Raw genomic sequence first — 1,006,524 nt, forward strand, 5'->3', positions numbered from 1 at the left:
TGTTTTTATTTCTCAAGATTGCTTTGGCTATTCAAGGTTTTTTGTGGTTCCATTCAAATTTTAGAATTGATTTTTCTATATATGTGAAGAATGCCATTGGCATTTTTTTGGAGACTGCATTGAGTCTGTAGATTGGGTTGTATGGACATTTTAAGGATGTTAATTCTTCCAATACATGAGCATGGAATATTTTTCCATGTATTTGTATTGTCTTCAATTTCTTTTCTTCATGTCTTAGAGTTTTCAACATGCAGGTCTTTCACCTCCTTAGTTAAACTTATTTCTAGGTATTTTATTCCTTTTGATGCAATTATAAATAGGAATTTTTTCTTAATTTCTCTTTCTGATAGTTCATTATTAGTATATAAAAAGACAACAGATTTTTGTGTATTGATTTTGTATTCTGCAACTTTCCTGAATTCATTTATTAATTCTAACAGTTTTTTGATGGAGTGTTCAGGGTTTTCTTTTCTTTTTTTTTTTAAGATTTTATTTATTTGTGAGAGAATGAGAGACAGAGAACATGAGAGGGAGGAGGGTCAGAGGGAGAAGCAGACTCCCTGCTGAGCAGGGAGCCTGATGTGGGACTCGACTCCGGGACTCCAGGATCATAACCTGAGCCGAAGGCAGTCGCTTAACCAACTGAGCCACCCAGGTGCCTGTGTTCAGGGTTTTCTGTATATAATATCATGCCATCTGCAAAAAGTGACAGTTTTGCTTCTTTCCAGTTTGGATGATTTTTATTTTTTTCTTACTTAATTGCTCTGGCTAGGACTTCCAATATGATGTTGAACAAAACTGGTGAGTGGACATCCTTGTCTTGTTCCTGATCTTAAAGTATGAGTATGATGTTACCTGTGAGCTCATCAGAGATTGCCTTTATTACAATGAGGTATGTTTCCTCTACACATGATCTTTTGAGAGTTTTTTTTTTTTAAAGATTTTATTTATCTGAGAGAGAGAGAGCACAAGCAGGGGAGCAGCAGAGGAAGAGGGAGAAGCAGACTTCCTGCTGAGCAGGGAGCCAGATGTGGGACTCAGTCCCAGGACCCTGGGATCATGACCTGAGCTGAAGACAGATGCTTAACTGACTGACCCACCCAGTCACCCCCTTTTGAGAGTTTTTATCTAAACGTTAAACGGATATTGAATTTTGTCATGCTTTTTTCTGCATCTATTAAGATGATCATATGATTTTTACACTTCATTTTGTTAATGTGGTGTATCACACTGATTGATTTGCAGATGTTGAACCATCCTTGCATCCCTAGAATAAGTCCCATTTGATCTTGGTGTATGATCCTTTTAATGTGTTGTTGAATTTCGTTTGCTAATATTTTGTTGAGAAATTTTGCTTCTATGTTCATCAGGGATATTGACCTGCAATAATATTTTCTTGTGGCATCCTTGTTTGTTTGATATCAGGGTGATGCTGGCCTCATAAAATGAGTTGGGGAGAATTCCCTCCTCTTCTGTTTTTTGGAAGAGTTTGAGGATTGGTATTAAGTCTCTGATGTGTGCTAGAATTCACCAATGAAGCTATCTGGGTCTGGACTTTTGTCCATTGGGTAGTGTTGGCTGCTGATTCAATCTCCTTACTAGTAACCCATCTGTTCATATTTCTATTTCTTCATGATTCAGGGTTGGTAGGTCGCATGTTTTTAGCAATTTGTCTATTTCCTCTAGGTTTTTCAGTCTGTTAGTGTATAAATATTCATAGTCATCTCCTTATGATCCTTTGTATTTCTGTGGTACCAGTTGTAACATCTCATCTTTAAGATCTAATTTTATTTATTTGAGCCATCTCCCTTTTTTTCTTGGTGAGTCTAGCTGAGGTTTTTCAATTTTGTTTATTTAAAAAAAAACTTATAGAGACTAGGAGCTGGTTCTTTGAAAGAATTAACAATATTGATAAGCCCCTGGCCAGACTTATCAAAAAGAAAAGAGAAATGACCCAAATAAATAAAATCATGAATGAAAGAGGAGAGATCACAACCAACACCAAGGAAATACAAACAATTGTAAGAACATATTATGAGCAACTCTATGCCAGCAAATTAGATAATCTGGAAGAAATGGATGCATTCCTAGAGATGTATCAACTACCAAAACTGAACCAGGAAGAAATAGAAAACCTGAGCAGACCTATAACCACTAAAGAAATTGAAGCAATCATCAAAAATCTCCCAACAAACAAGGGCCCAGGGCCAGATGGCTTCCCAGGGGAATTCTACCAAACATTTAAAGAAGAATTAATACCTATTCTTCCGAAACTGTTCCAAAAATAGAAATGGAAGGAAAACTTCCAAACTTGTTTTATGAGGCCACCATTACCTTGATCCCCAAACCAGACAAAGACCCCATCAAAAAGGAGAATTACAGACCAATATCCTTGATGAACATGGGTGCAAAAATTCTCACCAAAATACTAGCCAATAGGATCCAACAGTACATTAAAAGGATTATTCACCATGACCAAGTGGGATTTATCCCTGGGCTGCAAGGTTGGTTCAACATCTGCAAATCAATCAACGTGATACAATACATTAATAAAAGAAAGAACAAGAACCATATGATCCTCTCAATAGATGCAGAAAAAGCATTTGACAAAGTACAGCATCCTTTCTTGATCAAAACTCTTCAGAGTATAGGGATAGAGGGTACATACCTCAATATCATAAAAGCCATCTATGAAAAACCCACAGCGAATATCATTCTCAATGGGGAAAAACTGAGAGCTTTCCCCCTAAGGTCAGGAACACGGCAGAGATGTCCACTATCACCACTGCTATTCAACATAGTACTAGAAGTCCTAGCCTCAGCAGTCAGACAACAAAAAGAAATAAAAGGCATCCAAATCGGCAAAGAAGAAGTCAAACTCTCACTTTTTGCAGATGATATGATACTTTATGTGGAAAACCCAAAAGACTCCACCCCAAAACTGCTAGAACTCATACAGGAATTCAAAAAAGTGGCAGGATATAAAATCAATGCACAGAAATCAGTGGAACTCCCATACACCAACAAGACAGAAGAAAGAGAAATTAAGGAGTCAATCCCATTTACAATTGCACCCAAAACCATAAGATACCTAGGAATAAATCTAACCAAAGAGGCAAAGAATCTGTACTCAGAAAACTATAAAATACTCATGAAAGAAATTGAGGAAGACACAAAGAAATGGAAAAATATTCCATGCTCATGGATTGGAAGAACAAATATTGTGAAGATGTCAATGCTACCTAGAGCAATCTACACATTCAATGCAATCCCCATCAAAATACCATCCACTTTTTTCAAAGAAATGGAACAAATAATCCTAAAATTTGTATGGAACCAGAAAAGACCCGAATAGCCAGAGGAATGTTGAAAAAGAAAAGCAAAGCTGGCGGCATCACAATTCTGGACTTCAAGCTCTATTACAAAGCTGTCATCATCAAGACAGTATGGTACTGGCGCAAAAACAGACACATAGATCAATGGAACAGAATAGAGAGCCCAGAAATGGACCCTCAACTCTATGGTCAACTAATCTTCAACAAAGCAGGAAAGAATGTCCAATGGAAAAAAGACAGTCTCTTCAACAAATGGTGTTGGGAAAATTGGACAGCCACATGCAGAAGAATGAAACTGGACCATTTTCTTACATCACACACAAAAATAGACTCCAAATGGTTGAAAGACCTAAATGTGAGACAGGAGTCCATCAACATCCTAAAGGAGAACACAGGCAGCGACCTCTTTGACCTCAGCCTCAGCAACTTCTTCCTAGACACATCGCCAAAGGCAAGGGGAGCAAGGGCAAAAGTGAACTATTGGGACCTCATCAAGATAAAAAGCTTTTGCACAGCAAAAGAAACAGTCAACAAAACCAAAAGAGAACCAACAGAATGGGAGAAGATATTTCCAAATGACATATCAGATAAAGGGCTAGTATCCAAAATCTATAAAGAACTTAATCAAACTCAACACCCAAAGAACAAATGATCCAATGAAGAAATGGGCAGAAGACATGAACAGACATTTTTCCAAAGAAGACATCCAGATGGCCAACAGACACATGAAAAAGTGCTCAGCATCACTCAGCATCAGGGAAATCCAAATCAAAACCTCAATGAGATATCACCTCACACCAGTCAGAATGGCTAAAATTAACAAGTCAGGAAATGACAGATGTTGGCAGGGATGCGGAGAAAGGGGAACCCTCCTACACTGTTGGTGGGAATGCAAGCTGATGCAGCCACTCTGGAAAACAGTATGGAGGTTCCTCAAAAAGTTGAAAATAGAGCTACCAAATGACCCAGCAATTGCACTACTGGGTATTTACCCCAAAGATACAAATGTAGGGATCCGAAGGGGTATGTGCACCCCGATGTTTATAGCAACAATGTCCACAATAGCCAAACTGTGGAAAGAGCCAGGATGTCCATCGACAGATGAATGGATAAAGAAGAAGTGGTATATATATACAATGGAATATTATGCAGCCATCAAAAGGAATAAAATCTTGCCATTTGCAATGATGTGGATGGAACTGGAGGGTGTTATGCTGAGTGAAATAACTCAATCAGAGAAAGACATATATCATATGACCTCACTTATATGAGGAATTCTTAATCTCAGGAAACAAACTGAGGGTTGCTGGAGTGGTGGGGGGTGGGAGGGATGGGGCGGCTGGGTGATAGACATTGGGGAGGGTATGTGCTGTGGTGAGTGCTGTGAATTGTGCATGACTGTTGAATCACAGATCTGTACCTCTGAAACAAATAATACATTATATGTTAAAAAAAGAAGAAGAAGAAGATAGCAGGAGGGGAAGAATGAAGGGGGGGAAATCGGAGGGGAAGTTGAACCATGAGAGATGATGGACTCTGAGAAACAAACTGAGGGTTCTAGAGGGGAGGGGGGTGGGAGGATGGGTTAGTCTGGTGATGGGTATTAAAGAGGGCACGTTCTGCATGGAGCAATGGGTGTTACACACAAATAATGAATCATGGAACACTACATCAAAAACTAATGATGTAATGTATGGTGAGTAACATAACATAATAAAAAAAAAGAAAAAAGAAAAAAAAAACCCTTCTAGCTTCATTGATCTTTTCTATTGTGTTTTTAGTTTCTCTTTCATTTATTTCTGCTCTAATCTTTGTTATTTACTTCCTTCTACTAACTTTGGACTTTTCTTGTTCTTCTTTTTCTAGTTCCTGAGATGTAAGGTCAGGTTGTTTATTTGAGCCTTTTCCCATTTCTTGGTGTGGGCCTGTGTCACCATGAACTTCTCTCTTAGAACTTCTTTTGCTACATTCCATTTCAGTATGTTATAGTCCCATTTTTGTGTGTCTCCACATATTCTTCATTTCTCTTTCAATTTCTTCTTTGATTCATTGGTTGTTCAGTAGCATGTTGTACAATCTCCACATATTTGTGAATTTTCTAGTTTTCTTTGCGTAATTGATTTCTAGTATCATATCATTTTAATTGGGAATGATGCTTGTACTATTTCATTCCTGTTGGGGCACCTGAGTGGTTCAGTGGGTTAAGTGGCCGGCTCTTGATTTCAATTCAGGTATGATCTCAGGGTCCTGCGATCAAGCCCTGTGTTAGGTCCCATGTTCAGTGGGGAGTCTGCTTGGGGATTTTCTCTCTCCCTCTTCTTCTTCCCCTCCCCCTGCTCATGCTGTCTTTCTCTCTCAAATAAGTAAATTTTAAAACAACAACAACAATTTCATTCCTGCTAATTTTATTAAGAGTTGTTTTGTGGCCCAACATATGATCTATCCTGGAGAGTGTTCCATATACACTTGAGAAGAAAGTTAATCTATTGCTTTTGGATGGAATGTTTGATATATATTTGTTAAGTATATCTGGTCCAATGTGTCATTTAAGGCTGATGTTTCCTTACTGATTTTCTGTCTGGATGATCTATCCATTGACGTAAGTGAGGTATTAGAGTCCTGTACTATTACTCTATTGTTATCTATTTCTCCCTTTAGGTTTGTTAATATTTGCTTTATATATTTAGATGCTTCTATGTTGTGTGCATATATACTTACAAATGTTATATCCTTATGTTCAATTAACCCCTTAATCATTATGTAATTCCCTTCTTTGTCTTTTAGGACAGTTTTGTTTTAAAGTCTATTTTGTCTGATATAGGGGGTAGCTACTCAAGCTTTCTTTTGTTTTCAGTTTGAATGGAGTATCTTTTCTCATCCCTTCATTTTCAGTGTGTGTGTGTCCTTACATCTAAAGTGAATCTCTTATAGACAACACATAAATGGGTCAAGTTTTTTTAAATTTTGTTTTGTTTTGTTTTGTTTTATCCATTCAGCCACTCTATGTATTTTGTTTGGAGAAGTTAGTTTCTTTACATTTAAAGTAATTGTTGATAGGTATAGGTATAAATTTATTGCCATTTTGTTAATTGTTTCTTGGCTTTGGTTGTAGTTCCTCTCTGTGCCTTCTTCTCTTTCTCTTTATTTGTGGTTTGAGGACTTTCTTTAGTGGTATGCATACTTTTCTTTTTAACTTTTGTGTATTTATATTATTTTTTTGCTTTTTAGTTACTATGAGGCCTACATATAACAACTTGTATCTGTAACAGTTTAAGTTGATAACAACTTATGTCTGCATTCTAAAGCTCATTTTCACTCTATCCTTCAGGCTTTATGTTTTTGATGTCACATTGCATGTCTTCTTATCTTGTGTATCCCTTACCTAATTGTTGTAATCATGGTTATTTTTACTATTAGTGTTTTAACTTTCATACTAACTTTATAAGTGATTACCACCTTTACTATATATTTCCAGTGAGATTTATTCTTTCATATGGTTTCTGTTGCTAATATGTGTCCTTTCTTTCCAGCTTAAAGAAGTCCCTTCAACATTTCTTGAAAAGCCAGTTTAGTGGTGATGAACTCCTTTAGCCTTTGCTTGTCTTAGGAACTCTTTATCTCTCCTTTAATTCTGAATGTTAACTATGCAGATAGAGTATTCTTGATTGCAAGTTTTTTTTTTCTTTCATCACTTTGAATATATCATGCCATTTTCATCTGGCCTGAAAAATTTCTACTGAAAAGTCTGCTGATAATCTTATGGTAGTTCCCGTGTATATAACACATTACTTTACTTTTGTGCTTTTAAGCTTCTTTCCTTATCTCTGACTTTTGAGATTTTAACTATAATGTGTCTTGGTGTGGGTGTTTTGGGTTCCTCTCATTTGGAACTCTCTGAGGCTCCTAGATCTAGATATCTGTCTTTTTCCCCAGGTTGGGGGGTGGAGGGGATGCCTACAAGGGTACCCAGAAGAAGAGGAAGAGAAAGGGACAGAAAACTTATTTGAAGAAATAATGGTGAAAAACTTCTACCTTATGGTGGATTGTTTCAGGACCTTTCTAAACTTATGACTTGGTAGGTCTGAAAGAACCCAGCTCATGATGGGCAGTTCTGTCTGCATGGTCATTTGATGTTCCATGATTAGGTTCTCTGTCTTTGCCAGCATTTAGTTGCATGCCAGGAGAAGCTTTTTTAATGGTGAATAGTTTTCTGCTTCAAATGATATGGCCTTTCTCTACAACCGTGTAGTGTTGATGATGTGATTCTTCTTTGAAGTGTATCATAAATGGGTCAAGTTACACTATACATTATCTTCCCACTTAAATATCTTTAAAACCTAAAGATTGATAACATATATGGCCCATAAGTCAGGGCTGTTTGCACTATGTCATGGACCTGCTAAAGAAACCTTTACTGCTCTGAGCCCACTCAATGGAGGCAGCCTTCCTTTCAGCTGATAAATTGTTCAAAGCAACATTCTTAAGTGTTACAGCTATCATGTTATTGTGTTTTGGCTCCAAATCTACTTTTCATCACCCTGCTTGTGATACTAAAGCTATATTTTGTAACTGTTTTTCTTTTGCTAGTTCACATGTAGTAAAGCTTTGCCAGTGAACGGTGCTGGAAAGTGTTTTGGTTTTGTTTGTTTGTCTTCCTTTTGTCTAGTTCTGGTGTGCTTACCTTGCTTCTTGCCCCTCTGGCTCTTAGCTAGCATGTATGGCATCCAAGACATTCCTTGATTTCAGTAAGGATGATGGTATTATGGAGTAGCAGAGGCCAAGTGGCAACACTTCTAAATACAAGCTGGCCACACCTTGCAACCATAAGGAGCAGCAGGGACATACTGGTAATTAGAATGCCTTGGCCTACAAAGCCCTTTGGAAGTATTTAACTGATTGTGTTGTCCCAGTAACAAAATTTATGGACAACTTGCTAGCATATTGCTTGATCCTTATAACTAAAGAAACCTCTAGCTCTGATAACAGAAATCTCGAAGGACTGTGGACTATCATAAATTTAATCAGGTTTTGATTCCAATTGCAATTGACACCTCAGATATAGGGTTTTTACTAGGACAAAATGACATGGCCCTTGCATTTGGTATGCAGCTATTGACCTGGGTTATGATGTTTTCTCCATACCAATTTCCAGGGACCATCAAGAGCAGTATGTTTCTCTCTGCAGAGCCAACAGTATATCTTTACATCTTGCCTCAGGGTAACATCAATTCGCTCTCTGCCATAATATGTCTGCAATGGTCTTGATATTTTGACCTCTACAAAATACCACAATGGCCTCCTACCTTGGTTATATTATGCTATTTTTATCTAATAAGCAAGAACTAGCAAGTAATTTGATGCCTTGGAAAAAATATATGAATGAGAGAGTGGGAAAAAAAGCCCATAAAATTTCAGGGCCCCACCACTTCAATGAAGTTTTTTGGGGGTTCATTCAATTGGAATATGTCAAGATATATCTGCCAAGGTAGAATACAGTTTGCTCAATCTTGTATCACACACCATAAAAAGAGGCACAAGCCTTGGCAGACCTTTTTGGACTTGGGAGTCAATATATACCACATCTGAGTGTGCTACTTCAACCTATCTACAAAGTCACCTTGTACAGTTGCCAATTTCAAATGGAGGACAGAGCAAAAATAAAAGCCTCTGTAACAATTCTAGGCTGCATTACAAGCTGCTTTATCACTTGGGCCTTATGATCCTACTGATTCAATTATACTTGAATTATCTGTGGCCACTAGGAATGCTGTATAGAGTCTCTGACAAGCACCAATAGATCACAGCATAGATATCTATAATGTTGAAGCAAACCTCTGCCCTCTTTTTCAGACCACTATTATCATTTTGAGAAACAGCTTCTTGTTTGTTGCTGGCCCTCTGTGGAGACTATATGCCTAATGATTGGTACATCAGATGACCATGTGACCTGAGCTTCTTGTCATCGACTGACTGTGTCTGACAAACCTTGCCATAGGTTGGGTATGCATACAATCAACCTGTCAAGTGGAATGGTAAATGAGCGGCTGAGCTCAGACAGGTACAGAAGGTACAAGTAGTCATGACCAGAGAGCAAGAGTAATGGCAGTAATGACCCCTGTTGCATTGTCTCCTCTCCCAAAATCCATGTTTGTGCCCGTTGGGGGAGTTAGTAAGAGTCTTCTCTGCAGTGGATGCACTTTGGGGGGCACTCACATGAGACACAAATATCTTTGAAGTCCTTACCCATTTAGGATTCGAACTCTTAGAAATAAAGGTTTGTTCACTCCACCAGGTGAAAGCTGACCAGCTTAGGTTCTGGCTGAGGGCCAGGAAAATATGGAATGAACAGTGGAAGAGGGAAGTCACAGACATCAATTCCAGCCTCTGTGACCACTTACAGAAACAAGGACTATTTTCAATTTGCTTGTTATATTTGTATATGCTAATCATTTTTCTTCTTTTTTCCCCCATTACTAATGTTTATATAACTTTCTGAGGTAAATTTACAGTTAACAGAATATTCATCATGACTCCAAGTTTGAGGAGTAATTAATATAGTCTGACATGGATACAAAGATTGTGGGATATTGTGTCTCTCTTTCATGGGGGAAAGAGTGAGAACTTCTTCACTTGTACAAAGGATTGCTATATCTTATAAAGTAGAATGTATTTGGTTCATCGTACCTAAGTTCAAATGTCTGTAGGACAATGTGTAGAGAAGCTGGATCTTCAGAGGGGTGGACTGTGCCTGATATCAGTTTAAAGCCTGTCAGCTCCAAATCTATTTATCATTGCCCTGTTTCTAATACTGGAGTTGCATGTTGCAGACATTTCTCCTTTGCCAGCCAGCATGATGTTAAACTTTGCCAGTAAAGTGCCTAGAGGGTCACTGCACCAGAAAGGGGCTTCTTTTTCTGGTTCTGGTGTATGTTCCTTGTTACTAGCTTCTAGGTGGCTGAACTGGTATGTGGGGCACCTAGTAGAGCTCCCTCCCAGTGAGTGTCATATTCTGCAGAATGTCCAAATAGTTTAGATCAAACAGTGGTCAGAAGACTTAGTGTGACTCTGAGGCAAGACTATAAATTTCTACCGTTGTCATTTTACCCCGATGTGAACTTCCCCTGATCTTCCTTCCTGATAGGGATGGAAAAGAATGCACTCACCATACCACTGGCTACGTAACATATACCTGGGTCTGTCTTAATCTCTTCCATCAAGGTTTCCACTTTTGGCACATCAGGTACAATGTGGCTAGTTCACTTTTGTTCTCTAGAATCCACATAGTTTTCATAGCGGCCAAACTTGAACTTATGAATTAAGTAGGAAAAATAATGAGTGCATTATCTCTGCATAATTTAGATTTTAAATTTGGCATCTTTGCTACGGGACCCCACTGCTCCACCCTTTTAATAGAATTTTTGATTTATTGTCTTAGCCAATTTCAGAAGTTTTCACTTGGCTTTTCTTACCATGACAGGACAAGGAACCAATATGGGGGCCTCTCAACTACCAAGTATACCTATCCTAATTATACAGTCACAGACTTAAGACATATCCACTGGTTGGGTCCATTGGCCAAGTAGATTTATTAGTAACCAGATCTGGGCCAATACTCCATTCATTGCCTGGTTCTCCCAATATGCCCCCACTCAAAAAGGGGGTGGGTCATGATGACACTTAAATTCCCCAGATATGAGTGCCAACTCAGATCCTGTGTCTGACAATTCTTGAAATATATGAGTATTCCTCTTTTTTTGTTTACTGGATTAAATAACAGTAGATCTTCGGGGGAAAGGACTGTATATACTTGCTGAAGTATTGTTCTGTCCTTCCTCCCAGGGACCTGGCACTATTCAATAATTAATTCCTTTCTCAACACTAGTTTGGACCTGAAAACTAGGAAAGGAACATTAGTTTTTATTTGGACAGTGGGCCTCAGTCTTTTTGATATTTTTTTGATTGCATATTATAAGCCAGGAGTTGGCAAAATTATTCTATAAAGGGCTCGATAGCACATATTTTAGGCTTTATGGGCAATAAGGTGACTATCACAACTAGTAAGATCTTCCATTGTAGGACAAAAGTAGCCATAGATAATATATAAATGAATAAGCAGAGCTGTGCTCCAATAAAACTTTGTTTATGGATATTGAATTTGAATCATATAATTTTCACATCTTATGAAATAGTCTTGGGATTTTTTCAGCCATTAAAAGGTGTGAAAAACATACTTGGCTCATGAACTATACAAAAACAGGTGGTAGGCTGGATTTGACCTGGAGGCCTTAGTTTACTGACCTATGGTTTAAGAACTGCCATTGTTGGCTGCCCATTGTTCCTAGGGCTGCTGTGTTCTTTTGATTGTTTCTGCATGCCGGACCTCCTTGGCTGCCTCTATGACTAGAATCGCAATATGATAATTGTGCCTTGATTCTGATAGTCAAACACCACCACTTGTATTTACTATCATCCTCAGTGCTATTAGGGAGTCCAATTTGTAAAATAATTTCCTGTTAATTCTGGTCTAGAAAAGGACAGTCACCAGTGAGCTTCTTAACTCACTAGTATTGCCAAGTGCATTATAAAACACGATATCCTCCGTGTTCTCTACCTCCTCACACAGAACACAGTTGGCTGTTGGTTTTTAGCCTTATATAATAAGTATACTCTAGGCATGCACACATTTTTTTTAGCCTTTTGATCTCTCTTTTGATCATCTGCCATGATAGTTCTGGCATTTTTATTTCACTTAGTTTAGGCCAAACTGCTAAGAGCCATCCTAACTCTGTGTTATTACTGTCTCCTTGGGTCTTTGCCAGCATATTCAATCCTCTGTCGTGGGAGAGGATTTCTATGACAGAAACTCCCCTTTATCCAACTTAATGTTCTATCCCCCTTATCAGCAACCCCAGGATTCGTCACCACATGTATTCTCTCAACTCCTACTGATGTGTGTTGGCTATGATTCCTTAATTCATGCCTATTTTACCCAGTTAACTATCAAATCATCAGATATTATAAACCATAATCTCTACAAGTTTCAACTTTCCATCTATAAAATAATGTATATCCTCCATAACATTTATTTAAGAATAACAGAACTCCTGTTTTAACTCATTTTGGCAGAAAAGGATTTGCTAAAAGATAGAATCTTTATGGAGGGAAGAGATCCAGCCTTGGAGACTACACATCTGAGAAAAATGCCCAAATTACTCTATGCCTCCTAGTAGAGACTCTTGCTGCCACAGTCGCTGGAAACAGATATGTAGTCTAGCATCACAGATAATGTGTGCAGTGCTACCCATGAACCACTGTCTCTGCCTTCAGCACCTGTTTATTCTTCATGCTCACCAGAAAGTAGATTCCACATGCCTATGCCCACACATTGTTCCCTTCTGAACAGAAGCCCAAGGGAGCATGACTGACTGAAGAAGCCTGGATGAAATGACTGTGTCCTAGTTGTCAGGAAGTCTGGGGGAAAAAAAAATGGTTCTAGGTTCTACTCTGGGAAAGCAAGATTCATAATGTGGGAAAACCCACAAACAAAGGAAGGCTTTAAATGGTGCTGAGTGGCCACACATACGACAAGAGTGTACCAGAAAAGGAGAGCTATAAACAGTAGAAACCTAGTACTCAAATTAAGCAATCAATATCATCTCTAACCTCCTCCAGCTCTCACATTCATTGCTTCTATGATCCTAACAAGAGCATGTCTTTGCATTTAGAGAACATGGACACATAACATAAAATTATGATATTTATAAAACTCTTCGATATGATTTTATAAATTTGGCTGTCTAATTCCTTTTAGTACCAAATGCATGTACACACACACACAAACACACACATTCATGCACGCATTTATATAACTAACCTGGTTTATCTGATTTTAAAGCTAATGAATAAACTCACTCTCCTGTTCATAAGGAGAAAATTTAGGTTACAGGTTAGATTATTTAAATATTTTAATTTATAAGGTGAAACAATTCTAGTCTCAGTTATTTTTCTAGGCATTTTCTCAAAACCTCCTTGGCTACCTAGTCAATTAAAAGATTTGGAGATTATTCAAGGAATTTAAGTTTTAGGTTACTTTTTCATAAATCAAGGTCACTCAAATTTCAGTTCAAATATCTGATCAGTTATCTTTCATCTCTCCACCAAAACACCTAAAGATTACAATTTACTCCTTTAAACAACAAACCTTCACTAAGAATACAATTCTTAACTGGGGAGAGGGGCATGCTCACTAATTGAAAATCGTTATTTTAGCCCATCCTACTTCTTCATCCTTTAGCAGCTTGGCAGAATGAAAATGGCATGCAGTGTGCATCTAGGGCAGTCTACATAATATCCATTCTTCCTTTCTTCCTCCTGTTAGATTCTGGAAGCCAAGTGCCCAGATTCCTTTGTAGCTGGAGGTAGATAAATTAAGTGAAAGTTTATAAGTGGAGCTTCTGAGAAGATACCTTAAAAGGAACTGACTCACCTGGGAGGTTTATCCTTTTTGTACCTTGCTGTTCTCCTTTTTATCTCCCTGGAATTTGGAGGTGATGGCTAAAATTCTTGCATCCATCTGTCCTTGAAGATAAAAGCAGTGCCGTGGATAGCTAAACAGAAAGATAGAAAGATCCTGGGTCCATGAGGGCTTCATGGAACTGCTATACCAGCACTGTGTAGCTTACCTCTAGACTTTTCTTTTTCCCATGAGAGTAAACTGCTACTCTTAAAAACAAAACAAAAAAACACCTTTTTAAAGCTGCTGTCTGTATTAGTATCAGCCAAACACATTTCTGAACCAACAAAAATCAGATTCAACCTGGTTAAAATCTCTTGGTTCTATGCCTCTCTAGCTGTGAAGTTCTGAGTCCATTATTTACATCCCTGAGATTCATTTTTATTATGTATAAAATTGGAGTGCCTATTTTATTGGGTTGCTCTGAGATGTCAGTGAACAAATATATAAGCAGAATGCTGTCCAGTTCCTTGTACAAAATTGATTCCCAGTGAGTGTTAATTCTTTCTGACTTTCTCTTTGTAGTTTCTCTTTGAGTGGAAACTTTGGGAGCAATAAAATCTTCCTAAGGGGCTACTGAATCACAGGACATAAATGAAATTTTATATTGTAAAGTTTTGTGAGAAGCATACTTTGTTTAATTTATTTGAAAATTAGTTGACTTTATATAGGTTATATTTAAACTTTCTATTAATAAGAACATATTTGACTAAACAGGCTACCTTTTTAGTTAAGAAACATGACACTGCTAAAAGAAAAATAAATTCTCTGAAACTGGAGGGCCTCAAAGGAAGGCGGCTGACCAGGGACCTAATTTCAAGCTTGTAGGAGGAATTAAAATTTCAGATCTGGGTTGTACTACACTAATGTTTCTTAGTCTTTCAAAATTCATGGACCCTAGTGGTTTTCTTCATTTTATACTGTGTATATTTTTTACCAGTCAAGAAGACTTTGCTGACCTTTATTGACCATGAACTTTACTAAATGTTATAAAAATAATAGGTATATATGCTCCCCTTCATGTGCCTTTTCCCTCTTCCTCCCATGGAGACTTTTTTTGAGTACAGTACAAGGATTAAGAACACAGACTTGGTGTTAATGGATCTGGATTAGTTAGAGATTACTAGATACACACATCTTAAACCACACTCATACATTGCTAACAGTGAACTATTCGGCAAGGTGGTAGGTCAGTTATGGAACTATTTTATATGGAGACGACCCCTCACATTATACCTTTATATGGCAAGGGGCTATGTTCTAGTCTCCTTGTAAGGACTGAGGTCTGGAGTCTACTGGAGTCTAACCCAGGAGAAGCCTCCGATTTCTCATCCTTCATTTAGGGAAAGAACAAATTTAGTGGTAGTAACAGCAGCAACGGTATCACGAGGAAGAATAATAGCCATAATAATAACGTCCTTTATCATTTTCAAAATATATGCACTGTGGCTGCTAGGGAGGCATGCCACGCAGATCCCCTTTCAGGGGAGAACCTTCTGTGAGGAGTCTAATAAACCGAAAGCTTCCAGCTGCATAGCTTTTGGGATCTGCACACAGCTGTAGAGCCAGGCCATTCCTGCCCAATCGGGCACCTTCTCTAACAGGCAGTCTGTGCTCCCAGCTCTCCCCTGGCCTGCCTGAGATTTTCTCAGAACTGCACTTCAGCATGAGCCTCTTTCTACCCAAGTGGCCATTCTTCTCTCTTCCCTTCTAGAGGTGTCCAACTTGCACTGGGGCCTGAAGGCTCTTCTTGGTCACTCATGTTCTCTTTCTGCTTTATCCTTCTGTATCAGTTTGCAGGACGGCCCTAACAAAGTATTACAGACTGGGTGGCTTACACAGCAGAAGTTTGTTCTTTCACATTTGTAGAGGCTACAAGTCTAAGACCAAGGTATTGGCAGGATTGGTTTCTTCTCAAGTGTCTCTCCTTGGCTTGTAGATAGCAGCCTTGTCACTGTGTCCTCATATGGTCTTTCTTCTGTGTGTGTGTGTTTGAGTCCTAATCCAGCTTGGATTAGGGCCCACCCTAATGACCTTAATTATTTCTTTAAAGAGCCTATATCCAGGGACCCAGGGATGCCTGGGTGGCTCAGTCAGTTAAGCTCAGGTCATGATCTCAGGGTCCTGGGATGCAGGGGTCCTGGGATTGAGCCCTTCTTTGGGCTCCCTGCTCAGCAGGGAGTCTGCTTCTCCCTCTCCCTCTGCCCCTCCCCCTGTTCCTCCCTCTCCACCTTCTTGCACTTTCCCTCTTAAATCAATCAAACATCAATCAATCTTAAAAAAAAAAAAAAAAGAGCCTATATCAAATTCCATTATGTTCTGGGGTACTGGGATTAGGATTTCAGCATACGAATTTGAGAAGAGCACAGTTCATCCCATAGCACCTTCATAGGAATTTCCTCCATTAAATCTCTTCTGTGCTTTTCATTTTGTCATGCATTTGCTTCCCAGGACCTAAGTGACAAACTAACAAAGATGATTTCCCCCAATCTCCTGATCAACCCTGTTTTAGAAGTGAAAGGTGAAATAACTTCGACAAGCTATCATTACTATTACAGATTGTGCCCCAAATCTACATCTTCTCTCAGTCTAATGCATTTTTTCCTACATTTTCCTGGAGTAAACTATTTGTCTCACATAATTGAGCAAAGATGCAAAATTTTCCCTCCAGGCCTTCTTACACTGAATTGGCAATAACATTATATAGTTTGGTGCATCTTTAACAAACTCACATTTATTTATCATTTTCTGTACTTTAATTACTAATAGCCTTTCCTTTTTTCTTTTAAATGAATACCATCTCTAGACTTCTGGTTTGAAGGCTGGGATTTTGTCTTTCCCCCCTCTGTTCTCCTACAATGTCTGGGAGAGTGACTCACACGGTAGATGCTCAGTGAATACAGCTGACTTCAACAACCACTGATTGTGTGCTTGCTTTAACCTGCATTCCTAATACCTAACCCAGCACCTAACATATTGTATTTCTCAATATATATGTATTAAATGGAAAACTTGTTAATATTTACTGAGCAATTACTGGATGCTAGACATAGCATTTTCTCACTTCAAACCTGTGACAGGACGTACCACTATGATCTCCATCATTCGGACATGGTTTGAGGAGATTCTACTGCTTGTTAATGCCACATAGTTCGTGATGGAGTTAGAATGTAAACCAAGGCTGTTTGATTTAACAACTACTTTATACTGTAGAGCATCTTCAGTTGCTCAACGGCTTTACCAACATAAAGACTGTAGAAGAAAACTAATTATAGGTAACGAATTATCTTTAAAAACTTGGAAACAACTCCTTGGCCTATATTTTCCAGTCATACAAAGTAGCATGACTCATTAACAGCAGGATTCCCATTGTTGTGTTTGCAGGATTAGTTATAGTGTTATAAGGTACCCTTGAGAGAAACTAAAAATAGTTCTTCAAGACTTTCAGTGAAGAAAAACTTTGGGGAAGGATTTATAGGAAACAAAGTTGACCTTTAATTCTTACTTTGGTCATGGACCATTTGATTTGACAGCTGATGGAAAATTAAAACTATAGTCAGATTTTAAGTTTTTCATTAGAAAGGTTACCTTCTAGTGGGCATTGTGAAATAAGACTCTACCGTGGTCAAAAGTAAGAGAGGCAACAACATGTTTCATTCAAAATTTTTTTTTTTTTTTTTTTGAGGATCTAATTATGAAAGGGTACAGGGTGGGAGCTAGCAAGAGTCCAAAAAGGAATCACTTCCAGTCACTGTCTTCCAGCAGTTTGAGGTCTTGTGGAAAAGACTGACATGTAAATTAAATATCCGAGCTATTTTCTGAGTGGCCTCTGTTTTTCAGACACTGTGTGCTAAGGAGGGCCAGGACCAGAGTGATGGAAGTTAGGCGCTCATCATGTGTGTAAAGTTTACAAGGATGCCCCAAAGTCAGTATTCAAGAGAAATAATATTTTATGTAATGTTTTAAAAATCAAAATAAATGCAAGCAAATCCATGGTGGAAAAATACCAAATTTTAAATAAAGACAGGATCAGTATTACTGATTTTTCCTTTTGCCTCAGGCTCAGCATGGCACTGGAGCTGAGCACTTGACATATACATCAAATGCATATGTTTCTGCCATCCAAACCACTTGCCTCCGATTAATTTCTCAGGCAGACAACTGGAAATTCAGAGGAAAAAGGTTTTTCTTTAATGTAGTGGTTAAAAGCACAGGTTTCTGGCTCAGCCACACCTGAGTTTGAAGATCATCTCTGATGTTGATCCACTGTGCTCTTGGGTGAGGGGCGTCATCATTCTGAGCCTCTGTTTCCTTTTTTTCTAAAATGGTGCTAATAGTACTTAGCTCCTAGAGTTATTATTTGAAATGAGCTAATAATACATGTAAAATGCCCAACTAATGTATTTGATAAATGTTATCTACTATTATCATAAATGACAGGATGTATTAAGCTATAGCAAGATATATATATATATATATATATATATATATATATATACACACACATACATATAATGCATTGGGATTGCAACACTGTGAGTCATTTATACCAGATTGTGGGGTGTGGGGTATTATTAAAGGTTTAACAGAGGCAGTTATCTTGAGTCTTAAGGAATGAGTAAAAACTTGACAAGTGAGAGAAGGCATTTGAGACCAAGTCTCTATTACAAGAAAGGCATGAAATCATGAATGTAAATGGCAAATTGTGAGTAGAGCATATAGTCTATAGAGGATGCTAGGAGGGAATGGAGATTAGGACTCAGAGTTCTGACTATTCTCTATTTAATGGGAAGTGCTAGAAGGTTTTTGAGGAGGGAAGTGCCATATACTGACCTGACTTTTAAAAAGATAACTGGCCCCAGGATGAACCACTGATGGCCGAGTTGACTTTTTCAGGAGTAATAAAACAATGTACATGGATATGGAGAATATTTCATAGATTATATGGAAGAAGAAACTGGTTTGAAGTTACATTTACTGCAAGTGATATTTCTGAATGTTCCACTAAGGAGAATAGTAGATCATATTTTCAAAATTTTAATCATAACTGGAGGATTCAGGAAGACTCAAAATTCCTGTTTCATAGAGCTCTGCTGTATCTTGAGGAAAATGTGGTACCAGAGACATCATGTAATTATCTTGTATCTACAACCCAGGGCTCAAGCAATGATTCCACCTAAAGCAGTCAGTTTGTGGGCACATTTTAACTTGTTTTACTATACTTGGATTTTTTAAAGTCTTAGTTATTCTTAAAATAACACTATAGCAAAATTAAGCAAAATGTTAAAAAAAATTATCCTTAGTCTCACCATTCTTATACAACTCTTTTACCCTCCAGACTTCCTGCTGGTTCGTTTGTATGTATGTGCGTTTTCACACAGTCGTAATCAAAGCACATGTATCATTTTGCATTCTTTTTTTTTAAGCCTAATGTTCAATTACAATTTTCATTTTTTTTCCCAAAAAGTACATAATCCAATAATAATCCACTCCCTCACCCTCCTACACTGTTGGTGGGAATGCAAGCTGGTGCAGCCACCCTGGAAAACAGTATGGAGGTTCCTCAAAAAGTTGAAAATAGAACTACCCTACGATCCAGCAACTGCACTACTGGGTATTTACCCCAAAGATACAAATGTAGTAATCCAAAGGGGTACGTGCACCCCAATGTTTATAGCAGCAATGTCCACAATAGCCAAACTGTTGAAAGAGCCTAGATGTCCATCAACAGATGAATGGATAAAGAAGATGTGATATATATATACAATGGAATATTATGCAGCCATCAAAAAAATGAAATCTTGCCATTTGCAACGACATGGATGGAACTAGAGGGTATTATGCTAAGCAAAATAAGTCCATCAGAGAAAGACAATTATCATATGATCTCACTGATATGAGGAATTTGAGAGACAAGACAGAGGATCATAGGGGAAGGGAGGGAAAAATGAAAGAAGATGAAACCAGAGAGGGAGAGAAACCACAAGAGACTCTTAATCTCAGGAAACAAACAGAGGGTTGCTGGAGTGGAGCGGGGTGGGAGGGATGGGGGGGCTAGGTGATGGACGTTGGGGAAGGTATGTGCTATGGTGAGCACTGTGAATTGTGTAAGACTGATGAATCACAGACCTATATGCCTGAAACAAATAATACATTATATGTTAATGAAAAAATAATAATCCACTCCCTCCTCACTAAAGGATGGGTAATCTATTAGAGAAAATAGAAGCGGTGAAAACATCTGCATTTGGAGTCATAGAAATTAGGTTTTGAAACCCAGATCACTTTTTACTAGACAGTTGAATTTGGCAAAGTTATTTATGCCTCAGCTTCTTTGTCTATAATATGCAGTAACAGTATGTTTCTCATGTGCTAGGAGGTGGACATGAGACATAAGTATCATAAAGTGCACATTTCTAAGCCTAAGTTAAATGCTCAGTAAAGGTACCAAGATTATTATTCCCATCAGTCACTCTGTCAGCAATACAGTTTTATTTATTAAAAAAAAAATGTTTATTAAAGGCTTACTGTATACTAGATACTGTGCTCATCACTGTAGTTTCTGCCTTCCGGGGGCTCTCTGTGGAGGAGGGGCAACAGTTGTGTAACGGATGATTGCAATGAAGCATGTTAAGTCTATTTTTGGTATCTCTCTCCTGCTTCACACGTCCTCACATCCTGGTTTTTGTGCTGTCTTCACTGGTGAGCTGAAGGTCTTTCAAAATCCCTTTGCAAATTTCTCGAGTCAGATAATTATAGGTGCAGGACCCCCTAGCTTTACCCTGACCACTTTCTGTGAGGAGGGCAGCCACGGAAAAGAGCAGGTGCTGCTGTCAGACTCCCGGCTTTCAAACACTAGCTTGGCCACTAGCTCCGTGTGAGATCTTAAGAGAATTTCCTGACCTCTCTGAGCGGCAGTTTCAAGTCCCCATTGAATGGGACAATTCCTGCCCTACAGGGTAATTGTGAGCATTAAATAGGACAACCCTTGTGATGCTCTTCGCTCAGGCCCAGCCCATAGTCAGCATATTGCAAATGGAAGTTGCTCTTATAATCAGTATTTATCTTGTAACTCTGAGCTATCACTGGCTTCACCTCATCTGTGCATTGCTCTGACTCATGAAATGCTAGCACCTTGAGAGGTAACAAGAGAGGTCTTACCACACCCAAAAAAGAAACTTGACACCCAATGTATTTGGCAAATGTTACTTTGACTTGACTTCCTTCATGATTTCCTGTTTATATCCTGTATCCTTCTCAAGTTTATGCTTCTTCACTGATCAGCTGTCCCTTCATCCTCTCCACCTGTCTCATGTCCCTCCAGACAAGATCTGATATCTGACGGGTCTGCTAAGCAACTCCATCTACAATCTGGCCAGATCTGCCATTGGCTTCGCAGACCACACTGGATACTCTGGATGCACTTCTCAGATGTCATACATGGTCCATGTACCCACCACAGCCTCTTCTTGGCCCGACAGACCATCTCAATTCCATCTGCTCTTCTGCCTGATGGGAGGTTGCTTTTTTATTTCTACTTTGATGTTTTCGGTGGCAAAGAACAGCTGAGGGGCAGAGTGTCAATAGGGAGTTGATTGTCCTGGGGAAAAAAAATCAGCTCTTTTTCTTGGTATTCCTTTGCCTGTATGGTGTCTACACTTTGCTAATTCCTGCTACTTTCCACATACACGCTGTCTGTAGTTATAATTACGCAAGCCTGGTGGTTCAGTGTGCAGGTGCTCCACAGCCTGTGTCCTCATGCCATACACATGTACATGGAAACTTTTTCAAAGATTTTATTTATTTATTTATTTGTTTATTTATTTATATATTTATTTTAGAGAGCACAAGTGGGGAGAGGAGCAGAGGGGGAGGGAAAGGAGGAAAGAATGTCAAGCTGACTGCTCCAAGCTCAGAGCCTGACGCGGGACTCGATCTCAGGACTCTGAGATCAAGACCTGAGATGAAACCAAGAGTCAGTCGCTCAACTGACTGAACCACCCAGGTGCCCCGAACTTTTTTATTGACATAAAATTCACATAACATACTATTCATCATTTTAACCATTTTAAAATACACAATTCAGTGACTTAGTTCATTCACGGTGTTTTGCAACCATCACCACTGTATAGTTCTAGAACATATTTTCCTCCCACCGGAAGAAATCATGTCCCATTTCCCACTTGCTCCAGTCCCTTGAAACCACTATCTGCTTTGCGTCTCCATGAATTTGCCTATTCTGGACATTTCATATAAATGGAATAATAAAATATATGACCTTTTGTGTCTGACTTCTTGCATTTAGTGTTATGGTTTCAAGTTTCCTCCATGCTGTAGCATGTATCACTCCTTTTATGGCTGAATAACATTCCGTTGTATAGATATACCAGATTTTGTTTATCCACTCATTAACTGACAAACATTTGAGCTCGTCCCACCTTCTGACTATTGGGAATAGTGCTGCTGTGAACATTCCTGTACATATTTTTTTTCAAATACCAGTTTTGGGGTGTACAGCTAGGAATGGAATTGCTGGAATGAGATTGCACATTTGCTAAACTCACAAAATCCATCTCTTCCATATGAAATTTAATCTCATGAGATTCCAGGGTGCTAAAGTAAATATTTGGTTCCATTGGTAGGCTGGGTCTCAAATTTTCATTCTGGAAACATTTTCTAGGAGAACAAATATCTTGCATTGAGGTAATATTTGTGTGACTCAAAATGACAACAACAAAAAGAACTCACATAAAACATGTTTTCCAAAGAAAATACTGTACGGAGAAAGCACTGTGAAAAAATTATAAAGATTTTGAAGTCCAAAAGAATAGTTCTGTTCTGCCTGGTTCACCATAGCCAGTGAATAATGGAATGCAGAATCTTTTCTTTCAGCAATTTGGAACTGGCTGGCAATCTTCATTTCGCTGCTCTCTCCTCCAACAAGCCAATGAATAGATGAGGAAAATGGATGGAAATGAGTATTTGAATCACCTCCTAATTGTTTTACTCAGTTCAAATGGCCACAGTTACCATACACACATTTTTCTCTACGAATGAAACCCTAGATGATTTAGAAAACAGTCATCTTTTTGGCGGATTCCCTCATTCCCTCTGTTTCTGTCCCATAAATAAATGGGTCCCATAAATAGTCCTCTACATCCACAGTTGTATTTTGTTATTGGTTTCTAAACCTAAATCAAACTCTCCTCATGAAGTCTGATTTTATCTGCTTAGCAGAAATCGAATCTAATAGCCACTGAATACATGCTGTTGACAAAATAACATTAATGTGCACTCAGGCAAATGCCTATGCAATGAAGGGACATTTTAATAGTGGCACGATGAATAACCAATTCCACTTTAAGACACAGATCAATATTATCTTGGAGATGTCTAAATAGCCATTAAATATGAACAGAACAGGTCTAGCAAGCAGAAAAATGAGAAAGAAGATTGTTTTTGACAACAACATGAGGTTTCTAATGATTTTGAATGGAACATTGACCTGTCTGGAAAATTAACTGTTATTTTTTTCTCATTGATGAGTCTAAATTAATTAAGTTTTATTTTCATTTTTGTTTTGTTATGGATTTTTTTCTGCTTTAAATATTTTGTTTTTCGAGGGGTGCCTGGGTGGCTCAGTCAGTTGGATGTCCGTTTCTTGATCTCAGTTCAGGCCGTGATCTCGGCTCAGGTCGTGATCTCAGAGTCGTGGGATCGAGCCCGCACCGAGCTCTGTGCTCTGAAGGGAGTCTGCTTGGGATTCTCTCTCTCCCTCTGCCCCTCCCCCTACTCTCTTTCAAATAAATAAATAAATCTTAAAAAAATAAATATTTTATTATTTGAGTAAAGAATACTATGTATTTCCTATAGCCTATTGCCTGGGGCTTTATGGTTGTTTTGGGCTTTTGTTTGTTTAATTTTTTAAAAAAGCTTTTTACTTTAGAATGGTTTTAGATTTATAGAAAAATTACCAAACTAGTAAGAGAGTCCCCATACACCCATGTACATCACACCTACTTCCCGCTTCTATTAGCATCTTAAATTACTGTGGTAGATATGTCACAATTAATGAACCAATAATACATTATGGTTAACTAAAGTCTGTTTTACTCAGACATCTTAGTTTTTAATCTAATGTCCTTTTTCTGTTCCAAGATTCCATTAAGATACCACATTGCATTTAGTTGTCATGTTTCCTTAGATGCATCTTGGCTGTGAGCTTCTCAAACTTTCTGTTTTTGATCATTTTTGACAGTTTTAGGTGCACTGCTCAGGTATTTTGTAGACTATCCCTCAAATAGGATTTGTTCGATGTTTTCCTCATGATTAGACTGTGGTTATGGGTCCTTGGGAGGAAGATCACAGATGTAAAATGCTGTTCTCATCACATCATATCAAGAGTACATACTCTCAACCTGATATCACTGCTGATCTTAACCTTGATCACTTGGCTGAGGCAGGGTTTTTCAGCTTTCTCCATTATAAAGTTCCTCTTTTATCCCTCTTTACATACTGTGCTCTTGGAAGGAAGTGACAATGCCCTGCCCACACTTATGGGATGAAGAGTTATGCTTCATCTCCTTGAGGGGGGAGTATGTACATAAAATGTTTGGAATTCTTCTATATGGGAGATTTGTCTCTACTTATTTACTTATTAAGTCAATCATTTATTTATATCAGTGTGGGCACATTAATATTTATTTTAGACTTTGGGTTATAACTTAATATTACTTTATTTAATTTGTTGTTCCAATTGTTCTATGTTTGGCCATGGGGAGCTCTTTTAGTTGGCTCCTTTGTCCATTTGACATACCCCCAATACTGTGTGTGTGTGTGTGTGTGTGTGTGTGTGTTTTGAGCACTTCCTTACTTTCTGGCACTACAAGATGCTCCAGGCTCACTTTGTACATTTCTTGCCCTAATTCTAGAATCAGCCATTTCTCTAAGATGTTCTTTTTTTTTTTTTTAATTGGAAAATGGTATTAGAAACTAGGATCTGGGTGCTAGGCGTACTCATTGTTACTGCGTGTCATTGCTTTTAGGCCTTCTCAGATGACAGAGCAAGGAAATAGGTGTGTGTATACTAATCTATGTTCACCTATCTATGATGATTTCTATATGTATCCATCTGTATTCTGTATGAGTTCATACTGATCTCTCCAACTCCAGTCCATTATCACATGGATCATTCTAACCTTTTCTCATGGCTTATCCGAAACCTCGCACTCTAAGAGTGAGAAGCCAGACTCCCACTATCAGTCCTTTATGTAATTGTTCAATTCCAGTAGACATTTATAGTGGTTTCATAATTGTTAACATGTACCCACACAAGAAACAATTTTATCAGCTATAGAACAGTGCTTATGTACTGTTCCTTTTGCTTTTAGTCTTACAGACTCCACTCATTTGTAGTTATTTAAGTCAGTACCTTCTTCTTCCACTTCTTTCAGTGAGAGTGTTTCACACATTTGTAATTCAGTTAAGAGTCTCTTGTCCAGTCTCCATTCCTTCCTGGGATAACCTGGTCTCCTAAATGATTCTTTAAATTTGCATACGTTAAGGTTTACTTTTTGTGCTGTAATTTCTATGCATTTTGACAAATGCCCAGTGTCATTTATCTACCGTTATTGTATCCTACACAACAGTTTCATCAACCTAAAAAAAAATCCTCTGTGCTTCACTCTTCAATCCTTCTCCTCCCACCAAAGCCCCTGGCAAACACTGATCTGTTTACCATCTCTGTAGTTTTGCCTTCACCAGAATGTTACATAAATGGAATCATCTAGTATGTAGCCCTTTCAAACTATCTTCTTTCACTTATCAGTATGCATTTAAGGTTCTTCTGTGTCCTTGAATAAACTGATAGCTCATTCCTTTTGATTGATGCATACCATTGTATTGTGTATATTGTATGGATATACTACAGTTTGTTTGTCCATTTCCCTATGAAGGACATCTTGGTTGCTTCCAGTTTTTGGTGATGCATAAAGCTGTGATAAACATATGCCTACAGGTAGGTTTTTGTGTGGACATATCTTCAAATTAATTGGGTAAATACCTAAGAGTGCAATTTCTCAATTGCATGGTGACACTATGTTTAGCTTTTAAGGAATTGCCAAACAGTTTTCCAAGTGGCTATACCATTTTGCATTTCCATTAGCAATGAATGGGAATTCTTGTTACTTAACATCTTTGCCAAAAATTGGTTTTTCATTTAAAAATCCATTTTGCCCCTTCTTTTCACTATGCTGTATCTTTGGGGTAAATACCAAGTAGTGCAATTGCTGGGTCATAGGGTAGCTCTATTTTTAACTTTTTGAGGAACCTCCATATTGTTTTCCAAAATGGCTGTACCAGCTTGCATTCCCACCACCTGTATAAGAGGGTTCCCCTTTCTCCACATCCTCGCCAACATTTGTTGTTTCCTGCCTTGTTTTTTTTTTTTTTTTTGCCATTTTAACTGGTGTAAGGTGGTATCTCAATGTGGTTTTGATTTGAATTTCCCTGGTGGCTAATGATGTTGAGCATTTTTTCATGTGTCTGTTAGTCATTTGTATGTCTTCTTTGGAAAAGTGTCTGTTCATGTCTTCTGCCCATTTTTTGACTGGATTATTTGTTTTTTGGGTGTTGAGTTTGAGAAGTTCTTTATAGATCTTGGATACCAGCCCTTTATCTGTAATGTCATTGCAAATGACATTTGCAAATGACCCCATTCTGTGGGTTGCCTCTTAGTTTTGTTGACTGACCCCAGTGTTCATAGCAGCAATGTCCACAATAGCCAAACTGTAGAAGGAGCCGAGATGCCCTTCAACAGATGAATGGATAAAGAAGATGTGGTCCATATATACAATGGAATATTACTCAGCCATCAGAAGGGATGAATACCCACCATTTGCATCAACATGGATGGGGAACTGGAGGGGATTATGCTAAATGAAATAAGTCAAGCAGAGACAGACAATTATCATATGGTTTCACTCATATGAGGAACATAAGGAATAACATGGAGGACAATAAGGGAAGGAAGGGAAAAACTGAAGGGGGGTAGTCAGAGGGGGAGATGAACCATGAGAGACTATGGACTACAGGAAACAATCTGAGGGTTTCAGAGGGGAGGGGGGTGGGGGGATGGGTTAGCCTGGTGATGGGTATTAAGGAGAGCACGTGTTGTAATGAGCACTGGATGTTACACACAAATAATGAATCATGGAACACTACATCAAAAACTAATGATGGGGGCACCTGGGTGGCTCAGTCGTTAAGCGTCTGCCTTTGGCTCGGGTCATGATCCCAGGGTCCTGGGATCGAGCCCCGCATCAGGCTCCCTGCTCAGCAGGAAGCCTGCTTCTCCCTCTCCCACTCCCCCTGCTTGTGTTCTTGCTCTTGCTCTCTCTCTCTCTCTCTGTCAAATAAATAAAATCTTTAAAAAAAAAAGAGTCACTTATGGTTTCCCTCCTTCTCTGTTTAAAAAAACAAAAAACAAAAAACAACTAATGATGTACTGTATGGTGACTAACATAACATAATAATAAAAATAAAAAATAAAAAAAATTCATTTTGGGAGCACCTGGGTAGCTCAGTCAGTTAGGTGCCCAACTATTGGACTGTTGATCATGATCTCAGGGTCATGAGATCAATCCCTGAGTCGGGCTCCACACTGAGCATGGAGCCTGCTTGGGATTCTCTCTCTCCTTCTCCCTCTGCCTCTCCCCGCTCATGCTCTCTCTCTTTAAAAAATCCATTTTAATAGGTGTGTAGTCATTAAATTAAATTTCATTTAGTGACCATCCATATTCAGTGGAAAAATACACACATCCAAAACATATCTGGGTTTATGACTGAATCATTTTGATTTTTAGAGGCTTTCCTTTTTACAATACTTTTTGCATCACCAAAATTTTGCATTTATCTCATATTTTTCCCTAAGGATATAAAATGCAGACTAGTGTATTGGCTACTTACCTTAATTTTGGAATGAAGTAAACAGAGTTTAATCTGGACGCTACCACTTACCATTTTTGAGACTGTGGATAAGTTATGAATTTATCCTGCTTCGGTTTCCTCATCTTTAAAATAGGGACAGAAATGGAACTCAACTAAGAAGATTATATGAATTTAACGAGTGAGTTGGTGGAAAGCATTTAGCACAGAGCCTGGAAGGTGGCGACCATAGGGTTATTATTGTTATCAGTGTTTTGCTGCTATTGTTTTTCCTAGTACTACTATTCCTACTACTGCTACTGAAGGCTCTAGTTATTTCTTAAAAAACCGTACACTTTGTCCTTCGCTTTTGAGCTGCACTGATCATTTTCACCCAACCATGCCTCATAAAAATAGAATAAACACACCTCACATTCATTACATTTCTTGCAGCATGACTTTTTTTCTACTCCAAAGAGCATGGTGGAATAGATATTTGCAAAGGTAACCTAAGTGTTACAACTCATTGGCTTCCTGTTATTTCTTGTATTGCTAATAATTTCTTAACATTTGCTCAGTGGTTTAGATTTTACATAGTGCTAGCTTCACAGATATTATCTCATTTGCTTCTTGAAACAGCTTTCTGAGGTAGGCAGGGCATGCTATTAACCCCCAATTTGGGGGAGGGGAGATAACTTGAAAGGTAAGGGCAGAGCCTGGGTTTGAATCCAGGTTCTCCGGATCCTGATTCTTTGTTCTCCGCGGTAAACCTGAATGAATCAGAATGAATTGAAACAGAATGGATATCCAGATCAAATGGATATCCAGATCAATGTGCCTGGGATAATCATTGGTTCCCGTTAATTCTGGCCTGCCTGTACAGGTTCATGGTTCATGCGCAGGGACCTATAAATAGTCTCCGTTGCATTTGAGGGCTTTAATTAGCTGTAACATCACCAATTCTCACGTCACGCTAGCGATCTCCTACATGCGACCTAGTGTGTGCAGACTGAGATCCCCCACACAGCTTCTAAAGCGTTCGATTGCTCACATTAAGGAGTGTAGCAGCCACATTTCTGCACTCTGTCTGCGATTTACACCAACCTTCCTTTTCCACTTAATATCTAAGTTACAGGGCTAAGCTCCCAGTAGCTTTGCTAGTACCGTGACTACATCCTTCTGGTTCTGTCTGATCGTCCACAGGTGGACATTTGACCAATGAGATACCCTCTCCTGATAAAAAGACTTGAGGCCCAGAGACAACAAGTTAAGAAATGCATGGGATAGATATTATTTTCTACAGGAGCAGAGAAGCAGGGAGCTCTTTTGCAGCAAGAGAGGAAAGAAGTAGAAGCATAGCAAGACAATGAGATGAAAAAGATACAAAGATGGAGAGAGAAAGAATATATGAGATCTAGCAGGATTCCATTTCCACCTTCCAGTGCCTTCCGGAGGTCTGGCCTCATTACTTTCCATGTATGTCTTGAATCTCTTGATTCTTCAAACCCAGTCTCCTGCCCCACTCCTCAAACTAGCTTAGGTTGGTGTCTGTTACTCTGAAAAAGCGAAGAACACTAATTTACATTGGGAGTGGAATTCTCCAGATGCAAAAACTTCCTTTTGAGCTGCAGCCAAAGCAGCTTTCAAGAGCAGCATTAACTTTCAAGTGTAATGGACCACCACTGAGTCAGTTTGTGGATTCTGCACAGCAGGGGGTACTCAAAGTACTTAATAGTATTGCCACCTCAGTGTGAACAACCCTTCACAGCCTCCCAGAGTCTCAGCACAAGGGGGTACTTACCAAGTCAGCTATTCAATCCTTTGCCCCAATCAGAATTCTGTCCTTCCATCTTCCAGCCAATTTTTGCTCTAACTCTTCCATGGCTGGGAAGCAAAGCATAAGAAAAGAGGGAGTATGGATTTAGGAGGAACACAGACTTTTGTTCAAAACCTGCTCTGGAACTTTGTAGCCTTAAAATCTTAGGCAAATTATTTACCCTCTTTGATCCTGCCTTTCCTCACTGGGAAAATGATGCTTAAATCCCCCTACTTCAAGGAGTTTTTTAAAAAGAGGATTCTATGAAATGAAAGCATGCAAAATACCTTCTACAGTGCCTAGTCCATAGTAGATACTCAATAAATATATCCACTGCTAGCCTTTTCCCAGTAACTCATTGATCATCTTCACAATGAATGAGAGATTCCTACTATGTTGTCTGCAGCATTCCTATTTAAAATATATATGCCTGAGTTTGAAAGTCTGAGATGAAATCCTTGATCTATAGCTTTCTTATATATCTCATGATAAGGGAATCTGTGATAATTTCCACAGATTCCTTTCAACTGAGGAGTTGAACGAGAATGGACATTTGAGATGACTTTAGAGCATGAGATACTGTAAGTCTAATGTTCACACTTTAGGTTATGATTTTATTTATATTAAATCAATCAATGCTCTCCCCTTGTTCTGTTGGTTGGTGAACAGTAAGTACGTCTTCATTGTTTGTGGTCTCTTTCCTGTGGCAGGGAAATTGTTGCCTCCAAAAGATGCTATTTTGAGTTTTGGAAAGATACAATTGCCAAGCATCTCTGTGCAGTCAGACAAAATCTGCTTCCAACCGAGTATTTAGTCCCAGCTCTTCTCTCCTTTTGGTCAGTGGCGCTGGTCCCAGAATGACAAGAAGACGCACGAGAATCTTCCCTCTTTTCATGTCAGATTTGTGTGGCCATGTCCTTGTCATTTCTCCATTTCTTTTCCTTGTCTAAGAAACTATGTTAGCTATTCAGCTGTTTTCCTTCCTCCTTAAGTCCCCAAAGTTTGGAATTTTGAGCAATAAAGGTGAACTCTATTGGAAAAAAAGATTCTGGCCAACAATGGAGCATTTGGAATGCATGACTGTTCTAGAAACGACCTTTTCTGCTCATAGTCCATTGATACTGCTTCAGGGACCTGGAGTTTTGGGTAAATATTTTCCTGGCTTGGGCTTCTCCTATACTCCAAGCTTCACTCTCTTCTTCCTCTAGCTTGCCCCCAATCCCTGGGCTTCCATCCACTTATGCATTCATGGATTGATTTACTCATTGAATAGTTACTGAGTTGCTACTACATACAAAACCCGCCATTAACTCTGGTCTATATTTCAATGATAAAAAATATCTGAACCTTGCCCTCAAGGAACTCACAGTCTCATAAGGGAGGTAAGATACACACACATGCAAACAAGACCCAAGATAAAATAATTAATAGCATGGTTCCATATTTCTCAAACCCCAAATTGCAGCCTATTAGCCGGTCATGGAATCAATTAGTAGGTCATGACCAGCATTTTTTTTAAATGAAATAAATTGAATAGAAAATATTGAAGTGAATCACACATTTTTTTAAAATTTTTTTTGAAGTGAATCACACTTTAAAGATATGTGTTGTTTTATGAAACTTTAAATTATAAGGAAGTTGTGTGTGTGTATAGGTATGGTGTAATATATGGCTTTTTTTAAAAAAAATAAAAGCTATGCAACATACTCAAAAGTTTGAAGAACACTAGCTTCAGATGGGAACAGATAGAGAAATGCGTCTCTAACTTAATGTGCATATGAATCAGCTAGGAATCTTCTTCAGACAGAGATTCTGACTCAATTGGTAGAGGGCGAGGCCTCACATTCTGAGTCTGGCAGGCCTATGATGCTGCTGGTGCTGGTCTGTGTAAAGAGATGGAGTGCTCATAGAGAAAAACTATTTCCATTGGAAAAACCTGAGAAAGCCCTTGAAGCCATTCATTTTCTTTTTAAAGATTTTATTTATTTGACAGAGACACAGTGAAAGAGGGAACACAAGCAGGGGGAGTGGGAGAGGGAGAAGCAGGCTTCCGACAGAGCAGGGAGCCTGATGCGGGGCTCGATCCCAGGACCCTGGGATCATGACCTGAGGTGAAGGCAGACGCTTAACGACTGAGCCACCCAGGCGCCCGAAGCCATTCATTTGTGACTTCGAGAGCCTCCAAGGAATGAAAGGAAACAGGATTTCTCCTTCCCTTTCTGGTTTTTGGTTTTGGTTGATTGATAGAAATCCTAATTGAACCCATTCTTCTCCAAAGGCTGTTGCTGTCAAGCTCCCAGGTGTTGAATGTTGACACCAAGGGATCAGATTAACTTCAGGTCAGTTACCGTGAAAACTCCACAGCAGTCCTAATTTTCCACTGTATCTCAAACACACGTGCCTTTCCATACAGTGTCCCCTGCAGTTAACAGCAGAGTACTTCCTATAAGGTGGGCTTAAAAGAACAGGGTTGGGAAGAGTTTCATTGATTTCAGCTTTACCTGCCACCACATTTCATCAGGGCTCCATCACTTGCATCTGGATAGCTGCCTTGACCTCCTAATGGTTTTCTCTGCCTGCAATTCCTTCCCTCTCTTCCCTCCCCCTCCCTCATCTCATCCCCTTTTAATCCATTCTGTATAGGGACGTATTGATCATCCTAAAACGAAGCTTTCACTATTTTCTTTTACTGCTTAAAACCCTTCAGTGGCTCCCCATCACCCAAGCAAGCACTCTGCTCCTGCCAAACTTGTTTGCTGCTCTTGTAACATGTCCTTCTTCATCTCTCTTCGTGACCTCTCTCCCTCCCTGTGCATGATCTCGCTTTTCCAGATATCTGAATCCTGCTTACTCCTTAGGATTTTGCTTAAGTCCCATCTCTTTCATGAAGCCTTTTTTTTTTTTTTTTTTTTTTTTGGAAACCCCAGAGGAAAGGAATGTCTCTCCTTTTGCTGATGTCTCATCACAATACTGCTGAGTAGAATTTGTGTCCTGGTGTGTGGCAGAGAAAGTACAGGTTTGGCAGAAGACCAGGGCTAACCAAAATGGATGTCCCTAACCAAATTGGATATGTGTGACCTTGGACAAGCCATTTGTCTTTTCTGAGCTTCAATGCTTCCTTTAAAATAATGAGAAGATTGGAGACAAAGATCTCTAAGTGACTGCACACAAACCCAGTAATAGGTACATTTTGCTAGTTTGTGTTTCCCTAGAGATCTCAGTTCCTATTCTGTAACTTTTTTTAAAAAAGTAATGTTTCTTGTTAATATCGAATTATTTATTACCCATCTTTTGAAGTGTCTTCTAATTTAAAAATTCTCACATGTATTTATTTGTTTTGTCTTCCTTACTCCTATCAGGAAGGAGCCTCATTTTCTGGTTGGAGCCAGGAGGCCGGGAGAGGGCCTGCCTAAGGGCGCACAGAGCAGAGAACACAACTTGCAACCAGGGAGGGCCCTATGATTCAGGACACTGCCGGGCATCGCTCAAAGTGAGTGCTCAGTAATTATTTGTCACTTGATTGGAGGTTGTCAGGCCCATCTTGCAAGACAACTCCTTTCTCCCTGGAAGGAGGAGCCCCTCAGAGTCTGTTGGTTAACGGGAAAAGTGCTTACTCTGGGAGGAAGGCGGGGCAAGCCGGAACAAGCTCTCGCTGGGAACCCGCATATTCCCCCACTCGGTGTTTCCGAACCCCATTCTTCGCCCGGGAGAGGTGAGGGGGTTCAAGGATACTTGGAACCTATCGCTTTGGTGGAGACACGTAGCAGCCTCCGGCCGCGGCTCCAGGCTGATCCTGCGGAGTGGAGCGCCCCCCACCCCCTCGCCCCGGGTTTCGCTCAGGCTCCCTCCGTTCTGCAACGGGAGGGGGGAGCTGGCGGAGCCTTGCACACCAGTCTTCCCGGAGCTGCAGACGAGGAGCCCTGCGCCCTAGGGAGCCTCTCGGCGGCTTCCCCTCCTCCGCTGCGCGGGTGTGCCGGTTCTCCCCGCCACCCCCACCCGCGGCTCGCCCTAGCTCCCTCCCTCCAGCCCCGCCGGCCGGAGCGCGCACACCGGGGCTCCGGCACGTGGGCGCGCGGGAGGCGGCGGCCGCTGCTGCCACTGCCGGAGCCCAAGCCCGAGCCCGAGCCCAAGCCCGAGCCGGCGAGATCGCCCTCCATGCTGCGGGCTCTGCGGTCGCCTTCCGCTAAGCCTCTGGCCCAAGCCCAGCCCCGCGAGCCCTGCGACCGGGTGAAACAGCAGAGGGGAGGAGGACTCGGACAGGAGGAGGGGCGCGGCGGGCTGGGGCGAGCCGGGCTCTGAGCAAGGGGCGCCCGCAGCCGGGAGGAGGCAGCCCGGCTCTCTTGCTCGCTCTCTGCTCCAGCCGCTGCTGGGGGTTCCAGGCAGCGCGATGCCGCTGTGCTCCTTCTAGGCGGCGGCCAGCGGAGGCTTCCTGCAGCCTTTCGGCCCACGCCGGCCCCCATTCCACCGGCGAGTCCCCTGTCTGTCCCAGAGGACGCGCCCGGCCGCTCGAGCCGAAGCGAGCGCGAAGTCCGAAGTCCACCCCCAGCTCCGCCAACTTCCCCGGGAGCCCCTCTCCCCACTGCAGCCTGCGCCAGCCCTGGGAGCGATGCGCCCCCAGCCGGGCGGCGCGCCCTCTGCCAACTCGCCACCCATGGGATCGACTGCCCTCGGCTGCCCCGCTTGGAGCGCGTAGCCTTAGCCGCGTGGCCCAGGAGACGAGCGAGACACCCAGGCGTTTCACGGATTCCACGCGCGCCGGTCTGCTGGGGTCCCCTCCGGGGGCAGCGTTCATACCCAGGGGTGAGTAGCCCGTTCGTGGCGGCGAACCTTTTCCCCTAGCTAGTTGCTTGCGGGGATGGCAGGGAGACATGAGAAAGTTGAGCCCCTTTGCACCTATCCTGGGATTTGGCAGCGAAACATTGGTTCCCCCAATCCGATTGCCTTCGGGGTTTCCCCGACTGCCTACACGTGAACCAAGGACGGAGACCCCTTCCGCTTCCATAGGAGAAAAGGGGCTCCCTAGAGCAGGCCACTGACTGTTCCCCACCAGTGTGCCATTTGGGGCTTTTCTGCCGCCCGCGCATTAAGCAGACACCCAGCTAAGCGCTTGGAGATCACTGCCACCTGGGCGCGCTCGGAGATCGTGGGCAGCCCCGGCCCCTAGGGGAGGCTAAGCGCACTTCATTAAAGAGTAGTGACTGCTGGGATATTAAGGAAGTGTGTATGTGTGTGACTGGGAGCAGGAAAGGTAGCAAGCCATAGGAGGAGGCGCAAGTGAAATGTTTCTGTTGCTGATGAATTGGGTACCCTGGATGCCCCGCGCCTCAGTGAGGGTTTGTGGGCGCAAGATCTAGGGTGGCCGGACAGAGTCCAACAGGTGGCCTGCACGGGCTTCCCGTGCCCAGGCACACGGGAAGGGAACCGCAACTGAGCCGCATCTAGGGGCGCATCCCAACATGGGTAAGGAAATGCGCTCTGCTCTCAGGCCCGATTTGGGCTGAGTGTGTGAGGCATCCAAATGCCTCCTGTCGGAAAACAGCGGCCTCATTGTGTGCCTGACTGAGGTTTCAACTTGCAGGCAACTGAGGGGCCATTCAGCCAGGGCGACGTAGACTTGGCTGGTCCTCGGACGCGAGCCCCTGCCTTCTTCGGTCCCTGGTGGCGGGTATTCCAGCTCCCTCGGCTGGGCAGCGAGCCAAACCCCAGCATTTTGCTCCTCTCTACTCCACTAAGGGGAGGGGGAGTTGCGGGAGCATTAGGAGCGGCGGCCTGAGTTTATTCTTTACCTGCCTCCTGCACTTTCATCCTAAGACTCGGAGAGAGAGCTCCAGGTGGGGGGAAAGGGCGTGTGTAGGTGGTGTGCCGCGATGAGTGTGCGGACAGGTCGAGTTTGAGAGCTGCCCTGAAAGAAGCTAGAGAGACAAAGTTCTGCACCTGCCCACGGAGATTCGAATTGGGAGAGGCTGTGTGGCTCAGCTTTGAAAAAGTTTCTTCTGAACTCGCCATCCTTTGGTGTTGTGGAGTGTGCAAAATCCTCTGGGTCCTGATAGCCGTGGCACTCCAAAGTAACATCTTCCAGAGCCTACTGTGGAACCTCTCTATCCCTCAGTTTGCCTAACTGTAGGTCTGGAAAGTTATCCCTGCTCATGGCCGAAGCTCGGGTATGTCTATAAAGGAGGTACCTAGAGATGGGTTGCCGTTGGTAGTTGGAGGAGCAGCTTGGGGGAGGGGTGTAAGGGGAGAGAGAGTTGTCTGGATGCTACATGCAAAGCGGGTGCTCAATTTTTACTTAGATTTTGTCTTTTGAGGAGGTTCATGGGCTTTGAGAAGACTGGTGGACATTTTAAGATGTTGAAGCTGTCCCAACAGCCCCTTGGCGCCGCCACTCCCCTGCCTGCTCTGGGTGTATGGAGCCGCTCCTTTCTTGGAAATGAAGTGATAGACATTCCCAAAATGCAAAAGAACCCTCGGCTGCTAGCTAGGCTTGGCCCGGTGGCTTCAGGTCCAGGGGAAGCTCTGGGTACTAGAGCTGTTTGGCCTTACTGGATCTACTCCGTAATCCTGCTGCATCTTCCCAGGGGGGATTTCGTTACCCTTACCATGAGGGACCCTCCTCGCTGGGGCTCTCTGGCAGATTTCCAAGAACTTGTAAGTAGACTGAGCCTCTTGTAGAGGGCGCTGGCTGATTTCGCATGGCGCACAGGCTTTCTAGCTGGAAGTGTGCCCCCTGGAGGCTCCTTGTTGAGAGGGGAGCCAGGAGCTGGGCATCAAGAGAAGGAATGGGCAGTGAGGTATGGTGTTTGATAGAAAGACAGAGAGAGACACACAGATAGAGGCAGAACAAGAGGGGAATCCAAGAGAGACACACATATACACAGAGGCAAAAGGAGAGAGAAAGAGACAAAAGAAAGAGAGCCATAGGGTAGAGGGGGCAAATATAGGAGAGAGGAGTGGAAAGAAGGAAGAAAGAGAAAATAAATCTGAAGAAAAGAACATAAGCAGGGAAAGCATCAGGGGAAAGGAATAGGAACCAGGGTAGCAGGAAAGAAAGGGCGGGAGAACAGAGCGGGTAGAGGAAGTGGGGAAGCACTTGCTTGTTGTATTTAATTTTTACAAACCACGCTGCCATTCTAAGGAAGTTGACATAATCCACATCCGTAAGTAGCCCTTTGCTAGCATTTGTTTCTCTGGGGAGTCATGAATTATGCAGAAATTGGACACTGGCTTGGAACCCAGCTGCACTGGAGATGACAAGAATGTAAGAAGTTTAGATTCTTGGTAAACGCACAGACGCACGAGTTTATTTGCCTTTCCTGTTTTTGTTTTTGTTTTCTTTTTTTCTTTTCTTTCCTGGGTAAACACAGGACTGGAGAATTGGGGGGAGGGTTCTTTCATTAATTGTATCTGCCAGTGATTCTCTAACCCCTGTTTATGGAAGAATCTCCTGCATAGCTTCTGAGAAAAACCAATTACTGGGCCCACTCCCTTGGGAGTCTGATCCAGCAGGGACAAGAAGGTGCTACTTTAATGACCACCCAGTCCGTCCTACAGCAGGTCACCCCTGAATGGCGCTTCGATAAACATGGCGTCGATTGTATAATGCCCTTCTCTCATTTGTTCCTGTATTTCCTCCTAAGAGCCTTAGCTTCCTGCCTCCCTCCAGTAGCCCACCCTTTCCAAAACAAGCTCATTTCTTGTGAATTTCTCTTGCTAAAAGGACAAGCCCAAGGATTGCTCAGCCAGGGTTACCTTTCCACGAACCTCATTAATCACAGTAGCTCCAGGGGACAGCAGAAAGCTTTTCTGGTTGACCTTGTCGGGGCTATCCACAACTAACAGGTAGTGAGCACTCAGCAGGGCACTGTCCTGGGCACACTTTAGACGCTGCCTCTTTAACACAAAAACTATTTCATCACAAAAAGCTCTGTCATAGGCACTGTTTTTATCATCAGGATTTTATAGTTGAGGAAACAGAGACTTAAACATGATAGATCTATTCGTTATAAGAATTAGAATACTTGTTATATTCATTATAATATTATAAATATATATTCTTGTCCCAGGGAAAGTATATTAGTTGTCGGGGTTCCAGCAACTGGAAAGCACCAGTGCTGAAAATGGAACCCAGGTTTGGGGACTCGAGTCTAAGGTCCTACATATGCACCGTGGTGGTTCCTGACCCCAACACTCTGTTCAAGATCGATGGAGCCAAAGATCCTTGGAGATCTTCCCTGAGGACTCTCTCCCGCTTTATCAATGGAGGATAAGGAGAGGTGGCTGAAAAAACAAAGAAGTGACTTGGCAGAGATCCCACACCCAGTAGGTGCCAGAACTGGGACCAGCACCCCAATAGCTTGAATCTCAGTCCAGCCTTGTCCCCATCAGACCAGTGCAGATTGCATCTGGCCCATCATCAAGGTCACATGAGCATCTCAGTTGGAACACTAGTTCCTGGACCCCACTCGAGGCTTCCTGAATCCAAGCCTTGGGGGCAAAGAGCCCATTTTCGTCCATGCCCCAAGTCTGCATCTGCACATTACTCTTCACCCCAATCATAGCTCCTGGGTTCTGATGTGAGTCCCTTTCAAACAGCTTCCAGAGCACTCCAAGTCCTTCCTGCTTCCAGCCAAACACACACACAAAAAGTCGTATCCTGTATGTGCTCTGTAGCTCTTGCTAATGTTCCACAGGTAAGGAAACAAGCTGGTCAACCCAGAGGCAACTTTGAAAGCTGTTTGAGAGGTATAGCAATCACACTGATGTTTGTGATACTCGGTTTTTTCCTGTGCCAAGTTGGAAGCCATTTAAGAAACATCAAATGCACCTTGAGTGCATCAGTGATGGTATTTGTACTAATACTTGACACAGAACGACACCATGAGCCAGGCCAATGTGCTGCTGTCAGAAGTGTCAGGCTCCGTCTCCCAATTTAGTGCATCTAGCTGTGGTATAAGAAAAACCCCTTTCCTCCTCTTCCTTATTACACTTTTGACTCCCTCAGACTATGGTAGTGTCGCCTGCAGGTAGAAAGGAGCCATCACACACCCTCTGTCTCTTTCTGGCCCACTTAAATTGTTTTCTCGGTGACCTCAACATCTTTTCCCTTCTATTTCATTGAAAAGTGGCCAAAGGTGCCAGACATCTTGTCCAGCAAACTGTTTTGTCATCTTTCCCTTTTCAGATCCAGATTTATTTTCTGAATCTGATGCTTTTAACCCTGACCTCTTGATTCAAGGATGGTAATTGAGCTTCAGGTAGCTTTGATAAGCAATTGTCCAATAACATGTGTTTTAAATAATGACAGCCATTTGAATAGCACACAAACCAAGGAATAACTCCATTTACGATGTCTGCATCTTTAATACACTGGGAATGTTTTGCCATTTCCGTGGTGAAAAGCTCCTTTTCTGGCGTAGCTGGAAGTGGAGAAGTAGAAGGTAGAAAGGAACACTGTTAGTAGTTAAGACTCTGGCTTCAGATTGCCGACAACTAGGGGATCAAGGCTTTACCTTCACCTTGTTAGCTACCCCTACCCCTAGCTGTTGTAACCTGGGTCTGCTTATTGAACTTCTCCAAGCCTTCATCTCTTCACCTGGACGTTGAAGACAATAACAGGTTGCCCCTTCTGTGGATGCTGCCAGGACTACCTTTATCAGTGACTGAAATGCTGAGCACAGTATCTGGCATGTGGTAAGGACTCATCTATTAGCTAGTATTTGTTCAACATTTGTCCTGTGCCAGGCTCCATTTAACTGAGGATGAAACTGACAACACAGAGGTTAAGTGACCTGCCCATTTCACCCAGATCCTAAGGAACAGAGTGAGACTTGAAATCCACATCTGTCCTTTTAAACTTCCACACACTGTTACTGTGGCATTGGTTTGAGTCCCTGTTCCTTTCTTACACCTTAAGAAACAGTGTTGCATATGTGACATATTCTGGTTTGTATTTTAATTAAACCCACTTCATAGAACATTAAGTAGAACACTTCTAGGTGGGGATCTTTTGAATTTGGGGAGATAATTTTTAGGTTGTTATGTCAGTCACCTCCAACAATTTGCTTTTGCTTTTCGAGCAATTGGAGAGAGTTTCAGGGGTTGGTAAGCGTTCTCAGCTGCAGGCGCCTGGCTGGCTCGGTTGGTTAAGCATCTGCCATCCGCTCAGGTCTTGATCCCAGGGTCCTGGGATTGAGCCCCGCATGGGGCTCCCTTCTCAGTGGGGAGTCTGCTGCTCCCACTCCCTGTACCCTCCCCCCTACTCCTTCTCTTTCTCTCTCTCAAATAAATAAATAAAATCTTAAAAAGAAAAAAAAGAGTTCCCAGCTGCTTTTGCTTGGTTAAACTTCTCCTTGTTTTTAAGATCTCAGCATAGATATTGCTTCTTTGGGAAAATCTCCTTAGACTCCTCAAGGGCTGGGTTAGAAGTCTTTATAATGTGTTCCTCTACTTAAACTGTGGTATACATGTCTATTTACTTCTCTCTATATGCTACTTAGTCTATATATAAACTTCTTGAGATCAGGAATCTGGTCTTAATTGAAGTTGTCTCTACAGTGGCAGGACAATGCATGACATATAGAAAACTCACAAAATACTTTTGAATGACCAATTGAAACTTTGAGCTAATTCTTGGTGTCCCAGAAAAAGTGGTCATTGTCCTTAAATTCTAAAAGACAAGCATCCAGCCATTGGAATTGAAAACCAGGAGGTATAATGTGTCCCCAGAGGCACCAGTCCTTCAGATGGAAGGAGGAGTGTTGTAATGGTATCTGGAGTTGTTGATTAACTATGTTGGTAGCTTTGGGCAAGTTCCATTGTGATGTTGCTTAAGATGTAATTAGAAGGGACATTCTGATTTATAAGCTAATGTGATTTTATCTATATATTTAATTAGTTGCTCTGAAAGACACTTTTGTTTCTCAGCCCAAAAGTTTTAAAAATTAATAGACTTCTGGAGTTAGAACCAAAGTTAGAGATAATCTAGTTCTACCAGTTTGTCAGAGAGAAGGGAAGACTGAGGCCCAGGGAAGGAAAGGGACTTTTCTGAGGTCATCCAGCAAATAAGTGCCAGAGCCATGGTGAGAGCTGGAGGTTTCTAGTTGCTAAGCCCAGGAGTCTTCATGCACAGGTGAGAGTGGTTAACACACCTGTGGTAAGCTACTTGTTTGCTCTGAAGGTATGCTTGCCAGCCTTCCTGCATGGACACAGCCAGGCCTTTGCAAAATTCCAAGATAAAGCCCATGCTGAAAAGGAAGGAAGCAGGACTGACGTGGTGTGCTGGTAGGGCAAACCCCACGTTTCAGAGAAGCTTGTGAGCAAGCATGTTAGCAGGTCCTATGTTGGCAAGGTCGTATGGGCTTCTGGGGTTCCCAGTCTCCTTTTCAAACAAGGAAACATGGCTTGCCAGGGATCTTCCTTGGATGTTCAAGTGTGATATTTCAAGGAGATTTAAGGATGTATGGAAATACATTGCCAAGCCCCTGGCAGAGGATTGTTGGCAAAGTAGTGGTTCAGATCAGGATCCCCTTTCTTCTTGACACTTTTTTTTTTTTTTCTTTTTTTACATGGGACACAGTCACCTTGGACCCTTCTCTTTCCCTCTGGGGTGCTTTGGTGTCTGACTAAATGGACCAGCCTGAATACATCCTCGGGAACGAACGTGTGCAGTGTACTCTGACATTGTTAACACACAGATCTTTATCACATGGTGTCAATGTTATGGAGACATTAAGACACAGATCATCGGTGCGCTATATTGTGGATGGTCTTTTGGAAACATTACAGTCAGTGCTGACAAGGCAGCAGAACTATCTCAGCATAGCACGTTCCCTGCATCCCCAGATGCTTCCCAAACCAACCCAAAGTAACAAAATTGTGAATTCTCTTTCCTCTCAACCATCATCAGTCTGAGATGACTGGTGCTATTTCTGATTTGGTCTCCAAGGGCTGAGTGCAAGGGAGAGTCCCCTTTCTTTGTACCCCTACCCCTAGAACGAATTGCTTCCTTTCCTACCTCATCTGGGTTCCTAAAATCCCTCCATTAAAGAGTAATTTGGGCTTCAGATAATTTGGAATTTTCTGTGGTCCTCTATTAAACTGTGAAACTTTCTGAGTAGGATATCATTTCGCTCTGGTAGCTGTTTAGACCTATTATCTCCTCCCTGTGTCTGACCTTACCAGAGGCATTTTGATAGGCATTGAGGCTAAATACTACGATCACCACCACCACCACTGCCCGTTACTAGGACCTCTATTTCCACTGGTACCGTTGCCATGTATTTGAGGTCCTATTATTTACTGACATGGTTGTAGGTTCCTTCCATGTTTTTTCTCATTTCTATGCCCAGTAGCCCAGTGGCTGTAGTTATGGGTACAGGAATCATGATATCACCATAGAAATGACAAATATGCCAGAAAGTTGGGGCAGGATACAACGAGAATAGTAAGAAAAAAAAAAGTGGTAGCCTGAGCAGGAAAATATTGGGGAACAGCAGTGCAAAAGGGGCAGGAGGGAAAGTGATCTCCTTCCTTTTCCCTTTTCCCAGACACCCAAGTCTCCAGGTAGGATCTTGGGAGAGCTAAGGAAGCTGAGGGTTGAAAGGTTAATGTGTACCAGATCTTCACCGCTGACAGTGCAGAGCAAGGCTTTGAACCCAGACTTTTCTTATTTTCAAACTTCACTAGGGAAGACTGTCTCCAGTTGACTTAGAAAATCTCCTGCTTGAAAGGAGCTTAGAGAATATCTCTCTTGTCCTGTGGCTTTCAAATGACTGTAATGTACATGAAGAAACATTTTACATGCTTATCTAGTATGTATCCACACACATTGACACAGAGGTTTAAAATAACACCTTTACTATGTTTATTTTCTTTTTTAAAATTTAATTTAATTTAATTATTTATTTTATTACATTATTTATTATGTTATATTATGTTAGTCACCATTAGTTTTTGATGTAGTGATCCACGACTCATTGTTTTCGGAAAACACCCAGTGCTCCATGCAATACATGCCCTCCTTAATACCATCACCAGGCTAACCCATACCCCCACCTCCCTCCCCTCTAAAACCCTCCATTTGTTTCTCAGAGCCCATAGTCTCTCATGGTTCGTCTCCCCCTCCGATTCCCCCCTTCATTTTTCCCTTCCTTCTCCTAATGTCCTCCATGCTATTCCTTATGTTCCACAAATAAGTGAAACCATATAATTGTCTTTCTCTGCTTGACTTATCTCACTTAGCATAATCTCCTCCAGTCCCATCCATATTGATGTAAAAGTTGGGTATTCATCCTTTCTGATGGCTGAGTAATATTCCATTGTATATATGGACCACATCTTCTTTATCCATTCATCTGTTGAAGGGCATCTTGGCTCTTTCCACAGTTTGGCTATTGCAGACATTGCCGCTATGAACATTGGGGTGCATGTGGCCCTTCTTTTCACTACATCTGTGTCTTTGGGGTAGATACCCAGTAGTGCAATTGCTGGGTCATAGGGTAGCTCTATTTTTAATTTTTTGAGGAACCTCCACACTGTTTTCCCCAACTTGCATTCCCACCAACGGTGTAAGAGGGTTCCCCATTCTCCACAACCTCTCCAACATTTGATGTTTCTTGCCTTGTCAATTTTTGCCCACCCTACCTTTTTTTTTTTTTTTTTAAGATTTATTTATTTATTTATTTGACAGAGAGAGAGAGAGAGAGAACAAGCAGGGGGAGCGGCAGGTAGAGCAGGCAGAGGGAGAAACAGACTCCTGGCTGAGCAGGGAGCCTGATGTGGGGCTCCATCCCAGGACCCTGGGATCATGACCTGAGCTGAAGACAGTTGCTTAACCTACTGAGCCACCCAGGCACCCGCCCACCCTACCTTAATAAACCTTTTGGTGTGCTTGTCCCCACCAGCTCAGAGAGATAAGGCGGACTGTATCAAAATGCTTGAAATGTATTAATAGCTTTTTATTGAATGATACATAGTTTTAACAGCCAAAGTATCTCTTAACTCTTAGCAGGGTCTTTATTTTTATACATTGTAGTGAAGAGTGTTGCAGAACCATGCAGAGTAGGACTACTTGCTTTTGAGAAAATATTTATATTGTATGTTTTCTGTGCATTTATTTCTAAGAAAATAAAATAACGGTGAAAAACACTATCAGTCCGCTGGTTCTTTTTCAGATGCAAAATCCCTCAGACTGAAATCCTTTTTGTATGTGAATTGGACCTGCCAGCTTGAAAAGAGGGCAGTTGGGATAATATGATAAACTGGCCCACGCGTTCAATCTTCGCTCATCAAGGCTGCGCCAGAATTGACATTTTCGTACAGTACGGCTTAATGCTCTGATTACAAATTGGTCCTCAGTAGCTAGACTCTTTGTAATTTTATTTACTAAGGGATGGTGCTTGTATCATGAGGTCTATTTTGGTTTTGAAATCTGGAGGAGGAACTATATTTCTGGTTCCCATCTCTTGTTTAAGAATGTGGTAGAGAAGGAGATTCGTACAGAAACAAATGCAATTTATTGTATGCAAAATTAAGAGTTTCATTTTCCCTCAAGGCAGCCGTGATAGCATTTCCCCTCTCACTTCAGGAAGTTTTGCTGTGAACAGCTTAAATTGTAGTTTTAAGAAGGATGTTGGGTATTTCTAGTTCTCATCATTGATTTCACTTGTAATAAATGGATGAATTATTTTGGAAAAGAGAGGATCTGTAATTGTATCTCTCTTGTGCTTGTTTTCAAGAATTCTGTTTTTAATTCAATCGTATGAACTTTTTTTACACAGTGAAATTACCAACAATTACTTTTGGGCCATGGACCTCTCGTGCTTGGGGTCCTGGGAGTATATAAGACTTACAAGTAAAGACAATGCTTTCTGTCTTTGGAGAACCTAGAGAAAGCACATACTTACTCAGAGCAGACTGAGGAGTGATAAACTATTGTGTGTAATTAAGATTTAAACTGGATGCTGTAGACAGTGAATCCCCTAAGATCCAGAGAAGGAAGTGATTCGGTAGGAACAACATAATCGGATGGCATTTCCAACATGTCATCAGAAAACCTTCATATAAGGGAGAGTGAACAGTTTTATATGACTCTGATTACATCAACTGAACTCTTACAACAAGAAATTAAAAATAATTATCTTCTGCTTTCATTTGGCAGACTATCTCAGAGGGTCCATGTGCTTTAAAATACCTAGATCATGGTTCAACCTAGGGGTCAAGGCACTACTAGAGTTGGAGTAAGGAAATCGCTAACCTTCCAAGTACCTGTCCACCACCCCCAGAGAAAACAAAAAACAAACCTTGAGCAGAAACTCCGGTAGGAAGTACTGAGCAAGGAACAAGTGAGAAAGACCAGAATTGTTCTGAGGCAAATACCCATATAGCTGTGTACCTGAGGATCAATCAGCCTAGAGTATGCCAGTTGGAAACCAGAAGGCAAGGAAACTGAACTTGACTCCTGCATGAAATCAGGACCTGGAATGGGACCAAGTGATCCTAGGTTGGTAGCCTCTCATGGTTTCCAGCAAAAGCAACCACAGATCCTCTATAGAGGAAAGCATAGCCTATATGAGATATAGGAATCCCACAGGTAAAGATAAAAAAATGATCCCACAATCAAAGATAATAAAAATACATAAGAAAACCAGCCATTACCAGTCAGAGATATCATAAAGAAAACAAAACAGAAAAACAGACTTAATCCCCTGAGATTTTTACTTATTAGAATTATCACATCTGGATTATAAGATAAAGAGTTATGAATCCTTAAAGAAATAAAGGTGGTTATTTAAAATGTTAGCTGCAACAACAGATTAAGTTTGTTACATGTTTAATCAGAGCGCCAGAAAGGGAGCAAAATGGAGAAGACACAACATATGAAGAGATAATGTCTGGGAATTTTCTAAAACTGATGGATGATGTCAATCCACAGATACAGGAAGTACAAGCAAGATAAATAAAAAAATGAATCCATACCTAGATTTGTTGTAGTGAAATTGCAAAACATAACAAAACATAAACGTATAGAACATAAAGAGAAGGTCTTAGAAGCATCTAGAGAGCAAAGAGAGATCAGCTACAAAAGACCCACAATTAACATTGACAGTAGGCTGTTCACTGACAGCAGAGCTGAAATAGTATCTTCAAAGATTTGAGAGAAAATAACTGTCAAGCTAGACTTGTTTCCTTTTTAATAATAACAAAATAAACACATTTCCAGACAAATGGAGCTTCCCTGTGGAAACTACAGAAGAAAAGTCATCCTAGAAAGAAGGTCTGATACAGAAGGAGGAATGGAGAGTAAAATAAATAGGTAAAATATAAACAAGGTTAAATATTATCTGCATAATAGGATATTTTTCTAACCTGTGTATTTTTTGAAGAAAATAAACAAAATACCAGATAATAAAGCATGTGTCTAATCAAACACAGAATCATAAACTCCCAAACAACTTCACAATCTGTCTTCCATCTTCCTCTCTCTTGCCCTCTCTTTCTCTTTTTCTCATCAATCTCATTAGAGCCTGGTCAATTTTATTAGACATTGCAAAAAACAAAAACAAAAACAACAACATTGACTTTATAGATCCTTTATTTTATATATTGTTCTTCAAAAGATACATAAAGTGAAGAGATAAGTCACAAACTAGAGAGCTTTTTTTTTTTTTAACACATGTAAGTGATGAAGAAGTAGTGAGGAGAATATGTAAAAAGCTCCTACAAAAGAACAAGAATAAGATAATCTAATGGAAAAATGGTCAAAGGGCTTCAATAGGAGTTACTCTGAAAAGGAAGAGCATATGTATGATAAAAAAATGTATGTAAAGTTGCAAAATCTCATTAGTGATTGGGGGAATGAAAAATGAGTCATCAGTGAAATATTGTTTATACTTGCTAGATTAGAACAGATGAAGATATCTGAAAATATGAAGCATTGGAGAGAACTTTAACATATTGCTTTCAGAGTGTAGATTGGCCATCATTTAGAAATTTGGCGTTTTCTTGTGAAGTTAGACATTGATGTAGTCTATGACTCAGCAATTCCACTACTCTGTAGCTGTCTTCCAGATACTTTTGTACATGTGCTGCAGTTGACACATACCAGAATATTCATTCAAGTGTTGTTGATAATAGTAAGAAAATGGAAATAACCAAAATGCTCATTATTAGGAGGATGAATAAATAAGTTGTAGGAAATTTATGCAGCGGATGATATGGCAGGGAAAACAAGTGAGTTATGTCTATATACATTAACCTAGTGATGAGTATTAGGCTCAAAACATTGAATAATAATTACATTATTTATGAGATGGTATTATTTATAAGAACATTTTTGCATTTTGCTCAAAAATAAGCGACACTAAACTTGTTGTTTATACCTGTATAATATATTTTATAGATATATTTGAGAAGAAGGAAATATAAATGAAGGTCAAAGTAGGGTATGACAGTGGTCTTCTTGAGGGGGCAGCAGGATGATGCAAGAGGAAGGGTGCATGGCAAGAGGAGTCCAGAGACTGCCTGACTTTCAGAAGCAGAGGGTTTAGGGATTTGGCTGCCCTTTGCCTGAGGAAATGTGGTTATTGGAATTGATTGACTTTGGGAAGGAGAGTCTCTCCCTTGATTAGCTGGCTTTTAGATTTGCTTGCTCAGTTTGTTATCAGTTTAAAACCAGTTCCTTGTGATGATGGATGCAAAATAACCAGTCTTTTCCTGGGAGGGTAGTGATCTTTTATTCTCACTTGTAAAATAAGTCTTATGATTTCCATTTTAAAGGTGTCATGGTTAACTACTTGCTCAAAAGTTAACAGCTACTTAGTAGGAGAGCTGGCATTTGAACGTCAGCGCTCTAGCTTCATAGTCCGCCATAACATAAGGTAGTTATATCTGAGTTATAGCACGTGTCATCTTCCATCTTATAAGGTTATAATAAGCTTATTCTGATTGGAAGTCTTAGGATTCTTCCCTAACTCACTGAAGCTACTCTCCACTAATCTAGCTTGGTAAAGTGGCTCCAGTTATGCAAACCAAAGACCCAGGCTTCTCCCTGACATTTCTCAGTATTTCTCTCTACCTCTCATCAACCAGAGTCTTACCCTTCCTACTGTACAACTTGACCATTTACCTCGGTCTTTAAGAAAGGCAGTTCTGATCCTGTCACTTCTGGCTGCCTTAGAATTATTTTGTTCTTTTCATTTTGTCTTAGGGTAAGAATCAAATCCTTCCCCCACTTCTCCAACTTAACTCACACCTGTCTCCCCCTCTTGCTGGTTGTGCTGACCTTTGGTTTTTTTCAGTCTTTTGTTCTTTCTGGGCACAGGGCCTTTCTATGTGCTGTTTGATGTAAAATTTGAACGCTTGACTATATTAGCAGCTACCCTCCCTGGTTACGGTAGTCCACAAACCCCCAGGTCATGCCTCCTAAATTCTTGAAGATTTTAGCTCCTGATTGGCTCTCTCTCTTTACTTAAAATAACTCTAATCATAATTCTTGATAATTGCAGTTTCTATGCAGATAATTTCCCCAAATTCCGGGTCAGTTCATTAAATTCTCCTCCTTCAGTGATCTTATTCTCTACCTTACCTAGTCTGACTGCTACCCTGGACCTATCCTAGGTTTCTAGTTCTCAAATTTTGGCATGGATCAGAATCACCTGGAGGACTTTTAAAATTTTAGCTTGCTGGGCCCCACCCTTAGACTTAGTAAATCTGGAGTGGGGCTGGAGAATTTACATTTCTAACAACTTCAGAGTGATGCTGATACTGCTGATCTGGGGACCACACTTCGAGAACCACTGTGTTACATCTTGTTCTTGCAACAACTGCACTATTTCCATTATCTGAATTTCAGCACCTTCCTCTCTGCCACATTCTAACTCTGTAGCTCACTTCCTTCTTCTAGTAGCTTCACTCCAATGATTCTTTGAGAATCCCTATCATTAATCAGATGTAAGAAAATGGAGAGTTTTGTAACAATCCAATGCATGTGATTTATGCGGCAATTAGGATGAGTCATTCAGGAGTGGTATTATTTTCTCTGTGTCAAGTTTGTTTGAAATTTCTGGAAATCGCCACAGTGTTCTACCTTATTTTCTCCATATATATTAGTCTAACTTAAAAAAAGTGGAGTTGTTAAGCTCCTATAGGCAAAGTGTTACAAAGCAGATGTAAAATTATTCATAACTTTGGTTCGACTTAGGGATAAAGGTGTTAAACACATACATACCCATACATACACACAATTAACTGTTGGATTTTTATTGTTTTCATCAAGCCTTATATGATTTCATCTATGTTCTTTCAAAATATAGGTATTTCAGATATTTATCACATCTGTTTTTATTTTAAGAAAATATCGGAAGCCATATTATTCTCTTCCTGAAATTAAGGAAACCATCTGCGTGTTTGATGATAGTATCTTACATTTACACGTGTTGTGGTGTTGCTTGCACAAATGATTTCATATCATTCTTTTTTATTTTAAAGATTATTTATTTGAGAGAGAGTGAGAGTGAGAGAGAGAGTTCACAGAGGGAGAGGGAAAAGCAGACTCCCCACTGAGCAGGGAGTCCACATAGGGCTCGATACTAGGACCCTGAGATCATGACCCGAGCTGAAGGCAGACGCTCAACTGACTGAGCCACCCAGGTGCCCTGATTTCACATCACTCTTAACTACAACCCTGTGAGATGGTTAGAAAACACATTTGTTCCTCTCTTAGAAAAACGAGGACTAGAAAACTCAAGCAGCTTGTTCAAGGACACAAACTCAGTCAAGTTGGACCATATATGGACCTTCTGCTTCAAAACCCAGAGTTCTTCCCGTATTGGATTAGAGAATCATGATGGTTGAAGAAACTCCAGAGATCATTTAATTTAGGAGTCACAAGCAGATATGAAAACAAATGGTATCAGCCACAGAGTATGATGAAGACCATCAAAATCATACTCCAGCTGATAGTCATTGTATGGCTATGGGGATTCCCTTATTTTCTGATTTTCAAAGGAAGCCGCAAATATGGAGTTTTGTTATATATTTTAAATTTGAAAATGTTTATACAACTCACATTAGAAAGAAAATACTGTGGAAGGCCAAATTTAACATGTCTGATTTGTCTGTGGGGGTGTTAGTTTGAAACCTGAGATCTAAAATTATATTGCAGGTGGGAGGTATTCCTTCTACAACAGTCTTAGCATCCGGTAGTTTGGCCTTTGCTCAGATATTTCTAATGATGTAGAATTTTCTTTTTTAAAAAAAGATTTATTTATTTGAGAGAGAGGGAGAGAGCACAAGTTGGGGGAGGGGCAAAGTGAGAGAAGCAGACTCCCCACTGAGCGTGGAGCCTAATGCAGGGATTAATCTCATGACCCTGACATCATGACCTGAGCTGAAATCAAGAGTCAGATGCTTAGCTGAATGAGCCACCCAGGCGCCCCATGATGTAGAACTTTCTATAACTTCATGTGCTTGGGTTCACTGTTGGTCATCTCACTGTTCTAAGGTTACTTATCCTGAGCTCCTTGGTCCTACTTGTACCTGTATCTAGTCATGATTTCACAGGGAATCCTTTTAGACATTTTGAGAGGGCACCTTTTTTTCCCCTCAACTTTTTCCCCACCCCTCCACCAATCTTCACAAGCTGAACATTCATAGTCTTTCAACTATTCATCCTAAGGCATGGTGTTTAGAGTCTTTATAATCCCAGCTACTTTCTTCTGGATGTTCTCTAAATCTGTTAAAATTTCTCCTAATCAGAGTAGCCCGTAGTGTTCCATAATAATATCTCTTATCCAACAAATAAAATTAAATTTTGATTTACTGTTACAACATCACTAAAAAACATATAGATTTTTGACATATTTTTTTTAAAGATTTTTTAAATTTATTTGACAGAGAGATACATAGCGAGAGGGGAACACAAGCAGGGGAGTGGGAGAGGGAGAAGCAGGCTTCCCGCCGAGCAGGGAGCCCGATGTGAGGCTCGATCCCAGGACCCTGGGATCAGGACCTGAGCCGAAGGCAGACGCTTAACGACTGAGCCACCCAGGCGCCCCTTTGACATATTTTTGAGGTTATGTTTGGAGCAATGTGACCAAAAATGTGGTCTATGGCACAATATTAAATTCAGTCTTCCAAGTGACCCAAGCTGATGAAGGTTAAGAGGCACGTGTGATCATCCACTGAGAAAGACTTGCCACACTTCTTGAGACATGATGAGCAGAGAAAACAAATAGTTCTAAAGAAGGGCCCTCCTTTAAAAGGTTCACAGATTCTAGACATGACTTGTGGTGGAGCTGGTCCTCACAAGGGCAAGGGTCTCTCTGGCTTGCTGCAAAGACTGGACTCTTGAGTCTAGAGTCAGGAACTGTGGGGATGTTTTAATTACATGCTTGTGAGTGATTCTCCTCGATAATGTTGTAAGCCCAACTAGTTCATAATGAGAGACTTAGTTTATTAGAAACCTGCTATGTGCCAAACACTATAATAGAAGACAGATGAATGTGATAGTGCCTGTGGTTAATGATTCAAATAAGTGATAGATGTTATTATCAATATCATTAGTATGTTCGATGTGTTATTTAGTCATTATTATTCCTTAGGAGGTATTTATTATTGCCATTTTATAGAGAAGGAAACAGACTTAGGTGAAGTCCTGGACCACACAGCTTGTGAGCATCAGAGCCTGGGGACTTAAACACTATACCACATGCTCCTTCTTCTCCCTCATGCTGCTTCTCCCTTGCAACCGAAGACAGACTTGGAATCGAGGTATAACCCTTTGTTCCTTCTGAATAATTATCACATTATTTCTCTGTGTGGTGATTTGGCAATGGATTTAATTTTGAACTCAGATGTAGAAATACGTGTTCATCCTTGTCAAGCATTTATTTGTGGTATTGGTCCTGTATTCTAGTCTATTTGGATCACGTTGAAACTCCCAAATTTTATTCATTGTGTTAAACTTGTGCCATTCACACATTTGACAGGCAGTATTGGACTTCTAGGACTTTTTTCTAGTTTTTGATGAACAGATTTGTAAAGGGGATACGAAAAAGGGGGAGGCAACAAAACAGACAGAGCCTTGGGGCTCACTCTGAGAGATGCTTCCATTCTTGTAAGTTCCCATCTTTCTATCAGTTGTGAATTGAAGTTATTTGTATATGGTGGGCTGACCTGATCTACATTTACCATCTAAATCTTATCCTAATCTAGCTTACATTTATTTCCTTCTCGTTCATAAATTTATCAAGAAATATTTTGGCAGCTTATTTACCAAAACCTATAGATCCCACAATTACAGAATTCTGTTACTCTGCAAGACTAGTAAACTTATATAAAATTCAGGTGACTTTGCCATGAATTGTTTTTGTTGAACTTATAATATCTTTAGTTATCACTGCTTTCTGATATTGATTCGTTCTTATTTGGCTTGAGAGAAGTAATATTTCTTTCACTTAAAGATTCGAAAATGATTCAACTTTTAAACTGACTTCAGGGAGAAGACAAGGACTAGGAACCTGCAAAGTTTTGAAGCAAACCATAGTTGTTACAATTAGAATCTGGGCACTTGTAACAATTTTGTATAATCAAATGCCATCAAAATGAACGTACAGATGTACTGCAAATAGAAAAGATATTTTTACACAATTTAGATAAATAATAGTTTTGGCGTGGGAGGGTTGTTCTAAGAATGTACAGGAAGTAGATGCATTACTCATTCCTTTGCCTCTTGTCCCATCATAGGGCAGAAAGTTTATTTAAACATAGATCGGAGCTGGCTTTTTCCACATATAATTTTCCTATATCTCCTGGGTGGTAAAAGGAAACCACCCTGGAGAGATGCATTAAAGACTGCATTTCATCTGGGAGGAAAAAAATAACCTGTATTTGTCCCTTTTAATGAGTGTATGAAGAACAATATTCCTGTAAAGATTCTGTTTCTAGTCTGTATTTATAGAACAGCCTCTTAAAATGACAGTTTTCTTGAGAATGCGAACTTTAAAAAAAAGCTTCCTACTTTACATTATGAAGTAGATTTTAAAAGATATTGAACTTAATAATTTGTGAACAGGGATCTTTCTCTATTTAATAGCAAACTCTGAAGTGTCTATGGGCGACTTCTGGCCCTTGGCCAAAGTTATATGTGAGTCCCAGAATCTGTTGGGTGTAGGTGTTTTTCAGTGAAACCCGATTTCCGATTGCCGTTGAGGTGGGGCATGCTCCCTGGTTTATAACAGCCCTCCCTCCTCCAGACTGTTGTATACATTTGCTGTTCCTGACGGGCCTCTGTAAGCATTTCGGTTTGTAACCTCTGGGGTAGAAGGAGGGAGGGTGGTCTTGTGGATGTAATTGAGATGAGCTGCTAACCCTTCTGCGGAGTAACTGCAACCCCCTTAGTTCCCGTATTTTGAATTCGCTGTGTTTTTGAATTTTTTCAGACCAGATGTGGTTCTTTGATAATTTTAGAGCTGATTAGCACCTAACTATGTAAATACAAGTACAAAGTGTGTTGATTAAATATATACACAGAATTAAATAATGGATACATTTCTTTGCAATGATGATGATAAGAGACCATTGTGTGGAATGGTTTTAGGGAAGTTCATGGTAAAAATACTTGCCAATAGGAGTTCTCCATTTTTGAGTTTGACAAATTATCCGTGGATAGGAGTGCACATTTTTTTTTTTATATGCTCTTTGATCTGTGTACATGAACACCCTGACCACTTCAGTCTCAAAGTTGCTATGTAACTTTGAAATGACTGTATTTGTTTGTGGTAAAGATTTGATATCCAGGCTCTAAAATTTAAAAAAAAAAAGGAAAACATTCTTTTGTTCAAACAAAACCCAAAGTTCAACCCTTTTTGTGTTACCTTTTCGACTCAGTTGATGCCATCTTTTAAGGCATTGCTCTCTTTGTTTTGTAGCCTGACTATCCGCAGGCAATCGGGGATCGTGCAAAGAACTTTGAAGTCAAGCCTCTGGCCAACCATTTGACCCTGCGCAAACCACATGATGTCTTCCAGGCCTTGTTTTCTCTTTACTTAATGAGACTAGTGGCCTTCCCTACTGAGATTTTATGAGGATTAAATGAGACAGTACACGTAATGTCTGTCAATAATAATAATAATGATAATAATAATAATAATAAGTTATTTAAGTAACACTAAGCACATTCTCCCACTTTCCTTCATCTCATTGCCAAAACTGGTCTAAAGGACCATTTGGTCTTATCTGGCGGAACATAATAGCCAATTAACTTCCCCCTGCATTGCCTTATTCTCCACATGCCAGACAGCTAGAGTGATAGATTTCAAAAGTAAATATGATCTGACCAGTTCAAAGGCTCTCCATTGCTTTTAGAAACAGTCTACAGGTTTCTGCATGGTGTGGTCCCTGCTGCCACCTCAGCCTTATCAGTTATGCTCCCCATGGCTCTCATCACTCAAGGCATCCTACCTGTGTTATCATTTCTTTTATGTGTCCTGTTCTGCCTCGCTGTCTCCATCCCCAGGGGACCCTCACTCGGGCTAGTCTTTCTGCTCAGAGGCTTTTCTCCTGTTCCCAGCTGGTTAATACCTACTCGTTTTCCAGGTCTCTCCTCCTCTCCAGCTACTTCCCTTTTTTCCCTGACCCCTAGCCTCCCCAGTCAGGTCTGGTTCCCCTACCCCTGATCTCCTAGTGCTATAAATGTCCCCTTCAAAATACTTAGCACAGTTATAATTTTATGTTGATTTGTGTGATTATTTAATCAATCTCCATCTTATTTGCTAGAATGAAAACTCCATGAGGTCAAGGACTAGGTCTGTATTCCCTGCACCTAATAGATGCCTTATGATAGCAGACCCTTCATCAGTATTTGTTGGATGAATTAAATTGGGAATAACAGGGAATACTTATTCTCTTTACTGTAAAGCCTTATAATGGCACTATGAGGTGGACATCATTATTCCTTTCTAATGGAGGAGGAAAATGAGGTTCAGAGCATTTTTAAAGTCTTTGCTTAATACAACACAGCACATTGGTAGTGGTGCTGTAATTTGCATTCAGGTTACCTTGCATCTAATCCTGTGCTCTTAACCTCTAGCCTTTGCTGCCACTTGAAGGGCCAAGTGTAAGTGCTCGGTGTGGTTGCTCTTGTTATAGTTAGAAACTGTCTCATTTCAACTACCTGTATTTGTTTTATTTGTTTGCCTTCAGAATACATGAGTTTTATCGAAACCTCCTGTAATTCAGGGTCAAACAATTGAGTGCTAGGAAGGATCAGGCTTTATACTATGTAACTTTAGAAGCAGAATCGCTACACAATTTCTCACAATTGCACACAAAATTCTTTCTCATTGCAATATATACAAAGGACTATGAGAATTTATGAGAAAGCCTGTGGAACTCTGGGAACAGGAGTTGATGAGAGGCTTCACTGAGGGAATGATGTTTTGATGGGAATGTCTGTCATTTCCCAGTAGACTGTGAGGTCCTCAAGACCATGGACAAGTTTCCTTTTGTGAATTCATTTCTCAGTCGTTGGAGGAGTATGGCTCCCAGGTGTGCCCCTGTGTGTATGGGTGCTTTTATTCCTTAGGTCCAAATATGTACAAATATGATTAATGCAGGAATCACCCCTGCCTACCCAAGGTCCAGATTTACTGCCTCTCCCACCCATCCCTAAGTGTGTATCTTTTGGCCCGCATCATATTTAAAGTGGTTCTGAATTGACGTGTTTTCAGGCAGAGTTCCCCCAAAACGCCTACCACTTTGCCATAGTCCCCACCATGCCCTGCTGTCTTGCACTGATGTGATTCACTCATTGGTATTAATTACTTGGTCCCTTTTGAGTTTGCAGACCATGTATGAAGTACCAGGGTAGAATCTTTCTTGAATCAGGAAGCAAGCAACATATTTGGGAAAAAGAACTGAACTAGCCTTTGCAATCCCAAGCTTGCTCTTGACCTTCCATGGCCTTGATTGCTTCTCTGATCCTCTGTTTCCTTCTCTCTAAACTGAGAATAGTAACCCCTGCTCTGTCTTTTTCATGGAGATGTTGTGAAAACCAAATGAGATAATGGACAGGAGAACATTGATTAAATGGAGAAATGTTCAAGTGTAAGGGGCTATAATTAAGAGTGAATGCAGCTTTAGACAGAGCAAGCTGGCCATGGACAGCCTGCCCTATAATTTTTGGCACCCACCACTGAAAGAGGACTAATTAAAAGGGTAAGGGTTACAGAGTGATGACACACAGGCACGAAGGAGACTATCCCCTGCTTCCAATCACCAGCATGAGGGAGTAGGAGAGAGGAAGTAATATTAGTTTGAATGGAGTCCCAGAGAACTATACAATTATGCAAATAATCACACTGCATTGTATTGTGTTGTTCTGGAGCACTATGTTATGGCATCAGTTATAAAGTGACCATTAAACATTCTGTTTTTTTTTTAAATCACTTTAAATAGTGTTAAAAAATTTTTATTCAAAAGTGAGCTTCATTTATTTTTTTTTTTCAACAGACGAGCGAGGAAATGCAGTTTTTCTAGCCTTAATTTATAACTGAAAGTTTATCGGTAATGCATTTCATTTCATAAGGCTTAATTTCATGCTTAGTAGTAGTCGCAGAGTTGTCTGCTGACGATTTATGCACTTGTAATTATTTCTAACCTTCTACTTCTAATTCTCCCTCGACTGTGCACTTGATGTCTTTCTAGATACAATTTTTGGCTTATTGTCAGCCTAATTTTGCAGCCATGAAAGCTGGCTAGAATCCAGAGAAGTGGGTGACATACAGCCACATACCTCCGAACTGTGATGGGTACACACATTAACCCCTGTCTCTTCAAGGCGAGAGACTGCTGGGGTGCACGAGGCCCCCGTTGTACCTTTCCATACAACTTGGTGTATTTTCTTTGTGATTCACTAGAGATGTTATCCTGGCTCATGGAGAAACGTTATTAACTTTAATTTCCAAAATTGAGTGTCCTATGAGACATTGAATCAAGCTGCATTCTCCTAGCTGGTAAACACATTTATTAAAACAAAAAGATTAGTAACTTACTGTGCCCTACCTGGGCGGATTCACATAAACCATGAAAATAACATTCTCATAACCTGGGACTCGATATTTTATTTTGTTTGTACTGTTTCAAGACCAATTCTGTGAGACTAATAGAACTATCAGACCTCTCAAATCTAACATCATAAAACATTTTATCGTGGAGGCACTTAATTTGTAGGGGAAACATATAGTTGGCCCTTCCCTGTAAATCAGGGGATCATGGAGCATGTTGTCATAGCTGAGCATGTTCTAGCTAATGCATAGTGATTGGTAAATTAAAAAGGGCTCTCAGAGTTCTTTCTTTTATGGCAAGAATTGCACTGTGCCTTTCTTTTCCTCATGTGTTCATGGGCATGTGCATGTGCTAGGCCAGGTCCTTCTGTGTTCTGGTAACCCTGACAATATTTCTGAGAACACACTGGTTCCCTTTTATGTAAGTCCTTTTTTTTTTTTTTTACAGCCATCTCCCCACCTCCAGACTGTGAATTAGTCAGGAGCTGGCTCTCAATTTGTTAATGTTTATGGTCCTAATAGGAGCAGAGTGCTGGGTAGATAGCTGGTATGCAGTTGATGGTGGTTAAATACATCAATGTATTTTTCCTTTTCATAGTCACAGTGGAGAAAAAAAAAAAAAAACAATTAGAATACTACAGTTTGGTGATTTAAACTTAGGAATAATTTTCATCACCTGGCTGGAATTCACATCTTGCCATTCATCAGATTATAAAGTGTGTATATAATGATTAAGGGTGTGGGCTCTGGAGCCAACCACACCTGGGTTCAGGCGTTCCTTCTGGTGCCTACCAGCTGTGTGACCTTGTGAACTCCACTGCCTCAGTTTTCTCATCTCTAAAATGGGGACAGCAGTAATAAAGAATGCTGATCTCCTTATGTAAAACAACCCTGACCAGTCTCAGATCAGCATGCAGAAGTGTGAGTGGATGGAGAGGCCCTTTCCTGAGAAATGGAGTGCGCTGTTTCAGACACATGAGAGTTACTTGGAGGTCCAGAAAGGGGGAGGGGAGTTCAGGCTGTACTTGGAATAAGACTTATTTTTATTAGAAAAAGTCCTTGCCTTGTTGCTTGCTGATAGTTTTTTATTGCACAGGTTGGTCTTTTCTTCTCTTCCCATGTACCCCTGGGTAGATTCCCCCCCCTCCCATGGGTGGAAGTACCTCACACACACCCCCCAAATTGTTGATATGGGTGGAAGTACCTCACACCCACCCCCCAAATTGTTGATATGTTGGCCAACGAAAGAGATATATTGCGAATGTCACATGAAGCCTGGTCAACTTCAGCAGGTGCCCCTGGAGTTGCTATAGGGATTGAGTGGGATTATGTCTACGCTAAAGTTCCCAGCACATAGTTAACCATTCAGTAAGCGTCCGCCATTGTATTTATCACTGTGTCCCATCTACAGCTGCAGTTGTAGGTGACTAGAATTGGTATAAAAACATCACTGGTTTACGAGAAATGCAGGGCATTTTTTAGGTTTGGTCATTAATATTAACCAGTTCCTTGCAAGCTGTCCAAGGAATGGCATTTACCTCTCACCTCGAATGGCAACTCTGAAAGCTTAGCCAAGTTAGGCATGAGTTCTACACACAGGTGAGGGGAAGATGTCCACCTCAGAAACGACACAGGTTTAGAATCAAACCGACCCTTCCTCGAAACACCTCAGACCTCAATTACATCTCAGGTCTCTGGGGCAAATACCAGAGCTGGATGTGCGTGTCTGTCAGTCCTTTTCCACAGGATGTAGTGCCTGACCCCAGGGCTGTCTGTCAGCTGTGGACCGACGGCTGAGGTGCAAGGCCCTGTGGAACGGATGGCGCTCGGCTCCTCCCTGGGGCTTCTGATGTGGCTTTGTGTCTTCTGACTCAGTTTCTAAGCAGCGTAGTAGCCAACATTCTGGGCTGGGAGACAGGAAACCCAGGTCGAAGTTTAAATAACAAGGAAAATGTTATATAATCACGGAAGGCTTAGAGCTAGAGGGCACGTCAAGGGCTTATGATGTCTGTAGTAATGACGAGCTAGGATTTATTGAGTATCTACTATAGGGTAGGCGCTGCACTAAATGATTTTCATATATTACAACTTATTTAATTCTTGTAATAGCCATGCAAATTAAACGATATTTTACCCCTCTTCCTATGTGCCAGATCCATGCTGAAGGTTTTGTATATATTATCCCATTTAATCTTTATAACTGTCAATGGGGCTGGTGATATTGAACTTGGAAAGATTGAACCTCAGAGCACTCGGGTGACTCAATCAGTCACAAATAGTTACTAAATGGCAGAGCCAGGTGATGGAAATCAAATGTCTCTGAGAGCAAAACACAAACACTGCTGTCTCCTGTCTCATGTTTTGCTTACTCCGGGGGGACACCAACAGCGGTAAGGAACATGCCCCAAGTTGTACTGGATGTTGGGGGGTTCTTCTTCAGGATCTGAGTTCTTTCCATGTTCTTAAACTCTCCATGTAGACTTGCCTGATCTCCAGAGCCCATCCAGCTCTGGGCTGGTGTGTGTCTGTTCCGAACTCAGCTGTTTTAGTCTTCTAAGTGAACACACTGAATTGAAGTTCCCCATAATGGTTAGTTTCGTTCTGAGTTATGCGTAGAGCCAGGATAAAACATCCATGGTAAAATGACTTTCCTGATTGCTAATCACCTCTCCAGATGTGTGCTTACCCCTAACTTTACTATTTCCTTACACTGTTGCCAGGGGAAGGACAGTCTCTGTATTCAAGTTGATCCAAGTCATGGAGAATTTTATCGTTACAGGAGTGAGATTTGCAAAAAGATAATTTGCAGGTGCAGTTTCTCATTTCATGTGGTCTGGAGTGATTGTGGCTTTTTTTCTCTCTCCTTATGGATATGATCAATTCTGGAAGGCTAATAGCCTTCTGTTTTATGCTTTCATTGTCTTCAGGGAAGTTGGTGGTCACTCTACTGTGGTATTTGGTCATGGGGTTGTGGTTGAGAAACTTTTCAAGATGTGATAAAGTCCCCAGTTTGTCCAAAACTTTCTTGAACTGAATTTGCATTGTACTATTTAGACATTAACCTTGGAGGGGAAAATATTTTCAGTATCCTAGCCAAGGGGCTGAAATTAATATTTTAGTTACGTGTAATACAGAACATGACTGTGTTATAAGTGATTCATATCACCTCTCTGTCCTGTCAACTGCCTCTTTTTCTCTCTGGTGCTTATTTATTTTACTTTTCTCTTCTTCCTTTCATAATGTAACACAGTAGTCACAGGTTATCATGATGCAAAATAATGATGCTTGTATTTATTAATTATGTAGGAGTTTCTGGAAATCCATAGTATTGGTGGTAAGGCTTTGTGTACAAGAGTGCATGTGGACAAGGGTGCCATATTCTTTGAATCATAAGTCAGCAGTGTGTGTATTTCACTGACAAGAATAATTATGGTGAGATCACCATTAGGAAGTGAATGACTAAATGTGTTATTAATTAGTAAAGTGCTGTATTTTAATACACTCTTGCCTTTCTTACCTTCTGAACCCAGTGGAGAGGTCATGTGGTTTCAGCTCCCAGCTCTTTGTTGCCCTCAAGTTATTCCTCATCTGTTATCAAATTCATTGGGTCACACAGCTTCTAAGCCATTGGCTGTGCTGCCAGGACCCAAGGAAACTTCTGTGAGGTAACTCCTGTCATGTCTCTGTACATAAATTTCATCAATCTGCTTTAAGGCAAAGCACCTTCTGGGAACTGACCCATGAGCAGTTCCCATCATGCTCTTCAGCACCCTCTCCATCAGCCTGTCCATCACCACCACCACCACCACCACCACCACCACCACCACCACCAGCATCATGATCTTCATGCCTGCTGATTATTGAGCCCTTATTATGTACCACACGTGGTGCTAAGTACCTTTCCTAGCTATGTCATTCTGCAGGACACATATTAATCTCCCCACTCTACAGATGAGACACCTGAGTCTCAGGAAAGTGAAATTACTTAAGCAAGTCCAAACAGTCACTAAATGGCTGGGCTGGGATGGGACATCCCTTGTGTTTGGTTCTGAAGCCTATGCCAAGGTGTCACTGTATAATTATACTATTCATCTTCCTCCTGACTGTCCCTTTCCCTTTTCTGGGCACACCCGGGCTTGTTGAGGAGGGACAAAATAAATCCAAGTCCTGACAACTGAAAGAATACCGTCTAGCTCACGCACTTCCCAGCCAGTGGGGATGTGCAAGTCATATCTGGACTATAGGTTCCCCACCTGAAAAAAAAAAAAACAAAGATATTTGAATGAAATGATGCTTACTGTCCCTTCCCATAAAAATTTCGGTGATTTTTCTGATCTCTCTGCTAACCCACTAAAAAAACAGCAGTATCATCTTTGATTTTCCTAAAATCAATAATAACATTAATAAATAAATAACATTATTTATAATGTTATAACGTTATAATGTTATAATGTTTATAACATTAATAAAATAATAATAACATTATCAGCTATGGCACTTTACAGTTGGCAGTGCACCTTTGCTTATTTTAATAATAATAATAGTAGTAAGCATAGTAACAGGTATCACCTATGTAGCACTTACCATGTGCCAAGGACTCATTTCAAGTTAAAACAACAATATGAAGGGCCCACGGCTGCAGAGACGGAGCCCAGGCGCGGGCTCTCAGCTCGGGGCTGCTATAAACCGTGATCCGCGGCACAGTCGGGCCACAGCTCCTCCAGCAGGGACCCAACAAGCGGCAGATCCGGGGAGACTCACCTTCTTCCCCCGGGAGGAGAGGTGCGGGAGCGCACCGCGGGGATCTGCTGGGTTTGGAGACTCCACCCGGGGTCGGGTGCCAGATAGAAAGGCGCGGTCACAGGCCAGGTGAGCGCGGAGTGCGGCCGGAGACCGGGGAGACGGGAGTGACTGACTGCTTTTCTCTGGGGGCTCGCTGAGGAGCGGGACCCCGAGTTCTCGGCTCCGCCGGGGCGGAGACTGGGAGGCTGCCATTTTCACTCTCCGCCTCCAAAGCTGTACGGAAAGCTTGCAGGGAACAAAAGCTCCGGAGAGCAAACCCGAGCAGATTACTTAGCCCGGACCGGCAAGGGCGGGGCAATTTTGCCTCCGGCAAAGACATTTGGGAACCACGGCAACAGGCCCCTCCCCCAGAAGATCAGCAAGAACAGCCAGCCAAGACCAAGTTTACCGATCAATGAGAACGGCAGAACTCCAGCGCTAGGGGAACACTGCACATAGAATTCATGGCTTTTTTACCATGATTCTTTAGTCTTTCAAAGTAATTATTTTTTTAACTGTCTTTTTTTCTTTTTTCCTTTTTTCTTTTTTTTTTGAATTTTTCTTTTTCCCTTTTTCAACCAACATCTTATCAATCCCTTTTTTAAAAAAAAACATTTTTATTTTTCATTTTTAAAGTCATATTCTATCCCTTCATAGTAGTTACCCGTATTTTTGGCATATATATATAAGTTGTTCTCTCTTTAAAATCTTGAGATAGTTTCTTCTAACAGATCAAAATATACTCTAAATCTCTAGTGTATGGTTTTTTTCTACTCCCCTGCCTGATCACATTCTCTCCCTTTTTTCTTTCTTTCTTTTTTTTTAATCCTCTTCTTTCTTTTTTCAAACAACTTATCAAATCCTTTTTTAAAATTTTTTATAATTTCCATCTTTACAGTCATATTCCATCCCTTCATCATATCAACCCTTATTTTTGTACATATATAAGTTTTTCTTTCTTTAAAATTTTGGGAGGGACTTTCTTTTAACAGATCAAAATACACCCAAAATCTAGTGTGTGGCACTGATCTATAATCCAGCCTGATCATATTTGATCACATTCTGTTTTTGTTTTGTTTTGTTTTGTTCTGCTTTTGTTTGTTTTTATCTTTATCTTTTTCTTTTTTCTTTTTTTCTTTCCTTTTCTTTTTTCTCTCTTTCCCTTTCTTTTCCCACTGCTTCAGGTCTTTTCTGATTTGTTTAGAGTATATTTTCTGGGGACGTTGTTACCCTGCTAGCATTTTGTTCTCTCATTAATCTATTCTCCTCTGCACAAAATGACAAGACGGAAAAAATCACCTCAACAAAAAGAACAAGAGGTAGTACCGACTGCCAGGGACCTACTCAATACGGACATTAGTACGAGGTCAGATCTAGAGTTCAGAATCATCACTTTAAAGATACTAGCTGGGCTTGAAAAAAACATGGAAGTTATTAGAGAAACCCTTTCTGAGTATATTAATATAATATTAATGAGGTGCAATCAAATATGGGGGCGCTAACTGCTAGGATAAATGAGGCAGAAGAAAGAATCAGTGAGATAGAAGACCAAATGATGGAAAATAAAGAAGCTGAGAAAAAGAGAGAGAAACAACTACTGGATCACGAGGGCAGAATTCGAGAGATAAACGATACCATAAGACGAAACAACATTAGAATAATTGGGATCCCAGAAGAAGAAGAAAGAGAGAGAGGTGCAGAAGGTATAATGGAGCAAATTATAGCAGAGAACTTCCCTAATTTGGGGAAGGAAACAGGCATCAAAATCCAGGAGGCACAGAGAACCCCTCTCAAAATCAATAAAAATAGGTCAACACCCCGACATCTAATAGTAAAACTTACGAGTCTCAGAGACAAAGAGAAAATCCTGAAAGCAGCTCGGGAGAAGAGATCTGTAACCTACAATGGTAGAAACATTAGATTGGCAACAGACTTATCCACAGAGACCTGGCAGGCCAGAAAGGACTGGCAGGACATATTCAGAGCACTAAATGAGAAAAATATGCAGCCAAGAATACTATATCCAGCTAGGCTGTCATTGAAAATTGAAGGAGAGATAAAAAGCTTCCAGGACAAACAAAAACTAAAGGAATTTGCAAACACGAAACCAGCCCTACAAGAAATCTTGAAAGGGGTCCTCTAAGCAAAGAGAGAGCCTAAAAGCAACATAGACCAGAAAGGAACACAAACAATATACAGTAACAGTCACTTTACAGGCAATACAATGGCACTGAACTCCTATCTTTCAATAGTTACCCTGAATGTAAATGGGCTAAATGCCCCAATCAAAAGACACAGGCTATCAGATTGGATTAAAAAACAAGACCCATCGATATGCTGTCTGCAAGAGACTCATTTTAGACCCAAAGACACCCCCAGATTGAAAGTGAGGGGGTGGAAAACCATTTACCATGCTAATGGACACCAAAAGAAAGCTGGGGTGGCAATCCTTATATCAGACAAATTAGATTTTAAACCAAAGACTGTAATAAGAGATGAGGAAGGACACTATATCATACTTAAGGGGTCTATCCAACAAGAAGATCTAACAATTGTAAATATCTATGCCCCTAACATGGGAGCAGCCAATTATATAAGGCAATTAATAACAAAAGCAAAGAAACACATCGACAACAGTACAATAATAGTGGGGGACTTTAACACCCCCCTCACTGAAATGGACAGATCATCTAAGCAAAAGATCAACAAGGAAATAAAGACTTTAAATGACACACTGGACCAAATGGACTTCACAGACATATTCAGAACATTCCATCCCAAAGCAACAGAATACACATTCTTCTCTAGTGCCCATGGAACATTCTCCAGAATAGATCACATCCTAGGTCATAAATCAGGTCTCAACCGGTACCAGAAGATTGGGATCATCCCCTGCCTATTTTCAGACCACAATGCTTTGAAACTAGAACTCAATCACAAGAGGAAAGTCGGAAAGAACTCAAATACATGGAGGCTAAAGAGCATCCTACTGAAGAATGAATGGGTCAACCAGGAAATTAAAGAAGAATTAAAAAAATTCATGGAAACCAATGAAAATGAAAACACAACTATTCAAAATCTTTGGGATACAGCAAAGGCAGTCCTAAGAGGAAAGTATATAGCAATACAAGCCTTTCTCAAGAAACAAGAAAGGTCTCAAGTACACAACCTAACCCTACACCTAAAGGAGCTGGAGAAAGAACAGCAAATAAAGCCTAAACCAAGCAGGAGAAGAGAAATAATAAAGATCAGAGCAGAAATCAATGAAATAGAAACCAAAAGAACAGTAGAACAGATCAACGAAACTAGGAGCTGGTTCTTTGAAAGAATTAACAAGATTGATAAGCCCCTGGCCAGACTTATCAAAAAGAAAAGAGAAATGACCCAAATCAACAAAATCATGAATGAAAGAGGAGAAATCACAACCAACACCAAGGAAATACAAACAATTATAAGAACATATTATGAGCAACTCTATGCCAACAAATTAGATAACCTGGAAGTAATGGATGCATTCCTAGAGATGTATCAACTACCAAAACTGAACCAGGAAGAAATAGAACACCTGAACAGACCTATAACCACTAAGGAAATAGAAGCAGTCATCAAAAATCTCCCAAAACACAAAAGCCCAGGGCCAGATGGCTTCCCAGGGGAATTCTACCAAACATTTCAAGAAGAATTAATACCTATCCTTCTGAAACTGTTCCAAAAAATAGAAATGGAAGGAAAACTTCCAAACTCATTTTATGAGGCCAGCATTACCTTGATCCCAAAACCAGACAAAGACCCCATTAAAAAGGAGAATTACAGACCAATATCCCTGATGAACATGGATGCAAAAATTCTCACCAAAATACTAGCCAATAGGATCCAACAGTACATTAAAAGGATTATTCACCACGACCAAGTCGGATTTATCCCTGGGCTGCAAGGTTGGTTCAACATCCGCAAATCAATCAACGTGATACAATACATTAACAAAAGAAAAAACAAGAATCACATGATCCTCTCAATAGATGCAGAAAAAGCATTTGACAAAGTACAGCATCCTTTCTTGATCAAAACTCTTCAGAGTATAGGGATAGAGGGTACATACCTCAATATCATAAAAGCCATCTATGAAAAACCTACAGCGAATATCATTCTCAATGGGGAAAAACTGAGAGCTTTCCCCCTAAGGTCAGGAACGCGGCAGGGATGTCCACTATCACCACTGCTACTCAACATAGTATTGGAAGTCCTAGCCACAGCAATCAGACAACAAAAAGAAATCAAAGGCATCCAAATTGGCAAAGAAGAAGTCAAACTCTCACTCTTTGCAGATGATATGATACTTTATGTGGAAAATCCCAAAGACTCCACCCCAAAACTGCTAGAACTCATACAGGAATTCAGTCAAGTGGCAGGATATAAAATCAATGCACAGAAGTCAGTGGCATTCCTATACACCAACAACAAGTCAGAAGAAAGAGAAATTAAGGAGTCGATCCCATTTACAATTGCACCCAAAACCATAAGATACCTAGGAATAAATCTAACCAAAGAGGCAAAGGATCTGTACTCAGAAAACTATAAAATACTCGTGAAAGAAATTGAGGAAGACACAAAGAAATGGAAAAACGTTCCATGCTCATGGATTGGAAGAACAAATATTGTGAAGATGTCAATCCTACCTAGAGCAATCTACACATTCAATGCAATCCCCATCAAAATACCATCCACTTTCTTCAAAGAAATGGAACAAATAATCCTAAAATTTGTATGGAACCAGAAAAGACCCCGCATAGCCAGAGGAATGTTGAAAAAGAAAAGCAAAGCTGGCGGCAGCACAATTCCAGACTTCCAGCTCTACTACAAAGCTGTCATCATCAAGACAGTATGGTACTGGCACAAAAACAGGCACATAGATCAATGGAACAGAATAGAGAGCCCAGAAATGGACCCTCAACTCTACGGTCAACTAATCTTCGACAAAGCAGGAAAGAATGTCCAATGGAAAAAAGACAGTCTCTTCAACAAATGGTGTTGGGAAAATTGGACAGCCACATGCAGAAGAATGAAACTGGACCATTTCCTTACACCACACACAAAAATAGACTCCAAATGGTTGAAAGACCTCAATGTGAGACAGGAGTCCATCAAAATCCTAAAGGAGAACACAGGCAGCAACCTCTTCGACCTCAGCCGCAGCAACTTCTTCCTAGAAACATCGCCAAAGGCAAGGGAAGCAAGGGCAAAAATGAACTATTGGGACTTCATCAAGATAAAAAGCTTTTGCAAAGCAAAGGAAACAGTCAACAAAACCAAAAGACAACTGACAGAATGGGAGAAGATATTTGCAAATGACATATCAGATAAAGGGCTAGTATCCAAAATCTATAAAGAACTCATCAAACTCAACACCAAAAGAACAAAGAATCCAATCAAGAAATGGGCAGAAGACATGAACAGACATTTCTCCAAAGAAGACATCCAAATGGCCAACAGACACATGAAAAAGTGTTCAATATCGCTCGGCATCAGGGAAATCCAAATCAAAACCTCAATGAGATACCACCTCACACCAGTCAGAATGGCTAAAATTAACAAGTCAGGAAATGACAGATGTTGGCGGGGATGCGGAGAAAGGGGAACCCTCCTACACTGTTGGTGGGAATGCAAGCTGGTGCAGCCACTCTGGAAAACAGTATGGAGGTTCCTCAAAAAGTTGAAAATAGAGCTACCATATGATCCAGCAATTGCACTACTGGGTATTTACCCCAAAGATACAAAAGTAGGGACCTGAAAGGCTACGTGCACCCCGATGTTTATAGCAGCAATGTCCACAATAGCCAAACTGTGGAAAGAGCCAAGATGTCCATCAACAGATGAATGGATAAAGAAGATGTGGTATATATATACAATGGAATATTATGCAGCCATCAAAAGGAATAAGATCTTGCCATTTGCAACGACGTGGATGGAACTGGAGGGTATTATGCTGAGCGAAATAAGTCAAACAGAGAAAGACATGTATCATATGACCTCACTGATATGAGGAATTCTTAATCTCAGGAAACAAACTGAGGGTTGCTGGAGTGGGGGGTGGGGTGGGAGGGATGGGGTGACTGGGTGATGGACACTGGGGAGGGTATGTGTTCTGGTAAGCGCTGTGAATTGTGCAGGACTGTTGAATCTCAGATCTGTACCTCTGAAACAAATAATGCAATATATGTTAAGAAAGAAAAAAAGAAGAAGAAGAATGTAGCAGGAGGGGAAGAATGAAGGGGGGGAAATCGGAGGGGGAGAAGAACCATGAGAGACGATGGACTCTGAAAAACAAACTGAGGGTTCTAGAGGGGAGGGGGTTGGGAGGATGGGTTAGCCTGGTGATGGGTATTGAGGAGGGCACGTTCTGCATGGAGCACTGGGTGTTATGCACAAACAATGAATCATGGAACACTATATCTAAAACTAATGATGTAATGTATGGGGATTAACATAACAATAAAAAAAAATTAAAAAAAAAAAAAAAAAAACAATATGAAGGGCCCAGTGAATAGTGTTAAAAAGAAAACCGTAGTTCCCACATGGTGTCACTTTAAGGCCTCAAGTCAGTAAACCAATTAATGCCTACCCCGACTGCAGTTTCAGCCCATTTAAGAAGTCAACCTGGGAATTTTCTGGTCAGCACTAGGAAATTTACTGATATGCCCTTTTGTTCCCCTTAGGAGGGTGACCTTGACTAAAACAATGGATTCTTTGCTAATTTCTTTTTTTTTCCCACACCCTCTCTACCTTTAAAAGCCTTTCCTTTTCTCTAGCCCTTTGGACCTCTCCTCCACTTGATAGACAGGCTTGCTGCCCGATTCATGAATCGATTAATAAAGCCAATTAGAGCTTTAAAATTCACTCAGTTGGATTTTTGTTATTTAACAATAATATGATCCTATTAGTATAAAAACCGCCCTCAAACCTTACAAAAACAATACACATCTCCCCCTCTCGCTCTTTCTCTCTCTCAATTATTAACCCTCTCTCCCTTGTGCCACACATGGGCATAGACTTTGCTCTTCTCGTGGGAGGATACATAAGAATTAGGCTAGAAAGGTTACCTTTGGGGAGAGAGACCACAAGAAGAGGAACTTAAAAATTTTCCACTTAGTATTTTTTGCTTTTTAAAATTGCCTAATCAATCATCCAGTCATTTATTCAACAAATATTTGTTGAAAAGTTACTGTTCCAGGCAATGTAATGTTCTCTACAACAATGGCAAGATCCCAACTTGCAGAAAGCTAGGTCTACTGAAGAAACAGAGAGTAATAAAAAAACAGAGAAAAGCATTCCAGAGAGTCCTAAGAGCTAAGAAGAATAAAAAAATTAAAGATTAATAGGGGAAAGGACCATTTTAGATAGCATAGCCATCAGCTATTGTCCTTTAAATGCTCCATAAAATAAAACAAAACAAATAAAACACCCTGTGTGATGCCTCACCACAAGCATTTATCTTGTTGCTCAATTCTGCTAGTCAACTGGGCATGGCTGGGAAACTGTGGGTCAGTCATCTGGGTTTGTGTGTTGCAGGTTGAGCTCAGGTCCACTCTATATTTGTCCACTGTGAGTCCCAGGCCAAAAGCACAACAGCTACTCTGGGAGGCTCTTTTTGTGTTAGATCACTAGAGTACAAAAGAGCCAAGCCAAACTGTGCAAGCCCATTAAAAGCCTTTGTTTGCATCATTGCCTGCTAAGGTCCCACTGCCAAAGCAAGTCATATGGCCAAGCCTAGTGCTAGTGGGGTGGAGAATGGAGAATTATACTCCATTCAGGCGGACAGTGCATGGAAGTATTTGTTGCGAAATAACTGACACTATAAGGCAAGACCACTGTGATAGTTGAGCTGGAAACAACATCACTAAACATGCTAAGATCTAGGAGTGAGGGTGAAGGGATCTTTCTAGGGAGAGAAAATAATAAGTGCATAGAATTATCATCTGTCAACTGGAATTGACGGATCAGATCATAGGCCGTTTTTTTCCTTTAAACTTTTCCATAAAAGTAAATGCAAATAAATGTTCATTTAAGAAAAAAAGGAGTAGTAGGAGTTGAAAAAACTTGAAGAAAGACTGAATCTGGAGCCCTTTAGGCTATCTAATTTTCTACACAGGAGAACATTCATGATCATTAATGTAGCAGGGCATGAAATTCAACAATTCGGAGTCACCAGGATGCAACTGGGGCCATATGCAGGATTCCAAAGTGGATAACCAAAAATCAGTTGGATGACCATTAAACCCCCCACTCACAAGAAGTGTTAATTTAAAAAACAATAAAAAGATGGTTTTGTGAGGGTTTCCTTCAAAATGTGCTGAGATTCTCATCTCTGCCTACCACCAAGTGGGAGTGGTAGAGAATGTCTCCCTCTCACCTCAAATCCAATAGGAAGGTCATCATTGGTACCACCTGGGGCAGAAGTTGAGGGATCTGGTTGTCTGGAGCCAGACCCACACCTTTGAAAAAAGCAGCCTGTGGAGGAGGGGCTGCTCCTGGGTGTGACTACACTCCCTTCTTACGGGGTCAAAGGGGTACAAAATCCTGGAGCCACATATAGATCTTACAGTATGCCCATTGGCCAGGGGTCATTTAAAAGGATTCCTGACCAAGAGGGCAGTATACCAGGGTGAGGGGACCCCTACTGGAAGAGGCTGGGATGTTTCCCCAGGGGCAGAAGCTATGAGACGAATGCTCAGCCAGCCAAAGGAAGTCCAGTGGAGGCACCCAGCACCCATGGAGAAGGGAGGAGGCACCCATGGAGAACCCATGATTGTGCCCATGGGAGAGAGAGTCTGCTTTAAAAATCTGCCAGGTGCAGGAAACAGGAAGCCATCAAAGGACAGTACGATCCATGGAAGAATTTTCATCCCACTTAACTCTCCCAGTTCCTCTCATTGGACTTTAAACAGGTCATATGCGGCAGCTACTGGAAGGGAAGCAGGTAAGCAAGAGGGGAGACACACAACCCATTCTCAAAGGCAGGTGGCCCATCCACAGCAGGCTGTGGCTGGTGGGGGAAGGGAGAGAGGCCCTACCTTTGAAAGAAGAATGAAGTGTGTGTTTGTCTGCTACACCATAGTTGCTAATTTCTCAGTCAAGACTAGTATTGAGTTAGAGTGATAAAGCTTTTTAAGAATGGTCAGAAAATGTCACTGGACTGCTTATATTTTTATCCAGGGTAGCACTTCAGCTAAACCACAGAGCAGATTTTAGGGGCAGTGACAGTCTAAAATAATTTGCTTTTTTGATTACATCCTTTGAATCTTGTCCAACCTACTGGTTGCATTCATGTTTATTAAAAGATAGAGATTGAAGCCTTGTGTTAAGAGTTTTATAGATATTATCCCATTCCCAAGAACTCTGTAAGGTAATTGCATAGCAATTGCCCCTTTACACAGACCTCCAGTTCCTTGAATTTTATGAGATGCAGTGAGAATTTCATAGTGGCAGAGCCATTAAAACAACAACAGCAGCAGCTCTCTTTCCCAAAAAACTTTCTACTGGAGATAGTTTTACTGTGTGTCCTCTCATGCATCCACTCGCTTACACATTTGTCCGAGCATTCATTCATACAGTGGACCTGGTGGAGAGTCTACTCTGCATTAGACACTGAGATACAGTCATGGATAAGGGGAGTTCCCTGCTGGGGAGCTCAGAATCTAGCCTGGCAAGCAGGTAAGTAAGTCAGTTGTCTGCTGTGGTGGAAAAAGTTCTAAATTGAGGTGTGAACCAAACGCTGAGAGAGCACCCAGGAGCAGGTAACTGGGAGTGTTCGGGAGCGTCAGACTGTGTTAGTCATGGTGTTGGACCTAAATTAGAAAACCAAAAAAGAAAAAGAAAAAAGAAACAGAAAAATTGTGAGGGGCCCTCCTTTCAAGTTCTGCCTTTATTTTACAGAAAACTGTTTATCTCCTAAAGGGCTGGGGTGATGATTGCTATATCTTTTGTACAGAAAGACCTATTTGACCTTGAAGTGAATCACTCCAGAAATTCCTCTTGATTTGCATGGTGTCCTTTCATAAAGGAAGGCTTGAATTGCTGGGCCCGAGGCTGTGTCCCTGAGGTCCTTCTTAGCTCTGCTGACTCTCCTATAGTGCTTTCCAGAAAGATGGACCCGTTTACGACTTCTGTCATGTGCTTGCAGAAATAAGTCAAATAGCTGCAGGAAGACATGTATTCGAGGGTGTTCACTGAGGTATTGCTTATAATAATAACAAATGGGGTTGCCTGGGTGGCTCACTCAGTTAAGCATCTGTCTTTGGCTCGGGTCATGGTCCCAGGGTCCTGGGATCGAGCCCCGAATCGGGCTCCCTGCTCAACAGGGAGCCTGCTTCTCCCTCTCTTCTACCCCCCCTTGTGCTTGCTCTCTCTTTCTCTCATATAAGTAGATGAAAAACTCTTTAAAAATAATAATTACAAATGAAAATATTATAAATATCCAGCAATAAGAGATTGACTAAATACATTAAAGACCACACCACAATGAAATACCATACTGTCCTTTTAAAAAGATGAGTAGGATCTGTATATATTAACCAGGAAGAGTGTTCACAATACATAAAGTTAAAAAAAAAAGAGGTATAGAGCAGCTTATAGAACTGCATGTAAAATTATGTTTTTTTTTTTTTTTTTAAATGAATTAATACAGGCACAAAAAGTCTACTGGGATGGATTCCAAGCTGTGAACAGAGGCTATTGTGGAGGAGGTGGTGTATGAGGTGCCTGGAAGGGGATTCACTTTCTCTTTTAAGCACATCTGTATTTCATGCATTTTTAATTATTTTTATAAAGAACCAAAAAACTAAAGGCATATTCAATTGTAGAAAGAAAAAAAAAGGTGAAATTTAGAAGAGAGACTTGTATAGCAGAAGGAGAACACAGCTGCGGGTGACATGGTTCTTCTATATGGCTTTAAATGGTAGCCAGTGTTGAACCCATGATCTCCTGCCTCTAACCCGAAACCTTCACTCTTCACACCCAGATTCTCCAGTTTTCAGCCTTAGTGTAGCCCTGGAAGAATCTGCTTCTCCTTATTCTCTTGCTTTCTCAGACCAACTGCAGAAGGTCTTTTGTGCATTCTCACTTTTTCCTTTGACTCTTCCTCTTTTGTGATACTTTGGCCTGGCCAGTTGGTGTGACTTTCTTCTGATCTCCATCCTTTATACATTTGTACTGATAGCAGACTGATTCTTCTTCTTCTTTTTTTAAAGTTTCATTTTTTTTACTTAGAGACAGAGAGAGATAATGAGCAGGGGGAGAGACAGAGGGAGAGAATCTTTCAGACTCCAGGTGGAGCGCGGATCCCAATGTGGGGCTCAATCCCATGACCCATGAGATCATGACCTGACCTGAGTTGAAACCAAGAGTTGGATGCTCAACCAACTGAGCCATCCAGGTGCCGTCAGACTGATTCTTCTAAAACACAGAGATAACAATTTACTCTCCTTATTAGAAACTTTAAACAAATCACCATTGCTCATGGAATAAATACAAATTCCCTTGTTTAGCCCTCAAGACCCTACATGATGTGGTCTCACCAGTCATGTCCTCTCATATACCTGACAGAAGACCATGCTTTGCACTCTTCTCTTTCATGTTTTTGTTTGTAACACTTGCTTCTCCTTTTTATCCTACCATGTAAACACTTAATGTATAGTATCCTGTGTTATAGCTATTGTAGTTATACGAATCTCCTTTTTTCATTCATTCATTCATTCATTCATTCATTCATTCAGTAATTCTTCATAGCATGACTTCTGTGTACTTGGTATTGTGCTGGGGACTGAAGACAGAGCAGTGAATAAAACAGGCCACCATACCCTTGTCCCTTCCCCAGACCCAGGCAGAGCTAAAGGTTACAAGCAAATACAACTAGCACTTGGGAGAAGCCCTGGGAAGAGAAGGAACATGGGTCTGAGAAGTGGTGATGGTGGGGTGGGAGGAGAGAGGGTGTGATTCGGAGAAAGTTGCATTTAAGTCCCACCTCAAGAATAGGAAGGAGCCAGCCAGCCATGGAGTGAGTGGGAGTAGAGCATTCCAGGCAGATGGAATATCAAGTAGGAGTATATTCAAAGTTCCTGAAGCAAGAAAATGCTTGGCTGCACCAGGATCTGAAATAGGACTTCAGAGGAAGGAGGTTGAGGGAGAGTGGCAGAAGATACTGGGAAGGTGGGAGTCTTCAAAGTCAGGCCTTAAAGGTTACGTAATGTATTTGGATTTCGGTCCAAGTGCAATGCTGTTGGAAGGTTTTAAGCAGGGAGGTGAGATGATAAATCCTTTTTATCCCTTCCTGCATTCCCCTCAGCACCTGTCACAATGTCCTGCATATAATTGTTGCTCAGTGAGTACTTGTTGCCATATTGAGTGATGTGCCCGTGATTGATTATAGAATTAGTCGCACCTCATCAGGGGATGAATTTAGCTCTCTTTATCAGTTTTTATCCAGCAAGCTAGATAAGTTCATAAAAAGGTAACTTTCCTGATAATCTCCTATTTTTGGTTCATTAATCATATACTGAATGATGGCTCTGGCTTTGCTTTAAAAAACTGCCAAATGATCTCTTAAGTATTCTGGATATTCGAACTTTCATTTAAATCCCATGGAGAAGTTCTTTGGTTTTTCTTTGGTAAAAGACATTTAAATTTTTGACATAGAAAATCAGGGGAGTGCTGCTGTGTTCTGAACCACACAATATATGTTTGCTGGTGGTTTAGCACATAGGTGGATCCTGGCAACTTGTGGATGAAGAAATGAGGGCCAGAGGGTCAAAGTCCCTGTCCAAAGGCATCCAGTTAGTTAACATTCAGATTTCCTGGATCCCTACCATGCTCTGCCATGTTGCTACTCTTATATGGAGGTGTTCATCTTGCTCGAAATTCATCTGTAATGCAGTATAATGTTGATAAGCACAATGCCTGGTAAATATTTGTATTATGCTCCTTAAAAAATAGCTTGAAATAGCTGTTCATTTGATTTTTATTAAGAAATAATTTGAGAAATTTGCTCCTCTTTATTTTGTGGTTAAGGACATGCATGAGTCAGGAATCTCTTTGTTCCAAGAGATAGAAACCAAATCCAAAACCAGGACTATATTGGTGTACATAGGGAAGCCATGGGAGGTAGAGCTGGCCTCGGGTACTGCAGGGTCCCCAGTACTTCAGGACCTGCCCTCTCTGGCTCTTGCTTCAGCCTGGAAAGAGGCAGCACCTCCTGTTTGTTTGGACCAATGAATAGAGAGGGAAAGGGGAGCGATTCACTGCCACGGAAGAGGAAAGTGCTGCTTCTGGGGAAACAGACACAACCTAAGTGTTGGCGACTCCATATTGTAAAGACTAGCTATTTGGACTAGCAGTCAGGATAGTAAATGTCTGTGTAACACTTTGATATTTCCAAATACTTTTGTGTATAATGTCTCATTGTATCTTCATGAAAACCCAGTAGGTTTCCAGGAGGGACAGCAATTTGGCTGGAGACAAGTAAATGAGGGGGGAGATGTAGTCAGAAGGATGTAAGTGTAGGAGTAGGAGATGAAGTCAAAAGGATGTAAGAAGAGTCAGATCATGTAGGCTGTGGCAGAAGTGCGTTGGAGTGTAGGTCTAAGTCCGGAATCCATGCTTTTCCCCCCATATTGTCTTGTAGACCCTCCACTGTAGCAACTTTTTTTCACGTGTACGTTTGATTTTTAGAAACAGGTGTTTTTTGGAGTCAAGTCTTCAAGATACGGTAGATAACTGAGATGGGTAACAAGTTATTGACACTGGTTTTCTGAAGTTGCCGCATTTATGCATTGATTTCTTTCACAAACGTTTTTAATGCCTATTATGTTCCAGGCACAGTAGTAAGCATTTAGGATTCAAAGGTGCATAGGGCATAGTTATTGCCCAGGAGAGACCTCCAGGTAGTTGGGGAAACAGATGCATAAACAAGTGATTATAACAGTGGCATAACTGCTAATGATACTCTGTTCCAAGATGGCACATGGTACAAAAAAGCAGGGAGCTTGTCTAGGGGTAGTCAAAGAAAACCTACGGAAGACAACATTTGGATTGCGTCTTGAAGAAGATGTAAGATTTAATGCCTTTTTCTAGGTCTTGGGGTTAGTAAATGGAAGAGGGATACTATAAGCCGGGAACAGCATGTGCAAAGGCGGGCAGCAGGAAACGTGATCATGTGACCAAAGCATGGGATGTGGGTGGAGAGGTGATGGTGGTACAAAAATAGAATGAGTGTGATCCTGACTCCTCACTCCAGAGTCAGCTTTAAAGATTACAACATGCACATGGATGATGGATTTCTAGAATGCTTGATAAAAATTGGACTCCTCTATAATTATGCTTTAATTCTCAAGTTTTCAGCTTCTGTTTTGAATGCATTTTGCCATAAAGTTAACATGTAAGGATGGAGACAATGAGTAGCTTTTCTTCAAACTCCAGGATGTCAGTTTTTCACTTTGCTCAAAATCCTGGGTCACTTCCAAGATATTTTTGTGCTTTTGGAAGTTAGCCTTTTAGCTTTTTTAGAGGATTGCTGTGATAGAAAGCTCTTCTCACAATTTTCACACAATTGCTACCCATCTGTAAATGAACTCGCTCAATTAGGGGTCATCAGGGTGCTTTATAACATTCTGATTAAAAATAAGAGCAGAAATCAAATAACAGGGGCCATTTTTTTCTCTGTCTCTGTTGTCTTTTCCTGTGGCTGTCCTAAGGAATCACCACAAACTTAGGGGGTTAAACAACACAAACGGACTCTCTTACAGTTTCAGAGGTCAGAAGTCCAAATTCATTTTCACTGAGCTAAAGTTAAGGTGTCAGGAGGGCTGGTTTCTTCCAGATACTCCGGGGGGGGGGGGGGGGATGGAATTTGATTACTTGTGAATCTAGTCAGCACCTGTATTCCTTGGCTTATGTTCTCTTCCTCCATTTAGGACACATCACTGTAACCTTTGCTTCCATTGCCACATGGCCTTCTCATTTGACTCCTGTGTTTATCTTATAAGGGCCCTATGATTTTATCAGACCCACCCAGATGATCCATGATAATCTCCCCATCTCTAGATCCTTAACTTGATCACATCTGCAAAATCCCTTTTGCTGTGTGAGGTAATAGTCACAGGTTTCAGGGATTAGATAAAGGACATTTTTGGAGGCTATCATTTCAGCCTGCCAAGGTCCCCTACCAGCTTATGAATCTTTTGATGGTAGCAGTTCTCCTGTTACCTTCTTGACCATATGGAAGCCATGCATATGTCTGTAGTTGAAAGTTTGTGTGTAATTTTTTTTTCTAGTTTGCATCTAAGTGCTTTTGGATTTATTAAGGCAATGCAAATAGAGTCAATGATTGAAGCTTAATATCATTGTAAGAGTTTCTTTTTTTTTTTAAGATTTTATTTATTTCTTTATTTTGGAGAGGGGGAGAGAAAGACAGAGGGTACACGCACACAAGTGGAAGGGGGCAGAGGGAAAGGTAAAGAATCTCAGGCAAATTCCACGCTGAGTGTAGAGCCTGACATGGGGCTTGATCTCATGACCCTGATATCATGACCTGAGCTGAAACCAAGAGTTGGGTGCTTAACCAACTGAGCCACCCAGGTGCTCCTGATTGTTAAGAGTTTCTTAAGATATGCTTGAAAATGAAGATATTACTTAGTATGGGGATACTTTAGTGACTTTAGATAGAGAAAAATGGTTACTTTTAAAGAACTAGAGTGACCCACCATGATTACTACCCAACGGAAATGAAAACAGTAATTCAAAAAAATAAATGTACTTCTATGTTTATTGTAATATTATTTACAATAATCAAAATATGGAAGCAACCCAGATTTCCACTGATAGAGGAATGGATAAAGAAGATGTGGTAGATATACATACAATGGAATGTTACTGAGCCCTAAAAAAGAATGAGAGCTTGCCACTTGTGACAATGTGGATGGACCAGAGGGTATTTTGCTAAGTGAAGTAAGTCAAACAGATAGACAAACACCATATCATTTCACTTGTATGTGGAATCTAAAACAAACAAGCAAATGAACAGCAGCAACAGAAAAAGAGAAACTCATAAATAAAGTGAACAAACTGGTGGTTGGCAGAGGGGAGTGGGGGATGGGTGGAATAGTGGGGGGAGAATAGGTGAAATAGGTGGATGGGTGAAATAGGTGATAGGAATTAAAAAGTATAAACTTCCAGTTTTAAATAAATAAGTCATGAGGATAAAAAGTACAGCATAGGAAACATAGTCCATAATATTGTAATAACATTGCACGGTAACAGATGGTAACTATACTTATCCTAGTGAGCATTGTATAATGTATAAAATTGTTGAATCCCTATGTCATACACCTGAAACTCATATAGGCATGCCAACTATACTTCAATAATAAACTAAAAAATAAAGAACTAGAGTGATTGATTTTTCATGATTCTCCATGATGTCTTATAGCACTTCATATCTGTTTTAGAGTACCCACTCTGTCTTATGTTAAAGTTGTTTATATACATGATTTATCTTCTTACTAAACTGTAAGCTTCTTGGAGACAGAGCCCTTTTTTGATTTATCAGTGTATCTCATAGAGCACATAGCCTATCTAAAATATAATTAGGTGCTTTGCATGTATTAACTTTTTTAATGCTCACAAAAACCTGAGACAGAGGCTCAGAGAAGATACATAACTTGTCCCAGATTAGGCAGTTAATAAGATACAGTGCTAATATTCCGACCCACTCTGACTCTTGCACTCATGCTTTTATCAACTCCATTATGTTCCTCTTTATATTGCACTAAAGTATATGCTGAACGAATAATAATTATTGCTTTATAGCTAGCACAGCACTTACATGTACATTAGATTATTAGATCCCCATTTAAAAAAAAAAAGGCAGGCAACAATCACCTGCTTCTTTATTTCAGAGATGAGCAAACAGGCTCGGAGTGGTCAAGTATGTTCACTCATTTGATCTTCATTCATTAAACAGACATTCACAGTACCTCCATGAGGTGCTAATGTTGGTTGGGCAAGGCCTTGGGAAACAGTGGTAAACAGAGAGAAAAGGAATTTATGGGAATCCAGTATCACCTGTGCCAAAAATAGGGAATCCAGTATTACCTGTGCCATGACTCTTTCACAGGAGAATTAGTGTTTTGTAGAATAGTTAATAGGGGACCATCAAATCTGTGGCATCACAAAAAGCTTCTCCGAGCAGGGTATCTTAATCAATGAACTTTTGCTTTTCCAGTAACAGAAACTCTATTTAAAATAGCTAAAACTCTCAGGTATATATTGGCTCATATTGCTGAAAAAAATCTATGCATATAAATTAGCTTCTAGATTAGATCTGGAAGTTTATATGATGCTATTAAAACTCTGTGTTGGATTTATTCTTCATCCCTGGTTACAAAGATGGCTACTAGGCAGTGAGATGTTTTTATTTTTCTTACTGTTAGAAACCCAGAAGTAAAGAGGACAATTCTTTTCTGATAGCTCCAGGAAATATAGTTCTTTAGGAGGACTCAGTGTGGCTCTATTTGGACCATATGTTTAAATATGATGGCCCAGGGTTCAAGGTACTCTGATTGGCTGGATGGGGTCATGTGGCTATTTCTCCTCTGTGGAGAAATCAAGTTTCATGCTTGATATTGGGGGAGGGACAGTTCTCTGAAGGGCAAATTTATTAAGTAGATCAAATTAACAGCTATACCCTACAGGGTCACATAGTTAGTACAGGCATTTATGCAATAACATGAACTACATGTTTCTCAAAATCACCACACTATGCAAAGTCAAGTAATGAAAACCACAGGGCTTAAGGGAAAGATGGGGTTAGGGACACCACAAACAAACTTTGTTGGTGACACATAAAAGAACCTAATAAAAATGGTAGCACAACCGTGTCCATAAATACTTCAGTAAATATGGCACTTTACCTTGAAAAAGACCTAGAGTTTGCTTTTGGAGGTGGACAAAGGATGGGTTGCTCCTTATGAGTTATTGTGAAGTGGTAGAAGGAGGGTAATATAAATTTGCTGTCTTTTGTAGCCTTAAATTCTGGAGCATGTTTTTTTCTGCTTTTGAGAACAGGTCCTTAGAGGCATACATTTGTAATTGATACTTGTTTCATCAAATTGAAAATTTGATCCAATGTATAGCTTTCTTCCTTAATTAGTTTTGGTAGCATTGCTACAAATTCTTTTATAGCTCTCTCATTTTTACCTGTGGCTTCACCCAAAAGTTGAAGGTTTTGGAAATTTGCAGAGATGTTTGAAACCACTGAACCACTACTAGCAAAAGGGGCCATTTATGTAGAATTTGGCAATTTCTGTGTAAGGTCTTCTTGTATAGATGGTGCTTTCTCTTTGATCATGAAAAGGGTTGTTTGTTTGTTTGTTTGTTTGCTGTAATTCATTCTATATGCTCAATAATCTCTTCAATTCTTCTATTTCTTTAGGCTGTTACTGAATTGAATTCACAACAGTTGAATTGTTCTAGCCATAAACCTTTTTTTTTTTTAACTTTGTCTCTGATGGTCTGCAATCTTGATTTCTTTATGCCCATTGCTCAGGGGAGAAACATTTTCTCTTGCTTTCAAATTCTTATTTAAAGTTTTTACTCAATATTTAAAACTCTCCTTTTGCATGTACTTCATGGTATTTTTGAATTTGGATACTTTGCATAAATAGAATGTTGAAAGAGTGTTTTTTCATATAGGCAAGTTCATGAGTGTGAAAGAAGAGTGAAATACAACACTGTAGGATAATACACACAGTGAACTGGTTGCTGTTAGATATTTGAGATGTGTGTCTTTTGTGTCTTCTTGCATAACTGGGTTCACCTGGATGGAGTTTCTGTGTTCACCTAGTGTAGTGTTTTTGGTGGACATAATTGTGCATATGCAAATACCAAACTTGTGTTATACTCAAATTGTTTTTCAATATTATTTTTTGAATATTGAATTGAATATTATTGAATATTATATTTCAATAATATTTCAATTATATTACAACACCTGCCTTTTCAAAACAAGCATTATAGAAGAACTGACTATAATTGGAAGAGGAGAGAATAAAACCTAGACCTTCTAACTCTGCCACTTTTTGCTCTACACAGCAGTGTTATTAGGGCTAGCAGTTGTGTGAACACTCGGTTTCAAATATGAAATTAACACAGAAATGCCGGAGCCTAAGTGTCTAATCTTGTTACCCTGGGAGCTTATAAGGCTTTAGATTTATTTTTGGGCTGTTGCAGCCATTGTTTAAAATGCATTTGGAACAGTTTTGCCTTTGCCTATAGAGCCATTTCATGGCATATTAAAAAATCATTTTCACTATTTTATTACCAAGTCTCTAACAAGCATCCCTACTTGATCATTATTTTTTTCCTCTGATTGCAAAACGCATTGCCAAAAGAGAGTTTATGGGAATACTCCTAAACTCTAAAGAATTACACTAATAGAAGTTGTTACTTTATGACTCGGCAATAGTTACTAAAACATGAACCATATCTTTCAAATATAAGCTTTGCCACCATTGGGGATTTCCAAAATAAAGTGGCAGAGACTCTGAAGGTAGTTCCAAAGAAGAGCTCTTAAAATGAGCTCTTGAACTTTGTTGGGAGAAGTTGTATTGCAAGCTTAGTTTGGATAAACTCCCTGAATCTCTACTGTAATGTATTTTTACTTTTACCATTTTATAATTGCCATATATATTTCTAAGATTTTATACCTTCCCAGTAATACCAAAGTGACAAAACTTGAGCAGTGGGTCCATATTTTAATCCTTTGTACATTTAACAATGTCCAGTCTGGTATCTCGTACAGAGTAAGTTCACAACTGATGATTACCTGCTTGGCTGGTTTGTTGGTTCCTTTCTAGGGGTGTCCTATGTGCAGAAGTTACTCGGTGAACATTTGATGCTGTGAATCTTTTATTGTTGAAAATAGTATTTTGTTGTTTTTTTTTTAAATATAGTATTTTGTAAGTAGGTAGGATTATATTTAAGTGAGGCAATCAGTGGGTTAAAAGAAATTTTTCATTTTGTTTTTTGTTTCCATCCTTTGAATCTTGGTTGTAGAAATGTGAACTTGTAACACACCTCAGCACATTAGCAAATTTCCATTTTGGGGCCCAGTAACTCCTGTCTCTTGTTTCAGTATATTATTTCCTTTTTAGCTCCAAACGCCAGGCTTATTTCACTCCCTCTGAGGATACTCACTCTAAAATGCCTTCTATGTGTCCCTACATTTGCACATATTCTGATGAAATACATAGTACTAATTTGGAGGCTGTAGGGTTTAATTCACATAAAAATCATGTGCTATTATTTATCTTGTTTTTGCTCTTTTTTTTTTAAATCTACAATGTTTTTGTGATCTGTCCAAGTTATTGTAAACCTAGTGTGTTATTTCTGAATTATATTCCATAATAAGTTTTTCACAGCTTAAATTATCCACTTTCTTACTGATAGACCTCTAGCTTATCTCAAACCACTCTTGCCAAAGAAATGCTGTCTTTGTTGAATATCCTTTTACGTATCCCCTTATAAGCCTCTTAGAAACCAGTGTGAGAGATTCTGTGGGCCAGATATTTAAATGTGAGACTTCTGACCCATAGTGCATATTCGTACTTAATTTATCTAAAAACGACGAGATTGACTTTTGATATAGCTGTTCTAATTCACACTCTCCAAATCAGTGCTTGTCCTCTCACATCCTTGCCAACGCCTGGTATGATTTGATTTTCCATATTTGCCTTTACAGTGGGTAAGAAGGGATATTGTATTATTATTTTAATTTGCACTTTTCTGATTAAGGGTAAGTCTGAGTCCTTTCTCATATTTAGTGGACACTCAGGTTTTCCCTTTTGTGAATTTTCTATTCATGTACTTTTGGGCAGTTTTTAAACATTCTTCGAGGACATATGTTAATTCACTGAAAAAAAATGCTTCCTTTAGACTTGTGGGGATTAAGACACTGAAATAAAATGTAGATAATCTCTTAGTAGATTTGGGTCATTATGTCCAATTTTTTCTCTATCTGTACAGCAACAGTATAGACAAATTCTGGATTCCCTCTTTCTCCATATGATTACAGCATGGAGGATTATCTCATGGCATGACACTGAGTTCTTCCCCTAAACAACTTGACACTGTCACTTTTTGAAAAGACACTTGGGAAGCCTTGTGGCATTCAGAGTCATATTGTGTTGTCTGCATAACTGAGTAAATTTTATGTGTTCTGGCAGGGTTTGATTTCAAATGGTTAGAAAATGCTCTTTGTGGAGCCAATTAAAATAGTGACATGGATAGTGCATTATTTTTCTTCCTCTGGAGTGGAACTTCTGTCAGAGTTCCTGTATCTTAATTGGCTCTGTTTGAAAAGAAATTTTGAAATCCCCCCCTGCACTATAAATGTACTTATTTACCCCATGAATTTCCATCTGGTGCCTTTCCAATGATTGTTGAAAATTACTTGTCTTGCTACTCGTTGGAAAATGAGGTGCAGTGTCATCTGAATTGATGAGAGCTGTACCACCTCAGATGAGGTAGCATTCCACAGTGATGGGGGCTGAAATGCAGCTCCAGTAGGTGCAAAGGGAAAAACATGATTTTTAGAAATGCAGAGTACAGTATGAACTAATAGTAAATCATTAACACTGATTTATAGCAGTGATTCTCAAACTTTCTGTGTTCACAAGGCACTTTAGAATATTTATTCTGACCCCTCATTGGAAGAGAATAAAAGACCCCAAATGACTCTGAGCAAGATAACACTATATGAAATAGTCAGTTTGACTGATCAAAATGTCTCACAGACTTTCTAAAGTACCCAGAATTATCACCCAACTGACTTGGCCATTCTTTAGCTCAATGCTATGGTTTGAATATTAAGGTTCACATGCTTCTGGCTTATCTAACTGCCTGTATATTTAAAATAAAATCATGGAATTACTTTAGCTTTTATTATGTATTCAGCTTCCTTGAGGGATAAAGTCTAACTTTCAATTCAATGAAATGATAGACTGTTAGTTTTAGAAATGGGACTATACATCATCTAGCTAGATTGTGTTAGAGATGAGGAATCTGAGGCTTTGAGAAACCAGGTTTCCTGAAAGTGAAGAATCATTGTTGATCAGTTTCTTAAGTTTTAGGAAACTTTCAAAAGAGAAATATTTCTTTCCTCCAATTTTGTTGGAGACCTCCCTGATAAATAGGCCATGGACTCATATGCGTCTTCTTATCTCAGGTTCTTTGGTAATTTCAATCCATCATAAAGCCTGACAAACCCTCAAATGAAAGGACATGGAAATAATGGTTCTTTGGTGTGATTTTTAGCTTGTCTATGTCCAGATATTTTATAAACTGAATGATAAACTAATAGATATTTTCAATTAATTATTCTAAATGTTTGTATTCCTTAGACTACTTGATCATTAGAGTCAGTCCAGCACATCTGCCTAGATGAAGAAAGACTAAAAGAGTAATAGTAGTTAGGGGCGCTTTGGTGGCTCAGTCGGTTAAGCATCCACTCCTGATTTCAGCTCAGGTCATGATCTCAGGGTCATGAGATTGAGCCCCACGTGGGGCTGGGCATGGAGGCTGCTTAAGATTCTCTTTCTCGCTCTCCCTCTGCCTCTCCCCACCCCCTGCTCACATGAGTTCTCTCTCTCTCTCAAAAGGAAAAAAAGAAAAAGAAAAGAGTATAAATAGTTGTTGTTAGTGGCTTATAGCTGCATACCATGAAGCCCAGGGATTCCTTATGAGTTACTTGTAATGGAGGTCCCATGGAGAGGAAGAGCTAAGTAGATGGAGAAAGAGGGGTCAAAGAGAATAACTCCAGATTCTTCACATTTGTTTCAGTCAGAGCCATACCATTTTTTTTTAAGAGAGAGAGAGAGTGCATGAGTGGAGCAGGGTGGGGTTTGGAGGAGGGTTTGAGGGGGAGGGGTAGAGGGAAAGGGAGAGAGAGAATCCCAACCAGTGTCCACACCAAGCGTGGAACCCCACATAGGGCTCATCTCAGGACCCTGAGATCATGACCTAAGCCGAAATCAAGAGTCCGTTCGTTGCTCAACCAACTGAGCCACTCAGGTGCCCCCCCTTTTTTTTCTTAATGTGCATTTGGATTTTATTTTACAAAGAGTTTGATTGCCATAAAAAAATTGAAAAACTGCTAAAGTTCATTTAGGGAGAAGGTAAGTTGAACAAGCAGAGACTAGTTCATTATTAGTAGTAGTTTTAGCAACTGCTCAGGTTAGTGAGTATGGATCTGTTATATGGCAAGAGCTCTTCTACGGAAGAGGATATTGCCCCTGAATGTTCTAAGGAATAAAATAAGACCTTAAGCCTCATTTTTTTGGAAAAACAATGCATAGGGCAGCTCCATGCAAGTAAGAATTATCTAAAATCAGAGGATTCATCCCAGAGCTAGAAGGAGTAGATAGAAAGGAAGAGATGGAGGGAGGGGAGAAAGACGGGGGGTGGAAAGGGAGAGATCTTGTGACCTGTCTGAGCCTCAGGTCTGTCATCTGAAAATTCGTAGATGAGTCCCTGTTATTGTGAGGCGTTCTGAAGATGAAATGATACAGTGTATGAAAATAGTGTGTGGAAGTGCGGGTATGTATGGAAGGGAACTCTACCAGTGGAAGTGCCCTTGGTGGGAAATTAAAAGTACCACTCCCCATCCTATTAAAGCTTGAAGAGGCAAAGAAGGACAAGTGTAAGAAATTTCAAGAGAATTTAAAGAAATTTAAAATTTTTAAAGTGATATGGACTTAAAATATAAATATGTTGAAGGGCAGTTTATATGAATTCATATTTGGCTGTTAAGTGGTACTAGAGACATATTCCTAATTCCAGTGACCTTTGGGGTTGCTCTTGAGGACAGGAAATCTAGCTGCTTAGTGACTGAACTTGGTACAGAACTCCTATATTCTTAAAATTTAGGATCTAGAAAGGACTTTTTTCATAGGCTCTAAAAGCATAGTCACTTAAGGTATTCTGTATTTGTCACAGTGGGAACTAATAGAACATGATGAAACTAAGCAACCCGGAAAGAATAAGACAGACTAATTGTCCCAGATTAATAACAATAACACACTTGTTCATTCTAGAATTAATTCATGCTGAAAATAATATTGCAACGATGTCAAACATCTCCCTCTCCAGACCTCAAATACCGGGAAAGCTGGGCTAAAACATTCTGTCCCCTGTGTGGAAATGAAGAGCATCAATTGTTTGGAATACAATGTGTGGTAGTAACAAAGCTACAGGAATAATCTGCAGCCATATATATATATATATGAATGAATATGACAAACAGAAGAAACAAGAAAAGTAGAACACAAAAGAGAGAGACTCAAGTTAGCATCATCTTTTGGTCTTGCCTCCTCATGATGTCCTCTCTATGGCTCCAGGCTATGCTATTACATACTTTGGGTCACAGAGGTATTTGCCAGTCATGAGTATGAGACACTGTAGTGAGGAATCCAGGCTCGGGTCCTGCTCTGGAGGGGCTCCAGTCCAGCGGGGAGACATAAATACAGATGAGGCAACGTGCTGTACAGGGCCCAGGTGCCATGCTTGCTGAAGCAGAGTGCTCTGTGTGCCTTTGACTCCCCCCAGATTTTGAGAGGTTGCAGTAGGTTTCCTGGAGGGAGTCATATCTAAGCTGTTACCTCCAAAAGGAATAGAAGTTAACCTGGAGCTCGTGGAAAGTGGGGGGGCAGTTGGAAGTGGACAGGGAGAGATTTCCAGGCAAGCCTGAAGACCTGGGGTAGAAAAAGAGAGCAGAACTAATAGCTATTGAATAATGTTGGAGCATGGAGAGTTTCAGGGTCGAGGCAAGAGGTGATGCTAGAAAGGTAAATGTGATGGGCAGACAGTACCAGCAACGCTGACAGGATTTGGAATGAAGGGGTAGATTGTAAGGTGTGGGAAGCAGGGGAGAGTCATGATCCAGCTGGAATAGGACCACTGGTTGCAGCTGGGAGACACCAGTTAGAAGGTGGTTGTGGTGAGCTGGGCTGGAAGTGTGATGTGGCGCTGTTTTTGTGGGGCAGTGTTGGTCCTGGTTACAAAATTAGATGCCAGGGCCCATTTTTTTATTCAAGTTTGTCGTCTTTTTTTCTGATCCCTTACGTCCAGTATCTACAAAAAGTTATATGTTAAAAGTGGTTTGAAAATGATAAAGATAGACGCAAGTATCAGCTATTAATAAAAAAGCAGGATGCAATGGGTCAGGTTACACATAGTACTTTTAAGTCAGGTGTTCCTAGCTCTTTCACTGTTGTGAGATTCTTCGCATGCATTTATTTTTTATTTAGTAATAGAGGATTCTGTTTTTTTCAATAGTCAAGATATTCAAATTGCTGGTGGGAATATAAATGGGTCTTTCCACTTTGGAGACCAGTTTATTAGGACATAGTGAGTTTGAAATTGTATATATCCCATGGCCCTTAAGTCCACTTCTGGCTGTATGCCTCAGAGAAATTCTCACACAGTTTGTATAAGAGATGTGTGCAATAACTGGCATAGTCATCATACTACTGTTTGTGGTAATGCATGATTGAGGAAGCCACCTAATAGACCACTATAGAGAAACTGGTAAATAAATTGAGATTTATTCACACAATAAAATGCTGAAGAAATCTTGACATGAAATAGATATATATATATCTGTGTACATGGACAAATTTTTAAAAAACACCAATTCAGGCCAAAAAAAGGGAAGTCTTAAAAGAATATACTATGATACCATGAATTTAAATTTTAAAACTCATAAACCAATATACTTTTATTACTTATGCATGTGTACGTATGTGGTAAAATGTACATAAAGGCATGAGAAAACTCAGACCAACTTCTTCACCAGTCTCTTTAAAGATATCCCATAGTCTTTAGTATATTTATCTATAAACAGCAAGATAAGTTCCACCAGAAGATCGATAGAGCTGTAAATTAAGCCTTTCTCAGTATAAGTAACCTGAGTGTTCCAGATATTGCTATGATTGCTGCTAGTTTCCATGTATTTAGTGCTTCCCATATACTTTTCCATATTTGTGCTGGACTGGCCCTTTGGGAGTTAGCTAATGTTACCTTGGGGAATGTGAAAGCAAAGCAATATTTGTCATTGATGACAACATCTGTTTGGAATATGTGATCATATTTTCTCTCTTTCTCTAGAAATGTGCTATTAGGAAATGTTCAATAAAGAAAAAGGAGTGTGAATAGTGTAGCTTTTTGGAACAAAATGCATTGTTCCATTTGCAAAAATGTCTCTTTTTTAGTCTGGATTCATTCTGTCGCAAATGTCAGGAACTGAAGTCCCCCTAGTTTAAGACAAAATGAGGATTATCAGCTTGACTCCTGGAAACCTGGATGATGTTTTATTAGGCATGGCTAGACCCAGACACTTACACGTTATTGTAAGATCCGTCTCTCTGTTGGGCATCATTCCCAAGCCGACAGCCCCAGACCCCCATACTCCCAGCTCAGCCACCTAAGCGGCCAGAGACCATCTCTCCTGCAGGGAAGTCATGAGGAGGCTTTGGATCGGTTTGCTTTGGGTCACAAGCCCCTTTCTGAAACAATCACTGTGGTAGAGAAATTAGCTGTGGTATCTGGTCAGGCAAAGGCAGTTTGAGGCACCAATTAGAAGGAATAAGGAAGGAGTATTTCATTAAACGGACCATGGGGTGATGTGGTCCGGGGCCAGGTCAGGGGGCCATGCTAACACTGTAGATGCCATAGAACAGCTTCAATTCTCTTTTTTTCATTTTCTCCTTCACACACCTACAGAAAGTGCATAATAAATAGGCAACGCATGTTTCAAGCGGTCTTGAGTTTTGCTGAAGCATAATTGACTCCTAGGAATGAATGGCCTTTCCCTAGGTGAGCCTCTCCTTTCCCACACTAATATTCATCATCAGTAGCATTTGGCTGAATGAGAATTAGGGAAGCTCCTCAAAGAGATGTACCAGAAATTGCCTTGTTCAATGATGGGCTTAAAGATGAAACCCATGCTTTCCCACTTTGAGAACATTAGCGATCGGAGCTAGTTCATTAGCTGCCTTCATTTGCGCAGATACTGATGGAAGACAGGGGGACTCATCTTCATCAGAATGCTGCCAGAGTGTGATCTGAGTGCAAGTGAGCTCTGCTATTAAAAGCCCAATAATGACTTGTGTCGGTTCATGCAGATTTGCTCTGCTGGGTAACTCTGTGCCCGGCACTTGGCAATGCCCAGATAACATTTAAATCAGGCACTAAGTGTAATTAAGTACTACCCTCAGCATAGCTCTCCTTTTAAGACGTTTTTATTCACCATGATTTATTTATTTATTTATTTATTTATTTATTTATTTATTTATTTATTTTTTAAAGATTTTATTTTATTTATTTGACAGAGAGAGAGAGAGACAGCTAGAGAGGGAACACAAGCAGGCGGAGTGGGAGAGAGAGAAGCAGGCTCCTGGCCGAGCAGGGAGCCCGATGCGGGGCTCGATCCCAGGACCCTGGGATCATGACCTGAGCCGAAGGCAGACGCTTAACGACTGAGCCACCCAGGCGCCCCGTTTATTCACCATGATTTAGAACATGACAATTGGGTGAGATTAAGGCAGCAAATTGTGCCTATAAAACAAACCCCTGAAAATAGCAAGAGACTATAAAATTTTATAAAGGGAATACTGCGCATGCCTCCAATCCGATAAAACTTGTGAGCTGGGAGATTAACTGTGAAATAAAAGTAAGCCAATACAGTATGTGCCACATCCAGACTATAAATTGCATATTATTGTTAGGTATAAATTTTATGTTCCCTCCCCAAATGACTCCTTAGCATCTTGAGAATACCCCAGACAGCATACAATTAATTTAACCTTCAAGGGAATCAGCTCAAGAGACAGTGGGCCATTCTGTGAGTGTAAGGAATCTGTGAGTGTATCGTAATGCGATAGTATTGGGTCTTTTGGGGAATTTCTGTGGTTCTTGTAGTTGCCACTTTGGTTTCCTTATTTACTTGGTTCATGTTTATATCCTGCCTGTTGTAAAGGATGGAACTGATTTCTGAGACTCTTGAAAGCAATCTGCTTTTTGCTGAGGGTTCCGGGGTTTTATGACTACATCACACTTTAATGCTCATCTACCCCAGCACCTCCTTTTAAAAATAAAGAAGCTGAGTTTGCAAGCATTAAGTGGCTTACTTAGGTTCACATAGTAAGGTAAGGGGACACTGGATTCTCCTTCAGGGATAATCATGCCCCATGCTGTCCTTCTGCCTAAAACTTTGAAGGTTTTCCTCTGTTAAAATGGAAATAATGTATAGGTATTTTTTCCTGATTATAATAACAAAAGATTCTTTTTTAGAACATCTAGAAATTCCAAGAAAATATTTTGAAGTAAATTTTAAAAAATTCATCTACAATCTCATTGATCAGAGATAACTACTTTTAACATTATATTATGTATCCTTCCAGCCTTTTACCTATGTACGTGAAGAAACATAGGTAAAACTATTTACTCAAAAAGTAAGAAATGTTCTGTTTTATTCATTTAATACATCTCTTGGGAAGATTTTTCAAAAGCACGATTTTTAGTAATTTTATGTTACATCAAAATAATATGGCTCTTTAATAAGTTGTTTAATTATTCTACTATTGTTTTATTGCCGGTCCCTTTTCCCCTGGGTCCAGATACGAAAGACTTTTAAAAGTAAAAAATGACCTAGAGACACATGAAAAATGACAGATGATTGATGGAACATAAATCTTTTTAATGTTTCATATGGAGTAGTTTTATGTGAACAACTGAATCAAGTTTTATGTGATAATATCCAAGATTTTCACACCGGATAAGATTGGATAATATTATTTCTACATCAGGATAGATTTATAAGTTAAGTAGATTTTTTATAATTTGAATTTGCTCTCTTGCCAAGAGAGTATGCTGGCTTATAGGTATCAGTCTGTATAACTTTAAAATACTATGTCTATCACTTGGCCTTCCATAGTGGCCATTCATTCATTCATTCATTCATCTGTTTTTTTCTTTCACATCCTTGCCTTCTAAGCATATACCAAGTACCAGGGTGCTGTGGGTACATGAAAGATGAATATGGCATTGTCTTTGCCTTCCACAGTTGATACTTTAGCTGAAGAGGCAGGTAAGTGAACAATTCACCGTTACAAGGCAGAACATCCTGTGGAATAATGAGAAGGCATGGCTTCACAGCCTGATGATAAAGGTGGATTTTGGTGGACACTGGATAGTCCAGGCCAAGAGAACAGCAAAGACACAGAAGAGTCAAGATACCTAAAGTGCTTGAGGAATGCTGTTGCATTTGGGGAAAGGAGATCGTGGAAGGAGAGAAACAAGAGATGTCAGACCATAAAGATATGCTGCTTTTATTTTCCATCTTTAAATTCAAGGAGATAAATACCTTTTTACCTGATTCTGCTCATATCCATCATTCAGGTGGGCAATGAGGGATTATCAAGACTGTAAAATGAGCTGGAGACCAGGGATTTGTTAGTACTAGTCTGTTCGTGTTACTTATATGGTAATGTCTCTTGATCTTAACTTTCTTTTTTTATTTATTCTTATTTATTTTTTAAAGATTTTATTTATTTATTTGAGAGAGAGAGAGAGAAATAGTGAGAGAGAGCACGAGCAGGGAGGAGAGGGAGAAGCAGGTTCCCTGTGAGCAGGGGCCCAACGCAGGGCTCAATCCCAGGACCCTGAGATCATGACCTGAGCTGAAGGCAGACGTTTAACCAACTGAGCCACCCAGGTGCCCCTTAACTTTCTTTTTTTAATATAGGTTTTGTTTCTCAAGGGTGAAATGGAAATAGCAGAATACAACATAAAGCATGTCTATAATATTTAGATATTGTCACCAAAGAGAGTGTCAGTAACTGTTGGAGTTTGCACTGAACCTATTTTGCAAATTTAGGCTTTTCTCCCTCACAATCAGAAAGCATAAAATTTAGAGTAATACTTCAGTTAGTTGGATTAATGGGGACTCTTTGAAATTATTATTGAAAGAGAAATGCAGCTTTATTACTTTCATATACATAATTTGAATTAAGCTAATAAAGAATTGCTTAATAGATGCCCTGATGAATCTGCTTTAATGAATACATGAAAATAATTTGTAATTAGAATAATAATTTTATGCAAATGAAAGTTGACGAGGTTTTCAAGTGCCTGAAGATAGTTTGTTTTTTGAAATAGGATAAAAATACCTCTTACAGTTACACAAATACTGATTCTTGCATTTGCATGGTGCTCTCTCATTTTTCAAGTACAATACTTTAAAAAACATCTTCTCATTTGGTTCTCACAACAATTATGATCCCCATAAAGTATGTTAGGATTTTTTAGCCTCATTTTATAGATAAGAAGTCATAGAGACACGAAGTTAAATGATTTGTCATAGGTCACAAAATTAGTAATTGATGGAACCAGGCCTAGAGGGTAGGGCCTTTGATTATTAGTATATGGTTCTGTATCTCAGTTTATACTATTAATTTTCTTAGTATTTCCTCTTTTTCCTGCTAAAGTACCATGTGTTTTGGATTTTGCATAAATTCAGGAAGCAAAAAGGATCAAAGAGCCTTAATTGTATTTCTAAAAACAACATGTATGGTATCGTGTTCCCTTATGACTGCCTCAGTAATTTGAATCAAACCCATAAAATCCAAATTCTAAAAACAAAGCTTTACTCCTTTGTTTTTAGGATTAAGTTGGCATTTTCGAGATTTAGAGGGTATCATCATAGGTCTTAATTATTAGCAAGATGGAAACTCTTGGGTGCCTGGGTGGCTCAGTTGGGTAAGCATCTGCCTTCCGCTTAGGTCATGATCCCAGGGTGTTGGGATCGAGCCCTGCATCCAGCTCCCTGCTCCGTGGGAAGCCTGCTTCTACCTCACCCTCTCCCTCTGCCTGCCACTCCCCTTGCTTGTGCTCTTTCTCTCTGTCAAATGAATAAATAAAATCTTTAAAAAAAATATGGGAGCTCTTTAATTACATCATAAAGACTGTGTTTTTTGAAAAGTTGGAAAGTCACCCCAAATATCATGTTTGTTAAGAAAGAAAGAGATAACTTTATATTCTTACTCTTCATTGGTTGCTTTCATGAATGAATATGGAGTAGTGAAACTTTCAGAGGATTGCAATAATTTTTGGGCTTTCATTTAGATACTAGTTTGCAGACTGATGAGATCCATCATTGCAAGGTTAAGTAATAAGATGTAAGGATAGGCACTTCAAAATGATATGTTTTTAAAGAATTTCATAAATATAATGACCATCATATCAAAGTGATTTTTACATGTTTTAGTAAAAAATATTGCTGTTTTCTTCTAAATATATAGATCTAAAGAAAAAAAAGCAAATCCATACCCTAAAAACATGAGCAACATGGAATATCACTGTGTCACTTCCTTGTTATATTAGAGAATTGGTATAAGACACCTCTTCCTTCAGGTCTATGCATCAAGATTTGCTGCTTGAAATAATAGCATATTGCTTGTTCTTCTATGTCTTTTATATAAAAGCTGGTGACATGCATACTCATTGCAGCGTTATGCTTAGGCTGCAATACAGTGATTTTACAGTATTCTAAGTAGCATTTTAAATTCCTTTGCACTGCACAAAGCTCTTCTCAGCTACTAATATAATACTTTCCCATCTGTCTGTCTTCCATGACAACTTTTGAAGGGACAAGTGGAATTTATTTTACAATGAACAAAAATATGATTAGGGTTCTGGATAGGATGGAGTGGCTTGTGGTAGAATAATGCCCTTGCTGAGAACAACCAGAAAATATGGATAACCATTTAAAAAATTATGCTTAAATACATCAGAGAATTTTTGAGTTAATGAGAACTAGAATGGCTAAAATTTCAGAGATGGTAACACCATGAAAAGGTAAGCTGATGATTGATATCTACTTTTTCTCTGGGGAGATGCCCTACTTCTGGCCATGGGTAGGAAGTAGAGGATAGGGCCTCTGCCCAGACAGAGGGCTGCTAATAATGGAAAAGGAAACTTACAGGACTTTTGGTGGTCTCATGGAGTGGAATAAAAAAGAAAAAATTGGTGACTCAAAACATAGCCTGCTTTTTCCTCATTACCTTTGCTGAATTCTGAAAATGAATGGAGTTGGGGGCAAGAAACAAAACAAAAAACAAAGTCAAAAACTTCTAAAAAAAAAAAAACAACACAAAAATTCTGGGAAGTATCATTGAAACATCAAAGATTAGTGTTCAAGAACTGTTGGGATAATGATCCTGGTGATCATACTTACTATTCAGTTGGAAGTGTACAAGACTGCACCCTAGGGGGAGCAGACTTCAGAGGTTGATTGAGCCTTAGTAAAACAACAGCCCAGCCTCAGATTATTCTTTGGTTGGATAAAGGTGATCAACTCTGACTCTTTCTGCCTAGCAGAAAAAAGGGTAAATTTTCTCCAGAGGAAAACAATGTGTTCTGGAACCTCTACAATTTTTAACAGCGCCTGACATTCATTTAACTATAACTGACAAAAAGTATCAAGACAAAAAAACCATCAATAGAATATATTCACAGGTGATCTGGAAATTGGTGTTATAAGACAAAGTTTTAAAAGTGGCTGTGATTAATGTGTTCAAGAAGATAGAGAAACTGAGTAGCAATGGATAAAAACATGGATACTTTCACCACAGAGGGACCATCTATAAAAAGAGTCAAATGGAAATTGTAGAACCAAACAATATGATATTGTAAGTTAATTACTCAGTAAATGTATTTTACGGTAAACTACAGGAGCAGTAATCTGGTAGACAGCTCAATAAAACCTGTCCAACTAAAGCACAGAGAGGAAATAAAAGAATGTATAATAAGTGAAGGATAAGAATTGTAGAATACAATGTCAATGTCTAACATACAAGTAATTGGAGTACCAGAAGTAAAACAGAAGGGTTCAAGATGGTGGTATAGAAGGATCCTGAACTCACCTCCTCCCATGAACACAACAGACCCACGGCTACATGTGGAACAGTTCCTTCTGAAAATGACCTGAAGTCCAGGTGAACAGCACATCTACAACAAAGTATAAAAGGGCCACATTGAGACAGGTAGGAAAAGCAGACACATTGTCTTGCAAGAAACCTCACACCTGCTGTAGTGACCCACATTTGGGAGGGATCTCATAATATGAAGCTTCCCCCCGAGGAATGAGGGGTTTGTGCCCCATACCAGGTACCCCAGTCCTTGGGAACTGCATTGGAGAGATGAGCCCCCAAAGCCTCTGACCATGAAAAAAAAAATGGTACTTACTTCTGGGAGAACCATAGGACTATAGGGAATGGAAAAATCTACTCTTAAAGACCTTCCACATAGACGCATGACCTAACACAAAAGCAACAATTTGAAAAGCACCTAGACCATAGGAGAAGGAGACTTATTTGTTAAAGTGTCTGCCTGAAAGTCAGGAACCTGTTGGGACTTTTACCAGGGATAGGGGTGCTGGTGGGTGTCATTTTTGCGTTCTTCTTTTACCTAGTTAGTGCTGGCACTATTGAGGCCATTTTCACACCCAACCCTCTTGCCTCCTAGCTCTGGTGGGAGCCCCCTGCCCTGCATGCCATAGCCACAGCCTGCCCCACCACAGCTAGTGGATATGCACACTCCTTGAGTGCCCACCTCTGGCGGCCAGGGGTAATTGTGTTTCTGGGGCCCATGGGTTTGCAAGAATTGAAGAAATAGTTCTTGGCAGGCTACCACTTCCAGGCACTGCACAAATAGTGGGCTGAAACATACCCCCATTCTTCATTTCTTCATTATTTTCTTGTCCTGGAGCTTTAGCCTGAGGGACAGGATTCAGGTTTGCCACATATCCCAGAGGCTTCAGAGGTGCCCCTGGGAAACATGGGCAGGGACACACCACATTAGCACCCTCCCTTGGCCTTTCCGTTAGCTATTGATACTTCCAAGAAAGAAGCTCACATCTAAAGCCATGAGTTTTGCAACTGTTACTCAGGAGATACCTTCAGACTTGCTGGTCTAAGGCCAGCAGGGTTTATGATTGTAGACTCACAGGGCTCTACATATTTACATACCTTAAAAGCTGCTGCCTGCAGATCTAGCTTACAGTTAGCCTGGAATTAAGCTGTGTCTGAGAGCCTTCTCTTTGGAACACTGATTCATCTTAGCATACCCTCAATAACTGGGAACTATCAAGAACAAATCAGGCTATTTAAAATGACAATCACAAAGGTTTGAGAAACAACCAGACTAGGGCAATGTTGAAAGATAAGGTTCATCTCTACACAAGTCTAGTCCTTCAAGACTGGGAGAAATAGCTGTTTTGCCTAATTCATAGAAACCAACACAGAGAGTCAAGCAAAATGAGGAGACAGGAATATGTTCCAAATGAAGAGTAAGACAAGAGCTCAGAAAAGAACCTGATGATATGGAGATAAGTAATCTACCTGATAAAGAGTTCAAAGTAATGGTCATAAAGATGCTCACTGAACTTGGGAGAAGAAAGGATGAACACAGGGAGAACTTCAACAGAGATAGAAAATATGAGAAAGTACCAAATGGTACTTGAAGTTGAAGAATGGATTAGCAACCTAGAAGAGAGGGCAGTGGAAATCACCCCATCAGAGCGGCCAAAAATTGTTTTAAAAAGTGAAGATAGCTTAAGGGACCTGTAGGACAATGTCAAGCAGAATAACATTTGTATTATCAGGGTGCCAGAAGAAGAAGAATAGAGAGGAAGATGTAGAAAACTTGTTTGAAGAAGTAATGGCTGGAAACTTTCTAACCTGGGGAAGAAAACAGACATCCAGATTCAGGAAGCAGAGAGAGTTCTAAATAAGATGAACCCAAAGAGATCCATACCAAGACATATTATACTTAAAATGTTAAAAGTAAAACCAAGAATATTAAAAGCAAAAGGAGAAAAACAACTTATTATACACAAGGGCTATCAGGTGATTTTTCAGCAGGAACTGTGCAGGCCAGAAGGGAGGAGTATGATATGTTGAAAGTGCTGAAAGGAAAAATCCTCCAAGAAATAATACTATACTCAGCAAGGTTATAATTCAGAATTGAAGAAGAGATAAGAAGTTTTCCAGACAAACAAAAACTGAAGGAGTTCATCACCACTAAACCAGGCTTCAAGAAATGTTAAAGTGAATGTTAAAGTGACTTCATTAAGCTGAAAAGAAATGGTACTAACTAGTTACAAGAAAATATGTGAAAGTAAAAATCTCACTGTAAATGCAAATATAAAGTAAAGGTAATATATTACTCACTTATAAAGCTAATATGAAAGTTAAAACAAAAGTAGTAAGGTTAATAATAACATAATAATTAAGGGATACACAAAATAAAAAGTTGTAAAATATGACGTAAAAGCACAGCATGTTCAGGGGGAATAAAAATGTAGAGTTTTAGAATGTGCTCAAACTTAAGTTATTATCAATATAAAATAGATTTATATGTATATACGATGTTATATGTGAATCTCATGATAACCACAAGCAAAATCTATAGAATAATGTGAACATAACACTAAAGAAAATCATCAAGCCACAAGGGAAGAGAGCAAGGGAAGAAGAAAGGAACAGAGAGGAACTATTAAAAACAGGCAGAAAACAATCAAGAAAATGGCAATAAATACATATCTATCCGTAATTAAATGTAAATGGACTAAATTCTCCAATCAAAAGACAGAGTGAGTGGATTAAAAAATGAGACTCATTTCTATGTTGTTTTTAAGAGATTCACTTCAGAACTGAGGACACATTAAGAGTGAAAGTAAAGGGATGGAAAAAGATACTCGATGCAAATAGAAGCAAAAAGAAAGCTGGTGTAGCTATGCTTATATTAGACAAAGTAGACTTTAAAGCAAAAACTCTAATAAAAGACAAAGAAGAACATTACATAATGATAAAGGGACTATAACAAAAGGATGTAATAAGAGAATATATCAATTGTATATATTTATGCCCCCAACATAGAAGCACCTAAATATATAAAGCAAATATTAACAGACCTAAAGGAAGAAATTGAGAGCAATACAGTAGTAGTAGGGGAACTTAATACCCCACTTACATCAATGGATAAATCATCTAGATGGAAAATCAATAAGGAAACATTGGTCTTAAATTGCACAGTAGACCAAATGGACTTAATAGATATATACAGAACATTTCATCCAAAAGCAGCAGAAAATACACATTCTTCTCCAGTGCACATGGAACATTCTCTAGGATAGATCATATGTTAGGCCATAAAACAAGTCAGTAAATTTAAGAATATTGAAATTATATCTAGCATCTTTTCCAATATCAATGGTATGAAACTAGAAATCAATTATGGGAATAAAACTGGAAAAATAAAAAATATGTAGAGATTAAACAACATGCTACTGAACAACCAATGGGTCAATGAAGAAATCAAAAGAGAAATTAAAAAAACAATAAAAAACCCCTTGGTGGCAGGCATTAAGGAGGGCATGTGATATGATGAGCACTGGGTTTTATACGCAACTGATGAATTACTGAACTCTACATCTGAAACTGTACTATAATGTTGGCTAATTGAATTTAAATAATAAAACCCCTAGATACAAGAAAGACATGAAATTGGAAATACAAAAGTCAAAAATCTATGGGATGCAGCAAAAGCATTTTTTTCAGTATAGTTTCAAGATACAAAATCAGTTTACAGAACTCTCTTGTATTCTGTACACTAATAATGAACTATCAGAGAAATTAAGAAAACAATCCAACTTACAGTTGCATCAACAAGAATACCTAGGAATAAATTTAATGAATGAGGTGAAAGATCTGTACATTGAAAACTACGGACACTGATAAAGAAGACACAAATAAATTGAATGATATTCCATTCTCATGGGTTAGAAGAATTAACATTAAAATGTTCATACTATTCAAAGCAATCTACAGATTCATTGCAATCCCTATTAAAATCCCAAAGGCATTTTTCACAGAACTAGAAAAAATAATTCTAATAATTGTATGGAACCACAAAAGACTCTGGATAGCCAAAGTGATCTTGAGAAAGAACAAAACTGGAGACATCACACTTTCTAATTTCAAAAAAAAAAAAACTACAGAGATCTAGTAATCAAAACAGTGTGGTATTAGATTAAAACAGACACAAATCAATGGGACAGAATCGAGTGTCCAGAAATGAACCCAAACATATGACAAAAGAGCCTGTATACATTGGGGAAGGAACAGTCTCTTCAACAAATGGTGTTGGGAAAACTGGACAGCTACATGTAAAAGAATAAAACTAGACCACTTTCTTATACCATTTACAAAACTAACTCAAAACAAATTAAAAAACTGGCATGTAAGACCTGAAATCATAACACTCCTAGAAGAAAACATAGTAAATTTCTTGACATCAATCTTAGTTATATATTTTTGGATCTTCAAAGGTAAGGGAAACAAAAATGAACAAGGGACTACGCCAAACTAAAAAGCCTCTGCATAGTGAAGGAAACCATAAACACACAAAAAGGCAGTCCTACTGAATGGGAGGTTTGTGCAAATCATATATTTGATAAGGGGTTAATATCCAAAATATATAAAGAAATCCGACAACTCAACAACAACAGAAAACAATCCAATTAAATAGGTAGAAGACTTGAGTAGACATTTTTCCAAAGAAGACATAGTTCAATAGGCACAGGAAATGATTATCAGGAAGATGCAAATCAAAACCACAATGAGATATCACTTCACACGTGTTAGAAGACAAACCATAAGAGACTCTTAGCAATAATTGTGCCTCAGATAAACCTCATTGACTACAATACTGCCACTGTGCAAAGCTCATAAGAGACTCTTAACTGTAGGAAACAAACTGAGGGTTGCTGGAGGGGAGGGTGTTGGGGGATGGCGTAACTGGGTGATGGACATTGGGGAGAGTAGGTGTTAAAATGAGCACTGGGTACTATATAAGACTGATGACTCACAGACCTGTACCCCTGAAACAAATAATACATTATATGTTAATTAAAAAAAAAAAGAATGGTTATTCTCAAAGAGACAACAAATGTTGGTGAGGATGTGGAGAAAAGAGAACCCTTGTACACTGTTGGTGGGAATGTAAATTAGTGTAAATTATGAAATAATTTTAAAAATTGCTATTCCACTGCTGAGAATTTATCCAAAGAATGTGAAAACACTAATTCAAAAAGATATATGCACTTCTGTGTTCATAGCAGCATTGTTTATAATAGCCAACATATATGAAAAGAAGCTAAATGTTAATTGATGGATGAATGGATAAAGTTGTGATATATACATATATATACATGTAAAAGTAATACATGTATTACTTTTTCATTTCACTTAGCATAATACCACCAAGGTCCATCCATCTTGCTGTTTGCAACAACATGGATGGACCTTGGTGGTATTATGCTAAGTGAAATAACTCAGATGGAAAAAAATTCTTTGTGATTTCACTTTTATGTGGAATCTAAAAAGAAACCAACAACAAATGAACAAACAAAACAAACTGATGAATATTCATAATCTTTTCTAGATAAAAGGAAAGGAGGGAATATCCTTATTTCATGATTCTTTAATGCAAAAACTATAAGAACTTTAATAAAGTTAGGAACCTAGGTATTCTCCTATGTTATAAAATAATTCAAAAGAAGTTTTAACTTACATAACAATCTTTGTTAGGATAATGAAAATTGTTTCCTTATACATATTTGAAATACATAATCATATTATTCAAGACTGATTTGTGTCTATCATCTTAAAGAAAAAAAGGCCAATATAATTTTTATTGGATTTTAGTAAATTTTTGTATAAGTGGTCAGAAGTACAGAGAGCTATATACTTCCATTGAGTTAAAGATCTTTTTTTATATTATTTTATTTTATTTTTTATTGTATTTTATCTTATTTTATTATGTTGTTAGTCACCATACATCACCATTTTCCGATGCAGTGATTCATGATTCATTGTTTTCGTTCAACACCCGGTGCTCCATGCAGTACATGCCCACCTTAATACTCGTCACTGGGCTAACCCATCCGCCCACCCCCTTCCCCTCTAAAACCCTTAGTTTGTTTCTCAGAGTCCATAGTCTCTCAAGGTTCATCTCTCCTTCCGATTTTCCCCCCTTTATTTTTCTGTTCCTTCTCCTAATGTCCTCCATGCTATTCCTTATGTTCCACAAATAAGTGAAACCATATGATAGTTGACTTTCTCTTGCTTGACTTATTTCACTTAGCATAATCTCTTCCAATCCCATCCATGCTGGTATAAAAGTTGGGTATTCATCCTTTCTGATGGCTGAGTAATATTCCATTGTATATATGGACCACATCTTCTTTATGCATTTGTCTGTTGAAGGGCATCTCGGCTCTTTCCACAGTTTGGCTATTGCAGACTTGCTGCTATGAACATTGGGGTGTATATGGCCCTTCTTTTCACTACATCTGTGTCTTTAGGGTAAATACCCAGTAGTGCAATTGCTGGGTCATAGGGTAGCTCTATTTTTAATTTTTTGAGGAATTTCCACACTGTTTTCCAAAGTGACTCTACCACCTTGCATTCTCACCAACAGTGTAAGAGGGTTCCCCTTTCTCCACAACCTCTCCAACATTTGTTGTTTCTTGCCTTGTCAATTTTTGCCATTCTAACTGGTGTAAGGTGGTATCTCAGTGTGGTTTTGATTTGAATTTCCCTGATGGCTAATGATGATGAACATTTTTTCATGTGTCTGTTAGCCATTTGTATGTCTTCTTCAGAGAAGTGCCTGTTCATGTCTTCTGCCCATTTTTTGACTTGATTATTTGTTTTTTGGGTGTTGAGTTTGAGAAGTTCTTTATAGATCATGGATACCAGCCCTTTATCTGTAGTGTCATTTGCAAATATCTTCTCCCATTCTGTGGGTTGCCTCTTTGTTTTGTTGACTGTTTCCTTTGCTGTGCAGAAGCTTTCTATCTTGATGAAGTCCCAAAAGTTTATTTTTGCTTTTGTTTCACTAGCCTTTGGAGATGTATCTTGAAAGAAGTTGCTGTGGCCTATGTCAAAGAGGTTACTGCCTATGTTCTCCTCTAGGATTTTGATGGATTCCTGTTATCCCTGGGATACAAGTGTGGTTCAACATTCACAAATCAATCGGTGTGATAGAATACATTAATAAGAGGAGAGAGAAGAACCATAGGGTCCTCTCAATTGATGCAGAAAAAGCATTTGACAAAATACAGCATCCTTTCCTGATTAAAACTCTTCAGAGTATAGGGATAGAGGGAACATTCCTCAAGTTCATAAAATCCATCTATGAAAAACCCACAGCGAGTATCATCCTCAATGGAGGAAAGCTGAGAGCCTTTCCCTTGAGATCAGGAACACGTCAAGGATGCCCACTCTTGCCACTGTTGTTCAACACAGTACTAGAAGTCCTAGCAACAGCAATCAGACAACAAAAAGAAATAAAAGGTATTCAAATTGGCAAAGAAGAAGTCAAACTCTCTCTTTTCGCAGATGACATGATACTTTATTTTTGGGAAAACCCAAAAGACTCCATCCCCAAATTACTAGAACTCATACAGCAATTCAGTAATATGGCAGGATACAAAATCAATGCACAGAAATCAGTTGCTTTCTTATGCACTAACAATGCAACTGTAGAAAGAGAAATTAGAGAATCAGTTCCATTTATAGTAGCACCAAAAACCATAAGATACCTTGGAATAAGCCTAACCAAAGAGGTAAAGGATCTATACTCTAGGAACTACAGAACACTCGTGAAAGAAATTGAAGAAGACACAAAAAGATGGAAATACATTCCATGCTCATGGATTGGAAGAATAAACATTGTTAAAATGTCTGTGCTACCCAGAGCAATCTATACCTTCAACGCCATCCTGATCTAAATTCCAATGACATTTTTCAAAGTGCTGGAACAAACAATCCTAAAATTTGTATGGAATCAGAAAAGACCCCAAATCACCAAGGAAATATTGAAAGAGAAAAACAAAGCTGGGGGCATCACGTTGCCCGATTTCAAGCTATATTACAAAGCAGTGATCACCAAGACAGGATGGTACTGGCACAAAAACAGACATATAGACCAATGGAACAGAATAGAGAGCCCGGATATGGACCCTCAACTCTATGGTCAAATAATCTTTGACAAAGCAGGAAAAAACATGCAATGGAAAAAAGACAGTCTCTTCAATAAATGGTGCTGGGAAAATTGGACAGCTATATACAGAAGAATGAAACTCGACCATTCTCTAATACCATTCACAAAGATAAACTCAAAATGGATGAAAGACCTCAATGTGAGGGTTAAAGATCTTTTGATGATAAATATCTAACAGTGCAAAGTACACTGGTTTGGGATTTAAGAACCAGGTAAAAATTTTGGTGCAAACTACCTGTGACCTTAGACAAATAAGCTAATTTCTTAGAGCCAGTGTTTCTTCATCTGTCCAGTGAGGGCATTGGGCTTAAAAATCTTTAAGACTCCTGGAAAATATGATGAAGTTCAAGTTGTCTTCCCATTCTACCTTATTGAGAGAGGCAAGTGGCAAGATGTAGAGAGATTTTTCTAGGCATTGAGTTGCCACAATTATTAACACCCCATGAAAGCTATCCTATAAATGATATTACTGATTTCCTTTGTACAGCGATGCTGACAAGTGGGCCTTGAGAGACAGTATGAGTTCACAAACTCGTGGTTTATTAACCCAGTTGTTACTCAGCTGGTGGGAAAACAGGCAGGCACTGAAGGCAACACATTCTCTAGGTGACAATCTCAAGGCACCTACTTAGACTTAAACCCTTCTCTGGATGTTCTAAGACATTTTTCTCTGCCCATGATCCTCCCATACTTCCATACACAGTTATTTTTCTTTTGTTGTCAGAAGATGTCAAAACTATGGAGTCTCTTCATTTTTATTATGCCAGCGTCTTCAGGTAACTTGCTGACACCCACCTGTTATAACTGACTAACGTTCACTGATTTCAGATATTTTATTTTGAACTAAGTGACGCAGAGTATTTCCAAACATATCAGGACCATGTGGTTATACATTTTCCTTAATGATACCTCTAACCAAAAATATTTGATCGACTCTTTAACTTAATCCTTTTTCCAACTTCAGTACAGTAGATTTACCTCCAACCAATACCATGTATCACACTCTTTCTCTGGAAGAAATTGCAAAAACCTTAATATCAGTCTTTTTAAGTAGTAGTAGTAGTAATTGTATGGTGTGTATTTTAACTCATTTTACCAGCTTACACTAGAGACTCTTCCGTAATCAGAATACACATGACTAAATTGCCTTCCTCAGACAAATTTTCTTTTCTAATGACATGCCATGTTCGCACTGTTTTCATCAAAGATCTCAGCCTCTGTCTGTGGGAGGCGATAGACATGGGGATACCAAAAACAGCTGTGTGAGGGATGCTTTCAGAGGAGTACATTTAAAGCTAAGGAAATGAGATGATTTTGGCTATGCTCTTTTCCTGCATCCTGCAGCCTTGCCTCGGGGATTTCTAGGGGAAAACAGTTTCACCATGGTTCATAAACCATTGTGATGAGACGCGTGTGATACCTATGTTCATTCCAGATGCCTATTAAATGATCCGTAGAGGAAACCTAGGGTGGAAATTCATGCATGTATGTAAACATTAGATTGTTGTCTTCTTTGTTTTCTAGGTAATTTCTGAGTGATTTTTAGATGTTGTTACTTTACCCACAATAATTAAGGTACTTCTTACATTCATTTGATGGCCAAGTCATCATGGTAGTCTGTACCTCATCACTGTTCAAGGGACAAAGGCCTCTCTCTCTGGCCAGACATCTGTCAGTGTACCTTTTAAAAACATATTTAATAAGCAGTCCACAGTTCACATATCTGATATACATTTTATACTAAAAGGATTAAAACTGAAGTCTAAACAATTGTCTTATTGACATGGAGGTTCTGCTTTCATCCCAGGAATAATTACTAATGCCCTTTCTGCTATTTCAAATATAGATGACTGCTGTTCTATGGTAGCAAAGTACAATCCCAACCAAAATGCATTCTTTTCTTCATTATAACCATACCATTGCTCCCTTTCTACCTCCCTGTTGCTTCCCACAAAGGGCAATAACTTTTATTTCCCCATCTTCTTCTGCCTTCCATACCTGCAACATAACTCCTTCCAGATGCTTTTATCTTCCCCTTATTTCTACCTCCTACTTCTTTTAATTTTTTTTCTGGAATAGTTGAAGAAATGGGTCCCTGTTGTGTTTCCTAAGTCCCTACTTAGCACTCATATTACACGTGGCCTGAGAGCCTTTGCATTACATTTCAGTGCTCAGTGCTGCATCCTCTTTAGTTCATCTTCCCTTCTATATTTTTTTTAAAACTCAGCTTGGGCTCCTTTGTTGTTTGTTTAGAGTATTTTTTTTCAGGTATTCCAGATTAGGTATGCATAGGATACACTTTTTCAGTTTACTGCAAGTCCTAGATGTTCTTTCTTCCCCTTTGATTGGTGAATTATACCTTGGCGGGTAGAAAGTTCTTGAGTTGCAGACCTTTTATGAATGTAGTCTGTTGATGCTGTGACTTCCAGTAATGCAGATGAAAAGTCTGATGCCTGAGTTTTGTTTTGTTTTTAGGTGAACACATTTTTTTTTTGCCTGACAGTTTATAACATTTATTTATTTATTTATTTATTTTTTATTTTTTATTATTTTTTTTAATTTTTTATTTTTTTTTAAGATTTTACTTATTTATTTATGAGAGACAGAGAGAGAGAGAGGCAGAGGCAGAGGGAGAAGCAGGGTCCCCGTGGAGCGGGAAGCCCGATGCGGGACTCGATCCCAGTACCCTGGGATCATGACCTGAGCCGAAGGCAGATGCCCAACCGACTGAGCCACCCAGGCGTCCCTATAACATTTTTTTAAATCTTAAAACTTCATACATTTTACCAGAATAAGCCTGGGACTGTGTGTGTGTGTGTGTGTGTGTGTGTGTGTGTGTGTGTGTTTCATCAGTGCTGCCTGGAACTCACAAGCACTTTCAATTTCAGATTCAGATCTTCACCCAGTTCAGGAAAGTATTTTTGTTTTTGTCTGTTTTGTTTTCCCTAGTATTGGTTCCTAGGCATTAACCACTATTATAACCTTACTGTCTTCTGTTCTTTTTTTTCCCCATTTTTATTACGTTGCATCTGTAATCTTAGTTTCTTGGTATTTTCCTTTGTGATTTTCACATTTTATTCTTTTTTTGTTTTGTTTTGTGCCTTGAGGTATCTCCTGTATTCCATCTCCGGGGCCACTAATTACTATCGCAGTAATCAACTTAATTTTCTTTTTTTTTTTTTTTTAAAGATTTTATTTATTTATTTGAGAGAGAGAGAATGAGAGACAGAGAGCATGAGAGGGAGGAGGGTCAGAGGGAGAAGCAGACTCCCTGCTGAGCAGGAAGCCCGATGCGGGACTCGATCCTGGGACTCCAGGATCATGACCTGAGCTGAAGGCAGTCGCTTAACCAACTGAGCCACCCAGGCGCCCGTCAACTTAATTTTCATTTTTAATTCTTTTACTGAATTTCATAGTTTAAAATTGTGTTTTTAAGTTCCAGGAAATCTTTTGATATTTGCACTCAAATCTCTCTAGAAACTTTATTATTTTGCATTGAGGTACACTCCTCTATTCTAGGGGGGCACGTTTACCTGGCCCACTGCTCTTGTTTTGCTTGGCCTCCCAAGAAGGGAAGGTATTTTTCTCTCTTGACTCATTGGGACTCAAATTTAGTTGTGAGAATATTTTTAATTGTACCTAACCTGTATTTGGTGGGTGGGTGGGTGGGGAGAGTTTTCTTGCCTTGTGGATAAGGGGCTTAGGACTGTTAAACTCCTTTTACTACAATAGTAGGAAGCCACTTTACAAATCTGATCTCCCTCCACACTCCAAACCATGAGAGTAGGGAAGATGTATTATGTCCATTTAGTCCCTCCTGGACATTGAGTGCTCAGGGAGACTTAGCATTCTCAAAATGGATAAAGTTGAACTTCCCTCACCCTACTCTGCTGAGCTCTTAAGATCTGGAATCACCATGCTTTATATAGGGCTCTGAAACTCTCTGGCATTTGCACCGAATTTGTTTCAAGTTCTCTCTAGGGATTTCCCTAGATTCTGAGTCCTACTAAACATCTGATAGCAGCTGCTGACTTTAGAGAGGCAGATGGCTGAGCTGATGGTGGTGGACAAATAAGATAGGTCATGTTTTTAGAACACTTGCTCAGTTCTTTTATAATAAGAAAAGTTTCTAAATTTATAATTTTATTAAAATTAAAAAAATACCTAGTATTCAAAATAATAGTAAGTACTAGTAGTAGTAGGCTACAAGTTTCCATATTCTGCCTGCCACAGATTCCATTATATAGATGTTAACTTAGAATTGAGGAGAAAGAATTCTGGAGACTTGGATTCAAGTAGTGCCTCTGACATTAATCAACTGTGAGTTATTCGACAGGTGATTTAACCCCTCTGTGCCTGTTTCTTGTCTGAAAAATTAGAATAATTATAATAATGCCCTTTTGAAGTTGATCTACTTCAAGGGTAGCTCCCTAGCCCATTACTCTCTTCTTCCCTCAACCTTGTGTCTTAGAATTACTTTGTCAACAGGGCTAGTCTAGCAGTTCTGCTTGTACTATAGGATCTTGTTTCCCCAGAAACAGCTGGTGGGGTCAAGAGTAGACAACTGACCCACGCTGGGTTAGATGAAAGTAATTTGCCCAGAATTGGGGATTTAGAGATTCTATTAGTCCCAGCAGGCCACCTGAACCAAGGACAGGCTAACATAGATGCTAAGGATACTATTGTAGGGTGGCCAGCCATTTCACCCCTATGTAAAGAGAAGCCAGGGAGTCCACTGGCACACAGATGAGAACAGATAAATCCCAGATTGAGAGAGAATGACATAGGAAGAATATTTCCTTGGTTCTTGAAGGTTTTCTAGTTCTTGGCTTAATTCTTCCTCGATTGGCTTGACTGAATTTTCTGTTCTTGGAATTCATGAGTTTGCTTCTAGATTAGATTTACTTCTACTGATTTTCTGTAGCATTAAGTTAGTTTGGATGAGTTTCTGTTGCTAAGAACTAGAGGATTCCGAAGACACTCATTATAATTGGCCAAGTGAGTACACATAGAAAGTGGTAATGAAAAAATGTGTTGGAAAATAATCAAAATCATAAAGACAAAACTTCCCCTTGCTCTCCTGGCCAAATACATATGCTTATCTATCTGTAATTTAGATAATTTGTGTGTATTTTTGTTCATTTATTTTCATTTGTGTGTATTTTGGCAGCATCTCCACTTTAAATTGGGGCTGTTCATCTCGTATCGAAGGTATTCCAGTCAGAAGTTGGAGCATTTTTTAGCAACTAATTGAGATGAACTTTGGTCACATTTTGGAATCGTCTCCTTTTTCTTTCTCCAGTATTTCCAGAGTTACAGTGAAAGTGGGTGAAAGAAATAAGCCAAAATGCTGTCTCTCTGAAGTCCAGCCTTCATCTACTACTCACAGATATTTCCTGTCTGAGGAATCAGTCTCCTTTGGGGGAAATGGTATATTTTTCCATAAAGGAAAAGCATGTCCATGGAGACAAAAGTAGTTTCAACTTTGACAGTTTCTCCTAAATTTATATCCCTAGGAAAGAAAACATCACAAAATACATGTTTCCTTAAGAGTCACTACATTAGTGCTACACAAGCCATGAAAAAAAAAAATCCGGAAATAATACCTTCCTCTCTCTTTTCAGTCATTCATCCAAGATGGAAACAGGAAGAAACATCATCCCTAACTTCATGTATGTCAGTGTCCAATCAGGAAAACAGAAATTGCTCAGTGTATTTCAACAGAAGGGATTTAATGGGGCATAAAATTCATTACGTAGGTGATAGAAAAGTTGAAAGAGCAATCAGGGGCACGAGGCCATCCAGGGATTAGTAGGAAGCTTGAAGAGACAAGAGGAAGGAGTATTATCAAAGCCCTGAGGCTAGAGTCCATAGGAGCAGGAACACGGGCAAGGCTACCCTTGTAGGAGTTTGGACTATGGAGAGAGGGCTCTTGGGTCCAGAAAGGACAGGTGCCTTCCAGAGAAGAGACACTACACAACACAGAGTAAGAGAGAAATAAATACTCTGACTTCTCTACTTTTCTCACACTCCAGTACCTCTCAATGGATGAACCTAACCACAAGGCATTTGGCCAAAGAGCCCCTGAGTTGTAATTCCTTGAGATGCAGAGCAGGGGAAGGACAGGAAATGGATCTGAGAGCTAGCAGGCAAAGTCTACCGTATAGTTCATGGCATGACTGAAATATCAGTCATCTCTGACTCTTCCTATTTACATTTCTTTCAAGCTTAAATCCAGGAGGGAGATTTTAGCTTTGGAAATAGTTTTTAGCAGGTGATGGTACTACCTTTATAGGGAACATGGGAAATATATAAGGACATTTGTTGTTATTGTTTCTACAGTGATTGTGTGTATGTGTGTGTGTGTTTGTGTGTGTTTGTGTGTGTGTGTGTGTGTGTGTGTGTGTGCAGGCTACTGGTATCTAGAGGGCTATAATGCATGGGACAGGCCAATGCCATATAAAAATTGTGACATCCACAGGCCAGTAGTGCACCATGGAGAAACGTGGTGATTTTGTGTTCCAGTCATCTGAAATAGAAAGAGCTGCCTCAAGAAGCAGTAAGTGCATGGTCATTAAAGGATGTCAATTAAAGGCTGAATAACCCTTGGCAAGAATATTATAAGGAGGATAAAGAGCTCAGATAGTGACGATAGAAGACGGGGTTGGAGTTGGACTTGACCTCTAGGTTTCTCCTGTCTTTAGAGATTACTTTTGATAATTACAAAAAATAGCAATATTATCCATTGCCTGTTGTGTGTCAGCCTTTGTGTTGAATGCATCATACATTCTCATAATCCCTTCAATAAAACAGTGAGGAAGAGAAATAATACTGTGACTCACATTTTATAGATAAGGAAAGTGAAATTCAAAGGAGTCAACTGACTTGCCCAAATTGCCCTATTAGAAAGTGACAGAGGAGGAACAGGGACCCAGATCTGAGTCTAAAATCTGGTGTCCTTAGCCAGTCAGTATGCTCTGAGGCTTCCCTGTTCTAGTTCCTGTGTCACTCTTCTCTCTCTAGGTTTTGATTTTTCCCCTTGGGATTTGTGTTCTGCATTATAATTGTATCATCTGTGTGCCTTTTCTAGCTGTGCTTCCTGGTGCTCAGGGCTTTGCTGTTCAGGAAGCCATTCAGGAGAGACTCTGGTCAACTATCATTTGGCTTCTGGAATGTTAATTTCCTGACCTATTACCCTGCTGTTTTACCTGATGCCCTGGAGTTTATTCATTACTCACCCGGACCATATTTTGCCACTCATGACTGAGAGCCCTCTGTGCTGACCACTAGCAAACTGGAATTTTCAGAAAGTTTCTGTCTTGGCTGTGCTTTTATTCTTCATGCAAATAGAGCAAATGGAAATTAGCACACCCAGGATCCCTGTACCTTCATTCACTCATGTAAATATTTATGGAATACCAACTGTGTACCAGGCATGTGTATGAACACAGATATAGCCCCTCACTCTCCTGAAGTTAATGGTCTAGATGCTGTGCTGCCCAGTCAAACCTTCTACACTGTCCAGTGCATTAGCCACATGTGTCTATTGAGCTATTGCAATGTGGCTAGTGGAACTGAAGAACAGAATTTTCATTTTTGTTACATTTAAGATTTAAATTTAAATACTGTGTTTGGACAGTGCAGGTCTAGAGGGGAAAATAGAATATTATGAAAAAGGATATACATGCTCATTTAATGTTTATGGAATATCCGCAATAGGCAAATCAAGGGGTGGAAAGAAGAAGACTTGGCAGATTGGAGTCCACAGATGGGGAGGATACAAACACTTAAATAGCTATCTATCATATATGTAGGTTGAAACATAGTTTAAAGCAAATGGGGTCCAGAGAAAGGGAGTGTCTGGCAGCCTGGAAAACCAGGGGCTGTTTCAAGGACAAGGGGAATTCTGAGTTGGATCTTGAGAAATGGAGGAGTTGGCTGGATGGAGGGACAACATTTCTGGTAAGGGAGGGCTTCTCAATCTGGGTACTACTTTGGGCTAGGTGATATTTTAGTGGTCGATATTTTGGGCTGGGTAATTCTTTCCATGGGTGGCTGTGCTATGCGTTGTAGAATATATCGCAGCAACCCTGACCTCTACTCATTAGATGCCAAGAGCACCAAGACCCTCATTTGTGACACCCCAGAATGTCTCTAGTCCTTGTGAAATAGTCTCTTGAAGGACAGAATAAGCTGTGGTTGAGAACCTCTAGTGTAGAGGAAATGCTCTGTGAAAACCACAGGTGTTACATAGAGGAGTGTGAGTCATGTAAGATGGGAGCATGGGTGGAGAGGAGGGTGCTAATGAGAGTGAGCACATTGCTGGGTGTGGGGCCAAATATGAAAGAGCCTCAGACAACATCCATGGAGTGCAAGCTATGTTGTAAGCAACATAGTTGCTTGGAGCAGTGGAAACTTTTGCAGGAGGATGGATTTCATTGTTTTGGAAGGCAAACCTGAAGTGGGATGTTCTCCAGCACATTCTGCCAGGTGGGAAACAAGCTAGGCTGGGGAGCAAATGGAAGCAGGCTGTATCAGGGCTGACGTCATGGGTTGTGCCAGGCACGTAGTGAGGGCTTGACCAAAGGCTATGATAGCTGAAACAGGGAGGAGGCTGGCGTAGCTGCTCAACAACATTTAAATAAATCAAGTCTTTCAGTGGTGTCTTGATTACATCCCAACTGACAAATACATCCTTGGAATCACAGACTTTGAAGACATTTATGTGATTTTTTTAAACTCTGTGTTCTGCAGTTTATATTTTCATTAGAAATGGAACTCTTTTCCAGGGTGATTTTATGTGTAGATTTGTTGAATTAAGTGTCAGAAAATATTATTTTTCCTACTTTCCTGTTTATTGCTATATTGAGACAGGGAAGGTAAGAGTATGATTTTTCATCTTCATTTATAAGAAATTCTGAGGAATTTGAATATATACTTAATATATATGTATATATTGTGATATGTGGGTCTAGTAAGATAAATGTTAGCTATTTTCATGAACAGGTTGATTATTGGGGAGTAATGCTTATAATTACTTGATATAAATGTCTTAAGTCAGAGAAGACAGCAATGAGAATAGGAATCCTGCGGTTTTAAGGTCACTGCTGCTTTTAGAAAACATTTTGCTATTGTGTTAATTTCACTTGTAAGTCATGGGATTAGTTCATTTAAACAATCTACTGTAATTTAGAACATAGAGTAATTAGCACAGAAGGGCTTATAAGTTAAGGTTCTGAATAGTCAGGGCTAGAATGATCTCTAGGGAACATACTATGTGTCAGCATTGAGACTGTAGCAGCGAATGAGCAAGTGAATGGATAAATAACAACATGTGCACAGTATATAGATATGTGTGTTATATATACAAACAAAAATGTCTGCTTGATTTTCTTTGGTGGAGTGCAGGAAAGAATTGTCTCCAGAGATGTTTCTCGTTTCCGAGATTTAAATGCTTAATGGCATGAAGTGCAGCCTTCCCTGACTGGATTCCCATTCCTTTCCCATTAGTTCAGTGGTTTAGCTCTTAATTTATTCTATCTTGTACATTTAAATCCTTGTGAAGTTAAACCATGAACTGTATATATTAGCATACAAGAAACTGTGTTTGGGATCATTCTTTCCTTTAGTTGGATTTTGGTTCTACAGTAAGAGAGTAAAAGCTCCTCGAAGGCAGAGACCATCTCCAGTATGTTCTTATGTGAATCTTCGAGAAAACAAATTTGGATTCATTTGTGTTATAATTCCTCTAAGGCTGCAGCTTGTGGTTAATATACTTCAGCATTGGTCCAGCCAGTAGGTTGTGTGTATAGAAATTAAAACAAAGCCAAATGCCAAACTGTCAGTGAATTGTGTTTCTTATGGTAGAACTATGATCCATTGCTTAAGATAAGTCCATAAATCCCATGAAGCATTCCAGGTTTTCTTAGATTATTTTTTTAAGTGCAGCCCATAAAATATTTCTTGGTCATTTCAAGTATTTTTGTTCAAAAGAAAGTTTTCCTTGCTTTATAATATAAAGCATTTGGTGTATTCTTATGGGAAACTGGTATCTGTATGTTTGTTTGTTTGTAGTGGAAAATGTTGTTTCAGAACCTTTGGAATACAAGATGCTACTCCAAAAAGATGCCTTTTATTGAGAGAGGATAGTTTTCTTTTTTACCTCTTAGGCTTATCTAGGGGTTGGGTGGGTAGGGTCTCATTGGGCCAAAGATAGATAATTGGGAAAGAAAGATGGATTTATTATGAGAGACAGAAATAGCACCTTGTGTTAGTAGTATGTTGGCTCTTTGGATGTATTTAATTGAAATTGCTATGTCATAAAAATTTGGATGAATAAAAATTCAGATTTGGATGAATGAACCTGCCACTGGCACTTGAAGACCCCTCTAGAAGTTCTGAGGGTTCTGTCCTGCTTTTATAATTTCATCTCCCAGACTTGTTTACAGTTAGGCCACATACTCCCCTGGGCTTCATTCTTTTTACTCACAGTGAGAACTTACAGTTGATATCTTGCCACGTTGTGGTTTATCTTTTTTTTTTTTTTGGCCTTGTTTTTGGCATTTTAAAATTTTTCATTTATTTCCAGATCTTCTTTCTGGCCACCAAATAGCAACACCCACCAGAGTGCTATTTTAAAAGGTGCGTGTGTAGCATAAACAGTTGCTGGATAGTAAATCAGTCTGGTTGCATTTTGTTTTCGTTAAACCTTTACACTCACCCCTGTTGGTAGGTAGAGTGGGGAAGGCTCAAGTGAGGCAGACAGAAGCACTGACACTCTGCTGTCATGAAAAATGTGTTCTCTTCATGCAGTAGCTACCGAATAACTTTTCTATCCCGTATTTTCTTCCCGCTCAGGAAAGTTCAATGGAGATTGGACCCTGGGCAATCTGTCTCATCTATGAGAACTAGATAAAACACAGAGCCATTTACTTGAAAGTGAAAGAAGCATCAAGATTATTTAGCTCATGGGTTATCATTTTGATTACAGTAGGACTCTTGAGCAGGTAAAATCTTTCATAAAATAGTGATGTTTGAGACAATAATGATAATGATAGAAAAATTTACTGAGTGCTGTCCAGTGCCATAGTTGTTTCCGTAAGAAACTGGGGGGTATGAAAAATAATGGATGTGCTGAAGTCACATAGTTACTGAGGGCCAGATCTGGGTCCTTGCTGTCATAGAGCTGCCTTCACCAACCCTGAAACTCTCCACCTGTAGACTTCTTTACTTTATCACTAGGTTGATTACACATTTTTACTGCATTAGCTGTTGCCACTCAGGTATCTTAAGTGTATTTTAAGAGAACTTGACTATCCAGTTGTGGACTCATAAGTGTAGAGCTGATAATTGGCCAGTTACCTGCAAGTCTCTGAGAGCCAGCCAGGCACAGTGCTAAGAGCTGAGGTATTTCTCTGCCAATCTCAGGAAACTCACAGACTGGTGCCAGGGATGATGTGATATGTTTTGATTAGAGTGGTTATACTAGGAAGTAAGACAGAGAATATGTAGAAGAATGTTTGTCCATATCATTGTGTTTTAGGCTGCAATATCAAAGTATCACAGATGGGTAGCTTGTAAACAACAAACATTCATTTCTCAATTCTGGACGTTGGGAAGTTCAAGATCAAGGTGCCCGCAGAGTTGGTGTCAGGTGAGAGCCTGCTTCCTGGTTCGTAGATGGCTGTCTTCTCCCTGTGTATTCACATGGGGAAAGGAACAGGGGAGCTCTCTGGTGTCCCTTTTATAAGGGCACTACCCTCATGACCAAATTACCTTCTGAAGGACGCACCTCCTAATACTGTTACACTGGGCATTAGGTTTCAACATAAGAATTGTGGGGGGACATGAACATTCAGTCTGTAGTACACTGTTAACTGTAAAGGGCAAGAAAATAACTTATTCTGGTGGTGTGTTTAAAATTATTGAGAAGAACCAAGAGATGATGAATGTGGTAGGTTGATAAGGACACTAATGTGTTCAGAGATATTGTCGGCTAAACTTTGAGGTTAATATCACCACCCTTTTTCTACAAGGGTCTTCGTATCACTGATTCCTTTAGTAGGTGAACAATCTTGCTGACTTGCTTCCATTCCCTAATGCCTGAGTGTAGGATTGTGCATTCTCAACTGACGGACAGAAAGATTGAGGAGTGGGAGGGAACAGTGGAATAGAGGCAGGGAGAAGAAAAGTAAAAGAGAGGAAGGAGGAGGGTGGAAAAAAGGGCCCAACATCTTCAGGAAAGACAAGCTTCTTGTGGAGAATACACATGTGATAAAAGAAATGAGTGAACATCTTGGGCCCTGAATGAACATCAAGTATGCATAAACATGGCAACAGATTATTTATGATTACTTCAAGAAAGCATTATCTTTCTTTCCCAAAGACTTCATAAATGAAAACATAACTCTGTAATGTCATTTGATGGAAAACTTTCTGGAGTGTGTGATCCTGGCAAGTGAATAGTTGTCTTTGGGCCTCAGTTGTCTCTTGTGTAAAATGAAAGGGTACATAAACCTCCCTTTTCAGTGCTAATATTCTCTTCTCTCTTTCTTTCCTGTTGGCTTAAAGGTTGGTCATTTATTGCCATAACAGTTAATTTATCCAGGCTTATTACTTTCATTAGATGTAATTAACAAAGAATGCAGATCTTTGATATTTTTATTTTCACTAAAGATAATGGGGATATTAATTTAAGATTGTACAATCTCCAATAAAATAAGCCATTATAAATTTTAATGTCAATGCTTTAAACTAACTAAACCATGTGTTCCTGTACTTAATTTTTTTTTCTTGTCAGATGCTCTTTCCTTATGCTCTTATTTCTATACAGAATCAACACACCTTTTAATAATTTGGGCTTTTGTCTTGCTCTTTAAAAATAAAACAGAAGCTTTGCAAGGTATCTTGCTTTTAGAAGGTTGTATGTGTTATTTCAGTGTTGTTTTTCCTATTTTCCCAAATGGCAAGCCAATTTTTGAGAGCATTTTAAAGGGTTATAGATGCCTCTCTCTTTCTCTCTCTTTCTACCTATCTCTCTCCCAATAGCATAGGTATCTTCCTTTGATTGGTTGAATCAGTTATTTTAGTTTACTTTCATACAATTACAATTAACCTTCCTAACTTCAGTAAAGATAAAATGAAGAATTAAATGTTGATAAAATCCATAAAAAATCTTGAGAATGGGAAAACAATAGCTCCATGAAAATTAAATATATGAAAACTTTTTCAGTAAAGCATGGATAAAAGGATTAGCCTTAACAATATCAATCATGTGATTTTGTGGGGCAAAGAGGTTTTTCTCTGAGTAATTTCCCATTAAAGTCTGCTTTTTCCTGATAAATTCCATTCAATGCTAGATTGCAGGTCCCAAGGAACTACCAATAAATCATTATGTTTTCCAAAAATGCTCTTTTCTATTTGTCATTTAGCAAATGCTAGATATAATAATCATCTGTGAAAGTATGGCATACGATGTCTATTTCACAGAACCAGAAATGATGTCAGGATTTTAAAACTAGCACCCGGTCCCATGCCTGGAAATTGGCAGACACTTGAAAGGTATTTGTGGAATAAACCTGGATTCTTACGAAGAGACATGTTCCTTACAGAATAAATTGGGCCAAGAAAGAAGTACTAATCCATGGTCTATTGTTCAGAAAGCTGCTCCAATGTCAGTCTGACCTCACCATGATAATTTCTTATTGAAGGCAGTAAGCTGGGGACGAACATCCTCAGACCATGAAAAACCAAATAAGCCACCATATATTTATACTCTAAAGTTATTTTCAGTTCTTAATTTTCTTAAAAAATTTCCATCACCAAAAACAGGTATTCTGCTGAATTCTGCCTTTAGCATGTCAGTAGAGAAATATAATTAAGTAGAAGAGCAGTCTGTTTGAAGCATAGGAAGTCCACTTCAGTGCTGTAGAAACACTGAAGTATTTCTCAAAGTATCACCTTTGGACCATTGAAATCGGAACCAGGTATGATGCTAATTATAAGATGGATTCTTAGGATCCACCAGACTATGTCAACATAGTATTTGGAAGCACATTGAGAAATCTGCATATTTAACTGGTTCTCCCAGGACATCTTCAATTGCTTAAATTAAATAATCATCCCCAAGGAGTACCATTACTGTGGCTTTAGTTGTGCAGCCAACTGGGAACAAACTAGACATCATCACAACTATACTTTGTATAAGGAAGTCATGTTTTCAAATGGGAGAACCGGAAAGTTTGTTTTAGACTCCCATGACTCCTGTGTCTTTAGTAAAATCCTGTGATTTTAGTTGTAGAGGTAACTGCTGGTGGGATTATAAAGAATGAAAGGGAAAAAACAAAGGAAGGACATTGGGATGCTTGAGACTGGTTGTCTTTGTCATTGCATCTAATAAGCAAAACAATGGCTTGATCACAGTGAATATGTGGAAGGCAAGTAAGAAGGGGTTAGAGAAACATGTTTGGCAGGTAGAAGGTATGGGATGTTATATGGCAAGCTTAGAAGTTTTTATTTTATTCTTCAGGCCATGGTGAGCCACTGAAGGTGGAGCAGGGGAGTGAGATGATCAAAGCTTGTCTTCAAAAAGCAAAGAAAGAAAGGCAAACTATCAAGTGGACTACCAGGGAGAGGACGATACCTTTGAAACTGCAAGAGATTTTTGTTTGCATGCTTGAAAAGAAAAGGCCTGTGCATGCCTGGATTCAACTGAGAGCAAAGGGCTAGCTGGAGAATAAAAACAAAACATCCCCAGGTCAGAAGAACACCCTGCGAGCAGGTCCTAATCAAAGCCTTCAATTTCATCACTTCTCATCACACTCCCAGGTTACTGTTGGAGGACAGCAGTTTTCCTCTAGACATTTTCTGTGTTGTTGAGTTGGCGTCCTCTTTGGGATTTTTCTGAAGGCTTGTTGGTTGACTCTGTAACCTCAGAACATTTGCTTGTGATTTGATAGTTTTCCAGGGAGACTTTGTTGGGATCCTGCCCTGGCCAGACTTTTGCTTTGATTATGGAGCAGTTCACTTGTCTGGTAACCTCTTATCACATTGCTTTGGATATCAGTTGCAATGAATGTATTTTTAAATGCCACTGGCAAAGGATAGGTAGTGAAACAGTAGTGGCTGGAATCTTCCCTCTCCTATCCCCATTAGATCAGTCCTCAGGAACTCAGAATCTCGTAATTCTTTGATGAGAGACAAAGGATAATTCATTCATTCTTTCGGTCATCCAGCAAACCTTGAACACCCACTGTGTGTCAGGTGCTCCCCGAGATGTTGGGACTATGGGATTATGAAATAAGAGCATTTGCTGTCAAATGTGCAGGGACAGGCATTTACCTGGCTAGTTATTAGTTACTAGTTATTAGTTCTTAGGGTAACATCACACATTTTTCATCTGGCCTCTTGGGCCCCAAGGCTTCTGTCCCCTCTGTAGTTTCCAGCTTCATCTTGCTCTACTCTCTTCATGTTAGATATGCCAGCCACACTGCTCCTGTTTCCACCAGCCCCTCATCCATGCCAAGATCCTCTCCACTTCGGAGCTTTCCTCTTTGCCCATTCTGCTTCCAGGAGTGTCCTTCCCTCTCCCATTTGTCTGGCCAGACTCCGCTCATCCTTCAGTATTCACCTTAAACTGTTACTTCTCCAAGATTCCCTTCCTTTTCCTCCAAGACTAGATGTTTACCTCTTGCTATATTCTCATCACTCCCTGTGTTTTCTTTTCGTAGCACATATCAGCAATATAATAATTATTTTCGTGATTGTTGCTAAATTTCTATTTCTTATTCTAGGCTCTAAGCTTCATGCGAGAAGGAATGGAGGCTGTCATTCATTGCAGTAACCTCAACATACTGCCCGGTCCATAAATGGCACTCAGTAAGCATTGTTTTGATAATTGAATGAATTAATGAATATAAGGTGGTAAGGGCAGTCACTACATATGCATGGAACATAGAAGGAGCATACCAAACTCAATTTTGGAAATCATTATCACGAAGATAATGGGTAAATGATTCTGTGAGAAATCACTAAGGAAAGCTTCCTAGAGATGAGTTTTGAGCAAAATGTTGAAAATGTAAGAGCTTACAGATTATGTAAGCGCTTATAGGGACAAGGCAGGGACATGACTTACTTGAACTTGCCTTTCATGGGATGAGTAATTCATATACAGGTCTCAGTAAGCATGTTAGCTTAGCTAATAAGTTAACAGTGGAAAAACACTGAGAGATTATGTGGGTTGGCTGAGCAAATGGCTGATGTAAAAGTAGGTTGGATAATAAAAATTACTAATTTTTAAGAAGTTTTGAGGGTTTATACATGTAAAAAGTAAGTCTCTCGGTCATTTGATGCCTGAACACAACTATTGTGTACCTGCTTCCATTTTTATGTATTGCCCTCCAAATTTCCATTAGGTATGTATATTTTACGTTGTTGCTATCGTAGGGTATGTAGCATTTTGTAGTTTGCGTTTCTCATTTAACTGTACCTCATAAACATTTTCTACATTTCCTTATAGTTACAATAATTTAACAGTATAAAATTTCATCATGTTGATCTATTGCAATTTACTAAATCATTGCCTTATTGTTGCATATTTAGATCGCTTCCTGGTTTCATTTTATTTTTCATAATGCTGCAATAAATACTGCTGTACATATACTATTTTTCCTTCCATTCAATTATTTTTAGAGTACATACTCACAAAAATAGATTTATTGGATCTGAAGGTTAGAACATTTTTATAGTACTTGCTGCTTGCTTCTGATTTTGGAAGGATTCTGCCAGTTTTACTGTGCTGCTAACAGTGTATATAGGAGATGATTATTCTCCTGTGTCAACAGTAGGTTTAATCACTAGAAATGTTTTTGTTAATTTTATAGGCTTAAAATTACACTTTAAGTTTGATTTAATTATGGTTTCTTTCTTCCTTGTGAAGATGGTAATTTTCTTAATTTGTTTGCTTATTATTTGTTTTCTCATTCATGTAAATTATGTATTCCTATCATTTGGCTTTTTGGCTAATGAACTCTTTTCTTTCCCAGATATGAGAATTATTTAAAGGCCAGAAGACTTTGTGTAGGGCCAAGGGAAATTATTAGCTCAAGGTCAGAACAGGAAAACTTTTTTGTTCTTCCCATATGAAGCCTGAGCCTATCTTAATACATAATAAATAAATAGACAAGCAAGCAAACAAACAAGCAAACAAATAAGCTAATGCCATGTCTGGTTGAAATGGCTGGTAGTGGGTCTACTTTTTTGGACTTCTCACTTTCTTGGCTGCAGAAGCACCTCAGAAGAATGAGCATTAACATTATTTTATAGTAGGAGCTGCATGTACTTGAAAAAATAGCCTACAACTGACATTCAGATCATAATTTAAAGATGTTTTAGAATAGACTATAAAGAAAGTTTCACTGTAGATTTTCTGAAGAATCAGGCATGCAGAATATATTTTTCTTTATTCAGTTCAGTGAGCACTTTATAAAGAGAACATGTTGATTGCTGGGAAGGATACAAAAATGAACCAGGTTATGATTAAACCCTGAGCAAGCTTTCTGTATGGTGGTGGAGATAAGATATGTACACAGCAACATATGGGATTATGAGAAAATTCTCTAACTAGAGAGCAAGTACATTTTATTTACATATACAAGAGCAAGATAATTACTTTATTGAGGTTGTGGGGCGGGGTGGGGGGGAGCTGAGGTTATCTCAAAGTGTTAACAAGATTTCGGTAGGCAGGATTCAGAGTTGGGAGGAGGGTGTTCCAAGAAGAAAGGAAGAAGCAAGATGCAGGTTGTGGCAATGGGTGTGAGCAGGGGAGATGGAAGGGATGGACAGAGTTCAAATTACGCTGGACATCCCTTGGGAGAGGGATGAGGCAGTAACAGTCATAAGAAGGCAGAGGGAGAGGTGTAGTTTAGGAATGTTAATTTTCATTCCTTGCTCTGGAAATGAAGATTTTGAGGAGGAGGGTAGAAAGATCAGTGCTATCTTTATACCACTTCAAGCATATTTTTTTGGAGATAGTGGATTTTCCTTTTGCAGCTTCCATATTTACAGTTTTTTAAGAATGTTCTGTGAATTGTTAGAGACATGAGAAAGAATAACATGACATAGTATAAAGAGAATCAGACTGAGCGTCATAAAGCTGGATTATAATCACAACACACTAGGTCTTTGGGGGTCAGTAACTCCGTCTCTCTGGAGTTCAGCTTTTCCACATGTATTGTACATTTTGTTTATTTGTTTAAAGTAGGCTCCACGCCCAAAGTGGGGCTTGAACTCACGATCCAGAGATCAAGAGTTGCATGCTCTATCGACTGAGCCAGCAAGGTGCCCCCAGCTTTTCCACATGTAAAAGGGAAGAATGGACTGTATATTTTTCAAAGTTCCTTGTCACTTGAATGTTCTAAAATCCCAAATGTGCTTTGAGAAACCTTAAAATACCTTTCTGTCTATCACATGTATCTTCATTTATATGTATACACACCTGAAATTTTATCTCGAGAGATTAATTTCATTGTATTTCAGCTTTTCAATATTTGTGAGTTTTCTCTGCATATAAAAACAACTCAGGGGTGATATGCCAAAGCATTTGGCTATTATGAGTTGAGAAGGATTTAATTCCGTTAACCACTCTCTCAACTGACAGCCGGAGGAGTAGGGATGAGTCATGTGAGAAGGAACTCTTGACAGGAGGGAATAATAAACAACGAAACACTTGCATGGCACTTATTATGTGCATTCCCATGTATTAAATTGCTTAATCACCACAATCCTACAACATCTGTACTATTATAATCCTCATTTTAAGATGAGGATGCTGGGGCGCCTGGGTGGCTCAGTTGTTAAGCGTCTGCCTTCGGCTCAGGTCGTGATCCAGAGTCCTGGGATCGAGCCCCGCATCGGGCTCCCTGCTCAGCGGGAAGCCTGCTTCTCCCTCTCCCACTCACCCTGCTTGTGTTCCCCTCTCTCGCTGTGTCTCTCTCTGTCAAATAAATAAATAAAATCTTAAAAAAAAAAAAAAAAGATGAGGATGCTAAGGCATAGAGACCTAATTATTTCCTTAAAGGCACACAGCTCATCAGGGGCAGGATTTGAACCCAGGAATCCTGATTGAGAGTCCCCATTTTTATCCCCACACGGTACTTCTTGAGGGTCTGTGGAGAGAAACATCTGTGGAACTGGCTTCTGTCCATGGAAAGCACAGAGATTGCAGTCTCCGCGGGAAATGGGGAAAAGAGTTTCGAAAGGGCAGAAACAGATGTGCAAGGGATACTCTTGTGACTTCAGCATTTTGCTCAGGAATGTCGCTGTCAGGAGTATAATTACAACTGATCAAGACAACATCAGCTTTTCCCTTACCTGAACTGTATTTTACAATGTGGAATCATAGTTTTACAACTGTAGCCTGCATTGATTTCACTTCGATCTGCAATGGCCTGGATTTGGTTGGTATTTTGAACAAGGCCAGAATGGCCAAGCATTTCGGCTGTGGGAATGAGCATCATGGGTTGTTGTTTTTGCAGTTTCTGGGTCCTAGTCAGGGGCCACGGCTCCTTCCTGCATCTCCCAGCACTGCTCTTTGAAAGGTCAAGCTGTAATCAAAGTCCTAGTCTTTTGCCAGTTCCCTCCGGGTAACAGTTTTGGCCTAGAATCTCTGGGAAATACTACTTTGCTTTTGTTTTCTCTGCGTTTGGCTCTTCAGCCTATCACAGATAGGCAAGAATGGAAAGAAAGGTCTAGTCTTCAACATAGAGAGGTGAATTTGGTCATCAGTTAAAATAATTTCCTGTGGATGTGATTTGTGTCCTATAAACTGCCATAAAGATAAAAGGGTTATAATTATAGCTGCCTTAGTAGTTATACTTCAAGTGACCATTACTTGTGAATTTCCTCTTTTAAAAGGTTGAGTGGTCAAGATCACAGCTTTGACAACAAACAGACCAAAGCTTCAGTTCCTAGCTTTATTCTTAACATTTGTACGTCATGGACAAAATGGGATTAACATCCACACTGGCCCCAGAGGCTTGTAAGGCTTAAATAGGATAGTGCATGCAAATTGCTGAGCCCAGCCCCACGTGAGGACTCCATAAATCTTAGCTTTTCATGGTAGTGGTGGCGATAGTAATAGAAATACCCGTCTAAAGCAAAAGCCAGAAAAAGCAATAAAACAATTGAGTATATGACCTGGCACATACCTGAAACTAAATCTATCACTTTTAAGCAGAAAACACATACAACGTAAATTTTAAGAAAACAAAGGTGTGTCCTGAGTCTTTAGAAACTCATTCTCCTTGACCCAGTTCTTTTTTCACCAACCCCCCACCCCATATCGAGGACTCTGTTCTAAGTTAATAATCAGGGATTAAGGCAAAGGCTTATATACTAAAATAGTCATTGAAAGTTATTTTTAACAGTGACAATTAGATAGAGTCAAAATGTCCAGCCATAGGAGAATGCTTTAATGCATTAGAATACAACTCTGATGTGATAGGATATTTATTTTGTAGAATAATAAAAAAGTTATAAATCAAAAGGCTATGTAATGACAAGGAACAGTATTTATTAAATATTTCAGGAAAAAAAGCAAGATCGTACTATAATTTTAATACTGTTAAATATATTAATATTGTTAAATATGTAAAATAAACACATTTAAATATATTTTTGTTCTTCAGCTAGAAATGGGGTTAAAATAGTAATGATAATGCCTATGTTATAGGGTTTCTGTGAGGACTGTATGATGATTACCACATGCCTGACATATAACACATATTAGTTCTATCATTGGATGCTGGCTAAGTTTAAATTATTTTCCCTCAATGATTATTTAAGGAAATAATAATTAAGTTAATTTTATTTAAATGTCTCATATATTAACCATTCTTTAGGAAGAATCTGTTATGTTCCAGACACTGAATAAGATGCTAGGAATACAGAAATGATTAAATAGGGCCCCTGGGCCATGAAGCTCACATTCCAGTGAGGGGGGAGAGGTATAAAAATAAAGGAGCAGTGAGATATTAAAATAAAATAAAATCAAATCTAAAAATATAAAATAAAAATAAAAATAAAGGAGCAGTGGACTTAGATCTAACTATTTAAATTTATAAAGTTAGCTTCAAAGTGGCCCCTGAACACCTGAATTGCAAAAAAAGTACCTCTTGCTCCCAGCTGAATCAGTAGGAAACAGGCTGGGCTTCAGCCCCCCTTACCTTGCCCTCACAGGCGGGTATGTTCGTGCTGGTTTCAACCTGCTGAAGTTTATGCAGAGGCCCTGAAAATAACCTTGAAATGTCCTGAAATTGACCATGAAGCACAGTAAATAAGATTTGGTGTCTATAACCCTGGACAATGATTATTTTGCACACTGAGGTTTGAGAAATACTGAACTAGATTAAATAATGGAACAAAGAAAAAAATCTATAGGCAGTTGTCTGGATAATCCCTAGCACTGAGCGAGAGACGGATGCAGAATTCTAAAGTGTTTCTGCTCAACTGCAGGATTTGATCCATTATGTTTTAATATTCAGTCTCTGTAACTTGAATGCACATTGATATTTTTATTGGTTCTTCTGGGCATCGCATAAAATAATACATAGGAAAGCATCTAGCTCAGGGACTGGCACATAGTAGATGTTTACTAAATATTAATTGATCTAAATATCAAACTTGCTTGATCACATCCAAAAACACACTGTCCTTTGAAAACTTACAGAGGAGAGATTGCCCTCTGCTTCCTGTCTCTCCTCGTTGACGTCCTGCTAAATAACTCTGAGTAGCAGTCACGCCCAAGGGCTTGGCCATCTGTCTCCTCTTTCTCCAAAGTTAGGGAATCAACCCATGAGCTAAATTGCATATGATGTGGCTCCCCTGGGATACAATGGATGTTAGCAGAGGGTTCTGGACAAAAGTAAGGTGCCCAGCGGAGAGGCAGGATCTTTTCTGGTAGCGAGCTGCACATTCACTCCTTTGCTCTAAATTAACAAATGTAAGCAGTGGCTGGAAACACTGGCCTCGTCCACTAGAGAAAGCATTACCTGGTCCTCGTTCCTTAGGGCATCATTATTACCAGTTTGTCTGTATCTGACCCTTTCCACCTGGGAGTTCGGAACTCTTCAGCTGCGAATTCATAGTTGATGTTCCTGTTCTAATCCCAGGTTACCACACCAGGACAGGTGGAACGGACTGAAAGAGAGAAACTCTCCCGGGGGGAGGAAATCATTAGCCTGTCGTGAGTCACCAGGACTGATGAAAAGTCTGATTAGGAAGGGTTTAAGCTGCCAAGGGAAGCCGGTGATAGGCCGTCAAAGTATTAATCTTGAATATTTCCATTCTCGCTAAACTTGCCTGGAAGTATTTTAACAGTCACCAGAGACACTGGTGTGATGTCTCCTGTTCAAGAATTGATACCTTTCTGTAAAAAAAAAAAAAAAAAAAAAAAAGAAAAGAAAAGAAAAAAACCAAAACCAAAAAACTACCCAGATTTTTTGAAGATGGATTTTCAGTGTGCACTGTAGTCCTGCATTGTATCTAAATGTGGCCAGGGGAGCGAGGCTGTCTGGATTCACAACCTAACGTTTCACTGGACCAGTTACTTCACGTCTCTGTGCCCCTGTTTGCTTCTCTATAAATGGGAACTATAGAAACAGAGATTTTGGAGAATTAATGAGCTAACACTTAGAATCTTGCAAAGGCCAAGCACTCAATAAATGTGACATTATTATTATTATCTTTATTAAGATAGGTTGAAAGCTTTCCAATACCGGTGGATTTAATCAGTATCAAATCTCCCATTAGTAAAATTTTTATATTAAATACTTGGAAAAATACTTAATTTTTTTTTTTTAAAGATTTTATTTATTTGACAGAGAGAGACACAGCAAGAGAGCGAACACAAGCAGGGGGAGTGGGAGAGGGAGAAGCAGGCTTCCCGACGAGCAGGGAGCCCGATGGGGGGCTTGATCCCAGGGTCCTGGGATCACGACCTGAGCCCAAGGCAGACGCTTAACGACTGAGCCACCCAGGTGCCCCATGGGAAAATACTTATTCTTAAGAGACAAGTTGCTTGTAGGGAAAATAAGTTCAGTGTATTTTATATGCACCATCCTTTGCTTGTTTGACTTTTATTTTGTTTTCAAGATTTATAATGATTTGTCATAAAATTCACAGTTTATAAAATACCTTCACATGCATTACTCTCTTTCTCTAAGCCCCATAAAGACACTGAAGCTGAGGCCCTGGGAAATTGGGTTATTTAATTGACAGTCTTAAGTGGTGAGCTGTTAAGACTTGCACCCACATCTTCACACCCACGTTCTCTGTTATGTTGAGTGGAGGGGAGCCTGAGAGAGCGAAAGTGCGTAGGCTTTGGAGTTGTTAGAATCTTGCTTTGAGTTGTAGGGCTGCTACTTACTAATATAGGTTGTGGTCAACAAATTGCCTGGTGTCACTGAGCCTCAGTTTCCTTATCTGTAAAAGTTAGAGGACCATACCTACTGTAGATTTGCTGTGTAGATTAAAAACCAATCACATGTAGGAAAGGTGGTAGGGCAGCTCCAGGCCCATGGCCCATGGCCATTAAGGGTTAAAGACAGTTTCTGGAAAAAAAAAAAAAAAAAAGATAATTTCTGCCTTCATTTCTTTAGCACTGATAATGTACTAGGCCTAGTGCTGAACTCTTTTTCCTTCTTTCTTTCCCCCTTCCTCCCTCCTTCCCTCCCTCTTCTCTCTCTCTCTCTCTCTTTCTTTCTTTCCCAAATGAGTATTTCATCAATGAGAGCCTATGTCAGAGTTTTAATCCAGTTGCACCATGACATCCTATGATCCCTATGATTCCATTCCCAGCCACTCGTGATGATTAATGAACTTCTGTGAAGGAGGAGAAGAGACAGAAGGGGAAGGAAGGTAAGAAGGCACAGAGAAAGAAAAACCAACATCCTCTAGTCTTAGGGAACTTGTAAAATGCATTAGCAGCTAAGCAGCAAGGGGAGTTTCCTAAACAGGGACTTCATCTCTTTGCTCCTGTGAACTAGTTGTTCCAGACCTAAAAATAGAGGGAAGGCGAGAACATGTGCTCAGTGGGTAAATGGCACACTGCGCTACACTAACCTGGTGCTGTTTTCTAATTTATTCAGAATTAACATTTGATTGTGAAACAACTGCTTGGTCTAAGGGGTCTTTGGATTAGATGGTGTGCTCCTGGTTCTTCATTAACATAGGGTGCTAGGATTTTAAGGTGAAATGATAGAAAAAGCAGGAGAATGTTCAAGTTGCTAGAAACATGTCAGGGAGGTGCAAGGTGTTGGCTGTTCATACAGTGGATATTATTTTGTACATTGATTTTTTTGGGGGGGTCTTACTGGATCAAGGAAAGCAAGTAAATTATTGCTCAGACACTTGATTTTTTAAAATAACAGTAAATGTTGAAGGTAGCTCCAGTGAACAGATCTATAAATACAGAGAACAAACTGGTGGTTACCAGAGGGGAGGGGGGGCAGGGAGATGGGCAGAATGGGGGAAGGAGAGTGGGAGGTACAGGCTTCCAGTTACAGAATGAAAAAGGCACAGAGCTGAGAGGTACAGTATAGGGAATGTAGTCGGTGATACTGTAATAACATTGTAGGGTGACAGATCGTAGGTACACTTGTGGTGAGACAGCATCACATATAGAGTAGTTGAATCAGTATGTTGTACACCTGATACTAATGTAGTGTTATGTGTCAACTATATTTCAAAAAAAAAAAAAGGGATAAAGGAAGCTCCACTGAAAAGGTGAATCTTGCTGCTCCTGTAAAATGCCATCCATTAGCCAGTCAAGTGACTCTAGCTCTAAAATGTACCCCAGACCTGCCTGTCGCTCTCCAGGCTGGGTGCTGCCCCACCATGCCCACCATCTTTGTTTCTCCACTGGATTACGGCATTGGACTGCCAACTGGATGGACTCCCCAGGACTACTCTTTCAGGCCTCATTATTCATTTTCCACCCAGTGGTTGGAGTGATCTTTTATTAGCATAAATCTTCTCCTCTTTAGAATCTTCCAATGACTTGCTATTTTTCTTATTGCACTTACAATAAAATCTAAATCTGCTGTCATGGTCTACAAGGTCTGACAGAATCCAACCCTTCTATCTCTCTGACTTCTCTCTTACTATGCTCAGCCTTGCTCCATACATTGCTCCCTCCTTTGGCTTTCTTTCTGATCCTAATCAGCCAGATTTTCCTCTGGCTCACGTCTTTACATTTGCTGTACTCCGTTTGAATGACTGCGTCTTTCTTGGCATGTAGCTCTCAGTCTACCTATCACCTGTTCAGATAGATCTCCCTTTCTGCTCAATGTCAGGAGCTTTATCTGAAGACCCCTAAGTGAAGTTCTGTTGTTCATTTATTTACTTGTTTATTATCTCTCTCCTTCAACCACAATGCAGATTCCACGAGAGTGAGAATGATGTTTATGTCTTGCTGTTGGCCATGCTTGGTATTTAGTAGGCCTTCTTAAATATCTATGCTCACTGGCTGAATGAATGAATGAATGAATGAATACAAGTAGACCACAGGGACCCATGAGTGAATGAATGATCATAATCAGACTGTAGGAGCCTCAGTGCAAGACCTGGTCCTTGTCTGTTTCCCCTGTACTATTTTGCATACAGGTGCTCAGATAGTATCTGTTGATTTGGACTCAACCAAGAAATTTATTTTCCTGTTCAGTGAGAAAAAGTGTAAGACGAAATTTCAGAATATGTTTTGATATGCTCTTCGGGGGGGAAACATGCTTTTCAGGTAACTAACCATCCCTGTTTGCCTGCAGTTGATTTCCAAGATGCAGGGTTAGCAGGTTACCCTACATGCTTTCCCTGGCTTTTGAGTCAGAGGGACCTAATATATATCATTTAGGAATTGTATTTAGCTGCTAATAACAGAAGACAGAAATAACATTATTTTAAACACTAAGAGATTATTCTTTCACATAAAATGCGTTCAAATGAACATTATATCAAGAACTAATGATGTACTATACCTTGGCTAATTGAATTTAAATAAAAAAATGCATTCAAATGTGGGCACACCAAGGCTGCATGGCATCTTCAGGGTCATCAGTGACCCAGAGTCCTGTATCTGGGAACTTCACCATCCCTGGTACATGACGTTCATTCTCTGAGCAACCTCCTGTTCTATCGTGCCTGCTTGGAGCCTTCAGCCATCATGTCTACAGTCCAGACAGGTACTGTGCCAACTATCTGTTCTCTTAAGGAGATTTCCTGTGTCTAAAATCTCGTGTTTGCATTTCACTGGCTCTCTGTAGCTAAAAGAGAGGCTGGATAATATGAGATGATCTTTTAGTTGGGCAGATTGCCTCTCTGAATAATCTTAGTAACATGTTACTGAGAGAGAGAGACTGGTTAAGGAGTAATAGACACTTAGGCAGCCTCTGCCATATCTGGATTCATCACTTTATTGATGTTGCAACATCATGAAGTTTCCTTCGTTTCTCTGTGCCTATTTCTAGGCACTGTGGTCATGAAAACAACAGTAATAGCAAGGTCTAGCTTCCTATATATTGGGTTCCATTACTTGTCGGGCATATTACATGCAGTAATTTTGCAAGGGGTGTGTTATTATCCTCATTTAGATGAGTAGAAGGAGGTTAGCAGGTGGAGGTAAATCTGAAATTTAGACCCAGAGTGGTTTGACTCAACACCCGTTCTTTCTGTTACCCTTCACATTCTACCTCATTGGCTATAGAGATGAAATGAGAAACTGAATGTGAACTGAACTACTTGACATGTATGTTTCTGAAATAAACCAAAGCAATATCTGTGTAAAGAAGATACTTTTGAGTTTTCTACAAGAAAATGTCCATGGTATGGGGCGTCTGGGTGGCTCAGTCAGTTGAGCATCTGACTCTTGGTTTCAGCTCAGGTCATGATTTCAGGGTTGTGAGATTGAGCCCCCCGTGGGCTCTGTGCTAAGTGCTGAGTCTGCTTGAGACTCTCTCTCTTCCTCTCCTTCCCCTTCTGCTCTTCTCCCCCTCTAAAATAAATACATAAAATCTTTAAAAAAATGTCCATGGTAGATGCATATAGAAAATGTTTTGATGTCATCTCTCAACTAAATGAGCCTGATGAACAACCCTCCTTTCCCCACCCCAGCCTCTCTGGTGTAAAAGAACTCTCCCTACCAGGAAGTGAGTTGATACGAACTGTTTTTTTAATTTTTTTTTTTTTTTTTTATATGTTTTAGTTCTGTCCACAGTGGAAAGCTGGAAGACCTGGACACTATTTTTGAAGTGCCACTTGAAGGGAATGATCAAGTCATTTCTCATTCTCCACTTTCAAAGTAATTTGGAGGTGAAGGAAGTCTCTGAACTGTTCAAAGGAGATGAAAATCCCCTGGTCCTGGGGGTGGATGAACCATATCCTTCCCTTAGCGCTGGCAATAAATATTTAGGTAATGCAATGGATTCCTTTGGCATTCATGGACCTTTGAGCCTGTAGCCTAGCAAACGCCGCCCCCCCCGCACCCCGTTGCTCTATGTTCAAGGAGGTTGAGTTTTTGAAAATGCATGAACTTTTAAAAGAGCTTTTTTTTTTTTTTTTCTGAAACCTGCTATAGGTATTATTCTCCCTAATAATGTTTTGTAAGTACCTGATGTTTGATTCCCCTAAATTGCACCAGACTTTTCTCATCCCAAAGCCTTTACAAGGGATTCCCCCAGACACATTGAAGTCCTTTTCAGAGAGTGATGGCTGTAGGTATTTCCAGGGAATAATAAATAAGAAGAAAGCAGTGAGAATATACACCTTCTCGGGCCTCAAAGGAGGCTGCTAACAGGTGAATTAAAGACACCTGGTTTTGGTAAGCTGACTCGTAACCTGTTCAGGAGTCCACTTTGGAGGAAATTGAATGGAAGATTTAGAAGCCAAAGTAGCAATTTCTCTACCTTGTCATTTATCATCATCTTCCTTTAAAAAAAAAATTTCTTGGTTTAGGAAAAAACTGTGGGTGACACATAACCCTAGGGGTAAAATTTCATACAAAAGTATTAGATGCTTGAGTGAGAAAAGCCCTGGAATGGAATCTTAAGTTGTGTTAGTGATTCAGAATCATGAAAATCATCATTAAAGTTAATACTTATCAGGGGCTTCCTACAAGCCTGACATCGTGCTAAGATCTTTAAATGCAGCCTCTCCCTTAATAGCCAAAATAATGATGTGTAGTAGACAGTGACATCATCTCTTATTCATCAATGAGGGGATGGAGGCCCAAAGTGGCTTCATACTTTGCCCTGAGTCACTCTGTTAGCAAGTGGTTGAGACTGGATTTAGACCCACTTTTGTCTGCCAGGGAATTGTAGTGTATTAGCTTGCCAAGGCTGCATTAACACACAATACCATAGAGTGGGTCACTGAAACAACAGAGATTTATTTTCTTACATTTCTGGAGGAACCAGGATCAAGGTGCAAGGGTGCATTTCTCCCATGGCCTCTGTGCTTGATTTGTAGATGACCACCTTCTCACTATGTCCTCACGTGGCCTTCTCTGTGTGTGTGCAATCTTCCTCTTCCCATAAGAGCTGGTGTCCACAGTTATAACCTCATTTAATCTTAATTCCCTTCTTAAGGGCCCGATTTCCAAATACAGTCACAATAGGGATTAGGGCTTCAATGGATGAATTTGGCGGGGGGGGGTGTGTGTGTGGACCCAATTCAGTCTATAACTGGAGTCAATGAACTTAACCAGTGTCCCCAGCTATTCTGATAATAGGACTTTGATCAAAATCATTATAGCTTCTCTGGCCCCAAGTCTGTCATGTCCTGTTTTGTTTTGTTTTTTAAATAACTTTATTGAGGTATTATTGATATACTATAAAACTGCACTGATTTTTCAGTTTTTAAAGACTTCTCCTACTCTAAAAAACTTATGATTAAAAAAGAAATACTGTATAATTCATCAACAAATTCAGACATTAGTGTTATAAAATTAAAATAGGGCTATTCTGTGGGGTTCCCTGGGTGGCTCAGTCAGTTAAGCATCTGACTCTTGATCTCAACTCAGGTCTTGATCTCAGGGTCATGAGTTTGAGCCCCACACTGGGCTCCATGCTGGGCGTGGGGCTTACTTAAAAAAAATAAGTAAAATAAGATGGGTCCATTGTAATGGTCACTCTTATGAAGGTGGGGAATTCTGTGACCTCCTTTAGGGCCATGTCATAACTTCACTCTGTAATTACCAACAACCCATGGTGTTATTGGCCACTCTGTTTTTCAAACACAAAAGAATTCAATTTTTCTTCTTGCTTCTTTATGACTTAACCCAGCAAACAATTAGTGCTTATTTGATGTATGCCAGGCATTCTTTCTTCAAGCTTAAACTCACTGAATGCTTGTTATGTGTGAGACACTCTTTGAAGGCCATACGTTCACTGTATCTGATTTGGTCTTTTTAATAAGCCTATACCATTGTGCATGTGGGGAAATTGAACCTTTTGGTGCTTAAATAATTGGCCTCAGATCAGTCAGCTCAAAAGGGTAGAGCTAGTATTTGACTTCAGGTCTGATTCGCAAGCCTGGGTCTTTAGCTCTTAAGCCCCTGAGATGAACTGCCTCTTGTGCTCTTGTAAAGACTCTCATGCCTTCGCCTGCTCTTTGGTTTTTGTTCCTACTGACTGCTGCTTCTGCATGTCCATATCTCTTCTTTTCCCCCTTACTTCCCCCTCCTAGTTCATTTCATCTCGTACAATGTACACAATATGAAAGAGGGAGTTCTGCCTCTGTTTCACTCCCAGGTTTAATTGCATTGCCTGCTTTAACCTCTTGCCGATTAAATAGTGGCAAATGTAGAAACTATTGTCAGATTTATAGGAGAAAGCAGGTTGAGAAGTGTAGTTGCTTTTTGAAGGATGCTTTCTTTTTTTTCACTGACATTACCTGGACTTTTTTATGCAATTGCTTTGTGCCTTCCATTATTTTTGATTTCAGCTTACAATTAAAGCTTGCAAATTAAATTGCTTTCTCTGAGGAGCTCCAATTTCTCTGTTTGGCAAGTACCACAGCTCCTCCCCCCCTTGCTCAGCTGAAATTAACATGGTTGATTTTGTTTCCTTGTACTGCAAACTATCCTGATCAGTAGAATCATGACCGCACTTAGTAATTGCTTCCACAGAGTCTGTAGGGAGAGTAGATATCAGCAGTGCTCCGCCTGATGAGAATGGAGGTTCTCCAGGGAGGTACACAAGGAGCTTTAGGCAATGATCTTGGGGATTAAAGAGAGCTGTTCCTTTTCACTTGCACTCAGAAGTCTTGTGGCGTTTACAAAAGCCATGAAGGGCCCTGCTGTTGGAAGTGTCTTCTTTAGAGTCAGGATAAATTCAGAGACTTGGTTATTTATTATGGCTCACAGATGCTACAAAGGGACCATCTTAACCCTGGGTATTCTCACTCAACCTGAGCTTAGTGCTGATTATATTTATTGGTGAAAACATAGTATTTAGTCAATTCTTCAGTACTTCATGTTTCATCCCAAAAAGAGTTGAATTGATTTTAGTTCCACAAATGAGGGGGATTACTCTTATACTGAGAGACCACAGGGTGCAAAATGAGAGCCAATGTAGCCATACAGGGGGGTCGGTGTTAGGTTACTGGAAGTGTTCTGGAATCTAAACCTAGATGACCTGTAATATCCTTTCAGTTCCTGTGATTCAGGGTCATCCCCCACTCCCAGCCTTACCTCTCAGCATTCCCTGTATGGTAGCACCCTGCACCTCTGTAATATATATGAACCTGGTGGTCCCTTAAGACCCTAGTCTCTTTTATGTCTCTATGCCTTCGTACCTCCTCTTAGGTATTTCTGGGAAACTGTTTTCTCTGGTCTTCTGCGTGGTTGATTCCTAGTTAGTCTTAAGGATATAACACAAGCATTACCACCTTTCTGTGTATGAACACCTATCTTTTTTTTTTTTTTTAATTTTTTATTGTTATGTTAATCCCCATACATTACATCATTAGTTTTAGATATAGTGTTCCATGATTCATTGTTTGTGCATAACACCCAGTGCTCCATGCAGAACGTGCCCTCCTCAATACCCATCACCAGGCTAACCCATCCTCCCACCCCCCTCCCCTCTAGAACCCTCAGTTTGTTTTTCAGAGTCCATCGTCTCTCATGGTTCTTCTCCCCCTCCGATTTCCCCCCCTTCATTCTTCCCCTCCTGCTACATTCTTCTTCTTCTTTTTTTCTTTCTTAACATATATTGCATTATTTGTTTCAGAGGTACAGATCTGAGATTCAACAGTCTTGCACAATTCACAGCGCTTACCAGAGCACATACCCTCCCCAGTGTCCATCACCCAGTCACCCCATCCCTCCCACCCCACCCCCCACTCCAGCAACCCTCAGTTTGTTTCCTGAGATTAAGAATTCCTCATATCAGTGAGGTCATATGATACATGTATGAACACCTATCTTGAGGACTGAGTTAGGAGCTCTACTTTTTTACCGTGCACACCTTTACTGCAGTACCTGTCACATTGTTTCGTAAGTGTTGGCTGGCTTATTCTTTTCCCCTTGTGTGAGATCCATGACAATGTCCTATTTATTTTGTAAATCATGTGTCGAGGACAAAATAGACTTGTGAAAAATGTTGTTGAACAGGTGAATGAAACAAAGTAGCAACTAATTTTTTTGTGTATATAGAACTATAGAGTTTTAAAAGACATTATTTTGATGAGCTTTGAAAATTTCAGTAAGACAATTTTTTATGCTTTACAGCACCTAGTTTTCTCTTTTATGTACTTTGAGGAATCCTACGTACATCTCATGGAGTATTGTCAATGATCATGTATATTAGCTTTTAAGAAAGTCAGAAGGCATGGAGCACTGGGTGTTATACGCAAACAATGAATCATGGAACACTACATCAAAAACTAATGATGTATGGTGATTAACATAACATAATAAATTAAAAAAAGAAAAAAGAAAGTCAGAAGGTAATGAACTAAAATTTAATAGTTAATACAAAGAAATAACCATTATGCAATACTTATTTCTGTAGAAAAAAACAGACTTTGTATTTATAATACCAGATACTGTGGGTAAGAAAATCTCACTGGTGAATGGTTGGATGAATCATAGAGAGCGGCTACCCCTTTTATTTGCAAATTGGAAAGGTTTTCCTAGTAGTCATGGGCATTCAAGAGACCTCCTTTCCAATAGAGGGCGCTGCTACTCCACAAGCTATGATGGACCACACCAGATGAAGACATCAAAAGAATTGGTCTAAATGCATCACAGCTGGCTTCTTGAAATTATGATTTATGTTCAGCTGGAGCCCAATTTGAAGAATTTTTAAGCAAAGGGGAAAATGTCTACCTGCTCACTTTGCAAGCTCCAGTCTTGTTACATGCTCTGTTGTAGCATTTTTAAGGTGAACTGGGGAAACCACAGTCAGTCTCACAAAGTCTTGTGTAAGAGCCTCCCACGTTGCCCCTGCATGATGTATGAGTACCTCTCCCTTTCAAGGAACCCACATTTGCTGAGCGCGTTTCTCCTTTGCTTTCTCTTTCTAATAATTTTAGGCTAGGTCTGTCTACTTGGCCTCTGGCTATAGGAGGAAAGTGAATATGGAATGTACATGATTAATAGTCTCAGTGGATAGTTTAGTGAATGCTTTTTCTTAGAGATCTGGCGCTGAGATGTGGAAGGACCTCAGCCTTCCTTTCATGCTTCCTCACTTTTGTTCATGCTGTTCTCTTAGCCTTGACTGCCCTTGCCCCTTCTCTACCTGCTCCATCCTCACTGGTCTCTGACGGCCAGCCCGAACACCCATGTAGAATTAAATGCTCAATCCCATGTACTCCCCCAGCCACTTTCTTGTAATTATTAGTGGCCCTTGCTTTATCTTGCCTTATATCATTATTAGCTGTTTACTTATCTGTCTCTCCTCTAAGACTGTAAATACCCCATGACAGGAGCTGGGTCTTATTCATCTCTGCACCTCTGGCACCAAGACTGGACCTCACAGGTGCCCCATGAACATTTGCCGATTTGAGATGCATGTTTCTGAGGACTGTGCCATAGGCAAACGTTGAATTCAGAGTAATGAAATCGCCCCAGCTCTATGGAATTTTTAGAAACATAGTTGTCTACACGTATTGATAAATATAAAAAGGATAAAAAAGCATATGGTGGTTGAAATAGGACTAATTTTTGGTGGGGATAGAGGTGGAACTCGAATTTAGGAGAAGGTCTTTGTAGACTTCGCCATACGGTGGTACTCTGCGGCTGTACTTATTAGTATGTTTTTTGTTTTCATGAAAAAGTTGTCTTTGGAGGGTGGCAGAAAAGGCAGTGCCGTGACGTGTTTTACACCCGGTATAGCTCTTGCCAGCTACTTTTGACAATTCTTTAATGTTTTGTTGCAGTTACACCTTTTATCCTTTGTGATATGATAAGTCATCCGGGCCTCCCTGTTACTCTTCCCTGACACCATGTCTACAATGAAGCCATAGTGTCCCACGGTAAATGCACGATGGCAGATGCCCCACCGGTCGTCCCTGGAAGTGTTTGGGAGAAACTTTGGCTTTTATCGTTATTTCCTACAAGCCAAAAACCTTTACCACAAAAGTAACACGGGCTCAATATGAAAAACAGGAACAATTTATAGAAGTACAAATGGGGTGAAAAGTGAGATTCTTTTCTTTCACGTGTTCTCCAAATCCTACTCTGACCCCCAGAGAACCACCGTTTCTAGTCATTTAGCAATGTTTATACACACACACACACATCTCCCATTTTATTTAATGACAGAAAACATGATCATAGTCAATCCTAGCAAAACTCTTCTTCCAAGTTTAAGTCCTGATAGTTCAAGTTCCCTATGTCTAAATGCTGGGAATTGAAGGAGAGTCATGGTTTCTGGAGTGAAAAAACAGCTGGACTCCATGGCGTATGTTTACCCTAGAATTTTCTAGGGCATGCATGGATCATCCTCCCTGGTTCCTGGCTCCCTGGGCATGCAGTAAGGTGCTGGCAGTTCCATTTGGTCCTTGGCTATATTGTTTATGTCACTATCTGCTGGTCTATACAAGAGCCCTTCAGATATATAGACTTTCTTCCTTCTGTGCTGATGAGGAACAGTTCTTCAAGATATGGGGAACTAGGTGGGACTGCATTTCCCTCTCACACCCCCCCTCCCCATACAGTCATCCCTCTTCAAGCTCCCTCTTTCCTTGACCGAGTGAGAACCTCCTTTGGAAGTGCTCGCCCCAGTACAGAGGAAAAGCAGGAAGCAGGCATTTCTGTTCTCAAACCCTGTACCTATCAGAGGGTTCGATTTCTTCCATACCCTTGAAGTTAACTTTGGGGGAGAGAGCCGAGTACAGGGCCCTCGGAGGGTGACTGGTTTGTCGTACTCTTGTTTTCCTTCCTTGTTCTTCTACCCAGGGAGAGGTGTCCTGCCCACCCACATTTTCTGGGACCGAAAACCAACAAAAAATGGTTTTGCAAGTGTTGTAGACATGGATCTCAACTTTAAAAGAACTGTAATGTCAGGAATCGATGTCTTTTTCTATCTGCAGTTCTGTAGTGATAGCTTTACTTTTATAGCAATGGAGTACCCGAAGTGGGGTGATGGCGCAAAAAGGAGTTTGGGGGAAAGTGTACTCATTGCTCACAGAATCATCCAGATCCATGTAAGGTACATATGCACACATATATAGTATTTTTATTGTTTAATTTCTGTTGGCTCTTTACATATATGGGATCATACTTAGCATATTGTCTGTGAGGTGTTTTTTTTCTTTAGTGATATGTCATGAACATATTTTAATTGCTGCATAGTATTTCTTAGTGTATTAGCCTATTCAGACGGCCATACAAAATCCTGTATTTCCTGTGGTTCAAACCACAGGAATATACCTCTCACAGTCCTGGAGGCGGGAAGCCCAGACTGAGGCACAGGAGGGTTTGATTTCTGGTGAGAGCCCTCTTCCTGGCTTGCACACTGTCACTTAGCCTTTCTTGAGTGCACACAGAGAGGGAGCTCTTTGGTGTCTCTTCTTATAAGGACACTTAGTCTACTGGATCAGGACCCCATCTTTACGACCTCATATAACTTTCATTACCTCCTTATAGGCCCTATCTCCAAATACAGTCACATTGTGTATTAGGCCTTCAATATATGAATTTTGGGAGACACAGTTCAGTCCATAGCACTTAATGTGGACCATGATAAATACCTTCTATAGGTTGAACATTAACCATTTGTTACACATGTTTTAATACTGTTTTCAAGTCTGTCACTTGAGTAAAAGATTGTGGTAGTTTTCATCATATAAAATTTTTAAATCCATAATTTTTGATTTGGCAGGGGCATCACAAAATGTTCTGATAATCCAGTGCTTCCCAGAATTTACACAAGGAGAGACCTCGTCATGGCATTCATAGCGCTACTTCTCTCCATGCACCTACATTCACATGGCCCCACACAGGTCCCACCTCCTGCACTGTAGCACAGAACAGAAATGCTTAGAGTGCCTATTGTCATAAACACAATCTGAAAAAAAGCTCATTGAACATCATTCAGCCTGTTTTCCGTATGCAGAAATTGGCAAAAGCTCTCTTACGTCTCCTTGAATTGTTATTTCTGAGTTAGTGGCTGTTTTGTGGGCTGTTGAACTGCCTCAGCTCTCATGTAGAATTGCATTTGGAGACTTCAGAAAAGCATCTGGCCCCCTGAGCACCACGTTCCAGTGGGCATATCTGGAGACATCATCTTGTTTCTTTCTTTTTTTATTATGAAAAAAATTTAAACATAGAAAATTAGGGAAAATAGTGCAGTGAGATTTGTGACCTCATGACCCAACCTTGGCTCCCCCTCCCCTTCTCTCCTCCATTGCACTGGATTATTTTGAAGCAGCTCCTGAGTGTTGCATCATTTTATCCATAACTGTTTTGTCCTGTAGGTGCCCATATTTTGTACTTTGCTGACACTTTCTCTGTGGTGTCATTTAATATGTTCCTCTGTATATCTTGTAAATTGATAGTTCTAGAGCAACAGTTCTCAAAGTGTGGTCTGGGGACACATGGCAGGGTGTCTCTGAGACACTTTCAAGGGACACATAGGATCTAGACTGTTTTTACAATAATACGAAGATGTAAGTTGCCTTTTAAATTCTCATGCCCTCACAAGTGGACAGTGGAGTTTTCCAGAATCTGTTTGACAGGGGGTATCACAACAGATTGGATGCAGAAACAGGTATGAGAATCAAGTTATTTTCTATAGAGCCAGATATTAAGGAGACTTGCAAAAATGTAAAACAGTCCAATCTTCTCAATTGTTTTTGTTTTTGAAAAATAGTTATTTTTCATAAAAATGTGCTAGTTATGTTAACATGTGATGGAGTCATTGTTATTTTAAAATTAGAAAATAAATATTTTAACATATTTGTCTCTTCTCCCCCATTTACTAATTTTTCAGTTAATTTTTTTATATCTGTATAGATTCATGAATATTTATTTTATACTTAGGATTACAATCCAATACTATTATTTTATATATTTTCTTGCTCGAATTTTTCTAGCTTTGGCTATTGGGAGTTATTTCAGTTGGCTCCTATGTCCCTTTGACACACCTCCATCAAGTTTTTATTTTTTTTTAGCACTTCCTTACTACACGATTCTTTAGGCTCATGTATTTCCTGTCCCAGTTCTGGGGTCGGCCATTTCTCCAAAGAGTTCTGGTTCCTTTTATTGGAGAGGGGTATTAAAAACCACAGTCTGGGTGCTAGGTGTGCTCATTGCTACTCTGGTAATGTTTCTTCTAGATCTAGATATATATAAATATATATATATATATTTGCTGTATATATACATGTAACTGAATATTTCTTCATGTAACCGTCTGCATCTATATTAATCTAAACATGAATTTATACTGGTGTCTCCAATTATGTTTTCATGGATAATTTAGTCCTCACCCCTTGCTTATCTCACTCTAACAGTGAGCAACTTGCCTCCTAACATCCACCATCCACTTACCTAATTGTTCTGTTCAGTATACATGTGTAGCTGTATCAGAATTAACCCACAGTCTCTTGGGAAGCAACTTTATCAACTAGAGTATAGTCCTTTATGTGCAGTTCCTTTGATGCTTAGTCTTATAGACAACACTTTCCCCCCAGTTCCCTTTAGTGAGGTTTCATATATTTGTAATACAATTAGATTCTCTTGTCACAGAATGTATTGTTTCCTGGGATCCCCCAACTTCCCAAATGATGTTTGGAAATTTATATACATTAAGGTTCACTCTCTATGCTATAAAGTTCTGTGGATTTTGATAAATAGATGGCATCTATCCACCATCACAGTGTCATTCAAAATAGTTTCACCACTGTAAAAATCACCTGTGCTTCAACTCTTCGACCTTTGCCACATTTGGTTTATCACATAGATAGTTTGGCAAATATTTTCTCCAAGCTTGTGGACTGTCTTTTGATTTTTTTTTTAAACAATGTCTTTCACAGAGTAGAAATTTTAACTGTAATAAAGTATAAGTTATCAGTCTTTTCTTTCATGGATTATGCTTTTGGTGTTGTATCTAAAAACTCATTGCCAAACCTAAGATCACATTGAATTTCTCTTGTTTCTTCCAAAAGTTTTATGATACTGCATTTTATATTTAGGTCTGTGATCCATTTTGAGTTAACTTTTTGTTAAAGGTGGAAGGGCTGAATGTAGATTCAGATTTTTGTATATGCACATCCAGTTCTAGCATCTTTTGTTGAAAAGACTATCTTTGTCCTTTGCTCTTTTGTCAAATATCAGTTGGCTATATTTGTGTGTGTCTATTTCTGGGCTTTCTATTATGTTCCATTGATCTGTGTGTCAATACTGTGCTGTCTTGATTATGATAGCTTAGTAGTAAGTCTTGAAATTGGGTGTTGTCAGTCTTCCAACTTTGTTCTTCTTCAGTATTGTGTTAGATATTCTGGCTCTTTTGCCTTTCCATGAAACTTTAGAATCAAAATAACTTTCTATTTCAAGATTATGTTTTATAATTTAAAAAACTAAAACATTCATGTGATTCAAAAGTCAAATCTAGAAAACACCCATTTTTGTCCCCTCCGTTCTTTTTGCTCCTTGCCCTAGTAGATGTATGTAAATATACACACACACACGTGTGTATGTACATATATTTCATATATACGTGTGTGTGTGTGTGTGTGTACATACCAGTGTCTGTTTCCTCATTACTTTGCCAATACCCTTTTCAAACTTACGGATTTTTTTCCAATTTGATAGGTGAGAAACAGCATTTCAGTGTAGTTGTAATTCACATCTCTCTTATGAGCAAGATTGAACATCTTTTCAAATGTTTAAAAGCCATTTGCATTTTATTTTTTTGAATTCTATGTTCATATCTCTGTTTATTTTTCTATGTTGATGGTCTTCTTCTTTTTTATTTTAGAAGCTCTTTATTTATTAGGGATGTCAACCATTTGTCAGTCAGGAGTATTGCAAATATTTTTCCACAGCGTGTCACTTCTGAAAGTTTATCTTGAAGCTTATAGCAAGCACAATTCTTTTTTTCATTCCATAAATCCTGTGGGAGAACTATGCCTTTGTCATTTTATAATAGTCATGTTTAGTCTATGTGGTTTAGTATGTGACTACCCTTTTTTTCCACAAAGGTCAGGGGGAAGAAAGGAAACCCAGAGGTGGTGACATGATTTCTGTCCTACTCCTTCACTCAGAGCTGGCCAATCAGGTAGCACATCCTTCTAGACACAATGGTTTTTCTGGCAGTGGAGTGGGGCATGGTCCCACTGAGACCATTAGGAATCCTTTTGGGGTAAGTGAAATGCTGTTGAAGGGCCTCCCTGACTTTTATTATCATGAGCCTGGGCTGCTGGGAGAAATGTCTTCTGTCTCTTTGAAAGAGTCAGCTTCAAAATGAAGCCAAAATAGAGGAAAGAAGAGAAGAGAGACAGATGAAGAGAGAAAAATGCCTAAAGATAATTTTTGAACCTTTGGATCTAGCTGTACCTCCATTTTGACCAGTTCACCATATGAGCCAGAGAATTACTTATTTTTGTTTAAACTAGTTTGAGTTTGTTTTTTTTCTTACTAACCAAAATATGGGCAACTAAGACAAAGTTGCTTGTTTTAGAAGGATGCTTTTTGCTGTCTTGTGGTGCTGGGTAATACCAGTTCAGATAAGCAACTGTATAATCATGGAAACTAACTGACATGTAGAATTTTAATAAAATTAGCACAGCATCACAAAAAGTCTTCCAATTAATGGGTAAAAGTGTCTAATTATGTCTGTCATTAATTCAGCTTTTTGGTAACTATGAAAGTAAAACAAAAACAAAATAGAAATCTCCAAACCACTCGCCTGTTCTTCTGTAAAAATGATTAATTATGAATATCAGGGCATCATTTATCTTCTACTTCTGCTAACACTTTGATTGTAATGATGTCTTATCAATTTTTATATGAATCTTTTCTCCAAACTGATTCCAAATTTATAAACTCCCTGTAAAAGCTTCCAGTTTCCCAGAGTCCATATTCTTTGTAGTTACCTTGAAAGCTGTGTCTTTATCACTTGTTCCAATTTTCAAATAATCAGCTTCTATCCTTGAGAACAGGTCTGGTTAAAGAGAGATGTTTGTACAAAGATAGTATGTCTTATGTGAGGATTATGTTAGGAAGTCTACACATAAGGTAAAAACACTTACGCTCATAATTGACCTTGAAAAACAAATAACCCCTCAATGAGTTGGGCACAGCCAATTTTTCCTTCAGTTTTACACCAGGTGGCTATTTCTCTGATTAGATAAAATACTTGGCACTGCCCTAAGGGTATGTTTTAGGAAAAGTTCGTATCTTTAAATACTAGACTAGCACTTACACAGCAAGATGCTCACACTGAGGTAACAGCAGATTTGTGTTTTCCAAATCATGCATACACTGGGGGTATATGCTCATTGAGTCAGTCAGCAGGCAGAATCTTCCATTTTAAAATTGTCATCTTTCTCTCTCTCAAGTGTGTGCATTTGAAGTCTCAAATTTATATGTATAAGTCTTATGGATTAAATGGTTGTGAGTCCCCCCACACCCCAAATCATAAAGCCCTAATCCCCATTGTTGAAGCCCTAATCCCCAATGCCATGATATTTGGAGGTGGGCCCTTTTTTAAAAGTAATTGGAGTTTGATGAGTTCATGAGGGTGGGGGCCTCATGATGGGATTAGTGGCTTTAGAAGAAGAGAGTGAGATCCCTATACATACACTGAGGAAAGGCCATGTGAGCACACAATGAGAAGGTCACTGCCTGCAAGGCAGGAAGAAAGCTCTTGCCAGAACCCAACGATGTTTCCACCCTGATCTCAGACTTCCGTGCCCCAGAACTGTGAAAAATATATTACTGTTGTTTAAGCCCCCCGGTCTATAGTATTTTTTTCTGACAGTCCAAGCTAAGACAGTGATATGAGTTAGTTGAACTATGTGACTCTTTCCTTCTACCCAGGGCAAGACCAAAATCGAACAGAAGAGGTGACTTCTGATGCAAGGCAAGACAGTCTGATTTTCTTGCCTATAAATGTAGATCTGGGAATTTAGAAGGTGGGCACTGACCAGGGGTGCTACAGCTAGGACGTGATGTGGCCCCAAGGTTCGCCTGTACCTTTGACTGTCAGTGGCTTCCTAGTCCTTTGTCCCAGTCTCTCACAAAACACAAAAACATTTCTTCCCTTGACTTAGTTCCCCTGGACACCTATATATCCTTCTAATAAATCTTGCACCCTCATCTCTCCTCCCACATACATATATTGGCTCAAGCTAACTTGAAGTGAGTTTCTGTTGTGTCCAAAAGTCCTTGATTTATGGAGTGCCACACTTGGAATAAACACAACTGATTATTCTTGGAGCGGTACAAGTACCTTCTAGTAGGACTGATATTTTGAAACTTAACATTAATTTCCTCTGCAATTTTGAATAAATGGCAATATTATGAATCAAAAACCACAGTCAGCTCATAAAGGCCTTATGTGTTGATCTTGAGTTTGTATTTCCCTTGACTTTACATTCCTTCTTTGTACATAGCCCTGCCCCTTCAATTGACTATGGCAGCTTCCCACTTTTCTGGATTTCTAAAATCTTGTATTTTTTTAAACAAAAATTGTGTTAGCCTATATTTCCCTTCTTCGTTGTAAATTCTCCATTTTCCTTAATTAGGTTCTTCCTACACTTAGTGCATAAAAGCTGATCTTAAGCAAATTCGTTAATTGCCAGAGGGTGTTGCTAAGACTTAGTGTGTAGTTTTATTTTTATAAACAAGGCTGTTTATAACATATTAGAAGAAAGTTGTGACTCAGGAATCCTGGAAAGAGGCATAATTCATTAATAGAAGCCTTCTTACAATGATGCAGGGAAAGAGTAGATGATACAGTAGGTGTAAATAAAAAAAAGCAATAACCTCATAGCACTGTCATCTAGTCACTTCTTAATTGCTTCTTACCAAAGCTTAATCAGGAAAGCTTGGTGCTGCCATCCTCACATTAACAGAACATAAGGAGGTAAAGGGCAGTGACTTACCTAAGTTCACCTGCCCAGTTGAAAACAGCATTATAAGGAGCAGGTTTTTGTATCATAAGAGTATTTTAAGAATGGTTAAAGCTGGGTCATCCAATCCATGATACTTGATGGCTGGGTGACATTAGTTATTTCAGACACAGAATGTTTCCATCATCTTATCTTTAAAATGTACTAACTCTCCTTGACTTCAATGTGATAATATATATGAAGCACTTGGCATGGTCATTTTTCAGTCTTACAGCTGTTACCAAATTTTAATCCATAAACTACACATCCCTGCTGCCTTCCACATTGTCTTGGTGACTGAGTAGTTTGATGATTATAGCAGAAAGGTGTGGGATATGTGCCTTCTTCTCAATGGATTTTGAAGAAAAATTAAAGGGTCAAGTTGTAAGGCCCATACCTGGTTTTACACATTACCTTTCCTTCCATTTCATTTTGCCCAAATGAGGCTATAACAATAGTTTTGGCTATTGTTGATAGCCTAGTTTTACACATTACCTTTCCTTCCATTTCATTTGCCCAAATGAGGCTATAACAATATTATAACCCCTTTCTCCATAAATATGTAACCTTTCCACCCCACTTAACTTGCCACTGAAAAACAGTTCAGAAATAATTTATGGATGTAATCATTGTAGTGATGAGATGAGAGACTTCTAGGAAGACATCAAATAGCTTTTTGTGTTTCATACACTCCCAAGCAGTGGAGGCCCAGAGTCCCTGGCAAAGCTCATGCATTATCTGGAAACCCATTTTTTGTGCAAACCCCGGGTTCGTAGAGGACCAGGGAAGACTCCTATAGGAATTATGCTGACTCTTCAGGGCATTGCTGTCTCTTTCTTATCTTTGATGTTCTATCTGGAGTCCTCACTTTTCTTTTTTCTTTCTTTCCTTTTTTTTGGTGATATTTTATCTTACTTTCATTCCAGTATAGCTAACATACAGTATATATTAGTTTCAGGTGTACAGTATAGTGATTTCAACAATTCTATACAGTATTCAGTGCTCAACATGATAAGTGTATTCTTAATCCCCTCTACCTATTTCACCCATCCTCCCACCCCTCCCCACCTCCCGTCTGGTAACCATCAGTTTGTTCTCTATAGTTAAGAGTCTGTTTTTTGGTTTCTCTCTCTTTTTCTTTGTTCATTTGTTTTACTTCTTAAATTACACATATAAGTGAAATCATATGGTATTTGTCTTTCTCTGACTTATTTTACTCAGCATTATATTCTTTAGCTCTATCCATGTTGTTGCAAATGGCAAGATTTCGTTCTTTTTTATGGCTGAGTAGTATTCCATTGCATATATATACACACCACTTCTTCTTTATCCATTCATCTATAGAATTACTGGATCATATGGTAATTGTGTTTTTAATGTTTTGAGGAAACTCCATACTGTTTTCCACAGTGGCTTCACCAAGATTTCATTCTTTTTGATGGCTTAGTAATATTCCATTGTACATATACACCACATCTTCTTTATCCATTCATCAGTCGATGGGCATTTGGGCTCTCTCCATAGTTTGGCTCTTGTTGATAGTGCTGCTGTAAACATCTGGGTGCATGTATCCCTTTGGATTAGTATTTTTTATCCTTTGGGTAAATACCTAGTAGTGCTGGAGCGTAGGGTAGGTCTATTTTTAACTTTTGAGGAACTTCCATACTGTTCTCCACAGTGGCTGCACCAGTTTGCATCCTCACCAGCAGTGCACAAGGGTTCCTTTTTCTTCACATCCTTGCCAACACTTGTTTCTGTTTTTGATTTTAGCCATTCTGACAGGTGTGAGGTGATATCTCACTGTAGTTTTGATTTTCATTTCCCTGGTGATGAGTGATGTTGAGCATCTTTTCATGTGTCTGTTGGCCATCTATATGTCTCCTTTGGAGAAGTGTCTATTTATGTCTTCTGCCTATTTTTAAATTGGATTATTTGGTTTTCTGCGTGTTGAGTTGTATGTTCTTTGTATATTTTGGATACTAACCCTTTATCAGATTTGTCATTTGCAAATATCTTCTCCATTCAGTAGGCTGTCTTTGAGTTTTGTTGTTGTTGTTTTTTTTTCTGTGCAGAAACTTTTTATTTTGATGTAGTCCCAATAGTTTATTTTTGCTTTTGTTTCCCTTGTCTCAGGAGACCTATCTAGAAAAATGTTGGTATGGCGATTGTCAGAGAAATTACTGCCCATGCTCCTTTCTAGGATTTTTATGGTTTTAGGTCTCACATTTAGGTCCTTCATCCATCTTGAGTTTATTTTTGTATATCATGTAAGAAAGTGGTCCAGTTTCATTCTTTGCATGTAGCTGTCCAGTTTTCCCAACACCATTTGTTGAAAAGACTTTTTCCTATTGCATAGTCTTTCCTCCTTTCTTGAAGATTAATTGACCATATAATCATGGGTTTATTTCTGGGCTTTCTGTTCTGTTGCATTGATTTATGTGTCGATTTTTGTGCCAGTATCATACTGTTTAGATGACTACGGCTTTTTAGTATATCTTGAAATCTGAGATTGTGATGTCTCCAGTTTTATCTTTCTTTTTCAAGATTGCTTTGGCTATTTGGGATCTTTTGTGGCTCCATACGTATTTTAGGATTATTTGTTCTAGTTCTGTGAAAAGTGCTATTGGTATTTTGATAGGAATTACATTAAATCTGTAGATTGCTTTCGATAGTATGGACATTTTAACAATATTTATTCTTCCAATCCATGAGCATGGATATCATTCCATTTGTTTGTGTGGTCTTTAATTTTTTCATCAGTGTTTTATAGTTTTCAGAGTGTAAGTCTTTCACCTCTTTGGTTAGATTTATTCCTAGGTATCTTATTATTTTTGGTGTAGTTGGAAATGGGATTGTTTTCTTGGTTTCTCTTTCTCTGACTTCATTATTGGTGTATAGAAATGCAAGAGATTTCTGTACATTGATTATTGTATCTTGCAACCTTACTGAATTCATTTATCAATTCTAGTAGTTTTTTGGTGGAGTTTTTAGTATTTTATATATGTAGTATCACATCATTTGCAAATAGTGCAAATTTTACTTCTTTGTTACTAATATGGATGTCTTTTATTTTTTTACTTCTTTGTTACTAATATGGATGTCTGATTGCTGTGGCAAGAACTTCCAGTACTAAGCTGAATAAAAGTGGTGAGAATGGACATCTTTGTCTTATTTCTGACCTTAGGGGAAAAGCTCTCAGTTTTTCCCCATCAAGTTTGATATTAGCTGTGGGTTTTTAATATCTGAAATTTATTATGTTGTGGTACATTCCCTCTAAACCTACTTTGCTGATTGCTATCATGAATGGATGTTGTACTTCATCAAATGCTTTTTCCGCATCTACTGAAATGATCATATGGGTTTTAATCTTTTCTCTTGTTGATGTGATGTATCATAATTGATTGATTTGCGAATATTGAACTACCCTTGCATCCTGGGAATAAATTATACTTGATCATGGTAAATGATTTTTTAAATGTATTGTTGGATTTGGTTTGCTAATATTTTTATTTATTTATTTATTTATTTATTTATTTATTTATTCATTTATTTATTTGAGAGAGAGAGAGAGGGAGTTCAAGCTGGGGAGAGGGACAGAGGGAGAAGGAGAGAGACAATCTCAAGCAGACTCTGTGCTGAGCATGGAGCCCAACACAGGGCTCCATCCCATGACCCTGAGATCATGACCTGGGTTGAAATCGAGAGTCAGACACTTAACTGACTGAGCCCAGCCACCCCAGTTTGCCAATATTTTGTTGAGGATTTTGCATCTATGTTCATCAGAGATATTAGTGTGTAGTTCTCTTTTTTTGTAGTGTCTTTATCTGGTTTTGGTATCAGGGCAATGCTGGTGTCATAGAATGAATTTGGAAGCTTTCCCTCCTCTTCTATTTTTTGGAATAGTTTGAGAAGAATAGGTATTAACTCTTCGTTCAGTGTTGGTAGAATTCACCTGTGAAGCCATCTGGTCCTAGACTTTTGTTTCTTGGGAGTTATTTTATTACTGATTCAATTTCATTGCTGGTAATTGGTCTGTTCAAATTTTCTATTTCTTCCTGATTCAGTTTTGGGAGGTTATATGTTTCTAGGAATTTATCCATTTCTTTGGATTCCTCACTTTTCTTGGCCTCTTGCCCACATGCTTTGGTCTGTATAGGTTAGCTTTTTTTTTTTTTTTTTTTTTTTTTTTTTTTTATTTCACATATAAACCTGAGAAGAATGGAACAAGTGTTCTGGTTGGCAAAGCAATTAGCTCTGTGGCCTCCCGTGGAAGATAATGCCTGTGCATATAACAAGCATTCTGAGTGTCATCTCCAGCAGGAAGTAATAACTAGAACTTTGCAACCTCTCTTAAGAATTTTACTGATGATAACTTTTAGTGACTTGAGGAAATCAGAGTATTTTTCATGAAGATAAGAATTTGGTGATGTTAATTTTATTATTATTTCAAACACAATTAGAGTATATAGATCATTGATCTATTTGCCCAGCTACACCATTCAGTCTAAAAATCTGAAATCAGCCACTTTGTAGTGGTTGTCTTTAGATTTTTGATGATATAGATTTTTTTTTAAAGTGAGTAAAATTCTAAAATGAAGGGCATACACTTGAACACCCTTTGAGTCCCTTATGTGTTTGTTGTGCTAACAGATATACTTAGAAATTGGGTGGAGCCTTTTCCAGCTACTTCTTCTCTGTGTTTCACCCATTGTCATCACTTGTGGTTAGTGAAGGACTTCTATCCATGTTGTTATGTTCTGATTCCCTGTAAAACTTGAAGGTGATTTTTAAAAGTCATTTGTCTGATTCACCAAAGAGATTTCTCTCTGGTTCTAAGATTTTATACTCACTTTGGCCACAAACCCACAAGTGCCATCTCATTGTGCCATTTTTTTTTTTAAATCTCTGAGAAAATTGGCTCAGAATCTCTGCACAATACAGAGTAAAGAGATATGAGAAATAATATTTTGCTTATAATGCTACTCCATTTTATTTCTTCTAGGACCCCACTATGTGGACTAATAATTATTTTCTTGCCTCTTCTGGGTTTTTTTTGTTTGTTTGTTTTCTTTTCTGTTTAACATTCAACCTCTCCTTCTTGAGCTGCTGGTAACTAAGTTTGATTTTTTGTTCAAAAAGAACATCCATTGTTTTCAATCATCTTTGTAGATGTGATTGCTTCAAAAGCACATATTTGAAAATATGAAGTATAAAATTATGGAGCCATGAAATATTTACTCTATTTGAACCATTGTTAATGAGAACAGCAACTAACCTTTCTTGAGTGTTTGCCGTGTCCCAGTGTCTGAGCCAGCTGTGTGCTCTCTGTGCATGCTCAGCCCTCTGTGGGTGTGTATGCATGTGTCTGCAAGTGCATGTGTGTCTGTGTATGTGTGTGGGAATGATGTGGGAATGAAATCTCATTTAATTCTTAGGAAAGATCTATGAAGCTGGGTGTAATTATTATCCCTTTTTGACAGAAGAGGAAACAACATTCAGAGTGGTTAAGTAGTTTATCCAGTGTCGCATACCTAATACACAGTGGAATCAGGACTCAGAATCATGTTTGTCAGACAACGAGGTCTTACTTTTGATGACAGCACGCTGCCTGATTGATGCTTTGTATTTTGCCTCATGGCCCAGTAATTCGGGAATAGACTTGGTTCACTGTAATGGTTTAAAGATGCTGTCAATTCTTTGACACTCTTCCTATTGAGGGATGGGTCTCTTTCCCCTTTCCTCCAACTTGGACTTACCTGTAATATCATTGACAAGTGTGATGGAAGTGATGCTGGGTAGTTCTGGCCTCATCTTTAAAAGCATTGGCAGGTTCTACTTTGACTTCCAGGAGCCCTGGGCCAGCATTAGAGATCCAAGTACCCTGAGGCATCCTTGCTGTAAGGAAACACAAGCTATGTCAATGGAAAGGCCATATGGTCAGAGAAGCTGCACAGTCAGTCCTCCCTTGTTCCTGACCCTGGCTCAGATTTTAGCTCAGATCCCAGACTTGATGGAGCAGAAATGAGCTTATTCCTGCTATCCTCCATCCGAATTCTTGACTAGTAGAATCATGAAATATAGTAATAATAATTTGTATCAAGCCATTAAGTTTTGGAGTAGATTTTAATAGAAGAATAGACAATCAAACACCCCCTTTATGAATTATACAGTCTTTAAAAGCAGGGATGCTGTCTCATTCATCTTTTTACTTCCAGTTCCTAGTACAGTATCATTCGTGTAGTTGCAGCTCAATTAATTTTAGTTGATTAAAGGAGCAAATGAATGGAAGGAATGAAGCTACAGGGAAGACAAGTACACCAGTCTCATGGAGCTTGTGTCTGGGGGGAGATGGTCAATAAGCAAAGAAATACTCTGAGGTGGAGTGAGTGCTATGAAGGGTCAGAGGACAGTTCTGCAGAGACTGAATGAGTCATACAGTACCTGTGTGTCACCTGGATGGTGGTTTTAGTGCTGAAAACCAAGAATTTGGCATCTCTGTTCTCTGTTTCCATACATCCCTTGATTGCTGCCAGTATCACATCTCAGGGCCTGAAAAGGGGATGGTGCCAGAGCACAGAGGAAGTCTGGGTGGGAAAAGCATGAGTTAGGACATTGCTCAACAAAATCGCTCCCTGAACACATGCAACCTCACACTTCCACGCCCTTGCAAATGTAGTCCTTTGCATGGAATGTTCTTAGCTACTGAAAGCCCTCTCATCTTTTTCTGGTCAAGTTCAGTGTTCCATTCTCAGACGCATAAATCTCTTCCTCCACTGCCTTACAGGTCTTTGCTTTGACAGCACCTTTCTCTAATGCTTGCTCATCCCTTCTAATATAAAAGCTGTTTATGTAGCATTTTCCCCAGCTGTTTGAGAAATCAGTGAGAGTAAGGGTTGTGTGTCTTACCATGATATCCACGGTAGCACTTACTGCAGTGTTTTGCCATAGAAGATGCTTAATAAATGCTTTTCAAAGCAAGAAACAGAGGAAAGAAACAAGGAGGGAAAAGGCCATGCCTCCTTAACTTTATTTATGTAAGATCTGGTCATTGAATGTATTCAATAAATAATTGAAGAATGAATGAATGAGTGTGTGAAAGAATAAATTAGTGCATGGCTAACATAGCACCATTTTCAGTATTTTTAATCATGAACAAGTTCATTTTTGCCATAAGATCTCCCCTATTAAATTCCTAATGGCAAACATATTACTGCAAGTAATATTTTTGTAATGGATGAAAAAGACCAGATCACCCAGTGATGTAAAAGATGGTCATCGGATCATGTCCTCAAGTTTTGTACATTTAATTTAATTAATGTGGTATTGGAAATCAGATCTTCCCAGTGTGAAAGCTGCTCCTGGGAAGTGACACGGATTTTGAGGAGCTCATGTCTGTTCCCCCCTACCCGTCCTCCTATCCACCATCAGGGCATAACCTATAACTGTGTAAGCCCACTAACTAAAATATTACTGAACAGAAAAGGCTAATTTTTAATACTGAAAGTGCCCAGTTTATATCTAGGAAACACCTGATGGAGTGAGAGGCCTTATGTGAGAGATCTTATCTATTGATCGTATTGAGATACAATGCAAAGAAAGAATTTCAAAAATACATTTTCATCACACGTGCCTGTGGTCTCTTTACAGGTAATGGCTGTACTTAAAACTTTGCTTTCTCCCATAAGTTTCTAGAAAGTTTTTGATTAATCAGGAGAACATAATGGCATTAACTGTGTAATTCTTATTTGAGTAGCTATTTGGATTACACAGCATGAGGGGTAGAGCATGGTATGTTTTTGTGTGAAAGTGGACATGGATTTTGTTTGTATCATTGTGTCCATTATGTCCTCCAGCACAGACTAGTTTAGATATATTAATAGATACCCCAAGTGTCACATCTCCCTTTTAAGTACCGTAACTGGCCGAAGTACAAATTCAGTGAAGGTACAAAGCTAATGTCTGATTCAGTGGAAAAAAATGACCTTGAATGGGTTGACAGAGTTAAAAAAAAATTAATGATTCTGATTGAATACATTTGAAGAATTCAGCCAGAAACTTTAAACTGGGACATTAGAATGAATGACCGTATCATTTGCTATATAAATATCAGGAATTGAATGCTTGTTATTTGCTGTTTGTTTAATTGGCTGGTTTCTGCCTATAAAGAGTATATTGGGCTCACTCTAATTGATTAAGTACCTTGTTTCCCCATATTCCTTAATTTTGGATTGAAGGCTTGTATGTAATCCATTTGATGGTTTTATTTGCTTTTTTCTGTAGCGCAACTTTGCTGACTAGGAGTTGGTCTACTCTTTCATGTCTGAAGGCTCTGATAAACTGAGGAGCTTGGGCAGACAGCTCTTTTATCCAAGCGCCCTTACTGGGCTGGTGATATTGCTGAAACCTGCCTTGACTTAAGAGCCTGCAGGGAAGAAGAAATAAGGAAAATTTTTTTTTGCAATGACCTCAAGGAAAAAAACAAACCAGAATTCAGTCATGCAGCAACGTGTGCCAAAATAAGAGCATGAGGGTAGTCCTGTTCTGCTTTGGCTGATGAAAGGATGGTGAAGTGATAAAATGATCAAAAGTGACATTGCAGGCCAACTAAGAAATATCAGAGGAGACTGTACTGCCGATCAGTCATGGGACCCAAGTCCACTGGGGAGCAGCTCCACAAACGTTTGCTGAGTGATTACGGAGAAGCCATAGTGGGTGGTGTGGCAGGCCCAGCGATAACACGTGCTGGGTCTATCTTTCCCTTGCTGTTCTTGCCTTTTCTCTTAACTTTGCCCTTGACCTTGTCCTTCTCCTTCCCTTTGCATGGATGTCACCACATTCTGGGGGATACAAAGATGCATGAGACACAATTCCTGCCTTCAAGGAAGTCCTGATCTGTTGGAAGAGATGGAAGTAGAACTGGAAATATTTATCTGTATTTTTTGTTTTGCTTGAAAGCAGATTCTGATAAAATCGCAGGTAATCAATGGGGTGTGGAGGCCTTGTTACATTAATAAATGAACTGTGATTTTTATTATTGTCAGAAGATATATATTGTATCTGATTTCTTCTATTTTTAGAGTGCCAGTTAATTAGAAGCTTTACTAATTACAGTTCCAAGCAGCTGGTATCTTTCTCTTTCTGAGAAATTCGTTTTCCATCCCGTCTTTTGCCTGTGTTAGTCACACTTATCAACTTACGGCTTTGACTTACAAATCTGACATGAATATGGCAAAACACAGTGTGTTCTTTGGGACTAATCTGTAATATTTTCAAGATCCACATCAGTTGAATAATCTGAGCTTATGAAAAGACTGTATCTTCTAGCTTTCCAGAGGAACACAGGAGTACCTGGGGAGTTGATTGTGTTCTTGGATGAGAGAAAAAGGAGTTTGTTGTGGGGATAAAAGCAAAGGTAGTTTCAACTGTGAGCTGGTATTTTTTTTTTCTTTTTTTTTCTTTTTTTCCTGGCTGCTTTGAGCAATTCATCATTAGAGGGTCCAGCAGTGCTTTTGGTCTTTCATGTGACAGAAACCTCAGCCAGTGGAGGACTACAATGTTAATGACTAATGCTAATGGTCAGCGGTGACTTCTGCTAGTTTTGAGGTTCTGGCGCTGGCAGCCTACCTGCGTGTCGGTGAAAAGTGGCCCCAATGCTATTGTTCATTATAAAGTGTTATCCCTTTGCCTAGAAGGTTCTTTCCTACGTATTCTACATGAATAAATCATTCTGGCTACATGGACCTCTGCTGGTTTTGCCTGCCTAGAATCTAGCCCCCCTTCTGGTAGCACCATTTTGATTTTCCTTTGGAGAGCCACTTCTTCCTTCCTCAGCATGAATCTATGGGAAATAGGGTCACATTGAACTGGATGGTGTCTGGAGGCAGACTTCTTGGGTTTGTATCCTAGCTCCATCAACACTACCCCTTCACATGCCCATCATCCATCGTGACCACGTTCATGTGTTCTTATTGATCTGCCTGTATTGACTCTCAATTGTCTGAGAATCTTGGGTGCTCTTTGAGTTGTCATTTTCATTTGGGCAACCTCAGCTGCTCCCTGAGAGCTGGGGTCATGACGGGAGCTCAGAGGACTAAATGAAAGAGCTCCTGTCCTGGATAATGACATGACTTGCAGCAGAGCAGGTCCATAGCATCATTCATGCTCTGTCTAGACTCTTCAGAGTTGAGTGAAAAAATATTTTCATAGTTTGATGTTTAAAGAACCATGTCTGGGGCGCCTGGGTGGCTCAGTTGGTTAAGCGACTGCCTTCGGCTCAGGTCATGATCCTGGAGTCCCGGGATCGAGTCCCGCATCGGGCTCCCTGCTCGGCAGGGAGTCTGCTTCTCCCTCTGACCCTCCCCCCTCTCATGTGCTCTCTCTCATTCTCTCTCTCAAATAAATAAATAAAATCTTTAAAAAAAAAAAAAAAAAAAAAAAAAAAAAATAAAGAACCATGTCTGCTTCCACCTAAAAATAATCCCATTATTTCTCAGGCTGCTTTTTCCTGGTAATATGTTTTCCCCAAACATGCTATAACTTGGCATTCAGATCCTTGAACGAATGCAGACTGTTTCAGGTCGTCCAACCCTTTGGAGATTGTTAATGGGCTTGAATCTGTGCTGATGGTTGCCTTATTATTAATTTAATGTTTTTGTTTGGTGTAGATAGGTCTTTTTGACAAGTTGAAGACTTGTGAACTCATACACTTCATGTTTTTCGCCTACGTATTTGTGATGGGGGCTTCTTGAAGGTATTAGCAGAACTTTTATCACGATTACTCTATTGTAAATAAGATTTTTTTAAAGAAGCATTTTCTCCTCCCCCAGGTAAAGATAGATGTCAAAGACAAAGGAGAATGGACCAAACTTGGATGTGAATTTTTCCTGTTAAAATATAGTTCACCGAAAGCTGTCCTAGTCAAACGCATGAATGTTGTCTTTGGGGAAGAAGAAAAGTGAAGGAGAGAGGAATTTAGAAAAATTATAATTCATCCCTTCACTGTGGTAGGATAATAAACTTTCTGCACACTTCTTTTAATTGTTGTTCATAGGCCTTAATGTGCTGATGTCTTCTATCGCAGATGCTAAATCCCACCTCAGTGCATTTTTAAGTGCTTGAGGCAGAGTTGTCTGGGTGATAGGGGAAAAGTCCCATTTCATAGGGTCTGAGTCTTGATTTCACAATGACAGTTTTCTTCTCACAAGTATTTATGTTTTATATGAATTGACAGATGCTTTTAGTAATTCGTCTCTGACTTGAGTCAGTTGATTTCATTTTGGGTTTTGGTATGCTAAACGTCCAAACCTTAAGATTGGAAGAATTCTGGTTATAGTGTAATGGATAGAAACATCAGGGAAATGAAAACAGTTTTAGTAGTGTTATTTAAGAGTTTATTATTAGCACGCATTATCATATATTTAGTAAATTGAAAACTCAGTGTGCTTACATGCTTGGATCTCATCTTATTTAGCTTGTTTAGAGAAGAAAATGTGTTTTGAGCTCTTTAGTCTTACTACAACTGTGCTGTAACAAAGCAATTTTAGTAGAAAAAATGGATTTGGATCAGTTTCTTGTTGAGTTTGGTGGAATTTGTCAGTTAGAAAAAAAATTGTCTTGCTGAAAATGTGTTTGCTTCTCTGCTTACACGTTCTAATCTCGGTTCTGATGTTATTTGAACAATTGTCGACAGGCCTCTTTACCTTCCAATAGTTGGGAATAAAAACATTCATTCTCAATTTTTATTTTGTTCTTGTACCTTTAAAACTTGATTAAAAGTCAGCAGGTTGCTCAGAGTTCTAAGTGAATAGACATTGTCATTAGCTCTTTGATAATGTTCTCTGTGTTCTATAAACCAAGTAATCAGGTTTAGCTTGTTCTTGTTGTGTTAAAGTTCCCAGAGGCTTTACTAAATGAAAACAAAAAGGCAATATATGTTGTTGCAATAAACCATCATTTCGCTTAAAATAATTTGAAAATGAAAATTTTAGCCCCATGTGCCGTAGCTTTGACCTTAGAATCTCTGGGTTCCTTTCTGTCATCATTTTAGCTATTACAAGTCAGGGTGAATTAACCAAGGTCATGTCTGTACCAACATTTTAATTACCTGGCTTTGTTGATGGCTTGTTGAAATTGCTTTCATCTGGCACGTGGAAACACAACAAATTTATGGTAGGGAGAGCTACTCAGGATTCAAGGTTTCTTGATGTGCGCTTCTTGTCATAGGAAGCCCTCCTTTTTTTAACGTTTAAAAAGTATAGTATATTTTATGATTTAAAAAAAACACTTGCATATCAGGAGTATTTATTGTTTAAAGACTCCAGTGATTTATGGCAGTATAATATAAACTATAAATTAGGATTCCTCAATTTAGGCACAGCCTCAGTAGTGGGGGGCTGCTTGTATTGTAGGATGTTTGGCAGCATCTCTGGTCTTCAGTCACTAGATGCTGGTGGCATACTCCCCCACACCACTTCTGACAGTAAAATATGTCACCAGACATGGCCAAATGTCCTTTGGGGAGGTAGGAAAAGAATCACCCTAGATTGAGAACCACAGCTCAAAATTATAATTTTATCCAGATTTTATTTTATTATTTCATCCTATTTTTGTTACCCTTTTGGTATGTTTCTATATAGAGAGTTAAGATTTTTATAGTTTTCCCCTAAGAAGCGATTCTCTTTCTTAGGTAAAAAAAAAAAAAAAAAAATTAGTTTTAATCTCTGTGGATAGTTCACCTTGGGGTACAGCTCTTATATTTTATTTAAGCTGTTTTGATTACAGGTAGATTAAACATATTCAAGTTTTTAGAATGAATGTTTTAGCTGTTAAGAACAAAACAATACATTATTCCTATATGGTGAAAACTTCTGTGTAGTACATTTGGTAATATTCAAATCGAAACCCAGAGTAAAGATGCTCTAGTGAGGACCTTCCCATATTGATGTACCCTTATCTCTGAATGTGAATATCATGCTTCATTCAAAATTCATGATTTTAAATATAGTAATAATAGAAATTATTATAATGGTGGCTGGTATTCATCAAGCATTGATTGTGCCGGGCACAGTAACAGAGCTTTACTTACATTGAGTCATTTAAGACTTGTGAGTACTCGGAGGCCAGTATTACTGTTGTCTGTCATTATTTTATGTAGAGAGAATAAAGAAACTTTAGAAAAGTTTAGTCACTTACCCAAGGTCAACTGTTGGTCACGGTTGGCACTAGGACTCAAACCAACGGTTTCTGATTCTCAAAGATCCTGCTCTGAATGTCTGTGCTGTTCTGCCCACCCTTTTTTTCCCTGTAGCATCTCTTCAGGCTAACCGTTGTAAAACACTCTGGACCCCCACTGACTGCCACTATCTGTATCTTCGCTTGAGGGTCTGCCTTGCTCCTTCTGGGACTGCCATACCCACACTTGAAGCAAGAAGTTTCAGAGAATTAACACCCATGCTCCTTCAGCAACTCTCAATTAATGACTCGTGGGAGTGGTAGTATACATACCCTAGGTCCCTCAACCCTAAGATGAGTGCTGGATTCCAGAGTTTCCCAGGAGCAGTAAGCCCATGATGATAGTGTATTTGCTGGCTAATGTACCCTTTCTTAGCTGCCTTCCCTTTCCTATATTGCTCCCCTCACTTCCCAAGTAAACTACTTGCCCTGGGATCCTTTATCTCAAGGTCGATTTCTGGGGAAACCCAAACTAAGTTATCTTTCCAAAAATTTGCTTTGCTGGAGAAGATGATATATGATTAATTTTGAACCCACACTAGAATTCAACATTAATGGAATAAAAACTTTTACATTTATATAGTGATAGAGCAGCAGTTGAGATATTTTCAGCTAATGTATCACAATGTGTTCCTTATGTTGTAATATATTTGTATATTACATTGAAATTTAATCTCCCAAAATGTATAGCCATATGTTTCGCCTAAATAAAATGCCATATGGAGACTGGGTCTCATTAACAATCAGTTTCTTAACTTCCATAAGGTCTTTGGTGACTTTGACATTTTTTCATGAGCTTTATTTGTATCCTATTTCAAGCCATAGTATCTGGATACATACTATGTTTTCAACTAATTCATTCAAGGACTATGCTGTGTGGTGTGGGCTTCTTACTCTTAAGAAGGTCGCAACCAGGGGCATCTGGGTGGCTCGGTCATTTAAGCATCTGCTTTCGGCTCAGGTCATGATCCCAGGGTCCTGGGATTGAGCCCCAAGTTGGACTCCCTGCTCAGCCTGCTTCTCCCTCTCCTCCGCGCTCATGCTATCTCTGTCACTGTCTCTGTCTCTTTCTCTCAAATACATAAAATCTAAAAAAAAAAAAAAAAAAGCTTACAACCAATTAGAGGAAACAAAACTTGTACTCTTGAAGCAAATTGAAAAACAATATAAATAATAACATAAATTTTCAAAGTTTTACAATTTATAAAGCACATATAGTGTGAGAAAAGCCAACTGTGTAATGGAAAGACTCTTAGGCAGCAACCTGGCCTATTAGTTTCCTAGGGATGCCATAACAAAATAGTACAAATTGGGTGGTTTAAAACACAATAATTTATTGTCTCACAGTTTTGGAGTCTAGAGGTCCAAACTCACAGTACTGGCAGGGCTCTGCTGTCTCTGGAGGCTCTAGGGGAGGATCCTTTCTTGTTTCTTCCTAGCTCCTGGTGGTTTGCCAGCATTCTTGGCTTGTAGATGCACCCTCCAATCCTTTATTGTCACATGGCATTCTCTTTGTGTTCTTGTGTTCACATGGCCCTCTTTTAAGGACACTCACTATATTGTATCAGGGGCTCACTGTACTCCATAAACTTCATCTTAACTCATTACATCTGCAACACTTTGTTGAACAAGGGCACATTTTGAAGTAGTGAAGGTTAGGACTTCAACATATCTTTTTTGGGGCACGTAGTTCAACCCATAGCACTTGGGTTGTGGTTCTACTCCTGTTTTTAACTAGCCATGATGGCCATTAACCTCTCTGGCCTCAATATTCTCATCTATAAAAAAAGAGGTATAATTAGAAGTCTCAGCTCTGAGATTTTTTTTCTTATTTCTCCTAACCATCTTGAGCTGTAAGCAGAAAAATTATTATTATTATTTTGCTATCGGACACACTCAGACCCAAGAATGTCAAGTGATTTGGCTGATACCATAATACTTATTGATTGCGGATGGTGGATTAGAGCCCACCATTACTCTTGCCCAATAACAAGTAATTTCTCTACATAACAATCTACTTTCCAGTGTAAATGATATCAGTATGAATAACTCTCATTCACTGAGCACTTACTAAGATCTAGGCATATAAATCTCAACTCTCAAAGTGTGTCCAAATCACCGGGGACCTTTAAAAAGCACAGATGCTAGGGCTAGCCATCAGAGATTTTAATTCAAATGGTTTGAGGTAGGGCTTAGGCATTGCAACTTCTTTTTAAGGTTCTCCAGGGGATGCTAATGTGCAAACACAGCTGCGAACTACTGATCTAGTCACTGTGCTAGACTTTTGTATAGGAATTAGATATAATCTTTGCAAAATATCTTAATATATGTTTAAAATCTTTCATCTGACATAATCAACAACAGTTGGTGAAATAAATAATAAAATGTGCTATATTGATACATTAAATATTTTAATTTAACTTAAAGCCTATAAATGTATGTATACTTACCATTCTTTAGATACACAACCAAAATCGCTTCTCGGCCTTTTGGCTAAGATCAAGTGTAGATACACAACCAAGGCCTTTTCTTTGAGGATATGTCTGTTTATCAGGGCACAGGGGCTTTTTGTTCTTGCATACACCATATCCATAATGAATCATCTGTGATGTTAAGCTTTAGTGTCTTAAAGTGCAGCAAAAATTAAGACATTTACAAAGACTTCCAATACCAGCCGGGATGGAGTAACAGGAATGAGATTTATTCTCCCACTTGAGACAACTAAGGGAACATATGAAATATATGAAACAGGGCTTTTCAAGACCTTGGACAGTAGGCAGTGAGTCATCATGATGCCTGAGAAACAGGAAACAAGTAGGCAAGCCCTACATTTGTCCCAGCTTACTACCTGGAGTGAGTTTCTGGGCTGAACTTCAGGGAGGGAAAAACTAGGCAGAGTGAGCAGTGAGGAGATAGAACCAGGAGCCCAGTGAGGCCAAGGCAGCTCAAATTTGCAAGGTAGAGCACAGGACAGGAGAGAGCTGCACAGAATCGGAAAAACTCCAGGGATTTTCAGTAGACAAGTACATTAAAACAATTATAACTATACTCCATACCTTCAAGAAGCAAGAGAAAAGATTGATCATGTTAGGATATGGAAGAGATTTTGTAAATCTATAATATCTATAATATATTAATATAACATATATTGTATATTATTTAAATTATGTTTTATATTATATAATTAATAATATAATACATAATTATAACATTATATTATGTGATGTATTTCATATAGCCAAAACTTGGAGACAAAGAGATTAAAATGTTAGAGATGACAAATGTAATGGGTGGGATTAGCAATAGATTAAATATGGTAGAAAAAATATTAATGAACTTAAAAAAGATTGCAATTAAAACAAAAACAAAAACTATAATGAAACAGAAAATACACCAAGAAAGAAATCAAAACACCACCCACATACATACACATATATATATACACATATATATACTCTATACATTTTATTTTATTTATTTTATTTTATTATGTTACATTAGTCACCATACAATACATCATTAGTTTTTGATGTAGTGATCCACGATTCACTGTTTTCGTATAACACCCAGTGCTCCATGCAGTATGTGCCCTCCTTAATACTCTATACATTTTAAAGAAATAACTAAAATATCACAAGTTACAGTTAAGAAGGCAACACAAGAGATAAAAATAGAATCATCAAAAACATTTATCCAAAAAAAAGCCAGAAAAAGAGGGAAAGAATAACAAAGAAGGGCTGGCACAAATAATAGGATGGTATATTTAAACTCAACCATATTAATAATCATATTAAATGTAAGTTGTCTAAAAACTCCAATTCAAAGAGGTATTGTAACTTTGAGTTTAAAAAGTAACATCCAGCTGCATGCTGCCTACAGGAAAACCACTTTAAATAAAAAGCCCCAAAGGAAGAAAACCCAAAAAAGGAAGAAAAAAAATAGACTTTCTCAAAATTAAGAACTTTTCCTGTTTGAAAGACACTGTTAAGAAAGTGTAAAGACAAGCTGGCATGGGAGAAAATATTTGTAAATTGCATATGTGATAAAAGACCTGTATCCAGAATATATGAAAAAAATATCTTAAATCTTAATAATAAGAAAATGAAACAATTAAGAAAATGGGCAAAAGATTTGAACAGATATTTCACCAAAAAACATATAAGGGAGGCAAATAAGGATATGAAAGATTATTAGTTTAGTCCTTAGAGAAATGCAAATTAAAGCCATGAGATACCTCTACACACATATTAGAGTGGCAAAAATTTACAAAAGAATGACTGTCCCAATTCTCGTCAAGGACATGTACCAACAGAACTTTCATACACTGTCAGTAAGATGTAAAATGGTGCAACCACTTTGAAAAACAGTTTGGCAGTTTTGGAAGTTAAACATGTATCCATTCTATGACTCAGTCATGCAATTCCTCAGTGTTTACTCAGAGGGAATCAAAATATATGTTAATGGAAATGGTTGTACAGAAATGTTCATGGCAGCTTATTTGTTACGGAAAAAAATGGGAAACAACTCAGTGTCTATCAGCAGGTGAAGAGATAAAGTGTGGTATATCCATAAGATGGAATACAAATTGGCAAGAAAAGGAACAAAACGGTATACCGGAAAACACACATGAATCTCAACATAATTATGTGAAAGAAGCCAGCGGAAAAAAAAAGAATATATATTTTATGATTCCATTTATTAAAAAAAGAACACAACAACACTAGAAAATGTGATCTATAGTGACTGAAAGCAACCCACTAGATTTTGCTAGGAAATGGAAGAGATGGGGAGGGTCCTAGGAGGTGGGGGCAGGAGGAGATCACGAGGGGACACAAGGAAACACTGGTGTATGATATGAATTGGTTCATTAGGTTTGTGTAATGGTTTCATGCATATCTGCACATGCCAAACTCATCAAATTGTTTAAATATCTGCACTTTATTTGATATCAGTTACACTTCTAAATTTATATAATCATGTACAGTTGTCCACACTTGATTCAAGAGTACTAGTGTTATAAACTCACCTTTATCGAGTCTTTCCAGAACATGCAGTTTTTGGCAAATCAGCTCTTTTTCACACTGTTTCATATAATATTTAATTGTCATCTAATTAAGATGGCAAGCAAAATGACATGGATGGAACTAGAGGGTATTATGCTAAGCGAAATGAGTCAATCAGAGAAAGACAATTATCACATGATCTCACTGATATGTGGAATTTAAGACACAAGGCAGAGGATCATAGGGGAAGAGAGGAAAAAATGAAACAAGACAAAACCAGAGAGGGAGACAAACCATAAGAGACTCTTAATCTTAGGAAACAGACTGACGGTTGCTGGAGGGGATGGGGGTTGGGGGATGGGGTAATTGGGTGATGGGCATTGGGGAGGGCATGTGATGTAATGAGCACTGGGTATTATGTAAGACTGATAAATCACAGACCTGTACCCCTGAAACAAAAAATACATTATATGTTAACTTAAAAAAAAGATGGCAAGCAAAATTTAAGATATGCTAGCAAAATTAGCATACACTGTGCTAGGAACAAACAGAATGCCTGGTAAGCAGTTTCTGGTAGCAGGAGAAGCTGTGGGGTTTTCAGAGCCTTGTTCAGGGCGTCTGCTTGTGGACCAGCACCATCAGCATCCCCTGGGAACTTTTTAGAAATGCAGAATCTCAGGCCCTAGTCCTAATTGCATAGGTGATTCCTATGCACATGAAAAGTTGAGAAGCATTGCATTTGAGAATAACCTACTAGCTTTGAGAATTCAACATGTTCTGACCATCAGGTCATACATTTTTTTTCTTATGGAAATGGAGGGCTTTATTTCCCAGTATTAGTTAAATAAGGAGTGATCCACTTTCTGAGGTTATAATTTTTATTATTTTCAGATCAGGCCTTAATGAGGAATATTTTACATTCATTAATGGTCACCAACTTTATGTGTACAAGTCGGTGAGTTTTGAAAAGTATATATAGTCCACAATTTCCACAATCAGGTTATAGAATATTTTCATTTCCTCACAAAGTCTCCTTGTTCCCCTTTGAAGTCAATCCCCTCCCCTTAATCGCTGGCCTTTGCAATCACTGATCTGCTTTTCTCCCACTAAAGTTTTGCATTTTCTAGAATTTCATGCACATGGAATTACCTGGTCTAGAGTGTTTTGTGTTTTTTTCACTTGCATATGCTTTTGAGATTCATCCCTGCTGTTGGATCAGTAGTTGGTACCTTTTATTGCTGAGTAGTATCCCATTGTATGGATGTACCTTAGAATTGGAGGTAGGAGGCAGGCCTGAGCCTAGTATTCGGGGAACCCAGTTAGAGCCATGGGACCCTGTGTGGCTGCAGAGGCTACCATGGTGCTGACCTTAAAAATGGGCCCAAAAGTTGGAAACATGGATTCTTGTGGTGGGTGTATACATTTGTCTCTAACCCAAAAAGTCCAGGTGATATTCACATTGCAGAACAAGGAGTTGGTCAAGCCATCTGTTCATCACAGGACTCTGAGAATCCAGAAGTTTCTCTGAAAATTTCAAAATTCTCGTCTCTGGCCATTGAGAGATCACTCCAGGTACATCCCTTCTCTCCATATATATAATGCCCTTTGGAGATGAACATCAGGAGAGAGGGACAGAACAGTTTACTTGAAGTGCTGAATATTTACCTAAAGGTCTTTTAGTATTACATATTATGTAGTATTATGTGTGTAGAGCTATGTGAGGAAGACCAGACTAATCAGTAGGAAAACAAAGATGTGACGTTTTTCTAAGGAGCCTTGTCACACAATGTAAATTTTGGGACCAATTTTCTTCTAAGTGCTTCTAATAGAAGTTATTTGAGAACATGACCCTGGGAACTCAAATGGTTATTTCCTGATTTTAACTGACAATCCTGACATTTAAACATTTTTGTCCTGTTGGTACATTTCATCATTTTAGAAAAGTTGCATCTTGGTTTCATCATGATTTTCAGCTGAGAAACTGAGTCAAACCTCAATTCAGGTTCATTGAAGTCTTTTTTTTTTTTACATTTTTTTTATTATGTTATGTTAATCACCATACATTACATCATTAATTTTTGATGTAGTGTTCCATGATTCATTGTTTGCACCCACTGCTCCATGCAGAACATGCCCTCTTTAATACGCATCACAAGGCTAACCCATCCTCCTACCCCCCTCCCCTCTAGAACCCTCAGTTTCTTTTTCAGAGTCCATCGTCTCTCATGGTTCGTCTCCCCCTCCGATTTCCCCACCTTCATTCTTCCCCTCCTGCTATCTTCTTCTTCGTTTTTTTTTTTTTTAATATATAATGTATTATTTGCTTCAGAGGTACCCATCTATGATTCAACAGTCTTGCACACTTCACAGCACTCACCATAGCACATACCCTCCCCAGTGTCTATCACCCAGCCACCCCATCCCTCCTATCCCTCACCACTCCAGCAACCCTCAGTTTGTTTCTGAGATTAAGAATTCCTCATATCAGTGAGGTCGTATGATACATGTCTTTCTCTGATTGACTTATTTCGCTCAGCATAATACCCTCCAGTTCCATCCATGTCATTGCAAATGGCAAGATTTCATTCTTTTTGATGGCTGCATAATATTCCATTGTATATATATATACCACATCTTCTTTATCCATTCATCTGTCGATGGACATCTTGGCTCTTTTCCGCAGTTTGGCTATTGTGGACATTGCTGCTATAAACATCGGGGTGCACGTACCCCTTCAGATGCCTACATTTGTATCTTTGGGGTAAATACCCAGTAGTGCAATTGTTGGGTCATATGGTAGCTCTATTTTCAACTTTTTGAGGAACCTCCATACTGTTTTCCAGAGTGGCTGCACCAGCTTGCAGTCCCACCAAGGTGTAGGAGGCTTCCCCTTTCTCTGCATCCCCGCCAACATCTGTCATTTCCTGACTTGTTCATTTTAGCCATTCTGACTGGTGTGAGGTGATATGTCATTGAGGTTTTGATTTGGATTTCCCTGATGCCGAGCTATGTTGAGCACTTTTTCATGTGTCTGTTGGCCATTTGGATGTCTTCTTTGGAAAAATGTCTGTTCATGGGGTGCCTGGGTGGCGCCAGGGTCCTGGGATTGAGCCCCACATCAGGCTCCCTGCTCCGCGGGAAGCCTGCTTCTCCCTCTCCCACTCCCCCTGCTTGTGTTCTTTCTCTCGCTGTGTCTCTCTCTCTGTCAAATAAATAAATAAAATCTTAAAAAAAAAAAAATGTCTGTTCATGTCTTCTGCCCATTTCTTGATTGGATCATTTGTTCTTTGGGTGTTGAGTTTAAGAAGTTCTTTATAGATTTTGGATACTAGCCCTTTATCTGATATGTATTTGCAAATATCTTCTCCCATTCTGTCGGTTGTCTTTCGGTTTTGTTGACTGTTTCTTTTGCTGTGCAAAAGCTTTTTATCTTGATGAAGTCCCAATAGTTCATTTTTGCCCTTGCTTCCCTTGCCTTTGGCGACGTTTCTAGGAAGAAGTTGCTGCGGCTGAGGTCGTAGAGGTTGCTGCCTGTGTTCTCCTCTAGGATTTTGATGGACTCCTGTCTCACATTGAGGTCTTTCAACCATTTGGCGTCTATTTTTGTGTGTGGTGTAAGGAAATGGTCCAGTTTCATTCTTCTGCATGTGGCTGTCCGATTTTCCCAACACCATTTGTTGAAGAGACTGTCTTTTTTCCATTGGACATTCTTTCCTGCTTTGTCGAAGATTAGTTGACCATAGAGTTGAGGGTCCATTTCTGGGCTCTCTATTCTGTTCCATTGATCTATGTGTCTGATTTTGTGCCAGTACCATACTGTCTTGATGATGACAGCTTTGTAATAGAGCTTGAAGTCCGGAATTGTGATGCCGCCAGCTTTGCTTTTCTTTTTCAACATTCCTCTGGCTATTCGGGCTCTTTTCTGGTTCCATACAAATTTTAGGATGATTTGTTCCATTTCTTTGAAAAAAGTGGATGGTGTTTTGATGGGGATTGCATTGAATGTGTAGATTGCTCTAGGTAGCATTGACATCTTCACAATATTTGTTCTTCCAATCCATGAGCATGGAATGTTTTTCCATTTCTTTGTGTCTTCCTCAATTTCTTTCATGAGTATTTTATAGTTTTCTGAGTACAGATTCTTTGCCTCTTTGGTTAGATTTATTCCTAGGTATCTTATGGTTTTGGGTGCAATTGTAAATGGGATCAACTCCTTAATTTCTCTTCCTTCTGTCTTGTTGTTGGTGTATAGGAATGCCACTGATTTCTGTGCATTGATTTTATATCCTGCCACTTTACTGAATTCCTGTATGATCTAGCAGTTTTGGGGTGGAGTCTTTTGGGTTTTCCACATAAAGTATCATATCATCTGCAAAGACTGAGAGTTTGACTTCTTCTTTGCTGATTTGGATGCCTTTTATTTCTTTTTGTTGTCTGATTGCTGTGGTTAGGACTTCTAATACTATGTTGAGTAGCAGTGGTGATAGTGGACATCCCTGCCGTGTTCCTGACCTGAGGGGGAAAGCTCTGTCTTTCCCCATTGAGAATGATATTTGCTGTGGGTTTTTCATAGATGGCTTTTATGATATTGAGGTATGTACCCTCTATGCCTATATCCTGAAGTGTTTTGATCAAGAAAGGATGCTATACTTTGTCAAATGCTTTTTCTGCATCTATTGAGAGGATCATATGGTTCTTGTTCTTTCTTTTATTAATGTATTGTATCACATTGATTGATTTGCGGATGTTGAACCAACCTTGCAGCCCAGGGATAAATCCCACTTGGTCGTGGTGAATAATCCTTTTAATGTACTGTTGGATCCTATTGGCTGGTATTTTGGTGAGAATTTTTGCATCCGTGTTCATCAAGGATATTGGTCTGTAATTCTCCTTTTTGATGGGGTCTTTGTCTGGTTTGGGGATCAAGGTAATGGTGGCCTCATAAAACAAGTTTGGAAGTTTTCCTTCCATTTCTAGTTTTTGGAACAGTTTCAGAAGAATAGGTATAATTCTTCTTTAAATGTTTGGTAGAATTCCCCTGGGAAGCCATCTGGCCCTGAGCCCTTGTTTGTTGGGAGATTTTTGATGACTGCTTCAATTTCCTTCGTGGTTATAGGTCTGTTCAAGTTTTCTATTTCTTTCTGGTTCAGTTTTGGTAGTTGATACATCTCTAGGAATGCATCCATTTCTTCCAGGTTATCTAATTTGCTGGCATATAGTTGGCCATAATATGTTCTTATAATTGTTTGTATTTATTTGGTGTTGGTTGTGATCTCTCCTCTTTCATTCATGATTTTGTTGATTTGGGTCATTTTTCTTTTTGATAAGTCTGGCCAGGGGTTTATCAATCTTGTTAATTCTTTCAAAGAACCAGCTCCTTGTTTCGTTGATCTGTTCTACTGTTCATTTGGTTTCTATTTCATTGATTTCTGTTCTGATCTTTATTATTTCTCTTCTTCTGCTGGGCTTAGGCTTTATTTGCTGTTCTTTCTCCAGCTCCTTTAAGTGTAGGGTTAGGTTGTGTATTTGAGACCTTTCTTGTTTCTTGAGAAAGGCTTCTATTGCTATATACTTTCCTCTCAGGACTGCCTTTGCTGTATCCCAAAGATTTTGAATAGTTGTGTTTTCATTTTCATTGGTTTCCATGAATTTTTTTTTAATTCTTCTTTAATTTCCTGGTTGACCCATTCATTCTTTAGTAGGATGCTCTTTAGCCTCCATGTATTTGAGTTCTTTCCGACTTTCCTCTTGTGATTGAGTTCTAGTTTCAAAGCATTGTGGTCTGAAAATATGCAGGGAATGATCCCAGTCTTTTGGTCCTGGTTAAGACCTCATTTGTGACCTAGGATGGCATCTGTTCTGGAGAATGTTCCATGGGCACTGGAGAAGAATGTGTATTCTGTTGCTTTGGGATGGAATGTTCCAGTGTGTCATTTAAAGTCTTTATTTCCTTGTTGATCTTTTGCTTAGATGATCTGTCCATTTCAGTGAGGGGGGTGTTAAAGTCCCCCACTATTATTGTATTGTTGTCGATGTGTTTCTTTGCTTTTGTTATTAATTGCCTCATATAATTGGCTGCTCCCACGTTAGGGGCATAGATATTTACAATTGTTAGATCTTCTTGTTGGATAGACCCTTTAAGTAAGATATAGTGTCCTTCCTCATCTCTTATTACAGTCTTTGGTTTAAAATCTAATTTGTCTGATAAAAGGATTGCCACCCCAGCTTTCTTTTGGTGTCCATGAGCATGGTAAATGGTTTTCTACCCCTTTGCTTTCAATCTGGGGGTGTCTTTGGGTCTAAAATGAGTCTCTTGCAGACAGCATATCGATGGGTCTTGTTTTTTAATCCAATCTGATAGCCTGTGTCTTTTGATTGGGGCATTTAGCCCATTTACATTCAGGGGAACTATTGAAAGATATGAATTTAGTGCCATTGTATTGCCTATAAGGTGACTTTTACTGTATATTGTCTGTGTTCCTTTCTGGTCTATGTTGCTTTTAGGCTCCCTCTTTGCTTAGAGGACCCCTTTCAATATTTCTTGTAGGGCTGGTTTTGTGTTTGCAAATTCCTTTAGTTTTTGTTTGTTCTGGAAGCTTTTTGTCTCTCCTTCTATTTTCAATGACAGCCTAGCTGGATATGGTATTCTTGGCTGCATATTTTTCTCATTTAGTGCTCTGAATATATCATGCCAGTCCTTTCTGGCCTGCCAGGTCTCTGTGGATAGGTCTGTTGTCAATCTAAAGGTTCATTGAAGTCTTAAAGTTACTTTCTCTAAGCACTCTCTTGTAGTGATAATGACTAGCCATTGGACGACCAGAGCAGAAGTGCGAGATCTGTACTGAAATGAGAAAGATGGAAATAATCAGAAGATTTGCAAACAATTAAGATACTGAATTTGAGGTCTGTCTTTGAAAGATTCATTTTCTTTTGCAAGCTGTTGAAATCTCACTTCCCTAGATACCTTGCAAAGTATTCTTGATGAAAAGCAATACTTCGTGGGCATCATTTTTTCCCCTGTATTTGGGAATACCTACTTGGTATTTTGGAATGCCCTGTATTTGAGAGCCTACTTAGAGCCTCTCAAGAGATGCACTTAAGGTTTTCAAGATTTCTGCATTAGGTATTTTTAAAGAGTAAAATAAAATCCAGGGAATATAGCTTTTGAAGTGGAAAGTCTGAAACAAAAACAACTTGATGACTGTCACAGACAAAGCAGCTAAAGCCCTAAAGTATAATTCAAGTTGTGAACTTATAAACTCCAAGTTGTAGGTTACTCTTGGAAAATAAATAATGTGTTCTGAGTCTAGAAATGGTTTAATTTGAAAACTTAAGTTGAGGAAAAGAGCAGAGAATCTGCACATATGGGATAGCTAAAATACACATTTTTCAGTATTTGCATACACACACATAGAGCGATCATTTATCATTTATCCAGCAAATGTTTTTCACATACCTTTAATGTGCCAAACCTAGCCCTTGCTCTTATTGAACTTACAGTGTAGTGGGAAAGACTTCCAATAAACATTACGTGTCATTGAAACGAGTCTGGTAAGTATTATAACCGGGGTGGTGCTTCCCAGCATGGGAACATATATCAGGAGGAAAGAGCTTAGTTTAGGAGTCAAAGAAGACCCCCTTGAAGAAACAGTGTTTAAATGTGTTGTTCCTGCATAATATCTTCCTCTTATTTAACTTTCAACCCCTTGGGGAGTGGGGGGGTGGGGGTCGTTCAGGGCTCCACTTCCTGTTCCTGTGGGACCTGTGGGCCATGTAGAACACAGCCCGCCTCTCTACATCTGGGTCTTTCCAGCTTATTTTAAATTCCATGGGAAGAAGATCTGAGAGCTAGAAGATTTTACCAGCAGGTGGAGGTATCCTCTTTAAGTTCCCTGATGGAATCCATAGTTTCCTCCTCTCTACCGGATGTCTCTCCCTCATTATTTTCCCCCTAGAAGAGTTGCTTCCTGAGTCGCACAGATGCCATGCGTCCTTCTGTGGCAACCCCTCCCCCAGCCTTATGTTAAGTGTTAAATAATCAGAAACAATAGTTAATAACAATGGCTGACCTATGGAGGGTTTGCTTTATACCAGCCACTAAGCAGTGCACGTTACGGAAGTGTCCTGTGGTATATGCCTTTAATTGTATGTACCTGCTGTTCTTCCCCTCTCCTCCCAAGAAAAGGAGACAGCAAGAAATAAAAATGTAAGTAACATGGCTGATGCTGCTAGCGATTCCTCTCAGTGACCATTGGTCCAAAGAGACATGTCTTAAGCGACTTGGCACCTGTAGAGTTTGGGCATCTTGCTGAGAGCTGTGTGTGATTTCTAGAGTGCCGATGGTATTTTGACCTAGGCAGATTTTCACTTTATTAACATTTGAACACAGCCCTTGTTGCTCACATCCCACTTCCTGCCTTATTTCAGTTAATTCTTCCAGCAATTCTGTAAGATAGAGACACGGATGATCTCTATTTTGAGGGGCAGTGGAAAGATGGCAGAGAAGTTAAGTAACTAGTCCGTCAACCTAGTAAGTGGCAGAGGCAAGATTTACACCCCACAGATCCCCAAGGTGTACTCTGTGTGATACTACCTTCTTACTGTCCGCAATTTGTTAAAAAACCTGGAGACTTTTGTCTGGAACCCTAATTAATAGTGCTTTCCACACCTGTGGAGAGAGAAATTCCAGAGGGGAGGCTCCCTTTGGTACCATTTTAGGAAATGTTACCAGGGAAGCAACGAGCTCCACTGAGCTCTGCTGAACTGGGAAGTTTCGAAAGAACCATGGAGAGATCCGAATGTATTTTGGAGTAGACAGTTGGTGTACTCTGGCTTGACGGAAGGAGAGGGGGGTGGGAGTTGCCAGCTGAAGCCAGCAGTCGGACAAATTTTAACAATATTGAGCCTGAGTGACCCCCCCAGGGCACGGAGGCTCCATCCAGATGCAGAGCTGTTGTCACGGTCGCTCCTTGCAGCCTGGCTCCCACCTGGCTGCAGTTTGAGGCAGCAGGTTCTCATTAGGCTTTAATTTTTTTTAAATGTGTTCTTGAAATTGAATTAAATTTGCCTCCTCCATGGTGTGTGTTGATTTTGAAATGACTTCCTGGTGGGTTTTCTTCAAGATCTTCAGCCACACTGCAAAGGTTCTCAGGGTAAAATGAGGGATCCAACCCGATGAGAAAACAATGTATTATTTTCTTACCTTTAAGTTTAACTCAAAGATGCTGTATTTTGACCAATCACAGTTTTTATTTGCTCAAGTGATTTTGCTTTCCCTGCTGGGATGGCCTAAGTCAATTACCCTTCTCTCCCTGAGGCGTTGTTAGTCCCCATTCGCAGAACAAAAAAATTCCTACTCTCCTCCAACAAAATTGCCCATCTTCTTGAAACGATTGCATTTTCCATGGATACTGAAATGCACTCTCCTTGGGGGAGTTGGAGATGAGGGTCAAGGTCCCCTGTCAATGTATCCCAGTGATCGTGTTCATAAAAATGCCTTCTTCCCTTACATTCTCGAGAAGGGATCAGAATCGGTAAGCTCTTAATAGTTGTCATTTGTTTATTCATTCAAGTTATCTCTTCAGCAAATAGAGGTTGAGCGACTACTGTGTGTCAGGCACTTAAGAGAAAAAAGAGACAACAATCCTACCCTCAATGAAATTGTACTTCAGTGGGGGAGAAGACACCAAACAAATAATTGAACGAGTATGTGAGCCAGAGGTAACTGCCAAAGAGAATACATGTGCAGAGGGAATGGGGGATGGAGGTGGTCAGGTGGCATGTGGATGTGTGGGAAAGGAGGCTGCTGGCTAATGGGAATTTTAGGTAGGTCTCTAGGGAGAGTTTCCCTGAAGAAATTGACGGCTCCCTGGAGGAACATTTTCCAGAAATGATGATAGTGAGTGCAAGAGGTCTGGTGTGTCAGGAGAAGAGCAGGAAGACCAGGGAGGCCAGAGCGGAGGGACCCAATCAGGAGGGAGAACAGTAGGAGGTGAGTTCAGAGAGGTGATGAGAGCAAGATGTAGCCTTCATGGCAGGGACGGACCCTGACTGTGCTGGGAGCTGGATGGGTGTGCTATGCAGCAGGCGCTCTTCACTCATGGCTGTGGTACAAAGCCATAGGAAAATTTTGTGCAAAGTAGAGGCATGATCTCAGTTATGTTTTAACGGGATGGCTGTGGCCGCTGTGTTGGGGATGCCAAAGGGCAGCGAGGGTGAAGGCAGGTAGGTTGTTTAGGAGATGGTTGAGGTAATTCCGGTAAGAGACTGGGTTTGGCCTGGATTGATAAAATGGAAAAGTGATTTCCAGGGCTGGGTTATTGGAGTGATTGGAAATATTATCTTTAAAGTCAAATAAAAATGTTTCAAACACAGAGGCATTTGAAATTTACTGTTGCAATCTTGACAAATGATGTTTTTTAGAATGGAATTTGTATACAGATTTAACTACATCAAATGTTAATGAAGCACCTATAAACACCCAGCTAAATGGCGGGATTCCAGGACGTCTTCTCCTGAACAAGTTACTTTCATCTCACTGGATAATCTACAAAGACATATGAACGTATGTTCTGGTTTAAATTATGCTTAAATGTTTGTGAAAAACCTAATGTTATTGAATGCCTACCAGCCAGCAGAGTTGGTGCTGGGCATTTTCCATAAGCAAGAACATTTATCCTTCAAAACAACTCTGTGACAGCAGTTTTCAAAATTCGTGGTTCTGGGACCCCTGAGACTTTTAAAAATCATTGAGACCCCGAAAGAGCTTTTGTTTATGTGGGTTATATACACTGATGTTTACTATATTAAGATTTAAAACTAAAAATTTAACAATGATTAATGAATTTAAAATAACCCATCATATATTAAATAACATATTTTATGAAAATGCTGCCATTTACAAAATTTTAAAATGTGGTAAGAACCGCATTGATACACATTTTTGCATGTCTCGTTAATGTCTGGCTTAATAGAAGACATCTGGGTTGTCACATTTGCTTCTTTGTTCGATCTGTTGTCACATTTGCTTCTTCGTTTGATCTGTTGTGATGTATTGTTGTGGTTGAAGGGAATGAAGAAAATCTGACCTCATACAAATAAACAATGGAAAAGGAAGGAGTGCCTTAATATTGTTTTTAGATAATTGAGGATAGTGTCCTTTGATACTAAACTAAAACTCAACAAGTTGAGGCTTCTAGAAAGTTAGTCGTAATGTGGAATCTGAGTTAATACTAACTTTTTTATTCTATTAATTTAAAATCCATTGATCACCTTGCATGTTACCCATGCATGATGTTGTAACATCATACACTTGTCACTTGGAAAATACTGACTCACTGAATTATGCAGATATCCAATTGTTGACACATTTCCTTATATATATATATATTTTTTTTCATTATATATTTTTTAAATGTCACATGTGTTAGTCTCACCACCAGTCTCATCAGAGAAGTCTTTATGTTTTATGAAGCTCTCAAGCCATTATGGTATCAAATGCAGGTTTTTCAAAATTGGTAATGAATGTTGTCATTTGTTTTCCTTGAAGTGACAGGCTTGCTTCTTTCATTTTCAAGAAAATTTCTACCACATATCCAAGTCCCAATAGCCATAGTATATGCCAGTCGCTATTTCAAGTGAAAATGAGAATCTGTGGAAAAGACTGCTGGTTTACCTCACCCCTCAGACAGTTGCCTGGAAGCTTCTCCTTGAGACGTTTTTTAAACTGCGCTTCAGTGGGCAGAGGAAGTGCTTTCTGTACCACCTATTTTGTCACAGAGAATATTAAAAAGATGAGCATCCAAGGGTCCAGATTTACTATTATTAATCCTATTTTCTGCTTCAAGGCATTCATCTGGGAAACAAAGCTTTCCTCCTCTCTCTCTCAGTCAGCACTGAGTGGTGAGAATACAGTGATTACTGTGATAGTTTGATGTCACTGCCTAGATTGGGGCTGAAGCGCCAGCAGTTTTACCTTCCAGTGCTTTTGCACCTTCAGGGCAAATGTCAACACAATGACAAAGGCAGACAACATCTTAGTGTTATTATACAGTAGTTTTGTCATTGCAGACTCTTTGATAGGATCCGGGGATACTGTGCCCATCCCCCGAACCCCCAGCCTAATGGGTCTGGGGCCACACTTTGAGAAGTGCTCTGTGCAGTATGTGTTTTATAAATGAAGAAACCGAGCTTTAGAGAAGTGAGGCAACTTGTTTCAGATCACATGGCTTGTCAGAGGCAGAATGAAGACTCTAACTGAGGCCTGTCAGACCCAAAGTTAGTCAGGAAAGTTGGTCTCCCCTGTTCCCCTCCATCTCCTTACACACACAAGAATAGGATTTATGTAGAACTTTGAAGGAAGTTTGAACCTGATTGTTCAAAAGGACACAGGGATCTGGATGAGAAGAATAAGAAAAGTGCAGCAGTGAGGACCAAAATGGGCATGGTTTATGTGGCAGACAAAGAGAAGACCGAGACGGAAGTGGAGCACCCATTGGCCATTTCTAAAGCCAGTGTTGGATGGGAGGATTGGATGAATTGGTTGAGGACCTGAATGTCAGAGTAAGGAGTCCGACCTTAACTCAAAAAGAAGCTTTTTTTTGAAAAAAAGATTTTATTTGACAGAGAGAGAGAGAGAGAGACAGGTGGGCAGAGAAGAGGGAGAAGCAGACTCCCCACTGAGCAGAGAGCCCAGTGTGGGGCTTGATCCCAGGGCCCTGGGATCATGACCTGAGCCAAAGGCAGATGCTTAACTGACTGAGCCACCCAGGAGCCCCTCAAAAAGAAGCTTTTAACGTCTTAAACAGAGTACAGGTGATGACAGTAGCATTAAATTGGCATTGATGGTAGATGTTACACTAAGGCAAAGAGAACAGGGTCAGAGAAAGCCTTGAAGGTCATTGCGGTTAATCATTACATGGTAATGGCTTGAACCACAGTCAAAGGGAAAGACGAATCAGAAAAATAAAGCAGAGATAAAGCACCCAGAGTGTAGTAATTGGTGACAGGGAAATGCCGAGGAAAATGATCTCATTGGATTCCCAACTTTCAACTGTGAGGCTTCAAGGGAGATGTGGCGTTTCTCAGAGATTGGTGGTGAGTATGCCAACGGTTATGGTGAAATCATGGTGGTGATGTCAATGTAGCCAGCTGAAGATGTCCCCAAAACAGGTTTTTTTTTTTTTTTTTTTGTGGCGTTGTATTGAGGTTATGGTAGGTGTCTGGATGGATTCCCTGAGAGTGGGTGGCCGAGGGCTTTATAATGGAAGATGCCTACTGTTAGGATAGGATGAAGAAGAAGAGCCAATTTAGGAGAAGGGGGCTGTGACTTGAAGGTGGATGCACATTATGAGCAGCAGCCGCTGGAGCTGGAGCTGTCGTCATTGTCATTGCCACCATATGTTAGTGATGGTAATAATGGTCGTGGCCGAGATCTCATTATGTGCCACGCTTGACACGCAGTGGGTCATTGGATTCTCAGAACACTTCAGTGACAGGATAGGATTTAGTCCCAGTTTTTGAGACGAAGAAAACAGGGTTTAGAAACATTAAAGATTTCAATGAGATACCACCTCACACCAGTCAGAATGGCTAAAATTAACAAGTCAGGAAATGACAGATGTTGGCGGGGATGCGGAGAAAGGGGAACCCTCCTACACTGTTGGTGGGAATGCAAACTGGTGCAGCCACTCTGGAAAACAGTATGGAGGTTCCTCAAAAAGTTGAAAATAGAGCTACCATACAATCCAGCAATTGCACTACTGGGTATTTACCCCAGTCTGACTCCAAAGATACAAATGTAGTGATCCAAAGGGGCACATGCACCCCAATGTTTATAGCAGCAATGTCCACAATAGCCAAATTATAGAAAGAGCCTAGATGTCCATCAACAGATGAATGGATAAAGAAGATGTGGTATATATATACAATGGAATATTATGCAGCCATCAAAAAATGAAATCTTGCCATTTGCAATGACATGGATGGAACTAGAGGGTATTATGCTGAGCGAAATAAGTCAATCAGAGAAAGACAATTATCATATGATCTCACTGATATGTGAAATTTGAGAAACAAGGCAGAGGATCATAGAAGAGAGGAAAAAATGAAACAAGATGAAACCAGAGAGGGAGACAAACCATAAGAGACTCTTAATCTCAGGAAACAAACTGATGGTTGCTGGAGTGGAGGGGGGTGGGAGGGATGGGGTGTCTGGGTGATAGACACTGGGGAGGGTATGTGCTATGGTGAGCACTGTGTATTGTGTAAGACTGATGAATCACAGACCTGTACCCCTGAAACAAATAATACATTATATGTTAATATAAAAAAAAAGAATGTTCATAGCAATGTCTGCAATAGCCAAACTGTGGAAAGAGCCGAGATGCCCTTCAACAGATGAATGGATAAAGAAGATGTGGTCCATATATACAATGGAATATTACTCAGCCATCAGAAAAGATGAATACCCAACTTTTACATCAACATGGATGGGACTGGAGGAGATTATGCTAAGTGAAATAAGTCAAGCAGAGAAAGTCAATTATCATATGGTTTCACTTATTTGTGGAACATAAGGAATAACATGGAGGACATTAGGAGAAGGAAGGGAAAAATGGGTGGGCGGAATTGGAGGGAGAGATGAACCATGAGAGACTATGGACTCTGAGAAACAAACAGGGTTTTAGAGGGGAGGTGGGAGGGGGGATTGGTTAGCCCGGTGATGGGTATTAAGGAGGGCACGTACTGCATGGAGCACTGGGTGTTATACGAAAACAATGGGTCGTGGATCACCACATCAAAAACCAATGATGTATTGTATGGTGACTAACATAACATAATCAAATTAAAAAAAAATAAACCGAATATAATCTTAAAAAATGACCTTGTAACTCCTGTTGAGAGTTGTCAAACTACAATTGAACTCTGCCCCTCTGAGATTTCATTTGGCCTAGTCCATAAATTCAAAGCAGGGGCCCAAATTGGCTTATCCAATCGTACCATTGTTTTTGGTGGTTTATACACAAGGAAACCCCCGTTTGAAGAAAGTCTCAGAGGCAGGGCTCATTCAAGGTCTTGACTCACCAAAAAAAAAAAACAAAAAAAAACATTAAAGATTTGTCCAGGATCAGACAGCTAGGGAGCTGGTCCAGCTAGTCTTGGACCCCCAATCTGTCTGACTCCAGCACCTCTCCTCCATCCTAATGCAATCTTAGGGAAAGCCAGGAGTGGGATGTGTTCAAAAAGGTCTGTGTAAAACTTACAAGCAAAGTTGGAGATATGAGAACTGAGGAAGACCGTCTTCATAGGACTTTATGTGAGGTGTCAGCGGAGTGATGATGTTGGAAGCAAATGGCAGGAAGTGGGGACTGTGCCTAAGGAAATAGAGCAAAATGGACTGCTTGTGGGAGAGGTTTATGCATAAAAGAAAAAAAAAACTCCTAAAATAACTTAACATTGGCGTGGATTATTAACTGAGGTGGCTGGAGATTTATATGAGAGGAGGCTGAGGTTAGTCGAAGGGGGAAGGGAATGATGTTCATATAACGAAAAAGAAGGAATTTACAGGTTGGTGTGAGAGGAGATGGGTGCAGGAGAAGCAGGTGGGGGGAAGAGCATGCAGGGTGCAGGTACAGGGGCAACTCTGGCATAAAGGAGGGGCCCTTCTCCAGAAACAACAAGAAGAGTGAAGAGTAATTATTTTTTTAAAGATTTTATGTATTTATTTGAGAGAGAGAGAGAGTGAATGAGAGAGAGCATGAATGGGCAGAGGGAGAGAATGAGGGAGAAGCAGGCTCCCCACGGAGAAGGGAGCCCGATGTGGGGCTCGATCCCAGGACCCTGGGATCATGACCCGAGCTGAAGGCAGACACTTAACCGACTGAGCTACCCAGGTGCCCCAACTAAAGAGTAATTATTACAGAAACTAGAATTGGCTAAAATGGGTAAAAAATATCTGGTAATCCTAGGCTGGTGGTGTCAGGGACTTAAGGAAAGATAAAGATTATCTCTTGTGATGAGGGTAAAAACTGAGTTTTAAGTCTCAGGGTCAAAGGGGACTGTGGATGTCAGCACTTTAGATTATCCCTCTACATTGTAATTAATTATTTCATCATACACTTAAAGGATCTACTAGTTCATAAACCTGACTTTCATATCCCTTTCTATCTTGTCTTTGTTGGCCAGAAGGAGCCCTACTGGAAGGCAAAGACCCTACTGATTATTTCTGGGTACCCTTGGGTGCCTATCACCCAGACTACAGCCTGATATTTTGTAGGGATTCAAAAATAGTTGTCACATGAATGAATGGATGTAGTCTAACTTAGTCATCTGCTGCTTCCTTTCCCTTTATTCCTCTATTCTTTCCTTACATTTGGGTAGAGCTCTGAAATTTGTAAAATGATTATAATATTTTCAGTCATAGTAATGATGCTGTGACTTAGGAACACTGTTATCATACCTGTCTGAGAGATGTGGATCCTGACTGTCTTGTCTTAAGTTACAGCACAATGTGGTTGTTTAGAGCCTGGACTCTGGAGTCAGCCCCAGTCTGAGCACCAGCTCTGCCATTGATAAGCTGCATTCCTTTTGCAAGTTTCTTTACCTCTCCTATTGTTAGTGTTCTCATCTATAAAGAGGAGACCTAGAACCATCTCGTACAGTGATTAAATATCATAGTGCCTATAAACTATGTAACACAAAACTGGGTCCAACATATGAATTCAGGGGTAGTGTATATAGTGGCTGGAGCATGGACCATGAAGCCAGACGGCCTGGGTTTGGACCTTGGCTCTTCAGCTTGCTGCTGTGTGACCTTGGGAAGTTACCTAACCATTCAGTGTCTCACTCTTCTCACCCGCAAAATGGGGGTCATGATAACACCACCTAACTCGTGGTTGTAATGAAGAGTAAGTGAGTTAATATCTATAAGATGCTTAGAATAGTGCCTGGCATATGTAAGTACTTGAAGTGTTTGTTAATACAAGGTATGTATTATGATCATTAGGGTCACAGCATTAGTGAATTGTTCCCTAATTTCTTCTTGACCATTACTGCTGAATCATAATTAACTCCCCAGATCTTATTTACCATATTTGCTTTTGCCTCATCCCTCCCCAGATACTTTAAAATGATCTGTTATTTAGTAAACATGCCTTTCCTGTCCCTTTTTGTCTTTTTTGACTTTGTTTGCCAGAAGGAGCCCCAAAATGTCTAGTGATGGGCAGAACAGGAAACGCTTCCAGGATTTTAATATTCTGATGATTATGTCATCTGCCCCATCCTTGCTTAAAATCATTATTTACCCTAAATCACACTTTATCAGACTACTTCTCCACCTGCCCTGAATTCTTAATATTGAGGAACCTACCACACAGGTGTCCTACTCCCATGTCAAAAACCAAATGAAGAAACCACCAAAAGTGGTTTCAGAGTAGACATGTGAAAACATCCTGTTGAAATGCTCTCAAGACAATGCCTTTTTTGTAGGTGACCCTTGTTCCATCTCCGCTGGTTCAATCCAGAGGTTGCTGCACCCGATTATTATTTTAGCTTATCACTATCAACAGAATGAATAGAGTCCATTTTCACAATTGTTGCTTTCAAAATAATTACTCGGGATGAAAATCTTTGCAGGGTCAGAGAAAAAGATAAATATTCTCAGCAGGATGTAAAGGTGGGGATGGAGTACACTGTACTGTGGATTTAGCTTTGTAACTTCTGCAGAGGCACTTGGAGGGAAGATGTCTGGAGTCAGAGAGGGGACCCAACCCAGACACTTGTTGTAGACTCCTGCTGTATTGTATGAGGAGCTGTTCATGCCAATGGAGGTGACAATCCCCCTTGATATTTGGAGCCCTAGTTAACAGAATGATAACAGTTTGGTACAAAAATCTTTTAACGGAATGATTGTCCCCTGTATAAATGAGATGTCCATTGTCACCATTGCTGAAACCGCACGGCTCACATACCTCCAGAATGTGGTCCGGGAAACCCAGGGCCTGGCTTTGCGTCTTTAGGATGTACTACCTGTCTGCCAAAGTCCTTATTTATTCAGAAAACCTTTGCTAGGGACTGCGATATGCTAGACCTTATGCCAGGCAGTGAGATGGTAAGAAATGCCTGCTGGGGATCTCTGTCTGCCTGGGGAGGCAGGTAAGTGAACAACTGTGATTTAAGGTGTGTCAGGTCACAAACAAAATGCTGTGGGAACACAAGAAAGAAGGTATGAAGAAGAGAAATTGCTGTTTTGAGCATTTGCCGTGAGCCAGGAGTGGTGCTGTTGAGCGGGGGACCAAGAGGAAAGCAGGGCGTTGGGCGTTCGGTGGGAAGATAGGCTGTGATGGAAATTTCACCTGGAGGTGAACGTGTTGAAGAACGGCAGGCCAGAGCATGGGTTTCTGAGGGAGGGCTGGCAGTGAAGGGCTGGAGGTGAAGCTGAGAAGACTTGGGGCATAATTCTGCCCATGAGTGGGAACCCCCCATGACAGAAGTACATCATTAGGTTTGTGATATTCAAGCTCTGAGGGTAGCATGGAGGAGGAGGTAGAGAGGGGAAGTGCCAGAGGTAGAAATTCTCCTCAGTAGAAAATGACAGGTGCCAAGGCAAGAAATAATGAGAGCAGGACAGTTGTGTTAGGAGAGAGAAAAGGTGAGGACAGTGGATTGAAGCAGCGGGGCGTGGAACAGACTCATGACAGCCCTTGAAGAAGGGCGAGGGCCATCTGCCCTTTCTAGCACCCCTAACGTCATTTATGTGATGATGTGGTGACTTAAGAAAGATGAGGCTGGGGAAGGAGAAGGGGAAGTTAGTAAGTCACCGTGTCCTGGGGGAGTGGGTGCCTATCGTGTTAGCTTCCATACAAGGAGTATGAGAATGTCTACCATCAGGATGGTTGTGATGATTAAATGAGATAATTTATGTGAAATCTTCAGCATGATGCCTAGGACATAATACCTCATAGTAAGTATTGTCTTCTCTTCAAATTCACACACACACACACACACACACACTCAAAAAACTATAGCTTGTTGACATCTTGAAAATCCTGCTCCATATTTAATCATATTTTTAATGCTTACAACATAATTTTTAAAGACCCAAAACATTGCTGTTAAAATAGAGAGCCAACATACAAGTGACTTTGAATAGAATTCTTTCCCAGAATATTGGAAGAACACTAAAGGTTGCTCTGTGTTTGTAAGAAAATGGTAATGTACATCGTGTACATTTCTTTTGCCAACTATTGAGTAGTTTGTCCTAAATTTTTTATTAAGTACTTCACTAAGTACCATGTAATGCCAGATGTTTTTCCAAGAGAATTAACTGCCATAGCTATGAAATACTTTTCCTGGTTTTTAGTGGATGGCCATTAACATTGAAAACATGGCTGGTCTGGTGTGGGCAATCTTTAGGTTTTAATGCAGTCCAGGAAAATGATGAGATCCAGCATTTGTTGTTATTTGAAATGTTCTTATAATTAGAGCAACAAATCCATATCCAAGCTCTAGGGGCAGAAAATGAAACCTGTTATGAAAAAAGCTTGGGCATCTTTTGCAAAACTTAGTAGATATCCCCTTCCCAGAAGCCCGTCTCTGGGTAGATCTCTATCCTGGTCGAGGGAACAGTGTCCTGGATACTCCCTTGCGTGCCTGAGCAAAGGTGACATGCCTCTAGGACATCTCCTTTGGTTTCAGCCATCCATGGCTGGGCCTTCCCTCCCCAGGAGAATTCTAAGCCTCACTTGGTAGATGTCCAAGTCAGTTACCACCATTCCAACATGCTTTAGTTTAGCCAAGATTTCCATTAGCAGTCTTGCTTCTCCACTCAGGAATGTTAATGCCTACCTGCTCTTCCTCTGGGACTTCTCCCTTAGCACCCAATATTGCCTGTGTAATCAGGATCTCATGGAAATGAAAATTGGAGCAGTGTGATGGTAAGGCATTCCTTAAGAGTCATAAAAGCTGAATTCTAATGAGACTTATTAGCTGTGTGACCTTGGGCAAGGCAGACCCCTCCGAGTCCCAGTTTCATTACCTCTAAAATGTGGATAATGATGCCTAGTGCTCAAGGTTGTAGGGAAATTTAAATGAGATACAGTATATATGAGCTGCTGGAATGATGCCTGGCACATACAGTTGCTCAAAAAATGTTGACTCACAAAGAGTTAAAAAAAAATCCCTATCTAAGGATTTGTGTGTTAGAAGATCAAGGTGAAAATTCTGAGCTTCCTATGTTACGAATTCAGATTTCTTTGGAAAGAAGCCTGAATTCAGAGTTAACAGATCAATTGAGTTGGAGACTTCTAAATACTCATTCACAGTTGTCCTTTGGGCTTCAAGAATTTTAGCTTTGCAAAATGCCATGCTAGTGAGGCAAAATGCCTTATTATGGCAACAAATTCAGTAGCGGAAATACCTTGCTGATTTTTGGCAGTTTATCCATCAATAAATGTTTTTAAAAATAACATGCATGAGAATTACAGCAACTGCCATTTTTGAGAGCCTTTTCTGCTCTAGGCATGGTGCTAAACTCTTTACATACAACTTCCCACTTATTCTTTGCAGCATCACTGTGGGGGTTCCTCTCCCAATTTTACAGATAAGGAACCCTAGGCTCAGAGAGGCTGAGGAAATGACTTCAAGTCACACAGATAACAAAAGTAAGGCTTGAATGACAAAATGTGTGATCCTTTCTTACCTACTGAACCTCTCCCTTGTACCCAGAGCTGCAGAGAGAGGTACCCAAGGACAGGGGATACTCTGTATGGGATTTCAGCCTAGGTTAGGTTGTAGATGCGATTGGGGTCTGGGTAGTGGTTGAGCTGAATGGAGCCAGATGCTATAGGAGGCTTGGGAAGGGTGGCTAAATGGAAGACAGATGTGGGTGGTGATCACTCCCAAGGCCTTTGTGAAGGTGTACATATGTTCTACCCTGGGACACCTGCGTGAGGGGGTGATAGGTGTGGAGTCCTGCTCTCACTCTGCTCACGAGGCTGGGCACCTGCAGGGCTGTGGCTACCCTGGGGATGGGTGCCATTTTCTCATTTGCAACAGAGGAACCAAATGGGTAGCATCCCAGCATCAGCTCATTGCCCGTCCACGCTGGCCAGTGCTCTGTCAGCACCAAGAACCTGCAATCATAAGAGGCAGGAGGGAAGAAGGTGGGAGAAGGAGCAGAGACCCATTCTTTAGCAAGTGGAGTTCAAAGGAAGGTCACAATAAAACAAAATATTTTGAAGGAAGAATCAAAGACAATTAGATGTCTTCAAGGACTATAAACTGAGTAGAATCTTGATCTACTGTTTGAGAGGCCCGTGACAAAGCTAGGGGGAAATTGCCCCTTACAGTAGAAACATGCTCAGATACCCAGTAGGTAGCCACCAGCATACGAGAAACTATAAATATTAATGAAGTGACGGGCAAGCATTTTTAAAGGAGCTTTTTTTCTCTGAGTATCTTTTGTAGAGGGGAAAAAAATCTTTATACTTGAAAGGGATGTATTTTCTCTCCTGTATACTGGAGTTTTATAAAGCACTGCCTCCTGTCAGACTCTACAATGGACTTTATATTCTTTTGGAGAGAGGCCTTTGAGAACCTATAAAGGCAGGTCAAGCCTAAGGTATTATGAATTTATAGTAACAAAGGAAGGAAAAAAAGAGACAAGCCGAGACAATGCAAGATGAGTTAAGGCTACCTTATTTTGTGATATGATGGAATTATCAGGGAAAAATGAAAGAGTAGTGGGCCGATGGGGCTGATGTTTGGGGACTCTCCCTGTAAGGCAGGGGCTTGTAAATGAAGACATGCTCATAAGGAGAAGGTTGAATTCATGTTTTAGTTTCTAATGCTAGTGAAAAAAAATCATCTGTTCAAGAGTGATGTTGTACTTTTTAAAATCAATTCCTAAGAAAACATTCTAGATCATTAACAAAATCAATCTTCATTTCTGTCTTTATTTCCATATATCTTTGAAAAATTATTTATATATCTTGATCTTCGTTCTGGCCTGTAAATTAGTGTTAACCCTAAGATTGTCTGCAAGTCAACTTGCAGTATCGATGATTTCCTTATATTTACTAAGTACGCATCCAAGTGTTTGAGCTCCAGGTTTATCAATTGGTAAATGACAACAATCATATAATAATATAAACCTGCTTTCTCTTTGGGGTTGTCATGAGATTAAATGGCATCAGGAACTCATAAAATGTTAGAGCTGGAAGACACCTTTTGTATTATTCGGTCCATGTTCTATGTTGGAAGCACGGTACAGGTGTGAGGTACTCTTATTTATCCTCATTCCTATGACATGGCCATATTTTTACATATTATCAAATCAGAATGGTTAATTAGCGATTTCCTGCTAGGGCTCACTAGTTTCTGAGCTGCACTCTTTAGACATTTCCCAGTAGTGGTTCTTGTGCAAAATGTGTCACTGGGAGATGATTGAAAACACCTAATAATATAGGTCCCATGAGGGGAATAAAAAACCAAACACTTCCTGCTAAGCATGTTTATGTATTTTTTAATATAGCAGATTAAGATTTAATTCACATACCATATACACTTCCCTCGTTTAAAAAGTGTAGAGTTCAGCCATGTATAGTAATTCATAGTTGTACAACCATTGCCACAATCACTTGTAGAAAGTTTTCATTACCCCAAAAAGACACCCCGGACCCATTAGCCATCACTCCCCATTTCCCTCTCCCCTCTAAGCCCCTGGCAACCACTAATCTCTTTCATGTCTCTGTAGATTTGCCTGGACATTTTGTATAAATGGAATGATATAATATGTAATCTTTTACAACTAGCTTCTTTTACTTAGTATGATATTCTCAAGGTTCATATATGTTTTAACAGGTATCAGTACTTCTTTCCTTGTCATGACCAAATAATATTCCATCATATGGCTATACCATGTTTCATTTATCCATTTATGAGTTGATTGACATTTGGGTTGTTTCCACTTGTGCCTATTATGAATAATGCTCTTATGAACAATTGTATACAGGCTTTTATGTGGACATGTTTTCATTTCTCTTGGGTGTCTACCTGGGATTACAATTGCAGGGTCATATGATAACTCTGTTCAACTTTTTAAGGAATCGATCGACTTTTTTTCCAACGTGGTTGCACCATTGTCTGCTTCCTGCTTTCTTAATTTTTGCCCTCTTAAAATTTATTTTCTTACTATTTTCTTTCTTCTCTTTGCTTTGGGTATTATTTGCTCTTCTTTTTTACTTTATAATGATGGAAGTTGTGGTCACTGATTTGAGACCTTTGTTTTCTAATGTAGTTGTTTTGTGCTATAGATTTCCCTCTCAGTATTGTTATAGATGCATCTCACAGATTTTTGACACATGGGTTTTCCTTTTCATCCAGTTAAAACTGCTTTTTAAATTTCTTTTTTGATTTCTTTTTTTTAACCAAGAGTTATTTAGAAGTATATAATTTAGTTTCCAAATATTTGGGGAACTTTCAGTTACCTTTCTGTTATTAATTGAATTCTTAGTCAGAAAATATACTTCGTGTGACTTGAATCCCTTTAAATTTATTGAGACTTTTAAATGGCCCATATATAGTCTATCTTGGTACATGTTTTGTGCGCACTTGAGAAGAAAGTGAATTCTCCTATTGTTGGGTGGAATATTCTATAAATATTAATTAGATCAGGTTGGTTGATAGTGTTTTTGTTCGTGTCTTCTATAGCATTACTGATTTCTACCTATTCTGTCATTTATTGAAAGGGGAGTGTTGAACTCTGTGTCTATAATGGTGGATTGAAGAGTAGTGCTTTTAAGGTACAGATAATATTCATTTATTCTTTACTTCATAGTGCTAACTGTTGGAGATGCAAAGATGAGTAAGGAAAACGTGGCTCCTATAATCATGGAACATACAGTAAAGAACAGAGTGCACCCTTAAAATAGCTCTGAGTTACCTGTTTGTTTTTTCCTATTCCTACTGGTCCTCCCCAGCCTGGTCTCTCTTCATTTCATACTCAAGTTTCTGCAAATATTCCTTTGCTTTATTCCTTCCTTTTTCTGAGCCATTTTTTCCTACTACTGTCTGGCTAATCTTCTAAGGATAATTGTTACTGCATTCGTCCTTCCTTGTTGACCCGGGCTCTAGCACAATGGCTCATGGAGTGCATCATGCTTAGTTGTCACTGACTCCTTGCCTCTAATAGAAGAACTCTTTATTTGGTCCCCTTGTCTTTTTCTAGTACTTCATGTCCAAGCTTCTCCTAGTTACTTTTGAGGTAATCCTTAAACTAGCCATGCCCTACTAATCCTAACTTCCTAACACCTCTTGATATAAAATATTTGGTGCCTCCAGGTAAAGATCATTTCTCCATATCCTGATCTTTGTATTAGATGCAGTCGTTTACATGAGGTTAAATATCTTTCCAACTAATAGGATGCCTGTAAGAAGTTAATATTTTTAAGGGCAGAGTTCATTCATCATTCAGCTTTCTATCTCCTCATGGCCACCATTGGTGTTTTGCATATCATTTGGGTGTGACCATAGTAGGAAACCAGTAACATTTTCGTTGAGTTTAATTGAAATACTATTCTTTCCTCTTTTTTTAGAGAGAGAGACTGCGCATGTGCTTGCATGAGGTGGGAGAGGGGCAGAGGGAGAGGGAGAGAGAGAATCTTAAGCAGGCCCCTCACCCAGCAAGGGCCCTGATGGAGCCCTCCATGTCATGACCCTGAAATCATGATCTGAGATCATGAGTCCTATGCTTAACTGACTGAGCCACCCAGGTGCCCCTATTCTCTCCTTGTTTTAAATCATGTACTACCATTTCTCTTGGAAAAGTCGTTACCAAAAGAATATACACATAATATTTATATTTCTGTTAAGAGCATACCTCTTAAAAAGTTAAAAAAGCACACCACTTTGCAGTTTTAATTTTATGACTCACCAAGGGAAAAAGTACTTCTAAAAGAAAGAGAGAAAGCAACTCATCCAAAGTTTTAAATTATTTAGTCTTCAGTTTTAAATACCATTTCAGAAATTTAATGTGGCACCTATTTGTAATCTTTAAAGTTGTTCTCTTCAGCCAGGATCAATTTTTATATCATCCTAACACACTACAAGGAAACAATTCACTATACCATAGACTTCTTTGAACATTTACACCATTGCTCATATCAGCAGGAGGCTTCTTGGAATTCAACAGCAATTTTTGTGACCATATATGTTTTATACAATGTTGCACATTTTTTTTTTCTTCTTATTCTGCCTTAGGTTTTCAAAAGAAGGGGAGAGGAGCCCTCCTCATCTTATAAAAAATGAGCATCACCCTCTGGCCTAACTCAATTGTAGGGAACATGTTTTCATGATGATATGAAGAAAAAAGAACATTTTTTACAATTTACCACAGTGTGAGTACGAATATATATTAAAAATAAAAGCAACAACAAAAACTATTGGATTTCTAGAAACTTCTTGAAATAGGAGAAGAAGCTTAGTGACTTTGGGTTTGTCAAAGATTTTTAATATGACACAAAAAAGTAAAAAAGTATAAAAGAAAAAAATCATTTTTGCTCTTCTGAAAAAGCATGGTTAAGAACATGAAGACTCAGGGTACAAACAGACTGAGAGAAAATATGCTTACCAGATGTCAAACAAAGGACTTGTATCTAGACTACATAAAGAACTTTTATGGGATGCTGGTGTCTCAGTTGGTTAAGTGGCTGCCTTTGGCTCAGGTCACGATCTCAGGGTCTTGGGAAAGAGCCCCACATCGGGCTCCTTGCTCAGCAGGGATCCTGCTTCTCCCTCTGCCTGCTGCTCCCCCAGCTTGTGCTCTTTCTCTCTCTCTCTGGCAAATAAATAAATAAAATCTTTAAAAAAAGAACTTTTACAATTCAATAATAATAAGGAAAGCAAACCAATGAATATGGGACAAAGATCTAAACAGGGTTCATCAAAGAACATACACAAATGGAAAATAAGCATGTGAAAAAGTGCTCAACATCATCAGTCATTGGGAAAATGCACTTTCAAACCACAAGGAACAGTCATTACACATCCCTAGAAAGGCTAAAGTTAAAAACAAAACAAACAAACAAAAAACCTGAAAATACCAAGTGTTCTTGAATATGTGAACAACTGGAAGTCTCCTTCATAACTGGTGGGAATGCAAAATGGTACTGCTGCTTTGGCAAAGAGTTCAACAGTTTCCTAAGAAGTTAAACATGTATTCACTTAGCATATGGCCCAGCCATTGTACTGCTAGGTATTTACCCAAGAGTAAAGAAAGCGTATGTCCACACAAAACAACGATACATGAATAGTCACTGGAGCTTTATTTGTAGTAGCCCAAACCTGCAAACAACAGAAATGCCCAGCAAGAGATGCATGGATAAACAAATGTGATACATCCATACAGTGGAGAACTTCTGGGCAATAGAACAAACCACTGGTGCATGCAATGCCATGGATGAAAATCAAAATGATTGTGGTGACTGAAAGAAGCCAGACAAATAAATGAGTACATACTGTGGGATTCCCTTTTTAGGAAATACCAGAAAATGCAAGCTAACCTATAGCAATGTATAATTCATGTCAGTGGTTACCTGGTTTGGAAGCCGACGATCGGAGAGGGGTAGGAAAGGGAGATGACAGAGGGAAACAAGGAAATTATTGGATCTGATGAACGTGTTCATCATCCTCATTGTGGAAGTAGTTCCATAGGTGTGAACATATGTCAAAAATCACCAAACTGTACCCTTGGAATATATGTGGTTTAGTTTATGTCAATTATAACTCAACAGATCTTTTAAAAAACCAAAATAATATAAATAAGAATGCTAGAAATGAGCACTTTGCAGAGCATTTTACTTGGAAAATTTCTATCAAACTTAACAACCTGGTACATTTGCTCTTAAGGACTCTTGCAAAACTTGTGCTATTTCTCTAGATCTCCATCTGCCTTCCACCAACCTGTGGCAATTTAAAGATGTTTCTATATTCTCAGAAACCAATGTATTATTTTTGGGCGCCTGGGTGGCTCAGTTGGTTAGGCGACTGCCTTCGGCTCAGGTCATGATCCTGGAGTCCCAGGATCGAGTCCCGCATCGGGCTCCCTGCTCAGCAGGGAGCCTGCTTCTCCCTCTGACTCTCCCCCCTCTCATGTGCTCTCTCTCTCTCATTCTCTCTGTCTCAAATAAATAAATAAAAATCTTTAAAAAAAAAAAAAAAAAAAGAAACCAATGTATTATTTTTAACCAGAATTTAGAATTGAGTCAAGATGGCTTGACTTTTTTTTTTAAGTCGCTAATGGCTTTTTTACCTTCCCTTCAAAGCCATGATGGCAATTTCCCAGGCCAGAGGCAGGGATGTCTGACGGCCCTGTCACAGTTCTGTCACAGCCTTCTGAGGAGTGGGCAGAATCTCCTAACACCCACTGCCGTCTGTTACAAATTGATGACACTTTGGGTGGCCCCATAGGGTTGGAAAGACGTGACTAATAAGGAATGCACATCATTGCAGCATTCCAAGGATTGATGAGTGAATAAAAATCGAAAGCCTATTAAACATCATCTGCGAAGTGGGTCTTATCATCTCCACTCCTTCCCTAGCCTCCAGCTTGATTTCCAAAGATGTTTTGAGGCTGACATGGATAAAAACACTTCCATCTCTCTCTCTCTCTGGAATGACATCAGTATAAGAACATCTATACATCTTCCCATTTTAGGAACAGTATCACACTTTTTAAAAATAAAAAAAAATGCAGAACACACTGAAAAGCACCACATGAATGGAGGTGGTGGTGTTATATTTATGTAAAATGTACCTTCCTTCTGGAGTGCCTTCATAACTACACTTCATGTGAAAGAAACTTTTAGAATTTGAAAAGTAATACCCTTAAGCCAAACCTTTTGGCCTTAGAAGAAAATTTACATTTTACTAAGAGTTATAAGTTATACATTTTTTCACATACAACTTAGCTGTCTTTCTTCATGTCTTCTGTTTGTGATAATATGAGTACTTGGGTGGATACCCCTCTCCACAGTGTTTGGCCATGGGGGCTTACTTTGGAATATTAAAATGACATTTTGTCACTTGATTGCTTGTCAAATGACAAGAGGCCATTAAAAAAAATTTTAAGGCATTTTAAGGACACAGATATTCTACCTTCGTATGAACTTCACTGTACTTAAGTAAGAAGATGTATGTCTACATAACAATTATGTGAAAATACTAGGTAAAGGATTTACTAGTTGGAACAATTTTAATAAAAACAGGTAACAGGAAACTAAGACAAATTTTAATTTTTATGACCACCATATACTCAGCATTTTGGAATACTTTCACTGTCTTCAAGAAATTTTTGTTGTGCTGAGATGCTCAGAAAACCTTCTCAACTTCAATAGTCTTTTATTTGTGAACGATCTGCCAAGGTCTTATGGGCTTAAAAAAAAAAAGCCTAAAGAATCCCAAAGGATTTCTGCAAATGCAAATGTTGTTAAGAGGAAGGCTGTGGCTGTTGGTGCCAGGATTAAATCAAATCCAACTGTGTCTTTAATTAGAAGTGTCCCCAGATCATATCAACACTACCACATCCTGAAGCCATCAGCCTAGGTTTTAAGATGCTAGCTGACACTGAATTCCCACATAGCTTTCTGATGGGGTTTGCCAAGTTACTCATGGCCAGTTTCAGTCAGTGTAAGGAACGCATGTCTAGCAATAGGATTTGGCTAGTAGTTTTAAGTGTAAGATAAAGTTCTTTTCAGGAACTGTGAAGAGTGTGAGTGATGTAAATCAGAGCATAACAGGGCCTATGGCTTTCCTGTGGCTCACTTTTCTCATTTGGAAAGTGAGGTTTATAACAGTATCTGCAGTTGATGAGTTAAAGTGTTCCTGACGGTGCCCAGTCCACAGTAAGCATTCAATGATTGTGAGTTACTCTCACTTAAAAACATTTTTTTACTACAAATAGGCAAGCTTAAACGGTGAGGTTTCTTCAATACCTTTTGTTCCCATGTACTTGTATAAAAATTCTTGGGGGTAAGTTAATGCTTCTCAAAGTATGTTTTGAGCAGCATTCATCCTGCTTGATCAATTAATGTTTCATGTGGTCATAAGGGCTCTGTGATTAAATAAGGTTGGGAAACAAACCTCTGATTAAGCCCAATAAACCTAATTAGGTTTTATTGCTGCAAGACTTCTCAGAGCCTTGACTATGATAGTAAGCAGCAGGACTGTTCAAAAGGGTTGTTATGGGGGCGCCTGGGTGGCTCAGTCGTTAAGCGTCTGCCTTCAGCTCAGGTCATGATCCCAGCGTCCTGGGATCCAGCCCCGCATCGGGCTCCCTGCTCAGCGGGAAGCCTGCTTCTCCCGCTCCCGCTCCCCCTGCTTGTGTTCCCTCTCCCGCTGTGTCTCTCTCTGTCAAATAAATAAATAAAATCTTAAAAAAAAAGGGTTGTTATGTAGAACTTATGTGTTAAGGTCAAAACTCTTTGTAATACTGTTTGTCTTTCCTGGGACCTTAGTAAAGTAAGAATCACATTTTGTTTAGCAGACAAGGGACAGTTACTAAAACACCATATCTTCAGTTACCCCACATTTTCCCCTCTCCTGTAATATTGAGGAAGCCATTAATGTGGGTGACTCTGAATTAATTTGAGACCACGTATGTTCAGCAGTGGGCTTATGGCAGAAGTGGAATATTTATGTATTTATGTATTTATTTATTTATGTATTTATTTATTTATTTATTTAGAAGTGGAATTTTTAGTGTGGGTGTGGAAGTTGGGAGCAGTTCAATTTCTTTTGGATGCAAGTAACTGAAACAAATACTCAAAAATGACAAATTGCAAGAATATTTATTATCTCATTTTATAAGAAGTCTAGAGATAGGTTCCAAAGTTGGTTAGTCTAGCAGTAAAGTGATTTACCATGGACCCAGGTTTTTTTCTATTTTTCCACTTTACCATCCTTAGCATGTTGGCATGTCCTCTTATGTGGGCTGCAAGTTCAAAGCAGTTCAAAACATGCAAAAACAAAACATAAATAAACAGTGGTCAGTTCAAAAACTGGAGCATCTAGTATTTTTTCTTTATTCAAAATGAAAAGATATTTCCAGAAATCCTCAAACAGATGTTGCTTTATATTTTATTGGTCAAAATTGGGTCACAGGTCCATGCCTAAAGCGGTTTCTTTGCTAGGAGAATAAAAGTACCCTGACTGGCTTAGAATAATTAAGATTTCCTCCTGCAGCTAGGGAAGAGTTCAGCCTCCCTGAAGGATGTCACCATCTAGAGGAGGGTAAACAGAAGTGAGAAATGACTTAAACTTGCCAGCTAATGTTACAATGTTGCATAGGACTCTGATTTTGTTAACCCATATGACATTGTGGGTGCTATTTTCAGATCCAGTAGAATTAAAATAGTCATGTGAGGGTATATAAAAATGGGCTCTGTTACATTTGAGGAGGTTAAGAAGCAAGTTCAAAACTGAGCCTCATTTTATACTTTAAGCCGAAGAACATGTTCTTAATTTTTGCGACTTCTAGCAAGTTTGATGGTTATTAGTTACTGTTAACATATAAAACTGAGTTTGCGATTTTGTAATTAAGTTGAAGGTGTGTAAGCTTTGCATTTCACACCACAGAGCTAAACCCACTCAATACTCAAAAGGAAATAGCTATGATCATCAGGCGCTACATCAGCAAAATTTAGAAAAAAGTATTTGGGGCTGGAGGCTAGACAGATTGACTTCTTCTATCCCCTGCGATAAAAATTACCTGGCTTTTAGCCAAAACCTATATACTTGTCATTCTAAGCATCAAATGCCCTGGTATGTGTAAACTTCAACGTTAGAACTCATGGATGTGGCATGTATTTAATTAAATACACAAAACAGAAAACTATGTTTCTGAAACTGTAAACTGCTCCTTTTGTACACCAGAGTGGTTTCTCTTTCTGTGCAGTGGATTTTTCATGCTTCCGATCTGTGAAGTGGGTACAAATGCTCACTGCTTTGTGAATTAGGCATTGCTAGTTGTATCACTGTCAGGGTCAAAATGATGCTGATTGGAACTGTTTTTGACACCTACTGCTGACAGTTGTTGTCCCCTCCAAGTTTACCCCTCAGAGATGGGGGGATTGAGACATTGAATAATCACAGAGTTTCTTTGGATGCAAATGTTCTTTCTTGCAAAACAAAACAAAACAAACACACTTTCTGGCTTCTAAAGTTCCTTATCATACTAAGTACAGTTTTGAGAGAAGATGTTTTTTATTTTATTTTTTTAAGATTTATTTATTTATTTAAGAGAGGAAGAGAGAGAGAGAGCACACTAGTGTAATTGTGGGGAGGAACAGAGGGGGGAGGAGAGGGAGCGGGAAAGAATCCCTAGCAGACCCAGTGCTGAGTGCAGAGCCCCATGCGGGGCTTGAGCTCATGACTCCGAGATCATGACCTGGGCTGAAACCAAGAGTTGGACGCTTAACCAACTGAGCTACCCAGTCACCCTGAAGTAAGATATTTTTTAAATAAAATATAGGAGTAAAGGAATTTTTCCTTTTCCAACCACTACATTTTATCTTATTATGTTCAAATGATGATGAAAATAATGAAAGCAAATTATTTATAGGTTTTCGTTTTTCCAAAGAATTTTCACATTAAAAAAATGTCATCCTCATCACAACTCTGTAAAATAAGGCAGTATTTTAACAAATTGATAGATTAGAAAACCCAGGCATGAACATAGAAATAGGCTTGCCTCTACTCTCAGAGGCATTGCATAGTTTGGTTTAATTTAAATTTGTGTATCTTATGTTGTCCTTTATAGTAAGAAAGACAAAGAGGTTTTATTGTCATTTTGTTTGGTACCCATTCTCCGCCTGGAAAAGCTGAATTGGGGAGTTGGGCAGTAACTCTCCCAGATTTGTACAACAACTAAGTAACAGCAATGTAGGAACTCTAAGAGGACAGCAACCGTGTGGTATTTAAGACCGCTGAAGTTAGCCTCACCTCAGGTCAAAAGCCAGCCCTGCTGCCGAATACGTGTGTGTCCTGGGGCAAAGAACTGAATGACTCTGGGGTTCGGTTTTCTTACCTTTAAAATGGGAAGAAGTACATACCAACCCTCTAGACAATTGTGAGGATTTAATGAGAACATGCCTAGATGTGCTTAGTTGTGCGGTCCGTGGAAATCTCCCTACGTGCTCGGTACCTCTGAAGTTTCCAGCGATACCATTGCTGTAAAAATGCTTAGAGATGCCGTTCTTGAAATTAGAAATTGAAATTGTTGTAGCAGTAGCTGGTATTCTGACTTAACTATCGAATGGGGAGTTTCCCACAGATGTGGAGAGCGTGGCATGTGCAGAAATCTTGGAATTTTGCTACTTAATAGGCAGTTTGAAAATTCACTTTGATACTGGAACACATATCTCTCTGGGTGTCTGTCACAGAGCACTGCCAAAAGCTGTCTGTCAGAGATACCTGGGCATGCTTTAAATACACACACACACAGGGCACCTGGGTGGTTCAGTCGTTAAGCGTCTGCCTTCGGCTCAGGTCATGATCCCAGGGTCCTGGGATCGAGCCCCGCATCAGGCTCCCTGCTTCGCGGGAAGCCTCTTCTCCCTCCCCCCCCCCCCTCCCCCGCTTGTGTTCCCTCTCTGGCTGTCTTTCTCTCTGTCAAATAAATAAAACCTTTAAAAAAAATACACACACACACACACACACACACACACACACACACACTGGTGGGCACACGTGCGTGCAGTTATAGGCGAGGAGACGGTGGGATTAACAAGTGTTTACAAGTGTCATTATGCCTGAGTTCACACCCATGCGGTTCTTCCAGCCGCTCTGACCTTGTGACTCGACACAGCTGAACTCCAGCCAGCAAACCTGCATTTGTATTCTCACCAGGAAAGTTTTGGAAATGTTTTTTTCTGTTTCTGTCCTTAAAAATCCGGCCTGTACATTTCCCTCGTGGATAAGGACATAGGTTTGTTAGTATTGTCACAACCTGATCTATCCTTCTGCTGTTTTTATTTCAGAATTTTACTTTTACTTGACTTCTGGGTAAGCAGAAAAGATTCCTTCTTCTTATTCTTAGAGGTAAAATGATCACCCATGGTATTTCCAAAATTTAATATTCTGAGATTAAGAAGTAGAGAGTCGAGGAGCGCCTGGGTGGCTCACTGGGTTAAGCTTCTCCCTTCGGCTAAGGTCAGGATCCCAGGGTCCTGGGATTGAGCCCCACATCAGACTCCTTGCTCAGTGGGGACTCTGCTTCTCCCTCTCCCTCTGCTGCTCCCCCTGCTTGTGTGCTCTCTCTCTCTATCAAAAAAATAAAAAATAAAATAAAATCTCTAAAAAAATAAATTAATTTTAAAAAAAGAAATAGTGTCTAAGTCCTCTGTAGCTAAAAGAGGCTTTGGAGACCATCTAATGAGATGTCTCTGTTTTAGAGATGGGGAAACTGAGGCTCAGGTGTGTGTGTGATGAGGAGATTTCTCAATTAGGTAGTCGGAGTAGAACCCAGGTGTCCTGATTTTCAATCTACCAGGATTTCCATAAATGACAGCCTTCCACCTGTAGTCAATACCCATTAAAAATTAAGAATTAAAGGGTTCATCAGCCAACCACTTATTTGCTAAATGGAGAAATGAAGGCTCAGAGCATTTCAGCAGAATCCTACAGGATAGTTAATGGCAGAATTGGGGGTTGAATCCAGATATTTAGACTCCCGTCTCAGTGCTCTCTCCAATCACATGGTTTATGCAAATGTGCCCATAATGGGAATTCACTCTCACCAGTAGTTTTCGAATGCTCGTATTGCCCTATTCTTCTTGGCTTTCTGTATCTCTGATATAAGCCATCCTGCACACAACTAAAGACCTCTGTTATGACCCAGGTGACACCTAAAGATGATGAATCCTTTACCAAGGTGATTCATAGCCCTTTTGTGCAGGATGAGGGAGCTTGAGAGACTCTGCTTTCGTTTACTTTCAAGCCACTTGTTTGTCTTTCTGTGGGTCTGGAAGAGTCAACAGTAATCACTCTGCTAATGCATGATCTGATTAGTGGTGCTGGAACTGCTGCTCTCCTCGGAAACAATAAATCCCACACGAGGCCTGCCCCATTCTGTGCTGGGATGCCTGGGAGCCTTCCAGTGTAACCTTTGGCGGTAAATTCGGCTCATCATCAAGCTTTCAACTAGTGTCGAAACTGTTTTGGACCCTTACTTAAGGGCTTTTTCTTAAGAAAAATTACTTAGAACTGTTATAATCTTATAATATGTGTATATATCTTATGTCTAAGTAAGAATTCTCAGGTTGAAATACTCTGAGATATAGCAAGAGTTTTCTTCATTGAGCCTCATTGCTCTTTCCCTTCTCTATACAATTAGTATCTTTAGAGTTGGCATTGTTCTCTCTGGCATCTAGTTGGTATGAACTGTAGAGATAGGCAGACCTGAGTTCACAATTCTGTTCTGCCTCTTGTTTGCCAGGTGATCTGCAGCAAATGACTCAAAACGTTGTGGACCCCAGCTTCTCAATCTGTGAAGTGGGAATAGTAAGAGCACCTATCTGGTAGAAGCTTGTGATCATGAAATGAAATAATACCTGTAAAGAACTTAAGGCCATACCTGATGTATAAGAAGTGATTGATAAATAGGCTTTTGCTGCTGACAATAGTTCTGGCACGTTTCAAAGGATACAGACCTTCAGTTATGAGATGAGTAGTTCTGGAGACCTAATGTACGGCATGGTGACTATCCTGAGTAGTAATGTATTATATACTCGGAATTTGCGAAGAGTATAGATTTCAAGTGTTCTCACCATACACCCATGTGCAAGAACAGCTATGTGAGGTGATGGGTTGTAGTAATCATTTCACAGTGTATACCTTAAATATATACAATTTTTCTTTGCCAGGTGTATCTCAGGAATGCTGGAAAAATAGTCATGACATGTTTTATATAAGTACTTTCTAACCTTCATCAAAGTAAGAATAAATAATGTCTTGTGCTTTTTTTCCATCCTTCTCTCCTACCCCAGTGCTTAGCATAAGATGCATGTCATGAATGAAAGAGCATGTACTTAGTTAATAAACATGAATTTACTTCCACAGAGCCCAAGTGACATGCTTCTGGGATACTTAGAGTTTATTTGGGTGGATAAAATACCTTATGTCTAAGTAAGGATTCTCAGGTTGAAATACTCTGAGATATAGCAAGAGTTTTCTTCATTGGGCCTCATTTCATTTCATGATCACAAGCTTCTACCACTTTTTACCATACAGCAAACAGTTAATAATCGCTTATGTACTAGACATTGTGCTAGGTGTTGAGAATACAGACAAATTTCCTGCCCTCAGTAAGTTCCCTACGTAGTATAGCTAAGCACATGTTAATGCAATATAATATCTGTTGACATAGAAGCAAGCATAAAATAATCAGGTGTTATGGAAGCCCAGACAAGTGAGGTAGGAGGTGGGGAGTGAAGGGCATTTGGTAGGTGGAGAGAAACCACTTGAAAACATAACAGGTGATTGAGCTAGGAGATACAGCATTATGTCTAGGTATGATCAGAGTAAAAATAATAGTGATAATCGGGTGCGTACTTTCTGACACTCTTGCAAATGTTATGAACAAAATGCTTATTTTTTGTACTTTGAATTTTGTGCAGCCAGTAATCTTGCATATTAAATGCCAGCTCTGGTGTTTGACGACATGAACACCCACTCTCTGAATAGGGAACTTGAATGGGTGTCATCTGTGCTGTAAGCAGGTCCAGAGGAATTTAACTTTCTATGTTACTTTCAGAAAAAGGAAAGAGTGATGATTAGCCTTTCATAATCAATGATCCGTCCATCTCAAAAATACTATACATCTTCAAATCCACTTATTCCAAACATGGATACGTAGGAGATCCAGGAATGCAGACAAGTTGGGACAGAGGAGGGTGTTTTCTCGTGCTTCAGTCTCACCATCTGTCCACAGGGTCGGAAATGCTACACCAACAGTCCCAAGTCAATAACATCAACTGTTTGTAGGCGTACTTTGAAACAACAACAACAACAACAACAACAACAACAAAACCTCTGTTTATCATCATTATTTTTTTTCCTACAAATTTATTACAGAGAGAAAGTCCTCACTTCTGCCTTATCTTGAGCTTCTGGAGAGTACAATTTCCAGCAATATTTGCATTGATATAAAATTTCTTTGCTGCGTGTCTTAGTGGAGGCTCTTTAGGTTATGAGTAACAGATACTGATTCTAACTAACTTAGTCCCAGAAGAGGTAATTCATTGGAAAAATACAGGGGTATTTCATTCAATTTAGAAGCAGGACGTTCAGTGAGGCCTTGGAAGGGGCTGGATGAGGATCTGTAGCTCCTGTGTGTATTTGCTTCCTGCATCTTTCTTTCTAGAGCTGAAAGGGGCTCCCCAAAATGGTGCCCTTAGCACATACCATCCAGAGATTGCAGATTCCCAGATGAGGGAATCTGCTTGATAGATCTTGCGTCATGTGTCTGTCCTTGGTTCAGTGAGAACCAGAGAGATGGGTTCATTTGGCGCAAACATGATGGCAGAGGCGTGTGTGTGTGTGTGCGCGTGCGTGCACGTGCACGCAGGCATACCTCCGTGTGCACAGACTTAGTGTGAGTAGGTCATGGGCCGGGCAGATTACCCAGAGGTAAACATTTCCTCCAGAGGAAAACATTCCAGATACCAGGTGTAGTTACGGAAGGATGTTCCTGCACTAAGGATGGAAGGAAAATACATGGGCATTACAGAATAAAGACAGGTTTAGGGTGGGGAGGGATTTATTAGGCAAGCTTCCAGGACTAGCGGCTGAGACTCCAACTTCCTTGCAGCCTTCTGTGAGTGCTTTGTCAGGGAGTGTGCCCAGGGGCCAAATTACCCAGTAGGAAGGCTCACTGATTCAGGATGTTCTCCTCAGAAGCAGCTGCCGTGTTAGCTCTGTCATTCAGAACCAGAGAGAACATGCTGGTTGCAGATTTCCCAGAAGCCTCTGGTGAAGCCCTTGGCAGGGAAGACACATTCTTCCTTTCTCCACCATCTGAAATCTCCTGATGGGCAGTCCCAGCAGGAAAATTCCTGGTTTCCCTTTTATTTCACTGAGACAGTGCCGCTCAAGGAACAACACCAGGGCTCCGACTGCATATCACGGTTGACATTGGGGACGCAAGTGTTGGGAGAATGGAATCATAAAGATACTTTTCTCCTTCACACCTGGATTGCTTCCTGAGAAGCTGCACAGAAATCAAACTTATATTATTCCAGTTGTATTTTCTCTCTGCCTTGCAAAGTAATTTTTGAGACACTTCTGCATTTCTGATTAATCTTCTGCTAGCAATAGCTCTTCATGCTTTACTGTCTCAGGTTCTCTGTTCCTTGGTCTTTCTTTTGAGTAGAAAAATGATTTATGAACACCCTGCATATCCAAGCTCACTACTGCTTTACTCCATGTTAGTGTCTCTGAGCGTCTTAAACTAATGATACCTCTCTCCCCTCACCAAGGTCCCTTTACCCCATCCCAGAACTTCTCTGGCCTTCTGTGAGTGCTGGTGTTCAGGCTCTGTGTTCCTTTACCTAGTAGCTGTCTCACTCAAGCTACTTCTATATGCTTCAGTTTTTACTTTTGTGAATAATGATATCTGGGTTCCTTATGAGTATTAAATGAGATCATGTGTGTGAACCTCCTAGAACACCGCCTGGCATATGGTAAACTCTCAATAAATGTTAGTTTTTTCAATTAATATCATATTTCAATTAATGGCATCATCATTTGTCAGACTTCCAAGCTAGGCTGTTCTTTCTGATTCTCTTCCCTGCCATCCCTCCATCAGTGATTCATTACAATCTTTGTAATTATAATGATAGTAATAATGTTAGTAGTCAGTGAATATTGAGCATTTAGTATGTGCTTTAATTTACACTGAGCACTTTATACCATTAGCTTATTTGATCCTCTCGATAACACTGTCTTTATTTTATTTTATTTTTTTAAAGATTTTATTTATTTGACAGAGAGGGAGAGAGAGAGAGCATGAGCAGGGGGGAGGAGCAAGGGGAGAGGGAGAAGCAGGCTCCCCACTGAGCAGGGAGCCCGACTCGGGACTCGATCCCAGGACCCTGGGATCATGACCTGAGCTGAACGTAGACTCTTAAACTAACTGGGTCACCCAGGCGCCCAACACTGTGTTTAAAGATGAGAAAGTGGAAGCTTGGAGAGACAAGGTAATTGTGTGACATTATATAGCCAGTGAGTGGCAGAGCTACAGCTTATATTTAGGGCCATCTGATTCCAAAACTCATGCTATTAGCAACTATGAGTCTCTTTAACCAAATACAGCCCATTTTGGTTTGGCATTATCTCTGAAATAGTTCCCTCCTCTCCACCACAGCTTCTACAGATCTCTCTTCTGATCTTAGGGCAGTTTTCGGTATGCTTTCCCTGTCCCCAGCTTTTGTTTCTTCAAACCATCCTCCAACTTCAAAGTTATTTTTCTAAAACATTTAGTAGATTACAAGCCATCAATGGTTCTCCATTTATGAAACATGTTGGTCCTTCACAACCATTATTCCCAGTTTCACCTTTGTCATTCAGTCTTACCAGATTGTCATTGATTCTTCTAACGTCTGTGCTGTCCTTCTGTTCTTTTGCACAGACTGCTGGGTCTGTCTTAACTGGCCTCCACTCTCCTCACTGGATTCACTTGCTGGTCTGATCAGACCTTGTTCTTGTGTCCTAGGCTCCCATAAGCGTTGCATGGAGAAGGAAGCCAGGAAATGAACTCACCTATGTAGAGACTGATTAAGTCAACTCCCAAGGTAGGTCTCTATATATTTTTGTAGAGTAATTTTTAAAAATAAGTTTTCCTTTCTCATTTGTAATCTTTGTAAGTTTGGGTACTTTTGGTCATATGTTTCCTTCAAAATGGGACCTAGTCTAGTAACCTAAGACCTAATGTTTCTAAAAAGAAGTTTGGGGCTCTCTGTGAAAGTATTATCATTCTCTGAGAGGTAGGGTTTTTGTGTTTTTGCTTCATAGAAGATCCAGGAGGCGGTAATTAAAGTGATTAACAAGAGAATATGGGTGTTTAAGTATTCAGCCTACCAATTATTCATTAGAAGTCTGTACCTCCTAGATAGGAGAATTGTTAATTTAAACACATTTCATTATATCTTGGATCTTATTTTCTAAAGATGAATTATGTTGGAGAGGCCTTGTAAATGGAGGGTGGTCAGAGGGAAAAGTACTGGAAAGGTAGTCAGGAACCTGTTTTCTTATTCGGGCATCTTGCAACATCAAATATGTTGTCCGCCACTCATAACCTCTTGTAAGTAAAACCATACCACAGATCCTACATCAGGGATGGCTCCATGTGGACCTTGTGACCCTGTCCCACTCCTGCCCCCATCTCATGGCCCATTGGACAGAGAGTAGTCACCTGAACTATTCCATAGACTGGTTAAATCAGGCATGGGAAGAAGATTGGGGTCAAACAGACTTTTTTCTCTCAGAGACATGACTTAAGAAATACTGAGACAAGACAGACAGCCTAGTAGGAGCAAATGCTGAGTTTATGATATAGAGCAGTGTATTTTAGATACTGCCTGCATCAGAATCAACTGGAACTCATACTAAAATGCAGATTCTCAGGTCCCATCTCCAGATTTCAGATTCATGGTTGACACAGATGGAAAGGGATATTTAAGAAAACACTCTCTCCTACTTATATTAAGGTTTACTAATCAAGGCTATATAGGGAGGCTTGGAAAACCATGAGGAGATACAGACAAGCTAAAGTTGGCAGGGAACAAGCAGCAGGAATAGGCAGAAGCTCTGTGGAGCTAGACAAATATCCTCTACAATTTATTGCTGTAGTTTCTTTGAATACAGGAAACCATTATGGCCAAGCTTAAAGAGACAACTAATTCATTGGAAGGATATAAAACCATTCGCAAAGTATGAGGGAAAGGTGGAACATGAGGCTCAGAAAAGGAAGGGCCACAGGGAAGCTATGAAATAGCTGTGGGATAGGAGCAAAAACTAATTATCTTACCAAGGCTCTCTTCACTGTTGATAGGAATGAGCCCCAACCTATGTTTTGCCATCTTTGTGCCACTCAGCTCAAGATTCATAATCTGGAGAGATGGGGAATGGTAGAGCGAGAGTTTCTGTTGGTCAAGCTTAGGTCATATGCCCATCCCACTGTCAAGAGAGGGCAGAACAACCTGATTATCAGCCTCATTATGTCTACCCACCATGCAGGATAGGCATTCCCCAAAAAAGATCGGGATATCCCCAAAGCATTAGAAAATGGTTGCTAAATATCTCCTAAAACAACAAATATCCCATGGAGGATCAAAACTCATATTGGAAAAGAGAAAGGCCAATATATGGAGATTGATATTAATGACCAAAAGTCTTCAAACTCCTACTGCTGATGTTCCTAGATAGATTTGGGGTATAGAACCAAACCCCAGGGCCTACTATTCTAGAGGCCCAGTGTTCAGCTTTTCCTTAGTTCTCAGATATGTGTTTCATTCTGGTCACCACTCATTCAGCCCAAGCGTGTGTGTGTCTCTTCAGTTTGTTGTGGCTAAAAGTGAAAAAAAACTTTTGAGCTGTATCTTAAATTGCTGAGTGGTCATGGGCAGTAAATGTCTGTCTGCTTGGGCCTCAGCTTTTTCCATTTGTAAAATGAGGAGGGGGGTTATTAAGCCCCCCCACTCTAATCTTTGCAAGAATAGTACTTATCTCCCCGTTTATTTCTCCATCCTGCTGTTCACGATGACTATAAATTCAGTAAAGGAGTTGCCAAATTCAAGAGGAAAATAATTTTAAGAGTTTCTAGTTTTGTTTTGAATATGCATTTGATAAGCTTGTCTGCTATTACCTGGTCACACTCTCAGTTTGTCCTTCAAAACAGAAATGAAAACAATATGGCAGGGCTCCAAGCTGACCTTAAGTACTTTGGCATACATGCTCCGTGTCTGGCAGATAAATGACGTTCACATTGGATGTCAGTGCCTACAGAATTCCCATCTTGGAGAAGTCTTGGGAACTAAAACCCCCGCTAGTCACCCCAGTGCTAAGGCACAATCTACTTACGCTTACTTGTATTTTTCCAGCTAACAAGAAAAATCCTTATGTTTGTTTTCCCCTGCTTTTACTGGCAACAGAATTGAGACCTATATCTGCTTCTTGAGTTTCTCTTGAGAATTCTAAAAGTAATCTATGAAATGATGTGTATTATTCTGACTACAGAAAGTACACTTGCTTAGGGGACTGAAAGATTACTTAGCTCACTTATATTTTTGAACACAGGTTATTGCTTTTTTTTTTTTTGAGCTGTATTTTGAGCTCTTTGGAGGAATGAAGTAGTCATGGAATCTGTCTTGTGTCTAAGGCAGGAATTATAAACTTTGATGCTTATAGGGGCTCTGCAGGGCATGAAAGAATATATTAGTTGGTGTTATGGGCAGTGGACAGGACTGTGGAGGACACATACCCTTTTAAAGGAATGCCCGAGATTCAGAAGTAGTCAATTCTTTTTTTTTTTTTTTTTTAAGATTTATTTACTTATTTTAGAGAAAGAGCATGAGTGGGAGAAGCAGAGGGAGAGGGAGAGAGAATCTCAAGCAGACTGTGCAGAGCATGACAAGGGACTCCATCTCATGACCCTGAGATCACGACCTGAGCTGAAACCAAGAGTCAGATGCTTAACCAATTGCACCACTAGGCGCCCCTAGCACTAGTCAATTCTTGCCCTTTGAAAATGCAAGTTTTGTATTGCCCCATCTTCTTATTTTTCAAAATGACTTAGAATTTGGGATATTTGTATAAATTCTTGTGATTTTTAAATGTTGGCATCTATTTTACCTAAAAAGGGAAAATATTTAGGTCAAATAATACACATCCATAGTCTGGATGTCACCAGTTGTAAACTCTGCTCTGAAGGATCCCTAATATGTGGAGTAGAAGAATGAAAAAAAAATTCAGTCTTCCAAATGTTGAGATAAATGGTGTTAAAACTTGACTCATGGGAATTAATAGTACACTTACTGGGTTGAGCACTGAGTAATGTATAGAATTGTTGAATCATTATGTTATATACCTGAAATTAATACAACACTGTAGGTTAATTATACTTGGATTAAAAAAAAAACTGAACTATTTCTAATTATCTGGATGTTCAGCATGATTCAGTTGAATTATATGAATGGTTGACTAATTTTTTTGCATTTGATTATTGAGATCGGTTGTCAGAGAAATGCATAATGGAAGAGAAGCATAGATTGGCCTTTATAGTCCCAAGGCCTGGATCTGAGTCCCAGGAGACTGTAACTTAGCCAAATGAACAAGGGTAACTTATATGACTTCGTTCATTTTTTTTCATTTGTAAAATGTGACAATAGTTCAAACATTATAGATATAGGTAAATATTAAATGAGATAATGTGTGTACAACTTCTATACCTTGTGAGCCTTTTCACCTTTGGCCTGACTCCATTTCTAAAGCGTGGGCCAACTCAAAGTGCACCCCAACTCACCCCAATTTGGGATTGTCAAACCCTTCTTGTTGTCCCCATGGCCTTCTCCCTCTTAGACTGGCATTGTGCCCAGAAACAGAACCTTATTCTTCCGTATTTTCCTTAAAAACCCAACCACATTTAACATTCTGTAGACTGGTAACTCTGATATAGATACCTAGGGGTTGTAGGCCAGGGCTCACGTATGCTTCCCTGTTCCTCTGTCTCTGTCTTATGCTCCATCTCCTCTCCCTCCTTGAGTTCTTGCACCTTACCCTTGACTCACCCCACCATGTACAGACCCTGGGAAGTATAATCATCCCTCCTCTTCTGTTTTTTTTTTTTTTTAACACAGAAAGTGGCCTTACTTGGCTAGTCTGACTTCCCCATCCCCTCTGGAACTCTGATGATTAAAATATTTTTCCACCTGACCCTCAGTTGATTTCCCAAAGTTCTCACCATTCCTACAAGGCTTTATACATTCTCCCTTTTCCCTACCTCTCTGTATTTCTTTGAACTGCTAATTACTGGGATCTCTGATTATTCCCCTTTTCCCTGACACACACTTGGCAGCTTACTTGGGGGGTTCACTCCCTGACTGATCTCCAGACTGGTTAATCCCCAGAATCGATCTCCAGCCTGGACCCCAGCCCTGAACTGCACACTGTTTACTTAACATCTCCCTTTAGATATCTAATAATATCCGTCTGAAATTTTACATGTCCAAAGCTGAACTGAACTTCAGAACGTTCCCACAAAAACCTTTCAGAGCTTGCAGTAAGACAGGATGTCACTTAGTGTCAAATGCTGATAATGCGTTAAGTTATATGATGAGAACGGACTTTCTCGTATTTACCAATGTGGGAGGCATGAACCAATGGGGAAAGAACCAAAAGCCTGATTGGGTTTAAGAGAAAATGGGAGGAGGAGGACTGGAGAGAACAGCAGTGACAGCTCTGGAGTTTTGCAATAAAGGGAGGTCGATGCTTAGGAAGAGAAGTGGGCTCAAGCATTAAAAAAAAAAAAAAAAAGTGTGTTCATTTTCTCCTGACCACTGCCATTGGTGGTAAACAGGGGCTACAGGCCTTTGAAGCGTCACAGGAAAATAGTCAATCTTCCTACCCCTAAAAATAAGGTGCAAGAACACCACATCCACACAAGCGTGTAGTCTCCACAAGTAGGACTGACACTTTGGGTTCAGTTCTTAGGTAGCCAACACTCTGGGAAAATTTTGAGATCCAATTAATTAAGTGCTGCCTGATTGGGTCCTTTGTCTTCAAATACATTTCAAAACCTGTTCATAACAAAAATTTTTCTTTCATTCTTTAATGTGATTGCTAAGTGAATTAAATTGAGTTCTTTGAATGATGGGAAGGAAAGACAGTAGTTGAAAGTTCTCTTTAATGGGTTCATTGTTTGAATTTAAAATATTTGAGCGTGATGATCCATGGTCAGGGGTTCCTGAAATAACAATAGGGCAGACATCACACTCTGCTGTCATCTTTCAGTCCTCATGAATGTCCTGGTGGTAAGTGAGACCTTGCATTTCAATAAATACACTTGGACCTAATTTCTGCCTTTCATGCTGTGAAAGAACTGTCAAATTTGAAGTGTAATGACTGTATGATTTCTTGTAATGGCACCAAAAAAAAAAAAAAAACCCCTGAAAAACAGATTTGAATGTCATCTAAGTAAATTCTCTGTGGGTTGCAGACCCATTTAGAGATTACTTTCCTTTTGGCTTTTATACAACAAAGCAGGGATACGAGTATAAAGTGGTGTCTCAGGGAGAATAGACAGAGGGAAGCCTTACAGAACCCAGAAAATTAATATCGTTGATATTATTTTAGTTGAACTACCCCATTTCCTTGACAGAACTGACCTGCAGCATTGTCTGAGATGTATGGCCTTTGGCTTTAACACATTCTCTTACACTTCAATTTGTCTGGTGAAACAACCATAAATCCTCAATTTTCCCAAACTGATTTGGTTTTCCTATGTTCTACTCCATTTTCCCTGTGAAAAATTAATATGTTCCAGAAATTCTAATGTTTTAACATCCACACCAGATCCTCAGTCCTTCATCAGATCTCTCTTGATTTTCATATTGGATAAGTCAATTGGTCACGGAATAGAAGAGAACGTGCTTGGAATGGAGAGGCAAAGGATCTGAGTTCTAATTCTAGCTCTCACCAGTTAGGGGTGTTAAGTTAAACATCTTATACTTTGGACTTTATTTTCCTCCTTTTGCAAATGAAGGAGTTGGTGTAAATTGGAGATTTGCAAACCGTGCTCCCTTGAGCCCAGGGTTTTTCTGAGATGGCCCAGCGGTCACCGTGGGGTTTGCCAGCCTAATAGGCAGGGTCTTTCCCCCAGCTGTCACTTAAGTTTGTGTTTGGACAAAAGCCCTCTAAAACTTAAACTTTGAAAATCAGAATCTTGGATAATCTATGAGAGTTTCTTCTAAGTTCAACATCGTGTATGTATGGCACATTGTTTTTTCATAAAAACAATTTTCAGTGAAACCACATGTTGTTAGTCAGGTGTGTATTTGTGCAAAGTGTTTTTTTTTTTTTTTTATTCAATTAGCCAACAGAGTACGTCATTAATTTTTGATGTAGTGTTCAATGATTCACTAGTTGCGTATAATAGCCAGTGCTCATCAGATCACATGCCCTCCTTAGTGCGAAGTGTTGATGATGCTGTATGGTGCATCTCCTAGGAGGTGTGACATACTTGTAATGGCTTATACCTTCTACTCTGAAAGGTCCGTGAGGGCAAGGATCATGTCTATCTGAATCATGCTGAATTGCTGGCATCTAGTCCATAACATAATATATAGCAGATGCTCAGTAAATTCTGGATGGATGAATGAATAGGTAGATGCATGAACACATGAACCCCTTTCTGGTATTTTTGGTTTGAATTCTTCAACTCTGAAGCCTCTTCCATTGACACTGTGTATCAGTCCTCTTTCCTTCTGCTCGCTTATCAGTTGGTAACTTCCAAGAATTATGCCAGGAATACCTTGGAGCAGGTGCCTGTGGGTGAACTGTCCCTGATGTCCCAGGTGAGTATCAGAAGGCTTTGGAACCAATGGAAGCTACAATGTAGGGAACAGTTTTCTTTAATAGCAGATATGAACAAGTTTAATAGAGAAGTAAACATGGTAAGAACAGCACCTAGTACTTTTCCTACATCTCTGTTTATGTTTATTAATCTATTCATTTATTCGTTCATTTACTCATTTAATAGACTTTCATTTTCTTCTCTGTGCTTGATCCTATGCTAGAGAATGGGGAGTTCACAGTCTTTGTTTTTATTTATTTTATTGTTTTAAATTTTCTTTCTTTTTTTAAAAAGATCTGTTTGTTTATTTTGGGGGGGGAGGGAGAGAGAGCACAAGCAGGGGGAGGGGGAAGAGAGAGAGAGAGAGAATCCTGAAGCAGACTCCCAGCTGAGCATGGAGACCGACTCGGGGCTCGATTCAATGACCCTGAGATCATGATCTGGGCCCAAACCAAGAGTCAGATGCTTAACTGACTGTACTACCCAGGCACCCCAACAGCCTTTGTTTTTAAATTTATTTCTATTGAGATATAATTACCATGTAACAGTGCATAATTTTAAGGTATAAAATGTATTGATTTGATACATTTATATATTACAATATAATTATCACTGTAGTGTAGCTAACACCTCTATCACATCCCATAGTTATTATTTCTTTTTTGTGGTGTGAACAATTAAGATCTAGTCTCTTAGTAACTTTAAAGTTTATAATACAGTATTGTTGTCTATAATCACTATGCTGTGCATTGGATCTCCAGGACTTACTTATTTATGACTTCCAAGTTTGTACCCTTAAACATTATATCCATTTCTCCCATCCCCTACCACTATTCTACTCTTTATTTCTAGGAGTTCAGCTTTTTAAGGTTCCGTGTCAAGTGATATACAGTATTTGTTTTTCTCTAACTTATTTCTCTTAGCATAATGCCCCCAAGGCCCATCCATGTGGTCACAAAAGGCAAGATTTCCTTCTTTCTCATGGCTGGATAATACTCCATTGTGTGTGTGTGTGTGTGTGTGTGTGTGTGTAAAACAATGTCTTTATCCATTCATCCAATGATGCACACTTAGGTTGTTTCCGTATCTTGGCAGCTGTGAATAATGCTGTAGTGAAAATGGGAGTGCAAATATCTCCTCAATATCCTGCTTTCATTTCCTCTGGATGTATACCCAGAAGTGGTGTTGCTGGATTATAGGATAGTTCTAGTTTTAATTTTTTGAGGACCCACCATCATGTTTCCCACACTGCCTGCACCGATTTTTGTCCCCACCAGCAGTGTGCAAGGGCTCCCTTATCTTCACAGCCTAGCCAGCATTTGTTTTCTCTTCACAGTCTTTTAAAGGAGGCACACATTTGCAAAGATACTGTACCAATGTGAACAGATGTCTTCAGAGAGATAGTGTAAGAATGCGTTGGGAGCCACGGGTGAGTATTTCTCCCTGGCTAGGAATATCCGTTAGGTGCTCTCAAAAGTAGAATAATGCTTAAACAATTCCAACCTTTTTGGTAGGCAAGCCAGGGTGGGTACAGTATCCAACATGATATCATAAGCATACATTTTCCCCGTTTTCCCCCTCTGCTATCCTCCCCATTTCAGCAGTCTCTTCTCAAGGTTGCAGAATGGCTCCTGGAGCTCAGGAATACCAGGCTTTGGAAAGTTGCTTTGGAAGAAGACAAAGCAGCCAGGGTGGTGAACAGAGGAAGTTCTCTTGACATGCTTCTTAATTAGTAGGCACGGTTAGTCCTCATGCCGCTGAGCAGTTAGCCCTCGTATCTCAGTGGCTAGAACTGGGTCACATGACGACAGCAAGCTGCCGTGGAAACTGGGAAGTTGAGTATCTAATGTTTAGTTTCTTAAATGGAAGGCCGGCAAGGAAGAAAGAGATTGGGAATGGCTGTTGAGCAGATCAGTGCTCGGATCTGCCACATTTGAAGAGCCGGGAAAGATATTACCAGAAAAGGTGATATTTCGTCTGTTTTGAAGGACTTGCTAGGGCTTGCCTGGAGGAAAATAGGGGAACCTTCTGAGCAGAGAAATGGAGAGACTTATAAGGATATGAGGTTATAGAAAGTCTCCATGTGTTAGAGAACCAGAAGAAAGTTAAGTATGGCTATGGGAAGTTGCCATGGGGAGGATGGCATGAAACAACACTGAAAAAAAAAAGAGATACATAGACTTATATACTGTGCTAATGACTTTATAGGCCATTTTGGTTATAACTCCGAAGTGAAATCGGTTCCTGTTGATAACCCTAGGAAAACATTGGGGGAAATTATGTGGAAGAAAAACCATCACAGCTTGCCCCTAGAAATCAATTTTGATGAGAAATAAATGATTGAATTGCTTGAAATGGGAATACAGGTAAAGAATATCTGTGTAACAGATGATTTTATTTTAACCAATCAATGTATTTTAGCTCTAATCCTAGGGCTTTGAGAAAGTTAACTAACATGAAAGAGCATTGTTTCAAAAATCCTCTATTTTTAGAAATGCTATTAGCGAAACCATCAGCTCTAACCTTTTCCTTATTCTCTCTCTGTCATGCACATTAATTAACACTTCCAACCCTAAAAGAATGTGTTTCTTCCCATGCACTGGGAATGATATTTTAGAAGCATGCTTTAGGTTAGAAACCTCAAGAAAAATAAATAAGGATCATTTAAAAATGTTCTTTGCTGCACATAATTTCCTGTTTAGACTTTTTTTTTTTCATATCGTGACTAGTTAGAATTTATGATCTGCCTTATGTAGGGCAATGAGGTTGAAACTTAACTTTTGCGAGATCTTTGAAAAATAATTCCATAAGCAATTAAATGGTACACAGAAAATGCAGGAGAACTATCATAAATACTAAGAATAAAATTTTAAACATTTTGGAAATTCACTTTTGCAGGCAGTTCACATGGAATATAGAGATAATTCTTAACTATTATAAAATTAGGATTATCAGAAAAACCCTAACAAGGCAAAATATAGCATGGTTAAACTTTTGTTCATACTTGAATCAATGAATCTTCTTTGTAAGATTTATGATTTACTTTTTACTACTTTAGTTTGGTTTTTTCTAACAGTCAAAAAATGGTATCTGTTTCCTTGTTACCCACGCATATTATACTAAAAGTAAATTTGCTTTGTTCATTTGGCGTCTTCCATGATATTGGAGATTTTCATTGGCTATTCACATTGCAGAATAATCAGAATAATCAAACTACTATAAATTTTCCCCAGTCTTTGAAAGCCTATAATTAAATTTTTCTAGAAGATTCTTGCAGTTGAGACCAGGTAGATGCCTCCTCTTCATATCAATTAATAAAGGCCTCATAAAAAAACAATACAGAGAAAGCTGATTAAAATAATAGCAGCAAGAAGATAACCATTGCTTTTCCACCAATGACCCCACACACAATTTCTTTCTTTCTTTTTTTTTTTTTTGGCCTTTTTATAGGTGTTAGGACCTGTTCTAGTAATAATTCCAGTTCAAAATGTAGAAATAAGATTTTTAATAGAGTGTTTTATTAGAGTATATTAAACCCTTTGAAAATATGGATAGTAACTAAATTATGTTTTCACTTTTCAATAAAGGGCTTAAGGAACTATTTAGAACTGTATTTTATCACCAAATGCTAGAATTTGGGGCTATATCCCTTGTTTCAAAAGTCGATATAAAATACAAACGATACACAGAAATTGAGTTAGTTTTAAATGGCTAGATGGATATGCCAATCAAAAAGTGACAATATAAATGAAATTACTAGGGTTTCTGGGACTTCTGAAAATGAAATTCAGAAATTGAATCTGAAACTCTGGGCTGGAAGGAGACTAGATGCTCAGCTCGGATCTGGGAAAATGGAGTCTGGAGAAGCTCAGTGATTTGCCACAGTTCATTGCATCCTAAGTGGCAGATCTGGATCATGTGTGGAGCACTTCTGAATATGGTAAGAAAGTTAACTAAGTTCATTGCTCTTTGTATAAAGCCACCTGGTGAGGGAATAAATTCACATTTAGTTTTTAAAATGGGCCTGACCTCACATATCTGAAAGCTTCAGGAGTCTTTTATTTGGCATCTAGCCTAGAGGATGAACCTTTTAGAACCTTGAAAAAGAAACCTTTGCATTTGTATTGAACTCTGACTCTCAAATGGCTCCCATATCCTTTAACATTTAACCTTCTTACTTGTGAACTTTATTACGTACTTGTAGCTGGTAGTTCATCCCTGCTTTATGGATCCAGGAACAGAAATGAGATGGTAATGGTTTAGTGGGATTTTACCCCAAATAACAGATGTCTTATTTACAACTATGTGTAGATTTCCCAGAATCTTTCCTGCCTCTCTCTTTGTTCCTAGACTGGTATAAAAAATTAACCCGAAACTAAAGATTTAACCAACTTGAAATTGTAGACTCCCAGTTATCTTCTCTGTCAAGGTCCGGTGTTTTGATTTGAGACTTGTCGCCTTAAAGTTACTTCTGTCACTTACTGTGTGCCTTTTAAGCAAGTCACTTTTTCCTAGGGATTAATTCCTGCATTTATAAAAGGAACTAGTAGCAGAAACTGTCTTAGGGGTGTGAGGATCAAATAAGATAATGTATTTAATAAGGCTAGTATATTTTTTTATTAATTCAGCTGATACTTATTGGACACCTACTACCTGTCAAACTGTGCTCATAATGAGGGCTTATGTAAATGTTAGTTGGTATTGGTAATAATATTCCCTTTCTAAACTCAAAAGTTATTTATTTGAACAATACCATTTTCAAGCCAGAGGCAATGTTGGTCATTATCTATGCCAATACTCTCATTTTACAGTTGAGGAAGCACAGGGTGGTTAATTGGTTTCTCAGGGTCATACCGTACATAATTGGCAGATGAGTATAACCAGTAAAATATGGTCCTTATAGACATGCAAACCAGGTCAGGATCCCCAGCTTGGCCCCTTAGTTGTTCTGTGACCTGGGCTGCTGACTTCACTTCTTGACCCTCAGTATTCTAATTTGCAATTTGGAGACGATAATGGTCCTCATGGAATTATTATCAAGATTAAATTTGATAATTTAGTATAATGCTCAGTAAACATTAACTATTACTCTGCCGTTCCTTCATTTTCTTGAAATTAGGGATGTTACAGTTATTTATTTATAAGCATTTGCGGCCGAAGAATTCTCCAGATAGGTGCCCAGATTTGTTTTGTTCTCCATACCCAATGCATGAGAAAGCTCCATTCAGTGTCAAGCTATTTGATAGCATTTTGTAGAAAAGAGTTATTTACAGGCAATCTCTTTTCTCCTGAGCCCTGTCTGCACTTCCAAATATTTTCAGCCAAGTCTTTGGACTATGATTATGTCTGTAGTTGAACTAGTTAAGCATTACTGGAACATGAAAAATGAAGATTAGAATTTTTCTCACAATCAGATTTTGTTAATTGTATGAATTCATGTGTTCTGTGTTACAAGAAACAGAGAAGGGCTTTCTAGATGTCATGCCAGCCCCACCCAAGTATGCTGCAATCTGTGTTTCTCTGTGTTTCCTTCCCGTGGGCTTTTCTGGGTTCTCCGTCAGTCTCTTCATTTCTCTTTCTCTCCTGCAATTTCTTCAGTTTCTCCTTTATCCTTTTATTAACAACTGGCTGGTTCCTTCCATATATTCTTCTACAAACTCCAAAGGAGGAAATCTTTTTGGACCAGCTAATTACCACTGTTTTCATGGGAGAGAGTTTTTTGTTGTTGTTTTGTTGTGTTTCCCACAAGTCCTCTTCCTAGGTCTCTAAACAACATTGTCTTTTGGTTGACCTTGAATGGGTTAAAGCCCATTGGTTCAAATAGGGCCTGCCCATTGTTCAGGGAGAAGCCTGTGTTCTTCTTTAATAAGCAGGAGCCTTTGGGCGAAGCAGCTTCCCACCCTTGGGACAATGAGCTCTGATGGGCATGAATTACATACTTGAAAAATTAAAACAAAACAAAACTTTTTTGAACTAGCCAATTGATTATGAGCTAATTTCTAATCACTAATAATGGTAGAATAAAATCTAAAAAATAGTTATTAAAAGACCTCCTATGTATGAGTTCAGGGTTACAAGGAAGTTGTAGAGAAATATAAATCCTGGGCACAATGCATTTGCTTCTCTTACTTAATTCAACTTCGGTTAAATATGTAGTTTCTCCTTGGCTTGAGTAGAAAACAACTCTCAACTCACCGTGGATGTCTCTTAGAATCAAAGGACTTTGGGAGCTTTGGCAGCACAAAGACCTCAGCAGGGCTTTGGAGCTTTAGCTTTGTGTCAGAAGGACTTTTGCCGCTGACTTCATTCCAGCCTTGACTCACCAGCTATCAGAGAGGCGATGCCCTGATTACTCCCACTGAATTTCTCACCTTGACGCATGTGAGTGCTAATGTGGGACCATGCATGTGTGTGAGAACGTGTGAAAATCTGTAGATGTGAGTGCCTTTGGAAAGAATGTCTTTCTTTGTTTCCCATGACCTGGCTTAAATGAAAAGGAGAAAGGGTTTGGGGAAACATTCATGATATATTTCTGCAGCTGTTGGATATCTTCTTCCAATGAGGAGCCTGTTTCCTTGGCAACCATGTTGTAAGTCACTCCTTATGGTCTTGCCCAATCTTGATAGAATAGAACTTAGCACTAAGAAGTGTAATAGGCTTCTTTGAAGAATTTCAACCATCTTTTTTTTATTGTGGTAAAATTCATATAACATAAAATTAACCATTTTAACCATTTAAAAGTGTACAATTTAGTGACATTTAGTATATTCACTATATTACACAACCGTCATTACTATACCCTTTTTTTAATGGTTAAAGAAACCATACTTTATTTACCTATCTTTTTTGTTTATTTATATGTTTTATTTTTAGGTATTATTATTTATAATTATGTATTGTGGAATATTTTTTCAAACAGACTAATACCTCCTAAGTGTTTATATAGAATATAGGTGAAGGAATTTTATAGACAATTTTTTACTGTAAAGTTTGTACTTATGATCTACCAAGCTGAGAGAGAGGGGGAGAAAAGAGAGAGAGAGAGAAGAGAGCATTGAATGTGGCCTTGTTTTTTGACTTGTGACTTTTTTTAATTATAGTTTTGTTAATAAAACCATACTCTCAAAGAAATTGCATGAAGTAGCTTCTTATCTTTTGACCTAATATGCCTCACTTATGTGTTGAACACCACCCTCCGTTTTAATGAACTGTCATACCATGTTTAATCTTCTTGTGCAAAGAGCACCCACATAGAAGTTAGGAAACTCTGTCACTTACTGATTGGACAACTTTGAGTATGACAGTTTCCTTCTCTGAGTCTCAGTTTCCTCCTTTATTAAATGAATGAGATTTAGCCACTCAACCAAGATCCAACTGTGTCCCTGGCTCTATGTCATACATTGGAGATGCTGAGAAAATAGCAATATCTATGCTGTCTTTCTTGAAGGGTTGTGGAGAAAACTGTGATATAGTGAAGGAATTTCTTCATAATATACCATTGTGCTGACACAAAGTATACTACTGATCATTATTATTATTATTCCCTCTGTAAGTTCTAGGTGAAAAAGAAAAAAAAAAGACAACAAAAACTTCGCCCCAAGGCAATAGAGATGATACTCTTCACCTAGAATCCTTGTATAAGGATAAACAGAATTCCTAGATGACCTTCACATTCACTAGGACAGCTATCATCAAAAACACAGATAACTGGAGCACCTGGGTGGCTCAGTCAGTTAGGCATCCAACTCTTGATTTCGGCTCAGGTCATGGTCTCAGGGTGGTGAGATCAAGCCCCACTTCAGGCTCCGGGTTGAGTGTGGAACCTATTTAAGATTCTCTCTCTTCTCTCCTCTGCCCCTCGCTCCTGCTCACGTGCTCTCTCTAAAAAAACAAACAAATGAACAAACAACAACAAAAACCCAAGACAGATAATAGCAAGTGTTGGTGAAGATGTGAACATACTAGAACCCTTGGGTTGGCAATTCTTCCATGTGTTAAGTGTAGAGTTACCATTAGACCCAGCAATTTCACTCCTTAATTTATACACTCAAGAGAATTGAAGACATATGCTCACATAAGCACTTTTTCATGAATGTTCATAGCAGCATTATTCATAATAGACAAAAATGGGATATAATCCAAATGTCCATCTGATGCTGGATGGATAAATAAAATAGGCTATATCCATTCAATGGAATGTTATTCAATAATGAAAAGAAATGAAGTACTGATACATGCTATAACATGGATGAACTTTGAAAACATTATGCTCAAGGAAAGGAACCAGACACAGAAAGCCATAAACTGTATTATTTCCTGTATATGTAATATCCAGGATAGGCAAATTTGTAGAGACAGAAAGCAGGTTGATGGTAGCTATGGGTTGAAGGGAGGGAGAAATGGGGAGTGACTGCCAGTGAGTACAGGGATTTTTTGAGGGGGGGATGGAAATTTCCTGGAGTTAGATATGCTGATGGTTTCACAACTTTGTGAACATATGAAAAACCATGGAATTGTTTAAAAGGGAGCTTTTATGGTATGTAAGTTGTGTCTTAATTAAAAAAATTCTAAAAACAAAGAAAGGATAGAGATTCCTCACAGTGGTTTTACCTTCATCCATCTTTGCAGGAGCTTTGAAAGGAGGGCACTACCCTTAGAGAAATGTTTTGAAATTAACACTGTATCAATCAGAATTCAATCAGAGCAGCAGAAACCTTAGATGATATGAGGAGATTCCACTTTCACAATTGTGGAGAGTTGGTTACATGGGAAGCTGTCACTTTGGTATCTTATATTGGAGTCTGAGTCGGCCAATCAGGGAGTCAGGAAGGAAAGATAGATGCGACATGGGGGAAGCAAAGATAAACTGGAACCTGCAGGATAGGCCAGTGTCCATGAGAACAGATGGACCCACATCGGTTTCTCGCTGCTTCCAACTCTCCAGGTGAGATGTCTCATGTAGCCAGTGCTGCAGGGATGGGGATTCTAGGTAGCATAATTCTGGTTTAGTTAACTTGGTGCACAAACAAATATACCACAGTATTAATTGGATTAAAGAAGACAGATGGAAAAATTGTTAGGGAGAGGACCACATCCCCAGTCAGAGTGAAGTCATTTTATCCAACACACGGTATATGCTTAGTAAGTATTCGCTTTTTGGATATGCATGTTGCATGTAGCCATCAATCGGAAGGGACATTGGACAACAAAAAAGTTTAGAAAATGAATCATAGAGGGAACCTTGGCAGGACCCAACCTGCTTACCTGACAGATAACCACTCTGACTACACCTGTCTCTGCAAAGCATGCAGCTAACCCCCACTTACTAACGGACTCCAGCTTTCTCTTTATTTCACTCCATTTGTCTCCAAAAGCCCATGGAGGCATTTGGTTCATTCACTGCTATGTCCCTACTGATTTTTTGTTGTTGTTGTTTGTTTGTTTTAGATTTTATTTATTTATTTATTTGACAGAGAGAGAGGGTAAGTAAGTACAGGCAGGGGGAGCAGCAGAGCGAGAGGGAGAAGCAGACTCTCCACCAAGCAGAGAGCCCGATGCGGGGCTCAATCCCAGGACCCCGGGATCACAACCCGAGCTGAAGGCAGATGCCTAACCAACTGAGCCACCCAGGTGCCCCATCCCTACTGTTCAGTATGATATCTGGTACATAGTGCATGCTCAGTAAATATTTATTGAATTAATAAGTGATAAACACTGTGTAAGGGTTATTGCACTTAACAGCAACAATTTTATGGAGTAATTTTTGATTGATTGAGGATCTAAGAGTTTGCTGAACTTGCACAAAGACAGAGGTTTTGAAGCTTTTTTCACATAATTCTGAAGAAGACCTTGGTTGGGATATACTTTACAAATCTTTGGTCCACTTTGCAATTATTTTTCTTACTGGCTTATACATCAGTTTCTTGTGAGCTTTGCTTCTGTAACTCAGCATCAGCAAGTACAGATAAATCTAGGAATTAGGCAGCATCATTTCTGAACTTCTTTGGGCTTCCAGTCTGAACTCAGACTGTGGCAAATGCACCAGATTAATCACCTTGTGGGCGTGTCTGTCTGCCTTGTCAGGTGGCCCCTCTCTGTTTTTAAACTTCAGAAGATGCAGTTGATCTTGTACCATAGTAGGTATTCAGTAAATACCTTGTGAAATGAAGGAAGGAATGGATAGATAATGTATTTTCCAAATGTGTTATGATAGAACACATGTCCTACTGCTGATAAATCATTAGTGGCTTCTTCATTCATGAAGGACACAGGAAGCATGATTTCATTTTTTAAATCATTGATTAGCTTGAGGCTAATCATCTGGTGACTATTAGGTTCTGAGAAGGTGAGTGATAATCTTCCTGCAATTGTGTGCAATTCTCCTCCAGATGCTCCAAACAGGTCCCCTGCTGAACTCTTTTAAGGAACAAAGTGTATCTTCTCTCGTCTCTAAAAGGAAGTCTAGTTTCAGCCTGTGAATCATTAAGTGCCCTTTATACCATAGCTGTCTTATTCCAATAAACCTTAAAAACAGTTGGTTTGCTTAGTAAATATTCAGAAGATAGAAAGTGTGCATTTTCCAAAGGGATCTTTTTTTTTCCTTGGTGATAAGTGGGGTCCTGATGGAACAGTGCTGTAAATATCTCTATAAATAACCACCGTTTTCTCCTTTATTCACCACTATTGCATAATGCCTTTATGCGGAGAAAATGCTTATGTTATTGAAGAAGAGCTTTATCTGGTAGTTAAGAATCTGTCTGCAGATCACCAGAATACCACTTTGAGGATGGCATGCATTTGAAAAATAAGATTATAAGAACTAAAGCTGGGATTATAGAGTCTTTTCGACTGGGATGAATGAATAATAGCAAATGCTTTCAAGGGCATCAAAAAGCACCTCTCTTTTCAGAGACATCGCACACTCTTCAGCTTCCAAGAATCGCTGTGCACTTCCTTCAGGTTTCCCCAGACCCTTAACAAAGTGAGAGGCACTTGAACTTTGTCTTAAATCTTTTGTAGTAGACCTTAGGCAAAAATATTAAAATTCTTACCAGCATTGAGTGCATTGAGTTTCTTCAACAGCTCAGCAGATGAAGGCAACATTTTTCCAAATTTTAGGATTTCTTTTTCCAGGGAATTTTAGATAAAAATCTTACCATTTACTGTTTGTTTCTAGAGAATGAGTATTGTTGGGATTAAATTGCAATATGAAGCTTCAGTAGCCTAGGCACAAAAGGTAATCAATAGCCATATTTAGAGCAGGTTGATGATGTCACGTGTACTCATTTTTTTTTCAGATGGAATATATTCAACTCTTTTCAACTTAAATATTCTTTAAAACAGGAAGTTGTACAGTGTTATGAGTTAGTTGTTTTCAAGTTTTTTGCTCTGAGAGATACAGAAGGTGATAGTCAGCTGAGGAGGGGAAATATCTTGTGGATGGTGGTCTAGACGCATTATCATCACCTTCTCAGCCCCTTCTCCAATATTCTTGGCTAGCATAATATCTCTTTGTACCATTTTATAGTTTGGGGTTCCTCCCAGTATGCCATTAAGAATAAAAAGTTTCCTCCACTCAGTAGGGAAGTTTAAAAATCAGTGATTAAGAGAAAATGCAAGAGACATAAATTGTCCTTTCTCCTTTTTCAGTACTAGGGTTGCAGGATTCTAGTGACAGATTTCAGGAAAAGAAGCAGTGTAAGAAATCCAGCAGTGAGAAGTTAGATGACAGACAAGTGGAATTAGGGAAGAAAGCCAGTCTTGGGCTCTGGTCCCAAGAAGGTCATTAGATGCCCCAGCGCAGGGACTTTTAGCCAAGACAGTAGCTTAGTGGTTACATATCATGTCAGTCCTGATAGTAAAAAATATCCACAAAGAACCATGAAGAAGCACAACACTAGGATGACAAACTTATGTGAATCTGTGCAAAAGAACTCATGAAAAGACTGGCTATTACTTATTGCATGTGAATTTCCAGATCTTTTCTGACAGCTTCATTCAGATTTTATTTTTTTAATCTATAGAAAATAATCTTACTTATATGAGTATATCACATATATTCCCCCAGAGGAATTCTTTACCAGGGCCTACCTAATATTACCAAATCATAAGCAAAGAAAAATGGAATGATATCGAAACATCTTCTTGACTTCAGTAGCCTCTGGGTACAAGTAAGTTCACAATGGCATTTGTATTTCAGACATGCTGATTCCTGTTCATTCCTGTTATTGGCCAGCATCCTGTCCACTGGAAAGTCTTTTCTGGAGAGTTCTGAAAGTGTTCCAGTGGCTTTTCAGCCAGCTACATTCATGATGTGGTAGTGCCATGTTCTTCTTTTCTTGTGCTTCCTCTGGTGCTGGTGTCCTCTACTGGTAAATTCATCTGTTGGTGCCCCTCTCCTCCACCGCTGCTAGCATCCACCGTGAGAACACTAAATGTTACAAAGTGGTGTGTCCTGAAACTCTGGAAGTATCTTGTCAAGGGATTAGATCAGAGCTATGTGGCATGAAAAAAAAATAAATAGAGAGAATGGCCCTCTCCTCCAAGCAGCGTCACTTCTGTCCCCTGGGCTACACCTGCTTTGTTGTGCCCTGTGTCTCCCAGGGTCTCCTGTGAGAACAGCCTCCTCTGCTACTGCCCACAGCTTTCTCTCTAATTTGGGGAGTTGGACAGGCTTCACCACACTGCCCACTCAATCTCTGGCCCAAGGATTTTGTGCATAAGAACTTCCTCTTTCTGAGTGCCTTTCCTGCCAATGGATTAGAGGTAGATGGAAAGTGTAGACAGGGACTTCACTTAGTCGTTCTCAGCTTTGATGGAACTGACACCGCCCTTGTCTCTGGAATCTCACAGTTAATATGTGATAGGAGGGCTCTTGAGGTCACCAGAGGAGAGTGCTGGGGAGACGCCATACCCCGGGGGACCCCAGGTGCGCTCCCGCCCCTCATCTCCTCAGAGTGAGTTGTGGAGGGATGCAGGAAACCGGGGCACGGGGGAGGGGTGGGAGCAGGTGCTCCAAGGGGTTTATGGCTCTGCTTCGTTAGCTTCGGTTCACCATTAAAGCATTTCTCATGCTGGCAGTAACACTGAGAAATCACACACCAACATGGCAACCGCCTTCTACATTTTTCTTGTAACGATTTGTGCTTCTTATTGGGGCATGAACACCTTGGGTTCTGTCCAAATGGTGTTCGGAACAAGTTTCTCCAAACAGTGCCAGGATGGAGCAGTACAGCCTGCTCGGTGCACAGTAACCACATAGGGAGTCATTTTGTTCCAGGTCATGTGGCCTTTGTGGCTGTATTGTAAACACAACTTGGAAGCCAGGTTGTTGTATCGACTGTATTTTTCCCTTATTATGTGGTCTTTATTTGTTCACACTAATTTTCTTTGGAAGCCGGTGCGATAGCCAATGCATCTTCATCTTGATTGGCATGCTTTCCTTCCTCCCTCCTTGCCCTCTCCCCACTGTCTTTCTTTCCAATGATGTCCTTCTCTCCTAGTTTCTTTCCATCCCGTTTCTTTTCCTAACATCTTTATTGCAAACATCCTCAATTCCTTAAATAATGCTTCCCAAATTCCTTGCTTTCCTGATTTTATTCCTTCCACCCTCCCTTTGTTCTTGACACTTGATTTTAGAAAAATAATTTCTAAGAATTTTCCTTTTAAGGACCCTTTCATATCTGAATCTATATGCTAAGTCATGGATTTTTTTCATATTATTGTATTGTGAGATTTTCTACAGTGGTGATATGGTAAATGTCTTTCCAAACTTCTCTTTTTAGCAAGATCCCTGACAGTCTTTCCTACTCCTGAGGTCTTCAACTTTGGGTTCATCCTATCAAAGAGACTTAGGAAAGAGGGCTGCCTTTTGAACAGGGGAAAGGATGAGGAGTGGGGGTGGGATGGGTATAGACTAGACAAAGTCATGTGAGAGAATTGGTAGAAGGAACTGGGAATGATCACCCAGGTGAAGAAAGAAGTTGGGGTGAGCCCCTCCTATGAGTGACTTAAGAGATTTCATTTGGAAGAGGATACTACTTAATCTGTGGGACTCCAGAGAGTAGAATATGGAACAGAAGAGTAAAAGAAAAGACAGCTTTAGGTCAGCATAAGGCCAACTGTGTAATAAGAAGGGTTGAATGAGAAAGAAATGTACTGTCTAATGGACTGTTGACTTCTCCATCAGTAGCAGCATGTATCTGGATAATGCAGCTAGATAGTAGTGCAGCTGGATGGTATAGCTGTTGAAATGCTATAGGGATAATGGTTTAACTTACTTCTGAGACCCCTTACAGTCCAGGATGCTATCGTTCCAAGGCGCTGCCTCCTTCGCTGAACCTCTCAGGAATTCCATTAACATTGACTTCTTTCCATTCTGACCATGCTTAGCACAAGTTATCTGCACATTACATCTTTGCTCCTGAGCACATTCAATGAAAATGTTGAATACCTATTATCCCCTCTTGTTATTTAACTGTTTTATATGCCTACTTTTTGTTTCTTCGATTATTATAAGCACCTTGAGAGTCAGGAAATTCTCATTCTTTTCTTTTTTTTTTTTTACATTTTTAAAATTTTATTATGTTATGTTAATCACCATACATTACATCATTCGTTTTTGATGTAGTGTTCCATGATTCATTGTTTGCGTATAACACCCAGTGCTCCATGCAGAACGTGCCCTCTTTAATACCCATCACCAGGCTAACCCATCCCCCCACCCCCTCCCCTCTAGAACCCTCAGTTTGTTACTCTTTTCTTTAGGCAAAACTTAGACTTGTTACATTGAATTACATTTGAAGTAGGATTTCTCTTTTTTTTTTTTTTTTTTTTTTAATAGATCAAAGGCCATAGTACTTGGAAATGTGGTTGAATTTAGCAGGCACGCCCTGATGAGTGGAAGCCTCTTGCACAGGCTGTGCTCACAGTGCAAAATTCAGAAACAGAGATATTAAGACTGATGAAACAGTTTCCTTGATACTAACCTTTTTGGGCACAGGAATATAGACTTGAAATTTCAAAACCAGAATGGGCTCTAAGAAACTGCTGGTGAGCTTTTATTGAGCATGAAACTCATACAATTTTACAGGTAAAATGTTGGCTCTTTGGTGTCACTTATCCAGTGCCTTCATTTTATTAAGGGGAAATCAAGGTATAGGGACATAAGCAACTCCCCCAAAGTGTCAATCTTAGTGAATGGAGGAAAACTCTGAACTTGGATCTTCTCATTACTTTCCCATTGTTATACCTTATATTACAGTTGTGGTTTTCATGGTGTACTGGGAGCCCTTCACAGGTTTGCCATCAAATTTTAATGAAGTTGTAAATGTATGTCTGTAATAAAAGGGGATGTATACTGTCATCACAATGGGTATTTGGTTGTCTTTCAGCATGACCAAGATCTTACGTCCAGTTAACAAATAATTCATTTTCATTTCTGTGTGCCACATACTAGGTCAGGTGCTGAGAGCCTGGTGTTCCAGATGACATTAAGGTATGCCTCTTGGCTCTTCTGCTATTGTTTCCAGTGCTAGATGTATCATAAAATCTATTTAGATCAGTATTCCAAGTGACAGCCCAGCCACAGTGATATCCATTTCGTTGATCACAGACAATAAAGAGAAATGATAATGAAAATATAATGACCAAAATCTACCCTGCTGGTTGACTTTATGTATGACAGTAAAACAGATTTTTTCAAACATCTCCAAACTCACTTCATGTGTGTATGTATACACACACACACACACACACACACATATTCCACAACAGTTGTATATACATATATGTATATGTATGAATGTATATATGTACATATGTATGTATATATATAGTTGTGTATTATGTATATAATTATATATACACATACAGTGGTTGTATATTAGGTTTTTACAAGTATGCTTCAACAGATTCTAGTATATTAATTCATTTTATTGCAGAGAAGTGTTTCTACAGACTTCACATAATTTGTTCCCTACAAAAGATGGAGGGGATTTCCATGCCTACAATGCTACCACCTGGCAGTAAACACAATTAACAATTCACTTGCCTTGCCAGCTTTGAAATCAGGCAATTCTTGGCAAATTTTTAATTTGGAAAAATTTGCATTATTTCACATTTTGAACCCTGGGTATTTATTATGACATTCTTTCAAATTTGCATAATTCAGAGTTGCATAAAATTAGACCACAGTGCTTTCCCAGGAGGGTGAAAAACAAAAAAAATGTTGGGAACTTTGAGCAGCTGGTGTAAACATTCAGAAGTAGAAGATATAATCCTTGTTCTCCAATAGCTTCAACTCTTGTTAGGAAAACCAAACAGATACATATAAAGCATATGAAAACAATCCAAAGCAACGTTTCTCAGTCTTTATGCAATTATCACCCCTTGTAAAGAGGCTTTTCAGACATTTTTTTCCTAATTGCCCTTCTACCAAAATGTGTATCACAGATCTACAGTACATCTGGTCAGGTACTGTGTGCCTATATCTGCTTCACCCACAAATTAGAGTAAGATTTTTCATTCCCCACGAACCAATTTTCATCCTCACAGGAGCATTATTCCCCCATTGAGAATGTATGATTTAACATAATCCAAGCTTAAATATATGATAATAAAATAAAAGACAGATTAATTATGTACAAGATCCTGAAGGATCAGAGCAAAGGCACAAGGCCTGAAAGAAAAAAATCATAAATCAATGCCTATGGAATGCAAGATGAAATCTGTGAGGTCAAAGTTAATCAATATTTAATTAAATATCTATAAAACATTGTATCAATTTCATTTCAATTTTGAGCTTTTGAAAATTGGGTTACATTTGAAAACAATTTGTAGGTTAGGTTTTTTTCACTTCTTAATAATCCCTGAGCCTGAATCAGATTCTCAAGCCTATCAGATGAGGTACTCATAACCGAAGAAGTTCAGAAGCTGAATTATTTAAACATTTCAAAAACTTTATAGCAAAAAAATATATTTAAAGCGGTATATGGGTTCATTTAATATGTGTGAGATAATGTTGGGTGGTGCTTCTAAAAATAGGCTCAGGAAGGTTATTTGATAAAGGTGAAATTGGAATCACATCTGGACTGTGCATGTGCCAGAAATGGTACAAAGATGACGGGGGTGGGGGGGGTGGGGGGGTGGTTAGAAAGCAAAAAGGTGGCAGCTCTGTTTTGTGCTTAAGTGGTTGTTATCTTTATATATATGTAAGAGAAAAACACTTGACAGAATTTATTATCTTCAGTTAAGCAGCTCTTTTTTACAAACCTCCAAAGGCCATATGTTCATTGCACAAACTGAGTTTTTAGCAAGTGTGAAACATACGAGGATGTACACACAGACCTACCATGTCAGCAAAGAAAATAAGTTAAGTCTTGTTGATGTTTCCCAACAGAATCCTGTTACTTCCCACAAGCCCTGTTAAAGGATGTTTTTCATTAAGGAGAGTTTTGTGGATAAGTGAAAATCTTATGACTTATAACAGAAGATAAAACAAAAGTTGGATGTAATATAATTTCTTTCAGAAATAACTCTTGGCTTTATTCTACTTATATTTTAGTGGATTCGTTTAGTGTTTGTTTTAAAGTTCCTAAAAATTATAAGTTATGATTTTTAGTGCAATTTGACATGAGGTCTCTCATCTTGAGCTTTTACCAGAGATTGCCCCAGTGTCCTGGTCATCATAGCCTGCGATAATCCTGTTTTTGACAGGTGGGGTGTGGGAATTGTCCCAAATTGAACTTGGCTTAAGTAGGAACATTGGGTCTGTATTGATCTTATTTTTCCAACCCATTTCTGTTTTTTTTGGAAGTTGCTTCTGGGAGGACTATTATTTTATGGCTAAGGTACAAAGGATGCATTGTGTTTGAGAAAAGTTTCCTGTGATTATTATTGAAGTTTACTATCATAGAATTTCAGGTAAATGGAGTTGAACTAAATTAGAGTGATGGTAACAATAACAGCTTGCAGTTTGGGTCATTCTGACTTTTCTGAAATTGTTTCAGTGTTGTTATCTGATATGCATCTTGCAAATGTTCCCAGGAGCGGAAAAGGCAAGGGGTAATATGTGAATTCTAGATCCAATAAAAAGTAAGCATGGCAGTGAAGTAACTTGCTTAAAATTATTTAGCTGGCTTGTTGCTTGAATTCATTCTCTTTGCTTTTGCTTAAACTATGACTTTCTTGCTCTCCTATATTTCTCTTTGTCCTTTAAGAGGACATTTATATTGAGTATTTCCAAGGGTGATAAAATGAAAGTAAAATCAATCATTATACCTAAAAGGCACCTTGCATTTGAATTTGACATTTGGCCCTCACTTTCTCTTCCGACCCCTAGACATGCACCCCTCTTAAATTTCCAGTGATCTTTTGTTGCCCTTCTCACCTCTAACTCCATTTGATCAGGGCCAAGTAGAGAGTTTTTTTACATACTACTACCCTGGAGTGATAACCTTGACTCCCTACAGGCAAATGGTGGAACATTCGTGAGCATCTGCATAGGTTGCCCCTGTGTTAAATGAGGTTGACTGTAATATATACCGACCTCCTAGGACTGCAGTGAGGAGTGAAAAGAAAGTTGTTGCATGTGAAACATCTAACATGGGGTCTGGCCCATAGTAAGTAAGCAATTTAATGCTAGCCATTCTTATTAGACATTATTGGAACTTAGAATAGCATGACCAAGCAAAATTGAGAATTAAATAATGAGTTTTTGGTGGAATTATCACCTGTGGCCTAGTCTTTTGGAAAGTAAACTTTCCTAGATAGCAAACAGAATGTCCCCAGGAACTTGGCTCCCAGAATGCCGACGTGCCAGGCTCAACAAAGACGACTCATCCTGCTCTTGTAACAGAGAGCCTACACGGTGGAAAGATGGCCAAGAGTGTGCATCTCTATAGATGTTGGCTGTGAGGTGCATCTGTTCCCAAAGAAGGAACCTAAAGGGTTAGGACTGTTCTAATGTGACCACTGGTAAGACTTTTTCAAAGAGCCCTTGGCCTTATTTTAGTGGATCTGGTCACAGAGGAGAATTGCCTTGAAGTAGGAATTAAGGGTTTCATTTACTTTGTTAAGAATAGCATATGCTTGTGTTATATGTTTTGGTTCCATTTCTCTTGATCTCTAACTCATACTATGCTTTTTTGATCTCTAACACCTTGGGGCATTTGCTAAATGGCCAAATACTACAAATGGTCTGATTTTTTATTCAGGTAATTTTCTTTCATATTCTACTCGCCTCAAAAGAATGGAAAATGTATCAGCCCATCAGATAAAATTCTGACATGAATGTTCCTCTCCTTTAAACAAGAGAAAAAGAAAATAGTAATAATGAGATCCTGAAAACTAACCAATAAATGAAGATCACCAGAATAGAGTTTAAAAGTGGGTAAAGTGATATAATACATCCAGGACATTGTGGCACCACATATTTCTAGAACACCAAACTTGGCTTCATACCTCATCATAGATTTTTTGTTCTCTGATTTAAGCAAGGTGGTAGGAGAGAGGTTAATTATTGGATAGATCCAATTAATGTCTGCCAGTAGTCATTGGATTGCCATTTCTGATTCAGTTTCTCTCTCAGACTATTCTATGCATCCCTGGTAAGTCAACAGTTGCCTACATTTCCATGTTCTGTCTTCTCCCTCCTCCTCCGTAGGTCAGCTTGGTAAATAAGTATGTATGTTTGCTCATTATCTCTTTACTACTTAAAGCACATACTTTAAGAGGTGAGGAAGAACATGGCTGAAAATGTTCCCATAGAAAGCTTTCAGCTCGCTGATACGCATTGTTTTCACAGAGTAGTTTCCTGGTTTCTGTTTTAAAGATTATTTTTGGCTAACTCTAATAAAACAGTAGCCACTTTGAATTCATTTTCCAGTTTGCAGAAAACACTAGATTGACAGACATTGAGAGAGTTAAAAATAACATAGGACAGAATGGAATAGAATTTTAGAGCTAAAAGTGAACATGAGCATCATCAAGTTCACTCCTTTCTTCCTATAGACAAAGAAGTGCAGGTTCACAGGAGTTAAGTGCCTCTCCCAAGGTCACACCCCTAGTGTGTGATTGAGCCTCTTTTTCCACTAGTTGACTCTGTTTTTCCACTATTGAAAAGAATTAGAATGCAACAGGCAGGACCACTGGTATAAAATTTCCATTCCAGGGAAAGATTTGCTTATTTAGCCATTCTAGTTCTATCCTCCACCTACTTACTCCTCCTTAATTCTTATCATCAATTAGTATTTATTGATCCCTCTCTGTTGAGTAAACTATTTCACTGCACAAACTGATATTATTAGCCCTCTTGGAGATTACAAACTAAAAGGGACAAAATGAGAAAATGTAGCTATAATTTAAAACCTTCTTCTTCAGAAGTTTACCAACATTCCTCTTATCTTCTAGCATAGAGCATTTATCATGACATTCAATTCAACATCAGGGACGAGACTCCTGGAAGAATGAAAAACTGGTTTCTTGTCCTTTCCCTTTCTTCTTTTCATTATTGTCTCCTTTCCTTTCCCTTTCATTCATTACTTCTTATGAAGGACTGATTGACGGGTTTATTGATTTCGTCAACAAATATATGATGAGTGTCAACTATATGTTAGTCTTAGGCTAAACACTGGGAAACAGAAAAACAGGAAATATAGAGTTCCCATCTTCAGGGGTTTACTACCTACCATAGGAGAGGAGAGACAGTTGGCAGGGTGACCAATTAGGACCTTATGGCAATAGCAGAGTTTTCTGTGTTTTTCACAGCATTGACATACACAATAATAATATTGGATGAGAAATTGCAGGGCCCTGTGGTAATTTGGAATCCTGGATGAGGTTATTTCTTTTTTTTTAAAAAAATATTTATTTATTTTAGAAAGAGAAAGAGCAGGGGAAGGTGGGGAGGGAGGGAATCCTCAAGCAGACTCCCTGCTGGGCACAGAGCGTGACACAGGACTTGATCCCAGGACCCTGAGATCATGACCTGAGCCAAAATCAAGAGTCGGCCACTTAACCGACTGAGCCACCCAAGTGCCCCTGGATAAGGTAATTCTTGGATAGAGGCAAATGAGTGGTCTGTCCTGGTTGTCTTGGCTCTGTACGGCCACCCCAGGGATGACATAATCAGCTGGTTGGGCTGCACTGCAATAGTTAGAGAGAGGAGATGTTTTCCTGAACTGGGGAAATTATAGTAGAAGTGGAGAAAAGATTAACCTGGAAGATATTTGGGAAGAAAAATTGATATGACTTGGTGAATGACTGATAATGTGGGGGAAAAGTATGTGGATGATGGTGCCATTAACTGAGATGGCAAATATTGGAGGAGGTGTGAAGTGAGGAGGAAGAAGCCATGACCACCCTTGAACCAGGCCCTTGGGTGAAGTGCAGCCACTATGCAATCAACTCCACTGGAACCAGAATGTGCGTAGAGTAGGGTGTGACCCGAGCTTGAGTGGGTCTGGATTGGTTTAAACTCTCCTTAAGTCTGACAAGTTAAGGAAAATCCAGCTCTTCTGGGATTTCTGCCTTTGCCTCTGAGTCCTGATGCAACTATTTATTATATGGTTGATAATTAAAGAATAAAGTTTTGAATAAGTAAAAAAACCAAGGTTTATAGTTTATAGGGGAGTGTGATGAATTTTCTTTTGATGTGGACTGTGGTTCCCTGAGATGGAAAGTTGAATGCCGAAGATGTACTAGGGAGTTCTCATAGGAGATAACCCTACAGGGAAGCAATGAATGGAGGAACGAGCAAAGAGACAAGGTGAGAAATGCAGTTGCAACTGAAATGTCAGCCAGTTCTACCCAGAGCTCTGAATGGCACTTCATAGTCCTGCACATTGCAGCAAGAGGGCCCAGCCTTTTTATCCCCACTAACCGGTCATTTACTATGGGCTTCCTGCTGGGAGAGAATGTGACCTTGATGATGCAGGGTCCAGTGAGGGCCACAACTGTGAGCAGTTAACAGCTAATAGGTAGGGGAGAGTGGGATCATGGGCAGCTGTGAAGAAGGGATCTAGGTAGAGCCCTGGAGTATCCTCCACTCTGCTAAGCTATCCAGGAGGCAGTTTACACATGGGTCTGGAGGTCAGAAGAGAAGCCTGGATCGGAGAAGTAAACTTGTCATTCATTACAGTGTAGAAGATACTTGCAGTCATGGATAACAGTGAAGAAAGAAGGACTAGAACAAACCTTGGGCAGTACCAAAACTCAGTGGGTGACAAAAAGGAGCCCTAGACATGACGAAAAAGTGTCTACAGAAGTTGCAAACTCAAGGGAGATTGGTTCCAGAGCCAGGAAGAAAGGCTCACCTCCAGGGTCCAGTGTTTCAGGAAGGGCTTGAAAATGTCCGCTGGATTTAGCAACCGAGAGATCCGTTGGGTTTGAGGGAGAGCAGCTTCCGTAGAACTCTGGAGGCACAAGCCAGACTGTGGGAGAGAAGAAAGAGAAGAAGAAAAGAGAAAATGAGAATGTGTGATGCAATGTGTGCAGATAACCCTCTTCAGGAGTTTAGATCTTGAAGGAAGGAGATGGGGGTAAAGTAGAGGGAGTGCACAGGATGGAAGGTTCTGCCTTGTTTTATTTTAAGAAGGGAAAGATTAGTGTGTGTGAGCTTGGTGATAGGGAGTAGCCATAGCAGGGTAGTGGGCTGAGAATCTGAGAAGAGATGGGGTGAGATGAGGAGGCTGAAGAGGGTGGGGGGTCAGAGTTAAAGCACAAGTGGAGTGTGAAGCCTCTGAGGATTGTAGCTGCTTAAAACTGGGACGAAAACTGAACTCACGTAGCGAGCAGGGAGTTCTCTTTTGAGAACAACATGATAGACATTGGGTATGTTGGTAGAGGGAGTTTGATTCAAATCTCTATAATCAGAGGCAGAGCTGAAAAATACCCCCCCCCCCCCCCCCACGCAAACCTTTCTGAAGCCGTCGGAAAATACTTAGAAAGTGTTTTAAGCTTAAAGAAGCAGTACTAAAGGGCGCCTGGGTGGCTCAGTCGGTTGAGCATCTACCTTCGGCTCAGGTCATGATCCTGGGGTCCTGGGATGGAGCCCCGCATCGGGCTCCCTGCTGAGCAGGGAGTCTGCTTCTCCTTCTCCTCTCCCCCGCCCCCCCCCCGCTCATACTCTCTCTCATTCTCTCATGCTCTCTCTCAAATAAATAAATAAAATCTTTTTTAAAAATGTAAAAAAACAGAGGCAGTACTAAGAATGCTACCTGTAGTGGCGTCCAAAAGTCATTCCCTAGCTAGAATAATTCAGTTTATTTTAACAAGCAAGCTTTATGTACCAACTGTGTGTGAGGACAAGAGACATATACCTCAGAAAGGGTGGTGGGTTGTACTTGGGATGCCAGGTTCAGTTCCTAATATATTGAGGACTCTCAGGGAAAATTCTTTTCTTTTGTGAGGCAGTTTTTTCTCCTTGAATCAAAATCATTTCTGGTGTTTAAAAATATTAGCTCTATGAGTTAAGCAAGTCAACCTTTCTGACCCTCTATTTCTTTATCTTCAAAATGTTCTTTGATGATCTATAGACCTCCTTTTTTTAATCTTTTTTTTTTTAAGTTGAAGTATTGTTGACACACAATGTTGAATTAGTTTCAGGTGTTCAACAGGAACAGATTCAACTCTACACATTATGCTAAGCTCATGACAAGTGTAGCTCCCATCTGTCACCGTGCAATCCTATTACAGTACCATTCACTCTATATCCCTATGCTGGACCTTCCATCCCCATGACTTACTTATTCGGTAACTGGAAGCCTGTACCTCCCACTCTCCTTTTCTAGGCCTTCTTTGAGTTTTCATGCTCTGGATTTACAGGATGAGATCTTTTGAGTGTAACTGAGAAGGAAGAGTTTTGGCACATATAAATTGTCCCCAGTTTTTCCCATGGGAATTAATACCCTTAGATGAGGTTTAGAGAAGTTAAGTGACTTGCCAAAGTCCCATAGGTAGACAGTGAGCAACATCGTGGGGCCAGGTAGAGGCCCCACACTTTACTTTTGAGTTGCTCTAGCTGGGCGAGCAGAATCCTGAGCAAATACCCACAGCAACAGGGTAAACATGGACTATCTCCTGGAAGGCATCCATCTATGTGGTGTTCATGATTTTAAAACACTATTTTTGTATTAAAATTAAAAATGGCTTAATAAAGAAAAAATAGACAATTCAGGTAAAAATGAAACTTAAGAAATTTTGCCATTTACAAAATTACAGTTTTCTGATGGCTTCAGAGAAAGTGTAGACATGCGTGGGTGTTTTTCAGTGCTGCCTTTCAGGTTACAATTCCAGGCTGTGGGGACACTTATTTCCTCTGTACTGCTAGTGCAGATATTTCAGAACTAAAGCTTGCAAGTACTTTCAATAAAACTGCAATATTTTCAGCCCCCAAAGAAAAGTAAGTTGTAGAAGAAGAGGGCATGTGAGGTTGACTATTCCATCTGGGAAGTCCAATAAATCACCAGAGGCTCCAGCCCAATCAATGCCTATTGAAAAATTTGGACATCAGACAATGCCCCAAGTGCTCCAGTGGGTAATGAACAAATGTGTGCAATGGTGAATGGATCGATTTCTAGATGAGCCCTATTAACATAGCCATACAGTATGAAACAGTTATTATTTGGCACAGGACAGGGCACAAGCAGATAATGCTCACCACAGTCTATCTCCTTGATATGATAGAACTATAGTCTCCAAAGTGGGGTTCTCACACTGGATGAAAGTCAGCAAGACTATTCAGATGCTGGAGGCAAACATTAAAAGTTTTGTATTTATATATTTTGACTTCATCCTTTTAACTTTTTGTGCGTGTTCTGAAATGTATACTATGTCAATATAATGGAATGTGTGGATTTACCAAAAAGTACATGTATTAGGAATATATCTCAAATTTACTTTATGAGTGGCTGCATTATCAAAAAGCTTTAGGGACATATCTCTGGAATAACTTTCTGTGCTTTGACAGTCAATTAGTAGAACCCCATCTTTTGTACAGAACTAATGGTTAAAATCAAAAGTTGTTAGACCCGGAACCATGAGTCCTCATTTATTACTTCAGCAAAGAGAACTAAAATACGGCAAAGATGGACATTGATAATTATCTGTTTTGTGCCCTTTATATAATAGGCTTCTTGTGAACGGACATTTCCATACCAGGCCCTTGGAAAAACCATCACTTGATCGCTATGTTAATGTGACAGGCCCTGCCAACTGAAGAATATTGTTGCATTTTCAATTAGAGTTACAGAGAAGAAAGAAAAGGAGTCAAGGAAATTGGACAAATAGATTTGGCTAATGCAAACAATATTTCTTTACCAGGAGCACTTAGTATTTGTTTTGTGCTTTCTATTTTAGGGTTTTTTGTTTGTTTGTTTTGTTTTTCTCGGTAGGAGTTACCTGTTTTAACTAGTAAAATGATAATTACTTTTTTTCATGTAACACCTTATCGTTTATAGAACATTTTTATGGTATTTCATCCTGACAAACATACTGCTAGGTAAATAGGCTCAATTTGAAATTCCCACATGGTGAATGTACAGACTGAGTCGTAGAAAAATTAAGAACCTTATTCAAACTTAAACAGAGGCCCTTAGAGCTCCTGACTGGGGTGTTTTCTGATGTATTGTACTGCAGGGAAAGAGCAGTACAAAGTAGATGATTAAGAAAGTGCTCTCTGGTGAGACAAAAAATAAGTACCTCCATTCTCTTCCCTCGCCTGTCCTATCACTTACCTTTGCCTTTTTGTTATTGTCTTCCTTTTGCTATAGAAAGACAGCATTATAATCTTAAAAAGTCCAGAAAACTTGGGGCACCTGGGTGGCTCAGTCGTTAAACGTCTGCCTTCGGCTCAGGTCATGATCCCAGGTCCTGGGATCGAGCCCCACATCAGGCTCCCTGCTCCGCGGGAATCCTGCTTCTGCCTCTCACACACTCCCCTTGCTTGTGTTCCCTCTCTTGCTGTGTCTCTCTCTGTCAAATAAATAAATAAATCTTAAAAAAAAAAATTAAAAAAAAAAAACAGTCCAGAAAACTTTACAATTTTAATCCAACCAAACATATCTAGCCACAGCAAATGTGGGAGGAAATACTAATCACTAAAGCACAAGGGAAGATAAAACAAGAGAGAGACTGCCAACAGAGGGGAGCATGGGGGGGGAGGGGTCTGCTTCAGTTAAGGAATTTACTGGAAGGATGAAGGAGGCCACTTCCTACCTGCAGCAGCAGAGTTTCATCACAGCTGAAAATAAGCCTCTGCCTGTTTCGTCCCTTCCACGCCTGTTAAACAGACGCACCGAGTGCTCAGCCAGAAAGAGAACCATGGAAGGATACCCAAGAAATGGTCTTTGACCTTTAAGAGCTTAGCCTTGAGTTGAGGAGGTAAAATGCAAAAAGTGAAGCTGGGAGAAAACCAACCAAAGCAAAGAATAGCAGAGGAAAGACCAGTAAATTTGAAGTTAACGCATATGCTTTCATTTTTTTTTAAATTATTTATTTATTTATTTGAGACAGAGAGGGAGAGAGAGAGAGCAGGAGTGGTGGGGAGGGGGAGTGGGAGAGGGAGAAGCAGACTACCTACTGAGCAAGGAACCCAATGTGGGACTCGATCCCAGGACCCTGAGATCATGACCTGAGCCGAACCGACTGAGCCATCCCGGCACCCCAATGTATATGGTTTCAGACAGTCCTAGCTTTGCTGTAGACTGGTTGAGTAGTCAGCTCTAAGTCTTTCTGCTTTCTGGGTCTGAGCATGTCTTTAGGTTCCAGGAACAGCTGGACTTGGCATCTCCAGAATTTCTTTCAGTCTCAAATTTCTATGACTTATTCTTTAATAAACCTCAATCAGTCGTGCACATGACAATATTGAGGAAATGCAAGAGAGTACGTTTGATTTCTAGAGAAGGTTTGCAAAATGCGGGTGTGGCTCATGTGTCCCTTCCTGTGTCCATGGTGATGCCTCCCTACAGGGAAGATTTCCAGGGTGGTTACGCTTGCCGGTAGGCTAGAATCAGCAAGGGTTTAATGAACCGCAGGGGGAATTGTGCTGATCCCTGACTGAATTTTTACCAGTCCTTGGCAAAATGAGGACATTCAGAAATTACAAACATTATATTTAAATTTTGATAATATCCTGAGATTATTGTCAACCTACATTGGTATTAAGATCCTCTTGCTTTATAAAATGATGGTGAAAGTAATAACCACACACATACACACACACACACGTAACCATTCTTTACTAGAAAATTAAAAAGACACATCTTCTTTCTCCTCCTCCCCCACCTGTGGATTACTGAGCCCTCTTTTCTTAGGACACTGACAACTTCCTACTGAATTTCCTTTAGAGGCTTTTACTTGACAGAGTAAAGGCCAAGCCTTTATCCTGGGGTATAAGCTTCCTCAAGCTACTGCAACAGAGTAGCACAAACTAGATGGCTTAAAACAGCACAGATTGGGATGTCTGGGTGGCTCAGTCATTAAGCATCTGCCTTTGGCTCAGGTCATGATCCCAGGTGGGATCGAGCCCCGCATTGAGCCCCGCATCGGGCTCCCTGCTCAGCGGGAAGCCTGCTTCTCCCTCTCCCACTCTCCCTGCTTGTGTTCCCTCTCTCTCTGTGTCTTTCTCTGTCAAATAAATAAATAAAATCTTAAAAAAAAAAAAAAAAACAGCATGGATTTGATTCGCTCACAGTCTGGAGGCCCAAAGTCTGCAAGCTCTCTGCAGGGCCATGCTCCCTCTACAAGTCTCTAGGGCAGGACCCCTTCCTTCCCACATCCTAACGGCTGGTGGTTGCTGGCAACGCTTGGCAAAGCTTGGCTCGTGACAGTGTCTCTGCCTGTGCTCTCACATGGCCTTCTCCCTGTGTGTGTGTGTGTGTGTCTGCACTGCCATTTTCCCCATGTGTCCACCTTGCCCTCTTATAAGGACACTTGTCATTGGATTATGCCCCCTCCTCCAATCCAGTATGACCTCATCATAACTTAATTACATCTGCAGAGATCCTCTTTCTAAATAAGTTCACATTCTGAAGTTCTGAGTAGACATGAATTTGGGGGGACTCTGTTCAACAGAGTACACCTCGCATAGAAGATTCTTCACAAGTTTGTTATTCACAGTCTCATGCTCCAACCACTTCATCCCATTCATCCTGTATTTTTTGTATCTGTGGCTGCTTAAGTATGGATGCTGGATTTCTGGCTCCAAATATGGTGCTCTCTGAATGTGGCAAAGACTGAGCTCTATATATTTCAGCAACAGAATAGAAATGAAATTTAGGTTGTTCAGAGAGTTTGAAGAGAAACATATATCTTGTTTAATTATATTAGTGGAACCAATTGGTGAATAAAAAGAAAGTAAGGATATGCCCTTTTTTGGGGGGGAGGGGAAGTAATGAAAAGAAAAATAAAGATACCCTGTGGTCCAAACATTCCTTTTCCTAATAATTGAGTCTAAGGAGAAAAGTTAGAGGAATAGAGGGCGCCTGGGTGGCTCAGTTGGTTAAGCGACTGCCTTCGGCTCAGGTCATGATCCTGGAGTCCCTGGATCGAGTCCCGCATCGGGCTCCCTGCTCGGCAGGGAGCCTGCTTCACCCTCTGACCCTCCCCCCTCTCATGTGCTCTCTCTCTCTCTCTCATTCTCTCTGTCTTAAATAAATAGATAAAATCTTTTAAAAAAAAAAAAAAAAAAAAAAGAAAATAATTTGTGTGTAAAGATATTCCTTAGGGAATTATTTTCAACAGCAAAAAAAAAAAATAAATAAATAAATGAAATAATCCATGGTAGGGAATCTGTAAATATATTGGGATATATACATTCTGTAAGTATATTGGGATATATACATATAAAAAATTTATGATTTTGGAATTTAAAAAAATATGTTAACAGTGGGAAAACACAATAAAATCTCAAATAAAAAAACTGGAAATGAAATGATGTACAGTATCATCCCAATCATTTAAAGCAGTGGTTCTCAATTGGGGGTGATTTTGTCTCCAGGGCACATCTGTGATGTCCGGAGACACTTTTGATTGTTATTGCTCAGGGAGAGGGGGACATGACCCTGGCATCTAGTGACTGGAGGTCAAGGATGCTGCTGAACATCCTGTAATGCACATGACCACTCCCCAGAACCAAAACTTATTTCCCGCCCCAAATATGCCATGGGTGAGAATGCTTGATTTAACATCACTGCTTCATCTTTCCATTTCTGTCTGCCATCTTTAAAGTAGAAATAATCATATGCACTTCATAGGGTTATGGTGACAGTTGTTGGATAATATAGGGAAAGCACTAGAACAGTGACTGGCACACAGTTCATCATTCAGTACGTACTCGTTGTTCACTATTATCTGTCACGGTGCAAAGGAAGAGGAGATACAGCTGAATATGCAGTGATAACTCTATAGGTCTTGTCAATGCCTTCCAGCCAAAGATCTTTGGGAACATTTTGATAGTTGAGCAAGTTACAGCCAGGGAAGACACAAAGCCATGGAAAGTCATGGGTGTCTTGTCGTGAGAAAGGACCTATGATTGGGTTTGGGCTTCGGTTGAGTGACTTGTGGGAAGTTCTAAGGAAGCAAGGGGTTCATGCTAGATGGGGCGCTATCATAAAGTGGGGGTGGTTCTGTGATTGGGGATCTTAATCGATCTTACCTCTAGGGAGAGCAGACTAGGGTGAGTATAGAGCTGTAATTGGTAAAGAAGTAGCTGTCATCCACTTGAGCTGAGAGAGGGAGTGCTTGATTTTCTGTGGGAGGCACAGTGACCTTGTAATAGTCTGTGCCCACACAAAACTAAGAAGTGTCTGCTTTGTGTCATTTTGTCAGGGTCGCAGTATAATCGTGTCTGAGGCTGCTATTCTGTAAGGTGGTTTATCTCAACAGGAGAATAGCGTGGCCAGCTATGAGTGTCAGAGGCTACCCTTTCTTTTTTTCTCAGTCCTTTTAATCTCCTTATCACTTTTAAATTTTTGAATCTTTCTACTTTGAACTTATATAACTTTTGTAATAAGAACAAATACATGTTAATTAAAAAATAATAAAAGGCATACTCATAGTAAAAGGAGTCAGGTCTACAATATTGTAGAATGAAATCTCAGATCTGTAAAATAGGCATAAGGAGACAATTGTAAATAATTTGCACTCTTCCCAATAATATTTCATGAACTTTGCTATGAAGGAGCTTGGAAAAAAAAAAAAGAAATATAGCTATTTTTGATTCCCACTCCTTAGGTGGTTCTCTTTATGTAATACAGAAGGTGTAGGAAAGGTTCTTTGTGGTAATGGCTTTTTAAATGAATTACACATACAGAAATTGACTTGCTTCTTCAAACGGGGATATCAAGTTTGGATGGCATTATGTATCAATCAGTTGAATCTTGATATATAGAAAACAAAATGTGCTTTGTCTTTATTCTTTTTAAGAAGAGAGAAAAGAACCAGACGGTGCATGTGAAAGAATATATGAATGTCTTCAGGGTCTCACATTCAATAACAAGTAAAGAAAAAAAATTGGATTTTCCCTCTTTCACATTTTTCAGTAAAATTTAGGGCAAGTAAATTAAATTAATTTATAATACAAGAATAGGAGGGGAATGACAAGAGCATAGGGAAGATGTATGTATCCCATACCTTCGAAACAGAGGGAGAACAAAATACTATCTGCACAAAGGAAAATAGGCATAAGGAGACAACTGTATTAAGCATATTTCTGCAACAACCCATAGCAAGAATCTTAAAGGACATCTTTAAAATATACATGAATTCTCTTTATATTCTGAATCCTTTTGAAAGTCGGTTTGGGGGTCTATTGAATTTTGTAGTTTTAGTTAGTTTGTAATCTTTATTGGATTTTTAAATGTTAGAAATAGTATTTTCCCATTATAGTAATTTCCAATGGTCCAAAGGTCATAAAGGAAATGGTAAAACCTTTTGTCTAATTTTAATCTCCATAGTCATTCCAGTTCTAATCTAATTTGTTATAGGTTTTGTTGATTTGTTTCTGGTTTTAATTGGTGTGAATACATTTACTTCCACACTTGAAATATTGGTCTTCAGTGTGATGTGAGAAGGTGGTTATGTTACATGAGGCCAGGATCATGCCTGCTTTTTCTCCCCACTGCATCATCCCCACTACGTCCCTAGCACACTGTGTGTACTTGCTCAGCAGTTTGAATGAGAGGACTCCTCCAATGGAACCGCGGGGATTTTTTATCTCAGTGAATGCTTTTGTGTGAACCCAGTGATTCAGAAAAGAAACATTTTGTATTCTCCCTTATCCTTTCATGGAGACTTTGCAATTTAACCTCATCTTCTCTTCCAAATACTTTTTTTTTTTTTTTTTTTAACCTTTTACCACTATCTCTTTCACTCACTTGTCACATTTGGTCTCAATTTTTAAGTAGCTTAGCTCTTGAGATAGTTTCCCTCCCTCATTTCTTATCCTCCAACCAGTCCCCCATTTTTTCCCTAAGTTATTTTTTAAACGTGATCTGGATCCTTACCGTCTCCAAAACTTCAGATGACTCTCACTGCTCCCAAGATGTGGTCTTGACTTTGTAGCACAGACTTGAAGGCTCTTCTACACTCACTCTCAACCCCTTTCCCTGGTTTTATTCACCCTCCCTCGCTCTTCTGCAGCCTTTGCCCTGATAATGGGTCATTCAACCAGTCGTATTTGTGTGCCTGATTGTGTGTCATTTCCACCCCATTTCCCACATTCACTGTATGCTTGTGGTCACTTATTTTGTTCCCTCTTCTGAATGTCATTCTTGCTGTTTTCCATTAGGAAAAATCTACGTGCTCTTTAAAGCCCAAGGGTCCCGGGACATCTGTGGGGCTCAGTCGGTGAAGCATCTGCCTTTGGTTCAGGTCGTGATCTCAGGGTCCTGGGATCGAGCCCTGCTTCAGGCTCCCTGCTCAGCTGGGGAGCCTGCTTCTCCCTCTCCCTCTGCTGCTCCCCCTGCTTGTGCTCTCTCTCTCTCTTTCAAATAAATAAATAAAATATAAAGAAAATAAAACCCAAAGGTCCTCTTTATGCAAAACTTCCAGGGTTCCCCAGATTGACCTCCTTGCTCTGTTTCCTTTGTGCTGATAGTATTTTGCTCTCCCTCTGTTTTGAAGGTATGGGATACATACATCTTCCCTATGCTCTTGTCATTCCCTTCCTTTTCTTGCCAATGAAAAGTTCTTGGATGTAAGAGATTCTTTCATTCCTCTGTTTGTCTGAATATTTCTCATGACACGTAGCAAGGGCCAGATCCCTGGAAAGTCCCTCTGTACGACTTGAGGAGACTTTTGCACAGGAACATGATCATGCATTGTTCCGAGTCAGTGGGTGTGCTTACAGTGTGCAGGAGATGGTGAAGATCTGAGAGAAGTAAGTTGAACAAGTTCAGGAGCTGAGGCAAAGGGACTTTGCTAATCTGTTGGGCATACTGTAGAGGCAAAATGTGTTTCCTATGTCCAGATGATAGAGAGAGGGCAGGAGAGAGTATTAGCAAAGCATACACTAGGTTCTGTGATATTGTTGGAGTTCTGTGGTCAATGTAAATGGTCTTTTGAATATCACTTCCCATGGGTCATTGTGCCATGTGTCATATTCGAAGAGTGGGATAGAAGCAGGTGTGGAGGCATCTATGGATGGCCAGAGGGAGTGTGGTCTCACTCTAGCTCATGGGCTTTTCATAATGAACAAGTTTTGTTCTACATGTATTCTGATGGTCTGAAAATAACACTGGCAAAATATCATTAATTAGGACATAGGAAGAGATGACCCAAAGGGTCCCTTCTAATTCAGAAATTCTGCAATCAGATACTGTTGAGAGTTATTGAAAATGTTTGGGTTAAGAAACTCTTGCCCTCATTACTTGGAATGCTTTTGAGGTGAAAGGTCACATTTGAATGAAAACCAGCATAATAAACATAATCCCTGACATCGCATCAGATTTTATGTTAAGCTTCATATAATCTTGTTTTGAAATTATGAGTCTAAGGTTACTTGTTTTATGTTCCTCCTTTCTTCTTAATAATGATGTCAAAGTACTCTGATTTTCCGTGATGGTTAGAACAGCTTAACATTTGCAAATGGTTGCATGTGGATTTGTGTGTGTGTGTGTGTGTGTGTGTGTGCTGCTGGAATATGTTACTAAACTGAATAATCATATGGCATTTGAGAAAAAGTCACATGAAAGATAAAATTACTAAGCACCAAGGTAAAGCTCTTCTCATTCTTTTTAGTTTTCTTGAAGCTTTTAAAGATTTTATTTATTTTATTTTATTTTATTTTATTTTATTTTATTTTATTTTATTTTATTTTATTTTATTTTATTTTTGAGAGAAAGAGAGGGAGAGAGAAGGGCAGAGGAAGGGGGAGAGAATCCCAAGCGGGCTCGATGCAGAGCTTGATCTCAAGACCCTGAGATCATGACCTGAGCCAAAACTGAGAGTCGGATGCTTAACTGACTGAGCCACCCAGATGCCCCAGTTTTCTTGAAGCTTTTAAAATCAAAAGGCTTTTTTGGTTCTTTTTAGTGGATGAAATGTATTATATGCATCTGTATTCTGAGTTGTGTGGGGGTTATAAGAAATTAGAAAGAAGTAAGAACCATTCAGATAACTATTTTGTTCAAAATTGCTTCAACACCTTCATAGATTATTTTTTTCTATTTATATTCTATTATAAACACTTGTCTGTGAATATATTCCATCTTAAACAGATTCAGTTATACATACACTGGAAATATTCCAAATTCTTTGCAGTTATCTTCATTTAATGTCATTTATATAATTATTTCTATCTGAGGCATAAAAGTTGTGGGGTTTTTGCTTTTTAATTGCTTAGGAGCTATAAAAGAAATAAGCAAGATTATCCAGTTGTGTCGAGCAGGTGTTTCCGGTATCCCACTAAATAATACATTTTCTTAATTAACATAAACAGGTATTGTTAGCATTTTGGCACTGAGTAAATTCCAGGTTAATGTTAAGTCTGGAAATAGGTTAGCTATTCTTAGCGTTTCATTTGGCAAGATGGTATCTAACTTCAAAACCGGAAAACCTGGATTCAGATTTGCTTTCAACCACTTACTGTCTGTCATTGTGCAGTTCACTTCCTTTCCATGTTGAGTCAAAAATGTGATAGCTTCGTCAGCCTATCATGGACTTCCATGATGCTATTCTATTTTATTGTAGCATTTTCCACACTTTTGACTTATATACTTGAGTAATTACTTCCTGACTATAGGTTTTCTCTAGAATATAAGTTTCTTTAAAAAATGAATAGATTTTCTGGAACTTGGACACACTGGGTAACAAGCTTGACTCCAGATATTATCTGTGTTTTTACTTATCAGATTGTTGTTATACAAAGGTATTCTTCTATGCATATTTTGTATCACTAGGGATAATCATGAGAAATGTGTTTAGGTTAGCTTTATATTCTGTATGTGACTGAATTGCATGAATTATTTTGACTTGTTTTAGTTCAAAGATGATTTGACCCACTCACCTCCCAAATAGCTGGTTCTAGGAGCTATTTTTCTAGAAAAATTCAGTAAAGTAGAAGTGTCCAAGAGATATCTCACACAGGACCTCCATCAGATTAAAATGTTTCATCAGAGTGGTGGGACATTTCACTGATATCCAAAATGTTTCTAATTTCCTTGATTTAAATGTCAGGGGCATTTGGCTTATCTCCTTGTATTTAATGAATGATGAAACAAACATGTTATCAGATGGGCCTACAGTATTTGGAAAGAGTAGTTTTATCTATAAACCCTCACACACAAGAAGATGGAGACGTTCAAGGTGACCAACGGGTGAGCTGGATTCATTATTCAGTTTTTGCCTTTTCCTGTCATCCATTGTGTTCTCTAGCTCACTGTGGAATGTCAGGACGAGCAAAGACCTTTCAGGTCCCTTCCTCCTACTTCTACATTCTCTTTTTGCAAATAAGGAAACAAACCAGGCAGGGTTAGTGAGTTTCCTGAGGACAAACCACTGTTAGAGACAGGACCACAATTGTGCCTCGCACACCTTAGGCTCACTCGTGCCTCAAGGGTGATAGCACTTGTATTGTCTTGGATGCTCTGTGCAGGATGTTTGCCAGGCTCCTACTTGTTTTACCACATATTCACATATCCACTCTGTTCCCTTAGCCTCTAGTCTCCTGCTTTGTCCTTATTATTAGAACCTATAAGGTTGTTTCATTTCTTATTTACTTACTATTGTTTGTCTCCACTATTGGAATGTTTTTCTTTCACCCTCATATGTAGAACAGAATCCAGCAAAATGTAAATGTCCAGTCGATAATTATTAAATGAGTGAATGAGTGAATGAATGAATCCCATTTTTACCGTCCCGTGCAGAGGGGGCAAGTGCCTGGGCTTTGGCTAAAGACGGAACTGGTAGCTTAGCCACTTCCACGAGTGCATCCTTGGCTAGGCAGTTAACCAGTCTACGTTGCAACTTTCTCAGCTGCAAAATGGACACAAAATCAGTATCTCCCTTGAAGGTTTTGTGAAGGCTAAAATGGTATGATGTTTATAAAGCATTTTCCCCAAAACCTGTGACGTAATAGGTTCTTAATTAAGCTTTAATCACTAATATTATTCTATGAGTCATCATCAGGTTATCTCCAGAGGATACTATATAATTTAAAGCTGACTGTGAGCTGACATCAGCAAAATGGCAGAAAGGGAGTTTTCTGTTGTCTTCCTCCTCATAGAGCACCAATTTGGACAATCACCCAAAGGATGAGAATTACTTTGGAGAGAAGTCTAAGCGCTCACTAGAGAAGTTCCAGTGCACTGTTGGAACAAAAACAATCCAAGATTAAACACATTGAAGAGGAATGAGGAACCATTTTACTTTACCTCTGTCACTTCTCCCTCGAGGTGGCACAGCTTATTGCCAAGAGAGAACCTTCTTGGCCCACAGTTTCTCCCATGGGCAAAACTTAGTGAGTGCCTGGCTTCCCCAGCTGTGTGAGATGCTGCCAAGGAGGCTCATTTTGGTTTTGCCTCATCCAGAATACTGAGATGTGCTGTACAACTGGGAGGTGGGGGTGGGAGGAGCTGGGAGAACAGCTGCCAGGGCTCTGGGGGTGCATTAGAGGGACACAGAGCCTACTAACCAGTTTGCAGACTCCATCTGGAAGCCCGTCCATGAGCCTCTGGGGATACCTCATCTGTAGATCACCTTAGTTGGCATAGAGGCTCCTTACCCCTCACCCCTATAGCTCTCTACCCTTGGCCAGCTCCCTCTGTGTGCTCCCAAGGCTGGCTGTGCCAGCCATTGCTGGCAACTTACTGGTCAGTATGCACAGAAAAATCCCCCTACGCGGTGGAATTGGGTGAAAACACACTCATTTGAGTGTTCAGCATCGTCCTAAGGGAAAGCAAATAAGAGGCTGTCAGCACCTAGCCTGTCTCTGCAGGATAGAGAGATGGCAAAAGATCTTAAGAATTCCCACCTAAGAGGGAACAAGAAGTATGGAAAAGACATATCCATAGACGGGGTCTAAGAAGACCCCAGAGTCCCTAACAGGGCTGACAGAAGATATTTCTATCCTGAAGCCTACATTAAGAAAAAAGAGAGCTCTGAAATAAACTACCTAACTTTATGCCTTAAGGAACTAGAAAAAGAACAACCTAGGCCCAAAGTTAGTGGAAGGAAGGAGACAACGAATATTACGTTAGAAATAAATGAGAACAGGAATGCAATAGAAAAGATCAGTGAAAGTAAGAGTTGTTTTTTTGAAAATATAAACAAAATTGATAAATGTTTAACGAATCTTAGCAAGAGAAATAGAGATCAGATAAATAAAATTATAAACAAACGGGGAGATGTTACAAGTGATACCACAAAAATACAGAAGCTCTTAAGAGACCACCGTGAACAATTATACACCAACAGACTGGATAACTAGAAGAAATGGATAAATTCCTAATCATACAACCCAATAAGACTGAACCATGGAGAAATAGAAAATCTTCCCACACCAATAATGAGTGAAGAGATTGAATGTGTAGTAGAAAATCTCCCAACACAGAATAGCCCAGGAACAGATGGCATCACTGGTGAGTTTTACCAAACATTAAAGAAGAATTAATTCTAATCATTCTCAAACTCTTTCAAAAAACTGAAGAGGAGAGAATACTCCCAAGTTCATTTTATGAGGCCAGCATTACCCTGATACCAAAGCCAGGTGAGGACACTATAAGAAAAGAAAACTGTGAGTCAAGGGATGCCTGGGTGGCTCAGTCAGTTAAGCATCTGCCTTTAACTCAGGTCATGATCCCAGGGTCCTGGGATCGAGTGTCGCATTGGGCTCCTTGCTCAGTGGGGAATCTGCTTCTCCATCTGCCTCGGCCCCTCCCCTTGCTTGTGTTCTCTCTCTCTGACAGATAAATAAAATCTTAAAAAGAAAAAAAAAACTGTGAGTCAATATCCCTGGTGAATATGGATGCAGAAATTCTCAACAAAATATTCATAAATTGAATTAAACAGTGAATTAAAAGGATTATACACCATCATAAAATGGGACTTATCCCCAAGGATGGTTCAGCATCCACAAATCAATAAATATGATACACCATATTAATGGAATGAAACAAAAACCATATGGCCATCCCAATAGATGCAGAAAAAGTATTTGAAAATATTCAATACCTTTTCATGATAAAAACTCAACAAATTGTATACAGAAGAAATGCACCTCAACATAATAAAGACCATATATGACAATCCCACAGCTAGCATCATACTCAAAAGTGAAAGGTTGAAAGCATTTCCTCTAGGTTCAGGAAGAAGGCAAGGATGCCTGTCACCACTCCTATTCAACATAGTAGTGGATATCCTAGTAAAGGTGGAAATTCAATAAAAGTAGAGGGTATAGAATCAACATACACAAATCAGTTGCATTTTTACCCACTAACAATGAATTATTCAAAAAAAAAGAAATAAAGGAAATAATCCCATTTACATCAAATAGCATCAAAAACAAATAAAAACAAAACCAATAAACAACCAGAATAAATTTAACCAAGGAGGTAAAAGATCCATACACTGAAATCTGTAAGACATTGAAGAAAGAAAATGAAAAAGACACAAATAAATGGAAAGATATCCTGTGTTCATAGATTGGAATAATTAATCCTGTTTAAATGTCCGTAATTCCCAATGCTATCTATAGATCCATTGCAATCAAAATTCTAATAGCATTTTTCACAGAAATAGAAAAAACAGTCCTAAAATTTGTATGGAACCACACAAGCACCTTCATAGCCAAGGCAATCCTGAGAAATAAAAAGAAAGCTAGAGGCATCACACTTTCTGATTTCAAACTATATTGCAAAGCTATATTCATCAAAAACAGTATGGTACTGGCATTAAAGTGAACACAGAATGGAACAGAATTAAAAGCCCAGAAAGAAACCCATGCATATATGACCAACTAATCTTTGACAAGGAACCATCAATATTTAATGGAGAAAAGACAGTCTGTTGAATAAATGGTGTTGAGAAGATTAGACATTCATATATGAAAGGATAAAATTGGGCCCCTATCTTACACCATTCATAAAAAATAACTAGAACTGGAATAAAGACTTCAATGTAAGACTGGAAACCATAAAACTCCTGGAAGTAAGCATAGGGAAAAACCTCCTTGACATTGGAATAGGCAATTATTTTTTAGATATGACACCAAAAACAAGCCACAAATGCAAAAATGAACAAATGGAACTATGTCAACTTAAAAAGCTTCTGCACAACAAAAGAAACTATCAACAAAGTGAAGAGGCACCTTACAGAATGGAAGAAAATATTTGTAAGCCATATATCTGATAAGGGGTTAATATCCAAAATATATTAAAGAACTCATATAACTCAATAGCAGAAAAACAGTCAGATTAAAAAATGACTAAAGGACCTGAATAGACTACAAGTAGCCAACAGTTCCGTGAAAAGGCATGCAATGTCACTAATCATCCCCCAGGAAAATGCCAATCAAAATCAAAATGAAAAAAACACCTCACACCTGTTAAAATGGCTGTCATCAAAAAGACGAGATAATTAGTGCTGGTGAAGATGTGGAGAAAGGAGAAGCCTGGTGTGCTGTTGGTAGGAATGTGAACTGGTCTAACTCTTATGGCAAACAGTATGGAGGTTTGTCAAAAATTAAAAATAGAACTGTCAGATGGTCCAGCAGTTCCATCTTCTTGTTATATCTTCAAAGGAAATAAAATCACTCTATCAAACAGATATCTACCGCTCCCCACTCACGTTCACATGATACACACATGGGCACATACATGCACATTCTCAATGGAATATTATTCAGCCATAAAAAATGAGATTCTGCCATTTATAACAACGTGGATGAAACTCAAAAGCATTATGCTAAGTGAAATATGTCAGATGGAGAAAGACAAATACTGTATGATCTCACTTATGTGTGGAATCCAAAAAAGCTGAATTCATAGAAACAGAGTAGAATGGTGGTTGCCAGGGACTGGGGGTGGGGGAATTGGAGAGATGATGATTAAGAGTACAAACTCAGAGTTACAAGATAAGTAAATCTGGGGGATACTACTGCACAGCATTAACTGTAGTTAATGATATTGTATACTTGAAAGTTGCTAAGAGAGTAGATCCAGATGTTTCACATACATACACAAAGAGGAGTTTATTGTTTAAAGCAACAGAATTTGTTGCTATCTATGTGAAAAATTCACAGAATTAAGGAAAAGCTAAGAACCACATTCAAAAAAGAATGGGATTTGAATGAAACCATGATCTAGGTACCAGGAACTTGAGGGAATACCATGTCCCATTGTGTTGTTGTTTTTCTAGGGCATGTGTCAAGATTAAAATTCCAGGGAGAGTGACTCAGATTGATCAAGTTTTGTTAGGAGTAGAATGGGCCTCCTGCTGCATAGTTGCGTCAAGTCTGTGTCAGAGAGGACTGGGCATCCCCAAACTAAATCACCACTCATGTTGGAGAATGTTGCCAAGTTCAGAGCCCCATTAAGTCAGCAGTGGCCTCAGTCAAAAGTCTTTGACATCTGCATTTTTGGAAAGCAGTTGAAGGTTTCTTTTCCTTGGTGAGCAGCAAGCCATGAAAATGGCCGGGATGATTTGTCAACAAGCTCACATCCCCAGAGCTATGTCGGTGAGAAACCTCTCTAACGATCTTCTCTCTCTCTCTCTCTCTCTCTCTCTCTCTCTCTCTCTCTCTGTGTGTGTGTGTGTGTGTGTGTGTGTGTAGCACTGAACTATGCAGGACAAGAGTTGCCTCAAATCAAACTCAACTGAATAACTCATGAAAAAGTTGTCAAATGTGTTTTTCCACTTTGGTACAGCTTGAGAGGATTAAGCAGGAGGTTTTTTCTGTGTCTTCCCTTTTCAAAAAATTGACTGTCAGGCTCTTTGCAAAAGGGGAGCTCTTGGTAATTGGATTGTTTTGCGGCTAATATTTATTGAGCATTGTAGTGGAAATTTGTCATTATTTTTGACTGTTCAGCGTCTGAACCTTATACCCATGTTTGGAAAACTCACTTTATGATTCCAGGTCGGAGTGACAACCTTTCTTCCGTTGCAGCAGCTGAAGCTGTTGGCTTCTTGCTTTCTCCACACCCTTAGAATGGGGTGGGCATCTGGCTTCCAGTCTGCCTGCTGGCTGTGCCTGCCACAGACCTGGACCATGAGCTGATGATGTGATGCAGCGGGGGCCCGGGGACTGCTGTGGGGGCAGGGTTCCTGTTGTGTGGATCGGATTCCCAGAGCAATGGTGTCAGCACCACTGTTCACTGCTGCCCCGGCCCCCAACCGTGAGACATGCTTGTGACTCAAGCTGCCTTGTCTAGTTCTGGGGGACAGGAGTAGCAGTGATGTTCTTACCACATCATCCTGTGACTGGATTTGGGCTGTAAATACTCGGTCTTCAGCCCATAGCCGATTTTGAATCCTCCCAGGAAGTCTTTGACTTAACTAACACCCTCCCATCAAAATCCTTTTGTGCTTCGATCAGCTGCACTTGGGGTTTGTTGTTTGCAAGTAAGAACCCTGGCTGGCACCATACTCTAGCGACTTTTGTTCATTCATTCATTTACTTATGGACTCCTTTGTTGCTTAATTCATTTATTCAAAATATATATAGTTCTTGCCAGGCACCATCCTCGGGGCTGGGCTCCTGTGGTTAACAAGGTGCAGGTTACTGTCCTCACGGAACTTCACTGTTGCAGGGGGAGACATGCGAAACAATGAAACAGATGAGATCCTATGACCCAGCAGTAAGTGCCATGGAAGTAACTGAAAAGGATAAAGGGACAGCGAGCGTTGGGTGTGGGCTCAGGGACAGGCTTTCTGGGAAGTTGTGTGTGACCTGAACCTGAGACAGCCAGGAAAAGATTCAGGTGAGGAGCGTTGCAGGCCTGGGAACAGCAAGTGCACACTAGCTGACCATGAAGGTGAGAGAGTGGGCCAGTGTGTCCAATACCTTGCCCAAGGTCATACATCTTGGAAGTGCTGGAGCCCAGGTTTGAATCCAGGTAATCTCCTACCAAGGTTTATTTTCTCAAGAACTGTAATTCGGAAAATAGAGAAACAGAACCAGGCCAGCCAAAAGGTTAAACTAATTTACACTAAAAAGGGCAGGGGGTTGGATATGGTAGAGAAAAGCCTGGATCTGTGAAAGAAGAGGAGGGAGGAAGGAAAAACCCAGAAAGCGTTGAGTTTTGGAGAAAGGTCTTTAGGGAGTCTGGAGCGCATGAAATGAGATATTTGGGGATGAGCAGACTTAGGGAAGATGAATGTGCAGGGCAGATTGGCTTTGACAGGAAAGATGTAGTCTCAGCTCTCATGGAGTTTACAATTTAGTGGGAAGATAGACGTTGAATTAATAAGTAATCAGCACTTACCTAATTACAAGTACAATGCGAACACCATGCAATGTATTATTCAATTATATTGTAAGGGGATTGGACCTTGTCTGGGAGTGGGGGTGATCAGGGAAGGATTCTCTGAGGAAGTGGCATTTAACTGCTCAGAATATAGAAAGGAGATGAGAAGATTGCAAGCTGAGGTTCACAAGATTAATGACTTAGCCTTGGCCCCATAGCTCGTTAATGGCCAAGTCAGAATTGGAACACAGCCTTCCTGTACTCCAGGTCGAGTGCTCTTTCTTTGAGCCACGGTGATGGGAACTATCTGCACTCACACAGAGACACACACACACACCTGCAATATGGACACACAAGGGCTACATTCTCTGTTGCCTCCTTGGCCTGTGGGGTGCTTTCTACAGGGGAAGCAATGATTGCTAATGACATTCTGGGTGCCTGTGATACTTAGATCACTTTATCAATCAAATGTGGCATTTGGTGGCAGCCCTGCCACCTGTCTCTTTTCATCAGTGTCAGAGACGATTTCACTGCAGGCCACAGGTGCCAGCTGTCAGCCTGAAATAAAGTGGGGTCTGCCCCAGGATAAGTGTGCCTGGGGAATCGCTTCAGATTGAATTTCTCATCTGACAGCCCTTTCTGAGTTTGGGACTCAAAAAGGAAAAATAAACAAATTATGGGTGAGTAAACAAACATGTGGTTGTTTATGAGGCATCAGTCTGGCTGTTACTGGAGCTTCATTAATCACTGGGCCTTTTTCTCTCCTCTGTTGGTCCTGGTATCATGTATGGTCTATTGAAATATACGTGAATTTAACAGGCATTAGCGTTATTGGGCCACTAACCAAAGTGCTGATACTCTGGCAATGATTTTTCTCATAAGGCAGTAGCTGTTCCCTGTAGGGATGTTTTGATTTGAGAGTTGGAGAAAGAAGGAACAGGGGAAGGAAATTGAACAGTTTTGTTCCCTCATAATGCTGGGTACTCTCTTAGGTGTATTATATATCCATGTACTATCTCACTTAATCCTACCAGGAAACCAGTGAAGTAGACATTACTATTCCCATTTCACAGGTAGGACAACTGCCCCCCTAAGAGTTTAAATAGTTTATCTAAGGACCCAACTAATAAGTGTCAGAATTAGGATTTAAACATGAAGTCCTATTATTGTCTCCCTTTATCATCATACCTCATGGTTCTCGTTATCAGTTTTATAGTCCGTGTCACCATCATCACCCAGCTGAAGCTGCAGTGTTTGAGAGTCAAACACTGTCAGTGTGGTATCACATTTAGCAGAGACAAAAATATCTCATGCCCCCAAACCAAAAAGAATTTAAAAGCAACTTAAATCTTTATCTTGGGTCTTGAAACACTCCGAAGAAGGAAAAGAAAGCATGTTGCATAGTAACGTATCTAAACAGAAACATTCCATCCATCTTCCCCAAATCTTTTCATCCCCAAAGTTCTCATTTGAGTGCCCCAGATTCCCCAGAGATCTCACTCCAAAATTCATCCCATTCTGGACTTTTCTTTTTCCCTCCTCTCTCTTCCACATTTTTCTCTATCAGGGAGTCCCTTGCTTCTTTTAGGGCAAATTATTTTAACCTTTTTACTTTTCCCAGTTTTGTTTCTTTACTTCCCTAATTACGGTTGTTGAGAAAGCAGATCTTGGTAACACATTCCCTGGATTCAAGCCTTGGTCCAGCCCTTTCTAGCTGTACAATCTTGGGCAAGATATTTGACCAATCTGAGTCTCAGTTTCCTTTTTGGTAAAGAACAGATAATAATACCAGCATCATGGGACTAATTTGAGGAATAAACAAGGTTATATGTGTAAAGTGCTTAGAACAGTACCTGATATAGCAAACCACTAGAAAATTAGCTAGTGTTGAAAAATTGGCTATCATTCTTACTGCTTTTATCTTGATCAGTTCATTAGGAGCCAAGTACAGGAACCCAGTAGCAGGCACATTTTCCTTACAAGGTGGAGGAGGGGAAGCTATGACTAGTCTCGTGTAATTTGGGGTGGGGCACTCCTATCATAGTTATAGTACCATTAATAACCACTGATATTATTTAAGTCACTGAAGTTATAGTTACATTGGCATTAATAGTTATTAATAATTTAAAAGTCAACAATATTAGTATCATACCAAGGTTTTTCTGAATGCCTCTGTATTCATTGTCTCACACATTACCCCCCATTACCTACATTATCTTATTTAATTTTTTAGAAGATTTTATTTATTTATTTATTTATTTATTTATTTATTTATTTATTTTGGGAGGGGAGGGAGAGCGCACGAGCAGGGAGGGGCAGAGGGGAAGGTGAGGGAGAAAGAATCTGCAGCAGATTTCACACTGAGAGGGGAGTGTGACATGGGGCTCGATCTCATGAAGGTGAGATCGGGACCTGAGCCGAAACCAAGAGTCGGATGCTTAAACGACTGAGCCGCCAAGGTGCCCTATCTTATTGAATTCTTACAATAACTCTTTAAGGTAGATCTCATTATTATCCCTATTTGACTGATGGAAAAAAGTCAGGCTGTAAAGAGGTAAGAGTAGCTTTGTTGAAGACAGTGTTTTTTAATCTTTTTCATGTTGTGGCATACTTAGAAAATGAAAATATATTGGGCTAAATTTGGTGGAGATAAGTGGCCTTAAGAGTTGAGGGTCATGCGACTGCCTTCGGCTCAGGTCATGATCCTGGAGTCCCAGGATGGAGTCCCGCATCGGGCTCCCTGCTCGGCAGGGAGTCTGCTTCTCCCTCTCCCACTCCCCCCTCTTGTGCTCTCTCTCTCTCTCACTCTCTCTCTCAAATAAAAAAAAAAAAAAAAAAAAAAAAAGAGTTGAGGGTCACTTGTAACCCATTATCAGCATGATGGCTAGAATGCTCTGTTCTAAAGAGTGGCAGGGTAATGACTCAAGTCTACCAGACCTCAAAGTCTGTGCTCTTGGTGGAGTAGCTTCAATCAGACCAACCCCGCCACAGATCACTACAAATGATAGGATAGGGGTGTGTGTGTGTGTGTGTGTGTGTGTGTGTGTGTGTGTAGTATGTATGTACGTATGTATAAACTATGTGAACACAATGGAGAGAGACCTAAAGAAGATAGAAATTGGCATGGAGTTGATACTTGGAAGAAGGGCATGGCACTGGGGGAATTTCTGGTTTTTATGATTTTACTTACATTTTTTTACTGCTGTGTGAGCTAAAACCTGCAATCTTATTGGCATGAGGGATTGAAAAAAAGAATTTGGGGCAACTTAAGAAGCTGCAAAGTGGAAGAGAAAATCTAGAAAGGAGAGTACCATAAGGGGAAGCTTTGTAATAAGCTCTGCCCAAATCGCTGGGTGACCCCTGAGCTATGGCAAATGCAAAAGCTAAAAAATCAAACAGGTTTCAGCTGATGCTGCAGTAGAGGCAGAATTTGGAGTTTAAGTCAAGTTGAATGTCTGCTAAAATAAGCAAATGGCAACAACAGCAAACACACCTATTCAGAGGAACATAATAGAACCAGCACATATTATCATGCGCAATATCTAGGATACTATCCAAACTTACTAGATACAGATGTGAGGAAATAGGAAAATGTAGACATACCCAAGGCACTAAACAGAGATAAACCCAAGGTGACCCAAATGTTAGCACTGGCAGACAAGGATTTTAAACCAAGTATTATAATTATGTGTATAGAGTGTAATGTGCTCATAATGAATAAACACAGTCCATGCTCTTCATCATCATGCTTGCTGCTTCCCAGATTTTTCTTAGTATACTGTTTTCCACATAACAGGTTTGAAAAATAAAGGATAAAGAAGTGCCTTGCCTAAATTCTTTGCACAGCTCTGACAGAATTGACACCAAAGCCCAGGTATTACTATTATACTCTTAGTAGAATTTTCTATTGAAGTGAAGAGCTCACATGCTGTAGTTGATCTGCCTTGATTTGAATCACTTCCTAGCTATATAACCTTGATAAGTCATTTAATTCATCTAAGCCTCATTTTCCTTAAATAGTTGCTGTGAGAATTATTCATGCTATTACAAATAAAATGCTTAATGAAGTGCTTGACACATAGTACGTGCCTAATAACATTTTAGTTATCATCACCATTCATCATTATCATTGCACACTGACTCCTATATGGAATCCTGCCTTACTGAAATAATTACTACATCAAGCAGTCAAAAGGGAAAATTCTGTCATAAAAATCTGCTCCTGGATTGCTTCCTGTATTTATTCAACATTTACGAAGCACCTACTTTGTACAAGAAACTGTGCTTGATATAGAGGAAATATAGCCCCATATAAGACATCGTCCTTGCTCTCAATAAACTGTAATAAGTAATTCTGAACATTACATAATTTGTGTAGAAGGAGAACTAAGAAACTCTAGAACTGCATTTTTTTCTGATTTTTAATATTTGGTATAGATGGGATGATGAAGATTTCAAGAGTGCATGAATCCCCTTGATGTCAGTAATGAGAAGTAGTTAGTGCTCCTTTATTTGGGGGCCATTGAATCCTACAGGAAGTTGAAGCAAGTTATGGAACCACTCCACTGAAAAATGTAAATACCGACGCAGTTTTAGAACCTATTGTGAGGGGCTCACTGACCGCTGAAGTCTATTCACAGACTCTCTGTTGCAGAGATCTCGATTTCTCTGATGTAAAACTGGCTACCTCAAAGCAGCCCATTTTACTGTAGAATAGCTCAAAGGTGGGAAAGAAATTTTCCTCACTGAGATTTGCATCCTGGAGCTTTCTGCTCATTCAGTGGTCCTCCTTCTTCCTGAAGAAGGCAGTCTGCTGCCTTCTGTGGGCCAACAGCCCTCCAAGAATTTGAAGACCATTATTGTGTTCTGCCTTGGCCTTCTCCAGGCTGAATGTTTCCATTTCTCTGGGTGGTTAGTCCTTTCCCATGGGATCCAGACCCTTTATCAGCCTGATCGCTTCACAAAAGTAATATACATTTATTATAAATTAAGGTAAAACCAACTCAAAACCCAAACAAACCAAAAACAATACAGTTTTGTATGAAATGCAAAGTAAATGTATTTGTGAGCCCACTTAGGCAAATTACATTCCTACAAACAACTGTTAAGGGTTTGTGGATGCCAGACGATGTCTAGGCATATGCTGTACCTTTATCTGTATATATGTACATGTTTTTTTTTTTTCATTCTCAAATGGAATCACTCTAGGTATACTTTTTATAACTTTAAAAAGCATAACCTATTATAGACATTGTTCTGTCTCAGGCTTTTGATTACCTCATTCTCCCAAATGGCATCAGAAGTTAGAGTCCAGAATAAAACAGTTTTCATTATTCAACTTAGAATCAAGGCTCTTGTAATAGTGATCATTGTTGCATTTATTCAACAAATATGTATTGAGGGCGTACTGTACTAAGTGTTAGGATGAAGACATATAATATGAAGATTTGAACTTGCCCTCAAGAAACTCATGGTTTAGTGGCAAAGATGGATATTCTAACCAAAAATTACAAGAGTATGATGAATCTATGATTGCACTAAATTTGTCCCTAAATTTTAGTTATATTTGCCTCTCCTTTTTGTCTGTCTCTGTAAACTGATGTTTAACATATATGTATGAAGTTAGGCACATTTTTAAATAGATTACCTTTTATCTACCTTTGGACATGCTATTGAAGATGCAGGAACCACGCAAATGGAGTATGAATCTCACCATATAGGTGGTAGCCCGAGGTAACAAACACATACAAGAGTTTTGTAAATACCAATGGTTTTATTCCAATTTTGAGTGTGAAACATAAGCCACATGTACAGATGAATAGAAGTTGCATAGAGATATATTTTATAAAGTTCTTTTTTAAAAAGAACTGTCAGAACTGCCTACAAATGAAGATTTTGGGAAGTAATGAGGTCCATGTTACTGGAGATGTTCAGAGCTTGGAAAAGAATGTTAAGAGTACCAAATGGAGGGACGCCTGGGTGACTCAGTGAGTTAAGCGTCTGCCTTCGGCTCAGTTTATGATCCTGGGGTCCTGGAGTCGAGCCCCACATCGGGCTCCCTGCTCTGCGGGGAGCCTGCTCCTCCCTCTCGCACTCCCCCTGCTTGTGTTCTCTCTCTCTGTCAAATAAATAAATAAATAAATAAATAAATAAATAAATAAAATCTTAAAAAAAAAAAAGGACCAAATGGAGTAACTGGCATATAGCAAACATTCAGTAAATATTTGTGGAAGGTTGAGAGGGAAGGAGACAAGGAGAGGAAGAAAAGAAAGGGAGAGAATCTTCATTTATTCAAAACTACTTATTGAACACCTACTCTGGGCCTGGCTCTGTGCCAGTTACCAAGAAAATGAGAGTAGGAACTGAAATGATCCCACTGACCTACTGAATTTCCAGACTGGAGCAAGGGTCATCTACAAGCAAAGAATTACACACATGTTTAACTACAAGTGATCGGAGGTTCTAAAGGAAAAGCCTGGAAAGTTCTGAAAGCATGTGCAGAGGGCAGACCTGGCCGGAGGTGTGAGGAACGACTTCTCTTAAGAATAGAAGTGTACGTGGGAGCTGGAAAGGGGAGTGTTCAAGCATCAGTGCAGATTCTGGAGAGCACCAGAAACTCTCAAGGTGTACAAGAAAGACCAGTGTCACCGAAACCCAGAGAACGAGGTGGATGGTGAGTTAAGATGGAGCTGGAGAAGTGGCCAGTGGCCAGCTAAGGCAGAGCCTTGAAGGCCACAGTGAGAAATTTGGTCTCATCTTAGGAGTATGAATGGCAAGGGAGGGACATGCGGAGATAGCTTTTAACAAGATCCTTTTGGCTGCATTGTGGGGGAGTTGGAGGCAGATGTGAAGAGGCCAGTGTAGGTGGGATAGCACAGTTGAGACATGATGGGGTGGGAGCATGAAGAGGGATAGTGGAGATGGATCGAAGGGGCTGCATTTGAGAAATTTAAGAGGTAAGATAGGCAGGGCATCGTGACGAAGCAGATGAGAAGGGGACGTTTTCAGCAGTAGGAGAGTGACTGGGAGAACTCTAAGGTTTCTGGTTGGTGCATCTAAGGGACTGACGATGTCCGCTGAGGCAGGAAACACTGGATTGCAAACTGCAGGCTTGGGGAAGAAAAAAAATCCTGATTTCTATTTAGGGTATGTTGACTTTAAGGTACTCTGAGTCATAGACACTCTTAGATGTTTTGCATATTTTATTTAATTCATTCTCATAATCATCTTATAAGTTAGATATTATTTTGCCCATGTTCTAAGTGAGGATATCAAGGCCCTGAAGATTAGATTAGTAACCCAAAGTTGTTCAGTGACTTACAGCAGAGCTGGGATGTGAAGCTAGGTCTAGCCAACTTCCAAGGCTCTGATATTTCTACTCTGTTTTTCTTGCTGAGAGTTTAATCAGATGTTTGCCAAGTAGTTATATTGTTGATAAATATGAAGGTTCTTTTTCTAATGGTATTTGAAACCTTAAAAAAAAACATTATTTTAATACTAATAGGGTTATGCCCTCCCTGATTTCTTCTTTCTCAATCTTTCTAGAGACTTAAATAGTGAGAGATTGATACTCCTAGCTTAATCAGAGCAGGTTTTCATGCCGAAACAACACAGCCTCAGTGACTTGAAAGTTACTGTTTATATAATCACAATGAAATCATCTTGTGAAATACATCAGCCACTGCCCAGACTAGTTATAGCTTTCTACAAAATGCGTGGCCAGCCAAACCAGCTGAATCATTAGGACAGAACTGTATATGATTTCGTTCTTTAGCCTCCACTGATCTGGGAAACTCATGTAGTTATCCCCTAGGGTGGTGGAGTACTATAATGATGATGGGCTTGTATGGACTCTGAGAATATTGGGCATTTTAGAGGTAATCCAGCAAAACCTTTCCTTTTATCGATGGGAGCCACACAACCTGGCAGAGAAAATGCCTAGAACAGTAGATCTGGTAATGGAGTTAGGCCAGGAAACCATCTGTCCATACCCCATTGCCTTTTTATTCTGTCAGCAAACATATGCTATGGGTAGATAGCAAGAGGGAGAGGTAGATGTGTGGGGGACGGATGAACACAGATGGAAGGATAGACGGGCTTCTTTTTAATGGCTATCAGAGCATTGATGCTTTGCTTGTATTTTCTTATTTAATTCTTCTGACAATCTAGTGGTATTGGTATTATTCGCCCCATTTAACAGATGAAGAAACTGAGCCTCAAATTATTAGCTTAGTATTAGCATAAATACCTAAATGATATATGTAATTTATATATGCATACATTTTTAAGGATCTTGGAAACGACTTATAATTTGTGTTTATTTTTATATGGTTGTTTCCTAAAAAGATGGACCTTTCTATATAAGAATGGGAATGTAGAGGGAACCTTTATGACTTTCCTCAAAGTCTTAGAATCTTAGAAATACTGTGATCTTTGAACCCAGATCTAGATAAGAATCAGGCTCATCCATCCACTAGTTTTGGACTTTGAGAAAGTTACTTTACCTCCCCCAGGCTTAGTTTCTTCATATGTAAAATGTGTATAAAAGAAGTTAGTAGGAAGGAAAAAATGAAGGGGGGGAAATTGGAGGGGGAGACGAACCATGAGAGACTATGGACTCTGAGAAACAAACTGAGGGTTCTAGAGGGGAGGAGGGTGGGGGGATGGGTTAGCCTGGTGATGGGTATTAAAGAGGGCACGTATTGAATGGAGCACTGGGTGTTATATGCAAACAATGAATCATGGAATACTACATAAAAAACTAATGTAATGATGTAATGTATGGTGATTAGCATAACATAATAAAATAAAATTTAAAAAAATGTGTATAAAAGCGTTCAGCTCCTGGGGCACCTGGGTGGCTCAGTTGGTTAAGTGACCAACTCTTGATTTCTGCTCAGGTCATGATCTCAGGGTCATGAGATCCAGGCCCCGCATAAAGCTCCTTGCTGGGTGTGGAGCCTGCTTAAGATTCCCTCTCTCCCTCTGCCTCCCCCCACCCCCCTCCCCCCAGGAAGGTTGCTCTCTCCCTCAAAAAAAAAAAAAGTATTCAGCTCACAGAGGGAGAGAGACCTCTTGAAGAGGTACTTTTGAAAATTAAAGCAATCAAGATTAAGTTAAAGAATAGCATGCCAAAGATGGAGGTGGAAAAGAGCAGAAGGATGCATTTTCAACTCTCTGCCTACTACCCCCTGCAGGCACATGTTGGTTTTGAGCATGGTGCTTTGTTGTTTGCTGGGACCCCGAAAGCCAGCAAAGAGAGACACTGGAGAGAGAGAGAGAGAAGGAAGGCTGAGAGGACAGGCTCACCAGCTCTAGGAACTTGGGCGAGAGCATCATCTCTGAGCCTGACCTTTCTCGCCTCTAAAACTGGGAAAATGGAACCTGCTTCATAGGGTAATTGTAAAGATGTTGTAAGGTGATACATTTAAAGTTCTAGTGCAGTGCCTGACATACATACTGAATAAAGACATGTTGCTTATTGGGGCAGGAGCTAGAGAAAAATACCTTCTATTGCATGTTTATTGCTATTGGTGTCGATCCCAATCTCTTGCCTTAACAAATTTATTCAACCAAATTATACTGTTTTTTGTTTGCATCATTCAAGCAAGAGCAAATTCTGATTGGTTTTCCTGTAGTGTGGACCAGAGAAATCAAACTGGCTTCGTGCCCTCTTATACAATGAGCTGCAAACCCTCTCTAAGTCTTCTCATTATCTCCCCTGTGATATTTATGAAGACTGGGATTTGCTAATGATCTTAAATGGGGTTAGGATCTTTAGTGTGTGCTGGAGAGAATCAGAGGACCTTAAGAGACCTTAAATGCAAATCTTTACTGAACCGTTTTTTGGTTATCAGTTACCCGGTGGGGTGTCTGAGAAGTACAGTATGGGGTCTTATTCCCCATCATCTGTGTGATGGGGTACCATCTGGGCTCATAGAAAGAGACATAGTCTCTAAGATTTGGCTGAACTAATTAGTCAATTAATAAATTATCAAAACCAACAAATGCAGTTCAAACCAGAAGTGACCGTGGGTTTTTAAATTTTTATTAGTTCAGCTGGGTCTCTGTGAAAGAATTTTTTTTTCTAAAGAAATGCATTACATGGGACTGGAAGCATGGACCCTCCTCTCAAAAAAAAAAAAAAAATCCTGACTTAAAAAAAAACAAAACACTGAATGTTACACTGAAATGAAAAGTAAGATGCTAATAAACATCTGAGTTCCCTAAACTAGAAATGATCCACACTAGGTTACTTTAAATAGGTACTCATTTTCTAATCTGTCCTCCTGACAGATTCCTTTATAAACTTCCAAAGTTTACATGTATAAACTTTGTGTAAATTTTCTGCTCAGAAAACACTGATGGCATTTTTTTTTTAAGATTTTATTTATTTATTTGTCAGAGAGAGAGAGAGAAGGAGAGCACAAGCTGGGGAGGGGCAGAGGGAGAAGCAGGCTCTGTGCTGAGCGGGGAGGCCTGTGTGGGACTCGATCCCAGGACCTTGGGATCATGACCTGAGCCAAAGGCAGATGCTTAACCGACTGAGCCACCCAGGTGTTCCCACTGATGGCTTTCTATTATTAAGGTACATAACCTATTATCAGAGGACCTTTATAATCAATCATAAGAAAGATGGCTAGTTTTTATTGGATGCTGTGTATCAGACACTTTGCTAAGTATTTCTGTATAGATTAGAGTATTTAATTCTTGGAACAAAATTATGAGTTATGCTTTATAATGATCCCTTTTGTATCAATGAAATTATAGGTTTAGAGAGAAAAAGTAATTCATCAAGTGTTAGCTAGGTAGCTAGCATATGGTGGAAGAAGAATACGAACATAGAAATTTTGTGTGTTCGCTCTACCTCAGAGATCAGCAAATCATGGCCCATGAGCTAAGAATGACCTATACTTTTAAATGATTGAGAAAATCAAAATGAGGACAGTATTTTGTGGTATGTGGCAATTAACGTGAGATTCAAGTCTAGTGCCCATAAATGAAGCTTTACTGGAACATGCTCATTTGTCTATGTATTGACTATGGCTCATCTCTTATTACAGTGGCAGAGCTGAATAGTTGTGACATAAATCATCTGGCCTGCAAAACCAAAAATATTCACAAATACCAAAAATTTTGCTAACCTCTGATCTTTCTTAACCCAGTGCATAACACAACCTCCCACTGTGCTGACTTGGGTTTGCCCGTAGATCTTCCTTTACATCCTTCATTCCTACTGTGCTTGCTGCTGGAACAAAACTTAACGCCAACTCTACCTGTTGAAAACCTCTTAGCCTTTCCAGGTCCAGATCAGAAAGCACTTATTTCGCCTGTGGAAGTTTAGGTTTCAGGCAAACAGAAAACCAAACTCAGATTGGATTTTTACAAAGAGAGTCTGTTAACTTGTGTAAGACACATCCAGAAATTCATCTCACATCACATGCACTTCCATCTAAGACAAAAATGATATTATCAGAACATGATTCATGTCCCTCCTGCCATATCCAGCTTTTCTCTCCAAAGCTTCTATTTCACACCACTTAGTCCAGAATGGACCAGTAAAGAGAGTCTGTGTTTTAACCTTCACCAGAAAGAATGGTGTCATAATGATTGATTGAATTGTCTAGGTCACCGTGTCCTACTGTCCTCAGGCTAAGGTCTGTGACCAAGAGAAGGATTTATGCTGATTGGAGGTAGATTAAACCCATCCCTGAATCAGGCTAAAAAGATGAGGTAGCCTGGTTGGATTAAGTCAGTTGGTGTCCACCCTCAAGCCAAGGGTTAGGTCAGCACCACTGCAATCACGTAGATGAGAAATTTGGGATGTGATTAAGAAAGAATGGGAGACTGCTCAGCGGGAAGCCTGCTTCTCCCTCTCCCACTACCCCTGCTTGTGTTCCCTCTCTCGCTGTCTCTCTCTCTGTTGAAAAATAAATAAAATCTTTAAAAAAAAAAAAAAGAAAGAATGGGAGAATCATTGCCAGGAAGGCCCACAGGTGCCCACTGCATCTCCCTGCCCCAAAGCCTTCCACATTTCTGCTACCTGAGCTGGCTCGTGGCAGGCAGACTTTATCTTTCTTTCCTCTCTATTTCTATAGCCTTTCCCATCTGAAAGCTTGAATTATAGTGAGTTGTATATATTCTCTCTTTCAACAACTGCTAGCACATGATACTCTTCAAATTGTCAGAGTCTGTTATAATTATTGATTCTTGTGCCAGAGGCAGGAAACCCACTTACCTAAACTTCTCTTTTAAGGAATCCTTATATGGTTTTAAAAGCATATTTTGTTGTCTCTTTTAGGTGGGTGATTAATATTGCATGTGATCTGCCAGGCTTCTTTTGTGTTCATTTCTGTGTATCTCTCCCCAGTCTCAGCCTCTTGAACTAGACAGGATGGTGAGGGACGGGGACAGAGTTGAAGATTGTGGGAGAGTCAGAGACAGAATGTACATCAGAACGCCCTCTTCATGCATTACTTTAACAGGGCAAATTTGACATAACCGTGTTAAAATGCCACACCACCATTTTTTTCCACATCAAAGTGGCAAAATCAAAATCTGCCATGCTCACCAGAAGGCATGGTAGCACTATTTCTGGTAGCCCGAAGCAGGAAATAACACAAGCCACCGTCAGTAGTAGACTAGGATGAATAAATTGTGGTATATTTACATAATGGACATCTATACAGCAATGAGGAAGAACAAGCTAAAACTAGACTTAATGATACGGGTAAATCTCACAAATTTAATTTGGGCCCAAAGAATCAAGACATACTATATGATTCCATTTCTATAAGAACGCAAACCATGCAAAACCACCTTATGTTGCTAGAAGTCAGGACAGTGGTTATCCTAAAAGAGGGTATGAGGATAATTTCTGGGTGCTAGTGATGTTTTTATTTATTTATTTATTTATTTATTTATTTATTTTCGCCTAATTGTTTGCTATACAGTTGTGTTCAAGATGATCATGATGGGTGTATTTTTCTGTGTGTGTATTATAGTTCAATATAATTGAAATTAAAATGAAAAAAAACAAAACAAAACAGTGTCAGGCTATGTCAAAACATCTTCCTGTGCTCTGGTTTTTCTCCTTGTCTCCGAGGTGGGGTGGTACTCTGAGCTGAATGCCGCATTTGGGGTAGGGCTCGATCGGCCTGGGTCTGCAGGCAGCCTGTCTAGGAATAGGCATCCTTCCTGTATGAGGAATAGAATGAGGACTTTAGCTTACTCCAGACCGAGGCCTTTGCCGAGCTAACCAGCTCTGGTTCAAGTACTCGTGAACATCCCTGGTCAGAAGTTCTTGTTTGAAATATCCACATGTACTCTGGCCACCAATCAAAACTGTCTGTGACCTTGAACTTTGTTGAATCGATAAACCTCCCCATGTTGTTGCTGGTTCTTTCACAGGGTGAAATGATTTATCTGACATCCTGAAGTTAAGCTTTTCTTCTCTCCTTGGTGGTTAAGGAATGAGAAATTAACAGGTGTTCATTATGTACCACCCTCTCCCCTTTGGGCTATTGCTTCTCACTTTGGGGTCTTCAGATTCATAAAATGTGTGCTGTGCCTTCATCTTCCAAGGCGAAAGATCTAGGTCATTGGGATGCAGTGCTTCTGAGAGTTTCCATGAACCGAACCAAGGAGGAGGATGCTGATTTATAATTAAGGTCACTTTCATTGTCTTATTGTGAATACCCCCCACATACATACATTATACTGCATCAAAGTGGATGTTTTCTGATTCCTGAGAATTTTTTTTTGACATACTGTACTGTAATTTGCCTATGAATGCTTTATGTTAATTGGCCTTTAGGTGTTCCTGTTTCTGTCTTTGAACAGGTCAGTCCCTCCTAGCTTTTCATCATCTTCCTGGCCACACTGTAAATGTCCTCCATTTATCAATGCCTGCCTTGGTCTTGCTGGTCCAGAGGATGCATCCTGTTTCAAAATGTGGTTTCAGTGATGCTGAAAGGAGACAGGGGATGGCTGTTTGCTTTCTGCTATTTGGTATTTCACTTCCGTTTGCATCCTGGTGCTGTAATGAAGTATCATGTAGAGTTCCTATAGGGCTGATAAGCCACCCTCAGCCCCTAAAGATAGCTCTGTCTGTGCATCACTGCTTTCCAAGAAAATCCCTGTCATTATGCAGAGTGTTATGCATTTCCTTTCAAACCTAGTCATTTGCATTTTTCGCCTTTGAAAAGGCAAATTTGCTTTGAAAAGTGTAATGAAATGTGCCCAAATGAAAAATGGGCCCTGAGGATGGCTGGTGCCAGCACGGGGCTTTAATTAAATGATTAGATGGCAATTTGATATGACCAGCTTTTGAACTGCATCATGTTATCATTTAGCTTTGGGAGGGGAAATGCAGCTCGACCTTTAGAAATAGTGAAAGATAATATGAACTTTGCTTCCAACCACCACAGAGCTATGTACAGAAAGACTTTTCTCTAAATCTGTTCATTTTTCTCTGACCCCATTCTCCTGGTTCTCATGGTACCTCACTCTTCCGGAACAAGCCTCGTCCTTTAACGCTTCTGTGACTCTGCCCTCTCATTCCTGCTGCCCAGAGCTACCTTTTCTCTTTTCCCTTCTGGCTTTTGAGGGGGCCCATTGTTTCTTCAAAGCACAGCTCCCTTAGCAACCCCTCCGTTTATTGAAGCTCTTCTTAATTCCCCAAGACTGTGAGTTAGTTGCTTTTTTCACTGTCCGGAGATCTTCAAACTACAGCCTGCCTGTTTCCTGTTTTCACAAGTAAAGTTTTATTGGAACACGGCCATGCTCATTTCTTTACATATTGTCTAGGGCTGCCTTGTGTTATGGTGGCAAAGTAGAATAGTTGCATCAGAGGCCACTGCCTCCAAAGCCTAAAATATTTACTACCCGGCTCTTTCCAGGAGAAGCTTGCCCAGATAAGCATTTCCTTTACTTAGTCATTACCCACTAGTTCGTGACTGTAAGTTCTATGAGGCCAGGAACTCCTAATTTTGCTCACTCTGACTCCCTGGCACCAAGCGGGGGCCTGGATCACAGAAGCTACTCAGGCAAATATCAGCTGCACTTTGCAGCGGTGAGAAGTGGGTGTGCTGATGGAGCTGTGCTGTCCACGAAGGGCCTGGTCCGGACCAGGCACTTAGGAAATGCTCATTTGCTGAATATCTATGCTCCCACCCTGACACCTGGGCAACCAGGTCTACTTGTACGGGATTTGCACCCACAAATTGATGTTTTTCTTGTCTGCCAAGTTTAATATTAATTTTGCCCATATGCATTAAAATGTTGAATTGATGCTTAAGTTTAACCTCATTATCTCTGTTCATTATTTTTACCTATACCAAGTGAGGGCTTCATCTGGTCTAGGCACTGTGCCCAGAACTTTATATCTGTTGCCTCATCAAATTGCTGATGCCTTTGGAGGCAAATATTCTTATTATCCCCACTTTGTAGGTCAGAAATGGAGGGACTGTTGGGGTAAGCAAATAGGCCAGTTTCATAAGTCTGGTCAAACTGAGACCTAAGACCGTGACTATTGGCTGCTAAACCTCACACTTCTCTACCGCATGGACTGCAGACATCCTGCCCCTCTCTTCTGTTGGTGAAAAAAAACAAAGCATTATTTCAAAGAGTGTTTGAAAGTATCTCTGGCTCATCAGTAATTTCAGACTGTTTCTTGGTAGTTTATTGCTTCTTGAGCTTTGCCTCCTGAAGAACAGGCCCACTTTTGCTTCCCACCTCATAAATCGGCATTTGACTGAACTTGCAGAAGGATGTTATGCGTGCGCGCGCACACACAAACACACACACACAGCATGGAGTAGCTAAACTGATGAGATATGAATCAATGAAATCAAAGATAAAATGGACCCTGCTAAGATATACTGGGTCAATGCAATAGCAACTGGAATCCAGTTGGTTAGTGACCCAGGTCTGGGGTTAAAGCAATTCTTAGTGCCCTATCTGTAAAACAGGGATAAAAGACTATTACTGGGGTACATTATGGTTTTCTTTTCAGATTAAATGATAGATTGTAAAGCCTCCGAGACATGGATTTTGTTTGACTAAATGTCTGAGCTTCCCTTGGCTCAGTTAAGTTGACATAAAATTAACCATCATGTACTCTATAAGTATTTGATGACTTAGTGAGTTCAATGAGCATAAAGTATTTAGAACAGTGGCTGGACCAGAATAACTGCTCAATTAATGTTATTATTACTAATTTTCTCAAAAGTTATTTGAAGTATTCTTGAACCATGGTTGGCTTATAGCTAATTATATACAGTGCGACATGTAATATTTCAGATTGGGACATTTGGGGCATCATTTCGGTTCTAATATTATTTCTGCAAACACCCTATTGTCAGTTATACTGAAGACATTTTCATCTTTCTGCTCCTCCTGGGTGAAAAATAATTGCCTCAGATATTATTAAAACTCGCAGATATGATGCCAGTTGTTACCAGAATTGATTTCGGTCAAATATTTCTGCTGCATGTTAGCATGCGGGGGGCGGGGGGCGGGGGTGGAGGGCATTGTGTAGACACACATATAAACATGCTGCCTCTGTCTTGTTTGCGATCTACTCATGCACTGATAATAGCAACGCTTCAACATTAATGAGTCAAAGTAGTTATAATGTTAGGATGGAAGCTTCTGGACGGGAAAATAAAGATAAAAATAAAGATAAAAATCAATTAGTAGTTATCTCTTAATTATCTCTTCTTTACTCATCCCTGAAAAGAAACTGGGGGTGTAAGGAAAAAAAAATATGAGATGGTCCCTAGCCTAGAACAGCTTACTGGATTAACTATAAAGGCAGTTACGTGACAATTAACTGGCAGTGTAAAACTATAGGGAATTAAGTATAAAATGTACAACACTGATGGTGAGCACCAATATCATTCAAAAGAGAAGGAATCAGTATTACTTGTAATACTGGAGGAGGCAAACGTTGAAATAATTGCATTTCCACTTTAAAAATTTATAATGCTGTTTTCAGTATCCCACTGAACTTGCCTCCTTGCTATTCTTTTCTCAGCGTTTTGCAACACCTTCCATGGCCTGAGCCTTCCCTCTGGTTCATCTGGGGTGGGCGTGCCATAGGCTGAAGTATTTGTGTTCATGATTTAGATTCCTCTCCCTGTTTCTTGTAAATCTATCACAGATGTTATTTGCTTGCAGGAGGTGATTTTATTGACTTGGCATCTGGCTTGTTTAAGACTAGGTTATTTTTGAAGTTACGAACCACTATGACCCATGGGATATTGAGTTAAAAAAAATCAAGACTGGATTTAATCAACTCTGAGGAAAAGAAATCAAAACTCTACATGCATGGAGATTTCTTCTCTGACGGGTGATGGCTGCTCATATCTTGAGCTTGCATAGAGGATAAGGAAGGCACTGGTGTTTATTTTTTCTCATCCCCGGAATACTTACTATATTAGTCTCCTAAGGCTGCCATAATAAATCATGGCAAACTTGATTAGTTAGAACAATAGAAGTTTATTCTCCCGTAGTTCTGGAGGCCGGAAGTCCAGAAGTAAAGTGTCTGCAGGGCCATGCTCCATTTCAAGGCTCTGAAGGAGAATCCTCCCTTGCCTCCTTCAGCTCAGATGGCTTCAGGCATCCCTTGTCTGTGGCAGCCTACCCCCGTCTCTGCCCTTGTCTTCAGTTGGCTTTCTCTGTGTGTCTCTGTGTTTCTCCTCACTGAGGCCTCACCCTCAGAAGATACTCTGTGTCTTCTCTTCTTTTTATAAAAAGAGTTTTTCATTGGAGTCAGGGTCCATCTGGTTAATCCAGGATGATCTCTTCTTGAGATCCTTCACTTAATTACATCTGTAAAGACCCTTCTTACAAATAAAGTCACATTCACAGGTACCAAGGATTAGAATTTGGACAGATCTTTGGGGAGCTACAGTTGAATCCTATTCACTGATTCTCCCTGCTTTTTAGTCCATGCAGGCTGTGGAGAGGAGCTGCCTGTTGCTAGCATAGCCTTGCTGAGACCCAGATGTGAAATGGCATACGTTGGATGACGGGAGAGGGGCTTGGCTAAGTAGTTTGCAGAATATCTTTTAAAAAATTTATATTAGTTGCTCGTCTGTTGCTGGGGAAGGTCTGTGTAAAGGCCACATTGAACATGAAAAGCAAAAACATTTTCCAGTCTTTATAATTCAGATCACTTCTGTTAAATTAACATTTTATCAAGATATTCAGTGACTTTTTACTTTTGCCAAAATCCTAGTTCTCTTCATTACTTGAGATACCATCTAGAACATGAGCTGTGAAATCTGTGTTTTTTTCCTCCATTAGATATCAAATCTTAAGAGGAAGTTTGATTTCTAATGAGTAGCATTTTTCCATCTGATTCACGTATTATCTTACTGCCTAAATGTATACTATAGGATGAGGCTGTCAGAAAGGCCAGGGGATCACAGACATGTCTGCTTGTTTCACAAACTGTAGCCCCAGAGCCCAGTACAGTGTCTGACATAAACTGATACTCAGTACTTTTGTTGGATGAATAATGTTCTATGAAGATCGGATTTTCAAATGGATTAAATGGTGTGTTTTGAGTCAAAATATGGCTACTCATTATTGATTATACTCCAGTATTGTCTCCCCCCGCCCACCTATTTCACTCTTCACATGGAGATCTGCAGAACCATTCTGATCAATTCTACATATTTGATTTTGTTCTTTAGTACGATATACGAAGAGAGATCAGGGAGGATACCTCGGTTGTTCAGTGAAATTTTAAAGCACTAGGCGTGGAGTCCAAAAACTTTGATTTCTGTCCAGAATCTTGCTAGTTTTTCACACTTGTTTGTGACCTTGGGCAAGTACTCAGTGTCTCTCATCCTCTGCTGGCCCATATCTCTCATTCATTCATTCAACAAATACTTACTGCATTTCTGCTAGAGGCCAGGTGCTGTTCTGAGGGCTGGGCCTAAAGCAGTGAATGATACAGACAAGAGGCCTTGCCCTCAGCGATTTCAACCTAGTGTAAGGAAGGAGACTATAAATACAAAAATAATAAAATACTAAAGCGTATCAGATGAGTGCTATGGGGAAAATAGATCAGGAAGGGGATAGAGAACCCTTGGAGTGGAGAGGTGATGCCATTTTGAGTAAGGTGGTCAAGGAAGGCATCACTGACAGCAGTGTCTGGTAAAGGTCTGAAGGAGTTGAAAAGAGGGGCTTGCCTGTATCTGGGGGGCAGTGTTGCAGTTGGAGGAAAGGCTGGTGGGAGGCGCCCGTAGTGGGTACTGTGCTGTGCTGTGCAGAGTCTCCCTTCACTACCAAGGCACTCACTCCCAAAGCTTCTGGGAACTCCTCTGAGTCCTCTGGGAAATGCTCTTGACCCAAAGAGAGGGAGAGAGCTCCCTCCTCCCAGGTCACGCTCCCTCCCCGGGGCAGCCTGCATGTTAGCACTAGTTCATACCGGGGGTGTAAAGCAGGGTTCCCTTGCCTCAAGGCAGGATAACGTTTCTGGAGTTCACATGTCTGAAATGGGATTCCCTGGCCAGAATGGAGGTGTCAGCAGGGCCACGTTCTTCTCTGGGGGCTTCCGGGGAGAATCCAGTTCCTTGCGTTTTCCAGCTTTGATGACTGCCCTCCTTCCTTTGCTCTCCTCCTTCATCTTCAAGGACAACGAGAATAGGGCCAGTCCTTCTGCCATCAGATTGCTCTGACCTGGCTCTTCTGCCTCCCTCCTTCCCATTTGAAGGAACCTTGTGATTAAGTTGGCCCTACCCAGGTAACCAAGAATGATCTCCCTATTTTCAGATCAGCTGAGTGATAACCTTAACTCCATCTGCTTCCCTAGCTCCCCTTTGCCACATAATATAACATATTCTCAGGGTTTTGGGTGGGACAAAGACATCTTTGGGAGGCCAATATTCTGCCTAGCACAGTTGAGAATATGAACACTTCATCTGTGCTAACATGGAAGGCAAGAATGGGCATGGATGCGGAGAGGTAGGTCAACTGGATATTAAGAACTTCTAGAAGTTCTTTTCTGATGACTTCACTTTCCTTAATAAAGTAAGAAGGAGAGTCAATAGCTGAGAGGGACCAAGGGCTTGAGAAGAGAGAAGTGATGAAAGTCCTCTAAGAGCAGGAAATGAGTTTGCCAGGACAGTAGCATTGCTAGGCAGTCCTGCAGACTCTGATCTCTCCTCCCTGCCTCTTAGGATTGTTGTGAGGGCTGCAATGAACAATGTGTAGAGAAGCAGTCTTTAAACTCTGAAGCACTGTGTTAATAAAAGCTAACATCCATTGAGTGCTTATCGTGGGCTAGTTCCTGTTCTTGTATTTTACATGTAGGAACTAAAGTAAGCCTCACAAAAGGCAAGGAGCTACATATTATTATTATCATCATCCCCATTTTACAGATGAAATAACTGAGGCCTTAAAGGGATGCCATGCCCAAGGTCCCACAGCTGGGGAAGGGCAGAGACAGGGAATAAACCCGGGCAGAAACTCAGTCATTCCTCTCCTCACCATTATTCACTTCTCCCATCCACTTCTCGCATCCAGTCCTCAGCCAGACTTTGTGCACCTTGAGGAGTCAGACCAGTGTCTTCTACTTACAAGGAAGTGATGTTGCTGCGATTAACATAGGCAGACAGTGAATATCTCTGAGTATGTATAAGCATGGCGACAATAATAAAAATGGTTGAAAACATCCATCTTGGGAGCACCATTTGAGTCCTACTTCAACCATTTACTAGAAAGACTGTGCCTTTAGTAAGTCGAAGCCTCGCTGTCTTCATCTGTAAGATGGAGATCTTTATATCTGCCTCCAAGGCTTGCTGTGAGGTTGAAAGGAAATCATGCACAGAGGAATCCTGTGCCTGGCACTTAAGAAAGACACGTAAGCATGAGGGGCTATTTTGGTAAATAAATGCTGTCTGGAGAAGGAGGAGATTTCTCATCCTAACACCAAGCAAAGCTCTCCGCACAATCCCACACCAGGATCTGGCTTGTCCCCCAGTACCCCCACAGTGTGAGAGTTTATTCTCCAAAACCATATCCTTCACCCTTTCTTCTCTTTGTACTTCATTTGCCAAAACAGAACTCTAGTGAATGTAATTCGAGGTCAGCCAAAATGCAAGTTTGCTGCAAACTGTGGACCACGAATTGTGCCTCTTAGCTATGGTGAGGTCATTTATGGGTCCCTGGCCTCATTCCTCAGTTTAATGTGGCATAGTTTAGCACATCCATCAGCCTCTCTCAGTCACCTCTAGTTTTTCTTCCTATTCCTTCGTTCATTTGTTTATATCCTTTATATTCATGAGCCAGGCCTTTTGCCAGGTGCCCTGAGCAAGCCCCGCGCTGTGCATCCCCATCTTCAGCTCCCGCCCTGGGGTTTCTCCAAGCTTTAATCCCGAGTTCAGGCTGGAGAGCATGACAGTGGCCTTTCTGAGTATGTCCCAGATTTCATACAGCTTATATAGGGGGCGCCGGGGACTGACTTCTCTTGGTGGAATCCTTCTCTTCAGATAGTCTTTGTTGTCCCAAGACGGTCCAACTTTATGGTGTGGAAAGAGATATTTTTTAAAAATATGATTTGAAAATGTTAGTAGTATACTTCTAATAGAGATATTTTCTATTAGCACCATGTGCTATGTATCAGAAAGTACACTAAGCATGATATATATTCACTTGTTTAACTCTCATAACAGCTTCAAGTAAAACGGATTTATTATCTTTTTTTTTTTTTTCATTTGAGGAAACCGAAACTCAGATTAACTGATCATATCAAGGGCATACAGTCGTCGCGTTCAGAAGGCTTTCGTCTGGACTCTCAGACCGTGACATTCCACTCCAAAGTCCTTGCCCTAACCCCAGGACTGGAGAGAGAGAAGACAGACAGAAGTCAGCAGTTGTGGATCAGAGACAATGATGTTGTGGCAGAGTTTCCCAGGGCATAATATAGGATCTGACTTTCTCTTCCCCTCCACTCCTAGCCCCTCCTTCCCCTCTTTCTCCCTTTGCTCCTCTTCCTTCTCCTTCTTCCTTCTTCTCTCCGTCCCTCTCTCCTATTCTCTTTGTCCCTCCATCTCTCCCCGCTTTTGTTTCCGCCTCCCCTTTGTTGCTCCACATCTGACAGTGCTAACATCCATTTCCTTCTGGGGAACCCTGTCACTCTCCTGACCTGGCCTGCTAAGGCCCAGGGGAGGCCCTTGCAGGAGCTGACAGAACATCCACTCACCTCTGAGTTCTCCCTCACGTAGGGGTAGGACGTCAGTAGTCTTGGCCCCGGCCCGGCACCAAGGGCCAGGCTCTGACAGTCTTGTGACCTTTTCCCAGCGTGAGGTGAAGAGAGTTCAGGCCTGTGTCTGTCCCCTGTCAGGCTCCAGCTTCATGATCTTCCCGGAGCAAGTCCTCTGATGAAAATAGTAAAAACCTATACACATCCCCCTACTCACCCCAAACAATAATTTTCAGTATAGTCTAGTTAGAATTCATTGTCAGGAAAAAATTATATGTGGCCAAAAGGAGGGAGTCCTGATCAAGATGAACCCATTTTAGCTCACTAAGCTGAAAGCCTGACATCTTCTGGGCACCTGCATTTGGGTTGCTTCACAGACTTAAGGCTTCCACAAGAATGGTAAGTAGGTACTTTCTTTATATCTGCATATCTAAATGCTTTCACACAAGAGGTTCCCGATAGAACAGAGTTACGATCTACCTAAGGAAGCTCTAGCTTCTCTCCCGAAATGCTGAAACTGACACACATAATGAGTAGTAGTTTTCAGCTTCCATACTGGGTCCGGGGGGCCCCTTATTCCCTTTACTATCACCTGGAATTCCACATCTTGCTTAGGAGAACTCAACCATTTTGAGTATGTGTTGATGGCAAAATAATGATGGGGGCTAAGAATGGTTTTGGAGAAAAGCTAAGTAAGAAATCAATAATTAGAACTTTCAGGAACACAGTTCTTACTTACAAACTTTTTTTCTATCAGTTTCCCTATCTGAAATTTCTGATGTTATATTCATGTATCAGGATTATCAGATAGCAACCCAGCTTTCCTTTTGCTTGCTGTAGCTTCCTCCCTCTAGTGTCTGTTGTTAAATAGCTACTATTTGGGGGAAGTATGCCTTGCTTAAAGACACAAATAAATATGCTCCCCTTTATTGGCTTTAAAATTTATGTTCTTTTTCTATTTTATTATTCCGTATATTTTATTTTAATTTTTGAGCAATTACATCTCAATTAGTCTTTAAAAATGATCTTCCATGGCTGATGAGTATTTACATTTCTTATTTTAATTCAACAGCAGCTTTAATTTGTATACTTTCGATGGGAAATAATTTAAAGTGTTTCCTTGAAAACAAAGTATGAATCTCACTATAAATATTCAGGTAACCACTCGCTCCCTTTGGTATTTAATTGGCTGGCAATTTGACATGGTGGCCCACAAATAAACATTGCTGGATATTTGTTGCTAAAGACTAGTGAAGATTAAAAATCCAATTAGCCGTCCTATATGTTGCTCACCTACTATCACCTGACAAGCCTTAATCTCCGTTGAGCAGAAATGAAGACCAAGAGTTATCAGTTACTTCATAAAGTAGGCAAGTAAGGCATTTATTAAACCAAATGTGGGTGTTTTGTCTTTTTTGGGTGTTTTTAGGTCTGTTGCAGAATCATTTTTTAAATCCTTCCTTGAATCCAAGCCTTTTTGGGAAAGTATAGGTTTTCAATGAAAAGAGTATTTTTTTAAACACATGAAAACAATGTTATATGATATGGTAGAGGCTTTATGCACATATATTTGGTAAGTACATATTTCTTATGAAGAAAAATTCATGCAAGAGTTTAACTGCTTGATAGAGAAGGGGATAAGCAAATATGGTCTGAACGCTTTTTTTTTTTTTTTTTTTGGTCTGAACACTTTCTAATCAATAACAATGGTGATTACTACAACTACTGTTAAGTGCTTACTGTATGTCAGATGCTTAATTGCATTTAATGATTGAGATATCTAATGGGTTAGGGACTATTAGAATCCCTATGTTACAGAAAAGAAAAGTGAGACCTCCAGAGGTATATGATCCGTGCCTGGTCACATAGCAATCAGAGGGTCGAGTCAGAGTTTAAACCCAAATCTGCCTAAGAGCTGATTTTTTTTTAATCACCATATTTTACTGGCTGTAAACCCATGATGCCTATGGAGCTTAGGTAAATCATTCTGTCAGGTGTTTCTGAGACCCTGGAAAGTGTATTTACCTTCAGAGATGGTTCTGAGTCCTTCCCTCCAGTGTCCTCACCTTATGAGTAGGCTAGGGTATATCTGGGCTTTGGCATTCAAATGGCACAGACACGACTCTTCCTGTCCTTCCACTAAACTGAATCCTGGTGAGGACGCCCAGTGCCCTCCACTAGATCCTGTTCCAGTGGTTTCTTCACAGCTACTGTACCTCGAAGGAGTCCTGCCAGCCTGCATTGTAGGAAGCCTTTGGAGGTAGTATCGGGAATAGCAGGAAATATAATTTTAGCAGAAAGCAATGGGATATGCTTCAGTTGAGTGTGGCAAGGCTGAAATGAGAAAGTGTCCTGAACCATCCAGAGAAATTAGGGGGGCAAAGGCATGGGTCACCACCTGGGAGCATCTTTTACAGTTCATAGACTAGGTGCTTGATTGAGCTTGCACTGTGTGTGCAAAACTGTACTAAGTGACACAGGAAGACACAAAGGGGCAGGAAATCTTGGCTCTGCTGCAGGGAGTGTTTTAAGAGACTGATTTCTGACAAAACCACCGGGTCTTACATATTGAAATCATAATGCTGTCTTTTTCAAAGTAGTCACCTTATTGATCCATGCGCTCGTTTCAGCAATGCTGCCAATGCTCTGTTGCAAAAGCCCTTTGAAAATTACTTTCAGAATTATGTGGAGGCATACAAGGAAATCTGCCTCCATTCAGAGCAGGCCTCAGTTTTATTCCCCGGCTTAATCACCTGCCTGGATTTGGCCCGGAACTAATTGGAGCCGTTTCCAATAATCAATGCTCACATTCAAGGACAAAGGCTTTCTAGCATCGTGGGGATGGACAAGAGTGCCTTATGCACCAGTAAGACAATACAGAAGCTCGTCTTGGTATCCTTTGTAGCGACAAGCCCATCAGCCAGCTTATCATACATATTCAACAAAAGTTTATTGACTTGAAAAAAAAAAGTTTATTGACTTGAATTGAAAAATAAAAGAAACCCAAATGTTTTTTTTTTCTTAAGCTGGTATTATCTCTGGAATAACCTAGTATCTTAAGGCAAATACTTTTTATCAGGAAGCTTTGAAATTTATGTTTATAATTTTATTATATCAATTATTTGATATCTTCCTGAAGCAATTATCTAGTTATAACCATACCTGATTAAAATTAGACAAAAAGTCTTTACCTCCCCTATACTCTGGATGTCTCCCTGAGTCTTTTTGTTTGGCTCGAGAATTGCCCTTGTTGCCTCCCAAGATGATCTAGAACAGTAACTGTGGTGATAATGATGACATTTTTTTGAGCACTCACTCCATACTAGGCGTTGTTCTAATTATATGTCGTGTATTATCTCATTTAATCTTCACAACTACTATATGATGAAAAAAGATCATTCATTATTCTTAACTTCTCATTCTGGGGCTAAGGACACAGAGACTCGGGGAGTGGCCTGTACAGAATTCGATGACTGATAAAGGTGATCTGTTACCCAGGGAGATCCTCGGCTTTCCTTATTCTCCTCTTAGCTATTTTAGTGATGTATTCAGTAGGCGCTCTGTTAAAAAAAAAATCCCTAAAAGTTTAGTGTTTTATTCTATTTTATATAAATAATTCATCATCCTCATATTAAAAAATCACCTGAAATTGAAGCACCAAAAAGTTGATGCTTTGGTGCATGTCACCGCAGATAGTGAGTTTTTGTTCATATTTCCTACCCCACAACATTCATCATGCCTGACCTCATTTCCACAGGAGCTGTTTGTGAAGATATCCGCAAAAGCTACTCTCTGAGAGTTCCTCATTACTATGGTCTGAGAAAACCATCTGCATGTATTCTAGATCTGTTTTTGCTTTGCTGTGATTTTATAACCAGGGTGGCGTTTCCCCTTGAGACAGTTGGGCATTTCTTTCTGGCTTAAACATACTTCATCATCTTCTTTTTCACCATGAAAAGGGGGAAGTAGGGGGAGGAAAGAAGAGAAACACACTTTTCTTGGTGTCTGTGATGGGCTGACTTTTATGTTCAGCAATAGAGATTTGTCAGTCTAATCCATAAACACTCTATTATGGCTCCTCATTGCCTAGATCAGAGTGCTGAGCCTCCAAGAAGGGAACTAGGAATGCACAGTGAGTCTGTGACAGAACTAGGGTGGCACGCTGAACTTAAGATTCCAAACCCCGATTCCCCTATGTTGCATGGCCAGAACACCTGCATTTCTGCTGATGAGCCAAGAGCTGGGATATTGGCCCAGCTCTGCTAAAGAAAGGCCATTCAACCCCTGCCTGTATGTTCAACGTACCCCAGCTACTCACACAGGTGAATATCAGTGCAGATTTCACATTCCTCTCGGGCTCCAAGATACCCAGCCCTACCACACTGTAGCTGACTTCTCTGGGCAGAAAGTGAGGTCTGGAATTGTTCATAGCTGCCTGAATGCAAGAGGTGAAAACTTTGAGAGTAGCTTTCAGGAAATGGGCCCAGAGTCCCTACTCTCCACTCTCACAATGCTCAGACACTCAACCTGGTGCATATCTGTCCTGTATAACAGGAGAAGTTGAGTGTGGTGGTTCTCAATTCTTTCTGATATCTGCTAACCTGAATTTAGACCTTGCTTCAGAATCCTTAGACTTCCATGGTACATACGGCTCACAGCTCCTTCTTCTAATGCATCTTAGTCCTTAGCCTACTTCATCAATATCAGAAGGGTTTGGTCCATCCATGACCCTGGTCCACCCCCAGCAGAAGAGGAAGCTCCCCTGCTAAGGATGGTCTTCGCCTCTACGACTGTCACAGTTCAGATCCTGCCTGTGGCTAATGCTGCCCAATTGATAACATCCCCAGCCATCAAAATAGGGAAGTTCTTCCTTGTGTCTCACTCTAATTCTCTTTCTATATCTCTTGGCTGATTTTAATAAATATGAATAGAAGGACTTGAGAAAAAGGGAATTTCTCTGCCTGGTGCTCTCTTTTCATGAGATGATAGATTCGCTTCTTTGAATAAAAGCACTTTTTAAAAAATCATCATTAAATGCTTGCAAATCTTGGGGTGCCTGGGTGGCTCAGTCGGTTAAGTGGCTGCCTTCAGCTCAGGTCATGATCCCAGGGTCCTGGGATCGAGTCCCGCATCGGGCTCCCTGCTCAGCGGGGAGCCTGCTTCTCCCTCTCCCTCTGCCTGCCACTCTGCCTACTTGTGCTCTACCTCTGTTAAGTAAATAAATAAAAATCTTAAAAAAAATTAAAATAAATAAATAAGTGCTTGCAAATCTTATAAACATCTTAAAACAGCAGGTACTCACCTAAAACACAAACCTCAAGAAATTTCTTGATGCCAAGAGAAGCATCTGGGAGTCCCGCAATCCATATATTCTTGTCAAATGCAAATAGAATCACCACCCTGTTAATAAATGCTCACCAAGTCCAGTGAATCCCACTTGACGTCAGCCTCCTGAATGTCAACATGCATTGCAGTCTGAGCTACAGAGAAGGCAAATTTTGATGTCCAGCTCCCGGTTCAACTTTTGTATCTTCCCTTGCCAGTTGTGAAATTTGGGGCAAGTCTCTAGACTTATTTGGGTCTCAGTGTCCTCATCTACAAAGTGAGGCTTATACCCTTACTTACTAATGGGTTTGAAACAATAAACTAAAGAAGGCGACATGTGGGATGGTACTTTATAAACGTAAGGCAGCAGCCAAAAGTTTTCATGACAGCACCTTGAAAACAGCCTTCTGAGCCACATCAGCAAGTGGCAGGAGACTGTGAGATGCGCAGACTCCGGATCACTCTGCCGCGGTTTGATTTGCCTGCTCAACCTCGGACCAGCTGTGTGACTTTGTGTGCTTTGAAACCTCTCTGAACCTCATTTCTCACATTTCTAAAACGGAAGTGACAGTAATGGTTCTCAACTCTTGGCGTTGGGAGAATTCGCTGAAGTTGGTTAGCACAAGGGTAAGTGCTCACTCAGAGCTGCCTCAAATAAATATTATATCAATCTTAACACTAGTTTGCATCAGATTGCACGAGGCTACAGCAGACGGTCACCAAAAGTTAACTTCCTGTGATTCTGTCTACCGAGCACATTTTAACTGGTGGTTGCTTTTGGCAGTCTTGTGTTTTCTTTTCAGTTCCTTCATAAGGGAAGGTTTAGGTTTTCTAATTATCTATCTACATCTATATCTGTAATATATTTTGTGCAGCTCTGCCTTTATCATCTTACATATTGGAGATTGGCTGTGATCATTGGTGGGCACTTTTTCTCGGAGCACTTCTTTCTTCTAGAATACTTGCTCGCTTCACACACACAGAGTTGAGAGAGTAAGAATTCACTGCTCGCCTGAGCACCCAGTGGATGTCGAGCTGCCCCCGGGAACCGAGGCTGAGTTACACCTCGCCTGTGATGAGCGTCTCTGTCCGTGGAAGGTCCACTTCTCGTCTTGAGCCCTGGACTTAGCCGGGGAAGACTTGCTGCACTTGGAGGGAAGTGTCCTATATCATACGCGGAGGGAGAGGAGCATGTTGTGAAACCAGCTGCCATGAAATTGAATTACAGGTGTTGTATTCTTCCCACCTTAAATTGCTCCATTTTACCATGGGTTTTTCTGTTTGTTTGGAACAAATAACTGCAATTTACTAGGATGCTAAGAGATGAGGGTGGAAGCAGGCAGAGGTTGTTTAAGGTTTCTATAATGATGGAAAATTACTCCTATCCATTTCAAGTATGGTTTCTCTCCGAAGCCACCGCATTAAATGTGAAGTGAGGAAATGCCTCACTTTTTAATTCTCCTCTCAGCACAACGCTCTTTAAAGGCGCTCCAGGTTTCTCTAATGTTCTTAACCACACACCCAATCAGTTTTATTTATTATCCTGTGGAATATGTTCAGTAATGACTTCTGAGGCGTCCGGGAGGGAATGGACAATTTGCTTTCACTACCTCCATCTCCTCAACCCATTTCCTCTTAATTTGGTGGAGATGGTGTGGAGCTTCTGGAAATAGGAGTCACATAGACACTTTAAGGAGGAAAGCTCTAAGACACCTTTCTTCTTCCTCATAACTGAACATTGTCAGAAGTGATTTCTGTGTTTTGCCTTCTTCCTTCAGTGCATTTTAGCTTTCCAAGGAGCGTTGTTGTTTTCTTTTCAAGCAGGAATGTAAATAATTATAATTTGTTTGCCTGGGACTGTTCACAAATGGGTAACTGCCTCAGCGTTATGGGGTGGTGGGATGAGGTGATGCTGGTGCCGGTGATCATTTTTATGTGATACAGTCACGCAAGTGATCATCACGTTCTCGAAGCCGAGCCAAGGCAGCTGGGAGGCTGATCAAAATGTGTATTTTTTGTGGCAGTTCTAAATTTAAAAATAAATGGTTGAGTTTTGTAAATGATAACAGTCTATCAGTAAAATTTGAGACATCTCTCGTGAAAAGACAATTGGTGGGGGATTTGCTTCAGTTGTACTCGGTGTGTTGATGCTTTCCAAATCTATTCTTGAGATGCTAATGGTTTTAGTCATTTCTTTTGCTATACCAATGGAAATGAACCCATTCTTTTTGTAAAATTCTCATAATAAAGAACAGAGGAATTTTACACTTGCATCCCTACCCTTCAACCTATTCCTTGCCCCATTAATACTGGTTAAGTGTGTGTGTGTGTGTGTGTGTGTGTATGTGTCTTCTAGATGTTTTTGCATGAATGCACATATACAAATTGGTGCAGAGAGTAATATATAGTTTTGATTTGTGATTATTTAAGTAAATGGGATCATATTTTATTATTTTTTTCTGTAGCTTGTTTTTTTTTTTTCCCCACTTAATGCTATATCTTGTAGCTCTGTCCACATCAGTACATATAGATCTAGGTCATTCTTTCTGAGAGGTGATTATTATTCCATGTTATGGATGTACTGCAGTTTATTTACCCTATCGATGGACATTTGAATTGCATTATTTTCCTTTTACAAAAAAAGATGTTGCTGTGGACATCTGTGTATATGTCTTTTTATGCATATACATGTGCTAAATCTCTAGTGTAGACATGCAGTGTTTATTGCAACATTACATTGTTGGAACCTGCTGGTTGGTCATCCTAATGATGGACTAACAATGGCTTATGTAGACAGTGCTAACAGATATAAATTTGCAAAAACATGTGAATTTTGGCTCATGGGGTTGTGTTGGGCAAAGGTGTTACATTAGAACAAAAACACAATGGTGATTTGCAAGTGTTTGTTTGCCTGTAAGAAATCCTGCAGAGCTAAACATGCACACTTCAAATGTGAGAGAACTGTGAAAATTTATTAAAAAAAAAAAGTAAATAAAAATCTGTGGTAATCAAACTTTGGATCATTTTCTGTAAGAGTGAAAATGAGTATGTGTTTAAGAATGGTCAAGGGACATTGAGTTTGAATTGTTTTTGTAAATTAGGCAGAGAAAATGTGGTGTGAGAATCACATGCTAGATGTATGAGAATGAGATGTGGAGCCAAATGGTTCGAATGCTTGGCCCAGATATAGGAGGCTTTGAGGTCTCTGGTCGCTCACGATTTCTAAGCTTCTTTAAAATGGGGTTAACCATAACCTGCCTCTTGGAGTAGCCATGAGTATGAGAAGAGCTAGTGCATATAAAATGTCTAGCACAGACCCTGCAACCAGGTGGGCCATTAACATGATATTATTTGGAAAGTATTATTACGCTAAGCATTGTCATTAGGATGTTGTCATTATGATGTTGGCCAAGTTACTTTAATCTCACAATGTTTGCTATTTGCATAATAATAACTAGGAATATAATAATATTATAAATTTATTCCATAATAAAAAAGAAGCCAGATTGGATCATCTCAAAGATCCATGGCAGTTTTCCTGTTTTCTGTCAAAAGGAAGTAGTTCTTCCTTTTGAAAAAATGAAAGTTTAGTCATTGTTTTTGTAAGCCTCTTAGTTAACAGGACACACACACACAATATATAGATTAGGTTGACAACACCATAAGTCTCAGCCCTTCCAAGACAGAGCCTCAAAACAGTCAAGGAGTGACAGTCTCAATCTAGAGCAGTCTGGGTGTGAGAGATTCCCTTTACCTAAGACAAAAGGTGATCCATTAAAAGAGCCTCCCCCTCTTGTCTCCAAACCCTTACCCCTTTCCACCCTTCAGCTCTCTCATCCTCTGTCAGAATGACCATGCTAATTCATGATATGGGTGGACCACAGTTTATTAAGCATATTGATGAACATTTGAGTTGCATTATTTTGCTGTTACAAAAAAGTGTTGCTGTGAATGTTTGAGTATATGTCTTGATATGCATGTGTGTGCTCGATCTCAGGGTGGACATAGTGACCTATGCCCTAAAGCTCTCTCTTCCAGTGAGTGTTGCTTGTGTAATAACCATGATTCTCTATTTTACAGCAACAAAGAAACCACTATCATTTATTAGCACATTTATATTCCAAACATTTTACATACAGTAATTTGTTCATTCGTTAGTTGACAGTTTTTCATCGGATGTGACTTATGTGCTAAACACAGTTCTAAGTGCTGGAGTTGTAGCAATAAACAAAACACAGTTTCTGGCCTCATGAAAGATCCATTTTCGTGGAGAGTCCCAGAAAACAAATAGATAAATAATTGATACTAAATTTTTCTTAATATGAATTGGTATGAGGAAAAATAAAGCAGATAGTGATGACTGATGCTAGTTATAGAGGGTTGTCAGGGAGGACTTCTCTGAGCCCTGTGACTTGAACAATAATTTGAGTGATGTGAATATATCATAGATTATACACACACACTGATGCTTAGGGAGGTTAAGTATGTATTAGACATGGTTTTTCAGTACCAAGTAATGGAGCATCCATCGAACAGTGACCTAAACAAGGAGCAGTTGATTTTTCTAACATGACAAGAACTCTGGGGAAGGAGGCAGCTCCTGGCTCTGATTAAGCAGCTCAGTGACAGCAAGGCTGGGGGCTCTGTGGTTTTCTCAGCTTTCTCCTGGTGGTCTCAGTGAGGCTTTCCCAGGCAGAAACAAGGGAGGAGGAGAGGCACCTGTTCATCTGTCCCCTTTATCAGGAAAGAAAGAAGAACTGGACAGATTCCCCCTGTAGTTGGGAAGATCAGTGTCCCCTGGCTGCCCTTGGCTATGAGGAAGACTGAGGAAGTGAGTGTTTCATTCTTATACTTTCTCTAGTAGAAGAAAGAAAGTGGAAGTGAGTGCCGGCTTCATGTTTACTTTGCCATGAGTTCCATTCCCCGCGGCCCGCCTCTCGTCAGCCAGGTCTGTGTGGCAGCAAAGTTCTACTCTTCTAATCTATCTTTGTCCTATTCCTCTGGAATGGTCATTGTCTCTTACAGGACCTAAAGGAGGTGACTGATATCAGTGACAGCTCCTTCCCAAAATACTAACGGTAGCAGCACCGTTTGCTGTGTGGCTAATATTGGTGACACCACTCTCTGTTCTTTTAGGTATAATTTCCAGGCATTGGAATGTGTCTGGCCCAACTTTTCCTCTGATCAGCCTTCTGTTCCATGAGAGCTTGCCCACAATTGATGCACAGTTTGTTGCAAATCCAGAGACCAGCAACATGCTTGCAGATGCAATTTAGATACTGGGTCGCAGGGAAAATACTGAAATAACTAATTTATCTCCTGAGGAAATACTGATATGCTATTACTTAGGAGTTGTCCAAAGTCACAGAATCCTTCATACCTGTTGAGTGTCCTCCAGTTTACAAATTTTTACCTGCATTGACTCCCCTGCTTTGCACAGCTTTCCTGGGAAATAATGCAGGAGTCCTTACTGCCATTCTTCTTACATGGGTTAAAGTGATACCTGGAAAAATCTAAGTGACTTAAAATAATAAAACAAGCTTAATATTTCCTAATCATGTGTTCCTCACTCTTATAAACAAACAAACAGACAGACAGACAGACAGACAAAAACACTCTACTAAAGCTGATTCAGTTACCCCCTTCAAACAGATGACTGCCCCAAATCCCGTCCTGTGTAGAAATTCTGAACTTGCATTGGTTTGGTGGAGAATCATCATTGTTGCAATATACATGTAATCATTTGCACTAGCCTATTCTTAAAGTCCTCTGGGGTGGATGATTAGATCATTGAGTCTTTTAAAAATACTTTCTGACATTTTCTAGTTGGAGGAAAGAATAATACATGCTAATTGTCCAAGATATAAACAATACAGAAATGTTTACACGACACAGTGAAATGTCTCTGTAGTCATAACTCCAAAAGATAACTACCACTAGAGATTAGTTTATATACTTTCAAACATTTTTGAATAACTATTTGCAACAGTTATTATTTTTGTAATTATTTTGGTTATCATTATTAATGGAATATAATAGCACGCTACAACTTTTGTTGCCTAACACTGTATTATGAACAATATGTTGTCATCTTTCCATACCAGTATATCTACATGTACCTAGTATTATTTAAGAATGAATTACAATTCTTGTAGCCAACCCCCTAATAATGGCCATTTCATTTTTTCCCAAAATGTTTAATATCATAATAGGCATTCTGGAACATTGTATCTTTAAGCAGATATTTAGTATTTCCATAGAATAACACCCAGACGTGGTATTAATTAGAATGTAGGTGCATTTAAGGTTCTGTAGATATTACAAGATCACCCTCCATCAGCAGTGTGTAAGAGTGCCTATTTCTTTACATTCTTACCAGCACTAGGTAGCCTGCATTTTTAGTTCTTGTTAATCTGAAAGACAAAACAATTAAATGTTTATTTTAATTTGCATTTATTGGATAAACAGTGATTTCAGGGATCTTTCGTATGGTTGTTGGTCACTATTTCTTGTGTCATATTTATGCTTCTTAACCACTTTTCAACTAGGTTATTTTATTTTTTGATGAACATTTTTAGATATTATAGCTGTAGGCCCTACATGGGGCTCCTATGTTGTCAATCTCTTCCTCTCTGTCCTTTGTCTTTTAACTGTGTTTATGGTCTCTTTTGCCATCCCAATTTAAAAATTGTTTCTATAGTCAAATATGTCATCTTTTTCTTTCTTAGTTTCTGGCCTTATTGCAGTGAAAAGTCAGAAACAGTCTGAATATACAGTATTTCAAGTTGGAAATCTACTCAGCATGGTGCTTTGACAGTGTGGGGCCTTGTCAGACTTGAGTAATTATCATTATGTGGCTGATATTTACCCACACCCATTTGCAGTGTAGTCCAAACCAGGATTTAATAACCCATAGCATATTTGCACAGACTTTCTCATTTTCTAACCATTTAAAATTAGTTCTGAGAAATGAATGACTTAGTTTTTAATATAGTCCCCTTTGAATCCAGCTATACCCTGAGAAGGTTTTTAAGGGAGAGTCAGTGGCTCGGTTACAACAGCATAGGTGTAACTGAATGTCTTAGAAAGTTTCTGGCTTGCGTTTTGCCCAGATGTTCTCTCTAATGAATGAAATTGTAGGCTCAGCCCAAACTTGTCAATGGTGATGGGTTTTCTAAGTGAAGGGGATTGGAATAAAAATGATTAGGCAAGAGGGAAACCTGGGTGGCTCAGTCGGTTAAGCGTCTGCCTTCGGCTCAGGTCATGATCTCGGGGTCCTGAGATCGAGGCCCACATTGAGCTCCCTGCTCAGTGGGGATTCTTCCTCTCCCTTTGCCCCTCCCCCTGCTTGTGCTCTCTCTTGCTCTCACTCTCTCTCTCAAATAAATAAATCAAAAACTTAAAAAAAATGATTAGGCGAGAAGAAAAAAGGAAGGCCTTGGTATTTGGCCATTCAACTACATCTGCAAGTTACGGAGACAATATGAATATAAATGACACATGGAAGAAAATGGATAGAGTCTGTCTCTGGGTATTCTTTGATTATGAATGTGGTCTTTGAAATCCTGCAGGTCCAGCCCTGAATTCTGGCTTCTCCACTTACTATTTATGTGGGACAAGTTGCTTGGCTTCTCAAAGCCTCAGTTTCTGTATCCAGGAAACAGGGATCATGTCTGCAACTGCCATTACCTAAAGAGAACTTAGGGCACCTGGGTGGCTCAGTCGTTAAGCATCTGCCTTCGGCTCAGGTCATGGTCCCAGGGTCCTGGGATCAAGTCCCACATCGGGCTCCCTGCTCAGCAGGAGGCCTGCTTCTCCCTCTCCCACTCCCCCTGCTTGTGTTCCCTGTCTCGCTGTGTCTCTCTCTCTCAAATAAATAAATAAAATCTTTAAAAAAAAAAAATAAAAAAATAAAGAGCACTTATTCTATCACTTCTGACGTTCGTTTCACTGTCGATTGTAAAAATCTGGGTGATCTGTTTTAACATCAGTGTTCTCTGGCCTCAGGTTTAGGCACTATTTAAAACTCATAGCAGAAGAGAGAGAGGTGATAAAAACGGAGTAAAACTGCCATGAATTTGGCATTTTATAAGCAAGTTTTCTGTGGTGCTCGATTCCTGCTGTCTGCTAAAGTAGCCCAACTTTTCATTTTTATTTTATTTTTTACATCTCAATCTTTCGTGACTTAAAACTGATGACATCTGAATATTTCTCAAGCAGTTACTACATATTTATGAAGAACAGTTAATCTGTGCAAAAGTAGAGAGATAGGAGTCATAAAATTTTAGAACTGAGTGATTTCAGGCTCATGTACAGTAGAGGAAGTTGAGACTCAGGCGAGTTACATTACTTGCCTGGCATCACATATGAGTAATAATGATAAAAAGTAACTTCTACAACATTGTAATGCAACATGGGACTCTTGGGTTGGTTCTGTCGTATCCCATCTAAAGGTGAGGTGCAGGTGCAAGGTGACTTTCTCTTCCACATACGCTCTTTCTCCAGGGCGTCAAGGGCCATCCAGGTGTCCAGGAAGGGTGTTTCCACAGGTCACAATTCATGTGTTATCCAACAGTGTCCAGGTTACAGATTTGTGCAGCTCCCACGGGCCCACCAGCAGCGGTGAGAGCATGGTGTGCTAGCGGTCAAGATGGCATTCCCTGCTGGACACAGTCTGGGAGCCCAGCTCCTGGAAGCTTCAGCAAGATGATAAGCACTGTTTATGGTAACAGAGTAGATAGGATGTGGGAGTTTGCCTGTTCCCGTGGGGGTTGGGGGACGGACAATGGACCCCTGATGGGATGCCCCACAGAAGACAGGAGGCCTCTGGAGGTGGCTCCTACCCCTTTGGTATGGCCCTTCCAGGTCTGATCCTCCTATTTAGGACCTCTCTGGCTTCCTTTCTTCCTAGGAACACTCATTCTGTCCTTTTCAGCCCAGGATGTCAGTTTTAGACCACAGTGCAGAATTTTTCTCTAATTGAGCACAACCTCTCCTAAATCTATTTTCCATGTCCATGAGACACCACCCGTTCCCTGCGGCTGGCAGTTGACTCCTCTTCGTGGTCTCTGGGCATTTCTGCTGTGTCATCCCTCCTGGAGAAAATGACTGTGGAAGGCCTCAGTGAGGAATGAAGAGGGCCCCAGAGAAAGAGGAGAATCCTGAGAACAAAAACACATTTGTGTGTATTTTAACAATACCCCTCTGCCCTCATCAACATTGACATCCTCACCATCACCACAACCACCGTCAAGCAAGTACATGTCTTGAGAGCTTACTGTGAAATTGCCAGCAAATATGATAAATACATTATATCATGTTATTGCAGATTCCCTGTAGTGTTGGTCCTATTGTTTTCTCCATTTTGTAAGTGAGAAACCGGAATCTTATAGGGATTAATAACTTGCCTAACACAGTGGTTCTCAATCAAGGAATATTTTGTTCGTTGGGGACATTTGGCAATGTCTAGGGACGTTTTTGATTGTAAGGAATGGGAGGGTGCTATAGGGTAGACATTCTGCAGTATACACATAGCCCCTCCAACGAGGAATCTTCCAGCCCAGAATGTCAGTAATGCCCAGGTTAAGAAACCCTGGCCTAATATGATACATTTGCAAGTTGAAGAGACTTTTATTATGAATGGGTGGTAAATATTTATCAAATCCTTGCACTATATCCAGATAATCATGTGTTATTTCCTTATTAGTCTGTTTATGTAATAAATTCCAGCAATAGAATTTTAAATGTTAAAACCATTCTTTCATTCCTGGGATAAATTCTACTTAGTCCAGTTTGATGCCATTTATATGAAAATTTTAAGCATGCAAAAAAAATACTATGTATATTTTATGGACATTTGCATATGTAGTAAAAGTATTTAAAAAACCTGTAGGAGAGAGATCTGTGCCGATTTCAGAATAATGGTCACTTCTGTGAAAGAAGGAAATGGAAATTAATGGACAGAGTTCTTTAACAGGATCTTACACCATTTTATTTCTTTAAAAATACATCTGAAGCACCATGTAAACAGTTGTTAAATCTGGAAGTGAGCACGGGATGCTTGAAACATTATTTTCTGTATCTTTGGATGTTAGCAATATTTTATATTTGGAAAAAGAAATAAAAAACAAACCTAGAGCTAAATTTTTTTTTTTCAAAAAGTAGAACTAAAATGATATAAATGGCTAAATAGTAAATAGTAACTAAATACCAGATCGGATTCAGATTCAGAGTTAGATAGAAGTGTCTCTAGAGCTCATGCTTGGGATTACTGTATCATGCTGCTTCTACCATGGGAGCCAAGGCAGGACGAGGTCAAAGGAACAGGAGCTCGTGGTCTGCTGGACACTGTTCTCAGTAGCTGATGTATTAACTCATTTCATTCCCCCTCCCCCAAATCCCACACTGTAAGTACAGACTGTCCCCAACTTCTGATGTTTCAACCTAGGATTTTTCAACTTTATGACAGTGGGAAAAGTGTATGCATTCCGTAGATACCATACTTCAAATTGTGAATTTTTTTAAAGATTTTATTTATTTATTTATCAGAGAGAGAGAGAGAGGGAACACAAGCAGGGGGAGTAGCAGGGAGAGGGAGAAGCAGACTCCCCGCTGAGCAAGGAGCCTGATGCCAGACTCGACTTTAGGCCCCTGGGATCACGACCTGAGCCAAAGGCAGATGCTTAACTGAGCCACCCAGGCGCCTGACATCCAACACTTTATTATAAAATAAGCTTTGTGTTAGATGATGTTGTGCACCTGTGGGCTCATCTAACTTCATACATGTCCTGCGCATGTGTAAGGTGGGCTGGACTCAGCTCTGATGTTCAGTAGGTGATGTGTATTAAGTGCATTTTTGACTTACAATATTTTCACCGTGTGATGGGCTTATTGGGACATCACCCCCTCTAAGTCCCGGAAGATCTGTACTCTTGTTTTCTTCTTGTTGTCGATGAAGGCATGGAGACACAGGCAGAGCCTATGCCATTTGAAATATGTGCACTTAGTGTCATTGTCTCCTCCTCTTCTGCAGAGGAGAGACCATGAATCAGGATTCACGAGGCCCCAGGGAAGAGTACTACGTCCATTCTGTGGGTGTCATGCTCAGCACTGCCTCCACCCTCCTCTAGTATTTTCATCAACCACCACATCTCCCCGAGGCCTCCGTCCACCTCCACCTGTCTCAGTTACTGTTGTCCCTCACTTGCTTTTTGCCGGCTCTCCCCGTGGCCCCTCCTGCTCGCCTCTGACATCCAAGCAGGGTGGTTTGAAAGGTGGGTTGGATTTCCTAGCTGCCCTACTCAGGGCTTCACGTGGCTCGCAGAGTAAGCAGACAGTCTCTTGTGAACTTAAAGATCAAGCATGATCCTGGGCTCTCAGCCCCTTTCTTGCCTTTCTTCCCTGAGCTTTGCAGCCTCAGGGCTGAGCACCTTCTCACCTCAGGAGCTTAACACATACTGCTTCCTCTGCAGCGAACCACCTTGACGCGGCCTCTGGCCCCACGCTGTTCACATCTCCTGCCCTTGCCCAAGTTGTTGATTCCTGCCCACTGTTGAGTGTTCAGGTCAAGTGTTATTTCCTTAGGGACTTTGCTGTCTCTTCCAAATCTAGGCAGATCCACTGCTGTATGCCCCCATAGGACGTCATAATCATTCAGCGCACTCACAGCTTTAAATAAACAACTCAGTACATAATCACTTTAAAGTTTGCTCAAATATAACACCATACCACGAGTCCCAAGCCTTTTTTTTTTTTTTTTTTAATTGCTGTATCCTCAGGGCCTAGCTCAGTTCCTGGTGTGTAGTTGGTGTTCAATTAATATATTTTGAATAAGTGAAGGAGTAAATGAATAAGTGAGTTAGTGACTGCATTTTTCTCTATTGATGTGGTGACGGGGCTGGAACAGGACTCAGCTCTTCCATTATCTGTGGCCTGAGTTTGTCTCTTACCGGTGCCATGGTGTGTGGATCTGAGGGATGAGAAGCTAGTCCAGAATGGCTACCAGGAAAGGGAGTGTCAGGTTGCTATTGAGGAGTCAAGATGTGGAGCCCGGCGGGCCAGGAAACCAAGGAAGTAAACAGGGAAGAGTTACAGGTGAAGGTGGATGTCTTCATGGGTGGGGCCGCCCCATATAAAGGGGTCAGAATGCACACATCTCTGAGAAGACCTGAAGGTGGTATAGTGCAATTGCATCTGGGGGTTCCAACTGTGGTTTCACTTGTCAGAACAATTAGTTCCAAATATTGTTGTGCATAACAATCACGCTGTGCTTGCTAAAAATGCAGGTTCTTGAGCATCTCTAGCAAACCCTTCTGAATCAGAAGGCTCAGACCAGATCCCAAGTGTCTGTAGTGTCATGGTGAACTGGAGAGTCGGGTTGGTAGGGTGAGGGTGGGAGGGTGGAGAAAAGGATAGACAGTTTAAAAATCCTTGGCCAATTACAATTGTTTGAACTAATGAAAACATCATGGTGAACGTCTCAGTGATGTGGTGGCAGTTGTGTTGGTGGCCTGCCTTTAAGCAGGAAGGATGATGCGCAGTTACTATACCAGTGACATGCGGTAGCCTGTCGTGCGTGGTGGCTCCTGCTTTTAACTCACACACGGCGAGGATTACTGTTGGTTTTACTCCCCTGGTCTGACTCCGCCCTCACGTGGTCTCCACAGCACCCCTGGCCCCGCATTGCTGACTCCTTAATGAAGCTCTCAAACAAGAGTTACTGTTAATCCGCAAGCCTGTAGAAATGTAAGCATTTTATGTTATTTTTCCAAGTTAATCTTCAGGAGCAGAACTGTTTCTTTGGGGATAATAGGAGGGGAAAAAAGATGGAGTTAGAAATACAGTTAAGGTAAAAAATGATAGAGCTCCACAGCTGCCTTAAAAAAGACAGTGTATTTACAGCAAGAAAATCACTAAAGACCCAGTTTAAAAACAAACAAACAAACAAACAAAAAACCCAGCCTCTCAGATGACCAATTAGATCATAAAGCTGGCCTCTCCCTGATTTCATTAGCATGTTGCACAGGGTGTCTCCTTGGGCACTTGTATTTTCTTAGGCAGGCAGTGCTTCACAGCTGGGCTGAAAATGCTGCCACGTTATTTTTGAAGGCAAGAAACTTGTGATTCCCGACTCTCCCAGGATTTTAATTCTCTTGCCTGAACAGATTGACACAACAACAGATGGTCCACGTTGAATCATTGCAACTACCTTGGATATTAAAGATCAAACTCTTTGGAATAACAACTAGCGCATTAGGCTTTGTAGACCAATGTCTAATGGATGTACACCTGTGAAAAAAACTCTGCGTCCCAGAGTGGAGCTGTACGCTTCTTAAGGCGACACAAGGCTCGGCACACAGCGGTGCTCACTAAATGCCCGAGATGTGTGATGAATTCAGTGGGAGGGTTAGGGTTAGGGTGTCCACGTTACTGTTCCAACGGTCTCTGGTTAGGACAGCTTTGGTTTTCTAGGAAGCAGACTCTGAGGCGGGAAATTAGCATGTGGGGATTTTCCTAAGTAGGGCTGCAGAATCAATACCTGTAGAAGAGGGAAGAAAGTGTTCAACACGGAAAGGATTGCAAGGAGCAGGTGGGATGCAGTACAGTTTTCAAGAAGCCTCTGCTGACCCCATGGGGAGCTGCAAAGCTGGGATGCTTCTCTATAGTTATCCCTAGTTGAGATGTGGAAACTGAGCCTTTATCCCCCTGCCTGGACCAGCCATTGGATGGAGGCTGGCTCACAAGGACAATTCTTAGAGAGGGTTTACAGCTGAGGGCTGTCTGCTGGCATCACTCCTGGCAGCTTAAGGAATAAATCCTTCCTTCCTAAAAGGGGATATGGTAGACCCATCGCGGTATGCTCTGTGCTGGTGCTGGGATCCCCCGGGGCTGGCTCAGCTGAGAGTGATTATGACCAGGACATGTACTGCTGGTGATCATGACTGATTTGGATCTCTCAAGATTCTTATCAACTGCACAGACACCTCTCAAGGGCATGGGCTTAGTGCATGGACTGCAAGTGCAGTCATTGTTTCCATAATTCCTTTTGGCCTATATAAAACTTACTCAGATTTGAAAAAAAAAAAAAAAACTTTATTATATTTGGTTGGAGGATGCAAAAATAATTCTCCAAAGAAACACAGAAACAGATAAAATTATTTTCCCAGAATATATTAGTACCACGTGTTGGGTACCCTGGGATACAGATGGTCTCTAAGCTGAGAACGAAGAATGGTCAGCTGCAGGGAACCAGACGTTAAGGATGGCACCGTACAGGGAAACCAGCGGTCCAACTCACAAAATCCAAAGGGGCAGAGCAAACTCAAACTCTGTTTGGATCCTTGTCCATCTCTAGAGGATTCTGTCTGGTTCACGAGGGAGGTGTGGCAAGAGGAGGAGGGATCCCCATAGCCCAGCAGATGGAGGAGAGGCAGTCCAGCTGGAGAAAGCTCCAGCCCACTGGGGAGAGGGTTGGACCTGAGTAAGGAGATTGGTCAGAGCCGGAGAGGCCAAGTGGAGCGAGCTGGAGGCTGGGCCCATCGTCAGTGGAAACCTGCTTCTTGGTTTGCTGTGCTGTCGTATACTCTTCAGCACTACTTATCATTTATTTCACATGCTCATAGGCTTTGCTGCCCACTGAGATTTAAAAAACAATTTTTATTAGAAGGCAAGGACAAGGTTTCACTTCCTTTACATCCTCTTGGTACTTAGAAGAGATCATGGGTTATTCTCAACCAATACTGGACTGCCTGGCTGGCTGGCTGGAATGAAGGAAAGACAGAAAAAAAGGGAACTAAAGGAAATGGGGGACCCTGAAACCCTTCATTCTCCTGGAATGCTCCTCCACTCTTTCTTAATATACTGAACGTCTATTTTGCTTTAGTCTGAAACTTAAATATCACCTCCTTTCACTTTCTCTCCCAGTCCAAATGATGTCCTCTGCCCCAGACCTATTTGTCTCTCACAGTGCCTTGTCCTTTTCCTTTAAGGCACCTATCACAATTTACAATGACCATTTGTTTTGTGTGTTTCTCTCTTGGTTTTGTTTTTCTTCAGACTCTCAGTGGCATGAAGGCAGGGCTTATTCTGTTTCTCCATGCCAGGTTTTGTGTCTGATGCATGTCCTTTTTCAGTAAATGTTTAAAAGAATGAATGAAATGAAAGTGGACTGTAAAGAACTTCTTGCCTCGATGAGTAAGTAAGTCAAACCTTAGAAAGTTCTCAGTTGCTGGTTTTGTAGTATATTTCAGCTTTCTCTGAGTGAACCCAACCTACATCTACTTGGACACTGAAAACACCCTTTTCTCACCCCACCAGACTCGTTTGCACTTGTGGGCTCGTAGGGTTTGGGTTGCATAGAGACCAGCTCTGGACGTGGCTTCTCGCTGCCCTTCCTCTGGCCATCTCTCTCCAGGTTACCGCTTGTCTCACCGTGTGTCTGCGCTGTCGTTTTGTGTGTAATTAACACGGCCCATGATAAGAATTTCTTTGACAGGTTTCCCAGTCATTTGAGTAAATTTAGAGACCTAATTACCACATGCCTGAACTCTGGGCTTTGCTTTGAGGCCACATCTATGATACTGCAGATGAATGACTTGGTTCGCTCTGCTTTCTCAGGGTAAGTCTTTTTTGAAATTATGATGACTCCGATCTCCACAGTATTTCAAATGCCAGCAATTGAGATGGACTCTCAAGTAAGGATGCTCTGCTTTCCATACTTAGCACAACCCTGAGTTTTACTGTTTCCTTTCTGCCTTGAACAGACACCCCATGTGACCTCCCAGTGAAGACTGATAGGTCAGTTAGGAAATCTGTAGGCAGATTTCAGTTCATTTTGTTTTTCCTTTGGTAGTAGTAGGGAGAAAAGAAATAGGCTGCTGAACAATTAGTGAGATTCTGCTTGTGTTTCTAAAACATTGTTCCTTTTTTGTCTTAAAGTGATTCAAACTTTCAGATTCTCACAGGAAATATGGATCAACAGGGATAAGAGTATGTGCCAAATATTTTAATACACTGGGAACTGCACAAAGGCCAAGCATGGGTGTAAGGTCATCTTACCGTTCCTATTTTGCTGATGAGAAAACTGAGTCTTTGTGGGTAAGCAACTTCCCTACTATCAGCCAGGGCTGTGACTCAAACACAGTTCTGTTGGACTTCAAAGCTCATGCTTTCAGCACTGTGATGTTCTCTCTGTGATATGGAATGACATAGGCTCTCATTCTCGGCCAGAATTAGGATCTCAGAAAGAGAGCCCCCATAGAAACAAAATTTTCTCAGATTTCCAAGGAAGGAATGGTTCTGGCAGACATAAAAACATTATGTTTTAAAAGAATGTCAAATTTGTGCTGATTGCAATTTTTGGCAGATTTGACTCTAATTATAACCACATGTTGCATTAATAGCCCCCAGAGTCACTGGGCCCTTATACTGTTCTAGTTAGAGCAGCTTTCCATAGAAACCTAGGGCTCAGGATTCCTCGTCTGGTCTAATTCGTGTTCCCTCTGCTGACATCCCCCTAATCTGTCGATGGACAGTGACTGCTATTCCAGGTATAAGTAGGTGAAATTTGCATGACCTTCTTCGCTGACCTGTCCGTTTGTCAGTATCATTAGCACTACTCTTATTTCTCTTTAGAAACATAAGCCATCTCTCCTTGTCTGAAGATGCTGTTGGTTTAATAGTAACAGTAATTGTTCACATTTGTAAAACATACTCCGTTTTACAGAGCACATTCACGTACTTGGTTTTCATTTGATCCTGAGTCAAGCAGGGCAGGAATTTATTTACCTATTTACTCAGCAAGTATTTACTGTATGTCTCCTATTTGCATTAAAGTATCATTTCCATTCTGCAGGTGAGTAAATTGAGTCTCAGAGAGAATAAACCACTTTCTATAGGTCTCTCAGTCTTATAATGCCAAGTTTAGGGCTTTTTCTAAACCTGTTAGTGATCTGAAGTTTGAAAGGCGTGCCCTGAACTCAATTTCCTAAGCTATGGATTACAGTCTTAAAAGCCTGCAGCTCACAGGGACAGCCTGAGCATCATTTCATGTATGTAGCAGTTTCTATAATCATTAATCATCAAGCAATTCTATTGCATTAAACAACAGTTCTTTTTTTTAAAGCATTATGCATGTTTTTATTTTCTTTATGGCAAATCCTTAGAATGAGTCACAAAGCAATCTAGCCATTGCTTGCCTCTTCAGCCCAACACTGCTACCCCAGCATTTCCACTGTCTCACACTCATTGTGTTCCCTCTTGCTTCAGCGCCTTTGCTGGTCTTTCTGCCCCCAAATCCCTGCACCTTCACATCCTTTCTGCCTATACCGCAAATCTCAGTTTCATTGTCAAGACGGCGGGGAAGTCTCCATTAGCACACGCCCACCACAATCTCTGATGTAGACTCTCCTGGCACCAGGCACCTCCTCTCCACTTTATTGATCGTAGTCTAATATTACATATGTATTTATGTGAATAGTATTGTCTAATATTTAAGTCCCCAGTTGGCATGAAAACCCTGGAGGAGATGCCTGTTTTTGCTCATCACTGTGAGCTTAGCTCTTGTAAAGGTTACCACCATGTATCTGACCAGAGTAGGTGAGTTGCTTCAGAAACAGATATTTGGGTGGTTGAATCAAAATAATGCTCAGCAATGTTGGAACTTCAATGTAGACTTTAATGTAAAATGAGGTTAAGTGAACAAATCCTGTATTATTTTTCTAATGCTGCAGTAACAAATTAGCATAAAATTTCACGGCCTCAAACATCACCCATTTACTGTCCCACTGTTTCTATGGGTCAAGAAGCCCAGGCACAGGGTAACTCAGTTGGGTTCTCTGCTTAGGGTCTCAAGGTGTTGGCAGGCCTGGGCTATTATCTGGGGGAGGTTCTGCTTCCAGGCTTGTTCAGGTTGTTGGTAGAATTCAGTTCTGTGTGGCTGCCAGCTGTTGGCCAGAGGCCACTCTCACCTCCGCGGGCCTCGGCCCATGATGAGATTTTTCTTTGTGCTTGTTATCTCTTGCCTTCCCCTGCTGCCTCATCTCTCTGACTTCCTCTTCTTTCCTCCTTTTCTGCTTCTCAGAGCTCATGTGACTACAGTGGACCTACCAGGACACTCTAGGATAATCTCATCACATTGATCTATCCTAGGAATTAGGACATAGACATATTTGGGGAACCATTTTTCTGCCTACCACAAATCCCAAGTGCCTATAAATTTGTATGATTAATCATAATGAAGAGAAAGGCATTTGAGGTAGAAAGGCATTTGTGTGGATTTCCCCCCACGTCTGTGGACGCCATAGAAATTTGGTAGATAGGTTTCCCAGAAATGGAGCTAATGAAATTGGGGACTTCATGGCTTCAAACAATTTAAAATAATGGTATGCTCACTCCATTACGTTTGAGTGGTAGCAGTTCACATTAACGCACTCATTCCTTGTGGAGCAGGAGTGCTGATTGAATCGGATTCATGAAATGGACAAAGGAGAAAAGTGTGTTTCATGGCCAACAGCTGCCAGCCTCAGTAGACAGTAGTCCCTCTGGAGTTGTCCCTTACTTATTTGTAAATGGTTTCCCTCTTTCACGTGAATACTTCCTCGGATGTTTGCCCGAGGCAATACTCTTTCTCTTAAAAAGGAATCTCCTTACTTTGGACACTTGAGAATTTCTTCCTTGTGTTCTCAAACCTCTGATGTTCTTCCTCTTTTCTTGCAGTCAGGAGTAGAGTATGAAGGCACCATAGGGAGGTAATTATTTCAGAGAAAACATATAGGTAATTTGTTCGTTCCATTGATTTTGTTAATTTCATTCATTTGTTCATTCATTCATTCATTCATTCCCTGTATGAAATCTGATGATCAAAGATTGGAAAATACTCTTTTTTTTACTCTTTTGTTTATCCACTCTGGAGATGGTGCATTCACTTAAAATATCCATTATAAGGTCAGTGTGGGAAATATTATAAAGGTTCTTCTGTTTCTGATTATTTTCAGTGTATGTTAGTGTATTAAAGGGACTGACTATATACTAAACTTATTTCACTATGACCACATTCCGCTATATGACACTAATTAACATGCATGGAACCAGGGTTCTAGGGAGCCTATGGAACATGGTGGGTGAGAACACAGAACAGGTGGGGTTAAGGATGCCAAAAAGTATGGGAGGATTCCTGGAGGCCTGGGATGAGCACGGCATCAAACCTGCTAGGATTGCCCTAGGACAACATGCAATACTAATGCACCATTTTGAGGGATGGCAAGGATACAAATTGTGAAGAGCAAGCAGAGCTGGGTCAAACGTTGAGAACTGACCATGGGTAGAGAGACATTGAAAAAGTATGGGGCTCAGGCTACAGAATGCCATATTTTATCTCTATGACGGAGTAGCCAAATCACCAAGAGCCTAGATTTATGCAAGTAACTCCATGCCCTTGCCTTCTGAGACTCCTTCCACAGAGGTGTCTTTGGAGCTTCCACACTGATCATCAAAGACTTTAAAGTTGACCCTTAAGAAGTATGATTTCACATCAAATCAAAGGAACAACCATTTTTTGAGCACTTACATTTGCAAGGCCCTACACGGAGCATGGCGGCAGTGGGTGGGTGGGGTGGATAATAGTAAGATTGAACCATGTATCCTGACTGCAAAATCTTAATGGAATTGTTGGTAAAGAGTCTGGAAGTCCTATTTCTCGGAAAGGTGCATTTGTGGCTGTTTATAATGACTTGTTAAGAACAGAACACGGCTGCTCCTTATTCCTACGCACTGCTGTCACAACAAGAGAAAGGCTTGAGTGCACTGAAGGGGAATTAGGTGAGACTTCAGTAAGGACTTGACAGAAACAGCTGACTTCCAGAAAGACCACATTCTTATAATTTGAACTTTCATTTATTAACACACTTCCTGAATGTTCCTATCTCTGGTAATAGCATTTAATAGGCCCTCAGCCCCACAATCAAAACAATTCACAGTCCATTTTGAGTCTTCAATTTTCTTACCCTTCCAAAGCTCACTGGTCCTTTTTCTCCCTCCACAATGTCCCTAAAAACTGCCCTCCTCCATGTGCTCTGGCATCACTGTCCTGGTTTGGTTCCTCATTATCCAGTGGCTGGTTTATAGAAATAACCTCTAATGGTTTTTGCTACTTACACTTCCTACCAGCTCCAGCCCCTCTCGCATTCTGCTGCCAGTTATCCATCTGAAACGGAGACCTGCTTCTGTCACTTCCTGGCTTACAACCCTTTGGAGACTTCTTGCTTGTGGGATCAAGCACCAGACCCAGCCTGGTATTTATGAGGCCCTTCATGATCTGGCTCCAGCCGGGTGTCATTTCCATTGCCTGCCAGAGCTCACGGCTCACCCCAGTCTCTACTCCATCTGCCATCTCTGCCAAACACTCCCCCTAAGGCAGTTATCTATGCTCAAAATGTTCCATTCTCCCTCTCATTTCTTCTCCAGCCAACTTCTAATCATCTTCCCAGACGGTCTTCTCTGGTTCATGTCTGCCTTCCCCCGGCACGCCTCCTTCCCTCATCAATATTTAAATATATGTTGTTAGTATCCTGGTGGGATGATGGCAATAAAAATAATGGCAACTTCTGTTAATTGCCCTGTGTCCAGCTGGACTGGACACCACAGTGCTGCTGTCTCCAGCGGCCTTCCACAATGGATGAGAGCAGAAATGATCCCGGGCAATTAGACTTTCTGGTGCAAATGCCTCTCTCCCTCTCTGAGGCTGACACTTTCCTTTCCTCAAGCTTCTATCACAGTGCCTGGTCCATAGTAATAGATTCTCAAGGGGCTGGAGTTGGTAGAAAGTGTAAGTAACAAGAACCATTAGAGGTTATTTCTATAAACCAGCCGCTGGATAATGAGGAACCAAACCAGGACAGTGATGCCAGAGCACGTGGAGGAGGGCAGTTTTTAGGGACATTGTGGAGGGAGAAAAAGGACCAGTGAGCTTTGGAAGGGTAAGAAAATTGAAAACTCAAAATGGACTCTGAATTGTTTTGATTGTGGGGCTGAGGGCCTATTAAATGCTATTACCAGAGATAGGAACATTCAGGAAGTGTGTTAATAAATGAAAGTTCAAATTATAAGAATCTTAAGTAATAGATTCTTAAATAGATTCTTGAGAGAATGAAAGAACAAATGCATGACTGTTAGAATTTAATAAAAGCTTGGTTGGGTTAAGTATAGAGTTTATATATGTATTGTTATAGAATATCATATGAGTTTGAATTTTTTTATGCTGGAAACAATCCATCCAGGAAACAGGAAGGACTGAATGCAGAGATGAGCTCAATTTATATTGCTTTTTTGTGTATCTCTATCAATTAGGAATGGCTACAAGTAACAACTACATGGAGAAATGTGGAGATGGCAGTTGCTGTCCTTGGTTCAGGAACAGCATCTCTACAGTTCTTTGTTTTGCCACTGTGCATGTTGCCTCATGATCACAAGATGGCCGCTATTACTCCAGACATCACATTCCACCTTTAAAGCACGGAGAAGGAGGAAACAAGAGTGGTTCCAATTATATCTTTGCCTTTTATTTGAAAAAAGTGTTTTATAAGAGTCCCCATCAAACCCTAGCCACATTTCATTGGTCAGAATCATGTCCTGGAGTCACCCTGGCTGTCAGAGAGATCTGGAAAATGTATCTCACCAGGGACTAGGTACAGATCCACCTTGAATGAGGTCAAGTTCTATAAACAGAAAATGAGAGGAGCTACATAATAAGTAGACTACTAATTGTGCCAGCTATAGGATGTCTACTGCTTTTCTCAAGTGGTCACACTGATTTCATGCCTCAGTTGCCATCCTGTTGTACTTCTAAATTTTCTGTTGTCCAAGAAAGGAGATATTCAAAATCATAAGAGATGGAGTGAGCAATATTTTGAAGATTCCATAATGGCTGTGGGGGTAAGAATGAGCCCTAATCATTAAGCAGGCAGGTTATATAAATTTTTCAAGCTCCAGTTTCCTCCTCCATAAAATGGGAATGATAATGATAACATCACAAGGTTAATGTCAGGATTCAGAGAAATAATGCACATTCACTCAGAACACCAGAAGCATTCAATGATCTTAGCTGTCGATGTTATTGTAATTTTTATAGTTTTTGAAGAGTGCATTTTTTTCTCCAATTGACAGTAGAGGTTTACTAGTGAAGGATGGAACCAGTAGACCTATCCCTTTCTTCCCAGTGTTAAATATGTAAGAATGTTGAGTATTTACTTATTGCCTGTCTGCCAAGATGCTCCTTTCTTTCTTCTAGTGGGATTTTGAGACTTTGTCAGTTTTGTTGATTCACTAATCCTAAACAAAATATCCATCTAGGGACTTCTAGTAAGAGTCAAGCCAATGAAGTCAGTTGCTATTCATTTAACTCAGGGTTGGCAAACTTTTTCTATAAAGAGCCAAATAGTGAATATTCTAGGTTTTGTAGGCTGTACTGTCTCTGTCATTATAACATCAAAGTAGCCATAGACAATATGTATACATTCTGATAAAACTTTATGGACAATGAAATGTGAATTTCATGTCATTTTCCTGAGCTATGAAATATTATTCTTAGATTTTTTTTTAACCATTTAAAAACGTGAAAACCACTCTTAGCTCATGGGCCATCTGAAAATCCTTGGCTGGCTCCATTTGGGCTATGAGCCATTTTTCACCAAGCCCTGGTTTTACTTAATGTCATTGCCATATTTTCTATCATACTAAGTTAAAGTTATCATTCACTCTGTCACCTTGAAACCTACTTCCTAATGAAATACTGTGGATTTTAATATTGCCAAGTGGAATTTTAATGCACAAATTACTAACTCCTATTATTGGAATGATAGCACAGGATTCAAAAGCAATGAAATTTGTTTTCACATTCTGTAACTAGATGATGCAGCTTTAAATAAACATAACAATATAATTAGAATGTTCTCAGTTTATGAGGAAGCAAGAAATACTATCACACCCTCAACAGGTGGTGAGCGAGATTTGTCTGATTAGCCACCCCTAGGTGTCCACCTCATCTCTTGTGTGGTTAGGCTGGGCCTATATAATGCAGGACTAAAGTACCCTTGCATATTTTGCAACATGAAGAATCGTGGTTTGACCTGGAGAATTCCACCGGGAGTAAATAAATGCCAGACTGATAGCTCGAGAATAAAAATGAGACCATGTTTGTTCCTTCCTTTTGTTCAATTTCTCCACTCTTCCAAACCAATTACTCAGGCCCCGCCATCCCTTCTGGGCAATAGCCTTGAAGTCTTGAAACTCATTATGTCAGGTTGAAAATGAGAGACAATAGCACTGTCAAAGCCAGCATTTGATGCCTTTGACTTGTTTCCATGTAGCAAAAAAAAAAAAAAGGCGTGCTTGCAAGGTGTACAATTGAGAGGATTCACCATTTCTTCAACTAAGGGTTCTAAGCAGCTCCGAGATAGTATTGCTTTCCCCTAAGCTGTTTTGCTCAAAAACATACCTGGTTTATTATTTTCCTGCAGCTACGACAGTGTGTTTAATATGAATAGTGGTGCTGAAACAAGGCAGCCACAGAATTTCTGAATTTGACATGAAAAGATTTGAAAAATAGCAGTGCTTTTGTAAAGATATATCAATTTTTGCTTATTCGTCCATCTGTATTAGGGAAGGAAAGTACACGTATGTCTTACGTGGTATTATAATAGGCAATTTGATGTTTCTGGGGTAGAGTCGGATTTCCGCATGAATCAAGTATGAAAATAAGACTTATGGCAATGAATGCATGCATTATCATTTTACTTATTTTGTTGACTTCTATCCTTTTTTAGTCATAGGTAGTTTTAGACATTTTCTACGCTCTTAGCCATGAGGCCTTACCCAATTTCCAGCCTCCGTGTTTAATGGACTTGCTAACATTTATTGAATGCTATACCAAACACTTGGTGCATCTTATCAGTTAATTCTTGCAACAACCCTTTGTGATAATTATTATTATTTTACTATTATTCTCATTTTTAACATGGGGGAACTGAGATGATGTCAGTGAATAATGTGCTGGAGTAAATAAAGGAGCCAGGTTTCAGTCCCAGAACTTAGTGACCCTTTTTTGTGCTCTTAACCACCACTGCACTAAATCTTCTGTGCTTCTGTCTAAGACAGCAGTTCTCAAACTTGAGAATGTCTCAGAATCACATGGAGGACTTGTAAAACCCATCTCCAAAGGTTGTGATTTAGTAGTTTGGGCCTAGAACCCAGGGATCTGCATTTCTAGTAAGTTCCCTGGTGATGCTGATGTTTCTGCTTCTAGGCCCACACATTGAGAACCACAGTATAAGTCACCTCTCAGGCCGATGATGTTATTCTCTTTGTCTTTGTTTAGTATCTGTGCAAAGGCTAAGGTATAACATGCTACCCAAATGTAAAAAAAGCACTATGTTCTTTAGAGCATTATCTGAGCCAAGAAGGTGCCATTTCATGGGAATGCACTCTATAGAGAGAGAGACACACACACACATACACATACACAGCCACGTATAAATGGTTTGATACTTCAGAGTTCCATTCAAGGCTTTCACTGCTTTGTACAGCTTACCTGTGCCAAGGGAGTATGAGGCATCTTCCTGGAACTGGCAGGTTCATCTCTTAAGGACCAAGCTGTTTTTTTGGAAACAGCACACGGAGGCGCATGGCCCTGAGTGTGAATTCAGACTCAAAGGGATCACACTGAACGGGGTTCACAGCCAGCAGCGGGGGGCTGCCAGGGAAGATTGCTGTCTCACAGGTGGAACCCTGAGCTCAGGAGGGAGCGGGAAGTGTGATCAAGATGCTTAAAAAAGATTACCTGATTTGCTAAAGGGGAAAAAAAAAACAGTGCCTGGGTAGAAACTCTTTTGAATAAAGATTATTTTTCATAGGTGATGCCCAACGTGTGATGATAAGCATTCTTTTAGACTCTCTGTTCATGTATAAACCATTCCCTACCTTTCCTTCAGAAACTTTTCTTTATATTCAGTTATAGAATACTGGAAATACCTCTGAAGTGGTAAAAAAAAAAAAAAAGATGATTATATACTTCATTGCTTTTCATTCTTGCTGCATACACTGAAAATGTTAAGTGTCAGCCAAGACAAATATTTTGATTTTTAAATTTATTTTCATTTATTTATTTATTTATTTATTTATTTGGTATTGACATACAGTATTGTATCAGTTTCGGTTATACAACACAGTGACTCCACAGTTCTGTGCATTATGTAGTGTTTACCACGATAAGTATAGTTGCCATCTGTCAGCATACAAAGTTATTGTAGTATTATTGACAATATTCCCTGTGCTGTACATTACATCCCCATGACTTATTTTTATAACTGCAAGTTTATACCTCTTCATCCCCTTCCACTATTTCTCCCATTCTCCAATCCCCTCCCCTCTGGAAAACACCAGTTCTCTGTATTTAAGAGTTGATTTCTGTTTTTTGTTTATTTGTTTTGTTTTTTTGGATTCCACATGTAAGTGAAATGATATGGTTTGGTCTTTGTCTGACTTATTTCATTTAGCATAATTCCTTCTAGGTCCATCCATGTTGTTACAAATAACAAGATCTCATTCTTTTTTATGGCTGAATAATATTCTAGTGTGTGTGTGTGTGTGTGTGTTTGTGTGTGTGTGCGTGCGCACACCATATCTTCTTTATCGATCATCTGTTGTTGGACCCTTAGGTTGCACCCATGTTCTGGCTGTTCTAAATAATGCTGCGACAAACAGGGGTGCATATATCTCTTCGAGTTAGTGTTTTTGTTTTCCCTGGGTAAATACCCAATAGTGGAGTTACTGAATCTTACGGTAGTTCTATTTTTAATTTTTTGAGGAATCTCCATACTCTTTTCGACAGGGGCTGTACCATTTTATATTCCCACCAGCCGTATAAGAAGATTCCTTTTTTTCTTTTCACATACTTGCCAATACTTGTTATTTCTTAATTTTTTTTTAATACTAGCCGTTCTAACAGTTGTGAGGTGATATCTGATTGCAGTTCTGATTTGCATTTCCCTGATGATGAGTGATGTTGAGTCTTTTCTTCTTTTTTTTTATAAAGATGATTTTATTTATTTTTTTATTAACATATAACATATTATTTGTTTCAGAGGTACAGGTCTGTGATTCAACAGTCTTACACAATTCACAGTGCTCACCATAGCACATACCCTCCCCAATGTCTATCACCCACCCACCCCACCCCTCCCACCCCCCACCACTCCAGCAACCCTCAGTTTGTTTCCTGAGATTAAGAGTCTCTTACGGTTTGTCTCCCTCTCTGGTTGATTTTGAATCTTTTCATGTGTCTGTTGTCCATCTGTATGTCTTCTTTGGAAAAATGCCTATTGAGTCCTCATCTCATTTTTAAATCAGATATTTGGGAGGTTTTTGGTAGTGAGTTGTGTGAGTTCTTTATATATTTTGGATATTAACCCCTTACTGGATATGTCATTTGCAAATATCTTCTCCCATTTTGTAGGTTGCCTTTTCATTTTGTTGATTGTTTCCTTTGCTGTGCAAAAGCTTTTTAGTTTGATGATTTTGACTATTGACACTTCATATGTCTATGTTAAAACATCAGCCTTCGTCCCTCATTGTCTACAGCATAGAGAATATAGTTAATAATATTGTAACAACTTTGTGTGGTGACAGATGGCACCTATATTATTGTGGTGAGCATTTCATAATGTACATAAATATTGAATCACTGTGTTGTACACCTGAAACTAATAAAATATTGTATGTCAATTATTCTTCAATTGAAAACATCTAAACTATGGTCTTTTTTTTTTAGCTTTTTTAAAATTATTATTATGTTATGTTAATCACCATACATTACATCATTAGTTTTTGATGGAGTGTTCCATGATTCATTGTTTGTGTATAACACCCAGTGCTCCATGCAGAATGTGCCCTCTTTAATACCCATCACAAGGCTAACCCATCCTCCCACCCCCCTCCCATCTAGAACCCTCAGTTTGTTTTTCAGAGTCCATCGTCTCTCATGGTTCGTCTCCCCCTCTGATTTTCCCTCCTGCTATCTTCTTCTTTTTTTTTCTTAACATATAATGTATTATTTGTTTCAGAGGTACAGCTCTGTGATTCAACAGTCTTATACAATTCACAGCGCTCACCATAGCACATACCCTCCCCAATGTCTATCACCCAGCCACCCCATCCCTCCCAACCCCCACCACTCCAGCAACCCTCAGTTTGTTTCCTGAGATTAAGAATTCCTCCTATCAGTGAGGTCATATGATACATGTCTTTCTCTGTTTGACTTATTTCACTCAGCATAACACCCTCCAGTTCCATCCATGTTGTTGCAAATGGCAAGATTTCATTCCTTTTGATGGCTGCATAATATTCCATTGTATGTATATACCATATCTTCTTTGTCCATCCGTCGATGGACATCTTGGCTCTTTCCACAGTTTGGCTATTGCTGCTATAAACATCGGGGTGCACGTACCCCTTCGGATCCCTTCATTTGTATCTTTGGGGTAAATACCCAGTAGTGCAATTGCTGGATTGTATGGTAGCTCTATTTTCAACTTTTTGAGGAACCTCCATACTGTTTTCTAGAGTGGCTGCATCAGCTTGCATTCCCACCGACAGTCTAAGAGGGTTCCTCTTTCTCTGCATCCCCGCCAACATCTGTCATTTCCTGACTTGTTAATTTTAGCCATTCTGACTGGTGTGAGGTGGTATCTCACTGAGGTTTTGATTTGGATTTCCCTGATGCCAAACGATGTTGAGCACTTTTTCATGTGTCTGTTGGCCATTTGGATGTCTTCTTTGGAAAAATATCTGTTCATGTCTTCTGCCCATTTCTTGATTGGATTCTTTGTTCTTTGGGTGTTGAGTTTGATAAGTTCTTTATAGATTTTGGATACTAGCCCTTTATCTGATATGTCATTTGGAAATATCTTCTCCCATTCTGTCAGTTGTCTTTTGGTTTTGTTGACTGTTTCTTTTGCTGTGCAAAAGCTTTTTATCTTGATGAAGTCCCGATAGTTCATTTTTGCCCTTGCTTCCCTTGCCTTTGGTGACGTTTCTAGGAAGAAGTTGCTGCGGCTGAGGTCGAAGAGGTTGCTGCCTGTGTTCTCCTCTAGGATGTTGATGGACTCCTGTCTCACATTTAGGTCTTTCCCCATTTTGAGTCTATATTTGTATGTGGTGTAAGGAAGTGGTCCAGTTTCATTCTTCTGCATGTGGCTGTCCGATTTTCCCAACACCATTTGTTGAAGAGACTGTCTTTTTTCCATTGGACATTCTTTCCTGCTTAGTCAAAGATTTGTTGACCATATAGTTGAGGGTCCATTTCTGGGCTCTCTATTCTGTTCCATTGATCTATGTGTCTGTTTCTGTGCCAGTATCATACTGTCTTGATGATGACAGCTTTGTAATAGAGCTTGAAGTCCAGAATTGTGATGCCGCCAGCTTTGCTTTTCTTTTTCAACATTCCTCTGGCTATTCAGGGTCTTTTCTGGTTCCATACAAATTTTAGGATGATTTGTTCTATTTCTTTGAAAAAAGTGGATGGTGTTTTGATGGGGATTGCATTGAATGTGTAGATTGCTCTAGGTAGCATTGACATCTTCACAATATTTGTTCTTCCAATCCATGAGCATGGAACGTTTTTCCATTTCTTTGCATCTTCCTCAATTTCTTTCATGAGTATTTTATAGTTTTCTGAGTACAGATCCTTTGCCTCTTTGGTTAGATTTATTCCTAGGTATCTTATGGTTTTGGATGCAATTGTAAATGGGATCGACTCCTTAATTTCTCTTCCTTCTGTCTTGTTGTTGGTGTATAGGAATGCCACTGATTTCTGTGCATTGATTTTATATCCTGCCACTTTACTGAATTCCTGTATGAGTTCTAGCAGTTTTGGGGTAGAGTCTTTTGGGTTCCACATAAAGTATCTCACTGCAAACAGTGAGAGTATGACTTCTTCTTTGCCGATTTGGATGCCTTTGATTTTTTTTGTTGTCTGATTGCTGTGGCTAGGACTTCTAATACTATGTTGAATAGCAGTGGTGATAGTGGACATCCCTGCCGTGTTCCTGACCTTAGGGGGAAAGCTCTGTCTTTCCCCATTGAGAATGATATTCTCTGTGGGTTTTTCATAGATGGCTTTTATGATATTGAGGTATGTACCCTCTATGCCTATATTCTGAAGTGTTTTGATCAAGAAAGGTTGCTATACTTTGTCAAATGCTTTTTCTGCATCTATTGAGAGGATCATATGGTTCTTGTTCTTTCTTTTATTAATGTATTGTATCACATTGATTGATTTGCAGATGTTGAACCAACCTTGCATCCCAGGGATAAATCTGACTTGGTCGTGGTGAATAATCCTTTTAATGTACTGTTGGATCCTATTGGCTAGTATTTTGGTGAGAACTTTTGCATCCATGTTCATAAAGGATATTGGTCTGTAATTCTCCTTTTTGATGGGGTCTTTGTCTGGTTTGGGGATCAAGGTAATGGTGGCCTCATAAAACGAGTTTGGAAGTTTTCTTTCCATTTCTATTTTTTGGAACAGCTTCAGAAGAATAGGTATTAATTCTTCTTTAAATGTTTGGTAGAATTCCCCTGGGAAGCCATCTGGCCCTGGGCTTTTGTTTGTTGGGAGATTTTTGATGACTGCTTCAATTTCCTTCGTGGTTATAGGTCTGTTCAGGTTTTCTATTTCTTCCTGGTTCAGTTTTGGTAGTTGATACATCTCTAGGAATGCATCCATTTCTTCCAGATTATCTAATTTGCTGGCATAGAGTTGGCCATAATATGTTCTTATAATTGTTTGTATTTCTTTGGTGTTGGTTGTGATCTCTCCTCTTTCATTCATGATTTTATTTATTTGGGTCATTTCTCTTTTCTTTTTGATAAGTCTGGCCAGGGGTTTATCAGTCTTGTTAATTCTTTCAAAGAGCCAGCTCCTAGTTTCGTTGATCTGTTCAACGAAACAGATCAACGTTGAACTGTTCTTTTGGTTTCTATTTCATTGATTTCTGCTCTGATCTTTATTATTTCTCTTCTCCTGCTGGGCTTAGGCTTTATTTGCTGTTCTTTCTCCAGCTCCTTTAGGTTGTAGGGTTAGGTTGTGTACTTGAGACCTTTCTTGTTTCTTGAGAAAGGCTTGTATTGCTATATACTTTCCTCTTAGGACTGCTTTTGCTGTATCCCAAAGATTTTGTACAGTTGTGTTTTCATTTTCATTGGTTTCCATGAATTTTTTTAATTCTTCTTTAATTTCCTGGTTGACCCATTCATTCTTTAGTAGGATGCTCTTTAGCCTCCATGTATTTGAGTTCTTTCCAACTTTCCTCTTGTGACTGAGTTCTAGTTTCAAAGCATTGTGGTCTGAAAATATGTAGGGAATGATCTGAATCTTTTGGTCCCAGTTGAGACCTGATTTGTGACCTAGGATGTGATCTATTCTGGAGAATGTCCCATGGGCACTAGAGAAGAATGTGTATTCTGTTGCTTTGGGATGGAATGTTCTGAATGTATCTGTGAAGTCCATTTGGTCCAGTGTGTCATTTAAAGTCTTTATTTCCTTGTTGATCTTTTGCTTAGAAGATCTGTCCATTTCAGTGAGGTGGGTATTAAAGTCCCCCACTATTATTGCATTGTTGTCGATGTGTTTCTTTGCTTTTGTTATTAATTGGCTTATATAATTGGCTGCTCCCACATTAGGGGCATAGATATTTACAGTTGTTAGATCTTCTTGTTGGATGGACCCTTTAAGTAGGACATAGTGTCCTTTCTCATCTCTTATTACAGTCTTGGTTTAAAATCTAATTTGTCTGATACAAGGATTGCCACCCCAGCTTTCTTTTGGTGTCCATTTGCATGGTAAACGGTTTTCCACCCCCTCACTTTCAATCTGGGGGTGTCTTTGGGTCTATAATGAGTCTCTTGCAGACAGCATATCGATGGGTCTCATTTTTTTATCCAATCTGATAGCCTGTGTCTTTTGATTGGGGCATTTAGCCCATTTACATTCAGGGTAACTATTGAAATATATGAATTTAGTGCCATTGTATTGCCTGTAAGGTGACTTTTACTGTACATTGTCTGTGTTCCTTTCTGGTCTATGTTGCTTTTAGGCTCTCTCTTTTCTTATAGGACCCCTTTCAGTATTTCTTGTAGGGCTGGTTTTGTGTTTGCAAATTCCTTTAGTTTTTGTTTGTCCTGGAAGCTTTTTATCTCTCCTTCTATTTTCAATGATAGCCTAACTGGATATAGTATTCCTGGATGCATATTTTTCTCATTTAGTGCTCTGAATATATCATGCCAGTACTTTCTGGCCTGCCAGGTCTCTGTGGATAGGTCTGTTGCCAATCTAATGTTTCTACTATTGTAGGTTACAAATCTCTTCTCCCGAGCTGCTTTCAGGATTTTCTCTTTGTCTCTGAGACTCGTAAGTTTTACTATTAGATGTCGGGGTGTTGACCTATTTTTATTGATTTTGAGAGGGGTTCTCTGTGCTTCCTGGATTTTGATGCCTGTTTCCTTCTCCAAATTAGGGAAGTTCTCTGCTTTAATTTGCCCCAGTATACCTTCTGCCCTTCTCTCTCTCTCTTCTTCTTCTGGGATCCCAATTATTCTAGTGTTGTTTCATCTTATGGTATCACTTATCTCTCGAATTCTGCCCTCATGATCCAGTAGTTGTTTATCTCTCTTTTTCTCAGCTTCTTGATTTTCCATCATTTGGTCTTCTATATCACTGATTCTTTCTTCTGCCTCATTTATCCTAGCGGTTAGAGCCTCCATTTTTGATTGCACCTCATTAATAGCCTTTTTGATTTCGACTTGGTAGATTTTAGTTCTTTTATTTCTCCAGAAAGGGTTTCTCTAATAACTTCCATGCTTTTTTCAAGCCCAGCTAGTATCTTTAAAATCATCATTCTGAACTCTGGTTCCGACATCTTACTAATGTCCATATTGATTAGGTCCCTGGCAGTCAGTACTGCCTCTTGTTCTTTTTGTTGAGGTGATTTTTTCCATCTTGTCATTTTGTCCAGAGGAGAATAGATGAATGAGAGAACAAAATGCTAACAGGGTAACAACGTCCCCAGAAAATATACACTAAACAAATCAGAAAAGACCTGAAACTGGGGGAAAAGAAAGGGGAAGAAAGAAAAAAGAAAAAAAAAAAAAAAGAAAAAGATAAAAACAAAAACAAAACAAAACAAAAAAAAACAGAATATGATTAAATATGATCAAGCTGGTGCATAGATCAGTGCCACACACTAGATTTTGGGTGTATTTTGGTCTGTTAGAAGAAAGTGTCTCCCAAAATTTTAAAGAAAGAAAAACTTATATATGTACAAAAATAAGGGTTAGTATGATGAAGGGATGGAATATGACTGTAAAGATGAAAATTATAAAAGATTTTATAAAAGGAATTGGTAAGTTGGTTAAAAAAAGAAAGAAGAGGATTTAAAAAAAAGGGGGGGAGAGAATGTGATCAGGCAGGAGACTAGAACAAAGCCATACACTAGAGATTTAGGGTATAATTTGATCTGTTAGGCAAAACTTTATCTCAAAATTTTAAAGATAGATTAACTTATATATATATATATATATATATATATATATATATACCAAAAATAAGGGTAACTAGTATGAAGCGATAGAATATGACTCTAAAAATGAAAAATAAAAAATATTTTTTAAAAAAGGGATTGATAAGATTTGGTTGAAAAAGGGAAAAAGAAAAATTCAAAAAAAAAAGACAGTTAAAAAAAATTAACTACAAAAGACTAAAGAATCATGGTAAAAAAGCCTGAATTCTATGTGCTGTATTCCCCTAGCGCTGGAGTTCTGCCTTTCTCATTGATGGGTAAACTTGGTCTTGGCTGGCTGTTCTCGCTGATCTTCTGGGGGAGGGGCCTGTTGCCGGGGTTCTCAGATGTCTTTGCCGGGGTTCTCAGATGTCTTTGCCGGAGTTGGAATTGCCCCGCCCTTGCCGGTCCGGGCTAAATAATCTGCTCAGGTTTGCTCTTGGGAGCTTTTGTTCCCTGCAAGCTTTCCGTACAGCTTTGGAGGACTAGAGTGAAAATGGCGGCCTCCCAGTCTCTGCCCCGGGGGAGCCGAGAATTCGGGGCCCCATTCCTCAGTGAGCCCCTAGAGAAAAGCAGTCAGTCACTCCCGTCTCCCCCGTCTCCGGCCGCACTCCGTGCTCACCCAGCCTGTGACCGTGCGTTTCTATCTCTGGCACCCGACCCCATGTGGAGTCTCCAAACCCAGCAGATCCCTGTGGTGCACTCCTGCGCCACTCCTCCCAGGGGAGGAAGGGGAGTCTCCCCGGATCTGCCGCTTGTTGGGTCCCTGCTGGAGGAGCAGTGGCCCGACTGTGCTGCGGATCACGGTTTATGGCAACCCCGAACTGAGAGCCCGCTCCTTGGCTCCGTCTCTGTAGCCGGCTTCCCCGCTCCGATACCTGGGAGCTCTGCCGCACTCAGGCACCTCCGGTCTTCCTGTGACCCCAAGGGTCCTGAGACCACACTGTTCCACGAGGGTTCCACCCCTCGCTTAGCCACTGGAGCGATGTCCCTCAGCGGAACAGACTCCTAAAAGTTCCAATTTTGTGGTCCGCAGCTCTATCACTTGCCAGAAGCGGCCGACGGAGGCCCCCTCCCCCGCCATCCATCCTCCCGAATATCGCCTCGGATTCACTTTTTCACACGTCCTACCTTCCAGAAAGTGGTCACTTTTCTGTTCAGAGAGTTGCTGCTATTCTTTTCTTCGATCTCCTGTTGAGTTCATAGGTGTTCAGAATGGTTTGATCCCTATCCAGCTGAATTCCTGGGACCAGACGAAATCCAGGTCTCCTACTCCTCTGCCATCTTGCTCCTCTCCCCCATCTAAACTATTGTCTTAAGTGTATCAAACATTTATTGAGCTCTTACCAAAATGTCAGGGATTGTGGCAGGCACTGCCCTTAAATAGATATTTTAGATTCTTTTCCTGTACTCAGGGTCCCACCCTAGAGGACTTGAGGTTTTATATAGAGGATTGTTAATAAAAGCATTCCAGAGAAGACAGAATTTGAACTGAGTCTGGAAAATAAGTGAAAGTTGATGAGGCACAAGAAGAAGGGTTTTTGGTGTTTGTTTTCCATCCATTCAGGAGGTATTTATTGAGCGTCTAATAGGAGGCTAGGTGCTATTTCCACTTCTGGTTTAAGTAGGTTATAAGGTGTGGTATCTGCCATTTTTGAGTTCAGAGTTTGTTGGAGGAGACAGCCATCAGACAAAAAATTCCACAAATAGGGGCACCTGGGTGATTCAGTCAATTAAGCACCTGACTCTTTATTTTGGCTCATGATCCCAGGATCATGAGATCGAGTCCCATGTTGGGCTCTGTGCAGAGCATGGAGACTGCTTGGGATTCTCTCTCTCCCTCCTCTGTCCCTCCCTGCTAGTGCTCTCTTGCTCTCTTTCAAAAACAAACAAACAAACAAACAAACAAAACTCCACAAGTAATTACTCTATTCCCATCGTAATACAAGATAGACAAAAGTATAAAGGAAATACAGGGCCCCATGACAACATAGCACAGTAAGAGGATGACCTAATCTCTGGGGTCAGAAAGATTCTGGCTCAAGCTGAGACCTAAGGAGAGGGGGGGCAGTTGGCTGGATCACGGGTGAGAGAAAAGGTTCTAGAATGAACAAAGCCTTAAGACTTGAGGAGTTTAGTGCTTCAGAGGAAGTAGAAGGAGGCCTGTGTTGCTAGAGGAAGAGGGGAATGAGGCTGAAAGGCAGGCAGGGCCCAATTGGGCATGGGAGCCAAATAAAGTGAGATGCAGATTTTAAGGAGGATAAAGAGTAAATGTGGTCAGCAGTCCTCAGGGGCCTTTTAGGTATGGGATAATCTAAAAGTTCTTTTTTGTATGTATTTATTTATTTTTCAGCTTTATTGAGATATAATGGACATATAGCATTGTGCAGGTTTAAGGTGTACCACATGTTGATTTTATATATATATAAAATATTTATGGCAGAACGATTACCACTGTATCACTAGCTAACACCTCCATCTCATCACATAATTACCGTTTCTTTTTTGTAGTGAGAACATTCGAGATCTACACTCTTAGCAACATTCCAGTGTATAATGCAGTATTATTAGCTATAATCACCATGCTAAGAAGTTCTATTTTTTAATATAGACTTTGCTACTACTACTGTTATTATTATTAATAATAATAATTTGGTTTCCTCTTGATGTAGAAGAACATTGTTCTGAAAATTATAGCTTGTCTCATCTATACTAAGGGGGAACCAATATCTTTTTATAGATCCCTTTCAATAAGATTTCCTGATGATCCAGATGACCCATCAACATTTGAGAATCGCTGAACCTGAACAGTTTTGGCACATAACAGAGTCACAGTTCAAGTTTATGAATGAACAAACTGATGGATTGTTTTTGGATGGATCAGTCCTCACTTTAGTTCCCAGGAGCAGCATATTCTCTGGGAAGATTGCCTGTGAGTGAAGTGCCCATCATATCACAGTGTCCCGTACATACTAGGTGCTCAATAAAAATTCATTGAGTGACTATCGTAAATATGAATAAAGTCACAGACACCTTGCAGTCATCTTTGACTCATACTTCTTTGTTCTAAACCCCAAAATAGTGTATGGATTTCATGATCAAAAATACTGCTAAACGTAAACTAACATATTGTTGAAATAAAATAGAAGTTGCCCATTTGTATATACCTGTCATTGCTTTCTGGCTGGGGCCTGGATACCCTGTGGCTGTTGTCACTTACAGTCACTCCAGAAGGAGGTTTTCTTCCTATCATGTTAAGTTGCTCTTTCATAAGGGGTAGTATTCTGATCTCTCCAGAGACATGCTTTGGGGGATAAGAATTCCACTTTCTCTCTTACTCTTCTGCCTTGCCTCATTTCTGTCTCTGTGTGAACATGGACACTATTGTGTCACCTTTCCACCTCCCTTGTGGTTGAATCTTCAGAGCCCTCAGAGTCTCATTTTAAATTGGCATATGGCTCTGAATTTTAATTTTCGTCATCTTCCCACAAAATACATGATTTTCCCCCCCCCTCTTCTGGGTTGGATGCTACTTTCAAATTAAGACCAGAGTTCTGTCATTATAAAAAGCAAACTGAATCAGGTACAAATAGAGCTCTTGAAATCCTGCTCATCTCTTTATTACTGTTCTGTGGTCACTCTGAAGAATTGATCCTCCTGATTGGGTACAAGTTACTGCACAAATGACAGCAACTCTGTCCTTTTTGCCAAGGAAGGGCAGGATGCATGCTTTCCACGAGGGCAGCTTCGGGTGGTGCAGATTTAGGAATGCGGCTTGGCTCTTAATAAGGGAAAATTCCATGAGAACATTGAAAAATTAGCATCACTAATCTCTGCAAATCCTTCCTTTAGACAGAGGGAAAAATAACCTAAACACATTTTCATATCATTCCTAAGCACTCATTGGTGCCAATGTAATGCCAAGAGACAAAGAATAATCAGGAATTCCCCCTTTTACAAGGTAAAATGAACTAGAGTTGATTGGAATTATCACACAAGCCAATGCTTTGTGATAAGCATTATTATTATTATTAATAATAATAATTTGGTTTCCTCTTGATGTAGAAGAACACTGTTCTGAAAATTATAGCTTGTCTCATCTATACTAAGGGGGAACCAATATCTTTTTATAGATCCCTTTCAATAAGATTTCCTGATGATCCAGATGATCATCACCTTCTTAGCATGGTGATTATAGCTAATAATACTGCATTATACACTGGTCACCTACTGCTGCATAACCAACCACTCTAAAACATAGTGGCATAAAACCACCAGTTGACTATACTTGGGGTTCTGAATTCAGACAGAGCAAAGCAAGGATTCGTTTTCTCTGGAGCATCACCTGGAAGGATTGTAAGCTGGGGGTTGAACTGATGGCTGGGGCTGGAATACAGGTGGAATCATGCCTTTTTACCTTCTATAGTTGTGAAGCTTTGGCATCTTAGGCCTTGCTGATACTGAGCTCAGTACCAGAGATCGCAGACACTTGCCCCACCCAAGAGTGCTCCTTTCATATGCAAACTAACCAATCCAGAGGCCACACCCCAACCACCGGGTTTATCAAGCTCTCACCTTAGGCAAGGGTATCTGACAGTTAGAGGCAATCCTTGTACCCCTGAGCCCACTGAAATTGTTCAGACTGGCCAATATCCTGCTTAGCCTGTCTTGCCTGTTCCTTCTGCAGCAACCACAATAGAAGTTCTTGCTCACTGCTTCTGCCGCCTGAGCAACGCTGGTGCTTCCCCAAGTGGCCCTCCAGCATGGTGTGACTGTACCCCCTGTTTCTACCGATTTATGAGTGTTAGCTTCTTCCTTGGTGACAGTCATTTCCCTGTCTGTGTGTCTTAACATAGTTGGTTAAAACAAATCCTCATACAGTTTAAAGCAATCTGAGTGTGGCTTCGCTTTTCAAGTCTAGTGGTTGATGTTGGCTGTGGGTCAGAATATCTTGCTCGTGGACCCTCCGTGGTTGTAATGCATGTGCTGGTTTGGATTTTCTCGCGGCATGGTGGCTGAGTACCTAGAGCAAGCTTCTTCAGAGAACAAGGCAGAAGCACAGGCATTTGATGATCTAGCCATTGAAGTAACGCAGCGTCACCCCTGTCGTGCTGCCCCTACTGGTTAAACGAGACCCAAGGTCCACCCAGGTGGAGTGGTTCGATGCAGGGAACATAGGTTCCACCACGAAATGAGAAAAGTTATCAGGTCATAGTGAAAAAGGAAAATGTGGCAAGAGAGACAGGAGAGTGATCCATCTTTGGAAAATACAATCTGCCCCAAGGTTTTCACTCCATGTATTTTTCCTGAGAAGTAATGGAGACCATACTAGTGGGAGAATAGAAAGGACCACCATAAACTAGAGGCATGCGAGACCTAGTATATTTTGGTTAAGAACTCTGGAGTCCAGAAAGACTTGGATTTAAATTCTGGCTCTTCTGAATGTTTGCCACTGGGGAACTCATTAGCCTCTCTGAGCCTTAGTGTTCTCATCTAGAAAATGGGCCAATTAGCACCTCACTGGGATGTTGTAAAGATGAAATGAGGCAGCCTATGTAGAGCACTGAGTAACACCTAATATATGCAAGTGAACACTATTTTTTTTTAAGATTTTATTTATTCATTTGACAGAGAGAGAGAGAGAGAGCACAAGCAGGGGGAGAGGCAGAAGGAGAGGGAGAAGCAGGCTCCCTGCTGAGCAGGGAGCCCGACCTGGGGCTCGATCCCAAGACCCTGGGATCATGACCAGAGCTGAAGGCAGACGCTTAACGACTGAGCCACCCAGACACCCCCTGAACACTATTCTTATTGTGCTGGTTGATACTGCATCTGTATTTTACGTCTTCTAGGACTTGAGCTTTGAAAAACAATGAGACACCACTCTCACCACCAATGGCAGGAAGCAAGGTCATATTTGGTGATGATATGATAAGTTATAGGTTTTATTTTGAGTGAAAAAAGTTCTGCTCACAATGCTTGGAATCAAGTTCTAGCCCCACTATTAACCAGCCAACCACCTGGTGTCTTTATTTGTAAGACATAATCAATAATCACTTCCCTGTCCTTCTATCCTCAAATTAACTTTGAATCTGGGTATAATTCATAAATGGTTCTATAACTTTTATAATTATGCTAATGCAGCCCGTCATGGGAATCTTGGTACAACAGTGTAAGTAAGGCTAAAGGAGTACAGGGGAGACCCCAGAACTTCTCTCAACACTGACTTGGTACCAGGAGCTGTGATGAACACTTCACTGGATTCAGGTTGACTGTGGGTGCCATTCTCATTCACAGTCATATTTTAGATGGAAGAGTTGGGGCATGGAGAGTAACTTATTGAAGGCCACACAGCCATTGGGGGAATAGAGCCTGGATTTGAATTCAAGCCCACTGACCCTACAGCCCAAACTTCATCCTCTGCACCAGAGCCTCTGGTCCTGAAAAGCCACACTGACCCTGAGCCTCAGCCAGTCTTCTTACAGGAGCACGCGTTGGGGAGAGTTAGGCACCGTGGATGTAGTCCATCCCCGTTACCTAAAAGCAATCTGGCTGCACCTGAAGAGTGAGAATGCCTCCTTCATAAAGAAAAAACTTGAGAAAGCCCCCTGTGCTTTACCGGAGGAAGTCAGCAGCACATTCTTTTACTGCAGCCTGACAAGGGTGTGGGGTCTGCTGAGTTCTTAAGGAGCTTTATGTGAGTGATAGCAAGCCATGGTCTGTCCCTCTCTATTAGCATTCAATGATAAAATGTGTCCTGTCCTCTTATTTAATGGATGGGTTTGTTTTAATCTTATTTATTGGGCATTGGAAAAATAAGGGCTGCCAAAATGTAAATCTGAGGTATAGATATATGTACAAATTTGCCTTAGTGTTATGTTTCCATATTTTTAATAGCAAGTAAAGTTATTTTGTCCATGATTTTAGAAGGAGTTAAAATTTATGATTTGCCAGTCTTTATGGTTGAGAGATTGTTAGGAGAGTGATTATATGGGGAAATAATCCTACTAAATATAATAACTGTCGAGCCATTATTGAATGTTGACTGTGTGCTGGGTACTACACTAAGCACAAAGCAAGTAACAACTAATTTACTTCTTGCAACAACCCAAGGAGATGAATACTGTTATTAATCCCACTTCACAGCAAGACAGCAGAAGGTCACACAGCTAATAAGAGGTGGAGCCTAGAGTCTCTGTTCATTTTCACTATTCTGTGCCGACTCCCAGTATAGTGAAAGAGCCAAGGTATTTTATCCATTGTACTCTGAGAGTTGGAGATATTACTCATTGGGTTGCTAAGTTTGGGAGACTTGCATGAGTGACTTCAGTATCCCTCAGATTTTTATCATCAGCCTGTTTGGGGATACAGGAGTTAGAACAATGTTCCTGGAAGTGAATTTTTCATCATGGAGTGCACCATTCAACATGGAGTACACTTCAACAACAACAGAAAGTAGACTGTATGGGAATTTGTTCCTGTCTTCATTTTAAATGGGCCCTCTCAGCTCTTAGCAGAGAATTTATTCTTTCTGCCAGAAAAGCCATTGTATATACTTCATGAAGAAGTCTTAATGTTACTGGAGCTTGTCTTCAGCCTACATACAAATGCACAGTGTTCCAAAATATATGTCACTTGTTTGAATCTTAGAAGACATTTCCTCACGGGGAGAATATTATAATTTCTAATTAGGGATACCGAGAATGCATCTACCTCCCCTAGTAGCATCTGGAGACACAATGGAGGAGTGGTCTTCAAACATCCAACTTGTTGACTCTTTACAGTTCCATTACAGAGAGCCCTCCCCCCATTACATCAATCATTGCAGGGCATTACATTGAATTTGAACTTTCCTGTTATCCATGCACAGTATAGACCACTTAAAAATGCAAAATCTGAGGATATATGGTTCGGAAGGAAACTTAAAAGCACTGATTGTGCATGTGTCAGGGGCTGCCTCTAGGTAGGACTAGATTGTCTTATGTGTTAACGATGACAGTCATTGCCTCGGGCATTGAAGATGCTGGGTGCTTTTCATAAATACGAAGATCTGTGTAGCATAATAATTTTACAAAGTGACAAAATTATTGCAGTTTTACATAATAAGCAAATTTCATGAAAATAATTTCCTCCATTTTAAAAAATCAACAAGGGTTGGCCAAATGTAGATTCTAATATCAGCTAATCAGCTACGTCCTCTGGTGTGACAAATCTGGTCGTTGTTACCTACACATAGTCTGATTTTAAAAATAATTTTTAAAATGTCTTTTTTTGTCAGCAAGGAAATAACTTAGGAAAAGGCAATTTTTCATTGAATTCAAAGCTTATTTAAAATTCCATGTGGGTGTTTCCTGAGAAAATTGCTGACTAGTACAATTTCCCTCTGTGTGCTGGGGTCTTCTAGTGGCTTACGTTATAATCAGAAAAATGTGAAGGATTTTCATTGATGGCATCGCCACGAAATATGATCCACTTATTTCATTACCTCTTGGTAGCACATCTTCCTCTGTGGTGTTGATCCATCTTATGGACCTTAAATTGCAGGTCTGGCCTTTCAGATGACTGCACCTTGAAGGGCTTCATGCTGGAAAGCACCTGTGGTGTACAAGCCCGTGTATATAACATGCCTTTCTACCCTATCAGTCTTGTGAAGTCCTGGAATTTTGCAGAAAGCCTAGTAAAAACACCAGCTCACACCGTTAACAACTTACTTGCTGGGATCCCCTAATGACAGGGGGTACAATGGAAGATGGCTGCACAGTGGACAAAGTGCAGACATTCTTTGTTAGTTTTTCTTTGATGATCTCATTAGAAGTAAAATCTGAGCAGTGACCATGTCTTATGTTCAGCTGTAGGCTCACACTTCTGAAGTAAAGTAAGTGTATAATGTGAAATAAGTCTTACGCATAGAAATGTGTCTCTGTGTTCATGATACCTTCCCCTGCAACTAACGCTCTCATCCCATACCCCAAATGAGCAAATGAACTGAGATTTCTGCTGGATAAAGAGAAACCATAGTGGCTGTGACTAGTTTGCCAACATTTCCGGGCCCTGCCCACTTAGTCCCTTTGGAAATGTTACCCTGGGGTTTTCAGTAAATTTTAAATACAAAAATTCTGATAAGCAGTTGCCTTGGAAAGACGAGATAAACAGCTATGCCTTCACCAGCTCCTGTGGAAATGATCATTTTGTGTGTTTGTCCCCCCCAAACTGTAAATTCTTCAAGGATGGGCTTGGTGCCCTCTCTATCTGGGTGTCTCCTGCCCAGCATACAGCAGGGGGTCAATAAATGATTGTTAAGGTGACTTAATGTAATTTGGGAAATCTGATTTTTTTTAAACTGGTTCCTTCAATGATTTGTTTTTCTTTCATTTATTCAACAAACATTTATTGAGAACATAACTAATGATCAGGGAAATGCAAATCAAAATGACAATGAGCTATCATTTCACACCTGTTAGGTGACTATTATAAAAAAGAAAGAAACCCAAACGAGATAACAAGTGTTGGCAAGGATGTGGAGAAAAGGAAATGCTGTGCGCTGCTGGTAGGAATGTAAATTGATACAGCCATTATGAAAAACAGCATGGAGGGTCCTCAAAAAATTAAAAATAGAACTACTATATGAGGGATGCCTGAGTGGCTCGCTCAGTCGGTTAAGAGTCTGCCTTTGGCTCAGGTCATGATCCCAGCATCCTAGGTTCGAGCCCTGCATTGGGCTCCCTGCTCAGCAGGGTATCTGCTTCTCCCTCTGCCTGCCACTCCCCCTACTTGTGCTCACTCTGTCTCTCTCACAAATAAATAAAATCTTTAAAAAAAAAAAAAGAACTACTATATGATTCAGCAATGCCACTTTTGGACATATATCCAAAGGAATTGCAGTCAGGATCTCAAAGAGATACCTGCAATATTATTCACAGTAGTCAAGATACGAAAACAACCTAGGTGTCCATCAGTGGATGAATAGATAAAGAAACTATAGTATATACATATACTGGAATATTATTCAGCCTTAAAAAAGAAGGAAGCCCTGCCATTTGCAGCAATATGCATGGACCTGAAGAACGCTATGCTACGTGAAATAAGCCAGACACAGAAAAACAAAATACTGTATCATCTCACTAATGTGTGGAATCCAAAATAATCAAAGTCATAGAAACAGAGAATAGAATGGTGGTTGCCAGGGCCTGGGGGGGAGGAATCAAATGGGAAGGTGATGGCCAGAGGATATAGATTTTCAGTTATACAAGATAAATAAGTTCTGGAGATCCACTAGACAGCATAGTGCCTAGGGAACAGTACTGTATTGTAACCTTAAAATCTGCAAAGACAGCAGATCTTATGCTAAATGTTCTTACCACATACACATAAATAATGATCATCTAAGGAGGTGGGAGGAAACTTTTGGAGGTGATAGGTTTGTGGTGTTGATGGTGGTGATAGTTTTGTGTGTGTAGGGTATATACATATTCACAAGCTCATGAGTTGTATACATACAGGTCTTTACATGTCAATTCTATCTCAAAAGTGATTTTTAAAAATAATAATAATGGATTAGGAGGGGAAAGAAAAAGAACTTATTCTGTGCTAGGCTCTTAGCTAGTTGCTGAGGATATAGTGATAAACAAGACAGAATCCCTGCCCCAGTAATAGAATTCACGGGTCCTCTGAAGAACTGATTAACTCATTAGAACTTGACTTTAAATCCTTGACAACACAAAAGTATTTTTACTCTTCCATAGAAGTAAAATGGCACAGGTGGAAATCAGAAATGTTTTAATTTCTTCTAGCTATTCACTCTTCCTCAAGATGGATGGGAGGGGCGCCTGGGTGGCTCAGTCGTTAAGCGTCTGCCTTCGGCTCAGGTCCTGATCCCAGGGTCCTGGGATCGAGCCCCGCATCGGGCTCCTTGCTCCATCGGAAGCCTGCTTCTCCTTCTCCCACTCCCCCTGCTTGTGTTCCCTCTCTCACTGTGTCTCTCTCTGTCAAATAAATAAATAAAATCTTTAAAAAAAAAAAAAAGATGGATGGGAAAACTTTTCTGCTACTGCATAAAATGAAATAAAATAAATAAAATAAAATGGCATCATGAGCAACCAACCAAAACACATTGACTTTTCCTACCCTGTAACCAGGGCTCTCTCCTAACTTTTGGGTACTTGAGCAAAGGACAAATGGAGGCTTACCCGCTAAGTGTATAAAGATTCAAAGTTATAAGTCAAGTGAACAAACTGTTCATTAAAGTTGGTTTTATCTTTCCACCGTGACAAATACATCTTCATTATGACTTGAGGGACCAGGTCTAAATTTAGGGTTCTTGGACTCTTTGGAGTTTTTGAGCCTGGACCATGGAGGTGCATGTTGCTTCAGCCCAGGGCCACAGGCTGCTCTTTCCAGCTTGGGCACATCCCCACACTATGAGGGACTTTGTATGCCCATGTGTGAGCACCCCAGTCCATCATGCTTCTAGGTTCTGCTAGTGCTGCCCCCCTCTTCCCTCTACACAGCTGCTCTTTGGTGCCCTGTTTTAAGAATGCACATGTTGGCTATTGTAAGGTAGAGTTGGTGGGGCCACAGGAGAATATGAGAATGAGGCTTGCAAGATTTATTATGTTCTCAGAGCCCAGAGAGGGAGTCACCGCATGCTCTGCGGGGCCACAGGGGAATACACCAGGGTGGTCAGGAAGCAGAATACAGGAGTGAGAGGGAGAGCTGAGACTAACCATGGCCTTTATTGGAGTTTTCTCAGGAAAGGCAAGGCAGGACTGGGTAAACAGCTTGGAATTGGTAGTTTGAATAATTTCCGAGGGCTCTAAGCTATAGATAGAAATAATTGCTAATTGAAATAGTCTCTAGTCACCTGGCACCCGGCCCTGGGATGATTTAGGGCATAGTGTGTAAGAGTTGGATAAGGAGGCATTTGGAGTATGGACTCAGGATTGGTTGGTTTGCATGTCAAAGGCATGCTCCTGGCTGGGACCTTTGTTATCTCTAGGAACTGGCTAGCCTCAGGAGAGATAGTCTCTCTCCAGCAGAAAGTATTTTTTAAGATGTCAAAATATCCATAATGTACAGAATATTTAAAAATTAAAAAATAAAAAATAAATGACTTACAACACATGTTGTCTTGGGCCTAAAGTGCACATGGGTGGCACGGTCCTCCTTCCAGAAGATGGTCCTGGACAAGAGACCAGCAGCACAGGCCTGGGCAAGGGATTTGGGCATATTTGGGCAGGCAGTTCTGGGACCCCAAAGGTAGAGCAGAGTCTGGAAGGTCTTGGGCCTCTGGTGGGCACCTTCATTTGTCCTTGTAAAAGGAATGTCCTTGAAGGAGGGCTCAGCAGAGGACCTCTGAAGCATCAAGCACCTCCTTCTCTGTTCTAAGGGAAGTCTGCCTATAACAGTGGTTTTTAAATTTAAAAATTAGCAGAAACTGATATTTTCAACAAAACCATATACGAGGTTCTAATATATGAAACAGATAAGAGAAAGGTACTCCTACTGATATCAGTACCAGAAGCTTAAAATGAGCCCTGATTGGTTTTCTTCACTGGGTCCACATTCTGCCTTCCCTCTAACCTTTCTGGGTCTTTCCCCACTCTCCTTACTCAAACCGAATCCCCCTACTCAATGCCAGGTGTATCTTTGCGGAACATTAGGGCTCTGACTTTGGACTAGACCAGTGGTTCTGCAACTTGAGCAGGGATGAGAATCTACTGGAGGGCTTATTAAAACACAGATGGCTGCCCTCCCCACCCCTTGAGTTTCCATTTCAGAAAGTCTGGATGGAGCCTGAGAATTTGCATTTCTAATAAATTCCCAAGCAAGGATGGAGCTGCTGATCCAGAGACCTGACTTTGAGGACCACTGGGTCAGAGATGATGTCTCAGAATCCAGCTAGTGCTAATTCTCATGTGAACTTTCAGAGCTTGTCGTCTTTCACCGGACCCATCCAAATCATGCCTGTCATTTAAATGCCATGTGGAAAGGAAACAGCTCTGTTAGGCAAACTGCAGCGTCTGTTATATAGTTGGCATTTGACATGATGTTCTTCTCATCACCTTGTTTTTGGACGCCCTTGACAGAGAGTAGGAGCTGATGTATAAACGGTTCCATGTGGCATTTGGGGAAGGCTACTACAGTCACCATTTAGAATAAAACATCTGAAACAGCTGTTTAAGTAAATTATTTTGAGATTGAAAAAAAAAAAAAAACCTTCAAAATGAAATGCACTTGAAGAGGGAAAGAAGTTTTTGTCACTACTTTTTAAGTCAAGAAATAGAGACTAATTTGTTTTATGGGGAACTGGCTGAATTTCAAAATCTTGTCAATGATTCAGGAAAATTTTATTTTTAGTTAGAAAAATGTGTTTTATATTCCATCAATTCATTGAAAAATGTTATAATTATATTTTACTTTCATATGGTTGAGAACAACTTAGGGTCCGAATAGTGTGTCCCTAGCTCATAGTCTCAATTTTGAACTGTTAATGTTTCCCATTTAAACAATATTTTTGTTAATTAACAACCCAATTTCCAAATACGTTCTGTAGGAGGTATTACTGAACATTTAATTTGCTTCAATTGAATATTATTTTTCTATCAGATAAATGTATTGTTTTGGCCAGCAATTACATTTTTTAAGTGCAATATATCGAGTTGAGGAATAGATGATTATTAGTAAAGAAAGAGCAGAAGCAACTGATTTATGTGAATAAAAATAAAAACACATAAATATCATGTGCTAGGACAAAGGCAAAGCTGCATCCTCACGGCTGACCCAGAAGGCCCATTGAGGATGAAGGTACTGGTCAAAAAACACCCCCAGGCAGCCTGTCAGGCCCTCTACAGTTCTGTGCTTCTGAGGAGCCTAAGTTAAATGAGAAGAAATGACTGGTTTCCCTGACATTAAGACCCCAAACTGAAAGAGGAAGATTCTCTTGCTGGACAGGGTCTAAACTTGGAATAAAGGGAAAGAGGCGGAGTCAGATGGTGTTGTGGGCAAAATTATGCCCCACTGACCCCACCCCACATTCCTCTGTTGAAGTCCTAACCCAGTCCTTCAGAGCGTGACTGCATTTGGAGACAGCGTCTTTAAAGAGGTAATGGAATTAAAATGAGGTGAATTAGGTTGGGTTCTAACCCAGTAGCAGTGGTGCCTTTATTAGAAGAAGAGATTAGGACACAGACACACACAGAGGGAAGACCACGTGAAGACGCAGGGAGAAGGTGGCATCAACAAGCCAAAGAGAAAGCCCTCAGGAGAAACCAACCCTGCGAACACCTTTGGGGATTTCTAGTCTCCAAAGCTGCGAGAAAGTAATTTTCTGGTGTTCAAGCCAGCCAGTCGTACAGCACTTGGTTATGGCAGCCCCAGCAAACTCAGAGAGATGGGTAGCCTAGAGGTTGTGTATGGGGATGAAATGTCCTCTGCTCCTTCCTTGCTCACTGAGGAGAGAGGCACGTCTACAGTAGACTGTAGACAGGGTTTTCTTGTGTGTGGGTTCATCGTTGCCATCCAGCACCTTGTAGTGTGCCTGGCACGAGAGAGAAGCTACATGAGTGTCTGCTGAATGGAAACAGGAAGGAGTATGTGTTGAAAACTCCAGGGAGCATGAGCAAGGGTTTTGGAGGTCTTTGCATCGCTTGGGAGGAAATGTGACTCCCACCCCCACCCCACCCCCATCTTGAAAGGTCCTTCTCATCAGTTCTGATGATGTGTCTTTTCAAATTCCTTTTCCCTCCTCCTCTGAGCTGTCTGACCTGGGCAGAAGCTGGCCGAAGGGCTTACGGGAAGTCAGTTACCGGGTGGAAATGGGAACTGAAAGTAGCCTTGTCCAGTGTTTGATACATCTGGGCACATTGCCGAGATTTTTGACAAGATAAATGACTTAATGATTTCCGCGATTCTCATTCCAAGTCAGTGGGATTGACACAGAGATGGTCAAAGCAGCTTTTGTTGAAATCAATACTGTTTAATATCTAAATTTCATTTTGAAATGTGACTAAGGATAAGCTAGTGGATTTTTGTTAGAGGTAGAATTATTTTTAAAATAAGGATCCTCAGGGCCCCATAGATTTTCCAATTACTATTATAAGGGGGGAAAAAAACCTGCTGAGGATGACCCCACAAGCTCCTGCCTTGATTTGCATATTAAAGATGTTTTGATATTTTTCAAGTGGAAGATCAAAGCGTTAGGGCTCCATTAGTCACTATATTAGGAACAAAGATAGAAACATAGATTTTGTTTTAATTTGAAAGCAAGTGGCCTTATCTTATATTTCATGTTATTAGGGTCTCAGGGAAGTCCATTTATGTTTTGCATGCTTAAATAGATTAAGAAAGAGGAAGATTAAGCAATTCTCTTGAATTAGTATCTTCAAAGAATAAATAAATGGAAAGCATCTTAATTAGTTATGCCAGTCCTTATTTCAGGGTAAGATGCTATTTGATATTCATAGCTAGAGGCAAAGCATATTTTAAAAATATACAAATATGTGTAGTTCTTAAACATAATATTTATGTTTTGAGGGGGTAACTCTTGTTCAAAATGTATCCAACCCTTGTAACTTGCTCCTTTCTATAAGAGCACTGCTGTTACTCTGTTAATACTTCTGTTACTACTAGTACTACCACCACTGCTTCTACTACTAGTAATCCTGGTGCTATTACTATTATTAATGATCATTAGAATGATCCTGCATTTGCTTGTGAACTACAGTGTTCCTAGTCTTACCTGAGGTGTTTGTACAGTCACAACAACCCATAAGCTCAGTACTATCACTGTCCCTGCTGCAGACTAAGAAAGTGGCAGAAAGAAGTAGTAATTTGCCCCAGGTCACCCAGCCAGTGAGTGGTGGAACCCCAACTCATGCCCACATCAGCTTCAGTAGAAAGCTCGAGCTCCTTCAAGTCCTGCGTGCCGTCTTTAAAAGGAAAGACAGAAACAACACTTACATAAAGCAAAGTTTGATGTTTGGTCTTTTTTTATCCTTTTCTGTCATATATACCACATATACCTTTTCAAAGGATTTTGGACCATTTTATGCTCTATAAGCTGGGTGAATGAACCCACCTCTGAAGCTAAAATACATACATTCTTGGCTCCAGCCGAATTGAATTAATCCCGGTCCCCAGATTGTGCTCATTCCCACTCCTGGTTCTGGGAGCACTCATGGCACACACCTAAACAGAGATAAAAGAGAGGCCATTGCTTGCAGTTGGGGGGTAACGAGCATTAGGGGGACCAGAGCCTAGTTAGCAGGCGTTCCATTCAGAGGTGAGCCGTCCCCGCAGGTGGGAGCAGCAGTTCTGAAGTCGGCTGCGGAGACATCGGAGTCACTTTAGGCATAAAGCTTCAAAGACCTCAGGCTACATCTGCAGAGTGGGGAATTCACAGGTGGATAATAGGAAATTGACTCCAGAGTTACAGCATTTCAGGAAGCAGCTGACACTGAAGACATCTGAGACACTTGAGAAGGATCCCGATACTCTTGGCATTGGCTGCGTTCTGCCATTTGCCCTTCATCCTTCTTCTAAGGCCTTCTGATTGATCTTGCTTTCCAGCTTGCATTAGGACAGTTCGGCCTAGTCTCTATTTCACTGAGGGTATTCTAACAGAATTAAGAAAGCTCTCCAGAAAGGAAATCAAATCACACTAAAATAAAAATTAGATAGCTTTCAAGAATAGTCTTGTTCTTTCTTGTTGCTATTTTTTGGGGGGGGGGTAGGTTGTTGGGTTTTGTTTTGTTTTTAATGCCCAGGGGCAGCTTCTCTGGTTCACAAAGTCTCTTGGACTCAGAGTCCAGGATACATTATTGGGTGCCCCTCCCCCCACTTTTTTTCTGGGCTATTAAGTGATATATGATGGCACTTAATGACTATTAAGTGATGATGGGTATTAAGTGATATGATAGTGTTTCAGGTCATGGGCTCTGGTGTCAGGTGGGCCTGGGTTTGAATTCCAGCTTCTTCATTTATTGATGGCAAGTTACGTAACCTCTTACAGTTGCATTTTCCTCCTCTGTAAACCAGGGTAGGAATGATAAGTATTCCGGGTGGCTGTTGGGAAGATCATTTGAGAGAGTGCAGATTTATCCCTTAGCACATCTCTAGCACAGACCGAACAGTCAATCAATGTGAGCTGCTATTATTATTATTATGTTGTTGTTGTTGGAATGAAGGATTGCTATTGATTGTGTAGAGGACCCACGTTCAACGGTGACTGCTAATATTTCACCCCATTTTCTAAAGAAGGTCACTGGCAGCATTTCTATGCATTATGGCATTTTCTATCTTGGCATTGATTTTGAATTCGGAACCAAAATCAAAGTGACAAATCCCTTTAATTTTTTTTCATTGGAGGTCAAAAGCCTTTCTTTCATTCACTAACTTGTTCAAGCAGGGTGGATAGTTACTGCATTCTGAGGGGCACTTGCAAGCTTGTTACAAATGAGTTGTCTGGTGGATTTAAACCTCTCTTCCTTTCAGGAAATGAAACTGCACCACTTTACTGAGCCAGGCTATGTATCTAATCATTTACCATAGCTGAGAGCCAGGAAAAATTTGGTTCTGTTCACTTGATGCTAGAAAGGGGAAATCATTCTCCCTAATTTCTGCCACCCCGAGATAAAATATAAAGTGGTATTCCTAGATTTTCACCCTTTGATGTGAGTTGCATCGCCTGGTGAGGGGGGAGGGGGAAGACGAATGGATTCTATTTTATTTTAAGCTTTAAAATGGAAATCTGTACTATTAGGGTGTCATTTAACCTTCTTCTAGCCTAGGGGTTCTCCAACTCACACTGTTCAACCACCAGAAATACATGGATGGGGGGCAGAGGGGGAGTTCTGATAGCCTCCCCGCAAAAGTCAAGGGTTCTAAGACCTTCTCTTGGATTCTTGGTTGTCCTGGGGAAATCCAGGAAGGCTGGCCTGTTTTCTTCTTAGTTACACCAAATCATTTTTTTTTTTTTCCTATTTCTGCTTAAGCTTTGTCTCTTTCAGGGCTGATACTTTGCAGGTACATGCTGATCCAGCTATGCATTTTTAGATCTATTGTAATAGTTTCACAGTGGTTAATCAATAGCCTCTCTACTAAGAACCCACCCCCTTCAAGTGCCCCTCCACTACCTGCCCTGATCTCTTTCCCAGAAGCCCCTGCCCTCCCCCCACCAATCCTTTAACTAAAATGTTGACCCTGGGATGGCAGGAGACCTCCAGTCCCTGCTTCTGTTCTGCAGCAGCAGCTCCATTCTTGGTAAGTTCTCTCGCCACACTGGGTGGCACATAGGTGGATGATACCCCACCCCAGTTTATTCTTCTTTCACGAAGACCATTCTGGCCTATTAAGCCTTGAGTCCAAATTCTTAGCAAGATAGGATCTCTGTCTCTTTTCTTGGAAAGCAGGGTGGGCTTAATCTTCAAACCCTCCCAGGAGGTGAGGGAAAATATTTCATTTTTCCTTTCTAGTGCATCAAAGAACAAAGCAGTTAACTTTTCAGATTAAAGTTGTCTGAACCTCCTTCAAGATTCTGTCAGACGAACTTGTTTGTTTTCTACAAAAGTGAGCTGCATCTCACTAAGCCTCCAGGCTGCTGGAGTAGTGGAACAGAATCATTAAAGCACTGGTGTATGAAAATGGGAGGAGCTTGATTATTGTCAGAACTGGGACAAGAATAGAGTTCTAGAGGTGGTGGACAGGATGACAAACTTCATGTGCAAACGGTCAGCAAGTAGGTGGGGTGTGGCCAGGGGAGCACGCTAGTAAACCGCAAATTCAAGTGGGCAGGCATGTGAGGAAGGGACTTGTCAAAAAAAAAAAAAATGTTACAAATCTTGGGGATCATGCAAAAGGGAAAAGAGTGGAGAATAAGCCCTTTTAATATGTCCTGTTGGAACATTATTTAATGGGCCACCCATGGGTTTTTGAATTATCTAAGGGAATGGTCCTTTTGTTTGACTTGCCATGCACATTTGATTAAAAGCTCAGGTTTGGTGAAGTTATGTGATAATTTGTAGACATTTGTCCAGGAGAGATGGTTTCTCTCCCCCAAGGTGATGATCTAACTGCTCTCTAGGACATAAACCTGTTTTGTACCTTTTCTTAAATTAATTAATTTATGAGAGAGAGAGAGAGGAAATGAACATGTGCTCACAAGCAGGGGGAGGGACAGAGGGAGAGAGAGAGAGAATCTCAAGCAGACTCCCCACTGAGTGCAGAGCCCGATGCTGGGCTTGATCCCAGGACCCTGAGATCATGACCTGAGCTGAAATCAAGAATCGTACACTTAAATGACTGAGCCACCCAGGTGCCCTCCAATTTTGTATCTTTAATAATGTTATTCCAAGATTTTTTTTTTCAAAATGATGGTAAATACCCAATTTCTCTAATGGTCTTTGAGCCAGCTTACCCAGTAGATCATTTCCTAGGGCTGCCATGACAAATTACCCAAACTTGGGTGGCTTAACACAACAGAACTTTATTGTGTCATGGTCTGGAGTCCAAAATCATGTTCTCATTGTCTCAAATCAATGTGTCGGCAGAGTTATGCTCCTTCTGGAACCTGTCGGGAAGGCGTCCTTGCCTCCTGCTGGCTTCTGGTGGGTGCACAGCAGCCCTTGGTGTACCTTGGCTTGAGCTGTATCACTCCAGTCTTTGCCTCTGTTGTCACTTGGCATTCTGCCGGTGCCTTCAGATTGTCTTCTTATAAGGACATTAGTCACAGTGGATGAAGGGCTCCCCCTACTCCAGTATGGTCTCACTTTAACTAATTACACCTGCAATGACCCTGTTCCCCAGGAAGATCACAGCCTGAGGTACTCAGGGTTTGGACTTCAATATATCATTTTAGGGGAAACAAGCCATAGCAACCATCTTGCTTGTCCTCTCATTAATGAGTTAAATGATGTCTTTAGTATATGTTAATTCTACGTTTATATGAGAATCGTATCTTTAACATTTTGGAAACTATACTTGACCATCTTTGGAGGTTAATAAGAATGTTGGAATGAAGGGCAGGTGTGAGATCAGCCTGGAACTCTTGTGGATATTGGATCTTGACCAGTGACTGAAGAGAAGGAAGAGATGTCTCCAACCCCCCTGTCAGGTCTGCTCAGCAAGAAGTAGAAGATGTATCTCCCCAATACCACATATACCTCCCCCCCCATAAAACCCTTATAAAAACAGGGAAGGTTCGTTAACACCATCACTAGATTACTACATGAGTTTTATCGTGGGCTATTTATGTTTGTGGACTTTGCACAGGGAAAATGACCTTGTGGGTTCCAAACCAATCAAGTTCACAAAATGTGATGCCTTACCATATTGCCCTGCCTCTCAAGCCTCCAGTCTCCATGGCTGGGGATGCTGACTTAGCTCGATCTCTACTGTTGAACACACCCGCACATATGCAGGACCTTAGCCGGGTGCCCCACGCTATTTCCCTGCTGCTCCACTACACTTCTCATGACTGAGTTTAGTCCTTGGCCTCCTAGCTCAGATCTTTGGGGAGGTTCATCCTTGTATTCTTTGGCTTCTATGGCTTGGTCTCATATTCCCTGTTCCCAGACCTGCTGGATATTCATTGCTAGTAAAGTGTTCAGCACACATTAGAGACACAATAACTATTAAAATAAAGGAACAAGCAGGTTATGGTTGACCCAGATGCTGCCAATAATCCACTTGCTTCTTCAGACTCTTATCTTTGACATAGATCTTTAAGAATTGCCAGTTTCTCCTTGGCAGGCTTTTATTGCTCTCTTGAACTGAACTGGCCCAATCTATCCTCTGAGTTATAGCTCTGACACCTCTTTGAACTTTGGAATCACAGTCTATTCATAGGCTAACAACTGTCTAAATTGTTAATCCACTACCTTTGAAATGAATATCCTCATGATTCTCTAACTAGGAATGCATATTTGCAGAAAGCCAAGAATCAGCATAGACTAAAAGGCCAGTTTTCCTTATAGATTCAAACTTCAGCAAATTTTCCTCTTTAATGATTTTGCTTTGCTTAAGTTCAAATATTTTACTCTTTGGTCCACTTAGAAGCTTGATGAATTAGTTAATTAGAACCACATATATTATTATAGACTCTGAGAGATTTAATTAGAATGTGCTAATGTGTAAAATCAAATGTGTGCCAGTGGTTTCTTAATTTTTCCCAAGTTTAGATGGAATGAATTACTGGTACTTACCATAACTTTGGGGGTGTTGTAGAAATTCTACATAAAGTAGCAATTAGATTCTCTGTTTATTACATACTATATTAATCTTCAGGTTAAGATATAACAGTTGGAAATCTAATACAGTAATTATTTTGTGGCTTTTGACAAACTAAATATTTACAGAATTATAATTTAGTGTGAGAATATAGCCTGTAGTTGTTAGCACATCAAAACATGTTAGGCAGCTCTTACAACCTGTTTGTTAGTGTTAAAACCCAATTAGTGTATAAATTAAATATATTTTTGTTGAGTGTATAATCAAATGTGGAACTGAAAGAATTTTTCAGACTGTTGATGTCTAATGAATCTAGGTGATTTAGTATCTAGTCAACTGTAGCTCTAATCTATAATAATTGCTTCAATTGTTAAGTTTTTACTATTACCATGTAGGGATTTGACAAGCATTGTGCTAAGTGCTGTACATACATCATATCGTTTAATCTTTGGCACAAACTTGGGATGTAGGTACAAATTTAATACCTATTTTATAGTTTAGAAAACTGAGGCTCTGTTAAGTTAATTTAATCATCTAAGTAGCTTGCAGCTCTCATGCAGATGGTCCGAAACAAAGTCTGGACTTGAACCCAGAGTTGCCTGATGCCAGATCTCATGTTCTTAGCTATTACTCATTACTGCCCTTTCCAGAAAATGCTGTTCGTGATATATATTGTTATGGCTGATTTATGTTTATAGCTCATTCACATGGTTTCATTTTGCTGTGTTTCATTTCTTTACCAAACAGAATCATGATTACCCTGCATATCTTACGAGAAAGACATTAAAAGTATAATGATTAAAAATATCCATCTTTATGCATATTTACCATGGTGGCTTTTTTTTTCTTTCTTTTTTAAGTAAGAGATTTGGGATGAAGAAGGAGAGAGAAGGAAATTAGTTTATCTGGGGCATCTATTGTGTTCCAGACATTGGACTAGATACTTCACATATTAAATGCCTATAATGGCTTGCAAGCTTCGATCTCTTATCCAAACCCTTCATGTGTTTCAAAATGTAGAATTTGTTGTTGTTGTTTTTGTTTAGAAAGGTAAGACAATATACATATCCTAGTGGGATCTTGGGCAGCACCCTGTCATCCCAACATGTACTTTTTTGATGTCAACAGAACACGGGAAACATATCCTAAATGGAATAAATAAAGACTATCCTTGGTGCCAGTGTTGGTCCAGGTCAATTTTACAGCGAGACGAGTTCATGTCAGGTCAGGTTTGCCACCAAATACATTCTGAAAACCTTTTCTTTTTAGAACTTTTGATTTCAGAATTGTGGACTATGGAATGTGGGTTTGTATTCTCCACACATAGGTCAGGCAACTCTGGCTTCAGTGACTTATGCTTCAGCCACGTGGCTCATCAACAGTGGAACAAGAATTTGAACCTAGATCTTGTTCAAATGAGAATCTCCATTTGATTGCCATGGTCTCTTTTTTAAAAGTCCTTCAGGATGCAGAAGGGAGAATTAATAGTTTGCTCCAATGCCATCCCCCTGTGGCCCTGAGATGCTAAGCCAGTCCAGCCCTCAGTCTGGGTTTTCCAGGGGATTCAGTGATATGAGCACAGGATCAGTATTGTGCAAGGTCTTGCTCATCTCCTCTGATTCTGCTGATGACCTGACCTGTGTGTGCCCCACCATACTCTGTGCCTTTCTTGCTGACATACCGACCCTGGAAGAACACACAGATATATGGGCATGAATAGATTCTTTCAATTATGGCCTAGGCTTTAAGTTAAATTCGACATTTAGTTAATAATTTTTCCAGCTAACCAGTAATGGCTCTGATCTCTCCTGGGTTATAGTGTTCTGTATCTTATCACCTTGTCCCACATTTCTCTTTCTCAGAGAGTGCTGGGTGGTAGGAGTTTGGGGTGTGGCCTCTTTCAGTACTCAAATTTTAAGATGCTTACAAATCACCTGGGATCCTGTGAAAATGCATTAAATAGATCAGTAGGTGTGAGACATGCTTGAGATGTTGCATTTCTCATAATCCCCCAGGTGATGCTACAGGTCGGTGGACCACACATTGAGTAGCAATGACTTAGGTTGACTGAATGCAAGTTAGGTCAAGTAGAGGTCCTCTGTCCCCTTGGTCTCCAAGGCAGAATTCCTCATTTACTAGTTTGCTGTGATGGGCATGGTGTTAGAGTCACTTACCTGGGCTTGGCATTAGAGTGTTTGGTTAGTGTAATTTGTATCCTGGTCTACCTTGCCTTGGTAAAGATTTCGTGAAGCTTTATGGCTGGATGGGCCCATGTTGGCTCTTATTTGCTAAAGACACCCAGGTCTCCATGCTGCCTCCTATGAACTCACTCTTGCCTTAAAGAGCAGGCATTTTGCCCTATCACTGACTCTCAACTTAGAGTTCATGCCACTGGAGACCTGAAGGTGCTTTAAGTTGGTAAACTAAACCTGTCATCTGAGCACAGTGAGCCACATGTTTAATTTGATGTAACTACATTTCAGGATTTTAGAGAGAAATTACAAAGAATCTCTTTCAAGTGTATCATATTGGGTGGAGTGTCAGAACCCCCGTCCCCACCACCCTGCACAGATCTCACCTTAGCTAAAATACCTCCACATCTCAAGGTGCAGAATCGAATAGTTACAGCAGAGGCTGCGTCCCATAAACCAAAATATTCACTGCATGGACCTTTAAAGAAACAGTGTTTACCCTGGTTCATACCATGAGGGGCATGCTTAGGCTGAGTTCTCTAGATGTAGTGTTTGATACACTAAATGAGAACTCATCTCCATAGTTCTATTTTTAAATGTAAAATCTGAATAATATTTAGATCCTTCTCTGTATTCTTTTTTTTTTTTCCCTATAAATCTGGATTTCTCACCAGGCAGTTGCTTTGGACTGACTAGTACAAAGGTCACATACATGGGAAGGCAGAAGACAAAAGCACATTAATGACTTTTAAAATATTGCCCCCATTTATAATAAACTCTAGCTCCACCCCTGGGTAGGTTCCATTCTTATTGTAGATACAAAAACATATCCCTCTGAAATATATTTAACCTCACAAGGAGGTGGAGCTTAATTATTTAGTGTTTACTGAATACCACATTAGGAACTGGAGGGAGGAGAGAGATGTCACTGTCAACCGTATATGTTATAAAAACCATATCTATTTCATACTTTTATTTATACCTGTGTGTCTGATTTCTATTTGCTCCTTTTACCATGGTTCTCCAGGTGTTATATACTCTTTTAGCAGATAATCATTTTTAAATCAAATAACATAGTAAAAATTATATCTATTATCTATAGAGAAAGAGTTTTAGACTTAGAGTTGACAAGAGATTATGAGCATTTTCTTTTTCTTTTTTTCCTCATGACTGGAGTAGATGGTTTACTCTCTGGAGTGCTTTTCCATTGCCCAATAGCTGGACATTTCTGCGTTTTTCACATGTTGCTGTCTTCCTTCATGTTTGATTTAAAATCAAAGTGAGATTTGAAAATTTTAAGGCTGTTAACATATATGAAATTTTATTCAAGAGACTTTGTGTCAACTAACTCTTATGTTAGTGTGTTTAAAAGTGGAACACTATCTGTTTGCCTTTTAAATTTTTGCCAATTTAGGGCACCTGGGTAGCTCAGTCAATTAAGCATCTGCCTTGGCTCAGGTCATGATCCCAGAGTCCTGGGAGTGAGCCCTGAAGTGGGTTCCTTGCTCAGTGGAGAGCTTGCTTCTCCCTCTCCTTCTGCTGTTCCCTCTGCTTGTGATCTCTCTCTCTCTCTTTCTATCAAATAAATAACATCTTGATTTTTTTTATTTTTGCCAATCTAATGATGAGAAATTGTATCACTATTGGTTAAACTTTTATCAGCCATAACTGATAGGTTTTTTTCAGTTTTTTTTGTCCTTATTTTTATTTATGGTATTTCTTTTACAGACAGCTATCTCTTGTTTCTATGTCAGATGAATATTTTCCTTAATAGTTTTATCATCTATCCTTATTCTTTAAAAGACATTGTTCATTCTTAAGTTAGATAGTTGTTCTTTAGTATTTTTCTTCCATTTTATGTGTGTGTTTGTTGTCATTTGTTTCTGCTTACTTGTTTGTACCTGATACATGTTTTGGTTATTTTATGAGATAAAGATCCACTTTGATTTTTTTCTCAAATTGTTTTTCCAAATGCTGGAACAATTTTAGAAAATTGTTTGGAAAATTGTTCCAGCATTACTTATCAGAAGTATGACTCCTTTGCCAAGAGATAGAAATTCCAACTTCAACATATGTGTTTATAGCGTCTTTTGGGGGGCCTTTAGGTCTCTTTCTTTGATCTGTTCCTCAATCCTTGGAGTGGTACAAGACTAATATTTTAGAACTTTAGGATGAAATTCAATATAGGTAGAGCATAACTCACCTTGTTACTCTATTCTTTCAAAGCTTCCCTGGCTTGTCTTACTATTTATTTCTTCCAGTGAAATATGTAATCTTTTTTTTTCTTTTATTTGAAATCACTTTAAATCTCTAGAGAGTTACAAGAATAGGACAAAGAAGTGTATGCTCTTTACCCAGATTCGGTTTTCTTTAGCACTTCCCCATTTGCTTTATTACCCATATGCACGTGTTATTATTTCTTTTTTCATTTGAGAAAATAATGTGATTTTTTTATTATTTATATTTTTCACTTAAGGTAGATTGTATATGTCACACCCCTTAATATTTCAATGTTTACTTTCTAAGAACAAGGATATTCTCTTTTATAATCATAGTATATAATTTATCAACTTCAGGAAATTTCATACACAATCTTTTTATCTAATCTGCACTCCATCTTTCAGATTTGTCCCAATTTGTCCAATATTGCCCCAATAATCTCTTTTATAGCATTTTTTCCTCCAGTAGAGAATCTAGTCTGGATTGTTACATTTGTCCTGTCTGCTTAGTCTCCTTCAGTCTGGAACAGTTCCTCAGTCTTTCTTTGGCTTTCATGAGATTGACATTCTTTGATGAACACATGTCAGTTATTTTCTATTTGCGTTTGGGGTTTGAAGGTGGTCCCTTATAAGAAAGATTCATGTGAATTGTGCAAGACTGTTGAATCACAGATCTGTACCTTTGAAACAAATAATACATTATATGTTAAAAAAAAAAAAAAAGAAGAAGAAGATAGCAGGAGGGGAAGAATGAAGGGGGGGAAATCGGAGGGGGAGATGAACCATGAGAGACGATGGACTCTGAAAAACAAACTGAGGGTTCTAGAGAGGAGGGGGGTGGGAGGATGGGTTAGCCTGGTGATGGGTATTAAAGAGGGCACGTATTGAATGGAGCACTGGGTGTTATACGCAAACAATGAATCATGGAACACTACATCAAAAACTAATGATGTAATGTATGGTGATTAACATAACATAATAATAAAAAATTAAAAAAAAAAGAAAGATTCATGTTACACATTTCTAGTGAGAATACTACGTAAGTAATGTGTTCTTTCAGCATATCACATTGGGGTCACATGATGTGTACCTGCCCTTCATGGATAATATTTATTGTGGCATGAGTCAGAGTATCGTCCATTTCTCCACTACATATTCAGTGCTTTTCCCTTTGCACCCAGGAAGCATTCTTCAAGGGGACACTTCAAGACCTTTATCTTTGATGATTCTGGTCTGAAGCAACGTTCACATGGTTGCAAACAGTGATTTTCTAAACCCCACTCCCTCCATTATTTATTAGCTGGTACTGGAGCTGAAGGATGAGCCCTCACTTTTATTTGTTTGTTAATTTACCCATTTGTTTTCAATGTGGACCCATGGATTCTTGTTTAATAAGAATAATCAGGAGGTTAAAATATCTTAGTGATCTTAATCATTTTGATGCTAAATTTGTCCCAGACTCAACCAGTTGGAACCAGTTGAAGGTGATTCTTGTGTTCTTTTGTTATGTCTCTATCATTCTTTGAGCACGTATTGTTTCTTAATGAGGTGGACATGTATATGGTGATCATGAAAAGGCTTCATGATATATTGCTAAGTGAAAGAAAGCAAGGTACTATATATATATATATTACTTATATTACATATATTATATACATATATATACACATTACTTACATAGTATTCTCACTAGAAATGTGTAACATGAATATATATATATATAGTATTCTACCATTATGAAGAAAAGGGGAAAAATAATATATATATATTGGCTTATTTCTTCACAAGGAAATTCTGTAAAGATAGCCCTCAAGAATATAGAAAGTGGTTACCCACAGTTGACAGATAAATAACCAATTAGAGACAAAGGTGGTGGTGAAATTTTTATACCAATATCTTTTTTACAAAATTATTTTGAATCATATGAATGTCTTAACCTTTGGAAAAAATATAAATTACAATGGTTAAAGCATTTATCTTCTCTTCTGTAATAACTGTTCAATCAAATACTTTATAATAAAGTTCCTTACTATAGGCTGATCCCAGAAATTGGAAAAAATATAAAATATACCTTATTAAAAGTGTCTGGGGACACATATAAGTTACGAGGTTAAAGGGTACAGCTTAAGGAATACATTCAATGGTATTATAATAACATTGTGTGGTGTTAGATGGTAGCTACACTTGTAAGAAAAATAAGTATGGGTAATATTCACTGCAACAGAAGTAGTTAATGATATTGGTACTCTAGAAAGAGATATATAATCCTACCTAGTTAATTATTATTCCCCCAAATAAGTGTGTGATAACAAAGGTGATTAAGTTGTATTTCTTTATTTCCATGAATTTTTTTCAAATCAGAGCATATATTTTTCTACATTCTGGCACCAGATTTTCTAGCTCTGGAGTCAGATATTTCTTCAAAGAGTCCTGGTTTGGGGAACGTTATTTGACAAACAAAATCTGGCTTCTGGGTGGCTCATTAATACTAGGGCACGATTGCTTTCAAGCCCATTCAAAACCAGTTCTGTTCCAGAGGTTTCTTACTTTGACAAATCACTGATGTCTTCCAGTACAATAAACTGATTTTTGAAACAAAAGAGGGTCCTTAGAACACTTTCATATTTCACATATTTTAATCTCCCTTCTTTCACAGTGAGAACCCTGATCCCATCATTAACACATTGACTAATTTGCTCAGTTCTATAATCCGTGTAAAGTAGTTTCGGAACCATACCTCTATAAAAACCAAATCTTCTAAAAAGAGTTCAGTATTTGATAGCAGTTATTTTTTTTTCTTTTCACTAGATTGAAGATGTATGTCAAAGTACTGTGTTGAAAAGTTACCTAGATTTGTTTTCTTTGCTCTCTTCAGTGTTATTATTCATTTAAAATGCAGTTGGGGTTCATTTATTTCTGTTTGTGTTTAGTGTTAGTGTTTTATTTCCATTCTTGCTGATTTAATTTTATTCTTTTTGCATATGTAGATTATTAACATGATTCTAAAAGTCAAAAGTCTACCAGAAAAGGAATAGTTTTGAAGGGTCTCTCCATCCCTTATCCTTTCTTATCTGTAGCCCATCCCACCCCCAGCCCTTGATAGGTAACCAGTTTGATTGGCTTCTGATTTGTTCTTCCTCTATTTTTTTTGGAAAAATAAGCAGATGCATCACATTTTCTTATTTTCCTTTGTTTCTTACACAAAGGTATCATATTATTTATAATCTCTTTTACTTTGCTCTGTTTACTGAAATGTATCTCGATAATTATTCTCCATGCAGTTCATAGAAACCTTCCTTCATCTTCCTTATGGATACTGTGTTCCCCATTTGTGTATGTATGATAGTTTATTCAACTAATCACCTGTATGGGCACTTAAGATAATTGTCAATATTTTGCAATTACACATAATGCTGTAGTGAATGACCTTGTACATATATGCTTTTGTATTGTTGGAGATATTTGTTCAGGTGTATTTTCAGATATGTGATTTGAATCAAATAACAAAAGCAAATAGAGTTTTATAATACATGTGTATATTCTCGTCTGTTGGGGTGGTAACTCTGAATTTCCACCATCAGTATATGAGAGTAACTCTTTTCCCATGGCCTTACCAATAAACTATACTGTCACACTGAATTTTTGCCACTCTTATGGTTGAGAAATTTGCATTTCTCTTATTAAAAGTGAAATTGAACATCTTCTTATGTTTAAAAATCATTTTGAAATCTTCTTGTAAAATATCTTTTGTGTTCTCTACAAAATTTGTTTTCATTTCCTCAATTTTTTTCTTCTATAAGAAGTTTATTTGGTAAATAATCTAATTTTAGAAGTAAAAAAAAATTCTCTGATTTTTTCCCCCAAATTAACATTGACACCGTAAATAAAGTTATTAATATTTCCTCAATGTTTAAAAATTATAAATGTTGAAAACAATAGTAATGGGGTATTATTGCAAATACTTCTAATTTTTCATTTGTGTTCTGACTTTGCTTAGAATGGTTTTTTTTCTGCATGAGAAAAATTTTCCACAGTTTTATTGAGATATAATTGACACATGAAAACTTTATTTTATGTACTCAAATGCACCAATCTCTCTCTTTTTTTATTTATTTTTATTTTTTATTTTTTTTAAGATTTTATTTATTTATTTGACAGAGAGAGACACAGCGAGAGAGGGAACATAAGCAGGGGGAGTGGGAGAGGGAGAAGCAGGCTTCCCGCTGAGCAGAGAGACCGATGTGGGGCTCGATCCCAGGACCCTGGGATCATGACCTGAGCCGAAGGCAGACGCTTAATGACTGAGCCACCCAGGCGCCCCATCTCTTTTTTTTTTTATTGAAGTATAATTGACACACAGTGTTACATTAGTTCAGGTGTACAACCAGTTCTCTGGTTTATGGGTCTGTTTCTACCTTTTGTTTGTTTGTTCATTTGTTTCATTTTTTTAGATTCCACATGTAAGTGAAATCATATGGTATTTGTCTTTCTCTGCCTGACTTATTTCACTTAGCATTATACCCTCTAGGTCCATCCATGTTGTCACAAATGGCAAGATCTCATCATTTTTTTATGGTTGAGTAATATTCCAGTGTGTGTGTGTGTGTGTGTGTGTGTGTGTGTGTACATGTAGGTTGTTTCCATATCTTGGCTATTGTAAATAATGCTGCAATAAACATAGGGGTGCAGATATCTTTCCAAACTAATGTTTTTGTTTCCTTCAGGTAAATACCCACTAGTGGAATTCTTGGATCTTATGGTATTCCTATTTTTGATTTTTTGAGGAACCTCCATATTGTTTTCCATAGGGGCTGCACCAATTCACATTCCCACCAACAGTGCATGAGGGTTACTTTTCCTCCACATCCTCTCCAACACTTGTTACTTCTTATCTTTTTGATACTAGCCATTCTGACAGGTGTAAGGTGGTATTTCATTGTGGTTTTATTTTGCGTTCACCTAGTAAATGTTGGACACAAAGCTAACATTTAAATATTTTAAAACTCTTTAACCTCAGGAAGACTGGAATATGTATAATTTTGCATCTCATAGCAAATTTCCTTTATATGGATCTACTTCAGCATTCATATGTAGACATTTGCTTTTTTTTTTTTTGTCACCAAAGCACTGATGGCAGATAAATAGAAAACTTAAATCTTAGCAGTTGATGCTGCATAATATTTCTAAGAGTTTCATCGAGTTGTAACCATGTAATTTCATTTACCTATAATTCAAAGGTTCATTGTCTTTTTTATGGGAAAAAAAATCTGTCAGACAGGGAAATACATAATGCCCACAGAGAGACATTAAAATTTTCACTGTAAAGACAAAATACTGCATATTAATCCATCACCTATTTCCCTAGCTCATCCTCATTTGACATATTTAATGAAAATCACTGATGGCTCCTGGTATCATAAACTAATCTCTAAAACAAAACATAGAAGTTATAATACTTGCATATTTCACATTGAAAGAGTGATGAAAACTTCACTTGAGACATTTATTTTGTGATTTCAATAAGCATATTTAAAATTTTAGCTTGGGAGCAGTAAATCACCATATGCTCTGTTACTTCCAGGCTTGGACTCAGAGCCTTGGATGTTGACAGAATTAACATATTAATTTGAGCTTTTCTTGGATGTTTTGGTTTAACTTTTGATATTTTTTTCCCCAAAGACTTAAAAAAAGCCTTTCATTTAAAATGCATTACTTAGGGAACTCTTTTAATGATCTCACTTCCTTTCATTAAACAGGCAAAAATCATATTTCTTTGAAAAATGATATCTGCCCAGAATTTGATTATTGAATGGAGATCAGTAATTTTGGGATGTATGGAACATCTGTCGGGAATTTGGGAAAGGAATCGCCAACTCCGTTCACGTGACTGATTTCTTATGAAAGCAACAAAAACATTCTATCAGGGAGTAAAGCTGAAGCTGTACCCCCAGGGCAGTTGTAAAATGCAGGGGAAAGCCTGGGCAACTTGGAGCATCCTAATTGCCCGACTTCATGCTTCGTGCCCTCCACGCCCCTCACCACATACCCCTCCACATGACCATCCCTAATGTGCATCTCTGATCCTCTCATTCCTTTCTTCCCAAATCTTTATTACATCCCAATACCTACTAGACAAAATCCAGATGCCTAGATCTGCCACTTAAAATCCTACACAATTAGCCTGTTTCTTGTCTGCAATCTCATATCCTGCCACCCGTGCATCTTCTCTGACTTTTTGCCTCTGGGACCTGCAAACTCTTAACCTCTCTTGCCAGTCCGCCTCCATGCCCATGTGCCTGCTTTCTCCTTAGCCCCCAGTTCATTCCCTTCTCAAGTTTTCCATCTCCAATCCCCCAAGTCCCCTGCAAAATAGTCCCCGGTTTTTCCGACTAGATGGGACCTACTCTATGTGCTTATTTTTATATTATTTCATTGACATGAGGATTTATGTTGTACATAATACTTTATTCTTTACTCTTTCCATTTAATAGTATTTAAATATCAACTGAGCATGTAAATCTCTTTCTCATTTTTTAATATGCATATCTTTATTCAATGATTTTCAAGAATAAATGAGGAATGCTATTCCTTTTTTCTCCTTAATTAAAGATGAAACTAAAGCCTTAGAGAAAATCGAGGGAGTTGAGAAGAGGGCTGCACTGTTCCTTAGTTTTTAAAGGGCTTGCTTCATATTTTTAACAGCCACATTCTAACAGATCACATGGGCATGCCATAATTTAATTAACCAATCCAATCATAATGGATATGTTAGTTGTTCCTAGTTGTGATCTTTTCAAAAAATTCATTAAAAATAGCATCTATTGTAAATACTCTTAAATGTGTATATTGGAGAACTTTTGCAAGGGTTATCAGTAGGATTAGTTCCTAGTAGTGAGATTGTTTTCTATCTTGAATTAATGATTTATGGTCGTGTCTCTTCACCACCATCCCCTGTCCCAGAGGCCTGTTGGTTTCTTGACTGTAGCGTGAATTATTAGCATCGTCATCATCATACATTTATCGATCAGGCTTTAGGCAGAGTGCTTTATAGATGTATGTCATTCAGTCCTCAGAACAACCCGATGGTGTTGGCGATTGTTATTTTCATTCCACGGATGAGGAGACTGAAGCTTCAAGAAGTGAAGTTACTTGCAAAAGGAAGTTGTATTTGGACTGGGTTCAGGAGGCTGCCGATGAACTCACTCACTCACTCGTAACCACAGTGCACTCCTCACTGTGACATGTTTGCTCAGTGATTATGCCTAGAACAGAACAAAAGGCAGACTTGCACAGAAAAGAAAATAAACATTGTTCATATAAGGAAAAAGCATTTCTGCCTTCAGCCACAAACTGTTCTAGCAATTCTATTGGTTATTTTCCTTGAGGGCATTTATCTTCTGGAAGAAATCACTTAAAAAAATCTGTTTCGTGTTTGGTTAATACCTGTGGTTGCATGAGTACATCCCTGTATAAACAGTTTATTTGCAAGTTTTTAAGAGTAATTCTAACTATATTTTTTGATAGAAAAACAGAGAGAGGGAAGGCTTTTATGATTAAAAAGAAAAGTTTGACTAAGCCATTCCTTCATTTCTAAAATATTTGCCAAGCTTCTGTTATATGCGAGTGTTGTGCTACCAGCGGGAGGAACAAGCAGGAGTAGAAACATCTGGAACAAAAAGTAAAAGTTTAAATACACGTGTGGATGCACAAGGTGATCATGAGTGCTTTTCAGAGAGCATTCTGGAGCATCAGCGGACGCTTCCTCTGGTCACACAAGAGTGGCAGTCTGATGTTCAAGGGTGAGAGTGACCCGGGTCTGGCTGATGTGAGTGTGGTGGGTTAGAGGTGGCAGCGGAAGGTGGGAGGGGGAGGCTAGACATTGGGAACAACAGGAACAGTATGTACAAAGGCCTGGCGTGGGGTCTGGGCACATCTCAGGAGCCAGAGGAAGGCGTGCCATCTCAGTACTAAGGATGAGAAGAGTGATATAAGGAGAGGGTGCCTTTGGGCACTGCAGACAATGATTTTTAATATAGTAGCTTTATTGACATGTAATTCATATATCATATAGTTTTGCCCATTTGTAACATACAATTCAATGGTTTATAGAGTTGTGCAGCCATCAGCTCGGTCAATGCCAGAGTGTTTTCATTACCTCAGAAGGAAACCCGGTACTCGTTGCTTGTCATTCCCCATTCCCACCTACTCACTCCCCCATCCCCTTGCCACCACTAATATACTTTCTTTCTCTATGGATTTGCCTACTTAGGACATTTCATATAAATGGGATCATGCAGGATGTGACCTTTGTGTCTGGCTTCTTTCACACAGCATCATGTTTTCAAGATCCACCCGTGTTACAGCTTGTATCAGTCCTCCTTCCCTTTTTATTTCTGCCAAATAATTACTGAATTTTATTGCCGAGTAAATGTTCGTGATGTTTTATCTTTGTTGTTGTATAGTGATTTCAGCAGCTTCTAAAATGCCTCAGAGACCTGAAGTCCTAAAACAAACTCACCTTGAAGACAGTCAAAACGTGAAATTATATCCTGGTTATTAATTGTTATTCTTAAAACATTTAAATACCATGCAATAGAATTATTGCAAATTGCCAACTGTGACCTCTAAAATAGGATAATACATTTTTTCTCCTTTGAAGAAGTAATAACTCAAGCATTTTCAGTGCTTAATTATTTGCAGTCTTATCAGAGAATGTAAACATGACACATTTTATAACTTCAATTAAAGAACAAGGGTTTACGTAGTATCGGTATACTTTCTCAATAATGGATAGAAATTTGTTTTAGGGACAGTATGTAGGGAATTTTTTGTGGGCAACATTTGAAACTTATTCCTATTGGAAGAAATAAGTGGAATAAAGTTACCTTCTAGTGAATGTTTTTAATTGTTTTAGAACATAGTACTATAATCTTGCCAGGTTTTTTAAATTTCCTCCATTTTTTAGGGGGGTTGGTCATGCCAAAATAAAATGATAGAGGTAGAATCAGACAGTAATTACTTTTCTTTCCTTGCTATATGAAAAACTCACTCTGGAAAATAATCTTCTGCTGTCAGATTGCTATGAATTGCACAGTGAAAATAATAGTACAACAGTATACTTTGCCACCTCAGCTGTCATTTCTTTGTTCCGTGGCTAAATAGCTCATCGTTTTTCCCTAAGTGCAGCCTAGTGGGAAGAGCACAAACCTTTCTTAGAAAGAGCCAGGGAAAAATAGAATTTGAATTATGACTCTTTGCCCACACACTGTGAGGCTTTGGGCAAGCGGCTTAAGCTCTCTGAGCCTCTACTTCCTCACCTGTGAATTAGGCATGATGACGTCTCTATCATGGGATTCTTGGAAGAACTAAATTAGATAGCATCTGGAAGCAAGCAGTAGTGTGCCTAGCACACAATAGGATTTCACAAAAGGGCTATTATTAAATAAGGAAGATTTTGGCTCCACGGGACACAAATGGTTCTTTAGTTGTTTTAGGTCTTGTCTTCCCTGTTAAAATAGTGTCCCTGTGTTGCCAAGCATTATGCTTAATATTCCTATTAACCCAACCAATCAAGTATTAACATTAAAGTTAAAATTAAAGTATTACCATTAAAATTAGAATATGAGCTCCAAGAGGCCAAAAACTTTTCTGCCTTGTTAAATGCTGCCTACAGTTGAGATTTGAGTAGGTATCTCAGTAAATACCAAGAAATCAATGAGTTGTGCATCTACTGTGTATCAGGCTCTGTGGTTAGCACTATGGATGATGTAATAAAATGGCCTAGTACCCGGTCACTGTTCTCAAGCAACTTGGAATTAGCTAGGCTCTTTTAGGAATTGAGATGGACTCAAGTTACCCAGAGGAAGTGTGAGAACATTCAGGCAGCTGTCTGAGAGCAAGGGGCCATGGAGACCTGGACCGTCATTCAGGATGCACAGTGTATCTTTAACTGTCTAACAAGGTGGACTTTTTAAGAGGCTTTGCCATACTCACGTCTTCTGTCTTCATCTCAGCTTCCACTCTGATTGCAATTGCTTCTTTTGTTGATAGCACTTACCTGGCTATCTTTCTGATTTTGAAGCCTCTCAAAAGAGAAGGTCTAGCTGGCTGTTGGGTTAGAATCCCATGTAGAACATCCCTGTAGGAAGGGTTCTCAGGACAGGTCCCCTGTGGTTTGATGCTGCTGACTTTGGCTTCCCCAGTGATCATGATTCAATTAGCTGTGGCTGAGGTGGGAGGCTCTGGGTTCCAAGCATGGCAACCTGAGTATTGGGAGGTACAGGAAGCCTAGACATTTCCAGGCTTTTCTCTGCAGACGTGAATGGATAGTTATCAATACAGCGTAGCTTGAGCTAAATGTCAAGAGACTGAGACAGGCGGTGCATGCCTTGTAGGGAAAATAGCCCACCAGGGTGAGCAATCAGGGAAGAAGGGGGTAGAGTGTAAATCACAAACTGCATCTCATGCCATGTGGTGCCCTCAGGATGCATTTAATAAATATTTGCTAAGTGAATTGTTGAAGGAAGAGACATTTGGGCTATGGTATTAAGAGAGTTAGTAGAGGAGAAAGAAGCAAAGAGACTTGAGATTTGAGGTTTCCAACCTACTTGGCTGATTTTTAGTACCGCTCTTCCACTTTTGAATTGGCTGTCTGGATTCTCCCTTTAATCTCTCTTGCAGATTGAAGTATATTTGTTGTTTAAAGAATCTCAAAATGCTACAACTGTGGTTCCTGGGAAAACTATTTTAGATGGCATAGTGATTCCCAAAGTGTTTCCCTGTAAGAAGTTTTCTGTGTGAAATTCATTATTTTTATAAGAATAAGGAACTCTGTGTTCAAATGAATTTGGAAAAAAATGCTAGGATAGACTATGCAGTGGTAACAAGTTAATCCCCACATATCAGTGGCTAAACTTGGAAAATGTTTCTTCCTTATGGAAAGTCTGATGTACCTGGAGGGCTTTCTGGGGAAGCTAACTTCTATGTGCTGACTTAGAGGTCCATGGCACTCCCATCTCATGGTTCTGACATTGTAATAGCATGGTATTCATGATCTCCTCATAGGAAATAGGAGAGCTGGAATGTGACACCAGAGCTTTCCCCTGCCTTAGCTTGGACGGCACGCCCAGGCACATTTCACTGGTTGGAACCAGTTCGAGGACTTTGCCTCACGGCAAGGGGCTGAGAATCTTTCTTTGTCCAGGAAAGGTAGGAAAACCCACATGTGAATGAGTGCTATCAATCTCTACTCTTCTGAGTCAAATTGTATCATATTTTCATAACTGCAGGGAGGTTTGTTTCATTTTTGGAGCTTTGAAATGGTAACCTACCTTATCCATCTTCAAGATGGGTTCATTCTTTGCAGTTTTTCCCAAATTCATTTGCACGTAGAACTCTTCCTTCATGGAACACCTTGCAACACTGCTCTTCCATGGAACATACTTTGATCAACATCGCAATAGTTAATTTATACAGGTCCTTTGTCACTGCTGCTGTGAGCATCATTCTCCTCATCTCCCTTGTGGTCTTATTTGTAAACCTTTATTATCATGGAAATTACTCTAAGTGTGCTACTTGCTACTAAAATTCTTAGCCTGATCTCAATGTCTGCCAAAAGCACGTTCGGAAAGGCAAAGCAAACTGTTGAAACACAGCAGAAGTGATTACTGGGTGGGTGACAAGGAAAGAATTGCCGTCTGCTGGTAGTTTTGTTCATGTCGTTTTAACAGCCCACTGGCCCTTTATTCTAGAAGGATAGGAGATGAAAATATTATCACTCATGTGAAATAACAGCTGTCACCAAGTCTCTTTGAACTGCTAAGTGACATCATTATCTATAAAGTAAATAGTGGAGAGGGTGGCTCAAATTTGGCTGGGCTTTCAATTCATCCAAGAACAGTTGAATTCCTGATAAATCGAAGTTCCATAGCTGGGCTCTGAGGAGGGCACAAAGACATATATAACTTAATGTTGTGTGTGGTAAGCAGCAGTGAATACTTATTGCTAGATGGAGAGTAAGTATCAGTCAACAGCTGTTTACTGAGGATCTACTATGTGCCCCAAACTGTAGTCAACTCTAGGAATATGTTAGGGAGCAAGAAATAGACATGGTGGTAATTCTCATAAAGGTTACAATTTCTTAGAGACACATATTAGTCAAATAATCACGAGTGTATAAAAATAACTTGAGATAAATGTTCTGGGCGAAAGGAAGGTCTGAAATTCCCAAACAGCCTGATGGAGTCTAAAGTGCAATATTTAGTCTGTGCTCCAAGGATAAGGAGGAGCCAGAAATCTCAGAGGTGGCAAGGCCACAATTTAAACTTATTACTTTGTGAAACTATACACTCTAAATTATGCAAATCTGTCCTTTTATATGAAAGAGTTTTGAGCCTAAGCTATTCAAGGACTTTGTCCTTAGAAAGACCTAAATGAAATCAGTTAAGTTCACTCATGGGCCTCTTGGTGGTATCAAGCCCAAATCACAACTAATTCTGAGAATAATGCTACCATGTCCTCCCTAATACCTGGGTTCTATTAGAGTTCCCATGGTAACCTACCTGAAGGGGCAGTTGCAAGAGGGTCCATGCACAGTGGAATATGGCTCTTTGGGAAGAATCTGACTGATGGTTTAGAACAGAGTTTGGCAAACTTTTTTTTTTTTTTTAAGGCCAGATAATAAACATTTTCGACTTTGCCTGTCACATGGCCATGACTCAGCTCTGCCACTGTAGTACAAAAACAGTGATAGACAGTACATAAATGAATTGGTGTGGCTGCCAATAAAACTTTATTTATAAAATCAAGTGGCAGGCAGGATTTGGCTCATGGGTCATAGTTTGCAGACCAGTAGCTTAATCCACAATCCATGTATACAAGATTCTATCTGCTATCAACCAGCAGGGATTTTTCCTGAAATGAAGAAAGGTATTTTGGTGACATCCCTTTGGTATTTCAAGCAGGTCAGCAAATGCAGTGCAATTTTAGGAACATCAGAAAAGATTTTGGTGCTTTCCATCAAGAGTAATCTTTATTCATTCTCATGCGATGTTTCCAACTCTCCTTCCAGTGCATTATCTATTTTTAAGTATTCAAATCCAAGTTGGACACCAAGTTTTCTGAAAGGGAGGTATACTTTAAGATAGTTTAGCTTTAACACCATGATATGAAGAAAGGCTTTAAGAATGAGTCTTGAATGAATGGAAAGGCTCTCTGAAGACCTGTCCACTCTGGGTGAGATGAAATGGAATGTTGCCAGTAGGAGTATGGCTCCTACCCCACAGCTTTTATGGGTCTGACACTGATTCCTATTTTACTAGAATACGATGACAGTTAAATAGCAAATATCATGATTATAGTTATTTCAGCTTCTTCTTAGATGGGGGGAATCACATTTCAAATTGCTCTGCATTCCCCATAAAGCCTCACTCATGGTAGGTACTCAATATGCTGAATATATATTTTAAAAATTAATAAATGAATGAATGAACAGATAAGGGCAAAGGCTGTGCTACTTTTTTTTTTTTTTGTCAATATCAGTCACTATTCAAAATTCAGGTGAAAAGGAATAGTTGTACTTGCTGACTCATCTGTATATATAAGTATATACACATATAAGTATGTATTTGATAACAGATAAACTTGGCTGTCTAGAAAGACAGTGTGTTTTTACTTCAGTTTCTTCTGGATCTGCTGTAACTTCTGGGTTCAGTGACTGTTGTTGATGGCCGTGACGGCAGTAGGAAAGATGGTGTGGAATGTGCACTCAGCTCAGAAATAGCCCGTGAACATTGCTCTGTGATTGTTTTTTTTTTTTCCAAAATCAGCTGATTTTTTATGGTTTACCTTGTTCTGTTAAAAAAAATGAATACAAAATAACTTAGTAAATAGCACATGCATTCTAGAGTCAGCCACAATTGAATTAAAATCTGATTCTTCAAATTGCTGGCTGTGTGACCTTGGGCAAGTTATTTTTCCTCGAACATCTCTGGTTTTTTCATGTGTGAAATGATAGTAATCAGAATTTTTAGCTCATAGCATTATTATGATGTTTAAATTAGAGAACTTGATGCTTTGCCTTAATGAGTGCTAAGAATGTAGTAATTCTGCCTAGAATGTAGTAATTGCTCAACAAATATTTGCTATGATGATAATGATGGTGAGTTCTATCAATCAGAATATTATTTTTTACTTTCTTAAGCTTCTGTACATAATGAAGGCACTGGTACTAGATGAGTCATTAAAATGTACATACTACATATTATAAGATCTGAGAAAGTTATGGAGATATTTTTTTCCTTGAAAGAGATTTAATATTTCATCTGAATCACGGGATAAAAATTTAATAATCCTCCTTCACAAGGAAGAGAATAAAGCATGATGCTGTCCCAAACCTACTTTTGCTTGTCAAAGAAAGACTGTCCGTGTTAATGCCACCCATCAGAAGGACACACCACTCAGCACAAAAGCACAAGCTGCGTGTTTGATTGACAAGTGTACACTGTACGGAATTTGGAGGGAAGCTATGAAAAAAATCACACATTTTCCACATAGCTTTTAGGCTGTTCTGATGTTTATTTATACCAAAATTTAAGAATGAATTTATTAAGGCCACCATTTTCAACCTCATCATCTGCTGTGAATTTGAACACAAGCAGATTCATATTGTCTGGTATATTCTGTGTTGGTTAAGTAAAGTACTGTGCTAAAATGAATATGAAACAGAAATAAGCACAAATCCTCTAATGAACTAATATAAACAAGATGGGGACGATGCAGGAAAAAGTCGAGTTAAGTAAGCAATGAACACTATTTAGGAACCCAGTCGAATGGTTATTTTCCAGTGATCAGGAAGCTCTAGTTGATGGAATGGAATAACCACTGATAAATACATGCATATACACATACATGCATGCATACATACAGACAGACATACATTCTTATAGTTGTCCTTTGTCATGTGTTCGTCCATTTAAGATGTATTCACTGGGCCTATTCTGCATGGCGAGTATTGGAGATACTATAGTAACCAAAGCAGATGTGGTCTTTATCCTACTCTCTAGCTTGCCCTCAAGCACAGGAAGATGATTAGTGTCAGGAGAATGAAGTCCAGGGTTCTATGGGCACATTTAGCTGCCAACTCAATTATCTTCTCCGAAAAATGAATTTAGAAGCCAGCTAGGGAATAACAAACAAGTGGGAAAAATAGAAAAGAGAACAAACAATGATCATTGAACTAACAAGAAGAACAAGGGATGGATTGTTACCCATTTCTGTCCACTATCCACCTTCCATTCCAGATCCATTTGCTAGGGCTCTGTTTCTACTAACACAGAATTTTTTTTTTTAATTACATTTTACACAGATGTACACACACACACACACACACATTTTTCACAATCTTTTGTTCATACTGTTTCCCTACCTGGAATGTTACGCTTTATTTTCTCTCTGTCCCAAATCCTGTCCATTCATTAAAAAGCTCCTCTGCCCCCATGAAGCCATAGCTAAGCACTCCCACCCTCATAGACCTCTCTTTTGACCTCCCAATCCCCCAAATTGAATAGAACATATCACACAATTTAGTGTTTAGTTATTAGTTAATGTAGCTAGTGCTTAATTACATTCTGCCATATATTTTTAGTTTTCCATTCATTAAACTAGAATATGCTAAAAGAGTTCTTTTTCTTAACTAGGTCCTCTGGGGAGATTGGGTGGGCAGTTAGGAGAGATGCACAGAGAAAGGAAAATAGAAATGAGCTAGAGTACCTGTCTACAAGGAGCTTGCTATTGATTAGGGGCCATATGTCATATATGTAAATTACTATGGGTTGAATTGTGTTCCCCCAAAAGATAGGTTGAAGTTCCAACCTTTAGTGTAAAAGAATGTGACCTTATTTTTAAATAGGGCCTTTGCAGATGTAAACAATTTGAGATAAGGTGTATTGGATTAGAGTGGGCCCAATCATATATGACTGGTGTTCTTAGAAAAGGAGAATTGGTTGCAGAAACATTAAGGACATGCCATGTAAATATGGAGACAAAGATTGGAGTGATGTGGTGGAATGCCAAGAATTGCTGGCAACACCAGATACTAAGAGAAAAAACATGGCCCTGACAACACCTTGATTTCAGACATCTTGTCTACAGAACTGTGAGGGACTAAAGGTGTGTGGTTTTAAGCCACTCAGTTTGTGGTAGTTTGTTATGGCAGCCTTAGGAAACTAATATACACTAATATACACTATGATGATACCAAGGAAGGACATGAGGGAAAAATGGGCTAATTTAATGCTTTGGATGTTTGGAGGAGAAAGCAATCATCTCTGTAGGAGGTTGATGGTATATTGGGTGACGTTTCATGGGTGGGCCCTGGATCTTGAGGTTCAGTAGGGTGTGAACATCTAAGATAGGAAAAAAGTTGAAATTATATTACACTTTTAGGAATTAGTAGGAGTAAAGGCATAGAAACATATTAATAGAATCATAACATGGATTGCTTACAGAGAGAATTAGGTGCTTTTAGTTTTGTTAGAGCATTTTGTGAGTAGTGGAAGTAGTGGCTGATGAACCTGGCAAAGGAGACTGAGCTTAGACCACAGAGGGAAGAGCATTAGGGGCAGCATATGAAGATGTATCACTATTTATTTAGTAGCTAGAGAGAATTATAGAGCAGAGAGTGACAGACGTATGTATGCTTTGGGAAGACAGATCTGACAGTAAAGGTTCTCAAGCTTGAGTGTGCATCACGACCCCTGGAGGACTTGTTGTAACACAGATTATAGGGCTCTATCCTTAGAGTTTCTGATCCAGTAGCTCTGGGCTGGGCCCAAACATTTGCCTTTCTAACAAGTTCTCAGGTAATCCTGATACTACCAGTCCAGGAATCACCCTTTGAAGACCACTGGTGTAGAGAAATGGGAATTTGAAGAGACATGAGGCCAAGAAACCCTTTGGACCTCAGTGTAATGAGAGACAAAAGATAAACATGACCTGGAGGAGTGTCAGTAGGCATGAAGACGAGGCAAGAGATTTCTAGCAGGTGGGTCTCAGGCATCTCATTGAATGTAAAGGTTTAGGGAGACAGAAGGCAATCGTTGTTCTAAATCCTTGACTCTGGGAAGTTATTGTAATGCTCACTTTTTGTTTCTTGTGTGTTAGTTTTATTATTCTCACCAAATTAAAAGCTTCCTGAGGATAACGACTATGTCATTTTGGCAGGCTTATAAAACACACACACACACACACACACACACAAAAGCACCTCTTAATATTTGGTATAATAATAACTAACATTTATCAAATATAAAATGTATGTCAGACACTTTGCATAGATTACCTATTTTAAACTTTACCACCAATCAGTTGGGAATTGCTCTTTGTTTTATATAGGAGGAAACTGAAGCTAAGAGAAGTTGAGTAACTTACCTGAGGTCACAGAAGAACTAAGGGGCTCAACCAGGATTTGAACCAGGCTATCTGATTCCAGAGTCCATGTGCTAACCCCTACATTATGGCACCTCATTAGTGAAGAGCTAGGTGCCTAATAGATGCTGGGTCATTATATCTATTTATATTATATGATAATACGTTGTCATAGAGGAAAATTAGATGATATTATAATTAGTAGTAGTAGTAATACTACTACTACTAATAATAAATTCATCCATAAATCCACTACCCAGTAATAGGCCCTGCTAACATGTTAGTGTATATCTTTTCAGGTCTCTCTCTAAGCCTGCATATTTATACATGTATGGATGACACTGTACTGTGTATGCTGTTCTGTAACTCTTAAAAATTAGCAGCACCCTGAGCAATTTCCTTGTCAATAAACATACTCCTTTAATGTCAATGTTAATGATGATTTATTTTTTATGCCATAATTTATTTAGCTGTTTTCACTAGATAGGCATCTAGAAATACGTTCTGACACTGAGACTCATTCTGTCTATGAATGGATTCTTAGCCTGAAGTGTACACCTTGGAACAAAGAACTCTGAATTTTGTTGGAAGGGATAAAAGTCATGCATTTGAATTCTCCCATTTAATAGATGAGAAAGCTAAGGCCCAGGGAGGTTAAGTAGCTTTCCTACATTCACAAGTTAGAACAAGAACTGTTATCTTGCCTGCCATCTATCCATCCGTCTATCCATCCATCCATCCATCCATCCATCCATCCATCCACCACCCAGTAAATAGTAATGACTGTCTAGTATGTGCAAGGCACTATCCTGTGTAAGGGGAATACAGCAGTGACCAAAACAGACCAAAGACCCTTCCAGCATTGGAGCTGATATGATGAGGGACGGGGGGGTGGGGGGAGGAGGGGTATTGCTAACCCAGTCTCTTTTTTATTGGCAAATATTGCCAGTTTTCAAGACAGCTTGGTTTCCTATCTCGTATCAAGGATGCCAGCTAAATAAAGCTGCTCAATGCTAGATGTGATCTTTTCTTCACTGAATTTCCACCAAGGGAAAGCTGCATCTTTCTCACCAAAACGAGCTGGTGTTGTCTGCTGAAACACCCCCTTCTGGGGCATTTTTCATCCACCGCCCAGAGGTATTTAGGTATGCCCTACCAATTTTTAACAGTCCTTCTCTCCTACCCAACTCCTCACACTTGAAGAAACAAAATTTGTTTCTCACAAAAGACTGCAGTCAGGCTGAAAAATGCTTTCTTTTGTTTGTCCATGAGCGACCCACAGCTGAAAGATGGGAATGGCAGAGAATATGCAGGTGTTTCTTTTTTCACGCATTTCCAGCAGGGATAGAATTGCATGCAGAATCCAGACCCAAGGGGTTTGCTCTAAACTCTTTCTTTCCTTATTCTTTTTTTTTTTTTTTAAAGGTTTTATTTATTTGACAGAGAGAAAGACAGCCAGAGAGGGAACACAAGCAGGGGGAGTGGGAGAGGGAGAAGCAGGCTTCCCGCGGAGCAGGGAGCCTGATGCGGGGCTCAATCCCAGGACCCTGGGATCATGACCTGAGCCGAAGGCAGACGCTTAATGACTGAGCCACCCAGGCACCCCTCTTTCCTTATTCTGATGAACATTCCCTCCCCCAAAACTTTTGGAAGTATTTCATCAATTAGTACAAGTCTAGACTGGTACCCTTAAGTATAAACTACCAAAAAAAATTGTGTTGTCTCTTACATGGCATCAGGCCATGTAATTTGAAGTCAGAACATCTGGGTTTCAGATCGCTACTTTACCAAATACAGACATGGGCATGTTAACTTTTTTAAAGCTTGGTTTCTTCATCTGTCAAAGAGGGCTAATCATACATAGTTCGTATGACTCTGAACGGTTTTTTTTTTTAACTCTGAACTTTTTAATAATAGTGCTTACTATATTTAGTTACATCCTGTGTCACTTTGCTAGGTGACCAACTGTTCCCTTTTGCCCAGATCTGAGGGAGTATTTGGGGGATGCAAAAATTTCAGTGTTAAAAACAGCCAAGTCCTGGGCAAACCAGGATGTGTTGGTCACCCTAAGTTAGGCAGTAAACATTACGAAACTCTTTAATGTGTTAAGGGTCAAGGTCATGAGAGATAAGGAAAGATGGAGAAACCCTCTTTGATTGGGGGAGACTGAGATATGACAACTAAATGCAATGACATGACCTGCATTGGGTCCTGGAACACAAAAGAGGTGTTAGTGGAAAACGAATGAGATCTGCATCAAGTTTGTAGTGTAGTGAAAAGTATGCCAGTGTTGATTTCTCGGTTTTCATGCGGATACCATGGTTATGGAAGATGTCCGTATTAGGGGAAGCAGGGTAGGGTATATATGGGAATTCCATCCTCTATCTGCAGGTTTTTTTCCCCCTGCTGGACTGCATGCTTTGTGTGGGCAGGGATTAGGTCTTTCTTGCTCTAAGTACAGTGCCTGATGCATTGTAAGCACTTGATAAATATTAGTTGAATAAATGTAATGAAAACTAAATTAGTTAGAATGTCTAGTTCAGAGAATAGCATATCATAAATGCTTAATAAATGTAAGCAAGTTCTGTTACGTTCTTTCTGTGAGGTACTCTGTAGTCTCACATAGTTTATTGGCAACTTTTATTTTTCATGACTGCATTCTACATGTTTCCAATGTAAATTTTATAAGGTAATTAGTAGGACATAATGGGTAGCATTAGATAACCATTCTGTTATTTGGGGGATTAAGAAACTTCAAAGGAATTCTATTTTAAGGTGTTTCTTATTCTCTTCCTTTATGAGTCTTTCTGTTTGCTTTCCTACTTTGAAATGCTAATGTCATGATTCCCTTTTGTCTTGTGCATCTTTTAATTTGGGTTTCAGTTCTACCAGTTACCAGTACAACCTAAACCTGTTGCCAAAGCTTTATCAAAGAGGCTAAGCAGGTAAGTTTCTAAGCCGGAAGAATAGAGTGGGGTGACAATTGGGTGGTTCTGTAAGAAGAGCACAGAAATGCAATTTGCTTCTCTAGTAGTTTAACACAATGTACTGTGAAGTGATTATTTCCTGTTGATTTCCATTGGGCATGTGTTCCCCTGCTCATTAATAAACCCATCTTCATTCTTGAAATAACATCAAAGGAACCCAAAATGGTTATCTTGAAGCACAGGATTTTGGTGTACAAAGTGTCCAAATCGTGTCTAAGAATACTGGTAGTATGGTAAGGGAAATCATCTAAAGAAGTATTAGAACTCTAAGAAATATGCTTTTTAATAATTAAGAATAGGGAAGCTATTATTTATTCAGCATATAATTCATGTGGGGCATGATTATGTGCTTTGAGCTAGATTATCTCATTGAATTCCCTTATAGGTTTTTGTGATGAGGTTTTCTTATGTCAAGTGGATGAGGACATGAAGACTGAGAGAAATTAAATAAGTTGTCCAAGTTTCCAGAGCTAGCCAATCACAGAATTGAGATTTGAACCTCACTGTGTTTGACTCTGAAGCATGTTTTTCCTGCTACATCATGCTGCAGTCATTAGTTTAATAAATATGTACCATGAATTTCTTTTTTCTGTTAAGATCTTTGCCAACACTGGTGATTCTAGGGGAGAGCAAAACAAAGATCTGTGTGTCAGTTACAGTTTCCTGGAGTACCAGGTGCTAATCTAGTTGTGCCTTCAACTCCTCAAGGTTTTATTTTGGAGCCTGAGTGAGAGGTACAGGGCTCAGTAGTTGTTAGCTGACATTATTGTTATTAGATTACAGCACAGATATGGAAGTATAAATTTTGTTAAGTGCTATGAAGGAAAGGTACACGGAATTATGAAAACATACAGAGGAGGACCTGATCGAGTCCAGAAGGTGGGTGAAGGCTTACTTGAGGAAGGCATAAAAGGCTGTGGGGAGGAGAGTTAGCGAGGCAGAAGGAGCAGCATGTGCAAAGGCCCTGAGGCAGAAGAGAACATTATATGTTTAAGGAAGTGAACTCAGGTGTGATGGAGCTTGTAAAACAGGACGACTTGTAGTAATTTTCTCCGCGATGTTTCCCCGACACCAGGCATTTCTCCAAGTCTTCGACTTCCCCTGTTGGCACCTTCACAGTTCTCAGATCCTGTTTCCTAACTCTGTAAGCAGGCATTTCTGCCTGTCAAATTTATCTAAAATGAAAGGTACCTATACAAACTTACTTAGAGACTTATCTTAGGGCACAAAGAAATCTTGCTTCTATTGTATTCCATCTTTGTAGACTCCATCCATAGCTTAGGTAGCAGGCTGATGGGTGCAATTTAAATTCAGGGAGACAGCTCTGTCTTGAAGAGAAGAGATAATTGGGAATGAGTCAAAAAGCAAACAGCGAGATCTAGAAAATTTGCAGACATAGGTCTTGCCCATGCTAATTCCCTGCCAATGTAGACAGAATATGCTACCTAGAAAGGGATGTCCTGGGGGTATCAGAGACCAAAAATAATCATGTTAAAAGAAAACGCTTCTAAGGAACATAATACTTATCTTGTTGTAGTAGACATATTGCATCTGTAGTGGCTTCAGGGGACAGAGAGAAGGGAAAAATGCAGGAAATGACTAGAACAAATACTGTTTGAGGAGGGTTAATGATTAATGAGGCTCCTAAAAAGAAAACGAGATAGGACACAGGACTTCCTGTGACTATCTTATCTAAAGCTTCTTTCAGGTCTGATGTGCAGATTATGTTGGGCCTGGTCGAATGGAGAGGATAGACACCAGGAAAAATGACTCTTTTTATAAAGTTTAGAGCTGGTGGCGTACTCAGAATCATATGGCTGATGAGAGGGTATTCTTCCCCAAAAGTCATATCCTGAGTCTAACTGTGAGAAACTATTAGGCAATCCCAAGGGCAGAGACATTCTACAAAATACCTGACCACGGCTTTTCAAAAGTGTCAAGGTCATGAGAGACCAGGAAAGATGGAGAAACTATCTTTGATTTGGGGGAGACTAAAGAGATGTGACAACTAAATGGAATGGCATGACCTGAATTGGGTCCTGGAGCACAAAAGAGGTGTTAGTAGAAAACTAATGAAATCTGCCTAAAATTTGTAGTGTAGTGAAGAATATTATGCCAATATTGATTTCTCAGTTTTCATACATATACCATGGTTATGATGTAAGAGGTTGATATTAGGGGAAGCAGGGTAGAGTAGAAACAGGAATTCTGGACTGTATCTGCAATTATTCTGTAAATCTAAAAATTATTTCAAATCACAAAGTTAAAAAAACTGTGGCCACACAAAAGCAATATGGCCAAAGCTTTCATGTTATAGATAAGGACATTGAAACTTACAGAGGCCACATGTGCACTTAGAGCCTTACTTGGTTACTTAACTCTGTTGGACTTGGAGAATACGGAGATAAGAAATATTTCCCACCTGGGGAGATCTATTCTGGGTTTCTACAAAAGGCTTTGAGGATCCTAAAGGGGTCTTTCCGCCATGCTACATGTTGAAGCTGTTTTAATATTTTTTCTCTAAATAGTTTTTACAAATGTACAAAATGGTCTACTAGGTAAAAGGCCAAATCTTTAGCACGGTCTATAGAATGCTTCATCTTTGGCCTCAACACCTCCTCAGATTTACTTCTCTATAATCCAGCCATTTTAGTCTTCCTTCAAATGTGTCATGTACTTTCCTGCCTCAGGACCCTTTCATCAGCCTGTAGAGTGGCATCCCAGCCCCCATACACACATAGTACTGGGATTCCATCTTCAGGTCACACCTTCCCATAGGGAGCCTTCCATTATGGTCTACTCTACCTCCTATTCCTAGGAACCAGTTAGTCCATCAATTTTTTTTTTTCTCTACGGTATCCTGTGACTCTCTAGTGAAGCAACCAACACATTTCCTCCTACATGTTCATTTGTTTGCCCTCTACAATACCACTATTAATATATACATTTGCAGCTGACAATCTTTATTCCCCATTTTTTAAAGATTTATTTATTTATTTGAGAGGGAGAGAGAGAGAGAGAGAGAGCGCACAATTTCGGGGGAAAGGGCAGAGGGAGAGAATATCCAAGCAGACTCCCGCTGAGTGCAGAGCCTGACGTGGAGCTTGAACTCATGAGCCATGAGATCAGGACTGGAGCTGATTCAAGAGTCGGATACTCAACCAGCTGATCCACCGAATTGCCCCTTTATTCCCCATTTTAAAACAGCATCTCAAATACTATTCTTTATTTTTAATCTTGGTATGCCTTCATCCCCACCCCTCAGTATCCTGAAACCAAAAGTACGTGCAGTGTGCCTACATTGATAAAGTGAGTAGTATGTTTCTTGGAGGAGTATTCTTTTTGCATGGTAGTATTTAGGCATGTGCCATTTATCATGAATTCATGGCTAGATTCCAGGGCTCTACCAGAGTACAGGCACATGATAGACATTTAAACTATCTGTTGAATAAATAAATTATGAGATGAAAACTAGACAATTGAAACAATTGTCTGAAAACCAACTGGGCAGTTAAGGAAAAGTAATATTTGGAAATCCAGCTTAACCAGATTGAAATAATCATCCTTTTTCTCCTTTCAGCCCTTATACCTTTTTGGGTATCCATTGAATCTCCTTTTACTATGGAGAGAGTAGTTTCCCTTTTCTGTTTCATAGTCATGAAAGAGAAATGGAAGTAACATATCACAGGAGATATATTTGCAGAAAAGCTTCAGCTGACTCTTGCCATGACTCCTGTATAAAAGAAAAAAAAATTCTCTAAACTGTCTAGAAATGAAGGAGATTGATGTACACTCCCTTCAGATTCTTCTGAATGGTGCCCTTGTGAAGATAAGTTACAGTGAGTGTCAGGCCATTTGTAGGACCAGCAGGTTCCGGACAAGGGGTTATTTGTGAGAGAGAGTAGTGGAGAGCAGAGCCACAAGACAATGGAGAGGGCTGTCATATAGGCTTACCATGGGGTTTCCACTGGCCAGTGGCAAGAACATGAACTAATACAGAGGTAGGCTCTGTACAAATCTTCTCTTCCTTCTCCCCTTCCTCCCCTTTCATCACCATCATCATCATCACCATCATCATCATCACCATTATCTTCATCATCTTCATCATCATTTGTTTCATCACCTACATAGTCTTTTGACAAACACTGAGCAGACCACTAACTGGAAGGTTCTACTGGGACAAGCACTGCTGTGCTATAATCAGAGGAGAATTTACTGAAGTTTAGGAATCTTAAGCTTCAGTGTAAAGTGGTAGCTGGCTTCTAAGAGCCTCTTCCAAGAATGTCCGCTTGATTTTCTGTTTATAATTTTGTATTTTTTTTCCTTTATATTTATTTATTTACTTGAGAGAGAGACAGGGCAGAGGAAGAGGGAGAGAGAAAATCCCAAGCAGACTTCTTGCTGAGCTCAGAGCCCAATGTGGGGCTCAATCCCACCACCCTGAGATCATGATGTGAGCTAAAATCCGGAGTCGGACACCCAACTGACTGAGCCACCCAGGTGCCCTGATTCTGTATTCTTTTTCTTAAAGGGCATACCCTCAAATTATATAAGCTTGAGGCCCTGTAAAATCTGGATATGCCCCTGATTATAATTATTCAATAGAGGAACTCAAACAAAAATGACTGTATTGAATATACAACAGACTGGATGACATGTTTTTATGCCTTGGGGAGAGCCTGTTCTACTATCATACTATGCCAAGTAGACATTTATTAGATCCTTGTAAAATTAAAACCAGTGATGGTGAAAAGCTACCACTTTATACTCGTCTGCATTTGCTGTGGGGGAAACTGAATTCAAAGATGGTGTGTTGTTGTGCTTTGGATCTCTCATCCAGCTGTTAGTGATCCTCCCATGAGTGTGGGCAGATGCATGCCTTCATTTCCATTTTGATGACAGTTTTAATCTCTTGTAATGGGACATATACTGTTATATCTTATATCAAACTATTTTAGGGCTTTTAATACCTTCTTCTGAACCTAGTGCCATCCTGGTGGAGCTTGTTCCAATGACGTGTAAGCCTCTCATTTAGGAATGCACTGGCTGGATGCCCATTTCAATTTTATAGTAGCCTATTAATAAAACATCAGCAGATGTAGAATCTCAATTCAAAATAGTATTATAGCTTCTTAGGATTTTTCTCTGATACCTCTGTTCTCTCTTTTTTAAAGATTTTATTTATTTATTTGAAAGAGAGAGAGGGAGCACAAGTAGGGGGAGCAGCAGAGAGAGAGGGAGATGCAGGCTCCCTGCTGAGCAGGAAGCCTGACTCGGCGCTCCATCCCAGGACCCTGGAATCATGACCTGAGCAGAAGGCAGGTGCCTAACTAACTAAGCCACCCAGGCACCCTTAAACTGCAGAATGTTCTGTATTTCCTTTTGAAGTATCATATTTTGAAATATTGTTTCTTCATGGTATACTTCCCAGCACCAGCTCAATGTTAGGATTTGTAGGAGTATTATCAGATGTGTAGGTAAGGGCAGGTCACCCTCATTATCCCTCTATAAATAATAGACAGATTAAAAAATCCACTGAGGACTCATAGATAAGCTGGACCAGCATTGGTGGCCTAGACCAATAGTGCCTCCAAATCAGGCTGACTTAACCATATGGTAGGGAGCTGGGTTTCTGGAATGAATTGATTGCCTTATAGTTGAGTCCCTCTCTTAACCTTACTGGTGAGATTATTCCATCCTCCTTGTTTGCACATGAATGAATAAGGAGAGGTGGGGTGACAGACAGAACTGATACTTCTAAAGGAGCAGATGTTGCCATTTTATGGGGAAAGATAAAAACACCAGAAGAATGGTAGAAATTAGGAGTGGGAGGAGGACATTGCTCTGTAGTATAGATCAAGTTCTTTAATTGATTCAAGAATAGGCTTGACACTACTCATTTATTTATTCATTCAACTATTTATTGAGTTCTTAGTACATAAAATTTTCTAGACGGTGTATCTTTTCATACTTTCTAGATGTGAAAGATACAGAGTCTATTTTTGTGTGTGATGTAAGGAAATGGTCCAGTTTCATTCTTCTGCAGGTGGCTGTCCAATTTTCCCAACACCATTTGTTGAAGAGACTGTCTTATTGCCATTGGACATTCTTTCCTGCTTTGTCAAAGATTAGTTGACCATAGAGTTGAGGGTCCATTTCTGGGCTCTCTATTCTGTTCCATTGACCTATGTGTCTGTTTTTGTGCCAGTACCATACCGTCTTGATGATGACAGCTTTGTAATAGAGCTTGAAGTCTGGAATTGTGATGCCGCCAGCTTTGCTTTTCTTTTTCAACATTCCTCTGGCTATGCGGGGTCTTTTCTGGTTCCATACAAATTTTAGGATTATTTGTTCCATTTCTTTGAAAAAAGTGGATGGTATTTTGATGGGGATTGCATTGAATGTGTAGATTGCTCTAGGTAGCATTGACATCTTCACAATATTTGTTCTTCCAATCCATGAGCATGGAACGTTTTTCCATTTCTTTGTATCTTCCTCAATTTCTTTCATGAGTATTTTATGGTTTTCTGAGTACAGATCCTTTGCCTCTTTGGTTAGATTTATTCCTAGGTATCTTATGGTTTTGAGTGCAATTGTAAATGGGATCGACTCCTTAATTTCTCTTTCTTCTGTCTTGTTGTTGGTGTATAGGAATGGCACTGATTTCTGTGCATTGATTTTATATCCTGCCACTTTACTGAATTCCTATATGAGTTCTAGCAGTTTTGGGGTGGAGTCTTTTGGGTTTTCCACATAAAGTATCATATCATCTGCAAAGAGTGAGAGTTTGACTTCTTCTTTGCTGATTTGGATGCCTTTAATTTCTTTTTGTTGTCTGATTGCTGTGGCTAGGACTTCTAATACTATGTTGAATAGCAGTGGTGATAGTGGACATCCCTGCCGTGTTCCTGACCTTAGGGGGAAAGCTCTCAGTTTTTCCCCATTGAGAATGATATTCGCTGTAGGTTTTTCATAGATGGCTTTTATGATATTGAGGTATGTACCCTCTGTCCCTATACTCTGAAGAGTTTTGATCAAGAAAGGATGCTATACTTTGTCAAATGCTTTTTCTGCATCTATTGAGAAGATCATATGATTCTTGTTCTTTCTTTTGTTAATGTATTGTATCACATTGATTGATTTGCGGATGTTGAACCAACCTTGCAGCCCAGGGATAAATCCCACTTGATTGTGGTGAATAATCCTTTTAATGTACTGTTGGATCCTATTGGCTGGTATTTTGGTGAGAATTTTTGCATCCGTGTTCATCAAGGATATTGGTCTGTAATTCTCCTTTTTGATGGGGTCTTTGTCTGGTTTGGGGATCAAGGTAATGGTGGCCTCATAAAACGAGTTTGGAAGTTTTCCTTCCATTTCTATTTTTTGGAACAGTTTCAGAAGAATAGGTATTAATTCTTCTTGAAATGTTTGGTAGAATTCCCTTGGGAAGCCATCTGGCCTTGGGCTTTTTTTGTTGGGAGATTTTTGATGACTGCCTCAATTTCCTTCGTGGTTATAGGTCTGTTCAGGTTTTCTATTTCTTCCTGGTTCAGTTTTGGTAGTTGATACATCTCTAGGAATGCATCCATTTCTTCCAGGTTATCTAATTTGCTGGCATAGAGTTGCTCATAATATGTTCTTATAATTGTATTTCTTTGGTGTTGGTTGTGATCTCTCCTCTTTCATTCATGATTTTGTTGATTTGGGTCATTTCTCTTTTCTTTTTGATAAGTCTGGCCAGGGATTTATCAATCTTGTTAATTCTTTCAAAGAGCCAGCTCCTAGTTTCGTTGATCTGTTCTACTGTTCTTTTGGTTTCTATTTCATTGATTTCTGCTCTGATCTTTATTATTTCTCTTCTCCTGCTGGGCTTAGGCTTTATTTGCTGTTCTTTCTCCAGCTCCTTTAGGTTGTAGGGTTAGGTTGTGTACTTGAGACCTTTCTTGTTTCTTGAGAAAGGCTTGTATTGCTATATACTTGCTTCTTAGGACTGCTTTTGCTGCATTCCAAAGATTTTGAACAGTTGTGTTTTCATTTTCATTGGTTTCCATGAATTTTTTAAATTCTTCTTTAATTTCCTGGTTGACCCATTCATTCTTTAGTAGGATGCTCTTTAGCCTCCATGTATTTGAGTTCTTTCCAACTTTCCTCTTGTGATTGAGTTCTAGTTTCAAAGCATTGTGGTCTGAAAATATGTAGGGAATGATCTGAATCTTTTGGTCCCAGTTGAGACCTGATTTGTGACCTAGGATGTGATCTATTCTGGAGAATGTCCCATGGGCACTAGAGAAGAATGTGTATTCTGTTGCTTTGGGATGGAATGTTCTGAATGTATCTGTGAAGTCCGTTTGGTCCAGTGTGTCATTTAAAGTCTTTATTTCCTTGTTGATCTTTTGCTTAGATGATCTGTCCATTTCAGTGAGGTGGGTGTTAAAGTCCCCCACTATTATTGCATTGTTGTCAATGTGTTTCTTTGCTTTTGTTATTAATTGGCTTATATAATTGGCTGCTCTCACATTAGGGGCATAGATATTTACAGTTGTTAGATCTTCTTGTTGGATGGACCCTTTAAGTAGGACATAGTGTCCTTTCTCATCTCTTATTACAGTCTTGGTTTAAAATCTAATTTGTCTGATATAAGGATTGCCACCCCAGCTTTCTTTTGGTGTCCATTTGCATGGTAAATGGTTTTCCACCCCCTCACTTTCAATCTGGGGGTGTCTTTGGGTCTAAAATGAGTCTCTTGCAGACAGCATATCGATGGGTCTTGTTTTTTTATCCAATCTGATAGCCTGTGTCTTTTGATTGGGGCATTTAGCCCATTTACATTCAGGGTAACTACTGAAAGATATGAATTTAGTGCCATTGTATTGCCTGTAAGGTGACTTTTACTGTATATTGTCTGTGTTCCTTTCTGGTGTATGTTGCTTTTAGGCTCTCTCTTTTCTTATAAGACCCCTTTCAGTATTTCTTGTAGGGCTGGTTTTGTGTTTGCAAATTCCTTTAGTTTTTGTTTGTCCTGGAAGCTTTTTATCTCTCCTTCTATTTTCAATGACAGCCTAGCTGGATATAGTATTCCTGGCTGCATATTTTTCTCATTTAGTGCTCTGAATATATCATGCCAGTACTTTCTGGCCTGCCAGGTCTCTGTGGATAGGTCTGTTGCCAATCTAATGTTTCTACCATTGTAGGTTACATATCTCTTCTCCCGAGCTGCTTTCAGGATTTTCTCTTTGTCTCTGAGACTCGTAAGTTTTACTATTAGATGTCGGGGTGTTGACCTATTTTTATTGATTTTGAGAGGGGTTCTCTGTGCTTCCTGGATTTTGATGCCTGTTTCCTTCTCCAAATTAGGGAAGTTCTCTGCTATAATTTGTTCCAATATACCTTCTGGCCCTCTCTCTCTTTCTTCTTCTTCTGGGATCCCAATTATTCTAATGTTGTTTTGTCTTATGGTATCACTTATCTCTCGAATTCTGCCCTCATGATCCAGTAGTTGTTTATCTCTCTTTTTCTCAGCTTCTTGATTTTCCATCATTTGGTCTTCTATATCACTGATTCTCTCTTCTGCCTCATTTATCCTAGCAGTTAGAGCCCCCATTTTTGATTGCACCTCATTAATAGCCTTTTTGATTTCGACTTGGTTAGATTTTAGTTCTTTTATTTCTCCAGAAAGGTTTCTCTAATAACTTCCATGTTTTTTTCAAGCCCAGCTAGTATCTTTAAAGTGATGATTCTGAACTCTAGATCTGACATCGTACTAATGTCCGTATTGAGTAGGTCCCTGGCAGTCGGTACTGCCTCTTGTTCTTTTTGTTGAGGTGATTTTTTCCATCTTGTCATTTTGTCCGGAGGAGAATAGATGAATGAGAGAACAAAATGCTAACAGGGTAACAATGTCCCCAGGAAATATACTGTAAACAAATCAGAAAAGACCTGAAGCCAGGGGAAAAAGAAAAGGAAAGAAAGAAAAAAGAAAAAGAAAAAAAAAAGAAAAAGATAAAGATAAAAACAAACAAAAACAGAACAAAACAAAAAAAACAGAATATGATCAAATATGATCAGGCTGGTGCATAGATCAGTGCCACACACTAGATTTTGGGTGTATTTTGGTCTGTTAAAGAAAGTGTCCCCCAAAATTTTAAAGAAAGGAAAACATATATGTACAAAAATAAGGGTTGATATGATGAAGGGATGGAATGTGACTGTAAAGATGAAAATTATAAAAAATTTTATAACGGGAATTGATAAGAAGTTGTTTGAAAAAAGAAAGAAGAGGATTTAAAAAAAAGAAAAAAAAAAGGGAGAGAATGTGATCAGGCAGGAGACTAGTACAAAACCATACACTAGAGATTTAGGGCATATTTTGATCAGTTAGAAGAAACTATCTCAAAATTTTAAAGAGAGAACAACTTATATATATATGCCAAAAATAAGGGTAATTACTATGAAGGGATAGAATATGACTCTAAAAATGAAAAATAAAAATGTTTTTTAAAAAAGGGATTGATAAGATGTTGGTTGAAAAAGGGAAAAAGAAAAATTCAAAAAAAAAAGACAGTTAAAAAAAATTAACTTTGAAAGACTGAAGAATCATGGTAAAAAAGCCATGGATTCTATGTGCAGTATTCCCCTAGCGCTGGAGTTCTGCCATTCTCATTGATTGGTAAACTTGGTCTTGGCTGGCTGTTCTTGCTGATCTTCTGGGGGAGGGACCTATTGCCATGGTTCCCAAATGTCTTTGCCAGAGGCAGAATTGCCCTGCCCTTGCTGGTCTGGGCTAAGTAATCTGCTCGGGTTTGCTCTCGGGAGCTTTTGTTCCTTGCAAGCTTTCCCTACAGCCTTGGAGGCTGAGAGTGAAAATGGCGGCCTCCCAATCTCCGCCCCGGAGGAGCCAAGAACTCGGGCCCCGCTCCTCAGTGTGCCCCCAGAGTAAAGCAGTCAGTCACTCCCGTCTCCCTGGTCTCCGGCCACACTCCATGCTCACCCGGCCTGTGACCAAGCGTTTCTATCTCTGGCACCCGACCCCGTGTGGAGTCTCCAAACCCAGCAGATCCCTGTGGTGCACTCCTGTGCCGCTCCTCCCGGGGGAGGAAGGGGAGTCTCCCTGGATCTGCCACTTGTTGGGTCCCTGCTGGAGGAGCAGTGGCCCGACTGTGCCGCGGATCACGGTTTATGACAACCCCGAGCTGAGAGCCCGCTCCTCGGCTCCATCTCTGCAGCTTGCTTCCCCGCTCTGATACCTGGGAGCTCTGCCGCACTCAGGCACCCCCGGTCTTTCTGTGACCCCGAGGGTCCTGAGACCACACTGTCCCACGAGGGTTCCACCCCCTGCTTAGCCACTGGAGCGACGTCCCTCAGTGGAGCAGACTTCTAAAAGTTCTGATTTTGTGCTCCGCGGCTCTATCACTTGCCAGAAGCAGCCGACGGAGACCCCCTCCCCCGCCGTCTATCCTCCCGAATATCGCCTCGGATTCACTTCTCCGCACGTCCTATCTTCCAGAAAGTGGTCGCTTTTCTGTTCAGAGAGTTGTTGCTATTCTTTTCTTCGATCTTCTGTTGAGTTTATAGGGGTTCAGAATGGTTTGATCCCTATCCAGCTGAATTCCTGAGACCAGACGAAATCCAGGTCTCCTACTCTTCTGCCATCTTGCTCCGCGGAACTCTACTTTTTAAGAAGTATATGTCAGTGCCCTGAAAGGAGTGTTAATTGCCTTAGCCAATCATTGTGAGATATAAATATGTAGATACATAGCTATATAGATAGATATGAATTTATATTTATATTTATTTATGTGTGTGTGTTAGTCACTATGATAGTGTCCATTTCACAGACAACAAAACTGAGGAACAGAGAAGAATACTTGTGCAGGGCCACAAGGCTAATAAATGACAGAGCCAGGAATTTAACGCAAATCTGTATGACTCCACAGCCCATGTCTTAATGGTGACCAGTTTTTGTTGCACACTAGAATAGGTTAAAAGTTAACGTACTCTAAGTGTCTTTCTGGAAGAACAAGAGCCAAGACATGATGCTTCCTGTGTTTCTAATTGCAACCTCAGACCGTGGAACAGAGCCATCTCGTTGCAAAGATCCATCGCCTTAAGAAAATGAAATTGGATGGCACCTGCCTCTCGCTCAGTCACACAAATCGGGGCCCAACTGTTTCACCTTGATTTTTTTTTCCTCAACCAGATGGAAAATTGGGCAATTCCTCAATTAAATGTCACCAACCTTCTTGCATCCGCAGCAGCAAATGCCTCATTTCTCAGGGGTTTGGCAAAATTTCACTTCTCCAGGATCTCAATTTCCTGGCTCAGGACTAGAAAAGCAGGGGCAAAGACACAACTTTCAGCCCTGCTGTTTCTTGCTTCTTATGACAGTGTCTTAGCAGAGAAAGAGCAGTGTCACTCCTTGGTAAAAGCTCCTTTCTTATGACCTGGTGCGTGAGTGTGGAGACCTTCAGTTCTCATTCAGTATTTCAGCCCAGTTTTAGAAAACAGGGTAAAATCCAAGACTCTTTAGAAAGGGATCATTACCATGTTTAGAAACCAAGGATTGGCATCCATTTCAATAAATATTAACTGTACCCTAGCAGTTTTGTACTACAGCTTTGGAGCAAGAGAAAGGCAAATCCCAGATCTGTCAGCTAATCAACAAACACTCAGTGTCTACCAAGTGGAAAACACTGTGGAGAACACCGAGGATTTTTCAAGAGGATGGTACCCCACAGGGCCCTACAGTCTAACTAGGGAGAGGAGTTAAACATATTGCAATAACCTGGGACTCAGTGTTTTTATGTGCTCAAGGAAACACTAAGTACTTTGCATTTTCAAACAAGGGGGATATTTTTTCTGGCCTGGAGAAATCAGGTAAGACATCTTGGAGAAATCGGAATTGGGTGTTTGAGAAGAGGGGAGATTCATATATTTGGTGAGGAAGAAAGAAGAGAACGTTTCATGTAAGAAGGAGTATTGTGTCCCAGCCAAGAGGTGTGAGTACATTAGATGCTCAATAAAGGTTGTTGAATGGATTTAAATTAAAACTTTATATTTTAGTTATGATCCTCTCCTGCCATGTCTTATGGTTTCCTAAGTACTTTCATGTGATCAGAAGATGATATGACATGCTTTTTATTATTTAGAGAAATATGTTCATAGAGAGTGGATTAGCAAGTTTTATGTGAATTCACCCAGCAAGTTTTATTTGAATTAGGTTGAATTATGAGTTGGCTCAACTATAAATGAATGGAAGCTTGGGACCCAATAGACAAATAGTACTTTTTGCTTTTCCTTTTTTATGAGGTGGAGTATCTGTTAGCAGCTCTCCTTACTGACAGCTATTGGATCATAATTATGGCCGGTTCACTGGGAAAAAGATGGGACCCCGGAAATGGCTCAATGGAAGGCATGAAGAAAATCAGAAGCATTCCATAAATGGAGGGTTTTTTTTTTCCAAAAGAAGGACTTAGCATCAATTTTTTTTACACAATATTTATTTTTATGGAAGCAATACATGTGGATTACAGAAAATTTGTGAAAACAGATAAGCAAAATAAAAATCTTTCACATCCTGGGGCACCTGGTTGGCTCAGTTGGTTAAGCATCTGCCTTCGGCTCAGGTCATGATCTCAGGGTCCTGGAATGGAGCCAAGCCCTGCGTCTGGCTCCCTGCTCAGAGGGGAGTCTGCTTCTTCCTCTTCCTGTGCCCCTCCCCTGCTCATTCTCTCTCTCTCTCTCTCTCAAAAAAAAAAAAAAAAATCCCTACCACTGAAAGATCCAAACTGTAACACTAGTGTATATATTTCCAGGTGTGTGTATATATATACACACACACATGCACACACACATTTTTAAAAATTTTCACAGCATGAGATAATACTATACATAATGTTTGATAATCTTGTATTTTCAGTTCATAATCTTCACTTTCCATGTAAATTTTCATCTTATCTAGTACCCGGATGTCATTCTTTTTTTTTTTAATAAAGATTTTTATTTATTTATTTATTTGAGAGAGAGAAACAGCATGAGAGGGGAGAGGGTTAGAGGGAGAAGCAGGCTCCCTGCTGAGCTGGGAGCCTGATGTGGGACTTGATCCCAGGACTCTGGGATCATGACCTGAGCCGAAGGCAGTCGCTTAAACAACTGAGCCACCCAGGCGCCCCGGATGTCATTCTAATTTCCTCAGTTGACTCAGAAATGTCCCTTAAGGCTGGTTTTCCTAAATCAGGATCCAGTTCAGGACCACACACACATCTGGTTATCTCAGTCCTGTCTTGTTCAGTTCAGGCTGGCATAACAGGACGCCACAGGATGGGTGTCCTAAACAACAGGTGTTTATTTCCCTACAGTTCTGGAGGCTAGAAGTCCCAGGTCAAGATTGGGCAGGGTCAGTTTCTGGTGGTGGCTCTCTTCCTGGCTCGCAGATGGCCACTTTCTTGGTGTGTACTCACCTGGCCTTTCCATATGTGCATGCAGGGAGAGTGCACTAGCTCATTGGTGTCTCTTATAAGGACACTAACACCACCCATATGACATCATTTAACCTTAATTACTTCCTTAGAAGTCCCATCTCCAATACAGCCACACTGGGGTTGGGGCTTCAATACAATTCTGGGGGGACCCCAACACTGAGTACGTAATAGATCCTTAAGACTATTTAGTCCAGCATAGCCCCCTCCCACTTTTATTTAGGACCTGATTTGTTGAAACTTCTTAATCTTTAAAAATCATAAAATTATGCTTTGATCCCTATAAATTGCTTATAAGGTCCTTGCAGTCAGTATAAGAGCTCAATATAGAACAGTAATCTTGGTACTAACAATTGAAAATCAGAATTTTGCTCCTATCTAGCTATTGACTCTGTGGCCTTAGGAACATCATTTTGCTTTCTTGGGCTTCATTTTCTGTATTGGACCAGGGTTTTTGGATCAGACTGTCTAAAGAAGGGGCATGAGATATGTTTATATTAAATTTCTCATGTGACTCTGATCCCTAGGCAATTTTAGGAAATAGTAGATAGTATTTTATGACTTGTTTTTAGACCTGTGCTTCTGCTCCACACTATATACAAAAGCATAAACTATATAACTCTCCTTATCATAAACCATATGAGTTTTTTATGGCTTCTGCAATAATGCGCCACAAATTTGGTGGCTTAAAACAATAACAACAGTTCTGGAGGGCAGAAGTCCTAAAATCATGTCTCAGCAGGGCCACCTTCCTTCTGGAGGCTCTAGGGGAAAATCCATTTTCTTGACTTTTCTAGGTTCTAGAGGCCACTTTCATTCCTTGGCTTATGTCCCCATCCTCCACCTTCAAAACCAGCAGGGTAGCATCTTCCAATCTCTGTGTATTCAACCTTCTTGCCTCTCTCTTATAAAAACTTTTTTGATTATCTTGGTCTGAACTAGGTAGTTAGTACTAGAGCTTGGGTCCCCATCAAGAGCAAAGGACTACAGCAAAATGCAGTGCCGCTACCTGACACCAATATGATCTGGTCACTGTCCTGGGCAGAGGGGAGCGCCTACCACTGGGCAGTGACATGGTGGGGAAGGCTGGGTGAGACTCAAGATGCTAGGGGACAGGCAATAGGAAGCCAAAAACCTGTCCTGGGAGGCAGGGAGGTGGTGGGAGGCAGGACCACATGTGAGCCAAACTCTAAGCCCTTGGCACACTCCATTGTTCCATTTCACTTCACTTATAAAACACAGATTAGAAGATCCAATTAAAACATTCAAGACAGCACCCACAGAACATTAAAATCCAAGTGCAGGACCTTTCAGAATTTGGGGCTCTGTATGACAGCACTGGGCACACACCCATGAAGCTGGCCCAGACTCCCGGGTTTTTGACGTAAGCATCCTGGTAAATATTGGAGCCACGTTCTGAGATGAGGGAAGACTGAAAAGCCAACCATTTTGCAAGTGCAAACCAATTCTTCAGTTCCACATGCTAAGTTGCAGATGCCTTTGATGTATTTGGGGGAAAATGTCAAGGAAGGAATTGTAAACATAAGTCTAGAGGTTATAGAAGGTCTCAAGGCTTTGAAATGTTCAGGGTCCTAATCTGATAATTTCACTAACTCTTTTTCACAAAAGTAAAGAACAACTCCAAACATCTAGATGTTTGGATTCTAGGTAAACACAAATTTTCTGTACAGTTGAACAATGTGGGGGTTAGGGGCACCGATCCCTGTGCTCTTGAAAATCCACATATAACTTTTGAGTCCCCACAACTTAACTACTAATAGCCCAGAGTTGACAAGAAGCCTTACCAATAACATAAACAGCTGGTTAACAAGTACTTTGTATGTTATATGTATTATATACTGTGTTCATACAATAATGCAATGTAGAGGAAAGAAAATGTTTTTAAGAAAATCGTAAAGAAGAGAAAGTACATTTATAGTGTTGTACTGTATTTCTTGAAAAAAATCCACGTATATGTGGACCCACATAGTTGAAACTGTGTTGTTCAAGGATCAACTGTATTTGAATATCTCAAATACTTTTGGCAAAACTTCATATTTATTTGACCACACATAAATACATTTTCAAAGGTCTTTCTTTTTAATATAATTATCTATATTCATTTTTCCATTTTTATTCTAGACAATCAATTTTCTGATTTCTAAATAGTATTTTTGTTTCTCAAGTAAATATTAACTTGAATTATTCTGATTTTCAGTGTATGGAAATTTCAGCTTATGGAATTACATTTTGAATACACATAGAGGGACACTGGACTTTTCTTTTTTCTTAAAATAGAATAAAAATGTGCAGCTGGACCAGATCCTCTTGCCTCAAATATAATTTAAACTAGAACACACTAGCCAAGATGCCTATTTTTCTTTTTATTTTTTTCCTCACACACTCAGTACATTTCAGAATGAAGCTATTTTGACCAGTCTCCCCTTCTGTTGTATGTGAGTCAAGAAGAATTTAAAATAAGAGTTAGGTGCTCAAAGGAGTTATGACATGTTTGCCTTCGGTGACGTGTGAGAAAAACCCTTCTCCAGTGCTTTGTCTGTAGCAGTGCCAGCTTCCATTTATCTGTTTCCACCCCCCTCAGAGAAGGAGGCTATTTCTTTTCTTTTCTTTTTTTTTCTTAAAGAACAAAATAAGGTAGTGTCTGATGGATACTAGACAGATGGGGTAGACCAGACCTCCGATAGATGGGATATGGAGATGGCTCCTCGTTGCAGTGTGACTGTGTCTTTGGTATTTGTGCAGGGCACCTCTATGTTGGGTTTCTTCCAAATGATGTCAGAGAAAACTAGAAATGTATTTATTGAAGGCCCTGGATTATTATTGTCTCTGCTTCCAGTTAATGCTTCAGGCAGCCCATTGAGAGCAGGGACATAATTAGAAACGATTTTAAAGATGAATTTCTTCCTGTAGATGAATATGGATTTGAAGATTGTTAGCTATGTTCAACCAGTCCTAGTGGCCTAGTTTTAAACAACTACCTATGTCTTGTGCCTCTACTGTTTTCAGATGGTAAAGAGAGGATGTTGCAGGGGACAATTTTTAGACTATGTATTTTATAGTGAACTTAGTCCTCTAACAAACTTAATTTATCTAAAAATTAGATTTGAACAAACACACTGGCTTGTAAATAAGAGACAGTCAATAAATACTTGTAGTACTTAAATTAGGCATGAATCTTTTCTAGACTCAAAGCCATACATGCTAGTTCAATAGCCAGGAGGGAGTGTGAAAAACTAATTCAGCATGCAGGTAATAAAACTCACCATGAGTAAAGCATGATATTAGGTGCTTAGTGGAATAAAAAAAAAAAAAAAAGAATAAATAGGTAGAATAACAGCTCTGACTTCTAAAGAATACTAAAGAACACTAAAGCATACCAAATTCCTTAGAATTATATTCGTTTTTAAAGCTGGAAGGAAATTTATAAAATCACCTAGTCTAACACTTCACTTCTAGAAATGACAGTATGGATTAGATTCATCCATCAGAATTAGTGATAAAATTGAGGTCAGGTGCTGTTTTTCATCCACGATTCAATTATATCAATTGAGCTTTCTTTGAAAGTAGCTTTGAAAGTACTCTTGTTGCTGTATCCATGGAATGTGATGACTGATACCTGCTTAGTGTAAGAGGTTGTTCAAAGCAGTTTCATCAAACAAAGGTGGAAACTAGCTCATAACCAAGTAGGTCTGAAACAGTGCAAGTGGCTTATTTACATGGATATTCATTAAAACGATTGAGACTGTGATCCATAGAAAACAGGTTGGATGTCTAGTAATAAGGGAATGATTGAAAGAACTATCTTATAGCCATCAAAAATGAAACTGTAGAATATTTAATGATGTAGAAAAATGTTCATGATGTAGTATTATCTAAAAATATACACTACAGGGCGCCTGGGTGGCTCAGTTGGTTAAGCGACTGCCTTCTGCTCAGGTCATGATCCTGGAGTCCCGGGATCGAGTCCCGCATCGGGCTTCCTGCTCAGCAGGGAGTCTGCTTCTCCCTCTGACCCTCCCCCCTCTCATGTGCTCTCTCTCTCTGTCAAATAAATAAATAAAATCTTTAAAAAAAAAAAAAAATATATACACTACATTATAATAGCATCCCATTAGTGTATGGACTGCCTGTCATTTGATACAGCAACCACTTCTTCAAACCTGTCCTAAGATAAATTTGCCAAACAGTTAAAAGATGCAAACAAAAAGCTATGTATTGCAACAGTATTTGTAACAGCGAAAGACAGGAAACAACCTCAAAGTCCATCATTAGGGACATCATTAGGGACAAATGAGGAATTATGCTGATGTCACTGAGATCCAGGGTGTTTGGTATATGAGAAATGAAAAACGGCTGTAAGACAGATAGGTTTAAATAAAATCACGATCATTCTGAATCTGATTTGTAAGTATCATTTTGAATTTATGATGACTTTCTCTGGAAACAAAACATATTTAGTAGGTCTGTCCTCTGAAAAAAGCTAGAAAAAAATGACTGTCATTAAGTTAAGTCAGCTTCTTGGAGATGTGAGAGATCCAGGTCTGAGGCAAAAAAATGTGTGAACTGAATGTATAACATCTTGTCATACCAGAAAGCAGGCCCACTCTCAAAGGCTCCTGAGAATATGTCAGAAAGCAGGGAGCACCCCGCTTAAAGAGGTTCTTGCTAGCCAAAGATGGAAGGATTTCAGCTTCAGTAAAGATGATGGTTGGGATGATTGGAAAATATCAAATATGTTTAAATCCATGCATTCCTAAGAATGCTAAAAAAAAAAAAAAAATCCCAAAAGCTTATTGGTTACCTTTTGAGTATGATTGAGAACCAACTCATTATTCTGAAAACTAATAAAGGGAAAGAAGCAAGGAGTCATCTTGTCTTTCTTGATGATGCCTCAGAGGAATCCAATAGCTGGTAAGGAGAAGATGCTCTTGGAAATGGTAAAGCTGTACAAGAGGAAGGAAGAGAAAGGGAGAATATCACCATTTTATGATGCCTAATGAAATAACAGATCTATAGAATGATCATTAGGGTTACTAACATTATAAAAAGGGGCGACCAAACTATATGTGCTTCTCGATAGAAGACACCACCATCAATGATGTAGTTCTTCCCCCCAAAATTGAACCGATTCTAATCAGTCCTTTAGATAAATTCCTCACTTATATAATTTTTTAAGATTTTATTTATTTATTTGAGAGAGAGAAAGCAAGAGAGATCACAGAGGCAGCTCGAGAAGCAGACTCACTGCTGACTGAGCCAAGAGCCCAATGTGTGCCTCCATCCCAGGACCCTGAGATCATGACCTGAGCCGAAGGCAGCTGCTTAACTGACTGAGCCACCAGCCTCCCCTCCTCACTTATATTAAATTAAATACAAGAGACAGAGGGATGAGTTAAAGAATACCATGAAGATAACACTAGTAATAGCTGCACTATGCTAAACTTGAGGAGACCTACAAGCTAGCTTTTCGAGAAAGATTTATGAAATGGGGGCATCTGGGTGGCTCAGTTGGTTGAGCATCTGACTCTTGATTTCGGCTCAGGTCATGATCTCAGGATCGTGGGATGAGCCCCGTTTTGGGCTCTGCGCTGGGCATGGAGTCTGCTTGAGATTCTCCTCCCTCTGCCCCTCCTCTCTGCTCATGCGCATGCATGCACACACTCTCTCTCTAAAATAAATAAATAAAATCTTTTTTTTTTAAGAAGAAAGATTTATGAAATAAAAAGGTGAAGAGACCATAGATTAAAAGAGACTTAGAAGCAATGAGCTTCAATCTTTAGTTAATGTGCATGTAAATCACCTGAGGTCTTGTTAAAATGCAGATTCTGATTCTATTGGTCTGGGTGGTGGGGTAGGGGGAGGTTGAAGTTCTGCATTTCTCACAAGCTTTCAGGTGATGCCTATGCTGCTCCCTACCCCCTCAACACCCCCCCAACACACTTTCAGGAGGTAAGATTTAAGACATTCATTGACCCATAGCAATGTGTGGACCTAAATTTTATTCTGACTCAAACAAGTAACTTAAAAAAATGCATGAGAAATTGGAAATATGGACATTAAATTGTGGATATTTAATGATATAAAGGAACCATTGTTAAATTTGTAGGTAAAATAATGGTATTAGATTATGATTAATGAAAAGCACATTTACTTTATAAAAATACATAATGGAACATTTACAGTTGAAATGACATGATGTCTGGGATGAATGTAGATGAAATGAGATTGCCCATGATTAATACTAATTGTGCTGAGTGATGGGCACATTGGATTTCTTTATACCAGTCTGCATACTTTTGTGTATTTGTGCAATTTGCCTTGAGAAAAGTTAGTTTATAAATATCTCTTGCGTAGGCATAGAAACAAAAGATTAGATGTATAAACTACAAAATGTGAGAGTGGTTATAGATGATCTTTATTTTCTTCTATGTGCTGCCCTGTAGTGCCCAAATTTCTACAAGTGTGTGTGTTATCTTGAAAATCAAGAAAGTTCTTTTGTTTCATTGAAGGAGATTCGTTGATTAGTTGGCCCAGCTGAAAATGATGAGGTGTAACGAGCACAGCCACACCCTGGCTAGAGGAACATAATAAATTAAGGTAGCTTCCCCAACAGAGAAAGAGAGAGAAAGCAGGAAAGGGAGGGTGAGTTTATTTCGTTTCTCCTTCTGCTAAAGAGCTGTGTGCCCTGAGAGAGAGTTTGAGGGGCATTTTGAGGACGCAGCCCTTCAGGACTAAGGACTTGGGAGTTGGGGGAGAAAGGTTGAGGACTCTGAGTGGAGCTATTTTAAACTTGTGTCAGAAGAGGTGTCTTAGAAATTCAGACTTGCAGCAAACATCAGACTCTGCTCGCAGGGAGCACCATGTGGATTTGGCTGTCTCCACGTGTATGTTGGCAGAGGCTCTACAAGGCCAGTGAGGTAAGAGAGTCCAGTGTTTTTAAGCTCCACAGACTTTGGAGGCAACCGGGTTTGAGTTCAAATTGCAACTTCGCGGTTTAGCTGTTCTGTGGCACTGACAAAGGGCTTTGCCTTCTTTCGGCCTCAATTTCTCCATTTGCAAAACAAAGAAACAACACTACTTCACAGGTTTAGGAACACAGTGCCTGGAAACAGTTCTCATGCAATAAATACAAGTTGTTTTTGTGGTTATTGTCCATAGAAAAGAAAATCTCCACACCTGCCATTTCAACCAATCTATGAAATACGTCCCACTTCACTGGCTTTTTATCATTTATGTCTCTTGCTTTCTCCTTTTTAGCTGTTAGTGGACCCCAGATTTGGCTCTTCTCCCCAAAGGAGTGCTGAGATGCTCTCAGACCATCAGTTATCTTTACGCATATGGTAGTCACAAAACTGTTCAGGTCATATATTCTCCCAAGGAGCTCCCAGGGTTAGTGAATAAAATCCTATAGGAAATTGAAACTCTTGTTACAGAAAAATCATCCTGAAATATTAGCTTGGGCTTATTGTTTAAGTAATTTTAAAAGTTAGGTTTTTGGAACACGATGCAGTCCAATTGCCTGCTTAAGTAACTTCCTGGAATGTAAGGTGGGCAGGAATAGAAGGAGTGGAAAATGAGAATAGATGGGGAATCTGGGGTCAGATCCTTACAGGGCCTTGAATACCATGCTAGTAGTATGGATTTAAATTATTATGCACTGAGGTACCTGTCGAAAAATTTTGAGGAATATAATCTGATAAGAATTGAAGGTAACATTTCTTTGGTATTGGGCTTTTGGATGGCTTGATTATAGAGAAGGCTTGGAACAACCAAGAGGGTATCCCTACCTTTGAGGCCAGAGGACTGTAGACCCAAAGTAAGAGGATAGAAGAGAGGATTATTTGAGTCCTATCTAAGGTCATTCAAATATTTAGCTTTTTAAATTTTTTTTTGGATGTTTTGAATAAGAGACTTCTTCAGAGCTGCACAGATGGAACTGGATATAGAAGAATGGGGGCTGGCAAGGAAAATTACATAGCTTTGTTAACGCTGGAATATATGTCGGTTTAATTAATGGAAATAGTAAGATCAAGAAGTTTACTTGGAAGTGGGGGCAATATGATGAATTCAAGGTGGATTCAAGTGTAGCCTGAAAACAGCTGCTTGAGTCTTCATAGGTATAATCTGGGTATTGTAACTATAAAGACTGGAGAAGTTTTTTTATACTAAAAAATAAGAGTGACATAATTTTGATTAAATGCACTTAATTGTTATAGAAAATTGGTGTCACTTTGTTTCTCTGGGAATAAAACAAAGCCATAAGAAAGGGCCACAAACACTCCCTGTGTCTCTGCACTATGTCTAGACTCCCAGAAGAACTGATTTAAAATCTGTTCGAGATTTCATCCTCACCTAAACCAAAGCACTAGTCTTATAGACACATTTTAAATTTTTGTGTGATTGTCAGTAGAAAATAAAATATCCTATAAAAATGTGTCTATAAGAATTGTACTCCCTGCAAAAACATTGTACCTTTTCGTGGTAAAATTTTCTAAGGGTTCATCTATATTACTCCTATAGAGACTATTATATAGAGACTATGCCTAATCTATTATGCTTTAAGGCTAAGAGAACCTAATCCTTGTTAATCCAAGTAAATCCTTGTTTCTTTTCAGGCTTGACCTTAGAAGGTTGAACTAAATCTTTCCTCAGAACAGCAAAGCTAGAGAGATGATTTTTGAACATCTGAACTCAAGTCTAGAATGTGAACTTTGTATTTTCAGCATTCATAATGAAAGAAGTAAAAGGAAAGAGGGGCCTTCTTTGCAAGGAAAGTTCTTTAATCAGTTGAGGCTGAGGGAGCAAGCACCATTTGTGTTATGTTTGTAGATTACAGGTGCTTTACAGCCCTATCTTGCTATACCCTTACACTGCCCAGCTGCTGTTACTGACTAGAGAAACCCAATATGACTGGCTGAAGGATGTGCTGAAATTCACAGACTAGAACTCGTGTCCTGAGAACCAGGATTTCCCTTAGTTTTAGTTTCTGCCTTAAAGGATGGGAAGAAAAGATCTAAAAATGAACCCATTACATGAATATTAATGAATTGGACCCCTGGGTAGAAAAATAAAGCTATTTTCAGGGAGTAGTGTTAAAATGTAGGAATCCGTATAAGTTTGAGCTCTGCCAGGTGGTGGTGGAAGGACAAGGCATAACTGCTGTTAAATAATTGGTAAGAAATAGAAATCTAGGAGCCAGAGAAATTTATTTTTAAAGTAAAGGCAAAGAAGCAAAAGCAAGAAATATCTAATGGGCTATCTGGATGACTCCATAGATGATCTAACAGATTTGGGGACATGCATTGGGGTGCTCTTCCAAGCTACATCAAAAGTGTTTTTAGAATAACTCCTTTGTAGAAGCTTGGATCTGGAAGATATTTGGTGACCATCTATTACCAGCATTTTCAGTTTTTATTAACTGGTAGAATTCTTTCTTTATAAATCTTATTGATCAACAAATACCAGATCATTGTGTTGTACAACTTAGATTAATGTTATATGTCAATTATATCTCAGAAACAAACAAAAAATCCCATTGAAACAGGTGTCCGACCAACAGCCTTCATCTTTACTTCTCCCCCTATAGTGGTCTGAAAGCCTCTTGAACTGTAATATTTCATAAGATACGGCCGTAATGCCCCCACCTTCCCTTTTGTCTCATTTCATAAATGAAATTCAAAAGCCTGGTTTGTAGAAAATTCAGGAGGGAGCAGGTGGTGTACCTCATGTATCTCCTCTCATCTCCGCTTCATTACATTACACGGCTGCCCAGGGTCTCTGTGTTCTATCCCTGGACAGATCAACTGGGTGGGAGAATTAGCGATCCCGCTCTTGGTGCTTAGTGCTGTGATAAATACAAGAGAATGAGACCTGTTTCTGCCCATGAAGAGCATACTGTCTAAATGAGCAGACAAGATACATAAATAAAACAGGGGAAGGCAGTCAGTTTTGCCCGTGGTTTTCACTACAGCTGTTTTCTTCATATAACTCCTTGCTTGAAAGCCCCATATGTTCAGCAGAAAGAGCTGTTCAGAGGCTCCGTGGAACATGGCTTGTGAAGTCTAAAACCTTAAGGGAGAGAGCAGTCACCAAGGACTGGAGTGGAGAAGCGTAACCTGGGTGAAGTTCACCTTCTGTTCTCCCTGTGCCTTCCTTTCCCTGTTGTGGCCCTCAGGGCCCTGGTTTAGCACCCATTCACCCCCATCCTGTTAAGTGCTATGCATCACGCATGTGACCTATCCCTTCCTGTAATAACATCTGTTACAGTCCCAGTGTGGTGGTCCTGGAAAAGTGTGGAGTCTGGAGTCCAACCTGTGTTTTAAAGACTCTACTTGAAGTGCTGTGACATTGGGCAAGTTGTTTTCCCACCTCTCAGTGTCTGTGTTTTATTTGCCAGAGGGGAAGTGTAACACCTACCTAACATGATTATGTATGAAAGGAAAAAGGATTAAAGGGGAAAAAGTCAGTGGAAACACTTGGGTAACACTTGCCTCTCCCCTCCCTTCCTCTTTTGGGCCTTTCCTGGATCTTTACGTGACAGAAGCCAATTAAGCAGATTACAAATACGTCAATGGCGTCTGATAATATTTTGGCTTTAGCAACTGCCATACCAAAAAGAGGTAGTAAGAATAAGTCCCCACCTGGCAAACTCCTCCCTGTCCTTGAAGACCCATCTCAGATGTTGGTGCTCTGGGAAGCCCTCCAGAGGAGTTACTTCAGAGCACAATCAGTTGCCCTCTTCCTTCTTTTCCCCGTAACCAATTTCTGTAACTCCAGTCCTATATATATATATATATATATATATATATATATATATATATATATTTAAGATTTTATTTATTAGGACAGTTGAGCAAGAACGGCCATTACGTACTTTCCGTAGGAGGTCAGCAGAGGCTCTTCACTTTCCCGTCCTCACCAGGGTCTTCAAGTCTTCATTTGCCCTCCTGACTCCTTCCCACACCCCTGGCCATTCTGCTTTCTAATAACTTGTCTTCCCTGAAATTCCATCTTTGTGTGTCACCACTGCTGGCCTCCAGGCATCCTCACTCAGGTCAGTGTCTCTTCCCGGATGAGGACTGGCTGTGGGTGTTGGCAGGAAAGGAGCAGCTTTAAGTTCGGACAGGATTTGTAAGGTTTCTGTGGTGTGGCCTCAGGGTAAATCATCTAAAAGACAACTAATCTTTAGAAGTTAGAAAGATTAACTTTTCGCTGCCATTTTAAATATACCTTCTTAGTTTCAACATCTGGTTGTCTTTTTTAGCTTTGAGCTACTGCCTCACAGGGAAAAAACAAAATGAAAAAACAACTCTCCTTTGTTACCTTTTTCTCGGGAATGCCGAACTCTAAGGAAGGTAGCAGAAGAGAGTATTTCTAGCCTTGCCTCTCTTGAAGCACGCCGCTGTACTATAGTTTGGAAACTAGTTTACTTTTTTCATTTGAAAATGTTATGAAGATAGTAAATGCCCATGCAGTTGTAAGAAATAATGCAGAAAGATCCCCTGTACACTTTGCCCATTTTCATTCACCAGTAATACTTTTCAAAACTGTAGTATAATTTTACAACAAGGATCTTGACAGTCTTACCTAGGCTTCTGCAGTTTTACTTGAACTCATTTGTGTGTGTATGTGTGTGTGCGCATGCACTAAATTCTGTACAGTTTGATCACGTGGGTGGGTATGTTTCACCTGTGCAGACAAGATACTAAAGTTTCAGCCTCCCTATAGTCCTTCATGTTGCCCTTTTATAACCATAATCTTCTCTGTTCCCTCCATGTCCCCCTGTACTTCATCCCTGGCAGCCATTCATCTGCCCTCCATTTCTAAAATTTTTGTCATTTTAAAAGCGTTCTATAATTTGAATCATGTGTGTAATGCCTGGGTGTCTCAGTGGGTTCAGTGTCTGACTCTTGATTTCCACTCAGGTCATGATCTCAGGGTCGTGGGATCGAGCCCCGCATCAGGCTCCGTGCTCAGTGGGGATCTGAGATTCTCTCTCCCTCTCTTTACCCCTCCCACTGCTCACACGCTTGCTCTCTAAATAGGTGTTATACACAAATAATGAATCATGGACACTACATCAAAAACTAATGAAGTACTATATGGTGACCAATATAACATAATAAAAACATTAAAATAAAAAATATAAATAAAATCTTAAAAAAATTGAATCCTACAGTTTGTGACATTTGTGATTGGCTCTGATTCGGCATAATTCCCTATAGATTCATCCAAGTTGTTGAATGTATTCATTTTATTACTGTTCCTTTTTATTACTGAGTATGGTACAGTATGTACTATAGTTTGTTGAACCACTCATCCCTTAGGATTCCAATTTATAGCTATTTATAGCTATTACCAATATAGCTATTACCAACAAAGCCACTGTAAATGTTTATGTACAAGTATGTATGAGCATATGTTTTGAATTCTCTAGAATATGCAAGGTACATAAAGAAGAAAAATGCCCAGAGGTACAGTTGCTGGGTCATATGATAGTTGCATATTGATTTTTTTTTTTAAATACAAAGCTGTTTTTCCAAAGTAGCTGTGCCAATTTATTTATTTATTTATTAAATATTTTATTTATTTATTCATGAGAGTTAGAGAGAGAGGCAGAGGCAGAGGGAGAAGCAGGCTCCCTGCCTAGCAGGAAGCCCGATGCGGGACTCAATCCCAGGACCCTGGGATCATGACCTGAGCCGAAGGCAGACGCTTAACCATCTGAGCCACCCAGGCGCCCCAGCTGTGCTAATTTAAAATCCTACCAGCAATGTATGAGTGGTCCAGTTCCTCAGCATCTTTGCTAGCATTTGGTGTGGTCACTTTTTTTTTTTTTTAAGCCACCTCATACCTGTGTAAACAGTACCTCATTATGCCTTTATTTGTATTTCCCTAATGACTGATTGTGTTGAACATCTTTTCATGTGCTTATTTGCCATCTGTATACCTTTTCTGGTGAAATATCTGTGTGTCTTTTGCCCATTTTCTAATTGTATCGTCTGGCATGTGTATTTACTGTTGATTTATGAGACTATATATTTTAGATACATATCTTTTGCTGGGTATGTGGTTTGCAAACATTTTCTCTTAGTCTATCAGTTGTCTTTCAATCTCTTTCAAATGTAATTTCACATATCCACAGCTGTTTGTTAGTTTTAATGGGGCCCAGTGTACCAATTTTTCCTTCTATGCCTTGTGTTTTTGGTATCAAGTTTAAGAACTCTTGTCCTCCTTGTCCTAGATGTTACAGGATTTCTTCTCCTTTAGTGCCTGTGGTTCTTGGTCACGCCACTTCAAAGACTGAAGAGGTAGACCAGACAAAGAGTGGTGGGCAGCAAAGTAAAGTTTATTGAGTGATAGTAAAGTTTATTGAACGGTAGTACAGAGCTCCTGAGAGGGAGGGGACCGGAGAGGAGAGGGTTGCCACCGGAGTTTCTAAGTCTAGGGTTTTTGTTTTTGTTTTTTAAAGATTTTATTTATTTGACAGAGACACAGTGAGAGCAGGATCACAAGCAGGGGGAGAGGGAGAGGGAGAAACAGGCTTCCTGCGGAGGAGGGAGCCCGATGCAGGGCTTGATCCCAGGACCCCGGGATCATGACCTGAGCCGAAGGCAGTTGCTTAATGACTGAGCCACCCACGCGCCCCTAAGTCTAGGGGTTTTTATGGGCTTGTTGGTGGGCTGTTGTAATCTGATTAAGCCTCAGGTGCCTGTCACCCAATCAGGTTTTTGTCCTCTATCATGTGGGAAAGGGTGGAGGGCTCCTTCCAGGGTGGTGTAAAATCCTTTTAAGGGTGGTTTCCTCTTAGGATGGGGGTGCCCGGGGTGCCTGGGTGGCTCAGTTGTTAAGCGTCTGTCTTCGGCTCAGGTCATGATCCCAGGGTTCTGGGACTGAGGCCCGCATCGGGCTTCCTGCTCCGCGGGAAACCTGCTTCTCCCTCTCCCACTCCCCCTGCTTGTGTTCCTGCTCTCACTGTGTCTATCTCTGTCAAATAAATAAATAAAAAATCTTAAAAAAAAAAAAAAAGGATGGGGGGGCCCTTTGTCCCTGCTTGCCTTTCTTCCAACTATCCTTCATCATAGACTCCAAAGATTTTTTCCTAAAAGTTTTGCAGATTTGTTTTACATTTTGGTCTGTAATCCATTTTGAGTTAATTTTTGTAAAATTGTGAGGTTTAGGTCAAGATTAATTTTTTTGCTTGTGGATGTCCTGTTTCAGTAATGTTTGGTAAAAAGGCTGTCTTTTTTTTCCTATTGTGTTGTACTTTGGTCAAAAATCAGGTAAGGCTATTTCTGTGGATCTTTTTCTGGGTTCTCTACTCTGTGCTGATGATCAATTTGTCCCCCCAGAAATACCACATTGTCATGATTACTACAGCTGTGTAGTAGACCTTGCTGTCAGATAGAATAATTTTTTCGACTTCATCATTTTTTTGGATACTCAAGGGCCTGTGTCTTCTCAATTAAATTTTAAAATAAGCTTGCCTGTGTCTACAAAAAAAGAATTTGCTTGGAGTTTGATAGGTATTGCCTTAAGCTCTCAGATGAATATGGGGAGAATTGACACCTTTACTATATTGAGTATTCCAATCCATGAATACAGTAATTTTAAAATTTATTTACGACTTCTTCAATTTCTTCAGCATTTTATAGTTTTTTAGTATATAGATACTGGACAAAACAGATTATGCCTGTGTTTTATTTTCTTTGGAGTGATTGTAGGTGATGGTGTTTGTTCAACTTCAATTACTGTATGTTACTTGTTAGTATATAGAAATGTGATTGATTTTTCTGTGTAGATCTTAAAACCTATGTCCTTACACTTACTACTTCTGCTATGGGGGGGGGGGGTTGTCTAGGGGAGATTCCTTGAGGTTTTCTTCATTTTTGTCTCTTACTTTCCAATCTGCTCTTTATTTCTTTTACTTGTCTTGTTTCAGTGGCTAGAACTTCTAGTACAGCTCATTAAGATTGGTACGAGTGGACATTGTCAAAATTTGAAACTTCTGTGCTTCAAAGGACACACTTTCAAAAGAAAGAAGACCACCTAGAGAATGGAGGGAAAAAAAATTTTTTTCCTCCAATCTGAAAAAGAACTTGTATCTAGAATGTATAAAGAACTAGAACAGGGGCACCTGGGTGGCTCAGTCGGTTAAGCGTCTGCCTTTGGCTCAGGTCATGATCTCAGGGTCTCGGGATGGAGCCCTGAGATCGAGCTCCCTGCTCAATGGGGCGTCTGCTTCTCCCTCTCCTTCTGCCCCTCCCCCCTGCTCCTGCGTTCCTGCATGCTCTCCCCACCCCTCTCAGGTGAATAAAATGTTTGGAAAAAACTAGAGAACATAACTCAATAATAAAAGCAAGTTTAAAATGGTCAAATTATTTGAATAGAAGATATGAAGATAGCCAATAAGCACATGAAAAGATGTTTATCATCATCAGGGAAATGCAAATGAAAACCAGAGTAAGATAATGCTTCATATCCACTAGAATGGCAATAATTATAAAAAAAAAACAAAACAAAAAAGGACAGCAATAGAAATGACAAGTTTTGACAAGGATGTGGAAAAATCAGAATCTTCACACACTGCCTGTGAGAATTTAAAATGGTACAACTGCTTTGGAAAGCAGTCTGGCATTTTCTCAAATGGTTAAAAAACATAGTTACCATGTGATCCAATAACTAGTCTTAGATATATGTAGACCCAAGAGAATGTAGACATAAAACATGTCTTTATAAAAACTATGCAGATGTTCATAGCATTATTTATTTATAATACCTTAAAAGTGGACACAACCTGAATATTTATTAACTGATGAAGAGATAAATAAAATGTAGTGTATCCGTATAGTGGAATATTATTTGGCAATTAATAAAAATAAGTACTGATATATGCTACAACATGGATGAACCTTGGCAATGTTACACTAACTGAAAGAATCCAGTCAAAAAGGAGGATACGTTGCATAATTCCAATTATATGAAATTTCCAGAATATGAAAATTTATAGACACAGATTAGTGGTTGCCTAAGCTGGAGAAGATGAGGATTTGGGGGTAAGACAGCCACATGGTCTGGAGTTTCTTTTGGAGTAATGAAAAAATTTGAAAATTGTAATAGTGCACAACTCTGAATACACTAATACCCATTGGATAATATCTTTGAAAAAGATATGTGAACTGTATCTTAATAAAGCTGTTCAAAAATTAATACAGTAGTGCTTAACTATGCCATTTTATAACTTATTTTTATACTTTTTTTCTTGCCTTCCTATAGTTTAATTGAACTTTTTAAAATTTTCATCTTGATTTGTTTATAGTGTATTAGAGTGCATCTTTTTGTGTAGTTTTTGTAGTAGTCACTCTCGTTAATATAATATCCAGAAAAAGGTAGACTTAAAATAGTCTACTGCTACCAGCATTTTAACACCTAGAGTGAAATGGGGGAACCTCACTTCTGTTTTGGTCTCTTTAACTTTACCACTTTTAAATAGCATTGTCTTGCATATCAGATGTTATTCTAGCTTTTGTTGATGAAACTTAGGAAAGGGATAGTTCACTGTATCCCATCTTTTTATTCTTGTTCCTTCTTCCTGATACTTCCTGCTGCTCTAAGATTTCTTGTTATTCCTTTCGTTTCTCTTTGAAACTTCCTTTAGTTATTCTTTAAGGGTATCTTTGCTAACAAAATATTTTAGTTTTTCTTCATTTTATAATGTTCTTACTCCCCTTTCTTAAAGGATCATTTGCCTGATAGAGATTTCATGGTTAATAGTTATTTTCTTTTAGCATCTGAAAAAATGTTCGCCTTTATGGTTTCAGGTGAAAAATCTGTGGTTACTCTGCTTGGTATTTCTCTCTAGGCAATGTAATACTTCTCTCTGGCTGCTTTTAAGATTTTATCTTGAGTTTACACAAGTTTAATTATGATGTGTCTTATTCTGAATTTCTCTGATTTTACCCTGTTGAGAGTATACTTCGTAGATACGTTGTTTTGTGTCTTTCCCCAAATTTGAAAATTTGAGCCTTCCTCCTTTCCTCAATAACCTTTCAGTTCCTCCACTTTTAGGACTCCAGGGATAAAAATATTGGCTCTTTCATCATTACTCTTTAGTTACTGGGTCCCTAAGGCATCATTTTTGATTCTGTTTTTTCCTATTCTTTTTATATTGTTAAGATGGGGTGGATTCTATTATTTTGTCCTCAAGATCTGTCCTTTGTCATTTCCATTCTGCTATCCATGCAGAATTTTTTGTTTCTATAACTGTATTTTTTCAGTTCTATAATTTCTGTTGGTTCTGTTCTAGAATTTCTTTGAGACTTCCTTTTGTTTCGAGAGTTTGAAATTGATAGTTGAAGCTTTTTCATGACAGCTCCTTTAAAATCCTTGTCACGGAACTCCAACCTTTGATTCATCTTGGTGTTAGCATCATCTGATGGTCTTTTCTCGTTTAAGTCGTTATGGCAGGAGACTCTAGGTCCTATTTAAATGTTTAAATGTTTAATTTAGTAGGCAGTTACCTTGGTTTGTTCTAGCACACAGGTCTTTGTTAAATTTTGTGGGCTGTAGTTCCAATGGCAGTTGAATTTCCAGAGCCCTTTTGGTAATACTCTGCTCTGCTTGGTTTGTCTGGTACCACTGACGAATTCCCATTCGTCCCAACTCTTACTGCCTGCTGGGGCAGAAGGGGTTTCTCCAGGTTGGGCTGCCTCACTACTAAGACTGACTCTTTTTCAGAGGAGCTAGGAGTTCATGGTATGCCCTTATTGGTACCTCTGCCCAGTGTCTCTAGGCCATTGAGGGGAGTTGGTTCCATAGGAATAAAGCAGCTTCTCGATGTGGGCCTCTTTGTGATTATTTCCTTTTTCCTAGTTCTGACTACCCATCCTAGTGTTTTGAGGGAGAGGGTCAAGGGCCCATGAGGACAAAAGGATTTCTTGGACCATGCTGCTGCTGTAGCTGAGTTTTTCCTGCCAGCTCTGTGCCCTGACTTGGTATTTCTTGGTGGGAAGAGGATGTCTCAGGCCCATGTTTCCCTATGGGGCTGCCTTTTTTTTTTTGGCTGGTCTCTCAATGGATCCCCCTTGCCGTTTGCTTTGAGTTTACTTTATGTTGTCAGAAAAACTCTCCTTTGATTCTAGGGAACAATCAGTTTACCTGGATGTCTTTCTCTCTCTCTCTTTCTCTCTACCCCCCACCCCCCAGGTTGGGGGTTCTTGTGAATGCCAGGTCTGGGTGGTCTCCCTCCTTTAGGATAATGAGGAAATTAAACATCTGGCCACTATGCTGTCCCTCTTATCCTGGGGTCTTGCTTTCCACCTTCTTATTGCCCATCAGAGTTCTCGTTTGGTTGTCTCTCACAGCAGGGTTGACAGTTTATAGGGTTTCTAAGGTTGTGCTTTGCATAAATGGAGCATGGAGAAATAGATTTATGCCATCTTGTCCTGAATAGAAATACGTACTGTAGTTTTCTTGTTTGTTTACATGTCAGATTTCTGTCTAAATATATTTCTCCATACTCACAGAAAATTATTATTATAACTCATTTACCATGCAATCTTTTGCCAGTACCTAATAGAGTCCTGACTTACAGTATATTCTCGGTAAAAACTTTTGTAGATGAAGTTAAAGGAACACTATGGTGGCAATATCAGGTCTGTAAATAGACACTTAGGTCTGGTGATGGCCAAATGGGGCCTTTTGAACCGATCTATGATTTTACCAGGTGAACAATTGCCTTCACCTAGGTAGAAGACCATGTACATTCTGTAGTGTGTAAAGCCCAAAATTCTTAGAAGGAACATATCAGTAGTCACTGCCCTAAGGAAAATGAGTTGCTCCCTCTTTATTTTCCTAAAGTTCTCTCAAAATTTATGTTTGAATGAAATCAAATGGACTTGCGGAATCACCACATCTCTTTTTCATTCTGTTCCTATCATTCCTATAGAAATTTCTGAAGAACTTAAACTTGACAAATATTTGTACCTTTCTATGATGTTTGGGGCCATTCTTGTGTGTCTTGTGGATCCTTAGTAAGTTGAAATAGTAACATAACCTAAATAAATGTCATGTTGGAAGTAATCTTCTATAACCCAAACATCTAAGATCATCTCTACTTTCTGGGGCTGGAGATGAAAGCCAAGGAGAAATGGAAACATTCAAAGAGATAAAGCATTGGAAACTAAATATACAAAGTAAGAACTATGTGACTTTTTAAAAGAATAAAGTAGATTTAAAATAATAAAGTAGATTTGTCTATACTGGAATGGTAAAATAGCCATGATAAAGTAAGTGAATAAAACAGAATTGCCAAAGTGCATGTAGAAAATGAACTTCCTTATTTGTTTACGTTCCCACTAAGGCATGCAGAGCAAAGGTAACCCGTAATGATCCCATATTCTGTGTGTGATTCCTTCCCCTTAAATATGGGCTTGCCTCATGACTTGCTCCTCACCAATAGTGTGTCTAAGGTGATGGGGTGTCACCATTATGATTAAGAAACAAGAAATTGTAATTTGTGTCTTGCTAGCAGACTTTCTGTGTTGACTCTATCCTTTGATGGATTTGGTGAAGCCAACTGTCATATACAGAGGGGCACATAGCAGGGAAGTTCAGTAGCCTGCAAGCAAATTTGAATCCTGCAAATTGCCCCATGAGCTTGGAAGTGGATCCTACCCCTGTCGAGTGTCAAGTGAGACTCCCAACCATGACAACATCTTCATTACAGCCTTGTACAAGATGCTGGAGCAGAGGACCCAGTTAAGGTGTGTCCATATGCACGACCCCTAAAAATTCTGAGACGAGAGATGGTTGTTGTTTTAAGTCACTAAGTTTTTAGTAATTTATTATACAGCCATAGGTAACTAATATACCCACCTATTTTTTATATTAGTATAAGCAGTGGAAAGTTGTCAGTTTTTACTTTAACTTTTTTATGTGGTAAAGAGGTTCACAAGAATTGGTATATATTTTTCATATACATGTTCACATATATGTAATAGGCTGTGTATATAGTTTGACTCTCCTTGTGTCTAATCTGCATCGCAGCATATTGGAGCAGAGCGGTCTCCAAATGATGCATCAACGTACTACAAAATCATAGGAAAGAAGTAAGGGGCAAAAATCTGAAAAGACTGTATTTTTTTAGAGTTGTTCACATGAGAATGTTATTAGGTTAAGTAATGGTACAACTTAGTATATTGATTTGTCTACAGCCAAAGAAAACTCACTCCTTCTAATGCCTTGAGGAAAGAATAGGATTGGCTTAGAACAGAAAAAGCATGAAAAGAAATTTTTTTTTAATACTTTATTAGGGACGTTATCACCTGGGAATGTCAAAAACACTATTAAGAGAAGAGAAATATGTCCAACATATCAGCAGATGTGTCTTATACATGTGTACGTAGATGTGTTTTTCGATTTATTTCTTTAGCATAAGATGGACAGCATGAAGCATTTTTATTTCTTAGAGAACTTTTCCTTTTGTTATTAGGAATCCAAAAATGATGATGATTCTGGTATCTAATTATTCAGCATCTTCATTTGTCCCTGTTAAAATAGTGTTTTCCTTTGACCATGCCTGTTAGATCAAAACCACAGCTTTTACAAAAGATAAATTAGAAATTGGCAGATCATTTTTCAACAAGTACTAATTGAGCAACCTACAAAGGAGGGAAGATATGAAGATGGGCTCTGCGGGTAATTGAGAGATTTTTTTTAAAGAATATCTTTTGATATTTTTTTGATAAGGTTTTTTAATATCTTTTCAAAGCAGCTCTTACGCTGGTAGATCAGGCAAGGATTGATTGATTTTAGAGGCAAAGCACTGAAATTCTTCGTTCATAAAAATGAAGTTGAGATGATGGACTGGCCCGTTGAAGATTCCATTAGACATTTTCCTGTGATGCAACATGTATCATTTCTAGATAATCAAGTTAGGATGCACAGGATGAAACCTATTTAGGTTCACGCAGTGAAATCTCTTATTTTATGTAGGCTCTTACCTCTTGGGTGTGCTAGGAGGAGAATAGGAACAGTCCAGGTGAGAAGCCAGGGAAAGCTGTGTGTTTGGTGGAAAGAATCTTGTTTTAGCACAAAAGTGGTGCCCAGAGCATGGGAATACGCCTTTGCCTTAGCTAGAACTGTTCTTCTCTGATGAATCCTTATTTCTCTTTTGAGTTACTTATAAATGTCTTTATCTTCTGTATTTGAAAACAAAAGTTTTTGAAGCCTACCATTGTGCCATTTTGGTAAACATATTTTAATGACCTAAATTACACAGCAATTCTTAAATAGTTCTGTATATTGTGATGTTTGGGGACTCAAGCCAGCTGATGTATGCATGCAGATTTTATTTTTTTTTATTTTTTATTTATTTTTTAAAGATTTTATTTATTTATTTGAGCGAGAGAATGAGATAGAGACAGAGAGAGCATGAGAGGGGGGAGCGTCAGAGGGAGAAGCAGACTTCCTGCTGAGCAGGGAGCCCGATGTGGGACTCGATCCCGGGACTCCAGGATCATGACCTGAGCTGAAGGCAGTTGCTTAACCAACTGAGCCACCCAGGCGCCCTGCATGCAGATTTTAGCAGTTAGTGAGAATTTTTGGAAGTCGCACATGTAAACAAATGTTGATGCTTACTTGCTTAGCAGTATTACATCAGTTCTATAGATCCTCTGTAATGCTGGAGCTCTGTCTAGCAAAATAGGCCATTTTTTTTCCATTTCTTTTTTAGAATGCCATTATAGTTTTATAGAGTAATACATGAAGCTTTAAAGATCTTAATTATTTTTAAGTAATGTCTACACCCAACCTGGGGCTTGAACTTAGAACCCCGAGATCAAGAGTCACATGTTCTACTGACGGAACCAGCCTGGCACCCGAAGAGTAATATACAAAGTTTTAATTAACATTTCCTTCAGGAATTCAATGACAGCCCACACTTGTGTGTGTGTGTGTGTGTGTGTGTGTATAATTTTTTTTTTTCCTCTGTGACATTTCTCCTTTGATGAACATTTATAATTCAGAAGAGGCAAAACTGTGTTGGATTAAATGCTATTTTTTTCACCAATGTTCAACATGTTTTAGCAAGTAAAATGTGATTCAATAGTTGACTCAAAGGCCATATTTACTATTTTAATTCATGACAAGGTTTCTGTGCAATTCCTAACAGAAATCAGTGTATAAAATTCAATAATTGGATTAGATTTTCTAGATTTGGTGAGTTTTAGCTACTTCTAGTTGAATCTCAAGAACTTACTGCAATTACAAATCCAGATTCCCTTGATGTCAGAATAATTAGCAGAGTTGGATAGAAAGTAATGTGTAAGCTCCCCACTTCTACTCTAGACTTCATAAATGAGAAGTGAAATATTGGCCCATAGGATGTCATGACCAGTTCTGAAGTTGAATAATGTTATTCTGCTTTGGGTGGTAGTGATAAGTTATTTTGACATTCCAAAGAACTTTTTTTTTCCTTGAAATTTCAGGATCTGAAATTTCTTTTAGCACTTAGTAGGCTCTAAGTAGATGGTGGATGCATTTTTATTTCATAGTTTAACACAATAAAAATTTTTTCCATTTTAATGATGTAAGGGATATAAAAATGTTGAAATGTCTCTTCCTTCTATTGAGAAATAGCCTGTGTCTTTCCACAGACTTATATAATAGTGCTTAAATATTGAATAAAAAAAGAACCAAAGTGTAATTTAAACTTGATCAGATGATTGCAGTCCTCTGGCCCTCAGCAAAATTCCATCATAACGAATGATAGGAGGTATTCCACAGCAGTATTAGGAGATAATTTATTATGATACACTAGGTCTGGAACTACTGTAGAAAAATATCTAAAATCATTAGGCCACATTTGGAAATGTTTCAGGAAGTCAGCTAAGGTGGAATATTGTTTTCCTTCCCAGTAGACTTGCAGACATTCAAAGTATCATTTAAATCTCTTAGAAAATGCTCACATTCACTTTTCATTACAGATGAATATGGTCCTAATTGCTCTATAACCATTAGCAGTTTAGTTGTATGATTTTTTAAAGTGTATGTGAATAAATACATCCTTAATATTTTGGTTTTTCCTGGATATCAAAAACATCCAATAAGAATACAATGACCCAAGCCCTTTTGAAGATATTTCACAATATTTTGAGTATTAATTAAAAACTGCTAATTATACCTTGTTAAGGTCACATATTAATGAAATTTTTCCTGGGCCAGATCTGGCTGAATTTTATATTAGAGAAATTTTAGAAGCCTTTCAGGTTACATGAGAATATAGTTAAATTTTAGTCTCCCTATAAACTCAGACTAAATACCATGGGAATTCCTTAAGTGCAAAACAGTCTAACACTAATTGTACTCACTTGGATTTCCATAATGCTCGGTAATTTTCATAGCTTTTTCTTATCCCATTTCACATTTGATCTTCACACTATGCCCAAGAGGGTAGTAAGATGGGTATTATCCTCTCTAATTTATAATCCCCTTGTTGAGTTGTGGTCTAAGCGGAACATGCCTAATACTGAATCCTACTGTAGAGATAAGGTTCAAGTGTATTTGCTGGACTTTATCCTTGTGCTATTCTGATTTGAGGTCACTGGGGTACAGACTAATCAGTAATTCCTGTGCTTTTGATTGGGTTCTGTGGTTATTTTTTATGTCAATATCCATATGGGATTATGATTAAATTTTTCATTAAAGTAGTTGATTTTGACATTAAAGCAATTTTTTTCTTTAGGGAATCATTGAGTTAGCAAATGTCCCCCTGCTGTAAATAATGGGTATTAGAACAATACAGCATAAATGGTAAGATCTTGAGTGTTTCTAGAGCAAGTCCTTAATTTGATTATCTTGATCCTTGCCTTGGCAAACTTTTTAATCTCTCCAAACTTTGGTTTCTTCAACTTTAAAAAGGAAATGATACTAGATTAAATGGGATAATTCATATACAGTATGATATAGAATAAGCATTGAATAAATATTCATTGCCTCTATTCCTTCTTTCAAATGTGTTTTAACTCAGTAAGGAAGAAGATAGTTGGAATAGTGTATAGACGAAGTATTTTACACATATTTTCATGTAATCCAATAAAGAACAAGTAACCTACTGAGAATATGTGTACCTTTCCCATATAAATCAGTGAACAAACTTGTTTTTAATTTTTTGGCAGACTTATGAAACCAATTAGCTTGGTAATATATATTCAACTTTAATGGGCAAGTAAATAATTAATGTTATTGCCTTTGTAAATTTAGCTTTTCAGTTATAAATTAACATAATTAAGAGAGTAATGTTTCAGTACACATTCTACGAGCCAAATATAAATCAAGCAATTAAACTGTGGGTTTTCTGCACCAAATGAACTCAACTCAAATTGAGACAGTTGACAGACGTAAATTTGTTTTTTCATGGTCAGGTTCATTACAAAAACATGAAGGAAAATATTTGTAATACGTGTAATCAAGTAAATTATTCCAAGCACCATAAATTGTTTTTCTGGGTCTTCTACCTTAAACTCAGAACTTAAGTACTATCATCTTTTTTTTTCTCTCTCCTGAAGAATGATCTCTTCTTGTAAAAGATCACTTAGGTTTGCATCAGAATGTTAACTGTGTTGGTAACTACTTATAGTAATCCAAAGATCTGAAGAGGACTTATGTGTGGGGTCAGGGCCTCAAAGCCAGAGTTGAGATCATTTACATGAAAGATTAAGCTATTTTGCATGACTCGGATGTGAAAGGCCAGCTGTGTGATAATTGTGTGGCATGGGTGATAGAAGGGTCTGAGGGGTCACTGCTGTGCTCTCGAATCCACTTGAATGTAGAAAGGTATAAAGCAGTAGCTTGTGTTCTCGCTGAGAAGTGAAGCAGGTGTATTTTTCCCCTTTGAAATCAGCCCTGTGGAGTACTATCAAGCAGATTTTAATCTAAGACAATATATTTTGTGACTACATTGTTCCAAACTGAATGAATAGAAAATGGGACCTGCTATGTGGAGATAATTGAACTGTAGACATTTTTAATCTTCAAGAAATACTGGTATATAATTAAACATGCACTGACTAATGATCTATATTTAACAGTTCACCACTTTGAAGCACACTACTCAAAGTAAAATTGGGGGGGCATATTAGAATGGGCATGTGTATCCCATTAATCTCTTTTTGGAGATAAACACAACTGCTTCTGTTTGCCCACTGATACATCTGTAAAGTTAATCCCCCCTTTAGTGATGTTGAGTTTATTAAAACACCTTTTTTATATTTATCTTTAATTAGTTCAATCTCCAGTGATGCATTATTTTAGCGTATAGTATCTTAAGGGTTAAAGATTTGAATTCTTTGTTAGTAACTTTTGGGAAATGTGTATCCTATTGATTATGCTGTTTTGGTTATAGAATGCATTTCTTCCCCTTGATTGCCATGTGATAGGGTCCTTGTCAGCTTAGGTCCAATTGAGAGTTTTTCTAAATGCAGTATATAGTTACTCCATTTTATTTTTCTGGACAGCATTTTTCTTTCCAGAGTCACTGCCTGTTACTTCTGATACCTGTTATGGACATTTAAAAGCAAGTAAAGTTGGAAATCACAACTAACTTATACTTCTCATTAGCCCATCAAATTACCTTGGAATAAGTCTATAAGTCACCAATTCTAAATCTTACTTTGAATCAGAAGCTGTGGGCCTTCTCCCTAGGAAAATAGAAATAACAAAATGTGGTGCATAAATTTTGGAGCCCCTAGAAGCTCATCCCTGGTTTCAAGTTGAAACCTCTGTAATCAGAGTTACCAAGAGTGGAAGTTCTCCCTTTATTATTCTGTTCCAATTCAATAGTTCTCTGTAAAATGTTCTAAATTAGAACTCTTACTGTTCTAAATTAGACTCTATTAATGGTCCATATGGTCATATTAACTTAAATTTGTGTGATTTCCGCTTTGCAAAATGCTAGTAATTTGTCCAAGTTAAACCAAACACCCCCTTTCCATGAAGCTCTCTCTCTCTCTTTTAAAGATTTTATTTATTTGAGAGGGAGAGTGGGAAGGAGCACGTGCAGGGGGAGGGGCAGAGGGAGAAGCAGACTCCCCGCTGAGCAGGGAGCCTGATGTGAGGCTTGATCCCAGGCCCCTGGGATCATGACTTGAGCGGAAGGCAGACACTTAACCGACTGAGCCACCCAGGTGCCCGAAGCTCTCTTCTCTTGAATCCTCAGGTGAACCAAACATAGGTAACCTTTCTCTGTCATGCCCCAAATCAACTCCTGTACCACTTTATAGATGTATCTTTCATTCAAATTCATATGTTCACCTGTGTTATAGTTGTATTTCCACCCCGATTTTTCAACTTCTTCATGGAAACAAATTCTGGGTTTTTTTTTTTTTTTTTTTTTTTTTTTTTTAAAGATTTTATTTATTTATTTGAGAGAGAGAGAATGAGAGACAGAGAGCATGAGAGGGAGGAGGGTCAGAGGGAGAAGCAGACTCCCTGCCGAGCAGGGAGCCCGATGCGGGACTCGATCCCGGGACTCCAGGATCATGACCTGAGCCGAAGGCAGTCGCCTAACCAACTGAGCCACCCAGGCGCCCCCAAATTCTGGGTTTTTTTACCACACATTTTTATTTATATAGTATTAAGAGTAAACACTGTAGAAACGTGCTTTTTTTAAACAAGAGTAACTGAAATAAGCAGGTTTAGGAACTGACATGGTTGCCTCTTAGAATGTGCACTGCTCAGCTTACTAGGGTAGAAAGATGTGAGCTATAATAAAGTAGTCGAGTAGCCTCAATTGTTTATCATGACGTGGGCACTGGTTGCTATATTTTATAAAAAATAATGAAGAGCGTTGTCTAATTTGATGAATTGGTGTATTGTAGGCCACTTTAGAGAGTTTGTTTCGCAATGGGAAAACTAATCTATTCTGATCCTACCAGTTATTATGACAGAAAAATAGGAGTAAACAAGATACGTGCATTTTAGTAAATGTTTAATGTTAATTTTGAAATTTATAAGTTGAGGGGCACCTGGGTGGCTCAGTCGTTAAGCGTCTGCCTTATGCTCAGGTCATGGTCCCAGGGTCCTGGGATCGAGTCCTGCATCGGGCTCCCTGCTCCTTGGGGAGCCTGCTTCTCCCTCTGCCTCTCTCTCTGTCTGTCTCTCATGAATAAATAAATAAAATCTTAAAGGGGCGCCTGGGTGGCTCAGGTCATGATCCCAGGGTCCTAGGATCGAGCCCCGCATCGGGCTCCCTGCTCAGCGGGAAGCCTGCTTCTCCCTCTCCCACTCCCCCTGCTTGTGTTCTCTCTCTCACTGTGTCTCTCTCTGTCAAATAAATAAAATAAAAAAATCTTAAAAAAAAAATTTATAAGTTGATTACTTTTTACCGTTTACATTCTGTAGTATTATCTAAGGGCATTAAAATAACTTTGTGAGGCGCTCTTTACCTGCCCCCGCCGAGTCGTGCGGAGGCGGAAGGTCGCGTGCAGTCAAGATTCGGCTACACTCATAATCCACAGCCATGGCCGAGGAAGGCATTTCTGCTGGAGGTGTAATGGACGTTAATACTGCTTTACAAGAGGTGCTGAAGACCGCCCTCATCCACGATGGCCTAGCACGTGGAATTCGCGAAGCTGCCAAAGCCTTAGACAAGCGCCAGGCCCATCTTTGTGTGCTTGCATCCAACTGTGATGAGCCTATGTATGTCAAGTTGGTGGAGGCCCTTTGTGCTGAGCACCAAATCAACCTAATCAAGGTTGATGACAACAAGAAACTAGGGGAATGGGTAGGCCTCTGTAAAGTTGACAGAGAGGGAAAACCCCGTAAAGTGGTTGGTTGCAGTTGTGTGGTGGTTAAGGACTATGGCAAAGAGTCTCAGGTGAAGGATGTCATTGAGGAATACTTCAAGTGCAAGAAATGAACAAATAAACTTGGTGCTTGGTTCTTGTTACAAAATAATAATAATAATAATAATAACTTTGTGAGGCAGCTACGTGTAGGTTTTAAGAGCTTTTGCTATGCAATCAGTAGCTGGGAACTCTTGCCTCTTAATAGCTATACAACTTTGGGCAGGCTGTTTAATTTATAGACCTGAATTTTCTCAGCTGTAAAATGGGAATAGTAGTCATAAATGAGTATAGTTTGTTATGAGACTGGATGCCCTGTACATCTACCAAACATTAAACAAATACCATCTGTTACAAATATTAATAGGGAAAGTTGCTAGGTATTTACTTTCCATAATTCTATGGAGTATATCTTTATGATATGTCCTTAATTTTATTTATTTGAAACAAACTTTTAAAACTCCTAATTATATTTCCTTTAAGGATCTTGAGGGCATTAACACCTTAGGCGATGTTAAGATCCACAGCTGAAATTTCTACCAAGTCTTACTGCCTTTCTAAGCAAAAGTATTGCTTTTTAATTAATAAATTTTGTTGAGCTGTGTATCTACACAAATAGAAACTCAAGGATATGAGGGCTCATCAAGCTCAGTATTTAGCTTCACTGTGAGTGAGTCAAGTCAACATGGGGGAGCAATGAAATGCACCATAGTTTAGCTTTTCATGTTTGTTACCTTTTGATACTTGAAGAGTCCATAAGGTAATGGGAAATATTGCGAAGGACTCCTTTGTAGTAGTCTAGTTATTTCCCACCAACAACAGCTATGATCCCACCATATCCTCAGTGAGTATAGGTAGTGGTGTGCTGATAAACCCACTCTCCAGAAAGGAATATCTTGTCTTACAGTGTTGGCGCATGTTAAGAGTGTAAATATTCCCAACCTGTTGGGCTTCATGTTTTAACAACTAGCTCACAAAATTCCTGGAAACAGCATGACTCTTGCTAGCTGGCTTCAACATAACATGATAGATCCTTTGATCTCATCTCTCAGCATTCTTTTAGATGCTTGCCTTTTTAAGAAGTACAATTCTCCTTCTTTTGGACACTTTCTTTTCTTCTCTCCCTTCGCATCTAGTCTTGCTGTCTCTGTGGACTTCCTTTCTGACCCTGTGCAGATTTTATTCACTCAGTTTTGATTCCTGTCTGATTTTCAGTGGTAGGGGTGGTGGTGCAGAGGGATGGGGATGTGGGGGAACCATGCAAGATAGAAATCTTGCTCTTTCCTTAACTTTACAAATAGTTTAATCTATTTTAATTCCTTAATGTAACCTGCACAGCTCTGTGTGGTCTCATCCCAATTTATTTTTCCATTGTGATGGTTATAATGCTCCATCCTAAAAATGTGTAACTCCTTCATCCATATAGGACTTCTTTAAGGTCCTTGAAAGCACAGTGTTCTCTCTTCCAGGCTCTCCTACAAGGAATTTTTTTCTGCCTAGAAAGGTCTTCACATATCTTCTCCTCTTTCTTAGGTTTTCGTCCAGGTAAACACTTTTCAGCCTCAGAGCTCATGGACACTCTGCTGTCTGTGATGACTCAGATGAAGGTTATTCTTTGGTGATCCCACACAGCCTGGTACTTAATTCTGTCAAACCATTTTTTATGTCTCACTCATTTGTCAACACAGAGACAAGTGTTTGAAAGAAACTACATATATGTAAGCCAAATGAGAAACCAGCTTTTGAGGACAATTATAGATCAGGAATCAGGAGATCTTGCATCATTTGGGGCAAGTCAGAAGATCTTTAAGACTTAGTTTTCTTCGTTTATATAATATTGTGCATTTCTGTTCTTGCATTATCGGGAACTACTAACTTACCTGTGCTTTGGTGATCAGTGTCAAAGTGTAATATTTAACATCCCTTTGTGTCTGACTTCCTTTAAGACACGAGAAGCAGCATTGTATAAGTGTGGACTCTGGATTTAAGCCATTTTAATACAATTCCCAGTACTGCTACTTTGGGCAAGTTGCTTGTTTTCCTCTCCTGTTTAGTGGAGATAATAATAGAACCTTCCTGATAAGTTAGGGAGAAGAGTGAGTCAGTACACATGAACGGGACTTAGATTTTCTTCACTCACCTGTAAACACACTTTACAACACACTTTATGTAATTCCTTCCATGGCTTCTGGGAGACTGTACAGCATTGGGTTGGTTATCAGCATGAGCACAATGACTTTGAAAAAAGCATGAAGCCATTTCTTATTCTCCCATTTCCTCTCAGAGTCGAGCTGCTTCATGTACATTGGCAATTTTATTTTTCAAATAAGTACTTTCCCCATATCCAAAATAACTTTTCAAATTAATATAATGATTTGTTCCATTCTAAGTGGTAATTATCTGTAATGTTTTATTTTTAGAGTAATATCCAGTAATTTTCAGAAGCTGGAGCTTGTCATAAAATCATTGAAAGAGAAGTAATTTTCTTCTGACTACTCTGGAGAGGACCTCAATGATCCCAGTCGTGCTTGAGAAGTGAGTTTAGCGTGCAGGTTGCCAGTTGATACACACAGTAAGGATAAGTATGTGATGAAGTGTCTGAGATTTGGGGTGGGGAGGGAAGAATGAGAAAGAGAATATGTCAGTGAGAAAAACTTACTAGAAGATACGGTTCCAGGAAATAGGACATACTTCCACTACTGAAGGAAGGACATTACTTTTACATCCATGGAATGTCTGGAACTTCCCTGGACTGGTGAACCCACCCTCCTCATGAATGAAGGGGGTGGGGTGGGAAAGAGAGTCCAAGTCTTCTACAAATCATCTCCAAATCGATTTTGATATCTTTTTGAGGGTATGTGGGGTGAAGATCATACCTTCTGTTTCGAATGTGCTGACGACCGAAGACCAGAAGGAGCCAGGCACAGAAGGGTGGCCAGTGTGGCTGGTGCAAGCTAAGTAGGTAGAGGTGTAGAATACATGACGAGACCCATGAAATGGGCCACATCTCAGATCTGCTAAACTGCGGTGAGGATTTGGGATTTTATTCTAAAGTCGGTGGGAAGCCTTTGGCAAGTTTAGCTGAGGAGTGGAAATGGCTTATTTTTAAAAGCTCATTCCTGCTCTAGGGGAGAAAAAGGAGTGGGATCAGCCCAAGATGCATTGATTAGAGACCAGTGAGAAGGTTGTAGAAATATTCCAGACAAGTGGAGATGTGCTTTTAGGGGCTCTGTCTAGGAGAGAGGGGTGACCCCCAGTAGATGGAGAGGCCTCCTCGATGGGAGAGGCATTGCAGGTAAGCTGCTTAGTGGTGGTTGTGCTGGCTTCTTGGCAAGATGATGTGTGGCTCTTCGTGTGAAAGCATTTAGAAAAGCAGCCACAACTCACCCTTGACAATGTGTAGTCCGTGTGCATGCACATGCATGTGTATATTGACAGGCAGAGTGTGTAACATTGCCCTAGTTTTCTTCGTTAAAACTGGAGGCTGGAGATGGAATTCTTCTTATGCTTTCCTGTGTAATTGTGAACAAGTTCAAGGATTGACCCATTTGTTTTCCTTTTTAATAAACCATTTTCTCCTCTTAGAAATTTTTCAACTTAGAACTTTGAGTAAGTGAGATATAAAATTAAGATAGACATTTTTTGGACTTCAGCCAAATGGTTCATGTAAGTTCATGAGCATCACTTGGTGCCAGATGGCTAAGAACAATTATAAGGCATTTCTTTCAACTTTAATGTTTTCAGAGAACTTTATAAGTGACTAATTTAACTTCACAGTTGCCTAGTAAGAAGTGAGGGTAAAGTAATAGCTACCTATCTAAGGCACAATTATGTAATTCAAACAGCTCTGTGGGTTCCTAATAAATATTAAGTAGTAACTTAGCTTGTGCTATAGTGGGAAGCAGATGGTTCGGGAAGGTTTAGGGTCGGCAAACCTGTATTTCTCAGTACTTCATACCGAGGCCTAAGGAATTGCTATTATGATTTTGTTTGTGTGTGCTTTAAAAAACCTGTCCTATAATCTTTTCTCCTTTCAAAACTATAGGTATTAGTATGCCTGTTTCACAGGATGGAAAACTGAGGCCGGATGAGTAGGTGGATTGCTTCAAGTTTGCAGAACAGGGATTTGGTGACTCCAGAGTCCTTGTTCTGAAGTTAGATGACCGCTTTCTTCTCTTTGTTGAGGTGACAAGGCTAAGCCTTTCCCTAGCCAGGCACTTGGCTGGCCTACAATGTATATCTATGTTGTTTTATAAACTTTCCATAATTTCCCTCTTGATGGGGCTAAATATGTTTCTAAATCTAATCTTTCTGGTTTCTAATGTGATTTCAGTGAAAGCTGATTTCCAATGCAGTGGTTTTGCAATTACAGTGGATTCTCAGTTTCTGTGCATTTAATTTATGAAAATTCAACTGTACGTGCATAGCAAATAAAAAGAGAACCATTTCCATTGTGCAGAGGATTCTGTCCCCTGGTCCGTATAATGGCACATGCCCCCGAGTAAGAGAGGCAGTATTCTCTGCTTTCCTCAATGTTGGTCCTAGTCTTTGATGCCCCTAAAGGGTAAGGATTTCATCGAGTGAGGTCCTGTCCTTAATAGTACTTACTTTCCACACTGTGGGACCCCTGAGATGAGTCTTCACTTTATTGTTCAACCAAAGAAATGTGTGCTACAAGATGGAAGAAAAGATTTCCCCTACTGGATATGTTCATTTAACAAATACTAAATGAGCATTTATCATGTAGCAGCACTGTGCTAGGTACAAGGAATACTACTGGGGATACAGTGAACTACTGAAATAGATTACCTGCCCTCACAGAACCTAGAACTTAGTGGCTTCTGAAATCTATCACTTAACATACTGCCTTCCTAAGGTATTTTGAAGCATGATGTTGGTTTTATGTGATTTTTCACTTTGCTGATTTTTGCCCTGAAACCCCTCTATGAAGGGTTCAAAGTGGGTTCAAAACCCACTTTGAAGACACTTTGGCAGTTTCTTAGAAAACTAAACATCTTCTTACTTGATGATCTAGTGATTGTGCTTCTCGATATTTACCCAAAGGAGTTGAAAACTTATGTCCATACAGAAATCTGCTCGTGAGTGTTCAGAGAAGATTTATCCTAATTGCCAAAACTTGGAAGCAACTGAGGTATCTTTCAGTAGGTGAATGGGTAAATAAACTGTGGTCCATCCAGATAATGGAACATTAGGCAGTACTGAAAAGAGATGAGCTGTCAAACCACAAAAAGACCTGGAGAATCTTAAAATGTGTATTACTAAATGAAAGAAACCAATCTTAAAAAGGCTACACACTATGTGATTCCAACTGTATGACATTCCAGAAAAGGCAAAACTATAGAGATATTTAAAAATATGAGTGGTTGTCAGGGATTAGAGGTAAGGGAGAGAGGAACAGATAGAGTGCAGAGTATTTTTAGGGCAATGGAACTATTCTGCAGAATACTATTATAGTGAAGACATCCCACAAAACATTTGTCAAAACCCATAGACTGTGTAAGACCAAGTGGGATCCGTAAGGTAAACTGTTGACTTTGGGTGATGATGATGATGATAGATCGATGTAATGGTTCATTGATGGTAACGGATGTAGCAGTGGTTCAGGATGTTGATGATGGAAGTGGCTGTGCATGCTTAGGGACAGGAAGTGTATGAGAACTCTCTGCACTTTCTGCTCCAGTTTGCTATCAAACGAAAACTGCTATAATTATATAAATAAACCCCTTGTTCTCCTCTCAGGTACCCCCACATAAGCCACGACTCCATCTGTGTCCTATATATTCTTACCAGTTTTTTGATAAAAGATAGAATGCAGGTGTATAGTTGTGCCAGGATCATAGAAGTATTTGGGAAGATGCTGTTTGGGGTGGCATGGTTTGGAAAGAAGGGAATCGGGCATTAGAGAGCTGGATTCTTATCACTCACCTGACCCCACTCACTTTTGTGACTTTGGACAGACCACTTTCCTCATCTGCAAAACAGTATGATTTGACTGGCTGACCCCATGACTCTGTCCAGTTCTTTCCTTTGAAATATTTTTAACTGAGTGCCTGGGACTTGGTCCTAATTATTTAACATTATTAAAGTAAAATCCCTTCAAAGTCATGAATTACAGGTCATATCTTTATTCCTTTAAAAATAAAAAATACTTAAAAATATATAGATCGACAGTCTCACAGTGGACTGTTCTGTGGTCTTCCCTGTAAGGTAGATTCCTGGTATCTCTTACACAGTTCTTTGGAAATAGTTGCAAAAATTGTTCTTAGATTTATGGTTAAAGTAAGATCATTTTACATTGTGCGACACCCTTTGCTTCTAGAGGTCACTTTGAAGAAAGTATTCAGTATGACCTAACAGAGATAACAGGACAGTCCATTTATTTTCATTGTTTATAATATTCTATTATACAAGGTTACATTTTTTCAATTAAGAAAAATGATAAAATGAATGGTTGTGTGTCCACCACCCAGCTTGGCAAATCCTAAGATTTTTGCATATTTGCTTCCTAGTTGTTTAAGTAATAAAATACTAATGGTTAAAGCTTCAAATGGGGAAAAAAAGGGGTTTTAAAATAAATTTCCCATTTCTGTCTGTTAAGTGAGTCACACTCATTAAGAGCAAAAAAATAATGGGAATTAAAGAGGTCAAAATCCTACAGAATTTTACCACCTAAAGACAACTGTTACCATTTTTATCACCTTCCTTTGTTAAACAGATACTCTATGTGCTTCTGTCTGGCAAACAGTTTTCTTTATTTTATTCTGGAAAATTTTAAATATATTTTAAAGTAGAGGGAACAGGGAAATGAAATCCTAGGTAACCATAAATCAGCTGGAAGACTTACCAGTTCATTGGCAGTCTTGTCTACAGCACCCAGACCCTGCTAGAGCAAATTCCTACCTGTAACATTTCTTCCTTAAATAGAGCAGTGTTCAACTCTAAAAGCTGACATCCTTTTTGTAAATAAAACAATGTCATTATTATACCAAAGATATTAATAACTATTTTGTACTGACAAGTATCTAGTCTTTTTTGAGATTACTGCTCATAATTGTTTCTTTCATCTTGTTTGTATATCAAGATCTAAATCTTCTTTATCCATTAGAAGTGACTGTGTGTTTCTTAAGCCTTTCTTAATGGGTAGGTTCCCATCACTCTTCATTATTCTCCTCCTGATGTATTTGTTGAAGATGATCTGGTTCTTTATCCTGCAGACAGTTCCACAGCCTGGATATTGCTGATTGTATCCCTGTGTTGTGTAAGCAAATTCCTCAGTCCCTGCATTTCCTGTAAGTTAGCTACTTTCATTCCGGTTGCATGGTTTGGCTAGATGGCTACCTAGGTGAAACTATTGTGCCTCCAGATCTTTCTTTTGTGATGTTAGTAGTCATTGATAATTACTACCTAGATGCGTTATGTCATTAGGAGTTAAACAAGGGTGGCATTCCAATTTTATTATTTTGTTTTCATTTTTTGGTGAGAAACTTCTACAAATGGAAACTTCCTTTTTTCAGTATTTGATTATCAGTCATAAGGAAAGGCAGGACAGAGGTTGATTTTCATTTATTTACTATTTTCAAAATAATGATTTGGTTCTCTAGCATCTTCCAAAGGTGACCAGTGAAATTTTTTTTCTTCTTCTTCTTAGTATCATTGTAAATGTATTGATTTAAATATATCTGTGGTATTTTAAATCTTTCCAGTATTAGGATCATTGGTGCTCTAATTTTCTCATGCAGAATTTGGATTTCTTATGTGTGTTGCTGAGTTCACAGGCTATTTGCATTTCTTTTTCTGTAAGCTTCCTGCTGATGTCCCTGCCTATTTTTCTAGGCATTTATTAGTATTTTCCTTTTTTAGGATATTCTTTTCTATCTTTAGGAATATTAACTCTTATCTTACAAAGTGAAAACATTACCCCTCAAAAACTCACAGAAGCAATCTAAGAAGATAAACTGGGAAAACATTTGCAGTTTTTATCACAGACAAAAATGAGTTCGTGACTCAGCAGGAAAGACTATAGTAGTGATTGGAAGGCCACAGCCTGGACTCCCTCTTCTGGGTTCAAATCCACACTCTGCACTGGGTCACAAGTCACTTGAACACTCTGAGCCTTCTCCTTCCCCATAAGTAAGATGAGAATCCTTATAGCACAACTTCAGTAGTTTATTGGGAGCATTTCTTGAGTAAATGTAAGCTCAGTATGGTGCTGGTACACACAAGCTCGATAACGAATAGCTTCTGAGATTTTGTTACTTACCTAAAACTCTGATAATCAGTTAGACTTTTATTAATGGCTTGGAGATTGGGCAGTAATTCTGCTCCTCTCATCATTAGATGATTTGGGTTTATCCAGCTCCTCAGTCCTTCCCTAGACTGGCCTTCCCCCTTGGCCACCACAGAATTAGCAAGGAAGTGGTGTAGCTTTTTTTCGAGATCAATCAGTGAAGGAAGTCAAACATAAATGATTTTTTTTTAACATATAATGTATTATTTGTTTCAGAGGTACAGGTCTGTGATTCATCAGTCCTACACAATTCACAGCGCTCACCATAGCACATACCCTCCCCAATGTCTATCACCCAGCCACCCCATCCCTCCCACCCCCCCACCACTCCAGCAAAAAAAGAAGATAGTAGGAAGGGAAAAATGAAGGGGGGAAATTGGAGGGGGAGACGAACCATGAGAGACTATGGACTCTGAGAAACAAACTGAGGGTTTTAGAGGGGAGGGGGATGGGGAGATGGGTTAGTCTGGTGATGGGTATTAAAGAGGGCACGTATTGAATGGAGTACTGGGTGTTATACGCAAACAATGAATCATGGAACACTACATCAAAAAAACAAAAACATAAATGATTAACGTATGTCCACACACAGACATTATGCAATGGCTCCCTATTCTGTGCTTACTCTGTGCCTCACAGAAAGAAACATGACATAGGTTTGATGTTCTCGACGACTTGGTCTAGTAGGCAAGACACAAACATACTATTGTGCATATTACTATTTTATCTCCTAAATTTCTTGTAAGAGCCCTTGAGGTGGTGTTATGCTCATTTAATAGGTAAGAAAATTCATACCACTATGAATTATAAATACATTAATTCAAACATAGCATCATTTTATTAAAATTACTACTCAAAAAGAACGCTTGGAAATATGTATTATGACTTCTGTCTTGCAGATGAAGCACTGAAAGGTGGAACAGCTTGCCCAAGGACACAGAGAGTGGGGCAGCTGAGCTGGGAATCAAACTCAGGCAGGGATCTAATACTTTCAGCCTACCTTTGCAGTTTATGGTATCAAGGCAAAATAGTGTCCATATTGATAGCCTCCTAGAATGATGTGTTTTTGCTAAGTATCCATTGGTGTTCATGGTGGCATAATATTGTGGATCTAACTTACGTATGTCACCAAGAATAGGAGATTGGACATGGGTGTTTTGGGGATGAGGTGATGCTTCCTGATATTTTCTTTCTTGGGTTAGTATCTAGAGGTATATGGCAAGCTGCCGCTTAAAATGGCCCCTGGTAATTGAATTACTGATTCATTGAAGTAAGTACTCCGACTGTATCTCCATACTAACATGTAAGAGGGGTGTGGTAAACTCACCATTGTCTGGGTTTGAGGTGGCACAGAAAGCCCACTGTCTGGGTTGGAGGCCATGTGAGATAGCATGCTGCCGCTGTGAGTTCCATAGGTATCTACAAGTTTGGGTGGTCCATGGGCATGTGTGGAAGTTGATAGAGAGTTTGACCGAATATGTGAATCATGCAAAGAGCAGTGGTATTTAGGGAATCGTATGTGTATATATATACACTTGCTATTAGGCTGGGAGCAAGGACTGCTTCTCTGGAGATGGTGATAAATTTCCTAAAGCAAAGGTGGACCTGTGTTTATAGATACCGAAAATAGCAAATGTGAGACTGGGAGGAATAGTGGCTAGGTGCATATGGAAAGGGGTGCGGGCGGGCATCTGTCCTTGAATGCTAAATTTTAAAAGCTCATCTTGTGGGCCACTGTTCTTTCCACCTACAAGACTGTCCGTGTCTGACCCATTTGATGAAGTTTGAGATAAATCATTTGTTAACTAGCTAAAGCAAAATACAGATCAACAATTAGCCCAGATGCTAGCAAATTCTTTGAAGTTTCATCATAATGTTCAGTAACGTTTCTTCTAGAGTCCCCTTGACTTCTCCATTCAATTTAGAAGGCTAACCAGGTAAGAAAATAAGGTGCTAATGAATTGGCAAGAGATCAGGTATCTAAAAGTCATTGGATGTTTTCTATATTCCTTAAAATCCGGTGACACAAATTTTCTTTTGTTTTTCCCTAGTAGTTTGATTGGTGTCCGTTTAGGAATAAACAACAGGCTTCCACATTTAGCCCAAAGGTAGTGATTGCAGTTACAGATGAGCACCTGGATCTCCAAAGTATTTTATGTTTCATGGACCCAACATTGTTTCAGTAGTGTTAGCTGGTAGGAAGTATAATTAATTTTTTATAAACTGAGTCCCACTACCAGCGGAGACTTGGTTCAGTGAATCTGCTCAGGAAGCAACTGTTACAAGAAACCTGCCCTCTGCTCTATCTCGGTGCTTTCACTCTCCTTGACATAGAAGGAGCTGGGCCAGTTTTCACAGTTACATTCTTTAGGAGACTGACTGAATTCTTCCTTTGGAGTTAAAACTGTGATATTTCCAAGTGTTGGAACTTGGCTTAATCAGAAATAAAAATGTAGGAAAGAATCCTTTGTGGTTTTTTTCAGCATATTTGGAGAACACCCATAAGCTCCAGGGCAGGTTCTGAGTGCAGATCCTGTCACTTTCTAGTTGTGTGATTTCACACAAATTACTTAATGACTTCCTAATATGCAAATGGAGGTAATGAACACATAGTAAAGCATTGCTGGCACCCCGAGTGCTGTGTGCAGGTCTGTGAGGCATGGCCTTAGACACGCACGTGGGTTCTGTATTATCCCAGTGCTTCTCCACTTCCTGTTACAACCCAGCCTAGTTCCATGGATTGAAATTCACAGTTCATCCCTTCCCCCTGGCATGCTTCCACCAGAAATCTTCAAGAACCTGATTTTAGAGTTCCTCGTATCTTCCTGTCCCTCTCCGACTCTCCTTCATCCTGCCTTCCCTGGGGAGTGTGTCTGGGTGCCTTTGTGGATCAGTGCCTGTGTGTGTTCTCCACTCACAGGAATCACTGTTAATACAGCCCAGTCATTAGAGAGGTGTGGTTCGCACTCTGCCATCAGAGCAGCCACTAATTGATACCTTTTGAAAAATGACCTATTCCCTGAAGCATTCAAGCCTACCCAACAGGCAAAAATTACACCCCCCTCTATGATTAGTGCTCGAACCATGCAGTTCCTGGTGATTGAAGACACATGTTGTTCGTTCTCGACATTATTCCCTTTGGCAGTATTCCTCGTATATCCTTTCTTGGTTTATTTTGCCATAGGATGGCATTAATCCCATCATGTTTCCAAAGATTTTAAAAAAGCTGATTTCTGCAGCTGTGTCATCTGAGCCCAGTGCCTTCTGGATCGTTCCATCCATGTAGCAGCTCATTAATGAATAGAATATGTACTTGGGGATTTGGTGATTACTTTTCATTTCTTTGCTGAAGGAGGGAAATCAACCAGGATCAATTCAGAAGAGCTGTGTGCTGGATGGGGGCTGGGGAACAAACAGGAAATTGGCTTGTCTCTTGAGGAAATATGTACTCAAAAAACTTTTGTTAGTAAATGCATTTCTGAGCAAGTCCTTCAGTGACTTAGCCTGGAGTAGAAGTTAACTTTTCCCTGAAGCATCTTAACTTTTTATTACTTTGTGGTATAGCTAAACCTGAAAGGTGGGTGACATATTTTTATGTTGTTACTACCTGAACATAGACAGTTTCTTAATATCAGTTAGGAGAAAAGAAAGATGCATTCGGATAGACTGGAGACTTGAATTCTCAAAACAGTCAGCAAAATTTCTTTAATAACTCTGTATATCATTGTGCTGAATTGTTTGCTTTCAGAGTTGTGTTTCTTGGCTTTGGAATACAGGAATAATTGTAGACTGTGACTTTATGATTATCAGCCTGCTGTAATACTAGGGCCAAGATCATCTCAAATTGCTGGTCGTCAGCAAGAGGACAAGAAATGAACCAGAGAACTTGAGTTTCTCATGTTACAAAGTTCTGCCATCTGCCCTTAGAGTGTGGGGGCAGTTGGGGTAACGATTTTCCAGAGAAAGTCATCAAGGGACACGAAAGCAATTACGTATGCAGAAAGGTGGAAAAGAATCAGACTCTGCAGGCAAGTAGATGAAATCGTGAAATTTCATGCAGAATATCAGCCTGAAACAATAAAGAATGAAAATTAAGAGCAACACATGCCTATTGAGTACTTAGGCCCTGCACAGTGACACGCGATTGACCTCTGTTACCTTGTTTGATTCTCATAAACCCCCTAAAGAGACAGGTGTTTCTGACCTCTCACTTTGATAGAAAAATGTGATAGATAGATGGAGTGTCTTGGTTAGTTTCATAGTGGTGGAACCAGGATGTGAATAATACTAGGACTGTCCCGAAGCCTGGTTCTTAAACACTGTACCCTGCTTCCTTAAGCAGTCTTAGACTTCTTTCCTTAGTAATCTTTTATTTTTTTTAGCTGTGAACTCATCATGGGGGCATGTAGTTTAGCCCAGCGAGCAGTAGGCTCTCGGGAAGGTGAAGGGATCTCTCTACAGGCATTCAGTGTGTTTGTGGCCCACTTAGATTCCGATCCATGGTCCTGTGATTCCTGCCCCACACCTTTTCCCTAAACACATCTCTTGCCTTTATCTAATCTTGGATCCATCTTTTGCCCCTGTTCATTCGGGGAAGGAAGGGACTAAGATTTGAGGGAGGGACAAGAAATAAAGGCACAGAGGAAAAGGCAGTGAAAACTGAGAAGGACAAGGTGAGAGTTAATACTGAGCTTGCAACCTAAGATGTAAGCAGAGCCATCCCACTCTATGCAATATATTCTCTTTAGGGAGTTTGTAGAAATCATTTTGGGCTTTTCAGATAGAATCTACATCTTCTGTGTCACATGCCAAGCTGTACCGAATCTATTCCTAATGCCAACACTAATAGGTCTTCAGGAATTTGCCCTACAGTGGCAGGAATGCTGGAGACAGATGCCTTTGATTTAAACCTGGCTCAGCCACTTACCCTCTGAGTGGCTTTGAGGTTTACGTAAACTTCCTATTTGTTCGTTGGTTCAGAGATGTATATTGAGCTCCATGTTGGTGCTAGGCTATGAGTGAAGTATTGGAGGTACAGCAGGACACCAGAGAGAAAATGTCTGGCCGCATGGAGCTCCTGTTTTACTGGGGAAAGGTAGATGAGCAAGGAAACCATGTAGTCTATGAGCAAGTCTTCACCAGGTGATTAACAGAGAAGGGGGAATGAGGAGATGTGATCGGGGTCTACAATTTTAAGTAATTGTGAAAAGGTCACAGTGGAAGCCAGATTCAAAGTGGTGAGGGGGGAAACAGCCTTTCAGGCAAAGGGAATGGTAAGTCCCGATGCTGAGGTAGAGCTAGAGGGACAGCTTCGAGGCCAGCAGGGCTGGGGGCGAATAAATGAGGGAGAGGGTAGGAGGTGAAGACCGTGGTAACAGAGCTGTGTCATGTGGAGTCTTTCTGGCCACTGTAATGACTTTGACTTGGATTCTGAGTGAGGTGGGAGGTTTTGAGCAGGAGAGTGTCACGGTCTTACCCCGGGGGGGACGTGTTGAGAGTGACAGCCATGGTTTGAGCATGTGCGCTGTGCAGCCTTAGAGATCTATCCTGAGGCCTTGAACATCTGTGTTAGTGAAGGAGCAGGTAAAAGTGGTCAGCTTTAGCGTTCTTTCTGGTGAGAAAAGCCGTGGGATCTTGAAGAGGACATGGGGTGTATATATATGTGAGAGACAAGAGTCACGGTTGACTGGCAGCCTTTGTGCCTGAGAAGCAGGGTGAATAAAATTGCCCTTGAGAAGGAATGGATGAGGAAGAGTGTGAACCTTACTTTTTTTTATTCAGAGGGTGCTGTGTCGGTGACAGAATCAGGACTTCACTTCGGGCATGTCCTGACATGGCTATTAGAATTCGAAGCCGACTTGTTGGGTAGTCAGTTGATAGGGGAGTCTGGAGGTCAGTGAAGTATCTGGGCCTGGAGACAATCTCAGAGTTGTCAGTGTATAAATAGTTTCTCACGCCACGGAGCTGGGAGATGCCCCCTGAGGAGTGAGTACGCAGAGAGAATAGGCTCAGGCCCGAGTCCCCAGGATGCTCTCACCAAGAACGTTGTGAGAGAGAGAGGATCTCACAGAGGCAGCCGAGATGGAGCGGCCAGGGATGACTGGCAAGTTTGATCTCTTAAAAGCCAAATGAGGGAATGATCTCAAGGTGAAGAAGTGATACAGGGTCCCCTTGTCTCATTTTAACCCAGACCACTGCGTTAAGCACGTTGTTTGTGTTTATTAAAGATTTGCTTGATTCACTGGTAGAAATAGGCCGCAGGTAATGAGTTATGATGGGAAAACCTTTTTTCCTCTCTGATCCTCGGTTTCCCTAAAAGTTAAATGAACAAATTTGGCTAGTCATGTCCTACAAAATTTGCCAGCCTGGATATAGTGTTACTTTTTCTGCTTTTATTTTTTTTTTATTTTATTATGTTAATCACCATACACTACATTTTTTCTGCTTTTATATGATTGCTTGAGTCTAATCAAGACTGAATCCATCCACCTATTCTTTGTATTTATGCCAATCAGAATGTGTCTTCTGTTTAGCCTCTTCAAGCCAAATTGTCTGGAATTTCAAATCCCTATTGAAGTTTCTGTTTAGCTTTTATTTATGAATATCTTCTTTCTCTTGTGATTTTTGTAGACGTGAAAGAAACCTCCATCCTCAGAAGGCAGTATTGGAACCTGTGTGGAGGTTAAGAAAACAATCCCCTTGGTGGTGGCCTGAGGAGATTACCTCAACCCCAATGTTGCCCTGAAATTCGTGTTCAAGATTCAAGAAGATTAGGACTGCTAAGGTATGGACATTTGATTGTGAGAGATGATACATAATTTATAGTTATATATTATGTATGTATTTTTTTTTCTTAAGGCAAATACCTTTAAAGATACTTAATCATTTTCACAGCCTTTTCTCTTCATGCCCTGTTTCTTTCCTTTCTCCCTTTTTCCTTTTAAGCAATGATCTTAATATATTTTGCTACCAACTTTTGGGATGTGGTGGGATGAATAAAGGTACAGTGAGAGAAACTGAAGTCTGTCCACATTGTCTCAATGAAGTGACCTGAGGAGAATAAGACAAGACACAGAGAGAGGTTTGTGCAGGGGTCTCTGGTAGAAAGAAGAGTGAACTTGAGGTTGCTGCCCAAGTGATGGGACTTCAGGTGCAGAGATGAGTAAACAAGCGGCTCTCTGGAATCCATGGTTAATTCCCACTTTCACTGTCCATGGGCCACTCGTGGCAAAGCTTTGTATTATTAAGATCTTAAGGAGGATCTGTCTTGATATTTCTTTTGGATATATACCCATACTGAGTAAGGAGGTTCCATTTGTTCTTTTGTGGTTGCAGTGAGAACCCACTGTGCGTGTGTGTCCACATACAAACATATGTATAATACATGTGCATTATGTGTGTGTGTGTGTGTGTATACATAATTCGTTGAATGGTGTGTAATCTCTCTCATCCTCTGGGTGGGGAGAGAGGGACAGATGGAAGGAGGAGAGAGAGAATCCTGCATAATGGCATGTATATTGTGTCTCAGGCATTGTGATGTAAGCTTGGGGGAGAAAGTCACGTGTATGTACATCTGATGACAAGCATCTGGAAGAGGGATTTCTGTTCTGGGAAACCAAAGGAGCTCTAAGTAAAAAGGTTTTCTGAGACTCTGTGGCAAGGAAGGGGTCAGGGGGCAGACTCACTCTCAGAACTAGTAGAGTTGACATCTCTAGGCTCACCTCCCGTACGGAACAGTAGTACCGCATCCACCGCTGGTTACAAGCCCAGGGGAAATGTGCTTTAACAGCCTGGGACCGCGTGACCTATCGACGGGAAATTGTAGAATGTCTCCGACAGTTCCATTGATGACTCATTTGCTGTCATTTTAATTTCCTTCAAAGAAAAAATAAAACCCTCATAACCCCAAAGCTCTGGAAATTGGGAGAACATTTGTAGCTAAAGTATTGGTTGAATCTCTTCTCGGGCACAAAGACCTCCCCTGTGTCATCAGCTGTGCAAGGCAGAGGTCCAGCGCTGATGAAAATGAAATACGTTATAGCCTTAGGCCTGTTTTCCTTTTATCTCTGACTTTCTCACTGTTGAAAGAAATGTAGTATATACTTTACGTTGACTATGAAAAGACCTTCCTTTCAGGAGGAAGCACATCTACTTTCTCTCTAGTTTTTGTAAAATCCTCCGAGGCCCATGCCGAAATGATTGAGCTCCGATATTCACAGTGCTCACGGTACTTCCGAAAAGAGTGCTAAGGGACCGGTGACAATGTGAGGGTGGCATTTGAAACTCCTCTTTTCCCTTTATTCGGGGGATTTCTAATTTTTTTTTTTCAAAGAGGGGAAAATCATTTATCGCCTTTACAAAGGGAACCTTTAAAGCAGTGTAAGTCTAAATAGTATTTATGAATTCATTTCCCATTAACATGGTTTCAGAGGCTAAATAGGTAATTAAACAATCAGGAAAAAGAATAGCGCCCCCTTTTTGAGTCCTCACCCCAGTCTCAACATTCTGCGTGACAGTGGTTGTGGTGCGGCCCTCTGCTCACATGGACTTGATCTGTTGGAAGGGAAAGCTGAAAAGCTGTTCTCTGCTCGTCCTAAAAATTGAGAGGAGCTTAGGGGTCGGGACTGGGATTTTGATGACTGAGTGTGTCGATCTTTAATTCAGAATGCCTATGTTCTGTCAGGAATATTCACCTAGATGCTAACTCCTTAAAACATGAATTCAGCAGAGAAAGTTTTAAAGGACTTGGCCATAAAAATGTTCCTGGTTTAGAGCCCAGTCAACCCTAGGGGGAAAGGAAAGCTTTCTCTGATGGTTGGCAGAGGTCACGGGGAGAAGGTCCCCTTTGCAGTGCACGTTCATCACTAGCTGGGGCTAGATGGCGCTGTTGTGTACACAGCTATTTGCATGCCCCTGCTCGCAGACCAAAACTCAATTTCCAGGAAGGAAGGAGGAAATGAGGCAATGTTAGGACATCAATCTACCCTAATGTTTCCTGGCTTCCACGCTCTGGTGCATTCAGCAGATTTTTCAGATGTCTTTTCAAGTGAAGACAGTATAAATTAGTGGCTATGTTCGCAGACTTTAGAAAAGGCAAATCAGGCTTCTGTATGAACCTTAGAGAAGCCATTTAATTTTTTTTAAACCAGTGCTGCTCAGAGTGTAGTCCAGAAACCCGTAGCATCTTCATCACCTGAGCTTGTGACACACGCAAATTCTCAGGCCTTTCCCCAGACCTACTGGATCAGAACTTCTTGAAGTGAAGTCCAGGAATCTGTTTAAACCAGCTTTCAAGACAATTCCTATGCCTTGCTGAAATTTGAAAACCACTGATAAACGTGGTCCCTGGTGTCTGAAAAAGAGAGTTTTTAGAAAATCTTAGGTCTAAAAATGAGGACACTCCAAGAAAATGAATACACCTAAGTGCAGGTGTATATGGGTATATAAACACACACACATATTTACAAATACATATATATGGCATTGAAAGGGAAAATAAAAACTTTTTTGAAATCCAAAAGCAAAGTTACTGAGGTTTGAATCATGGCATCTGAAATAACAAAAAGTGGAAAAATAATAATAAAAAGTAATGTTAGAATAGCTGCCATTATAAATAAATGGATTGATGGAGCAGAATAGAATTCTGCATTAGATGCACACATGTAAAGTCAACTGGCTTTCAACAAGAGCACCACATCAATTCAATGGCATAAAAACACTAGTTCAGTAAATAGTGCTGGAACAACTGGATATTTACCTGGAAAATAAAGAATCTAAACCCCTGCCTCATCCCATACATACAAATCAATTTGAGTTCAATTGTACTGAAACATAAAAGCTAAAACAATAAAGATAGTAGAAGGAAAATGAGAATACCTTTGTAACTTCAGAAGGCAAAAGCTTCTTATAAAGGACACAAAAGCACAGGCCATAAGAGGGGAAAAAATACACTGAACTTCATGAAAACTTAAAAAATCTGTTCACTGAAAAACACCACTAAGAAGATAAAGAGATGCCCCACAGGCTGAGAGAGAATATTTATAACACATATATCCAACATGTACTTGAAGAGGCACTTTATACAACAAGATACAGAATGGCCAGTGAACAGAAGCAATAGTGTTTAACCTGCCTTGCCTTCAGGGAAATGCAAATTGAAAATACAGTAAGATACCACTACACACTTATCGGAATGGCTAACATAGGAGGAGTGCCAACACCAAAACCTCTGAGGAGACGAGCAACTGGAACTCTCATGGAGAACAGGTAGAAATGTAAAACGCTCTAAGCACTTTGAAGAATGATCTGGCAGTTTCTTAGTGACACAACTGCCTTACCTAAGAGCCAGCAATTCTAGTCCTAGCTATTTATCCACGAGACTTGAAAACCTCTGTCCACATGTGTTCGTAGGAGTTTTTGTTTTTGTGTGTGTGTGTGTGTGTTTAATAGTCCAGTGCTGAAAATTACTCAGATGTCCACCAACAGGAAAATGGAGGAACTCGGGTATATTTGTAAAAGGAAACACTATTTTGCAATAAAGAAGAACATTGTACAGATAAACATAATAACACGAATGAATCTCAAAAATAGTATCAAAATTAAATAACAAAAAATACTTTATGATCTCTCAAATTGTAGAGTAGTCAGAACTCCTCTATGATGGTAGAAATACTTCAGTGCTTGGGTCTGATATGACATAATTCCCTGGGGAAGGTACATGAGAGAAGTTTCTTGAGTGACAGAAATGTTCTGTATCTTGACCAACATTTGTCAAAACTGATTAAATGGCAAATTCACTAAGCATCTTACTATATGTAAATAATGTATATAAAAATGCATAAAATATTTTTTTAAAACTCCCATTTGTTGAGGGCTTTGTCAAAAGTGCTATTTTTAATATGTATCAACTCATTTAATCCTTGAAACCATTCTAGGGCTGGTGTGACTTTTCCTAATTGACAGATGTGGAAGAGGGAGCTGAGAAATGATAACTAGCTCCTAGTCCTATTGCTCGGTCGCAGAACTGAATTCAAGAGTAGGTCCTTTTGTCTCGGAAACACGTCTTAACCATCATGTTATACCTTCAGCATGAGTGTCTTTGGCTCCATTTTCATTCCAGATCAACTGAACTCCCAGCCTCTGTGTCTCTGTTTGTAGGACGGGGATGATTTCTCGTGCACACTTGATAGAATCACAGTGACAATTAAATTATGCTTGTAAAAGTGCTGGTATGTGCTGGTTCCTTTTAATCCCTGGATAAATGAGAAGCTGCTGGTTTTGCTTTAGAGTTCCCATGAGCAGTGGCACTCCTGAGCAAGAGAATTCATGTGCTAGTCCATTTTATGTGGCCTCTCTGAGTCAGTGTGCATAATTGTGTGTTCACTTAACTAAAGCTGAAAGCAAAATGCTATGGTTTTCTAACAACTGTGTCAGTTTCATTATAAAAATTTAGAAACACTGGGAGAAGTTGACCGTGTTGCCCCCCCCCAAAAAAAGAGTTTAAATAATATGCAGGAAATGGTATTGAGGGAGAACTGTCGTTAAATGTGCATGTTACAGTTTATCTGTCCAAGAGGATTGAAAGGGAGTTGGAAACTACTTAGCATGGTTAATGGATATCAGCAAGGTTAATTATCTTGGGAACACTGAAGAGCTGAATTCCTTTGTGTACTTCCCTGATTTGTGATACAGTCATATTATTTTTCGTGACACTTGAGCATCAGTCTTTATTTTAGCTGTGCTTTTTAAAGTCTCCCATTTCCATGGTAAAACTTAAAATCCAGAGCTATTACAGATATGTGTAAGCTAATAGTGCCTTTCCTATAAAGTACAAATTAATCCATTTATTACCAACCTGCTATATAAGTAGAAAATCTCTACATGCCTCCAAAAGATGTTTTGAAAGGGAAATTTAAAAATGCTTTTGAGGATAGTTTTTTGTCATTGTTTCTGATCGTCACCATTAAGTGTGGGAAGGTGGGTGGTTTAGGAGAAGAACACTTCAGATACTATCAGGGTGTAGGATGTGTGTGGGTGTAGGGGGCGGTGTGGGGGTGGGGTGTGGGGTTGAGTGATGTGTGTGTGTGGGGGGGTGTAGGTATGTGTGTTTTTTCTTTTTTTAAGAGAGATCACAGTGTTTATCTTTCTCTGTCTCCTTTATTTTCACTTGGTATAATGCCCTTAGTCTCTAGCCATGTTGTTGAAAGTGACAAGATTTCATTCTTTGATAGGCTGAATGATGTTCCATTGTGTATACCTCAGCTTTTTTTATCTATTAATCCATTGATAGCCATTTAGGCTGCTTCCTGATCTTGGCTATTGTAAATAATGCTGCAAAGAACATGGGGGTGCATGTGTATGTATAAATTAGCATTTTTGTTTTCTTCAGATAAACTCAGAAGTAGAATTGCTGGATCAAATGGTAGTTTTATTTTTAATTCTTTGAGCAACCTCCATACTGTTTTCCATAGAGTTTGCACCAATTTACGTTCCCACCAACAGTGCACGAGGGTTCACATCCTCACCAACACCTGTTATTTCTTGTCTTTTTGGTACTAGATATTCTGACAGGTGTGAGGTGACTTCTCATTGTGGCTTTGAGTTGCATTTCCCTGAGGATTAGTGATGTTGAGGATGTTTTCATGTCTTAGTTGGCCATCTATAGGTCTTCTTTGGAAGAATGGGTGGTCAGGTCTTCTGCCCATTTTTTAAATCAGATTTTGTTGCTGCTGTTATTGAGTTGGAGTTTTTTAAAAATGTACTTGAATATTAGCCCCATATCAGTTATATGATTTGCAAAGATTTTTCTCCCATTCAGTCTGTCGTCTTATTATTTTGTGGATGGTTTCTTTTGCTGGGCAGAAGCTTTTTAATTTGATGCAATCCCACTTGTTTGCTTTAGCTTTTGTTGCATTTGTTCTTGGTGTCAGGTTTGAAAAAATCCTCACCAAGACCTATGTCAAGGTGTCCATTGGGCGGCAATCACAAAATCTGGGGCTCTAGACCAGTGCATAAGCCTCTTCCCGGGAGCTCCTGGAAAGCTGGAGCAAGATTGGAGAGTGTCAAGATGACATCACAGCCTGTGTTCCTTGAGACCAGCTCCATAGGCCACTCAGTTATGCCAAACTTGAAGCCTGACTCTCAGTCTGAAGCTCCTGGACAAGCAAAGTGGATCCTTCATAGAAAGACTAAGGGTCGTGTCTTAGTCCACTGTCTGCAGTGCCCTGGGAGCGGTAGCCTGCCGAGAACCATCTTGCTGGTTGCCACAGTCCTGTGAGACCCAGGAAGGCAGACTGCTCTGGCCACCAAAACCAGGTAGTCAAAGGGAGTCTCCCGGGTGCTAGCTACAAAAAGCAGGCCCCAGATGCATGTAAAGCTCCCCTTCCATAGATGTGTTCTGGAACACAATCGGGTGAGCAAGAAGATTGTGCTCACCCTCTGAAGTCTGTGGAAGTGTTCCAGTCAGCCCCTTGAGGTGTGTTTAATTAGAAGCCTGCCCCTCACTCAGGCTGTAGTCATGATTAGCAGTAGACCTCCACAGAAAGACCAGGCTGCATGGTCTGTTGCCCCTTGCTGTTCTCTTGGGGTGATAGCTATTCATGAGCTCTTTCTCTGTTGGTTTTAGTCCTGTGGGACCCACAAGCCTAAGCCCCACTGGCCACAAGCCAGGCCATGTAGAGAGGTCCCCTGGCAGCAGTCACAAAAATTGAGGCACCAGACAGGGATGAGCTCTTTTCTGGGTAACCTCAATGATAGTCTCATGTGACCAGGAACACAAGCTCCCCTGGCCTCCAGGGCTAGGGGTCTATTCCCTGAGAAGCAGCTGCCAAAATTGGAGTACCAGTTGCATGTAAAGGCACCCTCTCAGGTGCCTGAGCACAGCAAAGGGAGAGCGTGAAGATGGGCACCTGCCAGTCTCAGTCCACAGGGAGTGTTCTAGCAGGCTCCCAGATATGTGTGTTAAATTAGATGTCTGCCCCTCAGACCAAAGTTGGAGTATAAGCAGGTGAGCTCCCTTCACTTGAAGTATGGGTACCATCAGCTAGCTCTGAGCTAGGCCCTGGGGCAGGTGCGTCTGAGCCCATGGGCCCTTTAAGAGATGTTTCGCAGATGCTAATGTCTTAAGAATTTTGGGATAGGAGTCTTGTGAATTTCAAAATGAGATGTTTTGGAGGGCTTGTTTCTCAAGTATATCCTTTTTTCTTTTAAGATTTCATGTATTTATTTGAGAGGGGGTAGAGAGAGAGAGAGCTCAAGTGGTGGGGGGTGGGGTGGAGGGAGAAGCAGACTCCCTGCTGAGCAGGGAGCCCAATGCAGGGCTCGATCCCAGGACCTCAGGATTGTGACCTGAGCCGAAGGCTGACGCCTAATCGACTGAGCCACCCAGGCGCCCCTCTCAAGTGCATGTCTTAAAAGCTGGTGTTCATGACATGGTTTGAATCCTTTGTTCCTCAAGGCAAAGCTCTGGGTTTTGATTTCCCTCCTAGCTGTGGGTCACACTGCCAGGTATTGGGTTTATGGTGAGACAGTGCCTCAGCCTCTCCTACTGGCCTTGATGTAGTTTTCTTCTCATTTGCCTGGTGTGTGCTCATCACACCACCAGCCTTTAGGTATTTTAAGAAGAAATTGTTGTATATGTAGTATAGACTCAGTGTGTTCGTGGCAGGAGGTAAGTTCAGGATCTTCCTGTGTCACCATGGTGAATGGGAACTCTACTTGTTGGAATTTTTGCGCTCATTGTATACCATGAAATGTTAGAACACCATTCAGAAAGTCTTATTTGGGATATGGTCTAATTTTTTCTTTTATTCCAGCGGGTTCTTTTTTTTTTTTTTTCTCTACCTCAAGTAGTGGCTCTTAAGAGGCTATCCCATTCTGTACATGGGGAAATTGAGGAACAGAGATATTAGGTGACTTTCTGAAAACCACTCTGGTAGAATAAGAAACTCTCTGATCTTTGGGTTAGGCCCTTAAAATGCAGGTAATGGGCCCAACTCCATTCACAGAATGTTTTACCCTGCCCTGAAGCATACCGACTACAGGAAACCTGCTTTCAATGTTCTTTGATTCTGCTTCCCAATGTGGTAGCACCTTTTTGCCTTTATGTTTTGTTTCTAATTCAAAGAGCTCCCATTTTAGGAATCGTCTCCTTTCGATAGTTTCTGAAGAAAAGATGTGTGTTTCTCCCCTTGAGCATGGTGTTTTGCAGTCTGTTTGTTTACTCGGGCTGAATTTTACCCAAGGTCCTTGAAACTAACAAAATCTGAGCTGTGGCTGTGTTCAAAATCTTGTACAGATTGAGGTCTTATTTGCCAGGTTAAAACACTTAAGCAACCCCACCACTCCCACAGACAATAACCATGACAAAATGGCCATTTTAACTTTTCCTGCAACTGGACATGTTTTTTTTAACTATGCAAATACAGCCTAGGTTAAAAATCTATGAACTGCAAAAAAAAAGAAAATCTATGAACCGCAAATTCACATCTACAAATGATCTCCTCAGAAAGACTTTCTCTTCAACTTGCTTATTCTTCCCCTTTACCACTAAAGCCATCCCCACTTTGCCATTTCTTCTTCATGACAATTTTTTACATGTTCACACCAGCATTTTCTTCATCTTTAGCTTGAGTTGCAGAGTTGATGGATGCCCGTCCTATGTATTTGTTGTGAGGATCAGATGGGAATAATTGTGAAAACACTTCGAAAATCACCCCTGAAGAGCTGTCCAAAGACCTCCGTGTCCAATACACAGTCTTCCTATTCCATTTGGTCTATGCAGCAGCTCTGTCTGCTGTCTTCCAACCCTTTCTATATCCCCAGCCTGTGCACCCACTGAAGTGACCTTCTCCATTTTTCCAGAAATAGGCCATGTCCTTTTAAATCACCACTCCTTTGTACCTGCTGGTCCTTTTGCCCAGAGTGCTCATCTCTACTTCCCCACCAAAAAAACAAGCCAAAAAAACAAAAACCAAAAAACTGAAAAGCTCATGTTTTAAGATCCAATTCACTGAAAGCCTTCTGGGACTCCCCTGAACTACGTGTCACTTCTTCCCTTTGACTTCATGGTGTTTTTTTTCAAACCTTCATTGGAACTATTAGGACGAAGAGAGGTCATTATAATTGTGTTTAGAAGTCACTCTCCTTCTAGTTCCCAGCTCTTCTTGGAAAATAGTTGGTACTCAACAGACATTGGAATTGAGAGAAGGTGCTTAAATATATTGTAGAATGGATTCAGTTTAAAAATAGGTCAGTTTCTTGTGGTTTATTGGTTCTTTTTAGATTTCTAAATTTTATTTTTTGTTGTTTTCTATTTTTGTTTTTGGTTTCTGTCTGCTCCTGATTTTTCTATCTATATAATCTATTTTAGAGGTTTTCTATTTTTATTTTATTTTATTATTTTATTTTAGAGAATGTGCATGTGGTGGGGCAGGGAAAGGGAAGGGCCAGAGGGAGAGGAAGAGAAAATCTCAAGCAGGCTCCATGCCCAGCATTGAGCCCAATTCAGGGCTTGATCTCACGACCCTGAGATGATGACCTGGGCTGAAATGAAGAGTCAGACGCTTACCCAACTGAGCCACTCAGGCACCCTTAGAGGTCTTCTATTCTTATTTTCTTTCTAACTATACTATCTATTCTTATTATCTGTCTCTCTTATACAGCACTGTGCTTTACAGCCTTTATTAAGTCTTCTCCTGACTACAGGGTTGGGTCCCACTTTGCAGGTTCTACATCTCCCCCTTCCTGTGCCCTGTGCAAACTTCACTCATCAATCCTAGCTCAGGAACCCTAGAATCCTCCCAAACACATCACTCCAGAAAATAGCTGATTGTAGCATGGAAAGCAAAACCTATTTGCCATTCTGGACTGGAAGATTTCCTCTCCAGAGCTTCCAGTTACTCTTTCTAAGGTCAGGGCCTGGTTTCTTACAGAGTAAATACATTTAGGTACCCCTTGCCTTCCCTGTATCCAAGGCATAACTCCTTCCTTGAGAGGTTATGGGTCTTGTGTTAGGATTTTGGAAAAATTTAACAAGCTATCAATTTGATCCATTAGACTTGGGAAGCCAAGAATCACTTGTGCAACATTTTACTACATATGGGATGTCTGAAGAGCTGTGTCTAGAGTTTGAATTTGATATAAATCAATGTTAATGTCCTTGGAGATTATCCAGGTTTAAAAAAAAAAACTTATTTTAACAGAGGATTTTCAAAATATTTTGGACTTCTGAAGGCTTGATTTAGTGGCATAGACCTCTCGATTGTGTTTTCTGACAGGTGACATCTTATCTGCAAATGTTTTAATGTCATTATTGTTGGTCTAACAAAGAATATAGGAACATCTGATGAAAAATTGATTTATAATCGTAATAAAGCTGATAAAAGCTCCCTTCTCCAGAAACAGAAATATAATCCATTCACTGTGGCCACTAGTTTTCTGGTATCTTTCTTCAATCACGTTACCTACTGTCATTGTTTACAGTGAAACCACAGGATTTCTTCTCCCAAAACAATGACCACATGTAAATATACATGGTCCATATACAATTTCAGGGTGTATTTGGATCCACTTAACTCCATCCATGGGTTAAAAGTTAAGAAACTCTTCCTGTAGTGACATAGAAGGCATTGTCACCCTAGTTTTAATTAGTTTGTGGCTTTATTCTCATTCTCCTTTAGGAGATAGAGTATGCACATGAAATAGGAAGACAGACCAGCGTTCCATATAAGCAAGTATGTGACCTATAGGAGAGATTATAAACATAGAAAAACAACCAGAAATAATCTTTGGCATTTAATGATATTCATGGCATTGCTCTCTGAGCTTTTACTTGAAGCTGTGGGATTGAACTCAAGCAAATGTTTCTTCCCTCTTTTTGTTTTTGGTTAAACCCCAACTGGTAGGAAGGATGGGAGAAGGGATAAACCGTAGGTAAAACTTCAAAATATCTTTGGAAGATATATAAAGGAATTGCCATTTTTTGATACATAAAACATAGCTCAGTAAAGACATAAGAGGAAACCACTCAGTAGATGCTCTAAAATTGGGAAATATGATAAAGTGTGAGCATAAAGGAGGAAAGAAGGAAAAAGAAAGGATTAATTAAAAAATCTGCCTGTGGTGTGAATGATGATTCATCTCTTCTCCATTGCTTCTCATTAACAGAGCTGATAAGATCATTCCACCCTTTGGCAAAACAAACTGGAAGGGTCTTTTCTGAAGACAGTGAGTGAGCTTCCTAAGGGAGGATGTAGAGCTTAGCTGTTCAGTTGGATGGATGTCCTAGTAAGGTCCTTCGCCTCTGCCTTTCAAGGGCATCCCAAGCCTGAGATGAGTTTCCTGCCTGTCCATCTTTGCTGCAGCTCTGTCACACCCACAGAATGGCCAGCCAGGTAGCTGTCTTATTCTGGATAGAACCTTGTGGTAAGACCTGAATATAAAGACTGTTATGTAGTATGTACATTTAACTTAGCTCAATTCAATTATATATGATTGATAAGAATATTGAGAAAAATAGTATCTGTTCTTCTACTCAATGAGAGCATGTTTTTTTTTTTTTTTTTTTTTTTTTTTAAGATTTTATTTATTTATTTGAGAGAGAGAAAGCATGAGAGGGGGAAGGGTCAGAGGGAGAAGCAGACTCCCTGCCGAGCAGGGAGCCCGATGCGGGACTCAATCCAGGGACTCCAGGATCATGACCTGAGCTGAAGGCAGTCGCTTAACCAACTGAGCCACCCAGGCGCCCCTCAATGAGAGCATGTTCTATGCTGACAGTGAAATGGGGCACATATTTGTTAATTTATTAGGTCTCAGTTCTTATTGAATATAACTTGACTATATGAAGATGTTCAGTATAATAATAGATTAAAAATACATAAGGTAATTATTTCATACTGTGTTGAATTGATTTCTTCCCTAGAGGAAGACATTTTGATATATCTATTGTGAAAAACTGGATACTTTTCTACTGACATTTCAAGGGTCATTTTGACTATACATGAATTTTGCCTCAAATATGGGTTGTTCTATATTCTAATCCTTATGTAAGATGACTACACTCTAAAACAGAGGAAATTTCATCTATAATTAAATATTTAATCTCCCCATTCCTTTTTTTTAAATCATTTTTCCTGATATTACAGATTGTAAGTGTATAGTTTGAATTTTGACAAACATACACTCCTGTAACTACAGACACAATCAAGATGTGGAACATTTCCATCACTAGAAAGTTCCCTCAGTCCTGATGTTTTCCTCCTCATGTTTTTGAGGCAACAGTGATCTCCATCTTTTAACTTCTTATAAATGGCCATCCATGATATTTTCTGTTGTCTCTTGCTTCTTTCATTCAGCGTGATGGTGTGGGGAAATAGCCATGTTCTTGTGTGTATTAGTAGATTGTTCACTATTATTTCTCACCAGTATCCTTGAATGAATATATCATATTTTGCTCTTTTTTTGGTGCATGTCTGGGCTGATTCCAGTCTGGGAATATTAAAGAATCATGCTCTTAGCAACATTTGTGAACAAATCTGTGTGGATATAAACTTTAATTTCTTAGGGTAAATATCAAGGAGTGGAATTGCCGAGTCATGGGATAGGTGCATATTTATTTTTATAAGGAACCACCAAATTGTTCTCCAATGTATTTCATTCCTACTTTATATTCTCACAAGAGATGTGTGAGATCCAGTTGTTCTGTCTGCTAACAATTTTGTTAACCTTGTTAAAATTAACTATTTTAGTCAATATGAAATGATAACTTTTTAACTTGCATTTCTGTGTTGACTAATAATGTTAAGCACTTTAGGTTTTGTTTATTGGTCATTTGTATCTCTTTTGTAAAGAGTTTGTTCAAGTCTTTCACCCAATTTTTAAATGCATTGTCTTTTTAATTATTTAGTTGTAGGAGTTATTTAAATGTTCTGGATATAAATTCTGTGTCTTTTATATCCTACAGATAGGTTCTTTCAGTTTGTTACTTTTCATTTTCTTTGTGGTATCTTCTGAAGGGCAGGATTTTTTAATTTTGATGAAGTGTCCATTTATTCATATTTTCATTTTATGGTCTATGTTTTTTGAGTCCTACCTATGAAATCTTTGCCTGACTTAAAATCACAAAGATAGTCTTCTACACTTTCTTCTAGAAGTTCTATGGCTCTAGATTTTACATTTAGTTCTGTGGAATGAATTTTTGCATTTTGGGTATTTCTAACTTCATTTCCAACATGGTAGCTATCCCATGACTAAAATGTATAACCATTGCAAAAAATGTGAGGGACAAAGGAGTGTATTTAAAACCCTCTTATCGGTATCCTTAAAAATAGTAAAAGGTAATCCATTCATAAAACGCGTACAGAACAGTATTTAAAAAACAATAAGAAATATATCTTGTAAATTGGGTGTTTTTTTTTTTCTTTTGATTAATGAAGGGGTTGTGAAATAAAGTATAGATCTAGGTCATAGAGCATGTTTAGTGGGAACAGAGAGTCAAATATAGTAGATAAATCCCATTGTAGGGTCTCCAGATATCAGATAAATTTGGAAGGTGGGGGTATTCGATTATCAAAGAAAGTTTAAAATATTATTCAAGGGAGACAATAGATTGAATTTACATGTCACAAGCCAAGTGACCTAAATGGTAATTAAGCACAAGTTCCTGATGTATAAGATTCAAATTTCAAAATTCTAAGACTAAAAGAATCTTAAAAGCTTCTGGATGGGAAAGAGAAAAAGACCTTATACAAAAAGAAATTATTTTAAAACTGGTATCAACTTTCTATCAATAACACTGGAGTCAAGAAGACATTGAACAATTTCTGAGGGAAGACTATTTTGAGTCTAGAATTCAGTTCTGAGCCAAACTATAAGTGAGAACAAGATAAAGACATTTAAAAACATCAAGATAACTAGACCTCTCATATACCCTTTCTGGATATATTCCTGTGAATTGACAATGAAATTTAATATTTCTTAATGATACCAAAAAATGGTGAAACTAAAGAAAAAAGCCCCTTCCAGAAGTGGAAGGTAAGGTATACAGCAGGTATAGAAAGTGTGTGGTTAAAATTAGAGAAATCAAGACCTCTAAGAAGGGTATCTTCAAGAAGAAAATTGAAGCAGATAATTATAAACAGTTTTGCCTAAGAAACCAAGTGATGTGATGTGAAGAAGGCATGTGTGTCTTCTCTAAAGAAAAGACCATTAGAAGTCAGACTCAATAAGAACAGTGGCAAAAACCACATGAGGAAACCATGGTCCAAATAAGAAGCATAAAAACAACAAAGTATCCATTTGTTTGGGGGTACAACATTAATTCAGAGCAATAAATAGCATTTTAGTATATTCCCTGGTTCTCCAATGGACAATTTATATCATCATAATAAACCCTTTTCCAACTTTAGAATCATCCTGTAGAGCAAACATACATGCAAGTTAACCAAATGTTATAAACCTTTTTTTTTTTATTTTTTTTTTTTTAGAGATTTTTATTTATTTATGTGAGAGATTGAGAGAGGGAGGGAGAGACAGAGAGAAGAGAAGAGAGAGCGCACAAGCCGGGGGAGAGGCAGAGGGAGAGGGAGAAGCAGACTCCCTACTGAGCAGGGAGCCCGACAAGGGGCTTGACCCCAGGAACCCGGGATCATGACCCGAGCTGAAGGCAGATGCCCAACCGACTGAGCCACCCAGGTACCCCAAAATATTATAAACCATGACAGTGAAAGTGAGAGCAAGGTTGACAGATGATAGTAAATAGGGAAGCAAGAGAAAGGGAGTTTAAAGGGAATGTGAAACATGAAGATCTTTAACAAAATGGGAAGATGAGATTTTTTTTTCCTCTGAGGTTAATGAAACATGACAAAGTTTAGATGTATTACTTCAGTTACAAGTAAAACCACAGAAGAATAAAAAAGCTGGGGGAGGGAAGAATAAGCTAAATTCTTGTATTTCAGAGTTAAGAGATGATATCATAAAAAGGTAAATTATGAGAGAGGAAAAGAAGCCTAAAAGGGAGTGAGGGATAACCACGAATTAAGCACTGAGGCAGCTAAATATGGTTGATTTGCTTCTGGGAAGCCCAGGTTGGGAGAGTGAGGATGTTGTATTTCAACATATTATATATTTTTTCTCTGTACTTGTGTTCTTTTGGGGAAAACATTAAAAAGAAGGAATTCACTCTGACTTCTGGGTAGATGTTTACTGATCCTTAAAGACTGACTTTGTCAAAGTATAATATTCAAAAAGTATAAACATGACTCTTATCCAAATAGGTAATGAATATATGTAAAATGTTTTATTCAACTCATTAATAAATGTGAATAAAGGGAAGATAGAAAAGCTGGATCAAAGAACATTTTAAGGAGCAGAGTGTCTGTATTGTACCATAAAAGGTGTGTGGAAATGAATTTGATCAGAGACAAAAGGGTTAGTCCTAGAGAGAAATCAAACTATAACCTTGGAATTATCTTTTCTACAGGTCTTAAGGTATGGTAACAAGTAGCTTCTCAAAGTCTGACCCTTAATGAACTAGTAAATAGCAAAGTCAAACACTGGTGAACTCTCCTAGAGGGTTAAATAATCCTTGGGTGAGTTTGTTGAACAATGTCTAAGTCTACCTTTGCAAGTAGACATTTTATGCTCTTGATTGCCGAGTTTTAGATAGCTTTTGTTTCTAAAAGATCTCAAATACTCTCATGAAATTTTCCCTACCCTCTTAACATCTGACTTTCCTCTCTCCTTGTCTGTTTCCATAGCATACCTCTAGTACAACAAATGACAACATTTAAAACTTGTTAGTTGTTCCTTGCTTAATTCCTTCCCCCATTAGAAAGCAAGCTTTCTGTGCACAGGCCTTCTATGTAGTAGATTCTCAAGATATTGGTTGAATTAATGATTTAACTTTAAAAAAATATTGGCTGGTTTTATAACACAGAGACAGGAAATTAGAGATAAGAACATAGGAAGAGAAAGATCAGTAAATAAATAGCCAGAAGGGGAAAACTTAAATCTACAAAATCTGTTGATGCGGCAGTTTGTAAGTTGTCCAATAAATAGCTGGGAGAAACTCTGTCTTTTAATGCAGTTGCATTCAGATGTTCGAGAAAATAAAAATCAGATAGAAGTACTCTCAGGTTAAATAACTTATTAAAGCTTCCTCTCTTTCTTAGATCTTTCATAAACTTTTTGTCTTCATGCCAAACATACCCCTGAATGAAACAAAAGGGAAGATTTCAGGGAGAAAATACCCTCCCATTTATTTCATACTTGGGGTTAGGAAATGGTTACCACTGGCACTTTCTGAAAACCCATAATCATAAGCCTTTTTTTTTTTCCCCTGCTGCCAGAATGGCTTCTTTCCCACACAGACCATATGCAAACATTGGCTAGTCTTGTTTCAAAGAATGTTGGACTTTCTAGCCAGCCTTCAGAGTCTAAAAGTTTTATCCACTCAGGAGAATTGGTGTGGTCCTGGCAGCTATTTGGCCTCCATATTTTTGTCTGTCTTACCGGTAGAGGTCTTCTACCCCACAAATCCAGGGTCTTTATTTGAAGCTGCTTAGAATTGCCTGTTGCTACAGCTGAACCATGGTCTTTCAAGTTAAGCTTGCAGTGTACTCTGATAAATGCACTGCACCATGATTTTGATGTTACCATTCAGATGATCTGTTGTGTGGTCCTTGGATAAAGTGTTTCAGCTTCTCTCAGGATGCCAGAGTCTGTGATGGCTCCTGGGTACCCCTCTCACGGTCTTGGGTAGCCTCCTGGTGAACTGCTCACCAGTTTAGTCCTTGAAGCACACGCCCTTTAATTTCTCCCTGTCTTGAGTTTGATCACTAGTTGGTTCTACTCTGGAGGTCAAGTACTACTGTTTCTATATAGGAGCCAGAAATGAGGTGGTGTGGTGAGGCGGGGACCTTGGAAAATGGGAGGCTGGTGCCCTGCCTTAAAGAGACTAGCGCTCCTGAGCTCCAGCTGGATGTTGGGGATACCTAAGTGAGCCTACAGTTTCCAAGGCTATCCTAGGAGATGCTGGAAATGCAGATTTTTATATGCAGTCATCTAATTTTCAGAATGGTTTGTGGACTAAATGAGATGTATTGGCAAGCTCCATTCCCTTGGGACCCAGCTTACCACCCAAGCCTGGGCCTTGAAAGCAAGGACCCTTCTAGATTCCTAATTGGCTTCCTTGCAACCAACTGTTCTCTCCTCTGTTCTCCACCTGCAGCTAGAATCATCTTTTTAAAGTGCAGACCTAATTGTGTCTTTTTTTTTTTTGTTTAAAACCCTTTGGTAGCTTCCTGTTAGAGATGGGGTAAATGCCAAAGGCTTTTTCATGGTTTGTGGGGCTCTTTATGGTCTTCAGGGTTATACCTATCTCACAGGTTACGTCATTCTTTCCATCCCCTCTCTGTGACTCCTTCTGGTTCATCTAAACCACCACACCAGTGCCTCCAGCTTTTGCCAGTGCTAGCCTGCCACATGGGATGCTTCTCTACCCTCCTATACTTGTTCTTTTAGGGAACTTTAGACACCTTTCAAGGCTCAGCTTATGCTCTAAGGGACCTTCATTAACCCCCTTCATGAGGCTGGTTCCATTTCCTTTATCTGCAGCCAAGGTGACCTGATTGTCCTACATCAGCATGTACATCAAACCCTAAATTATAATCATAATTTCCTACCACACTGTAGTTTTCCTTAATGGACAGGATGATGTTTGTCTTGTTCGTGCTTTATCTTCAGCACCTGGTACAACATCATGTCCACAGTATAGAGTTTGGTAAATAGGCACTGATGTGGCATTAAATTAACATTGCCTGTGGTAAGAGTGGAATACTGTGAGGATATAGGATTTTATAAAAGGGGAAATATGATCTTCAGCCTGGTGGTTTCTTGGAGTCTGTAAAAATCTCTGATTTTGAGAGAAGAGGCAGTTCCATGCAGTGATTTTGCTGTTTCTGTTGACAAACTTGTTTTCCTTTCTGAAAGATAGGCCGTTACTTTTTCTGCTTTTTTCTGAAAGGCTTTCACCAGTCTTTCGATTTCTTTTGTGACTTAATGAAGAACTGGAAGGACTCTCAAAAACTCAAATCCATTATCTAATTGCATGTAGACCAGTGGTTGAAAACTGCTGTACCTCAAGTGTTCTTAACATAACTGGAATAGAAAAATACGATGCCGTCAGTAGGTAAACATTTCTTGAAAAGAAAAACATAAAACATTTCATTACTTCGCATTTAAACTGAGAACAGAGACAGACATAAACCATTCAGACACACAATAATGTGAACGGAGACGCATCAAGGACAGCCAGTGGGGAAAGGTGATAAACAAAAGGGGAGCCAGAGAGAAGCTGAGAGACAGATACAAGAAATTCTTGATTTTGCCTGTTTCTCTTTGCTCCTGTGAGTGACATAGAAGATGAAGGGCTGAGCTTCTGACAATTTCAAATACCATTTCCTGACAACATCATGGGATAGAGAAATGAACTAAAGAGGAGATAGCCTAAATGCCCATGATAGTTCTTTTGCATAAGTCATGACTACACACGTGAATCATTTAAATCCCGGATCTGGTGTAGTGGCCACTGGCCACATACAGCTACCAAACACTTGAAATGCATGTGACAAGTCTAAACTAATATGTGCTATATGTGTAAAATACATATAAGATTTCCAAGACTTTGTATTTAAAAAATGTAAAATATCTAAGAATTTTAACATTATATTGATATATAATATGTAATTCTGTATAATTCACCTAGCTGATATAATAAATATTGATTACATGTTGAAATGGTAATTTTCTTATATATCAAGTTAAAAGATATCAAAACTCATTTTACCTTTTCTTTTTACATTTTAATATGGCTCTTCAAAGTTTGAAGTAAAATGTCTCTCATGATCTATTTCTGTTTGACAGCACTGACTTAAATAACGGCTTGTGAGTATACGATTTGTTGAAGAAAATGTGGTAAAAGTACCCTTTGACCAGTTAATACATACCCTTTTTAAAACTGGAAATTTTACGGGTCTGGTTCTCCTCTTGTATTATTTACCAAAAATATGTCAGGAGATCTCTCTCTCTTTCTCTCAGACAGTTAGAAAATGATCTTGGTGGGTTTTGATTAGCAAAACAGGGGAAGGAAAATGCTATAATCTCCTTTTTCCAAAGATGACAAACCTCACTTGGTATAAACACAAGTTGATACATATTTGTCAGTTAATTTTTCATAGCTAAGTTGCTATATTATCTTGTTCAAATGTTTCATTGTTTTCGTAGCCCTGCCGGAGTATACCTTTCTGTTTGCTCTATGAACTAAAATGTTTCATTTTGCCACAGAGTCCTACTAAAATAACCTGTTAAAGGAACTGTCATAGTGAAGTGAATCAAAATTAATTTTTTCTTTCTGACAAAAGCGGGGCTTTAGTTCCTTGTAGACTGAGTTAGGAATCTAGGCTGTGATGTGTGGGTTGTTGTTTTTTTTTTTTTTTTTAATGTACCATGGTTTTATATAACTCTTTTAAAACTGCATTTACATTCTCTTTTACTAGCTCCACGAAGGAAAGCAATTAGAAATCAAGTCTTCAAGGAAATAAGTAAACATCACTGGCATTCTTGAATGATCTGAACTGCTCCTTATGGGATTGGATTTTTTCCTTATGCTTCATGGGATCTTTACTTGAAAAAACTGAAGGCAGACCGGTAGATAACCTTGGCCTTGTCTTGGCTAATATTTTCAAGGCCAAATCAGTGGAGAGGCATTTGTACATCTGGACATCCAGGCCACTCTTATGATCATTTAAATCGATCCCTGAGCTAAGTCCAATGCATCAGTATTTTCTTAGCTCCTTGGAGTGACTCCAGCATGCTGCCAAGTTTGAGAACCACTGCTTTTAAGATTATCAAGCCCCGTTGTTTGAAACACTTGGGAAGCAGCAAAAACACTTTTCACACATGCAGTATTATGAGGAATCTCTGTAAAAGCTGCTCTGCTCTCTAAAGCAAGGCTGGGCCTGAGACCCACCCACTTGGCCTGCCCCTGGGTCTCTTCCAGAGTGGTCCCTGGGGAGCACGGATAGAAAGCCTTGGCTCTAACTTAAAATCCTCACTTTATCAGCTCATCCCTGTTCAGTGACTTGTCTAAGGACACCTTTTTCTTCTCCCTTTTCTCCTTCCACCTCCACTTTGTGTCCTGTAAGAGAGGATGGCAGCCAGTTTGGGAGCAAAAACATAATTCAAGTCCAATGTCTTGAATTGGAGTAGTGACCTTACCTCTCTCCACCCTCTTCACCTTTGACCTCAAAGCCCTTGGAGGCAGTGAGGAAGACTGAACTGCTGAACCACCAAGTATGGTTGGTGGACTGAATAAATAATGTCAGACAAATACAAATGCTAGTATTTTTCACATGCATGCAGATGCCCCTGGGATTAATGGAAAATAAATCCATTTCCAAGTAATGTACATATACTAGCTCTAGGTCATTATGCATTTTATCTATCAATAATGGCAATATTAATAACCCTTACTGAGCATTTACTATCTGCCAGATGCTACATTTAGTGCTTTATATGAATATTTTATTTCAGCATCATAAGAACCCTAGGAGGCAAGGATCATTAATTATCTCCATGTGACAAACAGAAAGGCAGAAAGGCTAAGTAACTAGATGGTTTTTATATTAGGCTGTCTCACTCTAAAACTTTGCCCTTAACCGCTCAACATAACTGCCTCTCAACAGATAACCAGTAGAAATCTTTTTTTTTTTTTCAACAATCACTTTCTATTTTTTTTAATTTAATTTAATTTTATTATGTTAATCACCATACATTACATCATTAGTTTTTGATGTAGTGTTCCATGATTCATTGTTTGCATATAACACCCAATGCTCCATGCAGAACGTGCCCTCTTTAATACCCATCACCAGGCTAACCCATCCCCCCACCTCCCTCTCCTCTAGAACCCTCAGTTTGTTTCTCAGAGTCCATAGTCTCTCATGGTTAGTCTCCCCCTCTGATTTCCCCCACTTCATTTTTCCCTTCCTACTATCTTCTTTTTTTTTTTTTTTTTTTTTTAACATATAATGTATTATTTGTTTCAGAGGTACAGGTCTGTGATTCATCAGTCTTACACAATTCACAGCGCTCACCATAGCACAAACCCTCCCCAATGTCTATCACCCAGCCACCCCATCCCTCCCACCCCCACCACTCCAGCAACCTTCAGTTTGTTTCCTGAGATTAAGAATTCCTCATATCAGTGAGATCATATGATACATGTCTTTCTCTGATTGACTTATTTTGCTTAGACAGGGAAAGTTTTAATGGGCCTGAGGTAGGAAAGAAGTGACATGTAAGCATATGGGGTGGGGAAGTACAGGGAATTGGGCACTTGACAGAACACGATTCTTCATACATCATCCGTTTCATTTGCATGTTAAGTCTCCACTCCTGGGCATGATTTTTAGCATTATAATTAAAGAAGTTGGTGAAAGGTCAGATTGGGTGTCCATCTTCTCTTGTACTAGTCAGAACCGGTCTGAGCTTAGTCCTTGGTCTTGTTTTGCACCTCAAGAAAAGTGGTAACAGCCAGCCTGGAGTATCTAGGGTATGCCAGGGGCTGTTCACCACGTCCCTGACTGTCTCAACTCAACCCTCCTGTTAAGGAAAGGAGTATAAATCCAGTGTCCACAGGGACAAGGTGGGGAATGCTAAGCAGTGAAGTCGGTCAGGTTTACATATTAAGCATTTACAAAAGCTCTGTAACCTCATCCTAGTTTTCTGAAACATGACCATCTCTGAGACCAGTCCTTTTTCCATCCCTGCTTTTGTTGGAAATGTAGCTGCCTAAGTATTTGTCTATTTTAAAACAAGAAAAAGATCCTTGGGGCAAGAGAGTAACTGGCCATAGACGTTCGACTTTGGTGCCTGGGAGCCAGTACGGTCTGGGGGGGTCTGGGGGGAGCCTGGAGTATACGTGTTCCCTCTAAATGGGAGCAGCCAATAGTCCAGCTCTAAAAGACGATGGGTGGGCCTTTGTTGCCAGACTTTTAGGATTTTTCAGAAGAATCTGGAAAATGGGATTTTTATGTGGAATATTCCAATTTTCCAAAATTGACTTAAATGGTATAAAAACACTGCAGAGGCCAAACAAATTATATTTTCAATCTAGTCCTGGGTCTGGGCCTCTAGATCACAAGCTTTCCTTTCAATGGGGAAGAAATAAAAACCAAAGAGTGAAAAGTAGGACAGACCTATTAATGTTGTGAGCTTAGGCCTAGAACCAAGAACACACAGGTTTTGCTCCTACATAATTTCTGCAACTTCCGGTACATCCATCAGCTTCTTGGCTGTTCCGTGTCAGTGTCAACAGGCAGCTGATGGAGCCAAGTGGCTCTCTTCCCTCTTTGCAGACTGACTTGTGCTCTTCTGCCAGTGACCAGGAGAGTTGAGGTGGCAGTGGGCTTCTTGCCAAGGCTCAGTTTTTCCTTAGTTGTAACTTGATAAATACTTGGGTATGCAGGAAACTGGCAGCTGTGATGCAGAGGCAGCAAGCCTCTGAGATCACAGGCAACCGAAGGTTGTGGGTAATGTTTTTGCTTTGACTGGCGGGAAAGCCCTTTCAAAGAGCTATGCAAAGAAATCACTTGACCTGCCAAAATTCTAACTGCTTGGCCAAATGTGCCATTGACCTTTTTCACATTTAGCGTGATATTTCCTCTTTCTAGCTATTTCTGCTTGCTTTTAGCCTCCCAAGTAGAATGGCAGATTCCAGAAGAGATCTTAAAGATGCTAGTGATGCAGCCCTTTTGTGTTGAATTGAGGCCAAAAGAGGAGAGCAGAGTTGCAAAGGGCACTCTCAAGTTAGCCAGACTAAAACTGAGTCTTCATGACTCACAGTTCATTCATTTTCCAGGGATTCCCAAATCTGGTCGTGCAACAGAATAACCATGAAGAGCATTAAAACCCAGCTCTGCAGCTCACCCCACGCCTACTGATTTAGAATTCCAGGGGCGAGGACTAGGATTGTGTATTTTCCCAGGTCCCTGGATCACTCTCAGGTAATCCTTTCACAGACTGGTAGTTGGGAATCATGGGCTTCTGCTGGACTCCCCACCCAGGTGAGTCCCAGCTGAATTCTAGTGTGGATATTCTTAAAACTCTTGATATCCATGTTTCTTGGTAACACTTGGTTCTAAGGCAGATTAGTTTACTTTTGCCTTCAGAGATAAATTCAAGAGTATAGAAATTATTGTACATTGTATAGAGATGGTTCTCATGGATCCCTGATGCTTGGCAAATTTTAGTTAAAGCATGCTCAAAGATTTATGCATTTGAGATTCTAAATGATTATGTGAACAACATTCCCAGAATCTCTCTCTAAGGCTAGAATAATGAAATATACTAAAGTTACTGGAAAGCAGGTTTTTTATAAGATGCTTAACTTTGGTCACTGAGATCTTTAATGTCTTCTCTGGCCGTGAATGATTAGCTGTTGTCAACGTAGTGATAGTAATTAAACAAGCAGTACAGTTTACGAAGTCCAGACCAGGTGCTGGTACTGGACTAAATGCTGTTAGAAACATCTCATCAAGTTGTCACATAGACTGTGAGGTGTATTATTTTCACCATTTTGCACATGAGAAAACTAAGACTCAGATAATAAAATTTATGCCCGAAGAAACACAGTTAAGAATTCTCAGAGCCAGGTGTTGACTTTGAAAGCTGGCCCCTCAGCCTTGGGGCCTAGGTCTAACAGGTGACTGACTGTCCACTCAACTTCCTTTATAAAAGACCTTCAATCTCACTGCTCAAAACCTCCATCCATCATCTCTCTCACCTCTACTTGGCCATGGACTCTACAACTGCTAGAATGTCGTGTTTATCCAAGTATGCAATCAGAAGTATAAACTGTTGTCTGTAGAATATAAACAAGAGGCTTTTTTCATTCTGGGTGTTTCATTGTGGGAGCAAGGCATTGTTCTGTAGCTTTGTTTCACTATCTTATTCATAACTTTTATAATTCATGCTGTAACACAATGGGTTTTGAAAATGGAACTTTTAATTAAGGATATATTAAAAGGAACTATAATTAGTATAATAGTTAAGTGCCTTTACTAGGTCCTTTGTATAACTTATTGTTGGCTAGGAAATAGGGTACAACCAGTTTTTTGAACATTTGAATTTGAGGATTTTGAAATAATATATTAAAATATAAACATCTGAATTTATATTCAATGTTTGAAATAATGTGAATCACCCACGGTAATATTCCTCAAGACATGCATAACAACCAAGTTGGCGATCCACATGGACACTAAAGCTAGTGTTCTGAACTGACTCACGCTATGTTTCACCATTTCCACATCTGTAGAACGAGGCTGTTGAACTGCATGGCATGGTTTCTGGCACAACTCCTTTCCTGGAGACTGTGTGAGATCCCCCGTTTGGGAAAGAATGACTTTTTTTCTGGGGAGTCAGATTGGCCAAAGAAAGACATTTCCCTTGTTTTTCCAAATTACAAATCAGGACACAGATGGCATACTCAAACTGAGAATGTAGGAAGGTTTAGAGGAACCGTGGCTCGCGCTATACTCTGGGCCCAGCCAATAGCAAGGGGCTATATACCTGCTTCTCACCCTGGAGGAGCGAGGAAAGAGGCCAGAGGACTAGTTAACCTAACCCTCCTCTTCTTCTGCTCCCCAATCTCCTGCTAATGCGCCATATTGAGCAAACCCAACCAGAAGTGTTGAGGACCGGGGGTGCATTGATGATGTCCATACAGACCAGCACACTGACCCTCATTTCCACCATTAAAGGAATGGTAATGTCTGCCCTGCCTATTTCACAAGATATTTGGAAGATCAAATAATCAAAGAGCCTTATAAAATGTCATGTGCTATCTATACAAAAATTTTATAGTTGTTAATCATCAGAATAGAATCATAAGTAAAAGTATGAATCTTTGTTAAGGAATAAAAATAGGTGAATTTCACTGATTTTTTTTTCTTATGCTCTGAATATCTATTGAGTAGTTAGAATAATTTCAACTTTAAATTTTAAAAAGATCTTTTTTTAAATTATCAATTCTTTGGTATTAGGTTTTAGGCAAATGAAAAAAATCAAGCCACAAAAAGTTAGAATCCAATCACTATATATATTACATGCATTTTCTCCCAACTACCCATTATAAATGAAACCTATCATACCTTTTGCTTCGGGAGGGGTGTTAATTTTTTAGTTTGTAATAATCATTTTCTTTGGTATTTAAATACTGTTTATGAAACATTTAATAGAATTATTCTTCCTGTTAACTACAGATGGAATAAACATTGAACAAATGAAATCCATAAAACATAAAAGGTAAATTAAGTCACTAATCTCCCAGATCCGGAAAAGAACCACTCTGTATTAAATATTTACACACATTTTTCTTATAAAATGGGAATTCATTGTTGTAACATTTATTTGATAATATTATAAACGTATTTTCTATGTCCTTCAATATTACAACATAATTGTAATGGCTCTATGAGGATTCCTTAATTTTTGAACCAATCTCATGCTGCTATATGTGTAGATTTTTGAAAAGTGTCCTTGGGGCGCCTGGATGGCTCAGCCGTTAAGCGTCTGACTTCGGCTCAGGTCAGGATCCCAGGGTCCTGGGATCGAGCCCCGCATCGGGCTCCCTGCTCAGCGGGAAGCCTGCTTCTCCCTCTCCCACTCCCTCTGCTTGTGTTCCCTCTCTCGCTGTGTCTCTCTCTGTCAAATAAATAAAATCTTAAAAAAAAAAAAGTGTCCTTGATGATCAAGAAAAGGAGACATTTTTCCTTTATTAAGTACTTATGGAAGACTGGAGCTTGAGAAACAATAGGGAATTGTATTTTCTTCTAACAAATGAATGAGTTCTTCAGCAAATTCAGTTTTCAGTAAATGTTTGAGTCAGTGTGATTCCCTGCATTAGATCAGTTTAGACATATTATTAAATCTTTAACTCATTTTCTGCAAGTGCCTCACAATAAGATACAATAATTACATAAAGAATAAAACTATCTCGGAAAAGAATGTGTCATCATCTTAATCTAAACTTTTTAAAGATGATAATAGGAAACTAGAAGGAAATAAACTACTTTTTTAATAGGGGTATATCGATGTGCAGATGAAGATTTGGTCCAACATCAATCTTATATATGCCAACTTAACAGTGTTAAATAATTGGTCTTTTGAGTTTTTCTATTAAAAAAACCCCTCTACTTCCTGTATTTTATTCCTTCAATTCATTTATTGAAGTAATAAATGTAATTCTGTAGCATTTTTACTTTATTTCAAGGTATCTTTATAGTCTCAAAGAAGTTTTGGTAACAATCATATAAATCAACAGCCAAAACAAATTAAATCCAATTTTTGTTGCATTCAGTTCACACAAGAGGCTCTCTCTCAACTTATATGGGCTTTTTAAAACTATATTTCCTGAGATGAAGCATTTTTACTTTAAGACCCTGGGGGAGAAATACATGAACACTCTTGGTTTCAACATTTAGCTGTACGTAGCATTTATGCCCTTAGTCTTCTGCTAACGTTAAGCTTGACTTCGTGGATTATTTCTTGGCTTCTTCTCCATTTGCACCCATTCTCACGTATGAAGTCCTTGCTCATCATTTGAAGCCACCTCCCTTATTTGCTCAATTTTTGCTTTCAGCTTGTCTCTAGGATTTTTGCCTCTTGCCTCAAGTTCTTCTCTTAGATAAGAGGTCAGCGAACTTGTTCTCTAAAGAGCCAGATTTAGGCTTTGTGGACTATAATCTTTCTCTTTGTGTGAGAGGAGTCAGACAATATGTAAATGAATGGGTGTGGCTGAGTTCTAGTTAAACTACATTTGCAAAGGCACACAGGACCCTGTATTTACCTTTGGGCCCTGTCTTAGATGTTGGCATAATGTTTCTTTAGTGTATTTTTATATATGAATACCTCCATCTTTCTATGTCTACTGTGAAGAGTTTTGAAACTAAAGGAATCAATGGCCCAAAGCCAAAGGTTGGGGGTTTGTGTTATCCTGAAGATACTCTATTTGGACTCTTTTGTTGTAGGGAGGAGGGACAGCTCATAAAAATGGAGAACAATAAAAGCTTTATTTCTGTTTCTAATTCTGCAAAGAGGAATATTCTCTTTGTTGAGTTAGTTGATAAACTTTTCAAATTGCACTCAGCTAAACACCTTGATAATAATCATCATCATAGCACACATTCATTAAGTGCTTACTCTTTTCTAGGCACAGTACTAGGGACTATATGTTTGCACTCAAAAGCAGATCTCAGAGGTATGTGCTCTTGTCTCCATTTTATGGATAAGGAAACAGTGTCAGTCAGTTGTCCAAGGGCACAAAGCTGGTGAATTGCAGAAATAATACTAAGACCACCTGTCTCTGACATAAAAATCCATGCTCTTCTAATCTCAGCTACTGCTTATACTTCCCCTTCGTACTGTAAAATGAGGCATGCATGTTCCAGAAGAGGCGGGGAAGCTACTGTATGTCTCTACTACAGTTGTAAACGCTTTCCTTTCTCTTTCCTGTAGGGCCCTGGATTTTGGATCATATGTTTCAAGCCTTTAGGCAAAGGGTTTTCATGGAGTTTGAATTTTTTAGTATTTCTTTTTTTTTTTTTTTTTAAAGATTTTATTTATTTATTTGACTGAGAGAGACACAGTGAGAGAGGGAACACAAGCAGGGGGAGTGGGAGATGGAGAAGCAGGCTTCTCGCTGAGCAGGGAGCCCGATGCGGGGCTCGATCCCAGGACCCTGGGATCATGACCTGAGCTGAAGGCAGATGCTTAATAGATGCTTAATGACTGAGCCACCCAGGTGCCCCAAATGTTTTGATATTTCTGAATATAACAGCTATTTATAAGTGCAAAGTTTGATGTATAAAGATGGAACTATTTTTTTCTGTGCCTTAATTCCTTTGTCAGCCTCCCAGTCTAGTCCATCCTGCTAAATTTTAGTCAAATTTAGCCATTTCTCATTAATTTCAAGTCAACTTTAGATGTTTTCTCCCCTCTTCTATTCCTTCCTGGAGTTAATGTTAAGTACCACCATTTGGCCCACATTCTCTAGAAAAGGAAGTGTGAGACAAACCTACATATAAATGACTAGCACAGTGGGTGGGGGGAGTGAGGAGAAAAAGGTAGTGCCAGGAAGGAAGGAAGCAAATACAAGTTAGATGACTGAACTGGCTGCAGTTTGACAAAGAAACACAAATGACTCCCTCCCATTGGTCAAAGCTTTGTCTACCCTTTTGGGTTTTGTCAAAGCCCTTCACCAGGCAACCGTTGGGGAGACTACATCCCACATCCTGTGAGCAGTGTTTCACTTGGGTCTGGAAGAGAAGAGGCAGAGCCCTCCGGGACCTGATGGCATTGGGCTTGGGAGCCAGAGATGTGCGCTGCAGCCCAGCCCTCATGGGGGGATGAAGTGAGATCTTAATAGATGAGGCCAGTTGGCGTGGACACAGCTCTCCACTGAGTTAATGGCCAATGACAGGGAGGCAGACAGGACTGAGTAAATCTGATGAGGACCCTCAACCAGGTCCGATAACCAGGACTTCCCAGGTATCTTGGCATCTGCAGAGAAGTAGCCAGACCACTTTTTAGATTGGACTCCTTTTTTATTCTGGCTTGTTCTGCTGAGATGTACAGTCATCCTCTCAAGTCCAACCATGGTCTCTGAAGAAACGGTGCATTACCATTCCTCCTTTGTTTTGACCTGGGGGACTAGTTTCTCTTTCAACTGATGCCTTTTACCTGCTCAGGGGATGGAAAGTTTTACTGTTTCTCCAAGTTGCTCTGGATGTATGGGAGGTGACTCCTGTTCACCTCACAACACTGGTTTAGGACAGATCTAAAACACTCTGCCAACCTAATTCCATACAAGTTATGGGCCACATTGTCCTCTACTCTAAAAGTCTGAAAACTGAATTGGATTCTGCAATCTCCACACCTATGGGGCCTGAAGGAAGGGCCAGACAGGAGTTTATTATCACATCAACAACTACTTTTTTTTTTTATCAGACTTGTGTTCTTCTCCTCAACTAAGAGATTCACTTTTCTAGATTTGGCTGGTGGATATTGGGGTGGGAATGTAGCCAAGCTTCTCTCTGAATTTTCTTGTCATAAGGTAGATTTCAGAGACTTTTACACTTAACAGTCAAACATTTTCATTTGTTTTTTTTTTTTCTTTCAAAGATTATGGTACACTTTCTTCTATTTGCAGAATGCCGGATTCCATTTTCCTGATAGATTGTAAGAAAATACTAAGGCAATTGGAGTTTAGGATGATAATAAATAGATAAGATATATATATGTAATCTCGCCACTTGTGTATGCAAATTGAAGAATGAAATCCACTCCTGTTGAGGAACTGGGTTAGGGCTTATGCTTCTTTGGGAACCCATCATTTTTTCTGGAAGAATCTACTAGTTTGGCAGTGACCTTGACTTCCTATCTCAGAGTCCATGACAGACACCATCATTAATTAACCACACACAATTCTTCCCATAGGGAGATGTCTTCAGTCCTCATTCTTTTTTTTTTTAAGATTTTATTTATTTATTTGACAGAGACACAGCGAAGAGAGGGAACACAAGCAGGGGGAGTGGGAGAGGGAGAAGCAGGCTTCCCGCGGATCAGGGAGCCTGATGCAGGGCTCGATCCCAGGACCCTGGGACCATGACCCGAGCCGAAGGCAGACGCTCAACGACTGAGCCACCCAGGCTCCCCTTCAGTCCTCATTCTTGCTCACCATGCTTTCTCCACCTAGCATATAAGGTCTTTCAGGTTTGAGGCACATATGGTGCTGGCATAATGGCTTCTCTGCCCGCCCCCCCCCATTTCTAACCTCAGGTACTATATTCCATTGACTCCTTATGCTGAAATTTACTCCCTTAGCACAAAGCCATGACCAGGCATCACTCAACAAGCTCTCAGAAATAAGCATGAGCTGATTTCTGGGTTTGGAATCTACCAGTGCTATTATCAAAAGAAATCATTTACATTTTCTGCACGTCTGAACTTTGCCTGCCTTGGAGAATGGCAGGGAAGGAAAGCTAATACAATTTGATAAAATGGCTAAAATGAGTCTATTTACAGTCCTGCAGCTTTTAGAGCTGAGAATTTAAATATAGCCACATAGTCACCCATAAATGTAAATGTATGTGTATTTGGGCAGAGAATGGGAGCTGAGAGTCGATTTTGGACTTGAGGTTCAATTTTCCTGCTGGAATAAATATTGAAGCTTAGGTTGACTGCATTGAAAATTCTGTCAATTGTTGGACTGGCTTCTTATTCTCCTTTCCTTGGATTTTTAATCCACAGGATGTGAATGTCTGGGTTCCCCCCCACTTCTTTTCTCTCTGCCTTTTCAGCTTTGTTCCCCACTCCCGCCCTTGCAGCTCCCTTCCTGAAATGGCACTGAACCCTGGTGTCAGCATCATTGTTTTACAATGAGGGAGCCCACGTTTCTGACAGTTTCCACCCTGCTCCTGCCCATGCTGGAAAATACCAAAAGAATGGCAGACATGGAAATGCCTCCCATTTATATTCATTTGGTATTTGGTTCTAGTGCCGAATATGAATGGGTATTGAATTTTATTTCCAAGTCAATATTGAACTCAAATATCAGTCATTTGTAGAGGGTTCATTTTAAGTAAGCATTACCTCTCTGGTCTTTTCAATATCAAATCAAAACACATTGGCATATGCAAGTTCATGTTGTGCACAAGACCATGTGCTAGGCTTTCCGAGGGGCACAGCATTAGACAGAACGGGTCCTGGCTCTCCAAAGTCCCAGCGCTATTTGAAGAGGGAGGATATGTGCAACTGTCTTCATAAATTCATAAATAACTCAAAGATTAGGAAATTTCTTCAGTGAAGTCCTTGTTCTTTTATTTCTTAGAGTTGTGCTGATTAGTGAAAAAGATGAGAGTACATTTGATTAGGACCTAAAATATAGTAACTGCTCAATGCATTTTCTATGTGCTCATATATATGTATGTGCGTATGTGTACATATACACTTACATATATGTAAAATGTATTTGGATGATTGTAAAATGGAAATTTTATAATTTATATAATTGTGATGTGTGCTTATGCATTTCTCATCCAAGAGACCACACCAGACAGTGTATGCCTGAGAGTTAAATTGTTATGCTAGTGGGGACTTCTGGAGTTCAAGAGGGAAGGTGTCTTTCAGGCTGCCCTTTTGGGAGTTTCATGGAGGTCATAGGAATTTAGTTGGGTCATGGAGAGAGGTTTGCAATAAGGAAAGGCAGAGAAAAGACTTGCCAGTGGACATTCCGAGGGGCAGGACAACATCCCCTTATGTTCCTTTTGCCCTTTCCTCTTGTTTCTCAACATTGTGTGAAATAAAAACTCTTGGAGTGGGAGGAAGGACTGATAGTGAATCTTTCAGAGAGAACCAGCTTAGCAAGGAAATTGTTCAGTCTATATCCTCTAAGAAAGGCATCTGAGTCCCATTTTAACACTTCTTGCCTTGACCTTAGGACTTTATCTTTGTGTTGCCTGACAGGCAAGATGATGGAGCCCAAGTGCTTTGGTGCATACAACACACTGCCTGGAAATCTGTTGATCTTTCTGGTTGCATATGCGAGCCTCCAGGTGGATGAAGTTGTAGGAGTGCTCCAGACCTCGCTGGTATTGATAGCTGCCTTTGGCTTTCATATCCAGGTTTTAGATCTCTTCCAGGTATTGGTCTCTAAGGGTAAATGCTTTCAAACTGTTTGAAAGTTGCAGGCAGACAATTTGAGGAAGAAGTGTCATTATATTCTCTAGTTTACTCATTGTCTTTTGTCTCCAGTATTGCTTGATTGTGAAAATTTAGTAATAGATATTTTTCAAAAGAAGGAGGAAAAAAAAACAAAAAACACAACTTAGGTGTGTCTGAAGAATTTAGGACCAGTACATCTTACAAGGTTTTCAGGAAGAGTCGGGAAGTGGCAAAAACATTTTGGACTAAGATGCTAAAAGTATGGCAAGGAATTACTGTTTTTTTTTTCTCCCCTCTTTGACTTAACTTTGGGTGAAAAATGTTTCTCTAGTAATCTGCTCTTGGCGGTTTCTCAAATGCTTAGATTCTAGCTTCTCTTTCTCTTCCCGTGTCTGTTACTTGTATTGGCTTTTCAGGATTATCATAGGGTTCTGGAATTTAATTTTTTTCTTTTTTAATTGCATGTGATTTTTTTTTTTTTTTTTTTTTTTTTTGAGTAGTGTTGTTGGGGTCCAGAGCCAACAACCAAGAAAGAACTTCTGAGATGTTTTCAGTGCAAAAAGGTGGTTTTAGTAAAGCATGGGGACAGGACCCGTGGCCAGAAAGAGCTGCTGGCCCTGGATTGTGAGGGGCAACTGATGATATACTTTGGGGTTGGGGGAAGTAAAGACAAAGGGAAGTTCCAAAAGGATTTTCTTTTTCTTTTTTAAGGATTTTATTTATTTATTCATGAGAGACAGAGACAGGCAGAGGCAGAGGGAGAAGCAGGCTCCCCGGGGAGCAGGGAGCCCGATGTGGGACTTGATCCCAGGACCCCGAGATCATGACTTGAACCGAAGGCAGATGCTTAACTGACTGAGCCACCCAGGTGCCCCCAAAAGGATTTTCAGATGCTAAAGCCTCACAGGATATGGAGTCCTTGCTATGGTCAGGCAAGGTTGTCTTTCCCTGTAGCAAAGCATTAGCAGCAAGACAGCTGGGAGTGTCCCTGAGGAACGTTATACTCTGCCTATCTCAAGTATTTGTCCATGGGCTGCGGGTTAGAAGGCCATTTAATTTTATCTACATTTCTTTCTGCCTTTGTTTCCTACATCACATGTACCTTGTTTTCCCTTAATATGTCAGTGAAGTATATCACTTGAATGTACCTTTTTAAAAATACTAGTTGGTGCTTTATAGGGACCTAAAGTAAAGTACGTGGGAGACACTGCAGTACCCACAGCTTCCAGGGTGTGTGGATAAAGCTGAGTTCACCCCCAGCCACCTGAAAGCAGAGCTTGGTCACATTCCACTTTGGGACTGAACACAGATGTATGCCCCACCTTTCCTATTGACTTAGGACATAAGCCTCTGTGAAGTTTTGGGGAAGAAATTTTAGGCAACTGTGGACTTTCTCTGCCCTTAGTGCTTATCCATATATTACTCAAATCCTTTCCAGTGAAAAATGAATTTAGTCACACCGAGAAAACAGTGTTCTTCATGGCCGTTGTGTCCATTCCCCTAACTTGTAAACAGTTCTCAGACCTGCACCGTGAAGGCAATCACAGCCCACAGTCGTCCAGCAATTTTTAAGCTTTTCTCTAACAGGCTGGCCAGCCCCCACTCTGATCCTGCATTCAGATATTTTTGCACTTGTCTTTGATCTCTGGTGTTTGCTTCTGCCATTCTGAGTGAGGCCTGGCTCTTTCTCCGTGTCCGTGGCTCTAACAGAATGCACCCACACCCTGTCCTCTCGGCTTACACGTCAGGTTTATTTTAGAGGATCCTTCCCTGACTGACAAGCCACATTTGTGCCCTGGTTACTCATCTTTGTGGTGTCCAGTATTCTCATACTGCCCTGAAGTTTTCCTTCTCAACATTTGCTGTAATTAGTAATTACGTGCTCATCTGCTTGGTTGCTTGCTTAATGCTCTTATCCTACACTAGATTTCAAGCTCCTCAAGGGCAGAGCTGTTCCTCTTTTCTCTGTGTTACATTTCTCAGCAGCTCCTACTGGGCCTTGTACATAGTAGCTGCTTATAGATCTTTGCTGCATGGATTGATGCTCAGGTGCCTGGATGGAAGGGTGGATGGATGGTTCATCTTGGCTGATTTCAGGGAGGCAGGATGGTGGTGTATTTGTCACACCACAGTGCATGGGTTGATGATCAGCTGCATCTCTTCTCTGTGTAACCTTGAACAAGTGGTTTATGTTCTCTGTGCCTCAGAAAAATGGAAGAAACACACATGACAGGATGATTTTGAAGGACAAGGAGGTCATCCATATAAAGCATTTAAGGAAGTACCTAGCACATAGTAAATTATAAAATGGTAACTAGATAGGGGCACCTGGGTGGCTAGTCAGTTAAGTATCTGACTCTTGATTTCGGCTCAGGTCATCATGTCAGGGTCGTGAGATCGAGCCCGCGCCGGGCTCTTTGCTCAGTGCAGAGTCATCTTGAGATTCTCTCTCTCCCTTTCCCTCTATTTCCCTCCCACTGCCCCCCCCCGCCGCCCCGCCACATGCACGCACTCTCTAAACAAACAAATGAACAAACAAAAATGTTAACTAAGATAAAGTCATTTTTTAGACTCTCTAGTTACAGTAAGTAAATACTAGGTGTTAGACTAATGTAGGGCAATATTATTAATGCAATTTGCAACATGCTTTTTGTAATCAGGTTGAGCAAATTAGAATATTTATTAATTCCTTGGTGAATATAGAATTTAAAATTTCCTTCCTCTGATGTTAAGTGTCACCTCCTAAATGAATAAGTAGCTCCAATAAAAACCTGAACTTTTCCCTTTTCTAAAACTCTGTTTTATGACAAGTGAGATAATGTCATGGCCCCTGAAAGGCTCAGAGTACATTTGTTTTACCTTTTAGACTTAAAGAAAACCAATACCTCTTGTGTGTGCTATTAAGAAAAAAAAAATCCGTTTGATTTCATTTGTTCATCCAATAATCCTTATAGAGAGACTCACTCTCCCCATTTGACAGATAAGAAAACCAGACATGGGCTGATGAAATGAACTGCCAATTCAATATAGCAGAGATTTATTGAACACCTGCTCTGTGCCAGGTGCTCTGACAGATAGAGGACTAGGGCTCCGGTTGGGTTCCCAAGTTGTTGAGATTCAGCAGGAAGGAATATACACGTGTAATGTGCAGTCACGGAGCTGCTGACTAAGAGCCTTCCCCCCAAAACCTCCACCCTCTGTGCATCCTGGAGGCAATGAGTGTTCATGGAGGAAGTGAGGCTGAGGGTTGCAGCCCTTGTAAGTGGGAATCAAATGGCTGACATGAGAAACATCTGATCTTCAGGCCTAATAAAGAACTTCCCAAGCATGACAACAATTCCTAAATCACTGAGGCTTTCCCACTTCCTCACTGTCAAAACATTTAAACTAATTGCCCCCAGGCTCCTTGATTATCTGCAACCCAGCTGCTGCTTTGACCACTTGAAAAATGAACAGGCCTCCCCAAAGGAGGTTTGTTTCCAAGAAACGGTGGAATTATTGCTGGGTAGGTACCCGCCTGCTTACTGTACCCGGTCAGCCCTCCTCTTGGGCCCGAGGTGTCCTGGGATCCTGGGTAAGTTGCTAGCAGTCTTCTTGTCCCGTGTCCTTCTTTACATGGCCACACATTTTGTAAGCTTTTTTTCGCCCTAGAGGTAGAAAGACAACAATTTTCATTATTTGAGCTTCTGCAAATCACTTAAACTCACTGAACTTAATTTCCTCACCTGTACAATGGAAGTAATAGCAATCTTAAAATCTACTGTTAGGGGTTGTTGACACTGGATCAATAATGGAGTACCCGCTTTTTTCCCCTCCTTGATTTATGTTCTCCTTGGAGGGGGACAAACTATGAATAAGCAAACGACTGTGTAAGATGTTTGATGGTGAAGTGCTGTGCGGCCAATGAGCAGGGGCTGGGGAGAAGACGGGCAGGGCACTGCTGCCTATAGGTTGAGCAGAAGGTGGCCCTGAGACAGCGATCTATCAGCATGTGAGCTCTGGTGGGAATTGTTCAAAGTGGACCTAGCAAGATAGCCGTCTGTGCAAAGGCCCTAAGGTGGGAATGTGTTTGGCTGGTTGGGAAAGTAGGAAGGAAGTCCGTGTGGCTGGAGCTGAATGAGCAAAGGGAAGTTGGTAGGTTAGTCCTCAAGGGAAGAGGGGGTGAGGGCTAGGCCCAGACCGTAACAAACCTTACAGATCTTGGCAAGAATTGGGGGTTTCATTCTAAGTTAAGTGGAGAGTCATAGAGGGTTCTGGGCACTGGTGTGACATGATCTGAAAGAATCACTCTGGGGGCACCAGGGAGGCTCAGTCGGTGAAGTGTCTGATTCTTGTTTTGGGCTCGGGTCATGATCTCAGGGTCGTGAGATCGAGCTCTGTGTTGGGCTCAGTGCAGGGTCTGCTTGAGATTCTCTCTCTCCTCTCCTTCTGCCCCCCGCCCCCCACACACATGCACTCTCTCGCCTCTCTCTCTCTCTCTCAAAAATAAAATGAAACAAAAAATAAAGGTGTCACTCTCCTGTTGGGTGGGAAGTATACTGTGAGGAGGCAAAAGAGAATCAGCAGTTTTCGTGTGTGTGATAGATACACTGTTTCTGAGACATTGAACTGAATAGTCTAACAGGAATCTTAAAAGTTGTCAGGGTTTCAGAGAGCTGAAGCTGGATCTGTGTGTTGGCTGGTACACTCCCCACTGGCGGGTTACCAGAGGGGCTTTACAGCCAGGACCTGAAAAACCAGCACAGGCTGAAGGGAGGTGGAGTCACCAGGCAGGAGCTACCAGGGCTTGAGCCTGTTAATGGACAGACCATACAGGACACCATTGTGTCCTGAGGAAGTGCCCTGTCTGTCAGGTTGTCAAGGAAGGGTTCTTCTGGATACAGTCCATGATTAAAGAAAATCTCTGAAATAAGGTATAATTGCTTAAAGAAAACTAAGTTTCAAAACAAGAAAGATGAATTTCTATCACAAGGGAAGATTTGGTACTGTTCTTGCTGATGGGGCCTGGAAACGAGAGGAGATAAATTATGGAAAATAGTCACATTTTCTTTTGCCCACCTGATTGGCAGTAGGTCCATTTTGACCCTGATAAATAACAAAAGCTTTTGGCAGAGGGTCTGGGCCTGGTGAGTGCACGGTAAATGTTACCCCGCGGGCTCACACAACAATCATGAAGGGATGGAATGGCGGGAGGATGATGCCGCTCATCAGCACTTCCCCAGACAGCCGGTGCTTCTGTGATAGTCAGGACTCCCAGAATGAGGAAGTGCCCTCTGCGTCCTCTCTGTCCAACTTCTGACAATCAAATGGTGCCAGAAAGCCCGTCTGTGGTCATTCTTGCTCCTCGCCAGCTACCGTGCAGTGCCAGGTAAAACAGATAAAGAGGAGGCACGACGGAGCGTCAGTCATATCAGGAAAGCCATTTGTTAACGTAGGCAGAGACCAGCACCCTGTTATCTTCTTGCCCTGGCTCACGTCCAGGCCATAATCACATCCCCTCTCCCCATAAATCCCCATGTGGCTCTTGCAGGAGAAGAAATTGCTGCTTTTCCAGAGTTCTCCACAAGCGCTTTCTCTTTGCAGTGCTTGGAATTAGTATTTGGAAGACTATAGGCATTTATAAAACGTTGCCAGACACTATCCATTAGGTAGTGTCTTAAGCCATCTCCAAGCTGGGGAATAAGCTTCTCCTTCTTCTGGGAAGGAGTGGCCTGTCTTAGGATCTGTCTGATTTCTTTGGGCAGGACTTTTCTCTTTATTTAAAGGTTTTGTCCTTGTGGCTTGGGCATCAGAAACAGAAATATGTAATGCCTCATGGATGAAAATTGGATACCAGAACATGTTAATCAACAGTGCCCATATCTGCTTTTTTAAGCTTGATGCTCCAAGACTTAAAAAGAAGAGACCGAGCATAGCTCTGTGCCGTGCTCGGTGGGTTCTTGAAGAACTGATGGCATTTCAGTTTTAGTCACTGGTGGGTTTGCTAATGCCAGCCTGTGGCATTTATTGTAAGGATGTAGAGCCTTTCACAGTGTTCTCTGCTGACCTGTGAACACCTTGATTTTGATCAATAGATCTTTTCCTTTTTTTTTTTTTTAAAGATTTTATTTATTTATTTGACAGAGCCAGAGAGCACAAGCAGAGGGAATGACAGAGGGAGAGGGAGAAGCAGGCTCTGCACTGAGCAGGGAGCCCGATGTGGGACTTGATCCCAGGACCCTGGGATCATGACCTGAGCTGAACGCAGACACCCAACCATCTGAGCCACCCAGGCGCCCCTTGATCAATAGATCTAAGCTGCTACATTCTTAATTAGATCAAGATAGGATCTAATTTTAGGCTGAGGTTATACTAAATGAAGTATGATATCCTGGGTTGAATCTTGGAACAGAAGGAGGACAATAGTAGATAAATAGGGGGAAATCCCGATAATTTCTTTAGTTAATGGTAACAGCTCAATTGAGAAGTATTGTGCCAATGCTAATTTCTTGGTTTTATGGAACGTAACATGGTTATGTGAGATCTGAACAGTGGAAGAAGCTGGGGGACAAGTATACAGTAGCATACTATACTCTCTATGCAACTCTACTGGAAGTCTAGATTTTTTCCAAAGTAAAAAGTTAAATAAAAAATAGGTCTCATATAGAGGGAGGTGGTTTATGCATCTTGCGCCTTTCCAGTCTACCCCTAGAGGCAATGTCCCCATGGACCTACAGTTCAATGAGAAGCATCTGTGGGAGAATAATGGTGGCAACTCTAGAAGCCATGTAGCCCAAGCCGTAAGCAGTAAGTGATGCTGTGAGGCCCACACAGTTGGGTCTGCAGTGCCTGGGTGAGGAGACAAAGCAGGAAGTGAGTCCTCCCAAGTGCCTAGCTGGTGACAGTGGACTCAGAATTGTAGCCCCTGCTCCCTGATGCACACACGTGCTCTACCCCAGGGAGTTTGAATGCATTTGTTTCAGTCATGGCCCTGCCATTTATTAACTGTGCTATTGACAAATTCCTAAACTTCTCTGGTTGTCCATTTCCTTACTGTAAAATAAGGAGATTGGGTTCCATGACCCTTAAGGATTTGTGCAGCTTCAAAATTCTCTGACTTGCTGACCTACATATAAAATACTTTTTATTTATTTATTTATTTAAAAGATTTTATTTATTTATTTGACAGAGAGAGACACACAGAGAGAGGGAACACAAGCAGGGGGAGTGGGAGAGGGAGAAGCAGGCTTCCCGCTGAGCAGGGAGCCCGATGTGGGGCTCGATCCCAGGACCCTGGGATCATGACCTGAGCCAAAGGCAGACGCTTAACGACTGAGCCACCCAGGCACCCCTATAAAGTACTTTTTAATTGAAATGTTTCCATTCAACTTTTCTATCCACTGGAAATCCTTTCAAGACTTAGGGAAAATAACCTTTGGATCTGTAGGGGTCTTGTGTGACCTGTGAGCTCTCATCCACATTATTTTTTTTCTCTGAGTAATCCAACTCCTTACTTCTGTCTAAACATCTACCAATCCTAGAAAGTGTAAGCGATTATAAGAGAAATTTTTTCATAAATAATTCATCGTAAAATTTTCAATAGTGACTTTTTGCATGTATTCGTATATATTTATTTTTTATCTTAAACATATTATTGACAGCACAGGAATGAGGAGAGATAGACAGATAAGCTATTCCAAAAGGAAGCACACATCATAGGTTGGCTTATAACGGAAAAATCACTGTTACCTTACCAAATTTTATATGAATTAATCAGAAAGACTTTCTGATTCATAGATTAATGTGAATTTGATCCTGTTTATTTAAGTTCAAGTATCATCTTAATGACCCCTTAGCTATTCTTATAATCTTTGACATTGGCAAATCAATATTAAGCAGATTAGGATCGACTAGTATTAAAAATTGAAATTTCTGAATGCTGGAAAAAATTTAGCCAATGTGGTGGATGGGTTTTTAAATTTCAATAACACTTAATTATGACCCACTTTATTATATAAAACCAAAATAAAAAAAAAAGAATCATGTTCACTTGCCAAAAAGATCATTTCCTGGTATGTAATATAAAATTATTTTTCAATGTTTTTTTTACTAATCTTTGCAAGATCTTGAGGATAGCTATAGTTCCTCAGTGGATTAGTGTACACGCAGATACACAAATACCCAAATTAATGCCATTTCTTTTCTTCACAAAAATAAATGAAAGAAGCAGATAAGCAGTTATTCAACTGAAAGGGATAACATTGAAAGGAAAAATAATTGTCATTTTGCTAAATGCTGTAACATCCAGGAAAAAGAGGGTGAATCAACTGAGTACCTAAGCATTTACATTTGTTTTAATATACAGGATAAAGTGATGTCTTCATACGTTATTGCTTCCATGCATAGAATCATTTCTCATTCCACCATTCTAATGCCCTTTTAACTGATTTTGATGCAGGAGTCTTAGTGAAATCCTGAAATTCCCTCAACTATGTTAAATATCTAAATTTATTTCCTTTTCTTTAGAATAATGAAGTAATAACTTCTTTTATGGTTAACTTGACCTTTAATCATTATCCCTTTGATAGTAAATTAAAAAAAAACACTCTGGGGGCGCCTGGGTGGCTCAGTCGTTAAGCATCTGCCTTCAGCTCAGGTCATGATCCCAGGGTCCTGGGATCGAGCCCCACGTCGGACTCCCTGCTCAGCGGGAAGCCTGCTTCTCCCTCTCCCACTCCCCCTGCTTGTGTTCCCTCTCTCACTGTGTCTCTCTCTGTCAAAATAAATAAATAAAATCTTTAAAAAAAAAAAAAAACACTCTGTAGTTTTTAAATGATGATCAGTCATATGGAAAATAAAGTTCTTTGTATTGCACCTGCAAATTAATAGTTCTGTGACTTTACAAAGTCAGGAAACCTTGTTAAGTCTCAGTTTTCTTAGGCATACAGTGAGCTTAAATTCTTGCTGAATTTACATCAGAGGCTTAATGGATTTCAAAGTGATTGTAGAGTACACAGAGCTATATTCTGGGCAATTAGAACAGTCCATTTGGTATTTATTGTGTGCTTACTATGTGCCAGGCACCACATTCATGGTGCAGCAGTGAGCAAAGCAAAAAATAAATAAATAAAAATAAATAAAATTTTTTTTAAAAAAGGATCTGGGGGCACCTGGGTGGCTCAGCTGGTTAAGCGTCTGCCTTTGACTCAGGTCATGATCCCAGGGTCCTGGGATGGAGCCCCGCATCTGGCTCCCTGCTCAGCGGGGGAGCCTACTTTTCCCTCTCCCCCTGCCCCTTCCCCTGCTTGTGCTCACTTTGCTATCTCTTTTTCTCTCTGAAATAAATAAAATCTTTAAAAAAATAAATAGGGGCACCTGGGTGGCTCAGTCGTTAAGCGTCTGCCTTCAGCTCAGGTCATGATCCCAGGGTCCTGGGATCAAGCCCCGCATCGGGCTCCCTGCTCGGCGGGAAGCCTGCTTCTCCCTCTCCCACTCCCCCTGCTTGTGCTCCCTCTCTCGCTGTGTCTCTCTCTGTCAAATAAATAAATAAAATCTTAAAAAAAAATACAATACACAAAATAATTTTAAAAAATAAAGTAAAAAAATAAATAAAAATTAAAAAAAGGATCTGTGCAATTACAATTAAGAAAGACAACCAATGAGAAATTAAGATACTTTCAAGTAGAGATGAGAAATGTGAAATAAATTGAAGAGGTTAATGGGTTGGCAGAAGGGAGTGGCTTACTTGAGGTAAATGGTTGCAGAAAGCCTCTTTGAGAAGATGAACTTTGAGTTAAAAGCCAGTAGTAAGGGAATATATGGAAAGAGCAGTCCAGTGGAGGAACAAGCTAAGTTTAAGGAACAAATGGTAGGTCGGTGCGGCTGGAGCTTGCTGACGTGGAAGATGAATACAAGAAGGAGCAAAAATGTGCACAGGGGCCAGATCATCCTGGGCCGTCTACACCAGGCTGTTCTGGAGTCCTGGATAAGCTGTGTGATTGTGTTACGAATCGGAGTTAATCCATAGAAGATCCTAAGAGTAAAGTACAGAGGCAGTAGTCATATGTGGCAGTTGGCTTTCTTGATTTGTTCAAGGATTGTTTTCTGTTAACACTTTATTTCATAATAGCCACAAAGTTAGTCAGAGAATCTATAGATGAAAGCAGAATGTTCCAAGGTAAAATATCTGGCCTCTTCCTAGATTCTTCCATCATAACTCATAGTTAATTGATCTCCATCATTATTTCCATCTTTAAATATCTCTTTATGAACAGCTAAAGAAGATGTGATGTATATATGTATATATACACACAATGGAATATTAGTCATCAAAAAGAATGAAATCTTGCCACTTGCAACAACGTGGTTGGAACTAGAGGGTATCATGCTAAGCGAAATAAATCAGTCAGAGAAAGACAAATACCATATGATTTCAGTCATATGTGGAATTTAAGAAACAAAGCAGATGAACATAGGGGAAGGGAAAGAAAAATAAAAACAGAGAGGGAGGCAAGCCATAAGAGACTCTTAACTCTAGGAAACAAACAAGGGTTGCTGGAGGGGAGGTGGGTGGGTGGGTGGAGGGGTAATTGGATGATGGGCATTAAGGAGAGCACCTGATGTAATGAGCCCTGGGTGTTACATGCAACTGATGAATCACTAAATTCTACCCCTGAAACTAATAGTACACAATATGTTTACATTTATTTAAATATTCAACTTAGTTAACAATGTATCTCTTTCACCTATCCCCTTATTTTGCTTCCCCTTGCATCTTGGTTCAGGCCATCATTATTTCTCTCTTGAACTAATACAGACTCCAAAGTTGCCCCTTGCAATCTGTCTTCCAAATGACTTCTGAAGTGCTTGGTTCTAGAATCAAATTTGATCATGCTGTTGCCTTCTCCATTCATCCATGCTCACCCCCTCCCAACTGCTTAAAACCCTTGTGTGATTTCTTATCACTAATGAAAGTCCAATTGTCTTTGCATAGGACATGAAGCAGTTCATTTTTTTTTTTTTCTTCTTCCATTTCTAGACTTGTCACCGCTGACCCCCTCCCCCAGACATTTATATGGGTTCTTTTTGTGCTTCCCTAAGTGGTGTACTAGGCCCTTCCCACCCTCTCCCACACCTCTGCATATATTCTTCCTTCTACATAGAATGCTTTGTGAATGTCCATTAGCTTCCCAAAATGCTATTCCTCTGTGATTCCAGAGCGTCAGGGATCTTATGTGACAATAACCAAATACTTTTGTTATTTGGTTAATTTTTTGTTTTGCCAACTAAAACCATAAGCCTCTCAAGGTCAGGGACCAGGTCCTGCTGATCTTTACAGCTATAGTACGTGGTGCATTGCTTTCACAAAACAGGCTGTTAAAAAATGCTTAGTGATGGGATGCCTTTTAGATCATGCTATTATGTCTTTGACTCTGGCTAGGTTATAGAAGTAAATTTTAAAAGCATGAAAGCACCTGTTCTGTGCATTGCTCTCTGTTTAATAACCTATTCTGCTTTTGTTTCCTTAGCTCTAAAAGGGAGATGGTAACTCCTGTCTGGCAGTGTTAAAATGATTGCCTGCATCCACTGTATTAAAAATGATAAGTACAGTGCCTCATGACTGTTGTTACTAACAGCACTAATAATATAATAATTAGGAGGAGGAATAAAGGATTGAGGACATCGTTTCTGCCCTTAAAACTTTAACTCACTGGCAAAGCAAGATCTGTGTACACAGTGAACTGACAGGCTACCTGATTTGGATTAAGAAGCTCCAGAATACTGGGCGCCTGGGTGGCTCAGTTGGTTAAGCGACTGCCTTCGGCTCAGGTCATGATCCTGGAGTCCCTGGATCGAGTCCCGCATCGGGCTCCCTGCTCGGCAGGGAGCCTGCTTCTCCCTATGACCCTCACCCCTCTCATGTGCTGTCTCTCTCTCTGTCTCAAATAAATAAATAAAATCTTTAAAAAAAAAAAAAAAGAAGCTCCAGAATACTTTGAAATTTTGATGTATTACAGCAATTCAGAGAAGAAGAAAAACACTCCGGGATGAGGAGAAAAATAACAATGCTGATGTCGATGTCTGACAGGTATTAAGCTTATATTCGGTGCCAGGCTAAGTGCTCAGCCTTTCACATGGATTATCTCATTGAATATTTGGAGTAACTATAGGAGTTGGGTACTTTTTGTACCTCCCCACCCTTGCCACATTTTTTTTTTTTTAACAGACAACGAGTCAGAAACTCAGAGAAATCCAATAATTTGCCCATCACCACACTGTATCATGAACGGGTCTGTTTCTAATTCTCTAGCTTTGATTCTTCTTTGCTCTATGGCTTCTGTGAAGCCATCCCAGAGAAGGTTAAGATTGACACAGGCCATGAGAAGAATCAAGCTTGTCATTTAAAAAAAAGGGGGGGTGTGGTGGGAAAGAGGGGTATTCCTTGTGAATGGGGAGATGGATGAAAGTAGGTTACTGAGCAATTAGAAGGAGTCTGGGATGGCATCCTTTGAAATGAATCTGAGTAGAACAAAGAAATCATATGAAACAATAATGAAAACATGATTATCAAACGTTAGCTCCCAGGCCTTCATCATATTCTGCCTAGATTTCTCTATGGTAGTCTAGCTTTTCCACTTGTCAGTAAATATCCAATCCATTCTGTAAACCAGAAAGATGGGTATTCCAGTGATGGTATTCTCCACATTTCAAGGTCTTGCAAAAATAATAATAATAAAAATAATAATAATAATAATAATACTGTGGCTTTCTGCCGCTTCATCCGCTCACAGGCTTTGCCCCTATCGTTGGGCCTGCCTTTTGATCCACCTGTAGTTTTCACTATTGCGTTTCTCATGTAAGAGGTGTGTGATAATTCAGGTGTGAGACACAAACTGAGGGATATAGTTCAAAGTCTGAAATTGTGGAATTTCTGGAGTATTTTGAGGTTTAGATGGCAGCACAGTATGGGGTGATGATACCTAGAGTGGGGAGAATGGGAAGAGCATGGTCGGAATGATGTTGTGAAGAGCCCACCAGGGGACCTTATAATTTCGCATGTGAGTGATGGAAAGAAGATGCCCAACAAGGCTTACCGGTTTCTCATCTGAAGTTCCAGAAGGACACAGATAACAGCTGAGGTTTTAAGAACAGAATAGCTTTTGTGGGAGGGAATGCAGACGAAGGATGAGTTATGGCTGAAAATGGACTCTCTCGGGAGCTGGCAGGAATCAAAAAATGATGAGGGAGGAAAAACAGTGAACCTCCCAGGAGAGATCAGTGGGTCCAGGGAAAGAGTGGTTTGGTTAAGATGGGATGTATTGAATGAAGCAATAGCAGAAAATCAGTTGATGACAGTTATGTCAATAATACCACCATAATTAGTTATCCTAGAACGATTTGACTGGTGAGTAGGGGAAAGACACTATAAAAATAACCTAGAATGCTTACAGTAAGCTGTATATAGGTCTGATCACTAAGTATTCATTAGTCATGTAATCCGGCATTTTCCTGGTATATAGGCAGTCCTTGAAGGGTTTGCTATGCATGTCAGTACATTCTGGATGCAGAGAAAAACAAAAAGCAGTAAAGCAAGTAGTAAAAAAAAAAAATCAAATGAATAGAGAAAAAAATTACAAATGCCTCTAGCTCTTACTTTGGGAGAGCATTCTATTCAGAAAAAAATATTTTGTGTGTCTTATTGTCTACCAAATCAACTACAACAGGTTTTTATCACCAATATAAGCTCATTTCTGTTGTGCACATAGAGCCGGTTTTAATCAATCATATTCTTGTTCTTTGGCGAAGAATATTATCCAAAGATGTAGTAATTAATCTAAGAGAATGTATCATTCCAAGAGACTGACTCAGTGGAAAAGAAAAGGCAAAAGGGAGTTTCTGGTTTTAATTTATCTTTTGAAAAAATAAATAGGGAGCCACTAACTACTTGTACGTAGAAGAAAAATGGAAATATGCTCCAACTAAATTCGTTTGGAAGTCATGGGCTCAGAAAGATATGCTGTTATTTAGACTTCTTATGAAAGTTAATTAATATAATTTTGTTGGTACTAATCAATAATGAGGAAAGTAAATTAAATTATACTTAAAGGATACAAAATTACTTTGCTCTCATTTGGAAGAGTAAAGTTTAGTGCTCATCTCAAATGGACACATTCTTAGCTAACTATGCACCCAGGTGGCTGTTTTTCACTGGTCATTTCTCTTATTTGGGGGATAAGTAAAAGAAATTACTTGATTAGTATAAGTAGAACTACTACCACATTAACCACTTTCAGTCAGTTGGTTGCAGTCTTGATTGCTCTTGGGTTTAGCTTAGTGCGGTGGGTATGGAATTCAGTTAAGAAACATTGTTTTTAGTGGTGGTAGTGGGCTTAGTGCTTAGTGCTTGGTGACAGCATGGCTAACTCTCCTGAGTTCATAGATTTGGGGTGTCAGTTGTGCATTATTCTATATTTATATTTATTCTATATTTCCAACCAGGCAAAGCTATCTAGTTTTTGTACTTAGAGATGCCAGAGTCAAATCTAAGAACAAAGTACATAGAGTTATTTACTCACAGGTTTGTTCAAATAGAAATATACTGTAGTTATGAAGAATGGCAAGAAAAATAGGTTAGAAACATCTCCAAGGAAAACCTGATGCCATTTTTTAATATACACCGGGAGATAAAGAATTTTGAAGAAAAATAAAATCTTTCTATCCCATAGCAAGCTATGTTCTGTTTTTGAAATTTTAATTTCAACGTAGTTCTAATGTTTCAGTTACTGTGATTACTCTTTTAGAGAAATGATGTGTGCTATTTTGTTTACTTTGGGGAGCAGTTGAAGAACTCCATGTGTTTATCCTTCAAGACTCAGGAATTGTTTGCAGTATAAAGTAATAATTATTCTGAGTGATTTCACAGAGCTTTAGAAGTCTGAAGGCTTTCTTTATCTTACACTGGAGGCTGCAAAAGATAGTAGTAATACATTTTGTAATTCTATGTGAAAAAGATGTCCATTAATTGTGTGTTTTTCGTTCTAAATATGTCTGCCTTCAAAAAATATTAGTTCTCCTTCAGTACCCACTCCTTCAGCTTAGGATAGTTATAAGGTGACAAGTTGTCAAGAATGATGCTTAAAAAAAGGATACTGGGGCCCCTTTTGTTCTTTATCTCTGACCAATGATACATACTATGAACAGGTGTTTGAATGCTGGATCTAAAACAAAAATGAATGAATCCCAGATAATCTTTTCTAAATTGAGATATTTAAAATGGAATATACCTGGATAGTCTGGAAAATGGCTGGTGGGTCTTTTTTGAGCTAGAGAAAGAGCAAATAGAAGCTTCAGAAGACCTAGAAAGAGTTGTTACTTCATCATTAAGTTCTCCTGAGGGTACTGTATACCATTTATCTAGGGAGTCTGTTTGTTTAATCAACTTTATTAAGGTATCATTTACACATAGTGCACCGCTTTCCTTTTAAGTGCACAGTTCAGTTTTGTTGGATGTACGCATGCACGAAGTTACCACTACCACCATAAAGATAGAGAACATTTCCATCATACCCAAAAGATGCCTTAAGTCCTCATGCAGCTTATGCCTCTCTCAATCCCAGGGGACCAGCAATCTGATTCTTGTCACCGTAGATGAACTTGGCAGGGCAGTCTTGTAAGTACACAGTATTTGTTCAATGCAGAACATTGACCAGTTTGACAAGATACAGAGAAGAACAAGGACATTAAGGGTAGGGAGGGCTTAGCGTGAATTATATGTCCTTTGTCTAAATAGTAACTAAAGAGAATGCTATTTGATAGTGCTTCAAGGGCATCAACATGGACCGAGAAGATTTATAATGAAATAGCTTGCCCTGTTCTAGTATAATGTCAGTTAATCACTGGCATGTCAAAAGCTTAGGTCTTTGAGTGTACTTCAACAGAAATAAATGAATATGAAAGCAGTCATAGCCGTCCCCTTTTACAAATTAGAGAGCTAGGTCTCTCTATAGATACATACCTCAGGTTAATCTTCTTTGACTTGCTATATACCTGCTACAATTCTGTAAGTGAATTTCTTAATGTAATTTTATCTATATAGGTAAATGATAAATGTTACTCTCCAGAGCCTTAGTTTTCCTCTTCTACAGAATGCTGGGCACAGGTAATAGGTGCAAAATACTTAAGCAAATGTCAGGCCATATACATGTTTAACAAAGGGTAATCATCATTAAGACAGTTAGGTGGTCTAGCAGAGATCAGATCCCACATTTAATTGAATTTATTAATGGTTGTCAGTATATATTGTTTGAGCTTCTGGCAGTGTCTCAAATTTCACACTAATATTTTTCTAAAGGGTCCAATGCTCGGTCACTCTTCTCCGAAGTGAATAATCAAGGCCAAGCTCAGTCTTAGGCAAATAAATAACAGTCCTTCAAATTGAATAAAAAGAACGGCTGTTGACATCTTTCCTTTTGTCATCATTGCTTGCTTGTGGTGCTGTTTTTAAACACATGTATAAGCTTACGTTTTAGAGACATTTTGTGTAGTTCATTAGATATTAACTATGAACATTTTAATATGTACTTTTACACTTTTGGTGCATGTATACACATATCAATTTTTTCAGCAAAAATAATTTATGCTACATGCGTGGACCTATTTTTTTAAAACGAATGTACTGATAACATATTTGGCAATAAATGCAGTTGTATTTATCCATTCCTCTTTTGCTAGGTATTTGAAGTATTTTTTTTCTCTATTAAAAACAATGCTTCTATAAACTTTATTGTATATAGATAATTGCATACTTGGTGGATTTTGGTGCCTAAAAACATCACTTCTAAGAAAATATCGTAGGGTCAAATTATGGGCATGTAAGGCTTTTAGTGATATTCATGAATTGTCCTCTATAGATTGTGCAACTTATTCTACCCCTACTACCTGAATGGATGCATATTATAAGTTCCTGATTTTCCAACTTTTTTCATATATTGCTACAGTTGAACATGCAAACATTAAAAAAAAACAAAACACAAGAGGATATAGTCATTTTTTCCAGATTAGTCAGTGAGTACAAAGAGATCAGCTAATCATTTCTGAGCCGAAGAATGGTAATTTGGAGGGCGTGTATCTGGATTTGTCCTAGATAAACAGGGTGGGCATCTTTGAATCTTCTCTAAGTCATATGAGGGAGGATAGTTCTTTGCAGTAAGCTCTTTTCTGGAACACAAAAGGGTAGGGAGATTTCTTGACCTTTGCTGTTTTCCAGGAGCACAGGGCTCAGGTCACGTTCCACGCGGTCAGTCCAATGCAATCCCAATTAAAATCTCAATAGATATTTTTGTGGAAATTAACAAACTGGATTCTAAATTTTATACGGAAATGCAAAGAGCCAAAAATAGTCAAGGCATTTACGAAGAACAGCAAACTCTAAGATTTAATATTACAAGTGTTAAATAACAAAATTTAGCCAAGCAAATTTGAAGATGTAATTGGCTTTATTAAATGATTTGTGAGTCCGGCAGCTCCCCATCTAGCAAGTAGACAGTCTAAGGAGTTGTACCAAATGGAAGGTTTTTATAAAGGGAATGTGGGGGCAAGGAAGTTAATGGCAAAAGAAAAGAGTTATTCCAGGCAAGGCATCTTGTAGGGTGCAGATGCCTTCCTCTTCCTTTGAGGGATGGAGAGGGCCCACGTGGCAGACTCACTGGTGCTGCTGAACAGTTCCTGACCGACTGTTAAGACTACTACATTTCTGTGGGAGCTTGAAACTGATAATGTATTAAGCATTGTTTTGGGAACTTGGTCTAAGTGACAGCATTTTGGGCCTGTGGGCTTTTGTTTTTGTTTATTACCACAAATTATTGAGACCTATTACAAAGCTCTACTAATTAAGACAGTAAAGTATTGGCAAGAGTCGGACAAATGAAAAGAACAAGCTAGAGAATCAGAAACAGACCCGTTCATGATACGGTCACCTGATTAATGACTGTGAATGACTGATTCAAGTAATGGCCTTGATTCCTCCTCCCTTCCTTTTTCTGTAGTCATTTTCCACGTGATTGAAATTTTCCCACCAGAGGGTCAGAGTCTATTTCCCTGTCCCTTGAATCTGAGTTTGGCTTTGTGAGTTGCCTTGACCAATAAGATGTTAGCAAGTGTAAGCTATGCAAAGGCTAGGGGAAAAACCAAAACCAAAAACCCACAACACTGTCACATTGCCACTGCGTTTTCTCTTGGCCGGCATCAAGAGGCATCCAGGCTAGTCTGTTGGAAGAGCTACATAGAGCAGGGAGTGCCCTGTTACTCTAGTTGTCCCAGCTGGGGCCATCTTCTAGAGGTAGAAAACTGGGGTGTCGAGCAAGCCTTAGCCAGATTTCAAGGAAAGACAAACATTTAAGGAATAAAAGAGACAATTAACTCGAGGCAAAATGAAAAGTTGGAATGAAATTGAAATAGTACTCGACTTGGCTTAGTAATGAAAAATATTCACATAGTCATAATAACGATTTAAAAAGCCACATATGGATTTTATTAAAGATCTGATGAAATTATACCAAGAGGAAGAAGGAGGGGAAGTAGGTGGGCGGGGGGAGGTGGCTGGTTGACAGAGTTAAATCATCATCTTTTACAGTAACAAATCAGTGAGTGATTAGCTAAACATGGAAGATCAATAGCTATAGTACTGTACTCATGTGAATTGAAAATATGAAGGCAAATACCAGAAGGAAAAACTAAAAGGGTTGAAAATGTGTCTCTGGGATGTGGGAGGCTAGGGAAGGATGACAAGGGGACAGATGTTTTCGTTTTAAGTCATCTTTTTAGTTGATCTTTTAATGATGTAAAAATAGTACTTGGATAATTTTTTAAATAGTTGGTATCAGAAGCTATCCCTACCTAAACTCTCCTAAAATCTTGGTATTGTAATGTATCCTCTTGTTTTCATTGATTCCCCTTTTCCCTCCCCTGTCTGAAATTCATGAGATTTCTTAAAATATCCCAAATCTGGAGTCTTACTAATGAAGCTTTGATTCAGTACAAATAAAAAGAGTACAACTGGTTCTGAAGACAGTGCCATCCCTACCCCTTGAGTCCCTTCCTGCCTGCTAGTTCCCTGTAGCCAAGATTTCATTATGTCTGTAAGCAGAAGACAAGGCCACCAGGATAAGAACACAAGTGACGTAAGAATCACCAGCCCGTGGTGATGCCAGTTACATCAAAAACACCTAAGTGACCCAGTGCTGCCTGCAGTTGCCCTAAGGCTAAGATTGGGTCCTGCCTTTTATTTCTTTGGAAGAGCCAATTATACACAACAATAAATTTATAAAATAGACTGGGTTTGGGATGCATACTCCAATATTCAGTATGCTTATGTCCTCTGATAAGCCTTCAAACACCCATTCAAGGAGTTATTATTCTCCCTGGATTCTCACTTCTTACATATTTTTCCTTTTAACTCAGTCTCTCTGAATTCTTTTATTTGTAAAATTGAAATCTAAGTCCTTTGGTTCAAATGTTCCAATAGTGGTGGTGGTCAGATAGTAAAATGACTTGCTTTATCATACTATGTCTCTTTCATTTTCCTTTCATTTTTTTCTACCCTCAGTCTTCAGCTATCTATTCATTGTTTTTTCATTTAATCTGTGCATTGTTATCCTTTTTGTTTTTTTTTTTTTTTTTTTTTTGCCCTTGATCAAAAATGAAGGCCTGCCGTTGTCAGATACCTACAAATTAACTTGAAGTTCAGGATATTCCAACATCTAACTTTCCCCAAGGAAAACTTGCCAGAAACAGTGTGTTTCATTTATAACAAATTTCACAAAGGCCCTTTCTGGTGGGACCTCAACAAATGTCACCTCTTTTGTGGGTCTTTTAAGAACTCAGTGGACTATGATTTTTACAAACCAAAATAAAATAGCTGTATCTCTCATGTGCTTTCTTGACACTGTTCATTACTGCTGTGTGTTCCAGAACTCACTCAGGACTTGGAGGTGTTTTTGATCTGCACCAAACAGCTGTGATTAGACAGGGAATAATGAGCCGTGATGGAGACATCCACTCCTCGATTCTTGTAACTGGCCACTCTGATGACTACCAGTGTCACTGGAGGGTTTTCCTGGCAAAAATATCCATTTTCAAATTTATGAGATTCATTCTACTTCATTTATTTACAAATAGGTGTTGAGCACCCCCTATGCCAGGGCTTGAACTAGGGAGCTGATCATAATCAAGGGAAACTTCCTGGTGCAAAGTGAAGGTCAGACACAAACATGGGCAGGACTGTCCAAGTTCTAAGGTATCAGGATCACAGTTGGTGGAAGGTGGGTGGTGAAAAGGGACTGGTCATGATCTATCTGTGCTGATACATGCCTGATACATGCCTGATACTCTTGTTGCCACGTGGTCTGTTGGCCATTGAACTGCCATTGAAATCTCATGAATTTCAGACAGGGGAGGGAAAAGGGGAATCAATGAAAACAAGAGGATACATTACAATACCAAGATTTTAGGAGAGTTTAGGTAGGGATAGCTTCTGATACCAACTATTTAAAAAAAAAAAAATTATCCAAGTACTGATCTGGGATTGGAGTGCGGCAAGTGAGATACCCAGGGTGCAACCAGGATGAATCACCCATCATCCCTACAGTTCAAGTACAGCTTTTCCTCAGATGTTTGCAAACTGCTTTGGGGCATGTGAAATCATCCTTCTGCTCAGACTCCATGTTAGCCTCAGAGAGCAGCTTCAGCACTAAGGCTCTGTCTGGTTGGAGGGTGCTTTTGGGCAAATGAGTCGTTTTGTTGCCCTGAGTCATTCATTCTCTGACTGTGTGCAGAATTCCCTCTCTGCCTACATATGCAGCAACAGGTTTTCTCTAGAGTTCTCCTTTCTCGGGCTCCAGCCTACAGTTGATGTATAGGTCCTCTCTGCTCTCCAGTCTTTCTAAACTAACATGAGTTTGTCACATCTGCACTTGTTGGAGGGCTTCCTTTTTTTAAAGGAACCTAAAATCTCTATTTACTCCTTGCCTTCCCCTCTACACCTCATCCCAGTTGGGGAATTTTATCTAAATGGGTGGGTGGAATTGGAAATCATCCAGATAGCCCTGGCCTTTACTTATTTCTTTTCTAGGAGACTGTGCTAGACTTTTGAAACTCAAGAGCCAAGAATTTACTTAGTTTTTTTCTACATGGTGGTTTTTTTTTTCCCCCCTCAGGAGTGGAATATAGATTGGCATGGGCAGTGCTTTAACGAGAGACAACTGGTACAGGAAATAAGGCTTAATAAGGGTTTGTGTTTCAAAATATTTAATTAGATCTGGTTAGTTGTGCACCAAACCTAACATAGATAAAACAATGGAGAAACCAAGTTAAGTGACCACAAGAGAGGGAAGGGTACTTCATACCATGGTGTTCAAAGATGGCTTGGTGAAGGAAATGGAAGTTTACTTGGATAATGGGGAATGGTGTGACTTCAGTGGGGAGTATTTTGGCAGAAGAGTGACTGGAAACGGCTTTCTCAATGAAGAGAATAGTTGAATAAAGAGAAAAAATCTGAGGGGACCTAGGACTTGCAGGACAGCAGTTTCCTTTGGGCTAGAATATTGAATGTATTCTGTTTAGAATATAGTCTCTACAAATGTGTCCTTGCTGTGAAACCACAGGTGACTTCAGCTTTCTCTGCCAGTTTCCTCCCAGGTGCATGGCAGCCGTGGTGGAACCTATCACAGGGCACTGGATGACAATTAGGTGCATTATACACAGTAACGTTGGGAGCAATGCTTGGAGCCTAGAAAACACTACACATTAGCTACTCTTAGAATTTTGTCAGGGAAAAGATGGGAAAGCTAAGCTACAGAAAGTTCATGAAGGGCCTTGAAGGAGATGAACGTACTGGCTCAAGATGGCTTAGGAACAGATTCATCTGGGCCAGCTGCTGAATTCAAAGGAGTGATTCTCAAATAACATTGTATGTAGGAATGACCAAGTAGTTCATTAGATATGAGAGCCCAGGCCACCATTTTCCCCTCACAGTGGTTGTAGTTTAGTAGGTACAGGGTGTGGTGAAAAAAATGTGAGGTTTTTAAAATTATTTTTTATTATTTTTTTAAGATTTTATTTGTTTATTTTAGAGTGCTAGCAGGGGGAGGAGCAAAGGGAGAGGGACAAACGATTCCCCGCTGAGCGCAGAGCCCAACATGGGGCTCAATCTCAGGACTGACTTGGAGACCCTGACCTGAGCTGAAATCAAGGGTTGGATGTTCAACAGACTGAGCCACTCAGGTCGCCCTGAAAAATGTGTTTTTAACAGCGATGGTTTTCTGATCTGGGATTGGAGTGAGGCAAGTGAGATACCCAGGGTGCAAAATTGAAAGGGTCCTCTCACCTCCCCGCGGGTATGTTTGTGTAGTGTTGGCCCTGAGAGTGAGCGCCTCCTTAAATTTTGCCCTCTAGAGGTCTTCACTTCATTCTGGCCTGGACCCTGAGATTCTGCTGCTGGTGGAGGAAGAAATCACTCATTCCTTCATGAGACCTATTTCTTGAGTATCTGCTGTGTGCCTGGCATTATTTCAGATTCTTGGCCTGCATCAGTGACCTCAATGGACAGAGATTTAGCAGGAGAGACAAAAGAATAAACGTAAGAAGTAAATCATATAGTATATAAGAATATGTTCTATGGAAAAGAGTAAAAATGGAGCCTGATAAAGGTAGTAAGTCATACTTGGAGAGGCTATATTTTGAAGGAAGACTCAAGCCACTTCTGAGGTCCAATTTCCAGTACCTACTCACATTCATCAGGAATGGTTTCCTAAAGCTTCCTGTATTGTAAAAGCATTCCGAGACTACCTTCTACCTCAGCTGAAACTGTGTTCTAGAAGCCTTGGGCACTGTCTGCCATGGGTTCAGTCAGGAAGAAGGGGGTTCTCATTTCCATCTATTTGCCTCCTTTCACATACAATACACCAAAAATTTTCGCTCTTTCAACACCTACCATTAAGGCGGCCTATGGCATACTTGCCAGTGACACAGATGTTCTGTTTTTTTGGAAGCTAAAAAACCTCCAGTTGTTGGAAAAGATTCTGTGAGGAAAATCTAAAGGCAAATTGACTGTAAAATATCACTGAAATGAGAAAGCAGCCTGTAATACTAAAAAATTTAGAGAAGAATGATGAATTCTATCATCTCCTTAGTATTTGTCACGCCCAAATGTCATAGAATTTTAGAACTGGAAGGGGACCTTGGCGATCATCTCGCAAAGCAGATATGAAATGAGAGTTAGGAAATGATGAGTGCAAAGATCATTTAATTAAGAAAATCTCCTTTGTAAAAAGAATGATAAAGGGAGAGAGCCGCTATTACTGAAAACAGGAGCCCACGGCCAGGCTTATCCATCAGAACACATGGCAATTAGATGTTTGAAGACAAAGCGGAGGAGACTAAGGGCACAAAAGGACAAGAATAAATCAGCAAAATAAATGAGGCCAAAAAAAAAAAAAAAAGAGAGAGAGAGAGAGATAGAGACATAAAGCACTGGGGCTTTTGAAGTTCGTTTGTTAGGTTCTGTTTTATGCCATTTCTAATGTGCAAACAGAAGAACATGTTATTGAGTGCAGGATATCTTAAAGCTCCACATGACAGCAATTTTTTGAATACTTCATTAAGTAAATGAGCCACAATTAAAGGCTGCTGATTCTGTGGTTGGGAGCATTGGGGAAAATGCATTAGAGCATTTGCTCATTCATTCAATGGTTATTCATTGCACAGAACTAGGTTTTCTTTGGAAGATACTGACAAAAAGAGAACCATACCTGCAGTCTGCATAAATCTAAGGGGAGTTGGTTTCCTTTCTGGTGTTGAAGAAAGACCAGTCTTTGGGCTTTTTGCCACATTCTGTTACGTACAGTGGAATTGAGCTTAGACAGGATTATGTGGTCTGGCTAGTTCAGTTATCTTGTCTGTATGGTCATGTGGACCCAGAAAGTTTTGTCCTAAAATGTAAATCTGCTCCGTTAGCAATAGCAACCTAAGAGTCCATAATCAGACTTGTCAGAGAGAATGCAAACTGAGGAAATCATCTAGAAAAGTGCTTAGTGCATAGTAGGTGCTTAATAAATATTTGTGAAATAATTCAATAAGCTGGTGACCCATCTACCATGTATTTCAGACAGATGCAAAAAGAAAAAAAAAAGGCATCTGCCTAGAAATAACTTCTTTGGAAGGTAATAGGTTTATGAGGGCCCTATCTTGGGGTAGATAAAAATTGTCTAAATCAGTAATATCTGCTTATACCTACTATATGCCTGGCACTATTTCAGGTGCTTGGTGCAGATCAGTGAACACAGTAGACAAAGATACCCATTCTTGAGGAGCTAGACAGAAGAGACAAAAAACTAAAAAACATAATTACCAAGTAAATCCTATTATGTTAGAAGGTGATATGTGTTATGGGAAAAGTGGTAGAGCAGGATGAAGATGGTAGTTCACACTTTCAGATGCCCCACTTTAAAGGAGGATCCAGATCAGCTCTGAGAATTTGTCTCCTGTACCAATTCAAATCCATCAGGAGTGGTTACTGATGTAGTCATCTTTAAAATTGAAAACCTGATAAAAATCGAAAACCTGGTAGAGTTAACTTCAGAAAAAATGTTTCTTCAAATAATACCACTTTGGCATATATATGAATTTTGTACTTTTCATGGGAATGTCCTACACAAAATAAAGGATCATCGATTTTCACAATAGTCTTATGAATTAGACAGGCACATCAAAAGGTGAATTCATTTTATCCCATTTTTTTTTATCATGGCAAAATGCATGTAACGAAAAACTTACCATCTTAACTATGAAGTGTGCACTTCAGCGGCATTAAAGACATTCACAGTGATGTGCATCCATCACCATCCTCCATCTCCATACTGTCTTCATCTGGTAAAGCTGAAACTTTTTACTCATTAAATACTAACTCCATTCTTCCCTCCCCCAGTCTCTGGCAACCACCATTCCACTTTCTATCATTCTGACTACTCTAAGTACCTCACATAGGTGGGATCATACAATATTTACTCTTTTGTGACTGGCTTATTTCACTCAATGTAATGTTCAGGTTCATCTATAATTATGTCAGAATTTCCTTTTTAAGACTGAATCATCATTGTTCATATATATGACATTTTATTTATCCATTCATATGTCAGTGGACACTTGGGTAGCTTCCATATTTTCACTACTGTGAATAATGCAGCTCCAGACACGGGTGTACAGATATCATAGGTGTGCAAATACTTTCAATTCTTTGGGGTATATACACAAGAGTGGAATTGCTGGGTCATAGGGCAAGTTTCTTTTCATTATTTGAGGAACCCATCTTACTGTTGTCCATAGTGAGTATACCATTTACATTCTCATCAACAGTGTACAAATGTTGCAATTTCTCCATATCCTTGCTAATACATTTTTTTAAAAATATCTATCCCAATGGGTGTGAGGTCATATCTCACTGTAGTTTTGATTTGCATTTCCTAGTAATTAGTGATGTTGAGCATCTTTTGGCATGCTTATTGGCCTTTGTATATATACTTTGGAGAAATGTTTATTGAAGTCTTTTGCCCATTTTAAAATTGTGTATTTTCTTGTTCTTTGGTTTTGGGAGTTCTCTCTATATTCTAGTTATTAATCCCTTGTCAGATACACGGTATACAAATGTTTTCTCCCTTTTCATGGGTTGCCTTTTTGCTATGTTGAGAGTGTCCTCCAATGCACAAATTTTCATGAAGTTTAGTTTCTCAACTTTTCTTTTCTTGCCTGGGCCTTTGATGTCCTTTCCAAGAAATTCTTGCTAAATCCAATGGTGTGAAGCTTTTGCCTTATGTTTTCTTCCAAGAGTTTTATAGTTTCTGGTCTTACATTTAAGTCTTTAATCCTTTTTGAGTTAATTTTTATATATGGTATCAACTAAGGATCCACCTTACACTACCATATGCTGAAGTCTAGTTTTTCCAGCACCATTTTATGAAATGACCATCCTTTCCCCCAGTGAATTATCCTGGCACCCTGTCAAAAGTCATTTGACTGTATATGTCACAGTTTATTTCTGGACTCTCTATTCTGTTCAATTGGTCTAAATGTTCATCTTTTTTGCCAGTACACCACACGGTTTTGATTATTGTAGCATTGTAGTACAATTTAAAATCAGCAAGTGTGAGTCTTCATTGTTGTTTTCAAAGATTATTTTGGCTATTTGGGGTCCTTTGGGGTTCCACCTGAGTTTTGGGATGGGATTTTTTTCATTTCTGCAAATAAAATTTATTGGGATTTTCATAGGGATTACATTGAATCTGTAGATTGCTTTGGGTAGTATTGATTAATGTCTTAACAGTATTAACACTATTAATTCCTTCAGCCTATGAACTTAAGTTGTGTTTCCATTTATTGAGGTTTTCTTTATTTTAGCAGTGTTTTATAGTTTTTGTTGTACAAGTCTTTCACCTCTGGTTTAAGATGAATTAATTTTTATTTAGTAGATGGGAGCTAAGTGGTGGAATCTTGGTTTTATAGAATAGGTGATGTTCAGGGTGATAATTTAGAATCACCTGATTTCTATTATAATAATTAAAGCTATACCTTGTAGAGATGACAAAAGAAAAGATTATCGGGCTCCTGAAATCAAGATCCCCACTTTTCTAACATCCATTTATAATCCCAGTTTTGAGTCCAGAGTCTAGATTTTTATTACTTAACCTACTAGTGAGGGATTAAGCACTGAGGGATGGATTTGTCCCTATCAAGTAACAAAAGGTGGATTTATGAAGGTAACAGTTAATTGATTTATAATATGAATACATATTTGCAGTTTCCAGAATATATGTATCTGGTTCCCAGACATCATCTTCCTGAGACTCTTAACTTATGGTTCAAAATATGTGAGGTATGGGGCGCCTGGGTGGCTCAGTTGGTTAAGCAACTGCCTTCGGCTCAGGTCATGATCCTGGAGTCCCTGGATCGAGTCCCGCATCGGGCTCCCTGCTCGGCAGGGAGTCTGCTTCTCCCTCTGACCCTCCTCCCTCTCATGCTCTCTGTCTCTCATTCTCTCTCTCTCAAATAAATAAATAAAATCTTTAAAAAAAAAAAAAAATATGTGAGGTATGTTACTGGGTTGAGTCTAAAACCCCAAGTTTGTAGGATATTAATCTCATATGCCCCAATAATTTGTTTTGCATGTCTAGTTCTCTCCTTTTCTTTTTGCTAGAGTTCCCTTCCTCCTCCCGCCTATTTCCTTGAGAGAACACAAAGGACACAAAACTTTGAGATGTGGCTCATGACTCTCATTTCCACTCTTAGCAGCTATGCAGGTGCACTGCTAAAAGCAAGAAATCCCCAGCAAAGCTCAGGGAGAGAGATAATGAAGCTGTCAATCAAGATCACAGCTCAGTGGGAATCAACCAATGGGTCTTGGGGCTCAGTGGGAACCAGCCAATCACTTTCACAGCTCAGCTGCTGGAGAGCCTGGCTGGCAACCAGCGGCCCACACAGGGGTTTGGGATTCCCTGTTTTAGTTCCATCTGTCTCTCCTTCAGAAAATTGTAAAAATAAACAAAATGATATGCTTTAATACAATTTAAGAGTGAATCATGATGGAGAAGTTGTCAGATTACTTAAATTGTAGAAAGTGACTTCTAAGGATTCAAGATAGAAAAAAAAAACAACAGCTGTCTTCCACTTCTTTTTTCAGTGGGTTCCTGTTCTATAAGAAAAGTGAGCCTCAGGGAGATAGGGTGTATATTTGATCACTTTGGGGCAATTACTCCAAAAAGGAGTGGTATCATAATCTGATGGTGATGCATTTGAATATTGGACATGTCCTAGATGTGATATATTTGTGAAATTTTAGCATTTTCAATCAGAAAATTCTAATAATGGGCACATACCCCTAAAGAGCTCTATTGGTTATCTATGTTAATAGGGATTGAGAAATTTTTTCTATAATAGGCCTGATACTATATATTTTAGACTTTGTGGTAATGTGGCTCTGTTGCAACTGTGCTGTCATTGTAAAATAAATAATAGACTATATGTAAACCAATAACCAGGGCTGTATCCCGACAAAATGTGAATTACGGACACTGAAATTTTAATTTCCTGTAACTTCAACATGTCATGAAAGAGTCTTTGGTTTCTTTTAACCATTTAAACATGTAAAATCTATTATTAGGTCTTAGGTAGTAATTGGCTGATTCCTGTCTCACACAATCTAATCAACACAATAAATTTGTTCTCAATAAAATGGAAGCCTAATTCTTCAAGCACATTGGTGGAGAAGGGCACCTAGAGTTTTATGCTTCATGATTCTCTCTCTTTTTTTAAGGGCTTTCTCAAGTCACCAGCATCTCAGTAGTCTAGCCATTCAGGAGCACGTGGCTCCTCCCTGATTTCCCTGTGGGTTAGCTTAGTTTCAACAATTAAACTACATTTTATTATCTTCTCCAATTTTCTTTGTTACTTTGTGAAAATAGATAACCTGGTTGTTCAGTTTAGTCCTCTCTGCAGGATGCATGTCTCTGTGTGACAAAGAACACATTCCTTCTGCTCACCCTCTATGTCCCAGTATGTCTGACCCCCTTACAGGCCAGTCATAATAGCATCTCAGAGAGAGAGTAGGGTGTCCCCTTGACCACCAATTGAAGGCTTAATTTCCTACTCTTGTCACAGGATCTTCTGTTTACCAGATACACCAGAATGTCCACTCCCTTCAGAGGAAACTCAGTCACCCAACCACAGAGAGGGAGCCTCATTCTTTGATCCAAACCACTAAGAAGTTTAATCTTTTATACTTAATCTGATTAATCAAGAGCGCTTTTCTGGGGCTTTGTGTTGCATACTGATTTTATTATTTTTTCAGCTTCGTTGAGTTATAATTGACAAATGAGATTGTATTTAGAGTGTAATGATTTAATAAATATGTACATTGTGAAAGGATTTCCAGCATTGAGTTCATTAACGTATCCATCACCTCACATATTTACTTCTTTTGTGTGTGTGAGAACCTTGAAGTTGCACTCTCGTAGCAAATTCCAGCTATACATTAGTGTTATCAACTGTAGTCACCAGGTTCTACATTGGATCCTCAGACCTTACTTAAAACTGAAAGTTTGTTTACTTTTTACTAGCCTCTCCTGTTCCCCCCCGCCACCCACCATTCCTAGGTGATGATTATTTTATTGTTTCTATGAGTTCAACTTTTTAATTTTTTTTGGAGGGAGAAAGCATGAGGAGTGGGAGGAGGAGAGGAAGAGGGAGGAAGGAAGGGGGAGAGAGAGAGTGAGAGAATCCCAAGCAGGCTCCATGCCCAGCACAGAGCCCGATGCAGGGCTCGATCTCATGCCTCTGAGATCATGACCTGAGCTGAAACCAAGAGTCAGATGCTCAACCAACTGAGCCACCCAGACACCCCATTTCTGATTTTGAGTGCTCTCTCTTCTCTGAGTCAGGCTGAAGGTTTGTCTATTTGTTTATTTTTAAAGAAAATTATCTAGTCTATATTTCAGTGATTTCCCTCTTCAACTTTATTTTCTTTTTTCCTACTAACTTTAGGGTCAGCTTGTTCTTGTTTTTCTAGTACTTTAGGTATAAAGTTTGGTTGTTTATTTCAGATCTTTTTCCCTATCCCTCGAAACTTCTTAGGATTGCTTTTGCTGTATCTCATAAATTTTGGTATATTGTGTTTTCATTTTCATTTGTCTCAGGATAGTTTTTGATTTCTCATTTGATTTCTTCTTTGACCCATTGATTGTTCAAGAGCATGTTGTTTAATCTCCACATATCTGTGAATTTTCCAGTTTTCTTGTAATTTGTTTTTAGTTTCATATATTTGTGATCAGAAAAAAAAAATCCTTGATATGATTTCAGTCTTCCTAAATTCACTAACACTTGTTTTTCAACCTAACATATGTTCTATCCTTGAGATGTTGCATTGTGCCTGGGAAGAATGCGTATTGTGCTACTGTTAGGTGGAATTTTCTCTCTCTGTCTCTTAGGTCCATTTAGTCTAATGTGTAGTTGAAGTCCAGTGTTTTCTTACTTTTCTAACGAGATGATCTATCCACTTTTGGAAGTTATACATCAGTCCCCTGCTATTACTGTATTGCTGTTTATTTCTTCCCTCATATCTGTTAATATGTGCTGTATGTATTTAGGTGCTCCACTATTGGGTGCATAAATATTTACAATTGCTATATCCTCTTGATTATTTGACCCTTTTATCATTACATAATGATCATCTTTGTCTCTTGTTATAGTTTTTGGCTTAAATCTATACTGTTTGATGTGAATATAGTGATGCTGTTTTCTTTTGGTTTCCATTTGTGTAGAATATCATTTTCCTCCTCCTCACTTTGCCTATGCATGTCCTTAAAGCTGAAGCAAGTCTCTTATAGCCAGCAAATTGTTAGATCTTGTGTTTTTATCCATTTAGCCACTCTATGACTTTTTATTGGAGGATTTATGCCATTTACACTTAAAGTAATTATTAATTATAGATTTACTATTGTCATTTGGTTAATTATTATTGTTTTTTGTTTTGTTTTGTTTTCTGTAGCTGTTTTGTTCCTTTATTCCTCTCTTGCTGTCTTCCTTTGTTTTTTGATGATTTTCTGTAGTGGTGTGCCTCTCCTTTCTCTGTATTTTGTAAGTATTTGCTATAGGATTTTGTTTTGTGGTTAACACTTTATTTTAATCTGAGAAAAATTTAACTATGTATACATACAAAAGCTCTATATTTTTACACTCCCTCCCAACATTTTGTTTTTGATGTCACAATTGCATTTTACATTGATATTGTGTATCTACTAACACATTATTGTAGTTATGGTTATCTTTTAATACTTTTCTCTTAGAATCTTTATACTAGAGTTATACTTTCTTGTTACCATTTATTTGGTTTACTTGTCACCATTATAATATAGAGTACTGTGATTTTAACTATATATTTACCTTTACTAACAAGTTTTATACTTTGATGTTTTCCTATAAAGCTGGTCTAGTGGTAATGAAGTCCTTCAACTTTTCCCTCTCTATATCTCTTTGAGTTCTGAAGGACAACTTTGTTGATAGAGTATTGGTACAATATCTTGGTTGGCAGTCATTTTCTTTCAGCACTTTGTGTCATGCCATTCTCTACTGGCTTGCAAAGTTTCTGCTAAAAAATACTCTGCTGATTGTCTTATTGGTGGGCGGGGGAGGTCTCACTGCTTTTAAAATTCTCTCTTTGTCTTTAACTTTTGGCAATTTAAGTGTAACATGTTCGGGGTAGGTCTCTTTGGATTCATCTTATTTGAAACTTCCTGTACTTCCTAGATTTGGATATCTTTTTCTTGTCCCAGATTAGTAATTTTCAGCCATCTTTCTTTGAATAAGTTGTCTGCCCCTTTATCTTTTTCTGGGACCCCTATAATGCGTATATTGGTCTGTAGGGTGGTACCCTACAAGTCCCTTAAGCTCTCTTTACTCTTATTCTTTTTTTTTTCTCCTCTGATTGGATGACTTCCACTGCCCTGTCTTTAATTTCACTGATCCTTTCTTTTACTTGATCTAGACTGTTGAAAATTCCCCACCAGCTTTTTTTTTTTTTTAAAGATTTTATTTATTTGAGAGAGAGAGAGCACAAGCAGGGGGAGCAGCAGGCAGAGAGAGAGGGAGAAGCAGGCTCCCCACTGAGCAGGGAGCCCGACGGGGCTCGATTCCAGGACTCTGAGATCATGACCTGAGCAAAAGGCACACGTGTAACCCACTGAGCCACCCAAGGCTCCCTGCCTTCTTCTTCTTCTTCTTAGTTAGTTAGTTAGTTAGTCACCGTACATTACATCATTAGTTTTTGATGTAGTGTTCCATGATTCATTGTTTGCATATAACACCCAGTGCTCCATGCAGAACGTGCCCTCTTTAATACCCATCACCAGGCTAACCCATCCCCCCACCCTCCTCCCTTCTAGAACCCTCAGTTTGTTTCTCAGAGTCCATAGTCTCTCATGGTTCATCTCCCCCTCCGATTTACCCCACTTCATTCTTCCCCTCCTGCTATCTTCTTCTTCTTCTTCTTTTTTTTAACATATAATGTAGTATTTGTTTCAGAGGTACAAGTCTGTGATTCAACAGTCTTACACAATTCACAGCACTCACCATAGCACATATCCTCCCCAATGTCTATCATCCAGCCACCCCATCCCTCCCACACCCCACCACTCCAGCAACCCTCAGTTTGTTTCCTGTGTCCCCACCAGCTTTTGAATTTTTCAATTTTATTATATTCTTCAGTTTTATGATTTCCATTTGATACTTTCTTATATTTTCTCTTTGTTGAAATTTTCACTTTGTTGATGCATTATTCTCCTGGCCTTGGCAGCACCTTTATGACCATTATTTTGAAAACTCTATCAAGTAAATCACATCTGTTTCATTAAGATAGGTTTCTGGATCTTTATCTTGTTTTTTTGTTTGGAATATATTCCCCAGTTTGTCGATTTTCCTTGACTCTGTAGTTTTCTGCATAGTAGATAAAATAGCCACCTCTTCTAGTCTCAACAGACTGGTCACATGTAGGAGATGAATCTTGTCAATCAGCCTGGCCTAGGCTTCTGCTTCCCATTCAAACTTTGTGATTGTTCAAGTAACCATCTTTATTTTTAGTGGCTCCTAGAAGTTGAGGGTGTGCCCACAAAGGTGAGGATCACAGCCAGGGACTAGATGCAGGCTGATAAGAAGCCAGATCCCCAGGTAGCATCTAGCAAAGTATGCAGTTAAATCCCTTCCAGGGTGAAACTGGAATGTGAGGATTTTTCCTACTGTCTCTGTGTTGAGTCTCGGTATATAGATGTGGGGGGTGTTCTTGCATCTACTTAAAAAGTGCTTCTTTGTTTGCTATAGTCCTGTTGTAATTATGAATGCAAGCCCTGTTGGCTTTTCTAGCTCAGTAATTTCAGGGCTTGCACCTGGGGTGGCTGCTATAAAAATTGGGTTGCTAGATGTGTGGAAAACTCCCTACATGGAGACATTTCTGATTGGTTTTATTTATTCAGTAAGTTGGAGGGTGAAGTTATGGGAGTGCCTCCTGGCTCTTTTGAACTCCAAGGAGGATCCCACTGCAGCACCTAGATGTGTTCCAAATAGGAGCTGGATCCTCAGGCAGCAGCTTGTAAATCAGCCACTCAAACTTCTTTTAGGGAAAGATTCGGAGATGGGCATTCTTGCCTGTTCCCTGTGCACTGAGCCCTGAGGGGATAGCCATGGCAAGTACTCCTGCACACCTAATAACAGTATTTTTTGTTTGTTTGTTTGCTATAGTCCTGATGGACTTGTGAATGCAAGCCATATTGTTTTTCAGTTAGGTGTTTGGGGGGCCCATCCCTTAGTTGGGAGCCTTAAAGGCTGGGGTCCTAGATATGTGATCCAAACCCTTGGGAGCTGGGAGTTGGATGTTCCAACATGATTGTTTAGTGCTATGCCATGAGTTGGATTAATGGCAAGAATGTGACTCAGCCTTTCTTACCCATTTTGATGTAGGTATTTTCTCATTTGCTCTAGGGGTAGGAATCACTCAGTCAATGGAATTCTGTCAGAGAAAATTTTTCCATGTGTAACTGTAATTTTGATGTGTCTTTGAAGGAGGAAAATTCAGGAGCCTCTTAGGTTGCCATCTTGGTCTGTAGTCAAGCCCTTCTCCAAATAGGCTTTTATTTACACCATTTATGTTTACTAGTTTATTTAAAAGGATGAAAAACTCAGGAATATCCAAATAGAAGAGAATCACAGAATAATATGTGGAGTGAGGTGGGGGCATTCTATCCTCCTGGCACCTCCATTTGTTCCCAAACCAGAAGCTGCATGTGTTGTTACATTTTATGTCATAAATGGTTCCTTTGGAAATGAGTTCAGTGATTTGTTTTAATGGCTGCAGGAAGGAAGAGTGGCAGCACTCATGTTGCAGACATCCCTGCCCTGGCATATATCCTTAAGAAACTACTATTATCAAAAACAGGACCCCCCTCCTCCTCCAAAGAAAAAAAAAAGAGTACCAGAGACACTTTAAATTTCAAGTGAGATCGTATATAATAAAGGCAGACCATTCCCTGAATATTAGATTTAAAGTTTTAAATAGGCATTCATTTGAGGTAAAATATTTGAGCATTAATACTCTCTGTGAAAGGTTTAGCATATGAAGCTCTCCTATTTTTATTATTGTTGGGAAATTATCAGCCATGTTGTAATTTAAATAATGTACATTGGCATGGGGAGAGACAAAGGTATTATATTCTTTTAGGAATTTAAGGTATTTTACATATTTGGCCACAGTTAAAGTAACACAATGACTAAATAAATAAATGGAATTTGAATTGTGTACCTTGGAGTGATTAATATTATAGTAGTATTTAAGTTTATTAATAGTACTTTAAATTGCTCATATTAAAATACCCTGAAGAAATTCAACTCCTTTAATGTCCTGGCTCTGCCTTGACTGCTTATTTGATTTTGAGCAAGATAGTTTAACCATTTATGGCTCAATTTTCTGAACTCAAAAATGGAAATGATTGCACAAATTCCATAGTATTGTGAGGAAATGAAGTAATCCTGTAACACATATTGAGCATACAGTAAGTGCTCAATAATAGTGGTGGTGGTGGCAGAGGTGATGATGATTATAATCATGAAGTCATAGGGAAAACCAAAACATGCTGTAAAAACAGAATAAGGTAATATCCATTATTGCTCTATTTAATGTTCTTTAGGGAATGCTATTTCTCTATTAGTTAATCCTAGTTTTGTTGCAAATGGTTGTTGACAAAATTATTAACCAGTTGATTAATCTTTGGTTTTGATCTAGCAACCTCATTCAAACCCTGTGCTAGCCTATTTAACAAAACCATTACCATGTTCAAACAGAAAAACTATTCATTAGTCTTACCATGTGTTTCCACATACTTAGCATTAATCATTGTTTAGCTGGGTAAACAGGGGCTTGCATTTTATTCTTGATGCCATTAGGGAAATTAGTGTAAATGAGAAATTTCATTCTAAAAAGCCCTCAAACATACCAGAGGCTTTCACATCCAAATGTTACATGATATCATTTAACATTCGTTTAATCAGAAGTCAGCTTTTTCATATAAGAAAATTGTTATGACTTCTTATTTTTTGTGGAAGAATTAGAAAATGAAGGAAAGCACCAAGGGAATTAAATCATTCATAGCCTCTCACCATCCAGTAATAACCACTGCCAGCACCTTGATGACTATGCTGCTTTTTTTTTTCTCCCTATGAGTATTTATACATGTTTTTTTAGAAGTCCTTTTTTTAAAGATTTTATTTATTTGACAGGAAGAGAGAGCATGAGAGAACATAAGCAGGGGCAGAGGGAGAGGGAGAGGGAGAAGCAGACTCCTTGCTGAGCAGGGAGCCCAACTCGGACTCAATCCCAGGACCCTGGGATCATGACCCGAGCTGAAGGCAGATGCCTAACTGACTGAGCCACCCAGGTGCCCCTTTTTTATAAGTTCTCATCACTCAACTCCAAATCTATTCTTCTGTACCTTGTTTGGTGATACCGTGGCTGGGACTGGGCAAACCATAATCCTCCTTTGCTTTTGGTTCCCTGATAGGTCTTGCCAACTGGGAGAGTAAGAGGTAAATTGGAGGATGGTAGGCAGGCAAAGGAATTCCTTTTTTATATTTCCTCTTTATTCTGTCAACTGTATCTCACCAAAGGTTTACTACCCTTGGCAGCAGTTGATTCCTATGTTGGGTCATGTTAGTTTCCATATTCCCATACTCCCAGAGTGAAATTCATGCACCTTTTCTGAGGACTGTGTTTTACAGATTTGTGGCACCTCTCCCTGGAGCTCTGAAACTACCAGCACCAGCCAAGGTGGGCCCCCCTCCTCAGAAATCTAGATCCTAGATCCTTTGGGGCTTCCTTGGATGTTCTCCTTTCTGAGAGAGCCGGTTTCATTCCTTTGTTTCTCTTGCTTAGGGGCTGCCTCTGTTCAGTGTGGTTACTGCCATGGTGATGCCTACGTGTTGCCCTTTGCCTCTCTAGTGCTCCTTTATCTCTTGAACAATTTTCATAGTTTAAATTCTATGTGTCAAAAGAATTGATGGATGCTGATATGCTCACATACCATGTTTCTTAGCTTCTTCATTCAGTTTTCATCCTTTGCTTGAACATGACTCATGAGACCCTGATGAGACCCAGAACTATCTTTCACAAGCCAACTGTAGACTTGCTGCATCCCTGAAGTGCTGACATTTAGACGGTAGTATCAGGATGCTGCCTACCTGCCAACTGGTCAACCGTTTCAGTATTATAATCTCTGCATGCCATGTTTTTTTTTTTTTTTATTATGTTATGTTAGTCACATATATTACATCATTAGTTTTTGATGTGTTCCATGATTCATTGTTTGCGTATAACACCCAGTGCTCCATGCAGAACGTGCCCTCTTTAATACCCATCACCAGGCCAACCCATCCCCCTCCCCCCCTCCCCTCTAGAACCCTCAGTTTGTTTCTCAGAGTCCATAGTCTCTCATGGTTCATCTCCCCCTCCGATTCCACCCCCCTTCATTCTTCCCCTCCTGCTATCTTCTTTTTTCTTTTTTTTTTTTTTTTAACATATAATGTATTATTTGTTTCAGAGGTACAGGTCTGTGATTCAACAGTCTTACACAATTCACAGCGCTCACCATAGCACATACTCTCCCCAATGTCTATCACCCAGCCACCCCATCCCTCCCACCCCCCACCACTCCAGCAACCCTCAGTTTGTTTCCTGAGATTAAGAATTCCTCATATCAGTGAGATCATATGATACATGTCTTTCGCTGATTGACTTATTTCGCTCAGCATAACACCCTCCAGTTCCATCCACGTCATTGCAAATGGCAAGATTTCATTCCTTTTGATGTGTGTGCCATGTTCTGATGCAGCTGTTTAATATTATAGGCATTTAGTGCTCGTTAAAAAAAAGAAAAGGTAGAAGTATTGAAACTACATCTACACCTGTTGGTCATGAGTTGAAGTGTAATTTGGGAAGAATGTAGAACTAAGGAAAATACAAAAATTACATTATGAGGCAAAGAACAAAAATTAGGCCCAAACTCTAGAAATATATTCTCAAAGAGGGTGTCTGAAAGGCTAGATATAATTAGAAATGTACATATTTTAGTTCTTTGGAAATAAAACCTGTTTTAGCACACCTAACTATGACCAAAATAGCTTCTCATGCTTAAGTCTTGCCTGCATTTTGCATTTATCAAAGAAGGAGCTTTCTATGTTTTCTTAAATTAAAATAGCATGTGGACTGTGCAGTGCTTCGTAATCTACCTGTATACTTAATTAGGCATGGACATCTACACATGCCATTAATCCTCTCTCAATAAATGGTTCTGAATAGCCATTTATTTAAATATTCCTCCAATGTCAGCTATTTAAATTGTTTCTAATTTTCCAATATAAAAATGAAGGCTTTTAAACCTCTTGTAGGTAAATCTTTGCATAAATTCCTAAGGATTCCCTTAGAAAATTTGTCCTAAAAGTATAATTGAGGGGTCAAAATATTTTGTAGCCTTTGATGTACACTGCTAATTTGCCTTCGAGAAACGGTGTCCCAGTGACATTTCCACTAGCAATGAATAAGGATATGCATTTCCCAGCCCTCACTAATTAATTTGAAACAACCATACAAAGAGTTGGAAGACAGTTTTCTCACCTAATTTACAGCACTGTCTTGGATTATATTTTAAAAATTATCTTTTGAAGTCCTGTTTATTCCCACATATTAAAATCTCCATTAATTATTTAGAATCAAACCATTTTTATTTCCATGTTTCTTTTTCTCTCTTTTTCTTATTTATAGCTGTACTAGGGTTGACAGAGAGCCAGAGGAGTAAAAGTGATTAATAAGAAATGGGGAGTAGAAAATCAAGGCCAAGTAGAAGGATGAAGCACTAAATTGCTCAATGAATTTTAAGCCTAAAGCTATGAAAGTTGTGTATATTTTTCTTTTGCTTGTACAAGTTAATTATATTGATTTTTTGGTCCCTATTTACTTCGGCATATTGGTTCTTATCTCTCTCATGTTCTTCTTTCTTTCTCATCTATTCTCAAATAATCAACCTAGGTTACCTCCCAAGACACAGTCAGATAGGTAGGAACAAGTAAGGAAGGATGTGTCATGAGACTGTTAACAATAAAACACCACAGACTGGGTAGCGTCTAGAAAACCAGAAATTCATATCTTACAGTTCTGGAGGCTGGAAGTCCAAGATCAAGGTAGCAGCATGATTGTGTTCTCTGGTGAGAATTCTCTTTCTGGTTCCTAACTGGTGCCTTCTTGCTTTGCTTCTGCATGGTGGAGGGGCCTAGGGAGCTCTGTGGAGTCCCTTTTATAAGAGCATTAATCCCATGTAGTAGGGCTCCACTCTCATGACATAAGCATCTCTGGAAGACCTCATCTCCTAATACCATCATCCTTGAGGGTTAGGATTTCAACACATGAATTTGTGGGGGACAGACCTCAGCAAGACAGGAAGGATGAGGGGAGGGAGCAGAGAAAGGAGTAAGGAAACCTGTCCTCTTTTCTGATGCCAAACATGTTGGCTTTTACTTCTTCCCTCCTGACCTCACTATTCCCTCCCCCCAGTTTCTCTTAGATTCCCTTTGTAAATATAACACAAATATTAAAATTCAGATAGCTATTTCCTATGTTAAGAACACCAAAATCTAGGGGCACCTGGGTGGCTCAGTCGTTAAGCGTCTGCCTTCGGCTCAGGTCATGATCCCAGGGTCCTGGGATCGAGCCCCGCATCGGGCTCCCTGCTCAGCGGGAAGCCTGCTTCTCCCTCTCCCACTCCCCTTGCTTGTGTTCCCTCTCTCGCTGTCTCTCTCTCTGTCAAATAAATAAATAAAATCTTTAAAAAAAAAAAAACACCAAAATCTATTTTTTCTTCCTTTTCAGGATTGTGTTTATTCTTATAGTCATTCTTAAGACAGCTGTGTCTGTGTGTGGAAGAAACAAAGGAAACATAAGAGGCGATCTTTACAGATAAGGACAGGTGCAGACAATATATAAGTAGTCTAGGACTTCTTGGAACACGTCCAAGTCGAAACTTGGCCTTGTTCAATTGTGTAAGTTGGGTACAGATGATGTTTTTTGTATTCACATTAGAAATCAACTTCATGTTTTCTTTTTCACTCAGTAATAATTTATTGAGTACTTGGATTGTGAGACACTGTATGAGGCACTTTGTATTTATTAATTCACTTAATTTTCCCAACTGTCATATGGAATAGGTACTTTTATGTTCCCCACTGAGTTGATTAGGAATCTGAGGCTTGGAGTGGTTGGAAACAGTTAGCAGTTTGGGATTTGGCTCTAGCATTCGGATTCTTGCTTTTTACTGGATTACCTTCCAGAAATGGCTCTATGTGGCCCATGGCCCTCTGTGTGAAAGGGCTACTAGTTTCCTTTTAGTTGTTTGCTGAGAACTCAAATGGCACAAATAATTATAATTATTGGCATTTTATTTGACATTACTAGGAAATTTTTTACACCATTATTTGAGGTGTGACAGAGTCCTCTTTTGTGCTTCAAGTTTTAGAAAATTAAAGACTTGTGATACATTGAGCATGGCAAATGTGTTTTAGAATCAGGACTTTCCAGTGAATGGGTGCTGTCATACCTCCTTGGCATGAAGAAAATGCAGCACACAGGCAGTAACCCTATTACCTCAACATGGACGCAGTTGCATACCCATACACTCGCACACACACCTCTTCCAGTCTCCGTGGAAAAAAAAAAAAAGCCTGTAAGTCTAGACATCTTTGAAGGCTTTTCAACTTAGCCTTAGAGCACTTTGCCATTTGAGTGGACCAAGAGCTTGAGATGAAGCTGGCTTACTTTCTTCTGTGTAGTCCAGTCACTTCCAAAGGAGTTTATCAAGTTGAGACCCAAAGAGATTTCTGAATCATTTACTTTGGTTATTGGCTCAAAACCAGCCTTGTGACAATTTTTGACTCAAGAACAGAAGCAGTGTCTGCCTCACAGATTCTTGAAGGAGTAAATTAAATGAGGTATTCATAGTCCTTTACTTAGTATCCCACACACTTGGTTTTCAGGAAATGGCATCTATAAGGCAAGTTGCTGTCTACTCCATTGTGAGTAGTCCTCTTAGTAGAGGCATGGGTAGAAGAAAGAAAGAACGCTGAACTGGGAGTCTGGGAACTCCTCAGTTCCAAGTTTGACTGCTGCCTTTTGGCTTTCTCACCTTTGGGAAATCACCTCTCCATGCCTTGATTCCTTCCTTTTTGAAATAATAGTATTGGAGAATAAAGCACTACTACAGTGGTATATGGATTCAGGGAAGGCAAAGACAGAGGAGAAAGGGAAGAGGAAGAAGCAGCAGCAAAGGGAATTCAATTCAAATTTGCACAGTTTAATTTAAAGCCAAGAATAGTGATAGTTGTTGGGGGTTGCACAAAAAAAAACATTTTGCTTTCAATAAAGGCAATGGTTTATTTTTAAAAAATGATGGCACTGGATTAGCAATAATGTTAAGCTTTTATAGATGATTTCCCCACCAAAAATCTAGAAATGTTATGATGGCAGGGCTCTCTTTAAGTTTTGCTTTAGTATCCTCAGTGCCTTGCACATAATAGATACTCTAGTGCTGAGTAAATAAGTGATTCTTTAATAATTGCCATTGATCTTTATATCTTACTCCGTAGGAGACATAAACTCAAAACTTGTGTCCATCTGTCCATTTTCTTGTGTGTGTATGTGTGTGTGTCCGTGTGTGTCTGTCAGTTTTCAAAGCTTTGTAGACTTCAGGAAATTGGGCTTCAGATTAAGACACATAATGCCTGCTGGTTTACTTTAATGTTCTTGGGATCTACTGAAGGCTTATTAAAATAGCATGATGTAAATAAGATGACAGAAAATATAAATAAATGGAAAGACAACCTGTGCTCATGGATTGAAAGACTTACTGTTGTTAAAATGTCCAAACTACCCAAAATGATCTACAGATTCAGTGCAATGCCTACCAAAATCCCAGTGATGTATTTTGCAGAAATAGAGAAAAGCATCCTAAAATTCGTAGGGAATCTCAAGGGACCCCAAAGAGTCCAAGCAATCTTGAAAGAGAAGTACAAATTTGGAGGCCTCATACTTGCTGATTTCAAAACCTCGGATACAATAATAATAATAAGGATTGGTAGTGGCATAAAGATAGATCTACGGACAGATGGAATGGAATAGAGAGCCCAGAAATAAACCTTCACATATATGGCCAAGTTATTTTCAATAAGGTACCAAGACTACACAGTGGGAGGGAAAATCTATTCAGCAAATGGTGCTGAGGTAGAAAAATGAATTGGATCCTACCTTATGATATATACACATGTATTAAAGACCTCAACAGGGGCACCTGTGTGATCCAATTGGTTAAATGTCCGCCTTTGGCTCAAGTCATGATCTCAGGGTCCTGGGATCCAGCCCCATATCGGACTCCGTGCTCAGTAGGGAGTCTGCTTCTCCCTCTCTCTTTCTCTGCCTCTCCCCCCTGCTTTGCTATCTCTCTGTCTCAAATAAATAAAATCTTTTTTTTTTTTTTTTTTTTTTAAAGAAAACCTAAACATAAGACCTGCAATTATAAAAATCCTAGAAAAAACGTAGGGGAGATTTTTAGGACTTTGGATTTAGCAATGATTTCTTGGTTATGACACCAAAACAAAGGAAACAGACAAACAATAAACAAATGGACTGCATCAAACTTAAAATTTCCATGCATCAAAGAAAATATCAAAAGAGTGAAAAGGAAACCTATGGTGTGGGAGAACGTATTTGCAAATTATATATCTCATAAGAGTATCCAAAATTTATAAGGAACTTCTACAACTTAATAACAACAAATATATCCAGATTAAAAAATGGGCAAAGCACTTGAATAGACACTTCTCCAAAGAAGATATATAAATGGCCAAAAGCATATGAAAAGATGCTTAACATGACTAATCATAAGAGAAATAGAAATTAAAACCACATATCGCTTCTCGGCCTTTTGGCTAAGATCAAGTGTGAAATTAAAACCACAGCAAGATATCATTTCATGCCCTTATGATGGCCACTATCAAGAGGACAAAACGTACCAAGTGTTGGTGAAGATGCACATATATTAGAATCCTGCATTACAGATGGGAATGAAAAATGGTGCAGTCATTATGGAAAACAGCATGGAGTTTACTCAAAAAACTAAAAATAGAATTACTGTATGATCTAGCAATGTAATTTCTGGGTATATATGCAAAAGAATTCAAAGCAGGATCTTGAAGAGCTATTTATAGGCCGATGTTCATTGCAGCATTGTTCATAATCGCCTTAAGGTGGAAACAGTCCAAATATCCATTGGCAAATGAATGGATAAAGCAAATATATGTTAACATATATGTGTATATATATATATATATATATATATATGCATAATATTCCCATGGAGGGTGTGTATGTAGATCATGATATATACACCACACACATAACATTGATATTACGTAGCCTTTAAAAAGTAGGAGAGTAAAAATTCCTGCCGCATGCTACAACATAAATGAACCTCGAGGACAATATGCTAAGTGAAACAAGGCAGTTACAAAAGGCCAAATCCTGTTTTATTCCATTCATATGATATATCTAAAGGCCCTGAAATCAGAGAAACAAAAAATAGGTGATTTTCAAGGGCTAGGGGATACGAAGAGGTAATCGGTAAATAATGGGTATAGAGTTTGAGTTTTACAAAATGAAAAGGTTTGCTTTTGTTGACAAGATGAAAAAGTTGCTGCACCACCATGTGAATATACTTGACTGAGTTGTAACCTAGAAATTAAGAAGGTAAATTTAATGTGTTTTTTACCTTGATTAAAAAAAAAAAATACGGAGCATGACACACAAGTACACAATATAGTTCAGCTATTTTGTTTGTTTAAAAATGGTATGTTAGCTATTTTGAAAAACCAAGAAACCCAAAGTATCATCTTTGTGCAAGCCGTAGCTGAGAACATAGTTGGAGTAAACACACTGACATGTGTTCTTCTTTCCCACTGTCATAACAAGGAAGGCTCCAATCCATGTACAATGCCAAGATGTCTCACACTGACATTAAAAGTATAACCGTAGGAGGTTTGGGTTAGACGCCCAAGTTTAACAAGAAAGCCACAGTCTGTTGGTAAATGTGCCAATGCCATAGGACCATGGCGATTGCAAATGAGTCCAGTTTGGGAGGTAAAATGCAGCGAATGTTTTCTAAGGAGAAAATATGTTATTAAAATCAAATAAATGCTTCATGCTGCAGGAGGGAAGTGGACAAACCCATAATCCCCAAGGTTTGTTTTTTTTTTTAATCTAATAAGTGCTTTATCACTTTCAATTTTCTCAGCCTGAGCCAGGCATGTTTGGGAGTTATTATGAGATTTGAAAGAATGCTGAGTTTTTGATCTTGTCAGGACTGAAAGTGCTTTATAAATGTCAGAGTTGGTGTGTGGGAATCTAGGACACTGCTTCAGTGTGTACCTTTTGAGAGTCAGCTAACGAGGCCACAAGAGAGCCACCATCTAAGCAACTCCCAGAGTGGTCCTGACTTCGAAAGCAGTTCTCTGGGTCCACTCAGTGAGAGAATTTCACAATGTTGTTGTTGTTGTTGTAGTTGTTGTATTGCAAATAGTATCCAGGCTTAAATTACCTAATTCTAAGCACCGCTCATTTACATTGACCTTAAAAACGTTATTAATACTCTGGGCACCTCCTTGTTAGAGGAAAGACCTCACATAAGGGTTTCTTTTTCAAGCCTTACTATTAAAATAGTCTCTTGATGGGCGCCTGGGTGGCTCAGTTGGTTAAGTGACTGCCTTCGGCTCAGGTCATGATCCTGGAGTCCCAGGATCGAGTCCCGCATCGGGCTCCCTGCTCAGCAGGGAGTCTGCTTCTCCCTCTGACCCTCCCCCCTCTCATGTGCTCTCTCTCTCTCATTCTCTCTCTCAAATAAATAAATAAAATCTTAAAAAAAAAATAGTCTCTTGATTGTGACCCCACTCAATGTTGGACTTGGCCTGGGTTAGTTCCTTATAGTGGATTAGTATTCTTTGATTCTGCAGAATTTAGTACTGTTTTCAGTTTAATTCCCTGCACACATTAGGCTTACAATACTTTTGCAGTGAATGAATGAAAGCCAAACTGGCTTACAGTTTTGAGTTTATCACTATGATTCTTGCTTATATAGCCTCTGAGTTTTGAATGATTCTGACCTCATGGCTCTTGAGTTAATTGAAAGAGGTATGAGGCTAATGATAAAGTGTAGTGGTTGTAGTTTGTATTTAGTGCTGAAATTCCTTGACCTGCAATGATCAAACTAAGACCATAGAGAAACATTCATTTTGGAAGAGCCCTTCAAAGTCTCTTCTAAAGCATTCCATTTAGAGAAGAGGCTTGTGGTTCCATATAATAAGGTTACATCTCCAGGGTTTTGAAGACACAGATCAACTGGCTATATCATGTAGGGTCACCCAGGGGTGTCAGGATCAAGATACAAAGCAGAGTACTAGATGTGTTCATGCATGATATAATGAAATAGAGGTTCTTTTGTTTGTTTTTAATTAAAAAGACTGCAGTTTAAAAGTGGTTGGCTTTAATGCATTTGGTCATGGGCAGCGATGTGCTCTGCTAGGTTCTTCTATGTCCTGGGCTTAGTAGTGTGTTCTATTAAAGAGTGGTTATAAATGTTTTAATTGATGTTTTCTATAGAAAGTGGATTCTATGGTCAAGCAAGTTTGGGAAATAATGTATTTAACAAAGTAAGATTTTTCTAAGCTTTGATACACTTGTATGCTTCAGGTCTTTCTAGAAGAGTGTCAAACAGTGCATCCTACCCCAACGAATATGATCATAAAAACCTTTTTTATGGGAATTTTCCAGAGATAGTGTGTTATAGAAGCCACTTGGGGAAACCATACTCTAATTTTGAATATAAATGCACATATACTTTTATTTACATAAAGTTCCTATATTTTCTCTGGTATTCCCACTACCATTTGTTTAATGATATTATGTCTACACTCTCCTTTTAAAAATCTGTATTTGGAGATCAAGCCTAGATTGTAGGTACTTAGAATTTAAATTTTTCTAGATCACTGAGTTAGATAGGACCACCTGTAATCATCTTCTCCTGTTGACCATATAAGTATAGAAGTAGAAAGGAGTAGTTCTTGTGTGGTTTGAGATTAGACATTGATAAAGGGTAGCATCAGAGAGACAGGTTTGGAGATGTTTACTTGATTGTTTGAGAGACTACACAGCTACAAATTCATGAAATTATAAAGATCTGTAATGGTTATGTATCCCAACATATATATTATTCACTTATATGGTCATCCCACATTTTTTGAACATATGCTTCATACATTATGCTTTACACTAGAAAAATGAAGATGGTAAAAACATGATCTCTCTTCCCATCTGATTCTTGAACTCCCTTAAAATAATATAGAATTCAGGAAGACTTCCAGTTAGAAGTGAGCCTTTTCATTTTTTTGGTGGAAATGTCTCAGTTTATCCATTAGGAGACCAAAAAGTCTGGCAATGAAGTAACATGCCTGATATCACAGTTAACTAATGGAAGTGTAGAGTATGGGACCTACATATTTGGATTTAAGCCTGTTGCTCCATCTAGTACTGTGACATAAATATGAAGGGGTAATTTTTTAATGTAATGATTAAGTCTATACAGATGAATGGATAAAGAAGATGTGGTATATATATACAATGGAATATTATGCAGCCATCAAAAGGAATGAAAGCTTGCCATTTGCAATGACGTGGATGGAACTGGAGGGTGTTATGCTGAGCGAAATAAGTCAATCAGAGAAAGACATGTATCATATGACCTCACTGATAATGAGGAATTCTTTATCTCAGGAAACAAACTGAGGGTTGCTGGAGTGGTGGGGGGTGGGAGGGATGGGGTGGCTGGGTGATAGACATTGGGGAAGGTGTGTGCTATGGTGAGTGCTGTGAATTATGCAAGACTGTTGAATCACAGATCTGTACCTCTGAAACAAATAATACATTATATGTTAAAAAAAAAGAAAAAAGAAGATAGCAGGAGGGGAAGAATGAAAGGGGGGACATCAGAGGGGGAGATGAACCATGAGAGACGATGGACTCTGAAAATCAAACTGAGCGTTCTAGAGGGGAGGGGGGTGGGAGGATGGGTTAGCCTGGTGATGGGTATTAAAGAGGGCACGTTCTTCATGGAGCACTGGGTGTTATGCACAAACAATGAATCATGGAACACTACATCAAAAACTAATGATGTGATGTATGGTGATTAACATAATATAATAATAAAAAAATAAATAAATATATGACTGGAAATAGAAACTTTTCCAAGTTGGAAAAAATACTAAGATCCCAAGATAAGAATATTTATCATGTGCTATTTTGAAGACTAAGTCCCCGTTGAGCTTACATTCTAGAGGCTTTCAAATTGCTTACAACTATAGACTTAATCTCATGACTACATTGGTGGCTATTGGAGATACCCATAAAAGCAAAAAGTATGGTTTGTGGGAAGTTGTTTTTCATTGTGTCTTCTAATTCTGACGTTCTGATCCTAATTTACTAGGTCATGGTCAGTGAAGTGGCTTTTTCCACCTAAACAACTGTGATTAAGCATGTGTCTTCAGAAGATAAACCTACTTAAAAGTGAGGGGTTTAACCTCTCTCTGAAAGGGTGACCAGCAGAGATCTTTGTGTTAGTAGTTAGAATAGAAATCCCATTTCAAAAATATGGTTATGATGCTAACTTAATAGTTTGTGTGAATCATGGATTAGTCTGTGAGAATCACTTCTTAAGGTCTTGTGATGTATTCAGCAATATGCTAAGCATGGTAGGGTTTATAAATATGTATATTAGGTATCTTTTTGAAACAGGTCACCCTTTAACCAAGGAGATAATATACACTCACTATACCACATGACCTAAAGTGGCTCCTGGATTGATACCACATGATCACATGGCAAAAACATGGTGTAGACAGTGGATTGAATTTAATTTCCTACATTGTTAAACCTTCTATGTGTTTGTCAGCATATGTCATCTTGACAAGTTCTGTTATTCTCCTGAGCCTCCGTTTCTTTATCTGAGAAAAGGGAATAGCAGTCACTATCTCATGGAGTTACTATGAAGAATAAATGTAGTGATACAGATGATCAAACATGACATGTTTGGTAATCATAGATAAACTTTGGATTGTCTTTTCCTTTATTTGTAAAGGAACTTAAAATTGAAAAGACATTATCTCAATGTAATAGCAAGATACGGTTTAAGCAACCACTCAAATCAGTGGAAGAGATTTATAATGAGAGTACAAATTTATGTCAGATGTGTTGTTTGGCAGTGAGTGATACAGGAATAGAAATGATTATTTCTAGCACTGTGATCTCCAAAGACCAGAGGAAAATTCCCAGAATACATAGGAATGCTAAGTCTTGAGATATTCTCTAGACACATGTGATTTTTACCTAAGTTACATCCATTTCTCTTTTGTAATTGCTCATGGATTTTTGCTGTGCTCAATTACCCTTCCCCCATCACAGTAGGAGGTGAAGCAAAAGCTCATAAGGCACTCTCAGTATAGACTATTCAGAACTTCCAGATGCCCAGTCTTCCCAGCCACCCTCGTTACTTCCTTCCTGAAGCCTTAGATTCTGAGGGCTACTCCATGATCTTTCTTTTATCATATTCTTTTTGAGGTTAGGTTAGTGAGAGGATTCTTTAGTTGGAAGCAAAAGAAACTAAAGAGGCAAAGAGAGTAGTACAAAGGCAAAAAAATGAAAAGTTACAATGAGTACATCAGGGTAATGAGCAGAATTTATGTTGAATAGTGGAAGACAAGGTTTAAAAAGTCAGATGAAACAAGATTGATTAGGACTTTGTAAGATAATCACATAGGCTCGATTGTATACAACAGCACTCAATTGTAATGTCAGGAATGTATTGAGAGAGTAAATGTCTATAAATTTTATTTTTTTCCCTTTGTGAGTTTCCTAATCAGTGTACACAATGACCTAGATTCTGTAGAGGAAATTATATCTTCTGAGACTGTAACTTGGATATACTTTCTATAAATATACAGGATAGTCACCTTTACCCTAAATGAAATATAACAGATTTGTAACATTTTTGCAATGTCAGTACCTTGTTAACTTAAATAGATCCTAATCCCCTATGTGTAGGTGAGGATGTATCATGTGTCAAGAAAAACAATGGCCTAGGAGGGAGTAGGATTCTACTTCATTACAGATGAGCTGTGTGAACAAGGGCATGTATTTAATCATCTCTAAATCTCTGCTCATTTGTTCAAGGGAGATGACCTGATATGCCCTATTTTGCTGAGTCATTGTGAGGCTTTTGTAGGGTAATGTGTAAATCTCCCTTGAAAACCATAAGGAGCTACTTTTTTCTGTATATATGTGTATATATGTATAAATACAAATACCTTATAGAGAGTATAATTATAAGGTAATTTGGTAAATGTTCCATGATCTCTCAGTATGGTTGAATGACCTTAGGATACTTGATCTTGTGACTCAGAAACTGTTGAATGTACTATCTCACAAAATTTAATCCCCTCCCAAAAAATCTATCAGAATGCAACAACAAAACAGTAGTAATGACAACATCAAGTGCCCAGTGAGTGTTCACTATCTTTGAGATGCTTGGTGACTTTATTTCCCCAAATCAATTATTTCTTCTATGTCAGGTATTATGCTTAGTTCTGCAAATACACTTAGTTTTCCTTAAATAAACTTATTTCTTTAAATAAATTCCTTTAGTTTAGAATAATTTTAGATTTCAGAAGAATTGTAATGATAGTATAAAAGATTCTCATATACCCCACATACAGTTACCCTTATCTTGTACGTAATTTTTAAATGTAATTCTAAGAACAAACCTAGAGATGAGTATTGTCATCTTGTTGTTGTTACTAAGTTTAAGATTTCTTTGCAGTGTTTTTGTCTTTAGAATGTTTGTCACCAAGAAAGTTACTTGTATTACCTACTTTGTATCTATAGTTATGTCATCAATTTGTTACAGAGTTAAATTTATTTGCTCTTTGTCTTTTGTGCTAGGTATGGCTTTCAAATCATTTTAAGTTAATTTTTTGAAAATGTAAAATACTTCTAGGTTTAGAATTAAAACTAAATAAAATGTTGTACTGAGAAAAGTCTCATTTCATCTTTATTTTTTCTACCTTGTTCCAATTATTTCCATAGGTAATGATTTTATTATTTTCTAATTTATTGATAGTGTGTATATTCAAATGTGTGCTACAAATATATACACATATTTATGCATATACTTATATACATATACACATGAATATGTCCATTTATATACATTTAAATGTATATACATGCTTAAATTGACCCTTATTTTTTTACTCAAAAAGTAAACATTATTGATATTCATTCACACCTTGATATTTTTACTTAATAGTATATTTTGGAAACTGCTCCTTATTCATAAAGATTTTCTTGTTTCTGTGTTATGGCTATCTAATACTCTATAGTATGAAGTTGTTATAGTATATTTGACCAGTCTTCTATGGTTAGACATTTCGGTTTTTCCTAATATTATGCTGTCACAATTAATGTCACAATAAATATGCCACAAGGTTTTGTGCATATGTTTAATTCTTGTGGAAATATATTTTTAGATAAACTTCTAGATTACTGGGTCAAAAGATGAATTCATAAAGGGTTCTGGTGGATATGTGAAGTTCTTCATAGACGTGGGATCATTATACCCTCCAACTGAAAGTATATAAGATTATTGGTTTCCCTACGGCTTCAGCAACATAATTTTTGGTTAGACTCTTACATGTGGCCAGTCTGATAAGTAAGAAATATTAAAAATATTTTTAATTAATAGAAGATGAGTGTGGTTAAGTGGCTTTATGGAGCATTTTGGAAATTAAATTTTTGCCAAATAGATGACATCTCTGCATTCAACCTAAAAGTGTAATAGATCTTGTGTACTAGAGCTTTGAAAATGGATAATTTTGTTCATTTGAAGAAAGACTTTTTCTTTGTGTCAGTTTTTCTTAGAGTATTTGTGTGATGCATATCATATAGATAAATGTCCAAAAGGAACAAGTCAGTTTTTACGTGAAAGTGCATTGTATTATTCAAAGGTGACTCTCTACGCTCTTGAAAAGATTTTTTTTGTTTTTGTTTTTTCTTTTAAAACCCTTAGTCACATGTCTACAGGCATTATTAATAGGACAATCAAATGATAAGACCTAAACTAAAATGTTTATTGTATCAAAAAGATTTTAATAAAACATATTTTTATTGGTGAACATATCCTTTGGAGCTTGCCAACTATGTTTTATTTGAAATGTAATTAGAAAGAATGATTTAGGTCAGAGAAGCCTCTGCTTGCAGATGTCCTTTGGACATTTTAGTTTCCACCATTTTAAAAGTGGCAAAGATCAGCTGAATAAGTAGGTATGACCCCTTCTACTCTTCAGCTCTGATAGCTTTAATATGTTTTTGATTCAGCCAATATAATTTTTTAAAAAGCAATGTGTTGTAACAGGACAAAAATTCAGTAAAGTAGCAAGGAAGAGACATGGATTTTGGTCCTAGCACTGTTCTTTATAACCTAAAGCAAGTCATTTTATATTTCTGGATCTTAATTTTTCCCACTTCTAAAATGGGAGCAGTTTGGAGTAGTTGATCTTTAATGTCCTTTATAGTTTCAAAATGTATTCTTGATTCAAACTATACTATCAATCTTTACTTTCTATGTTTAACCCATGGCACTTCTGTAGGGAATATCTAAGTCTACATCAAAATTAGATTATTGTTGAACTTCCCAAATCTTTCCCCAAATTATTTGAAAATCAATTGCATATAGTCTATTGATTATAATGTACCATAGAAGTTTGAAAAGTGTGGGATAAAGAGGGTACCATTCTAAAATTACAGGTAGAAACCAGAGGTAGAGAGAGAAAAACTTGTTTATTGATCCATCTGCATTTATTGTGTGCTTACCACTGTAGGAACTAGTCACCTTGATAACTGTCTTTTTTCATTCAGAAAAATCAAAAAGTGAGGTAAGAGAAATGGTCACTGTGTTTACTTATATCACTTTATTCATTAAAGTGTTTTTGAGACCCTCCATATAAAAACATGTTTTTAGATGTTAAAAAATTAGACATAAAGCTCAGCATTATTAATAAGCATGCAGCTTAACTTGAGAGAGATAAAATAAAAAGTACATGGAGGAATTGTGAGCGTAAATTCTAAAAATGCAAATTGTATTTACCATGTAAGGAACACTTAGAATAGGTGGAATTAATCCAAGAAGATTTCTTAGATGAGGACAACTTAGTGCAAGACTTGAAGTGTGGGATTTGAAGTGAGTCAGTCTGCTTCTCACTACAGACTGAAGCTTCATTTTTTTCTCTCCTTTAATTTGGTTATAAAGTGATCCAGTAGACAGCAAATGCAATCAACTTCAGACCTATTCTAGGCTTTAGTTACTATATATTGATAAATAATCAAAGTAAGGTTATTTGTGTCAGGTGACTCTGAAACTCCCATGATTTCCTATACATCCTCTGCCTTTCGGAGTTGATGGACATAGCCATCATTTTAAGTAGGTCCTAGGAATGACTAGAAGCACTTATATTTCAGCACCTTGGAGAGCTACCAGCGAATGGGGTTGTGTAGTTTTATCTATTAACCATTCAGAGGATTTGGGACTATCTGGTTCCATTGAAAATGTTGACTGGACTTCTTGAAGGGCAGTTTCTTCTGACTCTCTACACCCAACAACTGTATATGTGCCTTAAAATATTTAACAATTTCTCTAATGATAAATTTCATTGTTGTTGCTCTTACAATTATTTCTTCACTAGTCATTTTTGTACATACGTTCTTTTGCCCTATTGCTTTTGCTTCTGTGAAGATAAACTCCTAAATTTGAAATACTAGATTGGTTTGTTTCTCTAAGCATCTTTATAAAGCCAAGGCAATACTTATTTTATTCCCATCTGTCTCTTATGCCACCACCCATGAGTCTTCTACATTATACCTAGCACCTTCAAAATGAGGTATGAGCTTTTTCAAGAGACATGCATTTGATACAGTTTTATAACTTGTATTCTGTCATACTAGTCTCAGCTCTTAAACAAATTTTGTCATGGGGATGAGGCACATATATTTTGAGGAATTCCAGAAAAAAAATAATGATGTGAGTTCTGGAAAAAAAAAATTAAAGCAAGTATAATCAAATGAATGTAATACTTTAATATTAAGGCTTCTATGACCAAAACAGTATTAGCATGATTGAAAACAGGATGCATGTTTTTTTAAACAATGGAATCTCTAAAAGTGGCATGCTATTATAAATATACTTCCATAAAGTGTCTTGATGTCAGGCTTCATTTATTCAACCCTGAAGAAAAAATTTAATTTGATTTTTAATACTGTAGTGAAATATATTTTGGTTTTAAAGATTACCTAAAAATAAAATCCTAATCTTTTAAAAGAGTATAATATTACCACACATTCACAGATCAGCAAGAAATAATACTAGCCATGAGTTTTCTAAGCTAACCATCAACTTTTTTTTTCTTTTTTTTAACTCTCTTTAACTCTTTTAGGAATAGATGTGGGGTAATCTTACAATAGATTTTAAATTCCCTTAACTTTAAATATTACTATTTTTGCACAAAAAATCAGTTCTGGTTTATCTCTATTTGCATAGGTAACAGCTAAGAAAGCTTTAACCTAGAGATACTTGACCTTTTGAACTCTGATAAATTTAACTCCCTCAATTTTTTTTTCAGTGAGGCAGAATATAAATAAATGTAAAAATAGAGATGTTAATTTTTTGACCCATACATACCAAGCAACAGAGAGAGTAACAGCTACCTTAATAATGTAAAAATAAGTATGTATCTCTAATGATATTTGTGTGGGAGGGGAGGGTTTTTTTTTTTTTTTAGTATTTCTTCATTTATTTTATCTATTCATCATCAAAATAATGGCCAAAATCTTGTAATGATTAGCCTAATGAAGAAAATAATCTATTAATAGGATTTTAACATTAATAACAGTGTTATATTTACTAAAATGATGTTTTTATATTGTCATTCAAACAACATGAAAGATATTACATCAACAACTGCCTGAAGAAGAAAAAAGAAAAGAAAGAGACAAGATGAGTCAGATTTACTTTAAGGCTGGCCAGAAAGAAAATTGCCATACATTTGCTAGCACCTGACTTTTTTATAGGAGGGCAACAGTTTAATAGAACTTAACCGTATCAAATTTTGAGGCTGGGATGGAATGACGTTATGGCCAACAATTTCTATTTGGCAAAATTTAGTTTAGCCAACTTCAATTTACTAAATTCAATTTACTAATTTTGCTGAAATGGCTATTGTTGCCTAAACCCTTTTCTGAAGTCTTGGTGAGGTTGACCTGAGTCTGTGTGAAAAAGGCCAGAGTCATGAGTTGGATCTTATTCTAGTCCTTAATCATCTCTGTACAACTACCCACAGCTTTCATTTTGCAGTTTTTAAAACTCTGTCTACCAGTGGGTGAAAGAATGGCTTATTCTCTATTCCCTCTGTACGTACACTCATTCCGGCAATATAAATAATAAGTGCATTAGTATATTTATATGTTTTCATGCTTATCCATGTCAGACCATAAATTTCATGAAAGAAAAGAAACATGTCCTATTTTTCCCAGCTTCATTGAGATCTGATTGACATATAACATTGTATAAGTTTAAGGTGTACATCATGTTGATTTGATAAACATATATTTTGAAAAGTTAACCACCATAGCATTAACTCCATATCAGTCACATCAAATAATTACCATTTCTTAGTGGTTTTGAGAAAATTTCAGGTTTATTTTCTTAGCAACTTTCAAGTATATAACACAGTATTATTAACTATAATCACCATGCTATACATTAGATACCCAGATCTTACTCTTCTTCTAACTGGAAGTTTGTAATCTTTGACCAACATCTCCCCATTTCCCCCACCTCCCTGCCCCTGGTAACCACCATTCTACTCTCTGAGTTCAGCTTTGTCAGATTATATGTGTAAGTGATATGACCCAGTATTTGTCTTTCTCTGACTTATTTCACTTAGCAGAGTGAGTGTCCTCAAGGTCCATCCATGTTGTCACAGATGCTATGCTCTCTTTATATTTAAACCACTCACATTTCCATCCTCATTCCATAGGACTAGCAGAGTGTTTTCTATGTAGCATACTTGCCCCTCTCCACTCACTGATGCATTTACTTACTGTCCTGTCTTGTAATTACCCTATTAATAGATGCTAGATCAAAAGAAATGAGACAGCCATAAGAAATGTACTTTAATCATATAAATGATTCTGGGTAGTTTCTCTCTCTCGTTCCCTCTTTTTTTCTCCCCCCCCTTTATCTCTCCTTCCCTCCCTCTCTCTTTCTGTCTCTGTCTCTCTCTGTCTCTTTTGTAACACTATTTGGTTGGGATTTCTGAAGCTGTAGTTCAAGAGACCTGGATTCTTCCTTTGTGGCCTTGTGAAATGTATTGGATCCTTATCTACTTTAATTCCTTCATATTTAAATGGCACTCATATCTATTTACTTTTCCCTATAAGAGCAGAGAGTAAGGATAAAATTAGGTAAGAGTTGTGAAAATGCTGTAAAAAAATTAAAAAACAATTTGGTAAAATTAAAAAGCTAAACAGATTGATCGTATACATAGACATACAAACACATACATATATGTATGTGTATGTGTGTATATATATGCAAATTTTTTAAATTGAGACAGAATTTCCATTCTGGTAATCAGATCCTAAATTAAACTGATTTACTATGTTAGAAAAACATTCTGAATCTGATTTTTTTTTTTTTTTGCGTAATTACTGCCCTGAGAAAAAAATACTTTACACATGCTTTAGGATCACCATGTCTGTTAAAATGAGACCTTGTGATTAGAATAGCACAGCTTCATTCACTGAGAAGTGGCTGCAACTCTGTAATACTTTATTGAGGTCAGACTAAAAGTAGAAACCAAGGCCTTATTTATGTTGCTGTCTCTTAGTGACATAGCTACAAATATCATTTCTGCCATCTAGATCTTAGTTGATTTAAGGACAAGTGAAGTCAGCCGTAAGATTTAGTAATGGTGGAAATAGTTGATTATCTCGTCTGTTTCTGTAGCTTTCAAAGTTAGCCCTATATAAGGGAAGTATTTTAGATCAAAACATGCAGAGTACAATTCACAAAATACCAAGGCAACTAATGCACATTTTGCTATGGTAGCAACAATGCCAATTTAGAATATGACATTTGTCTTTAAATTCCCAGGGGTAGGATCACCATGTTTGAAGTCTTAGGCTGGTTCAGTTCCTCAATAGATTTTAATGAATTCTGGAGGCAGAATATAGGACAAAATAAATATCCACACATTGCTGCCTTCAGTTAAAATCTGGTATCATTTTTATAAGTATTTGAGAATTCACACATACTGGAGCTGTCATGGTGATTCAAAGTTTGGGGAAGGAACATTTCCAGTTTTGTTATTTGCTTTGCAGAGCTTGTCCTTTATGAGTACATGTTTTTGGAGTTTTATTGCTACAGGATCTGTACCTTAGGTTTCCGATCCATACTTCAGAGTTCTAGCTAGTGTGGGAGTTTGTTCCATTTTGATATTGTGAGTGTTTGCATGTGCTTAAATCTTAACATGTCCTGATGTTAATGGATTCACTCATGTGTCCAACAGAGTCTATCAAGTAGACCAGCTTTTTGTGATTTTATCACTATAAATCAGAAGCTCCGGGGACAGGCATGAAGTATCTACTGAAAATAATCAGAAAATAAAATTGTTTCTTTAAAAAAAAAAAACATTAGTAAGCGATGGTATGAATGGTGGACTAGATATGCCAGTTACAGATATGGAATAAAAGAGTAACTATAGTAATCACAACAATAATGGGAATTGCATTATGTTTATACTCATACTTTTTAGAGATTTATCAGATTATAGGGAATGAAATTCCTAGAGATAAAGGCATAACAAAACCATTAAGTTAATATCAAAGCTTTTTTTTTTTTTTAAGTTTTTAAGTGTGTTTTAAGCAAGTTACAAACAGTATCTACTAATCCTCATAACAAAATTGTGAATCAAATGGTGTTATTCCCGGATGCAAACAAGTTTCATAGAGATTAAATAACTTGCCCAAGCATCTGCAATTTCTGTAGGACAGGCCTGGTACTGAGAGCTAGATCAGACTGACTTTCAACTGTATAATTTTAACTCCTCTCATTTTCTTAGAAAAAATGGTTGAAACAACTGGCAGCTAAAGAACTGAAGACTCTGAAGTGTGTGTGAACTGGAAATGTTCTAGGAGCTAGGATGATGAAATGGTTGGTCTCGTTCTTCATGGTTCCATATGGCATAACTAGGACCCATGAGCAGATGTTGCAAGCAGGAAAATTTCAGTCCTGATATTTTTATTAAAAAAATGGGGGGCTTCTTGCAGAAGGAATGAGCTCACTGTCATCAGAAATGATTGTGCTTAGACTGCAGACAAAAGTCAAGTAGAAGAGGTTCTCATGGGAACAGAGATATTGTGCTAGATGATTTCTAAACTTCTATCCACTGCTAAGATTCCCCATTTTAAATTTTAAGTATTTATTAGTGTTTATTGATGGAGACAAAGCAGAAAATAATAATTTCTACTTCTTGAGATTCCTACATATAGAGATTTCACCTTATGCTACTCTACTGAATTAGTTAACATTTTCTTTTGGAGGAAAGGAGGGGCAAGTTTTAAGTTCTTGCACTGAACATCTTCTGTTAGTTTTTATTGCAGATTATGCTCTGGGAGGTGAGGCACATTTGATTCTTTTGATAATAGATAATTTCAGGTAGAAGTTCGTATTTTGAAGAGCCCTAGAATGAAGTAAAGTAGTTGCCTTTTGAAATGGGATTCATTCTAGACTTGTTTTTCTGAAATTTTTACAAATTGTACATCTTCTTGGGGAGCATAAAAATGGACTGCTCGCCTTTAATGTTAATTGAAATTTCAAAGCAAATAACATTTTAAAATATATACTAAAGCAGGAAGAAGATAGTTATTTGACTTTTAAAGAGACATAAGTAGTAAAAATCATACATCATTTGATTTCATTGGAAATTGTTGGGCCCATCTGCTTAAAATATTTTTTTTTTCCTACATGGTGTGAAAAATAAAAGACCATTTAGGTCACCTTTCTTGTCAATCATGTTTTACTTATAATTTGTTTTAATGGACTTTCTCCATCTTCAAGATTCTCATATGCCTCCCTGGTCAACCACTACCAGCAACCCCCAACCCTCCCAAGTACTATTATTGAGATCTTTTGCTCTTAATGTAAATAATAAAATAATTAAGATAACTATGAAAGTAGCCTCTATATTTATTTGGAAGAATGTAAAGAGGGTGTGAGTGGTTGACAATGGGCAGTGTCTTCTTACTTTGAATGTATGTTAATCAGATGAGGGAGAAAGAGTTGATAAAGTTTATGGGTAGTAAGGAATTTTGACTCTTCGAAGGAACTGAAAGTAATAGCATTCAAAGTGCAGGATTGTGAAAACTCAGGGCCTGTTGGATAGATTGACTCTGAAGAAGTTGCATTCTCTTAAATAATCAGTGGTGATTGCTGTGTGGGTGTTGAGAGTGATAGGAGCATGTAGAAAGTAGATGCTATGAGAGATCATAGTACCATGTAGAAAGCCCCCTCTTTAAAAAAGGAAGGCTGCTATGATGTAAGCAAACTGAGTTACACTGGGGTGGTTTAACAAGGAAGAACAATACTCAGAATTCTAAAATGAGGCTGTTAGGGAAAGTGAGTACATGGTTTTTGATTGCTCAAGGTTTAAGTTGAAAGTTCATAGAGCAGGATTTCAGAAATTGGGCAACACTTTGGACCTATTGATTTTCTAAAGCAATAATTGATGCAAATGAGGTAGAATGATTGGGAAATAAGTTGGATTTAGTTTGTGCTGACAAGGGCTGGAATACTGTGTTTACAAGAACAGAAAGCATGGGGCTAACATTAGTGATGCCATGGAAGAGTAAACAGCCGGATGTGGTGACAGATTGAATGCAGAGGGGGAACCTAAATGACATTACTGGCTTGTGGCTAATGTGACAACAAAGCAGCAGGATGTAGATTGTGTGACAGTTGCTTTCTATCCAAGGACAGCCACGAATGGTATAGTAATCACAACAGGGCATGTCTTTCTAGATAAATCAACATATGTGATAAGGTATGCATCCAATGAAGATAAAATTAAAATTGGGGCATACATTAATTAATCCCATTATGATCTATATCTTCTCTCAGTTCTGGGGTTTTGTAACAAATGTCAACATAAAGAAGTTATGAATTTGTGTTAACGTAACTGTTCTCCTTTTTTGAGTGCTCACTTACTATAAAACAGGCACTGTGCTAAGAGGTTTTTTTATGCATTGGTTTATTTAATCTGCATAGGTACTATTTTCACCTCCAGTGTATGGATAGCAACGTTGAGGTTTGGGAAGGTAGAGACGCTTGTCCAACGTTACACAGCCAGTAAATGGTAGGGCCAGAGTTCAGTCTTCATCACTCAGACCCAGATCCATTCTCTTAAGAATTTGGCAGCTTACCTCATAATTAACTTTCTGATCATGACCTACCCTGGAGGCAAAACCATTATTCTTCAATTAGCTTTTGAAGTGGACATAGCCGGAAGAATAGTGTCCCAGACAAAAGGGGAAGGTATTTGAGCCAAAAAACAAGGATACAAACGATCAGAAGCACATACAGATTTTTAGTGTTCCAACATGACCTCATCATTATTAATAACATCTACACTCCAATGAAATTTATTTCCAAATTATGGGGGGGGTTTGGTTTTTTTTTAATTTTTAGTTTTTTATTAACATATAATGTATTATTTGTTTCAGGGGTACAGGTCTGTGATTCATCAGTCTTACACAATTCACAGCGCTCACCATAGCACATACCCTCCCCAATGTCCAAATTATGTTTTAGCTCTGACTGGTTACAGTTTCATTTTGTGAAATGGCAGTTTTGTAAGAACCAGTAGGTACTGTTGTAACTAGTATATCTCAAATGAACGACAGAAATTGCAATGGGGAAAAGATTGTTACCAGTAAAAAAACAGACAAAACGAAAAATCCGCATGACTGGAGCTCTTGGTAGAACTCTCTTAATGAGTTATCATTCAAACCAGAAAATAAGGATATAAGGATAAATTATATTTTATGTTAGGTTCTTTTGTTTTTAATGAGCAAGTCGTTTAACCTCTTTGTCTCTATTTTATCATCTCTGTGCAAATATCTTCATCACTGACCAGCTAATTGAGAACCTCCAATGCAAGCCTATTAAAGCCACTAGAGACTAATACAGCACTAGCCAGGTGTCAAAGGGGCCCTTAGTTTGACAGTTTTCTTTTTTCCTTGGTGTTTCAGAGTTCAGAGCTTGTTGAACTTCAGCATCCAATGAGAGACCTGCTTCTTGACTGAAAATATTCCTTAGTGATAAGAAATCTAGCTATCAAGCTACCTTGAAATATTAATTTCTTAATACACATAAAAATGGCATGCTGTGAAGATTAATAGGGTGTTTGCTAAGCACACGAGACTACAGAAAATCTCTTATGAGCACAATCTGTTGAAAGGACTATTATTTTTATTATCATTAGAATTATAATCATTTATCCCAGTAAGGTATTAGAGAATGCACACTGCCATTTGAGAATCTAAAGCAGAAGAATATACAGCACCATGAAATGACATTTTGAGTCTCTCTTAATTTGTCTACAAGACCATTTACTCAGCATCCTACATGCTTACTGCTGTTGCTAGATCAGAAATAAACAATGTGTTAAGAGAATGAATGCCAAGTTTGCCTATAGTTTCCAAACTACAATTTGATTTTTTATTTTTTTTCATTGGTGTCATTAAAATTTCTCCTGAATTGAAGGGATTGAAGATCAGTATTTACTGAGTAGTTACTATAACTGACAGAAGATAATTTTTTATTTAGACCCCCCAAACAGGGAGGAAGGCAGAAATGATTTAAGAAAACTAGAAAGCTGGGACAGACACTCCCATCTTTTTACTCAGAGCAACAACATTTATACCACATGATGTTTTACACAATTGAATGATTTCTACTGTGTGTGTGTGTGTGTGTGTGTGTGTGTGTTAGAGAGAAAGCATGTGTGTGGTGAGGGGGGAGGGGAAAAGGGGGAAAAGGCAGAGGGAGAGAGAATCTTAAACAGGCTCCATGCCCCACACAGAGTCAGATGTGGGGCTCAATCCCATAACCCTGAGATCATGACCTGAGCTGAAACCAAGAGTCAGATGCCCAACCGATTGAGCCACTCAGGCACCCTAAATAATTTCTACTTTGATAAGGGAAAAAAATGAGAAGCTGCTGGGTGTTTAGGTGATTGATTTGAAATGATTTCATACACAAGTACTGGAATCAGGGTATCAGCGGCAACATTCTCTTATTTGATCTCCAGTGCTTTGCACAATGCTGGGCTTGTCGTATGCACTTAGCAAATGTTTAATGGTCCAATAAATGAGTTCTGTAAGCCCAGCACAGTTACTGATTATCACCTGTATCATCAATATTCCTAATATGCAAGATATTTGGATATGCAAATATTTCTTAGAGTATAAGTATCAGCTTATGAGTATCCATTGCATGGAAGTAATCAGCTGTGTACAATTTGCCCCACCTAAACAAGGGATAAAGAAAACAGAAGTCAAGCTGAATTTGAGGTTTTGAGTGGAAATGATTGAGGATAGAAAAGGAAACAAGTAGCCTGGAAGAGGGGTTGTTTCAACAGGGAAGATAGAGGAAAAAATGATGACAGGGAAGGATAATGTATTTGGTTTTGGGCACAACAAATATGAGAAGCCACCATGATATCCAAGGAGAAAAAAACTAGTAGGTGGTTGCTGATGGTTAGACTTAGCAATAATTGAGATAGCTTAGGTCCCTTTCATGGAAATGCCCTTCCATGCTTTGTTGGAAGGTGGGTCCTGGGAACCTATTAATAAAATTGAATACAAGGTAACCTTGGGAAAGTTTATTGGACTAGAGGTTTTACTAGAACAGGATAAGCTGCTCAGATTATCTTGATAATTTGGACTAAGTTAAAAACTAGAGTCATAGGAAAGGGTAAAAGAGCTGTAGATTCATATGGAATTGAGAAGAACGTTAGTACCATGGTAACCTCAATTATAGGCTTAATTCTGTTTGGTGGGAGCAGGACTTATGTATCATACGGACAGGAAGGATTGCTTTAGAACTTGGCTCTTTTCCTATTCCCCATTCCAGTTCTCAGAGATCACCTTTAACCTCCTATCTTGGGTTTCAGAGTATCACTGTCTTTTCTTGACAGCTTGAGGTATAGCTTCAGTAATCATCCTCAGAGGCACTATTAGTAGCTTTAGGAATGCCCCTCAGAGGCAATACCAGTAGCCATTAGAGCATTAGATTGGGCAACAGAAAAAAGGAAGTCCCCTAATCTTGGCTAATAAGAGCAGTGTGAGTATTTCAAAAAATTCTACCAAGGAAAAGGACAACCAAGAGTAGAGCTAACACCAGTCCACATTGAAAGTAGTTGAATGTACCCCAGAGTTTCCTTTAAAACCTCCATTTAAAAATCCTCATGTTTTGCTACAATTAGCTTAAGTAGTCATGATTTTTTAAAATCATTAACAACCTATGAGCATTGTCCTAGATGAAGCACCTATCCAGTGAGTGAAACCGTTCAGCATCACTGCTTAAATATCTCTGCCTGGATGCCTCAAATATCTGCTTCTAAAAACTCTTTCACTCTCAGTTTCAACTGTTGGGCAGATGCCTAAAATTGAAGCTGAAACCCATCTCTGTGTACTTACGCACGGATTCTTGTTCTACCTCTTTCGAGGTCACAGTTTAGCAATCCATCGGATACAGGTGAGTCACTTTCCATCTGATTATTTAACATTATTAACTCTGTTTGCCTGAGAAACTAATAGCAACAGACTCTTTTTCTTTCTTTATTTTTTATTATTTTTTAAAGATTTTATTTATTTGACAGAGAGAGACACAGCGAGAGAGGGAACACAAGCAGGAGGGGTGGGAGAGGGAGAAGCAGGCTCCCCGCGGAGCAGGGAGCTGGACGCGGGGCTTGATCCCAGGACCCTGGGATCATGACCTGGGCCGAAGGCAGATGCTTAACAACTGAGCCAGCAGACACTTAACGACTGAGCCACCCAGGCACCCCCAGACTCTTTCTTTAACTCACACAAGCTGTGTTATGCCTGACATACACAACATGTATCACTAAGACTCTACTTGTTCCAAACCTGCCATGATTTGGCAGACCATGAAATCTTAATGAAATCAGAGCCCCTTCTTAGTATATTAATATATCCTATAATAAATATGTCACGTTTTATTTTAGACAGTACTGGGACTTTGTATTGTCTTTATTCACGATTCACTCCATGGACATCTATTGAGTAATATTGTCTGGGGTTCTTCCTCTACATTTCCCTAGCTCCCCAGTGTTTTCTCTCCCATTAAAAGGACCATTTATAAAAAGAAGAAGATAGCAGGAGGGGAAGAATGAAGGGGGGGAAATCGGAGGGGGAGACGAGCCATGAGAGACGATGGACTCTGAGAAACAAACTGAGGGTTCTAGAGGGGAGGGGGTGGGAGGATGGGTTAGCCCGGTGATGGGTATTAAGGAGGGCACGTTCTGCAGGGAGCACTGGGTGTTATGCACAAACAATGAATCATGGAACACTACATCTAAAGCTAATGATGTAATGTATGGTGATTAACATAACAATAAAAATACAAAAAAAAAGGACCATTTATCCCATCAGAAAAGTATAAAGACAAAGATACAAGAATTCTCTCTTTATGTGCACAAAATAAATGCATATAGTGCATTTATCTCTGATGTATGGTGGCTGGAAATGAAGAACTGGTGTGGGATTGCCTGAAAGGATTTTTTGATGCATTGTTTTCCCTCTTTGGAGAATAATATGTATGTTTTCTTGACAACAGAAAACCAGAGAAAACTTGCTAAATTACAATTTATTTTGCCTATCCTAATGGAAGCATGGAAAAATTTGTAGCCAAAGATAAAAATACCACATAACAAAGATGAATATAGGCTATACCCATTGCCTATGTAAAATCCTAAGATTTGCTCCAGATTTTATTCAGAGAAAGGCAATTATTTGTGCAATGCTTTTGCAATAAAATATAATAAAATGGAGTACTAAATGTTAGATTTGAAAGCTCCTATAACATCCAGTAATTAAACATCATAATGGCTCCAAACATAACTCGACTGTCCATTACTCTGCGTATGGATTTCCACTTACTTCAGCTACATCTGTTGATGAACAAGGTTGTAGTCAAGAGGCAGGCATTAAAAAGCTAGGGCATTTAGTACTGGTGAAGGGGAATAAAAGGTTTAGAAGGTGTTTAAAAGTACCTCTGAGTATTTATTCAACTTAAAGCTAGTCAAAGCCTTGATAGATGCAAGGATAAAATGATTTAAGAAATGATTTAAGAAAACTAGAGGTTTGGGAAGGTAGTTGAGAATGGAAGTTGGAAACAGTATTTGTGTGTGCACTAACAAGGGAACACGTGGCCGTGGGTAGATTCAGTCAGATAAGAACACCGTGCCCTACTTGGAAGGAGCTTAAAAGTGGACACTCACATTTTCCAACGATAAGGGTGTTTGTTTTACCAAAATTATTTGTAAGAGATTGTGAAACTTTTTTCCAAAGCGACTGTGCTGTTTTGCATTCCTAACGGGAATGGATGAACGTTCCTATTGCCCCACATCCTTGTTAGCATTTGGTGTTGTCAGTGTTTTGGATTTTAGCCATTCTAATAAATGTGCAATGGTATCTCACTACTGTTTCAGTTTGCAGTTCCCTAATGGCATAGAATGTTATTTTTTCATATTATTATTTCCTATTTGCATGTCTTCTTTAGTGAGCTAAATGTTCACATTTTTTTGCCCAGTTTTTTGTTGGCTTGTCCATTTTCTTTTTATATATATTATTGATGTTACATATAAATACTTATATATAAATATTTATATTACACATATGCAATATGCCATATTGATACATGTTGCATATGTCCTATTATATATAATATAAATATAATTATAGTATAAATATATGTACTTGCATATTTGTATATTTGTATACATATATTTATATGTATTTGACATATAACCTTATATTAGTTTTAAGTATGTATAATAATGATTCAATATTTGTATATATCATGAAATGATTATGGTGTGTCTAGTTAACACACACTACTACTTCACATAGTTACAAAAATCTTTCTTGTGATGAGAACTTTCAACCTCTATCTTAGCAACTTTCATATATGCAATACAATATTATTATAATGATTGGCTTGTCCGTTTTCTTATTGTTTGTGTGTGTTGGAGTCTTTTATGAAATAGGTGTTTTACAAATATTTTCCCCTAGACTATGGCTTATCTTTTCATTCTCTTAGTCTAAATTTTTGTAATAATTTTAAAATAGTCAATTCTAAACCAGAAGCTCAAATTAATATTCTAGATTAAAGCAGAAGCATAGATGGGAAGCATGAGCGCAACTCAGTAGTGCTCACCCGACCTCCTCCGTGGGGAGGATCCTTACAGCCTTGCACTGGGTCACACAGGTTGGAAAAAAAATAACAATACTGCTATAAGCACTTAATGAGAAAAGTATTTGAAGAGAATTCATTTTGATAGCTAGAAGTTGTTTCTGGAAGTTTAAACCTTGGCATATGGAAGAACTTTTAAATTGTCAGAATAATCCAAAAAGGGAATGGTAGTTATAGATAGTAGATAGGGTAGTCAGATTTAGCAAATAAAATGCAGACCACTCAGTTACATTGGAATTTCAAAGCTACAACAAATAGATTTTTAGGATAAGTGTGCCTCATGCAATATTTGGATCATGTTTATATGAAAATGTAGTCATTATTTGTTTGAAATTCTAGTTTAACTGAACCTCCTATTTTATCTGGCAACCCTAGTACAAAATACTTTTTAGTCTTAGGCATGTGCAGAGTCGAGTGTGTTGGGTAGAAATTTTGAGTTCCAGGCTTCAAAAGAGTACTTTCAAGTGTCTTTCAAGTGATTAGGATTATTTCTATCCTCACATCCTCAACCTCTCTTGAAGAATCTGATTGACCTAATATAAATGCATTAAAAAAAGTCATGGTTTAAGTGTCCCTACCAATGAGCATCTTCATTTAATCTAAAAGATAGTGATATATTTAGTGGGGGGGGTTTCAGTAATAATTTCTGATATTTGGCATTATCAAAAAAGACTGAGGCACACAGTGATTAAGGGAAAAGAAAACTTTTCTCAGATCTGAAGTATGATACATGGATAGAATGTTGCCAGTGTCAGTGATCAGTTTTTGTACTAAGATCTGATTTGCTTTGCAAGAACATCCTATCTCTGCTTTTGGTCCATGAGGTCAATATGAGCATGTTTGGCTGTCACAGTCACAGTATTTGATTCTGTTTGCTTCAGTGATTGGCTCATAGACGGGAATATGGTCAATTGGAGACAATTTCTAGACTGCTGCTAGAGAACATTAGGAACTCATACATTTCTGCTGGGTTTAGGCCTGGGCAAATGTTAGAGTCTCCTGAAGGTGCAGTGCTACAACATGGGATCTGAGTATAACATCTTTTGGAGAACAAAGCCAAGGGGTGGAGGAACCAGGCAGGGTTATCATCATCTGGTCCTTTGGGTCAAAACCTATTCTTGATCTTCCTGCCACTCCCAAGAGAGTCCTGATACAAGAGCAGATAGGTATATTCTTCCAGTATAGAGCTCATCTCTAATAAAGGAGATTTATGGATCTGAATAGAGTTTTCTAGAATACCACTGAGAATTGTTTATATACCAAAGTTAATACCCTTATAGCATATAGCCTTTCCCTTCCCTAGACTTTTCCAGTAGGTTTTATACAGAGAAAACATTTAATGAGGGTGAAAAATTATCACTGGCAGTGACTGAAACACACAGTTTGGAAAAATAACATGGGGCCATTATTGCAAATCAAATTTGGATAACTGTGCATGTGGCCTAGTTGACCTGGGCTTTATAATTTCATTTGGTGCACAGCTTTGTTTTCAGGCAGAAGATCAATCACGTTGTACTATGTACCATGTAAGTCTTAGATAATTTACATCAGGGCAAAGGGAAAGGGAAAAAGAAAAGAAAAGAAAAAGAAATGAGCAAGCAAGGGAACATAGTTATCCATATCTTAAAAATGTATTTTGACGCTTTGGTTTAACTTCTTACCTCTATAAGCTACTTGCCAACAGGGAAGTGAGGAGATAGGACTAGAGAAATACAGCCAAGTGTAAATATGTATTTCCTGAGCACAGAGGTAGCTCAGAGCTTTGTCAGAGAGAGAATTCTTCTATTGATTATGAATTAACTTCATTTCTTAATGGAAGAAGCAGCTCTTTTCATCTTCTTTCCTCTACAGATAGTTTAGGTTAAAGTGCAACCCAGTCTGTCCTCCAGTGAAAACCACTGTAATTAAATAATTCAGAGTCTTAAGGACTTTGATTAACATGAATCTATTATGTAAAAGTTCATTAGAAAGCTGGATGTGCTTCAAATAGCATGATTATGAATTAGATACTGTTTTATTTTGTGTGAGGTATCTTATTTTCCTGAGTTCTTGATAAATCTGAGAGTTCAGTGGTCTCTCCTTTATTTCTTCTAGTAGGGAAATTAGGAAATCTAGAGAGGAGGAGAAAGGTTTTCATGAAATCAGTCTGTTCTATCTCACCTTCTCATTCAGTGTTTCTTGAAGTAAACAAACAGTTTGGTGCATAAGACAGAAACATGGTGTGAAATTTTTCTCTCTTGTGAAAAAAGCACACATACTTGTTGATTCTGTAATCCACCCAACCACCTTTTTAGGAAAAAAAATCATTTTAGAAAAAATGATTAAAGGAGCAAAGTCTGATTGATATTATCTTTAGAAATATGTCCTTCCCCATTCTCCCACCTCTACTCAGAGATTTACAAATCACTAATTGATTAAAATGTTAGTAATATTTTATTCCTCATAATGTACTAGGGAATGAGACTAGGTCAGTGTGTGTCCTATTATACACTCCAGGCAAACCTCATTTAGTTGGTAGTGGTACTCCTTTGGGTTTAAGTGCAAGGATAGTCATTTCAGCTCTAGTGAGTTCTTAGTCTGCGATAGTTAACTTCGGTACCACCTGAAGTTAATAATACCAGCAGATCATTTTATACCTACAACTCGATTAGAAATTTATATTGCTAATTTTATATACATTTCTTTTGAATGCTCCCCCTTCCAACACAAAGAAACAACATTATAACCAGAAAGGCCATGAATGCACATCTGAGCCTGAATTTTAAAACAATTTTTAGGGCGCCTGGGTGGCTCAGTTGGTTAAGCGACTGCCTTCGGCTCAGGTCATGATCCTGGAGTCCCGGGATCGAGTCCCGCATCGGGCTCCCTGCTCGGCGGGGAGTCTGCTTCTCCCTCTGCCCCTCCCCCCCTCATGTGCTCTCTCTCATTCTCTCTCTCTCAAATAAATAAATAAAAATCTTTAAAAAAAAAACAATTTTTAATAAAATCCAGATATTTTATCCCTAAGGGGAACACCTGCACTGATAAATGTCTGATGTATAGGTGCACTGAAAAAGCTAACTAAAGTAGCTACTAACATCACTCAGTCTGTTCTTACTGTTTTCCTGGCACCTTGGCTCGATGTCCTTTAAACCAGAGTGACCCTGTAATGGACACTTTTGAAAGGAAGGGAGGATTCTGTTAATAACTATGTTAGAGCAACTAGCATAAACTAGAATGAAGGTGGCGAAATTGGATCTGTGTTCACCTTAATTATAATGCTTTTAAAGATAATTGTTAAATTCGGTATACTCATTCAGTAAATACTTACTGAGCACCCAGCATGGGCCAGACACTGGAGATGCAATGTACAAAAGAGCAGCTCCTACCCTCAGGGAGATTATAGTCAGGTGGGAGAGTTAAGAACCAATAAAGTTCCCACTAGTAGAAGGAAATGCTAATAGAGAATAAGAGGAATGATTTTACCTGCTCAATTTTGTATTTGTGATTTTACCTTTTTGTTGGTTTTATTTGGTTAAAGAATACAACCTGCAGCGTTCTGTAGTAGATAGTACTAGAGTCTAGATCCTCTCCACTGGATGGGGCATCTGTCTCCCATGCATGTAGCAGCTCATGGCTCACAACTGCCCAAGTCTCTGCACCCACGTAAGGCTGACCCCTGTGTTTTGGGCCGTCTCCCTTGGATCAGGCCAAGGCTAGACTTCATGTGATATTGCCCCTTATCACTACTGAGTGTTTGAGATTTGGCTAAGAACTTTGATCTTCACTAATATTAATTAAAATTTCAATAGCCACATGTAGATGGTGGCTACCCTATCAAACAGCACACTTTTCTAATAAAACATTCATAGCCATGTTTCTCCCCTTGCTAAAGTGACCCCCCAGGACCGTAGAGAGCCAAAAGACCTTATTTAGGCTGGGATTCAACTGTGGTTTGATGGTCCATGTGTTATGATGCCAAAGTGTTAGTGTCCTACAGTCTATTCTAGAACATTATTAATGGAAGTTTGGAGTTGATTCTTCTTCTATGATATTAGGCTTACAGAAGAATTTCTGATCAGTGGTTTCCTAGAGCTTTTCAGTGAGATGCTGGGGTTTGGTCTGTAAGGAGAGTGACATCTCTTGGGCCAAAGGCATTCCACATGACAGCCTAGAACATTTTTCAACAAAAAAATGAAAATGTGAGGCTCCTTTGACGACATCACCCATTCCAGGAACCATTCCAGTGGAGTATCTTTGATTTGGAAATAAAAGGATCAGGTTTGGTTAGTGCATTGGAGAACTGTATAACACAAAATAGTGGATGATTCTTTGTTGAAAAGAATCTGATTTGTATGAAACTAAAAAAAACAAAACTGCTATCACAAGTCTGCTGTGAACATTAAATAGGTGGTTATGAAAATACATTTGTGTACATTAGAGAAAAAAGTTTATATTGCTATGTGTACAGAAAATGCTTAGGAACTAAAACCACTGAAACTAGTTCATGGGTGTGCAGTATAATGTGGCATAGAGAAACTGGCTTTGAGTCCAGGCTTTTTCACCTGCTTGCTGCGGAGTCCAAAAAAAGTTACTTAACATCTGAGCCTCAGCTTTCTTGCCTATGAATGGAAACAATTATTTTATCTAGTCCTCTCATGTGGTTTTGTGAGATTTTAATGGGGTGACAAAATGTTTTGGTCCTATGCACTGTTAGGGAAGCAAGCTTCTGTAATAGCGTATTGGGGCTCTTTTGTTTGTTCTTTATTTGTGTTCTCTAGAGTTCATTGACCTCGATTTTATTAATCTAAGTTGTTGCAGTTTCAAAAAGGTAAAGGTTCTAAGCATGTAACCTCAGTAAGTGGATCAACCAAGTAAGGTGGTGGGGAACTTGAGAGGCTCATCCAATCTGGAAGGGGCAGCCCTCCCCAGCGCCATTCTGTTACTACATTGTGAGAGTGCACCCAGGGTTGCCAATGCATGTTTTAATAAGTTAAAGGCTGACTTTTAATAGATTCTGTGGGATAAACAAAGCTCATTTATTGTCCATATCGAGCCTGCAGGCCACCAGTTTGCAACTTGTGCCTCCTTCCAAAAAAGGATTTAAAATGAATTATATTCAAACAGAATATAATAGGGGAAAAAAGCAGGGGAGGGAATCAAAAGAGTAGAATAAGCTGTTTTCTGTTGATCAATAAGAATTTATTAAGCTCTATCAGGCTGAATGCTTTGGGAGATGCTAACAAAATAGAAAACATTGTCTTTGACCTCAAAGAACACATAGAGTCCCTAGAGATACATGCAAATGCATGAAGTCTTAGAGAATGAGAAAAAGCTAAGATGTAATTAGGTGTGAGATGGGGGGTCAGTGGATAGACCAGTGCCACTCAAAGTATGGTCTGCAGACTGGCACCAGGCTGCGCTGTTTGTTACTCATTCCTGATAAGAACTGAGATTGAGAATAAGCGCTTCGAAACTTCAGACCAAATTGACAGAGTGCTTTTTTGTTTGTTGAATCTAATGAAAAATTGAGGCTTATATTTTACAGATCTTTGTCTTTTTTCTTAATTTTCATTTTCCTTATAATTCATTATATTTTACCAAACGATTAATCAGCAGCAAGTTGATTAAAACAACAACAACAACAACAACAACAACAACAGCAAATTGTTCGCCATGGACATGTTGGGAGTCAGTGATAGATACCAGTATTTGAATAGTTGGAGAACAGGATTCATTGTTTTCGTATAACACTACATCAAAAACTAATGATGTATGGTGACTAACATAACATAATAAAATAAAAGAGAGAATTGAAGAAAAAAAAAAGTTGGAGAACAAATAATTTGCTATTGGATGTGAATTGTTGGCTCTAGATTGTTTCACTAAATGATTGATTCTTTAAAAGCTAATGAAGAAGAATCACCTTAAAATGGGTTTATGATAGCTCACCAAAGCTGTTTTACTCTGAGACACAGCATAAGGTGACAAATATAAAGAGAGTCAATGGTATTTAAGGGAAAAGTGAACCAATTACTTACTAAAACATTGAGAAATTGAGATCAGCTAAAAGTTGGAAATTTGAAACATTTGAGAAACAGACATTCAGCTCAGTGACCCTGGTAAGTTCACAGCTAACTGGCCATTGGAGATTCATAGTGAGATCAAGTTTTTTGGGGGGAGGGGAAGGTTTTATTTAGCTAGTGTATCAGAAAATTAATCCTTCAGCAAGTTGATTTTTCAGCAATTCAGCTTAATTCCGGTATTAGAGAAAGCTTTGCTAAGAAGGTAAGGTAAATCACAAATTCTTTCCTTACCATGTTGACATGGAGAATGACTAACTCATTGTGGGCTTACAGGGAATGCATATGCACAGAACATGAGGTATAGATGGAGGGAGGAAGTAGCTAGGATAGAACCATGGGTCTGTTCCACACTGGGCCATTCCAACTTTTTCTTCTTTAAAAACTTCCCTAACACTTCCATTCTTTCTTTTATGCATCATTTGTTCTTACTCTTAAGAATTTAACGTTCATCAATTCCTAAATTAAGAAATTTCCATTTTGTCTGTTGAGGAAGCAAATTCTCAAATGTGCTTTCCCTCAATCACAGTACATCCACTGAGGGCTTACTTGGAGCCAGTCACTAGAGTTGTAGGTTCTGGAAACAGGTTCTGTAAAGTAGCCTTTGCACAGTGTTTATAATCACTTAAGCTCCTTCGTAGTCCCCTTTCATATCGTTCTGTCCTAAATCAAGTAAGTAGGGCAGAGCAAAGACCCTGCTCCTTGGGGCTGGGAGGGATGGGCTGTGCCTCCACATGGTGACGCCATGGTGGGTATGAGCACTCAAACCCACTTTGAGGGTTTCTGTGTAGGAGTGCAGGCCAGTGAAGGGTGTTAGAAGCCAAAAAGCCTGTACTATGGATGTTCTCACAAAAAGCCTGTACTCACAAAAAGCCTGTGCTATGAACACATGTTCATAGAAGCTTTATTCATAATAGCCAAAAACAAGCAATCTAGAGGTTCTTCAACAGGTCTGTGGTTAAATAAACTGTGGCACATCTTTAATTTGGAATGTGACTTAGCAATAATAAAAAAAAAAGAAACAACTTTGATGGATCTCCAGGGAATTGGACTGAGTAAAAAAAGCCAACCCCAAATAGCCACATGCTTTATGATACCATCTTTACAACATACTTGATGTAGCAAAACCATAGACATGGAGGTCAGATTTGTGGTTGCCAGGGGTTAGACGTGATCGGAGCAAGAGTGGGAGGAAGATGTATGGGGGATGCTTAAAGGATAACATGAGGGATGGTCTGTATTGACTCTGGTAGTGTTCACATGAATCCATGTGACAGAGTTGCATGGAACTGAATACATATGCAAATGCATGTGATATTTGAGAAATCTGAATAAGAATGGTGCATTATATTAATAGAAGTCTTCTATTTTGTAATACTATGGTTTTTGTAAACTGTTACTTTTAGGGAAAATTGAGTAAAGTTTATGTGTGATCTCTGTATTACTTCTTACACCTGTGTGTGTGAATCTGCAATTACCTTAAAATAAAACATTTTCCAGCTTTCTTAAGATAGTATTGACATATAATTATGTACATTTGAGGTACACAATGTAATGATTTCTTACAGATAAATACTATGAAATGATTACTACAATAAAGTTACTTAATACCTTAACTACACTCACATAATTATCATTTGTGTATGGTGTGTGGTGGAAACACTTAAGATTTACTCTCAACAGCTTTCAAGTATATAATACAATGTTGTTAATTATAACTACCATGCTGTACATAGATCTCTAGAACTTATCCATCTTATAGCTGAATGTTTGTATCCTTTGACCAATATCTTCTCATTTTCCATCACCTCCCAACCCCTAACAGCCACCATTCTACTTTATTTCTGAGTTTGGATTTTTTGACCCCACATAAAAGTGAGATCATACAGTTGTTGGCTGTGTCTGGTTTATTTCACTTAGTGTAATGTCTTCAGGGTTAATCCGTGTTGTCACAAATGGCAGGACTTCCTTTTTATGGCTGAATAATATTCTATTGTATGTGTTTACCACATTTCCTTTATTAATTCACCTGTCAATAGGCATCCAGGTTGTTTCATGTCTTGGCTTTTGTGAATAATGCTGTAATGCACATTGGGGTTGCAAACATCTCTTCAAGAGAGTGATTTCCTTTTCTTTGGGTATATGCTCAGAAGTGGAATTGCTTGATCATGTAGTAGGTCTATTTTTCATTTTTGAGGAACATCCGTACTGTTTCTTATGGTGTCTGCACCATTCTACATCCCCACCAACAGTGTAGCAGGGTTCCCTTTTCTCTATAGTCTTGTCAACATGCTTTTTGTCTCTTGTCTTCTTGATAATGGCCATAAAATAACACGTTGAAGTAAAAGAAGAGCAAGCTAGGGTGAGGAGGACATTCACGTAGGAGAGTTGCCCGGTGCAGGGGGTGTCCGAATCAAGTAACCTGTGGAGGGCATTGAATAGAAAGGCTATCTAGCATGTGGACTCAGAGCCTGAGAAGATGAGAAAGAAGTCTGTACTGGCCAGGGCCAGGGGTGGCCCTGTACAGGGTGTCAGAGCCTAAGAGGCAAAAGGAGGGAGTGCACATGGGGTGATGAAGATGTCAAAGAAGAAGGAACATGAGAAAGTTGTTCCCATGAGGAGATGGCCTGGTGTGGTAAACAAGGTAAGGAAGGTTCATACAGGGGGCCTTATGCGTGGGGAGGGTGAAGATGACAGACCATGTGTGAGGGTGGCCCATGAGAAGATGTCAGAATTTGAGGTTGAGGACTGTGTCCATGCAAAGGGACAACCTGGCATGGGGTATGAAGCCCTAGCAAGGTGAAGAGTGTGTCTCTGTGGGAGGGTGGCTTAGAACTGGGAATCATGTGAGGAGAGCTTTCATGTAGTACAGTGGTATTTGCAGAGTGAGGTAGGAGACCGGGAAACCAGTGGCGAGGTACAGTGTGAGGAGAGAGTTGGGGCAGTGATGGGATAGTGGTTACTTTCAGGAAAATTGTCAAAGAAGTGAATATATGAAGAATAATAAGAACTAGATTTTTTACTTTTGGAGACAGGACTCAAAAATAAGGAAAAGGAGAAAATTAATATGAACTCATTGGTATTGAATTAGATTTAGAAATAATACTATATTTTATGCCATATTTATACATATATATGTATTTTGTTTCTGTGTCTACTGAGATGGCCTGGAAGCAAGGACACCCCAATAGCTCTAGACGTAGATATTATCCAGCTGTTGGCTTCTGCATACCACTCTTTGCTAAAAAGAACTAGGGCTGCCTGAAGAGATGGCTGATTCTAAGCCTAGAGCAAGGAAAGCCTAAGATGAGGCTGAAGCATCTTGTTTTGTAGTAAAGCAAGCAGGGTGCTCAAGTGATAGTGAAATGCTGGAAACACCCAGAGGCCAGCTAAAACGGCTTGTACTGAATAAATCTGGGACAGTAATACTAACAGAATAAATGACCATAATGGGTTATAACCTATTGCTTATACACACACACACACACACACACACACACACACACACACGTGAGCCCATGGTGATATAAACCAGTAAATTGCTAAATGTGATGTATAATGAGGAACAGAGTGTTTACATTGCTTCACAGCATCTCCCCCTAAACTCCTTATTGAGTTTAAAGAGTCATTTTTCAGTGCAGAAGCCTGGCAGAATCTACCCTAATTAATTCAGCCAAGTGACCAAAATTAGTAACGGGATGAATCAAAATTGTGTGTCATCTGATGGCATGCAAATAAGAGAGTGTAGCTTATGTAATACTACTGCCAAAGATGCAGCCCTTCATCTAATTAAGAGAAAACATCAGACAAACCCAAATGGAAGATTATAGTCTTCAGAAGATTCTGAAAGTCAAGAAAAATATTGAGGAACTCTTGTAGATTGAAAGATGCTAAAGACACATACTGCAAAAGACTTTATGGAACAATTGGAACAGTTGGCAAAACTAGAATCTGAGGATTAAATGGTAGCAATGTATCAATGTTACTTTACTGACTTTGAAGGATTTGTGTTGTAGGATAGAATGTCCTTACATAGTAGAAGTAACAGAATAGTGTGTAGCAAATACATACCGAAGTACTCCATAGTGATGGGTTATTGTGTTGGCAACTTTACTTTCAAATGGTCGTGTTTTTTTTTTTTAAGTTATTTTTCCCAAATTTGTAATATTTCTGTAAATTTGAGATTTTTTCAGTCTTAAATAAATGAGGGGCACCTGTGGCTCAGTCACTAAGCATCTGCCTTCGGCTCAGGTCATGATCCCGGGGTCCTGGGATCAAGCCCCGTGTTGGGCTCCCTGCTTGGCAGGAGGCCTGCTTCTCCTTCTCCCACTCCCCCTGGTTGTGTTCCCTCTCTCGCTGTGTCTCTCTGTCAAATAAATAAATAAAATCCTAAAAAAATAAGTAAATAAATGAATGTAAAAGACCCAAAGTTATTCAGGAAGATTTTAATAGCTCATTCTTAGATATTAAGAGTTCTAAATATTAGCATGAAACAAATCTTTTGTGCTTTGTAGTTGTGTACCTGTGACATAATCTCTCTTAAACTGTTAAGGAAATTTTTTTTTTCTTCTTCCCATGTGTTTTTTTTTTTTTTTTTTCAATTTTTTATTTAAATTCCATTTAGCATACAGTGCAATCTTAGTTTCAGGTGTAGAACTTAGTGATTCATCACTTATGTGTAACACTCAGGGCTCATGACAGTTGCCCTCCTTAATACCCATCACCCAATTAAACTATGCCCTTTGCCCGCCTGACCTCCAGTAACCCTCAGTTTGCTCTCTATAGTTAAGAGTCTGTTTTCTGGTTTGCCTCTCTCTCTCTCTTCCCCACCCCCCACATTCATCTGTTTTGTTTTTTTAAATTCCACAGGAGTGAAATCATATGGTATTTGTCTTTCTCTGATTCATTTCACTTACCACAATACTCTCTAGCTCCATCCATGTCATTACAAATGTCAAGATTTCATTCTTTTTGATGGCTGAGTAATATTCCATTGTACATATATATACCACATCTTCTTTATCCATTCATCAGTTGATAGACATTTGGGCTCTTACATAATTTGGCTATTGTTGATAATGCTGCTATAAATGTCGGGGTGCATGTATCCCTTTGAAAGGGTATTTTTGTATCCTTTGGGTAAATACCTAGTTGTGCAATTGCTGAATTGTAGGGTAGCTCTTTTTTTTTTTTTTTTTTTAACTTTTTGAGGAAGCTACATTCTGTTTTCCAGAATGGCTACAGCCATTTGTATTCCACCATTGGTGGAAAATTTTAGTCATAGTATGAGAAGTAGTATAACAAACCTCTATGTACCCATTATCTGGCTTCAACAGTTATGAACACATGGACAATCTTGTTTCATCTAATCCTCCTCTTTCCCCCCAAAAGAATTATTTAAAAGAAGTCCAGACTTCATATCATTAGTAAACATTCTGATGTACATTTCTCTATAATGTCTCTCGTATATTTTCCAGATATAAACACAATACCACTATCACACTTGAAATGCAAGGTTGGTAATTTCTCAGTATCTTCAAGTAAACAGTCCATGTTAAAATTTCTCCATTTGTCTCATAAATGATCATTAAGCTTGCCTTGTTCAAAATAATCAAGGTCCACACACTGCATTTGTTTAATATATTACTTAGATATTTAATCTGTAACCATTTCCTCTTTATTTTTTTGAAAGATTATTTGTTGTGTTCTAGAATTTCTCACCTTCTAGATTTTGTGGGTTTCATCTTCATTCTGTGATTTAATGTGCTTATTTATCCCCGGTATTTCCTGTAAACTGCCCTTTAGACTAGACGCTTCCATCAGATTGAAGTTTCAGTTTTTGGCTTATTGTGAAAGTGGTTTATGTATATCTTATTGCTCTATATTAGAAGATAAGTAATGTCTGGTTGTCTGATTTTTTTGCTAAAATTAATCATCAGGTTTTTATGTTATTAGTTCAGTCTCTCCATTTTAAAACTCCTCATAAGGTTTTCCCTTGTGGTTATATAAGCCATTATTATTATTTTTAAATATTTATTTATTTGAGAGAGAGAGAGAGACACAGTGTGCTGGGAGAGGGAGAAAAGCAGAATCTGCTAAGCATGGAGCTCAGTGTGGGGCTTGATTTTATGACCCTGAGATCATGGCCTGAGCTGAAATCAGGAGTCAGAAGCTTAATCAAATGAGCCACCCTGGTGCCCCTATGAGCTATTATTATTACCTCACTCCATTATTTCAATAGGAAATGTAAAATGGTGACATTCAAATTTATTACGTATCATTCATTTATTAGCTGGTAGTTTTCTCTGATGAATAACTTTTTTGAAGAACTATTTGGTTACCCTAAGGTGTCATTCAAATAAGAAAGAATATATCTTTGACTTTCCCTTTATGGATCATCATCAAGTTTTTTAAAAGATAATGTGATTATAGAATATTTGTTAAAATTGATGAAAAGAGGGGCACCTGGGTGGCTCAGTCGTTAAGCGTCTGCCTTCGGCTCAGGTCATGATCCCAGGGTACTGGGATTGAGCCCCACATCAGGCTCCCTGCTCCGCGGGAGGCCTGCTTCTCCCTCTCCCACTCCCCCTGCTTGTGTTCACTCTCTCGCTATCTCTCTCTCTGTCAAATAAATAAATAAAATCTGTAAAAAAAAATTGATGAAAAGATACTAGAGGAATATACTAGTGTGAAGTAAATGCCAGGGAGAAGACTATGAAAGGCTCCTGAAGTTTTTTGTTTGTTTATGGACTTACTATCTCATTAGCTAACCTCTCTCCCCCCCACCCACCCTTGATGTTAGCACCTGGCTGTCCCTCTCCCTGGGGATACAGTGGTGAACCAATTGTGTGTCCTCCGTCAGCCTTCAAGAAAAGCGTGGCTATACATACTCTCTAAGTTAAATATTTAGGACTTTGTTAATGTGGGACAAAATGGATATTGATCAATGAAGCTTGGAGGGAAATGCAAATCACTCACGCAACCACAGTGACAGGATTCTGATTATAATATGTTTATATCTGATACATTTAAATAGTGGCTGCCTTTCCAACCTGCCAAATTTCTAGCTTTTGATTCTGAACTGCAGTTTGTCTCTATTGTCCGTAAAAATGTTGGAGGATTACCAGCTTCTCGCTGTTACATAGACGATCCGTCCACTAAACATAATTCATGCCCATCACCAAAATCGCTCTTAATGTTTCTGTGATCTAAATATTTTATGTTGTTTACATTTGTTTGCTCTGCTTCCATGGAGCCCTCCCTGGTCAGCTGTGCTTGCATAAAATCAGCACATTTTCATCTCTGCCTCACAGACAGTGGCTGCAGACTGATGTTTGAGAGGGAAAAGAACTCTAAAAGAGTAAAAATCTGTTGAAAAAAATCAATAGTTTGTTTTCTGTTTGGGAAAAAAATAGGGTTATGGATTTTTTCCCCAGTAACACACAATATTGATGGGTTCCATTAAAGCCCATGAGAAATTTGACTTTTAATGGAGTTGTTCTTTCACATATGCTGAGCAGATTGATTTAGGAAGTTGTTTTTCACACCATCGGAGGGCAAGTGTGGGAATGCAAACAAGGGACATGCTAAAGTTAAGAGAACTTTTTCAAACCCACGTGCAAAGGATATAGTATCACTATATTCCAATACAGTTAAATACGTGAAGATATATTTAAAATAGTTTTGTTTAAAACATCATGTCTTTGTGTGTGTGTGTGTGCGCTTCATTTGAGCCAGTAAGGTAGTGAAATACCACAGTATAATTCAGCATATCTTTCCGTAAAAATGGCTTTGCGCGTTCCAGGAGTTTCAGCATGCCAGACCCCAGGAACACCGAGAATAGCAACCAGTCCCTGGATATCGCCTGCTCACTTCTTAGTGATGACCACTTTAGGCCTAAAACATATAATTAAGCTCGAGTACTGAGCATCTCAATGAAGGATATTGCTAAGTAACCAGTCTGCAACCTACTTAATTAGCATAAACAAAAAAAAAGCACCACTTAGACTCACAGTCCTGGGGCACCAGTGGGCCCCTTTTCATTTGAAGCACTTCGTGAGCAATTTTGAAAAGAGGTAGAGATAATGAAGATGATTACCCTGTTGCCCTGTTAGCCACACTTTCTAGTCCTCATGCTAAGTCAGGACTGGAAAGAATAAGAAATTAGAGGATCACATTATCCTCCTTTCATATGAATTCTGAAAGTCATGAATTGTTAAGTAGATTTTATTCAAGATATAATAAGCATTCTGTGGGGGCCTCATTATTAGAAGCCATTTCTCGGCTCCTTCCTGAGCTTCCTGCAGTCCTGGAAGCTCACAGTAAGACTCAGGGTAAAGGGGGCCCCTGACTTTATTCAATAAGCAAACTCTTCCAGAATTTCCTGAAAGAGGATTTTTGGCCAAACAGATTGCAGTTAACACGCATTCAGTAATTTCACAGTAGCTTTGAATACTTACTAACTGCCTTCCATAATAGGTGCACATAGCAGGTGCTTGTCCTCGTGAGGCTCACGTTCTTGTCAGGGCTGGACAGAAAATAATCAGCGTCACGTGATAAGAGGAACAGAATGGTGACATGACAGAGAATAATGGGGTTGGAAAAAGGGTGTTTTTTTTTTTAATATTATGGGTTTTTAAAATTTTTTTTAAATTTTATTTGAGAGAGAGAGAGAGCGTGCACTAGTGGAGGGACGGGCAGAGGGAGAAGCAGACTACCTGCTGAGCGGGGAGCCCAGTGCAGTGGGAGTCGATCCCAGGACCTCGAGATCATGACCTGAGCCAAAGTGAGACACTTAACCGACTGAGCCACCCAGGAACCCCTGTTATGGGTTTTTTAAACAGGGAATTGAAGCAATCTAATTGACTTATTCTCAGGAATCATTTTAGCTTCTGAGTAGAGAAATAATTTTAGGAGAACAAAGGGGAAGTAGGAAGACTAGTTAAGAGGCTATTGCAGTCATTCCAGCAGGAGATATGGTGCCTTAGACTGGGTGATTGCAGCGATGTTAGAGAGGAGGGATGGGGAGGGTCCCTGCCTGCATGGTAGAGATAAATGCAGCAGGACTAGCTGATCCGGGGAAAGGAAGGAATCAAAATGATTGTCAGGCTTCCAGCATCGACAGTTTGGTACAAGATGGCACTACCCAGGCAATAAAAATACCCAAAGGGAAGTTAGTAATTTAACATAGAAGTTTGGAAGCAATTAACCTTTTCATTTTTAGTGCTGTGTTTTGTCGCTGGTTCTCATATTGAGTCTTTTCTAAAGCAGAAATTGGTCCATTCATTCATATTTATTGAGTACCTACAATGCTTTGTGCCTCAGTAGGCCCTGGGGATCCAGCCCCTGCTTCGTGGAGGAAGTGGACATTAAATAAACAACCACAGTCATAAAACCATAATTGTAAACTGAAGTAAGTGTCCTGAATGAACAGAGCATGGTTTTCTGGGAGTCGGTAACTAATAAACCTGCCAGAGGCAGGGATGAGGTGGGCACGTTGGAAAAGGCTTCCCTGAGGAAGCATCTTTTGAGCTCAGTTCTAAAGGGTAAGAGTTAAGTAGAATAAAGTATGTAGTATTGTGTGTGTGCATGGGTATGCACGTATGTGTGTGTAAGAGAGAGACAGAAAAAGAGAGAATGTGTGTGGGATGGGGAGGACTGGGATATTCCAGGTCCAGGGACCAGAATCTGTTAAGGCCCTTTGGCCAAAAGAAAGTATGACTTCCAGAAATTAAAACCTAGGTCTTTGTAGGACAATAACACAGATTTAGGATTTATCCTAAGGTAGTAGCAGGCCCCCAAAGTGTGAAAAGATGGCTCTGGTGACTGGGGGAAAAAATGAATTAGAATGTGGTTAGGAGATCAGTTAGGAGGCCATGGAAGCCCCTGGGCAGGAGATGAAGATGGAGGAGACAAGGGGGTAGCAAATGAGAAGGAGAGGAGCTACTTTTGATAGGACTCGGTGTGACAGAAGGGTAGAGCTGGTGGCTTGGGAAGCCTGCGTTCAAGGTGATTCCAGGCTTCTTGTGAAACGAAAGGGATGAAATTGCTGCTCACCAGTTATTTAAGCCTGGAAGGAGACTGGGTCTGGAGAAAGGAGACATCAATATTTTTGAGACTTACTGAATTCTAAGGTACATTTGAGACATCAAAATTTGAAGATACCTTTGAGTATATGTGCTCAGAGTGCAGATAAGAGCTCCTGGGTGCACCCATGGGGATAAGGAGAAGTCACAGCTTTGGGTGTGAGTGGTAACCTACCAAGTGACAGGAGAAAGGGTGATGGGACTCAGCCTATGGGAGCTTTAACATTCATGACAGAGTGGGGGAAGGGAAGCATATAATGGAGACAAGGAAGGATGGGCAGAGAAATAGGAAGTGAGCAGCAGAGTAGAGATCATGGAAACAGGGATGAGGGTGTTTCCATAAAGGGAAAAGGGTAGCAGCATCAGACACCACTGGGAAGGGGGCAGGCAGGATGAGGACTGAAAAATAGGTTAAAGTAGCAGCAAGTCAATGCCAGTTTTGATGGAAATGGATACCAGTTGCAGTGCAGTAATAATCCTGCTTCTCTGGTTGGTACTGAGCAAATTTCTAGAACCTTTGATGTTCCCTATGTTCTGAGCCTACAAGTTCCAAGACAGACAAGTGATACAAGGCAAAAAGTTTTGGATCTCATAGTGGAAGACTGGAATTCACGTCCTGATGTTATATTTATCAACTATATGATCTTGCACAAGTAATTCTCTCTTCCGGCCTCTGTAATGCAGTTCTGTAGGAATTAGGATAAAAACTGCTTCATAAGGTTATTGTGAAGAACAAGATAGATGATGTATATGTGTTATCTCAGTGCCTGGTTCATACAAAGAACATAATCAATTGAAGATGTGTAGATATTGTGCATTTTTCCAAATTCTCTGAAAAGCACATTAATACTCTTTTAATCAGAGAAAAGCCAGAATCATAAGATTATTTTTAAGAAGGAAATGTGTAACAAAATATATGTGTGACAAATATGGCTGTCCACTTGATAAGAAATGTTTCCTGGCCAAATGCCCATCCAGGTTTTAAATTTCAGGACTGCAGATTTTACACATTAAAAAAATGATAAGATTAAGAATCATTTTATGTGATGTGGCTGTCTCTAGGCTCTTCTGGAATTTTAGAGCTAAAATGAATGTTGAAACTTTGATTCATTCTCCTGCTTGGATATTCTTATATGACCATGAAAATCAACAGTGTCAATTTGGATTTCCTCTTTTTTGGAATTTACTCTAAGGTCAGACGTAATTTATAAAGAAATGAAGACTACGTTTGCCACCACTGATATTTCCCAGAGACAGTGAGGGACATTTATACAATGAAATTTGATGTTTATACAAATGAGACATGATAATTCTTATGATAAATATGGAAAAGGTGTGAACATCACAAGGACCACAGAGAAAATTAATGATGTCAAAATCCAATATATAAAACCCCAAATAATTTGCTTTACCCAGAGGCGGAGGGGGGGTGCATAGAAAGAATATTCTGGACTGGGACTTGGTGTCCAGATCCTGTCCTACTACTATTGAGCTGTGAGACCCTGAACAAGGTTCTCACTGCTCCACTTCTGTTTGTGGGAAATAAAAAAGATAAGTAAAAAAGAAAAAGAGGTTTAACCAGTGTTCATTTTGTCTGTAAAATTCACCAACTCTATGATTCTGTAACGAAATCTAGAAACCTCTTTAAGGAAGACTCAAGTGTGTTTTAGTGTTTGTTTACAGATTATTAACTGACACAGAACTGGAAGTTGGGAGTTAGTGATCAGGGAAAATTAAAACTCTTCTTGTTTGGAGTCAATTCCAACAGAAAATGAATCCAGACTGAAAATAAAACATACTGAAATTACTGAGTAAGTCAATGGGGAAGTAATGGTAATAAAGAGACAACTAAATATCTTGTTGCTCTTTTTATAGACACTTAACCAAGAGCTTGAAAACAGGCATTGCTCTGGAGAGAGTTTAGTGATTTCTTTTGCTTTAGTTTATTGAATTTAGCTTAACTTTATGGTTTACCAAATTACTCTTATCATAGAAAACTTAGGTTAAAATGTTATTAAAATATAAACCCATTTTATGTTAATAAGCTTTTTGTATAAATTAGAAAAGCAGATCATTAAAGGATCTCTTCATGTCTTGAAAAGGCAATGATATATCACATTTTTGTCCTTCCTTTTCTCTTTCTTTGTTGCTTTTTTTCTTTCTTCTATATAGTTTGTGTATTGTAGGCAACAACATTACATGTTTTTTTCTCTCTCTTAGCAGTGCCCAGAGCAGATCTAGAAACATTGTCATTGTATAATAATTGCTTTTATTTATTTATTTTTTAAAGATTTTGTTTATTTGAGAGACAGAGTGAGCACGAGAGAGAACATGAGCAGGGGCAGAGGAAGAGGGAGAAGCAGGCTCCCCTGCTGAACAGGGAGACCGATGCTGGGCTCCATCCCAGGACCCTGGGATCATGACTTGAGCCGAAGGCAGATGCTTAACCAACTGAGCCACCCAGTTGCCCCTATAATAATTGCTTTTAGAGGGGAAGAATATCTTTGCATGCAAAGGAATCTGAAGGAGATATTAATAGATGTTCTGGTCTTTCCCCTTGACCTCATCTATTCTCTCAGAGGTAACTACTATTTACCAGTTGAAAGTGGGTCTTTCCAGACCTTTTGCTATGGATTTTTTTTTTTTTTTTTTTAGCTCAGTACTATGTATTGAACTTACCCATTAAGATTTACCCTATTCTGTTTATACTCTCCCCCATTGCCCTTAAACCATAGTTTATTTAACCTCTCTTCTCAGTAAGATCTGTGTTTGAAAATTACCGTAAGTTTAGATATGCAGTTAGTAACCTTGTTTTACTTCAAAATTGTAGTTTGAATATGTTTACACACGTTAATACTACATTCATTTTGATATTAGTATTTGGTATCCAGTAAAGCAAATATATGGGATGGGAGTGAGTAAATAATAAGATTGTTGCACAGAAGCTGCTGCAGGCCTCCACATAATTTGTCCTTTCTAAAAAGTAATAATAAAATGAGAACTTTAATTGTGAGGAGAATCTGAGACTAAATTATACATGCTGGCAAATGGAATTACTTTTGGGGCTGTTCTACTTCGTGGTATTATAATGCATGAGTACTCAAACATTTCTTCTAAAGAACCCCTAATGGCAGAGGAAAGCAGTGGAGGACCCCATGAGGCTCAAACTTAGCCTCAAGCAGTCTGCCAACAAGCAGGAAATTTCTTTGAAGTCTGGTATTTTATCTTAAATATTCATGCAAAGTCTTAGTTTAATAATTAAAAAAAAAGGCAGTATTTTAGCTTACATAATAAGTGGTAAATTTACCACTGCTGCAGATGCAGCATGTTTGTTCTGTGGCTTTGGATACTCGCTACCGTGCTGGGACATGCCCTTGGAGTCCTGGGGCCCTATTTAGGCACAGACACAGGTACTCTCCTAGAAAGTGCTAAGATGAGAAGTATCTGGCAAAATCACTGATGCCCAGGCTTTTCAAATAGAATATCCTTGTAATGCAGTAAAACCTTATTTTCCCACATACCTTTGTCAAGGCTTTATTCTTGGAAAGTAACAGAAATCTACACAACTGCCTCTGTTATCCCACAGAACTGATGTCTGAGAGCAGAGTTGGACCAGGAAATGGTTACAGAATCGTGATTTGGGTTCTGTGCCTGCCTGAGCCTGACCGCTTGTCTTTTCTCTGAGCATATGGCCCATCCGTGTCTATGTCTTTGCTGACCATCACCCAGGATGTGGGACCTCCCCACACCTCTCATGGTAAGGGGCCCTCTATTCAAATAACAGGAGAAACAAACTAGCATTTTTCAATCCCAGTTTTACATTCTCAAGAAAGACACCGTGTGTCCAAATCTGTCCTCAGTCATGGCTATTCTTGAATCAGGGTGAAAATTCAAAACAAAGAAAAAAAACCCACAAAAATGAGAAATGTATTCTCAGCATATTTCCACTCTCTTGTAATTGACCCCATTGCCTCCTGTTGCTGTAGAACTTCCACAATACTTAGTTTGGGCACCTGTAATACCTAATACCTGGGTCGTATGACTCAGGTTCCTCAGGTCACAGAAACTAGTTAGTCAGCTACCGTTAGTTAAACAATGGAAAACGGCATATCTAGCTGAAAGTCAGGTTCAGTAGGTGTTCTGAATGCAGTTCTGCAAGAATTATTATTTATACTTGGACAACTTGCTCAAGAACAGACTTAATATTTTCTCTAACTCCAAAAGAATCTACTTTCTTCAAATGGTTAAACTGCATAGAGCAAGATCAGTGAGTCACAGTCTGTGAGTAAAATAGTAAAAGCCACCTTACTAGGGGCGCCTGGGTGGCTCAGTTAGTTAAGCAACTGCCTTCGGCTCAGGTCATGATCCTGGAGTCCTGGGATCGAGTCCCGCATCGGACTCCCTGCTCAGCGGGGAGTCTGCTTCTCCCTCTGATCCTCCCCCTCTCATGCTCTCTGTCTCCCATTCTCTCTCTCAGATAAATAAATAAAAAATCTTTAAAAAAAAAAAGCCACCTTACTAAACCCTTCTATCCTCTTCAATGAGTTGTCTCTAAATTGTTTGAGGGAGGAGAGGTCTATGTAAACTATCCAATTATCTGCAAGTGGTATCACTTTTCTTTCTTTTTATTTATTTATTTTTTTTTAAGATTTTATTTGTTTATTTGAGAGAGAGAGAATGAGAGACAGAGAGCATGAGAGGGAGGAGGGTCAGAGGGAGAAGCAGACTCCCTGCCGAGCAGGGAACCGATGCGGGACTCGATCCCGGGACTCCAGGATCATGACCTGAGCTGAAGGCAGTCGCTTAACCAACTGAGCCACCCAGGCGCCCCTCTTTCTTTTTATACCTCTAGTTCTGTTGGCTGGGAACCCAACATCACTGTTGAGTCATATACTGATGGTTGGCCTGTGTGCCTTGTTTCTGATTTTAAATGAATGCTTCAAAGATTTAACCATTTATGACAATGTTTGCTCTAGTTTTTAATAGATGCTATTTATCAGGTTAGGGAACTTTTGTTTCTAATTAGGAACAATAGAAATTGTGTTTTTTTGTTTCTTTCCTCCTAAATATGTGTTAAATTCTGTCATTTTTTGGTATCAGCTTAGATAAATATAGGAATTTTTTCTCCTTAAATGTGATATTGTTATGAAAAGCATTTGTGAATTTTGTAGTATTAAGCCATTCTTGCACAGTTGGGAGAAACCCAGTTTTAGTGTAGTTATTATATTACACTGATGGGTTCATTTTGATAAGCTATTTAAAAAATAATTTGAAATATATATTAATTAATGAACCTCTAATTTTTTTCTCTCATAATATTTTTCTAAATTTGGCATCAGTCTCACACTGAATTGTACCTCCTTTTCTGTTAATTGGAAACATAATGTGTGAAATTTAGATCTGTTCCTTGAGATTTTGATAGCATTCATCTGTGAAATCACTGTCTGATTTTGTTTGTTTTCAAGGAGTAGAAGTAGGTTATTGAGTTTCAGTGAATTATTTTTCTAGATATTTCATTTGGATTTTCAAAATTATTGACATATAGTTATAGGTGGTACTCTTTACCTTCACAACTCCGGTTTTTCTGTCGTTACATCCTGTTTTCATCCATAATGGTTTTTGTTTATGTTTTCTCTTTCCTTGGTCAGTCTTGCCAGAGGATGGTTTGTTAGTTTTTTTCCAAAAATCAACTTTTGGCTTTACTGATCTTCTGTATTCTATTTTATTAATATCCAATATTTACTACGTCTTTCTACTTTTCTTGTTTTATATTGTTACTTTTGCTAAATTTGCAAGTCCAAGACCTGGTTCAGTAATTGAGACTTATTTTCTAGTAAGTATTTCTTGGCAAAAATATGAATTTATGAGGTACTGAAAACAATTCCAGGGCACAGGAGATGCAGGCTTTATTCACATGGTATCTGAATATGCCTTCACATTGGCACACATTTATTCACTCTGAAAGCATTTACTGAATGCCTGTTGTTGGTCCATTTCTCTGTTTTGCACGTAGAGAAAACATAACCTCAAAACTAAAGGAATCTATACTCTTTTTCATTTAAAGATGAAAACTCTTGTTTTTGTTTCATGGAGTTATAACAAACATACAATAAAATGTACAAATGTTAAGCATCCCTTTCAATAAGTTTCGGAAATTATATATACCCAGGGATCTAGAACATTCCCCCCCCCCCCAGAAATGTTCCTTTAGCTCCTTTCCAGTCCCACCTCCTCAGGAACACTATGGTTTCTATCGTCATAGACAAGTTTTGCCTGTATTTGAATTTTATACAAATGCAACCATGTGGTATGTACTCATTTATGTCTTGCTTCTTTAATTTAACATGATGTCTTGGACAAAAACACCCATTTGTTGCTGCTATCATTCATTTTTTTTCTTAATTACCTAGTATCATTCCATTCTATAGATACACAATACATTGTTTATCTTCTCTCCTATTGATGGATATATGGTTTGTTTCCAGTTCTGAGCAGTTTTAAATGAGGTCGCTATAAACTTCATATATAGCATCTCGGTAGACGTACATTTTCATTTCTTTTGTGTAAATACCTAGGAGTGAAATTTCTAGGTCAGAGGGTAGATATATCCTTAAATTTTTAACAGTGGTTCTCAGGATTTGGTTCCCGGACCCCTGGGGAGCATAAGACTATTGCAGGGGTTTCACAAAGTCAAAGCCATTTTTGTGATAATACTAACGTGATATTTACCTTTTGTACTGAGTTGACATTTACAGTAATGATGCAAAAAGCAATATTGGGCAAAAAATGAGTGAAGCCTTAAGTAGTCATTGTATTACTATATTATTCTCCACCACACTCTCAGTACAGCATTTTTCAATTAAGGAAGTCCTTGATGAATCAGTAAAAATCATTTTATTAAATTTCTACTTTAGAGTACTCATCTTTTCAATAATTTGTATGATGGAATAGGTATTACATAAAAGGCACTTCTGCATACTGAAGTACGCTGATTAGCTCGAGGAAACATACTTGTGCAACTGTTTGAGTTACAAGCTCAACTAGCAGCTTTTTTCATGGAGCATCATTTGTTATTGACAGATAAACTGATTATTCCGACTTGTATACTCTGCAGATACTTTCTTGTAAATGAACAAAGTATGTCTGTCACTTTAAGGAAAATAACTGTGTTGTCAGTGATAGAATTGCAAGTTTCAAGCAAATAGAATTTCAAAACACATGTATTAGCCATCATGAGCTTAACAACTTTTCAGGATTATGTTCTTTTCTGATGAGATTGGTGGTAGTATTAACAAATGTGATACAAAAGATTGTATAATGAAATGAGTCAACATTTGGAAGATCCACATAATTCAGAAGACCATTGTTTTCCAAATGGTCACTACCTGATATTACAGAATCATGTGTGAGGTAAAGATGAATCTATAGTACAAGATAGACTGATAGATTTTAATGTAACTGAGTACAAAAAGTTTACTGATGTGGTTTGATTCCACTTCCAAAAAATCTACGACTGAATGTTGGTTTAGTAACAACAAAAATACCCATAATTATCTGAAAAAGGCTATTAAAATGGTCATTTCTTTTCCATCTGACTTTCTGTGTAAGGCAAGATTTCCTTCATATACTTCAACCTAAATAATATCAAGAGAATGCTGAGAAAGATAAAAGAATCCAGCTGTCTACTCTTAAGCCAGATTTTTAAAAGATTTATAATGTAAAGCTTTCACTAATTCCTTTTGTTTTGACAAATACTGTCATTTCTCATTAAGATATTACATATATTGTCATTTTTAAGTGCATTGCTAAGGAGATATTTAAAATTTTTATCTGTTACAATTTCTAATATGGTAACTATTGATTTATAATTACTGTATAACAAAGGCTCCTTGGGCTTCTTAATAATTAAGAGAGTGAAGGGGTCCTGACTAAAAATTTTGAGAACCAACTTTATATAAGAAACTGCCAAACTAGTCTTCACTGTGATTATACCACTCTCTATTCTTACCAGTGTTTCTGTTTCTTTATATGTTCTCCAATATTTGCTATTTTTCTTTAAAAAAACAAACATTCTGGTGGTGTTAAGTCTTATCTTGATTTAGTTTCAGTTTGGTTTTCTCTGATTTCTAATAATGTTGAGCATCTTTTCATGAGTAATAGCCATTCCTTTATCTTTTATACTTTGTATATTCAAATTTTTGCCGCTTGTTTTATTGGATTACTCATTTTATAGAGTTTGGTGTCTATTCTGGACATAAATTCTTCTTTAGATAGAAAGATCCTATAAATGTCTTATTTTTCCTATTCTATACTTTATCTACTCATTTTCTTAATGATATCTTTTGAGGAGCAATATTTTAAAATTTGATTAAATGTATCATTTTTTTTTTCTTCTGTGGTTTCTGTTTGTCTACCCAGACATCGCAAATGTATTCTTTATTTTCTCTAAGAGCTTTATGGTTCTGGGTTTTATGTTTAGATTGGTGATCCATATTGAATTAACATTTCACGTATGGAGCAAGAGAAGGGACAAGGATTTTTTTTTTTTTTTTTAATATGGCTATCCAATTTTTCTAGCAATAGATAAACTTTTCTTACTGAATTGATGGGTATTTCTGTTGCTCAAGTCTGTTCTTTATTTTTTTTTTTTTAAGATTTTATTTATTTATTTGACAGAGAGAGACATAGCGAGAGCAGGAACACAAGCAGGGGGAGTGGGAGAGGGAGAAGCAGGCTTCCCGCGGAGCAGGGAGCCCGATGTGGGACTCGATCCCAGGACCCTGGGATCATGACCTGAGCCGAAGGCAGACGCTTAACGACTGAGCCACCCAGGCGCCCAAGTCTGTTCTTTATTTTTGTATAAATCTATTTTATATTAATACCATATGGTCTTGTGTATTGTAGCATTGTAGCAAGTTTTGAAATCAGGTAGCCTAAGTCCTCTAAATTTGTTCCTTTTTAAAGACTGGTTATCCAATACTATTTGTGTTTGTAAGTTGATTTTTGAATAGTTTTATTTAGTTCATCAGGTAGCCTTCAGGGATTTTATTTTATTTATTTTATTTATTTTTAAAGATTTTATTTATTTGAGAGAGAGTGAGAGAGAAAGCACAAGGTGGGGGGCAGGGAGGGTCAGAGGGAGAAGCAGACTCCCCGCTGAGCAGAGAGCCTGTTGTGGGACTCGTTCCCAGGACTCTGGGATCATGACCTGAGCTGAAGGCAGACGCTTAACCAACTGAGCCACCCAGGTGCCCTCTTCAGGGATTTTAATAAAGATTGCATTGAATATATATGCCAACTTAAGGAGCGTGACATCTCAATTATAGAGTGTTTCAAACTATGAACTTTTATTTTGATATCCATGTTTAGGTCTTTTTTCTTTTATTCAGCAGTATTTTATAAATTTCAGTATAAACTTCTTGTATATATTTTGTTAATTTTCCCAAGGCCTTTGATTATTTTGGTGTTATTGTAAAATTTTAGTTTGATTTTCCCAATGCACATTGTTAGTAAATATTGATGTTGTAAGATGTAACATTGCTAAATTTGCTTATTAGTAGCAGTAGATTATAGATTCTTTTGGAGAGGTACATAATCATGTCATCAGTAAAAAACCAAAAGTTTTCTACTTTTCTAAACTTTGTTGTTTATTTTTCTTTATTGCACTGTCTAGAAGCGCCAATAAAATTTTATAGAGAGCAAAATATGAACTATAAGCTACAAAATGTTGTTTTTATGAAATGCTTTGTACCATGCCTTTTTGACCCTTTAAAATGGTACTGAAGATATTAAAATATTCTAATCATATTCTGCACCTAGCTCCATTACTATCTGTGCAAACTTCAATAAGTCATAGGCTTCATTAATCTTGATTTTCTCATAAGTAAAATGGAAATATCAAATCTTACTTGATTTGTGTGGAGCTAAGTTAGTAACAGGTAACTTGGCACTTGGTTAATCACCTATTAAATGATAGTTTCTTTAATAAATATAACTGTTCTGTTTCATTTTAAGTCTTCATGTTTTTGAGGTTGCAGAAACCTCACCATTCTTCCTGTTCCAAGGCTTCTCTTAAAATCCCTTCATCTCTTGGTTTTCTTCTTGGCTACATAATGTTTCAAAATCGTTTCTCTACTCTGAAGCCTTCAATCCTATCCTAATTATCTGAAGACAGTTATAAGTTATCACCAATAGAAGGGCAAACCAAAACATAAAACTCTTTGGCAGAAGGATTGGCCTCTATGCCTAATATTTCTGACCTGCCCTGTGGCCAGGTGTTCTAGCATGTTGCCCAAGGCTGTCCAGAGGCATAGCTCTAGTTTCCCTCTGTGGGCACATAGAGAGGCACCCTGCACCGTGATGCTGGGTATTCTGATGCTCCTTTTCCCTCTGCCTTCTCCAGCCCCAACCAAGATCTGCTCCAGAGACAGGGCCTGCCATAAACCTCTGCAAGAATGTAACTATATGTTGATAAAGTTTTAGGTCTCCTGATACAGTCTCCATCAAGTAAATTGATAAAACTTAAAGCATATGATTAAATTTAATTCTGCCAAATTTGACCAAGGCAAATTTAAAAGTTCAGATTAGAGTTCAATCTTTTAGCCTGTCTTTTCTTTGTTTTTATTTGTGAATTGTTGAAATTCACAATCTTATTAAGGAAAATAAGGCAATAGTACTACTGAAGGTAATCAAAAAATCGTATATAATAAATTAGTTGGTAGTGTTACCGAATGCAAGTTCAGCTGCCATCGCTAGAAAGATCATTACTCAAGAGATAAGTTTTTGATTGGAAAGGAATTTGAGTTTTATTCAGGAGGCTGGCAACCTGGAGAGAAGGAGACTCTCGTCCAAATGTGAACTCTGAGGTTTCGGGCTGGCCTAGGGGTTCTTAAAGGGGTTTAGGGCAGTTAATCAGCAAAGGAAGTGCAGTTGCTTGCAACATTTCTTGATCATGTGCAGACTCGATGAGGCCAGCTACAAACGTAATCTCAGGGCTCGGGGTATGCAAGGGGGTCTGGTTCTTGTTCTGTGATGTGTGGGAAGACTTTGTTCTTTCTGCCAAGGAGGACCAGGTCTATAGATACACAAAGGGAGGTCAGTAAAATCATTTGTGTGACCTGAAAAAAAATTTTTTTGCTAAAAAGAAATTGCTGGGATAATCAGAAAGCTGAGGGGGCTTCAAACAGACTTGCTGGCCTCTGGGGCCTGGGGAAGTTCTGGTCCTTCACTCTACAAGGACAGTGGTCTGCAAATCTCAAAGAAAGTGAATTTGTTCTGCTACAGATCAAGAGACTTCTGTCAGCAAGTAAGGAGTGTGTTCACTTGAAGCAGGTTAACCCTTAGTACCGGCTGGAGTGCTGCTATAATAAGTATCTTGAAGGTTGAAAAGTGCCAACTTTGAGAGTGGAACCCACCCCCTCCCACCAAAATTGAGAGACCCCTCCGTGGTCACTTAGTTATTTGTGGAGGCCAGAATAGCATGAAGACTTCTCAAGCACAGTGTATTTGGTAAGGATAAGACCTGAGAGCCTGGAGCCAGAGGACCTGGGTTGAATCTCCAATCCTCCACTTAGTAGCTGTGTGATGCAGAGCTCGTCACTTCCTGTCCTGAAACCTCAGTGTCCTCATCTGTGCAATAGGGACAGTGACAGTACCTCCTTGAGTAGGGCTGTGGGAAGAACTAAGTCACCTTGTGCAGTGAGAGCACTTTCTAAAGCACCTGGCCCTCAAGGAATGTTAGCTCTTGTTAGTTTCGTTCCACGGTCACCTAATGATGGGAGAGACCATGCTCCTTTCTTCATACTGCCTTTATCAAAGCAAAAATCAAAAACACAAACAGAAAACAATGGTGTTCTTTCTTTATAATATCAGCCCAACACAGGCAATATTCAAATAATTTATTAGATTTAAACGTGTCACCTCCATCACTGGCATCGATATACTAGTTGAACTAAAATAAGGACTTCCATAAGAGCGGTACTTTCTGGACGGAAGGAGACCATCTCAGCTCCTCTCAAGTTACTCCACACATGTAAACACCTACTCTAATTGTCATCCCTGTGGAGAGAGAGCCCATGGATAATAATTTGAGGAAGATATTTCCAGTTCCAGCATGTTATTAGAGAACATCAAGGGTAGAGAGGTTATATCAGGACTGACCTACCTGAGAAAGATCTTGGCACTTAGGGCTGAGATTCTGTGACCTTTTTGTGGTGGGAAACTGCCATCCTGTCTGGGGGAGTCTTGGAACTTGTGGAGGAAAAAATGGATTGCTCTAGACCTTTGTTTTGGTCTTACCAGATGCCAGGCAAAATCATAATCTCTCTGAGGCAGGACTTTCTTATCCTGGGATCTGTGGGCAGGCCTGGGCAGGGAGGAAGGGGTGTTTTAAAATTAAACATAAACATGTGTGTGCATTTGTATTTCACTGGCGTAGTATGTAGCTTTTATCAAACACTTGAAGTAGTCCCTGATTCCAGAATATTAAAAACTACTATTTTGGAGCGTCTTTTAGCTTAAGAATAAAAGACATGTATGTATATGTGTGTGTGACTTTGTTTGCCAAGGAGAACAGTCCTTGGAAGCTATTTTGGTAAATAGACCATGATCCAAGGGGCATGTCCCAGAGAACGTGATGGATTCCTGCTCTTCCCTTGCTCACAGTCTAAAGTTAGCTTGCTTTTTGCAGCAGTGGCTCAGGGAAATTTTGCAACAGGTGCAGGGGGTAAGCCCATGAGTTGCAGTATTTTCCAGATGCTTAGGCCCAGGCAGAACACCATCACTAAATATGACTTATGGCAACTTTGGACTTGAATTTATGACTGAAAGAGAAAGGATGAGATCCAATGTAAAAGCTTTGTTTTCTATTGCTAGCAAAAGCAAACTTCCATTTGTCTTGGCATTTTCCAGTCAAATCCAAAGATGAGTTCCCCATTGGAATGACATCCACAAGAACAGCACAGGCACTTACCATTTCCAAAGCTCAGGAATGCCTCGTGCCTTTTTGCTTTCTGCTAAAGACAGTATATTTCTGTTTGTTGGCAGTAGGATGCTTGCTTGCTTGCTTGTTTTTAATGTTCAAGAGGGATTTAATGCCACTTGCCTTTTAGATCAGGGGAAGGCAAACTGACCCAGGGCCTATTTTTGTAAAGAAAGCTTTGTTTTTGTTTTAAACACAGCCACATCCATTTACCTATTGTCTCTGGCTACTTTTGAGCACTATAACAGTGATGTTAATAGTTGAAAAGAGATGATATAGCCCACAAAGCCAAAAATATTTAGTATGGGGCCCTTTACAGGAAAAAAAAAAAAAATTTGGCTGGCCCCTGCTTTAGAGGGTGAAAGATTGTCCTAGAGAAATTCAGCATTTTCTTTCCTTAAACCTTTTGTAGGGTGAGTTTCTCCACTTAGAAGATTGGTAAAAGTGGGGCCATTGCAGAGGTTATTGGGGTGGGGGCAGCTAGCGAGGGCAGCAGGACACAGGATCATGTACTTGTCTTTGCCCACGTGCATCGTTGAGGATGATAAGTCCTAAGGTCCCTTTCTTTCCTTAGCCTTCCCCTTAACTTACAGGAAGCAAATGCAAAATAATTGCTGTGCTTGTTATGTATATTTATAGTATGTCTTTCCTCACATATAGAAGAAAGAACAAAAACACCAGCAGGCTGATTTGAACGCATTTTTTCTTGCAAGTCAATAGGGAGGGATGCCAAGATTAGCATGAGAGAGCGCTTTTGACAGCATGGGAATCTCCCTCCCAGCACATTGTCAGCTCTCAGATGCCTGTGACTTCTCACACTTTGGATCAATAAAGCAGTCTTCTTCCAACATAATTTATTAATCAGGCTCTGGTGCAACTCTGGGACCGGATCTTTCCATTTTACTGCCTGAGCTAAATTTATTTCTCCTCTGACCTTTCAAAGGGTCAAATCATCTAGAAGAAAAGAATTTTTAGCACCCTTCCTACCACGGGAGAGGGGTCGTCTTGGGTACTTGCTATGCAGGACACTTTGAAAATTTGGCTTTGGAATTTTTAAAAGTGGGGAAGTATTCACTGCCGGCAAATGGAGATGAGTCACTTGGGGGTTATCAGAGGATCCCAGAAGAATGAGAAAAATTGATAAAAACATTTTTAAAAAGTCCCTGTAGCTAAAATTAGTAGCCTGAGAGCTGCTACTGCAGGTTTATAAGGTTGTCCTGTTCTTGTTGGGAGTGTAGGTAAATGAGGAGACCCAATTCTGTCCTCGGTGAGGATTGAACGTAATTTCAAGGCTATATACAATGTGGGCCAATCCGGTCATGTTGGAGCCCACTCGGCATCCCCGTGGGGCTGGCTATATTCGCCTGGGTGTGCAGATGCTGCTGGGGGCCTGCCTTGAGTGAAATTTAAAACCTGACTGTAGCAGTGGGCCCGAGCAGGAGAGGAGGCCTGTTACCTGGGCCAGGCTAGGGCCATGGGGAGGGAATGAGGCTCTCAGTTCAGACTCAAAGGTTCAGAGGACGCCGGAAACCTAGGCAACTCAGAAAAATTCTATTTTAATGCCGTATATTTAAAATAATTTTCAATGTCCCCCAAACACTGTCTCTCCCTTTCTCTCCCCCCCCCCCGCAAGTGTTTATGAAGAGATGAAGCAGCACGGGACGTTTTATGCAGTCATGTTCTTTGATTGTAGAGCTTTCAAATTAACTTTTTATACCTGATTGAGAACATGAGAGATCGTACTGGTAAGGGCATCTAGGAATGCGGGGTTTTCCTTGGCCTCGGACTCCAGTCTGCATGATGCCCTCACAGCAACCCGGTCCTGCTCTGAGTGGGGCAAGCACAAGCACTAGATTGAGAAGACTATTCAGATGGTCCTTCATTCTGGATTCCAACGCCTGCGCGAAAGGAACAGATCACAGGGGCTAAAAACCCCAGCATGGCTTCTGCATTCGGCCAGTCAAGAAATTTCCCGCATTTTAGGCATGTTCCTCCTCTTCCCCTGCGGCCCTGGGGCCCCACAGTCTATAAAGCCTTGCAAGCTCCAGTACCTATAGCGTTAAAGCGAGTTTCGCACGTGAGAGAAGGAAGTTGGGGAAGGAGCGCATTGAAGGGTGGGGTGTGACTGCTGCGTAGGCTCAGCAAAGTGTTCGTGGACTCAGGGGTCCTCTGTTCTGGACTTGCTAATTCTTCAGGTAAAAAAAATGTCCTGATTGTAAAATGTTGACAACTAAAACAAAAGATAACTCAAACCAAGTAAAACAGAGGTGAGGGCGGATCTGATATCTTCTCTTAACCCCTGCTCCCCCAGCGCTGCCTCCCCTGATAAGGCAAGGATGGGGGGGGCGGGGGCAAGATTTTCCATCCTGAGGGTGTAGAGAACTCAGAGAGGATGATCTAAAACAACGTTCTTTTCCTCATCCCTTTACCGTGTCTGTTTTTAAAGTTGGCAGTGCACAGGGTATCAGTACAGGGTCAGTACAGGGTCCATGTGTATAATTTCTAAATCAATATCCGATGTTGGAGATGCATGCTGAAGACCCTGGAATTGAAGTGGTGCCCACAAAGCCAGTGCTCAGGGGATTCAAGTGAATGAGATGAGAGCTTCCCAGTGCCTGCACCTGCCTGCTGCTAGCATGCCTCTTGCACACCACGGTGCTGTGATGAGTGGTCCTCTGTTTTATCGGGTAGCATTACCAAAGGCTCCATTTTGTTGCACTAGCTTCAGTATGAATGGACCAAGTTCCAGAATGGAAAGGAGATGAGACTGGGGAGTGACAAAACATTCTATCCTAGCTGGCATGCTTGGCGTTACTGTTAAGGAATGAAAATAAGTTTGAAGGAGCCATCCCTAACCCCACTCCTGTTGGCCTCTTCTTTGTGAATAGACATCATTGTTGAGGTGCCATATTGGTTCAATTAATGGCTTGAAAAGGTAGCAGCATGTTATAGGCCCTCAGAAAGCAAAACTCTTTATCCATAACTCAAAACCCATGAGACTGTCATTTATTCAACATGTGCCATGTGCCAGGTGCTGTCCTAAATTCCTTATGTACACTGGCAATTCTTAAAATCATCCTCTGTCAGGGTTGAGGCCTTCAAGACCTTAAAATCATCCTCTGTCAGGTTGAGGCCAAATCTTGAAGTTGGTGACACTGAGCTTCAGAAGGAGTAACTGACTTGCCTTAGGTCCTGTAGCTGCAGAAGTGGTTTCAACCCAGCTCCACCAGAATGTCAGACCCATTCTCAAAACCATTTCACTCTATCATCTTCCGTGCCCCAGCCAGCTCAGCTCTGGACACAGACCCCTGGGTGCATGGCAGCTAACACACAGTCTTTCTCATTTATAGGGAGGCTTAATACCTATTGGAATTGTGCATTTTATTCTAAAAGACACCTTGATGCCATCATTAGGTAGTGAACAGCTCTCTTAGGGGCAGCTCAAAATTACAAAAGAAGACTGATCATATTTATTTGGTTTTATAAAAGGCTTTGGATTTCAAAACCTCAACTAAAGTTTTAAATTTTTCATCAGGGTAAATAACTTCACCCTGCAAAGGATGTGGTAGCTTGGCACTTCACACCAATTTTCCCATCTTTCTGGTATGCCCTTCAGTGCTGCGGAGGGGCATTTCCCAGATTGTCACGTTCCACAATTCCCCTGTATTTTTCTTAAGCAACTAAGCAGTTTAAAAACCCTCGGTATAGGTTTGTATGGGTCCACTGTCCTCTTTCAATGGTGACAGAGTCTGTATGAATTCATTCTCCGTACATTCAACAAACATTTTTTTGTGTACCTCATACTGTTCTAGGAATGAGGGCTCTCTCCCCGTGGGCTTACACTTCAGTAATGGAAACGAGTAATAAGTCCCCTTAAAAATAGACAGTGGATATGTATAATAAAGCGTATGCAATGTCTGCTCACAATTGTCTGTGTCTGAAATCAGTAATAGTGATATAGGAACATTACAAGGCACGAATGTGCCAAAATTGACATGACGTTCCTCTACAGTAAACAGTGAAGTGTTTTCAGATTTTTGTTAATAGTGCGTGAAGCAGTGATCATCCTTGTGGATGCCCCTTTGCTTCTGTGTACAGATGTGTCGTTGTGAAAGAACTTTGAAAAGTTCAAAATGGTGGATTATGTTACTTGTAAGAAATGAACACCTTATGGTTGTTTGGCCTTATCAACGTAAGACCCTGCCACGCGGAGATTTTTCTAAAATTTAATAGCTTAACAGATTTCAGTCCAGGGGGTAAGGGGATGGAGAGTGAGATGAGTCACAGTGCTGGGCATGTGTCATCTACCCCAGGACAGTGCCTTTGCTGGATTCAAGGAGCCTCCTTTCCCTTCTAACACCCTTCCCGATCTCTTCCTTGCTTCTCTCCCCGTTATTATGGCAAGCTGGCTGCAGTACAAGCAATGTTATTGTTACCTCTCTGGGCCCTTGTCCTATTTTATTCTGAGCTTGAGGTTTTGCCGATTGTTAGCAGCTAACGGGTATAAAAATAGCCCACTTGTTGTAACGAAGGACATGAAAATGCAAAGTAGGTTGTGGGCTCTCTGAGCTGCCTGTTAACCTTTGCAGGATTTGCTGCAGAGTATTGACCACAGCGTAATAAAACTTGGGTGAGTAGGAGGAGGGCAGAAGAGAACACTTACCTATCACAAATGATAGATCAGTTTCACCCTTTGAAGAGGCGGGGAGACACTGAGTGGTTTGGCAATCAAGCTCATTTATTTCCCTGCCTCTGCTTTGAGAAGTAGCAGGCTGGATCTGTTCTTTTCTTTGGGATGATTAGATTGTTTGCATCTCATTTAGGGATGCTCACCTTTATAGGCAAGCTAGCTTTCGCTATTATGCTTAAGAGATATAAGGGTGATTGAGCATCAATGGATCTTTCGTATCTCCAGTCACTTGTATCTCACTTGTGCTGTGGGTGGGGCACTCTGTTGTCCCCACAAACAAGACATATGTGGTCCCTGACCTCATGGAACTGTAGTCAGATCTGGAGATCTTAAGCATCAAGTTGCATACATAATAAAGCATTGGACTGAGATACGTGGCATTGAGGAAAAGAATGGAGGAATGTAAGAGAGGGAGAAACATGGGAGAAAGCATCAGATTGGAACATTGGGGAAGGTGATGCTGAAGCTGAAACTTGAAGATGAGAAGGAGCCAGTCCTGTGAAGAGTGGAAGCAAGAACATTCTGGCAGAAGGGAGGGCATATGTCCAGGGGACTGAGATGAGGGAGAGACTGAAAGGAGGTTATTGTGACTGTAGTGAACAAGGGAAAAAGTGACAAGTCACATGCTTAGGTGACCTGTGGTGAGAGCCTTGGGCTCATTCTAAAGCACTGGGTTTTTATTGAGGAGTTTTAGATGCAGGGCTAACATGATGGAATGACACATTTTCTCAGGTTCCTCCAGCTGCTTTGGCCTGTGTAGACTGGAGTGGGCCAGGGTTGGATACAGGAAAGCTATTTGGGAAGATTTCACTACCACAGAAGTGGTGAGAGCCCGATCGAGCAGGGTGGTAAAAGACATGGAAACGGAAACAACTCAAGATGTATTTTTTCCAGGCAAAATTAGGGGTTGGTGGTGGGTTGGAAGTGAGAAGTAAATAAGAGGGAGGCCTTCTGGGACATGGAACTCAAATCACTATAATTTTATGACGTGATTCTTGATGCACTCATTTTGTGTCAGTTTCACAAATAATTTTCAAACCTATCCTTGTGGAAATTGTGGGTTGCTTTTTTTACTTACTTTTCTCATGGCAGTATAACCACACAGCACCCCGTGTCATATACAGTTGATTCTTGAACAGTGCAGAGGTTGGGGGTTTGGCACCCCTTATGCAGTCAGAAATCCGTGTAGAACCTTGGACTCCCCAAAACTGGACTACTAATAGCCTACTGCTGACCAGAACCCTTACCGATAACAAAAACAATTGGCTAGCACATATTTTGTATGTTATATGTATTATGTACTGTATTCTTACAATAAAGTAAGCTAAAAAAATTTTATTAAGAATATAAGAAAGAAAAAATACAGTACTCTATTTATTGATACTGTAAGTTTATGTCTTCTGTTTACAAGATGAATCAACTGTCCTTACCTACCTATATGAATATTATATGACACAGCACACCATAGATGTTATTCGTATTACTAACACTAGACATCAAAAATGAAAAGATAATGTGAAAAATAAACTATGTACAGGTCTAACAGTTCATGCACTTATAATGAAGAAGCAGCAATATGATGGCTTTATGGTAGCCTAGTATAATTGATACGATTGTTTCATGGTAGCCTAGTCTGTACACTAGTGAATGAATCGTTATAAAATGTTTATGGCATACAGTATTACAGTCATATTCATAATACAGCCCTGGAAGCATTGTTACATTTTTTAAACCATTTACCTGTGATGATAGGCTGATGTGCGGTTGCTCCCATTATGAAAGAAAAAGAGACACATACTGTATGGTAATGTAGTTCTTTGAAAGCAGTTATAAAACAGTAAGAAAACGAACATGTTGTTAATTATATATTAAATACCACTCACCTCACACCTATGTAAGGATAGGCTGTTTACTTCCATGCAAGTCTTTTTTTTTTTTTTTTTTTTTTAAGATTGATTTATTTATTGGAGGAGAGGGGAGAGGCAAAGGGAGACACAAGAGAGAATCCTCAAGTAGACTCCCCACTGAGTGTGGAGCCTGATAGACACAGGGCTTGATCCCATGACCCTGAGATCATGACCTGAGCCAAAATCAAGAGTCAGCCACTTAACTGACTGAGACACCCAGGTGCCCCACATCCATGCAAGTCTTGCATAAGATGTTCTACACGGTGATGATGTAGGTGATGATAATACAGAAATATCCCCTACAGTTCCTGCCATACAGGAATAGATTTTCACATGAAGACCCATGTAATATACTTACAACAGGTAAGTTTATTAACTGTACAGCATGGTGATTATTTACTATTCATTAAGTGGAAGTGGATCTTCATGAAGGTCTTCATCCTCATGGTCTTTATGTTGAGTAGGAAAAGGAACGGTTGGTCTTGCTGTCCCAGGGGCGGCAGAGGCAGAGGAGATGGAGGAGGTCGAAGGGGAGACAGAAGGGCAGGCACACCAGGTATAACTTTATAGAAATAGATTGTAACTTATGTCTGACTTTTCTGTTTTCTCATTTATCTAAAAATGTACCAATCTTTCTGCCACCAGTTGCTTTACTTTCAGTGCCCTTACCGTAGAAGGGTCCATGTCATAAAAGAAGTCAAAAGCAGTCTTGAATAGTCAGAACCCTTCTGCCAGAGTGTGTCTAATGTCATTTCGTTTTCTAACACTGCGTCTTCTAAGTCTTTTTTCTCATCGACTGGCACTGGTTCAGAAGCAGTCATCCCCATCAAGTCGTCTTTCGTTGATTCCTCTGGTGCAGTGTCTTTGAGCTCTTGAATTTATCCCAGGTCTGTATCTTGAAATGCTTCACCCCCACCTTTTTGCCATATCCACACTTTTTCATGATTTTATGATTTTCTTGATCGGCTCTGTTGTAAATCCTTTTAAGTCATACACAACATCTGGATACAATTTTCCCCAGCAGGAATTGTTTGGCTTGACGGCTCTCATGGTTTTTTTCCTAGAACAATGATGGCATCTTCAGTGATGTAATCCTTCCATACCCTCACGACGTTCTCACCATCGAGGTTCTCTACCATAGTGCTGACAATCCTCTCCATAGAGTACCTTAGAGGTCGTTAAGATCCCCTGGTCTAGAGGCTGTATTAGAGACATTCTGTTTGGGGGCGAGTAGACCACTTCTGCACCTTCAGTGTTGAACTCCTGGGGTTCTTGATGGCCAGGGGCACTGTCCAGTATGAAAAGAAATTTAAAAGTCGGTCCCTTACTGACAAGTACTTCCTAACTTCAAAGACAAGCATCAGTGGAACCAATCCAGAATAAGAGCTCTTATTGTCCAGACCTTCTTGTACAACCAGAAGATTGGTGGCTGATGTTTGTCTTTTCCCTCAAGGCTCAGAGGTTAGCATTTTATAGCTAAGGGCCATCCTGATCATAAACTCCGCTGCATTTGCATAAAACAGTAAAGTTAGCTTATCCCTTCTTGCCCTAAATCTTGGTGCTCATTTTTCTTCCTTACTAATAAATGTCCTTTGTGGCATTTTCCCCCTAAGAATATGACACTTTCACCTGCATTAAAAACCTGTTCTGGCAGATACTTTTTCTCTTCAGTGATTTTCTTAACAGCATCTGGGAACTTGTCTGGGGCCTCTTGGTTGGCAGAAGCTGCTTCTCCTGTTACCTTGACATGTTTTAAGGCCAACTTTTTTATAAAATTATCAAACCATCCTTTGCTGGCATTAAATTCTCCCACTTTAGATCTTTCATTTTCCTTTTGCTTTAAGTTATCATAAAATGACTGCACTTTTTCTTGAATCATATTAGACTCGGTAGATGTAAGTGTAACTTTCTTATAGCAATCCTGAACCCACGTAAAAGCTGCATTTTCAATACAAGATAAAAAAGTATATTGCGAAAAATGTGTGAGGTTTTTGTGTCTGCAGTGTAGCTGCAGCATGACTTCACAGATTTCCTTTTTTTTTTTTTTTTTACAATGATTTGTAGGCTGGATTCATTTATGAGCAACTGCAGCTGCAGATCTCAATCTATAGTACCTATCAAGCAATTCAGCTTTTTTTGTGTCATGTCATGACTTTTCTCTGCTTCTTGGAGCACCCCCAGCCTCACCAATGGCATGGTGAGGTATGTCCTATGGTGTCCTATGGTGTCTTTTAAGGTTTATGTTACTACACTAAATATGATGAAGAATATGCAAGAACTGGGAAGGTTTATTTTTTATTGCAATGTACAATTTACTGGAGGGAAAAACTCTGAGATGATTAATGTCACATGGCATTTTACATGGGTTCTTGTAACACTTGAGTTCACCCCAATAGCAACAGAAGATGGTTACAAAATGATTACAGTGGTACAGTATGTACTACAGTTAATTTTATATAGTTATGATTTAACACTGAGTCTTTACCTTTGCTTACGTTTCTCTGGACAACAAAGAGTACCATGGGTGGTTTGTAAGTATGTAAATTTTAGTTTTTTAGTAGAATTGTGTACATTTTATGGTACCAAGTGATAAAATCGCCTAGTATGTACATACGTGAATTCATAACATAGCTAACTTTTTCTTAAAATTTTCAGTATTTCTAGGCTGTGTGGTTCATCTGTAAGCTTTTTCATATTGTCACAAATCTCAAAAAAAAAAAAGTCCCAATATATTTATTGAAAAAAATGTGCGTATAAGGGGGCCCACACAGTTCAAACCCATGTTGTTCAAGGGTCAGCTATAGTTAACTTTTCAAAAGTTATGAGCCATAAGCACCCAACATTGTATTCTAGTGTTCCCTTCCATGGTCATGTTGCTTGACTTTGGTGTTTCTCATGCATTTGGAAAAATGGCTTGCCATGACAGAAACCGAGTTTTCATTTTGAAGAATATCAAAAATTTCTATTCCATGTATAAACGAAACCAGTCATTTTTAAGTGGAGGCAGTTTTGTTTGGAAACTAATAAAGATTTCTATGAGTAGGTTAGACCGGTACTTTTCAAATGGAAAACATGTTATCCTTGAGAGGACTATTTGGGTGATGTCTGGAAGTGATTGTCACAACTGAGGAGGTGCTACAGGCATCTAGTGGGAAGAGGCCAGCTATGCTGCTCAACATCTTAGGACACACAGGATAGTCCCTCTACCTCCCCAGGACAAAAAGTTACCAGTATAAAATGTCAGTAATGCCAAGCTTAAGAAAACTTGAACTAGAAGGATTTTTAGGTTCTGCATGTAGCTAGAGAGAGCTTGGTCTGATTGTAGTCCATTATGGGCAGGGTAGGAAACACAAAGGGTCCTAAGTTCTTTTAAGTATCAAGAAACTTCAGGGTGCCTGGGTGGCTCTGACAGTTAATCAGCCAACTTTTGATTTCGGCTCAGATCATGATCTCAGGGTCCTGGGATCGAGCCCTGTGTGGCTCAGTAGGGAGTCTGCTTGAGGATCTCTCTCTCTCTAAAATAAATAAATAAATCTTCAAAAATAAATATCCAGAAACCTGTAACATTGTCCTGAGTGTTCCATTCTATAACCTTTATCATATAAATTTTATTTTTTAATTTTTATTTCTATTTTTTTAAAGATTTTATTTATTTATTTGACAGAGAGAGACACAGTGAGAGAAGGAACACAAGCAGGGGTAGTGGGAGATGGAGAAGCAGGCTTCCAACGGAGCAGGGAGCCCGATGTGGGGCTCGATCCCAGGACCTGAGATCATGACCTGAGCCGAAGGCAGACGCTTAACAACTGAGCCACCCAAGCACCACCTTATTTCTATTTTTAAAAAATATTTATTTATTTATTTTAGAACAAGAGCACACAAGTGGAGGGGCAGAGGGAGAGAAGCAGATTCCTTCCTGAGTGCAGAGCCTGATGCAAGTCTTGATCCCAGGACTCCGAGACCATGACCTGAGCCAAAATCAAGAGTTAGCTGCTTATCCAACTGAGCACCTAGTCTCCCCTATAATATAAATTTTAAAAATTACATGTGGAAAATCAAATGTAGAGCTATAGACTCTATTAATGAAAATTTAAGGATTTAATTAATAGCTTATATTTCAAATTTAGATAACAGTGTTAGAAAATCTAGCACTTAGAGGGGCACCTGGGTAGCTCAGTTGGTTAAGCGTCTGCCTTCAGCTCAGGTCATGATCCCAGGGTCCTGGGATCGAGCCCCACATCAGGCTACCTGCTCAGCAAGAAGCCTGCTTCTCCCTCTCCCACTCCCCCTGCTTGTGTTCCCTCTCTCGCTGTCTCTCTCTCTGTCAAATAAATAAATAAAATCTTAAAAAAAAAAGAGAGAAAGAAAATCTAGCACTTAGAGTATATACCCAGTAGATCCTTCTTCAAATTTCTTCCAAATTAGATCTCTACTCCTTTTCTAGTTGTTAACATGACATCATAAGAAATACCCCAAATAACCCAGTGATGAAATGGACAAAGTGTATGAATAGACAGTTCAAAAAAGAAATGCATAAAACCAACAAACATGAAAAATGTATTCAAGAGCTTCAGTAATATGAGATGCAAAATCAAACTTTTTGCATATCAAATTCACCTACATTTTTATTTAAAAAAAACAAACAAACAAGAAAACCAAAAATACCTATAGAGTAGGAAAGGATGTGGTGATTGGTGTTTGCTTTTTGTATCCACCAGAATCCATTTTTCTTTCTTTTGGGAAGAGTCGTCATGAAAAGTGTTGGGAAAATGCAAGTGTCAAATTTTTTTCCATGAGAAAGGACTATCTTAGGCTGTGTCCAAAGTCATCTTGTTATTGGTGAATACAGAAAGAGAAAGTGATGAAAGCAAAGAGGGGGCACATCCTGTATTAATTCCTCTGGATGAGAATCTTGAAGAAGCCACTCTAAGAGGAGAGTGTGGCTGCACATTTAGATAAGAATTATCGTCCCAGATAGGACCATGTCATATGGCAATCCAAGAAATGATACACATAGGAATCTACTGCTCTCTGAAAGGGTTGGAGCCTAAGTTATATACTAATGGGTACTATTGAGTAGCATCCAAAATAAGGATTTTTTCTTCCTTTTTTTAAAAAGATTATTTATTTATTTGAGAGAGAGTGAGCGAGCACAAGCAGGGGGGAGGAACAGAGGGAGAAGGAGAAGCAAGACCACCCCCACCCTCCCACCCCCCCTGAACAGGGGGCCCGACATGGGGCTTGATTCCAGGACCCTGTGAACATGACCTGAGCTGAGGGCAGATGCTTAACTGACTAAGTCACCCAGGTGCCCCTCTTCCTCTTATTAAAAAAAAATATATATATTGTACCCTGGCGTATTCTCTAATGCATTATCTAGTCTTTCTTTCTCCCAGATAAGATGAGATGCTACATTGACCAGTATGTACCAACTTCAGCAGTTGTTCGTGTTTTAATGAGAATGAAAAAAAAAAAAATCCACATTGGCCAACAACTGGCAACAGCATTGTACCCCCAGTTTGCCTCTTGTGATGCTGAGAACTGCTCATCCAACAGACTGTGTTTGCACCAGCATTATATTAATAGGCATCCAATGCCATTATCACTGGAAACCCATGGAGTGTGTCTGATTTAGGAATAAGAGCACGCACATAACAATGTGCAATTAGAGTGGAAACTTTTAAAGCATTCACCTGCAGATTTAAGCCTGAAAAGCAGTTTCAGGAATTCTTCCTGAGCTGTAGAGACTTTTGAATATTTCATATTTCAGAAGACCTCATAATGGCATTTCTGTTTCCTGGTTTTCAAGTTGACGTTTATTCAGTGTAATGGAAAGCCAGATTTTGGGAAATGTTCCTTCTCTCTTTGGGCTCTGCAGTTACATAGGGCAGAGAAGAAATAGTTTTAATGCTCCACTGGATATTTACAGTTGGATGATATTTTTCTTGTTTGGGGGCTGAATATACCCTGGTGTACTGTTTTAAAAATCAATCATAGATACATTTACATAGTTAGTACAAGCACAGGCAATTCACAGAGGGGGCACATTTCAGTGTTGGGAAAAAAATTTAAGAATACAATTCCTGCCAGTAGCATTTTGGATCCAATTTGCTTCACCGTTTTTTTCCCCCTTTAACGCAGAGAAATTTTTACAGTGAATTAGTTTTCCCACTGCATTGTATTAATTGGAATCAAAAGTCATTATTAGAACAAACCCATGGAGCAAGGTTGTTTAATTAGGAGGCAGTTCCCAGAATTAGAGATACAGGTATTAGTTAAAACTTCATATAGTGTTACAAAGTGAAATTTTAACCAATTAATTTATATCTATTCAACATTCAGCAGACATACATTGAGTACATACAGAATTCTAGAGACTATCTAGGTGATATGGATGGAAACATAAAAGTGAGGGAGAGGCAGAGGACCTTACATGTTGGTATTTTCCAGAACATTACATTTAGAAATACAAATAGTTGAGCTCTAATTCCAGCATATTCATTTAGGGACTAGTTTATTAATGTAACTATTAGAAGCCTGGTTTTCCTGATTTATGCTTGCTTGCTTGCTTTCTCTCTTTCTCTCCTTCTTTCTCTCTTTTCCTTCCTTCCTTCCTTCCTTCCTTCTTTCTTCTTTCTATTTATGTTAGGGAGAGAGAGAAATCACATGCGAGCTGGGGGCAGGAGGCAGAGGGAGAGACAAGCAGATTCCCCACTGAGCAGGGAGCCTATGGAGGGCTCCAGCTCAACATCCTGAGATCATGACCTGAGCCGAAATCAAGACTCTAATGCTTAATTGACTGTCCCACCTGGGCATCCCTCTGGCTATTTATTTCTTACATATTTTTTTTGTGATAATAAAGATAAAGGAAAAAGGAAAAATTATAAATTGAATGCAAAGAATGATTATCCAATGGAAATTTAGGATGCTGTAGTGGGATCAATGAATGGGTGTGCTTGTGTGTGGGAAACAGGGTAATGGTAATAGTGGAAAGGAAGGTTAGGAACAAAGTTGATTCCTCTTTATTATTTATTTTTAATTCTTTTACTTGAATATAATTGACATGAAATATTTCATTAGTTTTAGGTATAGAACATAGTGATTCCATTCCTCTATATGTTATGCTATGCTCACCGCAAGTGTAGCTACCATCTGTCACTATACAATGCTGCTACAATACCCTTGACCATACACCCCATGCTTTACTTTTATGACTTACTCCTTCCATGGCTGAAAACCAGCCTGTATCTCTCATTCTTCTCCACCTATTTTGCCCATCCTCCCATCTCCCTTTCTTCTGACATCCTCAGTTTGTTTTTCCTATCTGTAGGTATGACTCTGCCTTTTATTTGTTGATTCCTTTGTTAAGATTCCACATATGAGTGAAATCATATCGGATTTGTCTTTTTTAGTCTGACTTATTTCATTTAGAATAATGTCCTCTAGGTCTATCTATGTTGTCACAAACGGCAAGATTTCATCTTTTTATGGCAATGGAATATTTGTGTGTGTGTGTGTGTGTGTGTGTGTGTGTGTGTGTGTGTATCACATTATCCTTATCCATTCATTTTTCAGTAGATGCTCAGATTCCTTCCATCTCTTGGCTATTGATTCCTGTTTATTTTTTTATTTAAATTCGATTAGCCGACATACAGTACATATTAGTTTCAGATGTAGAGTTCAGTAATTCATTAGTTGCATGTAACACCCAGTGCTCATCACGTACCTTCCTTAATGCCCATCACCCAGTTAATACCAAAATTAAGGAAACACATTAGTAATAATATAGTAACAGTAGGGGACTTTAACACCCCACTCACAGCAATGGACAGATCATCTAAGCAGATCAATAAGGAAACAAGGGCTTTGAATGACACACTAGACCAGATGGACCTCACAGATATATACAGAGTATTCCATCCTAAAGCAACAGAATACATGTTCTTCTCGAGTGCACATGGAACATTCTCCAGAATAGATCACATACTGGGTCACAAATCAGGTCTCTAGTGGTACCAAAAGACTGGGATTATTCCCTGTTTTCAGACCAGAATGCTTTGAGACTTGAACTCAATCACAAGAGAAAATTTGGAAGGAACTCAAATACTTGGAGGTTAAAGAGCATCCCACTAAAAAGAATGTATGGGTCAACCAGGAAATTAAAGAATAATTAAAAAAATTCATGGAAGCAAATGAAAATGAAAACACAACTGTTCAAAACCTTTGGGATGCAGCAAAAGGGGTCCTAAGAGGGAAGTACATAACAATAGAAGCCTTTCTCAAAAAATTAGAAAAGTCTCAAATACACAAGCTAACTTTACACCTAAAGGAGCTGGAGAAAGAACAGCAAACAAAACCTAAAACTAGCAGGAGAAGAGAAATAATAAAGATTAGAGTAGAAAACTATGAAATAGAAACCAAAAGAACAGTAGAACAGATCAGTGAAACTAGAAGTTGGTTCTCTGAAAGAATTAATAAGATTGATAAACCTCTGGCCAGACTTATCCAAAAGAAAAGAGAAAGGACCCAAATAAATAAAATCATGAATGAAAGAGGAGAGATCACAGCCAACACCGAAGAAATACAAACAATTATAAGAACATATTATGAGCAACTATACACCAACAAATTAGGCAATCTGGAAGAAATGGATGCATTCCTAGAGATGTATAAACTACCAAAACTGAACCAGGAAGAAATAGAAAACCTGAACAGACCCATAACCAGCAAGGATACTGAAGCAGTAATCAAAAAATCTCCCAACAGAGTCCAGGGCCAGATGGCTTCCCAGGGGAATTCTACCAAACATTTAAAGAAGAATTAATACCTATTCTTCTGAAGCTGTTTCCAAAAGTAGAAATGGAAGGAAAACTTTCAAACTTACTCACTTATAATTTTGCTTTCTGAAACAACAGAAAATAGAGTTACAGTGCATGTACTGTCTGTGTAGGGGGAAGGGCTGTTTATCCTGTGGAGCATCATATCTCCCACAGTTGGCATAGTCCTGGGATGTGGTAGACATTCAAACTTTTACTAAAGGAACAAGCAAGTGAATAAGTGAATGACTTAGATACATGATTGTGGCTGCCCTGGTTAAATAATACTTACTGTCATTGCCAGCATAAGGAAAATTGTAAGGCAGCTGTGTGTATTTAACTGCCTTATAGGATGAACAATGAAAAGGGACTTAATTGGCTGTAATAGGGTTGGGTACTATCAGATACTCAATTGAATAATTACTGGTTTGGGCCAAGGGATGTTTTTATCCTTTACTCTGATTCTCTACGTGTGGTTTATACTCATTCTTACTTTTTTCTTTTAGAAAGGAAAAGGAAATTCTCCTTTAAAGAGGGAGATTGGTATGCTTTTATCTGTCTACACTGTCTGAGACATTCTATTGAATATTTACAATACTTATTTTTAATAAAAGTAGATTAAATTGGTAAATAAGTAAGGAAATACATTATTTTTGGATATTTCTGTACATGATGTCATTGAAATTTCTAGTGATTTTATGTACTTCAAAAATTATTGGGGATGATTAAGTTAGTGTTGCTAGAAAGATAAGAAGGAATATTTTCCATTATGCCCAATAAGAGATTCCACATTTCTTAAGTTATTCTCCAGAGAACACTGTATATAGTAGGGACATTTAACTAATGAGAAGTAAATTCACATACAGTGGTTGTAGGGGAAGGTAGTTGTTGTTTCTCCATGACCATGTGAATCCATTGAAGAGAAGGTGATCAGCGTGGGTCCTGAGGAAAGGGCCACATATGCATTTCATTCATAAATGGTATTTAGAAACTGAAAAACTAAGCTGTATTTCTTTGCCCCAAATCGGGCTCTACTCTGGTTTGACATTATTAGCAGATCAGTCTCCTGCCCCTCTTCTTCTTTTTCTTCTTTTAATTAACTTTTATGGTTTCAGGTCTCACATTTAGGTCTTTCATCCATTTTGAGTTTATTTTTGTGTATGGTATAAGAAAGTGATCCAGGTTCATTCTTTTGCATGTCGCTGTCCAGTTTTCCCAGTACTGTTTGTTGAAGAGACTGTCTTTTCCCCATTGCATATTCTTTCCTCCTTTGTCATAGATTGACCATGTAAATATGGGCTCCATATTCTGTTCCATGGATCTGTATGTCTATTTTTGTGCTAGTGCCATATTGTTTTGGTTACAACAGCTGTGTACTGTATCATGAAATCTGGGATTGTGACAACTCCAGCTTAGTTCTTCTTTCTCAAGATGGACTATTCAAGGTCTTTTGTGGTTCCATACAAATTTTAGGATTATTCTAGTTCTGTGAAAAATGCTGTTGGTATTTTGTTGGCAATTGCATTCAATCTGTAGATTGCTTTGAGTAGTATGGAACTTAACAGTTCTTCCAGTCCATGATTATGTTGGGTCTTTCCATTTGTTTGCATCATGTTTAGTTTCTTTCATCAGTGTTGTATAGTTTTTATTATATAATTCCAATTGTTAAATTGCTTTCTTAATTTCTTTCTCTGCTACTTGATTATTAATGAACATAAGTGCAACAGATTTCTATATAGTTTATATCCTGCAACTTCACTGAATTCATTTATTCTAATGTTCTATTTTTGGGCTTTCGTGGGGTTTTTTTGGTGGACTCTTGAGAGGTTTTTTTTTTTTTTTACATATGGTATCATGTCATCTGCAGATAGTGATTTTTACTTCTTCTTTGCCAATTTGGATGACTTTTATTTTTGGTCTGATTGCTGAGCCTGGGACTTCCAGTACTACGTTGAATAACAGTGCTGAGATGGACATCCTTGTCTTGTTCTAGACCTTAGGGGGAAAGCTCTCAGTTTTTTACCATTGAGGATGATTTATCTGTGGTTTTTTCATATATGGCCTTTATTATGCTGAGGTATATTTCCTCTAAACCTACTTCGTTGAAAGTTTTGTAATGAACAGATGTTGAATTTTGTCAAATACTTTTTCTGCATCTATTTGGATGACCATATGATTTTTATCTTTAATTTTGTTCATGTGGAGTATCACATTAATTAATTTGTGGATATTGAGCAATCCTTGCATCCTCAGTATAAATCCCACCTGATCATGGTGTTTGATCCTTTTAATGTATTGTTGAATGTGATTTGTTAATATTTTGTTGAGAATTTTTGCATCTATATTTATCAGGGATATGGGCCTGTAGTTTTCTTTTTTTTGTAGTGTCTTTGGGTTGGTATCAGAGTAATGCTGCCCTTGTAGAAAAATTTGGGAGCTTCCCTTCTTTCTATTTTTTTGGAATAGTTTGAGAATAGGAATTAACTCACCTTTAAATGTGTGGTAGAATTCACCTGTTAATTCTTCTGGTCCTGGACTTGTTTTTTGGTAGATTTTTTATTACTGATTCAATTTCATTACTAGTAATTGGTCTATTCAAATTTTCTATTTCTTCCTGATTCAGTTTTGGAAGATTATGTTTCTAGGAATTTATCCATTTCTTGTACAGTATCCAATTTGTTGGCATATACTTTTTCATTGTAGTTTTTTTTTTTTTTTTTTTTTTTTTACAATCCTTTGTATATCTGTGGTCACTCTCTTTTTAAATATTTGTCTACCCTTCCTTGTTCTGTTATCCATTCTTCCTAGCATTTATTTTTTTAGCATTTACCATGTGATAGAATTTGTGCCAAATATTTTACTACATCATCTCCTTCTGTTGTGATGTCTGCTAATCTTATAAAGTTCTCTCTGTTGCTTGTTAGTAATGATTGCTTAGTGCATCCTTCCTTAGAAACATTTTAACAGTGGTTTTTTTGTTCTAACTCAGTGGTTCTGAACTTGAATGTGCACCAGAATCACTTATAAGGCTTGTTAAAACAAATCATTGGGCTCCTTTCAGGGTTTCTGACTTACTTTGTCTGGGGTCATGTCTGAATATTTGGATTTGCAGCACATTCTCAAGCGGTGCTGATGGTGGGGAACCATACTTTGAAAGCCACTGCTCAACCTCAAAGAAGTAGTTGGTTATGATGAAAATCTGCTTGGTGTTGTGAGGAAAAAGCGAAACATGAAATAATAAGTGCCGAGTTCCACCCCAGTTCTTTCATCTAGGGAATAGATTACTAATTTAACTTTGAGCTTTGGTTTCTTGAATCGTTAATTTGTGGATATGCATGCATATCTTCTTAGGACATCTGTAAGGAGGAAAGTAAGGAACAATGTGACATCCTTTTGAGTTGATAATATTATACAAAAGAAGGGTGGTGAAAATGATGGCTAGAGCATTTAGATTGCTGACAGGACCAGTCAATGGGAGTCTGCTACAGATGGAGTTTAAATATAGAATGATCCCCTTTCCTTTATTTGTTCAACAAATATTTAATGATCACTCAGTAGATGGTAGTGGAGAGAGGTAGGAGTGAAGAAAAGAGACAAAAACCTATGCTTGTGTAGAGTTTAAATTCTTGGAGGAAAATACAACAAAGAGGATAACACAGTATGTTCTGAGGTAAGAAGTAAAATGAAGAAAAATAAAATGGAGGTGACTTGACCATAGGTATATGAAGAGAAGCAATTTTAATTTACACATAATACTTAGACTAATCTCTTGGGGGAGCTTAATCAAAATGCAGATTCCCATACTCCACCCCCAGACATTCCTATTTTATCTATGGCCTGGGCTGGAGCCTGGGAGTTGCCCAATGCCCAAAGGTGGTTGTAAAGCAAATGGACTTCAGAGTCTAAGAAACAGTGAGCTGGAGGGTAGTAAGAAGTTTTAGCAGTGTAGCTAGAGAGAGTTGGAAAGGAAGCTGGACAGGGACTGAAAGGGCAGACACAAAGAGAAACAGTGAAGACTAAAATCCCTAGGGGAGAGAGGTAGGGAAAAGCTCAGGCAAACTGGCTGGGTGGAAAGACGGTAGGGGTGGGGTGGGAGGGACCTGTGTGTGATTTTGGCTATTCCTTACCTTGGTAGCCTTGGGCATGTTACTTAGCATCTTGAAACCTTAGTTCCACAAAGAGGGTGTGTGTGTGTGTGTGTGTGTGTGTGTGTGTATTACACATATGCGTACCTGTCTTCATTGTTGGTAGTTTTAATGGTTACAGATTATACATGCCAAACTCCAGGCCCTGCATCTGGACCATAGATGGTGGTGGTGATCCTGATTTGAAGGCGTATGAAGCTGTGGTAGAATAAATTCTCAAAATATTATAATCATGAGGATAAAGAGGACCCAAAAGCATAAAAGCGATACAGGGTGGATCTTGACACTCAGTTGTGTGCCTCAGAATATTTTGCCAATATAGGCATATGTCAGGAAAGTTCTCATGATAGGAAACAGTTTGGAAACAGTCATTTGGGTAGAACTCCTGGGAGTTTCCTGCCCCTGGATTTTCTTTCCCTGTGTTTTGTGAGTCATTTTCAAAGACCTAAGGAAACCAGTGGTTCTGAGTTCATCACTTGGCACCTGCATTATCTAGCATAGTAGAACTAAGAGTTTTCACACAGTTTCATTTGTACCTGTTCCCAACTGGATGCCAGGATGGATAAAGCATTTCTCTGCCCACCTGAAATTAACTGCATGTGAAAGCCCTTCTGGATTTTGTTATTGCCTATTCTGGGGGTTTATTTTTTACAGTAAGCATTATGTGGTATGCTGGAGAGCACTGTCGTATTTAGTGTTTGTCCAAAGAAGAACCAACGAGGCTTTTTATTTCTGAGACCCACTGTATCTCCACCATAGTGAAAAACAGAGAATGGTAATCTCAGTGTGTTTGTGATTTTATGAAATTGAAGTCAAAACAAACACCCTTGGTTTTTTTCCCAGAGATGAATAAAAGATCAATTTGGATTCTGAGATAAACATGTCTTTAGTCCACTTCTTTTTTCCTGACATTTTTCAGGTATCCAACATTTGCTACAGAAAATGTGTTTCATGTTTCAGGTCTGACTATGAGAATTTCACTCCCTGATTAAGTCTGTTGGATCTCCAATCTGGCCCCTTGGATCCCATTTTCTGATCTTACACCATTGATCCTTTGCATGACATGTCTGTTTTTTTCTCCTATGGAAAAAGCCATGCAGACAGTTCTTTTTTTGTCTCCATGGCCTTCAAGTACAGAATTGGGCACATTATTGGTGTTAGGTAATTACTTAATTAAATTGCACTGATTAAAACAAGGAGTTCGAGTTCTTGTTAGCTCGCCTTATTTCCTCTGCAGTGAAATTTTCCAAAATGCATTCTCTAGAACATTAGTCCTATAAAATGCTCCATTAAAAAAGAGTCTGTGGTCATATAAGTTTAGGAAATGCTCTGTGTGCTAGTCCGTTCTTGGAGGTTCGTAATACACATTGGATACAGACTCTGAAAAAATCCAACACTAAGGATTCTATTTAATTTGTTAGCTCCCTGCATGATTTTGACTAAGGATCTCTTTTCTGTTGCTTCATTCTTTTTGCTGTGAGAACTCTTTGGGAAACCCTGTTTTACTACTATCTTATTCTTAACTCGCTTCAAGCTTTTCAACAGCATCTCTGAAAAAAGTGTTTTCTCCTTTCACAAACTGAAAAACACTGATCTCATCTCATCTTTGTACTTGGTGGTTTGCTGGGGCCAGCTCTTAGCTGTTGGTGAGAATATGTCTGATTGAGTTCACACGTCTTCCAAGTCCATGTGGACATCATATAGGGTGCACCCCCACCCCACACCCAAGCCGGTTAGTTAATCAACCTGTGGATACAAGTAGACATCGTCTATCAATACTGTGTCACAGCTGGGTAAGGGCATGGTTGCAAAAAGAGCCTAGATTTTCCAACTCTGTTTCAGGACTGTGTGTGTGTGTGTGTGTGTGTGTGTGTGTGTGTGTGTGTTTTCCTTCTTCTAGGTTTATTGAGGTATAGGTGACAAATAGTGTAACTATTTAAAGTGTACAATATGGTTTGCTATGCATATACTCAGGGTTTGTTTTTGTTTATTTTATTTTGTTTTTTAGATACCCAGTATCACAGGCAGGTATAGGAAATTTGCATTTGTTGCTTGTCTACATTTACCAGAGGCACTTGTGTAGGTTAAAGAGTTTCATGCTCTGAGATTCTGAGAAGTAAAAATTCTATGCCCGTTTTTCAGTTGTAGATGCTAGAGTTGGAAAGGGTTTGTTTGTCCCTAAACATTCATTTAGTGACAGAGCCAGAGTTCCCAGATACATAGATAGAAACAACTCTTTCCCTCCCACCACGCCTGTATTTTCCAGCCTTGTGACCTTGTACAGGTCATTTCTTTGAACATAAATTTCCTCACTGATACACTTAGAAGAAGATAATCCTAAACTACCACATGAGGGTATTGTGGAACTGGAACAAAATGTTGTGTGTGTGAGTGTATTTTATAAATTACAAAGTGCTATTACAATTTTATTAGTCCTTTACTCATATAAAATATTAAATCGTGACACCACTCTACTTCAATTTCATATTCATTAATAGGAATGAGAAGCAGTTTAGCATAGCAATTAAGAATGCAGACTTTGTCATTAGGCAGGCCTGAGTTAATCCCTTCTTTATCTCTTACCCACTGGGTGATTTGGGGGCAGTTACTTCTCATACCTCAGTTCCCTCTCTTATTAAATGGAGGTAATTCCAGTACCTAATTCACAGAGTTGTCCTAAAGATTAAATTATACGAGAAAAAACACGACAGTGCCAGGTAGAGAGTTAATTCTTTAAAAAAAATAATTGGAGTTATATTTATCTTATTCATCTACTAATTTAACTAGCCTTATAAGAGAATTGTCTCTCTTCTTCCCATAGACCCTGTTTAGGGTACTACTCTTTTATTCTCTAACTCCAAGATCAATTTCTTGTTTTTTTGTTTTTTAATTGAGGTATAATTGACATATAACATTATATTTGTTTCAGGTGTTTGATACTCATGTACATTGTGAAATGATTACAACTATAAGTGAGCATCCTCACCATACATAGTTAAAATTTCTTTACAAAGCTTTACAAGCTTAATTTCTTCTTCTTCTTCTTTCTTCTTCTTTCTTCTTCTTTCTTCTTTCTTCTTCTTTCTTCTTCTTCTTCTTCTTCTTTCTTCTTCTTCTTCTTCTTCTTCTTCTTCTTTCTTCTTTCTTCTTTCTTCTTTCTTCTTTCTCCTCCTCCTCCTCCTTCCTTCCTTCCTTCCTTCCTTCCTTCTTCCTTCTTCCTTCTTCTTCCTTCTTCCTTCTTTCTTCTTCTGATTTTTATTTGAGAGAGAGTGTGTGTCTCAGGTCCTCCCTGACCTGAGCTGAAGTCAGATGCTTAATGGACTGAGCCACCCAGGTGCCCCAAGCTTAATTTTTTTTTTAAGATTTTATTTATTTATTTGAGAGAGAGACAGAGATAGAGAGAGAGCTCAAACGGGATGTAGAGGGAGAAGCAGGCCCCCTGCTGAGGAGGGAGCCTCAGGACTAGATCCCGGGACACTAGGATCATGACCTGAGCTGAAGGCAGACATTAACCGACTAAGCCACCCAGGTGCCCCAGCTTAATTTCTTTATAAAGCTCTTGACAGCTCCTCTCTTCCAATCCAGAATTGTTTTCAATTTACAGACTTTCTTTCCTCCCTCATTTCTTCCAAGCAATGTGTTCCAGATTCATGTGTATCTAACTTCACCTCTCAGGGCTGAAGCATCCCTTCCTCCTTCTCTCCTTTTCCTCCTCCACCTTCCCTCTGATTCTCTTCCTCGGAAATGTGTTACCTGATGTCATACCCATTTAACAAATAATGGTTAGTGATTCATGGTGTTTGAAGTTTCAGATTGGAAAAAAAACAAAACAAAACATAGCTTTATCTTGGAAGCTGGAAAGACATTGCTCTTGAATTTTAAAAGACACAAATTTAAAAGAGAATATTAAAATGGAATATAATTTGGGGCGCCTGGGTGGCTCAGTCGTTAAGCGTCTGCCTTCGGCTCAGGTCATGATGCCAGGGTCCTGGGATAGAGCCCCGCATCAGGCTCCCCGCTCTGCAAGAAGCCTGCTTCTCCCTCTCCCACTCCCCCTGCTTGTGTTCCCTCTCTCGCTGTGTCTCTCTCTGTCAAATAAATAAATAAAATCTTAAAAAAAATTAAAATGGAATATAATTTATACTTGATTTCACACACTTTTTCTTCCTTACTTTATTTTCCTCCTTTTCTCCAGAAGTTGGTTCTAATAGTCTCTTGAGTTTTTAACCAAAAAAAGTTGCTAACCAATTCTAGAATATATAAATAAAAGACAGAGCAATATGAAAACTAACTTGTTTTCATTTTAAGGACCATTGAATAAATAGAAGCATAACTTACTAGTTTTGATTTACAGGAACCACTTACTTTCCAAATGAGATAAAAAGCTCCACTGAAGGTAATAGTCTGTGGCTGAATTCATTGTTACTTGAAGAAGAAACCTGTCCACTGGGTCATAATCCACTTATTTGTCAGTCATGTTAAGATCTTGACTAGAGGAAGATTTTAGTCTTTACATTAAATATAAACTGTAACACAGACAGAGGCACATGAATCAAAAGAAGGAGTCATCCGGTCAGAATTATCTCTCTGCTTCTTATTAGTTACTGTATGTCTGAGCTTCAGTCTCCTGCCCCAAATATTTAGATAATGCAGAGGTTGGCAAACTAGTGCTCTCCCTGGGCCAAATCCAGCCTGCCATGTGTTTTTATAAGGCTCATGAACTAAGAATGATTTTTACGTTTTTAAATAATTGAAACCAGAAAAAAAAAGAAAAAAAATTCTTGACACACGAAAAAATGTATGAAATTCAAAAGTCAGTGCTCATAAAAAAAAAAGAAGTTTGATGGGAATGAGACATGCCCCCTCCTGTATGCATTATCTACAGTTGCTTTCCTGCCATAACTGCAGAGCTGAGGAATAGCACAGACCATGCAGCCTTCAAAGTCTAACCTGTTTCCTATCTGGGCCCTTTATGGAACACTTCTGCCAAACCCTGAGATCGGACTAACCACACAGGGTTTTTGTGAGATGAAGAGAGATACTATCATTAAAGCATCTGGCATACAGTGGGCATTCAATAAATGTTGGCTGCTAGGATTGCATGTAGATATTAATAAAAAGAGTCTGTGCATCTTATCCAGTTCTGGTTACAGAACGTAATGTCCTATAAAGTCAAGTTTCCTGAAATAAAGCTCAGTACCTCAGAATGGCTGTGGAAATCGGGTTTGAGGAGGTGAAGTTATCTGAGTCTGAAGGGCTGAAGGATGTTGTTATATTTCAATGGCTTATACAGTTGGTTCTTAACATTTCGGGGTATTGGGAGCAGAGATGGTTGTGGTAGTAACTGCCTTCATTCAGTAACTCTCAGGGATAGACTTCCATCCCTCAGTGCAGACTCCACGTTCAGATTTATCTTTTCTCTGCTAATGCAACTCATTCTTGAATTTGTAAATGCTGTCCAGCTTAGCTTCTGTGAAAATGTGTGTACAAAATAAGCACAAGCCATGGAATCCTGTTTTTTTTTTTTTCTATTAAATATTTAGGCATCTGTTCTAACATCCTTCCATATGTCCTGGAAATCTTGGCTAACAGTTCATGAAACTCTTCAGAAATTGCAATTCTGTAATCACTGAATTGGTGATGAGATGTCTCAGGTTCCCCATACTTAGGTACAACAAAGAGTTCTTAGGGAGAAAGCCAATTTAGTTAAAAGCTTAAAATTAATTAAACATAAAAGTCTAAATCAAGGGGAAGGTCACTGTATTGGTGAGGAGTTCATTCCAGTTGGACTTCAAGGATATAGGATTCAGGGTATTAGTTAATGTAGCAGTTTACAAGTCGTGTTTTGAAACAGTCTACAAAGACTAAGCCAGAGAATAAAGTTGAGGTGGAAATTTCATTGGTCAGTAAGCAACTTAGGTATTCAGGCAGAGCACAGAGTAAACCAACATTTACGTGGCTTTGGTGGGATAGTGGTTAGCATAGCTATGTTCCAGAGTAAATCAACATTTTAAGATTAAACTTTATGAATAAAAATTATTAACTGTATTATAAATGTTATTTTGTATGAAGATCTCCAATCAACCAGTCCTATTTCTATCACTACCACGTTTATGGGCACAGGTTTCAGCTTCTCCCTTCTTCCTTCATCCAGCAATTACTGTAGTATCTACTCTGGCCCAGACAGTGTGGTGGCTCTTGTCATAGCTGGGGAACAGGACAGACATAGTGCATGTCCTCAAGAGCTGACAGTGTAGCTGAACATTTAGACAACCAAGCAATAACAATAAAAAATGGCTAGTAGTATGACAGGAAAAATGCAGAGAATTTTGTGGAGCACAGATCAGGGGACTTAAGATAGAGCAGAGTACATAAGGAGGGGAAGAAAGACATGGCTTTCTGCAAATGGGGACTTGTAAACTGTTTCCTGAATGTCATACAGGAAGTGCAAGGTCCAGGTCATCCAATGCCTTGTAATCCATGTTAGGAACGTCACCTTGTATCCTAAGGGAAATGAGAAGCTTTGAATTATTTATGCTAAGAGTGAGACTAACAGTGTCTAAAGATTAAAGAATGCATTGGTTTTATTGGTATTGGTAACCTGTACTAGCTTCAGGCATACGATATAGTCATTCAGTAATTCCATACATTACTCAGTGCTCATAATGTTAAGTGTACTCTTAATCCCCATCACCTATTTCACCCATCCCCCATCAACCTCCCCTCCAGTAACCATCAGTTTGTTCTCTACAGTTGAGAGTCTGTTTCTTTGTTTATCTCTCTCTCTTTTTTTTTCCCTTTGCTCATCTGTTTTGTTACTTAAATTCCACATATGGGGGCGCCTGGGTGGCTCAGTTGGTTAAGCATCTGCCTCCAGCTCTGGTCATGATCCTAGAGTCCTGGGATTGAGCCCCATGTTGGGCTCGCTGCTCAGCAAGGGAGTCTGTTTCTCCCTCTCTCTCTGCCCCTGCTCCTGTACTCTCTCTCCCTCACTCTGTCTCTCAAATAAATAAATAAATAAAATCTTTAAAAAAAATTCCACATATGAGTGAAATCATATAGTATCTGTCTTTCTCTGACTGACTTATTTGCTTAGCATAATACTTGTTAGCTCCATCTGTGTTGTTGCATATGACAAGATTTCATTATTTTTTATGGCTGAATAATATTTCTGTGTGTGTGTGTGTGTGTACACCTCTTCTTTATCCATTCATTAATCGATGGACACATGGGCTGCTTGCATAATTTGGCTATTGTAAATAATCCTGTAATAAACATAGGGGTGCATGTATCCCTTTCAATTAGTGATTTTGTATTTTTTGGGTAAATAGCCAGTACTGTGATTGCTGGATCATAGAGTAGTTCTATTTTTAACTTTTTGAGAAACCTCCGTATTGTTTTCTACAGTGGCTGCACCAGTCTGCATTCCCATCAACAGTGTAAGAGTGTTCCTCTTGCCAACATCTGTTGTTTCTTGTGTTGTTAATTTTAGCCATCCTGACAGGTGTGAGGTGATCTCTCGTTGTAGTTTTGATTTGCATTTCCCTGATGATGAGTGATGTTGAGCATCTTTTCATGTGTCTGTTGGCCACCTGGATGTCTTCTTTGGAGAAATGTCTGTTCATGTCTTCTGCCCATTTTTTAATTGGATTATTAAAAAAAGAAAGAATGTGCTGTTGAAGGGCCGAATGGAGGTAGAGACAGAAAGTGGTGGCCCAAACTCAGATGAGTGATACTGGAGACCTGGTTATACACTAGGTTTTAAGGGAGGATCCATTGAAGAATTGGTGTGACTATGATCTTCTTACTTAATAAGTAAACTAGAATCCCGTAGTTCTGCTTTAGATAGTTATAACGATGAGTTTAGGCCTGTAAAGGGACCCACTAAATTATGATGAAATTGTAGTCACTATGAGGTTAGCAAAAATAATGGTAGACTGGTTCACTTTGAAAGTAGTTTCTGGCTACCAAAGCATACCTATGTTCTGAATATAAATACCAAGTAATGGGATGGCTCAAAAAAAATCCTTGTGCAGAATTTAGCAAATCTACTAATATTTGAGTGCTTACAAAGCAGAACCACAGCATCCAGTGTATGTTAGTTGTTGCTATGTATGTTCAAATCACTTTTACTGATATTATTTTATTAAATGCGTGTACAATCTCATGGGATGACTGCTCTTCTTCCCACTTTACACATGAAGACTCAAGGATAAGAGGGTTTATGTAACTTCCTATCTCCTCCTGGCTAAGAGTAACAGCACCAGGATAATAATCTCGTTCTGTCGAATTCCATCCCAGGCAAAAGAAATTCTAACTCCTGCAAATCATAAACAGGATGACAAGTACAATATTTTCCCCTAATTTAATTTCACACACCTAGATATAAAGAATACTTTGAAATTCATGGCATTAAAACTGAAAGACTACAGTTTCAAAATCAATAGAGTACTCACAGAAAGTCTTGAAATGCTATGAACTTCAAAAATCTGTCCAGAACCTCAAATGCATTTATTCAGTGTGGAATTATATTTTGATGGAAGTTCCTGAAAGTGGAAAAGATTTTATTGATAGTAATTATATCACTACACACTGAAGAAGTTTGACTTCACCTTTTACATGGGGCCTCAATGCTGCTGTAGCTCATCTGATAATAGAATCTTTAAGTGTTTCTTGAAAATAAAATATTGATGTATGATAATGTCTTAGGATTAAATGAAGTGGCTCAGTTCCCACAATCTCTTATAAATGTGTTAAATAAAGTGGTGAAAGAATTGACCCATTTCTCTAACTATAAATATAAACCTTTGCCAATTCATTATTCTACAACCTAGGTCTGGAAATTTATAGATGTTACAGTGATTATTCATGGGTAAGTATTTTCCTTAGAGTCTTCACAGAATGTCTTTCATAACTTCAGTCTTAGGAAGCTGATTCTATCAGCTCAGCAAGAGAGGTTTTATCTCTCAATTGCAGACTCCCTCTAACCAACCTCGTGAGATTGAGGTTTACATTAAAAATAACAATTTGTAAATTTGCAATGAAAAATAAATGGTGCATAGATTAAGAGAGCTACATCTTCACTCCCTTTAGGAAGGTCTACATAAAAAGGGAACATAATGAGAAAGATAATTAATATACAGGAAATCAAAACAAAGTGATAGGTAGAAAGGATTCTTGAGTGACAGCAGGCTAAGTCAGCCCAACAGAGACAGTCTCCTCAGTGGTCCCGAAGGACAAAGTTCTCCCAACAAAGGCTATAAATGCCTTAAGGATAAGTACCCCATCTGCCTCATATCTGTCATCTCTCCAAAGCCCAGCAAAGAACAGCCACTCATCCAGTGAGAGGAGGGTCCATTGACTAAGACTCCTTCTTTTAGTATTGGAATGAATTCTGCCTATTCTTCTCCTTTTGTTGCTCTTTTTTCTTCCATGCATCCATAGATGACCTTTTGAATACCACATGCTTTCATTAGATATGAGAACGTAGTATAGTTGGGGGTGAATATGCTGGTCAGGTAGCCAATTTGTCTTTTTATGCTGACTTGTGTATTTCTGTTTTCATCCATTTGATGTTTTTCCTTCTTGCTGCTTCCCAGTTTGGGGAGTGAAGAGCAAGCAGGGCATGTCACTGCAGCCACTAAGTACATTTTCCATAAAGTTTATTTCTACAAATCTGTTACATCAACACTCCATGCTATTCTCTAAGATAGGATAGTAATGCAGTTCAGCCAGATTGGCCCAGTCTGTTGCTTCTAAGAGTTTCTGCTAACTACAAGAAATGAGACTCAGGATATTAAAGGGCTGTTGAAGATGGGGAAGATCACCTTGTCATTGAACCCTGAAATCCACTGAAGTTACAGAAGTGTTTTACTTCCATCCATTTCCAAAGATAGTTAATGAGCCCTTGCTCTGTTAAAGGCAAGGTTGGAGGTATATAAGACAATTTTTGCCTGCATTTAACTTAGAAATATAACATTTTATCTTGGGACTTATGTTTTAATTTTTCCAACAGCCTTATTTATTTCCATTTAGTTTTATTAGCACAATACTTAGAAATCCTTAAAAGGATCTTTGGATTGCATAAGAGGAGGTAAGGAGAAAAGTAGATAAGCAGACAGTGCAACTTGGTGCACAAACTGTATTTTAGGAATTGACTCCCAGCAGAAATGATCCAAGAAAGTAAAGAAGTGGTAATTCATGTCCTCAAACCACATTATTGGTCCTAGGAGGTAAGATAGGTATCAGAAAATGTGACTCTTTTGCCAACTCCTATATTACCTGTCTCCATGATTCTTGCCATGTCATTCAGGTCTTAGTTTTTCATGTAAGTATGAAATGAAAAAATTGGACCTGATGATCCCTGGTCTCCTTCTAGATCAGAACATTGCAACGGCCCACCATTTGTGAGCTTTAAAAACTATGTAAAATTCTCTTGTCTGCAATCTACTGCAAAAATGATACCAGAATATTTGGTTTGTGCTTTACTTTTTTCCAGGTTTAGTGAGGTATAATTGACAAATAAAAATTGTGTATGTTTAAGTTATACAACATGATGACTCGATATATGTATACCTCACAAAATGATTTTTACAAGCTAATTAATATATTCATGACCTCACATAGTTTGTGTGTGTGTGTGTGTGTGTGTGTGTGTGTTGAGAACACTTAAGAGTACCCTTTTAGCAAATTTCAAGTGTACAATACAGTATTATTAACTAGTCACCATTCTACTATCTGCTTCTGAGAGTTTGAATTTTCTGGACTCCACATATATGAGAGATCGTGTAATATTTGTCTCTCTGTGTCTGGTTTATTTCACTTAGCACAATATCCTCCAGATTTGTCCATGTGTCGGGAATGGCTGGATGTCCTTTATCTATGGCCAAATAATGTTCCATTTTGTGTGTATGTACGTGTGTGTGTGTGTGTGTGTGTGTGTTTGTGTGTGTGTGTGTCTATAAAATCACATTTCTTTATCCATTCATCCATCTGTGGACACTTAGATTATTTCCATGTCTTGGCTATGGTGAATACAGGTGCAGTGAACATGTGGGTATAGATATCTCTTCAAGACCTTGATGTAATTTCCTTTGGATACATATACCCAGAATTGTTTAGACACAGGTTTGAGTTCAATTTCATTCTGCATGTGGATACCCAGTTTTCTCAGCACCATTTATTGAAGAGACTATCCTTACCCCATTGTGTATTCTTGGCATCCTTTTCAAAGATAAGTTCACTGTATATGTGTGGGTTTATTTATGTGCTCTCTTCTGTTCATTGGTCTCTGTATCTGTTTTTTTTCTCAAGATTTTATTTATTCATTTGAGACACAGATACAGAGAGAGAGAGAGAGCATGAGCAGAGAGAGAGGCAGAGGGAGAGGGAGAAGCAGGCTCCCCGCTGAGCCAGGAGCCCGATGTGGGGCTCGATCCCAGGACCCTGGGATCATGACCTGAGCCAAAGGCAGACGCTTAACCATCTGAGCCACCCAGGTGCCCCTGTGTATCTGTTTTTATTCCAGTTACATACTGTTTTGATTACTATAACTCTATAATATAGTTTGGAATCAGGAAGTGTGATACCTCCATCTTTGTCCTCCTGTCTCACAATGCTTTGGTTTTTCAGGGTCTTTCGTAGTTCTGTACAAATTTTAGTATTGTTCTATTTCTGTAAAAAGATATCATTGGAATTTTGCTGGGATTGCATTGAATCAGTTGATTGCTTTGGGCAGTATGGACAACATTAACAACATTAATTTTTCCACACTATAAACCTGGATCTTTCCATTTATTTTTGTCGTCTTCAGGTTCTTTCATCAGTGTTTCATATTTTTTAGTGTACACATCTTTCATTTCCTTGGTTAAATTTGTTTCTAAGCATTTTATTATTTTTGATGATAGTGTAAATGGGATTATTGTCTTAATTTTTGATCGTTTATTGGTAGTGTATATAAATACAACTGATTTTTGTGTATCAATTTTGTATACTGCAACTTCACTGAATTTTAACAATTTTTTGTTGCAATCTTTAGGGTTAGAAAACCATATACATAAGATCATGTCATCTTCAACAAGACAGTTCAACTTCTTCCTTTCCAATTTGGGTGACTTGTATTTCTTTTTCTTGCCTAATTGCTGTGGCTATGACTTTAAGTAGTATGTTTATTATGAGTGGACACCCTTGTCTTTTTTTTTTGAAGGGAACCCTCTGATTGATTTATTCATGATGTTACATTAGTTTCAGGTATAAAACACAGTGATCCAGCATCAATACATGATGCTCTGCTCACCACAAGTGTATCTACAATGTGTCATCATTCAATGCTATTATAATACCATTAACTGTTTCCCTATGCTGTACCTTTTTATTCCCATGACTTCTTTATTCCATAACTGAAAACCTGTATCTCATACTCCCCTTCACCCATTTTGCCCATCCTTTCACCTCCTTCCCTCTGGTTAGTCACCCTTGTCTTATTCCTAATTTTAAATGGAAAGCTTTCAGTTTTTCACTGTTGTGTATGATGTTGGCTATAGGCTTGTCATATATGGCCTTTATTATGTGGATGTATATTGCTTTTACTTAATTTGCTGAGTTTTTATCATGAAAACATACTGAATTTTCATCAAATGCTTTTTCTGTATTTATTAAGATGATCGTATGATTTTTATCCTTTATTGTGTTAATGGGGTGTATCACATTCATTAGTTTACTATGGTGAACCATTCTTGCATCCCAGGGATAAACCCACTTGATCATAGTGTATGGTCCTTTTAATGTGCTCTTAAGTTTAGTTTGCTAATATTTTATTGATGATTTTTTTGCATGTGTGTTTATCAAGGATATTGGTCTGTAAGTTTCTTTGCTTAGAGTGACCTTAAATCTGCCTTTGGTTTGAGGGTAATTCTGGCCAAGTTAAATAAATTTGGAAGTGCTTCCTCTTCCTTTAATTTTTTGGAAGAGTTTGAGAAAGATTTTTTTTTTTTAATTTTTGGTAGAATTCACCCATGAAACCATCTGATCCTGGGCTTTCTTTTGTTAGAGGTTTTGACTACTATTTCATTCTCCTTACTAATAATTACTCTGTTCGGATTTTTTCTTTATGATTCATTCTTGGTAGGTCATAGGTTTCTAGGAATTTATCCATTTCTTCAAGGTTGTCCAATTTATTTGTGCATGCTTTGTCATAATAGTTTCTTTGTATTTCTATAAGATTAATTCTAATATCTCCTCTTTGATCTATCATTTTATTTGAGTCCTCTTTTTATCTATGTTAGTCAAGCTAAAGGTTTCTCAGTTTTATCTTAAAAAAAAACTCTTAGTTTCATTCTTTTCTGTTGTTCTTCTGGTTTTTCACTTATATGTGTTCTAATCTTTATTATTTCTTTCCTTTGTTAACTTTGGGCTTAGTTTGTTCTTTTTCTAGTCCCTTTATGTGTAAAGTTAGGTTGTTTGAGATTTTCCCCCCTAATGTAGATATTTAGCACTATAAATTTTCCTCTTAGAACACCTTTGCTATATCCCATAAATTTTAGTATGTTGTGTTTCCGTTTTTGTTTGCCTCAAGATACTTTTTTGTTTTTCCTTTTGAATTCTTCTTTGACGGATTGGTTCCTCAGCAGTGTGTTGTTTAATTTCTACATATTTTTGAGTTTTTCAGCTTTTGTTCTGTTACTGATTTTTTTTAAGATAGCGTCTGAGTGGGGGGAGGGGCAGAGGTAGAGGGGGAGAGAGAGAATCTTAAGTAAGCTCCACACTGAGCACTGAGCCTGGCCCAGGGCTTGATCTCACAACTCTGAGATCATGACCTGAGCCAAAATCAAGCACTGGATGCTTAACCGACTGAGCCACCCAGGCACCTGCCTGTTAGATTGATTTCAAATTTGATACCATTGTGGTCAGAAGAGACACTTGATATGAGTTTAGTCTTCTTAAATTTGTTAAGACTAGTTTTATGGCCCGACGTATGATATATCCTGGAAAATGTTTCATGTACACATGAAAAGAACACATATTCTGCTGCTGGCTGAAATGTTCTGTATATGTTTGCTGGGCCCATTTGGCTTATAACGTATTCAAAACCACTGTTTCCTTATTGATTTTCTGTCTGGATAATCTATTCATTTTGTAAGTGTGGTATTGAAGGTCTCCTACTATTATTGTATTGCTGTCTATTTCTCTCATCAGTTCTGTTAATACTAGCTTTCTGTATTTAGATGTTCCAATGTTGGGTGCATATATGTTTACAGTTGTTATACCCTGATAATTAATAGACCTCTTTATTATTATATAGTGACTTTGTCTCCTGTAACAGATTTTGACTAAAAATCGATTTTGTCTGATAAGACCATAACCACTCCTGATGTCTTTTGGTTGCCATTTACATGAATATCTTTTTTTAATCCCTTCACTGTCCATGTAAGTGTATCCTTAAACCTAAACTGAGTCTCTTGGAGGCAGCACATTGCTGCATCTTGTCTTTTCTGTCTATTCAGTCACTCTGTGAATCCTTATTAGAGAATTTTAATTCATGTACATTTAAAGTGATTATTGATAGATAAGGACTTACTATTGCCATGTTGTTTGTTTTCTGAAACTTTTGTAGTTCCTTTGTTCTTACTGTCTCCTTTTGTGATTTGTGTGTGTGTGTGTTAGTATGCTTTGATTCCTTTTTATCTTTTGTGTATCTAGTAGAGGTTTTTTCTCTTTACCACAAAGCTTATATAAAACATCTTATAGTTATAACAGTCTGTTTTAAGCTGATAACTCCTTAACTTTCATTGCATACAAAATCACTTTATGCTTTTACTTCTCCCCCCATTTTATGCTTTTGATGTCATACTTGACATTTTTATATTGTTCATCCATTAACAAATTATTTAGCTATAGCTGATTTCAGTGCTTTTATCTTTTAACTTTGAAACTAGCATTAGGAGAGATTTATGTGCCACCATTATAGTATTAGAGTATTCTGACTTTGACTATATATTTACCTTTATCAGTGATTTTTGTACTTTCATTTGTCATGTTGTTAGTTAGCATCCTTCTGTTTCTACCTCAACTCTGATTATTATTTCTTGTAAGGCAGATTTAGTGGTGATAAACTCCCTCAACTTTTTCTTGGCAGTGTCAGAATCTTATTTATAACCAGCAATGTTCATTATTAGTAAAATAATAAACATTTATTAAGCAACTGTTATATGCCAGACACTATGCTAGCTGTGGGTTTGCCCAACTATGTGTCTTTCACATATGTAAATGAATTCCTTCTAAAGATCAAATAATTTGAAATCTATAACATTGCACTTTCTCTTGTTGGCAACTTTTCATTTTTCTGGTGTACAATTGCTGGAATTTGGTGTTGAATTTTAAGGCTTGGCCCTTGATTTCAAGCAGTACTCCTCATTCAGGGAGCTTATAATTAGCTTGGAATTCCTGCATCGAACAGTTATATTTCGTATCACTGAGCACTGATGGGACTATAAAAATAAAGATGAGAAGTGCTAACATTTTTCAACTACAGGCCTTATTTATTTCTGCCTAGCATGGAGTGCCTATCATGAAGTCTGGCCCATTTTTATTGATCAATAAATTTTATTTCCAAATAAAAATGTGATATTTCCAGACTTTTACTTTCAGCAAGCCTGTAATACAATGAGAAATTATAGACCAGAAAGAATTTTGGAAGAACTGATCAGTGTTTTGTGTTGAAAAGAAAAGAATGCATGGAACCATCTTGTGTAATTATACCAGTATTTGCTTTACCATATTTAATTAATTTCTCTTAAAAAGATATATTTACAGTGTGTTTTATTACCAGACATTAATTATCAAGTATGTCAATTCCTTCTCAAAGTACTGACGTAGCTTGAGAATCCTTCATTTTGTACCATGCATATATGTGAATTTCTAAAGCAGAAAATGACTTCAGCTTAGACACTGTGTCTGGCCAGTGGAGATAGTCTCAAAACTGTGGGTCACCAATTTGTCACTGAGCCAGACTTCCTCCACAGAAAAAGTCTCTTCAAAATCAATCAGATAATTTTGCCTTTGTCCAGTGAAAAGCATGGTTGGATTTGTTCTGTTCTGAAGAGCCAGAGCTGGGTGAGTGTCATTTTGCATCAGGTATGATGTGTGAAATGAACGGCTGGCATTATATACTCTCGTAATTACCTGCTATTAGTTTAACTCAAATTCAACTGTTTTTGGCTTGTATATAGTATATACTTTTCTATTCCTTTAATTAAATAATGCCTCGTAACACTTTTTAAAGAACTTTCCCTGGGCAAGATTATGAATGTCTTGGTGCTATCATCCATAGTGCACATGGGACTTTTGTCTGCCTTCACTTTGTCTCAATTCCCTTGTTAGTCTATTCAGTTCATGTGGTGCAGATGGGGCTGATTCCTTCCTTTTAGTCTCCAGAACTGTCACGGGCCAAATTTGGCCAACTTGAGAACCTCATCCCTCAGTCATAGAGATTTGTTCAGGGATAAGCATACAGCTCAAGCTTAGAATCCTTTTCTGGAAAAGATCTTTTATTTTTCCTGTGGAAGTGAGCCTGGGACCCCTTGTGAACATCTTACTACTGGACAGAGGGAGCAAAACTGAGAATGAAACCAAGAGAAGCCTAGAGAAGGAGAGGGAGATAGAGCCTTGATTGTATTTTAACTGCTGTACTCCATCCCACCTTAAGATCCATCACTTGGGGTAATAGTTACATGATTTAGGACCCCCCCCACCCTGAAACACACACACTTTTTTCCTGAAGCCAATTTGAATAAGTTCTGACTGTTGTAACCAAAAGTTTCCTGGTGAATGCCTCTTTTCAGATTTGTGCCATAACTACTTTATGCCTCTTACTGACCCCACAGTAACATCTCAGGTTAGTCTGCCCTCCCAAGTAAGTGACATAACAAACACTCTCCCCTATAATCATAGCCATCCTACATTGTACCTCAGACCTAAGGGTCTTTGCTAGGAGCCTATCTTGATAATTTCTCACAAAGTCTTGTAGATACACATGTAAAGGGTTTGTTAGTTTTGGGGAGTTATTTACATTGTATAAGAGAAGTCACTATCCTGAGTACAAGACAATATCTTAACATGTCAAAAAGATTAAATGAAGTCTGAAAACTCAAGGCAAAGAAAATGGAGTTATATGCATGTTCTTGCACTTGGGTTAAGCAAACAAACAAACAAACAATCCTGCATTCACTTACTTAAAAATACCTATTGTGCCCTTCCTATGAGCTAGGCACAGTGGAAGGAACTCGGACACAATAGAGAGTAAGCAGTTTCTGCCCTCATGGAAAATAATCATTTTCTATCAGGACATTTTGACATGAATCAAATAAAAATACAAATAAATGGGTAATCACATCTATGATAAGTACTGTTCTTTGGGCCTGTGTAAGGGGGGCTGTTGGTTCTGGGTATTCAGGGATAACTGAATCCCAGAACAAATGATAATGGAGTATAAATTTAAAGGTTGAATAGGAGTTAAAGAGCTGAAAACATGAGTGAGAGTAACTTCCAGGAAAAATCTTTCCAGAAGGAGGAAACAGCTTTGTAAAAGATTCTCAGGTGGAAAGATACATGATCTCTTTGAAGAAGAGAGAACAGCAGCAGATGAGACAGAGGACATAGACAAGGGACCAGAGGAAGCCAAGACTTTCAAGTCATGGTGACAGTTGCTGTCTTTACCTTTCAGGCAATGGTAAGAAAGACATTTAAGGAGTTCAGTTCACAGAGTGACACAATTAGGTTTATGTTTTAAAAGTTATCACTACAACTTCGTGATGTTAAATCTGGCTGGTATTAGAATCACCTGGATTACCAGCTTCCTGTCCCATTCCAGAAGAACCAAAGTCTCTGGTGTGGGCCCCTGGCTCTGGTCATTTTAAAAGCTCCCTCCAGATGATTCTAACATAAAGCTAGGCTTGAGAATCACAGATGTAAACCAGGTAGGAGATGTAAGAGCATCTGTGATAAAGAGGTTCTGTGAGCTGGCTTCTCAGTATGACTCAAGGTTATCGCCGCCCCCCCCCCAAACCTAATTGTGAATTGCGTTAATGGAAACATACTTCCTGAAAGAGAGAGTTGTATCTCTGCTCCCAAATTAGACCCAGCACACCTGAAAAGTTTGTTCACCTCTCAGAATCAAATTTTAAGAGGAAATTAGCCAAACTGAAACATTCCTAGAAGATGATAAAAGGAACCTGAACCGTAATGAGCAGAAATGATCCAGTGGCACCAGTACGTTGAAATTGTACTTTACGAAGGATGATTTAGGACCTCTGTTTTCAAGTAAGTCAAAGGCTGTTATTTATTCGTAGGGTAAATATGAGGCCCAACTACTTTCCAGTCTTAGACAGTGGAAACGTTGGCAGGAGATGGAGCAGACAAGAATCCTTGTCCTCGTGGAGGTTTTGTTCCAGATGAGAATGGAGTTTTCTTGCTCATAGGATCCTTAAGATCAGAATTTTAAACTGACCTTTTTGGTTAGCGGCTTTAGAATCTGTATGTGTTACAGGGAGATACATTTCAGCTATTAATTTTAGAACATTAAAAGTAGAAATCTCTGAAAAGCGAGGAGGTCAACATCTGTGGAAGGATTCCAGCAGAAATGGCTGTAGAATCTCAGGGCAAGAATTGAAAGATGTAATAGGAAGAAGACTGTCGAGTGATCTGGTCTACTGATCTCTAGAGTCTCTGACAAAACGGAAAACCAAATATTATAGTATTAATAGTGACGCTTACATAGTTTGAGCATTTACCATGTGCCATCCACCTTAGGTGCTTTATTATGCATTATCTCACGTGAGATTTATGACACGCATCATGCAGATGAGGAAAGTGAAACCATATCAAACTAAATTTTTAGAAGTTAAAAACATGACTTCTACAAATATAAAGTAAAAACATGTAAAAAAAAATTAATGTGACTCATTAATTAATGAGGTGTCAGTATGATGGTAAGATTGGTTCCAAGAACAGCTGAAGAGCTCTTTGTTTAGAGGTGCATTAAAAAAAAAAATGCTAGTACAAGATTACTAGATCGGATAAAAAACTGATTAATGTTTTATAGGGCAATAAACCATCACACTTGGGATTATTTTTTCTACTGGAAAGAAGAAATTTATATCTTTAATAGACAGAAGCCTTCAAGGTAATGCAACTTCACTAAATTTGGGACCTTTATTTAGTAGTGAATAGTGAGGTGAACAAAGCACAGTTCGTTAGGTAATTTATTTTCTTTTTTTTTTTTTTCTTGGTTTCAGGAGTAGAATTTAGTGATTCATCACTTGTATAATAACACCTAATGTTCATCATAACAAGTGCCCTTCTTAAAACCAGTCACCCATTTATCCCATCCCCCATCCACCTCCCTCCCTCAACTCTGTTCTCTGTTGTTAAGAACCTCTTATTGTTTGCCTCCCACTCTTTCCTTCTCTTTTCTTTTCCCTTCCCACATGTTCATCTGTTTTGTTTCCTAAATTCCACATGAGTGAAATCATATGGTATTTGTCTTTCTCTGATTCCTCTTAGCACAATATACTCTAGCTCCATCCACATCACTGCAAATGGAAAGATTTCATTATTTTTGATGGCTGAATAATATTCCTGTGTGTGTTTGTGTGTGTGTGTGTGTGTGTGTGTGTGTACACACACACACACAGCACATCTTCCCTATCCATTCATCAGTTGATGGACACTAGGGCTCTTTCCATAGTTTGGCTATTATTGATAATGCTGCTATAAATATCGGGGTGCATGTGCCCCTTCAAATCTGTATTTTTATATCCTTTGGGTATATGCCTAGTGGTGCAATTGCTGGGTCATAGGGTAGTTATATTTTTAATTTTTTGAGTGACCTCCATACTGTTTTCCATAGTGGCTGTCCAGCTTGCATTCCCACCAGCAGTGTAAGAGGGATCCCCTTTCTCGGCATCCTCACCAACATCTGTTGTTTCCTGTGTCCCTTAGGTAATTCTTTTTTTTTTTTTTTTTAAAGATTTTATTTATTTATTTGAGAGAGAGAGAACGAGAGACGAGAGCATGAGAGGGAGAAGCAGACTCCCTGCTGAGCAGGGAGCCTGATGTGGGACTCGATCCCGGGACTCCAGGACCATGACCTGAGCCGAAGGCAGTCGCTTAACCAACTGAGCCACCCAGGCGCCCATCCCTTAGGTAATTCTTGAGAGTGTATGTTACAGAACTGCCACATAAAACTTTGAAAGAACATGATTATCTTTTGGCCTTATTTTCAAGTTTTGGATGATGTTTCTTAACATTGGAAGAGTTAAGTAACTTTTCAAGATTTTTGAGCTGTAGTAATGAGGCTGGGTCACAATTGATCTTTCTCCAAATACCCATACTGAAATGAGCCATGTAGCAAATATTTGGCGGAATTATTCGGGAAGCATCTTTCGAATCACATCACCATTGTTCGGCCTTTGTGTTAAGTCTGAGCTTGTTTTTTCCAGTTGCTTTATGTTTGTTTGTTTAATTGATTCCTGAAACAGTTGTAAACCACTCCAAATTAACCTCTCCTCCTATTTTGTTCCTGCAAAAGTAGTTTGGCACACCAAACATGATTAATAAGTAGCTAGTGGTTCATTAACCACTTGCTACTGTTGGCTTTAAGACAAAGGCTCTGGAACCCCAGGTAGAAACCTCGTTCTTTAGAATTTACTGCAGCTGTTTTCTTCAATAAGATTTCTTCGTCAGTTTATGGTGTGTGTGTGTTGTTGTTGTTGTTGTTGTTGTTGTTAACTTAGGATGTTGCAGTTACCAAAGAGGGGATTGTAATTGCTGATGGTCTCCTATCTTTAGAGTGTTAATCTTGAGCTCTTAAGGTTTGAAAAGAAAGTCCAGTTCTCTGCAAATGGCACTTTGTTCAGCCCACTGTAACTGACTGCAGATTTGGTCTCACTGTTTTCCTTTCCTGTGAGTTAATCTTGAGGAAAGACTTCAGTGTTAGGTTTCCAGGATAAGTGAAAAGTAGCTGTATGGTTGACTTAATGTCCCCACAGGCATTAGGACACTTGCCTGTGTTTAAGGTGATAGACCCCTATTAGATAAAGGTAAAGTGGCAGAAAACTTAAGTAGTCAATCAAATGGTTTATTTTAGGAACTCAAACTAGATGTGAGAGTACAGTTTTTGCCTTTTAAGAGAAAGGGTCTGATTTTTGTTCCATTGAGAGAAAACTAAACATAGTAATATATGTAATAATATATTCCAGTGTGTGTGTGTGTGTGTCTAATATTTTATGTAATTTATAGGCCACTTTAGGTGGGTTATCTCACCAAATCCTCAACAATTCCATAAGGTAGAGTATATCATTGTCTCCATTTTACAGATGAGAAAACTGAGGTCCACAGGGGTTGAGCAAGCTGGCCAAAATTCACAGCCAGTCAGAGAGGCAGAGTTAAGATTAGACCCAGGCCAACTGATGACAAGCCGACTGCTGTGAAGGTCACATGGCATCGCCTTTTCCACCTGATGCTGGGATAGAGAACGCACATGGAAAATTAGCCACAATCCCATTTTCTAACCTCAGCTCCAGCATTAACTCTCTTTGCAACTCCGGATGAGTCATCTCATCTGTCTGGGCCTCCATTTCCCTCTGTAAAATGAAAGGTAGAAACAATTTGGGTTGGGTGGTCTCTGGGGTTCCTTCCAACTCTAAAGTTCTCTGATTCTATAATTGCATCCTGACCTTAGAGGTGCACATGCTCCCCTCCCCCATACACACACATACACACTGCTTCCCAAGGCAAAAATCTAATCCTGCTCTAAGTGCCCATTGCAATTTGATGCGAAACTCAAGACTCCACCAAATCCTATCATTTATGACAGCCCCTTGGGAACACATGACACTTTTTAAAATCTGGCAAGCCAGTTCTTTAAAATAAGTTGCTAATGGGTGTGTTTTTAGGAGGTAAAATATTAATACCAAAAAAAAAAAACCCACTTTAAAACAAATGAGGCTTTCTATAAATCATCTCTTTTCTACAATGTTACCTTGACAACTTAGCTTTGACTCTTAATATGAGGGGTTTTCAGTGTGGGAGAAGCGGGATGCCCTCTTTGTATCTTTAAAGACTTCCTCTTGTTTCATGGTAAGAGGAAATGTCAAAGGTAGACCACAAAATCCCGCAGAATGTACACAAGACATCTTGATGGAATGTCATCCAGAAACAATCACAGGTGCACAGAATTAGGACATACTCTGATTATAGGTACATTGTTTTCTCCTTTCTATTTTCTCTAACCATCACACATCTCAAGAGCATACGAAATGTTACATTTCTGGACCAGCACAGTTACAGAGCGGAAAGCAACAAAAGTGCCTAAAAATAATTGCATTGTTTTTAGTTGCAGCAACAATAGATGCACCTATGAGGATGAGGGGACAACTCCGAAGGACTGAACCGATGTAGAAATGCTAAAAATATGGTTCCCCCTCCAGCAGTTGAAATTGTGAGCAATGACTGAGGCAATGGCAGGTAGGGAGATTAAATTAGAATTCACCTCTCTCAGCTGTAATAGGGCTCGTTATCAGGGCTGGCAAGAACTCAGTGGGCTCACCGGGGTGAACCTGGGACTGTGAGGGGGAGAAGGTAAAAAGGAGCAGTGTTGAGCAAAGGGAGAAGACTCGTCTCCAGCATCTAGCGCCACAGAGCAGAACCTGGAGAATGGCCGAACGTTCAGCATTGGTTCTAGAAGCACTCTCCTTTGTGGTTGTGACTATGAGCCCGGCAGCCGCCATGGGCGCTGCTGCTGGGAGCAAGTCTGTGCTTGACACATGTGTTTCCCATTGATAGCTGGAGACAGCCCAGTGGCTCGGAGTTCGCCTGACAAAGCTGTATTGAAGTACAGACAGAGTACAGTTTCAAAGCAGTCAGAAAAAGAACGGGAATGCTGTTCAGGAAATTCTTCAGGCATGGGCAGGGACTTGGCTGCAGTTCTGCAGTTGGAAAGTCTGACTGGGGCAGCTTCTGAACACAGGCTGGGCCTGCTCACACTCGGCGGGCTGAGCGGCCGCCTTCTTCAGAGCCTCTGCGCGCTCGGGGACGCTGGGCGATTTTCATCAGCCGCTTTGGGAAGCACACAAGGGAGGTAGGGCGCTGTTAAGTTCTTGCATTTCCACGCTTCTCTTTCTCAGCCTGCTGTTGGTTTGCAGGCACGCTGAGTTTTCGGGGGTGTGTGTGTGTGTGTGTATACGTGTACAAGTTAGAACTCTATCACTTAAACATTCGCTGTGGAATTAGAATCATTTTTCTCCCCCAGCCCTCTTCAAGATCCGATTTTCAGCAGGGCAGAGACACTTTTGAAAGTTAAGATGTAGCTAGCAACACAAATGTGAGAGGGAAAAGTATGTGAATTCTCGTATGGTCACCCCACTCCAACCTTCCATAACTTATCTGCATGGAAGGACACTTCATTGGCAGGACAGATAATTTTAGATGAAACTGTCTGTGTTCTTTGCTTCGTGAGAGTTTTTGAGAGGGACTTTTTTTTTTTTTTAAGCAGAAAATAACCTTCATTTTAGGAAGGAATCAGAGTTTGAAGTTTCTATTTTGGATTACACTTTCAGAGTGTGGGAGCAGATATGTGTGTATGAATTCTTGGCATCTTTTATTATTATATGGGATTTTTGCTGTCATTAAGGAGCCCAGTGATATGTTTGCCTAGAAATATGCTGGATCAACATTTGTAATTCTGTTTCTATAATAATTTCCAACTTAGTTCTGAGTTGAAAAGTAACTGGCAGTTTTACTCCGAGGAAATACTTCTGTATTTTGGAAATACAGACAACTAAAGAGTAGCAGAAAAGAGTAGTTTATTCAAAATCATTGTTAAAAGATAGAGATATAATGGTGTGAATTTTAGTTCGTTAATCGCTTGATTTTATTTTACACCTTACTAGAAAGAGTGCTTAAAAAAACCCCAAATTTTAAATAATCCTTTCTCATGCATATCAACTATTATGCAATATGGATTTTTACCTCCGCCCCTCCCCCCACCAAAGCTCTGCCTTATTCTATGCTTCTATGCTTAGCATTTAGCGAATACACAATATAATTGCATTTAAGAAACTGGTTCAGCTCAGAAAGGGCTAGACCGAATCTCACTACAGCTCTGTGATTACTGGCCGAGGAATCGGTGACTGCCCTGGTGCTCTCCAAAGGGGGCTTGGCCGAGAGTCTGTTTGGGGAAGTAGATGAATGAATGGATTCAGGTGTGTGTTTACTTCAGTTCTAAAATCTCTCAGCGTGTAGCTAATAGTAAAGATTAATGGGTGAATGAAGAATAAAGGGCTGGAGTTCTCCAGATCCTTTTCTGTAGAAAACGCATGAGCCGCCAAACCTTGTGTCCCTTTGGTGGAAAGTCAGCACTCAGAGCCAGCCATTTCATTCTCTTCATAGTTTTGCACTTGGAGGAGGGAATTGGGGAGTGACTGGTAGCCGGGCTTCTTGCTCTAAGACATGGCACACAAATATTTTCTTCTTACAGCCTCATTTTTGGGTGGGGTTGGGTGGAGCAGGTTTGGCACTTGCTGGAGTGTGGTGGGATGCTAGCATAGACAGTGACTACTTTTGTGTTTTTCTTAAGTGCCTACTGGGTGAGCAAAATGCCAAGACAGATTAGGAACCGACATGAAACAGAGCCGAGCCCACTGCCGGTGAGCTCTAATGTCATACCCGTCTAAATTTAGTGGTGTGTCAAGCACTGAGCAGAGCAGGCGTGAAATGGCAGCTCCGGGTTGCAGGATTATGAACAGCAGTGCCTAAAACTTGGAAGCAACTTTATAGTTTCCCTTTTTTAGAAGTAGAGGAGGGGCAAATCAAGCTCCCTTGACAATTGAAAGGAGAAAGAAGGGGGTGGGAGGGTAGAGGAGAAGAAATCCAGGGCAGGGGTGCGGGCAACAGGGGAGAGGAGTGGCCACACCACGCGCAGGGCAGCTGGGGTAGAGGGAGGAGATGGTGCACAGGAATGAAGCACGCATACTAGAAACAGCGCACACCAGCAGGCACGGATCCGTTCAGCTTGAAGTGCGTGGATAAACCGTGGCCTCACTGAAGAGAATTGTTTTACCCTCTACACAATGGGAGACCCCATGGTCAGTCTGCCCCGCTGTGCCTTCTGGAAGCAATCAGAGAGCACATTTTGTAAGAAAGGCAACGCCCGAGGGTTCAGATTTCCTAAGCAAGGATGGAGCAGGCTCTTTGGGCTTTATTTTTAACCCATATTTCTTCCATCCAGAGATATTTCCCCACTGGGGATAGTGAGTGAACGGACCAGGTGGAGATGGGTGAGTGATTGCAGTGAGCAGCTTGTTCTAGGCCCTGCCTGTGGATACTTTAGCAGAAAGACAAACTTTTTCAAAATAATATAAAGTGATACATCTGCTTTATTTTAATGAATGAATTTACTTAAATTATTTTTTTTAATTTAAAAAAACCTCTCCAAGGTCACACACCACATTATTGGTGTAAGTGTTTCCTACTAGTTTCATAAGGCTAGGAGGTTCATAGAATCATGGATTTGACCATTTGGAAGGGATTTGGGCCATCCTGTAGTTCAGAATTTCTTGAGTATGAGTAATACGGAGACCCATTTTATAATGGGGGGGATTGATGCCCACATTGTTGATTTAATTATTTCACCATACTGTCACTTAAATATGTATGAACCAGAAATACCTACCTAGATATTACCTGTCTATCTTAATCATTCTTGAACAGATACAGCACTAAAACAAATTTTTGAATTAGATACAGAGAAACTCATCTAATAACATTCAGATTATCAACAATCATTTTTTATGTAGAAGATGCATTACTGAAATTTAGTAAGGATTATACCATGAATGTGGGACTAACAGTGACTTTGGAGATTAGTTTGATTTCAGCCCTCTTATACTCTTGCATCCTAGTCAGACGCTTGATTCCTCCATGGCCTTTTTCTCTTTACATCTACCTTCACCATGTCCTTTTATTTGCACCTTGAAGGAATGTGCTGTTTTGTATTATATCACACTCTGTTCCTTTCTCTCTTCATGACAACGAGAATGGAATCACTTGTTGCCCACGTGATCATACAGTTAATACAAACACAGACACCAGATTGTATGGGAGTAGCCATTGCTTGGGAATGGGATCTGTATTTTCTAGGACAAAATTCACGCAAATAAGCACATCAAAAGAAAAACCCAAGAACAAATTTGATGCAGAACTCTCCAATCTCGGGGAAGATCTGAGGATCCCTCATGGGGACTCCACAGAAAGAGATGCTGATCCTGATTGGTTCTGGTCCCGTGGAAGAACCTCTGCAGGAATCTGGGGAAGAATGGCTCTGGAAATACCCTGTCTGTATTTCTAGCATTTCTAATGTAGCCACTTCTACTTGTTTCATATATTGGAGGTTTGTAAGACATTTCATCTGAAAGAGAGTTTTAATGCAGTATAGGTGAAACTTGAGTTTGGTTGCAAGTAATAGAAACTCTGCTCACAGAAGTCTGAATGTGTAAGGCCTTACTTTAGGTGTGTAGAGGTGTAGGCATGCCTAGACAGTCAGAGCTGTTGGGTCCGCTGAGGAATGTCCCCAGGGACCAAAGCTGCCTTTCTGCTTCACCATCCTCAGCTCTTCAGCTGAACTTCCCATGCTCATGTCCATGTATCATGTTCAAGTCAGGGCAAAGGTGGCAGGTCATAAAGGGGAAAAACACCTCCCCTCATGAGACTTGGCCCCTTCAATCGGGAAGGGTTCTTCTCCCATGTAGACTTCCCTTCACATCTCAGAATACACACCCAGAACTGGATCATGTACCCATGCTTAAAAAAAAAAAAAAAATGAATAAACAACTACTTTTGAAAAACACTGTTCTCATAATCCATTTCTTCCACTTCAAAGATGTGAACATTGAGATCAGAAAAGTGGACACTGAGATCAAAAGATGGCATAAGGGACACAGGCAGGCTGAGACCATGGCAATGCTTGCTCCTTGACCGTAGGTCTGGTGTGGACTACATGTTACGTGCATTGGCTCAGTAATGAGAGCTTAGTGATACTTCAGAAGCCTGCTTCCAATAAAAGGGAAAGTCATATTGTAATGGGATCTTAGTATTAGAAGATTCCTCAGAAATCACCAGCTTCCACCATTTCTCAAAACCTCTTGAATCAGAATTTCAGAAATTAGCATTGGGGAGTCTCTATATTTTTAAAAGCTCTCCAAGTGATTCTTTTGAGGCCAGCCGGACACTGGTGCACAGAACCGAGTTTGTTGACCACCGCCATGGCTAAGTCAGCATCCAGTGCGGGGACGCCATTTATGGCAGAATGGACAGATACCCGCCAGAGGGGATGGTGGTGCCTTCAATGACAGAAAACCTCACTACTCTGTGGAGCAGCAGCGGTCTCATTTCTCGCCTCAAGTCTCCTCAAACTGAGCCAAATTGGATGTCTGTCCTTTGTAACCTGTGGCCATTGTCATGGGCTCTGGAGCCACATTTGAGATCGGTGGTGGTACTTCGTGCAGAAGTGAGGTGAAGAAAGGGAATAAAGGTAGAGGTAGTCAGAAGTCTTGGGATAGGTCCTGACTTCACTGATCACTGGATCGCAGTGTTCCCACCTGTAAAATGGGATCAGATGCCTCTAGAGTATTCTCTGTTTCTCATAATCTATGATTTTTGTAATTCTAAAGCCTTCCGATTTCCTTATGAATGTCTTCGTCTTCCTTTCCCAAGGCTGGGCATCTTGAATTATTTCATCTGTCCCTCATCTTTTCCTCTGCTATTCTCTGTATCCTTCTTGAACACATTCCAGTTAACTTCCTCCAGACAAAAGTGTGGCTCCCTGGACTCTGTTCCAGTCATCTGCCAAGTGCGTATTCCATGAACAGAGAACACCAAGCGTCTATTAACCAAGGGGGAAGAGAGTGATTTTATGGGAGAAGCAGTGCAGTAAGAAAGAAGAATGGAAGGTAGGCTGATCTTACAGCAGAAGGAGATACACACACACACACACACACACACACACACACACACACACACACACACCACACTTAATATTAACTGAGAGAGCATGAGAGAAACCAGCAAAGAATGAAATAGGCAAATCAAGATCAAAAGAAGTATGGGCACAATAAGCAGAGGAGAGAACGTTTTATACTGATTTATCCAAGTTACTTTTTCTGTGTTGCCCGAATTTCTCGACAGATTCCACTGTCCTCTTTCTCTCACCTTTGCTGCCACACAGAAAGGTGATCGTCTTCATTACTATTTCAAATTCCCATTGCCAAGTGTGAACCCCCTTATATAAAGGAAACCATGTCATCTGTGGCCCCTGACCTGCTGTCAGAGAGGTTTGCAGGACTCTGGGAGGAACGTGTCACCATGGTTCATGAAGTGTCTAAATCCGGTATCTAAATCTTGGAAATCTTTGCTGGTAGTAGCTCTGGGTGTGTGGGTGGATGCAGAAGCTTTGGCTTTCTTCTTCTTAAACGATAATGCAGTGGTACCTGTTAACACAAGCACAGGTTCCTGATAAAAAACTATATTGCCGGGGATTAGAAACTCCCTCTTTGTTCAGACCACTTTCCTTTGCCGGGTGATAGGCTCAGACTCTCTCGTGAGAACCCTGACTTCCAAATAACCTATTTCTGAACTCCTGGAAAACCTATAGTTAGCTACTGGCTGGGCTGGAAGTATTGAGCCACTGAAACTGTTCTTCTTGAGCTCAGGGTGAACAAATACCAGTTGGTAGCTCGTTTGTCCAAGCAAACATTGGACACCACCCTGCTGTCCTAACTCCGGTTAGGGTTGCGGTATTGGGCATGGTGTGTTCAGTGAGCGAAGATCGCCTAAAGCCGAGGCATAGCTGAGGAGCCACGCCACACTGTGTTCCCTTCCTTCCTGTTCTTACCTGGTGTCATCGGCCATCATCTCTCTTGTCCTGGACTCTTTCTAGCTTTTTCTCTCTTTTTAAAAATTTCATTCTATCTTCCTGTTGCCAGTTTTTCTCTCTTTTGAGAATGTTTCTTCTCTGTTCTTTGCTCGGTTCAGACCCAAGTCATGTGCTTCCCTCAGTGGTCAGGAATGCCAGGAACAGGATCTGCTCATAACTTGGACCCTGTAATAACAAACATTAATTCTGAAAGTTGGACGTGACCTTCAGAGATTTGTGGCATCACTTCTGTTGTGGACAAAGCTATACCTGGTGTTTCCCAGGCTGAGGATGCACACAGCAGGTCACAAACTGGAAGTCTGAGTGCTGACCCATAGGCACTATTTGGGGTCACAAAGTTTTGTTTTTTTTTTTAATTAATTACAAAGCATTTGGACATTCTGAGATATTATGCACAAATCTAGATGATCTAGGAAGAGCCGAAGGAGGGCACCTCTGGTCTGGTTTCCCACGGCTTGGCAGTTAGTACAATCTGAGCAGTTGTTGTTCCTTTGAGAGGGTATGTGTCCACTTTATTCACTAACCCCACCTTCTGATCTGTAGGTGTTTATAATACTAGTCTCTCAATAGGGTTTCATGTCTGAACCACAGAAAATAGAAAATGATTTGGATGACCTTTTTTTTTTTTTTCCCCAATTTAAGGGTGGTGTATAAAGTACCATTCTAGATGCATAGGAAAGAAAGTAAGGCATTATGACCCAATTCTCTTAGAGGGCACTGTTTAGATGGGTAGGTATCTACTCAGCAAAAAAGCAGTAGGACAGCATGCCTAGAGCACAGGTTTCAAAGTCAGATATTCCCTGGAGTAATCACATCATAGGATTATACATGAGATTTCAAATATGATAGAAATCAGATCAGTCTCTTCTTCTGGGGATGGGGATTAATTGGGAAGGGGCATGAGGGAACTTTCTAGGGTTATGGAAACAGTCCTTACCTTGATCGAATATTGTTTACACAGACGTACAGATTTGTAAAACTTGATCTGAATAGTTAATATCTGTGCATTTCACTGGAACTAAGATATAGCTCAGTAGACCTATATACATACATACATGGAGGCATGCAAGGTGCTTAGCCAAGTACATAATAACTCCACTATTATTGTTAGTGTGTTTGTTTCTGGACACCTTGATTTAAACAAAAAATAACATGACTAAAAATGAGATGGAACAGCATTTCCTTTCAGACCACAGATTTCATTGCAGATATTTGAGAGCACAGCTAAAGATCCTTACCAAACACAATTGTCAAGGAAGAATCTACTGGATCGATGCTAATTTTTTGCAACTATTGAATCACTATAAAAGTTTGTGCCTAATTTGTTGCAGCTGTTTTTCATGATGCTCTAAAAGTTTGTGGGTTTCAGAGACCTATGAGAGATGGCTTATTACCTGGGAAAACTGCCTGTACTTAGGAAACATGTACCCTGCCTGAACTACAGTAGTTGCTGTAGTATTTGTAGAATTGATGGATTGTCTTTTTTTTTTTTTTTGATGAATTGTGTTAAAATTAATATCCATGTTGAGAAATTTGAGCTCAGACTGTTACAAAGACATGTTTTGAATGAGTCCTCATGCTATTCTGACCAAGTATAAACATGGATGTGGAAGCCTTTAACACAAGAATTAAGAGAATTGGTCTTTCAGCTAGACACTCTGAGCTCAAAATCTTGATGTCTTTAACACGCTGAGTGAGTTTGGGTCAGTGATTTAACCTCTCTGTTTCTCAGTTGTTGCCTCAACTGTAAAACGGGGATAATAATAGTACCTACCTCAGAATGATAGGACTGTGAGGATTGAGGAAGTTCAGTAAAGTATTTTGCACAGTTTCTGGCACATGGTAGCCTTCACACAAGGGTTGGTCATCGGTTTTGCATGCTCTCTTTGTGCTAGCAAACTGACGGCTTTGTTGTGATCTGCCTTTGGGTGTTGTTCAAAAGGTGCATGCCTGATGGTTGATGAAAGTGATGTCAAACAGTTGAAAAGCCTGAAGCCTGGAATTTGTGAGGAACTTGTGGTTATCTCTTGGGCCAACCTTGGCCTTGTTCCTGACTTACTCTGATTTCCTTGAATCTGGTTTTCTCATCTGTTAAATAATGATTGGGTTTCATATTGTCTGTGTTCCCTTCAAGCTTGCGTCTCATTGTCTGGTCTTAAGTGTTTGAGCTTGGTCATTATTATTTTATCATATAGCTTGGTCCTCAAATCACAGAAGAACTATATAGTAGCTCGACTGGGATTGTCATTATCTGGTTCTGGTCAGAGTCATCTTGGGGATTTAAGAGGCATTGGCCTTGTACAACACAGCTGCTTTGCTGAAAAGGACCATCACTCCTCTTAAGAAAGCTGACCATTGGGGTGCCTGGGTGGCTCAGTCGTTAAGCGTCTGCCTTCGGCTCAGGTCATGATCCCAGGGTCCTGGGATCGAGCCCTGCATCGGGCTCCCTGCTCAGCGGGAAGCCTGCTTCTCCCTCTCCCAATCCCCCTGTTTGTGTTCCTACTCTCTCTGTCTCTCTCTCTCTGTCAAATAAAGAAATAAAATCTTAAAAAAAAAAAAAAAAGCTGGCCATCATTGAGGCCATGGTGGGTGGATGTAGCTTCGTTTGCATGTGAAAATGACACTATTAAAATTGCGGTCAGGTGTTTGAAATTATTTGTCCTCTCTAAGGGTGTTCAGTGTACACATTCTCTTTTAGTCCTCAACTTGCAACATCAAGAACTGTGTTGAGTTTTACGTGCAGCCAAAGCTTCAGGGACTCTCAAGATTCCTTCAAGTCTGCTCCAATACTACCTTCTCCATGAGGCTAACCTTTCTCAGGCTTTTAAAAATTGAACTTGCTCTGCTCCCCCCTCCATCCCTGGACTGCTGATCGCACTTTTCCTGTCTTTTATTTTTTTGGCGGGGGGGGAGTCCTTTGTCCATAGTACTCATCCCCTGTAATCTAAGTATAATATACTTTGGTTTTCATGTTTATCTGTCTCTCCCATCACTGCCATGAGATTAGGCATCTATGTTTCAGCTCATCGATGTATTCCAAATGCCCAGAACAGTCCCATGGGAGGATCTGAAGGAAAACACAGATTTGTCCAGTGGTGGCAGTGCTTTCACCATTTTAAGTGCACTCCACACTAAATACACAGAGATGGTAATTCTAAACACCTTGTGTTATATTCAGGGAAAGGCAGGTCTTTGCCACATTCCCTGGGCAATGGAAAGAAAACTGGACCTCAGTTTGAGTCAAGACCCTAACCCAATGTACTAATTAGAGCTGTCCTTGAGGACTTTCCTTCACTCTTCAGTACCTCAGGATCTTAATTTATGAAATAGTTTTAGTAATATCCATCTCCCAGAGTGTTATCAGAATGTAGAGCTCATATATCTAATGCCGCCTAGTACAAATATGTATGTGTGTTTCAAAAATATATTTCCATCTAAAACTACTTCAGCTTGCACTTTATACTTCTAAATTTCAGGGACAGTGAGAATTAATGGTCATCATTATATTGAAATATCTTCCAGTTCACCAGAAATAAATATTTTGAATTTAAATATAAGACATATCATACTTTGGAGGAGAACTTTGTTAGTATCTATAACACTACCCCTCCTCCCACACACATAGCTTGACCAAGCAATTCGATTTCTTAGGACTTCTCTGAGAAGCATAGTTGGACGTACATGAAACATGTATGCTCCATTCCTGGGGCTTTAAATAACATTCATTTACAGGAGACTTAAACACTTAAACTCTAAGCCCTGTCTTTCCCCTGAATTCCAGACTCCTTTCAAAGTGCCTTTGGGACACCACCCCCCTAGATTTTTCTGTGCATTTCAGAATCAACTTGACTCAACAGCATTTTCTCTCTCTCTCCCCTCCACACACTCCATTTGCTTCCTGCCCATGAGCCTACTATGCCCCAGTGTTCCCCATCATGATGAATGGTACCATCCTTCACCCAACTGCTCACGCCAGACCTTTAGCATTCCCCAACTCCTGTTCTTTTCCTGCCCTCAGTCTTTGTCTCCGGCAGCAGTGAATCCTGTTAGCTCTACTTTCCAAATAGACTCGAAATACAGTACTAACTTGCCAATTTCTCTTTTACCTCTGCCCTGGTCTGGGCTCCTGTCCCCCCACCCTAGGCGATAGCAGTAGTCACAGGTACCTGGTTTCTCCACCTGCATTCTCATCCCAGCGGTCTGTTCCTTACAGACCAGCTGGAGTGATCGCAAAGTGAAGATCAGATCCTCTTCCTCCGATGCCTCAGTTTTCTGATAGTTACCATCACAATCTGTATCCTAGTTCAGGTTTTCCCTGTGGCTTGTAAGACCCAGTGTGCACCCCTTCTGCCTGCACTCCCAATCTGATTGTCAAACTCTTTGCTCCTTCTTTGCTCTGGTCTAGCCACGTTGTCCTTCATGCTTGCCCAGTAAAATCCCACCTCAGGGCCTTTGCACTTGCTTCTATTGTTTCCTCTGACAAGAGTGCTTCACCCAGATGTCCTTATGATTTACTTTCTTACTTGTTGATGCCTTTTTTTTCCCCCCACAAATCTCTCCCCTACAGAGGTTTTCCCTGACCATCCTAGAAACAGGAGCCTCCCACTCATTGTTTGTCCCCTTCTCCTGCTTTCCTTTTTTCCTTCCAAAGACTGCTTCCCAAGGCTAACTTTAAAATTACATGCTTGGTCGTTTATCTTTTTACTGTTGCCTCCACTAGACTGGAAGGTCCAAGAAGCGGGCATCTTTTTACTGCTAATGTCTAATGCCATACATGATAATACCTGATAAGTATTTATTTGTTAAAATAAGCAGGGGTAACAAAAAATTATTGGAAACAACCTCAGTGCTCATCACTAAGGAGTTGGCTAAGTTAAATATCATGCATCCATATAATTTAAAACTGTTTAAGTTAAAAAAAAAAAAAAAACTTCTATATGTTTTCATGGGACTATCACCTAGCTGTATTAAGTGGACCAAGTTGATTCAGAATGATGAAGAGTATTAAATATGCCCTTTTTTGTGTAAAAAGGAAAAATTTAAATGTGTATGTATATATTGAATGGACATACTGAATTAAGCCTGTATATGTGTTGAACATAGCCATAAAGATTAAAAAGGCTGGTAATAGTTGATTCTGTGGAGGGAATCTGAAAGTGTGAATGAAAAAACTTTCTTGAGGGGCGCCTGGGTAGTTCAGTCAGTTAAAAATCTGATTCTTGGTTTCAGCTCAGGTCACGATGTCAGGGTCATGAAATCGAGCCCCACATTGGGTTCCACACTCAGCGGGGAGTCTGCTTGAGATTCTCTCTCTCCCTCTCCTTCAGCACCCACCTCATGCACACGCTCTCAGTCTCTCTTTCTCTCAAATAAGTCTTTAAAAACATTTTTTCTTGGGGCGCCTGGGTGGCTCAGTTGTTAAGCATCTGCCTTCGGCTCGGGTCATGATCCCAGGGTCCTGGGATCAAGCCCTGCATCGGGCTCCCTGCTCAGCAGGAAGCCTGTTTCTCCCTCTCCCCCTCCCCCTGCTTGTGTTCCCTCTCTTGCTGTCTCTCTCTGTTGAAAAATAAATAAAATCTTTAAAAAAAAAAAAATATTTTTTCTTGACTGTATACTCTTAAGCCTTTTCAAATATATGCACTTGTCTAATTTTTTTTCAGAGAAAATTGTTCAACACTTACTCCAATTCTTAAAAAACTGAAATATGGAATACCTAACTTTTAAATTAATTCACTTATGTGCTTAAAAAGAAGAGGCCATTCTTAGTTCTTAGACCAGGTCACATAAACAAGCATTTGCTCTCATGGATGAATTTACAACAAAAAAGTGTTGATTGTTATATCACAACTAAGAGGAGTTTGTTACAATTTTCTAAATTGTGCCAAATATTAACAAACCAAGACAAATGTATTGTATGGATGGCTGAATGAAAACAACCCTGGAAAGCAGATAGTTTTAAATCATAAACCTCAAAATTAACATGGCTAATGGACAACTATTTATGTGCCAAGATAATCCAAAATGACTGTGATTCCACCCAGACTCCAGATATGTGATGCAGCTGTAGGGGAATGTGGGCCTGCTATTTCCATAAACTGGTTATAGTCGTCTACAGAGATGTGATTCATGTTTACTTGTAAATGTGCTGGAAATATGAACATGCAGCATCATTATCCACAAACCCTAGGTCATTTGATTTGTATTATTTGTCTTAGTTCTGAAGATGATGATAGAGTTATTAGTTGGGCCATTTCAATTCATTACTCCTTATCATAACCTATAAGGTAAGTTGTAGTGGGAGCACAGCCTCTCTGCAAACTGGTCTCTACTCTGTCCTCTGAGCTCACTCAGTGCCCATCTTGCCAGCCACCCTGCTTAATTTAAGCAGGCCCTTAAGACCAGAATGCTTGTTGTGTCCTCTGCTGAAAAACATATTTTACCTCTGGCTCTCACCTTCATCCTCACTTTGTCAGAATGGTCTCCCGTGGTCAGGTGCACTCCATTCTTTACCATGGAACCCTCTTCAGTTTCCTTCTTAACACCTTACTTCATTATAATGGCTTAATCTGTTTACTTGAGTATGGTCCATCTCTCCCGTGAAAGTACAAGCTTGAAGAAAGCAGAAACACGATCCTACTCATTCTTTTGAAGACTGATGTATCCCTAGGATCTCCTGTGGTACTTGGCACATAATAGGTGATCAAAAATATTCTCCTTGTTGAAAAAATAGATTACTATTGGGGATTTCCTCAAAGGCCAGGTCTGTCTTCTGCCTTGTTTCTTCTCTCTTGTGTGTAACTTCACAAAGAGTTGCACTTGTTGACCTTCCCATAAATTCCCTTATGGAACAAGATATTTGTAAAGCCTAGTGGGCAGAAGAGCCTAGCAAGCATTAGTAAAATGCATGTCAATGCCTCTTTGTTCTCAACTCTACCTTATTAGTAGAGCAGATCATGGCCCACAAAATTTTATAGGTCTAAGAGAAAAATCATCAGGAAACTTGATGGCATTATATATGTCTTTAGAAAGTTTGTGGATTATTTTTTAATCATCTCTCAAAACAGAGTGTTCTTCCATAGTAAATGGATAATGCAGATTTTATAACTATTCTCTAGGTATCTCTTTTATTGGGGGGTGAGGGGGAGAAGAGGAAAACATGTCTTCTCCTGGGGAAGAAACCTGTTGAAGTGAAAACACTGAATACAGACAAAGCGAGGGCTTATATCAGTATTAGCCTGGAATATGCTCTCAGCCTCACACAGTTTGCCAGCTTTGTGAGTTTCTGCCCCACTACCTTCCGTCTTTCATATATCAACTGATGAATTGTAAGAGCTGGGGCAATATAGGATTGTCTAGTAGCTATTTGGTACCAATTAGATTTAGGAAGGAAAGCCAACAGGGTATAAAACGTATGAGCGCTTGAGTACAATCAGGTAAGCTTCTGTGTTAAGACATCAAAGCTTGTCAAAGAAGTGGGACTTATCACTCTGAAGCTTAGTGTTGGTGAGCTTAAGCTAAACATAAAATGCAGTGTCCTTAATTAGAAGAGCAGCAGCTACTGGGCTCAGGGACCAGTTAAGCTGGGCCTGGCTTGAGGATCTTTGTGAGGACTTCACCATGAACGTGGGATTTGTAGAAATACTCCAATGGCACCTTTGACTGATGTTGGGCATTTGTGAGGCCATTCAGAAAAGCTTCATGGGCATCAGAAAGTCACTAAGGTATTGGTGGTGGCTGCAATGGCCGAAGTGAAACACACCGCCCAAGAAAAGGTTGTTCACAAGTCTAGGTCATTAAGACAGATACTGTTCTTGAGATTGACACATTAAATTAGTATCAGGCCTTGATTCTGTAATGTTACATGATCCCAGGTAAGAACATTTGGATGTGTGGGACCATGAGGTTATAGCTCTCAAAACCATGCTTTAGAATATGTCCATCCAAAATGTCCTTCTTTGGAAACTCAACATCTATTATATTTAGCAGCTACTTAACCCATGACTATCTTTGGTTATTGTATTATTGCATTGCCTCAACTGTCTGTAGTTCCTCCCTATCTAATAGCAGAACAACAGAAAATTCTGTATTCGTTCTCTGGAAAATATAATCCTATTACATTTTGTGTGCAAAAAATACATTATCTTCAACTGAATATGTTTATAAACAGGTAAACACTGAACATAGCCCCATAAAGGAATAGACTAATGCTTTGGATTTAAGCCTACTTTACATCAGTATAATCTAATGTGCATTTGGAAAGGCAGTCAACTTGTGTAAATTTTCATTCTTTTACTTCTGACCTTATAGCTTTCTGTTATTGGAGGATGTGTTTTGTTACTTGGTCTTGGCTTGATTTTTACTCATTCATCAAATAACTATGCACGTATATACACGCACACATAAAATTTCATGTAATTACACACATAAACACACCGTTGTTTAGGTGCTCTTGTAGTTCAGAGAACTTTTATTCATTCATTCATTCGTTCATTTAAGATTTTATTTATTTGTGTGTGAGAGAGAAAGAGAGAGACAGCAAGCCAATACAAGTAGGGGAAGCAGCGGCAGAGGGAGAAGCAGACTCCCCACTGAACAAGGAGCCTGATGCTGGACTCAATCCCAGGACCCTGGCCTCATGACCTGAACCAAAGGCAGATGCTTAACGACTGAGCCACCCAGGCATCCTGGTTCAAAGAACTTTGAAATACTTAAAAGCGTTTAGGATGTATTCAGAGGGATGACCTATATCACTGTAAAATATGTTGTATAACAATATAAAGAAGTTCCCAAAGACTGATGAAAGGTACTAGTCTTAGGATTCCCAAGAAGAGAGTGTATTTGGATATAGAGGGGCTCCTTTGTAAAATTCACATGCCTAGTGCACCCCAGCAGATGCAGGTAAGCTGAGATTTCTTTTTCATGTCAGAGGAGATCTCTGCACATTTAAAAACCAAGACACCAAACGTTGCAAAGGGCATAATATTCAATATAATGCTGAAAGAGGACAGGGGAAGCGAAAGCTCCAGGGCAAGAACACAGTGAAAATGTGAAGAATGGCAGAGTTAAAAAAAATGTGTGTATGTGTATGTATATATATGTATATATGTATGTATATATGTGTATATATATATATATAGAGAGAGAGAGAGAGAGACACATGGGAGGAAAATGGGTGATCTCATGAGAAACAGTGCAAGTAGAGGCAAGGACTGGGCCAGGGATATATCTCTATGTTCGATCTAAATTCATGCTCTCAAAGCATGGTCTCTGGGCCACAAGTATCAGAATCGATTTTGGTGTGTGTTAAAAACACAGATTCCTGGGATGCATGGCCGACTTACTGAATTAGTTAGACTTTCTTGGTGTGGGGCCTAGGAATGTGCATTTAATCAATTTCTGCAAAGTATTCTTATCTACTCAAAAGTCCAAAAATCACTCCCAGCGGAAGACAGATAAACAGTGCCATCCACTGTGCTCAGCTAAGCGGTGATGTCTCATGGTGGTGTTACACTGAGGTCTTGCCGTATGCGGGGGGTCCTTTATGGGAGGGACTAGAGGAGGATCCAAGTTTCATGAGGCCTGAAGCCTAACCAATTTATTGGGCTATTTCAAGGGGGAAAAAAAAAACCTAAAAAATTACCAATACAAACACATTAAAAACATGAATATACTTAGAATGAGAAAGGAAATTAAATTATTAATTTTTAAAAGGCCTATCATAAAATCTAGAAAAATAATATTGTGAATAATTAACTGACATACTTTTTCTACACTTTTTGGTTGCATAGCCTTTGATTGCCTCTTCGTATGACAGCTGTTTGGCACTATCACTTTCTTGTACAGACAATAGAAAGATCGTTGTCTCTTATGGCAATTTCAACAGAACTGAGGTTTTTTTATTGCTGGTTGTGATATGTAAAGAATGCAACTTTACATACAGAATATAAACACACAGTGCATATAACCCACAAACATAAAAATTCCAATTTTGTTTTCCATGATTCCCATTAAAAAAAAATGGTGGAGCATTTATCATTTTATACGCTGAATTGAATATATTCTTGTCAGGAGAGAATTTCTGTTTTGACTAGGTGTCAGAATTAAATTCTACTTGAAATTTTACATATCTGATGATTGAAAAAAAAATGCACCTAGCTTCTGGCTTTTGCACTACCCATATATTTCTGGTGCTGGCCATTATAGGACATATTTACATCACGTCGTGTGCTTTGGTCCTGTACCTTCACCACACTCTACTTGGTGAGTTGACACCAAGGGTGGAAGAAGAATTTCTGGAAGACATTCCTACACTAGGAGGGCTAGAAAATAATGTACCTCTACAGGGAAGTGTCTGCAAATGATATAAACATTTACTACACACAAATCATAGGAACCCCCAATTTACCTTCCTGTTAGTTGGAGCTCCAAAATTAATGGAAATCCTCCAAATCCACCCAACAAAAAGGGAGTTTGAAAAATACAAGGTCTTAACTAGTTGTAATTAAAACATCTTACTTTAGCTAATTTTATAAAAATGGGTGATACTGTTAATGCATTACTGGGGGGGTACCTCCCAGAGTCATGAAAGGGGCCTGGCCAAGAGAGGACCTTCAACTTCAACTTCATACCCTGGAGGGTTTTCTACTGGGGAGGATCAAAAAGAAACACAGATTGGAGATTATCTTTCTTCTTATGTTTTCATCATTTCAACATGTTTCAGTATTGCCTAGAAAAATTAATGTACTCAGCATATCTAAATTTTCCCTTTTTATGCAGCATTATTAACAGATGTATCCATTTCCTTACATTTGGTTGTCATAGCTTCCTGTTGGCACCATTTGTACAAAATTGCTCTCTCCCTTCCCTGTTCTTTCTTTTTTCCCCTTCCCTTCTGAATGGCACACTGGAGCATTTTTGTTTTATGTGGCTCATTAAACTAGACAGTTGGTATGGTTGGAGACTCAAGAGCCCTCATGATAGACAGAACAGGCTACTACACATGCATGAGGGAGCTGAGTTCGAATCCCCACTCGGCTTTTAATTTGTTGCATGACTTGAAAGAGAACTACTTCCCCTTCCTGGTTCAAGCACCTCAGCTAGTCAGTGAACATGGTGGGCAAATCTGTGGTTCCGAGGAGTCCAAGTTCTCTTCCAAGCCCTCAGAGAAGCTCTGCTTTTTTTTTTTTTTTTTTTTTTTGCTGTTTCATATTCTAGAATTTGTTTCAGGCTTTGTGTCTTAAAATGGTCATACTATTAAAAAAATAGATTGAAGGCCATTTTTTTTAGAGAAGTAGTCTCTAAAGTAGTAGTCTCTATGGAATAATCTAGGGAAAAATTTTTTTTTTTTACCATTCTAATTCCATGGTAGAGCTCAGAATTTGAATTTGTGTTTGTCAGAAGTTTATTTTGGAGCCTGATGCATAGTCAGGGTTGAGAGATGTTATTCTAGACCAGTGGTATGCAACCTTGTCTATACTTTAAGATTACATGGGACCCTTTAAAAATGCTGATGCGTGGGTCCTACCTTTGTGATTATTATTGAATCGACCTGAGCATGTAGATTTTTAAAATCTCCACGGCTGTCTCTGATGCACACCCAGGATTGAGAAACCCTAACAGAGACAATCACTGCATTCTGTCAATATCTAACAATCTTTGTAAGAAAAAAAAAATCACAAATGTGATATCCATATACCCAGTCTCTTATAAGTATTTATTGAACATGTCACTTCCACTTTAAAGCTAAATTATGTAATTCCCACATTGGTTGGGGCAAATGTCAAAGAAAAAGCAACTGGTGTGGTGCCAAGACCTCTAGCTTCTGCACCCTGGCTTGTGAAGAATTTCTCACTGTTCATCATTCCTGCAAGGGTCCAAAATTGTTATCTTTGTCCTTGCCCTACCACAAACCCTATATCCATGCACAAGTGGGTCAGCTCTAGTCTTAAATCAGCTCATTCATAAAATTAGTTGATTGGAAATAAAGGACCTTGCAGATAAGATTTTAAGATTCTTTGCTCATTTCCGTAACTTACAGAATATGTTTTAATGGAAAAGAAAGGCCTAATTTCCTTCAAATTTAGAAGACATTTTTACCCCTTCTAGTTGATCTTGATGTGTAAAAAAAAAAGAGCAATGACTTTGTTGTGTTTCAGTGTTGTTACAACACAACCCCAATCTATAGAATTCTAAGGAGCTAAGTTAACGAAATGGAGATGCTCTTGTAACATGAAGTTCACTGCTTGCTTGGGAACCCAGTACTTTGGGAGGCTAAAGTGAAAATGTGCAGGGATACTAAAAATGGATTCTCCCACATGGTGCTTGGCTTAAACTTCTATATATCCCCAGACGGCAGAAGCTTTTATAGCAGACAGGAAATCATTCATTCAGTCATCATTTATGCATTTGTTTTCTCACTCATTCATGCCATACACATATATTTAAATAAATACTCTTGTGAGAACCTGATTTTGGCACTAGGGTAGTTAGAATAAGATAGATGTCATGTAGGACTTCATTGGACATTTCCATTGGCCATGGGTTTTTCAGTGGAGTTCCACTTATGTCCAAAGGCCTTGAGTTCTCAAGGGGATTTTTAGATTTTATGTGTACATTTTAATGATTATCTAGGAACTGTAAAGTAATCATATTCCAACCATCTGGAAGATGACCTAATAACCAAGGATGTGATTTTAGGAACCCACATTGTGTTTGTCACCATGGTCACTTTGGTACCACGCAGAACACATTTAATTGGTATTTTTTTTAAGATTTTATTTATTTGAGAGAAAGAGATTGAGTGGGAGGGAGGGAAAGGGAGAGAGAATCTCAAGCAGACTCCCTGCTGAGTGCAGAGCCCCATGCGGGGCTCCATCTCAGGACAGGCAGATCAGGACTTGAGCCAAAACCAAGAGTTGGATGCTTAACCGACTGAGCCACCCAGGTGCCCCACAAATTTAATTGCTGTTGACTAAGATGAAAATAAACAGAGGTAAGATTTATTCTTAGGGAATGCAGTATGCTTACAAGAGGGCCAAATGAAGTAAAGATTTCAAAATAAGGGTTGTGCAGGTATTTGTATGGGGAAAAGCTGTGGGGCTATGTTGTCATGTGGCTCATGGCAGAGTAGGGATGATCTACTCTGAAGATGCTGTGCTAAAGCCCTGGGTACCTCATTGTGCCACTTAGTTTTAGGAAATCATCATCCTTTGTAGTAGTCTGTTATTTGTCCATTTTGAATGATACACGTTCGTAGATTTGTTTGTATTTAATTTTAAAAATTTGTTTTGGTTTTAGAGTTCTATGGAAGTGGTAAGTTTACTTAGATTTGTGTTGACACCTAATTAGTAGTGCTAGTATAAAGATCATTTTGTCAACAGCAGGGATTAGGGAAAGCTTCCTTACTTTAAGGGGGATTAGTCTATTACTTAGTAATGACAAATATTTTTCTAACTTACCTCGCTGTACTATAATCACTGTTTAACGAGTTCATTCCTCCCATTAGCCTGCAAGCTCCTGGAAGGCATACCCACATCTTCCTTGACTTTGAGCCTCCTTTATGTTTATTAAATAAATGAGTTGATTAAAAATAATAAATAAGTAAGTTGATTGGCCACAATTGGGATTGTGTAACTCCTCAGGAATAAGTCATCACGTGATGAGGTTTCTGTCAAGGGAGGCATTTAAGCATAGGCTGTCACTTGAAGACTCCTGAGTCCAGTGAGGCTTAATCTGTGCCCATCAACATCCCTTTGAATTCTAAAGTAGGGGGGAAGATGAAAATTGTTACTTTTTCCCCTGACTTTCTGGCAGTGCAGGATGATTGCATTTGAGATCATTTTACCCCCCAAATAAATTGCCTGAATAGTATTTATCATACCACCATGATGGACTGCTGAGGTTCATTTATTTTCTCAGACAAATTCTCAGTTGTACCCTCAGGACTTGGGTAGGTGGTTGAGTATCTCCCTCACAAAGATGCTGGAATTCTAGGAGTCATTTGGAAAATGGCTTCCTAGGGGTCCTGTTCCTCCCATGGTGTGTGTGCCTGTGGATGTCTCAGTATACATCACGAGAGATGGCTGCATAAAATGAGGGGACTCATACGGCATCCGCAGGAGCCACTTTTGTCCAGAGGAAGCAGATTTTTGGAGTTGTCAGGAGGATGGAAACGTACAGATAGCAACCAGCCATATCTCTTCATCAGTTGGTTTTTTTTTTCTTTTCTTTTTTTCCCCCCTCTCAGCAGTTTAATGTAAGTGCTTCTCTCTCGCCTCGTGTATTTCAGATGCCTCAGGAACAATACACACACCACCGGAGCACCATGCCCAGCTCCGAGGGGCCACAGGTATACAAGGTGGGCATTTATGGCTGGCGGAAAAGATGCCTGTATTTCTTTGTCCTACTCCTGATGATTTTAATACTGGTGAACTTGGCCATGACCATCTGGATTCTCAAAGTCATGAACTTCACAATTGTAAGTAAAAAAACACACGTTCCTTTAGCCCTTCTTGGGGGAAGGGAAAGCGTGGAGCAAGAAGAAGGAATGTGGAAAAGTGGGGGTAGTAGGATTCAAAATGTCTTGCAGCCTGGCATTTGGTTAAAAAGTATTGCTGTTCAGATTATGTGTGGGATCTGCCTCTGTCTCATCTCTACTCCTCAGTGGCTGGGAGTCCAAGTTAGAGTCATTTCCCTCCTTTGCAGTCTCTTGTATGCTTTCCCTCCATTTTGATAACTGTGTTTCTGTCTCCTGGAGTTTCCAAGCCCTTTGAGTAAATAATGCAGGAAGAAATATGGGCCAAATTCAAAGTACTGAGTTTTCCCAAATTTTGGTAGTGATTGTGAAAGGGTTTGTGAGGTAGAGGGCAGCAATATCTGAGTAGAATAAGGCTTTGTGGATTATCTGAGAGTTTTAACTGTCTATATATACCTCGTAGCTCATTGCTCTGGTTAATTGAGATTCTCCTTGATTTTTAGGAGGCCAATTTTCTTTGCCACTGCCTGAGCAGGATGGAAATGAGGGAAGGGTAGCTATGCTTCACCTTTTTTTTTTTTTTAAGAATTTGTGTTTATGCTTCTTTGAAGAAATTCTTGTTTTTGGTAGTTAGGGGCACTATGCACATTGAATATTTACTTATTAAAGTTTAAATGAAAAGAAAATTCTGGAAATATGATTTCTGGAGTTATCCTGAGAGATTCTGGCAGTATAAGTACTTTCATTTTTAGTGAACGCATAGTGGGTAGTAAGCTGCTGCCCTGAGATTACTTTTGTTTCTTGGGACATCAAAAGTAAACAATTAGATTGCCAATATAAATAAATCCTGTTTGATAAAGAAATGTGACCATGATACAATTAACAGGAAGGTTTTTCATATGAAACTCCCCAGTAGGATAGTGGATTTTTGCCTTTTCTGGATTGTAAAGTTCATTTTTAGCCTTAACCCATTCTGCATAGTTGTACTTCCCTGCCTTTGCGGGAGCAGTATCTTCTGCTTAGGCTGCTTTTCTTCATCATCTTGATGTTCCTATAGCTGCCTGGTAAAACCTCTGATCCTCCTGTAGCCCCATTTATCTATTTCTTATTATACTCATCACCCTGGAGAATAATTTTTCCCTGTGTTTCACAGACAGACTAACTTTGAAAAGAGTGAGAGCTGCATCTTTTTAGAGCTTATGGCTCTAAGAGGTGTCCGGAGTCCATATGGTGCTAAATCCAAAGGACCACAATTGCCATCGGTTGATGTGTGTGTTCTGTGATGTTTTTATTTTTTATTTATTATTATTTTTAAAGATTTATTTATTTATTTTAGAGAGAGAGTGTGTGCACGAGTGGGGGGAGGGGCAGAGGGAGAGGGAGAGAGAGAATCTTCAGGCAGACTTCCCACTGAGCACAGAGCCCTACACAGGGCTTGATTCCAGGACCCCGAGATCATGAACTGAGCCAAAATCAAGAGCTGGCTGTGTAACGGGTTGAGCTACCCAGGTTCCCCTGTGATGTTTTTATTTTTTGTTTCATGAACTTATAAAGTGGAAAAGCTTTTGTTTTGCACCATTAATTAAGGGAAGACTGAAGCTAGGGCAGTAGAATGGAGAATAAAGATGTAAAAGACATTTATTTAAAAGATGGTGTTGGCGTACCTCAACTAGGATATAGGAGATGAAGGATTGGAAGAAATTCTGGAACATTGCCAGATTCTGGCTGGTGAGATAGTTGAATGGTGGGGTCCAAAAAGCAAGATAGAATTCATTACTTCCCCATCGGAACTTAGCTGGAACTCATGTACCCGCTAACCCCCGTTATTTGGGCTATTTCTGTGATTTTTACCTAATCTCATGTGAAGTTAAGTTATAGAACCTGAAAGATTTGGGGGTGAGTGTGGTGGAGAATATGAACTCAAATCTTGAAAACTGTGATATCGTACAACTATGGCTTCTAGAGTGTGTATTTATCTGGCAAGCTTAATAGGGGTATATGTAAATGTATATTGAGTGACAATTCACTTTGATTGTATGTGAGCTTGGGGAGCAATGTGACAGTAAGGTAATAATCTATTTGAAATAGGCTATTTCCTGTAGTTAACTAAATTGATTGCCAAAATTGAGAGTTCTTAAAGCTTTACCAAACCAAGTACTTACTGAGGTGAGAATAATGCCATTATTAGCCATAATTGGTGCTTTATAATCATAATGCATTTGAGCAACTAGAGCTGAAGTGTCAGAAAATTGATCTTTCCCTGCAAGCTAAAAGCATATTTTTCCATCAGTCACAGTATAAAACATATTCTTTTAGAATTATAATTCTATTCCACAAATAGTAATTTACTGACGTGAAGATCTTGAGAAAGAATAAGGTATTAACCAATTTTATATTGGTTATGTCGGGTGAAAGAGCAAGGAAATCAATGGGATAACAGTTAAGCATTTTATGCAGGGATTTTAAAATATTGTCAACAGAAAAGAGTGATTTTTTTTTTTTTTTTACATCTGGGATATTCAATAATTTGCGATTTGGGAAAGTTCACAGTATAATCAAGCCCTCTGAGTAATAATGAACCAAGAGAGTGATGTCATATGAAAGTACTTAGGAGGGCTTGGCAACATATCCAAGATCGGATATCCAGAATTTTACTTTGTGGTCAGACTTGTGTTCTCTGCCATCCCCAAGGATATATGCTGGAAGAGCCCTTCCATTACAGCAGTCTGGACAAATAGCCAACCAAGTTTTCTTGGTCCCAGAGGTAAATCAGAAGACAGATGGTTTTGCTCTCCTGTGCTCTTCGCAGAATATTCTGGTGTTCGTTATAAGGCAGGAGAGCAGGATGACAGTTCGGTTCTCAATTTTCCCATACATGGAGGAGTGTGTGTTTTCCCTATACTGTGAACCCCCGTAATTCAAACTATCCTGGTTAATCAACACATTGTGCTGTACAGGGGACTACTATTTGCTAAATGTTTTGTCTGTTAGTGTATTCTGTTAGTCCCTGTCCTTGACCCTTAAAATATCTCTCATTTAATTTTCACAACAACTTTATAAATTAGGTATTATCTCCATTTTAATTAAAAAAAATGCTCAGATGGAGCACTGGGTGTTATGCACAAACAATGAATCACGGAACACTACATCTAAAACTAATGATGTAATGTATGGTGATTAACATAACAATAAAAAATTTTTAAAAAATGCTCAGAGAATTTAAGTGACGTGCTGAAGGACACACAGCTAATAAATGGAAGATCTAGTGTTTGACTTCAAAGCCCAACCCTTCCCACTACACTGTACTCCTCCCCATAATTGTTCTAACGATCCAGCTCTTCAACAAAACCATACAGCTGCCACAAGGCTCGCCGTCTTTGTGGCCAGCCCACCGTCTCTAATCTGATCACACATGTCCCTTCCATCTGAAATAGCCATTGACATTTTCTGCGTAGAGTAGTTCCCTGATAGTTATGAATGTTCAGTCCTCATGTCGTTTCTCTTTGCACTGTATCTGTTGACCCTCTCCCTCCACGGTCTCAGCCTTCTGTTTTATCCCCTTGTTGTGTTCATCTAAACATTTAATATAAACTTAGTAATAATTTCTATGTCATAGGGTGACATGGAGACTCAGTGAGTTAATTTGTGTTGAGCATTTATGGCAGCCTCTGACCCATAGGAAGACTTGATATTGGCAACAGAAAGTCATGAGAGACCCTATGCCATAGTGTCATGGTTAAGGGCTCAGACTCTGGAGATGGATGCTCTACATACAGATCTGGCTTCTGCTGCTTATTTTGTCAAGTTCCTCAGCTGCTCTGTGCTGTGGTTTCCTGGGAGTAATAGCAGTACCTGCCAATTTATAGGATTGTTGTGAAGAGTACATGAGATGATGAGTATAAACTATTTAGAATGGAGCTTGGCACATAGTAAGTTATGTTACTGTTTGCTATAATCATTGCCATCGTAACTTTTTGAAGGCTTATTTTATACCAGGCACTATGCTGCTGCATTTTATAAGTATTATCTAACTTAATCCTTATGTGAGTAGGTAATATTGTGGTACCAACTTGACAAGGATGGGGAGAAGCTCAATAACTTGATTTGTGATCGCATAGCTCTAAGGTGGCAGAGTAAAGATTTGATTCCAAGCAGTCTGGCTCCGGAAACTGGTCTCTTAGCCATTGTGATATATTGTGGGGCAGTACAAAAAGTCCTAGCATGGGAGGGGTGGGGGGTGTTGGCCGGCTTAGTCCATGGAGTGTGTGACTCTTGATCTCAAGGTTGTGAGTTCAAGCCCCATGTTTGGCATAGAGCTTACTTAAAAAAAGCAAAAACAAAAACAAAAAAAAAAACAGTCAAATGTCAGGGAACTAGATGCCTAGCTGGCCATGAACTACATCACCTTTTTTCTCTGAGACTCCGTATAGAAATGAACACATTAAACTAGGTGTCTTTAAGACTTTAAGGTATCTTCCTTTTGGAACACTATGGTTTTATCTTTTGGGCTTTGCCTTGACCATGTGTGATCTCACTCCATAGAGGGCGGCTGCGGCTGCCAACACTGTCTAGCACCCCCAGTCCACATAATGTGGCCTCGAAGACCTCCCCAAATATTCCATATTTATCATCTACAGTATCATTTAGCAAAATTGCTTATTAAGTGATAAAATTTAAAAGGCTTGGGAATTATCAATAGATGGCACGATCTCTTAGCCTAGTTGAGTGTGAAGTCATTCATTGTTAGACAAAAGAGGAGCTTAGGAGTCACCTCATCAGATACCCTCATTTTGTAGATGATGGAATCAAAGCGGAAAGTGAGGTTGCCTGACACAGCTGTGTGGCCCTAACCATGCCAGGGACTTCTCAGGAACAGGGCTTATGCTCTATTTATATTTGTAGCCCTAACCCAGTGCCAGTATACAATAGGCTTCCAATATGTGCTTGTCAATTATAAATTGCCTTTGTACAGATCACATTCATGGGATATTGGATGCCCAGTGCCTGGTCAGTGCAGGTCACATGATAAGTCCTCTGTAAATTAGAGTGTTCTATACCTCATTTAATAGATAACTTCTGTTTCTCTTTCCATTCATTAAAATTATAAAGTTCAAACCATTTTATTAGTGGTTATATAAGAAATGAATGTCTATTTGTTTAATAAAAACTCAGAACTTAATGATTTTCCCATATAGTCCTCACAAAAACCCTATGGGGACGGCACCACCATTGCCCATATTTTATAGGTAAGGAAGCGGAGGCTCCGAGAAGTGTGGTAACTTGCCCAAGGTCACGCCGTCAGTGAGCGATGAAGCTGGGATTGGGTCACAGGGAGTCTGGCTCTAGAGCCCATGCTCTTAATCAGTACACTATGCTGCCCATTTTCCAAGTGCTATTTTTCATGAAGACAAATTGAATTTGTTCAGTGCAATGTCTAAAACATGATTTATTTACCCTAAAGTTAGATAAAGATCCACTGAGGGTCAGAGGAAGGCATTCTAATACTTGTAAATTGGACACATTGTAAAACAGTAAAAGCCAGAGAGAATGGACAGTGTGTTCCATAACTCAGAACACTGACGTATCATCTGTTTGTCTGTCTGGAGAAGGCTCAAGGAACCAGGACCCAGTCAAACTAACTCAAGTAGAGGGGAGTGAGGATACACATGCCCTGGGAAGAGGAGAGGAATCTCATGGGTACGTGCGAGCACCTCACAGCAGAGGGACCAAGAGCACTGGCAGGAACCAAGGCTGCTGTGGGGATGCCCACCCTCTTGTTGTCCTGGACCACGTGGCATTCACGCCCTGGGACATTTGCTTCTGTTTGCAGGCCAGGTTCCTTCCGCTTTTGTTGTTCCTTCAACTAACTCCCTGTGTTAATTCAGGTTTTCTGCTTCTTTGCCATTTAAGCACATATTTATCTGCCCTTGACCTTCCCTTTATAATGACCTTTCCTCTCCAGTTCCCACCTCTACCTGCCCCCGTCTCTTGTTACCCAGGTGACATCCCAGAGAGGGAACTGCATTGGCCCAGACGTTGCACATCACACAGTAACTCGTTCGCATGTCTGGACACTGAGGAAGATGCCCCATCAGCAGTGGGCTGGCAGGACAAAGCCATGATTCTCAGAGTCCTGCTCTTTGGGCAGCCTGGCCAGGTCTTCCCTCCCATTAGGTCAGACAGACACTTGAAAATCGTATCTACATTTGATCTTCTATAAACACTACCTTTTTAAATCTTTTCTCTTTTTTCTCATTTGTTCTTGAAGCCTTCCCAGATTAAACTGACCACTCCGTCTTCTGTGTTCTGCCATACCTGCTGTCGGGGGGGGAGGGGGCATTCAGTAGTGCATTTATTTATTTTCCTGGCCCTCTCCCTTGTTAGGCTGTGAACTCCAGAGACAGGAACCTTAAACTATTCATATATGAATCCGCAAGTTTAAGCACCTTGCTTACCACATAGTATTTAGAATGTTTATTGAATAAATGAAAAGGAAAAAAATCATGAATAGCCCGTCACTTTAAATTAAAATGTGTAAAGATGGGTTAATAGAGCTTTATATAGCTTTTAAAATGAACTATTAGTTCATTTATTAAGGTAGACAGATCACAAATGAGATGAGTACTTGAATTTGATTATGAAAAGGTATTTTTAATACAGACACTCCCTCCTGTGTATCAACTACCTGCTGCATTTTAATTCCATGAGAAGAGTAATAACGGAGTGTGTGAAACAGAATTGAAACAGGAGATGTCATCCTAGTTAATATACAGATTTGCTCAGCAAATGAAAGAAAATGATATTATTGGCTTTAGTTAGACTTTTCATTTAACACTGTTAATGAATATATCGTGTATGTGAGCAGCATTCACTTGAGCTCCTATGCTGAGAGCATCATGCTTCTGACCCTCAGTGCTTTGACTCTTGTGGTCACTTTCTATCCATTAGCTCAAATTCATCAACCTGAAAAACTGCCAAAACGTTATTTTTTTTAAGGTGGCGTGAAAATTGTAATGCAGAAAAAATGAAAGACAGAAGTTCATTCTGTTCCACGATCAGCGCTGGGATATGGCCTACAATGTCCTATTTGCTTTGCAGCCTACTGTGTTTTGTACCTTTATAAGAATGAAAATCTTCAAGGATGATTTTAATCATTGTAACTGCTGCAAAATGTTGTGAACCAAGCTCGTTACAAATTTATACAGTTTATTGGCCATATTTGCTTCGATTCAATCAGTATTTCTTAAGCACACTATTTGTGCTGGACACCATGCTTTATTTAGACAGTGAAGATTATAAAATCCTGGATTTTAATAGATCATAATTTACTAGGAAGTAAAAAAAAAAGTGTGATATTAATCTGTACCCAAAATGACACATATTTTAAAGAAGCATCGAAGAAGAAATCAGCTAAAGCTAGAAGTCACTGGAAGGCTTCTTGAGTCTTAAAGGATGGGTAAGTCCTTTTGAGTCATGTTTAAAGCAGAGAAAGCACCATGACTGTAGCCTGGATGCAGTGTGTTAAATTTGGTTGGGAAGCCTCAGACACTAGGGTTCCAAAATTGAGAGCTCAGGCCCCTGGAGAGAAAAGATGGGGTAGGGTAGGAGAAGAGTGGAAGCTGACACTAATAAAGTCAAATCGAATGCAAATCATAGACACTCTCAAGAGGTCAAACTGAGAAACTTGAGCTCTAATTATAAACAAATGGCTGTGCAGTGTTAGCCTATGATTTGGATAATATCCGTGATTTTTGCCACTTATTGTTTTCATATACTCAAAATTCCTTTTTAATGATTGTAGAATTGAGAACAATAAAGAATGTCAGCAAGCTCCCTGGAAATATTTTTCTCTTCATACATCACACATAGCTGCTCACACATGGAATTTTAAGTCTTATAGGTCATGGGGCTGTTATTTAGTTCCATTACTCAGAACTCCAAATAGCTCTCAAAATCAGAAGTTATGACTAGATCTTGGAGTTCTGTTCACTCTCACTGAGGCATGAAGCAATTGTAGGGGAGAAGTTGCGAATCCCAAAGGGTATGTTACCACAGAGAACTTGCAGATCAGTCCTTCCACAGCAGGCGGAGTTAGACTATAGGAAAAAAAAACAGTAAATAGGAGGTTTCAGGTCATTGGAGTTGCCCGAGAGTCATTAGTTAGGGTTTCTAAGCTCGGAGTGGCTTTGTAAATACTTTTGTCTAGAACTGCACTGTCTAAAATGAAATAACATTAACAATTCAGTTCGTCAGTCACACTAGTCACATCACAAATATTCCACAGCTACTCTCATCAGCAGACCGCAAAGAAAACATTTCCATCATTGCAGGGAGTTCTCTGTTATAAAACAGGTCTAGAACCTACTAACCTACCTTTCAGATAGCTCTTGGTGGGTATGCTCAGACCTTTGAACAAAAAAGTTTTTCATTTCTCTCCATACAAAGTTTTTGTGTTTTCTTTCTGTGTCCTAGACAATTTTTAGGACCTGGAGCCATAGGATTAAGGTAGAAAAACAAAAAGCAAACAAAACTCTATTTATCAGAAGGAGGAGAAGAAAGTTTCTCATAATCTCATGAACAGATGGCCCAAAATAACTGGTTCTAATGGCTTTGTTCCTTTGCCACACACCTGTTCTCTGTCTCCTCTCTTCCTTTCAATACTCCTCGCTGGGAAGGTAGTGAGACGGTGAGAGATTTTTCATCTTGCCTGTGAGGAGCAAGGTGGTCCTTTGTTGGGCACATAGTTCTATTGAAGGGGGAGGGTCAGGGACCATTTCTGAGCCTTATTCTCTCAATCTGTAAAAATACGCAGTTTGGACAAGATGAAATACAAGGTCATCCCTCTAGAACTTAAATAGTTTCTATGTCTAATTACTGGGTCCTCCCATATTCTTTGACTCAGAATGAGAGAGATTGAATCCTTTTTTCCTCTAGAAGTAAGTGTGTGTTTGCTCATGCTATATTTAGATAAAAATCCAAGATGCTATATGCCAGGAAATATATCTCATGTGCCATTTAAAAATGTTAAAATCTTAATCCATTCAATTATTTAATGAGTAATTGGTCTCAATACCTATTATTACCCAACAAACTACCCCAAAACCTAATGGCTTCATGTAACAGCAATAATTAATTTTGTTCAGGAATCTCCAGTTTGAGTGGAACTCATCTGCTCATTGATATCTAGCACCTGAGTTGGGAAGACTCAGGCGGGGTTGGTTCAACAGCTAAGGCTGGAATCATCTAGAGGCATGTTTACTTACATGTATGGGCACATATTGGTAATGGGACCTCAGCAAGCCAGACAATCTACACATGGCCCACCATGTTGGCTAATTTGGGCTTCTTATCCATATGGCAGCTGGGTTCCAGAACGTGTGTTTCACTTACACAAGGTGGGAATGCATAATCCTGTTATACTAGACTCAGAAGTCAGGCAGCATCACTTGTGATTTAGTTTGTTGGTGAAGACAGGTACAAAATCCTCCTAGATTCAAGGAAAGGGCACATGGACTCAACCTCTACATGAGGGAGTTGAAGGTTCTAGAAAAGCATGTAGGATAGGAGATTGTAGTGGGTTGAATTGTGGCTTCCAAAAAGATACATCCTTGGCTTAATCCCTGGAACCTGTGAATGTTACCATATGTGGCCTTATCTAAATTAAGGATCTTTATATGAGGCAATCATCCTGGATTACCTAATTGGGCCCTAAATCCAATGATCAGTATCCATATAAGAGTCAGGCAGAGTACTATTTGACAGAGAGAAGAGAGCAGGCAGTATGACCGCAGAGGCAGAGAGAGGGATGATGCTACCACATGGAGTGTCAGGTAGCTTCTAGAAGATGAAAAAGTCAAAGAATGGACTCTCCCATAGAGCTTCCAGAGGAAGGGCAGCCCTACTGACACACCTTGATTTCAGACTTCTAGCTTCTGGAACTGTGAGAGAATAATTTTTTTTAAGCCATCAGTTTTATGGTAATTTGCTATGACAGTCACAGGAAACCAGTACAGAGATGGTGTAGAAGGCCCTCTTTGGAAAGTAGTCTGCCGCAACCATATCAACAACACCTGCTAATAGCCATGCAAACGCTATGCCTTATATTGAGCACAGTGGGAAGTGCCTGCCTGTGTTACCTCTTTCTTTTCTTACCACAACCCTCTGAGGAGGTACTGTTATCTCCCCTTTAATGAGGAAACGAAAGCACAGACTGCCGGTTTAACCTGCCCAGCTTCGTTAGCTGCTAAGTAGCAGGGGCAGTATATAGATCCTGGTGTGTCTAACTTCAAAGTTTTGGCTTTCAGCTTTTTTTTTTTTTAATTTAATTTTATTTTATTCTGTTATGTTAGTCACCATACAATACATCATTAGTTTTTGATGTAGTGTTCCATGATTCATTGCTTGCTTATAACACCCAGTGCTCCATGCAGTACGTACCCTCCTTAATACCCATCACTGGGCCAACCCATCTCCCCACCCTCCTCCCCTCTAAAACCCTCAGTTTGTTTCTCAGAGTCCGTAGTCTCTCATGGTTCATCTCCCCCTCTGATTTCCCCCCCTTCATTTTTCCCTTCCTTCTCCTAATGTCCTCCATGCTATTCTTTATGTTCCATAAATAAGTGAAACCATATGATAATTGACTTTCTCTGCTTCACTTATTTCACTTAGCATAATCTCCTCCAGTCCCATCCATGTTGATGTTAAAGTTGGGTATTCATCCTTTCTGATGGCTGAGTAATATTCCCTTGTATATACGGACCACATCTTCTTTATCCATTCATCTGTTGAAGGGCATCTCGGCTCTTTCCACAGTTTGGCTATTGCAGACATTGCTGCTATGAACATTGGGGTGCATGTGGCCCTTCTTTTCACTACATCTGTGTCTTTGGGGTAAATACCCAGTAGTGCAATTGCTGGGTCATAGGGTAGCTCAATTTTTAGTTTTTTGAGGCACCTCCACACTGTTTTCCAAAGTGGCTGTACCAACTTGCATCCCCACCAACAGTGTAAGAGGGTTCCCCTTTCTCCACAACTTCTCCAACATTAGTTGTTTCTTGCCTTGTCAATTTTTGCCATTCTGACTGGTGTAAGGTGGTATCTCAATGTGGTTTTGATTTGAATTTCCCTGATGGCTATTGATGATGATTATTTTTTCATGTGTCTGTTAGCCATTTGTATGTCTACTTTTGAGAAGTGTTTGTTCACGTCTTCTGCCCATTTTTTGACTTGATTATTTGTTTTTTTTGGGCGTTGAGTTTGAGAAGTTCTTTAGATCTTAGAAATCAGACCTTTGTAGTGTCATTTGCAAGTATCTTCACCTTTCTTTAGAGATGTTTATTGTAAAAAAAAAAAAAATACATGTGTCATTAGCTAGTAATGTATTTAGTTTTTTTTTAATTTCTTTTATTATGTTATGTTAGTCACCATAGAATACATCATTAGTTTTTGATGTAGTGATCCATGATTCATTGTTTTCGTATAACACCCAAATGGATTTAGTTGTATAATGTCCAATGGCCATGATGGTTAGTGTGTAGCTAAAAGCAATGAGGAATAGACATTTTGAAACTGCTTCAGCAGGGGAGGCTGGGTGGCTCTGTCTGTTAAGAGTCCAACTCTTGATTTTGGCTCAGGTCATGATCTCAGGGTTGTGAGATCGAACCCCATGTCAGGCTGCATGCTGAACGTGGAGTCTGCTTAAGATTCTCTCTCTCCCCCTCTGCCCCCCGTCAACTCACTCTCTCTCTCTCTCTCAAAAAAAAAAAAAAAAAAAAATACTTCAGTACTGGTTCAGCCATTGACTACTCAAGAAATTTTATCCTTGGGCTCCAGGAGGGCATGTACTGCATGGAGCACTGGGTGTTATACGCAAACAATGAATCATGGAACACTACATCAAAAACTAATGATGTACTGTATGGTGACTAATATAATAAAAAATTATTTTAAAAAAATTATTCTCATGAGTATTTTAAGGAGTTACACTAACTACATAACTGGTTCTTGTGTTCTAAGAATCATGGTTTGTTTGCTTTTTGAGTTACTTTTTTGCCTTCACTAAGCCACATGTAAATAATCTAACCACTTGTTGCTTTGATAAATTAGGAGTTAAAGACTAGAAAGAAATTCCTTAGTAGGAGCATAGCCCTTCTATTTCACAGAGAAACCTTCTAGCTGAAATGCTTATGTAAAGAAAATTATGCATTTTGACCAGATTTTAATTATCAGCCAGATTTATTAAATGAAGGAGTCTTTAGCATCTCTTAAAACTTAACTTTTCTAATAGTAGGTACTCTGTGTTTATTGCTTTTTAAATTTTTTAAATTTTATTTATTTTTTAATTTTTTATTTATTCGTTTGAGAGAGAGACAAACGGAGAGCACAAGCAGGGGCATCAGCCAAGGGAGAGGGAGAAGCAGACTCCTCGCTGAGCAGGGAGCCTGATGCAGGGCTCAATCCCAGGACCCTGGGATCATGACTTGAGCTGAAGGCAGACACTTAACAGACAGAGACACCCAGACATTCCATATTGCATTTTTTTAAAGATTTATTTATTTTAGAGAGAGCATGCATGAGAGGTGGGGGGGGCCAGAGGGAGAACCCAATGTGGGGCTCGATTCCAGGACCACGGGCTCGATCCCAGGACCCTGAGATCATGACCTGAGCCAAAGTCTAGAATCAAACACTTAACCTACTGAGCACCCAGGCACTTCTTTGTGTTTACTGTTAAAGAATGAGTTAGTGAGTGGAATTTGGGAGTTTAAGCCGTTTTTACTGTAAAATAATATGGTAGGATGTGAGTCATTGAATACCCGCTTAGCAAGTGCCTGCTATGACCAGACACTGTGATGGAGCCTCTGGTGTGTGATTGCCTTCTCAAAAAACTAACAGTGAAAAGATCCATGATATCATTATCTTTACCATGTTGGCATAGTCATCATTTTATTTCAACAGGCATTTTTAGGTGCCTACTATACTCCAAAGGACACAATAATGGAAAACAGCTCCATTCTACCCCCATAATATCCTTACTCTTGTAAAAGTTCTTTGCACATTAGGAAGCCTGTTCACATCTGTTGTGTTATGTGATTCTTTACAAATGGGAGAGACATAGCAGGGATAATTTAATTTTACCCTTTCGATTGAAGGGGCCGCTGAGGCTCGGAGATCTGTTTAAGGTCTCGTGTCTAGTAAGTACTATAGTCAGCCTCCCAACTTGAGAATACATAAGAATGAACAATGAGCAGTAGAACTCGACCACAGTTGCCTTTTCCAGATTGAGGCAAGTCATGGAGCCATTGTTTATAGGATATATGGAAAAAGACTCCGCACATTCTTGTTCCTTAGCTGACCATTAAATTTGGGTTGGTCAATATCAGGAAGTACAAGACTGTAGTCAGCCATGTTAAGTAAGCATATTTTCTCTCTCAGGCAAATCTCTTAATTCCAAGGTAAGAGGGGGGAAGTGTGTCCCTAAAACCCAAAGATAGAGGAAAATGATCATTTGGGTCACTTCGTCACTCACTGGGTTAAACTAGCTTCATGCCACACATAGTTGGTTGCTGTCTTAGAAATGAATGCTTTACAGTTCACATAAGGAATTTCAGGTATTCTCAATTGAAACCTGAATTGCAGTTTGGCAAGGAGGATTTCATGAGAGCGGGGATAATTTGTGTCTTGTTTATTCACTGGTGGAGCGCCCTGTGCTTCTGACTTTTGTGGTTTTCTTTGAAAAAATAGTTTCCTGGTCTCAATTAGGTGAATGGCTCCTATTTAAAATCCTCAGCTCTTGAAATCTCTTGTTAATCTAGTTACTATCTGGTTATAGCCTAATGAGTGAATAACAGTCAGGTACTCAATACGTGTTTGTTGATGTCTTCCTGTTGTCTGAGCACTGTACTAGGTGCTGGAGGTACAGGCGAGCAAAAGTAAATGCAGTTCCTTCCTCAAGAAGCTTGCAGTCCAGTGGGGGAGACAAAGTAATCACATGATCAAACAAATAAATGTAAACATGCCACTGTGATAAGTGGAGGCGGTAAGAATGCATGAAGGGGTGATTTGGCATAATCAAAGAGAGGATTTTCAAGACGAGATGATTGCATAGATGCCAAAGGTGAAAGTGAACAAAGGAAGACAAAGGAAAAAGAGATGATGGCAGTCTAGTAATGTTGTATGTGGATCCCTAGAAAATCTGAGAACCATAGTTCCGTTTGGGAGAAATGCTGAATGGTGATAGGGATTGGGGTGGTGAGGTAGGTGGGAGAGGCTGGTGGAAGGTGCCTTTCCCTTGTCATGGTATTTTATTGAACATTTCACAAGGAGAATGAGCTTATGTAATATTTGAGGGGTTCAAAATGTAAAAATAAATGAGCTAAAAGGAAAAAGAGAAAAAAAGTCATAATTAGGGAAGAAAGATGTAGAATGATACTTGCTTTCTTTAAAGACCATTTAGCTTCATCAGGGCTGAATTAGGGACCTCACCTGTGAGGGTGAATACAGACTGTGATTACCCACACTTAATACAAATACCTTCTGCATTAGAAAAAGGAAGCTTGTTTACAATAGGGCTTTGCTTTCTCATTGGCACAAAACAGTATTTGGCCACTCACAAGTGCATTGACTGCAAGATTGCCAAATGGATTATTGTCGTGAGTAGGATGGTATGTATTGAGATTATTGTTCTTATTTGTGCCAGGCATGGTACTGAGCACTTAATTATCCCCTTTTCCCAGATGAGGAAGTTAAGGCTTCAAAGAGAGGTCAAGTCACTTTCACATGGTTGCAGTAAGTGACAGACCTGGAACACGAAGCCAATGTGAACCCAGAACTCCTAATAACTATGCCATACATCCTCCCATGATACCCTGTAGGCTGAGAGATCACAGTCTTTGTTCCTCAGAGCTCCCAGTCTCCATGCTTGGACCATTCCAATAACGTCACAAAGAATCAACAGCAAGGGTACATGAAGAATGCTGATAGTCTGCAATATCCCGAAGATGAACTGATTTCTAGAACCTTCTAAATGTTTGCACATTAGGATGAATACTTCTTATTCTCAACTGATGGTATGCCTCCCACACAGTTTTTTAAGAAATTGTCTTCTCTTTCTGTTTTCTAATGGACTTTATTGATTCTTTTCTCTCATATTGGACAAATCACTTATTGAACTTGGGTTAAGAGGCCTCACAACCAGCAGACTTAATTACATTGGAAAAAATCCTCTTACTCCAGACCTACCCAACTTCTTGGCTCATTTTCCATCACACTCTCATTGTCCAGAGTTGTTCTGAAGCCATGGTGCCCACTGATGCTTTAGAAAGATCCTGATGTGTGAAAAAATGTAGTGTTAGAGGCAGTGTGGTTTAATGCGTTTAGAGAAATCAAACTCAGGATCAAACCTCAGCTCTGCTACTGATGAGCCAGGTGATATTAGCAAGGTAGCTTAACTTCTCTGAGCCTCGATTTACTCATTTATAGTAATGGGATTCATAATACTTGCTTTGCGGAGTTCTGATGAAGATTTAAACAGAAGGTAGATCTGGGTAGACACCAGTAAATGCTTGCCATTATTAATGTCAACTTGACCACTTGGAAAATTGCCTCGCAAAGAGAAGATTTGGTTGCTAAAATTTAGTGGAGAGTCGTAAGCTCACTTTTAAAGGAATGACTAATGGCGTCTTAAAAGCATGTTTAACTTGGGTGTGGCTGAAAATCATCATTGCTGTAAGAGTTACAGCCACTGCACTATTTTATATGTACACATTATTGCTGATTCAACTTAGAACTGCCTGAAACACAGGAAACTATAGCCTTTCTAATGGATGAGATAGCCTATAAAGGAGCAAGCTACTAAATAAAGTAATTGTGCATCATGAGATGTCCCCTGAACAAAATAAAGAGATGCAGCATGTGCTGGAGACACAGGTGAGCATAGGTCTCTCTGAAGAGGTGGATTTTAGTAGAAGCCTGAAGAATGAGATTGAGGCAGCTGTGGAAAGGGCTGAGGGAGGTTGCAGGCAGAGGGAGAGGGAAGAGCAAAGGCCCTGGTCGGGAAAGGCGTGGCCTACACAGTGTCCGTGTGGTGGCAAGAAGGAGTTGTCATTCAGTCTCCGCTGTTGGAAGGCAAGCTCCGGGTAGGAGACAGAGAAGGTACAATACACTTGTGACACGGGTCCCTGTTCTGCACCGTGTCATTCATGAGAGGCCAGTTGACCTTCAGTGACACCTTCCTGATTGGTACGATGTGATGCTTACATAAGTCAGCTTGAAAGTCCCACCCTCTTGGAAGCCCTCTGCCTGTCACTGGTCTATTCAAAGCCAATATCCGTGTCTGTCAATGAAGATGGATTGTCCAAATGCCCTAGAAATCGCGGTGATAGCGTGATGGCTGCTGACCTTGTAGCTAGTCTTGGAGATGGCGCCATTTTAGAAAATCATTCAATAATGGACACACTGGGGGATGATATATGAATATACACGCCGTCTGGTTTTTCTCAGAGTCCACAGCAACCTTAAAGTATTGTAAATGGGCTCCACTATCTAGTCAGGGAATTACAGCAATCTATTAATTGCTATTTTTGATTATTTGCATTTAATTAAGGAGTACTCTTGAGAGAATGAGGGACAGTGTAACCTCAAAATATGGCTTTGCATCTTGGATAATTGACTATAATTTCTGTTTTTATAGCTTTTCTAAATTGTTTATTTCTCCAGATGTTTCCTAAAACTATGATTTTACCTCTTTCCTTTCAATGGGTGAGCAGTGGTTTCCCATAAAAGCTTATATGGTTTTGTTTTCTGAACTAAATTAAAGCTTAATTAGCCAAAAATCCAGATCTGTGATGTGTTTATACAATTTATACAAGGATAATTAATTTCAGTTAATTGCATAAGTAGCTTTTCCATGCAAACATGCAAACCTTTTCTCTGCTGACCTCTAAACGTCAGATTTCAGGTTATCTACATTTCAACTCCCCGCCCCCCCCGGCCCTGTAATACTAAATCAACTTGTATAATTCTCAAAGTATTACTCTTTCCTTTGATTTATGGCTTTTATCACAGGAGTCAGTGATTACCTCTACAACCCGTGTTTCATGTTTTAGAAATGCAATGAAAAAAGTGTGCTAGAATAGCGTGGCTTTTGTTTTGATGAAAGCCAAAAAGAAAAATTAGAAATATGATTTTGATATGTTCTCTGAAGCCCACTACCTCTCATTAAGTTACCTAGGCTTTTTTAGTCTATTTGAATGACAGTTCAAATTACATTGATCAGCTAACTGTCAAAAAGAATAGCTATTATTTTTAAAATCTCCTGATATTTCCAGGATTTGTCTTCCTGAGAAGAATGATAACTTCACCATACACTGAGCCAGATTCTCTTGCTGCAGAAGCTATTCCCTTTGCAGAAGTCTTTAGAAAACCATATTTAATCCTCAGGAATTATTCTCTGAAAACAGGCCTTCTCACTTGATTGGCAATTAAACTTTCTTATTAGTTCCCTTATCATTTCCCTAACAAGTCGTGCATATAAATCGAGGGTGGTGAAATTCTCCCTTTATTCTCTCTTCCTTGTTCATTTTCTGGAAGGGGTGGGTGCTATTTTTGGAGCTCTTTCAGAAGACCTGAGGGGTTCTTTCCCAGGAGCATCAGGCAAAATTCACCACCTGTCTTACTGGCCTGAATGGTGTCACATGCTCGTCTCTGGACCAGTAACTGTGGCGTGGAATGTGATTATGATCATTGGCTTGGGCCAGAGTCACAAGTCCGGGGACTAGTATCCAGGGTGATTAGGCTGTGCAGGGAGGTATGGGAGCAGGAAGAAAATTAGGGTCATACTAAGTGAAGGGATGGAGATTATTGGGAAGGCAATCACAGGTGCATCTCACAGAGCTGAATGTACTGCATTTTAATGGAATTATAATGGCAGAAGCCTGGGGAACCTCTTGACTTTAGAGTGACTTTTGCTTCAAGATGGTCAGTGTATGTGCATTTTGAATGTGAAAAGTGCTCTTCCTTGCTAGATCTCTCTAAGGTTCATTAACAACCAGTATTATAGAACCAATTCAAAAGGAACATATTTTCAGTGCCTATCTTATTATTAGCTTCAGGGCTACATTTTTTTTAAATGCATAATGAAATCCATGGAATATTTAGAAAGAATGTGGCACTTTGTAAAATTGGCTTTGGGGGCTGTGCATGGCTTATAGGGGGAAGGAAAAACATCTGGCAGTTGCATGAATTGAAAAACCTTTGGTCCATCTCTAGGCTGCAGTTAGCCATAAGCAGTTGGAAAAAAAAAAAAGAGAGAGAGCAATCCAGTTCTTGACTTTCAGAGGATCTACAGAGGCTCAGTACCTTTTTAATCTTATACACAGACTATAGGAAGGTCATTTTCCCCTATGTGTATGAAGTCAGCCTCCCTACCTTTGTGGGGTTTTTGCTCATTTCAGAGAATAAGAAATGGGAACTGGCTATTGTTAGTGACAGGACAGTGCTTCAAGAATAATGAGAGTCACTCCTCCTTTCCCTAAGGACTGGGAAAGCAAAGGTACACAGGCATGGTAGCTTTTTCTAAGTAGCTATCATTATCATTTTCTCTCCAGAACCATGTAGAGTCTCATCATTATTAAAGTCAGGATACTTGAGTTATGGTCTGGGCTTTGTCACAAGCTCTGGGACCTTGGGCACACTCCTCGTCCCCTCTGGGCATCGTGGTACATGTTGATAAAACGGACAGTTTCAAAGGCATACAGAACCAAGTTACATCTCAGATTGCTTTTATCTTTAAAGTTGTAAACATCTGGAGTGGGGACATGTAAAACAGGGCCTTTTGGATTAAAAACAGCATCTTACTTAGTCTCTTTTAACCATCTACTAAAATGTAAAAGGTAAAACAGAGAATGAGGAATTACTCCATCATCAGAAGCTAGGAATGGCAATCAGTCTCTTACCAAACTCTTGGAGGGATCGTTGGGAACCTTCAAGGTTTATGAAACTGCATAAAAGGGCACAGTTAAATGTACTTGCCTGTCAGGCCATTGGAAAGACAGAATTCCTCCCCTCACCAGAAAAGAGATGCTTTACCTTTGGACCCATGTCTGTGCCTTGGATGCAAAAGCCAGTATGGGCGGAAAATGAGAAGACCAACATGTCTCCCTCTGTTCCTTGTGGGTGCTGTTTAGGAGTCAGTGTACTTTTCAGTTATCTTCCCCCTCGGGGAGTAAACAGCCACATGCATATATATACATACGTATGCGTATTTAATATATGAAAATATATACACACGTGCACAAATACCTATACATATGTGCACACGTATTTGCACACACAAATATATATATATACATACACATACACAAACTAGTGAGCAGCTACAGTCCCAAAATAACAAGAGCCAAAAATAGGATAGAGCCAAGACTATGTCTTGGGAGGTGCAGTTTCCAGGTATAAAGCTCCTTAAGCAAGAGAAGGTGTAGGGACACACGAGTAGGCATGTCAACTGGAAAATGTCCTTCATGACTTGCATGTTCAGAGTTGTGAGAGATGAGCACCTTCCCAACCCCCGGAGGAACAGCTGAGCAGCTGTGTGAGAAGGGCATTCAGAAGCCCATGGGGATGGTGGGTGTCTACACCACGTCTACACCGCTCTTTCCTCTTGGTGTCAGTACAGGCAATCCAGAACTGTGGCGAAAACTATAGAATAAGGACCAGAAGCAGCATCTTGAAGATGTGGAGAAAAAACACACTTCTAAAAATGATTTACTTTACAAACCGGAGGAAAGGTTTAGAAAACTGAGGGGCGGGAAGTGGTGCAACAGGGAAAGGTCATTGTGATTTCTCCTCAGCAGAAGAATGGAAATCCATAAAGATGGGTCAGGCAGACAGAAAGGTCAGAGAATTGAAGGAAATGACAGGAAACATCGTAAGGGAACTGAAAAGGCAGTAGCAGAATTAAAACCCACTTTAGAATCACTGCAAAATTCATACTGAGGAAAAAGTAAATCAGCTATGTGAAGAATAAAGTTGAGATGCTTTCCCAGAAATGAATAAGGAAGCAAAGTGAGAAAGCAGAAGAAAATTAAGATGATTACTATGGTGGATAGAGACTGAGTTACAGAAATTGCTCCAAATTCTTAGATTCCTGAGGAAAAGTAGAGCGCAGACTAACACTTCAAAGACACAATCGAACAACATTTTTCTGAGCTGGATTTATTGAAAGATTTCATTGAGAGCCATACAAAATAAGTGAAAAGACAACTGCACCCAGGCAAAATATATGTTTCCAATGGAAAAACAGAAAAATCTTGTAAAAGAATAGAAGTTGTGCTGACCAAAGAATTCTCCTTTAGAGTACTGCAGAAAGGAGTGGATGGGAAAAATGAATCCCGTGAATGTTACAGTCAGAGAAGTTGTCTACCTCCTGATGGGAAAATGAAAACGCTTTCTCACATGTGCAAAGCCCCACAAGACATACCTTCCCTTCCCTCTTTGCTCCAGCCAGGTGAAAACTTACGCAAATTAACCCCAATGAGAGGGGTCGTGATATAAAATGGCTGCTGGGTAAGCTTTGGAACCACTTACATATGAAAGATTTCTAAACACTTGCTGGAAATTATAAAGTGCAATTATAAACAGATAAAAAGAGATGCAGTATGTTAAATAATCTCAAAACCAATATCCAAGATGCCAGATTACATCCACAAAGACCAAAAAAGGGGTAAACTAGGGGTGCGGGGACAGAGGCATGAAGATGTAAATTTGTGCAAAATTCTGTGTATTATATACAAGCAATAAAAAACTACCATTTCTGTTTTTACTTTGATAGTAAATGAAACCAAAGTGAACAAAAGAATGTTTAAAAAAAAAAAAAGTAAACATTGGGGTGCCTGGATGGCTCAGTTGTTGAGCATCCAACTCGATTTCAGCTCAGGTCATGATCTCAGGATCGTGGGACTGAGCCCCACGTGGGGTTCTGTGCTCAGTGAGGAGTCTGCTTGGGATTCTCTCTCTGCCTCTCCCTCTGCTCCTTCCCCCACTTGTGCTCTCCCTCCCTCTCTCTCTCTTTCTCTGTCTCAAATAAGTGGATAAAATCTTAAAAAAGAAAAGAAAACCTTAAAAGTGTATTTCTTCTAAACCTGAGGTCAGGGGAGGGAGAAATTTTAACTCAGAAGCAACGGACGGCACTAAATGGACAGACAAGCATGAAGGGTATTCAGATTAATTTAAAAGACTCATTCTAACTATTTGTTAATGCTAACAGGGAAACCATCCTGTAGCTTCATGGCATATGTGAACATGCAAAAAATATCCTTTAGTCTTAGATCTTTGGCAAGGACACTTAGACATCCCCCCGCCACTCCTTCATACAATATGCTAGGTTCCCACTGGACTGTGAGAACTACAACCAAGCAGGGACTTGGGGGCAGGTGTGCCCAGGATGGAGCCACTCTGGCATCGGGGTCTGGTGTTTTCCGCTTGGCTATGGCTGCTGTCGTAAGCCAGATGGTTCCTGGTGGTGCCTGTGTCAGCTTGGTGACGCAGCGTGAGCATTGTGCCAGTCATAAGTAGTGTAACTTACTTAGAAATGCTGTGGAATCTTTACCCGTATGCAAAACCAGTGTTTGTAGTTCTTTGGCACTTTAAACACTTTTTTTTTTTCCCTTAAATGAGGAGTTTCCCCAAAAGCCCTAAGACATGTTCCAGCTTTGACTGACAAGACCCTGGGGCTTCTCTTCAGTGTCTTCAGCATGTAGAGTCTGTACTGTATGCTTTAGCACGTGCTTAAATTTATTACTTTTTATCTTAAGGTTTGAAGTGTCTCTTCCAGGGAGAAGCTCTATACTAAATAGCAAGAAGATGAGCTTCTTTGTTATGGTAAATTTCTCATTTTTTTCAGGGCCTTTGTAACTTCATCTTTTAAATGGCAGCTAATACTTTATCTCCCTGAAGGCAGGGGGTAGACCAGATGATTCCCCGAGATGCCTTCCAGCTCTAAGATCTGTGTTTGTGGGGGCCTGTGTGTGTGAGAGAGGATTTAGATTTAACGAAAGAGGTTAAAGATTATTACTGTTTTCAGGACAAGCGCTATAAATTGATGATTTCTTTATCCACTCCAGGGCTTAGAACTGAGTCGTGAACATAGTTGGTACTCAATAGAGACCTGGCTTTATGGCGGTGTATTTGCTCACGGCAACTGAGGATACAGGAATAAGTTGAAGAGGAAATTGTGGGCTTTGGATCTGGAGTCATGAGACCCCCCCCCTTGGCTGCGCTGCATCTAATGTGGCCTAAGACAGTCCACTTAGGGTTCTCGGCTACATTTCTGCTTGTGAATGGAAAGGTTTGAATTTGATCAGGAGTTGTGGACCGCTAGGTGGCCCAACTGCCTAGCAGAGTGCGTTACTGGGCCTCCGGGGTGTTGACAATTGTCGTTAATAGGAAAAGCCTTTAGAGGAGGCACAGGTACCCTGCATTCTGCCAGGGCGCCCGCCGTTCCCTGTTACATGACACCAGTGCACGCTGCTCCTTGAAGCTTGCCGTGGTGGCCTTTACAGGCATTTGATAGTAACCTAAAAAAAAAAAAAAAAAAAAAAAAAGAGGGAGAAAGGAGGATCCGATTTTGTTTCTAACATTAGCTTCTCTGCTCTGCAGACTCGGGACGGTCGGTATGCAAAGGTTTTTTTTTTTTTTTTTTTTTTTTTAGTAGACTTTGGAGGTTAAAAACAATTTGACTAATTAGAATGGATTGATGTGGGAAAAAATGTCAACCTAGGAAGACACACCAGAGAAATTCCAAATGGGTTTGAAAATGGAAATAGAAAAGCTGAATCAGTCTATTTGTTTTCAGGTTCCTTCTCTTCACAGCCATTAGTTTGGCCTGAACAACACCAAAATGGTCCTAATGGCCCCAGTGACAAGAGCTATTTCAGGTTGTCTAACTTGGTTAAATTCTTTTCTGCTTTAAATTGTTAATGATTCAGCATTTCACGGCTAGAGTCAGGTGCTCTCGGAGGGCACCTTCCTTAAAGGTCACTCACTCTCCAGAAATCAACATCCAAGATTAAGATTGCAGATTCTGCTCAGTGACCTTGGGAGAATAATGATTTCTTAGATACAGGACTCAGAAGGCTCAGCTCTAGAGTGGGAGACCCCTGGTTGGTGTTGCCAGGAAAAGCAGAGAGGCTGGTGAAAAACCAGAGTGCCGGGAGGGGTGGGGACTGTGGGACTGAGCATCTCTCTCTCTGATAGAGGGAAGCGGGTTGCTACCAAAGAGGATGGAGAATTCCTTGTACACCAAACACAGTTAGGGGCTGCATGTGCCTTACCTCATTTCAACCTCACCAGAGGCCTAGGAAGTAAGTAAACACTGTTATCACAAGGTAACAGACAAGGAACCTGAGGCTTGCAGAGGTGAGGGAACCTAAGAGAGATTTGAGGGTTTGCACTTGTTTCATGAAGGGCATATAACTATTCTCTGCACACCAGTGCCTGATGAATGATTTATGCATTTTATTCATTTATCATGATGTTAAGGTGTCTGAAAATAAGCTTCCCATAAATGTTGACATGAGAACCCTTTTGTCACCTGCATAGGATTGTCAGTATGAAATCTACAAGGCTGAAACATCCACATTCCAAGAGTGAGTGCAGGTGGTTGCAGGATGTTTATTTATTCACTGAAATTTTTAGGAAGAAATCATCTCATGCCATTAATAGAAACAAACAAACAAACAAAGATGGGGAAGGGGAGATTTTGTGAGCCAATAGAAAAAGAGTGATGAGAAAGTGGAATACTAAAGTAGTCAGCAAAGTGATATGCAGTTAAAAGTAATTGGACTCTAGGGCACCTGGGTGGCTCAGTTGGTTGGGCAACTGCCTTTAGCTCGGGTCATGGTCTGGGAGTCCTGGGATTGAGTCCCGCATCAGGCCCTCTGCTCAGCGGGGTGTCTGCTTTTCCCTCGGACCCTCTCGTGCTCTCTCTCTCTTTCTCTCTCAAATAAATTTAAAAAAAAAAGTAATTGGACTCTAATTCCTGAGATTCTGTGGGAGGCCAGTAGAGGATTTATTGTATTTTTTTCCTGCTTGCAAACCAGCAAGTAGATGATTCATGTACTGGGGGGGGGGGGGGGGGGAGGGAATAATGATTGTTTTATGACATTTAGTTACCAGCTTAGCTTTCTATTTTTACCGTACCATAGTCCCTGAGCATGTTTTTCCCTTATTTAGGAAACCTGCAACTACAAATATGCTCAATTCAGTTTCTTACCTTTCTGCTAAATATAGAGAACAATGCCTTTATTACCATGCCTAGGGATTATTTTAAATAGGATTGAGAGCAATCCAAACAGCTGGTCCTCTGGTGTTTGCATCACGAAAAACCAAAAAAAGTTTTAAAAGATTTTATTTATTTATTTGAGGGAGAGAGAGTGTGCATGAGCAGAGGGGAGGGGCAGAGGGAGAAGCAGACTCCCCACTGGGCAGGGAGCCCAACATGGGGCTCCATCCCAGAACCCTGGAATCATGACCTGAGCCAAAGGCAGATGCTTAACTGACTGAGCCACCCAGGGGCCCCAAGTTTTTCTTTTTTCTAACTAATTCTGGGAAATGTTTATTTTGAGGAATAATATTTTTTATATAAATTGGGGGATAAAGTAATCTTTAACATTGTTTTATGCTGAGGCAAATCGGTTTTGGATTGATGTAGGGAACTCTGTCAGTTCCTCTCCTGATGCTTGCAAAAAATGAGTCATGGTAGAAGAGCGGAAGTCTAAGGCGCGGGTTGCACAAGGTAAGGTTCCTTCTTGGAAGCTGGAGAGAAGAGAGAGAGAGACCCAGTGTCAGGTGTGTGACCGCTGTGGAGTGGGGCTGTGTCATCAGGAAGTGGGGGGGGTAGGAGCCTGGAGTCAAAGTGCAAGCTTCCTCCTTGGCTCTCACAGACTTTCTCAAGAACCCAGGGTGTGCAGTGCTGACTTGGATTCAGCATTCTATCTCCCATAGCACTGGGGAAATTGATCTCCTTTTAAAGGTTCTTCCTGTTCCTTCTGGCCTTCCTCCTCCATTTTCATGGCCATGACTGTAATTCAGGCCCGCTTCATTTCATCTGCCCCTACTGGCTCCTGTGGGCCCAGCCTTGCCCAAAAAATTCTTAAATGCTACTTTTGTGTGTCACTCCCCCTCTGCAGAATGGTCATCAGTCCCCAAGTGACAGCTGTGTAAAGGAGGACATTCCTCTGCCTGACTTGGAGGGGTCTCTAATCACACTGCCCTTCTAGCTGTCCACTGGGCTTTTCAAATTCTCCAAGGGATGTTCCCCCATTTCCCTTCGGGTGACCTGATCACTGTCCCATGCATGGATGTGCTCTTCTAATCTCCATGCCTTTGAGCCTGATGCGTACAGCCTTTGACTTACATTTAATAAAAGATACAGGACACATACCGACTACACTAATCTGCCTTGCATATATTGAATTTTGCCTTTCATTGTTTCAAGTTATCATAGGATGACTGCCACTTCATTTCACCATTAGTGTGCCATCATAGCAAAATGCCCTGTGTTTTTCTTAATCTCTAAATAATTAGAAAATAAAGCAGTATTCATGATGAACAGCAGAGGTCTCAAGACAGTTGAGGCAAAGTTGGGCATTTTGAGTGTGTTGACAGCGGTGAAACTGTATTCTTTTCTGGACCCTCTTTGAACTTGAGCTAGCCGATTGTGTGAAATTCTAATGGAAAAGAGCAAAATTAAAGAACGTGCTGCCATTGGTCAATGTTATCACTGAAGATTATTCACAAGGTGTGGCATAATGGGCTTTATGTTTTGTAGTGTCTTTATGCTGTGTTAATCTGTTATTTGAGTGGCATAATTTACTTTGACACACCCTTTAAGAGATTGGTGATGCAGTAAGAGGAGATGGTCTATAGCCATCAACAATGGGTAGCTTTACTATTGTTCTCATCTGTAATAGCCAACTCTCTTCAGCTCATCAAGCCATTAGTCATGGCTCATTTGACTTACCTTCCCCAAGAAGTCGCCTTCAGTTGCTTTTAGATTTCCTCTTACCTCCTCCCTTTGGGCTGCCCAGAAATCATAGCAGTATTGATCATCACCATTCATATTTACTCGTAGACTCTTTTGTACATATTTCTCACCAACGATGTGTATACATCAACCAATATATGAATTCCGTGAAGGCAAGAATAACAATTTACCCAGAAAAATGCATGCTCTGGGGGACATAGGGCTCTTTCAGTTAGTTCCGTCAGAACTGTGGGACTTAACTTGCCTTCTGTGAATTAAATATCTTGAAGCTTTTAAAGCAGCATTCAGCATTCTGTTATGATACTGGGTACCTTCAGTTTATTACAGACTGGGTGTTAAGATTTATTTTGTTCATTCTCAGGGCATCTCTTTCAAGCTAAAAAAGCTTGTGCATTTATGCCCCTGTTCTGTTCCCTTCAGGTCTTTCTAGATTCCAATCATGTATCACTCCTTAGCCCTTGTGTTATCATTAGATACCCTAATGAGGATGACATTTTATAAAATGTACAGAAATGTAGTGATTTGCATCTTCTTTTTGTGCCATCCCAGAGGGGTGGAATAGCGATTCTTGATCATTAGAGGTATTTGGTGTTTAAATGAACAGTTAACAGTTGATCATAATTTAGCTGTCTAGACATTAGAGCAGGTTTCATTTATGTTGGTGTTAGCATTCATGTCTTTTACATAATTTGCAGGAGAAGAGTATGATTTCCTCTAAAAGAGATCTGTAAAGGAGGACCCTTGCCAATCCAGTCACATCTCCAATTTCTCATTTCTTTTTCTTTAACCTCTAATAATTTTGTTGGACTTTTAAATAAAAACATGATCTCATATTATTTTTATATCCTCAGTTAATGCTAATTTTGGTTTTATTGTTCCTTCTTTAGTATCTCTTCTATTGATTTGGTAGGAGTTACCTTTAATCACTTAAAAGTAAGTAATGCATTAAGACTGCCCAAGGCTAGCCTATATTTGGAAAAATCACTCCATTTAAGAATTAGTTTAACAAGATTCTATTACACATTTTACTTTGGAAATTCACCAGGATTCTTTCCATCGCTGTGAAAGCATTTATTATCCAGAAGAAATTAGGCCTAATTTTAGAGAATGCCACAGTGAGCAAAACTTCCTTAAATTTCCAGAAATGGCCATGGCTCTGACTATAATCATGTTTAAGAGTCACAGAATTTTAGCACTGAAAGCGAATGGCTAGCAGTTGTAATTAGGATGTTACCTCCTTCAGATATCTTAAAACCATTTCGACAGTCAAACGAGGCACAGACATAGGGGGCTATGATTAACTTGGGCCGAGAGGTCTCATCCTTTCGTAGATATTTTTGTTAGGGTTTGTGTCCTTTGAGTGGCTGCTGAGAACAACATGTCACCCAGTGGTCACCATGGAGGGATAGCTGTGTCTGGAGAGACCAGTCAGACTGTGTTTCATGGCTGAGGAGGAAGATGCCCAGTCTTTAGATACCTCTCTTTCAAGATAGTTCTCTGAGAAGGGAACTAGAAAAATTTAATAGAAGCTGGAAGAGGAGAAGTGCTGTCAACTGATAGGTTTATTTAGGGTAGACAGTAATTAGGACGAAAACAGTATCCATTGGAGGGTGAGAGAGAGAAAGAGAGAAATCATGCAAGAGGAAGAGGGGACAAAGACCAAGGAGGGCAGAGAGTATTCAAAGTGCAGAAGCACACATCGGTATCCTCAGTGTCCAGATAATTCCTTTCACTCCCTAGCTTTGAATACATGTTTGACTCTAAGGGGCTGCCTTACCCAGAACCTGCATCACAGGGAAGCTATGGATCAAACCCACCCATGTCTGGCTTGGTATCAGTAACCGGCCTTCGGGATCTTCGGGAGCTGTGGGAAAAGTAACAAATGAGCAACTACAGCAGAGCACAAAAGTAATCTATGGGGTAATTACTGCCAGTCAGCGTGACTTCGCAAAATATTAATAGTTTCCTTGATCAGCAGCTACTGAGTTTCCAATCCTTCTCTTTCAGGAGCAACAGAAACCTAGCAAATTGTCTGTGACCTTTATTTTTGAGCACGTGGTTTATTCACTGATGGAAAAAAAAGAGAGAGAGAGAGGCTGTAATTTTCGCTAAAAAGGCACGAAAGAAAAAAAAAGTCTGAACTGTTTCTTAAAGCAGAAGCCTCCTGAAGGAATAAATAATACAAAGCAACGCTTACTTTTTCCCCCCACCAACCAGTGACAGCATACCACCCCTCCTGCCAGAGATAAGAGCCATTTTAAGTCAAAACTCACGGATTCAGGTGCCAATCAGCTCTGAGAAAGGGCAGTTTTAAATAACCATGTTCAGTGATGCGTTTGAAATGAGACACAACCAAACTGAACATTTAACTCAGTTGCTAGAGGACATGGCTCTCCATACTTTTTCTAGTAGCGGGTGTGTGCGTGTGTGTATGTGTGTGTTTGTGTGTGTAAAATATCAAACATAGAAAAACGACAAGAGTAGGGAGGAACTCCTGAAGTTGTTGAACCAAAACTCACCAAATATTTATATTTTACCTCATTTGCTTATCATACTCCCTTCCCTTCTCCTCTATTCCCTCCCTTTGTATTCCTTTTTCTCCTTCTCTCTCTTCCTTTTCCATGCCTTCTGTTTCTCTCCACCACCTATATATGCTTTTTTGAAAAACAGTTTGAGAGTAAGCCGGAGATATCATGCCTCTTTGCTCTTAAATATTTCGGTGCACATTTCCTAATGAAAAGAACATTCCCTTATATAATCATAACAGAATAATCCAACATGAGGACACTTAAAATTGCTTCAGTTCTATTATTTAATCCACACCATGGTCCCAGTGAGATCCTTCATGTTTTTTTAAGCACTTCTGAAAGCATTAGTAACAATACCTATCCCCTATCCTGGCTCCTTATAGACACTCAAAACCTTGAGAGTGAGCAAGATGGCCACTCTTCTATCATAATCTGAAGATTATATGTTATGTCAACATTTTCCAAGGCATGCTTCATAAAATGCTTGTTCCAGGAAATGCTATGGAAAGTAAAGATTTTGAGTTCAAAGTTGGGAAAAACCTTGAACAATACTTACCTCACCTCCGTTCTGTTCACTCTTTGGAGATTTACAGAGTTCATTGGCTTATAAAAGGCTCTGACCATTGACATATTTATACCAGGAGGAGACCTCCTTATTTGTTTAACCCAGAATTTCCCTAACTTAGTGACCACAGACCATCCATTTGCTGTCCTCAAGTATATATTTAGTTCACTTGGGGAAATGCTGTTACGTATTTTCACAGTATTTATTTCACTTCAGAAATTCATTTCTCTTTTATTGTTTTTTTTCAATTGTGGGCTGGTCAACCTTCTTTTGGAACTTTGAAAATGACTGCACTATAACCAAAAAGTAAGATTTATGTTTAAAATATTCTTGATTTTTCCTCTAAATGCAGTATTAGATATAAGACCCATGACTTCACAGCATTGTCTTACTCCCTGAGGCAAGATCTAGATAAATCCCCTATCAGTGATTGACAAAACAGCTAGTTTCTCACTCACCTGGAATACAGGGGCAGAGCAGGTGGGGGGGGGGGGCTGGAGGGGTGAGGGCTCTGTTCCTCACATTTACTCAAGAAGCCAGGCTAAAGGTGGTTTTGTCATTTTTATTGCAGTGGCTCCCAAAATCACGTTGGGTGTTACATCCGGCCAGCAAAAGGGAAGTGAGAGAGTGTAAAGAATTGAGAGGGAAATTTGTATGGGACTGGCCTGTATCATTTACAGGCACATTCCACTGACAAGGATTCAGCCCCGGGGCCATGACTGGCAGGAAAAGGCTGGGGAGTGTTGTTGCTGACGGGGTCCTGCTTTCAAGCAGCAACTGTAAAATATGAAAAGTGAGTATAAATCTTGGGTGAACAACTAGCTATCTCTAGAAACCTGCATTTGTGGCTCTCTGATTCACACAGTTTGATTTAGTCATTTTGTGTTAATCTTACATCATCTCATTCGATTCTTGCACGGATTCTCTTGAGATCAGTAGGGCAAGTATAAATACCCTCATTTTACAGATGGAGTAACTGAGTCCCAGCATAACTGATAGGAGTAGAATAAAATGGCTTGTGTGTGTCAGATTTGGTTTGGGGGGTTCTTAATCAAGTATTTTGTAATTTTTAAAAATATTTTTAACCTGAATTATACTTTTTTGGGGGAAACTAATACTTTAGAGAGAAGGGATTTATTGAACTTGAAATATTCTCCTAGTTTATTAAGGAATTATAAGTGTCTCAAGGTACTCTCTTTTGAAATAGTTTTATAAAAATAGAAGTTTTTTTTTTTTTTAGTTTTTAATGTTTAATTTCCATTTGTTGAAAGATGATAGTGAAAGTAGGAATATATGGTTTGAATCTCCAGGTTCTACTTTGGTCGCATATTAGCCTTGTAACAGATGAGAACCAGAACTGATTATCATTGAAAAATAATGACAGAAAGAGACAAAGATAGAGTTCACCTCTCCAACAGTTTCCCAAGACATATACATATCTTTAAACCACCGAAATAGAAAATAAAACATTATAGGGGAAAATAATTATATGTAAAATCCCAAACCACTACTTTAAAAAATAATAAATCAGTATTATGGGGATAATGAACTTAATAGCTACTATTTAATTAAACTTTAAGCTAATTAGTCTAATTAATTCATCTGATGAACATCTGAATATTGCCAACATTATTCTGAATCTTCAGAGTATGGTTTTGAAATTTGGAGGGAGTAATCTAATGATGCTCAACATCAGTTGTTTACTCCTCAAAATAAATTTGATATTTAATGGGTGCCGAACTTCCACTTACCTGATAAAACTTATCCTGATTCTTGCAGAAGGCTCCCTTTTCTCCATCCTGATGGCTAGCCAACTCAGTACTCTCACAACACACTGTGTTTTCTCATTAAAGAATGTATCACAGTCCTAAAGTAATGCTTTATGATTTATGCAATATCTGTCTGACTTCTCTAAATGATGGCAAGCCCCATGAAAGCAAGGATTGCTTCTGTCTACCAAGCCTAGCAAATGGAAGGCATTCAGGAGATAATGGATTACATGAATGGCTGTTCTTGCTGAAAATAAAGCCAGCAATGCAGTTTGGGATGGAAACGGTGTGTACTGGTGTATTCTTGCGTTCAAGGCCAGCGAAGTGTAGGCTTAAGCAGCCACTCCCTAGCAATGATGTCTAATAGTTACCAACATTCTTTGTTAGAAAAGTAAACTTCTAATTGCCATATGATCCCACAATCCCCCTTCTAGGAATATACCCCCAAAGGAGTGAAAACAGGCACCTCAAACAAATATTTGTACACCAGTATTCATAGTAGCTTTATTTACAGTAGCCTCAAGGTAGGAGCAACCCAAGTGCCCATCCCCAGATAAATGGATAAATAAAGGGTTGTACATACGTACTGTAGAACATCGTTCAGCCTTAGGAAGTAAAACAGTTCTGACACCCGCGACATGGATGAGCCTTAAAGATATGCTAAGTGAAATAAGCTAGTCACAAAAAGACAAATCTGATTCCACTTAAATACGGTACAGAGTCAGATTCGTAAGAGAAAGAAAGTAGAATTGTGGTTGCCAGAGGTGACGGGGAAGGGGGAAAAAAATAGGTATAGAGTTTCACTTTTGCAAGATAAAGAACGTTCCTGGGATGGATGGTGGTGATGGTTGCATAATGGTGTTAGAACACTTGATAACCACAGAGCTGTATACAGAACATAAAATTTACCATATTAACCTTTTTATGTGTATTTTGCCGCAGTTTAAAATATATTTTTCAATTTTCTGTCCAGCATTCTATAAATCTAGCCTCAAATGTAGATGCCTCTAACCTTATTACCAGCAACAAGCTCCTCATGTGTAGAAATTCTGATATAAGCCTGTATTTAAAAAAAGAAAATTTTTCCTGTCATTTCCCCATCACTTTACATAAACAAAAGAATAAATCCCTTCTGATTTTTCCATCCTTGTCACTTACTAGCTGTGAGCTCATGGATAATCAGTTTATATTCTCTTGGCCTCTGTTCTTCACATGTAAAAGGCAATATAATCCTATTTGGTGTACCACCCAGAGAACAAAATAAGATGTGGTATGTGGAAAAATTTTATTAACTAAACTTCTATACAAGTGAAAAATAATAGTAAAATTTTATCAAATATAAATGTGGATATAGATAATCCTAAAGAATAAAATAAAATCACCTGTAATATCAATATCCCAGATACTATGTTATGATTCATCCCTTTTTAAAATCTTTTAAGTCACTGAGTGTTTACTATGTACCAAGTATTTGCATCTAGTCCCATTTTGTTTCCTTATTTACTTACCCATAAACCTATACATGTATTATTGTATTCAGTTATTCTTTTAGCAATTAATTATTAAGAACAGCTATCATGTGACACGTAGTATTCTAGGTTCCAAAGATGCAAAAGAAATAAAAGGAAAAAAAAAACAATTTCCCTTAATATAATTTGCATTCTCATATGGTGTCTTACATTAAGCAAGATAAAAAGAAATACATAGTAATTTTGATATTGATAATTGCTAAGGAGGAAAAATAAGTCCCAGATGAAGATTAGAAAATGTCATTGGAGGAATGGAGTTAAAAGTTCAGATAGTCCAGAAGTACCTCATTTGGGTGATTTTTAGTAAAGATCCATAAGAAGTGGGGGAATTAAGCATGCAGATGTCTGGGCAAAGAGCATTCCATTAGAGGAACCAGCATGTGCAAAGGCCCTGTGCTAGAGTATGGCTAGCATGTTCAAGAGGCAGAGAGGCGTGTTTTACTGGGTGACTGATGAAGTGTGATGACAGATTGAATAGTAGGGATAAGATCAGAGAGTTAGCAGGGGTCAAATCTTGGAGTACCTGTAAATCAGAATAACGTCTGAGCTTTTATTCTGGAAACTTACTTCTAAGCCACTTCTTAAGCAGAAGAACAGTGGCCAGATTTTTTAATTTACCGGCATGGCTATGGTTGCTGTGATAAGAATGCACTGCAGAAGAGCAGGGGGGAAACAGGGATGAGGTGGGAGGTATTACAATACTTCAGGTGTGAAGTATAGTGATGTGTAACAGGGGGATGGAAAAGTAGGGAGGGAGATATTTTTTAGTAGACTTGGCAGGATTTGCTGCTGGATAGGATGCTGATTCTGAGAGGAAAAAAAAAGCAATCCAAGATGACACCAGTCTCTTTATTTTGAAGATTTTTTCAGAATAGTTGAGAACACTCTCTCAAATAAGAAAAAGGAACACCTGAGTACAAATGACAAATGGTCCATCAAAAGAGCCTGTTTGGGCTAAATGCATCTGTTGTTTAAAATAATTTCCCTGTGTTTGAACAAAAAGAGTTCCAAAGTTTGGGCTCCGCCAGGTCTAGAGCCCATTCCAGGTACCACATTTGTGGTCTTGTATGTTCCCTAAAGCTATTGGTGATTGAATTTTGAACCCTACCCTTTAATTTTCTGTTCTCAGTGGAAATTCTATGGTGAACCTCTGCTTTGACTCCCTTTGCAGGGTCCTGTGGGCTCATCTCTGTTCCCTCTGGGTTTCAAAGAGAATTGCTGCAATAATAAAGAAGTTAATGTACTGCATGGACTCTACCAAAGTCAAATTCAGACTTCAAAAATGCTCTCCTACGTAATCATACCTTAGAGATCCATAACTTGATTCGTGCGTAATAAATATTTTATATTTCCTTTTCTTATTTAAAAAAACATGTGAACACCACCTTCTTCCAGCTTACAGCAGAAGTGCTTGACCAGGCTGAACTGACAAAAGCTGGAGGAGCATGTTTTTCAGGCACTCACTCCTCATCCAAAGAAAATCTTACCAAAATAACTTCTATGAAGCGTTGTGATTTATAAGGCTAGAAGGTTTATTTTTTGCGTGTTTAGTAGTGTTAACACTTGAGAAGCAGACACTTAGAATACGGCTTAGCTGTTAAGATGGATGTGGGTTAAACTCCACTTCAGCCGCTTCCTAACCCCGTAGCATTAAGTCTATCTTTCAACTTCTGTGGACTTCAGTTTCCTTATCTGTAAAATGGGAAGAGTAGTACTAATCTCACAAAAATTTTGAGTGAAACAAAGGAATTAATGTAAAGGAAGTGTGTAGCAGAGCCTGAACTTGTATATAGACTGGTTGTGGTTTTTACTGCAATCTTAAATTTGGAGGAAGTATGTAAGGAGAAGGCAAAGATAAGGGCTGTGGCGGTGTATCTCTTTTGCTCCCGAGTAGAAGCTGTACGCTTTTCTGGAGCTGTTTGCCCTAGCTGCAGCATCACTGGAGTTTGGGTACCATTTCAGTAGCTTAGGAGGTTTGGGTGGCCCAGCATGGTACACGGAAGACATGTTTTCGTTACAATTCACTTGTAAGCATTAGGTTCCAACGTGAGCGTCGTGCTTGCTCGGACAGCTATATGCCTTCTTGTCAACATGCATGTGGCTCTTTAGGATCAAAAGTTTATCCTTCACATTTCATACCGCTCTCTGGCACAACTGGCTAGGTCATCCGTGTCTGTGTTGAAAGGCATGCTTTGTTATAGAAGTCATAGGATCATAGCATTTTAGGGCTGAAGGGGACCCATAGAGAGGTTGGTACTTAGGAGTAAGGGAGCACAGTTAATAGTTGAGAGGCAGGCTGCTCAGGAGAGGGTCCCAGCCCTGCCACTGAAGCCTCTTTGAGTCTGGCTAGGTTACACTATGCCTCAGTGTTCTTAGCCATAAAATGGAATAAGAGTGTGTTCCTCCTAGGCTTATTGGAAGGACTGAATGATATAATCTGTGTACAACACTTAGCACATAGTAAGCGCTCAATGTGTCTTTTTTATTAATATCATAAATATTATTTGTATATTATCTCCTTTAGGTCCCACTACAAGTTAAAGTATGCATGGTCTTCATCTTTACAGCTGGTAAGCCACGGCATCAGGAATGTTACATTACATAAGCAATAATAGTCAGGGCAGGAATCAAACTCAGGTGTGTCTCATTCCAAAACCCATGCTCTTGGGCCACATGGTATTCACTGGTTATTCTCCAAGTGTTTAATTAGTGCCCCTTAGATGTTCATCTGGCACATTTCCATGTCCTTCTCTGTCAACTTTCCTCTGCCAAAAGAAGCTGGCTTAAAAATGGCAACGTTGTTTTGCAGCCTTCAAAGACTAGCAGGAGCTCACTCATGCGGCTGTATGTCAGAAACAAGATGCCTACATCCAAATTGGCAAAGAAGAAGTCAAACTCTCACTGTTTGCAGATGATATGATACTTTATGTGGAAAATCCCAAAGACTCCACCCCAAAACTGCTAGAACTCATACAGGAATTCAGTAAAGTGGCAGGATATAAAATCAATGCACAGAAGTCAGTGGCATTCCTATACACCAACAACAAGTCAGAAGAAAGAGAAGTTAAGGAGTCGATCCCATTTACAATTGCACCCAAAACCATAAGATACCTAGGAATAAATCTAACCAAAGAGGAAAAGGATCTGTACTCAGAAAACTATAAAATACTCATGAAAGAAATTGAGGAAGACACAAAGAAATGGAAAAACGTTCCATGCTCATGGATTGGAAGAACAAATATTGTGAAGATGTCAATCCTACCTAGAGCAATCTACACATTCAATGCAATCCCCATCAAAATACCATCCACTTTCTTCAAAGAAATGGAACAAATAATCCTAAAATTTGTATGGAACCAGAAAAGACCCCGCATAGCCAGAGGAATGTTGAAAAAGAAAAGCAAAGCTGGCGGCATCACAATTCCAGATTTCCAGCTCTACTACAAAGCTGTCATCATCAAGACAGTATGGTACTGGCACAAAAACAGACACATAGATCAATGGAACAGAATAGAGAGCCCAGAAATGGACCCTCAACTATATGGTCAACTCATCTTTGACAAAGCAGGAAAGAATGTCCAATGGAAAAAAGACAGTTTCTTCAACAAATGGTGTTGGGAAAATTGGACAGCCGCATGCAGAAGAATGAAACTGGACCATTTCCTTACACCACACACAAAAATAGACTCCAAATGGTTGAAAGACCTCAGTGTGAGACAGGAGTCCATCAAAATCCTAAAGGAGAACACAGGTAGCAACCTCTTCGACCTCAGCCGCAGCAACTTCTTCCTAGAAACATCACCAAAGGCAAGGGAAGCAAGGGCAAAAATGAACTATTGGGACTTCATCAAGATAAAAAGCTTTTGGTTCTTCTCCCCCTCCGATTTCCCCCCCTTCATTCTTCCCCTCCTGCTACATTCTTCTTCTTCTTTTTTTCTTTCTTAACATATATTGCATTATTTGTTTCAGAGGTACAGATCTGAGATTCAACAGTCCTGCAAAATTCACAGCGCTTACCAGAACACATACCCTCCCCAGTGTCCATCACCCAGTCACCCCATCCCTCCCACCCCACCCCCCACTCCAGCAACCCTCAGTTTGTTTCCTGAGATTAAGAATTCCTCATATCAGTGAGGTCATATGGTACATGTCTTTCTCTGTTTGACTTATTTCGCTCAGCATAATACCCTCCAGTTCCATCCACGTCGTTGCAAATGGCAAGATCTTATTCCTTTTGATGGCTGCATAATATTCCATTGTATATATATACCACATCTTCTTTATCCATTCATCTGTTGAAAAACAAACTGAAGGTTCTAGAGGGGAGGGGGTTGGGGGGATGGGTTAGCCTGGTGATGGGTATTGAGGAGGGCACGTTCTGCATGGAGCACTGGGTGTTATGCACAAACAATGAATCATGGAACACTATATCTAAAACTAATGATGTAATGTATGGGGATTAACATAACAATAAAAAAATTAAAAAAAAAAAAAAAAAAAAGATAAAAAGCTTTTGCAAAGCAAAGGAAACAGTCAACAAAACCAAAAGACAACCGACAGAATGGGAGAAGATATTTGCAAATGACATATCAGATAAAGGGCTAGTATCCAAAATCTATAAAGAACTCATCAAACTCAACACCCAAAGAACAAAGAATCCAATCAAGAAATGGGCAGAAGACATGAACAGACATTTTTCCAAAGAAGACATCCAAACGGCCAACAGACACATGAAAAAGTGTTCAATATCGCTCGGCATCAGGGAAATCCAAATCAAAACCTCAGTGAGATATCACCTCACACCAGTCAGAATGGCTAAAATTAACAAGTCAGGAAATGACAGATGTTGGCGGGGATGCGGAGAAAGGGGAACCCTCCTCCACTGTTGGTGGGAATGCAAGCTGGTGCAGCCACTCTGGAAAACAGTATGGAGGTTCCTCAAAAAGTTGAAAATAGAGCTACCATATGGTCCAGCAATTGCACTACTGGGTATTTACCCCAAAGATACAAAAGTAGGGACCCGAAAGGCTACGTGCACCCCGATGTTTATAGCAGCAATGTCCACAATAGCCAAACTGTGGAAAGAGTCAAGATGTCCATCAACAGATGAATGGATAAAGAAGATGTGGTATATATATACAATGGAATATTATGCAGCCATCAAAAGGAATAAGATCTTGCCATTTGCAACGACGTGGATGGAACTGGAGGGTATTATGCTGAGCGAAATAAGTCAAACAGAGAAAGACATGTATCATATGACCTCACTGATATGAGGAATTCTTAATCTCAGGAAACAAACTGAGGGTTGCTGGAGTGGGGGGTGGGGTGGGGGGGATGGGGTGACTGGGTGGTGGACACTGGGGAGGGTATGTGTTCTGGTAAGCGCTGTGAATTGTGCAAGACTGTTGAATCTCAGATCTGTCCCTCTGAAACAAATAATGCAATATATGTTAAGAAAGAAAAAAAGAAGAAGAAGAATGTAGCAGGAGGGGAAGAATGAAGGGGGGGAAATCGGAGGGGGAGAAGAACCATGAGAGACGATGGACTCTGAAAAACAAACTGAGGGTTCTAGAGGGGAGGGGGTTGGGTGGATGGGTTAGCCTGGTGATGGGTATTGAGGAGGGCACGTTCTGCATGGAGCACTGAGTGTTATGCACAAACAATGAATCATGGAACACTATATCTAAAACTAATGATGTAATGTATGGGGATTAACATAACAATAAAAAAAATTTAAAAAAAAAAAAAAAGAAACAAGATGCCTACAAGATAATACACAAACATAAAAACAAAGAAAATACCAGGGACCAGGTTTAATAGAATAATGGGAAGGTCACTTATGTGTCTTGATTCACTAGCAAATTAGGGTTGAATTTTATGGAGTGATTTTTGTCTCATTTCATTCCAATGCCAATTGGTTGTTACTCAAAACCTAAACCTAAAAATTGTGCTTTTCAAGAACTACAACGAGGTGGGGAGGGCTGTGTTAAAACAAAAACTAATACAAATTAGGAACATTCAGTTTCACTTGTAATCATATCAATAGGAATATAACATTTTCTTTTATATATATATTTATTTTATTTATTTGTCAGAGAAAGCGAGAGCACAAGCAGGGGGAGAGGCACAAGGAGAGGGAGAAGCAGGCTCCCTGGTGATCAGGGAGCCCAATGTGGGACCCTGGGATCATGACCTGAACCGAAGGCAGATGCTTAACTGACTGAGCCACTCAGGCGCCCCAAGAATATAACATTTTCTAAATCCAGTTGAGGATATACTGACACTCATGTTTAGTTTGTTAACTTGCCAAAGTCTGTTCACCGAAACAGGTAAACAAAAAAGTTTCTCTCCTCTTATACTAGGTTGCTGGAACTGGTGATTTACAGAAGAAATTGTATGGACTTTCAAAGATTATAGCACAATTTTGGGAGGAAAACATCATTACATTTGTATCTAGTTGATAAGGACATTCCAGGCACTGAGATCATGGTGATTAGCTATATTTAGTATAATTGATTACATTCACAGCAACCACCCAACTCTTTCCTGTAGGTAATACACCCACCAGCCATTTTATTAGGGACTGTTACAGAGAAGATAAACATTCATGAATGCCACCTGATTCCAAAGACTGATGATATTTTAGCAAAAAACAAGACATGGAGTCTGAAAGGTTAACTATGATCCTATCATGAAGCTTAAGCTCAGATATTCTGTGCTTGCCACTGAAATTCATCCACAAGAGGAACAGGATGCTTGGAGAGAGGGGTATTTCCTGGAAAGACGAGATTCCTGGGGCTATGCTGCCCCTGGTCTGCCAGGGGTGCTTGGACAAGTCACTGTCCTTCTTAGCAGCCTTGATTCTCTGGTCATTAAAAGGGAACTTTTCATTGGAGTCTCAAGTGAGGTTGATCCAGGGCCCATAATGCAAGACATAGATGTGCTCCGAATGGGCCGTTGACTATTCCTTTACATTAGAAACTTACATGTCCCCTCTCCAGTGGTCTGCAACAGAAGTTTACTCCTCTGGTTTTGGAGCAGATCATGGTTTCTCAGATTAAGCACCAAATGCCAGATGCAGCAATTGGCTTGTGTTTGGGGGATAATCATATCTATTTTTTAAAGTGTATTGTTAAATGCCAGAATTGTACGAATGTGGCAAGAGACTCAGTATGTGTGAGAAAGACCCAGATCACCTGAGTATCAAATCTCTTATCTCTCTTGCTCGTTCTGGAGTGCATAGTGTTTATAGACTGCGTGGGTGTACCTCTGTATGCAAGTCTATGGGTACATATTTAGTGGCTGAGGTTGGGGTATTTGGATCAAAATATCAGTTAAATTTATGTCCACTTGCAGCAGACTTCAGAAAGAGCCAAAGAAGTGGGGCCTAGGGGATAGATACTTCCAGTACCCAAATGGACCATGTTCTTCCTTACTTCTAAGCCTTTGAGTACATGGTCTCTCTTCTGATAACAATGGTTTGCTTGACTTTTTCTTTACTTCCTTAGCTCTTATTCTTCCACTCTCTGTTAGCATAGAAGCCCCTTCTTCCAGGAACCCCTTCTTGACCCCTTAAATCTAAGTTAGATGTCCCTCCTATACCCTCCTGTAGCATCATGGATGTTTCCTATCAAAGCCTTTCTCACGCTTAAGGGTAACTGTTTGGTGACTCAGCCCTTCACCACTAGGAGAGGAATTCCATGAGATTAAGACCTTATCTACTCCCTTTCCTGAGCTTCTCTTGTGTGCCAGACACTGTTCTGGGCAAAAGATAGAATAGTAAACATGTGTTTAATAATTAAATAAAGGCATAAAGAAACTTTTTAAAAAGTTAAATGCCAAGAATCAATAAAATCTTCAGAGTTTTATCTATAGAGAAGAACACTAAAAAGGATCCCTAAATAAATGCAATTAAAAAAAAAACCCATCTTAACAAAATATCCTAGTGTTTTTTTTTCCCTCCACTGTTATTGTTAATGGCATCAGATGTGATGGGGTAGATCCTAAGGGTACTAGATTCTAGGATAATGTTCTCAAATAGAAGACTGTATAAATACAAGTTACTCCATGTTTATGTGCAAACTTTGATAGTCACTCTAGGTCTTGGGTGATGAGAGCAGGGGCGTGGCCTGGCCGGGACAACAAGTCAGGTGTGAGTGGAAGGGCTTGTAGGTGTTGAAAACCACCGGACCAGAAGTGGAGCTGGAGTTCTCAGATGAGGTGGGAGGAGTCAGGGTATGGGTGGAGGAAGGGGAGACAGCAGGTCAGCGAGACAGGGAAAGAAAGCACACTGTAAGGCAGGCCGCATGCCTTCTGGTGCATAGTAGGGGTATTCGGGAATTCAACGAGACATGTAGACTATTGAAAATACCAGGATCCCACTCAGTAGTCTGGGTCATCAGGGATCTGTGCTCAGAGAGTGACCTTTAGTGGATAGAGCAGTAACCCAGGAATTCACGAGGTCTGATTCCAGCTTACCTAGTAACCAGTCCTGGGACCTTGGGCAAACCACCTCACTTGTTGAGCTTCATTTTCTCTACCTGCAAAATGAGCAGATTGGCACACCCCCTAAATGTAAAGTCTCAGCTTCTCTCTGGGCAGTAGGCAATGGTATGCCATGGTTGCTTGTTGGCCAGTGGGAGTTTTTGAAGCAGGGACCCACTAAACAACCATTTCTGTTTGCAGCCCAAGTAAGTCTCAAGTTCAGGCAGTCTAGAGCCTAGGAGTAGGGGAGAATAAAGTGCATGGGGAAGGAGTGACTATGAAGTCACATAGTTCTTCACAAGGATCCTGCACTTGAAGTCAAAATTAAAATCAGTGGGGGAAAAGTTACTTTAAATTGGACAATCAGGGGTGCCTGGGTAGCTCAATCAGTTAAGCGTCTGCCTTCCACTCAGGTCATGATCCTGGGGTCCTATGAGCCAGCCATTGGGCTCCCTGCTCAGCGGAGAGTCTACTTCTCCCTCTCCCTCTCCCTCTGCCCCTCCGCCAGCTCATGCTTGCTCGTGCTCTCTCTCTCTCTCTAATATATAAAATCTTAAAAAAAATTGGACAGTAAGTATTGGTGTTTTCATAATATATTTGGGTCAAGATCTGGAAGACTCAGAAAATTGTGTGGGAATGTCAGAGCCAAAGCAGGGGTCAGGGACATCTGAGCACTCTCTTTGGAGGAGGTAAGAGCTTCTCTTAGCCTGCAAGAAAGGAAAGGACCTTGACCAATGATTGTTAAGGTGGGAATAGAGGCGACTCCCCCTTTTGGGTTGCGGGAATGCCTTGAGCATAGAACTAGTGCTTTATATGCTCAGTGTGATGGATTTAGATGCATCATTAAATTAAAAAGGGAAAAAAACAAAAAACAACCTACAGACATCCCCATCTGCTGAGAGAATCACCAGGCACCGTGCTAAGTGGTTTCCAGGTATGATCTCATACGGTTGCCCAAACTACCCTCCCTATGGGTCTTTTCATCCCTACCTCCATTGTATGAGTGAGGACAAATGAAGAATTAGGGCGAGTAAGTGATTTGCCCAGGAACATAAAGCTAATTAGAGTTAGAGTGTGAACTCCAAATGCTTAGATCCAAAGACCTTCCAGCAGGGGATGATGACCAACATGGTTTTTATTCTATTAGGTATAAAATTGGTCACAAACCCCCATGCGTGTTAGTGATACTATAGTTATTTGACTTCCCTGAGTTTATATGTTCATGAATATTCTTGAAGTCCCCACGCTAAGTCCAGTGGTCAGGCAGCAGTATGATCTGGGGGACCATGGAGTATGTGTCATAAAGAGGGGTGGGGAGCTCTGCAGCCAGACTGGCAGGGGTTACCTTCTGGCTTCTGACTGTGTGTTCCAGGGCAGGCCTGCTTGCCTCTTGAGTCTGGATTTTCCTAACCATAAATGGAGTGGTGAGGATTAATGAGTTAATGTATTTAAAAATGTAATACAGGTATTACATAGCACACAGTGAAAATACAACACATAAACAGTTGTTAGAATCATCATCCACATTATCGCATTTGATGGATTTAAGTATAAATAGTGTAAATAAACATAAATACAAATACAATATAAATAAGAATATAATTATAAACATATAAATATTTGTAAATTTATAAATATATAAATAAATTAAAAAGTATAAATATCTGAGTTTGTGACTTTTAAAATGTGCATTTTTGAAAAAGAGAAAATTCCAGAAATTCAGTGTCTTAGTTGTAAATGAGAGGCCATAATGGCTCCTCAGAATGTTGTTATATGCCCAAATGAAGTATGTAGAAATGGCTTCTGAAACACAAAGCCCTGTACAGATAGTGGTGATACCTTGCTAATGATGAGCTACTTAGGGTTCCTCCATTATTGATAATTTAGGAGTGCTCCAGGTCATGGAGGGGTGGGGTGCTCCCATAATAGAGTGCTGGTTGCTCCTTATTTGATTTTCATTACTTCGGGGTCAGCCAAAACCATCTCAGGCTCATCCTACTATTTCAAAAAAATTTTAGTGCTGCTAAAAAGTATGTCAGAATGGTCACCAGATTAGGGTGTGTTTATCCATTGTTGTTCATTTTTGTTATGTTTGGGGATATACACAGCCGTTAAAAGTGTACTTTTGAAGTAATGCCATTTATGAGCAGTCAGGAATAAACATTCCAGATATCTGACAGATTCTGGGATCTAGCAGCATTGGAGAACTGCCTAACGTTAGACTTTCAAATCAAGAAGGCTTATGGGAAGGAGCTTGACTCTCCTTTCCCTCTTGTTCATGCTCCATAATAAATGGTCTTATTGTGAAGCAGGTTAACATGAAAGCACATGAGCCTCATGCTTTTGGGTATGTGACAGCTCCAAATGGTGTTGTTTAAAAAAGCATGCTGTGTTTAAGTGTGAATATAATCAGTGTATGGTGATATGTCAAGGTTGTGGAAATTCAGGCTACGTTTTCATGTGCGGTATTAAACACTGGATACAGAAACAACCACTGTCTCCATTGTACCACACCCTGCAGGATGATTAATGTGCTTTTAGCTTAAATAATTGGGAGGGGTGGCACCTCAGGGAATGCTAAACATATTTTTAATTGCTATATAAATATGTCATTTCCTTGCTAATTCAAGTTATGCATGGGAGCTTATATAATACCAGAGGGCCTCCAGGCATGATGTATTGCACCTATAAGCTGAGTTGAAGGACTAACAGGGCCCAACTGAAGATAAAATAGTCTTTGCTAACTCTGTCTTAGCAGATGACAAATAGATGTTGAAGCACAGCATTACTTTATATAAGCAGAATTATTGTTTGGCATAGAGTATGGTCTCTAAATAACTTTCTGAAATGTTGGAAAGAGAATGTATTTTCAATAAGAAAACAGTGCCCCCAAACAATCCCAAGAACAATTCCCTCATTTAGGAGAGTGTACACGCCCATGGAGAAATGAGCATTGTCCTTGGCATGATGTAAAATACACAAAATGGTGGAGGACATTAGCCACCCATTGCTGGCATTCACGTTACAGTCTAAAACTGACCTCATCAATTTTGATATCTCTGACAACAAAAACTCCTTTAACTACAAGTCTTGTGCCCTGCTCTTTCCATTCTAACTCTTCTTAGAAAGGCAGAGGGAGAGGAAGAAGAGAGAGAGATTCTAGGTAAGACTCAATAGGTATGAAGCTGGGCTAAGTTATCTTTTCAGCATCAATGGATATTGATGGATTCTCTAGCCAGAAAAGCCATGTAAGTTGGATTTCACATTCTGAGTCTGCAAAGAAGTCCTATTTCAATTTTGGAGTGAACCCATTTTTGGTTGATAGCACCACCAACCTGTAATTCTGAATTACCATTCGAAACAATTGTGTGATAGAGAGATGAGATGGCTATTGAGAAATACAAGCTGTGAATACAAGAACTATGTGCTCCCTTAAAAAGGCTCCTAATGATAGTTTCCTTGAACACTTCTGTTTGTGCCATGGACCCTGGATCATTAACGGAAAGACAGTCAATGGATTAAAGATGGAAGACAGAGTCATTCAATGACCAGGTGCCAGGCAAATGGCAGTCTTTGGCAAGCCCAGTAGTCTCATATGGACAGCCATCAAATTGCTATCAGATGTGCCCAATCACTGATCATTTTATTTGCAAGGACATGGAGGTGTCCTTTAATTTAAAGCTGAATGGGATCAGAAATCAATTAATGACTGATTGCTGTTTCTTCTACAAATTGATTTTGGATTTGGCAGCTTGAAGACCCTCTTGTGCCAGAATCCACACATGGACTACATTAAAATACAGCTAGGAGCTTGGATGAGTTAATTAGACCAATTCCTTCTCCTCCTTCAGAAAAGCTCTGGGTTTTCTTAGCAAAATAAGTATAACTTACAAATTTTCCTCACTCCCAATCTTGGTCTCCTTCCATGATTTTATTAATCTATAACTTATAGCAGCTGAAAAGGAATGATGGAGACTCATTTGTATTTTAAGTAATTCCCTAAACATTTCTGGAAGTGAAACCTAATACAGATAATATTTTGAAATATAAAATACTGAAACCGGAAGGTCCCAATGCTAGCCTTGTAAAGAATCATGTTATTTGCAAATCTACTAAAATCTCATCACATATGCGTACCAGAAATGTTGCTTTGACTCTGTAATGCGCATGAGAGAGGAAGGAAGGCAGGTTCTTATCTAGAGTGAGCCTGTCACAATACTTGCACATCCCCTCCCAACACCCTCCCACAAAGGCATGCACACAAACACTTAAATATTTGAAGAGGCACAAATTTCTGAAGCCTCCTCTCCCCAAGCCTCTTCAAAGACAAGCTTTTCTTGTGTCTTACCACCATGGGCCTTCTGGTGGCTACCTAATCTGGGAGGACAAATAGGAGCTTAGCAAATTCTTCCTTCTGTAAGGCATATCCCCATCCGAGATGATGCCCTGAAGGGCTTGCCCAAAGCTGGGCAGCTAGCAGGAATTCCTGATCCTTGTTCTGCTCATTAGGGGAGACATTTATATGTCCCCAAACTAGGGTTGTTCCTCATCTCATCCAGAGATCGGATGCCAACCCCAGAGATCTCCTAAGATTAAAAGACTCTTGCTCATAACAACTGGGACTAACTCCAGAAGGATAGAGCTCCGAGGACATTTTGGACATTCTGGACATTGTTTGTTTTGTCAACTGTAGTGTAGCATAATGATTAAGAGCAGAGACTCTGGAGCCAGACTGCCATTACTTTCTAACAATGTGACCTTGGGCAAGTTATTGAAATTCCTAGTGTCTCAGTTTTCTTATGATAATAACAGTGCATACATTAGAGGGTTGTTATATGACTAAATGAATCCATAGTTCCTGGCACACACACACACACACACACACACACACACACACATAACGTTACTATTACCATTTTTTTGAAATTATACAGGGCAAAACATTTTTAAAAATCGAAGTCTTATATGTTCTTCTTTGATGACACTTGTTTCTTAAATTGTGGACAAAACTAGTGTTTTGGGCAGTAGTGCTTTAGTTGGCTTGTTTTATTTGCTGTTCTGCCTTTTAATTCATAGTTAATATCTAGTACTTTATAAACTGATCAAGAAAGTGTAGCAGGTAACTCCTATTTGCAGCCCGGGCCCTTTTAGCACACGTATACTGAATGTTGTCTTGGGGATTTCTCAAATGTAAGCAATATTAGGTCATACTGAGTAAAGGCTTACCCTTTTATGGTTTCCGTTGCAAACCCTGTGTCATTCGACATATGTCTTACAGCATTGCCCTTATCATGTCAGTATAAATAACCAAGTGGCAATAAGATGCTCAGATATTTACTCCATCCACACATTCAACAAATGTTTACTGAGGTCCTGACATCAGAAATACAGCGATGAGGAATGGACAGGGTTTTCAACTTTGCAGAGCCTGTGGTTTGCTGCGACAGGTCGGCACAGAACACATATGATAAAACGGAAGCATGTCATTGAAAAGCATAGGAAAGGGACAGGGAAGATCTACCTCAATAAATGAAATAGAATGTAAGCAGTGCCTTTACTATGTTATTGATCTAAACCCTCAAATGTTATAGGTGTTTGTCTTCACAGCACTCCTGCAGGCTACATCCAAACAAGCTTCATGCTGTCCGTGGTGCAGAGGAGACAGCTTGTACTGGCTCATGTGAGCCAGTTGCTAAATTCTCAGAAATTTTGCTAATTGAGTCAGTTATTAACCCATGATTAAAATTAAATTATTTATAAGTGTACAATTAAATTAATTGAAATAAAGGTAATAGGCACTCAAAAATCATCACTTCTTATTTATTTTTACTGGATTTTATGGTTATTTAGACTATGGCATCTACAAAGTGGAAAATACTATGTAATGGTATGCCCCTGTGCAACTCTTCCCAGCTCTGTGTTCAGTGAAGTCACGTTGATAGTTGATAACTTAAAATTGGCCATGATGGGAGTATTTACATGATGGAAATTGGCAGATGCTATAAATCAGAGGAGTTGTTTTGTTTTTGTTGTTGTTTTGTCTTTTCCTTGTGAACCTGTTTTTAAATATTTATTAGCACAGCACTGTTATACTTAAGTGCCTGACATCCAGAGCATCCATCTGCCCACCCCCCCACTCCCACCCCAGTTTGGTGGGCTAGTGTCAAGAGGGTATATGATGAACTGAAAGGAGGCAAAACCGGGGGACGGGTACTTTGCTTCTAATACCAGCTTTGCTGCTGGTGAGTTTTGCATTCTAGGGATGTCAATAAATGTCAGTTCTTGGCATCAAAAAAGATGTGGATATGATCTGATTCCTGCCCTCAACAAGGCTGTATCCTAAGGCAGACATATATCTAACTAATTACAATTAATTCTGATCTAATGGTGCTTTGGGAATAAGACAGGTAAGACAAGTGTCATATGGGACACTTGAGAGGAGTTCATTCAGAATGTGATAGGTGAAGCAGGACGTGAGCAGAGTGAACTGGCTCCTAGTAGGTGGAGGGACACGTGGGCAGGTGTGATGTGGTCATGCCTGGGTCAAGGATGGGAAACTTCTGGGGGTTGGTGGTAGTGGGTAAAATAGGATGATAAATTAGAATCAGATTGTGATCCTAAAAGAGGGGTGATAACAAAGTTTTTAAATTACTTTTCTACAAGTTGCATAATGATCTCTTCTGTATTTTGAACATATTAGCTTTGACAGCTACAGAAAAGATGAATTCAAAGGATCAGTGCACCAGAAAATACATGGAAGGCCAATCTGAGAATTACCAAAATACAGAAGAGAGATTAAGGGTGGGTGGGGATCCTGAAAGAAGTAAGTGATAGCTGACCAGTGCTTTATCCATCCACAAAAAGAGCAAATATTATTTCTTCTCACCAGGGCCACACTATGACTTTTGAAGACTCTAGGCACTTTGGCTTTTGTTGGCCCCTTCCTCCATAAAAATGTGTTAAAATTATGTTTTACAACTCTGTTGGTATAAAATCCAGGGTACTAATAGTATGTATAAATTATTTTCTTCCACCTGAAAGTGTGGGGGTTTTGTTCCTTCTGATTTTGTAAGAAATGAAACCATTTTTGTGGACTTCTAAAAGTATTGCGGGTCCTTGGCTTGGTGCCTTCTATTCTTAATGGAGGAGTTGCCTCTGTCTCTGCTCCATTCATAAAGTCAGTGAACAAATGAGTTGAGTAAGCTCTTAGAAGATTAAACACTATACAAGCTTAGAGCCTTTTTAGAATTCTTGTTGGATAGAACAAGCTTGAGTAATTATACTCTGGTGATTACTTCCTTTGTTGATTGGGTATATCAGCAGATTGAAAAGCACAACCCTGGCTTTCAAGAAATGTGTCTTTCCTTTATTCACCGTATGATAACGTGTGTGGTTGTGCTGACGTTGTGTGGGGTAGGTATGTGTGTGCATTGTAGGAGTAAAGGGAGACCAGTTAAATGAGAACAAGCAGAGGCTATTTATTCAGAGCTGGCTACAGCCAGGGAATCAGTCACCATCACTTGTGTTTGGGCAGAGACTCAAAGGCAGAGATGGAGGAGTAGAAAAGCTTCAGGTGGGCCCTGGCTGCAGACTATTGGCATGGGGAAGTTGTAGGTGGGCTAACTAGAAGCGGGGCATCTCTGCGATTGGTTAGAGGAGTGTATTTGGCTTTCTCTGATTTGTTCTAAGTTGGAAGCAGTGACAAAATCAGGGAAGCTGTCAGTTATTAATTAAGTTCAGACCATTTAGAGCTAATGGTTAAAGAAATTACTGTTTAGCCACTAGAGATAGCAGTCTGACTTCCTGCATATTCGACTTAGAGCAGGCTGGCTTCCTGAGTTTATTGGAATCAAGGGGTTGGTTTTCTGGGCAGGTTGCCGCAGTTGCGGGTCAAAGTCCTATTTGTATATATGGTCTGGCTACTGTCTCTCTACATATTCCATCCTTGGGACATATGTACCAAGTCCTGTGCTCCATTGTATCTCCAGTCCCCTTACTAACCCTGTGAAGAAGGTACTTTAACATTTGCAGAGAAGAGCTGAATCATAGAAAGATGAGGTGATTTGGTAGCAAGAGGCAGAGTTTCAAATACATATGTGTCTATCTCCAAAGCCTGGGGGTTTATAGCTTCCTCACTCCCAAAATGAGGAGGTGAACTAGAATGATCTGTGGAGTCTCCTTGGGTGGAATTTCTTGATTCAAAACTTGATTGCAGGAGTCTCTCCTCTCGGTCACAACTTTAGCTGGTCCACCAGAGCAGCTCTTTCTGGCCTACCCAACGACACCATGACACCATGAGTTTAATTTAGGTATAGCCACAGGACCTTGAGTATGTTCCCACTGCTTCACCTAGAATTTGAGAATCTCAAAAGAACAGAAATCAACCTGCCTGGCCCACTGAACACTTTGCCATGAAGCCAGAGCCCTGAAGGGGTTCTGCTTCCAGACCTTCCCTGCCAGAGCAAGCCATTTTCCCCGGAACGATTTAATTTCATGCATAGAGAGAGATCGGGCGTGGGCGAAGAGAATGCGCTATCATGTCATTCAGTCTTGTCTGCGAGTTCTCAGCTTCTCCCCAGTGCTGTAGAAATGATTAATTCCTTGGGAAGGAAGCCAAGAAAATCATGAAAATAGCAAAAAATATTTCGACTGCAGTTGTGGAGCACATAAACTTGTCACTGAAGTGATGAGAAAACTGCTGGGTCGCCTCTCATTAGCAGGAAAATAGTTTATTTATATACGTGGTTTCATGTGCGTTGTTATTACTGCAGCATGGAGGGTACCTGGAGGGCTTTGGGCTTAGGTAAGCCAGGTGATGGAGAGACACTCAGGGAAAATATTTCATGCCCTGGTTGGGCTTCTCAACTGGGGATGCTGAGCCCTTTGCCAACAGTAGTGATTGGTTAATATGTAGTGAGTGTTCCCCGTGTACTGTACTTTACCGTGTGGGGCTTTCTCACCTCTGGATGGTACTACTCAGGCTGTTTTGAGAGGCAGGCATGTGCGAAAGATAGAGTGGGTTATCGCAATAATAATGATAGTTTCCATTGATACATTAGCATGTTGCCAGGCCTTCTGCTAAGTGCTGTCCATGCATTATTCCATTTAACCTTGACTGCATTTATAGAGTTAAGATACTCTCATGGCTCCTACTTGAGGTAATTGAGATTTGGAAAGGTTAACTAACTTACCAGTGCCCAGAGGTAGTAAGAGATAAATCCAGGACTCAGCCTGAATACTCTGCCTCCGAAGCTTAAGCACTAACTACGAGCTCTACTGATGCCCCGAGACAAAGAATAGTGCGGCCAAAACAGGACTTCACGGATCACTCTGGTCTGAGGCTTTCAAACTGTAGCACAGCAGCCTCAGGGGTTTGCCTTAAAGGAAGGGGGTGGTTACTGGTCAAGTTCTCACTCTTGCACCAACCTTAGGGGCTTGCCCTTGGGTTATATAGTCACAGATCAGATTCTCCGTAAATTCTTTAGAGAGATGGTTTTCATAAGACGGTGTGTGTGTTGGGGGGGGGGGGTGTGGCACAAAGTTTAAAAAGAATAAAAAGATTTTTTTCTAGTTTATTGTCTTCATTTTAGTGCAGAGGTTGGCAAACTTTTTCTGTAAATAGCCAGATAGTAACGCTTTTAGACTCTGCGGCCCACACGTGGTTTCAGTTGCGTATTATTATTTTTATAAACCTTTAAAGGTATAAAAATCATCCTTAGCTCATAAACTGTACAAAAACAGACCAGAAACATGATTGGGCCGACCGACAGTAGTTTGCTGAACTCTCTTCTAGAAGATAAATCCAAAGTTTAGAAAGGGAAAGTGATTTGCCTAAGGCCGCGCATCCAGGACAGGAACTCACATTGTCCAGAATAACTTACTGGACCCTGTTGAGCAAACTGAGCAGGTATAAGTTCACTGTGTGTCGTGGCTTACCAGACATAGAGCTAGGTGGCTGGGGGATTCACGTGCATAGAGTGAGGTCCCTGCCTTCTCTAGCAGCTTAGAGTCTGCGCAACAAGACCCAGACCCAAGAAAAGTTAACCAGCAACACAGAACCCTCCCCAAAGTAGTACATAAATTATTGTCAGGAAAGTGACTGACATTTTAAATGCTGAATTCCAATGAAACAAGGCAAAATGATTTCTGAGATCAGCTAACCAAGGGCGGGAGCACCTTTGATGAGTTTCTGGGCAAAGAGATCTGTTGCTTTCCTTTCATCCTGCCTATTGAGAAATGGTTTGGAATCTGTTGGGAGGCTGGCCCAGGAAGGGTTTATTAACATAATAACCTTATAGTTTGGAGCCAACATTCAAACCTTTTTAACCCCTTTTTACAAGTGTTCCGGGAAATTTAAGAGCTAGTCCTACTGGTTAGATAAATATCCCCCCCAAGGCCCTACCTGAAGTTTCCCTCTTGACATTAGGCATTAAAGTCCTTAATTTAGTAAGCAGCCCTGTACCCAGGGAAACTTGAGAGGATCAGGTTACAGGATTGTGGGCATTCTCATTCACATGCGAATGTTCATCAGATCGTACTGCCATCCAGACAGGCTAAGAGAAAGTGCGGTCATATTGAACTTGAAGGAAAAGAGAAATGGAAGGGCTGGAGTGAGGAATGTGGGGGTGAGGGTACAGGCCTCGCTGCAGGTTCTTCAGGAACCTATGTTTAGAACTGGAAAGACTGTCATGTGGAATGTTCTAGTGTGACCTGCCTGAACATCTGATTGACAACTGAGTGAAATGATCAATTGGTTTTGATCTACTTATAATATTCTATAACTAGGGTTGAATGTTCTGTACTGAGGGTAGCACAGCCCTCATTAGTCTGGGTCATATACCTCTTTCCGTGTGTTGTCTGTACGGTAGGCATGAGCCCTGTAAGGCTGTTTAAATTAATTATAATTAAAACTCCAGGTCCTTGATCACACTAGCTACATTTCAAGTGTTTGAGAGCTCCATGTGGCTGGTGGCTAATCCTATCAGACAACACAGATAGAGAACATTGACATTTTTGCAGAAAGTTCTCTTGGTTGTCTCCTCTATATGATATTTGTGCTTTTATGTATTTTCACGCTATTTTAACCATTAGCCTAGTCTTACTTATGTAGAGGTCAGACAAGGTTGACACGGAGGGTTGCTGAACCATAAAAGGCAAGTATTTGTTGGGGGCCTACTGTGTGCCCGTCACTGTTCTGGAGTCTGGGAATGAACACCACACACAAAATTCCCTGCCTTCCACGAGAGCATGGTTGAAGGCTTTTGTTGTCTAGGCTTTTGTTGTCTTTGTAGCAGCAATATTGTCTTTCACCAGTTCCCCAAACCTCAGAGACACTCTAAGCAGCAGGCCCACCAGACCAGGGGCCTGACGTTGGAGGTTCGGAAGATCCAGTGAGTAGCAGCGGCCTAAGAGAGGACACCGCTGTCTGTGCGCCTGTGTGTTCGGGTTCTGCTGGCGAGCTACGGCAGTCTGTTTGGGCTGCTCTAACAAGATACCTGGGAGGTTTATAAACAATCAAAGTTTATTTCTCACAGTTCTGGAGGCCGGGACGTTCTGGATTATGGTGCTAACTGACTGGGTGTGTGGTGAAGACTTTTGAGATACAGACTGGTAATGTTTTGCTGTTTGCTCACAAGGTGGAAGAGGCAAACAATCTCTGTGGACCCTTACAGGATACTAATTTATTCACGAGTGTTCCAACCTCATGATATAAGCACCTCCCAGAGGCTCCACCTACTAATACCATCACCTTTTAGGGATTAGAATTTCAATATAAGAATTTGGGCAGGGACACAAGCACCCAGACCATAGTACCGGCCTTGCTGATGACCATGATGATTCTAAAGCCCTTGTACTTGGGACTTGCTCCAAGTGTGTCTGAAGTGAAGTAGTCTGATTGTATCTGCTGAAGGGAGGTGCTTTAGCCACCATGGTCTAGGCAGTGTGGACAAGAGAACGACGAGAATGGCTTGCAAAGCAAACTTAATGACCCAAGTAATGGTGAATCATCCTTCACATTGTGAATTGTCCCTCTCAGTGTGCCTTCACATCTTCCTATACTGTGTGGACTTCATATATAATATTTCCATATGTTTACTGTGTATCTGTCTTTACCACTAGACCATATATCCCGGGGAGGAAGAGATCATGTGTGTCAGATCACTCACAGTATTCCTGGTGTCTGGCACATAGTGTAAAGCAGTAAATATTTGTTCTTACCATTCTATGTTGCCAATTGTGCCATGAATATATTTTGCTTTTCCATAATCTCACATAGCGATTTCTAATGTGTATCTCATCCACCACAGATTCCATGGAAATTGATAGCTGTTACATGAAAAAGAGGTGTGGAGGCAAATACATTTGAGTAGTGCTACTTTCAATAAGCAGGTTTCATTACTATAGACCTTCTTACACCATTAATGTGGTAATACAGTGGTTCTCAAACTTCCATGAGTATCAGACTCACCTAAAGGACCGTTAAAACACAGATCACTGACTCGGCCTCCAGAGTTTCTGAATCAGTAGGCCTGGGATGGGCCTGAAAATCTGCATTGTTAACAAGTTTTCGAGTGATGCTGATGTTTGGTCCAGTGACCACACTTTGAGAAACACTGTGGAGGTTGTATTTTTGACTCTTGGAGAAAAGATAGAGTTTTCACCAATTCCCCAAACTGTACAACTAAAGGTCTTCTTAAATCTAAAGTTCTGGCTAACTTTGGGATATGCTGACCTAGTTCATACTCAAGTGTTAATGAACTATAAATTCATGTATCCACATTATAAAAAGGACATGTAGGCAGAGAACTGTCTGAAGCACAAATAACGTGTTGCTGCTGGTAGAATTCAGACCTCATTCCAAAATAATGACACACTTTTGGGGTGGAGTATAAAAAAGAAAATCACCTCCTTCTCCTAGTTATAAAGCAAGGTTGATCACAACCCTAGATTGCCTGGAAAAGAACCTGTTTATAACTCAGATCATCAACATTATTATTGTTTAAAGCAACTCCAGTGCCTTGTATCTGCAGCTGTTCTGGTTTAAACACACATTGCTTGGCCCTGACAACGTGCAGCTTTTTGCCTCTTGGACTCTCCTGTGATTTGAAATGTGTTATTCATAAGTCTGCTGAATTCCAAGTATTTGAAGGAACAGATGTGGACCTAGAGGAATAATCAAGTCTTGCTGGTATTGCTCCAAAAGGCAATATATTTATGTATATTTATACTTATATTTATATATTTTGCTGTGTTAGGATGAAGAGCTGCATCTGGGTCTTTAGGTTTAGAGACGCTGGAAGGGCAGCTGTTGGCTGTAGGATAGCCCAGTGCTGTGTGCTGTTTTATGCTTATAGGGATATTATCAATCACTCAGCTTGGCACTTACTAATTCCTTCGACCCTCTGGGTGACACACAAAACATATAAGACCCATTTCTTGCCCTCATGGAGCTTATCATTTGGGAAGCAAGACATACTCATGAAGTAATTAGAGCAGAGTTTCCCAAATCTGTTTGCACGCAGCTTAAGCAAACAAACATTCAGATTCCCAGGGCCCATCCTAGACCTACTAAATCAGACATCAAAAGGGTGATTCCAGAGAATATGTATTTTTAATACACTCTCCAGCTGATGCTGATGACCAGGTAGAACTGGAATCCACTGTCTATCTTTAAAATTCTTGAATATTACAAGATGCTCTATAGTACACTACTGCGGTAAGTTCTTCTTAGTCCAGATGTCCTATTTGGTAGTCTGTACTATCCAATTTTGTTCTTTTATTGGCCAGTTTGACTGAAAGGCAGGGAAGCTGGGCTGAGCCCTTATTTGTCCAGCTACAGAGAGCTGCCTTGTCTAGAGAGGGCAAGCTCCAAATGGAGCTAAGGGACAGTGATTAAATTCTCATAAAGCAAGGTACTATGACAGAGGAAGCCCCAGGTGGTGTCATTCTGCAGGAGTGAGCCAAGGTTGGTTCCTTGCTTAACAAATATTTATCTAGAACTTACTTTGTGTGGTACTGTGCAAGCTACTAGGGATATCATAAGCAAAACCTATGGCCGCTGCCATTACAGGCCTTATGATCTAGTGGAGATGTACATAGGAGACAAACATTCATGGTCTTCTCCCTTTAAAAAAATTTCGATAAAATACACATAACATAACATTTACCATTTTAGCCATTTCCAACTGTACAATTCAGTGGCATTAACTTGATTTACAGTGTTGTGTAACCATCATCACCACCCGCCTCCAGAACTTTTCCATCTTCCCAAACTGAAACTCTCCTCCCATTAAACAATAACTCCCTATTTCTCCCTCTGCCAGCCCCTGGCAACCACCATTCTACTTTCTGTTTCCGTAAATTTGACTCCTCTAGGAACCTCATATAAAGGAAGATAATGCAATATTTGCCCTTTTGTGACTGGCTTATTTCATTCAGCCTAATGTCTTCAAGGTTCATCCATGTTACAGCATGCGTCTGGCTTTCCTTCCTTTTTAAGGCTGAATAATATTCCACTGTGTGCATATACCACATTTTGTTTAGCCATTCATCCATCAGTGGACACTTGAGTCATCCCCACCTGTTGGCTATTGTACATAATGTCGCCATGAACATTTGTATGCAACTATCTGTTCTGACCCCTGCGTTACATTCTTTTGAGTATATCCCTAGATGTGGAATTACTGGGTTATATGGTAATTTTCTGTTTAATTATTCGAGGAAATAAGCCCCTTGCCATACTTTCCCCTATGCATCCCTCAGTCCTTTGTCCCCAGTGAAGAAAAGCCACAGCACTACATTTCAGCCTCCAGAATAAGGAATCGAGACAAGATTTCAAGCCTGGGGTCAGGTGGCCTCTAATGTGTCCCTCTGAATCACAGTTCCTCCATCCTGGTACAATTTTCCATAATCCTATTGCCATACCCCAAAGGAAAAGCTGCTGATTTTAGAGAACTCGAACTCTGTTAAGGTTCAACAAAGGCCTGGGGCATAGACACTGGGGAGTTCTAATCTCAACTTTGTTCCATAATATGCGGCAGCGCCAGGCAGGTCATTTAACCTCCACAATTCCCCCTATCTTCTGACTCACTGAAATGATGGTAAAAACCTCCCTTGAGAGCTAGTGGTAAGGAAATGCATCATGATAGAGTAAGGGGTGTTTGCAAAGCCTTCTGTTGGGTGTTCCCTTGGCTGCACAAGACTTAGATTTGACTTCCTTGCTCCTGTGCCTTTGTATCCGTATCTCGAGCTGTGATCCTCAAGTGCATCGCTCCCCCAGTGAACTCCTTACTGTTTCGTAGGGATTGAGCTCCAGTCCTTGATGCTCGTCTGCGTCGTTGCCCTTCAACTTCTGATCTGTGGATGGTGGTTCTTCCACGCGCACGCACACGCTCATGCACGCGCAGTGTTGCTGTCTTCATGTGCACTCTCTGTTTTTCACGCACCACCCATCCTTGATGCAGAACTTAGCACTTCTTTGCATTTTTCAGGGAAATTCCAGTCACAAAGAGAGCATTAGAGAGGAATTCGGATTCTGCTGACGATTTCATAGGGGAGCCAGAGTGAGGAGCATTTCCCGTAGCAAAGACCTTCATGTTTGCATCAGCTCTGTCTTCCCTCCTAAGTCAGTTCATCCCCTTGAAATCACACTGGGGACTACCCCCTTCCCCTGCCTTTCTCCCAGGGCACACCCAGGATTTCTCTTCTAAATGTCCTCCCTCCTGCATTCACCTCTTTCTTCTGAAATTCCCCCTCTCTGCCACTCCCCATGTCCTACACAGCAGTTCGATTATCCCAGCCTCCACCTCAAAGGGCTTTTCCGGGAGTACCCTCCCTCTGAAGGCAGCGGTAGATTTCCTGTATTTTTCTTTTACATATGTAAAAATGGATTGATGCAAAACTGTGACGATTTTTGTGTATTGAAGAATTTTTCAAGATACCCTTTATAATATATTGATAAAAATGTGTCGCTTCCTTTTGGGGAAGAAATGCACGCTGGTAGACAGAAATCTAAGATATCCCCCAAGATCTTCACCCTGTGTGTCTGCCTTATATAATTTTCTCTGTGTCAGTGAGGGAAGAACTTAGGATATATGATGAGCCATCACCCCTATGATCATATTACATTATGTTATGTGACCTAAGCGATTTTGCAGATATAATGCAGGTTACTCATCAGTTGCCTCTGAGTTAGTCAAAAGGGACTTTATCTAGGGGGGTCTACCCAATCTCATGAGCCCTTTAAATTGAAATATGGAGGTCAGAGACTGAGGCAGCCAGAGATTGGAAATGTGAGAGGGGACAGGGAGGGACATCATGGCAAAGAACTGAGGTAGCTTCCAGGAGCTGAGAGGAGCCCCCAGCAGTCAGCAAGCAAGAAAACAGGAGCCTTGGTTCCACAGTTCCCAAGTGCCGACTTCCTCCACAACCACCTGAGTTGAAAATTACTTGAGTCTCAGAAAGGGATGCAGCCCAGCTTGGTTTCAGCCTGGTAGACCCTGGAAAGGGAACCCAACTCTGTGCCTGGATTTCTGACCTCCAGAGTCATGAGATAGTAAATAGGTATTGATTTAAGGCATTAACTTGGGGTAATCCATTACGCAACCACAGGCAATTACTAGGTGCCTTTTATTTGGGGCTGGTTTTTCTTCCGTTGTGCTTGTTAGAATAGTCTTGCCTTTTCGAAATGATGGTGGTGGTAGGGGATAGGTTTCTGTATGTTTAATAAAATGCTTTCTTTGGCAAAATAAGAAATGTATGCATCCAAGTCAGCTCTGACCTGCATTATGTGAACAGTGAAAGTGCCAAGTCTAGAAATCAGAGTGCAACTGTCTCCCCTCCGGTCGCCGAATTTTTTCCTTCCCCCAAGCTCACTTCAAATCAACGTCTTCACAAGGGTTTCTAGGTATGTCCTGCCCCTGGGAAATCTCCTTCCTCCTGACAGTGAGTTCTTAAAACCTGTGCATGGGTAATGACTTTGATTTTGTTGTCAGGGTAGCTTTGAATCCTGTGTAGCTTATTGTTCTCCACTTTTTGTCTTGCCTCCCCTGTTAGAGGCCCGGAGGCGGGACCACAGCGGCTAGCTCCCCTGCGCCACCCCCCACCCCCCAACCCCCGCCCCCAGCCTAGCCAAGTGCCTGATGCACAGCAAGTGCTCCTACCTACTCTTGGATTGATTGATTTTACAAGTCAAGGACCAACACTCCCTATGAAATAAAGTCAGTCAAGTAACCTTTTGATTCTTGACCCACTCCTGTGCTTAGATATCACCTGCCGTATTTGGCCCCATCTTTGCTAAAGAAAAAAAAAAAAAAGAAAGAAAGAAAGAAGAAAGAAAGAAAGAAAGAGAAAGAAAGATAGAAAAAGAAAAGACTTCTGGGCATAAATCCCTCTTTCAGAGAGAGAGAAATAATTTGAGCAGCAGCTGGTCTGTGGCATTAAAGATTGAAGGACTGTAATGTGTTCAGACCATGGTTGGCTTGTTAGGAGTTCTGTGTAAGGCAAGAAATAACCTGAGAGCCACAGGCCTTGGACACAGCGGGGAAGAGGATTGTCAGTGGTGGCGTCCTTCCTTGAGGCGTCCTGTTATAATTCCTGGGCCATTAGCACAGACACCCTTCAATGGCTTCTCATTAACCTCAGGAAAACCTGCAGCATCTCCTGCACACCGGCTCTCAGCCCCTTACAGCCTCCTCCCCACTGCTGTCCTTGTGCGGGCTTCTGATCGGAGTTTCCCTCACCTGGGAGCGGTTCTGCCGTGTCCGGAGCTTTTCCTCCCCTCCAAATTGGGCCCATGCATTTGCCTGTTCTGGATTGAACTTTCCTACAGCCTCTCCCCCAGGCCCGTTTACCCAGGGATTCTGCAATTATCCTGCGAGACTCCATTCTAGTAGTACCTCCACACACCCTTCCCTGACCTCCCCAGGCAGTGGACTCCTTCACAAACATCGACTGCTTAGGTAGCACAACAGTCTGATGAGGTGGACGTTAACCTTATTTTTACACAGGCTGAAGCCAGGTCTTTAGGAGGTAAAGTTTACCTGCCCCAAGCCCCTGCTTACAATGTCAAGGCCCCTTTCTTTACCTCTGTGCTGTGCTGCCACCTGGGTCCCCACAGCTTGTACCTGGCTCTGGGGGGGCTCTCAGGCCTGCCTGTCACTCTTTATTCAAATCTGTCTCCCGTGTTGGTCTGTGAATGAGGTCAGGATCATGTCCCCATCACCTTAATGCATACCCTCAGCATCTCCTTAAATATGGGACACGCCTGAGCTTAATAAATGAGAAATTGGGGGAAAAAATAGCCAAAGGAAGCAGGTATGAAGGAAAGAAACATCTAAGAGAAATTATCAGCTCACAAATTTTCTATGGTGAGGCCAATAACAGCCTCATTAGAAGGGTCTTACTTCCGCTGTCCTTTCCTAGAAGGGAAAAGGAAAATTGCAAGAAAGAGCCAAGCACAGGGGAAAATAAAGGAAAGAGAGAGCAAGTCCATTTCTTTCTCACTTATGTGGGATTTATTGGCTCATCGATGTTTAATTCTGCTTATTTAATAAATATTGGATGAAGTCTGCTCTCTGCCATTGTGGGCATTTGGAGGCATGGTTTTAACACATTCCACTCCCAAAGCTAATTTTCACAAACTCTCTGCCTTATGGCATCATATATAACACATGTGGAAAAGAAAGATCTTCTCCTCCAAGTGGCAGCTGATGGCATTTAATGCTTGGTTTGGGGAATAGAAATGTCCGGCTCAGGGATGGTGATGCGGGGAGAGAGGAGCAGAACAGGTAACATGTACATGCTCCTTGATAGTACCGTCAAATATGTAATGTGAGATTATAAAGTCATACACAACCTGATAAAAGTCCATCCCTACCCCCTTAACACTTTTATCCTTTCAGTTTTAGGTTTGACCGTTTCTCGGTGATTTCAGCATTTTACAAGGGGTAAGAGGCGTCCAGTAAAAGCAAACTGATGCAGCCGCCCCGACCCTCTCTGGACTTATACACAGGGGGCTTGCAATGGAACCAACACTAGAAGCTTTATATTTAGCTAATCCGCTTCCTGAGCAAGAATCCACCCTGGTTCTCATCTGCTCAACACCCCTTGTTCCTCTTGGTGTCCCTTCCTCTCTGTGTTCCCCTTCTCCTTCCTCAAAGCATCTCTCACCTTGAGGCATTCACTCCTTTTCCATCCCAGAGGAAGCTGTGCCCTGTCTTTTCAAGGGGAAGACCTCTGTGTCTAGGGAAGAAGGACAGGGGAGGACCGAGAGCTCTGTGCTCAGGTGCACGGCTTGCACACACAGATTTTACGCAGGTCCCGTGCAGCTCTGTATCTCAGTTTCCACGTCTATAGAAAAGGGCCAGTGACCCCTCTCTTGCTTGCATCCCTAGTCTCTGCTGCTGCATATTTCTCCCCAATGAATGGAGCTTATACCCTCTTGGCAGCAGGAAGACAAACACCAACCATAATAAAAACTACCTGAAAATGTATTTGAGGTTCTTTTATCCTTAGAAAGAAATGAACTTTCTTTGACTCTGACACTGCATCCTGAAGTCTACTTACTTTCTCACTTTACTTTGTCTGCAGCTCAAGAGAAGCCCTTCCTCTCGGCCTCCCCTGTCTAACCACCAGTTCACTTACCCCCTAGCCCACTACAAACCCCACTCTTCCTCTGTCTGTCAAAATTGTTCTCTTGTGGGTCATCACCTACTTTCTACATCCAATAGCCTTTGTTCATTTTTCCTTCTTGATGTCTCTGTAGTGTTTTATACTACATTTGTCAAATTCTTGTGTTTTAAAACAACGATGAACATGTTTGGACATTCTCTCTGTCCAGCTAAGGGCCTCCTCCTTAATCCCTACACCAGCTCTGCATGCTGTCTGTGACTATTTTGGACATTTGTTTTTTTGTTCTGTTTTGTTTTTATTTGTTTGTTTTATTTTTTTAGGATCACACACTTCTGGTCTCCTGAGCTTCAGAACATAGCATACACTTGGAGTTGCTCATTGCTTTTATTTTTTCACTCCCAACCAGTCTCCAGGCTCTATTAGATCCTTGCTTGCAGGATTTTCCTTGCTTCCACCTTCCTCCCCTTCTGCAGACAGATTAATTGCATCATCTCTGTGCCCAGCCTCGTAAGATTTGTGTGGCTTTTGACAACTAAACTGGTCTAAGCTTTGGTTTATTCATCCGTAATCAGGATAATAATCATAATAGTTGCTACCTCTAAGAGTTATTGTGAAGATTAAACAAAATAGTAGCTAGTCTTATCTCTTCATGTACTAAACAGTTCTTTTTATCTGCCCCACACCACCCCAACCCCTGGGTTATGTTTCCTTGTTTGGTTATTTTTCCTTTTACCAGAACAAGAAGCAGTGGTCTCATTTTTAATCCTATCATTGTGCATCCTCCAGCTTCCCCCCATCTCCTGCTCTAGATTCCATCCACAAATACCAGATCAGTTTTACTGCAGTGCAGTTGTGAAGGCTCAGGAAGTAAGATGACAAGTGTGTAGACTTTGGAGTTGGCAGACCTTCGCTTAAATCCTCATTCTGCTGCTTATTAGCTGGGTAACTTGGGTCTGACTTCCAAACCTCTTTGAGTTTCAATTGCCTCAAGTTAAATATCCAAATAGTCACAGACAGCATGCAGAGCCGGTGTAGGGATTACAGTGATCAGCCCCCCAGTACAGTGTCTAGGACAGAGCTCACACTTGGTAAATGGTAGCAGCAGGATATTCTATCAGTGCCCTGCTCTCAGTAACCCAAAGAATGCACTCCTAAAAGCTTTGCTGGACAGTCAAGTTCATCCACAGTCTGGCCGCAACCTGACCTTTCAGCTGCCATTGCTGTCTCACTTCCTAGTATCCTCCTACGTGAGCTGTGTGACCCACATCAGGGGCCTTCTTTTTCTCAGCCTCTGCCCTGCTATTTTTCCAAGTCTTCCTTTCTGGAATCCCAATCCCTTCTCCTTCCCTCTTGACGAATCCCTCTTGTTCTCCCAGGACCTGATCAAGTCTAACTTGATGAAGTCAAAAGATAGAAGGTATCTAGACCTTACTATGCCAGTTAAATTGGAACTCTGTCACGTTCAGTATATAAATGCATTACATTAACAAATGATTTTATGGTATTTGACATTATTTTAAAATAGTATTGTTTATACACACACATATACATTTTTGGATGGCTTTTTCTTTGTTGCTTGTGTTGCCTTTATAATGCTGAGATGGATGTTGAGCTGTTACACACTGAAAGCTCAGTAAACTCTTGTTGGTGATTTCCTAGGTTGATTTTCATGGAATTTTCAGCTTATGTACCATCTGATCCTTAGGTTGCACCATTTATTTCTTGGCCCCTGCACAGAACCTTTCCCTCCAAGAGGTTCCATCTGCTTTGCAGAAATTAGCTCATGAGTCATTTCCTTTCCCACCCTCTTTGTAAACTGTGAAAGCAGGTGGGCAGCCCTTCTGGGTTAAGTGGGAAGGTAGCGGTCAGATGGAGCACTAGGGAGTTGAAAGTAGGCTCAAGTTTGTCAAATCCTGGTTCAGATTATTATCCCCAAAGGTGCCTTGAGAAATGAAGCAGGGAGAGCTCTCTGCGGTGGAAAGAATAAGGTGCTTTAGAGCCAGAAAAGATTGGGCTCAGATCCAGGTTCTGCCTGTTATGCGCTTTGAAACTTGGGACAAGTCAGTCCTCCTCTCTGAATCTTTGTTTCTCAATATTAAAAGTAGAGAGATAATAGTATCTGCCTACTAGACTATTGTAAGATTGGAGAAATTGTATAAAAACTCCTAGGATGGTTCCTGGCCCAGTGTGGACACTGAATACGATTTTTCTTCAGTCCCAGAGGTGTTCGGATGCCTCCCGAAGAGAACATTTTGCCGAAATTATTGATGCATACGCCAAACACTTGGCGAACAACTTCTCATCTACATTCAGGCCTCTTGTCAAATCATTTTTAAAAGTTGATTATTTTCTTCTTGCTTAACAGGAGGAAAATGTGATAAAGTACACCTGTGAGTTAGGGCTGTTTTTGTTATTTCCTGCCTGACAGCTGGTAAAAAAAAAAGTCTGAAAGTTACCTTTGTCCCTTTACTTTGAATTTTCAAGACCTGATCAATTTTTATGTTTCCTAAAGAGGAAAATTCAATAAGCCAGTCTGGAATTTGACTAACATTTTTGAGTCAGGCATTCAGAATGGCCCTTGATAGGATGTTTGTTTCACCTTTGTGTTTTCTGTTCACTTTTTAATTTTTTTTTTAGATTTTATTTATTTATTTGAGAGAAAGAGAGAGAGGGGAGTAGAGGTGGGGGGGCAGAAGGAGAGGGAGAAGCAGACTCTCCGCTGAGCAGGGAGCCTGATGCGGGGCTCAATTCCAGGACCCTGAGACCATGACCTGAGCTGAAACCAGGAGTCAGATGCTTAACCGACTGAGCCACCCAGGCACCCCTCTGTTCACCTTTTTAAAGTGACTTAGGGAAATGGAATGTTGAAACATTAGACTAGGTGGGGGTCAGGGTGGCACTGAACTTGGCCACATCCTACCTGGGTGAGACACACTGGTGTGGAGGCCTTTTGTTTCCTCATCATTTCCATTCAAAATGATTAGCATGACCCTTAGCTGACCAGAGTTACAAGGATTAAAATTAGTGTACATATATGAAAGTGCTTCTAAAAACTGTAGTACTCATAAGTATATACAACAGAACAGCCATTTTTTTTTTCCCACCCATGTTTCTAAACTGGAAAACAACATAGAAATAAAAATAGCAACAGACGTAGATGTTTTGTGCTTTATGACTTAACTAACTTGAACCTCAAAGAATCCAATGAACTAGGGTCTTTGTTTTTCCTTTTACGAATGAGGACAGTGAGGCACAGAGATCTTAAGTTACTTTTGACTGAAGTCCTGGATAATAATCAGAGGTGTCAGTTTTCATGTGGGCAGTCTGTCTCCAGAGTCCATGAACTTAATGGCCATATGGAGCAATTCCATATTCTACTATTGACTCATTCCTTCCTGTAGCACATATGTAGTAATCATATACTGTGTGTCAGGTGGGGCAAATCATGGAGCGGCTGGTGCTAGAGGGAACCTTACAGGCCTGGTTCTTGCCCTCCCGGAGTTCATAGGCTGGTGGGTAGTTGAATAAACATGTGAATGAGGAAATAATATAATTGCACCTAGTGATAAATGCTGTAACTAAAACTGGCAGGTGCTGTGATGGAGAATAAAGGGTCAGGGAGGACTCTATATGAACTGGATGATCAGGGAAGACTTCTTGGAAGGGGTGACATTTAATCTAAAACCGAAGAGAGAAGGAGGTAGCCTAACACATCTGTGACACCTCAACTTAGCTCTTAAATAGAAACACAGATAGAGAGAAGACCAAACCTAATGCATTACTTTGGACTCAGAAGGCATTTCACCCTTTAAACCCAGCAAGGCAGAAAAAGCATCTCGCAGCAGGATGGAGGTGGAGAGTTTTCTCGTCACAGTTGAAATCTTGAATTTCTTGCAGTAGCTGCCCAGTCACATCGCTAGCATTTACCTCATTCTTGAGCCTTCTCAGCGTGTTTAGCAGATGTTGTCTTTGCTGGCCAGGACAGTCAAAAGGGCTTTCTTATAGGTTAGCCTCCTGGAACTGAAGTAAGAGAATTGGGGAAAGGAAGCTTTTTTAATAGAAGCAAGTATTGTAGCAAAGAGCTTGGGACTTAGACATGGAGAACACAGTACACAGAATTCAAAGACGGGGGCATATGGACTGCTGCTTTTAAAATGACGCTGGATGAGAGAGAAACCCGCTTCCTTTGGATTTAGGTAATGCAAGATGTGTGAGCTACCAGAAAGGCTAAACTTCAAACTTTGCCTGACAACACATTTCCTCCATAGGGGGCATCATACGGTGTCCTGGCAGTCCCTTTCTCTGCTCCCAGGATTTCTGAAAGAATATTTGAAATACTTTGAGTAATATCAATATTAAACTGTCCCTGAGAACTGAAGGGAAAACCCACTATCAGATGGCTCTGCAGACATTTTTCATTATAGTTTCCTAGTTTTCTAAAGCAAGTTGCTTGTGGATCTCTACCACCCACGACTTTTAGATGCTTCATTGATTCTGTTTCTTGAATTTAAAAACTCGACCTATAATGATAATTTTAAATGTCCATGAGTGGGGTATTAGTTAAATGATTAAAATTCTATAAAGTTTAGTAATATGTCTTTTTTAAAAAGAATGGGCAAGATGAGATAGCATTATCATAAAAGGCTCTTCCTGATTTAAGGTTGACGGGAAATGCAGGCTCTGCAGGAAGGGCCCCCATACATTTTCTGTAAAGGACCTGACAGTAAATATTTTAGGCTTTGCAAGCCATATGGTTTCTGTCACAACTCCTCTTCTCTGCTGTGTTGGTGTGAAAGCAGCCGTAGATAATATGTAAACAAATGAGTGTGGCAGCATTCCAATACAACTTTTATTTATGAAAACAGGCAGTGGGCCCACAGGCTGTGGTGTACAGACCCTTATTATAAACTACCAAGAGTGTGACATAATTTATTATTAAGCAATAATTAAATATTTGGAAGGATGTATACCAGATTGTTTAATGTTGATTATATTTTCGGAATGGAATAATGGCGTGCTTTTACCAGCATTTGATATCTTCAAATAAGCAATAATTGCCTTTATAATCAGCAGAAACCAGGAAGGTACTTCCATTTTGAAGAATAAAACATCACACTTCACACTAACTCTGGGTGGTTCAGCCCAAATAAATAATCATCAACTCTATTCTTACTATGGCTTTAGAGCAATTGCTGGTATTTTATTCTTTGGAGACAGCAACCAGAAATATGGAATTAAACTAGTTAAATTTACAGAAGAATAGAGTATAACCACCCTCAATCAAGAACAAGTTTTCAGTCTTGAAGAGTGTTTAGATATCAGGCAAAGTTCTGGCTTTAGTTATACTCTGATCTCATATTCTAGAAAAAGATAAGCCTTGATGCAAATCTTTAGGGAATGCACATTTTAAAATATAACAAAACCTGAGGTATATAACTGGTCTGCTTTTTCTCTGCAAGCTGAATTGTGCATTAGCAGGGCATTGAGCATCTTTTGCATGATATTGCACTAGATTAGAAGGTGCCCTTATTTCTATCAAATGACGTTAATACACACAGCTGAAAGGAGAAAGCAGGCTGTCTAATCGTCTGTTCTGCATGGTTATCTTTTGCCTGATGGCAGTGTTGAAGATGGAATTTGAGCACTGGATCAGTGGTTGGAAATACGTGAGGTCTCTTGTGATCCTGAAGTTCTCTGATTTCATGATTCACTGTTGATCAGACTGAGAGTACTTTGTAGGGCTCAAATCCTTGACTGTTCTCGATATAAAATGAATGGACGTAATTTATATTGTAGGTTCACCCTCCAAGTCTAGTTGACAGAACAGGAGAATTAACACATAGTTCAGGTTAGAGCTTATTTTAATAAAAATGGAAGCAGAAACTCAACTTTGAGGCATTGAAGGGCCTGCCCTCTGCTTGACTCCAGAATCCCAGGGCACATACTTCCCCCATCTCATAATGTTTCTGTAACAGTGAAGTCTGTATTCCCGGGATTTTAAAAGCAGTTAAATGAAGCAAAGCTATGATTTCTAATTACTCCTAATTAGAGAAAATTCTCTTTAAAACTTTCAACTAAAATAGACTTTGTATTTTCAAATGCAAAAAAATCAGGGCTTGGCAAATACATATTTAGTCACTATATGTCTCATTGTTTATTAAGTTGCTAGCAAAACTAATTATTTTCCTATTTTAGAGAAATTATAATCATTCCATTATCTCTCCACAGTTATAATGAACTCTCGATTAAACATCACTAGGCGTATAAGCCTTTCCTCCTTTTAACTATCCTGGAGAAATTTCTAGGAGGGGGATAAAGCGCTTTAACATGTAAATTTGTTTGTTCTTTCACAAACATGTAAGAAGGGCCCCACACTATGGCAAGTCCTATGTTACGTGTTGGGAATGCAGGAGTCACTAACTTGTGTGATCTTGGGCAAACCACTTCATGTCTCTGGTGTCCCTTGTCCTGATGATCTTATAAGAAAATCATTTACAGGAAGTTCTCAGCTTCAGGCAGATCCTGGGAATCCATATTGTCAAGTTGCTTTCCAAAAGCTTTAGGCAAATTTGCAATGCTGTCAGCAGTCTTAGAGTACACTAATGGCATCATAACTTTTACCGGCAAGGGCTTTGTGTCCTTTTAAAATTTTAGTCATTGAAATGAGTGAAAATGGCACCTAATTTATTTTTTCCTTTTTATATTATTAGCAAGTTTGAAGAATGCACAGTTTTGACTCTAAGTCAAATGCAGTTTCAATTCCATATCATGTTCTTAGATTTTCTTTGCTAAAAAAAAAAAAATATTTTGTAGCAGTAGGAAGTAGAAGGAAGGGCAGAGGAGAACAATGCTTTTAAAAAAATTCGTTTTAGGGGAGAAAATTATTTGAGAAAACTATTTCCACAACACATTGCACATTGATAATGCAGCAATGCTTCAAATGTTTCAGTTGAATTACTTCATCTCATTCCCCGAGTAAAATCCTCAGTTTCTCTGTTTTTACCCTTGTTCCAAATGCCACATGTTTATTTCCATCCCCATTTCACTTTTGGAAATAATATCCCCAGCAACAAGGCAGTAGCACACCTCTCTACTCATTAATAAATGATTGTGAGCACTTCTCAACGCAAAATGCTATATAAACACTTTGGGATAATGATGACAAGAATACCTCACAGGGAAATGGAGAAAACAAATGAATTATTTGAAGTTTGCTTAATATTTACAAGGGATTTTCAGAGAATGCCTGGGTGTTGTCTCAGTCCGCTTGGGTTGTTGTAACAAAATATCACTGACTGGATGACTTAATAGAAATTGGTTTTGTCATAGTTCTGGAGGCTGGAAATCCCAGGTCTAGGTCCATCAGAGTTTGCTTTCTGGTGAGACCTTCCTGGCTTGCAGATGGCAGGCTTCCTCCTGTGTCCTGACATGACGGGAGGAACAGAGAACTCTGCTATTTCTTTCTCTTTTTGTTATAAGGGCACCCATTCTTTAGGATCGGAGCTCTATACTTATGACCTCATTTAACCATAATCACCTCCTTACATGCCCAGTCTCCCATACAATCATGTGTTTGGGGGTGGGGGGCAGGGATTCAACATACACATTTTGGGAGAGTCACAATTCAGTTCCTAACGGTGTATACTCAGAAATTGAACTGCTGCTGGTCTGGAGCTCAGTTGTCAACTTCACAATATGCTTTCTTGCCCTGACCCTTTGTCAATTTTGTTCCACAAGTATCAGAAGTCCTCCTAATCTTCTCCACTCCGAGAAGCATGAAATTGATGGAAAAATTCAGGACTGGGTTTGGATGACTTCTGTCTGTTGCGTTATCAACATAAAAAGGCAGTAATGAGGATCAGACAAGATCATAGCCTCACAGATCTCAAAAATCATCCACACAAAACTTACAACCAGATATTCAGGTGAAGAAACTGAGATTCAAAAAGATGAGGAGCCTTTCCATAGGTCATTCTGATAATCCATTATCCATATGATCCTAGAGGTCTCTGACAAGCATCAGAGTGCTCTGATGGGACTGGATGAGATTGTATTTCAAATGAAAGTTTGTATGGAAATGAATTCCAACTTTATGGGATAAGTCAACATCAGTTAGGACATTGGTGGTTGCAAAAAATACAAATTGACTCTGATCCTAACCAAAAGGATATTGGGGGCTCACAGAATCAGTGGATAGGAGAGGGCTTGGTTTGGTGACTAGGGGTGTGGCTCCCAACAGCAACTGAGTGGGAAGTACCCGCAGCATCATTTACAGGACACCCATCCCTGCTGCCAGAGGGCACAGTCTCCACTACCATCACTTGGAATGAATTCAGACTGTCCTTTGTCTTGTCAGAGTGACAAGAAGGAGATGTCTAGTCATCCTATTACAGATCATGCACTTATTCCTGCCTGGGACCAAAAAGGAAGGATCTTGCCCCTGTATCTTCCATCAGGGAACATGGACCCTATCTCCACATATAAATGAGGGATACTTCAAGATAGAAAGTGGTTAGATGCAGGATATCAAAAAAAACAAAACAAAACAAAACAAAAACTAATATCTGCTACCGTTTCTAGCCTAAGAGCTTCTACAGTTGAAAATGTTTTGTGCCGAGGTAGGTTCATTTCAAGTTCATGTTTCAGCTTTCCCTAGGGCCCTCTGGTGTACTGCTAGACTAGTGTACATTTGGCATTACCCTTTATTTTCCCATTATGTTCCCATTCAGAATGAAATCTCGTGTTGAATTCTCTTCTTTTATACATGTTGATTTCAGCCTTCTATTCCCATTGTGGTTCTAGAGAGGCATAGCAATTTGAGTGCTTCAGAAGAAAAGTGGACTTTATTAACCTACTTTGTTAGCTTAGTACAATTAAGAGGCATATCTCAGTGCATTCTCTGGGCTATTTTTCCAGCCACCCACAGAATTCAGACACATTTGTCATTCATGATCTTGCTACCAAAAAATGATACAGAATTTGATTGCATGGGTTCACTTTTTCACTTGTGGATTTGACTAAAATAGAAGTAACTGTTGTAATTACCTTTCCCTTCAACAGCAAGAGATGTATTTACCTTAACTAAAAGAATGAGAGTTTGTTGACAGCAATGTTAGGTTCCAGATTATGTGTCTGTGGAGAATTCTTAGCATCCTACCTTTCGCTGTACAGCCCATGGCCCTCAACCATAGCCGGGAGTATAGTCACAAAAGGAAGTTGAAGTTGAGGAACTGATATTCTGTTGGTGAGATAGCATCTGATTCTTTATTTAGTCTATGACACATACACCTCTATCACTTTCTTTTTTAGGATCAGATTTATAGTTTTTACGAAACAGGAATACTGCCACTCACAATGGCATCTGGCTGCTATTTGTGGATCAGTTTAAGAATGTGATAAAATTGTGATAAAATTGTCCTCGTTGCCAACAAGAAGTAATGACAGCATGGTTATGGGTCAGTAATGGGCTGGCCTTCAGGAAGCAAGAGGAGTTAGGAATTAGTGGCTATCATTTGTAACATGTACTGGTTTCACAGAGGGACAAGAAAAAACAGAAATCTGTCTTGATCCATGTGCTTGATCTTTTACTGAACTATTTTTAACACCTCTTTCTGGACTAAGACCTACGCCCATTTCCATGGTTATACAACAGAGCGGTCTTCCCATTTCTATAACTGATAGTTGCCAAGGTGAGTATATGTGTGAGTGTGCACTGAACATTGAGAATAAACTTGAAGACTAAAACAGTGTTCTAATTTTCTTCATCCTTGCCAAACATAACTCCATACCAACAGACAAGACTCTTGTCACATGGCTCTGTCCCCATTCCCCACCTCGGTCTCTCTCCTCCCAAACATATGAATACAGTCCATTGGTCCTAGCGTATCTTGTTTTAGCTTTCTCAACCTCTTCCCACAGTAACGCTGCCAAAATATTTACTCAGCTTGGCCCTCAACCTTACTATTTTTTTTTTCTTCACAATGCTCAAGCCTTCTAAGTATTACTTACATCATAATTCATTTGAGTCCAGAGCACTGATGGACCTATCATTATGGTTTGAATAGAGTCAAATATAAAATGTCCAAGAAATTCCTGCCATGTGACTTTACATATGAAAATGTTTAGTATATTATAAATGCAAGAGAGGCTATTTCAAAGGTGAAGCACATAATATATATGCGAAGCATGAGGGAAGTACAAAATGAAATCTGTTCTCGGGGCATTTTTACTAAGCCCAGACCATTAGGAGTTTAGAGACTATTGGAAGAATGTTCTACAATGTTCCAAATAACTCAAGTTACTAATCTGTGTGAATTTCACAGAGCTGTGAATTTCTTTCCTTGATAATTTCTATACAATTTACATAAAACTCCATCTCAACTGAGGCCAGATTCTGATTTCAATTTCTACCTTACAAAGAAACTTATTCTGCCTCTTCTCAGCATACTGGCACAATGGTGTTCAGGATTTTGCTGAGATGAGAAACCAAGATGGTATTTCTACCATAGTTTTTTAAAGAGACTCTATGCTATGTGATCGCCAAGACAATTAGCTGCAAGCTACAGTTACTATCTCTTAGAAATGAAAGCTCCTTCCCACTGTAAGAATTATGTCAGTCCTCAGTAGTGTTGACAAGACGAAGAGCCATTTTGGATGTTATGATTCTAAAATGGCCATCTATTGGTGATCCATGCTTCAAAGTGGTTATGATTTAATTCTAGTCAACTGACATTTATGGCTTTTAGGATCTAGGCTGGGGCTTTCAATTCCGCTCAATCAGGTGTCTGCAAACAAGCATCTGTTATGTTTAAGTTTCCCGATAACTTTCTTTGAAACCTGTTATGTCTCCTAAATAACAAATGCTAGTTCAGCAACGCCTTAAAAAAAAAAAAAACAAAAAAACCTCAAAATGGTCCCAACGGGACACTAGACAGCAAACTTACAAAAAGGCGAAAAGAAAAATACATGGAGGGGTTTAGAATGGAAATGTAATTTCTCTCATGCACTCTAAACAGTTATTAATAAAGGGGATAATAATGCAGCCCAGATCACATAGCGTCTCCAAGGGTTTTCTACCAGATTGGGCAAGTTAAAGCATCATAATAATTAAGTTGCAGAACTAGACATTTTTGTGGTGTGGCAGAAAGAACAACACTTTGGCACCATGGATTTACAAATACTATGATCTTGGATGAGTTGCCAATCTCATAGTAGCATTGGCTACTATATCTGTAAATTAGAGGTACCTCTGTTTGATTAAGGAACTTTTCATCTGTACACAAACATTTATTGAGTCCCTGCTATGCATGTGGCTCTGCAGAAATCATTGGGAAGTCAGGTGACAAAACAACAAAAATCTGGTCCTATCCTTGCCTTTATGAAGCTTATATTCTAAAAAGGCTTCACTGCAGTAAATATTGTTTTTATATCCCAGATGTCTGCTGAAGCAAACTGCCCTTTGAGATATAAATTAAATAAAACCTCCTATTGTATGCCCATTGAGTAATTCAGCATCCCTTTTGGTGTCTTTAGGACTCCCTGGGGAAAAAGAATTAGCTTTATTTTTCCCACTCTGGCTTTGAATTCTTGCTTTTGCTCTATTAGTACAGTTAATGGATCTTCTTACTTTTATTTTGTTTAAAGATTTTATTTATTTTAGAGAAAGAGTGCGAGCCGGGGGAGGGGCAGAGAGGGAGGGAGAGAGAATCTGAAGCAGACTCTGTTCTGAGCACGGAACCTGACACGGGGCTCGATCCCAGGACCTGGCGAACATGACCTGAGCCGAAACCAGGACTCAGGATGCTCAACCGACTGAGCCACCCAGGCGCCCCAGTCTTCTCACTTTGAAACTCACACTGTCCCTGTTCTGTACACCCGACACATTTCACACCGCTAGTCTCCAAAGTTTCACTGACGTGAGACTAGGAGTCAAGCAAATGGTTACGTGTGATTTAGGATGACACAAATAGCTTATATCACAAGTTACTTAAAATTTAAATATTTTTCTGTGAAAAGTCCTTTAGCTGGACCCCCCACACACACACACACACAGAAATTCCCAGCTGGCCCCATTTTTCTGGAGGGTCTGCCTTCCCCCATATTGCTAAGCCCCACTGTCCTTCAGTCCAGAGCATGAAGCATCATCTCATGGACTGATATTCATCTTGTTGAGAGCAACTCTGGTACTTGATGTGAAAGTAACATTTTCCCCTTCCCTGTTTGTTCCATTGGTATTGGTGTTTGGCACCAGATGACGGAGTTATCTTTGTTTTATTCCCAAACTGCTGACGGCTTTCTTCACAACAGCCAATGAATTTTATGACCAGAGATCAGTAGGACCATCCCTGCGACAAAAGACACTCAGCCACACGTGTGATTTTAGTTCCGTATCATCATCTTCCTACGTGTACAGTTGCTTCTGAAGTAAAGCCTTGGAAATGTAGGATGAAGGACGGAACTTGAGAGTTGGAGAGTGGGTGACCGCATCAGCAGACAGGTCACATCTCAATAGCCAGGGAGTTTGAATTGCTAAAATGGCCCTTACGGAAATGAGAGTCTTTGGTGGCACTTGAAGTCCTCTGCTGTAGCCTGAAAAGGCCCACTGTGATATCACAGATGCTCCTTACAGAAGCCTGGGGAATTCCTTTGCGTACTCCATATTACCTTTGGAAAGTTTTCTGATGAGATTTAAGGATAAACCCCAATACCCAATGAGCGAGGTTTTACCCAGCCTCACACTTGGGATAAACGTGCAATGACAGAGCTAAGTACAGCCTCGTGTGACGCTAGGCCAGTGAGTCCACAAAGTGCTTTTGGAAACATACACCTCCCCCCACCCCCTCCCCCACCCCAGCTCAAAGTGTTTTATCAGCACTTTGCTAATGTGGTTTCCGGTGAAGGTCAGAAAGTTAAACTTACCACCCAGAAGCCAGGGTTGAGAGTTCATATCTTGATCTTATCACTGGGCCTCTTTTTCCCATTCCAATTGCTTTTCAAGGACTTAGAACTGCTCACTTGGGGGAACTGTTTGCAGTGAGTAGGAACCTAAGTAAAAATAAAAATCAGGCTGTGTAAGGCAGGAACACAACGTCCAAAACAGGATCACAGTTAGCTCCCCAAATGTGGAATTTGACCTTCCGTTTCTGTCAATGATCTGACCCAATAACAAAATCACAATTGTTTTCTTCCGTCTTCCGTTCCGGTTCTCTGACATCAGAGTGCAGCCTGTTTTCCAACAGGCAGCTGGAAAGGGATCCTCTTGCTTTTCTCACCTTCCGTTCAAGTATAATCGATGGCAACAGCATGACAGCAGACTGTTAAAGGGATCACTGAAAACGTACACGCACCTTAGACGCTTGGTGTTCATAAGCGAGATAACTTGACATGTTCGCACATCTCCAAGTTCACAAATGCCCTAGGATAGGGTTTCTTCAGTTTCCTTATAATGAAGGAGAGTATCTCAGCAGCATTACGGATAGTTTGGGCCGCGTGAGCCTTGGTGGGAGGGACTGTCCTGTGCATTATATTATAGCATGGGAAGCAGCCCCTCTGGTCTCTACCCCACTAGGTGCACAGTGGCACAGCCTCCTCCCCAACCGTGGTAACCAGCGTTATGTTAGGACGTTGCCAAATGTCCCTGCGGGGCAAATTCTCCCCTTGTGCTGGTCGAGAACCACTATGTATAGTGAGGCAAACATGTCCTTCTGTAGGTTCCTGGGTTGACAGGAAATTGTGTGCAAGGTGAGACCAAGAAATCCGCACACTGTGAATACTAGAAGGCCCGCGGTGTTTACTCACAAAGGGATTGATTTACACAGACACCAGACTCGTGATGCGGGATTGGTCTTAGCAAAAGTACATAAGGCTCCATTTCACAAGGAACAGGAAGTATTAAACTGGCAGAGGCTATGGGTCTCCTGGAGTCCCAGGCACCTTGGAGGTAGAAAGTATGCTTCGTGTCTTTCTTTCTTTCTTGAATGTCACAATTTGGATTGTGAGGATTTTCTCTCTCTTTCTGGAATAGTGCCTGGCCCTTAGTATATACTTAAAAAAAAAAAGTTAAAGGGAAAGAAAAAGAAAGGGAGGATAGCATCTCAGGAATAGCACCAAAACCGGTGGTCATGTAGGCACAGGCTGAACCTCCACATCCTTAAATTAACCTGATGGCTGTACGCCAAGCTGGGTTCATGTTTTGACGCTGAAAGCCTCTGAGCTGTGTCACCTTGGCAAGTTCCTTTTCTGTTCGGTGCCTTGGCTTCCTCATCTGTAAGGTGGGCCTCTCAACAGAACATACCTGGTAGAATTCATGGTGAGGATTACATAAGGTAATATTGAGAAGTGTGTACCTGCTGCATGATGCCCAATTTTTTTTCTTTATTTCCAATATTTTATTATGAGCATTTTCTTTTTTTTTTTTTTAAGATTTTATTTATTTATTTGAGAGAGAGAGAATGAGAGAGACAGCACATGAGAGGGGGGAGGGTCAGAGGGAGAAGCAGACTCCCTGCTGAGCAGGGCGTCCGATGCGGGACTCGATCCTGGGACTCCAGGATCATGACCTGAGCCGAAGGCAGTTGCTTAACCAACTGAGCCACCCAGGCGCCCTATTATGAGCATTTTCAACCATGTAGAAAATTTGAACAGATTGAGACATGTACACCCCATATACCCACCATGTAGACTATACAATCAGCATTTTGCTATATTTGCTATGCATTTATCCACCTTCCTGATCCATTCACCAATCCATCCCATTCTTTGGTGCATTTCAAAGTAAGTTGAGGACACCAGTATACTACCCTCCTAAACACTGCATCACACTTATCATTAATCAGAGTTCAAGATTTATTTACAATGCTTTTTTCCTAGGTGAAATTTATATAAAGTGAATTGCATGAATTTTAAGTGCCATTCTGTGAGTTTTGACAAATGTACATGCCTGTAAGAGGAAAACCCCTGTCAAGACACAGATCATTGTCATGGTTCTTTCTTTTCCTTTTTTTTTTTTTTTTTTGATTTTTTTTCCTGATTTTTTTCTTTTTTTTATTATGTTAATCACCGTACAGTACATCATTAGTTTTTGATGTAGTGATCCACAATTCATTGTTTGCGTATAACACCCAGTGCTCCATGCAGTACATGCCCTCCTTAATACCCATCACCGGGCTAACCCATCCCCCCACCCCCCTCCCCTCTAGAACCCTCAGTTTGTTTCTCAGAGTCCATAGTCTCTCATGGTTCGTCTCCCCCTCCGATTTCCCCCCTTCATTTTCACAGCGCTGCCCAATTAATGTTAGCTCATAAGACTATCGTCAGCATCATCATTGTCATCATAGAGTGTGAAATAGGTTTCTCTGGGATCCCAGGCGCAGAAAGCGGAGTGAATCATACTCTTCTCTAAATGGCACATTTTCACTGTGGGTCTGAGCAGGGTTCTCCTCTTATTTTGCGTGTATTGTATTTACCACCTTTCACTACCACACCCTACTTCCACCCCTCTTCCCCCACCCTAGAAAATCATTCCAGTGTAGTTTTCGAATGTCTTTCTGTTTACGTGTTTTTATAAAACGGAAGTTGTTTTGTACGCAGTTATCTTTAATTTGTGTCAGTGACATTGTACTGTATTCAGTTTTTTCCTCCTCTCCACTCAGCCTGTTGCTGCTAGTTCCTATACTCCTTAACACTTACACGATGGTCAGTGATGTCCAGCAACACATTTTGCCTTTGCGTTCTCCCAGTAATGAGAACCCAGGGGCCTCCAGCTCTCCCCAAATAACATAATCATGCATATCCTCATTGATAAACCTTTACAAAACATGTGAGAATTTATTTGGGTATCTATTGTTCACACATTGCTGTCAGACAGAAGCTGGAGTAGGAGAGCATTTCAAATTTTCAGTCTTGCCACATGGACACCGCTCGTGTGGCAGTTTCATTCAGAGCAAGAACATCAAGGTATCAGGAGGACGACAGTGCTATACACATCTCTGTGTTGGACGTTTTTATATGCTGCATAATATGCTAGATGTTTAATGCACCAGGGGTCCCCAAGACCGCCCTCAGTCTTGGTAATCCCCTAGGAGGACTCAGCATATAGTCAGATGCACAACTATGTTATATTTCAGCAAAAGCCCACTAAGCCCATGACATCAGCAAAGGAAAAGATGCATGGGGCCAGGTCCAGAGTTCTCCCTCAAGGAAGCCCCACCAGATGCACGCACCTCTCCCAGCCACCAGCTCTGACCACACCTATCTAAATATGTTCCCAGACACAGAAGCTCACTAGAGACTCAGTGAGCAGGGCATTTATACGGGGCTGGCCACATAGGCAGCCTGGGGGTGGGAGGGGTAGTATAACAGAATTCCAGAAGGAAAGCAGATAGTCAACAAAAACCCTATTACCTGTACACAGAGTTTAGAAATAGTGACATAGTCTTATCAGTCCCGGGACTAGTGGGAACCCTCCCCAAGAACAAGTTCTCAGACACCAGCCAAGAGCCAACCTTACCAGCAGGCCTTCTAAATGACAGCAGCCAAGCCTGCTGTGTTAACTCTTTGCTGCACGTTTGTTTTCGTTGTCTATGCATACGTCGGCAGGAAAGCACATGAGAGTATCTCTTTTTAAAATGAGGAAACTGAGGCTTAGAGAGGTAGCCTGCCCCAGATCACAGAGCTAAAAAGAGAAGAGCCAAAGTATACCTCAAGCTTCCTAGAAAGCAGTTTCTCCTTTAGATCACCTTTAAAAATGGACACACTCTCTGCCATCAATTTAGGTTTGTTCCAGTAATTAGACACAGAGGATCTAACCATCTATGCTTTTTCTGAAAATTGCTTGACCTGTTATTTTCTTATGTTGGAAGAGTTTTCTGGGAGAAATTTTAATTAAGTTGACATAAGTATAGGGTGTGGCCATCACGATAGTCTTGAGCAAGGGGCATTTTTCTTAAACTGCTTAGGTGATGGTATTTTGAACCACAGAGAGCAAAACCTAACATTTTTTGTTGGAGAGAATACAAAGTTGGGCTAACTCCTGTGTTGCAATCAATTTAAAAAATGTTCCCTCTTTGCTGCAGTTTTCTCTAGTTGAGAAAGAACTGTGCTCTTTGTGCTGAGCGTTCTATGTGCTTTATTCCCGTTGTAGGTATGGACACCAGTGCTTATCCATGTTGAACTTGCTAAATGTCATCTAACTAGGAAATGGTGGAGCAGGGATTTGAATCAAGCAGGTGCCAAAGTCATGGCTTATCCATGTGTTCTACTGTCATCCCAAAACAGTATTCTGATGGTCATCTGGAGTGAGGCAGGTGGGGGGGAACAAGTCACCAAGACCTCAGCAGGAGAATAAAGGGCCAAGTTGGTGGACCAAGTTCAGCACTGGCTTGGCATGCATTAGTGAGCCCCTGTTTCTTTGTGCATTAGACCTCTTATTTCCAAAAATGAGACTAACAGTGCCTTCCCTATCAACTGTACAGTGTTATTCTGGAGGCTATATAAGAAAACAAATGTAAGAGTATGTTGAGTAGTTAAAAAGGACCTATATATCAGGTATTGCCTTTTTGGTTATGTGTGTATTTTGGCAAAAAGGTCTTTCATCAAGGAAATAAAACTGAAAATTCCAGGAGTAGGTCTATCAACATAGCGAGCTTGGATGAAAAAGCCAAAATGATGTCAACACAGGGTGGTTTTTTCCTGGCCAGCTTTCAGGTTCCATTTTCCTTCATGTAAACCCCTTTCTCAAAAGGGTCTCCCTTTGTGCTTACAGGATGGCTTAGAGCCCCCACAGACCTTGATGTCTCTGAGTGCTAAATGTCTCAGGAAAGACAAGGGCAGCTTCTTACATAGCTCAAGCTGAGAGTCCCAGAATTAAGAGTCATTGCCTGTGATTGGCCTCATCGGGTATCATGCCCGGCCATAAATCACTTCTACTAGGACATGTCCAATGCTCATTGGCTATGACTCAACCACATGCCACCCTTGCAACCGCGGGTGGAGCCAACACCATCAGAACCACTTGGAAAGGCAGTGTGAGAAGTATGGGTCTCCAAGTGGCCAACACACAAGAAAGGTGATTACATTGGTAATGAAGATTTAGTGGCATCCTTTCAGTGCTCTGTGTGCACAAAATAATCTCATTAAAACATCATAGATCTAAGAAAGCAATGTGTTCCACAACGTGGCTGGTTTGTAACAGGCAAAACTGAGAAGTGCATTTCTGCACGTTGTGTTTAGAGGGAGGGACAGCTCCCCATAGACTCACACCACTTATTAAACATGCAGACGGGAAATGCGACTCAGCAATGCAGGGACTCCCTCCCTCACCAACCTCATTTAGGGCTTTATTTTTCAGCTCTTGTCATATTGGCCCACTTAGAGAAGGGTAACTGTATAAGGTAATTACGAAGATAGTATTTAATTAGTTTTGGTTTCAAATCAACGTATTTGCTGCAAACCTGGCTAGCAATGCTGATGGACATTAATGAATGAAACCCTGTGATTAAAACATCTGTCACTGTCAAGCGGGGTCGATTCCGGGTGGGCATTGGCTCCTCACTGGGAACGTGATGATGGCCACAGAAAGCCAAATTAGCCAAACTTAACGTTCCCCTAATCATTAGGCGATTGAGCTGACAGTGATTGGTCGCAAACATGCACCGATGAGCTGTAATGAAGTTGCTACCAGATCAGTTCAGCATAGGTTTTTCAGGCTAATTAGCTAGGCAAAAATGTTAATTTAATCAAAGAAACATGTATTCATTAAAGGTGTGTAAGAGAGTTGGAGGAGAAAATTGGCTCAGTCATTGAGGAGGTAAAATTATAGCTGCCAAGCAAGTCATCTGGGCTTCGCAAAATCATTTCTCAATTTACCGTATCTCTTAGAAAACAGTCTGGTTACACTTGAGCATATCACATGGCCCTTGTTCTTCAGATCTGATTATTGTAAAGGAGAGATCATCTGCAGAGCAATGTAGAATAAAAGCAAATGCTTATCTCATTTTATCCCCAGAGGATTAATTAATTCCTCTAGAATGTTCTTTCACTTTGATTCATGGACTGCCAGAATAGAAACTGTTCTTAGGAGGTGTCTGATTCATGTCATTCTATTTTCGTCAAGAAAAATGAGGCACAGAGAGGCTCTACCACTCGCTCAAGACTACACAGCATAGCACACTTCAATTCGTGCCTTTGGTATAAGACTCTCTGTGTGGCCAATGGTGTGTACCTTGTGAATTCAGTGTTGCAAAAGGTATCCCCTCCTTTTGTCACTAGGCTAAACACGTCCTGTGACATTTTTTACAGAGAGACCGTTATCTCGAAAAGATTATGATCTAGTCGTAATTGTGAGGAAAATGAAAAATCTACCCGATGGACAAATACAATTAGACTGTTTATTTCTTGGCATGGGATGGTACGTGTGGAAGTGCTGGAAGAGATGAGGGCTATTTAGATACCAGTTCCTGCTACAGCAAGTACTAAAATTATTTTCTGTTCGTACTCTTGAATCTCTCTGGCAAGCAATGTAGAGATGCAGGAATTCCTTCACAAGCTCTGTATCCTCCTACCAGGGTATGTCACTGGACTCCAACTGTGCTAACATCCATGAGTTGTTAACCACTCAAGAAGTTAATTTGTCTGTTCCTCCACCCATTTATTAATCCTACAAATACTTCTGAAGAGGAGCGAGAGGTGGGAAATACTGTTAATTGAGGCCTTTGGAGACTTCTCTCTGAGTTGAAAAGGAGACATCTGGCTCCCCATGTTTGTCTCAGCTCTTTTCTGTCCAAAATGTCTTTCATCCTCACCTTGAGCTGGTGAAATTCTCTTCATCTTTAAGTGTGTGTTTGAATATTCTTTCCTCTAAGTAGGCAACCATGGATCCCACGCCACCCAGGGAGCCTGTCTGCGTACCTGCCCCGGCACCATAACCCTCCATTTATCCTGGCAACTGTCTTTTAGATTTAAAGTAGCCTGCTTGATTACCCACCTCTCTCAACAGATTAAAGTTCCTCAAAATGTGGTCCAGGCACACTGACATCAAAATCGCCTGGATTGTCTTAAAAATTCAAATTTCTTAGCTGTTACCCAGATTTAATCAGAGGGGAAGAAATACAAAGTGGATTTTAGCAAGCTTGTTAGGTGATTCTTATACCCTGTAAGTTCTGAAAACCCTTTCTGACCCTCACAGCTCCCTGAAGGACAGACAGGCACACAGAGTACCCAATTTGCACTTACGGGATGAATGAATGCATGAATAACTGAATTCTGATCCTAAGAAAAAAGTAAAAAATCATGTAGTAAGAGTATTCCTAAGGACTTTGACTTAGAGTTTTGCTAGGATAGGAGCCCCTTTCCTATACCTGTTGCTGCTGAAGTTTAGAAGTAATAAATTTCAGAGGTTAAAAGGGTACTTGAAGATCTTCCAATCGACCACTTGCCTGTCACCGAGCATGTTCATGGCAGAGACTGAATCAGAACCTGGGCTTTCAAACAAGTTCATTGCCTTTCCTATTACATCATGCTCCCACTGCCGTGGTCTACATGGTGGGGAGCAAAGCTAGTCTTGCTGCCCCCACCTCTGAAGCAAAGATCCAAACTCTCTCCTGTTTTATAAAGAATTAGAAACACATCCATTTTTTTTATAGTGCCCGGATAACTAACATCCACCTCCCCTCTGAGAGATTTTTCCTTTTAGCTAAGCAACTCAGCCGAGTCTAATTCATGGAGAGGTTCTTATCAAAATGTCAGGGTGCTGATGATTTCAAGTTCACAGTTAGGAAGCCTTGCCTCCTGGAGCTTAGCCCACTATCATTTCATCCACAGTGCCCATCTGTTATTTATTCCCATTCATTTATCACAATTTTTGCTATATTCAAATACTAAACATTTTCCTTTGGCTGAACTTTAAAAGAAAAATAATGGATTCATCCTGAATAGTAGTGTATATGGAATCTCAGGTCTGATGTGCTAGCTTTTTTTCCTTTAATGCACACTTAAAAATATTATTTTAAATGCCATCCTTGTACCATGTAAGTCATCTTATGTATAATCAGTGGTACGTGCATCGTGCTTTGAGATACAACCTCCTCATTATTTCATTTGGATTCTGTGATCTTTCCTTTATACCCCGAAGGGGAGCATCCGTAAACTTCCAAAAGAAATCTTTTTATAGTCTAATTTAAATGAAAATAAAGGTACTATCCTAGAGTCATCTTAATTCCTCTTCAGTATTATCTCCAAGAAGGCACATTTGACAATCTTCTATGTTAATATCATGCCCAGAGCTATTTGGTTATTTTAAAGAAATGACAGATGGCACAGAGGTTGCTAAGGTAGAAATTAAAGTTTCTTTGTATGCCTGGCAAATTTTATAGCATGTAAAGCCTGTTTCATTGCTGTGATTAAACAATGCAGACAGTGTTGCATTCGCATCTAAATTTTACATTATTTTCAAGAAAACAGAGACTTGGGAACAGATGGAAATGATTGATAGTTATCTAGCAACAAAGGGGAATCCTAATTTGATTGCTAGATATTTAAATCTGGACTAAGAGGAGAGGGCAGTTTAGGGAAAGATGAAAAGGAGATAGCTAATGTCAGTCTTTTGGAGAAGGAAGGAACTATATGTGTGTATATATACACACACATATAAATTCTATATATATATGTAAAAATAAATAGAAATATATAAGATATATAAATTTTTAAAAATATAGGGATATATACATATTTATATTTTTCTATGTGTATGTATATTTTAACTTTTGGAACCGATAACTACTCCAAGGTTTAGAATCACCACTTGGACCCTTTACAAGGGGAAGTTTGAGCACTCCAAATCGTTTCCAGCTGCACATTTTCTAGGTCTGACACAGGGAAGCCTAGTAGAGTCCTGGCAACCAAAAGAAAACTCCATTTAGAGGGACTGAAGGCTTATGCTACCTAGAGGATGTGCCCGGAAGGCTGGATTTACCACCTGGAAATGGCACCACACTCAACTGGGAGTTTAAGGATGTCCATGAGGGTTTTTTTGTTTTGTTTTGTTTTTTTTAAAGATTTTATTTATTTGACAGAGAGAGAGGGAACACAAGCAGGGGGAGTGGGAGAGGGAGAAGCAGGCTTCCCGCCGAGCAGGGAGGCCGATATAGGACTCGATCCCAGGACCATGGGACCATGACCTGAGCCGAAGGCAGACGCTTAATGACTGAGCCACCCAGGCACCCCTCCATGAGGGTTTTGAATTAGGAGAGCTTATTTGTCAGATTTAGGGACAGTAGGAAATTGAGCATTTTTGGAAAACCATAAATGAGTTAATATAGTGTTCAGGACAAGCTGTGAATTGGCCTCTCAAAGGAGGTTTGTAGTAAGAACCTGCTGTAAAACTTACCACTGCCTTTTCGGCCGTTTTCACCATATGCTCCTGCTCTGAGAACTGGCATTTTCTGGCAGTCACAGTAGCTTAAGGACCTATTATTCTGTGAGGTGAACTTTGGCTCTGTTTCCTCTGTGCTTTCAGGTGGGCAATTGGCAGCAAGAGAGGGAAGCCTGTGGGAAGTTAAGATGGAAAGATCTCTTTCAAAAGATTTTCATGTGCGGTGGCAAGGGGACCAGAGCTAAAGAGAGGTGTTTCTATTTGTGAGTGATAGAAAAGACAGTTCACCTCAGCTCCCGTCTCTCGCAGAAAGCTTTCCTGAGCTCCTCCAGCTCATGCCCCGCCCCCTGCTGATAGACTTGTGACGTCCCACTGTCCCACTCGTCTCTCCTGCCCTGTAACTCAACTGAGTCGTCTTCTCCTTCTCATTTCTCACAGGGAACCCTAACCAAATGGTCCCATTTTAAAGGGTCTACAGTTTTGAAAGTCTTTTGTACCCCTTATTGCACTGAACTCAGTTGTGATGGCCAGATAGGCTAATAGTCATAATTGCTGCCAGAGTCATCACGGCAGTGACACCGATCATAACAACTTACATCTGTCAAATGCATTTTCCGTGGCAGATGCCGTTTCAGCTTTCCGGGAATGGGCTCCTTATTTAATCTTCAGACAACCCTGAGAATTACCTTTATTTCCTTCATTTGAGAGGCATTGAAGACAGGAAATGTTAAGTAAGCTGCCCAAAGTCAGAGAGAATACTTAAGCCCGTGTATTCCGTCTCCGTGGTCCTTTCTTTCGCACCACTGGGCTTTCTTTCCTTTTAATTTTTTATTTAAATTCAATTTAGTTAACATATAGTGTATTATTAATTTCAGGAGTAGAATTTAGTGATTCATCAGTTGCATAGAACACCCAGTGCTCATTACATCAAGGGCCCTCTTTAATGTCCCTCACTCAGTTACCCCATCCTCCTACCCACCTCCCCTCCAGCAACCCTGTTTGTTCCCTATAGTTAAGAGTGTCTTATGGTTTACCTCCTTCTCTGATTTTATCTTAATTTATTTTTCCTACTCTTCCCCTATGTTCTTCTGTTTTGTTTCTTAAATTCCACATATGAGTGAAATCATATGGTATTTGTCTTTCTCTGACCTATTTCACTTAGCATAATACCCTCTAGTTCCATCCATGTCTAGAAATGGCAAGATTTCATTCTTTTTGATGGCTAAGTAATATTCCATTGTAGATATGTACCACATCTTCTTTATCCATTCGTTTGTTGGTGAGCGTCTGGGCTCTTCCCATAGTGGAAGATGAGGAACGGCAGCTCACCTTTATAGGGAAGGTAGACTGTTCTGGGCACTGCGCCAAGTCCCTTTGAGGTATAGTCCCTTTTAATACAATAACTCAATCAGGAGGGGGGCGGAGCTCTTTCCAACCCCCTTTTCCATTTGAGGAAGCTTAGGTTTAAAGAGGTTATGAGTTGCTCTGTGTCATGCAGCTAGTAACTGGACCAGCTGGGGTGCTGTTCTCTTAAGCACCATTAAACTATTGTCTTCAGGGCATACTTGATACTTACTGGGGTGGTAAAAAAATATCATTTATTACCCATTTCTCAAGAGAGATGAATTTTCCCTGGTTTTCTTTATCTAGGGTGGGGCTTCTCAATTATTTTCTCATTGCTCCACTAAGGAGACTATTCAGGTCTTTTTTCATAATCACCATCTATGTTAATACACAGATATGTTACACCCCCCATCTATGTTAATACACAGATATGTTATAAATCTGTTTATGTACTATATGTATATCTCTGCTTTATGTGTGCAAAGAGTAAGAAATGTAAGCTACCACAAACCAATTTTCATTCTGTTGGCAGTTATAGACAATCTAGCCCCCAATTACAACACATAGATGAATCTTTCCAGGCCCCCATTTTTGAAGTTCTTTGGCATGAGCTCTTGAAAAGCAATGCACAGTAAAATTTTGAATCAACTAAAAGCTCACTGTCCTGGATGCTCCACTTAATTAGCCAAGAATCCTTTAGGTTTGTGCCCTTATTGAATACTTTGCCTGTGTATCAGATTGCTCTGAAAAAATAGAAGAGAGCAAGATTTGCCTTCTGTCCCTTTCACTCAATCTTTTGAGGTCCAGAACTCATAGGAGACCCATCTTACAGAAGATCATTTGCTTTTATTTTTATTGAGGTCAAATTCACATAACCCTAAAACCAGCCATTTCAAAGTGAACAATTCAATGGCATTTAGTATATTCAAAATGTTGCACTACTGCCATTTCTGTCGAATTCCAAAGCATTCTTATCCTCTCAAAGAAAACCCTGTACCCATTAAGCAGTCATTCCTCATTCCCTGTCCCTTCTAGCCCCTGGCGACCCCCAGTCTGCATCCGTCTCTGTGTATTTCCTCTTCCAAATGTGTCATATGCATTCAGTCATATAGTATGTAGCCTTTGTGTCTGGTTTCCTTAACCTAGCAGGTTCCTTCCATGTTGTAGCATGTATCAGTATTTTATTCCTTTTTGTGGTCAGATGGTATTCCTTCTCATGGCTAACACCACATTTTGTTTATCCATTTATCAGTTGATCGCCATATGGGTTGTTTCCACATATTGGCTATTAGGAATCATGCTGCTATGAATAATTTGGTGATGAATTTTTGTGTGGGTGTGTTTTCAATTCTCTTGGGTATAGAGTAGAATTGATAGATCACATGGAAACTCTGGGTTTAACATTTTGAGCAACTGCCAAACTCTTTCTACATTAGCTGTACTGTTTTGCATTTCCACTAGCAACCTAAGAGGTGTCCAATTTTTCCACATCCTCACTAACACTCATTGTTCATCTTTTTTATTAATGCCATCCTACTTGAAGTGATATCTCATTGTATTTTTGGTTCGCATTTTCCTAATGATGTTGAACAGTATTTCATGTGCTTGTTGGCCATTTGATATATCTTCTTTGGAGAAATGTCTTTTCAATCCCTCCTCATTTTTTAAAATTCAAGCTTTTTATCTTTTTATTGTTGTAAGAATTGGTTATACATTCTGGATAGTAAATCCTTATCAGATAAATGATTTCCAGATATTTTCTCCCATTCTGTAAGTTTGTTCACTTTATTCATGGTGTACTTTGAAGAACAATAATTTTTAATTTTGGTGAAGTACAATTTACTGATCTTTTGTTGCGTGTGCTTTTGGTATCATATCTGAGATGCTGGCATTTTAATGGGCTGCTTGTAGCTATTCAATCCTTAACCAGAAAAATGGAAACTTCAGTCATATGATTGCAGGCTCTGTAGTAAGGTGGGTCAACACTAGTTTTGGTGGGAGGGGCCTTGTAGCAATGTATTTCCAATTGACACATCATCAGCCACATAATGGCTGAACATAATAAAGCTCCTCTGGGCATGTAGAAGATGAATCTCTGACAAGTATAGCACATGGTCATGGGTACAGGTTTGGAGACAAACAGATCTTAGTTTGAACCCAGCACTTAACTCGCCAGCTCTGTGTCCTTGGGCAAGTTAATGAACCTCCTGGTTTTCTTGTTCTGTAAAGAAAGGATGATAATACTCTCCTTCATGAGGACATTTTTATAAATGGCTTAATACAGCATGTGGTATATAGTGCATGCTTGATAAATGTTATTGTTAGCTATTATATTAATAGGTATTACTTTCTTCTTTACTAATCGTTACATATGATAAAAAACCAGAATGAATGATCATTCCCACATTCAGTGCTTCTGCATTATCTGTGCAACCGTTCTTCTCTTTTACTGTGACTAATTGAAAGATGATTGCACAGATAAACCTCCTGCTATGCAATCAAAATTTGCCGTTGCCATGTAGCTCAGTGTCTTTCCCCATGGATTTTAAAATAAGAAACCCATTGGTCACCTGTATAAGTACAGGGAAAGTTCACCTAGAAACGTGCGTGGAATCCAGCCAAGGCTGTTCTCTGACCTCAGCTCCCTGCAATGTATTAGTAGGCTGTCCTCAGCCTTGGGGTTAATTTTATGCACTCCCTGAGTGCTGCAAATGGGCGAGTTGCTCACAGTCACCCACGTTAGAAATGGCTGATTTGGATGGGAGGTATGACTTGTGACTCTGCACTGTCATAAGAGCACCTTCCTAACTGTGAAATGAACTTCTTATCCAAGCAGGGAGGTAGCAGGTTGCTGTTTGAGAATAGAAAGCTGCTAAATGTGATAATCTACTTTGGCCCTGAATCATGGTGCACTTTCTGGGATGGCAGAGGCATCCAAACTGTGTTCGGTAGGAAGAAATAATAGATTTAGCTCAAGATGTGGCACCAGGGTTGTTTCTTAGGGGGCAGATAGTCATTGAGTGTAATTGTTCTAAGAAATTGTGTATTGTTTTTCTTTATTTTCTGAGCTGATAAAATACATTGAAAACAGTTGTCTGTGTTCTGCACGTGTGACTGTGTTAAGAAGGACTGTCCCAATACTCTTAACCTGAGGAGTCTGGCAAATAGAGTGGAAAGCGTTCCAATAGAATTGGGAGACCCTCTTTTAAACCTCATCTCTACCATTCCTGACCTCTAGACATTTTCACATGTCCCCACATCTCTGTAAGTCAGTTTTCTTAACTGTGCAATGAGAAGATTGGAGTCAAAAAATGGCTTTTGTGATTGTTAAATTATTTCATTTTCAAGGGAAATTCATATGCACCAGAGGATAAAATTCAAAGGTACAAGAATGTATTTCAGTCCACAGTATGGATGCAGTTTCATAGCCTATACCTGTCTCTTTCCATTCTATGTTACAAGCATTTTCCTAAGTTTTCAAGTCATCTTTGTAATGATCCTTTATATTCTTGCCTTATAAGCCCTCTTTCCCTAACTGTCCATCTAAGTAAAAGCCCTTTGTCTTCTGTTATAAATGCTCTGAATTTTATTCATTATTTAAGTTAACAGATGTAGGTCAAGCACTTACCTTGACTCCGGTACCTTACAAGATGTTGGGAATATGAGAGAGAAGACGGAAAGTGTCCCTGCCCTCATGGGATTTATGTTCCAGAAGAGAAGTCAGATAGCAAACAAGGCAACAAATAAAGTGATTTCAGAATGTGGGTGGCATTTCTGAAGGAAATGGATATCTGTGAGGGAGTAAAAGAGAGAGTGGACCCACTTTATAGAGGATGTATGTGGCAATACATGTAGCCTTCTATCCATCTTCTTGTAAACTAATTTGCTCATAACATATGCCCAAATTTAAGACTAATATTGCAAAGGATAGTAACACTTTCCCGGGTCCTTGGTAGGATGCATGACTAAATTCCTATCAGAAACAGTTTTGCCAGAATGAGTCAGCCATAGCAATGCCTGGTTGTGTGCCTGTGGTCCCACGTGCGGAATCATTAGACTGAACCTCTATCGCCATTGTCTGGGACCATGAGTGTTAGAGAGTGGGGCAGGCTGATTAGAGTCTGAACTTGTGGTCATCTCTTGCCATTCCATTTGTAGGCTCACATTTTCCTATGCTCTGTGTCACTGCTGATTGTGTGTAAATAACACTCTTGTGACATGTAAAGACTCTAGGACCAGGAAAGGGGGACTCTTGGGCTGCATTGAGGTCTCTGGCACTAACTTGCTGTGTGTCACTGAGAGTCATTAAACTTCTCTGGGATTCAGCTCCTCAGATATAAAAAGGAGGGGATGATTTGACATGCAGTGGCTTCTAGATTGCGTTCCCTGAGACGTTGGTAGTGTGGAACACCGAATCGGGGCCCCGTGAGAAAGGCTGCCACAGATGATTATGTGCACCGTGGGCAAGGGAGAGGTGAAGCCTGTACTCTTGACTTGCACTCTTGACCCCAAATTAGATCATCTTTCTAGTCCTCAACTAGCTACAAACATCTTTTACCTTTATCAATGAGAACCTCAGTTCATTGACATTTTCTGCACATTAAAGATCAGCCTAAACAAAACAGATACTTGCTGACTTTTGGAAGCCCCACCAGGGTTTTCAAAACTTTTTCTTTCTGTTTGTGTGTGTTTGTTGGCTTTTCTTTCCAGCTGCCAACTAATCATTATTAAAGGAGTGACTATAACTGTCAGGCTTGGCAAAGCCCTTCAAGAGCCTGGGAACCCTGCTCAGAAAATTGCACTTCTTTCCTTTGGGATAGACAGGCTGCCTCTGCTGCAATGCTAAGCTTAGAAGCTGGCTCGGCTTCCAGATGTGTTCTGACACCAAAGACAGTTTGCACTTTCAAAGCTGGGCCTCCAACGATGCTGGCTGAAGGAACACAGCTGGCTCCGTGTGCTTAGAGGCTTGCCCTCTTCTGAGAGATGATTTTAGTTGGAAGGGTTGACGATGCTGAGCATGGGAATGTCTCGGCGCCTCCCCTACCTCCACCCCCTCCTCCAAACCTCCCTGCCACCCAAATACTTCTATTAGAGGAGGGAAATGGTCTTCCTCTCCAACTCCCATAAATTGCTTTTCCTTTCTGTAGCGATTGTGGTTAATTTCATTATCGTATATAATGGATGAAGAACATTCAGCATGAAAACGTATCTTTCCACTGTAATTACATCAACATTTTTAAGCTTAAAAGAAGTGTTACAGAAAGAACTCATTTCGCATGTATAACCGAGAATGCTCCATGTGTTTTTACAAGAGGATAATAAAGACATAAATGGGATAGATGGGGCTAAGTAGTTTTACAGATGGTAGTTGCATATTAAAGATTAAATTGCTGTCTATAAATAAAACCACTTTTACAGTAACTAGGTTACTGCTTTATCTTAATTTAGGTGTAATTGAGAGCATTAGCGTTCTTCATAATAGACCAATGAATGTTCCTGCTGACTGTAAACAGGACTCCACGGAATGCTAACTGATGAATTTGCTTTGCCACAAAGAGGCCCTAACTTAAAAGCTTACTTTAGAAACTCTCCTGGTTTCCAGGCCTTATCTGTGACTTCTGTGAGCCAGAGGATTTTAGAAAGCTTGTGGGGCCCTCTAAGGAGGTGGCAAATATCTCACTTTGTGTTATGTGTTTTAGTGTGTGTGTGTGTGTATGTGTGTGTGTGTACTATTCACTGATGATGTGTTTAGATCTCTCCTGTTGGTTGTTTCTTTTGTGTTTTTGTCAAAACTACTACATCTGGCCCAAACTACAGATCTTTAGATCTTGACCTTCCATCTTCCTGGTAAAATGCGAACCATAGAGTCAATGTGGCTACAAAATAGAAATTTACTTTGAAATGTATTTATTTGATTTGAGGTTGAGAAGAAAATGTACAGAGTATCACCTCTCAGATTAGAAGGGAGAGGGAGACCTTTATTGTATTGTCACTGCCCTCAGTCTGGTGTCCATGAGGGAGAATGAGACAACACAGGAGCATGACTGTAAGCGTGGTCAAAGGAGCTAGACTGCTGGGTTTAAGTCCTGCCTCTACTGTCTGCTGCCTCTGTGACCTTGGACAAGTCCCTTAATCTCTCTCTGTATTGGTTTCCTTCTCTGCAGACTAGCATCATAATAGCATCAATCACGTAGGATTGCTGTAAGGATTAAATGAGCTTATTGATGTAAAACGGCGGGAGCAATCCTGACAATTGTAGCAGTCCTAACACAATGCCATACATGTGCATGCACACACAAACACCTTATGCTTTTACCATCCTGTGCACTTGAGATAGTCTCGTTCATTAATTCCTTAACCAATTGTTTGGGAGGTACATACTGTGTACTAGGTAGTATGCTAGCTGCTGGACCTGAAAAAATGTAAAATCACTCCAGTCTCTAGGAACTCTTAGAAAAACGCAAGTTCCAAAAAAGCAAGAGCCTTGTCATTCTCATCCAGCATCCTCAGTGCCTGGCACATCGTTGATGTTAAGAAAGAGATTTGCTGACCGGATAAATTGAACCAGCTCATCCAGGGTCCTAAGCTCCATTGCAGCGCCCCAGGAAACATGGACATAGAAGATGTTACCCCAAAGCAAATGGTCTTGTTTTGTCAAAAGAAGGCAGAACAGGTACTAAGCAGGAAAAATAAACGTCCTTTACAGACACAAGAAAAGTTAGGGATGTTTGGGAACAGGTATCATAAGACAAAGTGAGTCAAAAAGACATTTGCCTAGGGGTAGGGGTAAGAAGAATTTGCCATATGCGTGAAGATTCTGATGGACCTTAGGGTAGGGGGAGATTTGATGGCTGAAGACAACCAAGATGGCGCTACTAATGCAAGGTGAAAAAGAAGGAAAAGCCCAGGCTTTTGGCCAACTTCAGGATTGTAGAGGAAAACAAATCTTACTCAAAATCCCCTTTTTATTTTTTGGTTTTGCAATGTGTTTTGTGATTTTCCCCAACAGGTTTACTTTCCTGATTAAATTTATCATAGGTGCCCACTCAGAAATACAGACAGTAGTGGAGAGGGCCAGATGGTCAATGTTCTTCTACCTCCTTTCCCTGGTCGAAAGAGCTGGATCCAGGAAAAGGCTGGCTGAGTAGGAATAGGTGTTGTGCAAATTAGCCCTTGGTAAAATTCCTGGGATGGAATGATTTTATGAGGATGAGATAGTGTGGGAAAGAATATGAATCCCAAGCTCCTCACATGAGAGCCCAGCTATAGAATTAAGGAATTGTAGAGTTGGCCGAGATCTGGAAGGCCTCCACTCCAACTCCTTCATTTTATAGATGGGGAAACTGAAGCCTGGGTAAATTAAACATGTATCTTAAGGTTATGCATCAAATAGTGACTGACCTAGGGCTTTAGCCCCCCATGTCTCCACAAGCAGTGGCAGAGATCACATACACCATTCCCAGAATAGTATCCAGAACACATAACTGGTATTGAACAAATACAGATATGATTCCAGAGATGGGATAAAGAAACTTTTTTAATTGTCCACGAAGAAATTTACAGTGATTTATTGGGAGTCCTATGGAATCACACAGGTACATATTTCAATGAAGTTAATTTGCTTCTACCCACCATCAAATCTTTCTTTAGAACATAAGATGGGGAGGTAGATTTGGGGCGTATTATCCCCATAGAGATAGAAAATTGTCGGGATCTGACCATTTTGGACATACTGAAATGGAAATTTCTGTAACATTGAATCTAATGCAGTATAACACACAAATGAGTGCTTATTTGGTATTCTAAGAACACAGCAGTGTGACCAGGAATAATTCATACTTCCTGAATCCCCTAACCGCATTATCTGGTGCTGCTATGGTCATGTTGCCCTAATCAAAAGTCATCTTTCTCTTGTAATGCTGGCATGCCTTGTCGATATAAATACCCTAATGGACAACCTAGATGTTATTTAAAGAAAGATAACATTGAAATTTTTTGAAAGTAATAATCACTACCTTTTATTGAGTACTTACTGTAAGTCATATATCATGATAAATGCTTTATCTACATTATATTTAATTTTCATTGCTGCCCTATGAGGTGTAGATATATTTTTAAGACTTTATTTTTTAGGAGCATTTAAGGTTCACAACAAAACTGAGGGGAAGTTATAGAGATTTCCCATATACCTGTGTCCCCATACTTGTATAGCTCCCCTCCCCCCGACTACCAACATCCTCCTCCACCAGAGGGTACATTTGCTGCAATTAATGCTGAACCTACATTCACACATCATAGTCCCCCATAGTCCATAGTTTTTGATATGGGCTCATTCTTGGTTTTGTACATTCCATGGGTTTGAACAAATGTGTAATGATGCGTATATGGTATCACTGCCCTAAAAATCCCCCATGTTCTTCTTCTTCATTCCTCACCTCTTCCCCAAACCCCCAACCTCTGGAGACCACTGACCTCTTTATTCTTTTTATTCTTTCCACATTTGTGCCCTTTTCTAGAATGTCACAGAGTTGGAATCATACAGTATATAGCCTTTTCAGATTGACTTCTTTCAGTTAATAAGACACATGTAAGGTTCCTCCATGTCTTTTCATGGTCTGATACTTTATTTCTTTTTAGCACTGAATAATATCCCATTGTCTGAGTGTACCAGTTTCTTTATCCATTCATCTACTGAAGGACATCTTGGTTGCTCCCAAGATTTGGCAGTTGTGAATAAAGCTGCTGTAAACATCCTTGTGCCAGTTTGTGTGTGTGTGTGTGTGTGTGTGTGTGTGTGTGTAGGTTTGTAACTCCTTTGGGTAAATACCATGAACATCATTGCTGGATCATATACAATAAGAGTGTGTTTAGTTTTTTGTTTTTTGTTTTTTTTCTTAAGAAACCCAGATGGTCTTCCAAAGTGGCTCTGCCATTTTGTATTCCTACCAGCAATGAATGAAAATTTCTGTTGCTCTATATCCTTGCTATTAATTGAGGCTGGCCATGTTCTGGATTTTAGCCCTTCTAATAGGTATCTTGTTGTTATTGTTTTAATTTTCATTTCCCTGATGACATATGATGTGGAGCATCTTTTCATATGCTTATTTGCCATCTGTATATCTTATTTGGTGTCTGTTAAGGTCTTTGGCTCATTTTTTAATCAGGTTGTTTTCTTAGACATTGCTTTTAATCTCCATTTTACAGGAGAGGAAAATAGGGTCAATGAGGTTAAGCACTTTTGCTCAAGGTCAAACTAGTTATCGAATCTAGGAGACAGAATTCAAACCCAGGTCTGTCTGAATATAAGTCTATACTTCTGGCGTCCACTCTATTCTGACTTTGAAAAATCCCATTCTATAACACCCTCAACACTACTCATCCTTTCTATGTTTGAAGTCCCCCAGTGACTGGAACTTGGAACTACCTGTGGTGTGACTATCATTGAGTGGTTCCAACTGTTCAAAAGCTTGTCCTAATTTCACACCCCCAAAGCCCTCCCATTCACTTTCCAGCTCTGTGCGTTGACTAAGCCCTGTGCTGTACTTGTTGCATAGACCTCAGTTTCAGTTTGACCAGCTACCTGAGTCCACACAAAGTAAAATGAGATTACATTAATTAGAAACACTCTATTGGGGATGAATTATATTGATTTCTCAATCAGAGCATGACGACAGAAAGCAGTTATTTAATTTCTCTATTAGTATGGTCTATGGTACAACACTAAGCAGCAAGCTCTCGATGGGACACCGCTGGCAATGCTATCTTTTTACAGAGTATAGCAACATGAACTGGAAAGATAGGCTTAAGATAGCCTCACATTGCCTGAACATTTTCAGGACATTTCAGCATATACACAAACTTAAAAGTTGCCCATTCTAAGGATGGGCAACTGTCATAGCAATGTAAATGGGAAGGAACAGGAGTGCTTCAAATGTGCAAGAAGTCTTCAAATCCTTCCTTTGCTTTTTGTAAGGGCCTTATCAAAGCACTCAGAACATCTGTACATGATTGAGCCCTCAGTTGCTAATAGTGTGTCCAAAAGATCATGTCAGTAGGATTGAGTAGGTTTTACTCTAAAAAAGGGTGGTATGATCAGATAAGTTGATTAAACTAAATAAAGCTAGTTTCTTTACGTCTTCTCAATTTCTAATTTATCTTTATTTGTCATGTTATTTGGGTCATGTTTGTCTCAAACTAGACTAAGTTTTGTAAGGGCAGAACTGAGTCTGAATTTCTTCACCTAGCACATTCAGTATGTGTTTGCAAATTGGATGAATGAATGAATGAATGAGTTAATAAAGGAATGAAGAAAAGGGAGTTCGGCAAGGAAGGATAAGGAGGAGCCCTAATGATAATCCATGAGGAGGAAAGAAAAAGGAAGATGAAGAGAATAAAAAAGAAACTTGACTAACTTCATAATTTCTCCAAAGCTAGGCGTACTCCAAATTCTGTGGGTACAAGGCTGGGGTTATTTAGATTCGTTAAGATGGATGGTTATATTTATTTTTAGGTTCTGAAAACCTGAAATGGTGTGTTCTCCAGATGGGAGGGAGGATGAGAGCATCTGGGAGCCAACTTATTGTGAGCTTGCTCTTTTCACTATCCTTCACACCCTGGCAGCTGGTCAGATCAGCCCTGTAAACACTTGATACCATATTTCAATATCGTTCTTATTCCTCTCAGAAAATTTAGGTGGCCTACAACTTTGATTGTCCCCCTCCCCTTTTTTTTTTCCTGGAGATTGGATTTGCCTCCTTTGCTGGCAGCTTGGCTGTTTTGATTGCCAAAAACAGGCCATTTTTCATGTCCACACCATCAGTGGGAACCCAGGTGCAGAGCAAGGAAATGTGGACAGGTGTTTAAAGACTGGCGAGGCTCTAACATGGTGTGCTGTGCACGCTGGATGGGAAGGCTTGACGAGAATAAAGTTGCTAAAGACAGGGAATTTAATTCATAGAGTTCTTAATCCTGTGTTAAAAAGTCATCCAAAACTTGCTCTCCATATTCCCTGCAACTGCAAATAAGTCAGATAACAAAGACAGTACACAGCAAGCTGAGACATTCACCAAAAGATCACTTGGATTAACTCTGACTCCTCTTTGGAAAGAATGATTGTGTTCCAGATTAAGAGATTAGAAAAAACAGTATTTTTATTCTTTTCTGTTATTATTGAGTGGCTAGGAGAATCTTCTTGTTCACAAAACACTAGCATGTGTTTTCAAGTCATATAGTTTAGATATTTTGTGGAATTTCAGTTTTTAAATGAAAACTAATTAAGAGATGTGTAGCTAGAACTTAATGGTAGAAGCAAATTCTATCTACCCATATATTTAGAATTTGGAGAAAACTTTTTTTTATATTAAGGTAATACAGACATACTGTAGAAATTTTTGAAGAGCAAAATAAAAGTTTACTCAGAATTTCATCATTCCTGAAATTAGCCTCTTTTTTTCTGTTTCCAGAGATAGGCAGACAGATTGGTATAATCTACTCTTTCTAAGTGAGGTCACACCATTTTCCAACAACATTTTTCAGCTAAGAATTAATGGGCTTGATCAGTAGATCAGTTTAATGCCATAGATGTTTTGGATCTAGGCTTAGTGAGGCATTTGACAAAGTCTCTTATTACATACTTATGGATAAAGAAGATGGAGAAATATGGTCTAGGTGGCAGGACAATTAGGTGAGTTCACAGTTGGCTGAACAGTTGTACCCTAAGGGCCTTGATTAATGCATGGATGTCAACCAACAGGGAGGTCCCAGTGGTGTTTGTACAAGTATGTTTAGCAGATAATATGCTCAGTCACTACCCAGGAATACACCTTCTTAAGGGACTTTGGAGAAGTGTTCCATCTGTCCACTCTGAATCCCGAAATCTTAACAGCAGTTTTCAGTGGAAGTCCATGAGCCAATGATGGAGCAATCTTCTAAGAATGGAGTCTTCACAGTGGGCCGGTGGGCTTGGAATTGCTGTGGACACAATCTCAGGTGCAACTGCTGTGGACTTGGCTATGACTTGGTACAAAATCTGGAGGAGCTTTTAGAACAAAGGATTCTACCAAAAAGACAAAGGACTGAAAAGTTAGTTGAATCAGTGCTGAGTGTAGTACTGAGTTGAATGAATAGTTAACCTGACTGTGAACTAGAACATCAAACTACAACATGGTACATGGTGATTATTTACACTTGATTTTATCTGCACAGAGAAATCATTGACATACTCAACTAAGTATGGCTAACAAGAATGTCTGTACCTTGTTCCTTGGTGGATAATAAAACACTTGACCTTTATTGAGCTCTTAATCTGTACCAGGCACTGCTGAAGATTTTAATGACATATCATTTATTCTCCCAAAAACCCTGTAGGACAGGTATTCTGGATTTATAGATGAGAGAACTAGGGCAGAGAGAGGCCACAGCTGATACAGGGTATGGTATGGATTTGATTCCTGGTGTAGGTCACTACATATAGGCACAGTACCTTTACTGCCTCACCCTGCCTTACCTACTCTTCTTCACCTGTGTTCCCATTGCTGGAGGCTAGTCACATGCTCATCTGGGTTCCAAGGTCTGCTTCTTGGCATCACAGTTTTTCATTCTCATCACAGAAAGCTCATGGTCCCTGCAGTCCTTCAGAAGCCAGGCTCGAGGTATAGCCTCTCATTAAGTTTTTCTGGCATTTCCTTCTCACACGATGCTTGCTGTTGGCATAACATAAGCTACAAGTCTCTACATTCCTCTCTGCCCACACTATCAACTTGCCTTCTACCTGTTTTTCAGACTGTGCTACACAGTTAACAGGCTTTTTAAGCTACTAACTTTTTGACAGGAAGAAACAAAGTCCCTTTTTATACGTGGAAAACATCTCCCTAATTCTGCAGGAACCAAATGTTCTGTGATAGTTTCTAAGTGACCCTGACAACAGCCTCTCCTTTCTTTAGCCACCATGGTTTTCAGAAAACACACCAGATCAACGGAAGCCAACAGGGCCCTAGGCTCTTCATCTTCAACATCTTGAATTGTAGAAGAGTTAGACATTATTTTAAATAACATCTGAGTGCTGCAAAACCAAGATACTGCCCTGAATGACACAATCAAGATTCAGATGAACAATGACTTGTTGAAATGAGGGTTCATATGAACAAGGTGAAAGGTAATTTAGAGATGTGAAATCTTGTATTTATGCTGTCTCCAAAATAGTCATACAAGAATGGGATAAAGGAGACCCCAATTAACAGTACTTTATGTAGAAAAAGCTAGATAGGCTGATTTAACCATAAATTATAATGAACCAACTCAATCCTGAACTATAATAAGTAGGATAATTTTACTTAATGACTGAACATTCCTCCTTTTATTTATACTGTTTGATAGTAGTTGGAGTTTTTTACTTCATTTTGAATATTGCATACTAAAAGTATCCTTGCTGAGTTGAAGTTGTGTCCTGGAGAAGACAAACAGAATAGCACTGTCGTATATGAAGGGAGGCTGAAGAAACTAAAACTTTTTATCTTGAAAAGAAAAAATAAAAATCAGAGGAGAAATAAGATAATCTACCATGGGAAGTACTGTCACATAGAAGAGAAAACAGGATCATCCATAGAAGCCTCTAGTGTAGAGCAAATGGATAGATTTCCCCGTCATAGGAACCACATTGCAGTGTCCAGTTATAGAACTAGCTGTTTTACAAAGTAGCGAGTACCCCACCATCAAAAGTGTTCAGTTAGAGACCAGAAAATTGTGTATCATGAGTGCTATAAAAGGAAGTGCTACACTTGAACATGAATGTCCACAGTAGCTTCATTCATAGTAGCTGAAAACTGGAGACCACCGAGATGTCCATCATTTAGGTGGGTGGGTAAGTCAATATTCCCAGCCAGGGGTGGTTTTGCTCTCCAGGGAGACATTTGGCAATTGGAGACATTATTGTTTGTCCCAGTGGGGAAAGGGAATGCTATCGGCATCCATTGGCTTGAGACTGGGGAGACTGTTAACCATCCTATGATACAGAGGATGAGAATTATCTGGCCCACATGGCAGTAGGGCCAAGGGTGAAAGACCTGCGATAAACAAAAGATGGTGCATCTGTACAGCAGAGTTGTTCAGCAATAAAAAGTAACAAACTGCTGATATATGCAACAACATGGAGGAGTCCCCAAATTGTACCCTGTGCAAAAGCCACCAGACACAAAGGAATAAAGACATATTGCATGATTTCATTTGCACAAAATGCTAGAAAATGAAAACTAATATATAGTGACAGCACATCAGTGGTTGCATGGGGATGAGGGTGGTGGGAGGGAATGGATGGCAAAGGGTCACGAAGAATGTGTTGGGATCAAAATGTTCTGCATCTTGATTATGGCGTGGTGTTTTCACAGGTATATAGAGTTGACTAAACTCACTGCATTGTATACTTTAAAAAAGATGCATTTGAATGAATTTAAATCATACTTGAGTAAAATTAATTTTTTTTTAAAAAAGAATATGTTACATTGGGAGGGACTGAACTCAAGATCTTTTACTTTGCTTCCCAACTCCAAGATGCTATTATTTTATCGTTCAGATCCATTGTGTCGTGCATCTAGTGGACACAAAAGGAATCTGTATAAAAACTTATTATATCAGTATGGATCCAATCATGAGATAAAGACCATGCAGGAAGTTAAAGAGGAGAAGTTTAATGTTATTAAATGCTGATGAAAGAGAAACTCAAAGACCTTAGGAAACTCCATATGGAACCCTAGGACTGAGGGAGAGCACCTAAGGAAGGCCAAACTTGGAAGGGAACCCTCTCTCCAAGGTTAGCGTCAGACTTTGTAGGACAAGGTGGAGTTCTGATCACTGGATAGCAGAGAAGTTCGCCTATTGGTCCAGATCAGAACTGGTCTGTAGTCACTGGTCAAGCATCAGGCAACCTTGTGGAGTGCAAATGGGGTGCAGTCAGTCAATAGCTGGTGGTGTGAGTATGCACAGAGAGAAGGTCCCAGGGTACTAGGGAGCCAAACATGGACCTCCAGAAGGAATGATGGTACAGGGGTAAGAGTGGGGACCTAACTGATCGCGAGAAAGCTGAGTGTGGGCTGATAGAACCAGGGCTCTGTGAGGGCAGGAGATCTGGAGCATACAGTGTCCCTGTCAAGAGAGCCACTGATGGGTTATTGTCAGGCCAGGGAGAGGCTGCAGTATTGCTAAGGGACTAGGCACTGTGGGCATGTGGCTGTGTCAGAGCTCCGCCAGAAGTCCTCACACCCACAGTGCCGATCCACTGTGAAATGGGCAAAAAGAGCAAAAGACCTTCCTCCCTCATGGTCCCTCCAGGAAAAAACTCAACAACATCTTCACCGTAAAGAAGGGATGCCTAAAGAAATTGTGGCCATCATTAAAAAGCATGTACCAAAGCATGAACTTGGAGTTGAGAGACTTAATTGATACTTGCACTCATTGTTATGGATTGAATTGCACCCCCCCAAAAAGTTAGGTTGAAGTCCTCTCTGCCAGTACCTGTGATTGAGGTCTTCAGGGTGGGCCCTAATCCACTATGACTGGTGTCCTTATAAGGAGATAAAAATTCTCAAAGACAGGGATTGGACTGACACATGGCAGTCCAACCCTTGTCATGCCTCAACAGAGGCAGGGATTGGACTCATGCCAGGGATGGAGGCCCACACCTGGAACCATGGGAGGATTCTACCCAGAGTCTCAGAGGAGACATGTTTTTTGCTGACACTTTGAATTTGGACTTCTAGTCTCCAAGACGGTGGAAATAAATTTCTGTTGTTTTGAGCCCCCCAGTTCATGTTACTTTGTCACAACAACCCTAGAAAAGCAATACAGATTTGGTACCAGTAAGTGGGGTGCTGCTGTAATGAGTATCTAAAACTGCAAAGGTAGTTTTGGAATTAGGTAGTAGAGGCTGGAAGAAGTTTGAGGCACTTGATACAAAAAGTCTGGATTGCCCTGAAGAGAATGTTGGTAGAAATATGGATGTTAAAGATGACCCCGGTGAACGCTCAGATGGAAGAAAGGAGAGTTGTAGAGAAAGCTTTTACTGTCTTAGAAAATGCCTATGTTGTCGTGAAGAGAGTGTTGCTAGAAATATGAATGTTACAGGTGCTTCTGGTGAGATCTCAGAAATGAGGGACATACCATTGGACACTACAGGGAAGATGATTCTTGCCATCAAGTGATGGGGAACTCAGCTGAATTACGTTCTGCTATTGGAAGGAAAGTAGAACTTAAAAGCAGTGAGCTTGGATATGTAGGTGAAGAGATTTCCAAGCAAGTATGGAAGGTACAGCATGGTTTCTTCTTGCTGCTTGTACTAAAATGCAAAAGGAGGGGTGCCTGGGTGGCTCAGTCAGTTAAGCATTTGCCTTCAGCTCAGGTCATGATTGCAGGGTCCTGGGATTGAGCCTTGCGTCGTCAGGCTCCTCGCTCAGTGAGGAGTCTGCTTCCCCCTATGCCTCTCCCCCTGCTCATGCACTCTCTCTCTCTCAAATAAATAAAATCTTTAAAAAAATAAAATGCAAAAGGAAATAAACTGAGGATTGAACCATGAAGCAAAAGGGAACTCCTAGGGTAAGTGGAAGCTAGAAGAGGCAGGGAAGCTTCTCCCCTAGATGTTTCAGAAGGAGCATGGCCCTGCTAACACCTTCATTTTGGACTTAGATCCTCCGAACTGTGAGACAACCCATTTCTGTTGTTTTAAGGCATCCTCTTTAGTAGTTACTTTGTTCTGGCAGCTCTAGGAAAAGAATACACATGGCAAGTTTCATTCATCAATTCAAATTTTGAATTAAAGCACATTTAGTAATTACATTTGCTTTATTAGAATATAGACAAAATTGCATTTTATATATTGTAATAAAAAACTACATCAATCCAAAAATAATTTGGTCCTAGTGAACATGTCTTGATTAGAGCCACTGCCTCAGGAAATATTTTCAGTTATTTTCAGTTCCTAGGTTTTTGCATTGCTCATTTATCTACAGTTTACTGGAACACAGACTAAAAGCACATTTGTTAACTTTCTTATTTGCTTTCTCATGTGCTTTCTCATGTCTGTGTTTAATGATTATACCCCACTTAGAAGCTGTATTTATTCTAAATAGTAAAGACTTCAGTATGAACACCTTGTTTTTCTTTAATAATACAAATAGTTCTGTGAAGATCTTTTTTTTTTTTTTTTTAAACCTGCTTACTTTCTTCAAGTTAGTCACCACTGCTATACTTTTAGTCCCCTAAAATAATTTCTGGCATATATAAAAAGCTAACTTGACATTTACTGATTAAATATAGAGTAGTTATTCAGGGGAATTTTAATTAATTTTATAATCTTAAAAAGTTAAGTAAACAAGAAACCCATTCCAATAAAAAGCACAAAACAGTAAATATTTGACACATTGATCCAAAAATGTATCAAATATCACATCCCTGGATGTGATATAAAATTCTTTCCATTTTAACCCCACTGTCATATCTACCTTTGCCTGAAAGTCCCTTTCCCTGTGGTGTCTGAGGCTGGGACACACAGAATAACCTCAGAAGATTCAAAAATAGAATCCTTGCCCCGTGACTCTCTAGGTAGTGATAGGAAAGGGTACTTCATGGTTGGTTGGGAGACGTGCATTCCCCATTTGGGAGCTTAGGAGCAGGAGACTACTGACCCCTTCTCACCTTGTTTCTTCATTTGGGGTATGTGTGTGCAAGCAATGGAGTTAGACCTTCAGTCTGCACCAGGTTTTCCTACAACCTAGCTGTGTGGCTTTCAGTACCTTGATAAACGTCTCTATCCTCAGAATTTTTTTTTTCCTTTAGTATGTTTTATTTATTTATTTATTTTTATTATGTTATGTTAGTCACCATACAGTATCCTCAGATTTTTATTTGTAAAATATTATGTATGTGTGTGAATATATATGTGTGTGTGTATATGTATATATATACATACATATATATATACACATGTAGATGTACAAATTAGATGAGATGATTTATATAAAGGATAAACATAGCTACCTTATAAGAACACACTCGTCATCATCACCATCATATGTAAAGTGTTGAACCCAATAACTGGCACATGGTAGGCTTTCAATACATTTTAATTTCTTACTTTCTCTCAAAACTTAAAACTGTTTAGGAAGATGCCAATTTTATCAGGGGGTTATTAGAGGCTAAGATGTGTGTGTGTGTGTGTGTGTGTTCTTTTAAAGGATTTAACCTGAATCGTGAAGAAAACCTTTCAGAAGACATTGAGATTATCTTATTTTACATTCAACAGATAGCATATAAGAGGTGGGAGGGGAGCTCTTGATTGGGTGCCAAACTCAAGGAAAATAATCAACCCTGTCCAAGCACCCTAGCTGAAATAATCTCTTATGCCCTTCCTGTTCTTCCTTCCTCCCATTCACCATTTCATAAGTATATAATTATGTGTACATTTTAGAGTTCACACTCTTCTGAATGCTTGGACATATAGACATAATATAAACAAGTTCCCTGCTTTCAAGTGTCCTGTTGTCTAGAAGAAAGATTACAGTCTAAGTGGAGAGTTTATAATCCATTTTACTCTCTCAGTCATTCAAATTCCTTAAAATAATGCTTCTCAAAGTTTGGTGTGCAGGAGAATCACTTGGAAGATTTGTTTAAAAAATAATGTCTCTTAGTTTAAGAGACACTGGACAAAGTGAAAGTCGAGATGTGGCAGGCATTTCCCATTGTGTCTATGTGTCCTTGGAGGACTTGTCTTCTCTGGGCCTCAGAAACTAACTCAGCAGCTACATTTTACACAGGAAGATACTAGGAGCCTTTTGTATGTCTTTAAAGATTCTCTTCTTCCCTTGTCTTTTTCCAGCTATGTCTGTGCTCTCCAGAACTGTTGGCAAATACATATTAACTCTTTGATAACTACTTGGTGATTTAAAGAAGGAGGCAAAATGCATTTAATGCACCATGACTGTATTGAAAGTCAGCATAGGCCAGTTAACATCTTGACTTTTTTTTTTTTTTAAGTGAGTCAGTTTTTAAGGATTAACTACACTGATTTGGAAAGGCCTAGAACTGGATAGCATGTGTTTACCTACTTCTGTTTCCTTCTGCAATTTAGCTAGGATTTCCTTTCTGTGTCCCCTGGAGGTTTGAATTCAAGCAAGAAATAAGCTTTGGCCTGAAAGGTTCCCTACTTCTTTAGAGGGAAACCTGTTTTAGAGACACCGCCCTTCCCCCAAACCACACTACTGAAATGTGTTTCTTTATTGCATATGGCATCATTATAATGAAACCAAAGGCACCACTAATGGATTGATACCATCAATAAAACCTCTTATTTGGCTGAGGTCTTTCCTTTCAAACTTGAGCTGAAGGTCAATTAGAACAATGATGGAAGGCAGTTAATTTCCTGTTTATAAACACAGACTTGGAAATGCACTATTATGGCTGCATTTCAAGGAGGGGGACAGCTGTCCTCAACTGCAGGCCATCTAGGATGATGTCATTTATAAGGGTAGAGAGTTCAGTGTTCTGTATATGTCAAGTGAATGATGATTTATTAAAACAGGACCATATTAGGTCTGTAAGTCTGAAGTATATGATATATAGACCCTGCCTTTGAAGAGCTTAAAAAATTTAGGTATCAAATCAAGACCTAAAAATATTAAAAGATTTAGAAATCATTTTCATAATTGTGGATATGCTAAATGCTTTTGGAGTTCAAAGAAAAGAAAGATCCATTCTTTAATAGGCAGTGCACTGTAATTCACTGAAGAGAGAGGATTTGACCAGGACTTTGAAGAATGAGAAAGGTCAGAGGTACAGTCTCAGTTTTGTTGAGTAAGTAAGTGAATGAATGAATGATTGAGAGCTATTCTGGGAATCATTCGTTCCATAGTCTAAAATGGTTGAGCTAAGAGATTGTTCAGTCTAGGACACTCTAACCTCAGATTTCTAAATTATGAGGGATGTCATAATAGCATTTTCTGTGGTATGATCTGTAGGATAATAAAGATGGTTCAGGAAAAGAAGTTCTGTAGCCAAATACATTTTCAAAGTAGCGGGATAAAGTTAAACAGATCACTTTTATTTTAGCCCTTTGAGAACTTTGAAACAGACTATTATGCCTTGTTATTTTCTAAGAAATTAATAGAGCATTTCCCAAGATGATTTGGCCAAGAAAGAAATAAATTAATTATATATTTGTGTATTTATACACACATATACCAATAGATAGGTAGATAGATACAGAGTACAGATTTCATTTTTCCAGGTTATCTCCTAGGGAAAGTATTCCAGGGAATACTTTGAGAAGTGCTCACAAAAATGTTTTCTTTCCCTAGGCTGTTACTAAATCTCCAAGTACCTTTCAGTGTGAGCTTTCTCCTAGTCCGTATTTTTCATTTATGACAGTTCTTCCCCTTCATTATGTCAATTCTAAGAAGCCTCTGAAAATATCAGAATCTGAGGCATACAGTGTGCATTGCTTTCTCAAAAACATATTGTTTTTTAATGGTAAAACAATCATATATAATTAGGCAATATGTGTCTGGACTTACTTGTCTAGTTAACCCAACACATGTCAAAATAAGCACCCTATTCTCATTGGAGTTTCTATAACAGCATAGCATTATCAGAAATTCTGGAAGAGAGAAAATGAAACCTATTACTATCAAATGAGAGTAAACTTTAATATAACACAAATCAACTAAAATAAAATATTTTAATTTTTGACTAAAGACAACTATAATGAAATTAAATTTCCTTAGGGAAAAAAGCTTCCATCTTACAAATTACTTTTCATATATAAGATATTGTTAGTAAATCCATTTTTGCCCTGGGTTTTTCACTCTTTTTCTTGGTCCTTTGCTCTCTCACTTCTAGGACAGACAGGGACTCTACTCAGGAGTTATTTTCACAATCGTATTTCAAATAATTAAATCTCAAGTCACTTTTATTGTAATACACTTTGGGCCTTTCACTTCTGCTTAAGAGGAAGGGAGTCATAGAGTGGGAATTCCATACTTATTTGACTTTCTTCTCCTGAAAATATCCTTTGTGATTGACCAAGTGCACTTCCTATTTCCTTCCTTCCTGGATAAATCCATTTTGCATTGCCCTTAGAGCTCTATATTCAGTCAAGAAAGTTTGGGCCCTAATTGTACTTTGAGACCTTGAGCTACCCATCTATACAGTTGTTACAAATATTATAGATCTGGGCCATGGGTAACACTGCAGGTGAAGGAAGAAATATGTGAAAAACTGTATACAGTAGAATAGCATCATACACAAATTTTATATAGCCAAGTTTGACTATATAATGCTGACACAGAGGAAGAGAAAGGGTTGGGGGAAGAGGTGAGAAGAAGGAAACAAATCGTCTGTGTTCCTCCCCCTGTTCAAATGAGAGGCTTTGGCCTTTGTAGTTCCATGGACCAGGAATCCACAGCCAAAACACAAATAGAAATGAAAAAAGCTAATTCTGAACTTGTATGTTCCTAAAAGTCCAGCTCCTAGCTTTAAGGGGAAATTTAAGAAAACTTCAGAGTTACCTTAGATTACATATGTGTCTATTTTTTAATTTTCATCTTGTCTGCTCACTTCTGATACCTTTCCCTCCTTGAGATGTCACTCTACTGAAATTTATAGGATTACATAATTATAGAACTGAAGGAAACTCAGGAGATTATTTGGTTTAACCATCCTTGTTCACTGTTGGGAAAATCAAGACCCACGCATGGAGGAAATGACTTAATAAGTTTTACTGCATCTGAGGAAGGTAGATAGAATTTTTGACTCTCTAATTCTAATGTAGTGTCTTTCCACTGTGTTTAGAAATCAGATACCAAGCTTGTTATATTTTTGTATAAAGGAATATCAAGTGGACTTGGAGTGTCTGGGGTAGAGGTGGCAGCCAAGATAGGAGTAAGGAATGCATTCTTGTATGAATAAAGCACAAGTGTCTAGAATGCATACACTTTTATTTTCACAGAAATGTTCCTAAAGAAAAGAAGGCTATAATGTAATTTTTAGGACGTGGGCTTATGCAGAATTGTGAATAACAGACAATTTTGAGTAATATGCATTCTTATTATATTCTGATTCATCAAGAGGTTATTATTTTTCAGAAAAGTTAGCTCTGAAGTATTAAGTCCATCTCTCTCTTCTTTCAAATGCTTCCCTTCACTTGGAGAGATTGTATGGGTATGTTCAAAGAGAGTGACCAACCCTGGGAAACATCAGAGTAAAATGTGTATTAACAGTGGCAAAGAAAATGTGTTGACTTTTCCCAGAGAAGTCCTTTTCAGGGAGCGGACATACAATTCTTGGTCCCTGAGCAAATGACAAGTTTGTAATAAGGTTCTATGATAGGCTTGGAGGCACAATTTTTTACCCAAACTGCATATACCTTTGGATGAATTTACATAGAGATGATACAGATTGCATTGAGGTCAGTGTGGTGTTTTTTAGAGGGAGCAACAAGGAAGAAATGAGATCTTTGCCCCCCCCTTCCTAAAAGCATAGGACCTTGCATGAGTCACTGAGTTTCTCTCTGTTTCACTTTTCTCTACTCAAAGTGAGGGTAATAAAAATTGCTTAGCTGATGACAGTGATGATGATAAATTTAAGCTACATTTATTAGGTGCCAGGTATTGTGCTCATCACTTATACGCACTATCTCACTTAAAACTCACAACAAGGGGCGCCAGAGTGGTGCAGTGGGTTAAGTGTCCAACTCTTGGTTTCAGCTCAGGTCATGATCTCAGGGTCATGAGATTGAGCCCCACCTAAGGCTCCAGGCTCAGCGTGGAGTCAGCTCGAAATTCACTCTCTCTCTCCCCCTCCCCCTCTCTCCCTGTCCCTCTGCCCCTCCCCCTGTTCATGGCCTGTTCGCGTGACCTTTCTCTAAATAAATAAATAAATAAATAAATAAATAAATAAATAAATAAATAAAATCTCTAAAAGTCACAACAAATCTATGAAGTAGCTACTACTAGGATATTCATTTCACAGATGAGGGAGCTGAGTCTAAGAAAAATGATATCGTTTGCATCCAAATCATCCTGCTAGGAAGTGGAAGACCCAGATTTGAATCTATGCTCATAACTACCATGTTGTATATGAAAGCATTTTGAGAACAGACATATACAGTAATGCAGGGAATTCTTTCTTTGCAACCCTCTTAAATGCTCTTGTTGAAATCAAGGTAGTAGCAAGAAATGGTACTTGATTGACCCGATCTCTTTTTTATTTATTTATTTTTTTTTTTTAAAGATTTATTTATTTGACACAGAGAGAGAGACAGCTAGAGAGGAAACACAAGCAGGGGGAGTGGAAGAGGGAGAAGCAGGCTCCTGGCTGAGCAGGGAGCCCGATGCGGGGCTCGATCCCAGGACCCTGGGATCATGACCTGAGCGAAGGCAGACGCTTAACGACTGAGCCACCCAGGCGCCCCCCGATCTCTTTTTTAGAGGCAAACTGGAAGTAATAGAAAAATTGTGCCTGGAAGCCTAATTGTCATAGGACCTGATTACAGATTCATCATTTGCTCTTACTTCCTCCTCCAGCTATCCTTCCCTGGAGCAAATATGGCTTGTACGACACATTACAGTTCACGAATGTTCCATGTTGTGTTTGTCAAATAATGTAATGACATTTAGGAGTGGGCAGAGTGTAGAGAGGTATTTGGGGCCCCAAATACTTGAAAGGCTTTTGTATTGCTATTGATTTTTTTTAAGTCAAAACTCCAGCAGTTCCCTGGCTCTAACATTAATTACAGCATTTTTCTGTAGTTGAACTGAAATGCTACGTAAGATAAGGTCATTCTGCACATTTTAGATTTGTTGAGCTCTGTTTGAAGCAGTCTCCAGTGACTAAGCTACAATGTGAGTATGAATTGGATGTCACTGGATGCTTACCCGTAGTGCAGGAAATTTATGGAAGCTTATGTTTAAGAGAGGGGGTCAGGGTTACTCCTTCTAGGGGAATGGCCCACCTACTGCCTTACAGTGCTTCAAATGTGTCCTTAGACAGTTCTTCCCAAATAGTAATGTGTGCATCAGTCACTTAGAGCCAGTGAAATGCAGATTCAAATTCAGTAGGTTTGGGCTGGAGCCAGGTGATGCTGATACTGCTGGTCTACCCACTGTATTTTGAGAATCAAGATAGTTGAAGGACCTTCCTATATCCTAGTAGAAGGAACTGATGTAGCATGTCAACTTGGGAAAAACAGAATCCTTGGACAACTTACTACATCTAGTTATAGTAAGGTTCACAAGAACATTAGGAAATTGGCAAAAATTATGGTAGACATCTCCTGAAATACAAACATACTCCACGTGGTCATTTCTCTCTCTCTCTCTCTTTTTGTAACTCTTATTCCCCAAGTCATTAACTGTTCAAGCTGTTCTCCCCCAGAGGCCTCCGAGAACATCTCTCTTCCTTTTCCATATGGTCCCATATTTCTAAGACTTCTCCATTTTTCTCTTTCTTAGCCCATGTCAAAATTTACCTGTGGCCTGCCCCACACTCTCACAACCTTACTCTCATGCTCGTCCTAGTCTAACAAATTCAAAGCCTTGATCCAAAAACAAATGATTTGAAGAAATTAGATGGTGAGGGATTGGGGAGCAGAGGAAATTCCCGGCATCCCTGAGATGATGGTGCAGTGGTGTTGGTTATGGAGTGCAGTGGTGGAGCTCACTGAAGAATTGCTCTCTGCTCAGCAGACAGGCACTTGTACTTGTTGCTCTAGACTCTCAGGCTTCCATGCTAACTGAGATTTTCTTTTTGTTTCAGAAGTTCTTTTTTTTTTAATTTGTTTTTTCTTTGCTGGTACATGTTTGTAAAGAAAAAGAAAGTAATATACTCCTTTCTTCCCCTTTGGGACAATATCTTTCAAATCTCTCATTTCTGGGTAGTCTCCCAAGCTTTCTCTGCAGCCAGCAATGTCCTATACAAGTTCTAGATAACACTGGAAGGCAGCTTAAATTATTTTTCAATATATTCTGAGAGTGAAAATGCCAAGCCATATATTTTAGCGAACAGATACAACTATAAAAATTCAGTGTTTCCTTAACTGGAGAACTATAGGGGAGGGACCAGATGACAAGGGAAGTCATCTCATCTCTGCTCCTGGTAAAGACTCTAGGGAGCGAAAACATTCCAAGAAATAAACATATCTAATCCTTGTCCACAACTATTTATTTTCACAACATTTTACAAACACTAATTAAACTGCCTACTAGCTTTAAGAATAATGAGGACCACAAGGCACTCAATTAGCCCAAGTGCTTTAATAGAAAAGCTTTTCTCTATTTCGGGTGGTTCTGGAGTCATCTACCTAACTCTCCCCATGGTCAGCAGGGCAAGGCAAAGCAGTGAAAGTGTATGATGAAGGGATTAAGAGTTCACCCCTCTTGGGTCTCAGTTCTTGCTAGCTGTGTGAGCTTGCGTGGCACAGAGGACGTCACATGCTCTCACATTTGGTTTCCTCATCTCTCTGACAGGGGCTGCTGAGAAGTATAAATCCTACGATGTAGGCAGGGCTGACTTCTTTAGGCATAGGGGACACAGTGCCCACGATATTTCTGGAACACCACAAAAATATTTTAATTTCTGTTAAAATCAGAAGAAAATGAACTTTAAAAATCAAAGAAAATCTCTTCATATGCAATGTATTTATGTTTATGTCAATGTAGTCACAAAATATAATTTTGGTTGTTTTTTATGAAAGAAGAAACACAAAGGCAAAAATGCCTGGACCCCCCAAAAGTCACAGTGGGCCCTAAATGTTTATAAATCCCTTAGCACAGTGACCGCCACATGGGAAGCATGTTGGGGGTTGGCAGACATTTTCTGAATAGGGCCAGATAGTAAACATTAGTTAGGCTTTACAGGCCAGACAGTCTCTATTGTGTTATAACTACTCAGCCCTGGGAGTGTAGTACAAAAGCCCCCCTCGATAATATATGAACTAATGGGCATGGCTGTGTTCCAATAAAACTTTATGTATAACCGGCAACAGTCTAGATGTGGTTCTTAGGCCTTAATTTGCTGGCTTCTGACTTAATAATTATTGAGATTATTTAAATGACTTTTTATTTTATTCATTCAGTTGTCTCTGAACTATCCTGTGGAGAATGTGAGCTAAAGGGGGAAAGAAATAAGTGATATACCTTGAGGTATTCAAGACAGCCAAATAGAAAAACCCCATAAAAGTCTCAGTTATTCAAGATTCCTCTAACTAAAACAGGCCATCACATTTTTCTTCTCTATACTAAGGAAAGAAGTCAAGCATAAGGTAACAAAATCTATGGTCACACCTCAATGTTCTGAGAGACCAGTTTGTATGGAAAAATGAAACACTCATAAAGCAGTCTCTGTGGAGGAGCAATGCGTGTATGTATACAAATCCATAAACACAAGTGTTATCTGACAACATAGCTAGTTATGCTCTGCAACTCTCTGTTGTAATTTGAAGCCACTCTCCCTGTGATTCCTTTGGCAGATTAGGTAGTTGCTTAAAGAGAGAGGTTGTTTAATAATTATGTAGGAGGGGCAGGAAGATCTTCCCAAAAACTAGCAGTAGGCAAGACCCCATGCATTAAAGATATGTACTTGTCTGCAGTAAAAAAAAAAGGCCCCTATCCAGTCTCTCGGAGCCAGAACCTTCCTTCACATCAGTTTGGGCCTAAGAAACAAATGGCCACATTTGTTGGCAGTGTATACGAAATAGTAATGGCTTCGAGAAGGAAACAGAAGGGGAAAGGACATCTTTAGGAGTAAATTTGAACTCAAATCCAGAGTCTGCCACTTACTCTGGTGTTAGGCAGAGTAAGTCTCAGTTTTTGTAATTATCAGCTGGGATTAAGAATATGTATTTATACATCATGAATGACAACTGAGAGGCTTAACTGAGATTTTACTGTAAAGGCCCCCTATTGATTGATTGACTTGAAATCAGTGCTCAGTGAATGGTTGCACTTTATCTCCTATTAGAAGTAGGAATAATTACTGCTGGGGAAAAGGACAGCAGGGAAGGGACAGCCTAGAAAACACCGGTGCTAAAACATTGGGCCCTGGAATTTGGATCTCCCCTCTGTCCCATCACTAGCTATATTATACTGCACATTCTTCTTTTGTTTAAGGGTTGTTTATTTATCAGAGTACAAGCAGGGGAAGGGGCAGAGGGAGAGTGAGAGACTCTTCAAGCAGACTCCCCACTGAGCATGGAGCCAGATGTGGGGCTCGATCTCACGACCCTAAAATCATGATCTGAGCTGAAATCAAGAGTCAAATGCTTAATGGACTAAGCCACCCAGGTGCCCCTATACTGCACATTCTTCTGATCCTGAGTTTCCTCATCTGATAAATTAATATAAATGGGTATAAGTAGAATATTCCTCATGAAGCTGTTGTGAATATTAAATATGAAAATGCACATAAATCCTGGTATAGTGCGAAATGCTGCCATATTGTAAAGTTTTATCTCCTTTCTCCCTCTCCTCTTCCTCATTGCTTAGTGTGTGGCATGTGTTTTCAGGGGTCCGCTTGAGATATGTGCCCTTTAAGAGCACATGTATCCTCTTTAAAAACTTGTGTGTAATAACTTGTGTATAATAACAACTTGTGTGTACTAGAGCTTGTTTTTTTTTAATTTTTTTCTTTGTCATGTGTGCATTTTTCCGGAGTAAATGTTCAAGTTTTCATCCACTTCTCAGAGGGATCCACAACCCAAAAGACTTTATAAATCGTATCATTATACAAACATTCCTGTGCTTTGAAGGTCTCTGCTATAGCTTGTATCATAACTGCTTATGATGATGATCCTAGTTATCAAGAACTTGTTCCCTTAAAGTAGTATGTCATATTTAAGAAGATGCCCAAGGATATATAGTAATGTATTTTAGTGAGATTTCCAAATACTAAAGAACCGATTTTCATGTAAAAGAATGAAATTAATCTAGAGATGTGAATTTCAGTACTTTGGAAAATCAATATAAGTGAAATAACTCATTCCCCACTGATTCTGGGTGATTATCACCATGGTAAAAACATAAAATCCAATAGCTAATATGAGTTTACCATTTTCCAGGGTACTCTCTGAAGAGTAACTTATATGTACTATGCCATTTGGTCCTTGTCACAACCCCGGGGTAATTCACAATTGTGCCTGGTTTCTTGATTGAAATCAGTCCTTTTGTGGGTTGGTATCGAGTGGCACTAGACATCCATTTAAGGGGGCCTGGAAAGCAGCTGCAAAAAACAGAAGTGACTCCATCGCCTATTGTTAGTAATGACGATTTGACTCAGCTTGCTGTAAGGAGAGAGATGCTCTAAGGGCCTGAGATGTGGAAAAACCCATCCAGAGAAGTACAGACATGGGAGGTCAAGTGGGGGTCTCTAATGCTGCTAGGTCTGGAGTCTCCCAAGTTTATACGGTTTATTAAATCCAGAGAGTATGATGATCATAAGGGGAGGCACATTTTCTGAAGTAATCAGCTTCTACCAGGGAATTACCTCTAAGTTACACGCACCACTTTGAAGCCAGGCAAGGGAGCCAAGGGCTTTGAGAAAAGAAGTTGGCTTATAGAGGGAAATACCCTCTTTTTGGGTGTGATCAAGCTCTTTTTCAATTCAAATTCATTTCTTTCTTGAGCACCTTAGAAGAAATGAAAATAAGTGTATGTTCACTATTATCTTCTCCCCTTACTTCCAGGATATGATTTGAGAAGAATGCTAAAATAGAAGAATTATTCCACAGGCTATGCTTCTAATTAACTCTGAATGATTACTATAAAATTCATGAAGTGGCTGATGTTTTAAGATTTTTTCTATCATTTTTATTGCTCTGAGTTTTCTCAAAAAGGCATTTTTCCTAGGTACAAATTGGTATCCTATCCAAACATTTGAACACGAACAAACATAAAATATCTCAAAAGTCACCATAATAAGGATTAATTTGATTCAAATTATGTTCACATCTAATAATGTTAAATGTTGCATTAGAGTTTTTTGGTCACAAGCAACAGTTTACCTTCCTGACGGAAATGTTTGAAAGGATATTGAATCACTCACTAAATTAAAGAAAAACCTTCACAGCTGAAGTCTATAGATATGCAGGAGCTTGATCATCTCTGGGGAGCTCATTCAAAAAGCCGTAAACCTTATTTTTTGGATATTGAATCTGAAGAATTCACCCCCTCAAATTCAAATTCCTAAAAGAGGGAATTGATTGAACGATGTTAGCTAGGAGACTTCTCACCCTTTGCTAAGCTATGAGTGTCATTACCATAGACAAACACAGCAGGACTTGCCTGGGAGGGAAGAAAGACTACTCTTTAGAAGAGAAATTAAATAGATATACCATATCTGTGGACTGGAAAACTGAGTAGTATTGTATTTTAATGCCCTTCTCCATTTCCCCTCAAATTGATTTATAGTTCTAATGAGATTACAATCAAAATGCCAGAGACTTTTTTTTACGATACTGACACATTATTTCTAAATCTATATGGAAGTGCAGAGGAGTAAGAATAGCCAAAACCATCCTGAAAAAGAAGAAAGTTGAAGATCTTACACTACCAAGTTTAGTATAAAGCTGCAGAGCCAACAGGGTATGATACTGGCAAAAGAACTGACAAACTGGGTGATAGGACAGAAAAGAAAGTCCAGAAATTGACTCAAGCATATATAGTCAACACTTACACAGTTAATTGATTCTTGACAAGGGTGCCAAGGCCATTTGATGGGCAGGGGGAGGGGAAAGTCTTTTCTATAAGTGGTGCTGGCAAAAACAAACTTAGTTTTTAAACAGAAGAAATTCAGCCCCTGCCTCACCCTGCACAGCAGAATTAATTTGAAATGGATCACAGACTAAAACTATTAAATCTCTAGAAGAAAGAATACAAGATTATCTTCATAAGTTTGTCATAGCAAGGATTTCTTAGGACATAAAAAACACATAAACATAAAAGAATATATAATTAATTGGATTTCATCAAAATAAAAACTTCTCATCAAAATATATTAAAAAGGAAAGGCAAGCAAGAAACAAAATATTTGCAATATATATATTTGAGAAATGATTTATATCAATACATGAAGAATTGCTACCATCAGTAATAAAAGACAACTCAAAAAATAAGCAAAAAAACTTAAACATTGCACAAAAGAAGATTTATGAGTGTGGCCATTAAGCACGTGAAAAGGTCTTCAACATCATTAGTCCTTAGTGGTATCCAAATTAAAATACCAATGAAATAGTATTCTACACATATCAGAATCACCAAATGTTAAGGGTCTGGGGTAACTGGGACTCTCCTATGGTGTTGCTGTGAGTGTAAACACTCATAGAAAAACTGTTTCGTATTTTCCTATGACATTAAACATACATCACTTCTATGATCCAGCAATTCTCCTTCCAAATAACTAAGAGAAATGAAAATATATGTCCACAAGGAGACTTTTTAAAAGAATGTTTATAGCAGCTTTTAAAAATAACTGAAAAATGGAAATATTCATCAACAAAAGAATGGATAAATTGTATGTATACACTCGGCAATAAAAGAATGCAGAAGTACTGATGCAATAACACGGATGAATAGCAAAAAAAAAAAAAATACCACGTTGAGGGAAAGACACAAGAAAGGACCTCCCCTGTGAATCCGTTTATGTAAATTTCAAGACCAGGCCAAAAGGAATCTGTGATAGAAATCGAAACAATGTTTGTAGGACGTAAGCATTGACTGAAAGGAAAACAAGGGGACTTTTAGGAGTGAGAGTATTAGTTGAGATGGTTCTTTCATCAATGTGTGTGTTTATTAAAATGTCTTAAATTATAGACTCAAAATTGGTGCATTTTACAGAATATAAACATTCCTATATGAAAAAGGAAAAAGGAGTAAGAGGGCTGGTAGAATTCATGTACAGTTATCTGTCATCATCGCCACCGCCATTTACCCAGTGCCTAAATTTGATAATTCTCCCTAAAATTTCATTGAAGGTTTGGTGGCATTTCAGCCATATCCTCTGCTCCTGGCAACTTCCCAGCACTTAACCACCTTTAAGGATGTATGGCTTTTTAGGTTTTTAAAATTGGTTTCTGTCTCTTCAAAGAGATTGCAGATTTCTTGGGAATGTCATCTACATTGGTGGTTGTCAAACTTTAATATGCACAAAAATTAACCAGGGAGTTTATTAAAATACTGATTGCCAAGCCTCACCGAGCAGATAGAATGGTTCGTTAGATTTGGCATGGCCCAAGGAATCTATGTTTTTAAAGAACATTCCAGGTGATTGTCCAATGACCACCTTTTGAGAAACACTGATCTATATCATATTTGAATCATTTCTGTGGTATCCACAAGGCTTCACTTGTGTTTGCCAAGAAATAAACTGTTTAAAAAACTGGATGAGTTTGAATGACTCCCTCTGACACCGGTTTTGGACTGTGGCTAGTTGTTTTTGGTTTATTTTGTTTTGTATGACACTATTAGAAACTTCAGATAGCAATGAAAGAGGGTAGCCTAAATTAAAAGACCATTTTTCCCAGCCCTTGCATTTTACAGGTGTGGAAGCTGAGGCCCAGAGAACAACAGTTTCTCAAGGCCATTTAGTGAGAGATGAATTCATGTCTCCTGACTCCTAGCCTCATCCAGTTCTCCCTATCCAACCACTGCTTTGTCAAGATGGGAAAGTGAAGTAGTTTTCACTCAGGGGTGATTTTGTCCCCTAAGGGACATTTGGCAATGTCTGAGGATATTTTGGGGCATCACAAGTTGGGGTAGGGGGCATGGTGGCTACCATTTAGTGTGTAGAGGCCAGGGATGCTGCTAGATGCCCTCCAGGGCACAGGACAGCCCCCACAGCCCAGAACTGATAGCCCCCCCAAGTGGCAACAGTGCAAGGTGGAGAAACTATGGGATAGTCATTGTGGAGAAGTAGTCCCAGATCGTCTTCAATGTGATTTGGGCTTGGGTAAGCACCATGTGTCAGGATCTCCCGCAAACGCTCTGGAGGCTACACTGTCCTCCTGGCTCTGAACCTGAGGCCTGGCTGCAGCCGTTCCTTTCCAGGAGGCAGCTCAACCCGACTCCTTCACACTTCCATGGCAGTTTGTCTCATCTCTTTGACACAGCATCTGCCAGCAGCAGGCCAGGGAGCCCTGACTATGGGCCACCCCAGGCTGCTGGCAGCTCTCTCTGGTGAGGTAGGGGTGCTCCAGCTGGCCATAGAAAGAGTAACCAGCTGGGTCTGAAACGAGACAGACTTAATTTTGGTCCGGATTGAAGCCGAAACCAGTTTGGAGATGTGCCCTCTCTAATTTGGGATTCTTAAAAGGATAATTGGGGTAACAGGTAGAAAGTAAACCTCGTAACTCAGGATGTAAGGAAGGATGGATGCTTACTGTGTGCACAGAGCCCATTTGGCCTATGTCACTGTGCTATTAGAGTAATATTAACTTGCCATCGGTGCCTTGGGTCTCAGGGGTTCAGCACTTACTAGCTTTATGACCTCAGGAATTTACTAAACTGCTCTAAGCTTTAGTCTCCCGACTATAAGACGGTGATAATAATAGTGCCAAGGCTATAGGGTTGTTATAAGGATTAAATAAACTAATGCATATAAAGAAAGATTGCAGCATAGTGACTGGCATGCAGTCAGCACTAACCAAATGATAGCTATTAGCTATTATCATCCTGCACCATTAACTTGCAAAATATGCCAGGCTCCACCAGCCTCTGGTGATGCAGGACATCCTCCTCCCGCCCCTTACTTTTTATACCAACAGTATGTTGGCACAGGTCCTTCCTGCCTTAATTAGTGCAAGTTGTAGGCTCTCTTCAGGGTACCCCCATCCATTATTTTAATTATCTACAAGGGAGTCCCACCCTTGTCTGCACAAATCAGCCTTTCAGCTGCAGCCACCATTACCCCTACTTCTGACCTGTCTCACTTGAGCTGACCTCCCCTATCCACAAACCCATTCGGAGATGTCCCCCCCTGTCATGGCATGTCTTCAGATGTCAAAGCTCATACTGTTGGCTCAGGCTGTGGCTTCTCCCCAGGCAACCTTGTGATGGAAGAGGTCAGAGCACATCTGAGGTCCATGCAAAAGAAGAAGAAAAATCTCCTTGCAACTCTATCTTTTTTGTGCCTTATGGGTGGGTCCAAAAGCAGCCTCTCTCCTATTTAGAAATCTGTGCTGAACTTGTTCTACCAGCTTATTCCTCAAGCCTGTCTCTCCAAAGGGACTTCAATCCATCCAAAAGATAGGAGGGGACAAGACACTCTATGACTCCCCTGTCTTCCAGCCCCTTCTGTAAGCCAGCACTGGTAGCTAGTCCCATTGCAACCAGGCAAATACTGGCAGACCTACAGACAGCTGCAAACAACTCCTGGAGCAGTGGATATTTCCCTGGCAGCTTCGGACCCCCAATTCAGCATGCTAAAATTATGAGGAAGTCTGCTAGAATCCTAGAGGATTGAGGCAGGAAGTCCTTAGGGAAGGAGGTGGCCAAACCCGAGAAAGGCAGAAAGGAGAAAAGAAAGACATGCAGAAGCAACAGCATGTTTTGGAGTAGGATGCGCTGGGGCCTGAAGGTTAAGTTCCCCGGGGCTTTGGAGTGGGAAATGGGAGGAGAGAAGCAGTCCGTCTGCATAGTTGTGATTTGCCTCACCTGCCGGCAACAGTCAGCTGTAGCCTCTTCCTGATTGCTAATGTCCAAGCAGGCTGGGCTAGCCCTTGTCTCCCCGTGATTTATCATCAAACCAGTAAAAGAGCTGGATAACTTCCAAGGAGTCCCCTGCGTGACTGGTTTTTGAACTTGTGGTGTGGGCAGATAGCCTGGGAATCTGTAGGGATCTGCAGGCCTATCTGTCTCTTCTTGGTTTGCATTTTAACCCAGTAAAAAGAGTGAGTTTTGAGTTAATATTTGAAAAATTAGTAAAAATCCATAAATAAGTGTGGGGGGGGGGGGGGACCATTCCGGACATGAATTGAACATGCATAGCCAGGAGCAGCCAAAGAAGGAGCAGAATTCCTGTGATAGAGTAGCTAAAGAAGGCGGTGGATGAGAAACAATAAAACACTCCATGATCATCCATTTTCACCCCAACATCCAGAAAGACCAACTTCTGGCGTAATCATTCTCTTCAAATGTGGCCATAAGGAGACCTGAAGTTTAAAACTTTTGAAGACAGGCCTTTGGAATTAATTTCAAGAAGAACCGTATCTGGAACTGGAGAAAAGAAAAATGCCTTCGAGAAAATAGGGCATAGTGTAATGCTTCTGTAGCTAAATGTTGCACACGGGGGAATTGGAATGCAGTGAATGGTAAATCCCGAACTTCTTCAGCAGGATCGTTGTAGAGGAAAATTGCCACCCGAGGGAGGAACCCATCCTGGCTGCTTCAGTTATAATGGTGACTCTGGGAATCCTAATCAAGTACCATCTGATAGGTAAACTAAATCCTTTTGTTTTAAAAATACACACCCAGACCAGCTGAAATTGCAAATTTAAGTAACAGGTTAGTCCCAAAATAGATCTTAGCACTGTGATCTCAGCAGGGATTTTTTCTTTCTTTCTTTGTTTCTTATTTTTTTGGAGAAAGATGTTTTATGGACCTACAGGAAGCTTTGTTGGAACTCACAATATCCTGAACTGCAAGCAATAGCTATTTTAGATATTGAGTGTTAATTCCGTGAATTTAGAAGGAAAAATGAAAAAGAAATAAAAAGAAAGGAAAACCCATACAATTGTTGGTGTTAAATGAACTGAAAAGTAGTTTGCAAGAACATTTCAGACTCACTGCCTTCTGTATTCTGTTTTTACTTTTAAAGAATCCTTTGGTATTGTTGAGCCCCATTGAGTAGAATGGAACCAACAAAATACGGTATCTGTTCAGTTATGTGTATGTTTTTGTACAATACTATGGTGGAACCAGTCCACTGAACAAGTAAGACTCATAAGATGCAGTCAGATAGCAAGATGATTCTCTCAAACACAGTATAACCTGTTAGAACCCACTCGGTCCACCCAGTGTTTCCCCTGTCCTTGAATAAATGTAGGGCAGGCCCCATGACTTTTCTGGTCACAGTCAGATAATGAAGAGTCATCTGAACAATTTGAGTCGTGAAAACAATCTCATTTCAGTAACTCCAAGGGAGAAGAGGAAAGAGGGCAGAAAAGTCTCTCTCGACTATGGCTATTGTAGTTGGTGCCAGTGTTCTCTGCCCTTGGCCTCTGCTTATAGGGCTTTCTTTCATGAGGACCTCCTGGGGGCCTCTCACTAGCTGGTGCCTTCATACTGACAACCACATCTTCCTGATTGCCAGGAATTTCTAAGAGTGTGTTTGTTTAGGTTTTGTACTTGTCTCCTTGGCGTCCCTTTAAAAACAAGGCTAGTTGTATTAACTATATTTTCTTGTTTTCACTCTTCTGGATGCTCTGGCATTTGGGGACTTTACAGACTCAGGGGGAGACGATCCCTCCCAGAGCTAGCTAATTCCTAAAAATAGTAGCAACTTGCCTCGGAGCATACCTGTCAGAGGCAAATCAACCAATCCTAGGTCAAGTCCCAGCCACCTCCTTACCTAACTCTCTCTTCACACCAGTCCAGTGTCCCCTGCCCTAAATTATCCAAAGGCCAGGTCCCAGACAACCAGAGACCACCCCTGTAGCCCAGAGATCATCAGAATCATTCAAACTGACCAGTCCTAAACTGTTGACCCTGCCTGGCCTTTCCTGGGGAAAACCCACTGAAGGCTTTAGTCCAGCCCCCCCCCCACACACACACACACATATCCCCTCCTGCCCGATCAAACCTGGTGCTTCTCCACGTGGCCCTGCACAATATGGCATGTGCCCCTTGGTCTCAGGAGATGGCATTGGCCTCTGCCAGTCCATCACCTCCATAAATTAACATCCCATGGGTACAAATTTTAGAGGGCATGGTATTCAACAATTTGAGAGAGCTTCTGCTGGAAACTGGCTTTGATTGCTTAGCAACTGGACTTGGAATCTCACAGCAAAGAGTTTAAAAATATTCAAGAGCAACCAAAAAGTGCGATGTCATGGCCATAGACACTTCACCTAAATTTCATTTTAATGAACTGAGCTAATAGTGATGAAGGTAAAATGGGCAGTGGAAATTTACCTTGAAATCATTTATTTTCTGTCATTAGGTGCATAATGCAGCATTTCTCAAAGTATGTTCTCTGGAATACTCGTTCCATAGACAGTTCACAGACAGTAGAGAAAAGATGTTTGAGTCACATACTCTTGCAATTTCTGGATCAAATTGCCACTGTCAACTAGGTGGTATGGAAAATATAAAGGATAGTGAAATAAAGAGAGGGGAGCTCAATACAGGAAGAACACCTGGAGAAGCAGCCTGGATCATTGGGGGGGGGGGAGTGGGAACTGGAGTCTAGGGTTTGAGTGCAAAGGATGCCCTTGACTGGCTATGTGAATCTTGAGTGTTGTAGAACACTTCTGATCCTTATTTCTCATGTAGAAATGACAGTTCCTACCATAGCAGTTATGACTACTCCGTGTTATGTCAGATTTCTCCATTTTTGTGACCTTTCTTTAATTTCTGAGAGTACTTCACTGAGATTGATGAGAAGCACACATCAGGAATTTGAGTGGGCTCCCTTCCCCAAGCTGGGAGACAGCCTTGGCTACAAACCCTGACAGTGGTTACTGGTGCTATCAACCCCCCATGAGGTCCTTCTGAGATCCAAGTAACTGTGCCGGCTGCTCTGTTCCCTTCCTGCTACTCTCAGCCATAGGAATCTTTGTGGAAACTCCTGAAACTATTAAGGTTAGCTTCAGTCCTTACAGGAATCTATGTAGCCATCCCACTGGAAACCCCATCCCCTGAGGTATCTGTGTTCAACCCACATGGGGGAACCACATCCCTCCAACCACTTTCCCCACCTTGCTCAGTCACTCTCCACTTGGATTCCTTGGAACCAAAAAGCTACCACCTATTATTCCTTTCTGGTAATCCAGCCAGCTCCCTCAATTGTCTTTAGTCTGAGAGCCAAATCCATCCACCCAAGTGTTTTATTTGATCTTCTCGGTGTTGAGAGAGGAAGAAGAAGAAAAAAAAAAAAAAAAGAATGAAAAATTAAAGTTAAGGATATTTTACACTAAAAAAATTTTTTTTTCAAAATTATTATCAAAAATGTTCCACCGGAGCTGAGCAGACCTGTCCCTGACAAGATCTGCAGTCTCCAGACTTCTGCTTGGGTGTCCATTCATTAAAGTCACCTGCCAGCCTCTGTGGGCATTTGAGTTTGGGACCCTGCCTTATACTTTAAAGCACTAAGACCTGAGGAGGATTCATTCCTTTTGCTCAAATCCATTTGGGTGCCTTACCTGTGCTCACAGCTCCAAGAGCCCCTACAGCTCCCTTTTCGCCCCAGTACAATGGCGTAAGAATAGAGAATATAGAAAAAAGTACTCAGGAAACAGTCCTGGCTTTTCTGAAAGTCTTAGCATGATTCACTCCTTTTCTCTCTTTGTACGATTGTGTCATTCTAGCGAAGGTACAAGGCACAGTTGACACAAAGCACCCACTCATCGGTCACTGACTGCTATTAGAGCGAGTGCCAGATTCTGGTCTCCTGGTTCTCTCAACACTTTGCATGAGGAAGGTCCTGCTTTGGCCCAAATACCAAAGTTGCTCTAACTTCAAAGCCGACACCTCCAAGAATGTGGTAGCTCAGGAGGAGCCCCTGTGGATGGGACAGCCCGCCCTCCAGCTGCCCACCCCCACGGGGATGGCCGAAGCACCAGCCAGACAAGTCGCTATTACAGATACGCTAGCCAGTCAGTAGTGGGGGGTACTCTGGTGAGCATGCTCCCTTGGTCCCGAGGTTGTCAGCTAGTCGTCGTTTTGGACTTAAATTGAAAGCCTCGTAAGAGGGTTTCAAGTATACGTGACAGCTGTGCCTGGATTGGAGAGAATGCCTGGGCTGGTAGAAAATGTAAAAGCCCAAAGAGAGTGAGGCTTTGATGGCAGTTTGGGTTCCATTTTTTCCTGGGATTCCCTCATTTTTGGAGAAACGTGAAGTTGGCTTCTCCTCAAATGGTTTCACTCCTGATAGCAAAATGGCAGCAGCTGTTGCAATTGCATACTACACATCCGGAGCATAAAATAGCCTCTTTCTGCCCCACCCCCTCACCTCGAACAAAACCTGGGGCTTCACTCCAATTGGACCAACTTATTTCTCATGCCTAACCTGAGCCAATCACTGTGCCAGGGGGATCAGATGACCCTGATGGGCTTGAGTCCATCAGGGTCTTCCCTTGGAACTGGGAAAGGAGTCCCATCTATTCACACTGCATGGCTGCTAACACACGTGGTGGGTGGGCAATTGCAGTAGCTGCTCTTATAGCTTATTTAGTTAACTAGATTTTGGGGGGAGAGACATCAACATTTTCTGAAACTCAGCTCTCCCCCAGGAATAATGCTGGGTACTTCACTTACCTGGCAATTTCCACTGCTGAAAATGTGTTGTGTATTTTAGAAAATTCTGATTCTCAAGAGATTAAAGAACCTGCTTAAAGTTTTAAGAGGCCCATTAGGTATTAATGCTCAGATTGTACTGCTTTCAAAAGCCATGCCTACAGAACACTATGTAGGTAAAAGGTCACAGTATTCCCTAAGAATTGAGTGAGAGGAACACTATAAAGTAATAGGAACATGGCTCAGGATGCTAAATCCAACCCACCCACTAACAGTTTACATGATCATGGTTTTGAACCCAGTTCTCAATCTCTCTGGGCGTTGGTTTTATCATCTGATAAATTGAGAACATACTAGAATGGATTCCATAATGTTGGGAAGAGGATTGAGATATAATGCCCATGGTATCAAAGCCTAGAGAAGCTCCGTAACAAAAATAAGTATTTTTCTTTTCCCTAGAGTACTGGTGTTTGAAATTCCACTTTGGACCTTTATTAGCTTAAAGTTTCCTCCATTTAAAAAATGCACATACCCTTAAATTCTAATGCACTAAGCTAAGGCCTCAAAATCACAAATCTACCAGGACTGGCAAGCCATGAATAAATGAAGACACACAGGGTAAGACTGTTGGGAGGGTCAGGGGACTGGGATGCTCTGGACCTAGAGTCCCTGTGTGAAGAGGGAAGGGCCTACTCAGGCTCGGCCACTTGTAATCATGTAGGAATTTGGGGCCTTATTGCTAAATCTTATGATTTGCAAAAGGAAAATCATCAATCCACAATCCCACAATCCAAATGCCTTAGTTTTTTTTTTTTTAATTTAAAACTTTTTATTTCATTTTTTTTTTTAATTTAAAACTCTAGGTGCATCCAAAAGAACTACATCTGCTGGCCCAAAATACCCCACAGGCACCTACTTTGAAACTTGTGCTATTTTAGGTCTCTTGAAGTCTACAAACCTGGGGTTTTCTTATCTGCATCTGTCAGAAGAGGGAGATAATACTACTACCTGCCCCCACAGGAATTTAGGGCAGAAGAAGAGTGGAAATGTTTCTATAGTGAGTCTCAAATCTGTTGCAAAGGCAAATCAGAAGCAGAAACTGCTAAAGAGGTGTGTGTTATAGAGCACCTGGGGTAAGGGGCACACCTGGGCACAGAAGCCAGGGTGGGGCCCCAAGATCAGCTTTCTCGGCTCCCCTTGGCCTCTACTAGCAAGTCTGTGAAGAGGCCTAGGCGTTCTGTTGCCTCATTAACCCTGACTTAGCACACACCACCTGCTTGGGCCCCCTGCTGGAGCCCCTGCATCTGGTGACTCAAGAACCAGCACAACCCACAGAGCAGGCCATCTGGTCCCAGGCCTCTCGCCAGAGACGCTTCCTCCTTCCCAATTCCAAGCCTGGCCACCGAGTCTCACTCTCGAGGCCTTAATGAGGTGTCAGACTGGGGTGATCAGAACAGCTGCTGGGACTATCAGTCTTTGAGACAAGATCAACTCCAGGGGATCGAGTCTTTGATTCCAGTGCCAAGGGGTGATGGGGGAGGTGGTGCAGACCACCACAGTCCAAACGATCACAGTGACTCGGGTTCTGGCGGCAAGTTTTCATTACTGAAAAATCTCAAAAAAAAAAAAAAAGGCCAAAGGGTAGAAAAGAACTAAATCTGCATTGATACAGTAAATATGGGAGCCACTGGCCTCATGTGAAGCTCTGGAGTGCTTGAAGTGTGGCTTGTCCACATCTAGATGTGCCATAAATGTAAAATCGATACCACATTTTGAGGTCTTAATAAAAAAAAAAAATCTCATTTATATTTTTTAGTCTGTTTACATGATGAAATGAGAATAGTTTGACTATATTGGGTTAAATAAAATGTTCTATTTCATTTCACCTGTTTCTTTTTACTTTTTTAATGTAGCTATTCCAAAATTTTAAATTACATATATGGCTCGTATTACATTTCTTTTGGACGACACCAGTTTAGACCTCTCTATATACAGAAGTTATTTCAAATGTACTTTTAACTCACATTACTTTAATTATCCAGACTCTCATGTAATGAAGAACAATCTAAATATTTTATGTAATCTTTATTGTATACTATACATTACAGTAAGCATCCTCTATTTATATGCACATAGTGCATAGGGTCATAAACAAATACTGTGCATTCCATATCTTATTTTATGAGCAACTAAAGAGATTTTCTCTTTCTTTTTGTTTAAAGATTAATTTATTTTAAAGAGAGAGAGCAGGGGGAGGGACAGAGGGAGAGAGAAAGAGAGAAACTTAAGCAGTCCCCACTGAGCACCGAGCCTGACGCGGGACTTGATGCCAGGACCCCGAGATCACGACCTGAGCTGAAAACAAGAGTCAGATGCTTAACCTACTGCGCCACCCAGGCCCCTGGCAACTAAGGAGATTTTCAAGAGTCATTTTTATTTTTTGACTTAGTCTCACTTTATGCATTGACCTTAGAATTTAACATCATGCTTGTCCATTAGAAAGAGCATTGTATCAGGGGTTAAGTGTCTAAGAATATTCCTTGACCTACAGGCCTACCATGTTCTATAGCTGTTTTTTCCACCATTAGGGATGAGTTTGAAGTGAGCCATACAAGCACTCTCAAAGATGGCTTCCCCATGGCGAAAAGCACATGTTGTGACACAGTGTAACTGCCCTGAATCCGTCTCTTTTGTTCATCAAGTCCCGTCCAATACTTTTTTCTGAAGTACATGCCCTTTATTAACAGTTACTTAGTTATCCTTAAATAAGGAACCATGCAGCAGCATTCTTGTGTGATTCAGTGCCATCTAAAAGGAAAAAAAATGTAACTAATTATAAGCTTTTCCTTTTTTCAAAAAATGGCAATAATATCCCCTAAGTAGTATTTCTCTTTTTGCCATGGCTGCCAGGAAACTGAGAGGTAAATCTGGTCATTAGTTTTAGTAAACTCTTAAGTTTAACAGGAAATCATCCTCTGATAACAGATTTGGATCTTTTTTTTCTTAAATTATAGGCAGAGTTTATTGTACTCTGCATCAGAAAAACTAACTAGCATGCATCAAATACTATTTTATAAATACCTTGCATAGAATGATGCTACCTTCCTTTTTTTATTTTTTTAATTTTAATTCCAGTGTAGTTAGCATACAGTGTTATATTTGTTTCAGGTGTACAATAGACTAATTCAGCAATATATTACTCAGGAGCTCATCACATATTTCACCCATCCTACTCCCACCTCCCCTCTGGTAAGCATTCATTCTCTGTAGTGAAGAGTCTGTTTTCTTTTTGTCTTTATTTCTTTCCTTTGTTTTGTTTCTTAAATTTTGCGTATGAGTGAAATCATACAGTATTTGTCTTTCTCTGTTATTTCACTTAGCTTAGTATATACTCTCTAGATCCATCCATGTTGTTGCAAATGGCAAGATTTCATTCCTTTTTTTATGGCTGAGTCATATTCCTGTGTGTGTGTGTGTGTATTACATCTTCTTTAATACTCGGATCTTTTTTGACCTTAATTTTAACTGTTCTGTTTCAGGTTCTCCATGTATAAAATAAGCTCTGTTGCTCAGAGCTCTTGCTTTACCTGACGTTATGTACCCCACCTACAAACATGTTTTTAAGTGAGGTATAGCATATAGATAGAAAAACCCTAGAGGGTGATATAGGTTTATTTCAGGTGCCATTCAGCTACATTAAGGACTGGGGCAGAGCATTACAAAGGACTCTGAGGCTTTTCCCAACAACACAGGAAAAGGTGCTGTGGCCTGTTTATGATATTCGATCTGCATGAGGGGTAGCATCACACATGGCCACATTTGCCATCCTTGATTGAGTGTATGGCCTTGAATTGTGGCAAAAGAAATTTAACCATTGGGAAGGTGACCCAGAGACTCTGATCTCATCATCATAGTGTTCTAATCAGTATAGGCTAGCCTCTCAGAGTTTAGAGCAATTCTATAAGCACTAAAAATAACGAAGTATTGGTCTCCATTTGAGGAACCCACTTTGTCTGGGCACCTCCTTTCAATGCTTTATTTTCTCCCTAAATCTGATTTCAGTACTTTGAATCCATATGCCTCAAGCTCTAAATTTTAGAATCCCATTTTGGAAGGTCATTGGTACATCTTTGACACTTACTACTATCTCCCTTTGTGTTTACTTCTGATCTCCTCTAGGAGACTGCTAGCTAATGAGGGCAGCATGCATATCTGATTCATATTTTATTTTTTCCCTCCGATCCCCTAGGATGCACATTCGGTGCCAAGCACAGTATGGCATAGTGTTTCCTAGCACAGCCATTTGAGTTAGATAGGGCTTGATTTCAATCCCAGCTTCACCCTTTATTGGTTATTTGCCCTTGGGCAGATAGTTTGCTTCCAAGACTTAATTTTATCTTTTACATATGTGGGTAATAATAGGACCTACCTCAGGGGTTGTTGTAAGCAGTCAGTGTGTCTAAAGCATTTAGCTCATTGAGATATCGTAAGGGATCGATAGTAATATTTTTCATTATATTGTTACTGTTTTACACATATTAACATCAAATAATTATTGAATTAATAAAAAAATAACTTTAACTCGTTGTTGTTGTTTTTTCCTGCAGAAAGGGTCAGATGTTCCCTCTGCCAATTCTTTTATCTCAAAAACGGGTGGTAATGCTTGCTCAGTAGGCTTTGGTAAATAAAAAGCTCTGCTCTGTATTCTCTTTAGAATAAAGATCCTCTTTAAAGTCAAAGTACAAAGATTGTATTGTGAATGAGTAATATTACAAGCACCTTTTAAGCCTCCTTGGATAATCTGAGAAAAGTATCAAGAGCTAAAAAGAAAAGTAACATTTATAAAGTACTTTTCAAAACGCTTATGTGCACATTACCAATCTGTCCTCCATGCAAGAGAATTAGGAAGAGCAGGTAAGTATTATCTTTTTGGTCAGTTAGAAAACTGAGACTTAGCAATATTTGAATCATCTAGGACGGGGTTTCTCAACTTCAGCACTTTGGACATTTTGAACTAAATAATTCTTTATTGTGAGGGGGCTGTCCTACACATCTCAGGATGTTCAGTGGCAACTCCGGCCTCTATCCACTAGATACCGTTAGCTCTCATTAAGGATCCTCCTCCCCAATTGTGATGATCAAAAATGTTTCCAGACATTGCCAAATTTCCATTTGCGGAGCAAAATCACTGCTGGTTGAGAACCATTCATATAGAGCCATACTATAGTGAGCAGAAGAGCTTGGCCTAGAAGCCTGCTCTCTGTCCTTTGATATTCGTAGGAGTAAAATAGGGTGGGACCAAAAAGGCTGAAAGAGTACTGTGATTTGGGCATGGGGGGCTAGCAGAAGGGATATGCAGGGGAATAGAAGGAGAATATCTCAGAAAGGAGGATGAATAGGGGAAAGCTAACGCCACTAAGCAAAGGGATAAATGCATTTCTGTTACAAACTTGGGTCAGAGGTGTTTGTATCTTGAGTAATGTTTTACAAGCCTTCAGTGACAACTAAATTTGTGTAACAGGTACAGGTTCTTGCCTGGAGTCTTACTAACATTTGTACCCACATTTGTTGTGGGGGGCCTCTCAAATTTTGATGGGAACCAGCTCTTCCAGGATCGTCTCAGTTAGTCTGAGCATCCATGCTGGTCATCACCATCCAGTTGGCCTATCGGGCCTTCTGAACAGTCCACGGTAATTTACCCCACTGACTGGTTTTTTTCCAAAATCTTAGTCTTACGGTTACCAGGTACAATTTATATATTCAAATATCAGAAAAAAAAAAATCAGAACATTTTGGGACAATATTGCTTACTTGTCCAAAATTCTACAACCCAAGACCAGTTAAAGTGATTTCCAAAAAGCTGGTCCAAAGTGATTTTCCGAGTCTATTCACTTACTAAATGCAAGGGTTAGATTTACCCCAGCAAGGTTTTTTTCTCTGTTCCCCTTCTCTCCCATGCACCATATCAATTGTTATATTACAGACCTTAGTTCTTCCTTTGAACTAAGGGTTCAGCTTGAACTGCTTGTTGGGGGCACTGTTTGAGGTGTCTGATTTGGGGTTTTTGTCTGTCTTAACTAGTGTGTTTCTCCCCCCCACCCACTGTTTTGTTTTAATTCCAAGTTTCATGAATCAAAGCTATACACTTGGCCCCATTTCCTTTTCTTTTCTATCTCTGCCATAGGCCTTTTACTTACTCTGTTCACCTACTTATCCATCCATCCATCCATCCATCCATCTATCCATCCATCCATCCATCCATCCATCCAACCAACCAACCAACCAACCAACAAGAATTTATTAAGTTGTCTGCTCTAGGTCAGGCCCTGGGCAAGTTCCCTCAGTGCCTTGAGACCCATATTAAATACTGGTTTGGGGGATTACATTTGACCTAGGTGTGTTTCACATGTCAGACAAAAAATATAATTGTTTTTCAGTTGTTACACAGCAAACAGCATCACCTCCAGAGTGTTTTTCTAGATGCTAGGTGTCCTTGCTTCCACTGTACCATTTTATGCAAGCATGTCCATTTGGTTTGATGAGAATGACAAGGATTTTTTTTCAAAGCATCCCTGGGACCCATTCCCAGACAGTTGAGACTATCTATATAGAATAGTGTAAGTATCACTTTATGAACACTTTGGGCCATTTTAACCAGATGTATGCTACTGAGAAACTAACCTCTCTAAGGCATAGCTCATCATCTGTAAAATCAGGGAATTGTACTTAATAATTGCTAAGGGGCCTTCTGGCTCTAAAATAAGTTTTAAATTATTGGAGGAATGTTGAGATTTTTAGATGTCTGGGATGTTCTTCCTGATGACTTAAATGTCTGGGTTTCTGCAAACACAACTCTGGAGTGAGGGAAAGGCCCTATTTTAATTCATTGCTTGACATTTTGCATCCTTCTGTTCCATGGTCACTTTCAAAGGGTCTGACTGACTTAGTCATGGTTCAGTACTACTGGAATGGTAAAGTGGAAAGAGCACTGAATGAGGAGTCAGGAGACTTAAATCGTGGTTCCAGTCCTGCCGCTAACTACTTGTGTGACTGTGAGCAAGTCGTTGTAGACCCTGAGCTCCAATTTCTTTTTCTGTTAAATGGCAAGTTTGGGTACCATGACCTCCAAGGTTTCTTCTTGCTCTGAAATGTTTTCATTTTATGTCTAAATATACATTCAGTTCATTTCTGATCTAATCTATCTTTATGAAACAGAATCACCAACTATAAGTTGTTTGCCTGAGTGGGTCTCCCATATTTACTGTGGATTTCACGAAATGTGAGCCATAAATGTGATCAGAGAGATGTACATTTTACTGCATGAGTTCTGTGGTGCCCAGACCCTCCCGTGGCTGAACCCACTGCCATTTCTGACCACACAGTGGTGACCCCAGTTATAGCAGCTTATTTCTTTCCATCCTAGTGAAATGCCGCTCCTGATAGCTTCCGGCCTTGGGCTGACCATAGCCCTGACCATAGTCCTGACCATAGTTCAGGAATTCCTGTCTCTCCCTAGGGCCTTGTATCTGTTGTCATTTAACAGAGTGGATTCACGGCTCAGGTTTGACCTCCTGTTTATGAACATTAGATTAATCATGACAGTTTTATTGATTTGGGGCCAGTGGTTCAGCTTAGACCTCTGGACTGGGGTCCTTAGGATTCTGGTCTATTACCATATCCAGTGTGTTGCCTTCATTCCCTGTTTTATGAGTCAGAACTGGACATTTGGCCCCCTCTCCTTTCCTTTGCTAGGGCATTTTATTTACTCCATCCCTCTATTTATCCAACAAGAATTTGTTGTGTCTACTTTAAGTCAGGCCTAAAGAAAAAACAATGAAATATGATGACTACTTTCAAGGAGCTCACCCACTCTTGGACAAGTTTATAAACTAAGCCACATCTTCAAAATCCATCACTACCTGGTGCTTTGATAGAAGAGCTAGTTCACAGTAACGGGGATAATAGAAATGACTAAGATTTCAGTGCATTTTATGGTTTCTTGAGTAGTTTTTCAAAGTATATTAATTCCTTTGCAAAACTTTATGATGTTATATATCATTATTTCAGTTTACAAAGGAAAAAAATGACTTGGCTTTAGTGATTTGTCTAGGATAACACATTTACTTTGAAAAATTATTTATTGACCTCCTACTATATGTTAGGTATTGTTCCAGCAGTAAGCGAAGCAATGTCTTTCTCTCCAGGGAGCTATGATCTAGATTGGAACACCAACCATCCCCACGTGAACAAAAGGAACTCTGTTAGGTATTAAGCAGTGGACTGGCATAGTTGGAGCGAGGGTGCTATTTTAGATAGCATGGTACGGGAAGGCCCCATGAGGGAGATAATGTTTGAGCAGAGACCCAAAGTAAAGGAAGAAGCCAGCTGTGCAGAGAACTTGGGGAAGAGCATTCCAGGCAGAGGGAACAGCAAGCATAAAGGCCTTGTGGTTGGATCTATTTGATGTATTCAGAGAACAAGCAGGAAGACCAGTGTGGCTGCAGTAGACTTAGGTTCTTCTGACTTTGCTTGGAGCCCCCAAGATTCTGGGCTTGTCTATGACAGAAGGCTTTCTTTTCTTTTATTTGTGCTTGATATTTAACAGGAATCAGACTGTGACATTTTTAGAAGACAACAAATCTTAAATGTCTGACTGTAAAGGGAGTCACCCTGAGGTTGAGGAGAAGGAACGGATACAAATTGCAGTTGACATAGGATGCCCATCTTAAATGCTTACTGACTCCTGCTGCTCACAAGGGTTGTCCACAGGTTACCTGTCTTGTGTCCTTGCACGTGCCCAACCAAAAGGAAAGGGACATCCAGGAGTCCCCCAGCTTCATTTATAGAGTCAACCTCAGGGGAAATTCAGGTTATTTCTTTTCTTCCGTATTTTTTAACCTCTATCTTGAGAGCAGTAGCCTCTGTAACCAGCTTGGCACCGTGTCCGTGCTGCTTGGTGAATAAAGTATGTTGTGACCCTCAAAATAGAAGCCAAATGCCACTTCCCCCATTCTAACTGAGAGTCTTCTTCTCTATCTACCAGGCCAACTACTTTGTTTCACACCTCTCATTTGATGTTACTTACGTTTTTTGAAATGACTGCAGCAAGCATGTTTCTAGGTACTGAATTTCGGTAAAGCCCTGCTGTTCATTATAGTGTGTCTCTATTTCAAGTTTGCGAAATTGGCATCCTCCAGGAGATTACAGTGAGCTTTGGGCCACCTCTAATAACATCCTTATCAACTTGGGGGCAGAGCTTCGAGTAAGTGTCATCGCACTATAACCCAGACTTTGGAACTAAATCCAGGTGGGAGAGGGGATAACCTGATGCCAGTTAGAATGGCCATCTGGGCCCAGATGTTATGTGTTTCGGGATTTGAAGCTTATGTCTAAGGCAACAGAAAGAAACTCTGTGAATGCTTCCACGAGTCTGAAATTGACATCCCAGAAGCCAGGTCTTTCCAGGATATAGAAACTAAATCTGGTGAGACCCACATGTCAGACCTGGCCCTAAGGGAAATAACTCCACAGGCTTTAGTCTGGATCCACTAAAGAACTCATTTCCCTAGTGTATGATGTTATTATGAAAGAAAGGGAAAACCTGAAATAATCCTGCCCTTAAAAATCCCTGCCCTTAACAGAAGGCTTTTTTCCCCCTCTAAAAATACAGAGCCTATTAAGGCCAAACTTCTTTCTACTTTTAACTGAAAGAAAAGAAGTAACATTTACAAAGCATCCACAGCTTTTTACTTTCTATACCAAGCAACTTAAATGTTGTTGAATGCTCACGTCCATCCGCCTAGGCAGTGTATTTATATTTTATAGAAGAGGAAACCGAGGGGCAAAATAGCAAGTGACCTGCTCAAGGTCACACAGGTAATAAAGACTAGAACTGGCCTATGAATAAAGGTCTGTTGATATTCAGCTGCTGTACTGTACTTTTCTGATAAAAAAAATATATATATTTTTAAATCTGAAGTTAAGAAAGCATTGAGTTACTCCCTAAGCTGACATCTTTATGGTACAATTATTTGTTAGACTGTGCATTTTTTTCGAACTATTCATACTCCCCCCTTATTCAGCCACTCCGAAATGGCTTTTCTGTGTTTCCCAGACCTGGTCTCATTCTTACACATACATCAGTGATGGTGACATATCCTTTAAAAAAAAAAAAAAAAAAAAAAAAGCTTGCCCATTACAAGGCATTGTATGATGAGAAAGGTGGCTTAGATGATAAAAAAATAAAATAAAAATGATTGGAGAGTTTTCCCAGCACCCTCTGGATGGAATGAATAACGCATGGCCGTTTATGTTAAAAGGTTTCCTTTTACCTGAGCTTGGTAATTTCCAGGGTCATCTTGGTTAAATTAGATTTTAATTCTGAAATATTGTTGCTGGAAGTGTTCCCACTGGCCAATTCATATCTCCTGAATAATAGAATTTGAGCCAAAATTGAAAGTGCTAGTAAAGTAAATGAGGAATATCTGCCACATAACCTTTGGGAACAAGTTCTCTTTCTTTTCTTTTTTTTTCTTTGTTTAATATAAAGAGTTTTAAAAGTGTAAGAAGTCCTTACCATATTGCTTGTATCTGAGGTTCCTGAAAACCAGAAATGTACCTCAGATGAACGTTTTCCAGTTAACTTTAGATCTCCTCCATTGTACCTTTTAAGTGTGACCTGCCTGAGGGGTGCTGTATTCTTTTACTCATCTTATGCATCTCTTTCTTCCTATATTTTGAGTATGAGAGAGGGAGTTTTCTTGCTAACCTTTCAGACACACTTGTGTTAAAGAGAATGCAGGAAAAAGTGAATCTTACTATGTCTTCCTTATAATCAAAGCATACAGAGAGCCGTTAATAACTACAGGCAAATCTCTTAAGTTGCTTATATAGGCATGTGGAATCCACACCATCAAGAAGAAGCACCCTTCTTCCAACTTCTAGATGACTGCCATAAATATAAACTCAGACCAAACAATGCCCAGCAAGTTTACATTGTATTAAGTAGTTAATTTCTCAGCAAACTTTGGTAGCCCCATTGCCATCAAGGTCAAGATTACCCTAAGCTCTTTGTAGTTGTGACATAGCTCATTCTCACCTGACAACATAGTCATCTGGAGCCTGGCATCCAATTCTGGGGGAGATCCGTGCAAAAGTTCTAACTTGGTGCTTGCGAACTCCTGATACTGTCACATAATGGGGTTTCCCTCTCATGGGAAGCAGAAGGGACAGTGGTGGCTATTGTTCCCAAGCAAGGGCTAAGAAAGTCTTATGTTCTCTCTGAGAGAGTGGCTCACATCTTTAAGAGATGAGTCGTGCAGGTGGAGATTACATAACATGGATGAATTCTTTTTGAAAGTTTCTTTTAATTCCAAGTCATGCTCACTTGCTTTGTTGTGACAGTTCAATAATCTGAATTTAGGGATAAACTTCTCTACTTCTATATTAGTCAGTGTTCCCCAGAGAAACAGAAATGATAGGCTGTGTGTGCACATGTCCATGTTTGTGTGTGTATATAGAAGGAGATTTATTATAAGGAATTGGCTCACACAATAATGGAGACTGACCAGTCCTAAGAGTTGCAGTCAGCAAGCTGTAGACCCGGGAGTGTCAATGATTTGGTTCCCATCTGAGTCCTAAGGCTTGAGAACTAGGAAAGCTGATGTTTCAGTTCTAGTCTAAAGGCCAGCGGACTGGAGACCCAGGAAGAGCCAACGTTTCAGTTCGAATTTGAAGAAATTCCCCCTTCCTTGAGAGGGGGTGAGCCTTTTTGTTCTATTCAGGCCCTCAACTGATTGAATGAGGCTATCCACATGAGGGAGAACACTCTGCTTTATTTGGTCTCGCAATTCAAATGTTGATTGCATCCAGAAGCCCTGTCACAGACACACCCGGAATTAACGATTAACTAAATATCTGGTCACCCCCCAGCCCAGTCAAACTGACATATAAAATTCACTGTCACAACTGCTCTCCTAAACAAGGTTTAAAGAATGGTTGTGATTCCGTTTGCTATGGATTTTTAATCTCTGCTATCCACTCTTCTTGCCCAGAGAATTATCCTTGTTCTTAGTCTCTGAAGCTATTCAGACTTTAAAATATTCCCTTCTTCAGAGGTGGTTAGAGGGATGTGGGTAATATCCAGCATGGTGATTCAAAGGGAGTAAGAGGCAAATGGAATCCCTTTAACCAATTTCAGTCTCTTGTTTTTTGATGATTTGACTATTTGCAGTTAAAATTATTCAAGTACTGTTTTGTCCAGAGAGGGAGGCAGTTTCAATTCTGGCAAGCCCAAGAGCGCCCCTTCTCCTTCCCTCTCCTCCTTCCTTGCTAGCTGGAAGACACAGGCTGAATGCTAATCCCTTCCCTTTCTTCAAATTCAGTGGCAAACTTTTTGCTGCTTCATCTTGCCCCTTACCTCCCTCGTTCTCCATCCACTTGACATTGGCAGCTCCACCATTGACCCTCTTTCCCCTTCTTCTTACACAAGACTCTCAGAGCATATCGAATCAACGGAGTGCTAAATTGTGTGTGGCAGAGTGTGACTGCCATAGATCAGAGAAGGTAGTCATTTCAAGGAAGAGGGGGGTGGATGCGGGAGGTAGGGGATGGGCTGGTGGATGGTTCAGCACAGGGTGCTGTTGAGTATTTACAGTGTACCAGGCATGGTGCTGAGCAGATCAAATGCACACACACGCACTCAGTCCTCAAAAGGGATACCCTGATCCCCATTTCACAGATGTAAAAGGCTCAAGGAAGTTCAGATGACTAGTAAGTGATGGGATCTGAACCCCAAAATAGGTCTTTTGGATTCCAAAACCCATGGTCATGTTTATTGTGCTCTCAGAATTTAGACAACAAAGGAAGCAGGGAGTGAATTCCAAAACATTTCAGTTGAGCAAAATCACAGAATCTATTATCAGCAAGTCCTTTATTAGAAAATTATTTGGGGAATTAATTCTGAGGTAGTGAATTTATCAAAGTTGGGTTCAGTCCTTTCATGAAAGTCTTATTGGAATTTATCTAAATTAAAGTATAAATCGCTTCCCTTCATTCCTTTCCTTAATGCATCCCATTGGCGTAGACCGGATATAAAATAAAAATCAGACTCTCGAATAGCATCTTCTCTAAGAGGCTCTATTGATCTGGTCCCTCCCCACCTGTCTGAATTCATCTCCTACTGCTGTCTCTCTTCTGGAGAGGTAAATGTGACACCACTACAGTCACATTAGCCTTCTTTGTATTCCCAAATGGGCCCCACTTGTTCCCCTTGCCTTGGATCTTCCCATGACTGGCTCCCTCACTTCATCTGGGTTCCCCCTCAGAGACAACTTCTGGAACCTCCTGTCTACCCTACCTTCCCTCCTCACCCCCACCCCCCTTCTTGCCCTGCCTCCTTCTTCCCAGTCCTTCATGGCTCTGGCCGGGTAATGCTCCAGGAAAGAGAGACCAGTGCATGCCCTTGTTCTCTGAGCAGACGGGATTTCCCAAGGCTTCAGTGATTGCCTGTGCTGTGTTGAGTTGTGCCACTCTTTTGAGAATACATGCATGAAATGTGGGAAGAATATCAGGCCTCAGGGGTGAAGGAAGGGAAGCAGCAACAGACATCGCCTCTGGACACCTGCTTTTCCTTGTCAGTTTAAGGCTGAAGGTAATTGTGGAAATTGGTCACCCATCTGAACGATGCAGGGTGTATGTGGTGCCATTCTTCGGAAGGCCAATTTGGACATCAAAACATGAACTGAGGGGCCAAATTAATAGGTAAGACAGCTCTAGTGCTGGGAGCGCACGCACTAGCCTGCTTTTTTCTGAACTTCTCCTCAGAACCTTTCTCACAAGTATCAAAAAGGTCCTGGGTCCTTTGAAGCTGTAACTTGGAGTCTCATAAAAGACACTGTCGTGGACAGCTGACAACTTTTCCTAATGAAACAGAGAGAAGGCAGGACAGGTAGCTCCCTCGTGGTGGATGCCCTGGTGTAAGAATCTATTTTGGGAGAGATTTTCGCAGTGTGCATTTTAATCTCACTCAGGCCAGCGTCTTAATCGGGCTTTGCTGGTGGGAAGTGCTCAGCGAGCCTTGGGGGTTGCTGCGGCAGGAATTTCATCGGAACACTTGGCATAGGCCTCATCCTATTTCACTTATTTCCTTGTATGCGTCTGCTTGAGATAAATGAGTCTCCCTCCTTTATCAACAATAGCTCAGGATTCGTAAGCTCACATATGTCACCTGGGACAGGGGCTGTAGCAATTTGTACTTTATGATCCATCTCTCATTTTCTTCCCTTCAAACGATCGATAAATTCTCTGCTGAAGTCTCTTTTTAAAGGTTGCTTACAAGTTTCTGTTTCAGAACAATGTGCTGGCAGTAGATTTCGTGCCTAAATCCTCCCCAAATCTGGGTGTGCGTTTGGAGGAATTTGTAAGAGGTTTCGAAAGCGTTCCCTTGGCAGAACTTCGAGTCACACAAGATGCCCTCGTGGTGGCTCCTCGGGGTCGTGGGCACCAATTCCTGGTGACAGCTGTGATGTGGTGTTGTCCAGAGAGCGGCCTGTTTCCTGTGCATCATAACACAGGACTTTTTTAAGTGGAGGAGATTGTCATGTTTATGCTGTCCATCTAACCATCATGAGGTAGGAGGAAACCGGTTCACACTGGCTAGGCTTATCTGAGTTTGCCTTAAAGCTAGCAGAAGGGTCAAGGCCAGCGCCCAAGTGCTCCAACCTTATGGTTCCATGAGATATGCTTACATTTCCTTGCACACATTCTTGAAGGATACTCTTTAATTAATATCTAAAGGTATACAACAATCCCCATGGTGATCTAGCTGTTTTCCCAGGTGGCCAGCAAGCACGGTACCGGTCTGAGTAGCTGGTACCCCAGCGAGGGCTCGTTGACTTTTCAGCCAGACCTGACTTCCTCTGGGGGCTCTAGTCACACTTCTCTGTGGCTGACAGAATACTTTTCATCCAGTCAGTCAAAATTTACTATCTATCTGCTCTGTGTACGGGTTACAGAAGGTGACTAAGATAAAAAAAAAAAAAAAACAGCTAAAATACTGCCCTTGCCTGCTAGAAGCTTTCAATCTAGAGAAAGAGAGAGAAAAAAAAAAAAAAAAGATTATGGTCAAGCATGCCCTGGCTGTTCTTATGCTCACATTTCACAAGCTACAACAAATCTCACGGCTCCAACCACCATAAGCGGGCGGGGAAATACAATCCTGCATGTGCCCAAAGACAGAGAGCAGCACAATTTTAAAATCATGGCTGCTCGATCATCTGATGTCCCTAGCTGACTTGCCTGTTATGCCTCTGGACTTACAGCTGAGGTGAGAAATGAATCTTTGTTGTTCGAAACCGCTGAGAATTTTGTTGTCTTCACCATGGTACAACCTAACCTCTCCTGACTTATACACCTGGTCTCTCTGATTTAATCCTCAATTTAGAAGATCTCATTATCTTGGCTATGTAAGGAAGAGTGAGAAGTAGAAAGGCCACTAATAAGTGGTAGAATAACAATTAACCCATACACTCTGATTGCAGAACTCATACTCTTAGCCCTATAATGAAATGCCCTGTGTGTCTGTCTATGTTTGTGTGTTTCAGTTACTGAGGAAAGCTTTTTTATAAAGAATTGAAAAGAATCAAGGAAGGTTTCCCAAAGAAACTGGTAGGTATGCCCTAAAGGACAAGTAGGAATAAAGCAATTTGAAAATAAAGAGAATTAGCCTTATTCTCTATGTGTATGTGTGTGGGAGGAACCCCCCCTTTGGCTCCTGAACCCCCAGGAAAAGTATACAGCAAAGAATGTCCATCCATATATTACTACTGGCAACCAGGAAATACCATGGCCTTGGATCTATAAATCATTAAAAGAAATTTTATGAGATGTTATAAAATGTGAGAAATCACAACTCTTACCCACTGAGGCACCAAAGCAATTTGACAACTACATATGTCTTATATCCCCCTTCTTTCTCCCTGTCTCTTCTCTCTGTTTTTCCCTCCTCCTGTTCCTTCTTCTCTCTCTCTCTCTGTCTCTCCATCTCTGTCTCTTCCTCCTCCCCTCTCTCCCCCTCCATCCCTCTCCCTTGCCCCTCCTGTCTCCTTCCCCCTCTCTCTTCCCTCCCTCTCTCTTTCTCCCCCTCTTCTTCTCCTCCCCCCTTTCTCTCACTCTCTCTCTCTCACATGTGCACACACGCATATACATTTACGATGTTCTAAACAATCCGTCCATGAACTTCTAGTTTTATGGTAACTTGGCAGTAATAAGGAGAAGAAAGAAAAAACTATTCGATAAATTGATATCAATGGTAAAAGAAGAGGATGTGAGTGGCTCAGTCGTTGAGAGTCTGCCTTCGGCTCGGGTCATGATCTCAGGGTGCTGGGGTCGAGCCCTGCATTGGGCTCCCTGCTCCGCGGCAAGCCTGCTTCTCCCTCTCCCACTCCCCCTGCTTGCGTTCCCTCTCTCGCTATGTCTCTGTCAAATAAATAAATGGAAAAAAAAAAAAAAAAGAAAGAGAAGGAATATGGATGAAGTTGAGACCGTATAGCATCTGACCCAAACGATCAGAAGCTGTGATCTAGACACTGAGAAGTCATCTGGTCCTCTCTCTTGCTGCTGTGTTAATCATGCAGGACTGATGATGGTCCCATTTTTAATGCTCCCTGATAAAGAAGATCACTAGCAACCACCAGAGCCTAGCCCACAATGTAATTGCCTTGACCACAGAAACAGGTTCTGGGTTTAATTCAGCTCTGTCTTCCTTTGGGCTTTTCCTCCTTCCCTGTGCTTAGCCCTTGATGACCAACACTTGCCAACCTGTATCTTTAGTAACTCCATACCAGGTGTAGACAAATAATAGGGTTGTCTCTTACTGGCACTCTATCTAACCTGCTATCTCTTTCTCCTAGCATATATCTCTAAATTGCTTCTCTGCTGATTTGGGGAATTCCAAAGCATGTAATACCATGTGTCTCCAGAACTAGATTCCTCGTTTCCATGAACATTATTATATGTCTGTTACTCCTTTATTTTTTAAACAACCTGGTCAAATTTACATACTATAAGATTCACTCTTTTAAATATACATTTCTGTGATTTTTAGTAAATTTACTGAGTTATGCAGCTATGAACACAGTCCAGTTTTGGAGCATTTCCGTCACCTCAATAGATTCATTGAGGCTATTTCTAGTCCCTCTTCACTGCCGGTCCCAGACAACTGTTCATCTACATTCTGCATCAGTTTGTCTCACCAGACGTTACATAGAAACACAGTCATACTGTATGTGGTCTTTTGTGTCTGGCTGCTTTTACTTAGCATCATGTTTTTGAGGTTTATCCAAGTTGTGGCATGTGCCAGCATTTAATCCTTTATATTGCTGAATAGTATTCCATTGCACAGATATAGACTATTATATCTGCTCGTCAGTTAATAGACATTTGATTTATTTCCACTCTTTGGTTATTGTGAATTTTACCCCAGTGGACATTTACATGCAAGTCTTTGGGTGACCATGTGTTTTTATTTATCTTCGGCAAGTAGCTAAGAGTGGGATTTCTGGGTCATATGGTAACTCTAGGTTTAACTTTTTAACAGTCAAACCTTCTTGCAAAGTTCTGCCCTACGCTGTGTTCCCACTAGTGAGGTGTGAGGGTTTCTGTTATCCACATCCTTGCCATCATGTGTGTTACTTCTGTTTTTTTTTTATTTTTCCCCCATTAGCCTAGGAGCTCCTAGAAGGGAGACTCCGTCTTCATGTCTCCTCACTTGGCATTTAGCATGGGCTGGGTACACACTTAGAGCTTAGCAGTGACGCAGGGAGCATGGTGATGAAGGACTTTTGTTTAGGAGCTGATGGGTCAGGATGTTGGAGCAATAATTTTCTCAACTGAGAAACGGGCTAACAGTGCAGATTAATGGACATGATGTCAGTAACGTGCTTTGTCTAATGCATACGAAAACAGTAGCTGTGATATTATTGTTTTATATTTGTATGAAGGCATGCTTTCTGAACCATCTCTAGTTTAGCCTATTTCTTTTTGGCTCTTGCAGTCACATATTTAGATATAGTGTGGGGCGCTTGGGTGGCTCAGTCAGTTAAGCATCTAACTCTTAATTTCAGTTCAGGTCATGATCTCCGGGTTGTGAGATGGAGCCCCACATTGGGCTCTGCACTGGGCATGCCTGCTTGAGATTCTCTCTCTCCTTCTCCCTCTGCCCCTTCCCCCGATCCTAAAAAAAGAAAAAAAAAAAAAGATACAGTATACTGGGCCATGAGGATTGAATCATGAGTGACACACTATTCCTCATCTCAAAGAATTTGAAGTCTAGCAAGGAAGGACACAAATGTAAGTGAATCACTGTTGTACATGTGATAAATACTCTACTAGAGATGCACACAGGGTATAAGGAGACCTCAGGCACCGCAGACCCAGAAAATATATCTAACCACACCCAAAGGGCTGGACAGAAGCACAGAAAGGTTAGAAAAAGCATGACCGGCCAAGGGAAGGACATTTGCAAAGACGTGGTAAGGGAAAGAGTTTGGAGAAATCACTAGCATGTTTTGTGCCGGAGTGAGAGACACAAGTCTGGAGAAGTCTGCAGGTGTCAGATGAAGATGGTGTTAAATATTACATTAGGGAGTTTGCTCTTTACCTATGCTGCTCTGTTCTGTCATATTTTACAGGCTGAGGAGCTCCAGAGAAGATGGTTCAATATATGACTGGCAGAAGTGACCATTTTTAGATTAAAGGGAAAAAAAACTAGAGCAGTCTCAAAATCTCTGACACTCTGATGCAGTGTTTCTCAACCTCTTTTTTTATTGCCTCCCTTCCCCCAAGAGCATTTTTAGACAAGTTTTTTTCCTAATTGCTCACCCCCTCATGAAATTTTAATACTACAGATAAACTGTGTATACACTCTATACCTAGGCATTATTTTTGCTTTATACATAAAAGAGTAAGGTTTTTCCCAACTCCCCCCCCCCAATCACCAATTTTCACCCACTGGGGACTGTATTACCCAGCATGCGAATGCATGTTCTGATACATTGTGATCTGCTCGAGGGATAAGCCTAGGTTCTAACATTTTATAATCCCCTCAGTACCCTTCAAAACACAGCATTTAGAATGAAGGAATTCTGTCCTTTAACAAATACTTGCTGAGTACATACTGTGAGCCAAGCAGTGTTTTAAGAATTGAGACTACAGTGAGCAAAAGTCCCACCCCTCATGAAGCTTACATTCTAAAGCAATCTCCACAGATAAAATTGGTTCACTCTTTGATCAAAACTAAATAATGCCTGCCAGGGGCGCCTGGGTGGCTCAGTCGATTAAGCGTCTGCCTTCGACTCAAGTCATGATACCAGGATCCTGGGATCTAGCCCTGCATCAGGCTCCCTGCTCCGCGGGGAGCCTGCTTCTCCCTCTCCCACTCCCCCTGCTTGTGTTCCCTCTCTCTGTGTGTCTCTGTCAAATAAATAAATAAAATCTTTAAAAAAAGAAAAAAACTAAATAATGCCTGCCATTAAAACTCTCCATCAAGAGATAGGCTCGCAACTTGCATTCTAAAATAGGACTTGGCATTATGTCCAGCTTGGAAATAGGTTGAAGGGATTGAAAACCTGTTTGATGCTAATGCGAAGCAAAGTCAGAGGAGCAAGAAATAATACTTTCTTTAAATCAGCATACTGCTAATTCCCAGCTCCTTCCCCAAAAAAGGCCAGCAGGGCATTTTACATCTCAGAATTTTTTTGGACATCCCAGTGTTTTGCCAGCACCAGTGGGAAGGGCTCTGGGGGCGCTGGTCACTGTCTGTCTTGTTTTGTTTTGTTTTGTTTTGTTTTGTTTTTTATTATGTTATGTTAGTCACCATACAGTACATCATTAGTTTTTGATGTAGTGTTCCACGATCCATTGTTTTCATATAACACCCAGTGCTCCATGCAGTACATGCCCTCCTTAATACCCATCACCAGGCTAACCCATCCCCCCACCCACCTCCCCTTTAAACCCTCTTTGTTTCTCAGAGTCCATAGTCTCTCATGGTTCATCTGTCCCTCTGATTTCCCCCACTTCATTTTTCCCTTCCTTCTCCTAATGTCCTCCATGCTATTCCCTATGTTCCACAAATAAGTGAAACCATATGATAATTGACTTTCACTGCTTGACTTATTTCACTTAGCATAATCTCCTCCAGTCCCATCCATGTTGATGTAAAAGTTGGGTATTCATCCTTTCTGATGGCTGAGTAGTATTCCATTATATATATGGACCACATCTTCTTTATCCATTCATCTGTTGAAGGGCATCTCGGCTCTTTCCACAGTTTGGCTATTGCGGACATTGCTGCTATGAACATTGGGGTGCATGTAGCCCTTCTTTTCACTACATCTGTGTCTTTGGGTAAATACCCAGTAGGGCAATTGCTGGGTCATAGGGTAGCTCTATTTTTAATTTTTTGAGGCACGTCCACACTGTTTTCCAAAGTGGCTGTACCAACTTGCATTCCCACCAACAGTGTAAGAGGGTTCCCCTTTCTCCACAACCTCTCCAACATTTGTTGTTTCTTTCCCTGTCCATTTTTGCCATTCTAACTGGTGTAAGGTGGTATCTCAATGTGGTTTTGATTTGAATTTCCCTGATGGCTAATGATGGTGAACATTTTTTCATGTGTCTGTTAGCCATTTGTAGGTCTTCTTCAGAGAAGTGTCTTTTCATGTCTTCTGCCCATTTTTTGACTTGATTATTTGTTTTTTGGGTGTTGAATTCGAGAAGTTCTTTACAGATCTTGGATACCAGCCCTTTATCTGTAGTGTCATTTGCAAATACCTTCTCCCATTCTGTGGGTTGCCTCTTCCAAAATCCTCAACAAAATCCTAGCTAATAGGATCCAACAATACATTAAAAGGATCATCCACCATGACCAAGTAGGATTTATCCCCGGGATGCAAGTGTGGTTCAACATTCACAGATCAATCAATGTGATAGAACACATTAATAAGAGGAGAGAGAAGAACCATATGGTCCTCTCAATTGGTGCAGAAAAAGCATTTGACAAAATACAACATCCTTTCCTGATTAAAACTCTTCAGAGTATAGGGATAGAGGGAACATTCCTCAAGTTCATAAAATCTATCTATGAAAAACCCACAGCAAATATCATCCTCAATGGGGAAAAGCTGAGAGCCTTTTCCATAAGATCAGGAGCATGTCAAGGATGCCCACTCTTGCCACTATTGTTCAACATAGTACTAGAAGTCCTAGCAACAGCAATCAGACAACAAAAAGAAATAAAAGGTATTCAAATTGGCAAAGAAGAAGTCAAACTCTCTCATTTCACAGATGACATGATACTTTATGTGGAAAGCCAGTCACTGTCTTTCACTGGCAGTAGCTGAGAGAACTGTGATCCCAAGCACGTGGTCCATTTAGGTCTGGGAAGGGGACCTCTCCACCATTCCTGTGGAGGGGAGACTTTGGGGAAGGTGGAGCCCCTCAGCCATTTCCCTCTGAAGTCCTAATCCCTTCCTGGGGGCACTGGCAAGACAGTGGTCTCTGGAATTCACAGGATTCACACGTCTCTTGTCCACCCCCCAGTTGGAAAACCTTTCCTCTCCTTCTCGCCTCCCTTCCTAACTCACTGGCACTGTCCATTCAGTGAGAGTCACCTTTTACAAAAGAAACCCCACTGCTTTCAGGCTGCCTCTGCTTCTTTGCTCTCAAAATCTCTAAGCCTCATAATTACAAAGCCTAGGAACCTATTTGAAATGGTGATGAAAAGGGGCCAGGGGCCAGCATGAGAGATAGGAAGAAAGAAACAAATTAATATCTCAGTCTATTGGCCTGCCACTCTGAAACCTCTTTATTTATTCTGTACTCATTTTGTCGAAAACTGTCCATTCGAAACAACCAGCCAGACAGTGTGGACCAGATAAAAAATAAAGGGCAAATGCCATCATCCTTGGACTAGCCCAAAGGCAGATTCTCCAAATTTGATCCACCTCTGCTCCCATACCCCACCCCAGCCCTCTCTCCCCCAAAAGACTTTACAGGGAGGCCACTCTAAATTGGACTGGGAAAATACAGAGATTCCCTCATCTATTTGTGAAAGCTCCACGGGACAGGCTTCTGGGTCGGCACTGGTGTGCTGCTGTGTGTGGGAGGGCTGACACCTTGCCCTCACAGGGATGACAGTGGGATCCTGACCTCCTACTTTCGTTTTGAGTGTACTTTATAGACTTTAGGACCACTGACTGGACAGAGCTGGCTCCCTTGAGCCCAGCTTTCTGGCTGCTAGAATTTTTATGCTTGCCTTTAAGAATATTGAAGTTTTACCATTTGAACAGGGAGGGGAGGGGAAGGTCTCTTTCCTCCTAATTACTTTGGGAATGACTGTAAATCTTCTAAATGTCTCTTTTGCATCTTACTGGGAGGGAAATTTTGCTCTAAAAGTGACCTAAAACTCCTATCTTAAGAATACTGAGAGCTTCTTATGTCTGTAGTTAAAGGTAAAATGGTTTTAAATAAGGCGATTCTCAAGTTGTTTTGATGTGTATCTAATCCAGTCTGATTGTTCCAGAGCCAGAAAGGAGACTCTAATGTGGGAACGTACGTAGTCGGCCATTCTAGTCTGCTTTGTATTATATTTAGGAAATAGAGGTCACTAACGTAAATTCATATTATTGGATAGACCTTTCCCACCAATATCGTTGGGCAGACCTGGGGAGTGGGACAGGAAAAGTGAGGTGATGGTTCTCAAGCACCGGAAGAACCTTTAACTTAATGAAATGGTAGAGATTTGGCAAGTTTGTGGTGAGTTCCCTACCTTAAGAGGTATTTAAGTAAAGGAGTCCATTGCCTGTTGGATTACAGGAACATTTCTCAAACGTTGATCCTTCTGGTTTCTCCTTCACTATTCTCTGCCTGTGTGTCACCTGTGTTATAAACAGTCTCAGAGGACAGGATGGGGAGGGCCTTCTTTTTTTCTGACTCCCCACAGCTTGCAGCACACAATTACGTACACAGTAAGCTTTCCAGAAATAGCAGAGGATTCATTTTGCTTATGTTCCGTGGCATGGGAAGCAGTTGGGTTGTAATAAAGAACCTCTGGACCCCGGAAAGGTGGAATAGAGGTGTTTGACCATAAGAACAGAGGGCATTATTCTCCTGGTTAGAGAGGGCCCTCTCTAGCATCGCTGAGTGCCCTCCCCAAGCAAGTGAAAAATCAAAGTGGCCCTATGAAGCCCAGCAGATACCTTACATAGATGGCTTTTACTACATTACATTAGGTTAAAATAATGAGTAAGGGCATATAGTCTGAATTGGAAAGACTTGGGTTCAGATTCCTGATCCTGTCATTAACTAGCTATGCAATTGTGAGCAAGTTACTTACCAATAAATTTTCTCACTTGGGAAATAGGGAACATAAAGACTATCTCATAGGATCATTGAGAGGATGACATGAGACAATAGTATATAGCATTTAGCGTAGGACAGAGATTCTTGACAAATGTTGCTTTTTAAAATAAATCAGTGAGAACTTATGTTTTATAACAAGTTTTTTAATTACGATGGCTACTTACAGAAAATGATGAAGTACAGACAAGCAAAACGAAGAAAATAAAACACTCATTTGCAATATTAACTTTTAAGTATATTTCTTTCTAGAATTTTTCCCCTATGAAATTTGTCCCAGAATTTTTCTTATGTGCACATATGATTGTGTGTATGCATGTGTATGAATATTTGCATATAGTTATATAAAAATGGCATAAAAAACAGGTGCCTGGGTGCCTCATTCCATTCGGCATCCAACTCTTGATTTTGGCTGGGGTCATGATCTTGGGATTATGGGATTCCATATCAGTGTGGAGTCTGCTTGAGATTCTCTGTCTCCCTGTCCCTCCGCCCCTCCCTTCACTCATGCTCTATAAGCAAGTAAATAATAAATAAATAACATCTTTTTTAAAATGGCATAAAATATATGTGTCTTTATTAATTATTTCATTAATAATGGATTATGCACATTTGCCTATGTTCTTATTCCTTTACAGGACCACATCATGTTCTATTATATCATATTCAGTTATTTTAACATAAAATTTTTAGGTAGTTTTTTAAATTTTAATTTTTTTCTCATAACTGGCATGGTGATAACCCTATAGCCAAATAATTTCACATTTATAGGATTATTTTGTTATGATTACATTCAAGAAGTAACATGGTAGATTTCAGTAACAATTAAGAAGATGAAAAGCACAGAGTATAGTAATGAGCACCTAGTAAGCCATCAGTAAATGTTATGGATAGTGGATCTGTATACTATAAGAGGCGAGGGAGATATATTTTATTTGAAATAGGCTTACTAATTACCCCAAATATAATCTTCTTATGTAAGAATTTTTAGCACTTCTTATTTATTTTATAAACGTGTATCACACAAACAAACCAGATACGTCAGTTTATAGATGTGTTTCTATGAAAACATTTAGTATGTGTTTCTATGAAAAGTTCTGCTTCTCCAACTAACACAAATCATCAGGAATTATCCAAAACAAGATCATTGACATATCCTTTGGGGGGTGGGTGTGGGGGAAGGGTTGGGTGGATATTTGCTTGTTCTTTTTTCCTTTTGTTGTGGAGTCTACCTGCTGCTAGTGTTATATGAACATACCCTCCAGCCCACTGCCTCTCACGCTGGTCTGAATGCCCAGTCTGGGGCCCTTTTGGCATAGCTGTCCCCACAAGGACCAAAAATAGAAATATACAGATGGCATACTATCTCTGAAAGGACAATATTGACCTGAAAAATCGGTTCTCATGCAGAGGCTGAAGTGCTGTGATGGAGGAGGGATGGGGAAAAGTGCCCATTTCCCACTTGGTCATTCAGTACCCCCAGTGTGGTGCCTGTCTGCATGTATTGAAGTACAGAGCACATGGCAATGCCAGAGAGAAGAAATGGGAAACTCCAGTGAGAGATTTCAGGAGTCTGCAGAAATGTAATTTCGTGAAATAGGCTGGGTGGGAACTGGTGAACTGGAGAGCATACGGTTCATCCAGTCGCCGAGGGGAGCAGCTTTCGCCTCCAGCCCGTGGTGGCCATGCGAGAAGGCAGGCTCAGAGTTCCCAGGGCCTCCCATTTCACAAGAAGCTGAAAACCTGGAATTTTCATTCAAATCTTTCAATATTCATTTTTTTTGATGATAAGAGATTTTTATTTATCTTTTTTACAGTTTTTATTTTAATTCCAGTTAGTTAACACATAGTGTTACGTTAATTTCAGGTGTACAATATGATGAATAAAGTTACTATATGGAAAAGAAAGAGACATTTAAAGCACTTTAAAGTTAGCTCTTTAGGATATTTTAACATTTAACATAATTATAGTAACATTTTCCTTCTTGGGATTCACCCCAGAGCCTATACCTCAAACCCATTTCTTCAAGATCACACCAAAATAAGATTGTGTGCAGTGCATAAAATTGCACACCAGAACCATGTCTGTGTGGATAAGGACACATTGCAAAACAACTTTGCAACTCTTTCTCCATCCAGTGGTCAATGACCTTTTAAGGAGTTTTGCCTTTGTGTGTATGTTGGGCTTTTTTTTTTTTATCTGACAATGTGTTTGGGTAAATGTAGGAATAAATTGGTAAAAAGTGTGTGTGTGTGTGTGTGTGTGATTGTTTTATTAAGATGGGTCTCTAGCTTGCTAACTGCAGATCTTGAAACTTATCAGCCTCCACAGTTGCTGAAGCCAGTTCCTCAACACACACACACACACACACACACACACACACACACACACACACACACCCTTTTCTATTTCCCTGGAGAACCCTGACTGATACAGATACATGCCCACACTTATGTGGAGAAGAGGAAACATGGTAGAGGGACAGGGATAGAAGCTAGACCTCTTTGAATGTATCTTGTTTTGTAGATTTGATTTTGGTGCCTTCTAAATAGTTCACAAAACTATAACAAAATTAAATGTTAAAAAAGCTGTCATGAAAAATTGAGAGGTGGGGAGGAATGAAACAATTAAACCTGACTTGACAGCAGGTTGGTGGCATAACCATACAGAATGGAATTAGTTCAAGTGGCTTTGAGACCCAGTCATTTCCTGTACCTGCCTAGAAGGATACACTCTAAAGCTTTTTTTTTTTTTATTTTTTTAATTTTATTATGTTATGTTAATCACCATACATTACATCATTCGTTTTTGATGTAGTGTTCCGTGATTCATTGTTTGCGTATAACACCCAGTGCTCCATTCAGTACATGCCCTCTTTAATACCCATCACCAGGCTAACCCATCCCCCACCCCCCTCCCCTCTAGAACCCTCAGTTTGTTTCTCAGAGTCCATAGTCTCTCATGGTTCGTCTCCCCCTCCGATTTCCCCTCCTTCATTTTTCCCTTCCTACTATCTTCTTTTTTTTTAAAACATATAATGTAGAATTTGTTTCAGAGGTACAGGTCTGTGATTCAACAGTCTTACACAATTCACAGCACTCACCATAGCACATACCCTCCCTAATGTCTATCACCCAGCCGCCCCATCCCTCCCACCCCCCACCACTCCAGCAACCCTCAGTTTGTTTCCTGAGATTAGGAATTCCTCATCAGTGAGATCATATGATTCATGTCTTTCTCTGATTGACTTATTTCGCTCAGCATAACACCCTCCAGTTCCATCCACGTCGTTGCAAATGGCAAGATTTCATTCCTTTTGATGGCTGCATAATATTCCATTGTATATATATACCACATCTTCTTTATCCATTCATCTGCCGATGGACATCTTGGCTCTTTCCATAGTTTGACTATTGTGGACATTGCTGCTATAAACATCGGGGTGCACATACCCCTTCAGATCACTATATTTGTATCTTTGGGGTAAATACCCAGTAATGCAATTGCTGGGTCATATGGTAGCTCTATTTTCAACTTTTTGAGGAACCTCCATACTGTTTTCCAGAGTGGCTGCACCAGCTTGCATTCCCACCAACAGTGTAGGAGGGTTTCCCTTTCTCCACATCCCCACCAACATCTGTCCTTTCCTGACTTGTTAATTTTAGCTGTTCTGACTGGTGTGAGGTGGTATCTCATTGAGGTTTTGATTTGGATTTCCCTGATGCCAACCAATGTTGAGCACTTTTTCATGTGTCTGTTGGCCATTTGGATGTCTTCTTTGGAAAAATGTCTGTTCATGTCTTTTGCCCATTTCTTGATTGGATCATTTGTTCTTTGGGTGTTGAGTTTAAGAAGTTCTTTATAGATTTTGGGTACTAGCCCTTTATCGGATATGTCATTTGCAAATATCTTCTCCCATTCTGTCAGTTGTCTTTTGTTTTTGTTGACTGTTTCCTTTTCTGTGCAAAAGCTTTTTATCTTGATGAAGTCCCAATAGTTCATTTTTTCCCTTGCTTCCCTTGCCTTTGGTGATGTTTCTAGGAAGAAGTTGCTGCGGCTGAGGTCGAAGAGGTTGCTGCCTGTGTTCTCCTTTAGGATTTTGATGGACTCTTGTCTCACATTTAGGTCTTTCAACCATTTGGAGTCTATTTTTGTGTGTGGTGTAAGGAAATGGTCCAGTTTCATTCTTCTGCATGTGGCTGTCCGATTTTCCCAGCACCATTTGTTGAAGAAACTGTCTTTTTTCCATTGGACATTCTTTCCTGCTTTGTCGAAGATTAGTTGACCATAGAGTTGAGGGTCTAAAGCTCTTTCAAGACAAATTTTAAGTTGTTTTTCTTAATCATAATGTTAGAATAGTAGTGGCTCTGTGTACTGTGGGTTAAATCAAATGAGTAATCATTTTGGTGTTGAGAAAACAGATTTTTGGTATGCAAGAAAGGTAGTAACACTGTAAGATCCATGAGATTAAATGAAAACATTCATGTCCTCAATTTGAAGTCTAATGGGATGGGGCACCTGGGTGGCTCAGTCAGTTAAGCATCTGCCTTCAGCTCTGGTCATAATCTCAGGGTCCTTCCTGGGATCAAACCCCGCAGTGGGCTCTCTGCTCAGTGGGGAGTCTGCTTCTCCTTCTCACTTCCCTCTGTGCTCTCCCTCTCTCAAAGAAATAAATAAAAGCTTTTAAAAAAAGGAAGTCTAATGGGAATTCATGGTGTATTCTATTTTAAAAATACAGAACTTCTTTCCCAGCTCTGTCCATAGAAACAAGGGTCATTCCAGTAGCAATGAGCACCCAAAGCGCTCAGTCTGTGGTCTCTCAACACTAGTTGCCACAAAACTGAACCAAGCATTTTTACTAGAAATGGCTGGTTCCAGGCCTGGGACAGGACATGTGTGCAATAACCCTAGATCATGTTGTCATACCAGAAGCAAAAGGGCGATCAAAGACTGCTGGATCACATTAAAAGGACTTAGGAGCCAACTTGAAGAGGTTCCCACTGAGCAAGGGTAGGAAAATTAGAACTTCAGTAGCAGTAAAAACTGCACTGGCATGAAACAAATAAAAAATGTCTGTAATGATACTAAAAAAAATGATACTTAAAAAAAAAACAATTGGTTATCTTTGGAGGATACTAGGTAACCAATATTTTGAGAATCAATAAATAAAGGAGGAAAAATCATGCACCTTTCAGGTTTTTATAAACTGTAATTTAGGGTACACAGTTGATGAAATGTGATTTCTCTTGATAGAATACCCCACCTAATAAATTAAGAAACAATAGAATTATTTTCTCACCAATTTGAAATCTCTAGTGAAATAATAGATCTTCTAGGCAGAGATCACCAATGTCTGATGACATCACAGCAGAAGACATTGTATGCCTCTTGATAGAGTATGTAGTAGACAGAAAAATGCCATCCACTTCGAAGATGTCAATGTCCTCATCTCAGAACCCCTGAAAATGTCACATTATGTGGCAAAGGAGAATTAACGTTATGGGTAGTATTATGGTTGCTAATAAGGTGACTTTAAAATGGAGAGATTGTCCTGGATTATCCAGGTATGCCAGGTGAAATTACCAGGGTCTTTAAAAGTGGAAGAGAGTGGTGGAAGACTCATCATCAGAGTGATTAGACATGAGGTGGTTTCAACCAGTCATTGTAGACTTTGAAGATGACAGAGGCCACAAGCCCAGGAGTGTGGACAGGCTCAGGAAGCTAGAAAAAGTCAAGAAATGGGTTCTCCCTTTGAGCCTCCAGAAAGGAGTGCAGCAGCCCCGCTGGCACCTTGATTTTCGCCCTTTGAGTCCTGGGTCAGACTTATACAGATTTGTGATATAATACATTTGCGTTGTCTTAAGCCAAGGAGTTTGTGGTTATTTGTGATGGTAGCAATAGAATAGTAATATACTCCATTTCCTGGAATGTGTTCTTCCCAGAAAACAGAGCCTAAATGTCATCAGGCCTCTTGATCTAACTACCAATTTACAATAAGTATAGGGGACAGAAGAACATGTTGTATGAAATTAGGGGAATGTTCAGCCACATGTAAATGCTGAGCAGTGCTATTAGAAAAATGACATGTTCTGCTCATCAAATAAGGGATGGATGTGTATGTGGATCTGTGAGAGAGAACTAGACTGATTTAGGAGATTTTTAGGAGATGGCCTACTATTTCATGTATCGACCAGTTGTAGTAGGGAACTTGATTCAAGGAAGAAATCTAAGGAGAGAAAATAAAAATGAATGAAATTTGAACATTGACTCAGGGTATTAGATGATATTAATGATTTTATTATTTTTGTGATGGTGGTGGTGGTGATGGTATTATGGTTATATTTAACCAAAGGAGGTGGGTGTGGTGGGTATAGCAGATAACAATAGCCATAAATGGATTGTTGTTGAAGACGAATGATAGTACACAGGTGTTTGCTATTTATCCTTTCTATTTTTGTATATATTTTAATATTTCCATAATAGAATATCAGTAAAAATGTCAGCAACTAATTTGACCTCTTGAATATTTTGAGAGCAAAACACACTGTGTCCAAAAACTGTATTCGACCAAGAGACTGCCACTTTGCAATTTTTGCACAAAGTTTTGGAAACTGGACCATGTACTTTAACCTGGGGAATTATCCTTTTATCATTTTCCCACTTACCTCCTGCCTCCATTCTGTCTGCAATACCTAGCAAAAGGGCCCTCTTCATCTGTGCTAGTAAATGACTAGGGGGCATTACAGATTGCTTGGAATAGAATTTTCTGAGAATAAGTGAGCAAAGAGGGTAATATGCATAATTGCATTGAACAATACCTCCCAGTATTTTATTGGACCCCCTCTCATTCCATCTCTCAAAAAAAAAAAAAGAAAAAAGGTAGTAACTTTGTTTCAATTTTTGAAAGCCTGAGGTTTTTTTGAAATATTGGCTAATTGCATTTTCTGTGTTATCTTTGTGCTTCTATTTCAGGATGGAATGGGGAATTTGAGAATCACAGACAAAGGTCTAAAACTAGAAGGAGACTCAGAATTCTTGCAACCTCTCTACGCCAAAGAAATCCAGTCCCGACCAGTAAGTACTGCCATGAGAAAAAGGAATGGTGATTTCTTGGGAATCTAAATCTGGGGAAATTTATCATCAGCCATCAGCTGAGTATAGAGCATCATGGGAGGGAATGGTAATATAGGTAGTAAGATATGATCAAATCTGAAGTCTTGAGCATAATCCCTGCTGTGGTACTGTATGGAACTGTGATGACCTCTCTGAGCCTTTATTCCTGCCAAAGGGGGTAATAACCTCTGTTAATGAACTGTTCTAGATTATGCTGAAAATATGCCCAGAAAGTAAATGTGGAAATGCTTTAGTACTATACAAATCCAAGAAAGTATTGCTATCTTTTTTAATTGTCAAGTGCTCTAAATGCTGTCTTTGGAAACATGGAACGAAAGAATTAGAATTTTGTTTTTCATTAAGAATTTGGACAGTGTAGCCAAGGTTGGTTAGAATCACTTCAGTTATCAACAACTCTGCACTGAAATGGTATTTAAATAATCACTCTAGTGTATGTGCTCTGTTCCATGCACTTTGTTGCTTTGTGTGCGTTGTTACCTAATTTAATCCACACATCGGTCCCCAGGGTTGGCAATTATTGTTGCCTCAATTTTACAGATTAAAGAATGGAGCCTTAGAGAAATACTATGTTCAAAGCCACATACTTACGAAGTAGTAAAGCAAGAACTTCAACACCGGAAATCCAGTTCTAAAGCTTTTCTGTTAACCAGAGTCTGCTACCTAACCTTCTACCCTCATTCTTTGTTTTTGTCACTATAGAAGTGATTTCTAGATATTTCGCTTTTATTAACCAATATTATCAAAATTAATTTTTGGTTTTGAGTGGTTTTTTTTTTTTCAGTTGTTTCTTTGGCTTTGTTTGGTCTTTTGTTTGTTGGAGTGGTGAGATTTGCTGGTTGAAAAGGATTATTAATGCATTTGCTCTGCTGGGATTGGTTCATGTCCACATGCAAGCAAAAAGTAATGTGAAAGGTCCCCAAAGCTTTATTTGCATAAATGTGCATTGATGAACATAATTAATGAAATTCAGCAACTCGATGCAGTGGGTAATTTTATCTGAATGCTATCTAAACAACTGAATTATATTAAACTGGGTGCAACTGCTGAATTGCCAATACCTTTACTTCCTTCTGTGCCTAGTAACAGGGAGGGAGCCATGATGTTAAAATGATCAAAAAGAGCAAATCAGCCACCCTATTAGTGATTATAAAATTTAACTGGAACTCATCACACACTGGGTTAGGCAGGAAACTATCAAGAGTGCTGTAAATATATCCATCGTCTTGCAGAAATCATATCCTAGAAGGAATCATGGGATAAAGCTATAATGAGAGTCAAGTGATGATTCTGGGTTGAACAGAATGGAGACCGTCAATTTCAAGCATTTAAGAAATCACTCTTATGAGCATTGCTGCAATCTATATTTCTCCCAACCTGGCAAGTTGGTTAGTTAAATTATCTTTTGAGTTATTAGTTGTACTTTAGATTAATCTTATCTGCATTAAGCTTTATTTTTTTGAGTATTGTTGACACAGTGTTCTAGTAGTTTCAGGTGTACAACATAGTGATTAAACAAGTTGATACATTATGCCATGCTCACCACAAGTGTAGCTGCTATTTGTCACCATGCAACATTATTATAATATCATTGGCTATATTACTTCTGCTCTGCCTTTTATTCCTGTGATTTATTCGTTCCAGAACTAGAAGCCTGTACCTCCCTCTCCCCTTCACTCGTCTCCCCATCCCTAACTCATCTCCCCTGAGGCAGAGTTTGTGCTCTATATTTAGAGGTCCGATTCGGCTTTTTGTTAGTTTGTTTATTCATTTGTTTTTTCACATTCCACATGTGAGTGAAATCATATGGTATGTGGCTTCCTCATCTAACTTAGTTCACTTCGCATAATATCCTCTAAGTCCATCCATGTTGTCGCAAATGGCACGAGATCTCATTCTTTTTATGGCTGCATAATATTCCAGTGTGTGTGTGTGTGTGTGTGTGTGTGTGTGTGTGTGTACTACATCTTCCTATTCTGTATTAAACTTATTTAACTCACAAGTTTGGACTGATAATTTCCTTCTACTGGTGTTGCCCCCTCCCTTTTTTTTGTAAAGGGCCAAATAGCAAATATTTTAGACTTTTTTTCCTTTTCTACAACTCCTTAGAAATGTAAAAAATGTTCTTATCTTGAGGGCCACCAAAGAAATAGGCTGAAGGTTGTAGTTTGCCAAGCTTCTAACCTATATTAGTGATATTTCTATAAATATATAGATGATCTGGCTAAACTGCATGTGGTACAAGAGTAGATTTTAAGGTCATGGGTAGAATAGCTGAGAGAAGTTTCCTTGGTGTAGAGTCCTTAAAGAAATTGAAATAAATAAATGGGTAAATACACATTTTTAAATTTTAAAAAATGGAAAAAAAAAAATTTAAAGGAATTGAGAGGGGCACCTGGATGGCTCAGTTGGTTAAGTGTTTGCCTTTGGCTCAGGTCATGGTCCCAGGGTCCTGGGATTGAGCCCTGCATTGGGCTCCCTGCTCAACTAGGGAGTCTGCTTCTCCCTCTGCCTGTTCCCCCACTCATGCGCTTGCGTGCTCTCTCTCTCTCAAATAAATTTTAAGAAAAGCTTGTTTTAATCTTGAAAAATCAGTGAGTTAAATGCAATGCTTTCACATCACCATTTAAGGAAAATAAAGTGTCAGAATTCACTGTTTTTCTTTGTTCTTAAGAAAGTATTTTCCTTCGGGGTGCCTGGGTGGCTCAGTCGGTTAAGCATCTGCCTTTGGCTCAGGTCATGATCCCAGGGCTCTGGGATTGAGCCCCGTGTCCCTGCTTGGTGGGAAGCTGCTTCTCCCTCTCCCACTCCCCCTGCTTGTGTTCCCTCTCTCGCTGTCTCTCTCTGTCAAATAAATAAAATCTTTAAAAAAAAAAAAAGTATTTTCCTTCCAAAAAATAAATAGTAAATAAAGCTCTTTTAGCTTAAATATTTCTGACAACAAAATAAGTATCTTCTCACTGAAGGAAACACACACACACACACACACACACACACACACACACAGAAATGCATATACGGTAAAATCCACCGGTAAGTCCCATGAGCTTTCGCCAAAATGGTGCCCATATCCGTCCCCTCATCCCCTCTTCTTCTTCAAATCACATGCCACCCACCGGCTCCAGCCAGCACCCTCTCCCACTTGCATCACTGCTATAGCCTCCTCCCTCTCCAATACCTTTCTCTTGTAGCCTCATCATCCAAATCGTAGCCGAAGTGGGCTTTTTGAAATGTCAAGTCTCTCCACCCTTTATAGAGGATTCTGTTAACTTCCCATTGCACCTGGAATAAACTCCTCACAATGGCCTATACAATTCTCTCCTAGATGTTTTTCATAGAGGGCTCCTTGTGGTCATCATGTTCTCAGTTTAAATGTTGCCATTTTAGAAAGACCTTCCTCATTTAGCACAACAGCCATATATAAAACATCACCCTGGTTCTCCCCCCCCTTTTAACTGTCATTATTTGACATTCTTGTTTGCTCAAGAATATAAATGGGCAGATAAGGAGATTGTGCAGATTTTCCCTAGTATATTCCCAAGCCCTGCTGCTACTATAGCACACAGTATGTGCTCAGTAGATACTTGTGAAATTGAATAATAAATCATTAAAAATAAAGTATCACTTAAATCTATCTTGCAGGGCCAAGCACTGTTAACAGGTCAGTGTACTTTCTTAGGCATTTCCCACAAGTATATTTTTTAAATAAAACCATACTTTGCATATTCTTCTGTACCTTTTCTCCTCCAAATAATATATTAACAGTAAATTTTCTGTGTCTAAATAATATTTAACAGTTTAAGAGCTTTTGTGAGGCATAATTGACATAGAATAAATTATACCTCTTTAAAGTGTGTACTACGATATGTTTTTGCACATGAAACCATCACCACAATCAAGATAATGAACATATCACCCTGAAGAGTTTCTCCCATGCCCCTTTTTAGTCCCTCCACCCTGTCCCCAACCAACTTTCTGTCGTATGCTTTCTGTCTTGCACATTACTTTGCATTTCTTAGAATTTTACATAAATGGAATCATAAAATTTGCATATCTGAATAATTTTAAGAACACATTGTCTACATGGCTTTATCAAGATCTCTTAACCATTTATTTAATATCCAACTTAAAGAAGAAATTTGCCTGCAACTGGGCTGTCTTGGCTTGCCTGGGGAGAGATAGCAGAAGTGACTCAGGGCATAGACCTTGAATATTTCCCTTTTAGATGATGTCAGAGCACTGAGAAGGGACTAGAGAATAGCACACTAAGCAGAGAAGCCAAGGTAGAATTAGTGTCTTTGGATTTTCACAAAAAGTGAAAACAGATATGCTGGATCAAAAAGGCAGAAGAACAAGATCAGAACCTGGTAACTTAGTCCATAGGGCTCCCCTTCCCTCAAGCCCAGGGGTAATTGCTAGCTCAACAGAATTGGGGTTCTGGTAGCAAAGAAGGTGGGGGAGGATTGTTGGACAGGCAACCAGTAGGATTTGCCATGTTGACTGAGTCATAACCTCACAGGTGCTCACGTGCCCCTCACATGTAACAGCTGCCCCTCTCCCATCTGGCAGTTTTAGCTTATTGGTTTTTTTCTGATGCACCTGACCATTGCTTATAGACCACCTCTGGGAGGCTCTTCTCAGAAGAAGTATCTGCACTATCATTTCCCTATAGATCACAGCTGCCTTTATTTCTTTTTCCCATCAAAAAGAGATTAGTGCCCAGTTGAACAAGATTACTCAGCCCCTCTGAGCAAGGATAACTAATGAAGTAATACTTCATTCTGCTTTTGTGTTTCATTGATCTGAGAGGAATTGGGATTGGTTAAGCAATCCGCACAATCTTCAATACTGTATCAGATTTCATTATTGAAGGTTGCAATCCTGTAGTCACTACAAATTGATTAGTGCGATAGCAATCACCCTGGAAGATTAATTAATGAGAAAATGTTCATCGCTACAAAAACTTCCATCTGGGAATTGAACCAAAGTCCCAGTGCATGCTGGCTTTAGCCATATGGATGCATAGCTTCTGTATGTATCGTGTAGCTCAGAAAATAGATTGAAAAGGACACGCACTAAATTAACTATCCTACCATGACATCCAAAGACCAGCCTGTCTCTAGAAATACTACTTGCGTACATTTAGCACAGAATGTTGTAAAGTTAGGGGATCTATTGCCAAAGAACTCTGTGTTTAAATCCCCACTTCAGTGTGATAGGCATCTTTTTAATTGCCAAATACAACTACAAAATTTTGACCAGAGCTACTAGTAGATAGGTTGAATGAATGAATACTAAGGAGACCCTTAACTATAAAGTATCATTTTGAACAAAAGTGGTGAATCCCTACTTTGGAGTGACTGCTTACCTTACTTTCCACGACACTGCAACTAGATGGTGCTTTTACGTGACTTAATGTGAAGTGACAAGGCAAGGGCAACTAGCATTTCTTGGGCAGCTAGGCTGGGTATGTTGAAAGCTGCACAGTGAATTTATTTCTTTTTTTTTTTTTTTTAAGATTTATTTATTTATTTGAGAGAGCGAGAATGAGAGAGAGAAAGAGTACATGAGAGAGGGGAGGGTTAGAGGGAGAAGCAGGCTCCTCACCAAGCAGGGAGCCTGACACGGGACTCGGTCCAGGGACTCCAGGATCATGACCTGAGCCGAAGGCAGTTGCTTAACCAACTGAGCCACCCAGGCGCCCCTGAATTTATTTCTATACTCACTTCAAACTCTACTTGGGGTGGGTCCCATATAGCCTATTGCTATGTGGAATTTAGAAGTTTAGGAGAGGAGGAGTAGAAAAAGAAGTTGGAAGAAGGATAAAAAAAAAAAATGAAGTTACTTTAAAAGAATCAAGTAGAAAATTATTGTAGACGACTTGAGATTTATATGTCTTTTAAATTTCCTTATCCTATAAAAACTCACTGAAACCTGTTATCATTGTGGTATTATATCTAAGTGGGGATCTTAACAGTTGCCGTGCCAAGAGACAGTGTTGCACCGTGGTTTAAGCCACATGCTGTATTGTTGAACTCAGATGGCAGCTAGTACTACCATTTGGCTGATGAGTGATCCTTGAGCGGTTTCTTAACTTGGCAAATCCTTGTTTCCTTGCCTGTAACATCAATATTAATACCTACATCATGGTGGTTGTCAGTAAGATAATGTTGGTAAAGTGCTTAATACAGAACTTGACATGAAGTGAGTGTTCCCAAAATGGTAACTCTTGCTCTCACCCCCTGCTGATGAGGACAATGACAGTGACGATGACCATGACAGTGACAGAAATTTTCACCCTCAGCATCATCATCCTGTGGCCCACATCTCACCTGATGTTTGACCTTGCTCCGAACCAGATGGTCTGTCCTCTTTTTCTCGAGTATCATCTTAATGACAGACTCACTGCCCTCCCAGGGAACCCATTTCATGTTAAGTAGCTTTTAGCTTTCAATTTTTCTTTCACTGAGTTACACTCTTCCAATGTTCAACTCACTTTTTTCTCATTCTTCTGCTTAAAGTGTTTTATTACTGGCACAGTCTTTTTTTTTTTCTTTTTCTGGTCTTTCTGGAAAAAAAAATAGTTTTATAGTACATGTCAAGTACATTAAAAATGTTTATACACTTTGATCCAGTAATGACACTTCCACAGGTTTTCGATCTAGAAAGAGCCAAACGTAATAAAATATTTCAAAATGAAAACATACACACACCCGCCAGTGCTGTACAAAAACCAGGCTAAGGGTTGGTTCATATGAAAGCCTGAATTCCACATATAAAATGGGGTTTGAGGGTATCCAAGTTATGAAAGTTGAGAAACTCCTGTATTCTCCTTGAAAGTCTGAGCTGGTCATCCTCACTGTGCGTTTTTACATTTAGATATGTCATCTCTTGTTTTATGGAAGGATGAGTTTTTTAAATTGCATTTTTGATTTTACTATCATGTGAATTAAGATTTATTCCACCAGCCTGAATTACCGAGACATATGCAGGCCGGAAGTTGAAAGCCCCTAAGAAGTCAGTTAGACCAGTCACCTCATTTAACGGATAGGGCCCCAAAGGCTCAGAAAGGAGGGAGTATGTACCCAAGTTTTACCAAGTAAAAGTCAGAACGAAAATCCAGAATTCCAATCTTCTTCCATAGCAACACACTGTATGGTAAATGATTTTCTCATGACACTGTTTGGTACAGTAAGTTGAGTTACGTGTGGCCATTTCCCTCTCCTGAGGAATAACTTCCTGGAAGGTATGTCAAGTTCCTAAGGGAATTCAAAAGCACTCAAAAAAAAGGAAACTAGAAACAATAGTGGATAATGCAACAAGAGCAAGCTTAACTATGCCTGATCTAGTCACTGAGAGGATATTCTCTACTTCAGAAATTTAATGTGAGGTAACTTCAATGACTCACTTTATAAGCTATTAAGTAAGCTCTTGCTTGGTATGAAAACTTACGACAGAAGTCGCAAACTGAATCCATCCCACAGACACAATTTACTTCCTCACACACTATTTTTCCTTTAATATGATTTTTTTCTAATATTTAAATATCTGAAGATTTCACATTCTTTAAAAAAAAGCTACATTTTCTGATTCTCATTAAAAAATTAAAAAACAAACAAATTAAAAAAACAGAAAATCTGGAGAGTGGTTTGATATTTCTCGGGGCTGGAGCTGAGTAGAAGCTGCCTCTTTTAGATGGGCATTTGCTCTCCGCTTGGCCACAGTCTCCACCAGGTGCTATCGTCTCATACCCAGACTTAAGCCATTTATATGATGGGTCCCTGCTGCCCCTGATTTATGAAGTTGAGAATTTGTGTATCTTGTCATACAGGAGTTCAGAAATTAGATTGGCATCTTAAGATTCATAGTCACTCAAGAAAAAAAAAAAAGATTCATAGTCGCTCAAGACTCACTATTCCTCACTTTGCGTTTTGTTTCTTTCTTTCTTTGCCCCAATTTCTCCTAGTGGTCTGGCTCCTATGGTTTTGAAATTGTATGCAAGCTCAGCGGCATGGAATAGTAGCATCAGAGCTTCCAGAGGCTGAGGCTCTGGCCCACTGTAGCCATTCTCCCCTTCCCGAGTCTTCTAGAACATGCCTTTCTTTTTGTCTTGCTTCTTTAACCACTACAGAGCGTGACTGGGGAGGAGGCAGATTGAGAAAAGAACATTGAAAATTAATTCAGCATTCTCGGCATGAGACAAAAAAATAAATAAAATAATTTTTGTGGGATGGCAGACAAATGCAAGCTTTGTCTGAAGAGGCTTCATTGACAATTTAGTGGCGATGAGAGGAGCCGTGTCTCTGGTTCGCTTAGAAACCAAACCAAGACTCCGGTGGCTCCTCCTCAGTAGGCAAAACAGCTTCAACTCCCAGCTGAACATATTGCACATAAAGCAGTATGTTCCATGCCGCTTGCATGGAACATGAGCATCTTGCTGTCTTTAATTAAGAAGTTAACTGGACCATGAAGTATTGCCCGAGTAAATAAAAGTGATTTGTACTAAGTCGGAGGGGTGCATATGGCATCTTTACATTTCTTTGTTCACACATAAATTATGGAGATTATTAAAAAATGGAAGGGTCATCTATAAGCCCATCTGCCCTGTGAAGCTGATTGCCGTTCCTGAAATGCATCTATCTTTTTATGTATTGTAATTTATCATGGACAATAGTGTGAATAAGCTGCTTACTCTTTTTTTTTTCTTTGAAGCAGACAATCTTGAATAGATCAACGCTTCATACTATGGTCAGTTTGTTTGTTGATCCTGGGAAACAGATAGTGGTTCAGGGGCTTTTGGTTGCTGCAGAATTAACATGGGCCGATAGGATTTTTGTTCTTCCTTTAATTTGGGAGAAATTGACTGTGTGTACTTTTCTTAAATGAGGGTCATGCTGGAAATATAAGAGTTACTGAGGGCTTTGGTCAGATCTCACTTAGAACTGTAACAGCCAGTTTTGGTAGAAGTAGTTCCAAACTTCTTCTGGATGGGCATCTGATTGTCTGATTTGAGGGCTATTGGTCAGGGAGGCTGCCCCACGTTCTTCCTTCTTGCCTGTTGTGGTCCCCACAGGTCCACCATTCAGATCTCATTTATTCGAAGACTCAGAAATGTGTAGTCATGCCAAGCTCCTACTGCAAATACTCCGTGCCCATACATACTTCCACAAGGATTTGAGGTAGCTTACAAGAACTATTTACAGTAATATAGTAACCACATATATCATGGGTTAAGGTCAGGAAAAATATAAATTAGAATAAAAGGTAGAGGTGGGGACAGTGTAATGAACACAGGAGACAGGCTAAAGCATCTCTGTAGTTGCTCTTCCTAAGCCTGGAGTTTGATTATGACGTTTCCAGAGAAACACACCCTGTTGGGTGAAACCTTCTATGTTTGCCCTCCAGAGATGACACAACGTCCTGGATGGGGAGGAGAGTTAAGGGTGGCAGTTCAGTGTTCTAAAAAGTACACTAGATTCAAAGTTAAGGAATCTGAATTTTCTTCTTATTGTCCTGATCAGCAGTGAACCCTTAGCAAGTCGTTCCTCTTCTCCCTCAATTTCTTTCTCTGAACTAAAAAGGTGGGACATGGACACTGGTTTTCTATAACTTTTTTTTTTTAAGCATGGAATCTTTTTTAAGCCAAATTTATCTGTGACCCCAAAATCCAGACAAGATGGAAGCTCAGCTGCTGTTTCTGGGCCAGGGCTAGAGCGCTGCAGCCTATTGCCCCACCCACCCAGTCTCCCTGTCACCACATGATGCCTAGGCCCCGGAGGGTTCCACGCAGAGCAGTCTGAGAACTGCCAGACTGGATGAAAACCCAGCCTTGCTTTACCTACGTCTCTGCTCAGATGGCACTTTCTCATGGACACCTTCCTTGACCACTCCATCAAAAATAAATCCCTGGGCACCTGGGTGGCTCAGTTGGTTAAGCAACTGCCTTCAGCTCAGGTCGTGATCCTGGAGTCCCGGGATCGAGTCCCACATTGGGCTTCCTGCTTGGCAGGGAGTCTGGTTCTCCGTCTGAACCTCCCCCCTCTCATGCTTTCTGTCTCATTCTCTTTCTCTCAAATAAATAAATAAAATCTTAAATAAATCCCTTACCTAGTAGCTTTATTTTCCTTCATTGTATTATCATATGAATTACACAGGTGTATTTCTTTCAATCTATTATATGTATTCTATTATATAATTATACATTTCCCCATTTGCTTCCCCTATTACTATATAATCTCCATGATGGCAGGGACATAGAAAGGTAGTTACTAAGTGATGTTTAAGAGCAAGCTCTGAAGCAGCAACTTCCTGGAATAATATCCTGACTCTTAAGCCAATTTCTTGACCTTTTCTGTGCCTCACTTCCTCATTTGTAAAATGGGCATCATAATAGCACTACCTCATAAGCTTATTACAGGATCAGAAGAGTTAATTTATTTTACATAATTGTGTAAATTTTACTGCTTATAGAACAGTGCCTTGAATGTAGAGCACTATATGAAATTTCAACGTAATTATTTATTATTTGCTTTGTTTACCACTGCGCCCGTTTCTAGACTAGTGTGTGTCACTGGTAAAGCAGATTGTGTGTGCATATGTGTGTGTGTATGTGTGTGTGTTAAAATAAGTGAATGAATGTTCTCAGGATACTTCTGGCTCAAAGTTTCTATAAAAGCTTCTCATCTCAGGTAGAGAGACAAAGAAAGTTCTCTTTTATAGGACCATCTAGATTGATTATCTGTACCAGCCACACACCACAAATCCTATTATGTCGAGAGGACATGAAGGGCTACATGGCATGAGGCCATGGGGAAGTGGGACAGACTAAGTGGAAGAAATAAAAGTGGTATGAAAGGTACTAAAAGCCCATCTTTCCCTACTTTGCAGTTTGGCTAAGCTATAAGATTTGATTCATGCCATCCACGGGCTAATGAAAGCTCCCAAGAGTGGAGCTGTGTATTACAGACAGGAAAGTATAAGAGAATAAAATTAGCACTTCCAGCCCCTCACAGCCTTGAGCTTCTCTTCATCATCACTGCGGCATATCAGCATTGTCTAACTCCTGGTTTCGGGCACATCCCAGCTGCCTATAATGACTTTGGTGCAAGACTGCTTCTTGCTTATCTCCTAAATAACACTGAAGAGGCAGAAGTGCACACCAGAGTCTACTGTGGTTTGGTTTATGTTCCTTTAATGGTAGGAAGAGTCCTACTTCAGTTAGGTGGCATCTCACAGCCAGTGATACGTGCTGAGGATTGGGGGAGTATAATGGAGAGAGAGAAGCCAACTTTAAGGAAGAAAGATGTTTTAATACATTCCTAAAAGTTGTATTGTTCTTCACTCCTAAAGGGCTGGCAAAAATATCACTTTAAAAAAATTGCTTCAATCAAAACATGCTCTTCCTGGCAACTTTTATCATACCCAGGAGTTTATAATTGCTGTGGGTGTGTTGCATTGTTAGTCTTAAATTTTAAGAAATTGTTCATTTGTCAAAAACAGTGATAATTTTTCAGGAGATATAATTTCAGAGGCTGAAAAAAAAACACTTCTTTGCCATATGAAATTATAAGAAATACTTAACTCTTACTTTGATTTTGTGATCCCCATCAGCAACTGAGGGTGACCTTTTGATGCAGTGCTCTGTAAATTATCACCAGTGGTGTTTTAAATGGCAGTGCCTAAATAATGAGTGGGGGACTTTCCATTTCCATGAATGATTCTGTTTTTATCAGCAGTGATTCTGCCTCTAAGCAAATACCAAATGGTCCGTGAAGTAAATGGGGTTTTTAAGACTAATAAATATTTTACAGATGTACTTGTTGCATTTTGGAGAGAGAGGAAGAGGAAGAGGTAGACTGATAAAACCCACCGTGTTGAAAGAATGGGACAAGCAGACTACTCTGTTTCTCCCCTCACCATGTGCGGTGAGGGTAGATTTCTCTACCTGGTCAGCCACAACTTTGATTTTGGAACATCAAGGGTCGGGGAAACCAAAAAAATCTCTCTACAGTAATAGATAAGTACAGATGGTCTGCTAATTGCCGTTTCCCAATTTCAAACTGTGTAGATGGGTTTTAGCACTCAGTTAAGGCTCAGGCAGTTATGTTAAGAAATATGAGAGGAATGTTAGGGGAAGATGAATTATCCTTGAGTAGCACCCCATTAACAGATGAGAAATGCATGACCACTCACTCATATCATTGGATGGATATAGAGTTTCCATGTTTGTTTCTCACTTCAGTTGTTCATAAACCAGAGTTTTTCATTTCTTAGCCTTCTCAGTAATTTTTGGCTGGTCTTACCATGCAAGTTTCCTGAAAGGTGGTATTCACCCCATGCTGTTGACTGCTGCCACAAAGACTTCTCTGAACCACCCGATGTTTCTTGCGTCACATCTTAGCAGCACTCTGTTTAGGGAGATAGAGGAAAAAGTTTCACAAAAAGAAGACCAAATTTGATGACATTACAACAGAGTTAAGATAAAAAGATGGCCAGAGGCAGCACAGTTGTGGTTTGTGCAAGACAATTCCCTGCTCTCCGTGGGTGAAGGTAGTGGAAACTGTTGCTCTCAGGGTTCCTACCACCATAGCCGGCCACAGGGCTCATGATCATGTGGGATCCAGCATTGTTGATTATCTGGCAAAGTTACTTGGTTTTGATTTTTAAAGTTGGCTCATATGGCAAAAAGTGCATCTATTTAAAAATCACCCCTGAAATGGCCTTACACTGCAGAGTGTAGTTTCCATGGCTTTGTGTGTCCAACCTTGTACAGTAAACTTAAGGCCAGGAAAACCACTGAGGTTAGGCTGACTGGAGCAGTAAAAGACTCTGCAGATGCCTGGACTGTTCTGTCCAGGTCCTAACAAATTGCTACCAGGAGATGGGGAGTGGTTAGAAAATTTTAAAGCATTGCTGAGTGCCCGCGGGGTTTGGCTGTATTCTTTTAATATTGAATATCTATAACTTTAATACATATTAAAAGATCTACTGTTCTGGAGATTAAGTGAACTAATAGGTGCAAAATCACCTAGCACAGATCCCTGCCCAGAGTAATTGCTCATAAATGTGTGTTGAATTTGAATATAAATAGTATGTGATTAGGCCCTCATGTTGTAAAAGCTAATAGCCATAGTTCTAATGTAAAATTTTCTCATGTGTCCCTTACAATAACCTTGGAAGGAATCTATCATTCTGATCTTCTCTTTAGAGATGAGCAAATACAAGGGTCAAGAGAAAACACACCCCTAACGTTCCAACCCATGTTGTCGTGAACACCCATATTCTCAACTGTGATGCATATTACCTTGGGATAGTAAGCAGTACTTAGATGTTGGCCTATGCTGTTTACCTGACCTTCTTTCCCTGCAACCCTTAAAAACATGCAGGACCTTTGTCAGTTTCATGAAAAGGAAAGCTCTTATTTTTCTTTTGTTGTCAATTGCTGTTTCTCTGGAAATTCCTTAGACCCCTTCACTTGGCCTCTGTTCTATAGGTCTGCATCATACAATCATAGCTTCCTTTCGAGGCCATTGTTTTTTTCCCATTCAAACCACCAGTCTCCTACTACACCATTACTTTTCTCTGGCCATGCCTTCTGTTAGAATGGTATTACAGTATCTATTTAGAAATAACCGAGGACCCATGTGCTAATTGATTAGATCTGACTCTGGGTCCAAATATCTTAAGTTCTATAGCTGTGATTTTGTCCGGAATCTTAAACTACAAGTTACTGGTTTCTCATTCTGAACCCATAAAAATGAAACAAATATAAAGTTACAAAGATATATAGAAATTCCAAATTTTCCAAGATCTGGCCTTTCTTAACTCTGGTTCCTTATCTGAAACTACAGAACACAGAAAATATGAGTGACTATTTTATCAATTCTTCCAATTCTTCAAATAGCCGGTAGCATCCTAGATTCATAGGCGAGAAGTTCATTTATTATATATGATGGATGTCTTAGGGCATTAGGACTTCATTACCTCCGGGAACACCTTTGGAGAAAGGATTCTTTCGTCTTCATTCTAAATTCAACTTCTCTCACAGTTCTTCAAATAGAATAAGTACAAAACCGCACTACCATTCTTATTCCTTGAACTGTCTCTTCATTTCTTATCAACCCAAACTGACATATTTGCAGTAGTACCCCTACAGCGTCGTAAGTGTTTTGGGACAAAATTTTCTTCTTCTTGTAAGATGAACAATTTTATTTCATCTCCTTCAGGTATTATGGTGGGTGTGCATGTCAGTCAGTGTAACACTTTTAATTTATATATTTTTCTTGGTCCGGTAGTCATTAATGACAGCCTAGAGAATAACTGAATGTCTCCCTGACCATTTGTATGATTTGTAATTAAATACAGACACTGTATTTGGACACCATCTACATGTCCATCATTCTGGGGTTTTTTTTGTTTTGTTTTGTTTTGTTTTTTTTACAGTGAAAGTTCACACGATGAACTTGCCTGGTCCTACTCCCCTCCATCTGGCAATCATCCGGTATGCCCCGCACTACATGAGCAGTGTATACACGTGGAACTCTGACTCCCTATGTGTTCACAACCTTGGTGTATTTAACCTTTCTCTGTGTTCAGTCTTACTCTTGCACTGCTTGCCCTGGCCCCTCCTATACTCCATTCCTGAACCTGCTATTGGCCTTCCTCACTTCTAAATCATCCTTCTGTTGTGGCCTTGCCCTAAGCTGGTTCGTTACACTCCGTTCTACTCCTCCAACTTTAATGTATACATTCTCCCTTGACAGTGGTGGGGGGAGTTTCTCCCTATTTGATTCTGTGGCCTTCAGCCGTCCTGGATTATCACCCTCCCTGGTCTCCTCTAGCCCCTATGTGGAAATACTCTCTCTGGATATTGCCATCCCATTGGAAGCCTTGAAACAGGGTGATTGTGAAGGCAATATAGCATAGTAAAAAACTGCATGTGATTTAGAGTCAGACTAAAACTGGGTTTGAAGCCTGGCTGTGCTACTCACTACTTTGTAACTTGGCCCATATTACTGGAGGTCTCAAACTTCAGTTTCTCTCTCCATCATATGGAGTAACTATGGTATCATACAGTTGCCTTGAAAATTAAATGAGAAGACAAACAGGGTGCCTAGAGGAGTGCCTGGCACTTGCCCCCTGTAGATAGGCATTATTATAATTAAAAGCTTCATGGTAGAAGAAAACCCAGAGACAGGTCTTAAAGGATTGGTAGTTTGGGTACCACTGTGTCATTGAAAATATAAATAAGTTCCTTATATTCATCTCCATTTATTAATTCCACTTACATTGGTCAGATGACTGGTTTTGAATCCTATCAAAATTGCACCCTCTGAGCTGAAGCAAATGGAAAGGGAAATCTCTCTTACTGAGAAACCAAAAACCATTTCCCAAGAGGTGTCTGTCCAACCCATACGTGCAAATGCTGCTGTGATGGTTTCATCAGAGGTTGTTCAGAATATTACACACCAATGTTAGCCTTAAAGAATGATACCGGGGCTGTTGCCTCCTGGTTCACGGGGTGTACCCACAAGGAAAAATAGAAACAAAAGCAAAGGTAGGTAACCCCACTTGGCACAGTTGATTGACTTTAATACGTCCTGATTATGCTGCTCATATTCCATGAAATTAAAAAGCTTACAAATGTTATGAGCCATTACCCTTCCATTTAAGGGAGCTTATGACATGTTAGCAACATTTAATGAAATTCTTTTCAAAATGCCATCGGCAGACTCACTAAGATTCCATGTTGAAATTCAACTTGAAGAATTGTTTGAAAAAGTTTGTTCTCTCCCTACCTGTCTTTGTGATGTATGGAACCCGAAAGAAGTTTCTCATCAGTCAGAGGGTATTTTTCGAGTATCAAGAAGTGTTTCTGCTTTGGCCATGAGAGTGTTTTCCAGTTTAAGAGGAGATTACAAAGACTGCCTTGTTTGTGTTTGTGCTTACAGTGGGCTCAGAAGAGCCTGCATTTTTGCACATTGACAAATTTCAAAACTTAAGTTCTTTCTATTCTATTTGTTGAAGATCTAAAATATTTTAGCAAATATTCCAAAATGTTATTGCCTGCCCCTGTCTTCAGTGAGTTCTTACAATATAATTTGGGAGATAAGACTTCGTGCAAGAAGACAAAGCATAGGAAATGAGATGACTAAATCCTAGACTATATGGTACTGATTATTTGTACAATAAAAGTTCAAAAAATAAAAAATATCACAGTCGGTTGAGTGGGAAGTTTTTTTTTTGTTTTTTTTTTTTTTTTTTAAATTTTTTTATTGTTATGTTAATCCCCATACATTACATCATTAGTTTTAGATATAGTGTTCCATGATTCATTGTTTGTGCATAACACCCAGTGCTCCATGCAGAACGTGCCCTCCTCAATACCCATCACCAGGCTAACCCATCCTCCCAACCCCCTCCCCTCTAGAACCCTCAGTTTGTTTTTCAGAGTCCATCGTCTCTCATGGTTCTTCTCCCCCTCCGATTTCCCCCCCTTCATTCTTCCCCTCCTGCTACATTCTTCTTCTTCTTTTTTTCTTTCTTAACATATATTGCATTATTTGTTTCAGAGGTACAGATCTGAGATTCAACAGTCCTGCACAATTCACAGCGCTTACCAGAACACATCCCCTCCCCAGTGTCCATCACCCAGTCACCCCATCCCTCCCACCCCACCCCCCACTCCAGCAACCCTCAGTTTGTTTCCTGAGATTAAGAATTCCTCATATCAGTGAGGTCATATGATACATGTCTTTCTCTGTTTGACTTATTTCGCTCAGCATAATACCCTCCAGTTCCATCCACGTCGTTGCGAATGGCAAGATCTTATTCCTTTTGATGGCTGCATAATATTCCATTGTATATATATACCACATCTTCTTTATCCATTCATCTGTTGATGGACATCTTGGCTCTTTCCACAGTTTGGCTATTGTGGACATTGCTGCTATAAACATCGGGGTGCACGTAGCCTTTCGGGTCCCTACTTTTGTATCTTTGGGGTAAATACCCAGTAGTGCAATTGCTGGATCATATGGTAGCTCTATTTTCAACTTTTTGAGGAACCTCCATACTGTTTTCCAGAGTGGCTGCACCAGCTTGCATTCCCACCAACAGTGTAGGAGGGTTCCCCTTTCTCCGCATCCCCGCCAACATCTGTCATTTCCTGACTTGTTAATTTTAGCCATTCTGACTGGTGTGAGGTGGTATCTCATTGAGGTTTTGATTTGGATTTCCCTGATGCCGAGCGATATTGAACACTTTTTCATGTGTCTGTTGGCCATTTGGATGTCTTCTTTGGAAAAATGTCTGTTCATGTCTTCTGCCCATTTCTTGATTGGATTCTTTGTTCTTTTGGTGTTGAGTTTGATGAGTTCTTTATAGATTTTGGATACTAGCCCTTTATCTGATATGTCATTTGCAAATATCTTCTCCCATTCCGTCAGTTGTCTTTTGGTTTTGTTGACTGTTTCCTTTGCTTTGCAAAAGCTTTTTATCTTGATGAAGTCCCAATAGTTCATTTTTGCCCTTGCTTCCCTTGCCTTTGGCGATGTTTCTAGGAAGAAGTTGCTGCGGCTGAGGTCGAAGAGGTTGCTGCCTGTGTTCTCCTTTAGGATTTTGATGGACTCCTGTCTCACATTGAGGTCTTTCAACCATTTGGAGTCTATTTTTGTGTGTGGTGTAAGGAAATGGTCCAGTTTCATTCTTCTGCATGTGGCTGTCCAATTTTCCCAACACCATTTGTTGAAGAGACTGTCTTTTTTCCATTGGACATTCTTTCCTGCTTTGTCGAAGATTAGTTGACCATAGAGTTGAGGGTCCATTTCTGGGCTCTCTATTCTGTTCCATTGATCTATGTGCCTGTTTTTGTGCCAGTACCATACTGTCTTGATGATGACAGCTTTGTAGTAGAGCTGGAAGTCTGGAATTGTGATGCCGCCAGCTTTGCTTTTCTTTTTCAACATTCCTCTGGCTATGCGGGGTCTTTTCTGGTTCCATACAAATTTTAGGATTATTTCTTCCATTTCTTTGAAGAAAGTGGATGGTATTTTGATGGGGATTGCATTGAATGTGTAGATTGCTCTAGGTAGGATTGACATCTTCACAATATTTGTTCTTCCAATCCATGAGCATGGAACGTTTTTCCATTTCTTTGTGTCTTCCTCAATTTCTTTCATGAGTATTTTATAGTTTTCTGAGTACAGATCCTTTGCCTCTTTGGTTAGATTTATTCCTAGGTATCTTATGGTTTTGGGTGCAATTGTAAATGGGATCGACTCCTTAATTTCTCTTTCTTCTGACTTGTTGTTGGTGTATAGGAATGCCACTGACTTCTGTGCATTGATTTTATATCCTGCCACTTGACTGAATTCCTGTATGAGTTCTAGCAGTTTTGGGGTGGAGTCTTTGGGATTTTCCACATAAAGTATCATATCATCTGCAAAGAGTGAGAGTTTGACTTCTTCTTTGCCAATTTGGATGCCTTTGATTTCTTTTTGTTGTCTGATTGCTGTGGCTAGGACTTCCAATACTATGTTGAATAGCAGTGGTGATAGTGGACATCCCTGCCGTGTTCCTGACCTTAGGGGGAAAGCTCTCAGTTTTTCCCCATTGAGAATGATATTCGCTGTAGGTTTTTCATAGATGGCTTTTATGATATTGAGGTATGTACCCTCTATCCCTATACTCTGAAGAGTTTTGATCAAGAAAGGATGCTGTACTTTGTCAAATGCTTTTTCTGCATCTATTGAGAGGATCATGTGATTCTTGTTTTTTCTTTTGTTAATGTATTGTATCACGTTGATTGATTTGCGGATGTTGAACCAACCTTGCAGCCCAGGGATAAATCCCACTTGGTCGTGGTGAATAATCCTTTTAATGTACTGTTGGATCCTATTGGCTAGTATTTTGGTGAGAATTTTTGCATCCATGTTCATCAGGGATATTGGTCTGTAATTCTCCTTTTTGATGGGGTCTTTGTCTGGTTTTGGGATCAAGGTAATGCTGGCCTCATAAAATGAGTTTGGAAGTTTTCCTTCCATTTCTATTTTTTGGAACAGTTTCAGAAGGATAGGTATTAATTCTTCTTGAAATGTTTGGTAGAATTCCCCTGGGAAGCCATCTGGCCCTGGGCTTTTGTGTTTTGGGAGATTTTTGATGACTGCTTCTATTTCCTTAGTGGTTATAGGTCTGTTCAGGTGTTCTATTTCTTCCTGGTTCAGTTTTGGTAGTTGATACATCTCTAGGAAATCATCCATTACTTCCAGGTTATCTAATTTGTTGGCATAGAGTTGCTCATAATATGTTCTTATAATTGTTTGTATTTCCTTGGTGTTGGTTGTGATTTCTCCTCTTTCATTCATGATTTTGTTGATTTGGGTCATTTCTCTTTTCTTTTTGATAAGTCTGGCCAGGGGCTTATCAATCTTGTTAATTCTTTCAAAGAACCAGCTCCTAGTTTCGTTGATCTGTTCTACTGTTCTTTTGGTTTCTATTTCATTGATTTCTGCTCTGATCTTTATTATTTCTCTTCTCCTGCTGGGTTTAGGCTTTATTTGCTGTTCTTTCTCCAGCTCCTTTAGGTGTAGGGTTAGGTTGTGTACTTGAGACCTTTCTTGTTTCTTGAGAAAGGCTTGTATTGCTATATACTTTCCTCTTAGGACTGCCTTTGCTGTATCCCAAAGATTTTGAATAGTTGTGTTTTCATTTTCATTGGTTTCCATGAATTTTTTTAATTCTTCTTTAATTTCCTGGTTGACCCATTCATTCTTCAGTAGGATGCTCTTTAGCCTCCATGTATTTGAGTTCTTTCTGACTTTCCTCTTGTGATTGAGTTCTAGTTTCAAAGCATTGTGGTCTGAAAATAGGCAGGGGATGATCCCAATCTTCTGGTACCGGTTGAGACCTGATTTATGACCTAGGATGTGATCTATTCTGGAGAATGTTCCATGGGCACTAGAGAAGAATGTGTATTCCGTTGCTTTGGGATGGAATGTTCTGAATATGTCTGTGAAGTCCATTTGGTCCAGTGTGTCATTTAAAGTCTTTATTTCCTTGTTGATCTTTTGCTTAGATGATCTGTCCATTTCAGTGAGGGGGGTGTTAAAGTCCCCCACTATTATTGTATTGTTGTCGATGTGTTTCTTTGCTTTTGTTATTAATTGCCTTATATAATTGGCTGCTCCCATGTTAGGGGCATAGATATTTACAATTGTTAGATCTTCTTGTTGGATAGACCCTTTAAGTATGATATAGTGTCCTTCCTCATCTCTTATTACAGTCTTTGGTTTAAAATCTAATTTGTCTGATATAAGGATTGCCACCCCAGCTTTCTTTTGGTGTCCATTAGCATGGTAAATGGTTTTCCACCCCCTCACTTTCAATCTGGGGGTGTCTTTGGGTCTAAAATGAGTCTCTTGCAGACAGCATATCGATGGGTCTTGTTTTTTAATCCAATCTGATAGCCTGTGTCTTTTGATTGGGGCATTTAGCCCATTTACATTCAGGGTAACTATTGAAAGATAGGAGTTCAGTGCCATTGTATTGCCTGTAAAGTGACTGTTACTGTATATTGTTTGTGTTCCTTTCTGGTCTATGTTGCTTTTAGGCTCTCTCTTTGCTTAGAGGACCCCTTTCAATATTTGTTGTAGGGCTGGTTTCGTGTTTGCAAACTCCTTTAGTTTTTGTTTGTCCTGGAAGCTTTTTATCTCTCCTTCAATTTTCAATGACAGCCTAGCTGGATATAGTATTCTTGGCTGCATATTTTTCTCATTTAGTGCTCTGAATATGTCCTGCCAGTCCTTTCTGGCCTGCCAGGTCTCTGTGGATAAGTCTGTTGCCAATCTAATGTTTCTACCATTGTAGGTTACAGATCTCTTCTCCCGAGCTGCTTTCAGGATTTTCTCTTTGTCTCTGAGACTCGTAAGTTTTACTATTAGATGTCGGGGTGTTGACCTATTTTTATTGATTTTGAGAGGGGTTCTCTGTGCCTCCTGGATTTTGATGCCTGTTTCCTTCCCCAAATTAGGGAAGTTCTCTGCTATAATTTGCTCCATTATACCTTCTGCACCTCTCTCTCTTTCTTCTTCTTCTGGGATCCCAATTATTCTAATGTTGTTTCGTCTTATGGTATCGTTTATTTCTCGAATTCTGCCCTCGTGATCCAGTAGTTGTTTATCTCTCTTTTTCTCAGCTTCTTTATTTTCCATCATTTGGTCTTCTATCTCACTGATTCTTTCTTCTGCCTCATTTATCCTAGCAGTTAGTGCCCCCATATTTGATTGCACCTCATTAATAGCCTTTTTGATTTCTACTTGGTTCGATTTTAGTTCTTTTACTTCTCCAGAAAGGGTTTCTCTAATAACTTCCATGTTTTTTTCAAGCCCAGCTAGTATCTTTAAAGTGATGATTCTGAACTCTAGATCTGACATCGTACTAATGTCCGTATTGAGTAGGTCCCTGGCAGTCGGTACTACCTCTTGTTCTTTTTGTTGAGGTGATTTTTTCCATCTTGTCATTTTGTGCAGAGGAGAATAGATTAATGAGAGAACAAAATGCTAGCAGGGTAACAACGTCCCCAGAAAATATACTCTAAACAAATCAGAAAAGACCTGAAGCAGTGGGAAAAGAAAGGGAAAGAGAGAAAAAAGAAAAGGAAAGAAAAAAAGAAAAAAGAAAAAGATAAAGATAAAAACAAACAAAAGCAGAACAAAACAAAACAAAACAAAAACAGAATGTGATCAAATATGATCAGGCTGGATTATAGATCAGTGCCACACACTAGATTTTGGGTGTATTTTGGTCTGTTAAAAGAAAGTCCCTCCCAAAATTTTAAAGAAAGAAAAACTTATATATGTACAAAAATAAGGGTTGATATGATGAAGGGATGGAATATGACTGTAAAGATGGAAATTATAAAAAATTTTAAAAAAGGATTTGATAAGTTGTTTGAAAAAAGAAAGAAGAGGATTAAAAAAAAAAGAAAGAAAGAAAAAAGGGAGAGAATGTGATCAGGCAGGGGAGTAGAAAAAAACCATACACTAGAGATTTAGAGTATATTTTGATCTGTTAGAAGAAACTATCTCAAGATTTTAAAGAGAGAACAACTTATATATATATGCCAAAAATACGGGTAACTACTATGAAGGGATAGAATATGACTTTAAAAATGAAAAATAAAAATGTTTTTTTTTAAAAAAGGGATTGATAAGATGTTGGTTGAAAAAGGGAAAAAGAAAAATTCAAAAAAAAAGAAAAAAGGAAAAAAGAAAAAAAGACAGTTAAAAAAAATAATTAACTTTGAAAGACTAAAGAATCATGGTAAAAAAGCCATGAATTCTATGTGCTGTATTCCCCTAGCGCTGGAGTTCTGCCGTTCTCATTGATCGGTAAACTTGGTCTTGGCTGGCTGTTCTTGCTGATCTTCTGGGGGAGGGGCCTGTTGCCGTGGTTCCCAAATGTCTTTGCCGGAGGCAAAATTGCCCCGCCCTTGCTGGTCCGGGCTAAGTAATCTGCTCGGGTTTGCTCTCCGGAGCTTTTGTTCCCTGCAAGCTTTCCGTACAGCTTTGGAGGCGGAGAGTGAAAATGGCAGCCTCCCAGTCTCCGCCCCGGCGGAGCCGAGAACTCGGGGTCCCGCTCCTCAGCAAGCCCCCAGAGAAAAGCAGTCAGTCACTCCCGTCTCCCCGGTCTCCGGCCGCACTCCGCGCTCACCTGGCCTGTGACCGCGCCTTTCTATCTGGCACCCGACCCCGGGTGGAGTCTCCAAACCCAGCAGATCCCCGCGGTGCGCTCCCGCACCTCTCCTCCCGGGGGAAGAAGGTGAGTCTCCCCGGATCTGCCGTTTGTTGGGTCCCTGCTGGAGGAGCTGTGGCCCGACTGTGCCGCGGATCACGGTTTATAGCAGCCCCGAGCTGAGAGCCCGCGCCTCGGCTCCGTCTCTGCAGCCGGCTTCCCTGCTCCGATACTTGGGAGCTCTGCCGCACTCAGGCACCCCCGGTCTTTCTGTGACCCCGAGGGTCCTGAGACCACACTGTCCCGCGAGGGTTCCACCACCCACTTCGCCACCAGAGTGACGTCCCTCAGCGGAGCAGACTTTTAAAAGTTCCGATTTTGTGCTCCGTGGCTCTATCACTTGCCAGAAGCGGCCGTCGGAGGCCCCTCCCCCGCCGTCTATCCTCCCGAATATCGCCTCGGATTCACTTCTCCGTACGTCCTACCTTCCAAAAAGTGGTCGCTTTTCTGTTCAGAGAGTTGTTGCTCTTCTTTTCTTTGATCTCCTGTTGAGTTCGTAGGTGTTCAGAATGGTTTGATCCCTATCCAGCTGAATTCCTGAGAGGAGAGGAAATCCAGGTCTCCTACTCCTCCGCCATCTTGCTCTGGTTGAGTGGGAAGTTTTATAGAGTATAAAAAGTAGTGAGTAGTGAGACACAAGTTATTTAGGAAGTAGTGAGTAGTGAGACACAAGTTATTTAGGAAGAATGAATTCTTTCTGCTAAATCTTGCATTTTAACTTTGATGATGGGGGTAGTTCATAGTAATATCCGTTGTTTTGTCTGTTTGATTCTAAAGGATTCTAAAGCCATGTGCTTCCCGTACATTTTCCTTAAATCCTCTTGGCAGTCTTTAAAGGTAGATCATTTGATCTTCATTTTATAGGTGAGAGCTAGAGTGCAAAATAATTAGGTAATTTTCTCCAGCTGCTATGTGGAGTAGTTGGACTTCAAATCCAGATATGAACTATCCCAAAGCCTGTTTCCTATCCCAACGTCAGTCTGCTTTGGAGAACAGATTCTATCAAGGCAGCACCCATCTGTCCCATTGCCTTGTGAGCTCCCTGCAGGCAGGAGTCCTATTGTAGGATTTGTTGACCATTGTATTCATTTGTCTACCACAGCACTTGGCACTCAACAAATATTTGTTGAATGCATATGTAACTGATCTCCTAAATCAACACAACTCACCAACTTTATTTTTGTCTGCACTATTTCTTCGAAACACAAGTTAAAGGTGCTCTTCTCCTCTAACCCTCCTATGAAAACTTGGGCAATTCCTAGTGGATTTTCTGCCCATTTAAAAATTATAAGCATAAGGGTGATATTTTAAGAGACAAATACAGGCTCAGTTTGGAAATTTTAATTATCTCATCTGAGATATTTATCAACACTTTAAACCTCATTCAGAATTAAATATTTGGGTTTGTTCCCCTAGTTAGTCTTTATTGGTGGCTTCCAACTTTGAGAAGGAGGAGCAAGGCTCTTTTCAGGTCTCTACTCTCACCTTCTGATTTGCGAGCTGCTGGCTCTAGTTTTAGAACCTACTTAGGGGAGTGGTGGTGGTAGAGGGTGGGACAGTTGTTACTTGTCCTGGTGACTTTGTGCCCTCTAGGACTAGTAGACGGTTCAGCTGACTTCTTCCCTCATGAGGCATTTTCTGGATTCTTTTAAGCTTCTCAGCCCTGGAAGCACAATGCATCTCTTACAACTCCTATGAACAAAAACAGGCGAAGCATTCCATTCCTGGACAGGGTGCTTCACCCCCCCCTTCCATTCCACACAGAAACCTCTTGTCTCCCAGGAAGTGCCCTTGGATAGGGCTTCTCCTATCACCAGGACAGCTCCCGCTATCCCACTGGGCCCACGTCTTATTTCTGAAAAATAATCTGTACCCTTCCCCTGGCAGATTCTGAGAGCAATTCTCATCTGCGTCCAGTATCCTCCACCTTCCCCTGGTGATGGGAAACACATGGCAAGATCTCAGATTGGACTGGTGACCTGTGGCTGGCCAGCATGCCTTAGCGCACTGGCGGCCACCGCCCTCTTCATACTGGAAGCTACAAAACACTACCCTGGAAGGAGCCCTACGCAACTACCTGATAGGTAGATGAGCGCAAGGACAAATACCTGATTGGATGACAGGCACATGGAGGGTTAATCAGATTAAAACAGCCCACACCAAAGAGCCCATAAACTACCCCCGGATTTAAACGCCAAATTGGCAACCCTCTCTGGTCCCCTCCCTCTTTGGGAGCTTTGCACTCTCAATAAACTTTGCTTTGCTGCTCACCAAAAAAAAAAAAAAAAAAAAAATCTCAGATCAGATTCATTCAAGCCTCTTATCCTTGGGCTTGAGGTTAGAAATTAGCAGCCCCCTCCAAAAATAACTATTTTCAAATGCCCTCTCCTCTACTCCCTTGACATTTGCATCTTCTTGAAACCAGTGAGGGGTGTTCATAGATATTTCCTCCATCAGTTCTGCTTATTTTGATCTAATATTTTACTTTGGAGTCTCACATCAGTTACATCTTGATGCCTGGTTAAAACCTTGTTTTTTTACTGAAGTATAATTGACATATAACATTAGTTTCAGGTGTATACCATATTAATTCGACATTTGTATACATTGCAAAATAATCGCAGTAAGTTGGGGTATCATTTGTCACCATACAAAGTCACAACTTCTTTTCTTGTGATGAGAACTTTTAAGATTTACCCTCTTAGCAACTTCTAAATATATATTACAATATTATTGACTGTGGTCACCATACACTATATTACATCCCTATGACTTATTTATAACCTGAAGTTTATACCTGTTGATCCCCTTCAATTATCCCTAACCACCCTCGTCTCTGGTAACCACCAGTTTATCTCTGAATCTATTATTTTTGCTTTGTTTATTTGTTTTGTTTTCTAAATTCTACATATAAGTGAGTCATATGGTATTTGTCTTTCTCTGTCTGACTTATTTTACTTAGCATAATGTCCTCAAGTTTCATCCATGTTGTTATAAATGGCAAGACTTTATTCTTCGTTATGGCTGACTAGTTTTCCACTATAAACATAAATCTCCTCTTCTTTATCTGTTCATCCATCAGTGGACACTTAGGTTACTTCCCTATCTTGGCTAGCATAAATAATGCTGCAGTGAACATAGGGGTGCATATATCTTTTTGAATTAGTATCTTCATTATTTTTTGATAAATACCCAAAAGTGAAATTGGTAGATCATATGATATTTATTTTCTTTTTTTAATTTTTATTTTTATTTAAATTCAATTAATTAACATATAGAGTGTTATTAGTTTCAGAGGTGGAGTTCAGTGATTTATCAGTTGTATATAACACCCAGTGCTCATTATATCATGTGCCCTCCTTACTGCCCATCACCCAGTTACCCCATCCCCCTACCCACCTCCCCTCCAGCAGCCCTCAGTTTGTTTCCAGTGGTTAAGAGTCTCTTAGGGTACCTGGGTGGCTCAGTTGGTTAAGCACCTGACTTCAGCTCAGGTCATGATCCCAGGATTGGGCTCCCTGCTGAGCAGGGAGCCTGCTTCTCCCTCTCCCTCTGCCACTCTCTTGCTTGTGCACTGTCGCTCATGATCTCTCTCTCTCTCTCAAATAAATAAATAAAATCTTTAAAAAAAAGAGTCTCTTATGGTTTGTCTCCCTCTCTGATTTCATCTTGTTTTTTTTTTTCATCCCTTCCCCTATGCTCCTGTTTTGTTTCTTAAATTCCACAGGTGAGTGAAATCAGATCATATGATATTTCTACTTTTAATTTTTGAGGAACCTCCATAGTGGCTGCACCTATTTACATTCCCACCTGCAGTGCATGAGGGTTCCCTTTTCTCCACATCCTTAGCAACACTTGTTATTTCTTTATTGAAAATAGCCATTCTGACAGGTATGAGGTATTATATCATTGTGGTTTTGATTTGCATTTCCTGGATGATTAGTGATATTCAGCTTTTCATGTACCTGTTGGCCATCTGTGTGTCTTCTTTGGAAAAAAAGGTTCATTCACATCATCTGGCCATTTTTAACCAGATTATTTTTTGTTGCTGAATTGTAGGAGTTTTTCATATATTTTGGATATTAACTATTTATCAGAAACATGATTTGAAAATATCCTCTCCTGTTCAGATTGCTTTTTCATTTTGTTGATGGTTTCCTTCTGTCTGATATAGTCCCACTTGTTTATTTTTGAATCTGTGGCCCTTGCCTTTGCAGTCAGATCCAAAAAATCATCACCAAAACCAATATCAGGGAGCTTTACTGCTTATATTTTCTTCTAGGTTTCAGGTCTTACATTGAAGTCTTTAATCCATTTTGAGTTCATTTGTGTATGGTGTAAGATAGTAGTCCAGTTTCATTCTTTTGCATATAGCTGTCTAGTTTCCCCAACACCATTTATAAAAGACACTGTCCTTCCGATTTTATATTCTAGGTTCCTTTGTTCCTAATAAATTAATTGACCATATATGCATGGGTTTATTTCTGGGCTGTCTGTTCTGTTTCATTGATGTATGTTTTTATGCCAATCCCGTACTTGTTTGATGACTCTAGCTTTGCGGTATAGTTTGAAATCAGGGAGTGTGATGCCTCCAGATTCATTCATCTTTTTCCAGATTGCTTTGGCTATTCAGGACCTTTTGTGGCTCTTTAAAGATTTTAGGATTGTTTAATTTTGTGAAAAAAAGCCATTGGACTTTGGATAGGGATTACATTGAATCTATAGATTGCTTTGGGTTGATATGATCATTTTTTAATATTAATTCTTTTGATTAATGAGCATGGAATATTTTTCCATCTATCTCTGTCTTCAATTACTTACATTAACGTCTCATAGTTTTCAGTATACAGGTCTTCCATCTCCTAGGTTAAATTTATTCCTAGGTATTTTATTTCTTTTCTTGTAATAGTAAATGGAATTGGTTTCTTAATTTCTCTAATAGTTCATTGTTTGTGTATAAAGACACAAAAAGTTTTGCATATTGATTTTTAGCCTACAGCTTTACCAGATTTGTTTAGTAGTTCTGACAGTTTTTCAGTGGCTTCTTTACGGTTTCATGTATCAAATCATGTCATCCTCAAATAGTGACATTTTTACTTCTTTCTAAATTTGGATACCTTTTTTGTCTTTTTCCTGTCTAATTGATAGATATGGCTAGGACTTCTAATAGTATGTTGAATAAAAGTGTCATGCGTGTGTATCCTTGTCTCATTCCTGATCTAAAAGCTTTCGGCTCTTTACCACTAAGTATAATCTTTGCTCTGAGCTTGTTATATATGGCCTTTATTATTTTGAGGTACGTCCTGTCTATATCCACTTTTTTGGGAGTTTTTATAGTGGATGTTGAATTTTGTCAAATGCTTTTTCTGCTTTTATTAAGAAGATTATGTAGTTTTTATCCTTCATTTTGCTAATGTGGTGTATCACATTGGTTGATTTCTGGATGTTGAACCACCCTTGCATCCCTGGAATAAATCACACCTGTGGTGAAAGATCCTTTTAATTGTTGGATTGCGTTTTGAATTTGGTTTGCTAACATTTTGTTGAGAATTTTTCCATCTATGTCCATGAGGGATAGTGGCCTATAATCTTTTTTTCTTTTTTTTTTTTTTAATGGTATCCTTGTCTGGTTTTGGTATCAGGGTAATACTGGCCTCAGAAGATGAGTTTGGAAGAATTCCCTCCTCTTCAGTTTTTTGGAAGAGTTTGAGAAGGCTAGGTATTAAATCTTCTTTGCATGTTTAGTAGAATTCACCAATGATGTGAAGCCATCTGGTCCTGGACTTTTGTTTGTTGGGCGATTCTGTCTCCTTAATACTAACTCAGTATTAAGTTAGATACTAAAATCTACTCAGATTTTCCATTTTATATGAAACCTTATTTTTAATATTTTCCTAAAAATTTTCTTTGATTGACTTTCAGGGTTAAATGAGTAGGAGTACAGCCTTAACTAGTTCTATTCTATCCTGTAAGAGGGTTGGTTTTTGTTTTGCTTTGTTTTTTTAAGATTTTATTTATTTGACAGAGAGAGACACAGTGAGAGAGGAAACACAAGCAGGGAGAAGCAGGCTTCCGCCGAGCAGGGAGCCCGATGCGGGGCTCGATCCCAGGACCATGGGATCATGACCTGAGCTGAAGGCAGACACTTAATGACTGAACCAACCAGGTGCCCCTGTAAATAGGTTCTTGACAACATGATGGAAGGAAGAAACTGTTTATGCCCATTCAGGATGCCCAAGTGAGTAGAAAGTGAAACAGTAATGTCAGTGGCCAGAGGAGAGGTGTTTCTGCCTTCATGCCTTTCCTTGCCATCTCCCTGCTCTAGGCCTGAAGAAGCACACTGACCTTTCCTCTTGTGAGACCTAACTAAAGGAGAGATGATGTGTTTTCCCTTGCTACTGAGCTTTTGTGGGCCGGTTTTGGTGTACTTCCAGAAGGAATCTTGGTTAATAAATTTTCCTTGGCTTTCTCAGATCCCCAGGGTCTTTATAATAATACATTTGGTATAACTGCCTTTGAACAAGGTAAGCTAAGTGGTTGGCTGAAGGTGATTCCACTGGATGTGAGGGTGATGTCATTTAGAGCAATTCACTTTATTTTTTTATTTTTATTTTTTTTAAGATGTTATTTATTTATTTGGCAGAGAGAGAGAGAGTGTGCATATACAAGCGGGGAGCGTCAGGCAGAGGGAGAGGGAGAAGCAGGCTCCCCACGGAGCATAGAGCCCAACATGGGGCTCGATCCTAGGACCCTGGGATCATGAGCCGAAGGCAGACACTTAAAGACTGAGCCACCCAGGTGCCCCTCACTTTATTTTTTTAAAGGAAGAAAGCAAGCTTGCATGCTTGCTCTCTCTCTCAAATAAATAAACAAATCTTAAAAAAAAAAAAAAAAAAGGTAGGAGGGGCACCTGGTGACTCAGTTGGTTAAGTATCTGGCTCTTGATTTTGCTCAGGTCATGATCTCGGGGTTGTGGGATTGAGCCCCGCATCAGGCTCTGTGCTCAGTGGGGAGTCTGCTTGGGATTCTCTCTCTTCCTCTCCCTCTGCCCCTCCCCCTGCTCATGCATGCTCTCTCTCTCTCAGATAGATAAATAAATAAATCTTTAAAAGAAAAGTAAAGGAAGAAAGCAAGTATTTGAAGAGCAGATGAGAAAAATTGCAATGAGAAGGTGGTGTTTCAGATAGAACGGACCAGAATTTAGCATTGAATATGCCCTGCTTTTGTTTTTGTTGCCTTCTTCCTGATACCTTACTCGGCTGACTGACTCTATTATCTTGGAGTATTCAAGGATGAGGGTCCAGAATGACTTTTACTTCCTATACCTAGAGACTTTCCTTTCATGATGGATTGGAGAGGCCACCTGTGAGTTTCCTGCCATTTCACTCTCTCATGTCTGTTCTCAGAGCTCTGTGATTGTTCTGTTCTTGGTTTCTTATTCAGAATGGGCACTTAGAAAGTGTTTGTGGACTTAATGTGAATTAAGTTTGCAGACTTCACGTGAATTAAGCCACCTTCATTTCTTCCTGCCCTGCATCACCTCTTATGGAACACTTAAAAAAAGTCTCTGAGCTGCTTCTGTTTGGTTAGCATTGTGTTAAACATTTGGATACGTTTTATGGCACTGAACAGATGTTCCATAAATTATTATTGAATAAATGGGTAGAGGAAAAGAGAAGGGAGGGAAGGAATGGAGGAAAGAGAGGAAGGAAGGAACTTGGGAAAAGAGACCTGCCCTCTGCTGTGTGTCTTGCCCTAGCCCAAATTTTCAAGGTTTGTACTATCCCTTCATCATTTTCAATTTCTCTGTTCCATTCTTAATTCTTTTCTAAGTAATTCCTAACTGGAATTTAATTCTAATCAAGCAGTAAGTAACAGCAAATAATCTCATATATTAAACTCAGTTGGTATGTGTATTATGACAAAGGACTATAGGGGACTCAAAAATCAAAATAGTAATTTTTGGCCCTTTAGCAGAGCCTTTAGGGAGACCCTGACAGAGTGCCATGCCATCCTTCTAAAATCATAGCAAAGAAGACACCACCTACTCTGCCAATATTTGTGTCTGACCTTTGTGTATTGAGTGGTGCTTCTGAGAGCCGTAGGAAAAAGGGAAATGGGCCTGCTTGACTTGGCACACTGGGGTCTCCCTCTTTTTATGAGTTTGTGATCTGACATATTTCAAAAGATGGATTTCATTTAAAGGGCAACAAGGTATATTGGAAAAACCACAGTCTTTGGGACCACATAGGTCCCAGATAAATGGGTGAACCTGTCAAAGCTTCATTTTTCTCAATTGTAAAATGTGAATAGAGCTCATGGAGTCAAGATTCATATAAGCACCATGTAGAACATTAAGTGAATAATATATTTTCTCTTTTACATATACAGTACCCCCTTCAAAATGTGACTAACAGGTTCTGAGAGGTTATTAATTTGCCAAAAGCTTTAGAAACAGTTAGGATTTTGACCCTAGACTCCCGGCTCCGAATTTCATATCCTTGATCGTGATGTCATATTGTTTCATTATCCCACACTTGGTATGGCTACAAATAGGGTAGAAATTATGTATGTATGTAAAGCACTTAGCACATGCTAGGCACTCAGATGATAGGAAGCTATTATATTTTATTTATGATTTCTCCCTCTATTTAATAGCAAGTTATTTAAGGGAGTGGTAAGAATTACAAAATTTTCTCTGAGGGAAGTAATTGGTACTCTAAATGTGTTTTGTTTAGCTTTGTTTTTTCCTCTACACCTATGTTTGTGGCAGTCCTGTGGATGTCTTCCAAGAGATGTCTTCCCTTTTGCATGTATAACATTAGCCAAGCTGCATGACATAATTTTTTAATTTTTTTAAATCTCTCTGCCTAACGTGGGGCTCCTATACTCACAACCCCAAGATTAAGAGCCGCATGCTCTACCAACTGAGCCAGCCAGGAGCCCCTAAGCCACATCACTTAAGGAGACATTGAACTCCTATTTCTCCCTGAACACTTACTTAATAATCCTAGACGTTAAATGCTTCTGTGCCTTGGTAGACCTTAAACTCATGACCAGTTTAAAAAGTATTGATCCTTACTTTGCATCCTAGTCTGCTGCTTGGTCTCATCACATACCAAAGTGCTGGTCAAATCCTGATGGGCCACATTCTCCACAATAGAAGCAGTCATGCTGAAGTGTATATTCACCCATTGGCCTTGTCACCAGCATGCTGGCCATACATAGTTTGGATGGCGGTCACTTGTTCACATTTTCCACAGAGCTGTCTTGAGCACCCGTAGCATGCTGAGCAGGAGACTATGAGCTCAGGAATACAGTTTTTCCAAAGATCAACATTTTCTTGTTCTGTGAAGTTAACAGTCTAGTTGGGAGGGATAAACAACAAAAAATATCAATTGCCTTTAAGAGCTGCGAAGAAGACAAAGTATAAGGAGATGCTGACAGATGACAGAGGAGGGTCTAATTGAGATGTTGTCATAGAGAATATTTCTGAGCCCCAAAGAAGTTAACTGTGGCAAGAGCAAGGAGGAGAATATTTCAAACCAAAGATATATGAATGCACGGCTCTAAGGCAAAAAGCTTGATATGCTCAAGGAGCAGGAAGAAGGCTAATGTGGTTGGAAAGGAAAGAGTTGTACAAGCTGTGTACAACTTGTTGATTGTGACAACTATGAGCTAAGCTGTGTAGGTAATGTTGATGGGCTGGGGCTTTATCCTAAATGAGCTAGGGAGTCATAGGAAGATTTTTTAAGATTTTTTTTTTTTTTTTCAGAGAGAGGGAGAGAGAGAGAGAGAATCTTAAGCAGGTTCCATGCCCAGCACAGAGCCCAACACAGGGCTCGATTTCATGACCCTGAGATCATGACCCATACCAAAATCAAGAGTCGGACACTCAACTGACTGAGCCACCCAGGCGCCCCTCAGGGGAGGATTTTAAGCTGGGAAAGGATGTATTCTGTTTTTTGTGACTGATATGTATAAAATGTACCACAGGAGAGAATAGCAGTGGGAGCAGGGAGACTGGAGGAGACCTGCTCAGTGGTTTGGGCAACTCTAAATTGAGAAGATGGTAGCAGAGAAGATGGGGAATGGGGAAACATGGAAGTAATCTGGATTTACAGTTGGCTGGAGCTGCTGAGACAACCCCTGGGACCACAGGGAGAAGAGAAAGAGAGGAATCAGTTGTGATTCTTGGATTTGTTGGAATGCTTTTTTTAAAAAGTGTGTTGGTCTTGCCGAGATCATAAATTCAATCCTTAGCATGGATGGAGGGTAGTGGAGGAAGGCACTACAAGAAGGAAGGGAAATGAAATCTCCCGTTTATGGAGCTCCTAAAGTGTGTCAGGAGCTCTGCTAACCTTGCATGTGCTATTTAATCTTCTGCTTTATAGCACTTGTACAAAGTAAAAATCATGACATACACATTTTACATACAAGGAAATGAAGCCTTAGAGAAGTTAAACAACTCATCCAAAGGTCACAGACTTGGCAAATGAGGAAACCAGAAATTGAAACCAGATCTTTGCATTCTTCAAGTCACATTTCTTTCTACAATAGCGTGCTATTTCTGAGGAATGAGATAGTGCTACATAGCTCCATATTTTATTCCTTGAAAGGTGACTAGCATTATGCTAGTCATCTCTTGAATATTCATTATAAACTGGTTAAGTGATAGATTTTAATCATCAATGCAAACATTTGCCTTTATTGAAATGCCAAAGGTTTCAAAGGCTGATGAACTTAAAAAGTACAGTGTATTTCAAGGTGGGTTGATCACAACAGTAGACAGAATATTAATGGCAAAGTTGTGGCGGGGGGGGACCAGGTTTATTTGCATGCCTACTGTGTGCAAGCACTCCCTCTCCTCCCCAGTATATTTGCAGCCAAATTGGTGATGGAAAACATACATTCTCCCCATCCCCCCAGAATATTTAAAACTTTTAAACACAAGCCATACAAAAGGATGCTAACACAAGTTCCAGGACTGATTGCCAAATAGTTGGTGTTGGAAGAGTTGAGAGGAAGGGAGAGAGTTCACTGTGTACTAAGCTGGTCAAAGGATTCCATTCTGTGTTTGGAAAGATGACTTCTGTTCTGTTTGGCTTTGTATGTGTTTATAACATGTTCTGGGTCAGACTACTGTGGGTCTAGGCCACTTACAGTTTGAGCAGCTTTCCCTTGGGCAAGTGATGAAGCTTCTGTGGAAAAGAGGATACCTTTATAGACTAAAAGTTATTAAAACTTTGGGGAGGAGTTAACAAATTATAAGACAACAGGTTCACTTTGGAGGGACTCTGTGTGTGTGTGTATGTGCACACACATGCAGGCATATAAAAAACGTGTGTGTTTTGGGAAGAAGCAGAAGATGTTAATTTTTTTAATGCCTTTCAGCAAGGTATGCCATCCCCAGATTGACATAGCCCCTGCTACCTCTTTTTCTCCTAATCCAACCATTTCTCCTGTTTACACTAACTGGCTTGCCTTTCAAGGTAATTTAGTTTGCAATGGATATATTAAACATAGTGACCTTTGAATGCTACATCCAAATGCCAGAATTTATCAGAATGATTTTTCTGCATTATAGGAGTGCAACCTGACTTTCTGGAACCAGCTTGTATAAGTGCGACCAGCTTTCTGGAAAAGATTAAGTTAAGCACTCTTTCATATACTGTCAGGTAATGTGCATTACACATATTAATTCATGTATTGCTTCCAGCAACCCAGTGGAAGTCGGCACTGTTATCCCTCTATTACAGGTAAGACAACAGTGAGGTGAGCCTCAGGGAGATGGAGTAACTTGTCTTGAAGCTAATAAGCTACACAATCAGCACTCCACTTAGGCACTCTGAGTTTAGAGCAAGCCTTATGCTCTAATCTGTGCCTTCTCCTTCATAATAACCTACCTCATGACCTCTGCTTGGCTGCCTCGAAGCACTGCCTCAAAAGAAAGAATTATCCAGAGAATCACAGCAAATTGGGCAACTGCAGAGCAAGAATTCCCAAACAGGAGACCTGAGTACTAGTCCTCCATCTTTGGAGAGTAGAACCTGCGGACCATGGGACCTAGGTATGTGAATTCAGGGAAATAGAGGCAGGTATCCAAAGTGTAGAACCAAAGCCTGAAATCTAGACGAAGGCAAGGCCAGGTCATAGATACAGAATCCAAAGGAGATTCTGATTCTAAGAAACATCTCCAGGCAGAAACAGCTGCTTTTATATCAGCAAGAACCCTGGCTGGCTTCATCTAGACTAGGATTTCTCAACCTCAGCCCAATTGACTTTTTGGGTCAGAAAATCCTTTACCGTAAGGAGGTGTCCAGCACATTGTACGATCGCTGGCCTTTACCCAGTAGATGCAGGTCACACCACACATATACACCAGTCATGACAATCGGGTGCCCCCGTTGACAAGCACTGATGTAGATGAAGAAAGAATGCAAGAGAATCCATTCATTCATTCAACAGATGCTTGCCAAGTGCCACTCAGTCTTAAATATCATGTGATTACAGGTCCTTTTCATTGAAAAGTTCAGGAAAACAGCACTCCTGAATTACAGTACTTATCTAGAAACTTCGGACAGTATCGCACCGTTGTGGAGGACATGTGCTGTGAGTCTAATCCATTTAGAGTTTGGGCATCTTTACTTTGGGCAAGTCACTAACTCTCTTTAAGCCACAAGATCCCTCTCTGCAAACTAGAGATAATAATATCACACATGGGTTTGTTGTGAGGATTAAATGGGATAATAAAAGTAAGAGGCTAGGCCAACTGCCAGTCTCATGACTCCACACACAGTAAGTCCTTGAGTGGTCCTTATCATAGGTGACATCTGTCGTATCCACTGGGACCCAAAGATAGTCTTTGATGCTCTGAGCGGGCAGTTGCTGAACCCACTTCTATGGCTTTACTGTCAGGACAAGTGTCCACAAAGTGACCAGTGAAGTGGCTGTTCTGTGATCACAGGGAAACTTGTACAAACTCTGGAAGGCCCTGTGGAGTCTGTCCAAAGGGTGGACTGGCTCCATTTCCACCACAATTTTGTCATTAAAGGATTTAAGAGATTAACAGCATCTCTTCAAGAAGCAGCTTGGAAAGCTCAGCTGGGTGTATTCCATTGAAGAGGGATTTTCTAAATTAATTCTCCTCTTTGGGGAACAAGATATGTGTGTATTACAGAAGTGAAAAAAAGGAGACCTCAACTTCAAGTTAACAAGGAGTGGTTACCTAGTTCAAGTGATATTCCCTGGTCTAGTTGGTATTAGCAAGAATATCAAAGAGAAGCAGCAGGGAAGTTGTATCACTATCTTTCCTCTCCCTAATCACGGGAGAAATCTGAATTTTGTGCAGTGAAGAGCTAGCCTTGCGAGTAAAGACTGGCTCTCTAATCCTCAGGCCTGTAAGTAATTTCCTGTGGGAAGTTTGGGCAGCTCACTCAGCCTACCTGGATATCAGTTTACCTCTCAAATAAGAGAATTACTTGAGAACTGCCAGATTATGAAATTCAGTTACCAGTCATTTTTTTCCCTGCAAGTCTAGAATATCCAGACATGGATGGTAGTCTCCCTACAATCCACATTTCTCCTTCTAAGCCTCCCAAATAATCCAGAGCGAGAGCTTCCAAAGGTTTCAGAGCAAGGGGTGGGCTGTGGGTGATCAGAGGAGATATTTTTCATTTCCGAAAAGTAGAATTCTCTGAATTGTAACACCCTCAGATGGGGACAGGACAATAGCATTGTAGCAGTTGTCTAGGGACTGGAAGAAGAATCCAGGAAGGAATGAGGAGAGAACAAAAGGACATTTAGCAAGGGTGAAGGTAAAAATGACTTGTTCTGCATTATTGGGCATCTCAGGTTCAGCCTCTGCACGAGGCTCTCACGAAGTGTGTTTGCCATCCCACTGTCTTGCGAATGTTGAATTGAAAGGTTTTTGGGTACACGTGTATGCTGACAGCAACCTTAGGCATCACCACTCACCGTTGTTGGGCCCATGAAGACATTTGAGTTTTGTTCCCACCCAGTGTGAAGTAAATACAGTGTGGGCATGTTGGCAGTAACAAAACAAGAATAAAGGTCAGGCTGGTTTTACACGCGGCCAAGAAGGTAAAAGGTAGGTTTTTGAAAAAGCCAAAGAAAAAGTAACTATGCTAGACAAGGACAACATATCCCCCATAAATATGGGCACGGGGATGTTCTTTTAGGAGGTTAATGGCACTGATGAAGACTGTTGATATTATTCTGAGTTATGAATTTCAACATGTACATGCATAAAGCTAATAATAGTAGCAGTAAAACTGATCACTGCTCTTACCACTGACCATGCTAAGTCGCCTTTCCTTTGTTTCCCTTAATCTTAACAGTGAGCACTCCATATGAATAGCCTCACTTTTTAAGAAAGGGAAGATCTAAGCAAGATGAGGTGACTTGCCTAAGGTCACACAGCTGGTGCATGGGGTCTTCTGGTCAAGTGCTGGCTCTCCCACTAACTTTGTATCTGTCGTGTCTCCTTTGAGCACGTCACTTCCTTTGACTATGTTAATAAGGTTGGACTAGATAGTTCCTCGGGCCCCTCATTGCTTTAGTATCCCATCATTCTAGGTAGTAGTTATTTTTTTTGATTTAGGAACATATCCCATGAAATGAAATACTTAATAATATAATGAGACGACTGTGTGTTTTAACACCAGGGGACTATGCCTCCCCACACCCAGGCTTTATCAAAAAGTCATTTCTGCTGCTACAGAGAAAAAGAAAGAGAAATGTACGAAGAGCAGTGGATTAACATGGAGTCAAGAGCCCCAGGTTTCTGGTCTCAGCTTTGTCATTACAGCCGTGGCTGGGACCAAGGCACTAAGCCTCTTGGAGCCTCAGTTTTGACATCTAGCAAATGAGGATCACACATGCTCAGCTTGTCATCCAGGATTTGGAGATGGAAGCTTGTGTGGGTAGCAGAGTCCTACACTGGGGGGTGTGGAGGGTGTAGAGGGTGTAGAGTATTGAGATCACAGAATAAAGGCAATGAGGAAGGAGTCCACAGCAAGAAACCCAGCTTCAGCTCCTGGTTCTGTAACTAATTAACTAGCGTGTCACATGAGTGCCAGCTTCTTTTTGAAAAATGGGAGCCTTAGTCTAGGTCAGCTTTTATAAAACTATCTGTCAAGGATTCTTCCAAATGTCTGAGCAGTATCCATTTAAGAAACACAGCATACTCTATCCCCCTCTTAGATATTAGTGTTCGCATATTCCGAGAAGCTCTGAAATAGAGAAACACATTCAATTTTGTTTAACTTATTTGCCAAATTAGGTTGCCCATGGGACTCCTTTTTTTTCGAATCCTTGTTAACATCTCAAAACATAAGTGGGGAGTTCAGGATTAGATAGTGTGGTTCTCTGAGAAATTATATATAGAAGGAGATTCTGATGTATCTGCTATCAGAAACTGTGTTACATATACAAGTGCTGGGGGTCATTTTTCTTCTCTTTTTCTCTCACAGAAAATTAACTTTACCTCCTCAGTTGGAGGACCAGCAGCCATGTATACATCTGTATGTGCACATGTGTATTTTGGATGCCAGTGTGCCTAGTACTTTGGTAGATTCTATGGATAGTGGAAGAACAATATAAAATCTAGCTCTTTAACCTCCATTGTGGACTTCAGTATCCATGAGGGAAGTCCTAATGCTGAATGATTTCCAGATTATTCCATTGAATTCTTTGGCACTAAATGCAATAGAAGGCAAATAATAATAATAATCATCATCATCATCATCATCATCATCATCATCATAGACTGAAGTGATTAAACTTTATGGAAGAAATGAAATTTTGTCTAGACCTTGAAAATTTGTGAAGTATGATGTTGTCAGGTAGAAATAATATGGAACAGGCATGAATGGAGCCAGGATTTGAAGGGCAGAAAAAGTATCTGGACTAGTGGACCCTAGCAGCCATCATAAGTTATTAAGCAAAGAAATAGCACGGGGAAAATGCATTTAGTGGAGAGAGATCTGAGAGGTAAAATCAGCAGGAGGCCTTTGGTATAATCCCAGGATAGGTAACTGGTTAAAGTATGGCACTGTCTTGCCGGAAGAAATACATCAGATTTCAAGCCAGAAAAAATTGCATTTGTCTCTTATTTATTAATTTAAAAAATCCCCCACCTTTATTAATACTTTATAATTAATGTAATGATTTATTTAAAAGTAATCTTTTAGTTTTGGGTGTACTGTCTGCTGAAGCTACCATTTTCCCTCCACAGAGGCAATTATAATGACTGGTGTCTTGTGCATCCTTCCAGAGCAAGTTTCTCAACCTCAGCACTATTGACCCATTGGGGATGGATAAGCTATTGTTGTGGGGACCGTCCTGTGCATTATAGGATATTTAGCAGCCTCCTTAGCCACTACCCACTAGATGACAGTAGCACTCTTACTCCTTTTTTTTTTTTTTTTTTTTTTTTAAGATTTTATTTATTTGCGAGAGAGACAATGAGAGACAGAGAGCATGAGAGGGAGGAGAGTCAGAGGGAGAAGCAGACTCCCTGCCGAGCAGGGAGCCCGATGTGGGACTCGATCCCAGGACTCCAGGATCATGACCTGAGCCGAAGGCAGTCGCTTAACCAACTGAGCCACCCAGGCGCCCAGCACTCTTACTCCTTAGTTGTGACAGCTGAAAATAACTCTTGACAAGGGCAGATGTCCCTTGGGGGATATAAAATTACCCTGCTCTTACAGAGACGTTGTATAAAAAGGAATCACTGTACTAAAAGATGGAGGCATTGTTGATAGGATTTTTGTATAAATAAAGAATGGAAAACTGAAAATTAGCTTCCCTTCCGGGCTCTAGGACGGCATCCACCAGCAACTGTGTCTAACTGCTTCCTTATTTGTGTCCAGTGGTCGATAAATAGCCTGACTCACTAAAGAATGCTTTTTTCCTGGGGCGCCTGGGTGGCTCAGTTGGTTAAGTGACTGCCTTCAGCTCAGGTCATGATCCTGGAGTCCCGGGATCGAGTCCCGCATCGGGCTCCCTGCTTGGCAGGGAGTCTGCTTCTCCCTCTGACCCTCCCCCCTCTCATGCTCTCTGTCTCTCATTCTCTCTCTCTCAAATAAATAAATAAAATCTTTAAAAAAAAAAAAAAAAGAATGCTTTTTTCCTCAGGAACCCTCAGAAAACCCCTCTTCATGTATTGCTGACCCCAATTGCCTTAACACCCTACCCTACACCCCACTCCCTGAGCCTCTTGCTGACAATATGGATAAGACCACCTTCATGGAGTGGATATTGGGTTTTTAAACATGGCATTCCCTGCACAATCTTTGAAAGGAAAAGAGATCATCAGATTAGTATGGCATATGGTGAATTTGGGGTAGTACCTCATGCATTTTGAGCTAATCATCATTCAAATAGATTTAGTGTTTGGGTTAGTGAAAATCCCAAATTGAATAGAAGCTGGTTCTTGAAAACATCCAAAGGAAGAATTTGCCGTGCAAGCAAGGGAGAAAAAAAAAATCATGAAAGGCCAAAGACTATAATTGTGGGGGAAATGGAATATTGGTAATTAAGTTATGATTTGAGAGGTTTGGTCTTGCTTGTAAACGGAGCTGACTTTGCCACCTGCTGGGTGTGTGATCTTAGTCAAATCGCTGTTGCCCGCTGTTTGTCTTCCTTATTTATAAGGTTAGGAGAATAAGCCCTGCCTCTTAACTCTGGTGGGAGAATCAAGTGAGGCGGTGAACACTCACAAGTGACGGGCGTTGAAGAGCTTTAATGAACGGTCACTGGTGGTGGTGGGTGATGCGACTACCACTGAGCAGGGGTGTAGAGGGAGGCCACTGAGGAGAAGAGCAGATCCTGTGATTTTGTAGGAGGCAGTGACTGGCTCTAAAGCATCCAGGAGAACTTTAAATTATGTTCTAAAATTCCATATCTCTGGGTAAGCATCACAGCACTTTAAAATTTACTTCTGCCCTGAGCTACTTAAAGGTGCTTGCAACTTAAAAATGTGCCAGCCCAGACCAGAAGTTATTTAGACCCTGTCTCCTTTTTCACCACCCCCTTCCCTTCCCAGTGTCAAAAGACAAACATCAGTTGTTGAAACTCCTAAGTGAATACATAAATCCAAATATGGGAAATATGTGTCATGCTTTTGGGAGTATTTAATGTTCCATGAGCATTTAAATACAGTATTACCTTGCACAAGGTACAGTATCATCTTTGATCACAGATTGTTGCTAAAGGAAAACATCTGTTCCATGGGATTTTTTTTTTTTCAGTAAAATAGGATGTAGAGTATGTATGTCCATCAGCAAAGCAGGATGTGTTCAGATTGTGAGCCTAGATGCAAATGTGGTGGTATTTTATAGCCCTGGATTTTATAAACCTATTTACTATTTAACATACTTGGCTACAGACTTTCATTCATTCCATCAAACACACATTTGTCAAGCACCTATTACATGCAGGGCTTGGTGCCTATACCGACATTCCTGGGTGGGGTAGAGGATAGAGACCTAGAAGCATTAGCACCTTATGGGCTTGTATTCTACTCAAGTAAAATGAGCTCAGAATAGGATATGCTAGATAGAAATATGTGTTTTTTTGTCTAATCCACTTAGCCACCTCGTTGCACTATGCTATGTTCACTGTGTCTACTATTAATGGAGATATCAGTTTTTCTTTAATTGCATGATGTTTAGATACTTTGTTCAAATGCTAAATATTCATTAGTTGCTGTTCAAGATCTTGACTTTCTGTGCCGTTGCCTAAACTCAGAGCTAAAAGGTGGTTGGACTGAAAATCTTGTGTCTAATTCTGACTTTCTGCTAAATAGCCCTACTTCACAGGTGGACAAGAAGTAATCACTGCCATCAAGAAATTTACTGTCTCATAGGAGAGTGGAAACTGAACACAAATAACCGTTATCATCATCATCAAAACAATAAGCATATTGAAGCCAGGAAACATTCCAAATATTCTACATACATAACCTCATCCCATCTTCACAACAAGCCCCATGAGGTTTCTGTCATTGTTAGATCAGTTTTACAGATTGGGGAAACCGAGGTGCAGAAAATATAAGTAAAAGGTGATACCCAGAATTAGAGCTAAATCCAGGATTTAAAGCCACTAAGTCTCTCTCTTATAGCTCATAACCACTGTGCTTCATGTCATAACTGTACTACAAGTTATAAGTGCACAGATCCTAAGAGAAGTACAGATAAATTGTATTTCTTATCTAAGTAAATAGGGAAGACCTGGAGGGGGGTGGGTAGTGAGATTTGATCCAGTCTTTAAGGAATAGGGAGGATTTGTTTGTTCAGAGCTGGGGAAACCGGCATCCCAGGTAAGGATGTTTCAGCTGTGAGCAGACGGGGATGAGATGCTGGTAATAGTTTCACAGTCTAGTTGCTTTGGTGATTAGCTGTAAAATGGCTTCGCTCTCTCTACCCTCCCCCAACCTTACTGCCGTCACTGATGCCTATGGAGGACGAGCCTGGGACACACAGGCAGCCCCATGAGAGCTGACTTTATGTCCATTGATTTATCCTCAGATTCCTCAGACCACAGATACATCACCAAGCACTCCTGCTCCAGAGTCAGTGAAGGGAGGTTTATGACTCAATTTTATTCATTTGCTTGTGCAGACAAGTGGCTTCAGTTGTGGAGGAGTCGTTTGAAATAAAACATCACTATTAGATGCCCTCTTTTGGCCCATGGTTGCGTTTGACTTAAAGCCCAAGCCAGGGCCTGCTGGAGAACTTCTCCATGGAGAAAAGAAGGTCCTTTTTAGCAAGTAGGAATTTACTAATTGGGGCACAATACTTTTAAGGGCAGTAGCGAAGATTCAAGAATTAGCATGCCACATGAAGATGGCGCTTGACTTTTCACTTTGTTTTTCTGCCTTTGTGAGTCATCTTCTTTGCTTCAATGAAGAAAATAGTCATGAGATAAAAAGAGGCATTGTTCAAGAGAGGAGCCTCACTTTGTATTTGTATTCCTTCTCGAGTTGGCCATCTTGTCCTTCCAGTCCTTCTTCTTGTACTCAGCTGTGATGCTTGTTCCTCATCTCTAAACATGACCGTGCCCCCAGATCTTTTCTGACTTTGTCCCCGTACTCTCCTCATCAGCCTTTAGCCCTAGCCCTCCAACGGTGCAAGCAACCCCTACCTCAGGGTCTTGGCACTTTTCTTGCCACCTGGAAAATTGCAACTGTGATATCTATCTGACACATCCCCTCCCTTCATCCAGATCTCTGCCAGAATTCTCACATCAGTGTCCTTCCAGGGAAAAAATCGCCTTTCTTAATATTTGAACCTTGTTGCCTTTTTTTCTTAGTACTTATCACTACTCGGCATACTAAGTACTTACTTTCTGTATGTCTTTTCCCCTTCCTTTCCTACACACACACACACACACACACACACACACACACACACACACACACGCCCGCCCGCCCGCTCCTGGATCTTCTGTGATCTTCCAGACTATTGCTCTCATAATGTCCCTGTCAAGTCTGTCCTTTCTGGCTCCCCCCCCCCTTGATGTATCTGTCCATGGGGAAGAACGCAGGGACTTTGCTGTTTTATGTTCTTTATCTCCAATGCCTAGAACAGTGCCTGGCATATGGTGAAATCTGGTAGTCATTTAATGGATGCAAGTGGGAAAATCTGTGAAACAGAAAGAATGAAGGATACAAGGGAGAGAAGAAGGAAAGAAGAAGGAAGAAAGATGGAAACAACATGTTTGTTCAGTTGACCATGTCACAGTGCCTTCTAGCTGTAAGAGACACATCTCTCCTGGTCTAGCGACCTCTCCATCGATGCTTGCTGATAGGCGCCATGTCTGCCTTGCCACAGACCATGTGTCCTCACTTGTCCATTCCATGCTTTCTCACATTCTGCTTTTCCCCATAGTTGCCACCGTGGTCTCCCCTTTCTTCAAAGGCCTGATGAATATGTCATCTCACCATAAAGCTTTTCCTGATTACTAGGGGTGAAGAGAGTTCCTTATTTGCCTCTTCATTTGACCCAACCACTCTCACCGGGGCATTTAATTCAGCCTAGTTAACCCTAAGAGGTGGCATCTGGGATGTACCTCCCAGGCTTTTATCCACAGCATGGGCTTCTGTAAGTAAGTCTTCCCTTCTATGGATCTGCCATTCAAATATTGAAAGTAAACTAGAACTTAGGCCACAGACAGACAAGCACATGTTTCTAACTCTTCTTCCCTCTTGCTTCCCTGAAGACACAGGGAGGAGCGGGGAGAGCCTGTAGGGTGAAAGTCTTAATACTTTTCCCTTGGTTACCAGCTCAGTTGGCTAGGTCCTTTCTGCCTGGAGTGCCGTGCTAAGAGAAACTGGGAAGAGAAGCTGAGCCCAAGGGAGAAAGTGTGCATTTATCAATGAGCAATGCCTGCCAGCCTTGGGCACAAGAGTAGGAGGACCTGTTGGTACCACAGTTTCATGATTGCCATCCCGATCCTAGTAGATCTAACATCCCATGTTTGTGCTTCTGATTAATTTAAAGCAAGTACGCTTCTATTAATCATCTGCCTTTTGTTAGAACCAAGTCCAAACAGAAGAACTTTTCCTATCTACCATATAGATATGGTTCAAATACAAATGGATTTGGAGGCCCTGTGAAGGGGGAAGAGGTCCCAACCTACTTAAGAGTAAGGATCAGCTCATCGGAAAAGAAGAATATCCTCCTGCTGTCAACCTGGGGTATCCCTCTCCCTTAGTTCTCTCTGAGGCGGCAGTAATATTACTGATGATGATAAGAATAGCACGGGCCATTTCACAGTAGAGCTGAGCTGTCCTCTGTGTTCTCTGTCAGCCCAAAATATTTTAGTTTTTTTGGTTGTTTGTTAGTTCACTTGTTTTTTCAGAATCCCCTTTCAATCTGTTTATCTAAACCCTTACCAAACCTAACTTCATATTTAGGTTATTCCACCTTAAAGGATACCAAGCTATGCAAATGCATTTCTTCTTTTAGATGCCCTAAAGTCACTTGTTAGCACACTTTGATGAAGGTCCCTTGTTTTACCCATTTGAGGACCAGCCTATGATCATCCCATTCATATTTTCATAGTCCTTCTATTTATAGAGATACCAGCCACATAACATAAAAGTTTCCATTTTAAAGCATATGCACTTCAGTGGTTTTTAGTATATTTACAATATTGTGTAGCCATTGCTATCATATTCCAGTACATTTCCATCACCCCAAAAAAGCAACCCCATACCCATTGGCAGTCACTCTCTGTTCTCTCCTGCCCCCTCCCCCAACTCCCTGGCAACCACTAATCCGCTTTGTGGCTCTGTAGATTTGTCTCTTCTCTATATTTCACATAAATGGAAACATACAGCATATGGCTTTTAGTATCTGGCTTCTACCACCTACCATAATGTTCTCAAGGCTCGTCCATATTATAGCGTATACCCGTATGTCATTCCTTTTTATGGCTGAATGAAATATTCTCTTGTTTGGATGTACCACATTTTGTTTATTGATCATCAGTTCATTTGAGTTCATCAGGACATTTGAGTTCTTTCCAGTTCTTGGTTATGCTAAGTAACATTGCTACACACATTCATGTGCAAGTATTTTTGTGAACATACGTTTTTAGTCTTCTTGGGTATGTACCTAGGAGTGGAAGTGCTGGGTCATATGGTAATTTTATGTTTAACGCATTAAGAAACCACCCGCCAAGCTGTTTTGAAAAATGGCTGTATGGCTCTACATTCCCACCAGTAATGTATGAGGTTCCAGGTGTTCCTTGTCCTTATCACCATTTTGTGTTTTCTGGCTGTTGTTTTTATATATAGCCATACTAATGAGTATGAAGGGGCATCCCACTGCAGTTTCTGTATGCATTTCCCTAATGACTAACGATGTGGAACATCTTTTTGTGTACTTATTACCCATTTGTACATCTTCTTTAGAGAAATGTGTATTCACATCCTTTGTCCGCTTAATTGGCTTATTTGTCATTTGATTGTTCAGTTATAAACGTGTGTATATATTCTGGATATGAGACCTTTTTCAGAAACGCAACTTGGAAATACTCTTATTCTGTGAGTTGTCCTTTGTGATAGTGTCCTTTGGCACAAAAACATTTTTACTTTTTGATGAAGTCCAGTGTATCTATTTTTTCTTTGATTGCTTGTGTTTTTAGTGTCATATCTAAGAAGCCTGATACCTTGTTATTTACACCTTATGGTTTGTTATAATTGTTTATAATTTTAGCTCTTACATTGAGGTTTTCAGTCCATTTTTAGTTGATTTTTGTATATGTTGTGAGACAGGGGCCAAATTGATTCTTTCACATGTGGATATCCAATTGTCTTGGCACCTTTTGTTGAAAAGACCCTTCTTTCCCCGAATGGTTTGGGCATCCTTGTTGAAAAACAACCGCAGTGTATGGGTTTATTTCTTGCCCCTCAATTCTGTTCCTGTAGTCTACATGTCTATTCTTGTGTTAATGCCACACTAGGTTATAGTAATTTTTCAGTAAGTTTTGAGATAGAGAAGTATGAGGCCTCCAAATTTGTTCTTTTTCAGGATTGTTTGACTATTTGGAATCTTTTGCCTTCTGTTATAAATTTTATGTATCTATTTCTGATTTAAAAAAAAAACAGTTGGACTTCTGATAGGGATTGTGTGGAAACTAGATCAATTTGGAGAGTATTACCTTTCTAACAATAGCAAGTCTTCCAATTAATGAAAATCAGATTTTTTTCATTTATTTAGATCTTTAATTTCTTTCAACAGAGTTTTGTAGTTTTCAGTGTACATGTCTTAAGCTTCTTTGGTTAAATTTAGTACTAAGTGGTTTATCATTATTATTCTATTATTGGGGGAATTGTTTTCCATATTCCTTTAAGCTTTAGGTATTTCTCTTTTTGAAGATTCATCTTTTCTGCCTGAAATTTCCCATTTCTTAAGTCAATAGAATGTTTGTTTAATTGTCTGAACAGTGACTTATACATCTGATATCTAAAACACTTTAATATAGGTAATGAGGAAAAACAAAGCAAAGCAGATGCCAGGGATGGGCCCAGAGTCAGGCTCCATAAACTCGTTTACCTCCCTCCAAATAAGCTAAGCCTAGTCAGTCTCACTGTTGTTCCTTAGTAGAGCAGAGAACACCATAAGATTAAATTGTTCCTGGTTATTTGTCACTGTCCCTCCTTTGAAGGATCCTTTACCAGAATTTATCTTTTCCTGTGATTTTCCAGACTCACACTATCCTGATATCTGACGCAGATCTTCCCTTCCTTACTACCCTCCTGCTGCCATGTTCCAGAGTTTTCCCTCCTTCATTGTATCTCTCTGTGTACCAAAGGAATCTAATGCTAATCTCCAGAGCAGGGGAATTACGCATGGTTAACAATGGCTTAAAATGGTATCCAGCTAATGGGGATGTTCTCATAGGTTATAACTTTATTTAGTTAATGCTTGCACCCGTCTACCTCCTCACTCTTGCTGGAGTGTGTCCTAAATAAAATATTTGTGACACGAACAAGGTCAGAGTCCTCTCTTTGGACCCAAGCTAGTTTAATTAAGGTAAGGTAAGAATCAATGTGAAGTCAAACTATGTACATTTCGTTCTTGGTTTGACTGAGAAATATGTTAGACCTTTCCTAAACATCTTCTTTTTTGAGGGACAACTACAAAAACAAGGACTTAATATGAGAAGTTTTGCAAACCTAGAGGAAGTTTTCACTTTTCTGAAACTGCAGTTATAGGTTATATACCAGAGGGTCATGTTTATAAATACAGAGTTGTATGATTTTACTATATAATCATTTGTATTGTTTGGATATCCAATTTCACAGGGTCTTAAATTAAGAAGACCCTGGGAATGATAATGTCATCTTGGTGTGTCTACTCTTAATTGCTCATAGTTCCCCCACTTTTTACTAAAAAGCTGTGTAGTACGCATGCCTTTGATTTTTTTTCTACTAGTGGGTACTCTTTCTTTGAGAAAATCATCCATGGTTCTGAATTTCCCATCTGCAGAATATTTCCATCTTTTAAATATTTTCCTAAGAAACCATCACTTGGTTGATCATTTTCAGCCCGCAACCCGCATAGTTACATCTGCAGCTGAGGAGGATGTTGAAGACTCCATAGCAACACCATCTGTTGTTCGCAGAATGTTTTCTCTCAGATAAAAATGGGAGGTGTTAGTCATAATTAGGCACATTGCATGCTGGGATCAGAAGCTGATATGATTTACCAGAATTTCTGCCCCAAATACATCCTACTGGCCATGTGGGTATTCATAAATTTGAGGGGAGTTAAAACTAACACAACGCTCATGGGTTCTGGTTTTTCATTCTAGCACAAGGGTCAGCAAACTACAGACTGCAGGCAAATTCAGCCTGTGGCCTGGTTTTATAAGTAAAGTTTTATTGGAACACAGCCATGCCCGTTTGTTTTTATATTGTCTGTGACTACTTTCAGGACATAGCAGAACTAGATAGTTATGACAGAGACTATGTGGCCTGTAGAGCCTAAAATATTTACTATCTGATCCTTTTGTGTAAAGTTTTCCTATCCTTGTACTAGAAAATGATTAGAAGAACATTTTGTACTGTCACTAGATCTATATGACCTTCATGTGAGGTCCATGTCCATTTTAGATTTACAACTATTAGCTAACAACACAGTATCACCACCTCCAGGAAGTCTTCTGTGACACTTCCCTTGTGCTCCCCATCCAATTGAGTGTAAGGCCCTTTTCCTGTTGTCCTCTAATACTGTGGTCAGGTCTCCATTACTACATGTATCTTATTATCTTTAATAACTTAATATCTAAAATAATTTCTGTGATTGCTATTTTCTCTAAACCTGTGAAAATTCTCACATTATGTCCTGATTTAGATAGTAGTCCAGCAAAAAAGGAAACATTATCATTTTGGGGGAAGGGCTCTACCTTATTTATATCCCTATTAGTACCTAGGGCAAAGAATGCACTCAAGAAATTATTGAGTGAGTGAATGAATGGATTGAATGAGTTATTAATAAAAAGAACAAGCTATTTTGTGACTCTCTTTTAAAGGCAGTGGTTAAATGTGTGGTCTCTGGATTCCAGTTACTTGACCTAAAACTCCGTTTCCACTACTGTGAGCTCCAAGTCTTTGGTCAAGTTACTTATCCTCTCCCACTAAGTCTTTCTCACCTGTAAGATGGAGATGGCAATATTACATCCCTCCTATGTCATTGTGGAGTAAAATATTATCCATGCGAAGCTTCACCACAGCACTGACAGGCACTAAGTATTCAATACATGGTCGCCATTACTGATGATTCTCACCATTTCCTTTCATCATAAGTCAGCTCGCTATCATGTCACATACTTCCAAGTTATGACTTGCATAGAAATACTTGTGTATTTGTATGGTGATATCCTTCATACAAATAACCAAAGATTTTATCTCCTACTGATTGCACCAATCAGTGGGGATAGAAAGATGGATCTGATGTCATTATGATCCTTAAATTTTTCAGCAAATGATGCGTACTGCTCAGTCACAAAGGGGGTGGGCGTCAGAGATTGATAGTCACTGAGGATGATTGCCCTTCCTGGTACATTTTTCTGATGAGAGAACCAAAGCCTGAGCAAATGAAATGGTACCCTATCTGAGGAATTTCAGATAGCAATCAAGGAACCCCGTGTTGTTAACAGAGAAAGCTCCAAATCTTCACTGTGCCTGGAGACACTGTTTCTGTCCGCACTTGCAGATGGTCCTAGTAGAACACAGCAATAACAACAATAACCACAAAATCATTCAGGTATCCTGACTTGATGAAAAGTTTGGTACTCATTGGTCTTCAATTGTGTGATAGGACCCACAGTACCCTGGAAGGCAAAAGTAGGCGGATGGATGCCAATGACATTTGCCATACAAAGAATAAGAGCTCCTTTTCTGGAATCTGACAGACAGTAGTTAAATCCCAGGCCTGCTTTTCACAAGCTAGATCACCTTGGGCAGCCCCTTTCCCTCCTCTCTGTTTCACTTTTCCTATCTATAAAATGTGAGCAGTCATATCAATTTTACAGGTAGTTGTGGGATCAAATGTGATAACATGAAGTGTTTAATAGTGCCTGGTGTATAGTAAGAACTAAGTAAACATTAGCTTTGAAATGGGGGTAGAAGTTACATATGGAGAAAAGCAAAGGCCATTTCTAGATTTTGTTTAGTTATGCCAAGTAGGAATGCACTGAGGTGGGCCTTTTTCTAGTGGAAGGAAGATGAGCAGTGCTCTTGGTTTTAGCCTCTAGCCTTAGGAACACTGGTTCCTTTTCAAAAGCTGCCCTGAATCTCTCAGACCAGGAGGTTTTGCATCACAAAGCCAGTGAGCTGGGACTCCCCCATCTGCCACTCTCCCCATCCCTGGGCTTAGTCTCTGTGTGGCTTCTCCAGGCTGTGCAATGGGAGAAGGATATCTACAGGCCAGACAGCAATGTCTCGGTACTGTTAAGCTTGCAAAGTGGAACTTGGGTTCAATACATGTTGGAACATTACAAACACACACACACACACACACACAGACACACACACACACAGAAAAATAGGGGCACTTGGGTGGCTCAGTCCCTTAAGCATCAGACTCTTGATTTTGACTCAGGTTGTGATCTTGTAATTGTGGGATCAGACCCCGCGTCAACCTCTGCCCTCAGCATGGAGTCTACTTCAGATTCCCTCTCTCTCTCTCATTCAAATAAATAAATAAAAATCTAAAAAAAAAAAAAAAAATGTGCTGTCTCAGTAGATATTGAGGCTACTTCTGCATAAAAAACTATGGTGGCCCAAATATTTCCACTAGAGGCAGAATAGAACAATAATTAAAAACACAGCTTTGAAAGTAAAAAGTTTCAAATTTGCCAGTTTCTAGCAGTAAGAACTGGAGTAAGAGTCCTAAGCTTCTCCTCCGTTGCCTCATCTGTAAAGTGGGGATGCAGATGCCTCTCTGTCTGGGGTACCATGAGAATGAAAGGGCTCTGTGTGGTTCTCAGTAACAGTAGTTGTCAGGCAGGATACTGGGTTCCTGAACCTCCATGGGAAACACGGACGTGCCCTTTCTACTTTTGAGTCTCTCCGAGATCTATGCCTCTATAAGGGGATTTGCCTCCCCCAATATGTGTCAAGAGGATTTCTAGCTCTAGAAATCTGAAGGTACTAAGAACACTGCATTATTCTAAGGCTGTGTCTGTTTCTATCTCATAATATTAATCAAGCCTAGGGAGTAGAAATTATCCGTCTCTTTATACTTTTCCCTCCAACAGAAGAGTAACAAGGTCAATATCCAAAGTTTCCATAAAAAGCCTCCAGTGGTAACAGAGGTCAGAGGTTAGAAATATACATATGCAAAAAAAAAAAAAAAGAAATATGCATATGCATCGCCATGGTGATGGAGTTAGGATTCTGTTATGATCTTGTTTTATTTATGGTTAGTTATTTCTATCAGTTTTCTTTCATCACTTTTTTTTCTCAAATTATAAAACAATTAAAGAATTTGGCAAGGAAATGGAGCCAGATGTTAACAGTTTCCTCTTACATCTCATAATAGAAGCAAATAAGCTGTAATGTAATTTTTCTTCCCTCCACCAGAACCCCATTCTCCCCCAAATTCTCAGCTGCAGAGCAGTAACAAAAACCCCTTCGAAGTGGAAAAGCCCTGATCCTTCATGGAATGTAATTAAATTTAAATAATATTGCATCAGCCAGTCGGAGAGGGGAATCTGGAAAGAAAGCCTCCCTTTTCTCAAAGTTACTGTGGGCTACACCCAGAAATCCTGCTAGGTGCTGACATGCGCTTCCATATCGTGGTGGCATTAACGCAAATGTGGGCTGTATCTATGCCATGATGAAGGCAGCTCGTGGAATCCATAAAACCAAAAGACTTTATAATAGAAATTCAGAGAAGGATATAATTTATAAGCCATTAGTAAGTTAATACTGGATAATTGTTAGAGGTTAGGATAATACTTCTTATTTTTTCCTCCATCCTCTGTGTTTCAGGCAAGTGAAATTAACTGAAGGTAATTTCAATAAGAAACAATATAGGGTAGTGAAGTGATGATGAACATTGGCTTTGGAGTTAGACTTCTGACCAGTTGCACTCTGTCTTCTGCCTGTGGTTCTCTAGAAGGACCAGTTTACACCCTTAGATGAGTCCGTTTACACCCCTGATCTTTAGTCTTCTCACCTGGAAAGCAGATGAGGGTAATATCTGTAATTAATGAGACGGTTATTAGCTCTTACTCTGGCACATAGCATATACTCAGTAACTGCCATTGCAATTATTTATTAGCTGTGGAGGTTCAGTAACAACCTCATTAATTAGGATTGACTCCAGCAGGGGAGACAGAAACACACAGGTAAAGCCAGTCTTAATGAAGAAGAAGAATGAATTAAAGAAAATGTGGAGAGACGTTTCATTTCATAACTCCCACCTGTGTACAGAACGTGATGTCCTTCTATTGACAAGATTTGATTCTTCTACATTTGGTTCTTTTCAGAAGTCATTTGGCAACTCTATCCCTCAGTTTTCCCCCTCTGCAGATGGCGAAGTCAGAGTGGATGACCTCTGAGGATCCCTTCAGATCTGGCTTCTAGAGATTCTCCCAGGATTGGTCTAGGCCATTTTTGAAGCCATTGGTAGAAATACTCATCTCTGCCTTAATATGTCAAAAGAGAGAACGGTTTTTCATTTGAAAAGAATTAACTAACAGAATAGCAGGAGCCTGGCTGGAATTTATCTGACCTTATGTTAGTCCAATAAGCAAAGTAGTGAAACTCTTAGGAAGGATTTTCAGACTATTCAGGCTTGGATAACTTCGTTTTGATGAGTTAGAAACATAGATCAGAATTGCCCCTGTTAGGATAGGGGTCACTGACACAGGCTTCTCTGACGGTAGAAATAATTAATCTAATGGTATTGAATGGACTTAAGTGGTTTTCCAGTGCATGAGCAGGTTCCTCAGGTCATTCCTTCCAACAGGGGTGCAATCTGCAAATGGACCGATTTTTGTTACACATCACATACTTTTCCCATTGGCATATGAAGATGTGGTCTTATGGAAAGAATGCTGAAATTAGAATCAAGAACTTAGGTCTAAATCCCAGCTCCCATGTCCGTGATCTTGGCTAAGTTATTTTACTACTTTCATTGAATTGAAATTGCTTTGTCTTAAAAATAGGGATAATATTATTCATGTTAAAGGATCAACATGAGGATTAAATAAGACAACTGATGCAGAGCCTCACGTGTATATGTTGTACTTGGCAGGCACTTGATACATGGATGGATGGATAGATAGATATGCATTTATTATTTTTATTCAAGAAGTGCGTACAGAGTATTTATCATGTGTGAGGTGCTGTTTTAGCTACTTGGAATACATTAGAGACCAAAACAGACCAAGACCCTATACCTGTAAAGTTTACCTTCTGGTGGGCAGAAACAGACAATAGACAATATACAGAGTAAAACAAGGAGATTATGTACTGTGTGAGAAAGTAATAATTGATGTGGGGGGGGGAAGAAAAATGTAGCGCAGTGTACAGAATATGAGGGGCCAGGGTGAATGGGAGAGGTTGTAAAATTAAGTAGGATGGTCAGGGTGGGCCTCTTGAAAAGTTGATATTTGAGTAATGACAGGAAGGAGGTGATGGCTATGAGGATATTTGCTAGAAGAGCGTTTCAGGCTGAGGTGCAAAGGCCCTGAGGCAGGAACATGCTTGTCATGTTGAAGAACAACAGGGAGTCCAGTGTGGCTGAAGCAGAGTGACCCAGAGGATAGCAGTAGGAGACAAGTGATGGGACCAGACCCATGTAGGGCTTTGCAGACCATTGTTAAGGCTTTAGCTTTTACTCTGAGGGTAAGGGTAGAGGAGACATTGGAAGATTATGAGTAAAGAAAACATGTTATCTGACACAGTTTCAAAAGAGCCACTCAGGTGACAATTTTAGGACAATAGTGGTACAGGGAGTGGGAAGAGGAAGGCAAGGATAAAAGCAGGGGGACCACATAGTGGCTGTTCCGAATTCCAGGTAACAGGTGATGGTGGTCTGAGCCATGAGGTGGTAAGAAGGGATCAGATTCTGAATAAACCATAAAGGTCTATCTTTCCACTTATCTTTAGTTCTTGGATTGTAATAAAAATATTTACCTAGTTAACTTTTAGAGAGTTATGTCAGGAGGAAGATAGTGATGAAAGTTGTTAACACTTACTCTGAAATAGTCACTGTGTGAAGCACCCATCAACCCTCTGAGGTAGATATAACTCTTACCTCTTTTGTGACAGATAAGGAGTGTGAGGCATAGAGACACCAAGTGATAGAGCCAGGGGCTCACGTCTCCTAAGTGGTGGAGCTGGGAATCAAACCCAGTCGGTCTGAATCTGAAGCTCTACTGTGAGGGTGGTCCACACAGTGTGAGAAGTTCTCTAAAGACAGTTCTCTCCTCACTGCCTCAAGTTTTTCAGACTAAATCAAAGAGAGGTTTGCCACACTCAGTATCTTTGTCTGGAATCAGTATCAAAGAATGAGGAAGTTAAATGTGATGCTTAATGGTAGAGGAAATTTGTCCTTTGAGATGCTGGTGTGTTGGTTGGTTGGCAGATTGATTTATTGGAAAATGAGACAAAATAAGGAACAAAGACTTCTATCAAAACACTTTTTTTTTTTAACTCTTTTGAGGCCACATTGCCTTTTATTTTTAATATTTATTAGAGAGAGAGAGAGTGCGCACACACAAGCAGGGGGAGGGACAGGGGGAGAGGAAGAAGCAGACTCCCCACTGAGCAGAGAGCCCACAAGGGGCTCAAGGGCTGGATCCTAGGACCCTGAGATCATGTGGGTCACATTGCTTTTAAAAAAAAATGTTAATCATGATAAAATATGTATAAGCCATTTTGAAATGTACACATAAGTGACATTAAGTGGACCCATGTTGTCATGCAGCCACCTCCACCAGCCATCTCCAGACTCTTCATTTTGCAAAACTGAAACTCTGTACGCATTAAACACTAACTCCGCATCCCCCTCCCCCAGCTGCTGGCAGCCACCACTCTACTTCCTGTCTCTCTGAATTTGACTGCTCTAGGTACTTCATGTAAGTGGAATCATACAGTATTTGTCTTTTTTTGTAACTACCTTCTTTCATTAACAATGATATCCTCAAGTTTCATCCATTTTGTAGCATGTGTCAGGATTGACTTTCTTAATAAAGGTTGAATGATTCCATTGTTTGTATACACAACATTTCATTTGCCTGTGTATCTGCTGATGAGTCAAAACCCATTTTAAAGCTCTTATAGCACAATGACTTAACTGCTTGAATTTTAGAGGTTGCATCATTTTGTAATCAAGTCAGGACTCAAAGTAGGACTGTGTCGTGCTCTAAAACCCTGTAGAGGAGAGATCTGAAGGCTCAGAGACTCAGTAACTGATTTGTCTAAATTAACAGGAAAGTCCCACAGTTCACAGAACAGAAATTTCTGTTGACTTTCCTTCCATAGACTCATAAATGTAGAGTGTTTCCCACTGTACATTTTCATCTCATTTGTTATGTTTCATTTGTCGTAAATTAAGCTAATCATTTTGTTTGCACAACAATTTGCTTTTTTAGGTTGTATTTAGGTTTAGTGAAAATTTTACTTTCCACAGTGAGTAATAGATTTGTTCAAATAATCACCTAGGGGAATGTTTTGACAGTTCTTCAAAGAATATATACAACTAATTACAAGTGAAAGCCATTTCAATTTCAATAATTAAAGAAAAACCTGCCAGCCCTGGATTATTCTCTTTCAACTCATATCATAGACCTGTCCATCATTATGGTCCCACACATGCCCGTTGACCAAACTACATGAATCAAAGAAGTGAACATCTCTTTTTTATTTGGGGTTTTATTCAGACTTCCTTTTTTTTTTTTTTTTTTTTTAAAGATTTTTTTTTTATTTATTTATTTGAGAGAGAGAGAATGAGAGAGAGCAAGCACAGGAGAGGGGGGAGGGTCAGAGGGAGAAGCAGACTCCCTGCGGAGCAGGGAGCCCGATGCGGGACTCGATCCAGGGACTCCAGGATCATGACCTGAGCCGAAGGCAGTCGCTTAACCAACTGAGCCACCCAGGCGCCCATTCAGACTTCCTTTTAAAATAGAATTTACATAAACTCAGTTTCCGAAAAAACGAATAGATGTTTACCAAAATAAAAAGATTTCTAGTATTTACTTCTGAAAATTACTTACATGGCTTATTATAAATGTTTTAAATAACAGCATTCTATTTTATTCTAGGATAAGATCACACCAACTTTAAAGGGCCTATCATGTTATGGAATCAAATCGCAAATGGAAGAAATGTATCTTAAAGTTTATCTGGTCCCTACACTCAACCTGGGCTGAATCCACGTGGTGGTCAGTGGTCCTTTAGCCTTTGATGGAATGCCCTCTGCCCTGTGTTACTCAAATTTTAGTCATCTGTACACCCCTGGCATGATTTGGGTCCTCCTTACTAGTTTTACTTATTATTTCCCTTTTATAGGACTCTGTTTTCCTTTGATGTTTTCGAAGAAAAATTTAACACTATGGGAAAAACCATGATGTCCCATGAATAGAAGGAAGGCATAGAGAATAACTATAAATAGTGAGAGAGTAAGCTTGAAACCAACTCTGTCTTTGATAAAAATGGAAATGTGGAAGTATTGCAGAGGTATTGTCATTGTGGGCCCAAAATGAGACATTGTCTTTAACATCGTGAAAGGTAGAAGAGAATTGAAAGGCAGTAACTTTCATATATGTAGCACTGTGCTTTGTGACTCCCCAAGTCATCTTGCCTACCCCTGAGTCCCAAACTTTGAATATAAATTTCATCCCCATCCAAGTTGACATAAAACTAACCATCACACTGCCGTTTGTATAGCATCATGCATTAAGTATCATGATTAACAGAATAAGCTGAGAATAGGTGAACAATTCATTCAAAGTACGATATACAACTTTTTGGAATGTGTAGACCCCCACATGTGACAAATTCAATATTGTCTGAAAATTTGAACTAAGCAGCTTAGAGATGGTAGTCAGTCACTGATGCATGTTAGATGATGATAATGATATTACATTTATTATTAACCACGTCAAAATAATAGCTAACATGGATATGGAGTATACTGTTACTGCTTTTCTGACATTATCCAATCCTCAGAATTACCTAGGAAACAACATCACATTTTTATTGTATGAATGCAAAAGCTGCACAATAGAGGAGTTAAGTAATGTGTTTGGGTTTATGTGAAGCTTCTAAGAGGTAAGGATAGAATTCAAACTCAAGTAGTCTGATTCCAGAGTCCATATCATAATGCTTAGTTGACCCTAATCCCTACTCTACTCCCATTGAACCAATGAAAAGCATTGTAGAATATACAGGGTGACCATAAATTCTGGAAACATAGGTGACTAATTGACTTATTTGAACATTTAATTAATTAATTAATATCCGTATTTGCCTGGTTAGAAGGTCACTCAGATTGGTTCCAACAGGATCCTGTGGGAGGTGGCAAAGGACTGCCTTGTCAATCATGTCTCTAGCTGGATTGGATGCTTAAACATGTGCAGTGGACTCTTCTGATATGCTCTAAGTGTAGGTTTATTCAAGAAAAAACAGACGAATCAATTATCTGAAACAATGCATTACAGATACAAGTGCAAGGTTAAGGAAAATGTGTTACTACACCACATTGATTACAATTTTTCAGTTCATTGAATTCTGCATTGCTAGTGAGGAACAACACGTTGAACATTCATAATGTCATTGAGCACATGATGTGTAGTAAAATAATACATGAAGCCATTTTTATGTATATGCATCAAGGTTTATTTTAGGACCATATTGTATTTACCATCTTGGTTGTTGACCTTTTTCTGTCTCCTGCTTGGAGACAGTGTAGGGTCTGACTCTGAACACAGTATTTCGGATGCACTCTGGCCATGGTGAAGTAGGACCATCTTCCTGTTCTTCAACATTTGAGGTACTATAATCTAAGAGTATTGATCTTTCCGGCAATCAGTTAACTAACTCAATGAACTCATGTTGACTTTGATATTCATTCATCTACAAACATTGTTCATACCTACCTTGTATGAGACACTGTTTTAGGCATGACAGCACAATGGTGAATAAAACAAAGGCTCTGCCCTCCTGGATCTTTTATTGAAGTAGGAGGAGACGGATCACAAAAACATAATCAAATAGATACATAGTACACATTAGGTCGTGCTAAATTAACAGAGAAAAAGAAAGCATCTCTGTTCTTTCTCCAAAGTCTAGAGAATGAAGAGGCGGAGTGTTAGCCCAGTGGGGTATCTGGGGGGAGCTAATTGCAGCCACAAGTAACAGGAAGTGCAAATGCTCCCCCCCCCCCAGGAGGGGAAGGCACCTGACACCTGATTTGTTTAAAGAATAGAAGGAGGCCAATGTCACTAGAGTAGAAATGACAATGGGATTGAGGAGAACCTGGTAGGGAATAAAGATTAGAGAGACAGCAGCAGAGCAGATCATGTGGAGTCTTGTAGTAAGGAATCTTAATTCAGGCCTTAGTTGTGATAGAAAGCAACTGAAGGATTTTTTTTTTCCATGGGAGTGACATAATCTGTTTGAATTTGAAAAGGATTACTCTGGCGGCTTTGGGGCTAATAGACATTAAGAGAGCACGAGCGAAAGCAGGGAAATCAATATGGACTACAACAGCTATTTTTATATGTCCAAGATAGGCTGGCTTTTAATTATCTGTTTTCTTTGATTTATAATTTAATTGCACTGCAGTCAGAAAATGTGTTCTGTATGACACTGTTTTTTGTTTTTTTTTTAATTCCTTTGTGAACTAGCCCAACATTAATTTTTGCAAATGCTTTCGTGTATTTGAAAATAATGTAGATCCTCTATTTGTTGGGTTCAGAGTTCTCATATCCATTAGTTCAAACTAGTTAAGTATTATTATTCAGATCATTCACATCCTTGCTATTGTTTGGTTGACAGAGTCTATAATTTTCTAATAGATTTTTGTTAAAATCTCACACTAGAGTTTGCCAAATTTACCTCATGCTTCTGACAAGTTTTAATTAATGTTTTTAAGCTACCTGTTAAATAGTTACATGTTTGGTACATCATTACATGTACCATGTATAGTTACATGTCTGGTCATGATTTGTATATCTTGTATAGCTTCTTTTTAGATTTTTAATTTTACACGTAGTTCCTACTTATGCATTAATGCTTTTTGCTTTATATACTACTTTGTCTGAATTAATATTTATACACCAGTTTTCTCTTAGTTAAATATTTGTGTGGAATATCTTTTGGCCATATTTTTATTTTCAACCTTTCCAAATACTTTTTATAAATAACATTTTCTTTGATTTTTTTATATACATATTATGGATTTGTTTTAATTTCTACCATCTTGGTGGTTTGTGTATCTTCTCTATTCTCTTTATTTTTTATTTTATTTTTTTTAACTTTTATCTTTCGGGTGGATTAATTTTTTTTCTATTTCTTCTCTCTTCAGGTCTCAGGACCACAGATTGTATTGCAATTAATTTAATGACCACTTTCATTTTTTTTTACCACTTTCTTTTTTAACAGGTATACTTATTAGGTAATTACATCTTCCCTCTTAAGTATGATACAGACATCAGTTCACTTTACTATCCACTGATCTTCCTAGCACATGCTCCTCCTCTTCTGTGGTCCTTCTTCCCAGCCACAAACACACACACGTCCCAGCAGGAGTTTGGCTATGTTCTCTTACATCACAGAAAACTCTTGAGGGTCCTTTGACTTTCTTGAGCTAAGCAGACAATCACCCCAGCCTGCTTCTAGCCCTCTGTGCCTGCAGGCCTGTGGCTCTATCCCGTTTTCCATTTAGTGCCTCTCTTTCTGGTCCATGATGATGATTATCTACATTATTGTGGTAAAATACACATAATACAACATAAAACTTACATTTTAATCAATTTAAAGTGTACAATTCAAGGGTGCCTAACTGGCTCTGTTGGAAGAACATGCAACTCTTGATCTCGGGTGTATTAAATCTTAAAAAAAAAAAAAAAAAAAAAAGGGTACAACTTAGCAGCATTAAGTGCATTCATGATGTCATGCAACCATCAGCACTGTCTGATGTCATACAACCATCAGTTGTCCACAACTTCTTTACCACCCTAAACAGAAACCCTATATCCCTTAGGAGTCATTCCCCAGTACTGTCTCTCCCCAGCCCCTGAAAACCACTAATCTGCTTTCTGTCTCTATGGATTTACCTATTCTGGACATTTAGTGTGAATGAAATCATGTAATATGTGGCCTTCTGTGTCTGGTTTCTTTCACTTAGCATTATGTGTCCAAGGTTCATTCAGCTTGTAGCATGTATCCACACTTTATTCCTTTCAATGTCAGAATGGTATTTCATTGTATGGATAGACAACATTTTGTTGATTCATTCATCTGTTGATGGGCATTTGGGTTGTTTTTACCCTTTGGTTATCATGAATAGTGCTACTGTGAATATTGGTGTACAAGTTTTTGTTTGAACACCTATTTTCTTTTGGGTGTATACCTAGGAGTGGACTTAGTGAGTAATTCGGTAATTATATGTTTGATTATAGAGGAACTGACAAACTCTTTTTCTGTAGAGGCTGCACCATTTTACATTCCCACCAGCAATGTCTGAGAGTTCCAATTCTCCACATCTTTGCCAACACTTGTTATTTTCGGATGATCATGATGGTGATGGTGATGATGATGATGATGGTTGCCATCTAGTGATGGTGAAGGGTTACCTGACTTTTTAAGCCAACTATGACTTACTGGTGTTCCATTTGCTATTGTTGTTACTGCTGTTGTTGTTACACTAACATTGTTCTACAGTAATGGAGCACAAGCACATCAAAGCATGACTCAATGTCTCCATTCTGATTAGAACCTCATGTCAATTCTAGCCATGTTTTTTTCAGCGGACAACTGAGTTAAGCACCCAATATACCTGACTACATGACACTATTACTTTTCTGCAGAATGGAGAAGGAGATATATTTGTGAGCTAGTATAGACTTACACCAATTTAATCAAAGTTTACATCAGCTGGTTTCCAACTTCAACATCTCCTCTTTGCAATCACATTAATATAACGCAGACATTACTTAGTTAAATGAAGGCAGTAGAAAATGCATTTGATTTTTCTGCAAGAACTGAGCTTTCTTTTCAGAGGATTAGTGACAACAACAAAATCACTTCTCTCCCTTTGACCTGCCCAAGAAATTAGAAATGTCTGACCTGCCAAGAAGGAAATTAAAAGCACACAAAAATAATTTAGAAACTCACATATTGCCTATATTTTTCAATACATTTTTATTTAATAATGTCATGTTCTTTTATTAATTTATTTTTATGTTTTATATTCATGATATTCATCATTATGAGTATATTGTATATTCATGATTTTTTATGGTTATGAAAATAATAGATGCATTTTTTTATTTTTTGAGCAAGAAAATTGAAATCACATTTTCTGCTACTTCTTAAGAGCTGTAAGGACTCGGGGGTCATGGCATGAAGGTCCCAGGACTACATTTGAATTATGAGCCTGGGTCCTAGGTCAGGTTCTGTGTGACCTGGGGATTATTACTGCTTCACCCTTCTATGAATCTGATAATTAACGTGGATACAAAGTACAGACACTCTGCCTCACGTATGAAATATTTTGTTTGAATTCTCCCTTTTATTGTCTGCCTACACTTCATGAATTCCCCATGCAGGCAAACTTGGTCTAGGACTCCACATGGAATTAGTGTTTTCTGTCCTCACATTAAATCAACAGGTACCTAGCCTGTCTCCATTCTCCACAAGCCAGCCACTCCATGGCCGCTAGTGAGAAAGGCTTCCATGTAAGGAACAGCCTCTCCCGTTGGAACTTTAGACAGCTTCTGTAGTCCTGGTGCCTTTCAACACCTCCTCCATCACACCTGACAGCCATCGACCCTGCCTAGACACAAAATGCTATGCAGGACACTCTTCTTATTCTTTACTATCATTGGGTACCATCACTGCACGTTACCATAACATATGCTGTACGTCTTACATATATTATCTTACTACTCACAGCAACCTGAGGTGGGCGCGCTTCTCCCTGCACTTTACCTGAGCAAGTTACCCACTTGCTTCACGCTGCCAGCATGTGGAAGAGCCAAGCTCCCTGCCCAGCTTACCTGCCCCAAATCAGGCTTTTCACCACCACGGATGCAGCAGAAACATTTCACATCCTAATAGGTCTGCCATTTTCTTAGGGCCGACAGAGCTTACCAATCATCGACATCAGTGATCTGACACCCTTTCAAAAAATACATGTTTAAAGATACAAACGTGATGCTAAATTCCTTACATGTGCTATTGTAGTTCATCTTTTCAGCTCTGTGAGGGAGGTACTGTTGTAACCCCTATTTTGCACATTATTATTCCCATTTTCCAAGTTGGGAGGTTGAGGCTGTGTAGTCTAGGGATACTAGCTCAAAAATGGCAAAAATGGGGTCTCAACTGGGGACCGTGTGCCTCCAAAGCCCAACATAACCATGATAGCACATCCCAAAAAAAGGTTACAGTCACCCCAAGGTTAGAAGTTTGGGCTGTGTCACTCAGATTTTTTGAGGTGAAGCCTCCACCAAGTCAGTCCGCATTAGGCTGAGCATATATCTCAAATCACATCGCAGTGCTCCCACAACATAAGCCAGCCCGGTGCAGTGACTGTCTTTCTCTCTGGGTTAGCAATCCCAGCCTCTGCTTGCACTGGGTTTTCTCTGAAAGGCTCCCGTCATCTTCACTCAGACTCTTCCTGAAAGATGCTTTCGACTCCCTAGAATGCTATGCGCCATTCTGTGAAAGGTCAGGATCCAACGCAAAAGGCCCTCACTGATGGAAGGAGGGAAACATGTGCGGATGGAGTTAAGGAATGTGTGGGGGCCAGCCACAAAGCCCGGGCTTGTGCTCCCAGATCTGGGGGTGTTCTTGGGCCCCTGCAAGTTCACCACGGGTGGAAGAGCCCTGTTTGCAGTTGTGGACAAAAGCCAGACAACTGTGGCCTACAGACTTTCTGCAGCAAAGAACAATGTGGAACAATTTTTGTCTCTGTTCCTTTGTGTAATGTAGTATAGGAAAGCCTTTCTTGCCCGGGTTGCTGTTGAGTTTAATGCTGTCATATTAGAATTAGCTTGCCCTCATAGGGGAAAGCCTGAGCTGCCCCCCTTGAGCTGCAGTCTCTCTTTGTATCCTGCATCTCCTCTATGAAGATTTCTCTAACTGTGCCAACCAGCACCAAAGTTTTCCTTCCATCACAACTTAAGTCCCTTACAGCTCAGACTACACATTCTAGGGTGGTAGAACAGGAGAGAAGTGCTCAGGTCTGGAATCCTGAGTCCTGCGTCCAATCTCTCTGCAACTTACCATCATGTAGGCCCAGGCAACTCATGGCCCCCACACTTATCCTCAGTCTTCTTATCTATAAAATGGCAATTTTATAGACTCACTAGCTCACTAGCATTATAGACATGAGCCAATCCGGCAGGTCTTATTGAGAGCCCATCATGTGTCAGGTTCTCTGCCAAGCCCTTTCATGGTTTTAAAGAGATAAAGCCAGAGATATCTAAGAGCATATGTATTTAAAGCAGTCAAGGGGTACCTGGGTGGCTCATTTGGTTAAGCAACCAACTCTTGATTTTGGCTCAGGTCATGATCTCAGGGTCCTGGGATCGAGCCCCACATCAGGCTCTGCGCTCAGTGGGGAGTCTGTTTGTCCCTCTCCCTCTGCTCCTCTCTCTCTCTCTCTACCCCTCTCTCCCTCTCTCACTGATAAATAAATAAAATCTTTTAAAAAATTAAAAAATAAAGCAGTCAATAAGGTAGCATTTCCAAAAATAGGTCCTGTAGTGTTTTCTGTTCACATGTGGTTTAAGAAAAAAAAAAAAAAATTCTATGATTAAGTAAATCTCAGAATTGTTGGTAACAAAGCTAACCAAATTATGTTGAGATAGGACTTCTCAGAGCTGACCATGTGCTGTGCAGCTAGAAGGAGGGGGAAGGTATGTTCAATTTCCTAGGCTTCTTTGCCCAAAAAAACTTTTTGGGGGCAGATTTTTATTTGTAAGAGTGGCTACTCACATACTATGGAAGAGTTTTCTACAGAACACTAGGAAAAATCAGAAGGAAGGTTCAGACAGTCACTGAAGCTGGTGTTATTTTATATACTGTGAAGATGAAATTGTCACCCAGGACAATATATAGGAGAGTGCCCTGGACATTGACAACTGTCACCTGCATAGTCTGTCTCTGATCTCATAATGCTTTTGGACTATTACTTGAGTGCTAAGTGTTGTCTTTCCAAATACAGCAAGTATCAATTAAATGGCCCATAAGAGCAAAGAGGGTGGACAGATCTATGAGCTATTTAGGCATATCACAAACCACGGCGGGGGGGGGGGGGGGGGACAGTACTTATTGGTGCAAAACAGGCAGACAGTAGAACAGACCAGAAGGCTCTAAGATCCATGTATATTTGGGAATTGATATATGATGAAGGTGGCACCACATATCAGTGGAGAAAATAGCATTCTCTCAGTAGATAGTGTTGAGGAAAAAGGTTTTCCTATGGATTCCCACCTATGTACAAAAGTGGATTCCGGGGACGATAAAGACATGGTAAGAGAAGTAAAACTCAAGTGTTTTTTAGAAGAGAATATAAAGAATGAAGTGAGTCAGGCAAGGATTTCTTTACAAAATCCCAAGAAACTATCCTTAAGGAGAAACAAATCATTTTCTTACATCAAAGTTAAATACCCCCGTTCATCAGAGGACAGTGTGGGCAGAGGGAACACAGCTGATAGCAGAACTGGGGGACCTGTTTCCCTCCATCCCTTGCTTATCAGTCTCCAACCACATTGGCCTTTCTCTCTATCCCTTTTATATACCAACCTCCTTCCTGCCTCAGGGCTGGTATACTTGTCTGTTGTTCTGACTAAAACATTTTCTCTTCTTGATTCACCTAGTTTCTACTCATACCCGTGATCTCAGTCAAAATGTTTTTCCCTTAGAAAGGCCTTCCCTGACTGCACTCTCCTTTCACCTTCTACTTTGTGTTCATTGCACTCCTTGCAGTTGCAAGTAGATAATCATTTGTGGAACTCTGAACTTGTTGTCCCTCTCCCCTACTAGGTGGTATGTAAGCTCCGGGAGAGCAGAGGCCACCTGCTCAGGACTTGGCACAGTGCTCTATGCCTAGAAGATACCTTAAAATGTTAACAGACTGAGTTGAGGAGGGTCAATTGAAAGAGGACATATCCCATACCACATGCTACATGGATGCTGCGAGCGTAGGGAAGATTCCAGCATACCTTAACCTTTATGTCAGCAAGAATTTGGGGTAATTACTTGTGTTCCTGCTTCTCCCTGTCATCTGGAGACTCAACATCTCAACTCTCATTTGTATCACCTGCAGTTCCTTGCACTGCATTAGGTGGTACACAGATACTCGTTGATTATATATCTATCCTGCTTCCTCCCACCACCCTAGGTTTTCTATATTTGGACTATCACATCAACCACGTTTAGTGACTTGCCTTCTGAAAACTCTCTTTGACAGTTGGCGTCAGCCTCCATTTAATTGCTTCTTTTGTTGACAGCTCTCACTCTCTGTTGACTCTTAATTTGATCTGCGCATTCAGTTATTCAACAAATATTTATTGCAAACCTAGTGGGTGCCAGGAATGTGCCAGGCACTAGAAAATCTGGCACTCCCCCTCCAGCATTGACATGCTAACATGACACGTCAAAGGAGTCACTGAACAGAGCAGCTCAACTTAGTTAAATATTGAGAGAGGCCTAAATGCACCCAAATTTGGGCACAGCGCAGAGAGTGACTGAGCAGGCACAGTACAATGCCAAAGCTGGACCAGTTCCCAGCTTATTTTGAGTAAGTGCTTCCGAGTGTGGCTTCATTATTCAGGACTGGAAAACTCTTCAGAACAATAGAAATCTACCCAAGCATCATTATGAAAAGATATTCTTAAGTAAAATAAAAAATAACCATACTCTGTTATTGTTTTTAAATACTTGTCATGCTCTTGAAAGGGTCAATTCAGAGACAACTAAAGCATCCTGTTCAGATTAATAAATAGAGACATTGGAAGCTTGCTAAAGATAAACTTACAAACTACCCTTCGGAGATGATTTTGATGACAAATCTAAGTTGGTGTCAGTTTGTTTTTTTTTCCTAGTCTTATCAAGAGTATTATTACTTAATAAACATTGATCTGGAGCCAGTATATTGTGATATCTACTGCAAAGAGGTACTGATGACACTGATGACAGTTTTGTGTAAGCTGACCAGGGAAGGATGATACTGTATAGAGAGCCTTGGAAGGAGGATTGTCTGTGAGAGACCTGCCCACCATTGTTTATTTTAGTATTCCTAAAGATAAAATCCCGTGGAAATGGATTTAAGGGAGAATCTCCCATTAATGTTATCAACCCTAAAGTGAGATCACATGTCCATAATGGAGTAAGCTTCCTGCCTACTCAGAGAAGGCTGGCTTCCTGAAGTTTCTTCCCAAAGGTCTGGAAGAAAGGAAGTCACTAGGTGCAACCACCTTTAAGGAGTAGGGTGTTAACTATGAAAATTTTTTGGAATTCTTGTACATGAGAGATGTGTTTATTTGCTCCCATTTGTTTATTCAATAACTTATTTATATCAGTCTGGACTAATGGACATTTATTTTATGCTTTGGGTTATAATTCAATACTACATTCTATATTTTCTTGAAATTATTCCAGCTTTGGCTATTACACACTCTTTCAGTTGTCTCCTGTGTCCCTTTGTCCTGCTCCGTTAATTATGAGGTGTTTTTCTGTTTGGTGTTTTTATTTGGTCTTTGAGCACTTCCTTTCTTTCCGGCACTCAAGATGTTCCTGGTCATCTTTTATATTTCATGCCTCAGCTCTAGAATCAGCATTTTCCAAGGGGCCCTCCTTATGGAGGTTTTGTTTGGTTTTTTTCTTATAGTTGATGGAGGTATTTTGGCAGCCACTGTGCTAGGCACTTGGTACCTATTGTCTTTCTTAATCCTCCTATCAACACTAGTATGTAGCCTTTGACTTCATTTCCTAAGTATAGAAACTGGGACTCAAAGAAAAAAAATGACTTACCCAAGGCCACACAGTAAGAAAGCAGAGCTGTGATTCCTGCTCAAATCTGTCTGACTCCAGAGCTCACACCCTGAACCCTGGCTACACAAGGGCCAGCCTCCTTTGTTAGCAAAGCTAACACCAGGTGGAATATAGCTGTTGCAAACCACCCTGAAAGGGCAAAAGCCAGTGAACCATACCCTGGAAGGCCTCTCAGAACTCTAGCCACACTGATCCCTTCCTTCTCTGAACTTCACGCTGATCGTTGAAAGCCTTCCCTGGCTGTGGAAGGTGCTGATGTGCTGTGTTATGGTTTTTTCCGTTTATCTAAATGCCCAGATCAGACTGTTAGCTCCTCAGAGAGCAAGCAAAATCTACTACCATGTAAGATTATCAAAAGAAGTAACTTCTAGAAGCCATATGCCTTCAGAACAGACTGGGGTGAGAGAGCTGCCATCAAAGACAAATATTCAAACCCCTGCCTTTCATACAGAAAGGACAGATGTCCACTGAAGGGATATCACAGTGTTTTCAGGGTTATATTGCATCGATTCAGTCTCCCCCTGGGCAAGGAGCTTCTCAAAGATAAAGGTCGTATCTTCCGCATTCTCCAGGGCCTGAGACAGTGTGTATGTTCTAGGCACTCATGTAGTGTGTGTAAAATGCTTAAGAAAGCTCTTGAGTCCTGGGCAGAGACTGCCTGTCCTTGATTTACACACAATTTTAACCTGCTTTCCTCTGAACAAGGCAGCAGTATGAAGTGGCTCTAGAGGTAGACAGACTGACAGCAGTGAGGAATGGTAGGTCTCTGCTTCATTCAAAAACCCCACCGATGGGGTGCCTGCGTGGTGCCGTCGGTTAAGCGTCTGACTCTTGATTTTGGCTCAGGTCATGATCTCAGGGTTGTGAGATCGATCCCTGAGTTGTGCTCCGCAATGGGCATGGAGCCTGCTTAAGATTCTCTCTCTCCCTTGCTCCCTTTTCCTCCTCCCCTGGCTTGCATGCTCGCTCGCTCTCTCTGTCTCTCTCTTGCTCTCTCGCTCTTGCTCTCAAAAAAAAAAAAAAAAAAGATTCAAAAACCCCACTGAAAAAAGACAGTGAATGGAGAACAGAAGTGAAAAGGGGTAAACATACATGGTCACAGAGAAAGGGAGAGAAAACAGTTGAGAGAGAATGACGGAGAAAGCAGGTAGATGAGAGCTAGACATGCCTCTAGGATTGAAACCCACTCCAAGAAGTGAGACAGGGCCACTTATCCATGAGGCATTTTAAGTACAGTGTCTGGGGCCTGCAGAAGTCAACAGGGACCTGGACTGGTCAAAACTCTGCACAAAGACCCTTCACTTCGACTCTCCATCTTTCCCCAGCTCCCATCCCCAGTTGACCCAGTTACGTAATAAGTACCTCTTCCCAACCTCGCAGAAGATAGGAAGATTGTTTTCTAAAAAGTTTGACCAGGGTGCCTCAGTCGCTTAAGCGTCTGCCTTCGGCTCAGGTCATGATCCCAGAGTCCTGGGATCGAGTCCCCCATCGGGCTCCCTGCTCAGTGGGGAGTCTCCTTCTCCCTCTCCCTCTGCCTCTCCCCACTGCTCGTGCTCTCTCTCACTCGCTCTCTCAAATAAATAAATAAAATCTTAAAAAAAAAGAAAAGAAAAAGAAAGTTTGACCAGAGGACCTCTGAGCCCTGGACATTCGGCATAGATGAGGTCAGGAATGAAGCATGAAAATGGGTTTAACTAAAAGTCTGTCCCTGAATAGCAAAATGCCCAGCCCCCTTCTCCTCTGACACTCAGAACTCCTATATCAAAAGTTACACCCACCACTTTCCTAGCAGGAGTTAGAGATTTCTTTTTTCATGAGATTAGCCCACGGGTACTGACTGCCCATTGCTACTGACATCTGGACACTCTCCACTGAGTTAGCCAAACCCCCACTACTGTGCCCTATGGCAAGGTTCACCCATCTAGAAACACAGAGCTTCCAGCCAGCTTTTTTTATTCTCATGGAAGACAGAAGAGCACATCCATCAAACAAGGAAGGGATGGCATAAAAATGAAGGGTCAAAAAAATACAAAAATGCTCTAGAAAACTAAGAGTATGATAGTACAAAATTTTTAAAAATAACAGAAAAATTGAACCTTAAAGTATGACCCCAAAAATAGAAATTAAAGAAAAAGGATTAAACAGTAGGAGGGAAAAAAAGAAAATTTAGAAAATAAAGCATTTTTTTTAAATGAAGCATTTATGGGCTCCAGGGAAAGAAAAAAAATGTACAAGAAAGCAAAGGACATGTAGTTAAAGAAAACTACTTGGCACAGCTGTGGACAGTGTACACATAATCATAGTAATGTAGATTCTGAATATTGATTTTACCGAAGTTGTAAGGACGAGTCCATACCATTGCAGAAATTCAGTGGATAACGTCTAAAGTTGATAAATCAAGAGATAGTGTGGAAGCATATTCAGGGCCACAGGGAGAGAAACACGTGGAGGAACATCCTGGCAAGTTGAAAGCTCTTGCAGTGGTAAGACGTATGAGCCATTGCTCTTTGAGTAGAAGCTTTATAAATACTTAATGTTTAATACTTGTTTTGATATAAGAATAAATAATACTTTAAAAAAAGAAATAAGACACACTAATTTTAAAATGTCAGCCTGATGGAGCCATTTCGTGTTCAAGCAGCCACGTGCCTCCGATAGCCCCTGGAGGGCATTGTAGAACAAATAATGTTCATGTCAGTGGTCTTGAGTGATCCAGAAAAGGTTTGATTTTGTTCTGCTTTAGAGGAACAGATGTGAAAGGGATTCTGCTGCGAGCTTTAGTTATTTGGGGGAGAGTACCCATGTGGACTGTCCTCCGCTCCCGGTGTGAGAAGAATGGTGCTTGCTTCCCTTCCCCATCTCCCAGTCAGGCTCACCCTGGGGCCAGAAGAATCGAGGGCTGACTGGCCTCAGACTGACTTGACCTGGTCCAGAGCTCTGATCTTCATCAGAAGCCGTGGGTCTGCCAGACTCCTCTCTGCCCCGCAGAACTGATCTGCCAGCAGGTCCCTGCAGGCCCCATATCCTCATCCTCAGATGGTTGCATTGAGGTCAGTTAGTGAAATTCACCAGCCCTAGGGCGGAGTCCTCTGTGGCAGAAATTAACCTCCCCTGCCCCAGAGGCTGCAGTAGTGAGTAGGAGGGACACAGACAGGGGAGCATTTCCCTTACTTGTTCTAATACTGCAAAGACCCCAGGGATGCTTCACTTGGCTGGTATATGCCTGGTTTAGTGTTAGTAAGCAGAGACAGCCAAATAAAAGTCACACTGACCAGCTGCCATGAGAGGCCCTTCGGAGCCTGTTAGCTGCTTCATGCATTTTACCTGGTAATCTTTTTGTTATCAAGGTCTATGGGAAGATTGCAGCAATACTTCCCAGGCTCGAATGAGGCTTTTTGTTTAAACCCTGACATAGCAAAGACTTTGTTTCCCAGGACTTTAGCATATTAGAACAATTAATGGTAAATTATAATATTTTGACATAGCAATAAAAAGGAATGAGTGCCTTTCTTATATCTCTTGCTATAAGCCTTGAGCAGAGCTGTTGGGAGATTTTTTTCTGCTGTGGAATTATTTGAATAATATTAAGGGCAAGCAAGTAGCATTTGAAGAAAGTGGGATTTGAAAAATAATGGTGAGCCAGCCACATAGAGGGAGATCCTTTGAAATATGGAGATGGAAGTTGCTGGAAATGGAAGAAGCCCCTGACTCAGTGCCCAGATGGGTTGTGAAGATTGGTAATGCCAAGGGGGTCTTCCTCATTTCTCTCCATCTTTCCCTCCCTCCTTCCACCCCTCCTCCTTCCTCCCTGTCCTTCCCCCTCCTCCTCCTGCCTCTGTCACTGCTCCCCCCCTCCCAACTCCCCCATTTCCCATAACTGCTGGAGGACTTAGTGTGTGCCTGGCACTGGACCACGTGTGTTTTAATAATTATAGAGAGAATTTAGTAATTTCAGTTAATATGTGAACTTTAATAATTCAATAATATTTGTCCCATTATACATATCAAGAAACTGAGGCTTAGAACTATTAATTTGCCTAAAGGCACCCAACTGGCAAGTGGTAGAGCAGGGATGGTAAGCTAAGCAGGCTGACTCCGGGGCTTCTGTTGCACACGCGACACATAGTGAGTGCGCGGTTGTGTCAGCCGCGAGCTCGCTGATCATATCCATATTGATGGTGGAGAGTGCGCAGAATGACCCACGGAGCAGTTAAGTGATTTGCTCAAGGTCACACACCGGTCAGTGGCAGCAGAATATATCCTATTCTCTCACTCCACATAGCCCTTCTCTCTGCAGTGCCAGCTTGCTGAATATAAGAAGAATTAGTACATTAACTTCTAGAAACATAAAACCTCCTGTCTGGGTTCCAGGTTCTGAATCCTTACATTACTTGAATTGATTTTCATTTTTAAGTAGAACTGTTGACAGTGCCAAAAGCAATGTCAAAGAAACTATTTTAGGCTAATATTTGTTACGTAATGGACAGAAGATAGAAGCCTGTGACAGTATTAAATTTCTTTTTCTCTTAGCTAATTAAAAAACAAAGCAAAAAGTTTACCATCAGGCAGAATTTTAACTTGAAGCCATTGCAGGGGATTCCCGTGAATCAGCAGCTGCCCTGATGAGACAGAAGGCACCGTCTCTTTCCCTGACACTCGGACAACAGCTCTGGCCCGAGGGGATCTGGTTCTCCAGGGCCTGGGCAGGACATGGGTATAGGTTATGCGTTTTAGAAGTTCACCTTGGGCCAGAGCTGCTGTCCTAGTGTCAGGGAGAGAGATGATGACTTCTGTCTCATCAGGGCAGCCCCTGATGCACTGCAGTCCCCCACAGGGGCTTGGGTGGGGAGACCAGGACTCCAGACTTTCAGTTTATGGAAGGAATGCCATCCTGGTGGCTCCCTGTCCCTGCTAGCCAGCCACTCTGCCACATGCAGCTGCTCGGCTGAGCTCACGAATCCCCTCCTACGCCCTGCCAGCTTTAGAAGGAAAAAGACATGAGACGCTCATCCCACAACCTTCCTACCTCCATGACCTCCTTTTTTCATTTCATCTTGGTGAAACCTAACTATATTCTTTTTAAGGCTCAGCTGAAGCATTCATAAACATCTCCTTTGCTTCCCACTCCATAGCCTCAAGCTATGAATAATCTTACCCTTCAGGAAAGTTCCCTACACACTTTGTTTGTGGCTCCTTAATCACCCGGGATGGTTCTCCGTCTAGTATTATTTGTGTGTCCATCTTATTGATCCCATTAGATCCTAAGACTTTAAAAATAAAAAGGAGTCTTACTTATCTTTGCTTTCCACACCGCTCTTAGGACGATGGTTTTTCTGGGCTTGGGACTCAGTGTCTAGTGGTATTATAGAATTTTGGGGCAGATAAATGTCATGTGGTAACAAAGGTTTAGAAAGAAGAGAATGACTACCCACATTCCTTTCTTCTGACAACAGCTATCCGGATACTGAGGTGTTCTGGCAGCAATTCAGGGAGAACTTCTAAGTCAGGGGTTGACAAACTGTGGCCTGTGGGCTAAATTTGGCCCCTCTACCTGTTCTCATTTGGCCAATGAAATAAGAGTTTTCCATTTTTAAATGATTAGGGGAAAGAAGGAAGACGAACATTCTAGAATACAGTAAGATTATGTTAAATTTAAAACTATTTGAAATTCAAATGTCACTGTCCATGAATAAGGTTTTACTGGAATACAGCCATACCCATTTGTCTGTGTACATTCTGGGATGGTTTGGCACCAAAACAGCAGTTAGAAGTGGAGCAGTTACCGCAGAGACCATACATCCCACAAAACCCAAAATATTTACTATCAGACCCTTTGTAGAAAAAGTATGCCCCCCCCCCACCTCTGAGTCATTCTCAGAAATGCCTGCCACAGTGTGAAATGGACTGGGGTGCTCTTTTTGACAAAGAAAACATTGGATGAAGGCACAGGGAACATTTCGGTCTGAATTGCACCTGGATTCTCACAGCCAGGGAAGAGGCCAGAGGGGCTGACCTTGGGTATTTTCCATACGCTTTCTGCTCTCCAGCTAGGACTCTCCAAGGTTCCTTTGGAAAAATTACAAACTAGAACGTGTGAAATTAGGAGATTACCAATCATTCCTTATCATTCTATGTACCAAAGGTAACTTACATCTGTAGTAAGATCTAAAGGACTCTTTGTTGCTGGGTTGCCTCTGATTCAACTCTGTGTGTGTGTGTGTGTGTGTGTGTGTGTGTGTGTGTTAGGGAAATCTATTTTGAGTGCGTGTTGGTCTCTGTAGGTCTCTTTGGAGGAAATCCGTTTTGGATGAATGCCAATTATCATGTATGTGGGGATCATGAAGACATTTGGAGTTTTTAAATAAAGACACATCAGTTAGCACTTGGTGAAGACCAGTTCAGCCCCTTGGAGAGTTGTGGTTACAGTTATTTGTTTTGAAATTTGCCATTTTCATGTGTTTCTCTTATTTTCTTATTACAGGGTAATGCCCTATATTTCAAATCAGCCAGAAATGTTACAGTGAACATTCTCAATGACCAGACTAAAGTGCTAACTCAGCTCATCACAGGTAAGAAACTAAAGGACTTGGCAGGGCCTGGTCCACGCTAAGCACTCAGAAAACATAGAGCCAAAGACTGAATGAAATACCACGTGAACTAAAGAAAGAAATGCGCACGGACATGTTTTACAGGGTGGAGAAGAAGGTAGCATGTGTGCCATGATTCTACTAAAGGGTAAAGGCTCATCATATACACACACACATTTAACTTATGCAAATCCAACAATACTCATTTAGAGGGGCAGTAAGCTATTTTTCATGTAACACGGCTCCTAAACATAAGCCATCTGCTTCATCTGGTGCTCAACAACAGGAAAGCTCTCTGCTCCCATGCTCGAGGACAAGCTGGCTGGGTTGGATTAATTGAGAGAGAGAGCACAATATACACAAAACGCTGCACACAGACTTTATGGGGCGTAAAGGGGATTTTTAAAGGTAATTTGAATCCATGCCATGTTTGCGATATGTGCTGACTTTGAACCTGACTCAAATGCACAATGCAGAGGTACCTCCTTTGATTATGTTTGTGTGGTTCCTTTCATCTGAGCAGATCTGCTCCTAACAGTTGCGGAAAGCACCCACTGGGCTTTAAGCTGCATATTCCTAAAATTTAAACAAGGATTGGTTATTCACGTAATGATTATAATGATAAGCCTGGGCCTTACGGTCATGGAAATGTGTTGAGCGGTCTGACCCATGCCCCCAATGTAGGTTACGAGCCACAGTAAACAGGAGCCATTATGCATCCCCACAGCGGAAGGGAAAAGCGGTATGCGTCTGAATAGCATTGTTACACTTCCAGAGAGAAAATGCCATTTGTTTGGCTTCAGGGCTGAGAGAGAAGTATACAGATGGACATTTTGATAAGCCAGTTGCCCAAATACCCTGAAACGTTACTGTGACTGAAACATCTGGCGCCCCCACTGATAAACACGCCACGGGGAAACAGGTGCTTTGTGCCCCGAGGCTTGCCGGGGAAAGGGTCTCTGTGCCCTGCGGGAGCACTTCATCTGATGTCTGGAGAGTCACAGCCAGGGGTGACTTGGACCATCTAGCAGTGGTGGAAGGAGCCACCGCACAGCGCGGCGCCTAATCCGTTAACATGTTCCAGTGTGCGGCTGGATTGTCGGCCTTGCTTACAGAACATCTGGCCTGCAGTCACCACGCTAAATAATTAAATAAACAGCTTCAGTAAGCAGTGATTTAAGCAGCGTGTGTGAAAATTGCCTCCAGGAGGGAAATAAATCCAACCTCCCATTCCCTGATTCCTCTGTTCAAAAGGAACTTATTTAGTCTGTTGATCATTTGCCATTTATTTGCCATGGGAGGTTTGGTTTACTTGAGAGATTTTGTTTTGATAAAGCTGGAAGTGCCCGAATGACTATTCTTCAGTCAGTGTCTCTCCCCGACCCCATCCCAACCTCCTCCTCTCCCTCCTCTCCCCAAATTCCTGACCCCTTCCTCTTGTCTCCCCTCCCCCGCCCTCCGGTTCCATCCTTCTTCCCCTTCCCTCCCCACCCCCTCTCTCTTCTTTCTCTCTGCCCCTGTCTTTCCTCCTCCTTCTCTCTCCCCCATCTCTCCACTCTCTCTCTCTCTTTCTCTCCTTTTTCTCTTCCATTCTCTCTTCTCCCCCTCTTTCCTTGTCTTCTCCCTTCCTGTCTCCCCTGCCTAAGTTAGGCCCTCCTGGCAGCTGAGACCCCTCTCCGGAGCTCTCACAGTGAGGCCCAAGAGAGCTCATATTAGAATGAGATGGGCAAAAAGCCACTCTAACAGCAGCTGACAGGAGCCTTTCAAGATGATCACTAGAGAGGATAATAGATGGTTCAAAATATAATTCTAAGTACATAGATGCATGCACGCTCACCCCGTCAGGTTTTCCTTCAGGCTTCTCCTTTTGCATTTATGCACATGGTGGAAAGCACAGAGCAGTTCTGGGAGACAGGGTCTGCTAAAGCTTGTTCTCCGTGGTGGCGTGCCTACCCCAGAGCAAGTGACCACTCTCGTCCAAGTAGCCAGGCTGACACAGGCAATCCTGAGGACCAAGACTTCTGCTGACCTCAAGAATGTCTCAAAAGCCCAGTAGAAATTCCAGTGTTAGCAGTCCAGGTAAATTTTTCCCACAGAAGAGGACTTTCAGTGATAGTTAAGTTGCCAGGCGAGGCCACAAAAGCACATCTGGCCCCCCCTGCAGCTGATTTAGTGCCCACTCAGTAGTGGCCCATAGAGAAAGCCCTCCGGCCTGCATGGAGGAGGGTTGTAATGAGCCTTTCATGGCATCTCATTAGAGCGGGGAAGGGTCTCAGGATCAAGGGGGTTGGGGGGAGAGGAATTAGGCAGGATGGCCCCCTTTCAGCTCTCAGATTCATGGCATTGGCATGACTGGGGGCCTGCTGGTGTGTCCTGATGGGTTCCAGTTCTCCCCGTGTAGGAGATGCATTAAGGATTTAAAGAAGTACTCTGCACATACCACCATGCACCGAGGGAGCTTAACTGGAGAGTAGTTGCAGGTTACAAGTAATGATTTTTTTCCATCCCAGAGAACAATGGGTTCACCAAGGGACCTCCTAAGCAGTCTCCAGTTCCATTTGCATTTCCCTCCAGAATCTTTCTTCTTTTTTCTTTTCTTTTCCTTTCTTTTCCTTTCTTTTCCTTCCTTCCTTCTTTCCTTCCTTTCTTCCTTCCTTCCTTCCTTTCTTTTCTTTCTTTCTTTTCTTTCTTTCTTTTCTTTCTTTCTTTCTTCCACGTCTAGGACATTTGGCAGCCCCAGGTAAAATCAACAAAAGGACAAGCCATCTGCACCATTGAGCCGGCAGTTGCTCTGTGGGGTTTTGGCTGAAACTTCCAACTACAGAGCTTTGTATGTGCAAATGGCTCTGGCCCTTTGTAGGTTCCTTTTTGTGTTCTGAGGAGCCCTGGAAAGCAAGATAACTTAATTGTGTTTTGAGTTCTCTGATTGCTTCGGTGTCTTTAGGACATTCTCTTGCATGTCTCACAAAACAGTCATAAGTTCAGAGCAGACTGGCTTTACCCAGGCAGGTGTTCTCGACTCCTCAAGGGCCTTATCTCATGATACTGCCCAGGTCCATGGAGGCAGAGGCCAAGCTTTTTTTGGTCCCCAGTCATACCCCCATTATGCCATTGACTAGATCCAGAGTGGCAAACAGTACTCACCCCATGCCTATCCTGAGGTCATTCATTCATTTATTAACACTCCTTCACCTCCTGATCCCCAATCTCCCCCCTCTAAAAAAAAGGGTTAACAATCCCAGTATATTAACAAGTAGTATAGATTTCATTTACAGTTTTGGTGTGATCAAGAAGACAGCCACATCTGAGCCCTCCCAGAATCGTCTAATCCAAAGCCCTCACTGTCCATCTCTGTTCTTTCAGGACTGCACTCTGGTCCTTGTCTCCAGCTTTCCACTCCCCCTCACCATCCTCTAAAGCTCCCCTCCTAGCTGCTCCTCATGTGTTGACTCCAACCCTCTTCTCTCTCTAGACAAATACACATCCCTGTTCTTCTATGGAACAATTCTGAGAGCTTAGTTCCAGACCCAGATCTTCCAGTAGCTGAGCTGTTGACCTTGAGAGAGCCCTTAGCTCTGCTCCCACTTGTTCTTCTCACCTAGAGCATGAAGGCAGTCATGGCTAGGTCCCAGGCCATTTGGAAAGTGTCTGCTATGCCTGTTTCAATTTCCCACTCATTCAGAAGCCTTTCCAATGCCCTTCCTTTTGTCAGAGGAGGAGATGAGGGCTGCCAAATTGGCATGATTATGTGAATGAGGCAAGTGCACTGAGAGGTGATTTTCATTAATTATCTTCAATGTGTTGGGACCATTGCATTAGAAAAATGGTGATGGGTTGTGATCACAATGATGATAATCACGAGAGCAGTCCCCTACATTTCACACCACTTTTCCACCTACAAAGTTCTTTCTATAAACATAGAATAATTTGATCCTTTTAACCTTTCTACAAGGTAACAGAATAGATAGATGGTGATAGTACACTTCTACAGATGCAGAAAATGAGGTTCAGAAAGACTAAAGGATTTTCCCAAAGTCACATTTCTAGAGAATGTGAAAGCTGGGACCTAGTTCTTCTGATTCTTAGTCTGGTGGTCTTGCCAATGAGGACAACAGCCTGGATGTACAGGAGTAGGCCTGGCACCATGAGCCAAGCCTCTGTGCTCTCCTGTTCGAACATAAATAATTTTGCCGAACATCAACACCAGACGAGGCCACTCGGTTGGTCCTGAAGGATCAATACAAAACAAAAAACGAAGACAACTCTAATCATGTCTGAATACAGACAAAAATTGGGGCGCCTGGGTGGCTCAGTCGTTAAGCGCCTGCCTTCAGCTCAGGTCATGATCTCAGGGTCCTGGGATCGAGCCCCACATCGGGCTCCCTGCTCCGCAGGAGGCCTGCTTCTCCCTCTCCCACTCCCCCTGCTTGTGTTCCCTCTCTCGCTGTGTCTCTCTCTGTCAAATAAATAAATAAAATCTTTAAAAAAAAAAAAAAAAAATGAATACAGACAAAAATGGAAACATTTATCCAAACCACTAAAATGACCGAACATCCCTCAATCCTGGTTAATATCAGTGACTGCTGTTTCATTAGGCTTTACAGTCAGCATTACTCTGGTCTTCCCTACCTCTAGGAAGATATAGTAACATGCCAGTTGTAAAATCACTCCCACTTTCCAATAGCACTTAATCCAGAGCAAAGCCTTGCTTCCTGAAACCAAGTCCCAAAATAACCTAACATAAAACCAAATACTGTATTTCTTACTGAGATGCCCCGTGTGGTTGCCCATGGTGTGTGTTCTCCATCACAGCAATGAATAACAAACCCAACTTGTTCACCTACACGTATGTTCCCATTGGTCTTTGCCTGGAAGGCATTGAGGGCCCTTTCATTACTACTTTTTATAGTTGACACTGTCTTGAAAAATAACTAGAAACAAAAATGCTCCATCAGAATCCCCTGAGCAGTTTTGGAAAAATATGATTTCTAGGCTCTAACCTCAAAACTTTTTTTCTTTATGAATTTCCAGCCCAAAAGATAAATTCCTTTTGCTCTGAGTGAGGTTCTGTGAGGATGATTACACCCGCAGGTTATTCTGATGCATTTCTGCAGAGCAGATTTTGAGAGCCACCTGAACTTGAGGTATTCAGGTAGTTCTAGTTCAGAGAAACTGAAATGTCTCCTGTTGTTGTTGTTGTTGTTGTTTTAAAAAGGAATTCTAACATATTAACTTGTTTTATTTTTTCCATGGTATGCAAAACTCTGCAATTTTCTGATTCATTGGTGTTTAAATTTACATCTGTCTCCATCAGAAGATGCCACCACGATAGCCCCCCTTCAAGGATAGCATCTGTTGTCATATGATAAACCCTCTAAAATTTATTGAATGAAATTCTAGCATAAAAGATTCAACAACTTTCTAGCAATTAATTGCAATTTATGATAGCCTTTTCTGCCAGGAAATGATCTATATACTGAGGAAATAGACTTGTCTGGTGTCACATGCAGCCACTGGGTTAAGGATACAGAGTGAGACAGACTTCAGCTGAATTTGAAGGCACCTTTTCCAACAGTTAGAGCTGGCCAAAGATACACTGATTACTTCAAGAGGTGGTGAGCTTTCTGTGCCTTGATATGTTCAAGCCAAAGTCTACAAGTATTTGACAGTAATTTGGTGGCTAGCTAAGGGAAATCTCATACAAGCATTAGTCTGAAGAAGGGACATGATGGTCTTTAAAATCATAGCCCAAGAGCATATGATTAAAAGTAATTGACAAGACATGGCCAGAGTCACAAGACTGATTTTCACGGTTGGCTTCTGAAAACCAATCCACTTACATTAAAGTCCAATACAATCTAGTCAGATGTGTATGTTCTGCGAAAAGCTCTTTGTAAATGAATGCAATGAGACTAACCTCTCTCTCTCGCTCCCTTTCTCTCTCCCTTCTAGGTCCAAAAGCTGTAGAAGCTTATGGCAAAAAGTTTGAAGTAAAGACAGTTTCTGGAAAATTGCTCTTCTCTGCAGATAACAATGAAGTGGTGGTAGGAGCTGAGAGATTAAGAGTTTTAGGTAAGGAAACTTTAATCATCTAATTGGTTTGATGCCAATGTATACATTTTAGAGGAAAAATGAAATGGTGCCTAGAAGAGAGATTTAGGTCTATTACCTGGATTCTCTTAAGCAAGGTAGATGAACTCCCCCACGGCCTACCTCAGAACCTGCCCCCCCCAGCCCCGTGAAAATGTCTCAAGTCATGAGTTTTTGTGGCATGACTGTCAACACTGAGCTTCAGGTAGGGATGCATATTCATGCCAAGAAGTATAACGGAGCACAACCTATCCTCACAGACTGGCACTCTTGGTAGAAGCAGTCAAGACCTATATACACGATTCAGAGATTCCTAAACCTGGTTGTAAATGAAGAATCACCTAGGGAATTTCTGAAAAGTTTAGGTTCACAGATCCAACCATGACTCACTGAATTAAAAGCTCTGGTGGAAGGGCCCAAGAATTTATTTGTGAAAACATGTGCAGGAATATCTATGGTGCCACTCTTGGACTCCTTGGATTTGAGCACACAACAAAGTAGTCTTCTGTGGCTGTATGCTGAAATGCTCGAGTATGGTGGTTTAGGAGTCCTGGTGCTGGAGCTAATCTGTCACTTATCCCTGCTCTGTCACCAATTAGTTGTGTGACTTTGGGCAAGGTACTGACCTCACTGAGCCAGTTTTCTTTCCTGCTCAGTTGAGCTAAGAACATCTACCATCTCAAGTGGTCCCTAGGGTTAAATGAGTTCATGTTGTATCAGCCAGGTATTTTGAATTTGGCGTGTTTCACTTTAGAGCACTATACTTTGCTACCTCCTCAAATTTGTCCCATTTTTCAGATGAGTAAATGAAGGCTTGAAGAGGTGAAGAAACTTGTCCAAGATCAAGGGCCAGTGGTAGGACTGTTCAAATCCTTACCCATGAACTCCAGCCTCAGTGCAATCTAAATGCGCATAAATACGTTCTCAGACCATGGCCAACCCTTAACACTTAATGTCTTTCTCTATTATGTGTAGAAATGGCACTTTCCATATTAGTTCTAGGTTTTGGGGGGCAGTGGGGGAAACAAACACAAAAACTTCAGGCTCTCCTTTTGTTCCAGAATACTTTGGTATACCAGCTGTAGAATAATTGCCCAGGAGAAAACGTGATGGTATCTCATGCTCAGATCATTCTGTACAAATGATCTGAGCACTTCCCGTTAGTGCATCCACACTTCGTGAGTCACCTCGCTTCGTTAAAATCTGAATCTTTGGAAAGATTCAAGATCATTTTAGATATCCAAATACTTCAGCTTAATCTTTGTGTAAAAAACTCCAGGATGGTATCATTTAAGAACTCTCTCCCTCCCCCCTCCACCCCCACTGTTCAATAGACTAAGGACTGGAAGATTATTGTAGTTTTTGGTCACTTGAAGGCAGGTGGATATTTTTGTTGTTGTTGTCATTGTGTCTGCTTGTGATATTTTACTTAGAGAACAATTCAGGACAAAATCTGTCTCCATCATTAGGAACATTTGCTTTTTTATGTTAAAATGTAGAAAGGAAGCATCATAATGAATACCACTGCTGCTATCAATGCTAGAAAGATTAGGAAATGACCACCCCACAAATCTCGCATCAACCTACTCAGTGAAATGAGCCTGGTATGTTGCAGAAATGAGCTTCCTGTCAGCTGGGATTCAGCCATATGGTGTGGAACGAGAAGTTTAGGCAATTTCATTTTCAGCTTAATGAGAGGTTTGTCTTTTTGAGTCATCAGACTGAGCAAACTCTTGGGAGGTTTGAATCTGGATGCATATTTCATGGTTGAGTCTAACGTAGCTGGATTTGAATCCTTGCTCACACCTTGAGGATCTGAGTGACCCTACCCAAGTCTGTTTTTCTCTCTAAGCCTTAGTTTCCACACACATAAAACAAAGAGGGTGGAACAAAATGGAGAGTGGAAGAATGAATGAATATAACAAGAAACATATGTTAATTAATCAGTTATTTCTATTGATAGTTGAGTAGGTATAGCAGTAGAAGGTAATAAGGAATAAGCCTGAAGATAATGCCTCCAGAATATAGTAGCTTAACTCAGTTGTTTACATTCTTCTCTGGATAACCACACCCATCTATTCAGTTTTCAGGAAGGTGACTTCCTCGTGCACACTCAAAGGACCCTGAATAGAATGACAAAAGGACTAGAAGCCATGCTTCATAAAGGAGGTTCAACTCTCTGGAAATTTTTATCTGGGAAAAGATATGGGGGGGGATAAATATAGGCTGGCCATTATTGCTGATCTATCATATATGCACATCTTTCCTGAGGAAAAGAGAACAGGCAAGAGCCACGTAGCTGAGTGGCTGAGAACACAGGTTGTAGAGTTGACACTGGCCAATAATCCTGGTTTCTGTCATTCATCAGCCAGGGCCTTAGGATGTCGCTTCACCCTACGAGGCATCCTTCTACTCTGTGACATAGTATAAGAATGCTTGGCTGTTGGGGCGCCTGGATGGCTCAGTGGGTTAAGCATCTACCTTCAGCTCAGGTCATGATCCCGGGGTCCTGGGATCAAGCCCCACATGGGGTACCCTGTCAGCAGGGAGTCGTCTTCTCCCTCTCCTCTTGCCTGTCTCCCCCGCTTGTGTACACTCTCTCTCTCAAATAAATAAAATCGTAAAAAAAAAAAAAAAAAAAAAAGAAAGAAAAGAATGCCTGGCTGTCACACTAGTTGGGAGAACTGGATGGCACAGTGTATGGAGAGCAAATAGGAGAGTGGTGGTACACAGGAAGCCCTTGGTAGATGCTAACCATCATGTTGGGGATGGTTTCTGTTGGTCCCCTTGGGCTTCAGGGCACCCATCACATTCTAAAATTTTACCCAACCCTATATGTTCACTTAAGAAGGTACTCAGAGAAATTGGCAGAGAACCTGTGGAAGTATTCATATATCAGTTAAGTTTGGACTAGTGGATTTCCTGGACATAGGAAGGGCCAGAAGAGGAAGAGCCTTTAACTGCCAAGGAATATGACACTGCCCACTTCACCCAGGTACACATGAAGCTGGTCTTGCTAGCATGTGTGTTCTCAAAAAGGACTTATGTGATGGAGGGGTTGAAGGCCTGGGCTGAATTCCCAAAATTATAGGGTCTCTTCCTCTACTCACTAAGACACTGGTTCTGAAAGTGTGGGTCCCTGAATGGGGAGCATCAGTCTAGTCTACTCGTTAGTTTTGCAAATTCTCAAGCCCCACCCAGACCTACTGAAGGAGAAACTCAGGAGTGGGGCTCAGCAAGCTGTCCTTGAACAAGCCTTCCAGGTGACTCTGATGTATGCACACGCGTGAGAGCCACTGACCTAAGACCCTCCCAGCTTTGTCCCAGCTTTGCTGGTAGCTTTCAGTTGAGCTCAGGCTCAGCTTTTATCACTTTGCTCCAGAAAAGCCACAGTATGAATATAGCTAACACATGTTAAGGGTTTTCTCTGTGCAAAATGCTAAACTAATCGCCGTGAATAAAGACATTGGGTAGGAGGGCCCTGGCTTATCACCTTGATGTACAGAGGGACAAACTGAGGCACAGAGTGATGTGAAACTTGCCCAAAGTTCCACAGAGAGAAACCGGTGGAGTCACGATCTGAATCTAGGCAGTCTTCCCACTACCCACGTGACTTCTATCTTAGGAATCTTCCCCGAGCTCCATAGCACACTGGCACCACGAGGGGAGGGAAGGAGAACCAGGCACCTGTTTTCCAGCTGTTCCTCCCTTCCTGGCTTCTAGATACTCCACTGTTCCTGCAGTCCTCCCAGATCTCTGACTTTTCCTCTGCTTCCCTCCCTTCTTTCACCTCGTAAGTAACCTAGACTCACCCTTTGCATCAGGTGTAGACTCCCTCCAGGCTCAGTCCTTGTTTGTCTCGCTCACATTTCTGTGGGAAATCCCACTCTTACATACGGCTTCAACATTTGCTTCTTTTCAGATGACCCTAAGTCAGTATTTGCTCTGAACTGCCTTCTCACTTTGAATTCTAAATTCCGAGCAAATAGCCTGCACTTTTCTGCATAGAGGTCATTCCAGCACTCCTCCTTGTGCAGCTGAGCCCGGGTGTCCTCCAGCAAACTCCCTGCCTCTCCAGAGCCCACCTCCTAACTCTGCTGATAGGGACTGTCATTCTCCTAGTCTCCTGGCACCCAGGTCCTCTAGTCTCTTTGCTTCCCTGCAAGTACCAGGCCCTGTCTCTCTTTTTATGGTCCTGGTGTCTTTGCCACCCTTGGGATTTCCGTACTGCAAAGTTATCTCTTTAGGTCAGACATAAGAGAATTCAGGTTTGTAGTCAGGCCCATCTGTTTAATTACCAAAAAGGTCTAGGTTAGTGTGCAAGATAAGGCATGATATTGTTCAGCTTAATTGCAGAACAAAGTTATTAAATATGGGGCAGGAGTGGTCTTTAAAAAATCACCAAGAAAATAGGCAACATAAAAGCCAGTGCATCCTAGAGACATCTTCATGGAGACATCAGGGAAAAATAACTTTGATTTTCATTAATGACCAATTTCGTTGAACAATGAATCGGACATTCTAGCATTTATAAACAAAGTGTAATTATAAAGTGTTATTCTAATTGTTAATTAGGTCTATTTATACTCTAGATTAGTTTTTTAAATATGTCCTCTAGATGCTACTTGATGCTAATTATCCGAGTTACATTATTATCGATTAAAAAACATTTTTAATTAATTCTAAAGCCATTTAAATTAGCAGAAGATTTATAGAAATTCAAATGTGGTCTGATGCTAATTTTGGGGGGAAGACATCAGATGATACATTTAGCCTTTTGAATTAGTTTTTGATGAAACTTTCTATTGCAACCTGGCAATTGATAATTATGATGAAAGGAGTGGGGTGTTCTTAGTGGTGGTCATTCATTAAATGGATGTGTGTGTGTCATATATACCTATATATATATATATATACTTATAAACCTGAATTTCTAAAACACCACAGCTGGCATCATGGAGATACACAGATGTGTGTCCCTGTTCCTACTCAGGAAGCTCTCTGTCCCTTCAGGGAAACGAGACACGCATGCAGAAAACAAACTGCTTAGAAGGACAGAAACAAAGTGACTAGAATTACAGAAGCCGGCTGCAGTAGGGTGGTATGCTAGAGAGAGTTTAGATAGCTGCTTAATCGGGTATCTTTGAAGTAGACCTTGAGTACACATTGGCGCATCAGAACCTATAGGGGGAGTGTTTGCTTGATGAGTGGAACAACACGTGTTTATCAGTCAGGACTCACTTGGTTGGGAGGTGGGGAGACCAGTTGCCCCCTGTGATAGAAAAGTCCATCAGTAGTTGGCGTCAGGCTAGATTCAGTGGCTCAAATAATGTAACCTCAATTCAGTCTCTCCCTTTCTCTGAACACCTATGAGCTCCGTTATACAATCATGCATTTTGTCTTCAAAAGCAGAAAGGGTCCTTACCTTCTGAATATAAATCCAACAAAGGCCTGGGTTTTTCCTCTTACTAGACTGGCGTGGGCCATATGCCCATCCTTGAACTAGTCGTTGTGACCATAATGATGGAGTTTGCTGGTCCTGGACCATATCCCCACTGCTAGAGCTAAAGTTGGAAATGACCAAGAATGAACTAGAGGGGACCATTGTCCAAAGGGAAATTGGGGTGCTGTGTCCAAGAGAGGGAATGGATGCTGGGCAAAAAGCAGCAAATATTCATTAAATCAAAGGTATGACCATGGAAAATCCTGACAGCTGTGCCTGACTGTGGTACCCAGGAATTGTGAAGACAGCAGAAGATGCTTTACAAGCTCTCATCCCCTTGCTCACTCAGCTCCACAGATATGGGCCTCCTCGCTTCATCACCAAGCATTCTCTCACCTCCCAGCATTTATGTTTACTCTTCCCTCCACGTAAATGCTCTTTCCAATCTACGCATAAAGGACCTTTCCCTTCATGGCTTAAATGTCACTTCACCACACATCCTTGGCCGCTTTATAAAAATAGCACATTCCTGATTTCACTGTCTGTACCAAGAATTGGCAAAGTAGCCCTGTGGGCCAGTGAGGCTAAACGCACTGCCTAGTTTTGTAATGTTTATTGGAACACAGCAGTGCTCATTTAAGTATTATCTATGGTTGCTTTCACACTACAATAGCAGGGTGGAGTAGTTGAGACAGATCATATGGCCCATGAAGCCTAAAATATTTATTAATTGGCACTATACCAAAAAAGTTTGCATATTCCTGGTCTGTGTCCTTACTCTGCCTTATTCCTCTTCAAGGCAGATCTCACAACATGCATGGTGATGATAAAATGTTCATTTCATGAAAAATGTTTATTTTCACTCTCTCCTCCTGGTTAGAATATAAGCTTTATGATAGCAGAAACTTTTGTTTTTCAGAATCTAGAATAGTGCCTACTGCATAGCAACTGCTCAGTAATATTTGTTGCAAAAATAGGTGGAAAGATTTTGCACATTGGAATGTTTGATAACCAATCTGACTGTATAAAGAACAGGAGGGAGGGAGAATGTTCACCCAAGTTAAGAGAGTATTATTATGCTTTCGTTGAGGATTCATAAGGGCCTAAACCAGGATGGAAAGAGAAGAGAGGACAAATGAGAAAGAGCATCTTGATGTAGAACTAATGAAACTTGGCAACTAAGTGCATGTGGAGGGTCAAGAAGGGCAGTCGGGGACGGCTCTGGTGTTGTGTGCCTTGTAGTGCATTAACAAAACTGTGTCAGAGCAACAAAGCAAGTTGGGGATTGGAGAGAAATGGTTCAGTTTTACATGCCCTGGGTCTTGCTGCTTGAGCACCTAAGGGAGAGGCCAGGTGTCCAGTGGGAAACACCAGCAAAAAAAGCCCACAGGAGATGGTCCACTAGCAGGGGGTCAAAGAGTCATCCATACAGTTTGAACACAAGGACTCCAAAGAGGAGATGGCCTAGGAGGACATCCCAGAGCAAGAACTCAGAGATGCTCCTCAAATTGAGCACCCCCAAACAACCCCTCGCCCATTACTTCCGCTGAACGAACCTCCAGGGCTCCTTTATCAAGGCTGTGACCGCCCTCCCAGAGTCATCCTCAGACATTGAGGTCCCCATCCCACGTTCCCATGTTCGGATGCTTTTTCATATCTACTCTGCTTTTCTCCATGAGAAGGAACTCAATGCTTTAGAAGGTGACCAACTGGTTCCACCGTACCGACCAGCCAGGTGAGGTTGGCTATTTGACTCTAATCACGTAGGCCATGTGTACGGTTCTAAATAACCTCTCCGCCTTCTCTGCCCTCCATCTTTTTGTTTCTCTTCCTTTCTGACATATCTCATCATTGAATGGGAGGAAGCAGGAGAGAGGCTGAAGGGTTATAGTAAAAATGGAACACAGTGCCTCTTACGTGGTGGTGAAAACTGAGTAATTCTGACATTGATCCTTGAGAGATGAGAGCCTCCCAGTCTAATAGGAACATTTGCATAACAAGTCAGAGGAGCCTGAAACCTGCAAGGACCCTCTTTCTGCTCTTTGTTATCATTATCAGAGATAATCTCCAAGAGATTCAACTATTTAAAAAGAATTGCCTGTTGTACAGTTCTCCTCTGGCATCTCATTCCAAACTTGGTTTATTATTTACAGGAATGCAGGAATAATACAGTCGGTCATAAAGATACACTTCCCATAAATAATGCAGCAAGAAAGCCAAGTATAAAAGAGTCTCAGATGAACAACCCCAACCTTAATAAACCAGAGCTACTTAATGAGAAAAAGCACAATTCTACAACAGAGAAATAATAATGGGGTCTCCTCTGAAATGCTACGTACGGCTGTCATAATTCTCCAAAAAGTAAAAAAAGAGCCCATCCGAAAGCCTAGGTGATTCAACCGCCTCGTTTCATGTACCCCTCCACCCATGTGCACAGGCATCATAAGCGGCCACGGTTCAGGGTGCGCCTTCATCCCCCAAGCTTGCGGGGTTGATTCCTGATGCAAAAGCATTTGCTGGGCCCCACACATTTTTCCCTTTGGCAAGAGGGAGATATGATTTAATATCAGCGTGATGGATCCATCGTACTGTATACACGTTACCAGCTGTCCCAGCAGCATTGCCTTAGCAGACCTCCCCAGGCGCTGAGCCACTGTCTCCCTTACTTGCATATGGGGAGGGGGTGGGAGGAGGAGAAAAGGCAGTTGGGGACATTTGTGAGCTTTCTAGTTGGATTAAAGGTTGATGAGGTTCACTATTTGGCTGCTTTCTAGAGAACCAATTCCAGCACTTACTGAGGGGGGAGGAGGTATGTTTCGGCTTTTTTGTCTTTGGAACCAACACGACTTGAAATTCTCTGTCGGGCTACAGCTAATGTGCTTTCGGGCATCTGTTGGTTTGTTTTTATCATCAGAGTTTTCTTCTTGGCGGTTAATACCAAGAACAGAGTATTTTCAAATGAGCGGATAGAGTTCTGCCAGGACATCTTCAATGTCAAGAGGCTGTCCATATAGTCTAGGTATATTGTCGCCTTTCTCATTAATTATATTCACTCTTGCAGAATATTCTGACTCAACCAAAAGTCACCTGAGTTGATTTTTTTTTCCGCTCTCTTCCCAGCAGAGACCAAGGGGAATGTTGGTGTTTCACAGTGACACCAGGAATTTAATGAGACAATGTGAATAAGAAACTCTCAGTGTGCAGACTGGGGAAGGAAATTAACTTCATTCTCCCTTATTGGAGGGACTTGAATTTAATTCTGCTTATTTGAGTGGGAGAAAAGAGTGCTAAAAATACTTCCCTCAGCGACTTATGCTTCTCCTCCCACCTTGCGCTATGCTTTTGCTATGTACTACTCTTCTAATCTTAACCCCTTTTGTACCCTGACTTCCCTAGGAATGATGGGTAAGGTGGCAAGGGTGAATCAAACAGAAGAAATCAGGAGAGAGAGAGGAGAAATTATTCAGAACCCTTCAGGGCACAGGATAGAAGCAAATGCCTGTGTACCCTTTGTGACGGTAGGATCGCAGCCTCATTAGATGGGTATGGAGTTTGGAGACAGACTGCCTGGACACCTCTCCTGGCTCTCGTGGCACAACCTTGGGCAAGTTTCTAAATTCTGAAAGCCTCAGGTTGCCCGTATGTAAAATGAGGGTAGTACAAGTACCTGCATAGAATATATGAAAAGTTCCTGGCACAGTGCTAAGCCCATGATAAGCGCCCACTATTATCAGTGCCTATTACTATTACTCCTTCTACCCATTCCTACCGAGCACCATTTGTGCAACAATCACCAAGCAAAGCTCAATGCAGCGATGTAAGGACACAGCATAAAATTCCCTTGATCTCAAATAGGTTATAGGCTAGTAGGGGTGTCAAAGCACATACGCAGTGAAATATTAAATAGCACTGGAAATGGTTCTTAGGAAGTTAAATAGAATCTAGAAGCTAGCACTTGGTTGCGCTAGGTGCTAAGAGGACTTCCCCGTAATGCTGGAGAACAGGGGCAGGACGCCAAGCCAACGGAGGTGGACCAGGGAACTTCCTAGAGGAGAAACTGAGGGAAAGTGTAAGGGGGGAAGGTTGACTTAGCAGATTCAGGGGAATGACCTACAGCCTCCCAAAGTGCAGGATCAGCAGAGCCAGAGAGGAAGTGGGGTGAGCTGCCCTTGTTTTTTTCCAGCAGATGTGTTGGCTTTATTTTTGGGGAAGAGATTATTATCAGCATAGAATAAACAAGAATTGCTCACTTCCCCCAAAGCCTGAGTTAAGGAGACATCTCAGGGTTCTGCTAGAGCCTCGCCAGGATGTTCCCCTCTCGGCAGTGTACTGAGCAGGATGTGGCTGAACGGTTAATGGAAGTATTTGATTGGATTTTGATTCTCTAAGGCAAAGACAAAAGTGTCTTAGACAATTGGGAGTTATTTATGATGCAAGAACTTTCATGGGTCCAAAAAAAGAAAGGGAGTAACATCAGCAGGAAGGTTCTTGGCATTATTTAAGCCATGGTTTAGGCAATTCTTACTTAAAAAGAAATTCAGTTGCATTCAACAAATTGAGCGCTTACTGTGGCCAGCTGCTTTGCTGACCAAAGGGCCACGGGGACTCCGCCTTTCCGGATTCCACAGCCAAGCAAGCAAGACAGGTGTTGTTAACATTTACATGAGAAGAATGTGACTTATCGTGGGGGAAGTACAAGATGTCATGGAAACATAATATTAGGAGTTATTAACCTCATTTTGCCAGCGAGGGAAGTCTGCCCAAAGAAAATGATGTTGCAGTCGAGACTGGAAGGATAAATGGAAGTTAGTCCAGGACATGGGGTCAGAAGGCTAGGTGTGGAGGGACATGTACAAAGTCCTGGGGAAGCATGACCTTTCAGGAGAAGTTTTACAACTCCAGCTCAGCCGGGGAGTGGAGGTCAAGGAACAGCATGCCCAGCCATGAAAAGAGACAGGCCATAATTATGATAGTTAACATTTATTAAATGCTTACTCTCTACCAGATACTGTTGGAATCTCTTTACATGTGGTAACTCAGTTCTCAAGACAGCTCTCTAAGATAAGTTTTATTATTACGCTCATTTCACATATTAACAAACAGACCAATGCAGAAGCAAGTTCCCCAAGGTTCTGTACAAGTTCAGTGGCTAAAGTGAGATGCAAATCCAGATAATCAGACTTTAGAGCCAAGTAAACTTGGTTTGTTTTTTTGTACCTTTGTCGAGATGCAATTCACAATTCAGCCTACAATTCAGCCATTTAAAGTGTGCAATTCAGTATTTTAGTATAAAGAGCCTACTCTTTTAACATATATCACATATATGTAGCAAAAATACACATGTTCATATTTATTTTTCACCTGTATATATATTTGTTATGTAGGTCACGTGGCATATATATGTATGGTAAACATACACACATTATAGAAGTTAGTTAAATATATAGATAAACATTACATATGCATGGATCATCGTGGAGATGTGTGTATGTATACCGTTATAAAACCATACTGTTAACGTGGGCACTGTGTATCCTTTTAAAGTACTTAGACATGAGGGTAATGGGAAGACATTGAAGGGCTTCAAACAGGGGAGTGACAGGATCCGATTCATGATTTACAGGACAGTGTGAGGAGGATGAGCTCGGGGGTGGGTCAGACAAATCCACTGTTTATGGGACCAGACACCTCTGTGAGGTCTCTGCTTGGAGGTTTAATTCAAAAAGACATTCCAAAGAGAGAGTTATGCAGCCTGCTCTCCAAGACCTTCAGTGCTCACAGATAGCTCACCTTGCCCATTTTTACTCTCAGCCCAAGGGAAACAGGCTGAGTATATGAGGAAGGGCAGGATTATTCCAGTTGGCCAGAGCGCAAACATGGCCGATGAATTCTTAACGCAGTTCATTGTTATTCCCACTAACTTGCTTGATGGGAGCTGATCAGAGGTCAAAGCACATTTAAAGTACTTGTATTGTATCATAGGCTTGTGGCAGAGATTGCATTTAACCAAACAAAGGAGAGAGCTGATATGAAATCAATATGCAGAGTGCCTATGAGCTATGGAGGAAGGTAATGTGCTTTTCTTCCTTGGCTGTTAAATGCATCTCAGCTGCCAAGGAAAATGACTTTCCCTCTCAACTTCCTATCTGTCTAGCTGACTGGTTATTGGGAAGTGTTCAGGCTCTAGTGCTTCAGCTGTGTTTAATGAGAGCATCCTTGCATGAGAGCCTGAGAAAGTTCCTCTGGCCTAATTCTTCCTCCCAGGACTCTGAAAATCTGTCTCTCCTTAGCAGATTCAGATCACAGATGTCTGGTGGGGCAAGGAAGGGTGCCAGGGCCTTGGATTTAGAAGGCATGGTCTCTCCTTGCCTTTGGGAACAGGAACTTATGCTAGAATATCAGATGTGAGAAATGTACCAGAGACACTCGTGTGCAAGGATGTGCACCCTGACAGTGGCCCAGAACATCGGGACCATACACGTTCCAAGGAGAGGCCTTCCCTGAGAAGTAGAGACTTGACTTAGCCCTTGCAGGATGTCAGTGTGTGACGTTAGGGGAAACAGGGGAAGCCCTTCTTGTTGGGAGGAAACCATGTCAAAAGCCATTCGTACTCTCCTAGTACAGCCTGGCAACTGAACTTTAGTTCAAAAACTTAGTCCTGTCACTTGAACAGTTGGGGGATAAAAAATGAATTACGGTATGGGAGTTGGATTGACTGGTTGTTAAAATGAGCCCTTTCCTCTTTCTCTCTCCCATCTTCTTCCTGCCTTCTTTCCTTCTGTGATCCTCAGACAGACCAATTACAAGTGTGAGAAGCCAGCGTGGGGGAACGTCTTTGCTACCACAAATCACAAGTGAGCTGACACACAAGAGCGAATGCAGTCCTGGGGAACTGAATGTATAATCCCCTTCTGCATAGTAGCGTTTAGTTAGGTCGGAATACTTGTGCAGGGTTTCTCCTGGTTTCGGTTTTGGTTTTGTTTTTGTTTTGTTTTGTTTTTTGCCATCTTATTTGATTCTCAAAACCACCCTTAAAGGTACTCAGGATGAGGGGGGGAAAAAGAAAGAAAAGAAGTCACCACCTTAGAAATTAAGAGATGGAAGCCTGTGGGAATAAAACCGCCCATCTGAGGTTACCCAGTGAGAGTGTATTTCTGCCCTGATGTCATGCCCTGCAGCGGGATAAGTCACCCCAAACTCATACCTCTCGTTGACTGTGGTCAGGCTTCTGCTGTGAGTATGGCCCTCCCCCAAGGACCGCTAGGGATGGTATAGAAAGTTCTAAGAGACTGATTATGATCTCTGAATATTTGCCTGATAGTTATGTTAGGTGGTCATTCTGAGTTTTTCTTTTTTCTGCCATAGACCCCTTTGAAAACATTGGATCTCTTCTCAGAATTATATTTTTAACCCATTCTGCCGGATGACCAAAGAAAGCCAATGACACACGGTTATCAACATATAAAATACGATTTTGTGATATAATAACTTAGGTATTTGTTAAAACATCTAAAAAGTTCTAGTTATAGGCAGAATAATTACCATCATTTCAAAGTACTGATGAGTATAAATGATGTTTTGAGATGTGTGCTACAACTTCACTGTCATAGGAAATAATCTGTGATTTCTGTTGGTGAGAGAGTCCCAGAGTAATAATTACTACAGATTATTTTCTACATTCTAATCAAAGGAAATGCTATATTTCAGTTAAAAATTGGTGAAAATAATGATGTAAAATCTGCCTTTTCAAAGTTCACAGACCTACTGAATTCTATCTCTGTGAATCCTTGGCATCTCCAGGTGAGGTCCCCTGTCTTAACGTTAATGCTTAGTGAGCACTTACTATGTGCAGTCTCTATGTTAAACTGGGGATTTAGCTAGAATGTAACAAGAATCAGACATGATTCCAAACTCTGAGATATGTCTGTATCATATCATATTATATCATTCATAGCATATCATTCATGTTTAGTATCATGGACCACCTGTCTCATGCAGAGCTCTGTCATTAAATTCTGGGGATGGAGTTAGCCTGGAGCTGATAGGGGAGGGTGTCACAACACACTAGGACCAGATGGTAGTTCTCAACATGGACAATTTTGCACCCCGCCAACCCAGAGATACATGACAGTGTCTAGAGATATCTTTGATTGTCACAAACTTGGGTGGGTGGGGTTGCTACTGGCATCTGCTGGGTAGAGAGCAGGTATACTACTCAACATCCTATAGTGCACAAGACAGCTTCCCCACAACAAAAAATTACCTGGCCCCAAATACAGAGTTTGAGAAGCCTTGAACCAGAGGGGAGGTATAGAGAGCACTTGAAGTCCCGCTGTAAATAAACTCATGTGTGTCTGGTTCTGTGCCCTGGTTCTGGTTGTAGGTTACATTCTTCCACCCTCCACAGTGCCTGATGTCAGACCATACATACAGCAGGGGTGCTGTGTTAGCCGGTGGTGCGGGGTGACCCTGCTGCCTCTCTAACTTAGGGCTTGGCTCCAAAGTAGTGGCAGAAGCAGGGAACTCAAGATGGGAGCGCTGCAGGGGATGGCTTTTTGGCATGGGGAAAAGAGAAATGACCCAAGTAGAGTTTGAATCTCTGCCTCCTATTCAGAGCAGCATGATGGCCTGCTTTTGTCTGTGAAGTCAGGGATTGAGCAGCCTACAGAAGGCATCCCTAACAGGAAGTTCCGTTTCTTCTTGACAACAGCATAAATTATGCCTGTCATAGAGGATGGATATCCATTCCTTTATTTATGTAATCTCGTAGTTAAAGTAGACCTTAAAAGGCATTTATGAAATCGCTGACTTTGTTAAGCACCTACATACTTAGCACTAATATGTGCTTAGCACTAATATGTACCTTTCACATTCATTACATTGCTTGTTTTTGATGCTTCCCCTACATTCCTTTCCACTGAGAACCAGGGTTGTTTCCTCTGTTATAAAAACCTGTTATTGGGACAAAAGATCGGCTGCATCTGTCATCCAAGGCATTCAAAACGGCAAATGCTGAGTTGTGTGTTATGTGTGAGAAGCATGCCCTATAAACTACCCTAGTAATACAGGTGTGATCTCAGAGTTGGATCTGTTTCTTTAAAATTCTGAGATGTGTTGAAATTGGTGGCGTTTCCTTCTCTTCCTTTAAGGCTGCTTTGGCCCAAGCCTGAAATGATTCCTCAAGTTATGATCAATTGCCTGGTGGGAGGATGATTTCTGTGGGGTCCCTGGGTCTCTGAAAGTCCTTTGCTCTAATGGATTAGAGGTATGTCAGCTTCATCCATTTAGGGAGCTTTCTCCTTGAGCTGTTTCCATTTGTCATGAAAATCTGGAAGGAGTTTTTGCATTGCCTGAGTAAGAACATTCAGAAAAAATGACACTGGGCTTATTGATTTGTTAGCATCCAGTGTCCCTAAATGGGACCTTGGGGTGGGACCTTTGGGGAGCTTTAGAAATATGTATAGAGAGAGTTTAATGACTTAGATAAAAGTCTTGCTCTTAATCTTAAATTAATCATATATAGTTTACTATCTGACTTTAAGAGGACATTCTTACAAAAGGGGCAGTTTGTAAAGAGTAAAAAGGAGTCTTTATTGATCCAGGGGGATTCTCTGATCTGGGACCATCTGTCACTAGCATTTGCACTTTGCCATCTAAGTTGAAAAGCTCATTCACCTCTCATCTGGTCTTCATGATAAACTTGAGCCATAGGCTGGGCACTGGGTTATGCTCACTTTATAGATGCAGAAACTAAGCCCAGAACAGTTAAAAGGTATAGAATCACACAGTAAGTTTGGTGGGAAATCCAAGATGAGGATGGTAGAGGATATATTTCTTAATGTACAGGAGTTTTAATATTATTCTTCCATTACTGATGAGAACTTGGACTAGGGTTTATTTTTAAAATAAGAGATAGCATAAAAAAAAAAAATAGTAACTGGGATCAGGCATCCATGGGAGCTTAAAGTTGATTGCCATTAAGCAGAAGATATCACCATGACAGCTTTTGTCTTTTCCTTCTGCCATTCTCTCAGCTGTTCTACCATTCCAATCACCAAACCACAGAAAGGAATTAACCAGAATGTTTTGAAGTCTCCTTACTCAAATAAGGGAGCTACATGCAGGCCCCACATTTGATTCAGTGGGGAGAAGAGGGAGGAGGTAGATGTGTTTGAATGTATCACAGAATAGGCTTTCCATGGGAGTCCTCAAAATGCACCTTCCAGACCTCAATCAGATCTCAGTGTCAAGTCCTGGTGCCCCTGCTTACTTGAGGCAGGATCATAAGCAAGTCAGCAGCCCCACCGAGCCTTTGGTACACAATGGGAGTGGGTGCACAGTCCTGCTTTTCCAGATAGTCGCTGTAGGAATTAAGTAGTAGAATCCATATACAGCTTACCGCAGTTCCTGAGATATACTAAATTCTCAATAAATTAACTATTTTTTATCACTTAGAAAATTAATCATCTCTGTCAAAACCTCAGTTTCCCCATCTGCAAATGAAGATAATAATAGTATCTAACTTGTGTTGTTGCAGTGATAAAATAGCATGATGTAGTGAAAGCTCCTGAGTAATGTTACCAAATCATTGCTCTTCTTAGAATCTTGAACATTTCGGGGTGCCTGGGTGGCTCAGTCAGTTATGCTTCTGCCTTCAGCTCAGGTCATGATCCCAGGGTCCTGGGATGAGATTGGCCTCCCTGCTCAGCAGGGAGCCTGCTTCTCCCTCTGCCCGCCCCCCACTCCTGCTCTCTCTCTCTCTGTCAAATAAATAAATAAAATCTTTTTTAAAAAAGGAATCTTGAACATTTCCTATAAGCCAGTAGTTAATATTTAAAATACCCATGCAAATAATATTTACAAAAGAAAAATTCTAATTCCTCAATATATCAACCGGCACAAACAGTTTGAGCAATAAAAGCCGAAGTAATACTGTTTTAAAAAAGAAAAAAGAATTGTAGCAAAGAAACACAAGAATGGTGCTCTCTGCCCAGTGAATCACATAATGGGAAAAAAGTTGGGCCAAGCATGAGATCATAAGGGAGCCAAGGATTGCATCATAAGGAGAACAATAAATAGGAGGAGAGCAGTAGGACCACAGAAGAGTGAGTTCATGCTTTGGAAGAATATGTTCACAAGGTTATCCAGCCACCCATAGAGGGCAATAGAAAGGATTCCCCTGGGAAATCAGTAGTGTCAAAATCATAAAGGACTTTTCTGCATTTAGGGCTTATCAGATGTAAACAAGCTGATGGGCCCATACAAGGCAAGCCCATCACCTTTTATTTCTTAAATTCCAAGGGATGTTAAGGTAGAATGGCTGAGAGAAGGATGCAAAGATACAGTAACCCAGGCCAGGGCTCTTTTTTCTTAAAGGGCCAGATGGTAAATGCTTTAGATTTGTGAATCACAGGTTCTTTAGCTCAACTCCTCAGCTCTGCCGTTAGAGTGGGAAAACAACCACAGACAACATGTAATGAAATTTTGCTTGACTGTGTTCTAAGAAAACTTTGTTTAAAAAAATACAAAAAAAAAACAGACTGTGGAAGGGATTTAGCCCTAGGGTTATAGTTCACTAGTCTCTGGTCTAGGCTATGGTTCTGTTACTTTTTCATCACTCTGTCTGTGAAATCTGATACCAAATATGATTTCCAAAGACTGAAAATCTTTGCCTGGATTGTGAGAGGTTTGAGGGCGTGGACTTCCTCAACACTGAATCTTCAGTATCTTTTGTAATGCTTGGTGCATAGTAAAGGAAGGATGGATAGGTGGATGGGTGGGTAGACAGAACAACACATGGATGGACGGATAGACAGTGGTTTATGTCTGTTGCTAAACAGGAACATCACCATTAACATTCATTGCACTCTTACTGTGTTCCGGGCACTTTGCAGAGTGCTTTCCCTGTGTTCTGTCATGAACAGCAAGGCCTTAACAACAAACTAGGAGGTAGGTACTATCCTAGCTCATCCAGTACTAGTACTTGGTGTAGTCCTGGCCTCGTTAAATGCTCAACCTTAAATGAGTCACTTATACTCAACTCCACTCCCTTCATATATGTGTGTATTAGAATTTAAAAGTACGTATGAAAATCTCCATCAACTGTAAAGTGACATTAAAAGATGAAGTCATTGTTGCTTTGACCAAGCTCTTGTGCGCATGAACAGACTGAAGTGGTCCAGCACAGGAGTATCAGACCCTAGGTGTGTACTGCCCCAGCTGGCTGTGGAGAAATTAGCCAATATTAGGGCAAATTGGGGGTGGAGGTCTGTAGATGATTGTTTAGCATCTTCTCTCTGGTCCCTAGGGCATCGCCTGACCCACAGTAGGCACTAAATAAATATTGACTTAAAGGAGGAATGAAGGCATAAACAAACTAACAGAGGAAAAAATAAGTAAAAAATCCCCCTGCCCAGGCCAGGAAGGACGGTGTGTCCATAAAATATTCTGAGTGTTAACTTAATAGGTAGCCCCAGAGACGGGGATATAGATCACAGTATAAAATAATGGGAAATGCCTGATCTACTTACTACTGCCTTGAAAGCTGAAACATTTTCATAATGGAACAGAAAGGCATTTTTCAGGACAACTTGGTAATTCATCTTTATTTTCTTGTATACACACGGCATTCCATTTAAAAAGAGATGCTAATGCATTTACACTAAAACATATGGATTTACAGCCTGGGATAAAATATATTCATAGGTAGTATACCTTGATCCTGTTTATGGAAAGGGAAGAATCAACTGGCATCAGATTAGTATTGATTAACTGTCACTTGGATTGACAAAGCAGCACAAGATACACTTAGGAAATACCCAAACCAAGTAAAGCTCTACAGATTTGGGTTATGACACTTGCTTTTTTTTTTTTTTTACCCCCTCTAAAAGATAATCGGTTCAGTATTTAAGAACATACTCTTTGGCACTGACTGAATAATTCAGACCTCATGGACACCGTTTTTTGTTGTTGTTGTTGTTTTTCCCTGTGTGACATTGGCACTGTTTATAGGAATAGAGGAAAAAGCTATAAAAGTCTCTCAAAATGTGCTTGCCCCTGGACTGTTAAACAGAGAGAGAGATAGAGAGAGATGCTAAATGCCCTCAAAGCTGTCTTAGACCAATTCAGCCCAGACGGCCACTTGAGCGCACTCGCTTTCACAACTCTTGTCTGATAGTGAAAATTGACTGGCTTCTGTTGCCCTATGGATTTCCATTTCATATTGAGCAGGCATTTGAAGTGGAGTCATATAGGAATAATGATCTCTTGCAAAAGGCAGGCTTGTTTGTGGGCTCCAGAGAGCAGTGCTCCTTGCTTTCATGATGTGGAGTGGTAGGGACAATCATGACAGAGATTTCTCCACCCAACAGGAAAAGCATGCATTATTCAGGGTGCTTCCAATTATCAGTGACAGAAAGCAAAATTAATCAGGGTTGAGGAAAGTTTTTTTTTTTTTAAAAGAAGGAGGGTACTTGCTCACTCACATCGTTGAAAATTCCAGATAGGGCCAACTCTGGTGCTTTTGACATCTCATCCTGGGCACAGGGTTTCTTCGGGCAGCTCCTTAGCAGACAGTATCTGAAGGGAGAGACAGTAACACCCTTGTCCAGACAGCCATAGCCATCACTGGGGGGAGAGAGGTGATGGGCCCTGCTTGGATAACATGCTCTCAAAGCAAACTCTCTTTCTGGGGAATCAGACACTCTGATTGGCCACCCTGGGTCACATTCCTTTCCGTATGTTTGTGGGGTGTGTGGGGAGAACCATGGGATTCTCAGGCCTGGTACATTGACCCAAAGCAAATAATTGTTCTAGTGTCAGAAGGGGAGTGAAGGAATGTTAAACAGACAAAGACATTGCCACCATTCAACATTTTTCCCTTGCCTCATGCACAGATGGGACATCTTCTCTTGAAATTCTTTCTTCAGACTTTGTTTCTTGCTAAAGTCTCAACGATTTGCAATGACCGAAGGACACAGGTGAAAATGAAACTTCCTTTTTTTTTTTTTTTTTTTAAAGTTGCCCGGTCTTTTCTCCATAGCTTTGTTGACTAACCCTGGTTGAGTACCAAGTCAGGGTTTGATACCTGTTATAAAATATTGAAGCCAAAGGGCAGTAAGATCGTTACGGTTGCTGTGGCTTGGATTTAATGTAGCAAAGTAAGTGAACTGGAATGTCTCCATCACCATTCACAAATGAAGAACTTCCTCCCGAGTGGCATTTTCTCTTCAAAGAGGCAGAGCTCACTTCAGGCTGTGGATCTACATTTAGTCAAATGTTCTGAGATCTGTGTCAGGGAAGCTCCCAGAATGCAAGTGTTACCCCTGCACCTCAGAGGCCATGTGACCTCTTTTTACTCTGCTCCGCTCACTCACATTTTCCCTTGGAGATGTTCTTTCTTGCATACCTTTCAACATGGCTGCCAGCCCTACATCTCTATTTGAAGGTTAAAAATGTAAGCCAGGGGACTGGTTTGTCTAGTTTCTTATCATAGCTCTATTAGTAATTAGCTTTGTAACAGCAGGTAAGTTATTACCTAGCCTCCTTATGCCTCATATTTCTCAGCCATAGGGTTGTCATGAAGATAAAAGGGAAGGACTGTCTCTGTGAAAGCACTTAGCATGATTGTCAGTTAAGTGTGAGTTGCTATGGGCTAGTACCTATCATTCACTGAAACTGTCCTCTGGGGTGCTTGGCTTCAGTTTTCAAGCTAGAATCTGATTGGTCAGGTGTGGACAGGTGGCAGTTCAAACAGAAGCACCTAGACAACTCCTCAGCAGAGAATCAGCTATAACCAATCATCACTACTCCTTGGTGGTCTTTTCCTGGAGGAGGAGATTTTTAGAATATGACTCCATTCCCAAGCTCACGATGGAAGAAATAACACATTGAGCAAGAAGTTAAGGATGTGCTCTGCAGCTAGAGGTACCTAAATTCCCATCCTGGTTCCCACAGTCACTCTCTGAAACCTTTCTCTTTTCAGTTTTGTCATCTGAAAACAGGGAGATAATAATAGCATGTGCCTCAAATGCGTTCAGCGAGAATTAAGTGAGTTAATCCATGTGAAGTGCTTAGAAAAATGCTTGGCAAATAGTAAGCACTTAATAGATATCAGCCAATGAAATGACTTTCATTCCCTCAATGTGATTTGCAACTCCCACAATAGTCTGGTAGGAAATTCTATCTCCATCATGACTGGATTGCTTAAGAATCAAGAAAGCACATATAGTGTCAAGAAAATATGTCTCTCCCACTCTCTTTTTGTCAAATAAAGAAAATCTTTAAAAAAAAAAAAAAAAAAAAAGGAGGTGGGAGCTCCTAGTTGGCTCAGTTGGTTAAGCATCTGCCTTCTGCTCAGTTCATGATCTCAGGGTCCTGGGATCGAGCCCCGCATCGGGCTCCCTGCTCAGCGGGAAGTCTGCTTCTCCCTCTCCCACTCCCTCTGTTGTGTGTGCTCTCTCTCTTTCTCTCTCTGTCAAATAAATAAATAAAATTCAAAAAAGTATATGGGCAAGACTATTCAATCTTGGTCCATTAAGATCCCCTCTTCTATCCTCATTTTTCCAGCTTGTGTGATCAATTGAAGGGAAGTCAACTCCCAACTTTCATGCCATGGAGAGGGCCCAGGAATCTTTGCTGAGGCTGTGGCCTCCTGTGCCAAGGGTCCTGCCTTCCTGGGGCCTGACCCAGCTGTGCTCTCTGAGAGTTTGCCACCTCCCTAGGGATGATTCTGGTCCTCAAAGGACCTTACGTTTCACAGTTATTCTAAGTCAGGGGCAAAATCTGCCTCTCCTCTTGGCGTCCCTCCAAGGCACTCTTCTCTTTCCTCTCCTTGGGAGGGTAGCCAGCACACTCTCCACTAGGATTAGGCCTTCATCAAGGGCAGGAATAGCTGTTGATTTAAGGCAGCTCTGCTTTTGATCCACTGAAAACCTTCCATCATGTAACTTAGCTGCATCTTGCTAAGTGAAAGAAGCCAAACCCAAAACTATCTACGGAATGATTCCATTTTTATGACATTCTGGAAAAGGCATCACTGTAGGGCCTGAGAACAGTGGGAACCAGGAGTAAGGGCTTGAGGGAGAGATTGACTACAGAAGGGTAGTGCAAGGGAAGCGAATTTTCAAAGTGCTAAAATTTGCTGTGATGGCTTATGGCGGTAGATATATGACTGTGTGTATTTGTCAAAACTTATAGAACTATGTACCATAAATAGTACTTTTTACTTTATGGAAACAAACAAACATCAAAGATATGCAGAGTGTCTGGCTATCTGCTTGAAGTTGAGGAGAGAGAAAAATATGGGGAGAACAGGGGCACCTGGTGGCTCAGTTGGTTAAGCTCAGGTCATGATCTCAGGGTCCTGGAATTGAGCCCTATGTCGTCGGCTCTCTGCTCAGTGGGGAGTCTGCTTCTCCCTCTCCCTCTGCTTCCCTCTCCACCTGCTTATGCTTATGTGCTCTCCCTCCCTCTCTCTTTCTCCCTCCCTTTCTCTCTGTCAAATAAATAAATAAATTTATTTATTTTTTTTAAATATGGAGAGAACAAACACAAATCAATATTTTTAAAAATTATCAAGCCACAGACAAAGATAAAGAGGCTGACTAAGCCTGATGATATCATGGTAAAATGTTGGGCTTTTTGTTGTAGGAAACAGGAACTTATCAAAGCTTGTAAACCAGACAGGAGACCTGGGACACTTGGGTTCTGGGAAGTTGCACTGACAGAAATAAATTGGAAAGGTTACAAGAGAGCTGCTAGAAAGAAGGGAGACTATACCATGGAGACCACATAGCTACAGCCTTAACAATTTACTTTCCTGGACAAAGATGTATCAGGCTATAACAGTGGTGTAGCTGCTACTGACCAGCTCAGACCTCTCCCCTCTAGAAGTTTCTGCTTCATTCCACAGCTTTTCCTGCCTAATTGAAATTGAATTCAAAACATCGAAGTTCATGCTCCTTGTCTAGGAAAGAACAAAGACTCCCATGACCTGGTCCTTACATTATGGTGAAGGCAGCACACACTCAATGAACCGTCTCACCAGGTAGAATGAGTGCTCAGCCAGCATATCAGTTACGCATTATGGAAGCACAAAAGAGGGAGCAATTTGTGATAACAGAGAGGACCAGGGAAAGTTCCGTCATGGAGGAGGCATTTGAGCCAGGCCTTAAAGAATTTGATGCACTAAAAAACAAACATACAAAAGTACTTTCTGGCTGAGAAGATGGAATGAGAAAACCATTCCACTCAGCAATCAATGAAAAGATACTTCCTAGGAAGGTACAGTAAGAGTGGTTTCCAACTTTTGATCATTTGGCTTATGGCAAGAGTTCTAAGTGAAGAGTATGACCATCTTAAAGGGTCAGTTTGCTTCTCTCTCCCCAGTCTTGGGTGGAATGGTATTGAACCTTAGGCGGGGCTAAGTAACAGAAGTCTCATAAAGTGGCTCAAATGAATAACTAGGGACTTGATTAGCTCTCATAAGAAGTCCAGTGAGGGGCACCTGGGTGGCTCAGTCGATTAAGCATCTGCCTGCAGCTCAAGTCATGATCCAGGAGTCCCAGGATCGAGCTCTGCGTGGGGCTCCCTGCTCAGTGGGGAGCCTTCTTCCCCCTCTCCCTCTGCCCCTCCCCACTGCTTGTGTTTCTCTCTCAAATAAATAAATAAAATCTTTTAAAAAAATAAAAAGAAGAAGTCCAATGAGAGACAGTTGCTGGTGGCTTACTGGCGTCTGGGTCAACATATCTGAAATCCTCTTGGTCTTTTTCTCATGGTTGGAAGGTGGCTCTCACAGCTCCAGATTATGTTGATAATGAGAAGAGTAGAACCAACCACATCTGTACCTTCCTATTAAAACAGAGATAGCTCACACGATGCCCCTCCCTAGTAGGTTTCTATCTACATGGCATTAGACAAAACTGGCTCATAAGGGCCACCCCTAGCTTCAAGGGAGTCTGGGAAAGCAATTATTTAGCTGGGTACTTTGCTTCCATGAATAATAGCAATATTTTGTTGGCAGGGGAAAATGGATGTTGATAAGTAACATGCTATCCATACTAGGGATAAGGTAAAAATCATACCGTCAAAATTACCTTTTAAGTCACCTGTAAAATATGCCTATTTTGAGGCTTGCTTTCATAATAAGATTGTATTCTGAAATTAAAGTATTCCAGTGTTTTAAAGCATTGAGACATCTACTACTTCTAGTAAGATTTCAACTTGCTGGCCCTCACTTTTCAAGTCCTCATCATCTTCATCCCCTGTAAATGACTTTATAAGTCCGTCCAATTATTTTTTAGACTGTGTTTCTCCATGGTTCTCAATTAATGTTTCAATTTCCTTCTCCGTAGGAAAGCATCACCCCCCACCTCCTCAGCTACAGGAACAGAGCGTTCCACGTGTTTTTCAATGACCAGGAAGCCCTTAAAATCATGCATGTGTTGTTTTCTTAGGTCTTACCAGCATCCATGGAGTCTCAGAGTCCTGATTGCTCTCACACTGGGAGAGACACTTGGAAACTGAGATCTTGCCTAAGGAAACAGTGTATTCAGGGCTCCCATTTGACACTCACTCCCAGGTGAAAGGGCAGGCAGCATGAGTTCTGGCCTTAACTTGACCGCGTACAGTTCCTATCTATTCTCCCTCCCCATCTCCCTGCCCTGTTGGCCTGATTCTGGCCACCTGTCCCTGGAGGGGACCTGGACGGGAATATGGGCAGAGGGCCGCATTCACCTCCTTCATGGGACACACAGTGTGTTGTCTTTGCCACTGTTCTTGCCGAGCGGCCTCCCCAGTGTGTTGCCTGTGTTCCGGTGTTCGTATACCGTCCTGACTCAGAGCCCGCCTGTTCCGGCGTCCCATCTCTGTGACACACCCAGTGAGTTGAAGTTATTTGTTCTACTGCGTGGTTTTATTTACTATCAAAAATAGTGTAGTCATAAGAAACTGAAATGAGGTTGCTTGCTGCTTGGATGATTCCTTTTATATTTTTCAGTTTGGGCTTAATGATACACCAAGCATGAATTCTGGTCTATTGGTTTCTAAAGTAGAGTTTGTTTAATTAAACTGCTTGTCTCTTCATATCTTGCCAGAATATTTTTTCCACATGAATCTTTAAATTGCTCTGCGGTTTCACATTCTACAAAAATATATAAAACGTGTACCTTGATGGTATGGCCAGTTCAGTTAAATTGTTAGAGTATTTAAAAGGGAACACATCTTATTTCGTTCTCCTGTATGGTTACCATACAAATTATTTAATGATATTCTTCTGTCTTTCTGGCTTTATCTTCTGTCCTTATCATCAACATCATCTATTATAATAAATAATATATATTATTTAGTGAGCACTTTGATGTACTAGGCATGCATAGCGCTACATATGTATACATATATGTAGTGTTATATATATATGTGCATGTGTGTATATATATTATATATATACATATATATGTAGTACTATTATTATCCCCATTCCACACTACATATACACACACACACACACACACAAAGTAATGTACTGTTATTATCCCCATTCCACAGATCTGGAAACTGAGGCTAGAAGAAGCTAAATAATTTGCCTGAGGTCATATTCCTCTTCACAGTCTTCCTGTACAGCCCTGCACTTGTTACATTTTTATTCAATGTACATGTCTACTAAAGTCCCCACTCTGGATGAACCCAAATATCCACATTATGCATACCTGCATCCGGGCAACTGAGCACATGTCCCTCTACCCAGCCTGTGCCATAGAGCAGACTGTTGTTCCTATAAAAGTTTGGTTACTAACCAGAGCTGGATCTTTAAACTCTGATATCTAATATCCAATATCTAATATTCAGCTGTCTTACTATAGTTCTTCTGTCAAAAAGTAATAGCTCTTGCTTATAACCATTTCTTCCTTTCCCCTCCAGTTCTTCGTAGAATGGCTGCTATGGTATAAAAGACCTCCATGTTGCTAAATTTCATGGACATTTTAATTCCTGTCCTACCCCTAAGCACCAATTAACATAAGTAACTCCTTCTGCTTTTTTGAAGGACTTTTTTCTTTTGGCTGCCTGTGTTACCCCATTCCTGGTCTTCTTCCTCCCTCTCTAGTTTCCTTTGATAGTTCATGTTCCCATCCCCACCTTGAAAGGTTGGACTCCTTTAAAATTCTGACTGTGGCTCTCTTTTCATATCACTCTCACCATTTCTTGGATCATGTCACCCATTCTCTTGGTTGCCATAATCACCTGTATTCCACAAATCTCTCTACCAGTGGTTTAGAACTCTGCCTCGAGTAACATACTTGTGTATCCCATCGCCTACATGAACACCTGAGTCCGGAAACTCCATCGATACCTTCGGCTCCACATAACCAACATTGAACTTGTGCTCTGTGCCCAAGCCTGAACATGTTTTACCCCCTTCACCCCTCATATCATCCTAACCTCCTCAGTAGTTCTCATGTTCACCCTTGCCATTTTTCACATTATGAGTTACTTAGTTTAGGCCACCATCCTTTCTTACCTGGCTACTGAAATAGTCCCCTGATTTGCATGCATTTGCTCTCGATCCCCTGTACTGCATCTTACAGAGTGGAGTCAGATCCTGTAACTATGGGCATTAGATTCATTTGGAAATAACAGACAACCCAACAAACAGTGGCTTAAACAAGTCAGGGGGTTCTTTTTATTATGTAATAATGATTCCGGAGGTATGCTCTGTAGGGCTTACAGCAGAACAGCGTCATAAAGGAACCAGAATCCTTCAGCCCTCTTGCTTGCACGCCTTCAGCAATGTAGCTTTTACTCTCATGGTCACATAGGGCTGCTGTGCCTCCAAACATTGCTTCTGTATTTCAGAGAAGGAAGAGTAAAGAACAAAAAGCCTTCTTTGTTAGGCTTTGCTTTTTTCATTTGGGAAGAAAATAGCTCCCCAGACACTTGTACCTACATTTCACTGGCCCAGGCTGTATCACACAGCCACTTAATGCTGCAAAGGGAGTCTGAGAAGTTCAGCCATTTGGGTTTCCAGCCTCTGTGGTAGACAGATGCAAGGGAGGATGCACTGCGCTTAAAATGGGGGCAGCCAATCCGTAGTATCTGCCACCATAGTATTTAAAAAAACACATCTCTGAGCATAATCATTCTCCTGTCTAGATCCTTTCAATGGCTTCTTTTTCCTATTAGAATAAAATTCTCAAACTTTGCCCTGGCCTGAATGTTCCTGTGTGACCTTGCCCCTGACTACCTCGCCAGCCTTATCTTATGCCAGTCTCGTTCTTTCCACTCTAGCTACACACATTTCCTTAAAAGCAGCGAGCCAGCTCTTGTGTCCCCCTTCCTGGTGCCCTCTCTCCACCAGCCTCCATCCAAACCATCTCTGCCGGACTAAGTCCTGCTCCATCTTGAGATCTCAAGTGCCTGTCACTTCCCCAGAACAGCACTCAGGGTCCTCCACGCCTGGGCAAGATGCCTGCTCAGAGCTCCAGTGGCTCCTTGTCCTAGTCAAAGCATTTACAACAGTGTTTCTCAACCTTTTTTTCAATATCATCCTTTTAAGGAATCATTCCAGACATGCTTTTTTCTTCCTAATCACTTCCCCCCCATGTAACTTATGTACCACAGATACACTGTATATCATTGTGTGTATTGTATGTACATCTGGACTTTGTACTTAGAGAAAGATTTCTTGTGCCTTCAAGAACCCATTTTTGTACCTTTGGGAGCTGCCTCGCCCCTGTTGAGAATACATGACTTACAATAATTGTCATTACAAAAATCAGTTTAAATATGTTCTCTAGCATCTGTCTGTCTAACCACTATAAAAGTCCATAAGGGCACAGATCAGATCTTCACACTCAGTATTGCCTTAGTACCGTGCCAGGTACATTGTAAGTAATTGTTAAATGTTTATAGACAGTGAATGTTACCACACATAGAGTGGCTAGAGATTTTATATATTTTTTTGAAGTTTTTATTTGTGAGCCTATAAGGAGAAAAAGTCTGAATCTGTTTTTCCCACAAAACCATTTATGGAGTAGGCCCTCCACAAATATTTGTTAAATGAATTAATTATCTGTACTTTTTGGTCAGGAGAATCTGCCCTAATTCCTAAAAAGAAAATATTTGCTATGTATCCTGGAAACGACTTGTAATGACTACAAATGTTTTGCATTAGTGGTTTATTAAATGCCACCAGCAGCCAGGGAGACACAATGGGATTAAATTACTTCAAGTGACTTTTTCCACTCAAAATTTCTGTCTTGCATCAGTCTGTTGCTCACGTTGGAAAGGTTTTCAGAAGCTGACAACCACCTTCAAAGTGCTTAACCTTGAAATTTGTGAAAACTCTGCAACCTCGCTCATTACTCAGTGCATTTTAAATCCGAGATTAGACATAACCCAACTCACTTCCTTAAAAAGAATTTTTCACTGCATATTACCATTTGGAGAAAGCCAACAATTCATGTTATGAAATAAATAGAAAACCACTGTTTCTGAGGAATTTCCCATGATAAGTGCTCCCATGATAGACTCTTACACCTACCATGGATAACATGCTATAGAGATTGCTTTTCAGGAAAATAGGCCTCAGACATTAAAGAATATTTAAATATTAACATGTAACCATGTTCTCTAGCCTAGACTTGGAGAGGTAAAAATCCTATCTTGTGTGTTTAGAAAGCTTTTAACCAATAGGAGATATATGAATATGTGTTTAGCTAAAACTTTGGAGTAATTAGAAAATTATGTTACACAGAAGACAATGTTCATTATTCAATAAATTACTATATTATTCATAATTGTTTTTAAATACTGCTTGCTTATAAATACTTTGGGAGACTTAAATTTTCTTTGTCACATTGCCTACACCCCCATAAGAAAAATGTAGTCGGATTCAGAGCACCTTCTTCAAGTAAAGGCAATTTCAGTTGCAATTAAAATATCAAATAAGAAAAAAGCTGGATTTCATTGGACATGTATAAGGTTGCCATGGGCATCTCTGACTTTGAGTATTAATCATTTGGCTTTGACCATCCATTTCAGCTCTTCCCCTGGGCCCTCTGGTACCCATCATTCTCTTTCTTGTCCAGCACATCACCAGATCCCATTGGCTTTCCACTTAAATATCTCCTAAACCCATCCACATTTCTCCATCTGTGCTGCCAATTCTCTAGCCCAGCCTATCACCCACCCTCTCCCTGCGCCACCTTATCTATCCTTGCCCTCCTGCAGTGTCTTTTCCATGGTACAATGTCTCAGTCAGCTGCTCCTGCTATAACAGACCACTGTAGACTGGATGGCTTAATCAACAGGAATTTCTCACTGTTCTGGCGGCTGGGAGCCTGAGATCAGCATACCAGCATGGTGGGGTTCCAATGATGGTTAGAGTTTCAACGTGTGAATTTTAGGAGGATACAAACACACAGACCATAACACGCTGGCACAGTGATCTTTGAAAAATGCCAATTTGGGGTCATATCCTGGTGGTTCAGTGGTTGAGCATCTGACTTCAGCTCAGGTCATGATCCTGGGGTCCTGGGATCCAGCTCCGCATCGGGCTCCCTGCTCAGTGAGGAGTCTGCTTGTCCTTCTCCTTCTCCCTCTCCCTCGGCCCCTCCCCCTGCTTGTGCGCTCTCAAATAAATAAATAAATAAATAAATAAAATCTTTAAAAAGAAAAGAAAAATGCCAATTAGATCAAGCCAGATCTCTGCTTAAAACCTTCACCGTGACTCACAAGGTTCTGAATTACCCAGGTCAACCCACCTCTCCAGTCTCATCCCACGCTGCTCACCCTTGCAAAATGTGGTCTAGCCACACTGATCTTTATTAACTTCAACTTCCCAACCGTGATGTCTTCACATTATCTTTTCTACTGCTACTTCCTCCTCTTAACTAGTTCATTCATAATCACTTAACAAATTATCAACAAAACTTCACTTTCTCAGGGAAACTTACGTGCCAGACCAGGATGTGACGCCAAGTTGTATTGCAAAGACATTTTTTATTTTCCTTTCAAGTCTTTATCACTAGTTGTAAGTATTATATATTTTTATTTGTGGGATTATTTAATAACTAATTATTTAAAGTAATAACGTACACTACTAGAGTACACTACACTCTTCTAGACTATGGACTCTGTGTCTCTCTGGCTCACGTCTAGAGCCTCCTGCTCAAAACATATTTATTAAGTAAATTGAATGTTGGGTTTATCAAACCCAAACCAATGTTCCTCTCCTGGTCCATTGGGTTGATGCAACCAAGTTATCTGGAAGATTATAAAACAGCAGGGCTGGAAGCAGCCTTATAGATCATCTAATCCCCACCCCCATTTTGTATAACAAATGGGGAAGTAAGACCAGAGGGCAAACTGCCAAAGGTCATATAATAAGCTCATAGAAAATCAGCACTAAAAATCAGGTCTTTGGTTTTTCGGTTCTCTGGTATTTCAAAGAAATCAAATCATTCCTTCTCTTATGTTTCTTATCACCATTTTTTAGATTGAAATCCTTTCTCTATTTTTTAATCTAATATTGGTATAAAAATATATCCTTATCCAGTAAAATATGGTTGTTGTTAAGGGTTGTCATTCAGGTTATATCTACCCGAGCACATGAATTAGAGCACTTAAAATGCTTTGACTTCAGACAATGGTGATTAGCTATTTTAACTCTGCATTTTGAACCTGTTGAGTATTTTGGCCCCATGATTTAAACCCAAAGATGAGTTTTAGTCTATGTTCATTAATACAAAACATTAATCATAATTATGCCAATCTTAATGAAAGTACATCTAGAAAGAACTTACCAGAGCAAACTCCATTAAGCTAGCTTAATTCCTTAATCAATGTTCTAAACAGCACACTTAAGCCATTTCTGACCTTTTGGAAAGTTTTTCTTGCAATTATCGTCTAAAAGATCAGTTCCTCTCCATGTACACCAAAGATTTGATTCATCGTCAGTTTTTCTGGTTCCAGTTACTATTCATAACTTGTAGCATAGTATTTCTTCCTTTGTGTCTAATGCTTTTCTCAAGTCCAATTTTTTTGTAGCACATTTTGCAGATGTGACTCTGCATCCCAGGATTTGGTTCATGGCTGTGTTTAACATATACACACTTAGGCACTTTAGTGTTTATTATTTTTTATAAAAATTGAATTTTCCCCAATTTTTGAAGTTTTAAAGAGTTATGAACCAGGTTCTTGTTTTTTCAGTTAAATTTTGCCGTCGACCATTTTATCTGTGAGGTTTATTTTCTGGTGAGTAGTTTTTCCAATTAAATGCAGCTTGAATTGGACAAAAGTCTGTTTGCTTTGTTTCCTCCTTAAACACTAAGAAAGTTTTTAGGAGATATATATATATATTTATATATATATATATAAAATAAAATATATCTCCACTTCGGGGTTGCTCTTTTTTCCTGGTAGGAAATGGAGGTGGCTCAAGACAATCATCTGTTTAGATTAGATTGTTACCTGATGAAATTTTCAATTGGAGGGGAAAACAGTTTAGCCCTGATACTTCTCATCCTCTCTTATTTTATAGCTGAGGAAGTTAAGGGTTAGAGAAGAATTCTGGTTTGCATGAGATCACAGAGATAGGACTGGATCTCAGGTCTCTTCACATCCAGGACACTTTGAGGGGAAAGTCACCAAAGCTGAGTATACTTTTCAGAGAGGAGAAGCTGGCTTTTTGTTACTATGGCAATGGAGTGCATTTGAGATTTTTTGACAAGTTTACCCCCTACCTGTACCACAAGGAAAAAAAGAGCTGTTGAGCTGATCTTTATGGTGATTCAAAACACTTTAGATAGATCCTGTCACATGATTTATAAGTTCCTAATTGATTGTGTGGAATTAAGTTATTGGGCAGAGAACCAGCTAATGGAAGCACATTGACAAAATCATTTTTGAGGGACATTAATGGAACTTAAAATAAAGCTGAAATGGCTTTATGGATTTTTCACTCAAACTGTTTATGAACATTTATTGCCAGTAAATTATATTGTGTCAAAAGAAGGAATCAGTAGGTATGGCTTTAATAGAAACCTTTTTGAAATAATAAAATTGAGAATAATTTATTATCTTAGAATGGATAGGGGATAGGATGGGAGAATTCATCCTGATGAATGTTTGTCCACTCGGCAGCTTTTGGGAAAGTGAAAAATGGTGTGAAAATCAGAAGCCTGATAGGACTTGGAAAGAAATGGTCTTTGTGAAAGTATTAATATCTCCTCTCATTGCGCATGTGAATTGCTTTTAGAAGAGAGGGGATGGGAGATTTGGCAAGTGTTACTTGAGGGTATAAACATTGATATTTGTTCGTATCTCATAAAAAGATGAGCAAGTAGGGAGTGATATGATCTGCTGAAAAAGATGGTCTAGAGTAGTGGTCACAGGCGTTGGTTCCAGAACGAAGAGAGTTCAAATTCTGACTCCCCCTCTTTGCTGCTCAACCATAGGAAAATTTCCTGACTTCCCTGAGTCTCAGATTCCTCATCCATAAAAACAGATATGCATAGTCCCTACCTCATAGGGTTATTCTGATGATCAAATTAAAATAGTTTCAATAGTTTCTAGTTCATAGTAAGTGCTTTAAAAATGTTATTTTTTAAGAGTCATAAAGGACCTGGATAAGAGGAGGAAAGAATAGGATTCATAAATATTTTAGTACCACTAGAAATATTTTATTGACTATCATCTGCTGATTGCTATATGTCAGAGATCTCATTCAATCTCCCAAGACCCCTAGGAGATAAAGTTACTATTAATATCCCTTCTTTTCAGAGAAAGAATCTGAGCATCTTAGAGATTGGGTTTCATGCCCAAGGACACTCAGATAATGAGAAATTGTGGTACATTCCCCTGAGAAGTCATATCTATGAGCCTGTTTTCCAGTATGGATGGATGGCACATATGGGCCCCTGTTACAAAAGTCCATCAAAAACAAAGAGGGCATCGGGTGGATGGTGGGAGCTAAGGGAGCCTGAGTGTCTTGCCCTTCACTTTCATCACACGTTCAGAGCCTGTCCATCACCTACGTCCTCTAACTGTGAGAGCCCAGACCCCTGGGTTTTGCTGGCTTACCATTTTGTGGGTGCCACACTGTCCGGGCATTCAGAAAACAAGGCACTAGGGCATGATGGCTACAAGTGGGTCCTGGAGTCGGACGCCTGCATGTGAATCTCAGCTCTAGCACTCACTAGCCATGTGACTGTGAGCCCCATGTTTTTTAGCACTACTTGTCTTGTAGGATAAGTAGTTTTCTTGGTCTGGGGAAGAAACTACAAGCCTTAATCTTATTTTACTTTAAAGAGATATTTATATTTAGCCCAAATAATATTCTTTTATTAACATAGCTCTTTTATTTTAAGAGGTTAAAATAGGTTGGATTTTGGACATTCATTAAACATGTCATGTAATACATGAGCAGTTTTATAACAATAAATTAGTACTCCCATAGAAGTGGTAGTACCAACTAGAAATAAGTCTAGTGGAAATCTTCAGAACCTAAAATTGAATCTGTCTGTATTCTGTATATGACCTTCCCCCTGTTCACATACAGCCTAGGATCTTATTGAAGAGATGGGATGAATGTCTGTAAGGTAAATAAAAATCCCAGGTAGTGTGTGCTCAGTGCCACATAAGTGTTATAGCTGTGTTACATTTATTGAGAACCTACACTGTGCTAGGCAATGGAGATAGGACAGAGAATAAGACACACTCCTACAAAACACTGGGCAAATGGGATTGTCCATCTGAGAAAGCTGAGGACCCAAGTCAGGTGTTCAGAGGAGACCATGGTCCTTCCACAAATGTAGCATTTATGTAACATTTTTTTATCCCCCTTGGAATTGCTCTAAAAGGATGACTGAGCTAGGGGCCACTGGCTGCAATAGAGTAGTTCCTTCTTGAGCTTAGTGTGGCCAGATGTTAAGTAGCAAGTGAGGTGTTGTCAGTGTAACTGACAAATGGAGAAACAGGCTCAGCACAAAGTGTGGATGGAATAAAGAAAATGATACAGGCTTTTGAGGTTCATTTTACATAAGAAAATGTCATTCCTCATTCTTGGATAATTGGACTGAATAAATGCAATATATGTCATTATATATGTATATATTTTACATAGTCACAAGTTGTGAAATTGGTATCCTTTGGCTTCAGAGACCTTATAAAATAATAGGAGGGTGCATGAGATATCAGTGAAACATAAAGCTTCCTAACATTTTAATATCAGTTCAAATAATGAAGGTTGTCTATGAGCAGTACTACTTGCCATGTGGGTAAGTCACACAATTAAGGCTGATTTCAAAAGAGGTAATGCTCTTTCTCTTGCAGTTTTCATAGAATTCTTAGTAGAGGAAGGGGAGATATGAGCTAGAACTAAAGAGTGTATACAATGTATATAAACAGAAATAACTGTCCTAGCCTTAATCTGGTGTATTAATGTTCCTTTTAATTATTAAAAAAAAAAAAAAGTTTCCTAAGGCTAAGAATAAACATTTTTAAGAAATAGAAGGGGAAGGGATCTCAAAGGAAGTCCCTGTTAACTGTAGTAGTGATGGATGGGAGCTGTTTAGTAACAGGTTTGAGATGGTACTGAAAGGTGGTGGCTGAGGCCATGCTCTTGGGTTACAGACAATTAGAAGGCACATCCCAATGTGTTACTCATTGTCCTGTGACTTCTGCCAACCTGTTTTACCCACTAGGCATCCTCCACAGTACCTTTGGTCTAGGTGCTCCTCAAAGGATCACAAAAATGTTGGAGATGTGGAATGCATGCTCTGCAAAACCAGATTTAATATATAAGTAACAAAAGCCATATTATAGTCTATAATCCAACCCAGTCTTATTCAGTTATTGTATTAGGTAGGGTTCTTCAAAAAAACAGAACCAATATGGATCTACATGTAGGAAGAGATTCGTTTTAAGAACTTGGCTCATGTCATTATAGAAGCTAAGAAGTCCCACGACCTGCTATGTGTAAGATGGAGACCCAGGGAGGCTAGTGGCATAATTCAGAGTAAGTCCCAAGGCTCACTAAGAACCAGTGGTCAGTGGTGTAGATTCCAGTCTGGGTCTACAGGCTTGAGAACAAGGAGTGTTGAGGGCAGGAGAAGATTGATATCCCAGCTCAAGCAATTAGGCAGGAAGGGCCTAATTCTTCCTTCCTCCACCTTTTTTTTATAAAGATTTTTTTTTTTTTATTTTTATTTATTTGACAGAGAGAGACACAGTGAGAGCAGGAACACAAGCAGGGGCAGAGGGAGAGAGAGAAGCAGGCTTCCCACGGAGCAGGGACCCAATGTGGGGCTCGATCCCAGGACCCTGGGATCATGACCTGAGCCAAAGGCAGACGCTTAATGACTGAGCCACCCAGGCGCCCCATTCCTCCACCTTTTTGTTCTATTCAGGCCCTCAACGGGATTGGCGGATGCCCACCTGCACTGGGGAGGGCCATCGGCTCTGCTACATCCACTGCATCACATGCCACTCTCATCTGGAAACACCCTCAGAGACACACCCAGCAACCATATTTAGCCCAATATCTAGGTACCTCATGATCCAAGTCAAGTTGACACATAAAATTAACCACCACATGTATAAAGAACACAATAAAGTTTAAATCACAAGGGCAAAATAATATGTGCATAATAAGACAACATTCTTATGAAATTTACATCAAAAAAGTTGTATTTAATATAGACTATGGGTACATTTTGATCTATTTGACATGATGTGGTTTGGGGTCTTAAAAAGTAAAAGTGTCTACGGGCAGAAAAAGATCTTAAATGTGCCCACATGAAATGTCTCTTTGCCTACTGCAACTGTCTGTAGGGTTGTTGCAGGGGAGAATTTAGCTAGTACATCTGGAGTACACGTGATGGTTTTACTCAAAATGTTAGCTTAGATTAATAGTTATCATTCACTAGGACGTTCTTTTAAATGACCATACATAATGTTAAGTTGAAGGATTTTTTTCTGATTTGATTTGCAGTAGTCTGTTACTGGTATCAAAAAGATTAAATACTTTCCAAAAAAAAGATGAAATACTTTTGTAGTTGCTACACAAGTTCATTTAACTAGACACATCAGTGTGGTAGGATAAATCTGGATTTGGAATAACCGTGGTTAATGGAAGATTTCTAGACATAACACTACAAGACAATTCTAGAAATTGGCACATGAATACAAGATGTTATTCTGCCCCTTTTTGTGGCATCAAAGAACTACACCAAAAAAGATATAAAAATAAACACCTTTCCTTCAAAGTGCAGGATACTGCCTGGCTAAGTTTAATTGAAAAACTAATATCCAGTGCAATTGTCTGTGATAAACTGAGGCTTAAATGATTTGAAAACACTCTGGGAGCAGACAAATCAGATAATCACCATCTTTATGGCTGGGAGGGTTCAGCTGGTGATGACAAGTTGTAAAGATAAAAGCTTTTTGCAAAGTCAAGAGCTAAATATCTAGATTGGGTCGGGGATCAATGTTAAATAATACTCAAAGTGTAAAAAGCAATGAACGCCAAATGATCTCTCATAGTATTCTGTTTTGTTTAACTTTTCAAGATAGTATGCAGAACTTTATTTACTGAAAACTTGTTTCCTTAATGTCATTAGGTGGATACCTTAAAGTGTTAGGGTGTCCTCCACCATCCACCCACTGCCTAGATATTGGATGTGTTCTGTGATTTGTGCCCTGCACTGCAATCAGAGGGCTTTGGCTGCTGCTTTTCAAAACATTTCCAGTTGGGTGACTATTAATTGTTGATGAGAGACAAGAGTTAGATTGTGCCATTTCTTAGGCATCTTCTTCTTTTTCTTTTTTTTTTTTTTTTTTAAGTCAACATGGTATTTGCCTCATGGCCTCACTCTGATTTCAGCAAGAACACTTTCAAAAGAAGTACCTTGTTTTTTCAAAGGCTGTTTGCATGAGTTGATTCAGTGCTCCCTTATCGTGGAGTGAAAGCCAAGGGCAAAATATGCGCTTTGGGTTATGTGAAGGATTCACCCTACACTTAGCTCCACTCACTGTGCTGTTTGTGCCCCCAGGTGACATGTCCAAACTCTCCAACCTCTGTTTGCTTTTTTCTTTTGTTTACAGGAGCGGAGGGCACAGTGTTCCCTAAATCTATAGAGACACCTAATGTCAGGGCAGACCCCTTCAAGGAACTAAGGTAAACTTCTGACTATGGTTTGCATTGATTAGTGGCTATTTCCTTTGGGCAACTGGCTGATGATCCATTTTGAGTGTTTGGAATGTAACAGAGTCACAACATGAATATACAAACTGGTAGAGATTAGAAAGGGTGTGAAGATGAGCTACATCCAAGAGAAAATTCTCTCTGAGAAGAAGACTGAGGGTTTGGAGGAAGAGGTTGCCAGCCTTGTAATTAGGAGATTCGGGATTCATTCATTCACAGTGTTTGTTTCCTGCTGTGTTTTGTGGTACCCAAAACCTAACCAGTTACACAACTAGTCAGTAATTGGTGCTGATCAGCCCAAAGAAAAGTGGTACCTAAAAGAAACTGAACTCTAAAAACTATACAGATTTTTGCTTGTGTGTGACAAGCTCTCCATCACTTGGACCGTTAATGGTACTAGAACTACTTTCTGTGAATATTCCATGTACTGGTGTTAATCTTCAAATATCCATAATTGTGCTGCCTTTAGCAGAAAAAGGCTCTGAGATGCTGTGTACTTAGCACCAACAACTAAGGAAAACAAAAAAGAACAATAGGTACAGACAGACAAACAGAGATAAAGATATGACCTAAAAACCATCCCTGGCTCCAAAAAGGAAACACATAAAAAAACAGTATTTTGAAACAAATATAACTATATGTTTTGCTATATACAATGCAGGTAGGCCAGCAGCCAGAGGGGTTCCTGCAAAACCCAGCTAAGAGGCCCCTTGGCTTCATGCAGGATAGGAATCAAATGCGAGTCAGGGGAGTGAAAGTAGAATTTATTGAATAGCAGGAGGGACAGACAGAAAATAGCAGATGGAATGGAGTTTCTGGGAGACTCAGAAAGGAAAGGAGAATGAGTCTCAATGTCACTTGGGGTTAGGGGCTTATATTGGAAAGGGGTCTAAGGTGTGTGTTCCTCCAGGAATCCAGAGTAGGGTCTGATCAAAGGCAAGTGTCAGGCGAACAGCAGGTGTCATTCCACAAATCACTGAAGGTAGGGAGTGTTGATGCAATCGTTGGCCAAGGTTTGTCAGAAGCTGAAGTCCTGGGACATGTTTGGGATCCGGCTCTTCTTAGATGTTATCGGGTGTTTGGGACCTAGGACAAAACTCAGAGAATGATTAACTTTCTAGCTTCCTGCTTGAAGTGGGAACATAGCTTCTTTGGCTTATTCAGAAACGGGACCTAGCAGGAAAACAGCAGAGATGGAGCCAATTCTAAAGTGGAGTCCCTTCAGCTTCCCTGCCTCACTTACAGTCATGAACAATTCAGCACATACTGGCTTTCTTCATTTCTTGTAGTTCTTTTAACTAAAACCCATCATAAATCATCATCAATAACATTGCATATTTAATAGTAGACCTCAAACATTAGCAAATGTGTTTGGAAGAGGATAATTCATAGAGAAAGAGAACATTTTCTTATCAAAATCCCATATACAGTGGGCTGTAGTTTTCACATTATATGCCCCATTGCAAGGCTTTACTTTCCCTAGAAGAGTTGCTTCCCTCTCAGGGCTGCTACCTGCCAGAGTTACCTGACTCTCTGTCAGCCAGATCCTATGTTTCATATTAGGTACTAAAGCTGGAATCTTTGCAGCAAATCCACCCAAGGACACCTGTATTTTAGGACTCGGAGAGCAAGCTCATTCTCTGAGAATGCAGTGAATCTTCATGTGTGTGATGTGAGAGCCCTTTGAAACAAGCTAATATGTGGGCTGGTTCCCTGTCTTTTCACAGACCTCCTTAGGAGCAGGGTTCTTTTTAACACAACTAGTCAGTAATAACTGCTGATCAATCCAAAAAAAAGATGCTGTCTCAAAGAAGCTGACCTAGAGGTGCCTGAGTGCCTCAGTCAGTTAAGCGTTGGACTCTTGATTTGGGCTCAGGTGATGATCTCAGAGTTGTGAAATCAAGCCTCATGTCTGGCTCCATGCTCAGCAGGGAGTCTGCTTTTCCTCTCCCTCTGCTCCTCCCCCTGCTCTCTCTCTCTCTCTCTCTCTCTCTCAAATAAGTAAGTAAAATCTTTAAAAAAATAAATTTTAAAAAATAATAAATAAAAAACAAAAGAAACTGACCTCTAAATATAATACAGCACCCCCCCCCCCCCCCATGGAATAAGCTCTCCATTACCTGGAAGGCATGGAAAATTTAAGAATCAAGAATTTAGGCTAACTTTGCTTTAAACAAAAAACTAAATCTTCTGTGGATAAAAACAAACCCAACCCACATCAAACAAAAAGACAACTCTTTTTAGAGATCCATATTCTGAAAAATTGAGAACAGATGATTTGCTCATAGAGCACAATAGCCGTACTTAACGGTTGTCTGTAGACCCTGTGGAAAACCCTGGGAACTGGCCTTAGAAAAAACTGAATCTCCAAAATTAGAAGTGAATCTCCTAAGTGCAACAAATAAGGACTTCTGGTAGTTGCTGCATTTCCATTGTTTATTCTCAAGTTGTAGACATATTCTATAGAGACTAGAAATAAAATTTTCTTACGGGAAACATACAAACACTTTAATATGTAATTCCTCAACTGTTTTTTTCTTTGCTCCTATTCAAATTGTGTTGATGGTTGATAGCCTGAAGTGAGTCAGGGCCTAGAATGTGATAATTCGCCCCTTCATCCTTATGATTTTTTTTTTATTTTAATGGCACTCTGTGGGAGAATGTGTGACCAATTGAAGATAATCAAATGTAGTAGATACATTAGCCCAGACCAGTGCGTCTATGGATATTTCACATTTGTCAGCAAATGGTGCCACATTTTACTCTATTCAACTGAATGGTATAGACCTTGGATATTGAATAAGTAAGTAATGAACGTTTTCTGGCCTCTGGCTTTACAGTTGGATTAATTGTACTGACCCAGCTCATTTGTGCCCGTGTGTCTTCTAGTCTCAGGAAAGTAGAATAATCTGAGGGAAATCCCTGGATTTGTGCCAGCAGGTAGCACTGAGTGAGCTGTGTAGGTGAAGCAGAAGTGGTTCACTCCTCAGGAGCCGCACAACAGAGTTGGGGGAGTATCAAGCTGGGGGGCAGATACCTACAGCAAACACACTATGTAGCCTTGAGCTAATCCGGGAGCCCTGATGTCTATACATAGCCAGGTCACTCTCAGCTCCAAACTTTAGGCTCACGTTATTTTATTTAGGCTCACTTCTATTTTAAAATAATTTTAGATTAAAAAAAGAATTGCAATAATCATACAGATTACTCCTCTGAACCCTTTACCTAGTATTTCTGATGGTAACATTTTACATACCCATGATATATGTATCAAAACTAAAAAATTAACATTGTAGCCCCATAATATTTTTGTGTAAGATCTGCTGAAAAGGATGCAGTCACCTGAATTTCTTACAGATCCAGAAAATGTGTAAAAAAGGAGTTTAACAGAAAAGTTATTTGTTGAGACATGAATTAATGGATCTTGAAAACTCCCACTGCAGTTAAGTTGGAATGTTTTTAATGAGAGGTGTTTTGTTTTGTTTTGTTTTTTAAATCATGTTCTCTACCCAGATTTTCTTGGTCTTACTTGTCAATGGGAAGCAAATTGAGTTAAAAGACTACAGGTTATTTATACATAGACCATCTTCTGCAATGAATAAGCAAAAATTAAAACCATCCATGTCCTTCACTTACCCAAAAAATCAAACATGGGAAAATACCATCTATTTTAGAGACCTTCTCTGTTGGGATAACTTCTTTCTTCCAACGTCTGTTTTTGGCTTTTGAAGGTTTTTTGTTTTGTTTTGTTTGTTTGTTTGTTCGCTTGCTTTCTTGCTTGTTAATGAGAAGGAAATTTTAGGCCTCCCGCACATCTTCTTAGAAGATCTCAACCCTCAGCTCAAGGAGTGGTAGCTTCTTCTCTGCTAGAGTTTCAAGTTTCGGTTCACTGCTTTCCTTTTCAGAGTTACTATAGTTACTGTATTCACAGTGTTTGCTTAAGATGTTTGTAAATAATCCAGGATTGAGTTGAAAATCACAAAAGAGGGTTGCTTCTCTCCAGACAAATAATCAGTGTTAGCAAGGTCTGAGCCCAGCATCCAACTCGGGCGGTTTGTTGAGTTTGCCCCTGTAGGACAATTCTGAAATAATGACATGTTGCTCTAGATTCAAGACTCTGCTGAAGACATCTACCAGGCACTTGGCCTATCTCTTGAAATCAGAAAAACTAACTTGGAATAGAAACTGGATTTTAATAAATTCACGATCTGAAATTCACAATTTGAATATATTAAATGTTCGCTTGTTCATTATTTCTTTTTCCTGGTGTCTGTATATATAAAGACAAATGGAAAAATCCCTGATCTCAGTCTGTGCATGATCTGAGACAGGAAATGGGCCATTTAGTTTTGTATATGTATTTTCTGTAAGAACAGAAGCTACCTTTGAATGCCTACATTGCTCTAAGATTCTTTTCAACTGTGAAGCTTCCCTGTAAGATTCTGATCCTACGAGAATAGGAAATAGACTGCAAAATCTTATTTCCCAGACATATGCCAGGGCAAATGTAAAAAATGGGAGAAGGTTACATAGACCACTGAACACATATAGCCAACTCTGTTCCTCTACATATCACTAAAAGCTTGGAAGGAATCACAGAAGAGCAAGAAGCCAAAAGGTCTTTATAAAAGAATTTTTCATCAGCTAATGTGCCGACATGCTCTTACTCTGCATACAGTTATGACAAGGGTGATGACCTGATTTCCGTTTCATCACAGCTCAGGGAACTGTTTGCCAGGTAAATTTATTGACACTTATTAGGAGTCGAGGCATCTGCTAAATACTTAGAATACAGAGATAAATAGGGGCGCCTGGGTGGCTCAGTTGGTTAAGCGACTGCCTTCGGCTCAGGTCATGATCCTGGAGTCCCGGGATTGAGTCCCGCGTCAGGCTCCCTGCTCGGCAGGGAGTCTGCTTCTCCCTCTGACCTTCTTCCCTCTCGTGCTCTCTGTCTCTCATTCTCTCTTTCTCAAATAAATAAAAATAAAAAATCTTAAAAAAAAAAAAAAGAATACAGAGATAAATAAATGAGTACTCAACTAGTTTGTAGTTAAGGAGAATAAGATAGAAAGGCACCCAAAAATACAAGGTAATATAAGTGATAGAATAGATATATGAACAAAGCCAGAGGAAACACTGGGAATGACACACAGGATTCTACCTGAGACGGTTAGGTAAGGCTGCCCATCTTTATTTGTAAGATGAAAGAAAAAAACAGTAAGTGAGCCTCAGAATTTAAAAAGCATGGTTACCTAGGTTCACTTAATCCAAGGACAAATAGGCCAATGGATTTCTGTAGCTCCCAAGAATATTACCGTGTCATTTACAAAAATGAGGTTCTGTGATTTCCTTATGACAATTGTGTTCTTTAATAAATCACGTGAAGGCAATCTCAAATATGATCACAGAAGACTTTAATGATTGTTATAAGTTTCAAAGTTCAGTCCATAACATCATTCAGAACTGAAACAGTCACTAATACCAAACCCATTCTGCAGCCTCAAATAAATAAGGCATTGTTACTGTGGGGTTTTTTTCCCCCCACAACATTACCAGAGTTTTAATAATAAAGCAGAGGGTGCCTGGGTGGCTCAGTTGGTTGGGCGACTGCCTTCGGCTCAGGTCATGATCCTGGAGTCCCTGGATCGAGTCCCGCATCGGGCTCCCTGCTCGGCGGGGAGCCTGCTTCTCCCTCTGACCCTCCCCCCTCTCACGTGCTCTCTCTCTCTCATTCTCTCTGTCTCAAATAAATAAATAAAATCTTTTAAAAAATAATAATAATAATAAAGCAGAAAATTCAAAGATATATCTGGTATCCCTGATATGACTTGAATATTCTGTAGGATTTTTTTCTTAATGAATAGATACTAATCTGAACTCTTTGGGAATGTGTGAGATTTAAAGTCTGTGTATATCACAGGAAAACAAGGATCAGACACCACTTCCAAGTTGACAAAAATGAATTTATTTCTTTAAATTTATTTTAAAATGGCTGTAGCCAACCAAATATTTATTTGATTCTCAGTGATTTATAAATTGAAGCTACCAGAATAGTCTGTCATAGCATCACAGTTCAATTAATACTCGGTAATCCCTCTCCCTTCCCTTGTCCCCCTCAAAAGTCACAATAGCAAATTTGGAGAGGCAGTCTGATTTTTGAATTATATAAATATAATATTTATTTTTATCATTTTATACATATATTTTTACATATATGCACATGTGCATATGTACATATATTAAAACATATATACACATACATATCTATTTTACATATATAGGCATATAGAGAGACTGACAGAGACACAGAGAGAGAGAGAGGAGGGAGGGAGAGGGGCTATAGATTGTGCTCCATAGTTATGGGCACACGGGATATGGGGCAGTACCATTATGAAAGAAATCTTTAAATTTTCTCCTCTTTCAACATTTTGCAGACATGTTTGGTACCTGTTTTGCATGTATGAGATTCATAACTATTTGATCACAGAGCATGAACATTGAAGTGATTCAAAGGAGAAATGAAAATGTGTAGTGGCCTGATAATATCACAGGTGCTCAAGGGCCTTCCAGACTAGAAGAATAGTGAAGCAGTGTCCATGTTGATCAAGAGCCATGCTTTGAAGGTGTCCTGTGCTGGGGCTGAGTTTGGCCCCAAAGCCAACCTGCCTTGTGAACTTGGGCAAGTCTCCTAAGCTCTCTTCGCCCAGTGCCTAGAACATGGGAAAAGCTCAGTGGACATTAATTCAACAAATGTTAGCTCCTAGGAGGAACAAGCAGCTCATTTTCACGGGGCTCCAGGCCTCAGACAGGAGTTCCCAGAGTGTTCAATTTCATCAGCCAGTAAAAAGTTTGTGAAACCATGGTGACTGACAGTTCTTTTTCCATGAAGGACAAAACCAAAAGGCTGTTGTGTGCCTCCATCTACCATTAACATTTTATATTAAAGGATAAGGATATTTCACCTAACAGAGTAGAGAGGGCACAGCCTTGGGATGGAAGACAGCCCATAAATCGCATACCTTGAGCGGTATTAGCATGTCATCATGTTGCCTCCATTTTCTCATTTGCCAGAGACACTAGTGACTAGTGCCAACTCTTCACTCATTCTGCAGTGCCCGCCCAGAAAAAAACAGCTATCTGAAAGCCACAGGTGAGGGCTTAAAGAAGTCCCCCTGATTTTAAGGTTGTCTTGCTTGAAAACTCAGTAAGACATCTTGCCCATCTTTGAAGACCAGTGAGTCCATATATATGTCCCTTTTCTCCCTCTTTCCCTTCCTCCTGAGTTCCAGATCCTCTCATCTCCTTCCCTTTGCTTCATTAGTATCGATACATAGTCTGAATTTATCTACATATTTCTTTTTTTCCTTTAGCTCCACCTTTCTCTAGGCGTCCTTTTCACCACGGTTCTCTTAGGTTACAGAAGGAGAAACAAAAGGGGTACAGGAAAAGGGAGGTTGCAGTATTGGAGGTTATTTCCATCTTTGCCTTTGCCTTCTTGATAAAAAGCTTGTGTTTTACAAATGTGATAGGGAGTATATTATAAAGCTACCAAACCTAGGCGTCCCACAGGCATCTCCTCTGTACAGTATAATTCTGCCAGGAGAAGCCAGGGAGGGATAAATGGAAGATAACATCGTGGGGGACAAGGAGTCTAGGATATAGAGCAAGTCCCACCCCGACAGGGAGAGGAAGTTAAAAACCTATCTCTTCTGATTTCTGGTGAATTGTAGGAAGAAGATAGGAAATGCAGGGAAAGCAAGTGGTAAAATATATAGCCTGATGACCTTTATTCTCTGAGTTATGGAGGGAAGAAACCAGTTAGATTTCAAGGAAAGTCAGAAGCAAAGGGTCATCGTGCATTTTCATTTGGGACTCTAGGAGGAAACCAACTTGCAGGGTGAACTGTCATGTGGCTAGAGAGGAAAAGGGGACTTGGGTCAGCAGTCTCAAATTTCCTTCAGCTCCTGGGAGGGTGGGGGGGGGATGCCAGTGCAGGAAAGAATCTACGTGGGGTCCCACTGAGCAATGCAGATGGCTAATGATGGTGGTGCAGGCTAGCAGGCTCCTGGGCAGCTTCCCTGCAGTGGGACTGAGGGCTCCAAACCAGACAGTCCAGTTTGGGGGTGCGGTAGGAAACATACCCAGACCTCAGGGCCTACAAACACCATTCAGACCTGATTAGGTGGCCCTAAGTGAGCACTGTGGGAAATAACCAGAATTCACCCACGGAGGGCTTAGAAGTGTGGGCTGCTAGCCTGATGCCAATCAGGACCACATCTGGAATCTGAACCTTCTTTGTTCCTGTCACCAGGATGTCCCATAACCCCCATCCCCCCATGTCCATTATGATACCATAAAGAGGGAGAAGATAATTATTTATCCTCATGAAAAAGTTAAAACTTTTTAATCACAGAGAGAAGGACACAATAAATTTAGTTTTTCCTAACCATCCATAAGGATGAAGTGGAGAGAAAAATTAAGTCAGGTAAGAACAATAAAGAAATGCCATTTGCTTTCACAATTTATAAATTTGGGCGACCTGCAATACGAGGTATTATGCCAATCACATCTTAGCTGACTGCCATGCTTCAAAGGCCATGAGTCTTCCCCTCTGTGTCTTGTAGAGACCACTGGGTATGATCATAAGGAAAAAAAAATGCTGTCAGAATCCATCATCAGGTACCTGCTAGTACTGCTTTAGTGTCTCTAAGTCTTGAACTAGCATTGATTGAAACTATAGCCCAGCCCTGATGCTTGAAACATACTCCCAGAAAGTGTTCCTAGATTTGTAATCTTTTAAACCAACAAAATACTGGAGGAAATGCCTTAATAGTCAATACATTTCACATGCTTCTCCAAATGATTCCCAGACTATCTCTGAAAGCTAAAGCCATCAGCCATGTGCAGTGAGGCACCTTAGTGCCTACATGATTGTCCCTTAATGGCTGGCCCATTTTCATCTGAACTGGAGAAAGGCAATGTGACACATAGTTATCATTATGTAGGACAAGTGGCTTTTATTTAAAAATTAAAATTATATCCTTTAAGTTAATTTTTAACATAAGGGTTTAAAATATGAAAAAAAAAATTATTCAAAAGATAAACTCATAATGGGGAGGAGTATAAAATTGCACTTCTCTCCATGTTGTCAAGGCAGGCATGATATCATAAATTAAGTGCTAACCTCTCAGTCTTTTAGAACAGAATGGGCATGTGTGTATGTTTGCCAGAATTCCTGAGTTGGGACTACCTTCTGCCTCAAAAGGAGCACTGTGACTTTATTATTGTTTTTATCTTGATTAAAATGTCAGCAGCTGCCATTTATTATGTAAAGTGTGTAGGGGTAGATTGTTCTCTTATTCTTGAAAAACACACAATTGCTTTTGAATCTCCGTTTTTTTTCCCCTCAGTAGGATGGCCCTGCTGGGTGCATAGACAGAAAATCTTGCTTAATTACACCCTTCATGATTTTGGCTTGAAGCCAGCCTTGTTTTATTCCAATTATAACCTTTTCAAAACAAAGAGTAATGGGAGTTGAAAGGAACAAGCTGACAACAGTTTTTACCTGAAATAAGTTGAGGACAAGAAGTGAATCATAATTAAAAAAAAAATCAACCAATGGATATCATTTTTTTTCTTACTCCAGAATTTTCCAGAATTAGAATATAAATGAGATCAAGACCATCAGATCTCAGAGACAACTCTGTAATCTTGCTGGATTTCCTGGCCATGGACTATGGGCCAACTTGGGCCAAATGTCACTCACTTGTTTGCTATCCTTCAGTGGCTCCCATTGGCTTGAAGATGAAATTTCAAAAACAAAGCACTCACAAGTCACCTTCAAGTGGTTGATGTGGCCCTGGGTGATGACCTGGCTTCTCATCTCCCATCACCCTTGCCCCTCTTCCAACCTTTTCTCATTTTGTTTCTCCCTCTGCTCTCCTCCTCTCTGTTGACCATTCCTCCCATTAAACTTGTAATTCCTGCACTCACATCTCAATTTCTAAACACACTTTATTCTGTATCAGTTCCCTTCTATAATACTCTGTATTAATTTCACAGATTTACTATTCACTCTTTACTATTTGATTATATTAGTGATCGTTTCAAATTTCTTCTGTTCTCTGCTTTTTAAATTATAGTTCAGGTCTCTAATTTTTTATTGGGACTTTTTCAAATGGCTGGTGATTCTCAGATGTCTATTTTTAAGAGTGAGGCACAAAGAATCTTTTGGCACATTTTGTGTGCATGAATGGTGCTTGTTGGATGGTGGGCTTCGAGGTAGGATGGTCAGGCTGGGATTTTTAGGTGGGTGACCGCAAATATGAGAATCAAGGACTGATTAGTGTCCTAGTCCCTTGCTGGGGAAGAGTCTGGGGGCCAGTGTGTTCAGGTTGAGCCTACAAGGCCTCCTTCTTCAATATGCAGGCTTTCACTTCATTCCCTGTTTTCAGGATTACACTGCCACCCTTAGCTGTCCTTGTCTCACAGAACCCAGAATTCAGGTCTTCTCTCGTGAGCATCCTTATCTATTTGGGCTGCTATAATAGAATATCATAGACTGGATGGCTTATAAACAACAGAAATTTATTTTTCACAGTTCTAGAGGCTGGGAAATCCAAGATCAAGGTGCTGACAGGTTCCTGTTGAGGGTCTGCTTCCTGGTTCATAGGCTGCCATCCTCTTGCGGTGTGCTCACATGACGGAAGCAGCTAGGGAACTCTGGGATCTGTTTTATAACAGCACTGATCTCATTCATGAGGGCTCCACCTGCTCACCTCCCAAAGACCCCACTTCCTATTACCATCACATTAAGGATTAGGATTTCAACAGGTGAATGGGGGGGCACGGGGGACACAAACACTTAGTCCATGACAGTGAGGGTGTCCTGGTCACCTGGGTGTATGCAGTGGAGAAACAGCCTAGGAGTCTGACAGTTTCTCCTGGAGCCCTCAACCCATCTTCTGATTGTGGTTCCACCAGACTCTCCTAGCCACAGAGGCACAGGCTAGTTTCTGGGCCTACACCTGGCAAGGATTATGCAGCTTGAGCTCGCTGTTGGCTTGGTCTTCACCAAACCCACAGGCTCTTAGCTTTCAGCTTTCTGGCATCTGCTAATGAAGTCACTATTTGTGGTTTGCTTTTCAACTTCCAAAACTGGGTTGTCGTCTTTCTTCCACCTGTGTTGTTTCTCTTTTTCTTTGTCCCTCTGGGTCTGTGCCTTTTGAGGGTCCTTTTACAATCATTGCATTAGCATTTCAGGGAGGAACAGAGGTAGACTGTGTATTGAGTTCAGTCAGAAGTCCTCTCTCTTCTGTTTGTAGACTTCACCCGTTCTCCCTTTTCTTTGTTTCACTCAGGGTGCCTTGGAGCCTTCACTGAGAGCCTTGTAATTCCCCTGTCCTGAAACATTCTTTGTACTCTCTTTCTACAAAATCATGTTTCCACTCTCAGCTTAAACTGCACTTCCTCAGGAAACCCTTTTGGGCATACCCCCCCCCCTCCCCGCTCATATGGCCTACCTGTTACAAACACACAAAGCCCCTCCACTTCTTCCTTTCAGATTCACTGGCTGAGATGTCTTCCATATTTGCCATTGCCCACAACCACAAAGAGGTTTAGGCTAGATGGATCATGACAAATGTATTCTCTCCAAAAGTATGTGTTCAGCCAGCAAACACATGAGTAATTGCCTCCTTCACATTTGTTTGTCAAGGAGAGCCATCGAAGTCTCCTGGAGCCTCTTATTATCCCATGCCTTTCTTTCTTCTAGCCATCATAAGTCATTTCCAAAAGAGCATAATTCATTCCTCTTTCTCTTATGGGACGTTTCAAAACTTTAGATTCGTTTTTCACCCCTGGGTTGTACCATAGTCACACTCCAGCAGAACTGTGCTTCACTTGAAGTCTCTAGCCTGAAGTTCCTGTTCATTTTCCCAACCATGGTGATCATCATTCATAGAGGATTGCAAAGTTCCCTTTCCCCCAGTTATACGTGTCATTGTCACTTCCTATTCACCAAGGGAAATGAGTTTCCAGGTCTTTGAGTTTTTTTGTTTTTTTTTTTCCCAGAAATACAACCTGAGTCATGAATGATTGTTTTCCTGGCCTGGCATCTGAGCTCAGGCACACTCACTCCAGAATAATAGCACAGAGCAATTTGCATCCTTTGACAATTCAAGCACCATGCCCCTAACCTTGAATAGAACATAGATGCTAATAAATTCAGGGTCTTAAAAATGTGAATTATAGTCATTTCACACTTCATGGCAGCTTCATGCAGAAGAAATAGCTTAAAACTTAATTATAATGCTTGTCCCTTCATTAAGTGCAGATGACATTCCTCAGATTTTTGCAATGACATCTGAGGAAAGGAGTTCAGAAACTTATTAGTTATTCATGATGGAGAATATTGACTGTGTACTGATTAAAGGAAAGTGTTGACACCCTTCTTAACATGATGCATCTATTAGTTTATGGTTCTCCCTGTGGTCCTCATGGAAAGCTCTTTGGGAAATGAGGAAAACACCCTTCAGCCTTTGAGAGCAAATGTCTATAGAAAATGTGCTTGACGAGTGGGATTAAAATGGAGAGCAGGAGGCATCGGTCCTCTCTGGATTACCCACCCCGCAAATGACTGGGCTGCGCGTCGAGGACCATTTGTGACACACAACCATAATGGATTGGACGCGTCCCCCTCTCGATAACTTGAGGAGCTATTACAATGCATTCAGTCCTTCAGCGGCTCATTCTGAAGCTGGAAGTCAGTTCTTAGAGAAGGATGCATGGAAAGTTTTGCCTCTTGTCATGTAATAATACTAGAGCTTGAGTCATGCAGTGACTAAATTAAGTGAACAGATGAAGGCACAGTCTTCCTCTCTTTGTGCAAGGTGTGATATTCTTACAAAAAGAGAATTTTGCTACTTATTCTATTGACCTAGAATGCCTAAGGAGTGAGGGCAGTAGAGCCCTAAGTGAGATCATGCAACATAAGAAAGCAGTTTCTAATTCTCTGAAGTGGTAAATTATCTCCTTTGATAGTCATGAGCTTCTCACCACTGAGAGACTCAAGGTGAGGGGGACTGTCATACCAAGACTATTATAGAGGTGTATCATGCATCAGAAGGAGGGAAGATTTTAACTGTATGCCCTTTCAGACCTGCTCTTACGTCAGGATTCTAAGACTCAGGCTTCAAAGTACTGCTCATGGATCTGATTTTACCGGGGACCTCTCATTACATTTAAATTCCTTTTAAAAGCTGTACTCAGTGATCTGACCTTGCATATAACCTTGAAGGACAGAGTCTGTGACCAACATGGATTGATTCCCTTTTGTTTTTCCTTGTAATCTGGGTGTTTGGAGAACAATTCAGATTCTTCAGATTCTGGCAGTGCTTTGTAAATTTCAAAGCACTTTCATAAATACTCCTTCAAAAACTCCCTAAAGTGGGACAAGAGGGCTTGGCCTCTTCCCCCTTGTACAGATGAGGAGACTGGGGGGTTAATATAGACCACCTCTCTGTTTGGCATAATGAAAAGACGCTCTCCTTTCTCAGATCTCACTGAGATTTTGAGGTGTTAGAGGGCAGCAGTACACAGTAAAGGTTGGGGCAGAACTCTAGAGCCTGACCGCTGCACCCTAGATCCTAGTTTTGTTACCTGTTAGGGTACGCCTCTGGACAAGGTTTTAAAACCTCTATTTCAGTTCCCTCACTTGTGAACAGTGGGATAAGAACAGCACCAACCTCAGAAGGACTTATGAGAACCAAATAGCATGACATATATGAATAACTTCAACCATTAACTAGAATGCAGGGCTCAGATATTAATTTCAGGGACTTTGGTGTTGAAGCAACGGATTTATTACCCATTCTTGATTATGGCCAAGAGATCTGTCCCATTGAGGGGATAATTTTGCTCTATCCTTTGCCTCCCATAGATAATGGTTAGCAGTGGGTTAATAGCCTATTTTGTACAAGTCAATATAATCAAAAGAATAAAAGTGTGAGGCAATCAAATTGACCAATATTAATAGTGAACCTTAACCCAGCTTTTGAAGTTTTCTTAGAGCAAAGCCACTTGCCTTTTATATGAAGGCATGAGAGAGGCAAACCTTGTCCTAAGGAAAGGAAAACTGAGACTTTGCACTACAGAGACATGTTGAAGTGGTAAGCGTGATTATGGGTGAAAAGATGAATGTTATAAGCATTCAGACCCCAAATAGCTTTTGAACTTTTTCTGAATTTAGTTGCAATATGGTGAGGGACAGGGGTGGAAACATTGTTTAAAAAGGAAAAACAATAGCGCTTAAATATCAAAACGTTTTAAATCCACTAACTCCTGGGGCGCCTGGGTGGCTCAGTCAGTTAAGCTTCCAACTTTGGTTTCAGCTCAGGTCATGATCTCAGGGTCGTGAGGATCGAGCCCCCCCATGTAGGGGACTCTGCGCTCAGTAGGGAGTCTGAAATTCTCTCCCTCCCTCTCTGCCCCTCCTCCCATAAGCACTTGCACTCTCTCTCTCAAAAACAAAAAAACAAACAAACAAAAAAATCCATTAACTTTCACACTATACTGACCAAAATACTCCCCCTCCTAGTTTCTTCAGCCATTTCTAGAAAGGAGACATAGGCTTGGACCAGCTTCCCTGGAGGACACACCAGACAAAATCCCAGAAACAAGAAGCCTCATCTGGGTACCTTTCATCCTGGTTGTCGAATGCCACCAGGAAACAGTGGCTCTCTCCTAACCCCAGCAGGGGAATGAAATGACACATGAAATCCTAATGAGGTTTCTTTCTTCAGTTTTCACATGGACTCTTTTGTATCATCCTAGAGCTCACCCCTTTATTTTTAGATATATTCATAAAGGTTTTGCTCTTCCATTAAATTGTACCCTTCTGAGGTCGTTTCCTTCCCCCTGAAGGCCAGAATGGGTTCCTGTTTTACATGTGGCTTACGTGGATTATTATCTCATCACTGTAGTTACTGTCATTGAACACATGGGTAACCCATTGCCCAGCCAGATGAACCTGCAAGATAGAGTGGGTGCTGTGGATTTTCTAGTCCAATTAATTTTCTTGGCTAATAATAGTTAGTTAGACACCCTGTGGCCATGAAAAGCAAACCTCAGCAGTAATTTTCAAAAGGCTGGTATCACCTGACCAGACACTACTAATGAGGTCTAATGGATGAATAGCACACAGGTTGAAATGCTGTTTCCATGTGTTTGCATTAAGTAAGCACTAAGTCAGTTAAGCTTATGGACTAAGCTTAGTAGCACTAAGATGGAGTTGAAGGGTATTAGCCATGGGCAATGCTGATCCTTTGGTTCACCAACACTCCCATGTTCCAATGGAAAAACTTGCTAAGATCTGGGGACACCGCCTATAAAGTAGGACAATGGGAAGCAGGCTTAGAGTGCCATTTCACAAGTTGAACCCATTCAGGAGTTTTTGAGATGACATTTGCTGCCAGAATCTGGACACCTCACTGGCTAGGGTTCTAGCTAGGCTATATAAATATAATAAATATAACCCATATAAAATTGTTCTTCTACAAATACTTGAATGCCTGCTGTGCATTGGACATAGGTGCCAGGGATATGATGATGACCAAGACAGGTATGGCCTTTGCCCTCAAGGAGCTTATTTCTGGAAGGGGAGACCTTGAAGACCTAGACAAAGGGATCAGCATTTATGGAGCACATTCCTATGCCTAGTACCAGCCTAGTTCCTTTGTGTGTCTTATCTCATTTAATCTTCACATCAGAAGAAGCACTTCTGGGAGGAAGCTCTGTAATCATTCCCATTTTCTGGACAAGGGACCAGAAACTCACAGAAGTTCAGGGTCTTGTACAAAGGTGTTCAGGGAGCCAGGAAAAACAATCTCACTTTGCCTGACTTTATACTCTTCCTGCTAAACCATACCACCATGCAAAAGGAATCTGCTCTCTTGGGATGCCTGGATGGCTCAGTCAGTTAAGTGCCCAGCTCTTGGTTTTGGCTCAGGTCATGATCTCATGAGTTGTGGGATCAAGGCCTACATCAGGCTCCCCATTCAACAGGGAGTCTGCTTGCAGATTCTCTCCCTCTGCCTCTCTCCCCATTCTCTCTCTCTCAAATAAATAAATAAATCTTTTTTTTTTTTTAAGGAATCTGCTCTCAGTGAGGGGAAAAAAGGAATTTTGATGTCCATATTTCATTTCTTATACCTTCAATTGCATTTATTTAGTAAGGCTTTCAGATTTTCTGATCAGGAAAAGTAACTTGACACAGTACGAAAAGCCAAAGGTTCAGCTTTCTGGCCATTGCCTCAATGATAATCTGCCACAAGGGAGATGTCTGTTACAAACACAACCCCTCTAAGGAAAAAAATGCAGGAAGATACAGATCAACAAAATTTACTTTTCAGTCACAGCCAGCTAACCCTTGAGCTTTATCTTGGAATGGAGATTTGTTAGAGCTCACCAGAAAGCATAAAACAGCACTCTTCACGGCCTTTTGTTTCATGTAATTATTATTATTATTTTGTTCACTTACTTATTCTTTGTCTGCCTTACCAGGTTGTAAACTCTAAACCAGTGATCCTCAGCCTTTGCTTCATATTAAAGCCACCTGAGAAGTTTAAAAATAATCCTGACTCTTCTTCATCATCCCAGAGCAATTAAATCAAATTCTCCAGAGGTGCCACTTAAGTGTTGTTATTGTTTAGAGCATGCCTGGTGATTCTAGAGTGTCGCCAAGGTTGAGCACTGAGTTCCAAGAGGACAGGTCCTGTGTCACGTGTCCTCATCTCTGTACATGCTCTGAGTATTACAAACTCTGAAACAGTGCCTTGCACATTAGTGGATACTCAACAAATGTTTGCTGAATACGTGAGTAGGTGGAGAGAGGGAAGGATGGGTGAGTGAGTGAGTGAATGAAGAAACTAATAATTATTGGAATTGAGTAAGTTCTTACGGTACCTATTAGATAATAGTTCACAGTTGATCTTACAACAGTTTCTACATACGACTGTGCCAAAAGAAAAAAAAATAGCCAGGGGTTTTAGATAAGTATATGAAAAAGGAAACAGCAAACTGCAGGGTGCTCACATCATCTAGAAGTGGAATTTACATTGCCTTCCTTAATACTGCATTAATCCCCAGTCTTGGCACACTTCCATCTCCACAGTGCAGACAGCCGTTACATCAAAGGTAATGGTTCATTATTATTTCTTCAGTGAATCATGTTTGTCTGAAGGAAGCAAAGATAACAAAGAGGAAATTATAGTTTGTGAGGGGTGATATGATTGCTTGCAAACCGAGCAGTAAAAGGGAAATGTATGCAAGCAATTGAGAATTCTTCCTCTGTCCTCCAAATGCAAAAAACGCACAGAGCGAGTAGTTTATGCCCTATTCACATTTTAATTGGGGGTGGGAGAAAGACACGGAGGTATCTTCCACACCTGGGCAACCCACAATTCCTTGTGACAGCCTTGATCCCACCCCTGGATACTTCTGTGGAATGCCGGTGCCACGTTGGGTGCACCAGGTTTTCTTGTAGCTCTTATTCGTGTAAAAGTTGAAGCAAGTATGTGTATATAATAGGGAGCAATGGAGAAAGCAGCATTTGTATGGATTTCAGTTGATGTACCTACTACCACTTTGTCAATAGGCTCCTTGGAAGGCTGCTAAAGTTATCCTGCCCTGTAATATCTGCTTACGAATGATTGTTACAAAAACTCTTTTTGACAGTTTGGGCAAAACGTAATGCCCGTCCTAAGGTCCTCTGCCAAGTTTCTTGATGACCTCTGATCACCTCTGATTTTGAACTTCTCTTCTGTGAATGTGTTTGGTTTAAGACTGAGTACCGCCAATAGACCATACATGACTTTTGTACAGGTTAGAAAAAGATGCCCCTTCCTCACAACAAATCCATATGTCAGAAAAGTGTCATAATATGGTGATTTTTTTTTTTAAGAACAAAACACTTATTGCCATGTACTGGAAAATTACAAGTGCATAAAGCCATGATGCCTAAGATTTGAATTGCCCCTCCACATATGCATACACGTGTCACCCTTGAGCAGTGCACGACCTGCACACCACATACTCTGAAAGGGCATCTCCCCGTCTTACTCAAGTTTTCTGTGTCATAACACATTAATTTAAATTTGGATCTCTGCATTTTTCATTTAATTTCCACCTAAAATACTACTCACACATGGCTCTGGTATGTACAGATTTTACTGAAGTTTTAAAACAAAACACACTAAAATTCAATAGTACATAAATATTCCTGTTCCCTAAAGTCCCCAGATCACAACTCCTGGCCTCGCTATCTTCCTTCTACCTGCTCTCTCCCTCTCTATCTTTCCTTCTTTCTGCTCTACTTTCTACTCCCCACCCCCAGCTATCTGGATTCTGTCTGATGCCGATCAATTAGTTTAATGCTACTCTTGGTAACTCAAGTTCCCAGAGACCTGTGCCCTTGGGGTCTTGTCTTTCCCTCAAGCTTCATATCAAAATATTTTCCCAAACAAAGGAAATTCCTTCCCTAAGATAAATTCCGGAGCAAGGACTAAGATTTTTTTTTTAACCTTGCCACACATATTTAATCGGGAATTAGGAGTTGTTCAGTATGCAGCTGGTTTCTACTTAGTAAGCATTCTGTAGGCTATAAGTAGGGAGGAACCATTCAGGGAGGAGAATTCGTAAGAGTTGAAGATGCAGATGGCCGTTGTGATTCCCAGGTCCAGTCCTGCCATGTTACGAACGGGGAAGTCTAGGCCCAGAAAGAGAGAGCAGCCTGCCTCAAACCCCACAGCGAAGCGGGATGCTCAGTACTGGAAAGAAAGTATCCTGATTCCCAGGCCTAGATAATTTTTGGTACTAGACTACCTCTTAAAACTTATAATCCATACTTTATATTCTGCTCACATGCCAGCCTGCTATCGTAACTATTAGAATCTTGACATTAGACTCAGACAGTCCTAAACCTGCCACTTATGACCAGGGACTTACCCTCTCTGGCTTTGTGTTTTCCCATTTGCAAAATGGGTGTGCTAATACCACTAAGTAAGAAAATCCAGGTTGAACGGCACTCTTTGGGTTTCAGAAGGCTTTTAAGTGCTTTAGAATCCTGTACTTCATTCACCCAACCAAGTAAGCATATATTTACGAATGCTTAGATATTCAGAGTGCAAAGATGAATAAATCAGAGTCCCCAACTCAATGAATACATCACCTACTAAATGTGAAAGCCAGTTTTATAACAGGCTGTGTAAAAGGTACCAAAACAACACAGATGGACAGACCTATGTCCTGAGTCTCCAAGATGAGTAAGAATTCACTGGAAAGAGGTGAGAGCCATCCAGCAGGGAGAGGTGGCAGCACTTGGCACAGCATGGAGACGTGAAAGCGTTTGCACGGTAGGGGAGAAGTGTGCTGATAATGTCAACAGAGCATTCGGGACAAGGAACCATAGGAGAGTGCTGGAGGGGTACGTTAGGAATGGATGATGGAAAGAATTGAATGCCATGGTAATCAATTTGGATTTTAACCTATAGATGATGGGGGAGAGCAAACATAATCATAAAACAAAAGAAGCACTACCATATTAATCACTGCAGTGATGTTTTTAATGTTTGACTGTTATCCATGTTCTTGATTTATTTCTCAATTTGGGATTACTGATGAAAAATATTCTAGTTCTAAGCTGTCCACCTGAAAATGGATTGCCTCAAATAAAGTAGCCAAACCAAATGCTGTCATGAGGATGAAAATATAATCTCAGCAGGCTTTTATTTAATTGAGGGCTTGCGTAATGAAGGAGTTCACTGTAGCTAAAATAACATGTTCCCTGCCACTGGATTTAATGAAAACCTGCTTAAAGTATATATAAAAAGAGTGAAAAGCTAGGTGCATTTTCTCTCTGTTACATCTCCCAGGACTTTACTTACTGAGGATCAAATCTGACACACGTGGCCGATTTATTCGAGGGTATGTAATTTTAAAAAGAGAAAAGATAATTGGGAAATGTCACTCAAAAACAGATATCAGAAACAGATGCAGCACCGTTATAATGACATGAAACACCTAAGTTGTAAGTCTGTAGATCCTTCTCATTGAGAAATACAATGTTACGTTTTCTCATGAGATGTGATGGGCAGCTGAAAATTTCTAAAATAGAATTTTGGAAGGCGTCTGTACAAGTGGACCCGTCGAATAGCTTCCAGTATGGGCCAGTAAAGCAAGAAAGAATTCTGTGGAAAACATTAAAGCTGGGATCGTAAAAGACCAACAAAAAATTGTTGACTTGTGCTTCACCCCTGTTCTCCAAAATCAAACGGCATAAATGCCAAAATCAAAAGGCGTAAATGCCAAAATCTTTCCAGCTTCTGCCAAAAAGGCAGTCTCTTCAGGCTATACCATAGGTGCTTTAGCGTTTCAACACAGTAACCAAGACATGGGCGTGGACTGTTAAAGTACAAGGCAGAAAACTAATTGGAAATGGAGGAAGAAACCAGCATGTCCAACTGCGGAGAGAGACGGAGGAGATCATCTGACCAGCAGGGGCTGGGTTCTCTGTGGCTTTGAGGTATTAGGGGTCAAGGACTGGGGGAAGCTTAGTTTTACACTTGACAGCGCTTAATGATTTTGGGGACAGTATCAGCGCCAAGGGTCTCAAGAGCGTTGACACAGAATGTACACACGCACGTGGTGGATTAATGGGTGTTTAAAGTCCTTCCCTTCCCTGTGCATCCTCCTCGCAGCACATTTCCATGGGTTTAACTCAATCCCCAAGAAGTCAAAAGGTATTAAAACAATTGACACATTTCCGTGCAGGAGGTAAGTGCCAAAGCCTGCAATAAAATATAGGAGGAAAAGGCACGATTCCACTCTTGTTTCTCTGATAGCAGGGGGCGTAGACATCGGAGTGCATGACAGTCAAGCACAAGTCTCAAAAGCACTTCTGCCTAGCATATAGAGATGTTTACACCTAGTAAGGGAACCACATGGGACAGTAAGGAAATATCTGAATATCTTCATTCTGTAAGTTTTTTTTTTTCTGGTTCATGATTTTATTTTGTTTTTATCTGGGTTTTATGCTCAGGTGGTCTTTACAATGTAAACTGTAATGAATATTTTTGTTTCCTTTTTTATTGTTCTACATGTGAAAGGTTCTTAACATAGCTTGCATTACATATTTTACGATTTTATTTTTTCATATCAAAGTTACTTCAAAAGAGAGTGCTGCTTTGAACACTCTGAAATGCAATTCTGAATGCTGCCTACAACCTTGAATGAAGTCCCAAACAAAGCAGAAACAGGTTGTTTGGATTTTTTTTCTTTTTTCTTTTTTCCCTCGATTGTCAGTTCGCTTTATCATTTGAAAAGTGGGGGGGGGGGGACCCAAAATAAAAACCCTACTTCTTTCTTTTTTTTAATTTTATTTTATTATGTTATGTTAATCACCATACATTACATCATTAGTTTTTGATGTAGTGTTCCGTGATTCATTCTATAAGGTTTTATTGACTCGATAAGCTATATAAGCTCGTGAAACAGACACAGATCTTCCCATCGAAGAATTCATAGATTCCCTTCTTTTTTGCCTGATATAATTCCATACTGAGCTTAAGCATCACCTCCTTATACCCCACCCTGTGCCCTAAGCTTTTACAGCCCCACATTTCTCCTCCATAGCACTTACTTCTGTTTCCGCTTGCACATTCACTTTTAGGCACGTGCTATTCATCTCTGTATCCCTGGTGAGCCAAAAGCACCACGAAGCAGGGCAGCTTTCTTTCTTTTTTACCAACAGTGTCTACCACATGCCAACACATAGTAGTTGTTCACTAAATACTTACTGAATGCAAGATAAACAAATGAAGATTAATCAGAGCCAGCTGCTATTGTTAACCCTAAGAAAGGAGGTGAGTAATCCTATAGACACAATTATATTTTGCTAGATTCTAGAACCTCACACACTTCATCGTGCCTGATGTAGGTCCAGATGTCTTCACTCAACCAAAAAAAAACCAACTCCCTGAGAATTTAATTAACAAGAACAACAAAGCCAGCACTTACGAAGCACCCAAACACCTGCACAATGCTCTCAGCTTTGGGCTCATACAGACCTGAGTTAAGACTCTGGCTCAGTCATGCAATCACACTCATCATGCGACCTTCAACAAATCACCTAACCACTTGGATGCCTTACCACACTGTAAAAGAAAAACCACAATAGATTCACTTCATAACACCTCTGTGAGGTTTGATACACAAACCATGGGGCCAGCATAGAGAGACATTTAAAATAATAGAATACCCTAAACAGTGCGGCAAATTATAACTCACTGGTTTACCAGTTGATTGTCTCCTGCCAAAACTCTAAGTTCATAACCCAGGGACAAACTCCATTTTGTTTACTCCCCTGTGCTACTAAGCACAGGGCCTGGCACATAGTAGGTGATTAATAAACACTGGGTGGATGGATGGATGAGTGGGGGGGGCTTGGGTGGATGAATGAATGAATGAGTAGATGAATGAAGTCCCTGGTAAGACATTACAAATTGCCAAACTGCTAGTCGTACTAGTCATACTAGTTGTACTAGTTGTACTAGTTAGAGTAATTTACAGTCTACATTAGAGTACTAGTTAAAACACTAGTTAGAGCACTTTATGGTCTACACTAGACTTCAGGCCATCAAGGGTGAGCACAAGAAAGGGAGAGGTAAGATAATGAAGTAAGAATGCAGTGATAAGAAAGAAAGCATGACATGGTGGGCTTCCAAGTCCATGTGGTCATGGTCATGGTGGATACTTTTGATAGAGACTAAATAGTCTTTCATGCCCTGACCCATTTTGCTTGCCTGCACTATGGACTCCAGAAATGGTGAATTCTTTGAAGATTCTCAAATTCCTTTTCTTCCCACTCAGTCTTTGAATAGTCCTCTGCCTGGAACATTTCCATATTCCCCTTTGTATAACTGCTCCTTATTTTTTGAGTCTGAGTTTAGACATCATTTCCTCCTGTGCAGTTTCTCTGAACCCATAAACTGGTTCCAGTCTTGAACACAATCATAGCAATTATTCTTCTTTATCATGGGTCCATGCTGAAATGTTCCTTTCCCCCTACCAGGCTGGGGAGAGACAGGGACAGTCCCTACCTCGTTCACACCAACCAGCCTCTAGAACATATTAATCATATTTACTGAACAAATACCATCATTCTAAGGTATAAAGCCTAAAATAATGTTCAGAATGTTCTAAGAGAAATAAGAAGGTTGGGGGTGGTTGGGGCTTAAAGTGGAATAACTTCAGTTTTTAGTTTTCTTTGAAGGAACAGAGAGTCAGATGAATGAAAATACCCAGTAAGCAATAGAAGCCAAGGGCAGAAGCGAGAAGGCAGGGCTGCAGCGATGACATCTCCAGAGAACAAAGGGTGAAAAAAGACATACATACGCTTAAAAGGAGCTGACAGAGAAGTTCCATTACAGAAGCCAAAAAGGGAAAAAAAAAAAAAAAGTTTCTCAAAAGAGTAGAGATGGTCAAATCCTGCATATGGAATTTGAAAAAGCCATTAAAGTAAAGGGCATGTGCTGAAGGAAGTGGGTGCTGGAACGGAGACCACCGCTACCACGCCAGAGTGGAGAGAAGGCTCCAGAAGCTGGAATGGGCCGCTCAGCCAAGGGCAACTGTTAACGAGACAAGTCAGACTTCCGCCTGTGAACAGCACTGAAAATGGAGCGATGGAAGACAGTGGAGGAAACACGGAGGGAGGGAGGTCTGAGCTAGCAAGTCATTGGTGTTCTTCTGTCTCCGAATCCTCTTTGTTCCTTCTCCTACTTTCTTGCAGGGAAGCAGAGTGGGGCATGTGGTCACATGGGATGCTTTTGTGGTTTCCCAACCATTTGACCAAGCGTGCTCTGGCATGGTTGGAGAGGAAAAGGCCATCAGTACTCCTTATGAATATCTTTGTGCCTGGTTAGGGGTAGCTCCGAGGAATTTCGGTATTTCTGTGTCCACCGAACTGCCAGCTCGCTTGTGTGCTGCCTTGGAACCCTCCTGTTTTCTTCCTGTATGCGTGCCTTGTCGAGAAGTTTATAGTACAGTTGGGGAGACAACAGGGATATTGTCATTGACTCAGTGTCTTGGCGGTAACCAGTTTCCACATTAGCTACTTAAGGAATGTTCACTGAAGTGAAGTCAAGCTGTGCTGATGTTCTTTTATGCCACAAGGCTTGACTTTCACACTCTTTCTTCTATGTGGGTGAAAAAACACTTTAGAAAGATTACTCTTCCGTGAATTTGCTAAGAATAGTGGCTACGATCCCCTAAGCCCTGTATAAAACATTTCGCCTTTAAAACAATTCCAGGAGGTACCATTTTTATCCCCATTTCATTGATAAGGAAACTGAGACCTGGAGGAACTTATTAAGATCATGCTGCAAGTAAATGGCTCAGCTGCCATTTGAACTCAGGCTTGTCTGAGTCCAAAGACCAGTAGGCTAGACTGTTCCTTCTATGATCAACTCTTCTCTCAGCATCTCCAGAAGGCACATACCCGGGGAAAATCAGGATTATGGTAATCTGCAAAAGCACTTTACTCCTACCTTTGTCCTCATTTGCCCACCAGCCCTGACAGAAGCTGGGGTGGTTGGTGTACTTAGCACAGACACTGCCTCATTTGTCAGGAGACGCCTGATAGTCTTCTAGGCAGGCTAGTATGTTCTATACCGGCAGCCCTCAGCTGTCTTCATCCTTAAACAGGATCCCTGCTGAACACGGAACAGCCACCATTCTTGACACAAAGCTTACCCGGTTGCTAACAGGTTTATAAGTGTCCAGGGAACAAAGCTCTACCCGATCACTCAATTTGCTTTAGATTCACCGAGCGATATAAGCATGGTGCTTCAAGATTAACCAATTTAATTAACTCCTCTGAGTAAGTGGAGATGGCTTTTCTTGAATCTCTGCTCAGCTGTGCTTTAGGGAATTTTATAGGCAAAGCCAAAGCCACAAGGGAATTTGATCCGAAGGACTTTCCAGGGCCAGTCTTTAAAACTGACCATTTCTTCTTCTCACTGTGAACCCCCTGTCAGGATTTTACAACTGTGGTGTGATTTATTAACATGTCTGATTCCTTTGGGGGGCAGTCCCATTTTTAAAGCTATCCCAGGCTCCAAGCAGCTCTTTGCAGTGCCCGTCTGTCAGAGGCTCCTGCTCCAGCAATCAGCAGCTCCAGATGCACTCAACACCTCTCCAGACAATGCGGCAGCCTCCTAGGACCTGGCATGCAGAGGAATAATGGATTTAGAGAAACACATCACTGTGACAAAGTGAGAAGGCAGATTAACAGAAAAAGCAGGGATGACCAGAGGCTGAGGAACCCAGAGACAAAATTCCAGGAAACTAACACACACAATGATAGCACTTTACGTGGCTGTAGCATCTTGACACGGCCCGCCCACCCCCTGCCTAGCAAGAGGAGTTGGCATTTGAGCAACCTGGGGGCTGGGGGGTGCCGGTCAGGGTGGTTCTCAAGGACTGCAAGATGGCCTTAGCTCTGGATTGAGGCAATCTGGAAATCAGTAGAATTAAAAAGACATACATTCAAGTGGAAAAAACTTCCCTTGCTTCCCCGTCTTTTCATTCCATATCATTTTCTTTTCCTCTTTAAAAACCGTTTAGCAAAGATCATGAAACAGAACAAAGAGGAAGGGGGCGGTGAGCTGTTTATTGGAGGTAGAAAATTCAACTTGGGCCAGCATCATGTCACTGAACCAAAGAGCTCTCTGAGACTCTCTTCCCTCAACTTTGAATGGACCCAAAATGTCACTGTTATCAAAGCTGCACATTGAAGAAGACAGAGGTAATGTGTCTGGTAAAACAGGCAGCCCCAGCCGGGAGAATATATGACACTTCCATTCACTGACCCTCCTTTTCCTCTGCCTCAGTGTATGTCATAAATCGCTATTTGCTGACAGGTGGTGCTGGTGTGAACTCAAGGCTGGTTCCAGCACAAGAGAAACATGCCAAGAAAACTAACTTACCTTAGTGCCAGTGACTGTAGGTCCTGCCTCTCCCAAGCTGTTCACCGTTTTGCTGCCTGATGGAGGGAAGAAAGGTGATAACCATCATCATTACAAGACTAATTCCCAGATATGGATTTCAGCACATTAGTGACCAGGAGAGAGAGATTCAGCCAGTATAGGAAGCATGAACAATCCTGCTGGCATCTCCTCCCAGCTCTTCCCAGTGCCCCCAGCATGCACACATGCACACTTAGTGATACACTCGCCACCTCTCTGTAGAACATTTCAGACTTGAATTGTGTTGATAATTATTTTGAAATGTTTGCTATGGTTAGCACAGTCCTGGCACATAGAGATATTTGGTGTTTAAATCTTTATTGAGTGATATAGCTCTCCTCAGCCTTCTTTGGGACAAAGTGACACATTTATGGATCGCCTTCTATATGCAAAACACTATGGAATTCACAAAACTTGACATCCCGGCCTCTGTACCAAGGAAAGAAATTGTTCAGAAAGAGCAGTCACCGTACCAGAAAGGAATGGGATGGACGGACAAGATGTTCAGAAAGCTCAGACGAGGCAAGAAAATTTGGGGACAGAGTTGCAGCAAAGGTGGCATTGGAGCTGGTCATGGAAAAGGGTGGGATTTGGATCTCCAAGGAGAGGGAAGTAGGAAGCATCATCCCTGGATCATAAGAGAAGAGTGATACTGAAACAGTGAATGAGGTAGACACATGGAAAACCTGACCATCCAGACTGAGAATGTGGAGTTTCCTCCTCTCTGATGGCATCCAGATGATGTCATCAAAGCTGTTTCTGGAACGCGTACTTCAACTTGATGTGTAGGAGACACTCAGAGTAGAGAAGCAGCAAGCAGGAAAGAGGGTGGGAAGATGATTCAAAACTCAAGAGATAATTCAAATCAGTTCTGTGTCTTAAACACAGAAATAGTCATCAGTGTAAGTCTGTTTATCCAAATAACCAGAACTATCTGGAAGAGGCACCAAACACTTGCTGTTACTTATGGCAGCTTGGAGAAGCAAACTAGATGTGGAATTTGGCTCATTGCTTGTAGTCATCTGTGATATCTTGGTAAAAGATTGCCAAAAGATCATCCCCTCTTTAATTGTATCAAACGGCGGTTATCATTCATAGAACATAATTTCTACATTTAAAAAAAGGGAATTTTGTGTGGGTGCCTGCCTGGCTCAGTCAGTTAAGCATTCAACTCTTGATTTCAGCTCCGGTCTTGATCTCAGGGTCATGAGTTCAAGCCCCACATTGGGCTATGCACTGGGCATGGAGCCTACAAGATAGATAGATTGTTTTACAAATATGTAGCCATTTAGTCCTCATATTGTGCACTCTTATGAAGTAACTACCATATTAGCCCTATTCTGCAGATAAGGGATCTGAGGAACAGAGAGTTTAGGTAACTTACCTAAGGTCACAGAGCTAGTAAAGAGTAGAGCGGAAACTCAAACCCAGGTATCCTGGCTTGAGTTCTTGCTATTAACACACTGTTTTATTTTATTTTATTATTTAAAAGTTGTGATAAAACGGGTCATGCTCAAACAACAGTGGGAATAGAGAGGAGGAATGGATGGGAGAGACTATATAAAGAGTATGACAACTCCTTGAAGACAGATGGGGATGCAGGAGGGAAAACTAAAGGGTTAATCTAAGCATGTGAGTCTTGCAACCAGAAGTTTTTCTGGAAAGTTAAGAAAAGAGGGTGTGCTCAGGGAGAGGGATGGCCAAAAAAGGAGCTTGAGCTTGTACACTGGTGAGTTATTTAAATAGAGACATCCAGCAGGCAGCCTTGTGGGAACACCACTCAGATATGAAAACCATCTGCTTAGTCATGACAGTTGGTGCCTCAAGAGTGGAAGTTATTGTCAGGAAAACAACTATAAATAGAAGACATGGCCAAGTTGTTAGTAAGTGCCTACTTTTTAAGAGGAGCCCGCAATAAATAGAGGAAGAAATTTCAGAAGCATGGGAAGAAGAAAATAATTGGTTTCAAGTGAAAAAATGCCAAGGTAAATGAATATCAAGAATGGTACACTGCGTTTGGTAACTTGAAGGTCAGCTGTATGGGGAAAAAATAGGACCATTGATAAAGTCAGAAGGTTAAGGAGATGGCAGGATTCTATAATCTTTGTAGGTCAAAATGGGACTCAAGTTGCCATTATGGACAGACAAGAACTGTACTGTCCACTAGGTCCATGTGGCTATTTAAATTTAAATTAAGTACAATTAAATAAAATTAAAAATTGAGCTCCTGAGGCACATGAGGCACACTTCAAATGCTCAGTAGCTACATGTGGCTACTCTACGGGACCACGCAGATATAGACCAGTTCCATCACTGCATGAAGTCTTGTTATACAGACTTGAACCGAGATAAGGATCAGGAAACTTTTTCTTTAAAGGGTCAGATAGTAACAATTTTAGGCTCAGTGGGCCACGCGATCTGGGTCATAGTTACTCAACCCTCCCATTGTAGCTTGAAAACAGCCATAGTAAATACAGGAACAAATGGGAGTATGCCTGTGTTCCAGTAAAACTTTATTTTTGGACAGCAGTACCTGAATTTCGTGATTTTTTACATCATGAAATATTACTCTCCTTTCGATTTCATTTTAACCATTTAAAACTGTAAAACCCATTCTTCGCTTATGTGCCATACAAACACAGGTGTCAGGTGAGATTTAGCCAAAGGGCTGCAGTCTACCAGCCTCTAGACTGTGGATCTCAGGAGCAGAAGCAACGCACGCCTGGGCGTCTGTGTGTGCTAGATTGGCTGGACAAGAATAAAGTCTAAAATAAATACATATCAGCGCTGAGTTTCCTCTGCTTTTCATCATCCAAATAGATAATGCAAGTCAGATAAAAACACACATCAAAATTACATGAGCTGCGTTAGACTATAAAAAGGGAGACAGTTAATATATAATGATGAAAAGGAAATTTTGATGTGTAGAATTCACATCAATATGCTGGAATCTCAACTTGTGACTAGCTAACTAGATGTGTTGCTATATAGAAATCAAATTAGATATTCAATGTAAAAAAAAAATTCTCTTATTTAGCCCAATTTCCTGAAATATCAGTATCTGCCATCTTAAGCACTAATCATGCCAAGACTCAACAAGGTCCTCAAAAAAGAAAAAAAAAATCAGTTAAGTACACTAATGACCTTCCTTGTTTATAAGACATTGGCAGTAAAGAGTTTTTTTTCACTCTACCAACTTTCACTTATTGACAGTAGCTGCCGAGAGCCAGGAGGATGAGGAGTGTCATGATTGACCCTTAACGTCTGCCTTGAGTGAGGGAGTGAGGACATGTGGCACAAGTGTTTGCCACTGCTCTATGAGCACCGTGATATAGGAGGTGGAAAAAATACTCAATTTTGAAATATTTGAAGATCTGACTCTACTATACATGAGCTTATTGTTTTTGCCTTTTATTACAGAAAAATTTAAATAGATACAGAAGAGAGAATGGTATAATGAGCCCCTATGTACCTATCACTCAGCTTGAACAATTATCAATTTTTCCTAGCCAATCCTTACTTCACTTTCTCATCCCCATGTTATTTAGAAGCAGATCACAGACATCACAGCATTTAAGAGCTTTTTACTTTTTTTTGACCAGTTTCTAATTCTGCCTCACGTGCTTCTGTTGTTATACGAGAAATCTTTTACATTGTTCAGTGTTGCTTAGTGTGTAACGTGAAGGCAAAATCAGAGGAAGCTGTTTTTGAAAGGGTTAAAATGGTTGATTTAAAAAGAAACTTGGGGGCGGCTGGGTGGCTCAGTTGGTTAAGCATCTGCCTTCGTTCGGCTCAGGTCAGGTTCCTGGAGTCCCGGGATTGAGTCCCGCATCGGGTTCCCTGCTCAGTAGGGAATCTGCTTCTCCCTCTGACCCTCCCCCCTCTCGTGCACACTCTCTCTCAGATAAATAAATAAAATCTTTAAAAATAAATAAATAAAAAGAAACTTGAGCCTATCATTCTTGCACATACATGTCCAAAGACCTGATTTATAGTATTGCACTTCTACGTATGCTGTATCCTCAGGCTCAGCTCACAGTTGCCATGTGCCAGCCATGCACCAGACATCATGCTCTGCATAGTTACCTCCTTTCATCCAGAGCCCAGTAAGACATTGTTGTCACAAGTCAGACTGGAGCCAGTCAGCTGGTGGGGGGGGTGGGGGGAAGGTAATTAAAGGAATAATTTTCTGCTTTAATGAAACATGCCTTCCAATACACCTAAGCTTCGTCTACCTTATTCAGCATAACTCTGATGTTCCCTTTCAGAGATAATTACTTTTTCTTCTCAAGTTGTTTTTGAAACCTGAGTCCAGTAGCTGCACAAAATTTGGATTCATCTGCCAAAAACCATGAAGAGAGATGTGGAGGGGAACAAGTGAGTTCAGAGCTAATATTTCTGACCATGGAAATAGGGAAGGCAGGAAATCTTATTACATGGTCTGACCACCTGGAGAAAAAGAGACCAGTGCATCCTACATCCCCAGACTTGAGCAAAGAAATGCATGGATCTCTCTGTCCTTTTCTCTGCCATTGTGGTGTGTGCAGTTGACTGTTCCTCACCATGTCTCCTCACAAGACTTTCAGGATCAAGTGATTCCTGGCCAAGAAACAAAAGCAGAATCGTCCCTTTCCCCAGGGATTTGGATGAAAACTGGTAATAAAATCAGACACTGGATCTACAAGGGATCACATATGAGATGGCACGCATATTTATGCTGCATGAAGGTCACTTGCTCCTCTCCTGTAGCTCTGTAAACATCACTACTACCTGAACAATAGACTTATTTTACGGGGGGAAGTGATTTTTCTGTTACCCTGCTTCTGCACCAGTAGATTGTTCAGTAATAAATACGTGAGACCTTTTGTTTGGGGAAAAAAAAAAAAAAAAAGAAGTCGTAGTACATGGATCTGACCTCAAAACCATCTTTAGGATCTTCACGATCGTTTCATTTCTATCTTAAGAAATGGGTAGGAAGATGGAAATGAGAATGAGAAAATATTCTCAACCTCAGGAATGTTTGGAGGCAGTTACACATTCACATTGAATAATCAAAATGTCGGAGACATGAGTGCATCTGCCGGCACAATGTGGCAATGACAAGGAGATGGTTTAGAGGCAGGAGCACCTGGCCCCTGACCGGCTGGTTGCCCCTCCCTGCTTACTTCTCTCTGCTCTTGCTTCTCGGCAGGAAAATCAGAAGGAGAGACTATCAGAAATCGCCATTTTTTTTTTAATGAGGTATAATTGACATGTAACATTATATTAGTTTCAAGCATACAACAGAATGATTCAGTTTTTGTATATATTGCAAAATGATCATGACAGTAAGTCTAGTTAACATCTGTCACTCTCCATAGCTCTAACTTACTTTTCTTGTGATGAGAACATTTAAGATTTACTTTCTTGGGGTGCTTGGGTGGCTCAGTCAGTTAAAGCGTCTGCCTTTGGCTCAGGTCATGATCCCAGGGTCCTGGGATTGAGTCCCTCATCTGGCTCCCTGCTCAATGGGGAGTCTGCTTCTCCCTCTCCCACTGCCCCTCCCCCTGCTTGTGCTCGTGCTTTCTTACTCTCTCTCAAATAAATAAAATCTTTATAAATAAATAAAATCTAAAAAAAACTCTCTTAGCAACTTTTAAATATACAGTACAGTATTAACTGTAGTTACCATGCTATACATTACATCCCCATGACTTATTTAAGAAATTGCAGTTGACAGCTTGCCAGTGTTTGGTTTAACATATGGATTATGGGGGCAGCGAGGGTTGTGGTTTTTAAAATTTAAAGTAGCCGCCAGTGTTTGAAATTGGGAGGTTTCAAATCTTTTCTGGACCCTTGTTTCAACATGGAAAGAGTTGGGAATCTCCAAATAGAGGTGTTGCCTTCAGAAAGGATGAGTGAGTGAGTGAGTGAGGGAGAAGGAAGGAAGGAAGGAAGGAAGAGGGAGGGAGGGAGGGAGGGAAGAAGGGAGAGGGAGAGAGAGAGAGAGAGAGAAAGAAAGAAAAAGAAAGAAAGAAAGAAAGAAAGAGAAAGAAAAGAAAGAAAGAAAGAAAGAAAAAAGGAAAGAATGAAAGAAAAGAATGAAAGAAAAGAAGGGATGAGTAGTCTCTTATTCTCCCCATTCCCCACCACTCCTTTCTGTCTTCCCAACAATGAGGCTGAGGACCAGCTGCCATTTAGAATCACTGCACTTGCAGTGACTTCTGACATACGGGACTCACATTCCCTGCCTCATCTCCAGAGACATTTGCAATTATAACCTGGACTTTATGTACTCTAAGGTCTCGGAGATTCTGTGGTTGTCTGGTAAAATATAACATCCCCAACAGCTAAGTTGCAATATGTTTTTTCATTCAAGGTTTCCAGCAGTGGGAGCTTGGGTGTCCAAACTACAGGACTAACCTTTTCACCCAGGTCACTGTAATTTTCAGAGGAGATGCTGACTCCTGGATTTGAGAGTTTAGGTGAGCGTGTTGGAGTCCTGCATTCTGTTTAATTACCTCCCTGCTTTTGCTTTGCCTTGGTATTTAGCCATTCACTGAAGATTTTTTTTAACTTCTTGGGTACTAATACTCAAATCCGAACTATAGCCAACTAAAGTGTTCTGACCACTTGCTTATCATCCTGTTTGTACAGGCTGTTACAATTTTCAAAAACTTCTCTGAAATATCATTTGCTTTTCACACTAACCTTGTGAGAAAGATAGGGCATGTATTGCTCATCCTATTTTACAAAATTCAGGGGAAAATAGCATGTTCTTTAAAAAGATTTTTACATTTCAGCCTTGTCCCTTAAAATCAGACCCTGATGCATTGTTTTTAAAAGCTGCTTCCTAAATACAAAAATAAAAATGTGTTTATTTAATTAAAACATCATTCTCCAAGGCCTAAAGACTTCCAGACTGCACTATTCTCCCTCCCCACTGAGACATAATTGAAGATTGATAGGATACATTTTATTAATTAGGCCCATCTGGTTTTCCCACAGAGAAAAAAGGAATGTGTCATCTTTGATGCCAGCTGATTTAAATAAAAATCCATTTGGATTTAGCCCTTTCATACTGGTGCACACCAAAAGACCAAGATGTGAAATGTGAAACATTTACCTTTATTTCATTCTCTAGAAGAAAATTTGAGTTTTTGTAGCAAAAAATATATTCTTTGTCAGAGCACTGAGGAAATGAGTACTGGGCAGGATCGTGTACTCTCTTCCTGATTGACTGCAAACCAATCAAAAGAAGTTGAGTAGGGTCTTCAAAGGAATACAGACAGGAGAGTGCCCTCTCTTTGGTTTCATAGGGCACTGCTGGGGGGGGGGGGTGTGCACACACGTGTGTATGTGGTGGTGTATTTTAAGTGTCAACTTAGCTGGGCCATGTTACCCAGATAATCGGTCAAACATTATTCTAGATGTTCCTGTGAAGGTATAATTTTAGATGAGATTAACATTTAAATCAGTAGACTTTGAATAGAGCAGTTTATCTTCCATAATGTGGGTGGGCCTCATCTAATCAGTCAAAGACCTTAATAGAGAAAGATTGACCTTCCCAGAAGAAAAGAGAATTCTGCCAACAGACTGCCTTCGGACTCAAATGGCAACACTTCTCCAGCCTGTCAGCCTACCCTGCAGACTTTGAACTTTGCAACCTCCATAATCTTATGAGCCAATTCCTTAAATACACACACCCAAACAGATATGCACATCCTATTGGTTCTTTTCTCTGAAGAAACCTGACTAATGACTAATACAGTGTATGTGTCTGTGTGTGTATATGTGTATGTGTCTGTGTGTTATATGCTAAAGCAATTAAGACTCTAAACCAGGAGTTGGCAAACATTTTCTATAAAGAACAAAAGGTTTTGAAGGGCATTGGATCTCTATTACAACTACTCAGATCTGTTGTAGCTCAAAAGCAGTCATAGAAAATGTGGGGGGAAAAAATGAGCATGGCTGTTCTCCAATAAAACTTTATTTATAAAAATGGAGGGTGAGACAGATTTGACGTGCCATAGCTTCAGACCTCCCATCTGCACTCAAGAACCGTTATTGATTGATAGCTAAAATATTGAGAATTCATCATATACCCAAGCATTTTTTGGCATGTAATGTGCATACATTTCAACCACAACTCAATTTGAGTTGTTTAATACAAATATTTGTATAATACAAATGTTAAGATATAGGATCCCTATTTTTCTGTAGCAACTTCATATCTAATTTTAGCTCTCATTCCACCAGAGTGAAACAGAATGACAGAACTTAAACTACCAGCTGGGACACCCAGAATTACTTCCTCAGGGCTCTTCCTGTACAAAGGGAGCATGTCCATATGGCACTTGATATCTTCGTCCCACTGATATCCAATGTGGTGTCCATTGTCTCAGGGTCCCTGGTCATCACAGATCACTAATGAGATAATCCTGAGTTATGGTCTGAAAGGCTTCTTCATGTCCAAAGATGCTTTCTGCTATCTGCATGCCACTCTTGATAATTGTTCTATTCTTGCATCACATGGGGACAGAACAAACTCCTTAAAACAATATGTAGTCTTACTGCCTGAATACATCAGTCAGTTAATCTTACCCAGAGTCTTGCCCCTCCTGGGTTCTTTCCAACATTGGGATACATTTGATAGCACAAACTTTTCTCTCTCATTTTTTCCCTCTTCTCTAGGCTCAGCTCATGAAACGGGGGGTAGGAACTGGCCAGTGCCTAACTTATCACCCCCTACCTGTTTTTCATCCCTCCCCAAGTGTGATCAACTTTCTTCTGGTCCAGAAATGGGGAAAGCTCACTCTTCCTCATCATGTCTTGAGTCATTTCCAGTACCCTCTCTACTAAGCTTTTCAAACACAAAAGGCACCATAAGACTCCTGTTTTCTCTGCTTTCCCTCATGGTATTTCTTCTCTGAGACAGTGAGCAAAACAGCCTGGCTCCTAGATTAAAGGAATAGCCAGAATAAGAAAGAAAATACCCAGATAAAACATTGGTAAATGTTTGACAATACTACCCTGTCACATTGAATCCTCACAACACCCAGAGTAAAGTGAATAACTACCTGTTTCATAGAACTAGAAAACTAGAACTGAGAGAAACTGGACTATTTGCTGATATAGTAGATCTAAGAATCAAAAAATCATCCTGACTCCAAAGCCAGGATTCTGAACCTCCAGTGGGTTATGTTAATCCAGTGTTTACACAGGATGTAATGGACTACAATCTGTGGAGTCACAATCGGTTTGTGAGTCAGTATCAAAGAAAAATGAGCAACACAGAGTAGTCTCTTGGTGGCAAACAAGTGGTATAGTCAAGGGCTACAAGTTTAGAGAAAGCAGAGATGACTCTGAGTTAGGGTAAAGCTTTCATAAAGAAATAGTAATTAAGTTTAGTCTTCAAGGATTGAACTAATGGGATTCCCTACTAATGTTGGTAGGGACATATAATTTATGGGGAGGAATTCTGTATCTTCCTGCCTTAGAGAAAGATGTCTGATCCGTGGCCATCAGTATGTGTCCAGTCTCTTGAGATGAGCCACTAGTTTTAGTCACCAGTACCTATCCCAAGGACCTGAAACATTTATATTTTCTTCAACCGCAAGACCTCGCAAGTAATACCAGTCAATTCTTCACTATATATCCCCTCTTTGGGGCACTTGGGAAATTTTAAGATGCTCTTCTCCTTGAGACTCTATGGAACTGTCCTGATGTGGCCAGGAAGGGGGAAAATTATTTCCCTAGTTATACCATTTGGTCATTGCCACCCAGGTACCAGAAAGACCTAGAATTTCTCATTGAGATCTTTAGTTTAGTACTATCAGTAAAACTAAGCAGTGGTTAATTTTGTTTGGGGAACCTTCCCCAAAACCTATGTGGAGTTCCAGTTGGCTTGACCCTATGATCCTTGGTCCAGCATCCTGGAGCCCTGGGACATAGGCAAGCTTCTAAGCTTGAAATTACCTAGGTCATCAAGGTGATAATTGGAATCTCTGCCTGATCTCTAAAAGCAATTGGCTTCTTCTTCTCAAAAAAAGACCATTGTTCTTGATTTTTCTGAATTATCTTGCATTATAATCAAGAGGTGGTATCCTTTACTCTAGTACTAGAGTAAACTAAAGATCACAATGAGAAATTCTAGGTCTTTCTGGTACCTGAGTGGCAATGACCAAATGGTATTGACCTATTTGGAAACAGGTCATGAGCCTGTTTTAGAGCTAAAAATGGAGCATCTGACTCATTATTCTAGGGTATCTTAAAACCATCTTCTCTCCTCTGCCTCCACAAACGTATACACACACGGAGACCTCACCATCGAAGAAGACATAGCAAGCCATGCTTGATTCCACAAGTTGGGTTTCTGGATGACAGATGGCAAGTGACATCTTTTTTTTTTACTTCTGAAGGTCACTTGCATGTTTAAAAACTGATGGCCTTAGGGAATGACGGCTAGGGAGGACGGGATTTCTTTTTGGAATGATGAAAATGTTCTAAAGTGATTATGGTGATGGTTGTACAATTCTGTAAATATAATAAAAGTCATTGAATTGTACACTTTAAATCAGTGAATTATATGGTAGGTGAATTACATCTCAATATAGTTGGGTTTTTTTTTTTTTTTTAATTTAGATTAAAAAAGAAATGACCTAGCTCTCTGGGACCCTTGACGGTGTGTCTGAGGGGATGCATGGAAACTACTAGGAGGTGTTCTGTTCCCCCGACCCTGTACTTTGTTGTCTTCCTCATATGTTTCCTATACTAAGAAATTCTCTAGGCACCCCGTGTCCTTTCCCCTAAATCTCATACATATATACTTGGCCTAGAGAATTCCAACTCATCTTTGGGAACCAATTTAGTCATTAGCTATTTCCATGAAGTTTGCTTTGATCAGCTAAATGTGAGTTAAGAGCCCCTGCCATGTATTCATATCTTTCATTGTCATAATTGCCTTCTCACTAGACAGTGACCTTTGGAAGAGCAGGAATCGTTTTCATTGTGTCCCACTATATATCCTCAGGGCACAGAACAGTGCCTACAAGACGGTACAGAGTGGGTGAATGAATGGATGGGTGGATGGATGGGTGGATGGATGACCTAACTACTAATATACATTTTAGAATTTTACTGTCATGGAATAAAAATTGATGGAAGTTACAAAGAAGATGGTTTTCCCACTTAAGTGAGGAGACAGAGAAAGGTGAGGATGTTAGTATTCAGATCGGTCATTCTGTTTTTTCAGAATCTTAAGGTTTTTTTGAGTGGTGTGTAATGAAGGTTTTCTCTGGGGATAGTAGCTCATCCACATTTGCTATTATAATTGACCTAGCACTGCTGTCCTGCTGTTCTCCCTGCTTGTTTATAAATTAGAGAACATCTTTCAACTTGGTGGGGGAGCTGTATTCTCACACAGAACAGTGAGATGGCAGTATGTGTAGGACCATTTAGAGACATTGTTGCAGCTCAAATGGGGTGCCCCACATTTTCTTTCAAGGCATAAAATCACTCACCAGGACAGGACCAAACAGAATGAGAGCTTATTTGTAGGACTGACAATTTTTAAGCAAGCTAGAAGCAGGGATAACATGTTGAAAAACTGAAGAATTCTCTGAGTGACTGCTTTTTTTCTTTTCCATCTGTTTCTTCCCTAATGACACCCACAATGGTCTAATGGGGCCACCAACTCAGTATCCCAAATCCAACTTCAAAAATATGCCAACTTTTTACCATAATGTATCAGTTGGAAGGTACTTCAGACCCTACATCGTCCAACATGCTATGTAATGTATAAGTGTTCTGAACAGATGGTATTCAGTTTGTTCTTTGTGCATCTCTAGCGATGATTACTCATTACTGCAGGAGACAGCTGATTTCCCTATTGTATGATGGCATAGAAAATTAATTTCAGAGGAGCAGAGTCTTCAAGTACGCGGTTCGGGAGACACACCAGCCTTGGAGTCATGGCTCTGCTCCTTACCAGCTGGGTGTCCTTGGGCTAATTACTTAACCTCTCGAAGCCTTATTTTCCTAACTCTACAAAAGGGGGGTCAATAATACTTAACTCGTTATGAGGATTAAATGAGAAAATATATACAAAACATTCAGTGTGTTTGTTGCCTGGCACATAGGAAATATCCAATAAGTAGTAGCTTAAAAATCAAACCAAAAAAAAAAAAAATTCTCAAAGGGTTTTAAGACTAATAGTTGCAAATAAAGGTCAAGAACAGAATAAACTACAGCTACCATGATTGTCAAAGTCATGCTAGTATCTTACTCTAACATGTATGGCATCCTATGACTATACCTGGATTTGAAATGAAGGACCCTAAACTCATTCTGAATTAAAGAAACTTAGGAATGAGGAATTACTAAGCAGAGACAGCGATGCATGGGAAGTTGCTTGATAGTTGTCGAGAGAGAGAGAGAGAGAGTGTGGTGTGTGTGTGTGTGTGTGTGAATCATGACATAGAATGGGCTACTCCATTTTCTTAATAAAAAGTGGAACAGAAAAAGGTGAAAACTTCTTAAAGGTTCTGTCTGTGCCTCTTGGTCATCTTGCTTGCCAAGCCCCTCTTCCTACTGTACCAGCTCATGAGTACCACTACACAACACGAAATTAAACAGATCAATTCGTTTGAACGAAAAGACCATTTCTTTATTGGGAGTACCTGCATGCAGAGTTTGATGACTTCAATTGTGATTTTGGGTGTTGTTTTTTTTTATTTTCTGCTTCTAAGCTTGAAATTACCTAGCTCATCAAGGTGATAATTGGAATCTCTGCCTGATCTCTAAAAGCAATTGGCTCCTTCTTCTCAAACAAAAGACCATTATTCTTGATTTTTCTGAATTATCTTGCATTATAATCAAGAGGTGGTATCCTTACAAATAAGGGCCAAGGGTTAGGGCCTAGCTCTCAATTCAGCAAACCAAGAAAAAGATGAGGTTTTGATGAAAGATGAGTTAGCACACAAACCTGTTTCTTCAAAGTGACTATGTGCTACAGGGGACAGAGCTCTTGAGAAATATGTGAGAGTACTCCTTAGGTGGCCAAGGACTTCTCAGCATTTCTCTCAATGACATTGATCCAGATCTCAGTCAGAGTCACTTACCTAATTTAAAGCACATCTTGTGCATGTGGGCTGAACGTAAGTGTGACATGAAATGGGCTTCCCAATAACCCAAGAGTGAGGGCCCTGAAGTTTTTTGTAGGACCATTGCTTTCTGGTCACCAACTTTTCATCTTGTTACGTCACTGGGTCCAACTGCAAAAAAAAAAACATTTAGGTCTGATTATTTTGGATGGAGGCATCTTCAAACTCAGGAAGAAGATAAAGGATTTTCATTTCTTCTTTTCTCTCTTTGTGTTTTTGTTTGTTTGTTTTAATGGAAGAACTTTAGGGAAACCCAGGTTTCTTTTCTACAATGAAGTAAGGTAATTCCTAGAACAATTGTAATGACTGGTTTTATTTCTCCTTAACCCTGTCCTTTGGAGCCCATTATTCCCTTACCTGGCATACCCGTAATCCCAGTCCCTGATTCTCTTTATCAGGATAACTCCTACTTATCCTGAAACACCACCCATTCCTGGACTTCCCCCAGCGTCTTAGTTCTGTACCTTTGTAGGTAGCCTGCACTATTATCTTGTAACTTCCTGCTTGCCCACTTATCCCCAGGAGACTGTGCGTTCCACCTTTGTACCCTCAAGTTCCTGGCACTTAATAACTCCCCAATAATGGATTTGTTGAGTACCTCTGATAGAAAGCAAACTACCCTAATTGAAGTATTTATTTATTTATTTCACTCAACACATACTTATTGAGTTATACTTAAGGAACAGAAAATTATAAAGGAATGAGTTTTCAAAGCCAGCAGAATTGAGAGAACAAATTGTAGTAAAAAAAAAAAATTACCCTTGGAAATCTCTTAAATTGTACCTATAGTACATGGTTTTATATGTTCAAACCTGTGTAATAATTCTAATGCACTCAAAGGTCTGATATCCACTGAGTTAAAAGAAGGAACAAAAGGCTATCTAAATGCATAGATCTGGGCAGCCAAACCATTCAGTATTTAAGTAACTATTAAATTCCTAAAGGTGAGTCAGTCAGTGAGTGTAATGTTCCTGCTCACCTGAGAGTTTTTTTTTTAATGTTAAGTCTCTACAGTCTTAATACATTTAAGGATATTTAAGAATTAAGTGATATAATAATTCTAAAAACACATAGCATAGGTCCTAGTACCATGTGAATGCTCAATAAATGTTTGCTCAACTTAAATTTAAATCTTACTTGATTGGAACTGTTTCTTCAGAAAGTTATGGAAAAGAAGGTAGCCGCTTGCTTCTTGGTCATTGTTACTGTGGCTTCACTCGCTGCCACTGCTAGTCCCGGGCCTTGGCATCCTAGAGCCCAAGAAGCAGGAGTTTGGTTCTCATGACAGTGTTTACGTTAGACACATGAATCATGTGACTGGACCACATGTAGCCATGCTTTGTGCCAGCCATGGAGGCAAGATGTGTGGGTGAGGCAAATGTATCTCTGGTCTTGGGAAACTCTCGGTCATATATGAAGGACATAGGTTGAATAAGGAGTGTCTTTTATGGAAGAAGGAAGTCAGAGTGGCAGAGAGCCCTCTACAATCTAGTCTTTGCAAGTGAAGACTTCCCTGAGGAAGTGGCATTAAGATAAGCAGTAATTAGCCAAGATACAGTGGGAGACTGAGTTTAGTAGGGGAGTAGAGGAAGATCTAGAGAAAACATCATGAAGAAATGAAAGAATTCTAATCTAGTTGGACTGTTGAAAGTGGGCTTGACCTTTGCCTCTCCCATCCTGTCATGAGTGCCTACTAAACCCAATCCTTAGTTAATCTAACAATCTACCAACCTTCTGTCTTCACTGAGGCAGCAGACAATAGCTAGAGAAAAATACAGTCATAGTAGCCAGTCTTTCTCTAAGGTTGTGAGCCCTAACATCAAGTGGATTGTAAGTACAGTCCAGAAATCATCCCAACTTGTCTTCAGTCCATTCCCTGTCATAGCACCCTAGAGAGTTTGTATGTCTTTCTCTCCAAACCTTCAACAGACCCCACTCTATGCCTCCCTCTCTTCTGACTTTGTTTCCTTTTACGTGGAAAAAATAGATGCAATAAAAAGAGAACTTCCACACATTCTGACCACATCTAGCTCTGTGTTTATCTTCTACATTCCTCCAGTTACCAGAATAACATGCTTCTCTCTAAAGCATCCTCTCCACTCCTGCAATGGATCCCATTTCCCTTGCACCAATTCAGGGATATTAGTCCAACAATTGGCCACCATCTCCTCACCTGCATCTTCAACTTTTATATTCTCCTCTCCTAACAAAGAAAAACAAAAGAAAAAGAAACCTTCCCTTAACCGCCATATTACTCCTGGCTACCACCCCATTTCCCACGCCCCCAATAGGAAAACTCCTTGAAAGCATTGTCTCTACTCTCTGTCTTCATTTCCTCCCTTCCCATTTTTTTCTTGATTCACACTAGAAGGCTCTCTTGACCGCTCCAGAGCATACTTTCCTCATGCATCAGTGACCATCACCAGAGGCGACTTTGCTTTGAAACTAGTAAAGCTTATGCTTCAGTGATCCTCATTTTTTAAAATTTTTTATTGTTATGTTAATCACCATACATTACATCATTAGTTTTTGATGTAGTGTTCCATGATTCATTGTTTGTGTATAACACCCAGTGCTCCATGCAATATGTGCCCTCTTTAATACCCATCACCACGCTAACCCATCCTCTCACCCCCCTCCCCTCTAGATCCCTCAGTTTGTTTTTCAGAGTCCATCGTCTCTCATGGTTCGTCTCCCCCTCCGATTTCTCCCTCTTCATTCTTCCCCTCCTGCTATCTTCTTCTTTTTTTTTTTTTTAACATATATTGTATTATTTGTTTCAGAGGTACAGCTCTGTGATTCAATAGTCTTGCACAATTCACAGCACTCACCATAGCACATACCCTCCCCAATGTCTATCACCCAGCCACCCCATCCCTCCCACCCCCCACCACTCCAGCAACCTGCAGTTTGTTTCCTGAGATTAAGAATTTCTCCTATCATTGAGGTCATATGATACATGTCTTTCTCTGATTGACTTATTTCACTCAGCATAATACCCTCCAGTTCCGTCCACGTCGTTGCAAATGGCAAGATCTCATTCCTTTTGATGGCTGCATAATATTCCAGTGTGTGTGTGTGTGTGTGTGTGTGTGTGTGTGTGTGTATACACACACACACATACCACATCTTCTTTATCCATTCATCTGTCGATGGACATCTTGGCTCTTTCCACAGTTTGGCTATTGTGGACATTGCTGCTATAAACATCGGGGTGCACGTACCCCTTTGGATCCCTACATTTGTATCTTTGGGGTAAATACCCAGTAGTGCAATTGCTGGATTGTATGGTAGTTCTATTTTCAACTTTTTGAGGAACCTCCATACTGTTTTCCAGAGTGGCTGCACCAGCTTGCATTCCCACCAACAGTGGAGGAGGGTTCCCCTTTCTCCGCATCCCCGCCAACATCTGTCGTTTCCTGACTTGTTAATTTTACCCATTCTGACTGGTGTGAGGTGGTATCTCACTGAGGTTTTGATTTGGATTTCCCTGATGCCAAGCAATGTTGAGCATTTTTTCATGTGTCTGTTGGCCATTTGGATGTCTTCTTTGGAAAAATGTCTGTTCATGTCTTCTGCCCATTTCGTGATTGGATCATTTGTTCTTTGGGTGTTGAGTTTGATAAGTTCTTTATAGATTTTGGATACTAGCCCTTTATCTGATATGTCATTTGCAAATATCTTCTCCCATTCTGTCAGTTGTCTTTTGGTTTTGTTGACTGTTTCTTTTGCTATGCAAAAGCTTTTTATCTTGATGAAGTCCCAGTAGTTCATTTTTGCTCTTGCTTCCCTTGCCTTTGGTGATGTTTCTAGGAAGAAGTTGCTGCAGCTGAGGTCGAAGAGGTTGCTGCCTGTGTTCTCCTTTAGGATTTTGATGGACTCTTGTCTCACATTTAGGTCTTTCAACCATTTGGAGTCTATTTTTGTGTGTGGTGTAAGGAAATGGTCCAGTTTCATTCTTCTGCATGTGGCTGTCCAATTTTCCCAACACCATTTGTTGAAGAGACTGTCTTTTTTCCATTGGACATTCTTTCCTGTTTTGTCAAAGATTAGTTGACCATAGAGTTGAGGGTCCATTTCTGGGCTCTCTATTCTGTTCCATTGATTGATGTGTCTGTTTTTGTGCCAGTACCATACTGTCTTGATGATGACAGCTTTGTAATAGAGCTGGAAGTCTGGAATTGTGATGCCGCCAGCTTTGCTTTTCTTTTTCAACATTCCTCTGGCTATTCGGGGTCTTTTCTGGTTCCATACAAATTTTAGGATTATTTGTTCCATTTCTTTGAAAAAAGTGGGTGGTATTTTGATGGGGATTGCATTGAATGTGTAGATTGCTCTAGGTAGGATTGACATCTTCACAATATTTGTTCTTCCAATCCATGAGCATGAAACATTTTTCCATTTCTTTGTGTCTTCCTCAATTTCTTTCATGAGTATTTTATAGTTTTCTGAGTACAGATCCCTTGCCTCTTTGGTTAGATTCAGTGATCCTCATTTTCACAAGCCCTTTTGAGGCCCTAAACCTCAGTCCCAAGAGATAAGGCCCTATATGTAAGTCTAACAGTCCCCAAATTGTATATGCTTTGGTTCCCACAAAACCTGGATTCACCCTTCACTTCTGTGTTGCCATATCTAATGGTCAGTGTCTTTAGTCCTTTTCTTACTAAATCTGTCAGCAGCATTTGACATGGTGTGGTTCCCTCATTCTTAAAATTTTCCTTATTGAACTGCTCCTTTCTAGGTTCTCCTCCTATTTTGCTGGCCTCTCCTTCTCAGTGTCTTTGGCTATTTCTCCTCATCTCCTTGACCTCTAATGTTCCCCAGGACTCAACCTAGGACATTATCCACACTCATTCCCTTGATGGTTTCATCTAGTTTTGTGGTTTTAAATGCCAGCTCTATGCTGATGACTCTCAATTATTTACCTCTGGCCCAGACTTTTCCCCTAAAATCCAGATTTTTATGCCTAAGTAGTTACTTGCTTTCCCTGTTGGGTGTCTAATAGATATCTCAAATGTGAACTTTGAACTCCTGATTTTTTTCCACCAGTCTGAACTCTTATGATCTTTCCTATCTTGGTAAGTAGAAATTCCATTCTTCCAGTTGCTCAAGCCAAAATGAAAAAAGCAAACAAACAGATAAAAATTCCTCTTTTTCTCAAGGTTTGTATTCAGTTTGTCAGAAAAATCCTGTTGTTTCTCTTAAAAATAACATCTAGCTCCCATGATTGTCACCACTGCTCTCCTGCCCCATGCTGCCATCATCTCTTGCCTGGATTATTATAATAGCCTGGAAACTCATCCTCCTGCTTTACACAATGACTGTTTATATTTTCTATATTCCAGTCAAAGTCAAATGATATCCCTTATTTCCCCCAAATCATCTAATCAAGGTGAGGCAGGGCACCCAGGGAAGACCAGCTGGTGGAAGGGCCCATTTGTGCTTTTAAGGAGGTGGGTTTTTATCCTCAGTGAAATGGAAAGCCTCTGAAGAGATTTAAAAGGGGACTTACCCAGATTTTCATTCTAAAATGATGTTTTGATAATACATTCAGACCTGGAAGAACATAGTCACAGGATTTCTAGTACCCTCTAGAATTTGAGAACATGGAGATATGCAAGAACTACAGTTGTCATTTATGTTTACAAAGAAAGCTAAAAATGATAGCATTTGCATGTGTTGGTTATGTTTGTTTTTTAAATAAGGTGGTGTTAAATAGGTTCACTCTCTCCTAATTCTTTATACTTTTACAAAAAGGTAAAATCTAAAAGAAATTCACCCAGATAAATTGAAATCTATAGAACCAATTCAGCCCTTTTTAAGATTATATTAGGGTTGCGTCTGTGATTTGAGTCTCAAAACCCAATGATCTTGTGCCCTCTGTTTGCCTTACTTATGAACAAGGCATATTCTGGTAAGGCTCTTCTCGGTTGAAATCTCCTGATCCTTCTCTGGCTCTAGAAGCACTCATGTTTGGTGTTACAAAATACTATTAGTAGTAAAATGTTGACTTACACTTCAACTCTTGTTTAAAACAGTGTTTAAGGGCTAGGTGACTAAAATTTACTTCATTCATGCCAATGGGCCCTCTGCTTTGGGCTAATTTTCCCCTCCTAAAGGTACAGATCTGTATTTCCAGTCCTCTTAACAACTCATTTCTCAGCTCAACCTCCTTTTCTCCATGAACTCTTTTACTCTTTTATCATAAATTCTACCTGGGCATCAAGTTAATGTCCCAGCAAAAATGTGGATATCTTCCCTCCCTAAGTCCTCTCCAAACAAACTCAGGAAGAAACGTATTGAAACTCAACCTAGTGAAACCAAACTCAAAAGAATCTAACTTTCTTTGGAAAATGATTCTCAATAAATAAAAAAAAAAAAGCAATATGGTTTTTGCTTTTTATTCTTCAGGACACTCCAGAGTCAAATTGGCTTTATGTAACTTCCCTTTCTGTAGGAGTTCTATTTGAAGGGAAGTTAAATATACAAAGTTTAATAAAGTCAGAATTTGCTGTTTTGATTTAGATTTTCTGTTATTTCTGTTACTATTGGCAAGAGGCAATTCTCATGGGTCTCCTGTGTTACTGTGTGTCTTGTGGGTAGCTTTCAATTCCAAACTCTCTTTTCAAGGAAGTTTATATGATGAACAGCTTTAGGAAATAGATAGCATAGCATCTCCTCCAGAGCAGAGAGCAGCCATACTAACTCTCCAGTATAATAACAATATCTCTCTCCAGAGCAAAGCACAGGCAAAGTATTGCCCATTAAAAAAGGTTTGGGTTCCCTAAGCTCAGCGTTCTCCTCCTGTAACATAAGCTACTGCATTTGCAGTCATCCATCTGGGACCATCTGTATTGCTCCACACGCATGGGATTTGGGGCAAGGAAAGTTGACAGAGGCATGATGATGCTTATGCTGCTTGTTGTGCCATGAGTAAGAGTCCCTTGTCTCTGACGTAGGCATCCCATGTCTTCTGCCAGCATAGGAAATTGTAGCAGGCTATCTTATTAGCTTGCAGTTGGGGTGAAACCTCAGACTCTTTATAGTTATTGATAACTGTGGAAGAGACACTTTTAAATAATGTTTTGAAAGGAAAAATGCTGCCTTAAAATCTGTAGTGGGTGATTCTGGAACAGGAAATGTATATCTCTAAGTTTGCCAAGACTTCTTTGTTTTACTTTACTCAAGTTGTTCCTTCTTCCTGGAATTTCCTGTGTTCCACATATTTTCTAAGCCATTCAGCAAGCTGGCATTTGGGAAGTTTCGTGAATAGGACTACTTCTTAAAGTACATTTAGTAAGTCAATGGCTCATGCTACAAAACTGATTGAAATAAAAGAATTCAACTTTGATAGCATTTTTTGCTATACTATGCATCAATTCTAATAAGGAATATTCATTCATTCCTTTGTTCAACCACTTATTACATATGTAATTTGGGCCAGGTACAGTGTTGGATCTTGAGGATACAGAAATAAGGAATTCTTCATCCTATAAAGCACAGGCATAAATGAATATAAAATAATGAAGTAAAGATGAGACAATATCCATGCCAGTATGGATTTTATTATATTCTTCCACCATTAATACTTAACAGAGAGCAAGGTTTCCACAAACCATGACTTTGTACTGCTTTTGTGATTTACATAAAATGATATGGTACCCTGTGATTCCGACCCACCATCCCCTCTTGGGTCATTTTCATATACAGAGAGGGGAATGAACTATGTCTACCAGAAGGACAAGTGTATCAGTAAGAACTTTAGTTGCAAGTGGAATAACACCTAACTGAAACAGACTTTTAAAAAGGATGGTGGGGGGTAGGGGAGAGTAGTAATGACTGGCTCACATAACTGAAAAGCCCGGGGAGTAATATGCTTCAGACACATGTTTGGGTCCAGGCACCCAAATGAGTAACCAAAACATTACTTGACTCTTTCCATTTTTGAGCTATTTTCCCTGGTGTGGGTTCCATTCTCAGGAAGGCTTTCCTATAGTTCTGTCAAGATGCCTCCCAGTATTCCATCCCATCCTTTAATTCACTCCACAGGAAGAAAGAAAAACTCTTTTCTCATCTGTTCTAATAAAAATCCTCGAATTAAACCCCAGCAGCCTGACTTGGATTATATACTTATTCCTGAACCAGTAATGAGTAGCCAAGAGAGTACAAAACTCAGATTGGCCAAGAATGGGTCATGTGACTCTTCCTGGGTTGGAAGTCAAGACAGAGCCATCCAAATCATATTGCCTGAATATATGTGAGGGGTGGATACCCAAATAAATTATGGTCACCGTAACTAGATGAATGGAGGCAAACAGAAAAAAACAAATGTCTACTGTCTACCTCAGGTCTTTTTTTTATTAAAAATGTTCAAATGTAGAAACTATAAACATTTCTTTTTTTTTTTTTTTTTTTTTTTTTTTTAAAGATTTTATTTATTTATTTGAGAGAGAGAGAATGAGAGACAGAGAGCAGGAGAGGGAGGAGGGTCAGAGGGAGAAGCAGACTCCCCGCTGAGCAGGGAGCCTGATGCGGGACTCGATCCCAGGACTCTAGGATCATGACCTGAGCCAAAGGCAGTCGCTTAACCAACTGAGCCACCCAGGCGCCCTATAAACATTTCTTGAAATCACCAAATACTTATAATAGGAAAGTAGGTTATTCAAGTCTGTTAGTAAAGCAGGTATCAATTAAACAATGATTGACAAGATAAAGAACAGTATCTTCAAGTTTATATTGCTTTAAATGTTGGTCTGAATTGCATAACATCATTCAAATATAGTGAAAGCTAGCTGCACATTTTCCCACATCTTATTATTTTTTTAATGCAGCTAACAATACCTGAAGGATGTCTATATAGTTCCCCTTCAGGTACCACCATTCATCTGGTGGTGGCTTACCTAGGTTAAAAAAATTATGAGTCTCAAAAACACACCAGATATTTTCTGTTAACATCAACCAAAGAACCAAATCAGATGTGAAAGTTTGAGATAGATTGGAAGAAAAGAAATGAAATTTTAGTTATTCCTTGAAGATCTTTCATTTATAATAATCCATGCATAGTAATGATTTGGCAAACTTTTATTAAAAACTTCTACATATAAAATGCTGTTATAGGCATCATTAATATGATAGTTAATCAAAGTAGGTACTTCTTTTCTCACAAGTTAAAGTGCGAATTTATAAATCAAGCCATCTTCTTAAAATAATTTCATAGGTAGGTTGCTAAAAAAAATCCCCTTGTGATCATAGAAATAAGAATATGTATTGTAGATTGTATTATTATAAAAAAGAAATCTGCAACCTTTCCCTGGAGAAGATTTGCACGGCCCTACCCATATCAGGAATCCCACGATTTGCTTTGACCAATGAAATATGAATAAACTTCAAGAGCCATTGGCCATTTCTTGGTTTACTATTTTCTTCCCCCCCCGCTTTTTTAAGGAGGCTCCACACCCAGTGTGGAATCCAACAGAGGGCCCGAACTCACAATCCTGAGATCAAGGCCTGAGCTGAGACCAAGAGTCTTACACTCAACCGACTAAGCTACCCAGGCGCCCCTCTCTCTTCCTTTCTGCCATGATATCAGTGCATTGCTTTTGTAAACCATTGAAATTCTGGGTCCTTGTTACTGCAGCATACCTTAACTTAAGCCAATTGATAACAAATCCAAAGATTTAAAAGGATATAGTATCAGCTTAAAGGCGATTACCATTTTGATCTAGAAATCGAAAGAGCCTTGTTAGCCCCTCCCACCAGAAAGTCAGAGGTCTATAGCCTATACTAATTAGGAAGAACTCAATATTTTGAGTGTTGGCATTGAGCTGTGTGTGACTAGTTTGCATCGATTCTGCCCAGGCATTGCATACCCCTCAAAGAAGATGAGTTTCTTTGTCGTGAATCTGTGATCACAGGTATTGAATAGTCCCTTATTAATTTACTTTAAAGAACTCTAATATTTGATTTTGTGTCTTGGCCAGTCCTTTAATAGTGATGTGACTTAGATCTTGCCCTTCACCACTATTTCATAGTATCTTGTTTTTATTCATGGTGAGTTCAAATATGTTTACTAAAATACTCCCATCAAGCTGGTGCAATCATATTCAATTTTGTCAGAAATTCTAAGGTAAAAGTCACTTGAAGGATATATTTAAACCCTATTTTTCTCCCATTTCTATGAAGGATGCAGTGGTATAATGTATTGTCTATCTTCTGGATATAAAATCTCAAATTATATTTATCTATGGAAGGTATAATTCCAACCTGGAATAAAAAACAAATGGACCTTTCTTTCCATTTATATAGAACATCTATTTTTCTAGATAGCATAGACCTGTTATTTAATTCAGTATATCATTATCTTCCATCTTTCTCACTGTGGTTGTATGTCTCAGTTTTAGACGGAGTACTAATATCATGACAAGGCTTCTGGGTAATGGCACTTGAATCCTTGTCCTTCTCCACTTATAGTGACATCTGCCAAGATGCCTTTATTTCTCCTGATCCTCACTCACTGGTTTTGGCAGTATCTTATTGCATCCCCCTAATCCTGACAACAAGACCCTGCACTCCTCCCATTCTCTATGTTACTTTCCTGCTGCACTTACATGGTGGAAAAAATTTCGCTCCTTCCTGTGCCCCGCTCAGAGGCACACTAACATGCCCTCACTGTGTCTGTTGGACCCATCAGGCAACCATTTCTTCTTGGGTTCTTGACACTTTGGAAAAGGATGAGGGTAATTTCTTTCTGCTCTCAAAGTCTCCAAGCTTAGCTGGAGGTTTCAATGGTCTGCCCTCTCCTGCACTTAGACTTTCATGGGGCATGAAATAGACACTGGGGCCCATTCTCAGAAGTTCTTCATTGTCTAAACTTTCTCCTTTTCTTGTAACTTATCCCTTCCTCTCCTTCATCTGGGAGAGTGTTGATCAAGTTTGATGATATGTTACTTTGACTCTTCCACTGTTCTTTAAGAACCCATTATTTATACCCTGACCTAGCCTTTTTGAGATCTAAAAACCAAGAACTTGACTGTCTCATTACCTGCATACTGCTCTGTCACTTCTTACTTGAAATAGTTTGTATGGAATACAATACCTGTTACCTGAATAGGGAGAAGAGTTACAGAATAACAAGAAGTAGCCTGTATTCCCAAAAAAAAAAAAAAAAAAAAAAAAGCACTATCATTATTATATCAAGGTATTATTGTATCACAGATACATATATAAAAATATATACATAGTCATAAACAAAACACAAACTTTGGCATCTTGGTAGAGCATCTTTTGACCAAAGGCCAGACATTTTTATATGAAAATTAGTATTTGCTTTCACTTGTCTTTCCATCTATTCCTATCTGCAGACTAGGATGGTGTTTCGGAGTATAGGTCTATGCCAACCAGCACATCATGAAACAATAGGTTTCATGCCTATTCGATAAAATTATTTCTTTAGACTCACATCCTCTTCACTCATTGTAATTATTACTCTCAGTGAAGAATGTTTGAATGTACTCAAATCTTAGACATTTTAGTGCATTATCAGATCTTACAGCGTGCCCCACCTTTTCTCTTTTAAAAAGAAAAGTTTCATGGTTATTCTAGATAACAGGCCCTTGAGCTAACACAAAACAACAAAACCAAAATGAACACAATCAAATGAATGTGAATTAGTTCCTTGTTTATGCATATTTATCTTTGAAAATAAACAATTGTTCCTCTCCTTTTAGAGATGAACTTAACATGAGAAGAATTCTGAGCTAGATTATTGGACAAGCTATTAATGATGTAGATTGAATCAATATGGTAAATGATCATGACAGGGAGACCAAGAAATAATGTTTAAATGTCATTTTTTTTCCCAAATGAGAATTGTGTAATTGAAAAAGCACTTAATTAAGGGCCTAAAAGGGATTCTAAGTTTGGCTCTGTCATTAATAAGCAATTCATTTAGTTTCTTTGAGCTGTTATTTTCTTCAACAATAGAAGAAGGAACAGCACTGTCAATGTTTCCCATAGTGTAGAAAGCATACCACTGGTGTCACTGAAGATAATACCACTAGTAGGTGGTATATTAAATAATATAGAGTAACAGAGCCATTCTGTTTTCAACTCTACCATCCTGATTAAGGCAAGGATAAAGTCTTGTTAGTGCTAGTTTTGAAATCACTTGGTGTTACTTCTACTTTTTTTAAATTGAATTATAGTTAACACACAATTAGTTTCAGATAAACATATTGATTCGACAAGTATATATGTTATGCTATGCTCACTACAAGGTAGCTACCATCTGTCACCATACAACACATTGACTATATTCCCTATGCTGGACCTTTCATCTCCGTGACTTATTCATTCCATAACTGGAAGCCCATACCTCCGACTCACCTTCCCCCATTTTGCCCATCCTCCCTCACCTCTGGCAACCAACAGTTTGTTCTCTGTATTTGTGCGTCTGTTTCTACTTTGTTTTGTTTTGTAGGCTCCACATAAAAATGAAACTATATGGTATTTGTCTTTCTCTGACTTATCTCACTTAGCATAATACCCTCTAGGTCTACCCGTTGTCGCAAATGGCAAGACCTCGTTCTTTTTTTATGGCTGAGTATTATTTTCTTGTATACGTCTACTTTTTAAACAAAGAGATCAGAACTTTTAAATTCAGAACTTTTTAGTATGTAATAGTTTCTGGAAAAAACTTTGTGTTTTTATTGTATTAATTATTTGGTATTTTCTTTGGGGCAAGGAATATTGATTTTCCATTAATGGTAGTAGAACGGAGTAGCCTTTTAAAATTTAAGAAAAGTATTCATTAAAACATAATAAGTAAATATTAGGGCGGGTATGATATGCATGAATAAACTTTTGGCACCATCGGCTGAATGACCTAAAAGGACTTTTCAAAGAGTCCAATTTATGTTTCGTTTTATCCTGGTTTGGGTCAAGGTGAAGGACAGCATGCTGTAAGCTAGGTTCTCCCCCTTCAGCTTATGAATCAGAGTGCAAAGTGATACGATAAGCTTCAGAATATAAACAAGACACATTTTCTAGAACATCAGCCTTACTTGAAGATTACAGCAGCCTCATACATACATACAGACACATAATAAATATATAAGTATAGATATTCTGAAACGGATGCCAAATTTGCATTACTTTGCAAGATAAAACACTGGTCTTCAAACACATGTCTTGCTTGTGTTTGAATGGGCAGAATTGAGCAGATGGGAAAGTCATCTGAGTTAGATTAGTAGGTATAGAATAATGGAACGTCCCAAAATTCAGGACACTTGCAGAGATCACCAAGACCATGTGGTGACAAAAACAACAGGAAGAGTTTAAAATTGCAGAGTATTCCCATTGTGAACACAAAAGTGAACTAGCCGCAAATACACTTTGAAATTTGATCAAAAGGAGCAGAGGGTTTTAGTAAGGTTGAGTTATTCCTACCTCCCCACTCTCTCATTCACCTGGTAATGAACATCCACTCCATGCAAACAATATTGTAGTGAAAGAAGCCACATGCATATGAAGTACATAGCAATTCGAGTCAGGGTAATTTGAAGCCTCCCCAGCTCTACATTGGGAGAAAATCTGGAAAGCAGCAGAGGGGAAGGGGTTTGCACTGAAGACAGAGATTAAGATGGAAGTCTTTGGGGGAAAGAATTCAGAGTAATATGAAAAGCATTGCAGTGATCCTGTACATTTGAGAGCTGCTGGGGAACTGGTTTCTTCTTCACCTGAGCCACAACTTGTATAAACAATGAATCACGTTCTTGCACACCTATTATTTCTCCCTTTTTTTTTTTTTTTTAAAACCCATCAGCAACATGGTGAGGCAAGCAACTTTGGGTTTGGAAAGAGCAGAAATCCATTCTTTTGGTGATCGGTGTTATGGGCAAAGACTGGAGCAACTGAAACTTCCAGTCACTTTTATTATTTTCCCCCTACTCTAGGGAGCCAGGAAGGGAGTCAGCATGAAAAGCAGACTACATCTCTAAACCCCACCTTCACAGCCTGCCAACCATTAGGGACTTTGGATAAAAGAGCTTGAGAGGCACAGTTCAGGAAGGATCCTCTTAAAGCCCTCATACAGCATTGCAGCCATGGCATCTGGGGAAAGTGTACTTGCTTCATAAGCTCCCTTTTGCTTGTCAGTCTTCTCCACTAGGAATTACAGGCCATAATGTGGGCCTGATGAATAGAAGTGCCCGCGATATGGAGATTCTTCTCTCTGGAACTCTATCACTGGTTTCTCGAGTAGTGGTGGAAAAAGCCAAGAAGCTTACTTTTTTTTTTTTTTTAAGTTGTGCATATTTCTATATAGACCAAGTCATGATGCAGAACAAATGCTCAGTAAATACTCAGTGAATGACTGAATACCCTTACCAATTCTAACACCCTTAGAAAAACAAGCCAAAGTTTTGCCTCTCTGAGAAAAACAATTTTGTTTGGCCTGGGGGCAATATCACTTGGTTTCACCAGGCACTTTAAAAAGTACCTTCACTTTCTGGGGGCACCTGGGTGGCACAGCTGGTTAAGTGTCTGACTCTTAGTTTCGGCTCAGGTCATGATCTCAGGGTCCTGGGAAGGAGGCCCACATCAGGTTCTGCACTCAATGGAGTGGGGAGTCTGCACGAGATTCCATCCCCCTCTCCCCCTCTTGTGTGTGTTCTCTCTCTCTCTCTAAAATAAATGAATCTTAAAAAATAAATAAGAAGTGCCTTCACCTTCCAAACTCTGAGCAATATTCTAAGAGGCTTTGCAGAGTTTGTCCCATAGAGGTGGAGTTCTAGAACGTCCTACTTTAGTAAACACGCTGAGGCAGTATGGATGGCTTCCTGCCAAGTTAACATTAAGTTCCTGCAAATGTATCTTTCGATATCTCCCTCACAAAGCAGTCAGAGATAAGAGGGAAAATGAAGCTGGGGCGGTGGGGGGGGGGGGGGGGGGGGGGGGGTAGTAAATTTTGATGCAAGCATCTCTGGCAGCCATCAGCATCAACATAAGTGCTTTATAATCTGCTATATTTTGCCAGAGGATGACCCTCTCTGTTAGGAGTGGTAATTGCTGAACTTTACTTCTTGCTGTGATTTCAGGGAAAGGTTGTCCCCAGGCCCTGACCTGATTTTCCTCAGTGAGAGATCCCTGGGAGCTACTGTTTCAGCTTTAATCCAATACATGCACTTTTTTATCAGGTTTTATATTTTAATGACTTCCTGAAACTCTCCAAAGTCAAATACATCAAAAATATGTATCTCTGCAGAGGTGTGATAGCCTAATAGTCTGTCCAGTGGTTGCGAAAGAAGGTAACACTACAGGCTTGGCAGATCTTTAAGAAACATTTAAGATGAGCTTTTGGTATGCAGGCATGCTATGGAAATCAGATAAGACAGTCATTATTTTATCAACTTATATTTGATAAATTAAAGTTTATTTTTCCAGCCAAGATAATGTTCCCACTTACCTGTTCCAATCAGCTTCCCTATTAGATAAAAAGCATCAGATGCAATTATTAGAAACTAGGCAGATCTGGGACGCCTGGGTGGCTCAGTCAGTTAGGCATCTGACTGGCTCAGGTCATGATCTCAGGGTCTTGGGATCGAGCCCTTCCCCACTCAGCAGGGAATCTACTTGTCCCTCTCGCTCTGCCCCTCCTCCATCTGCTCCCCCTGCTCCTCAGTCCACAAGGCATAATGAGCCCAGGTCTTGATGATGGACACTAAGCCCTTGTTCTCCTCCCTGCTTTGCCCATGTTCTTCCCTTGGGTTCATATGTCCTTTCATGGGCTCCTACAGATAGGTGTTCCCCCACATTTTTTTTTTCCAGAATAGCTTAGTTTTCCAGTTGGTCTCTATCCTCTCATTATTTCTTTCATAGCACTTAAAATAATGGGAAACCATCTTCACTTGTTTATTATCTAACCCCCAAACTTGAATATAAGCTTCATGAGGAGCTTGTATACTACTATATCCCCATCAGCTGAATTAATATATAAATATATAGGCTTAGTTGCAGTTAAGGGTGACCAGGCAGTTAAAGGGGACCATTGTGAGCTAGAGGAGTCTCCCCACAATATCCACTACCACTTGGCTACCTTAATCAGTTTCTAGCATTTTCTCAACTAAGCAGGAGGGCGTGCATTACACACCAATTGATCCTAATCCCTGCACCAATCCAACATCAGTTCAAGGAGCTAAATAATTGTGCCACTTTCCATCACTCTGTGTATGGGTCCAGATTCATGTCAAATAAATGTTCCAGTTACCTATTCACTCCCACATATGTGAAGGGAATCTCAAACTGAAAGCACAAGATTAATATTTACAGTCAATTTTCATTATTCACGGATCCTGTATTTGTTAATTCCCCTACTCACTAAAACGGCTTCCTGAAACTCCCCAAAGCAAAATACATCAAAAATATGTAACCCCAAATACACACCAAAAAAATGAATACAAAATAAATACAAATAAGTATGAAAAAAATTTGTAACCCCTAAACCAATACTTGCTGTTGTTTTTCTGGTCATTCATGGACATGGGCAGAATAGTGAAAAATTTGAGTCACTCAGTATGCATGTTCCCATCTGAGGTTTAACAGGGCAACTCTGCTTTATTGTTTCAGCTCTCATGCTGTAAACATGTGTCCTTCTTGTGGTTTACTTACTGATACTTTTTTGTGTGATTTTGCTCTTTAAAATGGCGCCCAAGCATAGTGTTGAACTGCTGTCTGGTGTTCCTCAGCAGAAGGAGGCTGTGCTGTGTTTTATGGAGAAAATATGTGTGTTAATAAGCTTCACCAGACATGAGTTATGGTGCCCTCCGTGAGTTCACTGTTAATGAATCAACAATATGCATATCAAATGTCTTTAAACATAAAACAGGGTTATTGATCAGTTGACCAGAGGCTCACAGGAACCTCACCTGTATTTCCCCTAAAAGCAACAGTTCAGTATTTGCTATTTCAGTGTTCACAGGGACTTTATAGAACATAACTCTCGTGAATAATGAGAATAGACTGCATGTATTAATTTAGTGAGACTTCAAGAGATTTTCATACCTGTTTGATTGAATATATCCTATCACATATATGATATAGTCAATAAATATATATAGACATACATAGAGAGGTTCACTTGAAGCATTTTGTTTTTTCAAAACAAGCCATTCAGAACACAAATCTTTGATGAAAAATGTGCATCCTTTCAATAATTTTTTTGATCACTTGTCTTAAATTAATCTCAGATCATTGGTATCAGGCTTGTGAGAACTACATATACATCCATGAATACTTGGGGCTGTATGTCTGTGCTGTTCTCACTGGAGCAAAAGAGCTTGTATTTCTTAGAGCTCACTGTTGACAGGCCCAGGAAAGGGCTCCCTGAGCCATGACAGTTGACATTTGGTACACAGCCACTCAGCCTTCATGGTAGTGAAGCGCCACGAAAGCATGTTACATTCGTTCTAATGTGTCTGGTCAGTCATCGTATTGCCTGTCATTTGTCTCGGACTGAAAATTAATTAAGAAGCAATCATGGAAAGGGGAAGGCAGGAGTAGATAAGATAAATAATGAAGATTAAATTCAATGGAATTATTATAAATTGACGGACTCTAGACTAAATGGAAAGGACAGGAGATTAGAGCCTAGAAGGCTCATAGAAGCTCATCAGCAGAGGGCAATTTGGTTCCTCGAGTCGAACTTCAAACTCAATGAGGACCACGTGAGGGGGACAACTGAAAAGAGAGGTAGATGCGTCACACCAGCGCATTTACGATGTACAGGCTGTCTCCTCTGTGGGCCACGTGGGGCTGGCTTATCCTGCTGGCTTCTCCCAATCCTCAGTGACTAAGCCACGTTCCTGTGTCACCATCCATCTGGCCTCATTCAACAAACATTTCCGTGGGGTGGCTGGGAGAGCCAGGCAAGGTCAAACTGGGGATGAGGTAGAGTGAGGAGTTGGAGTGTTGGGACCGTGGTGCAAGAGTGGCTGGGTCTGCATTACAGCTTCGCCACCCATTAACTGTGTGGTCTTCAGCCAGTTAGTTAACCTGTCAGGGCCTCACTTTCCACGACTGTAAAGCAGAGATAACACAAGTACCCACCTCATAAGGCTATTGTGCAGATTAAATGAGCTAATCCGCATATCGGAGCTTCGCACAGTGCCTGGCATAGATGGAGTCCTTGTCTGAGAAGCACAAGAGTGGCCCCTGTGCCAAGATATACTTAGCAAAGGAAGAGTGGTACAGGATGAGGTGAGCCAACTCCTACGGGGCCTCACAGGTAGCCAAGGTAAGGATTTTAAAACTAATTCTTAAGTGCATTTAGGAAACCTTTGCCTGGTTTTAAGTAGGACACTGACAACATTGTGTAGAAGAAAACAATGTTTGTTCTAAATATATTTTCTGCAATACAAGGTCTTTTTTTAACTAGAAAAATTTGCAGCGCAGCCTCAATATTGTGATTCCCCTTCAGTGCCGACTGGCCGCTGAGCTACTCCCCCCGCCCCAGTGTTCCTAAATACTCTGTCATAAAATTCCGCTGGGACCCACTAACCTTGTCTGATGATGATGCTGGTGTACTGGCTTAAGGATCAGTAGATACAGCTGCCGTCTGTGGTGTGCCTCTCCGTGTCAGGCTCACGTGCATTTTTTTTTATGATTTATTTTATTTTTAGTTATGTATTAGAGCAAACAAAAGCTGGGGGAGAGGCAGAGGGAGAGAGAGAAGCAGGCTCCCCGATGTGGGGCTCGATCTCACAACCCTGAGATCGTGACCTGAGCCAAAGGCAGACGCTCAACTGCCTGAGCCACCCAGGCGCCCACTCACATGGTTTTATTCAAACCTCACCACTACCTTCCAAGGTCTTACTAGCCCCCTTTTCACGGATGAGCAACTGAGGCTTGAAATCCCACAGCCAGGGTTCAAATGCGGGCTTTCTGCCCCAGGGCTCACTGGCTTCTCACCGATTTCCAGAGGCAACGTGAAGTCAGACAAGCTGTCTTAGCTCTGCCTCGCGCCTCTGGGAATCATACCAGGGTTTGCCAGACGCGGTGCGAGGAAGGGCTGCAGGATTAACGGAGAGTAAGCCTTCGGCGCGCCTTCCGCGCTTCCGCGTATTTGGCTGTGTTGCCGGTGCGCCAGTGTTCTCTGGGCATCTAGTGCACCCAAGTAGTAGAATTTCGTTTCCTTAAAACGCTGCTTCTTACCAGTCCCTGGCTCCCTTGTTGTCTCAGAAGACGGTGTGTCCTGCGTGAGGAGAGCGCAGCGCATCCCTCTGCGAAGGGCTGGTCCGTTGTTCACGCGGCGGCGGGCTGCTCCCACCCTCCGCGGAGGCCGAACAGGGAAGCTCTGTGCGTACACATTCACGCTGCTAAGCCCCAGTTCCTCCTAAACTAGTTTTCTCCAAATGCTGCTTTTTAATTAAACCTTTCAAGGTTTAATTAGGAAATGACATGAGTCATCTTTGTTTCTGAAAATGTATTTGTGGTTTGGCTAATTGTGTAGTGAGATTTAATATGGTTTCTCTTCATGTGTGAAATCAATACACTGAATATTTTAAAAAGGCAAACATCTAAGGCATTTTACCTGGGCTTTAGGTTGACAGCAAATTTATGGTTCAAGGGAGTCCCACTTGAAGCAATGCGAGGAAAAGCTGGGCTGGTTGTCAGTCAGTGGTCACTGTATGTGGGATGCCTCCAAGACATGCCCTTTGTCTCTTAACCAGTACATCTGATCACGCAGCCTTTAATGGTGCCTCATTGCTTAAAAGTAAAATCTAAGTTCCTCTTCAAGGTACTTTAACTCCATTCCATCTCTCCTCAACCTCATGCAGACTGTTCTCCAGCTATATATCATACTCTGTCATTCCCCAAACCACCAGGTGCCTTTATGCCTCAGGGGCTCTGTCCATGGTGTGGCCGTCCCCACACAGCCTCATCCCATCTCTTTCTGATATATTCTTCTTCTGCAGATATACTAACCCTGTCTTTTTCTGTATTCTGATGCTTTGACATCAAGGGGCCTTGCTGGGAGGCACTGGCCCATCAGGGATTAGCTAATTCTTAAGTATAGCACACAACTCACCTGCCTGCAGGCACACCTCTCATGTGCAAACCAACCCACCCAGAGTCCAGACTCCCCACCACCTCCTTTGTTAGGCTTTCACACTCTGGACCACTGTGTTCCTGCCCTGTCATCCCGGGGCCAGGACCAGACAGCGAGGGACAGCACCTATACCCCAGAGCCTGCTACAGTTAATCAAGCTAGCTAAACCTACCCCACCTAGACCATTCCTTCCCGTGGAAACCACACTAAAGGTTTTTGCCCACAGACTGACCCTGATGCTTCCCCATATGCCCCCCCCACCCCTCATGGCATGCCTCATGTGTCTAGGGGTCTGTGAGTAAAACAAACCCTTCCTTCATGCCCACCATTTCTGTGTCTCCATACCTGATTAAAACGGCATCTTTCAAAGTGTAGCTCAAAAGGCACTTTTTCTGTGATGCCTTCCCCTTGCAAAGGAGGTTCCTTCTGTGCATGCAAACATGTCTGTTCCTTCATTTGAGCTTTCCTAGATTCTATGTCACTCAACTCCCAACAGTTAGCACAGGGCCCAGAGTTTTGTGTATAGTACACATGAGAGGAGTAAGTGGATGAATTGCGAGTAACTCAGCCTTTCCATCTGAGTCCATCGGTAGCAGGCGAGTCAGGAAACAGTTCAGTATGCATGCCGCCCTGATGTTTTCCTGAGCTCTCCTTACCCTTGACATCACAGCTCAAGAGCCATCCTTTAGGGACACCTTTTGACTTCCCTAACTAGGGAAGAATCTCCCCAATTTAGACTTCTTTAACCCCATGCACTTCTCCTTAGTGGTAGTTGCTGTGATAATTCTTCATTGACAGTCGTGATTTTTCAATAATCTGTATCTTCCCTATCAGGCTGTGTGTGAGTCGGGGTTCTCCAGAGAAACAGAACCAATAGGATGTATATGCATACATATATAGAGAGAGGGGTGTTTTTAGTAATTGGTTCACACGGTTATGGAGGCATGACAGTTTCAAAATCTGCAGGGTAGGCTACTAGGCAGGAGACCCGGGGGAGTTGTACTTAGGGTCCAAAGGCATTCTGCTGGCAGAATTCCTTCTTCTTGGGAGATCAGTATTTTTCTATTACAGCCATTGACTGATTAGATAAGGCCCACTCATAAAGGGTAATCTACTTAGCGTGTACTGGTATATTAACCTAAAGACATGAGAGCAGGATTCAGTCTCGTAGTGCTGCCTGTTGAAGTAGGAGTGAAGATACGGCACTGCGAGGTACAGTACCTAAATGCACAAGCAGTGGTAGATGGTGGTCTTCATTACGATCGAAATGTTTAGTAGTGTTAAGTTATGAATGGATAGGAGATAGCCAGGACCCGGGATTTTTAAGACGTGTCATACAATGAAAGGAGAGTTCTCCCAAATCACAGCTATCCCTGTAAGGTCTCTAAAGAAGGTAGGGAGTGGGGAATGGATGGATAGATAACAGTGAGGACACCTGATTAGCATAGGCCCTAGGCACATGGAACAAGGGCGGTCAAAGGGACATTCTATTGCTAGCTCTAATTTTTGTTTCCAAACCCCAAATTAGACTTTAAAAAGCAGAACTGGATCGTAGTTAGGTCACAAGATCCCTTATTTACCTCTGAACTCTTTTTTTCCACTTTCCAAGGAAGGGGGGGGGGTGTTCAGATGTGTTACAGCCCCAGCCACACTGATCCCACATGTTCCAGCCTCTACCCTGGTCATCCCAGAAGCTCTGCCCCTAACTTCTCTGTGACAGGGATTGAAGAGACACAGATCTTTGCAATACCATATTCGTATCCATTACTTTTATCAAAGCCTTTCAATGAAGAGGCACCAAGCATTAATTCAACAAATAGTTATTGAACATTGTGTGGCAAGTAGATGCTACAGTCCATAAAACTAATAAACAGATGTCAGGTAAGTATAGGAAAAAATAGTCGGATAAGCCGGATGGTGAGCATCTGGGGAGAAACCTGTTGTGAGTGGTGGTCAGGGGAGCCCTCTAATCCACTGGAGTTTTGAGCAGGCACCAGAAGTAAGGGAGCAAGCCATATGTATATTGGGGTGGGGGCAGGTGCAGTACAACCACAGAAAACAGAGTCCCAGAGGCCCTTTGTGGTTGCATGCTTTGTCTGTTCAGGGAGGAGAACAGAGAGGCAGCAAGGGGCCAGGTGCTTGGAGGCATTCTGGAGGGTTGTAAAAACTGGAGCTTTTGCTCTGGCTGACATGCTTACCACGTGGGGGTTTTAAGCCCCGCGGTGAAATGAGGGCTGCTAAGTACTGAAGGCAATCCAGCAGAGGGCTGTATTCTCCTAAAGAAAGGTTTGTTGACTGACTTTCTAAATTCACTCAAAGGTAACTTTGGCCCAGATATGCCACCACCTTTGACTGTGAAGGGCAGGGAGGAAAGCAAGACCAGGTAAAGGGGCTCTTGCACAATCCAGGGAAGATAAGATGGTGACATGGCCAGGGTGGTAGCACTAGGCATTTTGTGAAGAGCTTTGGCAGAGGGTGCCTGGGTGACTCAGTCGGTTAAGCGTCTGCCTTCGGCTCAGGTCATAATCTCAGCGTCCTGGGATAGAGTCCTGCATCAGGCTCCCTGTTCAGTGGGGAGTCTGTTTCTCCCTCATTCTCTCTCTCAAAAATAAATAAAATCTTGAGAGAGAAGCAGCATTTCCTGATGGAGTAGTGTGTGAGTGTGGGAAAGGAATTAGTGATAAGCCCAATGATTATGGCTGGAATAACTGGAGAAATGAGGTTGCAGTCAACAGAGACGGGGAAAGGTGCAAGAAGGGAATGATCTAGAGGCCAGGGAGCAGGAATAAGGAGTTTCGGTTGAATGTGTTGTCTGAGATGCCTGTGGCTATCCAGGTGGAGAAATTCAGTAGGCAGATACCCAAGTCTGGAGTTGAGAGGAGAGGCCTGAGCAAATGTCGATGTGAGAGTCATCCACTCAGATTTGGTAAGCAGGCCAGGACACTGGTTAAAATCATCTGGGTAGTCAGTCATGAGGTCAGAGAGAGGAGGAGAAACTACCAATGAAATAAAAAGAAAAGAATGAGAAAGATGTCCTGGAAGACAAGTGTTGGAACATTCAAGAAGGAGCAGGGAGGACCAGTGTCCAATACTGCTAAGAGAATGACTGAGACAGAGAGTGGACCACTGACTTTGTCCTCATGATGGCAATGGAGCAATAAATAATTATTTTAGGAGTTTTGATATATCAGAGGGAGAGAAATTAAGCAGCAGGTTTGTACACTTAATGATGCATGAGAGAAAGGAAAATTTATGCTACAGAGAAGGAATAGCAAGATGATTTTGCTAAGGAGGGGAGAGATCTAGAGGGTAAGTTCAGGGTTTAACCCTGGGAGCAAGGAGAGTCCATGCACAATGAAAGCAGGAAAGATAAAGTATGAGTACAGACATAGGTTAGTTGGGTGGTGGGAACATAAGGAAGTTCCCTGCTGATTGTTTCCCATTTCACTAAGAAAAAGAAGACTCTCTTTTGATACCAGTGTTTCCCATGCTGGACTCCTGAAGAACAGGCACCGTTGATCACAAAGGTAATAGGCGTCTGAAAAATAGGAGTGATTGATCACAGAAGCAATTGATTATTATTTTGAGAATGTATAATCCTTATAAGCCTTGAGTCCATGATAGCTTATTCCTAGAGTAGAATCACATTGGATAGGCAAGGGTAATTGAGAAGGAATTCCACAATGGGGAACCAGTCTAGGTCTCCACCATCATATGTTGTCACCCCCGTGAGGCAGCTAATCCACACTTGTTTCCAGCCCACTCTGCCAATACTGCAGTCTACAGAGTGGTCGATCCTTCTCCACCCCTCTCTCTGGTTTTTATTAGCTCTGACAAATTCTGTTGGGGAAGAGAACGGGATGGAAGAGAGAATCTAAGCAGGCAAGGCAAAGTGTGTATTTGGGGGCCGACATGGGGAGGAAGGAAAGCTGTGAACACTCACACATTAAAAAGTTTTGTCTTGTCACAACTATAATCAAAGCCTTGATGACAGTGTTGTCATAAAATCTGTACAGCCACTATTCTGGGCTTTGGGTTCATTCTGTTTCCTGGGCTACAAGCTCAGAATTCACCACAATAAATTCTTCTGTGGCTGTTCAGCTCCCCTTATCATACTGTGTTTTACTACCTCTTCCCAAGCTTAAAATGCAACGTGTACTTTACACCAAATATAGAATCTCAGAGAAGGAAGAGTGGAGGTCATCTTATCCAATGTTACATCCAGTTCTTGAATTATTCTTGTCACTTCCCTGACAACTAGCCATTCAAACTTTACAAACAACCTCAGCTGTAGGCCTCACCACATCATAAGGCAGCCCATTCCATTTATGGAATGTTTTATGTTACAACAAACACATTCTATCGCCTTTTGGCAGAGAACCAGCCATCTTGTTTCTTCCGCCTTGCCCACTAAATGTCCGGTTAGCTTATGAATCACAAATACATCCAGAGTAAAAGCTTTTTGCATAGTCCTTACCTGCTAGTAAATTAAACATTAAAGAAAGAAACTATATCTACTTGTAGTGGAGTTCCAAGTAGCCCTTTGCTTAGAAAGGATTAGAAGCCCCTTGAATGCCAGCACTATCAAATCAAATGGAAAGGTTAGAGCTGGATGAAATCATATTTATCCAGTGCCTGCAGATTCCCATCTATAAGCTAGGTATTAGGGTTTCAACAGTGAGCATCTCTCTTCACTTCTATTCAACAAATGTTGATTTTGGACCCACATGTTGCTAGCACCATCCTCCCAAAGGGATATAGCAGTGAATAAAACAATCAGGTAAAAATCCTTCCCCCTTTTGTACCTAATATTCTAGTAAAGGGGCAAAAACATAATCCCACAAATACATGTAAAATTGTAATAGTTACAAACAGTATGAAGAGAAGATTCAAGATGCAACATCAGTATGTAGTAGGGAACTGAGCTAGTCACATGACTATAGAAGCCTCTCCTGAGGAAGGAATGCTGAGTTGGGCTCTTAAGATGTGGTGGAGAAGGTCCCGGGCTAGAGGAGCACATTGGGAAACAGTCTGTGGGAGAGGAGCGTGGCATGTGTGAGAGCTGGATGGAAGGTGGTGTGGAAGATCAAGGTCAGAGATGAAACTTGAGAGTTAAGAAGTATCCAGATAATGCAAGGATCAGTGGGCCATATTAAGAATTTCCATCTTTAGCCTCCACACAGTGAGGATCCACTGCAAGTGTTTCAAGCCAGGTGTGTATGTTTGTGTATAGCATGATCTAGTTTCTGTTTAGAAGAGATCAAAAACTCTCCTTGCAGTGTAGAGAATGGGTTGGAGAGAACCAAGGTGAAGACAGAAAAATATACAATGGTCCACAGGAAAGATTTTAGGGACTTGGGCCAGGATGATAGCAATAGGTATGGAAACAAGAGGATAGATTTAAAGAGATCTAGAAAATAAAACCAGTGGGTATCATGTTTTTTGAATTTGGAAGTCAAGAGAGAACAAGATAGCTGTGTAATCCCTCACCAGGCCTACTCCCTGGGCCCCTTGCCAGTCATCTATCATGGAAGATAACCAACTGCTTGGAAGTCAAGAGAGAACAAGATAGCTGTGTAATCCCTCACCAGGCCTACTCCCTGGGCCCCTTGCCAGTCATCTATCATGGAAGATAACCGCCAGGCACTGGTCATTGGTACAGAACTGAATGTGATGCTCATCTAGGAGGCTTCACCTCTATTATGTAACTTCTGGATGTGGAGCAGGTTGGACCTGTAGCATAGGAAAATATCATAACTGGATGTTAATCTAGGTGATAAGGTTTTCTAAAAACAGTTTTCAAATAGGCAAGTTAATTGTGCTGGAGTTTTAGAGTGATGATATTTAGAGGCTCTAAGTATTTAAGTCCCCATTTGGGGCTTTCTGCACCCTGGGAGGAGAGAACAGAGAGAACCACAGTTACCAGCCCATCCTCTGGGGGGGATCTGGAGAGACTTGAGAAATCTCTCTTCTTAAACATCCTCCAGCTTGAGATCTTGCAGAGAGCTTTGCTGATGATGTGTCCTTTGTACGTATCACAGTAAACTATAACTTCTTTAAGATTAATACGCTAGGGTGCTTGTTTTTACTAAGCCTTTCACATAGTGCTCTGCAGGACTTCTGCAATGTCAGGAAAGGATCCTAGCTGGTGACTAAGAATGGTGGTGCCACTCACTGGGATAGTGAACAGTGTAAGAGGAAGTACCATGCTTAAACTGGGGACTTGATGAGTCTGGATGTCTGAGATGAAACACAATAATGGAAGGGCTGATAAACAATGCACGTCTGGAGTTCTAAGGAATTGTCTAATATGGTGATGCCAAGAATGAGAGGCTGTCTCAGGGAAGGGTCAAGCTTGATCGAGGAGTATTGCATATTGGAAGCATGCTCTTATAAAACCATTTAGAAAGACTGGGATAAGACTAATAGATGGTCTTAGCATAGAATCAGTTGGTTAAAAAGAAGTCTGTTCCAGACAGGTTATGGAAATGTATTCAAGAGAAACAGAAGTATCAGAATCAAAAGGCAGTTGAGCCTGATAGTTCCCATAAATAGGAATTGGGGCTCCATCTGGAAGTAAGGCAGTCGTCCCTTTCTCTGTAAATGACACAAAGTGGCCCACCCCTACTCCAAACACCCCAGTAAAGGGTGTGGCCCACAGCAGAGATTGTGGGAGTAGACATAGGCAGACCTGACTCTCTGCAACACAGTATAATTAATGATCTTCCAATCTTTGAAGAAAAAAAACTTTCTGCTTTATGATCAACTCTTAATTATCTTGATGGTTTATTAATTTGCATATCCATATCTCTCCTTGGTTAATTATTAATCTTACACTTTGTCTACTCTATTTTCTGTCACTGACCTGACATCTAATAAAATCTAGTATGAGATCTTAAGATTTTCTTTTCAAATTTTCATTCTCTCCCCAGAGTTTCCACTTCTCAATTGTATTTATGTCCATGTTTGATTTTTTTTCTAAGTGTTATCTTCATGCAGCACATCTTGAAGATGGCTATGCTTAAAAGTTCTGAAAATACCTAAAATATTACAGACATATTTGCATCCTTATTTCTTTTTTCAGAGACCTTGCCTGTCACAGTAATTGTGAGGATGCTAAACCTCAGCCCAAAAGACAAGTGCCCACTAAGATGTTCATCTTTCCTGAGAGTACCACAGGCCAGCGCCTTAGCTCCATCCCATTCCCATCCCTGCTTCTCATGATTAGTCAAGGGCAACATGAAGGCATAAATCTGGATGTCATCTCCCTTCACACTAACCCCCAAACCTGTCTGACTGCTTTCCATTTTGTCTGTCACCCCTTGCAGTATTTTCTCTGGGCCTGAAATCAGAGGGTCTCTGTAAACACAGTCCTAGCACGTCGCTCCCTGTTTATCCCCCTTGAAAGGACAGATTCCATCCTCCTTTCCTTGGTCCAAAAGGTCTTAAGGGTCTTTCCTCACCTCCTCAGCCTTTGACTTCTACCCATCCCTACCCTACTCTCCAAAGTCCCTGTGATTACTCCACCTTGAGAAGTCTGCTTCCCATCTCCTCTGACTTTCTTCTTGGGAGACTTTTCTAAGGTTCTCCCCACCCACCACTCATGTCTTCCACCTCATTCTATTTCTCTTACACTAAATGCTGTCTGCTTTTCAATTGTTAGTATGCAGGTTTGTCTTCTTCAGGAGAGGTATTATAATGAGCACCAACTTTAGAACCAGAGTGCTGAGGTTCAAATCCAAGTTTTGCTACTTAACTAGCTGTATGGACATCGGCAAGTTACTTAACCTTTCCTGCCTCAGTTTCCTCCTATACAAAAGAGGAAAAGTGATTAAAAAGTACCTTACTATATTCTCAATGCATCGTGCATAGTAAGGCCTCAATAAATACCTGGAGAAGAGACAGCTGATAGTCAGTGTTCAACATTTGATTAATGCAAGTACAGGCAGATGTGAAACAATGTAGATAGACCCATACTACCTCTTGGTCAATTCTTTAATACCTAAGCACTCAAGAACCCCCAGTTTCTTTGAGTGATTCAAACTATTGGTAAACATTCAGCAGAGGTTGACAAAAGAATGTCAGCGTATTGTTATTTCCATGTACATCCTAGAAACTAAATTCTTTTTATTTATTTATTTATTTAGAGTGTGTGTGCAGGCATGGTGAGGGGCAAAGGGAGAGAGAGAGCTCCATGCAGAGCTGAACTCTGGGCTCCATCTCACAACTCTGAGATCATGAATCAAGAGTTGGAGGCTTAACTGACTGAGACACCCAGGCGCCCACCACCCCCCCCACCCCCGACACAGAAACTGTGAAGCTAGATTTAGGTTTGAATTTCATCTCTGCTACTTACCTATGTGTTCTATAATATAAATCTTTTTCTATGTCTTAATTTCTTCACATATAAAATGAGAATAAACTAACAAACATTATAAGCCATGGACTAAGTAAAAGTATATGTATAAATTACTCATCACCATGTAAACAGGGAAGGTAATCAATGTATTTCCCTTTATAAATCACCTTCCATCTTTTACACAAGTTTCCTTTCAATGGAAAATATAGAAGGGAGTTTGAGGAAATAAGAACAGGTACAGGTTTTTCTCTGTCTCATGAATTTTAAATTGTTTGACTCCATCAATGATGAAATAGCTAACATCTTTGAACTCTCAGAATGGGGCAGGCATGAAGTGTTTGTTTTACATTCAAATCCCCCAAATCCTATGAGGTCGGTACTAGTATTATCCTCATATAGCAGGCGGGTAAACCAAAGCTTGGGGAAGTTTTTAAAAACCAAAAGGTGAATAGGAATGAGGAAGAATGACTTCATGGTAAATCGCTCTTTTGAAACCAACAGTGACATGGTGTTATAGAATGGGAAGGAAGTGGTCTCAACAATAAGATTGAAAGATTTTTCTTTGCTGGAAAAACTGGGCTTCTCACAGTGATAGTACTTTCTTCCTGCTCACCTCTGAATTCTGTACTAAAATAAAACCCCATTCAGGACAAAGTTATTGCAAAAGGTGGAGGCATTTCATAGGCTTGGTACTGGTGGAAGCCTAGTTCTTCATCAGGAGCCCCCAGATAAAGCCCTTTGAAATAGTGGTTGACATTTTCCTGTAGTAGTTATTCATTTGTTAACCCACCAGTTGCTTAAGAGCATTATTTTGCCCATGTCACTGTGTATAACAACTCTAGGACTTCTCCCCTGGTTATCCCAGAATTCAACCCCATTAATAAACATGCTCCAAAATCAGCTGGCTTGCAGAAACATCTCTTTTATAGCAGATTTGCACCATAACTGTTGGAAATTACCTGATGATTAATGTCATCTAACGCAGAGAACTATATTGCAATGAGGTTCAGGATTTATTGATAAATACTGATGTAAACAAAGATAATTATTATCATAATTAGTGTAGTTCATGAGGGAGCCCTTGAAACCTTGTATAAGCAAGGTTTATCCCCACTGGAATAAATTACAGCCATAGGTCACCATTTAAAAGGTAATTGGAACATTTCATTAGAAAGTAATTGAAAAAAAGATTTATTTTAATGCCTTGTAATAAATAATCTTGATAAATACCATTGTTGGCAGAGATATCTGCACCATGTAAAGAATTTGCTTTACATCAAAATATGGTATATATTATATATCTTTCTTGGATTTTTCTGAGAAGCTTTTACTTTGTTGTGACTGAGTAAAGAAAAGCACGTTATTATACTGTGATTTTTCCTTTGAGAACAAGACCTTCTCTTTATGGCCACATGCCTTTACTAGTCTCATGGTTTGCCTTGCAACAAGACTCTGGTTTATTCTCTATTTCTCAAATGAAAATCTCTTATGTGTATGAACAGAAATGTTTGGAGCAAAGTCCTGAGAGACCACGATTCTTGGCTGTGAGGTCTATCACTTTGGCTAAATAGAGTTGATGATAGGACAAATCTCTTAGGGTTGTAGCAAGCATTAAATGGGATGAAACACAGAAAGGATTTAAGCCAACACTTGGACTACAAGAAGCACTCAATATTATAAATAGTACTATTCTCATCTCTACAGTGTCTTCCTACCCTGCCTCTTCTAAGGAAAGATTCAGAGTTCTAGGGTGAGTTTTTATTTAAATCGCATGGTATTTGTTTTGTGATAAAATTGACAAACACACGGAAGAGAGAAATGTGCAATATTCTCACCACCAGCTATAGTCATTGCTAAAATGGACTTCTAACCCCCATCTCCTGCACTAGAGGCTCTGAAGTAAAAACAGATCAAGACTCATTGCCAGAGTTGTGCAACTTTGTGAGCTTCTATATACATTAAAACCATTCCATTTAGTTCTTCAACAAACTGAGATGAAGAGCAAAAAAATCCCAAAAGGCCATAGGCCAATTGAAATTAAAGCATACTTTTAACAGGGAACCAATTGAAATATCAAAGCAGTGGCGGAAGAGAAGTATGTAAGAACTTTCATCCTGTATCTCCACTAATTAACCAGTCTTGAGAGCTTTTCTTCTCCCACTTTCACAACCGTATCATGGTAGAATAGGCCACACCTCTGCTGAGCACTAAATGAACATATATTTTTTGGTAACAGCTCTGTAAACAGCTATTAGAATCAGCCTTACCGGGGCACCTGGGTGGCTCAGTCAGTTAAGTGTCTGCCTTCGGCTCAGGTCATGATCCCAGGGTCCTGGGATGGAGTCCCGCGGCTGGCTCCCTGCTCAGTGGGGAATCTACTTCTCCCTCCCCCCACCCAGCCCAGCTCGTGCCCTCTTGCACGCGCTCTCTCTCTCCCTCTCTTAAAATAAATAAAATCTTTAAAAAAAAAAATAAAGCATCAACCTTACCTTTATTAAGTTGAGGCTCAGAGCAGCTCATTACATGTCCAAGATCACACAGCTACTGAGTGGAATGTCAGACCCCAGAATGTGTGTTTACATACTCTGCTTTTTCCAGTGCAGTGCTTCTCCAATTAGGAAACAGAAAGCCATGGGACAAACTTGACACATCTTCCTGGACAATGTTTTGCCTAAAGATTTTAAGGGAGAGGCCAAGTAATTTAACCAATGATGAATTAAATCATTACTTTTCCATTACATAGAGATATTATATGCTGCAGAACACTAAAGCATATAACTTTTTAAGCTGACTACAAAAGACTTCAAAGAAACACTGGCCTTTCGGTGGGTCCTGTGCACCATAGGAACTTATTCATCTTCTATGATAATTGTTATGATAATTGTTTTGAGAAAGCTACTTGGAAGCCAAGAAGTCCTGGTTACTGGAGGCTCACCTCTATCAGTCCGGGACTGGGTGGCCTCGGGCAAACCTCATCTGTTCACTAGAGATTTGTCCACATACTTCCCTGGACCACGGGAAAGTCCACAAACATAGTAGGTTTTCTATGTAGTGGTAATGATCATTATTAGACATTCACAAATCATTCTGAAACACGCCCTCAGGTCTGGTCAGCCTCCAGTACACATACAGCCCTCTAGCTAACCAGACTGAGCCTGAGACCGAACCATTGGCCTCTCTCCACCTTGCTTTCAAATACAGTTTCAGGCTTCCTGTGTTACCAGTTTAACTCAGAGAAGATCCTTGAATGGGTTGTGAAAAATTGCAAAGTATATAGGCTGGATGTTAACCAAATTGCTTATTTCATGGCAGGACCAAAAATAGAAATTTTCAATTAAAATAGACACCATTTACTTTCGTTTTCAATGAATGCATTCATACCATCCAAAGTGTCTTTTAGCCCAAATAAGGTACTCCGTAAGTTTTATTATAATTTACTTTTCCTCTAGAGCCCTAAAACTTCATCTTGTTACTCTAACATTTGCTCATTCTTGGTAAATAGAGGCAGTTTTAGGGTGGCATTTAAAAGTTTGGTTTCTGGTGATAGAGCTATGGTTGGAATACCCTCTGCAACTTCCTCCTAAAATTGTTTCAGTTAGCACAGTGCCTAGTACATAGTAAGTATGCAATAATTTTTAGCTATAATTTTTTTATTAAATAGCTTTTATAATATTAAGCTTGAATGAAATATTATTCATATGTGAGGCATTCATTTTCACTTTTCAGCCTGGCTAGAGTGAGGTAGCTCCCCTATTTTGGCTCCCACAGATAGGGATTCCTATACAACATATAAACAAACACATACAGAGTAGTGTTTAGGATGTCTCTGAGTGTCTACATTGAGGGTGGACAAAAATCATCATCACCCCTTGACTCAAAGGATCTCTGGCATTAGAATCTTATGACAGACAATACATTCATTTGCTATTAATCTTTCAAAATCTGTATGCCAATGAGAAACATGATTTGTTTTTTAGCACTGGGACAAGTACGCTTTCATTTGCCCATCTAACCCTCTCAGTGTATACGGGAGAGTGGGTCCCCGCAGCGAGCTAGTGGTAAACCTGGTAACAAGAATCCACTCCTGGTCCAGCGCTCCTTCTGGAGCTGCACACTGACTTCAAAACTAGAAATTTCCTTTCAAGGGAAGTCTAATAAATAACACTTGTTGATTCCTTAATTTTCATTTTTAAGTACAATTGACAGTCTAGCTCTGTTACACACAGAGTCAGGTTAGTTGCATGGGTCATTAAATGTTCTGAGAGCATTCAGTCTTATTGGGAAGACTTGAACGTTATTACTGTCATTTAATGAGAAGTGGGAATGTGGAAATGTACATCATTTCTTTGATATTCAAATCAATTCTTTAGTTTCTATCTCACATGAGAAAGAATCTCTCAGTGGGAACAATGGGAGGGCACGGGAAGAACTATCGAGAGAGTTCCTGGAACGGGCAGTTATTATAGCTGCAGTTTCCTATGCAGTCACCCTGGAAACCCCAGCTTCTGAGAAGTACGATTCGCTACACAATCCAAGCTTCTAACCACCCACCATTTGGAAGCCCCTGTTAGACTAAGGCACAGTATTTGTGATCAGGTTTTCCCCTCGCGAAAGTCACTGATGGATTCTATAGAATCTGTCAAGATTTTCCCCCTCTCAAAGTGATTGACATTTTAGTAAATCTTCTAACAGTGCACATCTTGGATTGAAATTACCCTTGGCATGCAGGCTTTTTGCAAAGGCTGTGATATTGCCACTGTGTAAACCAGGATGCCTCTTGTGGATGGTGAAGCGTTAAGAACGCCAGAGGTGATTAGAGATGGTGAAAAACGCGATCACCCATCCTAACCAGTTTAGGAGGGAATGAATAGGTGTGACAGAATTTTTATCTGGATGACTACAGTAATAAAACTGTCACTTGTCACCAGTTCCTGTGTACCATATATTGACTAAGGCATCACCCTACATTTCCACATGGCAGCTTCATAATAATCCTTTCAAAGACAGATTGTTATCCCTACTGAACACCTCAAAAACACCCTGCCCCTTTTCCAAGACCAAACATCCAGCAGATGGTGGTGCTTGGACTTAAATCCTGATACTGAATCTCAAGCTTTAAACCACTATATTGGGGTGTGTGTGTATTCCATATACTATATTCCTTCCCAAGAGATTTAGGTGAATATATTGCAGGGCGGGGGGGGGGGGAGGAGAAACTGTGACCCCTCATAGAAAATCTAAAAGGTAACATATTACAAGGGCCAAAATATGGCCCTACCAGCACACATACAGAATGAGGTGGTTACCAGCAAAATGGGTCACACACTGAGGGTTTTGTTTTTGGTTATTTTTTTTTCTGGTCTAAACTCAGTATGAGATAACACTAAGGTGACGGCAAATTGTAATGTCATTAGGCTGCACCAAGTGGTCCAGAATCCTCCCAAGAAGGTAAGGTGAGAGGCTGGTTCTTTTGGTCCTGAACCTTGCTCACAATGTAACAGGAGCACTGTATTCAGTGATAGGTAATGGAATCTAAGAGGGACATCGATTCAACAGCAAGGTATTGAACAACAGGCAGAATCCTCGATGCTAGACATAAGTCTAGTGGAATGACTGCCCTTACAGAGCTTAGTCTACAGGAAAAGATTAAATCAAACAGACAAATTATTACAAATTGTGTTCAGTGGCATGAAGGAATGTCACTCAGTGATGGAAGGGGTCAGGGAAGGCCTCTCCAAAGAATTGGGATTTAAATGAAACCAGACACACCAAGAGGAGATTAGAGGATGGAGCAGGGGGACCTCCCATCTTCTCCAGGCAGGATGAGCAGGAGGGTTGCACCAGTATATTCCCTGGAGCATCTGCTGAAGATTTTCTTTGGCCCAGATAAAGAAAACCACAGAATAACTAGGGTGCTTGTCTTTATAAATTTGGATCATTAACCTATTAAAGTCCTAGATTACATAGCCGATTGTAGAATCAGGCTTCCACCCAATAGGCGGAACTACTTCTCAACAATCAGAACTGTGGAATATTATAAAACATACTGGCTAGGAATCCGGGGGCCTGGATTTGATAAACAAGTCTTCAGGCACATGGTCTGGACCATGACATTTCACCGCTCTGAGGCTCCATGGCTTTTGTTCACAAACGGAGCTGGTACTGAATACCAGATGGAACAAAATGAAAAGCACCCAATGTGCAGGGCATACGGTGTGCATTCACTAATGGTATGTGAATCTAAATCTGTCCCTGGAACAGGACGCTGGGCTTTCACTTGAGACCTCTGAGGTTCCTTTGAATCACACTATATAAAAGCTTAACTCAAAAATACAGGATGAATCACAAGGGTTGCAGGAGAATGAGGTCAGAGGGAGCATTTTGCATTTTTTTTTTCTTAAGAGAGCAAGAGCAGGGGCAGGGGCAAAGGGACAAGCAGACTCCCTGCTGAGTGAGGAGCCTGACCACATGGAACTCCATCCCAGGACCCCAAGGTCACAACCTGAGCTGAAGTCAGACGCTTAACCAACTGAGCCACCCAGGCGCCCCACATTTTTAAGTTTTAAAAACTGAAGGAGCCAGTGTTAAACATGATGGTAACCAATACCATGCTCTAAGAGTTGTCTGGCATCAAAATGTCAGTCAGTATTAAATATACTCAATATACTTTAAACATACTGGCCCATTATACTGATACAAGTCAAAGTTCACCAAAGTGGCTGTTGGTTCATTAGTGTTTATCAAACATACAAGTAAAATATGATGCAATTTTTAAAGCACTTTTCTTGAAATAGGAATTCAACTTTGAGCTCTTGAAAATTTCAGAGAGCCAGTAAACTTAAGATCAATGAAGAAATTGATCAAGAAATATACATACTCCTTGAGTAAAGAATCCCACTGATTTGCTACCGTTTTATGTACAGTGTCATCACATCAGCAACACAGAAATACAGTTGGCCAGGGAAGTACATTGGACCCCCAGAGTATGTACTGCAGGTCTTCATTTTATCAAGTATATTAACTCAGCTGCTGTCTCACAGCTTGGGTTGCTTTTCAACCAGAAGCAATACCACAACCATTCTATTCCCATCAGTGGGATGGTAGCGTGCCATATTAAAGTTTCTATATCTCTGACACACCCAGAAATCTACTAAGTCAATCTAAGTCAGTAGTTCTCAGCCATCACCACATAGAGAAATTTTTTTTAAATATATAGATGCCCTGGCACTTTAGTTTGTGTGGGATGTGACCCAAGCTTTGAACACTCCCCATGTGATTCTGACTCAATTGAAATTTCTCAGCCATGGCGTCAACCAATTCAAGAGCTCCCCCAAAGCAGCCACTATAATGAACAAAAACACCACCAACTTGACAAACCCCACCCACCAGCTTTTTCTAAATTATATCTCTTTCAAACATAACTTTTTCTATTTCATTTTTTCCCTCAAACTGAGAACATGCACAGTAATCCAGGTATTGGTGTTAGCGGGAATATGCTCTTTCTGCAGAGAGGCTGGCATTAACCCTCATCTGTTTGAGTTACCACATATGTTACTTGGTTTTTATGATGTTTTGAAGGTCGCTCCCCAAAGTAACAAAAGCCATTGTCTCCATTCTCTGAGGATGGGAGCAAAATATGATCTAAAAGCTTGTCTAGGTTTGGAAGTGATTAATGTAGATTCTTATGATGAAGGAAATGAAAACGAGAAATCTGGATAAGTAATCACTGTTTCCACAAAAAACAATTTCAACAAAAAATGAGCTTGAAACGGAGAGAACAAACTGATAATGCCAACAGCAAATAAATTATTCCCTGAGTTTTAAAAACAGACCTTTAAATGTGATAGCATTTAAAGTTTTGTAGGGTTTTTTGATTCATGACACTTCTGAGTGTAACCAAGGAAGAAAGGGACGCGGTTGCTGCACCATGTTTTACAGGTACTTGAACTGGAATTTGAGTAAAGAAGGAAAGGTTACAAATGAATGCAGAAATGTGGCCAGACAATGATGGTTCAATAAAGAAAACATTTCTCCAGGGCTTCATAAACCTAGGAGACACAACCACATTTCTTGTTGTCATATTCCCTGGGCCACACAAGAGCTGTGAAACCACCTCAAAGGGCAACAGAGTCTGGGCACTTTGGAACTCTGGTCCGGAATTTGCTTTGTCTCTGGCTATAGAAAGAGAATATTTCAGAGGAAATGTTAACCGTGGTAGGATGCCACCATCGTTACTTGGCTGAGACAGCCAGTTCTTGCAGTGCACCTGCCTAGTCTCACCAGTCAAAACAAGTCCACAGAATCTAACTAGGTTTTCAAATATGTCTTCTGCATTGCACACAGTACCCTTAACTCAGCACTACAGAAATATACTGCCAACGATGATCAAACATAACCTCCCACATTGCATTCTCTAGCCCCACATGTCCGCATTTCCACTTGATGTCTTTGAGTCACTCCATCATCAAATCTAAGTCACTGTCTTCTCCCACCTGGATAACTCCTGTCTGCTCTCTTTGCAATCTTCTTGCCCCCCCATATCCACTCTGTAGACATATATGTAAATAATAAATATCTATATCTATCTATCATCTATCTATCTATATATATATATAGTATTAGGGTTCTCTAAATAAACAGAATCAAGAGGAAACATATATCCTATATTATATCCTATATATTTGATGTATTATAAGGAATTGGTTTGCACGATTATGGAAGCTGAAAAGTCCCAAGATCTGCAGTCAGCAAGCTGGAGACTCGACAGAGTCCATGGTATAAGTTCCAGCCTAAGGGCAGGAAAAGTTCCTTCTTAGCCTTCTTGTTCCATTCAGGTCTTCAGCTGATTGGATGAGGCCCACCCACATTAGGGAGGGCAGTCTCCTCAGTCTACTGATTTAAATGTTAATCTCATCCAGAAACACCCTTACAGACTCAGAATAACATTTGACCAACGTCTGGGCATACCACAGTCCAGTCAAGTTGATGTGTAAAATTAACCATCACTGTCATTGTTGCGGCATGGACATTTGATCATGTTGTCCATTATCTTTTTACTCCCCTACACCACCTCTCCCTTTTAAATCCTTTATTATCTCACCATATTCTGCAAGGCCCTGCCTGACTTACCTCTTCTTATTAATACCACATTCTCTATCAGCCTTCTTAGAATTTCTTTTCAGACCTGTACCTCTGAAACAAATAATACATTGTATGTTAAAAAAAAAAAAAAAGAAGAAGAAGAATTAGATAGCAGGAAGGGAAGAATGAAGGGGGGTAAATTGGAGGGGGAGACGAACCATGAGAGACTATGGACTCTGAGAAACAAACTGAGGGTTCTAGAGGGGAGGGAGGTGGGGGGATGGGTTAGCCTGGTGATGGGTATTAAGGAGGGCACGTTCTGCATAGAGCACTGGATGTTATACACAAACAATGAATCATGGAACACTACATCAAAAACAATGATGTAGGGGCACCTGGGTGGCTCAGTTGTTAAGCGTCTGCCTTCGGCTCAGGTCATGATCTCAGGGTCCTGGGATGGAGCCCCACATCGGGCTCCCTGCTCAGTGGGAAGCCTGCTTCTCCCTCTCCCACTCCCCCTGCTTGTGTTCCCTCTCTCGCTGTGTCTCTCTCTGTCAAATAAATAAATAAAATCTTAATTTAAAAAAAGGTAGTAATACTTTAAAAGAAAAAAAAACTAATGATGTAAAGCATGGTGATTAACATAACAATAATAATAATTAAAAAAACTATTTTATCCTCAAAGTCTTTAGGCTTGCTGCTCCCTCTGACACACTCATCTTTCACCAGGCTAACCCCTTCTCATCCTTCAGGAGTCAGCATAAAGCTTTCTAGGCTCCAGGTCTTCCATGACCTGGTCCGCAGCTATAAGGTCCTTATAACTTCTCCATCAAGGACTCTTCACTGCCAAAACAAGTTGCTTAATGTCTCTCATCCTCATTAGCACATAAACCCACTAAGGAGGCAAGGGTTAGGACTATCTTGTTTACAACTGTGACCCAAGCACTTTGCATATACTAGGAAATCAATAAATGTTTGTTAACCAAATAAATGAGTCAACTCCTAATGGATCTTCAAGACCAACCCAGACTACCAGTCTGGGATACAGGCCACTTCACTGTGTCTCCTTAGGCTGAGAGTAATAAATGTTTATTAAATATGTCACCAATCTCTACACTGGAAAAGAAGTGTTGATTCAAAAGAATGTTTTGTGATGGTCTGACTTGCCTTTTATAGAAGCAAACTTCAAAATAGTTTTGCTCTAGAGGACAGAATGTCACTGCTTTTCTGAGAGAAATGGCCTTCAAATGAGAATATCCATTCCATTTCTTAAATCTGCAGAGCAGAACCTAGAATATTCTGCTTAGATTTTTCAACTCAGGATTTAAAGACAGAGCTATCTCTAAAAATTCAGCAGCTTCATTGGTAAAACTTAAATTCCAACTGCAGATACGAGGGGCTTCAATTCAAAGTAACTCACTCAACTTAAAAGTAGATCCTATATAATTAGAAAAGCCCACATTTCTCACTTTTTACAGGTGCTTATTTTATTTCTACCAGTTTCTGTACTGGAAGTTGATTCCACTGAGTACAGTGTGTTCAAGTCAAAGCAACCATTTAAAACGGGATGATATGGAGTGGATTTATATTGTACCAATTCAGCTAAGTTAGAACTACGTTTCCTGGAATTCCCTTCACTGGGTTAGCATGGCTGCCTGAGGCTTGGAGGGTGGGAGGTAAATAGCAGGTATATTCCTTTTATCCTGGAAAGTCGGTACAGGGCACCAGGCACTGTTGGAGGTCACCTGCCGGCTCACCTTCTTAGTGTGGGGCAGCAGCCAAGTCTTTAACCCCTCCAACTCATGTGCCAGCTCCATGCTTTGCTTCATAAAGAAGGGCAACAGTTTTTCCTCCACTGAATCAGAGCCTTTGAACTGGTACCTGTGACAGTCTCGTACCACTTCTTCCTGGTGGTTTCCAGCTCATCATCTCCCCCACTTCACATCCATCTTCCCTTCCTGACTGCCTATCCTGCTGACTTCAGACCCAGGATCAGACACAAAGTCACGTTAAATTCCTATAATGTACCTATATATATTTTATTCACAGAGGTTCCCTTTCTCTGGTTGAACTTTGATCAATAAACTTCTAGACAGTTTTCTAGCAAATTGGCAACCCTTAGACCAGATCTCGCTCTTAAAGAGTTGGCACATTCATGGTATAAAATAGTAATAAGCTAACAAGTTTTAAAGTTGAGGTGATTTCACTCTACAATTTCAGTTTCCATCTTCTTTTGAAAAATCAGACACTTGGACCTCTAGTGTAATAAAATGGTAGGCTAAGTACCCTGAGCAGCCCACCCACCGAAAACAACTAAAACTACAACATAAAAATATCTTTAAAATATTTTAAATGTGTTGAGCTGGAAATTGGTATTTTTCAGAGTCCAAGAACTAAAATAGCATGGGAGCCTAGAGAAATAATCTGAGCATTGAGTCCAGCTATAACTTTACAGGCTTTGCTAAACTAGATGAAATTCAGCTACAGTTTTAATGGGAGCAAAACAAATCTCAGGGCCCACCTGAAGTGGGCAGTCTCATTAGAGATCCCACAATGAAACTTGGACCCCAAAGTACCAAACCCTCAGTATAAGGACAAAATAGAATTCAACCTAGGTAGTCTTCTCCACCCCAACCCTTCCACCCAGAAGATTGCAAGGGAAGTTATGTATTTTGAATCTCAGCACCAAAAGGAAGGGAAAGAAAACATTTCTCCAAAGTTTGGTAACTCCAAACTGGCCCTCACTCTGATTTATAACCTGATTGTATATTACCTGGGTAGTTATAAAACCTCAAGCAAAGAAATTAGTTTACAGTGGGCCCAAGCTGACGGTGGCACCAATGATTGATGGAAATAAATGCAAATACTCTCTAGAGAAAAGCACTCTAAATACGGGGCTCAAGTAATTTCTGCAGATAAAGAAAAATATGAACCCACAGTTGAAAAATATGAAATACTCAAGTAAGGCACCATGAGCAAGAAAGCAAGCAGGAAAATAAGGCAGCCAATGCAGACCCATGGAAGCTTCCAATACAAGAATTATCAGAGAAAGAATATAAAATAAGTATGTTTACTGTGAGTGAAGAAACAAAAGACTGAATTGAAAGAGTAAAAGATAAAGGGATAGAAGAATGACAAATTAGAAAATGAACCAAACAGAGTTTTCAGAAATGAAAATATAATCTCAAAAAGTAAAACTTCTAATGGATATTAAGAGAAATAGATGAAAAATAAATGAACATGAAAATTATCCAAAAGCAGGGAGACACATATTACAGGAATGCTGGAGTAAGAATGTCTAATCCAAGTTTCAGGATGAGAAGAGTAAGAAAATGGAGCAAAAACAATTTTCAAAGAATATAAGCTGAGTATTGCCCAGAAGTCATGAAAGACACAAAACTACAAATTTAGAGTAAAAAAAAAAATCAGGTAGAGTAAAATGAAATCCACATCTAGACACATCAGAATAACATACCAGAGTACCAAAGATAAAAAGCAGTAGGAGAGAAAAGATTCAAATAGAAGTTCTAGAATTGAAATTAGACTGAAAACTGACTTCTTAACCACAACCGGAAAACCAGAATATAAAGGAATAATATCTTCAGTTCCTCAGAGAAAATAACTGTCAACATAGTTGTGCATCCAGCTAAAATCCCTCCCACAAGGGAGGGCACAAAAATTAAAGATTTATTCCAGAAAAACAAAATTAAGGATTTTCCCCAGCAGACCCTCACTGAAAGAAAATACCAAGGATTTTTTTGATGTTAAAAACAAAGACAGTTATCATATGATCTCACTCATATATGGAATTTAAGAAACAAAACAGAGGATCATAGGAAAAGAGAGGGAAAAATAAGATGAAATCAGAGAAGGAGACAAACCATAAAAGACTCTTAATCATAGGAAACAGAGTTGCTGGAGGGGTGGGGGAATGGGGAACCTTGGTGATGGACATTAAAGAGGGCACGTGATATAATGAGCACTGGGTATTATAGAAAACTGACGAATCACTGAACTCTACCTCTGAAGCTAACAATACACTATATGTTAATTAATTGAATTTAAATAAAAAAGAACTTCAATCATACAGAAAAGTTGAGAGATTAGTAAATGAATCCCCATTTACTTTTATCTCAGATTTAACAATTATGTCTTAAGTTCATACATTGTGATGTATTAATTATGTAATATTTTTATGTCTAAAACAAAAAAAGGAGATTTTAAGATGACAGAATAAGTGAAGAAAGTACAAAATACATGGACATGTAAATAAACATTGTATCAGCAGTAATCTTGATGGATTAAAGAATACAAACCAAAATATATAACAATAGCACATAAATCAAGAAATAGTGAATTTGGGCTGTTAGATTTAAAAAGAAAATCCATTAAAGACTCAATATTATTAAGATATCAACTCTCCCCAAAACTGATTTATGGGTTTACAATCCCAGTCAAAATCCCAACAGGCTTTAAAGATTCATATGGAATAGGAAAGGATATAGAAGAGCCAAAAGAAAAAAAAAAAGACGAGCCAAAAGAATCTGTTTTCCTTTTACAAAAGTTAAAGGACTGACACTGCCTGATTTTAAGACTTATTATAAAGTTATGGTAATCAAGACAATTCGGTATTAGCATGAGGCTAGATAAACAGAACAGAATAGACTTTAGAAATAGATCTACAAATAGATGATTAATGGACTTTCAACCAAAGCACCAGTGCTCTTCAATGGGGAAAGGGTTATTTTTTCAATAAATGGTGCTGCAGCAACTGGATAAATCTACTGGGAAGGATAGAACCTCAATACTATTCTTAAAAACTAATTCAAGATGTATTATAAATCTAATATAAAAGCTAAAACTATAAAGCTTCTAGAAGAAAACGTAAGAGGCTACCTTTGTAACCTGGAGTAAGTGTTGGTTTATAAGAGATGCCACAAAAAGCACTAAATAAATTCATTAAGAAAGGGGGGGGCGGTGGGGAGAAAAGAAAAGAAGAGAAAAGCCTAGTCATGGAGTGGGAGAAAAAACTTGATATATACCATATACTATTTATCTACCTGAAAAAGACTTTTTACACAAAATACATAGCAAATCAATAAAAATACAAATAACCCAACTGCAAAAAAGTTGGGCATAAGATTTAAACAGATCCCTCTCAAAAGAACATCTTTGGGGCGCCTGGATGGCTCAGTCACTAGTTAAGTGTCTGCCTTGTGCTCAGGTCATTATCTCAGGGTCCTGGGATCGAGCCCTGCATCGGGTTCCCTGCTTAGTGGGGAGTCTGCTTCTCCCTCTGCCCCTCTCCCCACTCATGCGCTCTCTCTGGAGCATGTTCACACTCTCTCTCTCTCAAATAAATAAATAAAAATCCTTAAAAAAAAATCTTTGAATAGCCAATAAGCACATGAAGAGCTGTTCAACATAATTAGTCATCAGAAAAATGGAAACCGTAGTAAACTACCATTTTTAAGCCACCAGAATAGTTTTACTTACATCAGTATTGGTGGTAGGAATGTAAAATTGTGCAACTGTCTTGGAAAACAGTTTGATAGTTTCTTACTGTATTTTTCTACTGCTATGTAGCATATTACCCTAAAAGCTGAAAGCAACAGACATTTATTAGCTCACAGTTTCTGTGGGTCAGAAATCTGATTGCAACTTAGTGATGATGCCTCTAACTCAAGATTCATTGTGAGGCTGCAATTAAACTGTTGATTCAGAGCTGTATCTCTTCAAATACTTGACTTGGGGAGGATCTATTTCCAAACACACTCCTGTCGTTGTTGGCAAGATTCATTTTCCTGTAGACTGTTGGATTGAGGGTCTTGATTCCACATAGTCTAATGGGCTTCCTCAGTTTCTTAGTTTCTCCATAGGACAGCTCTCAAGATGGCAGCTGGTATCCCTCAGAGCGGGGGAAAGAGAGCAAAAACCCAAGATGGAAGCCATAGCCTCTTTATAACCTAATCTCATAAGTGACATGTCATCACTTGTCATAGTCTACTTGTGTAGAAGCAAGTCACTACAACCAGCTCATCCTAAGGAGAAAATCACATAAGGGCATAAGTATCAAGAGGCAAGGATCATGAGGGGCCATCTTAGATGCTGCCTTATCAAACTTATTAAACACACACCTATCCTATAACCTAGTTATCCACTCATAGCTACTTAAGAGAAAGGAAATCTTTTTTCTCAAAGAGATCTGTATAATAATGTTCATGGTAGTTTGTGCAAAAAAAGCCCCAAACTGGAAACAACCAAATATTGAGTAACAGGAGACTGGATAAAGGGTACAGACTTTCAGCTGTAAGCTGTAAGTTCAGTATGATGAGTAAGTTTTAGAGATCTAATGTACAGAACAGTGACTATATAATAATGTATTGTATACTTGAAATTTGCCACAAGAGTACATCTTAAATGTTCTTAGAACAGTGGGGGAAAAGGAAAATATGTGAGGTGATGGATATGTTAATTAGCTTAACTGGGAGCTTCATTTCACAATATATATGTGTATCAAAATGTCATGTAGAGAAGAACTACAAAAACAACCAGAGAACAATTAACAAAATGGCAATAAGTACATACCTATTAATAATTACTTTAAATGTAAATGGTCTAAATGCTGCAATCAAAGGACAGAGTGGTAGAATGAATAAAAAAATAAGACCCATCTATATACTGCCCACAAGCGACTCACTTCAGACCTAAAGACACATACAGATTGTAAATGAAAGAATGGAAAAATATATTCCATGCAAATTGAGGCAAAAAAAAAAAAAAAAAGCAGCCAAGGTAGCAATATTTATATCAGACAAAATAGACTTTAAAACAAAGACTGCAACAAAAGACAAAGAAGGGCATTACATAATTATAAAGGGGTCAATCCAACAAGAGAATATAACAATTATAAATATCTATGTATCCAACATACGAGCACCTAAATATATAAGCAAATATTAACAGACATAAAGGGAGAAATTGACAGTAATACAATAATAGTAGGGCACTTTAACACCCCCACTTACATCAATGGATAAATCATCTAGGCAGAAAATCAAGAAGGAAACAGTGTCTTTGAATGACACATTAGATGAGATGGACTTAACAGAACATCCCATCCAAAAACAACACAATACATGTTCTTTTCAAGTACATATAGAATATTCTCCAGGATAGATCACATGTTAGGCCACAAAACAAGTCTCCATAAATTTAAGAACATTGAAATCCTAGCATTCATCTTTTTTGGTCACAATTTCAAGTATAAAACTAGAAATCAATCACAACAAAAAACTTGAAAAAACACAAACATATGGAAGCTAAACAACATGCTACCAAACAGCCAGTGGGTCAATGAAGAAATCAAAGAGGAAATCAAAAATACATGGAGACAAATGAAAATGAAAACACAATGCTCCAAAATCTTTGGGACACAGCAAAAGTTCTAAGTGGGAAACTTATAGTGATACAAACCAACCTCAAGAAATAAAAGCCTCAAACAACATAACCCTACACCTAAACAATTTAGAAAAAAGAACAAAGCTCAAGGTTAGTAGAAGGAAGGAAATAATAGAGATGAGAGCAGAAATAAATGAAATAGAGACTGAAAAGATAAACAAAATTGATAAACCTTTAGCCAAACTCATGAAGAAAAAAGAGGGCACAAATGAAATCAGAAATGAAACAGAAGTAACAAGCAACACCACAGAAATACACAGGATTATGAGACTACTATGAAAAATTATATGCCAACAAATTGGGCAACCTGGAAAAAATGGGTAAATTGCTAGAAAAATACAACCTTCCAAAACTGAACAGGAAGAAATAGAAAAGCTGAACAAAATGAAATTGTATCAGTAATCAAAAAATTCCCAACAAACCTAAGTCCAGAACTAGATGGATTCACAAGGTGAATTCTATGAAACATTTAAAGAAAAGTTAATACCCATTCTCCTGAAACTATTTCAAGAAACAGAAGAGGAAGGAAATCTTTCAAATACACTTTATAAGGCCGGCATTACCCTGAATACCAAAACCAGACAAAGACACTGCAAAAACAAAACAAAAACAAACAAACAAAAAAACTACAGGCCAATATCCCTGATGAACACAGATGCAAAAATCCTGAACGAAATATTAGCAATCCACGTTCAATAGTACGTTAAAAGGATAATTCATCATGATCAAGTGAGATTTATTTCTGGGGATGCAAGGATGATTCAGTATGCACAAATCAGTCAATGTGATACACCACATCAATAAAACAAAGAATAAAAATCATCTTATCCCAATAGATGGAGAAAAACGTGACAAAATTGAACATCTGTTCATGATAAAAACTCTCAGTGAAGTGGTTTTAGAAGGAACATATCTCAGCTTAATAAGGGCCATATATTAAAAACCCACAGCTAATACTATCCTCAGTGGTGAACAACTAAGAGCTTTTTCTCCAAGATCAGGAAAAAAAAGGATGTCCACTCTCACCACTTTTATTGAGTATAGTACTAGAAGTTCTAGCCACAGTGGTCAGATAAGAAAAAGAAATAAAATGCATACATATTGTAAAAAAAGGAAAAAAGAAAAAAATTATATTATTTGCAAATGACATGAAATTGTACATAGAAAACCCTAAAGATGCTACCAAAAAAACTACTAGAAGCACAAAACAAATTCAATAAAGTTTCAGGATACAAAATTAATATACAGAAATCTAGTGCATTTCTATACCCTAAAAGTAGAAGAGAAATTAAGAAAACAATTCCATTTACAATTGTGCCCCCCCCCAAAAAAATCTAAGAATCAACTTAACCAAGGAGGTGAAAACTATACTCTGAAAACTGTAAAACATTGATAAAAGAAATTGAACATGACATAAATAGAAAGACATACTATGCTCATGGATTGGAAGAATTAATATTGTTAAAATGTCCATACTGTCCAAAGCAATCTACAGATTTGGTTTTGGTGCAATCCGTTTGAAAATACCAACAACATTTTTTGCAGAACTAAAAGAAATAATTCTAAAAATTGTATGGAATCACAGAAGACCCTAAATATTCAAAACAATCTTAACAACAAAGCTGTAAGCATCATAATTCCAAATTTCAAAATACACTACAAAGCTGTAGTATTCAAAACAGTATGGTACTGTCACAAAAATAGACACATAGATCAATGGAACAGAATAGAGAGCCCAGAAATAAACCCATATTTACATGGTCAATTAATCTATGACAAAGGAGGCAAGAATATACAATGGGGAAAAGACAGTCTTTTTAATAAATGGTGCTGAGGAAACTGGACAGTTTTATGCACAATAATGAACTAAACCACTTTCTTACACCATACACAAAAATAAAGTCAAAATAGATTGAAGACCTAAATGTGAGACATGAAACCATAAAAATCCTAGAAGAAAACATAGCAGTAATTTTCTTGAAATCAGCTTTACTGACATTTTTCTAGCTATGTCTCCTCAACGCCAAAGAAACAAAAGCAAAAATAAACTATTGGGATTATGTCAAACTAAAAAGCTTTTGTACAGAAAAGGAAACCATCAACAAAATGAAACGGCAACTTACTGAGTGGGAGAAGATACTTGCAAATTACATATCTGATAAGAGGTTAATATCTAAAATATATAAATAACTTATACAACTCAATACCAAAAAGCAAACCCAAAATATTCCAATTTAAAAAATGAGCAGAGGACCTGAACGAACATTATTCCAAAGAAGATATACAGATGGTTAACAGTCATGTGAGAAATACTCAACATCACTAATCATCAAGGAAATGTGAATCAAAACCACAATGAGATATCACGTTACACCTATCAAAATGGCTAGAATCAAAAAGACAAGAAATAACAACTGTTGGCAAGGATGTGGAGAAAAAGCTAAGACATTCATGAAGACCAAGGTAAGAGGATTTGCCTTATGAAATAAAAGACTTTAAATGTCTTTAAAACTGTAATAAGGAAGCTAAAATAACTAATTATTGTCACAGGGATAGACAAATAGAATAGTGAAACAGACTAGAAAGCCCCCAAAGAGACCCATAGGTATATGGCAATGCCATATGACAGAGCCAAATAAGGACTTTTCAACATATGATGAGATCATGGATCTGCAGCTGTTTCGACCCCAACCTCAGATCATACACAAAAAGTAATACCTAATGAATTAGAGATTTAATGAAAAAGCAAAACTTGAAAGTCATGAAAACAGTATATTATATCTTTACGACCTCAATGTATAGAAGGATTGCTCAAATAAGATACAGAAAACATGGGGGGAAGATGGCGGAGGAGTAGGGGACCCTATTTCAACTGGTCCCCGGAATTGAGCTGGATATCTACCAGACCACTCTGAGCACCACGAAACCAGCCTGAGATGTAAGAAGATCTGGATCTCCACAAACAGAATATCGCAGGCGGTTAGTTTTGAGGTACAAAGCAGGGAGCCGTGATTCCACGGGCAGATATCGGAGGATAAACAGCAGCGGGAGGGTGCCTGACCATGGGGATCCTACACCGCTGGTGAGCGACAGCCTCGCACGCTGCGGACGGGGCACAGACTGGCAGACCAGTAGCGGCGGGGAAAGGACTTTAGGGCAGCCCCCGGGGCGGAAACCCGGAGCAGCGGGGTCACGCCTGCGAACTGCAGCCCCCAGGATGGTAACCCTGACGGCGGGGCGCGCGGGTAAACTGGGAGAGGCTGGCAGCTTTAGAAGCCCAAAGGTCAGAGATGTGCCCAACCTGGAGGCAGGACTGGGAGCGCTGCGGAGGGGCGCACAACCCAGGCCACTGCAGTTTATAGCAGCACAGACAGAAATGGAGACAGTGTGGCCTGGAGAGCTCACTGAAGAACAGACTGTGGTCTCTCTGCTCTGAGGCAGAGGGTTGCAAACGGAATCTTCTGCTCTGACTCGCAGAAGAGACGCGGAAAGCCGCCAGAGAAAAAAAGCCCCAAAGACTGATTCCCACTGAGCCCATCCCCTGCCACAGGGGGGCAGGGCAACACCACCCAAACAGGGTTGCCTGAGTAACAGTGCGGCAGGCCCCTCCCGCAGAAGACAGGCTAGGAAAACAAGAGGCCAGCAACCCTAAGGTCCCAAGAAAACAGGTGCATCTTGCTTGGGTTCTGGTCAATAATTTGGACTCTATACATTCCCTCAAACACCCATCAACAGAATGACTAGGAGGAGGAGCCCCCAAAATAGAAAAGACTCAGAGATTATGACTTACGCTGCAGATTTACAAATGGATGCAGATATAACCAAGATGTCAGAGATGGAATTCAGGCTAGCAATTGTGAAGACAATGGCTAGAATGGAGAAATCAATTAATGGCAACATAGAGTCTCTAAGGGCAGAAATAAAAGGTGAATTGGCAGAACTTAAAACTGCTATCAATGAGATCCAATCCAATCTAGATAATCTAACAGCTAGGATAACTGAGGCAGAAGAGCAAATAAGCAACCTGGAAGACAATATAATAGATAAAAAGGGAAAAGAGGAGGCCAGGGAAAAACAACTCAGAATCCATGAAAATAGAATCAGAGAAATAAGTGACACCATGAAACGTTCCAATGTCAGAATAATTGGAATCCTGGAGGGAGTGGAGAGAGAGAGAGGACTAGAAGATGTATTTGAGCAAATCGTAGCTGAGAACTTCCCTAATCTGGGGAATGAAACATTCGCATCCTAGAGGCAGAGAGGACCCCTCCTAAGATCAAGGAAAACAGGCCAACACCCTGGCATGTAATAGTAAAGCTTGCAAATCTTAGAACCAAGGAAACCATCTTAAGGGCGCTTAGGGGGAAGAGATTCCTTACATACAGAGGGAGGAACATCAGAATAATGTCAGACCTATCCACAGAGACCTGGCAAGCCAGAAAGGCCTGGCAAGACATATTCAGGGTACTAAGTGAGAAGAACATGCAGCCAAGAATACTTTATCTGGCAAGGCTTTCATTTAGAATGGATGGAGAGATGCAGAGCTTCCACGACCGGCAGAAACTGAAAGAATATGTGACCACTAAGCCGGCCCTGCAAGAAATATTAAGGGGGGGTTCTATAAAAGGAGAAAGACCCCAAGAGTGATCTACAACAGAAATTTACAGGGACAATCTATAAAAACAACGTCTTCACAGGCAACATGATGACAATTAATTCATATCTTTCAATAATCACTCTCAACGTGAATGGCCTAAACGCTCCCATAAAATGGCACAGGGTTGCAGATTGGATAAAAAGACAGGACCCATCCATATGCTGTCTACAAGAGACTCATTTTGAACCTAAAGATACATCCAGACTGAAAGTGAAGGGATGGAGATCCATCCTCCACGCCAGTGGACCTCAAAAGAAAGCTGGCGTAGCAATTCTTATATCAGACAAATTAGATTTTAAACTAAAGTCTGTAATAAGAGACACAGAAGGATACTATATCATTCTTAAAGGGTCTATCCAACAAGAAGGTCTAACAATTGTAAATATCTATGTCCCCAACATGGGACCAGCCATCTACATAAGCCAACTGTTAACCAAAATAGTCATATTGATAACAATATGTTAATTGTAGGAGACCTCAATACTCCACTCTCAGCAATGGACAGATCATCTAAGCAGAAAATCAACAAGGAAACAAGAGCTTTGAATGATACATTGGACCAGATGGACCTCATAGATATTTACAGAACATTCCACCCTAAAACAACAGAATAGTCATTCTTCTCGAGCGCACATGGAACTTTCTCCAGAATAGACCGTATACTGGGTCACAAATCAGGTCTCAACTGACACCAAAAGATTGAGATTATTCCCTGCATATTCTCAGACCACAATGCTCTAAAACTGGAACTCAATCCCAAGAAAAAATTTGGCAGAAATTCAAACACTTGGAAGCTAAAGACCCCTCTGCTCAAGAATGTTTGGGTCAACCAGGAAATCAAAGAAGAACTTAAACAGTTCATGGAAATCAATGAGAACGAAAACACATCGGTCCAAAACCTATGGGATACTGCAAAGGCAGTCCTAAGGGGGAAATACATAGCCATCCAAGCCTCACTCAAAAAAATAGAAAAATCCCTAATTCACCAACTAACTCTACACCTTAAAGAACTAGAGAAAAAGCAACAAACAATGCCTAAGCCACGCATTAGAAGAGAAATAATTAAAATTAAAGCAGAAATCAATGAATTAGAAACCAGAAACACAGTAGATCAGATCAACGAAACTAGAAGTTGGTTCTTTGAAAGAATTAATAAGATCGATAAACCACTGGCCAGACTTATCCAAAAGAAAAGAGAAAGGACCCAAATTAATAAAATTATGAATGAAAGGGGAGAGATCATGACTAACACCAAGGAAATAGAAACAATTATTAGAAATTATTATCAACAACTATATGCCAATAAACTGAGCAATCTGGATGAAATGGAGGCCTTCCTGGAAACCTATAAGCTGCCAAGACTGAAACAGGAAGAAATTGACAACCTGAATAGGCCAATAACCAGTAACGAGATTGAAGCAGTGATCAAAAACCTCCCAAAAAACAAGAGTCCAGGGCCTGATGGATTCCCTGGAGAATTCTACCAAACATTCAAAGAAGAAATAATACCTATTTTACTGAAGCTGTTTCAAAAAATAGAAACAGAAGGAAAACTTCCAAACTCATTCTATGAGGCCAGCATTACCTTAATCCCCAAACCAGGCAAAGACCCCATCAAAAAGGAGAATTTCAGACCGATATCCCTGATGAATATGGATTCCAAAATCCTCAACAAAATCCTAGCTGATAGGATCCAACAATACATTAAAAGGATCATCCACCATGACCAAGTGGGATTTATCCCCGGGATGCAAGGTGGTTCAACATTCGCAAATCAACCAGTGTGATAGCACACATTAATAAGAGGAGGGAGAAGAACCATATGGTCCTCTCAATTGATGCAGAAAAAGCATTTGACAAAATACAACATCCTTTCCTGATTAAAACTCTTCAGAGTATAGGAATAGAGGGAACACTCCTCAAGTTCATAAAATCCATCTATGAAAAACCCACAGCAAATATCATCCTCAATGGGGAAAAGCTGAGAGCCTTTCCCTTAAGATCAGGAACACGTCAAGGATGCCCACTCTTGCCACTATTGTTCAACATAGTACTAGAAGTCCTAGCAACAGCAATCAGACAACAAAACGAGATAAAAGGTATTCAAATTGGCAAAGAAGAAGTCAAACTCTCTCTTTTCGCAGACGACGTGATACTTTATGTGGAAAACCCAAAAGACTCCACCCCCAAATTACTAGAACTCATCCAGCAATTCAGTAATGTGGCAGGATACAAAATCAATGCACAGAAATCAGTTGCTTTCTTATACACTAACAACGCAACTGTAGAAAGGGAAATTAGAGAAACGATTCCATTTACAATAGCACCAAAAACCATAAGATACCTCGGAATAAACCTAACCAAAGAGGTAAAGGATCTATACTCTAGGAACTACAGAACACTCATGAAAGAAATTGAAGACACAAAAAGATGGAAAAATATTCCATGCTCATGGATCGGAAGAATAAACATTGTTAAAATGTCTATGCTACCCAGAGCAATCTATACCTTCAATGCCATCCCGATCAAAATTCCAATGACATTTTTCAAAGTGCTGGAACAAACAATCCTAAAATTTGTATGGAATCAGAAAAGACCCCAAATCGCCAAGGAAATGTTGAAAAAGAAAAACAAAGCTGGGGGCATCACGTTGCCCGATTTCAAGCTATATTACAAAGCTGTGATCACCAAGACAGCATGGTACTGGCACAAAAACAGACATATAGTCCAATGGAACAGAATAGAGAACCCAGATATGGACCTTCAACTCTATGGTCAAATAACCTTTGACAAAGCAGGAAAAAACATGCAATGGAAAAAAGACAGTCTCTTCAATAAATGGTGCTGGGAAAATTGGACAGCCACATGCAGAAGAATGAAACTCGACCATTCTCTAATACCATTCACAAAGATAAACTCAAAGTGGATGAAAGACCTCAATGTGAGATAGGAATCCATCAAAATCCTAGAGAACATAGGCAGTAACCTCTTTGACATCGGCCACAGCAACTTCTTGCAAGATACATCTCCAAAAGCTAGCGGAACAAAAGCAAAAATGAACTTTTGGGACTTCATCAAGATAAAAAGCTTCTGCACAGCAAAGGAAACAGTCAACAAAACAAAGAGGCAACCCACAGAATGGGAGAAGATATTTGCAAATGACACTACAGACAAAGGGCTGGTATCCAAGATCTATAAAGAACTTCTCAAACTCAACACCCAAAAAACAAATAATCAAGTCAAAAAGTGGGCAGAAGAGATGAACAGACACTTCTCTGAAGAAGACATACAAATGGCTAACAGACACATAAAAAATGTTCATCATCATTAGCCATCAGGGAAATCCAAATCAAAACCACATTGAGATACCACCTTACACCAGTTAGAATGGCAAAAATGGACAGGGAAAGAAACAACAAACGTTGGAGAGGTTGTGGAGAAAGGGGAACTGTCTTACACTGTTGGTGGGAATGCAAGTTGGTACAGCCACTTTGGAAAACAGTGTGGAGGTTCCTCAAAAATTGAAAAATAGAGCTACCCTATGACCCAGCAATTGCACTCCTGGGTATTTACCCCAAAGACGCAGATGTAGTGAAAAGAAGGGCCACATGCACCCCAATGTTCATAGCAGCAATGTCCGCAACAGCCAAACTGTGGAAAGAGCCGAGATGCCCTTCAACAGATGAATGGATAAAGAAGATGTGGTCCATATATACAATGGAATATTACTCAGCCATCAGAAAAGATGAATACCCAACTTTTACATCAACATGGATGGGACTGGAGGAGATTATGCTAAGTGAAATAAGTGAAGCAGAGAAAGTCAATTATCATATGGTTTCACTTATTTGTGGAACATAAGGAATAGCATGGAGGACATTAGGAGAAGGAAGGTAAAAATGGGGGGAGGGAATTGGAAGGAGAGATGAACCATGAGAGACTATGGACTCTGAGAAACAAATAGGGTTTTAGAGGGGAGGGGGAATTGGTTAGCCCGGTGATGGGTATTAAGGAGGGCACGTACTGCATGGAGCACTGGGTGTTATACGAAAACAATGGATCGTGGATCACCACATCAAAAACCAATGATGTATTGTATGGTGACTAACATAACATAATAAAATTAAAAAAAAAAAAAGACACAGAAAACACAAACCCTAGAGAAAAGATCATAAATTTGTCACCATTAAAATGTAAAACTTCATTCGCTAAGCACAGAGTGAAGAGACATAACCACAGACTCGAAAAAGAAATTGTATGTACATAGAACTGCTAAATAATTATTTTTCAGAATATAAAGTACTATTAAAATTCACACACACAAAATAACAACAATAAAAACAATTAAAATGGACAAAAGACATTTCACTGAAGGAGAATCCCAAATGGTTTACAAACAAATGAAAAGATGCTTAACTCCATTACTAATCTGGAAAATGCAAATTTAAAAGACAATAGCATCCCATTTCACACTCATTTCATACTAAAATATTATCAAATGCTAGCAAGAGAGTAGAATGACCGGAACTCTATATACTACTAGTGGGAACTGTATACAGTACACTCCTATGCACAACTTATATCTAATAAAGCTGTAGTTACACATACCCTAGGAGCCAACAATCCCACTCTTCACATATGCGTCCTAAAGAAAATTACATGTGTGCATCAGGAACCACATGCAGAATATGCATAGATGCACTGTTTATGGAAACAAAAACCTGGAAGCAACCCACATGTCCAACAGAGGGATGGACAAATCACAATAGAGAATGCCAAGGAGACTGAATAAATTACAGCTATGTGCTACAGCATGGAGGCATCTCAGGAATATAATGTTGAGGTGGGAAAGTCACTGGAAAGTCTACCTAAGTAGAATTGTCTATACGTCAAGTTCAAAAACACGCAATGGTAAACAATGTATTGTATAAGGAGGCAAACCTGTAGTGATATTATAAAGGGAAGCAAGAAAACAGTCAACACAAAATTCATAATAGTAGTTACTCTTGAGAAAAGGAAATGGTGGGAAGAGGAAAAGGAGCTCAGGACATGACCAAGGTCATCAGTAATCAGCCACATTTAGAATAGAAGCTGCCCCCTGTAAAAAGCATTTCCATCACTTGCCATGTATTATTGTCCAGAGACTGTTTTCCTCACAGCTTCCTTATGGGTCACTAATTTACAGCACCTGTCTCGTCTTCATGGGCTCCTGAGCTTATGACCTTTGCTTTAGAACAGTGGTTCTCAAAGTGTGGTTCCAGAACCAGCAGCTTCAACCTGCCACAAGTGCAAGTGTTTAGGCCCCACTCTAGATCTACTGTATCCAAACTCTGGGGTGGAGGCCAGCAGTCTGTGTTTTAACAAGCCCTCCAGGGGATTCTGATGCTCACCTTCGGGAACTCTTGTTGAGGACCTGGCCCAACCCCAGGGCCTCCGGGCCTGGTCATTATTCCATTCTGAGCCTTTTTCAGTCCTGCCTTAAGAGGGCTACACTCTCTTCTAATGGAAGCAGTATTCCTTTCCAAGAGCCAGCAGGACCCTCAGCTGCCCCCCATCAGAAGGGAGCCTCCTCCCATTTTTTTCTTGCTCAAGGCCATTTTAGCCATTGTGCTGTGACTGGTTATCTAGGGTCAGAAGTTGACCTCACAGGAGCGTTCCTCCTGCTCTGTGCAGGCCCCACGGGGCTCTTGTAGGAGCTTTTTTCCACAATGGGAAGATGAACATTAACAGTAAGGAATATCTATCTTAACAAACTATTAAGTCTGCCTAACAGCAAAAGACGTTAAGATAGGCTGGGAAACAGTTACCTTTTTGTCTCTGCTTCCAGGAAATTGTCATTTCTACCTTATTGTAGCTTTTCACAATAGCAGTTTCAGAGTAGCTCCCTTTCTCAGCAACTTAGTACTTCCAAGGCTGAGAGGGGGAAAACGACAGCAGTCATTCTGAAGCTACTTCTCTGGCCCTGGAGCCCTCCTGCTGATCTCAGAGCCCACAGAAGTGAACAAGAGTAAGTGAATTCTAATGCCTGTCTGAAATGCCGGTGCTTCTTCTGATAAAGTTCTCCTAGCTCCGTACATTTTTTTCTACGTCAAGCTCTTTTTTTACCCCAGCTATCTTTCTGTATGAATCATTCAGTGTGAGTGCTACATACCAAATACGGACACACTCACCCTATCCTGAATTTGATGTCACTGATGTCAGTTCTCAAAGTGTGGTTCCAGAACCAGCAGCTTCAACCTGCCACAAGTGCAAGTGTAGTGAGAAATATTGCGTGCTGGGAAGGCTGCATCCCTGAGCCAAACGCAGTACTGACACCCTCCCCTTATTGACAGATACTGGTTTTGGAAATACAGGCGCTAATTCCATGAAAAGGTGGCCTTTAACTGCAAAGAACAGTGTGAAGATAGACAGGAAAGAAGTCCAATTTTTCTGGAAGTGATAAGATGTAGTAGATAGCATACTGGCTAAACCTGGGTTCAAAGCTTGCCTCTGCCCTTTTACTAGATGTACAACCCTGGGCAAGTCTCTTACCTTTGTGTCCTTGTGGGCACAATCAAGACTAAGAGTACCGAAGTCATAGGACTTTTGTGAGGATTAAATGAGATACTACATATAAAGCACCTGGCGCAGTGTCCGGCACCTACTGAGAAGAGAAGGGACATATTCCCAATGTACTTCAGGAAACAGACTCATGTGTGAAGTACATGGGCAAAAAGGAAGAATGAGTGACGAAACGTGTGAGGCACTCAAACAGTCCAGGTTAGAGATGAGTTAGTACAGAGTAGGGAGAAGTTGTAAGTTAACTGGTCAAATAAGAGAGGGAAGAAGGGGAAAGAGAAGATGGCATGAGGACTGTCACCTGGGCAGGGTGGATGACACAGCAGCACCATTGAGAAGAAGGTGAACAAAGTTGGAGCTGAGCAGAAATCTTAGCGGAAGGGAAACTTACACCATAAGGGGAGAGGTATCCACCTGAGTAAAAACCGAAGACGTTAGAAAATGCAGGATAAACTGTGTAAGCCAGCCAGACTTTGTGGGAGAGAAACAAAGAAAATAGCACAAAAGCACCCTCATGTTTCAAAAGTGAGAGGATCAAGAGCATGGGAGGAGCTGAACTGAGTTGGATGACGGTCCGAGGCAAGACTGCGCTGCACAGACGTCACTCCCTATTGCTCCGGTGTCAAGACCCTCCCCCCTTGTACTGATGGTTTCATGAGAGAAACCACGTGCAAATGAAGTAAAGCATAATTAGAGGCAGAACCACCCCAGCTCAGCATCCCCTTGGTGAAGGTCTTGTGAGGAGCCAATAGGGAAGGGGATTTTTGCCATTACAAGGGGTGAGGTCAGAAAGGAAAGAATGAGTTCAGCAGAAGTTCAAGCCAGTCTTTCACCAGGACTATAGACCTGTCGTTCCTCTTTGGGACTCTGGTTGAGTCACTGCAGGGGAAATGCAGACACCAGTGGAGAAGTGTGAAGAGCTGTCTCTTGGCACCTGTGGGGTGGGACTTGGGGTAGCTCAGTGGTGGTGTCCCTACTGGTCAGCTCTTCCTGACACTTACTGAAACCCAAGAGGGTTGGTAAGGAGTGGTGGAAGCAGAACAGGGAGCCAGCAGTTGGCAGAGAGGATGTTGTTCCTCGTTAACATGTTCTAAGTGTCTGGAAGTTGGGGACACACAAATAAAACACAGGAAACTCGTCTGAATCAGAGCCGTTTGAGAGCCATGCTGAGTCTGTGCTTCCTACGTTAGGACACCTCCTTTGTGAACAGAGAAGAGGATCTTCATCCACAGCTATTTGACAATAATATTAAAATCAAGCCTATTCAGGGCATGGTTAACATTTTTCCCATTAAAAGCATTAGGCAAAGATCTTTCTAAGGAGTATTAGCCTGTTTTGCCATCATAATTAACATGGAGTGTAGCTGATTCACCTTCTCTCCTTTTTTAATTACATATAAGAAAATCCACTCTTTGGGGGTACAGTTATGTGAGTTTTCACAAACACAGAGGGCCATGTAACCAGCACTGCAGTCAAGATACAGAATAGTTGTATCACCAGAACCTCTCGTTCTCATGCTGCCCCTTTGCCGTCAAATCCCTTACCATCTCCATCCCCCAGCAACCAATGACCTGTTCCTCTCTTCTTTTGACAACCAGTTGAGTAAGGCCTGAGATTTCTTTATGATTTGCTGGTATACTAACAATAGTAACAGCAGTAATGGCAATAGTTAACACGTATAATGCATTTCCAATGTGGCAAGCACCATCTGAGGCACTTTATAGATGAGAAAACAGGCTTTGAGAACTTTTGGAAGGGACAAAGAGTCTTGCCAGGGTCACAGTGTGGCAGTCCCAGGGCTTGAGTCAGGCCTGCCTAACTCCTAGGTCCCTTTTTTAAACTCTGTCTGATTCTGCTTCTTTCGACAAAGTGGAAGGAATATCTACCAATTTTAGAAAGTGCAGTTGAGACTCGAGATTGCCTTACTCCAAAAATAAACAAAACTTATGTAAGAATTTGGCTAATTATACCAATAAAGCAATAATTGAGTAGATGTAAGATAAAATGAAGCCAGGATCCTAGAACACCTTTCCTGCAATCTTTTCAATATGCAGTGAAGATAAGGCCCAGATAGGTTACTTCCTCCCTGAAAAACTTGACCAGGTTTGTAAAGCAAAGCTGGAAAGATTTCCTGATCAAATACTGAAATGCCGTTTTGTGTCAATGCTCTGAGCAGCAACTGCTTCTCAAATTTACCAAAAAAAAAAAAAAAAAAGTGAAATGGGGTTTTTAATCTTCATCTTGTGGGTATTTCAGGTTGGAGTCCCCGACCCGGTCTCTGGTGATGGAGGCCCCCAAAGGAGTTGAAATCAATGCAGAAGCCGGCAATATGGAAGCCACCTGCAGAACCGAGCTGAGGCTGGAGTCCAAAGATGGAGAGGTAGGGGTGAGATGGATGTAGGTCCAGAGAGACACAGCGCCAACAAGCCAACCTTCCCCACAACTTTCCCAGACTCCCTTAGCACCAAAGTGGATCCTGCATTTCTAACAAGAGGAGCCAATCAGAAGGTTTTATGTCCGGAACAAATATGTCGAACAGCACAGTTATAAGCCTAACCCACAACATGTAGGAGCGATGACTCATTATTTGTAAAGTGCTAATGTAATAGCATATACTACAACGACAGAATTATGCACATGGCTATGAAAATGAATGCTGCTTCTGAATTCTGTCTCTCACCCAAAAGCAAGATTTACGTAGCCAGCCTAATTAAGCTGTATATCACATGCATCTGGTTCAAGCTGAACATAATTTACTCATAGTCGCTTTTAAAGTTTACATTGTATGTTACTACTTTGAGAATGGGGAGTGGGAGCCAGCAGCTATCCCCAATCCAGGACAAGGCGAAACTAAGATAGGGTAGAGTAGGCAACGAGAAGTTGGAGGACTGCACATATTCCTTCTTCTAGCCAACATAATCCCACTTTGGTGAACAGAATAGCTGCTTGCCCTTGTGTAGACACGGTAAGCCAAATCCCAAGAAAGTAGGATTAAACTGCAAACTTAAAAATGTCTTCATCACGTTCAGAAGTGAACCTTCTAATTTAAGAGTTTTTAAATAGAGGAAAAGCTTTGTATTTTTTTAAAGCAAAACTCTATTCCACTTTTCATATCTGCTTAGAGGTTATCCATCTCCACCTGCTTGTGTGCACCAAATCCACCTTTTGATTGGTTTGGCATTTGCTACATTTGTTTTAAAAGAGCTATTCAGATAAAGCATTCACTTATCAAAATGGTCTCTTCAAACAGCTACAAACTCCAGATCACACACATTTAGAAATAGTGACTACATTACCTATGCAGATTATAGCTCTCAGAATCCGGCCTCTGGAGGAATTGATTATAATCTTACCAGTCGTTTAAGACTGGAAAGTACTGCATATTCTTGAAGTCTTCCCATGCACACGGACCTAGCTGAGGGTCTGAAGGCCCGTAGTAAAGAAATGGTTAACCCAGCATTTCCAAATGCATTTCACTCTGGGACTCCGTTCATATTCTACTTGATATACCTTTGCACACTTTTGCTAATATAGACCAGTGTGACATTGTCTTGGTAGAATATAAGCTTCTGTGAGGGTAGAGACTTTATCTGTCATGTTCATCTCTGAATTCTCAGTGCCTAGAATACTCAACACATAGTAGGTGCTCATTTAGGTTGAACATTCATCTCCTGTCTCTGAATGTCAAGAGAATAAATGGCAGCTTCTAACTACCCTTTCCTTCCTATTCGCTCTCTTTAGATTAAGTTAGATGCTGCGAAAATCCAACTACCTAGACTGCCTCACGGATCCTACACGCCTACAGGAACGAGGCAGAAGGTCTTCGAGATCTGCGTCTGCGCCAATGGGAGATTATTCCTGTCCCAGGCAGGAACTGGTTCCACTTGTCAGATAAACACAAGTGTCTGCCTTTGAGAGACCATCCATAGTGGACATTGTCGGCAGCATAAAGGCTGTTTTTGTCTTTAGATACTGGCTGCCAGCTATTTTTACTAGAACACAGAAAGCCTATCAAAGACCGTGTGCGCGTGTGTGTGCGCGCGCGCGCGCGCCTGTGTGTGTGTGTGTGTGTGTGTGTGTGTGTGTGTGTGTGTGTATGCGTGTGGGTGGATATAAATATATATAAATATATATAAATAAATATATATATCCTCTGTATAAAATGAGGTTTCAGTACAAAAGGAACCATGGGTGACCCTGTGATATCCACCATCATTTCCATGTCAACCCCACCACCTACATGATAAGATCAAAATACTGATTCAGGCCCAATATTCCCCAAACCCTTCAAAAATCACACAGTGTATTGGACACTTACCGAATATTCACCAACAGGTTTGAGGAGCCGCATATCTTCCCCTTTAGTGTCATTACAGGGCAGTGATGGCGGGAATCTCCAAGTCACGCTCAAGCACTGAGACCCTCATATTGAAATAGACATTTTGTTTCCATTTTTAGCTTTAGGAAGGCTGGCCCATTTCCCCCTCTTCAAGTGAGGGATGGGGCAGTGCCATAGAAGTCAGCTGTAGGAACACAAAATGGCTCTTCTGCCTTCATAGCCAAATGTACTGGGGCTTTTGGATGAATGTGGGGGATGAGGTTCAGCCAAGTTTGAACTGCTCACCCAACTCCTGCTATCTTCCTTCAAAAATCACCTATTATCCCACAGTCAAAATAGGAGTTGTAAATCAGCACAAAATGGGGTAACAGCTGCTCCTCAGTTGGCTGGAAGCTACTCAGTGGCCTGACAGGCAAAGAATAAATGGGTGATTTGTCTCTGTTTAAAGGAAAAAATGGCTCAGGATCGGTCTCATCCTCACTTCTGACTTTATCCAGCAGACTCCAGCCCCAAATGATCAGGTTAGTCAAAATCCTGTCCATCAGTCCTCAAGAGAGGAACCCCCACCTGAAGAGAAGCCATTTAGGGATAGAAACCTAATTAAGAGGAGCATAGAAAACCTAATTAATTTTTCTATGTATCTTGGGATTGGTAGGTAATTTAGAGACTTGCCTTTTATTTCTAAAGGCATGCACAAACTCTGACTTCCATCTTCATACATATATATATATAAATATATTTATATATATATATATATATTTGTTGTTGGGATATTCCTATTCCTAAATCCACCATTATGTTTTCTCCCAAGAATAGTGACCCAAGAATCACAGATGTGAAATACATGCCCCCGGAAATGGTCACTGGAAATTAATATAAACTGAGCCATGTGTCTCTCTCGGACTCGCTGTGCTCCCGTGGCCCAGCAGCACCACTACTTGGTATGTGGAAGCAGCTCCCTCGTTCCCGCCATCAGCTACCTCTCATCCTTCCACCTTCATCATCGTGCTACAGGGTCACCCTGGCCAGCTCTTGTGCTGGGACAGGGGATTACACCGTCTCTGTTCAAAGAGGGGGAAATGTGCCTATGCCTTAAGTCAATGCACTCAGCAAGGAGAAGCACATCCTATTTATCTTGTTACAACTGTAGTTTATTTTGGGTGATTGGAGGGGAACGGTTTAGTCATGAGTGGGCCTCTTAAAAGCTGGTAGACAAACCAGTGGCTGACAGAAGTGGACTCTCAGGAGGCCAAATGGAGGCGTAACCGGCTTAGATAGTCCCGGACACCATTTGGCAAGCAGCGGCCCCACAACCCTAAATGAGGTCGTATTTGTAGGCCTGAATGGCATTTGTGTTTTCTTCAACAAGGTTTTAATTTTTCTTACTTCACAAGTGGGGGAAGATTGGTCATAGGAAATGAATAAGAGATTTGATATTTTTGAGAGGACACTCAAGCTTTGTAGGCTGAGCCTACAAAGGATATGAAAGCAAGTTGTGTGTCACTTAGTCACTTAGGAGAGGGTGGGGGCCGGAGAGGGGGAGGTTTCCTAGCCTGACCAGTGGCCCCGCTGGCTTCCAGACCCCATACTCCCTCCAGTCACTCCTCCTCAGTATCCCATGTAGAATTGAGTTGTTCAAGGGCAAGGCTACTTAGTTTGTAGCAGTAAAGTCTAAAAAGGAAAACCCTAAGAAGGTATCAAGTTGCTCTGGTTTGGTATTATTTATATCCTGTAGGATCATACTACCAGAATCTGCAGGTACTACATACGGGGTTTTGCCAAATAGGAGAGGCCCCCCTTGGCTACGAGGAACATCTACCCCATGTCATTGAGACAAACAGTAGTAGCTATGAGGCCCTTCATGGCTAAATACCTTAACACAAAATGTTTTTAAGGAGACAGACCCATCTTTGCATTTTGCCATCTCAAGTACATAATCTATGGATGACAAGAAAACAAAAGGTTCCCTGAACCTCTTTCCTCTGATTTTGTTCTAATCATCATAAGCAAGTCTGAGATCAGCACCTTGGGGATTTTATGCCAATAAAAAAGAGTGACGTGATCCCACTTGCAGACGTTAATCCTAAAGGTAATCAGATCACAAATAGGATAAAAATAATAATAGCAAGCCAAGAATAGAAATCAAACACGTATGGGGAACAGACATGATAAAAAAATTCTGATTTTCATTTGTACTAAGTGACTACAATAAACCAGCTAATAGGCAGGAAACTTGGCATGGACTAAATTATGTAGTTCAGTTTAGACTACAGAAGTCAGTAAAATGCATTCAGAGTTCCTCAATGTACATTTTGTTCTCCCAACTTCCTCCAACTAGAATATTTGTCCATGGTCATGAGAGAGAGTTTTAATTCTGGGAAAAAAAATATCTTTTACATTAAAATCGATAAACTTTAATTTTAAAAAGTGAGATTCTTTCTAATCTCTATATATAATATCTTCTAGACAGTCACACTCCAGTATATTAAACAGCAGGTGGCGTAACAAAGAGTTCAAGTGAATCAATATTCTAGAAGTTCTAGTATGCTAATAGTCTTCAGAAGATTTTTAAAAATTAAAAAGTGATCTCCAAATATGTTTAGCACTCAGTTCTATTTGTTATCTGTTCAATAAGTCATAAAAGTTCAGTCTTAAGAAACTGCTAGCATATGACAAAGGTTTTCAAAAGCCCTTATGGTGACATCTCTGTAGGTAGAAACTTGGTATGAGGCTTTCTAATTGTTCCTTTACCCAACGGATAGATCTTATAAACTTGAATTGGCTTTAACTCCCTTTAGGTCAGTTTCCTTTGGATGATTTTCATTGTATATCCAGCAACCATAGACCAAAGATTGCTTAAAGTTTAACTCTAGAGCAGGGGTCAGCAAACTGTGGTCCCTAGACCAAACCTGGCTCATCACTAGTCTTTGTAAATAAAGTTTTCTTGTAACACAGACACATTGCCATGTTGTCTGTGACTGATTTCATTCTATAACAACAAGGTTGGGTAACTGTGCCAGAGACCTCATGGCCTGAAAAGCATAAAATACTATTTGGACCTTTCCAGAAAAGGTTGCTGACGCCAACATAGAGATCATTTGTGCTATGTGTTGGACACAGCTGGAAAGAAAGCAAATTCCACAGTAGCATGGAGTCACCCTACATTTCTTTGTGTGCTTAGGAATATAAATACTTGCCTATAGAAAAAAGGTTAGCCTTATGTTATGCGTAAAAGTGATCCGCTTATCTGAGAAATGCAGGTTCACAGGATTCTTGGGGAAAAGGAGGATGGAATCAGGGGAAAACTTAGTGCAAAAGGAAAGCCGTGATCCTCCAAGAGTTTTTTTCTTAGGACCCTTAATAGAGAGGTGGTTCCTCGGGTCAATATCTTGGAGGGCCAGAAGAGAAGCAGAGGTCTTATGATTTAAATTTAGAATCTTTCTCCTGAAGGGACCGTTTCTGCAATGTCATAGGTTTTCCACCTCACCATCACATATTCCAGAAAGATGCTCATTCCATGTCCTCCAGAGAATATTTTTGACCTAACAGGCCCTGTGGACATCCATCAGCTCAGTTATTTACACCTCCAGTGCATTCTCCATCCCTATGTCCCCACCTGGCCTGAAGGGTTCGTGGGACAATAATATTGGAAGAATAATAAATACTGGGGGGAGGGGAGAAATACTGTAAGCAGCATCTTAAAATACGTAGGAAGAAAAAATACATCTTTTTTGAAGGTGTTTAGTGGGGAAACCAGATCAATGCCAGTTTGATTTTGTTTCCAATAATTTGGATCCTTGTTCTATGGTATAGCAGGAATGCAAAAGAAAAAAAAAAAGACCTATTTTGAATTCCAACATCTCTGCCTGTGTCATAAGGCAAGTGCCTACCAGAGATTTGTCCCTTCAGTCAACATCCCTACTGCTAAATCCATACTTATATCCAATATTATTAAAACAGCATCAGCAATGAATGAGTCTGTTAGTATGAGTGTTCGTGTCAGAAAAGACTTTTTTTTTTTAATGAAAACAACCACCACCATTTACCAGACCCTAATCAACGTCACTTAAAGAGCCCTTTTGCATTTTATCTGGATTCAACCAAAAGAGGATTAAATTGGCAACACTGCCATCCACAGAAGCAGCTACGTGAGAGTATCTGGCTTTTGTTAATTTTAGGCAAAAGGTAGCATGATGTTTGGACCACAGAGGTGAACAGATCCCTGTAAGCACCTGATCCTTATTTTGTAAGGCTCTGTGAAAGGTGAGAATCTCACTTAAGTAAGTTGTAAACAAGACAAGACCCTTCGCTCTCTTTCCCCCGCACCAGGAAATCTTAGGCACAAAAAGGATAACAAAGCAGTTCCTGGAATGAAACATTTGCATGGTGGCCCAGTAGCAGGTGGGGGGGGGAAAGTTATAATAAAAGAAACAACCTTAGAAAACACGCCTTTTATCTCAAAGATAAAAATGTCTCTCTTTTGGTCTCTCATCACTTTCTCCTCAGGGGAAGGTTCCCTCACTTCCAACATATTTCCATTAAAATAGTTAAAACTACTGCATTGGGATGTCAGATGCATCTCTTTCTTTGTGGCAATCTGAATTTAAAATTAAACAGTCGCCTCTGAATTTCTCATTCACAAAGCTAAACCCACTGACGAGAGATAAAGCAGTCTGAAGCCTGCTGCCTCAGCCAGCACACCACACCACACACATTAGCACTTTCAAAAGCAATGGGATTTCTACAGTTCTTAAAAGCTGTCTTCATAACGGAGTCCTTGAAATTTCTCAAGGCAGGGCTGAATGGCAAAGGGAAAATCACTATTTGCGGGAAGTCCTTGTTTTGAGTATTGTTAGAGCACAAGTGTGAAAGAAAAATCTCCAGTTTAGGGTGGACCCAAGCTCACATATACTATTTGCTTTGGTTTTACCTGCCCCCCCCCCATACACACACACACACACACACACACACACACACACACTTCCTGTTACAGATCCTGACAGAGTAGGAAATTAGCATCTTCCTTTTAGAAAAGGGAGCAATCCCAGAATGCTGAGCCCTTTGATGCAAGAGGCGGTGTGATGTCCTAACAGTGTTGATGGGATCAAATCCATCACTAAACAGTCTGCAGTCCCAACAGCAATGCTCACTGCTCCTCCTCCATCACAGCTCAGCAAGTGCTAATAGCAGTTCCACGTCTGTGAGTTTGGCAATTGGACTAGAACAAAGGAGAACTTGCTGTAGGCAAAAAGTATATTTAGAGTCCAAATCCACCTGTCTATAGAATAGGAAGCCAGAGTAGCCCAAAATGCCCCGTTAGGCATGTAGACACCCTCAGTAGCGAATGAGGGGGTTTGGTTTCATCACTGAGCGCTAGCTGAGGTCAGATAAATACAGCAACCATGAAGACGGAAACATCTGTTTTACCTCAAAGTTACTCTTCACGTACTAGGCTAGTAGTCCTCCTACTGCCAATGTCTTCACAGCCTCCTTCTACATTTGGGTTATGTTGGTGGAATCAGAGTTAGCTCAGACTTCATCATGTGAAAAATCCCCAGCTGATCAGTTAGGTTACATAGGAGCAGTATAGCAAAGGAGTGTCCTAAGGCAGGAGGATGGTATTTGTTGACAAGGAAGATGCTGGTGTATCAGTCCCCATATTCATCCAATTCAGGAGATTCTAAATTTGGGGGTTATAGGTTCTTTTGAGAATCTGAGCAAAGTTCTCAACCTTCTCCCCAAGAATCGCACCCACAAAATTTTACATAAAATCAAAGCAATTTTCTTGAACCTGAAGCCTACTTTAAGATATGGCAAAAGTTGGATTCTGTTCTCCAATAATAATTTTTAACTGATGTTTGTTAAGCACTATATGCTAGGCATTGTGCTAAGTGTTTTATGTGCATTCACTTATTTCACCCTCAACACAATCCTTTGAGTTAAATTCTATTATAGTTCCAATTTACAGATGTGGAAACTGAGGTTTAAAGAGATTAGGAAACTTGCCCAAAGCCACTAGCTAGATAATGGCAGAGCTAGGATGTGGGTCTAACTCCAACCCACTATGCAATGAAGTCATCAACATGTCAAACTATTTTTCAAGCTGTTGAGAAGTGTCTCCTACCAGCTTTGAGACTAGACCTTCTTGGCTCGATGAGGATATAAAACTTTTATGTCCCTTCTCTTTATAGTCTCTCATCCATGATAGCATCTAGTACTAAAGTAGAGATACCTGCAGTGAAAATATAAGTGATCTGTCTGAACAATAGAATCTGGAACCAGAAAAAAAAAAATTTGTGTGCGATCCTTGTTAAGTCAGACTTCTTGTCCTTACAAATTGAAAGATGCCTGGGTTGTCAGCCTTACATTTAAGAGAAAATTGTAATACTCAGTGATCTATAGGCATGCGCTAAACAAGCCAGCATTTCTGCACACATACATCTTCTCCTATTCCTCACTTCAAAAGACAAATATCTTATTTTAGGTCAGGCCTTGGTTATCATACTTCCTGACCTTTACTTGTAGCAAAACTTATGGGAAGAATCAAGTATAAGGGAGCTCAGTCTCTGTTGTCCCTATTTCCCTTTAAGAATATAGGACTAGCAAGAACTCAGCATTATGCATTCAATACCCAAGCTGGCCACGTTGGCTCTAATAATAGCTTGAGAACCATACCCCATACCTTGTCAATCATCACTAATGGGCCATACCCCTCTCCATGAGCAGAAATTCTTCTTGCCAAAGCACTCAGGCCATCACTACCAATTGATCGGAATAGGAAATAGGACCCATTTGCCAATTCTTGTCTAAACAGTGGCTCCCTTTAACCTTGAACCTATACATTTTAATTGGTGTCCTAGATTCAGCAATGAGGTTGGTGGCATTCCAGCTACTAAAGGAGAAGATGAGTACATCTGAAGTTCCTTACAACTTGGTGGCTTTGGAGCACTTTCATCTTCTGAGCAAAGGGACTAGGGTCTGATATGTAAGAGTTAGAAGACCTAAAATCATTTTGAAGAATTAACTCAGCCAGGAACCATCTGAAGAGGTTATAAAGCAGTGTGCCTGTGTTAAGGTCCTAGTGTCATTCTGCCCCCACCCAGAGCTCAGAGACCACAGCAGCAGAGAGACTGGGGTTCATCCTGCTTTTCTTGCTTGCTCAGCAGCACGTATGTGATCCACTGGGGGTTGGAGGCAGAGCTTCCCACTGTACCCCAACAGACAACAGCCCCAGTGCCAGCCATGGTCCTATAATACTCCTCTGGCTCAACCACCCTATAAAACCTGAGTAAAGGCATGAGCTCAAAAATGTCAAAACCCTGTTTTAGGGTAAGTCATTCAGGAATTTTCTTTTACTGGTGTTATGTGTCCGATTGGCAAATCAGAAACGGGTACCCTTGATGAGTCTCCGGGAACAAACATCACCAGAGCCAGAAATCAGGTTCTCTGGTAAGAAGGGGAGATGTAAGCAAAGTACAGGGAAGAGTTGGCACACCTGAATTAGGGGTGGACACAAAATTAACCTAATTTGTATCCAGTGTTTTGGTGAGTAGGGGGATGGAATTTTTATGCATTAGCCACATCCTCAGTCAAGTTTCTCCCTTTTTGAGGACACAAAGAAGGAGAAGCACATCCCTTAAGGAGGGCATGTTTTAAAAGGCAAAGGTAGAGGACATCCATCATTGTGCTGGCTAGATACACTCCTGGAGAAGCCAGATTCTGGTGCTTTTAACAGAAAAGATGAGGTCATAGAAGTCCCATTTGCTTGGAGATTTTGAAAAAGGAACCCCATTCCCATAAAGCAATTGAGTTCAGCCTTTGGGTTATTTTTGGGTTTATTTTTCTCTGGGTCTGGGTGTGATGTAAGAGGAAGAGCTTTTTAGTTTTGTTTGAAGTAACATCAATCCTTGCACACTCTATGCAAAAATTTTGTAAGCATTGCAATAATGCTATGAACTACAAGGAACTATTTTAACTTTATTACACTTTCTGTATAAAAAATTTGTATTTAATATTATTTCAACTGCAGTCTTGTAAAATATATTAATAAAAATAATGATTGGTAAGAAGGAAAGCACCCTTGTCCACTTCTTTAGGGAATTCCTCTTTCACAGTTGATAAGTCAGTCACTCCTATTGACTCTACCTCAGAAATAAATTTTCAGATTAACTTCTCTTCCTCATTTCTTTCATCAGTGGCCTGACATGTTGGCTCTCCGGAAGAGATTCACACAAGCTGCCTCATAAAAGAGAGCTTATTGTGAGTTAATACATGGCCTGGAATTGGGAAGAGTCCCCAGGGTTTGGAGCAGGTCAGGAAAACAGCCAGCCTCTACAGCTCTCCTAATGACCTGCATAGGCTCCTTTTGCTGCATTTTACTACACCCCTCTTTGAATCAGTGAAGAAGCCTATCTGACTGGTCAATTTTAGGTAAAACCTTTTTAATCAGGTTACCTTAGCATTCCTGGTCAGCCTATGGATGAGCCACCTTTGAGCCAGGGGCCCACTCTTGGTCTAATCAGCTTTCATCGTCATCCAAAGAATATCGTAGCATTGCTACCCTACATGGGGCCATGAGTGAAACAATATATGCTAGAAGGCATTTTGGCAAAACCATTCTAATCTACCCATCACAATCAATCCTCCATGTTGGGAGGATTCTCATCACATCTCCTGGCCTTCCACAATGCTGAGTTTTGCACATACTATCCCATCCACCTAGAATGCCCTTCCATCTAGCACCTCCCCACCCCAGGATATCATCCTTCAGGATCCTATTCCCTTATCATCTTGGCTCAGTGGCCTTCATCATTATTCCTCAATTCCCTTATTAATTTGTTCTGATTTCTTCCATAATTCTACATTGTACTATGCTTTATCTATTAACCTATCAACCTGGGACCCTAGAATGCTTATATTCATTTTTTAAAGTTTATAAAAGAGTAATGACATATCTAAATTGATCCTCATGTTATAAGATAGAGAAGTCATTTCCTCATCTAGAAAATCTAAGATAATTTTACATATCCAATACATGATAGAACGAGTGTCCATTCTCAACCATATTTTCATGGTAGGTTACAGCTCATGAAATTTAGCTCCTGATTACAAATGACACTAAAGCAGCATTACAGAATCCTCAAGGTAAAAGGCTATAATAAAAATTTCATTCCCAGGCAGGGTGCAATTTATCTGGGGGTGGGGGGAGTGGGAATATACCAGAAAAAAAAAAATCTAAATCAAAGAGAATGAAATCAGAGAAATCACCCTTCAAGAGACCTGATGCATTGATGGACAAAATGTTGAAGTGTCCCTAAAGCAATAAACACTAATGAAAGGGAAAGGCTATTACTGATGAGTCAAATTAACTGACTTAATATTGATACAAAATTAGAAAGCAGAAGAAATACCAGAAAGCTAAAAAGAACCCTATTCCTTTACTTCTTTGAAAGAAATATTTTTAAAGTGGCAAATCGGTATAAATCAGCAACTTTTACATTTCCTCCAATCTTGACTCCTTTAAAAAAGATGTGAGGTTCTGTAACCCACTTAATAACCCAGCCTTGCTTTGTCAAAGGAAATAAGCCCAAAGGTAGGGAACAGGGATCACAGTGCAGAGACACGAACACATTGTGAACAACAGGTTTGAATCAGCTTCTCTAAGTCCGATGACAGGTTAATTTTAGTTGGTGAGTGCCAAATTTTAATTACCCTCAATAACACCAACCACTTAAAGTTGATGATTAATTTACAGCCCCCAAGGAAGACTCTCATGACCTATCAATGGACAGATCAGGCTTCAGAACGTCCTAGCACAAGTAATCAAACATGATTGTAGAATACTTATGAGATATTTCAAGATAACTCTTACTAGAATTTAAAGTGGGTATCTGAAATGTGAGAATAGAATCTTCCAAATTATATTTTCACAAGAAGTAACAATTTTGAAGTGGCAAAATTTAGGAAACAGATACTAAATCAAAAGTAGAAGCTGTCACACTAAATCATCTGTTTTAATCTATTACCGGACCAAGTCAAGGGTTGCATTTCAAAACAGTTTGGGCAAAAACTAAAACAGGCAACTCAAATAAAAGGAAAATCTTTTTTTTCTAAGTAGGCTTTATGGTAAAAGGCATTAGGAGAGAGTCAGATGAACAATATATGATGATGAAATTAGTCTCACTGATAGACATGATTAAACCATTATACTGAGCAGACAAGTAATAAAAGCCAAAACTCCACAACTTTGAAATATAAGAATAAGAAGAAAATTGACAAATATAACTGTAATGGGAATCTTGTTCCACTTTTTATCTCCTAACTTGCAACTTGACAAAGCATAAATAAATGACGATGCACACACTCTGTTACACATGGCATCAAAGAAAGCAACTGCTCTTTGACAGCCCACGATCATATAAAAGAAATATAATCTCAAAATGAAAAAAATTAATGTAATTTTTCTTTTCAGGCTGTATTCTCTGAACACAGAAATAGAGGATATATTTTATATTACCAGAAATTCCCAGGAATTTCCGAACTGAAAATCTAATCCTTGATTTGAGAAAGGAACACAGCCTATTTAAGTATTAATAATTGAAAACACTAGAAATTATGAAATTTGGCCAAAGCAGACTTCTGACATGATAAAAGCATTTAAACATATCAACCAAGAAATGAATTAACAAAGTATTCAACTTAAGATGTGAGAATAATCAACAAAAGAACAAAAATCAACAATATAAAGTGATATAAATAATTCTAAATCTTACCTCCTAAAAAAATTGAAAAAATCTAAAACCGACAAAACTGTTCAGAAAAATTGAAAACGTAAATATAAGTTTGAGACACACATGTAAAATTTAAAATATATTCTAGCATATTTTATAGCAACATGTTTTTCCTTATGATAAAAAATAGAAAAACTTCATGAAATGTACAATTTTAAAAAATAACCAAAATTAACAAAGTAAAAGAAATTAGTGCTGGTTTCTTAAGTACAAGTAAAATAGTTTTGTGTAGGAAATTCTATCCAAGATGTAACTTTTCTGCTATTAAATAACAAATTATTGCATATATTTTATTTATAATATACATGCAAACATATATTCAAAAAGTTATGCGCACAGGAAAAATACCATGAGATCTGCTGTAACCTATGCAAAAAACATAAAAAACTTTGAGAGAGCTAAATCTAAAATGAAGAGACCAACTCTTAGCTGAATAGACTAACATTGGAAAGATTTTGTTTTCCTTCAGGTTAATTTATACATTTAACAAAATTCCACCAAAATCCCAACAGAAATTCCCTGGGAAGTGAACAAAATAAATCCAAAGTTTATTGGGCAAAATAAAATAGGAAAAAAAAGTTAAGGAATATTCTCTCCAAAAGGCACTAAAATGAAGGACTATTTCAAAGCACAAAATAGCAATAATGAAGCTAATGATGTTTCAAAACCAGAAACACAGATCAGTTACATTTAGTATTATTTCCCTGTTAGGAAAACACCCTTCTTTATCTGCTCATTCAGCTCACAAATGGGCAATCTTGACAATGAAACAAACAGCTGCAGATATAAAATAACCAGTGATGGGTGTACTTGGTGTCAGGGAAGCAGATAGCTGGAATGCTATTACAAACCAACGAAAATTGCACCTATTATTTGATTGTTATTGGGAAAACTGATCAGCAAATTTTCGTGTGCGGGTAGGGAGAGGGATCTTTAGAGTTCCACCTTAAATCACCTCCAGTGGACCAGAGTTAAATATATTTGCTCATCTAGCATCTATTAAATGTTATTCTCTTCTAAATAAGTCACACACTCTCCTTGCCCTTGAATATCTCAGTCTAGCGGAGTGGACGGAGATCTAAAAAGACCAATTACAACATAGTATGAAGAGTTGTGAAAAAGATAAGAAAAAATAACAACCTACCCATAATCAGAGGAAGAATGACAAATGAAATTGCAAAGAGGAGATCAGACTAGAGAACTGAACCATATGCAACTCTATAGTTCTTGCTTCCCCTGCCCCATCCCCAAACACAAGAGAACTTTTTTTAGAAAAAGAATAATAGCAGGAAATAGGAGAAATGGTTAAAAATTTTGTGCTTTTAGGAGTTCAAATTAATAAGAAAATCAAGACACCACTAAATAAGTGAACAAAAGAGATAATAAGCACATTATTCACACAAGCAAGATATATACACTGTCTTCATTTTAAAACCCTGGAAGATGTAACAGAGAATTAATAACCACTTTTCAAGGAGAACAAAAGAATGCCTACTATATTAAATATTTATCTTGACTGTAAAATACAATCTGATTTCAGAAATGTTAAAAAGTCCAACTTAGATCCTACTAAATAAAGTATGGTTAAATCTATCAAATAAATGTGGTTAAACATGCTCATACCCTTGGCTAAGAAAATGGAATTAAATCAATGAGATTTTTTTTTTTAACCTACCAGATGGGTTAAACAGTGACCATTTTGAGGGCCCTGTAATAAGGCTGTGTTTTATACTCTATGGTTAACCCTACAAGGTAGATATTATCTCCATTTTACAGAAATAATGTTCAAAGAAATTAAGGAATTTGCCTGTGGCAATTCTACTAGCAAATGTCAACACTGAGTTTTAACTTCAATTAAAATACTTTCCACTTTATGAATTACCTACATGTGCTATACTGGAGCAGTGGACATTGGTATACACTTCCAAAAAGTAGAAGGGTATAAAAATGTTCATGACCTTTAGCCTAGTAATCCCATTTTCAAAATTTATCCAAGCAACAATATTTAAATAGAAAAAAATTGTTGGCAACAGTGATAAGCATTGCAGATTTGAATTTAAAGATGGGAAAAAATTAGCAACACTACCTAACCAGGTAAAAGGGAAGGCTAATTAGATCATGGTTATTTCAACTTTATGAAATATCATGCTGCCTTTAAAAACAGTTGTAAGGATTTTGTTTCAGTATGGCAAAATATAATGTTAAGTATATAAAAATGATGTATAAACATAAATCAAGACTTCTAGAAAAACTGAAAAATGAAGCAAGCTGATTTCTTTGGATGGTGGCATTACTAGGTATATTTTTCTTATTATCATTCTTGTATTTATAATATTTGTATAATAAACTTTTTTTAAAAAAGACTAGTATCTGCTCTTTTTCTATAAAACAGAATTAACAACACATACTTTGATCCCACAAATAGTCTACAAGAAGGAAAATTTATAGGTCCAAAATTATTTACCGTAGTGTGTTATTTATACAGAAAAAAAATCTGGATTTTGCCTTTTCCCCAAAAATAGAGGCAATAGGTAAATAAATCATGGCACATCCAAGCAATGGAATATTATATATATATATTAAAGTAATTCTGGAAACCATAGAACATTGTAACATGTTTCAAGCAAGTTAAAAAGACTTAGTATTACATGAAAGCTAATTGTTGCTATAAGAAAATACATATATGTATTTTCAAGGATGACAAGGAATCAGTGATATTTTAATTATGGTGTTTGGGTAATATGAATATGGCTGTTCATATCTGTTTTCTGAAACTTTCTTAAGTTTAGCCACTTTATAACCATTAATTTTACAAAATGGATGAAAAAAAATCATTTTTAAGCTTAGCCAAAAAAAATTAATTTTCAGTTTTCAGTCCATTTATTCAAGTCTGCCAGTGGTCAAATTTGAAAAGACCTCTGAACACAGAGAATACCTAGGGATTGAAGGTGGCCTCCCCTTCCATTCCACAGAAGAACAAGATCTTTGAAAATGTTCTTCAGGTCCCTGTGATGGTTACAAAGCTCCACTACAAATTTGACATCAAAGAACAAGCCAAACATCTAAGCTCTATTTGGACACTAAGGTTATAAAAATGTGGCTCCCCTACTGGATTTCAAGCAAGGACCAGGTGAGGAAGGGCCCAACCCTTCCCCCTTTTAAGAGACATAAAAAGAAACCAAAGAAAACTTTTACCACAACTTGAGTTGGATAGTTACCTTAATTTGTGACAGTAGTAATTGATGCTGTCTGTTCTTGAAGATTATTTCTGATCATCGCTACCATCATTCACTCTCACCCCTCAAACTCCAACAGTTCCTTCCTGGCTCAACTCAACGTTCCAGATCTGTTTGTCAAGTTAGATCTTTATCTCTAATTTCAAAGAGTTTCATATAGATTTGATAGATCTACAAACCATCCCTCCCATGATTTCTAAGCATCATACCCCACCTCCCTTAGCTCACATGATACTGCAATTCATGATTTCTCCTCCAACATCTGACTAATCCTTTTCCTTTCTATAAAAGACTCCATAAGAAATAATCCTCCAAGGTCTCCAGAACCCAATAATTAACCCCTTCTCCAGTACTATGGACAATTACCACAAAGATCTTTCTCTATTCTTTAAAAGCTAAATGTCTGAGATAGACTGTTAACTGGTCCAACTAACTTATCTTCCTCATCTTTCCCCCTCTGGCCAATTGGGTATTCTCCAACCAAATTATGTTTCTTAATAGGAAAGGCACTTAACATAGAGTGACGGGTACAGACATTGAGGAAGGACATTGGTTTTGGCGTCAACTAGACCTGCTATAAGCTAGACCAGTGTCTAGAACCAGGTTCCCATAAAGAATGCCAGTAAATTCTGATCTCAACAAACTGGGTTCCTGAAACGTTCAAGCATCCCCACTCAGTTTTTCACTTAGTCTTTCTTAGGATTGTCTTCCCTGAAGAAAGAATTTTTTTTTCTTGAGCCTCCTCTTTTTTTCCCTAGATCTTGCTATATATTTTGCCTACCAACATAGTCAAATCTTCCCTGTAACACATAAGACCCAAAAGTGTTCTCTCAACCCTGCCCACCTCAAGAAAATTCACCACTCATATTCTTTTTTTTTTTTTTTTTTAAAGATTTTATTTTGTTTATTTGACAGAGAGAGACAGCGAGAGAGGGAACACAAGCAGGGGGAGTGGGAGAGGGAGAAACAGGCTTCCCACTGAGCAGGGAGCCCGATGCGGGGCTCGATCCCAGGACCCTGGGATCATGACCTGAGCCGAAGGCAGACGCTTAACGACTGAGCCACCCAGGCGCCCCCACCACTCATATTCTTGAAAACAGTCCATACTCTTTAGTTTGCACACTCACAAATATCCTCCAATTTAAGTTTTGCCCCTTCCTCTAATATGATGCTGCTCTCTAAAAAGGTTGCCATTGACTTCTGAGTGATCAAATCAACATTTTCCAGCAGTTATTTCTCCATTTTGACACCACCTAGTCATGAATCCATGCTGCAGAAGACTATGGTGGTTGGCCTCCTCAGGATCCACTGACCCAACCTATTTCCTTCCAGACCCCCATCCGACTCAGGAACCCAGACAGCCCCATGACATCCACAGGACTCAGGGAAACATGAACTGTTACCAAGGAATATTAGATAACTTAAACCAAAGCACTCAGCACTCCTTAGGTTTTTTTTTTCCCATTTTGATGAAAATGTGGTGATTTCACAGCATCTCAGAAAAGTCTCTGACATACGTTTTAAATTTTGGATTACTGATTTCATTCCTCTGACAGCTCTATCATGATTCTGATAGTTACAAAAATATTTTCACAGAGAAACAGGAAGGGGCCCACTCTCCAACTCTTTCTGTGATGATGGTAAGTTAATATCACCAGCCTCTCTTCATACTTTTTCTTAGCCTCCTAACTCTTTCTTTAGGCCCATGTCTCTTGTCCCAGCTCTTGGACGTCAATCTTTCTTTGTCTTTATAATAACTGCAGTTAGCACAAGGGGAGTGACTTCCTTTTATGGTTCTTTTTCTTTCTGTGACTGCCAAGCAGGATCTTCACATGGATTGCCAAATAATTCTTTAAAATTATCCCACTGAATTTGTACAGTAACCCTATAAAATAAGACACACATATCATCTTGCTAATAGGGAAACTGAGTCCCAGAAAGACTTAGTGACTATCCAAATTTACATGTTTATAAGCAAGAGAGGCAGATCTAGAATCTGTTCAGTGTACCTGTATTTGCTGAGCACCAGCCATACAGGAGGGGCTCCAACCCTACTTTCAAAATCTGTTGATGAAGCATGGATAAAAGAAAGTCAACTTCATTTCCTGTCTGGACACTAATTGGGTGACCATGTTACATGTTAAGCCTCAGCTCCTTCCTCTATAAAATAAAGGTGTCAGATGAATAATCTCCACTAACCTTCACATCTGATGATTTTACACAGTGTTCTCTGCGAGCTATCATCAGAGTGACCAGTTCTGAATCACGGACAAGACTAGTCCATTTGTTCATTGGCCAAATATTTAATGAACAAATGCTGAGGGCTGGACACGTTTTTAGGTGTTTGGAATTGTAAGAAACAAAAGGCAGGCATGCCTTCAATGTCATGGAGTTTCCAGTCTAGTGCGAAGGGACATACTAAGGATCAAGATAATTTCCAGACATTGAAAAGTACAGTAATTGAATTAACTCCTTCCCTGAGGACATGACATCTGAGCTGAGATTCAATGAGAAGTCAGGCACATAAAAAGAAAAGTGTGCCAGCAGAGGAAAGAAAGATCTTAGAAAAGTGTAGCATGTCATTAGTTTCATTACTTAGGAAGGCTCAACACTCAACTGCTTTGTTCTTCTTCATTTTCTTCTGTGAATTAGACATATGGGATGTAATTATTGCCTTTCACCTGCTGGGAGGGTGTGAATATTAATCTGTCCTCCAGGAGTACACTTTTTTTAGGTGCTAAGAATGGCTTCTTTAATCGACCATCAACGACTATAATGAAAGAACCAAAGGATACAAGTAATGCCTTTGAGGCTAACAAGAAAGGACAGTATAGAGATCCTGTAAGATTAATAGGAAAGGGACAGACGTCAGAGGTCACTAGTAGTAGCAGACATTTCACACTACACCATGCCAAGAAGGGGCTAAAATTTCAGAAGCCAAGATAATGGCATGCCATGGACTGTCAAGTGAGGCTGGACCCCAGGGAAAAGAATCCCCCACTTGGGGAAATTCCTATGCTTCAATATCCAGTCAAGGTGATGTAATAAGCTTACATTTTAAGGCCCATGGTTTGATTTAAACACATATCAAAATGAAATAGAAATAAATAAAAAATATAAACAGTTACAAGATGGCCTCTAATACAAGACATACATAGTGTAGAGCAGAAACTAATGAAAGTGCAAAGCATGTAAGGTTAACACTTTGGGGTTGCCGAAGCCCAGCATCAGCAGACAGAGGTTATCTAAGGGCAATATGCTCACCGCTTAAAACTAAGGACAGGAAGGATAAAGGAGAAGAGAAAAGCCTGCAGTTGATTGCTGTCTGCATAATAGGTAATGAGAAGCTTCCTGCCTACAGCATAAAAAAGATTAGATACAACCTCATTACCAGTACCTAGAAGACTTTCAGAATTTCCCTGATGTTGCTCTGGGAGAGAAGCCTTAGCAAGTAATGTAAAACCTAGTTCTGGACTAAAAACTTTTGGAGGTCCTAGGAAAACCCAGATTAAAAAAAAAAAATCATTTCAGTCAGAGAAAACCAGCAAAACAAAAGTCTCAAGCTGGGGAAGGGGGGAGATCTAAAACATATGAAGGAAATGAATATTAAGATAGGCAAGCAATAAGTCAATGACTTACAAAATTCAATGCAGATGAATTAATATTATAGAATAGTCTGAAAAAGAGTTTAAAATAAGTAATAAGATCTTCAAAATAGGTGCACCTGGGTGGCTCAGTCGGTTAAGCGTCTGCCTTCAGCTTAGGTCATGATCCCAGAGCCCTGGGATCGAGCCCCACATTGGGCTCCCTGCTCAGCAGAAGCCTGCTTCTCCCTCTCCCACTCCCCCTGCTTGTGTTCCCTCTCTCACTGTGTCTCTGTCAAATAAATAAATAAATAAATAAATAAGATCTTCAAAATAAAAATATCCTTAAAATGGAAAAACACATAGGAAGCAAAAAGAAGAGTTATCTATATATATGAAATTATCAGGTATAACTTTTAGAAATATAAAATAATCATGAAGCAAACAGTTAATGGAAAAAATAAACTGGAATGAACACAGTCAAAAACAGAGTCAGTAAATTGGACAATAGTATGAAAGAATTCAGCTAAGTACAGCATGAAAAAGGAGTAACAATTCTTAAAGTGCTAAGGAGAGATGGATATTAGATGCAGAGATACCAATATATGTTCGATTGGAGTGTCAGATGAATAGAAGAGGATGCTGGAGAAGGAATATTCAAAAAAATACACTAAAGATTTTCTAGAATAAAAGAATTCTCAATTTTAACATGCAGGGTACTGAGGAAGATAAAAATAAATTCATATGCAGACATATTAAATAAAACTGCATAAATTATGTATAAAGAGAAAAAACTATCCAATGAATGAAAAAGTGTTATAACAACAATAAACATCATCAGCTGGTATCACTTGGAGTGCTGGTTGAACATAATTATCAAGATCAAATTGTTTACAAAGTTTAACTGCCACTAGAGATAGGGCAGGAAAAACATTAACACAAAATTTTATATACATAATGACTAAGAAGATGGGAACCCTCTAGAAGACCTCTCTGGGAAAACTCTCATAGAACTCATAGAAGGAAAGTTACCCTAGGAGGAAGAAGGCAGGCAAGAAGGTAGGAAAAAAAGAACGACGAATGGATTAGCCAGTTACAAAATGACTAAAGCTTTCAAATAAACATTTTTCTGATCAAGATACAAAAAGAACCAGTAAGCACTTGAAAGATGTTCAATATCATTAGTCATTAGGGAAATGTAAATCAAAGCCACAATGAGATACCATTTTAAACCCGAGAGAATGGCTATAAAAACCAAAAAAATGAGTGTTGGTGAGGATGTGGAGAAATTAGAACCCTCATGGCATGGCTGCTGGGATGACACTTTGGAAAATACTTTGGCAGTTTCTCAAACTATTAAACAGAGTTACCATATGACCTAGCCATTGTAATGGGAAGTGAATGCCCAAGAGAAAAAAAAAACATACACCTACACAAAAATTATTACCCAAGTATTCACAGCAACATTATTCTAATAGACAAAAAGTGGAATCAAATCAATTGTCCATCAATTGATCACCGGGTAAAATTAATGTGGTATAGATTCATACTATAATGGAATATTATTTGGCAATAAAAAGGAACATTTACTGTGCATGCTACAACGTGGATGCACCTTGAAAAACTTCTGTGAAATGAAATAAGCCAGACACAGCCGGTCACATATCACATGATTCCATTTATATGAAATGTCCAGAACAGGCAAATCTATAGAAACAGGAAGTAGATTAGGGATTCACAGGGCCTGGGAAAGGGGAGAATGGAAAGTGCCTGCTGAAGTATATGGAGTTTCTCTGTGGGGTAATGAAAATGTTCTGGAATTAGATGGTGGCGCTGGTGGCACAACTCTGTGACTCTACTAAACTACTAAATTGTATACTTCAAAAAGCGAATTTTATGGTATGTCAACTATCTCTAAATAAAGCTGTTATTTTAAAAGTTTGAGGGTAACTGGATGCAGCTAAAACAGTGTTCATACGGAGATTTGTAACCTTACTTTCATATATTAGAAAAGAAAAAAGCCTGAAATCTAAACACCTAAGCATCTACCACAAGGAGATAGAACAGCAAATCAAACATGAGAAATAAAACCAGAAATCAATGAAATAGAATACAAACATGCATGGAAAAAAATCAGGAAAATTGTTCTTATGAAAAGATTAATACAAACAGATCAATAAATTAATTTATAAAATTAAAAGAAAACACAAATTAACAATATTTAAAGTCAAATGAGGTCATTACTACAGAATCTACAGATGAAAACATTAACAAGAGGATATTATGAGTGACTTTATACCAATAAATTGACTATCTGGATGAAATGGAAAATGCTTCAAAAATGCAGTTTACCAATGCTGACAAAAGGAAATAGAAATTCTGGATAATTCAATACTGCTTAAAGAAATTGAATCCATTACTGAATACTTCCCACTGAGAACACCCAAGGCCCAGAAGTGTTCACCACTGAATTCTTTTAAATATCGAAGGAAGAAATAATTCCAATCTTTCACAAAACTTTCTAGAAAATAGTAAAGGTAGCATGCTATCATTTTTATGATGCCAGCACAACTTTGTTTCCAAACTATTTTCATCTCTCATGATGATAGATGCAGAAATTCTTAGCAAAGTATTTGTAATTCTATGGTACCAAAAGCACAAGCAACAAAAGAAAAATAGACAAATTGAAGTTTATCACAATAAAAAAGTTATGCAAAGGACACTATCAAGAAAGTAATAATGTGGCACCTGGGTGGCTCAGTCAGTTAAGCGTCTCTTGATTTCAGCTCAGGTCATGATCTCCAGTTCCTGGGTTCTAGCCAGCCTTGGGCTCCACACTCAGTGGGGAGTCTGCTTGAGGATTTCTCTCCCTCTCCCTGTTCATTTTCTCTCTCTCTCTCTCTCAAATAAATAAATAAATCTTCAAAAAAAAGTGATAACACAACCCTAAAAAGGGGAAAAAAATATTTCTAAATCATATACCTTATAAAATCCCAGTATCCAGAATATATATATATATATTTATATATATTTATATATATATATAAAAGCTCAAAAAGAACAAGCCACCAAACAATTTAAAAATGGGTAAACACTTGAATAGACATTTCTCCAAAGAATATAATCAAATGGCCAAGAAGCGCATGAAAAGATGCTTAACATCACAGTCATTAGGGATATGCAAATAAAAACCACAAAGAGATACCACTTCATAGCCACTAGAATGGCTATGCCCAAACAAATAGAAAGGAACAGGTGCTGGTAGAGACGTGGAGAAATTTGTACCCTCTTACACTGCTCATGGGAATGTAAAATGGTGCAGCCGCTGTGGAAAACTATTCGGTGGTTCCCTCAATACTTTAAATATATAGTTACCATATGACCATGCAATTCTACTCCTAGGTATACACCCAACAGAATTAAAGACAGGTGCTCAAATAGAACTTGTACACAAAAAATTCATAGCAGCACTATTCACAATAGCCGAAAGATGGAAACAGCCCAAGTGTCCATCAACTGATGAATGGAGAAACAAAATGTGATATGGGCATGTAATAGAATATTATGCAGCCATAAAAAGTGCTTAGATGTGCTGCGATGTGGATGAATCTTGCTCAGGGAAAGAAGCTAGATACAAAGGACTACATACTGTATGATCCCATTTGTATAAAATGTTCAGATAGACAAATCCATAGAGACAGAAAGTAGCCTAATGGTTGTCAGGGCCTAGAGAGAAGGGGGAATGGGAAGTGGTTGTTTAATGGGCACAGGGTTTCCCTTTGTGGTGATAAACATGTTCTAGAACTAGACAGTGGTGATGGTGGCACCATACTGTGAGTGTATTAAATGCTGATTTTTACATTTTGAAATGGTTAAAATGGTGAAATCTACATTATATGAATTGTACCACAGTAAACAAAATGCAAATTGATTCTAGTGATACATCAAAAAGCAAATATATCAGGATCAAATAGAGTTTATTCCAGGTAGGCAAAAATGTTCTAACATTTAAAAAGATACCATTGTAACTCATCACACTAACAGAAAAAGAGAGAACACACACTTGATCATCTGATAGATTCAGAAAAGTAACTTATAGGTAATTTTAAAATTCCACAGCCCTTTACGATAAAGTTAGTAAGAGAGTACAGCAAACTTCCTGGACACATGATTTTTTTTTTTTTTTAAGATTTTATTTATTTATTTGACAGAGAGAGACACAGCGAGAGAGAGAATACAAGCAGGGGGAGTGGGAGAGGGAGAAGCAGGCTTCCCGCTGAGCAGGGAGCCCGATATGGGGCTCGATTCCAGGACCCCGGGATCATGGCCTCAGCCGAAGGCAGACGCTTAACGACTGAGCCACCCAGGTGCCCCTGGATGCATGATTATAAGGTAAAATGAATAGTGTACTACACATAAGCAAAGGACAATTAAAAAAAAAATAATAGGATGAAAGTTCCCATTTAACCTAGTAACAGAGTTTGTGAAGTACTTAAATAGGAACCTAACCAAAAATACGTAAGTTCTATCTAAAGAAAATTACCAAATGTTATTGTAGAACGTAAGAATCTTGAATAAATGGAGAGATATTCCATGCCTTTACATGGGCCAATTCAATATCACAAAAATGTCTATTTTCCCCAAAGTAATCTATTATTTCTTAATACAATTTTGATAAAAATCCTGGAGTTCTCATGGAACTTGACAAGCTGATACTAAAATATATAGAAGATTAATGGGCCAAGAATATCTGAAACAATTTTGAAGAATAATAAGGTAGGAGAAGTCTACCTACCAGATAGCAAGAGTTACTATAAAGCTACAGTGATTAAAATAGTGCCTTATGGAAGCAGCGACAGAAAAATAGACCGGTGGAGCAGAATTTTGTTTTGCCCATAAGTAAATACATACGTATATGGAAAATTGATGTATGATGGAAGTGGCATTTCAAAGTGGTAGGAAAAGATGATGTCTAGTATTCAAAAAATGATATTGGGAACATTATTTCCTGTACTAAAGTATTAAATAAAATTAAATTTATGCCTCAGAAAATTTATGAAATATACTTTTTTTTTTAAAGATTTTACTTATTTATTTGAGAGAGAGAACACAAGCCAGGGGGAAAGGCAGAGGGGAAAGGGAGAAGAGGGAGAAGCAGACTCCCCGCAGGGCAGGGAGCCCAACCCAACATGGGGCTCTATCCAAGAACCCTGTGATCATGACCTGAGCTGAAGGCAGATGCTTAACCAACTGAACGTGAGCTGAAGGCAGATGCCCAACCAACTGAGCCACCCAGGCGCACCTGCAATATACTTTCAATAGATGAAAATCTAAATGGGAGCAGCAAACCTTAAAATACTTAGCAGAAACTAGGGGAGGGGCGCCTGGGTGGCTCAGTTGGTTAAGCGACTGCCTTCGGCTCAGGTCATGATCCTGGAGTCCCTGGATCGAGTCCCGCATCGGGCTCCCTGCTCGGCAGGGAGTCTGCTTCTCCCTCTGACCCTCCCCCCTCTCATGTGCTCTCTCTCTCATTCTCTCTCTGTCAAATAAATAAATAAAATCTTTAAAAAAAAAAAAAAAAGAAACTAGGGGAATATGCTCTCCTTTAAACAGAATAAAAAGGAATTCTTAATGTTAACAATAAGAAACTTACTAATTTTACTAGTTTAAAAATTAAAACTTCTATACAACAAATAATTACACAATTAAAAAGACAATCCACAGACTGAGACAAAAAATAGATACTAAGAAGTATTTACTCAAGAAAGAACTGGCATCAAGAATTTATGAACACCTATAAGTTAAAAAGTAAATGACAGACTATACAACTGAAAGGGGGAAAAAAAAGGTTGAGGGCAAGATTCTTCACGACACCAGTAATACCAGTAAAAAAGGAAATGCAAATTAAATTTTCAAATAAATAGCACAGCATACTTCTCACATTGGCTGGACATAGGAAATCTGACAATAAGAAATATGAACAAGGATGAGAAAAAATGGTAGTTGTCATACACGGGCAGTGGGAAGTAATGCATTACCATCACTCTGGGAGGTGGTCTGGCTGTCGACAACAAGGTTGCAGGGGTGCCTGTCCTTGAACCCAGCAAACCCACTTGTAGGTATGTACCCAAGACAAAAGTGCACACATCAAAATGAGACATGCACAGACAGGGACTAAGCATTGGTTTGTCACAGAAACACAAAAGAGAACAGCTACCCATCAATAAACTTATGGATAAATTGTAGTTTTTTTTTAATATAATGAAGCTATTACACAGTAGTTAGACAACAAACCCTCAGTTAAACATCCCAAAACATAATGTGGAATAAAAAATAAAGATGATACATACAAAATGACAATACTGAAATAAAAACTTCCAAAACACAAAAGAATACTATTTATCATTTTTGAATACCTGCATATCTGAAAAAAAGGTAAAAAAAAAAAATATGAGTAGATGGACAGGAAGAATTCTTTCCAACTTTAGGATTGTGGTTACTTCTGGGAAGGGGTAAAAAGTGAGCTCAGACTGTATTTGTCTGGTTTGGTTTCTTAAATAAACAAACCAAATAGCTAAAGCAAATATAAGGAAATGCTAAAGTTTAGTAACTCTGAATGGGTATTTGTTACATAAGCTCCTGACCTTTAAAGAAAAGTTCACAATGTTTCATAAAAGTTTTTTTTTTTTTTTTTTAACTAAAGTTTTCCTGTGTCAAGAATGTCTCGATTCTCAAGTTGCCCCATTCCTGTCAGCCTTAGAGGAGTAAGGTCCTGGAGTTGGAATTAAATTGCTGTAACATTTTAAAAATATTCCTTATAGGGCTGCATTATAGTCTCTGTGTCCATCATCCATTCATATCATAGAAGCATGGGGGTGGGGGGTCGGACAGTAATTCAAAGAGCAAATGCACAAGATTTAGTCCTTAAGATGTTGAGAAAAGCCTAGAAACCACATCAAGGTCCAGCATCATGGAAACAATCAATTAAGTTATCATGGTACAACATAATACGATACTCTACACAATAATTAAAAATTATGTTTTCTAAGAATGTGAATGACATGACACAGTAGCAAATCTTACAATTTTATATATAAAATTAATTGAAAAACAAAGGATGCAAAATTAAAACAGTAGCATATTTTGAACCATGTAAACACACTAATAGAAAAAAAAAAAAGGCCTAAAATATCCCTCAAGCTTAATGTTTTTTCTTTCTAATTCACTGTTTTATGCTTTCCCAAACTTTTTCAAATGTGCATTTACTCCTTTTATATTTAGAAATAAATCCATTAAAGACACATTAAAATGAAGAACAGCAATATACCTCTTCTCTAACGTAAAAAGAAATTATAGTTTACCAAAGGTATTTTTTTCTAGGTCTTAGACGTGAACTGTATCTTCCCTTCTGTTCTGACACATGCTATGTCTGCTTAAAGTTTTAATCTTGATAAAAAACATGATATGCTGCTGATTTACCCAGACATTAGAATGCACAGCCTGTGGTGTCACTCTATTCCATTAGAGAATCATTTTCTTGTCTGATCTTCACAGAATCTCTCACCAAGCTTCTCAGCTAGACTCTGGCATCCTGGCAGGTGGACATTTCAGTATTAAGAAATCCAGCCCTTATAAATGTTCGAATGTTATTCTTTAAAAAAAGAAAATGTAAACTGAAGAATCTAATTAGGTAAGAGTTGTGGTCCCTCTCCTCAGCTGTTCTCTTAGGAACATAGGAAAAAGAAAGTAAGCAATTGGAAGGAAGGGGGAACGAGGGCAGACTAGATCGACTATCACAATTAAAATGCTCTCCAAATTCCCTGGTTACATTTGCGTAGAGATAGCAACAGACCCATCACTTGAAATTGGTAAGAAACTGAGGGCATCACACAGAGATTAAGAAATGGGTTTGAAGTCAATTCAGACTGGGGTAGTTGTGACTAGGAAACTCATTTCATATCTTGGGTCTCTGTTTCCTCATGTGCAAATTGGAACTATAATAATCACAAAGTGAACATCAATTGTTTCCTTTTGTCCAACACCGGTGCCTATTTCTCTGCGTTTTGGAAAGGGCTGCCATCCACAGGCTCCTGCATGGAAAGGAGCCATGCTACCATTAGTGCCTGTACCCCTGGCCAGCATGATAGATCCAGACATACAAGCCAAGACTGGCCAACCAGAGCCCTTCCATGAGATTGTTCAATTTGAAGCTGCAGGAGAAAACAAAAACAAAAACAAACCCAAAGCTAAAGAGGTCTTGCCTTTGGGTCATGTGTCCAGAAATTAGGCGCCATCCTCCTAGCCCTGCAGACAAAGATTAGCTGCAGTAGGAAAGAATGAAGACAACACACATACAGAAGGGGAGTGGTTATGAAAAACCATGAGTAAAGGCAAGAGAAGCAGGGGGCCCTGGGGCAGGCCCAAGGGTCTCAGGCAAGAAGCAAGGGGACGGGGAAAACAGGGAGTAAGACATCTAATAGCACTGCATTACCTAGAAAGTAAGACGAGAAGAAACTGAACAAGAACAAGGCGTGGCAAGATGAGAGAGCTAGTAAGAGGAGATCCGGCTAAGGGAAACAGAAGTGGTCAGATAGAGGAAGGGTTGTAAGTAGTGGGCAGAAGGGGAAGGAAGGGGAGAGAAGGGACAGAGGCAGATAACCTGAGAGATGGACAGGGAGGGAGAGGGTGGGGAGAGTGAGGAAGTAGAATGAGCTCAAAAATCTTCGTACTCATTGTATGCAGAATAAAGTCTGCAACTCTTTCCTGGCGTTCCAAGTGCATAAAGCTTTGATCTGTATCCAACTTTCCAGTCTCATTTCTTACTATGCATACCAGCCTCATGTGTCTACTTGAGTTTTCGGGACACACTTGGACCTTTTCCACTTCTTTGCCCTCAGCTCACGCCATTTCTTCAGTGTAGATGCTCGCCCCCACACCCATTCTCCTTTTGACGTACTAGCCTCGTTTTAGCACAGAATTCAAACATACCACCCTCCAAGAAGCTTTCTGAGATACCCTAATTAATTCTTTCTCTCAAAACTATCTTGAAGATATTACTTTATTATGGCACTTACTTGCTTTGTATGCCTCCATTAGTTCGTGAGGATTTAGAGAACAGGAAATGCATCTTACTCATCTTTAGAGCCCCTTCCACTGAAGTCCTAAGTGATTACACATACAAGTCAGCCAATAAATGTTGGTTGTATTCACCTGAACTTAAATCTATATAGCTCAGCAGCTGCTGACACTGTCATATAGTGGCTCCCCCCAAATATCACCTGAACAGCCTAAGACAAAATTGAGTTTCTTCTTACTGGGGGAAGAAAGAGCGCTATCTTGAAAGAGTCTTCATAGCCTCACAAATTGGGAAGGGCAATTTGGGAACATTTATGTTACTTGAAGACTACTTTTAAGCATGTCTTTAGATGTGGGTAACTTGGTTAAGATTGGGTAAGAATCATGAGATAGTAGTTTGGGACTGTGGACACAGCATAGTGAGAATTTTGAAGGAACATGTTCAAAGGGTCTTAAAGTAGAAACTTGTTTAATATTTTTTCTATTGGAGAGTTGATGGGTCTTCAGAATACAACATAAAATTGTTATATGTATCTTCCTGGGCAAGCATTTTCTGAAAGAGCAAAGTTATACTGATGAAGACAGTACAACAGTAGAGTCATGCTAACGTGGATAGTAAGCTGTGTGGAGGGTAGATGGCTTCTTTCTCAACAACAATAAAAATTTGCCAAATATCCAGTAACAGTATAGTAAGGATAGGTTTTAGATAAACGCTAACAGGGGAAAAAAAAAAAAAAAAAAAAAACAAGCTTCTTTATTGTCTCATCATCCTAAGGGTCTTCCAATAATCAATTGCCTCATTCTTTTAAATGAGACAAAACAAATAGAGCACTATCCTCTGATTCCAACACACAGACCCCACTAGGAAATTTAAATTCACCTTTTTAGAACTTTCAATATGCCCCAAAGCTTCTGAATGTTGGAGAACAAGTTAGAATGATGAAGTATGGAGACTTTGGGGTTATGTCAGGGATGCTAAACAAGCTTATTTTGCTTATCAATACTGAGTTCCTAGAGGGCTCTTTTGAGAAGATTCAGAGACCAGGTCTGGACTTGCCAGAAATAGCAGTATACTTGATTACTAATGTCTGCCATGAGCATAGGAAGGGCAGTGTCCACATGTTAAGCATTTGCCATTTCTAGGTTATTGAGTTGAGAAGACTATATTGGTTGTTTCATTCCATTCAGACTTCTTGATTGGTTTTGCTTTGATTTCTGCTTCCTATTCTTCCTGGTAGAGCCACATCCATCCCAAGTAGCCATCATGTCTTTATTGCCAAAATCTTTGGGTGAAAGCTCTGGTGGGTTCCACAAAAATACAACTATTATTTTAGAGAAGTAACATAGTAAAGTGCCATTCAGCCAGAATGGTCTCAGCCAACCAGAATCTTGGGGGAATTAAGGTGAATGCTAAGAATATTCTGATGGGAATACAGGACTAAAAGTAATACCTTCATGCTTCCTGATCACCAATAGCCCCACAGACGGGAATAGGACCCAAACTGGCCAAGAAAACACTTCCCCAGGATTTTGTAATCTGATGCTAGTAAAAGAAACTGTCTCCCTACTTGCAGTTGCTAAATGGGGTTGGTTTAAGCCTGAGATTGTTAGAGCAATGCTACTTCTCCACAACTTGCCCTTTATCTGATGTCTGGAGGAATCAATGTGAAGAAGGAAAAATTGAGGCTAACTCAGAGAAAAATCACACAGAAAGCAAGGTGACAGAAACTGGATGATATTACGTGACCCTTGATGATTGCCCTACTCCCAGACTTTTCAGTTATGTGGACCAAAACATTCCTTTTGCTGATGTCAATGTCTGAGTCATTTCAAACTCAAAAACTCCTCACTAGGATTCATTAGGCCCACATCTAATGATCACTCTCAAATTCCAGATACATGCATAATTCTGTGGTTCTCAAGAGATCCTCGTCTTCCTTGGAACCCTGTACCAATGTGCCATACATTTCATAAGCAGAGACAAAATTTTTCACTTCACTTTGTAAACACAGATTTTATACCAGTCAGCTATATCTTTTGTATTGCATGAAACCCAGATTAAAATTCACAGAAATTCATAAGAGGCCAAATACTCCCTTTAGTGATGCCTGCATATGAGTGGATAGATTAAGAGAGAAATCACACTAAGTTACTTGGAAAGATGAGAAAATAGAAAAATATTCACATGATCACTAGCAATCTCTTCCACACTTAAAATGTTCTGGGGCTATATGATAATGGAAATAAAAAACTTAAAAACTATCAAATCTATTTCTAAAAAAAAAAAAAAAAAAAATTGTGAAAAGACAGACAATAGGAAAAGCGCATGTCTCCTGATAACAGTGTTGCTTAAATTGACCTCTAGAGGTCATGTCTAGCCAATGCAATCCTCCTCTGATGATGCAAGTGTTTCCTTGGCCTCTTTAGTGTTTTGCAAACTGTTTCCTGGAGCCCCCGGGGATTCTGGTGAAATGCAGCAGGGAACTCATCACTTCATCATGGTGACAGGGAGGACAAAGGACAGACTTCAAGTTGTATCTTGCATCAACCAGAATCTCATTTTTAAAATTATTTTTTATATTGGGGTCCCAGAGAAAACTTACATGAAAAAAGGTTTTGACTGCTTAAAAATGTAGAAGCTAAATGCTCTAACCATGCAGACAGCATCAATCCAAGTGTTGAGTTCTTAGGTACCGAGGCTCTTAGATAATGGGAAAAGGTCTCAGTGCTTTCACATCTAGAGAGGTAACCCCTGCTACTCTAAGTTCGGTGCAATGTATTAATAATATAAAAGGATCATCCTCTTTTGCCAACTCTTCATTAGAAAATTAGTTTCTGCTCATCTTACTCTCCAGAGCATGCACCATCTGATGAGTTCTGTGTTTGTTAGAAAGTAAAATAAAGTTTGAGGGCAGGGCACTGGTGCTGCCTCTAGGGTTTAATCACTTGGACTTACCAGACACTCTTTTTTTTTTTAAGATTTTATTTCTTTATTTGACACAGAGAGAGACACAGCAAGAGAGGGAACACAAGCCGAGTGAGTGGGAGAGGGAGAAGCAGGCTTTTCGTGGAGCAGGGAGCCCGATGTGGGGCTCCATCCCAGGACCCTGGGATCATGACCTGAGCTGAAGGCAGACTCTTAATGACTGAGCCAGCCAGGCGCCCTTATCAGACACTCTTGATGTGAAATTCTACCATTTGGGATCAGAAGCTCAGCATACAAATAAACCTCTAATGTTCCAACACATAGACCCCCATATGTAAAGTAACATTCCTTCAAGGCATTCCATTTACATGTGATCAATAATGCAAAAAACACCTGTGCTAGCACTCTGGTGCAAAGGAGACATAGAAAAAGGCTATTAGAAAGCACTGGTATAATAAGCCTATAGATGTATTGTGACTTTATAGAATTATTCCCCAACACATCAAAGACTAACATTGTTGTGACCTTGTTAATTTTATAATTCTGTCCTTTTCCATAACCAGAAAATTGAGGACCTCTATCCTACTTTGTCCTTTATCCCACTCTCCATCTTCAAAGTGGGCTTTCTTTTCTCTCTTGCATTTAGATTCCATTCTTCTGCTTGAAGTAGTAAGTTCAGGGAATTTTCAGAGGAAAAACTACTCAAAAGAATATAAATGTCAAACACATGTAAATTTCTCCTGCTCCAGTTTTCCCCAGGTCAGGAATGTCCTTTGTTTTCTCCTGGTATGTTTCAGCTGGCTGACATCTCTGGATGAGGAGCAACCGTCCAGGCAGCATCCTTACAATATAATGACAGTCAGTTACCCAAAACGTGCAGGCACTGATAACGGGATTCAGAAGGGTCAGAAATGAGTGGAAGAAAATAGGCATTTCAAACAAGTGCACAGCAGCTGCTGCTGACCTTGGCTTAAGATTACATCCAGAGCATTTATTAATTTTCTGTTGTAAAATAGAGGGAAGCCAAGTGAAATCCTCATAAAGGATCATTCTGGAAAGAAGGGGAGAACACTTTATTGTTTAAATGGTATCCTGCAGTTAAATTATTTCAGAAACATCTTTGCTCCCACTTGTGTCAGTTCAGCCAAGATAAAGGAGATAGTAAGGAGGAAGCACAACATATCTTCATATTTATACCTTCTTTGAAGATAATCATATAGTTTTTACGGAATTGGGTAACTAAACCAGGCCCATGTAAAAAAATAGATATACAAAAGATTTCAGCAAATTTGTAACATGAAGAATTTATCCCATGTATACGCCCTCTTGAGGCAACAGTAAGTATACAAATATGAAAGTAACTGCAGCAGCTACATTTTATTGAGTGCCTACTATAATCCAGGCATTCTTTTAATTCACAAGGACTCTGCAATTTGGGTAATATTCTCTATCTTGCAAATGAAATATCAAAGGCTCAAATTAACTTGTTCATGGTCAAGCAATTAATGAGGCAGGTCTAGGATTTAAAAGTAACCTTTTTTTTTACTCTAAAACCAGGAGTCAAAATCTTCGTGCTTTCCACTTAAAAATGGGGAACCAGAATGGTGAGGGGTCAGGAGATTATGTCACATGAGCTGAAGAATTTTAGCCATTTAATCTATAGAAATGAAACTCAACAGGCTTTATAGGATCTGTGGGAAGATATCTAAAAGGTCACCATATACATGAGAATAAACTTTTTAATCCGTAAGTTTTATTGAAAACAAACAAGAACTTCTGGGTTCTACTTCTAACTATGACAAAGAAGCTTGATTCAGACTCAACCTCTTATTTAAAACAACTATAAAAGCTAGATAAAAGGGAAAAAAAAATCCCAACTGTTATATATTCATCAGAGAGCAATTAAAGCAGACAGCATTCAATTCATCAAGACATTGAAGAGAAAGAAAATCTATTGAGAAAACCCTTATATTTGTTTTCTTTTTCCCTCTCCAAATTACCCTGGCCGATTTTTAGAGAAAAGAATACAGGCAGATCAGAAAATGGGAATGAAGAAATTCTGTCTCACTGGGCTGGGAAGAACAAAGTAAATTAGCTCAGGACTACCAAGAAAGCCAGTATTAAGAGAAAATAAAAATGTTTCTAGATCACCCTTCCTGAAAGTGAAAATAATATGTCACTAGCACAGTGACATTAGAGAAATACTAAAGGAAGTTCTTTAGGTAGAGGGAAGATGATCCTTGGTAGAAGAAGAACACTAATGGAGAAATAAATGAAGAGCAAGAGAAAGGGTAAATACTTGGAAAAATCTAAATGAATATTGAGTATTCAATAAAACACATCTTGTGGGAATAAATTTTACATACACACATATACATACGCTTGAATGTATTTTATACATAATTTTAATATGTGACAATAATAACACAAAAGGTAGGAGAATGGTAAATGGAGTTAATATTTTAAGCTTTATTTACACTAAAAGTAGTAAAAGCAAAATTTATGTCAGAATTAGTCAAAGATTCGTGTTGTAATCTTTAAGATAACATCTAAAATAAAATAAAGAATTTATGGTTAATAAGAAAATAGAAGGAAAAGAGAATAATATACAAAAATTACTAATTTAAAAGAAAGCAACAATTGCAGGAAAAAAATAGGTGGGGCAAATAAAAAGCATAGTAAAATAATAGATTTAAACCCAATGAAATGAAATGTAAATGGCCTAAATATTCAACAAAAATAAACATGGTCAAATTGGGAAATAAAGAATAAAACTCAACCATACATTGCTTCCAAAAGACACACTAAAATATAAGAACCAGAATGAGTGAAAATAAAAGGTTATCTATCTGCAAATACTAATCAGAATAAGGCTGGTATAGGTATACTAAGATACAACTGAAAAGATTTTAAGAAAAGAAGTATTAGTAATAGAGACATAGCTTATAATAACAAAAGATAAATTTGACTGGAATATAAATATGTATACATCTAATAACATAGGCTCAAAATATATGTCACAAATTTACCAAACTAAGGGGAGAAACAAAAATATACAAAAATATAAAATTAAAAAAATATTTTAAAATTTAAAAAATATATAAAATATACAAAACGCACAAAACTATTTTAAAAATTTATAGCTTGAAAACTCACATCTCTCAGTAATTGATAGAACAGAAAAATAAAAAATAAGATATATTTTTGAACCCAATAAACTAATTAGACCTAATTGATATATAGAGAGAACACTATGACACCCAATTGCAGAACACACAGTCTTTTCAAACACACATGGTATCTTGATCAAAATGGGCCATAGAGCAAGAATGTGTCCTCTGACCACAGTGGAATTAAGTTGGAGATTAGCAACCAACAGATAACTAAAAAATCCCCAAATATTTATAAATTAAGCAAGTGTTTTCTAGATTATCTCTGAGTCAGAGAAGAAATTACAAAGGCAAATTAGAAAATATTCTCAACTAATTATGAAAACATAGATATCAGCATTTGTGGAACACAGCCAAAGTGATGCTTACAGAGAAACTTAAAGTCAAATAAACATTTTAGGAAAAAAAGCTGAAAAATTATGCAACTACCTCCTAAGAAGCTAGAAAAAGGATAGCAAATTAAAGTGCAAAAAAAATTATGAAACATAAAAAATTTGCTTTTCTGAAGAGATTAATAAAATTGATAAACATCTAGCAAGACTGATTACAAAAAAATCAAGAATTTAAAAAGGATATCATTACTGATTTTAGAGATACTTAAAAGATAGTAACTTCCAGCTTTCACATAAGATGTAGAAGGTCTTAAGGGATGACTGTTCTCATCATATAAATTAGAAAGATAACTGAATTCCCACACCCTCCTGACATATTTAAGATACTAGAGAGTTACAGACACAAAGTTGTCTAAAGAAATTAAATTAAAGAGGAATCTAAGGTCTTTCTAGGTGAGCAGATACCAGTGTAGTCTTGCCTGCCAAATTTCCTCCATGGAACTGTTGCTAAATGTGTGGAAATGGCATGGAAGCTGAATTGGAAAGCAGAGAGAACATTCTGTAGTCTTACAGTGCTTAGATCCTGAACTCCTAACTTGGTGGGGGCGGGGGGGTGGGGTGGGGAGTGGCTTGTAGTATATACAAGGACAGAACAAGTTAGTTCTAAAGACATTTGAAAACACAAAATGATAGCTGACTTTGTATCAGAAAACAATGGAAGACAAAAGACAATAAAACTGGTATTTTCAAACTGCTAAAACAAAAAAATTTGGAATTCAGAAAATGAAGCCTATATAAAGACACTTTTTAAACAAACAAAAGCTGAGACAGTATGCCACCAGCTTTTCGGGCTGAAAGGGAATAATCTATGATAACGGCATGGATCTGCAGGAAGAAATGAACACCAAAAACATCAAATATATGCATAAATTAAACAAATTTTTTTAAAGTTAAAGAAAATGATTGGCTATTAAAAAGCACACTAAGAACAATACATTGAGGGGTTCATAATACATACAGAAATAAAATACAGGATATCAATAGCATAATGAGCCAGAGAGAGAGAATAAATGGAATTATACTCATAGAAAGTTTTTACATTGCTCCTGAGATAGTAAAATACTAATTCAATTATCTCGATAGGTTGGGATAATAAATTGAAGACGTATATAGTAATCACTAGAGCCATGATTCTCACCTTTGCTAATTTTTCCCCCAAAGGGAAAAATTTGTTCATTGTCTCAACTGGGGCTGGCGGTTGGTGGTAAGGTCGGGGGGGGGGGGGGGGGGGGGGGGGGGGGGGGGGGGGGGGGGGGGG

The 1,006,524-nt window shown here is 39.8% G+C and overlaps 2 protein-coding genes and 1 pseudogene across 6 annotated transcripts; 2 read left to right on the top strand and 1 right to left on the bottom strand.

Moving 5' to 3' along the window:
* Positions 1–33,218: 33,218 nt before the first annotated feature.
* On the top strand, positions 33,219–971,836 carry SGCD (sarcoglycan delta). Of its 5 annotated transcripts, XM_032403595.1 has the most exons (14): positions 50,618–51,355; positions 117,188–117,486; positions 118,452–118,536; positions 126,432–126,573; positions 129,911–130,117; positions 201,268–201,346; positions 413,486–413,639; positions 602,451–602,639; positions 755,763–755,864; positions 829,475–829,562; positions 835,533–835,652; positions 872,215–872,287; positions 970,011–970,134; positions 971,496–971,836. In XM_032403595.1, exons 8-14 carry the CDS (start codon positions 602,451–602,453, stop codon positions 971,667–971,669), a joined length of 870 nt encoding a protein of 289 aa, XP_032259486.1. In that variant the 5' UTR covers positions 50,618–51,355; positions 117,188–117,486; positions 118,452–118,536; positions 126,432–126,573; positions 129,911–130,117; positions 201,268–201,346; positions 413,486–413,639; the 3' UTR covers positions 971,670–971,836. The 5 variants fall into 5 exon arrangements, with proteins under 5 accessions (XP_032259487.1, XP_032259488.1, XP_032259489.1 ...); XM_032403596.1 differs by lacking the exons at positions 50,618–51,355; positions 117,188–117,486 and adding an exon at positions 33,219–34,387; XM_032403597.1 differs by lacking the exons at positions 50,618–51,355; positions 117,188–117,486; positions 118,452–118,536; positions 126,432–126,573; positions 129,911–130,117 and adding an exon at positions 33,219–34,387.
* LOC116632538 lies at positions 99,191–99,318 on the bottom strand (annotated as a pseudogene).
* LOC116632055 (40S ribosomal protein S12-like) lies at positions 398,162–398,646 on the top strand. The gene has a single exon (XM_032403600.1). The coding sequence runs from the start codon at positions 398,223–398,225 to the stop codon at positions 398,619–398,621; it is 399 nt and encodes a 132-aa protein (XP_032259491.1). The 5' UTR covers positions 398,162–398,222; the 3' UTR covers positions 398,622–398,646.
* Positions 971,837–1,006,524: the final 34,688 nt, after the last annotated feature.

The sequence above is a fragment of the Phoca vitulina genome, unplaced genomic scaffold (assembly GCF_004348235.1).
Source record: "Phoca vitulina isolate PV1807 unplaced genomic scaffold, GSC_HSeal_1.0 scaffold6, whole genome shotgun sequence".
In the NCBI taxonomy this organism is placed as follows: domain Eukaryota; kingdom Metazoa; phylum Chordata; class Mammalia; order Carnivora; family Phocidae; genus Phoca; species Phoca vitulina.

Coding starts and splice junctions, on each gene's coding strand:
- LOC116632055 (XM_032403600.1), top strand. CDS start 398,223: ATGGCCGAGGAAGGCATTTCTGCTGGAGGTGTAATGGACGTTAATACT.
- SGCD (XM_032403596.1), top strand. CDS start 602,451: ATGCCTCAGGAACAATACACACACCACCGGAGCACCATGCCCAGCTCC. Junction 829,563..835,532: donor GCTAACTCAGCTCATCACAG/GTAAGAAACTAA, acceptor TCTCCCTTCTAG/GTCCAAAAGCTGTAGAAGCT. Junction 835,653..872,214: donor TGAGAGATTAAGAGTTTTAG/GTAAGGAAACTT, acceptor TTTTGTTTACAG/GAGCGGAGGGCACAGTGTTC.